This window comes from Scyliorhinus torazame, chromosome 8 (assembly GCF_047496885.1).
Source record: "Scyliorhinus torazame isolate Kashiwa2021f chromosome 8, sScyTor2.1, whole genome shotgun sequence".
Classification (NCBI taxonomy): Eukaryota; Metazoa; Chordata; class Chondrichthyes; order Carcharhiniformes; family Scyliorhinidae; genus Scyliorhinus; species Scyliorhinus torazame.
Genome location: NC_092714.1, coordinates 152,402,141 through 153,414,865, shown reverse-complemented (window position 1 = coordinate 153,414,865; position 1,012,725 = coordinate 152,402,141). Strand labels below are relative to the sequence as shown.

General features: G+C 47.8%; 2 protein-coding genes, 2 long non-coding RNA genes and 1 pseudogene across 7 annotated transcripts in view; 4 read left to right on the top strand and 1 right to left on the bottom strand.

Moving 5' to 3' along the window:
• Positions 1-38,892: 38,892 nt before the first annotated feature.
• Positions 38,893-664,820, bottom strand: vwa8 (von Willebrand factor A domain containing 8). Its single transcript, XM_072514383.1, has 45 exons — positions 664,445-664,820; positions 659,448-659,525; positions 633,827-633,957; positions 577,817-577,927; positions 541,009-541,176; positions 540,171-540,335; positions 539,126-539,175; positions 517,117-517,225; positions 516,932-517,036; positions 490,015-490,143; positions 483,431-483,565; positions 483,250-483,327; positions 446,348-446,508; positions 416,928-417,041; positions 390,152-390,320; positions 385,760-385,837; positions 376,845-376,960; positions 374,951-375,057; positions 374,752-374,858; positions 357,806-357,877; positions 342,518-342,594; positions 313,662-313,737; positions 308,895-309,030; positions 288,289-288,408; positions 282,550-282,755; positions 269,253-269,404; positions 262,922-263,024; positions 253,940-254,078; positions 241,202-241,401; positions 218,590-218,703; positions 214,936-215,000; positions 212,582-212,707; positions 206,078-206,187; positions 203,147-203,301; positions 186,476-186,677; positions 171,469-171,550; positions 170,305-170,509; positions 122,107-122,215; positions 112,938-113,094; positions 94,622-94,730; positions 87,596-87,721; positions 61,751-61,909; positions 45,833-45,931; positions 43,457-43,695; positions 38,893-40,303 (listed from the first exon to the last, which is right to left on the bottom strand). The coding sequence occupies exons 1-45, from the start codon at positions 664,584-664,586 to the stop codon at positions 40,195-40,197; spliced, it is 5,700 nt and encodes a 1,899-aa protein (XP_072370484.1). The 5' UTR covers positions 664,587-664,820; the 3' UTR covers positions 38,893-40,194.
• Positions 153,222-153,449, top strand: LOC140428918 (U2 spliceosomal RNA; annotated as a pseudogene).
• On the top strand, positions 418,281-543,039 carry LOC140428199 (uncharacterized). The gene is made up of 3 exons (XR_011948731.1): positions 418,281-418,355; positions 490,551-490,750; positions 542,621-543,039. It is a non-coding gene; the product is annotated as an uncharacterized lncRNA (long non-coding RNA).
• Positions 664,821-780,747: 115,927 nt separating the features above from the next.
• Positions 780,748-1,012,725, top strand: part of dgkh (diacylglycerol kinase, eta) — an 857,220-nt gene continuing 625,242 nt past the window's right edge. For 2 of the 4 annotated variants that reach the window (XM_072514379.1, XM_072514376.1), the window contains exon 1: positions 838,011-838,699. In XM_072514379.1, the coding sequence (XP_072370480.1) occupies positions 838,448-838,699 (252 nt within the window). In that variant the 5' untranslated portion in view covers positions 838,011-838,447. Of the gene's footprint in view, positions 780,916-781,525; positions 781,695-838,010; positions 838,700-1,012,725 lie in introns of those variants that run through there. The other 2 variants (XM_072514377.1, XM_072514378.1) reach the window with 2 other exon arrangements.
• Positions 838,706-888,605, top strand: LOC140428197 (uncharacterized). Its single transcript, XR_011948730.1, has 3 exons — positions 838,706-838,999; positions 885,254-885,398; positions 886,693-888,605. It is a non-coding gene; the product is annotated as an uncharacterized lncRNA (long non-coding RNA).

The following is a 1,012,725-nucleotide window of genomic DNA, read 5'->3' as shown; positions in this document are numbered from 1 at the left end:
TGGGGTAAGTTCCTATTGAATTCATTACTGGATTTCCTGGTGTCTCTTTTATATCGATGACCCCCACCTCCACACAAGTGAAATAACCCCTATGGGCATCAACTCTTTTATCAGGTCAACTCTCAGTTTCTCTTTTCTTTCATTGATTTCTGATTCAGTAAGAAGATCAGGCAGTTGAATTTAGCTGCTGGCTGTTTTGCTGAGTTTCACTATGGGGTGGACCATTTAGGACTGAGGTGAGGGAGAATTTCTTCCCTCAGAAGGTGGTGAACCTGTGGAATGCTCTAGCACAGAAAGCTGTGGAGGCCAAATCAGTGAATGCATTCAAGAAAGAAATAGATAGTTTTGTGGATTTTAATGGCATCAAGGGGAATATGGCATTGAGACAGAGGATCGGCCATGGTCATAATGAATGGCAGTGCAAGCTCGAAGGGCTGAAAGGCCTCCTCCTGCTCCTAGTTTCTATGTTTTCCTGAAGGGTGTCTATATGTCACATGCAAAAAAACGTTTTAAAGTTTTCATTTTATTAACTTTAAACTCTAACAGGTAAGCATCATCTTTTAAGAGATGCAAAGTTCTAGGTTAATGTTTCTGCCTTAAACTGATGGAGTCCTTAGGGTGGCACAGTGGTTAGCACTACTATCTCACAGCACCAGGGACTTGGGTTCATAGAACATAGAACATACAGTGCAGAAGGAGGCCATTCGGCCCATCGAGTCTGCACCAACCCACTTAAGCCCTCACTTCCACCCTATCCCCGTAACCCAATAATCCCTCCTCCCCTTTTTGGTCATTACGGGCAATTTATCATGGCCAATCCACCTAACCTGCACGTCTTTGGACTGTGGGAGGAAACCGGAGCACCCGGAGGAAACCCATGCAGACACGGGGAGAACGTGCAGACTCCGCACAGACAGTGACCCAGCGGGGAATCGAACCTTGGACCCTGGCGCTGTGAAGCCACAGTGCTATCCACTTGTGCTACCGTGCTGCCCAATTCCAGTCTGTGGAGTTTACATTTTCTCCCCGTGTCTGCGTGGGTTCCCCCCCCACCCCCCCACCCCCCCACAGTCACAGATGTGTGGGTTAGGTGGGGATAGGTTGGGGGTAGGGTGCTTTTTCAGAGGGTCGGTGTAGATTTAATGGGCTGAATGGCTTCCTTCTGCACTGTGGGAATTCTATGGAACATGTCCCCGAGAATCCTCAATGGGCCAATACAGTCTTGGACAATTCTGTAATCCAAAAAACTTTTCCATTCACTACTGCAATAGTTTACAATTCTCTTTCCCATGATCCTTTAATTGATCTAATAGTTCTCTTAACTTTCTTTAGCTGTTCCCAGTAATTAATTCTGTTTAGTTGACATTGAGACGCCTTTTGGTTTGTATCTCACCTGCCATTGTACATGATCATTTAGTTAATGAGGCTGTACGTAACCGCACTCTCATCCTTCTGAGCAAATCCATTTTTTAAAAGTTGCTCTTGGGAACTATTGATTTAATACTGTGCTCTAAAATTCTGAAGGGGGTGGCACAGTGGTTAGCACAGCTGCCAACAGCACTGAGGACCCTGGTTCGGTGTGTGTGGAGTTTGCACATTCTCGCCATGTCTGTGTGGGTTTTACCCTCACAACCCAAAGATGTGCAGTTTAGGTGAATTGGCCACACTAAATTGCCCATTAATTGGAAAAAAATAATTGGGTACACTGAATTTATTTTAAAAACAAATAAATAAATAAAATTCTGTAGGGAGAGGGAGAAAATACAAGATGAGTCACCCTTGTATTTCCAGCGCGCAGACAGTCATATCGGTTACACAGCAGAGGAGTCTCTGCATCATGAGCCTTGGTTTTACTGCAATGAGAACAAGTATGAGGTATTGAATACCAGGCTTATTTAAAAACTCTCTGGCACCCCTTTTCTGTGTGGTGTAACAGATGACCTAATGGATCATTTTTGGCCCAGTCCGATCATGTGCTAGTGAGGTAATGGTGACTGTATCGATTGTGGGGAACTTTAAAAGCAGCTCGATAGACCTGTGTCCAGGAATATATTGTCCGTAGCCACTTGTTTGGCAATGATGCTCTTCCCCTGTAAATGAAATCCTGAGGCAAGGGCCTGTGCCATGCTATGGTTACCTTGTGGCTATGGTACCAAGCCAGAAACTGAAGAGGCTGAGTTTGAATCCCATTCAGAGCAAATTGTGAAACTCATTCCGGCAAATTTGTTTACTTTTAGGCAGGCACCAGAAAATTACCATTGAATCTGCCAGGGTGTTTACAAAGACCAACTGGTTCACCAATTCCCATCAGAGGAGGGGAACTGTCACCCTTACCTGGTCTGGTCGACACATGCTTCCACTCTAATGCCAGTTGATTGATGTTTGATGACCTCAATACCAAACAACTTTGAAACGTAATTCAAATAGGAGGGAAAAAACCTTCAAAACAAAAGAAATACTGGTGACACTGACATTATTCGACCTGTGTCATTGGGTACCAGCCCCGGCTCAGTGGTAGCACTCTCACTTCAGAATCAGGAGATTGTGGGTTCAAGCCTTATTCTGGAGCCTCAAGCTCAAACTCTAGGCCTAGTCTCCAGTGCAGCACTGAGGGAGTGCTGCATTGTCGATGGTTCTGTCTCAGGTGGATGTAAACAATCCCATGACACTATTTGAAGAAAAGCAGGAAGTTCTCCCTGGTATTCTGTCTAATATTTATTTCTTAACCAATCTGATCATTATTACATTGCTGCGTGCAAGTATTTTGCCACATTTTTTGTCTGGGGCACAGTTGTTTCAAGAAGAGTGAAGGTCTTCTGGGTTCTTGGCCAAGCCTCATTATGTATTCTTGGCTGAGAGTCCAGACATGAATATTGCACCCTTTAAAGGCATTCCTGAAAATCAGACAGCCTGGCAATGGGGCCAATCCCAGAATTGGGACCAGCATGCCATTTTAAAGGGCTACTGAGTTATCCCGATTCAATAAAAATCCTGCCTTTCAAGTATGAATTACAGTTCCCGATCCATCATTTATACAATTTTACAGCACAGGAGACCATTCTCCTTGTGCTCATTGGTAGAGCTATCTAACTCCCTGCAAATCTTTCCTTTTCAAATTTTTATCCAATTTCCTTTTGAAATCACCACTGAATTTGCTTCCTTTTCAGGCTGTGCATTCTAGAACATAACAACTCGCTGCCTAAAGAAACCTCTCCTCAGCTGCAACGTGGCCATTCTATTGTTAGTGCAAAGAAGGAATGAGCTGCTCATAAAAATGTGATATTCCATCTATTTATGCTCAGGACGAAGTATGGTGTATCATTCTCTGGGTTCAACCAAACATATCCTAACTCACTGAAAACAAACCAACAGTCAGTGTCTGTGGAACTGAAACACATTCCACATGGACTGAGTCAAGAATAAAGCTATCCTATTTGGAGATACAACAAAACCCTGCAGGCATGAACATATTGACCGCATCCAAAAAATAGAATCATGAAATCACACAGCACAGGAGACGGCCATTTGGCCCATTGAGCCTGACGGTTGACTCTCTGATAAAGCTGTCCAGTTAATTCCACTGCTCTGCTCTTCGATGTCACCCTGCAGATCTCTCCTTGTCAGCATTTTTCAAATTTTCTTTTGAAAGTTACTATTGAATCTGCTTCCATCATCCTTCAACACGTCATTGATGACGATGAACATCTTGCCAAGGTCATCCCCACACCCCCACTACTTGCCTTCAAACAACCGCGCAACCTCAAACGAACCATTGTTTGCAGCAAACTACCCAGTCTTCAGAACAGTGACCACAACACCACACAACCCTGCCATGGCAATCTCTGCAAGACGTGCCAGATCATTGACATGGATACCACTATTACACGCGAGAACACCACCCACCAGGTACGTGGTACGTACTTGTGCGACTCGGCCAACGTTGTCTACCTCATACGCTGCAGGAAAGGATGTCCCGAAGCGTGGTACATTGGCGAGACCATGCAGACGCTGCGACAACGAATGAATGGACATCGCGCGACAATCACCAGGCAGGAATGTTCCCTTCCAGTCGGCGAACACTTCAGCAGTCAAGGGCATTCAGCCTCTGATCTCCGGGTAAGCGTTCTCCAAGGCGGCCTTCAGGACCCGCAACAACGCAGAATCGCCGAGCAGAAACTTATAGCCAAGTTCCGCACACATGAGTGCGGCCTCAACCGGGACCTGGGATTCATGTCACATTACATTCATCCCCCACCATCTGGCCTGCGAAATCCTACCAACTGTCCTGGCTTGATGCAATTCACACCTCTTTAACCTGGGGTTACCCCATCTCTGGATCTGTAAAGATTTAATCACCTGCTAATGGTCGCATTCCAAGCATTGTTTGGCATCTTTGAATTTGTCTATATATGTGTTTCTGGAACATACCTCTTCATTCACCTGAGGAAGGAGCAACGCTCCGAAAGCTAGTGACATCGAAACAAACCTGTTGGACTTTAACCTGGTGTTGTAAGACTTCGTACTGTGATCATCCTTTAAGGCAGCACTCTCCTGGTCCTAACAACTCACTCCCATCAATCATTTTAAATTATGTCTCTCTCTAGTTACTGACCCTCCTTCCATTCAAAATAGTTTCTGAAATGAAATGAAAATCGCTTATTGTCACTGATCTATCGGATACTGATCTATCCGATAGATGAGAATATTTATAGTATTAATTGATGGCAGTACTGTTGTATAACCAGGTTGTACGCCTGGTTTATTTGCTCCTGTTTGAAGTCCTTGTGTCTTTGTTGTGAATTTCCCTGAGCAACAAGTACACAATACTCAAGCCAAACTGGCTGAACTGTCATCTGTAACAGCTCCGAGGGAAGGAATGCAACTGACTGTAACTCTTCAACTGCAGCCTGGGACCAGAACTAAATTCTTCCACCCTGGATCTCTTCATTCTGACGCCTCCATACCCTTGAGCGCATCCAAAACTGTTGCTTGTATCCTTTTTAAAAAAAAATAATTTTTATTGAAGTTTTCACAAAATATCAACAACAAAATGAAAAAGGAACCCAATAGAATTAAATACAAAACAAAATAAAACCCCCATGCCCCCCTCCCCCTATACATAAATAATAAATTAACACCCCGAATTAACACGTAGCAAACATAGCAAATATATACACCCCCTCCGATTCGCCAGTGTAGACAAACAAAAATAAAATAGAACCCCCCCCCCCCACACCGCTGCTGCTGCTGACCATTGTCTACCGTTCTGCCAGGAAGTCCAAGAACGGTTGCCACCGCCTGAAAAACCCTTGCACCGATCCCCTTAAGGCAAATTTCACCCTCTCCAATTTAATAAACCCCACCATATCGTTGATCCAGGATTCCACGCTTGGGGGCCTCGCATCCTTCCACTGAAGGAGAATCCTTCGCCGGGCTACCAGGGACGCAAAGGCCAGAATATTGGCCTCTTTCGCCTCCTGCACTCCCGGCTCCTCTGCCACCCCAAATATTGTGAGCCCCCGGCCCGGTTTGACCCTGGATCCTACCACCCTCGACACCATCTTTGCTATGCCCTTCCAAAATTCCTCCAGCGCTGGGCATGCCCAGAACATATGGGTGTGGTTTGCCGGGCTCCCTGAGCACCGAACACACCTGTCCTCACCCCCAAATAACCGGCTCATCCTTGTCCCGGTCATGTGTGCCCTGTGCAGCACCTTAAACTGTATGAGGCTGAGCCTCGCACACGAGGAGGAAGAGTTCACCCTCCCAAGGGCATCTGCCCACGTCCCCGCCTCGATCTCTTCCCCCAACCCCTCCTCCCACTTACCTTTCAACTCCACCACCGAGGCCTCCTCCTCCTCCTGCATCACCTGGTAAGTTGCCGAGATCTTCCCCTCTTCAGCCCACCCCCCCCGAGAGCACCCTGTCCTGTACCGTGTGTGGCAGCAGCAGCGGGAATTCCTCGGGGGGAGCCCATACTTCTTGTCCAGCTCACCCAGGCTCGCGAACTTCCATCCACAAACAGGTGCCCCAACTTTCTTATCCCTGCCCTGTGCCACCCCAAAAACCCTCCATCTATTCTCCCTGGGACAAACCTGTGGTTCCCCCGTATTGGGGTCCACACCGAGGCCCCCACCTCCCCCCTGTGCCGAGTCCACTGCCCCCAGATTTTGAGGGTAGCCGCCACCACCGGGCTCGTGGTATACTTCATTGGAGGGAGCGGCAGCGCCTCCAGACTCGTACCCTCACAAGACGCCGTCTCCAGCCTCTTCCATGCAGCCCCCTCCCCTTCCATCACCCACTTGCGCACAATCGCCACATTGGCGGCCCAGTAATACCCACAGAGGTTGGGCAGTGCCAGCCCCCCATCCCTACTCTGCTCCAGTAACACCCTTCTCACCCTCGGAGTCCCTCGCGCCCACGCATACCCCGTTATGCTCCTGCTGACCCGCCTAAAGAAGGCCTTCAGGATAAGAATGGGGAGGCACTGGAACAGCAACAAAAACCTTGGGAGCACCGTCATCTTAACTGACTGCACTCTACCCGCCAGGGACAGCGGCAACGCGTCCCACCTCTTAAACTCCTCCTCCATTTGCTCCACTAGCCTCGTGAAATTAAGTCGATGCAGGGCCCCCCAACTCCTGGCCACCTGGACCACCAAATACCGTGAAGCTCCCCTCCGCCCTTTTTAGTGGGAGCTCGCCAATCCCCCTCTCCTGGTCCCCTGGATGAACCACGAGCAACTCGCTCTTCCCCATGTTGAGCTTGTACCCTGAGGAATCCCCAAACTCCCTGAAGATCCTCATTACCTCCGGCATTCCCCCCACCGGATCCGCCACATATAGCAGCAAGTCGTCCGCATAGAGTGACACCCTGTGCTCCTCCTCACCCCGCACCAACCCCATCCAGTTCCTCAACTCCCTCAGTGCCATAGCCAGGGGTTGATGCACGATCAATTGCACAAAGACTAAAGTTGGGTACAACTGTGGCTTTATCACAGTCAGATGCGTGCCCTCCTGTTGCAGCTGGCGAAATGGCAGGGCACTGGAGGTCATGCATATTTATACAGTTCTCCGTGGGCTGAGCCAGCCGGTAGGAGCTACCGGCGAACCTGTAGTGCAGGTCCTACCTTACATCTCCTATTACAGTGGTTCACCACGTTCACCCCCTGTTAAAAATGAGTCCGGCGGGGGTGACGTGAAACTATATACAATTAGTGCAATTATGTACAGTGGTAGGGAAAGGAAAGTCCATGTTGACGGTCCGGAGTCCGTCAAAGGTTCAGCCGGTCCGGTGCTTTGGTGCTTCGTTGGGAACGGCGTAATGGTGGCGGCGAAGTCGGTGGTGGAGGTGGCACCGATGGCGGTGGTGGCGGTTCTGGCCAGTCATCGGGGAACTCCGGGAGTTTGCAGAAGTCCTCTTCGTCCTCTTGTGCGGAAAATGGGAGGGGTGGGGGGGTTGGTCTGGTGAGGTCAATATTGGCGGCGTGGTGGGAGGTGGGGGGGGGGCGCATTGGTGGGGTGGGGGTGTTGGGGTGGAACCTGACAGTGCCAGGTCCCTGAGTGAGACAGTATCTTGGCGGCCGTCGGGGAACTCAACTTAGGCATATTGAGGGTTGGCGTGGAGCAGGTGAACCCTGTCCACCAAGGGGTCCGCCTTGTGGAGTCGGACGTGCCTACGGAGAAGGACAGGTCCTGGAGCAGCGAGCCAAGTCGGGAGCGACACCCCGGATGTGGACTTCCTGGGGAAGGTGAAAACACGTTCATGAGGTGTATTATTAATGGCGGTGCACAATAGTGACCGGATGGAGTGTAGAGCATCAGGGAGGACCTCCTGCCAGCGAGAGGCTGGGAGGTTCCTGAACCGTAGGGCCAGCTGGACGGCGCTCCAAACCGTCCCATTCTCCTTCTACTTGCCCGTTTCCCCGGGGGTTGTAGCTGGTCCTCCTGCTGGAGGCTATACCCATGCTGAGCAGGAACTGACGTATCTCATCGCTCATGAATGAGGATCCTCTGTCACTGTGGATGTAGGCGGGGAAACCGAACAGGGCGAAGATGGTGCTGAGGGCCTTGATGACGGTGGCAGACGTCATATCGGGGCATGGGATGGCGAAGGGGAATCTGGAATACTCATCGACCACACTGAGAATGTACGTGTTATGGTCGGTGGAGGGGAGGGGCCCTTTAAAATCCATGCTGAGGCGTTCAAAGGGGTGGGAAGCCTTCACCAGGCGTGCACGGTCCGGCTGGTAGAAGTGCGCCTTGCACTCCGCACAGACCTGGCAGTCTCTGGTAACTGTCCTTACTTCCTCGACCTGGTAGGGCAGATTGCGAGCTTTGACCAGATGGTACAATCGAGTGACCCCTGGGTGACAAAGGCTGTCGTGTAGGGCCCGGAGTTGGTCCACTTGTGTGCTGGCACACGTACCTCGGGAGAGGGCATCTGGGGGCTCGTTGAGTTTACCGGGCGATACAAAATCTCGTAATTGTAGGTGGAGAGCTTGATTCTCCACCGCAAGATTTTATCATTTTTGATCTTGCCCCGCTGTGTGTTATTGAACATGAAGGCAACCGACCGTTGGTCCGTAAGGAGAGTGAATCTCTTACCGGCCAGGTAATGCCTCCAATGCCGCACAGCTTCAACGATAGCTTGGGCCTCCTTTTCAACGGATGAGTGTCGAATTTCAGAGGCATGAAGGGTGCGGGAAAAGAATGCCACGGGTCTGCCTGCCTGGTTTAGAATGGCGGCAAGGGCGACGTCTGAAGCCTCGCTTTCTACTTGGACGCTACTCGTCCATTGCGTGCATCCCGGCCTTGGCGATGTCTGCTCTGATGCGGGCGAAAGCGTGTTGTGCCTCGGCCGGGAGGGGGATTTGGGTGGACTGGATGAGTGGGCGGGCCTTGTCCGCGTAGTTTGGGACCCACTGAGCGTAGTAGGAAAAGAACCCCAGGCAGCGTTGGAGGGCCTTGGGGCAGTGGGGGAGGGGAGGTTCCGTGAGGGGGCGCATGCGGTTGGGGTCGGGCCCGAGAAGTCCGTTTTGGACTATATAGCCGAGAATGGCTAACCGTGTCGTGCTGAACACACACTTCTCTTTGTTGTAGGTCAGGTTGAGAAGAGTGGCAGTGCGGAGGAATTTATCGAAGTTGGCATCGTGGTCCTGCTGGTCATGGCCGCAGATGGTGACATTATCTAAGTACGGAAAGGTGGCCCGCAAACCGTACTGGTCGACCATTCGGTCCATCTCTCTTTGGAAGACCGAGATCCCATTTGTGACACCGAAAGGGACCCTAAGGAAGTGGTGGAGGCGACCGTCCGCCTCGAAGGCAGTGTATGGCCGGTCCAACTTCCGGATGGGGAGCTGGTGGTAGGCGGATTTCAGGTCAATTGTTGAGAAGACCCGGTACTGCACAATCTGATTGACCATATCAGATATGCATGGGAGGGGGTACGCGTCGAGCTGCGTGTACCGATTGATGGTCTGGCTGCAGTCCACGACCATCCTGAGTTTCTCCCCAGTTTTAACCACTACTACTTTGGCTCTCCAGGGGCTGTTGCTGGCCTCGATAATACCCTCCTTAAGCAGCCGCTGGACTTCGGACCTGATGAAGGTCTTGTCCTGGGTGCTGTACCGTCTGCTCCTAGTGGCAACGGGCTTGCAATCCGCAGTTAGATTGGCAAAAAGGGAGGGGGGATCGACCTTGAGGGTCGTGAGGCCGCAAACGGTAAGGGGGGGTAAGGGCCCGCCGAATTTGAGGGTGAGGCTCTGGCGGTTGCACTGGAAATCCAGGCCCAACAGGAGTGCAGCGCAGAGATTAGGAAGGACATAGAGGCGTAAGCTACTAAATTCTACGCCCTGGACCATGAGGGTGACTGTACAAAAGCCTCGGATCGGGACGGAGTGGGATTCGGAGGCTAGGGAGATCCTTTGATTGGCAGGGTGGACCGCGAGGGAGCAGCGCCTTACCGTATCTGGGTGAACAAAGCTTTCGGTGCTCCCGGAGTCCAGCAGGCACGAGGTCAAATGGCAGTTGATTTTAACTGTCGTCGATGCGGTGGCCAAGTTGTGCGGGCAAGATTGGTCCAGCGTCATCGAAGCGAGCTGCGGGTAGCCATCGGATGCTTCGGGTCGTGTGCGTGTGCGGTTCCGATGTCGGGATGTCCGGGGAACCTGTGGGGAACAAGATGGCGGCGCCCATAGTGCGCACATTGCGGGGTCGGGACAAGATGGCGGCGCCCATGGTGCGCACATTGCGGGGTCGGGACAAGATGGCGGCGCCCATGGGGCACAAGTGGCCGAAGGGGGACAAGATGGCGGCGCCCATGGTCGCACATGGACCCGGGAGGAGAAGATGGCGGCTCCCATTGTGCGTCTGGCGTGGGGGAGGGGGCGATAGCGGGCGCGATTGCAGCAACTACGCAGGCCTGGCACACAGCCGCGAAGTGGCCCCTTTTACTGCAGGCTTTACAAACTGCAGTGCGGGCCGGGCAGTTTTGGCGGGATGCTTCTGCTGACCGCAGAAGTAGCAGCGAGGACCCCCGGGGTGCGCGGATCGGCGTGCAGCGCAGGCATATTGGGAAGGCAGGGCCCCGGCTGAGGAGGTCGTCGGCGGGGTCCAGGAGCGGTCGGAAGAGGTAGAAGGGTGGGCAGCGCGGCGGGAGAGGTAAGATTGTGCGTTACGGGATGTGACCGTCATGGAGAGCGCCAAGGTTTTCGTCTCCAGCAGTTCGAACGTGGCCCCTTCCAGTAATCGTTCTCGGGTGCGGTCCGACGCAATCCCCGTCATGAAGGCATCGCGCATGAGGAGATTCGCGTGTTCGGCGGCTGTGACGGCCTGACAGTCACAGTACCGGACGAGTGGAATTAGGGCCCGCCAGAAGTCTTCAATGGACTCACCAGGTAGTTGCGAGTGGGTGGCAGGTACATGCCTGGCGAAGAGCATGTTCGCCTTCTGCGCGTAGTGTTCTTTGAGGAGTTCCATCGCTTTTGTGTAAGTCGTGGCGTCTTGGATCAACGGGAACAGGCTGGAGCTAAGTCTGGAGTACAGGACGTTGATCTTCTGAGCCTCCGTTGGCGCGGGGACCGCCGCGTTGATATAAGCCTCGAAACATGCTAGCCAGTGAGTAAAGTCTTTCCTGGTGTCGGGCGAGTGAGGATCCAGCTGCAGGCGATCGGGCTTAATTCGGATATCCACTCTGTGGAAAATCTGATTGTAATAAATTGATGCACGATTAATTGCACAAAGACTAAAGTTGGGTACAACTGTGGCTTTATTACAGTCAGATGCGTGGCTTCCTGCTGCAGCTGGCGAAATGGCAGGGCACTGGAGGTCATGCATATTTATACAGTTCTCCTTGGGCGGAGCCAGCCGGCAGGAGCTACCGGCGAACCTGTAGTGCAGGTCCTACCTTACATCTCCTATCACAGTGGATCACCACATAGCAGCAAGTCGTCCGCATGGAGCGACACCCTATGCTCCTCTCCACCCCCCACCAACCCCTCCAGTTCCTCGACTCCCTCAGTGCTATAGCCAGGGGTTCAATCGCCAGTACGAAGAGCAGGGGGGACAGGGGATACCCCTGCCTCGTCCCTCGATGCAACCGAAAGTACTCAGACCTCCTCTTGTTCGTGGCCACACTCGCCATCGGGACCACGTACAACAGCCTAACCCACCTGACGAACTCCTCCCCAAACCCAAACATCTTCAGCACCTCCCACAAGTACCCCCACTCTCCCCTATCGAAGGCCTTCTCAGCGTCCATCGCCACCACTATCTCCGCCTCCCCCTCCCTCGCCAGCATCATGATAACGTTCAGGAGCCTCCGCACATTCGCGTCAACTGCCTCCCCTTCACGAACCCCGTCTGGTCTTCGTGGATCACCTGCGGCACCCAGTCCTCAATTCTCATGGCTAAGACCTTCACCAGCACCTTGGCATCTACGTTTAACAACAAAATCGGCCTGTAAGACCCACACTGCAGGGGATCCTTATCCCGCTTCAGGATCTGGGAGGCAAAGCCCCCCCCTCCCTTGCCTCAGTGAAGGTCCTAACCAGCAACGGGCCCAACAGGTCCACATATTTTTTGTAGAATTCGACCGGGAAATCATCCGGCCCCGGTGCCTTCCCCGCCTGCATGCTCCCTATCCCTTTGGCCAGCTCCTCCAGCCCAATTGGGGCCCCTATTCCCGCCACCAGTCCCTCCTCCACCTTCGGGAACCTCAATTCGTCCAGAAAGCGGCCCATCCCTCCCTTCTCCAGTGGGGGCTTGGCCCAATACAGTTCCTCATAAAAGTCCCTGAAGGCCCTATTGATGCCAACCCCACTCCGCACCACACACCGTCCCCTATCCTTAACTCCCCCGATCTCCCGAGCTGCGACCCGCTTCCGAAGCTGATGCGCCAGCATCCGACTTGCTTTTTCCCCATATTCCTAAATCGCCCCCTGGGCCTTCCCCACTGCGCCTCCGCCTTCCTGGTGGTCAACAGGTCGAATTCGGCCCCCGGCCTTGCAAATCTCCAAGGGTCCACCCCTCCCATCTGGGCCATAAACCCCCTCAGCACTCTAGCAGCCGCCGGCTTCCTACCCGTCCTAGACCTGGAGCGGTCCAGTGCCGGATCCAACACCGTGTTCAAGTTCCCCCCCCAATTATCAGGCCCCCCACTTCCAAGTCCGGGATCCGACCCAACATGCGCCGCATAAAACCCGCATCGTCCCAGTTCGGGGCGTACACGTTGACCAGCACCACCCTTTCCCCTTGCAGCTTACCACTTACCATTACGTACCTGCCGCCATTGTCTGTCACAATGCTCGACGCCTCGAACGACACCCTCTTTCCCACCAAGATCGCCACTCCCAGATTTTTGGCATCCAGCCCAGAATGAAACACCTGACCTACCCAGCCCTTCCTCAATCTTACCTGGTCTGCCACCTTCAGGTGTGTCTCCTGGAGCATGACCACATCCGCCTTCAGGTGCGCGAACACCTGGGCCCGCTTGACCGGCCCGTTCAGTCCCCTTACATTCCAGGTTATCAGCCAGATGAGGGGGCTACACGCCCCCCTCCCCCGCCGACTAGCCATAATCCCTCCTCCGCCAGCCACGCGCCCGCACCCCACGCCCGGCCCGTTCCCCACGGCGGCAGATCCCCATCCCAACCCCCTCTACCCGCTCCAGCTCCCCCTTGACCATGCCAACAGCAACCCGGTTCCACCTCCCCCCCCGCCCCGACCCCCCCCACCCCCACCCCCAGCTGGGACCCCTCCTAGCTGCATTGCTGCCCCCATTGCGCTCCCGCAAGTCAGCAGGCTCTCCGCCTCCCCCTTCCATCCCAAGCACGGGAAACAACCCTCGCTTCCCCGCCCCGGCCCCACCCCCTCCAGCCTTCAGCGCGGGAAAAAGCCCACGCTGTCCACTTGCCCGGCCCCGCCACCTCTGACACAGCTCCTTTCACTGCCCCAGTCCCCTCACCCCCGACTCGGGCCTCCCCCTCCCCCGCGGGGCCCAATCCCCTCTATCGGCCATCCACCCCTACTCCTTTTACTTTCCCCCCTCCAAGAGCCCACCCGACAGACCCAACCAAAACAGTGTCCAACCCACCCTAACCACCCACACCGAATCAAAAAGAAACAAGAGCAAAGAACACCCCTCAAAATGTAACACACCAACAGCAATCCCCGACCACCCATCCCGACCCTCAGTTTGTGTCCAGCTTCCCAGCCTGAACAAAGGCCCACGCCTCCTCCGGGGACTCAAAATAATGGTGCCGGTCCTTGTAGGTGACCCACTGTCGCGCTGGCTGCAACATGCCAAACCTCACCCCTTTCCTGTGCAGCACCGCCTTCGCCCGGTTGTACCTGGCCCTCTTCTTCGCCACCTCCGTGCTCCAGTCCTGATATATTCGAACCTCCGCGTTCTCCCACCTGCTGCTCCTCTCTTTCTTGGCCCATCTGAGCACACGCTCCCGATCGGCGAACCGATGAAACCGCACCAGCGCCGCCCGCGGTGGCTCGTGAGCCTTGGGCCTCCTCGCCAGCACTCTATGGGCCCCTTCCAGCTCCAGGGGCCCCTGGAAGGACCCCGCTCCCATCAGCGAGTTTAACATGGTGACGACATAGGCCCCCACGTCCGACCCCTCCAGCCCCTCCGGGAGGCCCAGGATCAGCAGATTCTTCCGCCTCGACCGATTCTCCATCTCCTCGAACCGTTCCTGCCATTTCTTGTGGAGCGCCTCGTGCGCCTCCACCTTTATCGCTAGACCCAAGATCTTGTCCTCGGTATCGGAGATCTTCTGTCGGACCTTGCGGATCGCCACCCCCTGGGCCGTCAGGGTCTCCAGCAGCTTATCGATAGAAGCCTTCATCGGCTCCAGCAGGTCCGCTTTGAGCTCGCTGAAGCAGCGTTGGATAACCTCCTGCTGCTCCTGCGCCCACTGCATCCACGCTGCCTGGTCCCCGCCCGCTGCCATCTTGCTCTTCTTCCCTCGCACTTTCTTTCGGTTCACCACCACTTTTTTAGTCGCCCCGCTCCTGGTCCAAGCCATACACTGTCGGGGGAATGTTGCAGTCTTCTTCCCACACCGGGAAATGTCACAAAAATGCCGTTGGGGGCCCTGAAAAGAGCCCAAAAGTCCGTTCCAAGCGGGAGCTGCCGAACGTGCGACTTAGCTCTGCATAGCCGCAACCGGACGTCTGTTGCTTGTATCCTAACTCACACCAAGTCCCCATTCACCCATCACCATCACTGTCATGATCGACAAGGCTCCTTGATTTTAAAATTCCAATCTTTCCCTCCAAAGCCTCACCCCTACTCATTCAGCCTTCGCCAGTACTACAATTCTCCGCGATCTCTGGGTCAATCTCATTTTGGTCTCTTGCCCAACCCTGGTTTCCAATGCCCACCATTGGCGGCCATGCCTTCAGCTACCTGGGCCTCAAACTCTGGAATTCCCTCCTTAATATTCTCTCATGTCTTCCATAAAATCTATCTCTTTAAGCAAGATTTTAGTCCTAATATTTCCTCAGTGTCAAATGTTGCACAATAGTGTTCCTTTGAAGGGTTTTAGGGTGATTCTCAAAGGTGCTGAATAAATTCTGTTTTGTGATTGTACTGGTTACCCATCAGGACATTGTGGTTTTTTGGGGGGGGGGGGGGGGGGGGGGGGGGGCATTGCCCATGTCAGCCTGGACGGTGACCATCACCATGGTGATTGGAAGTTCCGACACCTGCTCGGCAACTTTCCGGAAAATAATTAACATCAACAATCAGAAAGAAATGCTGAGTGGCTTACTTTCTTGAAAAATATCTCACTTCTGAAGAGTTGCCAGAGTTAGCGTTGGGGTCAGATTTAGAACATGACAGATGTGCGTTTTCTGTCACTACTCAACCAGCCCATGTTATCCCAGACGGGAACTTGTCAATTGGTTATTTTTAATTTGGGAGTGATGTCACACAATGTTTCACCTTCCAGCCCTATTTATAACTCCAATTCCCAACACTTCATACTGACAGTGACAATTGTCCTTGACAATCTTTGGGAGTAGTGCGGAAAGTAGACAACAACAGCTTGCATTTACATAACCTTTAAGGTACTGAGACCTCTCAACTTGATTCACAGGAGGATTATCAGACAGGATTTCACACTGAGCTACACTAGGCATATTAGGACGAGATAACCTAAAGCTTAAACCTTATATCTTAAAGAGGTTGGTTTTAACCTTAAAGGAAGAAACAGATGTTTAGGGAACAATTTCCAGAGGTTAGGGCCCAGCCTACTGACGGCATAATCTCCAATGGAGGAACAATGAAAATCAGCTAAGATTGGAAAAGTGCAGAGAACTTGCAGGGTTGGAGAAGGTGACTGAGATAGAGGGGGGAGGGGTCTGTGTGACTTTGCGGTGCACAAATTGGCTGTTGTGTTTTCCACATTACAACAGGGACTACAGAAGTACATTACGTAGTTTAAGGGTCTGGAATGTATAGCGTTAATATGGTACTGTGTACAGTACTGCCCATTCAGTAATGTAAGAGGCACATGACCTGCACCTAGGGTCCAGTCGCGTGTACAGACCGAGCCGTGTGTACCAGCAAACATGGAGACAGCTCCTGGCTTCTCCTACTTACTGTGTATTTGTAAATACTTTTAAAAGTCAATAGAGCCTTATAGTTAATCGACATATGACGACAATGACTTCTTCAGGTTGACCGAACTGGAACCAACATCCTACAACTCTTTATTGGCTGTAAAGCACTTTGGGAAGGCCTGAGGTTAGCACAGTTGCTATGTAAACACAAGTTTTTCTTTCTTTGTATCTCTCTGAACTGTTTGCACATCTCTCATTCATTATCGTTTAATTGCCAGGAATGCCCATTGTGAATGTTTCTTTCTTTTTTAATGGGACGTGGTCATCACTGGCTAGGCCAGCATTATGAATTAAACCATTTCTGTTCCTATTGCTTACCTCTATCCATGGTGGATTTAGTCTTTGGGCATCTTTATCTTCTCGGATAGCTCATGCCAAGTTGGACAAGAGGCTGTTTGACAAAAAAACAATATAACACTATGTAATGCAGAACGTTTGACCAGTGGTCTACCCTTTAAGGCCAGACAGCCTAATCGATAAGGAGATGGCTGTGTGGTCATTCAGAGTTTAATTGCTTTTTGGCCAGGAAATGTGGTGATTGGTTTTAGTTTCCAGTTGAGAATAACACGAAGATAAATTTATATTTGAAATGAAGTATGCTACCTGAGTGTTCAGAACAAATATTTATAGCGGTTCTCTCGCGAACTCAACTTGGCAAGACCAAAGTATGTTGTGTCCTAGTCTGTGAGTTGCTGTTGGCTGATGACCCTGTGCTGCTATCCCATGCTGAAACTGACTAGCAACACCTTATAGACCAGTTCTCTTGGGCCTGTGAGGAATTTGGACTGACAATCCACATCAGAAAGGCCAAAGTTATGGGCCAGGACAGAGAGACAGTCCACTATCAACATTAGTAACCTCACTCTGGAGGTTGTCAACAGCTTCACATCTCTTGGATCAACAATTACCAACAACTTGTCCTTTAGAACATAGAACATAGAACGATACAGCGGAGTACAGGCCCTTCGGCCCACAATGTTGCACCAAAACAAAAGCCATCTAACCTACACTATGCCATTATCATCCATATGTTTATCCAATAAACTCCTAAATGCCCACAATGTTGGCGAGTTCACTACTGTTGCAGGTAGGGCATTCCACGGCCTCACTACTCTTTGCGTAAAGAACCTACCTCTGACCTCTGTCCTATATCTATTACCCCTCAGTTTAAAGCTATATCCCCTCGTGCCAGCCATTTCCATCCACGGGAGAAGGCTCTCATTGTCCACCCTATCTAATCCCCTGATCATTTTGTATGCCTCTATTAAGTCTCCTCTTAACCTTCTTCTCTCCAATGAAAACAACCTCAAGTCCATCAGCCTTTCCTCATAAGATTTTCCCTCCATACCAGGCAACATCCTGGTAAATCTCCTCTGCACCCGCTCCAAAGCCTCCACGTCCTTCCTATAATGCAGTGACCAGAACTGTACGCAATACTCCAAATGCGGCCGTACCAGAGTTTTGTACAGCTGCAACATGACCTCCTGACTCCGGAACTCAATCCCTCTACCAATAAAGGCCAACACTCCATAGGCCTTCTTCACAACCCTATCAACCTGGGTGGCAACTTTCAGGGATCTATGTACATGGACACCTAGATCCCTCTGCTCATCCACACTTCCAAGAACTTTACCATTAGCCAAATATTCCGCATTCCTGTTATTCCTTCCAAAGTGAATCACCTCACACTTCTCTACATTAAACTCCATTTGCCACCTCTCAGCCCAGCTCTGCAGCTTATCTATATCCCTCTGTAACCTGCTACATCCTTCCACACTGTCGACAACACCACCGACTTTAGTGTCGTCTGCAAATTTACTCACCCACCCTTCTGCGCCTTCCTCTAGGTCATTTATAAAAATGACAAACAGCAACGGCCCCAGAACAGATCCTTGTGGTACGCCACTTGTAACTGAACTCCATTCTGAACATTCCCCATCAACCACCACCCTCTGTCTTCTTTCAGCTAGCCAATTTCTGATCCACATCTCTAAATCACCCTCAATCCCCAGCCTCCGTATTTTCTGCAATAGCCTACCGTGGGGAACCTTATCAAACGCTTTGCTGAAATCCATATACACCACATCAACTGCTCTACCCTCGTCTACCTGTTCAGTCACCTTCTCAAAGAACTCGATAAGGTTTATGAGGCATGACCTACCCTTCACAAAGCCATGCTGACTATCCCTGATCATATTATTCCTATCTAGATGATTATAAATCTTGTCTCTTATAATCCCCTCCAAGACTTTACCCACAACAGACGTGAGGCTCACCGGTCTATAGTTGCCGGGGTTGTCTCTGCTCCCCTTTTTGAACAAAGGGACCACATTTGCTATCCTCCAGTCCTCTGGCACTATTCCTGTAGCCAATGATGACATAAAAATCAAAGCCAAAGGTCCAGCAATCTCTTCCCTGGCCTCCCAGAGAATCCTAGGATAAATCCCATCAGGCCCCGGGGACTTATCTATTTTCAGCCTGTCCAGAATTGCCAACACCTCTTCCCTACGTACCTCAATGCCATCTATTCTAATAGCCTGGGTCTCAGCATTCTCCTCCACAACATTATCTTTTTCCTGAGTGAATACTGATGAAAAATATTCATTTAGTATCTCGCTACCTCTTCAGACTCCACACCAACTTCCCATCCCTGTCCTTGACTGGTCCTACTCTTTCCCTAGTCATTCGCTTATTCCTGACATACCTATAGAAAGCTTTTGGGTTTTCCTTGATCCTACCTGCCAAATACTTCTCATGTCCCCTCCTTGCTCGTCTTAGCTCTCTCTTTAGATCCTTCCTCGCCCCAACTGAAACTTCACACCTCATCAAAAATCAGCACCAGAATTGTCAAGGTTGCCGTGTCAGGTCAAAGTTGAGAAGTCGACTGTGGGCCAACAGCAAACTGACCGAAAATGCAAAGCTCCATGTACACCAGGTCTGTATTCACAGTATCCTCCTTTACGGTAGCGAAGCATTGACAACTTATGCAGGCTAAGAAAAGCGACTGAACAGCTTTCAACTCGACTGCCTGAAATGAACGTTGGGTACCTCGCAAAAAAGATGAATTGCTGAAAATGAACAGGAACCCTTACTATTTTTGCCCGCTCAAGTCAGTGGCAACTCTTCTATCTGGATCATGTGAGTCGAATGGATGACTGCCGAATCACCAAAAACATGCTCAATGGTGAGCTTGCCATCAGCATGAAGCCAACAAGCCTTTCATGTCTACAATACTGGCATATACCCGGCAATGTGACAAATTGCGCAGGTGTGTCCTGTACACAGGAAGCAGGTCAAATCCAACCCGGCCAATTACCGCCCCATCAGACTACTCTCGATGATCAGTAAAGTGATGGAAGGGGTTATCAGCAGTGCTATCAGGCGACACTTTCTCAGCAATAATCTGCTTCACGGGTGCTCTGTTTGGGTTCCGCCAGAATCACTCAGCTCGTGGGCAGCTCGGTGGTGCAGTGGTAGCACTGCAGTCTCACGGCGCTGAGGTCCCAGGTTCGATCCCGGCTCTGGGTCACTGTCCGTGTGGAGTTTGCACATTCTCCCGGCGTTTGCGTGGGTTTCGCCCCCACAACCCAAAGATGTAGGTGGATTGAATATGCTAAATTGCCCCTTAATTGGAAAAATTTAATCGGGTACTGTAAATTTATATAATAAAAAAAGAATCACTCAGCTCCTGACATCATTACAGACTTAATTCAAACATGGACAGAAGAGCTGAATGCCAGAGGTGAGATGCGAGTGACTGCCCTTGACATCAAGGCAGCATTTGAACAAGTATGGTATCAAGGAGCCCAAACTAAACTGGAGTCAATGGAAATCGCGTGAAAACTCTCCGTTAGTTGGAGTTATACCTGGCACAGATGAAGATAGTGGTGGTGGTTGGAGGTCAATCATCTCAGCTCCAGGATATTGCTGCAGAAATTCCTCAGGATAGTGACCCAGACTCAACCATCTTCAGCTGCTTCATCAATGATCTTCCTTCCAATGTAAGGTCAGAAAGGGGATGTTCGCAGATGAATGCACAATGTAGTTCATGTCAAAATGCAGCATGACCTGGACAATATCATGGGCAGACAGCTGGCAAGTAACATTTGCCCCACACACGTGTCAGGAAATAACCATCCCCAACAATAGAGGATCTAACCATCGTCCCTTGACATTCAATAGCATTACCATCACTGAATGCCTCACTACTAACGTCCTGGGGGGTTACTATTGATCAGAAACTGAACTGTCCTAGCCATATAAATACTGTGGCTACCAGAGCAGGTCAAAGGCTAGGCATCCTGCGGTGAGTAAGGCGAGGAATCCTGTGGTAACTCACTTCCTGACTCCCCAAAGTCTGACCACAATCTAGAAGGCACAAGTCAGGAGTGTGATGGAATACTCTCCACTTGCTTAGATGAGCGCAGCTCCAACAGCAACAAGAAAGTGGACATCATCCAGGCAGAGGCAGATTTAGAGTTCATGAGGTAGCGGCGGCACGGAAGCACAGTGGTTAGCACAGTTGCCTCACAGCTCCAGGGTCACAGGTTCGATTCCCGGTTTGGCTCACTGTCTGTGCGGAGTCAGCACATTCTCCCCGTGCCAACATGGGTCTCCTCCGGTTTCCTCCCACAGTCCAAAGATGTGCAGGTTAGGTGGATTGACCATGCTAAATGGCCTTGGTGTCCAAAAAAGATTACTTTTAATGTGGTTAGGTGGAGTTTTAAATATCTAAAACTCAGTTATGGGATAGGGTGGAGGTGTGGGCTTAGGTAGGGTGCCCTTTCCAAGGTCCGGTGCAGGATCGATGGGCTGAATGGCCTCCTTCTGCACTGTAGATTTTATGATTCATTTCTTGGAGTCCCCCAGCCTCAGGCCCCTCCACCCCACTCACCCTGGCCCCACAGAGTGCTGAGGCGCACGTCACAAAAATACAGAAATTGATCACGGCATTAACTTCTTTTTAACATATAGAAACAAGCCTGCATGAATGACGGTAAACAGTCAAAATTGCGATGTGAGTGTCTTCAGGCGAACCAAGACGAGGATGCATTTATCCTTTTCAAGGCTTTTTCCCACAGTTCAGTTTCCAGCTCCCCCTCCTAGCTCCTCTTCCCACTTCCTTTTCACCTCGCTGATAGGGGCCCCTTCCCACTCTAAAAATTCCCTGTATATCTCCAAAACCCTCCCTCCCCCAACCTCTGTTTTTGACAGCACTTTATCCTGTAGTCCCTCAGCTTGGAACCTGCCTCCCAACGAAGTCGCCCACTTGAAGGTACCGAAACCCATTCCCACCCACCAAATCAAGCTCTTCCTCTCCTGCCCCATGGTCGGAAAGCCCTCCTGGATGAATAGATCCCCAAATCTCTCAATTCCTACACGCTGCCATATCTTAAAGCCCCCATCCATCCCCCCGGGGCAAACCGGTGATTGCCAGATTGGTGACCACACTGACACCCCCTCCAGTCTCATGTGCTGCTTCCATTGCCCCCACACCCTTAGGGCTGCCACCACAGGGCTTGTAGAGTACCGAGCCAGCAAAACGGCAGGTGTGCCATCAGTAAAGCCTCCAAACTCGTACCTTTGCAGGATGCCTGCCTCCATTCGCTCCCAGACCGACCCCTCCCCCACTACCCACTTCCTGACCCATCGATATGTTGGCCACCCAGTAATAACTTAATAAAGCTCAGAGGGCCAAACCCCCTCTCCGCGGATCCGTTCCAGAAGTGCCCTCTCGAGGTTTTACCTGGTCATACAAATCTCGATATTGCCGCGTTCATACTTCTGAAAAAAGCCTTTGGGCCAAAAATTGGAGAGATTGAAAAAAGAAAAGCACTCTCGGAAGGACCGTCATCTTCACCGTCTGAATCCTCCCCACCAGCGTCAGTGGGAGCATGTCCCATCTGCGGAAATCCTTTCTCATTTGATCCATTGCTTTGCCCAAATTTAGCTTGTGAAGCTGCCCCCAATCCTTAGCCACTTGAATCCCCAGATATCTAAAACTCCACCCAACCACATTAAAAGGTAACTCCTTCAGTCTCCTTTCCAGCCCCCCATGCCTGGATCATGAACATCTCTCTCTCTTCCATATTTAGCTTATAATCTGAAAATCGCCCAATTTCTCCTAATACCTCCATGATTTCGGTCATACCCCCCCCCCCCACCGGGTCTGTGACATAAAGCAGCAAATCGTCCGCATAGAGAGAGACCCTGTGTTCCACCCCCCCACTATACCCCACCAGGCATTCGCTGCTCTCAGGGCCATTACTAAGGGCTCTCTGGCCAGGGCAAACAGTAATGTGGAGAGCGGGCATCCCTGCCTTGTCCCCCGACATAGACTAAAATATTCTGACCGACCTCTTACATTTGCCACCGGAGCCTGTACAACAGCCGAACCCATTTCACAAATCCCTGCCCAAACCCAAACCTGCCAAAAAATATCCCATTGGTACTTCCACTCCACCCGGTCGAAAGCTTTTCCGCGTCCATGGCAACTACCACCTCAACCTCTCGCGCCCCTCCGCTGGCATCATTATATCATTGAGAAGCCGTCTAATGTTGGATGTCAGGTGCCTGCCCTTTACAAATCCCGTCTAATCCTCCCCAATTACCTCCGGGACACAATCCTCTATTCGAGTGGCCAGGATCTTTGCGAATAACTTAGCATCAACATTCAAAAGGGAAATTGGCTTGTACGATCCACAGCTTTCCGGATCCTTGACCCGCTTCAGGATGAGAGAAATTGATGCCTGTGATAACGTTGGGGGGAATACTCCCCAGCTCCTTGGACTCGTTAAAAGCCTTAACCATAAGTGGCCCCCAGTAACCCAGAGAACTACTTATAGAATTCCACTGGGAATCCATCAGGTCCCGGAGCTTTACCCGATTACATCGCCCTCAATCCGTCTATCACCTCCCCAAACCCAATCGAGCCCCCAAGGACTTCCACCAGCTCCTCATCCTATTGTTGTGGGAAAAGTCAACCACTTCAAGAGTCAGACTTTCTGTGTTCAAATAAGTGCAATTTTATTGTTACACGAAGCTTCGGGAGAAAGCGTACGTACCCCACGGTACAGTAGCCAGCCTTTCTCCCGGTTTGAAATGGCAGTCTTTCATTTTATACTTTGGGTTCACAATGAGCCCAGATACAAAACAATTATCACCTTGTTATCTTTAAACATTTTATAGATTGTACATCGCTATTTGTAAGCGTTTTGCCATTTACGCATGGCCACAGTCAAAGAGGTTTTACAGGTTACAGGCAGCAGCAGGAAAGTAGTATTGATTGTCCCTTTGTTTTAGGAAATGGCCCAAGACATTCGTATTAGCATATCATTGTGTACACCTTGGCTGAAGTCAGCTTTATTCAAGTGGTGTCCCGCATTTATGCATTTCTTAATCTTCCTGTCTGACTCCCTTTGTCCTGGATCTGTTCCTATCTGTCCTACTGGTACCCCGCTGGACTCCAGGCATCAGTTATGTCTGCTTTATTCTCTGTGTTTCCATCTTGTGTGTCAGTGTCCTTCTGAACCATTTCCCCCTTCATCTATCTTTGGAAACTCTAGCCTCCCCAGGAATTGATTCATGCCCTCCTCCCCAACGGGGAGTTCCGACTCATAAAGCTGGTTCTAAAATTTACGGAACACATCATTCACCACCCCCAGGTCCATCACTATCTTCCCCCTCATGTCCATTATTTTCCCTATTTCTCTCACCGTCTCCTGTTTCCTCAGCCGATGTGCCAGCATCCTGCTAGCTTTCTCCCCATGTTCATATATTGCCCCTTTTACCCTCCTCAGCTGACCCTTTGCCTTACCTGTGGAAAGGAGCCCAAACTCCATTTGAAGTCTCTGATGCTTCTTCAGGAGCTCCTCATTTGGAGACTCTGAATATCTCCTGTCCACCTGTAAGATTTTTCCTACCAACCTGTCCAGCCCCGACCACTCAGTTTTATCCCTGTGGGCTCGAATCGAAATACATTCCCCTCTAATAACCACTTTCAATGCCTCCCAGACCACCCTAGCTGCAGTTTCTCCCCTGTTGTTGAGCTTTATGTACCCCCGAATGGCCTCTCTCACTCGCTCACAGATCTCCTCATCCGCTAACAGCCCTGTGTCTCGTCTCCACTGTGGGCGCTGGGACATTCCCGTGTCTGCCCGTAGGTCTATCCAGTGTGGTGCATGATCTGAGACCACAATTGCTGAGTACTCCGTGTCCTCACCCCTGCTAACAGTGTTTTATCCAGTACAAAGAAATCGATCCTGGAGTATACCTTATGTATATGGGAGTAGAATGAATATTCCCTACTCCTTGGCCTCACAAATCTCCATGGATCCACCCCTCCCATGCGCTCCATGAACCCCCGCAGTTCCTTCGCCATTGCTGATAGTTTCCCCAACCTAGAACTCGACCGGTCCAATCTCGGATCCAGGACCGTATTAAAGTCACCCCCATAACCAGCCGGTGCGAGTCAAGGTCTGGGATCTTTCTCAGCACCTTCCTGACAAACGCTACATCATCCCAGTTTGGGGCGTGTATATTCACCAGCACCACTGCCATTCCCTCCAGCTTCCCGCTAACCATAATGAATCTACCTCCCGAGTCTGCCTCTATCCTCCCCACCTCGAATGTCACCCTTTTGTCAATCAGGATAGCCACCTCCATTGTTTTAAAGTCCAGTCCCGAATGAAACACTTGCCTGACCCATCCCTTCTTAAATCTAATTTGGTCTCCCAGCTTCAATTGTGTCTCCTGTAACATAGCCACATCCGCTTTTAACTGTCTCAGGTGTGTGAACACACATGCTCTCTTGACTGGCCTGTTCAGTCCACGAACATTCCATGTAACCAGTCTGGTCAGGGGGCTTTTTCCTCCCCCCCCCCCCCCCAACCCCCACCACGTCGATCAGCCATGACCTTTTCTCTGCCAGCTCTTAGCCCATGTTCCCACCCCTTGGCAGCGATTGCATCTGATCTTCATCTCCAGTCTCCTAGCTGTCTTACCCATCAGCAGTCCGCCCCCCCCCCCCACTTTGTCTCTCCTCAGCTCTCCCCCACTTTGGTCCCGTGAACCAGCTATCCAGCTAGCCGAGCAGCTCTCACCCCCCGGCGCCAAGAAACCTGCCATCTGCCAGATCCTACCTCCCCTAAACTTAACACAAGTACTCAACACAGTAACAATCCCAAAAAGCAAACAAACCGTCCCCCAAAGCGCAGGCCAAACTGCCAACCCCTCCCCCTTTAACTGAATCTTATCAGTCCCATCACCTTCAAACAGAATCAAACACAATAGAAGAAGCCTCAAGCAGCTTAAGCAAAATTATGCATGTAAGAACTCAACCATCTTTTTTTAAACCCCCCCACCCACCCCCCCCCCCCCCCCCCCCCGGTCGCAACATAAACGTTTTTTCTCTGTGACCCAGCACATACAGCAATAAATCGAAATCAAATCACACAAGAAAAATCCTTTTCTTCCCGAACATCGCAACTTAGCTCACAGAATTGAAAGACTGAAATTTTAAACAAACAAAATACAGAACTACATTTCTCTCACCCTGCTTTTTCCCTTCCCCCAAACTCAGTCCACCACAGTTTGGATTTTGAAGTCATTCAGCCAGGTTATTGCCTTTCATGAAAGCCGCCACATCTTCCAGTGAGCTAAAGTGCAGCTCCCGGTTCTCGTAGGTCACCCAGAGACAGGCCGGATATAGCAATCCAAATTTTATGTCTTTCGCAGAGACGCCTTAACTTTATTGAAACTTGCCCTCCTCTTTTCGAGTTCTGCTCCCCAGTCTTGGTACACCCGGATCTCGGATTCTTCCCAAATGCATTGTTTCGTCTGCCTGGCCCACTTCATAATGCGCTCCTTGTCGCGGAATCGATGTAGCCTCACCACCATCACCCTCGGGGCCTCACAACCCTGGGTTTTACGCATGAGCACCCTGTGTGCCCGGTCCACCTCCAGCAGCTTGTCAAACACATCGGCCCGATCATCTTCTCTATCATCTTCCCCGCGTACGTACCGGCATCTGATCCCTCTTTTCCTTCTGGCAGACTGACGATTCGGATATTTTGCCTGCGAGATCGGTTCTTCACCTTCTCCAGCAGCTGTGTCTGGCTGTCCTGTAGAATGCTCATTTCCAAAGCCATCGCAGTGGACTCCACCTCTCGTTCAGTCGGCAGCTCCTGCAGCCTTTGGGTCTCCTGTCCCTAGGTCGTCATTTTCTCCACCCAGTCGACCACCTCCTTAATCGAGGCTACTGCCTGGGTCATGTCTTCTGCACACTCCTTACGATGCCGGGCGAACTTCTCATCCAGGTACTCAACCCTTTGCTCCATCGTCCATTGAGCTGGCGTGGGCGTGCTTTGGCTTGTTGCCATTGCACTCAATAACCTCTGAACCTTGCTTTCACTCATCTTTCGGTTTCTTCTTTTTCGACACTTTTTTGAACACGATTCCATCAATTGGGGGTCACCTCCTTTTCCTCTCACTTCTATCAACTTATGTTGAGAAATTTCCAGAAAAATCCAGCTTAAAAGCGGTTAAAAGACTACTAAGGGCGAGAGCTGCTAAATGTGTGACCGTTCACTCCATGGCCACCACCGGAAGTCTAAAGACGTACTTTCAATTGTCAATACTTCTGAACTTGTCAAATGGTCCTGACTCATCATACTTTGCAAATAATTTTCACTCTTTTCAATACAGGAAAAAAACGTTCCCCGGAAACATTGTGAGAACAGGTTTTTTGGGTCGGTCTTCACAGTGGAAGACACAAATAACATGCCAGTGACTGATGGAAATGAGGCTATGACAGGTGAGGACCTTGAGAGGATTGATATCACCAAGGAGGTAGTGATGGGCAAGCTAATGGGGCTAAAGGTAGACAAGTCTCCTGGCCCTGATGGAATGCATCCCAGAGTGCTAAAAGAGATGGCTAGGGAAATTGCAAATGCACTAGTGATAATTTACCAAAATTCACTAGACTCTGGGGTGGTCCCGGTGGATTGGAAATTAGCAAACGTGACACCACTGTTTAAAAAAGGAGGTAGGCAGAAAGTGGGTAATTATAGGCCAGTGAGCTTAACTTCGGTAGTAGGGAAGATGCTGGAATCTATCATCAAGGAAGAAATAGCGAGGCATCTGGATGGAAATTGTCCCATTGGACAGACGCAGCATGGGTTCATAAAGGGCAGGTCGTGCCTAACTAATTTAGTGGAATTTTTTGAGGACATTAACAGTGCGGTAGATAACGGGGAGCCAATGGATGTGGTATATCTGGATTTCCAGAAAGCCTTTGACAAGGTGCCACACAAAAGGTTGTTGCATAAGATAAAGATGCATGGCATTAAGGGGAAAGTAGGAGCATGGATAGAGGATTGGTTAATTAATAGAAAGCAAAGAGTGGGGATTAATGGGTGTTTCTCTGGTTAGCAATCAGTAGCTAGTGGTGTTCCTCAGGGATCAGTGTTGGGCCCACAACTGTTCACAATTTACATAGATGATTTGGAGTTGGGGACCAAGGGCAATGTGTCCAAGTTTGCAGACGACACTAAGATAAGTGGTAAAGCAAAAAGTGCAGAGGATACTGGAAGTCTGCAGAGGGATTTGGACAGGCTAAGTGAATGGGCTAGGGTCTGGCAGATGGAATACAATGTTGACAAATGTGAGGTTATCCATTTTGGTAAGAATAACGGCAAAAGGGATTATTATTTAAATGATAAAAAATTAAAACATGCTGCTGTGCAGAGAGATCTGGGTGTGCTAGTGCATGAGTCGCAGAAAGTGGGTTTTCAGGTGCAACAGGTGATTAAGAAGGCAAATGGAATTTTGTCCTTCATTGCTAGAGGGATGGAGTTTAAGACTAGGAAGGTTATGCTGCAATTGTATAAGGTGTTAGTGAGGCCACACCTGGAGTACTGTGTTCAGTTTTGGTCTCCTTACTTGAGAAAGGACGTACTGGCACTGGAGGGTGTGCAGAGGAGATTCACTAGGTTAATCCCAGAGCTGAAGGGGTTGGATTACGAGGAGAGGTTGAGTAGACTGGGACTGTACTCGTTGGAATTTAGAAGGATGAGGGGGGATCTTATAGAAACATATAAGATTATGAAGGGAATAGATAGGATAGATGCGGGCAGGTTGTTTCCACTGGCGGGTGAAAGCAGAACTAGGGGGCATAGCCTCAAAATAAGGGGAAGTAGATTTAGGACTGAGTTTAGGAGGAACTTCTTCACCCAAAGGGTTGTGAATCTATGGAATTCCTTGCCCAGTGAAGCAGTAGAGGCTCCTTCATTAAATGTTTTAAAGATAAAGATAGATAGTTTTTTGAAGAATAAAGAGATTAAGGGTTATGGTGTTCGGGCCGGAAAGTGGAGCTGAGTCCACAAAAGATCAGCCATGATCTCATTGAATGGCGGAGCAGGCTCGAGGGGCCAGATGGCCTACTCCTGCTCCTAGTTCTTATGTTCTTATGAGACAGGTATTGTTAAAAATATTTTCAGAACAGGGCAGCACGGTGGTGCAGTGGTTGGCACTGCTGCCTCACGGCACGAGGTCCCAGGTTTGATCCCGGCTCGGGGTCACTGTCCGTGTGGAGTTTGCACATTCTCCCCGTGTTTGCTTGGGTTTCGCCCCCACAACCCAAAGATGTGCAGGATTGGTGGATTCGCCACGCTAAAATTGCCCCATAATTGGAAAAAATGAATTGGGTACTCTAAATTTATAAAAAAATATATTTTCAGAATAGTTTCCACATTTGGAAAAGTTGCCTGAAAACCATCAGGTACAGGTCTGTACAAATCAACTGGTGATCGCGAAGCACAGAGATCATCATGTCAATGAAATGAATGAATTGTTGCACTCATCTACAAAAAGATTGGTGTCTATGTCCTCCTGGTAGAATTCACTTAATTTCTTATTGCAGTGGCTTTCAGCATTTTCATCCAAAAGTCTCAAAAAGCATGCATAATAAATCAACAGTTTTATTCAAAGGTTCACTTCTACACTGCAATTGCACCATTATTGTGTCACAAATAATATTGGCAGTCTCAACAATGGTCTTCTGTTCTCCCTTTAAAGTGCTTTCAGTGTCTTTGGTTTAATAGAAAAATAATTTTCTGAGTCCTGTATCCTTCTCATCATCAGAGGAACCTGTATTTTTTGTTAATATTAGTGCCTCTGCTTCCACGAGGTATAGCCATTTCGAACTTCCATGACAAAACTGAGGCTAACAATTGTGCAGCATTCAATTCGGTTGTATCAACGTTTGTCAGTGATTTTCTGATGGCATTAATTCTTTGAAGTAAATGGTACCACAAAAGAGTAAAAACAGCAATATCATGCTTTTTGTGGCATTGACGAGAGAGTTGAGGGGGTTCATGGAGCGCATGGTGTGGGGGGGGGGGGGGGGGGGGGGGTGGCGGCACCGACCATAGAGCTTTGCGATATGCGGTTGACTTGTTATATATCTCGGACCCGGTGGGCAGCGTTGGAGGGATCTGGGGGGGGGGGGGAATTTGGCTCTGGGAATGAGCAAGGTGTTCCCGATCAATGCTAAAGGGTAGGAGAGGAGGTTGGAGGAGTTGCCGTTTTAGGTGAATCCAGGTAGCACGGAGCAGGGCCCAGTTACACAAACTGAACTTGGCACAATTAGTAGAGGGAATGAAAGTGATTTCAAGAGGTGGGACATGTTGCCACTATCACTGGCTGAACACATGCAGATAATGATAATCTTTGTCACAACTAGGCTTACATTAACACTGCAATGAAGTTACTATGAAAGGCCCCTAATCGCCACATTCCGGCGCCTGTTTGGGTTCATTGAGGGAGAATTCAGAATGTCCAAATTACCTAACAGCAGAGATGGTGAAAATGACGGTGCTGCCCAGGTTCTTGTTCCAGAACCTCCCTATCTTTGTTCCCAAGGCTTTTTCAGGAAGTTAATGGCATAATTTTGTGGTTTGTGTGGGGAGGGGGTGGGAGAAGACTGCGCGGGTGAGACGGGTGTTCCTGGAGAGGGGAGGAGGGGGGCTGGCGCTGCCGAATCTGATAAATTACTATTGGGCGGAAAATATTGCAATGGTGAGGAAATGGGCTGTGGAGGAGAGATCGGTTTGGGGGTGGATGGCGGCGGAATCGTGTAGGAGAATGAGTTTGAGGACTCTGTTATTGTCACCTCTTCTGTTCTCAACACTCAGGTACTCCATGAGTCCAGTGGTAGTTTTGGCACTGCTGGGGCGGGTGCAGTGCAGGCAACATTTTGGGCTGGAGGGTATGTCGTTGTGGGCACCGATATGCGACAATCATAGGTTTGTGCCGGCAGGGCTGGATGCGAGGTTCCGGGGTTGGCGACAGGTGGGGATAGAGTATTTTAGGGACTTGTTTATAGAGGGTAAATTCACGGGCCTGGAGTTGAGGAATTGTATCAGTTGGCCAAAGGGAGCGGCTTTAGCTATCTGCAGCTGAGGACTTTTGTGAGGAAAGATGCTATCCTTCCTGGAGCTGCCGCCTCCGATGTTGCAGGACAAGTTGTTGTCGGAGGGTGAAATAGAGGAGGGTAAGGGTGTCGGATATTTGCAAGGAATTAATGGAGAGGGAGGGCGCTCCGGTGGAGGAGATTTGGGGGAGGAGTAAGGGGGTAAAAATTGGGTAGGCCAGGATGTGGTGGGGTGTTGGTAATGGGGAGGTTGGGGATTTGTAGTTGTTTGTTCAGGTTGATGTTTTGGTCTTCTGATATTTTGCATAAAAACCTTGAATAAAAATATTTTTAAAAAAGTTCATTTTCAAACCAAAACACCATCTGCACGAGCGGACCTCCTGGTGTCACAAATTCCTCTGACTGTCAAATGTTTTCCATTTGCCTGCTCCAAGTGTGGGTGCAACATATTCCACTGATGCGAAGAAACCGAAAAAAAGGCATAGATGTTTTAAACAAAGTGAAAAAAATGTATGGCTGCCTCATATGATTCAGCTACAGCATTGTTGACTAAATTACAGGATTCACTGGGACACGGGATAATAATACACAGGGGCTTGCCTGTTCATTGTTACATTGTTCAGTCTTGCTTCGAGTCCTGAATATTTTCCTGCCATGTTGGCGACATTATCGAAGCTCTGCCCACAATTTTTGATGTCCAAACTTAAATTTGCAGTGATTTCCAAAACTCTTGTTTCCAGAGTCTCAGAAGTGTGGAATTGTAGCTGGACAACACAAACATTTCTCCACAAATTCACGTTCACTGGTCACGGGGTAACACGGTAGCACAGTGGTTAGCACTGTTGCTTCACAGCTCCAGCGCCCCAGGTTCGATTCCCGGCTTGCGTCACTGTCTGTGTGGAGTCTGCACGTTCTCCCCGTGTCTGCGTGGGTTTCCTCTGGGTGCTCCGGTTTCCTCCCACAGTCTAAAGATGTGCAGGTTAGGTGGATTGGCCATGCTAAATTGCCCTTAGCGTCCAAAAAGGTTAGGTAGGGTTAATGGGTTACAGGGATAGGCTCTTTCCAAGGGCCGGTGATGGGCCGAATGGCCTCCTTCTGCACTGTAGATTCTATGGTACCTTAAAATTAATGTTAACTGGTCCAAATGTCTCACTTTTCGTGTTGAATCTCCTATTCTGGAATAGTATTTGGCATCTTTTACTCTTTTCGTGAATTGATTTCTGAATCGCTCTGCCATTGTAGTGATGGAGTCATCGCAGATTCTGAGCATGTTATTATTAAAAAGTTGGTCCTCCCTGAGCCACAATACTGATAACTCAAATGATCGAAAAGCTCATCAAATTCACGGAGATATTCAAGGCAGGCTAAAAAATTACCTCTTCCAGGTGACACTGATGACTCATCATGTCATCTTCGAGGAAGTCCCAAGAAGACAGCAGTTTGACCTTGGCTGCAACACATCTCAACATTTTCCTCCAATAAGAACACTTCCTTTCAAACTGAGCCGATAACACAGAATCAATTGTTCCAGATAATTTACATCTTTGAACGAACACACACAAAGCTTTAATAAGAGCTTTGGAAGTTTCATGATAAGCAGCATCTCTTCCAACATTTCTCCAGTTAGAGTACCTGTCGACAAATGATTATTTCCCCTTACTAGGGTCAGGGAATAATCTGCAAACACTACAGTAAACTGCCTTAGTGGTTTCCCCAAAAAATCAACCAATTTATAATGTCTGTCATCCCATTTCTCTTCACCCTCAGTAAATGGGAGTTGTGAAGACGTCTAACCTGATTTCGGCCCTCAGCTTTTATCTTTTCAAATTTTCCATATTACCCAAGCTTTCTGCGTTATTTAGTACAAAATATTCTATCATACCCAGTGGAACAGATTTTGGCCATAGGGCAATGTCTTCAGGGTAGGTTTCTTCCCTCACTTCAACAATAGAATCAGCAATATCTTGTAGTTCTTTTGCATTTTAGAGTCCATTTCTTGTTCAGGCAATTTGGTATTTCTGGAAATCGTCAGGTTTAAGTCATCAGATAATTCACCCATACTTTCGGATGAGGACGAATGTGCAGTTTGTGCACTGTTCAATGCTTTGAATTTTTACAAGTTGAATGACAAACTGTATTTTTGCTTTGCTTCGTCCTCTTGCCTCATCTTTGATTGTCTGCGTTTTTGATAGCCAGATTGATCGCGTTGCTTCTTATTGCCAAATAAACTAGATCTTGATTTTAATGACGTGTCTGAAAAAGCAGACGCTTGCACAGTCAATACCACATTTTCAGCAAGTTCAATTCAGGCTCTGCAAAAATTGGGAGTCATCTTTTAACTATGAAGCTGTGATTCTGGAACTCAAACAATGCTCACTCTATTCTTCAACTACCCATTCCGCCCTCACAAACTCTCCCTCCCCGTGAGCCACCAACCACATTACAAATGCTCTCTCCCTCCAAAATGCAACCTGGTCCTCACACACTTCCCCTCGCTGCAAGTCTGCAACTCTGGCTAACACCCTCATACACTCTGCTCCCCTACACCCTCACACTCCTCCCCTCAATCCCCTATCCCCTCACAGTGTCCCCCCATTCCTCACACTCTCCCAATCCCATTGCCCTCCCTCGCCTGGGGTCTTCAAGGCAACCTCCTGCCTCATTTGGTGTCTCGTGGTAGAGGCTTGATCTGGGGCATTGCACCTCACTGTTGGCCTGCTGTGGGTCAAGTCGGAAATCTGCTTGCCTTTCACAAAAATGGTAAAACCTCAGCAGCCTCTACCTCTCCCTCCTCGCCGAGTCACTTCTCCTCGTTCGCGCCTCAAGTTAACCGTTCGTACGGTTTGGTTTTCCTGCTCTTTCAGACTCACCAATCAGAGTCTGATTTCACTCTACATTGCCTGCTGACTCAAAATACAAATGAGACATTCAGCAAATGCAGAGCAATCGGGCTTTGGTTGGATGCCCAGTGCACTGGCTGGCGAGCTCCCCACCCGCATTGGTCAGGGCCCTTTATCAAGGCACAGTGTTTTTCATTGTAAATTCACTTCTACATCCAGGACAAAGCAGCCCGTTTGATTGCTACCCTTTCCACAAAGATTCACTCCCTCCACCACCGAGGCACTGTAGCAGCCATGTGTACCATCTTCAAGATGCACTGCAAAGACTCACCAAGGCTCCTTGGGCAGCACCTTCCAAACCCACAACCTCTACCATCTAGAAGGACAAGGGCAGCAAATATATGGGAGCACAACTACCTAGAGATTCTCCTCGTGATTTGGAAATATATCACCATTCCTTCCTGGAATTCCCTCCCTGACAGCACAGTGGGTGTACCTTCACCACATGGACTACAGCAGTTCAAGAAGGCAGCTCACCACCACCTTCTGCAGGGTAGCTTGGGATGATCAACAAATGCTGCCTTTGCCCGCTACACCCACATTCCGTAAATGAATTCTTAAAAAATCCAAGGAAGCCTGCAAGCAAGACCCCAAGTTAAACAGCACTGGAGTTAATACATGGAAAGTCCTCGCAGCAGATTGGAGTGCCACAAGACAAACAATCAGGAAGGACATGGAAGCAGGGGACAACAGAAATGACCAAGGTGGGAAGAGAGATCCAACCGGGAGGGACTACCACTCACAAATCAGTAAGAAGTCTTACAACACCAGGTTAAAGTACCACAGGTTTGTTTCAAATCACTAGCTTTCGGAGCACTGCTCCTCCCTCAGGTGAATGAAGAGGTGGGTTCCAGAGACATGTATATAGACACAGTCAAATCTGCAAGACGATACTTTGAATGCGAGTCTTTGCAGATAATTAAGTCCACAGGTCCAGACGGAGCAACTGGAGAGAGGGATAATCACAGGTTATCCCGCTCTCCAGTTGCTCCATTTGGACCTTAGACTTAATTACCTGCAAAGACTTGCATTCAAGTTATCCTCTTGCATCTTTGACTTTGTCTGTATACATGTCTCTGGAACCCACCTCTTCATTCACCTGAGGAAGGAGCAGTGCTACGAAAGCTAGTGATTTGAAACAAACCTGTGGTACTTTAACCTGGTGTTGTAAGACTTCTTACGGTCCAACGTAAGTCCAGTCCAACGCCGGCATCTTTACATCGTGACTCACAAATCAGCCACTGCAGTCACAACAATGTTCAATCCACAAGTGACAAACACCCGAGGCTCAGTCCATCATCTCCTATGATAGATGGATGCCGCACCAGTCATGTTCTGTAGACTGGCCAAAGTGAATGAACTACAGAACATCTAGTTTAAATAGTTTTTTATGAAACTTCTGCTGATAAAGATAACTAGGGTAAATAAAATAATAAACTCCTAACACTAATTAACTATTGTAGAGCTACAACAAAACACGTCTATCCTCCAACACGACCTACTCCCAACTCCTCAGCCACAGGTTCACGTGGTGGGTTCACACTATGGCAAATGCCGTTTGCCACATCGCAGACATAAGATGGAGGATCGGGTCAGCCTCTCAAAATGGCCGCCCTCACTGGGAGCAGTTTTTTTATACAGCTGCATCACCACACTAATGGCGTCTGCCGCCTCTTCTGCCACAATGCCGTGGATTTAGTGTGCTGATCTGCTTTGCTGCAAGCCCACTAGCGTGATATATTTGCAACGCACTTTCGAGTTGCAGGTCTGTTTCCTGCAAAAGCCGCTCGCACACTTTATCATTGGAGATCCCGAAAACTATTTGATCGCGTATCACTGACGACTAAAGTGGTGCTGAAGTTGCACGACCGCGGCTTCAATCGAAAGTCAGTGAGTAAGCCATCGAATGCCCCATTCCGTGTTCTGAGTGCGCTTCCGGCAAATATAACGTTTGAATGTTTCATTTTTTGGGCTTTCGAAATCCTACCAACTGTTCTGGCTTGTGAAAATTCACACCTCATTAACTTGTGATTATCCCTCTCTCCAGTCGCACCGTCTGACTTGTAAAGACTTAATTTCTTTCAAAGGCTCGCATTCAAAATATCATCTTGCATCATTGAATTTGTCTATATATGGGTTTGTGGAACCTACCTCTTCACTTACCTGATGAAGGAGCTGTGTTCCAAAAGCTAGTGACTCCAAACAAACTTGTTGGGACTTTAACCTGGTGTTGTAAGACTTCTTATTCTGCCCACCCCAGTCCAACGGCGGCATCTCCACACTTTTTTTTAAGGAGAGCAATGCCGGTCGAATTGTTTGAGAACTTCGTCGAAGCTTTTGCTGTTGGCCTCGTTTTCAAAAACAAAACTGTTGAAAATTTCAATTGCTTGGGGAACTGCTGCAGTGATATGCCTCTCGTCAGTCTTTGCCTGCAGACCAAGAGCTGAAACAGAGTTAAACTGTTGCTTAAACACCCTCCAATTCTCGTCTATGTTACTGGTAATCCGAAGCTATTTAGGTGCCATGATGCCTTCCATCCCTGGCTTTGAAGTTCTACCACGTGTTGAGCATCAGATGCCGGCCTCCTTCTGCACTGTAAATTCTATGATTCTATGAGTAGGTTGCAAGGTTAGGAGCAAAAAACACATTTTCTTTCTTTTCCTTCAAAGTTATCTTTAGTGGCTCGGAGTTTGTCTAGCAGGATCTTCGAGATCTTCATAAATCAACCATCCTGGTACCATGTCATGTTATGTAGACTGGCCAAAGTGAATGATGAATTACAGAACATCTAGTTTAAATAAATTATTATGAAACAACTGTGTGATAAAGGTAACTAGGGTAAATAAAATAATAAACTGCAAACACTAATTAACTGTTGTAGAGCCAAGGGGCGTAACAGTGATTATTACTGCTGCCTCACAGCTCCAGGGTTCAATTCCAGCCTCGGGTGGAGTTTGCACTTTCTCCGTGTCTGCGTGGGTTTCCTCCGGGTGCTCCGGTTTCCTCTCAGTCCAAAGATGTGCAGGTTAGATGGATTGACCATGTTGAATTGCCCCTTAAGAGTCCAAAAGATTAGATGGGGTTACTGGGATTTGGTGCAAGTATGGCCTTAAGTAGGGTGCTCTTTCTGAGGGCCGGTGCAGACTCGATGGGCCGAATGGCCTCCTTCTGCACTGTAAATTCTGTGATACTACAAAACATGTGTATCCTCCAACCCGACCTACTCCCAACTCCCCAGCCGCAGGGTCACATAGTGGGTTTACATTGCCATCTCGTGGTCGGAGGTCTTGTATAACATTATGTACATAATTGCTTTATACACATCATCACAACACCCACCTCTCCCCAGCCCCCCAGGATTTAGCATTTGAGACAGCCAAAGGTAACCAATACCGCACCTAGTGAATGTTTATAAGTGTTCCAACTTTCTAATTCCCTTGCCCATGGCATAAGAATTACTCAACATTTGATAATATTACGACAGTGGGACCTCCCAACGGACTAAGATGATTTTGAGTGGCCGAACTAAAGTCCTTAATTCTTCCGGAAAGAGGAATATTTATTGGCCAAACTAAGTTCTCCATAACTTCATAAATCTAAAACAGTAAGATTAATAATGACATCCAAAGGCAGTGAGATTGGGAATGGAGGTAAAACTTTTGTTATCTCTAGACTAGATAGGGGCCTGATGGCTGGCACAGACACGATGGGCCAAAGGGCCTATTTCTGTACTGTGAAACTCTGTGGCTGTATAACCCCTGACTGGTTCTCCCTTAATCTGTTCTCTGTGAACTTGACGCCATCAGAAAATCTGCTGTCATGTCTGAACTCACACCAAGTGCTGTTCGTCTATCATCCCTGTGCTCACTGACCTATGCTCCAAGTCAAACAGACCCATCTCAGACCCAATTTCTCACTGTATCTGAAATCTCCTTCAGCCCGAAAACCCTCCAGGTTATCTGTGCTCATCTGTGGTTATCTGTGCTCATTCCAGCCTCTTCAGCATCCCCGATTCTTATCACTCCATCATTGGTCACTGTGCTTTCAGCTGTTCTAGTCACAAGGCTCTAGTGTCTCCTCCTTAATCTCTCAGCCTCAATTTCTTCCTTTTAAAAAAAATAAATTTAAAGTACTCAATTCTTTTTTTTTCCAATTAGGGGCAATTTACTGTCGCCAATTCACCTATCCTGCACATCTTTAGGTTGTGGGGGTGGAATCCTTGCAGACACGGGGAGAATGTGCAAACTCCACACAGACAGTGACCCGCGGCCGTGATTGAACCTGGGTCCTCGGCGACGTGAGGTAGTACTACCCACTGTGTCATCGTGCTGCCCATCAATTTCCTCCTTTAAGATGTTCTTTAAAACCTACTTCTCTAACCAAGATTTTTTAGTCATTTGCCGTAATATCTTCCTATTGAGCTCGGTGTCAAACGTGAATCACCCCTGTGAAGCACGTTGGGGCATTTTACTACATGAAGGCTGGGATTCACCATCTGATCACGCTGGCAGGATTCTCCGGTCCCGCTATCATGAATGGACTTTTGGCTGAGCGCCAAATTCGCCTTTCTCACTGGCAGCTCAAACTCAGAAAGGAGAATTCCAACCTAAAGTAGCTACATAAATACAGGTGTTGTTGTTGGACTTATAGGAGGGTAAACACTCCCTATATTGGTTGGTAATAGGGAGCCATTGATTCCAGAAATAAAGAGTTGCACTTTTGATGAGCTCAGGATGATTGAGGGCCCTCTTGCAGCCAGTGAGATACTTCATGGATCGTAGTCGCTGTTGTAATGTGGGAAAGGCGAGGATCGATTTCTACACTGCAAGACTATACAAGCAGGAATGAGATAAGAGCAGGGTTTTTGTGATGTTGTTGGAAGATTAAACATTGGTCCGGACACTGTGGGTAAGTTTCCTTCTCTTTAACGTCCCATCTACCTTTGAGCATCCAGCACCTCACTGAGAAACGGCTGCGCTGCCTCAGGATGCACTGGAGCAGGGGCCTAAGCCTCAGATATCTGGACTGAGCCACGGCCTGAAACTGGAAAGATTTTTAATTTCATACCCATGTGATAGAATGGCAGAAACTACAGTCCTTAAAATGGAACTGTAGAACTGTTTGAAGGAAAAGGAGAAAAAAGATGTGAAATGGGTAGGGAAATGAGATTACACGAGGTGGTAGTGGAATGAATGCCCTTCTTCTGAGTCATAAATGACTATATGAACAGGCACAAGTATATCTGACTAACTGACTTTCAACGTACTATGAATTCCACAAATCTACAAACACCTAAATGTGGTAACTCTTCCTTGAGCTTTGAGGAGTGATACCCAATCAAGCCTAGTCGCAAGCATTGGTGTTTACATGGCACATGAAATGATGATAATCCTTAGGGAATAATAATTAATTGTGATAATATATCTGAGATGATAAACATATTGAACTTTATTCTGTATGTATATACATATATATTACAATTGAAATCATCTTTTGACCAATATATCACTTATATTCACCTTCCTAATATTCCAAGCAATCTTGTGCAGAAATTACATCCTAATTTTTTTTTACAAATTAATTCCGGAGTCTATCTTCATGCATTGGATTTAGTAGAGATCTAACTCACTGCAGATCATTGATAATCAGTGGCTATGCTTGGAAAGAGTCTCGTCAGCATCGACTCTCTCGAATATTCAGCCAGAGCTTCTCAGGAGCTACTCTGCACATGCACATATTCTGAGAATAACATTTGAAAGAGGAGAGGCAGAAAGGGACGTGTGGAGAGCTGATCTATCAGTAGACAGCTACCCTGGCAGTGGATAGTCACCGAGTCATCCAGCACAGCTAGTATAGGAAGAGCCATGCAGAATAAGAGTGTCTAGATGAACCTCAGCCAGTTCTTTTCATATTAATTTTACTTTGACACCATTCCTATTTTAGAGTTACTTGTGTAGTTCTCAACTTCTGCCCCTATCAGCGACACCAACCCTTGCTGCCAGTGTGCTTGACAATATCATATCTCTTTCACTTAGCTTTATGTACGTTTTCACCAGGTTTCACTTTGAGCGGAGGAAATTCTCCCTGTCCTTCAGTGGCTTGGAAATGGGGTGGCTTTTGGTAAAAGGTCAAATCCACCAAATGTGGGTGCAGACTCGATGGGCCGAATGGCCTCCTTCTGTACTGTAGGGATTCTGGGGTTAAATGCCCTGAAAGTCTTTCCAAATCAGCTTCTGGCTGCAGAGACGCATCTCATTCTGAAATCAGAGTACTTCAAATTGTTTTTCAATTCATCAAAATCAAAATAAGGGTTTAATACTCTTTCTCCAGGAGATTGGAGAAATCTACTAAAAGGAGTTTGAAGTGAGATTATATTTTTGCAGTGATTACCAGCGGTGTTTACGTGTATCTATTTTCTGCTGGTGCTCTTTAAAACAATCTGTTTGGAAGGTTATAGAGATCATACGCAGAAAAATAAAAATCACCCCTCCATATTTAGCTGAGAGCCCTCAAGTCCTCACTTCTGTGTAAAGCATGTTTCGTCACAGAGAATCTTCCTATCATTGTCCCAAATCCCTCGGGGATGTCCACCAACTAAACGTGATGGAGGGGTCATTGCACTCATTGTATAGATGTCCAGCCGCTGCCTGCAAACACAGATAAATCAATTCTCGGTGTATTTTTTCCACCATCTCCTGGTGCACATCACTACCACTGGGATAAATCCTTAGGCCGTTGACAGCATTGTGGATGTGAAGATCTGTTGCAGAATCTGCGGGATTTGCTTCGTGTCCATGGCGACAAAGGACCTCCCAGCTGGCAGAGTCTGCTGCAGCCTAAGATTCAGGACAAATTAACATTGCAAATTACACAGGAAAGTGAAAGAGCTTTGAAAGGGTTTTTTGGGGGAAAAGGAAGTTTTTTGGGCTATTGTATAACTTACAATACATGCCATTATATCACATGTTATTCTGGCAGTGATGAGCATCAGTGAGGGGAAGCACTCAGAGCACTGAATGGCAAATTCCTTTCAAACAACTCTGCCTCTACAGAAATCACTCAACATGGTTCAATTCACAAAGGGCCAGTGGCAGCCTTTGACAAGAGAAGCTTAAGTACTGTTCAACTACGATTGAAGATAGGAATCCTGTATTGGTTACATCGAATCATTGTATATTATAAAACCCAATGTTTTTAACCAGATCTATGAACCGAAACAAAACTACCTCGAATATCAAAAGAATGTTGATCGTTCCTTAACCAACAATTGACACAGTTTCCTCAGTTAGGGCTCTGATCACCTTAGTCATTAAGGTGCAACACTGGATACAAATGAAAATTGAACCATTAAGCAAAAAACCCACAAAGGCTTACACAGCAAGGAGCCTTTTTGACCAACAATTACACCGAGTTGCGATTTGCACCCAGTTTTTTATCTGAGCCCCTCAGAATGTAAAACCAGAGTTCACAGGAACGGGTGAAGCCTGTTTCTGCACTTGGTAAGTTAGGAGCATACGAACAGGTGAAGGCCATTCAGCCCCTCAAGCCTGTCCCACCATTCAATGAGGTCATGGCTGATCCGTACATTAACTCTATCTACTTGCTTGATTCTCTAACTGCCTGTGACATCAAGGCAGCATTTCACCGAGTGTGGCATCAAGGAGCATTAGCAAAACTGGAGTCAATGGGAATCACTCTCCATTGGTTGGAGTAATACCTGGCACAAAGGAAGATGGTTGTGGTTGTAGGAGGTCAATCATCTCAGTCCTAGGATATTGTCACAGGGTTCCTCAGGGTAGTGACCTCGGCCCAACCATCTTTAGTTGCTTTATTAATGAGCTTCCCTCGATCATAAGGTCAGAAGTTAAGATAACAAAGGGTTGTGAATCTATGGAATTCCTTGCCCAGTGAAGCAGTTGAGGCTACTTCATTAAATGTTTTTAAGATAAAGATAGATAGTTTTTTGAAGAATAAAGGGATTAAGGGTTATGGTGTTCGGGCCGGAAAGTGGAGCTGAGTCCACAAAAGATCAGCCATGATCTAATTGAATGGCGGAGCAGACTCGAGGGGCTAGATGGCCTACTCCTGCTCCTAGTTCTTATGTTCTTATAACAACACGTTCAGTACTATGCACGGCTCTTCAGATACTGAAGTAGTCTGTTTCCATGTGCAGCAAGATTTGGATAATATCCAGGCATGGACTGATTAGTAGCAAGTAACATTCATGCTACACAAGTGCCTGGTAATGATCATCTTCAACAAGAGAGAATCTAACCATGATCCCTTGCCATTCAATGGCATTGCCATTGCTGAATCCCCCACTATCAACATCCTGGGGTTACCACTGACCGGAAACTGAACTGGACTAGCCATATAAATACAGTAGCTGCAAGAGCAGGTCAGAGGCTGGCTCCAAAGCTCGTCCACCATCTACAAGTCATAAGCCAGAGTGTGATGGAATACCCTCCACTTGCCTGAATGAGCGCAACTCCAACACTCAAGAAGCTCTACACCATCCAGGACAAAGTAGCTTCTTGATTAATAGTCCAACGTTTTATGGAGTCAGGAGGTGAACTATGTGTTGTAGAATTTTCATGTGGCTGGTCCATTTAAGTTTTTGTTAAGTTTTTGGTCAATGGATGTTGGTGAGAGTTTCAGCGCTGGTAATGCCACTGACTGGTCAGGGGAGATGTTAGATTCACTCTTGTTTGAGATGGTCATTTCCTGGTACTTTTGTTGCATGAATTTTACTTGTCACTTATCAGCTTAAGCCTGAATGTTGTCCAGATCTTTCTGCATATGGACAGAGATTAATTCAATGTCTGAGGAGTCATGAATGGTACTCCGCAACAGCGGAGATGATTGGCCTCCAACAACCACAAACATCTATCTGTGTTCGGTATAACTCCAACCAGTGGAGGATTTTCCTCCTACGAATCTCATTGACTTCAATGTTGCCAGGCCTCACCACACTTGGTTAATAACTAGACTCACTTTTTATTTTATATGTATCAATTAAATTTAAACTCCCGCCTCAGCCATGGTGGGATTTGAACTTATTTCTCGGAGCATTAGTCTGGGCCTCTTGATAACTAGTCTAGTAACATTACCGCAATGCTACCACCCCGCAGAGTGCTGACTCAACACTCTGGGCTGAAGATGGTTGCAAATGTATCAGCCTGGTCTTTGCACTGATGTACTGGGCTCTGCCATCATTGAGGATGGGGAAATTCAGGTTAGTTGCTTAACCGTCCACCACTTTTAAGACAGTATATAGTCAGGCTGGAAAGTTTTGACCCGATCGATTAGTTGTGGGATTCTTAGCTCTGTCTGTTGCATGCAGCTTCTGTTGTTTAGCCTACTCTATGCCAAGTTTAGCCTGATTCTATGATACTTAAACTCCTGAGTTGCAGATTACCAGGTAAAGCCCACATTTTTAGGGGGCCTGGTGTTGCTTGAGACAACTCCAACACTTCAGCTCCAACACTTTTCACTGAACCAGGATTGATCTCCTAGCTTGAAGGTCATGGTAGAGTGGGGGATACGCTGGGCCATAAGGTTACAGATTGTGGTTGTGTACAATCTGCTGCTGCTGGTGGCCCACAGCGCCCTTGGGTGCCCAGTCTTGAGTTGCTGCTTTGCCTCTATCCACTTTAGAAATGTGATGCTTCCACACAATACAATGGAGGGTTCCCTAGTGTGAAGAAAGGACTTTGTCTCCACAAGAGTTGTGCGGTTGGTCACTCAGACCAATGCTGTCACAGATAACTGCATCTGCGACTGGTAGATTAGTGAGGATGAGGTCAGGTCGGTTTTCCTTCTCACCACCTGCCATAGGTGCAGTTTGGAAGATGTGTTCTTCACCACTTGGCCAGAAGTGGTGTTACTGAGTCACTGTTGGTGATGGACATTGGTGATCACCATATTTTGCGTATATGTGAAATATGCTGAATAACAACATTTCAAGTTCATAATGTTTGTGCACATACCTTTCTGCTTGGTCGCCCAGGGATCCAATGAAAATGGCGAAAGCATTAACCTGAGGGTTGCAAGTCAAGGCTCGGGCAAATCTTTCAGGGTTTATGCCGTACCGCTCCAGGTTAGCGTCACTCAGAACAATAACAAAACGTTCATCTGCCTCTTCCCTGGCAATCTCCTGGACTGCATGTGCTGTTCCTTCAAGGGTATGGTCGCCACTCATACAAAACTGGGCATGGGCATGCATCGTCTAAAGAAGGAAAACGTTACATTTATCAATGTCAGACCACATGCACAATCTCAACAAAAACAGTAAGCAGGCCTGGACCATGTTCTCAAAAATCCTGGTTTTGCAAATATAGTTTAACCATCATATTCCACCATATGTTGCAACCACAGAAAAAAGTATTCTTGGGAGGTGGCTAACTTCCAACAATATTTACACGCTATCTGCTAATCTTAATGAACTGCGACTGAATAAATGCTATCAGTCTCTTGCAGCAAATCCTGACTGTCAATGAGCATTGATCAGGAATCACAGAGTGTAACTGGCAGATAGTTGATTGGGAAACACAGAAAGATTTGTGAAGATTAGTGATTGGGAATCAGAGTGAAATCGATGGAGATTAGTGATTTGGAATCAGAGTGAAATCAATGGAGATTATTGATTGGAATTCAGAGTGAAATTGATGGAGATTATTGATTGGAATTCAGAGTGAAATTGATGGAGATTATTGATTGGAAATCAGTGTGAAATTACGAGTGATTATTGATTGGGATTTAAAGTGAAATAGATGGAGATTAACCATTGGGATTCAGAATGAAATTGCTGAACATTATTGATTCCACAAAAGTCTGACTGTTTCTTTCTTAAATGTCTAAATTTCTGTAAGTCTACGACAGTAACTGATAGGCATTGAGAACAGTCATTTTTCACTGTATCATTGTCACCCAAAACATTTTGCAACATAATAGTCCAACTTTCATTTGGCCATTGCAGTTTACAGCAATTTTCTCAAAGGACAAAAAGTACATTTCAACCCGTTCCTCAACAATAATAATCGTTATTATTGTCACAAGTAGGTTACACTGCAATGAAGTTACTGTGAAAATCTCCTAGTTGCCACACTCTGGCACCTGTTCGGGTACACTGAGGGAGAATTCAGAATGTCCAATTCACCTAACAGCATGTCTTTCGGGACTTGTGGGAGGAAACCGGAGCACCCGGAGTAAACCCACGCAGACGCAAGGAGAACGTGCAGACTCCACACAGACAGTGGCCCAAGCCCAAATTGAGGCACTAAGTGAATATTCCTTGCCAAATCAAAACCAGGATTTAAATCAGAGTCATCCTCAAGTTATACTGTCAACCTGTTGGTGTAATCTGAGCCTTTCTCTATCGAGTTCAAATTTCCTCGCTCCTCTCTCATTTTGAAATACAAGGGGCTGAATTCTCCACCGTCGGGATGCTCTGTTTTGCCGGCAGCCCGGGGGTTTCCCGACGGCGGGGGGCTGTCCCACAATTGGAAACCCCATTGACCAGCTGGTGAAATGGAGAATCTCAACTGCACGCTGAACCAAAATTCTGGCATGGCGGGACGGAGACCCGGCCAAGGTTTTTTCTTTTTCTCTCTGAAATTCAAGTTAAGATTTAAAATTCTTTCTTTCTCAAATTCAAGTTTCTTCATTCCTGATTCCAACTTAAATTGCTTCATTTGTAATTGAATTCTAGCTACCTTAACCTGAGTGCCATTAGGATCAACCTTCCCCTTTCTCAAGGTTCAAGCGCTCTTCAACAATCTCTGCCGCTTTAGACGTTACGTTTAAGTCAACTTCTAATTTCTTTGTCACAGCATTCAAATTAACCTTTGCTATCTGTTGCAAGGCACCAACAGCCAGGTTGTCTCTCTCCAGAAATGGTCTCATCATTCCCCCTATCCAGGACAATCTATTTCACCTTAAATGAAAGGAAACATTTTAAAACATGACTGTCTTATAAAGTCTCACTTTGTGACAGCAAATATCAAAAAAGCTCCAGGGCCTCAATGGCCAACACCTATTTCTATGTCACATAAGCTCTACCTTCCCTCTTTGCTGGGTGTAGTACGTTGGTACACAGAGGAACAGGATGAGGCCATTCTGCCCCTTGAATCATGCAATTCTACCATTCAATAAGATCGTGGCCTATCTGTATCTTAACTCCATTCACCTGCCATTGATCCATAGCCTTTTATGCCCATGTCGAACCAAAATATCCATTGATCTCAGATTGTAAATGATTCATTGAGCCAGCTCCTGGTGCTTTTTGTCATGTTGGTCCAGTGACCAATGAAGTGACTCTTCGTAAAAGAAACCCACTTCACTGATTATCAAATAACAAAAATTACCTTCATAATTTGCAGTCTCTCCTTGTTGTTTTTTGGAATTTTTTCACTTCTGACCAACTCGATGTTGAATCCATCTCCCGAGTGACCAACGATGTCATACTGAAAAGATGAAACAGACCATCAAATCAGATTGAATAAATTTGAATAAGCCACCAGGGTAATGGTACTATTGAGCGAACTTCAGCAATACTATCATTTAGTATAAACCCCTGGCATAAAGGTTGTGTTGCCAATGAACTGTTCTGATTTTAACTCCCAGTAACTGTCTCTGTTAAAATTGAGTAAACAAAATGCTGGCGTAGTCATATTGCCACTGGCCCAAAGAGACCCAGGGAAATGCTCTAGAGTCCCAGATTCGAATCCCACCAGGATTGCGCTCCCCTGCTCACATCACTTGACCCCCATTATAGTGCCTTTTAGTAAAATCACAACTTCACAGGAATGATATCAGACATACTTTGACAGAAAGACTCAAAAAGAGACATTAGGATATTCCGGTTGCTGGACCTAGTTTATAGCTGTAATGAAGAGTAACTCTGCAGTTTGGTGCTGCTCGGCCCTCCAATCACTCATTGTTTCATTCCCTATTTCCTGATGAGCTGGGATCTGATGTGCAGTGTCGGAGTTTGACCAACATGTTCCTCCTCTTCAGGATTCAAGTTTTTCTGCTTATATTTCAAGCAACATTTTTTTAAAGAGAGTAAAAATAGAACTACAAGTTTCAAAAAAAGGAGGCAACAAATGGGAACAAATGTCAGAATCAGTGTTAACACTCTCGACTCTGAACGCTATGGGTTTAAATTCCACTCCAGGTCCTTGAACACATAATCGTTCAGTGCTGAGGGAATGCTGCCCTTCTGAGGTGCCTAATTTTCAATGAGATGTCAATCTGAGGCCCTCTCTGCTCATCCAGCTGGACATAAAAGATCCCATGGTGTTGTTTTGAAGAAGAACGGTGATTTCTTACTGGTATCTTGGTCAAAATTAATTCTGTAACCAACATCATCAGATCGCTGTTTGAGGGAATTTGCTGCGTGCAAATTGCCTACATTACAACAGTGATTACACTTTTCCATTTTAATAATCTTTATTGTCACAAGTAGGCTTACATTAACACTGCAATGAAGTTACTGTGAAAAGACCCGAGTCGTCACATTCCGGCGCCTGTTCGGGTACACAGAGGGAGAATTCAGAATGTCCAAATTACCTAAAAGCACATCTTTCGGGACTAGTGGGAGGAAACCGGAGCACCCGGAGGAAACTCACGCAGACACGGGTATAACATGCAGACTCCCCACAGAGAGTGACCCAGCCAGGATTTGAACTTGGGACCCTGGCGCTGTGAAGCAACAGTGCTAACCACTGTACTGCCCATTCATAAAGTATCAAATGTTTCAGGATGTCCCAAGGCCTGAGAGGTACTATATAAATGTAAATTGTTCATCCTTTCCATCGGTAAAAAAACAGAAAATCAAAGGTGAAGGTAATGAGGTGATTTAGAGTCAAATTAAAACTAAAGTGAGGTGCAGAAAAATTAGATTGAGAGAGAAAAAGAGACAATGGAAAAGTAAGTTTTTAAAATTAAGATTTAAATGCCTCTATATGCCACCAACAGAGTTGAGATTCCCCAGTTTTAATTGTCCCCTTTGTGGGTCAGAGAGGTTGAATGCATAATAGAAACATAAGTTCAAATATTAAAAAGGTCCTTATGTTCTTGAATACTAGCCCTAACTTTCTGTTGAGTGTTTAATTGCCAATTAACATTCAAATTGAGAAACTTCATGACTTACTGTTTTATGTGAGGTTAAAGGTGGAACAGCTCAAATCATTTAACACCTTGGGGCAATTCACAAATCATGAAGCATTTCTTCCTCGCCACAAATTGCCAGGCTACTTAAGACACTAATAATGGTACAGTAAGAAGTTTTACAACACCAGGTTAAAGTCCAACAGGTTTATTTGGAATCACTAGCTTTCAGAGCACAGCTCCGTCATCAGGTGAAGTTTGCATTAATAATGATAACCGTCAAACTACTGGATTGTTGTAAAAACCCATCTGGTTCACTAATGTCCTTAAGGAAAGGAAATCTGCTCTTCTTACCTGGTCTGGCCTACATGTGTCTCCAGACTCACAGCAATGTGGTTGATAACTGCCCGTTGAAATGGCCTTGCTAGCATTCAGTGTTATTTAGGAAGGTGGGTCACCGCCATCTTCTCAATGGCAAAGAAGGATGGTCAATAAATACTGGCCTCTCCAGCAAGTTCCACATTCTGAGAAAGAATTTTTAAAAACTCTCTACCCCCTACAATAGCCTCCAGCTACACAGTAATTACAGGTGGAGGAAACTTCAGTATAAACAGTAAACTATTATCACACAGCTTTCCTTCAGGCATCTCACAGGATAAATCATTTATTGTCTGCACACGTGCTGAGCTAAACACCAACATGTGCCAATAAATTGTGCAGCTGAGCCTGGGTGGGGTCATTGGGCACACACTTCACAGTGTAGTCTGTATACAATAGACCTGATTAATTTAAATATCGGCCTTGTTAGGATTCATCCATCCTGGGTGTTCTGGCTGCATCAGTAACATATGACTATCCATTCAAACAACTTCTTTAGAATTGCAGAGTGTTCCAGCTCAGAAACAGGCTATTTATCCCATGCAATTATGTGCTGGATTGTGTCGACACAAACAACCCAGTTAGATCCTTCTGTCTTTAAACCAGTGTTGGTGGGAATGTGTGTGCAGATGGGGATTGGGGTGTGTGTGTGGGGGCTGGAGTGTATATGCGGCATGTATGTTGGAGTATGCGTGTGTGTGGGTTGGAGTGGAGTGCGTGTGTGTGGATTGGTGTGCGTGTATAGGTCAGAGTTCATGTGTGTGGATTGGCATGCATGCGTCTAGTTTGGAGTGCGTGTGTGTATCGATTGGAGTGCGTGCGTGTGTGTGGACTGGAGTGCGTGTGTGTGGGTGGGTGTAGATTGAGGTGTGAATGTGGGTGGGTGAGGGAGTTGGTGTGTATTGTCGTGTTGGGTATTCCGCTATACAAACGAACCAACACGGTTGTAGATGGTACAACTCTGTTTTATCATTCTTGATAACAACAACTGTTAACTTCTGGCTGTGGTTCGTACTTTACTCGTTAACCTGTGGACCCAGCCCTAACACTATCTTAGTGAGGCACTCAGCACATGGTGTATGTCTGAGTGGCACGCTGTGAGCTCTGTGCTCTGAGCTATCTCCTGCTGGAATGAGCGGGAACTGTGGTGTTCCCTGTTTTATAGTTCGTGTGCTCTCACTGGTGATTGGCTGTGATGTTGCGTGTGTGTTGATTGGTCCGTTGATATGTCCATCAGTGTGTGTGTGTGATTGCACCATGATATGTTTATATGAATATCATGACATCCCCCCTTTTTACAAGAATATGTGCCTATATGGTAATAAATATTGGTGTGTACTGAGTGCAGCTGAATATGTGTGTGCAATATCTACAACATGTACATGAGGCTAAACTATATACATAGGAAGGTGTCAGGTGCAACATAGCAATGAGGTTGTACCATAAACAAAACAAGTGCAATCATCAAACATCGAAAGCGAACTCCTGTAACGACAAAAAGAGAAACACATTAACATTGTTGCACAACAATCCAATGTGCAAACAGGCTCATAAGTCCAGCCTAGTAGGTGGGCGACGAATTCGGGGTGACCGCCTTAAGGGTGGGTCAGGATCCACCGGCTGAGGTAGAGGATCCACTGGCGGTAGAGGAATAGGCAGAGTGGCAGGAAGCTCCACAAAGTCGACATCAGGGACAACAGGAGGGCGTGGCACTGGTGCATGATCTCGTAGCGAGCGCAGAAGCAGCCGAAGGGCCCGCCGATTATGCCGGTGAATGGAGCCATCAGGCAAGCGAACCAGGAACGAGCGGGGAGCCACGCGGCGGAGAACTTCGGCAGTTGCCGACCAGCCACCCTCTGGTAGGTGTATGCGGATGTTGTCTCCAGGTGCCAGGGCAGGAAGATCAGTTGCCAGAGTGTCATGTGCCACCTTCTGCTGAGCACGCTATCCTTTGCAGTACTGGAGCATGGTCGGATTTAGGAACATGAATGGACGGTACAGTGGTCCTGAGGGCGCGACCCATCAACAGCTGGGCTGGTGAGAGGTCTGTGGACAGTGGGGCCGAGCGCTAGGCCAGCAGGGCTAAACAGAAGTCAGATCCGGCATCAGCAGCCTTGCAGAGGAGCCGCTTCATGATATGGACACCCTTTTCCGCCTTGCCATTTGACTGGGGATGCAGAGGGCTGGACGTCACGTGTGTGAAGCCATACGAAACGGCAAAAGAAGACCATTCTTGGCTCGCAAAACAGGGCCCATTGTCCGACATGACGGTAAGCGGAATGCCATGGCGAGCGAAGGTTTCCTTACATGCTCTGATTACAGCTGATGATGTCACGTCGTGCAGGCGTATGACCTCCGGATAATTTGAAAAATAATCAATTATGCCGAGTGCATGAAAGAGATCCAAACCCACCTTTGCCCAGGGGGACGTTACCAATTCATGGGGCTGAAGCGTCTCAGGGGGTTGCGCCGGCTGAAACCATTGGCAGGTGGGGCAGTTAAGCACCATGTTGGCGATGTCGTCGCTGATGCCCGGCCAGTACACAGCTTCTCGGGCCCTCCTCCTGCACTTTTCAACCCTGAGATGGCCTTCGTGTAATTGTTCGAGGACCAGCCTGTGCATGCTGTGTGGGATCACAATCCGGTCCAACTTTAGAAGGACACCGTCAATGACGTCCAAGTCATCCCGGACATTGTAGAATTGTGGGCACTGTCCTTTGAGCCACCCTTCCGTCACGTGGCGCATCACACGTTGTAGAAGGGGGTCAGCCGCAGTCTCACGGCGAATACGGGCCAGACTGGCATCATTAGCTGGCAGATTGGCTGATGTGAAGGCCACATGCGCTTCGACCTGAAAGACGAACCCCCCCGATTCGGGCGGTGTGCTCACTGCTCTGGAAAGGGCATCCACGATGATGAGGTCCTTTCCCAGGGTGTAGACCAGTTGGAAGTCGTACCTCCGGAGCTTGAGCAGAATGCGCTGGAGGCGAGGTGTCATCTCATTAAGGTCCTTTTGTATGATGCCGACCAGAGGGCGTTGGTCGGTTTCCACGGTGAACTGAGGGAGACCATACACATAGTCGTGGAATTTATCTATGCCGGTTAACAAACCCAGGCACTCCTTCTCAATCTGCGCACAGCGCTGTTCTGTGGGGGTCATGGCCCGCGAGGCATAGGCGACCGGGGCCCATGATGCAGTGTCGTCCCGTTGCAGGAGTACCGCCCTAATGCCGGACTGGCTGGCATCAGTCGAGATCTTTGTATCTCGAGCAGTGTCAAAGAACGCCAATACCGGGGCTGTGGTGAGCTTGATCTTGAGCTCCTCCCATTCCTTCTGGTGTGCGGGCAGCCACTGGAACTCCGTAGTCTTCTTCGCTAGGTGGCGAAGAGCCGTTGTGTGGGTGGCTAGGTTGGGAATAAACTTCCCCAGGAAGTTGACCATCCCGAGAAAGCGTAGCACTGCCTTCTTGTCTGCCGGCTGCGGCATGGCTGTAATAGCTGTCACTTTGTCTGCACCCGGACGCACCCCTGACCGGGATATGTGGTCCCCCAGAAACTTTAGCTCAGTTTGACCAAAAGAACACTTGGCTCGGTTGAGGCGCAGGCCGTGATTTCGTATCCGAGCAAAGACGCGCTGGAGACGACTGATGTGCTCCTATGGTGTGGTGGACCAGATGATGACGTCGTTAACATAGACGTGCACCCCTTCGATGCCCTCCATCATCTGTTCCATGATTCTATGAAACACCTCGGATGCCGAGATGATGCCAAACGGCATCCTATTGTAGCAATACCTGCCAAAGGGAGTGCTGAAGGTGCACAGCTTCCTGCTGGACTGATCCAGTTGAATCTGCCCCAAACCCTTTGAGGCATCAAGCTTTGTAAAAATTTTATCCCAGGTCTTTTCGCTCGTGATCTCTTCCCGTTTGGGTATGGGGTAGTGTTCCCTCATGATGTTATTGTTCAGGTCTTTCGGGTCGATGCAGATCCGGAGTTCGCCAGAGGGCATGGAGCTGACCCATGGCTTGGGCTCCGTGACCCGGCAAAGCACTCCTTGGTCCTGGAGATCCTGCAGCTGCTGCTTGAGGCGGTCCTTGAGTGGTGCTGGGACTCTACGAGGTGCGTGAATGACCGGGGTGGCGTCCGGTTTGAGACGTATTCTGTAAGTGTAGGGCAGTGTGCCCATGCCCTCGAAAGCCTCTTGGTTGTGGGCGAGAAGCGAGTGGAGCTGTGCCCTAAAGTCTGCATCTGGGAAATCGGACGCGCCTTCTGGAGACAGAGTGTGTACCCGCTGAACGAGGTGGAGAACCTTGCACGCCTGTGCGCCTAACAGAGAGTCCTTCGATGATCCAACTATCTCAAAGGACAGTGTGGCTGTGTATGCATTGTGTGTAACCTCGAGCTGGCAGGATCCCATGGCCAGGATAACATTACCGTTGTAATCGACCAACTGACAGCGGAATGGCCAAATCGGTGGTTTGACCTTCAAGGCGTAGAAGGCAGACCATGCAATGAGATTGGCGGAGGCACCAGTGTCTAAACGGAATGTGATTGGTGATCGGTTGACCGTTAGGGTGGCACACCATTCATCACCCGGATTAATGCTGTGCACTGGCATCGGCTGGTGGGTCCTACTTGGGGACATCCGATTTCTGTCAATTACCGCAACGCGGAAGGGTTCCCGGTCGTCGGTATCACCGGTCTGCACGTCGTCCGGGTATGACTCGGTGTATGGAGGCTGAATGGCCCGCACGTCCCTGCGAGGCTGGTGGAATTGGGGAGCGTTGGCAGGTTGAGCTGCTCGACAGCAGGCAGCGTAGTGGCCCATCTTGCCACAGCGGAGGCATTGTCGATTTTTTGCTGGACATTGGCGCTTTAAATGTGCGGATCCACAGTTGCCGCACGTCGTGACGTCATGGCGTCCGTTGGCCACCGCGCAGGCGCAGTTCGGTCCTGCATCGAGCGCGCCACGTCCCTCTGCGTCGACGTCTCTTTTGGCGCGTACAAGCGCGGGAGGCCGCAGAAAGCGCGCGAAATGGCCGCCCTCGTCCGGGCCGCGAGGAACTCGATCGACTGGACCCGCTCGGCCTCGTAGGACGCCTGCCGTGCCGATTCGGCCGCCTGGAATTGGGAGTACCGGCTGGTCGCGTTTTCGTGGAGGACGCAGGTTTCGATGGCGGTGGCTAGGGTGAGGCTCTTAATTTTGAGGAGCTGCTGGCGTAGGGTGCCCGTGGTGACCCCAAAAACTATCTGGTCCCGAATCATGGAATCGGAGGTGGCCTCATAGCCGCAGGACTACGCGAGGATACGGAGGTGTGTCAGGAAAGATTGAAAAGGCTCATCCTTACCCTGCAGGCGCTGTTGGAAGAGGTACCTGTCGAAGCTCTCATTCACCTTGACGCTGAAGTGTTGCTCAAGGTTTGGAAGGACCGTCTTGTACTTCGTCTTGTCCTCGTCTTCCGCGAATGCCAGGGAGTTGTAGGTGTGGATGGCGGGTTGCCCTGCCGTGGAGAGGAGGAGGGCGATCTTCCTGGTATCCGATGCCTTCTCCCTTTCTGTGGCTTCTAGGAAGAGCTGGAAGCACTGTTTAAACAGCTTCCAGTTGACGCCGAGGTTTCCAACGATTAGGAGCGGCTGCGGCGGGCTGATGGTGTCCATGGCCCAGGATGGCGGATCTCTGAAGATGTGCAGGTGGATCTCACAGTTGCTGGGTTCCATCCTGATACTATGTCGTGTTGGGTGTTCCGCTATACAAACGAACCAACACGGTTGTAGATGGTACAACTCTGTTTTATTATTCTTGATAACAACAACTGTTAACTTCTGGCTGTGGTTCGTACTTTACCCGTTAACCTGTGGACCCAACCCTAACACTATCTTAGTGAGGCACTCAGCACATGGTGTATGTCTGAGTGGCACGCTGTGAGCTCTGTGCTCTGAGCTATCTCCTGCGGGAATGAGCGGGAACTGTGGTGTTCCCTGTTTTATACTGCGTGTGCTCTCACTGGTGATTGGCTGTGATGTTGCGTGTGACTTGATTGGTCCGTTGATCTGTCCATCAGTGTGTGTGTGCTTGCACCATGATATGTTTATATGAATATCATGACATGTATGTGTGTAGATTGGAGTGTGTGTGGGTTGGAGTGTATGTTTGTGTTGAAGTGTATGTGTGTGTGGTGGTATGTATTAGGGGTAATGTGGTACCTGTGAAGCCGAGAGGCTATTGGCTGACAGGTCTCGGGTCCTGGTTGGATCTGCCGACTTCTGGCTCCGCCCTGAAGGCGGAGTAGAAGAGCTCGAGCTTTTCCCCGCAGCCTCATTCTGTTGCTGAGCAAACTAAACTACCACTATTACTAAGGCCTATACTTAGCTTCGGGCGCCCACTCAGTCAGGGGAACAATGGCCATTGCTCGGTTCTGAGGCTGCTGGGTTGAGCAGTTTACAGGGTAGCAAATAGGAGCGTCTATCTCGTAGCGTGCGTTGACTTGGAACTTACTTGGTCTGCTGCAGCTGCTAGGCAGGTCTCTCTCTTCGGTGAGAGCCAAAGCCAAAGGAGAAAGATTCTCCCTTGGGGAATATCTTTTATACAAAAAAGGGCTTCGCGTTCCTTTGGGCAGGCCTTGAACTTGGCCACAACTAACAGGGTCTTTCCCAATCATCGGTATCGATTTTCCTCCAATAGAGGGGTGGTTCCCCGATCGCTGGGCGTGACCTGGTGACGTCAGTCTGCTTTGTCTTAGCATCTTCTGGCGCCGGGGAGTCTGTCCTAACATTGTGTATCTAAATGTTTCCCTTTTGTCCCTGGAGATGGCTCATTAGTATGTAAATCGTTTGGTAGTTTCTGTCCTGTCTGAGCGTTTAAGGTAGAGCTTGCACCTGCTTGTTTCTTAGCAATGTCCAATTTTCCCTGCAGTCTTTTCAAGTGTCCATTTTGTAATCGGGACGTGGCCATCCCAGATGGCTACAGTGTGTGTGTGGGGGTTGGAGTGTGTGTGTGGGGGCTGGAGTGTGTGTGTGTGGGTTGGAGTGTATGTGTGGGGGTTGGAGTGTGTGGGTGTGTGGGTTGGAGTGTGTGTGTGTGGGTGGGTTGGAGTGTGTGTGTGGGGGTTGGTGTGTGTGTGGGGGTTGGAGTGTGTGTGGGGGTTGGAGTGTATGTGTGTGGGTTGGAGAGTGTGTGTGTGTGGGTTGGAGTGTATGTGTGGGGGTTGGAGTGTGTGTGGGGGTTGGAGTGTATGTGGGGGTTGGAGTGTATGTGTGTGGGTTGGAGTGTGTGTGTGGGGGTTGGAGTGTGTGTGTGGGGGTTGGAGTGTGTGTGTGGGGGTTGGAGTGTGTGTGTGAGGGTTGGAGTGTGTGTGTGTGTGGGTTGGAGTGTGTGTGGGGGGGTTGGAGTGTGTGTGTGTGTGGGTTGGAGTGTGTGTGGGGGGGTTGGAGTGTGTGTGTGTGGGTTGGAGTGTGTGTGCGTGGGTTGGAGTGTGTGTGTGTGTGGGTTGGAGTGTGTGTGTGTGGGGGTTGGAGTGTGTGTGTGTGGGTTGGAGTGCGTGTGTGTGGGGGTTGGAGTGTGTGTGGGGGTTGGAGTGTGTGTGTGTGTGGGTTGGAGTGTGTGTGTGTGGGTTGGAGTGCGTGTGTGTGGGGGTTGGAGTGTGTGTGTGTGGGTTGGAGTGTGTGTGTGTGTGTGTGGGTTGGAGTGTGTGTGTGTGTGGGTTGGAGTGTGTGTGGGGGGGTTGGAGTGTGTGTGTGGGTTGGAGTGTGTGTGTGTGGGTTGGAGTGCGTGTATTGGTTGGAGTGTGTGTGTGTGGTGGTTGGAGTGTGTGTGTGTGTGGGTTGGAGTGTGTGTGTGTGTGTGGGTTGGAGTGTGTGTGTGTGGGTTGGAGTGTGTGTGTGTGTGGGTTGGAGTGTGTGTGGGGGGTTGGAGTGTGTGTGTGTGGGTTGGAGTGTGTGTGTGTGGGTTGGAGTGTGTGTGTGTGGGTTGGAGTGCGTGTATGGGTTCGAGTGTGTGTGTGTGTGGGGTGGTGCAAGTCTGAGTTTGAATGTGTGTAAGTATGGGTTAGAGTGTTTGTGAGTTGGAGAGTGCATGAGTGCTCAGTGGTGTACCTGTGTGTGTACATGCTGTGTGATGGTTGGATTGCAGGTTGGGATAAAATACAGACCAAGAAGGATTGGAGAATGAGAAGATTTAGCGAGATGAACTGAGTTAATAGCTTCCTTTCAAACTCTCTCTGGGTCTCAGCTTTTCTTTCAATCCAGTCCTAGCTTGCTGCCAGTTATTAAATGGAATCTCTTGGAGTGTATGCCTTACTGTGTGAAAGCTCTGACTGTCAATGCTGAAAGCTGCAAATAGTTCTGCTCAATTGCTATCCAGCACAAGATGTGCACAGCCCACTATTCATTTGCCACAGCACCCATCCGAGCAGAGTGCAAAAGGAGCCACTTCTCTCTTCCAAACGCTTTTGCAGATGAGAGAAAAAGGGGTTGATACTTCTGGGAAATTTCTGACCAGTGAAAACAGCCAACACATCCACGCAGATTGGAGTGAAGCAGACTAACGAGAATACAGCCCGGGCCAAAGAACTGGCAGCGATTTGCCACCTCTAGTTTTTATCCTGGTAGACTGCTTGAGTGAAACTAAAGGACTAATTCAATTGGCTGGCTGGCACTGTGATGCCTTTCAACAACTCCACTCAGTTGATCAACGGCTGTCAAGCGAGAAGGGAAAGATTATCCGATTTGAACGTTGGGATCTGTCATCTTACTGGTCTGTAACTTCATCAGAGTGGCAGTCTCCGGCGGATTGCCACTCTCGATGGACTTAACTACGTTGTAATTGTAAAGCTTCTCCGTCGGCCGACGGCAAAATTGGAAAATGCGTTTGGGCAGCGAATCGGTTCCTACTTCAAAATTGCGGCGGGGGCTGATTTCACGCCAAACTGCAATTCTCCGTCGCCTCGACAGTGTCATCAATGCATTCCAGAACGCATGTACAGTAAATGCCATGGGCATATTTTAGCGAGTCCGACATGGTATTCTCCGGGGCCTCCGTGATTCTCCGCCTCCAATGGGCTGAATTCCTGATGGCGAGGTTCACTTGTGCTGCTGAGGGAGAGAGTGGGAGCACGGAAAGTGTCCAACATTGCCATAGCTTGCTGATAGTTGTGCCGCTGGCCTGCGGGCCGTGGGTAGGGTGGCCAGGAGGTGGGTTGTGGGGTCGGGGTGGATGGGCAAGGAACACCATTGCCACAGCCTGCGAGGCAGCCATGCAGCTACGCACACCTCTGACTGTCCACTGTGAACTTCGGGCCGAGTCGTATGAGTCGTATGGGGAGGGGGGGATGGAGGGGAGAGGGGGGGAGGGGATGGAGGGGGGGAGGAGGGGGGGTTGGAGGGGAGGGGGGTGGGGAGGGGGAGGGAGGGGGAGGAGGAGGGGGGGAGGGAGGCGGGGGGACGACTGGGAGATGCTGAGGTGGGGTAATACTATAAGGGGGATTTTGGGACCGGGAAAGGGGTTGGGGGAATCAGACTTGGAAGAGGGTGTGGGACCGGGAGGTGCTGGGGTGGGGTTGTACTGGAGGGCGTAGTCAGACCGTGTCTCACCTGGAGGGGTGTGGAGGTGGGGAGGGCGTGTTATGTCGGGCAGGGGGAGGGGCTCAGACCGGATCAGGGGCGGGGTGGTTTGGTGGCTCCGGGGTGTCCTGTGCGAGGCTGGGTCAGGGGTTTATAAACAGTTATTCTGGAGTTAGAAGTGATTTTTTTTCCTTCCAACTCTTTCAGAGTAACAATCAGGTTAAAACTGGCAGAACCATCCGAAGGTTGCAATTTAAATTGCCTCTGTTGAATAGTTCCCAGCGCAATTGTCCAGAGGCAGTTATCGCTTCCGGACAAGTGCCAGGGAAACCCTCAGTGGGAATGTGACACTGGGGAACCAGGAAGTTATGGGGTTTGTCTCCATCTCACTGCTGCTGCACCTCCAGTCATTTTTAGGAACAAAATATTTCTGGCTGCTGCCTTTTTTGGCTGGGGTCCCGGGATTGAGTAGCAGAAAGTCTCCTGTGTCAGACATTAATTTTTCACCCAATAAGGTTGATGGAAATCAAAGCCTGCACCCAGTGCAATTTTCAAATCAGGATCTGCAAAGTGAGGGTGGAGCCAGTAATGGAAATCCTTGGGTGTGTTTAGCCGCATGTTTCCCAGGGCTTGCAGCGCTGAGAATCACAAGGTTATAAAACGCGACTTGCGTTTGAGAAGGGGCCTCAACGGGAACACGCAGCCAAGGCTGCACATAGTCTCATTTTGTACACTGAGGAGCTCCGCTCGCTGAACTCCTCAGTGTAACAAGAGATCGGGACGCCATTTAAAAATGCCGTCCTGATCTCCGAAGCCCCCAAAGCGATCCCAAACTACTCCCAAGCCCCAACACACTATGGGAGGGTCCTTGGCCCCCTCCTGCACCTCCCCCACCCAATACATGTGTAGGGTACCCCCAGCCTGATCACACCCACGCAAAAGATGTCAGTTTGGCCCCGCAACCTTACACCCTGACAGTGCCAACTGGGCACCTTGGCAGTGCCAGTCTGGCACCCAGGTGGCACTGCTAGGATGCCACCCTACCCAAAGGGCATGTCGCTCCATCTGTCTCTATTTGTGGAGACTTTGGGTAACTCACGAATCCACACAATAAAGTGAGACTAGCTGTCTCGCTTTTATATGCAGATTTGCTAAAAAGTGATCCCGTCCACAATGGGCGGGTTTTACATCGCAACGTCTCGCGAGATCACGCTAGATCTCGCGAGGCATTGCGAGCCGGTTAGATCCCAGGAGTAGGGTCACCTGACTATTATCGACCATCCTGCTCTGCGGCGAACTGCTTTTTGGGCGCAGTGTGACCATTGGATGACGCCCCTTGTGTTTGAATTTCAAAGTGCACACATGACTGAGATTGGCCTCTGCCACAGAATCTTACAAAGGACTGAGTATTTGGCCCAATAATAATAATCGCTTGTTGTCACAAGTAGGCTTCAATTAAGTTGCTGTGTAAAGCCCCTAGTCGCTACATTCCGGCACCTGTTCAGGGAGGCCGGTACGGGAATTGAACCCGCGCTGTTGGCATTGTTCTGCATTACAAGCCAGCTGTTTAGCCCACTGTGCTAATCCAGCCCCTGGTTTATGTGGCTCGATTGGCTTTGAAAGAGCTGTCTAAATCAGATTCCGATTTTCCCCCATGCCTCCACAGATTAGGTCTCTTCATGCAACCCTCTGTGTGAAAAAAATTCTCCTTAGTTTAAATCTATGACCTTCAGTTACCGACTCGCTCACCAGAGTAAATTGCTTCTCCCTGCTTACTTGAGCAAAACCTCCCATAATTTCTGACACCTCTCTGAGGTCTCTCCTTTAACCTTCTCTGCCCTAAGGAGAACTTCTCTCCACACGAACTGAAGTCCCTCATCACTGGTATCATTCTGGTAAATCTCCTCCATAGCCTCCCCTGACACCTTGGTGCCTAGATTAGTACACAATACACTAGCTGAGGCCCAACTGGTGATCTGTAAAGGTTTAACATCATTTCCTTGTTTTTGTACACATTACTCCTATTTACAAAGCCAAATATCTCACACATTTATTTACTGCCTTCTAAACCTGTCCTGATACCATCAAAGTTTTCTGAATATAGAAATGAATTTGATCCTCAAAAAGAAAAAATATCATTTGTAATTTATCCATGGGGGGGTTGTGAGATTAAAATCTTTAGAAATCCAATTGTTCATTATTTGGATCTGCACTCGGCAGACATCGCTGACACAGCTGCAGGAGACACCAAGTCCAATCAGATAATAGGGACTCCAATGAACTTGTGCATTAAGGACCCTGAGGGAACATCTGGCTGGCAGCATTTCATAATCTTTGAGACTGAGATTCCAAGATGCTTCACAGTGAGAACATCACTTTCGATGTGCATTCATTGCTATTTTGGGGGTAAACATGACACCCAATTTGTACAAAGTAAGCTCCCAAAAATAGCAATGAGGTGGAAAAGCAGTGAATTGGTTTTGGTGGTGTGGGTTGAGGAATATGGTTAACAAGGTCCCTGTTTTTCTTCAAATGGTACACACTAGAAAACAGGGGCATCATCTGCTTAACATCTGATCTGAAAGAGATAACTTCATCCCCATTATTGGAGAGAAGGAATGTGATGTATGATGAAGGCTGAGAACAGTCATTACCACCTCACCAACCATAGAATCATAGAATTTACAGTGCAGAAGGAGGCCATTCAGCCCATCGAGTCTGCACCGGCCCTTGGAAAGAGCACCCTAATTAAGCCCTCACCTCCACCCTATCCCTATTACCCAGTAACCCCACCTAGCCTTTTGGACACGAAGGGGCAATTTAGCATGGCTAATCCACCTAACCTGCACATCTATGACTGTGCGAGGAAACCGGAGCACCAGGAGAAAATCCACGCAGACATGGGGGGAAAGTGCAAACTCCACACTGACAGTCACCCGAGGCGGAATTGAACCCGAGTCCCTTGAGATGTGAGGCAGCAGTGCTAATCACTCGGTAGCAAAAAGGGTAGGGAGAATTTAGGGAGGAAATTCCAGTGCTCAGGGTCCAGGCAGCTCAAGGTACAGACACTAATGGAGGAGTGAAGCAAATTGAGATTGTACAAGATCCAGAATTGTAGGAGCACAGATATTTTGGGAGGGTTGTAGGGTTGTAGGAGAATACAGAGATAGGGCGAGGTGAGTCCACAGACGGATTTCAAAACAAAATTGAGAATTTTAAATCATGGAAGCTGCCAAACCGGGAACAAATGTAAGCCAGCGAGCCAAGAAGTAATGACTGAAGCGAGCTTGGTGAGAATTAGGATACTGACTGCACGTTTTTACATCAGCTTCAAGTTTACAGAGGGTGCAAGGGTAGGAGACACCAACCAGGAGAGCATTGGGACAGTGGAATCTGGAGGTATCAGAACGTTTTCTAAAACATCATGTCATTTGAACCGGTCACTTATTACAATTTAAGTTTTTCCCCCCCCCTAAATTGTAGTTTGGTAGTACCGAACTTAAGTTGCTGAAAAAAGAGACATGTCGAAGCTTTCCGTCTTGTACTCATCAGGACACTTCACGAGAATACCGATACAAGAGGAAAACAACAATTTACACGTTATGAGAAGAAAGTCCTATTGTAGAGGTGTTGCCATGCAGAATGCATCAGGTCACTGACAGTTAACTGCCAAGCATCTTTTGATATTCTAGCTCGGCAGTTTGACTGGTCAAGACATTGCCCCGAGGAATGAGCCAGTGTCAATCAGGTAAAGTTGGCAGCCAATTAGCCCGTTATTTTCGTACAGAACAAATTGTTGTTTTCCCCTGACTTTGGTGTTCTTGCGAAGTGTCCTGCTGAGTGCACGATGAAAAGCTTTGACATGTCTCTTTTTCCCCAAATTACTCATAGGAAGAAAAGGAGGTCATTCAGTCCTTCGAACCTGTTCTACCATTCAGTTAGATCCTGGCTCAAATGTATCTGAACTTCATTTTCTGCTTTGGTTCAATGAAGAGATGGTAGAAGCAGATTCATTAGTAGCATTCAAAAGGACAAACACTTGAAGGGAAGTATTTGCAGGGCTAGGGAAAAGAGCAGGGTGGTGGCACTAATCGGAAAGTTTTTTCAAAGAGTCGACACAGGCACAAAGAACTGAAAGTTTTCCTCCATCGCTGTTGGATTCAAAGCTTCTCCCTTGTTAGCCTCAATTTTCCAAAACATTACATCAGCTGGTTGTGTTTAAGGATGACCTTTACCTTAAATTTATGCTCATAATGTTCAAAGGCTTCCAGAACCATGCAGACAGCTTCCATGGAGCGTTCCAGTCTGCCATCGAGTCCGTTGAAGCGGTACATGCTGCCAGAGACATCCACTAGCAGCCGCAAACGCTTGGGTTTCTGCTGGGGGCTGCCAAGCTGAAGAGACAAGCGAAATGTGTTCAAATAGCGCAGAATCCAAATCAATTCACACAGCAAAGGGCATTTCCTTTAAAACAGACAAGCTGGAAGAGAGGAGAAATGTAGCAGACTCCCTCCTCCCTTGATTTGTTTACAGGTGGCCAAAAACACGAGGAACAAATTCTGTTTTTAGTTGACCAGTTTGGAATGGAGTCCCCAGTGGGGATTAGCATTTCCTCTTAAAGGGATAAAACCACTTAGATTACATACTCACCACCCAAACAATCTCTCCCTCAATGCCAGCAAAACTAAAGAGCTGGTCATTGACTTCTGGAAGCAAAGTACTGTACACACCCCTATCAGCATCAACGGGGCCGGGGTGGAGATGGTTAGCAGTTTCAAATTCCTAGGGGGGCACATCTCCAAAAATCTGTCCTGGTCCACCACGTCGACGCTACCACCAAGAAAGCACAACAGCGCCTATACTTCCTCAGGAAACTAAGGAAATTTGGCATGTCCGCATTAACCCTTACCAACTTTTACAGATGCACCATAGAAAGCATCCTATCGGGCTGCATCACAGCCTGGTCTGGCAACTGCTCGGCCCAAGGCCGCAAGAAACTTCAGAGAGTCGTGAACACCGCCCAGTCCATCACACGAACCTGCCTCCCATCCATTGACTCCATCTACACCTCCCGCTGCCTGGGGAAAGCGAGCAGCATAATCAAAGATCCCTCCCACCCGGCTTACTCACTCTTCCAACTTCTTCCATCGGGCAGGAGATACAGAAGTCTGAGAACACGCACGAACAGATTCAAAAACACCTTCTTCCCCGCTGTCACCAGACTCCTAAATGACCCTCTTATGGACTGACCTCATTAACACTACACCCTGTATGCTTCATCCGATGCCAGTGCTTATGTGGTTACATTGTATATGTTGTGTTGCCCTATTATGTATTTTCTTTTCTTCCCTTTTCTTCCCATGTACTTAATGATCTGTTGAGTTGCTCGCAGAAAAATACTTTTCACTGTACCTTGGTACACGTGACAATAAACAAATCCAATCCAATCCACTCATATTGCAACAAAAAAAAATCAAATTACAGCTATGAGGCCTGAGGCAATTAGAAAGTAACTTCACCTGGTGCCTCTGGGATTATGCTAGACATCCGAAAAACATCCAGAGATCACATGTTGTTCAGGTTCATCTCGGTGCAAGCTACCACTCTGAAATGGGCAATCACTCTGGCAAGGTTGGCGCAGTTATCTGACATGTCTGGATTTGTGAATGACGGAACTGTGAGGCCCAGTTTCAAAAGTGAATGAAACATAATGAAAGGGCTTTCCAATGAAAGACTTGGGAGACAATTATTGACCATTGGTTGGAAGTTTCCAATCGATTGGCACCTGCTGTTTAACAAACACTGGGGAGAGCAAAGCGATCACCATGAACATAGGAACAGGAGGAGGCCATTCAGCCGTCGAGCTTGCTCCGCTATTCAATAGAATCATTTAAAAAAAACAAATTCTCCTTTTTCACATTTTCATCCAAATTTAAACCCATCAATAAACAATCAACAATAACAAATACAATGTCAATCCCCTAGCCAACAATTCCCTCCTCCCACCAACCCCCAAACAATTTAAATACAACATCAAGGAAAAGGAATCAGGAATCGACCATCCACCCTCATACATAGTCATCAACAACAGACACAGTCCAAATACCTCCCCCGCAACCCCAAACACCCCTCATGATCGATGTCATCAAATTCTTGAAAGTGCATAATAAACAAAGCCCATGAATTGTGGAACCCTTCCATCCTTCTCAACTCAAACTTTACCTTCGCGAATGTTAAAAACTCACAATAGATCCCCTCGCTACACCAGGGTACAGGGTGGAGCGGCTGACCTCCACCCCAACAAGATCCGCCTTCGGGCGATCAGCGAGGCGAAGGCTAAAACATCTGCCTCCGCACCCGCTTCTAACCCCTGCTGATCCAATAGCCCGTATATGCCCCAACCACCCACTCAAAGAGCCGGCTCAAGCTCGCCTTTGTGAGGTCCGCCCTATACACCCTTCAGCTGTATCAGCTCCAACCTAGCACACAAAGTTGAGGCATTCACCCTCCGGAGCACCTCTCACCACAACCCTTACTCCATGCCCTCTCCCAGCTGCTCCTCCCACTTTGTCTTAATCCCCTCCAGCGGTGCCTTCTCTTCTCCCAGAATCGCCCAATAAATCACCGACACCACCCCCTTCTCCATTCCCCCTGTCGTCAGCACCTCCTCCCAACAGTGTGGAGGCCAGCGCCACCGGAAAGCTCTGTATCTCCTGAGCGAAATCCCACACCTGCATATACCTCCATATTTCCCCCTGCCCCAACCCATATTTCATCCCCAGCTCCTTCAGTCCCGCAAACCGGCCCCCCAGAAACAAATCCTTTAGTGCCCTAACTCCCTTTTCCTCCCATCTCCGAAAACCTTCATCCCACTTCCCTGGCTCAAATCTGTAATTTCCCCGAATCGGTATTTCCCTTGACCCTGCCCCCAGCCTAAAGTGCCGGCGCAACTACCTCCAGATTTTCAATGTCGCTACTACTCCGGACTCCCTGAGTATTTCCCCGAGGCCAACGGGAGCAGCGCTGTTGCTAACGCCCTCAGCCCTAACCCCCGCCACAGACTCTCCTCCATTCTAACCCACTGGGAGTCCCTCCCCTAACCCAGCTCCTCACCTTCTCAGCATTCGCCGCCCAGTAATAATATAGTAAAGTCGGAAGACCCAATCCCCCTGACTGCCGTCCTCTCTGCAACAACACCTTCCTAATCCTGACCACCTTCCCCCCCTCCTCCCCTATATAAACGAGGTAATCATCTTTTCAATCTCCTTAAAAAAAGCCTTTGGCAGGAAGATCGGCAGGCACTGAAAAATAAACAAGAATCGCGGCAACACGTTTATTTTAATTGCCTGTACCCAACCTGCCAGCGACAGAGCAAGACCATCCCACCTTGTCAGATCTGTTTTCACCCTCCCCACCAAACTAGTAATGTTATATCTACGGAGCCGCCCCCCCCATCCCGTGCCACCTGCACCCCCAGATAGCTAAAGTGAGTCCTCGCCCTGCGGAATGGTAGCCCCCCCCCCCACCCCTGGCCGAGACACCACATAATATTCACTTTTCTCTCAATTAAGTTTATATCCTGAAAAAGACCCAAATACCCGAAGCAATTCAAATATGCCTCCCATCGACGCACTCGGTTCCGCTACATACAACAGCAAGTCGTCCGCATACAAAGATACCCGATGCTCTATCCCCTCCCCCGCCCCAGCACTATCCCTTTCCACACCTCCAAACACCTCAACGCGATGGCCAACTGCTCAATCGCGAGTGCAAACAGCAGGAGGGCACACAGGACATCCCTGCCTGGACCATGGTGCAGAGCAAAATATCCCGAATTCATGTTATTTGTGCGGACACTCGCCCTTGGCTCCCTATACAGCAGCCTTACCCAATCTACAAATCGTGGCCCAATCCCAAACCGCTCCAGAACTGCCATCAAATACCCTCACTCTACTCGGTCAAACGCCTTCTCGGCGTCCAATGCCACAACCACCTCTGTCTCCCTCCCCTCCGCCGGTGCCATAACCACATTCAATACCCTCCTAATGTTCGAAAAGAGCTGCCTCCCCTTCACAAACCCCGCCTGATCTTCCCCTATCACCTTTGGGTGGCACTGCTCCAACCTACCCACCGATACCTTCCCCAACACCTTTGCGTCCACATTCAAAAGTGATATGGGTCTATACGACCCACATTCTGTCGGATCCTTACCTTCTTGAGCAACAGGGACATCGATGCCTGCCCCAAAGTCTGTGGCAACACCCCCTTTCCCTATCGCCTCCTCAAACACCCCACCATCAGTGGCGCCAATCTATCTTTCAATTTTTTGTAATACTCCACCGGAAACCCATCAGCCCTGCTACCTTCCCCGACTGCATCCTCCCAATCGCACCTTTTATCTCCTGCTCCGTTATCACCTCATCCAATATGGCCCTGTTCTCATCCCCCAACCTCGAGTATTCCAAACCATCCAGGAATTCCTGCATCTCCCGTTCCCAGACAGGGTGAAGTTGCTGAACACAGCGGGTCTGGTGGCCTGAAGTGCATATGTTTTAATGCAAGACGTATTACGGGTAAGGCAGATGAACTTAGAGCTTGGATTAGTACTTGGAACTATGATGTTGTTGCCATTACCGAGATCTGGCTGAGGGAAGGGCAGGATTGGCAGCTAAACGTTCCAGGATTTAGATGTTTCAGGCGGGATCGAGGGGGATGTAAAAGGGGTGGCGGAGTTTTGCTACTGGTTAGGGAGAATATCACAGCTGTACTACGGGAGGACACCTCAGAGGGCAGTGAGGCTATATGGGTAGAGATCAGGAATAAGAAGGGTGCAGTCACAATGTTGGGGGTTTACTACAGGCCTCCCAACAGCCAGCGGGAGATAGAGGAGCAGATAGGTAGACAGATTTTGGAAAAGAGTAAAAACAACAGGGTTGTTGTGATGGGAGACTTCAACTTCCCCAATATTGACTGGGACTCACTTAGTGCCAGGGGCTTAGACGAGGCGGAGTTTGTAAGGAGCATCCAGGAGGGCTTCTTAAATCAATATGTAGATAGTCCAACTAGGGAAGGGGCGGTACTGGACCTGGTATTGGGGAATGAGCCCGGCCAGGTGACAGAAGTTTCAGTAGGCGAGCATTTCGCGAACAGTGACCACAATTCAGTAAGTTTTAAAGTGCTGGTGGACAAGGATAAGAGTGGTCCTAGGGTGAATGTGCTAAATTGGGGGAAGGCTAATTATAACAATATTCGGCAGGAACTGCAGAACCTAGATTGGGGGCGGATGTTTGAGGGCAAATCAACATCTGACATGTGGGAGGCTTTCAAATAATAAAAGCTAATTACTGCGGATGCTGGAATCTGAAACGAAATAGAAATTGCTGGAAAATCTCAGCAAGTCTGGCAGCATCTGTAGGGAGAGAAAAGAGCTAACGTTTCGAGTTCGATGACTCTGTGTCAAAGCTTTGTCAAATTCCTTTCAAATGTCAGTTGAAAGGAATTCAGGACCGGCATGTTCCTGTGCGGAAGAAGGATAAATAAGGGCAAATTTCAGGAACCTTGGATAACGAGAGCTATTGTAGGCCTCGTCAAAAAGAAAAAGGAGACATTTGTCAGGGCTAGAAGGCTGGGAACAGATGAAGCCTGTGTGGAATATAAGGAAAGTAGGAAGGAACTTAAGCAAGGAGTCAGGAGGGCTAGAAGGGGTCACGAAAAGTCATTGGCAAATAGGGTGAAGGAAAATCCCAAGGCTATTTACATGTACATAAAAAGCAAGAGGGTAGCCAGGAAAAGGGTGGGCCCACTGAAGGACAGGCGAGGGAATCTATGTGTGGAGCCAGAGGAAATGGGCGAGATACTAAATGAATACTTTGCATCAGTATTCACCAAAGAGAAGGAATTGGTAGATGTTGAGTCTGGGGAAGGGTGTGTACATAGCCCTGGGTCACATGGAGATCCAAAAAGACGAGGTGTTGGGCGTCTTAAAAAATATTAAGGTAGATAAGTCCCCAGGGCCTGATGGGATCTACCCCAGAATACCGAAGGAGGCTAGAGAGGAAATTGCTGAGGCCTTGACAGAAATCTTTGGATCCTCACTGTCTTCAGGTGATGTCCCAGAGGACTGGAGAACAGCCAATGTTGTTCCTTTGTTTAAGAAGGGTAGCAAGGATAATCCAGGGAACTACAGGCCAGTGAGCCTTACGTCAGTGGTAGGGAAATTACTGGAGAGAATTCTTCGAGACAGGATCTACTCCCATTTGGAAGCAAATGGACGTATTAGCAAGAGGCAGTACGGTTTTGTAAAGGGGAGGTCGTGTCTCACTAACTTGATAGAGTTTTCGAGGAGGTCACAAAGATGACTGATGCAGGTAGGGCAGTGGATGTTGTCTATATGGACTTCAGTAAGGCCTTTTACAAGGTCTTGGTACAAAAGGTGAAGTCACACGGGATCAGGGGTGAGCTGGCAAGATGGATACAGAACTGGCTCGGTCATAGAAGGCAGAGAGTAGCAATGGAAGGGTGCTTTTCTGATTGGAGGGCTGCGACGAGTGGTGTTCCGCAGGGATCAGTGCTGGGACCGTTACTGTTCGTAGTATATATAAATGATTTGGAGGAAAATGTAACTGGTCTGATTAGTAAGTTTGCAGACGACACAAAGGTTGGTGGAATTGCAGATAGCGATGAGGACTGTCAGAGGATACAGCAGGATTTAGATCGTTTGGAGACTTGGGTGGAGAGATGGCAGATGGAGGTTAATCCGGACAAATGTGAGGTAATGCATTTAGGAAGGTCAAATGCAGGTAGGGAATATACAGTGAATGGTAGAACCCTCAAGAGTATTGACAGCGAGAGGGATCTAGGTGTACAGGTCCACAGGTCACTGAAAGGGGCAACACAGGTGGAGAAGGTAGTCAAGAAAGCATATGGCATGCTTGCCTTTATCGGCCGGGGCACTGACTATAAAAATTGGCAAGTCATGTTGCAGCTGTACAGAACCTTAGTTAGGCCACATTTGGAGTATGGTGTTCAATTCTGGTCGCCACACTACCAGAAGGATGTGGAGGCTTTAGAGAGGGTGCAGAAGAGATTTACCAGGATCTTGCCTGGTATGGAGGGCATTAGCTATGAGGAGCAGTTGAATAAACTCGGTTTGTTCTCATTGGAACGACGGAGGTTGAGGGCCGACCTGATAGAGGTCTACAAAATTATGAGGGGCATAGACAGAGTGGATAATCAGAGGCTTTTTCCCAGGGTAGAGGGGTCAATTACTAGGGGGCATAGGTTTAAGGTGCGAGGGGCAAGGTTTAGAGGAGATGTACGAGGCAAGTTTTTTACACAGAGGGTAGTGGGTGCCTGGAACTCGCTGCCGGAGGAGGTGGTGGAAGCAGGGACGATAGTGACGTTTAAGGGACATCTTGACAAATACATGAATAAGGTGGGAATAGAGGGATATGGACACCGGAAGTGCAGAAGATTTTAGTTTTGACGGGCAGCATGGTCGGCACAGGCTTGGAGGGCCGAAGGGCCTGTTCCTGTGCTGTACTTTTCTTTGTTCTTTGTTAGATGCGTCAGCACCCTTGATTTCTTGACTGGGGCGCCCATCCCCTCACGTTCCACGTGACTATTCTATCGTAACTATGTCTCTCACCCCCCTCCCTTCTTATCCACCATCATCGTAACACCGGGGCCTGCCCAATGAGCCTGACCCATCCCTATCCATTGTTTTTAAAAAAAATATTTCTTTTTTATTCTACATTTTCACATTTTCCTTCAAACATTTACACCACACCCACAAACAGTAAATGGTAACAAATACAAAATCAATCCCCTTAACAATACCAATGATCCCATCCTCCCACCACCCCAAACAACGGCCCACCTGTCAATATATGCACCCAATAAACCAAACCCTCCCACGGTGGAAACAGAAAACAAAGGAGAAAAAGAAAAAGGAGTCCGGGACCGCCCATGGTCACCATTGACCTATAGAGTCCACTCCCCCCTCCCCCCCCTACACTCAACGCCATCCAACCTCTGAAAGAGTACCGTACATGATACCCAAGAGTTGTACAACGCCCACCCCCCCCACCCCCCCAGTCTCCAGCTCCTCCTGTCCACTGCCTCTTGTAAAACTCCTCCTCCCAACCACGGTTCCTTCCCCCCAACTTTCCACCCCGGCTAGTCAACTCGGACCCTGTTCTGCCAGGCTCCGATGGCCACAGCCCCTCCCCCACCTCACTCCCGTTCACTGGCCAGCTCAAACCGGCCAGCGTGGAGGCCCCCGCCCGGGTCCTTTTCCCCCTTGCCCGGCCCTAGGAAAGCCCAGAGATCCCCTTTTAGCACACACACCCCGCATATCCACCTACACACCAAAGAGCCCTCATTTCGAGTGAAAGTCCCATCCCTTCCCTTGTCCAAATATATACAACATTGGCTCCTTTAGCCCCTACACCCGCACGCAGTAAAACAAAAAAAGAAGAAAATACAGTCATGAGGTTACATCGGCACATGGCCATTTCTCAATTTGTCCGTTCTGCCACAGTCCTTCTGCCTTCGCAAACTCCTCCGCTGCTTCCACCGTTCCAAAATAAAAGTCCCTGAGCTTATAAGTCACCCTCAGCTTCGCTGGATATACAATGCCGCACTGCACCTTGCTAATGTACAGTGCCCTCTTCGCCCGGTTGAAGGCAGCCCGTCTCCTCGCCTGCTCCACCGTAAAGTCCTGGTATACACGTATACCAGCTCCAGCCCACTGCACCACCCGCTTCTGCTTGGCCCAGCTCAGGACCTTCTCCTTCACACTGTACCTACGGAAGCACAGAGTCACTGCCCTTGGCGGCTCACTCGCCTTTGGTACAGGCCTCCACGACCGATGAGCCCGATCCAGTTCATATCGGGAGGGATTCTCCCCCTCCCCCAATAGTTTTGCCAGCATTGCGGCAAAATACTCAGTCGGCTTCGGTCCTTCAACTCCTTCAGGCAGCCCCACAATCCTCAATTTCTGTCGCCTGGATCTGTTTTCCAGGTCTTCCATTTTTCCTCGCAGATCCTTGTTCATGTCCATCATCTTCCGCATCTCCTTCCCCATCGTGGCAAGTTGATCACCGTGCTGCAATAACGTCTCCTCCACTTCCTTCAGCGCCTCCCCTTGCTCTCGCACCTCCGCCACTGCGCTCGCCACCGCAGTCATCACCGGGGAAATCGCCTCCTCCACCAGCGCACTCAAAACCTCCCTCATCTCCTTCCTCACCGTCTCCATGCATTTTGCAAACTGCCTTTCGAATTCCGCAGCCATCACCTTAGTTATTCCTTCAGCCGTAAGCACTGCAGCCTACCCCTATCCATTGTTAACATCAAACCCCCTCCCCCCTTGCATTTCCTCTCGAAAAACCCTCACCCAGTATCGATCTCTTTTCCCCTTCACACCTCATAGGCCAATCGAAATGTGCTCGCCAGGCTCCAATGTCCGCAGCCCCTCCCCCCACCTCACCCCCGTTCACTAGCCGACTTAAGTTAGCTAGCGCGGGACCCCCACTCAAGGCTGGCCCTCTCCTCCCCTCCCGCCCTGTCCCAGGAAACACCATACGCAAACATATCAATAAAATAACATAAAACCATCGCAACAAAAATGACAACCAAAAAACTTGAACTCTATAACAGCATGAACTAAATAAAGAATGATGTAGATCAAAAAAAAACCTTTAAAACATTTCTACACTCTCTCAACTCCCCATTCGCAGTCCACAACCCCTCTTCAGTTCCAGCCTTCTGCCTTCACGAATGCCTCCGCCGCCTCCATCGTCTCAAAGTAGAAATCTCTGGCGTTGTAGGCCACCCTCAGCTTCGCTGGATACACCACACCAAATCGCACCCCACTGTTGTATAATGCCGTCTTAACTCGGCCGAAAGCCACTCGCCTCTTTGCCAGCTCCATTGTCAAGTCCTGGTATATGTGAACTCTAGCCCACTGCACCTCCCGCTTCTGTTTCGCCCAATTCAACACCTTCTTCTTCATGTGGTACTTGTGAAAGCAGACGATCACTGCCCTTGGCGGCTCATTTAACTTTGGCTTTGGCCTCAGCGGCCGATGGGCTCAGTCCAGTTCATACTGGGTCCTTACCCTCCCCCATCAATTCCGCCGACAGCTTGGCGAAGTACTCCGTCAGCCTCGAGCCCGCTACCCCTTCAGGCAAGCCCACAATCCTCACATTTTGACACCTCGAGCAGTTCTCCAGGTCCTCCAGCTTTGCTCGAAGCCCCTTATTGGCCTCGACCACCCTCCGCAGCTCATTCCCCCATCGAGGTGAGCTGATTGCTGTGCTGCGACATGGCCTCCTCCACTCCATTCACCTTTTCGCTCTGCTTCCTCACCTCGGCCGATTCCTTCGCCACAGCTACTCTCACCGGGACAACTGCCTCTTCCACCAACATCTTCAAAGCCACTGCCATCTCCTTCCTCAATGCCACCATGTGCTTCGCAAACTGTTTCTCCAGCTCCAAAGACATCACCTCAGTCATCCTCTCTGCGTAAACAGTGCGGCCCCACCCGGCAGCCCTGCCTCTGCCATCTTGCTAGTTCCCTGGCTGGCCCTCTCACTCTACAGTGAACACTCACTCCCTCCCTTCTTCCCGGCTTTTTTTCTTAATCCTTTTGACATTCTTTACCTTCCTTGTATATTACTTCATTCATCGTTCACAAATTGCTCCCAGGGCCGGACATTAAAATTCCTAAAAACACGTCTCAAGCAGGATCCACCCAGCATGCGACTTCCCCACTACATACCGCCACCGGAACCATTCAATACAATCATGGCTGATTGGACACTTCAATGCCTTTACCCTTACTATCCCCAAAACCCATTACATTGGGCACAATTCACCCAAAAAAATGACCAAGTGTCAGTTTAAGTGGGTTTCGCAGGGTGACTCCAGCTGGCTTTTTGGGTGAGGTTGAGATCTGTATTCACCCACACTTCATCATTTTTTAGGGGCTGGGGGAGTTTCTCGCTGGTGAATCCCACATTTAGAATTTGTTTCTGCAGTGGGAACTAGCCAGACCAACTCGTCCGAGATTGAGGCGCCATTTTGAAAGTGTGCCCCCAATCTCAATGTGAGCTTAATGGTCCCCAACACTCACCACCCATGGGCAGTACCCCCAACCCTCGACCCCCGAGGGCAACCTCCCCTCACCATCAATAGAAGTTAGCGTGTGCCGGCCCCCTCCACCGCAACTCCCCCCCCCCAACCACCCAGACACGAGGGTGACACTGCCTCACACCCATCCGTCCTCGTGGGCATCGCCCTCTCCCCCACACAAGTGAGCAGACCTTCTATCGGGTCACTGAGGGCCCACCACCTTAGAGACTCCCAACAAAGCCCCAACTTTCATGGTGCCCCTTCATTTTAAAAAAAAATGTAAAGTACCAAATTATTTTTTTTTCTAATTTAGAGGCTATTTAATGTAATTATGATGCCCTCGGAGGGTCAGGAGGTAGAAGTGGAGTTGGCAATGGGCACGGAGAAGGCTTTTGACTAAGTGGAGTGGTCGGTTCGGGTTTGGACAGGGGTTTGTGAATTGGGTTTGGCTGCTGTATAGGGCGGCGGTGGTGAAAGTCCGGACGAACCCGATGAGTTTGGGGTACTTTGGGTTACATCATGGGACGAGACAGGGGTGTCCGCTCTCCCCGCTGCTTTTCGCCTTGGCGATAGAGCCGTTGCCAATGGCGCTAGTCGTCGAGAGATTGGAAAGGGATCGAGCGGGTTGGGGCTGAGTATAATGTTGCGCTATATGCGGATGATTTGTTATTGTATGTCTCAGACCCGGTGGGCAACACTGGAGGGATTATGGAGATTTTGGGGGAATTTCTCCGTTTATCGGGGTGCAAATTGAACATGGTAAAGAGCGAGGTGTTCCCGATGAATGCTAGAGGGCAAGAGAGGAGGTTAGGGGAGTTGTCGGAGGACAGAATAGGGGAGGGTGTCAGATATTTCCAAGGGATTGATGGAAAGGGAGGACATTCCGGTGGAGGAGATTAAGTGCAAGTGGGAGGAGGAGCTGGGAGGGGAGGTGCGGGCTAGGACGTGGGCGGAGGCCTTATGGAGGGTGAACGTGTCCTCCTGTGAGGTTAAGACTCATCCAGTTTAAAGTGGTGCATAGGGCCCATATGAGGGTGGAGCAGGTTCTTTGTGGGAATTGGGGGGGGGGGGGAAGACATGTGTGGGCAGTGTGTTGGTGGGGGGGGGGGGGCGCGAATTACGTCCACATGTTCTGGGCGTCTCCAAGACTGAGGGGGTTCTGGCAAGGATTCTCGGATGTCATGTCCGAGGTTTTGGGTGTGGGGGTGGCCACGAGTATAGAGGTGGCGATATTTGGTGTGTTGGAAGATCTTGGGGGGGCCGATGTATTGGCCTTTGCCACCCTGTTAGCACGGAGGCGGATTCTGTTGCGTTGGCCGGATTCGGAGCCGTCAAAGGCAGGGGTGTGTGTGAGTGACCTGGCAGAATTCCTGTGGTTGGCGAAGGCCAAGTTCACTTTGCGGGGGTCAGAGGAGGGGTTCACCCGGAGGTGGAAACTGTTCATTGATTTCGTGAAGGAGGATTGAGGGGTCAGCAGGCTCTTGCTCCCCGTGGGAATACCCTTGGCCTACCTTCTGGGCGACTTTGTAACGCTGGTTAAAGAATGCTAATTTTAGCTGACATGGCACTGGCAATATGATGAACTCCTTTAGAAACAGAACTTCAAAGATGAAATCTTGACAAAAGGAGTGAGGCTGTTCTGTCAACTCAGTGTGTCACTGGGGGTCAGCTTCAATGAGAATAAGCAGTTAGGACTCTTCTGATGGGTCTCACACTGGAGTGAGCAGAGCACTGTGTCAAACAAACTAAAGACAGACAATAAATAGACATCAGAGGAAAAGAAAAACCTTTAGACACTAATCCATAGCCAAGGAATGCAACTAGAAACATTAAATCATACAATTTACAATTTTAAGATGCCTACAAAAGGGTAGTACATTTTCCAGCTATTGGTTGGTAACTTAATAGGAGGCACTCTATTAAATGGGCCAATTATTAAAACATTTCACTAACTCTTGAGCCTCTTTAACCTGAAGCAAATACCAAGGAATTAAATAGCCTTATTTGAATTACTTGAGAAACGCCTCGACTAGAAATTCCAGCTTTCAGGAGAGTTTGATATTAAAGCCCTTCCAGATGTTCTGTTCACATTCGAAATGGTGAATATTGCTCAGTAGGAATTGATAGTTCTGCTGGTTAATTTTAAGGCCGACGTTTGTAGTGAACAGTTTCTTAGAGAAACAATGGAATGCTGGAATGAGGCAACTCATGGGATGGCACTCTTCAATTCGAAATCTTTTCCCCTTTTGGTTAAGGAGGAAACGGGGGAATGACAGAGAAGGAGATCAGGTGAATTAGAGTCGAACCAAGTATATGAAGTGAAATGGAGAGAAAGAAAGATGGATTGAGAGAGGCAGACAAGAAAAAGAGAGAGGAAAGTAAGAAACAAAATCACAGAATTGTTAAGAGTGCAGAAGGAGACCATTTGGCCCATAATGTCTGTGCCAGCTCTCCAATCAGCAATACCTAGTGCCACTTCCCTGCCTTCTCGCCGTAACCCTTAAAGATACTAAAGTTAGTGTGTGCCGGCCCCCTCCACCGCAACTCCCCCCCCAACTACCCAGACACGAGGGTGACACTGCCTCGTTAGGTTCCAACACTTACAATGGCGAGTTTATTGAACAATTAATGTACAAATCCAACAAGCTCTTAAAAATAGTAAGGATGTTCAGAGTGAGATGCTATTTGCATGGAGTGGAGTAAATCAAGCAGCAGGTTCTTTCTTTGAACAGACTTGTCGATTTACACATGAATAATTTCAAACATCATTAACACACTTAAGTTTCCAACAAGATTTGGTCCTCTGATTTAAAGACTGATTACCAAATTGACAAAATATTTAAAAAGGTCCTAGTATATTCTACAGAATAATAATTATCAGGAGCAAAGGGTGAGGGGTCAAGGGACAAATAGTGGGGGGGCAGTTGGTGGGGGGCAGTCAGTAGGGGGACAGTATATCGGAGGGTCAGGTGTTGAAAACAAAGTGATCGAGGAACAATTGGTGGGGAGACAAACCCCCACAAACCCCCGTCCCCCCATCTCCCCACCAACCCCCGGCCCCCACAAACCCCCGCCCCCCACCAACCACTGTACCCCCCACATCCCAATCCTACTTCCCCACCCCATCATAACTTAGAACATAGAACATTACAGCGCAGTACAGGCCCTTCGGCCCGCGATGTTGCACCGACCTGTGAAACCACTCTAAAGCCCGTCTACACTATTCCCTTATCATCCATATGTCTATCCAATGACCATTTGAATACCCTTAGTGTTGGCGAGTCCACTACTGTTGCAGGCAGGGCATTCCACACCCTTACTACTCTGAGTAAAGAACCTACCTCTGACATCTGGCTTATATCTATCTCCCCTCAATTTAAAGTTATGTCCCCTCATGCTAGACATCACCATCCGAGGAAAAAGGCTCTCACTGTCCACCCTATCCGATCCTCTGATCATCTTGTATGCCTCAATTAAGTCACCTCTTAACCTTCTTCTCTCTAATCAAAACAGCCTCAAGTCCCTCAGCCTTTCTTCATAAGATCTTCCCTCCATACCAGGCAACATTCTGGTAAATCTCCCCTGCACCCTTTCCAATGCTTCCACATCCTTCCTATAATGCGGCGACCAGTATTGCGTGCATGCATTATAGGAAGGATGTGGATTGCACTGGAGCGAGTGCAGAGGCGATTCACCAGGATGTTGCCTGGGATAGAACATTTAAGTATGAAGAGAGGTGGGAGAGGTTTTGGTTGTTTTCTCTGGAGCAGAGAAACTTTAAAAAAAAAAATTTTTTTTTAAAAATTCTCCTCTTTCACATTTTCTCCCACATTTACACCCATCAACAATAAACATTAATTAGCAAGATATGTCAATCCCCATATTAACAACGATCACATCCGCCCACCAACCCCCAAACCTCAGCCCACATGTTTACATAAACAAATGACAAAAAGGAATCAGGGATTACCCATAGTCATCCTTTATATACACAGCCCCCCTCCCCCCCAACCCCCCCAACTAATGTTCGATGTTATCCAGTTCTTGAAAGTGCATAATAAATAGTGCCCATGACTTGTAGAACCCCTCCGAGCTTCCCCTCAGTTCGAACTTAACCTTCTCAAGGGTCAAGTATTCCAACAGGTCCCCCCGCCACGCCAGGGCACTGGGTGGAGAGGCTGCTCTCCATCCCAGCAGGATCCGCCTTCGGGCGATCAATGAGGCGAAGGCTATGATATCTGCCTCCGCTCCCGTTTCCAACCCTGGCTGGTCTGACACCCCGAATATGGCCTCCTGGGGACCCGGGTCCAGTTTCACACGCACCACCTTGGAAATTACCCTAAACACCTCCTTCCAGTACTCCCCTAGCTTTGGCCAGGACCAAAACATATGAACGTGATTCGCGGCCCCCCCCCCCGCAACGCTCGCACACATCCTCTACTCCTTCAAAAACCGGCTCATCCTCGCCCTCGTGAGGTGCGCTCTATATACCACCTTCAGCTGTATCAGCCCCAACCTCGCACATGAGGTGGAGGCATTCACTCTCCGGAGCACCTCACACCAGACCCCCTCCTCTATAACCTCTCCCAGCTCTTCCTCCCACTTTGCTTTGATCCCTTCCAGTGGTGCCTTATCCTCTTCCAGAATAGCTCCATACACCGCTGACACTGCCCCCTTCTCCAGTCCCCTTGTCGTCAACACCTCCTCCAGCAATGTGGAGGCCGGTTCCTCTGGGAAGCTCTGTATCTCCTTCCTGGCAAAATCCCGAACCTGCATGTACCTAAACACTTCTCCCTGCTCTAGCCCATACTTCGCTTCCAGCTCCCTCAATCCTGCAAACCGACCCCGAAGAAACAAATCTTTTAGCGTCTTAATCCCCTTCTCTTCCCATTTCCGAAAACTTCCATCCCACCTCCCTGGCTCAAATCTGTGGTTCCCCCAAATCGGCATTTCCCTTGACCCTAAACCCAACCCGAAGTGTTGGCGAAACTGCCTCCAGATTTTCAATGAAGCTATTATTACCGGACTCCTTGAATATTTCCCCGGAGTTATCGGGAGCGGCACTGTTGCTAGTGCCTTCAGCCCCGACCCCCTGCACAAACTCTCCTCCATTCTGACCCACTGAGAATCCACCCCTCTGACCCAGCTCCGCACTTTCTCCACATTCGCCGGAGCAGAGAAACTTGAGGGGCAACTTGATGAAGATGTACGAGATTATGAGGGGCATGGAAAGAGTGGACATGGGACAGTTGGTGGAGGGACAGTCTATCGGGGGGAGGGGGTCAGGTGGTGGAAGTAATGTGGCAGAGGAAAAGGTGGTGCGTGGACAGATAGTGGTGGGGACAGGTGTTGATGGGGGGGGGGCAGGTGCTGATGGGGGGGACAGGTGCTGATGGGGGGGACAGGTACTGATGGAGGGGCAGGTGCTGATGGGGGGGAGGTGCTGATGGGGGGGCAGGTGCTGATGGGGGGGCAGGTGCTGATGGGGGGGCAGGTGCTGATGGGGGGGCAGGTACTGATGGGGGACAGATAGTGGTGGGGGACAGATAGTGGTGGGGACAGATAGTGGTGGGGACAGGTGCTGATGGGGGACAGGTGCTGATGGGGGGGACAAGTACTGATGGGGGACAGGTGCTGATGGGGGACAGGTGCTGATGGGGGACAGGTGCTGATGGGGGACAGGTGCTGATGGGGCACAGGTGCTGATGGAGTGGGGGCAGGTGCTGATGGGGAGACAGTTGCTGATTGGGGGGGCCAGGTGCTGATGGGGGGGGGGGCAGGTGCTGATGGCGGGGCAGGGGCTGATGGGGGGGGACAGGTGCTGATGGGGGGGGACAGGTGCTGATGGGGGGGGGGACAGGTGCTGATGGGGGGGGGGGAGGACAGGTGCTGATGGGGGGGGGAAGGTGCTGATGGGGGGGGGGGGGGAGGACAGGTGCTGATGGGGGGGGAACAGGTGCTGATGGGGGGGACAGGTGCTGATGGGGGGGACAGGTGCTGATGGGGGGGACAGGTGCTGATGGGGGGGCAGGTGCTGACGGGGGGGGCAGGTGCTGATGGGGGGCGGGGCAGGTGCTGATGGGGGAGCCAGGTGCTGATGGGGGGGGCAGGTGCTCATGGGGGGGACAGGTGCTGATGGGGGGGGCAGGTGCTGATGGGGGGGCAGGTGCTCATGGGGGGGGCAGGTGCTGATGGGGGGCAGGTGCTGATGGGGGGACACGTGCTGATGGGGGGACAGGTGTTGATTGGGGGGGACAGGTGCTGATGGGGGGCAGGTGCTGATGGGGGGCAGGTGCTGATGGGAGGGAGAGGTGCTGATGGAGGGGACAGGTGCTGATGAGGGGGACAGAAGCTGATGGGGGGGACAGATGCTGATGGGGGGGACAGGTGCTGATTGGGGGACAGGTGCTGATGGGGGGGACAGGTGCTGATGGGGGGGCAGATGCTGATGGGGGGGGGGGGGACAGGTGCTGATGGGGGTACAGGTGCTGGTAGGGGGACAGGTGCTGATGGGGGTGACAGGTGCTGATTGGGGGAAAGGTGCTGATTGGGGGAAAGGTGCTGATGGGGGACAGGTGCTGATGGGGGGGACAGGTGTTGATGGGGGGGGACAGGTGATGATGGGGGGGTGACAGGTGCTGATGGGGGTGACAGGTGCTGATGGGGGTGACAGGTGCTGATGGGGGTGACAGGTGCTGATGGGGGTGACAGGTGCTGATGGGGGTGACCGGTGCTGATGGGGGTAGACAGGTGCTGATGGGGGTAGACAGGTACTGATGGGGGGGACAGGTGCTGATGGGGGGGACAGGTGCTGATGGGGGGGGACAGGTGCTGATGGGGGGGGGACAGGTGCTGATGGGGGGGCAGGTGCTGATAGGGGGGTCAGGTGCTGATGGGGGCGACAGGTGCTGATGGGGGCGACAGGTGCTGATGGGGGTAGACAGGTGCTGATGGGGGGGACAGGTGCTGATGGGGGGGGACAGGTGCTGATTGGGGGACAGGTGCTGATGGGGGCATGTGCTGATGGGGGGGCAGGTGCTGATGGGGGTGCAGGTGCTGATGGGGGGCAGGTGCTGATGGGGGGGACAGGTGCTGATGGGGGGGATAGGTGCTGATGGGGGGGGACAGGTGCTGGTTGGGGGGCAGGTGCTGATGGGGGGACAGGTGCTGGTTGGGGGGCAGGTGCTGATTGGGGGGCAGGTGCTGATGGGGGGGACAGGTGCTGGTGGGGGGGACAGGTGCTGATGAGGTGCTGATTGGGGGAGAGGTGCTGATGGGGGGGACAGGTGCTGATTGGGGGGGCAGGTGCTGATGGGGGGGACAGGTGCTGATGGGGGGGACAGGTGCTGATGGGGGGGGACAGGTGCTGATGGGGGGGGACAGGTGCTGATGGGGGGGGACAGGTGCTGAAGGGGGGGGCAGCTGCTGATGGGGGGGGCAGGTGCTGATGGGGGGGACAGGTGCTGATGGGGGCGACAGGTGCTGATGGGGGGGACAGGTGCTGATGGGGGGGACAGGTGCTGATGGGGGCGACAGGTGCTGATGGGGGGGACAGGTGCTGATGGGGGGGCAGGTGCTGATGGGGGTGGGCAGGTGCTGATGGGGGGGCAGGTGCTGATGGGGGGACAGGGGCTGATGGGGGGACAGGTGCTGATGGGGGGGGGCAGGTGCTGACGGGGGGCGGACAGGTGCTGATGGGGGCGGACAGGTGCTGATGGGGGCGGACAGGTGCTGATTGGGGGGACAGGGGCTTATGGGGACAGGGGCTTATGGGGGACAGGGGCTTATGGGGGACAGGGGCTTATGGGGGACAGGTGCTGATGGGGTCAGGTGCTGAAGGGGGGGACAGGTGCTGATGGGGGGGGCAGGTGCTGATGGGGGGGGCAGGTGCTGATGGGGGGACAGGTGCTGATGGGGGGGACAGGTGCTGATGGGGGGACAGGTGCTGATGGGGGGACAGGTGCTGATCGGGCAGGCAGGTGCTGATGGGGGGACAGGTGCTGATGGGGGGGCAGGTGCTGATGGGGGGGGACAGGTGCTGATGGGGGGACAGGTGCTGATGGGGGGTCAGTTGCTGATGGGGGGACAGGTGCTGATGGGGGGGGCAGGTGCTGATGGGGGGGCAGGTGCTGATGGGGGGACAGGTGCTGATGGGGGGGGCAGCTGCTGATGGGGGGGGCAGGTGCTGATTGGGGGACAGGTGCTGATGGGGGGACAGATGCTGATTGGGGGGGCAGGTGCTCATGGGGGGGCAGATGCTGATTTAGGGGTACAGGTGCTGATGGGGGACAGGTGCTGGTGGGGGGGACAGGTGCTGATGGGGGGACAGATGCTGATTGGGGGGGCAGGTGCTGATGGGGGGGGGGGCAGGTGCTGGTGGGGGGGACAGGTGCAGGTGGGGGCAGACAGGTGCTGATGGGGGTAGACAGGTGCTGATGGGGGGGGGCAGGTGCTGATGGGGGGGGACAGGTGCTGATTGGGGGACAGGTGCTGATGGGGGCATGTGCTGATGGGGGGGGCAGGTGCTGATGGGGGTGCAGGTGCTGATGGGGGGCAGGTGCTGATGGGGGGGCAGGTGCTGATGGGGGGGACAGGTGCTGATGGGGGGGATAGGTGCTGATGGGGGGGGACAGGTGCTGGTTGGGGGGCAGGTGCTGATGGGGGGGACAGGTGCTGGTTGGGGGGCAGGTGCTGATTGGGGGGCAGGTGCTGATGGGGGGGACAGGTGCTGGTGGGGGGGACAGGTGCTGATGAGGTGCTGATTGGGGGAGAGGTGCTGATGGGGGGACAGGTGCTGATTGGGGGGGGCAGATGCTGATGGGGGGGACAGGTGCTGATGGGGGGGACAGGTGCTGATGGGGGGGGACAGGTGCTGAAGGGGGGGGCAGCTGCTGATGGGGGGGCAGGTGCTGATGGGGGGGACAGGTGCTGATGGGGGCGACAGGTGCTGATGGGGGGGACAGGTGCTGATGGGGGCGACAGGTGCTGATGGGGGGGGACAGGTGCTGATGGGGGGGCAGGTGCTGATGGGGGTGGGCAGGTGCTGATGGGGGTGGGCAGGTGCTGATGGGGGGGCAGGTGCTGATGGGGGGACAGGTGCTGATGGGGGGGGGCAGGTGCTGATTGCGGGGCAGGTGCTGACGGGGGGGGGGGGGGGGCAGGTGCTGATGGGGGGCGGACAGGTGCTGATGGGGGCGGACAGGTGCTGATGGGGGCGGACAGGTGCTGATTGGGGGACAGGGGCTTATGGGGGACAGGGGCTTATGGGGGACAGGGGCTTATGGGGGACAGGTGCTGATGGGGGTCAGGTGCTGAAGGGGGGGACAGGTGCTGATGGGGGGGGCAGGTGCTGATGGGGGGGGCAGGTGCTGATGGGGGGACAGGTGCTGATGGGGGGGACAGGTGCTGATGGGGGGGACAGGTGCTGATGGGGGGACAGGTGCTGATCGGGCAGGCAGGTGCTGATGGGGGGACAGGTGCTGATGGGGGGGCAGGTGCTGATGGGGGGGGACAGGTGCTGATGGGGGGACAGGTGCTGATGGGGGGTCAGTTGCTGATGGGGGGACAGGTGCTGATGGGGGGGGGCAGGTGCTGATGGGGGGGCAGGTGCTGATGGGGGGACAGGTGCTGATGGGGGGGCAGCTGCTGATGGGGGGGGCAGGTGGTGATTGGGGGACAGGTGCTGATGGGGGGACAGATGCTGATTGGGGGGGGCAGGTGCTGATGGGGGGGCAGGTGCTGATTGGGGGGTACAGGTGCTGATGGGGGACAGGTGCTGGTGGGGGGGACAGGTGCTGATGGGGGGACAGGTGCTGATAGGGGGACAGGTGCTGATGGGGGGGGCAGGTGCTGATGGGGGGGCAGGTGCTCATGGGGGGGGCAGGTGCTGATGGGGGGCAGGTGCTGATGGGGGGACACGTGCTGATGGGGGGACAGGTGTTGATTGGGGGGGACAGGTGCTGATGGGGGGCAGGTGCTGATGGGGGGCAGGTGCTGATGGGAGGGAGAGGTGCTGATGGAGGGGACAGGTGCTGATGAGGGGGACAGAAGCTGATGGGGGGGGACAGATGTTGATGGGGGGGACAGGTGCTGATTGGGGGACAGGTGCTGATGGGGGGGACAGGTGCTGATGGGGGGGCAGATGCTGATGGGGGGGGGGACAGGTGCTGATGGGGGTACAGGTGCTGGTAGGGGGACAGGTGCTGATGGGGGTGACAGGTGCTGATTGGGGGAAAGGTGCTGATTGGGGGAAAGGTGCTGATGGGGGGACAGGTGCTGATGGGGGGACAGGTGTTGATGGGGGGGGACAGGTGATGATGGGGGGGTGACAGGTGCTGATGGGGGTGACAGGTGCTGATGGGGGTGACAGGTGCTGATGGGGGTGACAGGTGCTGATGGGGGTGACAGGTGCTGATGGGGGTGACCGGTGCTGATGGGGGTAGACAGGTGCTGATGGGGGTAGACAGGTACTGATGGGGGGGACAGGTGCTGATGGGGGGGACAGGTGCTGATGGGGGGGACAGGTGCTGATGGGGGGGGACAGGTGCTGATGGGGGGGCAGGTGCTGATAGGGGGTCAGGTGCTGATGGGGGCGACAGGTGCTGATGGAGGTAGACAGGTGCTGATGGGGGTAGACAGGTGCTGATGGGGGGGACAGGTGCTGATGGGGGGGGGACAGGTGCTGATTGGGGGACAGGTGCTGATGGGGGCATGTGCTGATGGGGGGGCAGGTGCTGATGGGGGTGCAGGTGCTGATGGGGGGCAGGTGCTGATGGGGGGGACAGGTGCTGATGGGGGGGATAGGTGCTGATGGGGGGGGACAGGTGCTGGTTGGGGGGCAGGTGCTGATGGGGGGGACAGGTGCTGGTTGGGGGGCAGGTGCTTATTGGGGGGCAGGTGCTGATGGGGGGGACAGGTGCTGGTGGGGGGGACAGGTGCTGATGAGGTGCTGATTGGGGGAGATGTGCTGATGGGGGGACAGGTGCTGATTGGGGGGGGCAGGTGCTGATGGGGGGGACAGGTGCTGATGGGGGGGACAGGTGCTGATGGGGGGGGACAGGTGCTGATGGGGGGGGACAGGTGCTGAAGGGGGGGGCAGCTGCTGATGGGGGGGGCAGGTGCTGATGGGGGGGACAGGTGCTGATGGGGGCGACAGGTGCTGATGGGGGGGACAGGTGCTGATGGGGGCGACAGGTGCTGATGGGGGGGACAGGTGCTGATGGGGGGGCAGGTGCTGATGGGGGTGGGCAGGTGCTGATGGGGGGGCAGGTGCTGATGGGGGGACAGGGGCTGATGGGGGGACAGGTGCTGATGGGGGGGGGCAGGTGCTGATTGCGGGGCAGGTGCTGACGGGGGGGGGCAGGTGCTGATGGGGGGCGGACAGGTGCTGATGGGGGCGGACAGGTGCTGATGGGGGCGGACAGGTGCTGATTGGGGGACAGGGGCTTATGGGGGACAGGGGCTTATGGGGGACAGGGGCTTATGGGGGACAGGGGCTTATGGGGGACAGGTGCTGATGGGGGTCAGGTGCTGAAGGGGGGGACAGGTGCTGATGGGGGGGGCAGGTGCTGATGGGGGGGGCAGGTGCTGATGGGGGGACAGGTGCTGATGGGGGGGACAGGTGCTGATGGGGGGACAGGTGCTGATGGGGGGACAGGTGCTGATCGGGCAGGCAGGTGCTGATGGGGGGACAGGTGCTGATGGGGGGGCAGGTGCTGATGGGGGGGACAGGTGCTGATGGGGGGACAGGTGCTGATGGGGGGTCAGTTGCTGATGGGGGGACAGGTGCTGATGGGGGGGGCAGGTGCTGATGGGGGGGCAGGTGCTGATGGGGGGACAGGTGCTGATGGGGGGGCAGCTGCTGATGGGGGGGCAGCTGCTGATGGGGGGGGCAGGTGCTGTTTGGTGGACAGGTGCCGATGGGGGGACAGATGCTGATTGGGGGGGCAGGTGCTCATGGGGGGGCAGATGCTGATTGGGGGGTACAGGTGCTGATGGGGGACAGGTGCTGGTGGGGGGGACAGGTGCTGATGGGGGGACAGATGCTGATTGGGGGGGCAGGTGCTGATGGGGGGGGGGGGGCAGGTGCTGGTGGGGGGACAGGTGCAGGTGGGGGCAGACAGGTGCTGATGGGGGTAGACAGGTGCTGATGGGGGGGACAGGTGCTGATGGGGGGGGACAGGTGCTGATTGGGGGACAGGTGCTGATGGGGGCATGTGCTGATGGGGGGGCAGGTGCTGATGGGGGTGCAGGTGCTGATGGGGGGCAGGTGCTGATGGGGGGGCAGGTGCTGATGGGGGGCAGGTGCTGATGGGGGGGCAGGTGCTGATGGGGGGGACAGGTGCTGATGGGGGGGATAGGTGCTGATGGGGGGGGACAGGTGCTGGTTGGGGGGCAGGTGCTGATGGGGGGGACAGGTGCTGGTTGGGGGGCAGGTGCTGATTGGGGGGCAGGTGCTGATGGGGGGGCAGGTGCTGATGGGGGGGACAGGTGCTGGTGGGGGGGACAGGTGCTGATGAGGTGCTGATTGGGGGAGAGGTGCTGATGGGGGGACAGGTGCTGATTGGGGTGGGCAGATGCTGATGGGGGGGACAGGTGCTGATGGGGGGGACAGGTGCTGATGGGGGGGGACAGGTGCTGAAGGGGGGGGCAGCTGCTGATGGGGGGGCAGGTGCTGATGGGGGGGACAGGTGCTGATGGGGGCGACAGGTGCTGATGGGGGGGACAGGTGCTGATGGGGGCGACAGGTGCTGATGGGGGGGACAGGTGCTGATGGGGGGGCAGGTGCTGATGGGGGTGGGCAGGTGCTGATGGGGGTGGGCAGGTGCTGATGGGGGGGCAGGTGCTGATGGGGGGACAGGTGCTGATGGGGGGGGGCAGGTGCTGATTGCGGGGCAGGTGCTGACGGGGGGGGGGCAGGTGCTGATGGGGGGCGGACAGGTGCTGATGGGGGCGGACAGGTGCTGATGGGGGCGGACAGGTGCTGATTGGGGGACAGGGGCTTATGGGGGACAGGGGCTTATGGGGGACAGGGGCTTATGGGGGACAGGTGCTGATGGGGGTCAGGTGCTGAAGTGGGGGACAGGTGCTGATGGGGGGGGGCAGGTGCTGATGGGGGGGGCAGGTGCTGATGGGGGGACAGGTGCTGATGGGGGGGACAGGTGCTGATGGGGGGGACAGGTGCTGATGGGGGGACAGGTGCTGATCGGGCAGGCAGGTGCTGATGGGGGGACAGGTGCTGATGGGGGGGCAGGTGCTGATGGGGGGGACAGGTGCTGATGGGGGGACAGGTGCTGATGGGGGGTCAGTTGCTGATGGGGGGACAGGTGCTGATGGGGGGGGGCAGGTGCTGATGGGGGGGCAGGTGCTGATGGGGGGACAGGTGCTGATGGGGGGGCAGCTGCTGATGGGGGGGGCAGGTGGTGATTGGGGGACAGGTGCTGATGGGGGGACAGATGCTGATTGGGGGGGGCAGGTGCTGATGGGGGGGCAGATGCTGATTGGGGGGTACAGGTGCTGATGGGGGACAGGTGCTGGTGGGGGGGACAGGTGCTGATGGGGGGACAGATGCTGATTGGGGGGGGCAGGTGCTGATGGGGGGGGGGGCAGGTGCTGGTGGGGGGACAGGTGCAGGTGGGGGGACAGGTGCTGATAGGGGGACAGGTGCTGATGGGGGGTCAGGTGCTGATGGGGGGACAGGTGCTGATGGGGGACAGGTGCTGATGGGGGGACAGGTGCAGGTGGGGGGACAGGTGCTGATAGGGGGACAGGTGCTGATGGGGGGACAGGTGCTGATAGGGGTGCCAGGTGCTGATTGGGGGACAGGTGCTGATGGGGGGACAGATGCTGATTGGGGGGGCAGGTGCTGATTGGGGGGTACAGGTGCTGATCGGGGACAGGTGCTGGTGGGGGGGAGAGGGGCTGATGGGGGGACAGATGCTGATTGGGGGGGGGGGTAGGTGCTGATGGGGGGGGGGGCAGGTGCTGGTGGGGGGACAGGTGCAGGTGGGGGGACAGGTGCTGATAGGGGGACAGGTGCTGATGGGGGGACAGGTGCTGATAGGGGTGCCAGGTGCTGATGGGGGTGACAGGTGCTGATGGGGGGACAGGTGCTGATGGGGGACAGGTGCTGATGGGGGACAGGTGCTGATGGGGGACAGGTGCTGATGGGGGGGGGGACAGGTGCTGATGGGGGGGGGGGGACAGGTGCTGATGGGGGGGCACAGGTGCTGATGGGGTGGGACAGGGGCTTATGGGGGACAGGGGCTTATGGGGGACTGGGGCTTATGGGGGACAGGTGCTGATGGGGGACAGGTGCTGAAGGGGGGACAGGTGCTGAAGGGGGGGACAGGTGCTGATGGGGGGTCAGGTGCTGATGGGCGGACAGGTGCTGATGGGGGACAGGTGCTGATCGGGGAGGCAGGTGGTGATGGGGGGCATGTGTTTATAAGGGGGGCAGGTGCTGATAGGGGGGACAGATGGAGGCATGTGCTGATGGGGGTGCAGGTGGTGGGTGGGGGAACAGGTGCTGATGGGGGGGGCAGATGCTGATGGGGGGGCAGTTGGTGGTGGGGGGACAGGTGCTGATGGGGGGCAGGCTCTGGGTGATGCTGACAGGTGCTGATGGGGGGGCAGGTGGTGGGCGTGGAGGAGCTGGGTGATGCTGACAGGTGGTATGGGGGGACAGGTGCTCCTGAGAAAATTACAGCCTATTCCTAACCAGGGCGTGGAATGCCCTGCCCGCAACAGTAGCGGACTCACCAACACTAAGGGTATTCAAATGGTCATTGGATAGACATATGGATGATAAGGGAATAGTGTGGATGGGCTTTAGAGTGGTTTCACAGGTCGGCGCAACATCGAGGGCCGAAGGGCCTGTACTGCGCTGTAATGTTCTATGTTCTATGTTCACCAATCAAAACTGGTTTCTTTCCCCTCAGACTCACTTCAGGCTCCACTTCTCCTCGACGCTTATAAATTGCCTTCTCTCCTGTCAGGCCATCGATTATTTTGGTGTCATCGAGTTCTCCAATAGACTGGTGTCGTAGCCATTGTCTCTCTTTGCCTTTAGCCTGTTAAAAACGTGAAGAAAATGAAATCCATTTGGTGAAGATTTTATTCAGCTACACATCCACATCCCTTATTTCAATTAGGAATATCTTATAAAAAGTTTTGGTTCTTATTTATAATTAAAACCGAATTCACCTATGGGATTGTTTAAAGTTACTCTAGGCATCCCGAATACATTTTTATGTGTTGTGATGTTTGCAATGTCCACATAAGCACTGATTACATAGAACGTGTAGTATTCAAATGAGCAACTCGGTCCATCAGATCTATGTTGCTGCAATCGAGCTTCCTCCAATCTTACTTTATCCCACTATCGCCATATCTTTCTAGTCTTTTCTTCCTAACGTACTTGTCTAGCTTCACCTTACTCTACATTGTCACCATTTCTTTCTCGTCTTTTCTTCCTAATGTACTCGTCGAGCTTCACTTTACTCTACATTGTCACCATATCTTTCTCGTCTTTTCTTCCTAATGTACTCGTCTAGCTTCACCTTACTCTACATTGTCAGCCTCCATTACGCTCTGAAGTAGCGAATTCCATGTCCTCATCATTCCCTGCATAAAGAGGTTTCTACTCAATTCCCTATTGAATTTATTGGAGTCTCTCTGTTACTTTGGTCCCTAGCTTTGGATTCCCAAACAACCGTTAACAAATTAGTTGATTAGATGTTGGTAACATTTAACATCTAATGCATGAATGTCTACAAGTGAAGTTCACAAGGAGCTGCCTATTTCCACTGAGCAAATCAAAACTGAACAAAGGCAGGTCATGGAGATGTTCTTGGTAATACTGGAAAGCAGCAAGCAAGGCAGCGGTCATTCCGGCTGAATTGTAGGATGGGGTAAATTCAGCACTCTCAGATCACAGCAGGAAGCAGTGCACAGCTCATAGTCAGGATTTCAGAGCTGTAGCCTTACCTGCGATGGATGCTCACTCAGAGGTTTGCTGTCCATTGGGAGGGCTGAAGTTGGCAAATTGGACTGTTGTAGCCCCCTGTAAAAGGGGAATGTACTGTCTGAAAAGATGGTAGGAGCAGCTTCAACAATACCCTTCAAGAGGATATCGGAGAAACACCCTATGGGGATTGGCATGATTGGAGAGATCTTTCAAAGGGTCTGCACAGGTAAGATGGGTAGAATGGCCTTCTTCTATGCTACAGCATTCTATTTCTAAAGGAAGTTTCCCTGGGATGGAGGAGTGGGAAACAAAGAACTAATTAACACAAGACAAAAAAATGCTGTTGCAACTATAATTATTTTGCATTGAGTTTGGTCACGATTGAAAGAAATGTTTAAAACATTTAATTCCCATTATATAGAGCAGGTGGGTCTGACTGCAGTCTCCCAGCTTTGGGAGGGTGAAAGCACAGGGAGGGAATATATTAACTGATGTGTGTATTTAGGCAGCCTCCTTCCTGTTTCGGGTGGTTCTGCTGCTTAACAATTCACAGCTCATCCTCTGATCAATCGCACCTAGGGCGCCATAAAGGAGTTCCCATGACTTGCTATTGCCTGATTTTTAACTGATTGTTATTTGGCAGTTGAACCCCCCTCCCCCACCCCATATTCAGAAATAATACACATTAATTTGCAGAGAGCCTCATTCTCCCTGGTGCCCACTGATCGACGCTGGGACTGCCTTGATTTTAATATTCTCATCCTTGCTTTCAAATCTCTCCGTGGCCTTGCCCCTCCCCATCTCTCCAATGGCCATTAACCCCACAACCCCCTGAGATCTCTGCTCTTACAAATCTGGTTTTAATCGCTCCACTGTTGGCAGCTGAGCCTTCACCAGTCTGGGAGCTTCCTAAAACCCTCCACTCCTCATTTAAGACATTGCCTAAAACCTATTTCATTGATCAAGTTTTTGGAAATCTGCCCTAACATATCCTAATGTGAGTCAATGTGAAATTTCATGTTAGAATTAATGACTTAGGATGTTTTACATTGTTAAAGGCACCATATAAATGCAAGTTGTGGTTTCTACACTTTTATATTAATTAGACGATTGAATACAACCATGCAGGTAGTATTAGCTGAGCTGAGAACAGCCCAAGACCGAGTTAGTAATGGTTGTTTTCCGAGCACCTTCCTTTGGGAGAGTTGGCATTAATCTGTGTATGAGAAGGCTACCAGTCTTCAATGGAATAAAATTAACTTTAACCCTAATTAAATAAAAAGAATGCATCTCCTTGGGCAGTGCTCATCGTCATGTGGAGCCTGCATTAAGGCCATGTGTCAGTGTGGCTCAGTGGGGAGCGCACTCACCTTCAAGTCAGCAAAGTGTGGGTTCAAATTCCACACCAGAAACCTGAGCATACAATCTACACCTACACTTGTAGTGCAGTCCTGAAGCAGTGCTGCACTGTTGGAGGTGCAGTCTTTCAGATGAGACTTGAACCAGAGGTGGATATAAAGAAACTGATTATCTGGTCATTATCATATAGCTGTTTGTGGGAGCTTGCAGTGTACACATTGGTTACTGCATTTCCTACCTCACAACGACTACATTTCGAAAGTACTGAACTGTCTGCAAAGTGAGACACTAAGGCTGTGAAATGGGGTTATATAAATGCAGGTCTATCTTTCTTTCCTGACAATGACTAGGCATGGGCTTTAAGCTGATGGTGCCAGATGTCGATGGCAGCTACCCTTCTTCTGACCGTAGTCATTTAATATTTATTTGTAGTATGCTGCATAGCTGGGTAGAGGCTCCTTGAGAAGATACAATCGAAGTTCACCAGCAGTGCCACCCACAAGCAAAATGGGAACCAGGGACCTTTGGTGAATTGGATAAATATTTGAAAAGTAAGAATATAAAAGGACATGAAGAAAGGGTGGGAAATGGGACTGGATTACATAGCATAGCTCCAGTTAATAAGCTACTACTGGTACAGGTTCGATGCAGAGTGACCTCTTCCTTTGCTGCAGGTTCTACGGCGGAACAAAGATAGACCATTCAGAAGTTGATGCTCGAGGTTCATCATTCTAAGGTCAGATATGAAGGCTTAGAAGGGACTGTGAGCTATCATGTTTCAGCTTATCTGGATTGGCTGTATGGGCTGGGGTATAACCTGCCTGATGACACTCGATATAAAATGGAATTGTCCACTCTTGTTTTACTCATCTTGCTTGGAATAAAAATAACATTGTAATTTATTGTCAGTCATTATCATTGTTCAAGTGATCAGCAATGCAATGGAAACAACTGAAACATAAATATATCAGCTGTCGGATTGTGTGTTCTCTGCTCCTTAATGGAAATTGGTTGCAGCTGACTGTACTCAGGATTACATCAAGGGGAGGAGGAGGTGCAATGGAAAGAATTGAGAAACTCAGACTTCAGGGAAGTCGCACTCTCACAAACTTCAACAATCCGAGTCACTCACTGCTTCAAAATAAATTCATGATAGGTGAGCTTGCTTCTTATGTTAGAAGTTACTGAGTGCTGTAATATGGTGAGGCAGGTAGGGTGTTATGGCAAGAATTTCAAGAGATGACAGATTCACTGTTAACTGGAGTTGAGTAGGTGATTATTTCTCAGCTGCACACTGCTCCCAGAACTGAGCCGGTGGTCGCTCCAGCCTGAAGGCACTTTCTATTCAAGAATTACTTTTCATCACCTAGGTGTATGAACATTACATTCTGTCCTACCATTTACCTCCTTAGCTTCAAAACACTCATTCTTTAGTGCTGACTTCAGTACAATTACCCAGTCTATATATTTATCTGTGTGCTAATGATATGTAGACATCCAGCTACCAAAAGACATCCAGTTGGCTGTCTTGATCTGACAACACCTGCACTTTTATGCAATGATGAGAACACTTTGAAAATGTGCTGTGCATTTTCTTAAATAAGGCACATCACAGCTTGAACCCTTTAGTTCCTCACTCTGTCAAGGGACTGAAAAACAACTGCTGAAACAAGAAGTGAATTGGAATATGAGCCTACAGATTCCGCAAGCATGAAGCATGCAAACAATGGAAGGAAAAGCATGTGTTCACGAATCTGCTGCCTCTCCATATGCTCTGGGCTTTGAATTTACCTTTTCTTTCCTAATGACCATTGAACTCTCCCACATAAGACTGTGGTTGTGAGGGCTGCCCTCTCCAGCAATGTGCAGCTGCACACTGGGCAGATCAATGACCCATTCCCAAGCAGGAGTGCAGATGTTTTCACTTGAAGACTGTGGACCAAACACCAAATTTATCGAAAGTGAAGTTGGAATGGAGGGAAGGCTCTTTGGGGACAAACACTGTCCCTTTTCAATTGTTTTTGTGTACTGGGCAGAGGCAGAGCCGGACACAAGGTGGCAAAGACCATTATAGAACAAACTGTTGGCATCCTCAAATGGTGCTTTGAATGCTGTGCTATGACAGGTTAGTGGTGTCGTACAGTACAAGATCTCAAACATTTGTACCATTACTTGCACAATGATGTTTCTAGAACACAATCAGGAATTACTTCTCCATACCAACATATTCTAAACCCTTGTGTGGAAAAAAGATTTTAATCTCTTTATGCTTCGAGCACAAAATTGATGGGCCTTTGTTATTGTTTCATTGACCAGCAATTTTTTGTCATAAATTACCCTTTCATAAATATCTCACTCATTATCCGCATACTTTAATATCCCAAAGAGTTTAAACTTAATCCACCTGCACTCCCTGCACCCTTTAATATCACACCCAGTCTAATCCCACCCCTCATTCACCACACTCTTTATTATCTCAACAACTCTAATCCCCATCTATCCTTCACTCCCCACAAGCGTAAAATACCACCCAATCTAATCGTATTCTCCTCAATCTCTGTACCCTTTAATATCCCACCCAGTTTAATCCCTTCTCCATTCACTCCCGATGCTCTTTAATATCCCATCCAGACTAATCTCACTCTCCTCCTCATTCCCCACACCATTTAATATACCATCCAGTCTAAACCCACTCCCCCCTCACTCCCCAGACCCTTTACTATCCCATCTAGTTTAATCCCAATCGCTCGGTCACTCCCGCATCTCTAATATTCCACCAGTCTAAACCCTTCTCTCTTCACTCAGGATATGCTTTCATAGACCACCCAGTCTAATCCCTCCCTACACCCTTTAATAATCCCTCTCTCCTCCTCACTCAGCACACCCTCGCATCTCTCACCCAGCCTAACCCTACTCTCCCCCCACCCATTAAAATAATAATAATAATATTTTTTTATTGTCACAAGTAGGCTTACATTAACACTGCAATGAAGTTACTGTGAAAAGCCCTAGTCGCCACATTCCGGCACCTTTTTGGGGACACAGAGGGAGAATTCAGAATGTCCAATTCACCTAACAGCACGTTTTTTGGGATTGTGGGTGGAAATTGGAGCACCCGGAGAAAACCCACGCAGACACAGGGAGAACGTGCAGACTCCGCACAGTTATCCAAGTGGGAATCGAACCTGGGACCCTGGCGCTGTGAAGCAACAGTGCTGACCACTGTGCTACCGTGCCGCCCTAATATCTCAACATCTTAATGTCTCATCCAGTCTAATCCATCTCTCCCCTCACTTATCATACCCTCTAATATCTCACCCAGTTTAATCCCATCCTCCCCACACACTTTAACATCTCATCCAGTCTAATTCCACTCTCCTCCTGAACTTCCCACACCCTTCAATATCCCACCCAGTCGAATCCCATTCTCTCCCGCATTCCGAGCAGGTTTTAATATCCCACTCAGTTTAATCCCACTCACTGCCACACCCTTCAATATCCCACCCAGTCTAATCACCCTCTCCACACCCGATAATCTCCCACCTATTCTAATCACCCATTCCCCTCAACCTTTCATATCCCATCTAATCTAATTACTCTTTCCCCCTCTCATCAGATCTTCTAATATCCCTTCCAGTCTAATCCCACTCTATCCCTCACTGCCCACACTCTTTAATGTCACATTCTGTCTAATCCCAATCTCCCCACACCCTTTAATATCCCACCCTATTTAATCCTACTCCCCATCACACCCCACATCCTTTAATATCCCACCCAGTCTAATCCTACTCTCCCCATCACACCCCACATCCTTTAATATCCTACCCAGTCTAATCCCACTCGCCCCCTCACTCCCAGTCCCCTTTAATATCCCACCCAGTCTAATCACCCTCTGCCCTCTTCTCCAGACCATTTTATATTCCATCCAGTCTAATCCTACTCTCCCCCTCACTCCCCGCATCCTTTAATATCCCACCCAGTCTAGTCCCACTCTCCCATTCACTCCCTACACTCCCCGCAGTTCCCACACTCTTTAATATCTCAATCAGTCTAATCCCACTGTCCTCACTCTCTACGCTCTTTAATATTCCACCCAGTCAAATCCAATTTTCTCCCTCACTCCGAGCACCTTTTAATATCCAAACAGCCCAATCCCACTCTGCCCCTCACACCCCGCGCCCTCAAATATCCCACTCAGTGCCATCCTCTCGCTCCCACTCTCTCCCCACACCCTTATATGTTTCACCGTGTCTAATCCTATTCTCCCCCTCACACCACGCACTCTTTAATATTGCATCCTGTCTAACCCCATTGTCCCCTCACTCCCTAAACATTTAGATATTTCACCCAGTTTAATCCCACCCTTCCCCTCGCTCCCCACACCCTTTAATATCCCATCCTGTTGAATTCCACTCTCCCCCTCACTTCTTGCTCCTTTTAATGTCCCACCCAGTCTAATCCCACTGTCTCCCTCACTTTCCACACCCTTTAATATCCCACCCAGTTTAATCTCACTTTCCCCTCATTACCTACACCCTTTAACATCCCGCTCAATCTAATCCCACTCTCCTCCTCACTTCCCATACCCTTTGATATCCCGCCCAGTGTAAGCCCTTCTTTGTAAAATGTTGAACTTGGCAGATACCTGCAGGCTGTCGAGAATGACTCGTATTGATTGGACCTGTCTCCGTATGGCTCCTGAAAACCTCTCGTATGTTGCAGCATCATATTCACTCATGTGAATTTCCTTTAACCTGCAGACAAAACAAGGGAGTATATTGGCTGAGTGCTTCTCCGGTCATATTTGTCTAAAATACTAAAGGAACAGAAAAGAAATGTAAAGGTTGGTTTAAAATGGTGCTGACCTGACCCGTTTTAATTAATTACTGCATTAAAACTCTGATTCAGGTAATGTACTTGACAGGGATTTGGCCCTTACTAAATAATGATGAGAGTTAAATCACCATCAAATCATGGAGCCAGAAGCACAATTCTGAGCTGGCTCCGGTACAATTCTGTTTTTCTGAGTTGTTGACCAATATTTGTAACAAGCAGTACTTGAACTTTGAAACAAGGGTAGGCCATTCAGCCCTTTGAACCTGTTGTGTGAGCCATGTAGTTGACAGATCAGGGCACCTCAATTCCATTTACCCAGATTTGCTCCATATCTGTCAATATTCTTGCCGAATGAAAATCTATCAATCTCAACGAAGTTGGAATTTGAAGTTAGAAAAGTAGTGTTGCTGGGAGCTGTGAAGGATTGAATGACTCAGGAATGTCTGATTCAGCTGGCTTGCACCTCTGCCTCTGAGACATAGGCTCCGGGTTCAATTCCCACTCCATGTTGTGTTGGTCATGGAATGAGTATTTGTAACACCGGTTCAACAAGTTGACGGTGAGCCTGCTTATCCAACACGTTCAACACTATTCCCCAAAGGGGGAAAAATGTGCGTGAAGGTGCAAGACAAAAAAATAATTCAAATCTTAAAGGGGTTAATTACAAGTAAAATACACCATCCCCCTTTAATACTCAAACACACTGTACCCATTAAACGTGTGTAGTGTGTTTGAATATTAAATGGGCATGATGTTGGAGTACTAAAGGCATATAGTGTGTTTCAGTGTTTAAGGGGTGTTGTGTGTTTGAGTATTAAAGGGGTGTGGTGTGTTTCAGTATTAAAGGGATGTAGTGTGTTTTAAGTATTAAAAGAACATAGTGTGTTTTGAGTTCTATAAGGATGTGCTGTGCTTGAGTATCAAATGGATATTGAATGTTTGAGTATTAAAGAGGTATAGTGTGTTTCAGTATTAAAGAGGTGTAGTGCACTTGAGTATTAAAGGGGTGTAGTGTGTTTGAGTATTAAAAGGGTGCTGTGTGATTAAGTATTAAAGGGACATAGTGTGTTTTGAGTACTAAAGTGGTGTAGTGTGTTTGAGTATTAAAGGTTTTTAAAAAATTTTTTTTTTATTGAGGCATTTATATATTAACACAACAAACATAATCACTAATCAAGCCAACAGGGCTGCAAATAGCCAACTCAACAAAATACCCTACCAACCTGCTCCCCCCCCCCCCCCCATTTCCCAACTCCCCTGCCCCCCCCATTTTAACCCCCCCGTCCCCACCCTGAGTCCCTTAATTCCAACAATATCCGTCTCTATATTTGCTACCAGGGAGGCAAAGGTCAAGACATCGGCCTCTCTTGCCCCCTGAACTCCTGGATCTTCTGACACTCCAAAGATCGCCACCTTTGGACTCAGGACCATCTTCACCTTCAGGAACTCCGACATAACGTCAGCAAACCCCTGCCAGAATCCCCCAAGCTTCGGACATGCCCAAAACATGTGGACATGATTCACGGGCCCACCCACACACATCTACCCTCCACCCCTTCAAAAAACTTGCTCATCCGGGCCACAGCCATATGTGCCCTGTGGACCACCTTGAACTGAATAAGGCTAAACTCAGCGCACAACGACAATGCATTCACTCTCCTCAGGGCCTCCTCCCACAATCCAGCCTCCAACTCCCTACCCAACTCTTTCTCCCACTTGCGTTTCACTGCCCCTATTGGGGCTCCCTCCCGGTCAATCAGTTCCTTGTATATATCCAACACCTTTCCCTCCCCTACCCCTGTTCTTGACACCATCTTGACCTGTAGCCCCTGGGGCGGCAGGTGAGGAAAGAATGGTTTGTGCCTTCGAACAAAGTCCCTCAGTATTAAACGGGTATTGAATGAGTATTGAAGGGATATAGTGAGCTGGATTCTCCATTTCAGAGACCAAGTGCTGACTCCAGGACTGAATCGGTGGTGCTCTGTGACCACAAAAGTGGCGCCGGTCCCGGAGCAATTCAGAATCCGTTAATGGCCGTGCACCGGCATCACGTGGAACTAGAGCAATTCCAATAAAAAATAGTGTCTGATTCGCCAGGATCGGGATTGGCACTCGAGAGGCTGACAAGCTGCAGCTGCATATCAGCACTCCACACCCATTCATTCCAGCCAGCACAATAGAAGCTCGAAGAGCGGCAGCGCACTTCGCAGATGCGGAGCTTGAGACCCTGTTGGACACCGTGGAGAAGTGGCGGGGCACTCTGTTCCCTGGGGTGTGAAGGAAGCTGCCACCTGCCGCTGTACACCCCGCCTGGGGGCAGATAGCAGGGGCTGTGAGCCCAATGCCAGGACCGGCCAGCAGTGTCGCAAGATGCTGCACGACCTCCTCAGGGCGGCCAGGGTGAGAAGCCAGCACCGTGTCCCTGGCACCAACAGTCGTCCCACACATCCGTAATCACCACACCCCCAAACCGGAGGGTGACCGAACTCCACCTGCCAGCAGTCTGCTTGCACCCCACCCTGTGCCACATGCCAGCACCTATTCTGCCCACCATGGCCGGGTGCCCTGTTCACAAAGGCCACCAGCTGCCCACCTCTGTACTGGCCGTGTCCGACTGCCTAACACTGTGCATTTTCTGTGCCCCCCCACCCCACCCCATCCCCAGAAGGCGGCGCATAACAGCAGGGAGAGGGAGAAGACTGGAGGGGGCTCGCATGACCTGCTGCCCCTCACTATCACAGGAGCAGCAGGCACTGGATCTAGTTGGTGGGCCTGGGGAGTGGGCAATCGCTGAGGCGAAGGTCAGCATCAGGGTACCAAGTCAGCCCCCATTGAGTTGTGGTGTCCCTATGGCATGTGTGGCAGACTACACCCCTTTGATACTCAAACACACTACACCCCTTTAATACTCAGACACAATAGATCTCTTCAATACTCAAACATGATACACCCCTCTAAATATATGAGGCAGGATTCTCCGTTGGCCACGTCGGAATCAGGAACACGATTGGGTGGAGAATTCAGCGGTAGCTGAAAATGGAGGTTGGCATTGGCGCCCTACGGAATGCCATGCTCCAGTGCCTCGACAGCGGTGTGAATGCACTCTACACTGCGCGTACAGTAAAAGCCATTGAAATATTATTAACGGGCCGGTCCCACTTTTCTCCAGGACTCCTGTGCGTCAGGAGGAATTACCGACAATGAGGTTCACTTGTGGTTTTACAAGACTCATTTTTAGATCTTCATCCTTATTATTTTCCCCCTCTGTGTTTGTCTGTCTTGTGTGTGTGGGTAGAGGGTGGGACAGTTAAAGGGGGTAGTAGGTATTAGCTTGTTATCCAGTTGTATTTACTGCATATTTCATGATAGTTCTTGGTATAAATAAGCAGTAATTGTCTTTCAACGTACAAACCTGGTGACTGTGGTTATTGGGCAGCCAAGGGTCAAAACACTTCTGGAATTTTTATATGAATTATTGGTTAATTCATATGTGTTGTGACTCTAGGGCACTTGCCCAGGGTGGCATAACAATAGTGTGTTTGATTATTGAAGGGGTATAGTGTGTTTGAGTATTAAAGGGGTGTAGTGTGTTTGAGTATTAAAGGGGTGTAGTGTGTTTGAGTGTTGAAGGGCTGTTGTGTGATTGAGCATAGAAGGAGTACAGTGTGTTTGAGCATTAAAGGGGTGCAGTGTATTTAGAGTATTAAAGCCATGATGTGGAGATGCCGGCGTTGGACTGGGGTGGGCACGGTATGAAGTCTTACAACACCAGGTTAAAGTCCAACTGGTTTGTTTCGAATCACTAGCTTTTGGAGCATTGCTCCTTCATCAGATGAGAATAATGGATCACCTGATGAAGGAGCTACACTCTGAAAGCTAGTGATTCAAAACAAACCTGTTGGACTTTAACCTGGTGTTGTAAGACTTCTTACTTGAGTATTAAAGGGGTGCAGCGTATTTAAGTATTAAAAGGGCATAGTGTGTTTAAGTAATAAAGAGGTGCAGTGTGTTTCGTGTTGCTGAATTGGGCAATAATGTGCAAGGTCACAGCAAATCAAGATGACCAATAGTCCATCATTCTCAGTTTACTGCACTACAAAGATTGGACAGTTGTGAAGAGTTTCTATGATAAAATGCGAATTGCCCTGCAGCTGTCAGCATTCGCTGACATGAATTACTTGCAGTTCGGGAAAACGAAATAGAAGCTGCTTTGATTTCAACACAATGAACAAACTCTGAATGGTCTTTACAAAACTCACACTCAGAATAGACTCTGCTTGCATTTTCTAGACTTTGCAAGGCTCATTTCTTTTGTCTTACAGCTTGTCAGATGTTTCAATAGTAATCAATACTTTTTGATTGATCTTAAATGGAGGCTTTCCTCGTTCATGATTCAGCTGAGATTTAGTAAATGGCCCCCTTCATGCAGTCAAACAATTAACAGAAAATCCCAAAAGAAGTGATGTGTTGACGTTGACAAGAAATTGGATGAATTTTGTGCAATGACAAAGAAGGGTTTGTTCATGCTTTTGAAATTGGCCATTTCCACCGAGAACTATTTGTGGAGAAATGCTTTTGGAAATCCTGTACTCACAAGAGTTGTTTACACCAGAAAGGAGCTTACTTGTCTCTTCATTTTGCTTAGTGATTTTCCAACACTCTGGCCACTTCTGGTGGAAGTTCATTGACCTGATATGTTAACTCGCTCCACAGGGGCTGCCTGACCTGCTGAGTATTTCCAGCATTTTCTGGTTTTATTTCAGGTTTACAGTGTCTGCAGAAATTTACTTTCGCATTGGGATAGATTTAAATCCTACAGTGCAGAAGGAGGCCAGTCGGCCCAACGGGTCTGCAACTCCAAAGGAGCACCCCACCTTGGCCCAGTCCCCCGCCCTATCCCTACAAGACCATAAGAATTAGGAGCAGAATTAGGCCACTCGACCCATTGAGTCTGCTCTGCCATTCAATCATGGCTGATATTTTTCTCATCGCCATTCTCTTGCCTTCTCCCCAAAATCCCTGATCCCCTTATTGATCAAAAACCTATCTATCTCGGTCTTAAAGACACTCAGTGATTTGGCCTCCACAGCCTTCTGTGGCAAAGAGTTCCACAGATTCACCACCCTCTGGCTGAAGAAATTCCTCCTCATCTCTGTTTTAAAGGATCGTCCCTTTAGTCTGAGACGGTGTCCTCTGCTTCTACTTTTTCCTACAAGTGGAAACATTCTCTCCAAGTCCACTCTATCCAGGCCTCGCAGTATTCAAGTAGAACCTCCTTCATCCTTCTAAACTCAGAGTACAGGCCCAGGGTCCTCAGCCGTTCCTCATACGACAAGCTCTTCATTCCAGGGATCATTCTTGTGAACCTCCTCTGGACCTTTCCAAGGCCAGCACATCCTTCCTTAGATACGGGGCCAAAAACTGCTCAGAATACTCCAAATGGGGTCTGACCAGAGCCTTATATATCGTCAGATGTACATCCCTGGTCTTGTATTCTAGCCCTCTCGACATGAATGCTAACATTGCATTTGCCTTCCTGAACTTGCACGTTTTAAAAAATATAGATATTTTTTATTCTCCTCCTTTTTCACATTTTCTCCCAAATTTACACCCACCAACAATTTAAACAATAATCAGTAATAAATATGTCAATCCCCATATCAATATCAACGATCCCATCCTCCCACAAAACCACAAACATTAGCCCGCATGTTCAGATAAATAAATGACAAAAAGGAATCACCCATAGTCACCATTAACACACACCGCCCCCCTTCCCCCAACCCTTCCACCCACCCGCCCAACTAATGTTCGATGTTATCCAGTTCTTGAAAGTGCATAATGAATAATGTTCATGAATTGTAGAACCCCTCCATCCTTCCCCTCAGTTCAAACTTAACCTTCTCAAGAGTCAAGAATTCCAACAGGTTCCCCCGCCACGCCAGGGCACAGGTTGGAGAGATTGCTTTCCAACCCATCAGGATTCACCTTCGGGCGATCAACAAGACGAAGGCTACAACATCTGCCTCCCCATCCGTTTCCAACCCTGGCTAGTCCGACATCCCAAATAGGGCCTCCCGGGGACCCGGGTCCAGTTTCACGTGCACCACTTTACAAATTACCCTAAAAACCTCCTTCCAGTAATCCTCTAGCTTTGGACAGGACCAAAATATATGAATGTGATTAGCGTCCCCCCCCCGCCCCCCCCCCCCCCCCGGCAACATTCACACACATCTCCTTTAAAGAATCGGCTCATCCTCGCCCTCGTGAGGTGTGCTCTGTATACTACCTTCAGCTGTATCAGCCCCAACCGCGCGCACGAGGTGGAGGCATTCACTCTCCGGAGCACCTAACACCAGAACCCCTCCTCCATATCCTCTCCCAACTCTTCTTCACACTTTGCTTTGATCCCTTCCAGTGGTGCCTTCTCCTCTTCCAAAATAGCCCGTAAACCGCTGACACTATCCCCTTCTCCAGTCCCCCTGTCGTCAGCACCTCCTCCAGCAATGTGGAGGCCGGCCCCACGGGAAGCCCTGTATTTCCTTTCTGGCAAACTCTCGAACCTGCATGTATCTAAACATTTCCCCCTGCTCCAGCCCATACTTCGCTTCCAGCTCCTTCAGTCCTGCAAACCCAACCCCGAAGAAATAAATCTTTTAGTGTCTCAATCCCCTTCTCCTCCCATTTCAGAAAATTTCCATCCCACCTCCCTGTCTCAAATCTGTGGTTCCTTCGAATCGGCATTTCCCTTGACCCTCCCCCCAACCCGAAGTGTTGGCGAAACTGCCTCCAAATTCTCAATGAAGCTATTATCACCGGACTCCCTGAGGACTTCCCCGGGGCTATCGGGAGCGGCGCTGTTGCTCGTGCTTTCAATCCCGACCCCCTGCACAAACTCTCCTCCTTTCTGACCCACTGGGAATCAACCCCTCTGACCCAGCTACGCATCTTCTCCACATTCGCCGCCCAGTAGTAATACATCAGGTTCGGGAAACCCCCTGCCTGCCTTCCCCTCTGTAGCAGCACCTTTCTAACTCTGGCCACCTTCCCTCCCCATATGAACGACGTAATCCATCCCTCAATCTCTCTGAAAAAGGCCTTTGGCAGGAAAATCGGCAGGCATTGAAAAATAAACAAAAATCGTAGCAACACGTTCATTTTAATCGACTGTACCCAACCCGCCAGTGACAGAGGGAGACCATCCCACCTTGCCAGATCAGCTTTCACTCTCCTCACCAAACTAGAAATGTTGTACCTGCGGAGCACCGCCCCCCCCCCCCCCCCCCCCCCCCCACTCCCGGGCAACCTGCACCCCCAGGTACCTAAAGTGAGTCCCTACCCGACGGAATAGCAGCCCCCCCCCCCAGCCCTGCCCCACCCCCGGCCGAGAGACTACAAAATACTCACTCTTGTCCTGATTTAGTTTGTACCGAGAAAGACCCAAACACTCGAAGCAGCTTCAATATTCCCCCTATCGACACACTCAGTTCCGACACGTATAACAGCAAGTCATCAGCATATAAGGACATCCTATGCTCTATCCCCCCTCGCACTATTCCTTTCCATACCCCCGAACTTCTTAATTGGATGGTCAATGGCTCAATCGCGAGTGCAAACAGCAGGGGCGGACATAGGACATCCCTGCCTAGTCCCATGGTGGAGATAAAAGTATCTCAAGCTGATGTTGTTTGTGCAGACACTCGCCCTCGGCTCCTTATATAGTAGCTTTACCAGTGCACAAATCTTGGTCCAATCCCAAACCGCTCCAGAACTGCCATCAAGTACCCCCCATTCTACCCGGTCAAACGCCTTCTCAGTGTCCAATGCCACAACCACCTCTGTTTCCTTCCCCTCTGCCGGTGCCATAACGACGTTCAATACCCTTCTAACGTTTGGAAAGAATCTCACGAATCCCGTCTGATCTTCACATATCACCTTCGGGAGGCACTCCTCCAGCCTACCCGCCAGTACCTTTGCCAATACTTTTGCGTCCACATTCAGAAGTGATATGGGCCTATACGACCCACACTCCGTCGGATCCTTATCTTTTTTTAGTAACAGGGAAATCGATGCCTGCCCCAAAGTTTGTGGCAATACCCACTTCCCTATCGCCTCTTCAAACATCCCCACCATCAGGGGTGCCAGCTTATCCTTGATTTTTTTATAATATTCCACCGGAAACCCATCCGGCCCTGCCACCTTCCCCGACTGAATCCTCCCAATCGCATCCTTTATCTCCTGCTCCACTATCACTCCTTCTAATGTAGCCCTGTCCCCCTCCCCTAACCTTGGGTACTCCAACCCATCTAGAAATTCCTGCATCTCACGGTCTCCCCCAGGTGGCTCTGACCTGTACAACCTCTCATAAAATTCCTCAAAAACCTTGTTAATCAGATCCGGAGCCACCACTAATTCCCTGCCCTATCCCTCACCTGCACAATTTCCCTTGCCTCTGCAACCCTCCGGAGCTGACCTGGTATCATATCTCCATGTTCGTAAACTGCACCCCTTGCTCGTCTCAGTTGGCGCACCGCCTTCTTGGTAGATAGTCGGTCAAAGCTCGCCTGTAGTTCCTTCTTCTTTTCCAGCTTCGCTGGGTCCCCATCTTCTGCATAACTCCTATCTACCTCCAACATCTCATCTATTACCCTCTGCCGCTCCAACCTCTCCTCTTTGTCCACCCTGGCCTTAAATGAAATCACCTCCCCCCTCACCATTGCCTTTAGAGCCTCCCAGACAACTGCCTTCAACACCTCACCCATACAGTTGAAACCTACATATTCCTTAATTACCTTTTCAATTTTGTCACAGGCTTGGTCCCCCAAACGTCCCACATCTAATTTCCACCCCAGCCTCTGCGCTACCCCCTTCTCCAGCACTATATCCACCCAATGCGGAGCATGACCTGACACTGCAATTGCCCAGTATTCCGACCCCTTAATCCCAGCCAACAAAGCCTTCCCCACCACGAAAAAGTCGATCCGCGAGTAGACCATTTGTGCTGCTGAGAAAAATGAGTACTCCCGCTCCCTCGGGTGCAGAAACCTCCAAGGGTCCACCCCTCCCATTAGCCCAACCAACGCTTCCCCCCTCCCCCCCCCCCCTGAAGGGACCAGCGAGCGCGGCCGTGAATAGTCCAACCATGGCTCCTGCACCAAGTTCCAGTTCCCCCCCACTGTCAGTTCGTGTGTGTCCAAGTCGGGGATGGCCCCTAACGCCTTCTTTGTGAATCCCACATCGTCCCAATTGGGGCCGTATACACTTAATAACGCCACTAACCTTCCCCTGATCTGCCACTAGCTTCTCCATCTGGAAGAGTACTCTTTTGCTGACCATTACCACTACCCCTAGAGCCCTTCCGTCAAATCCAGAGTGAAACACCTGACTAACCCAACCCTTTTCAAGTCTCATCTGGTCCTTCACCCTCAAGTGAGTCTCCTGCAGCATTGCTACTGGGCTTTCAAACTTTTAAGATGCGCAAACACCCTTGACCTCTTAACCGGACCTCCTAACCCCCTCACGTTCCACGTGACTATCCTAACTGGGGGTTTCTCACCACCCCCCCCCCCCCCCCCCACCCTTCTTATCCACCATCATCATACCACTGGGCCCTGCCCCATGAGCCTGACCCACCCCTATCCATTATTAACATCGAACCCCTTCCCCCCCTCCCAAAAACTCCTACATTTCCTCTCGAAAAAACATCTCCCAGCATCAATCCCTTCCCCCCCACCCGCTCGCTCACCTCGTAGGCCCATCAAAACCTGCTAACCAGGCTCCAATGTCAGCAGCCCTCCTCTCACCTCACCTCCGTTCACTAGCCGATTTTAGTTAGCTAGTGCGGGTGGCTCGCCCCGCCAAGATATACCATCCCTTCCCACCCAGTGAACCTGCACGTTAACCTCAAGAGAATCGTGAACAAGGACTCCCAAGTGCCTTTGTGCTTCTGATTTCCTAAGCATCTTCCCATTCAGAAAATAGTCTATGCCTCCATTTCTCCTTCCAAAGTGCATAACCTCACACTTTTCCACATTGTATTCCATCTGCCACTTCTTTGCCCACTCTCCTAGCCTGTCCAAGTCCTTCTGCAGCCTGCCTGCTTCCTCAATACTACCTGCCCCTCTGCAGATCTTTGTATCATTTGCAAACTTAAATGAGTATGCCACCACCATCACAGACTTCACCAGCAAATGTGTGGACAACTGCGTGCCAAAGAAAGCAGCGCGTACGTTCCCCAACCAGAAAACATGGCTCAATCGCGAGATTGACTCCCTACTGAAAGACAGGTCTGAGGCATTCAAGTCAGGCGACCCTGACCTATACAAGAAATCCATGTACGACGACCTCCGCAAAGCCATCCAAGATGCCAAGAGAGAATATCAGACCAAGCTCTAGTCACAGACTAATTTAACAGACACTCGGCGGTTGTGGCAAGGCCTAAACAACATAACGGGCTACAAATTGAAGCCGAGCAGTGCCTCCCTGATGAACTCTATGCTCGGTTCGAGCAGGAAACCAACGATCTGCTGTCGAGTGCCCCAGCAGCCCATAACTCACCCATACCCACCATCACAGCTTCCGAAGTCAGATCGGCTTTCCTGAAAGTGAACCCTCAGAAGGCGACAGGTCCGGACGGGATCCTTGGTCATGCATTCAGAGTCTGTGTGGAACAGCTGGCAGATGTGTTTGCAGACATCGTTAACCTGTCCCTACTCCGCTCCGAGGTCCCCACCTGCTTCAAGAATACCACCATCATACCGCTGCCAAAGAAGAACCAGGCAACGAGCCTCAATGACTACCGTCCGGTGACCCTGACTTCAGTCGTGATGAAGTGCTTCGAGAGGTTGGTCATGAAGCACATCACCTCCATCCGGTCCACAGCAGACGCCATCTCCCTAGCCCTACACTCATCCCTAGAGCATCTCGACAACAAGGACTCCGAGATCAGACTCCTATTTATGGACTACAGCTCCGCCTTCAACACCATAATCCCAGCCAAGCCCATATCAAAGCTCCAAAACCTAGGACTTGGCTCCTCACTCTGCAACTGGGTCCTCAACTTTCTAACCCACAGACCACAATCAGTAAGAATAAGCAACAACAGCTCCACCACAATAGTCCTCAATACCGGGCCCCCGCAAGGCTGCGCACTTAGCCCCCTACTATACTCCCTGTACACACACGACTGCGTGGCAAAATTTGATTTCAACTCCATCGACAAGTTTTCTGGCGTTACGACCATAGTGGGCCGGATCTTGAGTAACGACGAGTCAAAATACAGGAGGGAGATTGAGAACCTAGTGGAGTGGTGCAACGACAACAATCTCTCCCTCAATGCCAGCAAAACTAAATATCTGGTCATTGACTTCAGAAAGCAAAGTACTGTACACACCCCTGTCAGCATCAATGGGGCCGAGGTGGAGATGGTTAGCAGTTTCAAATTCATAAGGGTACACATCTCCAAAAATCTGTCCTGGCCCACCCACGTTGATGCTACCACCAAGAAAGCACAACAATGCCTATAATTCCTCAGGAAACTAAGGAAATTTGGCATGTCCACATTAACCCTTGCCAATTTTTACAGATGCACCATAAAAAGCATCCTATCTGGCTGCATCACAGCCTGGTATGCTCGGCCCAAGACCGCAAGAAACTTCAGAGAGACGTGAACACAGCCCAGTCCCATCCATTGACTCCATCTACACCTTTCGCTGCCTGGGGAAAGCGGGCAGCATAATCAAAGACCCCTCCCACCTGGCTTATTCACTCTTCCAACTTCTTCCATCGGGCAGGCGATACAAAAGTCTGAGAACACGCACGAATAGACTCAAAAACAGCTTCTTCCACGCTGTTACCAGACTCCTAAACGACCCTCTTATGGACTGACCTCATTAACACTACACCCCTGTATGCTTCACCCGGTGCCGGTGTTATGTAGTTACATTGTGTACCTTGTGTAGCCCTATTATGTCTTTTCTTTTATTTCCTTTTCATGAACTTAATGATCTGTTGAGCTGCTCGCAGAAAAATACTTTTCTTTGTACCTTGGTACACATGACAATAAACAAAATCCAAATTCAAACTTAGCAACAATGCCTTCTTCCAGATCATTAATGTATATTGTGAAAAGTTGTGGTCCCAGCACAGGCCCCTGAGGTACACCACTCGTCACCGGCTGCCATCCTGAAAAAGACCCCTTTATCCCCACTCTCTGCCTTCTGCCAGTCAGCCAATCCTCTACCCATGCCAGGATCTTACCCTAAACACCATGGGTTCTTAACTTATTTAACAGTCTACTATATGGCACCTTGTCAAAGACCTTCTGGAACTCTAAATAAATCACGCCCACTGGTTCTCCTTTGTCTAACTTCCTTGTTACTTCCTCAAAGAAATCTAACAGATTTGTCAGACATGACCTCCCCTTGACGAAGCCATGCTGACTCAGTCCTATTTTGCCATGCACTTCCAAGTACTCCGCGATCTCATCTTTAATAATGGACTCTAAAATCTTACCAATGACCGAAGTCAGGCTAACCGGCCTATAACCCCACCTAACCTCCACATCTTGGAACACCAAGGTCCAATTTTAGCAATGGTTAATCCATTTTGTGGTGTCAGCCACATAGAACCATAAAATATAATCCCTACAGTGCAGAAGGAGACCATTCAGCCCATCAAGTCTGCACCGTATCTGAAAGACCACCCTACTTAGGACCACTCCCTGCCCTACCCTGGAACCCCACCTAACCTGCACATCCCTGGACTCTAAGGGCAATTTATCATGGCCAATCCACCTAACCTGCACATCTTTGGACTGTGGGAGGAAACTGGAGCACCCGGAGGAAACACACACAGAAGTGGGGAGAAAGTGCAAACGCCACACAGACAGTCAACTGCCGCCAGAATTGATCCCGGATCTCTGGCACTGCGAGGCAGTAGTGATAACCATTGTGCCGCAATCTTATCTCAGTCAGAGGTTGCGGGGTCAAGTTCAATTCCAGAAACCCGAGTAAAAATCCAGGCTGACACTCCAGTGCAGTAGTGAGGGTCTGACATGCGCTCTTTCAGAAGGAGACATAAAAATGAGGCCCCCTCTACCTTCTCAGGTGGACAGTAAAGGTCCCACCATACTAGTCCCGAAGGGTGAGTGAATTGTCCTCATCTGTGTACAGGTCCATGTCCATCGCTCAACTGACATCGCTAAAAAAAAGAAGCCTGTCCATTATCACATTGCGCTTTGCGGGATCATGCTGTGTATCAATGACAATGTTTCCTCCATTACTATAAAAAGTGGAGGGGGTTGCTTAACTCAGTTGACGAGATGGCTAGTGTGTGATGCAAAATAACACCAATCCCCATACCAGCTGTGGTAGTTCATGGAGATCTGCCTCCTCACCTCGCCCCACCCTTGTAGACTGTTCGTTCCTCAAGTTGTGTACAAACAATTCTGTCTCTATCCCTAATGGAGAGAGATTACTTTTGTCTGTAAAAGTACACCATTGGCTGTATAGCACTGTGGGACGTCCTGTGGTTGTGAGAGGTGCTATATATATGCACATTTGATCTTACCTCATGTAGAATTAGATTTTTATTTTATTCGTTCATGGGATGAGAGAGTCGCCAGCTGGGCCAGCATCTATTGCCCATTCCTGAGGGAATTTAAGAGTCAACTACATTGCTGTGGATCTGGAGTCACATGGTGACCAGACCAGGTAAGAACGACAAAATTCCTTCCTGAAAGGATATTAGTGCCATCACCCTCTGCTTCCTGCCACTCCGCCAATTTTGGATCCAATTTGCCAAATTTCCTTGAATTCCATGGGCTCTTGCCTTCGCTATCAGTCTCCCATGTGAGACCTCAGCAAAAGCCTTGCTGAAGACCACAAGACTACATCAGATGCATTTCCCTCATCTAAACACCTGGTCACCTCTTCGGAAAATTCAATCAAGTTGGTGAAACATGACCACGCCATAACAAATAAATGCTGACTGTTCTTGATTAACCCCTGCCTCTGTAAATGCAAATCAATTCTGTCTCTCAGAATTGCTTTCAACAGTTTCCCCACCACTGAGGTTAGACCGACTGAACTGTAGTTTCCTGGTTTTGATCCCTTCCTCCCTTCTTGAATAATAATAACCTTTATTAGTGTCACAAGAAGGCGTACATTAACAGTGCAATGAAGTTACTGTGAAAATACCCTCGTCTCCTAACTACGCGCCTGTTCGGGTATACTGAGGGCGAATTTAGAATGTCCAATTAGCCAAACAAGCACATCTTTCGGGACTTGTAGGAGGAAACCGGAGCACCCGGAGACACAGAGAAAACGTGCAGACTCCACACAGACAGTGACCCAAGCTGGGAATCGAACCCGGGTCCTTGAAGCTGTGAAAGCAATGGTGCTAACCACTGCACTACCGTGCCGCCCACACTGTCCTCCAGTCTTTCAGCACCTCTCCTGTGGCCAGAGAGCAATTGCAAATTATTACCAGCGCCTCTGCTATTTCCTCCCTTGCCTCACTCAGCGGCCTGGGATATATTTCACCTGGCCCTGGAAGTTTGTCTATCTTTAAGCCTGCCAGACCACTCAGAACCTCCTCTCCGGGGTTGGCACGGTGGCGCAGTGGATATCACTGCTGCCTCATGGCGCCGAGGTCCCAGGTTCGATCGCGGCTCTGGGTCACTGTCCGTGTAGAGTTTGTACATTCTCCCAGTGTTTGCGTGGGTTTCGCCCCCACAACCCAAAGATGTGCAGGGTAGGTGGATTGGCCACACTAAATTGCCCCTTAATTGGAAAAGATGAATTGGGTACTCTAAATTTATCGAGAGAAAAAAGAACCTCCTCTCTGTCTATGTTAATCTCTTTGAATTTATTCCAGTCCTTCTCCCTGATTTCTATACCCATGTTGTCCCTCGAATGAACACTGACACAAAGTATTCATACAGAACCCTACCTACATCCTCCGGCTCCACACATAAATTAATACTGTGGTCCTTAATTGGCCCTACTCTTTTGCTAGTTATCCTTTTACCCTTAATGTACTTGTAACACAATTTAGAATTTTCCCTTATTTTACCTGCCAGTCTCCTTTCATGTCCCTTTTTTGTTTTCCTAATTTCCTTTTTAAGTTCCCTCTTGCACATTCTATGCGCCTCGAGGGCTTCTGCTGTTTGAGCCCTCACTAACTGCCATAAGCCTCCGTTTTTCTTTTTATCCAATGCTGTACATCTCTTGATATCCAGGGTTCACTGGAATTGTTGGTCTCACCCTTTTTCTTGATTGGCCCTGTACTCTCCCTATTTCCTTCTTGAATGCGTCCCACTGTTCTGTCACAGATTTACCTAAAAGTGTCTCCTCCCAGTCCACTCTGGCCAAATCATATCTGATATCATTAAAATCAGCCTTGCTCCAGTTTAGAATTTGATCTCAGGCCCATAGTTGCCCTTTTCCATAACAGGAAATTAAGTCTACAAGTCCAAGCCTTACCTGCAAAGGTCTTGCCTGCGAAGACTTGCATTCAAAGTATCGTTTTGCATCTTTGACTTTGTCTATATATGTGTTTCTTGAACCTACCTCTTCATTCACCTGAGGAAGGAGCAGTGCTCCAAACGCTAGTGTTTGAAACAAACCTGTTGGACTTTAACCTGGTGTTGTAAGACTTCTTACTGTGCCCACCCCAGTCCAACGGCGGCATCGCCACATCATAGCTGTAATATGTTCTCTAACCAGTATTGCAACGACCCCACTTCTTTTACCTTTTCCTCTGTCTTGCCTAAAACACCTATGTCACGGAATATTTAACTGCCAGTCCTGTCCCTTTTTTAACCAAGTCTCCGTTACCGCAACCACATCCAAATTTTGCGCATGAATCAGGGCTCTAAATTCATCTGTCTCACCTGTTATACTCCGTGCATTGAAGCAGATGCCCTCCAGACCTCCTATTTCTCTCCTCACTGGCACGTGGCCCAGACGTAATCCAGAGATTACTATCTTCTGGGTCCTGTTTTTAAACTACTTTCCCAGATCCCTAAATTCTGCTTTCAGAGGTTCCCATAGTTTATCCAATTCTTAGCCTAAAGAGTTATGCAAGATTGTGGAGAAATTAAAAGGTATTTGAAGTAAAAGGGTGTTTGTGAAAATAGAGAGTTATTACTGCATATTCTATCAACTTTCTAATACAGAAACAGGCCAATTAGCTCAACAGTCCATGTGTGTGGGTGGTTATGGTCCACATGAACCTCTTCCCACCTGACTGCAGCCATGTGTTTATCCAGCTTCACCTTAAAGACTAATCAATTCAATGACTCCCTCTAGTCGCAAGTTCCACATTCGCACCACTCTCTGGGTAAAGAGCTTTTCTCCTGGATTTCCTGCTTGGTTTATTAGTGACTATATTATATTTATAACTCTCGTTTTTTATGTTTGCCCACACACAGAAACAGTTTCTCTACATTTTATTAAGAAGCGTGAAAAACTTGGGCCAAAGAACTCACCTTTACCTCAGAAAATTCCTCCTTTTTCCTCCCCCTCTGTCTCCTTTTTCCTTCCACCCCACCATATGTTCACCGCCTTCTTTTACCCCTCATTTGTGCTAATATCTTTCCTCAATATTGTATCAATAGCTTCTTTATTCAACAATGCAACTCCACCACCTTTTCCTTTCTGCCTGTCCTTCCTAAAAACTGAATAGCCCTCAATGTATAGTTCCCATCCTTGGTCACCTTGGAACTATGGCTCTGTAATCTCAACCATATCATATCACTTTATATCTATCTGTGCAACTAATTCATCCATTTTATTTTGAATGCTCCGCGTGTTCAGGTAGAAAACTTGAAGGCCACTACTTTTAAAAAAATAAATTTAGAGTACCCAATTAATTTTTTCCGATTAAGGGGCAATTTAGCGTGGCCAATCCACCTACCCTGCACATCTTTGGGTTGTGGGGACGAAACCCATGCAAACACGGGGAGAATGTGGAATCTCCACACCGACAGTGACCCAGAGCCGGGATCGAACCTGGGACCTCGGCGCCATGAGGCTGCAGGGCTAACCCACTGTGCCACCGTGCTGCCCTAAGGCCACTCCTTTTAACGTACCTTGTCCTGTCCCTACTATTTTTTAAAGTGTTATTATCTGATACAGGCCCTTAGTTTCTCTGACTATCACTTTTCTTATTCTCCTTTTTGTCTTTTTATCTTGTTCTTGATTCCCCTGCTCTGAATCCTTACAAAGGTTCCCATCCCTCCGCCATATTAGTTTAAAGCCTCCCCAACCGCTCTAAGATGAGAACTTGTGTGAAGATGCAGAGGATTTGGGAAGTTTTAAACAACTTTTTTGTCTCCCTATTCACAAAGGAAAGAATTGATGCGAATATAGTAATCCAAGAGGAGCAGTGTGAAATATTGGATAAAATAAATAGAACGAAAGAGGAAGTGTTAGAGGTGTTGAAAGTGGATCAGTTGTCAGTGGCTGATGGATTGTTTCCCAGGATATTGAAGGAGGTCAGAGAGGAGATAGCAGATGCAGGGAGGATTATTTTCCAAATGTGGTTCCATTGTTTAAAAAGGATATGAAGGAAATGCCAAAAAATTATAGGCCGGTTAGGGGTGGCACGGTGACACAGTGGTTAGCACTGCTGCCTCACAGCTCCAGGGTCCTGGGTTCAATTCCGGCCTCGGGTGACTGTCCGTATGGAGTTTGCATTTTCTCCCCGCGTCTGCGTGGGTTTCCTCCCACAGTCCAAAGATGGGCAGGTTAGGTGGATTGGCCATGCTAAATTGCCCCTTAGTGTCCAAAAGGTTAGGTGGGGTTACTGGGTTACGGGAATAGGGTGGTGGCGTGGGCTTAAGTAGAGTGTTCTTTCCAAGGGCCGATGCAGATTTGATGGGCCGAATGGCCTCCTTCTGTAGTGTAAATTCTATGAAATCGCTCTGAAAGGCAAGTGGAACCAGCTGTGTGCTGTGGCCTTACACTTGACTCTCCATACAACAGGACATCATTCCTTAAAATTGCAGCTGTTGTTGGGCCGCAGACCTGCATTTGATGCTTTAATCAACTTCATGTTTAGTGGATGAAAGACTAAACATGCACAGTGCAGTTACAACAGTAAGTTCAGCTCACACACACCTTTCCTTGAATGCTTTCTCAGCCATCTCTCTTGCTGCTCTTCTTACTTCTTCAGGCACTGCATCCTTTTCAGCCTGAGACACCTGGTACACCTTGTGCCCTGCATCCAAACGATAGGGACCACCTTTCCCACCGAGTCCGGCAGTATCTCTTCCACCTGGGATAAATAAACAGGTATTGATTATAAAAGCAAAAGTGTGGACTCTTCATCCAACTCCTGCTTCAGGCTGCCTTTGTAGGTGAGAGGAGATACCATTATTACAAAATAAAATTTAGCGGGGCAGCATGGTGGTGCAGTGGTTAGCACTGCTGCCTCACGGCACCAAAGTCCCAGGTTCGATCCCAGCCCTGGGTCTCTGTCCATGTGGAGTTTGCATATTCGCCCCGTGTTTGCGTGGGTTTATTCCCCACAACCCAAAGATGTGCAGGGTAGGTGGATTGGCCACGCTAAATTGCCCCTTAATTGGAAAAATGAATTGGGTACCCGAAATTTCTGAAAAAATACAAAATAAAAATTTTCAAGGCTTCTGCTCCTATCTAGGGAGCCGTGCTTGGGTGATGAATGGATTGGATTTGGCTTTGGCGCTTTCTCAAATCAAATTGCTTGAGGAACAGGCTCAAAGGGCTGAATGTTTCTGCTATTCATATGACACACTCTGCCCATGGGAGGCTTTAGACAAAATGGGCTGAAGGATGGATATAAAACTCTTGAATTACCCATCCGGACTGTGGAAAGGCTGTTTCATTTTAAAGATGTGTCAGGGGACTAAGACCTCTTTACTTTTATAAAATATATATAGATAACCTCATTACTAACTCCTAAAATATTAAAAACAAACAAAGATCTTTTTGAACAACTGAAGTTACGTCTGCATGCAACCTTGTTGTATTGAGCGTGTGCGAATAAATTAACCCTCTGAGTTTATTCCATCGCGGATCAATGTAAGAAAGTATTCATGCAAGCCAAGGAGGCATTGCTCCAGTCAGAAGTCCTGATACATTTTGATCTGAACACACAGCTGCAGTTGGCGAGACGCATCACCTCATTGTGTAGATTCCCACATCACGTTTACAGGTGAAGAGAAGCTGATAGCTTTTGCATCCTGAACATTGCATAAAGCCGAAAGCAATTATGCACAGATAGAGAAATAAGCTGTTGGAATCATCTTTGATATAAAATGGTTTTATCAATTCCTGTATGGGAGGAAATTCACATAATTGATGGGCCATTGTCATGAATGACAGTTTTTGGACAGCATACTGAGATTCCAACACTGGCAGTGAGCAGAATGCAGATATGGGCATTGCTGTTGTCAGCACACATGTATACTATCAAGTATCATCAGTCAAACCTTCATTGTAATGCAGATGAACCTTCCTAACTACCCTTAGCAGAAAGTTTGTCCGGCATTGCTCATGGTTAAATGTCAACTTACTAAATCCACCAAAGACAAAAGACATTGTACGAAAAAAGCAACAGGATCAAGTCATAAAGTAGGAAAACAAAGCGTAAAGTGGTGTTTTTCGTGAGGGACAAGTTCTGGCAAGAAACTATACCGTAGGTGAATAATAGATTCCTGCCACCATTAAAGCACAGACTATGATGGTCTCCTACACCGTCCAAACCCAAGGTGTAATCTGAAAGAGGCACACGGATCAACTTTTGGTGACAAGAACCAATCCACCAGAGGCAGAAATGACAAGAGTCCAAATCCAGATGTGCCGAGAGATGACCTGGACCGTCTTGAAAACCTGACACGAACAGAACCAATCGGGGAAAGCAGCACTGCAATTGCCAATCAAACATCGTGTCAACCTCAGATCATAATGTCGACTCCGGTTAAAACAACTGCAGATGACGTTCACACCAGGCTAAAGACACCAGAGGTTGCAGCAAATACTAAGAAGCAGATGCCTGAGGTTCGTCGCTAACCATTCAGAGAACGACGACCTCCAAAACGCCTGACTTTTTGACTGTTGTTGTCAATTGATGCTTCATGTTTTACTGTTGAATACGTTGGGGAAGTTTGATTTAAAGGGGGAGGAAATGTTGTATATCTATAGCATTTTCAGTGATTCCTTACCAGCAGCCTTGCAGCTAAACAGGGGCACTTTACAAGAATGCTTATATGAGGCCATTGGAGATGACACCATTGGCCGTTTGCGCAGGAGCAGTGTAGCATCGCAGCCATGATGTTACCATCTTCAAAATAAAGCTCTTAGTTTTGTTGAACCTCTACAGCCTCCCAAAGCCAATCTTGCAAACACCGCAAGTTATTTATTGGGAAATGGCACAACAGCCCAGTAAACCCAGATTTTCACAAGTTGCTGTCTTGAGTTGCTCCACTCCGTGATTTGTTTAATCAAAATGGCATTGCACCCTTAGCCTCTCCGTTCTGCTTTATGAATCTTGCTAAATTTACCCATGAAATACACCCATGATTGCCAATCAACCTCTCTGGCACTTAAAATGTACTGCTGTAAGTGTCAAGTATCATCTTCAGGTTTTGAATCATTGAAAATGTCAAAATGTTATTTATTCGCTTCTTTCTGTCTCCTTTTTCTTAATCTAATCTTTTCCTCTCTAATTCTCTTTCTGATTTGATACCAAATTCACCCACACTCCAATTTACATTTCCTTCTCAGTCCTTTCCTGTTCATTTCACATTTCATCAATCTGATTGGTTAGGGAGATACCCTGTTGCTCGTCCTGTTTCCACACTGCGATGTTAGCAGCTCCACGTTTCCAACAGCTTTATGGGCAGAAATGTTTGGGCTGAAGGCTGCAGAATCAGATGGCATTAGCTGCAGTGCTACCAAGAAACTTGGCCCAGTCACAACTTTCCTATAAAAATGCCTTCCACATTCACTAGCGGTATGGAGCTGGTTCAGGGTGATTTCTACGGTGTAAACTATGAAATGAAAAGGATTGCACCTCCTTCACAATAACTAACAACACATGTGTCCAGGAGCAATGAAGATCAGATTTCTTGTAATGAATAAAAGATGCTGGAATCTGAAACAAAAGCAGAAAATGCTGGAAAGCCTCGGCAGGTCTAACAACATCTATGGAGAGAGAACCGAGCTGGACGTTTTGAGTCTGGATGACTCTTTGTCCGAGCTTCGTCGGTGTTTGTATTGCTTGCAATCAAGGCACTTTTTGAGTGGCCTAACTCGAAATATTATGTTACCCTCTTTCAGACTGACAGATTTAGTATGAGCTCCTCCTGCAACACAGACAAGTATCTGGTCGCAAGGAATGGTATTTATTTTTATGAAAGATTAGCGAGATCAACAACACCCCACAGAGTAGGAACACTTTGTCAGCTGCTCTGTAAATGTAGCTGAGGCTGGGGTAAAGAATATGGAGAAGGAGTTGCTGCAAAAACACACTTCACATTAATGTTTGTCTTCTCGCCTTTGTTAGACATTACTGCAGATTACTACAGTGGGAGCCTAGATCCAAGAGGAGAGGGAGAATTCTATTTATATCTCTTTGGCTTTTGATGAGTCTCGTTCCAAACAAGGTTTCAATCACATGGAATCCATCATTTGTTTTCACACATGCCCTGGGTCTATTGATTCAGCTTTCTTTCTTTGGCACATGGCTGCTCTCTTTTTCCTCCTCTTCAGACACAGTCAAAAACAAAAAGCATTGTATTTGTATGATTCACCTTTATTTTTGAATGGTTTACAATTTGTTTGCCTTTCAAAATGATCTTTCCACTGCTAGCAATTATGACCACAGGATGAAAATTGACAGGACCTGGCGTGACGCTTGGAGACAAACCGTGTTGGGACAGGGGGAAGAGAACATTTTCTACAAAAATAGAACAAAGCTTTTCACAGCGAACAACTAATGAATAGGTTACTTCTATTCTTGAACTTTGTTTCTCTGCATAACTGTTTCTGTTATGTGAAAACCCGCAGTGTAAAATGCAAGAAGATAATGGGGCGTGCGAGCCAGTTCCCATAATCATAAGATGCTCAGACTGCTGAAGGCAGTGATGTCACCACTGAATCTGAGAAGGGGTCTACAGCAGACCCAAATCTGTTATACTTCAAAATGCCTTCTCTGCTTCAACAGAAATAGTTCCAATATCTCAAACACCTCCTCATAACCAGTTTCTCATTCTTCAGAACATCCTGGACAATCAATGTATGGCCATGACCATGTGCAAATTGATACTTCTTCACTCTTTGACTCTATAGACCTATGTAAGGGTAAGGTTAAGACCCATTTAAGGGTACTTTAGCTGACTGAGGTGTAAATCTTTCATCCATCAGTCTTAGAATGACATGAGACTAGTTCCCAAATGTAACTACGTAACTGACAGCAGTCCTAATCCCCATAATGACTATTTTTGGTTGTTTTCTTATTTCCTTGGAAATTAATGACATGACCAAAAAGAATTTCAGGCAACACAGATGGTGCTTCACACTCAGTGTCGCAGAAGGGTTTCCAAGAGAAATATAATAACTATTTCCACTGGAAGGAGGGTCAGTAACTAGAAGCTGAAAGCTTAAAACAATTGGCAAAGTAGTCAATGGGTTGGGGAAAGGGGTAGAAGAACTCTTTTTACTCCATGAGTTATCATGATCCGAAGTCAATGTGTGAAGGGGTGGTGAAAGCACATTCAATATTTCAAAAAATAGATTTGGAATACTTGGAAAAGAAAGAAAATTGCTAAGCGATTGGGTAAAGGTTGGGATTGGGATTAATAGGATAGCTCTTTCAATGAACTAGCACACGAAGAATGGACTGAATGGTCTCCTTCAGCACTGCATGAATCGTTACGGAGCAGAAGGAGGCCATTCGGCCCATTGTGCACTGGCTTTCCATATGAGTATTATGCCTCAGTGCAATTTTCCTGCCTGTTCCCCATACCCTTGCACATTGTTTGAATAGAAGTAATCATTTAATGCCCTCTTGAATATCTCGATAAGTGTATAATGCAGGATTGTTTGCCTGACTCTGAGTTCAGGAATGGGGTTTTGAGCCAGCTGAAACATGGCAGAGGTGGAAGATTAGAAAACAGAATGTCTTGGATGAATGTGGAAACAGTCCAACTCTTACCAAGACTGAGTAAGGGACATCTTCTGTGAGAAGCAGCTTGGCTGGTATTAGTGTGACCACTTTACTTCTTTGTTAAGCAGATGAAGGAGGCCCTTCAATAATCAATTTAGAGGGATGTGAGAGGATAATGAAGCCATAAACCCATGGAATGTGTCCAGAGGTCAGATGAAAATTCCTGAGAAGCAGTTAGCTTCTCTTTTAACCGTTTACTGATGTGGTTTTAATCAAAAACCGCACAGCACTGAGACTCATCATATTCATGTGTCAGTTATGGTCTGTCTGGGAAGCACAGCAGATGGGTAACATCACCATACGAAACATAACACCACATCCTTATTACTGCTTCTGTCAAGTTACTAGACACATCTACTGCCATTTCAATTCACTTCAGCATTTTACTGTGCTGGAGCACCATTCATATTAACCCTAAGGTCTTGTTAAAAATATACAAATAAATCCAAAACACTTGGTCATCTTTTGGTTTCAAGCACCTCATCAGTCACTATTGGGAGGATGTGGTGTGCTGGGCAGGAGCAGGTTGATAAATTACTCGGATAATGTGTAGCTTAATGTCTACCTTGCAGAAACTGTTACTGGTTTAAGAAGCAGTATCACAGAATTGTTACAGACCAGAAGCAGGTCATTCGGTCCATTGTGTCTGCAATGGCTCTCCAAATGAGCATTATGACTTGGTGCAATTTTTCTGCCGTTTCCCCATACCACTGCACATTGTTTCTATTTAAATAATCATCTAATGCCCTCTTAAATACCTCGAGTGAACTTGCCTCCTCCACATTTCCAGGCAGTGCATTCCAGACCCAAACCACTTGTGTGTGAAAAAGTTTTTTCTCACATCACATTTGCTTATTTTTAAAATCCCTTTAAATCTGTGCCCTCTCGTTTTTGATTCTTTCACGAGCGGGAACAGTTTCTCCCTATCTACTCTGTCCAGCCCCCTCATAATTTTGAACACCTCCATCAAATCTCCACTTAGCCGGGCAGCACGGCGGCACAGTGAATTGGGTACTCTAAATTTTTTTCAAAAAATCTCCTGTTAGCCTTCTCTCCAAAAAGAACAGTCCCAACCTTTCCAATCTATCCTCATCCCTGAAACCATTCTTGCAAACGTCTTCTGCACTCTCTCCAATGCGTTCACATCCTTCCTATAGTGTGGCGCCTAGACTGTATACAATATTCCAGCTGAGATCTAACTAGCGTCTTGTGTAAGTTCAGCATAACCTCCTTGCTCTTGTACTCTGCCCCTATTAATAAAGCCCAGAATACTATATGGTTTATTAACTCTCTCCACCTGTCCCCTACCTGCAAAGATCTATGCACGTATTACACCCAGGTCCCTCTGCTCCTGTACCTCCTTAAGAATTGTACCCTTTACTTTATATTGTCTGTCCTTGGGGTGGCACAGCGGTTAGCACTGCTGCCTCACAGCGCCAGAGACCCGGGTTCGATTCCCAACTTGGGTCACTGTCTGTACAGAGTCTGCACGTTCTCCCCATGTCTGCATGGGTTTCCTCCGGGAGCTCCGGTTTCCTCCCACAAGCCCCGAAAGACATGCTTGTTAGGTAAATTGGACATTCTGAATTCTCCCTCAGTGTACCCAAACAGGCGCCAGAGTGTGGCCACATTGCAGAGTTAATGTAAGCCTACTTGTGACACTAATAAAGATTATTATTCCGACCAAAATGTAGCATTTCTCCGCATAGAATTTCATCTGCCACCTATCTGTCCACACCACCAACTTTATTATGTCCTTTTGAAGTTCTACACTGTCCTCCTCACAATTTACAATACTTCAAAGTTTTGTGTCATTTACAAGCTTTCAAATCGTCCCCTGCACACCAAGATCTAGATCATTAATACATATCAGGAATTGCAAGGGTCCCAATACCAATCCTTGGGGAACTCCACTACAAACTTTCCTCCAGTCTGAAAAATATCCATTGACCATTACTTTTTTTCCTATTATTCAGTCAATTTTGTATCCATGTTGCTACTGTCTCTTTTATTCCATGAGCTATAGTTTTTCATGCAAGTCTGTTGTGTGGCATTGTACCAAATGTCTTCTGAAAGTCCACATACATCACATCAACAGCATTACCCTCATTGACCCTTTCTGTTGCCTCTTCAAAAACCTCCAGCAAGTCAGTTAAACATAATTTCCCCTTTAGAAATCCATGCTGGCTCTTCCTAAACAACCCAAATTTCCCCCTGTGACTATGAATTCTAGCCCGCATAATTGTTTCTAAAAGCTTTCCCATCACTGAAGTTAAACTGACTGGTCTGTAATTGATGGGCGTATCCTTACAATCCTTTTTGAACAATTCTCCAATCCTCTGCCACTTCCCCTGAGTCTAGGGTAGACTGAAAACCTATGGCCAGCACACCTGCAATTTACATTCTCACTTACTTCAATATCCTTGGATGCATCTCATCCACTGTCACCAACTTTCAATACCAACACTCTACTCAATTCTTCTTAGTCGTTATCTCCACCATTCACATTCCCTTTGTCTTTCTGTGCATGAGGTCTTTTGTCAATTTCCACCTATCACTGATCCTCTATCCAGCCCCACTGCTCTACGCCAACAACAGTATTAATCTGACCCTATTTCTAGTTCTCTCCAGCTTTGACAAAGAGTCATCCAGACTCGAAACATTAGCCCTCTTCTCTCTCCACAGAGATGTTGTCAGGCCTGCTGAGATTTTCCAGTACTTTCTGTTTTTGTTAATCCAACACTTCCTGCTTACCCATTTTGAACCCCTTTTAGTGACAGTGATTCCTCTTCTGCTACCCTGGCCTGGAAAACATTCCTTTGTATTCAGCACGCCAGGATGTATGAAAATAATTGCCAACCAGTGTCAGAATGAGACTTTTATAGGATTATCTCCGATGTTATGTCTTAAGAGTAATAATTCTAATCATATCAAAGTTCAATCTTTGACATATTGGCAATTCTGGATCCGCTCACACCCGGTGTGTGAAGCTCAAAGTTAATTGTGAGACACATACATGGGAGAGACAGGCTCGTGAGTCACATGGAGGTGAAAATTCTGTGATGAGGGGAGGCGAGGATAATAATAATAATCACTTATTGTCACAAGTAGGCTTCAATGAAGTTACTGTGAAAAGCCCCTGGTTGCCACATTCCGGCGCCTGTTCGGGGAGGCCAGTACGGGAATTGAACCCGCGCTGGTGTGGCCTTGGCCTGTTAGGTTCAACCCAGGCAAAATACACCAAGCATGGACACTAACACAATATAAATGTTGTGTCTTCAAAGGTGATGTGTTGGGTGTTCTTGATCACATACAGGTCACCAACACTTGAAATAGTGCAACACTATTTTATTGAATCATTAACTGTTTAAACATACTCAGACTGTGGGTTAATACGATACCAGCTTTAACTAAAGACCTTTGCCTTGTCCTAATCAGTCGATGCACTCAGCACATGGTGAATGTCTGTGTTGCAGGCTGTGAGCTCTGTCCTCCTAGCTAGCTGCTATTCGAATGAGCGGGAACTCTGATGCTCCCTGTCTTTATAGTGCGTGTGCTCTCACTGGTGACTGGCTGCGATGGTGTGCGTGTTGATTGGTCCCACTGTGTGTCCATCAGTGTGTGTCTGCACCATGATATACTGGTGTATATTATGACAAAAGGAAATGAAATCTGTTGTTATCTTTATTGTTTTGTTTAGAAACCAACTTCTTCACCTGGCAGCACGGCAGCATAGTGGTTAGCACAGTTGCTTCACAGCTCCAGGGCCCCAGGTTCAATTCCTGGCTTGGCGCACTGTCTGTGCGGAGTTTGCACGTTCTCCCCGTGTCTGCGTGGGTTTCCTCCGGAGACTCCGGTTTCCTTCCACACTCCAAAGATGTGCAGGTTAGGTGGATTGGCCATGCAAATTTTCCCTTAGTGTTCAAAAAGGTTGGGCGGGGTTACGGGGAGGATGGGGGTGTGGGCTTGGGTAGGGTGCGCTTTCCAAGGGCCGGTGCAGACTTGATGGGCTGAATGGCCTCCTTCTGCACTGTAAATTCTATGAATTCTATGATAATTCTCTGAAATCGGGCAACTCACCAGTTCCTCCTGCCCACGTGCTGCCCCCAATATGAGGGTTGTTGAACATATCAAATCTTCCATGTTTTGGGGCGGTCACGTCCAATTCACTGTCCTTCTCAACTGTAATCTGAATGGTGAAAAGACAAAATATTCCAATTATTTATCTGCCCGAGGCTATGGTCACTCCTTGAAGGATAAGAGCAGAAGCAGTTTTCAGAACAGCTTATTGGTTTGAACAAATTTACTCCTTTGGAGGGGATCAGTTTTACTGTGTGGAATTGCCGTTTTTGTATCCCCCATTGCATAGCAGACTCCCCTGAGAATCAAAGGTTTGTGGGTTCATGGGAACCCTCCAGAAACCAGGCTGACACTCCAGTGCAGTGAGCAAAGTAAAGTCATGGTCTCAGCTGACCATAGGCTGCTTTCCCCTTTTGAGGGGGAGAGCTGACTGGTGGTGATTTAACCTGAGGATCACCACACCTCAGGCGATTGGCAAGGTTGAGAAGGTGGGAATTGAACCCACACTGTTGGCCTTGCTCTACATCACGAACCAGCTGTCTAGCCAACTGAGCTAAACCAGTTTCCCTGAGGGAGCACTGCAATGTTGGAGGCACAGTCTTTCGAACAAGGTATTAAACTGGAGTAGTGTCTACCCTCACAGAGACTGTAAATGACCCTATCACATTATTTTGAAGATGAGCAGGGGAGTTAACTCTAGTTCCCTGGCCAACTTTCATCCCTCAATCAACATCACCAAAAACAGATTGGTTGGTTATTGCCATATTGCTGTGTGCAACTTGGCTCGTGTGTTTCCCACTTTACAATGGTGACGACACAACAAAAGTGCTGATTGGCTGTAAAGTGCTTTGGGATGTCCTGAGGTCATGAAATACGCTATATAAATGTAAGTTTTTCTTTCTTCATCTTGAATTGTGATCAGACAAGAGGTTGGGAATTTTCAAAGGGAAGAGATGGAGAAACATGCAAGGGAAATGTGGTTTCCTCCATCACTACCCGTGGGTGGTCTACTGAGGAAGTGGTTCAACATACTACTGTTTCTGCACATATAATATGAGGTAGTACCAGCAGCATTGTCCAATACTGAGGGGCAACAAGGCTGTAAAATAAAACCAAGCAGCGCAGGACACCATTCCATTTATTGTGTAGACACTGGCTCTTCGAAAATTAATCCAATTAGTCCTACTCCCCTGACAATGGAAAGGGACTTTTTTTTTGGCTTTCTCACAAAGGAATTTGTATAAAACAAACACTCAAAAATTAACTTTTGCATAAACAATAATGTTGATAATTGTACATGTTCAATCTACTTACTGTCTTTGTTAACAAAGCCAAAGATCTGGGCAAAATGTCCAGTTCGAACAATGGCGGCTCAAATGGGTTGTATTTTGTCATGTTTGGATTGGCTGTTATAAATTTTAATTCTTGAGGAAAAACTGGCATTTGGAGGCGTTTTTACTGGAATTAAAAAGCCTAATGATGATCAGAGTCAATTGTTGTGAAAACATCTGGTTCACTCATGTCCTTTAGGGAAGAAAATCTGCCGTCCTTACCTGGTCTGGATTACATGTGACTCCAGATCTACAGCAATGTGGTTGCCTCTCATATGCCCTCTGAAATAGAGGGTAGTTAGCGATGGCAATAAGTGCTGGCGCAGCCAGCGATGTCCACATCCCGAAAATTAATTTTAAAAGGTTAATTCTCTTGAATAATCATTCAGGGTTAGGCTGTGTTCAGAGCAATTTCCTTTGGATTGGGGATTGGGGTCCGACATAAATAAATTTGTCCTGAGAATACATAGAATTTACAGCATGGAAAGAGGCCATTTCAGCACAACCGACCTAGGTCAGTGTTTATGCTCTGTGCAAGCCTCATCCCATCCTACTTCATCTCACCCTCTCAGCATATTTTCTATCTATTCCTTCCTCACATACTTGTCTAGCTTTCCCTGAAAGGAATCTATATTGTTCACCTATTTTCCATGGCGGTAACATTCTCAGTAGTCTCCGAGTAAAGATGCCACCTTTCCGGTTTTATTTTTGCAGCAGACAGAAATTCTATCATTTTTTTTTTAATAAACATTTTATTGAGGTATTTTTGGTATGGTAAGAACAACAAAATAAACAATATACATGAAACCATAAACGTAGTACAAGAGCCGTTTACCTTCTGCACAGGTCCCACCCTTATTACCCCCTACTCTAACCTAAACTACTCTTCCCCCCACCCCGTCTGCTGACAATTAATTTTCCGCATAGAAGTCGACGAACAGTTGCCACCTCCGGGTGAACCCTGACAGTGAACCTCTCAAGGCGAACTTAATTTTCTCCATACAGAGAAAGCTAGTCATGTCAGATAGCCAGGTCTCCGACTTCAGGGGCTTTGAGTCTCTCCATGCTAATAGTATCCGTCTCTGGGCTACCAGGGAAGCAAAGGCCAGAACGTCTGCCTCTCTTTCCTCTTGGATTCCCGGGTCTTCTGACACCCTGAAAATCGCCACCTCTGGACTCAGTGCCACCCTTGTTTTTAAAACCTTGGACATGACATCCACAAACCCTTGCCAAAATCCCATAAGTTTTGGACATGTCCAAAACATGTGGACATGATTCGCTGGTTCCCCCGGGCATTTTGTGTACCTGTCCTCCACCCCAAAGAATCTGCTCATCCGTGCCACTGTCATGTGAGCCCGATGCACAACCTTAAATTGTATCAGGCTGAGCCTGGCACATGTTGCAGATGCGTTGACTCTACTCAACGTGTCTGCCCATAGACCATCCTCTATCTCATCTCCCAGCAGCTCCTCCCACTTGCGCTTCAGCTCCTCGGTCTGCGTCTCCTCCGACCCCATAAGCTCCAGATAGTTGTCCGAGACGCTCCCCTCCCCTCCCCATCCTCTGGAAATCACCCTATCCTGAATCCCCCTCAGCGGTAGGAGCGGGAAGGTCGAGACCTGTTTACGAAGGAAGTCTCGCACCTGCAGATACCTGAATTTGTTTTCCCTCGCCAGCCCAAACTTTTCCTCCAATGCCCTCATACTCGGAAAGCTCCCCTCTATAAACATATCCCCCATCCTCTCAATTCCTGCTCTCCGCCATATCCGGAACCTCCCATCCATACTTCCCAGGGCAAACCGGTGATTATCACAAATTGAGGCCCAGACCGATGCTCCCACTGCTCCCACATGCCGCCTCCACTGGCCCCAAACTCTCAGGGCCGCTACCACCACGGGCTGGTGGAGTACTGCGCCGGCGGGAGCAACAGAGGCGCAGTTACCAACGCCCCCAAAATGGCGCCCTTACAAGAAGCTACCTCCATATGCACCCATGCCGACCCCTCCCCCACCACCCACTTCCTGATCATGGCGATATTAGTTGCCCAGTCATAGTTGCTAAAATTCGGCAGCGCCAGCCCGCCCTCTCCCCGACACCGCTCAAGCATTACCTTCCTTACCCGCGCCCACCCAGGCGAAGCCCGTGATCACTCTGTTGACCCGCTTAAAAAAGGACCGCGGACTAAAGATGGGGAGACATTGAAATACAAACAGGAATCTCGGGAGGACCGCCATTTTCACCGTTTGCACCCTTCCGGCCAGAGACAACGGAAGCGCGTCCCATCTCCGAAAATAGTCCTTCATTTGGTCCACTAGCCGGGCCAGATTCAATTTATGCAGCTGGTCCCATTCCAACGGCAGCTCTCCAAGTCGCCCCTCCTGGCCCCTCGCCTGAACCACAAACATCTCACTTTTCTCCATATTTAGCTTATACCCCGAAAACTGGCCGAATTCCTCTAAAATTTTCATGATTTCTTCCATCTCCTCGACTGGGTCCGAAACGTACAGAAGCAGATCATCCACATATAGCAAAACCCTGTGCTCCACCCCCTCCCAGACCAGTCCTCCAGCCCCTTGGAGCTCTCAGAGCAATTGCCAACGGTTCTGTAGCCAGTGCAAACAACAACGGGGAGAGGGGGCATCCCTGTCTCGTCCCCTGGTGCAGTCCAAAGTTCATCCGTACACAAGTTGGACTCTAATTGAGGGTTTGTAAGGGTGGGGGGTGTTTGAGGGTTGAAGTATGATGGTTGTTGTATATAGGGGGTCAACCACGCGCAGGGAATGTGATATGGGCGAGGGGAGAGAGACAAGGCCGCGACAGGAGCTGCGCCAGAGGGGGCAGGGTAGGCTTTGGAAAGCGCGGGGTTCTTTTCCCGTGCGCGGGAAGGGGAATGAAGGAACGTATATTGATGGGGAGACTCCCACACGGGGGGGGGTCAAAGGGATGGCGGGGGAAGCCGGGGTCAGCAGGTGTCAGCTGACTTGCGGGAGTGATATGGGGGGAGCAAAAAAGCTAGACAGGGATCTAGCGGGGGGTGGGGGGTGTGTGGAAAGGGTTGCTGCTGCACTGGTCGAAAGGGAATGGGACACAGAAGAGATGGTCGGGACGGAGGTCCCCCAGCTGGGGGGTTGGAGGGTGAGGGAGACGCGGACACGGGATTGGCCCAATGGGCCGGTGAAGAGGGCTCGAGTGTTCGCGCACTTGAAGGGACTTAAGGCAGACGTGGCTATGCTCCAAGAGACACATCTGAAGGTGGCGGACCAGGTTAGGTTAAGAAGGGGATGGGTAGGACAGGTATTTCACTCGGGACTGGACGCAAAAAATAGAGGGGTGGCAATTCTGGTGGGAAAGCATGTGTCATTTGAGGCCAAGACTATCGTAGTGGATAACGGAGGGAGATATGTGGTGGTGAGTGGTAGGTTGCAAGGGACGTGGGTGGTGTTGGTAAACGTATACGCCCCGAACTGGGATGATGCTGGATTTATGAAGCGCATGTTGGGGTGCATTCCGGACCTGGAGGTAGGAGGAATGATAATGGGAGGGGACTTCAATACAGTGCTGGATCCAGCACTGGCCGCTCCAGATCAAGGACGGGTAAGAGGCCGGCGACGGGCAAGGTGCTCAGGGGGTTTATGGATCAGACGGGGGGGGGGGGAGTGGACCCATGGAGGTTTGCAAGACCGCAGGCCAGGGAATTTTATTTCTTTTCCCACGTGCACAAGGCCTACTCCCGGATAGATTTCTTTGTTCTGGGCAGGGCGCTCATCCCAAGGGTGGAGGGGACGGAGTATTCGGCCATAGCCGTTTCGGACCATGCCCCGCACTGGGTGGAAATGGGGCTGGAAGAGGAGAGGGACCAACGCCCGCTGTGGCGGCTGGACGTGGGACTGCTGGCAGATGAGGTGGTATGTGGGAAGGTGAGGGGGTGTATCGAAAGGTACTTGGAGGCCAACGACAACGGGGAGGTGCGAGTGGGGGTGGTATGGGAGGCGTTGAAGGCGGTGGTCAGGGGAGAGCTAATCTCCATCAGGGCTCACAGGGAGAAGACAGAGGGCATGGAAAGGGAGAGGTTAGTGGGGGAGATTTTGCGAGTGGACAGGAGATATGCAGAGGCCCCGGAGGAAAGATTACTTGGGGAAAGGCGACGGCTCCAGGCGGAGTTTGACCTGTTGACCACGGGGAAGGCGGAGGCACAGTGGAGGAAGGCGCAGGGGGCGACCGACAAGTACGGGGAAAAGGCCAGTCGGATGCTGGCACACCAGCTCCGTAAGAGGACAGCAGTGAGGGAAATAGGGGGAATCAAAGATGGAGGGGGAGCCACGGTTCAGAGTGCAATGAAAATAAACAAGGTATTCAAGGCCTTCGATGAAGAGCTGTACAGATCCCAGCCCCCAGGGGGGGAAGAGACGATTCCTAGATCAACTGCGGTTCCCGAGGGTGGAGGAGCAAGAGCGGCTGGTTTGGGGGCACCAATTGGGTTGGAGGAGCTGAGTAAGGGTTTGGGGAGTATGCAGGCGGGGAAGGCCCCGGGGCCGGATGGGTTCCCGGTGGAGTTCTATAGAAAGTATGTGGACCTGTTGGCCCCGCTACTAGTGAGGACCTTTAACGAGGCAAGAGAGGAGGGGACCCTGCCCCCGACAATGTCGGAGGCGACAATTTCCTTGATTCTGAAGCGGGACAAGGACCCACTGCAATGTGGATCGTACAGGCCGATTTTGCTCCTCAATGTGGACGCTAAGTTACTGTCAAAAGTGCTGGCCACGAGGATTGAGGACTGTGTCCCGGGGGTGATTCATGAGGACCAGACGGGATTCGTAAAGGGCAGGCAATTAAACACTAACGTGCGGCGGCTCTTAAACGTGATAATGGTGACATCGGAGGAGGGAGAGGCGGAGATAGTGGCAGCTATGGACGCGGAAAAGGCCTTTGACCGAGTAGAGCGGGAGTACCTCTGGGAGGTGTTGCGTAGGTTTGGGTTCGGGGGAGGGTTTATTAGCTGGGTTAAGCTCCTTTACAGCGCCCCGGTGGCGAGTGTGGTGACGAACCGGCGGAGGCCGGAGTACTTTCGGCTGTACCGAGGAACGAGGCAGGGGTGCCCCCTGTCCCCCCTGTTGTTTGCATTGGCAATCGAACCCTTGGCCATATCACTGAGGGAGTCTAATAAATGGAGGGGGGTGGTCCGCGGGGGAGAAGAGCATTGGGTGTCGCTATACGCGGATGACCTGCTGCTGTACGTGGCGGACCCAATGGAGGGGATGGTGGAGGTCATGCAGACTCTGAGGGAGTTTGGGGAGTTCTCGGGCTATAAGCTCAATGTAGGGAAGAGTGAGCTTTTTGTATTACAGGCAGGGGACCAAGAAAGAGGGATAGGGGACCTACCGCTGAGGAGGGCGGAGGGGAGCTTTCGGTATCTGGGGATCCAGATAGCCAGGAGTTGGGTGGTCCTACACAAATTGAATCTGACGAGGTTTGTGGACCAAATGGAGGTGGACTTCAAAAGATGGGACATGTTGCCGCTCTCGTTGGTCAAAATGGTGGTCCTTCCGAGGTTTTTGTTTGTGTTTCAGTGCCTTCCCATCGTGATCACCAAGGGCTTTTTCAAGAGAGTAGGTAGGAGTATTATGGGGTTTGTGTGGGCTAATAAGACCCCGAGGGTAAGGAGAGGGTTCCTGGAACGCAGTAGGGACCGAGGAGAGCTGGCACTGCCAAACCTAGGGAGCTACTACTGGGCAGCAAATGTGGCGATGATCCGCAAGTGGGTTATGGAGGGAGAGGGGGCGGCATGTAAGAGGATGGAGATGGTGTCCTGTAAAGGAACGAGCTTGGGGGCGTTGGTGACGGCACCGCTGCCGTTCTCGCCATCAAAGTATACCACGAGCCCGGTGGTGGCGGCAACGTTAAGGATCTGGGGCCAGTGGAGACGGCACAGGGGTACAGTGGGAGCCTCGGTGTGGTCCCCGATCAGGGGTAACCACCGGTTTGTCCCGGGGAATATGGACGGGGGGGGGTTCCAGGGCTGGCATCGGGCGGGGATTAGAAGAATGGGGGACCTGTTCATTGACAGGACATTTGCGAGCCTAGGTGCACTGGAGGAGAAGTTTGAGCTATCCCCGGAAAATGCATTTAGATATATGCAGGTGAGGGCTTTTGTGAGGCGACAGGTGAGGGAATTCCCGCTGCTCCCGGCACAAGAAATTCAAGACAGGGTGATCTCGGGTGTGGGGTCGGGGAGGGCAAGGTTTTGGCAATACACCAAGAGATGAAAGAGGGGGAAGCCCTAGCAGAAGAGTTGAAGGGTAAATGGGAGGAGGAGCTGGGGGAGGAGATTGAGGAAGGTTTGTGGGCTGAGGCCCTGGGTAGGGTTAATTCCTCCTCCTCATGTGCCAGGCTCAGCCTGATACAATTTAAGGTGGTTCACAGAGCGCACTTGACGGGGGCGAGGTTGAGTACGTTCTTTGGGGTAGAGGACAGATGTGGAAGGTGTTCAGGGAGTCCGGCGAACCATGTTCACATGTTTTGGTCATGTCCGGCATTGGAGAGGTTCTGGAGAGTGGTGGCGGGAGCAATATCTCAGGTGGTGAAAGTCCGGGTCAAGCCAAGCTGGGGGCTAGCAATATTCGGAGTAGTGGATGAGCCGCGAGTGCAGGAGGTGAAAGAGGCAGGAATTCTGGCCTTTGCGTCCCTAGTAGCCCGGCGAAGGATCTTGCTATTGTGGAAGGAGGCGAAGCCCCCTCGCCTGGAGGCCTGGATAAACGACATGGCTGGGTTCATAAAGCTGGAGAGGATTAAGTTTGCCTTGAGAGGGTCTGCGCAGGGGTTCTACAGGCGGTGGCAACCGTTTCTAGACTACCTCGCGGAGCGTTAGAGGAAGGTCGGTCAGCAGCAGCAGCAGCAGCAACCCTGGGGGGGGGGTGGGGGGAAGAGGAAGGGGGGCAGCGAGAGATTGTTTGAGGGGATGGAGACAACATGGAGGGTGGGGGAAACTGGCACGTGCGGGCGAGAGCCAGTGTATAAAGCTATGTAAATATACCATTTTGTCATGTATATATCTTGCTCAGTGCGATTTTGTGTTCTTTTGTTACCGGGGGGGGGGTATTATTTGTAAATGAAAAAAATTGTGTTGTTAAAAAACTTTAATCAATATATATATATTTTTTTTAAAGTTCATCCGTACACTTGTCACAGGAGCCTGATACAGTAACCTGACCCAGTCAATAAAGCCCCGCCCGAATCCGAACCGTCCCAGTACCTCCCACTGATAATCCCATTCTACCCGATCAAAAGCCTTTTCTGCATCCATTGCGATCACTACCTCAACCTCCCTACCTTCCGGGGGCATCATGATCACATTTAACAGCCTTCTTACATTGGCCACCAACTGCCTACCCTTAACAAACCCCGTCTGGTCCTCCCCAATAACGTCCGGTCCTCCGCAATAACGTCCGGAACACAATCCTCAATCCTGGAGGACAAAGATTTTGGCCAGCAACTTGGCATCCACATTCAGCAGGGAGATCGGCCTGGAGGATCCACACAGCTCCGGGTTCTTGTCGAGTTTAAGAATCAGCGAAATCATTGCCTGTGACATCGTCGGGGACAGCAACCCTCTCTCCCTTGCCTCATTGAACATCCTCAACAACACTGGCCCCAGTATCCCCGAGAACTTTTTATAAAACTCCATTGGGTACCGGTCCGGACCCGGGGCCTTACCCGCCTGCATGGCCTTCAGACCCTCCACTATCTCTTCCAGCCCAATTGGGGCCCCCAGCCCTTATACCCGCTCCCTGTCCACCATTGGGAAATTCAGCCCCTCCAAGAAGCGCCTCATCCCCTCCAGCCCCCTAGGGGGTTCCGACCTATACAGCCTGCTGTAGAAATCCCTAAATGCCTTATTCACCCCTATACGAATCACCAACCAGGTTCCTCTCACCGTCCTTTACTTTCCCAATCTCCCTAGCTGCCTCTCTCTTCCTAAGCTGCTTTGAAAGCATTCTGCTGGCCTTCTGTCCATGTTCATAAATCGCCCCCCTCGCCTTTCTCAGCTGCATCATCACCCTCCCTGTGGTCAGCAAGCTAAAATCCGCCTGCAACCTCTGCCGTTCCCTCAGGAGCCCTGTCTCCGGGGTCTCTGGATACCTCCTATCGATTTGTAATATCTCCTTTACCAATCGGTCCGTCTCTGCCCTGTCAACCTTCTCCCTATGAGCCCGGGCCGAGATCAGCTTCCCCCTTACCACCGCCTTCAGTGCTTCCCTAACCACCATTGCCGAAATTTCCCCCGTGTCATTGACCTGCAGGTAGTTCTGAATGCATTTCCTCAGCCGCTCGCACACCCCGTCATCCGCCATGAGTCCCACATCCAACCTCCAGTGCGGGCGCTGGTTAACGTCTTTGCTAACCTGCAGGTCAACCCAGTGCGGTGCATGGTCTGAGATTGTAATTGCCGATTGCCCTGTGTCCACTACCTCAGCCAGAAAGGCCCTGCTCAAAATAAAGAAATCAATCTGGGAATACACTTTATGCACGTGTGAGTAGGAGAACTCCTTCACGCTCAGCTGTCCAAACCTCCATGGATCCACCCCATCAGCTTCATGAACCCTCTTAGTTCCATTGCCATTGCTGGCATCCTGCCCGTTTTCGAGCTTGACTGGTCATAGCCAGGGTCCATAACTGTATTGAAGTCCCCTTCCATGACCAACCTGTGCGAGTCCAGGTCCGGTATCTTTCCCAGCATCCTCTTTATAAACTCCACATCATCCCAATTTGGCGCATACACATTTACTAATACCACCTGCACCCTCTCCAGGTTCCCACTGACCATAATGTACCGACCTCCCACGTCTGAGATTATTCTACCCGCCTCAAACACCACCCGCTTATTGTTCAGGATCGCGATCCCTCTAGTCTTTAAATCTAGTCCCGAGTGAAACACCTGGCTGACCCAGCCTTTCCTCAGTCTAACCTGGTCTGTTACCTTAAGGTGCGTCTCCTGCAACATTACCACGTCCGCCTTCAATCCCCTAAGATGCACGAACACACGTGCCCTTTTGACCGGCCCATTTAACCCTCGAACATTCCAGGTCATCAGCCTAGTTGGGGGGCTCATTGCCCCCCCCCGCCGATCAGTCATCCCCTTTTTTAGACCCGCCCCCAGTCCGTGATCCGCACCGCCACCGGTCCATCCCCAGGCAGTCCCCGCCAGAAATTCTATCATGATATCTTCGCTCATTCCCAAGATTGCCAATTATTCCTTTCTCATTACACAGTACCCAGTCTAGGATGACCTGTACTCTAGTTGGTTCCTCAACGTATTGGTCCAGAAAATCATCCCATCACGACTCCAGGAATTCCTCCTCTACGGTATTTTTACTAATTTGGTTTGCACAATCCATATGCAGATTAAATCACCCATATTTATATGATTCTCTAGTTTCATGTTTAATGCCATTCCCAACATTAGCACCACTGTTTGGGGGTCTATTTGTGACTCCCAAACGTTTTTGCCTCTTGGTGTTTCTCAGATCGACCGAAACAGATTCCACATTGTTGGAGCTAATATTCTTCCTCACTATTGTGTTAATTTCCTCTTTAACAACAATACCATTTTGGAGTCTTGTTTGTGGCCACAGAAATGCCCGCCTATTCTCCTTGCAATGAATTCCCTCTAACTATTGCAATCCCACACTTTTTACTCCTCCTCGGTGCAGCAGAGCCAACCGTGGTGCAACCGTGGGTTTGGCTGTTGCTGCTTTCCCCTAAGAGGTCATTCCCCCAGTATCCAAAGCGGTACATCGGTTTTTCAGGAGAATGGCCACAGGAGATTCCTGAACTACCTGCCTCGCCCTCTTGCTCTGCGTGGTGGTCACGCATTCCCTTCCTGCCTGTGGAGTCTTAGCCTGTGGTACAACCACCTCTCTATATGTGCTATCCACAACACTGTCCACCCCAAGGGTGCTCCACAGTGTCCCCAGCCGCCACTCCAGCTCCTATTCACTGAAATGGGACCGGAGAATCCCACTGCCTTAAATGAATGGAGAATCCAGCCTTCTTTCTCTATTTACACTGTCCCATTAATTCATACTTTTAAACTTCTCTGTCCAATCACCTGCAATCTCATTGGTTCTAACAGCAACAGCCTAATTTTTCAAGTCTTTGCACTTCATCGATCAATAATGTTTAGAAAATCCTGTTCCCAGAAAAACAAATTAAATTACTTTCATTTAAATGAATCCAACTACAACCCAAAAGGTGGGAGAGTGAAAGGCTGTGCAGAATTAACAGGAATGTACATTTTACAGTGTAACTGAATGAGCTTGGTCATCAATCTTCTCACACAGTGGTCTTTCTGATATAGAAAAAAGATTGATAAGTATTTTTCACAATTTCAAATAGCATATAGTCTGTTAAGAAAAACAATAATTATATTTTTATCACACTGCGAATTGAATGAGGCAAGCTGTCCTTACATTCCCCGTAGCACTCAAAGGAGTGAAATGGGCGACATGAAAAGGAAATGGTTTTCCTAACCACTATTTTTCCCTCAGATTAAAGGTCGTACTCTACCTTGAACTCAGCTGAGACACGAGCCCTTTGATCCTGAGTTTACAGGCTGTGTACACAGTTTCCCAACATGTGTGAACAGCAGGTGTAATTGGAAAATGTGCCGTCAAATGTTCAAATAGATTGAAACCTACTTCCGAGATGAGAAAAAAAGACACTGCCTTTGAAATAACACTGAAATGAATGGTTTCAGGTACCTATATGATGAGAACCTTTCATTAGTTATTGGCTTCGTTTTGTATCCATCTTTCTCCATCTTTTAGAAACAGAGCCACTTCTTTGGAATACAAATAAACACCTGCACAAATGTAAAATCTGCCAACGAACTGCATCAAGCTCGTCCAGTCTGTAAACAGAACTATGCCCCAAAATACGCATACAACTTGCATTTATATAGCACCTACATCCCGAGATGCTTCACAAAATCGGAGCGCAAGCCACAAAAGAGGATATTAGGGCAGGTGACTGAAAGCTTGGTCAAAGATTTTAATGGTTTTAATGGGTGACAGAAAGGAGTAGAGATTACGGAGGTCTGAAATTCAGGGAGATTTGGGTGTCTATGGTGCATGAATCACAAGAGCATCACAGGTACAGCAAGTAATGAGGAAAGCAATAGAATATTACTGTTTATTGTGGGGAGGAATTGATTGCAAAAATAGGGAGGATAACTTTTGATGCACGATCAATGACCCCTAAAGCGAGGTTGTAGTCCAACTGAAGGCTTTAATAAGCTAGATGTTTACCCCAGCAGCTCAGGTACAGAATGAGGACTGCTGGGGCGGCACGGGTTCTTATACACCGCCTATCAGGGCGGAGCTATTATACACTCTAGCCAATAGCAAGCATACAGGTTCTACCGATGGTGCTTTAACCTCTCAGGTACCGTAATACCTATAATACCACATTCACCCCCTGTTTAAAAAGAGTCCGGCGGGGGTGGTGGCCAAAAACTACAAAACATAACACCATGGTATAATTAGTTATGGAGGTACCGTAATACCTCCGTACCGTGTTTAGTAACTATTTACAAGTCTGGTAGCTATGTACATTTGGTGGTTTATATTTACAGATTACAGTTAAAATGAAGCAATCAATCGATTGGGGCCCCTGGTCGTCCTCTGTGATCGTCGGAGCCTTGGTGGTGACTCCGGTGGAGGCTCGGGCATCTGTGACTCCGGGAGCGTGGCTTCGATCTCTATGGCAGCTTTGTCACCCCTAGATGGCGATGGTGGGAAAAACGGCTGACCTGGGAAGGGAGCACCTGCGGGGGGCGTCGGTGGGTGGGGGGGCCTAGGCGGGGGCGGCGGAAGGACCGAATCTCCTGTAAGGTGCTGCGGTGGAGGGTGGAGTGGAACTGGTGGCTGGAATGTGCATGGAGTTCCGGCGGACGCCAGATCCGGGAGGACTTCTTGCCAGCGGGAGACTAGGAGATTCCTGAACCGTAGGGCCAGTAGGACAGTCTTCCAGACCGTTCCGTTCTCCCTCTCTACCTGTCCGTTACCCTGTGGGTTGTAACTGGTCGTCCTGCTCGAGGCGATGCCGTTGCTGAGCAGGAATTGACGCAGTTCGTCGCTCATAAAGGAGGACCCCCTATCACTGTGTATGTAAGCGAGAAAACCGAACAGTGCAAAGATGCTATGGAGGGCCTTGATGACGGTGGTGGCGGTCATGTCGGGGCAGGGGATGGCGAATGGGAACCGGGAGTACTCGTCAATCACGTTCAGGAAGTACGCGTTGCGGTCGGTGGAGGGGAGGGGGCCGTTGAAGTCTATGCTGAGGCATTCAAAGGGACGGGAAGCCTTTATCAGGTGCGCTCTCACTGGCTGGTAGAAGTGCGGTTTGCAATCCACGCAGATTTGGCAGTCCCCGGTGGCAGTCCTGACCTCCTCGATGGATTAGGGCAGGTTGCGGGTCTTGATGAAATGGAAAAAGCGAGTGACTCCCGAGTGGCAGAGGTCCTCGTGGAGGGCTCGGAGGCGGTCCACTTGTGCGGTGGCACATGTGCCACGGGACAGGGCGTCAGGAGGCTCGTTTAGCTTCTCAGGACGATACAAGATCTCGTAGTTGTAGGTGGAGAGTTCGATCCTCCACCGCAAGATCTTGTCGTTTTTTATCTTGCCCCGCTGTGCATTATCGAACATGAAAGCAACCGACTGTTGGTCAGTGAGAAGAGTGAATCTCCTGCCGGCCAGGTAATGCCTCCAATGTCGCACAGCTTCTACTATGGCCTGGGCCTTTTTTCGATTGAGGAGCGGCGGATTTCGGAAGCATGGAGGATACGGGAGAAGAAGGCCACGGGTCTGCCCGCTTGGTTGAGGGTGGCCGCCAGAGCCACGTCGGACGCATCGCTCTCGACCTGGAAGGGGAGGGACTCGTCGATGGCGTGCATCGTGGCCTTTGCAATGTCTGCTTTGATGCGGCTGAAGGCCTGGCGGGCCTCTTTCGACAGGGGAAAAGCTGTGGACTGGATCAGGGGACAGGCCTTGTCCGCATAGTTGGGGACCCAACTGGGCGTAGTGGCTAAAAAACCCTAGGCAGCGTTTCAGGGCCTTTGAGCAGTGAGGGAGGCGGAACTCCATAAGGGGGCGCATGCGCTCAGGGTCGGGGCCTAGAACTCCATTTCGGACTACGAGGCTGAGGATGGGTAGACGGCCGGTGCTAAACACGCATTTATCCTTATTGTATGTTAGGTTAAGGATTTTAGCGGTCTGGAGAAATTTTCGGAGGTTGGTGTCGTGGTCCTACTGGTCGTGGCCGCAGATGGTGACATTATCGAGATACGGGAATGTTGCCCGTAAACCGTACCGATCAACCATTCGGTCCATCTCGCGCTGGAAGACTGAGACCCCGTTAGTGACACCAAAGGGAACCCTTAAGAAGTAATAGAGCCGCCCGTCTGCCTCGAAGGCAGTGTATTTACGGTCACTAGTGCGGATGGGGAGCTGGTGGTAGGCGAACTTGAGATCCACCGTGGAGAAGACCTTATAATGCGCGATCCTGTTTACCAGGTCGGATATGCGGGGGAGAGGGTATGCGTCCAGCTGTGTAAACCTGTTGATGGTCTGACTGTAGTCGATGACCATCCTCTGCTTCTCCCTGGTCTTTACCACCGCTACTTGAGCTCTCCAGGGGATGTTACTGGCTTCAATGACCCCTTCCCTCAGTAGCCTTTGGACCTCTGACCTAATAAAGATCCGGTTCTGGGCACTGTAGCGTCTGCTCCTGGTGGCGACGGGTTTGCAATCCGGGGTGAGGTTCGCAAACAGGGAAGGTGGGTCGACCTTAAGGGTCGCGAGGCCGCAGACAGTAAGGGGGGGTTATAGGGCCGCCGAATTGGAAGGTCAGACTTTGAAGGTTACACTGGAAGTCTAAACCCAGGAGTGTAGCCGCGCAGAGGTGGGGAAGGTCATAGAGATGGAAATTTTGAACTCTCTTCCCTGGACTGTGAGATTTTCTACACAAAACCCCTTTATCTCCACTGAGTGGGAACCGGAGGCCAGTTAGATTTTTTGATTAGCAGGGTGGATGAGGAAGGAACAGCGCCGTACCGTGTCGGGGTGTATGAAGCTCTCCGTGCTCCCAGAGTCAATTAGGCAGGACGTCTTGTGCCCGTTGATGAAAACGGTCGTCGTAGCGGTTGAGAGTGTTCGATGTCGAGACTGATCCAGGGTCACCGAGGCCAATCGCAGTAGCTGGGAATTCTGTTCAGGCTGGGGTCCTGGGGGTTCTTCCAAGATGGTGCCTCCCATTGGTCGCACATGGCCGGGGGTGTACAAAATGACGCCGCCCATCCCTCAAGCGCGGAACAAGATGGCGGCGCCTGGGGTCCGCACGTGGCCCTGGGATATGGGGGTGGCGGCGACCGCTGGCCGCAGGGGGCCCGTGGAGAAGTTTGAGGTGGCGGTCCGCATTCGCCGCTGGAGACCACGGCCATCGCTCGGGCCTGACATACCCCCACGAAATGGCCCTTTTTGCCGCATCCCTTGCAGGTGGATGCGCTGGCCGGGCAGCGCTGGCGGGGGTGCTTGTGCTCCCTGCAAAAGTGGCAGCCGGGCCCCTCGGGGTTGCCAGGCCGCCTTGCAGCGCAGGCCTGAGGGGGAATGGGGGAAGTCTCGGGGTCGGCCGCTGCGGGGTTCCACGCTGCCCAGGGGGCTGCCGCGCGGTCGGGAACATAGGCGCGGGCGTTCCTGGAGGCCACGTCCAGGGAGCCTGCAAGGGCCCGTGCCTCCGAGACCCAGGGTGTCCTTCTCTAACAGGCGCTGGCGGATTTGTGACGAAAGCATACCTGCCACGAAAGCGTCCGGGACAAAGAGTTCCGTGTGTTCGCTCGCCGAAACTTGCGGGCACCCGCAGCTTCTTCCCAGCACCAGGAATGCGCAGTAGAATTCCTCCAGCGATTCCCCAGGGGTTTGTCGCCTTGTTGCAAGCAGGTGCCGGGCGTAGACCTGGTTTACCGGGCGAATATAGTGTCTTTTCAGCAGCTCAATTGCTGCATCGAAGTCTTCCACTTCCTCGATGAGGGTGTAAATCTCCGGGCTCACCCTCGAGTGCAGGACGTGCAGTTTCTGCTCTCCCGTGGGTGCATTTTCGGCCGGCTCGACATACCCTTTTAAAGCACGCCAGCCAGTGCTTAAAGATTGCCGCTGAGTTCGCCGCGCAGACACTAAGTTGCAGACACTCCGGCTTGATTCGGAGCTCCATCCTTTCTTCTTAAAAAATTTAGCTGATTAAATTGATGCACGATCAATGACCACTAAAGCGAGGTTGTAGTCCAACTGAAAGCTTTAATAAGCTAGATGTTTCCCCCAGCAGCTCAGGTACAGAATGAAGGCTGCTGGCGCGGCACGGGTTCTTATACCCCACCTATCAGGGCGGAGCTATTATACACTCTAGTCAATAGCAAGCATACAGGTTCTACCAATGGTGCTTTAGCCTCTCAGGTACCGTAATACCTATAATACCACAAGTTTCAGTCGTACAGAGTATTGGTGAGGTCACATGTGGAGTATAGTGTACAGTATTGGTCCCCTTATTTAAGGAAAGATGCAAATACATCAAAAGCAGTTCAGAGGTTTATTAGCCAAGAATGGCTGGGCAGGTTAGACATGCATCCACTGGAGTTTAGAAGAATAAGAGGTGACTTGATCCAAACCTTTAGAGATCCTGGGGAGTATTGACAGGGTGGATGTGAAGATGGTGTTTCCTCTTCTGAGAGAATCTAGAGCTAGGGTCACTATTTAAAAATAAGGGGTTGCCCATTTAAGACATAGACGATGATAATTTTTTTCTCTGAGGGTTGAGAGTCTTTGGAACTCTCTTACTCAAAAGAAGCAGAGTCTTTGAATATCTTTAAGGCAGAGCTCAATAGATTTGCGATTAGCAAGGGGGTGAAAGGTTATCGGGGGTTAGGCAGGGATGTGGGGCTGAGGTTAAATTAGATCAGCCATGATCTTATTGTCTGTTGGAGCAGGCTTGAGGGGCCTAATAGCCTTCTCCTGCTCCTAATTCGTGTGTTTATATGCTCGTACAAGCAGAGAGATTTCGGAAAGGAATGTCTGGTTAAAGCTCCAAGGAACTGAAGGCAAAGTTGCCAATAATGGAACAGTGAAAACTGCTCGAGGACAATGAATCTACAGCAGCTTCTTTTTGTAAAGCATGTTGAGTCGACCCGGTATTATTGATCGTGAACAAAATTATCCACTTTTACCAACTCAAAGTACTCTCCAGAACTGGTACAATGTGGCCAGTTATGTGCGACTCACTTTTAGAACTGTAAAGTTCAAGAACATGGGCGGGATTCTCCACTCCCACGCCGAAGTGGCCGCGCCGTCGTCAACGCCGTCGAGGCTCACAACGGCGCAGAACGGCCCCGGTCCCGACCGATTCAGGCCCTGACAATGGGCCAGGATCAGGGCCGCGTCATCTACACGCGCCGGGCCTTGTCGCCCGCGTAAAAGCAGCACCGCATAGATGACGCGGCCAGCGCCGTATAACGGGCGTCATCCGCGCATGCGTGGTTGTCGTCCTCTCTAAATCCGCCCCGCAAGAAGATGGGGGACGGATCTTGCGGGGCCGCGGAAGGAAGGAGGTCCTCCTTCAGAGAGGACGGCTCGACGATCAGTGGGCACCGATCGCGGGCCACCCCACATTCCAGGTGAAGCCTGGTGCAGGATCCCCCCTCGCCCCCCCACAGGCCGCCCCCCCAGCGTTCACGCATCGCCCACGACTGCAGCGACCAGGTGTGGACGGCGCCGGGGGGAACCCGCCGTTTTGGCCTGGCCGCTCGGCCCATCCGGGCCTCAGAATAGCGGGGGTGCCGGAGAATCGCCATTTTCGGTGTCTCCGGCCCGCGAAACTCGACCGGGCCGTTCCCGCCGCTTGGGAGAATCGCGGGAGGGCGTCGGACCGGCATCCCCGGACATTTTGGCGGCCCAGGCGATTCTCCCAACCTCCGTGGGAGTGGAGAATCGCGCCCATTATATTTAAATTAAATTAGCATACACTGTTATATATTTCAGAACTGCACAGAAAACAATAACAGTGATGAAAGCTTCAGGTAGGAGATTTAAAGGCAAATGCAAAGACTATGGGTGGGGTTTATTTTAGCTAAGGATGAAAAGAGGGGCTGAATAGGTGCTGTGCAAATAAGATGTGCGGTTGCGGTTTTGTAATGTGCAATTTTGGTCCTTTCTCAGTGTTACAAAGCTAATGTGCAGATTGGACAGGGCAAGCCCTTAATCCGTCTCCTTACTTGCTCCAAAAAACAATTCAAATTGAACCCAATTCATGATGCCCACAGGAGAGACATACTAGATCCAAGTGCCAAGAGCAGGCATTACACTTGGGGCGGGAGTCTCCGGCCTCCCAGCTACATGTTTCTTGCCGTTCACTCGCAGAGGGATTCTCTATTGTCGCTGCTGTCAATTGGAATTCCCATTGAAATCCGTGAGCGAGGATGAGCTGCCGGCAGGACCAGAGAATCCCGCCGCCAGCGAAAAGCCAGAGAATTCCTGCATAGATCTCAAGGTTGATCGTTGACTAACTGATTGAATTTTCCTGGAGGTGTGAAATCAAATATTTGCAGGTTTAGCAATCAAGCGCTGATTAGATAAACCTTCCATCGAGCAGTATATGTGGGATCCTTGCACCCGCTGCCACTGGAGATGTGCTCTGGTTGATTGACACTTGCAGTAGCATGTTGCAGGATGATTTGGGAGTAGAGGGATTGGATGGGGGGGGGGGGTCTCAGATGTGGAACCAGAGGTCCTGGTGAAAGAGGTCCTGAGAATGAGGGAGATTTTGCACCAACGTGGGACCAGGCTCCACCTTATCTATCTCATTCTCTTGCCTTCCTATCCTGCAGCAGTTTATGTTGCTCTCTGTGGTTTTATATCCTCCTCCAGATCCAGGGGGACCCTCAGCAAGATGCCCAATGACTAAACACTTTCTTTCTTCTGGTGACTTTTTTCTGGTTTCCAGTACAGTGGAATAGTACACTGGACTTTTCAAGAGAATTTCCTGAGTAGATGTTGCTCCAATGTTGATGAAGTCCTGACAAAGTGCTGCAGAAAGTCCCCCCATGTGCTTTAGCAACTGCAGCAGCAATGATCCTCAAATGACGAGATTCCGTTTCAGTAGCACTTGAAATCAACATCAAAGCTGTACTTTCTCCCAATCAGCTGTTTGCTGTTTGGAGGGGATGTTGAAGTGCTGGATGGCAAAATGCTCTGCCTTCTCATTAATAAGTGCTGCTACATATTTTTAAGTGACAATAATTTGGACACCTGTTCCTAGCACAACTCCTTAACCAAAGTGGTATCATGCACTAAACCTTGAACCATTATTGCAGCTTTATACCCTTCCTCGCCACCTCAGGGGCTGTGGGGGACATAAGAACATGAAATTGCCTCCCAAATTTCTATAGAACAACAACTTGCAGTTATATAGCACCATGAGAAGTTCATAGAATCCCTACAGTGCAGAAGGAGGCCATTCAGCCCATTGAGTCTGCACCAACCCTTCAAATGAGCACTCTACCCATGTCCATCCCGCCCTATCCCCATAACCTGTAACCTCACCTGCTCATCCCTGGACACGTGAGGGGCAATTTAGCATGGCCAATCCACCTAACCTACACATCTTTGGACTGTGGGATGAAACCGGAGCACCTGGAGGAAATCCATGCAGACACAGGGAGAAGGTACAAACGCCACACAGACAGTGACCTAAGGCAATAATTAAACCCGGGTCCCTGGCGCCTTGAGGCAGCAGTGATAAGCACTGTGCCATTCCAAGAGGCTTCCCAGTTTGATTAGACAGACAAGAAAATTGACACTGAACTGAAGATGGGGATATAAAGGGAACTAAAAGACTCCTTCCTCAAAGGGATAGGTTTTAAGTGCTATCTTAAAAGTGGAAAAAAAGTGGTGAGGCCAAGGGGATTACAGAATTTAGGTCCTAGATGGCTCAAGGCATGAGTGTCAATGGATATGGAGAGTGGCTGGAAAATGGAGTTGAAACCCCGGATCAGCCCTGATCGTATTGAATGGAGGGGCAGCCAACAACGTCTCTACTTCCTACGGAAGCTAAAGAAATTTGGCATGTCTGCATCGACTCTCACAAGTGTCTACAGATGTGCCATAGAGAGCATCCTATCCGGCTGCATCACAGCTTGGTATGGCAACTGCTCAGCCCAAGATCGCAAGGAACTGCAGAGTGTAGTGAACTCAGCCCAACACATCACCCAAGCTTCCCATCCTTCCATTGATTCTGTATGACACCTCCCGCTGCCTCAGGAAGGCAGACAACAATGTCAGAGACCCCTCACTCCCTGGCTTTGCCCTCTTCCATCAGGCAGAAGATACAGAAGTCTGAAGACCCGTACATCCAGACACAGGAACAGCTTCTTCCCCACAGCTACTAGACTCCTCAACGACTCTCCCTTGGACTGATCTGTTCCCTGTAAGAACACTATTCACGGTGCCCTAAGTTGCTCTTGCTCATGTATTTGCTTTGTTTGGCCCTTGTTCTGCACTGCAACCAATCACAATTTGTTGATGTACCATTTGTCAATGTACTCTGTTGATTGTCTACTATGTACGTACTGTGTACGTTCCCTTGGCCGCAGAAAAATACTTTTCACTGTACTTTGGTACATGTGACAATAAATAACAATCAATCAATGTGCTCCCAATTTTTGTGTTCTTGTGGTTTTAATGAGAGTTTTAATGAGAGGGATAATTCTGGCAGATTCGAAATTCAAAAAGGTAATACCTGATGCTAGGCTGGATTTACGCCCCCACCCTCCTCGGCACGTTTTCAGCAAGTGAGGGCAGTAGCCTTTAAAAATGAGAGGTGGGTAGCTCGATGCCTTATTGCCCACCTCTGACGGTCCTCATAATACAAGGGATGGGTAAGGTATCCATTAGCCCATCTGCCCTTAGGGAACTCAATCCTCCTCCAATGCCATAACATTCTGGGGGGGACGGGGACGGGGGGGGACACTGATGGGGGGGTGGCCAGGGGGTGTGCTGTGGGGTCACGGATGGTGGGTTGGGACCGCGCACGGCCGGCGCCATGTTGTATGGCGCGACCGCTGCAGGTCGTCAGCCGTGCGCATGCACGGTCAGGGACCCGGCCATTTCCGGTGCGGGAGCCGGGAGTTTCACCCAGCGCCGGTGCTAGCCCCTTACCGCTCCCGGAATCGGTGAGGGTTTCAAGCAGAAATTTGGGTCGTAAAAGAGCACACATGCTCCGTTGGCATCAACACTTAGTCGCTGAAACGGAGAATCCAGCCCGATTTCTCTTTCACCAAACAATATTACCTGCGTCTGATTACCTTGAACATATCCTAATGCTCTGCTAAAACCACTTTAATATCAGCTTCGAACATTTTATCTGTGACAGATGTTAGGCTAACAGGCCTGTGGTTTCCCACTTTCTGTCATCCTCCCTTTTTGAATAATGGAGTTACATTTGCCATGTTCCAATCAAATGGAACCTTTCCCGAATCTAGGGAGTTTTGGAAAATTGAAACCAATGCATCATCTATCTCACTAGTCATTTCTTTTAAGACCTGAGGGTGAAGTGCATCAGGATCCGGGCAATTGCCAGCCCGCAACACCAACAATTTACTCAATACCACCTCTCTGGTGAGTGTAATTTTCCTGAGTTCCTCCCTCCAATCCATTTCCTGATCTATAGCTACTTCAGGGATGTTACCAGTATCCTCTATAGCAGGGCTTCCTAAACTGGGTTCTGTTGGATATATCCAGGCGTTTTGCAGTAGGTCTGGCAGATGTATAAAATTTGAAAAATGCTATGAAACTGCTGGTCTAATCAGAGACTGGTTTCTCCCTGAATTGGCTGCTGATAGGCTTGCTAGTGAGCCAATGAGCACTCAGTGACAAGCCAGTCTCTGATTGGGCAAATTGGAAACAGCGGGAAAGTAAGTCTTCAAAGGTCCAGACCAGGGGGCGAGATTCTCCGACCCCCCGCCGGGTCGCAGAATCGCCGGGGGCTGGCATGAATCCCGCCCCCGCCGGTTGCCGAATTCTCCGGCACCGGATATTCGGCGGGGGCGTGAATCGCGCCACGCCAGTTGGTGCCCCCCCCACCCCCCGCGCGATTCTCCGTCCTGGATGGGCCGAAGTCCCGCCACTAAAATGCCTGTCCCGCCGGCGTAGATTAAACCACCTACCTTACCGGCGGGACAAGGCGGCGCGGGGCGATCTGGCCCCGGGGGGGGGGGGGGGGTGCCCCCACGGTGGCCTGGCCCGCGATCGGGGCCCACCGATCGGCGGGCGGGCCTGTGCCGTGGGGGCACTCTCCCCTTCCGCCTTCGCCACGGTCTCCACCTGGCGGAGGCGGAAGAGACTCCCTCCACTGCGCATGTGCGGGAATGCCGTCAGCGGCCGCTAATGCTCCTGCGCATGCGCCGCCCGGAGATGTCATTTCCGCGCCAGCTGGTGGGGCATCAAAGGCCTTTTCCGCCAGCTGGCGGGGCGGAAATTCGTCCGGCGCGGGCCTAGCCCCTTAAGGTTGGGGCTCGGCCCCCAAAGATGCGGAGCATTCCGCACCTTTGGGGCGGCGCGATGCCCGACTGATTTGCTCCGTTTTGGGCGCCAGTCGGCGGACATCGCGCCGATACCGGAGAATTTCGCCCAGGGTGAGAGGGAGGGACTGAGCAGACAGCGGAGCGAGGGAGGCAACGTACTTGAGGCGGGAGAGGAAGTGGCCATGGAGCGAGGGAGAGAGAGATGAGAGTGTGTGTGTGAATGTGTGTGTGAGTGAGAGGGAAGTGAATGTGAATGTGAGCAGGGTGTGCATGTGCCAGAGAGAGAGAGACTGATATGAGGATCCAGCTCTCCAGCAGCACTCATAATAGTAAACAACTTTGTGAACAAAAGCAGCATCATTCCTTCCATTAAAAATTACAGAGGTAAGACTTAAGTACTTCCTTGAATGAGGGATGTTTTTAATTATAATAAATGTATACACAAGAAATCAAAAATTTCTGTATGTATTTGCCTATTGCACAAAAACAATCAATTTATTGCAGTTTAACTCTTCAACATAATGAAAGTGTTTCTCAGGGGCTCTTGGGAGGTCAAAAGACAGGTCTTCCACCTGTCTTTGCACAATGATATGCTTTCTCTTTAAGTTTGGTAATATCCACAGATGGTGGGTCCTCAGCTTGGGACGTCAATTCGGGATGTAATGCTGGCTTGGCCAGCAATGCCTGTATCCCGTAAATGAATTTTAAAAATACATTTTTGTTAAGGACACAAGTTGTTTGAAGTGCTACAGTGAACCGATGAGGCATCCTGGCTTTCATTCTTTATATGATAAATATTTTAATCTCGTGAAACCGGTGTGTTTTCTTTCACTTCTAATAATTTACTTCCTAATAATTCCTTTTTAAAAAAATATGTCTTTATTCAGAATTTTTTCAACAATATTTTCCACCTTACAAACAACCCCCCCCCCCCCCCCCCCCCCACTCAACCGTAACAAAGAAAAGAAAGAGAACTCACGTGGCAAGACATGAACATGGCAAGTCAATACGATATAGAAATTTGTACATTGGATTCTTCCCGTACATGTCAGTTTCCGGATCATTCATGTGTTTTCTTGCTCAAATGCCCCCCAGAGAAACCCCCCTACCCCCTCCCTCCCATCCCTCCCTCCCCTCCTTCGCCGGGCTACTAGGGACGCAAAGGCCAGAATGCCGGGCTCTTTCGCCTCCTGCACTCCCGACTCGTCCACTACTCCAAATAGTGCTAGCCCCCAGCTTGGCTTGACCCGGACTTTAACCACCTTAGATATTGTTCCCGCCACTCCCCTCCAGAACCCCTCCAGTGCCGGGCATGACCAACATATGGGCATGGTTCGCCGGACTTCCTGAGCACCTCCCACATCTGTCCTCCACCCCAAAGAACCTACTCAGCTTCGCCCCCGTCATATGTGCTCTATGAACCATCTTAAATTGTATCAGGCTAAACCTGGCACACGAGGAAGAGGAATTAACCCTACTTAGGGCATCAGCCCATAGCCCCTCCTCAATCTCCTCCCCCAACTCCACCTCCCATTTACCCTTCAGCTCCTCTACCAAAGCCTCCCCCTCTTCTTTCATCTCCTGGTATATCGCCGACACCTTGCCCTCTCCGACCCATACGCCTGAAATCACCCCATCTTGACTCCCCTGTGCCGGCAGTAGCGGAAATTCCCTCACCTGCCGCCTCACAAACGCCCTCACTTGCATGTACCTGAAAGCGTTTCCCGGGGGTAGCCCAAACTTCTCCTCCAGCGCCCCTCAGCTCGCAAACGTCCCATCAATGAACAGGTCCCCCATTCTTCTAATCCCTGCCCGATGCCAGCTCTGAAACCCCCCGTCCATCCCTCCTGGGACAAACCGATGGTTGTCTCTGATTGGGGACCACACCGAGGCTCCCGTCGCACCCCTGTGCCGTCTCCACTGCCCCCAGATCTTTAGCGTTGCCGCCACCACCGGGCTCGTGGTGTACCTTGTCACGAGAGCAGCAGCGGTGCCGTCACCAGCGCCCCCAGGCTCGTTCCCTTGCAGGACGCCATCTCCAACCTCTTCCACGCCACCCCGTCTCCCTCCATCACCCACTTACGGATCATTGCCACATTGGCTGCCCAATAGTAACCAGCCAAATTCGGCAACGCCAACCCTCCTCTATCTCTGCTACGCTCCAGGAACCCCCTCCTTACCCGCGGGGTCTTGCTCGCCCACACAAATCCCATAATGCTCCTGCTTACCCTCTTAAAAAAGGCCTTAGTAATCACAATTGGGAGGCATTGGAATACAAAAAGAAATCTTGGGAGGACCATCATTTTAACCGACTGTACCCTACCCGCCAACGAGAGTGGCAACATCTCCCAATTTTAAAATCCTCCTCCATCTGTTCCACCAACCGCGTCAAATTAAGTTTGTGCAGTGCCCCCCAGCTCCTAGCTACCTGAATCCCCAAGTATCGAAAGCTCCTTTCCGCCCTCCTCAACGGTAGGTCGTCTATCCCTCTTCCCTGGTCCCCCGGATGAATCACAAAGAGGTCACTCTTTCCCACATTGAGCTTATAGCCCGAAAAATCTCCAAACTCCCGTAGGATCTGCATTACCTCCACCATCCCCTCCACTGGGTCCGTCACATACAGCAACAGGTCGTCTGCGTACAGCGACACTCGATGTTCCTCTCCCCCTCGAACCACCCCCTTCCATTTCCCCGACTCCCTTAACGCCATGGCCAAAGGTTCAATTGCTAATGCAAACAGCAGAGGGGACAGGGGGCACCCCTGCCTCGTCCCTCGAAACAGCCAAAAATACCCCGACCTCCGCCGGTTCGTGACCACACTCGCCACCGGGGCTTTATACAGGAGCTTAACCCAACTAATAAACCCTCCCCCGAACCCAAACCTCCTCAACACTTCCCAGAGATACTCCCACTCTACCCGATCAAAGGCCTTCTCCGCGCCCATGGCTGTCACTATCTCCGCTTCTCCCTCCACCGATGGCATCATTATCACATTTAGGAGCCTTCGCACATTAGTATTTAACTGCCTACCCTTTACGAATCCCGTCTGGTCCTCGTGAATCACCCCCGGGACACAGTCCTCAATATTCGTGGCCAACATTTTTGCCAGCAACTTGGCATCTACATTAAGGAGCGAGATCGGTCTATATGACCCACATTGCATTGAGTCCTTCTCCCGCTTCAAGATCAAAGAGATCGTCGCCTCCGACATTGCTTCATTGAAGGTCCTTACCAGCAACGGGGCTAACAGGTCTACATACTTCCTATAAAACTCCACCGGGAACCCATCCGGCCCCGTGGCCTTCCCTACCTGCATGCTCCCCAGTCCTTTAACCAGCTCCTCCACCCCAATTGGTGCCCCCAAACCAGCCACCTCCTGCTCCTCCACCCTTGGGAACCTCAATTGGTCCAAGAATCGCCGCATCCCCTCTTTTCCCCCTGGGGGCTGGGACCTATACAGTTCCTCGTAAAAGGCCTTAAAAACCTCATTCACTTTCCCCGCACCGTAGTTCCCCTGCCATCGTTGACTCCGCCTATTTCCCTCGCTGCCATCCTCTTACGGAGCTGATGTGCCAGCATCCGGCTCGCCTTCGCCCCATATTCATATATCGCCCCCTGTGCCTTCTGCCACTGTGCCTCTGCCTTCCCTGTGGTCAACAGGTCGAACTCCGTCTGGAGGCTTCGTCTCTCCCTGAGTAGTCCCTCATCAGGAGCCTCTGCATAGCTCCTGTCCACCCTTAAAATCTCCCCCACTAACCTCTCCCTTTCCCTGCCCTCTCTCTTCACCCTATGAGCCCTGATGGAGATTAACTCTCCCCTGACCACCGCCTTCAGCGCCTCCCATACTACTCCCACCGGCACCTCCCCATTGTCGTTGGCCTCCAGATACCTTTCAATACACCCCCGCACCCTCCCACACACTTCCTCGTCTGCCAGCAGTCCCACATCCAACCTCCACAGCGGGCGTTGGTCCCTCTCCTCCCCCAGCTCTAACTCCACCCAATGTGGCATGGTCTGAAATGGCTATGGCCAAATACTCCGTTCCCTCTACCTTCGGGATCAATGCCCTGCCCAGAACAAAAAAATCTATTCGGGAGAAGGCCTTATGTACGTGGGAGAAAAAAGAAAATTCTCTGGCCAAAGGCCTGGCAAATCTCCATGGATCTACTCCCCCCATCTGGTCCATAAACCCCCTAAGCACCTTGGCCGCAGCCGGCCTCTTCCCCGTCCTGGATCTGGAGCGATCTAATGCTGGGTCCAGCACTGTGTTAAAATCCCCACCCATTATCAAGCTCCCTACCTCCAGGTCTGGAATACGCCCCAACATCCGTTTCATGAATCCAGCATCGTCCCAGTTCGGGGCATATACATTCACCAGTACCACCTCCGTCCCCTGCAACCTACCACTCACCATCACGTATCGGCCTCCCTTATCCGCTACTATGTTCTTGGCCTCAAACGACACCCGCTTTCCCACCAGTATTGCCACCCCTCTATTCTTCGCATCCAGCCCCGAATGGAACACCTGTCCCACCCATCCCTTCCTTAACCTGACCTGGTCTGCCACCTTCAGATGTGTCTCCTGAAGCATGGCCACGTTTGCCTTCAGTCCCTTTAGGTGCGCGAACACTCGGGCCCTCTTAACCGGCCAATTTAGGCCTCTCACATTCCACGTGATCAGCCGGATTGGGGGGTTACCCCCGCCCCCCCCGGCCATCTCCTATCTTAGGCCAGTCCCGTGCTCGCGCCTCCCACACCCTCCAGTCCCCCAGGCGGGGAACCCCCGCCCCGACCACCTCTTCCATTTTCAGTTCCCCTTCGGACAGTGCAGCAGCAACCCTACAATCCCCCCCCCCCCCCCCCCCACCCCGCTAGATCCACATCTAGCTCTTTTGCTCCCCCCATATTACTTCTGAGAGTCAGCTGACTTCTGCTGACCCCGGCTTCCCCCGCCTTCCCGTTGATCTCCCCCGTGTGGGAGTCTCTCCTCCTCCTTGCCTTCCTCCACCCCCCCCCCTTTTGGCGCGGGAAAAAGCCCGTGCTTTCCTGAACCAGCCCCGCCCCCTGTCGCGCAGCTCCTGTTGCAGCCATTATCCCAGCTCCCTCATCCCGAGTCTCACCTCCCTCCAGCACCGACGCCCACATTCCCCATCATCATCATCTCGTCTATAGAAAAGAAAAAAAGGGAAATTTTAGGGATTTGAACCAGAACTCTACCCACATCCCCATCCATCATCCCACCCATGAATTATTCTTTACCCATATTTACACCCCCATATACAACCAACATCTCCCCCCACAACCACATCCCCTCAGTTCGAGTCCAGTTTTTCCTTCTGAATAAAGGTCCAAGCCTCTTCTGGCGTTTCAAAATAATGGTGTCGGTCCTGATAAGTGACCCACAGTCGCACAGGCTGCAGCATGCCGAACCTGACTCTTTTTTTATGCAGCACCGCCTTGACCCGATTGAAGCCAGCTCTCCTCCTTGCCACCTCCGCGCTCCAATCCTGGTAAACTCGGATCACCGCGTTCTCCCATCTACTGCTCTGCACCTTCTTGGCCCATCTCAGCACACTTTCTTTGTCCGCGAAGTGATGGAACCTTGCCACTATCGCCCTTGGCGGCTCATCAGCCTTGGGTCTCCTCGCCAGGACCCGGTGAGCCCCTTCCAGCTCCAGGGGGGTCGGAGAGGCCTCCGCTCCCATCAGCGCCTGGAGCATCGTACTCACATACGCCCCGGCAACAGCTCCCTCCACTCCTTCGGGAAGACCCAGAATCCGGAGGTTCTTCCTCCTCGACCTGTTCTCCAGGACCTCAATTCTCTCAGCCCACCTCCTGTGCACCGCCTCGTGCGCCTCCATTTTTACCGCCAGGCCCAGGATCTCGTCCTCATTGTCATTCATTTTATCTTTTACCTCACGAAGCTCCACCGCCTGGGTCTTCTTCAGCCCCTCGATCGGCAACAGCATTGGCGCCAGCACCTCCTTTTTCAGCTCCTCCACACAGCACTTAAGGAACTCCTGCTGGTCCGGCCCCCATGCTGCTCGCTCTCCGCCATCTTGCTTTTTCCCCCTCGATTTTGCCGCTGCTCCAGAGCCTCTTTTTTCGCCGCTGATCTCGGCCGTATATCGGAAGGGGGGACCTTACTGCACCTTCCCACACGGGATCAATTCAAAAAAGTTTCGTTGGGGCTCCTCTGGAGAGCCCGAAAGTCCGTTGTCGCGGGAGCTGCCGAAACGTGCGGCTTAGCTCCGCATCACCGCAACGGGAAGTCCTTCCTAATAATTCCTGACTTATTGTCTGAGGTACATTGTCTGTCAGAGGGCTATTTGTTTCTCAGCTCAAAATGTAAGGAGTTTACAATGGCAATCTTATGAGTAAACTAAAAAGGGCCTGCATTTAACTAGCGCCCAAGTGCCTTGCAATCAATGAATGACTTTTTAAATATAATCCGTGTAAAATATGTGGCAGTCTATTTGTGCACAGCAAGGCTCTAAAAGCAGAAATGTGACAATGACTTTAGAAGCTGTTTTAGTGATGGTGGAGGAGGAATAAAAGAGAGCAATGGTAAAAGTGATGCAGAAAAATTCCAAGGTGCTTCACTTCATGAGCTATGTTGGAACTGCTGTGTCAATGTTGAAAGGCAATCGATCTGAAACTTTGAATCAGAGGATGCTTTAGTTCCATATTCTCTTAAAATAACTTTAACTGATTGCTGTGGCCTGGACACCTTGTAGTGATCCCGTATTTCCACAAAGAAAGGGTGGTAGACCACGCCAGATTCTGTTCGTTAAACAATCTTAATGGGAGTTTATTATGCTCGGAATAAATCAGGAAGTGAGGGCACCACCATTCCCTTAGCCGCTAATTTGGGTCCAACGGGTGATATTCCAAAGGACACACCCTTGGCTGTGTATTTCTGAGGATGTGGCCTTGATGTGTGGCCTGAATCCTGGCCAGAAAAGGAGCTCCTGGGACCATTGTATGCTTGCAAGATTATTTTGTGCAGCTGCTCTGGTAGACCAGAGAACAGCTACGGGCAGCAACCGCTCAGGACAGGGGAAAGACAAGTACTGCAGCTGGATGCAGAACGTTCTGGAAAAATAAGAACTGTCTACAATCTGACCCATGGTAAAGCCCCTTTTCAAATACTTGTCTTATAGAAGATCACTATGGAGAATGCCTGTGACTATCTGTCTCTTTGCATGACCAGACGCTTTTTCTGTCCCAGCATCAGGAAGGAAAATGGTGGTTTATGGGTTGGGGAAGGTGGTATGGACAGGTACACACCAACACCAATTTTCCCCTCACTATCTGTCCATCTTATTCCCCCCCCCCCCCCCCCCCCCACAGTACTGTTACCACCTTTCTGTTGTGCTATTAAATGAAGCCCAGACTGCCTGTTCTGGAGGATGTGAAAATCCAATGGCAGGCACCCAAATAACAGTGGAGAATTTTCACAATTCCCTGGGTAAGATTTGTATGACCAAAAAAGATTAGATGCTCACTGATCTTACTTGCTCTTGATGGGATCTTGCTGCGTATAATTTAACTCATGCGTTTACCAACAAAATAACAGTGACCCTTTAAGATTTCCTTTTGTCATCATGTGTTTGGGACTGTGGTGAGATGCCAGATAAATGTGAGCTTGGAGCCCAAAAGCTCAGCAAGCTTGATGTTTGGTAACGTGGAGCGAGTACAGAAATGGCTTTACTTCCCACTATTTTGTTTTGCCTACAGGATGAGCCTGAGGGTAAAATAAAACCACAAATATGTTGGAAGATGGCTGGACATGGGTTTGTGTAACTCTGCCCTAGAGACTGCCAAAAGCTCTGCAAACTTGTCAGAAGTTAATTTCATTAGCTTCAAATACTCCATTAAATCACAACTAATGAATAAGAGTCACCAATTTTTATTTATTATAGAGTTATTTTCTCTTAGTGCTTCACTGCATAACAAACAAGGATCATTCTGAAGTGAATTCACTAGCTCACAATCCAATTGCACATCACACGCAATCAGTGACATCCTGGTTTGCTGAAAGTATAGATTGAATGACTGGGGGAACAGAATTTCTTTCTGATGGTGCAAATCAAAGAATGGGCAACCATGATAGTGGAGTGGACGATCATGATAGTGGGTCATGCTGATAGCATTACGCTATGATAGTAGCTTCTCGGCCTTTTGGCTAAGATCAAGCTGAGGATTAGGCATGAGATCAGGTGTAATGCCTGTTCTTGACAGCTTGGATAGAGTGTGTCTCTTTCGTGGGGACCATGAATTGAATAAAAAATTGAATTTGAATTGTTTTTTGGAGCAAGCAAGGAAATGGATTAAGGGCTTGCCCTGCCCATTCTGCACATTGGCTTATTACCTCTGAGACAGGAATAACTTTTTTAAAAATCAGTTTGATAATGTAGAGGGCAAGGCTAATCACGTCAAGGGCAAGATTGATAGTACAGAGGGTCATGTTAATAGTGTAGAGGATCATATTAATAGTGTGGGATTTCATATTGATAGTTAAAGGCTCATGTTAATATTGTAGAGTTAAGTATTTACATTGTGAGGAATTAGTTTTTTTAAATATACTTCGATATGCTCATTGCTATTTCAAAAATTTTAAAACTGAACAAAGACCTTTAAAATAACTGAAACCATCTACCTGTGACCCCTGGTCAAAAGATGTTATTTGGCAGTTTTAGAAAAACTCATACCTCGTTATCTCTGAGGAGCCACTGATGACCCCCTGTGAACTGCACATCACAACTTCAAAGAGAACTATAAAAAGGCCATCTGCATTTACCAACCTGGCTAGCGAGTAGGAGATGGATCGTCTGCTAAGGCAAGGCCCGCAACCTTCCTTCCAATTCATAATGACTGAGACATTTAAGTTGTTGGAATCCAGACAATAAATACACATCCTTTGTCAAAGATGGTGCAGAAGTGAGAGTCATTTAACATGGGCCTCGGGCTTGTGGAACAAGTAATGTTGCCTTGCTGAACTGAAAGTCTCAGTGTGGTATTTACCATCTAACTTGCAATCTCAGTCAAGGAGCATGTGGGAGGGCTTTTTCAGTCTGCATGAAGTGACCTGTAAGCAAGACCTGTTTTACGAGAGCTCCTGTTTCCATATTTATTAAATTTCATTATTTATTTCTATAAAGAAGTTCCTTAATTTAAACAGCGCATTCAACTACCTGGTTTGTGTTCTTAAGTTACACATATTTTGGTGACAAGGAGAAAACGGCAAGAAAATTAAACAAAGTTTTTTGATGTTCAGCCTGGCAATGTGAGATTGCATTCAGTGAGTAGCTAGTTTTTATTGTGCGTGCTGTAGCCACCTAAAATGGCTGATTCCCGATTAATTTGGCCAAAACCCGATGTAAAATGGCTAACCGAAAAGGCTGATGGGAAAAGCAGATAACAGGGCACAAACGGACAGCTGCAGACAGAATAGCGTATTCGGGTCTGGGGAAGTCGGCCCAGATCGAAACCTGCAACCATTAGCAGCACATCAACACAGACATCTGCAGTTTAATCGGCTATCCCCAGGAACAATTGCAACATATTAGCAATTGAATGCCGATCCGACTTCTCGGCGCCAGCAGTGGCCAAGACAAAGAAAGGTGAACGACCACCCCCCGATCAAGGAATCGCCCCATTATTGGAGCATATCGAACCCAGTGATTGGGAACAAGTCCAATCACTTGAGAGCAGGGTCAAGGTCCGCCCCGAGAGGCGGGAAGCCCCTGGGACCTATAAAGATAGGGGCTAAGTTCAGATCGACCCTTCTCTCCCTTCTTCTCCTGCTCGCAGCCTTCGTAAGAACCATCGACCAGCAACCGTAAGTTTGACTCCAGCGATCGCTACTCGATAGAGACTCCTAGCCATCGACCTGTATCAGCCTTTTGAATCCCGCAGGCCAGACCCAATTCGATAAGCCATTTGTTTCCCTGACCTGGTGGACCATTCCCAAAAGTTAAGTATTGGCCAGTAGTGGTAGGTAGTAGTCTAGAAAGTAGGATTATTGTGTAAGTATTTATTGCTGTACATAATAAATGACCGTTGATTTTAATCTTACTAAGCGGTGTGCTGTCTTATTAATCATAACTAGAGCTTGAACCACATGGCGGTATCCGAAAGATACCTGGCGACTCGTGAGCAAAGGTGACATAATTAGAGCTAATAATGCATTCAAACGAATTCCAAGTGAGCAGCACCACGGTTATGATGGGGGCGGCCAGTGAGTTTGGTGAGAAGCGAGGAGTGGGCCGAATACTGCATTTCTTTTTAGTAAATGAGGCAAACAGCACTCCTCGATTCTCCTGAGCATGTGTGGGATGAAGACTTAAAAGTTGATGAGGAATCTGCTAACGCCATGGACCTCAGGGGAGATTTCATTTGCAGTTTTTGTTGCTCTGGTCCAGAATCACCATAACCCGAAGCCCTCAGTGATTGTTCAAAGATTCAAAATCATAGCCATTTTCAAAAAACAGGTCAATTGGTAGCCAATTGGTAACTAATTGGGCCAGCTTTTAGAACACTCGGATTTTGAGCAGTTGCTTGGAAATAGGCTGGTCTGCAGCATTAACAAGGACTGCATTCAGCATCGATTGTTGGGTGAATTCACACTGACTTGAAGAAGGCTCTGGAAATTTCTCAGAGCATGGAAATCGCTGCCAGCAATGCGAGACAGATTCAGCAGGGTAATAGTGGTTCCCAGGGTACACCAAGTACAGAAAGAGGCTGCAAGCCGAAAGTGAAAGCAGTGGAGTGTTTTAGTGTGGAGGGCCACATTATGTTAATCAGTGCAAATTTCTGGACATTGTTTGTCACCGATGCAACAAGAAGGAGCATTTAGCAAATAAATGCAGGGGTGTGAAGGGTAAGGCGAAGGTTGATCAAAAATGTTTAAATTCGAGGAAGCCTCAAGCAGCTTGCACCATGTGGACAGCTTAGAGCAGGCAGAGGAGGACACTTGCAACATTTGCAATGTGAATGAGGCAGAACCTATTTTTACTACAGTGGTGGTTGATGGTAAGAAGGTCAATATGGAGGTGGACACACGGGCCTCCACATCTGTAATTTCGGAAGAGACCTACAAGTCGACGTGGGACTCTCACCGAGTGCCAGCCCATACACTGGCAGAGGTTAATCTTCAGGTGTACATCGGAGAGTCCATTCCTTTGCTCGGTGTGTTGGAAGTCCAAGGGTACGCATTCCTGTGGTCAAAGGGGCCAAGTTTGCTCGGGGGGGGACTGGTTCAGCAAAATTCTATTGAAGTGGGGCGAGATCAAGCAGACGAGGGTGACCAACGATGTTGTCAAGAAGTATCCGGGTGTGTTCAAGGAGGAACTGGTACTACTGTGAAGGCTACTCCTCACTTTTTCAAGCCTAGGACAGTGCCCTCTGCCATGAGAAGGAAAGTGGAGGAAGAGTTGGAATGCCTGCAAAGGCGATGAATCATTGAGCCTATTCAGTTTTCTCGTTGGGCAGTTCCAATCATTCCTGTCCTTGAAAATGATGGAACAAAATCTCTGGATTTGCTTCATCCAGATCTCAGAGCAAAAGTGAGCAGGAGATGAGAGGAGCAAAAAAAGGGACATGACTACCAAGCCAAAGAAAGTCAGTTCAAACCGGATGATCAAGTTGACATTTGGAACTTTTGTAGTAACCAATGGTGGTTACGAGGGATAATTTTAAACCAAAGTGGTCCAGTATCTTGGGTCGTGACATTGCAACAAGAAAGAGTTGTTGACAGACACCAAGACCATATTCATTTACGTCATGATTCAGAGTCAGGAAAAGTTTCAGAGTTGGCAGCCATTACAGGTAATATGGCAGAAGGTAATACTGCTGTGGGCATTCACCAGGAAGTAATTCCAGGTTTGCCAGTTGACTCTGTTGTGGCAGGGGAAGAGGAACGTTCATGTTTAGAGTCTCAAACTACCTCTTCATCTATGATTCCACATCAACTGTTACAAGATTCACCAGTGGTATTGCATTGGTCACAATGCAACCGCAAAGCTCTTGACAGACTTTCATGCAGTTAAGACACTTGTTGTATTTCTGCCCTGATAGGGGATTGACATTTAAGGTACTTGACTGCCTGATCGCCTCCTTTATGAAAGTCTGACAGACTACAGCAGATTGCAAAGATGTTTCAATGACTGCATCCTCAGAATCGGCATGGTAGCACAGTGATTAGCACTGTTACTTCACAGCACTAGGAACCCGGGTTTAACTCCCAGCTTGTGTCACTGCTTGTGCGGAGTCTGCACATTCTCCCCCTGTATGCATGGGTTTCCTCCGGTTTCCTCCCACAAGTTCCGAAAGATGTGTGTGTTAGGTCGAATTGGACATTCTGAATTCTCCCTCAGTGTAACCGAACAGGCGCCGGAATGTGGCAACTAGGGGATTTTCACAGTAACTTCATTGCAGTGTTAATGTAAACATACTTGTGACACTAATAAAGATAATTATTATCAATACCTCTTCAATGATTGGGTCTATTCAATAGCAACGTTTCACAGCAATCCTCAGTAGCCTTGGTGAGGCTGTTTTGTCAGACATTCCTGATTTGTCGCTTACATTAGAAGCACTGCTTCGAGGTGTTGGTTATTTTCTGACCCTGATATCTATGTTCAATTTCCTCTCAGTGCTCGACAAATGTCACAGGGGAGGCTGATAGAGGAGAGCCTTCAAATATGAGCTGTCTCTGTTAGAAGCTACCTTTAAATAAATGAAGCCTAGCACGGGTAACTATCCTCGAATGAAAATGACTGCTGCCCAGGAGTGCTCACGACCTGACAGAGTGTGGGGGGCTCAGTTATGTGTGTAATCAGTTCCATACTAATCATATCTGTATTAATATGGAATCTAGTCCAGGAGGAGGCCCTCCCCATCACTGACCCTGTTCTTCCATTCAATTATATCATGGCTGATCCTAATTCCATTTGCTTGATCTTGCTTCCTATTCCTTGAAATCCTTGACTCTTACCCAACATAAATCTACCATTCCCAATCTTGACAATTTTAATTAAGCCAATATCCAAGCTTTCCAAATTTCTACTACTCTTTGTATGGAAAATTGCTTCCGGGTGTCATTCCCAAATTTTAAAATAACCTAATTTTAAGATTATGCCTCCTTATTCTAGATTACCTCCACTAGAGGGAATAGTTCTAACCTTTTGAATACCATATTAATCCCCTTGATTAGATCTCCCTTCAACTTTCGAAACACTTTGGAATAAATGCAATCCAAACTAAAATTAATCCTTCGGCCTGCTATTATTCGGGTGAATCTGCACTCTACCTCTTCCAGAGCCAATACATTCTTCCTGAGGTCCAGTGTCCAAAGCTGATGCAGTATTCCAAGTGGGACATGATCAAAGCTGTGTTCTCCTTTATATTCTAATCTCTTTGAAATAAAGACCAACATTCCATTGGGCTTTTAATTTCAATTTGTACCTGTCCACTTAACTTTTTGAGATTGGTGTAGAAGGCATTACCAAATCACTTGGCTTCTCTGCGGCTCCCGGTCTTTCACCATTCAGAAAATATTCCAATTTTTCTTACTCAGACCCAAAGTGGATGACCTCACACTGCCCTACATTGAACTCCATATGCCATAATTTTCCCCATAATAAAACTCTGACCATGTTCTTTTGTACCTTTTAGTTCCCATCTTTAGGACTTACTGTGCCGACCAACGCACTGTCAACAGCAAATTTGGATGTACATCTCACTGTTCCTTCACCCAAGTAATTGTTAAATATGAAGAAAAGCTGAGGTGCCAGTACGAACCCCTGCAGAACACTCTGAAAGGCATGTGATAACTACAGGCAACTTGTGCAGCTGGTCAATTCCGACCAGTTTAAGAACGGATTGGAGAGTGGCAAATGTGACACCCTTATTCAAAAACCCCTGGAAGGACAGCCGGAATATCAACAGGCTGGTCAAGCTCGAGTTAATTAAGGAGAGCAAACATGGATTTGTAAAAGTCAGGTTGTGCTTGACTGACTGTTAAGGGCACTCCCGGCTGATGGTAAATGCTGAGCTGTTCAAATCCCAGGAGGGAATCTTGAAACAACTACCCTCAGTTTGTGTTCGCAATTTGTATAGGATGAGGAGAGGTTTTGAAATCCAGAAATTATGTCCCCAACTACTTGTAATGATTTTATGGTAAAGTAAATGTTCTTAAGAAATGGGAAAACACAATAAAATAGAATGATACTGAAGTAAGGTCATGGCTTCACACACTATCAAAACTTGGAAATAGTTCCAAACAATCTTTATTTAACTACCTTCAGAGCTAACCTCTCCATGTGCTCAGAAGCACCTTATAGATTTTAAGATCTAAAAAAGTCCAGTAACTTTCACCACGCAGTGCCTTTAATTCTCTCTGAGGATGCCCTCTGAGGTTACCAGCAATTGGCTTTTCAGATTTGGCTTCGTTCACACTTCTTGCTGAGAGTTAACCAGCAATTCCTGCTTTCTGCTGAGATCTAAAAGCAGCTCCCCTCATAGGTTTCACTATCTCCTTAAATATGTTCTTTCCCTTTGATCTCTCCATTGTCTCACCCAGTGTCTTTAGAACTGTTCTCTCCCAGAACTGATTAAGTTAATCGCTTTACTTTAGCTTTTAGAATTTAAAAGAAAAGTAAACTCACTCTATCAATACTTTACCTAAGGCACCTTTCTTTCACCCCTTGCATGTCTTCTTCTATGAATCACAACAACCCATTGAAATCTATGCCTGTTCTGTGACTATCCTTACGTTATGTAAACATCCATTTGAAGTATTACTCTGCTCATTATCACGTCAAACCCATCGTTTAGATTCACACAGCCACTCTGTTCCTTGCTTTTACCACTCACAAACCCCAACAGCTTAAAAATATAACACGAATATAACCAATAGAAAAATATTACAATTTCTTGGGTTTTCCCAACAGGTTTTCTTGACACTCAGCGAACTGAATGTTTTGCTTAAGTAACAGAGAATTTGATGAAGGGGAACGCAGTGGATGTTGCTTTATGGGTTTTAAGAAAGCATTTGACAAAGCAACATATGAAAAAGCTGGTTAATAACATGGGGGTTTGTATAATAAAAGTTATTCCCTTATAAACTATGGAATCTTTTGGCTTCATTATTTTGGAAAATAAGTGAGATTTCAAACTTGGTCCACTTTTAATAAAAATGTCACTGTCTCAACCGTGATCGTAATACAAGGGAATTGCTTTAGTCCATTATAAACAACTGAATAATTTGCTCTGTTCCATTCTATAAAACTCACTTAATATTGAATTATATTGATGTAATTATAATACACATTGCATCTGTAATTACAGACTGCAGCCATCAAGGTGTGCTGTAACTCCACTGTATTCTGTACCATAATATCAGCTGATAGACGATGAGCGGCACCATGGGAGATCTACCAACTTTTATTAATTCTTACTTCTCTCTGCTTGCACAACTTTGTAACCGGATCCTGTAAAAGGGAGGTCATTTTCACAAGTTTTACAAATAAACACAGAAGGATCGGAAGCCTCATTCAGGCAGCCTCGAGTGGGCTGGGACCCACGTCCCATGGAAAAGAAATGATCACAAATTAGGTTGCGCGTTACGTGAACTTCGGGTGTCCCAAAGCTCTTGGCAGCTACTGAAGTATTTAAGTGTGGTAATCCGAAAACGTGGAAGCTAATTGCGCATAGCAGGTATCAAAAATAGTAATGTATTACTGACCAGACTGCCTGTTATTGTGGTGCGGGTTGAAGAATAAATATTGGTTGTTGGTCGGTTAGCCAAATTGGCGAGATGGCTAGAATGTACGGGGTACAGAATAGTGCTGGTTCAATCCCCATACTGGTTGTGGTAGGGCTTCCTCCCCCACCTACCTTTCCCCATGTTTGATCTGGAGTGGTGTTCCTCACGTTATTTAACCACTTCTCTCTCTCGCTAACAAGATAGAACATAGAACATAACAGCGCAGTACAGGTCCTTCGGCCCTCGATGTTGCGCCGACCTGTGAAACCACTCTAAAGCCCATCTACACTATTCCCTTATCGTCCATATGTCTATCCAATGACCATTTGAATGCCCTTAGTGTTGGCGAGTCCACTACTGTTGCAGGCAGGGCATTCCACGCCCTTACTATTCTCTGAGTAAAGAACCTACCTCTGACATCTGTCTTATATCTATCTTCCCTCAATTTAAAGCTATGCCCCCTTGTGCTAGAAATCACCATCCGAGGAAAAAGGCTCTCACTGTCCACCCTATCCAATCCTCTGGTCATCTTGTATGCCTCAATTAAGTCACCTCTTAACCTTCTTCTCTCTAACGAAAACAGCCTCAAGTTCCTCAGCCTTTCCTCATAAGATCTTCGCTCCATACCAGGCAACATTCTGGTAAATCTCCTCTGCACCGTTTCCAATGCTTCCACATCCTTCCTATAATGCGGCGACCAGAATTGCACGCAATACTCCAAATGCAGCCGCACCAGAGTTTTGTACAGCTGCAACATGACCTCATGGCTCCAAAACTCAATCCCTCTACCAATAAAAGCTAACACACCGTACGCCTTCTTAACAACCCTCTCAACCTGGGTGGCAACTTTCAGGGATCTATGTACATGGACACCGAGATCTCTCTGCTCATCCACACTGCCAAGAATCTTACCATTAGCCCAGGAGTCTGTCTTTTTGTTATTCCTTCCAAAATGAATCACCTCACACTTTTCTGCATTAAACTCCATTTGCCACTCTCAGCCCAGCGCTGCAGCTTATCTATGTCCCTCTGTAACTTGTAACATCCTTCCGCACTGTCCACAACTCCACCGACTTTAGTGTCATCTGCAAATTTACTCACCCATCCTTCTACACCCTCCTCCAGGTCATTTATAAAAATGACAAACAGCAGTGGCCCCATAACAGATCCACTAGTAGCTGGACTCCAGTCTGAACATTTCCCATCAACCAGCTAGCCAATTTCTGATCCAAACTGCTAAATCACCCTGAATCCCATGCCTCCGTATTTTCTGCAGTAGCCTACCATGGGGAACCTTATCAAACGCTTTACTGAAATCCATATACACCACATCAACTGCTTTACCCTCATCCACCTGTTTGGTCACCTTCTCAAAGAACTCAAGACAGTAAGGTTTGTGAGGTGAGATGCTTACAGTTCCTCGAGGACTGTGGCTAATTAATTAAATATTGACCAGGACATGAGGGAGAGCTCTCTTGCTCTTCTGCAAAATAGTGTCTTTTACCTTCAGCTACAAGAAGTGATGGGCCCTCAGTTAAAGAACTTCAAAAGATGGCACCCAGTAAACTGCTGCTTCTTATTTCACAATTAATATGGGCCAGGGTTTAGAGAACCCCAAAGTGTAGCATGGAGTTCACCTGACCCACAACTTTTAATAGATTGTGGTATGGGGAGCACACGACCCACTCTACAGGTGTGGTACAGCAGAAATGGAAAAGTAATCTTTAAAGCAAAACAATGTTTATTCTATGAACTCAAGTTAACCTTTTTAAAAAACATACAGTGAACATCTTAGCAACCATCAATTCAAATACAACCCCCAAAGAATACAACACTAAGTAATGCTTAATAACTTCCCAAACAACATCCATAAGACAAAAGAAACACCTTTTAACGGAAGCACATTAGGTTTACATTCACTACTGAGAACATTTATAATTCTGAATTCACCAAATGATCAAGAGAGAACAGCAGTACAGCTGCTTGGTCTGGCTTCAGCTCCAACACTGAAAACTAAACTAAAACACACCCTGCAGCAAACAGCCTAAAACGAAAGTAAAATGCTGACAGACAGCCCAGCTCCACCCACACTCTGATAAACACCCATTTCTTAATGGTACATTTCTTAAACACCCATTTCTTAAAGGTACTCTCACATGACACAATCAATCACATTTCACTGGAAATGCTGACCACTAGCACAGAGAGTAAGTGAACATTTCCATGTGGATACCGGATCCCTCCCTGACTTGCAATTCTATATTTCTAAATGAACTCCCTCTAATTGGACATGTCACTGTTATTGTTCCAAGTTTCTGAAGATAACTGCAATTCAACTTGAGTCATTTGTAACTAAGTTAGCAGTTTACTGAATTCCAACCCAAACAGAAGCAAAGCCAGGTCGCTGCACAGGGGGAATGACAATGAGCTTCAATTCCAATGGAAAATTAGTAATTCTGTACTTTAGCAGATAGTGGAGTCTTCCGCCATCTGCTGGTGACTTTCAGCTTCCACATTACAAAAACAAGCGGTTATTTTGAGTTTTTTCCTGCCTATTACCTTATACAAAAAGACTTGTATTTATATGACAACTTTCATGACTTTAGGTTATCCCAAAACATATGCCGGTGAAGCATTTCTGAAGTGTAGTCACTGTTGTAATGTAGTGAAACCAGCAGCCAATTTGGGCATAGCAAGATCCCATAAACAACGTGTCAATGACCAGACAATCTACTTCAGCAATATTTGGTAAGGGATAACAGGCGGAACACCCCTGCACTGATCTAAAATTGTGCCATGGGATCTTTCATGCCCACCTGAGAAGGCAGACAAGGCCTCGGTTTAACCTCTTATCCGGGTAGCACAGTGGTTAGCACAGTTGCTTCACAGCGCCAGGGTCCCAGGTTCGATTCCCGGCTTGGGTCACTGTCTGCAGAGTCTGCACGTTCTCCCTGTGTCTGCGTGGGTTTTATCCGGGTGCTTCGGTTTCCTCCCACAAGTTCCGAAAGACGTGCTGTTACGGAATTTAGATATTCTGAATTCTCCCTCCGTGTACCCAACAGGCGCTGGGATGTGGCGACTAGGGGCTTTTCACAGTAACTTCATTCCCCTGGCAATGCATCATCTCAGGTGGGCTTACGATTAAACAACACAGCGATGCAGTGTGGGGCCCCGTCCAATGGGGGCCCCTCGCTGAGAGGTGGTTGTGGTGTGGGAGCACCATTCAGAGCCTGGTAGCTGTGAATCTGTCGATAGGTTCATTCATGAGCCCATCAGTAGCCAATACCAAGCAACATCAAGCTCAGATTGGTGTACCGTAGTGCGGGAAAAATTTTCGCCAGACGTTAAGAGGTGGTGGCGGCATAGAACACTTCAGACGGATTTCCTGATTGTTGGGTGTGAAGCTTCTGAACTTTCATTGAGTGAAGCAGCTGAAAGATTTCTGACATTCGGCTCGACAACCTGAGGCAAAAGTGAGGGAGCCGACCTTACATTGGGGTGCATGCCTTGGGAGACTTTAGCGAGACGAGGCGGCGGGCGGATTGGCCAACGGCCGCCAAGGGGAGTAGGCTCCAGGTCAACCTCCAACCTCCAGGCCAGGACTGAGGAGAACAGGCAGGCAAACAACCAAAGAAAGAACAGAGACCGGGAAAGCCAGGTAAAGCCAGTACCCAGCTGAAGCCGGGTAGCCAGCCAGGAGGACACCTGCGGTCGTCAGGCTTGAGGCCCAGCAACCTGAGCGAGAGTTGGGCAGTCAGCAGGTGCGAATGTCAGTCAAGTATCAGCACCGTGATTTCGGGAGCAGTGGCCAGCGGGCAACCTAACCAGAGCCAGGGGCCTGTGTCTTAAAGTGAGAGGGCTGGACAGTAACTGGGCCTGTGAGGGTGAGAGTAGAGACCAGGCCAGAAGCAGCAGCAGCCAGTGAGACACCAGTAGCACACCTGCGAGCTTAGGTCATTGAGGTTAACAGCCGCAAGGGAGACTTAATCCCCAGGCCAGGACTGAGGGTGAAGAGAAATGGGATGACAGAAAAGAGAAATTGATTGATTACTTCGTAAATCTCTAAGGCAGTTTACTGTCGTGTTTGCAAATTAATCCCGGACTCTCGTAAAGGGTAACAATCATTTGTCGACAGGTACTCTAATTGGATAAATGTTGGAAGAGATATCGTTGATCTGAAACTTCCAAAGCTCATATTAAAGTTATACATGTGTTCATTCAAAGATGTAAATTATCTGGAAGAATTGATTGTATTATTGGCTCAGTTTGAAAAGGAGTGTTCTTATTGGAGGAAAATGCTGAGATGTGTTGTAGCCACAGTCAAACTGCTGAACCGTGGCATTTGGAACCCTCCCTGGCACACTGCCCCTCTGAGAGCAGAGGCCTCACCAGTGATACCCTCCCCTCAGGATCACGAGCTGTCTCCTCCTGGTGTGGTTGTCAGCAGTGACTGCCTCTGTCACCTCCTCCCAGGTGCTGTTCAGGAGGACTGGCTTGAATTGTGGGAAGAAGGTGACCCTCCTCATCTCATTGGTATCGAGCAGTGGGTACATTCAGACTCCCAAAATTGAGGGGGCTGGTCTTCTCGGAGTCATCTTCACAGCTGGAATGAATGTGCGGTGAGTGGAGCGCTTAGAAGCAGCTCTAGCTTGTCAGGCTCTTTCGCCCAATTTCTGGCCCCAGCGGTTACGTAGCCAGCAGGGATCGGAATTTCTTCCAATTCACAACGGCAAGGTGCTGGCATATTTGCATGTCCTGGATCTCAGAACAAACAGCACCCCCAATGGGAATGCGAATCGCACGCTATTCAGTTCCGACGACAAGACCTCGGGCTGGATTTGCTGGTCCACAACGCCAAAATCGTGTTCAGTGATCGGCTGGATCAGAGGCGGTGCCACTTTCACGATGCTCCGCCCCCTCTAAAGCGGCATTCTTGGGAGAGTACGTCACGCCATATCGATGGCCTCAAGACATTGCCTGAGGCCCACCCCCCAATGATCTGTCACTGACTAGTTCAGTCGCGTATGGTCTCATCTGTTGGGAACTCGGTGTGGCGGCTGTGGACGTAGTCCAGTGCTGTTACAGTCAGGGAAGCTTCAATTTGCGGGCAGGGGGACTTTGCCAGGGGGGCACTGTTTCGCAGGCCTGGTCCATGAGTGGCTGGCGCCATATTGCACGGCGCGGCAGCCACAGGCTGCTGTGCGCATGTGCGGTCATGGACCCGGCAATTCTCCGGGACGTATCGTCAGCTAGAGCCGGGTGCTCTACGCTGCCGTGATGCTAGCCTCCAGCCAAACGGAGGATCTGTGGCCATTTTACACCATTTGTTCTGTCGTAAAATGCCACTTTTCCCACGCCGGCATCTCGTCTCCCAAACCGAGAATTCAATCCAAGATATCACAGCTCCCACAAATGCTCAGTGAATTTAACACTAATGACTAGCCCAAGCAAACAGACTAGGAACAGGTATCCAGCGTGTGATAGGTTTCCAGATTTTACTCGGGCACGGATAGTTAGTCGAAGCAGTATTGAACCAGAGAGTGGAAAATCACCAAGGTTCCCAATCCTGATTAATATCCAGCTAGATCAGCACATTTGGACGTCATGATCTGATTTGATGCCTACTGTAGCCAAAGAGCCAACACATTCAGTTGTACCTATAATGGCCAACTTACTGATGAAATCATACTTAATCAAAGTATTGGCACAATTTTGGATAGGGACAAGCAAAACTAGCAGACAAAACTGCTGAGAAGCAGCTACATTCACAGGGCTGCTTTTACAATTCCAGTGCTGAGTATGACTGGCCAGTCATTGAATAGAATATTCCTCAACAGAAATTCGGAATGGAATTGGGGTCTACAAGTGGCTGAGGGACCAGGGAGGTGAGCGGGTGGTGAAGATCAAGGAGAAATGGGAAGCAGAGTTGGGAGGGGATATCAATTGGTGAGTGTAATGTGAGGCACTATGTAGGGTAAACGGGACCTCCTCTTGTGCAAGGATGAGCCTGATAGTTTAAGATGGTGTACAGAGTGCATATGCCTCGGGCAAGAATGAGTGGGTTCTTTCAGGGGGTAGCAGATTAGTGTGTGAGGTGAGGGCGGGGGCCAGCAAATCACGTGCACATGTTTTGGGGTTGCGAAAAATTGGGAAGATTCTGGGTGGGAGTGTTCGCGGTCTTAGCCAGGATAGTGGAGGAGGAGGCGGACCCGGATCCTTTGGAGGCGATATTTGGGGTTTCAGAGAAGCCGGAGCTCATGGAGAGGTGGAAGGCCGATGTCTTGGCATTCGCCTCTCTGATTGCATGGCGGCAAATTTTGCTGGAATGGTAGTCGGCATCACCACCGGGGGTAGCGGCTTGGTTGGGTTCTCTGTATGACTTCCTGCGATTAGAGAAGATAAAGTATGAGTTAAGGGGCTCTTCAGGGGGGTTTGAGGAAAGGCGGGGATGTTTGTGACCACATTTGAGGGGCTGTTCGTTGCAGGGGTGGGGGGTGAAAAAGGGGAAAAAGCTGTGCAGACTGTATAGTTGATTATTGGGAAGTATGTTTCCCGGGTGTTTATTCGCTGTAACCTGTTTTGATACATGTTTGTAATAAAATAAATCTAGAAAAAAGAAATTCGGAATGGAAAGCACCCCACTTTGTCGAATTTCCCAGCTTCCCTCCCTTATTCTGTGCAATGTATCAGGGTACAGTAAAAAGTCTTACAACACGGGCAGCACGGTAGCAAAGTGGTTAGCAACTGTTTTACAGCTTCAGGGTCCCAGGTTCGATTCCGGCTTGGGTCACTTGTCTGTGTGGAGTCTGCACGTCCTCCCCGTGTCTGCGTGGGTTTCCTCTGGGTGCTCCGGTTTCCCCCCACAGTTCAAAGGTGTGCAGGTTAGGTGGATTGGCCATGCTAAATTGCCCTTAGTGTCAAAAAAGGTTTGGTGGGGTTACTGGGATAGGGTGAAGGTGTGGGCTTAAGTGGGGTGCTCTTTCCAAGGGTCGGTGGAGACTCGATGTGCCGAATGGCCTCCTTCTGCACTGTAAATTCTATGATTTTATATTAAAAAAAAAAAAACAGGTTAAAGTCCAACAGGTTTGTTTGGAATCACTAGGTTTCATAGACAAAGGAAACATGGATACTTGCAAAGACTCAAGGGAAATATGGCCAATACAAGATTCAGGCAGGCTCAGAGCCTAAATGTATATTTGTAAGCAGAGAACCAGACAGTATCGAAACCCCCAGCCGATTTGCATTCTAATGTCCCATTTTCCCAGGACAAAGGACAGGTACTCAGGTATCAGATACAATTCCAGACACATTGGCGGCACTCCCTTCACCCAGGAAGTCCAAACAGCCAAGGTCAATGACCGCTCAGGACACACCCAGCCGTCAAGGCACCCGCCCTTTTATTGGCTCAAATCGAAGGCAGTAATTGAAGCCTGCCGAATTATTGGGTCCAAAGCTAAGGACCGCCCAAAAGAGTGCGAAACACCAAAGGATAAAGAGAGACATTGCCACGTGTTCGATCTCTTTTGGCCCTGGCACACCGGCACTCTTTGGCCCGGCCTATACCTGAAGCCAACTGCAGCACCACGACCAGAAGCAAGTTCAAGATCAACGATCGCTACCAGACGGATGAGCCCAGCAGAACCGAAGTTACTTCTCCAGACCCAGCCACTCCAGATCCGAACAAAGGCCTTGTTCCTCTGCCAAAGCCGGGTGCCTGAAGTGAAGTACTGGTTGTTGTAATGTTAGGTGTAATTTAGCTTGTAGTGTTTTTATGTTGCATGTGTGAGTTAATCTTGTGTATAAATAAACCATTATTGAACTTGAATTAACTGACTGGTTGTCAGTCTTTGTTCAATATCCGGTTGAACCTTGTGGTGGTATCATCTGATACCTGGCGACTCTGAAAAGCAATACTACTCAATATTAAGAAGGGCAACATTATTGGCGTCTCCGGTGCAGAATTGACAACAGTTATTAGTGACGCTGATGGGATAGTATTCCGGTCATCAAAATCGGCAACAAGATACACTTTCTACACATGTGGCCACCCAGACACATGAATGATCCCGAAGGTTTTTATGGCTCCCTACCTTGCACATCTTTGGTTTGTGGGAGTGAGACCCATGCAGACATGGGGAGAATGTGCAAACTCCACAGAAACTGTGTGGCTCAGGAATTACAGGCAACAGGTCACAGATGCTCATCTACGACACTTAAAAAAATCTCTATTCCCTCTTTAACAATCTAGCTAGTGCCCTATTTGGAACTATTAATTTCAATTAATACCTCTAGACCTGCTCTGAGCTTTTAGCCCTATGAACTCACTTACGACTGCAGTAACCCGATTTAGAATCTTAATTTCCCAGCTTCCAATTTGAAATGAATACTTGAGTTTCTATTAAAAAAAGAGAAATATGCTCACTGACCAATCACTCCCCGATTTCCTGTGAATTAGGCAGGCACATGACAAATGGAAGTCGGTGTGGAAAAGTGTCAAGTGATGGACTATGACAGGATTAATATGGAAAGACAGTATATTATAAATGGCAAGATTCTGAGAAGTTTAGATGAGCAGGGAGACCTTGCACCATATGCACAAATTCGAAAAGGTGGCACAGCAATTTGATAAGCTGGTTGGAGTCATTGGTTATTCGGTTTATAAAGAGAGATGACACTGGAGCTTCAGAAATCACTGGTTAGGCCCAAGTATCGTGGACATTTCCCGGAACCACAATTCACAAAAGATGTAGTCGGTGGAAAGTGTACAGAGGAGATTTACCAGGCTGTTACCCAGGATGAGGAATTTACCCAGGATGAGGAGCTACTGGAAAAGTTTGGAATCCTCACCTTGGGAGATTACGAGATGACCTAATAGAGATTTTCAAGATGATGAGAGATTTTGGTACAGTGGAGAGAAAATACTATTCACTTTGGTGAGCTGGTCAGGGATTTAAAATTCAGATTTTGATTTAAAATCATTGGCCAAAAATCGTGAGGGAAATTAGGAGAATTGTTTTCAAAAACTTGTTCAGTTGACACGATCGGGAACGCTGGCTCTAGACAGGTGATGGAAGTTGGTTTCATCAGAAATGTTAAAAGGCAGTTGGATAGATACTCGGTGATGAGGTACTTACAGGGTTAAAAACAAAAAGCGGGAATGTGGGATGAAGAACGACTGCCCTTTCAAGGAGCTAGCACAGGTACGATAGTGAGAACAGTCTCCTTGTATGCTGTAAGTTTCTATCGTTTAGAAAGTGAGCGAGTCACTATTGCATTGCTGTTTGTTGGATCTTGCTGTGCCTAACTGATTGCCGCATTTTGTATACACCATCAGTGTCTACACTGTAAAAGTATAGAATTGCTGCATAGCGTTGTAAAACCTCCTGAGGTCATAGCTTTATAAATAAGTGTTCTTTCTTTCAACAACAAGTTTATTTCCAAATTGTCATCCTTAAAGTTTATTGTAAATGGTTCCCAACCTGCAGGGGTCGTCCATCCTCTTGTCCAATCATGTTTCTCCATTCCAGCAGGGAACGCTGTAAATTATCAAATCCAGTTTCCCAAACCCGCACAAGCCCTCCCATATCCACCGTCACCACTCCTCCAGCTCCCATGGGTGCTATCACAACATCTGTGTCTGAGATTTTAGACATCCACTGAGTGTACGGTGAGATGGACGAAACACTGCAAGAAAGAAAAACAGAACAATATCAGCATCACCAGGCCAATGTGGAACTCCTGGAGTTCAATTGGCCAGTTCTGAGCCAAAGGGTCAGTGATTCTGTGGAATTCTTTACTGCAAAGGGCTGCAGACACTGGGATGTTAAGTATGTTCAAGGCTGAGATAGACAGATTTTTATCAGTAAGGGAATCAATTTATGGGGTTAAAGCGGGAAAGTGGAATTGAGGATTATAATATCAGATCAGTCATGATCTAATTGAATGGCAGAGCAGACTCAGTGGGCCTAATGGTCTACTTCTGCTCTTATGTCTTATGAGAGTTCAAACACTATTCTTAAAACAAGCTAACATCGGAGGGGCACATTTTCAAATGGTTGGTCCAGGCACAGAGTTTCCTCTGCCAGCATTGTAGATTAGGAAAAGTTATTTTCCAAATGAGTCTCTTTCCAGCCCTCTTTATCTAACCCTATTTGAAAAAACGATTCTTTTCTCCCACCTGTACTTATCTAGTTTCCTCTTAAAGGCCCCTATTATGTTCATTTCAATCACTCCATGTGAGAGCGAGTTCCACATTCTCCACACTCTCTGGCTGAAAACAGATTCCATCCTGGATTCCCAACTGGGTTCACTGATGACTGTTTCATACTACTACTACCCTGCCCCCCCGTACCTGAAATAAATACAAGTTAAATCCCTTGAAGTTCGGGACAAGCTATTTAGGAATTAAGCTAGGAAACACACCTTCATATAAGAGTGAAAATCCGGAACTTTCTTCTGCAGAAAGCTGCTTTGGCGGAGGGTGAAATACCAAAATCACGATCGATTGATTTGTTAGGCCAGTGTAGGTAAATGGAACTACGATACAGACCAGGCATGATTTACCGGGGATCTGCCGTGAGAGGTTGAATGTTCTCCTCCTGTTCCTGGGTTTGAGGAACTATTCCATTCAGTACTTTGCTCACCTGGGAATGGGGATATATTTAATCCTTTTAGTGTTCAGATCTGTGACTTCCAAGAATCCTGCAGTGTTTGGAGGCTTTACATCTACAGGAAAAGGAAACAATAACACTGGTGATCAGAGCTGGGTAATAGCTTTGCTTCTTATTGAAAGAGGATGAGCATCAATCCTACAATAACACTTATTGCTGCATTATAAATATTCTACTCGCTACTGCATTATTCGGCTGCTGAAGTCATTTAGTGAGTGTTCACCTAGAAGGTTGTCAGATGCCAATGCTGTGCTTTTCTTGGTCACATAGAGGCCAGGAGGGCGGCACAGCGGCACAGTGGTTAGCACTGCTGCCTCATGGCGCGGAGGACCTGGGTTCAATCCTGGCCCCAGGTCACTGTCAGTGTGGAGTTTGCACGTTCTCCTCATGTCTGCATGGGTCTCACCCCTGTCGTGTTAGGTACACTGGTCTAACACTGGCGGCAACTGGATGCAGCTTAGATCAGAAAGATACTCCAGACCTTGAAGTTAGTTCAATCAGGTTTATTGAGTTAGCACAGTTCTCTGTGAGTTCGACTCTCTGCTAACCTAAGTGTGGTTACTCTGTCTGATTGAACTAGACCAGCTCTTAGCCACGTGGTGGAGGTCTGAGATTGTAACAACACCCTTGACTGACTCTCTAGATGTTCATCAGTGGAAAGAGGCAGAGTGTGAGTGCCTGGTGTCTTTTCTCGTCAGATCCCACCCCCGAGTGTCCTGCCTGCTTATTGGTCATGTCCTGTTCTCTGTGTCCATTAGCTGCTTGTCTGTATATCATTATGTGTGTGTCTGCATATCATGACATCTCCCCTTTTTTTTTATGTTTGGATGACATATGTGAACGTATTTACAAGAATAGGCCAATATTAACATATATACATGCAGTGGATGTGAACATATGTACATGTGAAAACAGCTGTCTAATGCGAGAACACAGAACATAGCAAACAGAACAAATGTTCATAAGTCCAGTCTCTGTGGCTTGTGTCTGATCCTGGTTGACCCCCGGGGAGGTGGTGGTGGGGACGACAATGCCCTGATGGGCGGGATTGAAGCCTGACTGGTGGCCTCGTGAGTCGAAGTATCAGGAGGTGGCAAAACAACAGAAGAAAACGGAGAAGAATGTGGTTGCGGGCAGGCAACTTTGCGCAGTGCCCATCTGTTTTGTCGCACAACAGAACCATCAGCCAGACGCAGAACATACGAGCGGGGGGGGGCAGCCTGTCGAACAACGACAACTGGAGCAGACCAGCCTCCATCAGGGATCTTGACCCCCCGAACAGTGTCTGACGGGGATAACACGGCAAATCGGAGGCATGAGCATCATAGCCCTGTTTTTGCCGGTCTCGGAGTTGCTGCACCTTCTGCAGCACGGGAGGTGATCCAGGTTGGGCACGTATATGGCTGGAAGTGTCGTTCGCAGGTCCCTGTTCATCTGGAGTTGAGCCGGCGACATGCCAGTGGACAGTGGGGTCGCCCTGTACGCAAGCAGCGCAAGGTGAATGTCAGATGCAGAATCCGCTGCCTTGCAGATGAGCTGCTTCACTATGAGCACCCCTTTCTCAACTTTTCCGTTTGACTGTGGATAGTGTGGGCTGGAAGGGATGTGTTTGAACTGATACGACTGGGCAATCAGAGACCATTCATGGCTGCTGAAGCACGGGCCATTGTCACTCATGACAGTGAATGTGATACCATGCCTGGAGAATGTCTCCTTACAGGCCTTGATGACGGTCCGAGATGTGAGGTCTGAGAGCTTCACGATTTCAGGGTAATTGGAAAAGTAATCAATGATTAACACGTAATCACAACCATTTGCATGAAAGAAGTCGATGCCAACTTTGGACCATGGAGAGGTTTCGATTTCATGCTGCTGAAGTGTCTCCTTACTCTGCGCTGGCTGGAAGCGTTGACAGATCGCACAGTTAAGGACCATGTTCGCAATGTCCTGGCTGATCCCGGGCCAGTAGACAGCCTGCCTGGCTCTGCGTCTGCACTTTTCCACACCCAGGTGGCCCTCATGGATTTGACGGAGCACCAAGCTCTGGAGACTGTGTGGAATTACAATCCGGTCCAGTGTGGGGAGGATACCATCAACTACCGTCAGGTCGTCCTTTAGATTGGAAAATTGAGGGCACTGCTCTTTTTGCCAGCCATTGGCTAGGTGTTGCATAACACGCTGCAAGAGGGGGTCTTTGGCTGTCCCCTCACGGATACAAATCACCTTCTCATCAGATGCCGGGAGGGTGCTAGCACACAGCTGCACCTGTGACTCAATTTGCCGGATGACGTTCAGTGGTTCACTGGGCACGGTGATGGAGTGGGACAGTGTATCGGCAATGATGAGCTCCTTGCCAGGCATGTAGACCAGGTCAAAGTCGTACCTTCTGAGTTTGAGGAGGATGCGCTGCAACCAAGGCGTCATGTGTCTGTGTGGGTAGAGTTGAGGAACCACAAAGGCAAAAAAAACATAATGGGAGTTATGTACAGGCCTCCTAACAGTGGTCAGGACCAGGGGCACAAAATGCACCACAAAATAGAAAGGGCATGTCAGAAAGGCAAGGTCACAGTGATCATGGGGGACTTCAGTGATCATGGGGGACTTCAATATGCAGGTGGACTGGGTAAATAATGCTGCCAGTGAACCCAAGGAAAGGGAATTCATTGAATGTTTACAGGAGGGCTTTTTGGAACAGCTTGTGATGGAGCCCACGAGGGAACAGGCCATTCTGGACTTAGTGTTATGTAATGAGCCAGACTTGATAAAAGACCTTAAAGTAAGAGAACATTTAGGAGGCAGTGATCATAATATGGTAGAATTCAGTCTGCAATTTGAAAGAAAAAAGGTAGAATCAGATATAAAGGTGTTACAGTTAAATAGAGGTAACTACAGGGGCATGTGGGAGGAACTGACGAAAATCGACTGGGAGCAGAGCCTAGTGGGAAAGACAGTAGACCAGCAATGGCAGGAGTTTCTGGGAGTAATTGAGGACACAGTAGAGGTTCATCCCAAAGAAAAGAAAGGTTATCAGAGGGGGGATTAGGCAGCCATGGCTGACAAAGGAAGTCAGGGAATGCATCAAAGCAAAAGAGAAAGCCTATAATGTTGCAAAGAGTAGTGGGAAGTCAGAAGATTGGGAAGGCTACAAAAACAAACAGAGGATAACAAAGAGAGAAATAAGGAAGGAGAGGATCAAATATGAAGGTAGGCTAGCCAGTAACATTAGGAATGATAGTAAAAGTTTCTTTAAATACATTAAAAACAAACGGGAGGCAAAAGTAGACATTGGGCCGCTCCAAAATGACGCTGGTAATTTTGTGATGGGAGACAAGGAAATAGCTGAGGAACTAAATAAGTACTTTGCGTCAGTCTTCACAGTAGAAGACATGAGTAATATCCCAACAATTCAGGAGAGTCAGGGGGCAGAGTTGAATATGGTAGCCATCACAAAGGAGAAAGTGCTAGAGAAACTAAGAGGTCTAAAAATTGATAATTCTCCGGGCCCAGACGGACTACATCCTAGAGTTCTAAAGGAGATAGCTGAAGAAATAGTGGAGGCGTTAGTTATGATCTTTCAAAAGTCACTGGAGTCAGGGAAAGTCCCAGAGGATTGGAAAATTGCTGTTGTAACCCCCCTGTTCAATAAGGGAATAAGAAAAAAGATGGAAAATTATAGGCCAATTATCCTAACCTCGGTTGTTGGCAAGATTCTATAATCCATCGTTAAGGATGAGATTTCTAAATTCTTGGAAGTGCAGGGTCGGATTAGGACAAGTCAGCATGGATTTAGTAAGGGGAGGTTGTGCCTGACAAACCTGGAATTAGAGTTCTTTGAAGAGATAACAAATAGGTTAGACCAAGGAGAGCCAATGGATGTTATCTATCTTGACTTCCAAAAGGCCTTTGATAAGGTGCCTCACGGGAGACTGCGGAGTAAAATAAGGGCCCATGGTATTCGAGGCAAGGTACTAACATGGATTGACGATTGGCTGTCAGGCAGAAGGCAGAGAGTTGGGATAAAAGGTTCTTTTTCGGAATGGCAACCGGTGACGAGTGGTGTCCCGCAGGGTTCAGTGATGGGGCCACAGCTGTTCTCTTTAGATATTAACGATCTAGATGACGGGACTGGGGGCATTCTGGCTAAGTTTGCCGATGATACAAAGATAGGTGGAGGGGCAGGTAGTATGGAGGAGGTGGGGAGGCTGCAGAAAGATTTAGACAGTTTAGGAGAGTGGTCCAAGCTTCCGGGTTGCGGCGATGCGGAGCTAAGCCGCGCGATTCGGCAGCTCCTGCGAAAATGGACTTTCGGGCCCGCTAACGGAGCCCCAACGGCATTTTTTTGAAAACCAACCCGTGGGGAAGGAAGGAGAAAGGTCCTCAACCAACCTGTATGGATCGGACCCGCAGCGAAATGGCAAAAAAAGCGGCCCTGGAGCAGCGAGAAGAAGGGGGAAAAAACAAAATGGCGGCGCCAACAGACAAAGAAGAGATGCAGGAGTTCCTCAAGTGCTGCTCTGAGGAGATGCGCAAGGAGATGGTGGCGCCTCTGCTGGCGATAATTGAAGGACTCAGAGCAACCCACCCAGAAAGCACCAGAAGTGAAGATCCAGGAGATCCAGGAAAAAGTGAACGTGAACGACGATGAGCTCGTGGGCCTGGCGGTGAGAGTGGAGCGGCACGAGGCGCTGCACAAGACGTGGGCGGGAAGACTCGAAGACCTGGAGAATAGGTCGAGGAGAAACAACTTGAGGATCCTGGGACTCCCAGAAGGAGTGGAGGGGGCCGATGCCGCGGCGTATGCGGGCACAATGATCGGGACGCTGATGGGTGTGGAGGCCCCCGCGGGATTGCTGGAGCTGGATGGGGCGCACCGAGTGCTTGCGAGGAAGCCCAAGGCAAATGAGCCGCCAAGGGCGATGGTGGTGAGATTTCACCGGTTTACGGACAGAGAGAGGGTCCTGAAATGGGCCAAGAGGGAACGGAGCAGCAAGTGGGACAATGCGGATATCAGAATATACCCGGATTGGAGCGCGGAGGTCGCTAAGCGGAGAGCGGGTTTCAACCGGGCCAAAGCGGTGCTGCATCGGAAAGGAGTGAAATTTGGAATGTTGCAGCCAGCGCGACTGTGGGTTACACATAATGGCCAACACCACTACTTCGAAACGCCCGAAGAGGCGTGGACCTTTATACTAGCTGAAAAATTGGACTCTAATTGAGGGTTTGTGTGGGAGGGGGGTGTTTGAGGGTTGAAGTATGACGGTTGTTGTACATAGGGGGTCAATCACGCACAGGAAATGTTATATGGGCTGGGGGAGAGAGACAAGGTCACGGCAGGAGGCGCCATGGGGGGCGGGGCAGGCTTTGGAAAGCGCGGGGTTTTCTTTCCCGCGCGCGGCAAGAAAGGCGGGAAGGGGAACAAAGGAATGTATATTGATTGGGAGATTCCCACACGGGGGGTCAAAGGGATGGCGGGGGAAGCCGTGGTCAGCAGGTGTCAGCTGACTTACGGCAGGGATATGGGGGGAGCAAAAAAGCTAGACGGGGATCTAACGAGGGGGAGGGGAGGGAGGGAAGAGGAGGGAAGGGGGGAGGGGGGGAAAAGGGTTGCTGCTGCACTGGCCGAAAGAGAACGGGACACAGAAGAGGTGGCTGGGACGGGGGTCCCCCGGCTGGGGGACTGGAGGGAGACGCGGACAAGGAACTGGCCCAGAAAATGAGATGGCTAGTCGGCCGGGGGTTGGGGGGGGGGGGAAGAGTCCCTCCAATCCGGCTGATAACATGGAACGTGAGGGGCCTGAACGGGCCGGTGAAGAGGGCTCGAGTGGGGCGCATTCCGGACCTGGAGGTAGGAGGACTGTTAATGGGAGGGGACTTTAATACAGTGCTGGACCCAGCACTGGACGGCTCCAGATCAAGGACGGGAAGGAGGCCGGCGGCGGCCAAGGTGCTCAGGGGTTTTATGGATCAGATGGGGGGAGTAGACCCATGGAGGTTTGCAAGACCGCAGGCCAGGGAATTTTCTTTTTGCTCCCACGTACATAAGGTTTACTCCCGGATAGATTTCTTTGTTCTGGGTAGGGCGCTTATTCCGAGAGTGGAGGGGACGGAGTATTCGGCCATAGCCGTGTCGGATCATGCCCCGCACTGAGTGGAAATGGGGCTGGGAGAGGAGAGGGACCAATGCCCGCTGTGGCGGTTGGACGTGGGACTGCTGGCTGATGAGGTGGTGTGTGGGAAGGTGGGGGGGTGCATTGAAAGGTACTTGGAGGCCAACGACAACGGGGAGGTGTGAGTGGGGGTAGTATGGGAGGCGTTGAAGGCGGTGGTCAGGGGAGAGCTGATCTCCATTAGGGCTCATAGGGAGAAGACAGAGGGCATGGAAAGGGAGAGGTTAGTGGGGGAGATCTTGCAAGTGGACAGGAGATACGCAGAGGCCCCGGAGGAAAGAGTACTCAGGGAACGGCGACGGCTCCAGACGGAGTTTGACCTACTGACACGGGCAAGGCGGAGGCACAATGGAGGAAGGCGCAGGGGGCGACCTATGAGTACGGGGAAAAGGCTAGTCGGATGCTGGCGCACCAGCTCCGTAAGAGGGCGGCAGCGAGGGAAATAGGGGGAATCAAAGATGGAAGGGGAGCCTAGGTTCGAAGTGCCATGAAAATAAATAAGGTATTCAAGGCCTTCTATGAAGAGCTGTACAGGTCCCAGCCCCAAGGGGGGGAAGGGGGGATGAGGCGATTTCTGGACCAGCTGGGGTTCCCGACGGTGGAGGAGCAGGAGGCGGTTGGTTTGGGAGCACCAATTGGGTTGGAGGAGCTGAGTAAGGGTTTGGGGAGCATGCAGGCGGGGAAGTCCCCGGGACCGGACGGATTCCCGGTGGAGTTCTATAGAAAATATGTGGACCTGTTGGCCCCGCTGCTAGTGAGGACCTTTAACGAGGCAAGAGAGGAGGGAACCCTGCCCCAGACAATGTCGGAGGCGACAATCTCCTTGATTCTTAAGCGAGACAAGGATCCACTGCAATGTGGATCGTACAGGCCGATATCGCTCCTCAATGTGGACGCTAAGTTATTGGCAAAAGTGCTGGCCACGAGGATTGAGGACTGTGTCCCGGGGGTGATTCATGAGGACCAGACGGGATTTGTAAAGGGCAGGCAGTTAAATACCAATGTGCGGCGGCTCTTAAACGTGATAATGATGACATCGGAGGAGGGAGAGGCGGAGATAGTGGCAGCTATGGCTGCGGAAAAAGCCTTTGACCGAGTAGAGTGGGAGTACCTCTTGGAGGTATTGCGCAGGTTTGGGTTCGGGGGAGGGTTTATTAGATGGGTTAAGCTCCTTTATAGCGCCCCGGTGGCGAGTGTAGTGACGAACCGGCGGAGGTCGGAGTACTTTCGGCTGTACCGAGGGACGAGGCAGGGGTGCCCCCTGTCCCCCTTGTTGTTTGCACTGGCAATCGAACCCTTGGCCATATCACTTAGGGAGTCCAAGAAATGGAGGGGAATAGTCCGCGGGGGAGAGGAGCTTCGGGTATCGCTATACGCGGATGACCTGCTGCAATATGTGGCGGACCCAATAGAGGGGATGGTGGAGGTCATGCAGACTCTGAAGGAGTTTGGGGAGTTCTTGGGCTACAAGCTTAATGTAGGGAAGAGTGAGCTTTTTGTATTACAGGTGGGGGACCAAGAAAGAGGGATAGGGGACCTACCGCTGAGGAGGCCGGAGAGGAGTTTTCAGTATCTGGGGATACAGGTGGCCAGAAGCTGGGGGGCCCTACATAACCTGAATTTGACGAGGTTGGTGGAGCAAATGGAGGAGGATTTTAAAAGATGGGACATGCTCCCGCTCTCGCTGGCGGGTAGGGTGCAGTCGGTCAAAATGGTGGTCCTTCCGAGGTTTTTGTTCGTGTTTCAGTGCCTCCCCATCGTGATCACCAAGGGCTTTTTCAAGAAAGTAGGTAGGAGTATTATGGGGTATGTGTGGGCAAATAAGACCCTGAGGGTTAGAAGAGGGTTCTTGGAACGCAACAGGGACCGAGGAGGGTTGGCTTTGCCAAACCTAGAGAGTTACTACTGGGCAGCAAACGTGGCGATGATCCGCAGGTGGGTCATGGAGGGAGAGGGGGCGGCATGGAAGAGGATGGAGATGGCGTCCTGTAAAGGAACGAGCCTGGGGGCATTGGTAACGGCACCGCTGCCGCTCTCGCCGACAAAACACACCACAAGCCCGGTAGTGGCGGCAATGCTAAGGATCTGGGGCCAGTGGAGAAGGCACAGGGGTGCAACGGGAGCATCGGTGTGGTCCCCGATCAGGGGTAACCACCGGTTTGTCCCGGGGAAGATGGACAGGGGGGTTCCAAGGCTGGCATCAGGCGGGGATTAGAAGAATGGGGGACCTGTTCATTGACGGGACATTTGCGAGCCAAGGGGCACTGGAGGAGAAATTTGAGTTACCCTCGGGAAACGCATTTAGATATCTGCAGGTGAGGGCTTTTGTGAGGCAACAGGTGAGGGAATTTCTGTTGCTCCCGGCACAAGAAGTTCAAGATAGGGTGATCTCGGGGGTATGGGTCGGGGAGGGCAAGGTGTCGGAAATATACCAAGAGATGAAAGAAGAGGGGGAAGCGCTAGTAGAAGAATTGAAAGGTAAATGGGAGGAGGAGCTGGGGGAGGAGATTGAGGAAGGGCTATGGGCTGATGCCCTGGGCAGGGTTAATACCGCCTCCTCGTGTGCCAGGCTCAGTCTGATACAATTTAAGGTAGTTCACAGAGCGCATTTGACGAGGGCGAGGCTGAGTAGGCTCTTTGGAGTAGAGGATAGATGTGAAAGATGTTCAGGGAGCCCGGCGAACCATGTCCATATGTTTTGGTCATGCCCGGCATTGGAGGGGTTCTGGAGAGGAGTGGCGGGAGTAATATCTCAGGTGGTGAAAGTCCGGGTCAAGCCAAGCTGGGGGCTAGCAATATTTGGAGTAGTGGATGAGCCGGGAGTACAGGAGGCGAAAGAGGCCGGAATTCTGGCCTTTGCATCCCTAGTAGCCCGACGAAGGGTCTTGCTATTGTGGAAGGAGGCGAAGCCCCCTAGCCTGGAGGCCTGGATAAACAACATAGCGGGGTTCAAAAAATTGGAGAGAATTAAGTTCGCTTTGAGAGGGTCTGCACAAGGGTTCTGCAGGCGGTGGCAACCGTTCCTAGAATACCTCGCGGAAGCTTGGAATATAAAAGCAGGGATGTACTTCTGAAGCTTTATAAAGCACTAGTTAGGCCCCATTTAGAATACTGAGAGCAATTTTGGGCCCCACACCTCAGGAAGGACATACTGGCACTGGAGCGGGTCCAGCGGAGATTCACATGGATGATCCCAGGAATGGTAGGCCTAACATACGTTGAACGTCTGAGGATCCTGGGATTATATTCATTGGAGTTTAGGAAGTTGAGGGGAGATCTAATAGAAACTTACAAGATAATGAATGGCTTAGATAGGGTGGACGTAGGGAAGTTGTTCCCCCGTGGAAGCTGCTAATGAGCAGGGGAGACTAGGACCCGGGGGCACAGGCTTAGAATAAATGGGAGTCACTTTAGAACGGAGATGAGGAGAAATTTCTTCAGCCAGAGAGTGGTGGGTCTGTGGAATTCATTGCCACAGAGGGCGGTGGAGGCCGGGACGTTGAGTGTCTTTAAGACAGAAGTTGATAAGTTCTTGATTTCTCAAGGAATTAAGGGCTATGGAGAGAGAGCGGGTAAATGGAGTTGAAATCAGCCATGATTGAATGGTGGAGTGGACTCGATGGGCCGAATGGCCTTACTTCCGCTCCTATGTCTTATGGTTTTATGGTCTTATGGTCATTAAGGTCCTTGTGGATAATATGGACCAGGGGCCTGTGATCCGTCTCAACTGTGAATGTCGGCAGGCCGTAAACATGGTCGTGAAACTTGAGAATGCCAGTGAAAAGGCCCAGGCATTCCTTCTCGATTTGTGCATACCTTTGTTCGGTGGGCGTCATGGCCCTTGATGCGTAGGCAACCGGTGCCCAGGATGAAGTGGCATCGCGTTGCAGTCGGACCGCACCAATGCCACCCTGGCTTGCATCTGTCGAGATTTTCGTTTCCCTGTCTGGGTCGGAAAATGCCAATTCGGGTGCAGTGGTGAGCTTGGCTATCAGCTCCAACCACTCTGCCTGATGGGCCGCCTTCCACTTGAAGGCAGTGGACTTCTTCACTAGGTTTAGTAGGGCCGTGGTGTGTGGGGCCATGTTTGGGATGAACTTGCTTAGAAAATTGACCATGCCCAGGAAGCACAATACCACCTTCTTGTCTTCCGGGACCTTCAGGGCTGCGATGGCCTTGACCTTGTCTGTGTCAGGGCACACGCCCTGCTGAGAGATCTGGTCTCCTAGGAACTTGAGTGTCGACATGCCAAAGCAACATTTGGCCCTGTTCAGCTTCAGGCCATTGGCGTGGACACGGCGGAATATCTGCTGGAGACGGGAAACATGCTCCTCAGGGGTCGTGGACCATATGATGACGTCGTCCACGTACACACGAACCCCTTCGATGCCCTCCATCATCTGCTCCATGATGCGATGAAATATCTCAGATGCCGAGACGATGCCGAACGGCATACGGTTAAAGCAGTACCTGCCAAACGGTGTGTTTAAAGTGCAGAGCTGGACTCATCCAGCTGGATTTGCCAGAATCCATGGGATGCATCTAACTTCATGAAAAACCGTGCATGTGCCATCTCACTGGTGAGTTCCTCCCACTTCGGGATGGGTAGTGTTCACGCATTATATTCTGGTTGAGATCCTTGGGATCAATGCAGATGCGCAGGTCTCCAGAGGGTTTTTTAACCACCACCATCGAGCTGACCCAGTCAGTCGGCTCGGTTACCCTGGAAATGATCTGCTGTTGCTGCAGCTCCTTGAGCTGTTCCTTCAGCGGAGCTGGGACCTGGCGTGGTGCATGGACCACTGGCTTGGTATCAGGTCGCAGTAGGATCTTGTACCGATATGGCAAAGTGCCCATCCCGTCAAACACATCTGGATACTGAGCGAGGATGTCGTCAATGCCAGCTTGAAGATCCACGCTGGAGGATGTTGTTGAATAAACCCGCTGCACCAGGTTTAGCTTTTTGCAGGCATGCGCGCCCAGTAGGGATGCCCTGTCCGGCTTGACAATTTCAAACCTTAGCTGTGCATGGGTACCCCGGTTGGAGAAGAGTAGATGGCAGGACCCCAGTGCCGTGATGGCATTACCGGTATAGTCCAGGAACTGCCAAGCTGCTGGAAGGACCTTGGGTGGCTTTTTGAAGCATTTGAAGTCTGCCTGTGAGAGGAGGTTGGCAGAAGCACCTGTGTCCAGCTTGAACTGGGTGGAGCAGCGGTTGACCTGCATCACGGCACGCCATTCGTCCTCCGAATGCACAGCGAGGATGGACTGAATGCGAGATGAGTTAGGTGTGGCATGTTCACGTGTGGTAATGATGCCCACTCGGTAGGCGGGCTCCAGGCACTCGTCCTCTGGATCCGTTGTACTGCCAGGGTCAGAATCCTGTAATCGTCGTTGCACATGCTGAACGCGCCGTCGTCGGAATTGGGAGCGCTGGCCTCTGACTGGTGGTGCAGACCTGTACAAGGCTGCATAGTGTCCAGGCTTCCCGCAGTTTGAACATCGCCTGACTCTTGCAGGACAGTGTCCCTTTAAGTGGGCGTTGCCACAGTTCGGGCAGGTCATGACGTTGGTGTTGTGACGCAGTGTACGTCGTCGCACATGCGGAGTGCGGTCGGCAGACGTCTGCACCATCGCAGTGTGGGTGTCGGCCGCTTTGTTGTCCCGTTCGCATCGCGCATGCGTGGGGCTCTGGGAAAAGCGCGCGAGATGGCCGCTGTCTTCAATGCTGAGGCGCTGCATCCGGGAGATGGCCTGCACACTCACTGCCTCGTGGGAGGCAAGATTCTCATTTTCAGCTGATTTGTATTGGGAATACCGATTTCTTGCGTGCTCATGTACTGTACATGTTTCAATCGCGACTGGCAGGGTCATATGCTTGATTTTTAAGAGCTGTTCTCTCAGAGGATCAGAGTGAACTCCAACACGATTTGGTCTCTGATCATGGAGTCAGCAATATCACCAAAGTTGCAGGACAGCGCTAGCAGGAGGAGACTAGTTAAGAAGGCATTGAAAGATTCATCTCTACCTTGAAGACGTTGTTTGAATATGTAGCGCTCAAAGTTTTCATTGGTGTCCACTTCACAGTGACTATCGAACTTGTCCAGGATGGTCTGAAACTTTGTCTTGTCCTGGCCTTCGGTGAAGTTAAACGAGTTGAAGAGTTCAATGGCTTGATCACCCGCTGTCGAGCGGAGAAGCGCGATCTTTCTTGCATCAGACGCACCCTCGAGGTCTGAGGCTTCGATGTACAGCAGAAACATTTGCTTGAATATCCGCCAGTTGGCACTGAGATTTCTGGAGGTCCTGAGCTGGTGAGGAGCCTGAATCTTCACCATGGTGCCAGGATACATTTGCTGGTCGTCACCGAACGCACTGAGGTAAGCCACCTTAAACTAGTAGTCTCCTGGTATCATGTTGTGTTAGGTACACTGGTCTAACACTGGCTGCAACTGGATGCAGCTTAGATCAGAAAGATACTCCAGACCTTGAAGTTAGTTCAATCAGGTTTATTGAACTAATAGCACCGTTCGCACAGTTCTCTGAGAGTTTGACTCTCTGCTAACTTAAGTGTAGTTACTCTGTCTGACTGAACCAGACTAGCTCTTAGCCATGTGGTGGAGGTGTGAGATTGTAACAATACCCTTGACTGAGTCTCCTGATGTTTTTTATAGTCAGATCCCATACCTGAGTGTCCTGCCTGCTTATTGGTCATGTCCTGTTCTCTGTGTCCATTAGCTGCTTGTCTGTATATCATTATGTGTGTGTCTGCATATCATGACAACACCCACAACCCAACAAGATCTACAGGGTAGGTGGATTGGCCACGCTAAATTGCCCCCTAATTGGAAAAATAATTGGGTACTCCAAATAAAAAATAAAAAATAGAGGCCAGAAGTCGTTGGGCAGATCTCCAGGTCAAGTAGACTGATGTTTTATCCATTTTTTAAGGACATGTTGCTGACTGAAGTGTATCTGCAATCTTGCAAAACATCTCTATTTCTCAAGCGTCAGTGTCTTCTCTGAGTGAGAAACTCAAATTCATATTTCAGAACAGAGAGAGAGAATCTAGGCTGACTTTCACAGGGTAGTACAGAGGGACCGCTGTATTGTCCAAGCTGACATGGTTCAGAATGCGAGAGATCTCATGGAACTCTTAGAAAAAGAGCAAGCAGCTCTCCCTGGTTAATATCCAATGACACCTGGTGGCACAGTGGTTAACACTGATACCTCACAGCACGAGGGACCTGGGTTCAATACCAATCTAGTTGACTGTTTATGTGGAGCTTGCACATTCTTCCCTTGTCTGGGTGGGTTTCCTCCAGGTGATCCGGTTTCCTCCCACAGTCCAAAGATGTGCAAGTTAGGTGGGGTTTCAGAGTTACGGGGATAGGGCGGGGGAGTGGGCCTAGGTAAGGTACTCTTTTGGAGGCTCGGTGCAGAGCCGATGGGCAAAATGGCCTCCTTCTGCACGATAGGGATTCTACGACAACTTTCATTTATTTATACCTCTCTTAACCAAAGTCACTGAACCAGATAATTTGGTCATTATCTCATTGCTGTTTCTGGGCATGTCCTGTTTTCTTAGAATAGTGACTATACTTCAAAATAATTTCAGTGACTGATAAGAACCGCAGGATGTCATAACCATGTAAAGGTGCTCTCTTAATGAAATGTCTGTTGTTCATGTTCAGCAGCAGGATTAATTTCGACAGCTACCATTTAATTTTTAAAAATTAATTGGTTCTGGAGGAAACTGAACAGCTGCTGTCATTCAAAAGAGTCCACAGTTAAACACAATGGGATCACACGACAGTAGGTGTGTGAAAGTTGGAGCACGGGCCAAAGACATTGGGCTGGATTCTCCGCAGCCCGACGCCGAAATTGGGGCCGGCGCAGGGGCATGGAAACGGGGCCGGAGCCGGTGCCCCACTGCCGAGCACCTACCTGGGGCCATTGATGTTACTGGAGGCCTGCTCTGCCATTCTCTGTCCCAGACCGGCCGAAGTCTCGACGATGTGGATCTAATGTGGTCCAGCCGGTAGGGAAACTAACGTGGCGGCTGCCCTGGTCGGGGTCGGGCCGATCGGAGGGCAGAGGGGCCTTGTACGCGGCCAGGAAATGTTTGTGCGGGCGGTCAGGGTCGGGCGTGCTGCCGATCATGGGGTTTATTTTGAGGGTCCAGCTCTGTGGTCCGAGTGAGCATGCACGGCCTCCGATCCGGAAGTGCGGGGGCCCATATCTGCCGCAAAAGCTGCTAGATTTACGGTGGGTCCCTGCTAGCCTCCTGCAGGGCGAGGAATATGTGGCCCTTTCACGTCAGTTTTTCTGGCGAGAAAGTCCACAGTTCTGACGCTGGCCTGGGGACATAGTCCCAATAACGGAGAATCCAGCCCATTGGCTTTCGTCTTGTCAAATCTTCAGCTGGAAGATAATGCAGCCCATTCAAAATGTAGTACTGAAGCTAGTGGAGATGTAATGAAAGGTGGGAGGAAGCATAGAAAGGAGTCATCAGCATCCATTTAGGACCTCACCCCACGTAGGTGGATGATGTTACTAATGGACATCGTGCACTTGAGGAACATGATGGAGCCATGGGGAGCTCCCAAGGCACCAGTGTGGGGAGCTGAATAAAAAGCTATTGCTGGAGATACAATGCTCTACAACTGGAAGGGGAGGCATTGGAGGAAAATGGTGTGATCACCTGTGTTCAAATCTTTATCCTTTCATGAGATGTGGGCAGCATTTGTTGCCCGAGATGATAATGCCTCTCTTTAAAGGGACTGTATGAAGAACCTCAGCACCACACTAACCTTTTGGGTAGATTTCGCTGATGGGCACTTGTCCAGTAGCAACAGCACGAATCACTTGGTTTGCTCCTGTCAGAGTTATGCAGTTGGTTTGTTTCACATTTCTAGACTGATAGCTCCCACTGAAGAACTTATCCCTTGTGGAGCCAGCACCAGTACTGTCCACTGGAGTCCTTCGTTTCCACAGATACACCTCATTGGTAGACTGCAGGGGCACATTTCAGTGTTAGGTAACCCAACATTTAAATCAACAAAAAGATAATTACTAAAAAGCAAACCAAAAATGTTGGGCAAGAGATTTATTCTGTGTGTGCACTTGTCAAAACAGGTATTTGCTGCAATTTCTTTCAACTGATAAATAACGAACACAAGGAGGAAAAGCAAATGGATGGATTTGCAGAGAGGAGGAAAAAGGCCAGGATAACAGCATGACTACAAATCATGGAAACATCAGCTCTCCAACTCGTTTCTCATTGAGCTGCCTTCCAAACTGTACTGTTTGAAGTTTGTATGCATGTGAACAGCACTACCAGGTTAAATAAATTCCTATTCAAGGACTGAGCATCAGTAAAAGTGGGTTGGGATGAATGGGCTTTATGGTCAGTAGTATTGGGCAGGATGAGTGGTGCGATTGGGTGTGTTGGATGGGTTGAATGGTGGGGTCGGAAGGTTGGATGGGCTGAGTGGTAGAGTAGGACAGGTTGAATGGGCTGACTGGTGGGATTGGATAGGCTGGTGGAATGAGTGGTGAAGTAGGTTGGGTTGGATGGGGTAGGATGGGCTGAGTGGTGGGGTAGGATGGGCTGAGTGGTGGGGTAGGATGGGCTGAGTGGTGGGGTAGGATGGGCTGAGTGGTGGGGTAGGATGGGCTAAATGGTAGGGTAGGATGGGCTGAGTGGTGGTGTAGGATGGGCTGAGTGGTGGGGTAGGATGGGCTGAGTGGTGGGGTAGGATGGGCTGAGTGGTGGGGTAGGATGGGCTGAGTGGTGGGGTAGGATGGGCTGAGTGGTGGGGTAGGATGAGCTGAATGGTGTAGGATGGGCTGAGTGGTGGGGTAGGATGGGCTGAATGGTGGGGTAGGATGGGCTGAGTGTTGGGGTAGCATGGGCTGAGTGGTGGGGTAGGATGGGCTGAGTGGTGGGGTAGGATGGGCTGAGTGGTGGGGTAGGATGGGCCGAGTGGTGGGGTAGGATGGGCTGAATGGTGGGGTAGGATGGGCTGAGTGGTGCGGTAGGATGGGCTGAATGGTGTAGGATGGGCTGAGTGGTGCGGTAGGATGGGCTGAATGGTGTAGGATGGGCTGAGTGGTGGGGTAGGATGGGCTGAGTGGTGGGGTAGGATGGGCTGCGTGGTGGGGTAGGATGGGCTGAGTGGTGGGGTAGGATGGGCTGAGTGGTGGGGTAGGATGGGCTGAGTGGTGGGGTAGGATGGGCTGAGTGGTGGGGTAGGATGGGCTGAGTGGTGGGGTAGGATGGGCCGAGTGGTGGGGTAGGATGGGCCGAGTGGTGGGGTAGGATGGGCTGAATGGTGGGGTAGGATGGGCTGAGTGGTGCGGTAGGATGGGCTGAATGGTGTAGGATGGGCTGAGTGGTGCGGTAGGATGGGCTGAATGGTGTAGGATGGGCTGAGTGGTGGGGTAGGATGGGCTGAGTGGTGGGGTAGGATGGGCTGCGTGGTGGGGTAGGATGGGCTGAGTGGTGGGGTAGGATGGGCTGAGTGGTGGGGTAGGATGGGCTGAGTGGTGGGGTAGGATGGGCTGAGTGGTGGGGTAGGATGGGCTGAGTGGTGGGGTAGGATGGGCTGAGTGGTGGGGTAGGATGGGCTGAGTGGTGGGGTAGGATGGGCTGAGTGGTGGGGTAGGATGGGCTGAGTGGTGGGGTAGGATGGGCTGAGTGGTGGGGTAGGATGGGCTGAGTGGTGGGGTAGGATGGGCTGAGTGGTGGGGTAGGATGGGCTGAGTGGTGGGGTAGGATGGGCTGAGTGGTGGGGTACGATGGGCTGAGTGGTGGGGTAGGATGGGCTGAGTGGTGGGGTAGGATGGGCTGAGTGGTGGGGTAGGATGGGCTGAGTGGTGGGGTAGGATGGGCTGAGTGGTGGGGTAGGATGGGCTGAGTGGTGGGGTAGGATGGGCTGAGTGGTGGGGTAGGATGGGCTGAGTGGTGGGGTAGGATGGGCTGAGTGGTGGGGTAGGATGGGCTGAGTAGTGGGGTAGGATGGGCTGAGTGGTGGGGTAGGATGGGCTGAGTGGTGGGGTAGGATGGGCTGAGTGGTGGGGTAGGATGGGCTAAGTGGTGGGGTAGGATGGACTGAGTGGAGGCAGGTTGGGCTTGAATATTGGGTAAGATTGGAAGACAGGTTTGGGGTTGGGGTGAATGACCTTCTCATTTCTATATTTTTACATTTTCTGTTACATCTCTAATTTGGTAAGAGTCTGCCGAATTCCACATCACAAACCTGAGTCAGACAATAAACCTGCCAGCTCAGTGCAACACATTGTATTAAAATCCAACTAATTTCTTTAAAAAATATATATTTTTATTCAAGGCATTTTCATACATACAAACAGAATCAGAACAACCAAACGTCTCAATAAACAACCAACACCAACTGCCCTCTCCTGCTCCCGATGCCATCACCATCCCACACCCCACCTTCCCAATTTTAATCCCCTTACCCCATCAACCTTCCCCGCTGACCTCTCAAAACTCCTTAAAGAAATCAATAAATGGCTTCCACCTCCGGGTGATCCCATCGACTGACCCCCTGAAGGCAAACTTTGCCTTCTCCAACCTCTGGAATTCCACTAGGTCGCTCACCCACACCCCCGCTTTTGGCGGCTCCGAGTCCTGCCGCCTGAGCACGAACTGTCTCGGGCTATCAGGGAGGCAAAGACCAAAACATTAGCCTCTCTCACCCCCTGGACACACGGGTCTCTCGCCAACCCAAATATCGCCACATCTGGACTCGGGACCACCTCCATCCCTGAACCCCTGCCAGATCTCCCTCAATCTTGGTCATGCCCAGAACATGTGGATGCGATTTGCCCCCCACCCCCACATGCGAACCACCCACACCTATCCTTCACCCCCTCAAAGCACCTACTCATCCTCGCCACCATCATATGAGCCCTGTGCACCACTTTCAACAGGATGAGCCCTAGCCTCGCACATGGCGAGGATGCGTTCACCCTCAGCAAGGCCTCTGCCCATGCCTCGGCCCCCATCTCCCCTCCCTGCACCTCCTCCCACTTGCGCTTAAAGTCCCCCACCAGAGCTCCCTCCCACTCCACCACGCCTTATAGACATCCGACCCCTTCCCCTCCCCTATTTTGTTCCTCGACAACACTTTGTCCTGCAACCCCAGGGGCGGCAGCAGCCCAGGAAAGAACGGCATCTCTTTCCCTACAAAGCCCTGAACCTGCAGATACCTAAAACCATTCCCCTGGGCAACTTGGATCCTTCCTCCAGGTCCTCCAACTTCGCAAATTTGCCACCATAAACAGATCGCCAAGGTGCTCAATCCCTGCCTGCCACCACCCCCGAAACCTCACATCCAGCCCTGCCAGTGCAAACCTATGGTTATCACAGATCGATGCCCATGCCGAGGCACCCTCCAGCCCCAGATACTGCCGCCACTGCTCCAGACCCTTAGGGCCGACACCACCATTGGGCTCACGGAGTAACTGACAGTAGAGGCACCAACACAAAGCCCTTAAACATGTACCCCTACACGATGCCGCCTCCATCCGTTCCCACACCGACCCCTCCCCCGTGGCCCACTTCCTAACCATAGCGATATTCGCCACCTAGTAGTAATTCATCATATTTGGTAGTGCCAGCTCCGCCCCCTCACCCGTACTCCAAGAAAGCCCGCCCTCACAAATCCAGAGATCAGCGCACTGACCTTCTTAAAAAAACGACTCAGGGACAAAGATTGGGAAGTTCTGAAACACAAACAGAAACCTTGGCAGCAGCATCATTTTTACTGTCTGCATCTGCCCTGCCAGCGACAGCACATCCCACTTCTTAAAGTCCGCCCTCATAAAACACGTCCCCACCACCCTAAACGGCAACTCCCCTAGAGTCCTTTCCTGCCCTCTAGTGTCAATCAGGAACACCTTGCTTTTCCCCATATTCAACTTGTATCCCGAGAGTCAGCCAAACTCCCCCAAGATCCCCATGATGTGTATGATACTACCCTCTGGCCCACCGGGTCCGAAATATACAGCAGCAGGTCATCTGCATACAATGAGACCCTGTGCTTGATGTCCTCCCCGCCCGCTCAATCCCCCTCTAGTCCTTCGACGCCCTTAGCACAATTGCCAGCGGCTCTATTGCCAAGGCAAAGAGCAACGGGGAGAGCCGGCTCCCCTGCCTTGTCTCACGATGCAGCCTGAAGTACATCAAACTCACTTGGTTCGTCCACACGCTCGCAAACAGCCGGACCCAGTCCACAAACCTCTGACCGAACCCAAACCGCCCCAGCACCTCCAGCAAATACGCCCACTCCACCTGATCAAACGCCTTCTCCTCTTCCATCGCCACCACTACCTTCACCCCTTCCCCTCCAAAGGCATCACGATTACATTGGGTAGTGTCCTCTCGTTCGCCGACAATTGCCTCCCCTTCACAAAACCCATTTGATCTTCACCTATCACCCCGGGACACAGTCCTCGATTTGTGAAGCCTACATCTTCACCAACAACCTGGCGTCCTCGATTTGTGAAGCCTACATCTTCACCAACAACCTGGCGTCCACATTCAATAATGATATCGCACGGTACAACCCACACTGCTTCGGATCCTTATCTTTCTTTAAAATCAAGGAAATGGAAGCCTGCGACAATGAAGAGGGGAGTTTCCCCCTCTCCCTTGCTTCACTATAAGCCCCCACAAGAGTGCCCCAAACTTTTTATGGAACTCTACCAGGTGCCCATCCGGCCCTGGGGTCTTCCCTGCCTGCATTGCCCCCATACTCTCCATCACAGTGAAAACAGCGAGAGGAGAGTGAGCCGGGACAGTGAAAACAGCGCGAGAGGAGAGAAAGCCGGGACAGTGAAAACAGCGCGAGTGGAGAGAGAGCGGGAGATTGAAAACAGCACGAGAGGAGAGAAAGCCGGGACAGTGAAAACAGCGCAAGAGGAGAGTGAGCCGGGACAGTGAAAACAGCGCGAGAGGAGAGAAAGCCGGGACAGTGAAAACAGCGCGAGAGGAAAGCCGGGACAGTGAAAACAGCGCGAGAGGAGAGTGAGCTGGGACAGTGAAAACAGCGCAAGAGGAGAGAAAGCCGAGACAGTGAAAACAGCGCGAGAGGAGAGAAAGCCGGGACTTTGAAAACAGCGCAAGAGGAGAGAAAGCCGGGACATTGAAAACAGCGCGAGAGGAGAGAAAGACGGAGATTGAAAACAGTGCGAGAGGAGAGAAAGCCGGGACATTGAAAACAGCGCGAGAGGAGAGAAAGCCGGGAGATTGAAAACAGTGCGAGAGGAGAGAAAGCCGGGACATTGAAAACAGTGCGAGAGGAGAGAAAGCCGGGAGATTTAAAAAGCGCGGGAGATTTAAAAAGCGCGGGAGGAAAGAGAGCCGGGACATTGAAAACAGCGCGAGAGGAGAGAGAGCCAGGAGATTTAAAAAGCGCGGGAGATTTAAAAAGCGCGGGAGCTGCGAGTCAGAGCGGAGATTTTAAAAGATCGCGGCCTAGTTTCGGGAGCCGTTCGGAGGAGGAGGAGCAGTCTCTGTCAGGGAGAGAACCTGAGAACATCTAAGACACTCAGAAGGTAAGAAGGTAAGTAAGTGATTTTTATTCATTTTTACTTTTATACCTTTTTCAAATTGTGTCGGGGGGAAACAGAAAAGCTGTGACCTGAGTGGCTGGTTGGGAATCTACACGAAATTAAAAAAATTAAGCATTGGTAACTAATTAAACATAATTACTTAATTATAATTTAGAGGGGTATCTAAGCCAGAGATCGGAGAGTACTATATTTAGCTTCCGCATTTATATTAGAAATCTAGTGCTAGGAAACAGATAGTTAACAGTAACTTAAAAAAAATATATATATAAATTTTTTTTAAAAACTTTTAATTTTAATTAATTGACGCAATGTCAGTTAGAGGGGTACAGTGCTCTGACTGTGAGATGTGGCAGGTCCGGGAGGCTTCCAGCGTCCCGGATGGCTTCATCTGCAGAAAGTGCACCCAACTGGAGCTCCTCACAGACCGCATGGTTTGGTTGGAGCAGCAATTGGATGCACTTAGGAGCATGCAGGTGGCTGAAAGCGTCATAGATCGCAGTTATATAAATGTGGTCACACCCAAGGTGCAGGCAGAGAAATGGGTGACCACCAGAAAGGGCAGGCAGTCAGTGCAGGAATCCCCTGTGGTTGTCGCCCTCTCGAACAGGTATACCCCTTTGGATACTGTCGGGGGGGATAGCCTATCAGGTGAAAACAGCAGCAGCCAGAGCAGTGGCACCACGGCTGGCTCTGATGTTCAGAAGGGAGGGTCAAAGCGCAGAAGAGCAATAGTAATAGGGGACTCTATAGTCAGGGGCACAGATAGGCACTTCTATGGATGTGAAAGAGACTCCAGGATGGTATGTTGCCTCCCTGGTGCCAGGGTCCAGGATGTCTTCGAACGGGTAGAGGGCATCCTGAAGGGGGAGGGCAAACAGGCAGAGGTCGTTGTAAATATTGGTACTAACGACATAGGAAGGAAGGGGCATGAGGTCCTGCAGCAGCAGTTCAGAGAGCTAGGCAGAAAGTTAAAAGACAGGACCTCGAGGGTTGTAATCTCGGGATTACTCCCTGTGCCACGTGCCAGTGAGGCTAGAAATAGGAAGATAGAGCAGCTAAACACATGGCTAAACAGCTGGTGTAGGAGGGAGGGTTTCCGTTATCTGGACCACTGGGAGCTCTTCCTGGGCAGGTATGACCTATATAAGGACGGGTTGCATCTAAACTGGAGAGGCATAAACATCCTGGCCGTGAGGTTTGCTAGTGTCACACGGGAGGGTTTAAACTAGTATGGCAGGGGGGTGGGCACGGGAGCCATAGGTCAGAAGGTGAGAGCATTGAGGGAGAACTAGGGAATAGGGACAGTGGGGCTCTGAGGCAGAGCAGACAGGGAGAGGTTGCTGAACACAGCGGGTCTGGTGGCCTGAAGTGCATATGTTATAATGCAAGAAGTATTACGGGTAAGGCAGATGAACTTAGAGCTTGGATTAGTACTTGGAATTATGATGTTGGTGCCATTACAGAGACGTGGTTGAGGGAAGGGCAGGATTGGCAGCAAAACGTTCCAGGGTTTAGATGTTTCAGGCAGGATAGAGGGGGCTGTAAAAGGGGTGGCGCTACTGGTTAGGGAGAATATCACAGCTGTACTGCGGGAGGACACCTCAGAGGGCAGTGAGGCTATATGGGTAGAGATCAGGAATAAGAAGGGTGCAGTCACAATGTTGGGGGTTTACTACAGGCCTCCCAACAGCCAGCAGGAGATAGAGGAGCAGATAGGTAGACAGATTTTGGAAAAGAGTAAAAACAACAGGGTTGTGGTGATGGGAGACTTCAACTTCCCCAATATTGACTGGGACTCACTTAGTGCCAGGGGCTTAGACGGGGCGGAGTTTGTAAGGAGCATCCAGAAGGGCTTCTTAAAACAATATGTGGACAGTCCAACTAGGGAAGGGGCGGTACTGGACCTGGTATTGGGGAATGAGCCCGGCCAGGTGGTAGATGTTTCAGTAGGGGAGCATTTCAGGAACAGTGACCACAATTCAGTAAGTTTTAAAGTGCCGGTGAACAAGGATAAGAGTGGTCCTAGGATGAATGTGCTAAATTGGGGGAAGGCTAATTATAACAATATTAGGCGGGAACTGAAGAACATAGATTGGGGGCGGATGTTTGGGGGCAAATCAACATCTGACATGTGGGAGGCTTTCAAGTGTCAGTTTAAAGGAATTCAGGACCGGCATGTTCCTGTCAGGAAGAAGGATAAATACGGCAATTTTCGGGAACCTTGGATAACGAGAGATATTGTAGGCCTCGTCAAAAAGAAAAAGGAGGCATTTGTCAGGGCTAAAAGGCTGGGAACAGACGAAGCCTGTGTGGAATACAAGGAAAGTCGGAAGGAACTTAAGCAAGGAGTCAGGAGGGCTAGAAGGGGGTCACGAAAAGTCATTGGCAAATAGGGTTAAAGAAAATCCCAAGGCTTTTTATACGTACATAAAAAGCAAGAGGGTAGCCAGGGAAAGGGTTGGCCCACTGAAGGATAGGCAAGGGAATCTATGTGTGGAGCCGGAGGAAATGGGCGAGGTACTAAATGAATACTTTGCATCCGTATTCACCAAAGAGAAGAAATTGGTAGATGTTGAGTTTGGAGAAGGGTGTGTAGATAGCCTGGGTCACATTGAGATCCAAAAAGACGAGGTGTTGGGTGTCTTAAAAAATATTAAGGTAGATAAGTTCCCAGGGCCTGATGGGATCTACCCCAGAATACTGAAGGGGGCTGGAGAGGAAATTGCTGAGGCCTTGACAGAAATCTTTGGATCCTCACTGTCTTCAGGTGATGTCCCGGAGGACTGGAGAATAGCCAATGTTGTTCCTCTGTTTAAGAAGGGTAGCAAGGATAATCCAGCGAACTACAGGCCGGTGAGCCTTACTTCAGTGGTAGGGAAATTACTGGAGAGAATTCTCGGGACAGGATCTACTCCCATTTGGAAGCAAATGGACGCATTAGTGAGAGGCAGCATGGTTTTGTGAAGGGGAGGTCATGTCTCACTAACTTGATAGAGTTTTTCGAGGAGGTCACGAAGATGATTGATGCAGGTAGGGCAGTGGATGTTGTCTATATGGACTTCAGTAAGGCCTTTGACAAGGTCCCTCATGGGAGACTAGTACAAAAGGTGAAGTCACACGGGATCAGGGGTGAGCTGGCAAGGTGGATACAGAACTGGCTAGGTCATAGAAGGCAGAGAGTAGCAATGGAAGGATGCTTTTCTAATTGGAGGGCTGTGACCAGTGGTGTTCCACAGGGATCAGTGCTGGGACCGTTGCTGTTTGCAGTATATATAAATGATTTGGAGGAAAATGTAACTGGTCTGATTCGTAAGTTTGCATACGACACAAAGGTTGGTGGAATTGCGGATAACGATGAGGACTGTCAGAGGATACAGCAGGATTTAGATTGTTTGGAGACTTGGGCGGAGAGATGGCAGATGGAGTTTAATCCAGACAAATGTGAGGTAAGCATTTTGGAAGGTCTAATGCAGGTAGGGAATATACAGTGAATGGTAGAACCCGCAAGAGTATTGAAAGTCAAAGAGATCCATGAGTACAGGTCCACAGGTCACTGAAAGGGGCAACACAGGTGGAGAAGGTAGTCAAGAAGGCATACGGCATGCTTGCCTTCATTGGCCGGGGCATTGAGTATAAGAATTGGCAAGTCATGTTGCAGCTGTATAGAACCTTAGTTAGGCCACACTTGGAGTATAGTGTTCAATTCTGGTCGCCACACTACCAGAAGGATGTGGAGGCTTTAGAGAGGGTGCAGAAGAGATTTACCAGAATGTTGCCTGGTATGGAGGGCATTAGCTATGAGGAGCGGTTGAATAAACTCGGTTTGTTCTCACTGGAACGAAGGAGGTTGAGGGGCGACCTGATAGAGATCTACAAAATTATGAGGGGCATAGACAGAGTGGATAGTCAGAGGCTTTTCCCCGGTGTAGAGGGGTCAATTACTAGGGGGCATAGGTTTAAGGTGAGAGGGGCAAGGTTTAGAGTAGATATACGAGGCAAGTTTTTTTACGCAGTGGGTAGTGGGTGCCTGGAACAAATACATGAATAGGATGGGAATAGAGGGATACGGACCCAGGAAGTGTAGAAGATTGTAGTTTAGTCGGGCAGCATGGTCGACACGGGCCTGGAGGGCCTGTTCCTGTACTGTACATTTCTTTGTTCTTTGTTTGTTTGATACTCTCCCTCACCTCCTTAGATATCCACGGTCAATTTTTCCCCTTTCTACCGTCTTTCTTTTTTGTCGGTATGAAGCTTTCCTGAACACTGTGAAAGATCGCTCGGAAGGTTCTCCACTGTTCCTCAACTGCTTCATCGTGAAGTCTTTGCTCCCAGTCTACCTTAGCTAGTTCTTCTCTCATCCCATTGTAATCGCCTTTGTTTAAGCACAAAACACTAGTGTTTGATTTTACCTTCTCACCCTCCATCTGTATTTTAAATTCCACCATATAGTGGTCGCTCCTTCCAAGAGGATCCCAAACTATGAGATCATTAATCAATCCTGCCTCATTACACAGGACCAGATCTAAGACCGCTTGTTCCCTTGTAGGTTCCATTACATACTGTTCCAGGAAATTATCCCAGACACATTCTATAAACTCCTCCTCAAGGCTGCCTTTACCAACCTGGTTAAACCAATCGACATGCAGATTAAAATCTCCCATGATAACCGCTGTACCATTTCTACATGCATCCGTTATTTCTTTGCTTATTGCCTGCCCTACCATCCTGTTACTATTTGGTGGCCTATAGACTACTCCTATCAGTGACCTTTTCACGTTACTATTCCTGATTTCCACCCAAATTGATTCAACCTTGTCCTCCATAGCACCAATATCATCCCTTACTATTGCCCGGATGCCATCCTTAAACAACAAAGCTACACCACCGCCCTTACCATCCATTCTATCCTTTCGTATAGTCTGACACCCTTGGATATTTAACTCCCAGTCGTGACCATCTTTTAACCATGTTTCAGTAATGGCCACTAAATCATAGTCATTCACGATGATTTGCGCCATCAACGCATTCACCTTATTCTGTGTATTACGAGCATTCAGGTAAAGTACCTTATGCTGTTTTTTATGTCTTTGTTATGAATCCTAACACCTTGATCAGTAACTTTTCGCAAATTATTTTTCCTCTTACCCTTTCTCCTAATTTTCCTTGTCTTTGAACCCATATCTCTATATAATAACCTGTCACGTAACCTGCTGCCTTGCTCTCCATTAACCATTATACTGTCCATACCTTTACCCTTCCCTTCCCCCCAACTTGTGACCAACCTATTTATCCTATTTGCTAGAACACTGGTCCCAGAATGGTTCAGGTGAAGACCGTCCCAACGGTACAGGTCCCTCCTGCCCCAGTACTGATGCCAATGTCCCATGAAATGGAATCCCTCTTTTCCGCACCACTCCTTTAGTCACGTGTTAACTTGCCTAATTTTCTCAACCCTATGCCAATTGGCACGTGCCTCGGGTAGTAATCCAAAGATTGTAACCCTGGAGGACCTGTTCTTTAATTTAGTCCCTAGTGTTTGATAATCCCCAAACAGGTCCTCTTTCCTAGTCTTACCTATGTTGTTAGTCCCAACGTGGACCACAACAACTGGATCCTCCCCCTCCCTCTCCAAAATCCTTTCAAGCCGATCAGAGATGTCCCTCACCCTGGCACTGGGCAGGCAACATACCATGCGGGACTCACGATCTGGCTTACAAAGGATGCCATCAATCCCCCTAATTATAGAATCCCCTACAACTACCACTTGTCTTTTTGTTCCCCCCTCTTGAATGGCTTCCTGTACCACGGTGCAGTGGTCAGTCAACGCATCCTCCCTACAGCCCTCTTCCTCATCCACACAGGGAGCAAGTACCTCATACCTGTTGGACAAGGTCAAGGGCTGAGGCTCCTCAACTCAGGATCCCCCTATCTGCCTCCCTTGCAGTCACACCACTCTGTCCCTGACCACTGACCGAATTAACAGTACTTATTCTACCGGGTGTGACTGCCTCCTGAAACAAAGCGTCCAGGTAATTTTCCCCCTCCCTGATGTGCCGCAGTGTGTGCAGCTCGGTCTCCAGCTCATCAATTCTGAGCCGAAGTTCCTTGAGCAGCCAACATTTGCTGCAGATGTGGTCACTGACGGTCTTAATGGGATCCACCAGTTCCATCATCATACAGCAGCACATCACCTGTCCAGCCATATTCAACTAGTTAATTAATTTAAATAATTTAAAAAAAACTTTTTTTAATAGAACCTCAAGGATAAACCCGAACACCACAAAAACACAGCCCTCTCTCGCCACTCACCCAAACTCAGTCACTCACCTAAACTCAGATGCACTCTGTTCCAATCAGCACTCGGTCACTCACCTAAACTCAGATGCACTCTGTTCCAATCAGCACTCGGTCACTCACCTAAACTCAGATGCACTCTGTTCCAATCAGCACTCCGTGTCTAAAGGCACTCCTGCCACACCTTTTGTACCCTGCCTGATTTCCAATGAGCCAATAGGCCTGCTCCAGGAAGTGAAGTCTCTTTTAAATATGCGGTCACTTCTCCCAGCAGCCCTGCAGCCTGTGGCCTGCTCCAGGAACTGAAGTCTCTTTTAAATATGCACTCACCTCTCCCAGCAACCCTGCAGCCTGTGGCCTGCTCCAGGAACTGAAGTCTCTTTTAAATATGCACTCACCTCTCCCAGCAACCCTGCAGCCTGTGCTGTAATTAATGGGAGGAGCCAGGTGCAGACCGTTCACAGTCGGATTTCTTAGACAGAAGGATTTGCAGGCTGTTTCTGAAGGGGTCGCTCTCTCTCCAAGCAGTCTTTCCAAGAAATCACGAAATAAGAGTACAGAAGTAATCTGTATTGTCAACTTTATTTATATGTGGCCTTTGATCTGTAATGGGATTTGCTTAATTGGAAATGGAGAAGGTATAAGTTGGTGGTTAAAGTGTTGCCCTGTTTTCTTTACAATTGTTTAACTGTTGATTGTAGATCTATTTCCTGTGATGTTAATTGGTTAATACGGTGTTAATAATAAAGTTTGTTTTAACATAAAAATCCTTATTTGTCAGTGGAATCACTTCAGGAGCGATGTATCCTTTCCTCACAGTTTTACAAATTGAAAAATTGTTGAGGTCTCATCTGGTTTTCCAACATAAATTGGGATCTGGTCCGGTACAACAACAATCTCTCCCTCAACGTCAGGAAACTAAGGAAATTCAGCATGTCCACATCGACTCTTATCAATGTTTACAGATTCACCATAGAAAACATCCTGTCTGGCTGCATCACAGCCTGGTATAGCAACTGCTCGACTGTAAGAAACTACGGCGAGTCGTGAACACAGCCTAGTCCATCACACAAACCAGCTGCCCATCCATTGACTCTACACCTCCCGCTGCCTTGGGAAAGGGGGGAGCATAATCAAAGACCCCTCTCACCCGGGTTATTCTCTCTTCCAACTTCTTCCATCGGGCAGGAGAATCAAAACACTGAGAACACGCACTAACAGGTTCAAAAACAGCTTCTTCTCCGCTGTTGCCAGACTTCTGAATGACCCTCTTATGGACTGAACTGATCTCTTCACACATCATCTCTACCGAGTAGTACTACATGCCATATGCTCACCTGAGCATAAGACGTTTACCAAAGAAGTGGAATCTCTTATTAAAAGGAAGAAGGAGGCCTATGTGAAGATGAGGTGTGACGTTTCAGTTGGGGCGATGGATAGTTACAAGGTAGCGAGGAAGGATCTAAAGAGAGAGCTAAGACGAGCAAGGAGGGGACATGAGAAGTATTTGGCAGGTAGGATCAAGGAAAACCCAAAAGCTTTCTATAGGTATGTCAGGAATAAAAGAATGACTAGGGTAAGAGTAGGACCAGTCAAGGACAGGGGTGGGAAGTTGTGTGTGGAGTCTGAAGAGATAGGCGAGATACTAAATGAATATTTTTCGTCAGTATTCACTCAGGAAAAAGATAATGTTGTGGAGGAGAATGCGGAGACCCAGGCTATTAGAATAGATGGCATTGACGTACGTAGGGAAGAGGTGTTGGCAATTCTGGACAGGCTGAAAATAGATAAGTCCCCGGGGCCTGATAGGATTTATCCTAGGATTCTCTGGGAGGCCAGGGAAGAGATTGCTGGACCTTTGGCTTTGATTTTTATGTCATCATTGGCTACAGGAATAGTGCCAGAGGACTGGAGGATAGCAAATGTGGTCCCTTTGTTCAAAAAGGGGAGCAGAGACAACCCCGGCAACTATAGACCGGTGAGCCTCACGTCTGTAGTGGGTAAAGTCTTGGAGGGGATTATAAGAGACAAGATTTATAATCATCTAGATAGGAATAATATGATCAGGGATAGTCAGCATGGCTTTGTAAAGGGTAGGTCATGCCTCACAAACCTTATCGAGTTCTTTGAGAAGGTGACTGAACAGGTAGACGAGGGTAGAGCAGTTGATGTGGTGTATATGGAATTCAGTAAAGCGTTTGATAAGGTTCCCCACGGTAGGCTATTGCAGAAAATACAGAGGCTGGGGATTGAGGGTGATTTAGAGATGTGGATCAGAAATTGGCTAGCTGAAAGAAGACAGGGTGGTGGTTGATGGGAAATGTTCAGAATGGAGTTCAGTTACAAGTGGCGTACCACAAGGATCTGTTCTGGGGCCGTTGCTGTTTGTCATTTTTATCAATGACCTAGAGGAAGGCGCAGAAGGGTGGGTGAGTAAATTTGCAGACGACACTAAAGTCGGTGGTGTTGTCGACAGTGTGGAAGGATGTAGCAGGTTACAGAGGGACATAGATAAGCTGCAGAGCTGGGCTGAGAGGTGGCAAATGGAGTTTAATGTAGAGAAGTGTGAGGTGATTCACTTTGGAAGGAATAACAGGAATGCGGAATATTTGGCTAATGGTAAAGTTCTTGGAAGTGTGGATGAGCAGAGGGATCTAGGTGTCCATGTACATAGATCCCTGAAAGTTGCCACCAAGGTTGATAGGGTTGTGAAAAAGGCCTATGGAGTGTTGGCCTTTATTGGTAGAGGGATTGAGTTCCGGAGTCAGGAGGTCATGTTGCAGCTGTACAAAACTCTGGTACGGCCGCATTTGGAGTATTGCGTCCAGTTCTGGTCACTGCATTATAGGAAGGACGTGGAGGCTTTGGGGCGGGTGCAGAGGAGATTTACCAGGATGTTGCCTGGTATGGAGGGAAAATCTTATGAGGAAAGGCTGATGGACTTGAGGTTGTTTTCGTTGGAGAGAAGAAGGTTAAGAGGAGACTTAATAGAGGCATACAAAATGATCAGGGGGTTAGATAGGGTGGACAGTGAGAGCCTTCTCCTGCGGATGGAAATGGCTGGCACGAGGGGACATGGTTTTAAATTGAGGGGTAATAGATATAGGACAGAGGTCAGAGGTAGGTTCTTTACACAAAGAGTGGTGAGGCCGTGGAATGCCCTACCTGCAACAGTAGTGAACTCGCCAACATTGAGGGCATTTAAAAGTTTATTGGATAAGCATATGGATGATAATGGCATAGTGTAGGTTAGACGGCTTCTGTTTCGGTGCAACATCGTGGGCCGAAGGGCCTGTACTGCGCTGTATCGTTCTATGTTCTATGATGCCTGTGTCTATGTATTTACATTGTGCATTTTTGCATGTTCTACGGTTTTTCATGTTTGGACTACACAGAACAATACTTTTCACTGTACCTCGGTACATGTGACAATAAATCAAATTCAATTCAATACTGTAATGCTATGCTGTTGATTCCTCCCAGCCTTAAGTTTCAGCTCTAATCCGTCCAGTCCCCCATCTCCTGTCCCGGGACTTCACTAACCCAGTGCTCATAAATTCCCCACTTGGTATTTCTAATCCCAATCTATTCTTTTGCCCATTCACCCTCACTGGTTCCACATCCCAACTCCCCTAAGCACATACGCCAAGTCCCCCTATTATCATCTTCGTTGCACATAAGCTTAGACCCCCATCCGAGTCGTCCATAATTGCAGTCTTCTCCATAACAGCCAATGGCCTCAATGCCTGTTGCTCAACAGCAAAGGCAAATGTACAAGATATACCGGAGACATTTGGAGACATCAGAGAGAGGAAAGACCATCAAATAAGAGGCATAAGCATGAGCAAAAGAGTTGAGAGCGAAGTATATATCATGTGAAAAGAGTGCGATAGCCAGAGAGAAAGAGAGCATTATAGGGAGAGACGGGGAGGTGAGAAAGCAGCAACAGGTACAAGGATGGAGGGTGTTAATCTGTTCTCATGCACGTATTCTGTCCTTTTATTTCCTTTTTCTTTTCTCCTTGGAATTCTCTACATTCAACTTGGCTCTCAAATGCATAATGAGCTTGATATTTACCATAAGCCTTATTTTCTTGTTTTGTTTCAATTTTACTTCTTTAGTCAGCTGGGGCCTCAAGTTTTGGATGACTCTCCTTCCCCCTTGGATAGAATGAGTAAACAGTGTGCTGCACTCGTGAACTAAACATCAGTGTTCAAACTGTGGAGGGGATTTCGCTGGTGGTGAGTGGGAGATTGCGCATTAACACTGGCGTCCTGAACCTGCAAATAATGGTGAACTGTTCTGTGATAGTATAGCCTCACCTTTCACCCATTTTATGTGCATTTATGTGAAAGATGGTGATCACTAGTTGCCTGTATCATCTCTGCACGACGATGCTCTCAATTTCTGTTTACATGTGGCACAGTTTCTCACATTACTGGACCAAGAGGAGCTTCTGTATAAAATGAAGACTCCAGGATCGTTTTGAAGCGATGCTGTATGTTGTAAAACACTTAGAGGTATTCACTTATTTCGGCAACTGAAAACGTCAACGTCTCTTATTGAACTGAAATCTGTTCACTTACCATTAGATCTGGAAACCCGACAACAATTGTTGCGTAGCTGTTTTCATCAGACATAATCCGATTTGGAGACACAATCTTCTGGCCGAGGGCTACACTCAGATTTTCTGAGGATAATTCTTCTTTTGACACTGTACAAGGGCTTGAGAGCTCCAGGGCTAAAATATAATACAATAATCTTTATTGTCACAAGTAAGCTTACATTAACACTGCAATGAAGTTACTGTGAAAAGCCTCTTGTCGCCACATTCCGGCACCTGTTCGGGTGCACAGAGGGAGAATTCAGAATGTCCAATTCACCTAACAGCACGTCTTTCGGACTTGTGTGAGCACCCGGAGGAGACCCACGCAGACAGAAGGAGAACGTGCAGACTCTTCACAGACAATGACCCAAGCCAGGAATCGAGCGTGGACGGAAAAGCTATTAGTCACGACTGGGTTTGGAATCAATAAATAGAACAATGTCATTTTCACTATGTCAGGAACAGTCTCACACCTTTTGATTCAGGGTGTGGGTTGAAATTCTACATCAGGCATAGGATCAAACTTGGGTTCAATCATGAGGCAGTGTTCCATCATTAAAGGTGACCCTTTGGGTGAGAAATTATGTCATGGTATCTTTTGCCTGAGGGTAACTCTTCCCTTGACACCATAAAGTGGCTTAAGAGCTCCAGAGCTCCCTCTAAAGGACAACTGGAGAACAGTTGGGTACTCTGTCCTGTCCATCATTTTACCTTTAACCAACACCATCCACGCAGAATATTCTTTTTGCTTCTGGTGAGATCTGGCTGCTACAGTTGCAGTTGCAAAATATTTCCAACATTTCCTGTTTTTAGTCCTTATCAGGATTGCTGGGCTAAATGGCCTCTTTCTGTGCATATCTTTTCTATGGTTCGATGGATCAAAATCCTGCAACTCTCTCCTTAACAGCACTATGGGAGGAGTTCAAGTAAACGGCTCACCACCACCTAATCAAGGGAAATCAGGGATGGGCAATAAATGCCCTCATATTCCATGAAATAATCTAAAAACAGTTGGGCAATGCAGCCGGAATGTCCTGCTGGATTTACATTTTACCTCAGCTCATCCTCAGCTGTGGAGATGCCGGCGTTGGACTGGGGTGAGCACAGTACGAAGTCTTACAACACCAGGTTAAAGTCCAACAGGTTTGTTTCGATGTCACTAGCTTTCGGAGCGCTGCTCCTTCCTCACCTGAGGAAGGAGCAGCGCTCCGAAAGCTAGTGACATGAAACAAACCTGTTGGACTTTAACCTGGTGTTGTAAGACTTCGTACCATCCTCAGCTGTTACAGGACATTTTAACTTTGTCTTGGTTGAGAGAGACTGTAACTAATTTATTTCTCACCTTTTGTACAGATCAATATTTTGGCTGACTTACTGTACCGGTGAAAAACATTGACTCACATTCCAAAAGAACTTACAGCTCTACAGAGCTGAATAACAGAGGCCATTTCTCTGAAGACTGTGAGATAAGAAAGAGCTGTGACAAATAACACATGAATATCATCATTGCACACTTCACCTTGTCATTGTGAATTATGAATGCCTGGCTTAGGAACACAGGAACTGGAGGAGGCCATTCAGCCCTCGAACCTATTCTGCCATTCAACCTCATTGTGGCTGATCTTGAGCTCAACTCCAACTACTCGCCTTAACTCCATATCCCTTTTTTAAGTATCAGTGACAGGCGAATTAGCGGACACCTCAAAAAAATTCATCATCCCTGGGTACAGCCCAGCTAACACTGCATAACATTTCTTCAAACTGTTGCTGAAATAGTCTGCAAGAGGCGAGAAAGTCCGCTCTGTACCCCAAAGTTCACTGGGTCCAATATGCAGTCTATGGTTCTCAACTATGGCTCAATCGATTCCTGGAGGATTATCACATGACCTCCCTGCACCTCTCTTGCCGCACCCCCCCCCCCCCCCCCCCCACCCCCCGCCTCATCTGACTTCCACCCTCCCAACCAAATTATTATCTGACTGAATCGGATTTTACTACCATCTTATTCCCATCTCCAACACTTTTATAACAAATTAACGAAAAAAGGTATTGATAGAATTCTTTATATTGCTGCCATGAATTTTTGCCTGGGTTTCCATTTAGCCCTGCCCTGGCGATTTAATCTGCAATTCATAGAGATTCACAGGCATAGGATCCCATAGAATCCCTACAGTGCAGAAGGAGTCTGCACCCACCCTCCAAAAGAGCTCCCTAACTGGGCTCACACCGTGTCCTCTCCCTGTAGACCCCTGCATTGATCATGGCCAATCCACCCAACCTGCACATCACCTTTGGGCTGTGGGAGGAAACCAGAGCACCCATGGGGAATCCCACGCAGACACGGGGAGAACATGAAAACGCCACACAGTCACTCAAGGCCGGAATCAACCTCGGGTTCCTGGCGCTGTAAGATAGCAGTGCTAACCACTGTCCCACGGTGTAGCCTATATTGTCGGGTTGGCACAGCTAATGTAGTGAATCTGAGAAGAAAAGGCTGGCTGATTCAAAATGCAATATGGGTATTGTGGTTATCAGAGGGAGCTGTGATGTGCATGATCTTCCCCTCTTGCTATTCTGTAACAAGTGAATGAGAGTTCCTTAATGACTGATCTTGTTGAATATGGACAGCACTAAGGTACCTGAAATAAGTTTTGAGGTGCGACTTATCCTTTGCAATTCTCCTTCTTCCACTGTTCCTTGGGTTTGGTTGGCATCAAGTCCTGTGCCCTCTCTCACCCATTTCCTCACGCCCTCTCAAAAACTTAATGCAGGGGGTACTCAGAAAAGCAAAGACTTCATCTTTAACACACCTTTTGTATTTTGCACACAGATGATCTAAAGCAGCTTATAGCTGCTTGAGACGACAACAGAAATTAAGGTATCTGTTTTCATTCCTGAACAAAGCACATACCCGTTGTGTTCCCGAAGCCCGTGCTGACTGAATCCTCATCAATCAAGTGCAGCTGGCAAACTCCAGACAAGTCAGATTCAACGTGCATTGGCTTCGTCAGGAGGAACTTCCTGAAAGATAAATAAACAGCTCATTTTTTTATTAATGTACTGGAAATCTCAGAGATTAGATTAGATTTGATCGTAGAATTGGACATGGACCCAGTGACCCTCATGAACTCCTAGTTTATTAATGATAAAAATGACCTTTACAGTGGAGCTTTCTTAAAATTTGGAAAGCATTTGGAACCGCAGATATATTGTTCGGGTTCGAAATTTTAGCCTAAATATATATATATATCTTTATTGTCACAAGTAGGCTTATATTAACACTGCAATGAAGTTACTGTGAAAATCCCCTAGTCGCAACATTCCGGTGCCTGTTTGGGTACACTGAGGGAGAATTCAGAATGTCCAATTCACCTAACAGCATGTCTTTCGGGACTTGTGGGAGGAAACCAGAGCACCCGGAGGAAATCCACGCAGACACAGGGGGAACGTGCAGACTCCGCACAGACAGTGACCCAAGCCAGGAATCGAACCTGTGACCGTGGCGCTGTGAAGCAACAGTGCTAACCACTGTGCTACCGTTCCGCCAATTTTGAGTCGACAAAAAATACCCATTTAGTTTCTTCCAGAGTTGAGCAGGGGTGTGCGGGGCAAGGGGAGGAGGTGGGGGTTGGGATGGGGGAGGTGGAGGCGGGGTTGGAAGTGGTGGGGTGGCCAATCAGAAAAAGACCCATTTATGCACATTCTCGGTTTTCTGCCAGCCAGCCAATCTGATATCCATGCTAAAACATTACCCCTTACACCATGAGCTTTCATTTTCCACAATAAGCTTATCAAATGTCTTCCAGAAATCCAAGTACAGTACATCCACAAATTCCCCTTGATGGGTTAAACATGATTTCCCTTTTACAAAACCATGCTGATTCTTTCCAATTACCTTGAGTTTCTCGAAGTGCTCAGCTATAACCTCCTTAAGGAATTGCATTGCTGATTAGGGACTAGCTCACAGCTGTGTTGAGGGAGGACCCATTGAAGGGATCTTGTAGTGAGGCATTATGGGTGGAGCTCAGGAATAAGAATGGTGAAATCACAATGTTGGGAATGTACGATAGACCTCCCAACAGCCCGCAGGGCACAGAGGAGCAGTTGTGTGGTCAGATACTGAAAAGGTGTGAAAAAAGCAAGTAGTTGTGATGATGACTTTAACTTCCCCATATTGACTGGGAATCCCTTACAGCCAGGGGCTCAGATGGAGAGCAATTTGTTAGATGTGTCCAGGAGGGCTTTTTGATACAGTATGTTGACAATCCAACTGGGGAGGGGCCCATACTAGACTTGGTATTAGGGAATGAGCCAGGCCAGATGATTGATGTTTCAGTGGGGGAGCATTTTGGGCTTAGCAACCTCAATTCCATAAGGTTTCGGATCGTAATGGATAAGGACAAGAGTGGCCAGCGGGTGAGGGTGCATAATTGGGCGAGGTCCAATTACATCCAAATTAGACAGGAACTGGGGAATGTGGATTGGGAGCGGCTATTTGAGAGGAAATAAGGCCAGTTGATTGAAGTGCAGGACAGGCATGTCCCTGCAAAAATGAAGGACAGAAATGGCAGGATTCAGGAACCATGGATGGCAAGGGAAATTGTAAGCTTAGTCAAAAGGAAAAAGGAAGCATATGATAGGTCTAGGCATCTAAAAACTGACAACGCCCCTGAGAAGTACAGTGAAAGTAGGAAGGAACTTAAACATGGAATTAAGAGGGCAAAAAGAATCCATGAAATGTCTTTAGCAAACATGGTCAAGGAGAATCCCAAGGCTTTTTATGCATATATTAGGAGCAAGAGGGTAGGCAAGAGAAAGAGTAGGCCCACTCAAGGACAATGGAGGGAAGTTATGTATGGAACCACAAGAAGTGGGTGAAATCCTTAATGATTACTTTGTATCAGTGTTCACCATGGAGAAGGACATGACTTCCATGTTGCGGTCAGGGAGAGGTGTGTGAATGCTCTTGAGAACGTCAATATATCAAAGGAGTGTTAAGTATCCTAAATTGCATTAAGGTAGACAAGTCCTGGGGCTGGATGGGATCTATCCCACATTACTGCAGGGGGCAAGGGAAGAAATAGCTGGGGCCTTGACAGATATCTTCACATCCTCTTTGACCACAGGTTCCAGAGGACTAGAGAATAGCCAATGTTGTTCCCTTGTTTAAGAAAGGAAACAGGGATAATCCTGCAAATTCTAGGCCTGTGAGCCTGATTTCAGTGGTGGGGAAGCTTTTAGAAAGGATACCAGGATATAGGCACATTTGGAGGAAAATGGACTAGTTAGTGACAGGCAACATGGTTTTGTATGGGGATACACATGTCTTACCAACTTGATTGAGTTTTTGAAGAGGTGACAAAGAAAATTGATGCGGGGACGGCTGTGGATGTAGTTTATACGGACTTTGGTAAGGTGTTTGACAAGGTCCCAGATGGCAGGCTGGTACAAAAACTAAAATTACTTGGGATTTGCGGTGGGCTGGCTAGATGGATACAGAACTGGCTTGGTTATAGAAGGCAGAGGGTAGCGGTGGAAGGGTGTTTCTCAGAATGGAGTTCTGTAGCTCGTGGTGTTCCACAGGGATCAGTGCTTGGACCTTTGTTGTTTGTGGTATATATAAATGATCTGGAGGAAAATGTGGGTGGTCTGATTAGTAAGTTTGTGGATGAGAAAAAGATTGGCAGAGTTGCTGATAGTGCCAAGGATTGTCAGAGGATACAACAGGATATAGATAGATTGGAGACTTGGGCACAGAAATGGCAGATGGAGTAAAATCCGGACAAATACAAGGTGATGCATTTTGGAGGATCAAACTAGGTATGAATTATACTCTAATTGGCAGCATCCTTAGGAACATTAACATACAGAGAGATCTGGGCGGCAGGTCCACAGTTTCCTAAAAGTGGCAGCACAGACTTCTGGTGGCAGCCATGGAGTGAGTGGTGGCTCCCACTCAAGGTGGTATTTTTCAGTCCTTTCCCCGTCTGATGGGTGAAGTTTTTGGATAGAAAGAGGTGCAGGAGTACCTAGAGAAGGTGTAACTCCTTTGGTGTGGCTAGTGGATGGATCCATGAACTAGGAGTGGGCAAGAAGAAAAGAGAGGCTGGAACAAGAGAATCTTCGTGGTGCGGCAGAGATTAAGATGGCAGAGGGCTAAGGGGCTGTTCTGCCCACCCAGTGGTTAACGGAGCAGTTAGTGGAGTTTCTGAATGTTAAGTTCAGTCAGCAGAGGAAGGAGGCCCAGGAAGACCTGACCTAAGTGATGGAACCAATTAAAGCAGTGATCGAGGGAGTGGAGCAGAGGCTGGAGTCCCAGGGACGGGCGATCCAGATAGTGGAGGAGGAGTTGGGGGAGCACGGGGAGCAGCTGGCCTCTTTGGTGGCTGAGGTGCAGGTAATGCGGGAGACCCAGAAAGGCTGAAGGAAAAGGTGGAGGATCTGTAAACCACTCTAGAAGGCAAAAATTTGAAGATTGTGGGGATGCCCGAAGGCATCGAAGGTGCGGAGGCTGCCACGTATGTGGCCAAAATGTTGGAGCAGTTGATGGGGGATAGGGGCCTTTGACCGTCCCCTGGAGGTTAACCGGGCACACTGGGTGCTAATGAGGAGGCCACAAGCAGGCGAGCCACCAAGGGCGATGGTGGTGCAGTTGTACCGCTTTCTGGATAAAGAGAAGCTTCTTCGGTGCGCGAGGCAGACAAGGAAGCGCACCTGGGAAAGAAACGAGCTGCGTGTGTACCAGACCTGGGTGCAGACTGGCGACGAAGGCCGGGTTTAATCGGGTCAAGGCTGCCCTCTTCAAGAAGGGGGCGAGGGTTGGGATGCTGTAGCCGGCCTGCCTCTGGGTGACTTTCCAGAAGCGTGAATATTATTTTGGCACGCCAGAGGAGGTGATGGAGATTATGAAAGAAAATAGACTGGCAGGAGAAGGAGGACATTGAACTTTGGAGGAGTTTGTGAGGATGTTTCTTTGTTCTCGGGGGGGTGAAGGGGAGTTGGGAGGGTAGGGGGCTTGGAGGCATTGGGCAGGGGCCATCATGCTAGCTGGGCAGGCGAGTTAATGGGAGTGCAGTGCGGGGATGTCAGGAGATAGGAGCATTGATGGGGGGTGAGGTAGTTGTTTTGTTTAGGAAAGTGGGGGGGAGGGTTGCTGACAAGGGAGTGGTTGGCGTGATGCAGCTGGAAAGGGAGTGATGCGGTGGATATTTGAAGGTGGGTCGGGTGTCGCGGGCCGGGGGTTGGTCCAATAAAGGGTATGGTTGATCAGCAGGGGAGGGGTGCGGGGAATGGCTTGCGTTGCCGAATATAATGAACTACTACTGGGAGGTGAACATTGCCATGGTTAGGAAATGGGCAGTGCGGTAGGGATCGGAATGGTGACGGATGGAGGCGGCTTCTTGTAGGGGAACGAGCTTAAGCGCGTTGTTAACAGTGCCTCTGCCCTTCTTGCCGGCCAGGCATTCCGTGAGCCCAGTGGCGGTGTCGGCCTTGAGGGTGTGGGGGCAGGAGAGGCAGCATTTGGGACTGGAGGGTGCCTCGGTGTGGGCACCAATCTGTGACAATAATAGGTATGCACTGGGAGAGGTTGGATGCAAGGTTTTAGGGGTGGCGGCAGGTAGGGATTGAGCGATTCGGCGACCTGTTTGTAGGGGACAGTTTTGCAAAATTGGAGGACCTGGGGGAAAAGTATCAGCTGCCCAGGGGGAATGGTTTCAGGAACCTTGAGGTTCGGGATTTTGTGAAAAGAGAGAGGTGCCATCTTTTCCAGGGTTACCGCCCATAGGGTTGCAAGAGAAGGTGCTGTCGAAGGGGGAGATAGGGGAGGGGAAGGTGTCCAAGATCTACAAGGAGCTGATGGATTGGGAGTGGGCCCCAGTGAGGATATAAAACATAAGTGGGAGGAGGAGTTGGGAGGGGATGTGGAGGCCGGGATGAGGCCCTGCGGAGGATGAATGAGTCCTCGTCGTGTGCGAGGCTAAGCCTCATTCAGTTTAAAATAATTCACAGGGCACAATTGATGGTAGCACAGATGAGTAGTCTTTTTTGGGGGGTAGATGATAGGTGTGGGTGGTGCGCAGGGAGGCCCATGAATCACGTCCACATGTTCTGGGCATGTCCAAACCTAAAGGGGTTCTAGCAGGGGTTTGCAGACTTAATGTCCGAGGTGTTGGGGGTAAAGGTGTCCCAGAGTCCAGAGGTATCGATATTTGGGATGTCGGAAGACCCGGACGTCTAGGGGGCGAGAGAGGCCGATATCTTGGCCTTTGCCTCCCTGATAACATGGAGACGGTCTTACTTGGATGGAGGGGCTCAGAGCTGCCGTAAGCGGGGGTGTGGGTGAGTGACCTGGCAGAATTCCTAAGGCTGGAGAGGGTCAAGTTCATCCTGAGGGGGAAGGTTGATTGGTTCGCTCGGAGGTGGAAGCCGTTCATTGACTTCTTTAAGGAGGATTCAGGAGTCATCAAAGGAGGGGGGGGGTGAGGAAGGTGGGGGGGATTAAAATAGGGAAGGCAGGATGGGAGAAAGGGGCAAGAGTGGGTGCTGGGAGAGTGGGTGTTGGTTATTAATAATGTTGTAGAATTTTGCTTCTGCTTTGGTTTGTTTTTATGAAAATGCCTGAATAAATTTTTTTTTAAAAAAAGTGGCAACACAGGTGGCCAAGGTGATTAAGAAGGCATATGACATGCTTGTCTTCATCAGCTGGGGCATTGAGTACAGGAGTTGAGAAATCATGTTGCAGCTGTATAAAACTTTGGTTAGGCCGCATTTGGAATATAGTGTGCAGTTCTGGTCGCCACATTTGCAGGACGTGGAAGCTTTGGAGAGAGTGCAAGGAAGGTTCACCAGGATGTTGCCTGGTCTCGAGGGTATTGGCTATGAGGAGAGGTTGAATAAACTAAGATTGTTTTTACTGGAAAGATGGAGGCTGCTGGGAGACCTGATAGAGGTCGACAAAATTATGAGGCATAGACAGGGTAGATGGAGACTTTTTCCAAGGGTGGTAGTGTCAATTACAAGGGAGCACAGGTTCCAGGTGAGAGGGGGAAAGTTTAAGGGAGATGTGCGGGATATGTTTTTCATGCAGAGAGTGGTGGGTGCCTGGAACGTGCTGCCAGAGGATGTGATGGAAGCAGGCACATTAGCAACATTTAAGAGGCACCTGGATGGGTACATGAATAGGCAGGAAATAGAGGAAATGGACTGAGTAAGGGCAGAAAGTTTATTTTTGTTCGGGCATCATGGTCGGCACAGGCTTGGAGGGCCGAAGGGCATGTTCCTATGCTGTACTTTTTCTTGTTCTTTGTTCTCAATGATTGTTTCTGACACATTCCCCACGATAGGCATCAACAAATTGTTGTATCTGATTTACAAGTTACAGGGGTATAGAGAAGAGGTGGTGTGCTGTACTCACTTATTAGTTTTACTCTCCACCAGCAGCCATTTGTCTTCAGCCACCAAGTGAACAGATTTCACTTTGATTGGCAGGGATATGGTATGGGCACGGCCCTCGAGAACATCCAACACATCCAAGAAATTCCTGCAAAATACAAGAATCTGTCACAAAGCATCCTGCTCAAACAGGCTTTTATCAACCACAAACAGATTGTCTTCTCCAAATCGCAGTTTCAAACCAACTGTGAAAATGCAGTGTAGATTTTGAAACTGCGGGTTCTGTGCTTTCATCAGTCTACTGCAATGTCACATGAGGAGAATCAAGAGGAAGTGTATATTTGGTCAGGCAGGGTTAAAAACTGGCATCAATGAAAGTGGGCATACTGTCCTTATTTTGTTTACACTGTCATTTACAATGGAAATGTTTTTAAATTGCCATGCTGAAATTAAAACCTGCTGCCATTAGAAGGCACTGTGCAATTGCACTTTTAACCATGGCCACAGGAATTGATACTGGAGAAGGTTGCTAAAACTTGTGTGCGGTAACTCTTCAATAACTCCAGGATCCTGATCCGCAACCATGCCAAAAACCAATCTGTTTTTCCTTGGGTCATACACCATCTGTGAACCACGCTTTGTTGAAAACTGTCCATTCATTTTTGAGAAATATTGCTAATACAGACAAAATGGAGGCAATAAGTTGTTCTCTTATTTTGTTTACCTGCCTTATGGCTATTTGACTGCAGGGGGTATCCGAAACATTGGTGATTTCCCCATCCCCGCACCCACATGGATAACCAAGTCCCAGTGTAGCCATCTAGCGGAGGTTAATTTCTTGGTAACTGTGCAGCGAATGAACCTGGAGCTATCCAAGTCTATCCAGTTCAAAGTTATACAAGGCCAAGTGTGACACATCAAGGAGCCCAAGGAAAATAGGAGTCAATGCAAGCCGAGGCAAAACTCTCCGCTGGTCGGAGTCTTACCTAGCACAAAGAAAGATGATTGTGGTTATTGGAAGTCAGTATTCTCAACTGCAGGACATCAGTGCAGGAGTTCCTTAGGTAGTGTCCTAGGGCCAACCATCTTCAGCTGCTTCCTTCCATCATAAGATCAGAAGTGGGGCTGTTCACTGATGATGACACAATGTTTTTGCCATTTGTGGCTCCTCAGATACTGAAGCAGTCGATGTCCACCTTGGCAGTGCCAGGCTGGCACCCAGGTGGCACTGCCAACATGCCAGGCTGGCACTGCCTGGGTACCAAGCTGGCATCAGCAGTGCCAGGGCACCTACCTGCTCAAAGGGCATGAAGCTGAGGGCCTCCGATCCCCTGGGAGACCCCCACAAGTGCCATTCCGTCTGGTCCCTGTTTGTTGGGACCACTGCTGAACGGCACTTGCCTGAGGTCTCTGAGGCAAAGGGGATAAATCCCAAAGCCTCAGGTATCTTGGGAATCTGCACATCAGTGTGAGGCAAACTGCCTCACTCTAATATGCAGATTTGCCAAATAGTGATACCGTCCATTGTGAGCGGGATGTACGTCGCAATGTCTCGCGAGATTGTGTTGGATCTCGGGAGGCTTTGCTAGCCGGGTAGATCACGGGAGAGGAGTCTCCGGCTTTCATTTGCCATGCTGCGCCACAGTGAGCTGCTTTTCTGGCACTGTGGGGCCGTTGAATCATGCCCTAGGATGCTTGTGACGAATAACTCACCTTCTGACGTCCCAAAGCCTGTCCACAACCTATAAAGCACAAGTCTGGTGTGTGCTGGAATACTTTCCATTTGCCTGGATGAGTGCAGCTCCAACAACACTCAAGAAGCTCAACACCATCCAGGACAAAGCAACCCACTTGATTGGCACCCCATCCACAAACGTTCACTCCCTTCACCACCGACGCTCAGAGGCAGCAGTCTGTACCAACTACAAGATACACTGCAAGAACTCATCAAAGTTCCTTAGGCAGCACCTTCCAAACCCAAGACCACTACCATCTAGAAGGACAAGGGCAGCACAGACATGGGAACACCACCACCTACAAGTTCCTCTCCAATTCACTCACCATCCTGAATTGGAAATATAGCGCTGTTCCTTCACTGTCGCAGGATCAAAATCCTGGAACTCCCTCCTTAACACCACAGTCGGTGTACGTTCACCACATGCACTGCAACGGTTCAGGAAGGCAACTCACTACCGCCTTTTCAAGGAAAATTAGGGATGCGCAATAAATGCTGGGCTAGCCAGCGATGCCCACATCCTTTGAATGAATAAAAAGTCAGTGTAATTACATAGCAAGCCTAATTTCCATGGGATCTATGGGGAGTGGAGCAGCACACAGTCTAAGTATTAACCTTATTGAAGAAAAAAAAATTCTTACCCTTGTTTCTTGTAGAACACAAGCCAGTTTTTGTGTGAAAATTCCTTGCACATTTTGTAAACATCCTATAAATTAAAATCAACAAGTCATGTTAATATCTTGCTTGAAAATATCACTTGTAAGTAAAGTACTATTTATGAGCAAAACCTTAATCTTCCAGACTTTACAGCTGTCTGACCCTGAAAAGTTTTGAGCTAAAATTGGGAAAAACTATTTCTGGTCAACGAGTTAGTAATTAGCGATAATTTAAATTCAACGTCAAAAGAACAATGTTTGGAAAACTAGTTTGACCCAGAGGTTGTTAAGACATGGAATGCCCAACCAGTAACATAAATTCTTTTAAAATGGAGGTGGACTCATTTTTGAGACAGGGAACCTTTCAATGTCTGGAGATCGGGTGGTGGACTGAGAGTCAACAGGTAGTTCTTTAAAAGATAATAGAAATAACATTTTTGCATTTGTTTACATAACAAGGTCTTTGAGCTTTGATCAACCCATAACCTGCCCAACCTCTGCCTCATTGGTATTCTCTGTATCCCCAATTTCCTTCCCCACCCCACCCCCTGTAACCGCTTCCCCTCCCCCATTCTGCAATTACCAGCAGTGCCTTCAGCTACCTCGGCCCTAAGCTCTGGTCTGGAATTCCCTCCCTAAACCGCTCTACCACACTCTCCTCCTTAGAACCTACCACTTTGACCACGTTTTCGGACATATGTCTGAATATCTCCTGATGTGATTCAATAGAAATGCAAGCTGGCACTGTGATTTGTATCCACACTGCTCAGACATTCCACCTCTTCAACCATTACTCTTTACATAGTAAATACTGTGATGCTGTACTCCCAGCTCAGAGTCTTGGCTGCAGATAGGTAACTTAACGTCATTGCACAATTTTGCTAGTCATATTCAACAACAACAATTTGTACTTACGTAATGCCTATAACGTAGCAAAATGTCACGAGGAGCTTTGCAGGAGTGCTTTTGAGCAAAACTTCACACCAATTCACAAAAGGGGAGAGTCAGACTGGCACCAAAAGGGGAAGGCCATAGACGGATTTGAAAACAAGGATGAGAATTTTAAAATCAAGATGTTGCTTAACCTGGAGTCAATGTGGGCCAGCGGGCACAGGGGTGATAGGGGAATGGGATATGATGTGAGTTGGGACAAAGGCGAACAAGTTTACAGAAGGTAAAAATGTGAGAGTAATTTGAAATAGCCAAGCCTAGAGGTAACATAAGTATTTATTGAGGGCTTCAGGAGTAGATGAATTAAGAGTCAGGTGATGTTATAATGTTGGAAATAGGTGGCTTTCGTGATAGTACAGATTTGTGGATGGAAGTTTATCTTGCAATCAAATATGTAAATCTTTCAGACGATTTCTATATCAATAAAATACTGGCAATAGATACTGAGAAACTGTTATTAATCCACATTGCATCTTTAAACAGTGTCCTGATCAGAGCAGAAGTGTAACCCTTCCGCCAATTCTGCCACCATGGGGGCATTGGGGCAATCCCCCCCCACGACGGATAATCATTGGGAGTTCTCCCCCACCCCCACCACGGACAATCCTTGGGAGCTCCCGCGCACCCCCCACCACTGCGGAAGTATTGCCGGCGTACCCCCACTCAGTGCCCGTTCCCACTCCCCCTCCCCCCAAGAGTCTGCCCCAGCATAGAACTACATAGAATTTACAGAGCAGAAGGAGGCCATCCAGCCCATCGGGTCTGCAACGGCCCTTGGAAAAAGCACCCCCCTGAAGCCCACACCTCTATCCCATTCCTGTAACCCAGCAACACCAGCTAACCTTTGGACACTATGGGGCAACTTAGCATACCCAATCTACCTAACCTGCACATCTTTAGACTGCTCCCGGGAACAGGTGTGCATTGCGGTTGACCTGGCAGTGTGAAGCTGTGCCAGCGGTTAGTGCCCTGCCCTCTATCTCCAGAGACTATACTTTGCTTTTTGCCACTGGAGGGATCCCCTTGACTGAATCCCGCTTTTAAAAAGCTGTGGTAAATCTTGCCGGTGACGTGAATATTTAGGGGAGGATGGGTGGGAGATCATGTGGCGGGGAGGCCCTTATTAATATTAAAATTTAATATAATCCATTTAAATGAGGTTCCCCCCCTTTGTAGGCGTGAACCTCGTAACGTCGTCTGCGATTTGCGGGGAAAATTGGGAAATGCAATTCTATCCAGATTTTCTGCCCATGTTGCCGTTCTTTCTGATGGCGATTGCGGGCTGAAAATCTGCTCCTCCCCTAATAAGAAGACAGGGAAGGAAAGCTGGTCAGCATTTTTGTGGAAATAAGGCCAAGGGAGCAGGAGGTGAGTCTCATGATGAGTTCAAAGAGGACAGGAAGGAAGATAGGAGAGAAAATAGAGAAAGACGTAAATTCGGAGTTGGGGCAAGTAGTGAGCATGAGAAGCAGTTTGGGGAGAGGGGGGGGAATCTGCAGAGCAGGCGGATCAGATGGTCTCAAGGTTAGTGACAAAGAAGGCCATGGGCTCTTTATGCTTGTTGTTGAGAGGTGAGGATGGTGGAGGTGGAGGAAATGGGTTTAAGAAAACTTTCTGCAGTAGGAAAACAAAATTGGGAGTTAACTTTGCATTCCAGGATGATCCTGGAAGACTGAGCAGTTTCGGTCGATGAGAGCAGTTCTTTGGGTGATCCAGCCAGATCTTGTGGCGAATTGCTAAAGCAGGCTTGTTTGGTGCACAGTAACATGGTGGTATGTTATTGGACGAGTAGCACAAAGGCCTAATGATCTAGAGGCACAAATTAAAATCCCACTACAGCAACTGGGAAATTAAAACTTTGTTAATTAATTAAATACATTTGAAATAACAAAGCTAGTTTCAGTGATGTTCACCATGAAATTACCGAATTGCTGTAAAAATCCATCTGGTTCCTTTAGGGAAGGAAATCTGCTGTTCTTTCAGTTTGGCTCGATACATAACTAAAGATCCAGAGCAATGTGGTTGACTCTAACCATTCCTCCTAAGTGACCCAGCAAGCCACTCACTAGTATCAATCTATGGTTTTCACCCCACAGACTGCAGTGGTTCATGAAGGTGGCTCACCACCACTCTCTCAAGGACAATTCGAGAAGGGTATATATTTCCACCCTCATCGGCTATGCCCACATCCCATAAATGAATAAAAAGAAAACAGCTTTTCAAGTCTACATCCCTCGGAGTTAAAGGAGTAGCGATGAGGTTGCATCAGGGGAGGGGTGATGGTGAGACTAGGGTATTGAAGATGGAGGTTAGGATATGGATGAGTGGACCAGCAGCTGCACAACTGTCGGCACTGAACTGAACCTGTGGCTGGAAAGTTGAGATTTTGAAAATGCATCTTAAGCAAATTGCGGAATAGTTTTTTCCAGGGGCAGATACAGAAACTAGTGTTGAGAGGGGAACATAGGCAGTGAATGATACAAGGAAATGATCAGAGAAAGTTCTGTCCGTGATTGTCAAGAGTTGGGGGTGGTATTGCTGCATTTTCTCACAGTAACATATCCTGGGTAAAGCGAATTTATTACACAAGAAAGCTTGAAAATCAGATTTCCTCAATCCATAGATCAAACAATTTAAAAAACCACAGAAAGGTGAAAAATCATGTGGTACGCCAGCTGAAGTCCTGACCTGCTCTTCTCTACTCGCCCACCAGTGTGATTTCTTGGGAGATTGCTGATCTTTTCCGGTGATGATACGACTGACTGTGCAATTGGTCAGGTTCAATAGGAAGATCGCGTTATTCTGCGAAAGAGAAACAAAATCATGAATTACATTGAATCTACAGCCCAGGATCAGACTATTCAGTCCACGCATTCATGGTGGTGTTTATGCTCCTTCATCATAGCAATATGTCCTATTCTTTTCTTTGGGGTTATGGGTTGTGGGGATGGGGCAGGGGAGTGCCCCTGGGTAGGGTGCTCTTTCAGAGGGTCAATGCAGGCTCGATGGGCCAAATGGCCTCCTCCTGCATTGTAGGAATTCTACGATTTTATGAAATAGAAAGGGATGGTTAAGAGGAATTGTTCCATGGACAGGTGCAAAGAAGGTAAATCTATTTCAGCAATTTCCCAGGCATCAGCAATGCAGCCATGAACTGGTCAACCTTCGTGCTCTGTACACTATCTGTAAGGTCAGGGAACAAATCCATATGATTGTCGACCTGGAGAAAGCTACCAAAGTCCCTGTGACATAGCAGTACACATCAGGTTGAACATGCCGAACTGTTCTATTTGCCAATCTGCTACACCTTTCCTGCTGTGCTGTTCGAAGCCCGAGGCCTCTCACATGCTACCCTGTGGTCAGCATGTGAAGCCACTACAGGTCCCCTCATTAGGTGGAGGTGGGCACTCAATGCACTTTGCCTGGCTCACTGGAAGTGCAGAAGCTGGGCAGGGGAATCCTTGGAGAAAAGTTGATGCAGATTCAGCAGCCTGCAGCCATACCTCTCATGGGGCAGGAATAGGTTGGGTTTGGATGGCGGTTTATGAAGCACAAAATTGGAGCAAGTTGGCAAATCCCTTTCGGGAGAGGGGAGCACTGAAGGAGTTCAGACAAGGAAATGAGGAGCTACCTCCTCAGAAATTTAGGAGGAACTTCTTCACCCAAAGGGTTGTGAATCTATGGAATTCCTTGCCCAGTGAAGCAGTAGAGGCTCCTTCATTAAATGTTTTTAAGATAAAGATGGATAGTTTTTTGAAGAATAAAGGGATTAAGGGTTATGGTGTTCGGGCCGGAAAGTGGAGTTGAGTCCACAAAAGATCAGCCATGATCTCATTGAATGGCGGAGCAGGCTCGAGGGGCCATATAGCCTACTCCTGCTCCTAGTTTTTATGTAAATAACGGCTGTGCGGGAAGGAGTGGCAGAGCAGGCAACTGCGGTCTCGGAGGTTCAACAGGTATGTCCCAAATGAGGAAGCCCAGTTTGAATAGTGATCTCCGTGTGGAATGGTTTGCAATGCCATGTCTAAACCACACAGCACGCTTACTTCCATCTTCACTAGCTGCAGATTAATGTGCAACGATTTCTCATCTTTACACACCCCTTGAATGTTTAATTTCTTACAGTCAGTTGGTGAAGGTGAGGGCAGTTCTTTACTTAGTTTTAGATTTTTCACGAAGTAAAACATTACAAATGTATAGTTCTTATCCCTAAACCCACTACCAGCATCAATAAGCATCTCCTAATACCCTTTGAGTATATCAATTAAACAAAATTGACAACCCTTTAAAGCAGCACTGTAACAAAAATCAAAGATGTTAACAGAAACTTATCAAATTAAATTAAAATAACATTTTGAGTGCCCTTTTATATTCATTTGAGTACAACAAATACCTAATTAAATAAATTAACTAATTAACAAGCCCTCAAAGGGTCTGTAACAAAAAAAACTTTGAAGGAAACAATCCAAGGTAAACTAAAATAATAATCCTGGGGCTGATTATGTGCTCCAGCCCCTGCAGTGCTCACCAGTTGCAGAAAGACTCGAGCTTTGTACTGGTGGGCACCGTGCACCTCTCTCTGATGATGCCAGGTGCAGAAATAACCACTAAAGAGAGGCAGGCAGTCAGACCAAATGACCCTCCTCAACTGCCCATTGCCTGGACCTGTTAGTGGCCACATTGGCCAGGTCCAGGAGCAGGTTTACAAGGAAGTTCTCCGTACCACCTGCCATCATCCGCATCTTCGCCGCACCGGGTGGCCAAATATTTGACCACAGATAAATCAGAAGATGTCTCAAATGACTACCACTGAATGGGACAGAGGAATAGGCCAGACCTGGGACAAATATAACAGCACTCACAGCACCCCGGTTGGTCACCCTGCTCCATCATCATTTGTCCTACTGAAAGTCTATATCAGAAGTGGGGTTCGAGCCCACATCTCCAGTTGGAGACCAAAATCCCCACCCCACAATGGGAGAGGACTAAGTCTTTGAGTCTTGACTTTAGACCACTTGGCCATCCTGACAAATTAGTGTCTCTTTAGATGCTCTTTTGAAAGAATATTGTAAGAGCCTTACTGTTGAGTCCCTTATTTCCTATTTATTTTACTTTGTGGTTATCATTTTGATCCATGGATGTTTAATGGACATTTACTTTTAAGTTGAGCAAGGAAATGAAGAACTCCAAAGTTGCAAAATGGTGCACCGTGTTTTGAACTGCAGAACTCAGATCTTTTTGCACCCGAGAGATCGGAGGACTTCAGTTCGATTGGCTGGTTAGTGGCCAATAAATTGACCAAAGCCTGTATTTTGCCTGGCGACAGACGGTGATTATGTCGCACCCGAGTGGGATGGTTTTCAGAGGACACAAGAAGTGACAGTCGGATCATGGATGTTGAGAGGAGCAATTGTGAGTGTCTGTCTGACTCTCTCTCCAGAAATACTATCTGCTGTTTTTCTTAACCTGCAGGGAGGTTATTTGAGACCTGGATGAATCAAAGACCCCTCCCACCTGGCTTACTCACTCTTCCAACTTCTTCCATCAGGCAGGAGATACAAAAGTCTGAGAACACGCACAAACAGATTCAAAAACAACTTCTTCCCCACTGTTAGCAGAGCCCTAAATGACCCGCTTATGGACTATAAAATAATGTGGAGCATCGATAAAGTAGATAGTCGACATCTTTTCCCAAAGGTGGAGGAGTCTAGAACCAGAGGGCATAGGTTTACGGTGAGAGGAGAGAGATACAAGAGAGACCAGAGGGGAGAGTTTTTCACACAGAAGGTGGTGAGCATCTGGAACAGGCTGCCAGAGGCAGTGGTAGAGGCGGGTACAATTTTATCCTGGGCAGGGTCGGTATCGAGGGATATGGGCCAAATGCAGGCAAGTGGGACCAGCTTAGTGACAGAAACTGGGCGGCATGGACCAGCTGGGCCGAAGGGCCTGTTTCCATGCGGTAAACATCTATGGCTCTATGACTTGATTAATACTACACTCCTGTACGCTTCACCCGATGCCGGTGTCTATGTATTTACATTGTGTACCTGGTGTTGCCCTATTATGTATTTTCTTTTTCTTTTCATGTACTAAATGATCTGTTTGAGCTGCTTGCAGAAAAGGTTTCACTGTACCTCGATACACGTGACAATAAACAAATCCAAACATTGTGAAAACCATTACAGACTGAGAACAAAAACCTCAAACTGAAAGACCTAGAATGAAAAAAGGTGCACTGGAAGATGTCCATCTGAAACAAGGACACTTATCCTTTTACTTTCATCATTATTTCACACCTTCTTTCCCTTCTGTGTTTGTGTGTGTGTAGAGGGTGGGGCGAGTTAAAATATTATAATTAAATAATAGTTAACCAGTTGTATTTGCTGCATAGTTAATTATAGTTATTGTTATTAATAAAATTAATCGCGTTTAAATTTAGAAACCTGGTGACTGACTTCCGGGTGCGGCAATGCAGAGCTAGGTCGCATATTCGGCAGCTCCCGCTTGGAACGGACTTTTGGGCTCTTTTACAGGGCCCCCACGGCATTTGTTTGACATTTCCCAGTGTGGGAAGAAGACTGCAGCATTCCCCTGACAGTGTCCCCCAGGAATGTTATGTCTTTTGACTACCAGACCCGGCAGAAACAGTAAAAGATTTGGCTTGAGCTGCAGCAATAGACAACGGCCTCTTCCAGCATGCAGGCGGGGGAAGGGCAAGCTTAAAGCTGCAATCTGACTTGACTCTATCAAAGGTGAATTCTAGCAGCAGAGGGAACAACTGTGAAAAGATCTACCAAGGCCATTGAAGAAGCAGGGACGAGGCTTCTGGTGGCGGCCATGGAGGAATAGGTCACGCATTTGGCAGCTCCCGTCTGGAACCGACTCTCAGACCTTTTTCAGGAGTTTCCATAGACTTTTTGGGGCAGACTGGTGAAGCAAACACTGCCAACTTCTATGAAAAGGACCAGAAGTGTGACGGCCAAAGGAGCGGCACTGGAGCAACGGGAGAAGCGAGGGAAAGAAAACAAAATGGCGGCAGCCAGGGACAAAGGGGAGCTGCAGGAGTTCACCAAGCACTGCTTCGAGGAGCAGCGCGAGGAGATGCGCAAAGAGATGTTGGCGCCTATGCATTCGGCAATTGAAGGACTCGGGATCACGCAGAAGGCCCACGAAGCTAAGATCCAGGAGGTACAGAAAAGAGTCAGTCAGAACGAGGACGAGCTCGTGGGCCTGGCGGTGAGAGAGGAGCAGAACGAGGCGCTACACAAGAGGTGGACGGGAAGACTCGAGGACCTGGAGAACAGGTCGAGGAGAAAGAATCTGCGAATCCTGGGTCTCCCTGAGGGAGTGGAGGGGGCTGATGCCGGGGCATACGCGAGCACGATGCTCGAGGCGATGATGGGCACGAAGGCCCCTTCGAGGCCGCTGGAGTTGAACGGGGCACATCGGGTGCTGGCGAAGAAGCCGCAGGCAAATGAGCCGCCAAGGGCGATGGTGGTGAGGTTCCACCGGTTCACAGACAGAGAGTGGGCCCTGAGATGGGCCAAGAAGGAGCGGAGCAGTAAGTGAGAGCCCCTTCAATCCGGCTGATAACGTGGAATGTGAGGGGCCTGAATCGGCCGTGAAGAGGGCTCGAGTGTTCGCGCACTTAAAGGGACTGAAGGCGGACGTGGCCATGCTCCAAGAGACACATCTGAAGGCAGCGGACCAGGTCAGGCTAAGAAAGGGATGGGTAGGACAGGTATTCCACTCGGGACTGGACGCGAAGAATAGAGGGGTGGCAATATTGGTGGGAAAGCGGGTGTCATTTGAGGCCAAGACTCTTGTAGCGGACAATATGTAATGGTGAGCGGTAGGCTGCAAGGGACGTGGATGGTGTTGGTCAACGTATACGCCCCGAACTGGGATGATGCGGAATTCATGAAGTGCATGTTGGGGCGCATTCCGGAACTGGAGATAGGAGGACTAATAATGGGAGGGGACTTCAATAGTGTTGGATCCAGCACTGGACCGCTCCAAATCAAGGACTGGAAAGAGGACGGCGGCGGCCAAGGTACTTAGGGGGTTTATGGATCAGATGGGGAGAGTGGACCCATGGCAGTTTGCAAGGCCGCAGGTCAGGGAATGTTCTTTCTTCTCCCATGTACACAAAGCCCACTCCCGGATAGATTTCTTTGTTCTGGGTACACCCTCACAGTAGAAATTGAAGAACAATCATGAAATATAATGAGAAAACAAAGAGGCTTGTACTTGTGTGAAGTGGAAATGGGAACTCTGAACATTTACTGTAGCTGAAAGTGCAACATATTTGATCATGTCCTTTTTAAAGTGAGGTGAGGTGTAGCTGAAGTGGTCTTGTCATAAGAAATTACTTTCCAGTAAAATTGCAATGTATTTAAAAGAAGTGATCTTAAAATAGCTTTTAACAGCAGCGAGAGCAGAGAATCTCGCCATCCTCGGGCGCTCATCCCGAGGGTGGAGGGGACGGAGTATTTGGCGATAGCCGTTTCGGACCATGCCCCGCACTGGGTGGAACTGGAGCTGGGAGAGGAGAGGGACCAACGCCCATTGTGGCGGCTGGATGTGGGACTGCTGGCGGATGAGGTGGTGTGTGGGAAGGTGAGGGGGTGTATCGAAAGGTACTTGGAGGCCAACGACAACGGGGAGGTGAGGGTGGGGGTGGTATGGGAGGCGTTGAAGGCGGTGATCAGGGGAGAGCTAATTTCCATTAGGGCTCATAGGGAGAAGACAGAGGGTATGGAAATGGAGAGGTTAGTGGGGGAGATTTTGAGAGTGGTCAGGAGATACGCAGAGGCCCCGGAGGAAAGATTACTTGGGGAAAGACGACGGCTCCAGACGGATTTTGACCTGTTGACCACAGGGAAGGCGGAGGCACAGTGGAGGAAAGCGCAGGGGGCGACCTACGAGTATGGGGAAAAGGCTAGTCGGATGCTGGCACACCAGCTCCGTAAGAGGATGGCAGCGAGGGAAATAGGGGGAGTCAAAGATGGAAGGGGAGCCACGGTTCGGAGTGCGACAAAAATAAACGAGGTATTCAAGGCCTTTTATGAAGAGCTGTACAGGTCCCATCCCCCAGTGGGGGAAGAGGGGATGAGACGATTCCTAGATCAGCTGAGATTCCCGAGGGTGGAGGAGCAAGAGGTGGCTGGTTTGGGGGCACCAATTGGGTTGGAGGAGCTGAGCAAAGGTTTGGGGAGCATGCCGGCGGGGAAGGCCCCGGGACCGGACGGGTTCCCGGTGGACCTCTACAGGAAGTACGCAGACCTGTTGGCCCCGCTACTGGTGAGGACCTTTAATGAGGCAAGAGAGGAGGGGACCCTGCCCCCGACAATGTCGGAAGTGACAATTTCTTTGATCCTAAAGCGGGACAAGGACCCACTGCAATGTGGATCGTACAGGCCGATCTCGCTCCTCAATGTGGATGCAAAGTTGCTGGCAAAAGTGCTGGCCACGAGGATCGAGGATTGTGTCCCGGGGGTAATCCACGAGGACCAGACGGGATTTGTAAAGGGCAGGCAACTAAACATCAATGTGTGGTGGCTCTTAAACGTGATAATGATGCCATCGGAGGAGGGAGAGGCGGAGATAGTGGCAGCTATGGACGAGGAGAAGGCCTTTGACCGAGTAGAGTGGGAGTACCTCTGGGAGGTGCTGTGTAGGTTTGGGTTCGGGGTAGGGTTTATCAATTGGGTTAAGCTCCTTTACAGAGCCCCGAAGGCGAGTGTAGTGACGAACCGGCGGAGGTCGGAGTACTTTCGACTGTACCGAGGGACGAGGCAGGGGTGCCCCCTGTCCCCCCTGTTGTTCGCATTGGCGATCGAACCATTGGCCATGTCATTGAGGGAGTCTAATAAATGGAGGGGGGTGGTCCGAGGGGGAGAAGAGCATCGGATGTCGCTATATGCGGATGACCTGTTGCTGTACGTGGCGGATCCAATGGAGGGGATGGTGGAGGTCATGCAGACTCTAAGGGAGTTTGGGGAGTTTTCGGGCTATAAGCTCAATGTAGGGAAGAGTGAGCTCTTTGTATTACAGGCGGGGGACCAAGAAAGAGGGATAGGGGACCTACCGCTGAGGACGGCCGAGGGGAGCTTTCGGTATCTGGGGATCCAGGTAGCCAGGAGTTGGGGGACCCTACATAAACTGAATCTGACGAGGTTGGTGGAGCAAATGGAGGAGGATTTCAAAAGATGGGACATGTTACCGCTCTCGCTGGCGGGTAGAGTGCAGTCGGTCAAAATGGTGGTCCTTCCGAGGTTTCTGTTTGTGTTTCAGTGCCTTCCCATCGTGATCACTAAGGCCTTTTTTAAGAGAGTAGGCAGGAGTATTATGGGGTTTGTGTGGGCGAATAAGACCCCGAGAGTAAGGAGAGGGTTCCTGGAACGCAGTAGGGACTGAGGAGGGTTGGCGCTGCCAAACCTGGGGAGCTACTACTGGGCAGCAAATGTGGCGATGATCCGCAAGTGGGTTATGGAGGGAGAGGGGGCGGCATGGAAGAGGATGGAGATGGCGTCCTGTAAAGGAACGAGCCTGGGGGCGTTGGTGACGGCACCGCTGCCGCTCTCGCTGACAAAGTATACCACGAGCCCGGTGGTGGCGGCAACGCTAAAGATCTGGGGCCAGTGGAGACGGCACCAGGGTGCAATGGGAGCATCGGTGTGGTCCCCGATCAGGGGTAACCACCGGTTTGTCCCGGGGAAGATGGACGGGGGGTTCCAGAGCTGGCATCGGGCGGGGATTGGAAGAATGGGGGACCTGTTCATCGACGGGACGTTTGCGAGCCTAGGGGCACTGGAGGAGAAGTTCAAGTTATCCCCAGGAAATGCCTTTAGATATATGCAGGTGAGGGCTTTTGTGAGGCGACAGGTGAGGGAATTCCCGTTGCTCCCGGCACAAGAAGTTCAAGATAGGGTGATCTCGGGTGTATTGGTCGGGGAGGGCAAGGTGTCGGAAATACACCAGGAGTTGAAAGAAGAGGTGGAAGCGCTGGTAGAAGAGTTGAAGGGTAAATGGGAGGAGGAGCTGGGGGAGGAGATCGAGGAAGGTCTGTGGGCTGATGCCCTAGGTAGGGTTAATTCCTCCTCCTCGTGTGCCAGGCTCAGCCTGATACAATTTAAGGTGGTCCACAGAGCACACTTGACGGGGGCGAGGTTGAGTAGGTTCTTTGGGGTAGAGGACAGATGTGGAAGTTGCTCAGGGACCCCGGCGAACCATGTCCATATGTTTTGCTCATGCCCGGCACTGGAGGGGTTCTGGAGAGGAGTGGCGGGAGCAATATCTCAGGTGGTGAAAGTCCGGGTCAAGCCAAGCTGGGGGCTAGCAATATTTGGAGTAGTGGACGAACCGGGAGTGCAGGAGGCGAAAGAGGCCGGCATTCTGGCCTTTGCGTCCCTAGTAGCCCGGCGAAGGATCTTGCTAATGTGGAAGGAGGCGAAGCCCCCCAGTCTGGAGGCCTGGATAAATGATATGGCTGGGTTCATAAAACTGGAGAGGATTAAGTTCGCCTTGAGAGGGTCTGCGCAGGGGTTTTACAGGCGGTGGCAACCGTTCCTAGAATACCTCGTGGAGCGTTAGAGGAAGGTCGGTCAGCAGCAGCAGCAACCTTGGGGTGGGGGACACGTCCTGGGGGGGGGGAAGGGGGGACTGCCTGGGAGGGTGGATGAGCAAGAGATAACATGAAGGGTTGGCGAAACTGGCACGGACGGGTGAGGGCCAGTGTCCAAAGCTGTGTAAATATATCATTTCATTTTGCCATGGATATATCTTGCTCTGCGCGATTTCTCTTTTTTTTTGTTACGGGGGCGGGGGGGGGGGGGGGGGGGGGGGGGTTATTGTTTGTAAGGGAGAAAAATTGTGTTTAAAAACTTTAATAAATATATATTTTTTTAAAAGAAACCTGGTGACTAGTTATTGGGTAGCCAAAGACCAGAGACTTTGGGTGTTTTCTAAGAATTATTTGTTAATTTCAATTGTTGTTGTGACTCCGGGTCAAGTGGGGCTGGAATTGACCGTGTACTAGCCCAGGATGTCATAAAAATGTAAATCAATAAAATAAAATACTGAAAGGAATGACAGCCCCTGATGGGGCTCTGCAACAAAAAGAAAATTTCAAACAGAAACTGAGCTAACTAAATTAAAACAGTGTTCCCAGGACTGATGAAGCACTCCAGCTCCCATGGTGCCCACTGGTCACGGAAGGCCTCAAACCTACCAGTGGATACTTCATGCTCCCTCTCCAGGGACATCCAGCCTTGAATGTAAGTGACTCTATATCTGTACAGGTAGTTATTCAATGAGTGGATTGGATTGGATTGGATTGGATTGGATTTGTTTATTGTCACGTGTACCGAGGTACAGTGAAAAGTATTTTTCTGCGAGCAGCTCAACAGATCATTAAGTACATGGGAAAAAAAGGGAATAAAAGAAAATACATAATAGGGCAACACAACATATACAATGTAACTACATAAGCACTGGCATCGGATGAAGCATACAGGGTGTAGTGTTAATGAGGTCAGTCCATAAGAGGGTCATTTAGGAGTCTGGTGACAGCGGGGAAGAAGGTGTTTTTGAATCTGTTCGTGCGTGTTCTCAGACTTCTGTATCTCCTGCCCGATGGAAGAAGTTGGAAGAGTGAGTAAGCCGGGTGGGAGGGATCTTTGATTATACTGCCCGCTTTCCCCAAGCAGCGGGAGGTGTAGATGGAGGTGTAGATGGAGTAGATGGGAGGCAGGTTTGTGTGATGGACTGGGCGGTGTTCACGACTCTCTGAAGTTTCTTGCAGTCCTGGGCCGAGCAGTTACCATACCAGGCTGTGATGCAGCCCGATAGGATGCTTTCTATGGTGCATCTGTAAAAGTTCGTAAGGGTTAATGTGGACATGCCGAATTTCCTTAGTTTCCTGAGGAAGTATAGGCGCTGTTGTGCTTTCTTGGTGGCAGCGTCGACGTGGGTGGACCAGGACAGATTTTTGGAGATGTGCACCCCTAGGAATTTGAAACTGCTAACCATCTCCACCTCGGCCCCGTTGATGCAGACAGGGGTGTGTACAGTACTTTGCTTCCTGAAGTCAATTACCAGCTCTTTAGTTTTGCTGGCATTGAGGGAGAGATTGTTGTCGCTACACCACTCCACTAGATTCTCTATCTCCCTCCTGTATTCGGACTCATCGTTATCAAGATCCGACCCACTATGGTTGTATCGTCAGCAAACCTGTAGATGGAGTTGGAACCAAGTTTTGCCAAGCAGTCGTGTGTGTACAGGGAGTAGAGTAGGGGGCTAAGTACGCAGCCTTGCGGGACGCCGGTGTTGAGGACTATTGTGGAGGAGGTGTTGTTGTTCATTCTTACTGATTGTGGTCTGTTGGTCAGAAAATCGAGGATCCAGTTGCAGAGTGGGGAGCCAAGTCCTAGGTTTTGGAGCTTTGATATGAGCTTGGCTGGGATTATGGTGTTGAAGGCGGAGCTGTAGTCAATAAATAGGAGTCCTTGTTTTCGAGATGCTCTCGGGATGAGTGTAGGGCCAGGGAAATGGTGTCTGATGTGGACCGGTTGCAGCGGTATGTGAATTGCAGTGGATCAAGGCGTTCTGGGAGTATGGAGGTGATGCGCTTCATGATCAACCTCTCGAAGCACTTCATTACGACTGAAGTCAGGGCCACTCTCCCTGTTCCCACTCGTAGAAGGATCAAGAATGAGAGGGCAGAGAGTTAAAAGTGATTTGCAAAGTAGGCAAATGTGATGTGGGGAAAAAACTTTTTCATAAACGTCCCCCATATATATACACTTAATCTTAATTTCTACAATGAACATTGGTGATTATGTCAGAGCATAGGAATGTAGGGGCAGGAGCGGGCTATCCCATATCCCACCCTTTCAACCTGCCTTTGTACACGGTTTGTTCTTTCAGCATATCTGGCATATATCAAAAGTGGGATTCGAGCCCACTCCTCTGGTTGGAGATAAAAACCCCAACCCAACAATGGGAGAGGACTTAGACCTTGAGACTGGCACCTTAGACCACGGCCATCCTGAGCCCTACTTTCCCAGCTCGAAAAGACCTTGGGTCTCTCATCCCTGTCTCCTCATTGGAGGGTGAAGTATTCAGTGACAAGGGAGTGAAGATGAAGGGACCCCTTTACCCCCCCCCTCTCACAAGTGTCCAGGGAGTGATATGCATTCAGGGGCTTGCTGCTGACTGCCAAAAGAGAAGTCCTCAGGCATATCCAACTGCCAGCCGCTTCTCTAACTGGGGTTACATTCTGAGGATGTGTCACATTAGGTATCAGGAAATTCTCACTGTATGACAACAGAGACTACACTTCAAATGAGCCAACTTCATTAGTTGTATCGAAGGTTGGGACATCCTGCGGTCAAGAATCAATGCAACTCCTTTTCTTTATTTCATGTCACGAAAAGGATGCATCAGGGAAATTAAAGAAAGGCATCAGCAGCACGAGAAGAAGGATAAGAGGAGATTTGATAAAGGTGTTCAAAATCATGAGGGAGCTGGACAGAGTAGATAAGGAGAAACTGTTCCCACTCGTAAAAGGATCAAGAATGAGAGGGCAGAGAGTTTAAAGTGATTTGCAAAGTAGCCAAATGTGATGTGGGGAAAAAAACTTTTTCATAACGAATGGTTTGGGTTTGGAATGCACGGCCTGGAAGTGTGGCATTAGATGATTATTTGAATAAAAATGTGCAGGAAAAGGGGGAAAAGGCAAGGAAATGATACAAAGTTATGACGCTCATTTGGAGAGCCAATGCTGACACGATGGGCCAAATTGCCTCCTTCTGCACTGTAACAATGTTGTGATTCAAAAATGTGGGCTTGGCTGAAAACGCAATGGTTGGAGGAACACTGGTCTTGATGGTCAAGTAAATGCCGGTGTTGTATCTTTAGACTAACAGCACAAAAGACATAGATTGCTAATGCACATGGGTTCAGTGCAACATAGAGGTTTGTTAAATAGGTCTTCACTGTACAAAGGCTGGTACTAGACTAAGGGCTAAAGCCAGCGAAGTAACAAATGCTGTCACATACGTCACATGACTCGGTTCTGAAAGAGACATTGCACACAATGACAATAACCCATTCATATAACTGTCTGGTTGTCCAGCGACGGTGGCCGCGGGTTAGATTGCGTTGGTCCACCAGTCCAGGATTGATTTTGCAGCAAATGGATTTCATAAATCTTTCAGTTCAGAAAGAAGCCATTCGGCCCATCGAATCTGCACCGGTCCTTGGAAAGAGCACCCTACTTAAGCTCACATCTCCACCCTATCCCCATAACCCAGTGGCCCCACCTAACTTTTTTCTTGGACACTAAGGGCAATTTAGCATGGCCAATTCACCTAACCTGCACATATTTGGACAGTGGGAGGAAACTGAAGCGCCCGTAGGAAACCCACGCAGACACGGGGAGAACGTGCAGACTCCGCACAGACAGTGACCCAAGCCGGGAATGGAACCTGGGACCCTGGCGTTGTGAAGCAACAGTTAGTGGCTGAATCATATATTTTTAAAGTTTTGAATCACCTGGACTTGCCTCAGTCACATGACCAACCCGCTTCCAAGAACAGCCCAAATCAGTTACATAATAACCTGTCTCATCTCCAATCACTGTAACAGGCGGTAAAGGTTACAAAATGGCCTTTCAAGCCAGTGCCATCAAATAAACTCCATTGTCGGCTTTGCTTTTTTATGGCCTTATTGATCTACCTCTAGACATTTATATTATTTTGCTCCCAGAACCCTTTGTTCATTAGCCCCATAACTTTGGTATTTCTCTTACCAAAGGGTGGCACGGTGACACAGTGGTTAGCACTGCTGCCTCACAGCACCAGGGACGAGGATTCAATTCCAGCCTTGTTCTCCCAGTGTCAGCGTGGGTTTCCTCTAGGTGCTCCGGTTTCCGCCCACAGTGCAATGATGTGCCGGTTAGGTGAATTGGCCTTGCTAAATTTCCCCTTAATGTCCAAAGATGTGTACGTTAGGTGGAGTTACGGGGATAGGGCGGGGGAGTGGGCCTAGATAGGGTCCGCTTTCAGAGGGTCGGTGCAGACTTGATGGGCCGACTGACCTCCCTCTGCACTATCGGGATTCTATGGTCAAAATGTAATATTTCATACTAACATGCAACTCACCTTCTATACCCTATCAAACACTGACCAGGTGTAACAGTGTGACGGTATGCATGATAAAATCATGGGTTCATTTCCAAAGTACACTCACTGGTCCCAGTCTGGAATACTGGGTGAGTAGCCTAGCAACTCCGACATTGAGTTCAGACCCACCAGCAGGAGTTGAAATCAAACTCATTACAAAGCCTGTCATTTATGGTTCAAGACCAGAACATGCCTATGAAAGGTTGTAATTTGTTATTAAAACCTAACCTCAATGAGCCCCCAGGGGATGAGGCGGATATGAGGGATTTGTTTGGGGGGGGGGGGGGGGGGGGCGGGTGTTGGAGTGTCCTAGAGTAGGTGAGGAGGAGAGGGCAGGACTGGAGGAGCCAATGGGGATTGAGGAGGTTCAGACGGCAATAGGGAAGATGCAAACGGGCAAGCTCCGGGGTCGGGTGGGTTCCCAGAGGAGTTTTATAAAAGGTTTTCAGATATGTTGGCGCCTCTGTTGGTAGAGATGTTTGAGGATCCTGTGCTAAGGGGGCGCTCCCAATGGAACACGATGGAACAGGCATCCATTTTGCTGTTGCTAAAAAAGGATAAGGACCTGGGAGAGTGTGAGGTCATACAGGCCAATATCCCTGCTGAATGTATGCCAAGGTTCTTGCCAAGGTGTTGCTGCTTAGGTTGGAGGAGTGCCTTCCGCAGGTGATTGGGTAAGATCAGACGGGTATCATAAAGGGGAGGCAGTTGTCTTAGAATGGGGGCTTTTGTTCAACATGGTGCTCTCCCCTTCAGAAAGGAGGGATCTGGAGGTGTGGTGGCACTGGAAAAGGAATTTGACCTTGTGATACTTGTTTGCGATGTTGGAAAGGTTTGGGATTGGGCGGAAGTTTGTGCCGTGGATTAAACTGTTAGAAAGGGAACTGAATTTGAGTGTACGCACGAATGAGGTGAATTTGGGGTATTTTCAGTTACATAGGGGAACGATGCAAGGGTGCCCCATTTCCCCCTCCTGTGTGCGCTGGCGATAAGAGCCCTTGGCCATTGCACTGAGGTGCTTGGTTAAGTGGAAGGGGACAGCAAGGCGGGGGGGCGGGGAGCATAGGGTGTATTTGTATGCCGATGATTTTTTGTTGTACATCTCCAACCCGGGTCCAATGTTGTGGGATATAATGAGGCAGCTCAGGAGATTCGGGGCTTTTTCAGGTTATAAGCTGAATCTGGAAAAGAGTGAGTGCTTTTTGAAATCTACTCTGGGGGCGGGAGCTGGCTTGGGGAAGGTTGCCGTTTCGGGTGGTGACTACCCACTTTAGGTATTTGGGGGTGCAGGTGGCTTGATTCTGGACCCGGCTTCGTAAATTGAATTTCACGAGCCTGGTGTGTAGGGTCATGGCGGATTTGTTGAGATGGGACAGCCTCCCCCTGTCATTGGCAGGCCGGGTGTAGGCGGTAAAGATGAATATCTTGCCACAGTTTTTATTTTTATTTCAGTGCCTACCAGAATGCATTTTTCACCTTTTGCCGAAAGCATTTTTTATGGGGGTGAAACAGTTTATTTTGTCATTTGTCTGGGCAGGTAAATTAGCAATGATTCGGAAGACGGTGCTTCAGCGAGGGTGGCGGACAGGGGGTCTGGCCCTTCCAAACCTGTTGTATTATTATTGGGCGGTGAACACGGAGAAGGTGAGGGGTTGGAGTAGGGAGCCGGAGGCGATGTGGGTGAGGATGGAGCAAGACTCTTGTAGGGGGGGTCAGGGTTACGGGCGGTCTATGGAAGATTTTGGAGGAGGACAGGGCATTGTTGGAGGGGGTTAAGGCAAAATGGGAGGAGGAGCTGGAGATGACACTGGAGGAGGGGTTGTGGTGCGAGGTGTTGCAGAGGATGAATGTCTCAACCTCGTGTGTGAGACTGGGGTTGATACAGCTGAAAGTGGTGCACAGAGCGCACCTGACAAATTTGAGTATGAGCTGGTTGTTTGAGGGAGACATTTGTGAGCAGTGTGGGGGGGACCTGGTCACCCATGTACACATGTTCTGGTCCTGCCCGAAGTAGAGAAACTTTGGAGATTGTTTTTCAGCACCATGTCGGCGGTCCTGCACGTAGACTTGGAGCCCAATCCCCTGGGGCCGTATTTAGGGTTTTGGACTTGCTGGAGCTGCAGACGAGAGCGGCGGCAGATGTTCTAGCCTTCGCCTCACTGATTGCTCGCAGGCGGGTCCTGTTGGGGTGAAGGTCAGCTGATCCGCCCTGTGCCTCGGTATGGCTGGCAGACTTGATGGACTTCCTGTATTTGGAGAAGGTTAAGTTCTGTTTGAGCGGGCGAGTGAGAGGTTCCACAAGAGATGGGGTTTATTTATATTACACTTTAAAGAGTTGGTTACCGCCAGCTGCTGAGTGGGGGGGATGGGGGCTTGGTTTGGGTTACTGCAATGAAGAAGGATGGGGGGGGGATTTGTTTTTTTTGTTGTTGTTCTATTTTGTGTTATATATTTAAAATATTAAAATGTTGAAAATTGAATTTAAAAAACTAACTTCAGTCGCATTCTACAGTGAAGGGAAGCTGCCACTCCCCATCTGCCTGCAGGTGACTCCAGTCCCATCCTTACTGTTATAGTAGGAGCAGTAATACTGCCTTGACGCTGTTGCCCATGCCACGAAGAACAAATTGAAATAAAATGTAATGCTCTGGTCCTGGCTTTAATATATCCTGTTAGTTTGCTTGATAGGGGCTTCACATTCCCTGCGGAATTGGACATCAAATGACTCTGAAAGAGCATGCTTTAACTTCGGTCTCAGTTTGTAAGCTTTCATGTACATTTAGACAAGGACACAATGCAAAAGCTTGATTTGTGAATGTACTTGACTTGGAGAGAAATAGTTCGGCCTTAAATGCCTTTGAATCCTGCACTTGTATTTACATTCTCCCCTTTGTTGCAAACAGTCAAATTTCCAGCTCTTGGTTGAAAATGCTGCAGCCGGTTTTCGATTCAGTAGGTGTGGCCAGTATATGGACTGGGGAAAGGGATGCAGAGTAATTCACACCTAGCTGAGTGAGAGAGTGTTGCACATGTTACTGAGTTACATTGAGGATCCCTCCAGCCTTGCAGAGGGCGTAGTGACAGGCAGTGAGGGGGCTGAGATTTCACTCCAGTCACGAGAATGTGCCTAATCCCTAGCAGTCAGGGGGAAACATCCCCTGGTTTCATGCAGTGCCCTCATTTAAATGTGACACCATTTCTGGGAAAATTGGGATTGGGATTACCTGACGTAGTCGCTCAGAATCATACAGTACAGAAGAGGTCCTTCAGCCCATCAAGCGTGCTCCAAAAAAAACCTACTCTGATCTATACGAATCCCACTTCCCAGCACTTGGCCCATAGCCTTGATGCTTTTTAAAAGACAAAATAGTACCCTGCTCTACTACTCTTTAACAGTCTCCCATGTGGGATCTTGTCAAATGCTTTGCTGAAATCAATACAAACGACATCAATTGCCAGACCCTCATTTACACACCTGGTCACATTCTCAAAAAATTCAATCCAATTTCTTAGCCACGACCTCCCTCTGACAAAGGCATGCTGACTGTCCTCATCAAACCTTGCCTCTCCAAGTGGAGATTGATTCTGTCCTTCAGACTTTTATCTAATAGTTTCCCTACCACCAATGTGAGACTCATGGGTCTGTAATTCCCTGCTTTGCTGCCCTTCTTGAAAAGTAGAGCCACATTAGCCATCCTTCAGTCTTCTGGTACCTCCCCTGTGGCCATAGACGAATTAAACATTTGAGTCAGAACCCCTGTGATTTCCTCCCTTGCCTCCCACAACAGCCTGGGATACAACTCATCTGGACCTGGGGGTTTGTCCACTTTTTAGCCCGCCAAAACCTCCAGTACCTCCTCACTCCCTATGTCAAACTTCTCAAGAACCTCACAGTCTCTCTGTCTGAACTTTGCACACACATCCTCCTTCTCCAAAGTGAAGACAGATGTGAAATACTCGTTTAACACCCTACCAATGTCATCTAGCCCAACGCACAGTTTACGTCATTGGTCCCAAATGAGTCCTATTCTTTACCTGGTTATTCTTTTTATACACTTAATGAATATTTTGGGATTCCACTGCCCCCCCAGCTCATAATTCTGCTATAGATTTACCCAGCAGTACCTGGTCCCAGTCTGCTTTAGCTCATCCTGCCTTATTTTAATAAAATCAGCCTTGTCCCAATCTAAAACCCATTTTGTAGACCATCTTTTTCCTTTTCCATGATAAATTTAAAATGTACATTTTGCAGTCATTATCAGGAAAACGTTTCTTCGAACACCTGTCCGGCTTCGTTCCCCAGAACGAGGTCCAGCACTGCATCATCCCTTGTTGGACCTTTGACATGTTGATATAAAAATGTTCTTGAATACATTTCAAGAAATCTTCTCCCTCGAAACCCTTTACAATATGACTAACCCAATTAATGTTGCAAAGTTGAAATCCCAGAATACATACAGGGATCCGTGCTCGGACCACTGTTGTTTGTGATATACATAAATGATCTGGACAAAGGTATAGGTGGTCTGATTAGCAAGTTTGCAGATGATACTAAGATTGGTGGAGTTGCACATAGCGAGGAGGACAGTCAGAGAATACAGCAAAATATAGATAGATTGGAGAGTTGGGCAGAGAAATGGCAGATGGAGTTCAATCCAGGCAAATGCGAGGTGATGCACTTTGGAAGATCTAATTCAAGAGCGGACTGTACGGTCAATGGAAAAGTCCTGGGGAAAATTGATGTACAGAGAGATCTGGGAGTCCAGGTCCATTGTACCCTGAAGGTGACAACGCAGGTCGATAGAGTGGTCAAGAAGGCATACAGCATGCTTGCCTTCATCGGACGGGGTTTTGAGTACAAGAGTCGGCAGGTCATGTTACATTTGTATAGGACTTTGGTTAGGCCACATTTGGAATACTTTGTGCAGTTCTGGTCGCCACATTACCAGAAGGATGTGGATACTTTAGAGAGAGTGCACAGGAGGTTCACCAGGATGTTGCCTGGTATGGAGGGTGCTAGCTATGAAGAAAGGTTCAGTAGATTAGGATTGTTTTCATTGGAAAGACGGAGGTTGAGTGGGGACCTGATTGAGGTCTACAAAATTATGAGAGGTATGGACAGGGTGGATAGCAACAAGCTTTTTCCAAGAGTGGGGGTGTCAATTACAAGGGGTCACGATTTCAAGGTGAGAGGGGGAAAGTTTAAGGGAGATGTGCGTGGAAAGTTTTTTACGCAGAGGGTGGTGGGTGCCTGGAACGCTTTGCCAGCGGAGGTGGTAGAGGCGGGCACGATAGCATCATTTAAGATGCATCTAGACAGATATATGAACGGGTGGGGAACAGAGGTAAGGAGATCCTTGGAAAATATAAGACAGGTTTAGTTAAAGGATCTGGATCGGCGCAGGCTGGGAGGGCCCAAGGGCCTGTTCCTGTGCTGTAATTTTCTTTGTTCTTTGTTCTATTCTTATTTCTACACAACTCTGGGAATTGTCTACATATCTGCTCCTCTATTGTTCTTGATATACTGCAAAGAAAATAATATTTTTTCCCACCCAGGACTAAAATATTACTAGGATACCATGGAGCAGGCTTATGGCAGAGATGTGCTTGACTAAATTAATTAAACTGAATGTAGTCAAACTTCAAGGTTTAATACCTAAAAGGGTTAGGTGTAAATGCAGGCATTTTGAAGTGGAGATGAGCAAAGCAAAGATGGGGTAAGAAATTAACATGGATGAAAACTTGCATGAGGTGATAAGGAAGATTTGTTTATGTTTACTTGATGAATTTCAAAGAGGAATAAAAGGAAGGTTTTAAACTGGCAAAGATCAAAATGAATAAAGCAAAGCTGTTCAGTTTATTTTACCCAAAAGTAATGGCCATAAAGACGATGTAGAAGATATTTTTATATTCTTGGAAAGTAACTTCCAAAGAAAGTTAAGAACAATGGGTTTAAAGATGAAAGAGAAAAAAAACATATTTAAGGAAAGATTGAAAGCTGTATGAGAGGAGAGGCCATGTAATACCCTGGAGAGTGTGCTGTGCTGGAACATACCTGCGAAGTAAGCTAGCCCCAGAGGAGTGTTTGTTCAGTTCCAGAAAGAAAAGTTTTGGTACAAGCCTTGGATCTCCATTTTTTGTTAGAGGGAGAGAAAAGCCCTGTGAAATAACTCCCCAAGAGCAACAGTGGGAGCTTCGCAGTAATATTACTGGCTTTCTAAAATAGATTACAAATCTATAGGGACTTTTGCCCGGAAAAAGGTATTTATTTGTGAGTCTAAGTAAAAATCTTTTGGGAAATATTTGTAAGACTAATTTTTACTGTGTAAATGTCATTGTGTATGGTTAGGTTTTCTTTTATTTTGTTAATATATGTTTTAATTTAATATTTAAAATCTCTAAAAGTGAGATTGGAATCTTCTGAATTCAGTACACCTACCATCTTGTAATAAAATATAAATTGTAAATGGCTATGATAGCTTGACCAAGTTTCCCTTTGGAATTTTGTCAGATCAGCAATTATCACCTGCCTTAGCAGTGACCCCTGCCCTTCATATTGCTGGCAAGGTTTGCCACTGGTGTATTTCTGCTGTGTCTCTGTGCTGAGATAGGGTCGCAAGAGGTTCGGAAGAACGGTGAAGATCAGGCTGAAGTGTTTTGAATTGTTTGGTTCCAACATTAAAGCTGAAACTAGGCAAGAGAGAGAAAACTAGGGGGGGGAGGAGAGGGGGGGGGGGAGGAGGAACCAGAAGGACTCTCAGGGTTGTTAATATATACTGTATAGTATGTATAGGTCGTTGCTACAGATAATTATATATTGGACTGTTAAATTATATTTTTGGAGAGTGTTACTTGTGACAAGGCAGTTGCCAATTAGGGCTAGTTTTCATTTTTGTTATTTATTATTTATTCATTTTTTGTTTATAAAATAGGTCATTGTTATTTGTGTTGTTATAATATTGTGTAAAGGATGCACAATGTACTGTGTTGGTTGACCAAAAATTTTCAATAAAATATTTAACAAAAAAAAAAGAGAGAGAAAACAAATAAACATCCCACCCCAAGAATAAAGCCAATGTTGCAATCCCGGTAAACTAAAAATAGAAACAGAATAAACCAGGACAAGCCCTCATCAGAAACTCAGACAGGACACTTTCAAAGCTGTGAGCCTGCAGAAGCTTTTTTACTCCTACTTTTAAAAACACAGAACCCAAATGGCACAGTGCCACAACTCATTGAAATTTTGGGAACCACAAGGAGCTAGACCTCACCATCTGCCAAATAAATTGCTGAAACAAAACTTGTGCCATGGAGCCGACACAAGCCTCCTTCACAAAATCAAGGTTCAAGCACATCAGACTGGCTTTCCACTCACTGTGTCAGCAGGCATAATTTCATGCCTTAATTCCAGTACCTGATCCCAGCTGTCAATTTATGAGGATCTGTGGGAGCTGGGAATGTTTACACTGGAGCAGAACACTCAATGGTGACCTTAGAGAGGGTATGAACAAGATAGACAGCAAAATCTTGAACATTTAATCAGAAAATTACTCAGCAGGTCAGGCAACATCTGTAGAGAGAAGCAGAGTTAATGTTTCAGGTCAAATACTTTTCATCAGAACTTAGCTAATCAATCCCACAACCAATCAATAAATCAGATCAAAACTCCACAATCTTGTTACATCCAGCCCTGAACGGCAGTGGGCAATCAAGCAACTGATGGCAGGGGGAGGCTCGAAGAATATCCCCATCCTCAATGGTGGTGAAGCCCTCCAGGCAGAGCAAAAAAAAAACCTGAAGCATTTGCAACTATCTTGAGCCAGATGTGTCGAATGGATGATCCATGTCGGCCCTCTCCTAAGATCCCCAGACCTCAGGCAGCTTGATCAACAGCCCCATCTTAAACATTCGGTCCCTTCACCACTGATGTACAGTGACAGTAAATGGATTAAACATTGGTTGGAGGAGAAAGCAAAGTGCAAGCTAAGAGCGTTTTTACAGAATGGTTGGAAATAAGAGTCCCACAGGGTTCGGTTCTGAGGCCAGTTATATTGGCTCTGTATCTGAATGATTTGGATATAAGCTTCAAGCAATTGATATCCAAATTTACAGATGATACCAAATAAGCAGCTAATTCTTCAAAAGACTAAAAGAATGTGCAAAATGATATTAACCGGATAGTGGAATGGGCTAGAATGTGCCTGGTAATGAATTCAGTGCAAGTGGGAGGTGATTGAGTTTTCTAAGTAAATGATACTGTGAATCGGAGCAGAGTCAAATCTGTGGAAAAACAGAAGGATTTGAGGTCCCCAAGTCAGAAATCGCAGCTGTTTAGGTTAATTAAGCTGTTTAGAAAAAAAGCTAACACAAATCTAAGTTTTATTTTAAGAGGTGTAGAACACAAAAACTAAGAGACAATGATAAGCATATATAAAACTTTAAAAGACTTCAGTTTGAATGCTACAGGCTTCACACTAAATGGAGGATATTGCGGTTTTAGAGGGAGTACAACAGATTATTTGGGTGCCGTTTAGCATAAGCAAATACAACGACAAAGAAACACTTATAAAGCCAGGACTGTTTTCTTGGGAACAATGCAGACCACAAAGCTATATAAAAGATGATTTTATAACTATGAAAGGATGGGGCAGTGTAAAAGAAGTTGACTGTGTTTAATAGTTGATGGATCAAGAACAAGGGGCCATAGTTATGGAGAGCAGGAGAAACATCTTCACACTGAATTGTGAGGCTGTGAAGATCACTTTGAGGGTTTGTGACTGAAACAAAAATGATGCCACCATCCAAGATGAAATTGGAGAGGTGAATGGAAGAAAAGAGGGTATATGTGATTTGGGATATTTAGTTCGATCGAAGGAGGGCAAACACTGTGAAGGACTGGCTGGGCCTTTTCTCTTTATGTATTTCTAAATTAATTCAAAGAGGATTTACTGAGGATGCTAGCGACGTCTGTAGGTTACCTCAGGAAAAAGATTTCCTCACTTGTTTAGATGGTGAACTTTTAAAATTCTGTTTTACGCCGCTGAAATACCAAAGACTATGATCGCCGCATCACAGAAATGGGCTGTTAAACGTTGCCCAAGAGTTTCAAATACCTGCTCTTCGTGAAGCACGACTTGGTCATTTAGCGGTCCACTCAGCGGAGCCACTGTCACAAACGGTTGCCAGACCCCACCAGCAAACTTGGGGAAGATGTCATACAAATCCACATGATGTATAGTATTCCCAGGCATGCTCATCGAGTAGAGAGAGACCGGATTGCACGTTGCGACATAAATGGAGTCTTTGGCTTCACCTGCATGAGATCAATGGTTGTGTGAATCAATAGATGAAATCTGCAGAGTTACTAGACTAATACCAGGAACGGGCGGGTTACCATTTGAGTAAAGGTTGGACAGGTTAGATTTGTACCCACTAACATTTAAAAGAGTAAGAGGCGACTTAATCAAAACCTTTAAGATCCTGAGGGGTGTTGGAAGGGTAGGTGTGGAGAGGATGTTTCCATTTGGAGAATCCAGAACGAGGGGGTCACTGTTTAAAAATAAGGGGTCGTCTATTTAAGACAGAGATGAGGAGAATATTTTTCTCTCAGAGGATCGTGAGTCTCGGGAACTCTCTGCAAAAGGCAGTGGAAGCAGAGTCTTTGAATATTTTTAAGGCAGGGAGAGATAGATTCTTGATTGACAAGGGGGCGAAAGGTTATTGTGGATAAGCAGGAATGTGGGATTGAAGTTTCAATCAGGTTAGCCGTGATCTTACTGAACTGGGGAGCAGGCTCGAGGGGCCGAGTGGCTGACTCCAGCTCCCAATTCATATATTCTTAAAGACACAGATAGGTTCATCAAACTGAGTGGCTGCAAGCTTTATTTCTCATTGCTCGTATCACGTATCCTGACTCTTTTCTTCCTACTGCTTGAAATAAAGGAACAGATTTCTCACTCCGACTTGCTCTGCCTCCTTCCCCCATGTCCCATCTCCAAGTCACAAATGGCTTTGTGAGCTGGTCTCGACTCTGGACTACATGCTGTAGAGATGGTTGGAGGCCCTTCCCCAATCCAACTACATGTATGAAACAGCCAGGCTGGTGGAGTAACTGTACTCTTCCACATGAAACACATTTATTCAACTAGTTATTTCACACTGAAATAGCTGGTGACAGAATATCAGTACTGGTGAATTGAGAGTGCCCAGATGAAAGCAGAACGATTATTGACCATATGAAATATGAACTTTATGTCAGCTGTGGTTCAGGTGGGAACACTCTAGTCTCGGAATAAAAAAAACTGTGAGTTCAAGTCCTACCCACGGAGACGGCACTGTCAGACCATAGTGATAGAATCACCTCCGTGGAGTCCAAACTTGCTTCCATGGTCAAAGTTAACAGAACATTAACAGCTGAACTGAACGACCTGGAGAACAGATTTGTAAGACTGAATCTTAACATTGTGGGATTACCGGAGGGGATCAAGGGCTGTATCCCTACTCAGCATTTCTCAGACCTGTTCCACAAGATGGTGGGTGAGGATATACTTCCATCCCCTCCCAGAATTAGACTGGGCCCATGTAGAAGCCAAGTATTTCAAATACAACTAGTATAGGTAAAAGATAGCTGTTTAAGCATAAATGTTGAGCCCCAGTTTTTAATACCCATTTATACAGCATAATTCACTTTTACTGAAGTCCGTTGTTCTGGCAAATGCATATTTTCAAAGACAGTGTGACATTAAAACAGCAAGATAATTTGACACTGCGTGTGCTAATTGTCAAGGACAGGGACTGAATACACAGCGACATTGTTCACAATGCAGATAACAGCTGGGTCAGAAAAGCTGATGTTGCACATTGAAGATGGACGGCTTGCCATCAAATCAAATGTGTTTGAGTCTAACCCAAACCAATTAGGATTATATTGGGGTGTAGTTAGATGACTTAAGACAGATATGAAAGTGTATAACTAAAAAGTTTCTCCCCGCCATTTTAGGTTTTATTGTCTTTGAAGGTGTGTTGTGCTGTGTTGTCTTTTTGTTAGTTTAGTGTTTTTTGCCTTTGATTCTAGTCTCCATTTTAGTTGATGTGTTTTGGCGGTTCTGTCAGTCTAACAATCTGTGTCAGTGATGTTAGTCCACTTTTGACTCTGAGTTTGAGTTTAGATGAAGATTAGCTCTCTCTCTCTCTCTCTTCATGTTTCATTGCCAGACTTTGACCTTTTAAAAGTTACTTTCGAGCTGTCTGCCTAAGCAAAGAAAGATAATGTCTGTAATTCTCTGAAAGCTTCGAATTGTCTACGAATTGCCTTTTAAATGACTTTCAAATTGTAATCAAGCGACTACAAATAAAAAAATTATTTTTGGCACCTGAGGAGTTTATACTTCAAATTTCTGCTGAGTTCCAGTATTCGCAAAGTGCTACTGATAACCGAATAGCAGAGATGATATAAATTCCTTCAACTTTACACAGTCGAATAATACAAGGAATCAAACAACTTAACACAGTCTACAAATATTACAAATCTTACAACTTGTCGTATTGCGCCAGGACTTGATTCATCAACTAAGCTTCCCCCAAACCTGGCGTAGTTCGACAGGTTAAGATCCCATAAATTAAAGATTCCTTTAATTGGCGTAGTCAGGCAGATGGGGGGAGTACTGAACGACCTTCGGAGGCCCAGTTGACGACGGAAAGCTTCGAAGATAATCGGAGGAGGTCGGGAACCTTCGGGAAGCTTCGGAGATAATCGGAGGAGGCCCAGAAGACAGCCGGAACCCACGGCTAGACTGGGGTAAGAAATATCTTTTTCACCCATTAAAAGTCTTAAAGCCGCATCAATCAGTACTTCGACCCTTGAAAAGAACATTTTTTATAGACTGTGTTAAATAAATCAAGTGCCAGTCGTTCAGACTATCAGACGTGACTGGAAGATTAGTCACTGCAGTAACTAAAATAAAACGGCAGTCAGCGATCAAGAAAAGTTATGGCTGATCCAAATCAAAGTGTAGATTCAGAGCCTTTAGCAGACAGAAAATTACTCCCCACTACATCCAAGGGGGGTGCTGGAATACCAGATGTTTCTGTTGAAGATATGTTGGGGGATTTTAGATCTTTCATTCGTAGACAATTTGGACTGTCTGAAGTTGCTACAAAAATTGAATCAAAATATGATATCCCCAAAGGACAGTGGTCCCTTGATAATATCAAGAAGGCATGGGGTAAGACTACACGGTTAAACGGTGGAAGACGTATGAAATGGTCTTTTGCAGTAATGGCACAGCTCCAAAAACATCAAGAGACAATTGCTAAAATTAAATTTGATCATGAGTATAGGTCCACTAAAGACCAACTAATTGCAGTTGTTGAAGAATTGCAAGATGCAAAATCCAAACTTGAGCATTATGATGAAATTAGAACAGATTTGCAAAATAAAACCTCTGAACTCCAGCAGTTATCTGTTCAAATCGGAGAATTTCAAAATCAAGTTTTTAAAGTGGAGTCAAAATACCAACAGTTGCAATTAAATACTGAACGAAGTGATGATGAGTATAGGTCTACTAAAAAACAACTAATTGCAGTTGTTGAAGAATTGCAAGATGCAAAATCCAAACTTGAATATTATGATGAAATTAAAACAGATTTGCAAGTTGCAAAATCCAAACTTGAGCATTATGATGAAATTAAAACAAAATTGCGAGATGCAAAATCCAAACTTGAGACAGATTTGCAAAACAAAACCTCTGAACTTCAGCAGTTATCTTTTCAAATAACAGAATTCCAAAATCAAGTTGTTAAAGTGGAGACAAAATACCGACAATTGCAATTAAAAACTGAGCAAATTGAACTTGAAAATTGCAAGTTAATCGAAGAAAGATGTGTTTTAGCTGAACACTGCAAAATTTCTGTGCAGAAATTTGAACAAACAGCACAAACTCAGAAAGCAGCCCAAGCGCCCCACCTAGTGGCACAATCGGCAATTGCACAGCCAAGAACAAATGTCACGAATAAATCAGTTCCTTTGTCAGATGAATCAGACGAAGATAGTGTACAAATCCAGCCCATGTTACCTGCTGCTCCAGCGGCGGCTGTTGCAGCACCTGCAGGAATATCAGCAGTAACTACAATTTCACCACCAGCGCTAGAGCAAACATGTACCCTTGCTTCATTAAAATCACGTAAGGAAATACCACAATGTCTTTTCTGTGGTAGAGTAGGACACTGGATGGCAAAATGCTATCAAAAACAACGGATGGATTCGAGAGATGATAATGAAGTAGACAATGTTCACTACAATACATTTCCACCTCATGGTCAACCATGTAACACGTACCAACAAGACACACCCAGTTTGGCTTCTGGTCAGCAACACTGGCTAAGCAACTACAACCATGGTTTGCTTTTACAGTTAATCAACAACAGTATCATAATATCCCAACTGTTTGCCACATGGCTTTACAGAATCATCTCAGGCAACTGCCTGTTCGGCCTTCCACCATTATCCAATATGAAGATGATGTTCTGATAACCTCTATCAATAAAGATGATCATGACAAAGATTTACGGATGGTCTTGAACCACCTCAGTACTAACAGTCACAAAGCTAGCTTTCACAAAGCACAAATTGCCCAGAAAGATGTTTACTTGGGACAGAAAATTTCCAAACGAAAAAGGGAACTTACTCAGAAGAGAACGGCTGCCATCAAAGCAGCTAAAGAACCCTCAATGTATCGCTAAAAAGTTGCCAAGAACTGTCAACTTAAGAAAACTGTCATTCTGAACGTTGCTTTATTAATTTAAAGAAATTAACATATCTTGTTAGCTGTGTTTCCTTTAACAGAATCGACAAATTCATCTACAGAAAATCAAGATACAGCACAAGATTGGTTCAGTTATATATTTAATAAGTTATTGTATTTGATATTTTAAAATAAATGTTTAAAATTAGCCTGGAAATTAAAACTTCAAACAATGTGGAAGCTGGTTTTTTAAAAAGAAAACCAACAATCTTTGATTAAAAGCCAAAAGAACATATCGTTCAAAGAAATTTGATAACGGGAATTTGTCAGCAATCCAACTTTTACTCCCAGTCCATTTGAGTGACAAAAAAAAAAGTTTAAAGATGCGAATGGCATCATTCCAAGCTATACGCCTCTTTTTGTCTCTGCAAGAAAATTAACCCTTTCAACAAGCTTTTGTGTATTATCCAGAAGATGTCAAAGACTTGACATCAATTTTGATAATGATTTTACCGTTTATTACTAGATCATATGTTCAACTTTTATTGTATAATCATTTTACAAGAAGTTATTATTAATTACCAATGTGATCAAATTTGATTAATTTATTAATTATAATAATTATTTTGAAATGCCTGTTGCAATGTTAATTCCATTTTATTGTTTAAAACTGCAATGATTCTTTGCGCTTTTACCTATCCTATCGCATTAATGATGTATTTTAATCTTTTCTGATATATCTCAATTTTCCGATTTATCAAAGGGCCGACTGTAGAAGCCAAGTATTTCAAATACAACTAGTATAGGTAAAAGATAGCTGTTTAAGCATAAATGTTGAGCCCCAGTTTTTAATACCCATTTATACAGCATAATTCACTTTTACTGAAGTCCGTTGTTCTGGCAAATGCATATTTTCAAAGACAGTGTGACATTAAAACAGCAAGATAATTTGACACTGCTTGTGCTAATTGTCAAGGACAGGGACTGAATACACAGCAACATTGTTCACAATGCAGATAACAGCTGGGTCAGAAAAGCTGATGTTGCACATTGAAGATGGACGGCTTGCCATCAAATCAAATGTGTTTGAGTCTAACCCAAACCAATTAGGATTATATTGGGGTGTAATTAGATGACTTAAGACAGATATGAAAGTGTATAACTAAAAAGTTTCTCCCCGCCATTTTAGGTTTTATTGTCTTTGAAGGTGTGTTGTGCTGTGTTGTCTTTCTGTTAGTTTAGTGTTTTTTGCCTTTGATTCTAGTCTCCATTTTAGTTGATGTCTTTTAGCGGTTCTGTCAGTCTAACAGTCTGTGTCAGTGATGTTAGTCCACTTTTGACTTTGAGTTTGAGTTTAGATGAAGATTAGCTCTCTCTCTCTCTTCATGTTTCATTGCCAGACTTTGACCTTTTAAAAGTTACTTTCGAGCTGTCTGCCTAAGCAAAGAAAGATAATGTCTGTAATTCTCTGAAAGCTTCGAATTGTCTACGAATTGCCTTTTAAATGACTTTCAAATTGTAATCAAGCGACTACAAATAAAAAAATTATTTTTGGCACCTGAGGAGTTTATACTTCAAATTTCTGCTGAGTTCCAGTATTCGCAAAGTGCTACTGATAACCGAATAGCAGAGATTATATAAATTCCTTCAACTTTACACAGTCGAATAATACAAGGAATCGAACTACTTAACACAGTCTATAAATAGTACAAATCATACAACTTGTCGTATTGCGCCAGGACTTGATTCATCAACTAAGCTTCCCCCAAACTTGGCGTAGTTCGACAGGTTAAGATCCCATAAATTATAGATTCCTTCAGCCCATCGCTCGCTTTACTCTGGAGATTCTCTTTGTGCGGTTATAATTTCAGTTTCAAAGAGAAGGAGTTGGTTCCTCGAAGTGGGAGGGCCACTCTAGTTGGCGACACTGGGACATCAATGTTGACCCAGCTAAGAAAAGAGTCGCTTTTAAAAGAGTGATGTCTAACCTGCCCAAGAGTGGTGTCAAGTTCGGGATGGTCTATCTGGCTTGCCTTAGAATAGCGTTCCGAGAAAAAAGACCACTTTTGTGACTCACCAGATGCTGACTCCTTTGTCTAAACACATTTTATTTTAGGGGGCGATCTGAATTGTATTTAGGATCCTAAATTGGATCATTCTAAAGTCAAATCTTTGGTACCCCCATCGGCAATTGCCAAGGCTTTGTCTTCTTTTATGGCTCAGATAGCCGGGGTAGATCCCGGACGTTTTTTTACTCCTGAATGACAGGGGTTTCTCCTTTTTTCTCATGTCCACTATGCGCATTCCCGCATTGATTTTTTTCATTTTAGAAAGGGCTCTCTTCCCTTTAGTAGTGGCGGCTGAGTACTCAGCAATTCAATTTCTGGCCACGCCCCATACTTTGTTTATCTGTTGCTGGAGTCCAGCCCCATTAACGCCCACCCTGGAGATTGGAGACTACATTGCTAGCCGATAAAAAATGTTGTGAGTGCCTATCCACCTCTATTGACGACTACATCAAATTAAATAGGTCCACCTCAATCTCTCCTTCCACATTGCACAAAGCTTTTAAGGTTGTTTCTAGGGGGGGATATTATTTCTTATAGTGCACATGTGCCAAAGGTGAAGTTGGATCAGCAGAGGCCGGTGGATTCCATTTTCGAGGTAGATCTCGAGTACCCACTCGATCCTATTCCAGACCTATACGCAAGCAGACAAAAGTTGCAAATCCAGTTTGAGATACTGACCACCAACAAGGTTGTCCGTCAGATACAGCACTCCAGGGGTACTTCTTATGAATATGGGGAGAAGGCCAGTCATCTTCTGACTCACCAACTTAAATGCCAAGCGGCCTCCCGTGAGATCCCCAGATACCTAACAGATGGCAACCAGGTCAATGCGGCTTTTAAATCATTTTAAATTTAAAACATTTTAAATTACTGTGACCCCTATAAACCTGAGCCTCCCGTGGACATGTAGAGCATGTCTGATTTTCTAGACAGCATACCCATCCCAACTGTCAAAGCAGACAAGAACTGTGAGTTGGACCCCTCATTACACCTCAACGAGATTTTAAAATGCATTGGGCTGATGCAGGCTGGTAAGGCCTGTGACCCTGATTGCTTTCCAATTAAATTTTATAAGAAGTTCTCAGAACAGCTTGCACCCTTGCTATTAGATATGTTCAATGACTCCCTATCATTGCCTCCGCCCCTTACTCAAGCCTCCATTTCCTTGCTCCTTAAGAGGGACAAGGACCCAATCGAATATGGTTCATAACGACCTATCTCATTTTTAAACGCGGATGTTAAGCTGCTCGCAAAGGTTCTGGCGTTCCAGTTTGAGCCATGCCATCCCAGTAAAATTGCGGATGATCAAACAGGTTTTGCAGATTGCCGTCAATTATCAGCCAATATACGTTGCCTTTTAAATGTTATTCTTTCCCTCTCCCCTGCACCCGAGCCAGAGGTGATAGTATGTCTCGGCACTGAGAAAGCATTTGACAGGGTGGAATGGGAATATTTATTTGAGATTCCCAGGAGATTTGGATTCGGCCATAAATTTGCCTCTTGGATCCGCTTGTTATAGAAGAGTAAGGTAGACTATGAAAGTAAACTGGCTCAGAACATAAAATCAGATAGTAAAAGCTTCTACAAATATATAAGACAAAAAAAGAGTGGCTAAGGTAAATATTGGCCCTTTGGAAGATGAGAAGGGAGATTTAATAATAGGAGACGGGGCAATGGCGGAGTAGCTGAACAGGTTTTTTGGGTCAGTCTTCACAGTGGAGGACACAAATAACATGCCAGTGACTGATGGAAATAAAGATATGATAGGTGAGGACCTTGAGATGATTGTAATCACTAAGGAGGCAGTATTGGGCAAGCTAATGGGGCTAAAGGTAGACAAGTCTCCTGGCCCTGATGGGATGCATCCCAGAGTGTTAAAAGAGATGGCTAGGGAAATTGTAAACGCACTAGTGATCATTTATCAACATTCACTGGACTCTGGGGTGGTCCCAGAGGATTGGAAAGTAGCAAACGTGACACCACTGTTTAAAAAAGGAGGTCGACAGAAAGCGGGTAACTATAGGCCGGTAAGCTTAACTTCGGTTGTAGGGAAAATGCTGGAATCTATCATTAAGGAGGAAATAGCGGGGCACCTGGAAGGAAATTGTCCCATTGGGCAGACGCAGCATGGGTTCACAAAGGGTAGGTCGTGTCTGACTAATTTGGTAGAATTTTTTGAGGACGTTACCAGTGCAGTAGGTAACGGGGAGCCAATGGATGTGGTATATCTGGGTTTCCAGAAAGCTTTTGACAAGGTGCCACACAAAAGGTTGCTGCATAAACTAAAGATGCATGGCATTGAGGGTAAAGTGGTAGCATGGGTAGAGGATTGGTTAACTAACAGAAAGCAGAGAGTGGGGATAAATGGGTGTTTCTCTGGTTGGCAACCTGTAACTAGTGGGGTCCCTCAAGAATCAGTGTTGGGCCCGCAGTTGTTCACAATTTACATAGACGATTTGGAGTTGGGGACCAAGTGCAATGTGGCAAAGTTTGCAGACGACACTAAGATGAGTGGTAAAGCAAAAAGTGCAGAGGATACCGGAAGTCTGCAGAAGGATTTGGATAGGTTGTGTGAATGGGCTAGGGTCTGGCAGATGGAATTCAATGTTGCCAAGTGTGAGACTATCCATTTTGGGAGGAATAACAGCAGAATGGATTATTTAAACGTTAAGATGTTAAAACATGCTGCTGTGCAGAGGGACCTGGGTGTGCTGGTGCACGAGTTGCAAAAGGTTGGTGTGCAGGTGCAACAGGTGATTAAGAAGGCTAATCGAGTTTTGTCTTTCGTTGCTAGTGGGATGGAGTTCAAGACTAGGGAGGTTATGCTGCAATTGTATGGGGTGTTGGTGAGGCCGCATCTGGAGTATTGTGTTCAGTTTTGGTCTCCTTACCTGAGAAAGGACATATTGGCACTGGAGGGAGTGCAGAGGAGATTCACTAGGTTGATCCCAGATCTGAGGGGATTAGATTATGACGAGAGGTTGAGTAGACTGGGACTGTACTCATTGGAGTTTAGAAGGATGCGGGGGGATCTTATTGAAACATATAAAATTATGAAGGGAATAGAAAGGATAGATGCGGGCAGGTTGTTTCCACTGGTCGGGGAAAGCAGAACTAGGGGGCATAGCCTCAAAATAAGGGGAAGTAGGTTTAGGACGGAGTGTAGGAGGAACTTCTTCACCCAAAGGGTTGTGAATCTCTGGAATTCCTTGCCCAGTGAAGCAGTTGAGGCTCCTTCTTTAAACGTCTTTAAGAAAAAGATAGATACCTTTCTAAAGAATAAAGTGATTCGGGGATATGGTGTACGGGCCGGAGAGTGGAGCTGAGTCCACAAAGATCAGCCATGATCTCATTGAATGGCGGAGCAGGCTCGAGGGGCCAGATGGCCTACTCCTGTTCCTAGTTCTTATGTTCTTATTCAATGCCTCTACAGCCAGCGTTCATATGAACACTTTATATTCAGAAGGCTTTCCCTTGAAAAGGGGTACTAGGCAGGGCTGCCCACTTTCTCCACTTTGATTTGCCCTGGCAATTAAACTGCTCTCTATAGCCTTGAGAACTGCTAATCAACGGAGGGGTATTAATCGAGATGGAGCGGAACATCGGGTATCTCTTTATGCAGATGACCTACTTTTATATATTACCGACCCATTTCTCTCTATCGATGGCACAATGTTGACACTAAATACCATTAGCTCCTTCTCTGGCTATAAATTAAATCTAGGCAAGAGTGAATGTTTCTGATCACTTCGCCTGGAAGGTAAACCCAGTTAGGCATGTTACCCTTCCCCCTCTCGAGCATGAGTTTTAGTTATTTGTGGGTCAGGGTGGTCCACAATTAGGGCTCATTTACAGATTTACAGATCAAGCATGATCAATCATGTCAGAACAAACCGAGAGGGGTAGAACTACCTTCCTCTATCTTTGGCTGGCAGGATTCAAACAATAAAAATGAACACACTCCCTCGGATTTTATTTCTCTATCAACATTTCCCATTTTCCTCCCCAAATCCTTTTTCATGAACATTAATAAATTGATATCAGCTTTTATTTGGGCAGATCAGAATCCCAGAATCCGCAGCGTTCTACTCCAGAGAGATAGACGGACAGGGAGCTTGTCTCTCCCAAGCATATTGTTTTATTACTGGGCCATAAAATGTTTTAATTGTGGATCAGCGATCCCGATTCATTCTGGGACTTAATGGAGGCTCGCTCTTGCACAACATCCGCTCTCCCAGCCATTGTTACTGCACCATTGGCCTTTTCTCTCGCTGGATTCTCCTCAAACCCAGTGGTGGTGTCCTCTCTTAGAATCTGGAAACAGGGGCAGCACGCGGCGCAGTGGTTAGCACTGCTGCCTCACAGCGCCGCGATCCCAGGTTCGATCCCAGCCCTGGGTCACTGTGTGGAGTTTGCATATTCTCCCCGTGTTTGCGTGGGTTTCACCTCCACAACCTAAAGATGTGCAAGGTAGGTGGATGGGCCACGCTAAATTGGAAAAATGAATTGGGTACTCATCACCTTTCCTTACCCTCTGGGCTGGACTCAACATTTAACTCATGGTGATCTGTTCCTGGAGGGGAAGTTTGACAGTTTTAGTGAGTTAGCGGACAAATTTCAGCTACCCAACTCGTCTTTCTTGTTATTTTCAATTTCACAATTTCTCTCGTACTGCTTTCCCTTCGTTTCCTCTGGCTCCACCTTCCTCCTTGCTGAAGAGGATTCTATTCATGGCTCAGCCTGGTAGGGGGTCTATCTCAACCTGTATGGCCACATTCTCTCTGACGATGGGCAAAATGGGAGAGTGAACTGTGCCCTAGACTCAGTAGTGAGGCTTGGAGAGAGGCTCCTTACAGGGTCAACACCACTTCCTTATGTCCTCGGCTGAGCCTAATTCAGTTCAAGGTGCCACAAGGACTCACCCGACCAGGATAACAGGAGTGGATTTTTTCCAAATGTTGAGAACAGATGTGATCGCTGTTCACTTGCCCCCACTGATCATACACATGTTTTGGTTTGCCCCGGACTTGCCAGCTTCTGGGCTTCCTTTTTTAGCACCATGTCAGAGATACTCCGCTTGCAATTACTCCCATGTCGGCTGGTTGCCATGTTTAGGGTTTCATCTTCTCCGGCTGTTCACTCTGGGGTAGAGCGGACATTATCGCCAACGCCTCACTGATAGCCTCCGTCGAGGCAGATACTGCTCAGTTAGAGGTCTCCCGTTCCACCCAGTCCCTCTGGCTGGTTCAATTACTTAATGTCCTTCTTGCACTTAGAGAAAATTAAATTCACCATCAGCGGTTCAATGGCGAGATTCTACCTGGGATGGCAACCGTTCATTTTCTTTTACAAAGATCTAGACACCATCAGCTGTTTGGGTTTTAGGCATAGTGTTTAAGTTAATTACTTTTTCTTTGTTTGTAATATTTGCATTCTTGTATTTTTGCTGATTGTTAATATGTAAAACTTGAATAAACATACCGTTAAAAAAAGCTTTGCTAAATACTCGCTATACCTGCATTCCAGCCTTTTGTAATTCACGCACTAGGACACCCAGATCCCTCTGCACCAGAGAGCTCTGCAATCTCTCACCATTTAGATACTCTGCTTCTTTTTGATTCTTCCTGCCAAATGGACACATGTTGGATTCACAGCATTCTAATTCTACTGCTCTTCATTTCTTATTCCAAACTTGTGAATTGTAATGTGTGCTTACTGGAGGACAACCTGCCTGCAAAACCTCACCGATTCCTTTGATCTTCCATTTTGATGCAAAGGAAAAGCACTTGCAGCTGCAAAAGTCACAAAGAGATCTGTAAATGAATGACAATCGGTGCTGGCTCAGAGAAGCTGATGTTCCCCCTGATGAGGAAAAGACTGTGGTTGAGAGGGCATTACAGTGCAATGTGGCTGACTCTCAACTGCCCCTCCGAAATGGCCTAACAAGTCATCCAGGTCAAGGGCAATTATGGATGGACAATAAGAAATGTTGGCCTTGTCAGTGACGCCCACATCCCATTAATGAATTTTAAAAAATTACCTGGGGCTGTGGCAACGTCACAAACAATATTAACTTCACTCAGCGGAATTCTCCAGTGGGCTTGTTGCTCTGTGAAACTGAGCCCCCTCGACTCATGCAGTTCTAGAGGATATTCCTGAAGCTTCAGGTAAACAGGGCCCTATTAACAGAAGAAAAATGGTTTAATCTCATTCATAGCTAAATATACTTATAATTTGATTTAGCAGCCATTAATAAAACATCAAATGGATGTCACTTGCCTTCATGAGTACATTGAAAATACCATCTGCATTTGGTCGACTGACACGTTATTTCTATATCTGACAGGTTCTAAAATGCAATTGGCTAAGAGACAGAAAACAGAGGGCTGGATTCTCCCACCCCGCCTGCTGCAAGAACGCCACGGGTGAGCCGTGTACAATGGAGAACTCCACTGACCTCGGGCGGGATTCTTCGGTTGTCAGGCGAACGCGGCCAGGGAATCTCGCCCATTGAGTAAAAATAAATAATTGTGCATTAATATGAATGAATGTATACAGTGGCGTTCTCCCCTCCCCCACCCATTGGATAGACTTGGATTGTTTTCCTTGGAGAGGAGACTGAAGGGGGACATGATTGAGATGTATAAAATTATGAGGGGTATAGATAGAGCAGACAGGAAGAAACCTTTCCCCTTGGTGGAGGGATCAATGACCAGGGGGGCATAGATTTAAGTTAAGGGAGAGGAGGTTTAGAGGGGCTGTAAGTTAAATTGTTTTCACCCAGAGGGTGGTGGGAATTTAGAACTCACTTCCTGAAAGGGTGGTGGAGGCAGAGACCCTCATAACATTAAGAAGTATTTAGATGTGCACTTGCAATCCCAGGGCATACAAGGCTATGGGGCAAGGGCAGCACGGTAGCCTTGTGGATAGCACAATTGCTTCACAGCTCCAGGGTCCCAGGTTCGATTCCGGCTTGGGTCACTGTCTGTGCGGAGTCTGCACATCCTCCCCGTGTGTGCGTGGGTTTCCTCCGGGTGCCCCGGTTTCCTCCCACAGTCCAAAGATGTGCATGTTAGGTGGATTGGCCATGATAAATTGCCCTTAGTGTCCAAAATTGCCCTTAGTGTTGGGTGGGGTTACTGGGATAGGGTGGACGTGTTAACCTTGGGTAGGGTGCTCTTTCCAAGAGCTGGTGCAGACTCGATGGGCCGAATGGCCTCCTTCTGCACTGTAAATTCTATGATAAGTGCTGGAAAAACGGATTAGGATGGTTAGGTGGCTGTGTTTGACCGTCACTGATGTGATGGGCCTTTTCTGTGTTGTTTGATTCTATGACTCTATGACTCTATACGCAGTTAAATTGCCAAACAAAACCACCCCCTTAAGATTATGTCGTTGCCAAAGTGACTCAGAATGAATTTCATGAACGCTTTGCATTGGATGCCGAAGACAATGGGCGCGATTCTCCCAAAATATTTCTAAGTTAATTTGTGGCAGTTCTTTCAGGGAGTTTCCTGCAGCGAGTTCCCCACCGCTATTCAATGACACTTAAGTCACGTTTTTGGGTCCTGGACAGTTTCTCACCGGTTTAGCCCACACTTGGAATTTTTTTTTGCACTAAGGAACTGAACTCAGAGATCGGGCCGCCATTTTGAAAGGGCTTGTGGGTCTCCTCCACCGCCATTTTGAAACGGTTTGTGGACCCCCCCCCAATGGCAATGTCACCCCCCACACACATGGACACTACCCCACACCCTCCAAGTGAGGACACTCCATTATGGGGTCCCTGGGGGTCCCCCGCTTCAGGCCCTGCCAAGCCCCCTTACAGCACCCCTCCCTTCTAGGGCCTCCACCCATCACCACCCCCCCCCCCCCCCAAACCTCCCGGCGACCCCAACTTACCTACCCTGCACTCCCCTACTCTTAAAAAAAAACACCCTTGTTTCATGGGTACAGCCGCCCTAGCCCCCTGACCCTTGGCAATGCCACCCTGGAACTCATGCAGTGCCAAGATGTCATCTGGCAGTGCCAAGGTGCCCACGTTCCAGGGGGAGGGCCGGGGAGACCCTGCACTTAGCCTGACCACCCAGGGGTCTCCGATGGCCTGGGAAACCTTTCCTGGCTGCCATTCCGCCTGGTCCACGTTTGTGTGGACCAGCACTGATCGGCGCCCGGCTGTAGCCTCCTTGGGGAGAATCGAGGGAGGCTGGTGAATCCCAGGCAGGTAGGCATAAGTATTTTTAAGACCTACTTCCGTGAGCGTCATTCAGTCCCGCCAATTTCGGGCGGAGTTCCGACTCCTACGTCTCGCGGGACTCCAGTGAATCTCGCAAGGTGCGGAGCCTGTTGGGAGGCTCGCTGCAGGCCTCTCCCGGGATTCTCCGGCCGCACTGTGGTCTCACTTGAGCCGGAGAATCGCGTCCAATAAATTTGACAGTTTCTAAAACAATTTGATTCTGTTTAATGGAATGGGTGAGTTGTCTTCTGAGGAAAGGTTGCACAGGCTAGGCTTGTATCCGCTGGAGTTAAGAAGAATTAGAGGCAACATGTTTGAAACATAGAAGCTCCTGACAGGTCTTGACAGGGTGGATGTCGAGAGGATGTTTCCTCTTGCGGGAGAGACGAGAATGAGGGGACAATGTATAAAAATAAAGTGTCGCCCATTTCCGACTGAGATGAAGAGAAATGATTTCTCTCAAGAGTCCTCTCAGGTCAGCATTGATTATTCCAGGTTTCTCCCTGATTGTTAGGTGCTAGACCCAGTTAAGGGACAGATCTGCACAGGGAGTCTGGCTAGGCTACATGCTTCCCCACAGGTCCAGTCCATATGTGGAAATCAATCCCAATGCCTCCAGACTAAGAACTAGTACAGAATCATACCCGCGAGTTTGAAAGGTTTCCTCCTGTGCTGTAACTTGTTTGATTATAATTGTAGAGAAACAAACGTCCCAGGAAAAAAAAAGAGTAATTCACTTAATTTTCAAATTGCTCTGATCCTTCAAAAAGTAATTTATTCAAATGTGGAACAAAAACATCAAGATTGAGAGTAGCAACGCAAGTTGATAAGGTTAAAAAAACTACATATTAAACACAGATTTAATTCTTGAGGACCAGAATTAAAGAGCAGAGAAGCTTTTGTAAACATATGAAGTACTTTAGATCACACTTCTGTCATGATATGCACTCATGCACATAATGATATACAGACAGGCAGTGACAGACACCCAGTACAGCCAATCAACACACAGGACAGAACACAACCAATCACAAGGCAGAACACTAGAAGGTGGTCTCCCACTAAAACACATGAGGCATCAACACTCTGCCTCTTTCCACTGGTGAGAACTGGAGTGACAGTCAGGGTGTATATATAAGTTAGCACCTTCTACACGTGGCTCAGAGTTGGTCTGGTCTAGTTAGTTATAGTAAGCACGCTTAATTAGTAGAGGGTCAAACCCACAGCGAACTGTGTGCACTGCTTAACAAGTTCAATAAAGCGTATTGAACCAACACCCAAGTTTGGAGTCTACTTTCAAGTGCAACTGCATCCAGTTGCAGTCCGTGTTACCCCTGGGTGATTAACACGACATGGTACCAGTAGTCTACTATCTCTAAGTGGTTTACCTTGAGTGATTCCGTGACGACCAGCAAGTGCCTTCCAGCGGCATGGAGAAGATCCAGGCCCCTCCACAGCTACGGATCTCCGGCAATCTCAGCGCCAACTGGCGGGTATTCAAGCAAAGGTTCCTTCTCTACATTGAGGCCTCTGACCTCGAGGATGCGTCCAATGCCAGAAAAATCACGCTGCTCCTATCAACTACGGGGGACCAAGCCATCCAGATTTTCAACGCGCTTAATATTACCGACGGCCAGGACAAGACCAAATTCAAGACCGTTTTGGAGAAGTTCGACAGTCACTGTGAAGTCAAAACAGACGAGAACTTGAGCGCTGTATCTTCCAGCAACGTCTTCAGGGTAAGGATGAACCGTTCCAATCCTTTCTAACTCATCTCCGTATATTAGCGCAGTCCTACAATTATGGTGCAACCGCTGATTCCATGATCAGGGATCAGATCGTGTTTGGGGTGCACTCCGATTCCTTGCGGGAGCAACTCTTCAAAATTAAGCACATGACCCTGCCAGTCGCAATCGAGACATGTACAGTGCATGAGCATGCGAGAAATCGGTACTCCCGTTTCAAATCGGCAGAATACGAAAAACTTGCCTCCCATGATGCAGAGAGTGTACAGGCCATCGCCCGGATGCTGCGCCTCAGTATCGATGAAAGCGGCCATTTCGCGCGCTTTTCCCGGGGCACCACACGAACGGGAGAACGAAGCGGCCGAAAACCAACCTGCGCAGGTGCGAACATCGGCTGACCGCACTGCGCATGTGCGACGATGCATGGAGCGTAACGACGTCAACGTCATGACGTGCCGGAACTGCGGCACCATCCACTTAAAGCGGCAATGCCCTGCAAAAGGCAGGCGATGTTTAAATTGCGGGAAGCCTGGGCATTATGCAGCCTTGTGCAGGTCTGCATCACCAGTCAAGGGCCAGCGATCCCAATTCCAACGCAAGCGCGTTCGATGTGTAGAGCAAGGTTTACTGGATTCTGATCCTGGTAGCACTACGGATTCAGAGGACGACTGCCTGGAGTCCCTCTATCGTGTGGGCATCATCACTACATGCGAGTATGCCTCTTAAAATTCAGCAAGACTCCTATCTATCCTCAATGTGGATTCCGCGGACGAATGGCGTGCTGTCATACAAGTTAATCAATGCAGCATCCAGTTCAAGCCGGACACTGGTGCTTCTGCCAATCTCGTCTCTCAAGCTGATTTTGACCCCATTAAAAAGCAACTCAAAATTCTTCCGCCAGCCTACCAGCTCCTCGATTATAATGGCAATGCCATAACTGCGCTAGGATCTTGTCATCTATTCGTCTCCACCAAGACCATCAATGTCACACTGCGATTTGAAATCGTCAAGCCTGATAGGCATCCCTGCTTAGTGCCCATGCATGCAAGCTACTCAACCTCGTACAGCGAGTCCATGCCATGTCTTCTTCCAATGTGGATCTTCAGGCTGACATTGATGACATCCTTGCTCAATATCCGGATGTATTTGATGGAATGGGCACTCTGCCATACTTCTACAAGATCCTACTCAGGCCTGATGCCACGCCTGTAATCCATGCACCATGCCGGGTGCCGGCTCCTCTGAAGGAACATTTAAAGGCACAGCTACAGGAGCTCCAAGACCAGGGCATCATCTCCAAAGTGACGGAACCGACTGACTGGGTCAGCTCGACGGTCTGTGTGAAGAAGCCGTCAGGAGAGTTGCAGATATGCATAGATCCCAAAGATCTTAACTAGAACATAATACGGGAACACTACCTGATCCTGAAGTGGGAGGAACTGACCAGTGAGATGGCACACGCCAAATTCTTCACAAAGCTAGATGCATCGCGTGGTTTCTGGCAGATACAACTGGACGAGTCCAGCAGGAAGCTCTGCACATTCAACACACCATTTGGCAGGTACTGTTATAACCGTATGCCGGCATTGTCTCAGCCTCTGAAATCTTCCACAGGATCATGGAGCAGATGATGGAGGGCATTGAGGGTGTGCGTGTCTACGTAGATGATGTAATCATATGGTCCACGACCCCCAAGGAACACATATCTCGTCTCAAACAAGTCTTTTGACGTGTCCATGCAAACGGCCTCAAGCTGAACAAGGCCAAGTGCTCCTTTGGCATGTCAACCATCAAGCTCTTGGGCGACCAGATATCCCAGAAGGGTTTGCAACCAGATTCAGACAAGGTCAAGGCCATTAACGCCATGAAGACCCCGGAAGATAAGAAGGCGGTACTACGCTTCCTCGGCATGGTGAACTTCTTGGGAAAATTCATTCCCAACTTGGCCTCACACACCACGGCTCTCAGGCATCTGGTGAAGAAGTCCACTGCATTCCAGTGGCTACCCACACATCAAGCAGAGTAGCTCGAGCTCAAAGCAAAGCTCACCACTGCTCCGGTACTCGCGTTTTTTGACCCGGACAGGAAAACAAAAGTCTCCACGGACGCAAGCCAGGACGGCATTGGTGCGGTGCTCCTCTAGAGGAATGCCTCCTCGTCCTGGGCTCCAGTTGCTTATGCGTCAAGGGCCATGGCTCCTACTGAACAGAGGTACGCCCAAATAGAAAAAGAATGCCTGGCCCTCCTAACCGGCATTGTAAAGTTCCATGACTACGTCTACGGTCTACCTACATTCACAGTGGAAACTGACCACAGACCCTTGGTCCATATCATTCATAAGGACTTGAATGACATGACGCTCAGGCTTCAGCGCATTCTGCTTCGACTCAGAAGGTACGATTTTGAGTTAGTATACACACCAGGCAAGGAGCTGATAATTGTGGATGCCCTGTCCCGCTCCATCACCTCGCCCTGTGAACAGGTTGACTTCATCCGCCAGATTGAGACACAGGTGCAGCGGTGTGCCAGCAACCTCCCGGCATCAGATGAAAGAGCATTCGTGAAGAGACTGCCAAAGACCCTCTTCTGCAGCATGTAATGCAGCACCTTGCAAATGGCTGGCAAAAAGGGCAATGCCCTCAGTTCTTTAATGTGAAGGACGACCTGACAGTCGTCGAGGGGATCCTCCTCAAGCTAGATCGTATCGTTATTCCTCACAGTCTGCAAAGCTTGGCGCTCAAACAAATCCACGAGGGACAACTCGGTGTCGAAAAGTGTAGGCACGGGGCCCGGCAGGATGTCTATTGGTCTGGAATCAGCCAGGCCATATCCAACATGGTCCTCAATTGTGCAACCTGCCAGCGTTTCCAGCCTGCTCAAACAAAAGAAACACTCCAGCAACACGAGATCGTGACCTCTCCGTGGTCCAAGGTGGGAATCGACCTTTTTCACGCCAATGGGTGTGACTATGTGCTCATCATAGATTACTTCCCAAATTACCTGGAAGTTGTGAAGCTGTCAGACCTCACATCAAGGACAGTCATCAAGGCCTGCAAGGAGACATTTGCCAGGCATGGTATTCCACTCACTGTCATGAGTGACAATGCTCCCTGCTTCCACAGCCAAGAGTGGTCCAATTTCGCCAAGTTGTACCAATTCAACCACATTACCTCAAGCCCACACTAACCGTAGTCCAACGGGAAGGTTGTGAAAGGGTTCCATATAGTGAAGCAACTGCTCTGCAAGGCTGCGGACTCTGCTTCTGACTTCAACCTTGCGCTGTTGGCGTACAGGGCAACCCCTCTGTCCACCGGTATGTCTCCGGCTCAATTCCTCATGAATAGTTCTAGCCATACACTTACCAGATCTGGATCACCTCCCAGTGCTGCAAAAGGTGCAGCAACTCAGGAACCGGCAAAAGCTGATGTACGATGCTCATGCTACTGATTTGCCTGTGCTATCTCCGGAAGATGCTGTTCGGATCAAGCTCCTGATGGAGGCAGGTCAGCTCCAGCTGTTGTTGTTCGACAGGCTGCCCCCAGATCGTTTGTAGTTCGTATGGCTGATGGCTCCATTGTCAGGCGCAACAGAAGGGCACTGCGCAAAGTTGCCTGCCCACCACCAGATCCTACATTTCCATATGTTGTTGTGCCTCCTCCGGACACCTCACACCACGAGGCCACCAATCTGTCAAGGTGCCGACGTCCCCACCTCCACCTCTCAGGCGGTCGACAAGGATCAGACGCAAGCCCCAAAGATTGGACTTATAGACATTTATCTTGTAAATTTTGTTCAGCATCTGCACGCTAGACACCTCTTATGTATACATTCATCCACTCCGCCATTTAATGTAAATAGTTTTTACATGTAAATACAGTCGCATATGCTCCAAGCAACCAACATTTTTTTTTAAAAAAGGGGAGATATCATGATATGCACTCATGCACATAATGATATACAGACAGGCAGTGACAGACACCCAGTACAGCCAATCAACACACAGGACCGAACACAACCAATCACAAGGCAGAACACTAGAAGGTGGTCTCCCACTATAAAACACACGAGGCATCAACACTCTGCCTCTTTCCACTGGTGACAACTGGAGTGACAGTCAGGGTGTATATATAAGTTAGCACCTTCTACATGTGGCTCAGAGCTAGTCTGGTCTAGTTAGTTATAGTAAACACGCTTCGATTAGTAGAGTGTCAAACCCACAGCGAACTGTGTGCACTGCTTAACAAGTTCAATAAAGCATATTGAACCAACACCCAAGTTTGGAGTCTACTTTCAAGTACAACTGCATCCAGTTGCAGTCCGTGTTACCCCAGGGTGATTAACACGACAACTTCTATGGAATTTGGCATGATAGGATTTCAGTTTCACAGAGATTACGGAATATTTATGACACTGGAGGAGGCTATTCGGCCTACTGCATGTGTGTTAGTCCAGAAGGAGTTACCCAGCCTAATCGGGGGCTGGTTTAGCTTACCTGGCTGGAACAACTTGTTTGTGAAGCAGAGTGAGGCCAACAGCGAGTGTTCAATCTCCCTGCTGGCTAAGGTTATTCATGAAGGCCTCGCCTTCTCAACTTTGCCCCTTGCCCGAGGTGTCATTATCCTCTGGTTAAAACACCACCAGTCAGCACTCTCCCTCAAAGGGGAAAGCAGCCTATGGTCTTCTGGGACTATGGCAGCTTTACTTACTTTACCCAGCCTAATCCCATCATCCTGCTCTCGGTCCATAATCCTGCAGGTCACGGGTCTTCAAGTAGACACCCAAGTACTTTTTAAATGTGATGAGAATTTCTGCCTTAACCATCCATTCAGACAGTGAAGTCTAGATCCCTACTACCCTTTGGGTAAAAACAATGTTTCCCTATCTCCCCTTTATTCTTTAAACCAATTACTTTAAATCTATGCCCCTTCCCCACCCGCATTTAACCACCCTGCTAGAATAAACAGTTTTGTACTGGGAATATAATCTTGCAAATAGATACCTAATTGTACACATTAGACAGGAGAAACAAAGGGGATCAAACCTTTATGTTTGTCTGCTGGGACTTTGTAGGGCAAAGAAGCTTCCGGCTTTCTGGTTGGTTGAAAGTCCAGTAGCTGGTTAATTTACATTCTGGCAAAGGTAACCTGTCAAATATTTACAAGTTAGAGCATTGTAACTTCACAACGTACAGATACATCCCTTCAGAGGTTCAACAAAGTGAAGTATTCACTGCTGAAAGCACAAACAGAGCTATTGTTGGATTGGCACCAGAAACAATAGAGACAATTATTACTGAGGTGGGGCGAGGATAGAAAGAATGGTGGCAGCAAGGGTAGGAGGAAGGATAGTAAGGAGAGGAGGAAGAAAGGGAGGAGATGAAGTATGGGGGAGGGTGTAAGGGAGGGAGGACCATAGGCTGCTTTCCCCTTTGAGGGGGAGAGCTGACTAGTACTGATTTAACCTCAGGATCGTCACACCTCAGGCGAGGGGCAAAGTTGAGAAGGTGGGCCTTCAAAAGCTGTAGGGTGGAAATGACTGCAGGCCACATGAACACACTCACAGAAAAATTAATCTCCCTGCTACTTAAACAGCCAGGTTGAAATCTCTATTGGAGGAGAGAGGAGCAGGTTAAGCATTTTTATCAGAAAATCAGACAGCAATTTCTAACCTTCTATATAATACAGAAAAAGAAAAATCTGCAATATTCTAGAGAATTCTAGGCATTTAATGCTTTGCTATCACGGACAGTCTCAGGCCGCCAGTGCTTCACATCACAGTGTGACAGGCTTTGGGGCTGCAGATGCAGATGTTTGACATACAGAACCAGAGAAACAACCTTTCCACTTTTCTATAAATGTATTTTTGGTACTTTTCCTTTCCATGATTCATTTTTGATACAATCTGATCTAGCTTTTAAAAGAAACATAAATAGGGAACGAGACAGGATATTGTTTTAGACACTTACATTTTCCCCCTGTAAAAAGGGTTCAAAATCAGACGAAGACTGATGGATGGATGGCTCCTACGGTGTTCATTAATTGACCATCAACTGATAATTTCATTGGACTAATTTCTTGACCAGGATTATCCAGCCCTGCCATGACGTGGTGTCCCGCCGGCAGATGCAGCAGGTCTTTTAATCCACCGTTTACTTTGACAGGACTGTAATATCCTGCCTCGCAGGAGGCCATGTTTTATTTCTCTTGCTTTTCTTAATAATGGAGTCAGCTTGGCAATTTTTCAATTTGAGGACAATTTCTGAATGATGAACATTTTGGAAGAACTTCACTCTTTTTGTGTCTGCAATTTTCTCACCTGCTTCTTTTAAAACTCTGGGCTGAAAATTGCAAGGATCTGTGCTTGTGCCACAGTTATATACAACCTATATTCTGGACTTAGCTGAGGGGGTGTGAATGTAATCTACCCAGGTTTGCGAATGGTACAGAGCTAAGTCGGCAAGCATGCTGTGAGGGTGCAAATAGACTGCAAAAGGATAGCGACAGGTTGGGTAAGTGGGTAGCGAGGAGACAGAAATGGAGTATCATGTGGCAAATGTCAAATCATTCTCTTTCAGGGGGAAAATAAAACCATAATTCTTTTTCAAAGGTGAGAGCTGAGTTAATGTTGGTTTTGGAGGGATTTGGTGTCCTTGTTCATGAATCACAGAAAGTTAACAGGCAAATACAGCAAGCGATTAGGAAGGAAAACGGTACGTTGGCATTTATTGCAATGGGGTTGAAGTATGAAAGTAAGGAAGACTTGCTGCAACTGTATTCTCGGAGTTCAGAAGAATGTGAGGCGATCTCATGGAAATGTATAAAATTCTGAGATGGGCTTGAAGGATAGATACTGAGAGGATGTTTCCCCTGACTAATGGTAGGAGGGTCACTATCTTAGAATATGCAGTTGGTCATTTTGGACACGGAGGAGGAGATATTTATTCCTCAGAGTTGTGAAATTTGTTAAACCAGAGAGCTGTGATGTTCAGTTGTTGAGTATATTCATGGCAGAGATCGATAGATATCCTGAGGTATATTGGGATAGTCAAAGGAGTGGAAATGAGGTAGAAAATCATTGATGATTTTATTGAATGGCAGAACAGGCTTGAGGACAGTGTATTGCCTACTGCTGCTCCCATCTGTGAGGATTTGTCAATCTTCACTCTCATTATTTCTTCTTTGCACTTCTCATTTTTAATTTTAAAATTTTTTTTTAGAATATCCAATTCATTTTTTCCAATTAAGGGGCAATTTAGCGTGGCCAATCTACCTATCCTGCACATCTTTTTGGGTTGTGGGGGCGAAACCCACGCAAACACGGGGAGAATGTGCAAACTCCACACGGACAGTGACCCAGAGCCGGGATCGAACCTGGGACCTCGGTGCCATGAGGCTGCAGTGCTAACCACTTGCGCCACTGTGCTGCCCTCTCATTGTTAATTTCATTTGTTATCTCTGGTTACTTATTTTCTTCCTCTGCTGTGAAGAATGATACCAAGTTTTAACAAGTCTGTCATTATATTATTTTCAATTATAGTATCACCCACGTCTGTCTTTATGGGAATCATTTTAATCTGAGCCACCACCTTTTTGCGATATGGCCTTAAAAGCTTTAAACATTATCCTTGATAACAAGTTTCTTTTCTTATTCCTCTTCTGAAGATGTTACTACTTTCTTTGTATATTTTTCTTCATATCACCCCCAGTCTGCAGGACCTCTACTGACTTTTACCTTATTGCTTTGTCTTAAATCGTAATTCTTCTGTTTGCCAAAGTTGTTTCATGTAATATTATGTCATTCTATCCAAAAATTCTTAGCCTCGAGAGTGTATACTTGGAGCCACATTTGGAGCACTGTGTACAGTTCTGGTCGCCTCATTTTAGGAATGATGTGGAACCTTTGGAAAAGGTGCGAAGGAGATTTACCAGGATGTTGCCTGGAATGGAGAGTAGGTCTTACGAGGAAAGGTTGAGGGAGCTCGGCCTTTCCACATTAGAACGGAGAAGGATGAGGGGCGACTTGTTCGAGGTTTATAAGATGATCAGGGGAATAGATAGAGTAGACAGTCGGAGACTTTTTCCCCGGGTAGAACAAACCATTAGAAGGGGACGTAAATTTAAGGTGAATGGTGGAAGATATAGGGGGATGTCAGAGGTAGGTTCTTTACCCAGAGAGTAGTGGGGGCATGGAATGCACTGCCGGTGGATGTAGCTGAGTCGGAAACATTCGGGACCTTCAAGCAGCTATTGGATAGGTACATGGATTACGGTAAAATGATATCGTGTAGGTTTATTTGTTCTTAAGAGCAGCACAGTAGCATTGTGGATAGCACAATTGCTTCACAGCTCCAGGGTCCCAGGTTCGATTCCGGCTCGGGTCACTGTCTGTGCCGAGTCTGCACATCCTCCCCGTGTCTGCGTGGGTTTCCTCCGGGTGCTCCGGTTTCCTCCCACAGTCCAAAGATGTGCAGGTTAGGTGGATTGGCCATGTTAAATTGCCCTTAGTGTCCAAAATTGCCCTTAGTGTTGGGTGGAGGTGTTGACTTTGGGTAGGGTGCTCTTTCCAAGAGCCGGTGCAGACTCAATGAGCTGAATGGCCTCCTTCTGCACTGTAAATTCAATGATAATCTATGATTAATCTAGGACAAAGGTTCGGCACAACATCGTGGGCCGAAGGGCCTGTTCTGTGCTGTATTTTTCTATGTTCTATGTTTGTAATAAAATACATTTTTTTAAAAAGAAGAAAACCATATACAACGGGCCTCAGGGAGTTATACAAGTAAACCTCATCTCAACATTGCCTCACAAGGGTATACTATTAAAGTTGATTTTACAATAACTTGCACCAAATGTTGGCTTGGCCAATGGGTAAAACTCCCAGGTCTGGACATTTTGGTTCAAGCTCCACTCCAGGATTTCAGACTTGAAAGGCAATACTGAGGGAATACAGCACTCTCACAGTTTGAATAATACACCAAACTCTAGTGGATGCAAAATACCTCAATGTGCTATTTAAAGGAAAATTCTCCTGGCATCTCACTTGAACTGAATGTAAAGCATTTGAAACATCGCAAGAAGTGGGAAGGTTCTTTATAAATGCAGGTTTCTTCTTCTTTCCAATGACACTTTGTTCAACCAGCACAGGGAGGTAAAAATGCTCAATGAAGCAAGAGTACTTCTGGAATCACTGAAGCCTTGGGTATCACAAGAGAACGGCCATAAGGCATGGAATTTACAGCTACATGGAGTGGCTGAGATGATTAGTATGGATGAATTCAGGGGGAGGGGAGGTAGTAACATGAGGGAGAAAAGAATTGAAGAATTTATAGTTACGGTAAGATGGGAGGAAGCTGGTGTGAACAAATGCCTAGAACGGGTTGAATGGCCTGTTTTGGTGTTGTAAATTTTATGTACATTAATGTTCAGTCTTATGATCTTAATACTGAAACTATACTGGGGCTAAGCTGGAATATATAAAAGTTAGTTCCCTTAAGCACATGTCTGGCGTTGTCGAGGTGCTTGAAGGAATCACATTCACTCCCTCCTTCGCCAGCACAGTGGCAGTAGTGTGCGCCAGATACAAGATACACTTCAACAACTCACCAAGGTTCGTTCGACACCACCTTCCAAACATGCAATATCTAGAGGGCAGCAGACACAGAAGAACACCACCAGCTACAAGTTCCCCTTCACGTCACACACCTTCCTGACTTCAAAATATATCGCCATTCCTTCACTGTTGCTGGGTCAAAATCCTGGAACTCACTCCCTCACAGCACTCTGGGTGTAACTATAGTGGTTCCAGAAAAGGGCTCATCACCACCTTCTCAAGGCTGATTCGGGACCAGTAACAAATGCTGGTCTTACCAGTTTGAATAATACACCAAACTCCCATGACAGAATTAAAGAATAAGCACCAAGGTGCCAGGTGTTCTTGCACCAGCAGCTGGCAACATTGCCTACCAGCAATTTATATTTTAAGGGGGCAGGGGAAATGGTGGATGGACTTGCAGTGCAAACTGGGTGATCCTCGAGAAAAAAGCTCTTTCCAGTAAAAACAAAACGGAGCCCCCTTAGCCCCCAAACCTCCCGCCTGGGATCTAAATCGCTTCATTTCCAGCTTTGCCCCCACCGCCCCTCACACACATCCCCTTCCTAGCTGTCATCCACCTGCCAGCCTAAAAATTGAGGCTGGGTGGGGAAATGACCATTCATTGGCCAAAAATGAGCCTTAATTGGGGCAAAGGTGGGCTTCCTGTCTGAGGTCTTGCCCACCCCAGCGTAAAACTGTTGTGCAGTTGAGGTGGGAGCCTGAAGGGAATCCCGTCTGTGCAATTTCACGTCCCCCCCTGCTTCAGAACCTGCTGGTTGAAGGAGGTAGTGTAAAATTCTGCCTCATCATTATTCAGCTTCCTTTTTAGCAAGTGTTGAAAAGGAGACACTTCTCAACTGCACCCATTGTGGCACCATGGCCACCCCACCGTCCCATTTATTTAATAGCGTGCATAGTTTGCACAAAAGCTTCAGCACCATCTGAGCTTGGTTGCAATGGGCTGCGTCAAGCTCACTGGTCGTATAATGGGCCTCAGGTTTCCAGTCAACAAGAGAATAATAACGTATTGAGACCCATCACATTGTCACCCTAGAGTTCATCAACACCCAATACAGCAGATACTAGGTTATCTGCCTCCACTAAATTCACATTCAACAGCGTCATGCGTCAGGACCCCAGATGTTCAATGGAAATGTTGGCAACAACAGGAAAATATCCTACATCAAAATTTACCAAAGGAAAATAAACACAATTCTCTGTCATCCATTTCAAGAAAAATACTTGTTTCTTCTCTTTATAATTGTAGCAGTAATAAAACTTGCGCATTCAAAAATATTTCAAGTAAAATTCTGGATCACGTCCGTAAGACATTTAGCAAGATGAATAAATTACACTACCACTAGTTGGACAGTAACCCCTTTGTGGATTGCAGAATTTCTACATGAGAATAGAAAATATGAATTACGTTTTTTAGGCTCCAGATAGTGCTATACATTAAACATGTCAGCATTTCTCCCATTGTTCTAGTTATAGCGATAATGGATAAAATGTCTGAAAATTGCAATGTGGAATGGTTTAAGAAATAGCTTCTGAAACAAGGACAGACACACAAACCCATTGAAGAAACAAATATTTCCCTTTATTGTAGATGGTTTTAAATATACTTCAGTTAAATTGGTTACTTAACACTTTGCTGCTTGAGCTAAGATTTGAAGCTCGCTCTTCAGTAACCTACAATTGATTAGCAGCGTACAGTAATATCAGTGAGTAATGCAATCTGGCAATTTCAGCTCATTTAGAAGTTAACATATTGTGCTTACTCCTTGGCCAACTGAATATTAGTAGATTTGGCTCCTATTGGTATCCCATGCTTGTGCAGAGTGTTAATCAGGACTTCACGCACTTCGCCATTGTAGGAATCAAAGTCAAACACGTTCCGAACCACATTTGCGAGTCCCTCAGTAGGGAATTTCTGTAGAGAGACAGCACAAAAATAGAGTCCTGTAAAATTCCAATTGACGCATTCATACATCACCCTGTGTGAGCTCTGAACTTTAATCCAGTTTATACAGCCATTTCAATTATTTCCCGAGACTCAGGCATATATTATTTCTGGAAACTCGACGCACATTTTAATTAACTGCTCATTGCTTTTGGGTGAAACAATCAGTGCTGTGCTTAAAATTAGAAGCATTTACTACTTTTTGTCTTCTTGAGTGTTACGTGTGTGGAAATAGTTCTAAGTACAAACTAGGTCAATAGTAGCTCTGCCTACAGGGAATCTGTTGAGATGTAGAGCACATGAATTATCTTTACACTATAATTCAGATCTGGTCCAATTAAATAATAGCCTTATAATTGCTATGAGAATGACAAATTAACAGCCTCCACAACACAGGAATGCTAGAAAGGCTCCTTTCAGAAAATAATTTTGGGGAAGAATATATGAGCAAGTATATTTGCACGTATCACACTCTTATCCTGACATTGACTCATTAACTTGTCAAGAAAAAATATAGCAATTTCCCAACACAACTGGGTCACTGGTTGTTTTTTTTCTTATCTTTCCTTTCAGTCTTTTTTTTCCTCGCTCTTTTTGTAACCCTCCTTTTACTTCATCTAGCCTGACTCTAATTCATCCTCTTTCCGTCTCTGTTATTTAGTCTGTTTCTTTCTCCATCTTTTCTTATCACTGGTTGAAGAAATAGATTATCAGGCACAGCATTCACTAGACATCATTATGTTGTGCCACTATTAATTGATATGTCCAGCAAACTGTGGGACATTTATTGTGTAATCTGAAGAGGGAGAGAAAGAGTTCAACTCATGTCGTTCATTATATGAATGGCAGCACTGTCGCTTCACGGCGCTAGGGAACCAGGTTCGATTCCCGGCTTGGGTCACTGTCTGTGCAGAGTTTGCACGGTCTCCTAGTGTCTGTGTGAGTTTCCTCTGGGTGCTCTGGTTTCCTCCCACAGATGCTGTTAGATAATTTGGACATTCTGAATTCTCCCTCAGTGTACCCAAACAGGCACCGTAGTGTGGCGACTAGGGGATTTTCACAGTAACTTCATTGCAGTGTTAATGTAAGCCTACTTGTGACAATAAAGATTATTTTTTTTAAAGTGCCACCACTGCAATTTCTGGTTTGATATATTGGACACAACATATGCCAACCAGATTGATTTTCAACGTGGTTCAGATATGCAATTGACTTTGGTAACAATTAGGCTGCTGAGTCTGAAGGTCATACGTCGACAAAATTGAATCCAGGATTTCAGCATATAATCTAGACTGCCACTAGAGTGCAGTGCTCAAGAAGCGCAGCATTGTCAGGAATGCTGTCCTTTGGATAAGACATCAGACCAGAACCTGTCTGCCCTCTCAGGGTATGCAAAAGTCTGCACTGATTCAAGCAAAGGTGCAGAAGGGAATCACTGGTATCCTGGTTAACATTCCACCCTCCAACAGCAACACCAACATTAATTTGCCATTCATCCATTCACTGTATGTGAAACTTTCTGCATGCTAACTCATCGCCTTGCCTGCCACACAACAAAAGTGGTGGTATTTCAACAAAGTTGTTCATTTCTAGGAAGTTCTGGGGATGCCCTGGAGTATATTGAGGCATTGTATAAATGCAAGTTCTTGCGTACTTTGTATTTTAACTAAGATTGCAGATGAAGGCATACAGGCATCATTTTGAACATTTTCTCTCAGAATAAAACATAACTTCTGTACTTGAAACATGGAAAATAGGTGCAGGAGTAGGCCATTCGGCCCTTCGAGCCTGCACCATCATTCAATATGATCATGGCTGATCATGCAAATTCAGTATCCCACTCCTGCTTTCTCTCCATACCCCTTGATTCCTTCAGCTGCGAGGGCCACGTCCAGCTCCCTCGAGTATATCCAACGAACTGGCCCCAACAGCTCTGTGATAGAGAATACTGTTGCCTTTTTTACCTGCTATAAATATGGCAATCAATAAGGTTGCCCTTCTTTCTTTAGATATCGATATTATATTGCTCAGAGTCGCCAGATATCAAATGATCCCACCACAAGGTTCAACCGGATATCGATCAAAGAGCCAAACACCAGTTTGTTAGTTCAAGATCAATGGTACTTTATTTACACACAAGATTAATCATGCAACATAAACACTACTAGTTAAATTATACACATCAACTATGACAACCTGTACTTAACTTCAGGCACCCAGATTAGGTCAGAGGAACAGTGGCCTTTGTTCGAATCTGGATCTACTGGGTCTGGAGAAGTAACTGCTGCTCAGCTGGACTCACCCGTCTGGTAGCGGGAGTTGAACGTGAACTTGCTTCTGGTGGTGCCGCACTTGGAGGTGGACGTTACCGGAGCTCCAGGTCCAAGAGAGATCGAACGTATGATGGTCTCTCTCTTTATCCTTGGGGAGCCTTGCGCTCTTTTGGGCGGTCCTTCGGTTTGGACCCCATTAATTGGGTAGTTCTTGATCAATGTATTTGATTTGAGCCAATAAAGGGGCAGGTGCCTTGATGGCTGGGCGTGTCCTAAGCGGTCATTGACCCTGTTGTTGATGCTTCCTGAGTACAGGGAGTGGCGCCGAAATGTCTGGGATTGTATCGGTTACTCAAGTATCAGTCTTTTGCCTTACGGATATGGGCCATCAAAATGCTAATCGGTTGGGGGTTTCGATGCTGTCTGGATTCTTCGCTCACAAATATACATTCAGGCTCTGAGCCTGCCTGAACCTTACATTGTCCACATTTCCCATTATGCTTTGCGACCATCCATGTTTCTTATTGTAAGTGGCCATCCCAGATGGCTACAATACCACAAGTCAACAACTCTCTGAGAGAAGTTGTTCTTCCTCATCTCAATCCCGAACGGTTTACCCCTTATTCTTAGGTTGTGACCCCTAGTTATAGACATCCACAATATTGGGAACATTCTTCCCGCATCTAGCTTGCCCGGTCACATCAGGAGTTTCTATGTGATCCCCTCTCATTATTCTAAACTTCACTGAGTACAAGCCCTGTCAATCCAGTCTTTCTTTATATGTCAGTCCTGCCATTGAAGTTACTAAGAAGCCTTACATGCTGAGCGCTTGTTTGAATCAGTTTTCAGCTGAAACCCACTGCTCAAAGCTGGGGTCATAGTTTCAGTTGGTAACAATAATAAGACAAGACTAACTTGTACTGATGTTGCACTATAATTGCACTACAAATTGTGGAAATGCGAATTACTAATTGCACAACAATATAGCTGTCTCATGAATGATGTGCCTGGTGATCTAAAACATCCCCAGATGTTTCAGAGAACAATTATAAAACAAAATATGATATTGTGACCAAAGCTTTGTTAAAGAGGTAGGTTTTAAGGCGTGTCTTAAAGGAGGTAAATGAGACAGAGACTTGGGGAGACAAATTGAAGGGTCTTGTTAAGTATAAAAAGGTGCATTAAAAACAAAAATCTGCAGTTTATTTAAATCTCAAAATCTGTAGAAACATTATAAATTACAGGCCTATTCCTAACAAAACAACATGAAAGGCGCCATTTAATGGAAACAATTCTCAGTGTCGTTTTGAGCACGTTTGGCTGGTTTTTTTCTCGACGGCCGCGCTGGCGAGATCGTGGCCCGTATTTCAGAAGTTCAAGATATAGGAGCAGAGTGGTGAGGATCAAGAGCAAATGGGGGAAGGACAAAATGGGCTGGGGTGTGTGGTGTGAGGCGATGCGTGGGGTGAATTTGACCTCCTCCTTTGCGAGTATGAGCTTGATTCAGTTCAAGGTGGTGCACAGGGTACATATGACCCAGGAGAGGATGAGTTGGTTCTTTCAAGGGGTGGCCAATGAGTGCGAGAAGTGTGGGCAAGGGCCGTCGAATCATGCGCACATGTTCTGGGGTTTCAAGAAGCTGGAGAGTTACTGGGAAGAGGTGTTTGTGACATTATCTAAAATTGTGGGGTGGAGGTCAGGATCATGGTGGCGACCTTTGGAGTACTGGAAATACTGGAGCTCGATGGAGAGGAAGGGGCCAATGTTGTGACCTTCGCCTCTCTAATCGCCCGGTGAAGGATCTTGCTGTATTGGAAATCGGACATGCCACGGGGACCTGTCTGACATTCTCCGGTTGGAAAAGATCAAATTTGAGTTGAGAGGGTCGGAAGGGCTTCGAGACATGGTGAGGGTTGTTCATGACAATGTTTGAGGAACTGTTTGTCGTGGAGGATTGGGGGGGGGGGGGGGGGGTACAAAGGGGTAAAATTGTACAAACTGTGGACTGTGGGGTTGTGGAGTGTGTTGATGTGTATGTTACTGTTTTTACACATTTTTGGAATAAAATACATGGAAAAAAAGTTATAGGAGCAGAATTAGGTCCTTTGGCCCACTGAATCTGCTCACCATTCGATCTTGGCTGATCTCATCCTGGCCTTAACTCCAGCGCCCTACCTGTTCTCCATACCCCGTCAACCTGTTACCAATTAAATATCTGTCTGACTCCTGCTTCAATTTACTCACTGTCCCAGCATCCACCGCACTCTGGAATAGAAAATTCCATAGATCATAGATTCACAACCCTTTGGGAGAAGTAGTTTTTGCTCATCTCCATTTTAAATTTGCAACCTCTTATCCGAAGACTATGACCTCTCGTTCCAGAATGCTCCACAAGAGGACGCATCATCAGCTCCATGTATACTTTATCATCTTGTATACCTCAATTTAATCTCCCCTCATTTTCTAAACTCGAAGCGAGTACAGACCTAAACTATTCAATATCTCTTCACAGGACAAACCTTTTTTCTCTGGAATCCACCAAGTGAACGTCCTCTGAACTGCCTCCAATGTCACTACTTCTTTCCTCAAATAAGGGGACCAAAACGGTGAACAATACTCCAGGTGTAGAACTGTACAGCACAGAACAGGCCCCTTCGGCCCTCGATCTTGTGCCGAGCTTTGTCCGAAACCAAGATCAAGCTATCCCATTTCCTGTCATTCTGGTGTGCTCCATGTGCCTATCCAATAACCGCTTGAAAGTTCCTAAAGTGTACGACTCCACGGTCACAGCAGGTAGTCCATTCCACACCCTAACCTCTCTCTGAGTAAAGAACCTACCTCAGTCATCCCTCCTATATCTCCCACCCCGAACCTTATAGTTACGCCCCTTTGTGACAGCTACATCCACCCGAGGAAATAGTCTCTGAACGTCCACTCTATCTATTCCCCTCATCATCTTATAAACCTCTATTAAGTTGCCTCTCATCCTCCTTCGCTCCAATGAGAATGGCCCTAGCTCCCTCAACGTTTTCTCATAAGACCTACCCTACAATCCAGGCAGCATCCTGGTAAATCTCCTTTGCACCCTTTCCAATGCTTCCACATCCTTCCTATAGTGAGGTGACCAGAACGGCACACAATACTCCAAATGTGGTCTCACCAGGGTCCTTTACAGTTGCAGCATGACCCCACGGTTCTTAAACTCAAGTCCCCCGTTAATAAACACGAACACACTATAGGCCTTCTTCATGGCTCTATCCACTTGAGTGGCAACCTTCAGAGATCTGTGGACATGAACCCCAAGATCTCTCTGTTCCTCCACATTCCTCAGAACCCTGCCGTTGACCCTGTAAACCGCATTCAAATTTGTCCTACCAAAATGAATCACCTCGCACTTATCAGGGTTAAACTCCATCTGCCATTTTTCGGTGCAGCTCTGCATCCTATCAATGTTTCTTTGCAGCCTACAACAGCCCTCCACCTCATCAACTACTCCAACAATCTTGATGTCATCAGGAAATTTACTGACCCACCCTTCAGCCCCCTCCTCCAAGTCATTTATAAAAATCACAAATAGCAGAGGACCCAGCACTGATCCCTGTGGTACACCGCTGGTAACTGGTCTCCAGTCTGAACATTTTCCATCCACCACCACCCTCTGTCTTCTATGTGATAGCCAGTTACTTATCCAATTGGCCAAATTTCCCTCTATCCCACACCTCCTTACTTTCTTCATGAGCCGGCCATGGGGAACCTTATCAAACGCCTTACTGAAATCCATGTATACAACATCAACTGCTCTACATCTACACACTGAGTGACCTCCTCAAAGTATGAAATCAAATTTGTGAGGCAAGACTTACCCTTCACGAATCCGTGTTGACTATCCCGGATTAAGCTCAATCTTTCCGAATGGTCATTAGTCCTATCCCTCAGGACCTTTTCCATTAACTTACCGACCACCGAAATAAGACTAACCGGCCTATAATTACCAGGGTCAGTCCTATTCCCTTTCTTGAACAGAGGAACAACATTTGCCACTCTCCAGTCCTCTGGCACTATCCCAGTGAGGACCCAATGATAAAAGCCAAAGGCTCTGCAATCTCATCCCTTGCCACCCAAAGAATCCTAGGATATATCCCATCTGGCCCAGGAGACTTGTCGACCCTCAGGTTTTTCAAAATTGCTAATACATCGTCCCTCAGAACATCTACCTCCTCTAGCCTACCCGCCAGTATCACACACTCATCCTCAAAAACATAGCCCCTCTCCTTGGTGAACACTGAAGAAAAGTATTCATTCAACGCCTCTCCTATCTCTTCTGACTCCATGCACAAGTTCCCACTACTGTCCTTGACCGGTCCTAACCTCACCCTGGTCATTCTTTTATTTCTCACATAAGATTAAAAAGTCTTGGGGTTTTCCTTGATCCGACCCGCCAAGGACTTCTCATGCCCCCTCCTAGCTCTCCTGAGCCCTTTTTGTTTTAGCTCATTCCTTGCTACCTTGTAACCCTCAAGCGACCCAACTGAACCTTGTTTCTCATCCTTACATACGCTTCCTTTTTCCTCTTGACAAGACATTCAACCTCTTTTGTGAACCATGGATCCCTCACACGGCCATTTCCTCCCTACCTGACAGGGGCATACCTATCAAGGACACGCAGTATTTGTTCCTTCAACAAGCTCCACTTTTCATTTGTGCCTTTCCCAGACAGTTTCTGTTCCCATCTTATGCTCCCTAATTCTTGCCTAATCGCATCATAATTATCCCTCCCTCAATTCTAAACCTTGCCCTGCCGTATGGCCCTATCCCTGCCATTGCAATAGTGAAAGACACCGAATTGTGGTCACTATCTCCAAAGTGCTCTCCCACAAACAAACCTAACACTTGGCCCGGTTCATTACCCAGTACCAAATCCAATGTGGCACCACCTCTTGTCGGCCTATCCACATATTGTGTCAGGAAACCCTCCTGCACACACTGTACATAAACTGCCCTATCCAAACTGTTCGACCTATAGAGGTTCCAATCAATATTTGGAAAGTTAAAGTCACCCATGACAACTACCCTGAGACCTCCACACCTATCCATAATCTGCTTTGCAATTTCTTCCTCCACATCTCTATTACTATTTGGGGGCCTATAGAAAACTCCTAACAACGTGACCCCTCCTTTCCCATTTCTAACTTCAGCCCATATTACCTCAGTAGGCAGATCCCCCTCGAACTGCCTTTCTGCAGCCGTTAAACTATCCTTGATTAACAATGCTACTCCTCCTTACCTTGTATCATTGCAACAACACTTCCTTACCTTTATACTTATTCCTTTAGCTATAAATGCCAACATTCCATTTGCTTTCTTTATTATCTGCTGTACCTGCATGCTCGTGTTCTGTCCTCATGAACGAGGACCCCCAGATCCCTCTGCAATGGAGCACCCTGAAATCTCTCCCCATTTAGATAATAAGTTGCCTTTCCATTTTTCCGGCCAAAATGCATGACCTCACACTTATCCATATTAAACTCCATCTGCCACATTTTGGCTCACTCTCCTAATCTATATCCATTTGTAAGGTTCTTATTTCCTCTTTGCAACTTACTGTCCCACCTATTTTGTCATCTACAAATTTGGTTATCCCTGTATCCAAGTTGCTTATATAGATTCCAAATAGCTGGGGCCCAAGGGCCGAACCCTGTGTCACCCAACGAATTGCATCCTGCCATCCAGAGTAAGACCCATTTATCCTGACTCTCTGTCTTTTGTCCATCAGGCAGTCTTCTATCGAAGCTAATAAATTACTCCTAATCCCATGCGATCTAACCTTGTGAATTATCCTTCTGCAAGGAACCTTATCAAACGCCTTCTGGAAGTCCAGATATACTACATCTATAGGTTCCCCATTATCCACTTTGCTCGTCATATCTTTGAAGTGCCGGAATGAGCCCCCAGGAGCTTCCCAGCATTACTGGCTGTCTCGCCGTCTGGTTCGTCAGACATGCGCCTCAGCAGCTCGCCGCTAACAAGGAGCTACTGTAAACACTCCCTCACCACTCACTCCCAGTCAACACACAAGCACTGCAATGTGCAGAACTGCTCCTTGCTTTGGCGACTTGGCCAGGCTTTGAATAGTGTGGAGGCGAGACAGCACATCCTGTTCCCCCATAGGGGGCAGAGGGCCAGCAGCAAGGCTACAGGGAAGCTGCCTGTCAGTGCGGGCAGCATGACCACAGTGGCAGCTGCCTGTCAGTGCGGTCAACATGACCAGGAGAACTGTTGGCCAATGTAGGAAGAAGACCAACGACCTCCTCCGAGCTGCAAAGGTAGGTTGCTACCTCTCTCCTGACATCAGTACCGCTTCCCACCCCTCAAATTCCTAACCCAACCCTACCAAATCAGTGGCTGACACCCCACACCCTCCCCACCTCCGACCTTCGTGCTTGTTCCTCAGCACCCCCACCAGCGCAACCCCTTCATTTCAAATTCCGGTGCCCACGCATGCCACCTGCCATAGGCCCCCGATCCATCAAGTAATCAGCTCATAATGCCCTCTCTTTGTCTCCACAGGAGAAGATAGCCCATAATAAGCGGGAAAGGGCCAAGACGGGAGACAGAGTACAAGATCTCCAATTCCTCACCCCCTACGAGGAACGGATCCCAGAGATCGTGGGATTGACCGTGGAGAGAGCAGTCACCAACAGCGAGGTTGGTCTGCACCGCAGAGGTGAGATTCAATTGCCCCTTCATCAATTTGGCCTGTCTCAAATTCATGCCAAACAAAATGATCCTTCCCTCTCACTGACCACATGTCCATTCTCTCTCAGGATCTCCATCTGATGGGGCCAGGCAACCTGGAGTCGTCCCCCAAGAAGCCACCTCGGGGGAGGCCACCATTGAGGCATCACAGCTATCACCCCCACCTTCCACCAACACAGAGACACACACCTCGGTGGGCGGCATTATTGGACAGACCTTTGGGGCACAATCTGATCAGCACCACACAGTTGCTGATGCATCTCAGGTGGAGGCAGGAACATCTAAGGAAGTCAGGAGTCGGAGGTCCACTGAATCCCAGAACTCAGCTGAGTCCCAGTCAGATCGGAGCCTCTAGACAAGGTTATCCTAGAGCTGATGCTGATGCTAGGACATGACCATGAGGTTCAGGAGGGGATGTCAACAACATTTCAATGAGTGCATTGCCAACTGGAGGAGTCCCAAAGGCTCCTTTGGGAGATGTGCAGGAGATGATGCCGACAATGCGTGGCACTGAGGTCAACACTGCTTGGATAGTGACCGCAGTGAAAAGCCTGCAGCATGCGGTCAGTGTCATTGGTGGTGTCCAAGGCATGGCTCAGTCCGTGACGACCATGGCTGAGGGCCTTGACGTCATGTCCCAGTCGATGAGGGACATGTCCCATATGCAGGTGTTAAAGTGGGAGTTTGGTGACTGAGGGAACGAGGTGAGGAGGGAGCGAGGTGCTCCTTTCATTTCCTACATCTCCTCGAAGAGCATGAGGGGAGCCGGGAGTTTACAAAGAGTGCAGCTGACTGGGAGCAGAGTTCTGGAGGGCGGAGTTCCAGCCGGAGAGTAAACAGAGTAACTGACAGTGCAGCTGACTGGGAGCAGAGTCGTGGAGGGCGGAGTTCCAGCCGGTGAGTAAACAGAGTAACTGACGACAGGGGGAAAAAACTGAAAAAGTGACACAACAGGAAAGCTGTGACCTGATTGGTTGGTAGGGAATCTGCACTCAATTTTAAAGTAAAACATTGTTAAACTAATTAAACCTAATTAATTAATTACTTCATCTTAAGTACAGAGTTATCTAAACTAGAGGCAGGAGATTACTGTATTTAGCATTTTACATTTAGAGTAGAAATCTAGTGCTCGGAAGCAAATAGTTAACTGTAACTTATTTCAATTTAATAAGTATTTATTTATAAATTAAGTTATTAATTCGTTCTAGAAATGGCAGTTAGAGGGGTAAAATGCTTCACTTGTGATACGTGGGATGTCCATGAAGTTTCCAGCAGTCGGGACAATTACATTTGCAGGAAGTGCATTCAATTGCAGCTCCTCACAGATCACATGGATTGGTTGGGTCAGCAGTTGGATTCACTTTGGAGCATGCATGTGGCAAAAAGGGTCATAGACAGCAGTTTTAGAGACGTGGTTACACCCAAGGTGCAGGCAGACAGATGGGTGACCGCTACAAGGTGCAGGTAGTCAGTACAGAAATCCATTGCAGCTGTCCCCCTCTCTAACAAGTATACCATTTTGGATGCTGTTTGGGGGGGGGGGGGGGGGGGGTGCTAACAGGGGAAAACAGCGACACCAGCCAAAGCAGTGGCACCATGGCTGACTCTGTTTTTAAGCAGGGAGGGACAAAGTGCCGGAGAGCAACACTTATAGAGGACTCTATAGTCAGGGACACAGATTGGCACTTCTGTGGATATGAAAGAGACTCCAGGACGGTATGTTGCCTCCCTGGTACAAGGGTCCAGGGTGTCTCTGAATGGGCAGGGGACATTCTGAAGGGGGAGGGTGAACAGCCAGAGTTTGTGATATATATTGGTACTAATGACATAGACAGGAAGAGTGATGATGTCCTGCAGAAGGAGGTTAGGGAGAAAGTTAAAAAACAGGACCTCGAGGATTGTAATCTCGGGATTACTCCCTGTGCCACGTGCCAGTGAGACTAAAAATAGGAAGAGAGTACAGCTAAACATGTGGCTAAACAGCTGGTGTAGGATGGAGGGTTTCAGATATCTGGACCAATAGGATCTCTTCCGGGGCAGATGGGACCCGTACAAGAAGGATGGGTTGCATGTAAACTGGAGGATGTTGTGCTTTCTTCTACTTGTCTTTTCTGTGGCTCTGTTTCAATTATGGCAATCAGTGAATTTGCCCTTCTTTCTGGGTTATCTATGTCCTAATGCTTAGAGTCGCCAGGTACCGAATGATACCACCACAAGTTTCAACCGGCTATCGATCAAAGAGCCAAACACCAGTTAGTTAGTTCAAGGTCAAGGGTACTTTATTTACACACAATTAGTCATGCAACATAAACACTACTAGTTAACTACACCTATCGACTAAGACAACCTGTACTTAACTTCGGGCACCCGGCTTAGGTCAGAAAACAGTGGCCGCTGTTCAATTCTCGATCTATCGGGTTCGAAGGAGTAACTGCTGCTCAGCTGGGCTCATCCGTCTGGTAGCGAGCATTGAACTTGGACTTGCTTCTGGTGTTGCTGCACTTGGCGATGGCCGTGACCGGGGTACCAGGACCAAGAGAGAGCGAACATATGGCGAACTCTTCTTCTTATACTCGGGGGGTTTTCGGGCACTTTTGGGTGGTCCTTCGATTTGGGCTTTACTAATTGGGTGATCCCTGATCACTCTGTTCGATTCCTTAGCCAATAAGTGGGCGTCTCCTAAGCGGTCACTGACCCCGTTGTTTGCGTTTCACTTGGACAGGGAGTGGCGCCGAAATGTCTGGGACTGTCCCGGTTGCTTGAGTACCTGTCCTTTGTTTTGATGAAGATGGGCAATCAAATGCTAATCGGCCCCATTAAAATGCTAATTGGACGGATTTTCGATACCGTCTGGGTTTCTTGCTGACAAATATGCATTTCAGGCTCTGAGCCTGCCTGAGTCTTGGCTTGTCCATTTTACCCGCCAGGCTTTGCGTGTTTCTCTGTACTTAGTTGGAAATGGCCATCCCAGTGGCTGCAAGGGGCATAAATATCCTGTCTGCGAGGTTTGCTGATGACACACAAGAGGGTTTAAACTAGTGTGGTGGGGTGTGGGAACCAGAGCAATAGGTCAGAAGGTGAAATAACTGAGGGAGAACTAGAGAATAGGGCCAGTAAGACTCGGAGGAAGAGTAGGACGGGAATTGAGAGGGGGGGTGTGAGCTGACTGACAAAGCTCGTCCTATGAGAAGCAGGGTGGATTAGAGTCTCCCTGGTCCTCCGGCGTACTCCAGATCCTTACCACCCACCTGTCCCCCACCCTCCTGCTCTGGTTTCCTCCCACAGTCCAAAAATGTTCAGGTTAGGTGAATCAGCCATGATCAATCCACGGGATTACAGTGATAGGGTGGGGGAATGGGCCTGGGAAAGTGCTTTTTCGGAGTCGGTCCAGACTCAATGGGCCAAATGGCCTCCTTCTGCATTGTAGGAATTCTATTCTATGGACCAGATTTTCTCAAGCTTAATTGAGGGATAAATATTGACCAGTACACGGGGGCTAACTCCCCTGCATTTTCTCGAAACAAAGTCATGGGGTCTGTTGTATCCAGTAGTTTAATGTTTCACCCAAAAAAACAGCACCTCCAGCTCTCTCGGTACTGTACTGGGGTGTCAGCCCAGGCCTTTTTCAATTAAGACTGTTAAGGTATTTGAAGGATGACGGTTCGTGGGCTGTTTTCGAGTCTGAGGAACAATGGGGTTATAAAACAACGGTCTCAGGGTTGGATAACTGTTTCCTTTTTTTATATTCGTTATGGGATGTGGGTGTCGCTGGCTGGCCAGCATTTATTACCCACTCCAGAGGGGGGTGGGCGTTAATCACATTGCTGTGGATCTGGAGTCCCATGTAGGCCCAGACCAGGTAAGCACTACAGATTTCCTTCCTTGGATAGGTTTTTACAACAATTCACAGTGATCATCATAAGGCTTTTGATTCCAGATTTTTATTGAATTTAAATTTCACCATCTGCCATGGTGGGATTCGAACCCAGGTCCCTCCAGAGTATTACTCTGGGTCTCTGGATTACTAGTTCAGTGACAATACCACTACGCCACTGCTTCCCTTAGTGAATACCTGAGCTCACATACCTGCAGATGTTTTACAATATTAACAACCTCCCTTGTTGAATAAGGGTAGGTTATGGTTCCTTGATCAGCCATATTTCTCAATTCGCCAAAGGCAGAGACAAGCTTTTGTAGAACTTGCTCTGGGACATCAGGACCATACTGTCGAAGCATGGCCAGTTCAGAGTGGGGTTTGGGATTGTCAACTGCATTGCAGCTAAAAATATCACCTGTTGAAAAAGGAAGAAAAGAAGGTAATACATCACATGTTTGAAAGGTAACAACTGCCAGTACAAACCTCATTTCTGAGCGATCATTTTACAGGGTACTACTCCCACTGTGAAGTCTCGCTCCTTGGGGCTCTGGCCCACTGAACTGCTCCAATATTTCACCAATATTTCACCGTGCTCCCCACCGGGGTAACGACCTCCAAAACTGACCCTTATTATTGTAGAACTTGCTCTGGGACATCAGGACCATACTGTCGAAGCAGTATCGAAATATATCGAAACTGATATATTATTTCATATCATTAATTTTATACCGTGGCTATTCTGTAAACGTTTTCTTGCAACAAGTGTTTGGGGTCTGGAATGCACTGCTTGGAAGTGTGTTGGAAGCAGGTTCATTCAAGGCATTCAAGAAGGCATGAGATGATTACTTGAATAGAAATTCACAAGGAGCTACAGGCAATTCTACTGTATCCATTGTAGCAATAGATACCATTTTATAACCTCAAATCCCTACAATGCTAATATCAAGTGGCCCTCTTTACAAATTAACAAAAGATCTTTGAAACACTGCAATGCAAATATTGGCTGATCTGATGTGGTAGACAGTACAGAAGTGTATCACCATCATCTGCTCGTGTAAAGATGCACTTTCACAGATTTCATTAACGAACACGAAAGGAATTTATTTTTAAAAATTGTACAGCCAAATTTAAACTAGTGTGGTGGGGTGTGGGAACCAGAGCAATAGGTCAGAAGGTGAAATAACTGAGGGAGAACTAGAGAAAAAAAAATTTGGGAGCCAAAGCTAGCTGGAAGCATTGGAAAGGGTGCAGAGGAGATTTACCAGAATGTTGCCTGGTATGGAGGGAAGATCGTATGAGGAAAGGCTGAGGGACTTGAGGCTGGTTTCGTTAGAGGGAAGAAGGTTAAGAGGTGACTTAATTGAGGCATACAAGATGATCAGAGGATTGGATAGGGTGGACAGTGAGAGCCTTTTCCCTCGGATGGTGATGTCTAGCACGAGGGGACGTAGCTTTAAATTGAGGGGAGATAGATATAGGACAGATGTCAGAGGTAGGTTCTTTACTCAGAGAGTAGTAAGGGCGTGGAATGCCCTGCCTGCAACAGTAGTGGACTCGCCAACCTTAAGGGCATTTAAATGGTCATTGGATAAACATATGGATGATAAGGGAATAGTGTAGATGGGCTTTAGAGTGGTTTCCCAGGTCGGCGCAACATCGAGGGCCGAAGGGCCTGTACTGCGCTGTAATGTTCTATATTCTATGTAAGGACTTCATGGTTCTAAGAGGTCTGTTAGTCAATATGTAGTTTTTACCACCCATATTGATATTTTTTGTTTTGACAGTGGTGAATGGGACTTATTTAGGGTAGGTAGTTAAGACAATGTTACTGAGGTTGTCCATATTAGGCATATATAAAAATAATTACTGAGGCATCCTGAGTTTACAACTGGGCCCTGCCGTTATTAAATCAGTTCCTTTGCACAGACACCTACTAACTGCCATCAAATACTTTCTCAATGTCAACTGCACTCAATACTTAAAACTATTGAATTCACCACGTTGGCGGAAATGGAAAGGAAAAAAAATGGTATTTTGTTACAACTACCTAACTTTAAATACTGCTGGTTGAAAGCAGGTCTCAGGCAGCCAGTTATGTCACTTTATGGGCAGCAAGGTAGCGCTGCTGCCTCATGGCAACGAGGTCCCAGGTTCGATCTCGGCCCTGGAGTTTGTACATTCTCCCCGTGTCTGCATGGGTCTCACCCTCACAAGCCAAAAGATGGGCAGGGTAGGTGGAGTGGCCACACTAAAATTACCCCTTAATTGGGAAAAAAATATAATTGGATACTCAAGTTTATTTTTAAAAAGTCAGCTTATGGAGCAGTGTATAAGAGGCAGGCAGAACTAAAATCCTCTGGGAGTGTGGCGCTCAAAATCTGGTTTTCAATGCTGAACACTTGTGAGGGTGATAGAATCTGAGTAAAGTCTCAAGTGCTCATTTTGTTTTTCTAGTCTTCCCACCAAAGTTTTCTCATTTCTCAAAATTAAACTCATTCTGCTATGTGCTTGCCTAATCAACCTATCAACATCTCTTTTTAAAAAAAAAAATTTTTTTTATTCTCCTTTTTCACATTTTCTCCCAAATTTACACCCAACAATAAACAATAATCAGTAACAAATATGTCAATCCCCATATCAATAACAATCCCATCCTCCCACCAAACCCCAAACATTAGCCAGCATGTTCACATAAACAAATGACAAAAAGGAATCAGGAATCACCCATAGTCACCATTAACACACACCGCCCCCCTCCCCCCAACCCTCCCACCCATCCCCCCCCTCCCCCAACTAATGTTCGATGTTATCCAGTTCTTGAAAGTGCATAATGAATAATGTCCATGAATTGTAGAACCCCTCCATCCTTCCCCTCAGTTCAAACTTAACCTTCTCAAGAGTCAAGAATTCCAACAGGTTCCCCCGCCACGCCAGGGCACAGGTTGGAGAGATTGCTTTCCAACCCATCAGGATTCACCTTCGGGCGATCAACGAGACGAAGGCTACAACATCTGCCTCCCCACCCGTTTCCAACCCTGGCTAGTCCGACATCCCAAATAGGGCCTTCCCCTCAGTTCAAACTTAACTTTCTCGCGAGTCAAGAATTCCAACAGGTTCCCTCACCACGCCAGGGCACAGGGTGGAGAGGTTGCTCATCAACCTATCAGGATCCGCCTTCGGGCGATCAACGAGGCGAAGGCTACAACATCTGCCTCCGCACCCGTTTCCAACCCTGGCTGGTCCGACACCCCGAATATGGCCTCCCCGGGTCCAGTTTCACGTGCACCACTTTAGAAATTACCCTAAAAACCTCCTTCCAGTAATCCTCTAGCTTTGGACAGGACCAAAACATATAAATGTGATGAGTGGGGCCCCACCCGCAACGTTCACACACATCTTCTACTCCCTCAAAGAATCGGCTCATCCTCGCCCTCGTGAGATGTGCTCTGTATACAACCTTCAGCTGTATCAGCCCCAACCTCGCGCAGGAGGTGGAGGCATTCACTCTCCAGAGCACCTCACACTAGAACCCCTTCTCCATATCCTCTCCCAACTCTTCCTCCCACTTTCCTTTGATCCCTTCCAGTAGTGTCTTCTCCTCTTCCAAAATAGTCCCATAAACCGCTGACCCTACCCCCTTCTCCAGTCCCCCTGTCGTCAGCACCTCCTCCAGCAATGTGAAGGCCGGCTCCCCCAGGAAGCTCTGTATCTCCTTTCTGGCAAAATCTTCAACCTGCATGTATCTAAACATTTTCCCCTGCTCCAACCCATACTTCGCTTCCAACTACTTCAGTCCTGCAAATCGACCCCTAAGAAACAAATCTTTTAGTGTCTTAATCCCCTTCTATCAACGTCTCTTTAAAGCATCTTTGTGTCCTCCCACTACACTTGAGTAAACTTGGATTATATTATACTATCCCCCTTTACTAAGTCATTGATCTTGATTGAGGAAGGACATTCTTGCTACTGAGGGTTTCCAGCAAAGGTTCACCGGAATAATTTCCAGAATGGCAGGACTAAGATATGAAGAAAGACTGGATTGAGTGGGCTTGCACTCACTGGAAATTAGAAGAATGAGAGGTGATTGCTCAGAAACATATAAAATCCTGATGGGACTGGACAGGTGAAATGCAGGAAGAATGTTCCCAATGTTGCGGCGTCCAGAACTAGGGGTCACAGCCTAAGAATAAGGGGTAAGTCAATGTTTTGAGTCCATACGACCCTTCTACAGAACTGAAAAAGGATAGAAATGTGATGGAGAAGGGGGTGGGGAAGAATGGAAAGTCAACGATTGGTCAGAGCTGAGGAGAGATTGACAAAGATGCCATGGACATGACACAAAGGGGCTGTACATGGTGCCACCAGGGACTGAACAGTGTTAATTGTGATAAAGGTGGGATAGCAGAATGTGTTGACAGAAGAGCAAAGGTCAGTTGCTCAGTGGGAGCAAAACTGAACTGAACAACAACCCGTTTGTCTAATGTCCATAACCTCTCTGTCAATCTCTCCACCACAGCAACCGCCCCCCCCCCCCCCCCCCCCCCCCCCCCCCCACAACCACCACCACCCACCCCAGTATATAATCCACCACATTTCCATCCCTCTTCAGCTCTTCAGAAGGGTCATACAGACTTGAAATAAATATTAACTCTCTCCACAGATGCTACCAGACCTGCTGAGTTTATTCAGCATTTTCTGTTTTTATTCCTCAATCTCTCCTCCTCAGACAACTGTGCCACCCCAGGGGTGAATCTCTGTTGTACTCACTCTGTGGAAAGTGTATCCTTTTCTTAGATAAGGAGATCAAAACGGTACACAATACTCCATGTGCAGTCTCATCAAGGCTTTATACACTTGCACTAAGATATCTTTACTTCTGTAATCAAATTCCCTCGTGATAAAGGCCTACATACCATTTGCCTTCCTAATTGTTGCAGCTGGATGCTGGTTTTTAGTGAGTCAAGAACCAAGACACCCAGGTCCCTGTAGCCACCAACACTTGTCAAACTCTTACCATGTGTAAAATATTCTGTCTTCTGCTTTTGCTGCCAAAGTGGTTAACTTCACTCTTACATTCCATCTGCTATATTCTTTCCCTCTCACTGGCCCTGCTCAAGTCCACCTGAAGCCTCCTTGAATCTTCCTCACAACTTTTATTCTCACCTAATTTTGTGTCTTCAGCAAATTTTTGAATATTCCATTTGTTCTCTACGCAGACATGGGGAGAACGCACAAACACCGCATAGTCAACCAAGGTCAGAATTGAAGCCGGTTCCCTGGCGTTGTGAGGCAGCAGTGCTAACCACTGTGCCACCGTGCCGCATGTTGGAAAGTGTGTCAACTCCTCAAGAGGGCACAGAGGAGATTTAGCAGAGTGATACCAAGGATGTGGGAAATCATTAATGTGGAGAGTCTGGAGAAGCTGAGATTGACCTATTTATAACAAAAAGTTTAAAGAGGGAATTTAATTGAAGAGTTGAACATCATAAAGGGCTCTGATGGAGCAGAACGAGAGAAACAGTTTATATTGGTGGGAGAATCAGTAACGACAGGAAACAGGTCTAAGAGAATTTGCAATAGAACCAACAGGGTAATGAGGAGAAATAATTTTGCACAGCAAGTTATCCAGATCTGGAATGCACTGCCTGAAAAGATGGAGGAAGCATATTTCTTGAAAAAGTTACCTTCTAAAACAATTCCACATTTTGCACTTTGATGGTATTTGTAAAAGGTGCCTCCTTTAACGTTTCATGAGATCAGACTAAAAACCAAATAAAAAGCACAGAAATTGCTTACAAGTGAATGGAAACAAAATAAATAACTCCTGCTTCCAGAACTGATACTACCATCTGAATGACTACATACATTGAGAAAACAAAGTGTGGCTGTTCCTTTAAATCACACATACTAAAGAAATTTTAAACGAACGGATGAGTCACATAACTTACCCAAAGCACCAAAGAAATCGTTACCCAAAAAGGGAAATCCTGGCCTGTTAGCCAGGACAATCATTCGGAAATCTGGATGAACGCCAATCACATTAGGTCTTTCTTCTGCACTGGCGGGATCTGAAATATCAGCATGTAATCTGTCACATTACTCAGCACAGGATTGCATAATTGAGTAGAATTTCTGTCTTTCACACAACATCCATTCTACTTTTTTTTTTTAAACACAAACTTTATTAGATGAAACTGAAAAGCCATAAAGGTCTAGACTTTCTGCTGGAGTTATGCCCAGTGTAACTCAAGGAAGGAAACAGAACAAGAGCCAAGTGTCCCTGCTGATTTCATCTGTGGGAAGTGCACCCATCTCCAGCTCCTCAGAAACCGCATTAGGGAACTGGAGCTGGATGAACTTCGGATCATTCGGGAGGCAGAGGTGGTCATAGATAGAAGCTTCAGGGATGTAGTTACTCCGAAGAATAAAGATAGATGGGTGACGGTGAGAGGGGCTGGGAGGAAGCAGTCAGTACAGGGATCCCCTGTGGTCATTCCCCTTAGTAACACGTATACTGCTTTGGATACTGTTGGGGGGAGGGGGGGGGGGGCGGACTTACCAGGGGTAAGCCATGGGGTACAGGTCTCTGGCACAGAGTCTGTCCCTGTTGCTCAGAAGGGCAGGGGGGAGAGGAGCAGAGCATTAGTCATTGGAGACTCCATAGTTAGGGGAATAAATAGGAGATTCTGTGGGAACGAGAGAGACTCGTGCGGTTGGTGTGTTGCCTCCCAGGTGCCAGGGTCCGTGATGTCTCGGATCGTGTTTTCGGGATCCTTAAGGGGGAGGGGGAGCAGCCCCAAGTCGTGGTCCACATAGGTATCAACGACATAGGTATGAAAAGGGATAGGGATATAAGGCAGGAATTCAGGGAGCTAGGGTGCAAACTTAGATCTAGGTAAACAGAGTTATTATCTCTGGGTTGTTACCCGTGCCACGTGCTAGCGAGACGAGGAATAGGGAGAAAGAGGAGTTGAACACGTGGCTACAGGGATGGTGCAGGAGGGAGGGTTTCAGATTTCTGGATAATTGGGGCTCATTCTGGGGTCGGTGAGACCTCTACAAACGGATGGTCTACACCTGGACCAGAGGGGTACCAATATCCTGGGGGGGAAATTTGCTACTGCACTTCGGGAGGGTTTAAACTAGTTCAGCAGGGGCTTGGGAACCTGAATTGTAGCTCCAGTATACAGGAGGTTGAGAGTAGTGAGGTCATCGGTAAGGTTTCAAAGTTGCAGGAGTGTACCGGCAGGCAGGCAGGGTGATTTAAAGTGTGTCTTCTTCAATGCCAGGAGCATCCGGAATAAGGTGGGTGAACTTGCGGCATGGGTTGGTACCTGGGACTTCGATGTTGTGGCCATTTCGGAGACATGGATAGAGCAGGGACAGGAATGGTTGTTGCAGGTGCTGGGGTTTAGATATTTCAGTAAGCTCAGGGAAGGTGGTAAAAGAGGGGGAGGGGTGGCATTGTTAGTCAAGGACAGTATTACGGTGGCAGAAAGGACGTTTGATGAGGACTCGTCTACTGAGGTAGTATGGGCTGAGGTTAGAAACAGGAAAAGAGAGGTCACCCTGTTAGGGGTTTTCTATAGGCCTCCGAAAAGTTCCAGAGATGTAAAGGAAAGGATTGCAAGGATGCTTCTGGATAAGAGTGAAAGCAACAGGGTAGTTGTGATGGGGGACTTTAACTTTCCAAATATTGACTGGAAACGCTATAGTTCGAGTACTTTAGATGGGTCCGTTTTTGTCCAATGTGTGCAGGAGGGTTTCCTGACACAGTATGTAGATAGGCCAACGAGAGGCGAGGCCATTTTGGATTTGGTATTGGGTAATGAACCAGGACAGGTGTTAGATTTGGAGATAGGTGAGCACTTTGGTGATAGTGACCACAATTCGATTACGTTTACTTTAGTGATGGAAAGGGATAGGTATATATCGCAGGGCAAGAGTTATATCTGGGCGAAAGGCAATTATGATGCGATGAGGCAAGACTTGCCTCATCGATGATGCATCGGATGGAGAGGAAAACTGCAGGGGATGGGCACAATGGAAATGTGGAGCTTGTTCAAGGAACAGCTACTGCCTGTCCTTGATAAGTATGTACCTGTCAGGAAGGGAGGAAGTGGTCGAGCAAGGGAACCGTGGTTTACTAAAGCAGTCGAAACACTTGTCAAGAGGAAGAAGGAAGCTTATGTAAAGATGAGACATCATTACACAAAGGTTCAGTTAGGGCGCTCGAGAGCTACAAGTTAGCTAGGAAGGACCTAAAGAGAGAGCTAAGAAGAGCCAGGAGGGGACATGAGAAGTCTTTGGCAAGTAGGATCAAGGATAACCCGAAAGCTTTCCATAGATATATCAGGATAAATGAATGACTAGGGTAAGAGTAGGGCCAGTCAAGGACAGTAGCGGGAAGTTGTGCGTGGAGTCCGAGGAGATAGGAGAGGTGCTAAATTAATATTTTTCGTCAGTATTCACATAGGAAAAAAATAGTATTGTCGAGGAGAATACTGAGATTCAGGCTACTAGACTAGAAGGGCTTGAAGTTCATAAGGAGGAGGTGTTAGCAATTCTGGAAAGTGTTAAAATAGATAAGTCCCATGGGCCGGATGGGGTTTATCCTAGGATTCTCTGGGAAGCTATGGAGGAGATTGCTGAGCCTTTGGCTTCGATCTTTAAGTCATCTTTGTCTACAGGAATACTGCCAGAAGACTGGAGGATAGCAAATGTTGTCCCCTTGTTCAAGAAGGGAAGTAGAGACAACCCCAGTAACTATAGACCAGTGAGCCTTACTTCTGTTGTGGGCAAAATCTTGGAACGGTTTATAAGAGATAGGATGTATAATCATCTGGAAAGGAATAATTTGATTAGAGATAGTCAACACGGTTTTGTGAAGGGTAGGTCGTGCCTCACAAACCTTATTGAGTTCTTTGAGAAGGTGACCAAACAGGTGGATGAGGGTAAAGTAGTTGATGTGGTGTATCTGGATTTCAGTAAAGGGTTTTATAAGGTTCCCCACGGTAGGCTACTGCAGAATATACGGAGGCATGGGATTCAGGGTGATTTAGCAGTTGGATCAGAAATTGGCTAGCTGGAAGAAGACAAAGGGTGGTGGTTGATGGGGAATGTTCAGACTGGAGTCCAGTTACTAGTGGTGTACCACAAGGATCTGTTTTGGGGCCACTGCTGTTTGTCATTTTTATAAATGACCTGGAGGAGGGCGTAGAAGGATGGGTGAGTAAATTTGCGGATGACACTAAAGTCGGTGGAGTTGTGGACAGTGCGGAAGGATGTTACAAGTTACAGAGGGACATAGATAAGCTTCAGGGTGGGGCTGAGAGGTGGCAAATGGAGTTTAATGCAGAAAGGTGTGAGGTGATTCATTTTGGAAGGAATAACAGGAAGACAGAGTACTGGGCTAATGTTAAGATTCTTGGCAGTGTGGATGAGCAGAGAGATCTCGGTGTCCATGTACATGGATCCCTGAAAGTTGCCACCCAGGGTGAGAGGATTGTTAAGAAGGCGTACGGTGTGTTAGCTTTTAATGGTATAGGGATTGAGTTTCGGAGCCATGAGGTCATGTTGCAGTTGTACAAAACTCTGGTGCGGCCGCATTTGGAGTATTGCGTGCAATTCTGGTTGCTGCATTATAGGAAGGATGTGGCAACATTGGAAAGGGTGCAGAGGAGATTTACCAGGATGTTGCCTGGTATGGAGGGAAGATCTTATGAGAGAAGGCTGAGGGACTTGAGGCTGTTTTTGTTAGAGAGAAGAAGGTTAAGAGGTGACTTAATTGAGGCATACAAAATGATCAGAGGATTGGATAGGGTGGACAGTGAGAGCCTTTTCCCTCGGATGGTGATGTCTAGCACGAGGGGACGTAGCTTTAAATTGAGGGGAGATAGATATAGGACAGATGTCAGAGGTAGGTTCTTTACTCAGAGAGTAGTAAGGGCGTGGAATGCCCTGCCTGCAACAGTAGTGGACTCGCCAACACTAAGAGCATTCAAATGGTCATTGGATAGACATATGGATGATAAGGGAATAGTGTACATGGGCTTTAGAGTGGTTTCACAGGTCGGCACAATATCGAGGGCCGAAGAGCCTGTACTGCGCTGTAATGTTCTATGTTCTATGTTCCCACTCATCCCTAAACTGTGGGCATTTTCTGGGCCAAGTACGACGGGGGAGGGTTAAGTGCGACAGGGTGGAGGAGTAGGTGCGACAGGGTGGAGGGGCAAGTGCGACAGGGTGGAGGGGTAAGTGCGACAGGATGGAGGGGTATGTGCGGCAGGATGGAGGGGTATGTGCGGCAGGGTGGAGGGGTGTGTGAGGCAGGGTGGAGGGGTGTGTGCGGCAGGGTGGAGGGGTGTGTGCGGCAGGGTGGAGGGGTGTGTGCGGCAGGGTGGAGGGGTGTGTGCGGCAGGGTGGAGGGTATGTGCGGCAGGGTGGAGGGGTGTGTGCGACAGGGTGGAGGGTATGTGCGGCAGGGTGGAGGGTATGTGCGGCAGGGTGGAGGGTATGTGCGGCAGGGTGGAGGGTATGTGCGGCAGGGTGGAGGGTACTTGAGACAGCGTGGAGGGGTAAGTGAGACAGGGTGGAGGGTACTTGAGACAGCGTGGAGGGGTAAGTGAGACAGGGTGGAGGGGTAAGTGAGACAGGGTGGAGGGGTAAGTGAGACAGGGTGGAGGGGTAAGTGCGACAGGGTGGAGGGGTAAGTGCGACAGGGTGGAGGGGTAAGTGCGACAGGGTGGAGGGGTAAGTGCGACAGGGTGGAGGGGTAAGTGCGACAGGATGGAGGGGTATGTGCGGCAGGGTGGAGGGGTGTGTGCGGCAGGGTGGAGGATTTGTGCGGCAGGGTGGAGGGGTAAGTGCGGCAGGGTGGAGGGTACTTGAGACAGCGTGGAGGGGTAAGTGAGACAGGGTGGAGGGTACTTGAGACAGCGTGGAGGGGTAAGTGAGACAGGGTGGAGGGGTAAGTGAGACAGGGTGGAGGGGTAAGTGAGACAGGGTGGAGGGGTAAGTGAGACAGGGTGGAGGGGTAAGTGAGACAGGGTGGAGGGGTAAGTGAGACAGGGTGGAGGGGTAAGTGCGACAGGGTGGAGGGGTAAGTGAGACAGGGTGGAAGAGTAAGTGAGGCAGGGTGGAGGGGTAAGTGAGGCAGGGTGGAGGGGTAAGTGAGACCGGGTGGAGGGTATGAGCGGCAGGGTGGAGGGGTAAGTGAGGCAGGGTGGAGGGGTAAGTGAGACAGGGTGGAGGGGTAAGTGAGACCGGGTGGAGGGTATGCGCGGCAGGGTGGAGGGGTAAGTGAGGCAGGGTGGAGGGGTAAGTGAGACAGGGTGGAGGGGTAAGTGAGACAGGGTGGAGGGGTAAGTGAGACAGGGTGGAGGGGTACGTGAGACCGGGTAGAGGGTATGTGCGGCAGGGTGGAGGGGTAAGTGAGACAGGGTGGAGGGGTAAGTGAGACAGGGTGAAGGGGTAAGTGAGACAGGGTGGAGGGGTAAGTGAGACAGGGTGGAGGGTATGTGCGGCAGGGTGGAGGGGTAAGTGAGACAGGGTGGAGGGGTAAGTGAGACAGGGTGAAGGGGTAAGTGAGACAGGGTGGAGGGGTAAGTGAGACAGGGTGGAGGGTATGTGCGGCAGGGTGGAGGGGTAAGTGAGACAGGGCGGAGGGGTAAGTGTGACAGTGTGGAGGGGTAAGTGAGACAGGGTGGAGGGGTAAGTGAGACAGGGTGGAGGGTAAGTGAGACAGGGTGGAGGGGTAAGTGAGACAGGGTGGAGGGGTAAGTGAGACAGGGTGGAGGGGTAAGTGAGACAGGGTGGAGGGGTAAGTGAGACAGGGTGGAGGGGTAAGTGAGACAGGGTGGAGGGTAAGTGTGACAGTGTGGAGGGGTAAGTGAGACAGGGTGGAGGGTAAGTGTGACAGGGTGGAGGGCTGTTGAGGTCTTTAATAAACTGGTATTTTCTGCATAGTACAGAATTTTTGATGAGATTAGTTAAACCACATTGATTTCCTCTCAGGAAAGGCAATTTCTGATCATTCCCCAATCCAATGCCTTCGAAATATCAGGTTCAGGCTGCCATGTTGATATTCCTAAATTGGTAGAATGACATTTTGTCTACTCCCTTTGTCAACGCAAATGTTTAGAAAGGGCCAGGAACTGACCAGTACAGGTTTGGTGGGCCGCAGGGCCTGGTCCTGTGCTGTAATGTTCTTTGTTCTTTGAAATAACCCTCAGCATGATGTAAACGAAACAGCCAACCTCAAGCAGGGTGATGAACATGGGAGTAGGTAACCACCCTGACATTTTGGGTACCTGTTCTGTATCCATTGATCAGAAGGGATTGAATAGATTGACAGTTGGTAAGCTACCAGCCCCCAGAAAAAGGGAATTTTAACAAGTGCTCAGGATCAGGGGGTAGGGGCCGGGAGGGGGCACGGGCTGGGAGGGGGCAGGGGCTGGGAGGGGGCAGGGGCTGGGAGGGGGCAGGGAGAGGCAGGGGCTGGGGGGGGGGGCAGGGGCTGGGAGGGGGCAGGATATGGGAGGGGGCAGGATATGGGAGGGGGCAGGGGCTGGGAGGGGGCAGGGGCTGGGAGGGAGCAGAGGAAGGAGGAGGAGGAGGAAGTTGGAAGGTAGGGTTCTCTGACACATTGACTAGAGAGAGCAGAATGCTGCCATCACAAGATGCTGAGATCAACACAATAATTACCCACTGTCCATACACCCTGTAGATTCGGCAAACCGCTCTCAACTGTCATGGGTCATATAACCTTTCCATCTATTTAATTAATTAGATTAACTGTCAGGTCAAGACAGTTGCTTCTTAATAAATGGTCCAAAAATTACTCACAAATACTCAACTGCATATCTTAAGTATCTGTGGTCCCACATCCGAAAGGCTTACAGGTAAAAGTGCAGCAGGATAGAGGGGAAAGAGTGACATAACTGGGCATAGTTTCCAGATGAGGTCTAACTCGTGTCTCATACAAATTCAATATTACCTCCTTATTCTCGTACTCAATACCCCTATTCATGAAACCTAAGATACCATCTGCTTTATTTACTGCACTCTCAACCTGTTCTGCCACCTTCAATGATTTATGTAGATAGACAGAGAGGTCCCTCTGCTCCTGCACCTCCTTTAGAATTTCTCCTTTTATTTTGTACAATCTCTCCACATGCTTCCTGCCAAAATGAATCACCTCACACGTCTCTGCACTGAACTTCATCTGGCCCATCTGCCCAATCCACCAATATGTCTATGTCTTTCTGAAGTTCAAGACTATCCTCATCACAGTTGACAATACTTCCAATCTTTGTATCAACCTCAAATTTTGAAATAATGCCCTGCAGACCAGTCTAGATCATTAATATAAATCAGGAAGAGCAAACGTCCCAACGCTGACTCTTGGGGGAACTCCACCACAAACCTTCCTCCGATTTCAAACAACTATTTATCACTACTCTGTTTCCTGTCATTCAGCCAATTTCTTATCCAAGTGCCTACTTACCTTTTATTCCGTGAGCTACAACTTTGTTCACAAGTCTGTTGTGCGGCATTGTGAAATGCCTTTTGAAAATCCATATACACATTAACAGCATTGCCATCATCAACCTTCTCCATCACTACCTCAAAAATCCCCAGCAAGTTAGTTAACCATGATTTTCCCTCAATGAATCCATGCTAACCTTCCTGAATTATCCTGCACCTGTTTAGGTAACTATTGATGTTTTCCTGTACGATAGTTTCCAGAAATTTCCCTACCACTGAAGTAAATCTTGCTGGTCTGTAATTGCAGGCTGTATCTTGGTACCCCTTTTTGAACAAGAGTGTAACATTCACAATTCTCCAATCGTCCGGTACCACCGGAAGACTGGAAGATTCTCACCAGTGGCTCTGAAATTACCACTCTCACCTCCTTCAGTATCCTTGGATGCATCTCATCCGGTCCTGGTACCGTATCAATTTTAGGTGCAGATAGCCCAACACCTCCTCTTTCTCAATTGTAAATTCTTCGAGTGGACTAGTTATCTCTTCTCTCACCTCAGCCTGGGTAGCATCTTCTTTCTTTGCAGAGACAGATGTAAACTATTTGTTTAATGCCTCTGCTACTTCTCTTGCCTCCACATGCAAGTCTCCTTTTTAATTCCTAATCAGTCCACTCTCTTTTACCACCCTTTTATTATTTTTATGCTGATGGAAGACCTTGGGATTTCCTTTAATGTTGGCTGCTAGTCTCTTTCCGTGCACCCACCTTGCTTTGCTGATTATTTTTTTCATTTCTTCCCAGTCCTTCAATATTCAGACCGATTTTCCGTTGTATTTTCTACCTGACGTCTTTCATGCGGGTACTTCTTCCTTTTCATCTTCACCTCCATCTCTCCCTTCATCCAGGGTGTCTAGCTAAGGAACGCACCTTTACAGTGCTGAAATATTACCTCTCTGAAGGTAGACCATGGCTCAGCCACCATCTTTTCCGTCAACATTTGATTTAAACTCAGTTGGCATGGATAAGACCTTTTAAAGTTACCTTTTCAAGGGTTCCAAAATCCAGACAATGATTCATGTTATAATGCCCACGATCGTCAATTGGTCTCCTCATGGGGTTCATGGAGTACGAATTCCCATGGCTCGCTAAACAGGGATTCATAGGTGGGACCTTAAATACTGTAACCCAGAACCAGACCGGTGTTCCCGATCACTCTGGACTGGGATGCTCGTGTTGTACAATTAAATAAGTAAAGTCACCATAGTCCCAGATGACCATAGGCTGCTTTCCTCTTTGAGGGGGAGAATTGACTGGTGGTAATTTAACTTGAGAATCACTATACCTCAGGTAAGGGACAAGGTTGAGATGGCAGGGCCTTCACGAATAACCTCAGCCGGTACAGAAATTGAACCCGTGCTGTTGGCTGCTGTTGTACAGTGCAGCTGCCGCTCCATTTTTGCTGTAGAACAGTACTTTTCAAACTCTTTTTGCCCGGGACCCATTTTTACCAACCGACCATTCTTCAGGACCCACACCGGCCGGTCTTCATGACCCATGCCAGCCGGCCTTTGCGACCCACGTCGTCTCGACCTTCGCGGCTCACCATTTTCTCTTCCCTTTAATGCCTTCTTGGTCCTCATGATCTCACTTCCATCAGGTTCACAGGAGGAGAGGGTTATGCGCAAATCGGGTGAAGGATTCAGGCAGTTCCTTTGTGCTGTCTTCATCTTTGTGAGGATGGAAAATCCAACCTCGCACATGTAGGTCGTTGTGAAGGGCAAAGGCAACAAAACGCTTCTTTTACTCAGCTATGGATACTCCTCGGAGACCTACTCCAGAATGCTGACAGCCTCATTGACTTGAGCCGTGTTTTTAATGTGCTGTCACAGCTCAGGCGCAGAAGTTCAGTTTCTTCATTTGTCGTCAGCTGCAAGTTAAGAACTGATTCTGGGGTCTCAAACTCAAAAGGGATTTTTCACCCACCTCTTCGCTCTCAAAATCTTAAACTCTGGGAAGTAAGAACAAAAATTGTTGATCAGCGCAGTCAGATGCGACTGAATAAGGCTGGACAGTCCATTGGCAGTTTCCTTACTAACACTGTTTTCTTCGATGTGTTATGGCATTGTGGAGAACATGTAGTAATTTTGGCTTTGCACTCGCAATTGCCAAACTTTCAAAGACTTTTGGAAAGCTTCGATTTCTTCAGTGCCAAAAACAAATCTTCATCCTTTCCCTGTAATTTGAAGTTCAGTTCATTTAAAATTGAAAAGATGTCTGGAAGGTAAGACATAGCTAGCATCCAAGTTTCAGCAGCAAATAAATCAGCCAGAGGGGACGATTTCTTGAGGACTAAAGCGTGGATTTGATATCTCAGTTCATAAACTCTGACTAGCACCCGATCCCTTGACAGCCAACGTACTTGTGTGTGGAATAATAATTGTTTGGAACACAAAGTCTCAAAAGGTCTGGTATTGAGTGCATTGCGTTTAATGAAATTCACGACTTTCACAATTCCTTTCAACACCACTTCAAGATCGGATGGAATTCCTTTCGATGCCGATGCCTTGTGGTGAATAAAAAAATGATTCCAAACAATGTCCTGACCAGCTGCCTCCTTAATCCTTATTATAACTCTGCTGTTTTTCCCAGTCATGTTGGCTGCTCCATCGGTTGTGTAATGAACCCAGTCAAGCCTGCACTTTCCAACCACATAACTATTCTACGCTTCAAAATTCTCTGCGCCAGTCGTGTGGGTTGGTAATATCAGGTAGCACAGCAAATCTTCAACAAATTCATTGTGCCAAACATGCCTAACTAAAACTAGCAAGGATGCACAATCTGAAATGTCTGTACTTTCATCCAGTTGTATTGAGAAATCCTGCGCTAATTTCAAACGAGAAATAAGCTGGGCTTCTAAATTCTCAGCAAGTCACAAATTCAGCGAGCCACTGTGTTATCGCTAACTGGGATGCATTTCACTTTTTCAGCTAACCTTTCATCTCACACCATATGTCTATTGCTGCAGGAAGAATTAATCTCTCTGCTACAGTGTGGGGCATTTTCTCTTCAGCTGCACGGTAAGCTACCACATTAGGGGCTAATTGTACTTTGTCATTCAATGCAACATTTCTGCTGAGGACGTCAGCTGACAAATTAAGTTCTCGCTGCATCTTTTGAAAAAAATCAAGAGATTTGTCTTCAAACTGGCCATTCTTAGTCTTCAAATGCCTTTGAAGTTTTCAGGGTTTTAAAGTTTCATTTGCCAGTACTTCCCTGCATATAACACACATGGACTTTGCATCCTGATTTGCATTGGCACAATTAACGAAGCCATATCTTAAAAAATCATCCTTATACTGCTTTGTGCCTGATTTCAACTTCTTCTGAATGGGCTGTTCACAGGAGGCCCTGGAGCTCACACCAGCACTTCTTTGTTCTGCTGTGGACTCTTCTGAACAGTTCACACCACCACTGCTTTGTCCTGCTGTGGATTCTCCTGAGCCACTTTCTCCAGCAGGTTTAGTTGTGAGATCCTGGCATGTTTGTGCCTCTGGCCCTCTCTTCCTTATTACGAAACAATCCATTTTAAATTCTCAGTCCTATTGCTTGTTTCCTGCTAACAAAATGGAGAAATAGCAAATGCGCCCAGAGCACGTGACGTCAGTGTTCGGAGCGCATGACCTGCTCTCTGCGGTCGCTTCAGGCAGGAAGACTGCATTGAATTAAAAGAAAAATCTTCTCCTGGGCCAGCGCGCTGACGTCACGAGGAGGAGGTCTTTCTCGCTGGGCTCTGGGTCTGTGCACTGGAGAGCGAGCACGCATGCACAACTTGGCCGGCATTCTGAAAGCAGTTGGCGGGCGTCATTTTTAAACTCCAGTTGCAGCCGGCATTTTAAAAAGCCAACTGCTGCGCATTAATTCCCACGATTGGGAACACTGCGATGCATGGCTCCGCGACCCTCCCGATACCCGTCCGCAACCCCAACATTGAACATGACTGGTCTAAAATATACTCTTGGTTTGCTTAGCCTGGCCTAGCTGGAGTTCTCACATTGGTGACGAGAAGCACGAATAAGCTTCCCAGCAGCCTTTAAAGAAACCAGCTCCCCAATAAAAAAAGGCCTATACCCCGTGGAAGACAAGGTCAAGGCCATTAAGGAACCACCTGTCCCATGAAATACACAGAACTGAAATCCTTCCTGGTACCGATGAATTATGGGAAATTCATCCCAAACGTGGCCTCCCTGCTGTCACCCCTACACTTGCTGCTAAAAAAACATCAGAAGGGTGTTATATTACCCTTGGTGGTAATATGTAGTTGTTCTTTGTCTTTTGATCCAGAACGGTCTGTTGAGTTGATGACAAAGAATCCACAGCTTTGAGAAGTCAAGCCTATTGAGCAAATTGACCGAAGCACCAGTATCAAGCTTAAAATTGATTGGAGAATTATTAACTTGCTGTGTTCCATTCCGTATCAGTGTTGATGGAGTGAACCATCTTTAGAGGTGATGCGACTTCTGTGGTTCTATCATACTTCTCAATGATGCCAACAAAGAACGAGTCTTCCAAAGAATAAGCATCTAAACCATTGGAAACATTTTCTTGAAAACCTTCTTCCTTTGTATCCACACTTCTAACTTTCATCTGTTTTGAATTTAAATTCGAAGATTTAAATTTGAGAGTGGATCTGCACTGAGCAGCTAAGTGGCTGTGCTTGCCACATTGTGAGCAAATCGTTCCTCGAGGAGGACGTTTTTGTTTGAGGGTGGGCGGTTCCACACCTACCACACGTCATTACGTATACGTCATCATGCACCAAACCTCTTCGCGCAGATCGGTCTTTATCCGCCTCGCATCTTTTAGCAAAGTGCCCATGTGTAGGTTTAGAATGCGCATGCACAAGATGGCTGCCGTCCGAACGGGCATTTTCTTCATCTGTGACACTGTCTTAACACATTCTACCTCGAGGTTCATTTTTGCACCCTTTTCTCGGAGAAAAAATTCATTGTACTGACTTTTGGATAATTGATGTAAATGGCACATTTCAATCGCGTTTTTAAGCGTGAGATCTTTCTGTCTCAGCGTTCCCTGAGCTTTTCATCGATTATACCGAAGACAATTTGATCCCTGATTATTGAAGCATTTAACACAGAGAAGTTACAAGTCTGAGATCAGTTACAAAGCAATCAACTGATTCACCTTTGTTTTGCATTCTTCTTTTGAAACTAAAACGTTCAAAAGTTTCATTTGTCTGAATTTTGTAATGAAGATCAAACTTTTCATTGGTTACTTCAAATTTGGTTTTATCTTGAACCGCCGCAAATTGAAAAGAGGTATATATTTTGATGGCTTGTGGGCCAGCCATTGTTAGAAGCAGAGCTATTTTACATGTATTACTCGCTTTATTTAAATCTGAAACATCCAAAAACCATTGAAACTGCTGCTTGAACACTCTCCAGTTAACAAGTTTACCGGTGATCCGGACTTGTCATGGAGCTTGAGCTTTGTCCATCAGTCCTGGATTCTTCAATGAACAGGTTGGGACTTCAAAATCCGAATTGGGTTGCAATCAAGGTTGCAGATTGTTGTTCAATACAATTCTGTTGCTGCTGATGGCCCACAGCGCCTCATGGATGCCCAGTCTTGAGTTGATAGATCTGTTCGAAGTCTATCCCATTTAGCAAGGCGGTAGTGCCACATAGCAAGATGGAGGGTATCCTCAGTGTGAAGACGGGACTTTGTCTCCACAAGGACTGTGCGGTGGTCGCTTCTACCGATACGGTCATGGACAGATGCATCTGCAGCAGGCAGATTGGTGAGGATGTGGTCAAGTATGTTTTTCCTTCTTGTTGGTTCCCTCGCCACCATGCTGCAGTCCCAGTCTAACAGCTATGTACTTTAGGGCCCGGCCAGCTAGGTCTGTGGTGGTACTACCGAGCCACTCTTGGTGATGGATATTGAAGTCCCCCACCCAGAGCATATTTTGCACCCTTGCCACCCTCAGTGGTGGTCAACATGGAGGATTACTGATTCACCAGCTGAGGATGGATGGTACGTGATAATCAACAGGTTTCCTTGCCCATGTTTCACCTGAATCCATGAGACTTCATGGGGTCCAGAATCAATGTTGAGGTCTCCCAAAGCAAATCCCTGTATACCACTGTGCCGCCCCTCTGCCAGATCTGTCCTGCCAATGAGACAAGGCATACCCAGGAATGGTGATAGTGGTGCCTGGGACATAACAATCTTTATTAGTGTCACAAGTAGGCTGCAATGAAGTTACTGTGAAAATCCCTTAGTCGCCACACTCTGGTGCCTGTTCGGGTACACAGAGGGAGAATTCAGAATGATGATAGTGGTGTCTGGGACATTGTTTGTAAGTTATGATTCTGTGAGTATGACTGTGTCAGGCTGTTGCTTAACTAGTGAGACAGCTCTCCAACATTGGTACAAGCCCCGGGAGCAAACCCATGCAGACACGGTAAAATGTGCAAACTCCACACAGAGTTATGCAAGGCTGGAATCGAACCATGGTCCCTGATGCTGGTGGACTGGTGATGGACCAGTAGCCCATAGTCAGATTTTTTAGTCTGTACATAATTGAAATTGTTTTGCTTCCTTATTTAGCCAAGTGTCTTCCATCTCTCTCAGCTTGCCCTGGGCAGTCCTGTGGATGTTTTGGTCGGCATCATGCTTGAATAGTGATGGCTTCTTGTCGAGGTAAACCCTCTATCCAGCAGTTTCTGAATTACCTCATTATTTTTCAGCGGACACATCTTGATACATATGAGGCCAAGGGCCTCTAGACAGTGGAGAACACTATATTCTCCATGAGGCGAGTGTCCATTTTCACTGCACACAGGCGATTTTTGAGTTTCTCTGAGAGAGATTCCTTCATGATCTGTTTAAGATTTGAGACACTTCTAGAATATCATGCCCTGGAGGCCTCAACCAGAATGGATCTTGACATTTAACTTTGAAATGATAAGATGGTGGTCAGCCCAGCAGTCAATGTCTCACATGGCTTTTGTTACATGCAAACCCTACTTGTCCATAGTTGATTAGATGCTAATGCATGGAACAGGGGTGCACCATGGCGTCTTGTTGCGATTAGGACGGTGGAAACAATGTTGCTGATTAAGGGCTCAGGCTCATCACATATCATCAACAGGAAGAGATCACTTCTGTTACAACTGTCAGCCCTGTTTTTTCTGATGATATCTTCCCACGCCTGCACCAATTCTTGCGATGAAGTCACCCAGAATGAATAGCTTGTCTGATTTTGGCACAGTAGCAATCAAAGAGTGGGGGTCATCATAGGATTTATCTTTGATCAGGATTGGTCATGGTAAGGGTGTACACACTGGTGAGAGTGGCTTGCCTACTGCTGTGCAGGGAGAGCTCTTCTCTCAGGCCTGTCAGTTGTGGTGCTGACCACGAAAGGAAGCTTACAGGGAACATAAAGACTGACACTAAGAGTTTCTACAGATACTTGGAAAGAGATTGGTAAAGAGAAATGTAGGCCCCCTACAGACAGAAACAGGGGAATGCATAATAAATGACAAAGAAATGGCTGAACAACGGAATACATACTTTGGTTCTGCCTTCACAAATGAGGACACAAATCAGATCCCAGAAATGTTGGAGAATAAAAGGTTTAGTGAGAGGGAAGAACTGAGGGAGATCAACATTAGTAGAGATGGGATTGAAGGCGGATAAATCTCCAGGGCCTGAGAATCTGCATCCCTGAGTGCTTAAGGAGGTGGCTCTGGAAATAGTGGATGCATTGGTGGTCATTTTCCAGGATTCTATAGACTCTGGAACTGTCCCTGCAGGGTTGGAGGGTAGCTCACGTCACTCCGATATTAAAAAAAGGTAGGTAGTGAGAAAGCAGGGAATTATAGACCAGTAAGCCTAACATCGGTAGTGGGAAAAATGCTTGAATCCATTATCAAGGACTTTATGGTGGAACATTTAGAAAGCAGTGGCAGGATCAGTCAGAGTCAGCATGGATTTATGAAGGGAAAATCATGCTTGACAAATCTGTTGGAATTCTTTGAAGAGGTAACCAGTACAGTCGACAAGGGGGAGCCAGTCGATGTGGTATATTTGGACTTTCAGAAGGCGTTTGACAAAGTCCCACATAAGAGATTATTGTGCAAAATTAAAGCACATGGGGTTGGAGGAAATGTACTGAGGTGGATAGAAAACTGGTTGGCAGAGAGGAAACAAAGCGTAGGGATTAATGGGTCCTTTTCAAATTGGCAGGCAGTAACTAGTGGGTACCACAGGGATCGGTGCTGCGACCCCAGCTATTCACAATATATATTAATGATTTGGATGTGGGAACAAAATGTAACATCTCAAAGTTTGCAGATGATAAGTGGGAGGGTGAACTGTGACGAGGGTGCAGGGATCCGTCAGCAAGATCTGGACAGGTTGGGAGAGTGGGCAAATCAATGGCAGATGCAGTATAATTTGGATAAGTGTGAGGTTATTCATTTTGGAAGCAAAAACAGGAAGGCAGATTACTACCTGAATGGTTGTAAATTGGGAGAGAGGAGGTGTGCAGCGGGACCTGGGTGTCCTTGTTCGCCAGTTGATGAAGGTAGGCATGCAGGTGCGGCAGGCGGTAAAGAAGGCTAATGGTATGTTTGCCTTCATTGCGAGAGGTTTCGAGGAGAGGTTGATGCAATTGTACAGGGCCTTGGTGAGGCCACACTTGGAGTATTATGTGCAGTTTTGGTCTGCCCTGAGGAAGGATGTTCTTGCTCTCGAGGGAGTGCAGCGAAGGTTTACCAGACTGATTCCAGGGATGGCGGGACTGTTATAGGAGGAGAGATTGACTAGGTTGGGATTGTTCTTGCTGGAGTTCAGAAGAATGAGGGGGGATCTCGTAGAGACTTACGAAATTCTAACAGGACTAGACAGGGTAGATGAAGGGAAGATGTTATCAATGAACCAGGGATCACAGTCTGAGGATTCAGGGTAAACCATTTCAGACAGAGATAAGGAGACATTTCTTCACACAAAGAGTGGTGGGCCTCTGGAATTCATTACCACAGGAAGTAGTTGATGCTAAAACTTTGAATATATTCAAGAGGTGGCTGGATATAGCACTTGGGGAGAATGGGATCAAAGGCTATGTGGAGAAAACAGGATTAGGCTATTGAGTTGGATGATCAGCCATGATCATGACGAATGGCAGAGCATGCTCGAAGGACCAAAAGGCCTCCTCCTGCTCCTATCTTCTATGTATCTATATGTATTTATCTATGAGGGTGTGCATGTTCCATACACTAGTGGTGACTGGTGTCAGCTTCACTTTCTTTTATTGATTTTATTTTGTAATTGGGCCAAGCCAAAATGGATTGGAAAAATCTATTTCTGCAACAGAGAGGTCCATAAGGGCAGAAGTCAGCCACTCGGCCCATTGAGTCTGCTCCTCCATTCAATGAGCTTGTGACTGATCTGATGTGATAATCCTCAACTCCACTTTCCTGCCTTATCCCCATAACCCTTAATTCCCTGACTGATTAAAAATCTGTCTGTCTCAACCTTGAGCATTCTTAATGGCCCAGACTGTACAGCCTGTAAAGAATTCCACAGATTCACTACCCTCTGAGAGAAGAAATTCCTCCTCATCCCTGTCTTAACTGGACGACCCCTTATCTGGAGATTTTGTCATCTGGTCCTAGACTTGCCCGCAAGAGGATAACAACCTCTCAGCATCTATCCTGTGAAGCCCTCTGAGATTCCAATACGTCTCAATAAGATCACCTCTCATTCCTCTAAGCTCCAATGAGTACAAGCCCAACCTACTCAAACTCTCCTCATAAGAACATCCCTCCATATCTGGGATCATCCTCTTGAACCTTCTCTGGACTGCTTCCAATTGCAGTATTTCTTTCCTTAGATAAGGAGACCTGTTCACAGTACTCCAGGTATGGTCTTACTCGTGTTTTATATAGTTTTAGCAAGACTTAACTATTGTTACATTCCATTCCCTTTGAAATAAAGGCCAACATTCCATTTGCCTTCCCAATTATCTGAACTTGCATCCCAATTTTTTGTGATTTATGCAAGATGACCCCTAAATCCCTCTGTGCTGCAGCTTTCTGCAGTGTTTCCTAATTTAAATCAAATTCAGCTGCTTTATTCTTCCTACCAAAGTGCATTACTTCATATTTTTCTACATTATATTCCATCTGCCAAGTTTTTACCCATTCACCTAAAATGTGCTAAAGAACCAGGCAACGTGCCTCAACGACTACCGTCCAGTGGCCTTGACATCAATCATTATGAAGTGCTTCGAGAGGTTGGTCATGCAACACATCAACTCCATGCTCCCAGAATGTCTTGATCCACTGCAATTTGCATACCGCCACAACCAGTCCACAGCAGTCCCCACCTCCCTGGCTCCACACTCATCCCTGCAGCATCTCGACAACAAGGACTCCTATGTCAGACTCCTATTTGTTAACTACAGCTCCGCCTTAAACACCATAATCCCAGCCAAGCTCATACCAAAATTCCAACCTAGGACTTGGCTCCTCCCTCTGCAACTGGATCCTCGACTTCCTGACTCATAGACCACAATCAATAAGGATAAACAACAACACCTTCTCCACGATAGTCCTCAATACCGGGGCTCGGCAAGGCTGCGTACTTCGCCCCCTATTATACTCCCTATACACACAACTGTGTGGCAATATTTGGCTCCAAATCCATCTACAAGTTTGCTGATGACACAATCGTAGTGGGTCGGATCTCGAACAACGATAAGTCAGAGTACAGGAGAGAGATAGATAACCGAGTAGCATGGTGTAATGACAACAATCTCTCCCTCAATGTCAGAAAAACTAAGGAGCTGGTCATTGATTTCAGGAAGCGGAATATCGTACACACCCCTGGCTGCATCAATGGTACCGAGGTGGAGATGGTTGACAGCTTCAAATTCCTAGGTGTGCACATCACCAACAATCTGTCCTGGTCCACCCACGTTCAATGCTATGACCAATAGCACCTATACTTCCTCAGGAAACTAAGGAAATTTGGCGTGTCCATATTGACTCTTACCAATTTTTACAGATGCACCATAGAAAGCATCCTATCTGGCTGCATCACAGCCTGGTATGGCAACTGCTCAGCCCAAGACCGTGAGAAACTATAGAGGGTCGTGAACACAGCCCAGCCCAACACGCAAAACCGCTTCCCATCCATTGACTTTGTCAACACCTTCTGCTGCCTTGGGAAACTGGGCAGCATGCTCAAAGACCACTCCCACCCGGGTTATTCGTTCTTCCAACCTCTTCCATTGGGCAGGAAATACAAAAGTCTGAGAACACGCACTACAGGTTCAAAAACAGCTTCTTCACTGCTGTTACGAGACTCCTGAATGACCCTCTTATGGACAGAACTGTTCTCTCCACACTAATAGTACTCGTGTGAGTACTACTACACTCCGCATGCTTTACCTGGTTCTGTGTCAATGTATTTACATTGTGTGTTTATCGTATGTCTTATGTTTGTTCATGTATAGAACGATCTGTCTGGACTGTAAGCAGAACCTGACTTTGGCCTTGACCTATCTTATCTGCAGCTGAAATCCTCATTCATTCCTGTTATCTTTATCCCAATTCACTCCAGTTATGTCTCCCACATTATACCCTCCACAAACTTAGAAACATAGAAATGTGGAAAGAACAATACTTTTCACTGTAACTCGGTACACGTGACAATAAATCAAATTCAAACTGTCTATAACCCTCTGTAGACTCTTTGTGTCATCCCTATTTCTGTGTCAATAATGGGAGCATAGATTTAAAGTAATTGATAATTAGAGAGGACTTGTGGAGTGATTTATTTCACCCAAAGGTTGATGGAGATCTGGAACTCACTGCCTGAAAGGGGGACAAAGGCTCAAACCAGGACAGTTGGTAGGATTTTGCAAGCCCAGGCCAGATGGTGGGGGGTGAATGTAATGTGACATGAATCCAAGGTTCTGGTTGAGGCCGTACGCATGTGTGTGGAACTTGGCTATAAGTTTCTGCTCTGCGATCCTGCGTTGTCGCGCGGTCTGAAGGGCGCCTTGGAGAAAGCTTCCCCAAAGATCTGTGGTACATTGGCGAGACCATGCAGACGCTGCAACAATGGATTAACGGACATCGCGTGACAATCGCCAGGCAGGAATGTTCCCTTCCAGTCGGGGAACACTTCAGCAGTCAAGGGCATTCAGCCTCTGATCCTCGCGTAAGCATTCGCCAAGACGGCCTTCAGGACGCGCGACAATGCAGAAAAATGGAGCGGGCAGCAGTTTAGTGGAAATAAGGTTCAGAGTGTAAGGGGGATTGCATTAACAAGGTGAACTTGGAAAGGCGATGAGATCGGAGAGAAACTACAGAAAGATGCAAATTCAGGGTTTGGGAAAGTAGGAATTTTAATGAGAGTTAAGCCTGTTGGGCAATAGAGAAGCAACAGAAGCTGGTAATCGAATAATCTCCCTCTTTAAGAACATAAGAACTAGGAGCAGGAGGAGGCCATCTGGCCCCTCGAGCCTGCTCTGCCATTCGATAAGATCACAGCTGATCTTTTTGTGGACTCAGTTCCACTTACCTGCCAGCTCACCGTAACCTTTTATTCCTTTACTGTTCAAAATTCCATCTACCTTTGCCTTAAAAACATTTACCATTTAAATAACAATCCATTTTGCTGTTATTTCTACCAAAAAGTATGACCTCACATTTACCAACATTGTAATCCATGTGCCAGACCCTTGCCCACTCACTTAAACGATCTATATCGCTCTGCAGACTTTCAGTGTCCTCTGCACATTTTGCTCTACCACTCATCTTAGTGTCATCTGCGAACTTTGACACAAATAAAGAGAAGTTGCCAGTGGATCAGAGGGACACAGATCAAGGTCTGATTTAGAAATAAGCGTTACACTGAAGAAACTAATTTTAGTTCACAGTGAATTAATAAAATATATACACTTGATGGTTTTAAATTATTTAAGATTTGTTATTTTTGGGTCGCATGCATGTTCAATGAAGTTCTGATGCTTACCAACAACAATGCGTCTTCCGTCAGATAAAATCATCTCACCACTTTCCACTAATGTTTTTAGGATGCAGGTGACATTGGTTGGTGCCTTGTCGGCTTCATCAATGACCAGAATGTGCCCCGATTTAACAGCTCTCACCTGGGAATGCAGGAAACTAACATGATGTATTTCTTTCAGCAAAAAAGCACTGCAAGCAGAGAATTTCACAGGCAGTAATAATATTCTGGTGTGTCAATTGAGAGGCCTTGAGCAAACATCATGGGATGGTATCAGAACTGAGAGACTGTAATGATCAGAAAAGAGGATGCCGGCTGAAGCTCTTTTCTCTAGAAAAAAGACTGATGGTGGCCTGATAAATGTGTTTTTTAAATTTTATGGTAGATGGAGAGTAGGTGTTTCCACTTATTGGGGGATCAATACTTGCAGATGTAGATGTGTGTGGTGCTTGCTCTCCCCTGTGACCATATGGAAAGACAAGGCAACTTACGACTGGGAGGGGAAGGGAGGGAGGTATTCCCTATAAAGGGTTGGCAAATATTAGATGTGAAGCCATGCCCTCCATTGTGCTGTAGCTCAACTTGGAGGCTGATAATGGAGTAGATAATTTACTGGGCTGGAAGTTGCTGTGGAGGTATGTGGGGGGGGGGGGGGGGGTAGTTACAGAAAGCAGGGCATCAGTAAACAATCATGCAGCACAGAAGTAGGCCATTCAGCCCATTGCTTCAGTGATGGCTCTTTGAAAAAATACAGGGAATTATTCCAACCCCCCTGCTCATTTTCCATAACCCCGGAATTTTAGAGAGAGTACCTCACACTGCCCTCAGCTAACTTCATTCCTTGGGCACAGGGGTGCATTCTCATGGCTGATAAAGGAAAATAGCAACTCCTGCTTAGTTCCTTGTTAAGGAGTCGACTGGGGCTTTCCAGAATTGCATAGCTTCTCTTTACGTATTTTATGCACTAAGGAGTAGCAGTAGTTCGGATGTGGGGCAGAAAATAAATCAGGAGATAGAGAAAGCATGTAAAAAAGGCAATATCACAATAATCATGGGGGACTTCAATATGCCGGTGGACTGGGAAAATCAGGTTGGTAGTGGACCCCAAGAAAAGGAATTTGTGGAATGTCTAAGAGATGGTTTTTTGGAGCAGCTAGTGACAGAACCCACTAGGGAATAGGCAATTCTGGATTTGGTGATGTGTCATGAGGCAGACTTGATTCGGGTGAAGGAACCCAAAGGGAGCAGTGCCCACAATATGATAGAATTTACCCTGCAGTTTTAATTTACCCTGCAGTTTGAGAGGGAGAAGCTGCAATCAGATGTAACAGTATTACAATTAAATAAGGGCAACTACAAAGACATGAGGGAGGAGCTGGCCAGAGTTGATTGGAAAAGGAGCCTAGCAGGGGAGACAGTGGAACAGCAATGGCAGGAGTTTTTGGAGATTATTCGGGAAATTCATCCCAAGGAGGAGGAAACATGCTAAGGGGAGGACAAGGCATCCATGGTTGACGAGGGAAGTCAAGGACAGCATAAAAGCATACAAAGTGGCAAGGATTAGTGGTAAGCCAGAGGATTGGGAATCATTCAAACGCGAGCAGAGGACAACTAAAAAAGCAATAAAGGGAAAGAAAATTAAATATGAGTGCAAGCTAGTTAGTAATCTAAAAGAAAATGGGAAGAGTTTTTTTCAATATATAAAAGGTAAGAGAGAGGCAAAAATAGACATTGGACCACTGGAAAACGTGGCTGGAGTAGTAATAATAGGAAACAAAGAAACGGCAGAGGAACTGAATAGTTACTTTGCATTAGTCTTCATGGTGGAAGACACCAGTGAGATGCCACAGCTCCAGGGGAATCAAGGGGCACAGGTGAGTGTAGTGGTCATCACTAAGGAGAAGGTTCTGGGGAAACTGAAACGTCTGAAGGTGGTTAACTCACCTGGACCAGATGGACTACACCCCAGGGTTCCAAAAGAGATAGCTGAGGAGATTGAGGGCATTGGTGGTGATCTTTCAAGAATTACTGACGGCAGGAAAGGTCCCAGAGGACTGGAAAGTGGCTAATGTAACACCGCTGTTTAAGAAGGGAGGGGCGGCATGTGGCGCAGTGGTTAGCACTGGGACTACGGCGCTGAGGACCTGGGTTCGAATCCCGGCCCTGGGTCACTGTCCATGTGGAGTTTGCACATTCTCCTCATGTCTGCGTGTGTTTCACCCCCACAACCCAAAAGATGTACAGGTTAGGTGGATTGGCCATGCTAAATTGCCCCTTAATTGGAAAAACAAAAGAAGAGAGGAAGGCAGAAAACGGGAAATTATAGGCCAGTTAGCCTGACTCTGGTCATTGGTAAGATTTTCGAGTCTATTACTAAAGATGAGATCGCGGAGTACTTGGAAGTGCATGGTAAAATAGGACTGAGTCAGCACGGATTCGTCAAGGGGAGATCATGTCTGACAAATCTGTTTGAGTTCTTTGAGGAGGTAACAAGGAAGTTAGACAAAGGAGAACCAGTGGACATGATTTATTTAGATTTCCAGAAGGCCTTTGACAAGGTGCCGCACAGGAGATTGTTAAATAAGTTAAGAGCCCATGGTGTTCAGGGTAAGATCCTGGCATGGATAGAGGATTGGCTGACTGGCAGAAGGCAGAGGGTGGGGCTAAAGGGGTCTTTTTCAGGATGGCAGCCGGTGACTAGTGGTGTGCCTCAGGGGTCGGTGCTGGGACCACAACTTTTCACAACATTCATTAATGATCTGCTAGAAGGAACTGAAGGCACTGTTGCTAAGTTTGCAGATGATATAAAGATCTGTAGAGGGACAGGTAGTATTGAGGAAGCAGGGGGGCTGCAGAAGAATTTGGGCAGGCTATGAAAGTGGGCAATAAAGTGGCAGATGAAATACAATGTGGAAAAATGTGAGGTTATGCACTTTGGAAGGAGGAATGGAGGCATAGACTATTTTCTAAATGGGGAAAAGCTTCGGAAATCAGAGCACAAAGGGACTTGGGAGTCCGTGTTCACGATTCTCTTAAGGCTAACGGGCAGGTTCAATCAGCAGTTAGGAAGGCAAATGCAATGTTGGCATTCATGTTGAGAGGACTAGAATACAAGACCAGGGATTTATTTCTGAGGCTGTATAAGGCTCTGTTCAGACCCCATTTGGAGTATTGTGAGCAGTTTTGGGCCCCGTATCTAAGGAAGGATGTGCTGGCCTTGGAAAGGGTCCAGAAGAGGTTCACAAGAATGATCCCTGGAATGAAGAGCTTGTCGTATGAGGAACGGTTGAGGACCCTGCGTCTGTACTCGTTGGAGTTTAGAAGGATGAGGGGGGTCTTATTGAAACTTAGAGGATACTGCAAGGCCTGGATACAGTGGATATGGAGAGGATGTTTCCACTTGTAGGAAAAACTAGAACCAGAGGACACAATCTCAGCCTAAAGGAATGATCCTTTAAAACAGAGATGAGGAGGAATTGTTTCAGCCAGAGGGTGCTGAATCTGTGGAAACCTTTGCCGCAAAAGTCTGTGGAAGCCAAATCACTGAGTGTTTTCAAGACCGCGACAGATAGGTTTTTGATTAATAAGGGGATCAGGAGTTATGGGGAGAAGGCAGGAGAATGGGGAAGAGAAAAAAAGCAAGTTCCCAGAAACAGCAAGGTAAAGATCTGATTTTGTGATGTTGATTGAGGGTCAGGACACTGCACATAACTCCCCTTCCACTTCTTCAAAACAGTGACATGGGATCTTTTACATTCATCCGATAAGGTACTCGAGATAGATGGAGCGTCAGAAAAACTACACTGCAGCACTCCCTCGTGACTGCACCACCCCCTCACCTCTGCACCACCCCCTCACCTCTGCACCACTCACTCACCTCTGCACCACCCCCTCACCTCTGCACCACCCCCTCACCTCTGCACCACCCCCCTCACCTCTGCACCACCCCCCTCACCTCTGCACCACCCCCCTCACCTCTGCACCACCCCCCTCACCTCTGCACCACCCCCCTCACCTCTGCACCACCCCCCTCACCTCTGCACCACCCCCTCACCTCTGCACCACCCCCTCACCTCTGCATCACCCCCTCACCTCTGCACCACCCCCTCACCTCTGCACCACTCCCTCACCTCTGCACCACTCCTTCATCATTGAATCACTCCCTCACGATTGCGCAACTCCCTCATGACTACGCAGGAGCGTCAGCTTTAGTCCTGGAGTGAAACGTGAACCCTGAACCTTGTGACTCAGAGAGCTACCAACTGAACCACGGTTGACATTTGAGTCAAATAGAATTGACAGTCTTCCATAAACAACATCACTGAGGCACGGGTGAGTGCGAGACATCATATAGAAGCCTCCATGGTCTTCCTATCGCTATAGCTTCCCCCAGCCCCACAATCCTGCAAGATATCTGTATTCCTTCTGACCTCCTGGTGCATTCCAGATTTTGATCACTCCTCCAATGACAGGCAGCCCTGCAGATGCCCAAGCTTCAAGTTCTATTGGTTCCTATTCAAAGATCTCCAGCTCTCGTCATTGCTTAAAACCCTGTCCCTTTGACCAAATGTTTAGTTCCCTGTCCTGATATCTCTTTCTGAACCATGGTGTCAAACTCTGTCTGACTGCACTCCGAGAAAATACTTTGGGGCACTCTGCTATGTTCAGAGCATTATAAACACAAATGCTCATTGTTACTTTACCCCATTGTATCTGAAGTCAGAAAGGTTATGAGAGGTTTAATTAGTTTGAAATATGAATACTAAAACAGACCAGAGGAGAATCTTCATACGTGATAACTCCCTGTTGAACTGATGGCTGTAGAGTGAGACTCTGCACGGTGGTGTCTCTGAAATAAAGTAAAATAACATATTTCACAAATCAACTGACAACATCGTAAAAATCTGATTTACAGGCAACAGTTTTGTCATAAATCAACCAAAAATAATGTAGAAATACGAGTGAACACATTGAAAGAGATGCAAGGAGAAACAGTGAGTCTTTATTTGTTATACAACAGTAATTTTCATCAGGGCTATGGGGAAAAGGGCATTGGAATTGACAGGAGCCACCACAGGCACGATGGGCTGAATGGTCTTCTGTGCTGTTTCATTCTAAGCTTCTATTGATGACTTATAGAGAAAAAAGCTTGCATTGATCGCACCTTATATCCTCAGGTGGCACCTATGAAGTGCAGCAGTCAACTGGAGTGCAGCAAAATCTCACAAACAATATTTTAATTATTTAATCTGTTTGTAATAATTTTGGTTGAGGGGATAGTGGGTGAATTCCCTGTAAGCAAATGACTTGATGGGTGGGGTGATGCTGGCATCATGAGCAACGTAAAGCGTACTGCTAGCAGACTGTGCTGTTTCTCCGGTTAAGTTCTGGCAGTATCCTAGTGCACACTTGGGGATCCTCTAGCCTTGATACTTCAACCTCTGGACTTAGATAATTGGATTGTGATCCTATTGGGAAAAAGCATCCACTTCACGTCAGGCAAAAAGAGCTCCCCTGGAATAGATTTCTCAACAGCTTGGAAGACACTCTTCAGCTTGGCAAATGGATTTTGCCAGACACACCATAGTCCAGGGCGGCACGGTAGCACAGTGGTTAGCACTGTTGCTTCTCAGCTCCAATGTCCCAGGTTCGATTCCCGGCTTGGGTCATTGTCTGTGCGCAGTTTGCACATTCTCCCCGTGTCTGCATGGGTTTCCTCCGGGTGCTCCGGTTTCCTCCCACAAGTCCCGAAAGACATGCTGTTAGGTAATTTAGACATTCTGAATTGTCCCTCTGTGTACCCGAACAGGCCACGGAATGTGGCGACTAGGTCCTTTTCACTGTAACTTCATTGCAGTGTTAATGTAAGCCTATTTGTGACACTAATAAAGATTTTCAAAATTATTCATGACAGACATGGAGGAGATGAGATGAGTAGCTATTCTCAACATTGTACATATTTGAGCAGCATCACACCGATTTGCTGCAACATAAACTAGACAATCATCCCACTGGTATTTCGACAATAGTCTCTATCAAACCAAAATATCTGATCAGGAAGTCACTGGAGAGTTTCAAACACGGCTTCCTCAGTCTCTTTTAGGCAGGTTGGAAAAAAACTAACCATCAGTCAACAAGCTATTCAGCTGTGGGAAATCAAATACCACATTACTGCATCTTCTCCAAATGTTTCAATACTTCCAGCATCCATGAAGATCAGCAGTCAATTGGTTATGCTACAGTTGTCTCTTGGCTATATTGTTCACCATGACTACATTGGTATACAAGATGAAGCTCTCAAACATGCCACTCTAACTACAAAATAAATTTCAATTGTTGGCATTGTCTGCAAGAGGAAAGAAACATGATACAGGAAATTTAAAACAGAAATAACGTAACCAAAATACAGATTGAGGCTCAGAGCCTAGACAGCCAATCCTTCAAGTGTTTGAGATATTAGTTGGGAAAAGCGAGTGCTACCCTGATTCTCACCTTTGATATCTGACTTCACAGAGTTTAATTGCACAACAATTAATTCCTTCCCCTTGTATGCAAAAGCCTCACTTTTTAAAAACTGGTCTACACAACCTTTTTTTTATACCTGGCAAAAAAGGACGTACTGGCGCTGGAGGGTGTGCAGAGGAGATTCATTAGGTTAATCCCAGATCTGAGGGGGTTGGATTACGAGGAGAGGTTGAGTAGACTGGGACTGCACTCGTTGGAATTTAGAAGGATGCGGGGGGATCTTATAGAAACGTATAAAATTATGAAGTGAATAGATCGGATAGATGCGGGCAGGTTGTTTGCACTGGCGGGTGAAAGCAGAACTAGGGGGCATAGCCTCAAAATAAGGGGAAGTAGATTTAGGACTGAGTTTAGGAGGAACTTCTTCACCCAAAGGGTTGTGAATCTATGGAATTCCTTGCCCAGTGAAGCAGTTGAGGCTCCTTCATTAAATGTTTTCAAGGTAAAGATAGATAGTTTTTTGAAGGATAAAGGGTTGTGGTGTTCAGGCGGGAAAGTGAAGCTGACTCCACAAAAGATCAGCCATGATCTCATTGAATGGCGGAGCAGACTCGAAGGGCCAGATTGTCTACTCCTGCTCCTAGTTCTTATGATTTTATGTTGTGTTCTTTGGCTGCACAAGTTGTGGTTATCAAAACAGGTTTAAAATCAAGCAGAAGACTGTTAGGAAGCACAGTCAAGTGAGATTTTAAATTTAATAAAAAGATAAAACAAAGTGAAATTTAAACTTTAAACTGGAACATAAATTCCACAAAAGTCACTCTCCACAACCAGCATGTGCCAGTTCATTGGGAAACCACAAACAATGTTGCACCCTTTCAGAGATGCTTTTTCCTATATATTCAGCCCACTGCATCCTCACACTTCATACAATCCCTACAGTGCAGAAGGAGGCCAATTAGGCCATTAAGTCTGCACCAACCCTCTGAAAGAACACACTCTACCTTGGCCCACATCCCCGCCCTATCCTCGTAACCCCACCTAACCGATGGACACTAACGGGCAATTTAGCATGGCCAATCCACCTAAACTGCACATCTTTGGACTGTGGGAGGAAACCCATACAGACATGGGGAGAACATCACCTGAGGCCGGAATTGAACCCGGGGCCCTGGCGCTTTGAGGCAGCCGTGCTACTAACCATTGTGCCACTCTTCCCCTCTTGCTCCCCCTCTAAAAAATCCAGTACAGTATTAGAACATTACAGCGCAGTACAGGCCCTTCGGCCCTCGATGTTGCGCCGACCTGTGAAACCAATCTAAAGCCCATCTACACTATTCCATTAATATCCATATGTCTATCTTCTCTATTCCAACCCATTTCAATCTGGTACTCCTCCATTACCCTCCATCCATGTCAGTTGGTTTTCTCTCTCTCCACTGCTTCCTCTCCCCACACCGTGCCACTATTTCAAGTTAGCATTTCTTTCTATCCATCCCTATTTTCCCTTCCATTTCCCCAACATCAGTAACCATTTAATTCCTTCCTTATCCTCCTTGCTGAATCTTCTGAATTTCATTGACGAATTTACTTCATTTCCGCATTCTTTCCTTTGAATCCATCCCTTTCCCCTTCATTACATTCCAATTTACTCCTTTCTTCTCCCCTTCACTATCATAGACTTTATCCGTTCCCAGGCATCCATTGCTTCTTTCCTTTTCCTCCCCTTTCACTCTCCTTCTCGCTCACTCTCTGGTCAAGGTGGGTTCACTGCTGCTGAGGACAGGAGCTGATCTGGTTGGACTCAACACAGGTCCTCCATGTTGCCACTAGCTTACAGGAGCTGTAAGTCCTGTTTCTGCAGCTGTTCCTGCAAATGCACGGTTGCTTTTCATCAGGCACAGCACTGAAGCCAGAGCTTGTTCCTATCCCTTGTCAGCTGCAATGCACAGGGCACATTTAAGAGTGCCACTTCCAGACATGCCTCAGTTGGTAGCATGCTTACCTCTCAGCCAGAAGGTGTTAACATTCGAATCAAGAGATTTTAAATGGACTTGGGGGGTATATGTACATAGATTCTTAAAATTTAATGAACAGGTGTAGAAAATCATCAAAACACTCATGGAATGCTGGCCTCTGATCTGGAGGACTAGAATACAACAGGGTAATGCTTCAGTAATATAAAGCCCTCGTTAAACGTTACCTGGAGTACCACTGGGCATCACACCTTAGGAAGGATATACTAGCCTCGGAGGGACTGTAGCAAAGATTTATCAGAATGATACCTGAACTCCAAAGGTTAAATTATAAGAAGAAATTATACAAACATTTTGTAAGCCACACTGTCCATGAAACAGGAACTTTCGTCACATGATATTATCCAGGACTGAAGATTTTGGTTGGCTGCAGAAAGCAGAGAGTATGCATAAATGGGTCATTGATCATATGGGGCAGGAAGGTGGCCAGGGTTAGAAGGGTGCTGCTACAGAGGGGAAGGCAGGCAGGGGGTTTGGGTCTTCCGAACCTGATGTATTATTACTGGGCGGCGAACGTGGAGAAGGTGCGGAGCTGGGTCAGAGGGGTTGACTCCCAGTGGGTCAGAATGGAGGAGAGTTTGTGTAGGGGGTCAGGATAGAAAGCGCTAGCAACAGTGCCGCTCCCGATGGTCCCAGGGAAATACTCAGGAAGTCCGGTAATAATAGCTTCATTGAGAATTTGGAGGCAGTTTCACCAACACTTTGGGTTGGGGGCAGGGTCAATGGAAATGCAGATTTGGGGGAACCACAGATTTGAGCCAGGGAAGTGGGATGGAAATTTTCGGAAATGGGAGGAGAAGGGGATTAAGACACTAAAAGATTTTTTTCTTGGGGGTCAGTTTGCAGGATTGAAGGAGCTGGGAGCGAAGTATGGGCTGGAGCAGGGGGAAATGTTTAGATACATGCAGGTTCGAGATTTTGCCAGGAAGGAGATACAGAGCTTCCCGGTGGAGTCGGCCTCCACATTGCTGAAGGAAATGCTGACGACAGGGGGACTGGAGAAGGGGGTAGTGTCGGCAGTTTACGGAGCTATTTTGAAAGAGGACAAGGCACCACTGGAAGGGATCAAAGCAAAGTGGGAGGAAAAGTTGGGAGAGGGTAAGGAGGAGAGATTCTGGTGTGAGGTGCTCCGGAGAGTGAACGCCTCCACCTCATGCGCGAAGCTGGGGCTCTTACAGCTGAAAGTGGTATATAGAGCACCCCACAAGGGCGAGGATGAGCCAGCTCTTTGAGGGGGTAGAAGATGTGTGTAAACGTGAAGGGGGGGCGGGGCGCAAATTATACTCGTATGTTTTGGCCCTGGAAGGAGATTTTTAGGGTAATGTTTTGGGTGACTGGAAGGAAATTTTTAGGATAATTTCTAAAGAGGTGTACGTGAAACTGCACCCGGACCCTCGGGAGGCCATATTCAGGGTGTCGGACCAGCCAGGGTTGGAAACGGGTGCAGAGGCAGATGTTGTAGCCTTCGCCTCGTTGATCGCCCGAAGGCGGATCCTGTTGGGATGGAGAGCAACCTCTCCACCCTGCGCCTTGGCGTGGCAGGGGAACCTGTTGGAATTCTTGACTCATGAGAAGGTTAAGTTTGAATTGAGGGGAAGGATGGAGGGGTTCTACATTTCATGGGCATTATTCATTATGCACTTTCAAGAATTGGATAATATCAAACATTAGTTGGGGGGGCAGGTTGGGAGCGTTGGGGGGAGGGGAACTATATGTGTTAATAGTGACTATGGGTGTTTCCTGATGCCTTTTTGTTATTTATTATGTTTACACACGGGCAGTTGTTTGGGGGTTGGTGGGAGGATGGGATTGTTCTTGATATGGGGATTGACATCATATTCGTTCCTGCTTATTGTTTATTGTTGGTGGGTGCAAATTTGGGGGGAAATGTGAAAAAGGAGAATAAAAATATTTTTAAAAAAAATAAATGGGTCTTTGATTGGCAGGATGTGATGAGTGGAGTCCATAGGAGTCTGCGCTTGGTCCTCAACTTTTTACAATTCACATCTATCACTTAGATGAGGGGAGCAAAGACATAGTAGGTACATATAATATAATAGTCTTTATTGTCATAAGTAGGCTTACATTAACACTGCAATGAAAATACTGTGAAAAGCCCCTATTTGCCACATTCCGGTGCCTGTTTGGGTGCACAGACGGAGAATTCAGAATATCCAATTCACCTAACAGCGCGTCTTTCGGGATTTGTGGGAGGAAACCCACGCAGACAAAGGGAGAACGTGCAGATTCCACACAGACAGTGACCCAAGCCGGGAATCGAACCAGGGGCCATGGAGCTGTGAGGCAACAGTGCTACCCACTGTGCTACCATGATGCCACATTAGCAGACAATACAAGGATAGGTAGGGAAGTATGCTGTTCAGACGACATAGAGTTTTCAAATGGTTATAGATGAGTGGGCAAAAATCTGGCAAATGGGAGTAAAATGTGGAAAGTAATTTACTTTGGCAGAAAGAAAAAAAAGAATATTAAATGGAGACCGACTGCAGAATGCTAAAGTGCCGAGAGATCTAGGTGTTCTTGTGCACAAAATTGGCCTTAGGGTTGGTTGAATGGGGTTACTGGGTTATGGGGATTGGGTGGTGTGGGCCTCAGTAGGGTGCTCTTTCCAAGAGCTGGTGCAGACTCGATGGGCCGAATGGCCTCCTTCTGCACTGTAAATTCTATCGGTAGCACGGTAGCATTGTGGATAGCACAATTGCTTCACAGCTCCAGGGTCCCAGGTTCAATTCCAGCTTGGGTCACTGTCTGTGCGGAGTCTGCACATCCTCCCCGTGTGTGAGTGGGTTTCCTCCGGGTGCTCCGGTTTCCTCCCACAGTCCAAAGATGTGCAGGTTAGGTGGATTGGCCATGATAAATTGCCCTTAGTGTCCAAAATTTCCCTTAGTGTTGGGTGGGATTTATGGGTTATGGGGATAGGGTGGAGGTGTTGACCTTGGGTAGGGTGCTCTTTCCAAGAGCCGGTGCAGACTCGATGGGCCGAATGGCCTCCTTCTGCACTGTAAAAAAAAAAAAATTCTATGAGTCAAAAAATGTGAGTCTGGAGGTGCAGCATGTAATCAAGAAGGCTAATGGCATGCTCTCCTTTATTACAAGAGGAAGCAAACATAAAAATAAGTATGTTATGCTTCAATTATCATCGACATGGATACCACGATTACACGTGAGAACACCACCCACCAGGTACGCGGTACATACTCGTGCGACTCGGCCAAAGTTGTCTAACTCATACGCTGCAGGAAAGGATGTCCCGAAGCGTGGTACATTGGCGAGACCATGCAGACGCTGCGACAACGAATGAACGGACATCGCGCGACAATCAGCAGGCAGGAATGTTTCCTTCCAGTCGAGGAACACTTCAGCAGTCAAGGGCATTCAGCCTCTGATCTCCAGGTAAGCGTTCTCCAAGGCGGCCTTCAGGACGCGCGACAATGCAGAATCGCCGAGCAGAAACTTATAGCCAAGTTCCGCACACATGAATGCGGCCTCAACTGGGACCTGGGATTCATGTGGCATTACATTCATCCCCCACCATCTGGCCTGTGAAATCTTACCAACTGTCCTGGCTTGACACAATTCACACCTCTTTAACCTGGGGTTACCCCATCTCTGGATCTGTAAAGATTTAATCACCTGCTAATGCTCGTATTCCAAGTATTGTCTGGCATCTTTAAATCTGTCTAAGTATATGTTCCTGGAACATACCTCTTCATTCACCTGAGGAAGGAGCAGCGCTCCGAAAGCTAGTGATATCGAAACAAACCTGTTGGACTTTAACCTGTTGTAAGACTTCTTACTGTGCTCAATTATACAGAGCATTGGTGAGACCACATCGCAAAGAGTGTGTGGTTTTGGTCTCCTTATTTAGGGAATGTAAATGCATCGAAGACGGTTCACAGGAGATTTACTAGATTGATGACTGGAGTGAACGTGTTGTCTTATGAGGAAAGATTGGACAGACTGGGCTTGTTTCCATTAAAATTTAGAAGAATGAGGAGTGACTTGATTGAAGTATTTAAGACCCTCAATGTTATTGACAAGGTGGATGTTAAGAGAATGTTTCCTTTTGTGCTAAGTCCAGAACTAGGGGACACTGTTTTAAAATTAGGGGTCATCAGTCATCCTTTTAGGACAGAGATGAGGAGAACTGATTCTCTCCGAGGATTGTGAGACTTTGGAACACTCGCCTCAAAAGATGGTGGAAACAGGATCACTGAATTTTAAAAAAAATAATATTTTATTAAGGTATTTGAAAGATTTTATAATAAGAATAACAATGACATAAACATGCTATGATAACCATTTCCAGTCCCATCCCAATCTTCACACACCCCAACCATAAAACAACAATCCGGCCCTCCCCCCCGCCCCCCCCGGCCCCCGCCCCTTGGAATACTGCATCAGCTGACATTTTAATTTTCCCCGAGAAAGTTCACGAACGGCTGCCACCTCCAGGTGAACCCGACCATTGACCCTTTATCTTCTCGGGAATGAGAAACCCAGCCATGTCACTAAGCCAGGTCTCTACACTCGGGGGCTTCGAGTCCCTCCACATGAACAAGATCATCTCCGGGCTACCAGGGGGGCAAAGGCCAAGACGTCGGCCTCTTTCGCCCTCTGAACTTCCGGCTCTTCCGATACTCCAAAGATCGCTACCTCCGGACTCGGCACCACCCATGTTTTTAGTACCGTGGACATTGCCTTAACAAAATCCTGCCAAAACCCTGTAAGCTTCGGGCATGCCCAAAACATGTGGACATGATTTGCTGGGCTTCCCGCGCACACCTGTCCTCTACCCCGGAAAGCTTGCTCGTCCTAGCCACTGTCATGTGCACCCGGTGGACTACCTTAAATTGAATCAGGCTAAGCCTGGCACATGATGAGGATGTATTAACCCTGCTTAGGACATCCGCCCACAGACTCGCCTCTATCTCTCCTCCTAGCTCGTCCTCCCACTTGCCCTTAAGCTCCTCTACCAGCGTTTCCTCCACCTCGGAAAGCTCCTGGTAAATATCCGATACCTTCCCCTCTCCCACCCAGATACTGGAGACTACTCTACCCTGTATGCCCCGTGGCGGCAGCAGCGGAAAGGCCGGAACCTGCTTTCTCAGGAAGTCTCACACCTGCAAATACCTAAACCATTCCCTGCTGGCAATTCAAATTTATCCTCCAAAGCTTTCAAGCTGCGGAAGTTCCCGTCTACAAATAGATCACCCATCCTTCTAATTCCTGCCCTTTGCCATCTCCTGAACCCACCATCCAGCCTACCCGGTACAAACCGATGATTATTATAAATTGGAGTCCAAACCGATGCTCCCTCCACTCTCTTATATCTCCTCCACTGCCCCAAGATTCTCAGAGCCGCCACCACCACCGGACTTGTGGAGTATCGGGCCGGCGAGAACGGAAGAGGTGCTGTTATCAGTGCTCCCAAACTTGTGAATTTACATGACGCCGCCTCCATCCGCTCCCACACCGACCCCCACCCCCACTACCCACTTCCTAATCATGGCTATATTAGCCGCCCAGCACTAATTGCAGAAGTTCGGCAGCGCCAACCCACACTCCCCCCGACTGCGCTCCAGCAACACTTTCTTCACTCCCGGGGTTTTACTCGCCCACACAAAACCCGAAATAACCTTATTCACCCGCTTGAAAAAGGCCTTTGGGATGAAGATGGGGAGGCACTGAAAGACAAACAGAAATCTGGGGAGGACCATCATTTTCACAGTCTGTAAGCTCCCCGCCAAGATAGCGGGAGCATGTCCCATTTCTTAAAGTCCCCTTTCATTTGTTCTACCAGCCGGGATAGGTTTAACTTGTGCAGTGCCTCCCATTCCCGGGCCACCTGGATTTCCAGATACCGAAAGCTCTTCCCTACCATTCTAAGTGGCAGCTCTCTCAGTCTCTTCTCCTGTCGTCTTGCCTGGATTGCGAACATCTCACTTTTCCCCATGTTCAATTTATACCCTGAAAAATTGCCAAATTCCCCCAGGATTCGCATTACTTGCCCAATCCTCTCCAACGGGTCTGAAATATACAAGAGCAGGTCATCTGCGTAAAGCGAGACCCGGTGCTCCAGCCCCCCCCCCCCGCCGATCTAGCCCTTTCCAGTTCCTTGAGGCTCTTAACACCATGGCCAATGGCTCTATGGCCAGAGCAAACAGTAACGGGGAGAGGGGGTACCCTTGCCTCGTCCCTCGATGTAGTTCAAAATACCCCAACCTCAGCCGGTTCGTACGCCCACTCGCTACGGGTGCCTCATAGAGCAACCTCACCCAGTCCACAAAGCCCTCACCAAACCCAAACCTTCCCAGCGTCTCCCACCCGATTCCACTCCACCCGATCAAAAGCTTTCTCCGCATCCATCGCTACCTGTTCTATGTTCTATGTACCACCACCTCCACCCCTTCTGAGGGCATCATATTAACGTTTAAAAGCCTTCAAACATTGACCTGGAGTTGCCTGCCCTTTAGAAATCCCGTCTGGTCTTCCCCTATCACCCCCGGGACACAGTCCTCTATCCTCGAGGCCAGTATCTTCGCCTGCAGTTTGGCATCCATATTCAGTAGAGAAATTGGCCTGTATGACCCGCATTGCTCCGGATCCTTCTCCCGTTTCAGGATCAACAAAATCGAGGCCTGCGACATTGTTGGGGGGGAGGATTCCCTTCTCTCTTGCTTCATTAAATGTCCTCAGCAGCAGGGCTCAATATCTCTGAAAACTTCTTATAGAATTCCACCGGATAGCCGTCAGGCCCTGGGGCCTTGCCCGACCGCATGCCCTCCAGCCCCTCGATTATTTCCTCAATCTCAATTGGGGCTCCCAGCCCTGCCACCAGATCTCACCTACCCTCGGAAACCTCAACTGATCCAAAAACTGCCTCATCCCCTCCACCCCAGCTGGAGGTTCCGACTCATATAATTTACTATAAAAGTCCTTAAACACCTCATTCACCCCCACTGGGTCCAGGACAGTATTCCCACCTCTACTCTTTACTTTCCCTATCTCCCTGGCCACCTCCCTTTTCCTGAGCTGGTGCGCTAACATTCTGCTTGCCTTTTCCCCGTACTCATAAATCGCCCCACTTGCCTTCCTCAGCTGTTTCACCGCTTTCAATGTAGTCAACAGCCCAAACTCCGTCTGTAGCCTCCGCCGCTCCCTCAGTAGCCCCGCGTTCGGGGCCTACGACTATCTCCTGTCCACCTGGAGTATCTCCTCCACTAACCTATCCCTCTCAGCCCGTTCCGCCTTTCTCTGTGGGCCCATATCAAGATTAATTCCCCTCTGACCACTGCCTTCAAAGCTTCCCAAACCGTCACTGCGGAGACCTCCCCCGTATCATTTGTTTCCAGGTAGTTCTGGATGGACTTGTTAACTCACCCATAGATCGCTTCGTCCGCTAGCAACCCCACATCCAGTCTCCACTGTGGGTGTTGCCCTCTCTCCACACTAATCCATAGATCCACCCAATGTGGGGCATGATCCGACACTGCAATTGCCGAGTACTCAGTATCCACCACCCCCGGTATTAGCGCCCTGCTCCGAACAAAAAAGTCGATGCCTTGTGGACATGTGGGAAAAAAGAAAACGCCTTCGCCCTTGGCCATGCAAACCTCCATGGGTCTACTCCACCCCCATCTGTTCCAGAAACCCCTTCAATTCCTTTGCCGCGGCCGGCCTCCTTCCTGTCCTGGATTTTGACCGGTCCAATTCTGGATCAATGACTGTGATAAAATCTCCTCCCATAATCAGGTTACGTGACTCAAAGTCTGGGATCTTACCTAACACCCGCCTCATAAATTCCACATCGTCCCAATTCGGAGCATATATGTTCACGAGTACCAGCTGCACCCCCCCCGCCAGCTTCCCACTCACCATTATGTACCTACCCCCCTTGTCTGACACGATTCTCCCTGCCTCGAATGCCACTTGTTTATTGATCAAGATCGCTACCCCCCTGGTCTTTGAGGCCAGCCCTGAGTGAAATATTGGGCCAACCCACCCCTTTCTCAATTTTGTCTGGTCTACAACCTTTAGGTGTGTCTCTTGTAGCATTGCCATGTCCGCCTTCAGCCCCCTAAAATGCGCAAACACACGAGCCCTCTTGACCGGCCCATTCAACCCTCTGACGTTCCATGTAGTCAGCCTGGTGGGGGGGGCTTCTCTTCTCCCCCCCCCACCCCCACCCCCCTCCACCCCCGCCCCGCACGCCCCCCCCCCCCCCCTCCACCTGCCACCAGCCATCACCCTTTTTAGACCAGTCTTTAGCTTGCGCCCTCCGCCTCCTCGAGCCCCTCTCGGGCATTCGCCATTCCCGGCCTCCCATTTGTCCCCTAGTAACAGTTCCTCCCATGTCGGGAAAGCAGCTCCCCCCCACCTCTCCCTCCCCTCACCCTAGCAACAGCACTAGAAACCCAATCCCCCAAGTCAAGCTCCAGCTTAACACCTGCTTGCCCCCCACTGAGCTTCCGTGAGTCAGCAAACCCATGCTGACCTGATAGCGCCCGCCCATGGCACCAAGCAGTCTGTCTCCCTGTTGTTCTCTCCCCTCCCCCCCACTTGGACAAACATATTTAAAGCATCACATTCTCCAGAAAACAAACATCAGAAAAAACAGTGAAGAAACAGCCACTTTAGAAGAAAAAAACACCCAAAAACAGAATCAGCCCCAAAGACCCCCCACCCCCTAACCAGCTCCCTGCAAGACAAAGTTAACTTTAGCCATCAAAACAGCCCCTTATTACACATAACACTACTTATACAGCCCAGCACAACAAATCAATGAGTACCACAGTTCTCTCCAAGGCTTCAGTGTCTTTTAGTTCACCTCCAGTCTTTTTTTTAAATAAAAGTCCATGCTTCGTCTGCTGGTTCGAAGTAGAAGTCTCGTTCCTCATGTGTGACCTACAGACGGGCTGGGTACAGCATCCCGAACTTCACCCCCTTCTTAAAGAGGGCCGTTTTTGCCCGATTAAACCCAAATCTGCGCCCAGGTCCTCATCAATGCGCAGCTCACAATTCTCCCACTTGCTCCTCCATTCCTTCTTGGCCCACCGCAGAACGTGTTCCTTGTCCAGGAATTGGTGAAAGCGTACCACCATCGCCCTCGGCGGCTCGTTCGCTCGGGGCTTCTTCGCGAGGGCTGTGCGCTCTATCCACTTCCAGGGGCCAAGGGAACTCCTCAGCCCCCAGCAACTTCTCCAACTTGTCCGTCACATAAGCCCTCACATCCAATCCCACACTGCTTTCAGGGAGGCCGACAATTCTAAGATTCTGCCTCCTGGATCTGTTGTCGATGTCCTCCAGCTTCTCCTGCATTCTTTTCTGGCGGTCGTTCATCATCTCCACCTTGGTCTCCATCACGATTATGTATTCCTCATGCTCGGACACCTTTTTCTCCACCTCCTGGATTGCTCCTCCGTGGGTCTCTTGATTCTGCATAACGTGATCAATCAAATCAACCGTAATCGGGTCCAGCGTGTCCTTCTTCAGCTTGGCGAAGCAACCTTCGAAAAACTTCACCAGCTGCTCAGTCGACCATTGTGCCGTCTCCCCGCAGCCCTTGCTCTCCGCCATGCTTTCCCACGTTACCAGGTCTGCTCGTGTCTTCCTTACAGGACTTTGTCTTCTCATCACGGCCGCTTCTGGTCCAATTCTCCATACACTGGAGGGGGATTTCTCCTCACTGTCTCACTCTTCACAGATTTATCGCATAAAATCCGGAAAAAACTCAGGGGAAAGAGGTCCAAAAGTCCGTCACAGGCGGGAGCTATCAAATGTGTGACCTACTCCTCCATGGCCTCCACAGGAAGTGTCCACTGAATATTTTTAAGACAGTGGTAGATATTCTTTTGAGGTAAGGAATCAAAGGTTATCTTTGGTTGATGGGGAATGTGGAACTCAACACAAACAGATCAGACATGAGATTATTAAATGGTGGAGCAGGCTCGAGTGGCCGAATGGTCTACTTCTGCTCCTATTTTGTATCTTTACATGATGAAAGGGCCCAAACTTGAAACGTCAACTCCTTTAACTCTTCACAGATGCTGTCTGACCTGCTGAGTATTTCCTGCATTTTCTGTTTTCATTGCACAAAATAGGGTTGGATTAACTAGAATTTAGATGTTCTAAATTTGATAAAAGTGTGATTGTTACAAGTGATAGAGTGGACGTCCGGTTGCGGCTATGCGGAGCTAAGTCGCACATTCGGCGGCTCCCGCAAAAACGGACTTTTGGGCTCTTTTCAGGGCCCCCAACGGCACTTTTTCAACGTTTCCCGGTTGGGAAGGAGTCTATAACAGCACCCGTCAGTATATGGCTTCAACTAGGAGCGGGGCGACAAAAAAGGTGGTGGTGGACCCGAAGAAGGTGCGAGGGAAGAAGGACAAAATGGCGGAGGGCGGAGACCCGGCAGCATGGATGCAGTGAGCGGAAGAGCAGCAGGAGGGTATCCAGCGCTGCTTCAGAGAGATTAAAACGGACCTGCTAGAGCCGATGAAGGCTTCTATTGATAAGCTGCTGGAGACACATATGGCCCAGGGGGTGGCGATCCGCGAGGCTCGACAAAAGATCTCTGACAATGAGGACGAGATCTTAGGCCTGGCGGTAAAGGTGGAGGCGCACGAGGCGCTCCTCAAGAAATGGCAGGAGCGGTTCGAGAAGATGGCGAATCGGTCGAGGCGGAAGAGTCTGCGGATTCTGGGTCTCCCGGAGGGGCTGGATGTGGGGGCCTATGTGGTCACCATGTTGAACTCGCTGGCGGGAGCGCGGTCCTTCCAGGGGCCCCTGGAGCTGGAAGGGGCCCATAGAGTGCTGGCGAGGAGGCCCAAGGCTAACGAGCCTCCGCATGCGGTGCTGGTGAGGTTCCATCGGTTCGTCGATCGGGAGTGTGTGCTCAGGTGGGCCAAGAAGGAGAGCAGCAGGTGGGAGAACACGGAGGTTCGGATATACCAGGACTGGAGTGCGGAGGTGGCGAAGAGGAGGGCCGGGTAAAATCGAGCGAAGGCCGTGCTGCACAGGAAGGGGGTGAAGTTTGGCATGTTGCAGCCGGCGCGACTGTGGGTTACCTACAAGGACCGGCACCATTACTTTGAGTCTCCGGAGGAGGCGTGGGCCTTTGTTCAGGCCGAGAAGTTGGACACAGATTGAGGGTCGGGATGGGCGATTGGGGACTGCGGTTGATATGTTATGTTTATTTTTGTTTCAAGGGGGGGGCCTTTGTATTGCTCCGGGTTTCTTTTTCTCTGTGTTTTTCTCTTTTGGGTCGGTGAGGGTGGCTGGGGCGGGTTAGGCACTGTTTTGGTTGGGTTGGTTGGGGGGGCTATTGGAGGGAGGTAGGTAAACGGAACAGGGGGGATGGCCGGCGGTGAGATGGGGCCCCGCGGGGGAGGGGGAGGCCCGAGTCAGGGGTGAGGGGGCTGGCCTGTAAAAGGAGCTGCGTCAGAGGTGGGGGGCCGGGTAGGTGGAACGCGCGGGCTTTTTCCCGCACTGAAGACTGGAGGGGGCGGGTCCGGGGCGGGGAAGCGAGGGTTGTTTCCCGCGCTTAGAACGGAAGGGGGAGGGGGAGAGCCTATGGATGGGGACGGGAGAGGAGGGTGTGCCACACAATGGGAGGAGTCGAAGGAGAGGCGGGAGTGGCCGGGGTCAGCTGACCTGCGGACGTGCGATGGGGGAGTAAATCAGCTAGGATGGGTCCTAGCCCGGGGGGGGGATCATCGAGTTGCTGCTGCTATGGTCAAGGAGGAGCTGGAGCGAGTGGGGGGGGGTTCGAGACGGGGGTATGCCGCTGTGAGGAACAGGCCGGGTGTGGGGTGCGGTGCGTGGCTGGCCGAGGAGGGGCTATGGCTAGTTGGCGGGTGAGGGGGGCGGGCAACCCCCTGATCCGGCTGATAACCTGGAATGTAAGGGGACTGAATGGTCCGGTTAAGCGGACCCGCGTGTTCTCGCACCTGAAGGGGCTCAAGGCGGATGTGGTTATGCTTCAGGAGACACACCTGAAGGTGGCAGACCAGGTAAGATTGAGGAAAGGGTGGGTAGGTCAGGTGTTTCACTTGGGGCTGGATGCCAAAAATCGAGGGGTGACGATCTTGGTGGGAGAGAAGGTGTCATTCGCGGCATCGAGCATTGTGGCAGATAATGGCGGTAGGTACGTAATGGTAAGTGATAAGTTGCAGGGAGAGAGGGTGTTACTGGTCAACGTGTATGCCCCGAATTGGGACGATGCGGGTTTTATGCGGCATATGTTGGGTCGGATCCCAGACTTGGAAGTGGGGGGCCTGATAATGGGGGGAGACTTTAACACGGTGCTGGATCCGGCACTGGATCGCTCCAGGTCTAGGACGGGTAGGAAGCCGGCGGCTAGAGTGTTGAGGGGATTTATGGACCAAATGGGAGGAGTGGGCCCTTGGAGATTTGCAAGGCCGGGGGCTAGGGAATTTTCATTCTTTTCACATGTCCATGAGGCTTATTCTCGAATCGACTTTTTCATTTTGAGTAGGGCGCTGATAGCGAGAGTAGAGGATACGGAGTATTCGGCAATAGCCATTTCGGACCACGCCCCGCATTGGGTGGACTTGGAGATGGGGGAGGAGAGGGACCACTGCCCGTTATGGCGCTTGGAGGTGGGGCTGTTGGCAGACAAGGTGAGCGAGCGGGTCCGAGCAAGTATAGAGAGGTACTTGGAGACCAACGACAACGGGGAGGTCTGAGTGGGGATGGTATGGGAGGCACTGAAGGCGGTGGTGAGGGGAGAGTTGATCTCCATTAAGGCCCACAAGGAGCGGAGGGAGCGGGGGGGGTGGAGAGGGAGAGGCTGGTGGGGGAGATGGTATGCGGAGGAGCCCGAGGAAGGATTGTTGAGGAAGAGGCGTAGCCTTCAGGCCGAATTCGACCTGGTGACCACCAGGAAGGCGAAGGTGCAGTGGAGGAAGGCCCGGGGGCGATTTACGAGTATGGGTAAAAGGCAAGTCAGATGCTGGCGCATCAGCTTCGGAAGCGGGACGCAGCTCGGGAGATCGGGGGAGTTAAGGACAGGGGAGGGAGTGTGGTGCGGAGTGGGGTTGGCATCAATGGGGTCTTCAGGGACTTTTACGAGGAATTGTACCGATCCAAGCCCCCACGGGAGGAGGGAGGGATGGGCCGCTTCCTGGACCAATTGAGGTTTCCAAAGGTGGAAGAGGGACTGGTGGCGGGATTGGGGGCCCCGATTGGGCTGGAGGAGCTGATCAAAGGGATAGGAAGCATGCAGGCGGGGAAGGCACTGGGGCCGGACGGTTTCCCGGTCGAATTCTATAAAAAGTATATGGACCTGTTGGGCCCGCTGTTAGTCAGGACCTTTAATGAGGCAAGGGAGGGGTGGGCTTTGCCCCCGACGATGTCCCGGGCACTGATCTCCTTGATCCTGAAGCGGGACAAGGATCCCCTGCAATGTGGGTCTGACAGACCGATTTCCTTGCTAAATATAGATGCCAAGGTGCTGGCGAAGGTCTTAGCCACGAGGATTGAGGACTGTGTGCCGCAGATCAACCATGAAGACCAGACAGGGTTTGTGAAGGGGAGACAGTTGAACGCGAATGTGCAGAGGTTTTTGAACGTTATCATGATGCCGGCAAGGGAGGGGGAGGCGGAGATAGTGGTGGCGATGGACGCTGAGAAAGCCTTCGATAGGGTAGAGTGGGGGTACCTGTGGGAGGTGCTGAAGAGGTTCGGGTTTGGGGAGGGGTTTGTCAGGTGGGTTTGGCTGTTGTATAAGGTCCCGATGGCGAGTGTGGCCACAAACAGGAGGAGGTCCGAGTACTTTTGGTTGCATCGAGGGACGAGACAGGGGTGTCCCTTGTCCCCCCTGCTCCTCACACTGGCGATTGAACCCCTGGCTATGGCACTGAGGGAGTCAAGGAACTGGAGGGGATTGGTGCGGGGTGGGGAGGAGCATAGGGTGTCACTTTATGCGGACGACCTGCTGCTGTATGTGGCGGACCCGGTGGGAGAAATGCTGGAGGTAATGAGGATTCTTAGGGAATTCAAGGACTTTTCGGGGTACAAGCTCAACATGAGGAAGCGCGAGCTGTTCGTAGTTCATCCAGGGGACCAGGAGAGGGGGATTGGCGAGCTCCCACTAAAAAAGGCGGAGAGGAGCTTCAGGTATTTGGGAGACCAGGTGGCCAGGAGCTGGGGGGCCCTGCATAGGCTTAATTTTACAAGGCTGGTGGAGCAAATGGAGGAGGAGTTCAAGAGGTGGGACGCGTTGCCGCTGTCCTTGGCGGGTAGGGTGCAGTCAATCACAATGACGGTGCTCCCAAGGTTTTTTGTTCCTGTTCCAGTGCCTCCCCGTGTTTATCCCGAAGGCTTTTTTCAGGCGGGTTAACAGGAGTATAATGGGGTTTGTGTGGGCGCGAGGGACTCCGCGGGTGAGAAGGGTGTTCCTGGAGCGGAGTGGAGATAGGGGGGGACTGGTGCTGCCCAACCTCAGTGGGTACTACTGGGCCGCCAATGCGATGATGGTGCGCAAGTGGGTGATGGAGGGGGAGGGGGCTGCATGGAGTCTTGTGTGGGTACGAGTCTGGGGGCGCTGGCAATGTGGTATACTGGAGGTATACCACGAGCCCGGCGGTGGTGGCTGCCTTCAAAATTTGGGGGCAGTGGAGGCGGCACAGGGGGGAATTTGGGGCCTCGGCGTGGATTCCATTACGGTGGAACCACCGGTTCGCCCCAGGAAGAACAGGTGGAGGGTTTGCGGGGTGGCACAGGGCAGGGATACGAAAGTTGGGTGATCTGTTTGTGGACGGGAAGTTCGCGAGCCTGGGTGAGCTGGAGGAGAAGTACGGGCTCCCCCCGGGGAACACCTTCAGGTACTTACAGGTAAAGGCGTTTGCCAGATGGCAGGTGGTGGAATTCCCGCGGCTACTGCCACACACAGTACAGGACAGGGTGCTCTCGGGGGGGTGGGTGGGAGTGGGGAAGATCTCGGAAACTTACCAGGTGATACAGGAGGAGGAGGAGGCCTCGGTGGTGGAGGTAAAAGGTAAGTGGGAGGAGGAGTTGGGAGCGGAAATTGTGGAAGGGACGTGGGCAGATGCCCTGGGGAGGGTGAACTCTTCCTCATCGTGCGCGAGGCTCAGTCTCATACAGTTTAAGGTACTGCACAGGGCACACATGACCGGGACAAGGATGAGCCGGTTTTTTGGGGGTGAGGAAAGGTGTGTCAGGTGCTCAGGGAGCCCAGCAAATCACACCCATATGTTCTGGGCATGCCCAGCACTGGAGGAATTTTGGAAGGGTGTAGCGAGGACGGTGTCGAGGGTGGTAGGATCCAGGGTCAAACCGGGCTGGGGGCTCGCAATATTTGGGGTGGCAGAGGAGCCGGGAGTGCAGGAGGTGAAAGAGGCCGGAATTCTGGCCTTTGCGTCCCTGGTAGCCCAGCGAAGGATTCTTCTTCAGTCGAAGGATGCGAGGCCCCCAAGCGTGGAATCCTGGATCAACGATATGGCGGGGTTTATTAAGTTGGAGAGGGTGAAATTCGCCTTGAGGGGGTCGGTACAAGGGTTCTTTAGGCGGTGGCAACCGTTCTTAGGCTTCCTGGCAGAACGGTAGACATTGGTCAATGGCAGCAGCAGTTCGCGGGGGGGGGTTACTTTATTTTTTGTTTTTGTTATTTACACTGGAGGGTCTGAGGGGGTGTATACACCTGTTGTGTTAAGTCGGGGTGTTAATGTTAATTTATTATTTATGTACAGGGGGAGGGGGGTATGGACTGTTGCTTTTCTGGACTGTGTTTTGTACTTAACCCTGTTGGGTTCCTTTTTCATTTTTTTATTGATATTTTATGAAAACCTTTAATAAAAATTAGATTTTTTAAAAACAAGTGGTAGAGTGGACAGTGAGAAACGACGGGTGTGATTCTCCGGCCCTTCGCACCAGCAGGATCTTCCGGTCCCGCTGAATTCACCCTCCACCCCGGGTTCCCCAGTTGTGGGATGGGCAAGCCAGGACTTTGCCAGGACCAGCTGCTCCGGCCGGCAGCCAATGGAGAGCCCCCTCCACCACAGCAAAACCCGCTGCAAGGAGGGGTCTGGAAAATTCCAGCCTATTTCTGCTTCTTGAGAAACGGCAACACGGTGGCATAGTGGTTAGCACTGTTTCCTCACAGCGCCAGGGACCCAGGGTCAATTCCAGCCTTGGGTGGCTGACTGTGCGGAGTTTGCACTTTCTCCTCGTGTCTGCATGGATTTTTTTCCGGGTGCTCCGGTTTCCTCCCAGTCCAAAAGGTGTGCAGATTAGCTGGATTTCCCATGATAAAATTGCCCCGTCGTGTCCGTGGATACGGAGGTTAGGTGGGGTTATGGAGTTAAGGAATAGGGAGTGGGGTAGGGTGCTCTTTCAGAGTGTCGGTGCAGACCTGATGGCCCAAATGGCCTCCTTCAGCACTGTAGAGTTTCTGTGCTCTAAAGGGACAGAGCCTATAAATTAGATCTAGATCTTTACGAACTGACATTAGGAACACTATCTTTCTCATGTAGATAGTAATTGATGTTAGATCAATTGCGAAATTTTAATTTAAGCTCCATAGATTTTTTTGTTAACCAAGGATATCAACGGACACGGGACCACTGAAGAAACAATTCAAGGGATAAATGGCCCACGGCTGATTTTATGATCAAACTTGGTAGGAAAGGTTTTGTGACAAACTGAGGTTGTGAAAGGTGCTTTTTAAATACACTTTTTCTGACGTCACCGGGCTGGTTTAGCACACTGGGCTAAATAGCTGGCTTTTAAAGCAGACCAAGGCAGGTCAGCAGCACGGTTTAATTCCCGTGCCAATCTCCCGAACACGCGCCGGAATGTGGCGATTAGGGGCTGTCATAATATACATCAGTACATTATGGTGCAATCACACACACACACTGATGGACATGCAGTAGGACCAACCAGCATACATAACACCACAGCCAATCACCAGTGAGAGCACAAGCACTGTAAAGACAGGGGACAGGAGAGTTCCCGCTCATTCTAGCAGCAGCCAGCTCAGAGCACAGAGCTCACAGCCTGCATCACAGACATTCACCATGTGCTGAGTGCCTCACCATAGCTAGTGATAGGAAAGGGTCCACAGTTAAGCTGGTATTGCTTATACCCATTTTTACAGTATGTTAGCATAGTTGAACAGTTAATAAAATAGGGTTACACCACTTCCAGCATTGTTGGCTTGTTTGTGAACCAGAACACCCAACACGACAGGGGCTTTTCACAGTAACGTCATTTGAAGCCTACTTGTGACAATAAGCAATTTTCATTTCATTTCATTTAATTCAAAAGTAGGACCACACTTTTATCAATTTAGAACATCTAAATTCTAGTTAATGACTGAACAAGGAGAAAACAGTCTTGTGATTCTTCAGTCACTGGGAGGTAGACAAGCCAGACAGAAATCAGCAAGAATTTCACAACTAGCTTCACTTGGAATGCAGATAATGGCCTGGAATATTTTTAGAAGCACAGCTGCACTGCAGGTGTCCCAGTTTCATTTGTTACTCAAATGTTCCGTTCAACCTTGAATTTGCCAGAAGTTGTATTTCGTGCACAGCCTGGCTTAAAAATAACTGCTAATCTAAGGACATACACTTTGCGGCCTTCCTGACCATTATCTTAATTCAAAATGTGCAGCATAACCTACATTGAGCACAGAATGTCAGAAGTAAACTTTACACTTGATATGTTATATTCTTACACATCAAGAAAATACTTTGAGATAAAATATTTTGTAACATTACTAATTATTCAGATTACTGAATTTTGAAGCAGTGCCAGGGATTTGCATAGAATTTTCTTTTGACCTACTTAAAGGTAAAATTGGAATAAAAAATAGCATCTCCAAATTTGGCTAGAGGCAGTATGAAATGATGTTCTGAGCATGTAACGTGTGATCTAGTGACGTCCGCAAATGTGACAGTAATTATCTTGTATAGGTTGGATCTCTAGTAGTTGAGTAATTTTGCTTTTGGCATGTCACCAGCAGCTGTTGTTGTATCACAAGGTGTTTGACAAAGTACCACATATTAGCAAAAACTGAAGCCCATGGGATAAAGGGGCAGTGGCAGCATGGAATAAATGTTGGCTAAGTAAGCACTCACCGTCCAGGATTCCATTTGCTTTATTAACCTGCCCTGTCACCTTCGGAGGTTTGTGCACAATGTCTTTTTCGTCTTGCCTCCCTCTTCAAATTATACCATTTTGTTTATTCGATTAGAAATGCTGGGCTTGTTTCCACTAGGCAGGACGGTGGCAGAGTGGTTAGCACTGTTGCCTCACAATGTCAGGGATCTGGGTTCAATTCCAACATTGGATGACTGTGGAGTTTGTACTTTCTCCCCATGTCTCCATGGGTTTCTTCCCACAGTACAAAAATGTGTAGGTTAGGTGGATTGGCCATGATAAATTGCCAATTAAGTGTCCAAGGATGTGCAGGTTAGGTGGGGTTATAGGTTTGGGCGGGGGCGTGGGTCTAGGCAGGGTGCTCTTTCAGAGGGTCGGTGCAGATCTGATGGGCTGAATGGCCTCCTTCTGCCCTGTAGGGATTCAATGGATCCTATGGACAGAGTTTAGAAGAGAGACAGGTGGACTTCCGGGTGCGGCGATGACCAGCTAAGTCGCACGTTTCGGCACCTCCCGTTTTAACGGACTTTTGGGCTCTTATCGGGAGCCCCAACGGCAATTTTCGAAGGCTAAACCCACTGTGAGGCGACATAGAAGGGAGTCCCCCCGGATGTGAATGGACAGAAGAGATAATAGTGGCCAGATTACGGAGGATCCTCTGGAGCAGCGGCAAAGAAGGGAAGTGAGAAGCAAGATGGCGGCGGAGGGAGGCCAGTTGGTATGGGGCCTGGAACAGCAGGAGTTCCTCTGACGATGTGTGGAGGAGCTCAAGAAGGAGGTGCTGGCGCCGATGCTGCAGGCGATTGAGGGGTTAAAGGAGGCGCAGAAGACCCAAGAGATGGAGCTCCGTGGAGTGAAGGCAAAAGCTGCCGAAAATGAGGACGAGATACAGGGCTTGGTGGTGAAGACGGAGACGCACGAGGCACTGCATAAGAGGTGTATGGAGAGACTGGAAGCCCTGGAAAATAGCTTGAGGAGGAAGAACTTAAGAATCTTGGGTCTTCCCGAAGGGGCAGAGGGAGCGGACGTTGGGGCGTATGTGAGCACAATGCTCCATACCTTAATGGGAGCTGAGGCCCCGACGGGCCCCCTGGAAGTGGAGGGAGCGTATCGAGTCCTCGTGAGAAGACCAAAGGCAGGAGCAATACCTCGAGCAATAGTGGTGAGGTTCCACCGCTACAAGGACAGGGAGATGGTCCTGAGATGGGTGAAATAGACACGGAGCAGCAGGTGGGAGAATGCGGTGATCCGCGTGCATCAGGATTGGAGTGCGGAGGTGGCGAGAAGGAGGGCGAGTTTCAATCGGGCCAAGGCGGTGCTCCACAAGAGGAAAGTGAAGTTCGGAATGTTGCAGCCGGCAAGACTGTGGGCTACACACCAGGGGAAACACCACTACTTCGAGATAGCAGAAGAGGCGTGGACATTTATCGAAGAGGAGAAGTTGGACTAGATTGGAGAAAGAGTGTTTGAAATGAAGTAGTGAGGTGGTGGCAAGGGACTGTGAATCAGATGGGGGGGGGGGGAAATTTCTTTCCCCTCGAAGGGGGGGGGGGACACAAAGAAATATGGGCGCAGGTGGGGAAGGGGAGGGGGAAGGAGAGAAGGAGCTGCGCCATCAGGGGCGGGGCCGAGAGGGAAGCGCGGGTTTTGTCCCCGCGCTATGGAAATTGTGGCGGGAAAAGGGGGCGCAGGAAGGAGGGGGCCTCACATGATGGGAGGCTAAGGATAAACGGGGGAAGCCGAGGTCAGCCAGAGTTTGCTGACTTCCAGAAGTAATATGGGGGGAGCAACTAAGCTCGAGAGGGATCTGGCAGGGGGGAGGGGGTTAACTGGGTTGCTGCTGCTAAGGGGAAGGGGGAGCTGTTACGGGATGGGATGGTCGGGACGGGAGGGCGCCGTCGGGGGGAAAAGTGGGTGCGTGGGAACCGGGTGAGGAGTTGGTCTAAAAAAGGGGATGGCTAGTCGACGAGGGGGGGGGGGTAAAGAGCCCCCCAACCCGGTTGATCACGTGGAACGTGAGAGGGTTGAACGGGCCGATTAAGAGGGCAAGGGCACTTGCGCACCTAAAGAAGCTCAAGGCAGACGTGGTCATGCTTCAGGAGACGCACCTGAAACTGGCGGATCAGGTCAGATTAAGGAAAGGATGGGTGGGACAGGTATTCCACTCGGGCTTGGATGCGAAAAATAGAGGGGTGGCAATACTGGTGGGGAAACGGGTATTGTTTGAGGCGAAGAACATAGTGGCGGACAGTGGGGGTCGCTACGTGATGGTGAGTGGCAGATTGCAAGGTGAGGCGGTGGTGCTGATGAATGTATATGCCCCGAACTGGGATGACGCGGGTTTTATGAAGCGTATGTTGGGGCGCATCCCGGACCTGGAGACGGGAAAGTTGGTAATGGGGGGGGACTTCAACACGGTGCTGGACCCAGGGCTGGACCGGTCCAGATCTAGGTCCGGGAGGAGGCCGGCAGCGGCCAAGGTGCTTAAGGGCTTTATGGAGCAGATGGGAGGAGTGGATCCCTGGAGATTTACTAGGCCAAGGAGTAAAGAGTTTTCCTTCTTCTCCCATGTCCACAAAGTGTACTCCCGGATAGACTTTTTTGTCCTGGGAAGGGCGCTGATCCCGAAGGTGGCAGGAACGGAGTATTCGGCTATAGCCATTTCAGATCATGCCCCCATATTGGGTAGATCTGGAAGTAGGAGAGGGAAAGGAACAGCGCCCACTCTGGAGATTAGATATGGGACTGTTGGCGGACGAGGGGGTATGTGTACGGGTGAGGGGATGTATTGAAAGGTACCTAGAGATTAATGATGACAGAGAGGTCCAGGTGGGAGTGGTCTGGGAGGCGCTGAAGGCGGTGGTTAGAGGGGAGCTGATCTCCATAAGGGCCCATAAGGGGAAACAAGAGGGTAAAGAAAGGGAGAGATTGTTGAGGGAGATTTTGAGGGTGGATAGGCAATATGCGGAGGCTTTAGATGAAGGGCTATACAGGGAAAGACGGAGATTGCACATGGACTTTGACTTGTTGACCACGGGTAAGGCGGAGGCACAATGGAGGAAGGCACAGGGAGTGCAGTATGAATATGGAGAGAAGGCGAGCCGGCTGCTGGCCCAACAACTTAGGAAGAGGGGGGCGGCGACAGAGATCGGAGGGGTTAGAGACGAGGAGGGAAAGATGGAAAGGGGAGTGGAGAGGGTGAACGGGGTGTTTAAGGTATTTTACGAGAGGCTATATAAGGCTCAACCCCCGGAAGGGAAAGAGGGAATGATGCGTTTCCTAGACCAGCTGGATTTCCCGAAGGTTGAGGAACAGGAGATGACAGGGCTGGGAGCGCAGATTGAGGTGGAGGAGGTGGTAAAAGGAATTGGGAACATGCAGGCAGGGAAGGCCCCGGGACCGGATGGGTTCCCGGTGGAGTTCTATAGGAAATACGTGGACCTGCTGGCCCCACTTCTGACGAGAACCTTTAATGAGGCTAGGGAAAGGGGGACACTACCCCCGACAATGTCGGAGGTGACGATATCGCTGATCCTGAAAAGAGACAACGACCCACTGCAGTGCGGGTCATACAGGTCTACTTCCCTCTTGAACGTAGATGCCAAGCTTTTGGCCAAGGTGATGGCGTCGAGGATAGAGGACTGTGGCCCTGGGGTGGTGCATGATGATCAAACGGGGTTTGTTAAAGGGAGGCAATTGAATGCTAATATACGGAGGCTGCTGGGGGTGATGATGATGCCCCCACTGGAGGGGGAGGCGGAGATAGCGGTGGCGATGGATGCAGAGAAAGCATTTGATAGAGTGGAGTGGGACTACCTGTGGGAAGTACTGAGGCGATTTGGATTTGGAGAGGGGTTCATTAGATGGGTTCAGCTCCTGTACAGGGCCCCGGTGGCAAGTGTGATTACAAATAGGCAATGATCTGACCACTTCCGACTCTATAGGGGTACAAGACAGGGATGTCCCCTGTCCCCGTTCCTGTTTGCGTTGGCAGTTGAGCCACTGGCCATAGCGCTGAGGGGCTCCAGGAAGTGGAGGGGGGTACTTAGAGGAGGAGAAGAGCATCGGGTGTCATTATACGCGGATGATTTGTTGTTGTATGTCGCGGACCCAGTGGAGGGGATGCCTGAGATAATGCAGACACTCAGGGAGTTTGGAGAATTTTCAGGATATAAATTGAATATGGGGAAGAGTGAACTGTTTGTGATGCACCCCGGGGAACAGGACAGGGGAATAGACGATTTACCGTTGAGGAGGGTAACAAGGGATTTCCGGTATTTGGGGATCCAGGTGGCCAGGAACTGGGGAACCTTGCATAAGCTTAACTTGGCACGACTGGTAGAGCAGATGGAAGAGGACTTTAGGAGGTGGGACATGGTGCCCCTGTCATTGGCGGGCAGGGTGCAGGTGGTTAAAATGGTGGTTCTTCCAAGGTTTCTTTGTGTGTTCCAGTGCCTCCCTGTACTGATTACAAAGGCCTTTTTTAAAAAGGTGGACAAGAGTATTATGAGCTTTGTGTGGGCTGGAAAGACCCCAAGAGTAAAAGGGGGTTCCTGCAGCGCAGGAGGGACAGAGGGGAACTGGCACTGCCGAGTCTAAGTGATTATTATTGGGCCGCCAACGTGTCAATGATATGTAAGTGGATGAGGGAAGGGGAAAGAGCGGCGTGGAAAAGACTGGAGATGGCGTCATGTAGGGGAACTAGCCTAAAAGCACTGGCGATGGCGCCGTTGCCGTTCTCCCAGAAAAAATACACCACAAACCCAGTGGTGGTGGCAACTCTGAAAATTTGGGGGCAGTGGAGACGACATAAGGGAGTGACGGGTGCCTCAGTGTGGTCCCCAATAAGGAACAATCATAGGTTCGTCCCGGGAAGGATAGATGGGGGATTTAAATCTTGGCAGCGAGCAGGAATTGCGAAATTAAAGGACTTGGTCTTAGACGGGGCGTTCGCGAGTCTGGGAGCACTGACAGAAAAATATGGGCTGCCACCTGGGAATGCAGTTCGCTATATGCAAGTGAGGGCATTTGTGAGGCAACAGGTGAGGGAATTTCCGCAGCTCCCGTCGCAAGAGATCCAGGACAGAGTGATTTCGGGGGCATGGGTGGGTGATGGCAGGGTGTCAGATATATATAGGGAAATGAGAGACGAGGGGGAGACAACGGTGGAGGAGCTGAAGGGAAAATGGGAGGAGGAGCTGGGGGAAGAGATAGAGGAGGGGCTGTGGGCAGATGCCCTAAGTAGGGTAAACTCTTCGTCCTCGTGTGCCAGGCTCAGCCTGATACAATTCAAGGTTCTACACAGGGCGCATATGACTGGAGCAAGGCTGAGTAGATGTTTTGGAGTGGAGGATAGGTGCGGGAGATGCGCGGGAAGCCCGGCGAGCCACACCCACATGTTTTGGTCATGTCCGGTATTGCATGGGTTCTGGGTGGGTGTGGCAAAAGTAATTTCAAAGGTGGTGGGGGTCCGGGTCGAACCAGACTGGGGGTTGGCTATATTTGGGGTTGCAGATGAGCCGGGAGTGCAGGAGGCGAGAGAGGCCGATGTTTTGGCCTTTGCGTCCTTAGTAGCCCAGCGAAGGATTCTACTTATGTGGAAAGAAGCTAAACCCCCGGGCGTGGAGGCCTGGATAAACGACATGGCAGGGTTCATAAAATTGCAGCGGATAAAGTACGCACTAAGAGGTTCGGCTCAAGGGTTCACCAGGCGGTGGCAATCGTTCCTCGACTATCTCGCAGAGCGATAAGGGAAAATAGGAAAGGTAGCAGCAGCAACCCGGGGTGGGGGGGGGGGGGGGAACTCATTTGGGTCCTCAGGGGTTTTATGTGTGTGTTTATATATTAGTTATTTATATTAGATCTTACGAAGTTACTATTTTAGTTACTATTTCTGTTGTTTCTTATTTTGTTGTTGGCGGTTGCCGTTAGTTAGCATATTATTTATTTAAAAAACGATCAATGTATATATTATTACAAAGTTGTAAAATGGGAAATTTTTGTTTTTGTTTGATCGAAAAACTTTAATAAAATATATATATTTTTTAAAAAGAAGAGAGACAGGTGACTTGATTGAATTATCCTAGATCCTGAATGTCTTTGGACGTTGAAAGCATGTTCCTTCTTGTGGGTGAGTCCAGAACTAGGGAGCACTGTTTTAGTATTAGGAGACGTCCTTGTAGAACAGAGATGAGGAAATGTTTTTTCTCAAAGAGGGTTGTGTGTCTTTCGAACTCTCTGCATCAGAAAGCGGTGGTGGCTGAGTCACTGAATACTTTTAAGGCGGAGGCTGGCAAAGAGTCTGTGGACTTGAAACATGAATTCTGTTTCTTTCCTGAGAGGTGCTGGCAGACTTGCTGAGTTTTTCCAGTGCCCTCTGTTCTTGTTTCAGATTCCAGCATCGGCAGAATTTTGCTTATTATTATATATAGATTCTCATTGGGCAAGGGAATCAAAAGCTATCAGGAGTAGAGGGGGAATGTGGAACTCAACACAAACAGATCAGCCATGATCTTATTGAGTGGTGCAGCAGGAACCAAATGGCCTACTCCTCCTTCTAATTCTTCTGTCTCACCACCAAGGAGACAAGATGGCAGATGAAGTTCAATGCAGGAACCTGTGAGCTATTGATAGGAAGAATGAGGAGTGGCAATGCATACTCAATAAGGGTGCAGGAAGGGAGGGTCCTATGGATCCTTGATTACAAATTTTAGAGGGGAAACCAAAATGTGGGAGGGAAGAGGTGAGACTGTGCTGGGGGAAGGGGGTGGGCTAAGACGATGAAGCCAAAGTTGGAGTCTTTCTTCTCATAAATTGTTACTGATGGTAATGCCCAGCTCTAGGGAAAGCATTACTGTGCTCGGGCAGTGGCTAACAAAATATTGGGCCTGAAGCAATTTAAGTTAATCAAGAATAATGCATACTACTTATAATTTGAACAGTTCAGTCAATAATTACCTGTGAAGCTGTAAATATTCCCTGGGTCTGTTCAATAAATGCAGGAAATGGTCAACAATCTTGTTTTTGCCCACACCCTACATAAATGGTAAAAAATGACCATTAACAAATGATAATTCAGAGAACCACAGTCAATGCCTGACTTGTTACTTGGTATAAAGTTGAAGTAAGATTCATCTTGAACAGACAGTGGAGGTACAGTAGGGGAAGCAGCAACATACAATTAGAAAATATAAACATTTGGGTGGTGCAGCTCGGTTTTGAGGTCCCCCTTTGGTCACATAGGTTTGTAAATCAAAAACATCATGGGCATCTATTGAAGGCACGTGCAGAGCAGAAACAAGGAGCTTCACCAGACAGCAGGGACCGGCAGAGAGGTGAAATCATGTTCATAGAAACATGGAAAATGGGAGCAAGAGGAGGCCATTCGGCCCTTCGAGTCTGTTCCACCATTCATTAAGATCATGGTTGATCATCCAACTCAATAGCGTGAACTTGCGTTACAAGAATTAGTCTTGTAAACCTTTGCTGCGCTCCCTCTATAGCAAGACCATCCTTCCTCAGATAAGGAGACCAAAACTGCACATGATATTACAAGTGTGGCCTCATCAAGCCCCTGTATAATTACAGCAAGATATCACTGCTCCTGTACTCCAATCCTCCTGCAACAAAGGCCAGCATACCATATGTCTTCTTTACTGCCTGCTGTACCTGCATGCTTACCTTCAGTGACTGGTGTACGAGGACACCCAGGTCTCATTGCACATTCCCTTCTCCTAATTTATTTTAAAAAATATTTTTATTCAAAGCATTTTCAAATTATTTACAAAACAGAAGTTCTGAGTAACACAAGTTTTAGTGAGGAGCTGAAGGCAATTACTATTGGTAAAGAAATAGTTTTAGGTAAATTAATGGGATTGAAGGTGTATGAACCTCTAGGGCCTGATAATCTTCATCCCAGAGTACTTAAGGAAGTGGCCCTAGAATAGTAGATCCATCGATGGTCAATTTCCAAACCTCTTTGGACTCTGGAATGGTTCCTACAGATTGGAAGGTAGCTAATATAACCCCGTTATTCAAAAAGAGAGGCAGAGATATAACAGGAAACTATAGACCAGTGAGCCAAACTGCATTAGTGGGGAAGTTGCTGGAGTCCATTATCAAGGATTTCATAGCACAGCATTTGGAAAGCACTGGTATAATTAGACAAAGTCAGCATGGATTTACAAAAGGAAATTGTGCTTAACAAATCTATTAGAATTCTTTGAAGATGTAACTAGTAGAGTTGACCAGGGAGAGCCGGTGGATGTGGTTTATTTAGACTTTCAGAAGGCCTCCGACAAGGTCTCACATAGCAGATTACTATGCATGGGTTTGTGGGTAGTGTCTTGAGATGGATAGAAAGCTGGTTAGCAGACAGGAAGCAAAAAGTTGGAATAAATGGGTCTTTTTCCGATGGGCAGGCAATGAGTCGTGGGGTACCGCAGGGGTCTGTGCTAGGACCACAACTGTTCATGTATATATATTAATGATTTGGATGAGGGAACTAAATGTATTATCTCCAAATCTGCAGATGATACAAAATTGGGTGGGAGGGCGAGCTGTGAGGAGGATGCAGAGACGCTTCAGCGGGATTTGGGCAGACCGAATGAGTGGGCATATGCATGGCAGATGCAGTATAATGTGGATAAATATGAGGTTTTCCACTTTAGTAGGAAAATAGGAAGGCAGATTATTATCTGAATGGGTGTAAATTGAGAGAGGTGGATACTCAGTCAGGCCTTGGTGTCCTTCTGCATCAGTTGCTGAAAGTAAGTGCGCAGGTACAGCAGGCAGTAAAGAAGGCAAATGGTATGTCGCCCTTCATAGCGAGAGGATTTAGTGCAATTGTATAGGGAATTGGTGAGGTCACACCTGGAGTATTGTGTGCAGTTTGATGTTCTTGTTATAGAGGAAGTGCAGCAAAGGTTTATCAGGCTGATTCCTGGGCTGGAGGCACTGTCATATGAGGGGAGATCAAGTCGGTTACGATTATATTAATTGGAGTTTAGAGGGGTGAGTGGGAATCTCATAGAAACTTATAAAATTCTAACAGGATTAGACAGCGTTGATTCAGAAAGAATGTTCCCGATGATGGGGGAGTCCAGAACTAGGGGTTCATAATTTGAGGATATAGGGTAAATCTTTTAGGACTGAGGTGAAGAGAAATTTGTGGTGAGTATGCGGAATTCACTACCACAAAAAGTAGTTGAGGCCAAAATGTTGTGCAATTTCAGGAAGGAGTTAGATATAGCTCGAGGAGCTTAAAGGAATCAAGAGATATGTAGAGGAAGGTGGGATCAGGTATAGAACTTGATGATCTGCCATGATCATAATGAATAGCGGAGCAGGCTCGAAAGGCCTCCTCCTGCTTCTATTTTCTATATATGTTTCTGTGCATGTTGTCTGTTCCAATTTATTTTTTTAAGCAAGGCTGAAGACTTAGTTTCAAACATTTAACAACAAGAAGCTTAATGCGATGAGCAAAGAACCTTTCGATGGGAAAATCAAACTAAACCAATGGCAATGGTCTTCAGGTCGGCAAGTAGGAAACCACTTCCAACACTGCCCCTAATATGTTCTTTACGAGGATTCAACTACTTCCAATCAGAGAGTACAAATACGCTTATATAATGTATTGATTTGTGTAGTATTTTTGAATAGGTGTTAACCTGCTGCTTCTAAGGGCTGAGTCCTGTGTAAAAATAGATATATAGCACAAATACATTAATTGCATGTGCGTTTGATCGATTGGAACTTGTATCCTATATTTTTGGAGGATGCAGAATTAGGAATGTTTTGCAATATTTAAAGTACATGAACTTTAGAATAATCAATGTGAGAAGAGCTTCCATATATACTCAGATGCAAAGTCACAGATGCTCCAGAAGAGTGGAAATACCAGTATGTGCATCAGCTGCACACACTGTCACAAAGTCCCACAGCTACTTCAATTCACTGTGTGGTCACCATGTATTAAAATAACAGCATTATTCAGAGATCACTGGGGGTGTAGATTCAGCAGAAAAGGGTGTCCTCTAGGACTTCAAGCACTGAAGATGCAGCAGGCTGCCTTTTCAGGAAGATGAGAGGGTTCCTCGGGATGGAGGCCTTCTCTCCCACTTTTTAAACGTTAAAAAAGGCCCTCAGCAGCCAGGCCATCATTTGGAGGGAAGTCACTACACCATGTAGCCTATGGCTGAATGGAGGTTGGGTGAACCTCTAAGGCACCTGGAGTGCTGGCCATCTGGTCTGCCACCTGGAAGTGGCCTCCAGGCAGCTGGATTAGTCCCTGGGAGGGCCAGGACAACGGGCCTTAATAAGGATTCTGCACTGCACGCCCAGCCCTTGTGAATGGTAGCCCTGGTGCACACACCCTCCTCCAGAAAAACTGCTCAGGGGCAGGATAGAGCAGGCAAATTAACATGCCAGCCAGTGGTGTGAATTTGAAAAATGAAATGAAAATGAAAATTGCTTATTGTCACAAGTAGGCTTCAAATGAAGTTACCGTGAAAAGCCCCTAGTCGCCACATTCCACCGCCAATTCGGGGAGGCTGGTACAGGAATTGAACTGTGCTGCTGGCCTGCCTTGGTCTGCTTTAAAAGCCAGCTCTTTAGCCCTAAACCAGCCACAGGAATTTCCAGGCCTACTCACCTCTGCTCACCCATTAAAGCCTCAAGATTAATTCTTAGCTCTTTTAATCATCTTAATCTCAATTAGATCACTCCATATTCTGCTACACTGGAGCAATACAAGCCTAGTCTATTCAACTCATTCTCATAATTTTACCCCTGTAGTCTCCAATATTATTCAAATAAATTTGCCATGCACTCCCTCCTAAAAGCCAATATATCCTTGTTAATGTGTGTTCTTCATAGGCAGTTCCTCGGAGTTGAAGATTACTTGTTTCCACATTAAAAACAAGTTCTTAGATGACTGAGGAGTCCAATGCATGACCTCCAATTTCTGTCTCAGGTGGTTGTATCCCGGGTTGCCACGAGCTCCTTTTGCTGTCGATGTTTGGCCTTCAGGTTACTCTCAGGTGTTAAAATTCAAGGTGTTGGGCTCATTCCCGGATGCTTTTCCTCCACTTCGGATAGTCTTGGGCCAGGAATTCCCCAGGTTTTGTTGGGGATGGTGCATCTTTTCGAGAAGGTTTCGAGGGCATCCTTGAAGCATTTCCTCTACCCTCCTCGGGCTCGTTTGCCATGTTCAAGTTCTGAGTAGAGCGCTTGTTTGACGAGTTCGTGTCAGGCATGCGGACCATGTGGCCCGCCCACTAGAGCTGATCGAGTGTGGTCAATGCTTCAATGCTGTGCGATGTCGGTCTGAGCGAGAACACTGACATTGATGTGCCCATCCTAATGGCAGGATCTTGTGGAAGCAGCACTGGTGACACCAGAGGTTTTGAGGTGCCTGTTATACATAGTCCACATCGCTGAGCCATTTAGGAGGTCGAGTGTCACTGCTGCTCTGAAGGCCACGAGTTTGGCAGGTCTGAGGTCCTGGCCTTAAACACTCTTTTCCTCAGTCTGAAGGCTGTGTTGGTGCATTGAAAGTGGTGTTCAACTTCATTTCCAGTCTACCTTTGTTGACAGTAAGTGCCCAAGGTATGGAAAGTGGTCCATGTTGTCCAAGGCATCGTCGTGGATTTGATAACTAGGGGTCAGTGCTGTGTGGTTGGGGCAGGTTGGTAGAAGACTTTTGTCTTACAGATGTTTAGTGTAAGGTACATGCTCTCATATGGCTGGATGAAGGTGTTGACGATGGCTTGGAGCTCAGCCTCAGAGTGTGCGTAGATGTCAGCATTGTCTGCATACTGTAGTTCAATGACAGAGGATGGGACAACCTCGGATCTAGCCTGCAGGCGGTGGAGGTTGAACAGATTCCCATTTTTTTTGTCATTTGGCTCCACTCCAACAGGGACCTTACTGAAGGTGAGATGGAGCATTACAGCAAGGAAGATCACACTCGATCATTCGAGGTACATATCCATTTCTACTCTACCTGTCCTATTTCCTAATCAATGTTACCTAAGCTCCAACACATTTCCAGCGTGACCTATGCACCCCGTCCCTCCCCGCCTTGAAGAAAATTGGGGAAACTCGTCCAGCAGAAGAAAGGCTGCCTCAAGTCCCACCTCAGAGATTTACCAGCCAGAGGCCAGCCGTTCCCAGTACCAGTGTCATTAGGAGCAGTGGCCACTCCCGGTGCTGCACTTGAGGCTTTCAGTACTGGATTGGATTTTGGTAGATCTCACCAGTGTCCTACTGGCAGGCCTTAGTGTGTATCACCAAATTTTGATGGTGCGCCCTTAATTCCAAAATCCAGATAATTTCTGTCAAAAGCAAATCAAAGTGGTTCGAACACAAACCCTGTAGAATGTCACTTGGCACACCTTTTCCATAGAATCTCTACATTGCAGAAGGAGGGCATTTGGCCCATCGAGTCTATACTGGCCCTCTGAAAGAGCAGCCTACTTAGGCCTATTCCCCCGCCCTATCCTCATAACCCCACCTAACCTGTATATCTTTTGACACTAAGGCGTGGCTGTCTTTGGACTTTGGGTGGAAGCTGGAACACCCGGAGGAAACCCACGCAGACACTGGGAGAACTTGCAAATTCCACACAGACAGTCAGCCAAGACCAGAATCTAACACGGTCTCTGGCGCTGTGAGGCAGCAGCACTATGCCACTTTTCAACAAAATCAGGAAACAAAATCTCTTTTATCCCTAAACTTGGACTTCGGTCCTTCATTCAACTCTTTAAGAGAAACGAGGCCACAAAGATGGATGTATATTTTCTCTTAAAAGATGTAGTCACTCGCCTCTGCCACTCCTGGTAGCAAAGCATTCCATTCTTCTATGTAAAGAAAATTCTCCTAACTTTCTTGTTCAGGCTTTATACTGGGTGGTTCCTTACCACTAACCCTCGAACCAGGGAAAATTAACTTTCCCTATTCACTCCATCAAGGTTCTTCACTTTAAGACATACATTAAATCCTCTTGGCCTTCACTGTTCCAATGGAAACAGTCCCAGGTTTCATCTCATAAGTATAGTTTCCACCCCTGACATCATCCTAGAAAATCAATGTTGTAAGCTTTCTGTCACTTTAATCGCTTCTCTGTATTGAGGCTTCTAACCCTAACTGTAGCCTTAAATATTGATAACCTGATTAACATAAGTGTCCGAGACCCAATATCATGCACTTATGGGGCAGGCAAATAAACTTGGAAACTCCTGGCTAAATGTGCGCAAGCACCAATTAACTTCCCTCAACTAGTCTTTGGCCCTAATCCAAAGCCATTGATGACTGAAGAAAAACTGCTTTCTTTGTACATCCCGAATTCTGAAGTTCAAAATAAAACAAGATTGTCCCTGTCACTTTGAGCTGTAGAATAAAAAAAGCATTGAAGAGGCTGTGTTACAATCATGGTTTTAATTCACGTATACCGTCATAGCACTTTAAAAAACTATTATTTCACTGGAAAGCATTCGTTATGCTACTACTGACCTATTTGCAAATTTAACCACTAATCTCACAGGCACACATTTCATTATCAATATCAATTTGTGCTATTCTGATTTAAGTGAGTTGAACATGCAAATTAACCTTAATTGCTGATGCTGTTTCCAAGAAAATATTCTTTTGAATTAAACATTTACAATTGGAGAAATAGGTGTTTTCATTTGATTACTGCAGCTAACCTTCACGTCTTTTGTGCAATATCAGTTTAAATTAATTGCAAGCTACAAATAGCTTGCATTGAAACTCACTGCTGTGCAAATATATGCAACATTATAGAAAAATAGCTTGATAATTAAGTAGAAAATAGCTTTGGAGAAATTCTCCTGTAGCACGGCCAGATCTACAACTTATAATGATTTTTTAATCACCATTAAAAATGAATGGATGTTCTCAAGCACACAATGCTTTGATCTTTAATGCTTAGTGCAGCACTAATCAGGAAAGCCAGTGAACTTCTTTTAGCTAATGACACCAATGACCCAACCAAAGCGAAACAGCAAAGCTTTGGCATTTTGTAGCCATTTCCGAACAAGTTCATCTCTGGGTATCACTTTAGTGGAACGGAAGGGGCACTCATAGAGTAGCGGGAACTAATGTTAAGGGAAACTTGCATTCACTGAGCAGTTTTAAAAAAAAGACTTTATTAAGGCATGTGTGATTTTTTAACAACAATTTCAAATGCAAAAATAACACAGTAAATAACACCCACCGAGCACTTTTCACAGCCTCAGGAAGACAATGTTGCTTTACAGCCAAGTAGATACTTTTGACATGTAGCCACGTTAGTATGTCGGAAAGAAAGGCTTGAAAAGTCACAGCTTTTTGCATTCAATCAGAGAAGGTTAAGGGAGAATCAGAGTGAGGTTTTCAACACATTGTGAGTTTAAGAGTAAATAATGCTGGATTATGTCTACTGGTTGTTGAATCAGTAACAAGAAAGACTAATATAGACTAACGAGAAAGCATAGACTGAAAACATAGACTGAAAATTTTCATTTGAAGAATAAAGACAAAATTCGAAGGGTTTTGCTTGTAGAGGGTTATTGGAACGGAATGCTCTATCTCAAAGGGCTATGGAGGCAGAAACTGGAACCGAATTTATAAACATTAGTGTTATAAAGCATTATAGTAAGCATCTTCTTTAGCAATAAATATGAGTTTATGCGAGTGACATTATCAGTAGCATAGGCTTTTAGTATTGCCACAAGGTGCATGTATAGTTGTGTATAGCTGCTGCTAGTTTCTGAATCCATGCTGTACTGATATTTCAATGTTTTTATAAGTAAAGCAGATTGAACTTTCACAATGCGTTTGACTACCATTTTGTGGTCAAGTTACCACAGCTTTTTGGTGACGAAGGGTAAACAGGACAAGAAAAATTTGAAGTGCAGCATAACGACTCAGAGTTTTGTAGTGAGTAGCTAGTTTGCAACATGACTGGCTGCGGAGAGATCTAACCAGGGGGTCTTGAGTTTACCAACAAAAACCAAGTCAGAGGCATCATGGCTATGTTCGGTAGTATCATTAAGCTTGTGATGGGGTTCGAGGACTGACTGAACATGTGGAAAGGTTGGGAAACTTTTTATGTACAAATGGAATTACAGATGAGGCTGGACAGTGCTAAATTCCCGTGTACATGTGGAGCAAAGACTTACGAGCTAATGAGGAATTTAGCAACAGCATGGAAACCGTGGGGGGACACACACACACACATTTCAGTTGCGGATTTAGTTGAATCCTAAGCCCTCAGTGATTGTCCAGTTTTAAATTCCAGAGGCATTTTTGTAAGGCAGGATAGTTGGTAGCTAACTTTCTTGCTAAATTATGTCAACTCTCTGAGCATCGTGAATTTGGGACAGTGTTAGAGGACCTGCTCTGGGACAGATTGGTCTGTAACGTTAACGAGGACAGAATACAGCATCGTTTGTTGGGAGAAACCACACAGACTTGCAAGAAAGCTCCAAAGGTTTCTCAGGGAATGGAAATTGCTGCCAACAGTGCAAAAGATATTTAAAAGGCCAATTGTGAGGCACAGGCAGATGCACTGCATCAAGTAAGAAAATGGCAAAAGCAGCGGAATGTTTCAGGTGTGGACACACTTACCATGCAAATCTTTGCCAATTCATGGACGCTGTCAGTCACAATTGCAACAAAAAATACATTTGGCTAAAAGGTGTAGGGGTGCTAAAGGCTAAATGCTGGGAAGGGAAATTCAAATTCAAAGAATCCACAGTCAGCTACGCATCACCTGGAAAGCATAGGGCAGGAAGAGGAGCACTGCTACAATGTGAGTGAGGTGCCCGTGGAGCCTAACTTTGGTCCAGTGGAGGTCAATGGACAGAAAATTAAGATGGAAGTGGACAGGAGCTCTGTTCTGTTATCAGTGAGGAGACCTACAGGAAATTTGTGGCTCAAAGCTGGCACCAGCCCTTACTCGGCTAGTGCTAGTGGAGCGTGACTGGTGTAGGAAAATTCAGTTGAACTGGGTGTGATAAAGCACACAAAGTTGACAAACGATGTTATCCAGAAATATCCTGAGGTTTGCGGGGCACTACAGTTAAATTGTTTGTAGATCCTCATGCTACTCCTCGCTTTTTCAAATGAGGACAGTGTCCTACATAAAAGGCGAAGTGGAGGAGGAGGTGGAGTAGCTGCAAAGGCTAGGGATCATTGAGTTCATTCAGTTTTCACAAGCTCCAATTGTTGCTGTTCTTAAAAGTGATGGCACTGTGCGCATATGTGGGGATAACAAACTTGCCATTAATCAGGTTTCCAAGCTGGATGCTTACCCATTGCCAAGGTTAGAAGATCAGTTTACAACCCTTGCAGGAGGCAAGATGTTTTCAAAATTGGACATGAGCCAGGCCCATCAACAATACTTGCTAGAGGAAGACTTGAAGCAGTTCGTGACGATCAACATGCATAAAGGGTTGTTCAAGTATAATAGTTTGGTTTTTGGCGTATCCTCCAGTCTGGCGACCTTCCAAAGGATGATGGACAACCTGTTACAAGGCATTGTTCATGTTGCAGTCCACTCAGATGACATTTTAATTACGGGTAAGACTGAGGAGGAGCAGCTCAGCAACCTGGATCGTGTTTTTAAAAGGCTCTCAGAGGCAGGACTGCATCTGAATTAGAGAAAGTACATTTTTCAGGTACTGAGCGTGAGGTATCTAGGTCACAGAATCACTGTACAAGGCATATCCTCCTGTGGATGGGAAAGGTTGAGCAATTAAGGAAGCTCGGAGCCCAGGAATATGGGCGAGCTCAGGCCATTTGTAGGTTTATAAACTATTATGGAACGTTTTTGCCAGCCCTGTCTAGTGTTGGCTCCACTGTACCTACTTCTGCACAAAGACACCAAATAGAAATGGGAGTCTGCACAGAAGGCGGCTTTCAAACATGTGAAACCGCTGCTCTAATTTTGATCCAGAAAGTGAACTTATCCTGTTGTGCAATGCCTCGCCCTATGGTGTGGGGGCAGTACGTCTTCATGTAATGGAGCACGGGTCCGAAAGACCAAAAGGTTTTGCATCCAGAAGGCTGACCAAGGTTGAAAAGGGTATTCACATTTAGGCAAAGGAGGTCTAGCTATTGTTTTGGTGATAAAAAGATTCCCTTAATATGTCTGTGGTCATTCGGTCACCATATGTACCGACCATAAGTCGTTGATGAACCTTTTCAGCGAGTCCAAATGTATCCCACCCATTGCCTCAGCAAGAATAAAGCGTTGGGTACTACATTATCAGCATATCAGGACAGCATTGTGTATGTCCATATTACTTGCCAGTTGTTCTGACTCTTTCCAGTTACTGTTATTTCAATGTTTAACTAGCTGCTCCCATTTTTGAGTCCATACAGTATTTTAAACTTTGCTATTTTTATGCATTAAAGATTAACTTTCAACACGTTTCGAATACTTTTTGCGGTCAAGTTACCACGAATATATATATATGTGTACATATATATATATATATGTATATATAAAGTGTTATGGTGTTCGGGCGGGAAGTGGAGCTGAGTCCACAAAAGATCAGCCATGATCTCATTGAATGGCGGAGCAGGCTTGAAGGGCCAGGTGGCTGACTCCTGCTCCTAGTTCTTATATACGGATGTCATTAGCAATTGTGAGTTTGCACGTGATATAATCGGTAGCATTTAGTATTGCTGCTGTACGCTGTACTGTCATTTCAATATTTTTGAAAGTAAAGAAGATTGAGCTTTCACAAAGCAATCGAGTACCTTTCTGTGGTCAAGTTATCACAATTAGTTAAGGATTTTTTAAAGGAAGAAAATGCAAGGATATGGAGAAAAGGGAGGTAAAAGGGGAAGAAAGGAAATGGGATTTGAGTACATAGTTCAAGTTGAAGATCCAGTATCAGCAGAAGTACATTCCAAGCGCGAAGTGCATTCCAATCACTCAAGTGTATGATTGCAATGTACTTACCTCTCTTTGATGTGGTCAATATTTGTAAACATTGGGGTTTCAACACTAAAGAGTCACTGATCCATGAAGGGAGATAGCTGATATGTGACCATAGAATTTATAGTGCAGAAGGAGGCCATTTGGCCCATTGAGTCTGCACCAGCCCTTGGAAAGAGCAACCTACTTAAGCCCACACCTCCATCCTATCCCGCGTAACCCAGTAACCCCATCCGCATAACCCAGTAACCCCACCTAACCTTTTTTGTTTTTGGACACTATGAGCAATTTAGCATGGCCAATCCACCTAACCTGCACGTCTTTGGACTATGGGAGGAAACCAGAGCACCCGGAGGAAACCCACGCAGACACGGGGAGAACGTGCAGACTCCGCACAGAGTGACCCAAGCCAGAAATCAAACCTGGGACCCTGGAACTGTGAAGCAACAGTGCTAACTACTATGCTACCGTGCTGCCCAGATGAATGGATCAAGGCTGCAGCTGTTTGTGGAAGCTGTCAATCATAGCCCACTGCTAGAGTTTTATGAATGACTTGCAGTTAATGGATCTGTGGGGTTGAAGCACAGGTCACAGCTGTTCTCCTTCAAGGAATGGACATATGGAGCTTCCAGTAAGTGTTACAGCTGTAATATATTCACTGCCCCAGGTCTGTACTGCTCTCTAGTTTCCAGACAGGGGTCTCTTTTCTTGGGATGGGGGAGCATGTCCCTTTAGTTAGGGGGTCTATGGGGGGGGGGGTGTCTTTTAGTCAGGAGATACCTGTGGGGCGACCCTTTAGTCAGGGAGTCCCTGTGGGGGTATCCTCTTGCAGGTGTCCCTTGAGGATCTCCCTATTACAGGGGTCCCTGGGGGGGCCTCCCTACTGCAGGAGCCCCTGAGGAGGTCTCCCTATCACAGTGGTCCCTGAAGGGGTCTCCCTATCACAGGGGTCCCTGAGGGGGTCTATCTATCACAGGGGTCCCTGAGGGGGGTCTATATATCACAGGGGTTCCTGAGGGGGGTCTCCCTATCACAGGGGTCCCTGAGGGGGTCTCCCTATCACAGTGGTCCCTGAAGAGGTCTCCCTATCAAAGGAGTCCCTGGGGAGGTCTTCCTATCACAAGAGTCTCTGAGGGGCCTCCCTATCACAGGGGTCACTGAGGAGGGTCTCCTCGTCACCAGGGTCCCTGAGGGGGTCTCCCCATCACAGGGGTCCCTGAGGGGGGTCTACCTATCACAGGGGTCCCTGAGGCGGTCTCCCTATCACAGGGGTCACTGAGGAGGGTCTCCTAGTCACCAGGGTCCCTGCAGGGGTCTCCCTATCATAGGGGTCCCTGAAGGGGTCTCCCTATCACAGGGGTCCCTGAGGGGGTCTCCCTATCACAGGGGTCCCTGAGGGGGTCTCCCTATCACAGGGGTCCCTGAGGGGGTCTCCCTATCACAGGGGTCCCTGAGGGGGTCTCCCTATCACAGGGGTCCTTGAGGGGGTCTCCCTATCACAGGGGTCCCTGAGGATGTCTCCCTATCACAGGGGTCCCTGAGGGGGTCTCCCTATCACAGAGGTCCCTGGGGGGGTCTCCCTATCACAGGGGTCCCTGAGTGGGTTTTCCTATCAAAGGGGTTCCTGTGGGGGTCTCCCTATCACAGGGATCTCTTTATCACAGGGGTCCCTGGGGGCTCTCCCTATCACGGGGGTCACCGTATCACATGGGTCCGGGGGGAGAGTGTGGCTTCCAGTGGAGGAGGAGCGGGCTGGTGGTGCATTGTGGGGGAGGGTAGACCTCGGGTGAACTCTGATGGCATCTCGCCTCAGGAGTTACCCCCTTGTTTACCGTGACGTCCATCATGCCGTGGCCATGCTGGTAGAGACGACAAGTGATCTGCACCCATTTGATTCTTGGCTCCGGGAATGGGGAATCACGGAGGGCCTAAGCATAGGGTGCCGGGTCTGCGAAATGGATGCAAATGGGTTAAGAGCCATTTGCATTCATTCACATCCTCCTGATGACGCGCGGTCGTGGTCCTCGATTCCAGTGGTCAGAGCATTGCATTCGGATCGGCGCCCATCCACTCCCGCTGCAAATCCCGATTTCCCACCGCAACGTGGACCCCGATAGAGAAACCAGCCCAAAATATTTAACCAAGAGAGATTGGGTGGGAAGTAAGGCAGAGAAAAAATTAAACCGACCTCTAACTGAGATCAGCGAGAGCAGGACAGCAATCCCATTTATTCCTGTTTTGGATGTGAATGACTCAGTGTGACCACAGAGAAAAGATGTTGTGCAAAATATGCTGACGGTATGAGAGCTTTTAGAACTGACAGAAAATACATCTAGTTAAATACAGATGGATTCTCAATGGGGAGGTCCTGTGGCACATTGATAGCATCCCTACCTCTGGACCAGAAGCTGCCAAAATCCAGTACCAATTCATAACGCAGTCAAACAGGTTAATTATCAGCTTGTAAATCCTTCCAATACGCCTTGGGCAGGCTAGAAGATTGGGAAAGTTTCCTGGTCTGCAGAAGGCAACAGCAAACCACGTTCCCATTGACTTTTACCAATTGTTACAGATGCACCATAGAAAGCATACTATCTCGCTGCATCACAGCTTGGAATGGAAACTGCTCGGCCCAAGACCGTAAGAAACTACAGAGTCGTGAACACAGCCCAGTCCATCAGGCGAACCCGCTTCCCATCCATTGACTCTATCTGCACCTCCTTGGGAAAGCCAGCAGCATAATCAAAGACCCCTCCCATCGGGGTTATTCTCTCTTCCATCGGGCAGAAGATACAAAGTCTGAGAACACGCACTAACAGATACAAAAATAGCCTCTTCCCCGCTCTTACCAGACTCCTGAATGACCCTCTTATAGACTGGCCTGATCTCTTCACATATCTTCTCCACTGGGTAGCACTACACTACATATGCTTCATCCGATGTCTGTGTCTATGTATTTACATGGTGTATTTATCGTATGTCCTATGTTTTTCATGTATGGAATGAACTGCCTGGACTGTACGCAGAACAATACTTTTCATTGTACCACATACACGTGACAATAAATCAAAATCTAAACCCACGCAGCACGTTGCCAAGAATCATCATGGACCAATCCAACAGAAGCCCATGGTCACCAAGCCCTCTTAGGGCATGGCACCTGAAGGAAGAGGAGAGATTTTATAACACAAAGCAAAGTTAAGAGAGCGGCACAGTGGTGCAGTGGTTAGCACTGCTGCCTCATGGCACCGAGGACCTGGGTTTGATCCCAGCCTGAGTCACTGTCCGTGTGGAGTTTGCACATTCTCCCCGTGTCATGGTGGGCCTCACCCCCACAACCAAAAGATGTGCAGAGTAGCTGGATTGGCTACGCTAAATTGCCCCTTAACAGAAAAAAAAAGGAATTGGGTACTCTAAATTTGAAAAAAAAAACAAAGCAATATCTTGAATTTCTATCAGCCATAACTTCCACCCAGCAGTGTAATTATAACAGTATAAAGCACTCTGATCAGCTCTGGAAAACTTTGTTCAAATCTTCCCTGGTTGAACTGCTTGGAGCCTGCAGTGAAAGAGACTCTGAGAGTCACAGCGCGATGCAATTCCAGCAAACTCAGGAAGGCCATGCCCTCTTTATAACTGCACTGGCAGCCAGAGAGCAGGTTCGTGTAAAGGACCCAGTGAACCTGACAGACCAAGGAGAAGGTAAATGTCCAGGTAAATGCATGGAGTGGGGTTTGGAGGGGAGCACTGATTGGAGTTGTGGGGGAAACTTCAGAGTTGGAGAAACAGGTTGAGCAGTCCCATGCGACCGGGGTGAAGCCCATTGTATGTGTGTGTTTGGTTTGGGGGGGGGGGGGTTCTTAAGAATGCCTTGGGGGGTTTATCAGCTGGAGGGTGGGAGGTCTGGAGTGTGGGGGATGTCTTGTGCAGGGCTATGTCTGGGCGTTTAAAATAGTTGCGCTGAAGAAACAAGTGGTTTTATTCCTTCTAACTCTATTCAGAGTAACTATTGATATAAAACTGGCAGAATCATCCAAAGTGAATGATTTAAATCGTTTTGTTGGATGGTTCCCAGCCCAGTTGTCCAGGGAGGTTAGCGCTTCTGGACAATTGTTGGGTGAACCCTGATGCAGGAAAGTCCTAGAGGCATTCCTAACGCATTTCTGGGGTTCCCCCTGTCTTCTGAGGTCACATTTTACATTTTTTGGTTGGGGGCTGGACAGGTAGTGGCTCAGTGGGGCTGGGGGGTGTTATGCAATTAATTACAAATTCACTCCTTCAATAATAAGGCTCACCTGATTTCCGACCAACAAAAGATGTTCTCCAAGCAGAAAATCCTTGAGCAAATCCTCCATCACTTCCATGTGCTAAAGAGAGACGAGACATCTTAAGTGAATATTTTTGTTTGAAACAAGAAAGATTACAACTAACAGAAGGAAAATCCCTTGTGGTTCTCCTGTCACATTAATCAAGGCAAGTTGGCAAATGTACTGTTAAGAGTATTAAGGGTTATGAATCTAAGACTAAGATATTGATCAGCTATGTTCTGATTAAGTGGAGGAACGAGCTTAAGAGGCTGAATGGTTTACCCTTGTTCCTGTGCTCAATGGAATGTTCTGACGCTCGATAGCAATTTTGTATATTCAGGGTCAGGCTTCGCAATTTAAGGTAACAAGGATGAATGATAAATAGACAACTTATTTGATCAATGATAGATTAACTGCTGTTGCTGAGGGGTGCTTGAAAATTGGCAGGTGTGTAAATGATAACAGTAAGTTTTTGAAGATGCCTTAGTTTATTAATGGAGATTTGATTTTTAAGCTGCTTTGCTTTTATCAGGCTTTTACTGCTGCAAAGGAAAAAGCCTGAGAAAGAACACGTTATGTTTCCAAACCAAAATTGGTCATAATCTCCCGAGCTGGATTATCTTGAGACAGAGCGATATGCAAAAAAGCACTGTTCACACCGTCAAATCAAATATGATTTTTCTTCCATACTTAAGGATGGTAGAAATGTAATGGCTTTTATGCTGTGAAAGTGGAGGAGGGGGAAGCAGAATAAAAGGGAAGGTCGGGGTTAGGTCAGAGGGCAGGAGAGATTAAATGACAAAGATGTCATGGTACAAAAAGTAAAGAGGGTGGTAATGGTTGTAGCAAAGAAACAAATAATTTGTCCAGAATTGTGAATGGCAGAACAATGAACAGTTCTGTCTGAAAGTAAAAGCATGAAGAACAAGATTCAGACCAGGAGCGTGGCACAAGAAAAATTAGAATCGATACAGACGACAGAGTTCATAATCTGAAATCGTTGAACTCAATGTTGAGTCCAGAAAGATGTATGGTGTCTCATTGAAAAATGAGGTGCAGTTCCTTGCGCTTGTGTTGAGCTTCACTAGAACAATGCAGGAGGCTGAGGACACAAATGTGAGTGTGAGAACAAGGTGGGGAATTAAAATGGTGAGCAACTGAAAGTTCGGGTCATGCTTACGTACTGAGTGGAGATATCCGGAAAGCACTCACCCTCTCGGTGTTTGCTCTCCCTAATGTAGAGGTGGCCATATTGTGAACAGCGAATACAGTATACTAAATTGAAAGAAGTACAAATAAATTGCTGTTTCACCTGGAAGCAGTGGTTAGGGCCTTGCACAATGAGGACAGAGGAGGTAAAGAGGCAAATGTTATACCTCCTGTGCTTGCATGGGAAGGGGACAAGTTGTTGGGGGTGATTGAGGAGTGGGCTAGGGTTCCATGGAGGGAACGGTCTCTTCGGAATACTGACAGCTGGAGCAGAGAGGAAGATGTGTTTTCTGCCCTTTTAAAATTAATCTTTAAAAATTAATTCATAGGATGTGGGTGTCGCTAACTGGAACAGCATTTATTGCCTGTCCCTAGTTGCCCTTGAGAAAGTGGTGGTGAGCCACCTTCTTGAACCACTGCAGTCCATGTGGTATAGTATACCCCAAGTACTGGGAAAACTACTGGCACTAAAGACTGACAGGTGCCCTGGACCGGACAGCCGGTATTCTTGGACCTTAAAGGATGTAGCAATAGTGGATGCTTTGTTTGTAGTCTTCCAAAATTCCCTGGATTCTGGAAGGGTCCCAGCAGATTAGGAAATAGCAAATGTAATATCTCTGTTCAATAAAGATGAGACACAGAAAGCAGGAAACTATCGGTCTGTTAGCCTAACATCTGTCAAAAGGAAAATGCTTGAATTCATTATTAAGGAGGTAACAGCAGCACCTTTAGAACATCACAATCGAATAATAAGAAAGTTTATTGTCACAAGTAGGCTTACATTAACATAATGTGGGAAAATGTGAGCTTGTCCACATTGGCAGGAAGAATAGAAAAACAGAATATCATTTAAATGGAGACAGATTGCAGAACTCTGAGGTACAGAGGTATATGTGAATCATCAAAAAAAAGGTTGAGCAGGTTCAGCCTGTAACCATTGGAGTTTAGAGACTGAGAGTTAATCTTATTAAAATACATGTGGTTAGTAGGGGCTTGACAGGGCGGAGGCTGGAGGATGTTTCCTCTTCTGGAGGAGTCTAGAACAAGGAGGTATGGCTTAAAAATAAGGCATCCCCTATTTAAAATAGAGATGAAGAGGATGTTTTCTTTCAGAGTCTTTGGAATACCCTTCCCCAACGAGCAGTGAAGGCTGGATCACTAAATATGTTCACGACTAAGTTAGGTAGATTATTGATTGATAAGGGAGCCAAGGAACTATGAAGGGTGGACAGGAAAGTGGAGTTAGGCCCACAATCAGATTAGTCTACAGAATGGTGGAGCAGATTTGAGGGACTCAACATCCTACTCCTATTTCTTGTAATCAAACATCTAATTTGATGTCTGCTAGGAGATGGAGAATAATAATAATGTTTATTAGTGTCATAAGTAGGCTTACATTAACACTGCAATGAACTTACTGTGAAAATCCCCTAGTCGCCACACTCTGGCGCCTGTTTGGGTGCACCCAGGGAGAATTCAGAATTGAATAGTCTGAGGGCCAATGTTATCTTCCTCTAAGAGGCACATCTGAGGGAGAGGGACCGACTGCGGGCAAGGAACAGCTGGGTGGGTCGGACGTACTAATCGTGTTATGGGACGAGTGCTGGGGGCAGGTGGCCATACTACTGAACACGAGGACAGTCTTCATAATGACAAACATGGTTACGAACCCAGGGAGACAGTATGTCATGGTTAGTGGTGCCCTGGAAGGGCACAGGTGGTCCTGGTAAACTTGTATGCTCCCAACTGGGGCAAGACGGATTTCATAAAGAAAACCATGGCAAAAAGCCCCCGAGATAGACACACATCGAAGGGGGGCGGGTGACTTTAACTGTGGACAGACAGATTGCTTATCTGTGGAGTCCGGCCTGGGCCCGTGTCCCAGCCCGCATGGATGTGGCCAGCTCCGACTCACTCCTCGTGTTGGCCATTGTCCAGTTCCTCCTCTTCAGGCTCTTGCTGGTCCTGCCATCCTCTGAAGTCATTGCCGGGCATTTCTCGGTAGCTGCGGCTGTCTTGCGAGAGGGTTTGGGGGGGGGGGGGGGGGGGGGTAGAGGGAGGGGTGTTATTCAACAGGTTTGGTGGGTTATTTTCAAGTAAAAAAAATGCCATTTTTCTGAGTTCCTAGAGGAGAGCCACCTTCCCTGCTCATCACATCCCCCTCACCAGAAGTCCTGAGCTGTTTTTTTTTTTGCCTTATATTCTTTATTTGTTGAGCAGGTTTTGCTAAGACAATTGATCAGACCCTGGCAAACAGTTAGAATGCTCTGGGTTATTTGACCTTATTAATACTAACCTAGATTCTCTGGCAGCCATTCCAGATGGCCTCTCTGGACACTGGCCAATCACATAAATTATGTGCTCTTCTGGCCTGGATTGCTCCTTAAATTATTAACAACTTCACATCTCTCTTGAGTCACATGCTTCCCAAACATTTCTCTGTTAGAAATCTAATTCTTCGGCATTTCACAAGGACACAGGTACTTAATGATGAGAAAGGTCATTTGGCCCAGCTTGATTCATCAAACCAGAACAACCCCACCCTTCTTTCAATGCAGCATCAAATTCCTTCTCTTCTATCCCAGAAATCCATTCACTCAAGTGAAGAAGAATGGAAAATAGTACGTCACTTGCCCATGCCATACTTGTAAATTGATCCGGGGACTCCACATGCAGATGCACAGTGCTGGTCTCCCCGTGTCTCTGAATCTTTTCACTGGGGCTTTAAGTCCCCTGATGTGCCAGGTAGCTTTCCTGATGAGTAGTTTCTGCCCCTCGCCCTCTCTCAGGTGGGATCAGTCATATTTACCTTGTGGATGCGCCGCTGAACTCTGGGGTTCCTTTTTGTTTGGGAGCCATCCAAGATGGCCACATTCACTGTACTATCCAGGTGGCAACGCCCCTGTGCTCTGTGGTTTCCCTTTGTCCAGGGGCTATCTAAGATGTCCGCTTTTGGTACCGCTGTTTTTGCTGCTACCATGGCCGACCCAGTCTGTCTTTCCCTCTTGTTCCACCCCTCCTCCCCAGGCCCCAGAGGACACTCCCTCCCACCCTCCTGTCTTTCCCCCTGGTAGACTTGGTTTGAATGGCCCTCCTTCTGCCAGGACCGAGTGTGCCTTGCCGAGTTCAGGAACTTCTCACAATCTAGGTATCAGTGCAGCTTCACTATTACAGCTCTTGGCTGCTCCCCCGCTTCAGTTTCGGCTGGAGTGACCTGTGGGCTCTGACCATCTCCAGGGGTTTGGGGAAGCTCTCCCTTCTGACCAGGTTACCCAGCATCTGGGCTACATATTCCATTGGGTTCCTGCCTTCGATGCTCTCCGGCAGGCCCACAATACAGAGGTTCTGGTGGGGCGACCGATTCTCCTGGTCCACAACCACCTTGCCCTTTAGTGCCCCTTGCATCGCCACCAACCTTGCTACCTCGGTTTCCAGGGAGGCGATTCGGTCACTTTGGTCAGTCGCCGCTTTCTCTAGGTCCCTGATTGTTGCCCCCAGTCGTCTCTCTGTCTTCTCCAATGCCACCTTGAAGGGGCCATTGTGTTCGTGACCTCTGCCCTCACTGTCGCCATAATTTCCAACTTGACGGCAGGCAGCCACGAGGGAAATCGCTCAGGTTAAAGACAGAAGCGGGAGGCTAGTCGCTGCGGCAGAAAAGATCAATGAAGCTTTTGCAAGCTTCTACCGAAGGCTGTACACCTCCATACCCTGGGAGGGGGACTCGAAGATGAGGCAGTTCTTCGATGGACTGGACATCCTGGTCATGGAGGAAGATACGAGATGGGGCCTGGAAGCACCACTAGAACTGGGGGAAGTCAAGGAGAGTATCAACTCCATGCAAGCGTGGAAGGAGCCGGAGCCAGATGGAATCCCAGCAGACGTCGACAAAGAATTTGCGCCAGCACTGGCTCTGCACTTGTGGGATCTGTTCACAGATTCATTAGTAAGGGGCACCCTGCCACAAACACTGGCACAAGTCTCATCATCGCTGACACCCAAAATGGACAAAGACCCAATGGAGTGCGGGTCCTACAGGCTCATCTTACTACTTAACATAGGCACAAAGAGCCTGGCAAAGGGACTGGCGAGGCGGCTGGAGAGTTGCATGCCAGATGCAATTGCGGAGGATCAAACGGGCTTTGTCAAGAGCAGGCAGGTAACATTGAACATCAGGCGCCTGCTGAACGTGATAATGACCCCATCCGGGGAGAGAACACCAGAAATGATCATCTCCCTGGATGAAGAAAAGGCCTTCAACAGAGTCGAATGGAAGTACTTCATCGAGGTACTGAAACGGTTTGGGTCAAGGTTCACTTGCTGGGTGAAAACTACTGTACAGCACTCCCACGGCGACTGTATGGACAAACACCACCAGTTAGGAATACTTCCCCCTGCACAGAGGCACGAAGCAGGGATATCTGCTGTCCCCGCTGCTCTTCGCTCTGGCAATTGAGCCACTGCTGATCGCTCAGAGCAACAAATGTGTGGAGAGGTGTGGAGGTATCCAAAGGGGGTACAGAGAACATACAGTCTCACTCTATGCAGATGGCCTGCTCCTCTACATGTTGAAGCCCCGGACCAGCATGAAATGGATAATGATATTCCTAAAGGAGTTAGAATCATAGAATCATAGAAGTTTACAGCATGGAAACAGGCCCTTCGGCCCAACCAGTCCATGCCGCCCAGTTTTTTACCATTAAGCTAGTCCCAGTTGCCCGCACTTGGCCCATAACCCTCTCTACCCATCTTACCCATGTAACCATCTAAATGCTTTTTGAAAGACACAATTGTACCCGCTTCTACTACTACCTCTGGCAGCCCATTCCAGACACTCACTACCCTCTGAGTGAAGAAATTGCCCCTCTGGGCCCTTCTGAATCTCTCCCCTCTCACAGAGCCTTCTCAGGTTACAAATTTAACCTGAGCATGAGCGAGAACCCATAGGGGGAAGGGACAGAACTGAGGGGACTGCCATTTAAGCAAGCCCAGACCATTTCCTCTACCTAGGGATTCAAATAGCCCATGACTAGACACGGATCCACAAATTGAATCTGACGAGTTGGTGGAGGAAGTCAAAAAGGACTTGCAGAGATGGGACCCACTACCTCTCTCCCTCGCAGGGAGAATACGGACGATCAAAATGAATGTGCTGCCCGGCAGCAGTGGCTAGCACTGCTGCCTCATGGTGCTGAGGATCCGGATTCGATCCCAGCCCCAGGTCACGGTGGAGTTTGCACATTCTCCCTGTATCTGCGTGGGTCTCACCCAGACAATCCAAAGATGTGCAGGATAGGTGGATTGGCCATGCTAAATTGCCCCTTAATTGGATTTTGTTTTAAATGAACGTGCTGCCCAAGTTAATGTGGGAGGCCTGCCCCTTCCGAACCGACAGTTCTACCAGTGGGCAGCCACCTTGAAGCAGTACGTGGAAAGGTTAAGGAACCGGGAGCAGAGTGGGTGAAGATGGAAGTGAGTTCCTGCACAGGGACATCCCTCCAAGCCCTAGCCATAACTGCTCTCCCATTCACCCTGGCCAAATACGCAAAGAGCCTAGGTGTAGTAGCCGCGGTCCGGATGTGCTATCAAATGAGGCAGCACCTCGGCTTAACCAAAATGTCCACCATGGCCTACATCTGCAACAATCATAGGTTCTCTCCTGCAATAATGGACCGTCAAAAGGTGGAGACAGGGTGAGGGGACACTGACAGTTAGGGACATGTGCAAGGATGATAGAGTAGAGACTCTGGGGGAACTCACGGAGAGGTTCCAGTTACCAAGAGGAAACGACCCGAGATACATTCAGGTCAAAAGCTTTCTCCGCAAAGAAACAATGACGTACCCCCAGATACCAGGACACTTGTTAGTGGAAGAACTGCTGGACGCGGATGACCTAGGGAAGGGAAACTGTGCGGACCTGTACGGGAGACAGGTGGAGGAGGAAAACAAAGAAAAAATGGGAGGAGGAATTAGGGATAGCAATAGGGTGAGGACTTTGGATTGAAGCACTGCATAGGGCAAACTTCACCTCCATGTGCACAGGACTGAGCCTAATGCAGCTAAATGCAGTGCACAGAGCACACCTGACCAGAACATGAATGAATAGGTTCTTCCCGGATGTGGAGGACAAATAAGAACGGTGTCAGGGAGGCTCAGCCAACCACACCCACATGTTCAAGGTGTGCCCCAGACTTGTCGGGCCCTGGGCGATGTTCTTTGAGGCCTTGTCTAGGGTTGTGGGAGTGAGGTGAAGCAATGCACAAATATTGCGCGTTCCTCGGGGTATCAGCTCAGCCAGAACTCTTCATGGGGAGAGGGGCCAATGCCCTAGCCTTTGCCTCCCTGATCAACCGCTGGAGAATGTGCTCGTTTGTCGATCAGCAGCACCACCCAACGCTGCAGACTGGCTGTCCGACTTGCAGAATTTCTCAGGTTGTAGAAAATAAAATCTACCACCCCTGAGTCGTAAGAAGGCTTCGACAGGACATGGAGGTTGTTCACAAACTTGTTTCAAGGCTTGCTCGTAACCAGCAACCATTGAAGGGTGGAGGGAAAGAGACGCAGTGAGCACAGGACAGAGGAAGGGGAAAGGAGGGGGTAAAGGGTGAAGACACGCAAAAAGAACACGAGGGGGAAGCAGGAGGGAGAAAGCTACAAGGGACCAGTCCGAGGGCAAGCTAAGTCCCAAAACAGACTATAAATAAACCCTTGTAAATATGTGTTTTGGCCATTTTGGGGGTCACGGCCACAGTTGTAGTGAAGATACTCACTTATGAATATATAAAAGTTGGTTTCTGGCATGATTCTGTAATTTAAAAATTGTTGGATATAAAGTATGAAAACTCAATAAAAACTCCACACAATTAAATGTGCACTAGCTATTAAGGATTCCGCCTGATGAGCACAATTTGCCGACGATAATTTGGTATTCTGGTCACTTGTCCAAAAGCACTGTAACTGCTAACCTCCAGGTTTCTCCCACCACTGGTGCGTCCCAACTGTGCTGCCAAAATATTATCTCCCTCCTTAGACATCCTGCTGCACCTGCAGTAACTATATATCTACTCCACCTGCTAAAGTCATATTGACTTGTAACAGCAGTGACTCTGTTAACATGAAGGGAGGGGGGAGTGACTGCCCTTGACATATCGACTGCATTTGGCCAAGTATAGCATCAAGAAGCCCCAGCAAAACTGAAGTCAATCGGAATTGAGGGGAAAACTCTACTGGTTGGAGTCAAATCTAGCACAAAGGATGATGGTTGTGGGAGTTGGAGGTCAATTATCTCAGTTCCAGGACATGACTGCAGGAGTTCCTCAGAGTAGTATCCTCGGTTTTCAGCTGCTTCATCGATAACCTGACTTCCATCTTAAGGTCAGAAGTGGGGATGATTCCACAATATTCAGTACCATTCGTCACTCCTCAGACACTGACGCAGTCCAAATGCAACAAGACTTGGACAATATCCATGCTTGGGCTGACAAGGGACAAGTAACATTTGCGCCACATAAGCACCAAGCACTGACCATCTCCAACAAGATAGAATCAAACCATCACTGTACAATATTCAATGAGATTACCATCACTGAAACCCCCACTATCAACATCCTGGGGGGGGGGCGGTTACCATTGTCCAGAAACTGAACTGGATTAGCCATGCAAATATTATGGCTACAAGAGCAGGTCAGAGGCCAGGAATCCTGAATAATTCACCACTTGAGTCCCCAAAGTTTGTCCACCCACAAGACACAAGTCAGGAGTGTGATGAAATACCCTCCACTTGTCTGGTTGAGTGTAGCTCCAACAACACTCAAGAAGCTCAATGCCATCCAAGACAAAGCAGCCCGTTTGATTAGCACCCTATCCACAAACATTCATTCCCTCCACCGTGATAGCCGTGTGTACCATCTACAAGATGCACTGCAGAAACTCACCAAGACTTCTGAGGCAGGACCTTCCAAATCCACAACGACACCCATCTCGAAGGACAAGAGCAGCAGACGCATGGGAACACCATCACCTGGAAGTTCCCCTCCAAGCTACTCACCATCCTGACTTGGAAATATACCACCGTTCCTTCACTGTCACAAGGTCTAAATCCTGGAACTCGCTCCCGAACAGCACTGTGGGTATACCTGCACCACATGGTCTGGAATGGTTCAAGAAGGCAGCTCATCACCCCTTCTCATGGGCAATTAGGGATGGGCAATGAATGCTGGTCTAGCCAGTGACACACATATCCCAAGAATTAATAATTGAAAAAATTGTCATGTGCAACATTGGGCCACATGACAATGGTCTTCCCTCAAACTATATAATTTTGTGGAATAAAAGAGGTGAAAATAGTGTGCTGTTTTCAGCAGGAAACATTCAGAGTTCATAATGTCGGAAATGAGTTTCCGAGCTAGTGTGGGTTGAAATTATATATACATTTGAACGCTGGATCAGCCTGAACTGCACTGGCAATTGAATGAGTTACACGGCATGGTGGGACAGTGATTAGCACTTCTGCCTCACAGCTCCAGGGACTCGGGTTCAATTCAGGCCTCGGGTGACTGTCTGTATGGAGTTCGCACTTTCTCCCCGTGTCTGCGTGGGTTTCCTCCGGGTGTTCCGGTTTCCTCCCATAGTCCAAAGACGTGCAGGTTAGGTGGATTGGTCATGCTAAATTGCCCTTAATGTCCAAAAGGTTAGGTCAGGTTACGGGGATAGGGTGGAGGCGTGGGCTTAAGTAGGGTGCTCTTTCCAAGGGCCGGTGCAGGCTCGGTGGACCGAATGGCCTCCTTCTGCATTGTAAATTCTATGATTCTTCAGAACTTTGAACAAATAGGAATTCTCATCCTATAAAGCAATGGGCAGTGTTAATTGTATTTGTTATGAGACTATCCACATAGAACAGGCTCCCTTTGATTGTGGAAAAATTCATTGATTCATTCTTATACAAAGTAGGTAGATTTCTTTCCAGAAATAACATTTTTGGATGCACTATATGAGTAACTGGAGACATGACGAGGAGGGGTAGGTAATTTTGCACCCATCAGTCCCAACTTTCTCCACCACTGGATTTTCCTCACCTCATATTTGTGTCTGTTGTAGACAGAATCACAGAAAAATACTGCACAGTAAGAGGCTATTTGACCCATTGCGTCTGTGCTAGCTCTCCAATGAAGTACTGCTCTGCTCTTTCCCCGTAACTCTACGCATTCTTCCTTTTTAGATCATAATCCAATTCCCTCTTGAATGTATCTTGAACCTGCATCTACACCAACCATGTACATCTACGCAACAACAACTTGCACTCATATAGCACCAAGAAGGTACATAGAACATAGAAAAATACAGCACAGAACAGGCCTTTCGGCCCACGATGTTGTGCCGAACTTTAGTCCTAGATTAAGAACAAATGAATCTACACCCCATCATTCTACCGTAATCCATGTGCCTATCCAATAGCCTCTTGAAGGTCCCGAAATTGAAGGTCTGACTCAACTACTTCCACAGGCAGTGCATTTCATGCTCCCACTACTCTCTGGGTAAACAACCTACATCCCCACTATATCTTCCACCATTCACCTTAAATTTACGTCCCCTTCTAATGGTTTGTTCCACCCGGGGAAAAAGTCTCCGACTGTCTACTCTATCTATTCCCCTGATCATCTTATAAACCTCGAACAAGTCGCCCCTCATCCTTCTCCGTTCTAATGTGGAAAGGCCGAGCACCCTCAACCTTTCCTCGTAAGACCTACTCTCCATTCCAGGCAACATCCTGGTAAATCTCCTTCGCACCTTTTCCAAAGCTTCCACATCATTCCTAAAATGAGGCGACCAGAACTGTACACAGTGCTCCAAATGTGGCCTTACCAAGGTTTTGGAAAGTTGCATCATCACCTCACGGCTCTTAAATTCAATCCCTCTGCTAATGAACGCTAGCACACCATAGGCCTTCTTCACAGTTCTATCCACTTGAGTGGCAACTTTCAAAGATCTATGAACATAGACCCCAAGATCTCTCTGCTCCTCCAGATTGCCAAGAACCCTACCGTTAACCCTGTATTCCGCATTCATATTTGTCCTTCCAAAATGGACAAACTCATACTTTTCAGGGTTAAACTCCACCTGCCACTTCTCAGCCCAGCTCTGCATCCTATCTATGTCTCTTTGCAGCCGACAACAGCCCTCCTCACTATCCACAACTCTACCAATCTTCGTATCGTCTGCAAATTTACTGACCCACCCTTCAACTCCCTCATCCAAGTTATTAATGAAAATCACAAACAGCAGAGGACACAGAAATGATACCTGCGTTACACCACTGGTAACTGGGCTCCAGGCTGAATATTTGCCATTCGCCACCACTCTCTGACTTCTATCGGTCAGCCAGTTCGTTATCCAACTGGCCAAATTTCCCACGATCCCATGCCTCCTTACTTCCTGCATAAGCCTACCATGGGGAACCTTATCAAATGCCTTACTAAAATCCATGTACACTACATCCACTGCTTGGTCACCTCCTCAAAGAATCCAATAAGAATGTGAGGCAAGACCTACACCTCACAAATCCGTGCTGACTATCCCTAATCAAGCAGTGTCTTTCCAGATGCTCAGAAATCCGATCCCTCAGTACCCTTTCCATTACTTTGCCTACCACCGAAATAAGACTAACTGGCCTGTAATTCCTAGGGTTATTCCTATTCCTTTTTTGAACAGGGGCACGACATTCGCTACTCTCCAATCCCCTGGTACCACCCCTGTTGACAGTGAGGACAAAAAGATCATTGCCAACGGCTCTACAATTTCATCTCTTGCTTCCCATAGAATCCTTGGATATATCTCGTCAGGCCCGGGGGACTTGTCTATCCTCAAATTTTTCAAAATGCCCAACACATCTTCCTCCCTAACAAGTATTTCCTCGAGCTTACCAGTCTGTTTCACACTGTCCTCTCCAGCAATATGGCCCCTCTCATTCGTAAATACTGAAGAAAAGTACCCGTTCAAGACCTGTCCTATCTCTTCAGACTCAATACACAATCTCCCGCTACTGTCTTTGATCGGACCTACGTTCACTCAAAGTCATTCTCATATTTCTCACATATGTGTAAAAGGCCTTGGGGTTTTCCTTGATCCTACCTGCCAAAGAATTTTCATGCCCTCTCTTAGCTCTCCTAATCCCTTTCTTCAGTTCCCTCCTGGCTATCTTGTATCCCTCCAATGCCCTGTCTGAACCTTGTTTCCTCAGCCTTACATAAGTCTCCCTCTTCCTCTTACCAAGACATTCAACCTCTCTTGTCAACCATGGTTCCCTCACTCGACCATTTCTTCCCTGCCTGACAGGGACATACATATCACGCAGTATCTGTTCCTTGAACAAGTTCCACATTTCAATTGTGTCCTTCCCTGACAGCCTATGTTCCCAACTTATGCACTTCAGTTCTTGTCTGACAGCAACGTTTACCCTTCCCCCAATTGTAAACCTTGCCCTTCTGCACAAATCTATGCCTCTCCATTGCTAAAGTGAAAGTCTCAGAATTGTGGTCACTGTCTCCAAAATGCTCCCCCACTAACAAATCTATCACTTTCCCTGGTTCATTACCAAGTACTAAATCCAATATTGCCCCTCCTCTGGTCGGACAATCTACATACTGCGTTAGAAAAGCTTCCTGGACACACTGCACAAACACCACCCCATCCAAACTATTTGATCTAAAGAGTTTCCACTCAATGTTTGGGAAGTTAAAGTCACCCATGACTACTACCCTGTGACTTCTGCACCTTTCCAAAATCTGTTTCCCAATCTCTTCCTCCACATTTCTGCTGCTATTGGGAGGCCTATAGAAAACTCCCAACAAGGTGACTGCTCCTTTCCTACTTCTGACTTCAACCCATACTACCTCAATAGGGTGATACTCCTCGAACTGCCTTTCTGCAGCTGTTATACTATCTCTAATTAATAATGCCACCCCCCACCTCTTTTACCACCCTCCCTAATCTTATTGAAACATCTATAACCAGGGACCTCCAACAACCATTTCTGCCCCTCTTCTATCCAGGTTTCCGTGAAGGCCACCACATCGTAGTCCCAAGTACTGATCCATGCCTTAAGTTCACCCACCTTATTCCTGGTGCTTCTTGCGTTGAAGTGTACATACTTCAACCCATCTCCGTGCCTGCAAGTACTCTCCTTTGTCAGTGTTACCTTCCCCACTGCCTCACTACACGCTTTGACGTCCTGAACATCGGCTACCTTAGTTGCTGGACTATAAATCCGGTTCCCATTCCCCTGCCAAATTAGTTTAAACCATCCCGAAGAGTACTAGAAAACCTCCCTCCCAGGATATTGGTGCCCCTCTGGTTCGGATGCAACCCATCCTGCTTGTACAGGTCCCACCTTCCCCAGAATGCGGTCCAATTATCCAAATACTTGAAGCCCTCCCTCCTACACCATTCCTGCAGCCACATGTTCAACTGCACTCTCTCCCTATTCCTAGCCTCGCTATCACGTGGCACCGGCAACAAACCAGAGATGACAACTCTGTCTGTCCTGGCTTTTAACTTCCAGCCTAACTCCCTAAACTCGTTTATTACATCCACACCCCTTTTCCTACCTACGTCGTTGGTACCAATGTGCACCACGACTTCTGGCTGCTCATCCTCCCCCTTAAGGATCCTGAAGACACGATCCGAGTCATCCCTGGTCCTGGCACCCGGGAGACAACATGCCTTTCGGGTGTCTCGCTCGCGACCACAGAATTTCCTATCTATTCCCCTAACCATTGAGTCTCCTATCACTATTACTTTTCTATTCTCCCCCCTTCCCTTCTGAGCCCCAGAGCCAGACTCAGTGCCAGAGACCTGGCCGCTAGGGCCTTCCCCCAGTAGGTCATCCCCCCCAACAGCATCCAAAACAGTATACTTGTTTTGAAGGGGAACGGCCATGAGGAATCCCTGCACTGTCTGCCCGTTCGTTTTCTTTCCCCTGACTGTAACCCAGCTACTCTTGTCCTGTACCTTGGGTGTGGTTACCTCCCTGTAACTCTTGTCTATTACCCCCTCTACCTTCCGGATGATCCGAAGTTCATTCAGCTCCAGCTTCAGTTCCTTAACACGGTCTCTGAGGAGCTGAAGTTGGGTGCACTTCCCGCAGGTATAGTCAGCGGGGACACCGGTGGTATCCCTCACCACCCACATCCTACAGGAGGAGCATGAAACTGCCCTAGCCTCCATCCCCTCTTACCTTACAGAATATAGCTGCCCTGTGGACCAACTGGAACTCCGCCCTCCAACTCTGCTCCCAGTCAGCTGCACTCTCTGTAAACCCCCGGCTCCCTTCACGCTGTTTGAGGAAATGTAGGAAATGAAATGAAAGGAGCACCTTACTCCCTCCTCACCTAACTCCCTCAGTCACCAAACTCTCACTATAGCACTCAAATGCACCTAAATTCAGCACTCCCTCAGTCACCAAACTCTCACTACAGCACTCAAATGCACCCAAATTCAGCACTCAGTGCAAACAAAGTCTGCACTGTCGCTGGCTCACATTATCCTGTGAATCTAGCCTCTGAAAACTGGCCTAATCCAATTAACTAATTAACAAGCTCCAGCTGAAAGTAGCTACAAGTAGAACCGTTGTTTAAAGCTGATTGAAAATTCACCTTCTTCTAAACCAAACAGCAACTTTTAAGTTAATTAACTAAATAAAAGAAAGACTAGACTTTAGATAAAAATGAACCCTTACTATCCCTCAGTCACCAAACTCTCACTATAGCACTCAAATGCACCCAAATTCAGCACTCAGTGCAAACAAAGTCTGCACTGTAGCTGGCTCACATTTATACTGTGAATCTAGCCTCTGAAGGTCGTAGAACATTCCTGGTGATATATACACCACGATAAAAAGAAAATCCAATGGGTGATAGAATTAGCTATACTTATATGTAGCTATTAAGAGTATAAAAGGAATGACAATCATAAATGCGCTGCACTTTTTAAAAAATAAAAACTGAATCAAGCCCTCAGCAGGTCATAAATTCATCTGTTCATAAGATTATAGGAGCAGAATTAGGCCATTTGGCCCATCGAGTCTGCTCCACCATTCAATCATGGCTGATCTCATCCTGGCCTTAACTCCACTGTTCTGCCCGTTCTCCATAAGCCTTCAACCCATTACCAATTAAAAATCTGTGAACTCCTTAAATTTACTCACTGTCCCAGCGTCCACCGCATTCTGGGGTAGTGAATTTCACAGATTTGCAACCCTTTCGAGAAAAAGTTTCTCCTCAACTCAGTCTTAAATTTGCTCCCTCTTATCCTAAGACTATGACATCTCATTCTAGAATACCCCACAAGAGGAAGCATCCGCTCCATGTCTTTTATCCTTTTTATCATCTCGTGTACCTGAATTTGATATCCTCTCATTCTTCTAAACACGAGAGTATAGGCTTACACTGTTCAATGGCTCTTCATACAAAAAGCCCTTCATCTCTGAAATCAACTTAGTGAACCTCCTCTAAACTGACTCCAATGCCACTACATCTTTCCTCCGAATAAGGGGACCCAAACTGTGCACAATACTACAGGTGTGGTCAAGTAGCATGGGTTCTGGCTATGACCTGAAATGGTTACCATACTTCTTCCCTCCACAAATGTAGCTGAGTAATTTCTGCATTTTCTACAGAGAGACTATTTCCATTGTTGCTTCTTTGGTTTTTGCAGGCTGCCAGGGAAAAGTCTTTCATTCAAAGGCACTCACTGAGAGCCAACCCCCTGGCCTTGCTGCTGACACCCCGCTTCCCACCCCTTGATCCACAGCCCATGACCACTCCCTCCTGCCACCACTCACCTCTGGCCTGGGATCTAGCGATGATCCCAGGCATCAGGTGGGTGTTGTACCCGTAGAAGGCACCACTTCCCCAGTGGAACTGCCATTCAATAGGTCTGATGGCCTCTGATTGGCCAGCAGCTCTTGGTCAGCGGAATATCTGCCCTTGGGGTCCTTGACCCCGGTGAAAGACTGCCGCTGGTCTGTCCGTGCCTGTATCATGCACCAAAATGAGGTGGGCCTTCCTGAAAAAGAGGTTCTTAACAGCTCACCAGCCAGCAGCCAAGACCACTGTCACTTCATCTCTTTATTCCCATCATTTACAAATTGTTAAATATTAACATGGTTTCTGCTTCAATTACTAATTCTGGTAATCATCAACCTTGCAAGTAAAATATCTTACCCCTGCTCTCTGGCTTAATCCTTAATTTTGCACTGGACCCATCAACCATCTAGAAAAGTCTCACTTACTGTGTTCCAGCATAGAGCGGCTGAGTGGCAGAATCCACGGCTCCAAAGAAAAGGTTCAAGTCCCAGTAGAGATTTGAGGACAAAATCTAGGCTGACACTCCAGCGCTTTATTGAGCACTTCTGGAGGTGGGATCTTCTGCATCAGCCATTAGCCTGAAGAACCATCTGCCCTCACAAGTGGATGTAAAAGATCCCATGATACTATTCAAAGCAGGGTACTTAGCCAATATTTATCCCTCAACCAACATCACTCCAAAGAGATACTGTGACTATTGCTGTTTGTCGGTATTTTCCTTGCTCAGTGTTGGCTGCCATGTTTCATACATTAGAACAGTGACTACTCCCCTTCAAAAAGTGCTTGCTTGCTGAAAAGCACTTTGGAAGCTGCAAGTCCTTCTATCCCATTCATAATGGCAGCTAGATATCTGAAAATCTAAATTACCTGGGTGTTTTCATAAAAGAGCACATCTGGTACTTTCATCTTTTCATCTGGATTGTACAATGGAACGGAAACCTTCCCAATTGTAAGAAGCCCAGACTTGATTTCACCTAGAATTGCAGATAGATCACAGATTTAATACTCGTGACAGATCGCAAGTCAACAAGATTACAAAAGGAGAACAGAGTGAATTTGAACTTGCATCTGATTTTCGCCTCTTCCTGCTGCTCCACATCATCAGATGCTGCCTCAATCCCCGAATCCTTCAGATTCTTCTGCAAAGCTGACTGAGCGAGTTTTGGCAAAAACCTGGAGAAACAAATGCATGTTTATATTTGTCTTACCTTGATACCTGCTGTGTGAGCCATACTGTACTGGTTATGAAATTATGTCACCTTTTTTTAAACTGTCTGGTGGGGGAACCTTATAAATTAGGAGTGCGATGGGCGAGTCGTCGTGCGGTTAGTACCTGGCATTAAAAATATGTTTGAATCACACGAGAGGTTTTACAATACTTTTATGAGGCTCAGTTTAAGAAATTGGGAAACGACATGAACCCCAGTCTGCAAACAACATGTATCCGGACATGACAGGCATGCTGCACACAGCTTCCTAACCAAATGGATAAGATGAATAAGATAAAAGAAATTACTGCAGGTGCTGGAAGTTGAAACAAAAACAGAAAAAGCTGGACAATCGCAGCAGGCTGACCGCATCTGTGGAGAGAGAATGGAGCTAGCGTTTTGAGTCTGGATGACTCTTTGTCAAAGCATGGTGCATGGCTGGCATGGCAGGGTAAAGCTTCTCCATGCTGCATGTATTTGTAAAATTGATCCAAATTTCTGCATGAGATTCCGAATATAAAATCACACAAAAGCTTTTCACAGAATCATACAGCACCAAAGGGAGGCATTCAACCCATTGTGTCAGTACTGGCCCTTTGGAAGAATTACCCAATTAGTTCCACTCGCTGCTCTTATCCCACCGCTCTGAAAGTTGCTTCTTATTAAGTTATTACTGATTCTGCTTCCACAACTCTTTCAGGTTGCACATAACAGATCACAACAATCCATTGCATAAAATATTAGGTCTCATTTTGTAGTCATAATGATGGTAAAAATCAGCATTCGCTGTCAGTAGGCACTGAAACGGACAGCATTCAGGAGTCTGCACATGTGCATAATAACATGGAAATCCAGAGTTGCTGACAGTGATTCTACACTCTTCAAGAAGGAGCACTCCAGACTGTAATCCCTAAACAAATCCTTGATTTGATGAAAACTTTCACTTTCGTGTTGTTAATCTCATTGGATGCTGTGCCATCCATACCCTAACTTACACAACACCCACTCACACCATCGACCCTGGGCACATAGATCCACACCAGCTCTCGGTCAAGCAAAGCCTCAAATTAAAAATTTGCATAATTTTTTTCAAATCCCTCCATGGCCTATCCCTGTACCTCCTCAAGCCCTAAAACCATCCGAGATATCTGAGTCTTCGTATTCTGGCTTATCATTCCCAATTCCCATCGTTGTGGCCATACCTTCAGTTGACGAGGCTTAAGGTCTGCAATTCCCTCCCAAACTTCTAAAACGTCATCTCTTCTCCTGGACACACCTTAAAACCCTTGGATGGATACCATCATGGGGATTTGTCACTCTTTAGTTCCAATAATTTCCAAGTTACTGATGCTGTTACTGTATTAAGTCCCTGTCCTCTAACGACTATTAATGTTTTTTCAGAACTTCCGGCAAGTTATCCTCTTTTTCAACTATATATACTGAGGCAAAGTAATTGTTCAACATGTCTGCCATTTCCCTATTATCACTGACAGTATCTCCATTTTCAGATTTTAGTGGGCCTACATTGTTCTTCACCACCCGTTTTCCCTGTATATAACTATAACATTTCTTTTTATTACTTTTGATGTCTCTTGCAAGTTTCCCTTCATAATCCCTGTTATTAGCTCTTATCAGCTGCTTTGCGACCCATTGCTGGTCTTTGTTCTGGACAACACTGAGAAGAGCTCGATAATGACCTCCAAAGTCGGTGAGCACTGATTAACAAAGGTCAAGAACAAAAGGTCAGGCTACCTGGAGAGACAGGCTTTATTTATAGCATGGTACAGACTTTCTTCTGGATAGCGAGAGAATCGGCTGCAGATTCGGAGTAACTGCCGTGTGGAAAGTGATGAAGCCAGAGACTGTGCCTGAAAGAACAAAGAAAATAAATGATCCAGTATTCACAGCCATTTATCTTCACAAAGCTTCCAAGATTACTTTACAATTGAGGAAAGCTGCAAAGAAAACATTTGAAGAGAAATTCTGATCTGAGATTATGCCACTGTGCTCGCCGGCACCCCTTAGTACAGGATGAGTGCGGGGCAGCCATTTAAAACATTTTCAAACGCCGTTGCGAACTCTCAACCCACTCCCCCCGATGCAAACCACCTCCAAGCCCCAACTCACCTAAAAGGGGTTCCCGGGCCCCCTGTAACTGCACAGGATAATCCTGGGCCGGATCCCCATTATGGGAAAATTGCCAGCCTGGCACCATGGCACTGCCAGCCTTGCAGTGCCCCTGCCAGCTGGCAGTGTCACAGTGACTGGGTGGTACCAGCAGAGCCACGGTGCCATCCTGACCAGAGGGCAAGCACCTGGGGACCTCTGATCCCCTGGAAGACCCCCATGAACACCATCCACCACGTCCCCGTTTGTGGAAACCAGCACTGAACAGCACTCGTCCAAGATCTCCAAGGCGAGGGGGTTAGATCCCATGCCTTGGTTAGATCGTGGGAGTGCATATTCAAATGAGACTAGCTGTCTCACTCTAATAAGCAGATTTGCTAAAAAGTGATCCCACCCACATTGTGATATCTTGCAAGATGGTATTAGATCTCATGAGGTTTGGCGAGCTGGGCAGTTCGGGTGCTGATAGATCTCGCCCAGTATCTTTCGGGGTCTCAAGACATCTGAAAGCTTTTTACAGCCATTGATGTACACCTTTTGATGTCTAGTCACTGTTACAATGATGGAATGGTATCAGCCAACTTGCGCACAGCATGTTCCCACGATCAATAATGTGATCCACTAATCAGTTTTTAGAGGTGTTGGTCAAGTGATATATACTGGTCACTAGGGAGAACGCTGCTGCTCTTTTTTGAAATAGTGCTATGAGTCTTTAAAGTTCACTTGAGACGGTTTACAGGGTCTCAGCTGGCATCTCATTTGAAAGATGGCACCACCGACAGTGCAGCACTCCCTCAGTACTGCACCAAAGTTTTAGCTTGAATTTTCTGTTCACATCTGGAGTGGAACTCAAACCCATCTCCGAAAAAGAGTGGCTGGCTGACTTGATAAACTGCGTTGCAAATACAAGATTTCTTTTATCCCTGCTCTGAAACACAATAGTTCCTCACTTTTCTGAGACTTCTTCACCTCCTGATCTTTTAATTTCTGCGATCAAATTCCTTTGGAAAGGAATCCATCTGAAAAACAACCAACTTGCACCTGTCAGACAAAGAAATCCTTCAGGCTTGGACTTTTAGGAAATGGGAACATTGGAGCAAGAGTAGGCCCTTCAGCTCATCGGGCCTGCTACACCACTTAACTAGATCATGGCTGATCTTCTACCTCAACGTCATCTTCCCGTAATAGCCCCGTATCCCTTGTCATGGGAGTGTCCCTTTAAGAAATGGTTTGTATTATCACATGGCTTCAGTGCTGTCATTGGAGCTGGGCTGTAGCTCTGGGTTTTACTTTAATTTTGAGCTGTGAGCTGGCTGTGGCTCAGTTTTACTTTCGTTTTACACAGTTGGAAGCTGGATTCAGACAAAGAAGGTTTCTCTTGTCTCTCTCTCTCTGCATGTTAAAAGGTGTCCAGATCACTTGATAAGTTAAAAGTGATAACTGTTTTCTGGAAAGAATTCAAACCTACTGTTTTGGCAAAAGGGGTTTTCTGGTTTATTGGATGTTTTTTTTTAAAAATATGTTTTATTGCAATTTTTTCGATCAAAATTTTTTCCCCTTACAGAACAAACATAACAGTAAAGAAAGTTTAACAATAAACAAATGGCTAATCAACATGGTAATCTAATCATTTAACATAAACTAAAACTTCCACCCCCCCCCCCCCCCTGGGTTGCTGCTGCTGGTCATCGGTCTTCCCTCTAACGTTCCTCTAGGTAGTCGAGGAATGGCTGCCACCGCCTGGTGAACCCTTGAGCCGATCCTCTCAGGGCAAACTTTATCTGCTCCAGTTTTATGAACCCCGCCATATCGTTTACCCAGGCCTCCAGTCCGGGGGGTTTCGCCTCCTTCCACAGGAGTAGAATCCTACGCCGAGCTACTAGGGACGCAAAGGCCACAACGTCGGCCTCTCTCGCCTCCTGCACTCCCGGCTCATCCGCAACTCCAAATAGAGCTAGCCCCCAGCCTGGTTTGATCCGGGCCTTCACCACCTTAGAAATCACTCCCGTCACTCCCTTCCAATACCCCTCCAGTGCCGGGCACGACCAAAGCATATGTGCGTGGTTTGCCGGGCTTCCGCCGCACCTCCCACACTTGTCCTCCACTCCAAAGAACCTGCTCAGTCTTGCTCCCGTTATGTGTGCTCTATGTAGCACCTTGAATTGAATCAGGCTAAGCCTGGCGCATGAGGAAGAGGAATTTACCCTGCTTAGGGCATCAGCCCACATACCCTCCTCTATCTCCTCCCCTAGCTCTTCTTCCCACTTTCCTTTTAGTTCACCCACCAACTCCTCCCCCTCTTCCCTCATCTCTCGGTATATCTCTTGACACCTTGCCCTCTCCGACCCACACCCCCGAAAGGACTCGGTCCTGAATCCCCTGTACCGGGAGCAGTGGAAATTCCCTCACCTGATGTCTAGTGAACGCCCTCACCTGCATATATCTAAGGAAGTTTCCCCGGGGCAACTTATACTTTTCCTCCAATGCTCCCAAGCTCGCAAACGTCCCATCTATAAATAAATCTCCCACCCTCCTAATTCCCAACTGGTGCCAGCTCTGAAATCCTCCATCCATTCTTCCTGGGGCAAACCTATGGTTGTTCCTGATTGGGGACCTCACCAGGGCTCCCCACACACCTCTCTGTCGCCTCCATTGTCCCCAGATATTCAATGTTGCCGCCACCACCGGGTTTGCGGTAAACTTTTTTGGTGAGAACGGTAGCGGCGCCGTCACCAGCGCCTCTAAGCTCGTCCCTTTACAGGACTTTCTCTCCAGTCTTTTCACGCCGCTCCCTCTCCCTCCATTATCCATTTACGAATCATCGCCACATTGGCGGCCCAATAGTAGTCGCCCAAATTCGGTAGCGCCAATCCTCCTCTGTCCCTGCTACGTTGTAGGAACCCCCTCCTTACCCTCGGGACTTTCCCTGCCCACACGAAGCTCGTGATGCTCCTTTCTATTTTTTTGAAAAAGGTCTTAGTGATTAGTATAGGAAGACATTGAAATACAAATAAGAACCTCGGGAGGACCATCATCTTACTTGCCTGCACTCTGCCCGCCAACGACAGAGGCTGCATGTCCCACCTCTTGAAGTCCTCCTCCATTTGTTCTACCAATCGTGTCAGATTAAGTCTGTGCAAGGTTCCCCAGCTCCTAGCGATCTGAATCCCCAGGTATCGGAAGTTTCTTTCCACTTTCCTTAGAGGCAGGCCTTCGATCTCTCTACTCTGGTCCCCTGGGTGTATCACAAATAGTTCACTCTTCCCCATGTTGAGCCTATATCCCGAGAAATCTCCGAACTCCCTCAACATCCGCATAACCTCTATCATCCCCCCCGCTGGGTCCGACACATACAACAGTAGGTCATCCGCGTATAGCGAGACTCGGTGTTCTTCTCCCCCTCTAATCACCCCTCTCCATTTCCTGGAGTCTCTCAACGCCATGGCCAGAGGTTCAATTGCCAACGCGAACAACAGTGGAGACAGCGGGCATCCCTGTCTTGTTCCCCTATATAATCGGAAATACTCCGATCTTTGCCGACCCGTGACTACACTTGCCGTTGGGGCCCCATAAAGAAGTTTGACCCAGCTAATAAACCCGTTCCCGAACCCAAACCTCCTTAACACCTCCCATAAATACTCCCACTCCACCCTATCAAATGCCTTCTCTGCATCCATTGCCGCCACTATCTCTGCCTCCCCCTCCACTGGGGGCATCATTATCACCCCTAATAGTCGTCGCACGTTAACATTCAGTTGTCTCCCTTTTACAAACCCTGTCTGGTCTTCGTGCACCACCCCCGGGACACAGTCCTCTATCCTCGATGCCAGTACCTTTGCCAGCAATTTGGCGTCCACATTCAATAATGAAATAGGTCTATAGGACCCGCACTGCAACGGATCTTTATCTCTCTTCAAAATTAGCGATATCGTCGCCTCCGACATTGTCGGGGGTAAAGTCCCTCCTTCCCTGGCCTCATTGAACGTCCTCACCAACAACGGGGCCAACAAGTCCACATATTTTCTATAAAATTCCACCGGGAACCCGTCTGGTCCCGGAGCCTTCCCTGCTTGCATGCTCCCCAGCCCCTTAATAACCTCGTCCACCCCAATCGGTGCCCCCAGGCCTTCCACCTCCTGCTCCTCCACCCTCGGGAACCTCAATTGATCCAGGAACTGCCGCATCCCCTCCTCTCCCTCTGGGGGTTGGGACCTATACAGTCCCTCATAAAAGGTCTTGAACACCTCATTTATCTTCCCTGCTCTTCGCACCGTGGCTCCCTTTTCGTCTCTAATTCCCCCTATCTCCCTCGCCGCTGTCCTCTTTCGCAACTGATGAGCCAGCAGGCGACTAGCCTTTTCCCCATATTCATACCTCCTCCCCTGTGCCTTCCTCCACAGCACCTCCGCCTTTCTGGTGGTCAGGAGGTCAAACTCCGTCTGGAGTCGTCTCCTCTCCCTGTACAGTCCCTCCTCCGGTGTCTCTGCAAATTCCCTATCCACCCTTAAAATCTCCCCCAGTAATCTTTCCCTTTCCTTGGCCTCTGTTTTCCCTTTGTGGGCCCCAATGGAGATCAGCTCTCCTCTGACCACCGCTTTTAGTGCTTCCCATACCACTCCCACACGGACCTCCCCATCGTCATTGACCTCCAGGTATCTCTCAATACACCCCCGCACTCTTCCACACACTCCCTCGTCCGCCATCAATCCCACATCTAATCGCCAGAGTGCTCTTTGCTCCCTTTCCTCTCCTAGTTCCAGGTCCACCCAGTGTGGGGCATGGTCCGAAACCGCTATGGCTGAATACTCAGCTTCTTCCACCCTTGAGATCAACGACCTTCCCAAAACAAAAAAATCTATCCGGGAGTACACTTTATGGACATGGGAGAAGGAGAACTCCCTGGCCCTCGGTCTAAGAAATCGCCATGGATCCACTCCCCCCATTTGGTCCATAAACCCCTTGAGCACCTTGGCCGCTGCCGGCCTTCTTCCGGTCTTTGAGCTGGATCTATCTAGCCCTGGGTCCAGCACGGTATTGAAGTCCCATCCCAATATCAAGTTTCCTACCTCCAGGTCCGGTATATGACTCAGCATCCGTCTCATAAATCCCGCATCGTCCCAATTCGGGGCATATACATTAACCGACACGACCTCCATTCCCTCCAGCCTGCCACTCACCATTACATATCTACCTCCGCTATCTGCTACGATGTTCTTTGCTTCAAATGCTACCCGTTTCCCCACCAATATGGCCACCCCTCTATTCTTTGCATCTAGTCCTGAGTGGAACACCTGTCCCACCCATCCTTTCCTTAACCTCACTTGGTCCGCCACCTTCAGGTGCGTCTCTTGGAGCATAGCCACGTCTGCCCTTAGTCCTTTCAAATGTGCGAGCACTCGGGCCCTTTTAATCGGTCCGTTCAGGCCTCTCACGTTCCACGTGATCAGCCTCACTAGGGGGCTACCTGCCCCCCTCCCGTGTCGACTAGCCATCACCTTCTCTAGGCCAGTCCCATATCCCGCCTCCGCGCTCCCACTCGCTCCCCAGGCGTCGCATTCCATCCCCGTCCACCCACTCTTTAGCCATTTCCTTTTTGATTTCCGCAGCAGCAACCCAGTTGTCTGTCCCCCCTCCCGGCTAGATCCCTTTCTAGCGTGATTGCTCCCCCCATATTACTTCCGCAAGTCAGCTGACTTCAACTGACCCCGGCTACTCCTGCTCACTCCTTGACCCCCCCCCCCCCGGGTGGGGAACTCTCATCCGCCTTGCGCCTGTCTTCCCGCCATAATCTTTCTGGCGCGGGAACATCCCTTTATCTGACCCGCCTCTTGTGGCGCAGCTCCCTTTCCTCTCCCCCTCCCATTCCTCATTCTCCACCTATGTCCCTTCTTTCCCCCCTCACCGGTGCCCACATTTCCTAGTGTCTCCCCCCATCCCAATTTACTTCTCTATTTACATCAACCATAACAATAACAATAACATTCCCTACAGTATCAGTCCCTCAGTTCCGATCCAATTTCTCCTCTTTAATAAAGGTCCATGCTTCTTCCGCCGTATCGACATAATGGTGTCTCTCCTGGTACGTGACCCATAGTCGTGCCGGCTGCAGCATCCCGAACTTCACCTTCTTTTTGTGTAACACCTCCTTGGCTCGGTTAAAACTCGCCCTCCTTCTCGCCACCTCCGCACTCCAATCCTGGTACACCCGTACCACTGCATTCTCCCATCTGCTACTCCGCACCTTTTTAGCCCATCTCAGGACCTCTTCTCTATCTTTAAGGCGGTGAAATCGCACGATTGTCGCCCTGGGTGGTTCTCCCGCTTTTGGTCTTCTCGCCGGGATCCGATGTGCCCACTCCACCTCCAAGGGGCCCGCAGGGGCCTCAGCACCCATCAATGAGCTTAGCATCGTACTTACATAAGCTCCACAGTCCGCTCCTTCCACTCCCTCAGGGAAACCCAGTATCCGAAGGTTCTTCCTTCGCGCTCTGTTTTCTAGGGCCTCGATCCTTTCAATACACTTTTTATGGAGTGCCTCGTGCGTCTGTGTTTTGACCGCCAGGCCCAGGATCTCGTCCTCATTATCCGTCACCTTCTGCTCCACCACGCGGAGCTCTGTCTCCTGGGTCCTTTGTGCCTCCTTGAGCCCCTCAATTGCCTGTAGCATCGGGGTCAGCAGCTCCCTCTTTAGTAGCTCCACACACCGTCTCAAAAATTCATCTTGCTCGGGCCCCCATGTCGCCTGGGCTTTCTCCGCCGCCATCTTGTGTCTTCTCCCTTTCGTCGACGATTCCTCGCGCTGCAGCCGCCGCCGCCGATATTTTCCTCCTTCGTTGGGGGGGGGGGGAGACTCCCTACTCACTCACCCCACACCAGGTTGCGTCGCCCAAAGGTCCGTCGGAGCTGGAGCCGCCGAAACGTGCGGCTAGCAAGGCATCGCCGCAACCGGAAGTCTTTATTGGATGTTGTTATCAAATTGGAACAGTTGAAACGGAAGTTATTAAGGGTTTTATATATATAACATATAATATATAGAGAGAGAGAGAGAGAGAGAGAGAACTATAGCTGTGTGGGGTATTTATGTTTGGAGTTGATAACAATGCTTACTATGTGTGTTTCAGAAACGTTAACTAAATTCGTAGAATAAACTATGTTTTTGATTAAAAGTGCTTAAGGCCTCTGTTAAATAACACCTGAAAGGTATGTTCCTCATAACCAAAATCTATAAACAGTTGTTGGTCAGGTGAACTCCATGATATACTTTGGAGTTTTCTAAACCCTGGCCACAACACCCTTAATGTCATTAGTATCCAGATATCTACCGACCTCTGTTTTGAACAGACTCGATGACTGGCCTTCTAGGTCAAGAATTTCAAAGATAAACCATCGTCTGATTGAAGAAATTACTCCTCATCTCAATCCTAAATGGGCTACGTCTTACTCTGAGACTGTGTCCCCCTGGCTCTGGACCTCCCAACTAGGGGAAACATCCTTTCTGAATCTATCGTCGAGCCTGTAAGAATTTTGCACGCTTCAATGCGAACACCTCGCATTCTTCCAAATTATAGAAAATAGAGGTCCAGCCTTCTCAATCTCTCGTCAGAGGACAATCCCACCATCCCAGGGGTTGGTCTGATGAACCTTTGTTGCATTCTCAATTTAGCCAGTATATACAAAATACAAACACTTTTTCAGATAAGGAAACCAAAATGGCACACGATAATCCAGATATGGTCTTACCAAGATTCTGCACAATTGCAGCAAGATCTCGTTACTCCTGTTCTCTTGCAAGAATGACAAACATACCATTTGCCTTCCTAATTGCACCTGCATATCAGCTTTCAGTGACTCATGAATAAGCATAAGGTATCTTTGGACATCAATCTACTTCACCTCTCCCCATTTAAGAAATACTCTGCCTTTCTGTTTTTCCTATCAAAGTGGATAACTTCACACTTTCCACATTATGTTCCATTTCCCATGTTCTTGCCCACTCTCTTAGCCTGTCTAAATCTCCATGAAGCTGCTTTGCATCTTCCTCACAACTCGAATCCCCACTAGGTTTTGCGCTATCAGCAAACATTGGAAAACTATGAAAGTGGATGACAGCACAAAACTCTCAAGCTTAAAACTGCTCCTGGAAGCTTAACAACGTACAAAAATAGGGCAAATATGGATCAGCAGACCCATCAAACCAACCAAACCACCTAACCATGGGAGGTGCAGAACAACAGTTGCTACTAGATCAAGTAGGACACTTGTAAAGGTTTCTCTGCCTTATGCAAACTTCAGGGATGACTCTACCCCTTCAGAATACATATCCATAGTATTCTGAATTAAAACAGACACCCTACACAGTGTATCATAACCAGCCCAATTCTGTTGAAAGCTCATGACCTGAAATGTTAACTCGGTTTCTTCCGCCACAGATGCTTCCAGGGTTGCTAAGTTTTTCCAACATTTTCTGCTTTTATATCCTGGTCAGGCATCTTCCCCTGGCTTGTTTTACTTGAATAGTTTTGCGGCTAAATTGAACTTACTGTAGGGTCGTTGGTCTGCCGAAGCTTCTGAGTAAAACGTAATAATTGTGCAACGGTCTCTTTCGGGACACCCGGAATCTACAGGGACAAGACAACATGTACCAATAATTTTCCAAGCAGGTAGAAAGAACTCGACTTTCAGTAGCTTTCACAACCTCAGGATGCCCCCAAACCACTTCACAGGCAATGGTGCACTTTTCAGAGGTAGTCACTGCTGCACTGCAGGAAGTGTGACAGTCAAAGTTGAGTGCAGCAAGAACACACAAACAGCAATGAGCTATGGTTCAGATAACCTGTTTTTAGGTCTCGTTTGTGGCATAAATATTGACCAGAACTCAGGGGAGATATCCCAGCTGTTCACAGAATTGTTAGGAAGGAGGCCATTTGGCCCATTTAGTTTGCACCTGCTCTCTGCATAATCAACTGACCTCCTACCACTTCCAATCATCTCCACGTAACCATACACATTCTTCGTTTTCAGATAACAGTCTAATTCTCTTTTGAATGCTTAAGTTGAACCTAGCTACCTCCACCACACTGTCAGGCAGTGCATTACAGATCCTAAACTTACTTTAAAATAAATTTAGAGTACCCAATTATTTTTTTCCCAATTAAGGGGCAATTTAGCGTGGCCAATCCACCTAACCTACACATGTTTGGGTTGTGGGGGTGAAATCCACGCAGACACGGGGAGAATGTGCAAACTCCACACGGACAGTGACCCAGGGCCGGGATTCAAATCTGGGTCCTCAGCGCGGTAGTCCCAGTGCTAACCACTGCGCCACGTGCCGCCCCTTCAGATCCTAACAACTTGGTGCATGAAATGTTGCCCTTCATATCACTTTTGCTTCTTTTACTAATTACTTTAATTGTGTGCCCCCTTGCTCTCGATCCTTTCATCTGGGACAAATTCTCTCTATCTACTTGATTCAGAGCCCTCATGATTTTGAATGCCTTCATCAAATCTCCTCTCAATCTTCTCTCCTCTGGGGAAAACTGTCCCAACTTCTCCAATCTATCTTCATAACTGAAGTGATACTTTTTTGAATATTTTATTCATTCTTCGTCACAGTGGCACAGTAATTGGCCCTGTTGCCTCACAGCGCCAGGGACCCGAGTTTGATTACAACCTTAGGTGACTGTGTGTAGTTTGCACATTCTCCCCGTGTCTGCGTGGATTTCCTCCGGGTGCTCAGTTTGCTCCTACAGTTCAAAGATGTACAGGTTAGATGGATTGGCCATGTTAAATTGTCCCTTACTTGTGGGGATAGGCGGGGTTGGGGTAATGGACTTAGGTAAGGTGTTCCTTTGGAGGGTTAGTGCAGACTCGATGGGTTAAATGGCATCCTTCAGCACTGCAGGGATTATATGGATTCTTCTTTAATTTTATAACTAATTACAACTGAAATCCGGCTCAAATCTTTGTCTTCCAGTTTGTAACTGGGAAGTTACTGTTGACCTAAATTTAAATATAGGGAGTTCTTAAAATCCTTGTGCAACTTTAGACTTAACTAAATTTGGATGTTCACATGATCAATGCAAGATGTAAATGGCCTGCGAAAGCATAAATGCTGGTAACTCTGTGTTAATAATGCTCAGAAACTGATTAAAAATAGTGCCAGTGGCTGATCAAGTGAACTACTGGTAAAACAGATTGATATATCACAAAAGATAGTGGCTATATTGAAATCTAGAAATTTGAAATTAATTTTGTCAATGTTTTGTGGGCGGCACGGTAGCACAGTGGTTAGCACTGTTGCTTCACAGCTCCAGGGTCCCAGGTTCGATTTCCAGCTTGGGTCACTGTCTATGCGGAGTATGCACACTCTCCCCGTGTCTGTGTGGGTTTCCTCCGGGTGCTTCGGTTTCCTCTCATAAGTCCCGAAAGACGTGATGCAAGATAAATTGGACATTCTGAATTCTCCCTCAGTGTGCCCGTATAGGCACTGGAGTGTGGCGTCTCGGGGACCTTCACAGTAACTGCAGTGATAATGTAAGCCTACTTGAGACAATAATAAAGATTATTATTATGAATTATGCTTTTATATCCCATTTATATTTTGTTTCTATTACTTACGTCACATTCAGAATTGTGAAAGTTTCCTTTATACAGACTAAAGGAAAAGGTATGTATGACTTGAAAACAGGGACCAAAGATCATGAGAATTCATTGGCCCAACTATTCCCTGCCTTCCATCCCGTTGGACCTAAAAATTGCATGTGAGCCAGAAATACAGCCCAGTTGGAAGGCCACTCTCTTCCTGCGGGGATCACCCCTCCGCACCACCCCATGCCTGCTTAGCCCGAGGAAGCCCCGACGCCATCTACTTTGGCTCCATGGGCTGCTGCAGTACCAACAGCAGTCAATGTTCATGGTGCTGCTGCTAGTACCTGCCAAACCTTAGATTAGGCTCTTAGAAGCGGGATATCCTGCCATGAGTTCAGCCAACTACTCCTCTGAACTACGTTAAGATGCAGTTGTGGCTTCCAGAGTTGGTACAGGCAACCTCGCTGGTGACTTTCCAGGCAGCAGGGAGGGCCGACATCTCCACATGGTCTTCATCCAGAGTAATGGCAGACGAGATCAACTAGTATGTGTTAGCAAATCTCCTGTGGTGTTGCTCACGTTGAATTGGAGAATATGCTGTTTAATAAGGGTGGCATTTGCTATGTATTCTTGTTGTCTTTTGGTTCCCAGATGTTGTTATTAATCACACTTCAAATTTCGAAAGATCAGAAGCATTTTCGGTTTAATTTTGCCATGCTGGGCAGCATGGTGGCGCAGTGGTTAGCATGGCTGCCTACGGCGCTGGGGACCCGGATTCGATCCTGGCCCCAGGTCACTGTCTGTGTGGAGTTTGCACATTCTCCCAGTGTCTGCGTGGGTCTCATCCCCACAACCCAAAGATGTGCAGGTTAGGTGGATTGGCCTCGCTAAATTGCCCCTTAATTGGGAAAAAAATAATTGGGTCCTCTAAAAATTTATAAATAAAAAAAAATGTTGCCATGCCGTCTACTTGAAAACAAAATTTATCCGATTGACTCCTTTAATCTTTGGGTCAGAAATTATAACAGTTGAGAAGTGGGCAGCACAGTAGCTCAAGTGGATAGCACTGTGGCTTCACAGCGCCAGGGTCCCAGGTTCGATTACCTGCTGGGTCACTGTCTGTGCGGAGTCTGCACGTTCTCCCCGTGTCTGCATGGGTTTCCTCCGGGTGCTCCGGTTTCCTCCCACAGTCCAAAGACGTGCAGGTTAGGTGGATTGGCTAAGATAAATTGTCCTTAGTGACCAAAAAGGTTAGGAGGGGTTATTGGGTTACAGGGATAGGGCGGAAGTGAGGGCTTAAGTGGGTCAGGGCAGATTCGATGGGCCGAATGGCCTCCTTCTGCACTGTATGTTCTATATAAATAGATCCCCGCAAATAAGTTGCTGCAGAGATGATGGATGAATTTGTTATCTCCCAAAATTTCCTTGTGCCTTGGATGTGGTGGACAGGCTTTGGGGAGTCAGGAGGTGAATTACTTGCTGCAGGATTCCCAGCGTCTAACCTGGTCTTATAGCCACAGTATTTATACAGCTAGTCCAGTTCAGTTCCTGGTCAATGGTAACCCCCAGGATGTTGATAATGGAGGATTTAGTCATGGTAATACCAATGAATATCATGGGGCAATAGTTAGATTTTCTCTTGTTGGAGATGGTCATTGCCTGGCACTTGTGTGGCATGAATGTTACTTGCCACTTTTCACATCAAACCTGGATAGTGTCCAGGTCTTACTGTAAGTGGACACGGACCGCTTCAGTATCTCTGGAATCTTAAATGGTAATGAACTCTGTGTAATCATCAGTGAGCAAACTCACTTTGACAAGGTTTAAATGTCAATGTTTAAAGCAAAGTATAATGCAAAGTATAAGGGTTTAGGAATTTGGACGTCAAGTGACCTAGGGTTTGGAAATATTGAGGAAGCAGATTCGAATTGATATTTTAATAATAACCTTTATTATTGTCACAAGTAGGCTTACATTAACATTGCAGTGATGTTACTGTGAAAAGCTTCTCGTCGCCACATTCCGGCGCCTGTTCGGGTACACAGAAGGAGAATTCAGAATGTCCAAATTACCTACCAGCACGTGTTTTGGGACTTGTGGGAGGAAACCGGAGCACCTGTGGAAACCCACGCAGACACGTGGAGAACGTGCAGACTCAGCACAGACAGTGAACCAAGTCCGGATTTGAACCTGGGACCCTGGCTACCTACACATATTTGGGCAATTCAGCAAGACGTATTTAATATAGTGTGGCTATTTCAACCCAAAAACACAAAGAAAATTTCAAGTCGCAAACATCCTGAACTGATAGAAACAGCAAGGGTCTAAACCCAAGCAATTCTTACCATTTTTGTCAGAATATCAGCTTCTTCTTCCACGGCAAGCGGTTTAACACTGTGATACAGGAACATGGTCAGTAGCTCCGAGCCCAACCATTGCTGAATGCTACTGCCCACCACAGGAGGCTCGGCTAAGGCTAGAATCCTGAAGGATGGATGGATGGGGTAAATCAATCTGTAAGAACAAATATGACAATCAGCAATGTAATATCAGATTCAGCCTGGCGGAAAAAATGTGGTTTAAACTTTGCTCATATCAGTTGCACATGTAATCCCAAAACATTATAGTGAAACAATCAAAAATAAAAGTCAAATTCTGCAGTTGCTGGAAATCTGAAATAAAAACACAAAATGCTGGAAAAAAACTCACCAGGCCTGGCGGCATCAGTGGAGAAAGAAATAGAGTTAATGTTTCGAATCTGTATCACTTCTTCAGAACTCTGGAGTCATATAATCTCAAAGCGTTAATTCTGTTCCTCTCTCCACAGATGCTCCAGACTGGTCAAGCTTTTTCCAGCATTTTCTGTTCTTACTATAGTGAAATAATCTGCTGTGACTTATATTTCAGACCTTCCCAGTATTAATTTGCGCAATCAAGTACAGCTCAGTTTTATCGTCCTAAGTATCTAAGCTCAATATGAAGCTTCACTCAAGACCTGCCATATCCACCCTTACCCATTACACATAAATGAGATTTGAACAGTCTGGATAAATTTTAAAGCAAATGTCAAAGCCAAACGTGTATTCAAACACGAGTCTTCATATTTCACATAGAAACTAAGAGCCCACAATTCAAATTGGAGAAATGAAGTAACACTACCCCATTTAGATGACAGTCTTGGCTCAGTTCGTCGTCTTCTCTTCTTTTGGTCAAAAGATTGAGTGTTAAAGGCCACTCCAGCAACTTGGGGACACAATCTAGGCTGACACATAAGTTCAGAACTCAGGGACTAATGCATGGTTGAAAGTGCTTTTCAACATGTTAAGCAGAAGAATGACCCCTTGGCACTCTTCAAAGAAGGATTGTGCAGTTCCAATGATATCCTGGTCAATATATACCATTCAACCAGCATCACAAAGTCAGTGGTATGCAGTTGGGTGGCAGTGCTCCTGGGTGTCTTCAGTATTGACTTCAGACCATATGAAGTCTCACGGCATCAGGTCAAACAAGGGCACTGCCTTCTCTCAGCTGACTAATCAGTATTCCTCCAGGTTGAACACCTCAAGAGGGTGACAAAATGTACTCAAAGTGGGTGACTTCAACAAAGCTCCAAGAATGGCTTGATAATACCTACTACTGATCGATCTGACTGAGTTCTGAAGGACATCTCTGTCAGGTGGGTCTGTGGTACGTTTTGGGAGAAGCAATTACACTGAAAACCAAATTCATCTCACCATCACCAACATACCTGTCAAAGGTGCATTTGTTCATGATACTAATGGTAGAAGTGATGACTGAACAGTATTTGTGGAGACAAAGTCTCTTTTTAACACTAAGGATAACCTGCACTGTGTTGTGTGTCATATCAATATGTTAAATGGGGTAGATTTCAAACAGTTCAAAACTGGGCAACCATGACAACACAGTCGGTGGCACGGTGGCGAGCATTACTGCCTCACAGTGACAGAGACACGGGTTAAATTCCAACCTCGGGTGACTGTCCATGTGGAGCTTGCACGTTCTCCCTGTGTCTGCGTGTGTTTCCTCCGGGTGCGCCGGTTTGCTCCCGCAGGTGGATTGGCCATGCTAAATTGTCTCTTACTTACAGGGTGGGGGAATGGGTGTAGGTAGGATGTTTCTTCGGAGGATCAGTGCAGATTTAATGGGCTGAATGGCCAACTTCTGCACTGCAGGGATTCTATGGATTCTTCTTTGTTATTTCTATTATTATCTTTGAATACTGTAACTAACTACAGCTTTGAGTGTGAGAAACAACTGCATTTAACTTCAATAAAGGAAAATACAATGAAATGAGGATAGAGTTAGTTAAAGTAGACTGGGCGGTTAGATTAGCAGGAAAGACAATAAACAAGCAGTGGCAGACATTTAAGGAGGTAATTAAGTTGAAAGAAAACTCATAAGGAGGCAAAAGTCAGTGATAGCCCCGAAGACTGGGAAATCCAGCAAAATGGACTAAAAAGATAATAAAGAGGGAGAAAATAAACAATGATGGCAAACTAGTGAGGAACATCTGGCAATAAGAGCTTCTTCAAATATAAAAAAAGGAAGAAAGAGGTCAAAGTAAACATAGGTCCCTTAGAAGATCAATCTAGGGAGATAGTTATGGGGAAGAAGGAAATGGCAGAGGAGTTAAACAGATATATGCATCAGTCTTTATGGTGGAAGATATTTCAAACATCCCATTAATACTGAAGAATATGGGAGAGCAATAAAATACCATCACCATCACGAGAGAAGTAGTATTAGACAAACTAATGGGGCAAAGACAGATAAGTCCACTGGTCCTGATGGCTTTCATCCTAGGATCCTAAAGGAAGTAGTTGCAGAGATGGTGGATGCATTGGTTGTAATGTTCCAAAAGTCCTTGGAATCTGGAAAGGTGCTGGAGTATTGGAAAACTGCTAATGTGAGACAGAAAGTGGGTAACTATCGGCCGAAAAATGTGGAAATTAATTATTAAGGAAGTAATAGCAGCACATTTGGAAAATCATAATCAAATCAAGCAGAGTCTGCATGGCTTCATGGAAGGGAAATTGTGTCTGACTAATTTATTAGAATTTTTCAAGGAAGTCTCAATCAGAATGGATAAAGGGGAACCAGTAGATATGCTGTATTTGGACTTCAAGAAGGTGTTCACCAAGGAACTTCACAAACCTCACAAGAGTCCATGGTGTTGGAGGAAGCATATTAGCATGGACAGAGAATTGGCTAATGGGCAGGAAACATCGAGTGGGGATAAGGGATTCTTTTTCGATTGGCAACCTGTAACCAGTAGGGCTCCACAGGGATCAGTACTGGGACTACTACTGTTTACAATATATATTAATGACTTGGAGGAAGGAAGCAAATGTACTGTAGCCAACTTTGCAGACAACAGAAACATAGGTGGAAAGGCAAGTTGTGAGACGGATACAAACAAAGAGATATTGATAGGTTAAGTAAGTGGGAAAATTGAAGTACAATGTGTGAATATGTGAAGTTGTGTATTTTGGAAGGGAGATCAAAAGAACAGAGTATTATTCAAATTGAGAAAAACTGCAAAAAGCTTCAACACAGAGGGACTTGGGTGCACTTGCACACTAAACACAAAGCTAGCACACAGGTTCAGCAGGTAATCGGGAAGGCTAATGCAACGTTGGCCCATATTTCAAAGGGTTTTGGAGTATAAGAGTAAGGAAGTCTTGCTGCAACTGTGGAAGGTACTGGTGAGACCACATCTAGAGTAATGTGCGCAGTTTCAATCCCTTTATTTAAGGAAAGATTATTTTATTGGAGATGGCTCAGAGAAGATACCCTAGTATGATCCCCAGTATGGAGGGACTGTCTTATGAGCGAAGGTTAAACAGGTTGGGGCTCTACTCATTGGAATTTAGAAGAATGAGAGGTGATTTCATTGAAATATAGCTCAACGGGGTAAATGCTGAGAGGATGTTCCCCTCATGAGAGAGTCTAGGATCAGAGGGCATAGGCTCAAGATAAAGGGGTGCCCATTTGAGACTGAGATGAGGAGGAATTTCTTGTTATTGTTAGAGTTCAAGTTTAAATATTTTCTTTTCTTTTAATAAACTTTATCCATAAAATAACCAAGCCATATTACTTAGATTATCACTCCTGGAATAATTTGATCTTTCCCCACTGTCTTAAAACTCAAAAACGTTATGGCTCTGGTTCAGCCTTTTAGCTACTGCTGAGAACTGACCAGGCGTCCAGAACAACCTTTCCAAACTCATCCTTTGATCTGAAAAGTATATGGATACTTTAAGACCATTTCTTGTTTGCCAGTTGTTTTCTCAACCTTTCTTTGATCTGAGAAATTATATGAATAATTTCTCTCTCTAATACGGTCATCTTACCAGAATCATTGGCTCCAGTTCTAAACTGAGAACCACTTGTTGTTTATTGTTTTAACACTTCTAATTCCTTGAAATAAGCAGGGACCATTCTTCGAATGGTAATTCTTTTAGGGGTGTTTAGCAGTTTCTTAAACGAGGTTTTTTTTCCACCTATTCATCTTGAATTTAAAAATTCAATCCCCCAAAACATGGGGGGCGATTCTCCAATATGGAGCCCAAGTGTTCACACCGTCGTGAACGCCGTCGCGTTTCACGACGGTGCGAACCGGGCCCGGGTACGACCAATTCTGGCCCCCACAGGGGGCCAGCACGGCGCTGGAGCGGTTCATGCCGCTCCAGCCTCCTTTCGCGGCGCCAAATGGGCACCGCGCCAACTCACACATGCACAGTTGGGCCGCGCCAACCTTTGCATGCGCGGGGGACTTCTTTAACGCGATGGCCCCGACTCAACATGGCATCGACTCAACATGGCATCGGTGTTCAGGGGCCGGCCGTGCCAGAAAGTAGTCCCGGGGGGGGGGGGGCGATCAGTGGGCCCCGATCGCGGTCCGACCCCAGCGAAGGGTGCCCCCCCGGTGAAGGAGCCCCCCCCCTCCACCACAGGCCCTCCCCGACCGTTCACGCAGAGTCTGCCCCGCCGATTCCTGCTGCCCACGGCGCGCCAAACGCGCCAACGCCGATTCTCCGCTCCTTGGAGAATCGCACGCCGGCGTCGTGGCGTCATAGCGCGGTTGCGGCGATTCTCCGGCACGGCGCGGGGCTCGGAGAATCGCCCCCACGAAATCAAACATTTTCACAACATATATTGTGAATATATATTGTGAACACTTCTGGGATACATTTTATGTACAGGGTTACAGAGATCATTGCATGATCGAAAGATCCTGAAAGACCCACTAGCTATCAGATAGTGCCTCAGTTTCCTCTTTATGTGACAGGCCTGACCTGTATGTAAAGCACTGCAAGAGTACTAATTAATAAAATAAGTCAACCTGATATTTTAAACAGCTAAAAACAATATTCAAGTGATGGAATAAAAGCAAACATTTGGATCATCGTAAATAGATGGAAGAAATCCAGCTATTCATTTGTGTTAACATTACTTCAGAACAACCAATAAAGTTGGAAAACAGGAAAAGAAATTTAAAAAACAGGACGCACATGGAGCAGGGAGTTGGCTATTAAAACAGTGGCTATGAGGAGATGGAGGAGCAGGTCAGACATTGAAAATACACCTTGTTAGTACAAGCACAATGAAACAAGCTCACAAAGGAGGTGGCTGATGGGTAGAAAATAGCAGGTACTTGTTTAAGGAGTTACGTCAGGGTGAAGTGGACCGCTCCAGGAATTAGTGTTAGAACACCATCATTTTACACAAATTAATTGGGATTCAGAAAGCCCATGCAAAATGCTCACATTTACAGAGCATACAATCTTTAGAGCGGAAGAAAGCAGCTCAGAAATCCCAGAAAGTGGGCAGAACAATAGCAGGTTAACTTTAATGCAGACTATAGGGAAGTACAGCACACAGGAGGGGGAATGGCCAACCCACATATTGCATGAATGCTGTTGAAATAGCAAAGGACGATGTTGAAAAAGAAGCCCGAACAGAATTGCTACTCAATATGTCCAACAACTGAAGTGTGACAATCAACGAAGCCAACAGAATGCGGAGTTACATCATGAAGAGAGTACAATAGAACCAATGTTGGACCAAGCCTCTGGTAGTTTATCCAGCTCAGGTTACCAACACTCAAGCACTGTTCAGCAGTGGGGTGCAAACTATATCACCAGAGGACTGAGAGATTTGGAAAGGTTGCACACATTGGGATATTTAGACTTGAAACGAGGCATCTAAAGTAATCTTAGAGGTGTACAAGACAGAAATAGTATGGAAATGGTAAATCCTGAGAATTATCTCAAGCTAAATCAAGAGAATAGGAAAAAGAGGTGCAGTTTCAATTTTGTAAAGGGCTAATTTAAGGCTCGTGTCACAAAGTTCTCCTTCATTATTAGAATGGGCTCCAAGATACAGTAATGAATGAAATGAAATGAAAGTCCAAGAATTACTTAAGATACAGTTGGCTAGCACAGAGAAGATGAAAGTCAGGTCCTCCTGAGGGAAAAAAACGAAAAGCAAGCTTCCTTTTTGACATTTGATTATTGTTGAAAAAATACATGTTGTCGACGCTTATAATAATAATCTTTATTAGTGTCACATGTAGACTTACATTAACGCTGCAATGAAGTTACTGTTAAAATCCTCTAGTCGCCACGCTCTGACGCCTGTTCTGGTAACCAAGAGAGAATTCAGAATGTCCAATTCACCGAACATGCAGGTCTTTCGGGACTTGTGGAATGAAACCAGAGCACCCGGAGGAACTCAGACACGGGGAGAATGTGCAGGCTCTGCACAGGCAGTGACCCAAGCCGGGAATCGAACCCGCGTCCCTGGCGCTGTGAAGCAACAATGCTAACCACTGTGCCACCGTGCCGCCCTTATCGTACCGTGCCTTTCATCCTGCACTCAAAGTCTTAAACATTTGAGCAATAAGTATAGCTAGCCGTTTCACACTGCTAGTATACAGTAGTAACATAAGTGGTGTTTGTCACTAATAGGGTGCTGCCTTCAAGCCAACACGACATTCTGCCTAACAAAATGTGAAATATGGTACATGAATTTGAATTACAGTGCTGGTGTGATGCCAGGTATGTAAGCGCATATTCCAAGTACTGACAGATCGTATCAAACAACATGTCTCTTCGATGGTTCACAACAGGCAAGGTACCGGCCATGCCCAACCAGACAATGCTTGCAAAACTTAGAAACAGTTTGTCCAACACTAGAAGTGATTCTGTGATTGTACAACATTTGCTAAACAATCTTGAGTGTGTCAAGAATTTTGCTGACAACCAATTTAAGATCATCAGTCTGGCTTGCAATGTGGTCAACTTGTGTTCTGGAAGCTACAGACATTAATTCACAGAGCTCTGTTCTTTGCAGACAGAAAGAATGGATGGAATTTTACTACAATTTGGCAGAGTGTCAGGCTTTGACTGAAAACCGGCATGTACCTCTCCAGATGCACAGCCGAGTTTTCAGAACAGATTTTCTGCCACTTAGTGCAAAGAAAAACTGGGGGCGTGGATTACGCAGTCACTCTGGCGGGCCTGATACACCGGCAAAGCCAGCCGCAAAGAGATTGTGGTGCCACCTTTAAAAGGTACCCCAATCAGCACTGGAATTGAATTTCCCCAACTTCTCCCTTGGATGAGGAGGCACCCCTGCGCCCCCCCCCCCATCGCATTCAGATATTAGGCGCTCTCTTTCCACCCCCCCCCCCACAACCACACAAGTATCAAAGGCTCCTTTTCCATACCCCCTTGCACAACCACACAGGTATTGGGTACTCTCCTACCCCGCCTCCCCTAAAACCACACAAGTGTCGGGGATTCTCTTCCCCGCCCGCTCCGTCACCACAGCAGTATCATGGGTACTCTCTCCTGCTCACTGCCATCAAACCCCCCATCCTAAGCAAGGTCCCTTCCCTCATTCACAGGCATCTATCCCCCCTTCAAAGGCATCACATCCCCCCTTAACAGGCATTAGTCCTCTTTCCCCCCCCCGTAAGACATATAAGGTGACCACCTACCGCCCCCCCCCCCACTCCCTCCCCCTGCAAATGAGGCATCCCAGAAGGCCTGCCCCTGCCCCCTGGCACAGGCTGACAGTGCTAAAGGGCAGTACCAACCTGTGCCAGGCCAGTGCCAGACGGATATCTCTCTCTCCCCCCAGGGTCTATACTTAACTTGGCGACCCCAGCGGGCTCCACCCGTCTGAATCCCGTTCTTATAAAGCCATTATAAAACTTTGGCAACGTGATGTCACATTGGCGAGGTGTGAATATTCAGTGTGTGTGTGTGTGGGGAGGGGGGTGGAATCACGTGGCAGGGAGGCCTGTTAACAATATTTAAATATATTCAAATGTGATTTCTGACCTTTGTGGACCTTGTTACCTCACCGGCAAGGGGTGGGGAAAATCAACAAACGAGATCTCACTGGTGAGAATTTCGTTTCTCAACTCTTGCCAGATTTTACCCGCATCACGATTTATGCTTGTAGTGGACACAGGATCACAATTCTGCCCATGCGCACGCACTTTCCACCTGTTTCAACTAATCAAATTAGTCAACAGCCGTTCTCTGGTTCATTCCCCAGAGCAATACCTTGAGCAATCAGAGTCAACCTGTCTGCTGTGAATTTAAACAAAGCTGAGCAGTTAACTGTCAGCCAGCAGTTAACTAGTGAATCATCCGTGGCAGTGCCTCTAACAATCAGAGTCCACTTGCCAGCTAATCAGCACTGTCCTCTCATGAAGTATGAATTGTTATCTTTATATTTTGTATTCTTAGAAATTGTCCGAATGAGTACAAGACGACAAGCTTCAATAACGTCTTTTTCAGCAATGCTCAAGTTCTGCAAATCAAACAATTTTCAAAATATTTACATTGTAATTTGGTGAAAGCATATTAATCACCTAAAACATCAGAAAGACAAAGCACAACGAGGCAGGTTTGCAGGGAAGTAATATAAAGCATTATTTTTTTTTCAAACATTACCTGCATCAGTACCTGTACCAGCAGCCAGGGATCATGTGTGAAGATCGGATGCACATGATTCCTGGTTCATTAATATTCAAACGCTGCCAAAAGTTACAATAGTTTTTCTTATAATATCTATGCACACCAGATGTCCCGTGAAGGTGATCATAACACACTGAAGATTACAATGTTTTGTAACAACAGGAGTGCTAGGCCACATAGTATTAACTAGAGCCACTGATTTACAGAGACTGATTTATAAAATTGCACAATAAATGAAAGGCCTTGATCATTATTCACTATTTCTTGATCTTTACATTTATGTTTTTGTTCAGTAACTTTCTTAAAGTACAAATAAAAGCAATGCATTCCGCTGCAACTATGTTGGGGCATTTGGCACCATGTGCAGGTTGGGGGCATCAGAAACATCAATTCTTGAGTTTCTGCACAATTTGACCAGGTGTGAAGTGCCATGCAGCAAAAGGTGAGGGTGGGATCTGGGGTGGCAGAAAAGGAGTGGAGACTTGTGGAAGGGGTAATCATGGCATTTGGCAGGACCTGCAGGAAATCTGACGATTGAAAGTTCCTTGGTGATTTGATGAAAGTACAACTATCGCACAAGACTTGTCAAGCAGCAGCCTGACATCGTCATGTGCACTGAAACAGACTTTATAGACAATAACCCAGATACCACCAGAACAAAGCAGCCCCACTTGACTGGCACTCTATCCACCATTTTCAACATTCACTCCCTCTCCCACCGATGCACAGTAGCAGTCATCCACAAGATGCACTGCAGCAACACACCAAGGCTCCTTCAATAGCACCTTACAAGCCCGTGGCCTCTACCAGGCAGAAGTGAAGAGCAGCAGACATCTGGGAACACCATCACCTGCAAGTTCCCCTCCAAGCCACACACCATCCTAACTTGGAAATATATTATCCTTCCTTCACGGTCATTGGATTAAAATCATGGAACTCCCTCTCTAGCAAACACCACATGGATTGCAATGGATTAACGAAGGCAGCTCACTATGACCTTCTCAAGGGCAATTAGGGATGGGGAACAAATGCTGGCCACATCTTGTGGAAGAATAAAGAAAACAAAAAACAGGAGTCCTGAAACTTGGGGAGTGGATAGCTGCGAGGGGGAAATTGGGAGATGGCAGAATTGGGAAGGATGGAATAAGGAGTATTCACTCACTGGGGATTCCTAGGATATGCCAGCCCTGAGGAGCAGGATCTTGGGCTGAGATAGCCTTGGGAAGCAGGATCTCAGGATACATCAGCCCTAGGGAGCAAGATCATGGGGTCCGACAGCTCTAAAATGGGGCCTCTGAAGCTTTTCGAAGTTCTTGTTGTTCCTTATGTTATTTAGAAACTCAAAGTAACTAAGAAGTCATGTTATGTCACGATGAAAAGTGTGTGTGTGGATACACCAAATATCTAAGATAGTGCAATGAGAAAGGGTTAATTATTAGCCTTGTAGCAAAGCAGCCTCGAAGGAAGAATAATCATAACATGACAGAATTTTGTCTCAAGTTTGAATTTGAGTTGACAGTGGTTTAGTTAAGTTTAAAACTCAGGTCTTAAGTCTGAGTAAAACAAACTAGTATGATAAGCGAGTTTGCCAAGGTAGATTGGGATAGTAGATTAAACGTAAAAAAATATAATAGAAACTTACAAGATAATGAATGGCTTAGATAGGGTGGACGTAGGGAAGTTGTTTCCATTAGCAGGGGAGACTAGGACCCGGGGGCACAGCCTTAGAAAAGGGAGTCACTTTAGAACAGAGATGAGGAGAAATTTCTTCAGCCAGAGTGGTGGGTCTGTGGAATTCATTGCCACAGAGGGCGGTGGAGGCCAGGATGTTGAGTGTCTTTAAGACAGAAGTTGATAAATTCTTGATTTCTCGAGGAATTAAGGGCTATGGAGAGAGAGCGGGTAAATGGAGTTGAAATCAGCCATGATTGAATGGTGGAGTGGACTCGATGGGCCGAATGGCCTTACTTCCGCTCCAATGTCTTATGGTAATGGTGGATAAGCAAGGGAAACCATTTAAAGAACGTATTCATAATTTTGCAACAAATATACATCCCCTTAAAAAAAGAAAAAGGGGCTGTAGTCCCACTGTGGCTAACAAGAGAAGGAGCTTTGGTTCCTCATAATGCAGGCCAGTGCATTGATTTTAAGAAAAGAAAAAGGGGCAGCACGGTAGCATTGTGGATAGCACAATTGCTTCACAGCTCCAGGGTCCCAGGTTCGATTCCCGGCTTGGTTCACTGTCTGTGCGGAGTCTGCACATCCTCCCCGTGTGTGCGTGGGTTTCCTCCGGGTGCTCCGGTTTCCTCCCACAGTCCAAAGATGTGCAGGTTAGGTGGATTGGCCATGCTAAATTACCCTTCGTGTCCAAAATTGCCCTTAGTGTTGGGTGGGGTTACTGGGTTATGGGGATGGGGTGGAGATGTTGACCTTGGGTAAGGTGCTCTTTCCAAGAGCCGGTGCAGACTCGATGGGCCGAATGGCCTCCTTCTGCACTGTAAAATCTATGATAATCTATGGTAAGGAAGAGGCGTTTTTTTGCCAAAAAGAATATCAGGCCTGAGGATTGAAGAATTTCAGAATTTGGCAAAGGAGGAACAAATAATCGATAAGGAAAAAGAGAATAAAATGGCATGAAACAAACAAGAGTCAAAAAACAGTTTGAATACTGTAGGTATGTAAAAAGGAAGAAATTAGTAAAAAGATTCCTTGGAGCATAGGCAGGAGGAGTAACAATGGGACATAACAAATGTCTGGTATCTGTCTTCAAGGAGAGAAAAATCAATCCAGAAATAGTGCGGAACCAAAGGTCTTGTAAAAATTAGGAATTTTGGCTGACCATTATTTGTAAAGAAATAGTACCTGAGAAATTAATGGGACTTCGAAGAGTCAGCAAATTTAGGGTTTTAAAAGAGGTAACGACAGAGCGAGTGGATGCATTGATATTAATCTTGCAGATTGGAAGGCAACAGATGCTTATTCCTGTCTGGCACAAAATTAAAATGGGAAAGGGGGCCAATCGATGGCTTACATGAGAAATTAGAGATAGTATTCGATCCAAGGAAGAAGCATACAAATTAGCCAAGAAAATCACCAGGATTGGAGCAGTTTAGAATTCAGCAAAGAAGGACCAAGGGATTGATTAAGAAGCAGAAAATAGAGTACGAGGGTAAGCTTGTATGGAACATAAAAATTGACTGTGAATTACAGGCATTTGAATCTATAGGCATTTGAAGAGAAAAAGATTGGTGAAGACAAATGTAGGTCTCTTACGGTCAGAAACAGGGGAATGTATATTAGGGGATAAAGACATGGCTCAGTAACTAAACACATACTTTGGTTCTGTCTTTACAAATTAGGACACAAATCAGATAGCAGAAATGTTGGGGAACGCACTGTTTAGTGAGAGGGAGGAATTGAAGGAAACCAATATTAGTAGATAACTAATGGGACTGAAGGCTGATAAATCCCCAGGGCCTGATAATCTACATCCCAGAGTGTTAAAGGAAGTGGCTCGAGAAATAGTGAGAGCATTGGTGGTCATCTTCCAAGATTCTATAGACTGGAACAGTTCCTGCAAATTGGAAGGTAGCTCATGTAATTCCAGTATTTAAAAAGGGAGGTAAAGAGAAACAAGGAATTATAGACCAGTAAGCCGGACATCACTCGTGGGGAAAATTCTAGAATCCATTATCAATTCTATAGCAGAGCACTTCGAAAACAGTGGCAGGATCGGACAGAGTCAGCATGGATTTATGAAGGGGAAATCATGCTTGATGAATGTACTGGAATTCTTCGAGGATGTAACTAGCAGAGTTGACGAGGGGGAGCCAATAGATGTTATACATTTGGACTTTCAGAAGGCTTTTGACAAAGTCCGGCATAAGAGTACAATGAGGCAATCTGGGTAGAGCTCAGGAACAGGAAGGGGGCAATCACAATGTTGCCGTTTATTACAGGTTCTCCAACTGCCAACGAGAGATAGAGGAGTAGATAGGTGGAGAGATTTGGGATAGGTGCAAACGTAACAGGGTTATGGTGGTAGGGGATTTTAATTTCCCCTATATTGACTGGGACTCAATTAGTGCTAGGGGCTTGGATGGGGCAGAGTTTGTAAGGTGTATCCAGGAAGGCTTCTTGATGTGTAAAATTAAAGCGCATGGGATTAGGGGTAGTGTATTGAGATGGATAGAAAACTGGTTGGCAGACAGGAAACAAAGAGTAGGAATTAACGGGTCTTTTTCAAATCAGCAGGCAGTGACTAGTGGGGTACAGCAGGGATCGGTGCTAGGGCCCCAACTGTTCACAATATGTATTAATGATGCAGATGAGGGAACAAAACGTATTATCTCCAAATTTGCATATGACACCAAATTGTGTGGTGGGTGGTGAGCTGTGAAGAGGATGTGAGATCCTTCAGTGATTTGGACAAGTTGAGTCAGTGGGCAAATGAACGGCAGATGCAGTAGAATTTGGAGAAATTAAGACTATCCACTTTGGTAGCAAAAACTAGCAGACCATAAATTAGGAGAGGGGAATGTGCAACGCGACCTGGGTGTCCTCGTACAACAGCCACTGAAGGCGAGCATGCAGGTACAGCAGGTGGTAAAGAAAGCAAATGGTATGTTGGCCTTCATAGCAAGAGAATTTGAGTATAGGAACAGGGATGTCTTGCTGTAATTATACAGGGCCTTGGGTGAGGCCACACCTGGAATATTGCGTGCAGTTTTGATCTCCTGATCTGAGGAAGGATGTTCTTGCTCACACTTGTCAAGAGGAAGAAGGAGGCTTATGTAAAGATGAGACATGAAGGTTGAGTTAGGGCGCTCGAGAGTTACAAGTTAGCTGGGAAAGACCTAAAGAGAGAGCTAAGAAGAACCAGGAGAGGACATGGGAAGTCTTTGGCAGGTAGGATCAAGGATAACCCTAAAGCTTTCTATAGATATGTTAGGAATAAAAGAATGACGAGGGTAAGAGTAGGGCCAGTCAAGGACTGTAGTGGGAAGTTGTGCGTGGAGTCCGAGGAGATAGGAGAGGTGCTAAATGAATATTTTTCGTCAGTATTCACACAGGAAAAAGACAATGTTGTCGAGGAGAATACTGAGATTCAGGCTACTAGACTGGAAGAGCTTGAGGTTCATAAAGAAGAGGTGTAGGCAATTCTGAAAAGTGTGAAAATAGATAAGTCCCCTGGGCCGGATGGGATTTATCCTAGGATTCTCTGGGAAGCTAGGGAGGAGATTGCTGAGCATTTGGCTTTGATCTTTCAGTCATCTACAGAAATATTGCCAGAAGACTGGAGGATAGCAAATGTCCCCTTGTTCAAGAAGGGGAGTAGAGACAACCCAGGTAACTATAGACCAGTGAGCCTTACTTCGGTTGTGGGCAAAATCTTGGAAAGGTTTATAAGAGATAGGATGTATAATCATCTGGAAAGGAATAATTTGATTAGAGATAGTCAACACGGTTTTGTGAAGGGTAGGTCATGCCTCACAAACCTTATTGAGTTCTTTGAGAAGGTGACCAAACAGGTGGATGAGGGTAAAGCAGTTGATGTGGTGTATATGGATTTCAGCAAAGCGTTTGATAAGGTTCCCCACGGTAGGCTACTACAGAAAATACGGAGGCATGGGATTCAAGGTGATTTAGCAGTTTGGATCAGAAATTGGCTAGCTGGAAGAAGACAAAGGGTGGTGGTTGATGGGAAATGTTCAGACTGGAGTCCAGTTACTAGTGGTGTACCACAAGGATCTGTTTTGGGGCCACTGCTGTTTGTCATTTTTATAGATGATCTGGAGGAGGGCGTAGAAGGATGGGTGAGTAAATTTGCAGATGACACTAAAGTCAGTGGAGTTGTGGACAGTGCGGAAGGATGCTACAAGTTACAGAGGGACATAGATAAGCTGCAGCTCTGGGCTGAGAAGTGACAAATGGAGTTTAATGCAGAAAAGTGTGAGGTGATTCATTTTGGAAGGAATAACAGGAAGACAGAGTACTGGGCTAAAGGTAAGATTCTTGGCAGTGTGGATGAGCAGAGAGATCTCGGTGTCCATGTACATAGATCCCTGAAAGTTGCCACCCAGGTTGAGAGGGTTGTTAAGAAGGCGTACGGTGTGTTAGCTTTTATTGGTAGAGGGATTGAGTTTCAGAGCCATGAGGCCATGTTGCAGCTGTACAAAACTCTGCTGCGGCCGCATTTGGAGTATTGCGTGCAATTCTGGTCGCCGCATTATAGGAAGGATGTGGAAGCATTGGAAAGGGTGCAGAGGAGATTTACCAGAATGTTGCCTGGTATGGAGGGAAGATCTTATGAGGAAAGGCTGAGGGACTTGAGGCTGTTTTCGTTAGAGATAAGAAGGTTAAGAGGTGACTTAATTGAGGCATACAAGATGATCAGAGGATTGGATAGGGTGGACAGTGAGAGCCTTTTTCCTCGGATGGTGATGTCTAGCACGAGGGGATATAGCTTTAAATTGAGGGGAGATAGATATAGGACAGATGTCAGAGGTAGGTTCTTTACTCAGAGAGTAGTAAGCCCTGCCTGCAACAGTAGTGGACTCGTCAACACTAAGGGCATTCAAATGGTCATTGGATAGGCATATGGATGATAAGGGAATAGTGTAGATGGGCTTTAGAGTGGTTTCACAGGTCGGCGCAACATTGCGGGCCGAAAGGCCTGTACTGCGCTGTAATGTTCTATGTTCTATGCTCTAAAGAGAGTGCAGCGAAGATTTACCAGACTGATTCCTGGGATGGTGGGACTGACGTATGAGGAGATTGAATAGGTTTGGATTGTATTCGCTGGGGTTCAGAAGAATGAGGGGGGATCTCACAGAAACCTATAAAATCTAACAGGACTAGACAGGGTAGATGCAGGAAGGATGTTCCCAATGGTGTCCAGAACCAGCGGTCACAGTCTGAGGATATGGGGTAGACCATTTAGGAAAGATGAGGAGTGATTTCTTCACCAAGAAAGTGGTCGGCCTGTGGATTCGTTACAACAGAAGTAGGTGAGGCCAAAACATAGCATGTTTAGAGGGGGATGTAAAAGGGGTGGGGGAATAGCATTACTGGTTAAGGAGAATATTATAGCCGTACTGCGGGAGGATACCTCGGAGGGCACATACAATGAGGCAATCTGGATAGAGCTCAGGAACAGGAAGGGGGCAATCACAATGTTGGCCGTTTATTACAGGCCCTCCAACTGCCAACGAGAGATAGAGGAGTAGATAGGTGGAGAGATTTGGGATAGATGCAAACGTAACAAGGTTATTGTGATCGGGGATTTTCATTTCCCCTATATTGACTGGGACTCAATTAGTGCTAGGGGCTTGGATGGGGCAGAGTTTGTAAGGTGTATCCAGAAAGGCTTCTTGATGCAATCTGTAGACAATCCAACGAGGGAAGGGGCAGTACTGGAACTGGTATTGGGGAATGAGCCTGGACAGGTGGTTGAGGTTTCAATCGGGGAACATATTGGGATTAGTGACCACAATTCCGTAAGTTTTAGAGTACATTTGGATAGGGATGAGGGTAACCCTCGTGTTAAGGCGCTAAACTGGGAAAGGCAAATTACGATAACATTAGACAGGATTTGAAGAATTTGGATTGCGTGCGGCTGTTGGATAGGAAATCATCATCGGACATGTGGGAGTCTTTCAAGCCACAGTTCATTAGGATTCAGGAAAGTCACGTTCCTGAGAGAACGAAGGAATAGTATGGGGAGTTTAGGGAGGCTTGGATAACGAGGGATATTGTGAACCTCGTCAAAAAGAAAAAGGAGGCTTTTGCAAGGTCTAGAAGGGTGGGGATAGTCAAAACCCTTGAGGAGTATTAAGAAAGCGGGAAATTAGGAAGGCTGGGGGGGGGGGGGTCATGAAAAGTCCTTGGCAATTAGGATTAAGGTGAATCCCAAAGCTTTTTATTCATATGTGAAAAACAAGAAGGTGGCCAGGAAAAGGATTGGACAACTTTAGGTCAGTTGGCGGAATCTATGTGTTGAGCCATAGGGAATGGGCGAGGTACTAAATTTGCATCAGTGTTCACCAAAGAAAAGGACTTTGTGGAAGATGATTCTTGGGTCGGGTGTGTGGACAGTCTGGGTCATGGTGATATCGAAAAGGAGGAGGTATTGGATCTTTTAAAATCAGTAAGGTAGATCAGTCTCCTGGGCCGGATAGGATTTATCCCTGAATACTGAGGGACGCAAGGGAGGAAATTGCTGGGGCCTTGACTGACATCTTTGTATCTTTATTGGCTACACGCAAGATCCCAGAGGACTGGAGAATAGCTAATGTGGGGCCGCTGTTTAAGAAAGATAGAAGGGATAATCTTGGAAACTATCCTCGCGTCGGTAGTAGGTAAATTATTGGAGAGAATTTCCATCCATTTGGAAACAAACAGATTCATTAGCGATGGACAGCATGGTTTTGTGAAGCGGAGGTCATGCCTCAATAACATTTAAAAAAATAAATTTAGAGTACCCAATTCAATTTTTCCAATTAAGGGACAATTTAGCATGACCAAACCACCTACCCTGAATACCTTTCGGGTTGTGGGGCGAGACCCTCGCAGACAAGGGGAGAATGTGCAAACTCCACACGGACAGTGACCCACAGCTGGGATCAAACCTGGGACCTCGGCGCCGTGAGGTAGCTGTGCTAACCATTGCGCCACCATGCGCCCTGTGCCTCACTAACTTGATCGAGTTTTTTTGAGGTAACAAAGATGATTGAGATGGAGAGGACGGTGGAAGTTCTTTACATGGACAACCTGGATATGGATGAGGCCTTTGACAAGGTGCCTCATGGCAGACTGAAACAAAAGGTGTAAGTCACACGGGATCAGAGGTGAGGTGGTAGGATGGATACAGAACTGGCTTGGTCACAGAAGGCAAAGGGTAGCAGAAGAAGGGTGTTTTTCTTGATGGTAGGTTGTGACTAATGGTGTCCCACAGGGATCTGTGCTGGGGCCTCTGTTGTTTATAGTATACATAAACGATTTGGAGGAAAATGTAGCTGGTCTGATTAATAAGTTCACGGATGACACCAAGGTTGGTGCAGTGGCAGATAGTGTTGAGGATTGTCAGAGGATACAGCAGGACATAGATAGGTTGGACACTTGGGCAGAGAAATGGCAAATGTAGTTTAATTCAGCTAAATGTGAGGTAATGCATTTTGGTAGGTCTAGCAAAGAGGGGAAATATGCAGTAATGGCAAAACTCTTAGGAATATAGAAAGTCAGAGAGATCTGGGCGTGCAAGTCCACAGGTCTTTGAAAGTGGCAACACAAGTGGAAAAGGTAGTCAAGAAAGCATGTGGAATGCTTGCCTTCATTGGACGGGGCATTGAGTATAAAAACTGGCAAGTCATGCTACAGTTGTATAGAACCTTGGTACAGCCGCACTTGGAATATTGCGCGCAATTCTGGTTGCCACACTACCAGAAAGATGTAGAGGCTTTGGAGAGGGTGCAGAGGAGGTTCACCAGGATGATGCCTGGTCTGGAGGGTGTTAGCTATGTGAAGGGGTTGAATAGACTCGGACTGTTTTCATTAGAAAGACGGAGATTGAGGGGTGACTTGATAGAGGTCTACAAGGTTATGAGGGGCATGGATAGAGTGGATGGGCAGGAACTCTTACCCAGGGTGGAGGGGTCAGTCACCAGGGGACATAGGTTTAAGGTTCATGGGGCAAAGTGTCGAGGAGATGTGCGAGGCAGGTTTTTTTTACACAGAGGGTGGTGAGTGCCTGGAACGCGTTGTCAGAGTAGGTTGTGGAAGTAGATACATTAAAGCCGTTCAAAAGGCATCTTGACAAATACATGGATAGGATGGGTATGGAGGGATACGGCACAAGGAAGTGCTGAGGGTTTTGGCCAAGGTTGGTATCATGAGCGGTACAGGCTTGGCGTGGAGGGCCGAAGGGCCTGTTCCTATGCTGTATTGTTCAAGAAGCAGTTATATATAACACTTGGAGTGAAGGAGATCAAAGGATTTGGGGGAAAGGGGGTTTATGGATGGTCAGCTATGATCATAATGAACATAGAACATAGAACAATACAGCGCAGTACAGGCCCTTCGGCCCACGATGTTGCACCGAAACAAAAGCCATCCAACCTACACTATGCCATTATCATCCATATGTTTATCCAATAAACTTTTAAATGCCCTCAATGTTGGCGAGTTCACCACTGTAGCAGGTAGGGCATTCCACGGCCTCACTACTCTTTGCGTAAAGAACCTACCTCTGACCTCTGTCCTATATCTATTACCCCTCAGTTTAAAGTTATGTCCCCTCGTGCCAGCCATATCCATCCGCGGGAGAAGGCTCTCACTGTCCACCCTATCCAACCCCCTGATCATTTTGTATGCTTCTATTAAGTCTCCTCTTAACCTTCTTCTCTCCAACGAAAACAACCTCAAGTCCATCAGCCTTTCCTCATAAGATTTGGTGATTCCTAGAATAAGATTCCTCATAAGATCCTCATGAATGGTGAAACAGGCTCTTAGTCACAAATGGTCTTCTCCTTCTATTTTCTATTTCTATGTAAGACCCACTTTTCATGAAAGGAGAGAGAAATAGGAATTTATAGTGAAAACGTTGACTTCATTTACATTCAGTGTTCATTTGTACTAATGCGATATCAATTATGCTCAGAAGCAATCATTTAGCGTTCATTTGACATTTATTGTGCTCAAAAGCAATAATTTGGCCATCATTTAACATTGCAAGTAGCATTAATGACATAGTTGATATCAATTGCCCCGACACCACAAAACTCAAATATTTGCAAATAGCAGCATGGCACTCGGACACTACAAACAATCACTGAGTATATTTTCCATATTTCTCAATTTAAATGGCTTCAAGCATACTAAAACTGGGCCTGCTTCAGGAAAAACAGACTGTTTAACATATATTTTGATGGGCTAGTTTTATGTTTTTCATCATAAGCTATAATAAAGTTCAGCACAACCCTGCCTACTCCGACCACCACCCCTGCACCAATTGCAGCAGTCATAGTGTTGTGTGTGTGCCCCCCCCCCCCCCCACCACCAATCCTTGCAGGTTTACACCCCCAGCAAGCCACTGGGGAAATTGACTTTCACCCCACCCAGCCCGAAACCTGCATTCCATCGAGATTGCAGTAATTTTCTTCACCTCTCTCGCCTATTCTCTCCCTCTCTCTCCCTCCCACTGCCTCGGCCCCTCTCTCTCCCTCCCACTGCCTCGGCCCCTCTCTCTCCCTCCCACTGCCTCGGCCCCTCTCACTCCCTCCCACTGCCTCGGCTCCTCTCTCGCTCCCTCCCACTGCCTCGGCCACACTCTCTCTCCCTCCCACTGCCTCGGCCCCTCTCGCCCTCCCTCCCACTCTCTCGGCCCATCTCTCTCCCTCCCACTGCCTGGGCCCCTCTCTCTCCCTCCCACTGCCTCGGCCCCTCTCGCCCTCCCTCCCACTGCCTCGGCCCCTCTCGCCCTCCCTTCCACTGCCTCGGCCCCTCTCCCTCCCTCTGCCTTGGCCCCTCTCGCACTCGGCCCCTCTCCCTCCCTCCCACTGTTTCGACCCCCCTCTCTCTCTTCCTCCCACTGTTTCATCCCTTCTCTCTCTCCCTCCCACTGTTTCATCCCCTCTCTCTCTCCCTCCCACTCTCTCGGCCACTCTTGCTCCCTCCCACTGTCTGGTCCCCTCTCTCTCCCTCCCACAGTCTCTCCCCCTCCCAGTGTCTCTCCCCCTTTCTCTCCCTCCCACTGTCTCGGCCTCTCTCTCTCTCTCCCTCCCACTGCCCTGGCCCCTTTCTCTCTCTCCCTCCCACTGCCGTAGCCTCTCTCTCCCTCCCACTGCCCTGGCCCCTCTCTCTCTCTCTCTTCCGCTGCCCCGGCCCCTCTCTCTCCCTCGCACTGTCTCGTCCCCTCTCTCTCTCCCTCCCACTGCCCTGACCCCTCTCTCTCTCCCTCCCACTGCCCTGGCCCTCTCTCTCTCTCCCTCGCACTGTCTCGTCCCCTCTCTCTCTCTCCCTCCCACTGTTTCATCCCCTCTCTCTCTCCCTCCCACTCTCTCGGCCACTCTTGCTCCCTCCCACTGTCTCGTCCCCTCTCTCTCCCTCGGCCCCTCTCTCTCCCTCCCACAGTCTCTCCCCCTCTCTCTCCCTCCCACAGTCTCTCCCCCTCCCAGTGTCTCTCCCCCTTTCTCTCCCTCCCACTGTCTCGGCCTCTCTCTCTCTCTCTCTCTCCCTCCCACTGCCCTGGCCCCTTTCTCTCTCTCCCTCCCACTGCCGTGGCCCCTCTCTCCCTCCCACTGCCCTGGCCCCTCTCTCTCTCTCTCTTCCGCTGCCCCGGCCCCTCTCTCTCCCTCGCACTGTCTCGTCCCCTCTCTCTCTCCCTCCCACTGCCCTGGCCCCTCTCCCTCTCTCTCCCTCCCGCTGCCCCAGCCCCTCTCTCTCTCCCTCCCACTGTCTCGTCCCCTCTCTCTCTCCCTTCCACTCTCTCGGTCCCTTTCTCTCGCTCCCACAGTCTCGGCTCCTCTCTCTCCCACCTACTGTCTTGGCAACTTTCATGCTGCAGCCTTCCGGTCTCGATATCGAATTCAACAACTTCAGACGATTAGCTCTACCCCACGTTGACTCTTTTGTTTTCATTCCATATAATTTTAACTGTCTTTCATCTTTTCTTTCTTTCTTATATATTCCCCCCCATCTTATCCCCCCCTTACCTTTTCTCCCATTGCTTCCCCCTTCCCACTCTTTTTCTAATTTTTCTTTCCTCCCACCCATGTCCCCCCTCCCTCCACATCTACATCTGTCACAGCTTACCCTCTGATTTTAGTTGCTCTGCCGTTTGGCCTTTCACACCTGCTATTCTTCTGGTCACTGCCATTAGCACTCTCTTCCCTTGCTTTCTGCGGTTATGACTCACCTTTCATTCCCTCACCCTACAGTATAAATATCTCCCACTTTCTATGCCTTTTAGCTTTGACAAAGGGTCATTTGGACCCGAAACGTGAGCTCATTTCTCTCCTTACAGATGCTGCCAGACCTGCTGAGATTTTCCAGCATTTTCTCTTTTGGTTTCAGATTCCAGCATCTGCAGTAATTTGCTTTTATACTAAGTGCAGTTGCTGCCTTCAAGCACATTTGTTATCAAAGATGGCAAAATGTTGCTGACTACATGCAAAACCTATTCTAAATTAGAATATTTGATATCAAGTGATCACTGACCATTTCTGAGAGTATTTGAATACAAACTTGGTGTCGAAGTTTTCAGGTAAGGTAGGCCAGTTAATCTGACATAAGTAGCTTACAATTGCAATAATCTATTATTAGGGACAAAGTAACTGAGCACTTAAAAGACCCATGATATGACTAAGAAGAGTGAATATTGATTCATGAAAGGAAAGTAGCATTTGAAAAATCTGCTAGTTTTTTTTTTGAGGTTGGGGAACTAGCGGATGTGGCACATTCTGAAAGCATTCACTAAGGGTGTGATGTACACAGTCCAGATTCATGGAATTAGGGTAATTGATTAATATGGAATGAGAATTGGTTTAAGTAAAGGAAAGAGAGCGAAAATGGATCATTTTGAGCTGGCTGTCTCTAACTGGTGGGATATCAGTGCTCGGGTTTCAGCTTTTTACAATCTAATATATTAATGACTTATTATAGAATCATAGAATTTACAGTGCAGAAGGAGGCTATTCGGCCCATTGTGTCTGCACCGGCCCTTGGAAACAGCATCCATTCTTCCACCCTATCCCCGTTACCCAACCTAACCTTTTGGACGCTGAGGGGCAATTTAGCATGGCCAATCCACCTAACCTGCACATCTTTGGACTGTGGGGGGAAACCGGAGCACCCGGAGGAAACCCACGGAGACACAGGAAGAAATGCAAACTCCACACAGACTGTCACCCGAGGCCGGAATTGTACCTGGGACCCTGGAACTGTGAAGCAGCAGTGCTAACCAGCCACCATGCCGCCCGACTTAGATAAGGGGACCAGAGTGCAATGTATGAGTTTGTTGACAATAGGGTTAGGTGAGAAAGAAAGCAGTGAGGATGCATAAAGGCTGCAATGGCATACAGACAGTTTAAGTGAGCAGGCAAGATCATGCTGGATGAAATACAATGAGAGAGAGTGAAGTAATCCACGGTGATAGCAAAGCAGAATATTTTGTAAAAAGTGAGAGACTGAGAAATGGATGTCAGAGGATATCACTTTACACAAAAATAGTAAGTTAACATGCAAAGGACAGCAAATAGTTTGGAACATGAATACCATTTTAGTGCTTAGTACAAAGAGATTGGAGTGTAAGAGTGAACAAATCTTACTGCGATTGTACAGGGCCTTGCTGAGACCACACCCAGAGTACTGAGGAAGAAAATATATCCTGTACTTGCATCAGAGGGAGCACAACAAAGCTTCACTGGACTAATTCCTGGGATGAGGGTTGTCTAATGTGGACATATTTACTAGACTAGGCTGATGAAGCCAAGAGTTTAAAAGAATGAGAGGTGATCTGATTGAGACATGAAACGTTTTTAAGGGACCATGTACAATTCCTCTGGTAATATCAGACATAGGTATCAATTATAACTCATACCAGAGCTCCATTCATTTTTATTTAAAATTTAGAGTACCCAATTATGTTTTTCCAATTAAGGGGCAATTTAGCATGGCCAATCCACCTACCCTGCATATCTTTGGGTTATGGGGGTGAAACCCACGCAGACCCGGGAGAATATGCAAACTCCACACGGACAGTGACCTGGGGCCGGGATCGAACAAGGGTCCTCAGTGCCATAGGCAGCAGTGCCAACCACTGCGCCACCGTGCCGCCCACCAAAGCTCTAGTCATAAAGTCATAATCATGTCATTAAACTGCTTTGGATGGCCTCAGTATGACTAAAAGAGTCCCTTCAGCAGCCCCTGTGTCTGTGCCTTTTATATGTGTGATCATGTCCTGAAGTAATACCATTACATCAACGCATGGGACTTGAGCAAGTTTGTGCAATGTGATCTTATTGTTCATCAATGAGCAACAATGATTTTCAATTATGGCCCTGGACCTCATCTCCTTCCAGTACGCGAATAGCACAAGCCTATTCATTCCGCATCGTCTCCCTATACTTGACGGATATTTTCTCATGGATGGTTAATGAAGTAATGTCATCACTCATTCAAACCCTGGCCTTGCACAGCCAATGAAGGACGATATCTAATCAGTGATTATATATTTTATATTAAGAAAATACATGGTTCTTCAACATGGTATACCTACTCTGAAACCATTGAATTCACTGTTTTTCTGGCATTTAATAAGGACCTTTGTCCTCGGGGAACATCTGCCTCTAATTCCAGACCAATTTGTAAGGCAAAACATATCTTTAAACCACTGATTCTAAATTGCTATGCCTCAGTGCTCCTGAATGATGACTAAGGAAAAGAGGAGGATTACACCAAGAGATTAATTTTCTGCTGCACTAACTTTATTTAAATTGGCCGATGCTATTTCCTTGGTTGATTTTATGATATTTAACGGATTATTAGACAAAGAACCAGACCAGGATGTTTTGTGGGATGATAGAAATATTTATATCTGATGAGAGGATGATGGTTCACTAAAATAGAGCCTTACATCTCTAAAAATATACATGTTCCAATCTGACATGTTCTCCCTTGCACAGAATATGTGATTTAACATTGAACTGATAAGTAACCCAATTACTATGTTTAACACAAAAATAGCTTAATTTGTCATGCTCAATATAGCGATCCCTTGCTATTTTTAGGCAATGTAGCAGGATTTTTTCGATCAACATGTGGTGGAAATAAAAATGGAACTCATTAGCTGTTGCAAAAATCGGAAGCCAAATGCATTATGTTGTAATCGGAAGGGAATTGAACACGGGGTTTTCGTAATGTGTTTGAAAATAAATTAACAGCATCATTTGATCCTTCCCATAATTGTCACAACTCTCCTGAAAGCATTCACCTGTTCCTTATCATCGAATCCCCACAGATCAGAAGGAGGCCATTCAGCCCATTGAGACTGCTCGGACCCTCTGAAAGAGCACGATTCCCAGGCCCAATCCCCACCCTATCCCTGTAACCCCACCTAACCTTTGAACACGAAGGGAAAATTTAGCATTTGACTGGCACATCTTTGGTCTGTGGTAGGCACCGAAGAAAACCCACGTAAGACACGGGAAGAATGTGCAAACTCCACAGTCACCCAAGGCCAGAATTGAACCTGGGTCTCTGGCGGTGTGATGCAGCAGTGCTAACCACTGTGCCATCATGCCGCCCATGTATAGTTTTCATGGGTATATTTTGCATGCTTCCCGTGAACTGGTACTTGGTGTATGGCTCCTTGGGTATTGATCTCACTCTAGTGCATAAGCTACATAAAGATTGGGTCATTTTGCCATTTGAATATCATGACTGATCTTCCATCCCAATTTCAATTTCTTGCACTATCCTTGTACTTTGAGCCCATAAGTATCAAAATATTTATGGACCTGTTGCTGGAATAATGAACCAAATCTTTCTATTTTAAATCCTTGTGTGGTTATTTAAAATCTGAGTGTTGAATGTATTCTGTTCGATTCACTGATGCAAAATAGCTAATCCAACTACAGAACTCTGATTCCTGCTACCAAATGAGCAGTACTACATATTTAAAAGTTGCAGTAGGAAACATGCCATTTGGCTCAACTTGGCAGTGTTTACTCTCCATGCAAGCAAATCGTTCCAACAGTTACCACATTGTTTATATCAGCCATGTTACAGTGAAGTGACACAATCACCTCAAAGTCTGCAATAAGGAGTTCAAGTTCCTTCCAGAGTCTTTAGCATATAATCCAGGTTTACACTCCAGGGTTGCCTCATATCTTTTAAAAGGTACCTGGATGAGCACTTGTCATGTCATAACATTCAAAGTTATAGGCCAAGTGCTAGCAAATGTGATTAGGCAGGTACCTCGATGAGCACTTGGTATTTTATAACATTCAAAGCTGTGGGCCAAGTGCTGGTAAGTGGGATTAGGTAAATAGGTCAAGTGTTTTTCACGTGTTGGTGCAGATTCAATGGGACTAAGGGCTTTGTCTGCACTGTGAGATTCTGTGATTCTGTAGAACTGAATGAGTCAGAAGTGCTGCCTCTCAAATACATGAATCATCTACCCTCTCAGATAGACATGGCACTATTCTGATGACCAGTCCTGGAAGTTTACGTCAGATAATAATCAATATTTATTCCTCTACCAACATAACTAAACTAGATTCTCTGGTTATCATCACAATGCTTTTATGGGAGCTTGCTGAGCACAAATTGGCTGCTGTGTTTTCTACATTATAGCAGTGACTACATTTCAGAAGTGCTTCACTGGCTGCAAAGCACGTTGGGAAATCATGAGATATGCTATGCAAATTGCAAGTCTCTTTTTATTTCTGCCCCGTATCTTCTTATCCCCCTTTGCTTCACCCACCCATCCAATCAGACTTTCAATGCTAGCATACGTCCAGCTTCAGCCACTAACCCTAGAAATTAATTTCACAACCTGACTCATTCACTGTCTTATGCCTAGTTTTAAAACTGAACTTTAAAAGAATGGATTAATCCATCTCATAGTTTCCAAAGGAATAAGGGCAGTACCATTTTGTGGGCTGATAATTGGGGACCATCAGAGTTCTACTATCAAAATACCATCTATTTTGGTGAACTGATTCACTAAGGAAAACATCTGTATGCAAGATGTATTGAGGGATGTACTTCATTCCACAGAGTACATGTACGACAGGTGATATCACAAGGAAATGGTTCAATTTCCTGATTTGCAAGACCTGACCCCTCCATTCTAACCATTTGTATTTCAAACACCAGAAGTCTAATATTACACAACACAGGCCTATTATCACAGGCACAAGATGGTGAGTTCCTACTCAAAATAGCTTTGATTACAATGATCGTAAAACAAACTTTTAAAAATGTTTTAAATCTTAGGCCAAATCTTGCTGAACAAAATGTAATTTATGGCATGCTTAAGTGAACAGGGAGTGAAAAGTGTTTAAACTCATGTTCAATCTTGCGTTATAATCTGTGCCAATACCTCTGTTGAAGATCTTCATCAGAAAGAGAAAGCACCTTTTTCAGTTCTCGATATCGATCTGCCCTGAGTAAGCGGGAGCCATCATATAGTGTCAACTCTCTGTCATGAATAAGCCTATTAAAGAAAATCAAGTCAATAAATCCATTTGCAGCACCTGCAAAAGACAATGATAAACAAAAACATCCGCTTTACATTGTTATCTGTAGCAGTCATGCAGGAGAATTGGTTTCCCATGGCAGGAGGGTTAGCAATTATATTTAATGTAATTGGCAAAACAAACAGAATGAAGGGCAAGGCCATAAGACATAGGAGAAGAAATAGGCTATTTGGCCTGTCCAAACTGCTCTGCCATTCAATGAGATCATGACAGATCTGATGTGATAATTCTCATCTCCACTTTCCCGCCTTATTGCCACAACCCTGGATTCCCTAGCTGATTAAAAATCTGTCTATCTCAGCCTTCAACATCCCCAACATCCCAGCCTCTACAGCTCTCAGGGGTAAAGAATTCCACAGATTCACTACTCTCAGAGAAGAAATTTATTTATTTTGTTGTGGCTGTTCCATAAAGAGCCATAGCATATAGCAGTTTAAATTAGAGTACGTTCCTCACATTATTTTCTAATTTCCTGTTTTGGTTTACTTTTTAAATGTAAAACCAATCAATACTTATATAAAAATATATCAGTGTAATCTGCATATACTCATATTACGTAGTTTTACATGTTATATTAGAGTATGTACAGAACATAAACAGGACTATGCCAGTATTTATAGCCAACACAAGCCTCCTCTCCCTCTACTTCATGTTATCCCATCAATGTATCATGTTATTCCAAGCACCTTCATGTACATTTCTAGCTTTCCTTAAATTGGTCTAACCATTCAATGTCATAACAAGTTCCACATCCTCTCTTGAAGCTATTATTGGATTTTTTAAAGCAGATATATAAGTATTGATTGCCCCAAATTTTGAACTCTCTGCCAAGTGAAAACATCTTTTCTACATCTAACCTGTCAAAACTCTCATTTTAAAGAGCCCAATCAGGTTATCACTCACCATTCACTCCAGAAGAAAAAGAAAACCCAGATAGTTGTCACATTCATAAATAGAGATTCATGTGTTTATGGAGGATACATCTGAAAGTGCAGTGTAGGTTAACAAGGGCTGTCCCACCCACTCACATAACTGGTTGGCAGTTAAGTGTCAGTCACTTTAATCTACTTTGATCTAAAAGCAGGTGGGGGAGGGGAGTCAATTCAGGACAGTTTAAAAAGAGCCACTTGTAAACTCCCTCCCAGTGAGTTCTCCCAGTGAGCCAGAGAGAAGACAGAGCCAGGAGTGAGACACAGCGAAGAGTGAGTTTGGGAATTTGAATCGAGGTGGAAATTCAAAGCTGGGTGGGGAGGAAGTGCTTGTTGTGACTGGTAAGTAGTGTTTCTGTTTTTCTGTTTCTTTTCATTGGTATATTTATTTATTTTTTTCTTCATTGTTTATTTATTTATTTAAAAATTTTTTGGGGGGAAATTGAAATTATTGAAGTTAACCGAAGGTTTAAGACATGGCAGGAGATCTCAGACCCGTGTCGTGCTCCTCGTGTGCGATGTGGGAGCTCAGGGACACGTCCACTGTCCCTGGCTCCTTCACGTGCAAGAGGTGTGTCCAGTTGCAGCTCCTGTTAGACCGCCTGACGGCTCTGGAGCTGCGGATGGACTCACTTTGGAGCATCCGCGATGCTGAGGACATCGTGGATAGCACGTTTAGCGAGTTGGTCACACCGCAGGTGAAAGGTACTGAGGGAGATAGTAAATGGGTGACCAAAAGACAGAGCAAGAGTAGGAAGGCAGTGCAGGTGTCCTCTGCGGTCATCTCCCTGCAAAAGAGATAGACCGCTTTGGATACTGTTGAGGGAGATGGCTCACCAGGGGAAGGCAGCAGCAGCCAGGTTCATGGCACCGTGGCTGGCTCTGCTGCGCAGCTGGGCAGGAAGAAGAATGGCAGGGCTATAGTGATAGGGGACTCAATTGTAAGGGGAATAGACAGGCGGTTCTGCGGACGCAATCGAGACTCCAGGATGGTATGTTGCCTCCCTGGTGCAAGGGTCAAGGATGCCTCGGAGCGGCTGCAGAACATTCTGGGGGGGGGGGGGGACAGCCAGCTGTCGTGGTGCACATAGGCACCAACGATATAGGTAAAAAACGGGACGAGGTCCTACAAGCTGAATTTAGGGAGCTAGGAGTTAAACTAAAAAGTAGGACCTCAAAGGTAGTAATCTCAGGATTGCTACCAGTGCCACGAGCTAGTCAGAGTAGGAATGTCAGGATATAGAGGATGAATACGTGGCTCGAGAGATGGTGCAAGAGGGAGGGATTCAAATTCCTGGGACATTGGAACCGGTTCTGGGGGAGGTGGGACCAGTACAAACCGGACGGTCTGCACCTGGGCAGGACTGGAACCGATGTCCTGGGGGGGGTGTTTGCTAGAGCTGTTGCGGAGAGTTTAAACTAATGTGGCAGGGGGATGGGAACCGATGCAGGAAGTTGGGAGGTAGTAAAACAGGGACAGAAATAAAAGGCAGTAAGGGGGAAAGTGTAAAACAGAGAAGCCATAGTCAAAAATCAAAAAGGGCGACAGTACAAGGTACAGTGACTGAGGGGAGCTCAGTGAATAGGACCAGGAATACTAAAAGAAATAAAACGGGAAGTGAAAACATTAATGGTAAGCGATGCGGCAGGTTGTTACAGGAAGATATGGGTTCGACGACAAGAAAAATTAGGAGAAAGGTTAAGAGGAAAAATAACTAAGGAGAGGTTACTGATCGAGGTGTTAAGATTAAGAACAGAGGTAAAAAAGCCAACATAAGTGTACTTTACCTGAATGCTCGTAGTATTTGGAATAAGGTAAATGAGTTGATGGCGCAAATCATCGTGAATGACTATGATTTAGTGGCCATTACTGAAACATGATTAAAGGATGGTCACGACTGGGAGTTAAATATCCAAGGGTATCAAACTATACGGAAGGACAGAGTGGATGGTAAGGGAGGTGGTGTAGCTCTGTTATTTAAGGATGACATCCGGGCAACAGTAAGGGATGACATCGGTGCTATGGAGGATAAGGGCGAATCCATTTGGGTGGAAATCAGGAATAGTAAGGCGAAAAAGTCACTGATAGGAGTAATCTATAGGCCACCAAATAGTAACATTATGGTGGGGCAGGCAATAAACAAAGAAATAACAGATGCATGTAGAAATGGTACAGCAGTTATCATGGGGGGTTTTAATCTACATGTTGATTGGTTTAACCAGGTCGGTCAAGTCAGCCTTGAGGAGGAGTTTATAGAATGTATCCGCGATAGTTTCCTCGAACAGTATGTAATGGAACCTACGAGGGAACACGCGGTCCTAGATCTGGTCCTGTGTAATGAGACAGGATTGATTCAGGATCTCATAGTTAGGGATCCTCTCGGAAGGAGCGATCACAATATGGTGGAATTTAAAATACAGATGGAGGGTGAGAAGGTAAAATCAAGCACTAGTGTTTTGTGCTTAAACAAAGGAGATTACAATGGGATGAGAGAAGAACTAGCTAAGGCAGACTGGGAGCAAAGACTTTATGGTGAAACAGTTGAGGAACAGTGGAGAGCCTTCCAAGTGATTTTTCACAGTGCCCAGCAAAGGTTTATACCAACAAAAAGGACGGTAAAATGAGGGAAAATCGACCGTGGATATCTAAGGAAATAAGGGAGAGTATCAAATTGAAGGAAAAAACATACAAAGTAGCAAAGATCAGTGGGAGACTAGAGGACTGGGAAATCTTTAGGGGGCAACAGAAAGCTACAAAAAAGCTATAAAGAAGAGTAAGATAGATTATGAGAGTAAACTTGCTCAGAATATAAAAACAGATAGTAAAAGTTTCTACAAATACATAAAACAAAAAAGAGTGGCTAAGGTAAATATTGGTCCTTTAGAGGATGAGAAGGAAGATTTAATAATGGGAGATGAGGAAATGGCTGAGGAACTGAACAGGTTTTTTGGGTCGGTCTTCACAGTGGAAGACACAAATAACATGCCAGTGACTGATGAAAATGAGGCTATGACAGGTGAGGACCTTGAGAGGATTGATAAGACCTAAGTGCATGCTACCTTTTGTAGTTATTATCCTTTCTTGAGAGAGAGACAGAGAGTGTATGTGAGAGAGCGCGAATGAGTATCATCTTTCTTTCAGAAACGTCTCATTTGTCTGTTGACAGTTCGCAAAATGCCTTGGATCAGTTGAGTGGTGGGAAAAGAGGGAATCATCCCTATTATCTCTCCCCAGCTGAAACACTGTTTAAAGTTTCCTGATAATTATATTCTCTCAGTTCTTTCATTATGCTGCTGCAAAAATCATTTCTATGGTGAACAGCAATTCAGAACGATCAAAATCACCTCAAATAATACATTAATCTCATTCCTTCTTCAAATCCCTCTGTTCGCCTTGTATCCACCACATATCCTCTGGCTTGATGTGGTGTATATGGATTTCAGTAAAGCATTTGATAAGGTTCCCCACGGTAGGCTACTGCAGAAAATACGGAGGCATGGGATTCAGGGAGATTTAGCAGTTTGGGTCAGAAATTGGCTAGCTGGAAGAAGACAAAGGGTGGTGGTTGATGGGAAATGTTCAGATTGGAGTCCAGTTACTAGTGGTGTACCACAAGGATCTGTTTTGGGGCCACTGCTGTTTGTCATTTTTATAAATGACCTGGAGGAGGGCGTAGAAGGATGGGTGAGTAAATTTGCAGATGACACTAAAGTCGGTGGAGTTGTGGACAATGCGGAAGGATGCTACAAGTTACAGAGGGACATAGATAAGCTGCAGCTCTGGGCTGAGAAGTGACAAATGGAGTTTAATGCAGAAAAGTGTGAGGTGATTCATTTTGGAAGGAATAACAGGAAGACAGAGTACTGGGCTAAGGTAAGATTCTTGGCAGTGTGGATGAGCAGAGAGATCTCGGTGTCCATGTACATAGATCCCTGAAAGTTGCCACCCAGGTTGAGACGGTTGTCAAGAAGGCGTACGGTGTGTTAGCTTTTATTGGTAGAGGGATTGAGTTTTGGAGCCATGAGGTATTGTTGCAGCTGTACAAAACTCTGGTGCGGCCGCATTTGGAGTATTGTAATTCTGGTCGCCGCATTATAGGAAGGATGTGGAAGCATTGGAAAGGGTGCAGAGGAGATTTACCAGAATGTTGCCTGGTATGGAGGGAAGATCGTATGAGGAAAGGCTGAGGGACTTGAGGCTGGTTTCGTTAGAGGGAAGAAGGTTAAGAGGTGACTTAATTGAGGCATACAAGATGATCAGAGGATTGGATAGTGTGGACAGTGAGAGCCATTTTCCTCGGATGGTGATGTCTAGCACGAGGGGACATAGCTTTAAATTGAGGGGAGATAGAGATAGGACAGTTGTCAGAGGTAGGTTCTTTACTCAGAGTAGTAAGGGTGTGGAATGCCCTGCCTGCAACAGTAGTGGACTCGCCAACACTAAGGGCATTCAAATGGTCATTGGATAGACATATGGACGATAAGGGAATAGTTTAGATGGGCTTTAGAGTGGTTTTACAGTCCGGCGCAACATCGAGGGCCGAAGGGCCTGTACTGTGCTGTAATGTTCTATGTTCTCTGACGGTGAATGATTTGTGCTCCCCTTACTCCCTCACCTCATTGAATGCAAAGCTCAGCAAAACATTGAACTATTCTTCGGTCGCTCACTTCCATGGGCAATCATCTCCCCCTGCTCAACAGACCCTTTCACCTGTCTGGAATACTCTCGCTCCACCTGAACCTCTCCCTCTGGCCTCCTATTCGCTCTTGATCTTTTCAGTTAGAATAGTCAGTGTGATGTCATCCATCTTAGTTTCTCTGCTCCATTCACCCACGCTAATCTGTCTCCCTCTGAACCTGCTGCACTCCATTCACTGAGCTCCACCCCTGTCATTCATATCAAACTATCAAACCTGCTGACAAGGGTGGTGCTGTTGCTTTCTGGCACACCACCGTGCAGAGGCAGAACGTTAACTCAAACACTTCTTCCAACCTCTCTCTGATGACCCCGCGACTGAACATCATGCTGTTATTTCCAGGACTGTCACTGACCTCATCTCCACTGGGGACCTTCTCTCCGCAGATTCCCACCTCCTAGTACTAGAACCCTGCACAGTCCACTTCTACCTCCTCCTCAGAAATGTAGTAATTTTCTTGCTCTTAATGCACTGGGGTAACATCTTCAGATTGTCTTTGATTTTACCTGCCGATATTTTCTCGTATGTTAGAACCCCAACCCCAAGGCAGCACGGTAGCATTGTGGATAGCACAATTGCCTCACAGCTCCAGGGTCCCAGGTTCGATTCCCGGCTTGGGGCGCTGTCTGTGCGGAGTCAGCACATTCTCCCCATGTGTGCGTGGGTTTCCTCCAGGTGCTCCGGTTTCCTCCCACAGTCCAAAGATGTGCAGGTTAGGTGGATTGGCCATGCTAAATTGCCCTTAGTGTCCAAAATTGTCCTTAGTGTTAGGTGGGGTTACTGGGTTATGGGGATAGGGTGGAGGTGTGGACATTGGGTAGGGTGCTCTTTCCAAGAGCCGGTGCAGACTCGATGGGCCGAATGGCCTCCTTCTGCACTGTAAATTCTATGAAAAAAAATTCTATGATAATTCAATGGAGGTCCCGGGATCAGAACCATACGGTTTCCCAAGACCTCCCCAGAATATAAACTTCCCCTTTAAGAGGCGGGGCTTCCCTCGGGGCACGGAGGAGTTTTTCATTTGTTTTGTGATAAACCTTGCTCTTTAATTTCAACTTATCGTCTTTGCGTTCTGCTTACTGCTGATTCAACATTATCCTATCCTTGTATCCTAATTTCCATTTTTACTTCACCCCCGTACTTTCTTTACGCCGCAAAACTTGTTACAGTAAAAAGGTTATTGTGACGGTCGTAAGCTTTCTTTTTCGGTTTTATCTTGGCCTGCATATTTTCAGATAACTCCAGGGCTGTAGATTTGACAGTATCACTCCTTTTTCCTTTTGGCGGCATGTCTACACTATGAGAACAAGAATTGTTGCAACTTTGTCTTCACATCAAAAACTGGAAAATATCTTTCAATTTTCACCCTTGTCTCACCTTCACAAGGTCTATCTCTAACACATCAATTCCATTCCTTGACTTCCATGCCTCCAGTTATGAGTTTAGGCTGCCTTACTAATATTCATTTTAAGCATGTTGCCACCCACAACTAACTCAACTGCACTTCCACATACTCTGTCAGGATTCTGTTCCATTCTCACTATTTCTTCGGTCGTCTCCCATCTGTTCTGATCATGCTAGCTGACACTCCTTTAAATCTCATTACCTGTCACCCTTCCCAGATTCTCACAACCTGACACAGTACCCAGAATCTCACTCCCCGACACACCACTCAGAACCTCACTCCCAGACACACCGCTCAGAACCTGACTCCCAGACACATCGCTCAGAACCTCACTCCCCGACACACCGCCCACAACCTCACTCCCAGACACACCACTCAGAATCTCACTCCCCGACACACCGCCCAGAACCTCACTCCCCGACACACCGCTCAGAACCTCACTCCCCGACACACAGCCCAGAACCTCACTCCCAGACACACCACTCAGAATCTCACTCCCCGACACACCGCCCAAAACCTCACTCCCCGACACACCGCTCAGAACCTCACTCCCCAACACACCGCCCAGAACCTCACTCCCCGACACACAGCCCACAACCTCACTCCCAGACACACTGCCCACAACCTCACTTCCCGACACACTGCCCAGAACCTCACTCCCAGACACACCGCCCAGAACCTCACTCCCCGACACACTGCCCAGAACCTCACTCCCCGACACACCGCCCAGAACCTCACTCCCAGACACACCGCCCAGAACCTCACTCCCAGACACACCGCCCAGAACCTCACTCCCAGACACACTGCCCAGAACCTCACTCCCAGACACACCGCCCAGAACCTCACTCCCCGACACACCGCCCAGAACCTCACTCCCCGATACACCGCCCAGAACCTCACTCCCAGACACACCGCCCAGAACCTCACTCCCAGACACACCGCCCAGAACCTCATTCCCAGACACACCGCTCAGAACCTCACTCCCCGACACACCGTCCAGAACCTCACTCCCAGACACACCGCTCAGAACCTCACTCCCCGACACACCGCCCAGAACCTCACTCCCAGACACACCGCTCAGAACCTCACTCCCCGACACACAGCCCAGAACCTCACTCCCAGACACACCACTCAGAATCTCACTCCCCGACACACCGCCCAAAACCTCACTCCCCGACACACCGCTCAGAACCTCACTCCCCAACACACCGCCCAGAACCTCACTCCCCGACACACAGCCCACAACCTCACTCCCAGACACACTGCCCACAACCTCACTTCCCGACACACTGCCCAGAACCTCACTCCCAGACACACCGCCCAGAACCTCACTCCCCGACACACTGCCCAGAACCTCACTCCCCGACACACCGCCCAGAACCTCACTCCCAGACACACCGCCCAGAACCTCACTCCCAGACACACCGCCCAGAACCTCACTCCCAGACACACTGCCCAGAACCTCACTCCCAGACACACCGCCCAGAACCTCACTCCCCGACACACCGCCCAGAACCTCACTCCCCGATACACCGCCCAGAACCTCACTCCCAGACACACCGCCCAGAACCTCACTCCCAGACACACCGCCCAGAACCTCATTCCCAGACACACCGCTCAGAACCTCACTCCCCGACACACCGTCCAGAACCTCACTCCCAGACACACCGCTCAGAACCTCACTCCCCGACACACCGCCCAGAACCTCACTCCCAGACACACCGCTCAGAACCTCACTCCCCGACACACCGCCCAGAACCTCACTCCCCGACACACCGCCCAGAACCTCACACCCAGACACACCGCCCAGGACCTCACTCCCAGACACACCGCTCAGAACCTCACTCCCCGACACACCGCCCAGAACCTCACACCCAGACACACCGCCCAGAACCTCACTCCCCGACACACCGCCCAGAACCTCACTCCCAGACACACCGCCCAGGACCTCGCTCCCAGACACACCGCCCAGAACCTCACTCCCAGACACACCGCCCAGAACCTCACACCCAGGCACACCGCCCACAACCTCACTCCCCGACACACCGCTTAGAACCTCACTCCCCGACACACCGCCCAGAACCTCACTCCCCGACACACCGCCCAGAACCTCACTCCCAGGCACACCGCCCACAACCTCACTCCCAGACACACTGCTCAGAACCTCACTCCCCGACACACCGCCCACAACCTCACTCCCAGACACGCCGCCCACAACCTCACTCCCCGACACACCGCCCACAACCTCACTCCCAGACACACCGCTCAGAACCTCACTCCCTGACACACTGCCCAGAACCTCACTCTCCGACACACAGCCCACAACCTCACTCCCCGACACACTGCCCAGAACCTCACTCCCCGACACACTGCCCAGAACCTCACTCCCAGACACACCGCTCAGAACCTCAATCCCCGACACACTGCCCAGAACCTCACTCCCAGACACACCGCTCAGAACCTCACTCCCAGACACACTGCCCACAACCTCACTTCCCGACACACTGCCCAGAACCTCACTCCCAGACACACCGCCCAGAACCTCACTCCCCGACACACTGCCCAGAACCTCACTCCCCGACACACTGCCCAGAACCTCACTCCCCGACACACCGCCCAGTACCTCACTCCCAGACACACCGCCCAGAACCTCACTCCCAGACACACTGCCCAGAACCTCACTCCCAGACACACCGCCCAGAACCTCACTCCCCGACACACCGCCCAGAACCTCACTCCCCGATACACCGCCCAGAACCTCACTCCCAGACACACCGCCCAGAACCTCACTCCCAGACACACCGCCCAGAACCTCATTCCCAGACACACCGCTCAGAACCTCACTCCCCGACACACCGTCCAGAACCTCACTCCCAGACACACCGCTCAGAACCTCACTCCCCGACACACCGCCCAGAACCTCACTCCCAGACACACCGCTCAGAACCTCACTCCCCGACACACCGCCCAGAACCTCACTCCCCGACACACCGCCCAGAACCTCACACCCAGACACACCGCCCAGGACCTCACTCCCAGACACACCGCTCAGAACCTCACTCCCCGACACACCGCCCAGAACCTCACTCCCCGACACACCGCCCAGAACCTCACTCCCCGACACACCGCCCAGAACCTCACTCCCAGACACACCGCCCAGAACCTCACACCCAGACTCACCGCCCAGAACCTCACTCCCCGACACACTGCTCAGAACCTCACTCCCCGACACACCGCCCAGGACCTCGCTCCCAGACACGCCGCCCACAACCTCACTCCCCGACACACCGCCCACAACCTCACTCCCAGACACACCGCTCAGAACCTCACTCCCCGACACACTGCCCAGAACCTCACTCCCCGACACACAGCCCACAACCTCACTCCCCGACACACTGCCCAGAACCTCACTCCCCGACACACTGCCCAGAACCTCACTCCCCGACACACTGCCCAGAACCTCACTCCCAGACACACCGCTCAGAACCTCACTCCCCGACACACTGCCCACAACCTCACTCCCCGACACACCGCCCAAAACCTCACACCCAGACACACCGCCCAGAACCTCACTCCCAGACACACCGCCTAGAACCTCACTCCCCGACACAGCCCAGAACCTCACTCCCAGACACACCGGCCAAAACCTCACTCCCAGACACACCGCCCAGAACCTCACTCCCAGACACACCGCCCAGGACCTCACACCCAGACACACCGCCCAGAACCTCACTCCCAGACACACTGCCCAGAACCTCACTCCCAGACACACTGCCCAGAACCTCACTCCCCGACACAGCCCAGAACCTCACTCCCAGACACACCGCCCACAACCTCACACCCAGGCACACCGCCCACAACCTCACTCCCCGACACACCGCTTAGAACCTCACTCTCCGACACACCTCCCAGAACCTCACTCCCCGACACACCGCCCACAACCTCACTCCCAGGCACACCGCCCAGAACCTCACTCCCAGGCACACCGCCCACAACCTCACTCCCAGACACACCGCTCAGAACCTCACTCCCCGACACACAGCCCACAACCTCACTCCCAGGCACACCGCCCAGAACCTCACTCCCAGACACACCGCCCAGAACCTCATTCCCAGACACACCGCTCAGAACCTCACTCCCCGACACACCGTCCAGAACCTCACTCCCAGACACACCGCTCAGAACCTCACTCCCCGACACACCGCCCAGAACCTCACTCCCAGACACACCGCTCAGAACCTCACTCCCCGACACACCGCCCAGAACCTCACTCCCCGACACACCGCCCAGAACCTCACTCCCCGACACACCGCCCAGAACCTCACACTCAGACACACCGCCCAGGACCTCACTCCCAGACACACCGCTCAGAACCTCACTCCCCGACACACCGCCAGAACCTCACTCCCCGACACACCGCCCAGAACCTCACTCCCCGACACACCGCCCAGAACCTCACTCCCCGACACACAGCTCAGAACCTCACTCCCAGACACACCGCCCAGAACCTCACTCCCAGACACACCACCCAGAACCTCACACCCAGACACACCGCCCAGAACCTCACTCCCCGACACACCGCCCAGAACCTCACTCCCAGACACACCGCCCAGGACCTCACACCCAGACACACCGCCCACAACCTCACTCCCCGACACAGCCCAGAACCTCACTCCCAGACACACCGCCCAGAACCTCGCTCCCAGACACACCGCCCAGAACCTCACTCCCAGACACACCGCCCAGAACCTCACACCCAGGCACACCGCCCACAACCTCACTCCCCGACACACCGCTTAGAACCTCACTCCCCGACACACCGCCCAGAACCTCACTCCCCGACACACCGCCCAGAACCTCACTCCCAGGCACACCGCCCACAACCTCACTCCCAGACACACCGCTCAGAACCTCACTCCCCGACACACCGCCCACAACCTCACTCCCAGACACGCCGCCCACAACCTCACTCCCCGACACACCGCCCACAACCTCACTCCCAGACACACCGCTCAGAACCTCACTCCCCGACACACTGCCCAGAACCTCACTCCCCGACACAGCCCACAAACTCACTCCCCGACACACTGCCCAGAACCTCACTCCCCGACACACTGCCCAGAACCTCACTCCCAGACACACCGCTCAGAACCTCAATCCCCGACACACTGCCCAGAACCTCACTCCCAGACACACCGCTCAGAACCTCACTCCCCGACACACTGCCCACAACCTCACTCCCCGACACACCGCCCAGAACCTCACTCCCCGACACACTGCCCAGAACCTCACTCCCAGACACACCGCCCAAAACCTCACACCCAGACACACCGCCCAGAACCTCACTCCCAGACACACCGCCTAGAACCTCACTCCCCGACACAGCCCAGAACCTCACTCCCAGACACACCGCCCAAAACCTCACTCCCAGACACACCGCCCAAAACCTCACTCCCAGACACACCGCCCAGAACCTCACTCCCAGACACACCGCCCAGGACCTCACTCCCAGACACACTGCCCAGAACCTCACTCCCAGACACACTGCCCAGAACCTCACTCCCAGACAAACTGCCCAGAACCTCACTCCCCGACACAGCCCAGAACCTCACTCCCAGACACACCGCCCAGAACCTCACACCCAGGCACACCGCCCACAACCTCACTCCCCGACACACCGCTTAGAACCTCACTCTCCGACACACCGCCCAGAACCTCACTCCCCGACACACCGCCCACAACCTCACTCCCAGGCACACCGCCCAGAACCTCACTCCCAGGCACACCGCCCACAACCTCACTCCCAGACACACCGCTCAGAACCTCACTCCCCGACACACGGCCCACAACCTCACTCCCCGACACACCGCCCAGAACCTCACTCCCCGACACACTGCCCAGAACCTCACTCCCAGACACACCGCCCAAAACCTCACACCCAGACACACCGCCCAGAACCTCACTCCCAGACACACCGCCTAGAACCTCACTCCCCGACACAGCCCAGAACCTCACTCCCAGACACACCGCCCAAAACCTCACTCCCAGACACACCGCCCAGAACCTCACTCCCAGACACACCGCCCAGGACCTCACACCCAGACACACCGCCCAGAACCTCACTCCCAGACACACTGCCCAGAACCTCACTCCCAGACACACTGCCCAGAACCTCACTCCCCGACACAGCCCAGAACCTCACTCCCAGACACACCGCCCAGAACCTCACACCCAGGCACACCGCCCACAACCTCACTCCCCGACACACCGCTTAGAACCTCACTCTCCGACACACCTCCCAGAACCTCACTCCCCGACACACCGCCCACAACCTCACTCCCAGGCACACCGCCCAGAACCTCACTCCCAGGCACACCGCCCACAACCTCACTCCCAGACACACCGCTCAGAACCTCACTCCCCGACACACAGCCCACAACCTCACTCCCAGGCACACCGCCCAGAACCTCACTCCCAGACACACCGCCCAGAACCTCATTCCCAGACACACCGCTCAGAACCTCACTCCCCGACACACCGTCCAGAACCTCACTCCCAGACACACCGTTCAGAACCTCACTCCCCGACACACCGCCCAGAACCTCACTCCCCGACACACCGCCCAGAACCTCACTCCCAGACACACCGCTCAGAACCTCACTCCCCGACACACCGCCCAGAACCTCACTCCCCGACACACCGCCCAGAACCTCACACCCAGACACACCGCCCAGGACCTCACTCCCAGACACACCGCTCAGAACCTCACTCCCCGACACACCGCCCAGAACCTCACTCCCCGACACACCGCCCAGAACCTCACTCCCCGACACACCGCCCAGAACCTCACTCCCCGACACACAGCTCAGAACCTCACTCCCAGACACACCGCCCAGAACCTCACTCCCAGACACACCGCCCAGAACCTCACACCCAGACACACCGCCCAGAACCTCACTCCCCGACACACCGCCCAGAACCTCACTCCCAGACACACCGCCCAGGACCTCACACCCAGACACACCGCCCAGAACCTCACTCCCCGACACAGCCCAGAACCTCACTCCCAGACACACCGCCCAGAACCTCGCTCCCAGACACACCGCCCAGAACCTCACTCCCAGACACACCGCCCAGAACCTCACACCCAGGCACACCGCCCACAACCTCACTCCCCGACACACCGCTTAGAACCTCACTCCCCGACACACCGCCCAGAACCTCACTCCCCGACACACCGCCCAGAACCTCACTCCCAGGCACACCGCCCACAACCTCACTCCCAGACACACCGCTCAGGACCTCACTCCCCGACACACCGCCCACAACCTCACTCCTAGACACGCCGCCCACAACCTCACTCCCCGACACACCGCCCACAACCTCACTCCCAGACACACCGCCCAGAACCTCACTCCCAGGCACACCGCCCACAACCTCACTCCCAGACACACCGCTCAGAATCTCACTCCCAGACACACCGCCCAGAACCTCACTCCCAGACACACCGCCCACAACCTCACTCCCCGACACACCGCCCAGAACCTCACTCCCCGACACACCGCCCAGAACCTCACTCCCAGACACACCGCTCAGAATCTCACTCCCCGACACACCGCCCACAACCTCACTCCCCGACACACCGCCCACAACCTCACTCCCAGACACACCGCCCACAACCTCACTCCCAGACACACCGCTCAGAACCTCACTCCCCGACACACCGCCCAGAACCTCACTCCCAGACACACCGCTCAGAACCTCACTCCCCGACACACTGCCCAGAACCTCAATCCCCGGCACACCGCTCAGAAACTCACTCCCAGGCACACCGCCCACAACCTCACTCCCCGACACACCGCCCACAACCTCACTCCCCGACACACCGCCCACAACCTCACTCCCAGACACACCGCTCAGAACCTCACTCCCCGACACACTGCCCAGAACCTCACTCCCCGACACACAGCCCACAACCTCACTCCCCGACACACTGCCCAGAACCTCACTCCCCGACACACTGCCCAGAACCTCACTCCCAGACACACCGCTCAGAACCTCAATCCCCGACACACTGCCCAGAACCTCACTCCCAGACACACCGCTCAGAACCTCACTCCCCGACACACTGCCCACAACCTCACTCCCCGACACACCGCCCAGAACCTCACTCCCCGACACACTGCCCAGAACCTCACTCCCAGACACACCGCCCAAAACCTCACACCCAGACACACCGCCCAGAACCTCACTCCCAGACACACCGCCTAGAACCTCACTCCCCGACACAGCCCAGAACCTCACTCCCAGACACACCGCCCAAAACCTCACTCCCAGACACACCGCCCAGAACCTCACTCCCAGACACACCGCCCAGAACCTCACTCCCAGACACACCGCCCAGGACCTCACACCCAGACACACCGCCCAGAACCTCACTCCCAGACACACTGCCCAGAACCTCACTCCCAGACACACTGCCCAGAACCTCACTCCCCGACACAGCCCAGAACCTCACTCCCAGACACACCGCCCAGAACCTCACACCCAGGCACACCGCCCACAACCTCACTCCCCGACACACCGCTTAGAACCTCACTCTCCGACACACCTCCCAGAACCTCACTCCCCGACACACCGCCCACAACCTCACTCCCAGGCACACCGCCCAGAACCTCACTCCCAGGCACACCGCCCACAACCTCACTCCCAGACACACTGCTCAGAACCTCACTCCCTGACACACCGCCCAGAACCTCACTCCCAGACACACCGCCCAGAACCTCATTCCCAGACACACCGCTCAGAACCTCACTCCCCGACACACCGTCCAGAACCTCACTCCCAGACACACCGCTCAGAACCTCACTCCCCGACACACCGCCCAAAACCTCACTCCCCGACACACCGCCCAGAACCTCACTCCCAGACACACCGCTCAGAACCTCACTCCCCGACACACCGCCCAGAACCTCACTCCCCGACACACCGCCCAGAACCTCACACCCAGACACACCGCCCAGGACCTCACTCCCAGACACACCGCTCAGAACCTCACTCCCCGACACACCGCCCAGAACCTCACTCCCCGACACACCGCCCAGAACCTCACTCCCCGACACACCGCCCAGAACCTCACTCCCCGACACACAGCTCAGAACCTCACTCCCAGACACACCGCCCAGAACCTCACTCCCAGACACACCGCCCAGGACCTCACACCCAGACACACCGCCCAGAACCTCACTCCCCGACACAGCCCAGAACCTCACTCCCAGACACACCGCCCAGAACCTCGCTCCCAGACACACCGCCCAGAACCTCACTCCCAGACACACCGCCCAGAACCTCACACCCAGGCACACCGCCCACAACCTCACTCCCCGACACACCGCTTAGAACCTCACTCCCCGACACACCGCCCAGAACCTCACTCCCCGACACACCGCCCAGAACCTCACTCCCAGGCACACCGCCCACAACCTCACTCCCAGACACACCGCTCAGGACCTCACTCCCCGACACACCGCCCACAACCTCACTCCTAGACACGCCGCCCACAACCTCACTCCCCGACACACCGCCCACAACCTCACTCCCAGACACACCGCCCAGAACCTCACTCCCAGGCACACCGCCCACAACCTCACTCCCAGACACACCGCTCAGAATCTCACTCCCAGACACACCGCCCAGAACCTCACTCCCAGACACACCGCCCACAACCTCACTCCCCGACACACCGCCCAGAACCTCACTCCCCGACACACCGCCCAGAACCTCACTCCCAGACACACCGCTCAGAATCTCACTCCCCGACACACCGCCCACAACCTCACTCCCCGACACACCGCCCACAACCTCACTCCCAGACACACCGCCCACAACCTCACTCCCAGACACACCGCTCAGAACCTCACTCCCCGACACACCGCCCAGAACCTCACTCCCAGACACACCGCTCAGAACCTCACTCCCCGACACACTGCCCAGAACCTCAATCCCCGGCACACCGCTCAGAAACTCACTCCCAGGCACACCGCCCACAACCTCACTCCCCGACACACCGCCCACAACCTCACTCCCCGACACACCGCCCACAACCTCACTCCCAGACACACCGCTCAGAACCTCACTCCCCGACACACTGCCCAGAACCTCACTCCCCGACACACAGCCCACAACCTCACTCCCCGACACACTGCCCAGAACCTCACTCCCCGACACACTGCCCAGAACCTCACTCCCAGACACACCGCTCAGAACCTCAATCCCCGACACACTGCCCAGAACCTCACTCCCAGACACACCGCTCAGAACCTCACTCCCCGACACACTGCCCACAACCTCACTCCCCGACACACCGCCCAGAACCTCACTCCCCGACACACTGCCCAGAACCTCACTCCCAGACACACCGCCCAAAACCTCACACCCAGACACACCGCCCAGAACCTCACTCCCAGACACACCGCCTAGAACCTCACTCCCCGACACAGCCCAGAACCTCACTCCCAGACACACCGCCCAAAACCTCACTCCCAGACACACCGCCCAGAACCTCACTCCCAGACACACCGCCCAGAACCTCACTCCCAGACACACCGCCCAGGACCTCACACCCAGACACACCGCCCAGAACCTCACTCCCAGACACACTGCCCAGAACCTCACTCCCAGACACACTGCCCAGAACCTCACTCCCCGACACAGCCCAGAACCTCACTCCCAGACACACCGCCCAGAACCTCACACCCAGGCACACCGCCCACAACCTCACTCCCCGACACACCGCTTAGAACCTCACTCTCCGACACACCTCCCAGAACCTCACTCCCCGACACACCGCCCACAACCTCACTCCCAGGCACACCGCCCAGAACCTCACTCCCAGGCACACCGCCCACAACCTCACTCCCAGACACACTGCTCAGAACCTCACTCCCTGACACACCGCCCAGAACCTCACTCCCAGACACACCGCCCAGAACCTCATTCCCAGACACACCGCTCAGAACCTCACTCCCCGACACACCGTCCAGAACCTCACTCCCAGACACACCGCTCAGAACCTCACTCCCCGACACACCGCCCAAAACCTCACTCCCCGACACACCGCCCAGAACCTCACTCCCAGACACACCGCTCAGAACCTCACTCCCCGACACACCGCCCAGAACCTCACTCCCCGACACACCGCCCAGAACCTCACACCCAGACACACCGCCCAGGACCTCACTCCCAGACACACCGCTCAGAACCTCACTCCCCGACACACCGCCCAGAACCTCACTCCCCGACACACCGCCCAGAACCTCACTCCCCGACACACCGCCCAGAACCTCACTCCCCGACACACAGCTCAGAACCTCACTCCCAGACACACCGCCCAGAACCTCACTCCCAGACACACCGCCCAGAACCTCACACCCCGACACACCGCTTAGAACCTCACTCCCCGACACACCGCCCAGAACCTCACTCCCAGGCACACCGCCCACAACCTCACTCCCAGACACACCGCTCAGTACCTCACTCCCCGACACACAGCCCACAACCTCACTCCCAGACACACCGCTCAGAACCTCACTCCCAGACACACCGCTCAGAACCTCACTCCCCGACACACTGCCCAGAACCTCACTCCCAGACACACCGCTCAGAAACTCACTCCCGACACACCGCCCAGAACCTCACTCCCGACACACCGTCCAGAACCTCACTCCCCGACACACCGCCCACAACCTCACTCCAAGACACACCGCCCAGAACCTCACTCCCCGACACACCGCCCAGAACCTCACTCCCAGACACACCGCCCAGAACCTCACTCCCAGACACACCGCCCAGAACCTCATTCCCAGACACACCGCTCAGGACCTCACTCCCCGACACACCGCCCAGAACCTCACTCCCCGACACACCGCCCAGAACCTCACTCCCCGACACACTGCTCAGAACCTCACTCCCAGACACACCGCCCAGAACCTCATTCCCAGACACACCGCTCAGGACCTCACTCCCCGACACACCGCCCAGAACCTCACTCCCAGACACACCGCCCAGAACCTCATTCCCAGACACACCGCTCAGGACCTCACTCCCCGACACACCGCCCAGAACCTCACTCCCCGACACACCGCCCACAACCTCACTCCCAGACACACCGCCCACAACCTCACTCCCAGACACACCGCTCAGAACCTCACTCCCAGACACACTGCCCAGAACCTCACTCCCAGACACACTGCCCAGAACCTCACTCCCCGACACAGCCCAGAACCTCACACCCAGGCACACCGCCCAGTACCTCACACCCAGGCACACCGCCCAGTACCTCACTCCCCGACACACCGCCCAGAACCTCACACCCAGGCACACCGCCCACAACCTCACTCCCCGACACACCGCCCAGAACCTCACACCCAGGCACACCGCCCAGAACCTCACTCCCCGACACACAGCCCGGAACCTCACTCCCAGACACACCGCCCAGAACCTCACACCCAGGCACACCGCCCACAACCTCACTCCCCGACACACCGCTTAGAACCTCACTCCCCGACACACCGCCCAGAACCTCACTCCCCGACACACCGCCCAGAACCTCACTCCCCGACACACCGCTTAGAACCTCACTCCCCGACACACCGCCCAGAACCTCACTCCCAGGCACACCGCCCACAACCTCACTCCCAGACACACCGCTCAGTACCTCACTCCCCGACACACAGCCCACAACCTCACTCCCAGACACACCGCTCAGAACCTCACTCCCAGACACACCGCTCAGAACCTCACTCCCCGACACACTGCCCACAACCTCACTCCCCGACACACCGCTTAGAACCTCACTCCCCGACACACCGCCCAGAACCTCACTCCCCGACACACCGCCCACAACCTCACTCCCAGACACACCGCTCAGAATCTCACTCCCAGACACACCGCCCAGAACCTCACTCCCAGACACACCGCCCACAACCTCACTCCCCGACACACCGCCCAGAACCTCACACCCAGGCACACCGCCCAGAACCTCACTCCCCGACACACAGCCCGGAACCTCACTCCCAGACACACCGCCCAGAACCTCACTCCCCGACACACCGCCCACAACCTCACTCCCAGGCACACCGCCCAGAACCTCACTCCCAGGCACACCGCCCACAACCTCACTCCCAGACACACCGCTCAGAACCTCACTCCCTGACACACCGCCCAGAACCTCACTCCCAGACACACCGCCCAGAACCTCATTCCCAGACACACCGCTCAGAACCTCACTCCCCGACACACCGTCCAGAACCTCACTCCCAGACACACCGCTCAGAACCTCACTCCCCGACACACCGCCCAAAACCTCACTCCCCGACACACCGCCCAGAACCTCACTCCCAGACACACCGCTCAGAACCTCACTCCCCGACACACCGCCCAGAACCTCACTCCCCGACACACCGCCCAGAACCTCACACCCAGACACACCGCCCAGGACCTCACTCCCAGACACACCGCTCAGAACCTCACTCCCCGACACACCGCCCAGAACCTCACTCCCCGACACACCGCCCAGAACCTCACTCCCCAACACACCGCCCAGAACCTCACTCCCCGACACACAGCTCAGAACCTCACTCCCAGACACACCGCCCAGAACCTCACTCCCAGACACACCGCCCAGAACCTCACACCCCGACACACCGCTTAGAACCTCACTCCCCGACACACCGCCCAGAACCTCACTCCCAGGCACACCGCCCACAACCTCACTCCCAGACACACCGCTCAGTACCTCACTCCCCGACACACAGCCCACAACCTCACTCCCAGACACACCGCTCAGAACCTCACTCCCAGACACACCGCTCAGAACCTCACTCCCCGACACACTGCCCAGAACCTCACTCCCAGACACACCGCTCAGAAACTCACTCCCGACACACCGCCCAGAACCTCACTCCCGACACACCGTCCAGAACCTCACTCCCCGACACACCGCCCACAACCTCACTCCAAGACACACCGCCCAGAACCTCACTCCCCGACACACCGCCCAGAACCTCACTCCCAGACACACCGCCCAGAACCTCACTCCCAGACACACCGCCCAGAACCTCATTCCCAGACACACCGCTCAGGACCTCACTCCCCGACACACCGCCCAGAACCTCACTCCCCGACACACCGCCCAGAACCTCACTCCCCGACACACTGCTCAGAACCTCACTCCCAGACACACCGCCCAGAACCTCATTCCCAGACACACCGCTCAGGACCTCACTCCCCGACACACCGCCCAGAACCTCACTCCCAGACACACCGCCCAGAACCTCATTCCCAGACACACCGCTCAGGACCTCACTCCCCGACACACCGCCCAGAACCTCACTCCCCGACACACCGCCCACAACCTCACTCCCAGACACACCGCCCACAACCTCACTCCCAGACACACCGCTCAGAACCTCACTCCCAGACACACTGCCCAGAACCTCACTCCCAGACACACTGCCCAGAACCTCACTCCCCGACACAGCCCAGAACCTCACACCCAGGCACACCGCCCAGTACCTCACACCCAGGCACACCGCCCAGTACCTCACTCCCCGACACACCGCCCAGAACCTCACACCCAGGCACACCGCCCACAACCTCACTCCCCGACACACCGCCCAGAACCTCACACCCAGGCACACCGCCCAGAACCTCACTCCCCGACACACAGCCCGGAACCTCACTCCCAGACACACCGCCCAGAACCTCACACCCAGGCACACCGCCCACAACCTCACTCCCCGACACACCGCTTAGAACCTCACTCCCCGACACACCGCCCAGAACCTCACTCCCCGACACACCGCCCAGAACCTCACTCCCCGACACACCGCTTAGAACCTCACTCCCCGACACACCGCCCAGAACCTCACTCCCAGGCACACCGCCCACAACCTCACTCCCAGACACACCGCTCAGTACCTCACTCCCCGACACACAGCCCACAACCTCACTCCCAGACACACCGCTCAGAACCTCACTCCCAGACACACCGCTCAGAACCTCACTCCCCGACACACTGCCCACAACCTCACTCCCCGACACACCGCTTAGAACCTCACTCCCCGACACACCGCCCAGAACCTCACTCCCCGACACACCGCCCACAACCTCACTCCCAGACACACCGCTCAGAATCTCACTCCCAGACACACCGCCCAGAACCTCACTCCCAGACACACCGCCCACAACCTCACTCCCCGACACACCGCCCAGAACCTCACACCCAGGCACACCGCCCAGAACCTCACTCCCCGACACACAGCCCGGAACCTCACTCCCAGACACACCGCCCAGAACCTCACACCCAGGCACACCGCCCACAACCTCACTCCCCGACACACCGCTTAGAACCTCACTCCCCGACACACCGCCCAGAACCTCACTCCCCGACACACCGCCCAGAACCTCACTCCCCGACACACCGCCCAGAACCTCACTCCCAGGCACACCGCCCACAACCTCACTCCCAGACACACCGCTCAGTACCTCACTCCCCGACACACAGCCCACAACCTCACTCCCAGGCACACCGCCCAGAACCTCACTCCCAGACACACCGCTCAGAACCTCACTCCCCGACACACTGCCCACAACCTCACTCCCCGACTCACCGCTTAGAACCTCACTCCCCGACACACCGCCCAGAACCTCACTCCCCGACACACCGCCCAGAACCTCACTCCCAGGCACACCGCCCACAACCTCACTCCCAGACACACCGCTCAGAATCTCACTCCCAGACACACCGCCCAGAACCTCACTCCCAGACACACCGCCCACAACCTCACTCCCCGACACACCGCCCAGAACCTCACTCCCCGACACACCGCCCAGAACCTCACTCCCAGACACACCGCTCAGAATCTCACTCCCCGACACACCGCCCACAACCTCACTCCCCGACACACCGCCCACAACCTCACTCCCAGACACACCGCCCACAACCTCACTCCCAGACACACCGCTCAGAACCTCACTCCCCGACACACCGCCCAGAACCTCACTCCCAGACACACCGCTCAGAACCTCACTCCCCGACACACTGCCCAGAACCTCAATCCCCGGCACACCGCTCAGAAACTCACTCCCAGGCACACCGCCCACAACCTCACTCCCCGACACACCGCCCACAACCTCACTCCCAGACACACCGCTCAGAACCTCACTCCCCGACACACTGCCCAGAACCTCACTCCCAGACACACCGCCCAGAACCTCATTCCCAGACACACCGCTCAGAACCTCACTCCCAGACACACTGCCCAGAACCTCACTCCCCGACACACTGCCCAGAACCTCACTCCCAGACACACCGCTCAGAACCTCAATCCCCGACAAACTGCCCAGAACCTCACTCCCACACACACCGCCCTTAACCTCACTCCCAGACACACCACCAGAACCTCACTCCCAGACACACTGTCCAGAACCTCACTCCCAGACACACCGCCCAGAACCTCACTCCCAGACACACCGCCCAGAACCTCACTCCCCGACACACCGCTCAGAACCTCACTCCCCGACACACCGCTCAGAACCTCACTCCCCGACACACAGCCCAGAACCTCACTCCCCGACACACCGCCCAGAACCTCACTCCCAGACATACCGCCCACAACCTCACTCCCAGACACACCACTCAGAACCTCACTCCCAGACACAGCGCTCAGAACCTCACTCCCCGGCACACCGCCCAGAACCTCACTCCCCAACACACAGCCCAGAACCTCACTCCCCGACACACCACTCAGAACCTCACTCCCAGACACACCGCTCAGAACCTCACTCCCCGGCACACCGCCCAGAACCTCACTCCCCGACACACCGCCCAGAACCTCACTCCCCGACACACCGCCCAGAACCTCACTCCCAGACACACCGCCCAGAACCTCACTCCCAGACACGCCGCCCAGAACCTCACTCCCAGACACGCCGCCCAGAACCTCACTCCCAGACACACCGCCCAGAACCTCATTCCCAGACACACCGCTCAGGACCTCACTCCCCGACACACCGCCCAGAACCTCACTCCCCGACACACTGCCCAGAACCTCACTCCCAGACACACCGCTCAGAACCTCACTCCCAGACACACCGCTCAGAACCTCACTCCCCGACACACCGCCCACAACCTCACTCCCAGACACACTGCCCACAACCTCACTCCCAGACACACCGCTCAGAACCTCACTCCCCGACACACCGCCCAGAACCTCACTCCCCGACACACCGCTCAGAACCTCACTCCCAGACACACAGCCCACAACCTCACTCCCAGACACACCGCTCAGAACCTCACTCCCCGACACACAGCCCACAACCTCACTCCCAGACACACCGCTCAGAACCTCACTCCCCGACACACTGCCCACAACCTCACTCCCCAACACACCGCTCAGAACCTCACTCCCCGACGCACTGCCCACAACCTCACTCCCAGGCACACCGCCCAGAACCTCACTCCCAGATACACCGCCGAGAACCTCACTCCCCGACATATTGCCCAGGATATCAGTCACTGATACACCGCCCCGTTTCTCAGCCACCCCCCAGTCCCCAACACACTGCCCAGAACCTCACCTCCCGACACCTTGCTCAGCATTATCGCACTACATTTAAATCCTCACATTCCCTTTTGCTGAACACTGTCACGCTCTGCTTTCTGCTGTTTTGCATTCACAGGGAATGAGTTTATCAGTGATTTGAACTGATAACATGACTGTGAGGAACTCTATTAAACTGAAAATAAGCTGGAAAATATTAAGTGAAAATCATTTAAAGCCTCAACATGCACAGCTAGAGTTAGCTGCTTAATTAGTTGGTTCAGGTGATAATTTGCGCTACCAGGTAATTTGGTCGTCATGACCTAGGATACACTGTATCTCTTCCCCATGGAACAATATCATTCACCTGCTAAGATTCCAGCAGGAAATTCTTCTGAACTGCTTAATATCACAGCTTCATTTCTTAACAAAGATAATAAATGGCACAATGCACAAGTTGACAACCTATTCTATTCAATCGAACAATGCCACCTGGATACCAGCCATTTTGAGGTCTACAAGAGCCACAGAAGCATTATTCCAATTTTCCACCCCTCAATCAGTCAAAGAACAAAGAACAAAGAAAAGTACAGCACAGAAACAGGCCCTTCGGCTCTCCAAGCCTGTGCCGACTGTGCTGCCCGTCTAAACTAAAATCTTCTACACTTCCTGGGTCCGTACCCCTCTATTCCCATCCTATTCATGCATTTGTCAAGATGCCCCTTAAATGTCACTATCGTCCCTGCTTCCACCCCCTCCTCCGGCAGCGAGTTCCAAGAACCCACTACCCTCTGTGTAAAAAAACTTGCCTCGTACATCTCCTCTAAACCTTGCCCCTCGCACCTTAAACCTATGCCCCCTAGTAATTGACCCCTCTACCCTGGAAAAAAGTCTCTGAATATGCACTCTGTCTATGCCCCTCATAATTTTGTAGACCTCTATCAGATCGCCCCTCAACCTCCGTCGTTCCTGTGAGAACAAAGCAAGTTTATTCAACCTCTCCTCATAGCTAATGCCCTCCATACCAGGCAACATCCTGGTAAATCTCTTCTGCACCCTCTCTATAGCCTCCACATCCTTCTGGGAGTGTGGCAACCAGAATTGAACACTATACTCCAAGTGTGGCCTAACTAAGGTTCTATACAGCTGCAACATGACTTGCCAATTCTTATACTCAATGCCCCGGCCAATGAAGGCAAGCATGCCGTATGCCTTCTTGACTACCTTCTCCACCTGTTACCCCTTTCAGTGACCTGTGGACCTGTACACCTAGATCTCTCTGACTGTCAATACTCTTGAGGGTTCTACCATTTGCTGTATATTCCCTACCTGCATTAGACCTTCCAAAATGCATTACCTCACATTTGTCCGGATTAAACTCCATCTGCCATTTCTCCGCCCAAGTCTCCAAACGATCTAAATCCTGCTGTATCCTCTGACAGTCCTCATCGCTATCTGCAATTCCACCAACCTTTGTGTCGTCCGCAAAGTTACTCGTCAGACCAGTTACATTTTCCTCCAAATCATTGATATATACTACGAACAGCAAAGGTCCCAGCACTGATCCCTGCGGAACACCACTAGTCACAGCCCTCCAATCAGAAAAGCAACCTTCCATTGCTACTCTCTGCCTTCTATGACCTAGCCAGTTCTGTATCCATCTTGCCAGCTCACCCCTGATCCCGTGTGACTTCACCTTTTGAAACAGTCTGCCATGAGGAACCTTGTCAAAGGCCTTACTGAAGTCCATACAGACAACAGCCACTGCTCTACCTGAATCAATCATCTTTGTGACCTCCTCGAAAAACCCTATCAAGTTAGTGAGACACGACCTCCCCTTCACAAAACCGTGCTGCCTCTCGCTAATATGTCCATTTGCTTCCAAATGGGAGTAGACCCTGTCTCGAAGAATTCTCTCCAGTAATTTCCCTACCACTGACGTAAGGCTCACCGGCCTGTAGTTCCCTGGATTATCCTTGCTACCCTTCTTAAACAGAGGAACAACATTGGCTATTCTCCAGTCCTTCAGGACATCACCTGAAGACAGTGAGGATACAAAGATTTCTGTCAAGGCCTCAGCAATTTCCTCTCTCGCTTCCTTCAGTATTCTGGGGTAGATTCCATCAGGCCCTGGGGACTTATCTACCTTAATATTTTTCAAGACGCCCAACATCTTGTCTTTTTGGATCTCAATGTGACCCAGGCTATCTACACACCTTTCTCCAGACTCAACATCCCCTTCTCTTTGGTGAATACTGATGCAAAGTATTCATTTAGTACCTCGCCCATTTCCTTTGGCTCCACACATAGATTCCCTTGCCTATCCTTCAGTGGGCCAACCCTTTCCCTAGCTACCCTCTTGCTATTTATGTACATGTAAAAAGCCTTGGGATTTTCCTTAACCCTATTTGCCAATTACTTTTTGTGACCCCCTATTAGCCCTCCTGACTCCTTGCTTAAGTTCCTTCCCACTTTCCTTATATTCCACACAGGTTCGTCTGTTCCCAGCCTTCTAGCCCTGACAAATGCCTCCTTTATCTTTTTGACGAGGCCTACAATATCTCTTGTTATCCTAGGTTCCCGAAATTTGACCTATTTATCCTTCTTCCGCACAGGAACATGCCGGTCCTGAATTCCTTTCAACTGACATTTGAAAGCCTCCCACATGTCAGATGTTGATTTACCCTCAAAGATCCGCCCCCAATCTAGGTTCTTCAGTTTCCGTCTAATATTGTTATAATTAGCCTTCCCCCAACTCATCCTAGGACCACTCTTATCCTTGTCCACCAGCACTTTAAAACTTACTGAATTGTGGTCACTGTTCCCGAAATGCACCCCTACTGAAACTTCTACCACCTGGCCGGGCTCATTCCCCAACACCAGGTCCAGTACAGCCCCTTCCCTAGTTGGACTATCTACATATTGTTTTAAGAAGCCCTCCTGGAAGCTCCTTACCAAGTCTGCCCCGTCCAAGCCCCAGCACTAAGTGAGTCTCAGTCAATATTGGGGAAGTTGAAGTCTCCCATCACAGCAACCCTGTTGCTTTTACTCCTTTCCAAAATCTGTCTACCTATATGCTCCTCTATCTCCCGCTGGCTGTTGGGAGGCCTGTAGTAAACCCCCAACATTGTGACTGTACCCTTCTTATTCCTGATCTCTACCCATATAGCCTCGCTGCCCTCTGAGGTGTCCTCCCGTAGTACAGCTGTGATATTCTCCCTAACCAGTAGCGCAACTCCGCCACCCCTTTTACATCCCCCTCTATCCCGCCTGAAACATCTAAATCCTGGAACGTTTAGCTGCCAATCCTGTCCTGCCCTCAACCAGGTCTCTGTAATGGCAACTACATCATAGTTCCAAGTACTAATCCAAGCTCTAAGTTCATCTGCCTTACCCGTAATACTTCTTTCATTAAAACATATGCACTTCAGGCCACCAGACACGCTGTTTTCAGCAATATCTCCCCGTCTACTCTTCCTCAGAGCCATACTATTCCCTAGTTCTCCCTCAATGTTATCACCTTCTGACCTATTGCTCCGGTACCCACCCCCTGTCATACTAGTTTAAACCCTCTAAGTTAATCTGCAGTGGATCTGGCCCTAACATCATGTGGATAAATCCAGCCACGGTTTTACTCCTCCCTATCTCTGTAACCTCTTCCAGGTGTACAACCTTCTGAGAGCTCTGTGCTCTTCATGTGTGCCCCATCCTCCCATGGCTCCACCATTGACACCAAGCCATCAGTCATGTAGCCCTTATGTGCTGAATTCCCCAACTAAATCTCTCCACTTCAGTGTCCTCCTTTAAGACCTTCTTAAAACCTGCTGTTCTGAATGTGATTTAAGTTACTCCCTCCTACCATATCCTCCTTTGACACAGTGTCCATTTCTATCTGATTAAAGCATGCTATTCCTGAGTTACATGTACTGTATCAATCCAAGCTGCTGCAAGAGGTGAACAGAAAACTGACCGATGTAAGTAAGACAAAAATTGTAGACCCGATTTTGGATCTACCCTGAAACATTATCCGTATGCTATAATGTTGGGCCATGAGTTATTTTAAAAAAATCTCTATTAATGTCCACACTGACTTTGGGGATGTGGATGCACTTTATGCTGATCAGATACCCGTGATATGTTGGCCGGATAAAATGAAGTAGGGAGGAGGTTCAGGTGGAGCATAAATCTCAGCACAAATCTTTTTGGCTGAAAGTTTCTCTGCTGTCAAGCTCAATGTAATTCCATGTAAAATATTGAAGAAAAATCTGTTCTTAATTTCTACAAAGATTCAAAACACACGACTTGTGAATAACACTAATAGAAAGTACTTAATAAATGTTCAATTACTATTTTGCCTCAGGGATTAGATTGGCTAGATCCACTGGAAGGGGCAGAGGCACAATCGACTAACTGTACCACCTTCAATACCTTAAATTATGATTGAATAGCAAAACATTAAAATCAAATATCATAAAATGTGCAGTCCAGAGTAGGAACATGGTTTACTTTCTTGAATGAGCCTGGGATTTCACAACTTCAAGAAGGGCTCTTGTCCCCAGTGAGTGGAAATAATTACTCAATTGCAAATGACATTTAAGGAGAAAAACAAACACTCGTAAATTACTTTACCTCTGAAGAATTGCCAGTGTTCCAAGGTTGACACGATGAATGCCATCCAAGACAACGAGCTTTCCTTCTAAGGCAGCAGTAACCAACGGTGCTGGTCGCCAAGCTGTGTCACCATTAGGAAGAGTGTATCTCTGCTGAACTAAATCCCTGGCAGTCATGTCCTATCATAGTGGGAAGAATCAGTGTCACAACATGTTGGTCAGTTTGAGTTTGGTAGATGGATCAGCATGGTCCACACTGGGCCAAGGGACTGCTCAAGAAGAAGAGGACACACCAGGATCTAATAATATTAGTAAACTGCACTGTAAATTCTATGATCTATGAATGGATTAAGCTTCTAACTGGTCCCAAGGCACCATGGAACACATCATTATGAATCATGAGGGCAAAGTCTTGGACATTTTTCAGATGGATTAATTAACCACCACTTCTCTGAATAATACGCATCTATCACCAGAAGACATAGGAGCAGAATTAGCCCACTCGGCCCATCGGCTCCACCATCCAATCATGGCTGATAGTTTTCTCACACATGAGAGGAACTTGGTCAAGTTTGACGAAGCAACACAAATGCAAAATTTCCCCTTAAGAGTGTACAATGTGACACATATTGACCTTGGCTCCCCCTTGTAGATGCTTATTTAATTTTTAACAAAATAATTAAAGGTGACAGGGTTGAGCGAATGGTTCGGGGACATTGTAGTCAGGGAAGCTTGTTTGCTATTGAAAGGTTGTCTGTGCATTAAAGGATGAGATCATCCCCAGGGTAGTTAATCCATCTAGTTCATTAACTCAATTTTCATACACTTTATAAACAATGCTAATTAATACTAATTTAGATGAGAACAAAGCCTTAATTGAGGAACTTCCACAAACAGAATGTCAAAAAATGCTTATTGGCAGGAGTGAAATATAAACAACAATAACATTTACTTTACCAGACACTGTAATGGAAACCAAGGGATTCCTATCTTCCAGATGGTAGCAGTGAGGAATACAATTGGCTGGCTATTGCTACCTGCTGCTGAGCCACCAAGCTGTCCCCGATTTTCTTGCCACACAACACAAATAACCACCTTGATGTCCTGAACTCTCTTCACTGAGCATAACATTAAAAGCAATGCTAAAGCCATCCTTTCTGGGCAACTCATGTTCCTTGCAGCTGTGTGGCCCTGAGATGAACTCAATTGCCCAATGTACTGAATGATGAGGCATAGAGCTTGAAGGTCCCTTTATGCAATCATGTGGAACTTGTGGACAGCCCAGGATCAAGTACTGAGTATTGAGCAACAACATGGATAATTGCAGAATCTACTGCTGGGGATCAGCAATGGAATTGGAGTGCATTTTATATATTCATTCAAACCCAACAAGGCAACTTGCATCAGATTGTGGAGATTCATCTTTGCTGAGAACAATGCCTTTGCTACATAAGCTAGTGGAAACATAAAGTAAAAAGGAATATTCATTTATATTATGTTTCCCTCTCTGAGAATGTCCCAAAGTGCTTTACAGTCAATTAAATACTTCTTTGAAGTGTACTCGCTGTTGTAATGTAAAAATTGTAACAACCAATATGCACCCAGCAAAATCCCATGATCATAAATATGATAACAACTGGAAAATCTGTTTTTATGTTGGTTGAGAAGTAAATATTGATAAGTACGCTGATCAGGAAAAATAGGGGTGACCTGAAAATATCAAGGAAATCGATTAAATTGAAAGGTTTTCTGCTGGTTATAACTTTTCCACAACTATTGGAATATATAATCTGCTTAATGCAGGGGCAGTTTGGCTCTGCTAATAGAACTAGTGCTTTTTATATGTTGATGAGCTTAGCAACACTGCAAACAGATGTTTACCTAAGGCAAGAGGTTGGTTCAGTTAAGGGAAGATCAAAAGGGAAAAACTGTACATCAGGAAATGATTAAACCTGTGCAAAAGTAGTTGCTTTAGCCCTCAGCCATAGTAGGAATAGACAATTGATTTCCAGCAAGCCATTGTCTTGCGAACAATGCCACTTGTTTGTTGTACCTCAGAAGCAAACAGCAAGGAGTTAATACTGCCTGGTGTGGTAAATGTGACTGGATTTTTCTGTAGTTTTAAAAGATCAATAAGATGTTGGGGAATGCTCGGGGAGCATTCACTCTGAAGGTGGTAAAATAAAGGTGTTTGGAACTGGGTAAAGTTTGAGGTAGTGTGGGTAGCCATCACCTTAGTCAAGAGTACTTCTAGTTTATTTTATTGCCCAATAAAAAAATATTTTATTGAAAATCATCACAAAACATCTGGGATGCTCTTCTCTCGATTTCAAACCTCTCCTCACATTATATCAAATTGTAAAACACAGTTGAAGACCATTGTGTATTCAGTTTAACAATTGATCTGATACACAGTACTTTTCACAATGCAGGATTCCCTCAATTATATGAATCTGAAAGCGGAGTAACTTTAACCAAAGAGCAGAAAGCCTGTGTCCTCAATCTCCCAAACACGTACGGAATTACCATCGCCCTAAAAAGTCAACTTCCTTAACATCCAATCTTTGCTACTTGATAATCACCCGTACATTGATAATTAATCAATGTGATCCATCTGAATTTGACCCAGTAAGTGAAACTCCAGATAATAAAATTAATAATAATCTTTATTATCACAAGTAGGCTTATATGAACATTGCAATGAAGTTACTGTGAAAATCCCTTTGTCGCAACACTCCGGCGGCGCCAACTCCACTTGGGAGCACAGATGCTTCTGGTATATTCTCACCTGCTCTTACACTCTGCTGTTCAGATTCAGAATACTGCATTCACATTACAAAATGGATCCAAAACAGGAGGCCATTGTTTCTTGCAGCAAGACGATATCTCTTAGTTCGACAATTGTTTTCTCTTCAGCTACTGATCCAATTCCCTTATGAAAGCCACAACTGCATCTGTCTCCACCACAGTCTCAGGTAGTGCATCCGAGATCCCATCGATTTTCTTCGTAAAGTTGTTTTTCCGCATGTTCTTCTTCTGCTACTGACTATAAATTGCTATCCTCCGCTTCGTGTCTCTTCCACCATGGAAAATTTTGAAAACCATTGTCAAATCCCCTCTCAAACTACTCAGCTCTGAAGGGAACAGACCCAGCTTCTCCAACCTATCCACATTATTGAAGTTCCTCATCTCTGGTTCCAATTTTGTAAATCTTTTCTGCACCCTTTGCCTTCGCATACTTCCTAAAGTGCGGAGCCCAGAACTGAACTTGTTGCTACAGTTGAGGCTGAACCAGTTCATCACAAATTTCTTGCTTTTGTGTACTGTATGCACCGAATCATAAAGCCCAGGATTCTGTATTTTCTATTCACCACTTTCTCAACCGGTCTGTCACCTTCAACGACTTTTGCACATTTACCACTCAGTCTCACTGCTTGTGTATCCCACTTTAGAAACAATCCTTTTTTAATATATCTTCTTCCCGTTCTTCATACCAAAATTATTCACATACTTCATCTCCACATGTCCGCCCATTCCATCAGTCTGTCTATGTCTACTGCTTGCTCACTGCACAATAACAAGTCTTACAACACCAGGTTAAAGTCCAACAGGTTTGTTTCGAATCACTAGCTTTCAGAGCGTAGCTCCTTCCTCAGGTGAATGAAGAGGTGGGTTCCAGAAACACATGTATAGACATAGTCAATGATGCAAGACAATACTTGGAATGCGAGTCTTTGCAGGTAATCGAGTCTTTGCAGGTAATTAAGTCTTTACAGGTCCAGACAGAGCCATGGAGAGAAGGATAATCATAGATTAAGGAGGTGTGGATTGTCTCAAGCCAGGACAGTTGGCAGGATTTTGCAAGCCCAGGCCAGATGGTGGTGAGGGTGAATGTAATGCCACATGAATCCAAGGTCCCGGTTGAGGCCGTACTCATGAGTGTGGAACTTGGCTATCAGTTTCTGCTCGGCGATCCTGCGTTGTCGTGAATCCTGAAGGCCACCTTGGAGAACGCTTACCCGAAGATCAGAGGCTGAATGTCGTTGACTGCTTAAGTGTCCCCCGACTGGTAGGAAACATCCCTTCCTGGCGATTGTCGCGCGATGTCCATTGTTGCAGCGTCTGCATGGTCTCGTCAATGTACCACGCTTCGGGACATCTTTTCCTGCAGCGTATGAGGTGGACAACGTTGGCAGAGTCTGTGCCCACCCCAGGCCAACATCGGCATCTCCACATCATTGCACAATAAGGTGGTGGATACTCAATATCATACTATTAGACACCGTCAGACAGGCAAATTGCAGCATATTCCCCTCCCATTCTACTGTCACCTAGATACTCTTCTTCAGCCTTCAAATCCTGCTGTAAACTTAATGAACGGATTTTGACAAAAATCATGTTGTCATATATTTTGATTATAGCCTATCTACCAACTGCGCAGTTGTATTCAATCTACTTTAGCTTTCTCAATTCCTTTGATTTTTTTCCTTACTATCTTGTGGGCATCAAGGGCGGACATGTCAGGGATGTTAAATCACTATAACATCCCTGATCCTGTAAATCTCTGAGGTAACTTGACCACAAGAAGGTAGTTCAAACGCATTGAAAGTTAATCTTCCCCAATATATAAAAATAACAAAGTCAAAAAAGCAGTATGGATTCGAAAACAGGAGCACCTAGTTAAATATCGAAACAACAGTATCTGAAAAGAATCAGAGCGGCAGTTAAATATGAATATACATAGGTAACAACAACTAAAGACATCACAGCACTTACTGATGACATCAGCATTGGATTTAAATAAGAAGATGCATGATAATAACACTCTATAACACTTCTCCCACCTTAAAGTTTAATCCATCTTAAAGACAGACACACAATGTAACTACTGCCTTAATTGTGCGTTCGCCTTTCAGGAGCTTTGCAACTACACTCTGATCTGCGCAGTACCACTGGCAATTCAACTCTGGTGATGTTTTACTTAATTTAACTTAACTTGTTGCCGAAAGAGTAGGTTGAGTATCTGTGCACGAGTATCCCTCTCCTGCAGTAGAGTCCACTGGAAGTCCTGGTACACCAGGAACCACTTCTTGTTGAATTTCCACAGCAACATTTCTTTCTATTGTGTTATCTGGAACATTTGCTGTCTCCGAGTCATGGTGGAGTTGAATCTTGGTGCCTGAGAACAACTCTCCTATTGTTTAATTTCACCACCAAAGATACTGGATCACTTCGGTTAAGAATAACTCCAGGTGGCCAAAGCTGGTTACTGCCAAAATTTTTTTTTTTTTTAATCTTTTGTTTGGCTTTTTTTTATTGGCATTTTCAAAATTTATAAACCGTTATGAACATGTTGCCCAAGTTTATTCACTGTACAACACAGAAAGGTTTGTCTTTTCCTTCCCTTAATTTCCCCTATTTACATTCACTGACAAAATTTCTGATGTGGACACAATCATTCGAGTTAAAACGTCTCTCCTTAGCATAATTATGTCTCCTGCTTTTCTTGTCTCCTTCCCACTTTTGATTTGACATCTGGATATAGCAGATCCAGATGAGACTTCTGTCTTCTACTCATCAATAACTAATGGCAAGTTTGTAATCCCCATGTATGTGCACAGTACCAACTTTTAATAACAGGACTTAAAAATATATATAGTTTTATTAGATTTTTCAATTTGTTTACAAATAACACAACAAAGGAGCAATAAACAATGCAGAACAAGAATTATTGCATATATAGAAAAAAGTAAATAACTTAAATTATATGGTGTCCAGATCTTTGAAAAATGATTGCCATCTCAGGTAGAATCTTTCAACAGAACTCCTCCTGATGGTAAATTTAATTTTCTCCAAATGCAAAAAGGACATTAAATCCCCGAACCAGCCAGAGGCAATAGACAGAGCAGGAGCCTTCAACAAAGCAGTATCTGCCCTTGGACGATCAATGAAGCAAAGACAATAAAGTCCGCCTCCAACTCAAAATTAACTGCAGGAGAGTCCGAAACCCCAAATATGGACACCAGCAGGCATGGCTGTGATTCTAATCAGAGAATATTAGACAGAGTGTTAAAAAAGGAAGCCCAGAAGCTGGCGAGTCTGGGGCAGGACCAAAATATATGTAAGTGATCTGAGGCGGCAAGCAAACAACGGTCACATCCATTCTCAACATTCGGGTAAAGCCCACTTATCCTTGTCCGAGTCAAGTGTGTCCCATCCAGCACTTTGAAATGAATTAGGCTCAACCGGGCATTGTACGTGCCAATCTTGGGGAGAACACCTTCCACATCACTTTTCTGCCAGAACTACCTCGCAAACGAGTATAAAGTGTCCAAACCAATGCTTTTGAGCTGGAGCTGCCCTGTGTGTGACCACTCACTCCATGGCAGCCACTGGAAGTCCGCCCTACCAGAATTTCAAATGAGTACCTTCACTCTACCTGGTCAAAGGCCTTCTCCGCATCCATAGATATAATTACCTCCGGTACCCTCCGCCCAGTCGAGTCAAAACTACATTCAACAGCCACCTGATGTTGGAGATTACCTCTGGAGTAGAACGCTGTGGATTCGGAGATTCTTGCCTGCCTAGATAAAGCCAGATTTATTAACCTTGGTAAAAAACAGATTTGGGCAAGAAAATAGGGAGGCACTGAAAGAAAAATCTAGGGAATATTGTTTGAATCCTGCCAGCCAAAGATCGAGGAAGGTTGTTCCAACTTTGTAATTTTTAGGTCCAATGGGATGGAAGGCAGGGAATAGTTGGGCCAATGAGTTCTCATGTTCTTTGGTGCCTGTTTTCAAGTCAGACATACCTTTTCCTTAATTCTGTATAATACCTGACAAAACTTTAAAAATTTTGAATGAAACGCATGTAATAGAAACAAAATATAGAATCATAGAAGTTTACAGCATGGAAACAGGCCCTTCGGCCCAACCAGTCCATGCCGCCCAGTTTTTACCATTAAGCTAGTCCCAGTTGCCCGCACTTGGCCCATAACCCTCTATACCCATCTTACCCATGTAACTATCTAAATGCTTTTTAAAAGACACAATATAAATGGGATATAAAAGCATAATTCATATCAATAACCTTTATTAGTATCACAAGTAGGCTTACATTAACTGCAATGAAGTTACTGTGAAAATCCCTTAGTCGCCACCCTACGGCACCTGTTCGGGTACACAGAGGAAGAATTCAGAATGTCCAAATTATCTAACAGCACGTCTTTCGGGACTTGTGGGAGGAAACCAGAGCCCCCGGAGGAAGCCCACAGACACGGGGAGGACGTGCAGACTCCACACAGACAGTGGCCCAAACGGGAATCGAACCTGGGACCCTGTAAAAGTAGGTCATCGACATAAAGAGATGTTTACCTGTACTGATTTATATCTCTCCATTGATTGGAAGCTCTCAAAGATATAGAGTTGCTCTATTGCAGGGTGAATATGAGTGGAAGAGAGTGGGCAGTCGTGCCTAGTTCCCCTATCCAAGGGAAAGTAGTCAGAACATAAAGTATCGTGTGAACGCTGGCAGTAGGAGCATTATATAGCAAATGGATCCATGAGACAAATGTTTGGCCAAATCCAAATCTTCCAAGAATCTCAAATATATAGTCCCATTCAACCCTGTCAAATGCCTTCTCGACATTGAGAGACACTATTACCTCTGGCTCGGGTGCAGCAGAGGGAGAAAGTATAATGTTTAAAAGACGGTGTATATTAACAGATAACTGATCGCTCTTTATAAAGCCTGTTTGGTCCTCCAAAATTATGCTCGGAAGACAAGAATCCAACCAGAGCACCAAAGCCTCAGCGAGCAGCTTAACACCTGCGTTTAAGAGCGAGATGGGAAGTATGAACCTCACTCGGTTGGGTCCTTGAACTTCTTAAGGAGCAAAGAAATAGAGGCTTGAGTAAAGGTTGGAAGAAATGAACCAGGGGATAGGGAGTCATTGAACATATCTAACAGCAAACGTCCAAGTTGTTCCGAAAATTTCTTATATAATTCGTTTGGAATGCCATCCGGCCAGAGGCCTTACGAGCCTGCATAAGACCAATGCATTTCAAAATCTCGTCAGGGAGTCCACAACTCTTGATTGTTTCATTAATTGGATGGGCAGGCTGTCCAGAAAATCAGCCATGATTGACTTGTCTGCAGGTGGCTCAAATTAAAACAGGTCACATTGTGAGGATAAAAAAGCTGCATTGACCTGGAGGAGGGAAAACAAGATTATCATCCGGGGGCAGAATCTGGGGGAATCTCACAGGAGGCTGATAGACATTTAGGTTGGTGTGCTAAAAGATGACTGGCCTTCTCCCCATATTTGTAGAAAGTACCCCTGGAGCAGTGTAGCAGGTATACGGACTTATTGGTGGTCTCAAACTGGGTCTGCAACTTTTGTCTGCTTGCATATAATTCCAGTGTAGGATCGAGTGAGTACTGATAATCTACCTTTAAAATGGAGTCCACCTGCCTCCATTGTTCTAATGTCTTCATCTTTAGGTCAACCGTGTGCTCTATAAGAAATCATTCCCCCCCGGATCGAACAGCCTTAAGAGCCTTCCACAGTGTGGAAGGGGAGATGGAGTCGGGCCTATTTAATTTAATATGGTCGTCAATAGAGGTGGACAGCACTCGCAATTTTTTTATCTGCAAACAAATTAATATCCAACCTCCAGGGTGGATGTTGGGTGGGGCCGGACTCCAGCTACAAAGTGTGGGGAATTGCTAAGTACTCAGCCGTGACTACTGATAGGAGGAGAGCCCTATCCAGAATGAAAAAATTAATGAGAGTACAGATGGTGAACAAGAGAAAAAGGAGAAATCTCGGTCTTTCAGATGTAAAAGCCCTGGCCACCCCCGATGGGACAAAAGATTAGGGTTTTGAATGATCCAATTTTGAGTCCAGGACACAGTTCAGGTCGCCCCCTAAAATAGGAAGGTGTGTGTCGAAGTTGGGAAGGAAGATAACAAAGAGTTGATGAAATTCATATCATCCCAATTAGGGGCACCGACGTTGAACAGAATTATTGAGATGTTCAATAGGAAGCCGCAGACGATTATATATCAATCGTTTGGGTCAGCCACAATCTGGGATGAGGAGCATTGGACTCTTTTGTTGATGAAAATTGCTGTGCCCCTGGCCTTGTTATTAAAATTAGAATGAAAAACATGCCCAACCTATCTTTTGCGCAGCCTGGTCTGATCTTTAATGCGTAAATGGGTCTTGCAAAAAAAAAAAAAAAAGATCAAAGTTTAGGCTCTTAAGAGGCACAAATGCTCTCAATCGTCTTACAGGGCCATTCAAACCCCTCTAATGTTCCAATAATTAGTCGGTTTGGAGATCTTCCACCAACCCGCAAACCAGAGTCAGCCATTGCCAAGGGGCACTGAGAAGATAAATCAAGAAGACCAACCCAAAATGGTCAACAAGCTAAGTCAGGTAACTCGACAAAGAGAGACCAGGAGACACCATCAGCAAACTAAAATCCAGCCCAGGCAACCCCTACCCAGTTCAAATACGCCATCGCAGTAGAGCATAACCACACCCAAAAGCAAATGGAATGGTGGCAAACAATAACAACCAGATACCTATAGCTAACAGAACACGACTCAAAAGAAACTCTTAAGCTCATTAAAAAAATTATGAGCTGCAGAAGACCCTTGAATATCACTCCCATTAACTAACACACCTTGTGAGCAGCGAGTCTCCCAGCTGGCAAGTAAAAACGTATTAGTGCCACGAGGGCGATTAAAAGTCACACCCAATGGTAATAACGAAAATAAAGAAAATAGGTTATGGTAAGGAGCGAACAGTAGAAATCCCTCATATATAACTAAGGTCATCAAGACTACATCAATACAATAGATATGACAGGTGTCCACACAACGAGCCATGAATCAAATTACACGGAGCTCAAATTGTGCTTCTGGACAAAGGAGAATGCATCTCCCCGCAGGTCAAAAAAATAATCCTTTTCACAGAATGTCACATGAAGGCGGGCTGGATAAATCATCCCAAAGTTGACTCCCTCCTTATACAGGGAAAAATTCACTTTGTTAAAAGCGGCCCTTTTCTTGGCTTGGTCTGCGGTCATTTCCTGGTATAATCTGACAGAATGGGTTCCCACGTAAAATCTTGGTGCTCTTTTGCCTCTCGAAGTACCAATTCCTTCTCCTTAAAGCTTGAAACCTTGCAATTACTGATGAGGAGGATCTCCAGAGTGAGGCTTGGGTTGAAGTGAATTGCAGGCCCGGCCTAATTCGGGGGGTGGGAGAGAATGGAAGTATGTTCTCACCCTACCATTTCATGGAACAGATCTGAGAAATATCTTAGAGTAGGGCTGCGGCCTTCAAACCCCTGGTAACCCCACAACACAAAAATTTTGTCTTCTGGATCTGTTCTCCAGGTCGTTTAGCTTGGATGTTAATCCTTGTTATCCTTGATCACAGCGGTACGGTTAGTCTCCAAGGAGGTGATCCTATTGCTATCAGACAATGCAGTTTCCATGCCCTCGATTGTGGCTCTCTTGACCGTGCTTTTACGTTCTAGCTGGTGATCCTGAGAGCTGAATGAATGGCGGACAAGTCCTCCTTGATTGATCTTCTCAGATCCGAAGTCAAGCACTGTCAATATTTCTCGAGCTCAACCGGCAAGATTCTGCTGAGTGTTTCGATTCCCATGGGAGTCTGCCGTCAAAATTTGAGTTGATTCTTTTCTGGCTTTGCCTCCCTTGGGTGTCGCAGAGATGAGGGAACTGTACCTAGATAATTTACAGATTTTTTCCAGCAAGTTAAAGACCCGTGGTGCCGGAAAAAAGGGTTAAAAGATCAGGTTTCCAGTGGGAGCCACCTCGTGTGTGTCCTCCCCTCACATTGCACCACTGGAAGTCCTAAGAAGAGAAATAATTGGAGATGCCTAATGTAAAAACTAATGGGTTCAAAGATTCCTAGCCCTTGCAGGTACTCCCAACTCCTTCTCTATTTTGCCTTTCATGGTGTAGGACCCTGTGCTCAGTTTGAAAAAGCAAGGAATTGCCCGAGGACAATTTAACTGTAGTGCCCCGCCATGCACCCAGCTCGTCTTTGAAAACCTCAGGATATTTCCAAATTACATCCTCTTGTCACTTTTGTGTGCTTTGTCTCACCTCACTTGAACTGAATTTTCCTGAGCCAGTCACACCCTAGTAGACTAGGCCCATGTCCTTTTACTACCAGGAACTGTGTTCTTGCTTCTTGACTATTAGATGCAATGTCTACCTCTAACGCTCCAAGCAAAGGTATAGTTTCGTCAGTGTACGGCCAAAGGTTGATTCCTGCCCGAATAAAGGCTGGTGCCTGTTTAGAGCCCCAAATCGTCCTGAAGGTGTCCTCACTGATTGCTGATGCAGAGGCTCCTGTGTCAACCTCCAACTAGATTTTGTTGTCCATCGACCAACTCTTTGGTATAAATAAGCAGTGCATGCCCCTCACTCATATTAAACATATTGTGATCATGCTCCTCTGCTCTCTGCCTGGTCTGAGCTTTCCAAGCTATGTGCCGTTGACTGAGGCTTCATTGCATTTAAAGTTCCCTGCTCAGCCTTCGACATTCGCTCAGCAACACGACACTTCTTCGCTAAATGTCCCTTCTTGTTGCACTGCTGACAAACAGCGTCCATCAATTAATGATTCACATCATGGGACCCTCCACATCTGAAACACTCCACTGTCTTCACCTTTTTACTTTCAGCTTTGTTTTGTTGGATTTGTTTATTGTCACATGTACCAACGTACAGTGAAAAGTATTTTTCTGCGAGCAGCTCAAACAGATCATTTAGTACATGAAAATAAATTAAAAGAAAAAGAAAATACATAAAAGGGCAACATAAGATCCACAATGTAAATACATAGACACTGGCATCGTGTGAAGCATTCAGGAGTGTAGTATTAATCAGGTCAGTCCATAAGAGGTTCATTTAGGAGTGCACCTGCCTGCGTGTTGCCATTGGCCTTCTGAATATCTTCATTATTGGCAGCCATTTCCATGCGCTGAGAAATTGTTACAGCATTCTTAAAAGTAATTGTGATTTTTCACAGCAAGTACCGTTGAATGAAATCATTAATGCCACAAACTAGTCCATCCAGAAGCATGTCTTCCAAAACTCGCAATGTTCAGAAAGCAGGCTCAATTCAGCAAGGGGGGCACGGTAGCACAGTGTTGCTTCCACAGCGCCAGGGACCTGGGTTCAATTCCTGGCTTAGGTCACTGCCTGTGTGGCGTCTGCACGTTCTCCCTTTGTCTGCATGGGGTTCCTCCGGGTGCTTCGGTTTCCTCCCACAGTCCAAAGATGTGCAGGTTTGATGAATTGGCCATGCTAAATTGCCCTTAAGTTTCCCAACAAAAAAGGTCAGGTGGGGTTACTGGGATAGGGTGGAGCTGTGGGCTGAAGTAGCGTGCTGTTTCCAAGGGCTGGTGCAGACTCGACGGACCGAATAGCCTCCTACTGCACTGTAAACTCTATGATTCTATGATTCTGTCCCATTTGACGAAAATGAGTATGGAATTCGAAACATTGTACGATTACGTAGTGCTTAGGATTGTGGTGATTCTGAACGATTGTAACTAAATCTGCAAATAAAATGTCCCCCAGTTTCCACAGTGTAGCTAAATTTCTCACCAGTTTGCAAGTCTTCTCCGCACACACACTCAGGAGAATGAAGCACTTCCTGGCTTTGTCTGCAATTCTATTTACTAAGAAAAAGTGTTCTAACCATTCCACATATTCAGCCCAATTCTCATTCTCTTCTACAAACTCACTGATAGACCCAAACATAAGCCACGGTGCTGCTAAACTTACCATCAGTAAACTTTGCAAAACTTCATATTGAATGTGCTCAAACTTGAATTTTTTTATTCTTGTCGCCAAAAAGATGTGGCAAACTGACCACAAACGTAGCTCAAATGCGTTGAAAGTTAATGATAATAATAATAATCTTTATTAGTGTCACAAGTAGGTTTACATTAACACTGCAATGAAGTTATTATAGAAATCCCCTGGTTGCCGCAGTCCAATATCTGCTCGAGTACACTGAGGGAGAATTCATAATGTCCAATTCACCCAACAAGCACATCTTTCGGGACTTGAGAGAAGAAACCGGAGAACCCTGAGGAAACCCATGCAGACACGGGGAGAATGTGCAGACTCCGCACAGACAGTGGCCGGGAATCGAACCCAGGTCCCTGCCGCTGTGAAGCAACAGTACTAACCACTGTGCTGCCCTGTGCTACTGTTCCACCCAAAAGTTTCTTCAAAAATAACGAAGTTTAAAATGCCATATGGACTCAAAAACAGGAGCAGCAAGCTAAACATCGAAATAACAGTAACTGAAAAGATTCAGAACTAATGGTAGTTAAATACGAATATACAGTGTAAAGGACCCTCCTGTTCTGTCATTCCCTTATTTTCCCTTTATTTTGTTTTTGCTATTATCATTTTGGTCCGTGGATGGGTAATGGACCTGTGACTTTAATGCAACATGTATCTTTAGCTCAAGCAGAAGCAATGGTCTGTACCTTTAAATCAAGCAGGAAGAATCCGAATGGCATCAGTGATGACTTGCTTTCATTGACTTGGCTGGTGACCAATTAAATGTCCGTGACTTGCCTATTGGCCAGTGGTGATTGGTTCTGGTCCCACTGACATGTTTCTCAGTGTCACATGGCTGGAGTTAGTTTCACATTTGATTCTGAAGCCTGGATGGAGGAGTTCTAACTCTCTCTCTCAAAGATCTGAAGAATTCTCTCTTGAAGAGACTTCCTGTGGCGGCCATGGAGTGAGTAGTCGCACATTTGGTGGCTCCCGCTCGTGGTGGTTTTTAGGGCCTTTTCCCCGGTTAACAGGTGGAGGATGTGAGGTGGAAAAACGGTGCAGGAGAGTGAGTGGAAGAGATTGACCCTCTGGTGCACGAATCTAAGGGCCAGAAGCGGTCGAAAAAGAGGGAATCAGTTGGTTGGCACTGGTGCGGTGCCTGCGACGCCCGTGGAGATGGCGGAGGGGCAGGGAGCAGCCCTGCCGCCTGAGTGGTCGACAGACCAGCTGGTGAGCTTCTTAAATGAGAAGTTCACCCGGCAACGGAAGGAGAGTCTGGAGGACCAGGCCCGGGCGATGGATCAAGGCGGTGGTCAACCTCGTTGAAAAGAAGCTGATGGCCCAGCGTCAGGCAATCCAGACGCTGGACGAGATGGTGGGGGAACACAAGCAGCAGTTTGCCTCGATGGCAGCGGAGATGGAGCTGATGCGCGATTAGCAGAGGCGGCACCAGGAGAAGGTTGAAGACCTGGAGAACCAATCACGCAGGCAGATCATAAGGATCGTATGTCAGACGGAGGGGAGTGAAGGAACCGATGCTGGCGTGTATGTGGGGAGGATGCTGGAGAAGCTGCTTGGAGAGTGTGTATTTGCATGGCCTTTGGAGGTGGATCGAGCGCACAGGGCACTAATGAGGGAGCCCCAGGGGAATGAGCCACCAAAGGTAATGGTGGTGCGGTTGCACCAGTTCCTGGACAGGGAGCGAATTATGAGGTGGGCCAGATGAGGCACTGCAACTGGGAGGGCAGTGAAATCCGAGTGTACCAGGACCTGGGTACAGAGTTGACCAAGAGGAGAGCAAGCTTTAACAAGATTAAAGCAGCCCTCTACAAGAAGGGGGTGATGTTTGGACTACTGTACCCAGCATGTTTGTGGGTGACCTACGAAGACTGGGAATTGTATTTTGGCTCAGTGGAGGAAGCGGTAGATTTTGTTAAAGACAATGGACTGGCAGGAGAAGGTGATCTTTGATGGCGATGCTGTGACAGTGCTGCTGTTAACTTATGTTTGGGGCCATTTTTTTCTTTTTCAGCTTCAGGTGTGTATCTTTGTTCGGGGATGGGGGGCTTGGTCTCTTTGTTTGGGCTTAGGGAGGGGTTGTTTTTGCTTGTTTGCACTAATGTTCGAGCGGGGGGGGGGAAATCAGTGGGGGGTAGGATGCGAGGCACCATGGGCAGGGGCTGCCTTAGCTGGGCGGGCTAGTTCACGGAAGAGCAATGGGGGAGGTGAGTGGAAGGTCAGTGGGGGGATGGGGACAGGGGTTGTTGCTGGAGCATTTGGGGGTGGGGAGGAAAGTACTGCTGACAGGGGTAGGGTATTTAAAGTGTAAGGCGAGGAGGATCGATGACGGTGGGCGCCCAAGGGCGGGCCTGGGGAGGTGTGGGACACGGGCTGGAGGCTGGCCCAAGAGGGACTATGGTTGATTGGGGCGGGGTGCCCCCCGACCAGGCTGGCCATGTGGAACGTGCGAGGATTGAATGGGTCAGTCAAGAGGGCCTGTGGTTCGCACATTTAAACCGATTGAAGCTGGATGTGGCCAAGTTGCAAGAGACGCACCTGAAGATGGGGGGCCAGATTAGGCTGACGGAGGGATGGGTTGGGCAAGTATTTCAATCGGGATTGGACTTTAAAACAAAGGGGGTGGTGATTTTGGTGAATAAGCGGGTGGTGTTCGAGGTGGGAAATATAGTGGCGGACTCTGGGGGAAGGTATGTTATGCTAAGTGGGAAACTGGAGGGGATGCTGGTGGTGTTAGTAAACATCTTTGCCCCGAACTGGGACAATGTGGAATTTATGAGGTGGATGTTGGGGAAAACTGAAAGAATTTTCATTTTACTCCCATGTTCACAAGGTGTACTCACAAATAGATTTCTTCATATTGGATAAGTCGTTGTTGGCAGGGATGGTAGATGTCGAGTATTCGGCAATAGTGTTGTCGGACAATGCCCCGCATTGAGTGGATTTACGAGTGAGAAGGGGGGGGGGGGGCAGCGCCCGCAATGGATGATGGATGTGGGACTGTTAGCGGAGGAAGAAAGAGGTGTGTGAGTAGGCGGGGAAGGCCATCCAGGGGTATGTTGCGATTAACGACACGGGGGAGGTTTCGGCAGGTCTGGTATGGTAAGTGGGAAACTAGACGGGATGCCGGTGGTGTTAGTATACATCTATGCCCCGAACTTTGACGATGTGAAATTTATAAGGCAGATATTGGGGAAGATTCCAGACCTGGACTCTCATCGGCTGATTAGAGTGGAGACTTAGGGGGGACTTTAATACTGTCCTGGATCCTTGACTGGACCGGTCAAGCTCGAGGTCGGGAGGGTGTCGGCTACAGCTAAGGAGCTTGGGGGGGTTCGTGGAGCGCATGGGGAGGGGTGGATCCATGGAGATTTGGGAGGGTCAGGAAGTGGGTAGTGGGGGAGGTGTTAGTATGGGAGCGGGTGGAGGCGGCATCATGTAAGGACACAAGTCTGGGGGCATTGTTCACAGCACCTCTGCCGTTCTCGCTGGCTCGGTACTCCACAAGGCCGGTCATAGTGGCAGCTCTGAGGGTGTGGGGACAGTGGAGGCAGCACATGGGGTTAGAGGGGGCGTCGGTGTGGGCACCAATATGTGATAACAACCGGTTGGCTCCGAGGGGATGGGGGGGGGGGGGTTCTGAGGTGCCAGCGGGTTGGGATCGAGCGATTTGGGGATTTTTTTTTGATGTGGGCTTCCCGAACCTGGAAGAGCTGAGGAGGAGTTTGAGTTGCCAGGGGGGAATGGGTTCCCGGTATCTGCAGATGAGGGATTTTCTGCGGAGGCAGATTTTGACCTACCCGCACTTGCCGCCCCAGGGGCTACAGGATAAGGTGGTGTCGAGAACAGGAGTAGGAGAGGGGAAGGTCTCAGAGATTCCTTAGGAGCTGGTGGAGTGGGAGGGAGCCCCGATAGGGGAGGGGAAGAGAAAGTGGAAGAACAGCTGGGTGGGGAGTTGGAGACCAGGTTATGGCTCAGCCTGACCACAGGGCACACATTGCAGCACGGTAGCATTGTGGATAGCACAGTTGCTTCACAGCTCCAGGGTCCCTGGTTCGATTCCGGCTTGGGTCACTGTCTGTGCGGAGTCTGCACGTCCTCCCTGTGTGTGTGTGTGGATTTCCTCCGGGTGCTCCGGTTTCCTCGCACAGTCCAAAGATGTGCAGGTTAGGTGGATTGGCCGTGATAAATTTCCCTTAGTGTCCAAAATTGCCCTTAGTGTTGGGTGGGGTTACTGGGTTATGGGGATAGGGTGGGGGTGTTGACCTTGGGGAGGGTGCTCTTTCCAAGAGCTGGTGCAGACTCGATGGGCCAGGTGGCCTCCTTCTGCACTGTAAATTCTATGACATGATTGTGGCCCGGATGAGCAGGTTCTTTGAGGAGGTGGAGGATAGGTGCCGGCACTGTGTGGGAGGGGGGTGTCCTGTGAACCATATCCATATGTTTTGGGCGTGTCCGAGGCCAAGGGGTTTCTGGCAGAGGTTTGTCATATCAGAGGTCTTAAAAGTGAGGGTGGTTCCGAGTCCAGAGGTGGCAATCTATGGTGTGTCGGAAGACCTGGGAGCCCATAGGGTGAGAGAGGCCGACGCCCTGGCCTTTGACTCCCTGGTGGTCCGGAGACGGATCTTACTCGGATGGAGGGACTCGGAACACACAAAGTTGAGGGTGTGGGTTAACGATATGGCGGGGTATCTCAGACTCGAGAAAATTAAATTCGCCTTGAGGGGTTCGTTGCAGTGGTTTGCTTGGAGGTGGCAGCCGTTCATCGACTTCTTAGAGAAAAATTAAGCTGTCAGCAGGGGCGGGGGAAGGTGAGGCATGGGAGAGACGAGTAAGGATAGGAGAACCAACGGAGGGGATTGGGGAAGGTGGCATTGTTTGTGTAAGCCATGTTGGCTGGGGTTTGTTGGTTATTTTGTTGTGTTTTTGTTGAAATTTGATGTTTAAAATTGTTAAAATTATAAATGCCTCAATAAAATATTTTCTGAACAGAAAAAAAAAATTGTCTCTAGAAATCCTGTAGAAGAGCTCTTCTCTCTCTCTCCAGCATGTCTGTGCATGGTACTCTTAGGACTGCAGAGAAGTAAAGTCAGACCATGAGCTGAAAGCAGGTTTCGATACGAAACCAAGTGTCTCCATGGGAAGATTTAGGCCTGGATGCAAATCTGGAGCTGAAGGTCCAGATTGATGAAATCTCAGGGGTCTCCGGAAGGCTTGTTGCCTGTGAATAAGTTATTTCCTAAATTACCTAGATTCTGGATGACTCTGCACAAGAGACCATTACCAGCTGAAATCGAAGGATCTGATCTGCGCGTATGCTGTGAAGAAAAGGTTCGTCTGTCATGTGTGTGGGTAGAGATGGGACTGTTCAAAGAGGGGGCGGGGCATATATTCACTCAATATCCAGGTATTCCCAATATTCAACTGGGATTCAGCTGCCTATGCCATTCTCAGGCAATTCTCAATTGTTCAAATTGGGCAGGGAGTGTGTATCTCAAATGTACACCTGTCAGGCGTTTTTGATGACAACACATGTCCTGTTGATCAAATACAAACTGCGTCTGAGCTTAGTGATTTACTGCCACTAACTAAATGATCTGGTGGTGTTAGGAACTGCGGATGCTGAGGATGTCAATGGTCTAAAATGGCTGGAATCATAAACTGAGTCTCCATGTGCTAAGTAAATAACACAAACACAACACCGAAGTACAGGAACTAAAAAGAGGCGGCACAGTGGCTAGCACTGCTGCCTCACCGTGCCAGGGACCCGGTTTCAATCCTGCCTTGGGCGACTGTTTGTGTGGATTTTGCATGTTCCCCGTCTGTCTGCGTGGGTTTCCTTCCCACAGTACAAAGCTGTGCAGAAACGAAAGAGAAAAATGCTGGGAAATCTCAGCAGGTCTGGCAGCATCTGTCGGGAGAGAAAAGGGCTAACGTTTCGAGTCCGATGACTGTTTGTCAAAGCTAACAGACAGAGAAAGTGGGAAATATTTACACTTTGGAGTAAGAATGAAAGATGAGTCATAGCTACAGAAACCCAGGGAAACAGGGTGCTAATGGCCACAGAAACCACGGTGGAAAGAGTGCTAATGGCAGTCCCCAGAGCGTCTATCTCGTCGCATGCGTTGACTTGGAACTTACTTGGTCTGGTGCAGCTGCTAGGTTGGTCTCTCTCTTCGGTGAGAGCCGAAGCCAAAGGAGGAAGATTCTCCCTTAGGGAATATCTTTTATACTGAAAAGAGCTTTGCGCGCTTTTGGGCGGGCCTTGAACTTGGCCTCAACTAATTGGGTCTTTCCCAATCAGTCGTATCGATCTTCCTCCAATAGAGGGGTGGTTCCCTGATTGCTGGGCGTGTCCTGGTTACTGTTAGTCTGCTTTGTCTTAGCTTCTTCTGGCGCCGGGGAGTCTGCCTTAACATTGTGTATCTAAATGTTTCCTATTTGTCCCCGGAGATGGCTCATTAGTATGTAGATTGCTTGGTTGTTTCTGTCCTGTCTGAGAGTTTAAGGTTCTAATCAACAGACAGAGCTTGCACCTGCTTGTTTCCAATTTTCCCTGCATTCTTTGCGGGTGTCCATTTTGTAATCGGGACGTGGCCATCCCAGATGGCTACAGTACCATCTACAAATTGCACTGCAGGGATTCATTAAGGCTCCAATGACAGCACTTTCCAAACCAATGAAGGATACCATCTAGTAGAACAAGGGCAGATACATGAGAACACCACCATCTATCTGGAAGTTCCCTTCCAAGTTACTCATCATCCTGACTTGGAAATACATCAGCTGTTCCTTTACTGTCACTGGGTCAAAAGCCTGAAACTTCCTCACTATCAGCAATGTACTGTACTGTACTGTACTGTAGCCATCTAAAATGGCCACCTGCAAAGGACCATGGGAATTGTGATCAACTTGGGGCACAGACAAGTACACAGCCTCTGTGTATTGTACAAAGAAGCCAGACCTGACAGAAACCTGCACCTATTAAAGGTCAATCACCATTTCCCCAGGACAATAGAACTCAAATCAAGGAATGGCAACAGTAACAGACTAACCGGCGTCACTTTCCCTTATTTTGAAAGGCATACATGCCTGGGACAATGACAGCTAAGACCCACCCAGCCATCGAGGTATCCGCCCCCTAATTGGCCAGGATCAATGAGTGTGATCGAAACTCTATCGAGCCATTGGATCTGGAGTTAGGACCACCTCAAAGGGCGCAAAAGCCCAGGGGAATAAGAAGAACTGCAAACCGAGAGATCGGCCTCTTTTGGACCAGCCTCTGTGCGACCAACTGCAGCATATCGACCAGCCAAGTTCAAGGACCCGCGATCGCTACCTCAAGGACGAGCCCAGCCGAGACGAACCTGACGACTTCCAACCGACCCACATGGACACAGATAAAGGCCTTATCTCCCGCACAGAGCCCATCACCCCGAAGTTAAGTAAAGGTCATCTTAGTTATTAGGTATAGTTTAGTGCATAGCCGCATGTATCATTGCATATGGAGATAAGTCTTGTGTTTATTAATAAACTGTCTTTTGAACTAATATACTGGTTGTGTGGTCATTTGGGCAATATAAGAAACAGCTTGTGGTTCACAGAGAAATAAAGAAGTCAACAGTAACTACACCACATGGACTTCAGCAGTTCAAGGCAGCTCACCACCACCTTCTCCAGGCCAATTAGGGATGGGCAGTAAATGCTGGCCTAACCAGCGATGCCCACATCCCATAAATGAATGAACAAAAAGTAGACTGAATGTAGCGACTCGGGGCTTTTTACACTAACTTCAGACTTGTAACAATAAAAGGTTATTATTATTATTATCATTAAATAGGCAGTCTCTGAGTGATAGTGTGAACGTGTGGTCAGATGCTTATCTCAGGGCCAATTGTGGCACCAAGACTATTGGCATGGGGACAGATGGAACCGGTAGCTAGGGAACAGGATTTGGAGCAGGGACCGAAAACAATGGCTTCAGTCTTCCCAATATTTAATTGGATGAAATTTCTACTCATCTGTATAATTAATCTGAAAGTTTGGCAACGGTGTTGGGGTTGAGTGAAGTGGTGGTGAGTTAGAGATGGGTGGTATCAGTGCACACATGAATATTATCAGCATGTCTTCAGAATTTGGCATGAGGGGCAGCACATTGGTGAGAAATATGAAGGGGCCAAGAATAGATCGATGAAGGACTCCGGATGTGCAGCAGCAGGAAGTGATGCCATTGTGATTTACATTCTGGCCATGCTTATGTAGATAATACTGGAACCAGGTGAGAACAGTCCCGTCCAGCTGGACAACAGAGGAAAGATGTTGGAGGAGGATGATGTGGTCAATCATTTTAAAGGCTGCAGACAATAAGGACGATGAGCGAATATTTACCTTTGTCACAGTCACAAAGAATCTCCTTGTGACTCTGATGGGAGGCATTTTGATGTTCTGGCAGGGGCAGAAACCTGATAGGAGGGATTCAAATATGTTGTTTTGAAACAAATGTGGGAAGCCATAATACATTGAAGGACATTGGGGAGGAAAGGTAGGTTAGAGATACAACAGTCATTCATAAGTACTAGAGTTCAGGGTTTCCTTTTGAGCAGAGGTTGATGACAGCAGATTTATAGAGAAGACAACACCAGGAGAGATGACCATTAATATTATTAGCTAAAATGACATACAGAGGTGAAGTTGTGTAGTCCGCAGTTTAGTGGTAATAAGTAATAGAAAAGAAACAAATGATTTTTAGAGCTGGTAATATGCAATGAGATAAGTTTAATCAATGACTTCATGATAAAGGACCCTACAGGCAAGATTGATCACAACATATGTTGAAATTCCACGCTCAGTTTGAGGCAAGATATTTTGGTCTGAAATAAATGTCTTAAACTTCAACAAAGGCAATTACAAGGGTATGAATACAAGTTGGCTAAAGTGAACTGTGAACTGGAGAAGCAATGGCAGATACTTCTGATAGTTTGTAACTCTTAAAGATATAGTCAATTGAGAAAATAAGATTATTTGAAAACAATACATACACCACCTGTGGCTACCTAAGGAAGTTGAGAATGGTATCAAATTAAAGAAAGGATGTACAATGCTGCAAACGCGGAGTGGTAACGCAGAGGATTAGGAAAGTTTTAGAAACTAACAAAGGATGACCAAAAATAAAGGGAGAAATTAGGGTATGAGAGGAAACTGTCAAGAGGCATAAAGACAGACAGTAAAAGAGTATAATATGGAAAAAATTGACATTATTCGCTTTGGCAGGAAAAGCTGAAAAGCAGAGTAGTTAAATGGAGATGTTGAGATTGTCCATTTTGGCAGGAAAAATTGAAAAGCAGAGTAGTATTTAAATGGAGACAGACTGTGGAATACAGCAGTACAAAGGGATTTGGGTGACCCCGTACATGAATCACAAAACATTAGCACACAGACACAGGTAATTAGGAAGGCAAATGGATTGATGGCCTTTACTGTAAGGACAATGGAGTATAAAAGTCATGAAGTCTTGTTGCAACTGCTCAGGGCTTTGGTGAGGCTGCACATGGGGTATGGTTTACAGTTCTGGTCTTCTGACTTGGGAGACATACCTGCACTGGAAGCCATTCAGAGAAGATTCACTGGGATTCCTGGGATGAAGGAGATGCCTTCTGAGGTTGGACCTATACTCACTGGAGTTTAGAAGAATGAGAGGTGATACTATTGAAACACAAGATTCTCAGGTGCCTGACAGGGCGAATGCTGAGACGGTGTTTCCCTTCATGGGGGAAATCTAGAACTAAGAGGCACAGTCTAAAAAGACAGAGATGAGGAGGAATTTTGTCTTTCAGGGGGTCGTTATTTTTTGGAATTATCTTCCTCAGACAGAAGCGGATTTTGGATCATGTCTGAGTTGGACAGGTTTCTGATCAACAAGGGAGTTAAGGGATATGGGCTACGGCAGGAAAGTGGAGTTAAGGCCACAATCAAATCAGTCATTGTCTTACTGATTGACGGAGAAGCCTTGATGGGCCAAATGGCCGACTCCAACTTCTTATGATCTTATTTATTTATTGGGATTTGGGCAAAACTTACAAGGCACTATTTATTGTCTATACCTCAGGTTTTAAGAATCAATCAACGCTTTGGATGGATAAATCATCTGCAAATGAGGATGGCTGTTCAGCACTGAATAAAATTCATGGACCAGTAAGGATGTTAGTTTAGTGTGCTGCACAATTGCAGTGAATCACTGAATAAACATAAAAGTTGATCAATAATCAGCGAACAGTATTATCATTAAGTATTTTCTCCTTTTAAAGACTGCAATTGAAATGTGTATCTAACTTCTGTTGGACGTGAAAATTATCCTAAGAGTCTGATGTATTTGACATTCACTGATGCCGCTGAGAGGATGGTTCCTTCTTTTAATCTGAGTTTTGCTTGGAGTTTCTCTTTTTCATTAATACCATTTGGTAGTTCTGGGAGATCATTCCTATACTTGGCAATAAAAATAATGGAGGGTCTCTCAAGTACCTCAACAAAGGGGTACTTGTTCTACGATCCCAGTTGATGTTATAATTGGAAAGGAACATCGCCGAATGGAACCCTGGCTCAAGTGCCAGCAACTTTTATTTTTTATATAAAACATGGAGGAATAGAGACAGAACTGCTAATTAGTTTTAACAAGGAAAAAAACATGTATCAAACATGAAAAAAATGGACAATACAATGCCCCTTTACTTCCCCCTATCATAACATATACACACAGATTTAAAGGTTAACATGGATTACAAACCAAATCTTAAGCTACATTGGGCTCAATGATACAAAAAGTCCCTTTTAAGCACAAAGATGACTATGGTGAAATTCACACTCCGCTCTGAACCCAAGTTAGTGTCTATGCTTTTCTCCTCAGAATCCCCCGAGATGATTGTCACAAGAGAGTTTCCAAACTCCACTCCCAAAGACACTCTTTAAAATAATCATGCTTTCCCATGACGGTTTGCATTCCAACATTTAGTCCAGGTTTTACAAACGGCACATTCAAACAAAGCTTCCGCTCCACTTTTAACAGCGAATCCAGTCCAGGATTTCACTTCAACCATTAGGATTTATTTGTCTTGACTGCTCTGCAGACTGCTCACAATTGGCTTTAACTGTCAACTCCCAGATTGTATTAAAATGCATCAAACATTTCATCTGCCTCTGAAGTCTGCTGTCACACTTTAAATCTAGTTACTGTGATTGTCTCTTTAATGCAGAATTGTTAACTCTTCCTTGAATTCTTCTGAACAATATCTTGGTCTCTGTTCACTTAACTCCAGACGTCTTAGACACTATTTCTGTCCCAGTTCCCTGGTTATCTGGCCGGAAAATTGCAACTTGTACTTTAGGAATCCTCCCTCTTTGCAGCTCCCGTCTGTCCAGTCTTTCTTCCAGCATAGTTGAGAGATGTTCACTCCCCGAGTTCCTGCCTCCAACTGCTCTCAAATTACCCAATCTAAACCGTATAAGCTTTTTAACCTTACAAGGGCATCCAGTTGCTAAGCAACGGCCACATGCCTGTGCTCTCGAAGCACAACAGAAATCAATTGGAAATCAACCAAATCCCACACATGCAAACACCTTTGTCCAGTATACATCTAACTAAACGTTTTACCCTTCCAAGCACAGAAACACTGAATTAAACCAACTTAAAATTATACCTTACTTCTAATGTTTACCAATACAAATATAAATCCCTTAAGACTACCTTTGTTTTCCTCACACACTTACCAGCAGATTTGGAGTTGAAGTTAATGCAAATGGAAAATGATCGGTTTTAAATCTGAACTTTCAGTGTTGGAAACACTTAAGTCTCTTTTTCTCTGACCGTAAATCAGGAAGGGATCAATAATTGTTGGGTGGAATTGCAGTAAAAGGTTTTGAGAAATATTGGTTTGTTTGTGTTTATTGTCAAAGTTATTGTGTGAGCAAGCTATATGGAAACATAAAAAAACAAAACTTCCCTTGGCAGCTTGGATGCAACAAAATGATCAACCTGAATTGATATAATATGTGACTTCCCCATCATCAACAAATGCACATTTAAACTCATTTAACTCAAAATAAATATCAAGCTCATTATATCCTCGATGTTACTGTCCATGAGTGCATTATGCAGCATGTCCACGGCAAAATAACATTTGAGATTGTTGCCAAGGAAACAAACAACCTACATTGCGAATATAGAAACAATGATGGATTTTACATAATAGAAACTTCTGAATAAATTCAGCATCAATATCGCAGAGCAGAAATCAGACTATTGCCATCATATCTCATTGATTACCTTTTTTGGCAGGTCTAAAAGTGCTGAAATAGCATAACTGAAAATTCCACATTCATATTTTACCCGGATGTGGGAAAGATCTTCCATTAATTTCTGTTCTGTTCATTAATCTATTAACCCATTTATTTCTTCTTGAACTTCCCATTGAAACTTATCAATGCTCAATAGTTTCTCAAGTTACATATTTTGCAAACCACCCTTTTTGTTTAAATTGGCAGTTCTTATTCCAAGGAAAAAGTTATTTTCCAGAGGTTTCAAACATCGAAGTACAGACATTGCCCCTGATGGTGGAGTAAGCTTTAATATGCTGTGAAATAAACTGCTTGTGACTTTATGACAGGCATTAACCCAAAGTTAAATCGGGAGTATAACATTCTTCTGATGTTGAAAATGGGCAGCACAAGTGGCTAGCACTGTGGCTTCACAGCTCCAGGGTCCCAGGTTCGATTCCCCGCTGGGTCACTGTCTGTGCGGAGTCTGCACGTTCTCCCTGTGTCTGCATGGGTTTCCTCCGGGTGCTCCGGTTTCCTCCCACAGTCCAAAGAAGTGCAGGTTAGGTGGATTGGCCATGCTAAATCGCCCTTAAGTGTCCAAAAAGGTTAGGAGAGGTTGTAGGGTTACGGGGATAGGGTGGAAGTGAGGGCTTAAGTGGGTCGGTGCAGACTCGATGGACCGAATGGCCTCCTTCTGCACTGTATGTTCTATGTTCCATAAATGGTCATTTCTGACATTTTCACGATACTTTTTTTAAACTTAGAGGCCCGGATCTTGTGCTCTCAATAGCAGCAAATGCTGAGGACTTTGCTGCTCTAGGGGGACGCAACAGCACTGCATCTTCTGTTGAACTTACTTATGCTATTCTTTAATTAAATTCTTATTAAAGTAACAGGGACTATTAATTCACAAAGTTTTCCATGCAAATTATAAATGTGTTAAATTTCGATTTTTGGCAACAAAGCTTCATTACTGTCAGGAAAATCTGGACCACTTCTTCAGCTATTTGTACAAAGAATAAGCAATATCTGATATATCAATACTATGTGCCTGGTTAGCTTTAAATTGCTGTTGAATTATGGGCTGACTGAATGCTTTGCTGAAAGATTTAATTGCTCAAACAATAATTGATCTGCTCTCTGCAATTGCACCCTATTTCCTGTTCAGCGATACTTTGCTATCTCTCCAACTCCAGAGGGCATTGCGAGCTGTGGGAATACACTTCCACAGGGATCATATTTCACAGGTGTTACATTGGAGAAGCAAGAATCCAAAGCTGGTCTTCACTTGGAGTATGTTTATCCATAGAATGAAGCATTACAGTTATACATCTCCTGACTCCACTCGACTCATGTCAACAAGTGTCTCTTTACACTGTATGTACTCAAGTAACGATGCAATCAATACCCTCTATCTGCATGTACTTAAGTTTAAATGACAGAATTAATGAGATTGTGTCCATCAGTATCTCATTCAAATTGCCCTTCTTCATATCCAAGCCCAAATACTGAGTCGTTCAACTACAGATGGGATCAGACCAAAGTCAGAACTTGTCCTCCTCCAGTGTCCACATGTTTTGCACTGGGATAACTCAATGACAAACAGAAATGGGAATACTGCCTCACTTTTCCCTCTTTAGTTAACTCAGAATGGCTCAATGACCAAACTGGATATTTTCTAGTGTGGACAGCTTCCCATGATCCGATATTACTCTGCAAACAAATTAAAATTTTCTTTCATCATGTTTTTCTTTTCTCCGTTTTCAAGTGTATATCCAATTTTCCTCTTTTTAAAGTTACTACTGAATCAGTTTCCAGGACCTTTCACAGCTTTACAGCATGACGGCCGTTCTGAATATTAGTTTGCAGCACTCAGGTGATGCATAGCCAGAGATGTGCAGTTTAGGTGGGTTGGCTATGCTAAATTGCCACTTAGTGTTCAAAAGAGATGTGCAGGTTAGGTTAAGGGGGATAGGCGGAGGTAGGCTTGAAAGGAGTGCTCTTTCGGGCGGTTGGTGCAGACTCAATGGACCGAAAGGCCTCCTTCTGCACTGTGGGGATTCCCATGACAACCATTCCAGGATTGAATCCACTTGGGGAATCTGCCTGGATCCGATAGATGGGCAGTAGCGCAAGGCCAAAATAATCTATGGTTTAGCACACAGGTGAAAGCTCATGCTATGACTGGAAAGACCAAATGCATGGAGAGTTAAAACAAGGTTGGAAGAATCGGTAGCCTGGGCAAGAGGGAGGGCCTCCGGCAAAAGAAAACCGCACTGTGAGAGACAGTTCTAAGATACCAAGTCACCAATAAGTTCCGAAAAGAACAGAACTAAACTCTTGGTTTAAGAAACAATTTGGATTGATTCTCAGTTGGCCTAAAAATAAGGGAACATTCTTTTCTGTAGTTTAAAGTAGAAATGGCATACAAAAAATTAAATGAGATTTAGTTCATAGAGCTTTTTTTAGTAATTTGCTACAGTAAAATTTTAAAAACATGCCATGCCATTCTTTCAGGTATTGACTAGAAGTTAGAATTTTTTAATGCAAGTTATTAGTCTCTATAGAGACTCAATTGATTTCCTTATTATACCCCACACATGTCTGCTCTGTCACTTTTTCTGAATGTCAATGCTATGACAGCTCGTTTCCAATCTGGTGGGAGCCCTCTGGCTTACACTGACCATGTCATCAGCACCTCACAAATTCTTCTTCTTCTGCGATCATTCACCACGAGTATGATTGACCACCTAAGAAACTCCATGTTTCTGGTCGTCGGCTGTATGTGTCTTTGCGTAGCTGATGAGCCCGATTCTAGGGCCACATCTTCAACCACATACTTGGCAGGTGCTTGCAGGAGGTGGAATCGGTGCTTTCTCAGGCTTCTTTTCTGAGCCTCCTCTTGCCAGCAGGTATCCTCGAAGAATTGTGTCCCTTCAATCAGGAAGTTCCTCCAAGTAGATCTCTCTTGAGCAAGAGTCTCCCATGCGTTGACATCTATGTTGCATTTCTTGAGGTATGTCTTCAGGGTGCCTTTGAAGCACTTTCTTTGTCTGGTAGCCTTCCTGGAGCTGAGTGAAGATGATTTTCTTTGGCAGTCGGAACTCTGACATCCTACGCACAAGGCTGGCCCAGCGGGATTGGTTTTGGATGATGTTGGCTTCGATGCTGATGCTTGGGATTCCTTCCAGGACACATGTTAATATGCAAGTCCTCCTAGCTGGTGCAGAGAATCCGCCTCAGATATCATTCATGGTACCTTTCCAGGGCCTTGAACTGATGTTTGTATGTAGTCAAAGTTTCTGAGCCATATAGAAGAGTTGAGAGGATGAATAACTTGTCCACGAGGACCTTGGCGTCAGCACGAATTTTGCGGTCATCAAAGATTCTGGTCTTTATGCATCTGAGGAGGCGCTCACGGATTGGATATGATTGGATTTCTGGGTTGATGTCAGTTTTAGAGGAGAGGCGTCTCCCCAGGTATAGAACATAGAACGATACAGCGCAGTATAGGCCCTTCGGCCCACGATGTTGCACCGAAACAAAAGCCATCTAACCTACACTATGCCATTATCCAATAAACGTTTAAATGCCCTCAATGTTGGCGATTTCACTACTGTTGCAGGTAGGGCATTCCACGGCCTCACCACTCTTTGCGTAAAGAACCTACCTCTGACCTCTGTCCTATATCTATTACCCCTCAGTTTAAAGCTATGTCCCCTCGTGCCAGCCATTTCCATCCGCGGGAGAAGGCTCTCACTGTCCACCCTATCTAACCCCCTGATCATTTTGTATGCCTCTATTAAGTCTCCTCTTAACCTTCTTCTCTCCAACGAAAACAACCTCAAGTCCATCAGCCTTTCCTCATAAGATTTTCCCTCCATACCAGGCAACATCCTGGTAAATCCCCTCTGCACCCGCTCCAAAGCCTCCACATCCTTCCGATAATGCGGTGACCAGAACTGTACGCAATACTCCAAATGCGGCCGTACCAGAGTTTTGTACAGCTGCAACATGACCTCCTGACTCCGGAACTCAATCCCTCTACCAATAAAGGCCAACACTCCATAGGCCTTCTTCACAACCCTATCAACCTGGGTGGCAACTTTCAGGGATCTATGTACATGGACATCTAGATCCCTCTGCTCATCCGCACTTCCAAGAACTTTACCATTAGCCAAATATTCCGCATTCCTGTTATTCCTTCCAAAGTGAATCACCTCACACTTCTCTACATTAAACTCCATTTGCCACCTCTCAGCCCAGCTCTGCAGCTTATCTATGTCCCTCTGTAACCTGCTACATCCCTCCGCACTGTCGACAACACCACCGACTTTAGTGTCGTCTGCAAATTTACTCACCCACCATTCTGCGCCCTCCTCTAGGTCATTGATAAAAATGACAAACAACAACGGCCCCAGAACAGATCCTTGTGGTACGTCACTTGTAACTGAACTCCATTCTGAACATTTCCCATCAACCACCACCCTCTGTCTTCTTTCAGCTAGCCAATTTCTGATCCACATCTCTAAATCACCCTCAATCCCCAGCCTCCGTATTTTCTGCAATAGCCTACCGTGGGGAACCTTATCAAGCGCTTTACTGAAATCCATATACACCACATCAACTGCTCTACCCTCGTCTACCTGTTCAGTCACCTTCTCAAAGAACTCGATAAGGTTTGTGAGGCATGACCTACCCTTCACAAGGCCATGCTGACTATCCCTGATCATATTATTCCTATCTAGATGATTATAAATCTTATCTCTTATAATCCCCTCCAAGACTTTACCCACAACAGACGTGAGGCTCAACGGTCTATAGTTGCCGGGGTTGTCTCTACTCCCCTTTTTGAACAAAGGGACCACATTTGCTATCCTCCAGTCCTCTGGCACTATTCCTGTAGCCAATGATGACATACAAATCAAAGCCAAAGGTCCAGCAATCTCTTCCCTGGCTTCCCAGAGAATCCTAGGATAAATCCCATCAGGCCCCGGGGACTTATCTATTTTCAGCCTGTCCAGAATTGCCAACACCTCTTCCCTACGTACCTCAATGCCATCTATTCTAATAGCCTGGGTCTCAGCATTCTCCTCCACAACATTTCTTTTTCCTGAGTGAATACTGACGAAAAATATTCATTTAGTATCTCACCTATCTCTTCAGACTCCACACACAACTTCCCATCCCTGTCCTTGACTGGCCCTACTCTTACCCTAGTCATTCTTTTATTCCTGACATACCTATAGAAAGCTTTTGGGTTTTCCTTGATCCTACCTGCCAAATACTTCTCATGTCCCCTCCTTGCTCGTCTTAGCTCTCTCTTTAGATCCTTCCTCGCTACCTTGTAACTATCAATCGCCCCAACTGAAACTTCACACCTCATCTTCACATAGGCCTCCTTCTTCCTCTTAACAAGAGATTCCACTTCTTTGGTAAACCACGGTTCCCTTGCTCGACGCCTTCCTCCCTGCCTGACCGGTACGTACTTATCAAGAACACGCAGTAGCTGTTCCTTGAACAAGCTCCACTTATCCAGTGTGCCCAACACGTGCAGCCTACTTCTCCAACCTATCCTCCCCAAGTCATGTCTAATGGCATCATAATTGCCCTTCCCCCAGCTATAACTCTTGCCCTGCGGTGTATACTTATCCCTTTCCATCACTAACGTAAACGTCACCGAATTGTGGTCACTGTCCCCAAAGTGCTCTCCTACCTCCAAATCCAACACCTGGCCTGGTTCATTACCCAAAACCAAATCCAAAGTGGCCTCGCCTCTTGTTGGCCTGTCAACATATTGTGTCAGGAAACCCTCCTGCACACATTGTACAAAAAACGGCCCATCTAATGTACTCGAACTATATCTTTTCCAGTCAATATTTGGAAAGTTAAAGTCTCCCATAATAACTACCCTGTTACTTTCGCTCTTATCCAGAATCATCTTCGCCATCCTTTCCTCTACATCCCTAGAACTATTTGGAGGCCTATAGAAAACTCCCAACAGGGTGACTTCTCCTTTCCTGTTTCTAACCTCAGCCCATACTACCTCGGAAGAAGTGTCCCCATCTAGCATCCTCTCCGCCACCGTAATACTGCTCTTGACTAGCAGCGCCACACCTCCCCGTCTTTTGCCTCCTTCTCTGAGCTTACTAAAACACCTAAACCCCGGAACCTGCAACATCCATTCCTGTCCCTGCTCTATCCATGTCTCCGAAATGGCCACAACATCGAAGTCCCAGGTACCAACCCATGCTGCCAGTTCCCCTACCTTATTTCGTATACTCCTGGCATTGAAGTGCTTTTGCAACTATGCAAGGCATTGGCGAGACAGCACCTGGAGTATTGTGCAGAGTTTTGGTCCCCTTATTTGAGGAAAGATGTAGTGCCATTGACATGGGAAATGTTCCACATTTAGGAGGACGTCTCCGTTGATATTTTTAGAGGGAGAGACTGAATCTTGCCCTGGGGCGGGTTGGTAAAGGACTTGAGTCTTCCTGAGGATGAGTATGAGATTGATTCTTTGATATGCTTCCATGAAGGTGTTAAGCCTAGCTTGGAGCTTCTCTTCTGAGAGTGGAGATGGCAATGTCCCAAGAGTGGAGATGGTGATGAAGTCCGCATACTGAAATTCCATGGGCAATGTCAGTGATGTTTCGTTTTTGGATTTCAACCACTTGAGATTGAAATGTTTTTAATGTAGACAGTGTCCACTCCACTGGGAAGCTTGTTCTTGACAAGGTGAAGGATGGTGACTATTAAGATGAAGAAAAGAGTGAGAGCGATGACAATATCACTGCTTGACACCAGTCTTGACCTTGAAGGTTTCTGTCTTATTTCCGTTGGTGAGGACTGTTGCCGACATCTTGACATGGAGGAGTCGGAGGATATTGATGAATTTCTCTGGAACTAGTGGGGTGCCACAGGTTACGGCCCTTGGGCCCCAGTTATTTAAAATCTATATAAACAACTTGGATACAGGAAAGTGGGCCAGTTTATCGTGGATAAGTCTGAGGTCATGCATTTTGGTCGGAAAACGGAAAGACAACTTATTACCTAAATGGAGAGAGACTTTGGTGTGCTCCGATACAGAGGTCCTCATTTCTGAGTCACAGCAAACGAGCATGCAGGTACAGCAGATAAGGAAAGTGAATGGAATATTGGCATTTATAGCTAAAGGAATATAGTATAAAGGTATGGAAGTGCTTTTGCAACTATGCAAGGCATGGGCGAGACAGCGCCTGGCGTATTGTGCAGAGTTTTGGTCCCCTTATTTGAGGAAAGATGTAGTGCCATTGGAGGCAGGTCAGAGGAGGTTCACTATATTGATTCCTGAGATGTGGCGTTTGTCGTATGAGGAGAGATTGAGCAATTTAAGCTTATACTCTATAGAATTTAAAAGAATGAGGGGAGATCAAATTGAGGTACACAAGATGATTAAAGGTATGGATAAAAAAGACGTGGAGCTGATGCTTCCTCTTGTGGGGCATTCTAGAACGAGGGGTCATAGTCTTCGGATAAGAGGTAGCAAATTTAAGACTGAGTTGAGGAGAAACTACTTCTCCCAAAGGCTTGTGAATCTGTGGAATTTGTTACCCTGGAGTGGGGTGGATGCTGGGACAGTGAGTAAATTTAAGGAGTCAGACAAATTTTTAATTGGTAATGGGATGAAGGGTTATGGAGAATGGGCAGGATGGTGGAGTTAAGGCCAGAATGAGATCAACCATGATCGAATGGCGGAGCAGACTCAATGAACCAAATAGCCGAATTCTGATCCTATATCTTATGAACTTATGAATCCCAGAAGTTGGCAGGAATTTCTTCTCTGTCCCAGATTTTCAGGAACAGCTGATGGAGATGACGGCTGATTTCTTCTCCCTCAAGTTTGAAAATCTCTGCTGGAGTCCCGTCCACTCCTGCGGTTTGGTCCATTCTTCATGTGTTTAATGGCAGCTTTGACTTTATCCACGCTTGATCCAAAATCATTTATCATAGAATTTACAATGCAGGAGGCCATTCGGCCCATCGAGTCTGCACCGGCCCTTACAAAAAGCACCATACTCAAGCCACGACTCTACCCTAACCCCGTGATTCCCATTTAACCTTTTTGGATATTAAGGGCAATTTAACGCGGCCAATCCACCTAACCCGCACATCTTTGGACTGTGGGAGGAAACCGGAGCAGAAACGGGGAGAACGTGCAGACTCCGCACAGACAGTGACCCAAGCCAGGAATTGAACCTGGGACCCTGGAGCTGTAAAGCAACTGTGCTAACTAATAATCTTTGATGGGGAGTTGGGAGATTTCTTCAAACACGTCCTCAGCTATGACTGCATCACGGTTTAGTTCTTCGAAGGCTGATGTTTTCTCCGTCTCTCAAGAGCGTTCCTACCTTACTCCGCACCTGCTTGGGATCAGGGTGGTGGGTCCATATTTTGCCTTGGTAGTATTGAAGAAGCCCCAGGTGTCGTGCTCGTCAGTGAGGAGTTGCTGCTCTTTTGCTTTCTCAGTCACCATTGTTTCTTTATTTCCCTAGGTCTTCTTTGTACCTCTGCCTTGGCTGATTGATGAGCTCTCCTCTTTGCCTTGCTGGTTATGTCACTTTGACAGGCGTGGAAGAGCTTTCCTCTTCTTGTCAGTGAGGTGTGGTCATTATTGTCGAACCAGCCCTGGTCTTCTGGCTGATGATTTCTTCACAGCTTGAGATGATGGCTGTCTTCAGCTCTTTTCAGTTTTCCTCCACTCCATTAGAATGAACACTTTGGAGAAAACATGGTTGGAATTTCACTAGCATGCATAGCCAATCAAAGTTGATCATTTTTCTGAGCTGTTTCTTCATCTTTTACTGTTTCTGGTGGAGTTTGATGGACATAGAAGAGCAGAGAAGCAGGTGGTCTGACTAGCAGTCATCTGCACTGGTCATCGCTTCGATGATGAGGGCATCCTTTGGTCTCGGAATTAGACGATGATGAAGTTGATCATGTGCCTGTACTTTAATTATGGGTGTCTCCAGGAAGTGTTGAACGTGTTTTTTTTGACAGAACAGTATGTTAGTATTGATAAGCTGGTGTTCTGCGCATTTGGTAAGCAGGAGAACCCCTTTGGAGTTGCAATTCCCACCTTTCCAATGGTTCCTTTCCAGAGTTTGGAATCATTTCCAACCCTGGCGTTGAATAATCCAAGTAGCATGATTGGATCGGATTGGATTTGTTTTATTGTCACATGTTCCGAGGTACAGTGAAAAGTATTGTTCTGCGTACAGCCCAGACAGATCATTCCATACATGAAAAAAAACATAGCTCATACAAAAAGACAAAATGTAAATACATAGGCACAGGCAATGGGTGAGCAGATGGGAGTGCAGTATTACTCATGTAGCCACTTAAAATGGCCAACTCCCGATTCAAATGGCGAACGGCAAAGGCTGATGGGCAAGTCAGCCAACAGGACAAAAACGAGCAGCTGCAGGTTGACTGTGTATTTACCTCTGGAAAGGCCAGACAAGATTTTTACCAGCAACCATCAGCATAACAAAACACCAGCCATCTGCATACTAATGAGCAATCTCTGGGAACAATGAGCAACATTTAGACACAAAAAGCAAAACCAGACTCTTCGGTGCCAGCAGAAGCCTACACAAAAGGAGGTGAACGACCACCTCAAGACCGCCCATTGATCAGGGAACCGCTCCAGCATTGGAGAAAATCGAACCAAGTGATTGGGACAAAGTCCAATCACTTGGGACCAGGTACAGGGTCCGCCCCGAAAGGCGGGAAGCCCCTGGGGACTATAAGAATTGAACCCCAAGTTCAAGTCGCTCTCTTCCAGCTTTCTTCAACTGCTTCCAGCTCTCTTAACTCTTCAACAGGCGCTCAAAAATGTAAGTCTTACTTCAACGCTCGCTACGAGATAGGCGCTCCTAGCTACCAATCTGTACCGACTTCGAATCCCGCAGGCTCAGAACCCGAACGAAAGGCCATTGGTTTCCTTGACCTGGTGGGCCAGTTCCAAGTTAAGTATTGGCCTGTTAGCTGTAGAAGTAGCTTAGACGTAGAATTTGTACATGAGTAGTGATTACTGTGTATAATAAATGTGCTTTGATATAAATCTTACTAAGCGGTGTATTGGATTATTGATCATTACTCGGACTTGAACCACATGGCGGTATCATAAAGATACCTGGCGACTCAAGAGCAAAGGTGATAAAACAGAGCAATTAAACTAAGGCAAAAGTTAGCAACACGTAGTAGAGAAGGTGTGTGAAGAGATCAGATATTATCTTCCTTAGGAATATTGGAGAGTATGGTGGCCAAGATGGAGTAGAAACCTTCTTTGGACTCATCATTGTCATCAACGGTTGGGGCGCAGGCACTCATGGCCGTTTCCTACTGATTTTTGGCAAGTTGTAGATGGAGAGTCAGAAGACGCTCATTGATGCCGACAGCGAGTTCCAAGAGTCGGTTGACAAGTTTGTTCTTGATGGAGAATCCAATTGCATGCGACCTGGGTTGACCCTTGTTTTTTTCTCAACAGTAGAAGGGGTAACCACCACCATCTTCCCTCAGCTGCCTGTTCTTCACAAATATACTCCCCTCTGTCTCAGAACCGTAGGGTAAATACCAAATAAATTTGCTTTGAATAATTTTTGCCTCTCTATCCCCTCCCATATAAGTGGAATATTGAGTCTCCTACTCCTGGCTTCCCAAGTGAAAAGCTGGAATCATTGATGTGTTAACTATTTTATACTCACCCTCACCATCAGCCCCATTAGCATCCTCTTGGATGCTCACACCTTATGCATGTCTTCATAACACTGGAAGAGGCATTTTACTGCAATGACTCGTAATTATGAACCACCTTCCCATGCTTACCAGTCTTAGCTGCAGTACAACATTATTTACTTCAGTCACTTTCCCTTTTTTATTTTTGACTGTTAATCCTGTCTTTTATTGGCCGAGGTGTCAGCTGTGGCTCAGTGCTGCCATTCTCACCTGTGATTTTGAAAGTTATTGATTCTAGCCCCACTCTCACCTCCAGCCTGACACTCCCATGCAATACTGAGGGAGTGCTGCCATGCCAATGGTGCCATTTTTCAGGTGAGACATTAAACCAAGAACCATCTGCTCACCCGGGTGGATGTAAACAATCTCATTGCAATATTTCAAGGAAGATCACACATGTTTGCTTCAGTGTCCTGGCCAATATTTATCCCTCATTCAATATCACTAGGTGAATGCTTCGCTCATTTTCATTTTGCTGTATGTGGGACCTTGCGAGGTCAAATTGGTGCTTTAATGATACATTGGTACCTCACTGGTTGTAAAAGCAATTTGGGACGTCCTGCAGTCACAAAAGGCCTATATAAAAGAAAGTCTGTCTTTTTTTTCTGATCTTATCTCTTATAGTTTTCACCTCAGTTATTGCCATCTGAGGCCATCACAAGGTTCTCTTTACGAGAAGTGCAAGGTACTGTTATGGGGCTTTCCATCGTTATACTTCTGGTTTCAATACCGTGCAGCCAAAAACAGTGTCCCTCCCCACTTTCTCAAGTGCAATTCGGGATGGACAACAAATGCTTTGTCAACAACCCTAAATTTTAAGTGTTCTATGCTTCTCATATTTTAGCTAATGGCATTTCTCAAATGTTATGGTTTGTCAAGCATCATCTTTTACTCTTTCGTTTCTTGCTTTTGCTGCTAAATATTATCAAATCAAACATTTAGTTCAGTGAAGGTACAAGATTACCTGATATAGTGTGATGGGTTCAATTCTATAAGCCAGCAGGTCAGAGAATTCCTTCGCAATCACAGTTTTGCCACAACCCTACATGATAGGATTGATAGAATTTTTAAAGCAATCATATAAAAGTTAAAATGTATGCCATTAGCAGCTTTACAATGTATAGCTCAATCTGCTTTCATATTACCTTTCCACCAATTAGACATATGTCCTTTACCATGTGCGACTGTATCATCTCTGCCAGGAGCCTATCATGACTGAATGTCCTGATGAAATTCGGTGTCCTCATATGAAATTTTAAAGATCTTGTTCCAATGGGAATCTATAAAATTTATAGATTAAAAATAGATCAGCTTCACCTTCAACAATACTGAAAGACCTCCTTCAATTTTAAATCTTAAGACTTGAAAATTTGTAAGTCATTCCATAACCTTATAACATTGTTCATGCAGCTCTGTGGCCCATTCAGCTATAATTTTGTGTGCGCAAATGTGCGTGTTGGTGCTATTCAACCAGAAATGGGTAGGAGGCTTTATCTCAGCCCAAAGTGTTGGCAAGAGGGCTGTCTAAGCACGGTCACAACCTATAACCATTACCTGCATGGGATGTTGCTTGAAAATGGTACACCGACCTCAGCCATTTCAAAAACCTAACAATATAGTTATAAAGATTACACAGTACTATGTCAAATAAATGTCTTAGTCTCAAGATTACAACAGGGGATACTATCATGCAAATACTCTGCATGTTTAATTGAAACTCTTCTCACTGCTGTTTTTGTTGAGCTGTTACCCCATTGATACCACGGCTAAAAAGGTAGAGATTTTTTTTTCTGGAAACACAAAACATAAAAGTAAGCTAAATTGCAAAGCAGCATTTTCCAACAAAACTATCCCGAGCACTGATACTCAAAATTAATTGGCAGGGGTGACACAATTTCACAACATAAATTCTCAAAGGACAGATGTCAGGTTTTTACTCCTCTGCTCTGATGAAGCTATTGAAGTTGACAAAGCTCAATTCCAACAGCTCACAATTATGTAGACATTATTCAATCTTGTAGACTGCTCAAACCAGAGGCAAAAGTGGAGAAGAAAGCTTCCTGATCTCTCTTTCCTTCCTCTCACCCACAACTTTCTATCCGACAGCAGTTGCAAGGGAGTTACAGAGATCGTGAAGTGAGCTTTTCCTAGTCTGGAGATGTTCCTGAGCAATACATTTGGGATTAACTGGGTTCTCCCAATTGAAACTTTACGATACGTGAAACCTTCTATTTAATGCCATTTCATAATAATCTTTATTGTCACAAGTAGACTTACATTGCAATGAAGTTACTGTGAAAAGCCTCTAGTCACCACATTCCGGAGCCTGTTTGGGGACACAGAGGGAGAATTTAGAATGTCCAAATTACCTAACAGCACATCTTTCAGGATGTAAGCTTGGTTCCATGATATGCCACATTGAGACTGCGAATCTGTTGTGCCTAAATAAAGTGCTGTCACTTAATTCAATTATGTAAAACAGTCCATCCAAAACGAACTAAAAAACATTTATTTTCGAACAAATAATCCAATGAATAAACAAATACCACTTTCAATATGTATATCAGGTTGAATAATTAATCTCTGACGAGTTGATCTCTTGACGTTATACTTGCAGGAAGTCAAAACAATGTGGGGTTGGAGCGCAGGGGATAATTGGACCATACTTTCAGGCATTATGATATACCCCTTTCAAAGTCATAGATGCTTTGAATTTACATTAAGATCTCCCATGGCATTGCTCAACATGCATCACAAAACTTGTTGCTTCATAATAATAAGGCAAGGGCAGCACGGTTGCATAGTGGTTAGCACTGCTGCCTCACAGCGCTGAAGACCCAGGTTCGATCCCAGCCCTGGGTCACTGTCCGTGTGGGAGTTTGCACATTCTCCCCGTGTCTGTGTGAGTTTCACCCCCACAACCCAAAGATCTGCAGGGTAGGTGGATTGACTACGATAAATTGCCCCTTAATTGGAAAAAAAAGAATTGCATACTCTAAATTTAAAAAATCAACCTAACCTGGGTTAGCAGGATTGATTTTGGAAAAGAGAGTGGGTCAACTGGGCCTGTATTCACTGGAGTTTCGAAGAATGAGAGGGGATCTCATTGAAACATATAAAATCTTGACAGGTTGGACAGACTGAATGCAGGGATGGTATTTTCTGTGGCTGAGGGGAGTCTAAAACAAGGGGACACAGTCTCAGGATACGGGATAGGCCATTTAGGAATCAGACGAGAAGAAATTTCTCCACTAAGAGGGTGGTGAACCTGTGGAATTCTCTACCACAGAAGGTTGTAGGGGTCAAATCACGGAATCAATTTAAGAAGGAAAAAAATAGATTTCAAGTGTATAGGGTATGGGGAGAGCATGGTGGTATGGGGTTGAGACAGATATTCAACCATGTTTGGACCATACTTTCAGGCATTATGATATACCCCTTTTAAAGTCATAGATGCTTTGATTTTACATTAAGATCTCCCATGGCATTGCTCACCATGCATCACAAAACTTGCTGCTTCATAATAATAGGGCAAGGGCAGCACGGTGGCATAGTGGTTAGCATTGCCGCCTCACAGCGCTGAAGACCCGCGTTCGATCCAAGATGGAGCAGGCTTGAAAGGCCAAATGAGCTATCCTGCTCCTAGTTTCTAAGTTTCTACTGCACATATTTTTTTGATCTGAAAATCAAACTTAATGAAGTCCTGCAGTTCTTTCAGAATTTCTATTCATTAGAATATTTACAATTTTCGAAATATCAACACCAGGTGATAATTTGCGGCATTCTGCTTCAAGCCATTTTTTGAAAAGTGAATTAGATTACAATAAAGAAAGACACTCACTCTCTGAGCTTGCAAAGTTAATACAGCACAAAACAATATCCGCAATGCGGAATTGGTGGCTTGCACATAATCCATAAAATCATCAACATAAATTTGGAGAATTTGAAATGTATCCTCTATCTTTACTTCACATAAATTTTAAAGAAATTGTGCGGTATCTGTTAGAATATTCTTTAAGTAATAAAATATTGGCACAAGTGAAACAAAAACCTAACAGAAGATCAAGTTGTACAAAAAGGAATTTTTCAGAGGTAATATTTTTAATTCATCTTGTCAATATTTCCAAGAAACACAGCAGATAAACTGATCGCTTTTAATTTACAGCCAGTGCCTGCTCCATATCAGAGGGTTCTTCATTACAGTACATTAAAATGTAATCCAAACAGGAATGGAATATAAACATTAAACTGGAATATCATAGAATTTATAATGCAGCAGGAGGCCATTCGGCCCATCGAGTCTGCACCGGCCCTTACAACGAGCACCCTACTCAAACCCACCTATCTACCCTATCCCCGTAACCCCCACTTAATCTTTTTTTTTTAGACAGGCAATTTAGCATGGTCAATCCACCTAACCCGCACATCTTTGGACTGTGGGAGGAAACCGGAGCACCCGGAGGAAACCCACGCAGACACGGGGAGAACGTGCAGACTCCGCACAGATAGTGACCCAATCGGGAATCAAACCTGGGTCCCTGGAGCTGTGAAGCAATAGTGCGAAACATTATGCTACCGTGCTGCCCTATATATATTCCAGCTTCCATGACTGATGTATTCTAATTGGCTTCAGTAGCTAAAATAATTGCCAATGTTAGAAAAGTACGGAGCAAACTTGAATTTAAATTGCTGGTCACTGATGAGGCATTGTAAATCAAAGGTGCAGTTTGTACCACTGGACTGAAAAGAAAATTCAAATAATATAGTCCACCTTATTTATTCATATCAAAGCATATTTCCCTGAATCAAGATTACTTTATTGCTGCTCAACAAATTATGGCAAATTCCCTGCACTCACAGTAAGATTGCTCTGCTCAAAGGCAGCATGGGCCAGAATCAGTGTTGTAACATGATAGCCTGAAGTGTAAGTGCAACCTCCTACTGGGAGTGCACAATTACTGGATCAACACACACAGCCATCTAACCAAGGAGGATTTAAAGGTTGGCACATAACTGCCTTCGTGCCATCGATCTATTAACAGATCAATTTTACAGATCCACTGCATTCAAATCAGGCAGCAACCGCTGGGAGAGGGCAGCACGGTAGCACAGTGGTCAGCACAGTTGCTTCACAGCTCCAGGGTCCCAGGTTCTATTCCCGGCTTGGGTCACTGTCTGTGCGGAGTCTGCACGTTCTCCCGTGGGTACCTCTGTTTGGGTTTCCTCCGGTTGCTCCGGTTTCCTCCCACAGTGCAAAGATGTGCGGGTTAGGTGGATTGGCCATGCTAAATTGCCCTTAGTGTCCAAAAAGGTCAAGATGGGTTACTGGGTTACGGGGATAAGTTGGAGGTGTGGGCTTGGGTCAGGTGCTCTTTCCAAGGACCAGTGCCGACTCGATGGGCCGAATGGCCTCCTTCTGCACTGTAAATTCTATGATAACAGTTTTTATTAACAAAAAAGATTGTTCCCATACAATCGCTCCTCTGCCTGATTAGAAGCCTGACCTTTATATCAATACACAGACAATTCAAACAGAATACCTCGAGAAGAACTCAAACATATTAATTTGCTGAAGATAGATGTCCGGTTTGTCATTATGACATCTCTGAAGTGTATTCTCTGTTCTATGACCTATCTAGGTTGAAAAAGCAGGATTGTTCAGTCAAGCTAAAATACAATTGCGATGATCAATAATATCGGAACACAGAACAGAATCCAATGCAAAAAATCTCAAGTAATGAAGGTTAATTTGGCAGGCGGATGGGTTACAGTGTAGGTACAGTATGGGGTGATGCACAGCGAAACAGATGAAAAACCAAGTCAGTTTGGAAAGCAGAGCAAAAGGAACATCTTAAGGCACGCGGTAATATGGCAGGGCTGGATAGCATTTATTTTAATGCAAGGAGTCTTACTGGTAAGGCAGATGAATTGAGGGCGTTGATTGGAGTATGATATTATTGCTATCACAAAGAAGTGGTTGAGTGAGGTGCAGGATTGGCAGCTCAATATTCTGGGGTATAGAATCTTCAGGCGTGACTGGGAGGGGTGTGAAAGAGGAGGTGGTGTTGCATTATTGTTCAAGGAGTCAATTACTGCAGTGAGGAAGGATGATATATTAGCAAACTCCTTGAGGCCATTTGTGTGGAACCTAAAAACAAAAAGGGGGCAATCAATCACTTTGCTGGAAGTGTATCAAAGACCCCCAAACATTTGGAGAGAAAGAACAGCAGATACATAGGCAAATGTTAGAGCAGTGTAAAATTAGTAGGGTAATAATAGTAGGGAATTTCACCTTCCTGAATATTAATTTGGGTAAGCAAACTGTGAAAGGCTTATAGGGGCGGAATTCTTCAAATGCATCCAGGAAACCTTTCTGAGCCAGCATTTAGAAAGTCCTGCAGGAAAGGAGGCACTACTGGTCATAATTTCAGGAAATGAAGCCGGCCAGTGAACGGGAGTAAGGTGGGGGGAGGGGCTGCGGCCATCGGAGCCTGGTAGAACAGGTTTTGGTGAGTCTAGCCGGGGTGAAAAGTTGGGGGAAGGAACCGAGGTTGGGGGGAGGAGTTTACAAGAGGAAGTGGAGGGGAGGAGTCTGGGGTTGGGGGGGGGGTCTACAATTCATGGGTGTCATTCATGGTACTCTTTCGGGGATTGGATGGCATTGAATATTAGGGGGGTGGGTTGGAGGGTGGACTGCATATGTCAATGGTGATCATAGGCGATTCCTGATTCCTTTTTCCTTTCTTTTCCCACCTTGGGAGGGTTTGTTTTATTTGATGCTTATATTGTCAGGTGGGCTGTTGTTTGGGGTGGTGGGATAATGGGATTGTTGTTGTTGATAAGGGGATTGACATTGTATTCGTTACCGTTTACTGTTTGTTGGTGGGGTGTAAATTCTGAAGAAAATGTGAAAATGAAGAATAAAAATATTTTTAAAGAAAGGCATATGTGATACTTGCCTTTATTATCTGCAGCAGAGAATATAAGAACAAGGAGGTTACGATGGATCTACATAAAGCATTCGTTAGGCCACAGCTAGAGTACTGTATGCAGCTCTGCTTGTCACACAATAGGAAGGATGTCAGTGCACTAGAGAGAGTGTAGAGGACATTCGCCAGGATGTTGCCTGGGCTGGAGTGCTTCAGCTATGAAGAGAGACTCGTTAAACTGGGGTTGTTTTACTAAGAGAAGAGAAGGCTGAGAGGGGACCTAATTGAGGTGAATAAAATTATGAGCCGCATAGATAGGGTGGACAGGAAGGAACCTTTTCCCTTAGAGGGGTCAATGATCAGGAATCACGGATTTAAGGTAAGGGGCAGGAGATTTAGAAGGGATGCGAGGAAAAACCTTTTCACCCAGAGGGTGGTGGGAACCTGGAACTCTGCCTGAAAGGGTGGTAGAGATGGGAACCCTCAACATTTAAGCAGTATTTAGATGAGTACTTGAAATGCCATAGCATACAAGGCTATGGACCATGTGTTGGAAAATGTGATGAGAATAGATAGGTGCCTGATGGTTGGCACAGACACGATGGGCCAAAGGGCCTCTTTTTGTGCTGTAAATCTCTATGACTCTATGACTGCTGGCTGTAATAAAGTCTTTGACAAGGAACAGGAGCCAGTGAAAGGATGAAAAATTAGGTTTGAAGCTTCAATTATTTTTGAAATATCAATATTCAACACCATATGTATTCAGTTTGTTCTACCATCACTGAAAGAGAATTTATTACCTGAAACTCCATTTCTTTATCACCAATTTGAACAGTGGCTATGGCTTGTGAAGGCTGTCCATCGATTTCTTTTATACCGGTAATTGCCTTTGGGGTCGAGGAACTTGCAGATTCCAGCAACTCAAATGTCTAAAACAAGCAGATTTTCAACTTATTGATTCCAATGGAAATGGTGCATCACAATAGCTTCAACCAATTCACAATTTAAATGGCATTCAACTTTTCAGGGCATTTCTGGGGCTGGTTTAGCACAAGGCTAAATTGCTGGCTTTGAAAGCAGACCAAGGCAGGCCAGCAGCACGGTTCAATCCCCGTACCAGCCTCCCGGAACAGGTGCCGGAATGTGGCGATTAGGGGCTTTTCACAGTAACTTCATTTGAAGCCTACTTGTGACAATAAGCGATTTTCATTTCATTTTTTCATTTCATGTCCCAGGGCAGTAATTATGTTAGGTGCTCAAAATTTGCATCTTGGGGAGATCACACTGAATTTATGCAATATGTAACATAAGTTGTACTTTGCATCTGCTCCCATAGAGACAGTTTACGGATCACTCATTCGACATTCGGGGTTAGGCTGAGCATAGAGGCGCCAGATGAAATTGCAGGATCTTCACACAAGAGGTAAAAGAAAATCAAATCGGAGTTCCACTAGCCGAGTGGCACCACATCAACTAAACAAACCACTGGCAAAGGTTTGGGAGCAGACCACATCGCCAATTCATCATCCTGAAAATGTGAGAAGTGTTATATAAATGCAAGTCTTTCTTATTTCTTCTTCTGGAGTTACTTTCATTCAATGAATATTTGAGTAAGTTGATGAGTTGGCAGTTATTTAGGAATTACCACTGGCAGTTTCCAATATCCACACACAAACTAAGGTGATTCAGAAATCCCACATTCCTATGAAGGATCCACACCAGGAGGGAGCAGGGGATGGAGAATCACAATGTGTTGCAGCCCCATCTTTAATTCGTGTTTTGTTCAAGCACTGCTGTAAGCGTTGAATTTACTCTAACCTTACACTGATTGTGACCTTTTGCATATTCCCTATTTGAATCGCTTCACCATTGGTGGCCGTGCCTTTGGTTACCTAAGCCCCAGGTTCTGGCATTCCCTCACAAAACCTCTCTTTTTCTAAGTCACTCCTTCAAATCTACCTCTTCCACTGAGCTTTTGGTGGCCTGTCCTAATATCTCGATGAATGGTGCCAAATTGGGTTTGTTAATTGTCCTGTGAATTACTTGATGTTTTACTATGTTGAAGTCACAATATAAATGCAAATCATTGTTGCTGAATTAAAGGCATTAGCCTCTCATAATTTGCTTAGGTTACAGGAAGAGCATCCAACAATGCACAGAAGCTGCATTGGGTATCAGTCAGAAAATAAATCTGGTATAATGGTTTCCAACGTGTTTGATTTGGTGTTGTCGATAGCGCCTGCTATTCATGATCATCCTCTAACAAAGGACAACTGAAGCCAGTCAAACAGAAAATAACCGCTATTTCCTCAAACAACAGACCTCCACAGAGGAATGTGGTCCAATGCAACAGCTTATATCTACTTTTGAATCATGTGTCCTCTGGTTCTCAGACTCCCGCTAACAGGAACAATTTCTCTCTACCTAATCTGTCGTGATCTCTCAGGACTTTTAAAAATTCATTCTTGAGATATGGTCATTGCTGGACCGGCCTGTATTTAGTGTCCATCCCTAATTACCCTTGCTGAGTATCCATTTCAAAGGGCAGCGAATGGTCAACCACATGACTGTGGGTCTGGAGTCACACGCAGGCCAGACCAAGTCAGAACAGGTTTCCTGAAGGTCATTAGTGAAGTGAAGAAAAGGGTATTATTTTCTAACTTTCGGGGGTTATTGTGTTATTCTGTGAAGTAGGCTTGTGGCTGTGTGTGTGACTAATCTAATTAAACTGAAGACAGTTGGTCTACAAGGTTGAAAATATCAACTTCTAGGTGTGAAAGACAAGTACTTGTAGTAAATATGGCCATGTTGAAGTAAAAAAGATATGGATAAAAAACTGCATGCGGAGATAAAGAAGGTTTGTTGTGTTCAGTTGTTAAATTTCAAAGGGATGTTTACAACTTGGAAAAGGTCTTGAATAAATAAGGCCAGGTTATTACATTTTATTTGACCTGAAAGTGGCAGGAATAGGGAAAAAAATATTTAAAAATTATTCTGGGAAAGGTAAATTTCAAAGAAGCAGAAGGACAATGGAATCAAGGTGAAAAAGAGGGAACGGTACTTAAGGGCAGATGCTGAGAGCTAACAGGGAGTGGCCACGTAAGACCACTTGGAGTCTGCTCTGTACTGGGAAAGAACTGTAGAGAAAGAATTGTGGAGAAACAAAGTGAGACAGCTTTCCAGCCTACTCAGAAAAGTGTCCGTTTTCCAGAAAGCAGTTTTAAATCAACTACCCAATTAAGCCAGAAAGGTCTTGGGGCTGCAAACAGCAATCTGGTGCTTGAAGTTCGAATTTACACAGCAGAGTGGGAGTTAGAGTGAAGCCCTGTGACATACTTCTTATGCAGTAATAGTGGAGTTGCCTTGTGGTATTATTACTGGATTTTTATAGATTAACTATCCATAAGTGATTGTTGCCTAAAGGGGTGTTTATTTAGAGTCTAACCAAGCAGGACATCTTCTTGGGTTCTGTCAGACTAACTTTAACTGTGTAAATGTAATCTTGTATGTTTAAGTTTTCTTCTATTTTGTTAATCAATCTTTGATTTACTATTTCAAATCACCATAAGTATTCCTGGAGTTCATGACTTGACTTCAATACACATATTGGTTTGTGGCACAAATATAAAAAAAGGTTATGATAATAGTCAGAAAATTTACAGTGCAGACGGAGGCCATTCGGCCCATCGAGTCGACACCTACCCCTGAAAGAACACCCTACCTAAAGTCCACACATCCACCCTATCCCCACAACCCAGCATCCAACTAATTTTTGGACACTACAGGGCAATTAAGCCTGACCAATCCACCTAACCCGTACATCTTTGGACTGTGCGAGGAAACCGGAGCACCCGGAGGAAACCCAAGCAGACACAGGGAGAACGTGCAGACTCCGGCAGACAGTGACCCAAGCCGGGAATCGAACCTGGGTCCCTGGCGCTGTGAAACAACGCTGTGCTACTGTGCCGCCCCGAGAGTTTGCCAAATTCCCTTTTGGGATTTGGTTTGCGCAGCACTGAGCACCTGCCAGATCATTACAGTGAACCAGTTGGGTTTTTATGATAATTAGAAGGTTTCGTGATCATTATTACAGGGCACTTCTGGTGGTGGCCATGGAGCGAGCAGTCGCTCATTTGATAGCTCCCGTTCGAGATGGAATTTCCTGGTCCATTCCCACCCGATTTAGAGAGTGTTTGCTGGTGTGAAGTCATGAGCACTGAGGAATTGAAGTACTCCATCAGTGGGGCCAGTTTATGGCTTACCAGACGGGGAGTGTATCGTGTAAGGGACAGCAGCTTCAGAAAAAGTTTATTGGAGATGCGAAACCGGAAAAGATGGCGGAGGGTACTGGGGTGTTGTGGTGTACCGAAGCTTGTGGACTTTTTGAATGCGAAGTTCCAGCAGCAAAGGCAGGAGGGCTCAGAAGACCTGGCAACAGTGGTGGAGACACTTAGGGCAGCTATCAAGAGAGTGGAGAAAAGGCTGGAAGTGCAGAGTCTGGCTCTCCACAAGGTGGAGGAGCATGAGGACCAGCTGATCTCGCTGAAGTCGGAAATGGTGTGGACAGACACGAGGCTGACGAAGGAGGTGGAGGACCTCGAGAACCATTCCAGGAGTCAGAATCTCCAGATCGTGGGGCTGCCTGAGGGGATCGAAGGAATGCAGGCCACAAAGTATATGGCGAGTATGTTGGAGAAGTGGATGTGGGAGGGGGTCTTTGACCGTCCCCTCAAGGTGGATGGAGCGCACAGGGCGCTGAGGAGGAGACCGAAGGCGGGGGAGCTGCCGAGGGTAATGGTGACTGCATTGTTTTCTTGATAAAGACAAGATATTGAAATGGGCGAAGGAAACAAAAAAGTGCACCTGGCTAGGAACGTGCTTAGGATCTACCAGGACTTGGGTGCGGAGTTGGCCAAGTGGCGAGCCGGTTATAATCAGATCAAGGCTGCCCTCTACAAGAGGTGAAATTTGGCGTGTTGTATCCTGTTCGTCTATGGGTCACGCACCAGAATGAAGAGTTCTATTTTGACATGCCAGAGGAAGCAAGTGAATTTGTGAGAGACCATCGCCTGGGAGGTGTGTGAGGACACTGAACGTTTGAGATGCTAAAATGGGGAAAGTGGGTTTACACGATGGGCAGATTGTTGTATTTAACGAATATGGGTGCGGAGTGGGTGAGTGTGTTTTTTACTGGATTTGGGGAGTTGCAGGTGAAGGGCGGTTGGGAGGAAAAGTGGGTAGACGGAGGACTCAAATGGGGACCACCATGCTAGCTGGTTGGCTAGTTAATGGGAATGAAGTGGGGGTCAATCTATGGAGGGAGTGGGGGAGGGTGGCTGCATTTTCTCGGTATTTGTTTGAGAGGGGGGAGCGAGGGAGGAGGGTTGCTGACATGGATGGTGTGGAGGTGCGCAATTGGTTAAGGGCGGGGGGGGGGCAGTTGATTACATGTAACGTACAAGGTTTAAATGTCCACGTCGAAGGTCACACATTTAAGGAGCTGGAAAGCGGACGTTGTGTTTCTTTAGGAGACGCACCTGAAGCTGGGGGGCCAGACGAGGCTGAGGAAGGGCTGGGTGGGGCAGGTGTTCCACTCAGGATTGGATATGAAGACGAGTGGAGTGGCGATGTTGATTAATAAGAGGGGAACCTTTGAGGTCGGCAGTATTGTAACCGATCCGGAGGGTAGATTCATGATGGTTAGCAGGAAGCCAGAGGGGACCTCTGTGCTGCTCGTGAATGTATATGCCCCAAATTGGGATGATCTGTATTTTTTGAGGCAGGTTTGAGGGAAGATTCCAGACCTGACACGCACCAGCTGATTATACGGGAAGTTTTATTACGGTTCTGGATCCTAGGTTGGATCAATCGTGCCCTAGGTCCCTGAAGGTTTTGGCTATGGTGAAGGAGTTAGACCATAAGACATAGGAGTGGAAGTAAGGCCATTCGGCCCATCGAGTCCACTCCACCATTCAATCATGGCTGATTTCAACTCCATTTACCCGCTCTCTCTCCATAGCCCTTAATTCCTTGAGAAATCAAGAATTTATCAACTTCTGTCTTAAAGACACTCAACGTCCTGGCCTCCACCGCCCTCTGTGGCAATGAATTCCACAGACTCACTACTCTCTGGCTGAAGAAATTTCTCCTCATCTCTGTTCTAAAGAGACTCCCTTTTATTCTAAGGCTGTGCCCCCGGGTCCGAGTCTCCCCTGCTAATGGAAACAACTTCCCTACATCCACCCTATCTAAGCCATTCATTATCTTGTAACTTTCTATTAGATCTCCCCTCAACCTCCTAAACTCCAATGAATATAATCCCAGGATCCTCAGACGTTCATCGTATGTTAGGCCTACCATTCCTGGGATCATCCGTGTGAATCTCCGCTGGACCCGCTCCAGTGCCAGTATGTCCTTCCTGAGGTGTGGGGCCCAAAATTGCTCACAGTATTCTAAATGGGGCCTAACTAATGCTTTATAAAGCTTCAGAAGTACATCCCTGCTTTTATATTCCAAGCCTCTTGAGATGAATGACAACATTGCATTTGCTTTCTTAATTACGGACTCAACCTGCAAGTTTACCTTTAGAGAATCCTGGACTAGGACTCCCAAGTCCCTTCGCACTTCAGCATTATGAATTTTGTTGGGTTTATGGAGCGTTTTGAGAGGCCAAGGGCGAAGGAATTTTCGTACTTCTTGCACGTGCACTGGGTGTACTCCCAGATTGATCCCTTTGTTTCTGACAAGGTGTTGTTGGCGGGGGTGGTTGGATCGCAGGATTCAGCAATCGCCGTCTCTGACCACACGCCGCACTGGGTGGATTTGCAGGTGGTTCAGGGGGAGACTCAGCGGTCGCAGTGGTGGTTGGATGTGGGGTTACTGGCAGACAAGGGGGTCTGTGAGAGGGTGAGGGTGGCCATCAGAATTATGTGGAGCTGAATAATAGACGGGAAGTTTCTGCCTCCTCGCTGTGGGAGGCGCTGAAAGCGGTGGTATGGGGGGAATTTATATCAATTTTGGTACACATGGAGTGACCGGAATAGGCTGAGAAGCTGATGTTGGTGGAGGACATTCTGAGGGCGGAGGTGTTACAAAAGGAGGCAGAGGCTCCTGATGTGTTTGGGCTGGTTTCCATTGGCAAGGCGTTGGGATAATTGTGCATAGCAGAGGGGCGGTTTATGAGTATGGGGAGAAAGCAAGTAGGATGCTTTCACATTAATTGAGGAAGCAGGTGGCGGTGAGAGGATTGAAAAATAACCCTTATAATATTGATTACTTCTCCCTGGCGTCCTGAGCCACAATCCATCTGGCCCTGGTGATTTATCTGTCTTCAAGAATGCCAATCCCTCCAGTGTTTCTCCTCTCACTGCTTATAGTATCAAATATTTCCCACTCCTCGTTGACTAGAATATCTGCAACAACCCTCTCCTTAATGAAGACATGGCGACTTCCGGGTGCGGCGATGACCAGCTGAGTCGCACGTTTCGGCAGCTCCCGGTGAAACGGACTTTTGGGCTCTTGATAGGAGCCCCAACGGCAATTTTGACGGCTAAAAACACTGTGCGGTAAACCAGAAGGGAATCCCCCCTGGATACGGATGAAAAAAGGAGAAAGTGGCCGGATTGCAGTGGATCCTTTAGAACAGGAAGGCAAGCAAAAACCAAGATGGCGTCGGAAGGTGGCAGTTTAACATGGGGCCCTGAACAACAAGAGTTCTTGAAATGCTGTGTGGAAGAGCTCAAAAAGGAAATGAAGAAAGAGCTGTTGGCCCCGATACTACAGGCGATCGAAGGGCTAAAGGAGGAACAAAAGACCCAGGAGCGGGAGCTTCGGGTCGTGAAGGCAAAGGCAGCCGAGAATGAGGACGACATACAGGGCCTGGTGGTGAAGACGGAGACGCATGAGGCACATCAGAAAAGATGTGTGGAAAGGTTGGAGGCACTGGAGAACAACGCAAGGAGGAACAACCTGAGGATTCTTGGTCTTCCTGAAGGTGCGGAGGGAGCGGACGTCGGGGCATATGTGAGCACGATGCTGCACTCGTTAATGGGAGAGGAGGCCCCGGCGGGTCCATTGGAGGTGGAGGGAGCATACCGAGCGATGGCGCGAGGACCGAGAGCAGGAGAAATTCCCAGAGCCATAGTGGTGAGATTCCTCCGTTTTAAGGATAGAGAAATGTTCCTTAGATGGGCAAAGAAAACTCGGAGCAGTAAATGGGAGAACGCGGTGATCCGCGTTTATCAAGACTGGAATGCGGAGGTGGCAAGAAGGAGGGAGAGCTTTAATCGGGCCAAGGCGGTGCTTCATAAAAAGAAGGTAAAATTTGGAATGCTGCAACCGGCAAGACTGTGGGTCACATATCGAGGGAGGCACCACTACTTTGAGACGGCGGATGAAGCGTGGACTTTTATTGTGGAAGAAAAACTGGAATGAGCGGGTTATTAAAAAGAACGTTTGAACAAAGTGGTGGGGCGAATGTGGGGCGGTGAAGAGGGGGGTTAAAAAGGGGGGAAAGAGGAGTTTTATGTACTACTCCTGCGATGTGGTAACTTTTCTCTCTTCCACAGGTGGTGATGGGGGGAGGAGGGGAGGTGGAGGAGATGGGGCGTTGGCCATTGGGGGCGGGGCCAAGGGAGCAGCACGGGCTTGGTTCCCGCGCTATGATAATCATGGCGGGAATAGAGAAGCAGGAAGGAGGGGGCGTCGCACGGTGCGAGCCGAGGTCACGGGGGGAAGCCGAGGTCGGCCAGAGTTTGCTGACTTCTGGGAGCAACATGGGGGCAGTAATTACGCTAGCGGGGGATCTAGCGGGGGGGGGTGGGAGGGGGGAATTACTGGGTTGCTGCTGCTGGGGAGAGGGGGGAGCTGGTATGGGAGGGGATGGGCGGGGGGGCACCGCCTGGGGGAGATACAGCTGCGTGGGAACCGGGTGAGGAGCTGGAAAAAGGGGATGGCTAATCGACAAGGGGGGGGTAGGAAGCCCCCCAACCCGGCTGATCACGTGGAACGTGAGAGGGCTGAACGGGCCGATAAAGAGGGCACGGGTACTCGCACACCTTAAGAAACTTAAGGCAGATGTGGTTATGTTACAGGTAACGCACCTGAAACTGATAGACCAGGTTAGGCTACGCAAAGGATGGTTGGGGCAGGTGTTCCATTCGGGGCTAGATGCGAAAAACAGGGGGGTGGCTATATTAGTGGGGAAGCGGGTAATGTTCGAGGCAAAGACTATAGTGGCGGATAACGGGGGCAGATACGTGATGGTCAGTGGCAAACTACAGGGGGAGAAGGTGGTTTTGGTAAACGTATATGTCCCGAACTGGGATGATGCCAATTTTAGGACGCATTCCGGACCTAGAGATGGGAAAGCTGATAATGGGGGGAGATTTTAATACGGTGTTGGAACCAGGGCTGGATAGGTCGAAGTCCAGGACTGGAAGGAGGCCGGCAGCAGCCAAGGTACTTAAAGATTTTATGGAGCAGATGGGAGGTGTAGACCCGTGGAGATTTAGCAGACCTAGGAGTAAGGAGTTCTCGTTTTTCTCCTATGTCCATAAAGTCTACTCGCGAATAGACTTTTTTGTGCTGGGAAGGGCGTTGATCCCGAAGGTGAGGGGAACGGAGTATACGGCTATAGCCATTTCGGATCACGCTCCACACTGGGTAGACTTGGAGATAGGGGAGGAAACAGGAGGGCGCCCACCCTGGAGAATGGACATGGGACTAATGGCAGATGAGGGGGTGTGTCTAAGGGTGAGGGGGTGCATAGAAAAGTACTTGGAACTCAATGATAATGGGGAGGTCCAGGTGGGAGTGGTCTGGGAGGCGTTGAAGGCGGTGGTTAGAGGGGAGCTGATATCAATAAGGGCACATAAAGGGAAGCAGGAGAGTAAGGAACGGGAGCGGTTGCTGCAAGAACTTTTGAGGGTGGACAGACAATATGCGGAAGCACCGGAGGAGGGACTGTACAGGGAAAGGCAAAGGCTACATGTAGAATTTGACTTGCTGACTACGGGCACTGCAGAGGCACAATGGAGGAAGGCACAGGGTGTACAGTACGAATATGGGGAGAAGGCGAGCAGGTTGCTGGCACACCAATTGAGGAAAAGGGGAGCAGCGAAGGAAATAGGGGGAGTGAGGGATGAGGAAGGAGAGATGGAGCGGGGAGCGGAGAGAGTGAATGGAGTGTTCAAGACATTTTATAAAAAATTATATGAAGCTCAACCCCCGGATGGGAGGGAGAGAATGATGGGCTTCTTGGATCGGCTGGAATTTCCCAAGGTGGAAGAGCAGGAAAGGGTGGGACTGGGAGCACAGATCGAGGTAGAAGAAGTGGTGAAAGGAATTAGGAGCATGCAGGCGGGTAAGGCCCCGGGACCGGATGGATTCCCAGTCGAATTCTATAGAAAATATGTGGACTTGCTCGCCCCGGTATTGACGAGGACCTTTAATGAGGCAAAGGAAAGGGGACAACTGCCCCCGACTATGTCTGAAGCAATGATATCGCTTCTCTTAAAGAAGGAAAAGGACCCGCTACAATGCGGGTCCTATAGACCTATTTCCCTCCTAAATGTAGATGCCAAGATCCTGGCCAAGGTAATGGCAATGAGAATAGAGGAATGTGTCCCAGGGGTGGTCCACGGGGACCAAACTGGGTTTGTGAAGGGGAGACAGCTGAACACGAATATACGGAGGCTGTTAGGGGTAATGATGATGGCCCCACCAGAGGGGGAAAACGGAGATAGTAGTGGCGATGGATGCCGAGAAAGCATTTGATAGAGTGGAGTGGGATTATTTGTGGGAGGTGTTGAGGAGATTTGGTTTTGGAGAGGGGTATGTTAGATGGGTGCAGCTGTTGTATAGGGCCCCGATGGCGAGCGTGGTCACGAATGGACGGGGATCTGCATATTTTTGGCTCCATAGAGGGACAAGGCAGGGATGCCCTCTGTCCCCATTATTGTTTGCACTGGCGATTGAGCCCCTGGCGATAGCGTTGAGGGGTTCCAAGAAGTGGAGGGGAGTACTTAGAGGAGGAGAAGAACACCGGGTATCTTTGTATGCAGACGATTTGCTACTATACGTGGCAGACCCGGCGGAGGGGATGCCAGAAATAATGCGGTTACTTGGGGAGTTTGGGGATTTTTCAGGGTATAAATTGAACATGGAGAAAAGTGAGTTGTTTGTGGTGCATCCAGGGGAGCAGAGTAGAGAAATAGAGGACCTACCGTTGAGGAAGGTAACAAGGGACTTTCGTTACCTGGGGATCCAGATAGCCAAGAATTGGGGCACATTGCATAGGTTAAATTTAACGCGGTTGGTGGAACAAATGGAGGAGGATTTCAAGAGATGGGATATGGTATCCCTGTCACTGGCAGGGAGGGTGCAGGCGGTTAAGATGGTGGTCCTCCCGAGATTCCTCTTTGTGTTTCAGTGCCTCCCGGTGGTGATCACGAAGGCTTTTTTAAAAAGGATTGAAAAGAGCATCATGGGTTTTGTGTGGGCCGGGAAGACCCCGAGAGTGAGGAAGGGATTCTTACAGCGTAGCAGGGATAGGGGGGGCTGGCACTACCGAGCCTAAGTGAGTATTATTGGGCCGCTAATGTTTCAATGGTGAGTAAGTGGATGGGAGAGGAGGAGGGAGCGGCGTGGAAGAGATTAGAGAGGGCGTCCTGTAGGGGGACTAGCCTACAGGCTATGGTGACAGCCCCATTGCCGTTCTCACCGAGGAACTACACCATAAGCCCGGTGGTGGTGGCTACACTGAAGATTTGGGGACAGTGGAGACGGCATAGGGGAAAGACTGGAGCCTTGGGGGGGTCCCCGATAAGAAACAACCATAGGTTTGCCCCGGGGGGAATGGGTGGGGGATATGGAATGTGGCAAAGAGCAGGAATAACGCAACTGAAAGATCTGTTTGTGGATGGGAAGTTCGCGAGTCTGGGAGCGCTGACCGAGAAATATGGGTTGCCCCAAGGGAATGCATTCAGGTATATGCAACTGAGGGCTTTTGAGAGGCAACAGGTGAGGGAATTCACACAGCTCCCGACACAAGAGGTGCAGGACAGAGTGATCTCAAAGACATGGGTGGGGGATGGTAAGGTGTCAGATATATATAGGGAAATGAGGGACGAAGGGGAGACTATGGTAGATGAACTAAAAGGGAAATGGGAAGAAGAGCTGGGGGAGGAGATCGAGGAGGGGCTGTGGGCAGATGCCCTAAGCAGGGTAAACCCGTCATCCTCGTGTGCCAGGCTAAGCCTGATTCAGTTTAAGGTATTACACAGGGCGCATATGACTGGAGCACGGCTCAGTACATTTTTTGGGGTGGAGGATAGGTGTGCGAGGTGCTCGAGAAGCTCAGCGAATCATACCCATATGTTTTGGTCATGCCCGGCTACAGGGCACTACAGGGGTTTTGGATGGGGGTGACAAAGGTGCTTTCAAAAGTAGTGGGGGTCCGGGTCGAACCAAGCTGGGGGTTGGCTATATTTGGGGTTGCACAAGAGCCGGGAGTGCAGGAGGCGAGAGAGGCCGATGTTTTGGCCTTTGCGTCCCTAGTAGCCTGGCGCAGGATATTGTTAATGTGGAAAGAAGCCAAGCCCCCGGGGGTGGAGACCTGGATAAATGACATGGCAGGGTTTATAAAGCTAGAGCGGATTAAGTTCGTTCTAAGGGGGTCGGCTCAAGGGTTCACCAGGCGGTGGCAACCGTTCGTCGAATACCTCGCAGAAAGATAGATGGAATGGAAAAAAGAAGGCAGCAGCAGCAGCCCAGGATCGGGGGAGGGGGGGGGGGGGGAGGAGGAACCAGAAGGACTCTCAGGGTTGTTAATATATACTGTATAATATGTATAGGTCGTTGCGACAGATAATTATATATTGGACTGTTAAATTATATTTTTGGAGAGTGTTACTTGTGATAAGGCAGTTGCCAATTAGGGTTAGTTTTCATTTTTGTTATTTATTATTTATTCATTTTTTGTTTATAAAATAGGTCATTGGGTCATTGTTATTTGTGTTGTTATAATATTGTGTAAAGGATGCACAATGTACTGTGTTGGTTGACCAAAAATTTTCAATAAAATATTTATTTTTTTTAAAATGAAGACATGGCAAAGTACAGGCACGCTGGCATAGTGGTTAGCACTGCTGCCTCACAGCTCCACGCCCCAGGTTCAAGTCCGTCCTCGGATGACTGGCTGTGTTGAGTTTGCACTTTCTCCCCATGTTTGCAGGGGTTTCCTCCCACAGTCCAAATAATTGCAGGTTAGGTGGATTGGCCATGCTAAATTGCCCTTGGTGTCCAAAAAGTTAGGTGGGGTTCCTGGGTAGGGTGGAGGTGTGGGCTTAAGTAGGGTTCTCTTTCCGAGGGCTGGTGCAGACTTGATGGGCCGAATGGCCTCCTTCTGCACTGTAAATTCTATGAAAGTCCTCATTGAGAAAGGAAATACAGAAACAGCTCACTCTTATAGAGGACCGATCATCACGCCAGTGAAAGTTCTTCACAGTCAATTAAATACTTTGAACCATATTTTTGATTCTAATCTGGGGAGATTTAATTTACACACAGCAAGATCCCACTGACAATGCAATCATAATCAGGTGATCTGCTTGTATGATACTGGTTGACGGATAAATGTTGACAAGAAATCAGGGAGAATCTCTCTGCTCTTCAACTAAGTGTGTGCCATGAGATTTTTTTACGTCCACGCGAGAGGCTTTCTCATAGAATGTTTATGGCACAGAAAGAGATCACTTGGTCCATTGTTCGTGCGCCAGCCAAAAAACAAGCCATCCAGCCCAAACCCGCTTTTCAGCATTTGCTCCTGCTACTATACCCCAGGTGAATGCACGGTCGGTTCCAGGCCCACAGACTCCGGAGTCCCAACATAAGTGAATTAACCAATAATTTGTGCATTTTCCTCTGATCTTTAACCCTTGACTGCTCCAATCAGTTAGAGGCACAGATTTCTAAGTAAAACATTAACAAACTGTTTTTATAACAAGAGTAAAAGATGAACATGTAATGGAAATAAGGGAACAATGGTCTACCAGTCTTCCTATTCTCAAAACCCCGTCCCACCCTCCACCCAGTTACACACAAGACACACATACAGGAGGGGGTAGGGAAAGGTTTGAAAATAACAGGGTTTAAAAGGATATGAGAGATTTGAGGTACTTCGCTGCTGATGTTGAATTCCTTCTAGGTGGCAATCTCTTCAGCATGCGACGCGTTGCAAATCATTGGTGAGTTTGGATCTTTTAAGGATTACCTTCCATTAGAACTCCCAGACTGTCGGTCTTCCTCTGGGGAATCACCTCACACAGGAAATTCAGGTCTGTGCAATTATATCATACAACCACCCAATGGACTCTCAGGTTCCCTGAGATATTACTGGAGTTTTCTACGTGATACTTTACAGCTGATTTTACATTCACTCTGTCTTTCAATTGCTTGCCTGATCTCGGTGCAGAGATTCTGACCAAATCATGAAGAGAGTTCTGTAACTGGCCTTTTTATAGCCATTCAGACAGTGGATTTAACTGTTACAGACCTGGTGGGAGAACCAGCTCGCAGCCTTTCAAACCAGTTTTTCCCTTCATAGGTCTGGCTACTATCTGCAGTCTTTTAAATCGGAGTGACTGCTACAGTTCTGGCTGGTAATTTCTTCAATCGCCTGGCAGAGAGAGCTGAGAGAGAGTGCCTTAATGCTGTTTCAGGTTGGGATCTTTCACAGAACTGACAAAATGGGGCTTGCTTCTCCTGTTCCAGCAGTTTCTGAAAAGCTCCACCAATCACAAATGAGAATTTGTCCAAGGCCCGGATTTCAAGAGTTGATTGGCTGCTTGCCAAGTCCATTAACAGGGTATCACGGGCTATGCCACAGAACATACTGTGGCCACCTAAAATGGCATCCAGTAAGGGATGCTGGGAAAAGTGGTCAAGGGTATGGACAAGCAGGCTGCAGAGCAGATCAAACAAAGTTGCAGGAAAAGGCTTTGCAGACTTCAAACAATTTGTTGCAAATAACATAAGCAAAAGGCCATCTCCAGGCCACCGAATCAATAGAACTGTCCTGTTAATCACACTTGTTTACCAGACACAGCAACACCTAACGTTATTTGGAAGTCCGACATGCATTCAACACTTTCAAGCATGGCCACTGAGTGCCCACCCCAAAACTGATGTGGCAGCCCTGATTGGACTTGATCGATCAGGCTGATCGAGCTCTGATCAATTGATTGACAAATGACCCAGAGACCGCCACCAAAAGGATCACAAAATTTGAACAGCATAAAAGTTACTGCTCAGATTCATTCTTCTCTTGAGCAGCAGTAACTAACAACGATGACTTCCACCGGCCGACAGAGTATAACAGGTGAGACAGATGAACTTAGAGACTTGATTCATGCGCAAAATTTGGATGTGGTTGCAGGAACGGAGACTTGGTTAAAAAAAGGACAGGACTGGTTGATAAATATTCTGGGATATGGGTGTTTTAGGCGAGTCAGAGGGAAAGGTAAAAGAAGTGGGGGAGTTGCAATACTGGTTAGAGAACATATTACAGCTGTTCAGAGAGAAGACACCTTGGAAGAATCAAGTTTCGAGAAATTGTGAGTAGAACTCAGAAACAGGAACGGGGCAGTCACTGTGACAGGGTTGTACTCCAGGCCTCCTAACAGCCCACGGGAAGTTGAAGAACAGATATGTAAGCAGATTCTGGATAGGCGTAGAAATAATAGGGCTATTGTAGTGGGAGACTTTAATTTTCCTCAGTGTTAAGTGTGTCCAGGAAGGTCTTTTGGAACAGTATGTGGATAGTCCAACTAGAGAGGGGGCAATACCAGACCGAGTACTAGGGAATGACCCCTTCCAGGTCATCAAAGTAGAAGTGGGGGAACATGTGGCGAACAGTGACCACAACTCCGTAAGCTTTCGGATACTCATGGAAAAGGACGGGTGTTGGCCTTGGGTTAAGGTGTAAAATTGGGGGAGGCTAACTATAACCAAATTAGGCAGGATTTAGAGGCTGTTGTTTGTGAGAGGCTGCTTGAGGGTAAATCCACATTTGGCATGTGGGAGTCTTTCAAGGAGTAGTTGATGGGAGCAGTTGATGGGAATGCAAGACAGGCATGTGTCGATGAAAAGGAAAGACATGAAAGGCAGGATTCAAGAACTGTGGATGACCAGGGAAATTACCAGTCCAGTCAAAAAGACAAAGGATGCATTCACGAGGTCGAGGCAACTAAAACCGAAGCACTTGAAGAATAAAGGGAAAGTAGAAAAGAGCTCAAACAGGGAGCAGGCAGACAGGGGAGCGATGTTTTGGTAAGAGACCTGAATGTAAGCTGAATTTTTGTTTTTAACTTACTTTTTTCGGAATTGTTTTTCTTTCAGAGCAGCAGGAAACCAGGAGTCAGCGTGGGGAGTTCTGGGAAAGTGTGTAGTACCTGTATATAAGTTGGGTGATTCTTAAACCCGAGGGACTACACTTGTTGTGTCCCCCACCCTTCCACCTCCTCTAACCTAAGGGGTTGAGTGAATATCGAGTAAGCTCTTTCTTTCTTTTTCTTGTTTTATCTGCAAGTTATCTAGAGGGGATGGCAGGGAAGGCAGTGCAATGTTCCTCCTGCAGAATGTTTGAGGTGAGGGACACCATCAGTGTCCCTGCTGATTTCACCTGTGGGAAGTCCACCCATCTCCAGCTTCTCAAAAACCGCGTTAGGGAACTGGAGCTGGAGCAACTTCGTATCATTCGGGAGGCAGAGGTGGTCATAGATAGAAGCTTCAGAGATGTAGTCACTCCGAAGAATGAAGATAGATGGTAACGGTGAGAGGGGCTGGGAGGAAGCAGTCAGTACAGGGATCCCCTGTGATCGTTCCCCTTAGTAACAAGTATACCGCGTTGGAAACTGGTGGGGTGGCGACTTACCAGGGGTAAGCATGGGATACAGGTCTCTGGCACAGAGTCTGTCCCTGTTGCTCGGAAGGGAAGGGGGGACAGGAGTAGAGCATTAGTCATTGGGGACTCCATAGTTAGGGGGACAGATAGGAGATTCTGTGGGAACGAGAGAGACTCGCGGTTGGTGTGTTGCCTCCCAGGTGCCAGGGTCCGTGATGTCTCGGATCGTGTTTTCGGGATCCTTAAGGGGGAGGGGGAGCAGCCCCAAGTCGTGGTCCACATAGTCACCAACAACACAGGTAGGAAAAGGGATGGGGATGTAAGGCAGGTATTCAGGGAGCTAGGGTGGAATCTTAGAGCTAGAACAAACAGAGTTATTATCTCGGGGTTGTTACCCGTGCCACGTGTTAGCGAGACGAGGAATAGGGAGAGAGAACAGTTGAACACGTGGCTACAGGGATGGTGCAGGAGGGAGGGATTCAGATACCTGGATAATTGGGGCTCATTCTGGGGTAGCTGGGACCTCTACAAACGGGATGGTCTACACTTGAACCAGAGGGGTGCCAATATTCTGGGGGGGAAATTTGCTAATGCTCTTCGGGAGGGTTTAAACTAATTCAGCAGGGGGATGGGAACCTGAATTGTAGCTCCAGTATACAGGAGGTTGAGAGTAGTGAGGTCATGAGTAAGGTTTCAAGGTCACAGGAGTATACCAGCAGGCAGGAAGGTGGTTTGAAGTGTGTGTACTTCAACGCCAGGAGCATCCGGAATAAAGTGGGTGAACTTGCAGCATGGGTTGGTACCTGGGACTTCGATGTTGTGGCCATTTCGGAAACATGGATAGAGCAGGGACAGGAATGGTTGTTGCTGGTTCCGGGGTTTAGCTGTTTCAATAAGCTCAGGGAAGGTGGTAAAAGAGAGGGAGATGTGGCATTGTTAGTCAAGGACAGTATTACAGTGGCAGAAAGGACGTTTGATGAGGACTTGTTTACTGAGGTAGTATGGGCTGAGGTTAGAAACAGGAAAGGAGAGGACACCCTGTTGGGAGTTTTCTATAGGCCTCCGAAAAGTTCCAGAGATGTAGAGGAAAGGATTGCAAAGATGATTCTGGATAGGAGCGAAAGTAACAGGGTAGTTGTTATGGGGGACTTTTAACTTTCCAAATATTGACTGGAAACGCTATAGTTTGAGTACCTTAGATGGGTCAGTTTTTGTCCAATGTGTGCAGGAGGGTTTCCTGACACAGTATGTAGATAGGCCAACAGGAGGCGAGGCCACATTGAATTTGGTACTGGGTAATGAACCAGGCCAGTTGTTAGATTTGGAGGTAGGTGAGCACCTTGGTGATAGTGACCACAATTCAGTTACGTTTACTTTAGCGATGGAAAGGGATAGGTATGTACTTCAGGGCAAGAGTTATAGCTGGGGGAAAGGCAATTATGATGCGATTAGGCAAGACTTAGGATGCACCGGATGGAGAGGAAAACTGCAGGGGATGGGCACAATGGAAATGTGGAGCTTGTTCAAGGAACAGCTACTGCGTGTCCTTGATAAGTATGTACCTGCCAGGCAGGAAGGAAGTGGTCGAGCAAGGGAACCGTGGTTTACTAAAGTAGTTGAATCACTTGTCAAGAGGAAGGAGGCGGCTTATGTAAAGATGAGAAGTGAAGGTTCAGTTAGGGCGCTTGAGAGTTACAAGTTAGCTAGGAAGGACCTAAAGAGAGAGCTAAGAAGAGCCAGGAGGGGACATGAGAAGTCCTTGGCAGGTAGGAGCAAGGAAAACCCAAAAGCTTTTTATAGGTATGTCAGGAATAAAAGAATGACTAGGGTAAGAGTAGGGCCAGTCAAGGACAGTAGTGGGATGTTGTGCGTAGAGACCGAGGAGATAGGACAGGCGCTAAATGGACATTGAAAACAGCGCGGGAGGAGAGAGAGAGCCGGGACATTGAAAATAGCGCGCGAGGAGAGAGAGCCGGGACAGTGAAAAAAGCGCGGGAGGAGAGAGAACCGGGACATTGAAAACAGCGCGAGAGGAGAGAGAGCCGGGACATGGAAAACAATGCGAGAGGAGAGAGAGCCGGGACATTGAAAACAGCGCGGGAGGAGAGAGTGCCGGGACATTGAAAACAGCGCGAGAGGAGAGAGAGCCGGGACATTGAAAACACTGCGGGAGGAGAGAGCCGGGACATTGAAAACAGCGCGAGAGGAGAGAGAGCCGGGACATTGAAAACAGCGCGGGAGGAAAGAGCCGGGACATTGAAAACAGCGCGAGAGGAGAGAGAGCCGGGACATTGAAAACAGCGCGGGAGGAAAGAGAGAGCAGGAGATTTTAAAAGCGCGGGAGGAGAGAGAGCCGGGACAGTGAAAACAGCGCGAGGAGAGAGAGCCGGGACATTGAAAACAGCACGAGAGGAGAGAGAGCCGAGACATTGAAAACAGCGCGGGAGGAGAGAGCGAGCGGGAGATTTAAAAAGCGCGGGAGCTGCGAGTCGGAGCGGAGATTTAAAAAGATCGCGGCCTAGTTTCGGAAGCCGTTCGGGGGAGGAGGAGCAGTCTCTGTCAGGGAGAGAACCTGAGAACATCTAAGACCCTGAGAAGGTAAGAAGGTAAGTAAGTGATTTTTACTCATTTTTACTTTTATACCTTTTTCAAATTGTGTGTGTGGGGGGGGGGAAAACTGAAGTGACATCACAGAAAAGCTGTGACCTGAGTGGCTGGTTGGGAATCTACACGAAATTAAAAAAATTAAGCATTGCTAACTAATTAAACAGAATTACTTAATTATAATTTAGAGGGGTATCTAAGCCAGAGATCGGAGGGTATTATGTTTAGCTTTCAGATTTATATTAGAAATCTAGTGCAAGAAACAGATAGTTAACAGTAACTTTTTAACTTTTAATTTTAATTTACTAATTAATTGACGCAATGTCAGTTAGAGGGGTGCAGTGCCCTGACTGTGAGATGTGGCAGGTCCGGGAGGCTTCCAGCGTCCCGGATGGCTTCATCTGCAGTAAGTGCACTCAACTGGAGCTCCTCACAGACCGCATGGTTCGGTTGGAGCAGCAATTGGGTGCACTTAGGAACATAAAGGTGGCGGAAAGCGTCATAGATCGCAGTTATATAAGTGTGGTCACACCCAAGGTGCAGGCAGAGTAATGGGTGACCACCAGAAAGGGCAGGCAGGCAGTGCAGGAATCCCCTGTGGTTGTCCCCCTCTCGAACAGGTATACCCCTTTGGATACTGTCGGGAGGGATAGCCTATCAGGGGAAAACAGCAGCAGCCAGAGCAGTGGCACCACGGCTGGCTCTGATGTTCAGAAGGGAGGGTCAAAGCGCAGAAGAGCAATAGTAATAGGGGACTCTATAGTCAGGGGCACAGACAGGCGCTTCTGTGGACGTGAAAGAGACTCCAGGATGGTATGTTGCCTCCCTGGTGCCAGGGTCCAGGATGTCTCCGAACGGGTAGAGGGCATCCTGAAGAGGGAGGGCAAACAGGCAGAGGTCGTTGTACACATTGGTACTAACGACATAGGCAGGAAGGGGCATGAGGTCCTGCAGCAGGAGTTCAGGGAGCTAGGCAGAAAGTTAAAAGACAGGACCTCTAGGGTTGTAATCTCGGGATTACTCCCTGTGCCACGTGCCAGTGAGGCTAGAAATAGGAAGATAAAGCAGCTAAACACGTGGCTAAACAGCTGGTGTAGGAGGGAGGGTTTCCGTTATCTGGACCACTGGGAGCTCTTCCGGGGCAGGTGTGACCTATATAAGGACGGGTTGCATCTAAACTGGAGAGGCATAAATATCCTGGCTGCGAGGTTTGCTAGTGTCACACGGGAGGGTTTAAACTAGTATGGCAGGGGGGTGGGCATGGGAGCAAGAGGTCAGAAGGTGAGAGCATTGAGGGGGAACTAGGGAATAGGGACAGTGTGGCTCTGAGGCAGAGCAGACAGGGAGAAGTTGCTGAACACAGCGGGTCTGGTGGCCTGAAGTGCATATGTTTTAATGCAAGAAGTATTACGGGTAAGGCAGATGAACTTAGAGCTTGGATTAGTACTTGGAACTATGATGTTGTTGCCATTACAGAGACCTGGTTGAGGGAAGGGCAGGATTGGCAGCTAAACGTTCAAGGATTTAGATGTTTAAGGCGGGATAGAGGGGGATGTAAAAGGAGAGGCGGAGTTGCGCTACTGGTTCGGGAGAATATCACAGCTGTACTGCGGGAGGACACCTCAGAGGGCAGTGAGGCTATATGGGTAGAGATCAGGAATAAGAAGCGTGCAGTCACAATGTTGGGGGTTTACTACAGGCCTCCCAACAGCCAGCAGGAGATAGAGGAGCAGATAGGTAGACAGATTTTGGAAAAGAGTAAAAACAACAGGGTTGTGGTGATGGGAGACTTCAACTTCCCCAATATTGACTGGGACTCAGGGGCTTAGACGGGGCGGAGTTTGTAAGGAGCATTCAGGAGGGCTTCTTAAAACAATATGTAGACAGTCCAACTAGGGAAGGGGCGGTACTGGACCTGGTATTGGGAAATGAGCCCGGCCAGGTGGTAGATGTTTCAGTAGGGGAGCATTTCGGTAACAGTGACCACAATTCAGTAAGTTTTAAAGTACTGGTGGGGAAAGGATAAGTGTGGTCCTAGGATGAATGTGCTAAATTGGGAGAAGGCTAATTATAACAATATTAGGCAGGAACTGAAGAACATAGATTGGGGGCGGATGTTTGAGGGCAAATCAACATCTGACATGTGGGAGGCTTTCAAGTAGCAGTTGAAAGGAATTCAGGACCGGCACGTTCCTGTGAGGAAGAAGGATAAATACGGCAATTTTCGGGAACCTTGGATGACGAGAGATATTGTAGGCCTCGTCAAAAAGAAAAAGGAGGCATTTGTCAGGGCTAAAAGGCTGGGAACAGACGAAGCCTGCGTGGAATATAAGGAAAGTAGGAAGGAACTTAAGCAAGGAGTCAGGAGGGCTAGAAGGGATCACGAAAAGTCATTGGCAAATAGGGTTAAGGAAAATCCCAAGGCTTTTTACACGTACATAAAAAGCAAGAGGGTAGCCAGGGAAAGGGTTGGCCCACTGAAGGATCAACAAGGGAATCTATGTGTGGAGCCAGAGGAAATGGGCGAGGTACTAAATGAATACTTTGCATCAGTATTCACCAAAGAGAAGAAATTGGTAGATGTTGAGTCTGGAGAAGGGTGTGTAGATAGCCTGAGTCACATTGAGATCCAAAATGACGAGGTGTTGGGTGTCTTAAAAAATATTAAGGTAGATAAGTCCCCAGGGCCTGATGGGATCTACCCCAGAATAAAGAAGGAGGCTAGAGAGGAAATTGCTGAGGCCTTGACAGAAATCTTTGGATCCTCGCTGTCTTCAGGGGATGTCCCGGAGGACTGGAGAATAGCCAATGTTGTTCCTCTGTTTAAGAAGGGTAGCAAGGATAATCCCGGGAACTACAGGCCGGTGAGCCTTACTTCAGTGTAGGGAAATTACTGGAGAGAATTCTTCGAGACAGGATCTACTCCCATTTGGAAGCAAATGGACGTATTAGTGAGAGGCAGCACGGTTTTGTGAAGGGAAGGTCGTGTCTCACTAACTTGATAGAGTTTTTCGAGGAGGTCACTAAGATGATTGATGCAGGTAGGGCAGTGGATGTTGTCGATATGGACTTCAGTAAGGCCTTTGACAAGGTCCCTCATGGTAGACTAGTACAAAAGGTGAAGTCACACGGGATCAGGGGTGAGCTGGCAAGGTGGATACAGAACTGGCTAGGCCATAGAAGGCAGAGAGTAGCAATGGAACAATGCTTTTCTAATTGGAGGGCTGTGACCAGTGGTGTTCCACAGGGATCAGTGCTGGGACCTTTGCTCTTTGTAGTATATATAAATGATTTGGAGGAAAATGTAACTGGTCTGATTAGTAAGTTTGCAGACGACACAATGGTTGGTGGAATTGCGGATGGCGATGAGGACTGTCAGAGGATACAGCAGGATGTAGATTGTTTGGAGACTTGGGCGGAGAGATGGCAGATGGAGTTTAATCCGGACAAATGTGAGGTAATGCATTTTGGAAGGTCTAATGCAGGTAGGGAATATACAGTGAATGGTAGAACCCTCAAGAGTATTGAAAGTCAAAGAGATCTAGGAGTACAGGTCCACAGGTCATTGAAAGGGGCAACACAGGTGGGGAAGGTAGTCAAGAAGGCATACGGCATGCTTGCCTTCATTGGCCGGGGCATTGAGTATAAGAACTGGCAAGTCATGTTACAGCTGTATAGAAACTTAGTTAGTCTACACTTGGAGTATAGTGTTCAATTCTGGTCGCCACACTACCAGAAGGATGTGGAGGCTTTAGGGAGGGTGCAGAAGAGATTTACCAGAATGTTGCCTGGTATGGAGAGCATTAGCTATGAGGAGCGGTTGAATAAACTCGGTTTGTTCTCCCTGGAACGAAGGAGGTTGAGGGGCGACCTGATAGAGGTCTACAAAATTATGAGGGGCATAGACAGAGTGGATAGTCAGAGGCTTTTCCCTGGGGTAGAGGGGTCAATTACTAGGGGGCATAGGTTTAAGGTGAGAGGGGCAAGGTTTAGAGTAGATGTACGAGGCAAGTTTTTTTACACAGAGGGTAGTGGGTGCCTGGAACTCGCTACCGGAGGAGGTGGTGGAAGCAGGGACGATAGTGACATTTAAGGGGCATCTTTGAAAATACATGAATAGGATGGGAATAGAGGGATACGGACCCAGGAAGTGTCGAAGATTGTAGTTTAGTCGGGCAGCATGGTCGGCACGGGCGTGGAGGGCCGAAGGGCCTGTTCCTGTGCTGTACATTTCTTTGTTCTTTGATATTTTTCGTCAGTATTCACACAGGAAAAAGACAATGTTGAGGAGAATACTGAGATACAGGCTACTAGACTAGACGGGATTGAGTTCATAAGGAGGTGGTGTTAGCAATTCTGGAAAGTGTGAAAACGGATGAGTCCCCTGGGCCGGATGGGATTTATCCTAGGATTCTCTGGGAAGCGAGGGAGTAGATTGCAGAGCCTTCAGCTTTGATCTTTATATCGTCATTGTCTACAGAAATAGTGCCAGAAGACTGGAGGACAGCAAATGTTGTCCCCTTGTTCAAGATGGGGAGTAGAGACAACCCCAGTAACTATAGACCAGTGAGCCTTACTTCTGTTGTGGGCAATGTCTTGGAAAGGAGTATAAGAGATAGGATTCATAATCATCTGGAAAGGAATAATTTGATTAGGAATAGTCAACACGGTTTTGTGAAGGGTAGGTCGTGCCTCACAAACCTTATTGAATTCGAGAAGGTGACCAAACAGGTGGACTAAAGCAGTTGATGTGGTGTATATGGATTTCAGTAAAACGTTTGATAAGGTTCCCCATGGTTGGCTATTGCAGAGAATACGGAGGCATGGATTTGAGGGTGATTTAGCAGTTTGGATCAGAAATTGGTCAGAGGGTGGTGGTTGATGGGAAATGTTCAGCCTGGAGTTCAGTTACTAGTGGTGTACCACAAGGATCTGTTTTGGGTCCACTGCTGGTTGTCATTTTTATAAATGACCTGGAGGAGGGCGTAGAAGGATGGGTGAGTAAATTTGCGGATGGCACTAAAGTTGGTGGACTTGTGGACAGTGCGGAAGGATGTTGCAGGTTACAGAGGGGGATAGATAAGCTGCAGAGCTGGGCTGAGAAGTGGCAAATGAAGTTTAATGCAGAAAAGTGTGAGGGGATTCATTTTGGAAGGAGTAATAGGAATACAGAGAACTGAGCTAATGGTAAGATTCTTGGTAGTCTGGATGAGCAGAGAGATTTCAGTGTCCATGTACATAGATCCCTGAAAGTTGCCACCCAGGTTGATAGGGTTATTAAGAAGGCGTACGGTGTGTTAGCTATTATTGGTAGAGGGATTGAGTTTCGGAGCCATGAGGTCATGTTGCAGCTGTACAAAACTCTGGTGCGGCCGCATTTGGAGTATTGCGTGCAGTTCTGGTCGCCGCATTATAGGAAGGATGTGGAAGCATTGGAAAGGGTGCAGAGGAGATTTACCAGGATGTTGCCTGGTATGGAGGGAAGATCTTATGAGGAAAGGCTGAGGGACTTGAGGCTATTTTCGTTAGAGAGAAGAAGGTTAAGAGATGACTTAATAGAAGCATACAAGATGATCAGATGATTAGATAGGGTGGACAGCGAGAGCATTTTTCCTCAGATGGTGATGGCTAGCATGAGAGGACCTAGCTTTAAATTGAGGGGAGATAGATATAAGACAGATGTCAGAGGTAGGTTCTTAACTCAGAGAGTAGTACGGTCGTGGAATGCCCTGCCTGCAACAGTAGTGGACTCGCCAACATTAAGGGCATTTAAATGGTCATTGGATAAACATATGGATGATAATGGAATAGTGTAGATGGGCTTTAGATTGGTTTCACAGATCGGCGCAACATCGAGGGCCGAAGGGCCTGTACTGCACTGTAATTTCCTATGTTCTATGTTCTAAAAGGGGTCACAAAATCTCCTTGGATTAAGGAGAATCCCAAGGCATTTTATACGTATATTGGGAACAAGAGGGTAGCGAAAGAAAGAGTTAGTCCACTCAAGGACAAAGGAGGGAAATGATGCGTAGAACCAAAGGAAGTAGGTGAGATCCTTAATGAGTACTTTGCATCGGTATTCACAAAGGAGAGGGACACAGTGATTAATGGTGTCTCAAAGGGATATGTAAACACTTTAAAACAAGTCATAATTACGAGGGGGGGAAGTGTTAGGGGTTTTAAAAGGCATTAAGGTAGACAAATCCCCAGGGCCAGATGACATCTATCCCAGCTTACTAAGGAAGACAAGAGATGAAATCGCTGGGCCTCAAACAGAAATCTTTGTTTCCTCGTGGCCACAGGTGAGGTCCCAGAGGAGTGGAGGATAGCCGTTGTTTAAGAAGGGTAGCAAGGATTACCCGGGTAATTATAGGCCAGTGAGCTTGACGTCAGTGATATTGAAATTATTGATAAAGATTCTCAGACATAGGATCTATGCACATGTGGAAGTGAATGGTCTTATTAGCGACAGACAGCATGGTTTTGTCCGAAGGAGATCATGTCTCACCAATTTAATCGAGTTTTCGGAGATGACAAAAATGATTGATGAGGGAAGGGCTGTGGATGTTGTCTACATGGACTTTCGTAAAACATTTGACAAGGTTCGCTCATGGCAGGCTGGTGCAAAAGATTAATTCACACGGGGTCAGGGGTGAACTAGCTAGACGGATTGAGAGCTGGTTTGGCCATAGAAGTCAGAGGGTAGCAGTGGAAGGGTATTTTTCCAATGGAGGTCTGTAACTAGTGATGTTCCACAGGGATCAGTTCTGGGACCTTTGCTGTCTGTAATATAGATAAATGATTTGGAAGAAAACATAACTGGTTTGATTAGCAAGTTTGCGGATGATCCTAAGATTGCAGGAGTTGAGGATGGTGATGAAGATTGTCAGAGAATACAGCAGGATCTAGATAGGCTGCAAAATTGCGTGGAAAAATGGCAGATGGATTTTAACCCAGACAAATGCATTTTGGTAGATCCAATTCAGGTGGGAGCTATAAAATAAATGGTAGAACCGTCAGGAGCATAGACACCAGAGATCTGGGTGTGCAGGTCCACAGATCCTTAAAAGTGGCAGCACAGGTGGAAATGGGTATAAAGAAAGCATATGGCATGCTTGCCTTCATCGGATGAGGCATCGAGTATAAACATTTGCAAATTATGTTAGTTATATAGAACGTTGATTAGGTCACATCTGGAATACTGTGTCCAATTCTGGTCACCACACTACTAGAAGGATGTGGAGGCTTTGGCGAGAGTACAGAAAAGGTTTACCAGGATGTTGCCTGGTATGGAGGGTATTAGCTATGAGGAGAGATTGAATACACTGGGATTGTTCTCCCTAGAAAGACAGAGGCTGAGGGGCGACCTGATAGACAGGCTTGGAGTAAAGTAAATAGACCCTTCCCATCCACTCTATCGAGGACACTCAATGTTGTATATCTCAATGAAATCTCTCCTCTGTTCAAAGGAGAACAACCCCAGCCTATCCAATCTTTCTTCATAGCTGCAATTTTCCATTCCTGGAAACATCCTCGTAAATCTCCTCAGTACCTGAATGCAATTACTCCCCATGCGAAAGACAGTAAGCAATAAGTTGATTCCAATGGAACTCACTCTATAACTACCTACAGCTATCGAGACATTCTTAGGATTACTTTGGATATTTCTGTTTTCTTGAAACACTTTGCTCTGCTTTTTTCCCCTCCCCTGAAATTTGTCACTCCATATTTCTGGTTATGCCACTCTCAGGGGCATTTGCAAGGAGTAGGTTCACTTTTCCTTCAATTTTCACTCTTTTACAATGGGGAGTTATCTGACTGAGTTCCCTTCCCGGAAAATAAGAGATACAAGCTCATATTGTACTACAATGTGGCAGAGCACATTGGAGCATCAGTTCTTCATCTTACCACTGGAAACTTTTATTTTAATTTTAATAATTTCACTTGTATTATATGGTGGCCAGTTACATTTAGGTAGCAGTACAAAGTTGTTGTTTTTTTTTTTTTAAATCGGAGGTGATCCCCCCATGAAACCATCTGCAGTGTGGAACACAGCTACAATGTTCAGCTGATAACTTGGTCTGTCTCTTTAAGGGCACTGTTCAGCTATTCCCTGTGGAGAGTTGGTCTGAATGGGCAACCAGAGAGCAATTGTTCAGTCCACTGATCACAATAACAAAGGCTTAATTTTGACAATGGTTCCTACCTACCTTCATTATGTCTTCCACTCCAGTTCTACCTTCTTTCCCAAGCATTAGATCATATGGATAAAGTCTGTGGAGCAGTTGCTGGGCAGACAGCGTGGGAAACACATCCTGATCAGAGAGCAGCATGTTAATTAAACTGTTTGAAGAATGAAAACTCATTCTGATGCACTGTTTTCAGTTGTACATACCATGATTTTAATGACAGCTGCTAAGTTATCAACGGGGAACTCAGGCAGACCCAGGGTTGTGGACTCTTGAGAGCAGAGGGTCGTTGCAAAGGATAACATCTGAGATACTCTGGTAAAATAGAAAGAATACTTTAGTCATAAAGCTGCTCCCAATCAAATGTAGGCTTTCACTTTATTAGACAGCTGATGGTCCATTTTAGTTTTCAGTCAAGTTTTAGAAACTAAACTTCCACACTTCTGAAATAACACGTCACTGCAAGTTGTAAAATATTTCCTATTTGTCTTCTGAAGTGAGGTTAAATTTCAAACACTCTCGGCACCGAATATTAGGCAACGGGGACAGATATTGGGATTTCTAGTGTGGAAGTCAATGCATCCAGCATGACTTTCCAGACAGGTACATAACCCAGCATTGACCACAATGCCTGAACTGAACACAGATTCCCAAGTCACAATATTTCCTGTAAATGTCCTACAAGCTGTTAAGTAAATGGGTTCAGAAATTAAAAGAAACGCAGGGGTCAAATACATCCTGAAATGAAGTTCAGCTAAAGTTTTTCAAGCCTCTCAGTCTCTCTCTGCACCTTTCTGATGCTCCTTAAAGCAAATTTCTTGGATCAACTGGTCCCCTGTTCTATGTGTTTCTCTCTGTGGTTCAGCGTTGAATGTTGTTCAACATTCCTGTGAAGCTCCTTGGGACATTTTAACCATGCTAAATAAGCTCTAAATAAATGATGTTTAACTGTAGATTCTGTAATTGTCAAGTGCTGCCCGCTGATTCCGTGGTCAAGTGGCTGGGACAGACTGATCCTACCACATGCGATCCAGTCATACTGCTCGCTGCTCTGCAGCTCTTGTGTTATACTCATTCAATGTGCTGCCTGAACGTCACTCATTACCATTCTGCGCTGCCTTACCTTCTTCCTCTCCCCATCCCTATGGCCTCCCTATGTAGGGAGAAGGGAGGGGATGCTGAATCACATGGTCACACAACCAGAATATGTCCACTAGAGTTGACAACCCTATCAGCACAAAGATGGTTCAACTACATTTAGTTCAATACTGCTTCACATATAAAGTCCATCAGATGGACTCTCAGTCTTCCTGAGATATTACTGGAGTTTTCCACCTGAGAGTTAACCGCAGATTTTACACACCCTGTGTCTTTCAACTGCTTGTCTGGTCTCTGTGCAGAGATTCTGGCTGTATCGTGAAGAGAGTTCTCAGATTTGGCTTTTCCCGCCACTCAGACAGAGGATTGAACTGTTACAGACCTGGTGGGAGAACCTTCTCACTAATGGTTTGCAACACCTTGCATTCAGAAGAGATCACCGCCTACAAGGGCCTCAGCGAAGTTCCTCAAATCTATCATACCTTTTTAATCCCTTCCCTACCCCCTGCAGTATGTTTGTCTTGTATGTGTCTGGGTGGAGGGTGGGATGGGTTTGTGCATGTCTGGGTGGAGGGTGGGATAGGGCTTTGAGAATAGGTAGAAAAGTAGGCCATTGTTCCATCATTTCCATTGTATGTTCATCTTTTACTCTTGTTACAAATGAACAGTTTGTCATGCTTTACCTAGAAATATGGTGCCGGTAACTCATTGGAGCAGTCAGGGGTTAAAGATCTCAGGAAAATACACAAGACGTGCTGCTCTCGGATCAGGATGCGTTTCATAGAACATAGAACATTACAGCGTAGAACATAGAACATTACAGCGCAGTACAGGCCCTTCGGTCCTCGATGTTGCGCCGACCTGTGAAACCACTCTAAAGCCCATCTACACTATTCCCTTATCGTCCATAAGTCTTTTTTTTTTTATTCTCCTCCATTTTCACATTTTCTCCCACATTTACATCCATCAACGATAAACAATAATCAGCAAGATATGTCAGTCCCCATAATAACAACAACGATCCCATCTACCCACCAACCCCCAAACCTCAACCCGCATGTTTACATAAACAAATGACAAAAAGAAATCAGGGATTACCCGTAGTCACCCTTAATCTGACACAGCTCCCACCCCCCACCCCAGGTCTCCAGCTCCTCCCGTCCACTGCCTCTTGTAAAACTCCTCCCCCTACCCTCGGTTCCTTCCCCCCCAACTTTCCACCCCGGCTAGACCACTCGGACCCTGTTCTGCCAGGCTCCGATGGCCGCAGCCCCTCCTCCCACCTCACTCCCGTTCACTGGCCGGCACACACCGGCCAGCATGGAGGGCCCCGCCAGGGTCTCTTTCCCACTTGCCCGGCCCCAGGAAAGCCCAAAGATCCCCCTTTAGAACACAAACCCCACCTATCCACCTACACCCCAAAGAACTCTCATTTCGAGTGAAAGTCCCATCCCTTCCCTTGTCCAAATATATACCACCTTATAGAACATAGAACATAGAACATAGAACAATACAGCGCAGTACAGGCCCTTCGGCCCACGATGTTGCACCAAAACAAAAGCCATCTAACCTACACTATGCCATTATCATCCAAATGTTTATCCAATAAACTTTTAAATGCCCTCAATGTTGGCGAGTTCACTACTGTAGCAGGTAGGGCATTCCACGGCCTCACTACTCTTTGCGTAAAGAACCTACCTCTGACCTCTGTCCTATATCTATTACCCCTCAGTTTAAAGTTATGTCCCCTCGTGCCAGCCATTTCCATCCGCGGGAGAAGGCTCTCACTGTCCACCCTATCCAACTCCCTGATCATTTTGTATGCCTCTATTAAGTCTCCTTAGTAATTGAGGGTGATTTAGAGATGTGGATCAGAAATTGGCTAGCTGAAAGTCATCCTTCTTCTCTCCAACGAAAACAACCTCAAGTCCATCAGCCTTTCCTCATAAGATTTTCCCTCCATACCAGGCAACATCCTGGTAAATCTCCTCTGCACCCGCTCCAAAGCCTCCACGTCCTTCCTATAATGCGGTGACCAGAACTGTACGCAATACTCCAAATGCGGCCGTACCAGAGTTCTGTACAGCTGCAACATGACCTCCCAACTCCGGAACTCAATCCCTCTACCAATAAAGGCCAACACTCCATAGGCCTTCTTCACAACCCTATCAACCTGGGTGGCAACTTTCAGGGATCTATGTACATGGACACCTAGATCCCTCTGCTCATCCACACTACCAAAAATCTTACCATTACCCCAGTACTCTGTATTCCTGTTATTACTTCCAAAATGAATCACCTCACACTTTTCTGCATTAAACTCCATTTGCCATCTCTCAGCCCAGCGCTGCAGCTTATCTGTGTCCCTCTGTAACTTGTATAGAGTTCCGCACTGTCCACAACTCCACCGACTTGAGTGTCATCTGCAAATCTATTCACCCATCCTTCTACGCCCTCCTCCAGGTCATTTAATAAAATGACAAACAGCAGTGGCCCCAAAACAGATCCACTAGTAACTGGACTCCAGTCTGAACATTTCCCATCAACCACCACCCTTTGACTTTTTCCAGCTGGCCAATTTCTGATCCAAACTGCTAAATCTTCCTGAATCCCATGCCTCCGTATTTTCTGCAGTAGCCTACCGTGGGGAACATTATCAAACGCTTTACTGAAATCCATATACACCACATCAACTGCTTTACCCTCATCCACCTGTTTGGTCACCTTCTCAAAGAACTCAATAAGGTTTGTGAGGCACGACCTACCCTTCACAAAACCGTGTTGACTATCTCTAATCAAATTATTCCTTTCCAGATGATTATACATCCTATCTCTTGTAAACCTTTCCAATACTTTGCCCACAACAGAAGTAAGACTCACTGATCTATAGTTACCGGGGTTTTCTCTACTCCCCTTCTTGAACAAGGGGGACAACATTTGCTATCCTCCAGTCTTCTGGCACTATTCCTGTAGACAAAGATGACTTAAAGATCAAAGCCAAAGGCTCAGCAATCTCCTCCCTAACTTCCCAGAGAATCCTAGGATAAATGCCATCCGGCCCAGGGGACTTATCTATTTCCACACTTTCCAGAATTGCTAACACCTCCTCCTTATGAACCTCAACCCCTTCTAGTCTAGTAGCCTGAATCTCAGTATTCTCCTCGACAACATTGCCTTTTTCCTGTGTGAATACTGACAAAAAATATTCATTTAGCACCTCTCCTATCTACTCGGACTCCAAGCACAACTTCCCACTACAGTCCTTGACTGGCCCTACTCTTACCCTCGTCATTCTTTTATTCCTAACATATCTATAGAAAGCTTTAGGGTTATCCTTAATCCTACCTGCCAAAGACTTCTCATGTCCTCTCCTGGCTCTTCTTAGCTCTCTCTTTAGGTCTTTCCTAGCTAACTTGTAACTCTCGAGCGCCCTAACTCAACCTTCATGTCTCATCTTTACATCAGCCTCCTTCTTCCTCTTGACAAGTGTTTCGACTGCTTTAGTAAACCACGGTTCCTTCGCTCGACCACTTCCTCCCTGCCGCACAGGTACATACGTTTCCCACGCTGTCTGCCCAGCAACTGCTCCACAGACTTTATCCATATGTTCTAATGTTTGGAAAAGAAGGTGGAACTGGAGGATCTGAAGGAACACTTAAACTAATCAACCTGTAACACCAACTACCATATTCAGAGCCTGCATGAATAGACATGTGAGGATTGCAGTGTGCAAAGAGGATCCACATTATTTGAAGGATTATTAAGACTGTACCCAAGCAGGATCGTTGCCTCCCTCATAGCTGGACAAACTTCAAGCACAACAGGGGTATCAACGAGTGATCAAGGTGCATGGCATAGGAAATATATTTGAGGCTGAGACAGACTAATTTTAGGTCTCTCCAGGAATCAAGAGATATAGGTTGCAGGCTGGAAAGTGGAGTTGAACCCAAAGATCAACCATGATTGTACTCAAAATCGAACGCTTGGCAAGCCAAATGCTCCTGCTCCTATTTTTTATGTTGTTATGCGTGCTAGGTGCCACTTAAAAGGGTACTATGCCAGAGCTCATGACATTGAGGGTAATATATCAGCATAGAGGATTGGCTAACTCACAGGAAACAGAGTTGGGATAAATGGATCATTTTCAGGTTGGCAAAACGTAACTGGTGGACTCCTGCACTTCACTTTATTACATTTCACTTCTAAGACCTCAGCTATTTATGAGCTGCATTAATGACTTGGATGAAGGGTTAGAGTGTACTGAAGCCAAATAAAATAATGAGGTGATCTTATTCTAACCTATGCTTGACACGGTCGAAAGATGGTAGAGGTTGTTTCCCCTTGTGAGGGAATCTAGAAGTAAGGAATGTAGTTGCAGAATAAGACCAAGATGACGGGAAATTCTTCTCTCAGAAGGTCATTCGTCTTTTATATTTTCTACCCAGAGAGCAGTGAAGGCTGGGTCACTGAATATATTCATGGCTGCTAGACACATTTTTGAGCTATCTAAGGGGGTGAAAGTTTATTGGAGAGCAGGCAGGAAAATGGAATTAGACCAAGGTCAGATCAACCACGGTCTTATTAACCCGGAGCAGGCTTGATAGGCTGAGTGGCTTACTCCTCCTCCTATTTCTTATGCTCGTATAACAAAGCTCTATCTACTTCACTACTGAAAGCTCCAATTTCTCTCGCATCCAAAGGTTTCTGAGGGGAACATAGGAACAGGAATAGGCCATTCCGCCCCACAAGCCTGCTCTGCCATTCAGTGATATTGTGGCGGATCTGTGTCCCAACCCCATATCCCTGCCTTTGGCCCATATCCCTTAATACCTTCGATTAACGTAACATTTATCTTTCTCAGATTTAAAATTAACAATTGACCTAGCATCAATTGCCATTTGTGGAAGAGACTTCCAAACCTCTGTCACCCTTTATGTGTTGAAGTGCTTCTTAACATCTCTCCTGAATGGTCTGACCCTAATTTTTAGAATTTGCCCCTCGTTCTAGAATCTCCAACCAATGGAAACAGTTTATCGACCCTGTCTTTTCCTGTTAATGTCTTGAAGTATTCGATCAGATCACCACTTAACCTTCTAAATTCTAGAGAAAACAGGCCTAATTTGTATAATTTCTCCTCATAATCTAACCCCTGCAGTTCAGGTGTAATTCTTGCAAACATAAGGAAATGAACAGAAAGGCATGATGGGTAGTTAGGCCAAGTTAGGAGTAAAATCTTAATGTGCAGCCTGCAAGTGGGATTCAAGGCAGGAAGAGGGAGATCAGTAGCCATTAGGACCAGTTCTTTGTGCAAAGGCTGCTGCAAAGGGTGCTGGGTAAAAGGGGTCCCAGGGCTGAGGATTGTATAGTGGGCCTATCAGGATCAGTAATTGTGAAGATCAGGTTATATGGCCAAGTCAAGGAAGGTGTGAGAAAGACCCATGAGAATCTTGCATTTGTTACCATTACCTTATTTGGCCGTGGGTCTGTGAAACTTGAGGCTGAATCCATATGTATGAAACCAGATGCTGCGCTCCCTTTGTTCACTTGCTCTGGGGATCTCAGGAACAGTGTTGGTCTGCTGTTATCAGAGTGAGTCTAGCTTGCAAGCTATTTGAAATAAAATAAATCAATACCTACGATCCCAACTCAGCGTTTGACTGAGATCAGACTGAGGGCAGAAAGAACTCAATATCAACATTTGGTGTCGGAAGTGGGATTTCAACAGACGATCACCGGTCATCTGCGAAATCAGAATGATACTGATCTCGAATGGGGAGAGAGGAAATGGGCCCACGACGTGAGTAGCTGGAAAATGACCATGTTAGTTTTCCTCTGTCTCGCATTCTGATAAAAGATCACTCGCACATGGTCAGGTAAGATCATCTCGACGAAATCAAAGGACAGTCTGGCGGATTAGAAAAACTAATTTCAGTCGATGTAGGTACAGCTGAGGGTTAAACGAGAATTGAGTGAATATCAGGCGATAATTCAGTTAGAAACTAAGGGAATATTGCAGTGATACTTCAGTTCCGTGCATGTGGGTTGAAAATTAAAATTGGTTATATTAAATTACACTTTAATTCGTTAAGCTCTTTATCAGGTTGAGGGAATGTCACAGAGCCAATTCAGTTAAGACCGCTGATGAAATGTTCTGGAGACTATTCAATTCCATACAATTACAATTGGCTAAGTTAGATTTTGTTCTTGGGAGATATGTCTTATGAGTGAAAAAAAGGTGGGAGATGAATGGCCACTAGTGATGTGTTGGGTGTTCTGGATCACATACAGGTCACCAACACTTGAAGTAGTGCAACACTATTTTATTAAAAGGTTAACTATTTAAACATACTTGAATTGTGGGTAAATACGATACTAGCTTTAACTAAAGACCTTTGCCTTGTCCTAACCAGTTGATGCACTGAGCACATGGTGAATGTCTGTGTTGCAGGCTGTGAGCTCTGTGCTCTTAGCTAGCTGCTACTCGAATGAGCGGGAACTCTGATGCCTCCTGTCTTTATAGTGCGTGTGCTCTCATTGGGGATTGGCTGCGGTGTTGTGTATGTTGATTGGTCCCACTGTGTGTCCATCAGTGTGTGTCTGCACCATGATATACTGGTGTATATTATGACATCCACCCTTTTATATTAAAAAATGTGCATGCGTGACAATAAATTGGCTGTGGTGAATATTCCTGACTATGTGTGTGCAAACTATTTCCAGGACTATCTACATAAAACTAAGCTATTTACATGGGAAGGTGCCTGGTGCAGAAAAAAAGTGTGTCACACAAATAACGAGATGAACACTATATACAAGCCACTTGAACGATTAAACGGAAGAACAGAACAGAGAGTCCATTAGTGCACAAAGTTCACAATTAAGTCTCTGAGATGGGCGACGAATTCTGGTTGACCGCCTCAAGGGTGGGTCAGGAGCCACCGGCTGAGGAGCGGGCTGGACTACGTCAGAGTGAGGAGGATGCTGAGTAACCGGAATCTCCGCATAGTCCAGGTCAGGCACAACAGGGGGCCGTGGCACTGGCGGAGGATCACGTAGCGAGCGCGGAACGAGATGAAGGGCACGTCAATTACGGCGCAGAATGGAACCATCCGGTAAACGAACCAGGAACGAGCGGGGAACCACCTGCCGAAGAACCACAGCAGTTGCAGACCAGCCACCATCCGGAAGATGGATGCGGACGTTGTCATCTGGAGCCAGAGCAGGGAGATCAGCTGCACGGGCGTCATGAGCCGCCTTGTGCTGTGCTCGAGACAGTTGCATTCGTTGAAGGACCGGAACATGGTCGAGGTCTGGGACGTGAATGGACGGCACCGTCCTCCACAGGGTGCGACCCATGAGCAGCTGGGTTGGCGACAGGCCAGTGGACAGTGGGGCTGAGCGATAGGCCACCAGGGCACGGTAGAAGTCGGATCCCGCATCAGCAGCCTTGCAGAGGAGCCGTTTGACTATGTGGACGCCCTTCTCTGCTTTGCCGTTGGATTGGGGGTACAGGGGACTGGATGTCACATGCACAAAGTTGTACCTCCTGGCAAAGTTGGACCATTCCTGGCTTGCGAAGCAGGGGCCATTGTCCGACATCACAGTGAGTGGGATGCCGTGACGAGCAAAGGTGTCCTTACAGGCACGGATCACTGCAGCCGATGTGATGTTGTGCAAACGTACCAGCTCCAGGTAGTTTGAAAAATAGTCTACAATCAGAACGCAGTCCCTGCCCAGCGCGTGGAACAGGTCGATGCCGACCTTGGACCAAGGGGACGTGACTAACTCATGCGGCTGTAGGGTCTCATGTGGTTGGGCCGGCTGGAACCGCTGACAGGTGGGGCAGTTGAGCACTGTGTTGGCGATGTCGTCATTGATGCCGGGCCAGTACACTGCCTCTCGGGCCCGTCGGCGGCACTTCTCCACGCCAAGATGGCCCTCGTGTAGCTGTTCCAAGACAAGCTGGCGCATGCTGTGCGGGATAACAATGCGGTCCAGCTTCAGGAGGACACCATCGACTACCACCAGATCGTCTCTGATGTTGTAGAACTGCGGGCACTGGCCCTTGAGCCACACATCTGTTAGGTGGCACATGACATGCTGTAACAGGGGGTCAGCCGCAGTCCCGCGGCGAATATGGACGGGGCATTCATCCGTGGCCGGTAGATTGGAGGCCACGAAGGCCACATGGGCGTCAACCTGGCAGACGAATCCCGCTGGGTCACACGGGGTGTTGACGCATATGCAACGGGGGCCCATGATGAGGCTTCATCGCGTTGCAGGAGCACTGCCCCAATGCCAGATTGGCTGGCATCGGTCGAAATTTTTGTCTCTTTCGTTTGATCAAAAAAGGCCAATACCGGGGCCGTGGTAAGTTTGGTTTTAAGTTTTCTCCATTCGCGCTCGTGGGCAGGAAGCCATTGGAAGTCCGTCATCTTACTGACCAGGTTCCTGAGAGATGTGGTATGATAGGCGAGGTTAAGGATGAACTTCCTGAATTTGCCAGAATCCTTTCGAGGCGTCAAGTTTGGTGAAGAGCTTGGCCAGAGCCATCTTACATGTGCTCTCTTCACGCTTGGGGATTGGGCAATGCTCCCTCATTATGTTGCGATTCAGATCCTTTGGATCAATGCAGATTCTGAGCTCGCCGGAAGGCTATTTTACGCACACCATGGAACTGACCCAGTCGGTTGGTTCCGTAACTCTGGAGATCAGGAGACCTTGGTCTTGGAGGTCCTGCAGCTGCTGCTTGAGGCGGTCCTTGAGGGGTGCTGGGACTCTGCGAGGTGCATGCACACAGGTGTGGCGTTCTGTTTGAGTAGGATCTTGTATATGGGAGCGTGCCCATGCCTTCGAAGACGTCGCGGTGCTGGTCGATGATGGCGTTGAGTTGCACCCTGAAGTCAGCATCCTGGAAGGCAGACGTGTCATCAGGAGAGAGAGAGTGAACTCTTTGAACGAGGTTTAGCAGCTTGCACGCCTATGCGCCAAGCAGAGAGTCCTTCGAGGAGCCCACGATCTCGAAGGGGAGGATGGCTTTTCGTGACTTGTGCGTCACTTCGAGTTGGCATGAGCCGGTAGCAGGAATGATGTTGCCATTGTAGTCCAATAGCTGGCAGGCCGATGGAAGAATGGTTGGTTTGACACGAAGGCTTTCGAAAGCAGACCACACCATGAGATTGGCGGAGGCACCAGTGTCCAGGCGGAATCGTATTTGGGACCGGTTGACCGTCAGGGTGGCACACCACTCATCGTCTGGATCGATGCTGTATACCGACAGCGGCTGGTGTCTTTGCTTCGGGGACAGCCTGTTTTTCGTTATGACACCGACTCGGAAAGGTGCCTTCGGGTCCTCGGTGTCACTGCTGTGTGGGAGGTCGGAATCGGACTCGGTGACCGTGGGTTGAATTGCCCGAACATTCCTGCGAGGCTGGCTGTAGCGATATGAATTGGAAGGCTGAGGTGCTCGACAGCAGGCAGCATAGTGGCCAAGTCTTCCACATCGTAGGCATTGTCGAGATTTTGCGGGGCATTGCCGCTTTAAATGGGCAGAGCCACAGTTGTCAGCACTTTCGCTGCGCCACCGTGCATGCGCGGTGCGGTCATGCATGGTGCGCGCCTGCGCATTACGTTCCTCCACGTCGCCGTCCCCTCGTTTGCTGCGTACAAGTGCGGGAGTCCACGAAAAGCGCGCAAAATGGCCACCCTCATCCAGGCTGAGGCCCTGGAGGTGCTCAATCACTTGGACCCGTTCCGCCTCGTGGGGACCTTGCTGCTCCGTTTCAGCAGCTTGTATATGGGATACCGACTGGTGGCATTTTCATGTAGGACACAGGTCTCGATGGCGGTCGCTAGGGTGAGTTGCTTTACTTTGAGGAGCTGCTGATGTAGGGGGTCCGACTGAACACCGAAAACGATCCGGCCGCGTATCATGGAGTCGGAGGTGGGCCCGTAGCTGCAAGATTGCGCAAGGATGCGGAGGTGCGTTAGAAAGGATTGGAAAGGTTCGTCCTTACCCTGCAAACGCTGCTGGAACACGTAGCGTTCAAAACTCTCATTCACCTCTATGATGCAGTGAGTGTCAAATTTGAGGAGAACCGTCTGGAACTTCGTCTTGTCTTCGTCATCTACAAAGGTGAGAGAGTTGAAAAAGTGGATGGCATGGTCCCCGGCCGTGGAGAGGAGACAAGCAATCTTTTTGGTGTCCAAGGCACCCTCCCTGTCCGTGGCTTCGAGGAAGAGCTGGAAGCGCTTTTTGAAAATCTTCCAGTTGGCCCCGAGGTTGCCGGCGATGCGGAACGGCAGCGGCGGGCTGATGTTGTCCATGTTGCAGGATGACGGAATGCTGGCAGAAGGCAGATCACTGGCAGGTAGGTCTAAGGAGTGCTGGTATGCAACCACTCCTGGTATCATGATGTGTTGGGTGTTCTGGATCACATACAGGTCACCAACACTTGAAGTAATGCAACACTCTTTTATTAAAAGGTTAACTTTTTTAACATACATGAACTGTGCGTAAATACGATACTAGCTTTAACGAAAGACCTTTGCCTTGTCCTAACCAGTTGTTGCACTTAGCACATGGTGAACATCTGTGTTGCAGGCGGTGAGCTCTGTGCTCCTGCTACTCGAATGAGCGGGAACTCTGATGTCCCCTGTCTTTATAGTGCGTATGCTCTCACTGGGGATTGGCTGCGGTGTTGTGTATGTTGATTGGTCCCACTGTGTGTCCATCAGTGTGTGTCTGCGCCATGATATACTGGTGTATATTATGACAACTAGGGGGAACAGAGACTTGGAAAATTCAGAACCGTATCGGAAAAAAGAGGAGGCTTTAAATTTACTTTACAGTTTTGAAGAAGGGAAAAGGGAAAGCCCCGTCCTTTACATTGTGTTTCTGTGCAAATTCAAACTTTTATTGTCCAGTTGGTTGAGATGAATGAAAGAATAATGCTTTGAATTCCTGTCGTTTGAGTGGAGATCTCGGTGGATGAATGAGTGCGTGTGTTTAATAAGAATTTGTGAACTTCCTCTGGTATTCCTAGATTTTAAAATGTTGTGTTTTGCAAAACGAAGTTGCACATCAATTAGGAGGTATACACGGCAGTTAAAGTGAGATTTAAAACGGGGTATTTGAAAGTTTTTTAGAAAATCAGTAATAATGATTAACATTGTGGAAGTTATTTAGAACACAATTCTAAGGCAGTAAACAAAAAACAAAATCAAAATGTACAAATTGGGATTTGTAAATGATTAGTTGAACTCGGCATAGTCTTGGCTGCTTAAAAAAAAAGGGAGAACAAAGGAATCTAAAATTGAAATGCGAAGACTCGGCATTTGGTGTGGGCTGGGTCCTGGTGCTCCTTTGTTAGAGGCAGCCATGATGTACCTACATTTAAAAATGTTGTTCGGTGTGTTCCAAATTTGTAGAGATTTCAGTATTTTCTCTGTAAACTCACTACACATGAAATTTAAGATTCGGGGATTTTCATATGGCAAAGACTATGGATTTTTAAACTTTATTTTTAGATTACACAGGGGGAAAGGAAGATCCCAGTAGAAAGGAAGGAGGCCACTTTAGAGATGCCCAAACCCCAAACTGTAAGAGGAGTTAGGCAAGTACTGGGGACTATTTGACTACTGTAGGGCCTTGGTGCATAAGCACTCAGAACTTGAGGGGAAGCTGCAAGCACTGACCCCAGGAGGGTAGGCAGTCCGAAAGGTAGAATGGGGACTGTAGCAGGATACCGCTTTCAAGAAAAAATTTATTAAAACATGCCCTCGCGTTATATTGGGATAGTGGAGAGGGGCATTGCGGCAGTAAGGGGCTAGAAACACAAGGGAACAATGAGACCAGTATCAGGAGGTAGTCGGTGCAATTGATACGGCACAGCTCCACCGGGTCCTAGTGCCCGCTGACTTGCAAGAAAGTCACAAGCAGAAGAAAGTTTAGAATGTTAACTACATTGCAGACGGAGCTTTAGGGAATAAAGATATGGGACCGGAGCTTAGATTAGGAGTATTACTTGCAGTATCAGGAAATGAGAATCTGATGGCAGGGATAGATTAATAAAAATAGGTGCAGAAATAAAAAATTAAGATATTAAAACCAATTGATAACGTAGAGGAAATAAGGAAAGCAAACCTAGCAATAGAAAGAATGACACAGGGTTAGTCAGCACACAATCCAGGGAGGCCGACAGAGGCAGCAAAAGTAATATCCTTTGACCAGAGGTGCCAAATGAAAGCTGGAAATAATGATCAAAGAGTTAGGAAAGCAGGGAATCATTCAAGAAGTCACATATGCATCGACAAATAGCCCACTTCAGGCAGTTAGCAAGCCTGATGGTACATTTAGAATGGTAACGAATTACAAAGCATTAAACATGATTTTTTTAAAAAGGGACGGATAAACGGTATTTAATAAATCCGCAAACGACATTGGAGAAGGTGGCAGGCAAAACTTATTTAACTAGTATAGATTTAGCCAACGGATTCTGGAGTGTTCCGTTAGACCCAGACAGCAGGGAAAAGACAGCATTTACCTTTGGTACTAAACATTACGTATACTGTAAATTGCCACAAGGATATGTTAATTCCCCGAACCACTTCCAGGCAATAGTAAGGAAGCTGATTAAAGATGATTTGGCTTTAGTATATATTGATGATGTGTTAATTGGAGATGATAATCAGGGGGACACATGTTGAAAGAGTGACCAAAATTATTAAAACACTTAGTGAAGCAGGATTCAAGATAGGGTTAAAGAAATGCCAGATTGGCAGGTGCAAAGTCGACTATCTAGGGTATTCAGTGTCAAAGGCAGGTAGGGAAGCCAGTGTTGGGATGAGAGAGAAAGTTGCTAGAATCACAGCGTCCGTTTCACAAAACGGGGTTCAGCAAATCATGGGAATTTGGGGGTATTTGAGACCAGTAGTGGAAGACTTTAGTCTTTATGTTAGACCATTTATGAAACTTTGGAAGGCGGATTTTAGGTGGACCAGTGAAGCACAGAGGAGTTTGGACCAGTTAAAAACAGCTGTAGCAACATCCAGGCCATCAGAGGAGAGACATGAAGAGGACGATTTGAGCATTAAAAGGGATCTGTACGCAAATGGATATGGTATGGTACTCGCTAATCATAGTACTCAGACATCAATCAAACATTGACAGGAAATTGATCAAGGGCTGAGCAAAAGTTTTCAGACATCGCAAAATGTCTGGCAGCCATAACAAAAAGGATAGCAGAGATTGAAAATTTATCAGCCGGGAAGAAAATTTATGTCACAACTGAGTTTTTAGAATTGACAGAGTTGACCAAGAGACAGGGTTGCCAGCAAGGCACAAATACAGCTCGATGGGAAAGATGGGAAACCATTCTTTTAAACCCTGCCTTAATGTTTATTCATAACATTAAAAAGGGACAGAAACTTGATAAATCAGTTAGCAGAACAGAGTTGGTAAATGCTTGGGTGGTATGTACGGATGGTATAGAGCATTCAGGTGAGTTGATATTGCATTTAGAATGACAGAAATGGGGAAATGCTTCAGCTCCCAGGGAAATTTGGGGAATTCAGTTCGTCACGATTTTTTTGTGAAACATCAGGCAACACTGATGATTGAAGTTTGTGACCACATGATAGATTTTGACCATGGGATGGTGTGATAATGACAAATTGTAATTACTACAGAGAAAACCTAGCTGACGACGAAGTGATTGTGAAAGGATATGCAGGACAGTGGAGAAGTGACAAACTTGTGGTACCAATTAGTGAGGGAGTACGTAGTTTAAGAGATGTTGGGATGACCCGGGGACGTAAAATTAGCCTAACAGTGTTGAGAGACTGTATCACTGCAATGATGCTGTGCCACAGGATAGATCATATCCCCAAACCGCTCGGACAAGGGAAAAGGAATATTTGGTTGTGAGTGTCAGTGGATTACTGCACTTACTAGTATTACGTAATCAGTGGAGTGGGATGCCAGTGAATTGAAACCTGTCAGCATCATCGATAGGACAGATGATAAAGTGAAAATGTCATGTTCAGAACTTACCTTTCATAAAAATCCTGTCACAATCAGAATGAAAAACATTGAAGTAAAAGCAGTAGCAATACCCAAAATGTATCAGGGAAAGTTTCGACCTGATTGGACCCCTGAGAGAGCAAAGGAGGAGGAGTTTGAGATTCTTTGAGTCTCACTCAGGGGTGCAACGAGGAGGAGGCCTAACAGGCCTTAATCGTATGATGTACGTAAATGATCAGGAAAACAAATCAGTTAAAGAAAAAAAAAAGGGAATGGTGGCAATGGAAATCCAGAAGTCCTGGAGAGGGCACTTCTGGAACATCCAAACAAGAATAGAAAGATACAAATTAAGAAATCGGGCCCTCTCCGCCTTTGACCTGTTCATTTGGTTTTCAGATGAAGCAAAAATAATACAGACGAAGAACGAGAACTACACTCCAGAGAATGTTTTAGACAGTGTGGGAGGGGAAACTAATGATACAATTGGCTACATATTTGAGGGAATTAAATGAAAGAGCCCGGAAGAAAAACCTTACGGGTTAGAAACAAATCAAAATATCAAATTATTACTGAATAGTGAAACCTCCAGTCAGACAACTCTAACTGGACATTAGCTGATAGATGATCTGTGGTCTCCACGGGGTATGTACTACGCGGTGGAGTTATTAAGGGTCTCGGCAGACGGCAGCGACTGACGAGGAACCCCCACATTTAAATGACAATAGTTTAGGAATTTTGGCAGCTTGATGCCATGGCGGGAAATTTGTAACCAATACAGCAAACAATATTGCATTGGAGAGTGTATTAGTTATTGAGAATCTTGCATTCGTTACCATTACCTTATTTGGTCATGGGTATGTGAAACTTGAGGCTGAATCCATATGTATGAAACCACTTGCTCTGGGGATCTCAGGAACAGTGGTGGTCCTGCTGTTATCAGAGCGAGTCTAGCTTGCAAGCTATTTGAAATAAAATTAATCAATACCTACGATCCCGATTCAGCGTTTGACTGAGACCAGACTGAGGGCAGAAAGAACTCAATATCAACAAACGTACGTTATACTCCCTCCAAGGCTAAAATTTCCTTCCCGAGATTTGGTGCCCAGTACTGCTCACAGTACTCCAAGTGGGGTCGAACCAGGGTTTTGTATAGTTGCAGCCTAACGTCTGCGGCCTTATTCTCCAGTCCCCTAGATATAAAGGCCAGCATTCCTTTAGTCTTCTTGATTATGTTCTGCACTTGCTCGTGGCATATTAAATATCTATGCACCTGACCCCACAGATCTCTTTGGACATCCATTGAATTTAGCTGCAAATCATCTAGAAAGTACCCTGATCTATCCTTTTTTGGTCAAAATGGATTACCTCACAATTGCTTACATTGAAATCCATCTGCCACAGCTTTGCCCATTCACCTAGTCTATCAATATTCCTTTGTAATTTTATGCTGCCTACACTGTCTACAATGCCAGCAAATCTGTGCGTGTGACTTTCTTTGCCATTATCCAAGTCGTCAATGAATGTGAACAATTGAGGCCCGAACACAGATCCCTGTGGGACACCACTAGTCACTAAATGTTCTAAATTTCCATTAACCTGCGTGTGAAAAAGTGCTTTCTGATTTCACTTGTTCTAAATTTAAAGTTATGTCGCCTTGTTCTGGACTCTCTCACCAGAATAAATTGTTTCTCTGCATCGATTCCATTGAATCATCATTTAAACATTTTCATTAAGTCATCCCTCAACCTTCTAAACACAAGGGGCTATAGCCCAAGTGAAAACGATCTGTCCCCATAATTAAACCCCGATCTTTTAAAGTCAGCTCCATGGGCAGTGTGCATCTCGACTTGGGAAATGCCCCATTGGAAGTTCATCTATTCGGTAGAATAGATTGGAATATGTACGCAGTTAATGAAGGAGATTAACACTGGTTGTATGCAGATAAACCGGGTGGTTGTGCACGGAGCTCTGGCAGGAATCCATAGAATCCCTACAGTGCAGAAGGAGGCCATTCATACAACAGTACAGCACAGAACAGGCCCTTCGGCCCTCGATGTTGTGCCGAGCCTTGTCCGAAACCAAGATCAGGCTATCCCACTCCCTGTCGTTCTGGTGTGCTCCATGTGCCTATCCAATAACCGCTTGAAAGTTCCGAAAGTGTCCAACTCCACTATCACAGCAGGCAGTCCATTCCACACTCTAACCACTCTCTGAGTAAAGAACCTACCTCGGACATCCCTCCTATATCTCCCAGCCCGAACCTTATAGTTATGCCCCCTTGTAACAGCTACATCCACCTGAGGAAATAGTCTCTGAACGTCCACTCTATCTATTCCCCTCATCATCTTATAAACCTCTATTAAGTCACCTCTCATCCTCCTATGCTCCAAAGAGAAAAGCCCGAGCTCCCTCAACCTTTCCTCATAAGACCTACCCTGCAAACCAGGCAGCATCCTGGTAAATCTCCTTTGCACCCTTTCCAATGCTTCCACATCCCTCCTATAGTGAGGTGACCAGAACTGCACATAATACTCCAAATGTGGTCTCACTAGGGTCACGTACAGTTGCAGCATAACCCCACGGCTCTTAAAACTCAAGCCCCCTGTTAATAAATGCTAACACACTATTGGCCTTCTTCACGGCTCTATCCACTTGAGTGGCAACCTTCAGAGATCTGTGGACATGAACCTCAAGATCTCTCGGTTCCTCCACATTCCTCAGAACCCTGCCGTTGACCCTGTAATCCGCATTCAAATGTTTCCTACCTAAATGAATCACCTCGCACTTATCAGGGTTAAACTCCATCTGCCATTTTTCGGCCCAGCTCTGCATCCTATCAATGTCTCTTTGCAGCCTACAACAGCCCTCCACCTCATCCACAACTCCACCAATCTTGGTGTCATCAGCAAATTTACTGAACCACCCTTCAGCCCCCTCCTCGAAGGCATTGATAAAAATCACAAATAGCAGAGGACCCAGCACTGATCCCTGTGATACATTACTGGTAACTGGTCTCCAGTCTGAAATTTTTCCATCCACCACCACCCTCTGTCTTCTATGTGATAGCCAGTTACTTATCCAATTGTCCAAATTTCCCTCTATCCCACACCTCCTTACTTTCTTCATGAGCCGACGACTATGGGGAACCTTATCAAATGCCTTACTAAAATCCATCAACTGCTCTACCTTCCTCTACACACTTAGTTACCTCCTCAAAGAATTCAATCAAATTTGTACGGCAAGACTTACCCTTCACAAATCCGTGTTGACTTTCCCGGATTAAGCTGCAAGTTTCCAAATGGTCATAAATCCTATCCTTCAGGACCTTTTCCATTAACTTACCGACCACCGAAGTAAGACTAACCGGCCTATAATTACCAGGGTCATTCCTATTCCCTTTCTTGAACAGAGGAACAACATTTGCCACTCTCCAGTCCTCTGGCACTATCCCGTGGACAGTGAGGACCCAAAGATCAAAGCCAAAGGCTCTGCAATCTCATCCCTTGCCTCCCAAAGACTCCTAGGATATATCCCATCTGGCCCAGGGGATTTGTCGACCCTCAGGTTTTTCAAAATTGCTATACATCCTTCCTCAGAACATGTACCTCCTCCAGCCTACCCGCCTGTATCTCACTCTCATCCTCAAAAACATGGCCCCTCTCCTTGGTGAACACTGAAGAAAAGTATTCATTCAACGCCTCTCCTATCTCTTCTGACTCCATGCACAAGTTCCCACTACTGTCCTTGACCGGTCCTAACCTCACCCTGGTCATTCTTTTATTTCTCACAGAAGAGTAAAAAGCCTTGGAGTTTTCCTCGATCCGACCCACCAAGGACTGCTCATGCCCCCTCCTAGCTCTTGTAAGCCCTTTTTTCAGCTTATTCCTTGCTACCTTGTAACCCTCAAGCGACCCAACTGAACCTTGTTTTCTCATCCTTACATATGCTTCCTTTTTCCTCTTGACAAGACATTCAACCTCTTTTGTGAACCATGGTTCCCTCACACGGCCATTTCCTCCCTGCCTGACAGGGACATACCTATCAAGGACACGCAGTATTTGTTCCTTGAACAAGCTCCACTTTTCATTTGTGCCTTTCCCTGACAGTTTCTGTTCCCATCTTATGCTCCCTAATTCTTGCCTAATCGCATCATAATTACCCCTCCCCCAATTAAACCTTGCCCTGCCGTATGGCCCTATCCCTCTTCATTGCAATAGTGAAAGACACCGAATTGTGGTCACTATCTCCAAAGTGCTCTCCCACAAACAAATCTAACATTTGGCCCGGTTCATTACCCAGTACCAAATCAAATGTGGCCCCACCGCTTGTCGGCCTGTCCACATATTGTGTCAGGAAACCCTGTACAAAAACTGCCCAATCCGAACTGTTGAAAAATGAAATAAAAATGAAAATCGCTTATTGTCACAAGTAGGCTTCAATGAAGTTACTGTGAAAAGCCCCTAGTCGCCACATTCCGGGGCCTGTTCGGGGAGGCTGTTACGGGAATTGAATCGTGCTGCTGGCCTGCCTTGGTCTGCTTTCAAAGCCAGCGATTTAGCCCAGTGTGCTAAACAGCCCCTGTTCGACCTATAGAGGTTCCAATCAATATTTGGAAAGTTAAAGCCACCCATGACAACTACCCTGAGACCTCCACACTAATCCATAATCTGTTTTGCAATTTCTTCCTCCACATCTCTATTACTATTTGGGGGCCTATAGAAAATTCCTAACAATGTCACCGCTCCTTTCCTATTTCTAACTTCAGCCCATATTACCTCAGTAGGCAGATCCCCCTCGAACTGCCTTTCTGCAGCCGCTAAACTATCCTTGATTAAGAATGCTACTCCTCCACCTCTTTTACCACCTTCCCTACTCTTACTGAAACCCGGAACTTCCAATAACCATTCCTGTCTCTGTTCTAACCATGTCTCCGTAATGCCCACAACATCGTAGTCCCAGGTATCAATCCACGCTCCAAGTTCACCTACCTTATTCCAGATGCTCCTTGCATTGAAGTAGACACACTTCAACCCACCTTCCTGTCTGCCGGTAGACTCCTGCAACCTTGATACCCTCCTCAGTACCTCATTACTCTCAACACTTCTGGACTACAGCTTGTTTTCCCATCCCCCTGACAAATTAGTTTAAACCCCCCTGAAGAGCCGTAGCAAATTTCCCTCCCAGGATATTGATGCCCCTCTGGTTCAGGTGCAAACCGTCCTGTCTGTACAGGTCCCACCTTCCCCAGAATGTGCTCCAATTATCCACGTAACTGAAACCTTCCCTCCTATACCATCCCTGCAGCCACGTGTTTATTTGCACTCTCTCGCTGTTCCTCAACTCGCTAGCACGTGGCACTGGCAACAAACCAGAGATGACAACATGGTTTGTCCTCGCTCTCAGCTTCCACCCTAGCTCCCTAAATTCCTGTTTTAAATCCCCATCCCTTCTCTTACCTATGTCGTTGGTACCGATGTGTACCATGACTTGTGACTGTTCCCCCTCCCCTTTAAGGATTCTGAAAACACGGTCCGAGGCGTCACGGACCCTGGCACCCGGCAAGCAACATACCATCCGTGAGTCTCTTTCGTTGCCACAGAACCGTCTTTCTGTCCCTCTACCTATCAAGTCCTCAATAATTATTGCTCTCCTGCTCTCCCTCCTTCCCTTCTGAGTCACAGGGACGGACTCAATGCTGGAGATCCATTCACCGTGGCTTACCCCTGGTAGGTCGTCCCCCTCAACAGTATCCAAAACGGTGTACTTGTTACTGAGGGGAACGACCACAGAGGATCCCTGCACTGACTCCTTCCTCCCAGCCCCTCTCACCATCACCCATCTATCTTGATTCTTCGGAGTAACTACATCCCTGAAGCTACTATCTATGACCACCTCTGCCTCCCGAATGATCCGAAGTTCATCCAGCTCCAGCTCCCTAACGCGTTTCTGAGGAGCTGGAGATGGGTGCACTTCCCACAGGTAAAATCAGCAGGGACACTGATGGCATCCCTCACCTCATACATTCTGATGGAGAAACACTGCACTGCCTTCCCTGCCATCCCCTCTAGATAACTTGCGGATAAAACAAGAAAAAGAAAGAAAGAGCTTACCTGATATTCACTCAACCCCTTAGGTTAGAGGAGGTGGAAGGGTGGGGGACACTACAAGTGTAGTGTCTCGGGTTTAGGAACCACCCAACTTAAATACAGGTAAAAATAAAACACTTAACCAGCAACCACTGCGCCCCGCACTATAACAGCAATTTCAGACAATCAACTCTGCACCAACCCTCCAAAAGAACACCCTACCGAGGCCCACGCCCTCGCGCCCCATCTCCACAACCCCATCAAACCTGAACATCTTTGGACTGTGGGAGGAAACTGGGGCACCCAGAGGAAACCCATGTAGACAAGGGGAGAATCTGCAAACTCCACACTTGACAGTCATCCAAGAACAGAATCGATCCCAGGTCCCTGGCGCTGTGTGGCAGCAAAGATAACCACTTATGCCACATTGTCACCTTGATTATTTGAATACCGGGCAGAATCAATGCTGAGAGCTTTGCTACACACTTCTATATCAATTATTTGAATGTGGGGATGTATCTATTAAAATTCAAAGGAAGGTTAAAAAGCAAACAGACAAACAATGAAATACTTACGGAATGAAATTAGGGAGAAAGGAACAACAATAATAATCTTTATTATTGTCACAAGTAGGCTTACATTAACACTGCAATGAAGTTACTGTGAAAATCCCTTAGTTGCCACACTCCGCCGCCTGTTCGGGTACACAGAAGGAGAATTCAGAATGTCCAATTCACATAACAGCACGTCTTTTGGGACTTGTGGGAGGAAACTGGAGCATGCGGAGGAAACCCACGCAGGCACGGGGAGAACATGCAGACTGCGCAGATAAGTGACCCAAGGCGGGAATCGAACCCGGTATCCTGCGCTGTGAAGCAACAGTGGTAACCACTGTGCCGCCCCAATAACAGGCGTACAGGAGAAAAAGGATACACAATTAGCCTGCCTAACTGGCTTGCTGATTTACATCTCTGTGCCTGCTTTATAGATATCATTAAACAACCATACCTTTCAGAGGGTACATTAGGTCCAGTAGCATACAAGACTGCCAACTGATCCTGGCAAAGTAATCAAAATGAACATGGTCAATAATGTGAAAAAGAGTGAAGGACAGAAGCATATGTCGGCTGACTCGGAATTCCTTCGAACTCCAAATTCCAACCGTGTAATATTTTCTCCTTTGAAATCCACCTGCTCCTAAACTCAAACGGGGACATGGTCTACTGAAGGGTTGTCCAACATCTTGGAGTTGGGAGCTGCACATACATTTCAAAATGTGCAAGTTAATCTTAAAATGCTGTGCAGAAATGAGCCTATTACACTAGAAATTCAACCCCACTACATCCCCGAGACTGCCTCCTTCTGACAACCATCCCCACACCAGTATGCAAACGGCCAGAATCTAGACCTCATAAGTATACATCAAAAGAGGCCACGGATAGATAACAGCAGCAAAAAGCAAGACCCAAAACCCATCCCTCTTCTCATGTTCAAAACTGTGATGCTGCTCTCCATCTTCACTTACGTTTTTCTTTCCTCAACTCTCTGGATCTCATACTAGCTTCCATCTTTCTCACCCCATGCTCATTTCCTTCTCTCACCCTCTATCCTCACTTCTCTACTCCAAGCTCAGTCTCACCCTTCTTTCTCCCTCCCACGCTCACCATTCTCCTTGTCCAGTTCTGAAACAAACTGGTAAGAATGTAATCTCAGTCCTTTCCCAGGTTGAAGGACTAATAGTTACAATTAGGTTATTCCTGATCCGATCAAAGTCCATCCAGCCAGGAACTATGTTTTCCAGTTCCCAAAGCACAGGAAATATTGAAAGGCGCAAATTAATTATTTAAAGCTTCTTCTCAGACGAAAGCACAATCAGTTGTGAAGATTATGAAACACTCATTGCAATACAAGAATCCATTAACACCACTAAACAATTAAACTAATATCAAAATCACAGTGGCATCATTTTTAATTGTGCATAATATAGAAACCATAGTACATTTAGATTAAGCTATCCACCGATGCCACTATTGTATGGGAAGGCTAAGATTACCTTAAAAGGTAGACAATAAATGTCCCTGGCCTGAAATCTTGAACGAAGTGGAGGATCCAGAGGATTTCCAGGATACTTTGGGACTGGCAGACCTAGGGCTATAACCCTGAAGTTCTCACTCACTCGTGTTATTTTCCACGCATCCAGCTCCTCCCTCGTATGTTCCTATATGAAGGGCAACATGTTAACAACAGGCCAAAACAGCACTAAATTTGCTGGAGATTCAAAGCAAGTCGGTCAGCCACTTAAATAAAGGGTAAAAGCAAATTATTGTGGATGCTGGAATCTGAAACAAAAACAGAAAATGCTTGACAATTTCAGCAGGTCTGACAGCATCTGTGGAGAGAAAGGGGCACTAATGTTTCAAGTCAAAGCTTTGACAAAAGTCATCCAGACGTAAAACGTTAGCTCCCTTTTCTCTCCACAGATGCTGTCAGACCTGTCCTGTCAGATTGTCCAATATTTTCTGCTTTTGTGACTTAAATAAAGGGGGTGTTCCTGCAACCTAGCAGTAGAATGAGTCAGAAAGTTGTAGGATCCTTGCCCATTCTTGCACGGGAGCAGATAATATGCACCAGAGTTAACAGTGCAGTATTGAGAGAGTGCTGTATCATCAGAGGGGCCACACTTTGAATGATACATTAAAATGAGATCCCGTTTTCCCATTTCGAACCTCAGGTAGCACAAATGACACTTTGGCCCGATTGAAAACACAGGGAGATTCCCCAGTGCCCTCATCAAATTTCCCCGCTCAGCCAACACGAAAAACATATTGAGCTGGTTCTTCACCTCACCAATTGTGATACCCATAGAATGATGGAAAAGAAGTCCCCTTTACCTTCAACAGTTTGTCATAGCGATCTGCAGACATAAGGAAACGCCCATCTTCCAGCTGCATCTCCCGGTTTTCCAGCAGGTTGTTTAGAACGGGTAGCACATTGCGTTCAGCTTTTTCCAGTCCTTCCAGCACTAATATCCTGCCTTCAGTTGCAGCTCGAACAGCACACTTTTCAGGAGGAAAACAAATGAAGCTCTTTAACACAGGAACCATGTTGCAGAAAGTGCCCAACAATCTTAATGTCGCACAACCAGCCTGAGATAAGATGCAGACATTGGACCCAAAGCATGTGTCGATCACACAGAAGTACAATAGCATGCCAGGAAGTATATAGCTGTGCTTTCTGATGACCATGCCTATAGAAACGTTTGTAGCCTACAACTATCAGCTTTATTTGACAGATTATGAGCTAGGAAATTATCTTCTTAAAATGTACTAAATGTTTTAATGATGGGAATGTCCAACGCACTACCACATGGAGTATTTGGGGGAAATATTTAGATCAACTTTAGGTGAAACTAGATAGGTGCATGAGGGAAAAAGGAATACAAGGGTATCTTGCTTGGGTGATATGAGGTGGGATGGGGAGGATTCTCATGTGGAGCATAAACACCAGCAACAAGCTTTGGATCAGATGGCAGAGAAATCGAAAAATACTACTGTAAAACTCTTGGAAACTTCTGAATTTAATATTCAGCAGTCTAGTTTATTAAAAAAATACACTTGGACCCAGACCCCAATAGTAATGCTTATTTATGCAAGGATTAATGAAATGAAATTCAATAGGGCAATAGAGAAAAATATTGGGAGCAAGACAAACAATGTGAAAAAGACAAACTTAAAGTCTCTGTGCCTTAATGCACGGTGCATTTGCAATGAAGTGGATGAACTAATCGCACAGATAGATATAAATGGGTATGATATAATTTGGGTTACGGAGACATGGCTGCAGGGTGACCATGGATGTGTAGCCATGTAAAATGGCTGCGTCCCGATTAATTTGGCCAAAACCCGATTAAAATGGCTAACCAGAAAGGCTGCTGGGAAAAGCAGGTAACAAGACAGAAACGGACAGCTACAGACAGAATAGCATATTCGGCTCTGGGGAAGTTGGCCCAGACGACGGAAGAGTCAGAACAGCAACCCCACCATGATGACTACATTTTTGTCCGTTCTTGTCGGTTGCTCAGGCAGTGGAGAAACGGCGTGAGACCCGCCCTGCCTGGGGACCCCCCCCGTTGGTCAAAAACGCTCGGGTAGGGTACATATGGTATTGGTAGCCATCCTACCCGGGGGCTCCATCCAAATCTTACCCATCGCGGCCCATACGCACCTCATTCGACCTTTTCCTTTCAAAAACAGTTTTATTTATTTAGGCAACCTTTGGGTTGCTGTCAAATTTACATCCTGGAACATTTGGATGCTAAACCTAGCACTGGTCCACCATTGGGAAGTGTGCCGTGTCCTAACATTTGTTTTGGGAAAAAAAAATGGGGGAGCAGTCACATATTGTGACCAATTATAAGGGTTTAATTGGCCCCAAGAAGGACGGACACACTAACACACCGGATATTAAACCAAGGTAGTTACAGATACTATGCTTGTCTTACAGAACTCCAGAAGCTCCAAGACCGGAGAAAACCAGCGAACACAGAAAAATAAAAGAAAGAGGACAACCATGAGGACTTCGGTCATCGTGCTCAACATTTTTTTGGACTTTTGGTTGCGCGGGAACGCGGACCCCATTACTCCAAACCCCCCTGCCGTTAATGTTTCACTGCCCCGCAGTACCGAGGGCCCAGTCACCAGCCACGTTGCATTATCCTGGTGTGCCAAGTTCATAACTTGGTACTCCTTATCGTACGTCATTGAGGCACTGTTGGCATTGGCCATACTCTGCTGTGCAGTACAGACTATGCGCCTCCGCAAATGGAAAAGGAGAGCGTACCGCGCTCAAACCCCGGTATATCGGATCCGATCCCCGATATTCGGCTATGACCAGACCCCAGACCCCCGCGACCTATAAAGAATAAAGAGTATTCACTTGGGTTATTACTGTAAATGAAGAGATGTACAAACAGTTTTCATTTTTTTTCAAATGTATGATCCTGAGCTTGACTGCCAAGCCAGGAAAGAGTATATTAAAAGTTGTGATTGTTGTTGTATGTTTTAGGAAGATAGGATAATGCAATGTTTAGTGAGGATAGAGTATTGAGGTAAAATTAGAGGTTCCCAGTTTTATTTTTTTGATACATGCCCCTGCCTGACATAGCACCCTCAAGAATTGTTTAGGTAGATTTTTGTGCATAGCTAGGGTCAGAGTAGTGGCCATGTAGGAGGTGTCCCCCCCCAGGTCAGGGAACGAAGAGGACAAAATTTATGTGATCCTTCACGCTTCGCGTTAGGATCACAAGGCGGTAATGTAGCCACGTAAAATGGCTGCGTCCCAATTAATTTGGCCAAAACCAGACTTAAAATGGCTAACCGGAAAGGCTGCTGGGAAAAGCAGGTAACAAGACAGAAACGGACAGCTGCAGACAGAATAGCATATTCGGCTCTGGGGAAGTTGGCCCAGATCGATACTCAGGGCTATTAACAGCCCATCCACCCAGACATCTGCAGTGTAATCAGCTATCCCCGGGAACAATTGCAACATATTAGCAATTGAATACCGGGCCAGACTTGTCGGCGCCTGCAGTGGCCGAAACAAAGGCAGGTGAACGACCATCCCCCCGATTGCAATTGGACATATCGAACCCAGTGTTTGGGAACAAGTCCAATCACTTGGGACTCAGGGTCAAGGGTCGCCCCGAGAGGCGGGAAGCCCCTGGGCCCTATAAAGTGAGGGGCCAAGTTCAGATCTCTCTCTCTCTCTCTTCTTCGCCTGCTCGAGACCTCCGCAAGATCAGCAACCTGCAACCGTAAGTTTGAGTCCAGCGATCGCTATCCGATAAAGACTCCTAGCCATTGACCTGTATCAGCCTTTTGAATCCCGCGGGCCAGATCCGCTTGGATAAGCCATTCGTTTCCCTGACCTGGTGGGCTCTTCCTAAAGTTAAGTATTGGCCAGTAGTGATAGGTTTATGATGTAGATAGTAGGATTCTTGTGTAAACATTACTTGTATATAATAAATGACCGTTGATTTCAATCTTACTAAGCGGTGTGCTGACTCATTAATCATAACTTGAGCTTGAACCACGTGGCGGTATCAGAAAGATACCTGGCGACTCGTGAGCAAAGGTGACGTAATCAGAGCTAATAAACTAAGGCTAAAAAGAGCAACAGATGGGAACTGAATGTCCCAGGGTTTTAAGTATTTAGGAAGGACAGGCATAAAAGAAAAGGTGGTGGCGTGGCACTGCTGGTTAAAGAGGAAATTAACACAGTAGTGAGAAAGGATATTAGCTCTGACAATGTGGAATCTGTATGGGTAGAGTTGAGAAATACCAAGGGGCAAAAAAAACATTAGTGTGTGTCATATATAGACCCCTAAACTGCAGTGGTGAGGTTGGGAATGGCATTAAACACAAAATTAGAGATGCATGTAATAAGGGAATATCGGTGATCATGGGTGATTTTAATCTTCACATAATTGGGCAAATCAATTTAGCCACAATGGCGTAGAGGAGGAATTCCTGGAGTGTATACGGGATGGTTTTCTTGACCCAATATGTGGAGTAACCAACTAGAGCGCAGGCCATCTTAGACTTGGTATTGTGTAATGAGAAGGGAATCATTGCTAATCTGGTTGTACGAGACCCCTTGGGGATGAGCGGCCATAACATGATAGAATTTTTTATCAAGATGGAGAGTGAAGTAGTTGATTTGTAGATGAGAGTGCTGAATCTTAATAAAGGGAACTATGAGGATATGAGGCATGAGTTGGGCTTGGTAGATTGGGGAGAGTTACTTAAAGGGATGACAGTGGATAGACATTGACAAACATTCAAGGAACGCATGGGGGAACTACAGCAACTGTTCATTCCTGTCTGGCAGAAAAGCAAACAGGGTAAGAGGGCCAATCCATGACTTACAAAGGAAATTAGAAATAGTATCCGATCCAAGGAAGAAGCATACAAATTGGCCAAGAAAAATAATAGGTCTGAAGAATGGGACCAGTTTAGAATTCGAAGGACGAAGGGATTGATTAAGAAGGGGAAAGTACAGTACGAAAGGAAGCCTGCGGGGAACATAAGGTTAACACTAAGAGTTTCTATAGATATGTGAAGAGAAAGAGATTGGTAAAGAGAAATGTAGACAGAAACAGGGAAATGCATAATAAGGGACAAAGAAATGGCTGAGCAATTGAATACATACTTTGGTTCTGTCTTCACAAAAGAGACACAAATCAGATACCAGAACTGATGGAGTTTAGTGAGAGCGAAGAACTGAGAGAGATCAACATTAGTAGAGAAATGGTGCTGGGAAAATTGATGGGATTGAAGGCAGATAAATCCCCAGGGCCTGAGAATCTGCATCCCAGAGTGCTTAGGAGGCGGCTCTGGAAATAGTGGACGCATTGGTGGTCATCTTCTGGCATGCTATAAACTCTGGAACAGTCCCTGCAAATTGGAGGGTAGCTCGCGTCACTCCGATATTCAAAAAGGGAGGTAGAGAGAAAGCAGGGAATTATATACCAGTAAGCCTAATGTTGGTAGTGGGGGAAATGCTTGAATCCATTATCAAGGATTTTATAGCGGAACATTTAATAATAATAATACCCTTTATTTATTTAAAAAGCAGTGGCAGGATCAGTCAGTCAGCATGGATTTATGAAGGGAAAATCATAGAACATACATAGAACATAGTCATGCTTGACAAATCTGTTGGAATTCTTTGAAGAGATAACCAGTACAGTCGACAAGGGGGAGCCAGTCGATGTGGTATATTTGGACTTTCAGAAGGCGTTTGACAAAGTCCCACATAAGAGATTATTGTGCAAAATTAAAGCACATGGGATTGGAGGAAATGTACTGAGGTGGATAGAAAACTAGTTGGCAGAGAGGAAACAAAGAGTAGGGATTAATGGGTCCTTTTCAAATTGGCAGGCAGTAACGAGTGGGGTACCACAGGGATCGATGCTGGGACCCCAGCTATTCACAATATATATTAATGCTTTGGATGAGGGAACAAAATGTAACATCTCAAAGTTTGCAGATGATACTAAGTTAGGTGGGAGGGTGAATTGTGACGAGGATGCAGGGATCCTACAGCATGATCTGGACAGGTTGGGCGAGTGGGCAAATCAATGGCAGATGCAGTATAATTTGGATAAGTGTGAGGTTATTCGCTTTGGAAGCAAAAACAGGAAGGCAGATTCATACCTGAATGGTTGTAAATTGGGAGAGGGGCGTGTGCAGCGGGACCTGGGTGTCCTTGTGCACCAGTCGCTGAAGGTAAGTATGCAGGTGCAGCAGGCGGTAAAGAAGGCTAAAGGTATGTGGGCCTTCATTGTGAGAGGTTTCGAGTATAGAAGCAGGAATGTGTTGTTGCAATTATACCGGGCCTTGGTGAGACCACACCTGGATATTGTGTGCAGTTTTGGTCTCCTTCTCTGAGGAAGGATGTTCTTGCTCTCGAGGGAGTGCAGCGGAGGCTTACCAGACTGATTCCCGGGATGGCGGGACTGTCATATGAGGAGAGATTGACTAGGTTGGGATTGTTCTCGCTGGAGTTAAGAAGAATGAGGGGGGGCCCTTCTCACAGGACCAGACAGGGTAGATGCAGGGAAGTTGTTACCAATGATAGTGTGTCCAGAACCAGGGTCACAGTCTGAGGATTGAGGGTAAACCATTTCGGACAGATATAAGGAGACATTTCTTCACACAAAGAGTGGTGAGCCGGTGGAATTCATTACCACAGGAAGTAGTTGATGCTAAAACTTTTGTTATGGGCGAGGCGTTTTCAGAGCCCCAAAATGTATCATGGAGTTCAACCAATCTCACCCTTTAAAGTATTTGGTGCTTTTCCGAGCACGCGGCTTTTTCCCTAGGTGTGGGATTACAATTATGGACACGTGGGTTTTTAAACACAAAACACTGTTTATTCCATGAACTCAACTTAACATCTGAAATAAACATTGGATCTCTTAACACCTCTTACTTCAAAGATAACTCAGAAAATATTGCAACAGTAAATAACTCCTTAAAATGTTCCTTCAAAATTCCAAGAGACTTAACACCTTTAAACAGTATCATATCAGGTTGAAGGATATATATGTTTTCTGTAGAATGGCAGAGATATATTAGCTTGGGTGACTTCAGCTCCAGCACCTTGCTTTCTTCATGCAGCTCTCTGGAAACCCATAGACATACCCACGCTGCTTTCTCAAACCTGGCTTTCTCCCTTCAAGTACATCACAGCAAACCAGAACGTCTCAAGCTGCTGTCTCAAACTGGCTTTCTACTTTTAAACTGCTCTCAGCAAAATCAGCCAGGCACTTTTTAGCTGCTCTCAGACACTTTTCAAACTGCAAAACCACCCTGCAAAATGGCTGAACTGAGCTGAGATCCACCCACTCTATGACATCACTGTTTTCTTAAATGTACATTGCTTAAACATCCAGTTCTTAAAGGTACCCTCACATGACACTTTGAATATATTCAAGAGGGGGCTAGATATAGCACTTGGGGAGAATGGGATCAAAGGCTGTTGCTTACTTTTGGTTGGTTCAATTGGCTGTTTTATAACCGTTGCTCTCGAGTCACCAGGTATCTTTATGATACCGCCACGAGGTTCAAGTTCAAGTAATGATCAATAACTCAATACACCAATTAGTAAGATTCAAATCAAAGCACATTTATTTACACACAGTCAAATTTACTCATGCATAAACGCTACTTTCTAAGCTACTTCTACAACCAACAGGCCTATACTTAGCTTCGAACTGGCCCACCAGGTCAGGGGAACAAATGGCCTTTCGTTCGGGTTCTGAGTCTGCGGGATTCAAAAGCTGGTACGGACTGGTAGCTAGGAGCGCCTATCTCGTAGCGAGCATTGACTTGAGACTTAAGGTCTTTTGGCGGCAGCTGAACAGGTCACTGTCAAGGGTTGGTTCGCGTTGCTGAGTGATCCTGTCAAGAAGGACGATTTGAACTTGGGGGCCTTACTTTATAGTCCCCAGGGGCTTCCCGCCTTTCGGGGCGGACCCCGTACCTCGTTTCAAGTGATTGGACTTTGTTCCAATCGCTTGGTTCGATTTCTCCAATACTGGAGCAGTTCCCTGATCGATGGGTGGTCTTGAGGTGTCCGTTAACGTCTTTTGTGTTGGCTCCTGCTGGCGCCGAGGAGTCTGGCTTGGCCTTGTTTATCTCAAATGTTTCGATTGTTCCCGGGGATCGCTCATTAGTATGTAGATGGCTGCTACATTATTGTGCAGGTGGTTGCTGGTATTGATGCTGTCTGGGCTTTTGCAGAGTTTAATACACAGTAAACTTGCACCTGCTAGTTTCTGCCTGTGTTGGCTGAATTTCCCTTCAGCCTTTGCTGTTCTCCATTTGGCCAACCCAGGTGGCTACAAGGCTATGGGCAGAAAGCAGGATTAGGCTACTGAGCTGGATGATCAGTCATGATCGTGATGAATGGCGGAGCAGACTCGAAGGGCCAAAAGGCCTCCTCCTGCTCCTATCTTCTATGTATCTATGCATCTATGAACCATAGAAACCACTGCATGGTGCTCTTGCAGATCTGACCAAAACCTTTGATCTGGTTAATAGATATGCTCTGGTCTCCTATCCTCACCATAGCACCTCCTGATCATAAAATCCTTTCTGTGAAATGAACAGAAAGATCATCTACTATGGAATGACATCTGACAGTCCAAATACAGACACAGTCCCAATACGGAGTGGAATGAGCCAGGTTGCATTCTTGCACCAGTGCTGTTTGGCATCTTCTTATCCTGCCTCATCTTGTATCGCTCCAGGATAAAGATTTTGGAGAAGGAGCACGAGATAAGGTGGAAGATTGGTCAGCATGTCCAGATTGAGAACAAAGTTGAAAGTCAGACATGTTCCAGATATGTGAACCCATGTTTGCTGACAATGCAATTTGTGTTGCACATTCAGCTGAAGGCCCACAGTCAATTCTAAACACCTTTGCACCTATTGCAGAGAAACTTGAAACCATGGTCATTCAATAAAAGACAGTTGCAATCACTCAAGACAGTCAGCCCAAAGCAGCACCACAATACTGAATTGAAAACTGCAGACACATTCTGTCATAACATAAAAGAAAATGACTGCAGATGCTGGAATCTGAAACAAAAACAGATAATGCTGGAAAATCTCAGTGGGTCTAACGGCATCTGTGGAGAGAGAACAGAACTGCTGTTTGAAGTCTGAGAGTGTGGTGGAGGTAGGTTCAATCGAGGTTTTCAAGGAGGGTATTGGATTGTTATCTATAAAGGAAAATGTGCAGGGTTATCGGAAGAAAGTGGGAGAATGGCTCTCGGTGAATTGCTCCTTCAGAGAACCAGCAGTAACAGTATGCAGGCATTGTAGATTTTCAGTTGTGTGGCAATTTCATGAATTTGAGATTTTTTTCCAGGCTCTTTATTGAAGCTTTTCAAATGACGCAGCAGCAGTATCCATATGAGCTGTTATCTTTATTGCAACTCTATTTCACTTGAGACTGTTTTTTATTCATTCGAGGGATGTGTGTATCACTAGCTAGGCCAGCATTTATTGTCCATCCCTGGTTGCCCTTCAGAAGGTGAGCTTCCCTCTTGAGCCGCTGCAGTCCCTGAGGGAAGGTACACCACCTGTGCTGTTAGGGAGGGAGTTCCAGGATTTTGACCCAGCAACAGTGAAGGAACGGCAATATGTTTCCAAGTCGGGATGGTGAGTGACTTGGAGGGCAGCTTCCATGATGGTCCCATGTGGCTGCTGCTCTTGTCCTTCTAGATGATGGTGGTCGGAGTTTGGAAGGTGCTGCCGAAGGAGCCTTGCTGAGCTCCTGCAGTGCATCTTGTAGATGGTACACACTGCTGCCACTGTGTGTCGGTGTTGGAGCTGAATTTGTTTTGTTATGGGCCAGCGTTTAGAAAACACCAAAGTATATTATGAGTTCACCTGACCTACAACTGTTTATTGATTTTGGTTCCGATGAGCACAAGAGCCTGCCTTTCAGATGTTATTCAATAGAGTTCTTAGGTGCTTTTAATCAAAAAAACAAGCTTTATTCTCCGAATTTAGTTAACATCTGTACAAACAGTACAGTAAGAATTATCAAATACAAACATAAAATCCCCACATAGCTACAGTAGGAATTCTTCCTTTAACTGTTCCAATTCAATAATAAGATCCCATAAACCAAAAACCCTTTTTACCAACACAGCAGGTAAGTATAATCATTGGGTCTCTTCCTTGGAATAACTCTTTAAAATTGAAAATAGAGACACAGGCCAAAATACTTCTCTGTCTGAGTCTACAGCAGCCAAATGTGATACAGCAGCCAAATGTGAAAACTAAAGTAAAAACGCAGGACCACAAACCAGCTCCAAAACACACAGCGAAACTAAAAACTCTCAGAGACACAGCCCAGTTCCACCCACACAATGACTACACTGAAGCCATGTGATAAGGCAAAAACATTTCTACCATGACAGTCTAAGTCACCAGTTCACCTTCAGCTGGAGTACCAAGTCCAGTTCTGGGCACCGCACTTTCAGAAGAATGTGAAGGCATTGGAGAGTGTGCAGAAAGAATTCACGAGAATGGTTCCTCCAGTGGGAAACTTCAGTAATGAAGATAGATAGGAGAAATTAGGACTGTTTCCTCAGAGAAAAAAAAGCTTGATGGGAGATTTGATAAAAGTATTCAAAATCATCAGGGATCTGGACAGAGTAGCTAGGGAGAAACTGTTTCCACTCGCGAAAGGATCAATAATGAGTGGGCACAGATTTAAAGTAATTCGTAAAAAAAAAACAATAGTGATATGAGGAAAATCTATAGGACAGAGGTCAGAGGTAGGTTCTTTACGCAAAGAGTGGTGAGGCCGTGGAATGCCCTACCTGCAACTGTAGTGAACCCGCCAACATTGAGGGCATTTAAAAGTTTATTGGATAAGCATATGGATGATAATGGCATAGTGTAGGTTAGATGGTTTTTGTTTTTTGACTTCCCATGTCGGTGCAACATCGTGGGCCGAAGGGCCTGTACTGCACTGTATCATTCTATGTTCTATGTTCTATGTCTGGATTGCTCTACTTGAGAATGTGGTGGAGGCAGGTTAAATAGAAGCGTTAAAAAGGGAATTAAACTTATATGAAAAGGAGGAATGTGCAGGGCTAGCAGGAGAAGGCGAGAGAATGGTACGAGGCGAGTTGCTCATTCAGAGAGTTGGAGCAGACATCGATGGGCCAAATGGCCTCCTTCTGCACCAGAACAATTCTGTGATCTCTGACCCATTTGGTTTCTATTTTCTTTGCTAGTTTTTGTTTTACTCTTGGTTTTGTGATTTTTGCTTTCAGACAGCAGTTTATCACCATTCTGCCATTCACATCTTCTCTATACACAGGATCTTTTCTTGACTCTACACAGTCAACTCTTTTTCATGCAATCTCTCCTCTCTTACACCCTATCTCAGATTTTCCTTTTTGTTCTTTTACCAGCCTCTCTCCTTTCACTTGCTTAAAGCCTATTACATCTAGAATTTTTTCCAGTTCTAATGAAAGGTCATTGACCTGAAATGTTAACTCTGTTCCTCTTTCCACTGTTGCTACCCGACATGCTGAATATGTCCATCATTTTCAGTTTTTATTTCAGATTTCCAGCTTTCGGAGTATTTAGTTTTTGGGTCAGTAAGTTGCTCAGGTTTGCTTTGACACCTTATTTACTTACATTAGAGCACTTCAAAAACATTTATCATCACAAAAAGCACTTTGGGGTGTTCCACGATTGTTAACAGTACTATATAAATGCAAATTTGTCCTTTGTAAGAGTGCATACTGCATTAAATCTTGTACAATCCCCAAGTGGGCAGGTGCCTCACAGTGACACACTTTTGATCTGTTCTCTTTTTATTTATACATTTTAGCATCCTTTCCAGTTTGCCACCACAGTCCAGATCAGAGAAGTTAAACTAAAACTTACTTCAAAAATCTAGTAGATGCAGCAACATTTGGAAAAAGTACCTGACTAAGGGGGCTCCAACAAGATAAGATTGATCAACAGGAAGCAAGGATGTTGTCTGTTTGGATTTTATGCAAGTGTTTGACAAAATACCACATAAAAGACTTGGTAACAAAATTGGTTTAAGGACAGAAAAGTGAGTTGTGGTACATGGTTGTCTTTCAGATGGGAGGATGGTAGGCAGTGGTGCTCACCAAAGGTCAATGCCAGGACCACTGCTCTTTTTTACTATATGCATATATTATACATGAATGACTTACATATTGGAAGGCGTAGTCAAATTTCAAAATTTGCCATTGATACCAAAATTGGAGGTATAGCAAACAATGAGAATGATATCAATCGATTATAAGACCTAGGTAGGCTAGCAGAATGGACAGGCAAATGGTAAATTGAATTGGACAGAATTTGGAAAAAGAGATAGGATCAGGGAATATAGACTGACTAGCAAGTTCTAAAGGAAAGAGCGACCTGGGGTTCATGTGCACAGATCTTTGAAGGTGGCAGGACATATTGAGGGAATAGATGGCAAAGAATGTGGGTTCTGTGGTGATGCGCATCAATGCAAATGCATGTAGGCTAGCTGGACACTAGAGGGAGCACCAGAGACATCACACACACACACAACCAATAGATCTGTTAGATAGGACACGACCAATGGACATTCACGATACACACAAAGGTGACACGACCACAGGAGGGCATTACACCAACCCAAATATAAAGGACAACACACACATTATCTGCCTCTTTCCAGTGGAGACAGTCAGTGAGTACAGACACAGGGTTGATTCAATAATACACCCACCACGTGGATTGCAGCAACTGGTTATGTCAGTCTGGGTAGCTATAGTAGGATTAGCAGTAGTGTCGAACCCGAGTAATAGAAGTGTAAATAGTTTAATAAACATGTTGAAGTTATCTCCACGTCTGAACCTTCCTTTGTCAAGTGCACCACAAGGAAGCCGCTTATGTTACGCCTACAACATAACAAATCATGGTACCAGCAGTGAACTGTTTCAATCCACATAGCCATACCTCAGCATACAGTGACAACCAGCAACGATACCCAGGCAAGAAGTTCGAGATCCGGGATCCGCAGAAGCTCCAGTGCCACGGCGATCTCCGCGAAAACTGGCGGGTATTCCGGCAAATGTTTGAAATCTTCCTGGTAGCAGCCGACCTACAAGACGTGATGCTGAAAAGACAGAGCTTCTGCTCACCATCGCCGGTGCCAGAGCAGAAGAAATCTTTTAAAAATTCAAGTTCTCCAAAGGGCAAAACAGGAGCGACTTCCAGGCAGCCCTGGACAAATTCGGCAAATACTGTGAGGAAAACATACTCCAACCAGCAAGAAAAGGTAAGAGAAGCGCCAGTACTCACCACGAGGCCGAGATCCCGGAGCAGAGAACAATTTTGATCGGCGGCCATCTTTCTAAAGGGACTTCACTTGCACGAGAAGTGCATAGAACGGGAAGGTCCGTTTGCGCATGCGCGAGACACTGCGCATGCGCAATCACGAAAACGGCCCCCGGTACAGCAACAGCGATTTGCGCATGTGCAAACGCTTCCTACGTATGATGTCACATGCGTCATGGCATCAGAGGCCCCGAACCACGCCCATTTAAAGGGGAAACGTCACAAATCAAAGAAAAAATCTTTTAAAGCCGTAAAACCTTACTTCACCTGCAATAACAGCACAATGCCTCAAATTGAACCAGGAAATGAAATTAACCTCCGAAGAACCCTGCAACAAGCAGTTACCTATGCCCAAACCGATGATTCCGACCTTGAATACTTCGATACTGACCTTTACATTTTCTCTGGATCTCGCGAGCCCAATGCCAGCTCCGACGCAAACAGTGGTGATATGGTCCTAGAAGACAAGGACTCAGACGAACCTTTCACCTTGGGAGGCTACCCCAGTGTGGCGAATTTATAATTACTGATAATTTACCAGTGCACTGTGTTATGTTATTAACCCTGTGGGGTGGCTTCACCCACTGGGGCATGTACGGGCTCCGCCCATGGCTCCAACCCCTTTACAGGAAGTATAAGAGCTGCTGACCTGCTGGGCCGCCTTCAGTGTTGTACCGGTCACAGGCAGGCTCAGTTCTAAGCTGATTAAAACCACGGTTTACTTCTCCACGTGTCTTTGAGTGAATTGATGGTCGCATCAATTTAATCAGCTTAAAATACTATTATGGAATCAGCCCTCAAACCCGACAGACTGGAACTCGATCGACAGGCCGCGGAGGCGAAAGTAATTTTTTCACATTGGCTTCGATGCTTCAAGGCCTAACTCGCCGCGTCGTCTACGCCATCCGTCACTGACGAACAGAAGCTGAGCCTCCTCCACGCATGGGTGAGCCATCACATTTCTGTCCAGCTCGACGAAGCCGCTTCGCACTACTCGAACGCCTCTATGAGCGGCCTGTGAACGAGGTATACGCGCGACACGTCTTCACCACTCGCCGCCAGCGCCCCGGGGAGTCGCTAGATGATTACCTACGCGACCTCAAAGCCCTCATGCGCAATTGTAACTACCAGGCCATTACGGCCGCTCAGCACATGGAGCTCGCCGTCCGAGACGTTTACGTGGCAGGGGTCCGATCGAACTATGTGAGACAGCGCCTGCTCGAAAAAGGGGCCCAGGATCTGGATGACACAGTAAAACTGGCTACCTCTCTGGAGGCCGCTTTTCAGAGCCTTACTGCGTTCCCGGCCGATCACACGACCCCCTTGTGGGCCCCCGACCCCAGACTACCCCAGGTCTGTGCTGCGCGGCCACCCGCCCATCATGGGGGGCTACCCTGCTACTTTTGCGGCCAGTCCCAACACCCCCGACTGCACTGCCCGGCCCGCAACGCGAACTGCAGCAGGTGCGGGCGAAAAGGACATTTCGCCAAGGTCTGCCTTGCCAGGTCTAAGAACTCGAATTCACAGACCCGATCCACAGACTCTCAGGCCCGCAGACCCCGCAAGGTGTCAGCGTGTCTCCCGACTCCACCTCTGCATAACATGTGCGACTCATGGGGGCCGCCATCTTGGCCATCCTCCACCATGCGGCCGGCCACGCTCGACAAACGAGGGCCGCCATCTTGCCGCCATCTGCTACGCCGCTTGACGGGTACAACCTACATGGACAGCCCCAGCACCTCCAATCACGCCGTCGGCTACCCACACCTCAGCGCGGTCACCCTGGACCAGTCGCGACCCAAGCACCTCCGGATGGCCGTCCGGGTTAACGGGTACGAGATACCTTGCCTTTTCGACTCCGGGAGCACAGAGAGCTTCATTCACCCGGACATGGTAAGACGCTGCTCGCTCCCAATATTCCCGGCGCAACAAACCATATCCCTCGCCTCTGGGTCGCACTCGGTGCAAATCCAAGGGTGCACTACTGCAACCCTAGCTATACAAGGTTCTGAGTATGCTAATTTTCAACTATATGTGCTCCCAGACCTCTGCGTTCCTCTCCGTTTGGGGCTCGAGTTCCAGTGCAACTTCTGGAACCTAATTCTTAAGTTCGGGGGGGCCCCTGTCCCCGCTCACCATATGCAGCCTCATGACCCTAAAAATCAACCAACCCCCCCCCCCCCCCTCTTCGCAAACCTCACCGCCGATTGCAAGCCAGTAGCCACCAGAAGCAGGCGGTATAGCATGCAGGACAGGACGTTCATTAGGTCCGAGGTCCAGCGTCTCTTGCGGGAGAGGGTCATGGAGGCCAGTAATAGCCCCTGGAGAGCTCAGGTGGCGGTCGTCAAGACCGGGGAAAGGTTCCGGATGGTGGTTGATTACAGCCAGACCATTAACCGGTTTACCCACTTCCCCGGATTGCAGACATGGTAAATCAGATCGCGCACTACCGCGTGTTCTCCACGGTGGATCTGAAGTCTGCATTCCACCAGCTCTCAATCCGCCCGGAGGACCGCCACTGCACGACGTTTGAGGCAGACGGCCGCCTTTTCCATTTCCTCCGGGTCCCCTTTGGCGTCACGAACGGGGTTTCGGTGTTCCAACGAGCGATGGACCGAATGATGGACCAGTACGGGCTGCGGGCCACGTTTACGTACTTGGAAAATGTCACCATCTGCGGCCATGATCAGCAGGACCACGACGCCAACCTCCACCGATTTCTTCAAACCGCCCAAAATCTCAACCTCACCTACAACAAGGAGAAAAGCGGTTTCCGCACAACCGGCTAGCCATCCTCGGCTACGTCGTGGAAAACAGGGTCCTAGGGCCCGACCCTGACAGTATGCGCCCCCTCCTACAAGTCCCTCTCCCTCACTGTCCCAAGACACTGAAAAGGTGCCTTGGACTTTTCTCCTATTACGCCCAGTGGGTCCCCCAGTATGCGGACAAAGCCCGCCCACTATTTAAGGCCACCCTCTTTCCACTGGCAGCCGAGGCTCGCCAGGCCTTCAACTGCATCAAGGCGGACATCGCCAAAGTTGCGATGCGCGCGGTGGACGAGTCCGTCCCCTTCCAGGTGGAGAGCGAAGCCTCAGTGGTCGCTCTCGCCGCCACCCTCAACCAAGCAGGCAGACCGGGAGCATTTTTTTCACGCACCCTCACCACCTCCGGAATTCGACACTCCTTGGTCGAAAAATAAGCCCAAGCCATCGTGGAAGCCGTGCGGCACTGGAGGCACTATCTCGCTGGTAGGAGGTTTACCCTCGTCACCGACCAACGATCGGTTGCCTTCATGTTTGACAATACGCAGCGGGGCAAGATCAAGAATTACAAGATCTTGAGGTGGAGAATCGAACTCTCCACCCATAACTACGATATAGTACATCATCCTGGGAACCTCAACGAGCCCCCAGATGCCCTGTCCCACGGCACATGTGCCAGCACGCAAGATGACCGACTACAGGCTATCCACGATGACCTCTGCCACCCGGGGGTCACCCGGCTCGCCCATCACATCAAGTCCCGCAACCTGCCCTGCTCCACCGAGGAGGTCAGAGCTATAACTAGAGACTGCCAACTCTGTGCGGAGTGTAAACCGCACTTCTATCGACCGGATAAGGCCCATCTGGTAAAGGCATCCCGGCCCTTTGAACGCCTCAGTATCGATTTCAAAGGGCCCCTCCTCTCCAATAACCGCAACACGTACTTCCTTAACATCATAGATGAGTTCTCCCGCTTCCCATCACCTGCCCTGATATGACCACCCCCACTGTCATTAAAGCCCTGCATAGTGTCTTCACCCTGTTTGGTTTCCCCAGTTATGTCCACAGCGACAGGGGCTCGTCGTTCATGAGCGACGAACTGCGTCAGTACCTGCTCAGTAAGGGCATCGCCTCGAGCAGGACTACCAGTTATAACCCCAGGGAAACGGGCAGGTGGAGAGGGAGAACGCGATGGTCTGGAAGACCGTCCTACTGACCCTGCGGTCCAGGAATCAACCCAGTTTCTCACTGGCAGGAGGTCCTCCCCGATGCGCTCCACTCTATTAGGTCCCTCCTTTGCACGGCCACAAACCAGACTCCTCATGACCATTTGTTTGTTTTCCCTAGGGGAGCTACCTCAGGGGCCTCACTTCCGCCCTGGCTGATGACACCGGGTCCAGTCCTCCTCCGAAAACATGTTCGGAGCCATAAGACCGACCCCCTGGTAGAGAGGGTCCAGCACCTGCACTCCAACCCACACTATGCGCACGTCGAACACCCAGATGGCCAGCGACCTCCGCGACCTAGAGCCCGCAGGCTCCAACACCACTACTGCATCCCTCACACTATGCCCCGTCCAACCTGCCATGTTCAGCGACCCCACCCCTAAATGGTTCCCACGCTCCCTCCCACCCGCCGCACCGTTCCACAGGAATGAAGCTCCGGAAGAGCCGCTCCCGGAGTCCACGCCTGTGCCTGCTCCGGACCCACTTCCACAGCCACCCGAAGCGGCTGCAACACCAGTGCTTCGGCGGTCACAACGTACGATCCGGGCACCAGACCGACTGAATCTATGAGCCCTTCACCCCCACCGGACTTCATTTTTAAACAGGGGGTGAATGTGGTGAATGTACATTTACTGATAATTCACCAGTGCACTGTGTTATGTTATTAACCCTGTGGGCTCTACCTATGGGCCACTGTGTGGCTTCACCCACAGGGGATATGTTGGGGCATGTACGGGCTCCGCCCACGGCTCCAACCCCTTTACAGGAAGTATAAGAGCTGCTGACCTGCGGGGCCACCTTCAGTGTTGTACCGGTCACAGGCAGGCTCAGTACTAAGCTGATTAAAACCACAGGTTACTTCTCCACGTGTCTTTGAGTGAATTGATGGTCGCATCACCCAGTACCAAATCCGAACCGCAACTAGACGTGTTGCACATTGGCGACCCCCGTACTGAATCCGACGCAGACGCGGATTTGTTCTTCGGATTTGAGGATCTTCAGTCCAGCATATACGACATCCCGACTCGTGAGTGCAGGATTATGCTGCGGCCTGACACCAGGAGACAGAGAGCGGTACAAGCCCACAGGGAGCGGCCTGCTGCCACACAGAGTGGTCCACACACTGCTAAGGGTTCCCGACTCCACGATAGAAGACACGCAAGACTCCACACCACAGTCCTTGCACGAACAAGAAGTGACTCCAGTGTCACAAGCCTCCACAGCGAGCTCGTGGATAGACTCCACGATAGAAGAAACGCAAGACTCCAGAGCGCAGTCCTTGCACACACAAGACGTGACTCCAGTGTCACAAGCGTCCGCAGCGAGCTCGTGGACAACCTCCACGATAGAAGCAACGCAAGACTCCGACGCGCAGTCCTTGCAGGAACCTCCTCTGACCAACTAGCGGCAGACGATGCAAGTCTGCCATGCTCAAGTAAACAGCAAGAAAACTATGACAGTGTATCACACTCCAGTGCACAGCAGGACGACCATGACGGTCTATCATGCTGCAGTGAAGAACAAAGCGACGATGACAGTCCAAGCCCAAATGAAGGACAACAGCAAAACAATGACAGTCCACCCACATTGCTTGCGCCACCAGATGAAGACTCTGACAATTTACCCAACCCAAGTGAACAAGCTACTGAGGCTCTACCCACGGTAGGTGAGACGAGTGACGACAGCATCCCACTTCCCATGCAAGATGTGCAAAGTGACAGACCTCAGCTAGTGTGTACAGAGGCACTCGACGATCACTGTGAGGCCACTGGTGACTCCGGTGACACCACGATACTTCCACCTTCATTCGCGCGAACCTCTCCACAAGTCAATGCATTCCTGCATGTTCTGACTCCAGATGTGCAGCTTCAAGAAATCTCAGCTGACTCCAGTGAACCTGCTAAGACACCGGACGGGGAGCATCAACAAACCAACACTGACTCAGTTAAAACTCCAGATGGGGAGCAACCAAACGCCGTGTCTGATTCACGGAAGCCGGACTTTACTCCAGACAGGGAGACCCACAACCTCAGTGATGGCACGCTCAGGGTGACAGCAGATGCCACAACGACAGGAGATGGATCACTTAACAATTACACTGGGTCAGTAATAACAAGCAGCGGCTACAGACAAAGAGGAATACACCAATATTCACCACAGCTATATCCACACATTTTTTCCACACCAGCAGTGCAGCCAATGACAGCTCATGCCGGACAAACCCAGTATTCAGGCATGCAGCAGCAAGCAGTCTATGCAGCATATTCTCAAATAGGCCAGCACTACGGATTGCCCATAAAGGACTACCGCAAGCGCGATCTGCACTAGACTGGATGCCTTAGTTACAGCCCAGGATTTGCTGCACCCCAGCCTGGCCAGACGGCATATTCCTATCAGATGCAAGGTTCTAGTTTCACATCATCACCAGGTATTTATGTGAGCAGCAACTCTGTTTCCAATTCGACAAGCTTCAACGGTTCTCAGCAGGATCACCCTTCCAGCACAGCGTGTGGCCAGAACCAGTATGTACAGTCTTATCCAACTTCAACATATGGCACATCCATGACCTCGAATGATACTGTTGACGGTACCTCTTCAACGTCAACACCTTATCAGCTACAAAATGCCATCCGACAGCATCATCACAAACATCGAAAAAGGGACTCCAAATCAGACAGCGAAGTGATTTGACCACTTCTTGGTTCCTGTGGCACAGGGACGTTGATTGCATTCATAACCAAGAGAGACATTTGACCATGATGATTGATGGTTTTTGGACTCACACGAATGATTTGGACTTATTGTTTAATCATTGTTCCCATGACTTGTATATACCTTACCTTATCTACCTGTTCTTTGTTCAATTTTCTCAAAGTGTACAGAAAATATGTAACATATAAAAAAGGGGGGTGTGGTGATGCGCATCAATGTAAATGCATGTAGGCTAGCTAGACACTAGAGGGAGCACCAGAGACATCACACACACTCAACCAATACATCAGTTAGATAGGACACGACCATTGGACATTCACGATACACACACAGAGGTGACACGACCACAGGAGGGCATTACACCAACCCATATATAAAGGACACCACACACATGATCTGCCTCTTTCCAGTGGAGACAGTCAGTGAGTACAGACACAGGGTTGATTCAATAATACACCCACCACGTGGATTGCAGCAACTGGTTAGTCAGTCTGGGTAGCTATAGTAGGATTAGCAGTAGTGTCGAACCCGAGTAATAGAAGTGTAAATAGTTTAATAAACGTGTTGAAGTTATCTCCATGTCTGAACCTTCCTTTGTCAAGTGCACTACAAGGAAGCCGCTTAGGTTACACCTAGAACATAACAAATCAGGTTCTTGGACTTCATAAATAAACAAAAGCAGGGTAGGTTTGCTGAACCTTTATAAGGCTCTGATTAGGCCACACTGAGAGCCTCACATTAAGTTCTGAACACCGCACTTTCGGAAGGATGTAAGGGTCCTTAAGAGAGTGTGGAGGGGATTCAGCAGAATGATTCCAAGGATGCAGGATTTTAACTACAAGCTGGAGAAACTAAATTTGTTCACTTTAGAGCACAGGAGATGGAGGAGAAATCTGATAGATGTGCACAAAATGATGACACATTTAGATAAGAAAGACAAAGGCTGATAGTACAACTACTCGGAGACACAGATTTTAGGGCAAGATATATAGGGGGAATGGGAGGGAGAACATTTTAATGCAGCGAGTGGTAATGACCTGGAACTCGTTGTTCATGAAGGTGGTGGAATGGAGACGATGAAAGATTTCAAAGAGAAATTAGATGGACACATGAAGAGAATAAACTTGTAGGGCTTTGAGAGCAGAATGGGGGAATGGGATTGATTAGATCACACTATGGAGCCAGCATGGGCTTGCTGGGTTGAATGGCCTCCTTTTGTGCCTTAGTGACTCTTGACTATTTTTTCCAAAGAGCTTTTCTTGAACAGTCAAGAATGTGTCTGAAGATTGAAAGAATGAGGAATGATCTACTCCATTCTTAGTTTTTTTTTAAATGTATGAATAATTGATCATTTCTAATTTTTGAGGTCAAAACTTGTCAGCTATTCCAACATAAAAATGCAACTTTATCCATAAGATCGGGCTATTGTTTCAATGAGTATTAGCCTTTATTTAGGTTATCAGAAATAACAGATGGGATAACTGCAGGAGTTTGACATGAAAACATATCTTAAATAGATTCTTTTGAATGGATAATGTCAGTTCACTTCGACACATGTTCCCATGTGAAGATGATGTGTTTATTTTTCTCTCCATGCAGAACAAAAAGCTTCCAGTTTCAATCCGAGCTTGGGCTGAGTTTGCTGATCTCAGGCAGGTAAATGGCCTGGGGGATTACAGCTAGTCTCCGACAAGCCCAAGTAAGTTTTCATTCCGGAAGGCTATCCAGTGACTCAAGCAATGTGGACATCATTGCTGTGATGTCCTGTCCTCTGTAATCTCACCTCACACCTGAATAAAATGACCAGTTGAGAAAGATAGCCAAAGGCTGCTAGCACCCACGGAAACTGGATATGATCATGAATCAGTATTCTAACAGTTACTTGGTGGTGCTGACCTTGAATATCGCTGAGGGAAACATGTTACCGAAGCTTGTTGCCTTGCACTGATCAGGATATAAATATAAGAATGCTGAATTGCAAACGATCACAACAAGTTATACTGCAGGAGAAGGGTGCTGAGTGGATGGTAAGTTGACTCTGTTTGGCCGAGGTGTTGCCCTGGAGAAAACACCATGAAACTAGACTCCCAAGGATCCCTGGTATTCAAAAAAGGCACAAGGCTTGAGCATATTCCTTTTGTTTGTAGAGAACAGGTTCCTTTGTATAAATATATGTTGCTTCTAGCAAGCATAAGTGAGCCACATTATAGGCTCAACTGATGATCTTAAATTGATTGTTAGTGCAGCTATTAGCACACTCAGGTTTGTACAGCAAGTGCCCCCCCAATTGTGAATTTCATCTAACAGTGGATGTTTTGCTTTGCAAGGCTGGTTGAGTACACTCTGTACCTATTATGAACAACCAAAGTAACATGGGGCTCGTTTAGCACAGTGGGATAAACAGCTAGCCTGTAATGCCGAATAAAGCAGCAGCCGGGTTCAATTCTTGTACCGGCCTCCCCGAACAGGCACCGGAATGTGGCGATTAGGGGCTTTTCACAGTAACTTCATTGAAGCCCACTTGTGACAATAAGCGATTATTATTATTAACATTCTGTTTGATTCAATCAGCCAATTGCTGGGACGTACAATCTATGTACTTGGCATTCCATCAGCAATGAAATTCATACAACATTGCTCAATTGTATGGTAGGCAGAACTTCTTTTTTTGGACTGACTGTAGCATCCTATTGGTGGAAAATGCCACTTGCATTTTCAGTGTATCAACATGAAACAACTTGCTTAACCTGATCAAAGGTTTGAGATCATTTGCCTTTCCTGGGTAATTTGAGATAGACCGAGCACTTTCCAGGTCCACAAGTGGAGGCCGTCGGCCTATTTGCAAGTTTGCATGATATACAAAGAACAATCTGATCAGAATAGCTTTGATTTTCTTGACTTCTTACACCATGTGCGTTTTGGAATTACCTGGGAATTTGGTGAGCCTGCAGTTCTCCATTACCTTCTCCATGGCAATGCCTAGGCTAATCAGAGTTAACTTGCCAACCTATCAGCACCCTTTTCCCCTGCAGTATAAACTGCTGTAATTGTCTAAAATTTATCATTCTTGTATTTGCCCTGATGAGTGCAGGATGAAAAGCTTCAGCAACATATTTCTCTGTTCAGCAATATTCATTATTCTGCACATACTGGTAGGTGAATGCTCTGTGGTCCAAAGATAATAGCAACAGAATGCAGCTGAATCATCACTTGCACACAATCATTCTCACCTTCTTACATTTGAGCTAGTTGTATTTTTTAAATTCATTTTTCATTTACTTTCCTACATGAAAGGAGCGTGTGTAAACTATCTAAATACATGAACTAAATGTTGTACAATGTGCATAATTCTTGCCCACAAACCTTTTATATTGTCATTACGAATTATGGTCAGTCTCATTACAGAGACTTGAAAACATAATCTAGGTTGGTGTTTGATCAGTTGTACTTTTACCAAAATAGGCAAGTAAACTTATAACATGGAGCCTAAAAGGTATTTCAAATATTCATAGCTCATCATTCTGAACAATATGTTAAATATCTTCCATCTTACATAAAGTTCCTGTCTACAAATCTTATTTTGAGCCATACTTTTTAATATCACCAAAGTTCAAAACTTTGAGTAAGAAACATGGCAAATGGGAGCTGAAGAAAATTATGAGATAATGTGAAACAAGGTGCTCAGGAATGGGAAAATAAGCCATGATGGGATAGTAATTGGAGTTGAACACCAGTTTGATTTGTTTGAGAATATGGTAGAATATATAACAAGGGTAGAATGTCCTTGGTATATAGTGACTGTTGGTAAGATATCTTTTTAAATTATCCAGGATCAAGGTTGTGGATGGTGAGCATCTTGTTCACAGACGAGCGAACAGGTTGAAAGACAACAGAGATGGGCTTACAGTGAGAGTCTAAGCGATTAGAGGGAGGGAACAACATTAAATGGCCTGCGTGACCTAAGGGAACGTTGTTGCAGAGGATGACAGAGGAGGATGTGTGGGGAATGAATCACAGGGATCAAAACAGATTGGAAGCGAAGCAGGCTTGAGGAAAATCTCGGAAGAGGAGTCACCCGATAGTTGTTAACTCCTTACTGCAGGTTTTTTGGAGGAGTGATGTTTTGCTTGGCACGGTCAAAATCTGAAATTGTGTTTGGAAGGTGAATCTCGCGTGAATTCGGAGAGTGAGAGGAAAGGAATCTTGGAAGGGGAGGTTGAAATCTGGAGGTGGATCCTGGTTGAAGCCGCCTGAGTGGGAGCGACGTTTGATGTGAATTCCAAGGCAAGTTCTTCAAAGGTGGAGATTAGAGACCCTCGTGTGAAAGTTTCAGTGAGACTGGTTGGCTCACAATGTGACAAATATTGAGGTGGATTTTTGAGAAATCCATGGAGTTTCCTTTGATTGCATCTGACACTTGCTATCGAGTGTGGTGCGTCAGACCACAGTTCACCTGTTAATTCACATGTCTCATACATGCCCTAAATAATAAGAGTATAAGATTAATATTGTAAATTGCTTCATTTTTCTGAATTTTTATATATGTCCGTAAAGATATTGCTATGGTGAAGGAATAGTGAATCATCTTCTTGTATATGTATTGAGATCTTTCCAACTTCTTTGTCTGGCATAATATAGTTTATTTCTTCTTGTTTAATTAATTAATATTTTATTTTTTGTGTTAAATGTTCACCAACAAACTCCTGTGAACTTGTTCAGTAACTTTACTCCAAAGCCTCTAAAAAATGTGAAGATCTGTCAAGCCAAGTTTCACTCTTGGATCTGACTTGTCCAGTATTAACTTCAGCTGGGATCGTAATAATATACAATTAATGCTTGTTATTGCCAAAGATTTTCTCCTATTTTTCAAGGTGCTTCTTTAATAGTTTTTTGGGAGGAACTCAAATTATTGCCTTTTTTGAATACAGTCATTTAATTGACAAAATCTTGACTTATCGATTTCGGGTTGGTTTTGCTCAGTTGGTAGGACAGCTGGTTCATGATGCGGAGCAAGGCCAGCAGTGCGAGTTCACTCCCTTAACTAACTTGATTGAGTTTTCAAAGAAGTGACAAAGATGATTGATGAAGGTAGGGCAGTGGATGTTGTCTACATGGACTTCAGTAAGGCCTCCCATGGCAGACTGGTACAGAAGGTGAACTCACACGGGATCAGAGGTGAGCTGGCAAGATGGATACAGAACTGGCTCGGTCATAGAAGACAGCGGGTAGCAGTGGAAGGATGATTTTCTGAATGGAGGGCTGATTTGGCCTATTGTAAAATTAAGGATGCGGTGATCGTAATTTAAATCTGAAATGCGTAACCTGACTAAAAAACATAGCATCATTAAAATGGGAAATGTTTTATTTAGAGAAAACAAAATATTCAAAGTAACTACGCAAGCAATCTTATTTTTAGACATGGTTGCTGTTATGTATAATAGGATGCATCCAGAATAGTGCATCTAGAGGAAGAGAAAAGTTCACTTACAAAGTGGACATTTGGCTGTTTGCAGGCACAGTGCAAGAACAAATGACTCCAAGTGGTGAGGATGAAATTTACTAAAACCAGTTTGTTTCCGGGAAAACTAACCCCTCCACATTCTTGAACTTGGCTGTTTCCAAAAACGTTTCTGGGAAAATGCAAATGATCAAAACAGAATAGTGACTTAATTATGAATCGAAGATTTAGGAGAGATCTGTTCTGTCCCCAGGGAAATGCAAACAGCTGGGGATGGTAACCTTCCACAGTTTTTCCGCAGTATCTTTGCCACAGGTTTGTCCTGGACTTCTCAAGTGTTGGTGATTCAAGATCGAGTTGCAATCAATGTTCCCTTCATGACTGCACTGCTGCGCACAGCCAATGCAATACGTGGCCTCTTTAAATTTTTACCTCATGCACAGTACTTCAATGAATAATACACTCCAGGCTGTTGTGTAGCTGCACACAGCTCAGCGAAAACAAACCTCCAACAAAAGTAGCCAGCTGTGCTTTGTGGTCAAATGTGATCAGAGTTCTTTGAATTATCAGACAGGACTGTCAAGATTTTGTTACAATTCCTTCAACTTACTGTGCAAAAGTGAATTTTCATCACTCAATGGAATTAAATTAAAGTTTTGGTAACAACTCTGGGGAAATAGCTGACAACTCAAACTATCATCTATTTTTTTTTAAGTTTAGAGCACCCAATTCACTTTTTGACAATTAAGGGGCAATCCATCTAGCCTTCACATCTTTGGGGTGTTGATTGATTGATTTGATTTATTGTCACATGTACCGAAGTACAGTGAAAAGTATTTTTCTGTGGCCGAGGGAACGTACACAGTACGTACATAGGAGACAAAGAGAATAATCAACAGAGAACATTGACAAATGGCGAAACCCACGCAAACACGGAAACTATCATCTATGACTTAAACACCAAATGTATATGTTCAATCAAATAACCTCATTTATCACATTTTTATTCAGGCATTGTTTGAATTGTATTATAATTCATGTTAGGGCATTAAAGGTGTTAAAATATCAAACTATATGTTGGTAGGGGTATACAAACAGCTACTAACCCTGAAAATGGTATGCATCAACAGTGGTGATAGATGCAATTTATCTGGATTTTCAAAAGACCTTCGATAAGGCACCACCTAATACAGTAACGAATAAGGTGAAAGGATATGGAGTCAATGGGGAAAGTTGCAGATTGGATTGCTAAGTGAGGAAGAAGAGAGTGAGAGTAAAGGGTAGTTATTCAGCGTGGCAGAAGGTGGGATTAATTGTAGGAACACTAACGCTCACAATTTACATTATGATTTGGACTTTGAAATTAAAAACACAATGTGATCTTCCGAGTAGTGGAAATGATGGTCATGTTCCCACCGCACACATGAATTTGGGATCGCGATCAGAGAGGGGTAGAGGAAAGACAGAACATGCCACATTTCTATGGCACTAATTGGTGTATGGTAAGTCCAGATTTTGCATGGGGGCCCCCGTGAATGGGGGCCCGTGAATTTATAGAATCCCCACTGCAGGATGCGGCCAGTTGGCCCATCGAGACTGCACCAATCCACTAGACACTAAGGGCCAATCCACCTAACTGCACATCTTTGGACTGTGGGAGGAAACCAGAGCACCCGGAGGAAACCCACACAGACACGGGGAGAAAGTGCAAACTCCACACAGAATCGATCCTGGGTGCCTGGCGCTGTGAGGCAGCAGTGCTGACCACTGTCCCGCCACAAGGTTGGTGAGTCAGGTGGGTGGGTGGCTAGTGGGTGTAAGTAAGTGGGTGGGTTCGTGGGAAATGTTGGTTTGTTTGTGAATAGGTGGATAGCTGAATAAGGTGGGATAGGTGGGTGAGGTGGACAGGTGGTAGATAGGTGGTTGAGGAGGCGCATAAGACAAGTAAGTGGGTGGATTACTTGGGTTGGTGGGCAGATAGATGCTTGAGGTGGGCGAGTGGGTCATCAAGTCAGGGGGTAGTTGAATTGGGAGGGACAGTCAGATCTGGTTTGGAGGTAGTCACGGCACGTTGATCAGGTCTAGTCGGGGGGAATCAGATGGTTGGGGTGGTAGGCCGATGGCCAGCAAGTTGGTGGGAGGGAGTAATTGGACAGTTACAAGAGTCGTGATGTCGGGCTACAATCAAGTTTAGTCACAGTTAGTCAGATAGGGAGGGTAGTCGGGTGGTTGGAGTAGGATTGTTTGTCAGGGTTGGTGGGGTGGGGGGGGTGGAGATTTGTCAGGTCAGGGTGTGGTAGTAAGATCATGGGAGGAGAGGGTCGCCAGTCAATGGGCTGAGAGGATGACGTAACCAAGTCTAGTCATGCGGATATTTGGGGCACTGGGATAGTACGGTCTGGTCGGGAAGGGTAATCATATTGGGTCAGGCTGGCGGGCGGCCGAGCGGGGAGATGGACGCCCGAGGGGGGAGACGGACGGCCGAGGGGGGAGACGGGCGGTCGAGGGGGGAGACGGGCGGTCGAGGGGGGAGACGGGCGGTCGAGGGGGGAGACGGGCGGTCGAGGGGGAGACGGGCGGTCGAGGGGGGAGACGGGCGGTCGAGGGGGGAGACGGGCGGTCGAGGGGGGAGACGGGCGGTCGAGGGGGGAGACGGGCGGTCGAGGGGGGAGACGGGCGGTCGAGGGGGGAGACGGGCGGTCGAGGGGGGAGACGGGCGGTCGAGGGGGAGACGGGCGGTCGAGGGGGGAGACGGGCGGTCGAGGGGGGAGACGGGCGGTCGAGGGGGGAGTCGGGCGGTCGTTGGGGTAGTCGGGCAGTCGAGGGAGTATGGGGCTAATTTTAATTTAACATTTCCAGGTGACATACTATGGAACGATCCAAAGTCTCTGACTCTTACCTCAAGAGTCAGAGATATTTGTGTAGGGTCTCAGGGAGCAGGGGAATTACCCTAAGAAGTTTCAACATAGGTTCACAGGTTCCGATGCCGAACTTCTGTCATACATACAAACTCTGGGCGTTTGACAAGTTGGCACATAAAAGACTGATCCAGAAGGTGAGATCGCTGGGGATATGGTACTAGATTGGATTGAGGATTTGCTTACTGACAAAAAGCAGAACTGATAAACCGTAACTAGCGGGGTGCTGCAGGGGTCAGCCCTCGGACCTCAACTGTTTACAATCTATATAAATGATCTGCAACAAATCTACAGATTGATATAGATAGGCTAGGAGATTGGGCCAAAATTTGGCAGAGGAGTTTAATGTGCATAAGTGTGAGGTTATCCATTTTGGCCAAAAAAATAGAAAGGCAAGTTATCTAAATGAAAAGCAGATTCAAAATGTATCTGGGCAGAGGGTTCTGGGTGTATTTGTTCATAAATCACAGAAAGTCGGTATGCAGGTACAATATGTAATAAAAAGGCAAATGGAATGTTAATGTTTATTGCAAAAGGACTGGAGTTTAACAGTAGGGAAGTGTTGTTGCAATTGTATAGGGTGTTGGTGAGACAGACCACATCTGGAGTACTATGTCCAGTTTCGGTCTCCTTATTTGAGGAAGGATGTGGTGGCATTGGAGATGGTTCAGAGCAAGTTCACTAGATTGATTCAGGGGATGAAAGGTTTGACGTACGAGGAGAGGTTGAACAGTTTGGGCTTATACTCGCTGGAGTTTAGAAGGATGAGAGGGGATCTGATCGAGGTACATAAAATACTAAAAGGGATTGATAAAGTAAACGTAGACCAAATGTTCCCCCTTGTGGGACAATCTAGAATGAGAGGTCACAAATATAGGTTCAGGGGTGGTAGATTTAGAACTGAGATGAGGAAGAACTACTTCTCGCAGTGGGTGGTGAATTTGTGGAACTCGCTGCCCCATAATGCGGTGGAATCCGAGTCATTCAATGGTTTCAAGGAAATAGATATATTTGCAATTTTTAAAAATGGGTTAAAGGAATATGGGGAACAGATGGGGAGGTGGATTTGAGATCAGGGAGAGATCAGCCATGATCTAATTGAATGGCGGAGCAGGCTCAAAGAGCTGAATTGCCTACTTCTGCTCCAAATTCCTATGGTCCGATGATCTGATGAATCTAAGACTGGAAGATTAGGCCCAATTGTTTGACACCTAATTGGGGGGGGGGGGGGGGGGGGGGGGGGGGGGAGTCAATATTGAGGAGAACTACAACAAATTACAGGAGTACATGAATAAACATGCAGAATGGGTAAATAATTGGCAAATCAACGATCTAGATAAATGCGAGGTAGTACATTTGCTGTTTCTTGAAAGGTGCAAGTCCAGGTGGGATGGAGGGACAAAAACATCTTGAAGTACAAATAAAGCAATCACTAGAAGTTGTGCCACAAGTTAGCAAGGCCAGTAAAAAAAAAACCTGAACTCCAGACTTTATTTCTAGAGGGATTGAACTGAAAAGCAAAGATGTTATGCTCAACCTGTTTGAAACTTAGTTAGCCCATACTTATAGAGTGCTGTGTGGAGATCGGTCGCCATATCGTATAAAGGACATGGAGGCACTGGAGAGGGTGCAGAGAAGATTTATGTGGAAATTGCTAGAAATGGATTTACAGATCATATTTTCTCATGGAGGGATCTTTTAGATTATGAAAGATTCTGACAGAGTGGACAGAGAGAGAATGCTTCCTTTGCAGGTGAGAATGTATATTTCAAAAGGAAGCTAAACAAGCACAATAAGGGTGAAGGGAACAGAGGGTCACGATGATAGATTTAGATGAGGGAAGATGGGAGTGCATGGGAGTGGATGGGCCAAGTGGCCTGTTTCTGAGCCGTATAACTTTTGCAACCCCAGATAACATATTTGAGAAATTCTGGGGGTACACATCTCGAGGCAGCGTATTTGAAATGCCACATCACTGGCAACACACAGTGTGTGTGTGTGTGTGTGTGTTTGGGGGAGTTGCGGGGGGGAAAGGGGTGTCAGTTGTAGGGAAGGTGAGTTTGGTCATGGACGGGGCGGGGAGCCATCTTGGGTGGGCCTGATTATGGGGAGGCAGAGCCCAAGGGTGATGGTGGCGGTCTCCAAGTGGGGGGGCCAGAAGCCTCCAGTGAGATTCGTGACATGGAATGTTTGCGGGTTAAATGGGCCGGTTAAGCGGTCCTGGGGTGTTTGCGCATTTGAAAAACTTTGAGCGCACAGGCGTTCATCCAAGGTGCCATGGGTGAAGAGGACTCTGTTGGAAAGGCAGATGCGGGAAAGGGGGCTGGGGGTTCCAGATTTGTTGCATTATTATTGGGCAGCGAATTTGGAAGTGAGATGCTGGGTTAAAGGAGGGGTCTTGCAAAGGGGCGAGCCTGAGTGCCCTGGGTATGGCCCCGCTGCTGTTTGCCCCGAGGAAGTATACGAGCCGTCCAGTGGTGGAGTCGTCGAGAAAAAATTGGAACTAGCTGAGGAGGCACTTTAAACTTAAACTGGGTTACATGTTGGTGTTGACTCTGCTGTGTGGGAATCGTTGGGGTGGGGGGGGGGGGGGGGGGGGAAGAGACAACACACTACAATGATGGATTGGGGATACATCGGCGGCACAGTAGCACAGTGGATAGCACAGTTGCTTCACAACACCAGGGTCCCAGGTTCGATTCCCGGCTTGGATCACTGTCTGTGGGGAGTCTGCACGTTCTCCCCGTGTCTACGTGGGTGTCCGGGTGCTCCGGTTTCCTCCCACACTCCAAAGATGCACAGGTTAGGTGGATTGGCCATGCTAAATTGCCCTTAGTGTCCCAAAAGGTTAGGTGGGGTTATTGGGTTATGGGGATAAGGTGCAGGCATGGGCTTAGGTAGGGCGCCCTTTCCAAGGGCCGGTGCAGACTCGATGGGCCCAATGGCCTCCTTCTGCACTGTCAATTCTATGATTCTATATGGGTGGTTGGGAGAGCAGGGCACAGCCTTAATGAAAAGGGTTAAGCAAAAATGGGAAGAGTAGTTGTGGAGGGAGATAGGATGGGGACTTTGGTACTAAGTAATTCTCCGCGTGAACTCAACCTCTTCCTGCAATTTAAGATGGTGCACAGGGTTCACATGACTCGGGCACGGATGATTGTTTATTTCCGGAGGTAGTGGAAGGGTGCCAGCGAACCATGCCCACATGTTCTGGGTGTGTGAGGAATTGGAAATTTTTTGGGAGGCGGTGTTCAGGACCCTCCCGAGGTTACAGGGGTTGAGATGAAGCCAGACCCTATGGTGGCGATCTTTGGGGTGTCGGAGGTGCCGGAGCTGCTGGAGGGCAAAGGGGCTGATGTTGTGGCCTTCGCCTCTCTGATTGCCTGGTGACATATACTTCTGAATTGGAGATCGGCCACGACTCTGGGGGTTGGGAGACTTGTACGAGTTTCTCAGTTTGGAGAAGATCAAATTTCCCTTAAGGGGGTAGGAGGAAGGCTTTGAGGTACGGTGGAGGTTGTTCATGGCTATATTTGTGGAGTTGTTTGTCACGGGGGAGGTGAGGAGTAATTGTGGAAAAGATGTATAAATTGTACACTCTGTTGGATGTTGAGGCTGTGTTACTATGTTGAATATGTTTGGAATAAAATATCCATAAAAGAGAGTATAGATGCATAATCAGGATTTTCTATTGCAGAATATAACACAAAAACACTACCTTCAAAGGCTGAAGATGACAGTGTGTTAACTAGCATTACTTAGAAAAATACAAAAAAAATCTACCAATTATTTCCACACAAATTATCTCATATTTATATGGAGGCTGCAACTGCTGGTCCACCTGAAGGTAGAAATATAATTGCAGCATTTTTACAGAAAAGGTTGCCCTTTATATCAGGAACGATAGTAATAATTATCTCTGAGTCATACTGAGGATCAGGCAAACACTTTCATCTGACAGCTTGAGGAAGCTGAGCAATTTGCAACTTACCTAATGACACAATCACATTCTGTTCTGCTGGTTTCAGTATCCTCAATTTATAACAAGCTCACGTGGTCATTAAAAAGCATTTACAAAAATATGAATTTGTGCCATGTTATTCAAATTAAAATCGATTGCAGTAGTTTTATATAAATCTGAGTATCTGTGTAAGGTGAGAGTATCTACATTTACTTATTCATTTCCATCTTCTGCAATCCTCCCTTGTGTAATGAATGCATCCAGCATTCCACAAACAGATTGGATTTGTATGCATTTCAAAGAAATGATGTTGTTGTTGAAGGCAAGAAATTCAGCTGACAGGGTATAATGGATTTCACCATGGTGTCAAAAGCTTGTCGGTGAGCTGGAGAACCAGGTTCCCATCTCACTGTCTTTCATGAAAGGATTCACTCGTGGGGAGGTTTGTTACTCAGAAGCCTGGGCCAAATGACTACTTTTCACATGTAAGCATTGATCTCGAGTGTCAGGGGCTCAATGACTGCAGACATTCATCACAGGTGAACCCAAACTCAATTGATAGTCACACGCTCCTATTTACAGCAATAATCAGGAGAGAGAATTCTGCTGCATTTTCCTCTTTTGCTGCAGCCTACTGTCGCGCCTTCAAGTCAAAACCAGCATAAATCTGAGGCTTTCCTGTTCTGCTCCATCTCTGTAACATTGCCCATCTCCACCCTTCCATCACAGAAACCACCTCCAGTCATGGTAAAAACATAGGTTTCAAAGAAGGCATTCGATAACAGGCCACACAAGATAAGAACTTATGCTGTTGGGGGTAACATAATTCAACTTGATTGAAATATAGAAGACCCTGGGGGTCTTGACGGGATTGATGTGGAGAGGATGTTTCCTCTTGTTGGAGAATCTAGAACTGCTTAAAAATAAGCGGTCACTCGTTTAGGACAGAGATGAGGGTTATTTTTTCTTTCAGGGCTTTGAGTCTTTAGAACTCTTCTTCATGAGGCATTGGAAGCAGAATCTTTGAATATTTTAAAGGCAGAACGAGATAAATTCTTGATAAGCAAGAGGTTGAAAGGTTATCGGGGGTAGATGGGAATGTGATGTTGAGGTTACAATCAGATCAGCTATATTATGGAATGACAGGGTAGGCTCAAGGGGCCGAGTGGCCTACTCATGCTCCTAATTCGTATTTTCATATATATGTTTGTATTAGCACGGATGGAGGTTTGGTTAGTTAACAGGAAGTAGACGGCCATGATAAATGGGTCGTTTTTCAATTTGGCAAACTATAACTATGCAACAGGGAACAGCTTCAACTATTTACAATCTACATCAATGACTTGGATGAATGGACTAAGCGTATGGTAACTAAATTTCCTGATGAAACAAAGCTAGTTGTGAAGACACAAAAAGCCTACAAAATGACATGGATAGATCCAGTGAGTGGGCAGAAATTTGGTAGATGGAGTTTAATGTGGGAAAATGTGAGCTTGCGAACTTTGGCAGTAAGAATAGAAAAGCAGCATATTATCTAAATGGAGGGGGATTGCAGAACTCTGTGGTACAGAGGGATCTGAGTGTCCTGGCACATGAATCACAATACAGGTACAGTAAGTGTTAAAAGCAAATGGGATGCTGGCCTTCATTGCAAGAGGTATGTTTCAAGTGAAGAGAGGAGTACGACAAGACTGTGCAGTGTTGCCAAAACTATTCAATCCATGTAAGAACAAATAGTCAGAGAATTAGATGTATGTCCAGGGCTATAAATTGGAGGCAAGAACATAACAAACACGCTGCTACTTGCAGAATTAAAAGAGACCCTGCAAAATATCGTAGCTTAAGTAAATCTAGAAGTTTAGAATATGGATGGAATATAAACACCAAAAAGACAAAACCAATAGTAGTTAGAATGAATATGTGAGAAGAAACAAGAGCAAAGATTGAAGTAGATGGTGTCACACTGGAACAAGTGGATAAGTTTATCTATTCAGTATAGCAGAAGATCGCAGATGTGCTGCCAAAGTTAAGAGGATAGAAATAGCCAGAAATATATTTTTTAAGATAATGGATGTATTAACAAGAAAACTTGAGCTTGTAACAAGGAAAAACGCATAAGATGCTACATTCTATCCAGCTTCTTGTATGTCTCAGAAACCTGGACAATAAATAAATGTGTGGGGAAGAAAACAGAGGTCTTGGAAGTGTGGAGGACGGCGAGCTACAGTGAATGGGTGAGAATGGTGCAAGATAGACCAGCATGACACCATGACCACAGATTCCCTGGTAGGAGTAGCTACAAGCAGCAGCAGCAGCACTGCAAGGGGACTGGAGTATAAAAGTAAGGAAGTCTTACTACAGCTACAGGGCCTGAGTGAGACTACATCTGGAGTACAGTGTGCAGTTTTAAGGAGGGATATACTTGCATTGGAAGCAGTTCAGTAAAGGTGCACTCATCTGATTGCAGGGAGCCAACGGTTGGGTGGATTGACCATGCTAAATTGCCCCTTAGTGTCCAAAGATGTGTAGGTTAGGTGCTTTGGCCATGATCAATGCACAAGGCTACAGGGATAGGGTGGGGGAGTGGACCTAGATAATGTGCTCTTTCGGAAGGTCGGTGCAAACCTGATGAGTGACTGGCCTCCTTCTGCACTAGGGAATCTATGGATGAAGGGGTTATCATATAAGGAAAAGTTGAGGCTGGGCCCAAACTCAATGGAGTTTAGAAAAATGTGAGGTGATCTTATTGAAACATATAAGATTCTGAAGGGGCTTGACAGGATTGATGCTAAGAGGGTGTTTCCCCTTGTGAGGAAATCTAGAAGTCAGGAGCACAGTTTTAAATTAAAGTGTGTCCCATTTAAGACAGTGAAGAGAAGGAATTTTCTCTATCAGAGGGTCATGAGATTTTGGAATTCTCTTTCCAAGAAAACAGTGGAGACTGGATCATTGAAAATATTCAAGACCGAGTTAGATAGATTTTTGTAGTGGGTTATTAGAGAGCAGAGAAAAGGCAGTGGGAGCGTGGAACTCGCTGGGTTGCTCATTCAGAGAGACAGCACCAACACAACAGGTCAAACAGCCTCCTTCTCCACTGATACGATAAAGTACAGGTAATGAGGAGGTACTTAAAAGGTTAACAGCCCTCAAAGTAGAAGGCACTTGATGATTACCTGATAATTGAGGGAAGGATGAAAATTGTGGAGGCTCTGCCTGCAATTTTCCAATCCTCCTTCTATATGGGGGTACATCCAGAGGATCGGAGGACAGCAAATGTTACAGCCATATTTCAAATGGGGGGAGGGGTAAATCTGGCAGCTGCAGGACAGCCAGCCTAACATTGGTGGTGAGGAAACTTTCAGAACAAAATTTAATTTGTATTGGGAAAAGTACAGGTGAATAAATGAAAATCAGCATGGATTTGTTCCAGACAAATTGCATTTGACAACTTGATCAACAGAATGCACGGATAATTTGTTAGAGTTGATAATCGTGTATTTTAATAATTCATTCAAGGGATGTAGGCTTCACTGGCTTGGCCAGCATTTAGTGCCCACCCCTAATTGCCCTTCAGAAGGTGGTGATGAGCTGCCTTCTTGAACTGCTGCAGTCCCCAAGGTGTAGGTACACCTACACTGCCGGGAGTTCCAGGATTTTTATCCAGCGACAATGATGGAACAGCAATATATTCCCAAGTCAGGGTGCTGAGTGGCTTGGAGGGAATTTCCAGGTGGCCGCGTTGCCATGGAACTGCCGCCTTTGTCCTTCATGATTGTAGTGGTCATGGGTTTGGAAGGTGCTATCAAAGGAGCCTTGGTGAGTTCCCATAGTGCATATGGATGACACAAACTGCTGCTGCTCAGCGACGGAGGAATGAATGTCTGCGATTGGGGTGCCGATAAAGCTTTTACTGAAACAAACTATAATCTCTATGACTAAACATTACTTAGAAGGCACCTGATATACAAAACTATATAAAAGTATCTCCAGCCACTCACAGCCAACGCTGAAGGGGCAGGGTATTATGAAGCAGTAAAGAAAAAGCTGATTCGCATCTAATCTTTTATTTAATTGCTGCTGAAGTGGAGGTAGGGCTGCACAAAGTCACCAGAAGGGTGAACCTCTGTACCAGTACCATTCCACACAACTGAGATCTAATAGGCTTGTATTGCAGAATGCCTGCAAGGAGATGGAGCCAAAGCATCTGGGACAGAGATTGTGATGATCTTGCACTTTATCAGTAGGTACCATTGCCATGAAAATCACAAGCATTGCATTTGCCTCTCAGCTGACCAGTTCCAACAAGAATTAAAGATATGTTTGCAAGTTCAGTCAAATTGGTTCCGTTGGCCATTGCCACTCTGGCGTGCCTCATTAAACATGATGGCGATGAATTTGTGAGATGCTGTGACTAAGGGGCTTTAGAAGAAACTTGAACTCTTACAGTCAAGTATTCACATCATGTAACAGTATCGCTAAGTTTGCCAACCCAGCTGTTTCTGGATCAGGAGTCTTAACTTGCACTGATTGTTCATCAAAGCAAGATCTTTACAACTCTGCCTGCAGATGTAGAAACTAGAGTGTATTGTGTATCCCTAATCTGCCTGACATCTCTCTACAGATTCTCCTCCTCTTTCTAGAATGCCAAACCGTGATTTCCATAAAGAAATCTGTCGTCAGAGGCATAACATGAGTTGCAACGAATGACACAAAGACTCGTGAGAATCCAAATATTAACAGGAAAAGAAACAAAAAAAAGAGAAAACAGTTCAGAGGTTGCTTTTGTCTGTTACTATACCCGTTCCAATTCCTCCAGTACACTACTGCCACATTACAACACAAGACCAATTGCTGTACTTAGATCAAAATGACATTTGGTTTTCCAAATGCCCGAATAAAGTGATCATAATCCCAAAACAAATACTGAAATGAGTTGCCAATGCTGGAGCTGGGCACTTCCTTGTAACTGGTTTTATCCACTCATAAGTGTGTCAAGGCACAAAATAGGCAAAGTTCCACCGTATTAGCGCTTCTGCAGATTGTTCACTTGTTCACTATATGATATACCAATCTGTTACGACATTTTCTAGTTCAGAAATGCTGTTGATCTGCTGTGCCTTCATCCCAAAAGCATTTTGTTTCATTTACATACAGATGTAGTGAAAACTTGTTGTGTTAATGAAAAAGGAGATTAATCTGCCAGGTGCAACATAACTTACCTGATCAATGTAAAAGGCTGTCCCTTCTCGGATCTCTCTGCGCTGTTTAAGGTCTGTCTCAGTGGTATCCCTCGACAGTGCCATGTACTCCACCTCTCGTTTGGTCAGTTCCTGTGGGAGATACAATTAGTCACTATGTGTTTAATAACATACCAGACCCACAATTACATAGAAGTACAGTAAAAAAAAAAGGCTATTTGGCCCAACCATTCCATAGTGTTGGGTGCTCCAGTGCTCCCAAGCTCGCAAAAGTCCCATCTATGAATAAATCTCCCACCTCCCTAATTCCCAACTGGTACCAGCTCTGAAATCCTCCATCCATTCTTCCTGGGGCGAACCTATGGTTGTTCCTGATAGGGGACCCCACCAGGGCTCCCCGCACCCCTCTCTGTCGCCTCCACTGTCCCCATATGTTCAGTGTTGCCGCCACCACCGGGTTTGTGGTGTACTTTTTCGGTGAGAACGGTAGCGGCGCCGTCACCAGCGCCTCTAGACTCGTCCCTCTATACTCCACTCAAATTTCCTCCCATCCTTTCTCATCCAACTCTTTTTTTTAATAAAATATATTTTATTGAAATTTTTTTTTCCCTGAGCGACATTATTCCCGCTGACAAAACAAGCAAAACGATAGCAATAACAAAACAGAACTTTTTAACAATAATAATAATAATATACAAGTAACAAAACCTCGTACTCTATTGACCTATACTCAACTAAGCCTCCTTCCCCCCCCTCCCCCCCCTCGGTTGCTGCTGCTGGTCATCTGTCTTCCCTCTAACCTTCCCCTAGGTAGTCGAGAAATGGCTGCCACCGCCTGGTGAACCCTTGAGCCGATCCTCTCAGGGCAAACTTTATCTGCTCCAGTTTAATAAACCCCGCCATATCGTTTACCCAGGCCTCCAGTCCGGGGGGTTTCGCCTCCTTCCACATGAGTAGGATCCTGCGCCAGGCTACGAGGGACGCAAAGGCCACGACATCGGCCTCTTTCGCCTCCTGCACTCCCGGCTCTTCCGCAACTCCAAATAGAGCTAACCCCCAGCCTGGTTTGACCCGGGCCTTCACCACCTGCGAAATCACTCCAGTCACTCCCTTCCAATACCCTTCCAGTGCCGGGCACGCCCAAAACATGTGTGCGTGGTTTGCCGGGCTCCTGCCACACCTGTCCTCCACTCCAAAGAACCTGCTCAATCTTGCCCCCGTTATGTGTGCTCTATGTAGCACCTTAAATTGAATCAGGCTAAGCCTGGCGCATGAGGAAGAGGAATTTACCCTGCTTAGGGCATCAGCCCATATACCCTCCTCTATCTGCTCCCCTAATTCTTCTTCCCACTTTCTTTTTAGTTCGCCCACCGACTCCTCCCCCTCTTCCCTCATCTCTCTATAAATCTCTGACACCTTGCCCTCTCCGACCCACACCCCTGAAAGCACCCTGTCCTGTATCCCGTGTCGGGAGCCGCGTAAATTCCCTCACCTGTTGTCTAGTAAACGCCCTCACCTGCATATATCTCAAGAAATTCCCCCGGGGTAACTTATACTTTTCCTCCAGTGCTCCCAAGCTCGCAAAAGTCCCATCTATGAATAAATCTCCCACCTCCCTAATTCCCAACTGGTACCAGCTCTGAAATCCTCCATCCATTCTTCCTGGGGCGAACCTATGGTTGTTCCTGATAGGGGACCCCACCAGGGCTCCCCGCACCCCTCTCTGTCGCCTCCACTGTCCCCATATGTTCAGTGTTGCCGCCACCACCGGGTTCGTGGTGTACTTTTTCGGTGAGAACGGTAGCGGCGCCGTCACCAGCGCCTCTAGACTCGTCCCTTTACAGGACCTTCTCTCCAGCCTTTTCCACGCCGCTCCCTCACCCTCCATCATCCATCTATGTATCATTGCCACATTGGCGGCCCAATAATAATCTCCCAAGTTCGGTAGTGCCAGTCCTCCTCTGTCCCTACTGCGCTGAAGGAACCCCCTCCTTACTCTCGGAACTTTCCCTGCCCACACAAAGCTCGTAATGCTCCTATCTATTTTATTAAAAAAGGTCCTGGTGATTAAAATAGGGAGACATTGAAATACAAATAAGAACCTCGGGAAGACCATCATCTTAATTGCTTGCACCCTGCCCGCCAGCGATAAAGGCTGCATGTCCCACCTCTTAAAGTCCTCCTCCATTTGTTCTACCAGCCGTGTCAGATTAAGTCTGTGCAAGGTTCCCCAGCTCCTAGCGATCTGAATCCCCAAGTATCGGAAGTTTCTTTCCACTTTCCTTAGCGGTAAGCCTTCTATCTCTCTACTCTGGTCCCCTGGATGTATCACATATAATTCACTCTTCTCCATGTTTAACCTATACCCCGAAAATTCCCCAAACTTCCTCAAGATTCGCATAACCTCTATCATCCCCCCCGCTGGGTCCGACACGTATAGCAATAGGTCATCCGCGTATAACGAGACTCGGTGTTCTTCTCCCCCTCTAGTCACCCCTCTCGATTTCCTGGAGTCTCTCAGCGCCATGGCCAGAGGTTCAATTGCCAGCGCAAACAACAATGGAGACAGCGGGCATCCCTGTCTTGTTCCCCTATATAATCGGAAATACTCCGATCTATGTCGACCTGTAACTACGCTTGCCGTTGGTGCCCCATAAAGTAGTCTAACCCAGCGAATAAATCCGTTCCCAAACCCAAACCTCCTTAACACTTCCCATAAATACTCCCACTCCACCCTATCAAATGCCTTCTCTGCGTCCATTGCCGCCACTATCTCTGCCTCCCCCTCCACTGAGGGCATCATTATCACCCCTAATAGCCATCGCACGTTAACATTCAATTGTCTCCCTTTTACGAACCCTGTCTGGTCTTCGTGCACCACCCCTGGGACACAGTCCTCTATCCTCGATGCCAGCACCTTTGCTAGCAGTTTGGCGTCCACGTTCAATAATGAAATAGGTCTATAGGACCCACACTGCATCGGATCTTTGTCCCTCTTCAAAATTAGCGATATCGTCGCCTCCGACATTGTCGGGGGTAGTGTCCCCCCTTCCCTGGCCTCATTGAACGTCCTCGCCAACAACGGGGCCAACAAGTCCACATATTTTCTGTAGAATTCCACCGGGAACCCGTCCGGCCCCGGGGCCTTCCCTGCTTGCATGCTTCCCAGTCCCTTAATAACCTCGTCCACCTCAATCGGCGCCCCCAGGCCTGCCACCGCCTGCTCCTCCACTTTCGGGAACCTCAACCGGTCCAGGAACTGCCGCATCCACTCCTCTCCCTCTGGGGGCTGAGACCTATACAGTTCTTCATAAAAGGTCTTAAACACCTCATTTATCTTTCCTGCCCTTCGCACAGTGTCTCCCCTTTCATCCCTAATTCCTCCTATCTCCCTCGCTGCTGCCCTCTTTCGCAGTTGGTGCGCCAACAGGCGACTAGCCTTTTCCCCATATTCATACCTCCTCCCCTGTGCCTTCCTCCACAGTACCTCCGCCTTTCTGGTGGTCAGAAGGTCAAACTCGGTCTGGAGTCGTCTCCTCTCCCTGTACAGCTCCTCCTCCGGGGTCTCTGCAAATTCCCTGTCCACCCTTAAAATCTCCCCCAGTAATCTATCCCTTTCCTTGGCCTCTGTTTTCCTTTTGTGGGCCCCAATAGAAATCAGCTCTCCTCTGACCACCGCTTTTAGTGCTTCCCAGACCACTCCCACAGGGACCTCGCCGTCGTCATTGACCTCCAGGTATCTCTCGATACACCCCCTCACTCTTGCACACACTCCCTCATCCGCCATCAGTCCCACATCTAATCGCCAGAGTGTTCTCTGCTCCCTGTACTCTCCTACTTCCAGGTCCACCCAATGTGGGGCATGATCCGAAACCGCTATGGCTGAGTATTCAGCTTCTTCCACCCTAGAGATCAACGACCTTCCTAAAACAAAAAAATCTATCCGGGAGTACACTTTATGGACGTGGGCGAAGGAGGAATACTCCCTAGCCCTGGGTCTAAGAAATCGCCATGGATCCACTCCCCCCATTTGGTCCATAAACCCCTTAAGTACCTTGGCCGCTGCCGGCCTTCTTCCAGTCCTTGAGCTGGATCTATCTAGCCCCAGGTCCAGCACCGTATTGAAGTCCCCTCCTAAAATCAAATTTCCTGCCTCCAGGTCCGGAATACGCCCCAGCATCCGTCTCATGAACCCCGCATCGTCCCAATTTGGGGCATACACATTAGCCAACACGACCTCCATTCCCTCCAGCCTACCACTCACCATTACATATCTACCTCCACTATCTGCTACGATGGTCTTTGCTTCAAATGCTACCTGTTTCCCCACCAAAATGGCCACCCCTCTGTTCTTTGCGTCCAGTCCTGAGTGGAACACCTGTCCCACCCATCCTTTCCTTAACCTAACTTGGTCCGCCACCTTTAGGTGCGTCTCTTGGAGCATAACCACGTCTGCCCTTAGTCCTTTCAAATGCTCGAGTGCTCGGGCCCTTTTTATCGGTCCATTCAGGCCTCTCAAACTCCACGTGATCAACCTCACTGGGGGGCTACCTGCCCCCCTCCCGTGTCGACTAGCCATTACCTTCTCTAGGCCAGTCCCATAACCCGCCTCCGCGCTCCCGCTCGCTCCCCCAGCGTCACATTCCGCCCCCGACCACCCTCTCTTTAGCCATTTCCTTTTGGATTTCCGCAGCAGCAACCCAGTTGTCCCCTTCCCCCCTCTCCTCCCCCCCCCCCCCCCCGCTAGATCCCTATCTAGCTTGATTGCTCCCCCCATATCACTTCCGTAAGTCAGCTGACTTCAACTGACCCCGGCTATTCCTGCTCGCTCCTCGACCCCCCCGGTGTGAGGTAACTCCCATCCGCCTTGCGCCTGTTTTCCCGCCTTATTCTTTCTGGCGCGGGAACATCCCTTTACCTGACCCGCCTCTTATGGCGCAGCTCCCTTTCCCCTCCCCCTCTCCTTCCCCATTCTCCGACTATGTCCTGCCTCTCCCCCCTCACCGGCGCCCACATTTCCCCAGTGTCCCCCCCTTCCCTGTTTACTTCTCGATTAACTTTCACCATCCCATTAACAAAAACAATAATAACAACAATAACAGTTCCCTGCAGCATCAGTCCCTCAGTTCCTGTCCAGTTTCTCTTCATTGATGAAGGACCATGCTTCCTCCGCCGTCTCGAAATAATAGTGTCTCTCCTGATGCGTGACCCATAGTCTTGCCGGCTGCAGCATCCCAAACTTCACCTTCCTTTTGTGCAAAACCTCTTTGGCTCGGTTGAAGCTCGCCCTCCTTCTCGCCACCTCCGCACTCCAATCCTGGTAGATCCTTACCACCGCATTCTCCCATCTGCTACTCCACACCTTTTTAGCCCATCTCAGGTCCTCTTCTCTGTCCTTAAGGCGGTAGAATCGCACGATTATCGCCCTCGGTGGTTCTCCCGCTTTTGGTCTTCTCGCCGGGATCCGATTTGCCCACTCCACCTCCATGGGGCCCGCAGGGGCCTCAGCACCCATCAGTGAGCTCAGCATCTTACTTGCGTACGCTCCACAGTCCACTCCTTCCACACCCTCCGAGAGACCTAGTATCCTAAGGTTCTTTCTTCGCGCTCCATTTTCAAGGGCCTCAATCCGGTCAGCACACTTTTTATGAAGTGCCTCGTGCGTCTGAGTCTTGACCGCCAGGCCCAGGACCTCGTCCTCAATACCTGACACCTTCTGCTCCACCACGCAAAGTTCAGTCTCCTGGGTCTTTAAAGTCTCCTTAAGCCCCTCAATTGCCTGTAACAACGGCGTCATTACCTCCTTCTTCAGCAGGTCCACGCACCGTCTCACCACCTCGTCCTGCTCAGCCCCCCCATGTCACCTGTGGTTTCTCCGCCGCCATTTTGTTCCATTCCCTCTGACCTTCTGGTTGCAGATTCTTCGGGCTGCAGCCGCCGCCGCCGGTTTTTCCCTCCGTCGTTCGGGGGGGGGACTCCCTTCCCTCGCGCCTCGCACTGGGTTTTTCGGCCGTCAAAGTCCCCGTTGGGGCTCTTAAAAGAGCCCGAAGTTCCGTCGGAGCTGGAGCCGCCGAAACGTGCGGCTAGCTCATCCCTGCCGCAACAGGAAGTCCTCATCCAACTCTTATCAGTATAGGGGAGAGGACTAAAATTTGGAATTCAGCCCTTATTCTGTACCCGAGCTGCTGGGGAACAGTTCTAGTCTATTAAAGCCTTCAGTTATGCTTTAACCTCGTCTTTGCAGTAATTGATCGTGCATCAGAGGGTAAAGGAGCACGAGAAAGAGCGAGACAGAGAGCAGAGCCGTGAGGGTAAAGGACATGACAGAAGAGCGAGACAGAGCAGAGTCGGGAGGGTAAAGGAGCATGAGAAAGAGCGAGACAGAGAGCAGGGCGTGAGGGTAAAGAAGCACGAGAAAGAGCGAGACTGAGAGCAGAGCCGGGAGGATAAAGGACACGAGAGAAGAGCGAGACTGAGAGCAGAGCCGGGAGGATAAAGGACGCGAGAGAAGAAAGAGACTGAGAGCAGAGCCGGGAGGATAAAGGACACGAGAGGAGAGCGAGGCTGAGAGCAGAGCCGGGAGGATAAAGGACACGAGAGAAAAGCGAGACTGATGCTAACTTGGGAGTTTGAATCCCCTGACATGATGTCAGGTTTCAAAAGTGACACGGGGCAAATGGAATCAGCTGATTGGCTAAGTACAGTCGGGTAAGCATTTACTATTTTATCGCTTATAGTTTGTACCGCCGATATTTTGTGGTCCATAGTTTGTAAGGGTTAAATTCTGGAGTAAGGAGGACCAGGGAAGATAGGCCCGAGAGCAACTGATATGATTTGATTATCTACCAAAAAGTTTAATTTAAAGTACAGCATGGCAAGAGAGCTCAAAGCTCCTCCTGAAGCCGGGAACATTTCCAGTGCCCAGGGCCAGTCTGTGTGCAGGAAGTATCTCCAGCTGCAGCTCCTGAAGCCCGGGTTTCAGACTTGGAGCACTGGTTAGGGACACTGTGGAGCATCCACAATGCAGAGAGTATCCTGGAGAAACCTGGTCACATTACAGGCTCCACAGGAGGGAATGGGTGATCACCAAGCAGACCAAGAGGACTAGTAGGCAGTGCAAGAATCTCTGTGATGATTCACTGGCAAAACAGACATAATAATAATAATCGTTATTAGTGTCACAAGCAGGCTTACATTAACACTGCAATGAAGTTACTGTGAAAAGCCCCTAGTTGTCACATTCCGGCACATACCTGGGTACACTGAGGGAGAATTCAGAATGTCCAATTCACTTAACAAGCATGTCTTTCGGGACTTGTGGGAGGAAACCGGAGCGCCTGGAGGAAACCCACACAGGCATGGGGAGAACATGCAGACTCCGCACAGACAGCAACCCAAGTCGGGAATTGAACCCGGGTCCCTGGAGCTGTGAAGCAGACATACCGCTTTGGATACTGTTGAGGGAGAATGGTCCCTCAGGTGAAACAGCAACATGACAGTTGGCTCTGCTGCACAAGGGAGGAGTAAAAAGTGTGGGATTGGGTTTCAACTGTAAGGGAATAGATAGGTGTTTCTGTGGCCGTAAACCAGAATCCAGGATGGTATGTTGCCTCCCTGGTGTTAGGGTCAAACATGTTTCAGAACAGCTACAGGACATTCTGGAGGGGGAGGGTGATCAGCCCATGGCTGTGGTACAGATTGGTAGCAATTACGTAGCACGGTGAAAATGATCTAACGATTACTACCAGTGCCACGTGCTGGTCAGAGCAGACATAGCAGGACAGATCAGAATACATGGCTGAAGAGATGGTGTGATTGAGAGGGCTTGAGATTCCTGGGACATTGGAACCGGTTTCGAGGGAGGTGGGGACAGAGCAAGCTGGACGAGTTATCCCTGGATAGGACCCAGAACTGATCATAGAATTTACAGTGCAGAAGGAGGCCACTCAGCCCATTGAGTCTGCATCAACTCTTGAAAAGAGCACCCCACTTAAGGCCACACCTCCACCTTATCCTCAGAACCCAGTAACCCCACCTAACTTAAGGGCAATTTTAGCATGGCCAATCTACCTAACCTGCACATCTTTGGACCACAATCATTGAATCATAGAATTTACAGTGCAGAAGGAAGCCATTTGGCCCATCACACTTAAACACGCCCTCTGAAAGAGCACCCTACTTAAGCCCACGCCTTCACTCCATCCCCATAACACAGTAACTCCACCTAACCACTTAAGAGGCAATTTATCATGGTCAATCCACCTAACCTGCACCTCTTTGGACTGTGGGAGCACCGGAGCACCCAGAAAACCCATGCAGACACGGGGAGAACGTGCAAACTCCACACAAACATCCGTGGCCGGAACTGAATCCAGGACTCTGGAGCTGTGAGGCAGCACTGTTACGACACCCTGGGTTCGTGTGAGGTCGATTCTATCCACACATACCCCGGGATCCCAACACAAGTGACTTAACCAATAATTTGTCTAAAATTAGCAGAAACCTTGGCCCTTTGACTGCTCAATAAGTTACAGCCACCAGGTTTTATGTTGAACACAATAACTGTTTATTTATAACAGAAATAAAGTTGAAATATGCAGCAATTATAACAGAATAACAGCCAGCTGATCTACTACTCTCCACTATTACCATCCCTCCTACCCTCTACCCAGTCAGAGACAAACACACCACACACAAAGGGGGGGGGGGAGGGAGAAAGAGGGTGAAAATAATAATGGATTAGGGTGAAACTAAAGATGAGTGTCCTTGCTTCTGATGTTGGCGTCGTTGCAGCTGGCTGTCCTCCCACAGTGCTTAGGGATCGCGGCCACCAGTGCTATGGTACAGATAATCTTCTGGCAGCTTCATTCAGACAGTACTCCCAGGCAATAAGACTTCCTCTGGAGAGTATGAACCTGGGTCTTCATTCAGAGAACAATGACAGTCCTGTTTAATTCTTACTTGGTTCCCAGCTTCATCAGATTGACCTCCAGCCTTACTGAGGTAAGAACAGAGTTCCCCACACCAAATTTTTAGAGGGTTTAAAACATCTAAACCCTGCCTGCAGCTGGTGGCTTGACCCGCTTTCCTTGCAGTTCAGTCTCCCTGTGCAGAGAGAGATTTTTAGCTTGGAATTTTGGAAAAAATCCATTAGATGAGGTAGAAAGGTTCAGACTGCCTCCTTCTAGGCTTCAAAACCAAAACAAAGGTAAAACCAAACCAGGTCTCACTAAGGAACATTCCAGAACCAGCATAGCCAATCACTGCCTGTCCCCGAAAAGAACCCAGCTGTTGGGTTCAGCTCATGTGCCACCAGCCAAGCCAGTCAGTCGGGGGTCATCACTGATGCCAGACCAAAACAGCACATCCTGTTGAAGCTTTCAGTTTAAAATTAAAGGTAATATAATTAAGGCTTGTCCTTAAAGTCATTAATTATCCATGGACCATAATTGTAATCGTGAAAAATAACAAATGAAAAGGGAACAAACAAGGGTTGAATAAGGAGGACCGTTACAGAACGGGGCAACCAACGTTAAAAAGACAAGCCTTATGGCTATGTGCCTTAATGCATGGAGCATTCGCAATAAAGTGAATGAATTAATCTCACAAATACATATGAATGGGTATGATGTAGTCGGGATTACAGAAACTGCAGAGTTTCTAGGGATGGAACTGAACATCCAGGAGCATTCAGTATTTAGGAAGGACAGGCAAAGGAGAAAAGGCAGTGGAGTTCCATTGCTGGCTAAAGAGGAAATTCACACAATAGTCTGGAAGGTTATTAGCTCCGATGTGGAGTCTGTCGATCTGAGAAACACCAAGGGGCAAAAAACGTTCATGGGCGTTGTATGTAGACCCCCTAACTGTGCTGGTAATCTTGCAATGGCATTAAACAGGAAACTAGAGAGCATGCGACAAAGGGACATCTGTAAATATGGGTGATCTTAATCTGCACATAGATTGGGGAAATCAAATTAGTAATAATACCGTAGAGGAAGAATTCCTGGAGTGTATACGGGATGGTTTTCTGGACCAATATGTTGAGGTACCAATGAGAGAATAGGCCATCCAAGACTGGGTATTGTGTAATGAAAAATTAATAATTGGCAATTTAGTTGTGCAAGGCCCCTTGGGGATGAGCGACCATAGCATGATAGATGGAGAGTGACGTAGTCGATTCTGAGAGAGGATCCTGAATCTAAATAAAGGAAACTACGATGGTATGAGGCGTGAGTTGGCTATGATTGGAGAATGTTACGTAAAAGATGATGGTGAATCAGCAATGGAAAACATTCAAAGAATGCATGGGTGAACTGCAATAATTGTTCATTCTTGTCTGGCGCGAAACTAAAATGGAAAAGGTGGCCAAACCATGGCTTACAAGGGAAATTAGAGATAATATTAGATCCACAGAAGAGACATATAAATTGGCCATACAAAACAGCAGCCCTAAAGATTGGGAGCCATTTAGTATTCAGCAAAGGAAGACCAAGGTATTGATTAAGATAGGGAAAATAAGAGTACGAGAGTAAACTTGCAGGGAACTTCAAAAAACTGACTGTCGAAGCTTCTATAGGTAGGTGAAGAGAAAAAAAATTAGTGAAGAGAAATGGAGGTCCCTTACAGTCAGAAACAGGTGTTACAATCCCAGACCAGACCTCAACAGTTGCTGGGATACCCAACAGGAACCTCAATATATTATTTTATTTGTAATACTGTGAGGAAAGGATACTTTGCTCCAGGAGTGATTTCACAAACAAATAGGGATATGGAATATTAAAACAAACTTTATTCTTAACACAGTATCACTAAATTTTGCATGACAAAGAAAATAGTTTACAATTACCAGTTAAATAATGTTTAACAAAAACATGAAACACCAAGTCCAAATTGCTATCTTGAATCTCCACTTAAACCCACCTCAAGTCAAACCCACTTTGAAATACAGTCAGCCAACCCAGAAATAATTACTATATAGAGATGTCTTGGATAAACCATGTTGAGAGAGAGAGATCCTTTGAGACTGTTTGAAGAGAGAGACCTGAACATAGTGTGTCTACTTCAACGCCAAGTGTGTCTACTTCAACGCCAGGTGCATCCGGAATAAGGTGGGTGAACTTGCAGCATGGGTTGGTACCTGGGACTTCGATGTTGTGATCATTTCGGAGACATGGATAGAGCAGGGACAGGAATGGTTGTTGCAGGTTCCGGGGTTTAGATGTTTCAGTAAGCTCAGGGAAGGTGGTAAAAGAGGGGGAGGTGTGGCATTGTTAGTCAAGGACAGTATTACGGTGGCTGAAAGGACGTCTGATGAGGACTCGTCAACTGAGGTTGTACGGGATGAGGTTAGAAACAGGAAAGGAGAGGTCACCATTTGGGAGTTTTCTATAGGCCTCCGAAAAGTTTCAGAGACATAGAGGAAAGGATTGCAAAGATGATTCTTGAGAGGAACGAAAGTAACAGGGTAGTTGTTATGGGGGATTTTAACTTTCCAAATATTGACTGGAAACGCTATAGTTCGAGTACTTTGGATGGGTCAGTTTTTTGTCCAAAGTGTGCAGGAGGGTTTCCTGACACAGTATGTAGATACGCCAACAAGAGGCGAGGCCACATTGAATTTGGTACTTGGTAATGAACCAGGCCGGGTGTTAGATTTGGAGGTAGTGACCACAATTCAGTTACGTTTACTTTAGCAATGGAAAGGGATAGGTATATACCGCAGGGCAAGAGTTATAGCTGGGGAAAGGCAATTATGATGCGATTAGGCAAGACTTAGGATGCATAGGATGGGGAAGGAAACTGCAGGGGATGGGCACAATTGAAATGTGGAGCTTGTTTAAGGAACAGCTACTGCGTGTCCTTGATAAGTATGTACCTGTCAGGCAGGGAGGAAATGGTCGAGCGAGGGAACCGTGGTTTACTAAAGTAGTTGAATCACTTGCCAAGAGTAAGAAGGAGGCTTATGTCAAGATGAGACGTGAATGTTCCGTTAGGGCGCTTGAGAGTTACAAGTTAGCCGGGAAGGACCTAAAGAGAGAGCTAAGAAGAACCATGAGGGGATATGAGAAGTCCTTGGCAGGTAGGATCAAGGAAAACCCTATAGCTTTCGATAAGTATGTCAGGAATAAAAGAATGACTAGGATAAGAGTAGGGCCAGTCAAGGACAGTAGTGGGAAGTTGTGCATGGAGTCCGAGGAGATAGGAGTGGAGCTAAATGAATATTTTTCATCAGTATTCACACAGGAAAAAGACAATGTTGTCGAGGAGAATACTGAGATACAGGCTACTCGACTAGACGTGTTTGAGGGTCATAAGGAGGAGGTGTCAGCAATTCTGGAAAGTGTGAAAATAGATAAGTCCCCTGGGCCGGATGGGATTTATCCTAGGATTCGCTGGGAAGCTAGGGAGGAGATTGCAGAGCCTTTGGCTTTCATCTTTATATGGACATTGTCTACAGGAATAGTGTCAGAAGACTGGAGGACAGCAAATGTTATCCTCTTGTTCAAGAAGGGGAGTAGAGACAACCCCGGTAACTATAGACCAGTGAGTCTTACTTCTGTTGTGGGCAAAGTCTTGGAAAGGATTATAAGAGATAGGATTTATAATCATCTGGAAAGGAATAATTTGATTAGGAATATTCAACACGGTTTTGTGAAGGGTAGGTCGTGCCTCACAAACCTTATTGAGTTCTTTGAGAAGGTGACCAAATAGGTGGACGAAAGCAGTTGATGTGGTGTATATGGATTTCAGCAAAGCGTTTGATAAGGTTCCCCACGGTAGGCTATTGCAGAAAATAAGGAGGCATGGGATTCAGGGTGATTTAGCAGTTTGGATCAGAAATTGGCTAGCTGTAAGAAGACAGAGGGTGGTGGTTGATGGAAAATGTTCAGCCTGGAGTTCAGTTACTAGTGGTGCACCACAAGGATCTGTTTTGGGGCCACTGCTGTTTGTTATTTTTATAAATGACCTGGAGGAGGGCGTAGAAGGATGGGTGAATAAATTTGCGGATGACACTAAAGTCGGTGGAGTTGTGGACAGTGCGGAAGGATGTTGCAGGTTACAGAGGGACATAGGTAAGCTGCAGAGCTGGGCTGAGAAGTGGCAAATGGAGTTTAATGCAGAAAAGTGTGAGGTGATTAATTTTGGAAGGAGTAACAGGAATACAGAGAACTGGGCTAATGGTAAGATTCTTGGTAGTGTGGATGAGCAGAGAGATCTCAGTGTCCATGTACATAGATCCCTGAAAGTTGACACCCAGGTTGATAGAGTTAAGAAGGCGTACGGTGACTTCCGGTTGCGGCTAAGCGGAGCTAAGCCGCACGATTCGGCAGCTCCCGCGAACACGGACTTTCGGGCTCGATAGAAGAGTCCCAATGGAACTTTTTTAACAGCCAACCCGTGGAGAAGAGAGGAGAGAGGTCCCCTACTAACGTGTATGGACCGGACCCGCAGCGAAACGGCCAAAAAAGTGGCACTGGAGCAGCGGGAGAAGAGAGGGAAAACAAGCAAAATGGCGGCGGCCGGGGACAAAGAGGAGATGCAGGAATTCATCAAGCGCTGCTTCGAGGAGCTGCGTAAGGAGATGGTGGCGCCTATGTTGGCAATAATTGAAGGACTTGGGGCAACCCAGAAAGTCCACGAGGTGAAGATCCAGGAGATCCAGGAAAAAGTGAGTGAGAATGAGGACGAGCTCTTGGGCCTGGCGGTGAAAGTGGAGCGGCACGAGGCGCTACACAAGATGTGGGCGGGAAGACGCGAAGACCTGGAGAAAAGGTCGAGGAAAAATAATCTGAGGATCCTGGGTCTCCCAGAAGGAGTGGAGGGGGCCGACACCGCGACATATGCGGGCACAATGATCGGGTTTCCTCCGGGTGCTCCGGTTTCCTCCCACAGTCCAAAGATGTGCAGGTTAGGTGGATTGGCCATGATAAATTGCCCTTAGTGTCCAAAATTGCCCTTAGTGTTGGGTGGGGTTACTGGGTCATGGGGATAGGGTGGAGGTGTTGACCTTTGGTGAAAGTGCTCTTTCCAAGAGCCGGTGCAGACTCGATGGGCCGAATGGCCTCCTTCTGCACTGTAAATTCTATTCTAAAATGGTGGTCCTTCCGAGGTTTCTTTTTGTGTTTCAGTGCCTTCCCATCGTGATCACCAAGGGCTTTTTCAAGAGAGTAGGTAGGAGTATTGTGGGGTTTGTGTGGGCGAATAAGACCCCGAGGGTAAAGAGAGGGTTTCTGGAAAGCAGTAGGGACCGAGGAGAGCTGGCGCTGCCAAACCTAGGGAGCTACTACTGGGCAGCAAATGTGGCGATGATCCGCAAGTGGGTTATGGAGGGAGAGGGGGTGGCATGGAAGAGGATGGAGATGGCGTCCTGTAAAGGAACGAGCTTGGGGGCGTTGGTGACGGCACTGCTGCCGCTGTCGCCATCAAAGTATACCACGAGCCCTGTGGTGGCGGCAACGTTAAGGATCTGGGGCCAGTGGAGACGGCACAGGGGTGCAGTGGGAGCCTCGGTGTGGTCCCCGATCAGGGGTAACCACCGGTTTGTCCCGGGGAAGATGGGCTGGCTGGCATCGGGCGGGATTAGAAGTATGGGGGACCTGTTCATTGATGGGACATTTGCGAGCCTAGGGGCACTGGAGGAGAAGTTTGAGTTACCCCCGGGAAATGCATTTAGATATATGCAGGTGAGGGCTTTTGTGAGGCGACAGGTCAGGGAATTCCCGTTGCTCCCAGCACAAGAAATTCAAGACAGGGTGATCTCGGGTGTATGGGTCGGGGAGGGCAAGGTTTCGGCAATACACCAAGAGATGAAAGAAGAGGGGGAAGCCCTAGCAGAAAAGTTGAAGGGTAAATGGGAGGAGGAGCTGGGGGAGGAGATCGCGGAAGGTTTGAGGGCTGATGCCCTGGGTAGGGTTAATTCCTCCTCCTCATGTGCCAGGCTCAGCCTGATACAATTTAAGGTGGTTCACAGAGCGCACTTGGCGGGAGCGAGGTTGAGTAGGTTCTTTGGGGTAGAGGACAGATGTGGAAGGTGTTCAGGGAGTCCGGCGAACCATGTCCACATGTTTTGGTCATGCCCGGCACTGGAGGGGTTCTGGAGAGGAGTGGCGGGAGCAATATCTCAGGTAGTGAAAGTCCGGGTCAAGCCAAGCTGGGGGCTAGCAATATTCGGAGTAGTGGATGAGCCGGGAGTGCAGGAGGCGAAAGAGGCCGGAATTCTGGCCTTTGCGTCCCTAGTAGCCCGGCGAAGGATCTTGCTATTGTGGAAGGAGGCGAAGCCCCCCAGCCTGGAGGCCTCGATAAACGACATGGCTGGGTTCATAAAGCTGGAGAGGATTAAGTTTGCCTTGAGACGGTCTGCGCAGGGGTTCTACATGCGGTGCCAACCGTTCCTAGGCTACCTCGCGGAGCGTTAGAGGAAGGTCGGTCAGCAGCAGCAGCAACCTCGGGGGGGGGGGGGGGGGGGGGGGTGAGACGAGAGATTGTTTGAGGGGATGGATGAGCAGGAGATAACATGGAGGGTGGGGGAAACTGGCACGTGCGGGCGAGAGCCAGTGTATAAAGCTATGTAAATATACCATTTTGCCATGTATATATCTTGCTCAGTGCGATTTTGTGTTAATTTGTTACCGGGGGGGGGGGGGGCGGGGGGAGCTATTGTTTGTAAGGGGAAAAAATTGTGTTGTTAAAAAACTTTAATAAGTATATATATATATTTTTTAAATAAGGCGTACGGTGTGTTAGCTTTTATTGGTAGAGGGATTGAGTTTCGGAGCCATGAGGTCATGTTGCAGCTGTACAAAACTCTGGTGCGGCCGCATTTGGAGTATTGCGTGCAGTTCTCGTCGCCGCATTATAGGAAGGATGTGGAAGCATTGGAAAGGGTGCAGAGGAGATTTACCAGGATGTTGCCTGGTATGGAGGGAAGATCTTATGAAGAAAGGCTGAGGGCTTTGAGGCTGTTTTCGTTAGAGAGAAGAAGGTTAAGAGGTGACTTAATAGAGGCACACAAGATGATCAGAGGATTGGATAGGGTGGACAGTGAGAGCTTTTTTCCTCGGATGGTGATGTCCAGCACGAGGGGGCATAGCTTTAAATTGAGGGGAGATAGATATAAGACAGATGTCAGAGGTAGGTTCTTTACTCAGAGAGTAGTAAGGGTGTGGAATGCCCTGCCTGCAACAGTAGTGGACTCGCCAACACTAAGGGCATTCAAATGGTCATTGGATAGACATATGGATGATAATGGAATAGTGTAGTTGGGCTTTAGATTGGTTTCACAGGTCGGTGCAACTTCGAGGGCTGAAGGGCCTGTACTGCACTGTAATGTTCTATTATCTATTCTATTATCCGCACAGACAGTGACCCAGCGGGGAATCGAACCTGGGACTGTGGCGCTGTGAAGCCACAGTGCTATCCACTTGTGCTACCGTGCTGCCCTATTCTTCACAAAGTGCTTCTCAGCTCGCCTTCAAGCCAAAACTAAACTCTGCCTGCCGGAGACTGGTCCAGCCCTAGCTTCTCCTATTAGTTACATAATCTTACGAAGGTCAAGCACAATGTCTTTAATTATCTATTACCCAAACAACCTTCTTCATATTTACAAAATTCCACAAGCCCAACTTCAACAAAACAATATTCATGGTTGGAATGAATGATTTTATTTTTACGATGCTTTAATTGCACCCGTCTCCAAAAAGTCTGCTGCTTTTCAACCCAGGATTTTTAAAAACATGTGTGCAGCAGTCACACACTAACCCAGGCTTTTAACCCTTCCTGCACAAACTACATATAATACAATATATCTGAAATTCCTACACTCATCATAGAGGAAAATGGGGAACAAAGAAATGGCTGACCAGCTAATTATACACTTTGGTTCTGTCTTCTCAAAGGAGGACACAAATAACGTACCAGAAATGTTGGGGAACACAGGGTTGAGTGAGGAGGAAGAACTGAAGGAAATGGGGTCAGGAAAATTGATGGGATTGAAGGCCAATAAATCACCAGGGCCTGATAATCTGCATTTCAGAGTACTTAAGTGACCCGAGAAATAGTGAATCCATTGGTGAACATCTCCCAAGACTCTATAGATTCTGGAACAGTTCCTACACATTGGAGAGTAGCTAATGTAGTAACCTCACTATTTAAAAAGGGAGGTAGAGAGAAAACAGGGAATTATCGGCCAGTCAGCCTGACCCCAGTAGTGGGGAAAATGCATTATAAAAGAATTAACAGCAAAGCACTTGCAAAACAATGGCAGGATCAGAGAGAGTCAACATGAATATACAAAAGTGAAAACATGCTTGACAAATCCACTGGAATTCTTTGAAGATGTAGCTAGTAGAGTTGATAAGGGGGAACCAGTCAATTTGGTTTATTTGGGCTTTCAGGAGGCTTTCGACAAAGCCCCACATAAGAGATTAAATAGCGTACAAAATTAAAGTGCATGCGATTGGGGGTAGTGCATTGAGATGGATAGAAAACTGGTTGGCAGACAGGAAACAAAGAGTAGGAATAAACGGGTCTTTTTCCAAATGGCAGGCAGTGATTTGTGGGGTACCGCAGGGAACAGAAATCTTACGGGTGGCACGTTAGTAGTTAGCACTGTTGCTTCACAGCTCCAGGGTCCCAGGTTCGATTCCCAGCTTGGGTCACTATCTGTGCGGAGTCTTTGCGAGTTCTCCCTGTGTCTGCGTGGGTTTCCTCCGGGTGCTCCGGTTTCCTCCCACAGTCCAAAGATGTGCAGGTTAGGTGGAGTGGCCATGCTAAATTGCCCTTCGTGTCCAAAAAGGTTAGGTGGGGTTACTGGGTTAAGGGGATAGGGTGGAGGTGTGGGCTTAAGTAGGGTGCTCTTGCCAAGGGCCGGTGCAGACTCAATGGGCCGAATGGCCTCCTTCTGCACTGTAATTCTATGATACCCAAGCTATTCACAATATGTATTAATGATTTACATGAGGGAGCAAAGTGTAATATAGCCACATGTGTAGATAACACAAAGCTGGGTGGGAGGGTGGGCTGCGAGGAGGATGAGGGATGCTTCAGCGTGACTTGGACAAGTTGAATGAGTGGGCAAATGGAAAGCAGCTGCAATGTAATGTGGAGAAATGTGAAGTTAGAGCAGATGCAGTATAATGTGGATAAGTGTGAAGTTAACCACTTTGGTAGCAAAAACGGGAAGGCAAATTATCTGATTGGCCATAGAATGCGAGAGGGGAATGTGCAACGAGACCTGGCTGTCATTGTAAGCCAGTTGCGAAAGTAAGCATGCAGGTGCAGCAGGAGATAAAGAAGGCAAATGGTATGCAGGCCTTCCTAACAAAAGGATTTGAGTACAGGATTGGGATGTCATGCTGCAATTATACTGGGCCTCAGTGAGACCACACCTGGAATATAATCTGCAGTTTTGGTCTCCATTTGTTTTTGCTATGGACGGACTGCAGTGAAGGGTTACCAGGCTGATTCTTGCGGTGGCGCGACTGACAGATGAGGAGAGATGGAGTTCATTAGGATTATTTTCACTAGAGTTCGGAAGAATATGGGAGAATCTTATAGAAATCTATCAAATTCTAACCGAAATGGAGAGGGTAGATGCAGGGAGGATGTTTTCATTGGTGAGGAGTACAGAATCAGAGGTCACAGTTTAAGGATATAGGGTAGACCATTTGGGACAGAGATGAGGAGCAATTTCTTCATCTGGAGAGTGGTGAGCCTGTGAAATTTGTTACCACAGAAAGCAGCTGAAGCCAAAACACTATGGGCTGGACTCTCCGTGCCTTCGTCTAAGTGCTGACGCCAATGGAGGATCCGTGGTGTTTCACAGGAAAATGATTGCCATACCCACACCAATTCCGCTAAATGAGGGGCTAGCACAGGCACCGCGTGAAACACCCGTGCAATTTGTGAAAACGTTGGGAGAATCGCCCGGTCCGTGCTGGACATGCGCAGGGCTGACAGCTACAGCCACGCGAATGCCTACACCACCCCACCTGCCCCCCCCCCCCCCCCCCCCCCACCCCCACACACACACACACACACACACACACACACACGCACCAATCGCACTGGAGAGGATGGCGCCGGTTGCGCTGGAACGCGTACCTGTTCACCCCTACCCCACAGCCCACCTCATGTCCTCATGTTCACCCCCCCCCCCCCCCCCCCCCCCCCAACAAAGCCCTGGCAGAAGCTGTCTGACCAGCGGGAACGGTTCTCGGCGGAGTATGGTAGTGCTGGACACCTGGACACTGTCCACGTGCCGTCTCTTTCTCTCTCCGCAGCCGCCACGCCAGGCTCACGACCGCTAAGACCACACGTTGCCCGCGCCGTCGGGAACTCGGCCCATTGGAGGTGGAGCATCTCGGGTGGGCCCGACAATGATATTCAAACGGGGTTGCGCGTGCACGAATCGCGATGATGCTGATTTGGAGGGGCGGAGCATCGTAATCCAGTGTCAAACCGCAGACTGCTGCGATTTTGCTGTCTGAGCCATTCTCCGCAAGATTGCCATCCCCGATTTCAGCTTTGGGAAAAGGAGAATCCTGCCCCATGTTTTCAAGAAGGAGATAGATATAGCACTTGGGACTAACGGGACCAAAGGATATAGGGGAAAAGCGGGAACAGGTTACTAACTTGGATGATCAGCAATGATCATAATGAATGGTGGGAAATGAACAAGGGTGCAAGGAATGAACAGTACTTAGTACATGGGAGGCACACTTTATTCGGCTCGAAAAGCGGACTGTCCTCCGTCTGCTCCTATTTTCTATGTTTCTAATTTAGGATCAAGGCCAGTATACAGTAATTTTCAGGCAGAATAATAAAATGCAGGATATGTAGATTGGCTCACAAGGTGAAAGACACAGGGAGATAAAACAGCGGAAGCTAATTAACTCATCTTTATTCAGTGATCATCTGCACTATATCCTGAAAAACATTTTATAACAGGTTTCCTAGTTCCATTTCTACAAATCATTTGCCTTAATTATTAAAATTATATCGAGATTTACAATTTTTTAAATAATCAGCATCATTGAAGAACAGTTCAATGTTACAAAGTACACTGAAACCTGCAGCTCATGCGCTTTCAAGTTTACAGATTACACAAATCCTTTTTTTTTTTTTAAATGGAGCAATTCTACTGATTGACCCACCTTGGTTCCAGCTGGAAAAATATTGTGCAACGATACTGTCGTGTTGGGTGTTCTGATGCACAAATGATCCAACACGGCTGTAGATGGTACAACTCTGTTTTATTGTCTAACCAACGGTAACAACTAACTACTGGCTTGGGTACGTGCTTCACCAGCTAACCTGTGGACCCAGCCCTATCACTATCTTAGTGAGGCACTCAGCACATGGTCTATGTCTGAGTGGCTGAGTGGCGCACTGTGAACTCTGTGCTCTGAGCTATCTCCTGGTAGAATGAGCGGGAACTGTGGTGTTCCTTGTTTTATAGTGCGTGTGCTCTCACTGATGATTGGCTGCGATGTTACGTATGTACTGGTTGGTCCAACTGCCTGTCCATCAGTGTGTGTGTGATTGCACCATGATATGCTGATGTGGATAACATGACATCCCCCCCTTTCACAAAGAATATGTGCCTACATGATAATAAATAGAAATATGTACTGAGTGCATCTGAGTATGTGTGTGCAATATTTACAACATATCCCAGAGAAAGGTGTCAGGTGCAACAGAACAACGACGTTGTACCAATAACAGAACAAATGCAATCAGCAAACGATGAGAGAAAACTTCTGGAACAATGAACGACAAGAAAGAAACACGTTAACAGTACTGTAAAACAATTCAGTGAGTACAATGTGCTAACAGGCTCAGAAGTCAAGTCTCTCAGGTGGGCGACGAATTCGGATTGACCGCCTCAAGGGTGGGTCAGGATCCACCGGCTGAGGAATGGGCCTGGCCACGGGCGAGAGAGGAAGAGGCAGAGTGGCAGGAAGCTCAACAAAGTCGACATCAGGGACAACAGGAGGGCGTGGCACCGGTGCATGATCTCGTAGCGAGCGCAGAACCAGACGAAGGGCCCCCCGATTACGGCGGCAAATGGAGCCATCAGGCATACGAACCAGGAATGAGCGGGGAGCTACGTGGCGGAGAACCTCGGCGGTTGCCGACCAGCCACCCTCCGGTAGGTGTATGCGGACGTTGTCTCCAGGCGCCAGGGCAGGAAGATCAGTCGCCCGAGCGTCATATGCCACCTTCTGCTGAGCACGCTGTTATGGCATCCTTCGCAATACTGGAGCATGGTCGAGGTCAAGAACATGAATGGACGGCACAGTGGTCCTGAGGTGCGACCCATCAACAGCTGGGCTGGCGAGAGGCCCGTGGACAGTGCGACCGAGCGATAGGCCGGCAGGGCTAAACAGAAGTCAGATCCGGCATCAGCAGCCTTGCAGAGGAGCCGCTTCACAATGGGGACGCCCTTTTCCACCTTGTCATTCGACTGAGGATGCAAGGGACTGGACGTCACGTGTGTGAAGTTGTATGAAGTGGCAAAGGAAGACCATTCTTGACTCGCAAAGCAAGGCCCGTTGTCAGACATGATGGTGAGCGGATTTCCTGGCGAGCAAAGGTTTCTTTGCATGCCCGGATGAAAGCTGATGACGTTGTGTCGTGCAGGCGTATGACCTCCGGATAACTTGAGAAGTAGTCAATAAGAATAATGTAGTCCCTGCCGAGCACATGAAAGAGGTCCACGCCCACCTTCGACCAGGGGGACGAGACCAACTCATGGGGCTGAAGTGTCTCAGGGGGTTGCGCCGGCTGACACCTCTGGCAGGTGGGGGCAGTTGAGCACCACGTTGGCGATGTCGTTGCTAATGCCCGGCCAGTACACAGCCTCTCGGGCCCTCCGCCTGCACTTTTCAACTCCGAGATGGCCTTCGTGCAGTTGTTGGAGGACAGGCCAGTGCATGCTGTGTGGGATCACGATCCGGTCCAACTTCAAGAGGACACCATCAATGACGGCCAAGTCGTCCCGGCCGTTGTAAAATTGTGGGCATTGCCCCTTGAGCCACCCTTCCGTCATGTGGCGCATCACACGTTGTCAGCCGCAGTCCCACGGCGAATGTGGGACAGACGTGCATCAGTGGCCGGCAGATTGGCCGATGTGAAGGCTACGTGTGCGTCGACCTGACAAACGAACCCCTCCAAATCGGGCGGTTTGTTGACCGCCCTGGGCAGAGCATCTGCGATAATGAGATCATTCCCGGGGTGTAGACAAGTTGGAAGTCATACCTCCGGAGCTGGAGCAGAATGCGCTGGAGGCGAGGGGTCATGTCGTTGAGGTCCTTCTGAATGATGCCGACCAGGGGGCGATGGTTGGTCTCCACAGTGAACTGCGGAAGACCATACACATAATCGTAGAATTTGTCGATGCCAGTCAACAGGCCTAGGCACTCCTTCTCAATCTGCACATAGCGCTGTTCTGTGGGGGTCATGGCCTGCGCCTCATAGGCGACCGGAGCCCATGATGCTCCCGTTGCAGGAGTTCCGCCCCAATGCCAGACTGGCTGGCGTCAGTTGAGATCTTTGTTTCCCGTGTGGTATCGAAAAACGCCAGTCCCGGGGCGGTGGTGAGCTTGACCTTGAGCTCCTCCCATTCACTCTGGTGTGCGGGCAGCCATTGGCATTCCATTGTCTTTTTGACCAGGTGGCAAAGAGCAGTCGTGTGCAAAGCAAGGTTAGGAATGAACTTCCCCAGGAAGTGGACCATCCCGAGAAAGCGCAGCACTGCTTCTTGTCTGACGGCTGCTGCATGGCTGCGATGGCTGCCACTTTGTCGGCATCCGGCCGTACACCCGACCGGGAGATGTGGTCCCCCAAAACTTTAGCTCAGTCTGGCCAAAAGAGCATTTGGCTCGGTTAAGGCGCAGGCCCTGATCCCGTATCCGTGCAAAGGCACGCTAGAGACGACTGATGTGCTCCTGTGGTGTGGTGGACCAGATGATAACGTCGTCTACGTAGACGCGTACCCCTTCGATGCCCTCCATCATCTGTTCCATGATGCGATGGAACACTTCGGAGGCCGAAATGATGCCGAATGGCATCCTATTGTAGCAGTATCTGCCAAATGGAGTGTTGAAAGTGCACAGCTTCCTGCTGGACTGATCCAATTGAATCTGCCACAAGCCCTTTGAGGCATCAAGCTTGGTGAATATTTTTGCCCGAGCCATCTCGCTTGTGATTTCTTCTCGTTTGGGTATGGGGTAGTGTTCCCTCATAATGTTGTGATTTAAATCTTTTGGGTTGATACAGATCCGGAGTTCGCCGGAGGGCTTCTTGACGCACACCATGGAGCTGACCCATGGCGTTGGCTCCGTGACCCGGGAAAGCACTCCTTGGTCCTGCAGCTGCTGCTTGAGGCGGTCCTTCAGTGGTGCTGGGACCCTACGAGGTGCGTGAATGACCGGGTTGGCGTCCGGTTTGAGCCGTATTTTGCACGTGTCGGGCAGTGTGCCCGTGCCCTCGAAAACCTCCTGGTTGTGGGTGAGGAGTGATTGGAGCTGCGCCCTAAAGTCTGCATCCGGGAAATCGGACGTGCCTTCTGGAGACAGAGTGTGTACCCGCTGAACGAGGTGGAGGATCTTGTGCGCCTAACAGAGAGTCCTTCGAGGATCCTACGATTTCAAATGATAATGTGTCTTTGTGTGAGTTGTGTGTAACATCGAGCTGGCAGGACCCCGTGGCCGGGATGACGTTTCCATTGTAGTCAACCAGCTGACAGTGGGATGGCAGAATCGGTGGTTTAACCTTCAAGGTCTGGAAGGCTGACCATGCGAGGAGATTGGCGGAGGTACCAGTGTCCAGGCGAAATGTGATCTGGGATCGGTTGACCGTTAGGGTGGCACACCACTCATCGCCCGGATCAATGCTGTGCACTGGCAGTGGCTGGTGGTTCCGACTTGGGGACATCTGGTTCTTGTGGATTACCGCAACGCGGAAGGGCTCCCTGTCTTCGGTATCGCTGGTCTGCATACTATCTGGATATGACTCAGTGTAGGGGGGCTGAATCTCCCGCACATCCCTGCGAGGCTGGCGGAATTGTTAGGAGTTGGCAGGTTGAGCTGCTCGACAGCAGGCAGCATAGTGGCCCATCCTGCCACAGCGGAGGCATTGTCGTGCTTTGGCCGGACATTGCCGCTTTAAGTGGGCGGAGCCACAGTTGCCGCACGTCTTGACGCCATGGCGTTCGTTGCGCCACCGCGCATGCGCGGTGCGGTCCTGCGTCGAGCGCGCCTGCACATCACTTTCCTCTGCGTCAACGTCCCCTCTTTTGGCGCGTACAAGCGGGGGAGACCTTGGAAAGCGCGCGAAATGGCCACCCTCGTCCGGGCCGCGGGCCGGGAGGAACTCGATCGACTGGACCCCCTCCGCCTCGTGGGACCCGTGCCGTGCCGTTTCGGCCACCTGGATTTGGGAGTACCGGCTGGTCGCGTTCTCATGGAGGACGCAGGTCTCGATGGCAGTCACTAGGGTGAGGCGCTTTATTTTAAGGAGCTGCTGGCGTAGGGTGTCCGCGATGACCCCAAAAACTATCTGATCCCGTATCACGGAGTCGGAGGTGGCCCCATAGCCGCAGGACTGCGCGAGGATATGGAGGTGTGTTAGGTAAGATTGGAAAGGCTCATCCTTACCCTGCAGGCGCTGCTGGAATAGGTACCTCTCGAAGCTCTCATTGACGTCCACGCTGAAGTGTTCATTGAACTTCAGAAGCAGCGTCTTATATTTTGTTTTGTCCTCGCCCTCCACGAATGCCAGGGAGTTATAGATGTGGATGGCGTGTTGCCCCACCGTGGAGAGGAGGGCGGCGATCTTTCTGGTGTCCGATGCATTCTCCCGGTCTGTGGCTTCGAGGAATAGCTGGAAGCGCTGTTTAAACATCTTCCAGTTCACGCCGAGATTCCCAGCGATTCGGAGCGGCTGCGGCGGGCTGATGTTTTCCATGGAGCAGGATGGCGGATTTCTGAAAGGGTGCAGGTAGGTCTCACAGTCGCTGGTTTGCGTCCACTACTGGTATCATGTCGTGTTGGGTGTTCTGATGCACAAATGATCCAACACGGCTGTAGATGGTACAACTCTGTTTTATTGTCTAACCAACGGTAACAACTAACTACTGGCTTGGGTACGTGCTTCACCAGCTAACCTGTGGACCCAGCCCTATCACTATCTTAGTGAGGCACTCAGCACATGGTCTACGTCTGAGTGGCGGCTGTGAGCTCTGTGCTCTGAGCTGTCTCCTGGTAGAATGAGCGGGAACTGTGGTGTTTCTTGTTTTATAGTGCGTGTGCTCTCACTGGTGATTGGCTGCGATGTTATGTATGTGCTGGTTGGTCCAACTGCCTGTCCATCAGTGTGTGTGTGATTGCACCATGATATGCTGATGTGGATATCATGACAGATATTTTAAAGATTGATCTGTTGATCAAAACCACCATTTTCATGGCAGTCTTGAAGTTCGAGTCTGGGACAAAATATCTCGACAATCTCAGCAAACAGGAAATGGAACTGCGAGAATGGATTTGGACAGAGTACATTCAGAGGAGCAGGTTGAATGAACCAAGTAGTTTTGTCTGCCCATGTAGTGTTAGAACTGTTCCCGTTGTTTGATGGGCACGCTGTCTTTCTGGCCCATCAATTTCAGATGTTTGGAAAATCATCTTGAGTTATCATTTGACAGTGTGTACAAGAGAGGCCACATTGTTGCTTAAATTGAAGCCCGGCTTCCACAATAACAGGGAAAGGAAAAACATAGAAAATGAAGCCAAGAATAAGATGATTAAAGAGGTCAGAAGACACCCGAGGCAAACCCTACGTGAGGACTCTGAGCACATCAACAGGCAGATGTTAACACTTGAATTCTTTCCAAGACATTGGCTGCAGGACATGGCTTGACGCATTGAAAGAAACCAAAGCCTGCTTCCTCATTTGGAGCAAACTATTATGTTTCATCTGCAGTGATAATTATGGCGTTTAAGGCAAAAGGAGCCGTTTGAAATTCACATGTTCCAGGAATGAGAAACTTCAGTTATGAGGATAGATTGGAGGGGTTGGGACTGTTCTTCTTAGAGAATTTGATAGAGGTGTTCAAAATCATGAGGAGATGGACAGAATAAAGAGGGAGATACTGTTCCCGCTTGTAAAAGGATCAAGAACAAGAGGGCACAGATTTAAAGTCATTTGCAAAAGAAGCAAATGTGATGTGAGAAAAAACTTTTTCGCACAGCGAGTGGCTCAGGTCTAGAGTGCACTCCTGGAAGTGTAGTGGAGGCAGGTTCAATCGAAGCATTCAAATGACGATTAGATTATGACTTGAAAAGAATCAATGCGTAGATTTACAGGGAAACGGCAGGGGAATTTGAAGACATGAGGATTTAAAAAGAGTGCTGGCGGAGAGTCAGGCGGAGATTTAAAAAGAGCGGAAGCTGAGAGTCAGAGCGGAGATTTAAAACGAGCAGGAGCTGAGAGTCAGAGCGGAGATTTAAAAAGAGTGGGAGCGGTAAGTCAGAGCAAAGATTTAAAAAGAGCGGGAGCTGAGGGTCAAAAAGAGCAGGAGCTGAGAGTCAGAGCGGAGATTTAAAACGCGCAGGAGCTGAGAGTCAGAACGGAGATTTAAAAAGAGCGGGATCTGAGGGTCCAAAATAGCGGGAGCTGAGAGTCAAAGCGGAGATTTAAAAAGAGCAGGAATTGAGAGTCAGAGCGGAGATTTAAAAAGAGCGGGAGCTAAGAATCAGAGCGGATATTTAAAAAGAGCAGGAGTTGAGAGTCAGAGCGGAGATTTAAAAAGAGCGGGAGCTGAGAGTCAGAGCGGAGATTTAAAAAGAGCAGGAGTTGAGAGTCAGAGCAGAGATTTAAAACGAGCAGGAGCTGAGAGTCAGAGCGGAGATTTAAAAAGAGCGGGAGCCGAGAGTAGCCCTCTGATCGCCGAGCTGAGCTTGAAAAAAAAATCCAGGAGTGACGTCATAGGAAAACGGTAAATTAATTGGCTGCCAAGGAATTGCTAATTTGTATGACCTATTCTAGATTGCTTTCAGATTAAAGGTAAAAAGAGAAATATTTTACAGATTAGGAAGACTAAAACTAGCTCAAATTTAAAAAAACATAAACTAAATTCAATTAAACAAAATAAAATAAAATAAGAATGTCGGGTGAGGTGATGTGTTGCACCTGCGTGATGTGGGAGCTGCTGGAACTCATTGTAGTTCCCACTGACCACATCTGAATTAAGTGTTGGTTGCTTGAGGAACTCCAGCTCAGAGTTAATGAGCTGGATTCTGAGCTTTGGACACTGCAACGCATCGGGGGGGGGGGGGGGGGGGGGGTACCAGGAAACGGTGATTCGGGAGGCTAACTAAATTGAATTCAGCCAGTGGTCAGGGACAGGAGGGTGTAGCTGCAGGTGAGGCAGGTAGAGGTCTCTAGGTAAATAAAGAAAAACAGAAAATACTGGACAATCTCAGTAGGTCTGACAGCATCTGCGGAGAGAGGGGGAAGCTAACATTTTGAGTCTGGATGACTCTTTGTCAAGGCTAGAAAGAACTGGAAGCGGGGTCAGGTATATACTGTAGTGGGGGGGGGGGGGGGGGCGGGGAGACATGGGTGGTGGGGCTGGATAGGGGGCCAGCAACAGGTGGAGATTGACAAAGATGTCAAGGACAGCACGGTAGCATTGTGGTTACCACAATTGCTTCACAGCTCCAGGGTCCCAGGTTCGATTCCCAGCTTGCGTCACTGTCTGTGCGGAGTCTGCACATTCTCCTCGTGTGTGCGTGGGTTTCCTCCGGCTGCTCCGGTTTCCTCCCACAGTCCAAAGATGTGCAGGTTGGATGGATTGGCCATGCTAAATTGCCTTTAGTGTCCAAAATTGCCCTTAGTGTTGGGTGGGGTTACGGGCTTGGGTAGGGTGCTCTTTCTAAGAGCCGGTGCAGACTCGATGGGCCGAATGGCCTCCTTCTGCACTGTAAATTCTATGAAAAGGAATGTCAATGGGGGTGATTAATGCTAGGAAGGGTGCTGCTAGTGGCACATAAAGAGATTAGAATGTGTGAATAGCATAACAAATATGAGCAGTGTTTCAAAAGGCATCCAGGAACATAAGGCGTTGCATACTCCATGCAGACACACAAGTCAGACACACAGTAAGGGGAGGTGAAGAATTAAAACAACAGGAATTGAAGGAAACTGTTTTAGCTGAAACTTCGCTGCTGCGGTTGTGGTCTTCTCCGAATGCGACCCTCTGGGGAATGGATTTATACTAGAGGTTCAAGTCGGTGCAATTGTGACCTTCAAACACTTCATGGAGCTTTACACAAGAGATTCAGGTCAGTGCAATCTGACCTCCGACCACCAGATGGAGCCTATGTCTCCCGGAGATATTACTGGAGCTTTAAACCTGAGAATTTTACAGTTTTCCATTTGCCTGATCTCTGTGCAGAAACACTGGCCATATTATGAAGAGGGTTCTCAGTTTGGCTTCTTTCCAGCTATTCAGACAGAGGATTAAAGAATCACAGATCTGGTGAAAAACGTCTTGCCATCATTCACTCCAGAATATACCTTCACAGTTCTAACTGTTGTCCGTCTTTTAAATAGGAGTGCCTTTAAATGTTTGATGAGGAGGTTTTAATTGCCTGGCACTAAGAGAGGGTCTTCCAGTTATTTCCTGGCCTGTGTCTTCTCACATAACTCAGGACAAAAATGGAGCTCTACACATGATCTGCGTTTCTTCCAGAAGATTCTGAATGGCTCCACCAATCGTAAACAAACACAGGAGATGGTTTAGAATTCCAGCCTCATCGATTGGCTGCTTCCTAACTCTATCTAACTGACACACAAAAGTCTCAGTGTGGTAGCAGCCATCAGGATCTGTAGATTAAAAGCAGTCTACAGGACATGGATTAAACAGGTACCATAGAACAGACAAAGGGTTTACAACAGTATCCTAACACACAAAAATTGGTGGTGGGTTAAATAGTGAGGAGCAAGGTTTTAGATTACCGGACGATATAGATGGGTTAGTTAGATGGGCAGAAGAGTGGCAAATGGAATTTAACCATGAAAAGTGTGAGGTAATGCATTTTGGGAGGATTAATAAGGCAAGGGAATATACAATGAATGGCCGGACCCGAGGAAACAAAGAGGAACAAGGGGACCTTGGTGTGCATGTTCACAGATCTCTGAAGACAGCAGGGCAGGTTGATACGGTGGTTAAGAACATAAGAACATAAGAACTAGGAGCAGGAGTAGGCCATATGGCCCCTCGAGCCTGCTCCGCCATTCAATGAGATCGTGGCTGATCTTTTGTGGACTCAGCTCCACTTTCCGGCCCGAACACCATAACCCTTAATCCTTTTATTCTTCAAAAAACTATCTATCTTTATCTTAAAAACATTTAATGAAGGAGCCTCGACTGCTTCACTGGGCAAGGAATTCCATAGATTCACAACCCTTTGGATGAAGAAGTTCCTCTTAAACTCAGTCCTAAATCTACTTCCCCGTATTTTGAGGCTATGCCCCCTAGTTCTGCTTTCACCCGCCAGTGGAAACAACCTGCCCGCATCTATCCTATCTATTCCCTTCATAATTTTATATGTTTCTATAAGATCCCCCCTTCTAAATTCCAACGCGTACAGTCCCAGTCTACTCAACCTCTCCTCGTAATCCAACCCCTTCAGCTCTGGGATTAACCTAGTGAATCTCCTCTGCACACCCTCCAGCGCCAGTACGTCCTTTCTCACTTAAGGAGACCACAAATTACAGCGCAGTACAGGCCCTTCAGCCCTCGATGTTGCGCCGATCTGTGAAACCAATCTAAACTATTCCATTATCATCCATATGTTTATCCAATGACCATTTAAATGCCCTTAGTGTTGGCGAGTCCACTACTGTTGCAGGCAGGGCATTCCACGCCCTTACTACTCTCTGAGTAAAGAACCTACCTCTGATATCTGTCTTATATCTATCTCCCCTCAATTTAAAGCTATGCCCCCTCGTGCTAGACATCACCATCCAAGGAAGCAGGCTCTCACTGTCCACTCTATCCAATCCTCTGATTATCTTGTATGCCTCAATTAAGTCACCTCTTAACCTTCTTCTCTCTAACGAAAACAGCTTCAAGTCCCTCAGCCTTCCCTCCATACCAGGCAACATCCTGGTAAATCTCCTCTGAACCCTTTCCAATGCTTCCACATCCTTCCTATAATGCGGCGACCAGAACTGCATGCAATACTCCACATGCAGCCGCACCAGAGTTTTGTGCAGCCGCAACATGACCTCATGGCTCTGAAACTCAATCCCTCTACCAATAAAAGCTAACACACCGTACGCCTTCTTAACAGCCCTCTCAACCTGGATGGCAAGTTTCAGGGATCTATGTACATGGACACCGAGATCTCTCTGCTCATCCACACTGCCAAGAATCTTACCATTAGCCCAGTACTCTGTCTTTCTGTTATTCCTTCCAAAATGAATCACCTCACACTTTTCTGCATTAAACTCCATTTGCCATTTCTCAGCCCAGCTCTGCAGCTTACCTATGTCCCTCTGTAACCTGCAACATCCTTTCGCACTGTCCACAACTCCACCGACTTTAGTGTCATCTGCAAATTTACTCACCCATCCTACTACGCCCTCGTCCAGGTCATTTATAAAAATGACAAACAGCAGTGGCCCCAAAACAGATCCTTGTGGTGCACCACTAGTAACTGAACTCCAGGCTGAACATTTTCCATCAACCACCACCCTCTGTCTTCTTCCAGCTAGCCAATTTCTGATCCAAATTGCTAAATCACCCTGAATCCCATGCCGCCGTATTTTCTGCAGTCGCCTACCGTGGGGAACCTTATCAAACGCTTTACTGAAATCCATATACACCACATCAACTGCTTTACCCTCATCCACCTGTGTGGTCACCTTCTCAAAGAACTCAATAAGGTTTGTGAGGCACGACCTACCTTTCACAAAACCGTGTTGACTATCTCTAATCAAATTATTCCTTTCCAGATGATTATACATCCTATCTCTTATAAACCTTTCCAAAGTTTTTGCCCACAACAGAAGTAAGGCTCACTTTTCTATAGTTACCGGGGTTGTCTCTACTCCCCTTCTTGAACAAGGGGATAACATTTGCTATCCTCCAGTCTTCTGGCACTATTCCTGTAGACAAAGATGATTTAAAGATCAAAGCCAAAGGGCTCAGCAATCTCCTCCCTAGCTTCCCAGAGAATCCTAGGATAAATCCCATTCGACCCAGGGGACTTATCTATTTTCACACTTTCCAGAATTGCACCTCCTCCTCCTTGTGAACCTCAAGCCCTTCTAGTCTAGTAGCCTGAATCTCAGTATTCTCCTCGACAACATTGTCTTTTTCCTGTGTGAATACTGACAAAAAATAATCATTTAGCACCTCTCCTATCTCCTCGGACTCCAAGCACAACTTCCCACTACTGTCCTTGACTGGCCCTACTCTTACCCGAGTTCTTAATCACCTGTTGCACCTGTAAACCAACTTTTTGCGACTCATGCACGAGCACACCCAGGTCTCTCTACACAGCAGCATGTTTTGATATTTTATCATTTAAATGATAATCCCTTTTGCTGTTATTCTGACCAAAATGGATAACCTCACATTTGTCAACATTGTATTCCATCTGCCAGACCCTAGCCCATTCACTTAATCGATCCAAATCCCTCTGCAGACTTCCAGTATCCTCTGCACTTTTTTGCTTTACCACTCATCTTAGTGTCATCTGCAAACTTGGACACATTGCCCTTGGTCCCCAACTCCAAATCATCTATATAAATTGAGAACAATTGTGGGCCCAACACTGATCCTTGAGGGACACCACTAGTTACTGATTGCCAACCAGAGAAACACCCATTAATCCTCACTCTTTGCTTTCTATTAATTAACCAATCCTCTATCCATGCTACTACTTTCCCCTTAATGCCATGCATCTTTATCTTATGCAGCAACCTTTTGATGGGCACCTTGTCAAAGGCTTTCTGGAAATCCAGATATACCATATCCATTGGCTCCCCGTTATCTACCGCACTGGTAATGTCCTCAAAAAATTCCACTAAATTAGTTAGGCACGACCTGCCCTTTATGAACCCATGCTGCGTCCGCACAATGGGACAATTTCCATCCAGATGCCTCACTATTTCTACCTTGATGACAGATTCCAGCATCATCCCTGCTACCGAAGTTAAGCTCACTGGCCTATAATTACCCACTTTCTGCCTACCTCCTTTTTTAAACAGTGGTGTCACGTTTGCTAATTTTCAATCCGCCGGGACCACCCCAGAGTCTAGTGAATTTTGGTAAATTATCACTAGTGCATTTGCAATTTCCCTAGCCATCTCTTTTAGCACTCTGGGATGCATTCCATCAGGGCCAGGAGACTTGTCTACCTTTAGCCCCATTAGCTTGCCCATCACTACTTCCTTAGTGATAACAAGCACCTCAAGGTCCTCAGCTGTCATAGCCTCATTTCCATCAGTCACTGGCATGTTATTTGTGTCTTCCACTGTGAAGACCGACTCAAAAAACCTGTTCAGTTCCTCAGCCATTTCCCTCATCTCCCATTATTAAATCTCCCTTCTCATCCTCTAAAGGACCAATATTTACATTAGCCACTCTTTTCTGTTTTATATAAGGCCTATGGGATTTTTGCCTTTATTAACCAAGACATTGAATATAAGAGTAGGGAGGTAATGTTGGAGCAGTGTAAAATGCTGGTTAGGCCCCAGCTGGAGTACTCTATGTAATTCTGGTTACCACAGTACAGAAAGGAAGTGGAGAGGGTGCAGAGGAGATTCACCAGGATGTTGCCTGGTCTGGATATTTCAGCTGTCAAGAGAGACTGGATAGAATAGAAGATAGGCTAGGGTTGTTTTCCCTGGAACAGAGAAGACTGAGGGGGAACCTGACTGAGGTGTATAAAATTATGAGGGACATACATAGGGTTGACAAGAAGGTACTTTTCCCCTTATCGGAGGGGTCAATAATGAAGGGGCATATGTTTAAGGTAATGGGCAGGACGTTTAGAGGAAATGTGAGGAAAACCTTTTCACCCAGAGTGGTTGGAATCTGGAACTCACTGCCTGAAAGGTTGATAGAGGCAGGAACACTCACAACATGAAGTTTTTAGATCAGTACTTGAAATGCCATTGCATACAAGGTTACAGACCAAGTGCTGGAAAATGGGATCAGAATAAGGGGCTTGACGGTCTGCGCGGAGGCGATGGGCTGAAGGACCTCTTTCCGTGTTGTAAAACTCTACGCACACATAATAGAGGAGTATAGAAAGCGGCAGGAATCCAACTTCAGCCATAGTTTTTAAAAAAGGGCAACTATGAGAAGGGGGACGGTCAATGCAGGACTGGGAGTGTTGTACCTAAATGCGTGCCGTGTACAAAATAAGGTAAATGAACTTCTTGTGTACGTTGAAATTTGTGGATACAATGTTGTGGGCATCACAAATGTGACCGCAAGCGGATCAGGGCTCGGATCTAAATATCTTTCACAATATACATTAATGATCTGGAGAAAGGAACTGAAGGCACTGTTTGCAGATGATAAAATGATCTGTAGAGGGGCAGGTTGTATTGAGGAAGCAGGAGGACTTCAGAAGGACTTGGACAGACTAGGAGAGTGGGCAAAGAAGTGGCAGATGGAATACAATGTGGAAAAGTGTGAGGTTATGCACTTTGGAAGGAGGAATTGAGGCATAGACTATTTTCTAAATGGGGAAATGCTTAGGAAATCAGAAGCAAAAAGGGACTATCCTTTAAAACAGAGATGAGGAGGAATTTCTTCAGCCAGAGGGTAGTGAATCTGTGGAACTCTTTTTTAAATAAATTTAGAATACCCAATTCATTTTTTCCAATTAAGGGGCAATTTAATATGGCCAATCCACCTACCTTGCACATCTTTGGGCTGTGGGGGCGAAACCCACGCAAACACTAGGAGAATGTGCAGAATGTGCAAACTCCACACGGACAGTGACCCAGAGCCGGGATCAAACCTGGGACCTCACGCCATGAAGCAGCAGTGGTAACCACTGCGCCACCCTGCTGCCCCGAATCTGTGGAACTCTTTGCCGTAGAATGCTGTGGAGGCCAAATCACTGAGCGTCTTTAAAACAGAGATAGATAGGTTCTTGATTAATATGGGGATATGGGGTTATGGGGAGAAGACAGGAGAATGCAGGTGAGAAAATTATCAGCCACACTCCGACGCCTGTTTGGTACATGGAGGGAGAATTTAGAATGTCCAAATCATCTAACGGCACATCTTTCGGGGCTTGTGGGAGGAAACCACGCAGATGGGGGAGAACATGCAGACCCCGCACAGACCGTGACCCAAGCTGGGAATCGAACCCAGGTGCCTGGTGCTGTGATGCAACAGTGCTAACCACTGTGCTAATGGTATGTTGGCCTTCATTGCAAGAGTGTTCATGTACAGGAGACGAGATCTGTTGTTACAATTATACGGGGCCTTGGTGAGGCCACACCTAGAATAGTGTGTGCAGTTTTGGTCTCCTTTTCTGAGGAAGGATGTTCTTGCTCTCAAGGGAGTGCAGCGAAGGTTTACCTGACTGATTGCAGGGATGGCGGAACTGTCATACGAGGAGAGATTGACTAGGTTACGATTGTTCTCGCTGGAGTTCAGAAGAATTGTTTGGGGGCGGGGGGGGGGGGGGGGGTGGATCTCATAGAGACTTATAAAATTCGAACAGGACTCGACAGGGTAGATGCAGGGAAGATGTTGCCGATGGTAGGTGTGTCCAGAACCAGGGGTCACAGTCTGAGGGTTCAGAGTAAACCATTTCGGACAGAGATGAGACATTTCTTCACCGAAAGAGTGGTGAGCCTGTGGAATTCATTAGCACAGGAAGTAGTTGATGCTAAAATATTTGAATATATTCAAGAGGCAGCTACATATAGCACTTGGGATGAATGGGATCAAAGGTTATCGGGAGAAAGCAGGATTAGGCTATTGAGTTGGATGATCGGCCATGATCGTGATAAATGGCTGAGCAGGCTCGAAGGGCCAAAAGGCCTCCTCCTGCTCCTATCTTCTATGTATGTATGTATCTATGCTACCATGCCACCTGCTTTGGTCAGACCCCATTTGGAATATTGTGAGAGTTTTGAGCCCGTATCTAAAGAACGATGTGCTGGCCTTGGAGTCGGTCCAGAGGAGGTTCACAAGAATGATCCTCGGAATGAACCGGTTCTCGAATGAGAATTTTGGGTCTGTACTCTATGGAATTTAGAAGAATGAGGGGGGGAATCTCATTGAAACTTACAGAATATGGAGAGGCCTAGATAGAGTGGATGTGGAGAGAATGGTTCCATCTGTAGGAGAAACTAGAACCCGAGGGAACAGCCTCAGACTGAAGGGACGATCCTTTAAAACAGAGGTGAGGAGAAATTTCTTCAGCAGAGGGTGGTGAATCTGTGGAACTCATTGCCGTAGAAGGATGTGGAGGCCAAATCACTGTGTGTCTTTAAGACAGAGATAGATAGATTCTTGACTCATAATGGGATCAGGGGTTATGGGGAGAAGGCTGGAGAATGGGGATGAGAAACATATCAGCAATGATTGAATGGCAAAGTAGACTCCATGGGCCGAGTGGCCTAATACTGCTCCTATGTCTTATGGTCTTATTAACCAAAGTAACCAATTACTTTATGTTTTTTCGAATTTCAAAGTCGTGATAAAGCATCTGCAATCATGTTTTCTCTTCTTGCTATATGTATCATTTTCAAGTTAAATGATTGTAGCAATGAAGACAATCTAAATGGTCTTGCATTTCTATCTTAAAACTTCGCCAGAAACTTCAATGAATTATGGTCTGCATATACAATTGTCACTGATGAATTGTTGTCAAAATGCCAATATGAAATGAAACGAAATGAAATGAAATGAAAATCGCTTGTCACAAGTAGGCTTCAAATGAAGTTGCTGTGAAAAGCCCCTAGTCGCCATAGTCCAACCCAACGTCTCCTTCTCCATAATTGAATATTCTTTTGCTGAATAACCAACATGTCTTTCTATCCTGTTGTTGTTTTTTGCAAGAGTACAGCACCGATGTCCAAACCACTTGCATCAACTGCCACCTTAAATTGCTTGGCATAATCCAGGGTGCGGTGATTAACACAAGTTTTCAGATTGTCGAACGCCTCCTGACACTCTGACATCCAATGAAATTTCCTTTGTTTTTTCAGAAGGTTAGGAGCAACCACACTGCTAAAATCTGGCATGAATTTGGCACAAAATCACTTATGCTCAGAAATCTCAGAACCGTGTGGACTTTCTTTGCCTTGACCACCTGTGAATTTCTCATTTCCCCAGTTTCTATCCTTCACAAACTGAAATGGATGTCGAAAACCAAACCTTGATTTATGAACTAATTCAAAATCATCTGCCATTTCTGCTGCCAGTCCAGCAATTTTAACCCTTTGCTTTTCACATGAGTTCTCAATACCGTGCAAAGCAAATGTTTAAATTCCTCCAAAATAACTATTTCCCAAAGGGCTTTATAGGTTTGGTCTATTTTTAATGCTCTTATCCACCTATCAAAAATATTTTGTTTGATCGTTCAAATTCTATAAACGTCAGACCTGGTTCTTTCCTTAGATTTCTAAACTTCTGTCTTTATCAGCAAGGAGCCTACAAGAGAAATCAAACCTCAAAATAATGGCCTGGATTTTGCAATTGGCAAAGGAGCAAGGGAACTAATTGCTGACCTTGAAAGAAACCCTCACTGAGAAATCCAGTGACCTCTCTGGCAAGACCTTTACCTCTCTCACCATGTAATCGATTATAGCAGTGTAAGGAGGATTATCCCCCTACATCAAACTGATATCATCGAACTGTTCAAGCAAGGAACCACACTGAAGAATTCTCACAGGCGGCCATCCAGGAATTGAAAAGCATCCATAAGATTGCATTAAAAACGCCACAGAGAGTGGAATAAAGATCAAGGCATACACATGGTAAAAGCTGAAACATCATGAAAACTCTTTAATTAAAATTTTTATTGAAGTTTGAAGGACAAGGATATGTGCATCGGGTACAAGATACATGACATTTCCCTTGGCATCGACCCACCGTCTTCCCAGCCTCCCCCTCTGCTCTCTCTGGCCTATCACCCGCCCCTCCCCAGGCCCTTTCCTGTCTGTTCTCTGCAGTCTCGTTGGCTGCTGTTGGCCTCGAACAGATCCTGGAACAAGTTGGTAAATGACCTCCATGCTTTGTGGAAGCCATCTTCCGACATTCAGATAGCAAATTTGATTTTCTCGAGGTGGAGAAATTCCGCCAGGTCTGCCAGCCAGTCTGTAGCTGTGGGTGGTGCTGCTGATCACCAGCCGAGCAGAATTATCCAGTGGGCAATTAGGGAAGCAAAGGAAAAGGCGTCGGCCCTATTCCCCATGAAGTTCTGACTGGTCGCTACCCCAAAGACGTCTACTCTTGGGCCAGGCTGCACCCTCACCCCACGAGCTTGGACATTGCCTCCAAAAATGATGTCCAAAACCCAACAAGCCTGGGCAAGCCCAGAACATGTGGTTGGCCGGGTTTCCCTGGCACGTTCACATTTATCCTCATCTCCGGGAAGAGCCTGCTCATTCAGGTTCTTCTCAGGTGTGCTTTGTGCACCATTTTCAGCTGCATGAGGCTTAGCCTTGCGCATGAGGAGGTGGAGTTGGCTCTGCTCAGTGCTTCGCTCCAGAGACCCGACCCCATTTCCTCCCATTTTTCCCATGTTTCGTCCAGGGGGGAGTGTGTCCTTTCGCATACACGTCTGCACAGGTCCCTGCAATTTCCCCCCCTCACCAGATTACCCGCGTCCAGTAGCTCCGCCAGCATTCTGCATCTCAGGGTCTGTGGGTATATTGTCGTCTCCTGGTAGAGAAAGTTCTTAAACTGTACGTGTCGGAGTTAGTCTCCATTAGGTAGCTATAGCTACTTCATCCAAGGTTGCTAGCTTGTCTTCTATGTAAAGGTTCCTAACAGCCATTGCCAGGAAGAGCGGAAGTAGGTCTTTTTACTTCCTCCGCCAGACTGGTCAGGCTCCACTTGTGGATTCTCCAGTCATGGGCAATCTGGATCCCCTGGTAGCGAAATTTGCTTTGGGCTATTTTAAATGGTAGACCCTCCAGCTCTGCCCCTCCCTCTCTCGGGTTCACTAGGAATACTTCACTCTTGCTCAGGTGGGGTTTGTAGCCCGAGAAGGCTCCAAACTCTCTCAGGAGCTTCATGATCCCTTCCATGCCGCTTTGCAGGCTCGAGATTTGGAGGAGCAGGTCAACCGAATAGAGCGCGATTCTCTGCTGTCTGTCTCCTCTTCAGATTCCCTTCCAGCTTCTTGCCGTTCTGAGGCCAATCACTAGCTGTTCGTTTGCCAGGGCAAATAATTGCCAGCTGACCACGTGGGAGAAGTTGCCGGAGCTGCAGTCCCAGGCCTGGGATTCCCCTACAGTGGCTGCCAGAGACCAGGAAAACGCCCTAGAAGCCAGGACCTTCACCCTGCTGCTCTCCAACGACCAGACCAGCATCCCAGGGGCTGGAGCCCTCTTTCCCCCCCCCCTCCCCCCAGCTTCCAACCCCTCTTGACCTGGAGAGCTGCGACCTCCTGCAGGACCCAAGAACTCACTCCACTGCCCCCTTCTACAGTCGCCCCACACTCCTAAAAATCAACTTCCACAGCCTAACAATCACTAAACTGCTCTTGTAAATTTAATTGCAAGTCTAGAGATCCTCCAACCTCTAAAGGAAGACCTCGATCTGGAAAGGACCTTGCGCACCCCAACACACGGACCCGGCCATCGCCTCATCCGCAAACGCGACCCCAGAGACGTCATCCACTTACCGGCCTTCGGCCCATCCACGCCGGAGCGTGGGCTGGACATCCACCGCCCTTGTGAAGACAAACCGCAGCCCGATAGCGACCCGGAACACTCGACCGCGCAGACCGATCTACTGACACAGGATCTGCAAGCAAGGCAACAAATCCTCCATCCATACAACGACCAGAGTGAAGAACCTCATTGGACACAACTATTCCCTTAACACCGCATACTCACACCGTCTCACAGGCTCAAAAAGAAGCAGTCACTCCAGGAAGTGTGGAAAACGTGCAGGCCTGCAGGTGAGAGTGAAACAACGCGGCCCCAAGGCCCCTCTGCCCAGCTTACTCCGAGCTAATGTCCAATCTCTGGAAAACAAGCTAGACAAACTTAAAGCCAGACTGACTTTTCAAAGAGAACTAAGGGACTGCTGTGTGCTCTGTTTCACAGAGACATGGCTCACTCCTGCTTCACCGGACTGTGCCCTACAACCACAGGACTTCTCAATCCACCGAATGGACCGTACGGTGGCCTCAGGTAAGGCTAGGAGAGGTGGGGTCTGCCTCCTAATCAAAACCTCTTGGTGCCTTGAGGTCGCAACACTGGCGAGTTTCTGCTCCCAGACCTAGAATACCTGACGCTAAAATGCTGCCCCTACTACCTTCCGCAGGAGTTCAGCTCCATTATCCTGACGGCAGTTTACATCCCACCCCATGCAGATGTGAAAATCGCGCTGGACAAAATATACACCACCACAAATAGTCTTGAAACGAAACAGCCCGAGGCCTTGTTCGTCGTGGCCGGGGACTTCAATCAGGCCAAGCTCAAGAGTGTACTACCAAGTTACCACCAACACGTCACCTGTTGTACTAGAGGCCCAAACATCCTGGACTACTGCTACACAAATATCAAACATGCGTACCACTCTATCGCCCGCCCACTTTGGCAAATCTGACCACAAGGCTGTGCTCCTGCTACCGGCTTGTAAACAAAAACTGAAGCAGGAGAATCCGTCAAAGAAAGTTGTGCAATGTTGGTCTGAGGAATTAGATGATCTCCGACGGGATTGCTTAGAGTCAGTGGACTGGTCAGAATTTAAAAACTCTGCGACCAGCCTGAACGGGTACGCCACTACAGTAACTGACTTCATTAGTAAGTGTGTAGAAGACAGTGTGCCATAGAAGCAAATCCACGTGTTTCCCAAACTGAAACCCTGGATGAACAGGGATATCCACTGCTTGCTGAAGTCTAGGTCCGAAGCGTTTATGTCAGGCGACCCTGACCTATACAAGAAAGCCAGATATGATCTAAGGAAATCCATTAAAGATGCCAAAAGACAGTACCGGACCAAGCTCGAGTCCCAGGCTAGCTACACAGACCCCCGCCGACTATGGCAAGGTCTGCAAGACATAACGGGCTACAAGATGAAGGAATGTAAAATCGCCGGCTCCAACACACCCCTCCCTGATGAGCTCAACGCATTCTATGCCCGGTTTGAGCAAGAGGTCAGGAGAACGCGCCCTCCACCCTTGAAGCTTCGGATGAACTTGTATCCGAGGTCAACATTGCAGATGTCAGAGCAGCCTTCTCGAAGGTCAACCCACGGAAAGCCACTGGCCCGGATGAAGTACCCGGACGAGCACTCAGGTCTTGCGGAGATCGGCAAGCGGGGGTATTCGCAGGCATCTTCAACCTCTCTTTACAACAATCTGAGGTCCCTATCTGCTTCAAGAAGACGCCCATCATCCCCGTACCAAAGATAAGCGAGGCAGCATGCCTTAATGATCATCGTCCAGTGGCTCTGACATCCATCATTATGAAGTACTCCAAAAGGTTAGTCATGGCATGAATCAACTCCAGCCTCCCGGATTGCCTTGATCCACTACAGTTCACCTACCGCTGCACCAGGTCCATAGCAGATGCCATCCCCCTGGCCCTGCACTCAACACTGGAACACCTAGATAACAAAGACGCCCATGTCAGACTCCTATTTATCGACTACAGCTCAGCCTTCAACACTATTATTCGACGAAACTCATCTCCAAACTCCGTGGCCTGGGCCTCGGCTCCTCTCTCTGTGGCTGGATCCTGAACTTCCTAACCCACAGACCACAATCAGTAAGGATAGGCAACAGCACCTCCTCCACGATCATCCTCAACACCACAAGGCTGTGTCTTCAGCCCCCTACTATACTCCTTATATACCTATGACTGTGTGGCTAAATTCCCCTCCAACTTGATTCTCAAATTTGCTGATGACACCACCGTATTGGATCGGATTTCAAACAATGACGAGACAGAGTACAGGAATGAGGTAGAGAATCTGATGAACAGGTGCGCCGACAATAATCTCTCCCTCAATGTCAACAAAACTAAGGAGATTGTCATCGACTTCAGAAAGCGTAAAGGAGAACATGCCCCTGTCTACATCAATGGGAACTAAGTGGAAAGGGACGAGAGCTTCAAGTTTTTAGGTGTCCAGATTACCAACAACCTGTCTTGGTCTCCCCATGCCGACAATGTACTTAAGAAAGCCCACCAACGACTCTACTTTCTCAGAAGACTAAGGAAATTTGGCATGTCAGCTACGACTCTATCCAACTTTTACAGATGCACCATTGAAAGCATTCTTTCTGGTTGTATCACAGCTTTGTATGGTCCCTGCTCTGCTCAAGACCGCAGGAAACTACAAAAGGTTGTGAATGTAGTCCAGTCCATCACGCAAACCAGCCTCCCATCCATTGACTCTGTCTACAATTCCCGCTGCCTCGGAAAGGCAACCAGCATAATTAAGGACCCCACGCACCCCGGACATACTCTCTTCCACCTTCTTCCGTCAGGTAAAGATACAAAAGTTTGTATCCCGCTTAGCCGGGATTTTTGCTTGTTTCTCCGCGTCCACATTGAGCAGCGAAATGGGTCTGTATGATCCTCCTTCCTTTTGGTCTTTGTCCTTTTTGGATATCAGCTAAATGGTGGCTTGTGTTAGCGTTGAAGGCAGGATGCCCCTCACTATTAAGGCTGCGAACATCTCACGCAAGTGCAGGACCAGTGCCGTCTCAAATTTTTGCAGACATCCGCAAGGAGCCCGTTGGGTCCCGGCGCTTTCCCCACCTTCAGGAGTTGATGTTCTGCAATGACCTCTCCCAGTCCTAGTGATGCATTTTGCCCCCTCTGTTTATTGTCCCCACTGACTGACACATCTCCCCCATCGGGGGTGCTCGGAGGTGTACAGCCCCGGTAGAAGGCCTCAAACACTTTGTTGACTTTTTTTGGTTTGGCTACCAGTCTGCCTCTGCTATCCTTCACCTTTGCTATTTCCCTCGTGGCTGCCTGCTTTCTCAGTTGGTGAGCCAGCAGGTGGCTGGCCTTCTCTCCATGCTCGTAAAAGTCTGCCCGGGTCTGGTAGAGTTGGTGCACTGCCTTCCTGGTAGATAGCAGGTGAAAATCCATTTGTAGCTTTTTCCTCTCCGCGAGAAGCTCTGCAGTCGAGGCCTCAAGAGTATCTTCTGTCAGCCTACAGAATGGAGTTAAGACCATCAGACCATAAGCCATAGGAGTGGAAGTAAGGCCATTCGGCCCATCGAGTCCACTCCACCATTCAATCATGGCTGATTTCAACTCCATTTACCCGCTCTCTCTCCATAGCCCTTAATTCCTCGAGAAAGCAAGAATTTATCAACTTCTGTCTTAAAGACACTCAACGTCCCGGCCTCCACCGCCCTCTGTGGCAATGAATTCCACAGACCCACCACTCTCTGGCTGAAGAAATTTCTCCACATCTCTGTCCTAAAGTGACTCCCTTTTATTCTAAGGCTGTGCCCCCGGGTCATAGTCTCCCCTGCTAATGGAGACAACTTCCCTACGTCCACCCTATCTAAGCCATTCATTATCTTGTAAGTTTCTATTAGATCTCCCCTCAACCTCCTAAACGCCAATGAATATAATCCCAGGATCCTCAGACGTTCATCGTATGTTAGGCCTACCATTCCTGGGATCATCCGTGTGAATCTCCGCTGGACCCGCTCCAGTGCCAGTATGTCCTTCCTGAGCTGTGGGGCCCAAAATTGCTCTCAGTATTCTAAATGGGGCCTAACTAATGCTTTATAAAGCTTCAGAAGTACATCTCTGCTTTTATATTCCAAGCCTCTTAAGATAAATGACAACATTGCATTTGCTTTCTTAATTACAAGTTTACCTTTAGAGAATCCTGGACTAGAACTCCCAAGTCCCTTTGCACTTCAGCATTATGAATTTTGTCACCGTTTAGAAAATAGTCCATGCCTCTATTCTTTTTTCCAAAGTGCAAGACCTCGCACTTGCCCATGTTGAATTTCATCAGCCATTTCTTGGACCACTCTCCTAAACTGTCTAAATCTTCCTGCAGCCTCCCCACCTCCTTCATACTACCTGCCCCTCCACCTATCTTTGTATCATCGGCAAACTTAGCCAGAATGCCCCCAGTCCCGTCATCTAGATCGATAATATATAAAGAGAACAGCTGTGGCCCCAACACTGAACCCTGCGGGACACCACTCGTCACGGGTTGCTATTTCGAAAAAGAACCTTTTATCCCAACTCTCTGCCTTCTGCCTGACAGCCAATCGTCAATCCATGTTAGTACCTTGCCTCGAATACCATTATTTTACTCAGCAGTCTCCCGTGAGGCACCTTATCAAAGGCCTTTTGGAAGTCAAGATAGATAACATCCATTGGCTCTCCTTGGTCTAACCTATTTGTTATCTCTTCAAAGAACTCTTGACAGGTTTGTCAGGCACGACCTCCCCTTAATAAATCCATGCTGACTTGTCCTAATCCCACCCTGCACTTCCAAGAATTTAGAAATCTCATCCTTAACAATGGATTCTAGAATCTTGCCAACAACCTTTTCCTTGTTCCCTTCTTGAACAGGGGGGTTACAACAGCGATTTTCCAATCCTCTGGGACTTTCCCTGACTCCAGTGACTTTTGAAAGATCATAACTAACACCTCCACTATTTCTTCAGCTATCTCCTTTAGAACTCTAGGATGTAGCCCATCTGGGCCCGGATTTATCCATTTTTAGACCTCTTAGTTTCTCTAGCACTTTCTCCTTTGTGATGGCTACCATATTCAACTCTGCCCCCCGACTCTCCTGAATTGTTGGGATATTACTCATGTCTTCTACTGTGAAGACTGACGCAAAGTACTTATTTAGTTCCCCAGCTATTTCCTTGTCTCCCATCACTAGATTGATCAGTTGTTGCCTGGCCTCCCTCTCTTCCCTGTCTCTGCATACCTTATAGGCAATAATTTCTCCTCTCACAGCCTTCGGCACCTCCCAGAAAGTAGGTGAGACTTCCCCGTTCCATTTGTTAATAATGTGTTTATTACGAATAGTGATGTTTTCTGGCAGAAGACCTTGTCGACTAAGTGGGTCGTGCCCAACCTCCATGTGGGGCGTTGGGCATGGCACCTCTCCAACCTCACATCCATGTAATGGATTGTAAAGATTACAATCCTGCAGTATTCCGCCCTTATTGTCTCTGGAAGCACTGATTTCCCCACTACAAAGAAGTCAATGCGGGTATAGACCTTGTGTACTTGCGAGAAAAAGGAAAACTTTTCACCTGGGTGCATGTACTGCCATGGGTCCACTGCCACCTTCTAGATATTCCCAGTTCTCTCGCCATGCCTGCATTTTCCCTCTTCTGAGGTTTGACCTGTCCGTCAATGGGTCCCGTACAAAGTTAAAGTCCCCTCCCCTCCATGAGGGCATCACAGTAGCACAGTGGTTAGCACTGTTGCTTCACAGCTCCAGGGTCCCAGGTTCGATTCCCGGCTTGGTTCACTGTCTGTGTGGGGTCTGCACGTTCTCCCTGTGTCTGCGTGGGCTTCCTCCGGGTGCTCCGGTTTCCTCCCACTTGTCCCGAAAGACGTGCTGTTAGGTGAATTGGATATTCTGAATTCTCCCTCTGTGAATCCGAACAGGCGCCGGAATGTGGTGACTAGCGGCTTTTCACAGTAACTTCATTGCAGTGTTAATGTAAGCCTACTCTTGACAATAAAGATTATTACTGTGATCAGCCGGTGTGTATCTATGTCGGGGATTCCATCATGGTCTTCTTTACAAACTCCGTGTTGTCCTAGTTGGGAGCATACACATGACAAGGACGACCGGTGCCCCATTTAGGACACCACTGACCATGATGTACTGTCCCCCTTGGTCCGTAACTATCTTCGGCGCTGTCAACATCATCCATTTACTTATCAGTATGGCTACCCCTCTGGCTCTCGTCCCGTAACAGGAATGGTACGTCTGTCCCACTCATACCTTCCTTACCCGCAGTCAGTCCTTCCACCTCAGTTGCGTCTCTTGGAGGAAAACTATGTCGGCTTTCGTACTTTTCAGATGGGTGAACACTGTGGATCTTTTCACTGGGCAGTTAAGTCCCCTGACCCTGACGTTCCAGGTGACTGTTCTGATGGGGTGTTTTTGTTCCCCCCCTCAACCATACTTAAGCTTGTGGATGTGTCCCTGCACTCCGGGGTTTCCCTTTGTCCAGGGATCACCAAACATGGCCACCAACTGTGTGAACGCCATGTGGATGGGCCGCTGCACTCCGGGGTTTTCCTTTGTCCAGAGATCCTCCAAAGTGGTTACTTGTGGGTCCATCATGTTTCCAAGAGTGACCTGCTGAAGCCTGTCGACAACGCTCCCCCCACCCCCTTCGCTTTCTTCCCCCTGCAATTTGTTCCACCCGCAATTTGTTCCCCCCCCCCTTGCTGCCTCCCACATACCCCTGAACCCCCTTTTATTTATCCCCCTGCGTCTTGTGCCTCCATCCCCACTCGCTCCCCCCCCGGTGGGAGATGAGTCACGCAACCCCCCCTCCCCCATACCTCCTGGCGCTAGCTTTTCCGCTGGTGTGGTGGCCCCCCTCCTGGGGTCGGTTTGATCCCCTCCTATGCCCACTCTGCTGGTGTTCCCTGAATCTCCTCCTCACCCTCTCCTGCGAGAGAGAGAGAGAGAGAAAGAGAGAGAGAGAGAAAGCGAGAGAGAGAGAAATGCGAGGGGAAAGTTTATTTTTAGGAGTGATCAGGGCCCGACCAGCTCTATCAAGCTCGGCCCTGCCAGTGAGATGGCACAAACCATGCCCCAAATTTTCTGTGCACTAAATGCCAGAAAATCTGGTCTGCATACTTGGCTGTGCATTTGGAGCGGTACACACCGGAGGATTAAGGTCAAAACCTGACACTGACAAATTTTGCTAAGGTTCTGTCCTATATTTCCAAAGAAAGATACTGAGAGGTTGTCAGATTGGAGAAACAGGAGTGTGAATGGAGCTGGGGCCACTAGTGGGTGACTGAAGGGGTCTAGGGGTGAAGGGACGACAGTCAGAGAACAGATGAAAACAAGAGCACAAGATCTTGACAACGCTATATGTGGAGCTGGGAAAAGAGACATAGAAACAGATATGGTAAAAGAGAAAGGCAGGATGAATTGAGTCGTGAATGAATGAAATGATCCAGCTGTTCTTGTACTTTTTTATTTACTTAAGTCTCAAAGTTACAGAAAGGTCGAATCAACTTCCTTCTCTACACATCGACTGGTGTTTTGGTCCCACTACTGCAACCATCTTTCATCGGGATCAGAATCAGTTCAGGCTGTTTTGATGGGAAACTTTATATTTTCAAATAAGGCATTAGGATAGGGGGGAAAAAAATACAACTCCAAAAATGGGAGAGGCTCACAGATGGGAAAGTATTTCACATTCCAGTGTTAAGCAACACACAATTTGTTTCTGCAATACTGTTGAAAGCTGCAGTATAACAGATTAAAAGTGGAGATTCATTTCAACTGCCTGCTTCTAAATTTAAACTGCTACCACCATAAGTTTCTTAAATATTGTGGAAAAGAAAAGCCAATATGGGCTTTCTTGCGTAATGTTAAATGTGAATAATTTGGGATGTCCATTTAATAGTGCTACGGGTCTGGACCAGAACCCCAATTTTAGTTAAGATCCTGGATTAGAACTGAATTTGATAAAACTGTGAGCAAATGTTACTGCCCTACAGGAGTAGGGCCTTAAAGAAGAACATAGGGATGAAGATGGGAAGGCACTGGAAGACGAACAGGAATCTGGGGAGAACCGTCATTTTAACGGTCTGCACCCTCCCCGTTAAAGATAGCGGGAGCATGTCCCACCTTTTGAAGTCCCCCTCCATCTGCTCTACCAGCCGAGATAGATTAAGCTTGTGGAGGGCATCCCACTTTCGAGCCACCTGTATCCCAAGGTACCAGAAGCTCTTCTCGACCATCTTCAGCAGAAGCTCTCAGAGTCCCTTTTCCTGTCCCTGAGCTTGGATCACAAACATCTCGCTTTTCTCTCAACGATGTAGTTGACTTTTAACTGCCCCTCCTCTAAAATGGCCTAGCAAACCATTCAATTCAAGGGCAATTAGGGATGGGCAACAAATGCTGACCCAGCCAGCGACGCCCATAGCCAAAGGATGATTTTTTTAAAAAACATCTTCATTTGCTCCCTGAAACCTGCCTCTACATTTCAATTAAGCAAATCCATATTTCAAATACCACTTATGTATGCAGTTGACAACCAGGTTTTACTTGCTTATCTTGGGGAGATAAACTTGTTTTGAGGACCAAGCTGAAAACCTTCTGCTCTGCCTGGAGCCCAAAAAGCAATTCCTTGTCCAGATAGACCTGGTCCCTCCCATTAGCTACACCAGCTGCACTCATAGCACACAGCATTCTTTTGTCTCTTGCTACAAGATGTGGCTTGGTTTATTTAGCCTGGCTCAAACTGTCATAACATTGCACTAGCTCTCTATCTGCAAACAAGTAAAATGGATTTTACTATTAGCAAAACACGTCCCCTGCAAAAATCATTGGTTACCTCACTGTTAATCACAGCACTAGCAGCCATACTGTAAGCATTTTAAACTAGGCTTTAATAATATTACTGCAAAAGTACAAACCATAAAGTATGACAATATCTTATATTCATCACTACAGAAGCTATAAACATTATGAATATTTGTGGGTTTTTTAAATTTAATTTTCTTAATGCTTTCTGGATTGAAAACGGCAAGAGTAGAAGCAAACATGAACTGTTATGGCCAGCAGAACTGAAGTCCACAACAGCCACGAGGAAAATCATTGCTCATTATAGGAAAAATACAATACATAGAAACTCAATTAACAATTGGATGAAAAAGGTTTTATTATAGATGAATCCTAAGTTATAAAAGTCTTGATAAAATTCATGTACTATAAAATATACATTTCTTCCAGTTAATCGCCACAAAGTTGTCACGACTATTAAGTTGCTTTATAACCTTCTGGCTATCTGTTTTGCTTTGCCTTTCACACCATCTGTTCACTTTTCATTCCATATGTCTCATCCATTTTCACTTAAACTTATTCTGTATGTCTCTTGTCTCATTGTATTTCGCACAAGCTCTCTGCCTCCTTCTGCCTGACTGGTTAACTGCTGTTCTTATGTTCCTTCTATCAGCCTGTACTTCCCCGAATCCTGTGTCTCTTGTACATGTTCCGTTAGCGAAGTACTGAATTTTCATGCCTTACCTTTGGTACAGTCCATGCATGAAGCAAAATGAGAAGCAACAACTGGTCGCTTAAGTTGGTGCTGGTGTTTTAGAGACCCTGGGACAGAGGTTTGAGAGCAGATGTCTGAGGTATGTTTCGTGTGAGGGTACCTTTAAGAAATGGATGTTTAAGCAATGTACCTTTAAGAAATGCAGTGATGTCAGAGTGTGGGTGGAGCTTGGTTTTAGTTCAGCCATTTTGCAGTTTAGTTTCAGTTTGAAAAGAGCTTGGGAGTGTCTGCGTTTGCAGTGAGCTGGATCTTCTGTGATCTCTGCCATGAAAGATTATCTCTGAATCATTTGGGTGATTTAAACTCATAATAGTACTGCCTTTAACCTGATGTGTTTCTGTTTAAAGGTGTTAAGTCTCATGGATGTTGAAAGGAGTAACTGAAGGATTATTTAGTGTTGTAATATTTTCGGGTTATCTTTGAAGGGGGGTCAATGAAAATCGCTTATTGTCACAAGTAGGCTTCAAATGAAGTTACTGTGAAAAGCCCCTAGTCGCCACATTCCGTCGCCTGTTCAGGGAGGCTGGTACGGGAATTGAACCGTGCTGCTGGCCTGCCTTGGTCTGCTTTCAAAGCCAGCGATTTAGCCCTGTGCTAAACAGCCCAGCCCTGTGCTAAACAGCAATAAACAGCATTAAGAGATCCAATGTTTATTTAAGAGGCTAAGTTAAGTTCATGGAATAAACATTGTTTTGTGTTTAAAAACCCACGTGTCCATAATTGTAATCCCACACCTGCAGAACAAGTCGTGTGCTCGGAAAAGCAACAATAGCATTAAAGGGGAGGTTGGTTGCACTCCAAGATACATTTTGGGGTTCTGAAAGCACATCTCCCATAACATATGTCAATAGTCAAGGAGGGATTGGGACCCAGGCAGCACACAGAGTGGGACAGGCAGTTGTCTGGAAGTAAAACTCAAAAGGGGGGTGCCTGGGTCCTGTCTGCAGTAAGAAAACTAGGAGTGACCCAAATACAATTTAGTCTGGAATCTTGGGGCTGATTATTTAAGGCATGTGGTCTGCTACTCTATGTGGCCGTGAGGGAAAGCAAAGCAGAGGCAGTCTCAGTCATGCATATAAAAAGATATCAGGTACATGCCCAGGACTATACAGCAATGCCTGGAACAAACCACGAAGAGTGTCAACAGGATGGGCACCAAAAATGTACAACCTCAGTCATCCATCCACAGATATCCTATGGGAGCCTACTGAATGGATTCCCAAGCTAAAATAGTCAACTTCATGTTCAATTCAAAAGCATCTTTGTGAATTGGTATTTCAGTATTAAAAGTACTTGACATGTTGCTAATTTTATTCTTTTTGGACTTCCGGGTGCGGCGATGACCAGCTGAGTCGCACGTTTCGGCAGCTCCCGGTGGAACGGACTTTTGGGCTCTTAATAAGAGCCCCAACGGCAATTTTAACGGCTAAAAGTACTGTGCGGTGAACCAGAAGGGAATCCCCCCTGGATACGGATGAAAAAAGGAGAGGAAGGTGGCCGGATTGCGGTGGATCCTTTAGAGCAGCGGCAAGGAAGGCAAGCAAAAACCAAGATGGCGTCGGAAGGTGGCAGTTTAATATGGGGCCCTGAACAACACGAGTTTCTGAAACGCTGCGTGGAAGAACTCAAAAAGGAAATGAAGAAGGAGCTGTTGGCCCCGATATGAAGGGCTAAAGGAGGAGCAAAAGACCCAGGAGCGGGAGCTTCGGGTCGTGAAGGCAAAGGCTGCCGAGAATGAGGACGACATACAGGGCCTGGTGGTGAAGACGGAGATGCACGAGGCACACCATAAACGATGTGTGGAAAGGCTGGAGGCGCTGGAGAACAACGCGAGGAGGAACAACCTAAGGATTCTCATTGTCTGTCTCCTGAAGGTGCGGAGGGAGCGGACGTCGTGGCATATGTGAGCACGATGCTGCACTCGTTAATGGGAGCGGAGGCCCCGGCGGGTCCGCTGGAGGTGGATGGAGCATACCGAGTGATGGCGCGAGGACCGAGAGCAGGAGAAATTCCTAGAGCCATAGTGGTGAGATTCCTCCGTTTTAAGGATAGAGAGATGGTCCTTAGATGGGCAAAGAAAACTCGGAGCAGTAAGTGGGAGAACGCGGTGATCCGCGTATACCAAGACTGGAGTGCGGAGGTGGCGAGAAGGAGGGCGAGCTTTAATCGGGCCAAGGCGGTGCTTCACAAAAAGAAGATAAAATTCGGAATGCTGCAACCGGCAAGACTGTGGGTCACATATCAAGGGAGGCACCGCTACTTTGAGACGGCAGATGAGGCGTGGACTTTTATCGTGGAAGAAAAATTGGAATGAGCGGGTTATTAAAAAAAAGACCGTTTGAAACAAAGTGGTGGGGCGAGTATGGGGGGCGAAGAGGGGGGTAAAAAGGGGGGAAAGATGTTATTAATCCTGCGATGTGGTAACTTTTCCTTCTTCCACAGGAGGTGGTGGGGGGAGGAAAGGAGGTGGAGATGGGGCGTTGGCCATTGGGGGCGGGGACAAGGGGGAAGCGCGGGCTTGGTTCCCGCGCTATGATAATCATGGCGGGAATAGGGAAGCAGGAAGGAGGGGGTGTCGCACGGTGCGAGCCGAGGTCACGGGGGGAAGCCGAGGTCGGCCAGAGTTTGCTGACTTCTGGGAGCAACATGGGGGGTGTAACTACGCTAGGGGGGGATCTAGCTGGGGGGGGGGGGGGTGGGAGGGGGGAATTATTGGGCTGCTGCAGCTGGGGAGAGGGGGAAGCTGGCATGGGGTGGGATGGGCGGGGGGGCACCGCCTGGGGGGGACACAGCTGCGTGGGAACCGGGTGAGGAGCTGGAAAAAGGGGATGGCTAATCGACAAGGGGGGGGTAAAAAGCTCCCCAACCCGGCTGATCACGTGGAACGTGAGAGGGCTGAACGGGCCGATAAAGAGGGCATGGGTACTCGCACACCTTAAGAAACTTAAGGCAGACGTGGTTATGTTACAGGAAACGCACTTGAAACTGATAGACCAGGTGAGACTACGCAAAGGTTGGGTGGGGCAGGTGTTCCATTCGGGGCTAGATGTGAAAAACAGGGGGGTGGCTATATTAGTGGGGAAGCGGGTAATGTTTGAGGCAAAGGCTATAGTGGCGGATAGCGGGGGCAGATACGTGATGGTGAGTGGCAAACTACAGGGGGAGACGGTGGTTTTGGTAAACGTATATGCCCCGAACTGGGATGATGCCAATTTTATGAGACGTATGCTAGGACGTATCCCGGACCTAGAGGTGGGAAAGTTGGTAATGGGGGGAGATTTCAATACGGTGTTGGAACCAGGGCTGGACAGGTCGAGGTCCAGGACTGGAAGGAGGCCGGCAGCAGCCAAGGTGCTTAAAGATTTTATGGAGCAGATGGGAGGAGTAGACCCATGGAGATTTAGCAGAGCTAGGAGTAAGGAGTTTTCGTTTTTCTCCTATGTCCACAAAGTCTATTCGCGAATAGACTTTTCTGTTTTGGGAAGGGCGTTGATCCCGAAGGTGAGGGGAACGGAGTATACGGCTATAGCCATTTCGGATCACGCTCCACATTGGGTGGACTTGGAGATAGGGGAGGAAACAGAAGGGCGCCCACCCTGGAGAATGGACATGGGACTAATGGCAGATGAGGGGGTGTGTCTAAGGGTGAGGGGGTGCATTGAAAAGTACTTGGAACTCAATGATACTGGGGAGGTCCAGGTGGGAGTGGTCTGGGAGGCGCTGAAGGCAGTGGTTAGAGGGGAGCTGATATCAATAAGGGCACATAAAGGAAAGCAGGAGAGTAGGGAACGGGAGCGGTTGCTGCAAGAACTTCTGAGGGTGGACAGACAATATGCGGAGGCACCGGAGGAGGGACTGTACAGGGAAAGGCAAAGGCTACACGTAGAATTTGACTTGCTGACAACGGGTACTGCAGAGGCACAGTGGAGGAAGGCACAGGGTGTACAGTACGAATATGGGGAGAAGGCGAGCAGGTTGCTGGCCCACCAATTGAGGAAAAGGGGAGCAGCGAGGGAAATAGGGGGAGTGAGGGATGAGGAAGGAGAGATGGAGCGGGGAGCGGAGAGAGTGAATGGAGTGCTCAAGGCATTTTATAAAAATTATACGAAGCTCAACCCCCGGATGGGAGGGAGAGAATGATGGGCTTTCTGGACCGGCTGGAATTTCCCAAGGTGGAGGAGCAGGAAAGGGTGGGACTGGGAGCACAGATTGAAATAGAGGAAGTAGTGAAAGGAATTAGGAGTATGCAGGCGGGGAAGGCTCCGGGACCGGATGGATTCCCAGTTGAATTTTACAGGAAATATGTGGACTTGCTCGCCCCGCTACTGATGAGGACCTTTAATGAGGCAAAGGAAAGGGGACAGCTGCCCCCGACTATGTCAGAGGCAACGATATCGCTTCTCCTAAAGAAGGAAAAGGACCCGCTGCAATGCGGGTCCTATAGACCTAGTTCCCTCCTAAATGTAGACGCTAAGATTCTGGCCAAGGTAATGGCAATGAGGATAAAGGATTGTGTCCCGAGGGTGGTCCATGAGGACCAAACTGGGTTTGTGAAGGGGAGACAGCTGAATACGAATATACGGAGGCTGCTAGGGGTAATGATGATGCCCCCACCAGAGGGGGAAGCGGAGATAGTGGTGGCGATGGATGCCGAGAAAGCATTTGATAGAGTGGAGTGGGATTATCTGTGGGAGGTGCTGAGGAGATTTGGTTTTGGAGATGAGTATGTTGGATGGGTGCAGCTGTTGTATAGGGCCCCAGTGGCGAGTGTGGTCACGAATGGACGGGGATCTGCATACTCTCGGCTCCATAGAGGGACAAGGCAGGGATGCCCTCTGTCCCCATTATTGTTTGCACTGGCGATTGAGCCCCTGGCAATAGCATTGAGGGGTTCCAAGAAGTGGAGGGGAGTACTTAGAGGAGGAGAAGAACACCGGGTATCTCTATATGCGGATGATTTGTTGTTATATGTAGCGGACCCGGCGGAGGGGATGCCAGAGATAATGCGGACACTTCGGGAGTTTGGAGAATTCTCAGGATATAAACTGAACATGGGGAAAAGTGAGTTGTTTGTGGTGCATCCAGGGGAGCAGAGCAGAGAAATAGAGGACTTTCCGCTGAGGAAGGTAACAAGGGACTTTCGTTACTTGGGGATCCAGATAGCCAAGAATTGGGGTACATTGCATAGGTTAAATTTAACGCGATTGGTGGAACAAATGGAGGAGGACTTCAAGAGATGGGACATGGTATCCCTGTCACTGGCAGGGAGGGTGCAGGCGGTTAAAATGGTAGTCCTCCCGAGATTCCTCTTTGTGTTTCAGTGCCTCCCGGTGGTGATCACGAAGGCTTTTTTCAAAAGGATCGAAAAGAGTATCATGAGTTTTGTGTGGGCCGGGAAGACCCCGAGAGTGAGGAAGGGATTCTTACAGCGTAGTAGGGATAGGGGGGGGCTGGCATTACCGAGCCTAAGTGAGTACTACTGGGCCGCCAATATCTCAATGGTGAGTAAGTGGATGGGAGAAGAGGAGGGAGTGGCGTGGAAGAGATTGGAGAGGGCATCCTGTAGGGGGACGAGCCTACAAGCTATGGTGACGGCCCCATTGCCGTTCTCACCGAAGAAATACACCACAAGCCCGGTGGTGGTGGCGACTTTGAAAATTTGGGGACAGTGGAGACGGCATAGGGGAAAGACGGGAGCCTTGGTGGGGTCCCTGATAAGAAATAACCATAGGTTTGCCCCGGGGAGAATGGATGGGGGATTTGGAATATGGCAAAGAGCAGGAGTAACGCAACTGAAAGATCTGTTTGTGGATGGGAAGTTCACAAGTCTGGGAGCGCTGACCGAGAAATATGGGTTGCCCCAAAGGAATGCATTCCGGTATATGCAACTGAGGGCTTTTGCGAGGCAACAGGTGAGGGAATTCCCGCAGCTCCCGACGCATGAGGTGCAGGACAGAGTGATCTCAAAGACATGGGTGGGGGACGGTAATGTGTCAGATATATATAGGGAAATGAGGGACGAGGGGGAGATTATGGTAGATGAGCTGAAAGGGAAATGGGAAGAAGAGCTGGGGGAGGAGATTGAGGAGGGGCTGTGGGCGGATGCCCTAAATAGGGTAAACTCATCGTCCTCGTGTGCCAGGTTAAGCCTGATTCAATTTAAGGTGTTACACAGGGCGCGTATGACTGGAGCACGGCTCAGTAAATTTTTTGGGGTAGAGGATAGGTGTGCGAGATGCTCGAGAAGCCCAGCGAATCACACCCACATGTTCTGGTCATGTCCGGCACTACAGGGGTTCTGGATGGGGGTGACAAAGGTGCTTTCGAAAGTAGTGGGGGTCCAGGTCGAACCAAGCTGGGGGTTGGCTATATTTGGGGTTGCACAAGAGCCGGGAGTGCAGGAGGCGAGAGAGGCCGATGTTTTGGCCTTTGCGTCCCTAGTAGCCCGGCGCAGGATACTGTTGATGTGGAAGGAAGCCAAGCCCCCGGGGGTGGAGACCTGGATAAATGACATGGCAGGGTTTATAAAGCTGGAACGGATTAAGTTCGTCCTAAGGGGATCGGCTCAAGGGTTCACCAGGCGGTGGCAACCGTTCGTCGAATACCTCACAGAAAGATAGAGGGAATGGAAAAGAAGAAGGTAGCAGCAGCAGCCCGGGGGGGGGGGGACCAGAAGGACTCTCAGGGTTGTTAATATATATGTATAATATGTATAGATCGTTGCTATAAATAATTGTATATTGGACTGTTAAATCATATTTTTGGAGAGTGTTTATCTGAGACAAGGCAGTTGCCATTTAGTTTTAGTTTTCGTTTTTGTTATATATTATTTATTCTTTGTTTATAAAACAGGTCATTGTTATTTATACTGTTATATTATTGTGTAAAGGATACACAATGTACTGTGATGGTTGACCAAAAATTTTCAATAAAATATTTTTTTTTTTTTTTTTTTATTCTTTTTGGACCAAAGGAGGACCAGGTAAGGACCAAAGAACAAATTGCAGATTTGCTTTTCCTACTTGTCCAAGGCAATGATTCATTCACATTGAGTCAGATATTTGGGCTAATTCACATAATTAACCCTTACGCATTTGGATTGACAGTGGTCTCACGTCCCTATAGACACGTTGAGTTTTTGAGCCGTGATGGATTTCGGAACATAACACACCGGGACCACTGTCAACAGAGAACTTTTAAATATGCATAGATACACTGAAAAAACAACAAAACACTAAAAACCTACCATGAAATCTCATATGACCCAAAGATCAGTTCAACAACTTAATCTGCAAAATGCAGGTACAAAACTAACATGTTACTGGTCCTCTACACTTTATTTTCTCAGAAGGTGCACCCCATTGATTTAATTTCCAGTATTTGTCATTTTTACTCATGCCCACATATCTGTAAACTGTAAACTGGTTTCTTTTTCACCACCAAATTATTCTTCATGTACACAGTTAACAAATAGGAATGATGTATTACAACACAGCCAGAGCACTTGCATACAATCTAGAAAATGACTTACCAAATACTGCATAGCAACGGAACGGCGTAAAGGACCAGGTGGTCCGATAAGGAAAACATCTTGCCCCAGCAGATCTTTCTGCATGATCCATCGAAGGTGCTGGGCGAGTGCCTGAGGTATGGGTTCCAACACTTGAGGAGAATAAAAACTGATTTAATTACTGTCCTCATCTTCACAACACATCAGAGCAAAAAAGCAACAGAATTTCAGAACTTGTAAGGCTTATAGTGAAAATTGCAACAAAAATAACACAACCTTCCAGAAAAACTGAATACAAATTTACTGGATTGTACATTTTTATAATGTTACTGTGTTTCAGTTAGAGGGTAGGTGATTTGATGGGGTAGCAAGAGATGTTCCAGAGCTGACCTGATTGTCAAGATGGGATCAGAGAGAAATTTCAGAAATTCGATTTTTCACCTCAACTGACAGAATCTACTCATAAGCAGGGTAGGTCTTTTGAGCCTGCTCCAATACAATTGTGGCTTCAACTCCACTTTCACGCCCATTCCCCTTGTCACTTGATTCCTTGAGACACTAAACATGTCTTTCCCAGTCTCAAGTATATTCAACGAGGAGGCTGGAGGGCAGAGAATTCAGGAGATACAAAACCCTTTGAGTGAACACATTTTTCCTCATCTCAATCGTAAGTCATCATCCACTCACCCTGAGATTGTGGCCTAGAGTTTTAGATTACCCAGCCAGGAGAGAAGAACCTCTCAATCTCCGGAGACTGCGAGTTCTTGCAGGAGGGAGCTATAACAGTAAAAGCAAGCTCAATGGACAAAATAGATTTGGCCTTAATAGAGAATCTAAAACTAGGGGCCATAACTATCAGGTAATACAAATTTAATAAGGAATTCAGGAAAAGTTTCTTTACTCAGAATAACATGAATACCACATGGAATATAGCAAATAGTGTAGATGCATCGAAGGAGCAACTAAACCAGTACAAGGTTGAAAGGAATGGAACGATATGTTGATATGATAAAATTAGTAAGATGTGTGGTATAAACACCAGCACAGACCAGTTGGGCTTAATGGTCTGTTTCTATGCTTAAAGTACTATGAAATTCTATATCTTGTCCAGTTTCACAGCAGGCAGGACTGGCTGACCATGTAACACACCTATCTTACTTTTGTTCTCAAGTATTTAATGGCACCTTTTTAAAATCAAAAATAATTCTCACCACCTTAGTTTGAATCTTCATTTGGCCGAAACTTCCAAGGAGTGCCAATCACTATTGGATTGCCACTTCCGTCACGTCTCCTATTTACTTGTCCTGTACGAGAGATCCACATTTCCTACCTCGACTTCTGAAGCGGAAAATGTGCAGCATATCTGCCTTGCTCGTAGTGTAGGAGGAAGCCAAGCCACACTCCTTTTTTTATAGCATTCTGGTAAATTTAAATGTCCCAAAACGACTTTTACTAGCTCGAGAGAGAAGGGAAATGCGTAAGGGAAGTGAGTGAGGGGCTAGGCTGGCAGGTAAATGGGTGAGAGGTAGAGTGGAATGGGGGAGGTCAGGGGGTGTAATATGGTCAGGGCGAGTCATCAAAAGGGTCAGGGCTGAGGAGTAATGGAGGGGTCAGGGAGTCAGTAGTATAGTTACCCCGGTGTTAGAACTGGGTCTAATCCCTCTAACTTTTCCTGTGTACATATTCTGGCAAGTTCCCGCTCCAGTGCAAATAGCCAAAAAGTATTTCAAATCTCTACTTATAATCCATTTCAAGTCCCTGGATTCATATATCATCTGGGACATTCATATACCATATTTTGAGAGAAAAGAGTACAAGATTGGGCAATTCTGTCTTCACCCAAATTTAGAGTACCCAGTTATTTTTTTCCAATTAAGGGACAATTTAGTGTGGCCAATTCACCTACCCTGCACCTGCTTTTGGGATGTGGAAGCGAGACCCACGCAGACACAGGGGAAATGTGCAAACTCCACACGGATAGTGACCCAGGATTGAACCAGTTTCCCGACGCCGTGAGGCAGCAGTGCTAACCAATGCGCCGTGCTGCCCCTGTTGTGCAGTTTTGTTGTTTTAAGTTGTGTGCAATATGAACAGCATGCCACAAACATTAATAATTGTTAGAAAAGAGTTAGAAAAGGGCAGCACGGTAGCACAATGGTTAGCACTGTTGCTTCACAGCGCCAGGGTCTCGGGTTCAATTCTCGCTTGGGTCACTGTCTATGCGGAGTCTGCACGTTCTCCCCGTGTCTGTGTGGGTTTCCTCCGGGTGCCGCGCTGTTAGGTGAATTGGATAATCTGAATTCTCCCTCTGTGTACCCGAACAGGTGCCGCAGTGTGGCGACTAGGGGATTTTCACAGTGACTTCATTGTTAATGTAAGCCTGCTTGTGACAGTAATAAAGATTAGAAAAAAAGAATTGCACAAATGAACGGGAGGCACTGGAACTACACAGGAGTGACCCCTTTGCAAAGTAGTAGGAGGAAGACTGAAATTAGTTGAGTGTGGTGTGCATGTGGAGGTTGTGATTATCTCCAACAAGATAGTGTCAGCAGACAATGAGTCGGAGGCAGTCAGTCTTGCAGCAGGAGCAGTCCATTTACTCAGCAAACAGATTCTATAATAAAGTAGGATTGAAATCTGTCTATGCCAGCAATGATAAACAGGCTCATAGCAAATCAGCAGCCAACTTTTCACAATGCCAATTTTCAAATTCTATTGTTGGGGATAAAGCAGGGGAATGGGGCACAGTAGAATCCCTACAGTGCAGGAGGCCATTCAACCCATCGAGTGTGCACCGACTCTTCATAAGAGCACTCTACCCATGTCCACTCTTCCGCCCACCCCGCCCTACCCCGTAACTGAACCTGCACATCCCTGTACATGATGGGCAAATTTTTACCATCGCCAATCCACCCAACCCGCACACCTTTGGACCGTGGGAGGAAACCAAAGCAACAGTCCCTGGTCTGTGAGGCTGTTAACCACTGTGCCACCCTAGAATGCTCCTTCGGAGAGCCAGTGAACACTCAATGGGCAAATGGCCTCCTTCTGTACTTTGGCTTGGAAAATGTTGTCAAGACTTTTATCATCAAAGGATGCAGTGAGATTAGGAATCAACTCTCCAAAAATAATTTAAACTATAATTTTGTGAACTAAAGTGGAAAGAAGATCAGGTGAGGTAGATACATAGATACATACAGTGCAGAAGGAGGCCATTCCGCCCACCGAGTCTGCACCGACCCACTTAAGCCCTCGCTTCCACCCTATCCCCATAACCCAATAGCCCCTCCTAACCTTTTTGGACACAAAGGGCAATTTTGCATGGGCAAGCCACCTAACCTGCACGCCTTTGGACTGTGGGAGGAAACCAGAGCACCCGGAGGAAACCCACGGAGACACGGGGAGAACGGCAGTTTCCGCACAGACTGTGACCCAGCGGGGAATCGAACCTGGGACCCTGGCGCTGTGAAGCCACAGTGCTAGCCATGTGTGCTACAGTGCTGCCCAGACTGCCTGCCAATTTGCTACGAGCCAATTTTACACCGTTGACATTGATCATCAAACAGAACTTATGATCAATATTACAGCCATATTTCCCCCAAAGGATTAGGTGCTCCTCCAGCAAAATAGTTGTATCATACAAATACTGTGTGTAAAATGAATGCCAGTGCGGTTTCCAAGTGTGGCCGACAGAGAAATTACCCATTCATCTCCGTTCTGGATGGGACTTGTGCTGTCACTACATGCAGTCATGTCTCTTTAGTGTTGAAAGCGAGGTATTGGTTGGATAATGTTCTCAACGAAAGGTGCATTTGTCTTATATCGAGTTACAAGGAAAAGATTCTAGAACAGGTTTTCTGGCTGATAGTAAGGGTTTGCCTTTTGATGGGTAAGCTGTCAATCTGGCAGGCAGTGGTGAGGAACGATCAGGTAATGAGCATAACATCACAATTAGTGCTAGGGGCTTGGATGGGGCAGTGTTTGTCAGGAGAATCCAGGAGGGCTTCTTGAAACAATATGTAGAAATTCCAACTGGGGAAGGGGCCATACTGAATCTGGTATTGTGGAATGAGCCCGACCAGGTGGTCGTAGTTTCAGTAGGGGAGCACTTCAGGGACAGTGACCATAATTCAGTCAGTTTTATGGTATTGTTGGATATAAATAACAGTAGTCCTCGGTTGAAGTTGCTAAATTGAGAATATTCTGTCGGAACTGAAGACTCTAGATTGGGGGTGGATGTCTGAGGGTACATCAACATCTGCCCTGTGGGAGGCTTTCAAATGTCAGTTGATAGGAATTAAGCACTGGCATGTTCCTGTGAGGAAGAAGGATAAATATGGCAAGTTTGGGAACCTTGTATAACAAGGGATATTGAGAGACTAGTCCAAAAGATAACGGAAGCATTTGTAAGGGCTAGAAGGCTGGGAACAGACAAAGCCTGTGAGGAACATAAGGAAAGTAGAAAGGAACTTAAGAAAGGAGTCAGGAGGGCTAAAATGGGTCACGAAAAATCATTGGCAAACAGGATTAAGGAAAATCCCAAGGCCTTTTACACATATAGGGGAGGACAAAGGGTTTAATTCGTAAGAGGAAAATAGAATACGAGAGCAAGCTTGCAGGAAACAAAAAACCTGACTGCAAAAGCTCGTATAGATATGTGAAGACAAAAAGACTGGTGAAGATAAATGTACAGTTAGAATCAGGTGAGTTCATAAATGGGCAACAAGAGATAGCAGACCAGTTGAACAAATAATTTAGATCTGTCTTCACTAAGGAGGGCACAAATCACCTTCTGGAAATACGAGGGGACAGAAGGTCTAGCAATGAAGGAGGAACTGAAGGAAATCCTTATTCGTCAGGAAAAGGGTATTGGGGAAATTAATGGGATTAAAACCCGCCAAGTTCCCAGGGCATCCCAGAGTACTTAAGGAAGTGGTCCTCTGAAATAATGATCATTTTCTAGCATTCTATAGACTCTGGAAGTGTTCTAATGGATTGGAGGGTAGCTAATGTAACCCCACTTTTTAAAAAGAGGAGAGAAAACGGGGAATTATAGATGGGTTAGCCTGAAATCAATGGTGGTGGGGAAAATGCTGGAGTCAGTTATTAAGGATGAAATAACTGAGCATTTGGAAAGCAGGGACAGGATCGGTCCAAGTCAATATGGATTCATTAAAGGGAAATCATGTTGAACAAATCTTCTGGAACCTTTTGAGGATGTGACTAGTAGAGTGGACAAGGGTGAACCAGTGGATGTTGTGTATCTGGACTTTCAAAAAGCTTTTGACAAGGTTCCACACAAGAGATTAGTGAGCACAATTAAAGCTCATGGTATTGGGGTTAATGTATTGACTTAGATAGAGAACTGGTTGGCAGACAGGAAGCAGAGAGTGGGAATGAACGGGTCCTTTTCAGAGTGGCAGGCAGTGACTAGTGGGGTACAGCAGGGTTCAGTGCTGGGACCCCACAATACATATTAATGATTTGGACAAAGGAATTGCATGCAATATCTCCAAATAAGCTGGTGGCAGTGTTGTGAGGAGGATGCAAAGTGGCTGCTGGGTGACTTAGACAGGCTGGCTGAGTGGACAAATACTTAGCAAATCCAATATAATGTGGGTAAATGTGAGATTATCCACTTTGGTGGCAAAAACAGCATGACAGATTATCTGAATGGTAGCAGTTTAGGAAAAGGGGAAGTGCAACAAGACCTAGGTGACAGAAGACCATAACACCATAAAGACAGAGGAGCAGAATTAGGTCACTCGGCCGATTGAGTCTGCTCCGCCATTCAATCATGGTTGATATTTTTCTCATCCCCATTCTCCTGCCTTCTCTCCATAATCTATGATCCCTTTATTGATCAAAAACCTCTCTATCTCTGTTTTAAAGACACTCAGTAATTTGGCCCCCACAGCCTTCTGCGGCAAAGAGTTCCACAAATTCACCACCCTCTGGCTGAAAGAATTCCTCCTCATCTCTGTTTTAAAGGATTGTCCCGAGCAACTTCCGGTTGCGGCTATGCGGAGCTAAGCCGCACGATTCGGCAGCTCCCGCTATCACGGACATTCGGGCTCTTTAGAGGAGCCCCAACGGAATTTGTTTTGAAGACAACCCATGGGGAAGGGAAGAGAGAGGTCCCCCTTCAACCTTTATGGACCGGACCAGAAGTGAAACGGCCAAAAAAGCGGCATTGGAGCAGCGGGAGAAGCGAGGGAAGAAATGCAAAATGGCGGCTGCCGGGGACAAAGCGGAGTGTGGGCCGGAGCTGCAGGAGTTCATCAAACGCTGCTTCGAGGAGCTGCGGAAGGAGATGCTGGCGCCTATGTTGTCGGCAATTGAAGGACTAGGGATGACCCAGAAGGCCCATGAGGTAAAGATCCAGGAGGTGCAGAAAAGAGTCAGTGAGAATGAGGACGAGATCTTGGGCCTGGCGGTGAGAGTGGAGGAGCTGCACAAGAGGTGGGCGGGAAGACTCGAAGACCTGGAGAACAGGTCGAGGAGAAAGAACCTGCGGATACTGGGTCTCCCTGAAGGAGTGGAGGGGGCCGATGCCGGGGCATACGCGAGCACGATGCTCGAGGCGATGATGGGCGCGGAGGCCCCTTCGAGGCCGCTGGAGCTGGATGGGGCACACCGGGTGCTGGCGAGGAGGCCCAAGGCAAACGAGCCGCCAAGGGCGGTGGTGGTGAGATTTCACCGTTTCACGGATAGAGAGAGGGTCCTGAAATGGGCCAAGAAGGAGCGGAGCAGCAAGTGGGACAATGCAGAGATCCGAATATACCCGGACTGGAGCACGGAGGTGGCAAAGAGGAGAGCGGGTTTCAACCGGGCCAAGGCGTATAGCAGCGGAAAGGAGTGAGATTTGGAATGCTGCAGCCAGCGCGACTGTGGGTCACACACAAGGATCAACACCATTATTTTGAAACGCCTGAAGAGGCGTGGACCTTCATTCAAACCGAAAAGTTGGACTCAAACTGAGGGTTTGTGAGTGTGGGGGGGGATGTTTGATGTTTGATGGTTGTTATATATAGGGGGTCAATCACGTGCAGGAAATGTTCCACAGGCTGGGGGAGAGAGACAGGAGCTGCGCCAGAGGGGGCGGGGTAGGCTTAGGAAAGCGCGGGGTTTTTCCCGCGCTCGGGAAGAAAGGCAAGAAGGGGAGGGGAGGTCAATGGGACGGCAGGGGAAGCTGGTGTCAGCTGACCTACGGGAGTGATATGGGGGGAGCAAAAAAGCTAGACACGGGTCTAGCGGGGGGGAGGGGAAGGGGGGAAAGGGGGGGGGGGAGAAGGGTTGCTGCTGCACTGGCCGAAAGGGAATGGGGCACAGAAGAGGTGGTCGGGGCGGGGGTCTCCTGGCTGAGGGACTGGAGGGTGAGGGCGGTACGGACACGGGACTGGCCTAGAAAAGGAGATGGCTAGTCGGGGGGGGGGGCCTCCAATCCGGCTGATAACGTTGAACGTGAGGGGCCTGAACGGGCCGGTGAAGAGGGCCCGAGTGTTCGCGCATTTAAAGGGACTGAAGGCAGACGTGGTCACGCTCCAAGAGACACATCTGAAGGTGGCGGACCAGGTCAGGTTAAGAAAGGGATGGGTAGGACAGGTATTCCATTCGGGGCTGGACGCGAAGAATAGAGGGGTGGCAATATTGGTGGGGAAGCGGGTGTCATTTGAGGCCAAGAATATCGCAGTGGATAACGGAGGGCGATATGTGATGGTGAGCGGTAAGTTGCAGGGGACGTGGGTGGTGTTGGTAAATATATACGCCCCGAACTTGGATGATGCTGGATTCATGAAGCGCATGTTGGGGCGCATTCCGGACCTGGAGATAGGAGGCCTCATAATGGGTGGGGACTTCAATACGGTGTTGGACCCAGCACTGGACCGTTCCAGATCGAGGACTGGAAAGAGGCCGGCGGCGGCCAGGGTGCTTAGGGGGTTTATGGATCAGATGGGGGGAGTGGACCCATGGAGGATTGCTAGGCCGCAGGCCAGGGAATTCTCTTTTTTCTCCCACGTGCACAAAGCCTACTCCCGGATAGATTTTTTTGTCCTGGGCAGGGCGCTCATCCCGAAAGTGGAGGGAACGGAGTATTCAGCCATAGCCGTTTCGGATGATGCCCCACACTGGGTGGAACTGGAGCTGGGAGAGGAGAGGGACCACCGCCCGCTGTGGCGGCTGGATGTGGGACTGCTGGTAGATGAGGTGGTGTGTGGGAAGGTGAGGGGGTGCATCGAAAGGTACTTGGAGGCCAACGACAACGGGGAGGTGGCGGTGGGGGTGGTATGGGAGGCGTTGAAGGCGGTGATCAGGGGAGAGCTAATCTCCATCAGGGCTCATAGGGAGAAGACAGAGTGCATGGAAAGGGAGAGGTTAGTGGGAGAGATTTTAAGAGTGGACAGGAGATACGCAGAGGACCCGGAGGAGGGATCACTTGGGGGAAAGACGACGTCTCCAGACGGAGTTTGATCTGTTGACCACAGGGAAGGCAGAGGCATAGTGGAGGAAGGCGCAGGGTGCAACCTACGAGTATGGGGAAAAGGCGAGTCGGATGCTGGCACACCAGCTCCGTAAGAGGATGGCAGCGCGAGAAATAGGGGGAGTCAAGGATGGAAGGGGAGCCACGGTGCGGAGTGCAACGAAAATAAACAAGATAATCAAGGCCTTCTATGAGGAGCTGTACAGATCCCAGCCCCCAGCGGGGGAAGAGGGGATGAGACGATTCCTAGACCAACTGAGATTCCAGAGGGTGGAGGAGCAAGAGGTGGCTGGTTTGGGGGCACCAATTGGGTTGGAGGAGCTGAGCAAGGGTTTGGGGAGCATGCAGGCGGGGAAGGCCCCGGGACCGGACGGGTTCCCGGTGGAGCTCTACAGGAAGTACGTAGACCTGTTGGCCCCGCTACTAGTGAGGACCTTTAATGAGGCAAGAGAGGAAGGGACCCTGCCCCCGACAATGTCGGAGGCGACGATTTCTTTGATCCTAAAGCGGGACAAGGACCCACTGCAATGTGGATCGTACAGGCCGATCTCGCTCCTCAACGTGGATGCTAAGTTGCTGGCAAAAGTGCTGGCTACGAGGGTCGAGGACTGTGTCCCGGGGGTGATCCACGAGGACCAGACGGGATTTGTAAAGGGCAGGCAACTAAACACCAATGTGCGGCGGCTCTTAAACATGATAATGATGCCATCGGAGGAGGGAGAGGCGGAGCTAGTGGCAGCTATGGACGCGGAGAAGGCCTTTGACCGAGTAGAGTGAGAGTACCTCTGGGAAGTGCTACGTAGGTTTGGGTTCGGGGGAGGGTTTATCAGTTGGGTTAAGCTCCTTTACAGAGCCCCGGTGGCAAGTGTAGTGACGAACCGGCGGAGGTCGGAGTACTTTCGGCTGTACCGAGGGACGAGGCAGGGGTGCCCCCTGTCCCCCCTGTCCCCCCTGTTGTTTGCATTGGCGATCGAACCCTTGGCCATGTCATTGAGGGAGTCTAGGAAATGGAGTGGGGTGGTCTGAGGGGGAGAAGAGCATCGGGTGTCGCTTTATGCGGATGACCTGTTGCTGTATGTGGCGGATCCAGTGGAGGGGATGGTGGAGGTCATGCAGACTCTAAGGGAGTTTGGGGATTTTTCGGGCTATAAGCTCAATGTAGGGAAGAGTGAGCTTTTTGTACTACAGGCAGGGGACCAAGAAAGGGGGATGGGGGATCTACCGCTGAGGAGGGCGGAGGGGAGCTTTCGGTACCTGGGGATCCAGATAGCCAGTAGTTGGGGGGCCCTACATAAACTGAATCTGACGAGGTTGGTGGAGCAGATGGAGGAGGACTTCAAAAGATGGGACATGTTGCCGCTCTCGTTAGCGGGTAGAGTGCAGTCGGTCAAAATGGTGGTCCTTCCGAGGTTTTTGTTTGTGTTTCAGTGCCTTCCCATCGTGATCACCAAGGCCTTTTTTAAGAGAGTAGGTAGGAGTATTATGGGGTTTGTGTGGCGAATAGGACCCTGAGGATAAGGAGGGGGTTTCTGGAACGCAGTAGGGAACGAGGAGGGTTGGCGCTGCCAAACCTAGGGAGCTACTACTGGGCAGCAAATGTGGCTATGATCTGCAAGTGGGTGATGGAGGGAGAGGGGGCGGCATGGAAGAGGGTGGAGATGGCGTCCAGTAAAGGAACGAGCCTGGGGGCGTTGGTGACGGCACCGCTGCCGCTCTTGCCGTCAAAGTATACCACGAGCCCGGTGGTGGCGGCAACGCTAAGGATCCGGGACCAGTGGAGGCGGCACCGGGGTGCAATGGGAGCATCGGTGTGGTCCCCGATCAGGGGTAACCACCGGTTTGTCCTGGGGAAGATGGACGGGGGGTTTCAGAGCTGGCATCGGGCGGGGATTAGAAGAATGGGGGACCTGTTCATTGATGGGACGTTTGCGAGCCTAGGGGCACTGGAGGAGAAGATTGAGATACCCCCAGGAAATGCTTTTAGAAACATGCAGGTGAGGGCGTTTGTGAGGCGACAGGTGAGGGAATTTCCGTTGCTCCCAGCACAAGAAATTCAAGACAGGGTGATCTCGGGTGTGTGGGTCGGGGAGGGCAAGGTGTCGGCAATATACCAGGAGATGAAAGAAGAGGGGGAAGCGCTGGTAGAGGAGCTGAAGGGTAAATGGGAGGAGGAGCTGGGGGAGGAGATTGAGGAGGTGTTATGGGCTGATGCCCTAGGTAGGGTTAATTCCTCCTCCTCCTCGTGTGCCAGGCTCAGCCTGATACAATTTAAGGTGGTTCACAGAGCGCACTTGACGGGGGCGAGGTTGAGTAGGTTCTTTGGATTAGAGGACAGATGTGGAAGGTGCTCAGGGAGTCCGGCGAACCATGTCCATATGTTTTGGTCATGTCCGACTGGAGGGGTTCTGGAGAGGAGCGGCGGGAGCAATATCTCAGGTGGTGAAAGTCCGGGTCAAGCCAAGCTGGGGGCTAGCAATATTTGGAGTAGTGGCGAGCCGGGAGTGCAGGAGGCGAAAGAGGCCAGCATTCTGGCCTTTACGTCCCTAGTAGCCCAGCGAAGGATCTTGCTAATGTGGAAGGAGGCGATGCCCCCCAGCATGGAGGCCTGGATCAATGACATGGCTGGGTTCATTAAGCTGGAGAGGATAAAGTTTGCCTTGAGAGGGACTGCGCAGGGGTTCTACAGGCGGTGGCAACCGTTCCTAGACTATCTCGCGGAGCGTTAGAGGAAGGTCGGTCAGCAGCAACCCGGGGGGGGGGGGGGGGGGGCTTGCCTGGGGGCTGGATGAGCAGGAGAAAACATGAAGGATTTGGGAAAGTGGCACATGCGGCAGAGAGCCAGTGTACAAAGCTATGTAACATATCGTTTTACCATGTATAAATCTTGCTATGTGCAATTTCTTGCTATTTTGTTACGAGGGGGGGGTTATTGTTTGTAAGGGTGAAAAACTGTGTTAAAAAACTTTAATAAATATATTTTTAAAAAAAGGATTGTCCCTTTAATCTGAGATTGTGTCCTCTGGTTCTAGTTTTTCCTACAAGTGGAAACATCCTCTCCATGTCCACTCTATCCAGGCCTTGCAGTATCCTCTAAGTTTCAATAAGACCCCCCCTCATCCTTCTAAACTCCAATGAGTACAGACCCAGGGTCCTCAACCGTTCCTGATACGACAAGCTCTTCCTTCCAGGGATCATTCCTGTGAACCTCCTCTGGACCCTTTCCAAGGCCAGCACATCCTTCCTTAGATACGGGGCCCAAAACTGCTCACAATACTCCAAATGGGGTCTGACCAGAGCCTTATATAGCCTCAGAAGTGCATACCTGATCTTGTATTCTAGCCCTCTCGACATGAATACTAATATTGCATTTGCCTTCCGAACTGCCGACTGAACCTGCACGTTAACCTTAAGAGACTTGTGAACAAGGACTCCAAAGTCCCTTTGAGCTTCTGATTTCCGAAGCATCTTCCTATTTAGAAAATAGTCTGTGCCTCCATTTTTCCTTCCAAAGTGCATACCCTCACACTTTTCCACATTGCCTTCCATCTGCCACTTCATTGCCCACTCTCCAAGCCTGTCCAAATCCTTCTGCAGCCCCCTTGCTTCCTCAATACTACCTGTCCCTCTACAGATCTTTGCATCATCTGCAAACTTAGCAACAGTGCCTTCAGTTCCTTCCTCCAGATCATTAATGTATATTGTGAAAAGTTGTGGTCCCAGCACCGACCCGAAGTACACCACTAGTCACCGGCTGCCAACCTGGAAAAGACCCCTTTTATCCTCACTCTCTGCCTTCTGCCAGTCAGCCAATCCTCTATCCATGTCAGGATCTTACCCTGAACACCATGGGCTTTTGACTTATTTAAGTCTCCTGTGCAGCATCTTGTCAAAGGCCTTCTGGAAATCTAAATAAATCACGTCCACTGGTTCTCCTTTGTCTAACTTCCTTGTTATTTCCTCAAAGTACTCTAACAGATGTCAGATATTGCCTCCCCTTGACGAAGTCGTGCTGACTCAGTCCTATTTTATCATGCACTTCCAAGTACTCCGTGATCTCATCTTTAATAATGGACTCTAAAATCTTACCAATTACCGAAATCAGGTTAACCGGCCTATAATTTCCCATCTTCTGCCTCCCTCCCTTCTTAACAGTGGTGTTACATCAGCCTCTTTCCAGTCCTCTGGGACCCTTCCTGCCTCCAGTGATTCCTGAAAGATCAACACCAATGCCTCCACAATCTCCTCAGCTATCTCTATTGGAACCCTACTCCAAATGGGGTCTAATATTGCATTTGCCTTCCTAACTGCCGAAGTCCATCTGGTCCAGGTGACTTATCCACCCTCAGACCTTTCGGTTTCCCCAGAACCTTCTCCTTAGTAACGGTCACTGCACTCATCTCTGCCCCCCTGGTTCTCCAGGAGCTCGGGCATCACACCAGTATCTTCCACCATGAAGACTGATGGAAAGTAACTATTCAGTTTGTCTGCCATTTCTTTGTTTCCTATTACCTTCTCCAGCCACCTTTTCCAGTGGTCCAATGTCTATTTTTGCCTCTCTCTTACCTTTTATATATTGGAAAAACTTTTCCCATCTTCCTTTATATTACTAGCTAGCTTGCACTCATACTTCATCTGCACCCCCTTATTGCTTTTTTAGTTGTCCTCTGCTCACTTTTAAAGGCTTCCCAATCATCTCGCTTCCCACTAATCCTCACCACTTTGTTTGCTTTTTCTTTAGCTTTTATGCTGTCCTTGACTTCTCTCGTCAGCCATGAATGCCTTGTCCTCCCCTTAGCATGTTTCTTCCTCCTTGGGATGAATTTCTGTTGTGCCTCCCGAATAACCCCCCAAAACTCCTGCCATTGCTGTTCCACTGTCTTCCCTGCTAGGCTCCTCATGGTGCAACTGTCGCTGAAGATGAAAGCTAATGGCATGCTGGCATTCATAGCGAGAGGATTTTAGTATAGGAGGAGGGATGTCTTGCTGCAGTTATGCAGGGCCTTGGCGAGGCCACTCCTTGAGTACTGTGTGCAGTTTTGGTCTCCCAGTTTGAGGAAGGACATTCTTGCTATTGAGAGTGTCCAGCGAAGGTTGACCAGAGTATTTCCCAGGATGGCAGGACTGACATATGAAGAAAAACTGGATCGACTGAGCTTGTAATCACTGGAGTTGAGAAGCATGAGAGGGGATCTCAATGAAACATGTAAAATCCTGATGGGACTGGACAGGCTAGAAGAATGTTCCCGATGTTGGGACGTCCAGAACTAGGGCTCACGTAAGCCATTCGGGACTGAGATGTAGAAGAACTTCTTCCCTCAGATAGTTGTGAACTTGTGGAATTCTCTACCACAGTAAGTTGTTGGGGCCAGTTTTTGGATATATTCAAGATGATGCTGGACATGGCCTTTGCAGCTAAGGAATCAAGGAGAGAAAGCGGGAGTTGGATACTGAATTTGCATGATGAGCCATGATCATACTGAATAGTAATGCAGGCTCGAAGGGCTATATGGCCTACTCCTGCACCTATTTTCTGTGTTTCTATGTATAGCCAAGGAGAGTATTAGCCCACTGAAGGACAGGGAAGGGAATCTATCCATGGAACCACAGGAAATGTGCGAGGTACTGAATGAGTACTTTGCATCAGTGTTCACCAAAGAGAAGCACTTGGTGGATGATGAGTCTGGGGAAGGGTGTGTAGATAGTCTGGGTCACATTGAGATCAAAAAGGCGGTTGTGTCGGGCGTCTTGAAAGACATCAAAGTAGATAAGTCCCAGGGCCTGATGGGATCTACCCCAGTAAACTGAGGGAGGCAAGGGAGGAAATTGCTGGGGCCTTGACAGAAATCTTTGTATCCTCACTGGCTGTAGGTAAGGTCGCAGAGGCCTGGAGAATAGCTAATGTTATTCCTTTGTTTAAGAAGAGTAGCAAAGATAATCCAGGAAATTACAGGCCAGGGAGCCTTACGTCAGCGGTACGGAAATTTTTGGAGAAGATTCTTCGAGACAGGATCTACTCCCATTTGGAAGCAAATGGGCATATCAGCGAGAGGCAGCATGGTTTTCTAAAGGGAAGGTCGTGTTTCACTAACAATCGAGTTTTTTAAGGAAGTGATGAAGATGATTGATGGCAGTAGGGCAGGGGATGTTGTCTCCATGGACTTCAGTAAGGCCTTTGACAAGGTCATTTATGTCAGTCTGGTACAGAAGGTAAAGTCACATGGGATCAGAGGTGAGCTAGTAAGATGGATACAAAACTGGCTCGGTCATAGAAGACAAGAGGGTAGCAGTGGAAGGGAGCTCTGCTGAATGGAGGGCTGTGACTTGTGGTGTTCCTCAGGGATCAGTGCTGGGACCTTTGCTGTTTGTAGTATATATAAATGATTTGAAGGAAAATGTAACTAGTCTGATTTGTAAGTTTGACACAAAGGTTGCTGGAATTGCAGCTGGTGATAAGGACAGTCAGAGGATACAGCAGGATATAGATCGGTTGGAGGCTTGGCGGAGAGATGGCAGATGGAGATTAATCCAGATAGATGTGAGGTAATGCATTTTGGAAGGTCTAATTACAGGTGGGAAATATACAGTAAATGGCAGAACCCTTAAAAATATTGACGGGGATCTGGGTGTACAGGTCCACAGATCACGGAAAGTGGCAATGCAGGTGGAGAAGGTTGCCAAGGAGGCATACGGCATGCTTGCCTTCATCAGCCAGGGTACGGAGTACAAAAATTGGCAAGCTGTATGGAACCTTAGTTAGGGCACACTTGGAATATAGTGTTCAATTCTGGATGCCACACTACCAGAAGGATGTGGAGGATTTGGAGAGGTACAGAAGAGATTTACAAGGATGTTGCCTGGTATGGGGGGGCATTAGTTTGAGGAGAGGTTGGATAAACTCAGTTTTTCTCACTGGAAAGACGGAGGTTGAGGGGCCACCTGATACAAGTCTATAAAAGTATGTGGAGCATGGACAGAGTGGATAGTCAGAGGCTTTTCCCAAGGGTGGAAGAGTCAATTACAAGAGGATATAGGTTTACGGTGCGAGGGGCAAAGTTTAGAGGAGATGTGCGAGGGAAGTTTTCTGGGGGGGGGGGGTTTACACAGAGGCTAGTGGGTCCCTGGAACTCACTGCCAAAGGAGATGGTGGAAGCAGGTAAGTTAGTGATGTTTAAGGGAAGTCTGAACAAATACATGAATAGATTAAGAATAGAGGGTTACGTACCCTGGAAGTGTAGAAGGGTTTAGGTTAGACGGGCAGCATGGTCGGCGCAGGCTTGGAGGGCCGAAAGTGTCTGTTCCTGTGCTGTACTTTTCTTTGTAATTTTGTTCTACTTGAGGATACCACTGAATCCACAATATTCAATAACTGCTCTTTATTCAAATTGGTGCAGCTTCCAATCAGACTGCTTATTCCTGATAAATGATTCAACATGCTCAGTGCAGATGGCGTACATACAATTTCAAGTTGAAGAAAATGCACAAGTGTGATAAAGAACTTCCAAGGGTGAGAGGCAGATATTTTGAAAAAGCGTAATCTTGAGCATGTACGAGTCTATATCCATTTGCAATTTTAAAGGGAAGCTGTTCTTGTGAATGTTAAACAAGAACTGAAAGTCAACTGCAGCATGCTGGCACAGGGGTTAGCACTGCTACCTCACAGCTTCAGGGATCCAGGTACGATTCCGGCCTTGGGTGACTGCCTGTGTGGAGTTTGAACATTCTCCCCATGTCTGCGTGTGTTTCCTCTATGTGCACTGGTTTTCTTCCATGCACGAGATGCGCAGGTTAGGTGGATTGGCCATGCTAAATTGCCCCTCAGTGTCCAAAGATGTGCAGGTTAGGTGGGGTTATGGGGATAGGGCTCACTTTTGTAGGGTCGTTGCAGACTCGACGGGCCGAAAGACCTCCTCCTGCACCGCAGGGATTCTATGGAGAACATTCTGCACAAAATATGCTGTACACTCAACAATGAAATTAGTGGTTCTACAAATAACGAGGGGAATGTCTCTCAAGGGAATACATCCATAAGAAAACTATTACACAGTGCAATTGTAACGTAGTCTGCTCCCAACCCCAAACTAACCTGCTTCCATTCTGACCAAAGTCTTTAACTTTCCCATTTCTCACTCTTAACTACTGGTCGACTGACATTGGTTAAATTCGATAGCTCAATGCTGTTTCTACTGATTTTTAATTTTGGTTGGCTTTGAATTGCAGAGTCAATTAACTTTGTTTAAGCAATATAGAATCATAGAATTTACAGTGCAGAAGGAAGCCATTTGGCTCATTGAGTCTGCACCAACCCTTGGAAAGAGCATGCTACTTAAGCCCACGCCTCCACCTTATCCGTGTAACCCAGTAACCAGACCTTTTGGACACTGAGGGGCAATTTAGCTTGGTCAACTCGCCTAACCTGCACATCTTTAGACTGTGGGAGGAAACCGGAGCACCCGGAGGAAACCCATGCAGACATGAGGAGAAAGTGCAAACTGCACAGTCACCCGAGGCCGGAATTGAACCTGGTTCCTGGAGTGGTGAGGCAGCAGTGCTAACCACTGTGCCACCCCAAATATAGAAGGCGGTTCGGTGGTCGAGGGGTATGATTCTTGTTTAGGAATAGCACGTTAGCACAGTGGCTAGCACTGTGGCTTCAAGTGCCAGGGTCCCAGGTTCGATTTCCCGCTGGGTCTCTGGCTGTGCGGAGTCTGCACGTTCTTCCCGTGACTGCGTGGGTTTCCTCTGGGTGCTCCGGTTTCCTCCCATAGTCCAAAGATGTGCAGGTTAGGTGGACTGGCTATGATAAATTGCCCTTCGTATCCAAAAACGTTAGGAGGGGTTATTGGATTACGGGGCTAGGGTGGAAGGGAGGGCTTAAGTATTTTGGTGCAGGCTCGATTTACCGAATGGCCTCCTTCTGCACTGTATGTTCTATAGAATAGAGTGGTAGCAAAATCTACTATTCTGCAATTCAAATTCAATGACTCAAAGACAAGCAGGTTAGATCAGATTAGAACCTGTGTGTTCGTAGACCCCGCTTCCATGTTAGAAAGTTCCATAGGCCTCCTCACACTAAACATTCCATTTCTCTGTATAAAAACTAATTACACAATTAAACTTTTTTAAAATTGTGTCGTGTGATGAGGAAATCAATTATAAGTTGATAGAAATTGACTTTTCTAATCAGCTATAACCATGTGAGTACGGGAAGATGATAGAGGTTTAATTGAGAACTCATTAAGAATAATTAACTAGAATCATATTAAGCATTCCTTCAGTGCAATAAATAGCTGGGAAACCACTAAAGGTTAATCCAGTTAACACACTCTAATTTCTTTCCTAAGTTTCACTTTTTGCAAGTGCAAGGTCAATGACGTCAACTAGCTAAAAGGCCCCCATTGTATGGTTAAAAACTAGGCGGCTGTCCAGTATGAGTAGCCCATTTCTATAGTAACAGCCAGTCTAGGGCTGATAATGTCTTCACGAAAACTGTCTTTTTCTAATTAAATTGGCAAGCGATAGAATGGAAAATTGGCACTAATATATTGAAATACATATATCTTTTAAATTGATGGACAGACAGTTTGGCCGAATTGAGTGAATTATAAATTAGTTAAAGCCAATCAGAAGTAAAAAGACGGCCAGACCTTAAGATAATAATCTCCTTAAGAATCACTTACCGGGTTGGAAAAACTCAATCCGGAATCACCCTATCTACATTTCTGAAACCTATTTCTTTGCTGCTTGCTTGTGCTAATCGCCATCTTTCTTTTGTTTAAATCACTCAGTTATGTTTTCCTGTGTATTATGATTTGAAGAATTACCACGATCTGTAATTGAATGAAAACTCAACTACTGTATTCGCTAAAGACAATCAATCTGACAAGCTTGCTGCAGGGCTAGTCGGAACTTCCTAAATGTTGTATTAAAATAAAGTTACCAGTGGCACAGCTGAAAAATAAAGTCCAAGTGGACTTTGCCAAAAAGCACAGACTTGACCTCTGTTATTTGGGAACGGAGAAGGGATAACGGATATCCAGGGTTCCGAATAGACACCGAGATCCATCATAAGTCTCCAGTGCAGTACTGAGGGAGTGCTGCATTGAGAGAAGTTGCAAAGTAGAGGGAAAGAGTAAATGACAAGTTTTTGTATCCAGCCAAATGAGTGGAGGATATTACGATCCCAGTTCAAACCCTAACAGCAGCTAGAATACTGGACTGAAGCCCCAACATTTTATTTTAATTTTCTAAGACTGTGAGGATACCTCGCTCCAAGAGTGATTCACGCAAAATAGGAATATGGTATATTAAAACAAACTTTATTACTTACACAGTATTAAAATACCTTGAACATCACACAAGAAAAATAGCTTACAATTATTCCTTAAACAATGCTAATCAATAGTGACACAATAACTCTTAGCTACTATCTTTACCTCTACTCAACAACAGAACCATCTCAGATTTCAATCCACTTTTAAATAGTTAGCCGTCCCAGGCATTCTTGCTTAAGAGACGTTCTATGAGACTGTTCTGACATAAACTTGAATCATGTTAGAACAATGCAGGATCTCTAGCTAAAGTCATCAGAAATTGTCTTCATAGTTTGACTTCCATCTCCCAACTGAACAATCCCTGTTTCTCTCTGCTGAAATGCCTGGTCCTCTGGATCCTCCCATTAGTTACACCATCTTACTAACTGAACGCAAAGGTCTCGAATTAAATACTCCACAGGGAAGCCTCTTAATCCAATCCATTAGCTCACGCCTTCACAATGCTTCAATTGCACCTCTGGTTCCCAAAAAGCCTAGCTGTCTTGCAAACCCAGATTTTTTAAAATACTACTGCAGCATGGGTACGGAGGGTACTGCTCACAAGGAGACGCTGAAAAGTTTTCCTTAATATGCACTGTTGGAGGCAGGTGTTCCAGAATTAAAGGATGGTTCTCTTTTTATACTCATTTAGTGCATATCAATACATAACTGCTTGGGGCTAGAATAATCCGAGGTAGCAGGCGACTGGGAAACTATCTGGAGATATCTGAACAGTGTGAGGCATTCGGTAAGTTCTGTCATAAGTATGGAAGAATCCATGTGTTTGTGGTATTTACAGTTGTGTTTTTGTATGAGCAAAACAACATGTCACTTGCTTCCCTATTTGCTTGCTGTACCTGCATACTAACTGTTTATGTTCCTTGTTCAAATAAACCTAAGTCTCTCTGAACAGTAACATTTGCAAGTTTCAAGATATGTTTTTTTTTAAATTCTGCTTTTCTATTTTTCTTCCTCTTAGCTAGGCCCACGGGACAACGGGTGACTTTCTTCCACTCTAGGGTTGGGGTTCCTGAGGTGATTGAAAAGTCTACTGCTGGATCCGGACACTCTACTACAGATGTTTGACGAGGCAGGTGGATGGGAAGCTCGGATTTTGGTATGCTGCTTCCGGTGTTTACGCTTGACCTCCATCTGGGCCTGTCGGAAACACTTAAAATAGTTGCCACCTTTGCAGATGCTTCTTCTCTAGTTTAGGCAAAAATCAGTAGCAATGTTGCATTTTTTCAGGGAGGCTTTGCAGACGTGCCTGAAAGACTTCCTCTGCCCACTTGGTAATCGCTTTTCGTGATGAGTAAAGAGCTTGTTTTGGGAGTCTTGTGTCAGGCATGCAGACAACGTGGCCCACCCAATGCAGCTGATTAACCAAAACCAGTGCCTTGATATTAGAGATGTTGGCTTGAGCAAGGGCCCTGATTTTGAAGCACCTATCCTGCATTTGAATTTGCAGGAATCGCTGGTGATATTTCTCAAAGATTCAAGGTGTCTGCTGTATGCTGTTCATGTCATCCTTATCATCAAAGTGAATAACTTCACAATTGCTCACAACACACTCCACCTGCTGTTGAACACTCACTTAACTGGCTTATATTTCTTTGCAGCTAATGGCAAAAAGAACAAAAAAAGAAATAACACATTTCCCAACGTCAAGGCTGATTGAATCAGGGTTTACACAACAATGTTATTTGGAAGTTCAACAAATCACTTTGCACTTTCAATAAACTTTGGACTTCTAACTGAAGAGACAAGCAGCATTTGTTTTCTAAACATAACTCGGCTTCTGAAGTGGGATTTGTTTATGAGGTTAGACCACTTGTCATTGAATTGACAGTATTATGACATAAATCCTGTCCCCCAAATCGAGAACTGCATTTGGGAGAATACAGCAAAGATTAGAAGACTGCTTTCCTGGGAGCTTGGGGAGTGCAATGGCAAAAAGGCACATGTAGAGGGAAAGTCCGAGTTCCAGTTGCTATTCACTGCTTACTGAGCAGCACGTGCACCCCAATTGCTCTCTCTTCCTGTTCACAATCACTACCCCCAGCCCATGTTCCCCTCACAATCAAAATGAAATTAAAGACTATTGTTCTGTATGCAGGAACCATACAGAGCAGCACGGTGGCACAGTGGTTCGCACAGCTGTCTCACAACGTCAAGGATCCGGGTTCAATTCCGGCCTTGGGTGGCAGTCTGTGTGGAGTTTGTGCATTCTCCCCGTGTTTAGAACATAGAACATACAGTGCAGAGTGGGTTTGTGTGGGTTTCCACCGGGTGCTCCGGTTTCCTACCACACTCCAAAGATGTGTAGGTTAGGTAGATTGGCTATGCTAATTTGCCACTTAATGTACAAAGATGTGGTTTGGTGGGATTACAGGGATAGAGGTGAAGAGTGGGCTTGGGTAGGGTGCTCTTTTGGATGGTCCTCATAATTTTAAACAGTTATGAGATCAGCTAAAGCTGATGCTACTCCTATCCTACTGTACATTCTCCATGGCTTTAACATCCTTCCTTTGGCAAACCATCCAAACCTGGACACAATAATTTAACTAATATCATAAATTAGAAGTTAAATCGCAGATACAACCTCTCAAATTTGTTGGGCATCCCACTCAACATATACCGCATCAATTGCAGACAAAAAGTCCTTCAGTTGTCCTTAGGTAGAATTACAGCTCCTTTTCTTCAAGGATTTAGCGACCGATTCTCAACTGGCGGCAGCTCCCATTCAATCCAGGTTCCATGGGTCCAATCTTTACCAAAATGGTGCAATTATCCAGAAACCTCTCAACCTCTATGGTTTTGGATGCAGGGATCCATCAGAATAACCTTTATCTGAACTGTCAGCAATGACCTTCTGCACTCTATGGCCAATTCTGATTATTCAATTGCTCCAAAATAACAGAAACATAGAACATAGAATTTACAGTACAGAGGAGGCCATTTGGCCCATCGGGTCTGCACCGACCCTTGGAAAGACCAAATGTGAATGAATAGGGGACAGTGTATTCCAGGATAAACACAGATTTGCCTTTTACTCTCTCAAATTGGTACATATTTTGTAGTCCAGATTCGAGGCAGGCTCACAAAACCATTTGTGACTTGGAGATGGGACATGCGGAAAGGAGGCAAAACAAGTCGGAGTGAGAAAACTGTTACTTTATTTCGAGCAGTAGGAAGAAAGGAGTCAGGAGGCATGATACGAGCAGCGATAAATAAAACTTGCAGCCACTCAGTTTGGCACGGTGGCTCAGTGATTAGCACTGCTTCCTCACAACTCCAAGGTCCTGGGTTCAATTCCGGCATCGGGTGACTGTCTGTATGGAGTTTACACTTTCTCCCCGTGTCTGTGTGGGTTTCCTCCGCCTGGGTGCTCCGGTTTTCTCCCACAATCCAAAGATGTGCAGGTTAGGTAGCTATGCTAAACTGCCCCTTAGTGAACAAAAGATTAGGTGGAGTTACTGGGTTACAGGGATAAGGTGGTGGCGTGGGATTAGGTAGGGTGCTCCTTCCAAGGGCCGGTGCAGACTCGATGGGCCGAATGGCGTCCTTCTGCACTGTAATTTCTATGATTCTATTTCACATGGACAGCTGCAGGTACGCCAGTCTAATGGTTAATAAACTTGTAATTTATAGACCCAGAAACAAATCCAGAGGATGCGAGCCGGGGTAGTTTGGGAATTTAAACTGAGCTTTTTTAAAAATTTGCAAAATCAGTAAAAGTGCCCGTGAAGCAGCCAGATTGCTTTAAACTCTCAACTGGTTCACTAAAGGTCCTCGCGGAGACTGCCATTCTTACTCTGTCTGGCCTATATGTGACCCCTTGTCAATATGGTTGACTTGACTGACCTCGGAGGTGACCCAGAAAGCCATTCAGTTGCACCAAACCACGAGGAAGAAAAGAAAGAATCAGACTGGATCGACAACTTGCATGCGACCAAACATAGAACATACAGTGCAGAAGGAGACCATTCGGCCCACCGAGTCTGCACCAACCCACTTCATCCAATTAGAACATAGCAAAAAAGGGCGGCATGTGACGCAGTGGATAGCACTGGGACTGCGGCACTGAGGACCCGGGTCGAATCCCGGCCCTGGGTCACTGTCCATTTGGTGTTTGCACATTCTCCCCATGTCTGCATAGGTTTCACCCCCACAATCCAAAGATATGCAGATTCGGTAGATTGGCCATGCTAAATTGCCCCTTAATTGGAAAAAAAATAATTGGGTACTCTAAATTTATACAAAAAAGGAAAATAGCAAAGGCACATCTCTTATTTATTTCACTAATGAGGAAGCATTTTAATATTTTCAGTAGTATAGAGATTAAATCAGTGGAATATTATCTTCAATTGAGGCTTGTGGTCAAAGGCCGCATTACAGACTGGGCTGAAAGCTGCATGTACACTGTGTACTTGTTATCAGAGTGAGGGACCATCCAGACAGAGACAAGGGTAACATGGGTGAACTAAAGAGCTCTGAGAACCTATTTGCTAAATGTAGCTTTTAAGCTCCAAAGAAACATCAGGGAGTGGAGTTAGTTTAAAGTAGAGAAAATACCTTGCTGTCCTCGAGCAACAGGATAAAAAGGTCCCTTGCCAGGGTTGTGAAGCAAAATGTCTTCCATGAATTCCAGTTAAGAGAGCAGCACCACAGCCTAATCAAGCAGTAGCCTGACAAAAGTCATGGTCTCAGATTCCCATCTCTGCAAAGGATGCTGGCTGCAGATCTATGGAAACATTTCCACCTCCACGTTGCCCTCCAAGTCACACACCATCCTAACTTAGACATATCACCATTCCTTAATCACTGGGTCAAGCTCATGGAACGTTTTGCTCAGCAACATTGCGAGATCCATCGTACCAAATGGACTGTATGGTTCAAGGCAGCAGCTCAAGGCATTAGGAAGGTTTGTATTGTTAGGAAATAGAGATGGTTTACGTAATCTACATTTGTATTGTGTTAGAAATAAGGTGCAGATTAAAGTTTCAGCTTAATTTATGTTTCTGTATTTGTGTGCTGAGAAAGAGTTAAAACTTCAGTTTAACTTCATGTTAAACCAAAGTGCTGACAAGTCTGTGGGTTTACCTACATTGTAATGAAAGTTTTATGACATAAAGGCAATTATAGGGTTTAAAAAACGATGTTGTTGCTTAGCAACCAAAGGCTCGCACTGAAAAGCAGAAGCACTTGAGTTTCAGGCTAAAACCAGTAAATCAGAGGCAAGGAGCATTCCATAGACTGTCAGTACAGATAGGACAATACAAAGGGACAAAAAATAAGTCCCAGAAACCAGGAAATTAAAAGGATTAAAGTTCCAGGAAGGCTGAAGTCAAAGTGACAAAGAGCTGGGAGCTGAATAAGGTGCTTTTCACCGAAGGTAAACAAAGGGGCCGGAGAGCTTTCCAGTTAAAGATAAAACTGCAAAATGTAGACTTAATAATTTTTATTGTCACAAGTAGGCTTACATTAACACTGCAATGACGTTACTGAGAAAAGCCCCACATTCCGGCACCTGTTCGTGTACACAGAGGGAGAATTCAGAATGTCCAATTCACCAAACAAGCACGTCTTTCAGGACTTGTGGGAGGAAACCGAAGCACCCGGAGGAAACCCACACAGACACAGGGAGAACATGCAAACTCCACACAGACAGTGACGCAAGCCGGGTATCGAACCTGGGACCCTGCCGCTGTGAAACAACAGTGCTTACCACTGTGCTACCGTGCAGCCGATTGGAGACATTGGCTAGCAAGAATAGAGAGGTGAAAAGGTTGGTGATGCCTTAATACAGCCTGTGAAGCAGTGGTGTCCCGTTGGTGTGGTTTGGTACCCGAGAGATTGCATGGAAGCTTGAAAGGAAGTTGAAACCTTTGACGTGGATCCTTGGTGAAGGCGTCTGAGGGAAAGTCTTGGGTGAGAGGAGATTCTGAAGTGTCTTCTTCGAGAGTGGAGTTTCGAAACCCACATGTGAAAGCCAGCGTTCCAGTCAGACCAGTTAGCTCAGTGTGACAAGCATCCGGGGGGGAGAAGATTTGATGAGAAAGGCGCAGGAGTTGTTTTGGGTGGTGGAATGTGATGTGTCTTTTTTTTATAAATTTAGAGTACCCAATTCTTTTTCTTATCCAATTAAGGAGCAATTTAGTGTGGCCAATTCACTTCGCCTGCACATCTTTTTGGCTTGTGGGGGTGAGATCCACAAAGACACAGGGAGAATGTGCAAACTTCACGGACAATGACCCGGGGTCGGGATCGAACCCGGGTCCTTGGTGCCGTGAGGCAGCAGTGCTAACCACCGCGCCACCATGCCACCCCCGAATGTGATGTGTCTGACCACATTTTGCCTATTGGTTTACATGGACTGTGTACTTACTGAGAACATTAGAGCATAAAATAAATTGTGCAACTTGTGTCATCCTTACAAATCTGTATATCTGTAAAGGTTTGGCATGGGTGAAGGAGCAGTGTATTATAGATAATATTTTCTTGTTTAATAAATATTTGTTCTTTTGTTAAAAGTTCATCAGCAGTCCTGTGACTGTTCATCAAAAAAAAAAGTTAAGATCGAGCAAGCCGATTCTCCTGGGATCAGACTTGTCCAGTAATACCATCAGCTGGGATTGTAACACTATTGAGTGCTCATTCAAAGTGTATTGAGAAACATTTTAACAAAAAGGTCATTATTCACAGTTCCTTCATTATTAATATCATTTATAATTGAAACCAGTTTTCCGAAAAGCCTTTCCTACTTTCACAGTCCCAACCATACGTCACTAGCATACAAAGCAGAAAAATATTTAAGAATAATTGAAAGGAAAGTAACAATTTTACTTACTGTGTTTGAAGGGGACCAGTTCAGGGTTTTTAGGGTGTTTCAGCTTATATTGAACATCACCAATGCTAATGATGTCACCTACAAAGTTAAGAATAGACAGGGTAAGTCTTCACATTTTGAAAAGATTTGTCACTTCAGTTAACTGCATTATAAATTGAAAAACATCCCCTGCTAGTTATGGTAATATAAATGCAGCATCAAATGGGTCACAACCACTTTCAATTATCCACAGGTCATCAGTACCAGAATCCAAAATAGCAGCACAACATTTGACAATATTCTCAGCAACCGTACATTGGTGAGAACACAAATTTTAATTTTATACATTTATTCCCAAGGGAGTTAAAGGTTTGGTACGCTCTTCCACAAGCAGCAATTGATGACAGATCAGACAATTTCATTGAATGGCAGAACAGGCTTGAGGGTTGAATGGCCCACTCCTCTTCCTATCACATATTGAGTTCATCCTTCCTAACAACCATGTGCCAACTCATCACCCGACAGATAAAGAAGTGTTTCATCAAAGGAAGAAATGGAGGACAAAATGAGATAGACACAAAGAAAAGGCATAGAGACATCAGGGGGAAAAATAGCCACAGAAAGGAACTTATACTTATAGTCATCTACAACATCCTTAGGATATCTCAAAGTGTTGTATGGGCCTTCTTAGCCTGCTGCCCTCACACACCAAAGCATTTCCGAATGTTTTCTGTGCTCCATTATATATCTCATAATTGTTGAAAGGATCTGTTGAGTCTGGGGAAGGGAGCGTCACAGGGGACAGTATTGGGGAGGTGTTGAGGGCGGAAGGGTGTTTGTGTAGGCAGAGTGCCTGAGGGGAAAAGTGTTTCAGGTAAGAGGTCGCTGAGGAAAGAGGATTCTTGGGGAGCGAAGGAGCTTTGTGGCTTCTCTGGAGGTTATCAAACACAGTTTGAGGAGTCTTCAAAGGAGTGGTCAGAAGGATTTCTCGGAGATGGAGATTCTCTGGGGAGATCTGAGAGGTTTCTAAGCTTGGGGGGGTGGCAAGGTCTCTGAGAGGGGGGTAAGGTCTCTAAGAGGGGGGTGGTGTCTGAGAGGAGAAGTCTCACATTGAGTCAGGTGTGAGTGGCTGTCTCAGAGGGTGCGGGTGTCTCTGTCAGGTGGTCCCCGAGGAATGGGCAGCACGGTAGCTGTAGGCAGCAAAGTAACACAGTGGGTAGCACTGCTGCTTCACAGCGCCAGGGTCCCACGTTTGTTTCCCGGCTTGGGTCACTGTCTGTGCCGAGTCTGCACGGGTTTCCTTCAGGTGCACTGGTTTCTTCCCACAAGTCCGATAAGACGTAGCTGTTAGGTGAATTGGACATTCTGAATTCTCCCTCTGTGTACCCAAACAGGCGCCGGTGTGTGGCGGCTAGGGGTTTTCATGGTAACTTCATTGCAGTGTTAATGTAAGCCAACTTGTGACAATAAAGACTATTATTATTATGACTGGGGGGGGATCTCTGAGGGGATGTGTCTCTGAGAGGGGGTGGGGTGTCTCTGAATGAGGGTGGGATTTCTCTGAGAAGGGGTGTCTCTCATTGGGAGAGTGGGGTTGTCTCGAGTGGCAAAACGGGGTGCCCCGAGGGGGGGAATGGGGGTGTCCCCGACTGGGGGAACGCGGGTGTCCCCGACTGGGGGAACGGGGGTGTCCCCGACTGGGGGAACGGGGGTGTCCCCGACTGGGGGAACTGGGGTGTCCCCGACTGGGGGAACGGGGTGTCCCCGACTGGGGGAACGGGGGTGTCCCCGACTGGGGGAATGGGGTGTCCCCAAGTGGGGGAACGGGGCTGTCCCCGAGTGGGGGAACGGGGGTGTCCCCCAGTGGGAGACGGCAGTGTCCCCCAATGGGAGAACGGGGGTGTCTCTCGATGGGGGGGGGGGGGGGGGTTGTCTCTCAGTGGGGGAAGAGTCTCTCAGTGGGGGGGGTGTCTCTCAGTGGGGGGGGTCTCTCGGTGGGGGGTGCGGTCTCTCGGTGGGGGGGGGTGTCTCTCGGTGGGGGGGTGTCTCTCAGTGGGGTGGGGGGGTGTCTCTCAGTGGGGGGGGGTGTCTCTCAGTGGGGGGGGTGTCTCTCAGTGGGGGGGGGTGTCTCTCAGTGGGGGGGGGGGTGTCTCTCAATGGGGGGGCTGTCTCTCAGTGGGGGGGTGGTCTCTCAGTGGGGGGGTGGTCTCTCAGTGGGGGGGCGGTGTCTCAGTGGGGGGGGGGGTCTCAGTGGGGGGGGTCTCAGTGGGGGGGGTCTCAGTGGGGGGGTCTCAGTGGGGGGGTCTCAGTGGGGGGGTCTCAGTGGGGGGGTCTCAGTGGGGGGGGGTCTCAGTGGGGGGGGGTCTCAGTGGGGGGGGGTCTCAGTGGGGGGGGTCTCAGTGGGGGGGGTCTCAGTGGGGGGGGGTCTCAGTGGGGGGGGGTCTCAGTGGGGGGGGTCTCAGTGGGGGGGGGTCTCAGTGGGGGGGGGTCTCAGTGGGGGGGGGTCTCAGTGGGGGGGGGTCTCAGTGGGGGGGGTCTCAGTGGGGGGGGTCTCAGTGGGGGGGGGTCTCAGTGGGGGGGGTCTCAGTGGGGGGGGTCTCAGTGGGGGGGGTCTCAGTGGGGGGGGTCTCAGTGGGGGGGTCTCAGTGGGGGGGGGTCTCAGTGGGGGGGGTCTCAGTGGGGGGGTCTCAGTGGGGGGGTCTCAGTGGGGGGGGTCTCAGTGGGGGGGGTCTCAGTGGGGGGGGTCTCAGTGGGGGGGGTCTCAGTGGGGGGGGTCTCAGTGGGGGGGGTCTCAGAGGGGGGGTCTCAGAGGGGGGGGTCTCAGTGGGGGGGGTCTCAGTGGGGGGGTCTCAGTGGGGGGGTCTCAGTGGGGGGGGTCTCAGTGGGGGGGTCTCAGTGGGGGGGTCTCAGTGGGGGGGTCTCAGTGGGGGGGTCTCAGTGGGGGGGTCTCAGTGGGGGGGTCTCAGTGGGGGGGTCTCAGTGGGGGGGGGTCTCAGTGGGGGGGTCTCAGTGGGGGGGTGTCTCTCAGAGGGGGTCTCTCGGGGGGTCTCTCGGGGGGGTCTCAGTGGGGGGGGTCTCAGTGGGGTGGGGGTCTCAGTGGGGGGGGTGTCTCTCAGAGGGGGTCTCTCGGGGGGGGTCTCTCGGGGGGGTCTCAGTGGGGGGGGTCTCAGTGGGGGGGTCTCAGTGGGGGGGGTCTCAGTGGGGGGGGTCTCTCAGAGGGGGTCTCTCGGGGGGGTCTCTCAGTCGGGGGGTCTCTCAGTGGGGGGGTCTCTCAGTGGGGGGGGGTCTCAGTGGGGGGGTCTCAGTGGGGGGTCTCAGTGGGGGGGGTCTCAGTGGGGGGGGTCTCAGTGGGGGGGTCTCAGTGGGGGGGTCTCAGTGGGGGGGGTCTCAGTGGGGGGGTCTCAGTGGGGGGGGTCTCAGTGGGGGGGGTCTCAGTGGGGGGGGTCTCAGTTGGGGGGGTCTCAGTGGGGGGGGTCTCAGTGGGGGGGGTCTCAGTGGGGGGGTCTCAGTGGGGGGGTCTCAGTGGGGGGGGTGTCTCTCGGCGGGGGGCTCTCGGCGGGGGGCTCTCGGCGGGGGGCTCTCGGCGGGGGGCTCTCGGCGGGGGGCTCTCGGCGGGGGGCTCTCGGCGGGGGGCTCTCGGCGGGGGGCTCTCGGCGGGGGGCTCTCGGCGGGGGGCTCTCGGCGGGGGGCTCTCGGCGGGGGGCTCTCGGCGGGGGGCTCTCGGCGGGGGCTCTCTCTCAGTGGTGGGGTTTCTCAGTGGGGGGGGTCTCTCAGTTGGGGGGGTCTCTCTCAGTTGGGGGGGTCTCTCTCAGTTGGGGGGTCTGTCAGTCGGGGGGGTGTCAGTAGGGGGTCTGTCAGTAGGGGGGATCTATCAGTAGGGGGGGTCTGTCAGTAGGGGGGGTCTGTCAGTAGGGGAGGTCTGTCAGTACGGGGGGTCTGTCAGTAGGGGGATCTGTCAGTAGGGGGATCTGTCAGTAGGTGGGGGTCTGTCAGTAGGGGGGGTGGGTCTGTCAGTAGGGGGTGGGTCTGTCAGTAGGGGGGGTCTGTCAGTAAGGGGGGGGTCTGTCAGTAAGGGGGGGGGGTCTGTCAGTAGGGGGGTCTGTCAGTAGGGGGGTCTGTCAGTAGGGGGGTCTGTCAGTAGGGGGGTCTGTCAGTAGGGGGGTCTGTCAGTAGGGGGGTCTGTCAGTAGGGGGGTCTGTCAGTAGGGGGGGGTCTGTCAGTAGGGGGGGTCTGTCAGTAGGGGGGGGTCTGTCAGGAGGGGGGGGGTCTGTCAGTAGGGGGGGGGTCTGTCAGTAGGGGGGGGGTCTGTCAGTAGGGGGTGGGGTATGTCAGTAGGGGGTGGGGTATGTCAGTAGGGGGGGGGTCTGTCAGTAGGGGGGGGGTCTGTCAGTAGGGGGGGGTCTGTCAGTAGGGGGGGGTCTGTCAGTAGGGGGGGGGTCTGTCAGTAGGGGGGGGTCTGTCAGTAGGGGGGGTCTGTCAGTAGGGGGGTCTGTCAGTAGGGGGGGGTCTGTCAGTAGGGGGGGGTCTGTCAGTAGGGGGGGGTCTGTCAGTAGGGGGGGGTCTGTCAGTAGGGGGGGGGTCTGTCAGTAGGGGGGGGTCTGTCAGTAGGGGGGGTCTGTCAGTAGGGGGGGGGTCTGTCAGTAGGGGGGGGGGTCTGTCAGTAGGGGGTGGGGTCTGTCAGTAGGGGGGGGGTCTGTCAGAGGGGGGGGTCTGTCAGGGGGGGGGGTCTGTCAGTAGGGGGGCTGTCAGTAGGGGGGGGGTCTGTCAGTAGGGGGGGGGTCTGTCAGTAGGGGGGGGGGGTCTGTCAGTAGGGGGGGGTCTGTCAGTAGGGGTCTGACAGTAGAGGGGGGTCTGACAGTAGAGGGGGGTCTGACAGTAGGGGGGGGGTCTGACAGTAGAGGGGGGTCTGTCAGTAGGGGGGGTCTCTCATTGGGGGCTGTCTTGGGGGGGGGGGGGGGGGGAGGAGGAGGGGACGCGACTTTGGCTCTAAGACACCGACGGGAATGAAGCCGTCGCACCTGCCGCCGTCTCCAGGCGCCTGATCCGGGGGGAGGCCGCGGGCCAGGCTCCGCTCAGCGGCTTCAGCACAATGTGAGTGAGTCTCCGCAGGGCCGCAGCTCCGTCACCGCCTCTCGGCAAAAGGAGCAGCCGGGACTGCATCCCGGGTGGGGGAGCGAGGGCACGTGCTGGCGGCCGCTCCGCTGCCTTCCACTAGCGGGGGAAGATCCGGCCGGCGGACCCGGGAAGCCGGTTCGTCTCTCAATCGGTTCCGGTGGAGGCAGAGCTGCGGCTCCGCCCCCAGGAGGCAACAACCGCCGAACACTGGAGCGCCGGCTGTGGCCAGGCCTCAGGTCGGGCAGTGTGTGGATGAGGAAAGGTGGGAGAAGTTTAGAGAGACAGGTGAGGAGGAGGAAATTTAAAAAAGGGAAGATATTTGACAGAGTGAGTAAATGACAACATGGTGCAGTATCAAAGGGAGTGGACAGGTAACAAAAGAGAATCAGCAAATGCAATAATTATCATCACCTGATGGTTAAGATGCAAACTTGTTCTCCTCAGGAGAAAATTGTTAATGGGATTCATAACATAAACGTTGTTTTTTGTTTAAAAATACATTCAGCTCTCTGTTGCATCACGCCTGTAAACAGGAGGCTGTTTGATGCCTTATGCGAGATAAGTTGCTGCCCTGCACCTTGAGGTTGTGCTCAGCTTCATTGGAAAACTGCAGCAGGCCGAGGTCAGCAACTTGGGAGAATTAAAAAGGGCCTCTTCTGTACTCTATAATTCTATGTCTGGCAGGCCACCCTGCCTCACCCCTGCGGACTCAACAGTGGTTTTCCGCTAAGCGGTCACCCAATCTTTTATTTAGTCTCCCTGGCGGCGGACACTGCATCGTGCTCAATAATTGCATCATACAAAGTTGCAAGAAGTACCAGATAAATTGCTGTTTCAAGGAATGTTTGTAGTACTCAGAAAGTGAAAGAGAGGAGGTAAAAAGGTGTTTCTTGCATCTCCTGCGCTTGGTGGGAAAGGTGCCATAGGAGAGGAGCGGGGTGTCGGGGGTGTCAGAGGAGTGGACCTGGGTATCACGTAGGGAACAGTTCTTTCTGGAATGTTGAAAGCAGGAGAGGAACTTATTTGGTGGTGGCATTGTACTGGAGATGTGGAAGTAGCAGATAATGATTTGTTGAGTGTGCTGGATGGAAGGAGAGGACAAAGGTGGTTCCAGAAGAGAGGGTGGGATACGAAACCAGGATAGGAACTAGGTGGCTGTCAAGTCACAATGTGTGGGGGGGGGGGGGGGGGGGGGGGGGGATCAAATATATCAGAAGTACCAGTATGAAAGATTGTATCAACAGAACAAAGAAGTAGGAGAAACTGGGAGAATGGAATTGGATCCTTACAGGAAGCTGAATGTAGTCAGCTAATTGTGGGAGTCAGTGGGCTTGTAGTGAAAATTGTTCAATAGGCTGTCCCCAAAAATGGAGAACATTCTGAAGGTGCTTTGAGGTCAAGTTGAGGTCACTGAGGAGATAGTGAGGTCAAGACAGGAGTTACTAGTGTCGCTGAGGGGAGAGTGGGGTCGGGGCTGTGGTCACTGAGGGTGCAGCAGGGTCAGGGTTGGGGTCACTATGTAGTAGAAATGGGCTGGAGGCGGGTGAGGGGACAGTGAGGTCAAGGCTGGGGTCACTAGGGTCAAAGTGGTATTAGGAGTGGGGTCGCTGAAGGAGCAGTGTGTCAGGGTGGGGGTCACTGAGGGTGCAGTAGGGTCTAGGCGGGGGTCACTAAGGGTGCATTGGGATCAGGGTGAGGGGCTAGCGTTGGTATAGTGCGGTGGAGGTAGCGTCATTCAGTGTACTGTAGGTTGAGGCTGGGGTCACTGGGGGTGGAGTGGGGTCAGCCTGGGTCCACTAGGCGAGAATTTGGTCGGGTCTGGGGTCACTGAGGGACAGTAGGATTGGGGCTGGAGTCATTGGGGGGCCACTAGGATCAGGGTGGGTGAGGATCACACTCAGCCTTCCTGTTGTTAAATTTGGGGTCACAGTTCCAGGGAACATTGCTAATTTTTTTGTGGAAACATTGCAGCCATGGTTCAGTTCTCTGAATTTCAATTGTTTGTTCATTCGAATCAAAATCTCATATTGATGATGAGTTGCTTAATTTGGATTATTCATTTGAATTCCTGTCACGAATGGGTCTTGATCAATGATATATGTACTGCTTAATTCAAATGGCTTCCCGATCAACATCAAGTCCTTGCAGAAGTACCGTTGCCCCCACACCCAATCGAGTGGAGACTGAGTAGCTTTGCAAGCATGACTGGCCAGAAGTACAAGACCCTTACCATCGAGGAAGAATACAAGATTATCAAATAGGCGGAGGAGCACCCTGAAAAGATGAAGAAAGCGGTGGCGCAAATATTTAACATCCCTCCCGCCACCCTCTCAACCTACTTGAAGAACAAGGAGAGAATTGCTGCTGACCACTAGCAGAATTTTTCGAGCCGGCGAAAATGTGTACGGACTTCAGCCTGTCCCAATGTTGAATCGGCTTTGCTGGACTGGTTCAAGCAGGTCAGAGCATCTCATCTTCCTGCTCCCTCTGACCTCATCCTACTGGAGAAGGCAAAAAAGTTGGCGGAGTGATCCAGTTTCCGCCTCGTGGATCAGCCGGTTCAAAAACCAGCATGCGATTACGTCCAGGTCTGGACATGGTGGGGTGAGCTGGTGGTAAGGACGTCAGCGGGATTGATTTTTCAGGAGATACTAAAATTACTGCTGCTGCATCGCATGCTGATGTTATTGGGTCTAAGGATGAGAAAGACTAAAACCAGTGGATCCAATGAGCAGGCACTGGTAGACACACCACCTTGGCCACGTATCCTGGTCTGTACAATTGCTGAGGAAGTGGCTGGCAATGAAGCCAGTTGTCCCAATGCAACTTTTCTCTGCACTGAATCAAATTGAGAGACTTGTGGAGGAATGCGCATGGGAGGAGAAGCAACAATCAAGCCCAGAGAAGTTCACAAAATGACTCAGCTTTGCATCGTATCGTTTGTGCAGTTATTCAAGTAGATTTACCATACCACTTCAGTTATGGCTTTGATGTTTTCACAGAATTGTTACAGAAGAGGCCATTCAACCTGTCATGTCTGCACCAGCCAGCAGTGAGGGAAAAGTGCTGGAGCGGCGGACGGGCAGGCAGGCGGCCCCACAAAACGAGACGGAGGTTCGGGCGAGCCTGAAAGGGAAAAGGATGGTGGACCAAACAGCGGAGTGGGAGCAGGTCGCAGCGACCAGCATAAAGGAGGCGCTCTGGTCGGAGCTCCACGCAATGGTGAAGGAGGCGCTGGCAGAGACGACGCACAAAATGCAGCAGCCCATCGAAGGTCTGGAAAGAAAAATGGAGGTACAGGAAAAAACAATTCTGGAGTTGAAGAGGGTCGCCTCGGACCAGAGCGACAGGGTGATAGCCCTAGAAGCCGAGGTGAAAAGGTTAGTAACGGCCCAGGGGAGCCTAAGAGGGAAAGTGGAGGACCAGGAAAATAGGTCCAGACGGCGGAACATTAGAATAGTGGGTCTGCCAGAGGGGATAGAGGGCAGAGACCCAACAGGCCACATCACCCAAATGATGGGCAAGCTAGTGGGAAAGGAGGTAGTCCCAAACCCACCAGAAATAGCACAGGTCGCTCCGACCCAAGCCCAAAGCCGGGGAGCAGCCCAGAGCGATTATCGCAAGGCTGCACCGGTTCCAAGACCGGGAGACAATCCTAAAGTGGGCCTGGCAAATGAGAGAGAGCTCGTGGGAAGGGAAGAACATAAGGGTGTATCAGGACATTGGGGTGGACCTGGACAAAAGAAGGGCTGTAGTCAACAAGGCAAAATAAGCACAACACAAAAACAAGGTGAATTTTGGGATGTTATTCCCAGAGGTGGTCGCAGAGGACCAAATGGGCTTTGTCAAGGGTAGGCAGCTCACAGCGAACATCAGGCGGCTGCTGAATGTGAAAATGAACCCCCCCCCCCCCCCCCCGAGAGAGAACACCAGAAGTGATCGTCTCCCTGGACGCAGAAAAGGCCTTCAACAGAGTCAAATGGAACTACCTCCTCGAGGTACTGGAATGGTCTGGGCTAGGAGCGGGATTCACCGCCTGGGTGAGACTCCTGTATAACGCTCCCAAAGCAAGTGTCCAAACTAACCACCAGCTCTGAATACTTCCAGCTACAGAGAGGAACAAGACAGGGCTGCCCCTTGTCCCCACTCTTGTTCGCGCTAGCGATCGAACCCCTGGCGATAGCCCTGCGGGATGCGAAAAGCTGGAAGGGAATCCGGAGAGGAGACAGAGAGCACAGAGTTTCACTCTATGCAGTTGACCTGCTCCTGGACGAACTGATGAGGAAGTGAAAACTAGCAAAAGGACAGGAATTGAGACATCTCCAAATGAAACACTTCCTCCGCAAAGAGACAATAGGTACCCCAGAGCCCCAGAAAACACACTACTAGAGGACCTGATAGGCACAAGCAACGAGAAGGGGGAGCTATGTGGGAAAATATACGGACAGCTCTGGACAGAGCTCAAACACCACTGTTTGAGATCAGACAAAAATGTGAGGATGAACTGGGGACAGAGGTAGGATGGGGACTCTGGAGCGAAGCACTGAGCAAGGCGAACTCCACCTCCTCCTGCACAAGGCTAAATCTAATGCAGTTCAAAGTGGTGCACAGAGCGCACCTGACCAGAACCCGAATGAGCAGGTTCTTCCCGGAGGGGGAGGACAAATGTGAGCGGTGCCAGAGGGGCCCGGCCAACCACACCACATGTTTTGGGCTTGCCCCAAGCTTGCTGGGTTCTGGACAGCCTTCTCCGAGGCAATGTCCAAGGTTGTGGGGGTGAGGGTGAAGCCATGCCCAATAGTGGGAATCTTCGGGGTATCAGAGTTCACATGGGAAAGGGGGCCAACCCCTGTGCTTTAGCTTCCCGAATCGCACACCGGAGAATCCTGCTCGCGTGGGATCGGCAGCACCACTCAAAGCTGCAGACTGGCTCACCGACCTCTCGGAATTTCTCCGCCTGGAGAAGATTAAGTACGCCACCCGAGGGTCAGAGGAAGGCTTCCTGGATACTTGGGGGCAATTCGTTGGCATGTTCCAAAACCTGTTCGAGGCCAGCAACGCGGAGTAAGCTAAGAAAAAAAAAAGATGAGAAACCAAAGGACTGCGCAGTGGGGGGGGGGGGGGGGGGGCGGAAGGAATGTAAGGAAGAAAGATGGGGAAACCACAAGAGAAGATGATGGGTGCCGAAGCCAATGGCCGGGGGGGGGGGGGAGGGGGGTGAATCATAGACCGATCCAGAGGGCAAATGTAGATAGAGTTAGTCAAATTAAGGACAAAACAAACCTCTCTGTAAAATAAAGTAAATTAGCACAGACAAGAAAAATGTAATGTATATACACAAACTGTTCAAAAAAAATGTCTGCACCGGCTCTCTGAGCAATGTCAATCCCCTGCCTTCTCCCCATAACCCTGCATTTCTCCCTTTTCAGATAATAATCCAATTCCCTCTTGATTGCTTCGATTGAATCTGCGCACTGGGGAAGAAGCAAAAACCAAGCACACAGAAGTTCACAAAATGAATCGACTTTGCAATTTGTACAGTTTTCAATTTTTATTCAAGTGAATTTCAGTCATGATTTCACATTATCAGTTTTGTGCAGTTTTTTTTAAATGGTTTGCTGTATTGTGCCATTAAAATTCTTTAATTCACACCAATGGATAAATCAACCTCTTCAAGAACAAAAATGACTGAATTAAGATGAATATTCTATTGATGTGAATTTCTGAACCTGAAATGGATGTATTCCTTGTTTTAAAATGGTTTGTATTGTTTCTGTTTCCTTCTTAAATACATTCAGATTCTAAAAGAGTTGTAGATTCATTCCAAATAAAGGAGCACATGGAATTCAAGGAAACTTGTCGAGATAGATCCAAAACTGACTTAGTAATAGGACACAAAAGATGGTGGTAGAAGGTTGTTTGAGTAACTGGAGGCTGGTGTCCAGCAGCATACCACAGGGATCACTGCTGGGTCCCTTATTGTTTGTTTTATATATAAATGATATAGATGAGAACACCGGGGGGAATGATAAGTAAGTTTGCAGACAACACCAAGATTGGTAGGGTGATTAACAGTAAAGAAGAGGGTCGTAGGTTATCGGAAGATATAGATGAGTTGATCAGCTGGGCAGAGCAGTGGCAGATGGTATTCAACCCTGATCAATGCGAGGTGATGCACTTTGGAGGAACAAAGAACAAAGAAATGTACAGCACAGGAACAGGCCCTTCGGCCCTCCAAGCCCGTGCCGACCATACTGCCCGACTAAACTACAATCTTCTACACTTCCTGGGTCCGTATCCTTCTATTCCCATCCTATTCATATATTTGTCAAGATGCCCCTTAAATGTCCCTATCGTCCCTGCTTCCACTACCTCCTCCGGTAGTGAGTTCCAGGCACCCACTACCCTCTGCGTAAAAAACTTGCCTCGTACATCTACTCTAAACTTTGCCCCTCTCACCTTAAACCTATGCCCCCTAGTAATTGACCCCTCTACCCTGGGGAAAAGCCTCTGACTATCCACTCTGTCTATGCCCCTCATAATTTTGTATACCTCTATCAGGTCGCCCCTCAACCTCCTTCGTTACAGTGAGAACAAACCGAGTTTATTCAATCGCTCCTCATAGCTTATGCCCTCCATACCAGGCAACATTCTGGTAAATCTCTTCTGCACCCTCTCTAAAGCCTCCACATCCTTCTGGTAGTGTGGCGACCAGAATTGAACACTATACTCCAAGTGTGGCCTAACTAAGGTTCTATACAGGTGCAACATGACTTGCCAATTCTTATACTCAATGCCCCGGCCAATGAAGGCAAGCATGCCGTATGCCTTCTTGACTACCTTCTCCACCTGTGTTGCCCCTTTCAATGACCTGTGGACCTGTACTCCTAGATCTCGTTGACTTTCAATACTCTTGAGGGTTCTACCATTCACTGGAAATTCCCTACCTGCATTAGCCCTTCCAAAATGCATTACCTCACATTTGTCCGGATTAAACTCCATCTGCCATCTCTCCGCCCAAGTCTCCAGACAATCTAAATCCTGCTGTATCCTCAGACAGTCCTCGTCGCTATCCGCAATTCCACCAACCTTTGTGTCGTCTGCAAACTTACTAATCAGACCAGTTACATTTTCCTCCAAATCATTTATATATACTACAAAGAGCAAAGGTCCCAGCACTGATCCCTGTGGAACACCACTGGTCACAGCCCTCCAATTAGAAAAGCATCCCTCCATTGCTACCCTCTGCCTTCTATCGAGAAGAAACAGGACAAGGGGGGGATGTAATGAATGGCAGGACACTGGGTAGCTCAGAGGAACAGATGGAGCTTGGGATATTTCACAGATCTCTGAAGGTGGCAGAGCAGGCGAATAGGGTAGTTAGAAGGCACATGGGACACTTGCCTTTATCAGTCATGGCACAGAATATAAGAGCAAGGAGGTTATGTTGGAGCTGTACAGAATGTTGGTTAGGCCACAGCTGGAGTACTGTGTGCAGTTCGGTCACCTCACTATGGAAGGAGGTGCTCATTGGAGGGGGTGCAGAGGAGATTCACCAGGATGTTGCCTGGGAGGAGCATCCGACCTTTCAAGAGAGTCTGAATAGGCTTGGATTGTTTTCTTTAGAGCAGAGAAGGCTGAGTGGGGATGTGATTGAGGTAGAAATCATCCAATCTACAGTGCAGAAGGAGACCATTCGGCCTATCGAGACTGCACCGGCCCTTGGAAAGAGCACCCTACTTAAGCCCACACCTCCACACTATCCCCATAACCCAGTAACCTCACGTAACCTTTTTGAACACTAAGAGCAATTTAGCATAGCCAATCCACCTAACCTCCACATCTTTGGACTGTGGAAGGAAACCGGAGCACCCGGAGGAAACCCACACAGACACGGGGAGAACGTGCAGAATCCACACAGACAGTGACCCAAGCCGGGAATCGAACCTGGGACCCTGGAGCTGTGAAGCAACTGTGTTAGCCAGTATTAGATATGGAGGGGTTTGGACAGGGTAAATAGGAAGCAGCTGTTCCCTTTGGTTGAGGAGTCAATCTCAAAGGGGCATAGTTTTAGGGTGAAGGGCAGGAGATTCTAAGGGGGTTTGAAAAACAAAATTCACTCAGAGAGTGGTGAGGATCTGGAGTGCACTGTCTGGGAAGGTAGTGGAGGCTGGAAACCTCACAACCTTTAATGAGCACTTGGAAAAACGTCGCATTCAAGGATATGGGGCAAATGCTGGTAAATGGGATGAGCGCAAGATATGGGGTAGTTATTGTCGGTGCAGACTCGATGGGCCGCAGGGCCTTTTCTGCGCTGTACAACTCTATGACCGACTCTAAGGGCAGCACGGTAACACAAGTGATGAGCACTGTGGCTTCACAGCGCCAGGGTCCCGGGTTCAATTCCATGCTGGGTCACTGTCTGTGGAGTCTGCACGTTCTCCCCGTGTCTGTGGGTTTCCTCCAGGTGCTCTGGTTTCTTCCCACAGTCCAAAGACGTGCAGGTAGGTGGATTGGCCATAATAAATTGCCCTTAGTGGCCAAAAAATAGGTTTGATGGGGTTATTGGGTTACGGGGATAGAGTGGAAGTGAGGGCTTAAGTGGGTCGGTGTAGACTCGATGGGCCGAATGGCCTCCTTTTGCACTGTATGTTCTATGACTATTATTCAAAAGGGAAATGACCAAGTTCGCACAAGTGGAAAGAAAGAAACACTGACATTTCGAGAGCACCTTTGGCAGCTAGTGAAGCACTTTTTTGTTGTAATGGAGGTAACACAGTAGTCAGTTTGCAGACAGTAAGCTCCACTAATGGCAATAAGGTAATGATCAGATTATCTGTATTTAGTTGCGGTTTGAGTGATAAATATTGACATGGGTAGCTCGACTGGTGTTCTGCACAATAGTGCCAGGGGGCCTTTCGCATCCGTCTCAGAGGCAGAAGAAAACACGGCCTTCTAGTAAGTATTTGGATCACCAGGAATCTGCCTGATCATCAGTGGGAATGATGTGGAGATGCCGGCGCTGGACTGGGGGTGAGCACAGTAAGAAGTCTTACAACATCAGGTTAAAGTCCAACAGGTTTGTTTCAAACACTAGCTTTCGGAGCACTGCTCCTTCCTCAGGTGAATGAAGAGGTATGTTCCAGAAACATATATATAGACGAATTCAAAGATGCAAGACTGCTTGGAATGCGAACATTTGCAGGTAATTAAGTCTTTACAGATCCAGAGATAGGGGTAACCCCAGGTTAAAGAGGTGTGAATTGTGTCAAGCCAGGACAGTTGGTAGGATTTCGCAGGCCAGATGGTGGGGGATGAATGTAATGCGACATGAATCCCAGGTCCCGGTTGAGGCCGCACTCGTGTGCGGAACTTGGCTATCTGTTTCTGCTCGGCGATTCTGCATTGTCGCGCATCCTGAAGGTCGCCTTCGAGAACGCTTACCCGGAGATCAGAGGCTGAATGCTCTTGACTGCTGAAGTGTTCCCTGACTGGAAGGGAACATTCCTGCCTGGTGATAGTCACGCGATGTCCGTTCATTTGTTGTCGCAGCGTCTGCATGGTCTCGCCAATGTACCACGCTTCGGGACATCCTTTCCTGCAGCGTATGAGGTAGACAACGTTGGCCGAGTCGCACGAGTATGTACCGCGTACCTGGTGGGTGGTGTTCTCACGTGTAATGGTGGTATCCATGTCGATGATCTGACACGTCTTGCAGAGATTGCCATGGCAGGGTTGTGTGGTGTGGTCGCTGTTCTGAAGGCTGGGTAGTTTGCTGCAAACAATAGTTTGAGGTTGCGCGGTGTTTGAAGGCAAGTAGCACGGAACACAACCGACAGAGTACCCTTCGTCGTCCAGTACTTTCCTGGAGCGGAGAAACTACAACATCTTCTTCGCAGCCTTCAACACGTCATGGATGAAGATGAACATTTTGCCAATGTCATCCCCACACCCCCACTACTTAATAAGAACTAGGAGCAGGAGTAGGCCATCTGGCCCTTCGAGCCTGCTCCGCCATTCAATGAGATCATGGCTGATCTTTTGTGGACTCAGCTCCACTTTCCGGCCCGAACACCATAACCCTTAATCCCTTTATTCTTCAAAAAACTATCTATCTTTATCTTAAAAACATTTAATGAAGGAGCCTCTACTGCTTCACTGGGCAAGGAATTCCATAGATTCACAACCCTTTGGGTGAAGAAGTTCCTCCTAAACTCAGTCCTAAATCTACTTCCCCTTATTTTGAGGCTATGACCCCAAGTTCTGCTTTCACCTGCCAGTGGAAACAACCTGCCCGCATCTATCCTATCTATTCCCTTCATAATCTTATATGTTTCTATAAGATCCCCCCTCATCCTTCTAAATTCCAACGAGTACAGTCCCAGTCTACTCAACCTCTCCTCGTAATCCAACCCCTTCAGCTCTGGGATTAACCTAGTGAATCTCCTCTGCACACCCTCCAGTGCCAGTACGTCCTTTCTCAAGTAAGGAGACCAAAACTGAACACAATACTCCAGGTGTGGCCTCACTAACACCTTATACAATTGCAGCATAACCTCCCTAGTCTTAAACTCCATCCCTCTAGCAATGAAGGACAAAATTCCATTTGCCTTCTTAATCACCTGTTGCACCTGAAAACCAACTTTCTGCGACTCATGCACTAGCACACCCAGATCTCTCTGCACAGCAGCATGTTTTAATTTTTTATCATTTAAATAATAATCCCTTTTGCCGTTATTCTTACCAAAATGGATAACCTCACATTTGTCAACATTGTATTCCATCTGCCAGACCCTAGCCTATTCACTTAGCCTGTCCAAATCCCTCTGCAGACTTCCAGTATCCTCTGCACTTTTTGCTTTACCACTTATCTTAGTGTCGTCTGCAAACTTGGACACGTTGCCCTTGGTCCCCAACTCCAAATCATCTATGTAAATTGTGAACAGTTATGGGCCCAACACTGATCCCTGAGGGACACCACTAGCTACTGATTGCCAACCAGAGAAACACCCATTAATCCCCACTCTTTGCTTTCTATTAATTAACCAATCCTCTATCCATGCTCCTACTTTCCCCTTAATGCCATGCATCTTTATCTTATGCAACAACCTTTTGTGTGGCACCTTGTCAAAGGCTTTCTGGAAATCCAGATATACCACATCCATTGGCTCCCCGTTATCTACCGCACTGTTAATGTCCTCAAAAAATTCCACTAAATTAGTTAGGCACGACCTCCCTTTATGAACCCATGCTGCGTCTGTCCAATGGGACAATTTCCATCCAGATGCCTCGCTATTTCTTCCTTGATGATAGATTCCAGCATCTTCCCTACTACCGAAGTTAAGCTCACTGGCCTATAATTACCCACTTTCTGCCTACCTCCTTTTTTAAACAGTGGTGTCACGTTTGCTAATTTCCAATCTGCCGGGACCACCCCAGAGTCTAGTGAATTTTGGTAAATTATCACTAGTGCATTTGCAATTTCCCTAGCCATCTCTTTTAGCACTCTGGGATGCATTCCATCAGGGCCAGGAGACTTGTCTACCTTTAGCCCCATTAGCTTGCCCATCACTATCTCCTTGGTGATATCAATCCTCTCAAGGTCCTCACCTGTCATAGCCTCATTTCCATCAGTCACTAGCATGTTATTTGTGTCTTCCACTGTGAAGACCGACCCAAAAAACCTGTTCAGTTCCTCAGCCATTTCCTCATCTCCCATTATTAAATCTCCCTTCTCATCCTCTAAAGGATCAATATTTACCTTAGCCACTCTTTTTTGTTTTATGTATTTGTAGAAACTTTTACTATCTGTTTTTATATTCTGAGCAAGTTTACTCTCATAATCTATCTTACTTGCCTTCAAACAACCGCGCAACCTCAAACAAACCATTGTTTGCAGCAAACTACCAAGGTTTGCCGAAGGGCCTGTTCCTGTGCTGTACATTTCTTTGTTCTTTGTTTGTTCTTTGTACTCAGCCTGGACTTCCAGTGCAACCTCCAAAGCCTAACTCTGAAATTCGGCGGGCCCCTACCACCACTGACTGTATGCGGCCTCACGACCCTTAAGGTCGACCCACCTTCCCTGTTTGCAAACCTCACCCCAGATTGCAAACCTGTTGCCACCAGGAGCAGACGGTACAGTGCCCAGGACAGGACCTTCATCTGGTCAGGGTTCCAGCGGCTACTGCGGAAAGGCACCATTGAGGCGAGAAACAGCCCCTGGGGAGCCCAAGTGGTAGTTGTAAAGACGGGGGAGAAATACAGGATGGTCATTGACTACAGTCAGACCATCAATCGGTACACGCAGTTTGACGTGTACCCCCTCCCACGCATATCTGATATGGTCAATCAGATTGCACAGTACCGGGTCTTCTCCACAGTGGACCTGAAATCTGCCTTCCACCAGCTCCCCATCCGCAAGGCGGACCGCCAATACACTGTGGGTTCCCTTCGGCGTCACTAATGGGGTTTCAGTCTTCCAACGGGAGATGGACCGAATGGTTTACCGGTACGGACTGCGGGCCACCTTCCCGTACCTCGATAACGTCACCATCTGCGGCCACGACCAGCAGGACCACGACGCTAACCGTTTCAAATTTCTCCACACTCCCAAACTCCTGAACCTAACGTATAACAAGGAGTAGTGCGTGTTCAGCATCAACCGCTTAGACATCCTTGGCTGTGTGGTGCAAAATGGAGTTCTGGACACCGACCGCATGCGCCCCCTCATGGAACTCCCCCTCCCCCACTGCCCCAAGGCCCTCAAACGATGCCTGGGATTCTTCTCATACTATGCCCAGTGGGTCCCTAACTATGCGGACAAGGCCCGCCCACTCATTCACTCCACAGTTTTCCCCCTGACGGCCGAGGCTCACCAGGTCTTCAACCGTATCAAGGCCGACATCGCCAAGGCCGCGATGCATGCGGTCGACGAGACCCACCCCTTTCAAGTCGAAAGCGATGCATCAGACGTCGCTCTGGCCGCAACCTTAAACCAGGCAGGCAGACCCGTGTCATTCTTTTCCCGCACCTTCCGTGCCTCCGAAATTCGGCACTCCTTCGTCGAAAAGGAGGCCCAAGCCATCGTTGAAGCTGAAGCGGCATTGGAGGCATTACCTGGCCGGCAGGAGATTCACTGTCCTCACTCACCAACGGTCGGTTGCCTTCATGTTCAATAACACACAGCGGGGCAAGATCAAAAATGATAAAATCTTGAGGTGGAGGATCGAGCTCTCCACCTACAATTACGAGATTTTGTATGGCCCCAGTAAGCTCAACGAGCCCCCCGATGCCCTATCCCGAGGTACATGTGCCAGCGCACAAGTGGACCGACTCCGGGCCCTACACGACGGTCTCTGTCACCCAGGGGTCACCCGGTTCTTTCACTTCATAAAGGCCCACAGCCTACCCTACTCCATTACGGAAGTCAGGGCGGTCACCAAAGACTGCCAGGTCTGCGTGGAGTGCAAACCGCACTTCCACTAGCCAGACCGAGCGCACCTGGTGAAGGCCTCCCGTCCCTTTGAACGCCTCAGCATGGATTTCAAAGGGCCCCTCCCCGCCTCCGACCGAAACACGTACTTCCTTAACGTGGTCGACGAATACTCCAGATTCCCCTTCGCCATTCCATGCCCCGATATGACGTCTGCCACAGTCATCAAAGCCCTCAATAGCATCTTCACTCTGTTCGGTTTCCCCGCTTACGTCCACAGCGACCGGGGAGCCTCCTTTATGAGTGATGAGCTGCGTCAATTCTTGCTCAGCAAGGGCATTGCCTCGAGCAGGACGATCAGCTACAACCCCCGGGACACGGCCAGGTGGAGAGGGAGAACAGGACGGTCCGGAAGGCCGTCCTGCTGGCCCTACGGTCTAAAAATCTCCCGGTCTCCCGCTGGCAGGAGGTCCTCCCTGACGCCCTCCACTCCATCCGATCACTACTTTGCACTGCGACTAATGCAACTCCCCATGAACGCCTCCTTGCCTTCCCTAGGAAGTCCACCTCCGGGGATTCACTCCCAATGTGGCTGGCAGCTCCAGGACCCGTTCTCCTCCGCAAGCACGTGCGGCTCCACAAGGCGGACTTGTTGGTCAAGAGGGTACAGCTGCTACATGCGAACCCACAGTACGCCTACGTTGCGTACCCCGACGGTTTCCAAGACACAATCTCCCTCAGGGACCTGGCACCAGCAGGGTACCCCCCCCCCCAACTGCCTTGGCGCCACCCATCCTCCCCCCAGCGCACCTCACCACAGTCACCGCTCCAGGACGATCCGTCCTCCCATTGGTTCCACCCGGGAATGAAGATGAGGACTACACGCTCCCGGACTCACCGGCAACCACGCCGACGCCTGCATCGCCACCGGGACTGCGGCGCTCACAACGGAGGATCAAGGCACCCGACCAGCTAAATTTGTAAACTTTTCCCCAAACTGTACACTTTAAAAATGCTCACATACATGTAAACAGTTTTTCCACCACCCCCGCTGGACTCCTTTTTAACAGGGGGTGAATGTGGTAGTCACCACTGTTTGTGTATATGACGTATATGAGAAGTAATACGGTAAGACTCCTGTACTACAGGTACGGGGGTAGATCCCTGCCTGCTGGCTCCGCCCAATAGGCGGAGTATAAATGTGTGTGCTCACCGAGCTGCAGCCATTTCGGCAGCAGCTGTAGGAGGTAACACATCTCTGCTTAATAAAGCCTCGATTACTCTCTACTCTCGTCTCGTCGTAATTGACAGTGCAACACCTATCATCATTTTCAGCACAGTTTAAAGTAATTAGAGGGGTTGACGTGGTTGGTAGATAGGGAGAAATTATTTCATCTGATAGAAGGAGCCAGAGCAGGGGTGCTTGGCCAGTAAATTGAAGCTTGGCCATTTAGGGAGCGAGGCCAAGAAGCACTTCTTCACAGAGATGGTAGTGGAGATCTGAAATACTGTCCCCAAAAAGCTGTGATTAATGTCAAAAATAGTTCTAATCAAAGCTGGATAAAAATAAATTACAAAAACACATGGTAAAATTGAGCCACTGAATTGTGTTTCCTTAAACTTCCTAATTCAGAGCCTCAGCCTGCCTCAGTCGATTGAGTTCAGCTGGAGATTTGTACCTCAGAACAGCTCCAAGAGTTTTCAATCGCATCTGTGCATTCTGGACATGTGTATTTTGTAGAATATCCCAGTAAGTAACCTCTGCATTAATAGAATTTGAAGGTTGGTGTAAGGTTTTCGGGCAATTCGGCCCTTTTGGAGAAACTCAGAGACTGTAAACTGACTTTCCAGCCAAGGGAACAGAACCAGTTTTCCCAGCAGGCTTGGCCCGCTGAGCTGAGTGGGGACATAAGCACATAAATATTTACAAACACCCCCCTAGGAGCTACAAGGAAGAAGGAGCCAGACAACAAGATAACATCAAGACACAGACAAAGGGGCACGGGAATACACAGGAGGCTTGCATGCAAGCAGGACAATGGGATGGTCATAGCCCCATGCAAATGTAAATGACCTGGCCTCCACCAGAGCAGAATCCAATCAACACCCCATCAACATAGCAGCATCTCCGGAGCAGATGGAAGTCTTTGAAAATCTTCAAGGGAGCTCAACCTCGTTATCTCAAAAAACAGACTGGAGGCGGACCTAGGGGAGGTACTCCCATCTCGACAGGTCTGACCGGCTCAAAGGGGGCGGGACCAGCGGGAACTTTAAATCTTACCTTTTTCAATGCAAAAGGGGCTGGCCGATCACAGGACAAAGCCAGGTAAGACAATATAAAAGGGGCTGTGTTTTCAATTGGGGGTCTCTTCGTTCCTGGCTCGACCTCTGCACCCCTGACTTGACCTCTGCAGCCTGTGACCGTAAGTAACCCGCAGCAGCTTGCGAAACTCCCTTGATTTTAATAGTGGTTGAGGCTTTGGGGAAGGGAACTTGTTTTTGTGCCTTGTGATATTGCTAAAACCTGTGTAAGCATAAGAATTTTCGTTGTGTCCGCTATATTACTTTTGAATAGACATAGTGTATATTAGAGCATAAGATTGTATTGTGTTTCTTCTGTTGATGATTTTGACCTGGGTTTTACAATAAACCTTGATTTGATGACAATTGGAGTCGTTTAAATTCTTCAATCCTTCACCAGCGATCTCTGACCAAGTCATTGTTAAAAATACTCCTCACCTTAATTCCGGGTTCAGGAATCGAGGGTCATCTTGAGCGATTCACTCAGGACAGACTGCTGGTTAGGGAATAAACAGCAGTGTCCTATTCTCTCTCTTGGGAAAGCTACTCTAGTGGAGTAGGAACCGGGTGGCTGTTGCACCACCGGCAAGAGAGAGAATCACCTGGGTATTGGTAGGGGTCTGGAGATCTGTGTGATATAAGTCTCAGGCTGTCGGTTAGGAATAAACGGCAGGCTTGAATCAGTGCTCTCTTCAGTGGAAGTGTCCCAGTGCGACATCCCCTGGCCTCTGAAGTTTCAGTGCCAGCTGGAGAGAGACACACACAGATATTCGAACCCCAGATATCGGCCCAGTAGTGGAGTAGCGGAGATGGCACCCTCTACAATGGCGACCGCGGCAGGACCCCGGTGGTTTGGAGTATGTGACTTGGCAGAGGGGGTGAGGGAACGAAGCAAAATGGAGGAGAGAATATCCTCATATTTGTGGCAAAAGGTCAACCTCACCAAACCTTGGGTCTCAGAATTGATCAATGCGGAGCAACCGGTAATGGCAGCGGCTGCATGGACAGAAAGCAAGGCGCACAAAAGGCACTTGGAGAAGGCAGTTTGGCTGGTTTGCCTGTCCGAGCAGGTAGTCAAGACAGAGGATAGGGTCGAAGAGTTAGAGCAGGAGTTGAGAGAAGTGAGGGCCAGCGCAGGGGACAGCGCTAGCGCAGCGGAACGACTGCGGGAAGAAATGACAGAAATGAAACAGGAAAGCGAGTCTAACCGGTGTGAGAAGGACTATCTCCACTGCCAGATAGTGGAGGGTAAAGAAAAGGAACGGAGGCTCCAGGAACTCTATGCTCGGAGTACAGAGCAGTGTAGGAAGCTGGAGGGGAAGTTCCGGGACATCCAGGCAGCGTACCGGGTGGCTCGCGAGGAAGTAGGGGACTGTGCCCATGGGCCGTGCCAGGCACGAATAACGGAGTTGGAGGAGACCTTGTCCAAGTTCAGGGGACAGATACACCTGGTAGGTCCAGGGGGGGTCCCAAGGGGCAAGGTGCTCCTCGCAGCGGATGATTCCCCAAAGGCCAAGGGGAATAGACCGCCTCCTGAGGCACCGGGATCGTGTCCGGGTCGGCAGGGGGGGATCGGGCTGCACGTTCAGGGGCAAGTCCAAGGGGGGTCGGCAGTGTATCCCCAGATAACGGCGTCTCCTATATGGGTAGCTAGCCCGGGGACAGGGGGGCTACCCAACGAGGCAGGAGAGCTGGACAGTGGGGAGGAGGAGCAGGAACCCCAGGTAGGGCAGATGTGCCCTGTCAGGCAAAGAAGGTATGGTCCCCCGGCGGGGATGGCAAACAGGGGACCGGTTGAGGGCGACATTATCGTTCCTCATGGGGCATCCGCGCTCAGGGGGATGGTGGCCCACGTTCCCAGACTAACTCCAAAGGGGGATCCGTCGCTGCATTTTATGGAGGTGGAACAGGCTGCCAACATCAATGACTGCGACGAAGGGGAGCAAATAAAGATGCTCCTGATGACCCTAGATGCACAGCTATGCAGGACAGTGACCTCTGGGAATGGGGGAAGACCTGACACATGGGCGGCCGCACAGACTGCTGTTCTGGAGGCGATGGGCTTGAATCTGGGGAGCCCTTTCATGAGAGTGGGGGAAACCAAGCAGCAACCAGGGGAATCTCCCACCATGTTCGCAGACAGGCTGTGGATTGTCTATATGGAGGCATGCGGGGTTCAAGCGGATAGACGGAATTTAGGGGAAAGAACCGCCCACTGGCTGAAGACCCTAGTTGCCAACTGTCTCCCTAACGTTAGGGCAAAAGCCGAACACTGGTTCGACCCGCAGAGTCCGGACCTTAATGAGGAAAAGGTCCTTAGGAAACTTACCCTCGCATATCGTAATGGGGAGAGGGGTGAGGACAAGCCCCTTAAGGGTAGGGTGCATGAAATCGCGCCAGCAGCCCCTAAGAGAGAGTGGAAGCATGACTGCACCCGGACCTCCGACGAGAAACCGGTATGCTACGGGTGTGGGAAGGCCGGGCATTTCAAGAGGGAATGTAAAAACCCTAGCAAGCAGGAGAGGGCTCCCGCAGTAGAGAGTCAGACCCCGGCGGCAGGAGCAGCTGCCCCGGAAACCTTCGAGGTAAAGAAACTTTTAGCCTTTTTGCAGAGCCTAACAGCTGGGTCGGGACAGGTGGCAATGGCAACGGGCCAGGGCCTGCCCGCACCCACACCACAAGAACCCGTATGACTACCCAGGGAGCAGCCTCAGGAAAAAGGGAGCGCAGGGGTAGTTCTAGCCCCAGACCCTGGTCCGGTCCAGGTGCAGGGTCCCATTCTGGAGGCTGCCTCAGCGGCTATTTGCAGTTTAAATCCCTTAAGGTGGGACCCATGCGAACGCCACATCAGTCAATTTAAATTGTTCCACCCCATAAGGACAAGAAAGAGCAAGGTGGGGGGAAGACGGGGGGTGGTAGTGGAGAAACCCCCCGTAGAATTAACGACGGTGGGGGAGGTCCCTGACTCCACGGTCACACAACCGGTGACAAGGTGCTGTCCCGAAGGGGCAGTCCCAAAGAAACCAACCGTGCTGCAAGCACCCAGCCCAGGGACAGTAACGATTCCCAAGCCCTTACCTGTGGGTCAGGTAGCCTGCCTTAGTATAGAGGCTAAGGAGGCGGAGGAAGTGGAGGTATCACCTTGGGCTTGGGAACCAGTCGGGGGACGAGGGAGCAATCGGGTCTCCAAGCCCCCGGTAAGATGGTCCCCATCACACCTCCCTCTCACCCGGTCCCGCAGTAAGGGGGCCCGAGTGGAAGGGAGCGATGAGGGATCACCGAACCCTGTTGGGAAAGGAGAGGCAAGGGGCAGCCCGAACCCCCGGGAGGGGACGGTCTGGCCCGAGCCATTGGACCAAACAGGTGAACTGCCCCAGTTTAGCGGGGCACAGTTTTAATTTGGCCACCCGGAGACGGGTGGCATTGTATATAGCATTCCCCCCCCTGTTAGTTCTAATTAGTGTGTAGTTGTGTGTGAAGTATTTAGGATCGTGGGAACACAGAAGCGCCTGGTGCAAGGGTAAAATGATGAAGCACCAGGCACTAGGACCCTGGTGCAGCCGGGCTGTAAAACACAGAACCCCAGACAGGCTGCGGCAACTTCAAAGCGGGAGCTGCTGCTGCCACCGGATAGCGGCAGGCACTAGGACCCTGGGGAGCCGGGCTGTAAACACAGAACCCCAGACAGGCTGCGGCAACTTCAAAGCAGGAGCTGCTGCCGCCACCGGATAGCACCCATGCACTTCAAGGTAGGTAGGGCTGTAGAGGCAAGAATGTGTTTTGTTTTTACAGATGGGGCACCCGACGATGTGGAGTTTGCTGATCTTGGCGATGGTGGGACCGGGAGAACTCCGCAGAGGCGAGACAGAAGAGTCCTTCGACTGACCGGGTTAGGGTGACTGAGGGCAGGCGGGTGTGTTCAACCTGTGAGGGGGACGTTCCTTTGGGGAGACGGTGGTGGCCCAGGAAGCTGAGGCTGGACATGAGGGATCGGTCCTCGGACTGGGAACGGACTGGACAACACCTAACGGACCATCATGGGGTCACCGGGTAGGATCACCGTTTGCGGGGATAAGGGGTGGGCTTCTGACCAGGGCATTTATTTGTGTTCATGGGGATCTACCAAGGCATGTCCACAAGGGGCATTAATCACTTTTGTAAGGTGGTGGCAGAACCCAGGGAACGGGATAAATTGACCGCAGTGGGGAGGGATGTGTAACGCCCAGGGAAGGGATGACTGTAGAAGCTACCGAACTGCTGGTTCAGGTAAAGCGACCCCTGCCCACAGCCCAACCGATCGACCCTCACAACTGTCCGATCACCACCAGGGGGGAGCCTGAGAATGGTTTAGTGTTTGCCCCCACAAAGGAAATGTTGTACAGGGGGTACATTATGCTGCCGCCTCAGTTGGACTAAACCTTTCAGCTGCAGGTATCGACGATGGAGGATAAATGAAGAGCCCTCAACGGGAAGAAGCGAAGTGCAGCCAAGAAAGGAGGATCCTTGATGAAATAAACAGATGCAATTGTAAATAGTTGTATGGATTCGCGGGTCCCAGTTACTTGACTGGGATATATGTACAGGGACCCTTACGTTTGGGGTTCCGGTGAAATGTGTACTTGAGTGGGATATATGTACAGGGACCCTTACGTTTGGGGTTCCGGTGAAATGTGTATATGTTACTGTCTGCTTGAATTAAGTATGGTCTTGTCTTTCCCTTTCATTGAAATCAGGGGTAGCCTAGATTAAGGGAACTGTCTTGGGACTTGTAGTTTCGCATGTTGTTGGGGGGGGACCTACGGTCCACACAAAAGGAAATAATTGCCCTTCACCTGTGTCGATACGGTCCAAGCAGGTAGGGACGTATCGAAGGGGCATCTGTAAGGTTTTCGGGCAATTCGGCCCTTTTGGAGAAACTCAGAGACTGTAAACTGACTTTCCAGCCAAGGGAACAGAACCAGTTTTCCCAGCAGGCTTGGCCCGCTGAGCTGAGTGGGGACATAAGCACATAAATATTTACAAACACCCCCCTAGGAGCTACAAGGAAGAAGGAGCCAGACAACAAGATAACATCAAGACACAGACAAAGGGGCACGGGAATACACAGGAGGCTTGCATGCAAGCAGGACAATGGGATGGTCATAGCCCCATGCAAATGTAAATGACCTGGCCTCCACCAGAGCAGAATCCAATCAACACCCCATCAACATAGCAGCATCTCCGGAGCAGATGGAAGTCTTTGAAAATCTTCAAGGGAGCTCAACCTCGTTATCTCAAAAAACAGACTGGAGGCGGACCTAGGGGAGGTACTCCCATCTCGACAGGTCTGACCGGCTCAAAGGGGGCGGGACCAGCGGGAACTTTAAATCTTACCTTTTTCAATGCAAAAGGGGCTGGCCGATCACAGGACAAAGCCAGGTAAGACAATATAAAAGGGGCTGTGTTTTCAATTGGGGGTCTCTTCGTTCCTGGCTCGACCTCTGCACCCCTGACTTGACCTCTGCAGCCTGTGACCGTAAGTAACCCGCAGCAGCTTGCGAAACTCCCTTGATTTTAATAGTGGTTGAGGCTTTGGGGAAGGGAACTTGTTTTTGTGCCTTGTGATATTGCTAAAACCTGTGTAAGCATAAGAATTTTCGTTGTGTCCGCTATATTACTTTTGAATAGACATAGTGTATATTAGAGCATAAGATTGTATTGTGTTTCTTCTGTTGATGATTTTGACCTGGGTTTTACAATAAACCTTGATTTGATGACAATTGGAGTCGTTTAAATTCTTCAATCCTTCACCAGCGATCTCTGACCAAGTCATTGTTAAAAATACTCCTCACCTTAATTCCGGGTTCAGGAATCGAGGGTCATCTTGAGCGATTCACTCAGGACAGACTGCTGGTTAGGGAATAAACAGCAGTGTCCTATTCTCTCTCTTGGGAAAGCTACTCTAGTGGAGTAGGAACCGGGTGGCTGTTGCACCACCGGCAAGAGAGAGAATCACCTGGGTATTGGTAGGGGTCTGGAGATCTGTGTGATATAAGTCTCAGGCTGTCGGTTAGGAATAAACGGCAGGCTTGAATCAGTGCTCTCTTCAGTGGAAGTGTCCCAGTGCGACATCCCCTGGCCTCTGAAGTTTCAGTGCCAGCTGGAGAGAGACACACACAGATATTCGAACCCCAGATATCGGCCCAGTAGTGGAGTAGCGGAGATGGCACCCTCTACATTGGAAAGTTGCACTCCTCCATCTCTCCAGCCTGTGTGGGTTAAAACCTTGCTGAATCTAAAATACTGGATTAAACTTGTTGGTGACTTGCAAAACATTATTTTAGACAAGGCTGACATTTATTTCAATGTTTTACACCCCCATAGTGACCGTAGTGATCATGGTGTTTCTATCGGCACAACAGAAAACCAGAGAAATTCTTTCTTATGAATGGATTGACTCTCTTTTGAAACATTTTTGAAACTCAAGGAATTGTGTTATATCTAAAAGCTTTGAAAATGCAAAAATAAGGGATTTTGAGCAATTTTAGGCATTATTTGTTGCTAAAGGTGCATGCTTATTGAATACTTTCAAGACAGTAAATATATTAATGCCTAGGTTTCTACTTCAGCATGGTCCAACAGGGAAAACTCTTGATTTTCCACCTGAAGGGGATAGTTCATGTTGAAATGTAAGAACAAGATTGTTTGACAATAGGAAAAAACAATGTGGAGCATTTAGGTTAGGTGCAGGTTAGGTGGATTGGCCATTCTAAATTGCCTCTTAGTGTCCAAAAAGGTTAGGTGGGGTTACGGGATAGTGAGCCTGGCTGGGGTGCTCCTTTAGAGCGTCGGTGCTGACTAGATGGGCCGAATGGCCTCCTGCACTGTAGGGATTCCATGATTTGGAAAGTACAAGAGGGGCCACACACGTGTTGCAGAACAGGCCACCATACAGGGAGTTGAAAATTCCCGGTGTAAAAAAGGCTTGTGGTATTTTTGTGTCTTGATCTCCTTGAACCCTTGCCCCATAAGAATTTACATCTCCTCCTCAATACTGCCTGATCCCAGTAATCTGCACATCTGCTACAGGCATCAACCACTCACCCCTCACCCTCTTCACCAAATGCTCCAGAAATGCTAGACCCTTCCGATCCTCTGAGAATCCCTCTGCCTAATCTGCTCACCCACACCCTGATCTCAGGATCCTTCTCAATGCTCACAAACCCCAGTTCTTCCTGATCCCAGAACCAGTCCATGTTTCAGATCATGTGACCTTGCTCCCCAGTTCCCCTAAATCCCAAGATTCCTTTCTCCCTGATCTGGCTGCCATTTCCTGAAATAGTTCTCGCTTGTGTTTCTGGGATGTTTTCAATCATCTCTCAGTTCTTTCATACCATGGAAATCCACTTCAAAATATTGATTTCATTGTTTCTGATTCCCGTGGCAACCGTCAATGTTGTTATTATCTCCATAGAGACCAATAACTTATAGAAAAAAAAACTTCCAATTAATGTATGCAAGAATGACATGTCAAGATTTCACATTTTAAGACTTTTACTGTAACAAATTGCTATAAAAAAGACATAGGACCATAGGAATTCGGAGCAGAAGTAGGCAATTCAGCCCTTTGATCCTGCTCCGCTATTCAATCAGAGCATGGCTGATCCCTTCCTGGTCTCAAAGCCACCTCCCTACCTGTTCCCCATGTCGCTTTAACCGTTTTTAAAATCAGAAACATATCTATCTCCCCCTTGAAATTATTTAATGTTTCGGATTCCACCGCACTATGGGGCAACGAGTTCCACAAATTCACCACCCTCTGCGAGAAGTAGTGCCTCCTCATCTCAGTTTTAAATCTACCACCTCTTAACCTATATCTGTGACCTCTCATTGCCCCACAAAGGGGAACATTTGGTCGACATTTACTTTATCAATCCCTTTTAGCATTTTATATAACTCGATCAGATCCCCTCTCATCCTTCCTAACTCCAGCGAGTATAAGCCCAAACTGTTTAATCTCTCCTAGGCCAGCAGCACGGTTCAATTCCCGTACCAGCCTCCCCGAACAGGCACCGGAATGTGGCAACTGGGATCTTTTCACAGTAACTTCATTTGAAGCCTACTTGTGACAATAAGCGATTTTCATTTCATTTAATTTCATACGTCAACCCTTTCATCCCCGGAATCAATCTGGTGAACCTTCTCTGAACTGCCTCAATGCCATCACATCCTTCCTCAAATAAGGAGACCAAAACTGGACACAGTACTCCAGGCGTGGGATTCTCTTAGCCTGCGCCAGGTCGGAGAATCTCCGGCGTGCCGCGTGAATCCCGCCACGCCACGCCACTCCGACGGCGGAACGCGATTCTCCGAAGCGGAAAAAAAACGCGCATGGCACCCTGCCGCACGGAGAATCGCTGCAAGCGGTCATAGCGGCAATTCTCCGGTGGGCCAGTGATCCTCCGGGCCGGATGGGCCGAAGTCCTGCCGGCCATGACCGGATGTCACGCCGGTGCCATTCTAACATGTTCCAAAAAAGCGTCAAACAGTCGTGCTGGCTGACGCTGCGGGAGGAGGTGGTTGACGGCGTTGGGGGTGGGGACCACCTGGAGGGGAAGCGGCACGGCTGTGGTTGCGGGCGGTGTGGGGGAGGCCCCCCAGGGAGCTGGGTCTGGTTGACGGCGTTGGGGGTGCGGACCCCGGGAGGGGAAGTGGCACGGCTGTGGTTGCAGGCGGGGTGGGGGAGGCCCACGGGGGTTGGGGGGGGTCTTTCCACATATACGCTACCGGGGGGGTGGTTGGCGAAGGAGCGGTGGGGGAGACAAAGGCTGCGGGTGGCCACAGCCCGCCATGGCAGTGTGGAGCCAACGGCCCAGACACCATGACGGCGGACACGCGGATGCCCACTCAACCCGTTCGCTGTCGCGGCTCAGGCGTCCCAGCCGTCCTAACGTGCCAGAACCCCCATGCCCCCCCAGCTGGCAGCACCCACCAGCGGGTAGGTCCAGGGCGGCACACATGGCAGCCCCCAGTGAGGGCAGTGCCACCAGATGGTGGTCCTGACAGGGGGGACAGCCGGCAGGTCTCAGGACACCGGTAGGGCGCATGCTGGCAACCGGGTTCGGCTATGTAGCCCATGGCACCTGGTTGTGGGGAGGGGGGTATACCAATGATGAAACTTTGTCTACACCTACCCCCTGCAGATCGTATAATGTTTAGCCATCTTCCAGCGTTGTTGGCCGCTGTGGCGGGGGCCGCTGCCCTGCATGAGACGCAGTGGGAACCGGAGGAGGGGCGTGATAGGGAGGTGGCGGAGTCTGCTGTAGAGGAGCGGGCCGAAGTCGGGCATGTGCAAGCTGCACAGGCCGCATGGCTACACACCCGAGAGGCACAAGAGGAGCACCACGATGTGGGGGGGGCACAGCACGAGGATACCGAGGAGGAGGAGGAGGGTGTTCCACGGCCATGGAGGCGTGCAATCAGGCCTCGTGTTTACCGGCCCCGCATGTCCTTCGAGGACCTCCCGGACAGGGCGTGCAGGAGGAGACTCCGGATGAGCCGGGAGACTGTCGCCCACATGGCATACCTTATGGCATACCTGGCACCACGTGGGACTGAGGGTGGACATGCCCTCCCGGTGGCCATCAAGATGACGGTCACCCTCAACTTCTTCACGACAGGGTCGTTCCAGTCGCCAAGTGGGGACATGTCTGGCATCTCGCAGCCATCGGTGCACAGGTACATCCGGGCCGTCACTGACGCCCTGTACGACATCGCGGACTGATACATACAGTTCCCTGTGGACTGCGCCCACCAGGATGCCCGCGCAGCGGGGTTTGGCGCTGTTGCTCGGATACCCATGGTCCAGGGGGCGATCGATGGAGTGGACATCGCCATGCGGCCCACATCGGATGAAAGGGCCATGTGCATGAACAGGGAGGGTACGTACTCCATGAACGTGCAAGGTGGTGTGTGACCACAGGATGACGATCATGCACGTCTGCGCCAGGTACCCTGGCAGTGCGCATGACTCTTTTATATTGGCCCAATCGTTCATCCCTGGAATGTTCGAGCCCCCCCCCCCCCCCCCCCCCGCCTGCGGGGCTGGTTGCTGGGCAACGGGTTATCCGTTGCGGCCGTGGCTGATGACGCCTATATGCAGGCACCGCTATAATGCTCATAGTGCGACCAGGGGTGTGGTCGAGAGGTGTTTTGGGCTGCTCAAGATGCGCTCCAGGTGCCTGGACTGCTCTGGAGGGGCCTCCGGTACCCATCGGTGAGGGTCAGCCGCATCGATGTGGTCTGCTGCGTCCTGCACAACATAGCCCAGCAGAGGGGCCATGTGCTGGAGGAGGAGGAGGGAGAGGATCAGGACGAAGGGCACTCCTCTCCAGATGAGTGGGGGGGGGGGGATGCACGGGACATGGGGGATGGACGGCAACGGAATGCTGTCCAATGCCGCCGGCTGGGCCATCAGGCACGGGCGCGCTGATAGCCGCACGTTTCAGTGACCACGGTGGGTGACAGGTTTGCTGGGCATGGGCACAGACAGCAAAGTTCTGCACCTCCCCCACCACCACATCACCCGCATGCATACCAGCCCTCCATGACACATTCACCTGCGGCACAACGGGATAGGGTCACACGGTTAACGGTGTAAGCGGGTCTGGTACAAGGCATGGAGGATGATGACAGCCCGCTCTGCGATGGGCTCCAAGCTGCACATCATTCTACAGTGTCTGACTCATGGCCACATCAAGACCCTCCACCTGGGCGGACCCTGCATGCGGCCTAGACACTGCATCTCATGACCCTGTCGTATGGTTGGGGGGCGGGTTGGCGTGGGAGAACAGTGGGGGGGGTGGGGAAGGGGGGGCGGGGCCGCACATCACATTCACCGGAGCTCAACATTCCATTGCAGCACCCCACACCCACACTGGCACCCAGCCCCCGCCCCACACACGCACGCATCGGACAGAGCACAGAGGCAGCGTACGTAGGTGTGATAGGTGTTTAATAACGGATGTCCTCTACATGTGCCCTAGCCGAGTTAACTATTCTGTGCCCTCCACTCGTGACAACTTAATCAGTGTCTACCTTTCTGGCCTTACTACGTCTAGGTGTTCCCCAGCCGGTATAGCAGAACTGGAGGCGGACTCCTGTGGCCCCTGCCCTGTGACTAGGGTCTCCTTTGGCGGCCGTTTTCTGGGGCGGCCCAGCCTGGATGGGCCCGGCTGCACCTCGGGCGATTGGGTTGGCATGGTGCCACCTTGTTCTGCCCTCTGCCCACCAGATGCATCAGGGACGGTAGGGGGGAGTCCGAAGTGGCACGGAGTTCGGGAACCTCCCCTGCAGGGGGACCTGGAACGTGCCGCCTCACCTCTTCCTCCCTCGGGGTGCCCGGTGGCCCACGGGGCTCTCCATGGGACGGGGGTGCGAGCGGATCCAGTAGCTGGGGCACCCCCATCACCTGGCGCTGCCAGTCCTGGAGGCCCGTGCTGGTATCGACCAGGGTCTGAAAGTTTGCAGCCCTGAGCTCAGGGAGTTGGCCATCCCTGTCTGGCTCTGTACAATGCCGGCCAGCACCAGGGCAATGGTGTTGATGCTCGCAGCGTTGGCCTGCTGAGACCGGGCCAGGTTGTTGAGCGCCGCTGCGATGTTCAGCTGGCTCTGGCTCATGGCTGCCTGTGAGAGGGCAGCCCTGTCCTGGGTCACGGAGGACGCGTGCACAGATAGCCCCATGCCCGACACCTTCGCCACTATTGACACCACCCGTGCGGTGTTGGCCTGAATGGCACTCATGACCGGTACCATTAACTGCTCCTGGACACGGATGCACTCCTCCACCTGTGTCTGCAGGTGCTGGAAACCGGCCATCACCCACTTCGATCGTCCCTGGATCCCTGACTGTATCGGGTCTCCGGGTGGATGAGGGAATTTCAGGAACTCGGGATCCGTCTGTGTGGCAGGTTTTGCCGGGGCTGGGCTGCCCTCCGACCGTCCGACCCCTCGGCTGCTCCTACCTCCGCCTGCTGTACCGGAGCGGCTGTGTGGTGTGCAACAGTTAGTGTCCCAGAAGCCTCATCACTAAAATGACCAACCAAGGTGAGAGTCTCTGCTGTTGTTGAAAACTCACCACTATTCTGAGAAGTCGCCCTATACCAAAAAAGGCCGACATTCTAAATGGTGAACAGGGATTCTCACTCCCTGACTCCAATGCAGGCTTCAGTTGGTGCTATTCAGGTCAAACTATGTTTTCAAGTTATCCCCCGGTATAACCCATACCTTCACCGAAGGTTTCATATACTTACCACTTAGTAGCATCGATCCTGGGTACCGCATTGCTAAGTAAGTAAAGTAGACTTTGGAATAACCACTATTTCAGGTTAAATTAAGTTATTTTATTATTATATTTTTTCTTTTAAAAGCTGCAATTACTTTCTTTACAGAAAATAAAAAGATCTTGCTTCTGGATCCTTCTGGTTGGTTGAAGGGACCTTCAGGCCCAACTTGACAATCAATCTTCTTTTTAAAATCTGGTCTTCTTTAGGTGTATTCGCTGATGAGCTTGGTTGCTGTGTCTTATCTTTCCCATGTACCGAGCTGTGAGAGCTGGCTCTGCTGGCTGTCTCTGAGCTGACTATGAGCTAACTCTGCCTACTCTTTAAATTCTAGTCTTCCTTAGATGTATTAGCTGTTTTAGCTCAGCTGCTCTGTCTTATCTTTCCCATGACCGAGCTGACTGTAATCTGACTCTGAGCTGCTTGTTCCTTCTCTGCGTCTCTCCTCTCTCTCTCTCTCTCTCTGAGTTCTGGTTCTGGTTCAGCCTGCTATCCCCTTTCTTCGGGTTTATATATTTTTCTAACAGTTATCTAGTTTTTATGACTTTATTGTAAAGTAATTCTTATTTAACTTTGATTGTAAAAAGTATCTTTGATCTAAACTTTCTAATCCAACTAAGTATTCATTTTAACATGACTTCATCTCATAGATCTGATTACATTGTTTCCTTTGTGATGTTCAAAATACTTTGACTTCAAGAGGTGTTACTTTTAATTCCTATCATTTCTATAGTTTTATTTTCCAATTGTGTCCTCAGCTCATAATTTTGACTTTGATTTTGGCTTTGAATTATGTTTCTCGTAGACTGATAGTCTCCAGTTTTCTTTAATTTACCTGGTATTAGCAACATTTCACACTTAGAATTGTAACCAAATTCAACTGAACCTCATCCATGCTTTTCCAGATGCTTAGTAAGATAGTTACTTTCAAAGAAGGTGTGAGCCATTGTTTTTGGCTTCATTCAAAATCTTGTGTGTTTTGTTTGCTGAGCCTGCTTGACCAAGGATATCTGCATTTTACAATCCTGCTCTTTGCAGCTGCTGTTAACCCTTTGTGGGATCTTGCCCTGTATTCCCTCATGTTTCTCTCAGACCAGATATTGCCAGATTTCCATGTTTCAAATGACACATCTTTCCATATTTTCAATAACACTGCGGCGGCGGGGGGGGTTGTAGGAGACAGTTGCGACGCAACCTCGGTGTCTTCATCGGACTTGTGGTCGGGGGTCCCCTGGGGTGCGGTGTCCTGTCTGTCCATCCCATCCGTGTTGTTGTCATGTTGTGTTCTTTCATGTCTGTCTGTCCCCTGTGTGCTTGTGTCGTTGTGTCGTGTCTGCCTGTCCCCTGTGTGCTTGTGTCATGTGTCGTTGTGTCGTGTCTGTCAGTCCCCTGTGTGCTAGTGTCCTGTGTCGTCGCTGAACTGGGCCGGTGGGCTGTTGTCGGAGCTGCCCTCCCCATCACTGCTACAGTCCCTGTGGGCAGCCCGCCCAGGCGCTGGATGGGGGCGGTGTAAGCCTGATGGGCCTGGTTGACCTGCGTCGGCTGGCCGGCCAGGACCCATTTAACCCGACCCTCTGCTTTCTTTCAGTCAGCCAATCCTCAATCCAATCTGGTATTCGACCCCCAACCCCCTGCAATCTCACATTCTGGATCAATCTTTTATGCGGCACATTGTCAAACGCCTTCAGGAAGTCTCATTATACCACATCTACAGGTTCCCCATTATCCACCTTGCTGGTCAGGTCCTCAAAGAACTCGAGCAAGTTTGTCAAGCAAGGGTAATTTTGACTTACCCTTCATAAAACCATGCTGACTTTGGCCACACACCAGTTGATCATGGGAGGAGATTTTAACTTTGTCTTAGAGCTGAGGGTGGATAGGACAAGCCCCAGGTCGATGGGTAGGGTACAAATGGCGAGGGAGCTGGGGGGGTTTATGGAGAGTTTGGGTAAGGTGGATCCATGGCGCTTTCAGAACCCAGGGGGAAGGGAGTATTCCTTCTTTTCACACGTCCATAAGGTGTATTCGAAGATTGATTACTTTGTCGTGAGTCGGGAGATTTTGGTTGGGGTGGAGGGGGCAGAGTATGCGGGGATAGTTATCTCGGACCATGCACCCACTGGCTGCATATTCGGTTCAGTACGGGATGAGAGCAGAGGCCGGGGTGGAGGTTTGACTCGGGGTTGTTGGCTGATGGAGGTTTCTGTGATGAGGTGCGGATGGCAATTAAGGAGGTTTTGGTGGCCATTGTTTGGGAAGCACTGAAGGCAGTGGTCCAGGGGGGAATTATTTTCTTTAAGGCCCGTGCGGATAGGGAAAGGTGGGAGGAACATGACCGTCACGTGAGCAAGATAGTGGAGGTGGACAGGGAAGATTCGAGGGTGCCCACCCTCGAGGAGGAAAAGGTTGCAGGGGCAGTTTGACAGGCTGACAAGAGGGAGGGCAGTAGGGCAACTGCGTGGAGGAAGCAAAGAGGCAGGCGTTGAAGGAGCACCTGGGGCTGAGGGAGGTGCTGGATAGTATCAGGGGTATGAAGTCGGGGAAGGCTCCTGGGCCGGATGGGTACCCGGCGGAATTCTATAAGGAATTTGCGACGGACCTGGCACCACATCTGTTGGGGGCGTTTAATGAAGCACTGGAGAAAGCAGGCAGCAATCACACTAATTCCGAAAAAGGGGAAAGACCCGGTGGAATGTAGATCGTATAGGCCCATGTCACGATTGAACATGGATGTGAAAGTATTGGCTAAGTCATTGGCAGGGAGGATGGAGGAGTGTCTCCCCGGGGTGGTGGCAGAAGGTCAAACAGGCTTTGTGAAGGGCAGGCAGCTTGCGAGTAATATATGACGGCTGTTGAATGTGGTGATTAATCCGTCGGGGGCTCTGCTCCCGGAGGTGGTGGTGTCCATGGACGCGGAAGAAGGCATTTGATCGGGTGGAGTGGCGGTACTTGATCGAGGTTTTGGGAAAGTTTGGGTTTGGGCCGAGATTTGTGGCATGGGCACGGTTGCTGTATGTGGCACCAAGGGCGAGGGTGGGGACGAATGATATGAGCTCACAAAGCTTTGACTTACACGGGGGTACGAGGCAGGAGTGCTTGCTGTTGCCGCTGCTGTTTGCACTGGCCATAGAGCCATTGGCGATGTCTCTCAGGGGGTCGGCAGAGTGACGGGGGCTTATGAGGGGACAGAGGGAGCATCGGGTGTCGCTCCATGCCGATGACCTCTTGCTGTATGTTTCGGATCCGTTGGCGAGTATGGGAAGGATTATGGGCCTGCTGCGGAGGTTTGGAGGGTTCTCAGGGTATAAGTTGATTGTAGGGAAAAGCGATGTTTTCCCGGTGAATGAGCTGGCACAGCGGGTTAATTTAGGGGGGATGCATTTATGGTAGCAAGGGATCGGTTTAGGTATTTGGGGATGCAGGTAGCGAGGGAATGGACGGGGCTCCACAAGTGGAACTTAACGAAGCTGTGGAGGAGGCTAGGGAGGATCTTAAGAGGTGGGGTACACTGCTGGCAGGGAGGATCCATGTGGTGAAAATGAATATTCTGCCGAGGTTCTTGTTTATCTTTCAGGCTCTCCCGATCTTTATACCAAAGGCCTTTTTTCTGACTTTGTATGGGCGGGGAAGGTGCCGAGGGTGGGGAGGACCCTACTACAGAGGCAGCAGGCGGGGTTGGCGTTGCTGAACTTGCTTCATTATTATTGGGCGGCGAATGTGGACAAGGTGCGGCGGTGGTGTGAAGGAGAAGGGGTAGAGTGTGTTAGGATGGAGGAGGAATCTTGTAAGGGGTCTAGTTTGAGGGCTATGGTGATGGCAGCATTGCCAATGGCTCCGAGTAGGTATTCAGGGAGCCCAGTGGTGCAGTCCACGGTGAAGATATGGAATCAGTTGAGGAGGCATTTTAGGGTGGAAGGGATGTCGGTGCTAATGCCGCTGTGTGAGAATCATGGGTTTGAGAGGGGGGGGTTGAATAGTGTCTTCAGGAGGTGGAGGGAAGTGGGGCTGGTCAAGGTGATGGATTTGTATTTGGAGGAAGGGTTCGCCAGACTGGAGGAGCTAAGGGAGAGGGTAGAGCTGCCGAGGGGTAGTGAGTTCAGGAATCTACAGGTTAGGGACTTTGCGTGAAAGGTCTGGAGGGGGTTCCCTAGGTTGCCGGGATACACCCTGCTGGAGCGACGACTGCTCCCGGATGTGGAAGGGGAGGGAAGAATTGGGATATATACAAGTGGCTGGGGGAGCAGGGAGGCGAGCGGGTGGTGAAGGTCAAAGAGAAATGGGAAACGGAGTTGGGAGGGGAGATCAATTGGGGAGCATGGAGTGAGGCACTGCGTAGGGTAAACGGGACCGCCTCATGTGCCTGATACAATTTAAGCTGGTGCACAGGGTGCATATGACACGGGCGAGAATGAGTGGGTTCTTTCAGGGGGTAGCAGATGAGTGTAAGACGTGTGGGCGATGGCCAGGGAATCACGCGCATGTGTTTTAGGGTTGCAAAAAATTGGAAAGATTCTGGGCAGGTGTGTTCACAGTCTTAGCCAGGATAGTGGAGGAGGGAGTGGACCCGGACCCTTTGGTGGCGATATTTGGGGTCTCAGAGGAGCCGGAACTCATGGAGAGGAGGAAGGCCGATGTCTTGGCCTTCGCCTCTCTGATTGCACGGCGGCATATTTTGCTGGAGTGGCGGTCGGCATTGCCACTGGGGGTAGCGGCTTGGTTGGGTGACCTGTCCAACTTCCTGCGATTAGAGAAGATAAAGTATGAGTTAAGGGGCTCTTCAGGGGGGTTTGAGGAAAGGTGGGGGATGTTTGTGACCGTGTTTGAGGGGCTGTGCGTTGTGGGGGAGGGGGGGGTGAAAAAGATGAAAAATCTGTACAGACTGTATAGTTGATTGTAGGGAAGCATGTTTCCCGGGGTGTTTGTTCGCTGTAACTTGTTTTGATACATGTTTGCCTTTGCAAAAATAAAATACATTAAAAAAAAAACCATGCTGACAACTGTGATTGAGCTTTGTCTTTCCAAATGTTCAGTCATCTCCTCCTTAATAATTAATTCCGGCAACTTCCCCACCACAGATGTCAATAGTTTCTTACTTTTTGCCTCTCTCCCTTTTTGAATAGGGGAATTACATCAGCGTGTTTCCAATCCACTAGGACCATTCCAGAACCTAGGGAATTTTGAAATATCATAACCAATGCATGTGCTATCTCTGCTGCCACCTCCTTTAATACCCGAGGGTGCAGGCCATCAGATCCCAGAGACTTATCTGCCTTTAGTTTATTTAATGCCATCTTCCTAGTGATGGTTATTGCACCAAGTTCGCCTGCATTAACTACAGTTCTTGGAAAATTTTTATTATCTTCTACCGTGAAGACAAAGGCAAATATTGGTTCAGTGCCTCCACCATCTCTGTGTTCCCCATTATTACTTCACCAGTACCGTGGTCTAAAGGGCCAACATCGACTTTAGCTATTCTCTTCTTTTTATACTTATAGCTCTTGGTATCAGTGTTTATGTATCTGCGAGTTTCCTTTAGGAGTTCATCTTAGTTTTTTTGATTCTATTTCAGTGGCTTTTTGCTGACACTTACATTTCTCCCAATCCTCCAGCTTGCCAGTAGCTTTATCAGTATGGCATGCCCTAGTTGTTCCCTTTATGTCCTTCTTGACTTCCTCGTTTAGCCATGGAACGTTTTTCTCCCTTTTACAATTCCTCTTCCTCGCAGGAATATACATTAATCGAGAGGTGTTTACTATCTCCCTGAACATCCGCCTTTGTTCCTCCACTGTCCTGCCCTCAATTATTGGTGCCCAGTCTAGTAGGCCAACTCTTTCCTCGGGCCTGTATAATTACCTTGATTCATCATCTTGCTGCTGTTGCTCTCTCTCTTTCTCTGTCTATTGCTGCTGCTCATCAGTTTGCTGCCTGTTCCCAGTGCTGTTTGATGCTGAGCTGACTGGAGAAAGAAGGGAGGAGGGAGGGAAGGAAGGAGAGAGAATGGAAGGACAAGAAGGCGACTTCAAGACCAGGTGAGAGTGGAGCCCTAGGGACTGCTTGTTTGCTGGGCCCCTCCTGGGCTGAGGGCCTGCCCGGCTCAATCCTCCCACCCATCAACAAATCCCTTCAGCAAGGACAAAGTCTTTTTCTTCTTCTATGAGGTGCACTTGTTCCAGAGTGAGGGGATCTAGTACCCGGTGGGTATGCTGAGCCCCTCGCGGGCTGAAGACCTTGCACACCAGCGGGTTCCATCTCAGGGAGGACGTCCTCCTCGAGCAGTCGCCATCTGGGACCGAGTCCCCTGCCACCTTAAAAACTTGCGACCGATCTCCCTCCTCAGCACGGACTACAAGATCTTTGCTAAGGCGATGTGTTTGCACCTTGGCACCGTGTTGGATGACAAGATCCACCCTGAACAGGCCTACACTGCCCTGGGCCGCATAACCCACGACAACATCCATCATTCCTAGAGGGCTGGTCTATCGAGCACCTTTCTATCCCTTGTTCAGGACAAGGCGTACAATAGGGTGAATCTGCAAGCATTCGGGTTCAGGCCGCATTTCATCGCCTGGATCCGACTTCTGAACACTGCCGCAGTGTTTCGTTAAGGTTAACAGGTCCCTCACGACACCTCTTTGCTGTGGGAGCTGCCCTTGTCTGGTGTTATGGGCCAGGGTTTCGAGAACCCCAAAGTGTATCATGGAGTTCACCTGACCCATAACTTTTAATAGATTGTGGTATGGGGAGCACACTGCCCATTCTACAGGTGTGGTACAGCAGAAATGGAAAAGTATTTTTTAAAAGCAAAACAATGTTTATTCTATGAACTCAAGTTAACCTTTTTAAAACATACAGTGAACATCTTAGCAACCATCAATTCACATACAAACCCCAAAGAATCCAACACTAAATAATGCTGAAGCTGTCCTTTTAACATCCATAGGGCAGCACGGTAGCATTGTGGATAGCACAATTGCTTCACAGCGCCAGGGTCCCAGGTTCGATTCCGGCTTGGGTCACTGTCTGTGCGGAGTCTGCACATCCTCCCCGTGTGTGCGTGGGTTTCCTCCGGGTGCTCCGGTTTCCTCCCACAGTCCAAAGATGTGCAGGTTAGGTGGATTGGCCATGAAAAATTGCCCTTAAGTGTCCAAAATTGCCCTTAGTGTTGGGTGGGGTTACTGGGTTATGGGGATAGGGTGGAGGTGTTGAATTGGGTAGGGTGCTCTTTCCAAGAGCCGGTGCAGACTCGATGGGCCGAATGGCCTCCTTCTGCACTGTAAATTCTATGGATAAAAATTCTATGGAAGACTTTAAAAAACGTTTAAAACAGAAAGACATCAGGCTTAACTTCACTACTGAGAACAGTTACCACCTTGAAATCAGCAAATGGACATTCATAAGCTTGCAGAGATTCACACACATCCTGCTGTGATTGCAGCTTCTCCAAAACTAAAATGAAACCAAACCCATCCTGCAGCAAAAGCCTAAAGCGAAAGTAAAAAGCTGACAGACAGTCCAGCTCCACCCACTCTCTGACATCACTGCAGTAATAAACACCCATTTCTTAAAGGTACTCTCACTACAGATATTTATACACACACCCATTTATAAACACCCATTTCTTAAAGGTACTCTCACATGACACCTCCCCCCAGAAAAAGAAAATAAATCAGCAACTTCAAGATGGTTTCATTTTTCACCGTTTCACGATCCTTTAAGAAATAGACACAGTAAATATACTTTTTCGTTTAAAAAAAAACAACACACGCAAACAGATATAATAATATAGTCCATTTTTGTTCTTCTTCCTCCAACTGAAATCCTTCTCGATTGACAGTCTCTTTGAACAAGAAGGTCCTTGCACGATCTGTCCATTTCTCTACACCTCGGCATTTCTCTTTAAAGTCAGATACTTTAGTTCAATCTGATCACAGAGTCCCTTGTACTTCTCCAACACATAAGCATTGGTTATCACAGCTTTCAGGACGTCAAATGCCTCTTGAAAGTCCGCTGTCCACTGAAATTTTTGATGTTTCTTCAGCAAGTCTAATCAGTGGAGCAACCACGCTCCAAAAATTTTTCACAAATGTTCGATCAAATCCACTCATGCCAAGAAATCGCATTATTTCCCTTCATCTTGAGGGTATCGGAAAGTCCTCAATAACTGTTGGTTTCACATCCCGTCTGACCATTCGACCCTGTCCGATTGTATGGCCAAGGAAAGTGACTTGGGCTTTTCCAAATTCACTTTTGTCTAGGTTTATCACCAAACCCTCCTCCTGAAGTCGATCGAATAACTCCATCAGATGTTTTACATGTTCTTTCCACGTCTGGCTGAAAATTACCAGATCGTCGATGTACACCACACAATTGGGTAATCCTGAAACTACTTTGTTAGTTAACTGGTGAAATGTGGCTGGTGCGTTTTTCATGCCAAATGGCATAACTTTGAATTGGTATATACCATCTGGAGTCACAAAGCTGAAATCTCCTTCGCCCTTTCGGATAAAGGTACCTGCCAGTAACCTTTAAGTAAATCCAATTTGGAAATAAAAGCTGATTGTCCCACTTTCTCAATGCAATCCTCCAAACATGGGATAGGATAAGAGTCCATTCTTGTAACTGCATTAACCTTTGTATAATCTACACACAACTGTTGAGTACCGTCTGGTTTTGGTACCATCACTATGGGTGAGCTCCATTGACTGCAACCCACTTCAATTATGTCATTTTTAAGCATACTCTCAATCTCTTTGTTAACCTGTGCCAATTTGAAAGGGTTAAGTCGATATGGATGTTGTTTGATTGGAACAGCATTTCCCACGTCTACATCATGTATAGCCATTGTAGTACTTCCCGATTTATCTCCACAAACTTGCCCATGTGACATCAATAACTCTTTCAGGTCAGTTTGTTTTTCCTCTGGAAGGTAACTCAACAATTTATCCCAATTTTTATGAACATTCTCGTTTTCCAACTTAATTTGAGGTATGTCAAATTCACAGTCATCTGGATTTGGTTCGTCACTTTGAGTTAGAATTATTAAAACCTCCTCCTTTTTCTCTCCTTCCCCTTTCAAAGTACCTTTTAAGCATATTCACATGACACACTCGGTGAGTCTTCCTTTTATCTGGTGTTTTTACCACATAATTCACCTCACTTAATTTCCTTTCAATCTGATACGGTCCACAAAACCTTGCTTTTAAAGGTTCACCTACAACTGGTAACAATACTAAAACTTTATCTCCACTGGCAAAACTACAAACTTTATATTTCTTGGCCACTACCCATTTCGTCACATTTTGTGCAACTTTTAAATGTTGTCTAGCCAATTCACCTGCTCTATTTAATCGTTCCCTAAAATTTGACATGTAATCCAATAATGTAATTTCCGATTTCTCACTCACCAATTTTTCCTTAATCAATTTAATTGGTCCTCTTAACTCATGACCAAAAATTAGTTCAAAAGGACTGCATTTGATTGACTCATTAGGTGCATCCCTAATTGCAAACAGTATGAATGGAATTCCTTTATCCCAATCCTCTGGATAATCTTGACAATAAGCCCTCAACATTGTCTTTAATGTCTGATGCCACCTTTCTAACGCTCCCTGCGATTCTGGATGGTACGCAGTTGATGTAAATTGTTTTATTCCTCAGCTATCCATAACTTCTTTGAATAACCTTGAGGTAAAATTTGATCCTTGATTCGATTGTATTTCTGTGGGTAGTCCATATCTAGTAAAAAATTTAAGTAACTCCTCCACAATCTTTTTAGCTGTAATAATACGTACTGGAATGGCCTCTGGAAACCTAGTAGACACAAGATATTGATTCCTATTTTTCGTTTTAGGAAGCAGTCCTATGCAATCAATTAGGACCCTTGGAAAAGGTACCTCAAATGCGGGAATGGGTATTAAGGGCGCTGGATTTATCACTGCTTTGGGTTTCCCTATCACTTGACATGTGTGACATAATTGATAAAATTTAACTACATCTTTATGTAGTCCCGGCCAATAAAAATGATTCTGGATTTTAGTTTGAATTTTCCTTATTCCCAAATGACCTCCCACTGGTACCTCATGTGCAACTCGCAAAACCTCCTTTCTATACCATACCCGCAGTACTACTTGATGAACTTCTGCCCACTTTTCATCCGCTTGCACATGTAAAGGTCTCCATTTTCTCATCAAGACATTACTTTTACGGTAATAACACTCTGGTATGCACTCAGACTCCTCTTCCGTGTATGCTTTCTGATACATCCGTTTTATTTCTACATCTTTCTGTTGTAACTCGTTCAATTTTCCTGAACTAAAAATATCCGTCTCATCCTCCACCTGTTCTTGTTCTTTTTCAACCATCTGATCAAAAATCGTTTCTGATAATTGCACTTCAACTTCATCTTCACTCTTTGATTTATCCTCTTGTCTTAACCTGTGACTTTGCGACCTTGTTACTACACAATCCGGAAAAATCCCAGGATATTCATCCTTCAACATTTCAGTTGTCTGATTTTCCACTGGCTTATCAACCACAGTAGGCATCACTCCCACCTGCGATCCAGCTATATCATTACCCAAGATAAACTGTATTCCTGGACAAGATACTTTCTCTATTACTTCTACTACCACTTCATCACTCTTCACTGGACTTTCCAACCTTACCTTATATAATTGAACACTACTTCTCTCACCCTGAATTCCACATATTACCACCTTTTCTGGCAACATTCTTCCCAAACTACATAACTCCTCATCTCTTACCATTAAAGATTGACTAGCTCCCGTATCTCTTTAAAATTGTGACTTCTTTACCTGCTCCTCCTGATACACATGAGTAAACTTTACCCACACAAGTAAATTCTTTAAAGAGATCTGTCACCTTCTTATCACTCACCTCTTGATCAGGCTGTACAGTCTTTTGTACCTCCTTCGCTTCACTTGGGCTTTCCTTTACCACTTTAACAAACCCCACTGTCTTGTCCTGTTTTTAAAAAATATATATATTTATTAAAGTTTTTTAACACAATTTTTCACCCTTACAAACAATAACCCCCCCACCCTCGTAACAAAATAACAAGAAATCGCACAGAGCAAGATATATACATGGTAAAATGATATGTTACATAGCTTTGTACACTGGCTCTCTCCCGCACGTGCCAGTTTCCCCAATCCTTCATGTTATCTTTTGCTCATCCACCCTCCCAGGCAAGCCCCCATTCCCCCCCCCCTCCCAGGACGTGCCCCCCCCCCCCCAGGTTGCTGCTGCTGCTGACCAACCTTCCTCTAACGCTCCGCAAGATAGTTTAGGAACGGTTGCCAACGCCTGTAGAACCCCTGCGCAGACCCTCTCAAGGCAAACTTAATCCTCTCCAGCTTTATGAACCCAGCCATGTCGTTTATCCAGGCCTCCACGCTGGGGGGCTTCGCCTCCTTCCACATTAGCAAGATCCTTCGCCGGGCTACTAGGGACACAAAGGCCAGAATGCCGGCCTCTTTCGCCTCCTGCACTCCCGGCTCGTCCATTACTCCAAATACTGCTAGCCCCCAGCTTGGCTTGACCCGAACTTTCACCACCTGAGATATTACTCCCGCCACTCCTCTCCAGAACCCCTCCAGTGCCAGGCATGACCAAAACATATGGACATGGTTCGCCAGGCTCCCTGTGCACCTTCCACATCTGTCCTCTACCCCAAAGAACCTACTCAACCTCGCCCCCGTCAAGTGCGCTCTGTGAACCACCTTAAATTGTATCAGGCTGAGCCTAGCACACGAGGAGGAGGAATTAACCCTACCTAGGGCATCAGCCCACAGACCTTCCTCAATCTCCTCCCCCAGCTCCTCCTCCCATTTACCCTTCAGCTCCTCTACGAGCGCTTCCCCCTCTTTCGTCTCCTGGTATATTGTCGACACCTTGCCCTCCCCGACCCATACACCCGAGATCAACCTGTCTTGAAGTTCTTGTGCCGGGAGCAACGGGAATTCCCTCACCTGTCACCTCGCAAACACCCTCACCTGCATATATCTAAAAGCATTTCCGGGGTATCTCAAACTTCTCCTCCAGTGCCCCTAGGCTCGCAAACGTCCCGTCAATGAACAGGTCCCCCATTCTTCTCATCCCCGCCCAATGCCAGCTCTGAAACCCCCCCGTCCATCCTCCCCGGGATTTATGAACTAATTCATAATCATCTGCCATTTCTGCTGCTAACCTCACAGTTTTAACCCTCTGTTCTTCCACATGAGTTCTCACTACATCAGGAATTGAATTTTTAAACTCCTCCAAAATTATAATTTCTCTGAGAGCGTCATAGATTTGGTCTATTTTCAAAGCCCTTATCCACCTATCAAAATTACTCTGTTTGAGCCTTTCAAACTCCATGTATGTTTGACCAAATTCTTTCCTTAAATCTCTAAACCTTTGTCTGTAGGCTTCAGGCACCAGTTCATATGCATCTAAGATGGATTTTTTCACCTCCTCATACGTCCCAGATACCTCCTCCAGTAGTGATGCAAACACTTTACTAGCCTTACCTACCAGCTTTGTTTGAATCAGTAATACCCACATGTCCTGTGGCCATTTCATTTGTTTAGCTACCTTCTCAAATGAAATGAAAAAGACTTCTACTTCCTTCTCGTCAAACCTTGGCAATGCTTGGACATATTTAAATAGATTCCCACCAAGCCTTCGACTTTGACGCTCTTTCGCACTATCCTCATCACTATCATCCAACTGTACTTTTCCCTTTACGTCTGCCAATTTTATTTGACTGTCATGTTTCATGGCCATTTCCTGAAGTCCAAACTCTCTCTCTTTATCTTTTTCCTTGATCTGTATCTCCCTTTCTCTTTCTTGTTGTTCTGCTAGGGCTTTGCTTTCTTTTCTCCTTTCTTCTCTCTCCTTTTCTTTTTCCTCTCTCTCTTTTTCCTCTCTCTCTCTTTCTTTTTTCTCTCTCTCTCTTTCGTATTCAAGCTGCTTTAATTCTTTCTCATGTTCCATTTGTTTAATTTGCAACTGAATTTTTGCCATTTCCAATGAGTCAACTGTATCTCAGGCAACGTTAAATGCTTAGCCACCGCCATAATTACCTCATCTTTTCGCATTTTGTCAGGTAATGTTAACTCCACTGTTTTTGCCAAATCTAACAATCTGCTTTTAGTCTCTGTCCGCAAGGTACTGCGTGTGACCGTCTCCACCCCCAAAAACCTCTGAGCCTCTGAAAGAGCCATTGTTCACAACACAAGTGGACCCTACTTAAACTAGAATACCATACCTGAAAAGCAATATGCTCACCCCTCACTGTCTTTAAGTTCACTAAGCCAATCCAATAGATAGACTTTTATCCCGGACGAGCCCCCAATTTATTATGGGGCAGGGTTGAGAGAACCCCTAAGTGTATCGTGGAGTTCACCTGACCCACAACTTTTAATAGATTGTGGTATGGGGAGCACACGGCCCACTCTACAGGTGTGGTACAGCAGAAATTGAAAAGTATTTTTTATAACAAAACAATGTTTATTCGATGAACTCAAGTTAACCTTTTTAAAATATATAGTGAACATCTCAGCAACCATCAATTCAAATACACCCCCAAAGAATACAACACTAAGTAATCCTTAATAACTTCCCAAACAACATCCAGAAGTCAGAAGAAACACCTTTCAATAAAAGCACATTATGTTTACATTCACTACTGAGAACATTTATGATTCTGAATTCACCAAATGATCAGGAGATAGTCTTTTGATGGCAGTGAGTACAGCAGTACACCTGCTTGGTCTGGCTTCAGCTCCAGCACTGAAAACGAAACTAAAACACACCCTGCAGCCTGCTCAAAAACGAAAGTTTAAGCAGACAGACAGCCCAGCTCCACCCACACTCTTACATCACTGATAATACCCATTTCTTAAAGGTACATTTCTTAAACACCCATTTCCTAAAGGTACTCTCACATGACACTGGGAATTACCCCGCCCCCCCCCCCCCCCACCCCCAAGTGAGGACACCCCGTTATGGGGTCACTTAGGCCACATCCATCTTCAGGCCGCCCCGACCCCCCTTTCGCGCCCCCCTCCTTTCAGGACCCCCACCCTACACTCCCCTAACCTTTATAAGGCCCTTCCATATCTGCCCACCTCTCATCCCCCTTTCATGGGCCTGGCCCACTCAGGCCCTGATGCTTGGCAGTGCCACCCTGGCACTACCACCCAGGCACTCTGGCAGTGCCCCTTCCAGCCTGGCAGTACCACATGGGCACCTTTCAGTGGCAGGGTGACAATGCCAAGGTACCAGCCTGTGGTGCCAACGTGCCCAGGTGTCAGAGGGAGAGACAGGGGGCTGACCTGCCCTGCCCCTGACCACGCAGGGGTCTCCAATGGCCCGGGAAACCCTCCAGGTATCATTATTCCTGGTCCACGTTTGTGTGGACCAGTACTAAACGGCACACTGGCAAGGTCACGCTGGGGAGGCTGTTCGGTCCCAGAGCTCAAAGAATCTGGCGCATATGTATTTAAATGAGCTCAGTGCGGAGAAGATCCAGATCCCAATGTCTTGCAAGGTTCGATTGAGTCCCACGAGACGTCTCAAGTGTCACAAATCCTATGAGAGGCTTCTTGCAAGATTGAACAACCTCGTCATGCCACCAAGTTGGGCGTGACGAGGCCGGTAAATCGCACCCGACATCTTCGATGAGGTGCCACAAATGTGATAGAACCACACTGGAGTTCAGCTTCTTTTCTACACATACTTAAATTAATTAAACTACTCTATTTCATAACACAGACCTACTCCAATATGGAGAAGCAAAATACTTTAAAAAAGAGTAATTATTAAAAATGAGATCTACTTATTTCAGAGTTTATGAGCTGGATTCTCCATTTCTGAGACTAAGGGCTGGATTCTCCGATTGCCGATGCCAAAATTGCATTCGGCGATTGGCCGGAGAATCCGTTTTTATGCCGAATTTGGGGACAGTGCCATTTTTCAGATGCTTCTCCCCCTCAAAAATGGCATAACCACTGAGTACCCCGCACGCTATTGGGACGGCCTCATGACATCGCCTGAGGTCCTCCTCAATGCTCCGAACCGATGGGCGACTTCCCGATGACGGCGGTCGCGTGTCCTTGTGTGGCGGCTGTGGACTGTGTCCAGCGCCGCCACAGTTGGGGGGGGAGCCGTTCTGCTGGCAGGGAGGTCTTCGGCGGGGACTGGGAGAACTGGTGGGGGTTGGTCCGTGGGTGGAGAGCGGGGTTACAGGGGGGCACAATCTGGCAGACCAGGTCCGAGCACGGCCGGCGCCATGTTGTACGGCACGGCCGCCACAGGTCGCCGCCGTGCGCATGTGCGGCCACAGACCCGGCCATTACACTGGGGGCTTTACGTGGTGCCCCTGCTAGCCCCCCACCAGGCAGAGCATCGCTGTGGGGCGGCACCGACCTTTTGGTCGTAAGACAAGACGCTTACTCCGAACATAGCTGCAAAATCGGAGAATCCAGCCCTACGTGTTCATGCCAACGGAGAATCCGTGGACTTTTATGACAGAAAAATAGGCGCCACTCCTGGACCGATTCCGCTACTGTTGAGGGGCTAGCACCAGTGCTGCATGGAACACAATCGATTCCAGTGAAAAATGGTGCAGGATATGCCGGGTCTGTGATTGACACTCGGGAGGCTGACAAGCTACAGCCGCACATACACATTACACTCCCTACACACACTTATCCCAGCCAGAAAAATGGCACTGGTTGTGCTGGAGTGCGCCCATACAACTGGTGGGTCGGTTGGGGCCAGAGGGCACCCAGGGGATGCCCCGGGGGGGATCCGTGGCGCTAGGTTCAAAGCGGGCTGTGAGTGACGTGCACAGCTACATGGCAGCCTTGCCAGCTGCGGCAATGGTGCTCCATGTCCGACCAACCTGACCTCAGAGCCCACCTCCTGGATACCCGCCACTTCTCCCCCCGGCCCTGGCAGAAGTCCATCGGCCAGCAGCACAACTGTCAGCACACCGTGGCCATGTTGGACACTTTCCGTACCCCAACTCTCTCCCTCAGCAGCCGCCAGGCCGACAATTTTTTTTTTTTTTATTATTGAAAATTTTTGGTCAACCATCACAGTACATTGTGTATCTTTTACACAATAATATAACAGTATAAATAACAATGACGTGTTTTATAAACAAAGAATAAACAATATATAACAAAAACGAAAACTAAAACTAAATGGCAACTGCCTTGTCTCAGATAAACACTCTCCAAAAATATGATTTAGCAGTCCAATATACAATTATTTATGGCAACGACCTATACATATTATACATATATATTAACAACCCTGAGAGTCCTTCTGGTTCCTCTCCCCCCCCCCCCCCCACCCCGGGCTGCTGCTGCTGCCTTCTTCTTTTCCATTCCCTCTATCTTTCTGTGAGGTATTCGACGAACGGTTGCCACCGCCTGGTGAACCCTTGAGCCGATCCCCTTAGGACGAACTTAATCCGTTCCAGCTTTATAAACCCTGCCATGTCATTTATCCAGGTCTCCACCCCCGGGGGCTTGGCTTCCTTCCACATCAACAGTATCCTGCGCCGGGCTACTAGGGACGCAAAGGCCAAAACATCGGCCTCTCTCGCCTCCTGCACTCCCGGCTCTTGTGCAACCCCAAATATAGCCAACCCACAGCTTGGTTCGACCTGGACCCCCACTACTTTCGAAAGCACCTTTGTCACCCCCACCCAGAACCCCTGTAGTGCCGGACATGACCAGAACATGTGGGTGTGATTCGCTGGGCTTCTCGAGCATCTCGCACACCTATCCTCTACCCCAAAAAATTTACTGAGCCGTGCTCCAGTCATATGCGCCCTGTGTAACACCTTAAATTGAATCAGGCTTAGCCTGGCACACGAGGACGATGAGTTTACCCTACTTAGGGCATCCGCCCACAGCCCCTCCTCAATCTCCTCCCCCAGCTCTTCTTCCCATTTCCCTTTCAGCTCATCTACCATAATCTCCCCCTCGTCCCTCATTTCCCTATATATATCTGACACCTTACCGTCTCCCACCCATGTCTTTGAGATCACTCTGTCCTGCACCTCATGCGTCGGGAGCTGCGGGAATTCCCTCACCTGTTGCCTCGCAAAAGCCCTCAGTTGCATATACCGGAATGCATTCCCTTGGGGCAAACCATATTTCTCGGTCAGCGCTCCCAGACTTGCGAACTTCCCATCCACAAACAGATCTTTCAGTTGCGTTACTCCTGCTCTTTGCCATATTCCAAATCCCCCATCCATTCTCCCCGAGGCAAACCTATGGTTATTTCTTATCGGGGACCCCACCAAGGCTCCCGTCTTTCCCCTGTGCCGTCTCCACTGTCCCCAAATTTTCAAAGTCACCACCACCACCGGGCTTGTGGTGTATTTCTTCGGTGAGAACGGCAATGGGGCCGTCACCATAGCTTGTAGGCTAGCCCCCTACAGGACGCCCTCTCCAATCTCTTCCACGCCGCTCCCTCCTCTTCTCCCATCCACTTACTCACCATTGAGATATTGGCGGCCCAGTAGTACTCACTTAGGCTCGGTAATGCCAGCCCCCCCCTATCCCTACTACGCTGTAAGAATCCCTTCCTCACTCTCGGGGTCATCCCGGCCCACACAAAGCTCATGATACTCTTTTCGATCCTTTTGAAAAAAGCTTTTGTGATCACCACCGGGAGCACTGAAACACAAAGAGGAATCTCGGGAGGACTCCCATTTTAACCGTCTGCACCCTCCCTGCCAGTGACAGGGATACCATGTCCCATCTCTTGAAGTCCTCCTCCATTTGTTCCACCAATCCCGTTAAATTTAACCTATGCAATGTACCCCAATTCTTGGGTATCTGGATCCCCAAGTAACGAAAGTCCCTTGTTACCTTCCTCAGCGGAAAGTCCTCTATTTCTCTGCTCTGCTCCCCTGGATGCACCACAAACAACTCACTTTTCCCCATGTTCAGTTTATATCCTGAGAATTCTCCAAACTCCCGAAGTGTCCGCATTATCTCTGGCATCCCCTCCGCCGGGTCCGCTACATATAACAACAAATCATCCGCATACAGAGATACCCGGTGTTCTTCTCCTCCTCTAAGTACTCCCCTCCACTTCTTGGAACCCCTCAATGCTATTGCCAGGGGCTCAATCGCCAGTGCAAACAATAATGGGGACAGAGGGCATCCCTGCCTTGTCCCTCTATGGAGCCGAAAGTATGCAGATCCCCGTCCATTCGTGACCACACTCGCCACTGGGGCCCTATACAACAGCTGCACCCATCCAACATACTCATCTCCAAAACCAAATCTCCTCAGCACCTCCCACGGATAATCCCACTCCACTCTATCAAATGCTTTCTCGGCATCCATCGCCACCACTATCTCCGCTTCCCCCTCTGGTGGGGGCATCATCATTACCCCTAGCAGCCTCCGTATATTCGTATTCAGCTGTCTCCCCTTCACAAACCCAGTTTGGTCCTCATGGACCACCCTCGGGACACAATCCTCTATCCTCATTGCCATTACCTTGGCCAGAATCTTAGCGTCTACATTTAGGAGGGAAATAGGTCTATAGGACCCGCATTGCAGCGGGTCCTTTTCCTTCTTTAGGAGAAGCGATATCGTTGCCTCAGACATAGTCGGGGGCAGCTGTCCCCTTTCCTTTGCCTCATTAAAGGTCCTCATCAGTAGCGGGGCGAGCAAGTCCACATATTTCCTGTAAAATTCAACTGGGAATCCATCCGGTCCCGGAGCCTTCCCCGCCTGCATGCTCCTAATTCCTTTCACTACTTCCTCTATTTCAATCTGTGCTCCCAGTCCCACCATTTCCTGCTCCTCCACCTTGGGAAATTCCAGCCGGTCCAGAAAGCCCATCATTCTCTCCCTTCCATCCGGGGGTTGAGCTTCGTGTAATTTTTTATAAAATGCCTTGAACACTCCATTCACTCTCTCCGCTCCCCGCTCCATCTCTCCTTCCTCCTTCCTCACTCCCCCTATTTCCCTCGCTGCTCCCCTTTTCCTCAATTGGTGGGCCAGCAACCTGCTCGCCTTCTCCCCATATTCGTACTGTACACCCTGTGCCTTTCTCCACTGTGCCTCTGCAGTACCCGTTGTCAGCAAGTCAAATTCTACGTGTAGCCTTTGCCTTTCCCTGTACAGTCCCTCCTCCGGTGCCTCCGCATATTGCCTGTCCACCCTCAGAAGTTCTTGCAGCAACCGCTCCCATTCCCTACTCTCCTGCTTTCCTTTATGTGCCCTTACTGATATCAGCTCCCCTCTAACCACTGCCTTCAGCGCCTCCCAGACCACTCCCACCTGGACCTCCCCATTATCATTGAGTTCCAAGTACTTTTCAATGCACCCCCTCACCCTTAGACACACCCCCTCATCTGCCATTAGTCCCATGTCCATTCTCCAGGGTGGGCGCCCTTCTGTTTCCTCCCCTATCTCCAAGTCCACCCAATGTGGAGCGTGATCCGAAATGGCTATAGCCGTATACTCCGTTCCCCTCACCTTTGGGATCAACGCCCTTCCCAAAACGAAAAAGTCTATTCGCGAATAGACTTTGTGGACATAGGAGAAAAATGAAAACTCCTTACTCCTAGGTCTGCTAAATCTCCACGGGTCTACTCCTCCCATCTGCTCCATAAAATCTTTAAGCACCTTGGCTGCTGCCGGCCTCCTTCCAGTACTGGACCTCGACCTGTCCAGCCCTGGTTCCAACACCGTATTGAAATCTCCCCCCAGTACCAACTTTCCCACCTCTCGGTCCGGGATGCGTCCTAGCATACGCCTCATAAAATTGGCATCATCCCAGTTCGGGGCATATACGTTTACCAAAACCACCGTCTCCCCCTGTAGTTTGCCACTCACCATCACGTATCTGCCCCCGCTATCCGCCACTATAGTCTTTGCCTCAAACATTACCCGCTTCCCCACTAATATAGCCACCCCCCTGTTTTTCGCATCTAGCCCCGAATGGAACACCTGCCTCACCCAACCTTTGTGTAGTCTCACCTGGTCTATCAGTTTCAAGTGCGTTTCCTGTAACATAACCACGTCTGCCTTAAGTTTCTTAAGGTGTGCGAGTACCCGTGCCCTCTTTATCGGCCCGTTCAGCCCTCTCACGTTCCACGTGATCAGCCGGGTTGGGGGGCTTTTTACCCCCCCCTTGTCGATTAGTCATCCCCTTTTTCCAGCTCCTCACCCGGTTCCCACGCAGCTGTCCCCCCCCCCAGGCGGTGCCCCCCCCGCCCATCCCACCCCATGCCAGCACCCCCCTCTCCCCAGCAGCAGCAGCCCAATAATTCCCCCCTCCCACCCCCCCCCCCCGCTAGATCCCCACTAGCGTAGTTACACCCCCCATGTTGCTCCCAGAAGTCAGCAAACTCTGGCCGACCTCGGCTTCCCCCCGTGACCTCAGCTCGCACCGTGCGACGCCCCCTCCTTCCTGCTTCCCTATTCCCGCCATGATTATCATAGCGCGGGAACCGAGCCCGCGCTTCCCCCTTGGCCCCGCCCCCAATGGCCAACGCCCCATCTCCTCCACCTCCTTTCCTCCCCCCACCACCTCCTGTGGAAGAGACAAAAGTTACCACATCGCAGGATTAATAACATAAAACTCCTCTTTCCCCCCTTTTTACCCCCCTCTTCGCCCCCCATACTCGCCCCACCACTTTGTTTCAAACGTTCTTTTTTTTTTAATAACCCGCTCATTCCAATTTTTCTTCCACGATAAAAGTCCACGCCTCATCCGCCGTCTCAAAGTAGTGGTGCCTCCCTTGATATGTGACCCACAGTCTTGCCGGTTGCAGCATTCCGAATTTTATCTTCTTTTTGTGAAGCACCACCTTGGCCCGATTAAAGCTCGCCCTCCTTCTCGCCACCTCCGCACTCCAGTCTTGGTATACGCGGATCACCGCGTTCTCCCACTTACTGCTCCGAGTTTTCTTTGCCCATCTAAGGACCATCTCTCTATCCTTAAAACGGAGGAATCTCACCACTATGGCTCTAGGAATTTCTCCTGCTCTCGGTCCTCGCACCATCACTCGGTATGCTCCCTCCACCTCCAGCGGACCCGCCGGGGCCTCCGCTCCCATTAACGAGTGCAGCATCGTGCTCACATATGCCCCGACATCCGCTCCCTCCGCACCTTCAGGAAGACCAAGAATCCTTAGGTTGTTCCTTCTCGCGTTGTTCTCCAGCGCCTCCAGCCTTTCCACACATCGTTTATGGTGTGCCTCGTGCATCTCCGTCTAGGCCGACGAATTTTAAAAGCAGAAGTGAACCATGCTGTCGGGAACTCGGCCCATCGGAAGCGGAGAATGGCGGATGCTCTGGGGATTACCGGATTGGGCCCGCTAATGATGTGCAAACAGTGCCTACAATACGTGCAGAATGAAATGCATTGATGCCATTTTTGAGGTAATGGAGAATCAGGATTTGCGTCAAATCGGCACCTGCCGCAATTTTGGCATCGGAAGCCATTCTCAGCCAAATCGCAGTTCCCGATTTCGGCATTGGCTGACAGGGAATCTTTGCCCATCAGAGCTAAGAGGTCAATTGGACAATACCACATTGGTCCAAGTGTCTTTTATACTTCTTTAATCATCTCTTTTGGAACCCTTGGATGCTGTAAGGGTATAGATGTCTCCTACAGTCTTGATTCATTGGCTCACTCAGGTCGTTATTTATTATTTTGCACCGGCCTGATGCCAACCATTTTTTGTATTTCATCAAAATTGATCTGTCAATTTGGGTTGGTGAACCAGGTTGGAAGGACAATGACAACTGTCAACGATAATCTCTTTCAGATATATCACTTTGCTCATGTACCAGGTGGAAACCTTGACTAGTACAAATATCAATGCTGACTTCTGTGATATTCTGTGTATTAACACTGCTTTCCTTTCCTTTCAATCCAAAGATGTGCAGGCAAGGTGGATTGGCCACGTTAAATTACCATTAGGTTCGGTGGGGTTACTGAGTTACGGGAACAGGGTGGAGGTGTGGGTTTAAGTAGGGTGCTCTTTCCAAGAGCCGGTGCAGACTCTATGGGCCGAATGGCCTCCTTTTTCACTGTAAATTCTATGATACTAGCTGATGTCCTGTAATATTGCTCGTGGTGAGATTTAGGCTTTTTTAAAAAAATAATAATAAAGGCTTTCGACTAAACAAGCCACACTGAATTGTCTGGGCCATCAAATGACAGTTCCAGAATAAGTAAAACTCTCTTCATACAGCATGGTATTGTGTGTTTTTATTTGAGTTTTGGGATGAATTCTGCAAATGTTCATTTTTTGATGCAACTACAAAACTGTGTCCTTGCGATTTTGTATTTTCCTAATGATTTGTCAAATTTTCTATGCATTCATCTATGGATTTTATTTTCACCCCTTTGAAGCCTAAAATACTTAACTAGCCAGTGATAGGTTGCAAGATGCACCATGATAAAAGTGGGTACCTGCTGTTTCACAGGTCTGGGAATGAACTAGACTTTGGTAACACTGGAGTTGGTGATGGGATTTGGGTTCACTAAGGTGGGCCCGCCAAAGTTTGGATGTCTGGGGGAGGGCCCTGAGGTTATGCAGCATTGCAGTGGGGATGCTGAGATTTAGTTCAAGGTGCATGTGGTGATGGTGTTCCTGCAGTGGTGTTGGGGAACTCCCGTATATTGACCCACTGTTAATGAAGGAATGGAGATGCATCCCAAGGCAGGATGGTTTGTGATTTGGACTTGGTGGTGATGACATTCCCGCCAGTTTGCTGCTTTTCTTCTCAGGCTGTGGGGGTGGCAATGTGCTGTCCAAGTGTCCTTGCTGCAGTGAACTCAATAGGGGAACAATTAGAATTGGAGATCTACAAAAGGCCGGAAGAGAAGGGGTTTCGATATTTCCAAGAACTGTGGGGCCGGAGGAGATTGCAGAGATATGGAGAGGCATAACCATGGTAAGATTTGAAAAAAAGGGTGGGAATTTTCAAATCAAGACATTGCTTCACTGGGAACCCATTTAGGTCAGCAAAAACAGGGATGATAGGGGGTCAGAACCTGTAGCGATTTAACCTTGCAAAGTCTTCAGTGACAAGTTCCACACAGAATTTCTGAGACCAGCCTGCTGTGTGTTGGAATCCCCAAATCTAAAGAAACAAAGGCTTGAATTAGTGTTTCAGCAGGAGATGAGCTGAGACGAATGAAGCCGGGTAATGTTACAGATGGAAGTAGGTAGTCTTAGTGATGGCACAAAGGTGAGGTTGGAACACAGAATCAAATGTGACACCAAGGTTATGAACAAACTGGCTTTTTAAAAAATTCATGGGTGCTTCGCTGGTTAGGCCATCATTTGTTGCATATCCCTAATAGCCCTTTGAGAAGGTGGTGGTTAGCTGCCTTCTTGAACCGCTGCATTCCATGTGGTGTAAGTACACCCACTGTGCTGTTATGGAGGCAGTTCCAGGATTTTGTACAAGCAAAAGTGAAGGAACAGTGATATATTTCCAAGTCAGGATGGTAAGTGACTTCGAGGAGAATTTCCAAGTGGTTCCTATATATCTGCTGCTCTTGTCCCTCTAGATGGTAGTGGTTGTGGATTAAGTGCTGCCTTAGGAGCCTTGGTGAGTTCCTTCAGTGCATCTTGTAGATGGCACACATTACTTCTACTGTGCATCGTTGGTGGAGGGAGTGAATGTTTGTGGAAGGGATGCCAATCAAGTGGGTTGCTTTGTCCTGGGTGGTGTTGGGCTTCTTGTTGTTGGAGCTGCACTCATCCAGGCAAGTGGAGAGTATTGCACCACACTCCTGACTTGTGCCTTGTAGGGGTGGACAGCCCTGTAGAGTAGTTTAATATAAAAGCTCTCTGCTGAGATTGCTTGCTGAGAATTGACCTTCTGGCATATTAAGGATTAACAACAGTGGTGCTGTGTGGAAGATTTACTCCCAACATTTCTGATCAAGTTGCTGCCAAGTATTCCTGGCGAATTTGACACAGGACCTGCAATAACCACATTATATAATGTATGTGAAATACGCTGAAGCATTTCTTCTCAATAAATTAAAAACAAAAATTGGAGGATAGTCCAAGGAAATTAATGGGAAGTGAAATCCACAAGAATACATTTCAGAAACTGGAGTATGGTTAAACAGTTTTCCGATACCTATACTAGCTCTGGTGTAGAGAGGAGGGAGCAAGGATGTAGGAGGAGAAGGTGAGATGGTTTGTGTAAATTGAGAGCTCAAGGTGTTCGATGTGACATAATAACATGGAGCATTGGCTAACTAACAGAGTCGGGATAAATGGGTCATTTTCAGTTTGGCAAGCAGTAACTAGTGGAGTACCACAGGGATCTGCTCAGACCTCAACTATTTACGATCTATATTAATGGCTTAGTTGAAGAGGCTGACTGCATTGTAGTCAAATTTGCTGGCAGTACAAAGATAGGTAGGGAAACAAGTTATGAAGGGGTTACAAAGAGTCTGCAATGGGATGAAGATAGATAATGGAGTGGGAAAAGATTTGGCAGATGAAGTACAATGTGGGAAAATGTGAGGTTGTCCACTTTTGTACAAATAATAATAATCTTTCTTAGTGTCACAAGTAGGCTTACATTAACACTGCAAGGAAGTTACCGTGAAAATCCCACAACCACCACACTTGTTTGCTGAGGGAGAGTTCAAAATGTCCTGAAGCACGTCTGAATAGAAAAGCAGAATCTTATTTAAATGGAGAGAGACTGTGGAATGCTGCAGTGCAGGAGGAGTTGGGTGTCCTTGTACACAAATCACAAAAGGTTAACATCAAAAAATAAGCAAGTAATTAGGAAGACAAATAATGCCGGCCTTTACTCCAAGGGTGACACAGTATCACAGTGGGGAACTCATGCTATAACACTATAGGGCATTGTTGAGGTTGCACATGGAGTGTAGTGTACAGTTTTAGTCTCCAGTTTCAAGGAACAACATACTTGCATTGGAAGCAGGCCAGAAAAGATTCCCAAGGTTGATTCCTGGGATGAAGGAGATGAGGAAAGTTTGGGCAAATTATGCCTATTCTCATTCAAGTTTAGACAAATGAGAGGTGATCTTGTTGAAACATATACAATTGTGAGAGGGCTTGGCAGGGTAGATGCTGAGATGTTTTTCCCCATGGTGGAATCTAGATAAAAGGAGCACAGTTTCAATATAAATGTTTATGACAGAGGTGAGAATGAGTTTAATCTCTCAGAAGGTCATTACTCTTTGGATTTCTCTTCCACAGAGAGCAGTGGAAGTGAATATATTCAAGGCTGAGTTAGACAGAGTTTTGACGAACAAGGGGGTAAAGAGTTATGGAGGGTAGGGAGGAAAGTGAAGTTGAGGCAAGAAAGTGGAGTTAAGACCACAATGAGATCAATCATGATCTTATTGAATGGTGGCACAGGCTTGATGGGCCAACTGGCCTACACCTGCTCCTATTCCTTATCATCTTCTGATCTTAAGGAATCAACATAACAACACATAGGGTGCAATCCATTGGCCGCTTTGTGCTCTCACGGTCCAGGGAGGGCCCTTTTGCGTGTTTTCCCGAATTCTTCACTTCTCAGGGGATTCACCCAAGTCCTGCGAGGCGTCGGAGTCAGGATCACGGCCACAAGGGGCAGGACCAAACATGGCGCGCTGAAGCTGCTTTTAAGCCAACTATGGCGAATTTACCTGTGATCCACCAGTCTTCCTAGCGAGGCAGCAGTTGGCCTCTGTTCAGCACTGGTCCACACAAATGTCCACGAGGCAGAACGGCACCCAGTTTACTCCGGGCTACCGGGGACCCCTGGGTGGTCAGAGTCAGTGCAGGGTGGCTCCCTAGCCCTTCCACTGGACAGCGGGCACATTGACACTGCCAGGCTGGCACCTTGGCACTGCCACTCTGGCACAGCCAAGGTGCCGGGTGGCACTGCCAAGTCAACAGGAGCACTGCCCAGGTGCCAGGGTGGCAAAGCCAATGTGCTGGGTAGCACTGCCAAGTCAACAGGAGCACTGCCCGATGCCAGGGTGGCAAAGCAAGGGTGCCCAGGTGCCAGGGTGGTACTGCCAAGGATCCAGGCTCGAAGGGGGCCATGCTTATGAAGGGATGGTGGAGGGGGGGGTTTGAAGAGGAAGAACACCACCGAGCTGGACCATAGATGACACAAGCTCACGCTATCATTCTAGCTCCTGCATATTTCTGTGCATTTTCTCATATGTTTGCTGCCTTCCTTTACACCGTTGCAGCATCTCAGTTGGGGCCCATTCCTTCACTTTCCAATAGTTGCCGTCCACAGCCATGCAGAATGCTTCCTATTCCCAACATAATTGACAGGGTCGTTGAGAGCTGAAAAATTGAAAGTGGAGGATGACACATGAGGATAAACTATGTGGCACAACAGCTTGAAAGAAAGAAATTAACTTTTTCATTCAAACAGCATCACAGCCACCGGATGTTTCAAATGTTTTACAGTCAATTAAATAAGTTTGAGGTGTAGTCCCTGTTGCAATGTTGGAAGTCTATGAGAGTATGTGTCTGGCTGGCAGCATGTCAGAACCTATGAGAAAAGGCATCATCACAATCATCTTAGGGCAGCACGGTAGCATTGTGGATAGCACAATTGCTTCACAGCTCCAGGGTCTCAGGTTCGATTCCCGGCTTGGGTCACTGTCTGTGCGGAGTCTGCACATCCTCCCCGTGTGTGCGTGAATTTCACCCGGGTGCTCCGGTTTCCTCCCACAGTCCAAAGATGTGCGGGTTAGGTGGATTGGCCATGATAAATTTCCCTTAGTGTCCAAAATTGCCCTTAGTGGGGTTACTGGGTTATGGGGATAGGGTGGAGGTGTTGACCTTGGGTAGGGTGCTCTTTCCAAGAGCCGGTGCAGACTCGATGGGCCGAATGGCCTCCTTCTGCACTGTAAATTCTATGATCTATGATCTGTAAGAGAGAGAGGAAGTCAGAAATTGCTTGCCAATATTATTGCTTCACCATATCATTTTATCCAAGGTCACCTGCTGTTAGGTTAAGTCTCCTCGAGAGTAGGTGATCCACCCTGACCAGACCTGTGCTGTACCATGTGGGAAGATCTCTGATAGCTACTCAGGGACACGATTGCCTATGTGCAGGACAGTGTGGGTGGACACATGCCTCATCAGCTTGGAGCAGAATAAGGCCTTTGACAGAATATTGAACATTTAAATGATGGCTATGCTCTCTAAAATAGGGTTTGAGGAGGGAATCCACAAATGAACCTAGCTCCTCTACACAAACATCTGTAGCACGGTTTCAATCAATGGGTGTGAATCAGAAAGTATTCTGATCAATTGTGGAGTCAGACAGGACTGTCCTCTCTCCCATGTCCTGTTTATGTGCTGTATTGAACCTTTTTCTGAGCCCATCAGGAAGGATGAGGGTATAAGAGGGTTGACAATCCCAGGCAGCAATCCCATGGGCAGGTCAAAGAACACCGGTACGTGGATGAAGTCACTGTCTTCTGCTTGGATCTGCTGTCAGTGTGTGGGCTATGTCCGCCTGCGACCAGTTCAAACTGGCCTCAGGAGCCAGGAAATTACAGCAAGAGTGAGGCCATGAACTGTGGAAACCAGGTCCACTGATTCTTTGCCTCTTTCACCGTCAGGTCAGACTGCTGAGGGTGCTGTGGATATAGTTTGGAGGTGCTACGGTGTAGTGAAATAGAAGCTGGGCATGTGGGCGCGACTTATCCTCTCCATTTTGGGTGATAACCTGGTTATTAAGTACAAGGTGCTCTCGGTGCTGCTCTACATGGCGCAAGTTTCATCCAACCCCCTCCTGCACCATAGTGGTTACCCAAGCCACCTTCCGCTTTATCTAGAGATCAGGAACACAATGTACAAACATCTGGATAAAGGAGGAAAAACATACTCAACATTGCCCTCATCCTGATGGCCATCTTTGTGTGCAGCTGCATCAAGCGGTGTGTAGACCCTCAGAACACACACACTAAATGTCACCAGATGCTGAAGTTCTACTTGCCCCTGGTGTGGCATAGAGTGAGTCTGGCCATATTAGCACGGAATGCTAATGGACCATGTCTCGGTAGCACAGTGATTAGCACTGTTGCTTCACAGCTCCAGGGTCCCAGGTTCGATTCCCGGCTTGGATCACTGTCTGTGCGGAGTCTGCACGTTCTCCTTGTGTCTGCGTGGGTTTCCTCCGGGTGCTCCAGTTTCCTCCCACAAATCTTTAAGACATGCTGTTAGATCATTTGGACATTCTGAACTCTCCCCCTGTGTACCCGAACAGATGCCGGAATGTGGCGACTAGGGGCTTTTCACAGTAACTTCATTGCAGTGTTAATGTAAGCCTACTTGTGACAATAATAAAGATTATTATTATTACCATCTGTCCTTCCTGGAAAAGCTTATGCAGAAAAGCACCTTTGACCACAACTCCATCAGGCAGTGGTCTGCACGTAACGCCCGAGAGGTCCTGCAGGTAAAGCAGATGATAGATCCTCTCAGATTCTTCCCTGAGCAGACTGTTGAAATCTTTTGGCAGAACATTTCATCTTCAGAACTTTCAAACAAGCACCAATACATAGCTGGTGGTGAGAAATACCCTCTCTGTCACATCCTTCCTACACACCTGGAGCCTTGAAGTGTGTGTGGAGGGCGAAAAGCCGTCACCAACCTCCTTCCAGAATATGCCTTTGCAAATAAAATACATTGGGTTTTGTCCAAGTTCATTCTGAGCAGCTCAGTGTGTTCTCTGAGTTGTTCACAGGGGTGCACATCGAGACAAATATCAACTGCTTCTGGAAGACCATCAACTTGGTGAAATACCCTCTTTGCTCAACCCAACATTTGCTAATCTTCCCATGCAGAGTTACCCACGACCAAATATTACAGACTGGCACATTCTGAGGTCCCAGACTACATGCTCAGAGAAGTATTATGAAATGAAAATCGCTTATTGTCACAAGTAGGCTTCAAATGAAGTTAATGTGAAAAGCCCCTAGTCGCCACATTCTGGCACCTGTTCGGGGAGGCTGTTACGGGAATCGAACTGTGCTGCTGGCCTGCCTTGGTCTGCCTTCAAAGCCAGCAATTTAGCCCTTATGCTTGGGACATGCTCACATTTTGCGTTCCTTGTACGAGTACATCCAGGTCTCTCTAAGCAACAACATTTACAAGTTTCACACCTTTTAAAAAACATTCTGCTTTTCTTTTCTGTTATTGTAATGCTTCCCATTCACCAGTTAGGTAAATAACAACTGCAATGTTTAGTTACATGTAGCTACAATGCAGAGGCTTGCACTTGTCCCCAGTCTGAAGGTCTCCAAAGCATTGGACTGTGCATGTGCAGCCTGCTCCCAATCCACATATGTTCAAAAATGCCTGGAGCATATATCAGGATTTGTAGTTCCTGTTGTGTCGTGTTTGTGTTCCGATGCACAAATGATCCAACATGGTTATAGATGGTACGACTCTGTTTTATTGTCTTAAACAATGACAACAACTAACTGCTGGCTTAGGTTTGTGCTTCACCAGCTAGCCTGTGGACCCAGCCCTATCACTATCTTGGTGAGGCACTCAGCACATGGTCTATGTCTGAGTGGCACGCTGTGAGCTCTGTGCTCTGAGCTATCTCCTGGTAGAATGAGCGGGAACTGTGGTGTTCCTTGTTTTATAGTGCGTGTGCTCTCACTGGTGATTGGCTGCAATGTTGTGTGTGTGTTGGTTGGTCCAACTACCTGTCCATCAGTGTGTGTGTGATTGCTCCATGATATGCTGATGTGGATATCATGACAGTTCCCAGCCTCTGCCCAATGACAAGATACGTTTGGATCCCTTAACAATACTTACGACCTTACACTTCCTCATATTATACTCCACCTGCCACCTTTTTTTGCAGCCACTTAACCTGTCTGTATCTTTTTGCAGCATGTTTGTGTCTTTCTCACAGCCTTCATTCTCACCTAACCTTTATCATCAGCCAATTTAAATATGTTACTTTCTGCCTCTTTGTATAATTCATGAATATAGATTATAAATAGCTGAGGCTCCAGCACTTATCTTGCAACAATCCACTAGCACAGCCTGACAACTTGAAAATGTCCCAGTTATCCATACTCTCCTTTTTGTCCACTAATCAATCCTCTATGCATCCTAATCTATCACCCCCTTACCCCTCAAATTCCTTGACCCCTTACCTTGCTAATTACTCTTTTGTGTAGCACTTCATCAAATGCACCAATCATTAGTCTAATTAATTTGTCAAACACAATTTCCCTTTCGTAAAACCATGTTAACCTGTCCTTATGATACTATGCTTTTCTTAGTGCATTGTGAAGACTGCAAGAGGAGGCCATTCAGCCCTTCAAGACTGCTCCACCATTCATTATGATCATGGCTGATCATCAAGTTCAAAACCCTGATCCCACCTTCCCCCCATATCCCTTGATTCCTTTAGCCCCAAGAGTTAAAGTACACAATGTTTTTGCCTCAGCTACTTTTTGTGGTGTGATTTCCACAGATTCACCACTCTCTAGGTGAAGAAATTTCTCCTCATTTCAGTCCTAAAAGGTTTACCCCTTATCATCAAACAATGACCCCTAGTTCTAGACTCCCTCACCATCGGGAACATTCTTTCTGAGTCTGCCCTGTCTAATCCTGTTCGAATTTTCCAAGTTTCTATGAGATTCCCCTCCCACCCTTTTAAACTCCAATGAATATAATTCTAACCACCTTCGTCTCTCCTCATATGACAGTCCCGCCATCCCAGGAATCAGCCTTGTAAACCTTTGCTGCACTGCCTCCATAGCAAGAACATTCTTCTTCAGATAAGGACACCAAAACTGCACACAATAGTCCAGGTGCGGCCACACCAAGGCCCTAGACAATTGCAGTAAAACATATCTATTGCTCTCCTCAAATCCTCTCGCTATGAAGGCCAACATTCTATTTGCCTTCTTTGCTGCCTGCAGTACCTGCGCACTTACTTTCAGCGACTGATGCCCGAGGACACCAAGATCTCACTGAATATCCACCTCTCTCAATTTACACCCATTCAGATAATAATCTGCCTTCCTATTTTTGCTACCAAAGTGGAAAACCTCACATTCAACCACGTTATACTGCATCTGCCATGCATATGCCCACTCACTCAATCTGTCCAAACCCCGCTGAAGCATCTCTGCAGACTCCTCACAGTTCACCCATCCACCTTTATATCATCTGAATGTCAACAGTTGCAATGCTAGCACAGATCCCTGTGGTCCCCCACTAGTTACTGCCTTCCAATCGGAAAAAGACCCGTTTATTCCAAATGTCCTGCTACTACCTCCTTCATAATGGATTTTAGTGTTTTCCAAATGACAGGTGTTAGGTTAACTGGCCGATTATTCCCTGCTTTCTGTCTCCCTCCTTTCCTTTTTTTTAAATAAACAATTTTAATGACATTGTAAACAGTAGAATTACAGAAAGAGAAAACAAAAGGACTGCACAGTAAACAAAGTACATAGTGCAATTGCCGTAGCCCGCCCCACCCAGATCTGCCTAATTGATCCCCTATGCTACATTCCCCTAACCCTCCCTTCCCCCCAAACCCCCACCCCCTGCTGACGGTTAATTCTCCGCAAAGAAGTCAATGAATGGTTGCCACCTCCGAGCGAACCCTAACAATGACCCTCTCAAGGCGAACTTGATTTTTTTCTAAGCCCAGGAAACTCGCCATGTCTGACAGCCAGGCTTCCGACTTCGGGGGCTTTGAGTCCCTCCAAGCTAGGAGTATCCGTCTCCGGGCTACCAGGGAAGCAAAGGCCAAGAGTCGGCCTCTTTCTCCCCCTGGACTTCTGGGGCCTCTGAAACCCCAAACATCGCCACCTCTGGACTCATTGCCACCCTCGTGTTCAATACTCTAGACATGGCACCCTCGAACACCTGCCAGTATCTCCTAAGTTTTGGACAAGCCCAAAACATGTGGACATGGTCTGCCGGTCCTCTCAGACACTTTACACACCTGTCCTCTACGCCGAAGAATCTGCTCATCCGGGACACTGCCATGTTGGCCCGGTGGATGACCATAAATTGAATCAGGCCAAGCCTGGCACATGTTGCAGTCCCATTCACCTGCTCAGCGCGTCCGCCCACAGGCTCCTGCTCCCATTTATGCCTCAGCTCCTCGATCTGTGTCTCCTCCGCCCCCATGAGCTCCTTGTAAATATCCGAGACACTTCCCAACCCCACCCATCCTCTAGACACTACCCTATCTTGGATCGCCCTTAGTTGCAAGAGTGGAAAAGATGGCACCTGCCTACGCAAAAAATCCCACACATGAATATACCGGAATTCATTCCTCCTCAAGCTAGGGAAGCTCCCTTCCAAATACAAAGCTCCCATCCGCTCAATCTCCGCCCTCCACCATACCCGAAACCCCCCGTCCAACCTCCCCGGAGCAAATCGATGGTTGTCACACATCGGGGACCAGACCGATGCTCCCGTTGCTCCCATGTGCCTCCTCCACTGTCCCCAAATCCGAAGGGCCGCCACCACTGCAGGACTGGTGGAGAAGCGCGCCGGCAGGAATGGCAGCGGCGCCGTCACCAACGCCCCCAGACTGGTACCCCTACGTGAGGTTGCCTCAACCCGCTCCCAAGCCGACCCTCCCCCCACAACCCACTTCCTTATCGTGGCTATGTTGGTCGCCAAATAATAGTTGCTGAAATTCAGCAGTGCAAGGTTCCCCCCCGGTTCCGCTCGAGCATTATCCTCTTCACTCGCGGGGACCTGCCCGCCCATACAAAGCCCAAAATGATCTTGCTTACCCTCTTAAAAAAGGAACGTGGAATGAAAATGGGGAGACACTGGAACATGAATAAGAATCTCGGGAGGACCGTCATTTTAACTGTCTGTACTCCCCCAGTTAACGACAGCGGGAGCGCATCCCACCTCCGGAACTCCCCTCACATTTGATCTACCAGCCGGGACAGGTTCAGCTTGTGTAGTCGACCCCAATCCCACGCCACTTGTATTCCCAGGTACCTGAAACTATCCCCAACTAGCCGGAACGGCAGCTCCCTCAGCCGGTCCCCTTGGCCCCTCTCCTGAACTACAAACATTTCACTTTGTGTCATTTTCAATTTGTACCCCGAAAACCGGCCGAATTCCCCCAGGGTCGCCATGATTCCGTCCATCCCCACCATCGGGTCTGAAACGTACAAGAGCAGGTCATCTGGGTACAATGAAACTCTATGCTCCACACCCACCCACCCCCCTCCGAACCAGCCCCTTCCAACCCTCTGAAGCCCTCAGAGCAATTGCCAGTGGCTCTATCGCTAGCGCAAACAGCAGTGGGGAGAGGGGGCACCCCTGTCTCGACCCGCGGTGCAGTCTAAAATAGTCGGAAGCCGTCCTGTTTGTCCTCACACTCACCTCCGGGGCCTGATATCACAGCCTGACCCAGTCGATGAAACCCACCTCAAATCCAAACCGTCCCAGCACCTCCCATAGGTAGTCCCACTCTACCCGGTCAAACGCCTTCTCCGCGTCCATTACCACCACTACCTCCATCTCCTTTCCCTCTGGGGGCATCATGATCACACTGAGCAATCTTCCTATATTCGCCACCAGTTGCCTACCTTTAATCCTCCCGAATAACACTCGGCACGCAATCCTCAATCCTAGTGGCCAGCACTTTGCCAGCATTTAGAATCCATGTTAAGAAGGGAGATCGGAGCACAGAGTCTCACTCTATGCAGATGACCTGCTCCTCTACATTTCGGACCCACAAAGCAGCATGGACAGAATCATCGCGCTCCTGAAAGTGTTTGGCACCTTCTCGGGCTGCAAACTCAACATGAGCAAAAGCGAGATCTTCCCGGTACACCCACAAGTAGGTGGGGCAGCACTAACGGGACTGTCGCTTAAACAAGCCCGACTCAAATTCCGCTACCTGGGGATCCAAATAGCCCAGGAAAGGGATCCACAAATGAAACCTCATCAGTCTGACGGAGGAAGTGAAAAAGGACCTGCAAAGATGGAACACACTCCCACTCTCCCTCGCGGGGAGAGTCCAGATGATCAAAATGAACGTGCTGCCCAGGTACCTCTTTCTATTCAGATCCATCCCGATCTACATCCCCAAAGCCTTTTTCAAAGCACTAGACAAACTAATCATGGCGTTCATATGTGGGGGCGGGGGGGATGCTGGGATCCCAAAGAAGGTCTTACAAAAAACAAAATCCAGTGGGGGGCTTGCCCTCCCAAACCTACAACTTTACCACTGGGCGGCGATGGCCGAGTGAATAAGGGGATGGATCAAGGAGCCAGAAGCCGAGTGGGTGCGAGCGGAAGAGGCCTCCTGTAAGGGGACCTCCCTCCGGGCCCTCGCCACGATGGTGCTCCCATCCCCATCCCCACCCAAAATAACACTCCAGCAGCCCGGTGGTGATAGCCACCCTCCAGTCCTGGAACTAGCTACGGCAGCAATTTGGCCTGACCAAAATGTCGGACAAAGCTCCCATCTGCAACAACCATCTGCACACCAGCACTGACTAACGCCACCTTCAAAAGGTGGAGACAGGATGAGGGACACTGACAGTCAGGGACCTATACAACGGCGGCAGGGTCGCGACACTGGACGAACTGACGGAGAAATTCCAGCTGGTCAGGGGGAACGAGCTAAGGTACCTGCAGCTCAGAAACTTACGACGAAAGGAGACAAGGACTTACCCACAACCGCCATGACAGACATTACTGGAAGAGTTACTGGACGCAAGCATATTAGAGAGAGGAAACTGTAGCGACATGTATGACCGACTGGTAGAAGGGGCCGACACCATACTGGACGCAACAAGAATGAAGTGGGAGGAGGACCTGGGGATCGAAATAGGGTGGGGACTCTGGAGCGAAGCACTGCATAGGGTCAACTCCACTTCCACCTGCGCAAGGCTCAGCCTGACACAACTAAAAGTGGTACATAGAGCCCACTTAACAAGAACCCGTATGAGTAGGTTCTTCGCAGAGGTGGAGGACAGATGTGAACGGTGCCAAGGAGGCCCGGCCAACCACGCCCACGTGTTCTGGTCTTGCCCCAAACTTGTGGAGTACTGGACTGCCTTCTTCGAGGCAATGTCCAAAGTGGTCGAGGTGAGGGTGGAGCCATGCCCGAAAGTGGCGGTCTTCGGGGTTTCAGACCAGCCAGATCTATTCCTGGGGAGGAGGGCGGACGCCCTTGCCTTTGCCTCCCTGATCGCCCGCCATAGAATCCTGTTTGGCTGGCGGTCAGCAGTACCACCTAAAGCTGCAGACTGGCTGTCCGACCTCTCGGAATCTCTCCAAATGGAGGAAATTAAATTCGCCATCCGAGGGTCAGACGACGGCTTCCACAGAACGTGGGAGCCATTCACCCGATTGTTCTGGGACCTGTTTGTGGCCAACAAACAAGCAGAAGAATAGCCAGGTGGCCAGGAACCAGGGGAAAGCAGCCAAAGCATGAGAGGGGGAGATAGACCGGCACATTCATAAAAAAAAAGAAGGGAGATCGGCCTATAAGACCCACACACACGACTCCGGGTTCTTGTCCCATTTTAAAATCAAGGACATGGTAGCCTGCGACATCGTCTGGGGCAGCACCCCTCTATCCCTTGTCTCATTAAAACCTTGAGGACTTCCGGTGGCGGTGATGAGTGAGTGAGCCGCACATTCAGTGGCTCTCACTCCGGCGGGATTTGAGGACCTGGTTCCCCGGTTTTGCGGGCCTGCAGAGCGCTGGAAAGACAGCCACGGAGGTGCTGAGGAACGGGCAGAGCTGCATGGAACCGCAGGAGACCAGAAAGCAGCGAAAACGGGAGAGGAAGGGACAAAGGCAAGATGCAGGGGAAGCTGACCCGGGAGTAAAGATGGCGGACCTACGGATCTCGGACCCGGCGATCCAGCAAGCGCTGGAAAACATGCTGCAGGTGATAAAAAGCAGTTTTGAATCATTGAAGCGGGATAACTTGGACCCACTTCAGAAGGCAGTGGATCAATTGAACTAGAGATTGGATGCCCAGGACGAAAAAGTTAAGGAGCTGGAGCAGGCGGACACGTAGACGATGGCTGCGCTAGATGTCGATGGGTTGAAGGAGAGACAGAGAAGACTGCTGGACAGAGTAGAGGAGCTGGAAAATAGAGCCCGCAGACAAAATCTGTGGATCATCGGCCTCCCGGAGGGGTCTGAGGGAGCAGATGCCACAGTGTTTGTGGCTGACCTGTTGATGCAGCTGATGGGGGCTGACGCCTTTCCGCAACCGCCGGAGCTGGAGGGGGCACACAGAGTACAGGCGAGGCAGATGCGTCCGGGGGGGTCCCCCCCGTCCGATGGTGATCAGGTTCCACAGGTTTGTGGAGAAGGAGCGGGTGTTGCAGTGGGCAAAGAGCGCTAAGAGCTGCACGTGGAATAACAGTGTTCTTCGTATTTACCAGGACCTAAGCCAGGAGGTGGCCAGGCGTCGAGCAGCCTTTAAACAAGTTAAGGAGGTGTTGTTCAAAAAGCACGTGGAGTTTGGTCTGCTCTTCCCGGCTCGTCTTTGGGTCACGCATCAGGGCGAACACCACTACTTCTCCGAGCCCGAAGAAGCGATGGACTTCGAGAGGGATCAGGGGCTGGTCCCGAAAAAAGGACACACGGACGCAAGCTAGGGTCCGAGAGTTATCGTTTGGGGGGATGCCTACTGTGCCTGGACTGACGGCCGTCTGTTTACTGCTTTAAAGATGCCATGTGTTGTATTTTTGGGCAGCTTTTGCCTATGGGGGGTGGGGGGTCCCCCTCTCGTCTGCTCTTTTTTTTTTTCTTTTCTCTTTTTTCTGCTGTTGTTGGTACCTTTCGTCGTGTTCTCTGGGTGTGCTGGAGCCTTCATTGTAACATAAAGATGGCCGGAAAGCAATGGGGATTAAAGATGTTGGGTGGGGCTTTTTTTATGTCTTTGGTTTTTATGTTTGTTTCGGGTGGGTGATATGCGGGTACTGTGTTACTGTGTTGCTATTTTATTAATGCTCAGAAAGGGACGTGGGTTAACACTTTTCTGTGTACACAGCTGGAACTGTGTTGTACCTGGAGCAGCTTCGCGCTGCTGTTTGATGTTTCCATCTTGTTTGATCTTTCCCATTTTAGTGAGACTGCACCAATGGGTCGGAGGGGGGGATGGTGTGTTGGGGAGTGGGGAGATGAGGTCGGGGAAACAATGGGAGTGAGACAAGTGGGCGCCGGAGGGATGAGCCACCGGGCCAGCAGATTGGCTAGTCAAAGGAGTCAGGTGGGAGGTGTGAATACAGCCAGTAGATGGCAGGGGTGGGGCTATCGGGAGATGTTGCTAGGGGGGGAGGGGGGGAAGTTATTCTGCTGATGTGGGAGGGGTCTGAAGTAGGTAATGGAGAGGAGGTAGTGGGTGGAGGCGACCAAGAGGCGAGCCAAGAGCGGCGCGGCGCATGGGCCGGGGGCGTGCCCAAGAAAAGTTATGGCTAACCAGCGTGGGGGGTGGGGTGCCCCCCAACCAGGCTGATCACCTGGAATGTCAGAGGACTAAATGGGCCAGTCAAAAGGGCACGTGTGTTTGCGCACTTGCGGGTTCTGAAGGCGGACGTAATTATGTTGCAGGAGACACATTTGAAAGTGTCTGACCAGACTAGGCTAAGGAAGGGCTGGATCAGCGAGGTCTTCCACTCGGACTTGGATTCTAAGTCCAGGGGGTTAGCAATTACGATCAATAAGCGGGTTCAATTTGAGGCGGAGGGCATAATCGCAGACGGCGGGGGCAGATTCCTTATGGTAAGGGGCAAGCTAGAGGGGAGGAGAGTGGTGCTGGTGAACATATATGCTCTGAACTGGGACAACGCTGACTTTATTAAAAAGTGCTGGGGAAGATCCCAGACCTAGACTCACGCAAGTTGATGATGGGGGGGGGACTTTAATACGGTCCTTGACCCGGGGCTAGACCGGTCATGTCCCAGAACGGGTAGGCTCCCAGCAATGGCAAGGGAGCTGAAAGGGTTCATGGAGCAAATGGGGGCAGTGGACCCATGGTGAGCTAGACAGCTGACGGGACGGGGCTATTCGTTCTACTCGCATGTTCATAAAGTATATTCTAGGATTGATTTCTTTATCTTGAGCAGGGACTGTGTAGGGGAGGTAAAGAATACGGAATACTTGGCAATCACTATTTCGGACCATGCCCCACAATGGGTAGACCTGCAGGTCGGTAGGGCGAATTACCAGCGCCCGCAATGGAGGTTAGACGTAGGATTGTTGTCGGAGGAGGGGATATGTGAGAGACTGCGGAAGTGTATGCAAAATTACTTGCAGGTGAACGATACAGGGGAGGTTTCAGCAGCGACCCTATGGGAGGCGCTGAAGGCAGTAGTGAGGGGGAAGTTGATCTCAATTCGGGCTCACAGGGACAGAGCAGAAGTGGATAGATTGGTTAAGGAGATTCACCGGATAGACGAGGAGCATGCGGGGTCCCCGGGGGAGGACCTACTGAGGGAGAGACGGCGACTGTAGGCGGAACTGGGGGTGCTATCCACGAGTAGGACCGTGGAACAACTTAGGAAGGCGAGGGGAGTGGTGTATGAGCATGGGGAGAAGGCCACCAGATTGCTAGCGCAGCAACTCAGGAAGAGGGAGGCGGCCAGGGAAATAAGTAGAGTGGTGGACGGGAAGGGGAGCAGAGTGGCAGACCCGTCAGGACAGAATAAGGTATTTCGGGACTTTTATAGTAAGCTTTACACTTCAGAACCCCCGGAAGAGCCGGAGGAGATGAAATGGTTCCTGTACGGACTAACCTTCCCAAAAGTAGGCGGGGGACGAGTGGACGGACTGGGGGCCCCCGATTAGAGCAGAGGAGGTACTGGGGGGCCTAAAGGCCATGCAGTCGGGGAAAGCCCTGGGGCCGGATGGATACCCAGTAGAGTTTTACAAAAAGTTCTCGGAGATAGTGGGACCGGTCCTGACTAGGGTTTTTAATGAGGCGAGGGACGGAGGGACCCTGCCTCTGACGATGTCGCAAGCCACCATCTCGCTGATATTAAAGCGGGACAAGGACCCGGAATCGTGCAGGTCATGCAGGCCAATCTCCCTGATCAATGTGGACGCCAAGCTCCTGGCCAAGGTCCTGGCGATTAGAATTAAGGACAGCGTACCGGAGGTGATTGGGGACGACCAAACATGGTTTGTGAAAGGAAAGCAGCCGACAGCCAACTTGAGAAGATTGCTTAATATGATTATGATGCGCCCGATGGGCAAGGAGGTGGAGGTAGTGGTGGCAATTTACGCTGAGAAGGCCTTCGACCGAGTGGAGTGGGACTGTTTGTGGGAGGTACTCGGGCAGTTTGGGTTCGGGGAGGTTAATTGGGGTAGACTATTGTACCAGGCCCTAAAAGCTAGCGTAAGGAAGAACAGGATAATGTCAGTTTACTTCAGACTACATCGTGGGACCAGACAGGGATGCCCACTCTCCCCGTTGCTGTTCGCGCTGGCCATAGACCCGTTGGCGATTGTGCTGAGAGCTGCAAAGGGGTGGAAGGGAATGATTGGGGGGGGAGGTGGAGCACAGGTTCTCTCTCTATGCGGGTGACCTGCTCCCGTATGTGTTGGACCCACTGGCCGGGATGGAAAATATACTGGAAACATTGAGGAAGTTTGGCCGGGTCTCAGGGTACAAATTAAATATGGCCAAGAGTGAGATGTTTGTAGTGCAGGCAAGGGGCCAGGAGAATAGACTGAAGGAGCTGCCATTTAGGATGGTTGGGGAAAGCTTCCGGTACTTGGGGATACAGGTGGCACGAGACTGGGGCAGGTTACATAAGCTAAATTTGACTAGAGTGGTGGAACAAATGAAGAGGGAGTAGAGTAGGAGGGATAAATAGGCGGATAGTGTCTATGGGAGAGGAGCGGGTGTGTGCATTATGGTTTGGTTGAAGTGTTGGTTTTCCGTTAATGTTTGCATATTTCTGTATTTTGTAACAGTTTACATTGCAAAAAAATACCTCAATAAAATTGTTTGTTTAAAAAAAAAATTTAAAACCTTGACCAGCAGCGGCCCCAATATCCCGGAGAACTTTTTATAAAATTCTACCGGGTACCCATCTGGCCCCGGGGCTTTACCTGATTGCATGGCCTTTAAGCCCTCAAATATTTCCTCAGCACTGATCGGGGCGCCCAGCCCTTCTACTAGCTCCCTACCCACTTTTGAGAATGTCAGGCTGTCTAAGAAGCGTCTCATCCCCTCCGGCTACGCGGGGGGCTCCGAGCTATAGAGTCTGCTATAAAAGTCCTTGAAAGCCCTGTTCACACCCGCCACATCCCCTACCAAGGTACCGCCTCCATCCACCACTTTACCTACTGCCCTAGCCGCCTCCCTCTTTCTGAGCTGCTGAGCCAGCATCCTGCTGGCTTTCTCTCCATGTTCATATACCGCACCCCTCGCCTTTCTGAGCTGCTCCACTGTCTTACCCGTGGACACCACCCCAAACTCCGCCTGCAGCTTCCTCCGTTCCCACAAGAGCTCCGCACTCGGGGTCCCCGCATACCTCCTGTCAATCTGCAGGATCTCCGTTAACAGTCAGTCCCTTTCTGCCCTGTCCGTCTTGTCCCTGTGAACCCAGATTGAAATCAGCTCCCCTCTCACCACTGCCTTGAGCACCTCCCACACCACCGCTGCTGAGACTTCCCCCGTATCGTTGACCTGCAGGTAGTTTTGTGTACACTTCCTCACCCTCTCGCACACCCCTTCGTCCGCCAGCAGTCCCACATCCAGCCTCCTCTGCGGGCGCTGGAAGCTCTCTTCACTCACCTGTAGCTCGACCCAATGCGGGGCATGGTCGGAAACGGTGATTGCCAAATACTGCGCATCCACCAACCCTGTCAGTAGATCCCTACTCAGTATTAAAAAATTGATCCAGGAGTAGACCCTATGGACGTGCAAGAAAAAGGCGAACTCCTTCCCTGTCGGCCTTCTAAACCTCCACGGGACAACCCCCCCCAATCTGCTCCGTGAACTCCCTCATATCTGTATTGAAGTCCCCTCCCATAACCAGCTTGTGAGAATCCAGGGCGGGTATCTTCCCCAGCACCCTCTTTATGAAATCCGCATCATCCCAATTTGGTGCATATATGTTGACCCGGACCAACTTCCTCCCTTCCAGCTTACCGCTAACCATAACGCAGCGACCTCCCCCATCCGAAACATTACTCCCCACCTCAAACTGCACCCGCTTGTTCACCAGAATTGCAACCCCCCTGGTCTTAGTATCTAGCCCTGAGTGAAATACCTGATTAACCCAGCTCTTCCTCAACCTAATCTGATCCGCTACCTTCAGGTGCGTCTCCTGAAACATTATCACATCCGCCTTTAGAGCCCTAAGATGCGCAAAGACCTTTGCCCTCTTCACCGGCCCATTTAGCCCTCTAACGTTCTACGTGACCAGCCTAGTTGGGGGGCACCGCACCCCTCCCCTTGCCAGTCAGCCATCCCCTTTCTGGGCCTGCCCCCGGACCCTGCCCTGCGCCTCTGTGGCCCCGCCTCCTGGCAGTACCCATCCCCGACCTCTTCTCCGCTTCTAAAATCAAATCCCTCCCTCGTCAGCCGAACAACCCCTCTCCCCCCCCCCAGCAACAACACTCTGTAACCTAACCCCATCCCTAATCTGATTGTATACACACCCCCCACTGTGCTTCCACAGTCTAGCTCACCCAGCTAGCCTGGTGGCCCATGGCTCCGGCGCCAGCATGTCTCCCAACTATTGTTGCCTAGCTACCCTCCCCCCGCCCATCGAAACCTTCACCTCATCAACCCAGCCCCGACAACTGCCCACTTTAAGAAACAGACGCCAACCAAAGTCAGTGTAAAGAAAAACAAAGCCAAACTCAGATCAAAGTAATGCTACTCAAAATAATACAAAGTCAAAAATCCCCACCACCATCCCCCTCACAACACAGAAAACCCACCAAAATCGAATAATTTAAAAAAACTACTTTCCCCTTCTTTTTTTTTTGAAATATGTTTTATTGAAGTTTTTCAAACAAAGATTTTCCATTTTTACAACTTAATAAAGGAATCTACATTAAACGTTATTTGAATAATATATTAAACTAACAACAGATGGAAGAAGAAATAAACAAAAAGCAAATATCAACAACTAACTAAGAAAAAACAAGAACACGGAATAATCCTCCCTCTCCCCCCCCCCCGCCACACACCCCCTCCCCCCTGGGTTGCTGCTGCTGTCTTTTCTGTTTTTCCATTATCGTTCCGCGAGATAGTCAAGGAACGGTTGCCACCGCCTGGTGAACCCCTGAGCCAATCCTCTTAACGCATATTTTATTCGTTCCAGTCTTATGAACCCTGCCATGTCGTTTATCCAGGCCTCCACGCCCGGGGGCTTCGCTTCTTTCCACATAAGTAGAATCCTTCGCCGGGCTACTAGGGACGCAAAGGCCAAGACTTCGGCCTCTTTCGCCTCCTGCACTCCCGGCTCTTCTGCAACCCCAAATATAGCCAACCCCCAGCTTGGTTTGACCCGGACCCCCACCACCTTTGAGATCACTCTTGCCACACCCTCCCAGAACTCATGCAGTGCCGGACACGACCAGAACATGTGAGTGTGGTTCGCCGAGCTTCCCGAGCACCTCCCACACCTGTCCTCCCCCCCAAAAAAAACCTGCTCAGTCTTGCTCCCGTCATATGCGCTCTGTGTAGAACCTTAAATTGAATCAGGCTAAGCCTGGCACACGAGGACGAGGAATTTACCCTACTTAGGGCATCTGCCCACAGCCCCTCCTCAATCTCTTCCCCCAGCTCCTATTCCCATTTTCCCTTCAGCTCCTCTACCATCGCCTCCCCCTCGTCTCTCATCTCCCTGTATATTTCGGACACTTTACCTTCTCCAACCCATGCCCTCGAAATCACTCTATCCTGGACCCCTTGCGTCGGGAGCCGCGGAAATTCCCTCACCTGTTGCCTTGTAAATGCCCTCACTTGCATGTATCGGAAAGCATTCCCTGGTGGCAACTTATATTTTTCTTCCAATGCTCCCAAAGTCGCAAACGTCCCATCCACAAACAGGTCCTTCAGCTTCCTAATTCCTGCTCGCTACCAACATTGAAATCCCCCATCTATCCTCCCCGGGACGAACCTGCGGTTATTCCTTATCGGGGACCACACCGAGGCATTCGTCACTCCCCTATGTCGTCTCCACTGCCCCCAGATCTTCAAGGTCACCACCACCACTGGGTTTGTGGTGTACCTTTTCGGGGAGAACGGTAGTGGCGCCGTCGCCAGCTCTTTTAGGCTCGTTCCCTTACAGGACGCCGTCTCCAACCTTTTCCACGCCGCACCTTCTTCTTCCCTCATCCACTTACATATCATCGACACATTGGCGGCCCAATAGTAGTCACTCAGACTCGGCAGTGCCAATTCCCCTCTGTCCCTACTGCGCTGCAGGAACCCCCTCTTTACCCTCGGGGTCTTTCTCGCCCACACAAAGCTCATAATGCACCTGTCTATTTTTTTAAAGAAGCCCTTTGTAATCAGAATGGGGAGGCACTGAAACACGAAAAGAAACCTCGGGGGGACCACCATTTTAACCGCCTGTATTCTGCCTGCCAATGACAGGGGCACCATATCCCACCTCTTGAAGCCCTCCACCGTCTGCTCTACCAATCGTGTCAGGTTAAGTTTATGTAGGGTTCCCCAGTTCCTGGCCACCTGAATCCCCAGGTATCGAAAATTCCTTGCTACTCTCCTCAGCGGCAGAGCATCTATCCCCTGCCCTGTTCCCCGGGGTGCATCACAAAAAGTTCGCTCTTTCCCATGTTTAATTTGTATCCCGAGAACTCTCCAAACTCCCTGAGTGTCTGCATTACCTCTGGCATCCCCTCTACCGGGTCCGCCACATATAGCAGCAAATCGTCTGCATATAGTGACACTCGATGTTCCTCTCCCCCTCTAAGCACCCCCCTCCACTTTTTAGAGTCCCTCAGCGCTATGGCCAATTGCCAACGCGAACAGTAACGGGGACAGGGGTCACCCTTGTCTTGTACCCCTATGTAATCGAAAGTATCCCGATCTTTGCCTGTTTGTAACGACGCTTGCCACCGGGGCCGCGTACAAGAGTCTAACCCATCTGATGAACCCCTCCCTGAACCCAAATCTCTTCAGCACCTCCCACAAATAGTCCCACTCCACCCTATCGAATGCCTTCTCTGCATCCATCGCCACCACTATCTCTGCCTCCCCCTCCGGTGGGGGCATCATCATCACCCCCAGCAACCTTCGTACATTGGCATTCAATTGTCTCCCCTTAACAAACCCTGTCTGGTCGTCATGTACCACCCCTGGGACACAATCCTCTATCCTTGTCGCCATCACTTTGGCCAGCAGTTTGGCATCTACGTTTAGGAGGGAGATGGGCCTGTATGACCCACACTGCAGCAGGTCTTTGTCTCGTTTCAGGATCAGCGATATCGTCACCTCCGACATTGTCGGGGGTAATGTCCCCCTTTCCTTAGCCTCATTAAAGGTTCTCGCCAACAGGTCCATATATTTCCTATAAAATTCCACCGGGAACCCATCTGGTCCCGGGGCCTTCCCTGCTTGCATGCTCCCAATTCCTTTGATCACCTCATCCACCTCAATCTGCGCCCCCAGACCTGCCACCTCTTGCCCCTCCACCCCCGGGAACTCTAGCTGATCCAAAAAGTGTCTCATTCCCTCTTTCCCCTCCGGGGGTTGGGACTTGTACAGCCTCTCATAGAATGTCTTGAACACCTCGTTCACTTTCCCTGCTCTCTGCTCCATCTTTCCCGTTTCGTCCCTAACTCCACCAATCTCTCTCGCCGCCCCCCTCTTCCGAAGTTGTTGGGCCAGCAGCCGGCTCGCCTTTTCCCCATATTCATATTGTATCCCCTGTGCCTTCCTCCACTGTGTCTCTGCCTTTCCCGTGGTCAGCAGGTCAAACTCCGTCTGTAATCTTCGTCTTTCCCTGTATAGCCCTTCGTCTGGGGCCTTCGCATACTTCCTATCCACCCTCAAAATTTCCCCTACTAATCTCTCTCTTTCTTTACCCTCTTGTTTCCCCTTGTGGGCTCTGATGGAAATCAGCTCTCCTCTAACCACCGCCTTCAACGCTTCCCATACTACTCCCACCTGGACCTCCCATCGTCATTGACCTCCAGGTATCTTTCGATACATCCCCTCACCCTTCCGCATAATCCCTCGTCCGCCAGTAGTCCCATGTCTAATCGCCAGAGTGGGCGCTGGTCCCTTTCCTCTCCTAGTTCCAGCTCCATCCAATGCGGGGCGTGATCTGAAACGGCTATGGCCGAGTACTCCGTTCCTGCCACTTTCGGGATCAGTGCCCTTCCCAAAACAAAAAAGTCTATCCGGGAATATACCTTGTGGACGTGGGAGAAAAAGGAAAACTCTTTGCCCATCGGTCTGGCGAATCTCCACGGATCTACTCCCCCCATTTGCTCCATGAACCCCTTAAGCACCTTGACCGCTGCCGGCCTTCTCCCGGTCCTGGATCTGGACCGGTCCAGCCCTGGGTCAAGCACTGTGTTAAAGTCCCCCTCCCATTAACAAGTTTCCCACCTCCAGGTCCGGGATACGTCCCAGCATTCGCTTCATGAATCCCGCGTCATCCCAGTTCGGGGCATATACGTTCACCAGCACAACCGCCTCATCCTGCAATCTACCACTCACCATCACATACCTGCCCCCACTATCCACCACTATGGTCTTAGCCTCGAACGATACACGTTTCCCCACCAGTATTGCCACCCCTCTGTTTTTCGCGTCCAACCCTGAGTGGAATACCTGTGCCACCCATCCTTTCCTTAGTCTAACCTGATCCGCCAACTTCAGGTGCGTCTCCTGGAGCATAACTACGTCCGCCTTCAGTCTCTTTAAGTGCGCAAACACCCTTGCCCTCTTAATCGGCCCATTTAAACCTCTCACATTCCACGTGATCAGCCGGGTTGGGGGGCCATTTACCACCCCCCCCTCGTCGACTAGCCATCCCCTTTTTTAAACCATCCCCTCACCCAGGTCTCACGCACCCGTCTGTCCCCCAGACGGCGCCCTCCCGACCCGACCACCTCGTCTCATATCAGCTCCCCCTTACTCTCAGTAGCAGCAACCCAGTTAATCCCCCCCCTCACTCCCCCCCCTTAGATCCCCCTCTAGCTTGATTACTCCCCCCATATTGCTTCCGGTAGTCAGCTAACTCTGGCTGACCTCGGCTTCCCCCATTCATCCTTTGACCTCCCTGCGTGCGAGGCTCCCTTCCTTCCTGCGCCCTTTTTCCCGCCATAGTTTCCATAGGGCGGGAAAATACCCGCACCTTCCTCTCGGCCCCGCCCCTAATGGCGCAGTTCCCTCATTCCCCTTCCCTGTCCCCTTTTCCACCGGCGCCCACATTTCTTCATGTCCCCCACATCGGGGGGGGAAAAATTCCCCATCCAACATTATTATACGTTAGCCCTCCCTCTCCCCACTTTACTGTGCCACCACCTCGCTACCCCTCTCCGGGCAATTTCTCAAGTCTAGTCCAATTTCTCTTCCTGAATAAATGTCCATGCCTCCTCTGCCGTCTCGAAGTAGTGGTGTTTGCCCTGATGTGTGACCCACAATCTCGCCGGCTGCAGCATCCCAAATTTGACTTTCTTCCTATGGAGCACCGCCTTGGCCCGGTTGAAACTCACCCTCCTTCTCGCCACCTCCGCACTCCAGTTTTGATACACGCGTATCACCGCGTTCTCCCACTTGCTACTCCGTGTCTTCTTAGCCCAGCTCAGGACCATCTCCCTGTCCCTGTAGCGATGGAACTTCACCACTATTGCTCTTGGTGTTTCCCCTGCCTTTGGTCTTCTCACAAGGACCCGGTACGCTCCCTCCACTTCCAGGGTGCCCGTTGGGGCCTCAGCTCCCATTAGAGTATGGAGCATCGTACTCACATACGCCCCAGCATCAGCTCCCTCTGTTCCTTCGGGGAGACCTAAAATCCGTAGGTTCTTCCTCCTCGAGCTGTTCTCCAGGGCTTCCAGCCTTTCTATGCACCTCTTGTGTAGTGCCTCGTGCGTCTCCGTTTTTACCACCAGGCCCTGTATCTCGTCTTCGTTCTCGGCTGCCTTTGCCTTCACTCCACAGAGCTCCATCGCCTGGACCTTCTGTGTTTCCTTTAGTCCCTCGATTGCCAGTAACATCGGCGCCAGCACCTCTTTCTTGAGCTCCTCCACACATCATCGGAGGAACTCCTGCTGTTCCGGGCCCCATACCATCTGGGCTCCCTCGGCCGCCATCTTGCTTCTCCCTTCTCTTCTCTGCCGCTGCTCCAAAGGATCCTCCGCAATCTGGCCACTACTGTCGCTCCTTTCCATCCACACCCGGGGGGACTCCTTCCTTTGTCACCTCACACTTGATTAAAGCCTGCCCTCCTCTTGGCCACCTCCACGCTTAAATCTTGGTTCACCCGCAAAATGCTGTTGTCCCACTTACAGCTCTGCTTGCGCTTGGCCCACTGGAGAACGCACTCCTTATCCAGGTACCTGTGGAACCTGACCACCATTGCCCGAGGGGGGTCTCCCTGCCGCGGCTTCCTCGCCAGCGCTCTGTATGCCCGATCCGCCTCCAACGGTCGAGATAAAGCCCCATCTCCCAGCAGCTTCTGGAACATGTTCGCCACAAACTCCCCGGCATCAGCCCCCTCCGCCCCCTCCGGGAGGCCAACAATCCTTGGGTTCTGCTTACGGGACCTGTTCTCCAAATCCTCTACCTGTTCCAGCAGCCTTTTTTGCCGGTCCCTCAGCATCCCCACCTCCATCTCCACCACCATCTGGTGTTCCTCCTGTTCAGCTAGCACCTTCTCCAGTTTCTGGATCGTCCGTTCCTGGGCATCTAGCCTCCGCTCTATCCTCTCCACCGTTTCCTTAATCGGGTCCAGACATTCCCGTTTCTGTCTGGCGAAGCCTTCCCGGATGACCTGCATCAACTCCTCCGATGATGGTTGAGCCGAAGCCCCAGGGGTCTGGACATCGGCCATCTTGTCCGCTGCTGCAGCCAACACCCAGCTCGAGCCTGTCTTTTTGTTTCTTCCCTTTCGATCCCTTTGGGCTCTCTGTTCCATAAACCAATGTACAACAGACACTTGCTCACTGTTTCTTCAAGTCCAGCGCTTAAAAATGCAAAAAAAGTCGGGGGGAAAGGTCCGAATGTCTAGCCAGAGCGGGAGCCACCAAATGTGCGACCTACTCCCTCATAGTCGCCACCGGAAGTCGTCTCCCTCCTTTCTTGAACCACTATGTCTCCTGCCAAGTATGTACAGGAAGCCAATGACATCTTTGGCAGGAGATACAGTGCCAGCAAAAACACATCAGAGAGTGGCTGCCATGCAACCCTATCTGATATCACAGAGGGGATGGGTATCTGGATATGACTGATATCCATATTGACCAATGGTAAGGTCTTATGTCAGTTTGAGGGGTGGTGTGATGTTGTAAGTCAATCATAACTGCAGGCAAAGGATTAAATGAATCGGGTGTGGTTGTAGCATTTTGGCACCTGCTGAATGAGGTCAACTTTATTACCAACTGAGACCCAAAGTGAGGTCATGAGCGAGTTAAACCACCGAATCAGGGCCCGGGACAACTGCGCTCTTCAGCAAGCTCCACCAGTTTGGAGCGAACCTTGTTGGGAGCAATGTGAATTTTTATTTTACTAGTTTGGAGACGGGCCCCTGCCTGGTGTGTTTTTTTAATAGCATCTGTATTTGCTGAAAGTATCTTTCAAAATTCATGCAAAAACATCTTTAAGTGTCTAATACACATCTCTGCTCCTGGCCACTGCTGCCTTCGTCACTCACAATGGTGTATTGCACTAAAACATGAAAACCGTGCACACACGGCATTGGCAACTTTCTTTAATTGTTATCTAATGTATTTTTCTAGATTTTATCGATTAAAGCAGGGTTTTCCAAACTATTCTGGCCATGTGGAGCCTTTGAGTAACAGCTTGTTGAAGAGTTTGTTTTTGTGCAACAGGTAAAATGTACAAACAAAATTTATAGAAGTCTTTTCTATTTCTTATATGTATACTTTTCAATTAAAATGTTCTCTGATTCAACAAAGTTTTTAATGAGACACGTGAAGCTGCTTCTTTTACTCACAAATTCATTTCATATCAGTGTCATAACCCCCACGAGGCCCACTTGGGAGGTGATCTGGCCATTCTGCCACTGCCCTATGATGTTGCGGGTCTCCGATATGGAGGGCAGGTTTTGTGAGGGCCACGAAGAGTTAGTCCCCAGCCAATGGTAAACAGGCAGGTTATAACAGCAGGTCAAGCTATTTCTGATTTCCTTGTGGGGCTCGTGGTGTACGAGCTTTCCAGGTAGGGGGCAGAGGCCCACCCAGCTGGGACTTGTTAGAGCCGAGCATTAAGCTAGCCCGAGCAGAGACCGCCATGTTGGTTGTCCCACCCAGGACTGTGATTGTAGGTCGTTATTGCCGTGGACAGATTATTGTTAAAAGTAAAACAAATCCTTTCCTTCTTTCTGCTGGCTTCTTTGGTCATTAAACTGATGACAAGGAAACAGGAGACTCACTCTTCAAAACGCCCAGCCACCCCGGATGAATACTGTGCAGAAACGTGAAGATATCAGATTTGAAAATGTCACTGTTTGGTAAACTAGAGGCCTTCCACACGGGCCTGAAAGATTGGGGCCAATGCGCAGAACATATGAGGTTGGAGGAAGACCGTCAGAAAGTGATTCTCCTGACAGCCTCCGGGGCCCTGACTTTTGGAATAATAAAGAGTCTTACATACCCAGCTGCACCGGATTCCAAATTGTTCAATGAGTTGGTTGCACTAGTCACTGAGCATTATGATCACAAACCTTCCGTTATAGGTTCAAGTGGCTGTGCGATCTCCGGGAGAGTTGTGAACTGATTTTTTGACCCGCCCTAGGCAGTTGGCGGAGCACTGTGAGTTTGTGCCCCTCTCTCTGAAATGTTGAGGGATAGGCTTGTTTGTGGGATAAATAACATGGCTACACAAATGAAGCTGTTGGCGGAGCCCACGTTAGACTTGAAACGGGCCATTGAGTTGTCACAATCCCATGAAAATTCTAAGGTTGGGTACAGGAGATTCAGGGACCCATGGACAATGGAGTCCATAGCTTAACCCGCCTTCCGTATCGGACACTACCAAGAGGCAACCCAAGGCACAATTCCGCAGTCGGGTCCAGTACTCAGGAGCCACCGCAGACCTGCAGGACACTTACCTCAAGACAAAGGGAGGGCCAGCCATAATCCCAGATGTGTGGACAGAGAACACGTGGTGGTCAGGCCCGCAAGAACTGGCGAAAAGACCGGTGCCCAGGACAGCTGATGAGGGCACCACGAGCCAGGGCCATGCACACGGCCCCACCAGAAGAAGACTGGTGGATTGCATCATGGCTCCAAAGGTGACGCCGATCCGGGTCAGATTGCAAATGAACGGGCATCCTCTGGTGATGGATGCAAAAGCTGCTGCCTCCATTGTAGACCAATAGACCTTTCGCTGGCTTCATACAGGGATCTTACCACTAACACTGCGAGACACCAAGGCTATGTTTGCAACTTTTACAGGCGAACCGCTGAGCATCGTGGGGACCACCGTGACCCCGGCGACACACGAACAGCAATCGGTCAGACTACTCTTAGCCATGGTACAGGGACCCAGTTTGCTGGGACGTGACAGATTCTGAGTCCTCTCACCCTAACCCTTACCCTAATCCTCTGTTTTGGTTGGCAACAAATTTCCAGATGGCCACTGGAAACTTGTATGAAGTCCTGGCCAAGTACCCTGAAGTATTTCAGGAGGGTCTGGGCAGAATGAAGGGGCCAAGGCTCAACCCAGATATTTTAGGGCAAAGCCTGTTTCCTGTGCCTTACTTGCCAAAGTTGATACAGAGCTCCAGTACCGGATCTGGGAATCATATGCCCAGTACAGTTTGCGGAGTGGGCCTCACCCATAGTACTGGTTATGAAACTGGACAAGTCAGTCCAACTACAGAGATTATAAACCCTCAGTGAACAGGGCTTCGCATCTAGATCATTACTCAGTACCCAGGGTGGAAAATGTCCATGCAAAACTGGCTGGAGGGTGTTCCTTTCCAAAGCTCGATGAGCCATGCCTATTTGCAAGTGGAACTAGACTCCACATCCAGGAAATACTCAACTATAAACACCCATAGAGTGTTATTTGAGTACACCCACCTCCTGTTCAGGGTTTTGTCAGCTCTGGCAATCTTTCAAAGAGTAATGGGAGTGATGCGACCATCAATTCACTCGAAGACACGTGGAGAAGTAAACCGTGGTTTTAATCAGCTTAGAACTGAGCCTGCCTGTGACCGGTACAACACTGAAGGCAGCCCCGCAGGTCAGCAGCTCTTATACTTCCTGTAAAGGGGGTGGAGCCATGGACGGAGCCCGTACATGCTCCAACATATCCCCTGTGGGTGAAGCCACACAATGGCCCAGAGGTAGAGCCCACAGGGTTAATAACATAACACAGTGCACTGGTGAATTATCAGTAATTATACATTCACCACAGGGAGGTATTCTTCAAGGACTGCCAAAGGTAGCCATATATTTAAATTATGTGCTCTTCACAGCTGCCATCGACAAGGAGCAGGCAAACCTGGAGGAAGTTCTCAAACGGTTCTTGCAAATTGGCACCTGGCTGAAGAAGAGCAAATGTGTGTTCAGAGCAAAGACAGTAACACACTGGGGTATGGCTTACACCCTGTGGAACAGAAAGTTCAGGCCTTAAAAGGGGCCCCAGTTCCAAGGAACGCCACCGAACTCCAGTCATTCCTGGGTCTGGTGAATTATTATGGGATCCGATCAGTCATGATCATAATGAATGGTGGAGCAGGCTAGAAGGGCCGAATGGCCTCCTGATTCTATTTTCTATTTATGTTCCCATACATACTGTTAAATGGTGGATTACCGGGCACTAACCATCTCCCAGCAGCCCTGTATCCCCATGCCCAGAAACTCCAAGAGCTCAGTGTGGAGGATGGTATCATGCTGTGGGGATTTTGTGCGTTCATCCTCCCTCTTGAAGGATCTGCATAGTGGTCACCTGGGAGCCTAAAAAGTGAAGATACTAGCTCAAAGCTATGTCTGGTAGCCTTGCATCAATGGGGACAGAGGGTGAGATGGACACAGTTGCCTGGCATGTCAGGAGCACTAAAAGCTCCCACCGGTGGCCTCCCTCCATTCCTTGGAATGGCCAGGGCACCCGAGGTGAGACTGCATGCCGATTTTGCCGGGCCGTTCATGATATCCATGCTTTGCATTATCGTGGCGGCCCACCTGAAATCGAGACGTTGAGGTGCTTGTTCAGCACCCACGACACCCTGAAGTCCCAGTGATAGACAACAGAATGCCGTTCGTGAGCAAAGAGTTTGCCACATTTGCTAAGCTTAACGGAATCCAACACATCAGAACCGTGCTGTACCATTACTCATCTAACAGCCCAGCTGAAAGGGCGGTGAACATTTGTAAGAGGTATAAAAAAGCAGACCACGGGCTCCATCGACACGTGACTGGCATGGTTCCCTTTGAATTGCAGGATGATGCCGCACATGATGACAGGTGTAGCACCAGCAGAATTACTGATGGGCCGCAGGCTCAGGCTTCAGTTCAGTATGACTTTCCCATACGTGGGTGAGAAAGTGGAAGTGCAGCAAGAAGCACAGAAAAGGCACCACGACCGTCAGACTCCAGGGCGGAAGTTCCAATCGGCACACAGTCTATGTTTGCAAATTTGGTGACGGCACTCTGGCTCCCTGGCATCATGACCGGGGGAACAGGGCCAGTCTCCTATAAAGTCAAGGTCCAAGGAAAAATCCAACGAAAACATGTGGGCCACCTTATGAAGCGGGAGCCGGCGATCAGAGATATCAATGCCTCTACCGTGCTAGGAAACACTCCTCAGCCAGGGAACCCATCCAGCCATGGCCCATCAACTGGACCAACAGGAGGAAGATGACTCCAACTCAGATATGGACACAAGAGGCATTTGCAGAGTCAGTCGATGTCGTGTCCGGGTCCGCGAATCCGACAATAGCCCTCCGGAGGTTGGCCAGAAAAAATCGGTCGCCCGACTGGTACACGCCACCTGACCCAGACCCGCCGCGGGCAAAAGCTCAGCCTTGTGCAAAGAGGTGCAGGAGGCCCCTGCAAGTAGCGGGGCAGAGGGAACTGTTGGACTTGGGCGGCGGTTGTCATAACCTCCACAAGTCTATGGGGCCCACAGGGAAGCCATTATTCAATCTCCCATGGGCCTTGTGGGATATAAGCCTCCCAGGTAGCGGGTGGATGCTCCATACAACTGGGGATTGTTAAACTGAGCATCAACGTCAGCCTGAACAGCCGGTAAGTTGCTTCTCCCAACGGGGACTGTGATTGTAGACAGGTACTGCTGTGGGCAGATTATTGTTCAAACTAAAATAAATCTTTTCCTTCCTACCGCTGGCTTCCTTGGTCATTAAAATTAGTAGGGTGCTGGACACACAGGAGTTTCCGGCCCTACCCATTGGTGGGATCTTCAGGTCCTGCCGAAGTTGACCCACCCATTGCGGATTTCTCGACAGTGGGGCGGACGAACCATGCAAAAGCGCAAAGTCTGGTGGGGTTGCATCTGCTGTGTGAAAATCCACCCTGGGAGGGGGGGGGGGGGTGCGTTGCGTGTGGATGCACAGGTTAAACCCGGCCACACACTCAAATTCTCTCACATGCACACATACATATAGACACTCACTCTTGCCTCTCATACACAGACTCATCTCTTTCTCTTTCTCTCCAGCACACACCTCACACACGTGCAGGCACATTCGTTCCCACCTGTCTTTCATAGACATGCATACTATTACGATCACAGACCAGACCCTAGCAGTAGATAGGATACTGGACAGAAACCCCGATATTTTATTTTAATTTTGTAAGACTGGATAAGGTATATTAAAACAAACTTTATTGCTAACACAGTATTAAAATATCTTCAACATCACACCAGAAAATAGCTTACAATTAAACAATGCAATCCAATATAGTTGTGGCCTCTAAAATGGCCACCCGCAAAGGTCGATGGGAATTGTGGTCAGGTTGGGACACAGACAAGTCACAACTTGTGTATATTGCAAACAACAACTCAGACTTAGGCAGAAACTCACACCTGCTAGAGGCCACTCACAGGTCTTCCCGGGACAATGGGCTCCAGATTGAAACTTGCCATAAGTGGCAGACTCGGGGGCACCTGTTTGCCTTATTTGAGAATGCCTATGTGCCCTGGACACTAACGGCCATGACCGACTAGGACCTGCCCAGCCATCAAGGTACCCACCTCTAATTGGCCAGGATCGATTAGTGTGATCAAAATCCTATCGATCCATTGGATCCCTACCTGGGGCTGCCCAAGAGAGCTCGAAATATCGGAGGATAAGAAGAACTGCACAACCAACATTATTCTGGCTCTTTTGGACTGGCTCTGTCCACCAACTGCAGCACACCGACCAGCCGAGTTCAAGGACCCGCGACCTCCATCTGAAGACGACACTCAGCCTAGACGAACCAGCCAACCTCCAGACGCCACACGTGAGGAACCAGATAAAGGCCTTATCTAACCTGCATGGAGCCAGTCACTTACAAGTTAAGTAAAGGTTGTTTGAACTGATCGCTATAGTCTAATATGTAGTAGTGTGTGGTTTATTAAGTATAGAACTAATACTATGTGCAATGATAAACTGTAATCATACTAAATACTTGTGTGATTATTTGTCCAATACACGGAGCACACTCGCATACTGTGGTTGTTAAGAGGTAGAAGTGAATACAATACCCTTAACTGCTATCTTTATTCAAACTCAAACAACAAGAAAAACGATAGCAGCTCTTAATCCATTTAAATACCATTAGCACATCGGAATACCTGCTGTCCAGAGTGTCATAATATACACCAGTATATCATGGTGCAGATACACACACACTGATGGACACACAGCGGGACCAATCAACACACACAACACCGCAGTCAATCACCAGTTAGAGCACATGCACTATAAAGACAGGGGGCATCAGAGTTCACGCTCATTCAAGCTGCAGCCTCCTAGTACAACAGAGCTCACAGCCTGCAGCACAGATCTTCACCATGTGCTGAGTGTATAGACTGGTTAGGACAAGGCATAGGTCTTTAGTTCAATCTAATGTCGTGTGAACCCACAGTGAAAGTATGTTCAACAGTTTCTGACTTAATAAAATAATGTTGCACTATTTTAAGTGTTGATGGCCTATATGTGTTCCATGGATCCAGAGCACCCAACACATCACAGAGATGCTACTTGAGTGAGAGAGATCTTGTGCGGCTGCTTTCAAGAAAAATTCTGAATCCTGGCTGAACCATGCAGAAACTCTGGCTGTCTGAGATCAGAAGTTTGCGCAGCACCGTGGCACAGTGGTTAGCATGCTGCCTCACAACACCAGGGATCCGAGTTCCATTCTGGCTTGGGTGACTGTGTGGAGTTTCCACTTTCTCCCCGTGTCTGCATGGGTTTCCTCCCACAGTCGGGTGCTCATGTTTCCTCCCACAGTCCAAAGATGAGCAGGTTAGGTGGATTGGCCATGCTGAATTGACCCCGAGTGTCCAAAGGTTAGGTGGCATTATCGGATAGGGCAGGAGGTGGGAGGGGCCTAGGTCGGACGATTTTTCGGAGGGTCGGTGCAGACCCGATGGGCCAAATGGTCTCCTTATGCACTGACGGGATTCTATGATTATATGAGAAGTAGCTTCTCAACTTGTTTCATCTCCCCTTCTTCTCAGACAGGTCTGCACTGCTTGGAAAAACTGTTCATCTCTTTTAACTGAACTGCAATGAGTGTAAAACTGCTTGACCTCGGTTGACAGCTTCATCTCGAACTACATTGACCTGCTTATGCTAAATCCCTTACCTCCACCCAGTAACTAATTAACTCCTCAAGGAATCCCCTTAATGCAAACAAAACTGCATTTGCGCAAGCTTTTTATGATGGGTTAATTGCACCCTTGGCTCCCGAAACCTTTTGTTGTCTTTCAAACTAGGATTTCTTTTAAAACATGACAGCAGCAGTCACAAACATACCAACCCAGAATCTTACTCTTACTGCGCCAAATACCTACAATACAATAGATCTGAAATTCCTACATTCATTACAATGCTCACACATTCACCGTTCTCTCTCTCACACACATCTCTCTCATACACATATTAACATTCACACACACACCTCCCTTTCTTACACACACACTCATCTCTCTCACACACTCAGCTCTCTCTCACGCATACACAACTCCCTATTTTACACATACACATACCTCATCTCTTTCTCTCACATGCATCTCTCTCACACACAGACCTCTCCCTTTAATGCACGCACATACACACACTCAACTCCCTCACATACACAATCCCATTCTCTCTCATGCACACACAATCACCTCTCTATATGACACTCACACACTCAACAATTTCTCACACATGCACCCACGCTTGCCTCACTCTCACGCCCACACTCACCTTCACGTTTTCTCTCTCTCACACCCATACTCACCTTTCTCTCTCACACACACACCCACACTCACCTCTTCCTCTCTCTCACACCCACACTCATCTTCTCGCTTTCTCTCTCTCACACAAATTCACCTATCTCTCTCACACACACACACTCAACACGCCCTCTCGCACACACACTCACTCCCCCTCTCTCTCACACACACACTTACCTCCCTCACACTCTCTCACCCACGCACTGCCCCCTCTCCCCACACACACAACGCTCTCCCGCCCCACGTCATGCTGTCGCCCCTCGTGCACAAAGCCTTTGGCCCTCCTGCACCATGCCCGTCTCCCCTCCTGCACAATGGCCTTCTTCCCTCCTGCACAAACGCCTTTACCCCCCCACCTGCAGAATGGATGTTGCCTCTCCTGCACAATGGCTGACACCCTCCTGCACAATTGCCATCGCCCCTTCTACACAATGGCTGTCACCCCTTCTGCACAAAGGACGTGCCCCTCTTGCACAATGGACATCACCCCTCCTGCACAATGGCTGTCACTCCTTGTGCACAAAGGCCATCACCCTCCACTTCACAATGGCCATCACCCCTCCTGCACAATGGCCTTCATTCCTGTTGCCCAATGGCCTTTGCAATTCCTGCACAATGCTGTCGCTACTCCTGTATAAAAGCCTTCACCGCTTCCACACACTGGCTGTCACCCCTCCTGCACAATTGTCATCACCCCTTCCCACAATAGCTGTGGCCCTCCTGCACAATGGACATCGCCCCTCCTGCACAACGGCCGTATCGCCTCCTGCACAATGGTCTTTGCCCCTCCCGCGGAATGGCATTCCCCCCCCCCCCTCACTGCATAATGGCATTTGACCCTCCTGTACAATGGCTGTCACTCCTCCTGTGCAACTATTGAGGGATTGTGAGCCGGAAAGGCCTTCGCTCCTCCTGCACAATAGGCGTCGCCGCTTCTGCATAATGGCCTTCGTCCCTACTGCACAATGGCCTTCACCCCTCCTGCACAATGACCTTGACCCCTCCTGCACAATGACCTTCACCCCTCCTGCACAATGACCTTCACCCCTCCTGCACAATGACCTTCACCCCTCCTGCACAATGACCTTCACCCCTCCTGCACAATGACCTTCACCCTTCCTGCACAAGGGCTGTCTCCCCTCCTGCCTCGTGGCATCCTCTCCTCTCCTGGCCTTACAATCCCCTCCTTAACCATGACCTCCGCTTCTCCCTTCCTGGCCAGTGACTACCTTTGCTCCTGGCCCCAAACCACCTCCCTTCCGCTACCGTCCCGTGGCCCCCTACACTCCATTCCTCTCATGTCCATAGAATCCATAGAATCCCTACAGTGCAGCGGGGGGGGGGGGGGGTGTTTTGGCCCATCAAGTATGCACCAACCCTGTAAAAGAGCACACTATCTAGGTCCACTCCTCTGCCCGATCCTTGTAACCCAAACTAACCTGCATATCTCTGGACAATAAGATGCAATTTAGCATGGCCCATCCACCTGACCTGCAAATCTGTAGACTGTTGGAGGAAACAGGAGCACCCGGAGGAAACCCATGTAAACACAGGAAGAATGTGCAAACTCTGCAGTCACCGAAGGCTGGAATTGGACCCAGGTCCCTGGCACGGTGAGGCAGCAGTGCTAACCGCTGTACCACCATGCTGTCCCCTAGCCACCCCCCCCTCCTGTCTTGTGGCCACTGCCTACTGTAGCCATCTAAGATGGCCACCTGCAAAGGACCATGGGAATTATGGCCAACCCAGGACTCAGACAGATACACAGCCTATGTGTATCTAAAACACAGGTAACCAGACCTGATCAAAGCCCCGCCCATTTGCATTTTAATGGCCCATTTTCCCACGACAATAGAATTCCAATCAAGCAACCGGCAGAGCCACAGACTGATCGGCGCCACTCCCCTTCCTCAGAAAGAACAACTGCCAAGGTCAATGACCACTAAGGATCCGCCCAGCTACCAAGGCACCTTATTGGCCGAAATCGAAGAGAGTGATCAGAGCCCTGTCGAACTATTGGGTCCAAGGTTAAGGACCGCCCCAAAGAACGCGAAATCCCAGAGGGATAAAAGAGGATACAGCCATGTGTTCTGTCTCTTTTGGATCCGGCCTGTGCCAACCCAATTGCAGCAGGAACAGCCAGCCAAGTTCAAGAACGCTACTTGACGGATGAGCTCAGCAGAGACAGAGCCACTTTCTTCGAACCAGCCAAGTGAAATCCAGATAAAGGCCTTATCCATTTGCACAGTGCTGGTCGCCCTTAAGTTAAGTCTTGGTTATTGTAGCTGATAGGTGTAGTTTAACTCGTAGTAGATATTGTGTTTGCATGTTGAGATAACTCTTGTGTATGTAAATAAACCATCTTTTGAACTAACTAACTGGTTGTGTGGTCATTTGATCGATATAAGGGAAGGCTTGTGGTTCACTAAGATAAATAAAAACCCAACATTATTGGCAACATTATTGGCGACCCAGATGGGACTCGATTAGAAGTGACTTTGTCACTCCAAGAGAACGCACAAACTTTGAATCCAATTGCGAGAAAGAGAAAGAACCACAAGTGCAAGTCCCATATCGACCAAATAACCAAATTTCGGAAGTGCGTACTAACCCGCATGCGTACCTAACAGGAAGAGTAAGGTAAACTCGTTCGAATTGTGTACAACTATTGAGGGATTGTGAGCCGGAAAATAGCTTAAGCCATACCCGCTGTTGAAATCGCCACCTTATTCTCCTGTTCCCAAATTAAAAGTAGAGAAAGAGATAAGAGAAGTAATGGCCACTAAAGCAATGGAAAGATTGATGAATACACATGAACCCGAGATCGCAGCGACCAGCAGAGCAGAGCAATACCCCATATGGGAGGAAGAGTTAAGGAAATACTTAAAAGGGGAAAGGATTGCCCCTTTGGTCGAATATTTGAGTTAATGATGAGTCACGTCCAGGAAAGATAGGACAGATTTGGTGGGAGAACCTAAGCGAGATCAACAAGAAAAACGTAGGGAAAGTCAGAAAGCCGATGGAAATATTGTCCTGTTTGGCACAGTTGCAAGGCACAGGGGAGGTCGTGAAGACGCTCCGTAGACAGTTAATTGAGAAGGAAGAAAAGAACAAGGGAAACAGTAACGAAAGCGAGAAAATAATTGAGCAACTCCGGGAACAGTTAGCAGCTAAGGATAAGGAAATGGCCGATGTAAAACGCGCACATCAATCTTGTCTAGTTCACCTTAGTAGCTTCCAGACCCTGTACGCTAAAGCCTACCAAGATACACAGTGCACAGTCCTGGTAAGAGAAGAAACAGAACAACAGGTCGCCCAGCTAACGAGAAAATTAGCAGATTTATAAGCAGCTTTGAGAGCGCTCCACAACTGAAAGCCTATGAAAGGAATAGAGGCAGAGTACCATCGACCATGCTAAATGCCGACAAAAGATTGAAAAGTTACAGTCGCTACTCTCAGTACAGAATGGCTTCAGATGCCATCGGGTATAACAAAGGAGATCCAGTCGAGGGTTTAAATCACTGCAGGCAAAAGAAGGGAGAACATCCGACCGCATTTGCTGGTCGTCTATGGATTCATTTCATGGCAGTATACAGACAATTGTGCCGCGCATACCTAAATGAGGAGGACACCAGTAAATGGTCCCGCACCTTGGTCTCGCATGCCACAGACGCAGGTCAAAAGGCTTGTGAAAACTCCGACTCCGCAGACCACACATACAATGACGTTTGGGTATTGAAACAACTTTCTAGAGCATGGGAACAAACCCTACACCGACAGACAGATCAGGATGATATAGAAGCAAACATCTCCTTTGTTATACCCGATGTCATCTAATATGGCTGTTTTCATTTCCTGTAGGGTTACTCCTGCTACATTTTGGGGTTCTGGCAAAGCTGATCTCACGGACTGGCTAAGGCTCATAACTATTAGCTTTACTTCCTCCCTCTCATCGAGGCCGTACATAACATTTTGTTGTCGCACCTCCTCAAAGAAGCTGTGAGGATCTGCAGTGGGCTGGAAGGGACTAATTTTCGTGCAAGCTTCTCTTGATTGGGTTATGGATAATGGGGTGGTGTAAATGATATCAGGCTCCTCCTGATCCGATGACCTGCGTTCCCTGGTAACCGGATTCATGGGGGTCGAATTGTGAGTGGGAGTGTGTGCTGCCTGTGCAGTCGGTGCTGCGGGTGCTTTTCTTTTTGGGGCATGGGGGGCTCGATTTTGATTTCCCGTGTACTCTACGTATCTTTGGGTGCTTTTGTTTAACTCTTGCCAATCGGGAGCATCTTCCTCATCTAAATCCTGCCCGAAAGTGTACCTGAAGCCATTCTGTACTGAGAGTAGCGACTAACTTTTCTATCTTTTGTCGGCATTTAGCATGGTCAATGGTACTCTGCCTCTATTCCTTAGTGGAGTTGTGGAGCGCTCTCAAAGCTGCTTATAAATCTGCTAATTTTCTCGTTAGCTGGGCGACCTGTTGTTCTGTTTCTTCTCTTACCAGGACTGTGCACTGTGTATCTTGGTAGGCTTTAGCGTACTGGGTAGGACTAGCCAAGACCCAGCGTGGATAAACAAGGGTAGACACGAGGGACAGCATCCCAGAGCACAGGCACCACGAGGTTGTTACAATTGTGGCCACGTAGGACATTACGTCTGCGACTGCCGACAAAACCCCCCGAACCAGCAGCGATACCAACAACCAAACTCCCCACCTAGGAACAATGTTAGCCCCATGCATAATGTTAGCGCCCGTTCAGATGACTTAGCGTTAATAACTCCACAGATTGACGGTGTTCGGACTCCTCAACTTGGGTCTGTGACTCACGCTGGGACAAATCAGGCCGACCAGCAGTTACAGGCACAGTCCAGGGACATACAGTCGATTTTCTCTGGGACACAGGAGGATCCCGCACCACTTTAAACTCCTCCACCATGTTTCAACAGGACAAATGGCCCACCGCAGACACCATCACCCTGAGTGGATTAACTGGCCACATGCAACAAAGATATATCACAGCTCTCGTACCCATCCAGATAGGGAACATTAGCACCAAACACCCTGTCGTTTTAGTTGACTTATCCCAAACCGCAGAGCACATTTTAGGCATTGACTTCATGAGCTCCCATAACCTTTCGTTTGACCCAGTAAACAAATGTGTCTGCCAAATGGCTAAAACAGCTAGGGCTCCCGCTATGCTCACAGTGGGGGATTATGAAAACAGGATTTGCTCAGTAGGGGTATATTGGTTTAATCCGCAAACAATTAGTGCAGACCAGATGATTAGAGAGGTCCTCATGAAACACAAAGCTTCGTTTGCACAACACAAACACGACTGTGGGAAGATCCCAGGTACAGTGAAGATTTCAGGTCCCGATCCAAAGCCGCAAAAGCAATACGGTTTCCCACAGCAAGCCGAGGGTGAGATTTCGAAGGTTGTTAACAGTTTGTTAGACCAAGGAGCTATTCCAATTTGGCCTGTAAAAAAGCCTGATGGTTCATGGCGACTAACGATCGACTACCGAGAACTTAATAAGGTAACCCCTTTAGCAGCCCCCACTGTTGTCACGAGTCCTGCGACCATGCTCAAACAGGGCGTACAGGCATAGTACTTCACAGTGCTGGACATCAGCAATGGTTTTTGGCCCATCCCGTTAGACATGGCCTGCCAGTATAAATTTGCATATACATTTCAAGGGCAGCAGTACATGTGGACATGCCTCCCACAAGGATTCCATAACTCCCCCTCCATTTTCCACCAACAATTGGCCAACGGACTTTCTACATTTTCCCGACCCGAATGCCTAATACAATATGTAGATGATCTGCTCTTGCAAACGGACACAAAAGAGGAACACGTAGAGCTCTTATCTAAATTACTAGGCCTACTGCAATCAATCGGATGTAAGGTCAACCCCAAGAAGGCCCAGATTTTAAAGGAAAAAGTTCTTCATTTAGGCATAATCACCCACAGGAAAACGGATCAAATCCCATCGTTAAATTGCCCCTGCCGCAAAATGTCACTGCATTCCAGTCATTCCTAGGTTTGGTAGGATATTGCAGAAATAATATAGATAGTTTTGCCACCAAAGCAGCCCCACTGTCAGAGTTCCTTAAAAAGAACGCCCCATGGGAATGGCTTCCGCAGCACACAGACGCCATTGATGATTTAAAACGTGCCTAGGCACAGCCCCGGCTTTACAAGTTGCAAACCCAGACTTGCCCTATGCCATTGAAGTAGCAACCACCGACCGAACCCTATCAGCAGTACTCCTGCAAGAACGACACGATCACTTAGGACCCGTAGCCTATGCCTCAAGAGTATTAGACTCCGTCAAACAAGGATTCTCAGCCTGCGAACGGCACTTGCTGGCAGTCTTTTGGGCAGTACAGTACTTTGCGGACATCACAGGCCTCAACCCAGTCACGATCTTGACCGAGCACACCCCCACGCAACTATTACTAGACGATAGATTAAAGGACGGTTCAGTCAGCAAAATCAGAGCAGCTCGCTGGACACTACTATTACAAGGCAGAGACATTACGGTAAAAACGCACCAAAACCCATACATTTCTGGCCAATAATCTACAATTTGCAGGGACCCCACATGAGTGCCAGATCATAGCAGCCCAACACCACACAGGACCCTTTATCCCAAAGTCACGACACTCACGAGCAGGCAGTTGTTGCTCTCTTTATTTGGTTCTAAATATGGCAGTCAATATGGTCGCCTTCCTTAATTCTAATTACATTTGCTTTAGAGTCGCCAGGTATCTTTTGATACCGCCACAAGGTTCAAACCCGAATACTGATCAAAGAGCCGGTACACCAGTTAGTTAGTTCAAAGTCAATACTATTTATTTACACACAGAGCAATATCTACTCAGGCACAAAATACTACAGACTAAACTACCACTACTGCTAAAGCCTATACTTAGCTTTGGGCGCCCACTCAGTCAGAGGAACAATGGCCATTGTTCGAGTCTGAGGCTGCTGGGTTACAGGAGAACAGCTAAGGTCGTCTGTCTGGTAGCGAGCGTTGACCTTGGACTCACTTGCTTCTGGTGCAGCTGGTGGATGGGTCTCTCCGCTTTGAGAGTCGAGTCCAAGAGAGCAATTCTCTCCTGGGGCCTTCTTCTTATACCCAAAGGGGCTTCGCGCGCTTTTGGGCGGGCCTTGAACTTGGCCCCAATCAATTGGGCCGTATCTTGATCACTTGTATTGACCTTGACCAATAAAGAGGTGGGTGCCCTGGTGGCTGGGTGTGTCCTAGGTGGCTTTGTTTGTGCTTTCGGTTTGGGGAATTGGCACCGTGAGATCTGGAGCCAGATCGGTTACTTGAGTATCTCCCTTTGTTCCCGGAGATGGGCCATCAATATGCAAATGGTCCTACAGTTTCAGTCTCGTCTGGGAGCTGCGGTTGCAATACACGTACAGGCTCTGTGCCTGCCTGCTTTCTTAGCATTGTCCATAGTTCCCTGCAATCTTTGCAAACATCCATTTTGTATTCTGGAAGTGGGCATCCAAGATGGCTACACTCCCTCCTTGTGATCCTCAACGCAAAGCGTGAATGATCACATTACCGCGTCATCTTCGTTTTCCTCCCAAGTAGGGCACCCATAAGCACTGACAGGCTCTACACTGCTCTGTCCTATGAATTGCAACTTTTGCCTAAATTATTTTATGTACATACATCATTATAAAATTCTACGGGGCGCTACGGCATTCAGGCATGCATTACAAAATAAAAAACTGGAACATCTAACTGTCCTTAACTAAACTATCTCAATCAATCAAAATCATTTACAACATTTTAAACTGTACAGTAGCAGCAACACAGGTCTCTCTGGCTTGACAGTCAAGCACAGAGTTTTACATGTCTTTATTAGAATGAAACGAACACACAAAAAAAACGGATGTACTTTAATTCACTTAAAGGGGTTGGGGGTCTGTTGAAGTCCGAAAATAGGGATCTAAAGGTGTATACCGGGGTGCCATTCCTTCGCCATTTCCTGAGTCAAAGGGTCAGAACGACACTGCAGAGTATCGCCAGTACTAACAGTGCTTCCACAACGTAGGACAGGGAATACCAGGTGATGAACTTGTCACACCAGGTTGGTGTATCGGTGACTATCTCGGGGTACAGTGTATGGCAGGGGTGGGAAACATTCACGGCCTGTGTGGTAGGGGTCAGGGGGGTAGCGTCCGCGCGCAACTGGAGGGATCCCGCTAAGATCCAACTGTAGACCATGATGGTTGTCTTCATCTTTCCTTCTTTCTTTCTTCTTGTTTTCTTTGTCTTGAGGCTTCTGTGGTTCCGGAGTTCTATGGCCACAAGCATAATTTCTATTATTATCTTGTTTAAGATCTCGTGTGCCTGTCTGTCTGTCTTTTATTGCCAATCACCCATTATAATTGGTCACCATCTGTGACTCCATCATTTTTTTTTTTGTAAAACCAAATATTTGGGACAAGACATCCGAGAAAAATACTGACACAGTGCGAGCCGGCTCGCAGCCTGTGTAATCTACCATCCCAGTGTTTGAGGATGTAAATAGCATCTGGAAGCAACCTAAGGGTCGCCATAAACAAACAGAAGAGTTTTGAACTAAAAGTGACAAATGGGGTGCATATGGGCCGCGGCGGGTAAGAAATGGGTGGAATCCCCGGGTAGGACGGTGACCAGTGCTGTATGTGCTCTACCCGAGCGTAGCCGACCAGAGGGGGGTCCTCAGGCAGGGCGGGAATTAGTGCCGTTTCTCCACTGCCTGAGCGACTGGCAAGAACGGTAAGAATTTGCGGTCGTTGTGGGGGTTGAATTTGTTGCTAACTTCTACCTTCAAAGCAGGAGAGCAGTTATGATTGGTTGTCTGCTGACAAACTTGTTCCATTAACTGCCAGTGGGCGTTAAAAGAGTGGTGGCGTGGGGCCATGAAAACTTGAAATTGGCAAACAACATTTAACCTTCACAGTAACAAACAAACATACATTACAAACATGGTGCAGGTTCCATCAGAAAGGACACCGTAAATCTCCATCGGTTCCTTTTTACCATCATCTGGACACCTCATTGCTCTAAAGCGAACAGAGTCGCAAACAAATTTGTTTGGTGGGAGTCAGACTCTATGTCATCATCTTCTCCCGGCTGCCATACTCTTGACTGGAGTAGGTACGCTAAAGCTGCTTGGGGCGAATTGGGGTCCATCTCATCATTCCGGATGAGCCTGAACAAATTGTCTCGGTGCCAGAATTTTGTATCGAGGTTGGAGCTGGTAGGATTTAATACATAATCGTCGGGCGGTGGGTCTGGATCAGAGGCTTTAATGTACGTTATCTCGAAGGGTTCGCTGGAATCATGTTCAGAATCGCTGGGAGTGGGGCCTGGTGCTGGGGTGTAAACGTAGCGTGGTGTGCTGGGGCTGTCGCTATCGCTATTGCTGTCGCTGTCGGTTGAAGGAAGGGAGAGGCGGAGTAGTGCTTCTGGGGGTGAAGTCGTAGTCGTGTCTGAAGATGGGCTGGACTGGTTGGGGGAGGGTAGGAATATGTCGTTCGTGGGCGGGGCATGCTCACCTGCTGCTGCAAGCGAGATGTGGTGTGAATGGTTGTTCTGCGAGCCATAAGCCTTAAACTGGTTTATGCGGAACCACGCAGACTTGCCATTCGGATAGGTGATCTTATACACAGATGGAGTAGGGTCCGGAAAATTTGGGGGAAAGGAATGAACTGGGGTTGTATAGGGAAAGCATCGCTTACTGCCCGACTGCAAACTCGGTGGCATATACCGTTTTATCAAAGCAAGCTTTGCTTTGTTTTTTCCGTGTGCCAAGCCTGACGGCTGCTGCAAGCTGGGCAGCCTTCACATTTTCAATAACCTGTTGTACTGCTTTCTCATGCGTGAGGGCGGTGACTGTGGGGCTGGCCAAATCCAGTCCTTTTTTAAAAAAATAATTTTTATTAAAGGTTTTCATAAAATATCAATAACAAAATGAAAAAGGAACCCAACAGGGTTAAGTACAAAACACAATCCAGAAAAGCAACCCTCCATACCCCCCTTCCCCCGTACATAAATAATAAATTAACATTAACACCCCGACTTAATACAACAAGTATATTCACCCCCTCAGACCCTGCAGTGTAAATAACAAAAACAAAAAATAAAGTAGGCCCCCCCCCCCCCCCCGCCCCGACTTGCTGCTGCCATTGACCAATGTCTATCGTTCTGCCAGAAAGTCTAAGAACGGTTGCCACCGCCTAAAGAACCCTTGTACCGACCCTCTCAAGGTGAATTTCACCCTCTCCAATTTAATAAACCCTGCCATATCATTGATCCAGGATTCCACACTTGGGGGCCTCGCATCCTTCCACTGAAGAAGAATCCTTCGCCGGGCTACCAGGGACGCAAAGGCCAGAATTCCGGCCCCTTTCGCCTCCTGCACCCCCGGCTCCTCTGCCACCCCAAATATTGTGAGCCCACAGCCCGGTTTGACCCTGGATCCTACCACCCTCGACACCGTCCTCGCTACGCCCTTCCAAAATTCCTCCAGCGCTGGGCATGCCCAGAATATATGGGTGTGATTTGCTGGGCTCCCTGAGCACCTAGCACACCTGTCCTCACCCCCAAAAAACCGGCTCATCCTTGTCCCGGTCATGTGTGCCCTGTGCAGCACCTTAAACTGTATGAGGCTGAGCCTCGCGCACGATGAGGAAGAGTTCACCCTCCCCAGGGCATCTGCCCATGTCCCTTCCTCAATTTCCTCTCCCAACTCCTCCTCCCACTTACCTTTAACCTCCACCACCGAGGCCTCCTCCTCCTTCCGCATCACCTGGTAAGTTTCCGAGATCTTCCCCACTCCCACCCACCCTCCCGAGAGCACCCTGTCCTGTAATGTGTGTGGCCGTAGCCGTGGGAATTCCACCAACTGCCGTCTGGCAAACGCCCTTACCTGTAAGTACCTGAAGGTGTTCCCGGGGGGGGGGGAGCCCGTACTTCTCCTCCAGCTCGCTCAGGCTCACGAACTTCCCGTCCACAAACAGGTCCCCCAACTTTTGTATCCCTGCCCTTTGCCACCCCGCAAACCCTCCCCCTGGGGGCGAACAGGTGGTTCCCCCATAATGAGGTCCCCGCCAAGGCCCCAACTTCCCCCCTGTGCCACCTCCACTGCCCCCAAATTTTGAGGGCAGCCACCACCACCGGGCTCGTGGTATACCTCCTTGGAGGGAGCGGCAGCGGAGCCGTTGCCAGCGCCCCCAGACTCGTACCCACACAAGACGCCGTCTCCAGCCTTTTCCATGCAGCCCCCGCCCCCTCCATCACCCACTTGCGCACCATCGTCGCATTGGCGGCCCAGTAGTACCCACAGATGTTGGGCAGCGCCAGCCCCCCCCCTATCTCTACTCCGCTCCAGGAACACCCTTTTCACCCTCGGAGTCCCTCGCGCCCACACAAACCCCATTATACTCCTGTTAACCCGCCTGAAAAAAGCCTTCTGGATAAACACGGGGAGGCACTGGAACAGGAACAAAAACCTTGGGAGCACCGTCATTTTGATTGACTGCACCCTACCCGCCAAGGACAGCGGCAACACGTCCCACCTCTTGAACTCCTCCTCCATTTGCTCCACCAGCCTTGTAAAATTAAGCCTATGCAGGGCCCCCCAGCTCCTGGCCACCTGGACTCCCAAATACCTGAAGCTCCTCTCCGTCTTTTTTAGTGGGAGCTCGCCAATCCCCCTCTCCTGGTCCCGTGGATGAACTACAAACAGCTCGCTCTTCCCCATGTTGAGCATGTACCCCGAAAAGTCCCCGAATTCCCTACGAATCCTCATTACCTTCGGCATTCCTCCCACCGGATCCGCCACATACAGCAGCAGGTCGTCCGCATAAAGTGACACCCTATGCTCCTCCCCACCCCGCACCAATCCCCTCCAGTTCCTTGACTCCCTCAATGCCATAGACAGGGGTTCAATTGCCAGTGCGAAGAGCAGGGGGGACAAGGGACACCCCTGTCTCGTCCCTCGGTGCAACCGAAAGTACTCGGACCTCATTCTGTTTGTGGCCACACTCGCCATCGGGACCTCATACAATAGCCTAACCCACCTGACAAACCCCACCCCAAACCCGAACCTCTTCAGCACCTCCCACAGGTATCCCCACTCTACCCTATCGAAGGCTTTCTTAGCGTCCATCGCCACCACTATCTCCGTCTCCCCCTCCCTCGCCGGCATCATGATAACGTTCAAAAGCCTCTGCACATTCGCGTTCAACTGCCTCCCCTTCACAAACCCCGTCTGGTCTTCATGGATAATCTGCGGCACACAATCCTCAATCCTCGTGGCTAAGACCTTCACCAGCACCTTGGCATCTACATTTAGCAAGGAAATCGGTCTGTGAGACCCACACTGCAGGGGATCCTTGTCCCGCTTCAGGATCAAGGTGATCAGTGCCCGGGACATCGTCGGGGCAAAGCCTCCCCTCCCTTGCCTCATTGAAGGGCCTAATTAACAGCGGGCCCAACAGGTCCATATATTTTTTATAGAATTCCACCAGGAAACCGTCTGGCCCTGGTGCCTTCCCCGCCTGCATGCTTCCTATCCCTTTGATCAGCTCCTCCAGCCCAATCAGGGCCGCCAATCCTGCCACCAGTCCCTCTTCCACCTTTGGAAACCTCAATTGGTCCAGGAAGCGGCCCATCCCTCCCTCTTCCCGTGGGGGCTCGGATCGGTACAATTCCTCGTAAAAGTCCCTGAAGACCCCATTGATGCCAACTCCACTCCGCACCACACTCCCTCCCCTGTCTTTAACTCCCCTGATCGCCCTAGCTGCGTCCCGCATCCGAAGCTGATGCGCCAGCAGCCGGCTTGCCTTTTCCCCATACTCGTAAATCGCCCCCTGGGCCTTCCTCCACTGCACCTCCACCTTCCTGGTGGTCACCAGGTCGAATTTGGCCTGGAGGCTACGACTCTTCCTCAACAATCCTTCTTCGGGCTCCTCCGCATACCTCCTGTCTACCCTCACCATCTCCCCCACCAGCCTCTCCCTCTCCCCCCCGCTCCCTCCGCTCCGTGTGGGCCCTAATGGAGATCAGCTCTCCCCTCACCACCGCCTTCAGTGCCTCCCATACCATCCCCACTCGGACCTCCCCGTTGTCGTTGGTCTCCAAGTACCTCTCTATACTTCCTCGGACCCGCTCGCTCACCTCCTCGTCCGCCAACAGCCCCACCTCCAAGCACCACAGCGGGCGCTGGGTCCCTCTCCTCCTCCATCTCCAAGTCCACCCAATGCGGGGCGTGGTCCGAAATGGCTATTGCCGAATACTCAGTATCCTCTACTCTCGCTATCAGCGCCCTACTCAAGATGAAAAAGTCGATTCGGGAATAAGCCTTAGGGACATGTGAGAAGAATGAAAATTCCCTAGCCCCCGGCCTTGGAAATCTCCAAGAGTCCACCCCTCCCATCTGGTCCATAAACCCCTCAGCACTCTAGCTGCCGCCGGCTTCCTACCTGTCCTAGACCTGGAGCGATCCAGTGCCGGATCCAACACCGTGCTAAAGTCTCCCCCCATTATCAGGCCCCCCACTTCCAAGTCTGGGATCCGACCCAACATACGCCGCATAAAACCCGCATCGTCCCAGTTCGGGGCATACACATTGACCAGTACCACCCTCTCTCCCTGCAACTTACCACTTACCATTATGTACCTACCGCCATTATCTGCCACAATGCTCGACGCCTCAAACGACACCTTCTTTCCCACCAAGATCGCCACCCCTCGATTTTTGGCATCCGGCCCCGAGTGAAACACCTGACCTACCCATCCTTTCCTCAATCTTACCTGGTCTGCCACCTTCAGGTGTGTCTCCTGAAGCATAACCACATCCGCCTTGAGCCCCTTCAGGTGCGCGAACACGCGGGCCCACTTAACCGGCTCATTCAGTCCCCTTACGTTCCAGGTTATCTGCCGGATCAGGGGGCTACCCGCCCCCCTCCCCCGCCGACTAGCCATGAACCCTCCTCGGCCAGCCACGCGCCCGCACCCCACACCCGGCCCGTTCACACAGCGGCATACCCCCGTCTCAACCGCCCCCCCCCCCCCCCCCACTCGCCCCAGCTCCTCCTTGGCCATAGCAGCAGCAACTCGATCCCCCCCCCCCCCCACCCCCACCCCCGGGCTACGACCCATCCTAGCTGATTTACTCCCCCCATTGCACTTCCACAAGTCAGCTGACTCCTCCTGACCCCGGCCACTCCCGCCTCTCCTTCGACTCCTCCCATTGTGTGGCACACCCTCCTCTCCCGTCCCCATCCGTAGGCTCTCCCCCTCCCCCTTCCGTACCAAGCGCGGGAAACAACCCTCGCTTCCCCGCCCCGGACCCGCCCCCTCCAGTCTTCAGCGCGGGAAAAAGCCCGCGCTTTCCACCTACCAGGCCCCGCCACCTCTGGCGCATCTCCTTTTACAGGCCCGGTCCCCTCACCCCTGACTCGGGCCTCCCCCTCCCCCGTGGGGCCCCATCTCACCGCCATCCATCCCCCCTGTTCCGTTTACTTATCCTCCTCCAAGAGCCCCACCCGACCAACCCAACCAAAACAGTGCCCAACCCGCCCCAGCCACTCTCATCGACCCAAAAGAGAAAACACAGAGAAAAAGAAACCCGGAGCAAGACAAAGGTCCCCCCCTCGAAACAAAAATAAACATAGCATTTCAACCGCAGTCCCCAATCGCCCATCCCGACCCTCAATCTGTGTCCAACATCTCGGCCTGAACAAAGGCCCACGCCTCCTCCGGAGACTCAAAATAATGGTGCCGGTCCTTGTAGGTAACCCACAGTCGCGCCGGCTGCAACATGCCAAACTTCACCCCCTTCCTGTGCAGCACCGCCTTCGCTCGATTGTACCCGGCACTCCTCTTCGCCACCTCCGCACTCCAGTCCTGGTATATCCGAACCTCCGCGTTCTCCCACCTGCTGCTCCTCTCCTTCTTGGCCCACCTGAGCACACACTCCTGATCGACGAACTGATGGAACCTCACTAGCACCGCCCGCGGAGGCTCGTTAGCCTTGGGCCTCCTCGCCAGCACTCTATGGGCCCCTTCCAGCTCCAGGGGCCCCTGGAAGGACCCCACTCCCATCAGCGAGTTCAACATGGTGACCACATAGGCCCCCACATCCGGCCCTCCAGCCCCTCCGGGAGGCCCAGGATCCGCAGATTCTTCTGCCTCGATCGATTCTCCATCTCCTCGAACCGCTCCTGCCATTTCTTGTGGATCGCCTCGTGCGCCTCCACCTTTACCGCCGGGCCTAAGATCTCGTCCTCATTGTCAGAGATCTTTTGTCGAGCCTCGCGGATCGCCACCCCCTGGGCCGTCTGTGTCTCCAGCAGCTTATCAATAGAAGCCTTCCTCGGCTCTAGCAGGTCCGTTTTAATCTCTCTGAAGCAGCGCTGGATACCCTCCTGCTGCTCTTCCTTTTAGATTAAAAAAAAATCTTTTTATTCCTGCTGCTCTTCCGCCCACTGCATCCACACTGCCTGGTCTCCGCCATTTTGTCCTTCTTCCCTCGCACCTTCTTCGGTTCGGGTCCAGCACCACCTTGTTTGATGCCCCGCTCCTAGTTGAAGCTATATACTGACGGGGAGCTGTTATAGACTCCTTCCCACACCGGGAAAAGTCGAAAAAGTGCCGTTGGGGGCCCTGAAAGGAGCCCAAAAGTCCGTTTTTGCGGGAGCAGCCGAATATGCGACTTAGCTCCGCATAGCCGCAACCGGAAGTCGCCACATCCAGTCCTAATAAACATTCTGTCCCTTTCATAGGGCGTCCGGTCATGAGGGTGTGGGGGGTGTATCCTGTGGACGTGGATACCATGTTCCTTAGAAACATTAAAGCAAATGGGAGAACTGAATCCCAGGTGTTGTTGTGTTGTTGCATCATTTTTCTGAGGGTCGCTTTTAAAGTTCTGTTCATCCTTTCTACTATGCCGCTCGATTGGGGGTGGTATGCAATATGGAATTTTTGCTTTATGCCGAAAATTGTGAGGACGTTTTTCATCACTCGTCCTGTAAATTGGGAGCCTTGATCAGACACTATACTGCGTGGAAGTCCCCATCTTGTAAAGATGTGCTGAGTGAGGATTTTAGCTATCGTTTTGGCTGTGTTTTTTCTGGATGGAAAAGTTTCCACCCATTTTGTGAAGGTGTCGATGACCACCAACACATACTTAAACCATTCCTGCAGGGGGTGTAGGGGTCCTCTATAGTCGATTTGCAAATTCGTCCAGGGGCCATTAACGGAGCGGGTGTGACTTAACTGAGCTTTTCTTGCATATCTGTCCGGGTTGTTCTGGGCACAGATTAAGCAATTCTCAATGTAATGTGTAACACTGGCTTTTAAATCAGGCCACCAGCAGAGAGGTCTGAGGTGGGTTAGCCTGGGTTCAATGCCCTGGAGTCCATGATTGTCATGGAACTGACAAATAATTTGAGTCCTGTCCTGGCTGGGGACTACATAAATGCCGTCTTTTAAAATCACACCGTCATGTGTGGTTATCGCGTTTTTAAACTTATCATAAAGGGCTGGGAAGTTGCCTTTTAAAACTTCCCTGAGCTTCTCATCTTCCTTTTGAGCTTTTGCCGAATCTTGGATGTTAGTCTGCGAGACCTGAACCGCGTGTACTGGGGCGCTTTCGGGGGGGTGGGGGGGGGCGGGGTTCCAAAAGTGACCATGTCTGGGATCTGCTTTCACTAGGGCGTCTGCTAATGTTACACAGCGAAAACAGCGCCGGAGGAGAGATCCGGGAGATTTAAAAAGCGCGGGAGGAGAGAGCCAGGACTGTGCTGGGAGAGGTGAGTGCACAAAAGGTGTGGCAGGAGTGCCTTTAGTCACGGAGTGCTGATTGGAACAGAGTGCATCTGAGTTTAGGTGAGTGACTGAGTGCTGATTGGAACAGAGTGCATCTGAGTTTAGGTGAGTGACTGAGTTCGGGTGAGCGGCTGTGTTTTTGTTGGTGTTTGGGTTTATCCTTGAGGTTCTATAAAGAAAATTAAAAATATATATATATTTAAATTAATTAACTAGTTGAATATGGCTGGACAGGTGATGTGCTGTTGCTGTATGATGATGGAACTGGTGGATCCCATTGAGACCATCAGTGACCACATCTGCAGCAACTGTTGGCTGCTCGAGGAATTTCGGCTCAGAATTGATGAGCTGGAGACCGAGCTGCACACACTGCGGCACATCGGGGAGGGGGAACATTACCTGGATGCTTTGTTTCAGGAGGCAGTCACACCCGGTAGAATAGGTTCTGTTAATTCGGACAGTGGTCAGGGACAGAGTGGTGTGACTGCAAGGGAGGCAGGTAGGGGGATCCTGAGTTTAGGAGTTGAGGAGCCTCAGCCCTTGACCTTGTCCAACAGGTATGAGGTACTTGCTCCCTGTGTGGATGAGGAAGAGGGCTGTAGGGAGGATGCGTTGACTGACCACTGCACCGTGGTACAGGAAGCCATTCAAGAGGGGGGAGCAAAAAGACAAGTGGTAGTTGTAGGGGATTCTATAATTAGGGGGATTGATGGCATCCTTTGTAAGCCAGATCGAGAGTCCCGCATGGTATGTTGCCTGCCCGGTGCCAGGGTGAGGGACATCTCTGATTGGCTTGAAAGGATTTTGCAGAGGGAGGGGGAGGATCCAGTTGTTGTGGTCCACGTTGGGACTAACAACATAGGTAAGACTAAGAAAGAGGACCTGTTTGGGGATTATCAAACACTAGAGACTAAATTAAAGAGCAGGTCCTCCAGGGTTAAAATCTCTGGATTACTACCCGAGCCACGTGCCAATTGGCATAGGGTTGAGAAAATTAGAGAAGTTAACACGTGGCTAAAGGAGTGGTGCGGGAAAGAGGGATTCCATTTCATGGGGCATTGGCATCAGTACTGGGGCAGGAGGGACCTGTACCGTTGGGACGGTCTTCAACTGAACCATTCTGCAACCAGTGTTCTAGCGAATAGGATAAATAGGTTGGTCACAAGGACTTTAAACTAGCAAGTTGGGGGGAAGGGAAGTGTAAAGCTATGGACAGTATAATGGTTAATGGAGATCAAGGCAGCAGGTTACGTGACAGGTTATTATGTAGAGATATGGGTTCAAAGACAAGGAAAATTAGGAGAAAGGGTAAGAGGAAAAATAAATTGCTAAAAGTTACTGATCAAGGTGTTAGGATTCATAACAAAGACATAAAAAACAGCAGAAGTGTACTTTACCTGAATGCTCGTAGTATACGAAATAAGGTAAATGAGTTGATGGCGCAAATCATCGTGAATGACTATGATTTAGTGGCCATTACTGAAACATGGTTAAAAGATGGTCACGACTGGGAGTTAAATATCCAAGGGTATCAGACTATACGAAAGGATAGAATGGACGGTAAGGGCGGTGGTGTAGCTTTGTTGTTTAAGGATGGCATCCGGGCAATAGTAAGGGATGATATTGGTGCTATGGAGGACAAGGTTGAATCAATTTGGGTGGAAATCAGGAATTGTAAGGCGAAAAGGACACTGATAGGAGTAGTCTATAGGCCACCAAATAGTAACAGGATGGTAGGGCAGGCAATATGCAAAGAAATAACGGATGCATGTAGAAATGGTACAGCGGTTATCATGGGAGATTTTAATCTGCATATCGATTGGTTTAACCAGGTTGGTAAAGCCAGCCTTGAGGAGGAGTTTATAGAATGTGCCCGGGATAATTTCAAAGAACAAACAAAGAACAAAGAAATGTACAGCACAGGAACAGGCCCTTCGGCCCTCCAAGCCCGTGCCGACCATACTGCCCGACTAAACTACAATCTTCTACACTTCCTGGGTCCGTATCCTTCTATTCCCATCCTATTCATATATTTGTCAAGATGCCCCTTAAATGTCCCTATCGTCCCTGCCTCCACTACCTCCTCCGGTAGTGAGTTCCAGGCACCCACTACCCTCTGCGTAAAAAACTTGCCTCGTACATCTACTCTAAACTTTGCCCCTCTCACCTTAAACCTATGCCCCCTAGTAATTGACCCCTCTACCCTGGGGAAAAGCCTCTGACTATCCACTCTGTCTATGCCCCTCATAATTTTGTATACCTCTATCAGGTCGCCCCTCAACCTCCTTCGTTCCAGTGAGAACAAACCAAGTTTATTCAATCGCTCCTCATAGCTTATGCCCTCCATACCAGGCAACATTCTGGTAAATCTCTTCTGCACCCTCTCTAAAGCCTCCACATCCTTCTGGTAGTGTGGCGACCAGAATTGAACACTATACTCCAAGTGTGGCCTAACTAAGGTTCTATACAGCTGCAACATGACTTGCCAATTCTTATACTCAATGCCCCGGCCAATGAAGGCAAGCATGCCGTATGCCTTCTTGACTACCTTCTCCACCTGTGTAGCCCCTTTCAGTGATCTGTGGACCTGTACTCCTAGATCTCTTTGACTTTCAATACTCTTGAGGGTTCTACCATTCACTGTATATTCCCTACCTGCATTAGCCCTTCCAAAATGCATTACCTCACATTTGTCCAGGTTAAACTCCATCTGCCATCTCTCCGCCCAAGTCTCCAGACAATCTAAATCCTGCTGTATCCTCAGACAGTCCTCATCGCTATTTCTGGCCATACTGGCCATTTCCTGGAACAGTATGTAATGGAACCTACAAGGGAACAAGCGGTCCTAGATCTGGTCCTGTGTAATGAGGCAGGATTGATTAATGATCTCATAGTTCGGGATCCTCTTGGAAGGAGCGACCACAATATGGTGGAATTTAAAATACAGTTGGAGGATGACAAGGTAAAATCAAACACTAGTGTTTTGTGCTTAAACAAAGGCGAATACAATGGTATGAGAGAAGAACTAGCTAAGGTAGACTGGGAGCAAAGACTTCATGGTGAAGCAGTTGAGGAACAGTGGAGAACCATCCGAGCGATCTTTGACAGTGTTCAGAAAAGGTTCATACCGACAAAAAAGAAATACGGTAGAAAGGGGAAAAATCGACCGTGGATATTTAAGGAGGTGAGTGAGAGTATCAAATTGAAGGAAAAAACATACAAAGTGGCAAATATTAATGGGAGACTAGAGGACTGGGAAGTCTTTAGGGGACAACAGAAAGCTACTAAAAAAGCCATAAAGAAGAGTAAGGTAGACTATGAAAGTAAACTGTCTCAGAACATAAAAGCAGATAGTAAAAGCTTCTACAAATATACAAGACAAAAAAAGAGTGGCTGAGGTAAATATTGGTCCTTTGGAAGATGAGAAGGGAGATTTAATAATAGGAGACGGGGAAATGGCTGAGGATCTGAACAGGTTTTTTGGGTCAGTCTTCACAGTGGAGGACACAAATAACATGCCGGTGACTGATGGAAATAAGGACATGATAGGTGAGGACCTTGAGATGATTGTAATCACTAAGGAGGCAGTATTGGGCAAGCTAATGGGGCTAAAGGTAGACAAGTCTCCTGGCCCTGATGGGATGCATCCCAGAGTGTTAAAAGAGATGGCTAGGGAAATTGTAAACGCACTAGTGATAATTTATCAAAATTCACTAGACTCTGGGGTGGTCCCAGAGGATTGGAAAGTAGCAAACGTGACACCACTGTTTAAAAAAGGAGGTCGGCAGAAAGCGGGTAATTATAGGCCGGTAAGCTTAACTTCGGTTGTAGGGAAGATGCTGGAATCTATCATTAAGGAGGAAATAGCGGGGCACCTGGAGGGAAATTGTCCCATTGGGCAGACACAGCATGGGTTCACAAAGGGTAGGTCTGTCTGACTAATTTGGTAGAATTTTTTGAGGACGTTACCAGTGCAGTAGATAACGGGGAGCCAATGGATGTGGTATATCTGGATTTCCAGAAAGCTTTTGACAAGGTGCCACACAAAAGGTTGCTGCATAAACTAAAGATGCATGGCATTGAGGGTAAAGTGGTAGCATGGGTAGAGGATTGGTTAACTAACAGAAAGCAGAGAGTGGGGATAAATAGGTGTTTCTCTGGTTGGCAACCTGTAACTAGTGGGGTCTCTCAAGGATCAGTGTTGGGCCCGCAGTTGTTCACAATTTACATAGATGATTTGGAGTTGGGGACCAAGTGCAATGTGTCAAAGTTTGCAGACGACACTAAGATGAGTGGTAAAGCAAAAAGTGCAGAGGATACCGGAAGTCTGCAGAAGGATTTGGATAGGTTAGGTGAATGGGCTAGGGTCTGGCAGATGGAATTCAATGTTGCCAAGTGTGAGGCTATCCATTTTGGGAGGAATAACAGCAGAATGGATTATTATTTAAATGGTAAGATGTTAAAACATGCTGCTGTGCAGAGGGACCTGGGTGTGCTGGTGCACGAGTCGCAAAACGTTGGTGTGCAGGTGCAACAGGTGATTAAGAAGGCTAATCGAGTTTTGTCTTTCATTGGTAGAGGGATGGAGTTCAAGACTAGTGAGGTTATGCTGCAATTGTATAGGGTGTTGGTGAGGCCGCATCTGGAGTATTGTGTTCAGTTTTGGTCTCCTTTCCTGAGAAAGGACATATTGGCACTGGAGGGAGTGCAGAGGAGATTCACTAGGTTGATTCCAGAGTTGAGGGGATTAGATTATGATGAGATGTTGAGTAGACTGGGACTGTACTCATTGGAGTTTAGAAGGATGCGGGGGGGATCTTATTGAGACATATAAAATTATGAAGGGAATAGATAGGATCGATGTGGGCAGGTTGTTTCCACTGGTCGGGGAAAGCAGAACTAGGGGGCATAGCCTCAAAATAAGGGGAGGTAGATTTAGGATGGAGTGTAGGAGGAACTTCTTCACCCAAAGGGTTGTGAATCTCTGGAATTCCTTGCCCAGTGAAGCAGTTGAGGCTCCTTCTTTAAACGTTTTTAAGAAAAAGATAGATGCCTTTCTAAAGAATAAAGGGATTCGGGGATATGGTATACGGGCCGGAGAGTGGAGCTGAGTCCACAAAGATCAGCCATGTTCTCATTGAATGGCGGAGCAGGCTCGAGGGGCCAGATGGCCTACTCCTGGTCCTAGTTCTTATGTTCTTACGTTACCAGGGGGGGAAGAACGATGATGACTTTGAACTTTATTGATGCCATATTTACGGTCTTTGGTCGTTCTCAGAATATGCTGGAGTAATGGAGCTGAGGGTAGGGGCTTTCCGTCTGCGGAAACGAATCCTTTAGTTTCCCACAGGGGTAGGAATTCGGTTAAACTGTTGCAGACATATAAACTGTCCGAATATATGTCGGCTGGGGGCGGAAACGAGTTGGGGTGATCTACAATATACACTATGGCTGCCAGTTCTGCTGCCCGCGAGCCTAAATGTCCTGGCAATTTTAACGAAATCTCTTCTAGGGCGCGTCCCTGTGCGTCCTCTACATAAATACCGCAACCGGTAATTCTTTTCCTGTTTAGAACTGTGGATGAACCGTCCACATAGATTCTCAGGGGTGCGCATGTGTCTGTGGGCTGGGGTCTCTGGGCGTAGTACCTGCTTTCTGGGGAGCTGACTTTGGTATAAAGGGACCTGTATTATGTTTAGTGGAGATGATCTCACACTCATGTGGGGTACCTGCATATTGTAAATTGTCGGCTATGAAAGTGTGGGTCTTGGTTCTCTTAACGGTTATGTCCCGTTCCTGTAAGAAGAGTCCAACGGGCTGCGTGGATTTGGCTGACTGTGCCATCCTTAAGTCGACCATCTAGTAGTAGCTGTGTTGGGGTGTGTTCAGTGAGAATGTTGATGGGGTTGAGCCCTGTAATGTAGGCAAAGTATTGTACTGCCCAAAAGACTGTGAGCAGGTGCCTTTCGCAGGCAGAAAATCCTTGCTCGACTGGATTTAATACGCGTGAGACGTATGCCACGGGGCCTAATCGATCATGTCGTTCTTGGAGGAGCACGGCTGAAAGGGTTTGGTCGGTAGTTGCAACCTCAGTTGTGTACGGGGAAAGTGGATCTGGGACCTGTAATGCGGGGGCTGTGCTGAGGGCTCTTTTTAATACATCCACAGCATCCGTGTGCTGTGGAAGCCATTCCCAAGGTGCCTGTTTCTTGAGAAGTTTGGATAGGGACGCTGCTTTTGTGGCGAAACCGTCGATATGGTTTCGGCAGTAGCCAACCAGTCCTAGAAATGACCCGAGGGCTGAGACATTATGGGGCAGGGGTAATTTGACGATCGAGTCGATTCTTTTCTGCTCGATCTTGCGTTTGCCATATGTGATTACTGTACCCAAGTAAATCACTTTTTCCTGTAAAATCTGGGCCTTCTTGGGGTTCACTTTACAACCAATTTGTTGGAGGAGTCCTAAAAGTTCGGCGAGAAGCAAAATGTGCTCTCCCTTTGTGTCTGTCTGTAGTAGCAGATCATCTACATATTGGACCAGACAATCGGGTCGGGAAAATTTTGCTAATCCATTTGCCAGCTGTCGGTGGAAAATGGAGGGGGAGTTGTGGAAGCCTTGTGGAAGGCACGTCCACGTATATTGCTGAATGTGAATGCAAATTTGTATTGGCACGCTTTATCCAATGGAATGGACCAAAAGCCGTTGCTGATGTCCAAAACTGAAATTTGTTTTGACTGTAGTCTCTGTTTGAGCATGGTCTTGAGACTCGTGGCTACGGTGGGGGCTGCTACTGGGGTTACTTTGTTCAGTTCCTGGTAATCAATGGTCAGTCGCCATGATCCATCGGGGTTCCTGACGAGTCAAATTGGTGCATTATTCGTGGAGGCTACTGATCGAAGTACGCCTTGGTCAAGCAAACTCTGAATAACTTTTGAGATTTCTCCCTCTGCTTTTTGGGGAAAACCGTGCTGCTTTTGGGGTTTGGAGTCGGGACCTGTAATATTTACCAAGCCAGCGATCTTGCCACAGTCATGTTTGTGCTGTGCAAATACTGCTTTGTGTCGCTGCAGGACTTCCCTAACTTCTTTGTTCTGACTAATGGCTCAAGGGTCGAACCAGAAGTCTCCTACTGCGCTAATCCTATTTTCACAGTCTCCAACTGTGAGCGTGGCGGGGGCTTGTGCTGCCTTTACCATTCTCCACACACATTTATTTACCGGGTCAAATGAGAAGTTGTGGGAGCTCATGAAGTCAATTCCTAAGATGTGTTCGGCTGTCTGAGGTAGATCGACCAGAACTACGGGGTGTTTAGTTTTAATGTTCCCTATCTGAATCGCTACAGGGGCTGTGATGTGTCCCTGCTGTAAAACCGCTGAGTGTAATGGTGTCTGTCGTGGGCCACGTGTCGCGCTGAAACATCATGGAGGAATTGAGTGTGGTGCAGGACCCTCCTGTGTCCCAAAGGAATTCTATGGGGTGTCCCCAGACTGTGTCTGCCACTACCGGTCTACCGGACGTGTCCCAAAGAGTGTCGCAGAGCCCGAACACCGTCAGTCGGTGCCGTTCATATCTGCGTTCTCAGAACGGGTGCTAACACTGTGAATTGGCTTTGCCCTATTCTTATTTATGGTGCCTGTCTGTTGGTTTCTCTGCTGCTTCTGGGGCGCATTGCACTCTCGTGCATAGTGTCCTAATTAGCCGCAATTATAACACTCCTGGGATTTGGTTTTCTGTGGGCTGTTCCTGCCCTCATTTACCCATGCGGGGTTCTGGTGCGTCCTAACTGGGTGCATATCTGCCTGTTCTTCCTCTGTTTTAACAAATGCAGTTTTGCCTTGGATGGACTGTTCCCAAGTGCGGGACAATCTTTTCAAAACCCATCTCTCGTTGTGGGCCTCGTCTGAGAGGTCGTAATTTGCGCAAGCTCTCTGTCCTGCCTCTGTCTCATGAGAGACTAGGATGTGAGTCCATTTGGCCATATTATCTGGGGACAAATGGGCACGGGCTAATTCTCCGAATACTGCCGTGAAGTGTATCCACAAGCGTCCAGCAAACGCTGTGGGGTGCTCTGTCTTCTTTTGCCTACACTTGTTTAGGCCTTCTACAGGGTCTCCTTTGCCATAGCTAGGATCGCTGTGTGCATTTCTTGTAGGGTGCCTCCTCCTACATTGTGTGGGTTGGGAAGGGCTGCCACGACTGAAGGGTCAAGGCTTAAAATTGTGAGCTTCACTTGCTCCTTTTCATCCAGGCCGTACATGGTTGCCTGCTGTTTTACTCTAGCTAAGAACTGGTGGGGGTCCGATGTGGGTAGGAACGGTGTTATTTTATCACACGCGTCCCGTAATTGAGTGACGGTTAACGGGGTAGTGTATAGGAAATCTGAGTTTCCTTCTGCTGCTGCCCTGCGATGTGTGGTTACAGGGTTTATAGGGGTGTGTTCTGCTTGTGCAGTTGGGGATTGGGGTGCTTTTCGTTTCTGGGGTTCTTCCTGTGTACATGTTCCATGTACATATCTATGGGCAGTCTCATTTAACTCCTGCCAATCGGGGCCATTTTCCTGGTCTAACTGGGGTCCAAACGTGCTCTGAAACCTATTCTGAACAGAAAGCAGAGATTGCAATTCTGCAATTTGCTTCCGGCACTTTGCGTGATCTACCGAGCTCTGCCTTTGTTTCGTCGTGGAAGTGTGGAGTGATCGTAAGGCTGTTTTTAAATCGCTGCACTGTTTCTGTAACTGCTCAACTTTTTGTTTGGTTTCCTGTCTTACCAACACCATGCGTTGCGTGTCCTGGTAGGCTTTGTCATTTGGGACTGAAAGCTGCTCAAATGGGCGAGACAAGACTGGTGTGCCTGCTTGGCAATAGCCACCTCCTTGTCCCTCGCCGCTAACTGCTCTCTCAGTTCCTTGTTCTCTCTCTCATATCCACTCACATCTCCTTCACTACTCTTGTCTCTCTCCTCAGTCTCTCTATGGAGCGTCCTCACGACCTCCTCTGTGCCTCGCAATTGTGCCAAGCAGGACCCGATTGCCATCGGTTTGCGAGCTTTCCCTAAGCTCTTCTTATGGATCTCTGTCAGGTTCTCCCACCAAGTATGCCCTATACTTCCGGGATCTGTTTCATCATTGGCGCAGAATTCACTCCAAAGGGGCCATCCTTTCCCTTTGAGATATTTTCTGATCTATTCTTCCCATACGGGACACTGTCCTACTCTACTGGTCGCTGCGAACTTGAATTCTTGGGGGTTCATAAGGCGTTCCATTGCCTTCATTGCCATTTTTCTCTATCTCTGTGGTCTCTACCGAATTTGGAACACACGCATCTCATGTTCCCGTCACTCCATACTCTCTGGAATGGTTCTCTACACTCTGCATTGCCTTTGGCAGGCCTTAGTTTCACCTTCTCTACTCTCCCTTTGGTTGTGGTATAAATAATGCATTTTGCCAGGTTTTGTATGCTCACCCCTTCTTTCCTTTACCTTCCATGGCCCCCTGGTCACTCCCCACCTGCTATTTACACATATGACACAATTGATTGCTATAAACGCTGCTACACGCAAACTAGCATTGAACCCTCAGACGAAACTCTATAAAACTGGCCACCCTGAAATTCGGTTGGTTAAGATAAGCCTCAACCGCCACTGGTTGCAAGTAAAGAAAAGACTGGTCGAAGAAATTGTCCGCCCACTCCTCCGAGCTGCGAGAGTCTCTGTACTTTAAAAATTTGCATTTCTTTTCTCTCCAAAATGATATTTCAAAAAGAAAATTGAAGGAATCACACATGGTGACAATCATATCGGGTAATTGGAGTAAGGAGAGAAACACTAATAAAACGAGATATTAACCAAAGATAATAACAGATAGTATGCTTGCACCCCCAGGATTACCCGGAAAACAGAAAACACAGGATGAAGCAAGGGCTGCTGACAAGCGTGTGGATCATCGCTGGACTTCTGCAACTGCGCGTGCAACGGACTGTTTTAACAAACACTAGACCAGCCCCGAACACTACCACACAACAGGCCACCACCAGCCCAGACCCTACACCACACATAAAGACAGGCATCGAAACCCCCACCTGGTGCGAAAACATTTCCAAATGGAACACCCTTTCATACATAGTAGAGGCCCTCCTAGTAATTGCAATAATCTACAGTGTCATTCAGACACTCTGACTCCGTAAATGGTGAGCAAAAGCCTCCTGCACCCCGATATATACAGTCCGAGCCCCCTTCTTTGGAATTCAACAAAATTGAACTCATGTAACAATCGCTGCTAAAAATAAACCATGTACCTCTTTAACTTTATTAGGATTAAGTAGAAATGTGATACTGCTGTTTCAAATTTTGTACTGTGTATAAGTTCTTTGATGTTCACCAGTAGCATGAGAGTAGCTTAGATAGTGTTAGCTAGAGATCAACTGTGTGGATAAATTAAATGTTATAGTGACATAAATTATAGTAACCGTTAGAGATGAATTAATTTATGAATGTATTAATGGAATATTAGGTAAATGTCCCAAACCATAAGATAGAGTAGAGTAGAACCTTGCCTTGACCAAGGGTGACCGGTCCACCAAGGATGAACAGGGATCAATAGTGTGATCCACCACGCTTCGCATTCAGGATCAAAAGGAAGGAATGTAGCCATCTAAGATGGTCACCTGCAAAGGACCATGGGAATCATGGCCAACCCAGGACTCAGACAGATTCACAGCCTATGTGTATCTAAAACACAGGTAACCAGTCCTGATCGAAACCCCCGCTCGTTTGCATTTTAATGGTCCATTTTCCCAGGACAATAGAATTCCAATTAAGCAACCGGTACAGCCACAGACTGATCGGCGCCACTCCCCTTACTCAGAAAGCACAACTGCCAAGGTCAATGATCGCTAAGGACTCGCCCAGCTACCAAAGCACCCTTTATTGGCCGAAATCGAAGAGAGTAATCAGAGCCCTGTCGAACTATTGGGTCCAAGGTTAAGGACCACCCCAAAGAGTGCGAAATCCCAGAGGGATAAAAGAGGACACAGCCATGTGTTCTGTCTCTTTTGGATCCGGCCTGTGCCAACCCAATTGCAGCAGAAACAGCCAGCTAAATTCAAGACCAACGATCGCTACCTGACGGATGAGCCCGCAGAGACAGAGCCACTTTCTTTGAACCAGCCAAGTGAAATCCAGATAAAGGCCTTATCCATTTGCACAGTGCCGGTCGCCCTGAAGTTAAGTCTTGGTTATTGTAGCTGATAGGTGTAGTTTAACTCGTAGTAGATATTGTGTTTGCATGTTGAGATAACTCTTGTGTATGTAAATAAACCATTTTTCGAACTAACTAACTAACTGGTTGTGTGGTCATTTGATCGATATAAGGGAAGGCTTGTGGTTCACTAAGATTAATAGAAATACCCACAGTATTGGCGACGCTGTTGGGCCCGAAACAGTCAACACTACTTTCCTCCATCATCCGTTCCCTCTTCCTCACCCCAGCCTGGAACTTTGAAGACTTACTTTACCATTGTTTTCAGCTGGTGCAACCAGAGGCTGGCTTCTCACTGCATTGACTGCCAATCGTCTCACAGGGGGCATCCAGCCTCTGACTGTACAAGCAGCTTTATATTTATAAAATATATATTTTATTACCAACATGTATCAAAACAGGTTTCGACACATAAACACCCCAGGAAACATATTTCCCAGCAAATAAAGTCAGTCCAAATTCCCCCCCCCCCCATTTTCACCCTCCCCACCAACCCCCCTGCAATGAATAGCTCCTCAAACAAGTTCACAAACATCCCCCTTTGCAGAGCCCCTTAATGCATATTTTATCTTCTCCAACCAGAGGAAGTCATACAGGTCACCCAACCAAGCCGCTACCCCCGGTGGCGATGCCGACCGCCACTCCAGTAGAATTTGCCTCCGTGCAATCAGAGAGGCGAATGCCACGACATCAGCCTTCCTCCTCTCCATGAGCTCCTCTGAAACCCCAAATAATGCCAGCAAAAGGTCCGGGTCCACCTCCTCCTCCACTATCCTGTCTAAGACCGTTAACACTCCCGCCCAGAATCTTCCCAATTTTTTGCAACCTCAAAACATGTGCGTGTGATTTGTTGGCCCCCACCCACACCTCTCACACCCATCTGCTACCCCCTGAAAGAATCCACTCATTCGCTCCCGAGTCATATTCATCCTGTGCATCACCTTAAACTGTATCAGGCTCATTCTTGCACAAGAGGAGGTCCCGTTTACCCTACACAGTGCCTCACACCATACTCTCCAATTGATCTCCCCTCCCAACTCCTCTTCCCATTTCTCCTTGATCTTCACCACCCGCTTGCCTCCCTGGCCCCCCAGCCACTTGTATATATTCCCAATTCTTCCCTCCCCTTCCACATCCGGAAGCAGCAGTCGCTCCAGCAGGGTGTATCCCGGCAACCTTGGGAACCGCCTCCAAACCTTTCGTGCAAAGTCCCTGATACCTGAACCCACTTCCCCTTGGCAGCTTTACCCTCTCCCTTAGCTCCTCCAGACTGGCGCACCCTTCACCTACATACAGATCGCTCAGCGTGACTAGTCCTACTTCTCTCCACCTCCTGTATACACTATCCATCCCCTCGGCTCAAACCCAAGATTCTCGCACAGCGGCGTTAGCACCAACATCCCTTCCACTCTAAAATGCCTCCTCAACTGATTCCATATATTCACCATGGACTGCACCACCAGGCTCCCTGAATAGCTACTCGGAGCCATTGGCAACGTTGCCATCACCATAGCCCTCAAACTAGACTCTTTTCAAAATTCCTCCTCCATCCTAACCCACTCTACCCCTTCCCACCACCACCGCACCTTGTCCACATTCGCTGCCCAATAATAATGAAGCAGGTTCGATAACGCCAGCCTCCCCTGCTGCATCTGTAGCAGGGTCCTCCCCACTCTTGGCACCTTCCCCGCCCTTACAAAGTCCCAAATGATCGTGTCCAATTTCCAAAAAAAGACCTTTGGTATAAATATCGGGAGAGCCTGAAAAATAAACAAGAATCTCGGCAGAATATTCATTTTCACCACTTGGACCCTCCCCGCCAACGTCAACTGCAGTGTATCCCACCTCTTAAGATCCTCCCTGGCTTCCTCCACCAGCTTTGTTAAATTCCACTTTAAATTACTGGATCTCAGTCTGTATGACTGAAAGCTGGAGACTGGCGAATAGCCCAACCAAGCGAAGTGTAAAGAGCCATGACTTTCAGAATAAATTTTGGAACATGAATTATATCAAGAAGACATATTAAAACCAAGGGCAAAATTTGACTTGCAGAAGCCCTGATCAACAATTCCGTGTTGGGAACATCTTTATCACAATGCCTGATTGGACAATGGTTCAGAGGCATTAAACAGTGAATACTAAATCAAGGAAACTGGAGCTGGTCCCAGAGGATGCAATGGAGAAAATGGGAAATAGTTTGAAAAGCAAGTTAATTTGAGTTGGTTAAATTGTGTGAAGGACGTAGAGTTGACAACCCTGGAGAAAAATCATAGGAACATTAAAATAACTATTTAAAAATGCTTTGTACATTTCTATTTGCTAGTTCTAAATTTGCTGGAGACAGAGAAAGTGAAGGAAATACCCCAGCCCTGAATCATATCCAATTATAATAATGATTGTATTTGTTTCCCTCCTGGTGCGTGAGGGTGGGGTATCACAAGTGTAGGCATGTTGAATTAAGTGTTTGGAAGCAGGAGGTCACATGATGACACACCCAGGAGGAGTATGCCCAAGCCAAAAGGGAAAACTTGTGAAGTTGGAAATCTGGTTCAGTGGTTATGCAGAAACCAAGGTCATATGCAGAATCTGAACTATAAACAGAAAATGCTGGAAAAACTCAACAGGTCTGGCAGCATCTGCAGGGAGAGAACCAGAGTTAATGTTTCGAGTCTGTATGATGGGTGGCACAGTGGTCTGCACTGCTGCCTCACAGCATCAGGGACCTGGATTGAATTCTGGCCTTGGGTGACTGTGGAGTTTGTACGTTCTCCCAGTGTCTGCGTGGGTTTCTTCCAGGTGTTACGATTTCCTCCCACAGTCCAAAGATGTGAAGGTTAGGTGGATTGGCCATGCTAAATTGTCCCGTAGTGCCCAAAGATGGGCAGGTCAGGTTATGGGGTTTGGGGGATGGGGATCGCGGGGCGGGACACGGGGGTGGGTGGGAGCCTAGGTAGGGTGCTCTTTCAGATGGTCGGTGCAGACTCAATGGGCCGAATGGCCTCCTTCTGTGCTGCAGGGAAACTCTGGAGCCACACTCCTCTCGAATTGTCTCTGCATCTATCCAGCTCACTTTCCCCTTTTCAAAAAATCTAAATCTTTAAACAAAGCTCTGGGTCACCTTTCCTCATCGTATTTTCTTCCTCTTCCATTTTGCTAAGATTCCTGTGATGGGTTTTGAAAAGATTTTTTTTGGGTTGCGAGGGAAGGAGGATGGGGTGGTTTAAAGGCGGTTATGCAGCAGCTCTGAGAAAGCCTGGCTCCAAGACTCGGCTGCCTCAGTCACAGTGCTGAAAAAGTCCAGCTCCTTATTAGGATTGACAGTGAATCACGTGGAGGCGACACAGGCAATTCACCCCCCCCCCCCCCCCACCTCTTTTCTTCCCTTCCCTCCTCTTCACACAGCAGATAAGGCGTGGGGGGAGGAGATAAGACAAAGTGAGTGATTTGAAGGTGGGGGGGTTGTTTGTGGAGATCGGATCGCTGCTGCCAAACAAACTGTAAGCGCCGCCACGATGGAGGAATTGTATCATTCTTACTGCAGCCGGAGTCCTGTCTGGGAAGAGATGGTGGGTACTTGTGTTGATTTGCAGTGCAAACTCCCCCCCCCCCCCCCGGTCTCCTCTCCTGCCCAACCCCCCAACACTTTGTCTGTCCTGTCCTGGGCTTTTCCACGGGCCAACATAGCAATTTCCTTTCTCGCCGTTGCAGTTTTAGCATCACTGCAAATCTCTTATCCAGCAAGTGGTCAGTGGAAGGCGGAGGAAGTGCTCCAGCAGTTTTGCTCCTTCATCTGTGGTTACTGAAGCGTGTCAGTCCCGAGATGTAAATGCCCCCCCCCCCCCCCCCCCAATGATTGGGAAGTTGGGTCTGACTCGTGACAGTGGAAATAACATCACTTAGCAAAAGATGCAAGATTTTAGGGGCTGGGGTGCGGGGGCTGGAAGTTAAACCCAGGCTGCACCCGGATTGATTGCATTGAAATTGGGGCCTGACTGATGACATTCTGGCTGATCAAACGGAATGGGAACAATACGGGAGCCTCAGACAGAGGAACGAAATTATTTCGAAATTGCTTTATTCGATGATTCCCTTAGCCGACCTCAATGTGAGAACAGAGAAGACGGCTCCCTCCAGCCCCTCCCCGTTCAGGCTGCGAGCTCGCAGTGGCTGGCCGCCCTTCCAATAAGTTGACATCTGTTAAAAATCTGCATGGATTCGAGAGGAAGGAAATATTCTGGCTGTGTTTTTTTGTTGTTGTTGCCCTAAATTAAAGTTCGTTTTTAAAGATATCGAACTGCAAAGCCCCAAAATGCAGGGGCGTTAGAAGCTGCCAATTCCATCCCGGGTTAGTGTGGAGACGAGAATGAGTGGGAGGGAGTATGTGCGTGTGTGAGAGAGACAGAACGCGTGTTTCTGAGACTGTGTGTGAGATTGCGTGTTTGTGACAGTGTGTGTGTATTTATGTGTGTGAAAGATTGAGAGTGTGTTTGAGAGTGAGACTGTGTGTGTGTGTGTTTTTGTGAGAAACAATGTGTGTTTTTGTGTGTGTTTGTGCCTGATCAACATTGTAATCTGGATTCCAGTTTAATTTGGGAATCAGAGCGGGCTGTACAATTGGCTGACCCAAATGTAATCCTATTCTCATTTCGCTCAATCTGTTCTTCATAGAGATGAAACTTTTCAACCGGTTTTAGATTGATATCATATTTTCCAAACCAGCAATTGAAACAACTCAAGTATTCACAGGCAAAAACGGTTTGAATGGCCAGCCTGGTCCGGGAATCCAATCTCGGAAAGAGCTCTGGCTCTGGTTATGTGGGCAGAACGACGTAATTAATTAGGTTCCTGTTTCAAATCTTCAAATTGTGCAGAAATGCTCCATTGAGAAGCGAATTCCACACCTGGGTTACTGTCCCTGTTATCCGCACAAGTGAACGACTCCAGAGAGCAGTCTTGTGAACATTGTTGATTTTTCAATATTTGATTATTCAGCTCGGTATCACACACACAAAACCAGGTGGGACCCAGGAGAGTCTGTAAACTCTCGCCCCCTTTAAAGGTTCATTTATCTGAAGCGTGTGCCTAAAAATCACTGAGGGACTCGGTGGATGAGGGACTCGGTGGATGACAGGAGTATGCACCTTCCTCCCTGCATGTGAACAGCAATATTACTTTCCCTTCATGTCTGCACGGCAGATATTCTGAACGTAAGATTCACGACAGCAAAACTTGTGTATTCAAATCAAAAAATGCAAATTCTAGATATAGCTGGGGAAATTAATTCGTGTGGAGATATTAACAGGTAAAGATATTCTTTTTTTAAAAAACACGTGAAAGTTCATTATTAATAGTTTCCCTTTCATTCGGGGTCAGTTCAGTTCATCTCAGGCTGAATGTGCGACAGATCCGCTAACTACCAACTGGAGTCAGACAGATAATCACAATTTACTGCTCGCTCTCTGAATTGTGACGGTGAGAGATTTCCCTCTGATAATCGGTGTCCTCTTTCAGTAATTTCTCCCTGGATGCGGTTTGAGCAACCCTCCTCTCTGTAAACTCTGGCACATCTCACAGATCACATACTGAGAGCAGACGAGCAGCATTTTAGTGATTTCTGGGTTTTTGCCAGAGTTCTTCTGTGGCGGAGCGCTGCCGAGTTGCTTTATTACTATCTGTAAGAAAGACCAACGATTATTCTGAGACAGTCAGTGTGTGTTTGTGATGGTTTCACATCGAGACAGTCAGTGTGTGTCTGTGATGATTTCACATCAGTCAGTGTGTGTGATGATTTTACACTGAAACAGTCAGCGTGTGTTTGTGATGATTTCACACTGAGACGGTCAGTGTGTGTAATGATTTCTCACTGCGACTGTCAGTGTGTGTTTGTGATGATTTTGCATTGACACAGTCAGTGTGTTTGTGATGATTTCACATTGATTGGATTGGATTTGTTTATTGTCACGTGTACTGAGGTACAGTGAAAAGTATTTTTCTGGGAGCAGCTCAAACATCATTAAGTACATGAAAATAAACTAAAAAGAAAATACATAATAAGGCAACACAATGTAAATACCAGATTTGGGTGAAGCATACAGGGGTGTAGTGTTAATCAGGTCATCCCATAAGAGGGTCGTTTAGGTGTCTGGTAACTGCGGGGAAGAAGCTGTTTTTGAATCAGTTCATGCGTGTTCTCAGCCTTTTGTATCTCCTGCCAGATGGAAGAGGTTGGAAGAGTGAGTAAGCCGGGTGGGAGGGGTTTTTGTTTATGCTGCCCGCTTTCACCAGGCAGCGGGAGGTGGAGATGGAGTCAATGGATGGGAGGCAGGTTCGTGTGTGTTTGTGATGATTTCACATTGAGACAGTAAGTGGGCGTTTGTGATGATTTTACACTGAGACAGTCAATATGTGTTTGTGATGATGTTGCACTCGGGCACAGACGGTGCATTTGTGATGACTTTACACTGAAACAGTCAGTGTTTGTTTGTGATGTTTTCACATTGAGGCAGTCAGTGTGTGTTTGTGGTGATTTCACATTGAGACAGTGTGTTTGTGATGATTTTACACCAAGACAGTCACTATGCATTTGTGACGATTTTGCACTGAGACAGTCAGTGTGTGTTTGTGATGATTTATTTATATTTTAAATTCATTTTAAGGGCTGTTTGCGTCACTGGTTAGGCCAGCATTTATTGCCCATCCCTAGTTGCCCTTCAGAAGGTGATGGTGATTTTCTTTCTTGAACTGCGACAGCCCCAGAGATGTAGATACGCCCACAGTGCTGTTCGGGAGGGAGTTCCAGGAGTTCGACTCAGCGATAGTGAAGGAACGGCCGACATATTTTCAAGTCGGGTTGGTGGGGAACCTCGAGGTTGTGGGGTCTCAGTTATTTGCTGTTCTTGTACTTCTAGATGGTAGTGGTCATGGATTTGGAAGGTGCTGCCTCAGGAACCTTGGTGAGTTCCTGCAGTACATCTTGTAGATGGTACACACGGCTGCCACTGTTCGTCGGTGGAGGAAGGATTTAATGTTTGTGGAAGGAGTAGCAATCAGGCAGTTTGCTTTATCCTGGATGGTGTCAAGATTCTTGAGTGTTGCTGGAGCTGCACTAATACAGGCAAGTGGAGAGTATTCCATTACATTCCTGACTTTTGCCTTAGTTACTTGCCATAGGATTCCTCGCCTTTGACCATCTCTTGTAGCCAAAGGATGAATGTGGCAAGTCTAGTTCATTTTGTGATTAATGGTAACCCCCCAGGATGTTGATTGTGGGGATACAGCGATGGTAATGCCACTGAATGTCAAGGAGCGATGGTTAGATCCTCTCTTGTAGGACATGATCATTGCTTGGCACTTCTGTGGCACGAATACAACTTATAAATTTTTTTTTTTTTCGATTACCCAATTCATTTTTTCCAATTTAGGGGCAATTTAACATGGCCAATCCACCTACTCTGCACATCTTTGGCTGGTGGGGGCGAAACCCACGCAAACACGGGGAGAATGTGCAAACTCCACACATGGCACCAATATAATTTGCCACCTGTCAGCTGAAGCCTGGATATTGTCCCGATCTTTCTGCATTTCGACATGGGCTGCTGAAGTTCACATTGAGACAGTCAGTGTGCATTTGTGATGTTTTCGCACTCAGGCAGTCAGTGTGTGTTTGTGATGATTTCACACTGTCAGTGTGTGTTTGTGACGATTTCACTGTCAATATGTGTTTGTGATGATTTCACACAGTCAGTGTGTGTTTGTGATGATTTCACAATCAGTGTGTGTTTGTGATGATTTCACGGTCCGTGTGTGTTTGTGACGATTTCTCACTGAGATAGCCAGTGCGTGTATGTTGATTTCACATTGAGACAGTCAGTGTGTGTGTGTGATGATTTCATACTGAGGCTGTCAGTGTGTGTTTATGATGATTTCATGTTGAGACAGTAAGTGTGTGTTTTTGATGATCTCATATTGAGACAGTCAGTGTGTGTTTGTGATGATTTCAGATTGAGACAGTAAGTGTGTTTTTGATGATTTCACACTGCGACAGTCAGTGTGTGTTTGTGATGATTTCACACTGAGACAGTCTGTGTGTTTGTGATGATTTCACACTGAGACAGTCAGTTTGTGTTTTTGATGATTTCACATTGAGACAGTCAGTATGTGTGTTATGATTTCACACTGAGACAGTCAGTTTGTGTTTTTGATGATTTCACACTGAGACAGTCAGTTTGTGTTTTTGATGATTTCACATTGAGACAGTCAGAGTGTGATGATGTAACGGAGACAGTCAGTGTGTGTTTTTGATGATTTCGCATTGGGAGAGTCAGTTTGTGAGTTATGATTTCGCATTGAGACAGTCAGTGTGTGCTTGTGATGATTTCAGATTCAGATGGTCAGTGTGTGTTTTTGATGATTTCACACTGAGGCAGTCAGTGTGTGTTTGTGATGACTTCACATTGAGACGGTCAGTGTGTATGTGATGATTTCACACTGAGACAGACAGTGTGTTGTTGATTTCACACTGAGACAGGCAGTGTGTGACGATTTCACATTGAGACGGTCAATGTTGTTGATGATTTCACACTGACAGTCAGTGTGTGTGATGATTTCACATTGAGACAGTAAATGTGTGTGATTTCACATTGCGACGGTCAGTGTGTGTGTGATGATTTCACACTGAGACAGTCAGTTTGTGTTTTTGATGATTTCACATTGAGACAGTCAGTATGTGTGTTATGATTTCACACTGAGACAGTCAGTTTGTGTTTTTGATGATTTCACACTGAGACAGTCAGTTTGTGTTTTTGATGATTTCACATTGAGACAGTCAGAGTGTGATGATGAAACGGAGACAGTCAGCGCGTGTTTTTGATGATTTCACATTGAGAGAGTCAGTTTGTGAGATGATTTCACACTGAGACCGTGAGTGCGTGTTTTTGATAATTTGACATTGAGACGGTCAGTGTGTGTGATGATTTCACACTGATACTGTCATTGTGTGATTTTGCTGGTTTCACATTGAGACGGTCAGTGTGTGAGTTATGATTTCGCATTGAGACAGTCAGTGTGTGCTTGTGATGATTTCAGATTCAGTTGGTCAATGTGTGTTTTTGATGATTTCACACTGAGGCAGTCAGTGTGTGTTTGTGATGACTTCACATTGAGACGGTCAGTGTGTATGTGATGATTTCACACTGAGACAGACAGTGTGTTGTTGATTTCACACTAAGACGGTCAGTGTGTGTGTGATGATTTCACATTGAGACAGTCAGTGTGTGATGATTTCACATTCAGATGGTCAGTGTGTGTGATGATTTCACATTCAGACAGTCATTGTGTGTTTGGGATGATTTCACATTGAGACAGTCTGTGTGTTTGTGATGATTTAACAATGAGACAGTCAGTATTTATTTGATGATTTCACACTGAGACAGTCAGTGGTTTTTTTTGAATTTTTGACATTGAGACAGTCAGTGTGTATCTGTGATGATTTCACACTGTCAGTGTGTGTTTATGATAATTTCGCTGTCAGTGCGTGTTTGTGATGCTTTCACTGTCATTGTGTGTTTGTCATGATATCACACTCCGTGTGTGATTGTGATGATTTCACAATCAGTGGGTGTTTGTGATGATTTCACACAGACAGGCAGTGTGTGTTTTTGATGATTTCTCACTGAGACAGTTATCGTGTGTGATAATTTTACATTGGGACGGTCAGTGTGTGCTTGTGATGATTTCACATTCAGACGGTCAGTGTGTGTTTTGATGATTTAATACTGAGGTAGTCAGTGTGTGTGATGATTTCACATTGAGATGGTCAGTATGTATGTGATGATTTCACATTGAGACAGTCAGTGTGTGTTTATAAAGATTTCACACTGAGACAGTCAGTTTATGTGATGATTTCACACTGAGACGTGTCAGTGTGTGTTTGTGATGATTTCACATTGAGAAAGTCAGTGTGTGCTTTGATGATTTCATACTGAGGCAGTCAGTGTGTGTGATTTCACATTGAAACGGTCAGTGTGTGTGTGTGATGATCCCACATTGAGACAGGCAGTGTGTGTTTATGATGATTTCACATTGAGGCAGTCAGTCTGTGTTATGATTTCACATTCAGATGGTCAGTGTTGGTGTGATGATTTCACATTGAGTCAGTAAGTGTGTTTTTGTGATAATTTCACATTGAGACAGTCAGTGTGTGTTTGTGATGATTTCAGATTGCGTCTGTCAGTGTGTGTTTGTGATCATTTCACACTGTGACAGTCAATGTGTGTATGTGATGATTTCACACTGAGGCAGTCAGTGTGTGTTTGTGATGATTTAACATTGAGACAGTCAGTGTGTGATTTTAATGATTTCACATTGAGACAGTCAGTGTGTGCTTGTGATGATTTCACCTTCAGATGGTCAGTGTGGGTGTGATGATTTCACATTGAGTCAGTAAGTTTTTGTTTGTGATAATTTCACATTGAGACAGTCAGTGTGTTTGTGATGATTTCAGATAGAGACAGTCAGTGTGTGTTTTTGATGATTTCACATTGAGACAGTTAATGTGTGTTTTTCATGATCTCACATTGAGACAGTCTGTGTTTTTGATAATTTCACATTGAAACAGTATGGGGATTTGATGATTTTACATTGAGACAGTCAGTGTGTGATGATTTAACAGGCAGTCAGTGTGTGTTTTTGACGGTTTCATATTGAGACAGTCAGTGTGTGTGATGATTTCGCACTGAGGCAGTCAGTTTATGTTTTTGGTGATTTCGCACTGAGACAGTCAGTGTGTGTTTGTGATGATTTCACATTGAGAAAGTCAGTGTGTGCTTTGATGATTTCATACTGAGGCAGCCAGTGTGTGTGATTTCACAGTCAGTGTGTGTGATGATTTCTCACTGTGATTGCCAGTGTGTGCTTGTGATCATTTCACTGTCATTGTTTGTGGGGCTGGTTTAGCACAGGGCTAAAGAGCTGGCTTTTAAAGCAGACCGAGTCAGGCCAGCAGCACAGTTCAATTCCTGTACCAGCCTCCCCGAACAGGCACCGGAATGTGGCGCACAGGGGCTTTTCACAGTAACTACATAATTTTTATTTCATTTCATTTCATTTGTGATGATTTAACTGTCAGTGTGTGTTTGTGATGATTTCACACTGTCAGTGTGGGTTTGTGATGATTTCATACTGTCAGTGTGTGTTGTGATAATTTCACAATCAGTGTGTGCGTGATGATTTTGCATTGAGACAGTCAGTGTTTGTTTATGATGATTTCACGTTGAGACAGTCAGTCTGTGCGATGATTTCACATTCAGATGGTCAGTGTGTGTGTGATGATTTCATATTGCGACAGGAACTGTGTGTTTGTGATAATTTCACATTGAGACAGTCAGTGTGTGTGTAATGATTTCACGCTGAGACAGTCAGTTTGTGTTTTTTGATGATTTCACACTGAGACAGTCAGTTTGTGTTTTTGATGATTTCACATTGAGACAGTCAGTGTGTGTGTCATGATTTTGCATTGAGACAGTCAGTGTGTGTTTTTTGATGATTTCACATTGAGACAGTCAGAGTGTGATGATTTAACGGAGACAGTCAGTGTGTTTTTGATAATTTGACATTGAGACGGTCAGTGTGTGTGATGATTTCACACTGATACTGTCATTGTGTTATTTTGATGATTTCACATTAGACGGTCAGTGTGTGAGTGATGATTTCACATTGAGACAGTGTGTGCTTGTGATGATTGCACATTCGGACGGTCAGTGTGTGTTTTTGATGATTTCACACTGAGGCAGTCAGTGTGTGTTTGTTATGATTCCACACAATCTGTGTGTTTGTGATGATTTCACACAATCAGTGTGTGTTTGTGATGATTTCACACTGAGACAGACTGTGTTGATGATTTCACACTGAGACAGTCAGTGTGTGTGACAATTTCACATTGAGACGGTCAGTGTTTGTTGTTGATGATTTCACACTGACAGTGTGTGTGATGATTTCACATTGAGACGGTAAGTGTGTGTGATGACTTCACATTGAGACGGCCAGTGTGTGTGATGATTTCACATTGAGACAGTCAGTGTGTGTTTATGATGATTTCACATTGAGACAGTCTGTGTGTGATGATTTCACATTGAAACAGCCTGTGTGTTTTTGACGATTTCACACTGAGACAGTGTGTTTTAGATGATTTCACACTCCGACAGTAGAACATAGACATAGAACAATACAGCGCAGTACAGGCCCTTCGGCCCACGATGTTGCACCGAAACAAAAGCCATCTAACCTACACTATACCATTATCATCCATATGTTTATCCAATAAACTTTTAAATGCCCTCAATGTTGGCGAGTTCACTACTGTAGCAGGAAGGGCATTCCACGGCCTCACTACTCTATGCGTAAAGAACCTACCTCTGACCTCTGTCCTATATCTATTACCCCTCAGTTTAAAGCTATGTCCCCTCGTGCCAGCCATTTCCATCCGCGGGAGAAGGCTCTCACTGTCCACCCTATCCAACCCCCTGATCATTTTGTATGCCTCTATTAAGTCTCCTCTTAACCTTCTTCTCTCCAACGAAAACAACCTCAAGTCCATCAGCCTTTCCTCATAAGATTTTCCCTCCATACCAGGCAACATCCTGGTAAATCTCCTCTGCACCCGCTCCAAAGCCTCCACGTCCTTCCTATAATGCGGTGACCAGAACTGTACGCAATACTCCAAATGCGGCCGTACCAGAGTTCTGTACAGCTGCAACATGACCTCCTGACTCCGGAACTCAATCCCTCTACCAATAAAGGCCAACACTCCATAGGCCTTCTTCACAACCCTATCAACCTGGGTGGCAACTTTCAGGGATCTATGTACATGGACACCTAGATCCCTCTGCTCATCCACACTTCCAAGAACTTTACCATTAGCCAAATATTCCGCATTCCTGTTATTCCTTCCAAAGTGAATCACCTCACACTTCTCTACATTAAACTCCATTTGCCACCTCTCAGCCCAGCTCTGCAGTTTATCTATATCCCTCTGTAACCTGCTACATCCTTCCACACTATCGACAACACCACCGACTTTAGTATCGTCTGCAAATTTACTCATCCACCCTTCTGCGCCTTCCTCTAGGTCATTGATAAAAATGACAAACAGCAACGGCCCCAGAACAGATCCTTGTGGTACTCCACTTGTGACTGTACTCCATTCTGAACATTTCCCATCAACCACCACCCTCTGTCTTCTTTCAGCTAGCCAATTTCTGATCCACATCTCTAAATCACCCTCAATCCCCAGCCTCCGTATTTTCTGCAATAGCCTACCGTGGGGAACCTTATCAAACGCTTTGCTGAAATCCATATACTCCACATCAACTGCTCTACCCTCGTCTACCTGTTCAGTCACCTTCTCAAAGAACTCGGTAAGGTTTGTGAGGCATGACCTACCCTTCACAAAGCCATGCTGACTATCCCTGATCATATTATTCCTATCTAGATGATTATAAATCTTGTCTCTTATAATCCCCTCCAAGACTTTACCCACTACAGACGTGAGGCTCACCGGTCTATAGTTGCCGGGGTTGTCTCTGCTCCCCTTTTTGAACAAAGGGACCACATTTGCTATTCTCCAGTCCTCTGGCACTATTCCTGTAGCCAATGATGACATAAAAATCAAAGCCAATGGTCCAGCAATCTCTTCCCTGGCCTCCCAGAGAATCCTAGGATAAATCCCATCAGGTCCCGGGGACTTATCTATTTTCAGCCTGTCCAGAATTGCCAACACCTCTTCCCTACGTACCTCAATGCCATCTAATCTATTTACCTGGAGCTCAGCATTCTCCTCCACAACATTATCTTTTTCCTGAGTGAATACTGACGAAAAATATTCATTTAGTATCTCGCCTATCTCTTCAGACTCTACACACAACTTCCCATCCCTGTCCTTGACTGGTCCTACTCTTTCCCTAGTCATTCGCTTATTCCTGACATACCTATAGAAAGCTTTTGGGTTTTCCTTGATCCTTCCTGCCAAATACTTCTCATGTCCCCTCCTTGCTCGTCTTAGCTCTCTCTTTAGATCCTTCCTCGCTACCTTGTAACTATCCATCGCCCCAACTGAAACTTCACACCTCATCTTCACATAGGCCTCCTTCATCCTCTTAACAAGAGATTCCACTTCTTTGGTAAACCACGGTTCCCTCGCTCGACACCTTCCTCCCTGCCTGACCGGTACATACTTATCAAGAACACGCAGTAGCTGATCCTTGAACAAGCTCCACTTATCCAGTGTGTCCAACACTTGCAGCCTACTTCTCCACCTTATCCCCCCCAAGTCACGTCTAATGACATCATAATTTCCCTTCCCCCAGCTATAACTCTTGCCCTGCGGTGTATACTTATCCCTTTCCATCCTTAACGTAAACATCACCGAATTGTGGTCACTGTCCCCAAAGTGCTCACCTACCTCCAAATCCAACACCTGGCCTGGTTCATTACCCAAAACCAAATCCAATGTGGCCTCGCCTCTTGTTGGCCTGTCAACAAACTGTGTCAGGAAACCCTCCTGCACACACTGTACAAAAAACGACCCATCTAATGTACTCGAACTATATCTTTTCCAGTCAATATTTGGAAAGTTAAAGTCTCCCATAATAACTACCCTGTTACTTTCGCTCTTATCCAGGATCATCCTCGCCATCCTTTCCTCTACATCCCTAGAACTATCTGGAGGCCTATAGAAGACTCCCAACAGTGTGACCTCTCCTTTCATGTTTCTAACCTCAGCCCATACTACCTCGGAAGATGAGTCCCCATCTAGCATCCTCTCCGCCACCGTAATACTGCTCTTGACTAGCAGCGCCACACCTCCCCCTCTTTTGCCTCCTTCTCTGAGCTTACTAAAACACCTAAACCCCGGAACCTGCAACATCCATTCCTGTCCCTGCTCTATCCATGTCTCCGAAATGGCCACAACATCGAAGTCCCAGGTACCAACCCATGCTGCCAGCTCCCCTACCTTATTTTGTATACTCCTGGCATTGAAGTAGACACACTTCAAACCACCTACCTGAACACTGGCCCCCTCCTGCGACGTCAAATCTGAGCTCCTGACCTCTATACTCTCATTCTTCCTTACCCTAAAACTACAATCCAGGTTCCCATGCCCCTGCTGCATTAGTTTAAACCCCCCCAAAGAGCACTAACAAATCTCCCCCCCAGGATATTTGTGCCCCTCGGGTTCAGATGTAGACCATCCTGTCTGTAGAGGTCCCACCTTCCCCAGAAAGAGCCCCAGTTATCCAGAAATCTGAATCCCTCCCGCCTGCACCATCCCTGTAGCCACGTGTTTAATTGCTCTCTCTCCCTATTCCTCATCTCACTATCACGTGGCACGGGCAACAACCCAGAGATAACAACTCTGTTTGTTCTAGTTCTGAGCTTCCATCCTAGCTCCCTGAAAGCCTGCCTGACATCCTTATCCCCTTTCCTACCTATGTCGTTAGTGCCAATGTGGACCACGACTTGGGGCTGCTCCCCCTCCCCCTTAAGGACCCGGAAAACACGATCCGAGTTTATGTCTGTGTGTGTTTGTGATGATTTAACATTGAGACAGTCAGTGTTTGTTTTTGGTGATTTCACATTGAGACAGTCAGTTTGTGTGATGATTTCACACTGAGACTGTGAGTGTGTGTTTTTGATAATTTGATATTAAGACAAAGTGTGTGATGATTTCACACTGATACTGTCATTGTGTGTTTATGATGATTTCACATTGAGACGGTCAGTGTGTTTGATGATTTTGCATTGAGACAGTCAGCGTGTGCTTGTGATGATTTCACATTCAGACGGTCAGTGTGTGTTTGTGATGATTTCACATTGAGACGGTCAGTGTGTTGATGATGTAACACTGAGACAGTCAGTGTGTGATGATTTCACAATGAGATGGTCAGTGTGTGTGTGATGACTTTGCATTGAGACAGTCAGTGTGTGCCTGTGATAATTTCACATTCAGACGGTCAGTATGTGTTGTAGATGATTTCATACTGAGGCTATCAGTGTGTGTGATGATTTCACATTGAGACCGTCAGTGTGTGTATGATGATTTCACATTGAGACAGCCAGTGTGTGTTTGTGATGATTTCACATTGAGAAAGTCAGTGTGTGTTTTGATGATTTCATACTGAGGCAGTCAGTGTGTGTGATTTCACATTGAAACGGTCAGTGTGTGTGTGTGTGATGATCCCACATTGAGACAGTCAGTGTGTGTTTATGATGATTTCACATTGAGGCAGTCAGTCTGTGTGATGATTTCACATTCAGATGGTCATTGTTGGTGTGATGATTTCACATTGAGTCAGTAAGTGTGTTTTTGTGATAATTTCACATTGAGACAGTCAGTGTGTGTTTTTGATTTCACACTGAGACAGTCAGTGTGTGCTTTTGTTGATTTCACGTTGAGACAGTCAGTGTGTGTTTGTGATGATTTCAGATTGCGTCTGTCAGTGTGTGTTTGTGATCATTTCACACTGTGACAGTCAATGTGTGTTTGTGATGATTTCACACTGAGGCAGTCAGTGTGTGTTTGTGATGATTTAACATTGAGACACTCAGTGTGTGTTTTTGATGATTTCACATTGAGACAGTCAGTGTGTAATTTTAATGATTTCACATTGAGACAGTCAGTGTGTGCTTGTGATGATTTCACATTGAGTCAGTAAGTTTTTGTTTGTGATAATTTCACATTGAGACAGTCAGTGTGTGTTTGTGATGATTTCAGATAGACAGTCAGTGTGTGTTTTTGACGATTTCACATTGAGACAGTTAATGTGTGTTTTTCATGATCTCACATTGAGACAGTCTGTGTGTTTTTGATAATTTCACATTGAAACAGTATGTGGATTTGATTTTACATTGAGACAGTCAGTGTGTGATGATTTAACAGGCAGTCAGTGTGTGTTTTTGACGGTTTCATATTGAGACAGTCAGTGTGTGTGATGATTTCTCACTGTGATTGCCAGTGTGTGCTTGTGATCATTTCACTGTCATTGTTTGTGGGGCTGGTTTAGCACAGGGCTAAAGAGCTGGCTTTTAAAGCAGACCGAGTCAGGCCAGCAGCACAGTTCAATTCCTGTACCAGCCTCCCCAAACAGGCACCGGAATGTGGCGCACAGGGGCTTTTCACAGTAACTACATAATTTTTATTTCACTTCATTTCATTTGTGATTTCACTGTCAGTGTGTGTTTGTGATGATTTCACACTGTCAGTGTGGGTTTGTGATGATTTCATACTGTCAGTGTGTGTTTGTGATAATTTCACAATCAGTGTGTGCGTGATGATTTTGCATTGAGACAGTCAGTGTTTGTTTATGATGATTTCACATTGAGACAGTCAGTCTGTGCGATGATTTCACATTCAGATGGTCAGTGTGTGTGTGATGATTTCACATTGCGACAGGAACCGTGTGTTTGTGATAATTTCACATTGAGACAGTCAGTGTGTGTGTAATGATTTCATGCTGAGACTGTCAGTTTGTGTTTTTTGATGATTTCACACTGAGACAGTCAGTTTGTGTTTTTGATGATTTCACATTGAGACAGTCAGTGTGTGTGTGATGATTTCGCATTGAGACAGTCATTGAGTGTTTTTGATGATTTCACATTGAGACAGTCAGAGTGTGATGATTTAACGGAGACAGTCAGTGTGTTTTTGATAATTTGACATTGAGACGGTCAGTGTGTGTGATGATTTCACACTGATACTGTCATTGTGTTACTTTGATGATTTCACATTAGACGGTCAGTGTGTGAGTGATGATTTCACATTGAGACAGTGTGTGCTTGTGATGATTGCACATTCAGACGGTCAGTGTGTGTTTTTGATGATTTCACACTGAGGCAGTCAGTGTGTGTTGTTATGAATCCACACAATCTGTGTGTTTGTGATGATTTCACACAATCAGTGTGTGTTTGTGATGATTTCACACTGAGACAGACTGTGTTGATGATTTCACACTGAGACAGTCAGTGTGTGTGACAATTTCACATTGAGACGGTCAGTGTTTGTTGTTGATGATTTCACACTGACAGTCAGTGTGTGTGATGATTTCACATTGAGACGGTAAGTGTGTGTGATGACTTCACATTGAGACGGCCAGTGTGTGTGATGATTTCACATTGAGACAGTCAGTGTGTGTTTATGATGATTTCACATTGAGACAGTCTGTGTGTGATTTCACATTGAAACAGCCTGTGTGTTTTTGACGATTTCACACTGAGACAGTGTGTTTTTGATGATTTCACACTCCGACAGTCTGTGTGTGTTTGTGATGATTTAACATTGAGACAGTCAGTGTGTGTTTTTGGTGATTTCACATTGAGACAGTCAGTTTGTGTGATGATTTCACACTGAGACTGTAAGTGTGTGTTTTTGATAATTTGATATTGAGACAGTCAAAGTGTGTGATGATTTCACACTGATACTGTCATTGTGTGTTTATGATGATTTCACATTGAGACGGTCAGTGTGTTTGATGATTTTGCATTGAGTCAGTGTGTGCTTGTGATGATTTCACATTCAGACGGTCAGTGTGTGTTTGTGATGATATCACATTGAGACGGTCAGTGTGTTGTTGATGATGTAACACTGAGACAGTCAGTGTGTGATGATTTCACAATGAGATGGTCAGTGTGTGATGATTTTGCATTGAGACAGTCAGTGTGTGCCTGTGATAATTTCACATTCAGACGGTCAGTATGTGTTGTAGATGATTTCATACTGAGGCTGTCAGTGTGTGTGATGATTTCACATTGAGAGAGTCAGTGTGTTTGTGATGATATCACACTGTCAGTGTGTGTTTGTGATGATTTCACACTGTCAGTTGGCATTTGTGATAATTTAACAACCAGTGTGTGTTTGTGATGATTTCATAATCACTGTATATTTGTGATGATTTCACACTGAGACAGTCAGTGTGTGTTTTTGATGATGTCTCACTGAGACAGTCAGTGTGTGTGATGATTTCACATTAAGACGGTCAGTGTGTGATTGTGATGATTTCACATTCAGACAGCCAGTGTGTATTTTGATGATTTCATACTGAGGCTGTCAGTGTGTGTGTTGATTTCACATTGAGATGGTCTGTATGTGATGATTTCACATTGAGGCAATCAGTGTGTGTTTATGATGATTTCACATTGAGACAGTCTGTTTGTGATGATTTCACATTGTGACAGTAAGTGTGTGTTTTTGATTTCATACTGAGACAGTCAGTGTGTGTTTTTGATGATATCGCATTGAGACAGTCAGTGTGTGATGATTTCACATTGAGACTGTGAGTGTGTGTTTTTGATGATTTCACATTGAGACAGTCAGTGTGTGTTTTTGATGATTTCACATTGAGACACTGTTTTTTGGATGATATCACATTGAGTCAGTCTTGTCTGATTTTGATGATTTCGCATTGAGGCAGTCAGTGTGTGTTTTTGATTTCATACTGAGACAGTCAGTGTGTGTTTTTGATGATATCGCATTGAGACAGTCAGTGTGTGATGATTTCACATTGAGACTGTGAGTGTGTGTTTTTGATGATTTCACATTGAGACAGTCAGTGTGTGATGATTTCACATTGAGACTGTCAATGTGTGTTTTTGATGATTTCACACTGAGACAGTCATTGTGTGTTTTTGATGATTTCACATTGAGACAGTGTGTTTTTTGGATGATATCACATTGAGTCAGTCTTGTCTGATTTTGATGATTTCGCATTGAGGCAGTCAGTGTGTGTTTTTGATGATTTCACATTGAGACAGTCAGCGTATGTCTTTGGTGATTTCACATTGTGAGAGTCAGTGTGTGTTTGTGATGATTTCACACTATCTGTGGGTATTTGTAATAATTTAACAACCAGCGTGTGTTTGTGATGATTTCATAATCAAAGTCTGTTTTTGATGATTTCACATTGAGACTGTCAGTGTGTGATGAATTCACACGGAGACTGTCAGTGTGTGTTTTGATGATTTCACATTGTGAGAGTCAGTGTGTGTTTGTGATGATTTCACACTATCTGTGGGTATTTGTGATAATTTAACAACCAGCGTGTTTGTGATGATTTCATAATCAAAGTCTGTTTTTGATGATTTCACATTGAGACAGTGTGTTTTTGATGATTTCACATTGAGTCAGTCTTGTCTGATTTTGATGATTTCACATTGAGGCAGTAAGTGTGTGATGACTTGCAGGCAGTCAGTGTGTGTTTTGGTGATTTGTCATTGAGACAGTCAGTTTGTGTGATGAATTCACACTGAGACAGTCAATGTGTGTTTTTGATGATTTCACATTGGGACAGTGTGTTTTTGATGATTTCACATTGAGTCAGTCTTGTCTGATTTTGATGATTTCACATTGAGGCAGTAAGTGTGTGATGACTTAACAGGCAGTCAGTGTGTGTTTTGGTGATTTGTCATTGAGACAGTCAGTTTGTGTGATGATTTCACACTGAGACCGTGAGTGTGTGGTTTTGATTATTTGACATTGAGACAGTCAGTGTGTGTGATGATTTCACACTGATTCTGTAATTGTGTGTTTGTGGTGATTTCACATTGAGATGGTCAGTTGTATGTGATGATTTCACATTGAGACAGTCAGTGTCTGTTTATGATGATTTCACATTGACTGTGTGTGATGATTTCACATTCAGATGGTCAGTGTGTGTTTGATGATTTCACATTGAGACAGGAACTGTGTGTTTTTGATGATTTCACACTGTGACAGTCAGCGTGTGTTTGTGATGATTTCACATTGAGCCAGTCAGTGTGTTTTTGATGATTTCACACTGAGACAGCCAGTGTGTGTTTTTGATTATTTCACATTGAGACAGTGTGTGTTTGTGATGATTTCAGATTGAGACAGTCAGTGTGTGTTTTTGGTGATTTCACACTGTGACAGTCAGCGTGTGTTTATGATGATTTCACATTGAGCCAATCAGTGTGTTTTTGATGATTTCACACTGAGACAGTCGGTGTGTGTTTGTGATGATTTAACATCGAGACAGCCAGTGTTTTTTTGATGATTTCACACTGAGACAGTCAGTGTTTTTTTTTGATGATTTCACATTAAGACAGTCCGTACATGGTTTTGATGATTTTACATTGAGGCTGCCTTTTTGTGTGTCTTTTTGATGATTGCACATTGAGACAGTCAGTATGTGTGATGATTTCACACTGATACTGTAATTGTGTGTTTTTGATGATTTCACATTGAGACGGTCAGTGTGTGTGATGATTTTGCATTGAGACAATCAGTGTGTGCTTGTGATGATTTCACATTCAGATGGTCAGTGTGTGTTTGTGATAATTTCACATTGAGATGGTCAGTGTGTGTTTGTGATGATTTCACATTGGGGCAAATAGTGAGTATTGTTGATGATTTCACATTGGGACAAACAGTGAGTATTGTTGATGATTTCACATTGAGATGGTCAGTGTGTGTGATGATTTAACATTGAGACAGTCAATTTGTGCCTGTGATAATTTCACATTCAGACGGTCAGCGTGCGATGTAGATGATTTCAATTTGAGGCTGTCAGTATGTGTGATAATTTCACAGTGAGACGGTCAGTGCCTGTGTGATGATTTCACATTGCACAGTCAGTGTGTGTTTATGATGATTTCACATTGAGACAGTGTGTGTGATGATTTCACATCGAGACAGTCAGTGTTTGTGATGATTTCACATTGAGTCAGTGTGTGTCATGGTTTAGCAGACAGTCAGTGTGTGTGTGATGATTTAATGGAGACAGTCAGTGTGTGTTTTTGATGATTTCAAATTGAGAGTCAGTTTGTGTGATGATTTCACACTGAGACTGTGTGTTTTTGATAATTTGACATTGAGACAGTCAGTGTGTGTGATGCTTTCACACTAATACTGTCATTGTGTGTTTTGATGATTTCACATTGAGACGGTCAGTGTGTGAGTGATGATTTCGCATTGAGAGTCAGTGTGTGTGATGATTTCACATTCAGACGGTCAGTGTGTGTGTGATGATTTCGCATTGAGACAGTCAGTGTGTGCCTGTGATAATTTCACATTCAGACGGTCAGTGTGTGATGTAGATCATTTCAATCTGAGGCTGTCAGTGTGTGATGATTTCACATTGAGACAGTCAGTGTGTGTGTGCTGATTTCGCATTGAGACAGTCAGTGTGTGCCTGTGATAATTTCACATTCAGACGGTCAGTGTGTGTTGTAGATGATTTCATACTGAGGCTGCCAGTATGTGTGATGATTTCACATTGAGACGGTCAGTGTGTGTGTGATGATTTCACATTGAGACAGTCAGTGTGTGCCTGTGATAATTTCACATTCAGACGGTCAGTGTGTGATGTAGATCATTTCAATCTGAGGCTGTCAGTGTGTGTGATGATTTCACATTGAGACGGTCAGTGTGTGTGTGCTGATTTCGCATTGAGACAGTCAGTGTGTGCCTGTTATAATTTCACATTCAGACGGTCAGTGTGTGTTGTAGATGATTTCAATCTGAGGCTATCAGTGTGTGTGATGATTTCACATTGAGACGGTCAGTGTGTGTGTCATGATTTCACATTGCACAATCAGTGTGTGTTTATGATGATTTCACATTGAGAGTGGGTGTGATGATTTAACATTCAGATGGTCAGTGTGTGTGTGATGATTTCACATTCAGATGGTCAGTGTGTATGTGATTTCCCATTCAGACAGTCATTTTGTGTTTGCGATGATTTCACACTGAGACAGTCAGTGTGTGATGATTTCACATTGAGACAGTCAGTGTGTGTGATGATTTCACATTGAGACAGTCAGCGTGTGCCTGTGATAATTTCACATTCAGACGGTCAGTATGTGTTGTCGATGATTTCATACTGAGACAGCCAGTGTGTGTTTGTGATGATTTCACACTGAAACAGTCAGTTTGTTTTATTGGTGATTTCACACTGAGACAGCCAGTGTGTGTTTGTGATGATTTCACACTGAGACAATCAGTTGGGTTTTTGATGATTTGATGTTTTCACACGGAGGCAGTCACTGTGTTTTTGATGATTTCACACTGAGACAGACAGTGTGTTTTTGATGATTTCACACTCCGACAGTCTGTGTGCGTGTTTGGGATGATTTAACATTGAGATAGTCAGTGTGTGTTCTTGGTGATTTCACATTGAGAGTCAGTGTGTGTTTGTGATGATTTCACACTGTCAGCGTGTGTTTGTGATAATTTCACTGTCAGTGCGTGTTTGTGGTGCTTTTACATTGTGTGTGTTTGTGATGATTTCACACTGTCAGTGAGTATGTGTGATAATTTAACAACCAGTGTGTTTGTGATGATTTCACAATCAGTGTGTGTTTGTGATGATTTCACAATCAGTGTATGTTTGTGATGATTTCTCAGTGAGTCAGTGTGTGTGATGATTTTACATTGAGACGGTCAGTGTGTATGTGATGATTTCACATTGAGACAGTCAGTGTGTGTTTTGATGATTTCATATTGAGACAGTCTGTGTGTGATGATTTCACATTCAATTGGTCAGTGTGTGTGTGATGATTTCACATTGAGACAGTAAGTGTGTTTGTGATAATTTCACATTGAGACAGTCAGTGTGTGTGTGATAATTTCACATTGCACAGTCAGTGTGTGTTTATGATGATTTCACATTGAGTCAGTGTGTGTCATGGTTTAGCAGAGACAGTCAGCGTGTGTGTGATGATTTCACACTGAGACTGTGTGTTTTTGATAATTTGACATTGAGACAGTCAGTGTGTGTGATGCTTTCACACTAATACTGTCATTGTGTGTTTTTGATGATTTCACATTGAGACGGTCAGTGTGTGTGATGATTTCGCATTGAGACAGTCAGTGTGTGTGATGATTTCACATTCAGACGGTCAGTGTGTGTGTGATGATTTCGCATTGAGACAGTCAGTGTGTGCCTGTGATAATTTCACTTTCAGACGGTCAGTGTGTGATGCAGATCATTTCAATCTGAGGCTGTCAGTATGTGTGATGATTTCACATTGAGACGGTCAGTGTGTGTGTGCTGATTTCGCATTGAGACAGTCAGTGTGTGCCTGTGATAATTTCACATTCAGGCGGTCAGTGTGTGTTGTAGATGATTTCATACTGAGGCTGCCAGTATGTGTGATGATTTCACATTGAGACGGTCAGTGTGCGTGTGATGATTTCACATTGAGACAGTCAGTGTGTGCCTGTGATAATTTCACATTCAGACGGTCAGTGTGTGATGTAGATCATTTCAATCTGAGGCTGTCAGTGTGTGTGATGATTTCACATTGAGACGGTCAGTGTGTGTGTGATGATTTCACATTGAGACAGTCAGTGTGTGCCTGTTATAATTTCACATTCAGACGGTCAGTGTGTGTTGTAGATGATTTCAATCTGAGGCTATCAGTGTGTGTGATGATTTCACATTGAGACGGTCAGTGTGTGTGTCATGATTTCACATTGCACAATCAGTGTGTGTTTATGATGATTTCACATTGAGAGTGTGTGTGATGATTTAACATTCAGATGGTCAGTGTGTGTGTGATGATTTCACATTCAGATGGTCAGTGTGTATGTGATTTCCCATTCAGACAGTCATTTTGTGTTTGCGATGATTTCACACTGAGACAGTCAGTGTGTGATGATTTCACATTGAGACAGTCAGTGTGTGTGATGATTTCACATTGAGACAGTCAGCGTGTGCCTGTGATAATTTCACATTCAGACGGTCAGTATGTGTTGTCGATGATTTCATACTGAGACAGCCAGTGTGTGTTTGTGATGATTTCACACTGAAACAGTCAGATTGTTTTATTGGTGATTTCACACTGAGACAGCCAGTGTGTGTTTGTGATGATTTCACACTGAGATAATCAGTTGGGTTTTTGATGATTTGATATTTTCACACAGAGGCAGTCACTGTGTTTTTGATGATTTCCCACTGAGACAGACAGTGTGTTTTTGATGATTTCACACTCCGATAGTCTGTGTGTGTGTTTGAGATGATTTAACATTGAGACAGTCAGTGTGCGTTCTTGGTGATTTCACATTGAGTCAGCGTGTTTGTGATGATTTCACACTGTCAGTGTGTGTTTGTGATAATTTCACTGTCAGTGCGTGTTTTTGATGCTTTTGCATTGTGTGTGTTTGTGATGATTTCACACTGTCAGTGGGTATTTGTGATAATTTAACAATCAGTGTGTTTGTGATGATTTCACAATTAGTGTGTGTTTGTGATGATTTCATAATCAGTGTATGTTTGTGATAATTTCTCAGTGAGTCGGTGTGTGTGATGATTTTACATTGAGACGGTCAGTGTGTATGTGATGATTTCACATTGAGACAGTCAGTGTGTGTTTTGTTGATTTCATATTGAGACAGTGTGTGTGTTATGATTTCACATTCAATTGGTCAGTGTGTGTGTGATGATTTCACATTGAGACAGTAAGTGTGTTTGTGATAATTTCACATTGAGACAGTCAGTGTGTGTTTTTGTAGATTGCACATTGAGACAGTCAGTGTGTGTATTTGATGATTTCACACTGCGACAGTCAGTGTGTGTTTTTGATGATTTCACATTGAGCCAGTCAGAGTATGTTTGTGATGATTTCACACTGAGACAGTCTGTGTTTTTGATAATTTCACACTGAGACAGTCAGTGTGTGTTTGTGATGATTTAACATTGAGACAGTCAGTGTTTTTTTTGATGATTTCACACTGAGAGTCAGTGTGTGTTTTTGGTGATTTCACACTGAGACAGTCAGTGTGTGTTTGTGATGATTTAACATTGAGACAGTCTTGTGTGTTTTTGATGATTTCACATTGAGCCAGTCTTGTGTGATTTTGATGATTTCACATTGAGACAGTCAGCGTGTGATTATTTAACAGGCAGTCAGTGCGTGTTTTTGATGATTTGACATTGAGACAGTCAGTGTGTGTTTTTGATGAGTTCACATTGAGACCGTTAGCGTGTGTTTTTGATGATTTCACACTGAGACAGTCAGTGTGTGTGATAATTTCAGATTGAGACAGTCAGTGTGTGTTTTTGATGATTTCACACAGACTGTGTATGATGATTTCACATTGAGTCAGCGTGTGTGATGATTTCACATTGAGACAGTCAGTGTTTGTGATGATTTCACATTGAGAGTCAGTGTGTGTCATGATTTAGCAGTCTGTGGGTGATGATTTCGCATTGAGAATGTCAGTGTGTGTGTTGCCTCTCTCTGTGGTGATATTTTTCCCTCGCTGTCAATGCGCCTAACTCAATTTACTTTGCAAGCTGGCACTCAGTTTGCTGGACATTTGCTGTGATTTTGCGCTTTCGTTCACCACGAGCGCAATGACGTGAGTTCAATAAACCCGTGATTTGGGAAAGGAGAATCTCGCCAGCATAATCTCGTTTTCCGATTCTTCCCGCCCCTCACGGGTGTTTCTCCACCGGATGGCGGGGAACCTAATTTCAATTAATCTTCATATAATTAGCCGTTGTAATTCCCGGCGAGGTTCACAGCTGCTTTTCAAACCAGGCGAAAGAAACCCTCAGGGGGCGCACAAAGCTCCCGCTGGAAGATGCTCGTGCCCAGCTCTGCACTGGCAATGCCCCAGTCTGCTCTGTGTGTGTGAGCCATACCGGGCGGTGGTGGTGGCAGGAGCTCCTTTGGGGGGTCCCGTCTGCGTGTTTGGTGGGGGAGTCCCCACGTGCGTGTGGTGGGTTTCCCTGGATCTCCGGTGCGTGTGGTCTGGTGGTCCTGTGTTTTATATCCGAGATTGGGCTGCCGTTTGAAGACTGGGCCCCGATCTCGGGACTCGGAGCTGTTTGCAGTACCGCCCTGCTACTGTGACAGCGTGGGCCGCGGCTCCAGGTTTCTTCTGCACAGTATGCTGGATTTCATGGAGAGAAAACCCAGCTGCACAACCTGCCAGCTGCACCCCTTTTCTCTCGCCTTAGCCAGCACTCTGTAGAGAATGAAAATCGTGTTAATGCCTGGGGCAAATCATGAACATTTTCTGTAAGGTGTGTCCTGCCTCATGCGAAGTCAGAACTATTTTGTGTGTAACTCTTTCGTGCATATTCAATTTCTCATTCTTATCCTTGTCACTCACTAAAATCTTTGCCTTACTGCTTCACACTTGTTGCAGCACCCTGTATGGGCCATAATGGCCGGGTTTCCCAGCGTCAGATTTAGGGGGTACTCCAATGAATCTCTCTCGGAACTGCCCGCGTTAGAGTTTGCAATTGTCCAGAAATTAAACCCCACGCTGGGAACCATCCAAAAATGCGAATTAAATCGCAAACTTCGGATGGTTCTGACTGTGTTACACAAATAATTACCCAGAAAAAGTTATATGAATTAAAACGTCTTCTAAGCTCTTTGTAACTATTGTGAAAACCCAGACTGACCCCTCCAAGGGACCCCCGCCATTAACTCCCCATTCCCCACACCCATCTGGCTTCCCATGGGATTCCTCCCGATCCGGACACCTCCCCCACCCCCCACTCCTCCTGCAGGCCTGACCTCCAATACCCGTCCCCCCGTCCCTCCCCAACCCCAGATATATGACCCATCCCCTCAGAAATCCGAACTAGGAACATAGAAGGCGACTCGGTGCTTTTCACAGTAACTTGATTGCAGTATTAATATAAGCCTACTTGTGACAATAAGGATTATTATTATTAACAGGAGTGTATGCCATTCAGCTCTTTGAGCCTGCTCCAGAATTCAATAATATCATGGCTGATCTGTGGCCTATCTCCATATATGTGCTGTTGGCCTTTATCCCTTAATATCTTTGCTTAATAAAAAAATATCTATCTCAGATTTAAAATTAACAACTGATCTAGCATCAATTGTAGTTTGTGGAGGAGAATTCCAAATCTCTACCATCCTTCGTGTGTAGAAGTGCTTCCTCACATCTCTCCCGAATGGTCTATGCCCCTTAGTTCTAATATTTCCAACTAGTGGAAACAGTTTATCTTTATCTACCCTGTCTTTTCCTGTTCATATCTTGAAGACTTTGATCAGATCACTCTTTAACCTTCTAAATCCTAGAGAAAACCCGCCTAATCTGTATAACCTCTCCTTATAACTTAATCCCTGTAGTCCTGGTATTATTCTTGTAAACCTATATTGCACTCCCACCAAGGCCAAAACATTCTTCCTGAGGAAATCCTTTTCAAAAGCCCCTCCTATTTCTCAAAGTTCCTCCCCCACCTCCCAAAAGGTTCTCATCTAGCCTGATTCAAAACGTCAGGCGAGACAAGCACAGGAGAAAAGTCCACATAGCCAAGTGGGCAGGGATGGCAATTCCACACTGATTGCCACTCCAAGGAAGTTACGGCCATATACGTATCTCAGTTAATATCTCATACTACCCTGTCTCTAACATTCTGAGTACATTTCACTTTGTGTTTGTATTTCAGTCTATGTAAGTCACTTTATCAAAAAATTGGTAATACTTGCCCAGCCCACCATCCCTCTGAGGAGAATAAAATGGGTTCTGCTTGGAAAGTTGGGTCCAGGGTGATGGGCCTTGAGTTAAGATTTCAGCTGATACATTGAGTTATGTCGTGTGCTCGTGCTCCAGGAATTGTTCAAAACTTTCCAAAATGTTCTTTTTTCTCCGCCCAAAATGTACTTCATTCATAAATGGTAAAATTACATCCCAGAACAGTTCAAATCAGACATTACTTAAAGTGCAATCCAGTTCAAGTTTTTGCCTGATGCGTCAATTTTTATCCTGTTCCATGCTTTGTCCATTTTTCCAGAAGAGCAGTACGGTAGCACAAGTGGCTAGCACTGTGGCTTCACAGTGCCAGGGTCCCAGGTGTGATTCCCCACTGGGACACTGTCTGTGGAGTCTGCACGGGTTTCCTCCGGGTGCTCCGGTTTCCTCCCACAGTCCAAACACGTGCAGGTTAGGTGGATTGGCCATGCTAAATTTCCCTTAGTGTCCAAAAAGGTTAGGAGGGGTTATTGTGTTACCGGGATAGGGAGGAAGCGAGGGCTTAAGTGGGTCGGTGCAGACTTGATGGGCTGAATGGCCTCCTTCTGCACTGAATGTTCTATGCTCTATACAATTGCAATATACATGATGGCCAAAATTTGCTAGTTGTTGGGATTCTCTCTGCCTGTTGGCAGCACATATCCGCCCAGGGATTTTCCAGCGGCATAAGGTGGCTCCAGTGGGAAATCCCATTGACAAGCGGCAAAAGTAGAGAATGCCGCCGCCAGAGAATGGTGCCGTGCTGAGAAACACACGGCTGGCAGACAGGAGAATCTAGCACAGTATTTCCAATAATATAATAATCTTTATTGTCCCAAGTAGGCTTACATTAACACTGCAGTGAAGTGACTGTGCCCTCAGTTGCCACATTCAGGCGCCTGTTCGGGCACACGGAGGGAGAATTCAGAATGTCCAATTTACCTAACAGCATGTCGTTTGGGACTTGTGGGAGGAAACCGGAGCATCCGGAGGAACCCCACACAGACATGGGAAGAATGTGCAGACTCCGCACAGACAGTGACCCAAGCTGGGAATCGAACCTGGGACCCTGGCGCTGTGAAGCAACTGTGCTAACCACTGTGCTACCATGCACCATTGAGTCTTTGAAGCAGCTGCTCCAAGCTTTTGCGTGTCTCTCAGCACATAGTCCTGGACCTTGGAATGTTCCAGTCTGCAACATTCAGTCGTGGACAAGTGTACAGTGGAAGACCCACAAGTTTTGGGAACCAGTTCCACTCATTAATCAGATTTCAAGCAATAGGCTTCCCACTACAGCCTGAAACTCTATCTGCTTAACTCCAGGTAACGTTGCCAGCCATTGCTTGACAGTTGGGTTTGCCTTGATGGGGAAAGCAGGAGGTGGCTCATCAGTTATCTGTGCTGGTAGATTTTGTGGGTTTCACTGAGTTGTGGCCAAACTGTCCCCAAGATCTGTGGATGTGGGAAAGTGGGATGTGCTGCTCGGGGACCAGTATGCATTGTATGTTAGGCAAACAGCAGATTACTCAGCAGCAGGTTTTGAAACTGTTCAATATGCAGATGGGTTTCAGTATCCATCAGCTGTGCAAATAAATCAAAACAAAATAACCATGTCGGTGTTTCAGTTGTATTAGTGACTGTGCACGCCTTGCACTTGTCTCTCGATATTGTGCCTCACACTCTTTTGGTACATCTTTCAATTACACTTTCAGTCTCCTTTGATCTGTCCCTCTTTTTCCATGGCAAACGTGTATTTCTCCATGTCTGTTTTTGTTCTTTGATGTTGCTGGCTCGGCCAGAATTTGTTGCCCATCCCTAACCGCACTTGAGAATGTGGTGATGAGTCATCTTCTTGAACTGTTGCAGTCCATTGGTGTTATTTGGTAGGGACTTCCAGGATTTTGACCCAGCGACAATAATATATTTTCAAGTCAAGGTGCTGTGTGACTTGCAGGTTTTGGTGTTCCCAAGCATCTATTTCCCTTGTCTTGCTAGGGAGGTAACCATTTCAAAGCTCTTTTGGCCAGCTCTTCATCTGTCCACCCTAAACTTCAACTCATCCAAAGTTCTCTTACTCAGGTTCTTCCTTGCCCGCTCAACATTCCGCCCTTTCTGATCGACACTGACCCCCAGTCTCCTGACACTTCAAAGTTAAAATTCTCAACCCCTTGTCACATGTCTTTCATTCTTTCAGTGCCCCTGTACCACGGTCTTTCTTCAGGATCCTTTCATTCTCAATGGGTCTGCAAGTTGCACAATGGTTAGCAATGTTGCTTCACAGCTCCAGGGTCCCAGGTTCGATTCCCAGCCTTGGTCACTGTGCGGAGTCTGCACGTTCTCCCTCTGTCTGCGTAGGTTTCCTCCTAAAGGCGCGAAAGACATATTGTTAGGCGAATTGGACATTCTGAATTCTTCCTGTGTACCCGAACAGCCGGAGTGTGGCGACTATGGGATTTTCACAGTAACTTCATTGCAGTGTTACTGTAAGCCTACTTGTGACAATAAATATTATAAAACATAGCTCTCCACCGATGTCCAACTCTGTGAATCTCCTATTGCTTAGTTCCACACAACCATCAGATTATAATAATAATATTCTTTATTAATGTAACAACTAGGCTGGCATTAACACGGCAATGAAGTTACTGTGAAATAACAGTGCTAACCACTGTGCGACCGTGCCTCCTTATAACTAAATGATCTGCATCAATTTGTTTTCCATCCGCACTGACTAAGGATACATTCTTGGGCACCTCATCCTCAATCACATGGTGCTCCTTAGGTAGACCTGCAGGTTCCACATGTGCACTGACAACACCAACCTCTCCAGAATCAGAAAATGCTGGAAATACTCAGCACGTCAGGAAGCATCTGTGGAGAGAGAAACGAGTTAACATTTCAAGCTACTAACTTTCCATCAGAACTCCCTTTCTATCTCCTCGCTATTTCATCTCAGTTGTCAGGAATGAGCTGCAATTTCCTCCAATAGCTCATTGGTAAACTGAAGCTGATTGCTTTAGCCCCAATCACAAACCCAGACAGTTGCCATAAGCACTTCTCTCCCCACTCACATTTCAGGCTCCATTAGATTGTCTGCTCAATTGGATTACCTGTAACTTCAGCATCCTATTCGACCCTGGACTGAAACTCCAACTCCATAATCTCACTTTGGAAAAAGATGACATCGCCTTGCTCCACTCCTGCCTGAGTCCGTCTGATGCATCCATGACTTTGTCACTTAGAGTTGTAACCATTTCAAATCTCTTGGCCAGCTCTTCGTCTGTCAACTCTAAACTTCAACTCATCCAAAGTTCTCTTACTCAGGTTCTTCCTTGCCCACTCAACATTCCGCCCTTTCTGATCAACACGGACTCCCAGTCTCCCGACATTTCAAAGTTAAAATTCTCAACCTCATGTTTAAATTACCCCAGGTAATTACTCCTACTGATCTTTACAACTAGCTATATTCCCATATCTCCCCAGCACTGCCCCCACTCACAAATTCTCTATACCTCTGACTCCAGTCTCTTATGATCCACTCCCACCACCATTAGTGATCACAATTTACATTACCAGTCTTCCATGTACTTTATCAATCTTTAAATTTTTTTCATTTAAGAAGCTCTTTCGAAAAATGAATTTAGCATACCCAATTAGGTTTTTTTACAATTAAGGGGCAATTTTAGCATGGCCAATCCATCGAGACAGCACGTCTTTGAGTTGTGGGGGTGACATCCACGCAGACACGGGGAGAATGTGCAAACTCCACACGGACAGTGACCCGGGGCCGGGATCGAACCTGGGTCCTCAGAGTCGTGAGGCAGCACTGCTAACCACTGCACCGCCGTGTCGCCCTAAGAAGCTCTTTATAACACACTTCTGAGATTTTTTTTTCACACCTCCTAATATCTTCTTCGGTTTAGTTTGGGATATTTTCTTGGTCACTGAAATAACTAGATAAAAGCAAATGCTTGTGTGTATGTCTCTCTCTCTCTCTCTCTGTCTGTCTGTGTGTGTATTTCTCATTCTGTAAATACTTCTTGTTAAAAGTGTACGTTTGTTTTGTGAGGGCCACGAAGAATCCAGCACGAGTTTTAAGGATACAAAGAAATAACATTTATTTACAATAACATATATATACAACAGCAGCAGCAACTTCGCTTGCTGCTCACTCCTTCCTGGCTGGTTCCAAACTGGCCAGCTTTATTTATACAGGGAGTCTGCAAATGATTTCTCCGCCCCCCTCATTGGGGAAGCTCATACTCCCACAGGATTGTGGGATTGTCATTAGTCCCCAGCCAATGGTAAGCAGGCAGGTTATAACATCCTCCCCCCCCCCCCCCCCCCCCAAAGGTCCAAGGAATCCACCGAAGACCCTGACGAAGGAGGGCGTCGGACTCGTTTTGCCGCAGGCTGGACACCATTTGCACGAGGCGCTGAATCGGGCGGCGTGTAACGAGGCGCTGGATCGGGCGGCGTGTAACGAGACTGAGACCGGGGCATCCGTGGTGAACGGCGTAATGGTTGTACATCCACAGCCCGTGGGCCCGAGGATTCCCCCTCTGGTGCGTCCTGTGTCTCCATCTCGGAGTCAGAGTCTGCTGCCTCCGTCATCTCTATCTCCACGTGGTTCTGTAACGACCTGCGCAGGCTTTTAGTGAGGCACCAGAGGAAGATTGTAAGGACTACTGTGGCTGTAGAAATGAGCTCCGGGGGCGGGGAATCTTTGGAAGGGATAGTCTTCTGGACCGAACATGGTCTACATGTTTGCACTGGAGACGACCCTGGGCTTGCACCTGGTAAGATATAGGGCCCGTTTGGCGAAAGATTACGCCAGGGACCCACTGGGCACCACCAGCAAAATTACGAACGAACACTGGGTCACCGGGCGCAAACTGCCGAATCGGCCGATGCCGAGAAAATCCATGTCCCTACCGTTCCTGTGTGCGGCGTACTTTTGCGCCAATGTCCGGAAAAACCATGCTAAGGCGGGTGCGAAGTCTCCGAGTTCTGCGGGAGCTACCCCAGTCACCGCATGGGGGGTGGTCCTATACGAAAACATAAAGCGAGCCAGTCTCGTGTCCATTGACCCGGAAGACTGCTTCTTTCGGCCTCGTTTGAATGTCTGCACTGCGCGCTCCGCCAACCCATTTGAAGGGGCAGTGCGGATATGGCGTATGCCGTTCATCTTCATGAACCTCGCAAACTCCTCACTGGTGAATGGAGTGCTGTTATCCGTGACCAGCACCTCGGGGAGGCCATGCGTTCTAAAAGACAAACGCATCTTCTCAATTGTTGCGCAGGACGTTGTCCCCTGCATCTTATGCACCTCTAGCCATTTAGACTGGGCGTCGATTAATAGAAGGAACATGGATCCTTGAAAAGGGCCGGTGAAATCTGCATGCAAGTGTGCCCAAGGCCGCCCTGGCCATTCCCAGTGATGTAGGCGCGCGGCCGGCGGAAGCTTCTGATGCTCCTGGCAAATGGAGCAGTTTTGGGTCACCTTCTCAATGTCAGTGTCGAGGCCTGGCCACCAGACATAACTCCGGGCCAACATTTTCATTTTGGTCACACCTGGATGCCCATTGTGCAAGTCTATTAGTATCAGCTCCTGTCCTTTTTCCGGGACAATCACACGCGTCCCCCACAAGAGGATGCCGTCTTCCACGCTGAATTCTGACAGTTTGGAAAAAAATGCCCACAACTCGCCTGGGAGCTGTCTATGCTGCCCACCATACAGGACTATGTGCCGAACCTTTGACAGGACTGCCTCCGTCTGGGTCCACACACGGATCTGTGATGCCGTGACAGGCAAAGTGTCCATAAAATTTAGGGTTGCAACCACCTCATCGGTCGTAGGGGTCGACATGGGGCCGGTCGATAAAGGCAATCGGCTCAGTGCGTCGGCATTCGCTATCTGCGTTCCTGGTTTGTGCTCCAGAGAATACTTGTAGGCGGCGAGCACCAAAGCCCAGCACTGGATCCATGCGGAAGCAATGGGCGGTATTGGCTTACCTCTCTGAAAAGTCCCAGCAGAGGCTTGTGATCAGTCACGATAGTGAAGTGGCGACCATACACGTACTGGTGGAAACGTTTCACCGTAAAGACCACTGCCAGGCCCTCCTTCTCGATCTGCGCGTACTTTTTTTCCGCTGCAGTCAATGTGCGGGAGGTGAAAGCTAATCGGCCGCTCAGCCCCATTCTCCATCTTGTGGGACAGGACGGCCCCAATACCATACGGGGATGCATCACATGTGACTAGCAAAGGCTTTCCAGGATCACAGTGGGTTAGTAACCCAGGCGACGACAATTGTTGTTTTACGCGCCGGAAAGCGGTTTCTTGCGGCTGACCCCAAACCCAGGTGTGATTTTCCTTTCGCAGAAGGTGCAACGGGGCCAGCGTAGTTGCCAGATTGGGGATGAACTTCCCGTAATAATTTACGAGGCCGAGAAAAGAACGAAGATGCAAAGTGTCAGTCGGGGCGGGGGGCCAGTTGAATCGCGCGCACCTTCTCTGCGACGGGGTGCAAACCTTCGCGGTCCACCCGATAACCCAGGTAGACTACTTCCTTCGCCTGAAAGACCCACTTTGTGCGACGTAAACAGACTCCAGCCTCCGAAAAGCATCCAAGGACAGCCTTCAGATTTTTCAAATGTTCCTGCTCCGACGTCCCTGTGATCAAAACGTCATCTAAGTAGACAGCGACACGCGGTAAACCTCTCAAAATGCCCTCCATAACGCGTTGAAAATTAGCGCAGGCAGAGGATACTCCAAAGGGCAAACGTGTATATTCACACAGGCCCCGGTGTGTATTAATCGTTACATATGGTCGGGAGGCAGGGTCCAACTGCAGCTGTAGGTAGGCGTGACTCATATCTAATTTTGTGAACGAGAGTCTGCCTGCAAGCTTCACGAAGAGATCCTCTATGCGAGGCATTGGATATCGGTCGAGTCGGGAAGCCGTATTCACTGTGCGTTTATAGTCGCCGCACAAGCGAGCTGTGGCATCTGGCTTCATTCCAGGTACAATTGGTGCCGCCCAGTCAGCAAAACGGACGGGCCTGATAATACCAAAAGTCTCCAAACGAGTGAGCTCCCCTTCTACCTTCTCGAGCAAGGCGTAAGGCACCGGGCGCGCCGGGAAATAGCACGGCGTGGCTCCTGGTTCGACTGGGATTTGGGCTACGGCCCCTTTTATTTTCCCCAAACCGGGATGGAATGCATCTGGGTATCGTCCTAGCACCTCAGTCAACCCTCCGGAAACTGTTTGGAGGATATGCTGCCACTGCAACCGCAAATGGCACAACCAGTCCTGACCCAACAGGCTGGGCCCATGGCCGTGCACCACGATAAGTGGGAAACGCCCCTCCTGGCGCCCATAAACAACAGGGGTCATCGTAGTTCCTGCAATGTCCAATGGTTCCCCAGTGTAGGTGGCCAACCTGGCCTGTGTGTCGGTTAATGCAAGGGTCTGAATACCCTGCTTGATGCGGTCCAATGTCCTCTGGGCAATCACGGAGACCACTGCACCAGTGTCCAACTCCATCTCAAGCGGCTGACCATTGACCCGTACTGTCACCTTAATGGGGGCCACACGGGGAGCTGCCACACAATGCAGCTGCAGGCAGTCGTCTTCCGTCTCCATGTCCTCCGGAGTAGTCGCTGCAGGTTCATCCACATGGAAGGTACGGCCCCTGGGCTGGTCCCAGTTTCGGTCGGAACGACGGCACCTCTGGCGCCCCCAGGACCGGCGTCCGCGATGGGGTCGGCGTCTACAAGTCTGACACGGACATGGCTCCATTGGTTCTGGAGAAGACTCCCTTCGGAGAGGAATGTCCGACGGCCACTGGCGTCGATCTGGACGTTGCCTCGCCCAAGGTACCGCAAGGGTGCGGGGGAACGTTTTTGGATGGAAGGAGTTGCGCCCCAAGGCATGCACCTCCATTCCCTGCAGCTCCTGCACTCCTCATTCTGCGCTCTCTCGCGACAATACTATTTGAATGGCCTGTTGAAAAGTCAATGTTGGCTCAGCTAACAACTTTCTCTGGGTGGCCGCATTGTTAATACCGCAAACCAAACGGTTGCGTAACATTTCTGACAAGGTCTCACCATAGTCACAGTATTCCGCAGTCCTGTGTAGCCTGGATAGAAAGTCGACAAGGGATTCTCCTGGGGTCCTCTCAGTGGTATTAAACCGGTATCGTTGGACTATCGTGGACGGGGTTGGGTTAAAATGTTGCCCCACTAAATTCACAAGTTCATCAAACGTTTTGGTGTCCGGCGCAGCTGGGTACGTAAGGCTCCTAATCACCCCAAACGTATGCGGGCCGCAGGCGGTGAGCAATATGACCACCTGGCGCTCGTTTTCGGTGATATTGTTTGCCCGGAAATAGTAAAGCATCCGTTGTGCGTACTGGTTCCAGCGTTCCAGCACAGCATCAAAAACATCCAAACGTCCGTACAGAGGCATGGTGTAATAGAAAATAACGTCCAACCTGTATCCAACAAAAATCCAGGGAGGTGGCTTCAGCAGTGTAGACAGCTATTCACTTTAACCCTCGTCGCCAGTTTTGTGAGGGCGACGAAGAACCCAACACGAGTTTAAGGATACAAAGAAATAACATTTATTTACAATAACATATATATATATATATATATATATACACAATAACTTTGCTTGCTGCTCACTCCTTCCTGCGGGTTCCAAACTGGCCAGCTTTATTTATACAGTGAGTCTGCTAATGATTTCTCCGCCCCACTCATTGGGGAAGCTCATACTCCCACAGGATTGTGGGATTGTCATTAGTCCCCAGCCAATGGTAAGCAGGCAGGCTATAACAGTTTGTGTGTGTTTTTCTGTCTTTGGGAGCCCTTCTGTGTGCAACTTGTACCTCTTATCACTTTCTCCCAGCCTGTATTTTTATTTCAGCACATCCCATTTTGTGTGTACAAGTGTAACTCACTTCATATGTGCTTCAGTCTCTATTACACAGTCTGTGCCTCATTCAGTCAGTCTCTCCAATTTTTTCTGGATCTCTTTTTTAAAATCTCTGCATATGCCCGTGTTTTTGTGTTAGTGATTATTATTACGGGATTTTATTACAATCCCGGTCCAGATGACAACATGCGAGTGATTGAGCGCACGAGTGATGTGCGTCTGTGCGTGCGAATGTGCACCAGTGTGTGTGTGTGTGTATGAGTGAATGTTTGTGTGAAAGAGCGTGCGTGACTGTCACTTTATATTTTTTGTGCTTTTTCTGTGTATATATCTGTTTTTTGTACTTCGCCCTCTGTCTCAGATTCTTTCCTTCCCAATATTTGTCTCTTTTATTCAGTCTCTGAATGTCTTTCTGCCTCTGCCTTCCACACTTGGTCTCTCTTTACACCAGCCCCGAGCTCTCTCTCTCTATACCATTGTCTATTTCTATCTCTGCCATGTCTATCTCTTCCTGGATAGGCCTCTGTGTGTCTCTTTCAAAAGAAAACTCTCTTTTAGTCTTCTTTCAGCCTGTCTCTCTGTGTCTCAGCTTTTTTTCCTCCAAGTCTGCATGTTTCTATCTTCTTGACTCGTTCACTCTGTGAGTTTGTCTACATGGGTTAATCTGTGTTGTTTGTTGGTCTATCTTGTGTGACAGTCTTTTTCATTTTTTTTGTCGGTCTTTTTGCCTTTCACTCTCTGCAGCAGTGTGTGCCTGATGCTCACAGTGCCTTTCTCTCCAAGACTGAGCATCAGTCCTGCTCTCACTCTGCATACCTGTACCTCCTATTTTTATCATCTATTTTGCCCTTGGTGTCTATTGTCCGTCTGTCTCTCTTTACCCTGTTCAAGCTCTGTCTCTGTTCATCGCTTTGCCTGTCACTTTCTGTGTGCCACTTATGCTCGCTCTTTCTCTCAGTAGTGTGTCAAATTTCCTCTGCACGTAGATGTGTTTGAGTCTGACATACATTGCCGGGTTCAATCTTTGTATCTCGGTCTTTGTGTTTTTCTCCTTTTCCTCTGTTGTGTTTCTGTGATTGTTTCTCTGTCTTTATCTCTCATTCTATTACTCTCACTCTCAGTTTGTCTTTCTGCTTATCTTCTCTCTCCATTTTATTACAATCCCGGTCCAGATGACAACATTTGCTGGGACTTAAACCGCAATCATTTATTCAATTTGTAAGACTGTGAGGAAAGGATACTTAGCTGCGGGAGTGATCCCATGCACAAATAGGGATATGGGGTGGGGTTTAATGGCCTCAACGGGCCCAACTTGGTGATGCAACAAGGCTGTTGAATCTCGTGAGAGGCCTCTCGCAAGATTTGTGATGCTTGAGACCACTTGTCAGATTCAACCGAACCTCAGGAGACATTGCGATCTGGATCTTGCCCTCACTGAAATCTAGATCAACACATTAAGTGAGCCTTACATCTTATTTAAATTTATCTGGGCCGGTGAGGCCTCTACTAGGTGCCATTTAATACTGGTCCACACAAATATGGACCAGGCATAACGGCCCCTGGGTGGTGGTTTCCCAGGCCAATGGAGATCCCTGGGTGGTCAGGGACAGGGCAGGGTGGCCCCCTGGTACCCAAGCACCTTGGCACTGCCAGGGTCCCTGGGTGGCACTGCCAGGATGCTGGGGTGACAGTGCCAGGGTGGCACTACAAGGGTTGGGGCCTGAGGGGGGCCATGCTCATGAAAGGGGATCGGGGGGGGGGGTTGAAACGTGTGGGGGGGTACAGGTTGGGTATGAGGGAGTGGAATTCAGCCAAAACATTTATGTGTGGTTGAATAGCGGTATATTATCCAGAATCTGGTGAGAAACACCCCGCCAAACTCACCCAAAATGAAACTTGGACATTTCTTGGTTGAATTCTGCCCATGGTATATTAAAATAAATTTTATTACAAATACAGTATTACTAACTTTAATATTAGAGAGAAAAATAGCTTACAATTACCAGTTAAACAATGCTTAACAATAAAATTAAACCCTCCCAATGTTATAAGTTTTCTCCGTGTGTCTGCGTGGGTTTCACCCCCACAACCCAAAGATGTGCTCGTTCGGTGGATTTGCCATGCTAAATTGCTCCTTAATTGGAAAAAAAATAATTGGATACTCCAATGTTATCATTTATCTCCACTCAAGCAAAACCCATCTCGGGTCAAAATCCACTTTACATACAGTTAGTAAACACAGATTGACTTGCCAAAGATTGGATAGAGATTGTTTGAAGAGAGAGATCTGAACCCTGTCAGAATAATGCAGAATCTCTTACTGTATTCATCAGAAACTGCTTCTGAGATTGCTGTCCAGCCAAAAATTAAACTCTGCCTACCTTTTGGAGACCTGATACAATCCTAGCACCTCCCATTAGTTACCTCATCCCATTCAATTTCCATGAACTGATTAAGTTTAAACAGAATGTCTCAAATAATCTATTCCCCAAGGAACTTCTTTACATAGGCAAAATTCCATTAGCCCAAACTTTAACAATGCTTTCATTCTCCCATGTAGTCAAAGTCTTTGTCTTTTTGTCTTTGCATACAAAGTGGCAAAGATCAGTGGGAGACTAGAGGACTGGGAAATCTTTAGGGGGCAACAGAAAGCTACTAAAAAAGCTATAAAGAGTAAGGTAGATTATGAGAGTAAACTTGCTCAGAATATAAAAACAGACAGTAAAAGTTTCTACAAATATATAAAACAAAAAAGAGTGGCTAAGGTAAATATTGGTCCTTTAGTGGATGAGAAGGGAGATTTAATAACGGGAGATGAGGAAATGGCTGAGGAACTGAACAGGTTTTTTGGGTCGGTCTTCACAGTGGAAGACACAAATAACATGCCAGTGACTGATGGAAATGAGGCTATGACAGCTGAGGACCTTGAGATGCTTGTTATCACTAAGGAAGTAGTGATGGGCAAGCTAATGGGGCTAAAGGTAGACAAGTCTCCTGGCCCTGATGGAATGCATCCCAGAGTGCTGAAAGAGATGGCTAGGGAAATTGCAAATGCACGAGTGATAATTTACCAAAATTCACTAGACTCTGGGGTGGTCCCGGCAGATTGGAAATTAGCAAATGTGACACCACTGTTTAAAAAAGGAGGTAGGCAGAAAGTGGGTAATTATAGGCCAGTTAGCTTGACTTCGGTAGTAGGGAAGATGCTGGAATCTATCATCAAGGAAGAAATAGCGAGGCATCTGGATGGGAATTGTCCCATTGGGCTGACGCAGCATGGGTTCATAAAGGGCAGGTCGTGCCTAACTAATTTAGTGGTATTTTTTGAGGGCATTACCAGTGCGGTAGATAACGGGGAGCCAATGGATGTGGTATATCTGGATTTCGAGAAAGCTTTTGACAAGGTGCCACACAAAAGATTGCTGCATAAAATAAAGATGCATGGCATTAAGGGTAAAGTAGTAGCGTGGATAGAGGATTGGTTAATTAATAGAAAGCAAAGTGTGGGGATTAATGGGTGTTTCTCTGGTTGACAAACAGTGGTGTCCCTCAGGGTTCAGTGTTGGGCCCACATTTGTTCACAATTTACATAGATGATTTGGAGTTGGGAACCAAGTGCAATGTGTCCAAGTTTGCCTTCATTGCTAGAGAGATGGAGTTTAAGACTAGGGAGGTTATGCTGCAATTGTATAAGGTGTTAGTGAGGCCACACCTGGAGTATTGTGTTCAGTTTTGGTCTCCTTACTTGAGAAAGGACGTACTGGCACTGGAGGGTGTGCAGAGGAGATTCACGAGGTTAATCCCAGATCTGAAGGGGTTGGATTACGAGGAGAGGTTGAGTAGACTGGGACTGTACTCGTTGGAATTTAGAAGGATGAGGGGGGATCTTATAGAAACATATAAAATTATGAAGGGAATAGATAGCATTGATGCGGGCAGGCTGTTTCCACTGGTGTGTGAAAGCAGAACTAGGGGCATAGCCTCAAAATAAGGGGAAGTAGATTTAGGACCGAGTTTAGGAGGAACTTCTTCACCCAAAGGGTTGTGAATCTATGGAATTCCTTGCCCAGTGAAGCAGTAGAGGCTCCTTCATTAAATATTTTTAAGATAAAGATAGATAGTTTTTTGAAGAATAAAGGGATTAAGGGTTATGGTGTTCGGGCTGGAAAGTGGAGCTGAGTCCACAAAAGATCAGCCATGATCGCATTGAATGGTGGAGCAGGCTCGAGGGGCCAGATGGCCTACTCCTGCTTCTAGTTCTTATGTTCGCAGACAACACTAAGATGAGTGGTAAAGCAAAAAGTACAGAGGATACCGGAAGTCTGCAGAGGGATTTGGATAGGTTAAGTGAATGAGCTGGGGTCTGGCAGATGGAATACATAATGTTGACAAATGTGAGGTTATCCATTTTGGTAGGAATAACAGCAAAAGGGATTATTATTTAAATGATAAAATATTAAAACATGCCGCTGTGCAGAGACGTGGGTGTGCTAGTGCATGAGTCGCAAAAAGTTGGTTTACAGGTGCAACAGGTGATTAAGAAGGCAAATGGAATTTTGTCCTTCATTGCTAGAAGGATGGAGTTTAAGACTAGGGAGGTTATGCTGCAATTATATAAGGTGTTAGTGAGGCCACACCTGGAGTATTGTGTTCAGTTTTGGTCTCCGTACCTGAGAAAGGATGTACTGGCTCTGGAGGGTGTGCAGAGGAGATTCACGAGGTTAATCCCAGAGCTGAATGGGTTGGATTACGAGGAGAGGTTGAGTAGACTGGGACTGTACTCGTTGGAATTTAGAAGGATGCGGGGGGGATCTTATAGAAACGTATAAAATTATGAAGGGAATAGATAGGATAGATGCGGGCAGGTTGTTTCCACTGTCGGGTGAAAGCAGAACTAGGGGGCATAGCATCAAAATAAGGGGAAGTAGATTTAGGACTGAGTTTAGGAGGAACTTCTTCACCCAAAGGGTTGTGAATCTATGGAATTCCTTGCCCAGTGAAGCAGTTGAGGCTCCTTCATTAAATATTTTTAAGATAATTATTTTTGAAGAATAAAGGGATTAAGGGTTATGTGTTCGGGCCGGAAAGTGGAGCTGAGTCCAAAAAAGATTAGCCATGATCTCAGGGCAGTTTCACTCACCGTTTCTCTGTGTTTATCTTTCTCTCCATTTCTGTGTTGATCTCTATCTGTTTCTGTGTTTATCGCTCTCTCTGTTTCTGTGTTTACATCTCCCTCTATTGATATCTCTTTTTTCATCCTCTCCCTGTGTCCCTCTCTTAGGGCAACACGGTAGCATTGTGGATAGCACAATTGCTTCACAGCTCCAGGGTCCCAGGTTCGATTCCGGCTTGGGTCACTGTCTGTGCGGAGTCTGCACATCCTCCCCGTGTGTGCGTGGGTTTTCTCCGGGTGCTCCGGTTTCCTCCCACAGTCCAAAGATGTGTGGGTTAGGTTGATTGGCCATGCTAAATTGCCCTTAGTGAACAAAATTGCCCTTAGTGTTGGGTGGGGTTATTGGGTTATGGGGATAGGGAGGAGGTGTTGACCTTGGGTAGAGTGCTCTTTCCAAGAGCCAGTGCAGACTCGATGGGCCGAATGGCCTCCTTCTGCACTGTAAATTCTATGAAAATCTCATTGAATGGCGGAGCAGGCTCGAGGGGCTTGATAGCTTACTCCTGCTCCTAATTCTTATGTTTTTTTTAAATTTTAGAGTACCCAATTCATTTTTTTCCAATTAAGGGACAATTTAGCTTGGCCAATCCACCTACCCTGCACATCTTTGGGGTTGTGGGGCGAAACCCACACAAACACGGGGAGAATGTGCAAACTCCACACGGACAGTGACCCAGAACCGGGATCGAACCTGGGACCTCAGCGCCGTGAGGTAGCAGGGCTAACCGACTGCGCCACCATGCTGCCCTGTGCTTGTCTTTTCAACCAGGCCTTTAAAAAAAAATATTACTGCAGCTGTCATACTCACACGAACCCAGACATTTAACCCTTACTGCGCCAATTCCCTATAATACTTCTGAAATTCCTACATTCATCACAATTTCTCTCAATTACTTTGTGCTTATATCTCTCTGTTTCTCGGTGTTCTCTCTCCCTTTGTTCCTGTTTTTCACTCACCGTTTCTCTGTGTTTATCTTTCTCTCCATTTCTGTGTCGATCTCTATCTGTTTCTGTGTTTATCGCTCTCTCTGTTTCTGTGTTTATATCTCCCTCTATTGATATCTCTTGTTTCATCCTCTCCCTGTGTTCCTCACTCCCTCTCCCTGTGTTTCCCTCCCCGAGTTTCTCTCACTCCCTCCCCGTGTTTCTCCCATAGAATCATAGAAATCCAACAGTGTAGAAGGTGGCCCATCGGGTCTGCATTGGCAATGGGGAGAGCACCTTACTTAAGCCTACACCTCCACCCTATCGCCGTAATGCAGTAACCCCACCAAGCATTTTTGGGGCACTAACTGGCAATTTAACACGGCCAATCCTTGTAACCTGCACATCTTTGGACCGTGAGAGCAAACCCACGCAGACATGGGGAGAAAGTGCAAACTCCACACAGTCACCCGATGCCGGTATTGAACCCAGGTCATTGGAGCTGTGAGGCATAAGTGCCAACCACTGTGCCAGCGTGCTGCCCATCTCTCCCCGCGTTTCCCTTTCTCCGTGTGCTCATCTCCCTCTCTCCCCATGTTCCACTCCCTCTCTCTTTGTGTTCCTCTCCCTCTCTCCGTGTTCCTCTCCCTTTCTCCCCATGTTCCTCTCCCTCTCTCCCTGTGTTCCTCTCCCTCTTTCCGTGTTCCTCTCCCTCTCTCCCTGTGTTCCTCTCCCTCTCTCCCCGTGTTCCTCTCCCTCTCTCCCTATGTTCCTCTCCCTTTCTCCCCGTGTTCCTCTCCCTCCCTGTGTTCCTCTCCCTCTCCCTCTCTCCCGGTGTTCCTCTCCGCCTCTCCTTGTGTTTTCCTCTCTTGCTTCGTGTTTCTCTCCCCGTGATTCTCTCCCTCGCTCCCCGTGATTCTCTCCCTCGCTCCCCGTGATTCTCTCCCTCGCTCTCCGTGATTCTCTCCCTCGCTCCCCGTGATTCTCTCCCTCGCTCCCCGTGATTCTCTCCCTCGCTCCCATGATTCTCTCCCTCGCTCCCCGTGCTTCTTTCCCTCGCTCCCCGTGATTCTCTCCCTCGCTCCCCGTGATTCTCTCTCTCGCTCCCCGTGGTTCTCTCCCTCGCTCCCCGTGTTTCTCTCCCTCGCTCCCCGTGTTTCTCTCCCTCGCTCCCCGTGTTTCTCTCCCTCGCTCCCCGTGTTTCTCTCCCTCGCTCCCCGTGTTTCTCTCCCTCGCTCCCCGTGTTTTTATCCCTCGCTCCCCGTAATTCGCTCCCCGTGATTCTCTCCCTCGCTCCCCGTGATTCTCTCCCTTGCACCCCGTGATTCTCTCCCTCGCACCCCGTGATTCTCTCCCTCGCTCCTCGTGATTCTCTCCCTCGCACCCCGTGGTTCTCTCCCTTGCTCCGCGTGGTTCTCTCCCTCGCTCCCCGTGATTCTCTCCCTCGCTCCCCGTGATTCTCTCCCTCGCTCCCCGTGATTCTCTCCCTCTCTCCCCGTGTTTCTCTCCCTCTCTCCCCGTGTTTCTCTACCTCACTCCCCGTGATTCTCTCCCTCTCTCCCCGTGATTCTCTCCCTCAGTCCCCGTGATTCTCTCCCTCAGTCCCCGTGATTCTCTCCCTCAGTCCCCGTGATTCTCTCCCTCACTCCCCGCGATTCTCTCCCTCACTCCCCGCGATTCTCTCCCTCACTCCCCGCGATTCTCTCCCACACTCCCCGCGATTCTCTCCCTCACTCCCTGCGATTCTCTCCCTTGCACCCCGTGATTCTCTCCCTCGCACCCCGTGATTCTCTCCCTCGCTCCTCGTGATTCTCTCCCTCGCACCCCGTGGTTCTCTCCCTTGCTCCGCGTGGTTCTCTCCCTCGCTCCCCGTGATTCTCTCCCTCGCTCCCCGTGATTCTCTCCCTCGCTCCCCGTGATTCTCTCCCTCTCTCCCCGTGTTTCTCTCCCTCTCTCCCCGTGTTTCTCTACCTCACTCCCCGTGATTCTCTCCCTCTCTCCCCGTGATTCTCTCCCTCAGTCCCCGTGATTCTCTCCCTCAGTCCCCGTGATTCTCTCCCTCAGTCCCCGTGATTCTCTCCCTCACTCCCCGCGATTCTCTCCCTCACTCCCCGCGATGCTCTCCCTCACTCCCCGCGATGCTCTCCCTCACTCCCCGCGATGCTCTCCCTCACTCCCCGCGATTCCCTCCCTCCCTCACCGTGTTTTTCTCCCTCACTCACCGCGATTCTCTCCCACGCTCCCCGTGATTCTCTCCCACGCTCCCCGTGATTTTCTCCCTCGCTCCCCGTAATTCTCTCCCTCGCTCCCCGTGATTCTCTCCCTCGCTCCCCGTGTTTCTCTCACTCTCTCCCCGTGTTTCTCTCACTCTCTCCCCGTGATTCTCTCCCTCACTCCCCGTGATTCTCTCCCTCACTCCCCGTGATTCTCTCCCTCACTCCCCGTGATTCTCTCCCTCACTCCCCGTGATTCTCTCCCTCACTCCCCGTGTTTTTCTCCCTCACTCCCAGTGATTCTCTCCCTCATTCCCCGTGATTCTCTCCCTCACTTCCGTGATTCTCTCCCTCTCCGTGATTCTCTCCCTCACTCCCCCTGATTCTCTCCCTCACTCCCTGTGATTCTCCCCTTCATTCCCCGCATTTCTTGTCAAAAACAATTTAGACTACACAATTTATTTTTCCGATTAAGGGGCAATTTAGCATGGCCAATCCTCCTAACCTGCACATCTTTGGGTTGTGGGGGCGAAACCCAGCAAACATGGAGATAATGAACAAACTCCATACAGACAGTGACCCAGGGCCAGGATCGAACCTGGAACCTCAGTCCTGTGAAGCCGCAGTGCTAACCATTGCACCACCGTGCTGCCCTCACTCCCCGTGTTTCTTTCCCTCACTCCCTGTGTTACTCTCCTCTCTCGTCTCTCCACCTCCTCTCTCATTTTCTCTATCCCCGTGTTACGCTCTTGCTCTCCGTGTTTCCTTCTCTCTCCCTCTGTTTCCCTCTCACTAGCTCTCTCCGTGTGTCTCACTTCCTCTCTCCCTGTGTTTCTCACTCGCTCTCTCCGTGTTTCTCACTCGCTCTCTCCCTGTGTTTCTCACTCGCTTTCTCTGTGTTTCTTACTCGCTCTCTCCGTGTTTCTCACTCACTCTCACCCTGTTTCTCACTCGCACTCTCCATGTTTCTCACTCGTTCTCTCCCTCGCTCCGCGTGATTCCTTCACTCGCTCCGCGTGATTCTCTCCCTCGCTCCCCGTGTTTCTCTCCCTCGCTCCCCGTGTTTCTCTCCCTCGCACCCCGTGATTCTCTCCCTCGCTCCCCGTGATTCTCTCCCTCGCTCCCCATGATTCTCTCCCTCGCTCCCCATGATTCTCTCCCTCGCTCCCCGTGATTCTCTCCCTCACTCCCCGCGATTCTCTCCCTCGCTCCCCGCGATTCTCGCCCTCGCTCCCCGTGATTCTCTCCCTCACTCACCGTGTTTTTCTCCCTCACTCACCATGTTTATCTCCCTCCCCGTGTTTCTCTCCCTCGCTCCTCGTGATTCTCTCCCACGCTCCCCGTGATTCTCCCCCTCGCTCCCTGTGATTCTCTCCCTCGCTCCCCGTGATTCTCTCCCTCGCTCCCCGTGTTTCTCTCCCTCTCTCCTGTTTCTCTCCCTCGCTCCCCGTGTTTCTCTCCCTCTCTCCTCGTGTTTCTCTCCCTCGCTCCCCGTGATTCTCTCCCTCGCTCCCCGTGATTCTCTCCCTCGCTCCCCGTGATTCTCTCAATCACTCCCCGCGATTCTCTCCCTCACTCCCCGCGATTCTCTCCCTCACTCCCCGCGATTCTCTCCCTCACTCCCCACGATTCTCTCCCTCACTCCCCACGATTCTCTCCCTCACTCCCCGCGATTCTCTCCCTCACTCCCCGCGATTCTCTCCCTCACTCCCCGCGATTCTCTCCCTCACTCCCCGCGATTCTCTCCCTCACTCCCCGCGATTCTCTCCCTCACTCCCCGCGATTCTCTCCCTCACTCCCCGCGATTCTCTCCCTCACTCCCCGCGATTCTCTCCCTCACTCCCCGCGATTCTCTCCCTCACTCCCCGCGATTCTCTCCCTCACTCCCCGCGATTCTCTCCCTCACTTCCCGCGATTCTCTCCCTCACTCCCCGCGATTCTCTCCCTCACTCACCGTGTTTTTCTCCCTCACTCACCGTGTTTATCTCCCTCCCCGTGTTTCTCTCCCACGCTCCCCGTGATTCTCTCCCACGCTCCCCGTGATTCTCTCCCTCGCTCCCTGTGATTCTCTCCCTCGCTCCCCGTGATTCTCTCCCTCGCTCCCCGTGATTCTCTCCCTCGCTCCCTGTGATTCTCTCCGTCGCTCCCCGCGTTTCTCTCCCTCACTCCCCGCGTTTCTCTCCCTCACTCCCCGCGTTTCTCTCCCTCACTCCCCGCGTTTCTTTCCCTCACTCCCCGCGTTTCTCTCCCTCACTCCCCTCGTTTCTCTCCCTCACTCCCCGCGTTTCTCTCCCTCACTCCCCGCGATTCTCTCCCTCACTCCCCGCGATTCGCTCCCACACTCCACGCGATTCTCTCCCTCACTCCCCGCGATTCTCTCCCTCACTCCCCGCGATTCTCTCCCTCACTTCCCGTGATTCTCTCCCTCACTCCCCGCGATTCTCTCCCTCACTCACCGTGTTTTTCTCCCTCACTCACCGTGTTTATCTCCCTCCCCGTGTATCTCTCCCACGCTCCCCGTGATTCTCTCCCACGCTCCCCGTGATTCTCTCCCTCGCTCCCTGTGATTCTCTCCCTCGCTCCCCGTGATTCTCTCCCTCGCTCCCCGTGATTCTCTCCCTCGCTCCCTGTGATTCTCTCCGTCGCTCCCCGCGTTTCTCTCCCTCACTCCCCGCGTTTCTCTCCCTCACTCCCCGCGTTTCTCTCCCTCACTCCCCGCGTTTCTTTCCCTCACTCCCCGCGTTTCTCTCCCTCACTCCCCTCGTTTCTCTCCCTCACTCCCCGCGTTTCTCTCCCTCACTCCCCGCGATTCTCTCCCTCACTCCCCGCGATACGCTCCCACACTCCCCGCGATACGCTCCCACACTCCACGCGATTCTCTCCCTCTCTCACCGTGTTTTTCTCCCTCACTCACCGTGTTTATCTCCCTCCCCGTGTTTCTCTCCCTCGCTCCCCGTGATTCTCTCCCACGCTCCCCGTGATTCTCTCCCTCGCTCCCTGTGATTCTCTCCCTCGCTCCCCGTGATTCTCTCCCTCGCTCCCCGTGTTTCTCTCCCTCTCTCCTCTGTTTCTCTCCCTCGCTCCCCGTGTTTCTCTCCCTCTCTCCTCGTGTTTCTCTCCCTCGCTCCCCGTGATTCTCTCCCTCGCTCCCCGTGATTCTTTCCCTCACTCCCCGTGATTCTCTCCCTCACTCCCCGCGATTCTCTCCCTCACTCCCTGCGATTCTCTCCCACACTCTCCGTGATTCTCTCCCTCATTCCCCGCGATTCTCTCCCTCGCTCTTCGTGATTCTCTCCCTCGCTCCCTGTGATTCTCTCCCTCGCTCCCCGTGATTCTCTCCCTCGCTCCCTGTGATTCTCTCCGTCGCTCCCCGTGTTTCTCTCCCTCACTCCAAGTGTTTCTCTCCCTTACTCCCTGCGATTCTCTCCCTCACTCCCCGTGATTCTCTCCCTCACTCTCCGTGATTCTCTCCTTCATTCCCCGCGTTTCTTCTTTTGAAAAAAAATTTAGACTACACAATTTATTTTTCCAATTAAGGGGCAATTTAGCGTGGCCAATCCTCCTAACCTGCACATCTTTGGGTTGTGGGGGCGAAACCAAGCAAATATGGGGAAAATGAACAAACTCCATACAGACAGTGACCCAGGGCCAGGATCGAACCTGGAACCTAGGCGCTGTGAAGCCGCAGTGCTAACCACTGCACCACCGTGCTGCCCTCACTCCCCGTGTTTCTCTCCCTCACTCCCTGTGTTTCTCTCCTCTCTCTCTCTTCTCTACACCTCTCTCTCTCATTTTCTTTATCCCCGTGTTACGCTCTTGCTCTACGTGTTTTCTTCTCTCTCCCTCTGTTTCCCTCTCACTAGCTCTCTCCCTGTGTTTCTCACTCGCTCACTCCCTGTGTTTCTCACTAGCTCTCTCCCTGTGTTTCTCACTCGCTCTCTCCCTGTGTTTCTCACTCGCTCTCTCCCTGTGTTTTTCACTCGCTCTCTCCGTGTTTCTCACTCGCTCTCTCCCTGTGATTCTCACTCGCTCTCTCCCTGTGTTTCTCACTCGCTCTCTCCCTGTGTGTCTCACTCGCTCTCTCCCTGTGTTTCTCACTCGCTCCCTCCCTGTGTTTCTCACTCGCTCTCTCCGTGTTTCTCACTCGCTCTCTCCGTGTTTCTCACTCGCTCTCTCCGTGTTTCTCACTCGCTCTCTCCCTGTGTTTCTCACTCGCTCTCTCCGTGTCTCTCACTCGCTTCCTCCCTGTGTTTCTCACTCGCTCTCTCCCTGTGTCTCTCACTCGCTCCCTCCCTGTGTTTCTCACTCGCTCCCTCCCTGTGTTTCTCACTCGCTCTCTCCGTGTCTCTCACTCGCTCTCCGTGTCTCTCACTCGCTCCCTCCCTGTGTTTCTCACTCGCTCTCTCCCTGTGTCTCTCACTCGCTCCCTCCCTGTGTTTCTCACTCGCTCCCTCCCTGTGTTTCTCACTCGCTCTCTCCCTGTGTTTCTCACTCGCTCTCTCCGTGTTTCTCACTCGCTCTCTCCCTGTGTTTCTCACTCGCTCTCTCCCTTTGTCTCTCACTCGCTCCCTCCCTGTGTTTCTCACTTGCTCCCTCCCTGTGTCTCTCACTCGCTCCCTCCCTGTGTTTCTCACTTGCTCCCTCCCTGTGTTTCTCACTCGCTCCCTCCCTGTGTTTCTCACTTGCTCCCTCCCTGTGTTTCTCACTTGCTCCCTCCCTGTGTTTCTCACTCGCTCTCTCCCTGTGTCTCTCACTCGCTCCCTCCCTGTGTTTCTCACTCGCTCTCTCCCTGTGTCTCTCACTCGCTCTCTCCCTGTGTTTCTCACTCACTTCCTCCCTGTGTTTCTCACTTGCTCCCTCCCTGTGTTTCTCACTCGCTCCCTCCCTGTGTTTCTCACTTGCTCCCTCCCTGTGTTTCTCACTCGCTCTCTCCCTGCGTCTCTCACTCGCTCCCTCCCTGTGTTTCTCACTCGCTCTCTCCCTGTGTCTCTCACTCGCTCTCTCCCTGTGTTTTTCACTCGCTCCCTCCCTGTGTTTCTCACTCGCTCCCTCCTTGTTTCCCACTTGCTCTCTCCCTGTGTCTCTCACTCGCTCCCTCCCTGTGTTTCTCACTCGCTCTCTCCGTGTTTCTCACTCGCTCTCTCCCTGTGATTCTCACTCGCTCTCTCCCTGTGTTTCTCACTCGCTCTCTCCCTGTGTTTCTCACTCGCTCTCTCCCTGTGTGTCTCACTCGCTCTCTCCCTGTGTTTCTCACTCGCTCCCTCCCTGTGTTTCTCACTCGCTCTCTCCGTGTTTCTCACTCGCTCTCTCCGTGTTTCTCACTCGCTCTCTCCGTGTTTCTCACTCGCTCTCTCCGTGTTTCTCACTCGCTCTCTCCCTGTGTTTCTCACTCGCTCTCTCCCTGTGTTTCTCACTCGCTCTCTCCGTGTCTCTCACTCGCTTCCTCCCTGTGTTTCTCACTCGCTCTCTCCCTGTGTCTCTCACTCGCTCCCTCCCTGTGTTTCTCACTCGCTCCCTCCCTGTGTTTCTCACTCGCTCTCTCCGTGTCTCTCACTCGCTCTCCCTGTGTCTCTCACTCGCTCCCTCCCTGTGTTTCTCACTCGCTCTCTCCCTGTGTCTCTCACTCGCTCCCTCCCTGTGTTTCTCACTCGCTCTCTCCCTGTGTTTCTCACTCGCTCTCTCCGTGTTTCTCACTCGCTCTCTCCCTGTGTTTCTCACTCGCTCTCTCCCTGTGTCTCTCACTCGCTCCCTCCCTGTGTTTCTCACTTGCTCCCTCCCTGTGTCTCTCACTCGTTCCCTCCCTGTGTTTCTCACTCGCTCCCTCCCTGTGTTTCTCACTCGCTCCCTCCCTGTGTTTCTCACTCGCTCCCTCCCTGTGTTTCTCACTCGCTCCCTCCCTGTGTTTCTCACTCGCTCTCTCACTGTGTTTCTCACTTGCTCTCTCCGTGTTTCTCACTCGCTCTCTCCATGTGTTTCTCACTCGCTCCCTCCCTGTGTATCTCACTCGCTCTCTCCCTGTGTTTCTCACTCGCTTCCTCCCTGTGTTTCTCACTTGCTCCCTCCCTGTGTTTCTCACTCGCTCCCTCCCTGTGTTTCTCACTTGCTCTCTCCGTGTTTCTCACTCGCTCTCTCCCTGTGTTTCTCACTCGCTCTCTCCCTGTGTCTCTCACTCGCTCCCTCCCTGTGTTTCTCACTCGCTCTCTCCGTGTTTCTCACTCGCTCTCTCCATGTGTTTCTCACTCGCTCCCTCCCTGTGTTTCTCACTCGCTCTCTCCCTGTGTTTCTCACTCGCTCTCTCCGTGTTTCTCACTCGCTCTCTCCCTGTGTTTCTCACTCGCTCTCTCCCTGTGTTTCTCACTCGCTCTCTCCCTGTGTTTCTCACTCGCTCTCTCCCTGTGTTTCTCACTCGCTCTCTCCCTGTGTATCTCACTCGCTCTCTCCATGTCTCTCACTCGCTCTCTCCATGTCTCTCACTCGCTCTCTCCGTGTTTCTCACTCGCTCTCTCCATGTGTTTCTCACTCGCTCCCTCCCTGTGTTTCTCACTCGCTCTCTCCCTGTGTTTCTCACTCGCTCTCTCCCTGTGTTTCTCACTCGCTCCCTCCCAGTGTTTCTCACTCGCTCTCTCCGTGTTTCTCACTCGCTCCCTCCCTGTGTTTCTCACTCGCTCCCTCCCTGTGTATCTCACTCGCTCCCTCCTTGTTTCCCACTTGCTCCCTCCCTGTGTTTCTCACTCGCTCTCTCCCTGTGTTTCTCACTCGCTCTCTCACTGTGTTTCTCACTTGCTCTCTCCGTGTTTCTCACTCGCTCTCTCCCTGTGTCTCTCACTCTTTCCCTCCCTGTGTCTCTCACTCGCTCTCCCCGTGTTTCTCACTCGCTCTCTCCATGTGTTTCTCACTCGCTCCCTCCCTGTGTTTCTCACTCGCTCTCTCCGTGTTTCTCACTCGCTCTCTCCCTGTGTTTCTCACTCGCTCTCTCCCTGTGTTACTCACTCGCTCTCTCCCTGTGTCTCTCACTCTTTCCCTCCCTGTGTCTCTCACTCGCTCTCTCCGTGTTTCTCACTCGCTCTCTCCATGTGTTTCTCACTCGCTCCCTCCCTGTGTTTCTCACTCGCTCTCTCCCTGTGTTTCTCACTCGCTCTCTCCCTGTGTTTCTCACTCGCTCTCTCCCTGTGTTTCTCACTCGCTCTCTCCCTGTGTTTCTCACTCGCTCTCTCCCTGTGTATCTCACTCGCTCTCTCCATGTCTCTCACTCGCTCTCTCCATGTCTCTCACTCGCTCTCTCCGTGTTTCTCACTCGCTCTCTCCATGTGTTTCTCACTCGCTCCCTCCCTGTGTTTCTCACTCGCTCTCTCCCTGTGTTTCTCACTCGCTCTCTCCCTGTGTTTCTCACTCGCTCCCTCCCAGTGTTTCTCACTCGCTCTCTCCGTGTTTCTCACTCGCTCCCTCCCTGTGCTTCTCACTCGCTCCCTCCCTGTGTTTCTCACTCGCTCTCTCACTGTGTTTCTCACTTGCTCTCTCCCTGTGTCTCTCACTCGCTCCCTCCCTGTGTTTCACACTCGCTCCCTCCCTGTGTTTCTCACTCGCTCCCTCCCTGTGTTTCTCACTCGCTCCCTCCCTGTGTTTCTCACTCGCTCTCTCACTGTGTTTCTCACTTGCTCTCTCCGTGTTTCTCACTCGCTCCCTCCCTGTGTTTCTCACTCGCTCTCTCCCTGTGTTTCTCACTCGCTCCCTCCCTGTGTTTCTCACTCGCTCTCTCCCTGTGTTTCTCACTCGCTCCCTCCCTGTGTTTCTCACTCGCTCTCTCACTGTGTTTCTCACTTGCTCTCTCCGTGTTTCTCACTCGCTCCCTCCCTGTGTTTCTCACTCGCTCTCTCCCTGTGTCTCTCACTCGCTCCCTCCCTGTGTTTCTCACTCGCTCTCTCCCTGTGTCTCTCACTCACTCCCTCCCTGTGTTTCTCACTCGCTCTCCCCATGTTTCTCTTTCTCTCTCCCTGTGTTTCTCTCACTCTCTCCCCGTGTCTCTCACTCGCTTCCTCCCTGTGTTTCTCACTCGCTCCCTCCCTGTGTTTCTCACTCGCTCCCTCCCTGTGTTTCTCACTCGCTCTCTCCCTGTGTTTCACACTTGCTCTCTCCCTGTGTTTCTCACTTGCTCTCTCCGTGTTTCTCACTCGCTCCCTCCCTGTGTTTCTCACTCGCTCTCTCCATGTCTCTCACTCACTCCCTCCCTGTGTTTCTCACTCGCTCTCTCCCTGTGTTTCTCACTCGCTCTCTCCGTGTCTCTCACTCGCTCCCTCCGTGTTTCTCACTCGCTCTCTCCGTGTCTCTCACTCACTCCCTCCCTGTGTTTCTCACTCACTCTCTCCGTGTTTCTCACTCGCTCTCCCCATGTTTCTCTTTCTCTCTCCCTGTGTTTCTCACTCGCTTCCTCCCTGTGTTTCTCACTCGCTCCCTCCCTGTGTTTCTCACTCGCTCACTCCCTGTGTCTCTCACTCGCTCCCTCCCTGTGTTTCTCACTCGCTCTCTCCCTGTGTCTCTCACTCGCTCCCTCCCTGTGTTTCTCACTCGCTCTCTCCCTGTGTCTCTCACTCGCTCCCTCCCTGTGTTTCTCACTCGCTCTCTCCGTGTTTCTCACTCGCTCTCTCCCTGTGTTTCTCACTCGCTCCCTCCCAGTGTATCTTGCTCCCTCCCTCCATGTCTCTCACTCGCTCCCTCCCTGTGTTTCTCACTCGCTCTCTCCGTGTTTCTCAGTCGCTCTCTCCCTGTGTTTCTCACTCGCTCTCTCCCTGTGTTTCTCACTCGCTCTCCCCATGTTTCTCTTTCTCTCTCCCTCTCTCCCAATGTTTCTCTCTCTCTATCTTTTTGTTTCTCTCTCTTAGTTTTTCTTTGTGCTTCTCTCACTGTGTTTCTTTCTCTCTCCATCTCCCTGTGTTATTCTCTTGCTCTTCATGTGTTTCCTTCTCTCTACCTGTGTTTCTCTCCCTGTTTCTCTCCCTCCCTGTTGCACTCTCACCCTCCCTTTTTTCGGTAATGTTTTTATTATAATTTTAAACAATTTCTATACAAAGCATACAATAACACAGAATAACAATCAAACAATAAGAACCCCCCACTTCCTCTTACAACACTATAACCTCACCACTAAATTCTTCCCTCACCCGCCAACAGCTAACATTGACCAACTCTTTAAAGTTCATTCATTATAAACGGCCGCCCGCTATGGTAAAACCATTCCATCGACCCTCTCATGGTAATCTTCACCTTCTCGAGGTGTAAAAACCCCATCATGTCACCCATCCATGCCAAGCACTTGGTGGTGAAGTCAATGTCCAGCCCAAGAGGATCTGCCTCATGAACACAAGTGAGGCAAAGGCCAGGACGTCTGCCCTTGCCCCTGACCGGAGCTTCGGCATATCCAAAACCCCAAAAATCGCCACCATTGGGCACGGCTCCAGCCCTATGTTCAGGATTGCTGACATGGTACCAAAAAAGGACCTCCAGAAGTCCACCAGCTTTGTGCATGACCAGAAATAAGCGCATGGTTCACCGGTCCCCTCAAACACTGATCACATTTATCCTCCACCCCATCGAAAAACCAACTCATTCTAATCTTTGTGAGGTGTGCTTGAAACACTATCTTTAGCTGGATGAGACTCAGCCTCGCACAGGACAAGGTCGCGCTCACCCTCCTCATGCCTCACTCCAAACCTCCTCCTCCAAGATCAGCCCCAGCTCCTCTGTCCACTTTGCCTTCACATCCTCAACCGAGCATATCTCCTCCCCCACTATCTGCTGGTAAATGCCTGACATACTGGCCACCTCCGACCCCGAGCAGGATAAAATCCGCTTGAGCAAGGTAGAAAGAACGCTGCTTCACTGGGAAGGCTGGAAAATACCTTTTGACCCAGCTACGCATCTGGAAATACCTGAAACCATCAGCGCCTGTAAGCCCATGTTTCTCATTCAGTTTCCCCAGTCTAGTGAACTGACCCTCGAAAAACAAATTTCCCCCATTTTCCTTCCACTCCCTAAACTTCACATTCGACCTGGCAGGCTCGAATAACTGGTTTGTACAAATGGAAGATAGCCTCGAGGCAAACTTTAAATTGAGATGTTGACGGAATTGCCTCCAAATTTCTAACATGACTACTGCCACCAGGTTAGTTGAATAGTTCTTCGGTGCCACCAGGAGCGGAACCATTACCAATGCCCTTAGGCTTGCCCCCCTCACAGACACCGCTTCTACCCAGATCCACTGCTCCTCTGAATCCCCTCAACACTCTAGCACTTTTTCAGCATTGACAGCCTAGTAGTAATATTGAAAGTTTGGCAAGGCCAAGACCACAGCCTGTTTCTCCCTTTGGAGCACCGTCCTCCTGATCCTCGGGCCATTACAACAGCCCATGCTATGAAGCCCAGTCCAAACCCAAATTTCTCTCGTATCACGAACAGATGGTCCCACTGTACCTGGTCGAATGCTTTCTCCGTATCAAGCAAAATTATCATCTCCGGAACCCAACCCTCCCCCGGATTAAGTACCATGTTCAACAGCCGCCTCACGCTTACCGTTAACCTCAGCCCCTCCACAAACCCCGTTTGGCCTTTCCCCACCACCTTTGGCCATTAAGGCTCCAGTATTACCGCAACACCTTAGCTCGAAGCTTCGCATGCACATTTAACAGGGAGATCGGATACTGTGTCTTGCAGTCTGCGGGGTCTTTGTCCTCCTTCAGGAGCAGGGAAATCGACGCCTGTCCCAGCATCTGTGCAGAGCACCTCTCTCCAAGGAGTCATAGAATTTACAGTGCAGAAGGAGGCCATTCAGCCCATCGAGTCTGCGCCGCCTCTTTGAAAGAGCACCCTACCCAAGCCCAATCCTCCACCCTATCCCCATAACCCAGTAACCCCACCCAAAACTAAGGGCAATTTTGGACACTAAGGGCAATATAGCATGGCCAATCCACCTAACCTGCACATCTTTGGACTGTGGGAGGAAACCGGAGCACCCGGAGGAAACCCACGCACACACGGGGAGAATGTGCAGACTCCGCACAGAGAGTGACCCAAGCCGGGAATCGAACCTGGGACCCTGGAGCTGTGAAGCAATTGTGCTAACCACCATGCTACCGTGCTGCCTTGAACATCCCCAACAATAAAGGGGCCAGCTGGTCTACAATAGTTTTTATAGAGTTCGACTGGGAACCCATCGGGCCCGGTGTCTTCCCCGACTGCATCAATTTCAGTGCCTCCTTGATCTCTTCCAACTTCAACAGAGCTGATAGTTCTTCCCATAACTCCTCCTCCACCTTGGCAAAGTCCAACTCCCCCAGGAACTCCACCATATCCCTCCCATCCCAAGGCTGTTCGGACCTGTATAACTTTTCGTTAAAGACCCTAAATATCTCACTCACCTTCTCCTGAGCCGAGACCAGCCCCCCCCCCCCCCCCCCCCCGCGCCATCCCGCACCCTAGTATGGACAATCTGCCTCTCTGCCTCCCGTTTCCTCAGTTTATATACCAGGAGCCGACTTCCTTCTCACCATACTCGTAGATTGCCCCTTTAGCTCACCTCAACTGTCGCAGTGCCCCACCCTGGAGAACAAATCAAACTGCGTTTGTAGTTTTTTTCACTCCACAAATAGTTCTGGGGATGGATTGTTCGCATACCTGCGATCAACCTCTATAGTGTTGTCTACCAGTGTTTCCCGTTCCATCCATGCCTCTGCATCTACATGTGCCTTGAAAGATATAATTTCTCCCCTAACTTTCACCGTCAGCACCTTCCATAATATTGAGGGTGAGACATTCCCATTGTCATTGTTCGAAATGTAATCTTGGATACTCCTGAGATCCTTGCACAGAACCCCAGGTCCGCCAACAGACCTACATCTAACCGCCACCCCGGCCTTCCTCCAACTTCAAGTGCACCCAACGTGGGGCCTGGTCAGAAATGACCACCTGTCAGTACTCAGACTTTTTCACCCCTGCTAACAGCACCCGGCTCATGACAAATTAATCAATCCTGGAAAACACATGATGTACTGAGGAACAGAACAAAAATTCTCTCCCCCGGATGTCTGAACTGGCAAGGGTCTGCACCCCCCCTTCTATTTCCTCCATAAATGCAATTAATGCCTTTGCCATCCCCCCTGGGACCAGTGACCTTGGCCTCGAGCAATCCACCCTTGGGTCTAGCACACAGTTCACGTCTCCACCCATAATGAGTTGATGGGTATTTTGATCTGGCATCGCTGCTAGCAATTGTTTCATGAACATTGTATCATCCCAATTCGGGGTGCACACATTCACCAACACCACCTGTTTCCCTTCTAATACCCCTGTGACTTTTACATACTGCCCGCCTGCATTCACTATTATCTTCTCTGAACAAATCCGGCCCCTTTTATTAACAAGAATTGTCACCCCTTGGGCCCTACTGTCGAATCCTGAGTGGAAAACTTGGCTCACCCTAGCCTTTTGTAGCCGCGCTTGATCAGGCTGGCGCATATGGGTCTCCTAGAGAAACATTGCGTTGGCCCCCAGACTCTTTAAAGCAGCAGAAAACCCATGCTCTTTTTATTGGCCCCCCAGACCCCGCAAATTCTAGGTGAGCACCCTTGATGGGGGTCTCTCACCACTGCACTCCCCAACGCTCAACCTCGAGTTAACCTTTACCACCATGATAGGCCAGAGCTTCACCGATGATTCCCAGCCACAGGCTCAATTAGGATGGCGGTCCATCCCACCCCTGTGGTGGAACAAAGAAAAATTCCTGGTCACTGTCAGTTCTCCCCCGTCTCCCCCCCCAAACACACACACACAACACCCAGGTCAGCAGAACAGCCTGTTGTCTCCTCTACCCGCCCGCCCCACCTTCTAGACCCATCAAACCTAACCTAACTGGCCCAACAAGTCGCAGTCCCAACCCCCACTTCACTGTGTTAACTAGCCTACTTCCTAGCAGCGCCAGCAAACTGACCACCATCGCCCCTGCTCTGACAGGCTCCACCTACTCCCTAACCACCGCCTTCGCTCCTGCTCTAGCTCGTCCCTCCACTGGTCCTCATCCCACCAATATTCAACAAAACCCGAAACTCAGGAAACACCCCAGTCCCAACGTCCCAACAACTACTATACCCGTACAGAAGAGTAAACATGAAAACAGAGCAGAGGAAATGTCCCCTATGTAACCACCTCAATCATAACCCCAACATAACTTGTATCACTGTGAACCTGAACGGTAAAACCCCAACCACCCATCAGCCAACCCACATACCTCAAACCGTATGGCTCCACCACAGATGGTGGCTCATTCGGTTGCAGCTTCTGCCTCAGCGCCCTGTCCAGTTCTGGCGCAGCAAACACCTCCTCGTTGTTTATCAGCTGAGAGAACTTTGCAGAAAGGTACCCGGCCAGCCTCAAGCCTTCGACTCCCTCTGGCAGACCCACCAGCCTCAGGTTCATGCGCCTGGACCTGTCCTTCGTATCATCCATGTTTCACCTTGAGGCCGTCATTTTTGTCGTCAACAATTGCCGTTTTGGCTTCCAACGACGTGCGTCGTTCCACGTGCTGAGACAAGGCCTCCTCCGTGCCTTTCAACTTCTTTGCCTACTGCCTTAGCCGTCTTGCCCAGCTGCTCTTTGACCGGGCCCAGAGCCTCCTCCACTGCAACTTTAAATGATGCCCTCATCTCCTGGTCATGCCTCAGGAATCGCTTGTTCATCTCCCCACTGAACTTCTCCAGCTCCTTTGCCGCAACCCCCGCCATCATATTGAGGGTGATGGGCGCAGCCGCTTCACCCGCCATCTTTGTTGAATCCTTGTATGGGCTCAGCACCTGTAATTTCTCCCCACTGCCTCTCTTCGATGTCGACCTCAACATCACCCGGTTCACCTTTGTTTGCTCCACCAGGCCGTCGGGTTAAATCCTGAAAATTCCTCGCAAAAGTGCAGAAAAGCCCAAAGTACCAGGAACTGTGTGGGAGCCACCTAAAGTGCATCCGGTAGTTACATGAAGGTGCACTGGAAGTCTCTATCTCCCTGTTGCTCTCTCTCTTTCTCTCCGTGTTTCTCTCTCTCTGTTTCTCTCCTTCCCTCCATGTTTCTCTCTCTCCCTCCGTGTTTTACTCTGTCTCCCCGTGTTTCACTCTGTCTCCCCGTGTTTCTCTCTCTCTCTCCCTCCGTGTTTCCCTCTCTCTCCGTCCGTCTTTCTCTCTTTCTCCACCCGTCTTTCCTCTCTCTCCGTCCTTCTTTCCTTCTCTCTTCTCCATCTTTCCTTCTCTCCCATGATCTTTTCCCCGTGCTCCTCTCCATTTCGGTGTTTCTCACTCTCTCTCTCTCTCCATGTCCGTGTTTCCCCCCTCTCTGTCCGTGTTCCTCTCGCTCTGTCCATGTTCTCTCTCTCTGTCCTTGTTCCCCCTCTCTATCCATGTTCCCCTCTCTCTCTCTATCCGTGTTCCCCTCTCTCTCTCTCTGTCCCCCATATTCCCCCCCTCTCTCTCTGTACCCAGTGTTCTTCTCTCCCTCTCTCTCCCCTGTATTCCTCTCTCCCAGTGTTTCTGTCGCCCTCTCTGTCCCACCCTGTGTTCCTCTCGCCCTCGCTCCCCACCCCCCCCTGTGTTTAGAACATAAGAACTAGGAGTAGGCAATTCAGCCCCACGAACCTGCTCTGCTATTTAATAGGATCATTGCTGATCTCATCTTGGCCTCAACTCAACTTTCCTGCCCGTTCTCCATGACCCTTTAACACATTATTTATTAAAGGTCTGTCTACCTACTCCTTAAATTTACTCAATGTCCCGGAATCCACCACACTCTAGGATAATGAATTCCACAGATTCACGACCCTTTGAGAGAAGTAATTTCTCCTCTGTTTTAAATCTGCTATCCCCCACAAGAGGGGTTAGATTGCCCCACAAGAGGAAACATCCGCTCTACATCTACTTTGCCGATCCCTTTTAGTATCTTGTATATCTCAAACCGATCTTCCCTCATTCTTCTGATCTCGAGAGTATTGGCCTACACTGCTCAATCTCTCTTCATCTCTGGAATCTGTCTAGTTTTTTTCTCTTGGTATTTATTTCTGTTTTTCTCTCTATCTCTCTCTCTCAGTATTTTTCTCCCTCTCTTTATCTCTGTATTTGTCTGTTTAAATCCCTGCATTTATCTTTCTTTCTCAGTTTATTTACGTTTCTTTCTCTGTACACTTTTTCTGTCTATCTCTCTCTGTTTCTCTCTCTTTTCCATCGCTCCGTATTACCTCTCTCTTGATCTCCGTCTCTTTCTCTGTTTATCTGTTTCTCTGAACTTTCTCCCTCGCCCCCTGAATAGAGTCCGGCAGGAACATGGCGGCGAAGCCCGGAGCTGGAGCTGACAGGAAAGCGGCTCAATCTCACGCCAAGTCTTTCCTCTGCTTGCAGGAATCGGAGAAGGCGGCGGCGGAGGCCGGGGCGATGGCGGGGTTGGGGCCCGGAGCTCCACAGCAGCAGGCGGTCGGTGCCGCCGCCGGGGACGAGTCCTCAGACAGCGATGGGGAGCACGAAGGGCCGCAGAAACTCATCAGGAAAGTGTCCACCTCCGGGCAGATCAGGAGCAAGGTAAGGTTCAGGCTGTTGGAGGTGGCAGTGAGGGGCCAGGCCGCAGCTCGGCTGCCCGTTGCTATGCTCGGTTGCTAGGGAGCGGCACCGATGGAAGCCGGCCGTCCCCATGGCAGCGGGAGTCAGGCCAGTGGCAAGGTCCAGCTGTTGGGGCACTGGCAGCCAGCCAGCCAGGTAACTTCAAGGGAATTGCACCACACCTTGACCATCCCATCAAATAAAGGGGAAGGTTCTTACCTGGCACACAAATCATTTTCAAGAAAGTTGGCCAGCTGAAGATGTTCCAAGCACACACTCCAGGTCAGTCAGCAGTTCCTGGCTGGTTGGGCAAAGGTGTGGGCATCCCTTCTCCTTTTGTTTTGTATGGACTGCCACTTGGGAAAAGTTGGGTGCCACCAAAGAAAAGTCCAAGCTGTAAGTTCAGTGCCATTGAAAATTAAAAAAAATAAGTTCTGGAACTGGGGGAACTGCTTTCTGGGTGTTGCCTATACTACCGGTTTGGGTGTTTGCTGTATGAAATATATCGGTTGCATTTTAACTGTAAATGCCACATATGTCAGAAGCTTTGTGCTGTGCAAGTTGATGCATATTTTAGTCAATCTCTCGTTTTTATCAATTTGCTCGGTGAAAAGTAGTCTGCGTGTGCAGTGGGGTTCGATGCTGAGAATTAGTTTGACCAAAGTACACATATAATTCAGTCCCTGTGTTCAAGTAATTCCAAACCTTTTTTATTTCCATTACTGATTCCTCTGTCAACATTGATAATGGAACTGACTATGTAAACTTGTCACAACGTAATTAAACCCTCCCAATAATGTGGTACTGCAATGCTCTCACTGGGAGGAGTGGGGTGGGAGTGTGGGTTGAAATAAGCATGAGAAGGTAATGCAAAGTTTCCTTTATAAATATGGTCAGAGGAATGTATAATGAAATGGTTTACAAGCAGTGTGCACAGACAAATCATATATCTATATTAACCCTTATGATTTTGTATGTGACATTTACTTAAATTATATTTTTAGGGATAATATTTTGGCAAAGCTTTTTCATTTGTTTATAAACATAAAAATGTAAATAGCTTCACAATACATTATTGCATTACTTGCACATGACATTCTTGTGAAGAAAATGCAAAATAACTCTTCCTTTCCAAATAAAAACAGCTGTGCCATTTTCTTTGAGTAAGACAGTATACGTTTTAACATAATTCAAACCACAGTGACTGCAGTGTGGCATGTATTAATATAAACTATTGAGCTTGTTTTAACCAGTGAAATTTCACAAGGCTTCTTTCATTTGATTGGCTCAAAACTACAATTTGTCTAGGATTTTGCTTTCTTTTGAATTGCTTTGAAAAAGGACAGAATATTAGCTCTGTAATCAACAGTATTTTGTTTTTATTAATAGAAATCCTCTGGTGTTGCCCGCAGGAAGTCCTGGTATGTTCTGAGATAGGAAATTTGGGAATGCAGAAAGGAGAGATAAGTGGAGTAGTTGTTTACAACGTGGGGCGAGAGCACAAATTAAAGTAGGGATGCAGTTGGGTTAATTTCTTGCTTTTTGAGTGTAGAATTGCCTGGGACCAAAGGCAGATGCGAATTTTCCTGCAGCAGAGAGTTTTGGGACTGAGGCTGTTTGCTGTCAAGAACAACTTGCAATTATGTAGTGCCTTTGATATGGACAAATTTCCACAGTAATTTGGGGGCATAATCAGACCCAAATAGAACCAAAAACGGCATCCCTCCAATTAGGAGGGATGACCAAACACACTTGGTTAAAAAGGCGGGCTTTAAGGTCACAAACGATACCGTTCAGAAAAAAATTCATAGTTGAATTGTGTGTTTGTCCATTGTCATAATTCACCTTTCTTTGGGTTTAAGTGTTATCAGAACGTTATCATTGCCAGTCACAGTGTTTAACCTGAAGGTTCTAGGTTCAGGCCCCCCTGGAATTTGAGTACAGAATCTGAGTTGACACTTCAGTGGGGCATTGTAAAAGAGCTGTATTGCTGAAGGGGTTGCGTTTCAAATATGTTTTAAATCAAGACTCTGTCTGTGTGTTCCGATGGTGTATTTGAAAGAGTAGGTACTTCCTCCTTCAATAAATATCACCATTTGTGGGATCTTGCTTTGTATGATTAGTTGCTGCATTGACTGCACTTGAAAAATAATGATCCACCTGTGAAGTAAAATGCCAGTTTGTTCTAAGAAACAGCAAGTCCTGGCATGTTATCTGAATTGCCTGCTTTGGATGTGAATCAAAAACAGAGGATTGAATATTGTACATCATGACCCAATGTGATATTTTGATTAGATTCAGAGGTGGGGGCAGATTTAAGTGACATTCTGAACATTAGAATCTATAGTTCTGCACAGTGACAGAAAAGTTCTTGCAGTTGTAGTTACCAGCCTGGTAAGGCCATTCATCAAAGCTGATATCTGAATGAAAGCTGAGAGTCAGGTTTTGAGATGAAAACCTGATTGGAGATACTTTACATACAAAACAGGAAAACTATTTTTGATTTTCTTGTAAATTCTGTTTTTTCTTAACAACCTTAATTTTGGTTTACTTGTATCTTTCTCTAGTCTCTTGCCTATTTCCTCTCATGTCCTCTTCCAGATTTTCTTATCCCTAGATCCACTTCTTTCTCTCTCAACCCTATTACCACTAAACTGCTGATCACCCAATTTTCCTCTTCCATGTGAGCCAGTGTTGTTAATGGTTCTTTCTCTTCAGCTACTGCCTACCTTCCCTTTAAATTTGCTGTCATCACCTCCTCCTCAAAAAACCCTCAGCAATTCCTCCAACTACTACTTCAACTCCAATCTTCCTTTCCTAATTTCTTGAAGTCTTACAACACCAGGTTAAAGTCCAACAGGTTTATTTGGAATCACTAGCTTTTGAAGCGTAGCTCCTTCATCAGGTGAGTGGACTTACAACCTGGTGTTAGAAGACTTCTGACTGTGCCCACCCCAATCCAACGCTGGCATCTCCACATCATAATTTCTTGAACATATCGTCACCTCCCAAATCCTTTCCCATCTTTCCCAGAACTCCATGTTTGAATCCTCCCATCAGATTTCCACCCCTGCCACAGTACCAAAACAGCTCTTATCAAAAGTACCCAAATGACATCCTAAGTGACTGTGACAGAGGTGAATTTTTCCTCCTTGTCACTCTTGATTTGTCTGCAGCCTTTGACACGGTACCACACCATCTTCCTCCCAACATTTCCCCACTCTTATACAGCTTGCAATGTTGTCTCTTGTTGCTGTAGCATTATGGTCTCTGATCTCTCCCAAGGGCCTATCGCTGGTCCCCTTCTAATTCTCATCTACATGTTGCCCCTTGGCGATATCGTTTTCACACAGCATTAATTTTCGTATGTACACTGACACCCAGTTCTTCCTCACCACTACCTCTCTCTACTCCTCAACTATTGTTAAATTACCAGACCGCATATCTGACATCCAGTACTGGATGAGCAAAGCTTTCCTTCAATTAAATACTGGGAAGATTGAAGCCATTGTTCTCGATTACTGCTCGATTCTCTACTGATTCCATCCCTCTCTCAGGTAATCATCTGAGACAGTTAGTCTGAGACAGTTGTTCACAGTCTGTTTGCAGCATTGGTGTCATATTTAACCCGGGAAGAGCTTCTGATCGTACATGCGAGCCTGTACTAAAACTGCCTTTTTTCACCTCTGTAACAATGCCTGGCTTTAGCCCTGTCTCAGCTTCTCTGCTCCTGAAACACTCATTCGTGCCTTTATTACCCTGAGACTTGATTCTTCCAATGTCCTGTGGCTGGTCTTGTACATTTTATCCTCTGTAAATTTGAGATCATCCAAAACTCTGCTTTCTGCATCTTAACTCGTACCAAGTCCTATCACCAACTCCTCATGTGCTTACTGACCTACATTGACTTCCGATCAAGCAAAGTCTTGATTTAAAAATTTCATCTTTCTTTAAAAATCTCTCCATGGCTTCGCTCCTCTCCATTTCTGTAACCTCTGCCAACCCCAAAGCTCTGAGGTATCTGCTAATTCTGGTCTCTTATGCATCCCTAGTTTTAATTGCTCCACTGTGGATAGCTGTGCCTTCAGCTGCCTAAGCCCAAAGCTGTGGAATTTCCATTCCCTCTCCCTCTCCCTCTGTGCCTTGCTTTCCTTTAAGAGACTCCCTGAAACAAACCATTCAACCAAGCTTTTGATCATGTGACCTGGTATCTCCCTATGTGGCTTGGTGTCATATTTTGTTTTAAAATGGTCGTGCAAAGCACCTTGGAACAAAGAACAAAGAACAAAGAAAAGTACAGCACAGGAACAGGCCCTTCGGCCCTCCAAGCCCGTGCCGACCATGCTGCCCGACTAAACTACAATCTTCTACACTTCCTGGGTCCGTATCCCTCTATTCCCATCCTATTCATGTATTTGTCAAGATGCCCCTTAAATGTCACTATCGTCCCTGCTTCCACCACCTCCTCCGGTAGCGAGTTCCAGGCACCCACTACCCTCTGCGTAAAAAACTTGCCTCGTACATCTACTCTAAACCTTGCTCCTCTCACCTTAAACCTATGCCCCCTAGTAATTGACCCCTCTACCCTGGGGAAAAGCCTCTGACTATCCACTCTGTCTATGCCCCTCATAATTTTGTATACCTCTATCAGGTCTCCCCTCAACCTCCTTCGTTCCAGTGAGAACAAACCGAGTTTATTCAACCGCTCCTCATAGCTAATGCCCTCCATACCAGGCAACATTCTGGTAAATCTCTTCTGCACCTCTCTAAAGCCTCCACATCCTTCTCGTACTGTGGCGACCAGAATTGAACACTATACTCCAAGTGTGGCCTAACTAAGGTTCTATACAGCTGCAACATGACTTGCCAATTCTTATACTCAATGCCCCGGCCAATGAAGGCAAGCATGCCGTATGCCTTCTTGACTACCTTCTTCACCTGTGTTGCCCCTTTCAATGACCTGTGGACCTGTACTCCTAGATCTCTTTGACTTTCAATACTCTTGAGGGTTCTACCATTCACTGTATATTCCCTACCTGCATTAGACCTTCCAAAATGCATTACCTCACATTTGTCCGGATTAAACTCCATCTGCCATCTCTCCGTCCAAGTCACCAAACAATCTAAATCCTGCTGTATCCTCCGACAGTCCTCATCGCTATCCGCAATTCCACCAACCTTTGTGTCGTCTGCAAACTTACTAATCAGACCAGTTACATTTTCCTCCAAATCATTTATATATACTACAAAGAGCAAAGGCCCCAGCACTGATCCCTGTGGAACACCACTGGTCACAGCCCTCCAATGAGAAAAGCATCCTTCCATTGCTACTCTCTGCCTTCTATGGCCTAGCCAGTTCTGTATCCACCTTGCCAGCTCACCCCTGATCCCGTGTGACTTCACCTTTTGTACTAGTCTACCATGAGGGACCTTGTCAAAGGCCTTACTGAAGTCCATATAGACAACATCCACTGCCCTACCTGCATCAATCATTTTAGTGACCTCCTCGAAAAACTCTATCAAGTTAGTGAGACACGACCTCCCCTTCACAAAACCGTGCTGCCTCTCACTAATACGTCCATTTGCTTCCAAATGGGAGTAGATCCTGTCTCGAAGAATTCTCTCCAGTAATTTCCCTACCACTGAAATAAGGCTCACCAGCCTGTAGTTCCCGGGATTACCCTTGCTACCCTTCTTAAACAGAGGAACAACATTGGCTATTCTCCAGTCCTCCGGGACATCCCCTGAAAACAGCGAGGATCCAAAGATTTCTGTCAAGGCCTCAGCAATTTCCTCTCCAGCCTCCTTCAGTATTCTGGGGTAGATCCCATCAGGCCCTGGGGACTTATCTACCTTAATATTTTTTAAGACACCCAACACCTCGTCTTTTTGGATCTCAATGTGACCCAGGCTATCTACACACCCTTCTCCAGACTCAACATCTACCAATTTCTTCTCTTTGGTGAATACTGATGCAAAGTATTCATTTAGCACCTCGCCCATTTCCTCTGGCTCCACACATAGATTCCCTTGTCTATCCTTCAGTGGGCCAACCCTTTCCCTGGCTACCCATTTTATTACATTAAAGATGCTGTGAAAATATAAGTTGTTGTATTATGCCCTCAAGTTACTGAATGAACAAGATGATCATGAGATTTTGAAAAACATTTTGAGATTTCAGTGGCTTCTAGTGTTGCTAAATTTCACAAATTTATTGTGAAAGACATGATATGAAAAGAAAATTTTAGCCTGAAAGAACAAAGAACAATTCCGCACGGGAACAGGCTCTTCAGCCCTCCAAGCCTGTACCAGTCACGATATCACCATTGGCCAAAACCCTCAGCACTTCCTAGTGCCGTATCCATCTATACCCATCCTATCCATGTATTTGTCAAGATGCCTTTGAATGCCGTTAATGGATCTGCTTCCACAACCTCCCCAGGCAATGCGTTCCAGGCACTCACCACCCTCTGCGTAAAAAACCTGCCTCACACATCTCTAAACTAAAGCCCCATGGACCTTAAACCTATGTCCCCTGTTGACTGACTCCTCCACCCTGGGAAAGAGTGCCTGCCCATTCACTCTATCCGTGCCCCTCAAAATCTTGTAGACCGCTACCGGCCCTCAACCTCTGTCGTTCTAATGAAAACATTCCGAGTCTATTCAGCCTCTCAGCATAGCTAACACCCTGCAGACCAGGCAACATCCTGGTAAACCTCCTCTGCACAATCTCCAAAGCCTCCACATCCTCTGGTAGTGTGATGACCAGAATTGTGTGCAATATTCCAAGTGCGACTGTACCAAGGTTCTATACAACTGTAGCATGACTTGCCAGTTTATATACTCGATGCCCCTTGCATCCCCTTGTTCTTCCTGCGTGCTGTATTCCAGGTTCCCTGACATTTTTTTATTTGTTCACGGATGTGGGCATTGCTTTCAAGGTCAGCATTTGTTGCCCATCCCTAATTTTCCTTGGGAAGATGATGGTGAGCCACCTTTGAACTGTTGAAGTCCATGTGGTGTAGGTACACCCTCAGTGCTATTAGGAAGCGAGTTCCAGGATTTTGACTCTGTGACAGTGAATGAACATAGAATAGAACATCAAATTCCTACAGTGCAGAAGTAGGCCCTTTGGCCAATCAAGTCTTCACCAACCCTCTGAAAGAGTACCCAACCTGGGCCCACTCCCCCACCCTTTCCCGTAACCCCACGTGATCTGTACATCTTTGAACACTGAGGGATAATTTAGCATGGCCAATCTACCTAACCTACACATCTTTGGACTGTGGGAGGAAACCGGAGCACCCGGAGGAAAGCCACGCAGATGCTTTCTTGGGAGAACTTGCAAACTGCAAACAGACAGTCACCCAAGGGTGGAATTGAACCCAGGTCCCTGGTGCTGTGAGGCAGCAGTGCTAACCAATGCCACTGTGCCTTGTCTGGAAACACAGGGAGGGATTCCATTGTCACTTAGAGAAACATCCTGCAGCCAAACCTGTCAGTGGCTAACTGCACATTCTTGACCATCTGGCACGGCTGGGCGGCACAATTGCACAGTGTTTAGCACTGTTCCCACTCAGTGCCAGGGACCAGGGTTCAATTTCAGCCTTGGGTGACTGTTTGGAGTTTGTAAGTTCTCCCTGTATCTGCATGGGAGGAAGCCCACGTAGACATGGGGAGAAAGTGCAAACTCCACACAGGCAGTCACACGAGTCCGGAAGTGAACCCGGGTCCCTGGCATTGTGAGGCAGCAGTGCTAACCACTGTGCCGCACTGAAATGTAATTTAATTTGAAAAGCAAGTCATTTTGAAGTCAGGATGGTATGTGACGTGAAGGGGAATTGCATCTGGTAGTGTTCCCTTGAGCATGCTATCCATGTTTCTTTGAGAAGGTGACTGAACAGGTGGATGAGGGTAGAGCAGTTGATGTGGTGTATATGGATTTCAGCAAAGCGTTTGATAAGGTTCCCCACGGTAGGCTATTGCAGAAAATACGGAGGCTGGGGATTGAGGGTGATTTAGAGATGTGGATCAGAAATTGGCTAGCTGAAAGAAGACAGAGGGTGGTGGTTGATGGGAAATGTTCAGAATGGAGTTCAGTCACAAGTGGAGTACCACAAGGATCTGTTCTGGGGCCGTTGCTGTTTGTCATTTTTGTCAATGACCTAGAGGAAGGTGCAGAAGGGTGGGTGAGTAAATTTGCAGACGATACTAAAGTCGGTGGTGTTGTCGATAGTGTGGAAAGAAGTAGCAGGTTACAGAGGGATATAGATAAGCTGCAGAGCTGGGCTGAGAGGTGGCAAATGGAGTTTAATGTAGCGAAGTATGAGGTGATTCACTTTGGAAGGAATAACAGGAATGCGGAATATTTGGCTAATGGTAAAGTTCTTGGAAGTGTGGATGAGCAGAGGGATCTAGGTGTCCATGTACATAGATCCCTGAAAGTTGCCACCCAGGTTCATAGGGTGGTGAAGAAGGCCTATGGAGTGTTGGCCTTTATTGGTAGAGGGATTGAGTTCCGGAGTCAGGAGGTCATGTTGCAGCTGTACAGAACTCTGGTACGGCCGCATTTGGAGTATTGCGTACAGTTCTGGTCACCGCATTATAGGAAGGACGTGGAGGCTTTGGAGCGGGTGCAGAGGAGATTTACCAGGATGTTGCCTGGTATGGAGGGAAAATCTTATGAGGAAAGGCTGATGGACTTGAGGTTGTTTTCGTTGGAGAGAAGAAGGTTAAGAGGAGACTTAATAGAGGCATACAAAATGATCAGGGGGTTGGATAGGGTGGACAGTGAGAGCCTTCTCCCGCGGATGGAAATGGCTGGCACGAGGGGACATAACTTTAAACTGAGGGGTAATAGATATAGGACAGAGGTCAGAGAGGTAGGTTCTTTACGCAAAGAGTAGTGAGGCCGTGGAATGCCCTACCTGCTACAGTAGTGAACTCGCCAACATTGAGGGCATTTAAAAGTTTATTGGATAAACATATGGATGATAATGGTATAGTGTAGGTTAGATGGCTTTTGTTTCGGTGCAACATCGTGGGCCGAAGGGCCTGTACTGCGCTGTATTGTTCTATGTTCTATGTTCTTCCAGGCGGTAGAGGCTATGGGTTTGGAAGATGCTGTTGAAGGGACCTAGGCGATTTGCTGCAGTGCATCCTACAGATGGCACACATTGTAGCCTGGTGGTGGAAGAATTGCACTCTGCCCCGGACCCCCGACTGCTCTCGGCCCAAAGGTGCCTCAGCCCCCTCCCCACTCCTGCCATCTCTGTGCTCTTAGTAAGGATAGACAAATGCTGCAATGAGAAACAGGCATGTTGATTCACTGCTATCTGTACATATATATCCATGTGCATCAAAAATTATTTAAACATTCTTTTCCTGCAGAATTTCATATTATAAGTATTTTATAGTAATATAATTTAGATGGGGGCGGGGTTCATGATTACTAATCAAAAAGAGGGATCTTTCAGCCAAAAACATTTGAGAACCACTCGACCAGTGCTGGATGTTCTCCGACTAATCCGTTCCTTTACCCTGGTCTCCTCCTCCTCGTTGTCTATCAACAAAATGCTGCTGGCAGTTTTGAGTAGCCTCTTTTTTCCTCCGAGGTGTCTTCATTTGCCTCCTGCTCACATTTTCTGATCTTGGGCCAGGTTGCATGAGTACTTGGCCAATGGGTGCTTGAGCTTGTTGGAGTGGCTTTACTTTGCTGCTCTGGAGTGGACAGCGCAGCTTCACCTGTGCCGGGTGATGGATGCAGGTCTCAGGCTTGGCCCCGGCTGTGCCATCCTGGCCAGTGTCAACGGCTTGGCCAGGCTGTAGGAAGCTCTGATTGTCCTTTCTGAAGATCACAGCCGCTCAAGCAGCTCATCTTGCAGAACAGTACGAAGTCTTACAACACCAGGTTAAAGTCCAACAGGTTTGTTTCGATGTCACTAGCTTTCGGAGCGCTGCTCCTTCCTCAGGTGAATGAAGAGGTCTGTTCCAGAAACACATATATAGACAAATTCAAAGATGCCATGGAACAGACCTCTTCATTCACCTGAGGAAGGAGCAGCGCTCCGAAAGCTAGTGACATCGAAACAAACCTGTTGGACTTTAACCTGGTGTTGTAAGACTTCGTACTGTGCTCACCCCAGTCCAACGCCGGCATATCCACATCATCTTGCAGAAAGCACACTGCTGAAGGCCTCAGTGCGTTCCTAGCAACTGTTCCAGTGTGCATGTTGCACTCAAACTGCCTCTGAGCCAACTATAAATCAATCTATGTTGGTTAATGTTTATGTTTTTAAAAACTTGATTTTTAAACCAAGTTTCCTGATTTTCAAGACTGTATCTCCTGATTTATGGGACGTGGGGGTGTTTGGCATGACTTAGTTCCTGTTCTTGTCAATTGGTTTACTGGTAGCTGTAAGTTCATTGTTGATTTCTAAGTTTTTGTATCCCCATTGGTGGATTAGTACATTACCTCTCGACCTGTTTGCTTGTGATTAGTTGCTGTTTACTGCATATTATATTTGAGGGTATGATGCCAACTTTGGCAAAATGAGATGTTTTAAAGCATGAGGGATGTGGGTTAACAGCAAAAAATCGACATAATCTTTATGATTGTCACAAGCGGCACGGTAGCACAGTGGTTAGCACTGTTGCTTCACAGCGCAAGGGTCACAGGTTCAATTCCCGACAAGGGTCACTGTCAATGTGGTGTCTGCCCGTTCTCTCCCTGTCTGTGTGGGTTCTTCCATGCTCCGGTTTCCTCTCACAAGTCCCGAAAAATGTGCTTGTTAGATGAATTCGATGTTCTGAACTCTCCCTCTCTGTACACGAAAAGACGCCGAAATATGGCAACTAGAGATTTTCACAGTAACTTTATTACAGTGTTAATGTAAGCCTACTTGTGACAGTTATAAAGAGAACATGCAGATTCCGCACAAACAGTGACCCAAGCGGGAATTGAACCCGGGACCCCGGCGCTGTAAAGCAACAGTGCTAACCACTGTGCTACTGTGGATAATTTCTTCCTTAGATTGAATGGAGTATTTGAAGTGCTTGGTTGTGAAGATGTTAAATGATTAGTGAGAAATTTCAGATCGTTTTGATTTTGTGATTTCTGATCTTTACAATGTTGGTTGCGTAACAACTGATTTAGATTAGGTGGTTGAATCAAATTGGAGTAAAGTCTCTATTGTACTTTAAACATGTTTGTGGTGCAGAAAGATTTTATACTGGGAGAATGTTTCCTTTTGTGGGGGAGACTAGAACTAGGAGACACAGTTTAAGTATAAGAGTTTTTACTATTAGGATGGCGATGATTTTAATAAGAACAGGGGAAGTCCACATCGAGTAAAATAAGAAGCATAGTTTTATTTACACAAATGACATGTACACTACCTGGTAGATCCTTACCGGGTTCCTTCTGAGCTTGGTACCTTACTGGCTGACGTTATGTACGTGGGTTAATTGAGATACCCCATCCTCAGCAGGGGAGCTTGTACTCTGCAGGGGCATGGACAAAACAACCAATCCCACTCCATAGATCAGGTGTGGGATATTACATTGCTCCGCCCCAAAAGTCCGAAGACCCCCTCAACGAGTGATGAGGTGGAGAAGGAGGAGCAGGCAGAGGACATTGGTGTCTCTTCGGCTCCGGCGAGCCTTCATGGAGTTGGTGTGCCGGATCAGTTGGTATTTACCTCGTAGGCAACATTGCCTGTGGCAGGAACGTTGTGGCAGACGATCATCAGGAGGCAGCTGTACTACAGAGTCAGTGCCCCAGACCTCCGAGGTTCACGTCTCCAATTCAGAGTCGGAAGACACGCCGTTTGGCATGTCGGGTCGAGAGAGACTAAGCGTGCTTCCGGTTGCGGCTATGCGGAGCTAAGCCGCACGATTCGGCAGCTCCCGCTATCACGGACATTCGGGCTCTTTAGAGGAGCCCCAACGGAAATTTGTTTGAAGACAACCCGTGGGGAAGGGAAGAGAGAGGTCCCCCTTCAACTTTTATGGACCGGACCAGAAGTGAAACGGCCAAAAAAGCGGCATTGGAGCAGCGGGAGAAGCGAGGGAAGAAAAGCAAAATGGTGGCGGCCGGTGACAAAGCGGAGTACGGGCCGGAGCTGCAGGAGTTCATCAAGCGCTGCTTCGAGGAGCTGCGGAAGGAGATGCTGGCGCCTATGTTGTCGGCAATTGAAGGACTAGGGATGACCCAGAAGGCCCACGAGGTAAAGATCCAGGAGGTACAGAAAAGAGTCAGTGAGAATGAGGACAAGATCTTGGGCCTGGCGGTGAGAGTGGAGCAGCACAAAGCGTTGCACAAGTGGTGGGCGGGAAGACTTGAAGACCTGGAGAACAGGTCGAGGAGAAAGAACATGCGGCTCCTGGGTCTCCCAGAAGGAGTGGAGGGGGCCGATGCCGGGGCATACGCGAGCACGATGCTCGGGACGATGATGGGCGCGGAGGCCCCTTCGAGGCCGCTGGAGCTGGATGGGGCACACCGGGTGCTGACGAGGAGGCCCAAGGCAAACGAGCCGCCAAGGGCGATGGTGGTGAGATTCCACTGGTTTACGGACAGAGAGAGGGTCCTGAAATGGGCCAAGAAGGAGTGGAGCAGCAAGTGGGACAATGCAGAGATCTGAATATACCCGGACTGGAGCACGGAGGTTGCAAAGCGGAGAGCGGGTTTCAACCGGGCCAAGGCGGTGTTGCACCGGAAAGGAGTGAGATTCGGAATGCTGCAGCCAGCGTGACTGTGGGTCACACACAAGGATCAACACTATTATTTCGAAACGCCTGAAGAGGCGTGGACCTTTGTACAAACCGAAAAGTTGGACTCAAACTGAGAGTTTGTGAGGGTGGGGGGGGATGTTCGATGTGTGATGGTTGTTGTATATAGGGGGTCAATCACGCGCAGGAAATGTTACATGGGCTGGGGGAGAGAGACAAGGCCGCGACAGGAGCTGCGCCAGAGGGGGCGGGGTAAACTTTGGAAAGCGCGGGGTTTTTCCCGCGCTAGGGAAGAAAGGCGGGAAGGGGAATGGAGGAACGCATACTGATTGGGACACTCCCACACGGGGAGGTCAATCAGACGGCGGGGGAAGCCGGGGTCAGCAGGTGTCAGCTGACTTACGGGAGTGATATGGGGGGAGCAAAAAAGCTAGACAGGGGACAGGGGTCTAGCGGGGGGAGGGGAAGGGGGGGGAAAAGGGTTGCTGCTGCGCTGGCCGAAAGGGAATGGGACACAGAAGAGGTGGTCGGGGCGGGGGTCTCCCGGCTGGGGGACTGGAGGGTGAGGGTGGCGCGGACACGGGACTGGCCTAGAAAAGGAGATGGCTATTCGGCGGTGGTGTGTGTGTGCGTGTGTGTATGGGGGGGGGGGGTTTGAGAGCCCCTCCAATCCGGCTGATAACGTGGAACTTGAGGGGCCTGAACGGGCCGGTGAAGAGGGCCCGAGTGTTCACGCACTTAAAGGGACTGAAGGCAGACGTGGTCATGCTCCAAGAGACACATCTGAAGGTGGCGGACCAGGTCAGGTTAAGAAAGGGATGGGTAGGACAGGTATTCCATTCGGGGCTGGACACGAAGAACAGAGGGGTGGCAATATTGGTGGGGAAGCGGGTGTCATTTGAGGCCAAGACTATCGTAGTGGATAACGGAGGGCGATATGTGATGGTGAGCGGTAGGTTGCAGGGGACGTGGGTGTTGTTGGTAAATGTATACGCCCCGAACTGGGATGATGCTGGATTCATGAAGCGCATGTTGGGGCGCATTCTGGACCTGGAGGTAGGAGGCCTGATCATGGGTGGGGACTTCAATACAGTGTTGGACCCAGCACTGGACCGCTCCAGATCAAGGACTGGAAAGAGGCCGGCGGCGGCCAGGGTGCTTGGGGGGTTTATGGATCAGATGGGGGGAGTGGACCCATGGAGGATTGCTAGGCCGCAGGCCAGGGAAGTTTCTTTTTTCTCCCACGTGCACAAAGCCTACTCCCGGATAGATTTCTTTGTTCTGGGCAGGGCGCTCATCCCGAGGGTGGAGGGAACGGAGTATTCGACCACAGCCGTTTCGGATCACGCCCTGCACTGGGTGGAACTGGAGCTGGGAGAGGAGAGGGACCAACGCCCGCTGTGGCGGCTGTATGTGGGACTGCTGGCAGATGAGGTGGTGTGTGGGAAGGTGAGGGGGTGCATCGAAAGGTATTTGGAGGCCAACGACAACGGGGAGGTGCGGGTGGGGGTGGTATGGGAGGCGTTGAAGGCGGTGATCAGGGGAGAGCTAATCTCCATCAGGGTTCATAGGGAGAAGACAGAGGGAGAGGCTAGTGGGGGAGTTTTTAAGAGTGGACAGGAGATGCGCAGAGGCCCCTGAGGAGAGATTACTTGGGGAAAGACGACGTCTCCAGACGAAGTTTGATCTGTTGACCACAGGGAAGGCAGAGGCACAGTGGAGGAAGGCGCAGGGGGCGACCTACGAGTATGGGGAAAAGGCTAGTCGGATGCTGGCACACCAGCTCTGTGAGAGGATGGCAGCGAGGGAAATGGGGGGAGTCAAGGATGGAGGGGGAGCCACGGTGCGGAGTGCGACGAAACTAAACAAAGTATTCAAGGCCTTCTATGAGGAGCTGTTCAGATCCCAGCCCCCAGCGGGGGAAGAGGGGATGAGACGATTCCTAGACCAACTGAGATTCCAGAGGGTGGAGGAGCAAGAGGTGGCTGGTTTGGGGGCACCAATTGGGTTGGAGGAGCTGAGCAAGGGTTTGGGGAGCATGCAGGCGGGGAAGGCCCCGGGACCGGACGGGTTCCCGGTGGAGTTCTACAGGAAGTACGTAGACCTGTTGGCCCCGCTACTAGTGAGGACCTTTAATGAGGCAAGAGAGGAGGGGACCCTGCCACCGACAATGTCGGAGGCGACGATTTCTTTGATCCTAAAGCGGGACAAAAGTTGCTGGCAAAAGTGCTGGCCTCGAGGATCGAGGACTGTGTCCCGGGGGTGATCCACGAGGACCAGACGGGATTTGTAAAGGGCAGGCAACTACCTCTGGGAGGTGCTGTGTAGGTTTGGGTTAGGGGGAGGGTTTATCAGTTGAGTTAAGCTCCTCTAGAGAGCCCCGGTGGCGAGTGTAGTGACGAACCGGCGGAGGTCGGAGTACTTTCGGCTGTACTGAGGGACGAGGCATGGGTGCCCCCTGTCCCCCCTGTTTGCATTGGCGATCGAACCCTTGGCCATGTCATTGAGGGAGTCTAGGAAATGGAGGGGGGTGGTCCGAGGGGGAGAAGAGCATCGGATGTCGCTTTATGCGGATGACCTGTTCCTGTATGTGGTGGATCCAACGGAGGGGATGGTGGAGGTCATGCAGACTCTAAGGGAGTTTGGGGAGTTTTCGGGCTATGAGCTCAATGTAGGGAAGAGTGAGCTTTTTGTAGTACAGGCAGGGGACCAAGAAAGGAGGATAGGGAATCTACCCCTGAGGAGGATGGAGGGGAGCTTTCGGTACCTGGGGATCCAGATAGCCAGGAGTTGGGGGGTCCTACATAAACTGAATCTGACGAGGTTGGTGGAGCAAATGGAGGAGGACTTCAAAAGATGGGACATGTTACCGCTCTCGCTAGCGGGTAGAGTGCAGTCGGTCAAAATGGTGATCCTTCCGAGGTTTCTTTTTGTGTTTCAGTGCCTTCCCATCGTGATACACCAAGGCCTTTTTTAAGAGAGTAAGTAGGAGTATTATGGGGTTTGTGTGGGCGAATAGGACCCCGAGGGTAAGGAGAGGGTTTCTGGAATGCAGTAGGGACCGAGGAGGGTTGGCGCTGCCAAACCTAGGGAGCTACTACTGGGCAGCAAATGTGGCGATGATCCGCAAGTGGGTGATGGAGGGAGAGGGGGCGGCATGGAAGAGGGTGGAGATGGCGTCCTGTAAAGGAACGAGCCTGGGGGTGTTGGTGACGGCACCGCTGCCGCTCTCGCCGTCAAAGTATACCACAAGCCCGGTGGTGGCGGCAACGCTAAGGATCTGGGGCCAGTGGAGACGGCACCGGGGTGCAATGGGAGCATCGGTGTGGTCCCCGATCAGGGGTAACCACCGGTTTGTCCCGGGGAGGATGGTCGGGGGGTTTCAGAGCTGGCATCGGGCGGGGATTAGAAGAATGGGGGACCTGTTCATTGACGGGGCGTTTGCGAGCCTAGGGACACTGGAGGAGAGGTTTGAGATACCCCCAGGAAATGCTTTTAGAAACATGCAGGTGAGGGCGTTTGTGAGGCGACAGGTGAGGGAATTCCTGTTGCTCCCGGCACAAGAAATTCAAGACAGGGTGATCTCGGGTGTGTGGGTCGGGGAGGGCAAGGTGTCGGCAATATACCAGGAGATGAAAGAAGAGGGGGAAGCGCTGGTAGAGGAGCTGAAGGGTAAATGGGAGGAGGAGCTGGGGGAGGTGATCGAGGAAGGTTTGTGGGCTGATGCCCTGGGTAGGGTTAATTCCTCCTCCTCATGTGCCAGGCTCAGCCTGATACAATTTAAGGTGGTTCACAGAGTGCACTAGACGGGGGCGAGGTTGAGTAGATTCTTTGGGGTAGAGGACAGATGCGGAAGATGTTCAGGGAGTCCGGCGAACCATGTCCATATGTTTTGGTCATGCCCGGCACTGGAGGGGTTCTGGAGAGGAGTGGCGGGAGCAATATCTCAGGTGGTGAAAGTCCGGGTCAAGCCAAGCTGGGGGCTAGCAATATTTGGAGTAGTGGACGAGCCGGGAGTGCAGGAGGCGGAAGAGGCCGACATTCTGGCCTTTGCGTCCCTAGTAGCCCGGCGAGGGATCTTGCTAATGTGGAAGGAGGCGAAGCCCCCCAGCGTGGAGGCCTGGATAAATAACATGGCTGGGTTCATAAAGCTGGAGAGGATTAAGTTTGCCTTGAGAGGGTCTGCGCAGGGGTTCTGCAGGCGGTGGCAACCGTTCCTAGACTATCTCACAGAGCGTTAGAGGAAGGTCGGTCAGCAGCAGCAGCAGCAACCTTGGGTGGGGGGGGGGGGGGGGGGGGCTGGGGAATGGGGGCTTGCCTGGGAGGGTGGATGAGCAAGAGATAACATGAAGGATTGGGGAAACTGGCACGTGCGGGAGAGAGCCAGTGTACAAAGCTATTTAACATATCGTTTTACCATGTATATATCTTGCTTTGTGCGATTTCTTGTTATTTTGTTACCGGGGGGGGGGTTATTGTTTGTAAGGGTGAAAAATTGTGTTAAAAAACTTTAATAAATATATATTTTTTTAAAAAGAGAGAGACTAGGCGTCGCAGCTGGTCGGTTCGGCAATGGAGCCGGAGGATCCAGAACAGGTATATTCCGAATGAGCAACCTCCGTAAGCGAATGTGATCCAGGTGCCGTTTCGTTAGTTGCCCCCAGACCCAAACTTGGTAAGAGACTGGTTCCGTTTGACAGAACAAAGTCCCAGAGAGCCAGCGAGCACTGTCGTTGAAGGTACGAATGAACACCGCGTCGTCAAGTGCGAAATATCGAAGAGGTCCACGACGAACTGGGCAACGCCCTTGCAAATCTTGATTACGGTGCAACGTTGCGCCAATGTCCGGGAGAATCAAACTAAGTCGTGTACGAAGCCTACGAACATTAACATCTCAGCAGTAGTTACCCCAGTTACTGCATGTGGCGTGGTCCTGTACAAGAATAAAAATCTTACTGACCTTGTGTCCATCGAGTCAGACGTCTATTTCTTGAGCCCCCGTTTAACAGTCTGCATGGGCCCTCTGCCAACCCGCTCAATGCCAGATGGTATGGGGGGGTGCGGCATGGCGAACCCTGTTGTTGTTCGCTTGTAAAAGAGGCCCCATTAGCAGCCACGAGTACTTCCGGAATTCTGTGAATGGAAAAAGAAATGCACAATTGCTCATTTGCTGCCCAGGAAGTGATCAATGTAATTTTGTGGACCTCCAGCCATTTTGAGTAGGTGTCCATCAGCATGAGAAACATCAAATCCAAGTAGGGACTGGCAAAATCGGCATGTATGTGACCCAAGGGACCTCAAGCCACTCTCAAGGGTGCAGGGTGCCGCCACAGAATGTTCTCGTGCTCTTGGCAGATGGGGCACCCTGGACCAACATCTTGATATCTCTGTCCAAACCCGACCACTAAATGTAGCCTCTCGCCAGCATCTTCATTTTGACACGCCGGGATGTCCACTTTGAAGGTCCTTCAACACGATTTCCTGTCTCTGCTGGGACAACAACCCTTGTGCCCCACAGGAGGATACTGCCTTCCATGGTCAACTCCAACAATTTGGAGAAGAAAGCCCTGGTAGCTGCTGCCCAATGTTTAGCACCAGATGCTGCACCTTAGCGCTGCACCTTGGCAAGTACAGGGTGGATTTACGTCCAGTCACGAACACACGAGGCAGTGATGAGCAAGGAGTCCATGAAATTCAGGAAGGCAATTATTTTGTCTGCCCAAGGGGGTTCGCGGAGTCGATCTGTTGGGGAAGAATGCTCAACACATCTGCATGCACAATCTGGGCGGTGCTTGAAAGAGTATTCGCAAATAAAGCCCATCTCTGGAGCCTCGCAGATGCTATTGGCGGGATCGCCTTGTCTTCATGGAAGAGGCCTAGCAATGGCTTGTGATCGGTGACGATAAAAACACTTTACATCGAACATGAATGCCGGACCCTCTCTTTTGATCTTTGCCACATTGATCGCCCGGAGGGGAATTTTATTAGAATGGAAGTCAGAAAATCCGTCAAAAATATAACATGGTTGGGGGATCTTGCAGAATTCCTTAACCTTGAGAAAAGTAAATTTGTCCTTTTTGGCTCAGATGGGGAATTGTGGACGAGATGAAAGCTGTTCTTGTCTCTATTTACAGTCTGTTGCCAGTGGATAAGGGGAGAAGGGTTGGGGAGATGGGATAAGGAGGGAGGGTGAAAGGATAAGGCTTAATGGAAATTAGAGAAAAAAACTCAAAATTAGGAGGATTGTATTTTGTTAATTTTGTTACTGATTGTATGTTATTATGTATATCCTTATTTGAATACAAATATTCAATATTCCGACAAGAGAGATCCTGGACTTAATTTTAGATAACAAAGGCGGACAAGTGATAGAAGTATCAGTGGGGGAGCATTTTGCAGACAGTGATCATAATTGTTAGATTCAAGATCGTTATGGAAAAGGACAAGATTGGGCCTGAAATCAAACTTCTAAACTGGGGGAAGGCCGAATTTATGAAGATCAGATATGATTTGGCCAGAATAGACTGGGGGCAGACACGTTTAGGTAAATCCGTGACTGAATAGTGGGATGCATTCAAGAAGGCAATAGGGAGAGTTACAGGGCGAACATGTTGCAATCAAGAAAAAGGATGAGACCAACTATTTCAGTGAACCCTGGATACCAAGGGATATACAGCATTGGATAAGGAGAAAAATGGAGGCTTATGGGAGATATTGAGGGCTTAAAACAGCAGAAGTCCTAGATGAGTATAGAATGTGCAAGAGGGGACTTAAAAAGGAAATTAGGATAACCAAAAGGGGACATGAAAGAATACTGGCAGGTAAAATAGAGGAAAATCCAAAGTTGTTTAACAAGTACATCAAGGGTAAAAGGATAACTAGGAAAGAGCAGGGCTCATTAAGAACCACAGTGGTAATTTATGTTTGGAGCTGGAGGATGTACATAGGGTTCTAAATGAATACTTTTTGTTGGTGTTCACTAGTGAGAGGAACGGTGTAGGGGTAGAAATCAGGGAGAAGAACTGTGATGAAATTAAAGAAATTAACATAGACAGAAGGTTCTGAGTGGTCTGGCAGGCTTAAAAGTAGACAAATCTCCAGGGCCAGATGCAATGTATCCCAGGCTGTTGAGTGAGGCAAGGGAGGAAATTGAAGGGGCGCTGGCAATAATGTTAAATTTCTCTGGCCGCAGGAGAGGTGCCAGAGGACTGGAGGATAACCAATGTGGTAATATTATTCAAAAAGGGAGGAAAGGATGAACCAGAGAACTACAGGCCCGTCAGTGGTGGGAAAACGATTGGAAGAATTCTGAGAGACCAAATTCACCTTCATTTGGAGAGTCAGCAATTAATCAAATGCCGTCAGCATGGTTTTGTTAAGGGGAGGTCATGTCTGACCAACTTGATTGAAGTTTGCGAAGAGATGAACAGGTGTGTAGGTGAGGGCAATGTATTTGACGTAGTCTACTTGGACTTCAGCAAGGCTTTTGATAAGGTCCCTCATGGGAGACTGAGAGCGAAGGTAAGAGCCCATGGGATCCAAGGAAATTTGGTAAATTGGATCCAGAATTGTTTGAGTGGCAGAAAGCAGAGGGTGATGTTTGAGTGTGTTTTTCTGACTGAAGCCTGTGTTCAGTGCGGTCCCACAGGGATCAGTGTTGGGCTCTTGATGTGAATGATTTCTACATGAATGTAGGAAGTTTGATCAGTAAGTTTGCGGAGGATTCAAAAATTGGTAGGGTGTTAAATAGTGAGAAGGATAGCCTTAGATTACAAGAGGATGGATATAGACCAGCTGGTCAGATGTGCTAATCAGTGGCAAATTGAATTCAATCTGGATAAATGTGAGGTGATGCACTTGGGCAGGACAGACAAGGCAAGGGAATACATGATAAATGCCGGACCCTGGGAAGCACCAAGGATTAGAGGGACCTTGGTGTGCATGTTCACTGGTCCTTTAAGGTAGCAGGACAGGTAGATACAGAGGTTAAGAAGGCATGTGGTATTCTTGCCTTTATTAGCCTAGGCGTAGAATTTAAAAGCAGGGAGGTTATGCTGGATCTATATGAAATGTTGATTAGGCCACAACGAGACTATTGTGTGCAGTTCCAGAATCCACATTATAGGAGGGATGGATTGCACTGGAAAGCGTGCAAAGGGAGATTTACCAGAATGTTGCCTGGACGTGAGAGTTTTCGCTATGAAGAGAGGTTGGATAGACATGGATTGTTTTTCTAGGAGCAGAGGACACTGAGGGGGGAAATGATTGAGATGTATAAAATAAAAGGGCATAGATAGAGTAGACAGGAAGAAGCTTTTCCCCTTGGTGGAGTGATCAATGACCAGGGGGCATAGATTTAAGGTAAGGGGCAGGAGGTTTAGAGGGGATGTGAGGAAAACTCTTTTCACCCAGAAGGTGGTGGGAGTCTATAACTCGCTGCCTGAAAGGGTGATGAAGGCAGTGATCATCACAATATTTAAGAAGTATTTAGATGTGCACTTGCGGTGCCAAGGCAGACAAGGCTATTGCCCAAGTGCTGGAAAGTGGAATTGGAATACTTTGGTGATTGTTTTTAACTGGCGCAGATGTGGTGGGACGAAGGATCTTTTCTGTGCTGTAGACCTCTATAACTCGAATAAAACAACAGCACTAATAACAGTCCTTTTCAATCTTCCATGCCTACAGTACACTGAGAGATTTGGAAAGATTTTTTAAAAAATGTATTTTATTACAACCATGTATCAAAACACATTACAGCAAATAAACACAACGGGAAACATACTTCCCAGCAAAGAAGATTTGGAAAGATACTCACAATTTGGCCTGACTTTGAGGAGGAGGTAGTGGAAGCAGATATGATAGTGACATTTAATGGGTGTCTTGCCAAATACATGAATAGAATGGTAATAGAGGGATATAGTCCTTGGAAGGGTAGGGGATTTTAGTTGAGATGGGCAGCATGGTCAGTGCCGACTTGGAGGGCCGAAGGGCCTGTTCCTGAGCTGTAATTTTCTTTGTTCTTTTACTGCATTTCTGAGAGCTCAGGGTCACAGGATGAATCAGGTCTCGCTGCTTACTGGATTTAAATACAGCTAAAATACAGTACATACTGTTGAATTATTTAATCTGACCTAGTGCTAAATTAATTGATTAATTTCAAGCTCTTGACAATGTTCATGGAATGCTGTGGTAACCTGTAGTTTTGGTTTCTAAATAGAAGCGGTGGTTGAAGGAAAAAGAATTTGGAAAGGGTGGCTAAATATCATTGCAATTATTTGCTTGTGTGGATAGTAAATGCCAACTTGGACAGTTTAGGTGAAATCCTCTTGCACCTTGTAAATTTTACGTATTTCTATTTCTGTAAGTTTTTGGATTTCAATTGCAGTTACATGTTTCATTATTTAAAATCTGAAGTGTAAAGTAATCTTATTTCTTGAAACCCGTTACGATAATGAACACTTATTTGAAATGTCGGCACAATTATGGTGTTTTTTTTGCAGTTTTAAAGTATGCAACTGTTGGACAGGGAGCACCAAAGGGTAATCATTGCTATGGAAACTAAAACCTGTTAGAAAAGTAAAACATTTCAGTTCTATAACGCACATTTAGAAACCTGCCGAGAAAACAGGGAAATGAATCCATTGAAAAACATTGTATTATGAGGGGAGGTAATATAAGGCTAATTGATACTGTATTAAATGGGATGCAGGAATTTGGAGGCTGGGGGCATACTTTGCCAAATATTTGAAGGTGATAGGACGGGGTTGATTAGGCTGCTTTGAAAATAACAAATGGGGATCCTGGACTTAAGTAGTGACATAGAGGAATAAATTGTCCGAAACCTTTATGAGACACTGGTTGTGCCTTGGCTGGAGTATTGTGTTCAGTTCTGTGCACCACACTTTAGGATGGATGTCAGTGCCTTGCTGATGAGATTTACAAGAATGTTATCAGGCATAAGGGCTTCAGTTGTGTGAAGAAACGGAAAAAAAGGCTTTCCTTCGACCAAAGAAGATTAAGTGTAGATTCAATAGAGTTGTTAAAACAATGACGGGTCTCCTAGATATGTAGGAAGAAACTGTTTCCACTGGTAGGAGGGCTATAATCAAATGTGTAGATTTAAGCTAAGTGAGAATAGAACCAGAGGAGAAATTTTGAAAATGCGGTGAGTTGTTGTGAACAGGATTGCATTGCTTGAATGGACATTAAAACAGATTCAAGAATCATTTTCAAATGGGAATTGGATAAATATTTGATGGCGGTATAGGGGTTAGCACTGCTGCCTCACAGCGTCAGAGACCCGGGTTCAACTCCGGCCTTGGGTGACTGTGTGGAGCTTGCACGTTCTCCCCGTATCTGCGTGGGTTTCCTCTGGGCGCTCCGGTTTCCTCCCACAGAGTAAAGATGCACAGGTTAGGTGCATTTGCCATGATAAATTTCCCCTTAGTGTCATTAACAATGCACGGGGTTACAGGGATAGGGCACAGAGTGGACCTAGGTAGTCCGCTCTTTTGGAGGATTGGTGCAGACCCAATGGGCTGAATGCCCTCCTTCTGCATGAGGGATTTTATGAGAAAAATTGTAAGGCCATGGGCAAGAGCAGGTAAAGCACAGGCCCAATGGGCTGAATGACTTCTTTCTCTGATGTATGAAACTGTGACCTTTAAAGATGGTTCAAAAATAAATCCATGCACAAGTCAAATCCTTTGGGACCTTGGACATTTGGTTGCATGGAATGATATTTATTCACTACCCTGTGTTGTGTTATGTAATTTGGAATAACACAAGCTGCCACTTGATGCAGTTTTGAGTAAAAGATGCTCCAGACTTTGAAGTGAGTTAAATGAACTAGTTATTGAACTATTAGCACAGTTCTCAATGAGTTCGACTCTCTGGTAATCTAAATGTAGTAACTCAGTCTAACTGAACCAGCCTTGCTCTAAGCCACGTGCTGGGGTGTGATGCTGAGGATACACCCTGTCTCACTCTGTAGATGTTGGTCTGTGGAAAGAGGCGGGGTGTGTGTGCTTAATCCCTTTTATAGTGAGATACCACCCCTGAGTGTCCTGACTGCTCATTGGTCGTGTCCTATTCTATGTGTTCATTAGCTGCATGTTTGCATATCGTGACATCTTTTTTATGTTTTGTTGGCGTATGTGAATGTATTTACATGTGAATGAGTCTATCTAACATGGCTGACGGAGGACAACAGAACAGAGCAAACAAAACAAATGTGCACAAGTCCAGTCTCTGAGGCTTGCGTCTGATCCTGGTCGACCGCCGGAGAGGTGGCAGAGGGGACGACAGCGCCTTGACAGGCCTGACTGGTGGCCTCGTGGTGCGAGGTATCAGGAGGTGGCAATTCAACATATGGAAATGGAGGAGAAAGTGGTTGCGGGCAGGCAACATTGCGCAGTGCCCGTCGATTCCTTCGCACGATGGAGCTATTAGCCATACGTACAACATAAGAGCGGGGCGCAGCCTGTCGAACAACGACAGCCGGGGCAGACCACCCACCATACGGTATCTGGATCCTGACAGTGTCTGCCGGGGATAGCACGATGGCATGGGCATCATAGCCCTGCTTTTGACGGTCTCTGAGCTGCTGCATCTTCTGCAGCACCAGGAGGTGATGCAGGTTGGGCAGGTGTATGGCTGGAAGCGTCGTCCACAGGTCCCTGTTCATTAGGAGTTGAGCCTGCGACATGCCAGTGGACAATGGAGTTGCCCTGTACGCAAGCAGTGCAAGGTGTATGTCGGAAGCAGAGTCCGCGGCCTTGCAGATGAGCGGTTTCACAATGTGCACCCTTTCTCGACTTTTCCATTGGACTGCGGATAGTGCGAAATGGAGGTGACATGCTGGAAATTGTATGACCTGGCAAACGTGGACCATTCTCGACTGTTAAAGCATGGGCCATTGTCGCTCATGACGGTGATTAGGATGCCATGCCTTGAGAATATCTCCTTACAGGCTTTCATGACAGTCCGAGAGGTGAGGTCCGGAAGCTTCAGCACCTCAGGGTAATTCGAGAAATAGTCGATGATCAATACGGAGTCACGACCATTCGCATGAAAGAGGTCGATGCCAACCTTGGACCATGGAGAAGTCACTATGTCATGCTGTTGGAGCATCTCCTTGCTCTGCGCTGGCTGGAACCGCTGACAGGTAGCACAGTTCAGGACCATGTTCGTGATGTCCTGGCTGATGCCGGGCCAGTAGACAGCTTGCCGGGCTCTGCGTCTGCACTTCTCGATGCCCAGGTGTCCCTCATGAATCTGGCGCAGCACCAAGCTCTGGAGACTGAGCCGAATGACAATCCTGTCCAGCTTGAGGAGGATACCATCAATCACCGTCAGGTCGTCCTTCACATTGTAAAATTGTGGGCACTGTCCTTTCTGCCAGCCATTGGTGAGGTTGTGGATGACGCGCTGCAAGAGGGGGTCTTTGACTGTCTCATCACCTTCTCACTTGTCGCCGGGAGAGTGCTAGCACACAGCTGCACCTGCAATTCGATATGCTGGATGATATCCAGCGGCTCACTGGGCGAGGTGACGGAGCGGGACAATGTATCAGTGATGATGAGCTCCTTGACAGGTGTGTACACCAAGTTGAAGTCATACCTCCTAAGTTTAAGTAGGATTCTCTGCAACCGAGGCGTCATGTCGTTCAGGTCCTTGTGGATGATGTGGACCAGAGGCCTATGATCCGACTCGACAGTGAATGTCGGCAGGCCGTAGACATAATCATGAAGTTTGAGGATGCCGGTGAGAAGACCCAAGCACTCCTTCTTAATTTGAGTATATCTGGTTTCAGTGGGCGTCATCGCCCTTGATGCGTAGGCTACTGGTGCCCAGGATGATGTGTCATCTCGTTGAAGCAACACCGCACCGATGCCATCCTGACTCGCATCTGTGGATATCTTTGTCTCCTGGTCTTGGTTGAAGAATGCCAGGACTGGTGCAGTGGTGAGCTTGGCTTTCAGCTCCAGCCACTCTGCCTGGTTTGCCGCCTTCCACTCAAAGGCAGTTGACTTTTTCACCAGGTTGCGTAGGGCCGTGGTGTGTGTGGCCATGTTTGGAATGAACTTGCCCAGAAAATTGACCATACCCAAGAAGCGCAGCACCGCCTTTTTGTCCTCCGGGACCTTCATCGCCCTCGATGACTTTGATTTTGTCTGTGTCCGGGCGCACTTCATGCTCTGAGATCTGGTTGCCTAGGAACTTGAGCGTCGATGCGCCAAAACAACGTTTGGACCTGTTTAACTTTAGGCCGTTGGCATGAACACGGTGGAATACCTTCTGGAGACGGGACACATGTTCTTCAGGGGTCGTGGACTATATGATGATTTTGTCCACGTACACACGAACCCCTTCAATGCCTTCCATCATCTGCTCCATACTGTGATGGAATATCTCCGATGCCGAAATGATGCAAATGGCATGCGATTGTAGCAGTAACTGCCAAAAGGCGTGTTGAAGATGCAGAGCCTTCTGCTGGACTCTTCCAACTGGATTTGCCAAAATCCCTGTGATGCATCCAATTTGGTGAAGAAGCGCGCATGTACCATCTCTCTCGTGAGTTCCTCCTGCTTCGGGATGGTATAGTGTTCCCGCATGATATTCATATTGAGATCTTTGGGATCAATGCAGATGTGCAGGTCCCCCGAAGGCTTCTTTACGCACACCATCGAGCTGACCCAGTCTGTCGGTTCGGTGACCTTGGATCTGATGCCTTTTTGCTGAAGATCCTTGAGCTGTGCCTTCAGGCGCTCTCTCAGTGGAGCAGGGACTCGTTGTGAAGCGTGGACCACTGGCTTGACATCAGGCAATAGCAGAATCTTGTATCGATGCGGCAGCATGCCCATCCCGTCGAACACATCTGGATACTGGACGAGGATGTCGTCGATGCCGGCCTGAAGATCCACATGGGAGGATGTCGTGGTGTAAACACTTTGAATGAGGTTCAGCTGCTTGCAGGCGTGCGCACCTAGTAGGGATGCCCTGTCCGGCGTGACAATTTCAAAGCGTAACCACGCTTGTGTGTGTCGGTTGGATACATGTAGCTGGCAGGATCCCAGTGCCGTGATGACATTCCCTTTGTAATCCAGGAGCTTTCAGGCAGCTGGAAGGACCGTGGGAGGCTTCTTAATGCGTCTGAAGTCTGCCTGTAAAAGGAGGTTGTCAGAGGCATCTGTGTCCAGCTTGACCTTCATCACTGCTCGCCATTCGTCCTCGGAATCCACAGCTTGGATCGATTGGACTTGCGACATGTCTGATGTGGCATATTCACACTTTGTAATAATGCCCACACGGTCGATGTTGTCCAGGCATTCAGCATCTGGAACCGTTGCACTGCCGGGATCAGAATCCTGTAGGCGTTGGTGCACACTCCGGATGCGCCGTCGTCGGAATTGGGAGTGCTGGCTCCTGACTGGTGGTGCAGATCTGCACATGGCTGCATAGTGGTCTGGCTTCCCGCAGTTTAAGCAGCGTCTGCCTCTTGCAGGGCAGTGTTTCTTTAAATGGGCGGTGCCACAGTTCGAACACGTCATGACGTCAGCGTCCTGATGCTCCGTGCGTCGTTGCACATGCGCAGTGCAGTTCTCAGATGTCTGCACCTGCGCAGTGCGGGTTTCGGCTGCTTAATTATCCCCTTCGCATTGCGCATGCGTCGGGCCCCAGGAAGAGCGCGCAATATGGCCGCTTTCGTCAATGTTGAGGTGATGAAAAGAGCTATCTTCCGTGCATCAGACGCACCATTGAGGTCTGATGCTTCGACGTAAAACTGAAATTTGTGCTTGAATGTCCGCCAGTTGGCACTGAGATTGCCAGAGGTCCTGAGCTGGTGAGGAGCCTGTATCTTTTCCACTGTGCCGGTATACATTCGCTGGTCGTCACGGATCTTGCTGCGTTGAACTAACTAGATTGAACAGACTCCTGGTATCATGTTGTGTTATGTAATTTGGAACAACACAAGCTGCCACTTGATGCAGTTTTGAGTAAAAGATGCTCCAGACTTTGAAGTGAGTTCAATGTGTTTTATTGAACTATTAGCACAGTTCTCAATGAGTTCGACTCTCTGCTAATCTAAATGTAATAACTCCGTCTAACTGAACCAGCCTCGCTCAAAGCCACGTGCTGGGGTGTGATGCTGAGGATACACACTGTCTCACTCTGAAGATGTTGGTCTGTGGAAAGAGGCGGGGTGTGAGTGCCTCATCCCTTTTATAGTGAGATACCACCCGAGTGTCCTGACTGCTCATTGGTCGTATCCTATTCTATATGTTCATTAGCTGCATGTTTGCATACCATGACACCCTGTACATTTTTGTTGTTCAATTATAGTGGACCATTCCAGTAATTTTTGCACAACTAACAATCTCCTGTAGTATTGCGCACATTGAGACTGAGGCTACTTTGTATCATAATGGTAGGAGTACTTAATTACCTGTAAAACACTTTGCGATGTCCACTGGTCATGAAAGGCATTGATTGGATAACCATTTTATGTGTTTCAGCGTCAAATTTTAATGCATCTTTGGCACATTTTGCTATGTTAAATATGCTATCTAAATATAAGCTCTTACTATTAACCATATATAGGGAGAGTGTTACATGAAATGAGTTTGACACATGCAGCAGATGTGAGTTATATGCAGCTGCAACATTGCTAATGGTGGCCCAGCCTGTGGCAAAGTTTGCACTATCTCTTGTCACTACTGAGCAGGAAAAATAAAATGGGAAATTAAACCCACTGCCCACTTCCATCACCACTCCTTCCTGCTTCCCACCGTCCAGTCCACTGGAGCGAAGAAGGGAATGGGTGTGCAGTGGCGAAGAGAGCCAGAGATGCAGCGATAAGAGTGGGGATAAGTGGTGAAGAGAGGCAAATGGAGCTATAAGTGTGAGAGAGCAGGATTCTGTGTTTAAATAGTACTTTTTTAGTACAAAACTGAGTATTGTTGAAAAAAGCGACATTCTGTTTAAGCTTTTCATCTTGCACTTATAGAATCTCTGCAGTGCAGTAGGAGGTCATTCGGCCCATCGAGTCTGCATTGGCCCTTGGAAAGAGCAGCCTACTTAAGCCCACGCCTCTACGCTATCCCAGTAACCCTACACCAAGGGGCAATTTAGCATGGCCAATCCACCTAACCTGCATATTTTTGGACTGTGGAAGGAAACCGGAGCACCCGGACAGACATGGGGAGAATGTACAAACTCCACACAGACAGTCACCCAAGCCCGAATTGAACCCAGGCCCCTGGAGCTGTAAGGCAGCAGTGCTAACCACTGCCACCGTGCTACACTCATCAGGACAGATCACAAGATTACCAACTGTAAAGGGACCAGCAATTCATACTGCATGAGAAGAGAGCGCTAATTAGTTGACACGTGGACTCTGACCGAGGTGTTGCCATGATGCATGCAACAGGGAACAGTTAACTGCCAAGCTATTGATCAAATTAAAACCAGGCAAGTTCACTCTGGTCAGGGTATTGCCATGTGGAATGAACCAGGGAATGACTGTCTCCCAAGCTTTCATTTAGTTGAAAAAGGTGCAACAATGCATGCAATATACTGCATTTGTAGACCATACAGGAAAGAGAGAGTGCGCACTGGGTAAGTTCTGATCCAAACTGAAATACCATGGAAGAATTGAATAGAACGGGTAAACAAGTGAATGTATTTGTAATTAATGAAAACAATCAATTGTATTTCAAGAACAGGCACTTACCCTCATATTTCTGGCAGCATAATCCAATATATTTTCTTCAGATTCAATGCGAAATTGAAATTGAATGATTGGCTCAAAAACAGATCATGATGAATTAAATTGAATGTATTCCCTCCTGAGTATTGTGGTTTACTTAATTAACACAGGTAGTAGAATGGATCAAAGTTGAAGTTCATCGGCAACTGCTAACATGTATTTATGGAAAGGTTTAGATCAAATTGTTGTTAGCTAAGGTCTTTATCATTTTTTAACCTGCAATCCTATTGGTGTAATAAGGGCCATTCATATCAATCACATACCTCAACAACTTTGTCTATTTCCTCTTCCCCATTCCCTATCCTCACTGTAACTACATCCTAATCACTGGGGACTGAAATCACACTGGTCACCTCATTATAGGAAGGATGTGGATGCTTTGGAGAGGTACAGAGGAGATTTACCAGGATGCTGCCTGGACTGGAGGGCATGTCTTATGAAGAAAGGTTGAGGGAGCTAGGGCTTTTCTCACTGGAGCGAAGAAGGCAGAGAGGCGACTTGATAGAGGTGTACAAGGTGATGAGAGGCATGGATAGAGTGGTTAGCCAGAGACTTTTCCCCAGTGTGGAAATGGCTGTCATGAGGGGACATAATTTTAAGGTGATTGGAGGGAGGTATTTGGGAGATGTTAGAAGTAGGGGGCAGATTCTCCGAAATGGAGGCAGAGTGTCCACGCTGTCGCAAACAGGCCGCTCCCACGTCGAATTCTGGCCCCTACGCGCGGCCGCTCGGCCCATCCGGGCTGGAGAATCAGCAGCCCGGCTGCGGATAGTGGGCAGCGACTGGCGCCGCGCCAAACGTGGCGGTGCGAACGGCGCCGATTCTCCATATCTCGGAGAATCGCGCGACACCGTCGGACCGGCATCGGGCGAAACAATGGTGCGAACGCCGATTCTCCCAGCCGCCGTGGCTTTGGAGAATCTCGCCCAGGTTCTTTACACCGAGTGGTGGGTTTGTGGAATGCACTGCCAGAGGAGGTGGTGGAGTCAGAGTCATTAGGGACATTTAAGCGACTCTTAGACAGGCACATGGACAGCAGTAAATTGAAGGGGTGTAGGTTAGGTTGCTCTTAGGTTAGGATAAATGGTCGGCACAACATCGTGGGCTGAAGGGTCTGTACTGTGCTGTACTGTTCTATGTTCTATGTTCTAATTTGCAGCACAAAAACAGACTGTCTCGCCAAACAGATCAGTGCCTGTGTCTATACTCCACACAAACTACTTCCCAACCTTACTTCATCTCACTCTATCATGAGATCCTTCTATTTCATTCTTGCTCATGTATTCATCAAGCTTCCCTTTCAGTGTATCTGTGCTAATCATGTCAACCACTCCAACTGGTATTGGCTTTCACATTCCTACCCCTCCCTAGGTAAGGAAGTTCCTCCTGAATTCCTTCTTGGATTTGTGAATTACCATCTTATATTTATGACTGTAGTTTGGATTCCCCAGAAATGAAAACATTTCATCTGCATCGACCCTATTGGGTGAAATCCTTATTCACACTATATTAAGCAATCTTTAGCAACATTCTCTTCAGGCTCATATTCTGCATTTTTTACTGATTCTATTATCCTATTTCTCTAATGATTCTCCTACATGGCTTGCTATGCATTTTTCACTTTGAAAACAGCCTTGGATGTTCGCTCCATTTAAAAATGTTATCCAAGTTCAAGTTTGCTGTTATTCATTAGCATCTAACAGTTTATAAACTTGAAAATAAGCCATCTTGAAATACAACAAACAGTATTACTGACCATCAGATTGTACAATTATTCACAGTTCCCTGGAGTGGGCCTGAAGATTGTGCATCGGTTACTATCTGTTGCTCCTTGTTATCATGCTAAGTATTGATGCATTTAAGGCAGTTTGGGCATCAGCAAGCCAAGTCAAAGTGTGCGATATCAACTGCTAATTCAAAGCTAGCTACCAACATCACAGAGCAAACCGAGACAATGGAAGGGACAGTGCCAGGGCTGGGATTAGCTCAGCCTGTTCCAATATTACTGCTCCTAATAATTAATTACCTTGCAACAGCACCCAACATTGGGAAAACAAATCCATTCTGTTTATTAACAGATTGTAGAAGAGTGAGAGATGGGCAGACTCAGTCTGATTAATATACGGAAGTGTATTGCCATTCTTCTACACTTTTACAATACGTGAACAAGAATTCTTCAAACAGTTTCTAATTAACATGTTGAGTTTATGGAATTAATAAACTAAATATTGGAATAATCTGTAATACATTTAAAGTCTTATACACAATTTTTTGAAACAGCACATCTATTTTCGTATGTTTCAATGTCACACTCCAGATGTTAAAATGTAGTCATTATACATCTTCCCGTATTATAACAGTGACTACACTTCAAAAGTACTTTATTAGCTGTGAAGTGCTTTGGGTCATGAGGGGGCAAGTTCTTTATTTTATAAAAAGAAAGTTTCTTTGCTCCACATGTACATCTGTGCAGTGTTCCAGTTCATTGAATGATCTAATCACTTACCAGTGAATTGCCGCATAAAACGCTCCATCAGCTCCCCACACTCCCACAACGTCCTGTTCATTCCTCAACAGCTACGCAGGTCTGCTAAAACTGAAGTTTTATATTGGAGTTTGGGAAGAGGATTCGTAAACAAGGCTGTGTTTTTTCCCCAGAAACTGATGTCTTAATGGCAATGTTCTAACCATTCTTCTTGGCCCAGTGCCTTTTTAAGATATCAGATAATTTGCAGCAAGTTTGTATCCCGCTGATTCTTCATGTCACAGCAAGTTCAGGTGCCCATCATCTCTTATGAATGTTTTTATTTATTGATATTTAGCTGTTCTCTCAATGCAACCCTCTATGTTAATTTCACACTCCACAATAGCTGAAAAATATATGGCTGGCAGTGTGAAATGGTAAGTGAACAGAAAAATATTTAGCAGGTAAATGAATTACGTGGGAAAGCATTTACAAAGCTGCCATTTCAAAAATGTCTTAGAAATACCCCACATTCAAGCATGATTAATAAATAAAATAATGACTAAAACTTTTCGCTACGTTTTTCACACTTTAAATAAATATGTAAACTCCATGCTAAGGAGTGCATATCAAGGGAGAATACCAATACATTAGGATAGAAGTCAAAAGAATAATTAGGAAAGTAAAGCAGAACTATAAAATGAATTACCAAGGAATATAAAACAAAATTGTAAAATATTTTCCATCAATAAAAAAAATTGAAGGTGCGAGATAGACAATCAACACTGAGGAGGAAAATAATAAACTTGCAGAAGGGGTAAATAATTGGCAAATAAAGTTCTACATATAAATAAATGTGAGGTACTATATTTTTAGGAAGAGTACGGAGGTTATTTCATTACTGGGAAGATGCATATCTAGTGGTCTAAAGAAACAAAGAGATCTTGGAGTACAAGTACATCAATAACTAAAAGTTGCACCTCGGTGTAGCAAGGCTTTAAAAAAAGCAAACCAAACTTTATTTCGCAAGCAATAGAATTCAAATAGTGACTTAACTCCATCATCATTGATGCTAGCTCTTCATTCTTATTATCAAGCCATGATTTATATTGAAAATTACTTTATTTATTTATTGGGCTGAAACCAGCAGTTGAGCTTTAAAAGGCTGAACAACAGCATTTCAGTGACTCAAAACAATAGCTTCTAAGATGGCTGAACATTTGCTTTATTCTACTTCACACAGTTCTGAGCCATTAAAATAGAGTCAGGTTGTCTGGAAGGACCCATCAAAGACGGTCAGCCCAGAGGAATGTGAATGAGTATATCTCCTGATCCATTTGCAAAATATCCAGTCAACCTGTATATTCAGCTCGATGTAAACAAAGCCATTAGATGCAATCACTTTGGACAATGGACTCTGGCTGAGAAGAGAGCTCTTCTTGACGTAATCTAATCATGTTTAAACCATGGACCTCGAATCAACTTGCTACGACCATGTTTGGGTAACTGGTAGGTTGGTGAACAGGGATCATGTTTATGAGCCAACTAACCCTCTTTTTGTTTAAAGAACTGTTTTTCTTCAGGCCAGAGTACAGAATAGAAGAGACCGAAGCAGGAGCTCCCCGAGTGGAACTCTCTATCATACAAACCTGAGCCCTGCATGTTGTTTGAACAGCCTCACAGTGCAGACAGCGATTTAACCCAGCAGCTGCTGTCTCCAGAAGATAAAAGTATAAATATTCGATCAACATCTTTAAATGTTCTCGATGCAGAATCCAGAAATATCGTCAAACTCAATCTGAAACCATCAAATTCATCAATCTTCAAGATGTATATATCACTGACTTGATTGGACTTCAAAAAACTACTTAAAATATCCTCCCCTTTGTAACTTACTTGTGTGTTTGCTTGAATGCAGTGTGTGTTTAAGAGTCAGAGTGTTTTTATTTCGATCGGGTGTTCAGTTCAATAAATACTATTCTATTTTCTTTTTAAAAACGTACAAGGAAACCTGTTTCTTTTACAGCCACAACAATTAAACAGTTATATGCTCACTGAAATAGCAAGTATGTATAGGATATGATCTTCCCATCGCTTTGATCTGGCGCCAGTCCTGTTATGTTGGGTGCATAGTGGAAGAGGCAAAAAATGCCCTTGCTGGGCGTGATCCAGATCAACCTATTTGAACGAGTCACTGTGCAGCCCCTTCGAGAATGCAGTTTCCCAGCTGCACCTGCCCCACCAGCGTGAGGCTTCACGCCAGTGGAAATTATTGGTGGTCTCCAGAAACCGAAACCAGAAATGGTGGCCACGACGGGGTGCTCTGAGGCCATTAGAACTCCTGGGTAGTCAGGGGTAAGGTAGTGAAGTTGGCACCTGGGCAGTGCCAACCTGACACTGCAGGGGTGCCAGGTAGGCACAGCCAAGGATGGGGCTGTTGCGGGCCATGCCGAAGAACGGGGAAGTAAAGTGGGGGTATGAAGGTTGGGGGAGGGTGGTTATGAAGGATGGAATGGAGGAATAAGATGGGGGGGGGGGGGGGTCATTAAAGGAAACCGTGCACTGTCATTGGGACTGGACTATCCTGCAGGCGTGAAGAGCCAGTAAATTCCGCCTTAAGTGTATGGTGGCAATCATCCCGCAAAACCTACCCCAAATGACACTTAGCTATTTTTTGGGAGAATCGGGCCATAGAGTCCAGTTTTAACTCGTGTTAGTGAATGAGTTAAAGTCTCAGCCATTGTCTTTGCAATAACAACCGCTAATTTAAAACATTCACATCATCTATTTGGACAGAAATTCTTCTTCAACTGCCGTGAACTTTAATTACTCTTCAATTTAAAACCAAAACATTAAAGTAGAATTTTATTCTTTTTTTGGACATTTTTTGTGAAACAGTTGTAAAATTTGGTAATGCAGGTGTGGAAGAAAGCTGTTTAACCATACAGAACAGTTAGTGGTGGGGAGTTTACTGATTTAAAATACCCAACCATGGTTAGTAATCCCATTGGGAGTTGGGACAGCTGTTTTACTTGGGATGTGGAAGTGAGCTGTTGATCAATGCAAGAAAGCATGCATCAGATAAGGCACAGTCCAAAGATGTGCAGGTTAGGTGGATTGACCATGTTAATTTGCCCTTTGGCAGCCAAAAGGTTAGGTGGGGTTCCTGGCTTAGGTTAGAGGTGTGGGCTTCAGTAGGGTGCTCTTTCCAAGGGCCGGTGCAGACTCGATGGGCTGAATGGCCTCTTTCTGCACTGTAGATTCTATGAAGGGCTGCTAAGGCAGTTGAAGATTATTAGCACCTTTGGGCAGGATCAACTGCATTAGGTGCTGCGGTACAGTTATAGGATAGTTAGTGTATTGGGGTCTGTATAGTTATTGCTTCTCTGTGGCTCAGATAGTTGTTATTCCATGGGTATTCCTCAGCTATCTAACATCCTGTGTACTCTACTCATATTTTTATTAGTGTCCCTATATTGTCCCTTACTATTCATACTTAATTTTTCATTTCCCAATTTATTTTACTATCCCAGTCATTTTCTTCCTCATGTTTAACTTTCCATTGAGCCTTTTAGTTTCCTTCCATCCTTCCTTTTCTGTCCAAGCCCCAGTTATTCTCATGAGTTCCTCTGATGCTCATAATATTAAACTCTGATAATTTGTCTCTCCTGAGAAAATCCTCCTGTTATTGCTGCCATTGAGTGGCAAGTTTCAGCTGTCCATGGATTGGCTTGGATTGGATTGGATTTGTTTATTGTCACGTGTACTGAGGTACAGTGAAAAGTATTTTTCTGCGAGCAGCTCAACAGATCATTAAGTACATGAAAAGAAAAGGGAATAAAAGAAAATACATAATAGGGCAACACAACATATACAATGTAACTACATAAGCACTGGCATCGGATGAAGCATACAGGGTGTAGTGTTAATGAAATCAGTCCATAAGAGGGTCATTTAGGAGTCTGGTGACAGTGGGGAAGAAGCTGTTTTTGAGTCTGTTCGTGCGTGTTCTCAGACTTCTGTATCTCCTGCCCGATGGAAGAAGTTGGAAGAGTGAGTAAGCCGGGTGGGAGGGATCTTTGATTATACTGCCCGCTTTCCCCAGGCAGCGGGAGGTGTAGATGGAGTCAATGGATGGGAGGCAGGTTTGTGTGATGGACTGGGCGGTGTTCACGACTCTCTGAAGTTTCTTGCTGTCCTGGGCCGAGCAGTTGCCATACCAGGCTGTGATGCAGCCTGGTAGGATACTTTCTATGGTGCATCTGTAAAAGTTGGTAAGAGTCAATGTGGACATGCCAAATTTCCTTAGTTTCCTGAGGAAGTATAGGCGCTGTTGTGCTTTCTTGGTGGTAGCGTCGACGTGGGTGGACCAGGACAGATTTTTGGAGATGTGCACCCCTAGGACTTTGAAACTGCTAACCATCTCCACCTCGGCCCCGTTGATGCTGACAGGGGTGTGTACAGTACTTTGCTTCCTGAAGTCAATTACCAGCTCTTTAGTTTTTCTGGCATTGAGGGAGAGATTGTTGTTGCTGCACCACTCCACTAGGTTCTCTATCTCCCTCCTGTATTCGGACTCATCGTTATTCCAGATCCGGCCCACTATGGTCGTATCGTCAGCAAACTTCACACTGAAAAAAGCTAGGTTTTCCCCTAGAGGTTGCACTGTTGGGATTAATTAATTTGCGAATTGTCATTAACAGTGCAAAATGTGACAGAACTAAGGAATCTATCTTGTTCAGGCAGCACATAACAAGACTCCCAGTTCCTCTGGTTCTTTTGGAAGCTTCACAGGTTGGGAGAGAGTCATCATTATGGAGATGGAGGGAGAGAGTTATCATTATGGAGATGCAGGGAGAGAGTCATCATTTATGGAGATGGAGGGAGAGAGTTATCAGTATGGAGATGCAGGGAGAGAGTTATCTTTATGGAGATACAGAGAGAGAGTTATCATTATGGAGATGCAGAGAGAGAGTTATCATTATGGAGATGCAGGGACAGAGTCATCATTATGGAGATGCAGAGAGAGAGTTATCATATGGAGATGCAGGGAGAAAGTTATCATTATGGAGATGGGGAGAGAGTAATTGTTATGGAGATACATAGGTACATAGAAGATAGGAGCAGGAAGAGGCCTTTTGGCCCTTCAAGCCTGCTCCGCCATGCATCATGATCATGGCTGATCATCCAACTCAATAGCCTAATCCTGCTTTCTCCCCATTGCCTTTGATTCCATTCTCCTCAAGTGCTATATCCAGCCGCCTCTTGAATATATTCAGAGTTTTAGCATCAACTACTTCCTGAGGTAATGAATTCCACAGGCTCACCCCTTTTTGTGTGAAGAAATGTCTTCTTATCTCTGTCCGAAATGGTTTACTCTGAACCCTCAGACTGTGACACCTGGTTCTGGACACACCGATCATTGGCATCATCTTCCCTGCATCTACCCTGTCTAGTCCTGTTAGAATTTTATAAGTCTCTATGAGATACCCCCCTCATTCTTCTGAACTCCAACGAGAACAATCCCAACCTAGTCAATCTCTCCTCATATGACAGTCCTGCCATCCCTGCAATCAGTCTGGTAAACCTTCGTTGCACTCCCTCGAGAGCAAGAACATCCTTCCTCAGAGGAGACCAAAACTGCACACAGTCCTCCAAGTATGGCCTCACCAAGGCCCTGTTGAATTCTAGCAACACATCCCTGCTTCTATACTCAACCTCTCGCAATGAAGGCCCACATACATTTAGCCTTCTTTACCGCCTGCTGCACCTACATGCTTGCCTTCAGCGAATGGTGCACAAGGACACCCAGGTCCCGTTGCACACTCCCCTCTCCCAATTTACAACCATTTGCAGGGAGAGAGTCATCATTATGGAGATGCAGGGACAGAGTCATCATTATGGAGATATAGGGAGAGAGTTATCATTATTGAGATGCAGGGAGAGAGTCCTCATTATGTAGATGGAAGGAGAGAGTTATCATTCTGGAGATGGAGGGAGAGAGTCCTCATTATGGTGATACGGGGAGTGGGTTAATATGGAGATACTGGGCAGGAGTGTGTTATCAATATGCATATGCTGGTAGAGTGTGATCTTTATGAATTGCAGGGAGAGAGTTAGCTTTATGAAGATGCAATGCGGGGGAGTTACCATTATTGAGATATAGGGAGAGAGTTATCATTATGGAGATCTAAGACAGGAGAGGGTATTCATTATGGAGATATCCTCTATCAATCTCTACCGCTTCGCCACCCCTACCCCCCCCCACCACCACCACCAAATGGGAATTTCTAGCATTTTACGTATTTGTTTCAGATTCCAGCATCATCAGTCATTTTTCTTTCATCTCTGTGACTTTTGTGTGTTTGATGAATGGGGTTAATTTTGAGAGTGAGAAATGAAGCTGCTCTGATGGATATTTTGAGAGACCCAAAAGACTTCGCAGATTATGCTGACGTTGGAGGTATGGAGGACTCCAGACTCCCATTTAAGACATTGATGAAGAGAATTTCTTTGCTCTGAGGGTCGTGAATCTTTGGAACTCTCTTCCCTGGAGAACAGTGGCAGCAGAGTCAATGAATATTAAGGCATAGTTAGATAGATTCTTGACCAACAAATGTTATCTGGGATTAGCATAATGTGGTGTTGAGTCCATAATCTTATTGAACGATGAAGCCGGCTCGATGGACAGAATGGCCTACTCCTGCTCCTAATTCATAGATTCAAATAAACCTTTCCTGGAAAGGTGAGAGCTACAAGTAACAGGAGGATGGGAGTTCAGTGGGAGAACAATTACCTGTGTCTTGATTTGCGGAAAGCCCTGTTCCCTGGTCACCCCTGTGCTTGTGGCCTACATTGGCTCCCGGTCAAACAAGACCTTGATCTAAAAATTCTCATCCTGGTTTTCAAATCCCTGGGCCCAAGCAATGGCATTCCTTCCAACATTCCTCTGCCTCTTGGCTTTGCTTTCCTCCTGTAATGCATTTGACAAGGTGCGGCATAGGAGACTGTTAAATAAGTTAGGAGCCCGTGGTGTTAAGGGTAAGATCCTGGCATGGATAAAGGATTGGCTGACTGGCAGAAGGCAGAGAGTAGGGATAAAGGTGTCTTTTTCAGGATGGCAGCCGGTGACTAGTGGTGTGCCTCGGGGGTCGGTGCTGGGACCACAACTTTTCACAATATAAATGATCTGGAAGAAGGAACTGAAGGCATTTTTGCTAAGTTTGCAGATGATACAAAGATCAGTAGAGGGGCAGGAAGTATTGAGGAGGCAGACGGGCTGCAGAGGGACTTGGACAGGCTAGGAAAGCCTGGGGGCAGCACGGTAGCATTGTGGATAGCACAATTACTTCACAGCTCCAGGGTCCCAGGTTCGATTCCGGCTTGGGTCACTGTCTGTGCGGAGTCTGCACATCCTCCCCGTGTGTGCGTGGGTTTCCTCCGGGTGCTCCGGTTTCCTCCCACAGTCCAAAGATGTGCAGGTTAGGTGGATTGCCCATGATAAATTGCCCTTAGTGTCCAAAATTACCCTTAGTGTTGGGTGGGGTTACTGGGTTATGGGGATGGGGTGGAGGTGGTGACCTTGGGGAGGGTACTCTTTCCAAGAGCCGGTACAGACTCGATGGGCTGAATGGCCTCCTTCTGCACTGTAAATTCGGTGATAATCTATGATTAATCTAGGACAAAGGTTCGGCACAACATCGTGGGCCAAAGGGCCTGTTCTGTGCTGTATTTTTCTATGTTCTATGAAAGTGAGCAAAGAAGTGGCAGATGGAATACAATGTGGAAAAGTGTGAGGTTATGCACTTTGGAAGGAAAAATGGAGGCATAGACTATTTTCTGAATGGGGAAGTGCTTAGGAAATCAGAAGCACTAAGGGACTTGGGAGTCCTTGTTCACGATTCTCTGAAGGTTAACGTGCAGGTTCAGTCGGCAGTTAGGAAGGCAAATGCAATGTTAGCATTCATGTCAAGAGGGCTAGAATACAAGACCAGGAATGTACTTCTGAGGCTAAATAAGGCTCTGGTCAGACCCCATTTGGAGTATTCTGAGCAGTTTTGGGCCCCATATCTAAGGAAGGATATGCTGGCCTTGGAAAGGGTCCAGAGGAGGTTCACAAGAATGATCCCTGGAATGAAGAGCTTGTAGTATGAGGAACGGTTGGGGACTCTGGTTCTGTACTCGTTTGGAGTTTAGAAGGATGAGGTGGGATCTTATTGAAACTTACAGGATACTGCAAGGCCGGGATAGAGTGATCGTGGAGAGGATGTTTCCACTTGTAGGAAAAACTAGAAGCAGAGGACATCATCTCAGATAAAGGGTCCTTTAAAACAGAAATGAGGAGGAATTTCTTCAGCCAGAATCACTGAATGTCTTTAAGACAGAGATAGATAGGTTTTTGAACAATAAGGGGATCAGGGGTTATAGAACATAGAACATACAGGTCAGAAGGAGGCCATTCGGCCCATCGAGTCTGCACTGACCCACTTAAGCCCTCACTTTCACCCTGTCCCCGTAACCCAATAATCCTTCCTAACCTTTTTGAACACGAAGGGCAATTTAGCATGGCTAATCCACCTAACCTGCACGTCTTTGGACTGTTGAAGGAAACCAGAGCACCCGGAGGAAATTCGCGCAGACGTGGGGAAAACGTGCAGACTCCGCACAGACAGTGACCCAGCAGGGAATTAAACCTGGGACTCTGGTACTGTGAAGCCACAGTGCTAGCCACTTGTGCTGCCTGGGGCGAAGGCAGGAGAATAGGGATGAGAAAAATATCAGCCATGATTGAATGGCGGAGTAGACTCGATGGGCCGAGTGTCCTTATTCTGATCCTATGTCTAATGGTCTTATGGTCTAAATCTAGCTCTTCGACTAAGCTTTGGTCATCTGACTTATTATCTCCTTATGTGGTTTGGTGTCAGTCTATGTTTTATCATGCTCCTTGAAGCGCCATGGAACGTTAAAGGTGCTTTATGAATATAAGTTGTTGTATGCACATTGCTGTGATAAAACTTCTTTGCTTTCTTATTTTTGAGTGATGAAGGCAAATACACATGCAGCCTTTTTGCACACGTGCGTTCATTTTTAATGATATGGATCTTGTGAACCTTATTCCTTCTCTTAGTTGCACCTTGCATGCTTTCCCTTTTTGATGATATACTTATCTGCTGTTTTGTGTTCAAATGCACTAAATCGCTTTTTATATTGTGTTGCATCTGCCATTGTTTTCCCGTTTGTTAAATCTGTAATTATTGCAATCACAACAATTCACTATACCTCAAGGAAATGTGGATATGTCATCCCTTCCCCATCCACCAATGCATCTGTGAATCTTTAAATCCAGATGAGACTCTGAACGGAATTCTCCAGCCTTTCCCATCAATTGGATCTTCTGGTCCTGTCGAAGTCAATCCCTACTGCGGGTTCGCCGACGACGGCATAAGGAAGGAATGTAAATCACCATCAACTTCACCAGAACCAGAAGATTCCTCCGGTGTAGACTCGATGGGCCGAATGGCCTCCTTCTGCACTGTAGTGATTCAAGATTCTACTTCCTGGGTAGTTATTTCAGTGTCTGTTATAATGGGTGCAGTTCTCAGAAACAGATTCTGAAGTAACCACTGTCTCTGGTCTCTGTTCCAAAGTATTGCTCTCTAGATTTTCCAAGGGAAGAACCCCTTGAGAAATTTCTGCAAACTCACTATGAAGTAACTGATAAGCGCGACGTCGCCAAACTCTCTCACCATCCGTCTGTACGATGTATGATATTGGACCTGTCTTTGCTAGGAGCGTAGCAGGTACCCATTTCTCGGCCATCATGTCTGTGTGGGCTATCACAGTAACTTCATTGTAGTATTAATGTAAGCCTACTTGTGCCAATAATAAAAATTATTTATTTATTTATAAAACACCCACCTCTTCTAATCCCATTTTTTAGCACGTGGTCTGTAACCTTGTACGCTCAGTTTTTCAAGTGCTCAACTAAATACTTCGAACCGTCTCCGCTGCGAGAAAATCCACTGTGGGTGGGGAGGCTGTAGAATTCTGCCCTGTATTTCATTGAAAGCATACTATGCAACTCGTACTGCTTGGATGAGAGTCACTTTGGTTTGTTTGCTGTAATTGTGAGATCTGACAACTAAAAAGCTAGTATTCAACCAGGGAGAGAGAGAGTGATGTGAATGTAAGACATAGACTTAGAATTTACAGTGCAGAAGGAGGCCATTTGGCCCATCGAGTCTGCGCCGACCCTTGGAAAGAGCACCCCACACCTATCCCTGTCACCCAGTAACCCCACCTAACCTTTTTGGACACTAAGAGCAATTTATCATGGACAATCCACCTAACCTGTACATCTTTGGATTGTGGGAGGAAACCGGTGCACCCGGAGGAAACCCACGCACACACGGGGAGAATGTGCAGACTCCGCACAGACAGTGACCCTAGCCGGGAATCAAACCTGAGACCCTGGAGCTGTGAAGCAACTGTGCAAACCACTGTGCTATCATGCTGCCCTATTCGTTAGGAGCTACACCACCAACAAGAAATGGGTACGTGCTACGATCCTGGCAAAGACAGGTCCAATATCATACATCGTACAGACAGATGGTGAGACAGTTTGGCGACGTCACGCATCAGTTACTTCACTAAGTGAGTTTGCAGAAATTTCTCAAGAGATTCTTCCCTTGGAAAATCTAGAGAGCAATACTTTGGAACAGAGACCAGAGACAGTGGTCAATTCAGATTCTGATTCTGTGGATTATACCTATCGTAATAGACACTGAAATAACTACCTAAGAAGTAGAATCATAGAATCACTACAGTGCAGAAGGAGGCCATTCAGCCCATCGAGTCTGCAGTGGCCCTCCAAAAGAGCACTCCACCCAGATCCACTCCCCCATTCACCCCATCCCCATAACCTAACCTGCACTAAGGGACAATTTAGTATGGCCAATCGGATATCTTTGGACTGTGGGAAGAAACCGGAGCATCCAGGGAAACCCACGCAGAAGGGGGAGAATATGCAAACTCCACAGAGACACTCAAGACTGGAATTGAACCCGCTCCTTGTCACTGCGAGGCAGCAGTGCTAAGCAGTACTAAGTACCATCTCAGAAAGGAATGAGGACACTTCCAAAGTCTCAAGTAACCAAGTTCAAGAATGCTGAATTCTACCAAAAAGGAATAGTCGTCCACCACAGAGACTATCAGATATCAAGAAATTATACATAGTGGATCTGTTGTATAAATGTTAGTTGTTGTTGTCACACGCATGAAGTAAAGGGGGAGGGGTGTTATGTATCAGAGAATACATTTCTGCTCATTATATGTAAAGTGATGTGTAGTGGCATCAGCAGAGTGTTTGTGTGGACTTTGAGCTGATCACCATCTTCGATTGTATGAGCAACACTTCTGAATGAACCCCTCATCATATTTTACAGGAATTCAGAGTGTGGGCACCTCCTTACCTTTTTTGCGGCAACAAAGAAATATAACAGCTGTGTAGGCAAATCTGGTTGGCCCTTTGCACACCGGTCATAGAGTTTTACAGCACAGAAAGAGGCTTTTCGGCCCATCATGTCAGTGTGAGCCATCAAACACCCACCTATTCTAATCCCACTTTCTAGCACGTGGTCCGTAGCCTTGTATGCTATGGTGTTTCAGGTACTCACCTAAATACTTCTTAAATGTGAGAGTTCCCACCTCTACCACCTTTTCAGGCAGCAAGTTCTAGATTCCCACCACCCTCTGGGTGAAAAGATTTTTCCTCAAATCCTCTCTAAGTCACCTGCTCCTTGTCTTAAATCTATGCCCCATGGTTATTGATCCCTCTACTAAAGTGAAAAGGTTCTTCCGATCTATTTCCCTCACCATTTTGTACACCTCAATGATCCCACAAACAACAAATAAGATGTATCACCATTTAAACAGTTTGTGGTGATGTTGCAGTTGATGGAGGAATGTTAACTAGGACCTTGTGATGCGCCTCTGCTGTTAATTTGTGGGGGATCTTTTAGGTCCACTTAAACATGTAGACGGGCCCTGGTTTTGTGTCTTATCCAAGAAACAGGTTCAGAGGGAGCTTTGGATAAAAGTAAAATACTGCGGATGCTGGAATCTGAAACGAAAGAGAAAATGCTGGAAAATCTCAGCAGGTCTGGCAGCATCTGTAGGGAGAGAAAAGAGCTAATGTTTCAAGTCCGATGACTCTTTGTCAGAGGGAGCTTTATTCTGCATCTAACAGTTTGATCCGATCTGCAGATGACCATATGTCCACATGAATTAGAATTTGGTCCCTCGAGCCTGCTCCAACATTCAGTAAGATCGTGGTGGATCTGATTGTGGCCGTAACTCCACATTCTGCCTACCCCCAGATAACCTTGTTAGTCAAGAGTCTAAATTCTTGATGCTTCGCTATGTCTGGAAAAATGACTGGTAATGTTTTGATCTGAGCTGAATTAGGTAATCTCAGGCAGTCTGACATCAGCCGCTGGGGCGGTACGGTGACATGGGTTAGCACTGCTGTCTCACAGAGCCAGGGACCAGATTCAATTCCAGCATTGGATGACTGTGTGTAGTTTGCAAGTTCTCCCCGTGTCTGTATGGGTATTACTCTGGGCGCTCCAGTATCCTGCCACAGTCCAAAGATTTATAGGTTCGGTGGATTGTCCTTGCTAAATTGCCTTTTAGTGTCCAGTGATGTGCAGTTTAAGTGGGGTTATGGTGATAGGGCGGGGTGTGGACATGTAGGGTGCTCTCTCAGAGGGTCGGTGCAGGTCCGATGGGTCGAATGGCCTCCTTCTGCACTGTCGGGATTCTAAGATTCATGGGCCTCTGCTTCCTTGGTGAAAGAGGGTAACAATGAGCCTAGGTTTTCATCTGAATGTGCTTGTAGTACTGTTGGATGGGGACAGGATTAAGCCTGACAGTGATTCTCACCATTGTTAAATGCCAAAATCTTTCAGCTCAGCGCACAAATTTAATTAAAAATCATGGGGCCTTGCCAGTTAGCAGTTGTGAGCTGATCCTTGTTTCAGGAGAATCTGCTGACCTATGCTTAATATAGAGGTTTGTCAAATGTTATCCCTTCATTTTTATCTTCATCTATTTGCAGATGATACTAAGATTGGTGGAGTTGCAGATAGCGAGGAGGACTGTCAAGAGAATACAGCAAAATATAGATAGATTGGAGAGTTGGGCAGAGAAATGGCAGATGGAGTTCAATCCAGGCAAATGCGAGGTGATGCATTTTGGAAGATCTAATTCAAGAGCGGACTATACGGTCAGTGGAAGAGTCCTGGGGAAAATTGATGTACAGAGAGATCTGGGAGTTCAGGTCCATTGTACCCTGAAGGTGGCAACGCAGGTCGATAGAGTGGTCAAGAAGGCATACAGCATGCTTGCCTTCATCGGACGGGATATTGAGTACAAGAGTCGGTCGGTCATGTTACAGTTGTATAGGACTTTGGTTAGGCCACAATTGGAATACTGCGTGCAGTTCTGGTCGCCACGTTATCAGAAGGATGTGGATGCTTTAGAGAGGGTGCAGAGGAGGTTCACCAGGATGTTGCCTTGTATGGAGGGTGCTAGCTATGAAGAAAGGTTGAGTAGATTAGGATTGTTTTCTTTGGAAAGACGGAGGTTGAGGGAGGACTTGATTGAGGTCTACAAAATTATGAGAGGTATAGACAGGGTGGATAGCAACAAGCTTTTTCCAAGAGTGGGGGTGTCAATTACAAGGGGTCACGATTTCAAGGTGGAGGGGGAAAGTTTAAGGGAGATGTGCGGAAAGTTTTTTACGCAGAGGGTGGTGGGTGCCTAGAACGCCTTGCCAGCGGAGGTGGTAGAGGCAGGCACGATAGCATCATTTAAGATGCATCTAGACAGATATATGAACGGGCGGGGAACAGGGGGAAGTAGATTCTTGGAAAATAGAAGACCGGTTTAGATAAAGGATCTGGATCAGTGCAGGCTGGGAGGGCCAAAGGGCCTGTTCCTGTGCTGTAATTTTCTTTGTTCTGTTCTAAAATGTCACAATGAGGTTGTATAATGAGTGTTTATGCACATGAATTTTGCGTTTCCCATCATATGCTTACTAGTGGTTGTGTGCTTATTCATATGATACTAGTCTTCTATTTATGGCCCTTTATTTACTAATCTCCAGCATTTCTGTACATACTCCAGTTAATCAGCCTCAACTAAAGCGGTTCCCTCTAAGTCCTCGAAGACACCCACATCCTTCGGCAAAACACTGTAAGAACCAAAATAGTAAATTAAGCATAGATCTTCATCATAAAATGTCTTATAACTGTTATGTGTGGGCAGATCTTCCTTTTGTGAAGTCTGTTTTACTCCCCCTTTCTATTTGGTTACAGTGGTCATTTTGTATTTTTGTTATAACTCTTCCTATCTAGATAGAAATGAATTACGAAAAATACAGCTGCCTTGGCAGTTGTTCACAAACTCCTCCAAATGTTACTTAAAGTAAAACTCAATGTGAAAAGAGGCACCAGATATCACAATCATGTAAGAAAGGTTCTCTAACAGCATTTTCCATTTATTTTACAAGCATCAGAACATCTTCTGCTGAGGTTATGAACATCTTGAACTCTATCCCCACCTTCCCAGCCAAATCCTTCATAAACTCTTCATGGCCCACGTCTGTAGCCTCTTGCTTATCGGTGGCTGCTTGCTGGGGAGGAGAAAGGAAAATGGTAAGAATTAAGAGGGAAGAGTAAGAATTGAGGAGGTGCAAAGGGGAAATAGGCTCTACAGCAGAAAGCGAACCAGTAGCAAAGAGATGAGTAAGAGAGAAAAGCAAAGGAAACAGGAGAGAAACAGAGGAGCAGAAGAGAGAGAAACAATTAAGAATAGTGAGGGAAAAACTGATGCCACGAGGAATGAGACAGAGAAAGCAACAAAAATGAAGAGGAGAGGACAGGAGATATTGTTTACAGGTGAACCAGTGTCATTGTTTATGGTGAACAACAACCTCTTTCCAATTCCCTAACCCCATCAACACATCCTAATGTTCCCTTTTCCTTCTTATCCAGCTTTCCTTAAACGTATGTGTACCGGGCGACATGGTGGCACAGTGCTGCCTTACAGCGCCAGGGACCAATGTTCACTTCCGGCCTTGGATGATTGTTTGGAGTTTGCACATTTTCTCAGTGCCTGCATAGGTTTCCTCTGGGTGCTCCGGTTTCCTCCCGCAGTTCAAAGATGTGCAGGTTAGGTGGATTGGCCATGCTAAATTGCCCCTTAGTGTCCAACAATGTGCTGTGGATCGGCTGTGATCAATGTGCGGGGTTAGGGGGATAAGGCGGATGAGTGGCCTAGATAGAGTGCGATTTTGGAGGGTTGGTGCAGAATCGATGGGCCAAATGACCTTTTCTGCACTGTATGGATCCTATGGACATTTGTCTCAAGTATTCCATGATGCAACAAATTCATCATTGTAAGCACTCACTGAGTAGAGACATTTTCCTGAACTTGCGAGAAGAAAGGAAGTGAGAAAATAGCATAAAATCTGTAACTGCACATCTAGAGAAAGAGGGGAAATGTTATGGAGGCTGCGAAAGTGAGAGAAGGGAGAAAATAAAATAGAAATCGCAGAGAAACAATAAAAGCAATGAACACTCGGAAGAAAACAAATCTATTAGAATATTGCAGTCAAACAGAACCAGGAGAGAAATATTGGAGGTTGTGGCAAAAGGGATACAGAGAGACAGAGGGAGAATCTAGATAGACTGCAGAGAGATGCAAGCACAGATGACAGGCTGAGAAATGAGACTAAAACAGTACAAAGAAAGGATGAAAGAAGAAGTCACAGCAAGAGTACAGAAATGAGAGAAAATATTGCAAAACTGGAGACATCACAGTAATGAGATAGAAAATGTTGAAATTATCTGCTGCAATTTGGCTGGAACAGTATTAGCTGATGCAGTACAAAATAGCAAGGTTTTGTTCTTTCTACCATATTGATTGTTAATCTTTTGTCTACTTCAGGTAATTTCGATAACCTTTGAGCTCTAAACAGTCCGGGAACCTGACTACCAATTTGATCAACATTCTTCCCTGATAACTCGGAAATAAAAAGAGTACAAGGCATTAGTTGGGGAAGATGGAAGAGGAGAGAGACCGTAGAGTGGGACTATCTATGAGTGGAGCGGGATGGTTGTGTTAGCAGTTTGATCTTTCAATAAATGTTTTGTCTGATACACAGGCCAAGATAGACCAGCAAACATTAATAAAAAGCTTGCACACAACAAAATGACTCATGTTAGCAGACCCTTTAATATAATGGTGACAATATAACCATTAACAGCAATCTCATATATATGTATTCGTTTCTAGGGAGCAATGTTATTTTGGCCCTGGTTATTGTCGGAATCAATGGAGAGATAATCCTTTTAGCTTTTGTGAGGTACTTGAAAGATTGCTACTGGCAAAATATCAAACATGGGGTTCATCTTGCAAGCTGTAATTTAAAAGTGATACAGATGTTAGTGCATGTTGTGAGTCATGCTGGACTGGAATCTATATTGGTGCTGTATTTTTTCTGTGTTTTATAACATCTCAGCAAATTTTATTTCCTTTAGTCGTATATTAGAATGGTATAAATGCCGAAGCACTTTCATGGCTCCAGTACCTGCACAAAATGTCTTTCTCCTCTCTCCAGAAGATTGTGTCTATTTTAGAAGTTATGGTCGGGTACAACCCAAACAATCATGTGTTGTAATAATTTACAGTGCAGCCAATTTAAATTTCTAACTCCCTGACATTTAACACGATAAAAATATTTAGAATATAAATACCATGTTATAGTTTTAACATTTACTGTCTGGTTTAGCTGCAAATCATGTGAACTCCTTCCTTGCTTCAGTTAATCCCTAAGATGCCAGCTTTAATGTGTTTACAGCTTTAATGTGTCAGAGGTAGATATTTGGACGAGCATGGAAAAATGTTATTAAAAAGATCCTATTTTGGATCACCAGCGGACTTTGGGGAGTTTGAACGCACAGGAATTACGTCTTTGTCCTCACATGTACAAATTCTCTGAATGAGATTTGTTGATGAACCCATTTATTCAACTGTGGTGTACCTTGTCACATAGTTTTGACTAAAGTCCAAGGAACGTGTCTGAATTTAATTTTTGGGAAGGTGTCTTCTTAGGGCTTTAAAAGTATGATTTTGTTACGGTTGTGTTGAAAGGCATGATTTTCTTTCATTATTTATTTGTTAAAAGGTTCTGTTGAGATAATTGCTTGCAGCTTGTTAAACCCCTGACAAGAATCTAATTACTTTCTCTCAGCCATCTGTCCTGGTGTGGCTTAATTCTGAAAGCTGTGTATCTGTGGGCCCTGGTCACTGCTGGCAGCAAATGAATTAAAAAGACCCCCACTTCAAATGGATTGACATTACTGTGCACATCTACAATATGACACAGCACTCATATTCTAGTAAAGCATCTATTTGTTTCACAGAGAGAAAACTTAATTGTATCTGATTGTTGCTAATTCCATATGGAAAGCATATTCTTATCACAGAGTTAAGGGATATCACTCATAACATGGCATCTGAGGTCAAACAGAAGCACCAAAGTTTGTTTGACAAGAATGACCAAGATGTTGGACATGAACATAGGAATTAGGAGCAGTAGACCGGTCAGCCCCTCAAGCCTGCTCTGCCATTTCATAGAATCATTGAATTTACAGTGTAAAATGAGGCCATTCAGCCCATCGAGTCTGCACTGACCCTCGGAAAGAGCACCCAACCCAAGCCGACACCACCACCCTTATTCCCATAACCCAGTAACCCCACCTAACCTTTTTTATTTTGGATACAATTTAGCATGGCCAATGCACCTAACCTGCACGTCTTTGGACTGCGGTAGGAGACCGGAGCACCCGGACAAAACCCACGCAGAGACGGGGAAAACATGCATACTCCTCCGCACAGACCATGATCCAAGCCCAAATCAAACCTGGGACCCTGGAGCTGTGAAGCGACAGTGCTAACCACTGTGCTACCATGCCGCACATTTGATAAGATCATAGCTGGTCTTAGTATGACCTCTGATTTCCTGTCTACTCCGAAGATACCCTTTGACTCCCTTATCAGTCAAGAGCATATGTAACTCAGCCTTAACAATATTCCATGAGCTTGTCTCCACTGCTCTCTGGAGAATGAAATTGCACAGACCAACGACACCTTGAGAGAAAAAACCTTCTCCTCATCTCCGTCTTAAATGAGACACCCCTTATTTTTAAACTGTGCTCCTGAGTTCTAGCCTCAATTCTTACAGATATTCACAATTCTCACAGATCCCACAAACCTTGACAAAAGATTATTCGAAAGAAAAACCCAAGCAAAATATGTGCTGCAGGCCAAACTAAGATGAAGAAGTGATGGTGGATAACAAGGCTGCACAGTTGCACAGTTTCAAGAAGCTGCCAATAAGCATGACCTGAAAGCTTTTTACAAATCTCTTCTATCTTTTTCTTGCCCCAAAACCAATGTTATAATCAAACTGTTCTCTCAGCAAACGGCAATCAGCTCCTAAAGAACAGGGATGAGACTCTCGCGTATTGGGCAGAGCACCTTAATAACCTCTTGAACGGGGCAGCACGGTGGCGCAGTGGTTAGCATTGCTGCCTCATGGTGCCGAGGTCCCAGGTTCGATCCCGGCTCTGTCCGTGTGGAGTTTGCACATTCTCCCCGTGGTTGCGTGGGTTTCCCCCCACAACCCAAAGATGTGCAGGGTAGGTGGATTGGCCAAGCTAAATAGCCCCTCAATTGGAAAAAAAATTAATTGAGTACTCTAAATTTAAAAAACAAAAAAATCAAATAACCCCTTGAACCAAGAATACACTATGCAACAATGCCATTGAATGTCTTCTAAAGCACGGCTTCTGGAAGAGATTACCATAACTCTACATCAAATCGGAGTTACCAACTATTTATGGGTAAGTCTCCAGGAGGCAATGACATTCCACCTGAAATATTCAAATACAGAGGAGATCATATAGTTAGGAAACTCAGTAGCCTCTTTCTACTTAATCTAGAACCAGGGGCATTTTGCTCCTGGATTACAAGGATGCTTCCGTAATTCACCCGTACAAATGGAAGAGAAATCCACCTGTGACAATCATGGTGAAATTTCACTCATCTCCACAACAGGAAAAATTATTGCAAGAGTTATTATTAACAAGATTTTCACATATCTTACAGACTCGGTGTACCTAGAATCAGTGTGGCTTTCATGCGAGACAAGGAATGGTTGATTTGATCTCTATGGCGCAACAAATATAAGAAAAGTCCCATTGACTTCAGTGTGATGTTCATTGACCTGACCAAGCCTTCGACACAGTAAACTGTGAAGGTTTGTGGAAGTTGTGTACAAATATGGCTGCCCTGAAAAGGTGATCAGTGTCATCTGCTCACTTTATGATAGCATGATGGCCAGTGTGATGCAGAATGGTGCATTATCAATGCCTTTCCTGGCACCAAGCAAGCCTGGACAATGGCTCCAGTTCTTTTTGCCATCTACCTTTTGGCCATATTTTTGTATTGTTATGATCCTTGACCAAACTTCCAGGTTTTTGGTTAATTTAATTAGGGACCAATAATGTTTGTTTGAAGTAGACAAAGTTTGAGATTAAAGACACTTCGTAAGACAATAAAGCCACAAGATTCCACAGCTTTTGAACAAATAAATGTTACTATACCAAGTCAGAAAGATAAACCAATTTACAATATCTGTCTCAGACTCTTAACATTCAGGGTTAATCTGGCAGTGCCAGGCTGGCACCCAGGTGGCACTGCCAGGGTGCCAGGTTGGAATTGCCTGGGTGGCACCAGCAGTGCCAGGGTACTACCCTGCACAAAGGGCATATATCTGGGGGCCTCCGATTCCCTGGAAGACCCCATGAATGCCGTTCCGTCTGGTCCCTGTTTATGAAGACCAGCACTGAACGGTGCTCGCTCGAGGTCTCCAAGGTAAAGGAGTTAGATCCCATGCCTCGGATACCTCAGGATGAGTGCAGCTTCAGAAATATTCAAGAAACTCAACACCATCCAGGACAAAACAACCTGCTTGACCGGCACCTCATCCACCACCTCAAACATTCACTTCCTCCACCACTGACACAGTGACAGCATGTGTACCATCTATAATTCATCAAGGCTCCAGTATCAGCATCTTCGTAACCACAATTTTTTCCACCCAGAAGGAAAGACAAGGTCAGAAAATGCATGGGAACACCACCTCTGGCAAGTTCCCCTGAAAGCCACACACACTGTCCTGACTTGGAACTATATCACAGTTCCTCAACTGTCGCTGGGTCAAAATCCTGGAACTCCCTTCTTCACAGCACATTGGGTGTAACTACACCACAGGGACTGCAGCAGTTTAGGAAGATGGTTCACCACCACCAGCCTGAGTGCATTTAGACAGGTGCAACTAACTTTGCCAACTTATCCTTGGCAGCGATGCTCATATCCCAGGACTGAACAGAAAACCCTCCAGCTGCAGTGTTGGTGAAAAGTGGTTCAGTCCCTTCACACTACATTTTTTAACAATTCAAGTAAGTGGGAGTCCCTGAAGGAAGACGTCTACTTCATCTGGTAGTCAGTAAGGGCCTTTGAAACCAATTTATATTTCAAACTTAGTGTCAGTCCAGAGTAGTTTTGGTTTGTGGAGTGTGAAAGGATTCCAGGTTGCACAGCATGGACCATGTATAATCAGGTTCAGCACGCACCACTGAATCCCAGGAATATATTCTTTTAACCAGTGAGCATTGCTTTTTGTTGGCCCTATTAAAATTAAACTACTGTACTAGAGTTAGCTCAGCTGGTAACGCTCTTGTTTCTGAGTAATAAAGTCATGGGTTCATTTACCACTCCAGAGACAATATTTATGTTTCCCCACCTTGCTCCTGTGGCTCCCACAGCGCTTGTGTCAGATGTTAGATTCATTTACTCATGTAGTGCACAGGTTCTTCCAAGAATCAGCAACACCAACAGGGCTTGAAGCATGATGAGAGAAAGAGTGGGACTTTTTTCCCCTTCTGAGAATTGGTGACACCAGTGGTGAGAGAAGGAGCTGGACATCTCTCACCCTCCCAGAATCATCGAGACCAAGGGTCCTTGAAGAACAGTGATAGAGCAAGTGACTTCCCTTTTGGGAATCATGAGACAAGCGTGGCTTAAAGTGCAGCGAGACAGAGTGGGATTTCCTTCCCTTCCACTAATCAGCGTGACCAGTGGGTTAGCTTCTGCCGCTCCTATAACCAAGTCAGAACCCGCATTCAGTAAGGTGTGACATCATGGGGAAGCAAGAAGGTGATTGACTGATGAGTATTTCCTAAGTATCTGAACTAGGGAATTTTAGTCGGGGTAAGTAGAATATATATTGGACTTCCGGTGGCGACATGTAGGAGGAGGTCGCACGTCGGGTTGTTCCTGCCAGAGCCCATGGTTTTTGGCCTTTATCACTCGTTTTTTGGGAAAAATTTCCATGAAAACCTGTCCCAATTGAAAGGATGTCTAAGAACCAAAGAAGGAATTTTTTGAAGAAAGGTACGTCGCTAGTCCACCGGGAGGGTCGTGTTCAGTCAGGAGTATTGAAGGAGGAAAGATGGCAGAAGTGGGCTCTTTGGGTGGGCTGCTTCAGTAACGATGGATATGCTGGCAAAGGTGGCGGCGGCTGAGTTTGAGAAGCAATTTAGTAAACATTTCGAGTGGCTTGGGAGGGAATTGCTGAAGAATTTGAAGAAGTCGGCAGGGGACCTCCCCCCCCCCCCCCCCCCCCCCCCCCCCCCCCCACCCAACCACACACACACAATTCATTTGGTGATGCGGAATGTGTGGTGGCTGGGGGCCCGGTAAAATGCACAGGAGTTAATGCTCATTTGAAGAGCTTGAGGTTTGTTGTGGTGCTGCTGCAGAAGTGCAGAAGACACACTTGTGGGTGAAGGACCAAGTAAGGTTCCGTAAGGGTTGGGATAAGCCAGGTCTTTCACTTGGGCTTTGAGTGTAGTGCCCAGGGAGTGGCAATCCTGATCAATAAAAGAGTCCGATTTCAGATGCAGAAGGTGGTGGCGGATCAAGAGGGCAGATATGTGACGGTCTCGGGGGTGCTGGAGAGAAGATCGGTAGTTTTGGTTCATGTATATGCTCCCAAGTTAGGATGATGTAGAATTTAGGAAGAGGGTAATGGCAACTATCCTGGAGATAGATACGCATCAGTTGATCCTGGCAGGTGATTGTAATATGGTTTTGGATCAGAAGCTGGAGTGCTCCAAGCCAAATTCTTTGTCTCCTTCGAGGGGGGTGGCAAAGGTGTTGGCGGCGTTAATGGGAGAGATGGGCAGGGAACAGCTCCATGGTTGTTTCTGCACCCGGGAGGCAAAAAGTTCTCCTTTTTCTCACTGGTACATAAGGTTTATTCGTCTATTGATTTCTTTATTATGGGGAGGTCTCTGTTACTGGGGGTTTGGCAAGTGGAATATTCTGTTATTGTTTTTTCAGATCATGCCCCGCATCTGGTAGATTTATTGAGTTAACAGAGATGAAGGGTATGATTTGGTGGCAATTACTGAGAAATGGCTTCCATCAGGCAGAAGGTAGAGAAGTCTAAAGACCCGCACATCCAGACATAGGAACAGCTTCTTCCCAACAGCTACAAGACTCCTTAATGACTCCCTCTCGGACTGATCTGTTCCCTGTAAGAACACCATTCACGGTGCCCTATGCTGCTCTTGCTCATGTATTTGCTTTGTTTGGCCCCTTGTTCCTCACTGTAACCAATCACTGTTTGTCGATGTACCATTTATCAGTGTTCTCTGTTGATTATTCTTTTGTCTACTTTGTACGTACTGTGTACTTTCCCTCGGCCGCAGAAAAATACTTTTCGCTGTACTTTGGTACATGTGACAATAAATCAAATCAAATCAAATCAAAACATGGTGTTATGTGAAGGAGATACCAGGAACTTTGGTCCAGAAATGAGATCCAAGAAGTAGCAAGCAATTTAGGGGTTAAACAGTCTGAGTAGAAAATACCTGCTAGGACAGAGCCAGAGGGATATACCGAGTTTCACTGTCCCAGTCAGAATTAAACTCTTTAGTGGGATTACACAGGATGCCCCAGATCTATTGTCCTTCAAGATACTACTGTCTGTCCAGCCATTAGCCCATTACAGAGTCTGATGGCCTCTTTGTCCGTCAATGGGAGGTTGGTTGCATATCAATAGCATGGCTCTGTTTTTTCTATATAAATGAGAGTGGGCCATCAAACAGCCAAGATAATGATAATAGGATCAAGTCTGGAAACCCCAGAGAACCTTTATACGAGGGTCTGGGCTTCGAGAGAGAGAGAAAAAAAGAATCCTGTTTTGAACAGATAGAAGATAAAGCTTTGGAAATTGACCGAGGTCATGAAAGGTGCCACCGAGGCAGGCTTTGGAAAAGGGTTCTGAACAAATGCCCTAACAAGAAAAATTATTTGTAAATGCAAGTCACCTTTGCCTGTCCGTGTAAGTGGAACGAGAGCTGCATGTTTATTTAAAGTACTGTTTAATGGCAACTAGTGTGTTAAGGTTAGGAAACTACATGTAATCTGTTCTGGTTAGAGTTGAAGTTTAAATATTGTATTATTTTCTTTTGTTTTAATAAAGTTTGTTAATAAACTAGCCAAACCCTATTTTTTAGATGATCACTTCTGGAATGAATCGATTTTTCCACACCGTCTTAAAACTTTAAAAAGTTATGCTTTGGCCCAGTCTCTTAGCCACTGTTGAGAGATGACCAGGCGTCCGTAACAGTGGTTACAAGGGGACCAAGTCTGGGAGTTTAATATCTAAGGGTACTCAGTATTTTAGAAGGATAGACAGAAAGGAAAATGAGGTGGTGTAGGTTTGTTCGTAAAGGGAGGGATCAGTGTTGTTGTGAGAAATTATACAGACACTGGGGATCAAGACGTAGGATCAGTCTGGGTAGAAATAGGAAATAACAAAGGAAAGAAGTCCCTGATGGGAGTAATCTATAGGTCCCCAAACAATAGTTCCACAGTGGGGCACAGTATAAACCAGGAAATTCTGGAGGCTTCTACAAAAGTTACAGTAATAATCATGGGCGATTTCAATATGCATATAGACTGGCAAGGGTAGCTTCAAGTGGCACTTCATTGTATGTATTAGAGGTTGTTTCTTGGAGCAATATGTTGTGGAAGCAACCAGGGAGCAGGCTATTCTGGATTTGATATTGTGTAATGAGGAGGGATTAATTAATGATCTCAAACTTAAGGATGCTCAAGGGAAAAGTGATCACGGCATGCTAGAATTTCAAATTCAGTTTGAGGGTGAACTGGAATCCCACACTTGTGTTCTGGAGTTAAACAAAGGTAATTACATAGGCATGAGGACAGATTGGGCCCTAATGGACTGGGCAGGAAGACTAAAAGGTAGGACTGTTGATAAGCAGTGGCAGGTGTTTAAGGAGTTATTGAATTCCTCCCAAGTAAAATATATTCCAGAGAGAGAGAAAAATTGTAAGGGGAAAAAACATTCATGGTTAAGCAAAGAAGTTAAAGATAACACAAAGACAAAAACTAACGCATACCGTATTGCAAAAGTCAGTGGTATGCTGGAAGATTGGGCAACTTTTAAATATCGACAAAGGATTACTTAAAAAGTAATAAAAAGAGGAAAGGTAAATTATGAAGGAAAACTAGCACAAAATGTAAAAATAGAATCGCAAAACCTTCTATAAGTATCTAAAAAGGAAGAGAGTAATGAAAGTGAATTTTGCTCCCTTGGAGGATGAGACAGGGGAGTTAATAGTGGGGAACACAAATGGTGGAGACATCAAATCAGTATTTTGCCTCAGCATTCACAGTGGAGGACACTAGTACCATCCCAATAGTAACAGGTAATGCAGAGGTAATAGAAAGGGAGGAACTAAGAACAATCAACTTCAACAGGGAAAAAGTACTGAACAAACTATTGGGATTGAAGGCAGACCAATCCCCAGGGCCTGATGGCCTACACCCTAGGGTCTTAAAGGAAGTGGCAGCAGAGTTAGTGGATCCATTGGATATAATATTCCAAAATTTCCTGGATGCTGGAAAGGATCCAGTGGATTGTAAAAATGCTAATATCCAAAAAAGGAGGGGGGCAGCAAGTAAGAAACTATAGACCAGTTAGTTTAACATCTGTTGTTGGGTAATAGTTAGAATCCATTAGGAATGAAGTAATAGCAAGACATTTGGAAAGTCAAAACACATCAGAGTCCGTATGGTTTTATGAAGGGTAAATTGTGTGTGACTAATTTGTTAGAGTTCTTCAAAGATGTAACAAGGATAATGGAGATCCTGTAGATGAAGTATATCCAGAAGACATTTGATACGGTGCTGCACAAAAGGTTGACACAAAAGGTAAGACCACATGGGGTTTGGAGTAATTTATTAGCTCGAGTAGAGGACTGGGTTAACCAACAGAAGGCAGAGAGTCAGGATAAATGGGTCTTTTTCTGTTTGGGAAGATATAACTAGTGGGGTGCCACAGGGTTCGGTCCTCTGGCCTCAACTATTTACAATCTATATTAAGAACTTGAATTCAGGGAGAGGGTACTACAGCAAAATTTGCAGAAGACACAAAAATATGTGGGAAAGTTGCAATTGTCATGTGAGAGTACCTTTTATAAATGGGTGTGTATATAAATATCTGTAGTGAGAGTACCTTTAAGGAAAGAATTTGGTCAAACATACATGGAGCTTGAACGGCTCAAACAGAGTAATTTTGATAGGTGGATAAGGGCTTTGAAAATAGACCAAACATATGAAGCTCTCAGAGAAATTATACTTTTGGAGGAGTTTAAAAATTCAATTTCTGATGTAGTGAGAACTCATGTGGAAGAGCAGAGGGTTAAAACTGCGAGATTAGCAGCAGAAATGGCAGATGATTATGAATTAGTTCATAAATCAAAGCTTGGTTTCTGACATCAGTTTCAGCCTGTGAGGGATAGAAACTGGGGACATGAGAAATACTCAAGTGGTAAAGGTAAAGGTGATCTGATGGGAGATAATAAGGAGAGTGTGCCTCAGACTAAAAAAGAAATTCAGGACGGTGGAAAAGCAATTAAAAATTTCAAATGTTTTCACTGAAATGAACTGGGCCATGTAAAGTCACAGTGTTGGTGGTTGAAGAAAAGCACTAGGAAGTCTGATGTGGTAAAACAGGATAAGGCAGTGGAGTTTGTGTAAGTGGTAAAGGAAAGCCCAAGTGAAGCGAAGGAGGTGCAAAAGATTGTACAGCCTGATCAAGAGGTGATTGAGAAGAAGGTGCCAGACCTCTTTAACAAATTTACTTGTGTGGGTAAAGTTTACTCATGTGTATCAGGAGGAGCAGGTAAAGAAGTCACAATTTTAAGAGATACTGGAGCTTTAATGGTAAGAGATGAGGAGTTATGTCGTTTGGAAAGAATATTGCCTGAAAAGATGGTAATATGTGGAATTCAGAGTGAGCGGAGTAGTGTTCCATTACATAAGGTAAGGTTGGAAAGTCCAGTGAAGAGTGGTGAAGTGGTAGTAGGAGTAATAGAGAAACTATCTTGTCCAGGAATACAGTTTACCTTGGGCAATGATATAGCTGGATCGCAGGTGTGAGTGATGCCTTCTGTGGTTGATAAGCCAGTGGAAAATCAGACAACTGAAGTGTTAAAGGACGAATATCCTGGGATTTTTCCGGATTGTGTAGTAACCAGGTCGCAAAGTCACAGGTTAAGATAAGAGGAGAAATCAAAGAGTGAAGATGAAGTGGAAGTTCAATTATCAGAAACGGTTTTTGATCGGATGGTTGAAAAAGAACAAGAACAGGTGGAGGATGAGGCGGATATTTTTAGTTCAGGAAAATTGGCGGAGTTACAACAGAAAGATATAGAAATAAAACGGATGTATCAGAAAGCATAAACGGAAGAGGAATCTGAGTGTATACCAGAGTGTTATTACCGTAAAAGTGAGGTCTTCATGAGAAAATGGAGACCTTTACATATGCAATAGGATGAAAAGTGGGCAGAGGTTCATCAAGTAGTATTGCCGGTAGGGTATAGAAAGGAGGTGTTGGGAGTTGCACATTAGGTACCAGTGGGAGGTCATTTGGGAATAAGGAAAACTCGAGCTAAAATCCCAAAACATTTTTATTGGCCTGGATTACATAAAGGTGTAGTTAAATTTTGTCAATCATGTCACACATGTCAAGTGGTAGGGAAAGCTCAAGCAATGATAAAACCAGCGCCCTTAATAACCATTCCAGCATTTGAGGAACCTTTTACAAGCGTTCTAATTGATTGTGTAGGACCGCTTCCTAAAACGAAAAGTGGGAACATATATCTTTTGACTATAATGGATGTGTCTACTAGGTTTCCAGAGGCCATTCCAGTACGTAATATTACAGCTAAAAAGATTGTGGAGGAGTTACTTAAATTCTTTACTAGATATGGACTACCTACAGAAATACAATCAGATGAAGGATCAAATTTTACCTCAAGGTTATTCAAAGAAGTAATGGATATCTTAGGAATAAAACAATTTAAATCAACTGCATACCATCCAGAATCACAGGGAGCGTTAGAAAGGTGGCATCAGATATTAAAGACAATGTTGAGGGCTTATTGTCATGATTATCCAGAGGATTGGGATAAAGGAATTCCATTCGTATTGTTTGCAGTTAGGGATGCACCTAATGAGTCAACCAAATTCAGTCCTTTTGAAATAATTTTTGGTCATGAGGTAAGAGGACCACTTAAATTGATTAAGAAAAAATTGGTGAGTGAGAAATTGGAAATTACATTATTGAATTACATGTCAAATTTTAGGGAACAATTAAATAGAGCAGGTGAATTGGCTAGACAACATTTAAAAGTGGCACAAAATGTGATGAAACGGGTAGCGGATAAGAAATGCAAAGTTCGTAGTTTTTGCCAGTGGAGATAACGTTTTAGTATTGTTACCAGTGTTAGGTGAATCTTTAAAAGCGAGGTTTTATGGACCTTATCAGATTGAAACAAAATTAAGTGAGGTGAATTATGTGGTAAAAACACGAGATAGAAGGAAGACTCACCTAGTGTGTCATGTGAATATGCTTAAAAGGTACTTTGAAAGGGAAGGAGAGAAAAAGGAGATTTTAATGATTCAAACTCAAAGTGACGAACCAAATCCAGATGACAGTGAATTTGACATACCTCAAACTAAATTGGAAAACGAGGATGTTCTTAAAAATTGGGATACATTGTTGAGTTCCCTTCCAAAGGAAAAACAAACTGGCCTGAAAGAGTTATTGATGTCACATGGGCAAGTTTGTGGAGATAAATTGGGAAGTACTAAAATGGCTATATATGATGTAGATGTTGGAAATGCTGTTCCAAGCAAACAACATCCATATAGACTTAACCCGTTAAAATTGGCACAGGTTAACAAAAAGATTGAGAGTATGCTTAAAAATGGCATAATTGAAGTGGCGTGCAGTCAATGGAGCTCACCCATAGTGATGGTACCTAAACCCAACGGTTGTGTGTGGACTATAGAAAGGTTAATGCAGTTACAAGAACGGACTCTTATCCTATCCCATATTTGGAGGATTGCATTGAGAAATTGGGATACTCAGCTTTTATTTCCAAATTGGATTTACTTACAGGTTACTGGCAGGTACCTTTATCCGAAAGGGCGAAGGAGATTTCAGCTTTTGTGACTCCAGATGGTATATACCAATTCAAAGTTATGCCATTTGGCATGCAAAACACCCCAGCCACATTTCAACGGTTAACTAACAAAGTCATTTCAGGATTACCCAATTGTGCGGTATACATCGACGATCTGGTAATTTTCAGCCAGATATGGACAGAACATTTAAAACATCTGATAGAGTTATTTGATCGACTTCAGGAGGCGGGTTTGGTGATCAACCTAGCCAAAAGTGAATTTGGAAAAGCCCAAGTCACTTTCCTTGGCCATCCAATCGGACAGCGTCGAATGGTTACACGGGATGTGAAACCAACAATTATTGAGGAGTTTCCGATACCCTCAAGACGAAGTGAAATAATGCGATTTCTTGGCATGAGTGGATTTGATCGAACATTTGTGAAAAATGTTTGTAGTGTGGTTGCTCCACTGATAGACTTGCTGAAGAAACGTCAAAAAGTTCAGTGGTCTTTCAACAGGCATTTGACTGCCTGAAAGCTGTTATAACCAATGCTCCTGTGTTGGAGAATTACAAGGGACTCTGTGATCAGATTGAACTAAAGTACTTGACTTTAAAGAGAAATGCCGAGGCGTAGAGAAATGGATGGATCGTGCAGAGACCTTCTTGTTCAAAAAGACTGTCAGTTGGAGGAAGAAGAAGAAAAAAATGGACTATATTATTATACCTGTTTGCGTGATTTGTTTTTTTAAAACGAAAAAATATATTTACTGTGTGCATTTCTGAAAGGATAGTGAAAAGGTGAAAAATGAAACCATCTTGAAGTTGATGGGGGTTTTTTTTCTTGGGGGGAGGTGTCATGGTAGAACCCTCAAGAGTATTGAAAGTCAGAAAGATCTTGGTGTACAGGTCCACAGGTCACTGAAAGGGGCAACACAGGTGGAGAAGGTAGTGAAGAAGACATACGGCATGCTTGCCTTCATTGGCCGGGGCATTGAATATAAGAATTGGCAAGTCATGTTGCAGCTGTATAGAACCTTAGTTAGGCCACACTTGGATACAGTGTTCAATTCTGATCGCCACACTACCAGAAGGATGTGGAGGCTTTAGAGAGGGTGCAAAATACATGAATGGGATACGGACCCAGGAAGTGTAAAAGATTGTAGTTTAGTCGGGCAGCATAGTCGGCATGGGCTTGGAGGGCCGAAGGGCCCGTTCCTGTGCTGTACTTTTCTTTGTTCTTTGTAGTACCTTTAAGAAATGGGTGTTTATAAATGGGTGTGTATATAAATATCTGTAGTGAGAGTACCTTTAAGAAATGGGTGTTTATTGTTGCAGTGATGTCAGCGAGTGGGTGGAGCTAGGCTGTCTGTCAGCTTTTTACTTTCGCTTTAGGCTTTTGCTGCAGGGTGGATTTGGTTTAATTTTTAAATTTGGAGAAGCTGCAATCACAGCAGGATGTGTGTGAATCTCTGCAAGCTTATGAATGTCCATTTGCTGATTTCAATGTGGTAACTTCTCAGTAGTGAAGTTAAGCCTGATGTCTTTCTGTAAAACGGTGTTTTTAAGTATTATGGATGTTAAAAGGAAAGCTTAAAGGATTACTTAGTGTTGTAGTCTTTGGGGGCTGTATTTGAATTAATGGTTGCTAAGATGTTCACTGTATGTTTTAAAAAGGTTAACTTGAGTTCATAGAATAAACATTGTTTTGCTTTAAAAAATACTTTTCCATTTCTGCTGTACCACACCTGCAGAGTGGGCAGTGTGCTCCCCATACCACAATCTATTAAAAGTTGTGGGTCAGGTGAACGCCATGATACACTTTGGGGTTCTCTAAACCCTGGCCCATAACACAATAAAGAAATCAGACTTCACAAATGGACATGGATAGTGAGTGGACCAAAGTTTGACGGATGGAGTTTAACATAGATAGATGTGAGATTATCCATTTTCGTATTTTTTTATCTGAATGAAAAGAAACTTTAGAGCGCTTCGGTGCAGAGGGATCTGGGTGTCCATGTGCATGAATCGCAGAAAACTGGTATGCAGGTACAGTAGGTGATAAGGAAGACAAATGGATTTTTGGCCTTTTTTCCTATAGGAATAGAGTATAAAAGTAGGCAACTGTACAAGGCATAAATGAGATTACACCTGGCGCATTGTGTACAGTTTTGGCCTTCTAAAGGAGGAATGTAATTACATTCGAGGCAGTTCAGGGGAGAGGTTCACGAGATTGATTCCAGAGATGAGGGGGTTGTCTTCTAACGCGAGATTGAGCAGTTTAGGCCGATACGCTCTCGAATTCAGAAGAATGAGAGGAGGTTTGAGATTTATAAGATGATAAAGGAGATCGACAAAATAGACGTAGAGTATATGTTTCCTCTTGCGGGATAATCTAGAACAAGAGGTCATAGTTTTCGGATAAGGGGTAGCAGATTTAAAACCGAGATGAGGAGAAATTACTTCTCTGAAAGGGTCGTGAAGCTGTGGAATTCACTACCCCAGAGTGCGGTGGATGCTGGGGCATTGAATAACTTTAAAGAGGCGATAGACAGATTTTTAATTAGTAATGGGTTGAAGGGTTCTAGAGAACAGGCAGGAAGGTGGAGTTGAGTCTGACATGAGATCAGCCATGATTGTATTGAATGGTAGAACAAGCTTGAGGTGCTGAATTGCCTACTCCTGTTCCCAGTTGTTATATTCTCATGTTCTTTTGTTTAAAAATTAATTTATTGGATGTGTGCTTCACCGGCTAGGCCAGCATTTATTGCCCATCACTAGTTGCCGTTGAGAAGGTGGTGCTGAGCTGCCTTGTTTAACCACTGTAGTTTTTGTGTAGGTACATCCACAGTGCTGTTATCGAGGCAGTTGGGTACTTTGTCCTGATATGCTTTTACTTGAGCTTGGTGCACAACATTGATACATAGCAATTCAATCACTCTCACTTACACAGTGCAATTATACTGCCCAGGAAGGATTATTCCACACCATCAGTGAGGGGGTAGGCCTCTAGTAGAAGTGATAGACTATAACAGGTGCTTGATCCTAGGCACCTACTGCTTGAATCCACTGTCCACATAGGGAGAACCCAGAAAGAGCTTTGCCATTGAAAATTCCTTGGCGTAAAATATCATGGTGGAAAGCTACGAAGCAACAAAATGGTAGGAAATGCTGATAACCTCAGAAAACTTGATTCCTTCAGAATAACTCCCTCCAAGTCCTGTTCTCAAAAAAGAACACTCGTGTATCCTCAATCGAGTGAAATTTGGGGTGGCAAAAATTACTGACACCATGACCTAGTGGACGTTGAAATACAACTGTAGATGTGAATGCGAAGAACTGAAGCAAATAGTTGAACATTGCTGAATGTTATGATCCTGGTCAACATCTTATACTGCTGGGGGACTATTTGATATAAGTGACAACACCAAATCCCGATTGCAGTTTTGGAGCGACCAATTATAAATGAAATAATATGAAATATGACGCACAGTCAACTAACTTGTCTGGTTCGAGCCAAGTTGGAAAGGAAACTCGGAAAGAAGCAGAGCTCTGCATCCATCAATTGTGCTCTTATTTGGGCACTGAAGACAAGAAATAGGAGCAGGAGTAGATCATCTAGCTCTTTGAGCCTCCCCCACCATTCAGTATGATCCTTGCTGACTGCCTGTCCAAATATACATAAATCTCAAATATTGAGTGTGAGATTTAAGGCTACTGAGCTACCTGCACATGGCATTTTACACAAATTCAGCAAGGTGTATTGCTGCACTGAACTCTTAACAATCAAGCTTTAAACTTACCACATTTTAAAATTCAATCAGTTCTTTTTTTTAAATTTAGACTACCCAATTCTTAATTTCCCAATTAGGGGGCAAATTTAGAGTGGCCAATCCACCTCCCCTGCGCATCTTCTGGGTTATGGGAGTGAGACCCACGCAGACACTGGGAGAATGTGCAAACACCACACGGAAAGTGACCCGGGGCCAGGATCGACCCGGGGTCGTCGGCGCTTTGAGGCAACAGTGCTAACAAAATTCAGTCGTTCTAATGATAACAATGCATTAATGCTGACAGCATTTCTGTCACATTGTTGAAACAATTAATGAGGGTAACTGTTCCCTTAAGTTAGCAAACCTTTTGTGAAACTTGTCAGTTACTGACTCTTTTGTACATATCGCTTGCACGTTTTATATTTGACAGCTTTCATGATCTCTTTGAAATTGTGAAAACACAACTTTTATTTTCAACTTGTTTATTTCTCAATGTCAACCTAGCTTCAAAAACAGTCAAACAGGTGACTTGCAATCTTCTCTTTCCTGCTTTTGATGCTTTTGTCTCCAGCAAAATCTTTTTCTCTTTTCCATCTTTGCTCCTTAAAGTCCAGTGTGTTCTAGAATTGGTTGAGCCTCAGTTGCATTCAACTAGCAGAACCACCTACTGTGGATCTTGCTGTGCCAAAATAGTCCATCATTCCAAATCATTCTGGAGACAACTTCTGGTTTCTTCTCTCCACAATCATGCCTCCCTGAACCCCTCATGTCTGACTTCTCCACTCTCACCTCCAATGACAAATACAAGGAGCTCATGGACTCCTTTTGGCCCTCAGGTTATCATAGATCATAGAATTTACAGTGCAGAAGGAGGCCATTCGGCCCATCGAGTCTGCACCGGCTCTTGGAAGGAGCACTCTACCCAAGGTCAACACCTCCAGCCTATCCCCATAACCCAGTAACCCCACCCAACACTAAGGGCAATTTTGTACACTAAGGGCAATTTATCATGGCCAATCCACCTAACCTGCACATATTTGGACTGTGGGAGGAAACCCGGAGCACCCGGAGGAAACCCACGCACACACGGGGAGGATGTGCAGACTCCGCACAGACAGTGACCCAAGCCGGAATCGAACCTGGGACCCTGGAGCTGTGAAGCAATTGTGCTACCCACAATGCTACCGTGCTGCCCCTTAGGTTGAGGCTATCCTTCTGCCAGTAGCCTCTGTGATGGAAATTTTCATAGGTCCCTTCACATCCAAGAACTCCACTTTGGAAATTGACATTCTTAATTTTGGCTGAGGCCTGTTATTAGCTGATAGTTGGAATTTCTGAACAGGTTAACTATTTTATCTCAAACTGTTTGAATACTTCATTCGACTAACTTGATTGGTCAGGAAAATGTTTATCTGCAATCCGCTGCCATACCTAGAACTCTCCCTGATAGAATTGTGAATAACGCCTCCACCTGGTGCAGTATAAGACACACAGATCAGAAGGGTGGGGATTTGATCCCTGGATTCTGGTGTGTTCTGTTCACTTGTTTAGATTTAGGGTACTGCTTTGTCCGATAGGCTCAGGAGGGGAAAGAAATCAGATACATTTTTGAACCTTGGTTGATCAAGATGTAGTGGATGTTCACGTGTGGCTATCAGATTATGATAGATTGTGCTTAGCGAGACCGCATTCCACAATTGAATGATTTGACATTTATTGCCTTGGCCACTTGAGCAAGAAGCCTGGAGGGTTGCCAATGTCCATAGAACCACCCCAGGCCAGCAGATCTAAGAACAAAAGAAGCAGGAGTAGACCGTACGGCCCCTCAAGTCTGCTCTGTCATTTAATATCATCATGGCTGATCTACCCTTGGCCGTAAACATACTTAATGATGGAACATCCAAAGCCCTCTGGAGTATACAATTTTAAAATACTCAATACTTTGGACAAAGACATTTCTCATAATCTCAGTTTAAAATGAGTGAGCCCTTATCCTGAGATTGTGCTCCCATGTTCTAGATCCGTGCTCTTCAAACGTTTTTTCCGGGGACCCATTTTTACCAACTGGCCAATCTTCGGGACCCAACCTGGCCGACCTTCGCGACCCACGCCGGCCGAGCTTCGCGACCCACGCCGGCCGACCTGCACGACCCACCATTTTCTCTTACCTTGTTTGCTGCTGACAAAAATGGAGGAAATAGTTTTGGGTCCCTTTGGCCCTCGTATACGCTCCTCCAATGGAACCTGTTGGATGAAGGTGAAGCCTTCCGGTGTCGGAAAGTATGGAGTCTCCATCTGGCCAAAGTTCTGCATTTTTTTCCTGTAAAATTTTATCAAATAAAACCCCCCCGAACTTGTAAAAAAAAAGAATAAAATAAATGAAAAAATAAAAATTAAATGAATAAAATAAATGAATAAAATCCCCCCGAACTTGTAAAACAAAAGGCTGCGACCGTTTAAAAAAAAAGCGGGTGCACTGCGCATGCGTGCCGATCATCGGCGCACATGCGCATAGTTTTACGCATGCGCACCGATGATTGGGCACGCATACGCAATGCGCCCGCTTTTTTTTTTTAACATGTTCGCGGCCATTTTGAAGGCCGCTTGCAGCCGGCGTTATTAACAGCAGGCTGCTGCGGCTGTTGCGCGCAGATTTGCGCGATCAGGAGCGCCACGACAGATGGCTCCGCGACCCTCTTGACACCCGCCCGCGACCCATCCGCGGGTCGCGCCCGTCAAGTTTGACAATGCCTGTTCTAGATCCTTCCAGATGAGAGGGTAGAATTGGTGTTGGGGACATTGGAGGCAAGGAGTTTTTCTGGATTAAACAATCGGAACCTGTGTGAAGGAAAGAAGCTCATAAGTGTGGAAAACCAAGATCAGTGAACTTCCTCCTTGCATCTATGATGCAAGTGATTTAAAAACATGAATAAGAGCAGAGACAAAGGGGAAATGCTAGTTCTTGTTCATAATACAATGGAGCAAAGCCACAGCACTGTGGTGTTTCAACCACAGATTTACCTCTAATTTCTCAGCATTGTTATTTGAATTTAATAAGTACCCACGCATCTTATTGACTGTTGAGTGAAATTCAAATTAGTCCAGGATGACACATTCAGATTAAAGGTAAACCACAGTATGATTCTTATTAAGATTTTACCTTTGCTTATCAGTGGGCTATATGACAACATGGGCACACAATTAATATATTCAGCAAGTCATTGAAGATTCTGTGCTATTTTCAGTTCTCGCAGCGCAATCCAGTAACTACTAGCAAGCTGTTTGATGCAAATGCACTGAAACACAAATGTAATAGCTATGACTATCTAATCCAGCAGAAAATGAATATCGCCCGGCTGCGGGGTTAGGTATTAACCTGAGATGCGCAAACCTTGATCAATGTTTGATCCTTCACCCAATAACCCTGCACACAGTTGTATGCTCTCACTCAAACACTAGTGTGGGCAGCTGTTTGACTCTTCTGGTATATACCTACCTGCTTTGTGGAAAATGAAGTCTAGAAGAGGTTCTTCGTAGATTTTAATCCATAGGTTTACCATTTGTAGATTTCATGGGTGAAAATCACTTCAGTAATTCCGTTAATGAGGAAAACTACGTCAATGAATCGAGGAACACGAGTCAAAAATTAGTTAACATAGAACATAAAACATGCAGTGCAGAAGGAGGCCATTCGGCCCATCGAGTGTGCACCGACTCACTTCCACCCAATCCCCGTAACCCAATAACGCCTCCTAACCTTTTTTGGTCACTAAGGGTAATTTATCATGGCCAATCCACCTAACCTGCACGCCTTTGGACTGTTGGAGGAAACCGGAGCACCCAGAGGAAACCCACGCAGACACGTGCAGACTCCGCACAGACAGTGACCCAGCAGGGAATCGAACCTGGGACCCTGGCGCTGTGAAGCCACAGTGCTATCCAATTGTGCTACCGTGCTGCCCAGTTGTTAAGATAATGGTGTATTTAATGGATCTCACCTTTATTGATGTGTAAATTATCCAATGATTTGAGGCAAGGAAAAGATGCATTATGAATCAGTGCAAATTGCTGAATAACTTGCACTGTTCCATTGTTAGCCTTGCAGAAATGGCAAGTTTCCATTGTTGTATTTCCACATTAATCTTGAATTAAATTTGTCATCGAAAGTTGGGACTGGTCATTAACAGCATAGGTGTTTTTTTCAATTAGAATTATCCGTTTATAATGCCTATCAACATCTTTAGTCTGGAAAGAGAATTATTTAAATGGAGACAAGGATGCCTGCAGTAAATTGTTGATAAGAGATTTGCAGAATTAAAACTTTTAATAATTCTGACTTTTCACTGTCACATTTTTCTTTCTCTTTTAATCCCAGCTTTCTATCCCTCTATTTATTTCCCTTTGTGTACCTAACCTGACTCAGATTCACACTATTTAGTTCTCTGATGTTCACAGATGTTCCTCGGTTTCTTTTTCAACCCTAAATCTATCTCTGGTTAAGGAGATAGACTGTGGGCCCCGTCGTTCACAAGGTCCCAGATGCCCCGTTTCCTTGTTGCGCTGTTGTCAGTTTGCACTTCCAGCCACAGTGTGTGAGGGAATCAATAGTTTGGGATTTTTGTCTGTGTTTTTGTAAATTAACACCTGGGGAGAGGAGGAGTGGTGGGGGAAGTGAGAGGTAGTGACCATTTATTGACTAGAGATTATAACATTTGAGGTACAAAATGGCTATATAAGATCTTACCTCATCGTAGGAGCAGAACCCTGCTGGTAGATAATAACAGGGGCTCGATTCAGCTAAATGGGAATCAAGCCCCATAGCGAGCGTGTTTAGCTCCGTGTTTCCTGGTGCTTGCAGCGCCGAGAAACACATGGCTTACATCCCGACTTGCGACTCGTGTTGTACAAGGGGCCCCAATGGGGAACGCGCAGCCGAGGTGGCACAAAGCACTGTGCGAGCGGAACTCCCCAGTGTAATGAAAGATCGGGTGTCCTGTTCTCTGAAGCCCCCGGTGATCCCCGAGCGCCCCGGCCTGAATATACTATGGGAGGGTCCCAGCCCCCAGCCCACGCGCCCCCTCATTATCCACGCAGGGCACCCCGGCGAACCTGATACCCTGGCAGTGCCCATGCCAGCTGGCAATGCCATCTGGGCATCTTGGCAGCATCAGGCTGGCACCCAGGTGGTCCTGCCAAAGTGCCAGGGCACCAACCTGCCATGCAGTACATCCAGCTGGAGGCCTTCAATCCCCTGAGAGACACCCACGCTTTGTGGGCGGCGCAGTAGCACAGTGGTTATCACTATTGCTTCACAGCTCCAGGGCCTCAAGTTCGATTCCCGGCTTGGTCACTGTCTGTGGAGTCTCCCCGTGTCTGTGTGGGTTTCCTCCGGGTGTTCCGATTTCCTCCCACAGTCCAAAGATGTGCAGGTTAGGTAGATTGGCCATGCTAAATTGCCCTTGGTGTCCAAAAAGGTTGGATGGGGTTACTGGGATACGGGGATAGAACATAGAACAGTAGAGCACAGTACAGGCCCTTCGGCCTATGATGTTGTGCCGACCATTTATCCTAATCTAAGATCAACCTAACCTCCACCCCTTCAATTTACTGCTGTCCACGTGCCTGTCCAAGAGTCGCTTAAATGTCCCCTTCAGTCACTCAGTGAAGGTCCTGTGCGGTGACAAGTTTGAACAAGACCTCCTCACCGCACAGGACCTTCAACCGACGTTATACACCAGATACATCGATGACATTTGTTTCCTTTGGACCCAAGGCGAAGAATCACTGAAACAACTGCACGATGACACCAATAAATTCCATCCCACTATCAGACTCACCATGGACTACTCTCCAGAATCGGTTGCATTCTTTGACACACTCATCTCCATCAAGGACGGTCACCTCAGCACTTCGCTTTACTGCAAGCCCACGGATAACCTCACGATGCTCCACTTCTCCAGCTTCCACCCTAAACACATTAAAGAGGCCATCCCCTATGGACAAGCCCTCCGTATACACAGGATCTGCTCAGACAAGGAGAAGCGTAACAGACATCTACAGACGCTGAAAGATGCCCTCATATGAACGGTATATGGCGCTCGACTCATCGATTGACAGTTCCAGCGCACCACAGCAAAAAACCGCACCGACCTCCTCAGAAGACAAACATGGGACACAACCGACAGAGTACCCTTCGTCATCCAGTACTTCCCCGGAGCGGAGAAACTACGAAGTCTTCTTTGCAACCTTCAACACGTCATCGATGAAGCTGAACATCTTGCCACGGTCATCCCCACACCACCACCGTGGGCTTGTCTTCAAACAACCGCGCAACCTCAAACAAACCATTGTTTGCAGCAAACTACCCAGCCTTCAGGACAGCGACCACGACACCACACAACCCTGCCATGAAAATCTCTGCAAGATATGCCAGACCATCGACATGGGTACCACCATTACATGCTAGAACACCACCCACCAGGTACGTGGTATATACTCGTGCAACTTGGCCAACGTTGTCCACTTCATATGCTGCAGGAAAGGATGTCCCGAAGCGTGGTACATTGGCCAGACCACGCAGATGCTGCGACAACGGATGAACGGACATCGCGCGACAGTCGCCAGGCACGAATGTTCCCTTCCAGTCGGGGAACACTTCAGCAGTCAAGGGCATTCAGCCTCTGATCTTCGGGTAAGCATTCTCCAAGGCAGCCTTCAGGACGCGCGTCAACGCAGAATCGCTGAGCAGAAACTTATAGCCAAGTTCCGCACACATGAGTACGGCCTCAACCGGGACCTTGGATTCATGTTGCATTACATTCACTCCCACCATCTGGCCTGGGCTTGTGAAATCCTACCAACTCTCCTGGCTTGAGATAATTCACACCTCTTTAACCTGTGATTATCCCTCTCTCCAGTTGCTCCTGTTTGGACCTGTAAAGACTTAATTACCTGCGAAGACTTGCATTCAAAGTATCGTCTTGCATCTTTGACTTTGTCTATATATAGGTTTCTGGAACCTATCTCTTCATTCACCTGAGGAAGGAGCAGTGCTCCGAAAGCTAGTGATTCGAAACAAACCTGTTGGACTTTAACCTGTTAATGAAAGCCAACACACCATACGCCTTCTTAACAACCCTATCAACCTGGGTGGCAACTTTTATTTAAAATTTAGAGTACCCAATTCATTTTTTCCAATTAAGGGGCAATTTAGCGTGACCAATCCACCTACCCAGCACATCTTTGGGTGTGGGTGTGACACGGGGAGAATGTGCAAACACCACACAGACAATGACCCAGAGCCGGGATCGAACCTGGGACCTCGGCGCTGTGAGGCAGCAATGCTAAGCACTGCACCACCGTGCTGCCCTCTGGGTGGCAACTTTGAGGGATCTATGTACGTGGACCCCAAGATCCCTCTGTTCCTCCACACTTCCAAGATTCCTGTTTTTAACCCTGTATTCAGCATTCAAATTCGACCTTCCAAAATGAATCACTTCACATTTATCTAGGTTGAACTCCATCTGCCTCTTCTTCGCCCAGCTCTGCATCCTGTCAGTGTCCTGTTGTAATCTGCAATAGCCCTCGACACTATCTACAACTCCACCAACCTTCGTTTCATCGGCAAACTTGCTAACCCACCCTTCCACTTCCTCATCCAAGTCATTTATATATAGGGTGGAGGTGTGGGCTTAAGTCGGGTCCTCTTTCCAAGGGCCGGTGCAGACTTGATGGGGCGGATGGCCTCCTTCCGCACTGTAAATTCGATGATTCTATGAGTACCGTTTCATCGGGTACTAATGCTGAACGGCGCTCACCGTTCTCACGCGATCTGACGAGGCGTTGTGAGCCGGTAGATCCCAGGAACAGGGTCTCCCAGCTTTTATTGGCCACGCTGCACCGCAGCAAGCTGCTTTTCGGGTGCAGCGTAGCATATGGATCATGCCGCAGGTCACACAGATCAATTCAAGGGGCAGAGAGAACAGCAGCCGTGGTGAGCAGGGGTTACTCGGATTAATCTGGAGCTGGCGTAGGCAGCCATTTTGCTTGGCTACTTCAGAGGGCATTTTAAGAGTCAACCACATTGCTTTAGATCTGGAGTCAAATGTAGGCCAGGCTAGGTAAGGACGGCAGATTTCCTTCCCGAAAGGATATTAGTTAACCAGATGGGTTTTTACAACAATCGACAATGGTATGGAAGGTATTCTGAGAGACAGGATCTACAGGCATTTAGAGAGGCAAGGACTGATTAGGGACAGTCAGCATGGCTTTGTGAGTGGAAAATAATGTTTCACCAATTTGATTGAGTTTTTTGAAGGGGTAACCAAGAAGGTAGATTAGGGCAGTGCAGGCAATGTTGTCTACATGGACTTTCGCAAAGCCTTTGACAAGGTTCCGCATGGTAGGTGGTTGCATAAGGTTAAATCTCACGGAATCCAGGGTGAGGTAGCCAATTGGATTAAAAATTGGCTTGGTGACAGAATACAAACGGTTGTTTTTCAAATTGGCAGCGTGTGACCAGCGGTGTGTCTCAGGGATCCGTGCTGGGTCCACTGTTATTTGTTATTTATATTAATGATTTGGATGAGAATTTAGGAGGCCTGGTTAGTAAGTTTGCCGATGACACCAAAATTGGTGGCATAGTGGACAGTGAAGAATAACAATAATAATCTTTATTGTCACAAGTAGGCTTACATTAACACTGCAATGAAGTTACTGTGAAAAACCCCTAGTCGCCACATTCCCGGTGCCTGTTCGGGTACACAGAGGGAGAATTCAGAATGTCTAAATTACCTAACAGCACGTCTTCCGGGACTCGTGGAAGGAAACCGGAGCACGCGGAGGAAACGAGGAGGAAAGGTTATCTAGGATTGCAACGGGATCTTGATCAATTGGGCCGAAGAATGGCAGGTGGAGTTTAATTTAGATAAATGTGAGGTGATGTACTTTGGTTAATCGAATCGGGGCAGGACCTACTCAGTTAATGGTATGGAGTTGGGGAGAGTTACAGAACAAAGAGATCTAGGAGTACAGGTTCATAGCTCCTTGAAGGTGGAGTCGCAGGTGGACAGGGTGGTGAAGAAGGCATTCGGCATGCTAGGTTTCATTGGTCAGAACATTGAATACAGGAGATGGGACGTCTTGCTGAAGTTGTACAAGACATTAGTGCGCCCACACTTGGAATACTGTGTACAGTTCTGGTCACCCTTTGTAGAAAGGATATTATTAAACTAGAAAGAGTGCAGAAAAGATTTACGAGGATGCTACCAGGACTTGATGGTTTGAGTTATAAGGAGAGGCTGGATAGACTGGGACTTTTGTCCCTGGAGCGTAGGAGGCTTAGGGGTGATCTTATAGATGTCTATAAAATAATGAGGGGCATAGATAAGGTAGATAGTCAACATCTTTTCCCAAAGGTTGGGGTGTCTAATACTAGAGGGCATAGGGTTAAGGTAAGAGGGGAAATCCCCCCAGATGCCATTCCGCCAGGTCCATGTTCGTGTGGACCAGTGTGAACGGCGCCCGACTTTGCCTCACTGGGGAGGCTGGTGGATCCTGCATTGCCAGTGGACACTGGGTAAGTTTGTCGAAGCTGGTTTAAAACCGGCTTCGTTGCACGCCATTTGGCCCCGCCCCTTGTGGGCGGGATTCCGACACCGATGCCTCGACTTGGGTGAATCCCATGAGGCGTGAAAACATCCTGGAAGAATGCAAGAGGGCTCTCCCAGCATTCACTGGCTGCACCACCCTCATTTTTATGAATCTCTGACATCTGGGTGCAATGCTGAGAAAATTTGGGGCCTTTTTTGTGACTGCCATTTAATATGCAGTTTGTAATGTGTACAAACATAGTTTGCCTCTTCATTCGAGTTTACCTCAGATTAATTATGGATGTTAGAACATGAGGTCGATAATGTTGTCTCTGCTTTGTTAACTTTGTATGGTAAAAATTCTCATGTTTGTTTAAAACCATGGAGATTTGTGACTTAATTCTCTCAGTAAATAACAGCGATTTTAAATTTTATCCATTAAAAAAAAAAAGTTCTTGGCCCCTAACTGGATTGTAACAAATTTGAGGGTCGTGTCCAGGACAGTAACAGAATTTGGGGTTCTGGTCTGGAATCATGACAAGTCCACGATTTCTTAAGATGAAGAATCAGCGAAGTGGTGTAACTAATGGCACATCATGAAATGCCCTGCTCTGGATAAATCTGCGAAAATGCTATTCTAAGTAAGATAATATTTGGGTTGGGAAGTTACAGCACTAACATAGTGTTTTTATTTGGTGAAGAAGCTGAGGGAGAATCAATCAACACCTACAGTGTAGAAGGAGGCCATTTGTCTCATCGAGTCTGCACCGACCCTCCCAAAGGTCCTACCAAGGTCCACTCCCTGGCCCTATCCCTGCAGCAACACCTAACCGAAAGGTATTTGATAAGGTGCCTAAAGAGGCTTGTATGAGGACATGTATCATTTGGAAAGAGAGTTGGTTCAATGATAAGGAACAAAGAATTGGGCCACTGTTGCTTGAACTGGCAAAAGGTTTGAAGTATTGTACTAAGGAGTCCACTCACTCAGTCACTTCTTTTATTGATATATTTTTACATGGTGGATTTGGACTTGGCTGTGGGGAATACAATGTTGATATTTGCCGATGCATAAATGGGTGATTACTCTGGCAGAATGAAGGGCTGTAAAGATTTCGGGAAGATGTAGATAGAAATCTTTGAAGGTGGCAGGACAAGTTGGTAAGACGGTTTAAAAATAACATTGGCTGTATAAATAGAGGCCTAGAGTAAAAAACAAGAAAGTTATGGTAAATCATTTATAAATCAAGGGTTAGGCCCCAGCTGGAGTATTGTGTCCAATTCTGGGAACTATAACTTTAGGAATGATGTCATAGCCTCATAGAGGATGAAGAGGAAATGAGCTAGAACAGTACCAGGGATAATTCACCTTGGTTATGTGGACATACTAGAAAAGTTACAGATCTCTTTGGAGCAGCGAAGGTTAAAAGGGGAATTTAATATAGGTGTTCAAAATGATGAGGGATTTTGATAAGAGCAGACAGAATCAATAGAGAAACCAGTTCCAGCGACAGGAACGTCAGTAATTGGAGAACACAGATTTAAGTTAATTGCCAAAAAATGGCATAGGGGAGATGAGGAGAAATTCCTTTACACATTGAGTTGTTATGATCTGTAATGCACTGCATGGAAATACATGTCAATATGCTTTATTTCACTGATAATATTACACAGCCCACTCTCTTTAACACAAGGATGATAGGCTGCTAATTAGTAGGTTTCTTGCAATGTTTTCATTGTCATGGAAACAGAAAACTGATAACACCAGTGACGGGTGCAAAACTCACACCTGATGGTTGGTAATACGATGCATTGGTCTCTTTCAAAGAGCTGGTATGATGGGCTGAATGACCTGCTTCTGAACTTTTTGTTCTGTCATCTTGGAGGCTTGTAGGTCTGTAGCGAGGCAATGAAGGTATGAAAACAAGGTGAGATTGTGAAATTGAGGCATTGCTGGACTGGGAGCAAGTGAAAGTCATTGAGCACAGAGGTTATGGGTGAATGAGTTTTGGAGTGAGTCAAGGCATGAGAAGCTATCAAGGAGAGCATTAGAGTGGTGACAAAGGTGAGGAAGAGGGTTTCAACAACTGAGGAAGGTTTGGAATCAGACGATGTTATGGAGGTGGAAGCCTTGATAATGGTGCGATAAATATCCAGGAGATCATTAGTTGAATTATTATAATATATGTAGTTTTGAGCACTCAATGTATGAGTAATGCAAGTATGGGAAACCAAAGTTATGAGGAGAGACAAGAAATACTATTTCCCCTGCAACAGAGAAGGCAGAGATGAAAGTTAGTAAGAGGATTTTGTGATTGTGAATAGTTTTGATAGAACGCTACAGAATGCCGATAACACCCAGGAGAGAGATTAGGAGACACTTCTCTAAACATATGGTTGTGGGAGCATTGAATACTTTGACACAGGAAGTGACTGAACTAGAGGTCAGAGACTATTGCTTCAAAGCTTTATCCAATCGTCCCTGAAAAGAAGCATAAAAAAATATCAGGCAATGGGGGAATAGAGGGGCAGCAGTGTTGGATCACACTCGTAAAGAGTTGAGACAGAGACACTTTGATGCTGTAAACTTCTTTGGTAATCTTAACATGAAGACAGAGAAGGGGAAATAGCCAATGATCGAATTCAAATATACAAGTTTCTGAAGGGAATCATCCCTACCTCTCTTCACTTCTGAAGAAGAGTCTCATCGACATAAAACATTGCTCTTTTTTCTATCTCTGGGGCTGCTGCCAGACCTGCGGAGTTTTTCCAGCATTTTCTGTTTTTATTAAGGATTCTGAAGGTTTTGACATAGTCAGCACAGAGGTTGTTTCTGCTGTTTGGGTAATGTCGAACACGGGCACAATCATTTAGACCTGAGATGAGAAGAAATTTCTTCATTCAATAGATTGCGAATCTTTAGAATTCGTTAATCTAGTGGATTGTAGATGGTGCATCATTGAAAACTAAGTTGGCTAATTTTTGATATTTGAGGGAATCAAGAGATATGGAAAGCAGACCAGAGAATGGAATTAAGGCAGAAGATGAGCCATGAGTTGTATTAAACAGTGAACAGGCTCAAAGGGCTGCATTGTCTCCTGCTGCTCTTATTTCTTACGTCCTTCAAGACCAATTTCTTTTACCAGTCTCTTGATCACCTGTCCTAATATCTCCTTATGTGGCTCAGTGCCACATTTTGTTTGATAATGCTCCCATGAAGAATTTTGGGATGTTTTATTATTTTAATGGGATGTATCAATGTGAGTTGTTGTTGTCAACACATGGACCTTTTTTCATTTTTGAGTTCCCATTCTCTTTTATGTTTTTTTTCTCTTGTTATAATGTTTACAGCTTTACACTCCGCACTTTGTAACTGGTTACTCTCATACATGGGCCTTGTGTCCTCGATGATTCGGATACACCTTTACTGTCTGTAATAGAGTTAAATGACAACATGACCTAGTGTTCATAACATTGAATGCCTGTTGATCTTTGAAGTGTCACCATATTGCTGAGGTGAAATTTCGTCCACATGAGAGGACAGATTGCATCTCCCACTGGGCAGCACTCTGAGGAGTTCACCTAGAATATGGGCACAAGTTACTGAAGTGAGGATTGTATACATAACATTATATGTTATGTAATGGAGAGCCAGTGCGCGCTCCACCTTCCCTCTTTTCAGGAGGTCCCGTCACAATGAGTGCCATTCAGGGAAGAGGATAGCGGACGTCCCACCTGACAGGAACCGTCAGCCGGTCAGCAGCTCTTCATTGCTCAGCAGCATCACCAGGGAAGCAGTGGCTGCTACTGGTACTGCATCCGCCCAAGGCTTATGACCATCAAAGGACCCAGCCTGCAGCTGAGTGATGAAAGTCGGGGATTGTGGGGGTGGGGGGTTGCGGTTTGGCAGCAAGGGCAGGGGGTGGTTCTCACTGGGCTCCCCTCCCAATGTCAGATCCCTGATCAGACATTGAGTGGCTGGCAACACAGGTTCCCACCCATGTCCCACATGCAGGTGTTTGCTTTTTCGGCTTCCCACATGGTGAGTCTTCTGCCTGCTGATGGGTGAATACCTTTATGGTTCTTTTGTGAGGGCCACGAAGAATCCAGCACGAGTTGAAGGACAGAAAGAAATAACATTTATTTACAATAACACATATATACACACACAGCAGCAGCAGCAACTCCCTAGCTGCTCACTCCTCTCTAGCTGGTTCTAAACTGGCCAGCTTTAATTATGCAGGAAATCTGCTAATGATTTCTCCGCCCCCTCATTGGGGTAGCACATACTCCCAAAGGATTGTGGGATTGTCATTAGTCCCCAGCCAGTGGTAAGCAGGCAGGTTATAACATCCCTCCCCCCCACCAAAGTCCAAGGAATCCACCGATCACCCTGGCGAAGGAGGGCGTTGGACTCGTTTTGCCGCATCCCGGACACTATTTGCATGAGGCGCTGGATCGGGTGGTGTGTAACGAGACGGAGAACGGGGCTTCCGTGATGAATGACATAACGGTAGTACATCCACTGCCCGTGGGCCTGAGGACTCCCTCTCTGAGGCGTCCTGTGTCTCCATCTCAGAGTCGGAGTCCGCTGTCTCTATCTCCACGGGGTTCTGCAAGACCTGCGCAGGCTTTGAGTGCGGCACCAGAGGAAGATTGCGAGGAATACTCTCCACTGTGTCTGGTCTTTGCGGCTGCAGAAATTAGCTCCGGGGGCGGAGAATTGTTGGAAGAGGTGGTCTTCTAGACCGAACGTGGTCTACATGGTTGCGCTGGAGACAACCTTGGGCTTGCATCCGGTAAGAGATAGGGCCCGTTCGGCAAAAGATAACAGTAGGGACCCACTGGGCACCACCAGCAAAATTTCAAACGAACACTGGGTCACCGGGCGCAAACTGCTGAATCGGCCGATGCCGAGAAAAAACATGTCCCTGTCGTTCTTGAGTGCAGCGTACTTTTGCGCCAATGTCCGGGAAAACCATGCTAAGGCGGGTGCAAAGTCTCCGTCCCATTAGCAGTTCCGCGGGAGCTACCCCAGTCACCGCATGTGGAGTGGTCCTATATGAAAACAAAAAACGAGCCAGTCTCGTGTCCGTAGATCTGGAAGACTGTTTCTTTAGGCCTTGTTTGAATGTCTGCACTGCGCGCTCTGCCAACCCATTGGGAAGCCGGGTGGTATGGAACTGTGCGGATATGGCGTATGCCGTTCATCTTCATGAACCTCGCAAACTCCTCACTTGTGAATGGAGTGCCGTTGTCCGTGACCAGTACCTCTGGAAGGCCATGCGTACTTAAAGACAATCGTATCTTCTCGATTGTTGCGCAGGATGTTGTGCTCACCATCTTATGCACCTCTAACCATTTAGACTGGATATTGATTAATAGAAGGAACATGGATCCTTGAAAAGAGCCAGCAAAATCCACATGCAAGCGCGCCCAAGACCACCCTGGCCATTCCCAGTGATGTAGGGGCGCGGCCGGCGGAAGCTTCTGATGCTCCTGGCAAATGGAGCAGTTTTGGGCCACCTTCTCAATGTCGGTGTCGAGGCCTGGCCACCAGACATAACTCCGGGCCAACATTTTCATTTTGGTCACACCCGGATGCCCATTGTGCAAGTCCCTTAGTATCAGCTCCTGTCCTTTTTCCGGGACAATCACACGCGTCCCCCACAAGAGGATAACGTCTTCCATGCTAAATTCTGACAGCTTGGAAAAAAATGCCCACAACTCGCCTGGGAGCTGTCTATGCTGCCCACCGTACAGGAATATGTGCCGAATCTTTGACAGGACTGGCTCATCTGGGCCCACTCACGGATCTGTGATGCCGTGACAGGCAAGGAATCCATAAAATTTAGGGTTGCAACCACCTCACCGGTCGGGGGGGTCGACATGGGGCCGGTCGATAAAGGCAATCGGCTCAGTGCGTTGGCATTCGCTATCTGGGTTCCTGGTTTGTGCTCCAGAGAATACTCGTAGGCAGCGAGCAACAAAGCCCAGCGCTGGATCCGTGCGGAAGCAATGGCCGGTATTGGCTTATCCTCTCGGAAAAGTCCCAGCAGAGGCTTATGATCAGTCACGATAGTGAAGTGGCAGCCATACACGTACTGGTGGAAGTGTTTTACCGCAAAGACCACTGCCAGGCCCTCCTTCTCGATCTGTGCGTACTTGTTTTCCGCTGCAGTCAATGTGCGGGAGGCGAAAGCAGTCGGCCGCTCGACCCCGTTCTGCATCTTGTGGGACAGGACGGCCCCAATACCATACGGGGATGCATCACGTGTGATGAGCAAAGGCTTTCCAGGTTCATGGTGGGTAAGTAACCCAGACGACGACAATTGTTGTTTTACCCGCCGGAAAGCGGTTTCTTGCGGCTGACCCCAAACCCAGGTGTGATTCTTCTTTAGCAGAAGGTTCAACGGGACCAGCGTAGTTGCCAGATTGGGGAGGAACTTCCCGTAATAGTTTACGAGGCCGAGAAAAGAACGAAGATGCGAAGTGTCAGTCGGGGCATGGGCCTGTTGAATTGCGCGCACCTTCTCTGCGACGTGGTGCAAACCTTCACGGTCCACCCTAACCCAGGTAGACTACTTACTTCGCCTGAAAGACGCACTTTGTGCAACATAAACAGACTCCAGTCTCTGAAAAGCGTCTAAGGACAGCCTCCAAATTTTCCAAATGTTCCTGCTCCGACATCCCTGTAATCAAACTGTTGTCTAAGTAGACAGTGATGCCCTCCATGACGCATTGAAAAATAGCGCAGGCAGAGGATATCCCAAAGGGTAACCGTGTATATTCATCCAGGCCCCGGTGTGTATTAATAGTTACATGTGGCCGGGGGGCAGGTTCCAGCTCCTATCTAATTTTGTGAACGAGAGTCCGCCTGCAAGCTTTGCGTAGAGATCATCTATGCGAGGCATTGGATCGGTCGAGCCTGGGAGCTGTATTCACTGTGGGATTGTGGGATTGCCATTAGTCCCCAGCCATTGGTAGGCAGGCAGGTTATAACTGGTTCATAATTCAGAATGTCAGTGTCTTCTAATTGACGTTGATCATCTCAGTGTGAGCCTTTTGTGAGAAAGAGGTGTATGCTGCAACAGCCTAATTCCTGATGAATATGTTGAAATGAAACTCTTCCAATATTAGCAATAGTATTTATTTTAGTGATGCTGAATGTGCTTGGTCTGAAATATGAAACATTTAAAATCTGTAAAGCTTACTGGCCAAGCAATAATTTTAAACTCTGATTGGACCGAGGCTGCTTTTACCATATGTACCTTGTTGCATAAATGGGAATAGTCCTGTACCATAGCAGCATTTTAGTACATTGTGTAGTGACTGATACAGCATTTCTTATAAAGCAATGTTTGACCCTAATAAACAAGCACAGACCATAGGTGGTTCACTATTTTTATGTATATACATATGTTAAACAGAGATCGACTACACTGGAAAAATCCATGTATTTGCCCCTAAGCAAGTTAAAAGGCAAAATTATAAATTAGGGATGCAGGTGGCATCCTAAATTTGGATAATGAACTTCATAATTCATCACATTTATTTTAAAAGGAATAGCGTGACATTTTATCGTTCCTTTCATGACCTCGAGATATTCTAAAGAGCTCATACAACCGATGAAATATTTTTGAAGTGTAGCCACTGTTGTAATGTGAGAGCTGCAGGGTTGATTTGTGCACCATTGTGGACTGACACTCTTTGGTGTATTCTTCACTGTGATGAATGATATCTGTATACACATGTACCTTTAATGCGTAGGCCCCTTTAAGACCGGGTTTGGAACCCTGGGGGACTCTGGCTCCGCCCCCAGGTTACATTCAGTAGGCACTTCTCGGCAGCTGTCTGGTTCTCTGGTAATTAAAGCCTTTAAATTATCAATCTTCTCTCCTGAGTCGTAATTGAGGGTATCTCAATTTAATTACCAGACTACATCAAGATGGACAGCGGTCGAAAGCCGGAGAAGCTCAATTTGGACGCTCGGTCGCTGGAGGCCACTGAAATTTTTAAATACTGGCTCCGGTGCTTTGAGGCCTATCTGAATTCCTCAGAGACTGAAGTTGACGGACCTCGCAAACTGAGCTTACTACATGCCCGGGTGGATCACTGACTATCCTCCGTGATCGAGAAAGCTATGACGTCCGAAACGGCGGTTAAAATCCTACAGAAGCGCTTCATAAAGCCGATAAACGAGGTACACGCCAGACATTTGCTCTCGACCTGCCACCACGCTCCGGGGAAAAGCTAGATAAATACTTGGCGAGACTCACGCGCTTGCCAGGAACTGCGACCATAAAGAGGTGACGGCAGAAGTCCACATGAACTTACATATTTGTGATGCTTTTGTGTCCGATATCCGAACCAGGTACATCCGGCAGCAGCTCATAGAAGACGGAGCGAAGGACCTCCAAGGCACGGTAACGCCTCTTCCCTGGAAGCGGCCCACCATAATCTCCGCACGTACTCCGCGGACCTTGCGAACCCCTCTCGATCCCCTCCAGACTCGGCCACGCTACAGGCCTGCGCCGCGCGGCGACCCTCTCACACCGGGGGCCCCCATGCTATTTCTGTGGGCAAGGCCAGCACTCATGCCAGCGTTGCCCGGCCCACTCCGCTATCTGCAACGAATGCGGAAAGAAGGGGCACTTCGCGAAGGTCTACCTGGCTGGGCCCAAAGGCCAGAAACAAAAGTCTCATCGGGCCAGAAATCGAACTCCCAGGACCACAGGCCCCACAACGCGGCCGCGCAGCAGCCGGACACACCTACTTCCGACACGTCATCGGCCTCCTGCGAGTCATGGGCCAGCCATCTTGGCAGCGGCCATCTTCAAAACCCAAAACGTGCGACCAACGGCGGCGGACATTTTGCGAGTCCGATTCAACCGAGGACTCTGACTGCCCGCAACTAGGAGCGATCACGCTCGATCAATCTCTGCCGAAGCACCTGCGAAACTCAATGATGCAGGTTCAAATCAATGGCCGTGACACCCCCTGCCTTTTTGACTCCGGGAGCACGGAGAGTTTTATCCATCCAGACATGGTAAGACGCTGCTCCCTGCGCACCTATCCCGCTTCCCAAACTATTGCCCTCGCAACTGGGTCTCATTCGGTCCAAATCACGGGGTATTGTGTCGCGAACATCGCTATTCAAAGCGCCCAATACGCCCGTTTTAATCTTTATGTCCTCCCTCACCTATGCGCCCCCCTGCTGCTCGGTCTGGACTTTCAGTGCAGCCGCCGAAGCCTGACACTGAAGTTCGGTGGACCCCTGCCCCCGCTCTCGGTATGTAGCCTGGCGACACTCAAAGTTGCATCACCCCCCCTCTTCGCGAACCTCACTCCCGACTGTAAGCCTGTCGCCACCAGGAGTCGGCGGTACAGTGCCCAAGACATGACTTTCATCAAGTCAGAGGTTCAGCGGCTATTAAAAGAAGGTGTCATAGAGGTTAGCAACAGCCCTTGGAGGGCACAAGTACTGGTAGTCCGCTCCGGAGAAAAACAACGTATGGTGGTGGACTATAGTCAGACCATAAACCGCTTTACGCAACTCGATACATACCCACTTCCCCGCATTGCAGAAATGATGAACCAAATCGCCCAGTATCGAGTATTCTCCACGGTCGACCTAAAATCTGCCTTTCATCGACTCCCCATCCGTCCAGAGGACCACCCCTATACGGCCTTCGAAGCAGCCGGTCGGCTCTTCCACTTCCTCAGGGTCCCTTTCGGAGTCACAAACGGAGTCTCCATTTTCCAAAGGGCGATGGATCAAATGATGGGCCAGTACGGCTTACGGGCTACATACCTGTACTTGGACAACGTCACCATCTGCGGCCATGACCAGCAGGACCATGACGAAAACCTGAGGAAGTTCCTCCAGACCACCCGGGCCCTCAATCTGACATACAACAAAGAGAAATGCGTGTTCCACACAACCCGGCTAGCCATCCTCGGCTACGTCGTTGAAAACGGGGTCCGAGGCCCAGACCCCGACCGCATGCGCCCCCTTAAGGAACTTCCCCTCCCCCGTAGCCTCAAGGCACTCAAACGGTGCCTGGAGCTCTTTTCCTGCTATGCCCAGTGGGTCCCCAGATATGCGGACAAAGCCCGTCCACTCATTAAGACCACGGTTTTTCCCCTGACGGCTGAGGCTCAGCCGGCCTTCAGTCGTATCAAGGCCAATATCATCAAGGTCGCCATGCACGCGGTGGACGAAACCATTCCCTTCCAGGTAGAAAGCGACGCATCAGATGTCACCCTGACTGCTACCCTCAACCAGGCGGGCAGACCAGTAGCGTTTTTCTCCCGAACCCTCACCGCCTCGGAAATTCGACACTCTGCAGTCGAGAAGGAGGCACAAGCCAGAGTGGAGGCCGTGTGGAACTGGAGGCACTACCTAGCTGGTAGGAGGTTCGCCCTCGTCACCGACCAACGGTCGGTCGCCTTTATGTTCGATAACGCACAATGGGGCAAAATAAAGAATGATAAAATTCTGAGGTGGAGGATCGAACTCTCCATCTACATGTATGATATTGCATATCGTCCGGGGAAGCTCAACGAGTCCCCAGATGCCCTGACCCGCGGCACGTGCGCCAACGCGCAAAAAGACTGTCTGAGGGCCATCCACGATGACCTCTGCCACCCGGGGGTCACCCGGCTTGCCCATTTCATCAAGTCCTGCAACCTACCTTACTCCACCGAGGAGGTCAAGGCCATGACCAAGGCTTGCCAGATCTGTGCGGAGTGCAAACCGCACTTCTATCGACCAGACAACGCTCGCCTGTAAAGGCCTCTGGGCCCTTTGAGCGACTAAGCGTGGACTTCAAAGGGCCCCTCCCTCCACCAACTGCATCAGTTATTTCCTCACTGTCATCGATGAATTCTCCTGCTTCCCCTTCGCTGTCCCCTGCCCCGATATGACCTCGGCCTCTGTAATCAAGGCACTGCACAGCATCTTCACGCTGTTTGGTTTCCCCGCTTATATCCACAGCGACCGGGGTACATCGTTCATGAGCGATGAGCTGCGTCGATATCTGCTCAACAAGGGTATCGCCTCGAACAGAACGATCAGCTATAACCCGCTGGGAAACAGACAGATGGAGAGGGAGAGCGCGACAGTTTGGAAGGCTGTCCTACTAGCCCTACGGTCAAGAAGTCTCCCAATCGCCCGCTAGCAGGTGGTCCTACCCGATGCCCTACACTCCATTAGGTCGCTCCTCTGTACGGCCACGAACGAGACCACTCACAACCGTTTGTTTGTCTTCCCCAGGAAGTCCACCTCTGGGGTCTCGCTTCCACGTTGGCTGACGACTCCGGGACCAGTTCTACTCCGGAGGCACGTGAGGAGCCATAAGACAGATCCACTGGTCGAGAGGGTCCATCTACTACACGCAAACCCTCAGTACGCCTACGTCGAGCACCCAGACGGTAGGCAGGACACCGTTTCCCTGCGAGACCTGGCAACCGCTGGCTCGCCCACCGACGCCCCCCCCTTCTACCGACGCTCCCCTCCCAGCACCGGCTGTTGACTCCGACGGCGCCCCCCCCATAGCGCCCCCCTCCCCCTAGCCGGCGTCGGCACCAATCACCCTAGTCACCCCGGATACCCACCCTGTTCCAACGCGGGCAAAGGCACAGACAACTGTGCTCCCGGATATACCACCACCGAGGACGACCATATCCACCGCACCACCACCAGAGCTGAGAAGGTCGACACGGACAATCAGACCACCCAAAAGACTGAACATGTAATGCCACTTCACCCCCGACGGGCTATGCTTTTTTTTTTTAAACAGGGGATGTGATGAATGATATCTGTATACACATGTACCTTTAATGCATAGGCCCCTTTAAGACTGGGTTTGGAACCCTGGGGGACTCCGCCTCTTGCTCCGTCCCCAGGGAACTGTATATAAGGTTACGTTCAGTAGGCAGCGTGCAGTGAGCACACTTCTCGGCAGCTGTCTGGTTCTCTGGTAATTAAAGCCTTTGAATTATCAATCTTCTCTCCTGAGTCGTAATTGAGGGTATCTCATTCACTTTGCTGCTGTCTTTGCCATGGCCCTAAAAAGTTATGTTTTCATGATGTTTGTGTATGAATACCCAGAGAGTAGTGGGGGCATGGAATGCACTGCCTGTGGAAGTAGTTGAGTCGGAAACATTAGTGACCTTCAAGCAGCTGTTGGATAGGTACATGGATTACGGCAAAATTATATAGTGTAGATTTATTTGTTCTTAAGGGCAGCACGGTAGCATTGTGGATAGCACAATTGCTTCACAGATCCATGGTCCCAGGTTCGATTTCGGCTTGGGTCATTGTCTGTGCGGAGTCTGCACGTCCTCCCCGTGTCTGCGTGGGTTTCCTCCGGGTGCTCCGGTTTCCTCCCACAGTCCAAAGATGTGCAGGTTAGGTGAATTGGCCAATGATAAATTGCCCTTAATGTCCAAATTGCCCTTGGTGTTGGGTGGAGGTGTTGAATTTGGGTAGGGTGCTCTTTCCAAGAGCTGGTGCAGACTCAGGGGGCCGAATGGCCTCCTTCTGCACTGTAGATTCAATGATAATCTATGATTAATCTAGGACAAAGGTTCGGCACAACATCGTGGGCCGAAGGGCCTGTTCTGTGCTGTATTTTCTATGTTCTATTTTAATACAAAATGTATATCATCATTATTCTTCCTCTGAATTTTCTCACTTAATAATAATATTCCTGTGTTATTTTAAGAAGGGCCGATGAATAAAATACTGGTTTGACTCAGTGACTCTCGTCAACTAAGCCCCATTTCTCAATACAGGTTTCTCCAGATGACAATTGATAAATCAGCATCTAGGTAGACTGAACACTCCCTTACTTAAAATATATTTGATTCATGGTGAACAACACTAGGGATATCAACCTGTATGTAAATGTATCTACATTTGTGTAATACGTATGTTAGCATTCCATGCCAACTCCCCCGACTGCTAAAGCTGCTCAATGTGATCTTCTCTTTCCATGACAACATGATGCGTAAGGTTAGTTGGGACCAGGCAGCATTGGAACCCTTTGAGATCCATGGTACGATCAAACAGGGTTTTATTATGGCACTGACACTCTTTGGGGTGTCTCGTTGTCGGGCGCTCGGTGCCTGATTGAGGGATCCGGTGTCAGGAGGGAGGGGGCCTGTTGTGGACTGAACACTTTGGTGTATTCTTCACTTTGCTGCTGTCTTTGCCTTCAGGTCATCCATAGAGGCGATTTACTAACTTACCAGAACTGATGGAAAGCTGTGCAATCTTTCCTGCCGGAGGTTCAAGGCAAAAGTGTGGCAAGTCTTCATCAGAGATTTGCTCTGCACTGTTGATGCTGCACTAACATTCCATGCTAAGGAACACCTCAGCAACAAATGGGCAGACGCTCTCACATCTGTGAAGGATTTGGTTTGACCCCCAACAACGGGAAGGCAAATGTCATGGTCCAGGATGTTGACAATGTGACACTGGAGGTTGTTGATATCTTCATATATCTAAGCTCCACAATCACCAGCAGTCTGTCTCTTGATGCTGAAATCAACACCCATATCACAAAAGCAGCAGCTGTTAAGTCCAAGTTGAGGAAGAGAGCAGCAGCAACCCAACTGAGAACACAAATGTGCTGCAAAGAGAACAGAAAAGACTGCAACCACAGCGGTGAGACCTGGACAACCTATGTTAGACAATAAAAAGCCGAATAGTTTCTATTTTCACTGTCTCAATGTATCCATGGTATCTTCAGCAGGATAAGGTCATCAACTCAGAGATCCTGAGCATGCTAATTCCATCACCATGTACTCATGGCTGAGCCAGTGAGCTGACCTGGCCATGTTCATTGGGTGGAAGATGTCCCCATACCCAAAGACCTTCAGTGCGGTGAGCTGGTCATTGGGTCATGAACTGCTGGATGTACAAATACCTGCTACGATGATCCTTGGAAATGAGAGATGAAGATGGTGAACACAAACAACAAGGAAAGAGTCGGTGACAGCCATGAGACTGACTGGGGGAGAGGGAAAACAGAAAGCTCAGCAGGCCAAGAAGAGGACTCGGAGAAAGGAGATGCCAGTGAATTCCGTACCTTCTCAGATCACTGTCTTTTTTTGCAGCAGAGATGCATGGGAACACCACCACCTGCAAATTTCCCATCCAAGTCACACACCATCCTTCTTCCCTGCTGTTACCGGACTCCTAAACCACCCTCTTATGGACTGATCTGATCTCTTCACACATCTTTTCTACTGAGTAGTACTACACTCCTGTATGTTTCACCCGATGTCTGTGACTATATATTTACATTGTATGTTTTATGTTTGCCCTATGCTTTTTCTTTTCATGTATGGAATGATCTGTCTGAACTGTACATAGAACAATACTTTTCATTGTACCTTGGTACACGTGACAGTAAACAAATCCAATCCAATCCTGACTTGGAAATATACCGCTGTACCTTCACTGTTGCTGGGTCAAAAGTCTGGAACTCCCTCCCCAACAGCACTGTGGGTATAACTACACCTCAGGGACTGCTGAAGTTCAATAAGGCAGCTCGCCACCACCTTCTCAAGGGCAATTAAGCCTAGCCAGCGATGCCCACACCATACGAATGAACAATAATTTAGAAAATTGAAAGCCATTAAGGAGACATTACTGCAAGATGAAAATCGCTAGGACCTGACTTCAGTGAATCTCATGGCAGTGGTAGGGAAACTATTGGAGAAAATTTTGAAGGAGAGAATCTATCTCCACTTGGAGAGGCAAGGTTTGATCAGGGATAGTCAGCATGGCTTTGTCAAAGGGAGGGCATGCCTAACAAATTTGATTTAATTTTTTGAAGTAACAAGGCGTATAGATGAGGGTAGTGCAGTTGATATTGTTTATATGGATTCAGCAAAGCCTTTGACAAGTTACCACATGGGAGACTTATAAAGAAGGCAAATGCACATGGGATACAGGGTAATTTGATAAGGTGGATTCAAAATTAGCATAGTTGCAGGAGGCAGAGGGTGATGACAGAATTCTGCTTTAGTGACTGGAAACCAGTGTCCTGTGGTGTACCACAGAGATCTGTGCTGGGTCCCCTATTCTTCATAATTTATGTAAACAACATAGATGACTATATGGGGGGTAGGATCAGTAAGTTTGCAGATGTCATAAAGATTGGCCAGGTGGTTAACAGTGAGATTCAGTATCTTGAGTTACAGGAAGAAACAGACGGGATGGTCAAATGGGCAGAAAAGTGGCAAATGGAATTTGTTCAATGAATGGCCTGACACTGACTGGGAAGTTCTGAGGAACAAAGGGTCTCTGAAGGCGGAAGGGCAGATTAATAGGGTGGTGAAAAAGGCACATGGGACACTTGTCTTTATCAATCGAGGCATAGATTACAAAAGCAGGGAGGCCATGTTGGAGTTGTATAGAGCTTTAGTGAGGCCACAGCTGGAGCACAGTGTAATTTTGGTCGCCATATTATAGGAAGGATGTGATTGCACTGGAGGGGGTGCAGAGAAGATTCACCAGGATATTGTCTGGATGGAACATTTACGTTTTGAAGAGAGGTTGGGTACGCTTGGGCTGTTTTAATTCGAGCAGAGTAGACTGAGGGGCGACCTGATCAAGGTGTAGAAGATTATGAGGGGCATGGATAGGGAACAACTGTTCCTCTTAGTTGAAGGGTGAGTCACAACGGGACACAAATTCAAGGTGAGGGGTCGGAAGTTTAGGGGGGAAATGAGGAAAACTCTTTTTACCCAAAGGGTGGTGATGGTCTGGAACGCACTGCCTGGGAGGGTGGTAGATGCCGATTGCCTCGCATCCTTTAAAAAGTACCTGGATGAGCACTTGGCCCGTGGGGCAGCACGGTAGCATTGTGGATAGCACAAATGCTTCACAGCTCCAGGGTCCCAGGTTCGATTCCGGCTTGGGTCACTGTCTGTGCGGAGTCTGCACATCCTCCCCGTGTGTGCGTGGGTTTCCTCCGGGTGCTCCGGTTTCCTCCCACAGTCCAAAGATGTGCGGGTTAGGTGGATTGGCTATGCTAAATTGCCCATAGTGGCCAAAATTGCCCTTAGTGTTGGGTGGGGTTACTGGGTTGTGGGGATAGGGTGGAGGTGTGGACCTTGGGTGGGGTGCTCTTTCCAAGAGCCGGTGCAGACTCGATGGGCCCAATGGCCTCCTTCTGCACTGTAAATTCTATGATTCTATGATAACATTCAAGGCTATGGCCAAGTGCTGGTAAATGCAATTAGGTAGGATGGTCAGGTGTCTTTCATGTGTTGGTGCAGACCCTATGGGCCAAAGGCCTCTTTTGCTTTGTATTTTTTGTGATTCTGGGATTCAGTTTGGGTAGAGATGCAAAATAGTAAAGTTAAGAAGTCATTTTAGGAGCGGTTTATAAGCCCCCTAATAGTAGGATAAGGTATACAGGAGGAAATAATGGGGCTTGTGAAAAAGATACGGCAGTAATCATGAGTAATTGTAATCGACATATAGATCGGAACAAATCAGATTGGTAAAGGTAGCCTGAAAGATGTGTTCAAAGAGTATTGTCAGGACAGTTTCTTAGAGAAGCATGTTCCGGCTCCAACCAGAAATGAGGCTACATTAGATTTGGTAATGTGCAGCAAGAAAGATTAATTAATTATCTCATAGTAAAGGTGCCTGCCGCTAGGTAGTAGTGATTGAATTTTGCATTCAGTTTGAGGGAAAGAGTAGATCTAACACTAATGTTTTAAACTTTAAGGGCAATTATGAGAGTCTGAGGCAGCAGTGCTAGCTACTGCACCACCGTGCTGCCACCCACCCGGTCACAGATATTTAAAGATATATTTCATAATAGTCAACAAAGATGCACTCCAGTGAGAAAGAAGGACTGTTGGGGAAGGATATACCATCCATGGCTGGTTAAAGATAGTATCAAATTGGAAGAGAAAACGTACAATTTTGCAACTATTAATACATGTTGAAAATCCCTTATCCAAAATGCTTGGGGCAGAGTGTGTATCAGATTTTCGAACTGTTTGGATTTCGGACTATACTGTGTAAGTGCAGTGCGCGATGGGAACTGTGCATATGTGGTATATGTTGGGAACTGCGCAAGTATGGATCATTGGGTACTGTGATGTGCGGTGTGCATAGGGAACTGCGCGTATATGGAACATTGGGAACTGTGCGTATGCAGCGCACATTGGGAACTGCGCATGTGCGGAACATTGAGAATGCGCATGTGTGCCGCGGGTTAGGAACAGTGCATGTGTCTATGTGGCATGCATTGGGAACTGCGCATGTATGGAATGTTGGGAACTGAACTGCACTTGTGCGGCATGCGTTGAGAACTGCGCATAACCCGGGAGCCTTGTGGGAGTTTCCACTCGGGACGTCACATCGCCGCTCAAAGAAATGTGCAGATTTTGGAATTTTTCTGTTTTCGGAATTTCAGATAATGGAGGCTCAACCTGTAGTGAGTCAAACGATTAGACAGAAAAAAAGTAAGGAATGACTAAAAGAATAATAAGGAGGGAGAAATTAGATTATAAGAGAAAGCCAGCTAGAAATATAAAAACATATACGAGTTTCTACAGTGTTATCAGAGGGAGTTATTAGAAAATTTGATCCAGAAATGGGATCCAAGATGTAGCAGTCAATTTGGGGGTTTAACAGACCGAGGGAAAAAACTGGTAGCACAGAGTCAGAGGGATATGCCTATACCTGGCCTCAGTTACATTGTCCCAGTCTGACTTAAACTTGTTTATGGTGTTGCTCTTTTTAACCTTAGTCTATTTGCTCTGTTTACGTCACCTTTGCTCATGAGTCGCCAGGTATCTTTATGATACCGCCACGTGGTTCAAGTTCAGGTTATGATTAATAACACAGCACACCGCTTAGTAAGGATTAAAACAACGGTCATTTATTATATACAACAAGCAATACTAATACCCTAATACTACTTTCTATATAATAAACCTATCACTACTGGCCAATACTTAACTTAGGAAGAGCCCACCAGGTCAGGGAAACGAATGGCTTGTCCAATCAGATCTGGCCCGCGGGATTCAAAAGACTGCTACAGGTCGGTGGCTAGGTGTCTCTGCCGGATAGCGATCGCTGAATTCAAACTTACTGTTGCCTGTTGCTGTTCTTGCAAAGGTCTCGAGCAGGCGAAGAGGAGAGAGAGAGATCTGAACTTGGACCTTCACTTTTATAGGGCCCAGGGGCTTCCCGCCTCCCGGGGCGGCCCTTGACCCTGAGTCCCAAGTGATTGGATTCTGTCCCCAATCTCTGGGGTCGATGTGTCCAATGGTGAGGCGATTCCTCGATCGGGGGGTGGTCGCTCACCTGTCTTTGTTTCGGCCACTGCAGGCGCCGACAGGTCTGGCCCGGTATTCAATTGCTAATATGTTGCAATTGTTCCCGGGGATAGCCGATTTAACTGTGGATGTCTGAATAGATGGGCTGCAAACAGTCCTGAATGCAACTGCGAATACCTGGGTTGATGGGCTGTTGATAGCCCTGAGTATCGATCTGGGCTACCTTCCCAGAGCCGAATATGCAAAACTGTCTCAGCTGCCTGCTTGTGTCTTCTTGGCTGCTTTTCCCAGCAGTCTTTCGGGTTAGCCGTTTTAAACTGGGTTTTGGCCAGATTAATCGGAACGCAGCCATTTTACATGGCTACAATGGGAATACACAGAATGCCCCAGATCCATTGTCCTTCAGGAATCTTCTGTCTGACCAGCCATGAATCCATTGTAGAGTCTGATGGCCTCTTTGTCCGTCAATGGGAGGTTAGTTATATATCCATAGAATGGCTCTGTTTTGTTGTATGAACGTGAGTGGGCAATTGAACAGCCAAGGTAATGATGATGGGTTCAAGTCTGGGAACACCAGGAGAAAACCTTTGTTTGAGGACTGCAGAGGTTAGAGAGAGAGAGAAAGAATCCTGTTTTGAACAGCTACAGGGAGCAGGCTTTGCAAAGCGACCGAGAAAGTTCATGAAGTGTGCCACTAAGACGAGCTTTGGAAAAGGGCTCTGAAAGAACTTCCCTAACAGAAGAAAAATTGCTTTGTAAATGCAACTATTGCCTTTGCCTACCTGTGTCAGTGGAATGAGAGCTGTTTGTTCATTTAAAGTGCTGTTTAATGGGAGCTTGTATGTTAAAGTTAATAACCTCCATGTAATCTGTTATTGTTTGGGTTGAAGTTTAAATTCACTCTATGCCTATGTATTTACCTTGTGTATTAATTGTATGGCCTATGTTTTCCATGTATGGAACGATCTGCCTAGACGGTAGTCAGAGCAATTCTTTTCATTGTGCCCCGGTACACGTGACAATAAATCTCAATCTAAAAATCTAAAAGTTTAAATCTTGTTTTTTTTTGTTTTAATAAAGTTTGTTTATAAAATAACCAAGCCCTATTTCATATGTTATCACTCCTGGAACAAATCAATCTTTCCGCACTGCTGTAAAACTTTGAAAGGCTGCAGCTGTGGTCCAGTATCTTAGCCACTGCTGAGAGTTAAGCAGGCATCCGTAACAAATTGGGGGCTCAAAAGGGGAGGCATGGAAGGGACGGATAAGGGCAGGGAATCTAATGTATGGGTAGTTAAGGTTTAGGGATGGGGGGAGTGGGATGTGTTATTGTTGTTAAGGAATGGGCTAAGAATCATTCTAGTTAAATGTCTCATTGATGTTAAGTATCCAATAATTGACACAGATATGTAAAGAGGCTGCAGGTGGTATTTGGTAGCATGTGATGTGGTGATAGAGTTTTGTACAGTGTGTGTTAAAGGAAAATAAAGGTGTTTGTGAAAAGGAGCAGAACTCTTGAATCTTTACTCAACAACAGCCAGAAGCAAACAATTGTGGCATTCTTGTGTGTGTTGGATATCTCTATTTAAAATGTTAAAATTATAAATGCCTCAATAAAATATTTTCAAAAAAACAAACAAATTGGGGGCTCGTGGCTGGGATATTCTAACGTATAATTCCTTGTTTGGCTTGGGGTTATCGAACTTAGAGACAGTGAGTGTCTATGAATCGATTGCATTATTTCTGGATTTGAAGTATTGAATAGGGAGCAACTGGAGATGGCCCTTGCAGTTGCAAAAGTTGTCCTGGGGTGGAAATTACTCAGAAGGAGTTACAAGGAGTTACAAAAGCAAAGCTTTTGAATTTGACAAAGAAACTTCAGTTAGTCCAGCCAGAAGAGACAGAGAAGGCAGAGATAATACAAGCCATAGTTCAATATTTTACCTTACCAGTAACACAGTCTAACCCATTAGAATTAGCTCTAATCCAATTAAAATTGAAAGAATTGGAAATTCAGCAAGAACTGAGAGCAAATGATGCCAAAATAAACAGAGGGATTTTCAAAGGGAAATGGAAAAGAATAAGATTGAAATTGGAAAGGGAAAGATTAGCAAAGGAAGGGAGAGAAATTGGCACCGCAAGGAGAGCAACAATGTAAGGTGTTGGAGGCAAAAACAAGAGCTGAGGAAGTTTTTGGGGAATAAGAAATACCCCCTAGTCAAAGGTTTAGTAGGGATCTGTTTAAATATATGAAAACCCTGTCAAAATTCAATGAGAATGATGTTGAAGTATATTTTAAATCCTTTGAGAAAATAGCTAAACAATTGAATTGGCCAAGGACCATGCAGGTGGTGTTGATTCAAACAAAGTTGGTAGCTAGTGGTGTGTTTGCCTCACCATCAGAGGAAGTATCTGGGGATTGTGATGTGGCGAAGTGCCTACGAATTAGTGCCAGAAGCCTGCAGACAGTAGTTTAGAAATCTAAGAAAAGAATCAGGTCAGATCTATATAGAATTCGAAATAAGCTAATTTTGATAGGTGAACAAGAGCACTAAAAATAAACCAACGTGTGAGGCACTTTGAGAGATAATTATTTTGGAGGAATTTAAAGATTCACTTCCCGCAATAGGGAGAACTCATGTGGAAGAACAGAGAGTTAAAACGGCTAGACAGGCTGCAGGAATGGCTAGCTATTTTAAATTGGTTCATAAAACAAGCTTTGGTGTCCAACATCAATTTCAATATGCGAAGGATAGAAACTGGGGACATGAAAAGTTCATAGGGGGTCCATGCAGCGGTGTAGTTGGTGATGTTAAGGAGAGTATGCCTCAGTGTAAAAAGGAAACCAATGCTAGTGTAGAGGGACAAGAAGACTCAAGTGTTTTCATTGGAATAAAACTGAACATGTGAAGTTGCAGTGTTGGTGGCTTAAGGAATGTGCTGGGAAGACAGATTTGGTAAAACAAGATAAGCCAGTCGGGATTATTAAAGTGGCAGGAAAAAACATTGTCCCAGTGGAAAGAGGTGCCACAGAATGTACAAACTATTCAGAGGCTGGTGAATAAGCAGACCTCAGAAATTTTTCAGGATTTTATTTGTGAGGGTAGTTTACTCATGTGTACAAGGTAGAGTAAGTAAGGAAATTAAGATCTTATGAGATACAAGAGCAAGTCAATCTTTAGTAATGAAAGATAAGGAGATATGTGGTTTGGAAGGCACATTGTCGAAAAATGTGATAATATGTGGGATTGGTGGCGAGAGTAGTAATGTGTCACTATGCAAGGTAAGGTTAGAGAGTCGGCTGAAAAGTGGTGGTAGGAATCATAGAAGAAATACCATTGCCAGGGGTACAATGTATCCTAGGTAATGATATAGCTGGAACACAGGTGGTAGTTCAGCCTACTGTGGGTGAAAGGCCAGTGGAAAGTCAAACAACTGAGATGTTGCAAGAAGTATATCTGGGAGTGTTTCCTGATTGTGTGGTAATCCGATCTCACAGCCACAGAGGTGTGCCGACGGGGAAGCTGAAGTTCAGTTATCAGAAACAAGCATAGTAAGAGTTTCTACAGGTATTTAAAAAAGATATCCTCTGATCATCTTGTATGCCTCAATTAAGTCACCTCTTAACCTTCTTCTCTCTAACGAAAACAGCCTCAAGTCCTTCAGCCTTTCCTCATAAGATCTTCCCTCCATACCAGGCAACATTCTGGTAAATCTCCTCTGCACCCTTTCCAATGCTTCCACATCCTTCCTATAATGCGGCGACCAGAATTGCACGCAATACTCCAAATGCGGCCACACCAGAGTTTTGTACAGCTGCAACATGACCTCATGGCTCCGAAACTCAGTCCCTCAACCAATAAAAGCTAACACACCGTACGCCTTCTTTACAACCCTCTCAACCTGAGTGGAAACTTTCAGGGATCTATCTACATGGACACCGAGATCTCTCTGCTCATCCGCACTGCCAAGAATCTTACTATTATCCCAGTACTCTGTCTTCCTTTTATTCTTTCCAAAATGAATCACCTCACACTTTTCTGCATTAAACTCCATTTGCCACCTCAGCCCAGCACTGCAGCTTATCTATGTCCCTCTGTAACTTGTAACATCCTTCCGCACTGTCCACAACTCCACCGACTTTAGTGTCATCTGCAAATTTACTCACCCATCCTTCTACGCCCTCCTCCAGGTCATTTATAAAAATGACAAACAGCAGTGGCCCCAAAACAGATCCTTGTGGTACACCAGTAGTAACTGGACTCCAGTCTGAATACTTCCCATCAACCACCACCCTTTGTCTTCTTCCAGCTAGCCAATTTCTGGTCCAAACTGCTAAATCTCCCTGAATCCCATGCTTCCGTATTTTCTGCAGTAGCCTACCGTGGGGAACCTTATCAAACGCTTTACTGAAATCCATATACACCACATCAATTGCTTTACCCTCATCCACCTGTTTGGTCACCTTCTCAAAGAACTCAATAAGGTTTGTGAGGCATGACCTACCCTTCACAAAACCGTGTTGACTATGTCTAATCAAATTATTTCTTTCCAGGTGATTATACACCCTATCTCTTATAAACCTTTCCAAGATTTTGCCCACAACAGAAGTAAGGCTCACTGGTCTATAGTTACCGGGGTTGTCTCTACTCCTCTTCTTGAACAAGGGGACAACATTTGCTATCCTCCAGTCTTCTGGCACTATTCTTGTAGACAAAGATGACTTAAAGATCAAAGCCAAAGGCTCAGCAATCTCCTCCCTAGCTTCCCAGAGAATCCTAGGATAAATCTCATCCGGCCCAGGGGACTTCTCTATTTTCACCCTTTCCAGAATTGTTAACACCTCCTCCTTATGAACCTCAAGCCCTTCTAGTCTAGTAGCCTGTATCTCAGTATTCTCCTCGACAACATTGTCTTTTTCCTGTGTGAATACTGACGAAAAATATTCATTTAGCACCTCTCCTATCTCCTCGGACTCCAAGCACAACTTCCCACTACTGTCTTTGACTGGCCCTACTCTTACCCTCATCATTCTTTTATTCCTGACATATCTACAGAAAGCTTTAGGGTTATCCTTGATCCTACCTGCCAAATGGTGTATAATGTGGGAAAATGTAAACTTGCCCACTTCGGCAGGAAGAATAGAAGGACAGAATATTATCTAAATGGAGAGTGATTGCAGAAATCTGAGACACAGAGGAATCTGGGTCTCCTGGCATTTGAATCATCAAAAGTTAGTATATAGGTACAGGAGCTTATTAGGAAGTGAATGTCCTTTAATGCATGGAGAATGGAATATAAAAGTTAGGGAAGCTTTGCTACAGTTGTACATAGGTGAGACTACATTGAGAGTACTGTGTTCAGTTTTGGTCTCCTTAGTTTAGAAAGGAAATCGCTGGCTTTGAAAGCAGACCAAGGCAGGCCAGCAGCACGGTTCAATTCTCGTACCAGCCTCCCCGAACAGGCGCCGGAATGTGGCGACTAGGGGCGTTTCACAGTAACTTCATTTGAAGCCTACTCGTGACAATAAGCGATTTTCATTTCATTTTGTTCATTTTTCATTTGAAGCCGTTCAGAGAAGATTCACGTGATTGATTTCTGGGATGGGAGGCTTATCTTATGATGACAGATTGGATACGTTGAGCCAGTATCCATTGGAGTTTAGAAGAATGGGAGGTGATCTTATTGAAACATTTAAAATCCTGAGTGGACTTTAGAGGATGTATGTTGAGAAAATGTTTCCCCATGTGAGAGAGACTAGAACTGGGGGACACGGTATGAGACATTTATTTTCTCTGAGGATCATGAATCTGTTGAACACTTCCGCAGGGAGCAGCAGAAACACGGTCAATAAATATTCTAAAAACAGAGGTAAATATATTCTTGACTACCAAGGGAGTCAAAGGATGTCGGGGGTAGGCAGGAACGTCTTATTGAGACCACAATCAAATCAGCCATGATCTTATGGGCAGCACGGTAGCATTGTGGATAGCACAATTGCTTCACAGCTCCAGGGTCCCAGGTTCGATTCCGGCTTGGGTCACTGTCTGTGCGGAGTCTGCATATCCTCCCCATGTGTGCGTGGGTTTCCTCCGGGTGCTCCGGTTTCCTCCCACAGTCCAAAGATGTGCAGGTTAGGTGGATTGGCCATGATAAATTGCCCTTAGTGTCCAAAATTGCCCTTCGTGTTGGGTGGGGTTGCTGGGTTGTGGGGATAGGGTAGGGTGCTCTTTCCAAGAGCCGGTGCAGACTCGATGGGCCGAATGACCTCCTTCTGCACTGTAAATTCTATGATCTATTGGGTGACGCAGCAGGCTTGAGGGGCCTAATGGCCACTGCTGCTCCTAATACATATGTTCCTGTGTCTGTAGTTGAATAATTTAAACATATATCAGCTAAAGATAGAATGCTGTTTGCCAGATGATGTATCAGGTTTTTTGTGTCAGTAGTACAGGCTCAGTTACACCTACTGTAATCAAAGTGCTATTTAGTGCTTTGTTAGGGAATACTGCCAATATCCTGTATTTGGCCTGTGCGGAGGATCAGATCAGCACCGCTGACCTATTGCTGGGAAGGAATTTCAAACTAAATGCTGGGCACAGTTCATGTGTGGGCGACTAATCCTTTATTATTTTCTCCAGGTATGACCAAATCATCAGGCTGTGTGTTGATCTGCAATGACATTTCTCAGATCAGCTGTTCCCATAGTAACTCCCGGAATATCTAGCCATATTTCTCCCCAGAAGAGATTGCATATTTACCATTCCAATTGAATTTGCTCTTCTGAAAATTATCCTTTCTTAAAGAACAGACCTTGGGTTCAACTATTATTTTTAACAATATCACAAGATACAATTAAGAAGGCCATTTGGAGGTTCAACCACAAATACATTCCTACAGCTCCCCCCTGCAATGCAACACTTGATTATTTCTTGATTTATTTGTATACATTATTTGTATAAAGATCATGTACTGACATCAACCCTAAATGTACCTTTTATCCTTTTATTTTCTTCATTTCTTTCCCGTTTGCATCTATATACTGTACTGTGATGGGCCAAAGCATTTCATGGACCATGAATTAGTTTGAAACTACAGTCATGGTTGTTTTTTAGCTGAGCACAGAAACTCCTTAATTTAACTGCTGAACGGACTTCCGGTGACGGCGGGTGGGAGGCAGCCACGCGTTGGAGGGCTCCCGTTCGGGAACGGCATTGTCGGGGGTTAACGCCCGGTCCTAGGGCCAGCGAAGGCAGTAAAATTCTGGAGACAGCACAGAGATGGGGAATGTCGAAGACCAGCAAAAAAACGGCCGTGAAAAAAGCAGCTGAAAGTCCGTCGGGGAGTGGAAAGGTCACCGCGGGGTAAGTAAAGAAAATGGAGGCTGGAGCACCAGGGAAGGCCGCATTGCTTACGGCTGAAAAAATAACTAAGGTGATGGCTGCGGAATTTGAAAGGCAGTTTTCAAAATGCATGGAGACGGTGAGGAAGGAGATGAGGGAGGTTTTGAGTGCGCTGGTGGAGGAGGCGATTTCCCCGGTGATGACGGCGGTGGCGAGCGCAGTGGCGGAGGTGCGAGAGCAAGGGGAGGCGCTGAAGGAAGTGGAGGAGACGTTATTGCAGCACGGTGATCAACTTGCCTCGATGGGGAAGGAGATGCGGAAGGCGATGGACATTAACAAGGATCTGCGAGGAAAAATGGAAGACCTGGAAAACAGATCCAGGCGACAGAATTTGAGGATTGTGGGGCTGCCCGAAGGAGTTGAAGGACCGAAGCTGACTGAGTATTTTGCCGCGATGCTGGCAAAACTATTGGGGGAGGGGGAGGATCCCTCCCGATATGAACTGGATCGGGCTCATCGGCCATGGAGGCCTGTACCAAAGGCGAGTGAGCCGCCAAGGGTAGTGACTCTGTGCTTCCGAAGGTACAGTGTGAAGGAGAAGGTCCTGAGCTGGGCCAATCAGAAGCGGGTGGTGCAGTGGGCTGGAGCTGGTATACGTGTATACCAGGACTTTACGGTGGAGCTGGCGAGGAGGCGGGCTGCCTTCAACCGGGTGAAGAGGGCACTGTACATTAGCAAGGTGCAGTGCGGCATTGTATATCCAGCGAAGCTGAGGGTGACTTATAAGCTCAGGGACTTTTATTTTGGAACGGCGGAAGCAGCGGAGGAATTTGCGAAGGCAGAAAGACTGTGGCAGGACTGACAAATTGAGAAACGGCCATGTGCCGATGTAACCTCATGACTGTATTTTCTTCTTTTTTTGTTTTACTGCGTGCGGGTGTAGGGGCTAAAGGAGCCAATGTTGTATATATTTGGACAAAGGAAGGGATGGAAGTTTCACTCGAAATGAGGGCTCTTTGGGGTGTAGGTGGATATGCGGGGTGTGTGTGCTAAAAGGGGATCTCTGGGCTTTCCTAGGGCCGGGCAAGGGGGAAAGGGACCCGGGCGGGGGCCTCCACGCTGGCCGGTTTAAGCCGGCCTGTGTACGGGAGTGAGGTGGGGGGAGGGGCTGCGGCAATCGGAGCCTGGCAGAACAGGGTCCATGTGGTCTAGCCGGGGTGGAAAGTTGGGGGGAAGGAACCGTGGTTGGGAGGAGGAGTTTTACAAGAGGCAGTGGACAGGAGGAGCTGGTGACTTGGGGGGCGGGGTGGGTGTACAGCTCTTGGGTATCATGTACGGTACTCTTTCAGAGGCTGGATGGCGTTGAGTGTCGGGGGGGAGGGGGAGTGGACTCTATAGGTCAATGGTGACCATGGGCGGTCCCGGACTCCTTTTTCTTTTTCTCCTTTGTTTTTTGTTTCCAACGTGGGAGGGTTTGGTTTATTGGGTGCATATATTGACAGGTGGGCCGTTGTTTGGGGTGGTGGGAGGATGGGATCATTGGTATTGTTAAGGGGATTGATTTTGTATTTGTTACCATTTACTGTTTGTGGGTGGGGTGTAAATGTTTGAATGAAAATGTAGAAAAACAAATATTAAAAATTTTTTTTCCTGCTGAACTGCACAACAGGAGCTTTTGTCTTTTTGGGGTAATATACTGGTTTTCAATGCTGCAAAGCTTTGAATACTTTCCATAGCTGGTTTGGATGTTTACCTATCAGCAGCTCGGCCCAGTTTGCTGTGGTCAGTTTATTTCTCATGCCGTTGAAATTTGCTGTATTCAAATTGAAAATGTTGATTCAAAAGTCCTACTTCTTCTTCTCAAGCCTAATATCAAATTCAATCTTCTAAAAATTATTTTATGGGTTGTTGGCATCGCTGGCAAAGCCAGGATTTATTGCCCATTCCTAATTGCCCTTGAGGAGATGATGGTGAGCTGCTTTCTTGAACAGCTGCAGTCCATGTGATGTTGGTACACCCACAATGCTGGGAGGAAGGCAGCTCCAGGGTTTTGATCCAGCAACAGTGAAGGAACAGTGATATATCTCCATGCAGGATGATGTATGACTTGGAGGGGAACTTGCAGGTGGTGGTTTTCCCATGCATCTGTTGCCCTTAACCTTCTCAGAGACTCCGTGTTTAAAAGGTGCGGTCATAGGCCACTCATTATTGGTTTAATGAATGTTCTACAGTCCTAGTTATCTTTTCTGCTCGGATTCTAGGACTATTCATGTAGCACCTGTGTTGCCCACATTTTCTTCCTCTGTGCAGTACTTTTCACTTGTCTTTATTGAATTTAAGATGAAATATTTGCTTTTGTGATTTATCACGTGGAAAGCAACCTCACTACCTGTTTGTTGCCAAATGTGAACATCATCAATTTATCGTGAGCTTGTGGTTTGATGTTGTTTAGAAACAGTAGACATTCCCAGGAGCACACCATTCAGCAGTTACTCATTTGCACATAGCTCCCATAGAGCAGGCTGTATTCTCGGGTGGCATGTGTTGAGTACTATGAAACATGGTTGTATATGTGCAGGATTTGTAACAAGTCTCAAGCCCCACTAAATGTTTACCTTTGTTTACACCAAGAAAAGAACCAAGATTACACATCATAATCTAATGTGGATTCTTGTGACACAGCTCCATAAAATGTGGAACTTCTTCTGAATCCCATTTTAAAATTGCATCCCCAATTCCTTGTCTCTTTTTTCAGGAATTAACCATTCTAAAGCATGTATCATTTTTAATTTTACATCCTAGATAACATTTCCATCTGATCAGTACACTTTATGCAAATTTACACATGAATGTGATGAATGTAGGATTTTTTAAAATATAGGTTGTATTATATTTATCTGTTACAGTAATATTTTTAAAGGTCTGGGTTACTGGATATGTATCTGTTGCAATAATATATTTTTTTAAATCCTGTGTCTGCAAAAGGCACAATTAAGATGTTGTAAAAGTGAGATCATCATTCATTCCAACCATGTATGTGTTTACCTATATACGGCCTAATGGCTTTTTTGTTCTGATCGCTGGCTATTCCCTGGAAGGTAAATAATTTGAGACATTGTGTTTCGACTTAGGTAAACAGGTCAGGGAATCTGATGGAAGATGATGTAATTAATGTGAGGAGCCAGGTCTGTAGCGAGGTTTTGGTTTTAGTCTCCCAAATACAGCAAGACTTACAGCTGGTGTCTGAAAGGGTTTCTCTCTCTCCAAACAATTTTTCCAAGTGATTTCTATCCAGAAGACAGCAATTATCTTTGTGTTTGCTAACTTCATTTATCAGTGACTTTTGACCTGTGATGGGCTTTGCTTGATTGGAGATAGGGAAGGTATCAGTTTGAAGTTAAAGTTTTCTTTTTATTGTCAAGAACTGTTTAACTGTTGATTGTAAGATATCTTCTGTGATAATATAGTTTAATACTGTGTTAATCATAAAGTTTGTTTTAATATAGAAAATACCCATTGTTCAGTGGAATCACTCCCGGAATGATGTCTCCTTTCCTCACAGTTTTACAAATTTTAAAAAGGTGTTTGGGGTTTTTGTCCAGTATCCGAACAAATGTTGGGTCCGTTCCGTGATTTTAACATGGATATTTTAGCTGTTACCTTCTTGTGTTCTTCAAACTCAATTTCAAACTGATTTTCCTCTTCAAGATGACTATTTATAGTTGTGTTTTTAAAACTTCGGAAGTAAATTCTCTTATTTGGTTTGATGAATTGTGTAGCTTAATGAACAAGTAACATCAGAATTTCCAAACAATGACTTGATCAGATTAGACAGCAGAAAAATAATTGTTCAAAGCATGTTTTGCCTTGTTTCTGCTGGGCATTTAGTGAACAAATAGCAACCTATCATGCTTATGATGAAGGTTTGATGCACCAAAGATAATGCTGAAAGCAAATGTTTCTGAAGATATTGAATTTCCAAATTCCTTGTGAGGAAGTTCTGGTAAAGCTTGAGACGTCAGTTATGGACCAAGGATAAAGGGTCCCATGTTTTATCTTCATTCGTCTGCTGCCCATATCATAACTTGCAGCAAACCCCATTCACCCATTATTCTTGTGTTCGCTGACGTACATCGGTTCCTGGTCTAGCAGAAGTCAATTTTAAAATTTGTTTGAACCAAAAAACTGCAAATGCTGGAAATAGGGAGTAAAAACAAAGTGCTGGAAAATTTCAACAGGTCATCTACCATCTGTGGAAATAGAAACAGAGTTAATATTTCAAGTCCATTACTGTCTGAAAAAGAGTCATATTGGACTTGACCTGTGTCATTGGCATCTCCATGGACCATGATTGATGGATCTTCCCCTTCCCGCCGCAAATTCCTCTCCAGCCAAAGCAGATTCCCTGAACTCTGGCACCGGGCAGGCAACACAGCTGCCTGGACACCCACTCTCGGCTTCCTGGAACTGTGTCTATCCCCCTGACTATACTGTCCCCCAACAACCACCACATTCCTATTCACGTCACCTGCTTGAATGATGCCGTGGTCAGTTTGCTCATCCACCCTGCAGCCTTCACTTTCATCCATGCAGGCTGCAAGAACATCAGCCCTGTTGTACAATTGCAAAGGCTGTCTCTCCTCCACTTATTCCTTACATATCCCCATACCTGCCTCCCTTGCACTCGCACCCCCCTGTCCCTATATTGTACAACATAGATATACTGTGCAGGGCAGACTATTAACCATGTTCAACCAAGTTAAATAGTTACGAGTCATCTTAAATTTTATAAGTTGTGTCAAGGTTTATTGTCAAAATATTTAGATTTTTCTGCTTTTGAGTTCCTTATTTGATTGGATTCATTAAACTTGGTACATGTTTCCTGCACTTATGATTCAGAAACTGCACTTTTTGTGTATTCTGATTTCATCTTAGTATATGAAATCCTTGAGATCTTTCAGAGCGCTTCACAATCAATGAATCACTTTTGTATTGCAATAATTTATTACGTAGACAAATGTGGCAGCTAGTTTGTGCAGAGCAAGATCCCACAGACTTGAGATGAATAACTGGTTAACCAGTAATAAAGGGCAGCACGGTAGCACAGTGGATAGCACTGTGGCTTCACAGCGCCAGGGTCCCAGGTTCGATTCCCTGCTGGGTCACTGTCTGTGTGGAGTCTGCACATTCTCCCCGTGTCTGCGTGGGTTTGCTCCGGGTGCACCAGTTTCCTCCCACATCCAAAGACGTGCTGGTTAGGTGGATTGGCCATGCTAAATTGCCCTTAGTGACCAAAAAGGTTAGGAGGGGTTAATGGGTTACGGGGATAGGGTGGAAGTGAGGGCTTAAGTGGGTTGATGCAGACTCGATGGGCTGAATGGCCTCCTTCTGCACTGTATGTTCTATGTCTATGTTTCCTAACCCTTTTGTGGTGTTGATGGAGGAATTCATGTTGGCTAAGACCCTGGGAGAACTTCCTGCTCCTTTTTCAACTGCCATGGGATCTTTTATGTCCACCTGATCAGATAGCTCAGATCCCAGATTAACATCTCAGCTGGAAGTCAGCATCCTCATTTATATAGCACTTGCAGCATCCTCTGAGTATTGGAGAGAGTGTCAGCAAAAATTATGTGCCCGAATCCTGGAGGCAAGCTTGAACCCACAATGCACAAAGCTCTGAATCAGATGAGAGTAGTTACCAACTGAACCAAACAGGCCCTTGGGAAATTTAAGTCAGTGGATAACATAAGACACAAACTCGGAGCAGGAGGAGACAGTTGAACCCCTCGGGCCTGCTCGGCCGTTCAATACGATCATGGCCGATCTCTTGGCCTCAACTTTCCTGCCCTTTCTCCATAGCCCTTCAACCAGTTACTAATTAAAGTCTGTTTACCTGCTCTTAAATTTACTCAGTGTCCCTGCATCCACAGCACTCTGGGGTAGTGAATTCCACAGATTCACGACATTTTTAGAGAAGTAAGTGGGTGGCCTTATACTCTTGAATTCCCACTTTAAACCTTTCCATCTTTCTACCTCACCCTTTTTTTCAAATGCTTCTGAAAAGCTATCTGTCCTAATATCTATTTCTGTGGCTGAGTGTCATGTTTTCTTTGGGCGGAGTCCTGGGATATTTTACTCTGCTATCAGTGCTGTATAAACACAAGTTGCTGCTGTTTACTTATGTTGCTTTGCATTTATTGATCAATAAGAAAATAGTGCCAAAAACAGCCCTTTCTAAATCTTCAAAGTCCATGAAGTAGCAAAGAAGAAATGCAAACACAAATGGTATTCAGCTACCAGAGTTTGCAGACTGTTTGATCAGTGGCCTCCGGTTGAACGCCTCTGTCCTAAGAAATGATTTTAATTACATACGTCAGATTCTTTCCTGTGTAGTTTGAAGTTGACCTGAAATGACAAAGGACCACAGGAGGCTGGGTTTTCTTTCCATTGCTGATTCACATTGAGGCACAATTCCATCTCCTCTGCTACCCTACCATCTTTCATGCATGGGATTCGTAATTGTCAGCAGGATATTCTGCTAATTGAGATTCAAAATAAGACAGCCTTGATCAAAGCCTTCTTAATCAACATCATTGACCAAAAGCGAGATCAAGGCTAGATTTTAAATTAAGGATTGTGAAGAAACAACACAAGGTATAACGATACCATGTCATTCAATTGTTATTCAGAATCGATTGTCACAGAGACTGAACTTTTAAAAATAAGTCTGAACTTCTGCTTATAGCTGAATGGATGACACAAAAGATTGTTTTAAGACTTTTGCTGCAACAAAAGACCAATGCTCTATTGACTCCACACTATCTTTGTCAGCACCCTATTCTTTAAACCACCAAACAGAATGTTTCCTTTTTTCTTTTATTACAACCAAAAACACACTTCTCTGATTTATACTTCACAGTGTTCTTCAAGGAGACATTCCATTCTCCCAAAACCAACCCAAGCTGAATCTTAGATCCAAATTGTTTGTTTCTGTTGTATTCCTTTCTCAGCCTGGGAACGTTTAATCTCAGAACTGTCTTTTGTCATAATATACATCTATGTATACAATGGAGTGCAGACAGGCAGTGATTGGACACACAAGATGACCAGTAAGCACACAGAACAGAGCACTCACCAGACAGGACACGATCACTATAAAGCCAGAGGGCACCAGTTTTCCCGCTCTCTCTCGGGACCCAGCTACTGAGACAGTCCGAGTTAGTGAGCTGGCCAGTGCAAACACCATGTGGTATCTAGGTTAGTCTGGTCAGGTTAGTGTTGGGTCTCCAGTCAAGTCAGCATAGTGTCAACCCACAGTTGAACATGTATAATAGTTTGGATGCTGAATAAAATCGTGTTGCATTTTATCAAGTGTTGGAGGCCTGTCTCTCGCTACACTGCATCAAGTGCAGTTCACCTCGACCCAGCCGACCCAACACACCATGGTACCAGCTGAGTGATGCTGAAAATTTGACGGACCTACCTTGAGTGAATCAGCGCTGACCAGCAAACAGCCATCCGGTGACATGGAAAACGTCCACCCTCCTCCGCAGCTCCGGCAACCTCGGTGCAAATTGGAGGATCTTCAAACAAAAGTTCCAACTCTATCTCGAAGCCACCGATCTTGAGGCCGCATCGGACTCCAGGAAAATCACACTATTCCTCTCCACAGCCGGGGACCATGCCATCCACATCTACGATTCCCTGACATTCGCTGAAGGCGAAGACAAGACGAAATTTAAAACAGTCCTACTGAAGTTTGACAGCCACTGAGACATTGAGGTGAATGAGAGCTTTGATCATAGAATTTACAGTGCAGAAGGAGGCCATTCGGCCCATCGAGTCTGCACCGGCTCTTGGAAAGAGCATCCTACCCAAGGTCCACATCTCCACACTATCCCCATAACCCAATAACCCCAACCAACACTAAGGGCAATTTTGGACACTAAGGGCAATTTAGCATGGCCAATCCACCTAACCTGCACATCTTTGGACTGTGGGAGGAAACCGGAGCACCCAGAGGAAACCCACGCACACACGGGGAGAATGTGCAGACTCCGCACAGACAGTGACCCAAGCCGGGAATCGAACCTGGGACGCTGGAGCCCTGGAAACGGTACGTTTTCCAGCAGAGGCTTCAGGGTAAGGATGAACCTTTTCAATCCTATCTGACCCAACTCCGCATCCTCGCGCAGTCATGTAACTATGACCACTGATTCCATGATCCGGGATCAGATCGTTTTCGGGGTCCACTCTGATTCCCTTTGCCAGCAGCTCCTGAAAGTCAAGCAGCTCACCCTCACCATCGCCATCGAAACATGCGTTCTCTACGAACATGCTAACATTCGGTACTCCCACATCAGGGCGGCAGAAACGGCAAAGCTAACCTTCCACGAGGCAGAACGGGTGCAAGCCATCGCACAAATGCAGGGCCTAAGTATCGGCGAGAGTGGCCATTCCGCACGCTTTTCCCGGGCCCCTACGCATGCGCACCATGACAGATGGGAAGGAGAGACCGACGACCAGACTGCGCAGGTGCGTACGTCGCTCGACCGCACTGCGCATGCGCGATGGCGCACGGAACGCGCTGACGTTGGCATCATGACGTGTCCGAATTGTGGCTCCGCCCATTTAAAGCGGCAATGTCCGGCAAAATCACGACGGTATCTACAGTGTGGCAAGCTTGGCCACTACGCAGCCCTTTGCAGATCTGCTCCACTATCCAGCATCCAGCGATCTCCGCAGCGGCGCAGAAGCGTCCGTTCAATACAGCAGGCCATGCCAGACTCCGACCCCGACAGCCCAACAGATCCTGATGCTGCGTGCCTCAAATCTCCAAACCGGGTGGGCATCATTACGAAGCATGCGCTGCCTTTCTCCAAGTCAGCGACCCACCTCCTGATCCTCAGTGTAGATCCCGATGACGAGTGCTGTGCTGTCCTCACAGTGAACAAGGCCCGCATCCGGTTCAAACTGGACACCGGCGCATCGGCGAACCTCATCTCCAAATCCGATCTCGACACCATCTGCGCCAGACCAAGCATTCTTCCACCGGCCTGCCAGCTCCTTGACTACAATGGCAATGCCATAGCTGCCGGTGGCTCATGCCAACTCGGAGTTTCCAATAAATCATTCAAAGCGACACTGCGATTTGAGATTGTGGGACCTGACAGAGCATCCCTGCTCGGTGCTCGGGCCTGCAAACTCCTGAACTTGGTTCAGCAAGTCCACACCATGTCATCCGCACAGGCGACGGCCTCACCTGATGAGAACTTCCAGGCTGAAATTGATGACAACATCACGCAGTACCACAGCGTGTTCGACGGAATGGGCACACTCCCATACTGATACAAAATCCTGCTCAAACCGAATGCCACCCCTGTGATCCACGCACCACGTCGGGTGCCGGCACCCCTCAAGGACCGCCTCAAGCAGCAGTTACAGGACCGCCAGGACCAGGGCATCATATCAAAGGTCACAGAACCCACGGACTGGGTCAGCTCCATCGACCCCAAGGATTTAAACCGCGACATCATGATGGAACATTACCCGATACCAAAATGAGAGGAGTTGACCAGCGAGATGGGTCATGCCAAACTCTTTACGAAGCTGGACGCCTCCAAGGGGTTCTGGCAAATACAGCTGGATGCATCCAGTCGCAAGCTGTGTACATTCAATACCCCGTTCGGTCGCTACTGCTCCAACCGGATGCCTTTTGGCATCATCTCTGCCTCAGAGGTATTTCACCGCATCATGGAACAGATGATGGAGGGTATCGAGGGGGTGCGCGTGTATGTTGACAATGTCATAATCTGGTCCACAACTCCTCAAGGACACATCGATCGCCTCAAGCAGGTATTCCACAGAATCCATGAGCATGGCCTCCGACTCAACAGAGCAAAGTGCTCGTTCGGTCAATCAGAAATCAAATTCCTTGGTGACCACATCTCGCAGCAAGGCGTGCGGCCAGATGCTGACAAGGCCTCGGCGATCAACGCCATGAAGACCCCAGAGGACAAGAAGGCGGTCCTCCGCTTTCTAGGGATGGTCAACTTCCTCGGGAAGTTCATTCCCAACAGGGCGGCACACACCACAGCCCTCCGCCACCTTGTCAAAAAGTCGACGGAATTCCAGGCGCCCACTGAGCAACGGTACGCTCAGATTGCGAAGGAATGCCTGGGCCTCCTAACGGGAATCGACAAATTTCACGACTATGTGTATGGCCTCCCAAAATTCATGGTTGAGATGGACCACAGGCCACTAGTCCACATAATCCAGAAGGATTTGAATGACATGACACCTTGGTTACAATGAATCCTTCTCAAGCTATTTCGCTATTACTTTGAACCTGTCTACAGGCCAGGCAAAGAACTCATTGTTGCAGATGCCCTTTCCAGGTCTATCACCACACCATGTGAACAAACTGACTTTGTCTGCCAAATCGATGCGCAGGTACAATTGTGTGCCTCCAACCTTCCGGCCACTGATGAGAGGGTCATCAAAATTCGTGAGGAAATGGCCAAGGATCCTCTGCTATAGCGTGTGATGCAGCACCTCACGAATGGCTGGCAGAAGGGACAGTGTCCCCAGTTTTACAATGTCAAGAACGACCTGACGGTGGTGGACGGCATCCTCATGAAGCTCGATAGGATTGTGATTCCGCAGAGTATGCGAGCTATGCTGCTCGGCCAACTCCATGAGGGTCACCTGGGGGTCGAGAAATGTCGACGCAGAGCTCGAGAGGCAGTCTATTGGCCGGGCATCAGCCAGGACGTTGCCAACACGGTCCTCAACTGCCCCACATGTCAGAGAGTTCAGCCAGCTCAACCCAAAGAAACTCTGCAGCAACATGAGATAGTGACCTCCTCATGGCCTAAAGTCGGTGTCGACCTTTTCCGTGCCTCGGGAATGCCGAAAAAAGGGTCCATATTGTCAAGAGATTACTGTGCAAGGCTGCAGACTCAGGCTCCAATTTCAAACTGGTGCTGCTGGCATACAGAGCATCCCCGCTGTCCACTGGGTTGTCTCCCGCGCAGATGCTCATGAATCGCACTCTACGAACCACGGTTCCAGCCATCCATGTTCCAGACCTTGACCACCTCACGGTCATACAAAAGATGCAGCAGTCTCGGGCCCAACAGAAATCAGCATATGACGTTCATGCCACAGATCTCCCTGAGCTAGTCCCAACTGATCGTGTTCGTGAGCAGTTGCCTGACGGCGGCTGGTCCACCACAGCTGTGGTGGTCAAGCAAGTGGCCCCGAGATCGTTCCTCGTCTGCATGGCTGATGGCTCCTTCCTACGACGCAACAGACGGGCGCTGCGCAGAGTTCCACGCCCGCCACCTAACCATGATGTCCCGCCTCACACAATGCTTCCTCCGGACGTGCCCAACCACAAGGCCACCGATCTACCAGCAATCCTGCCGACCTCTGCGACCACCGCATTGGCGGCGGTCCCGCCTATCCAAGTGCAGGCGGCCCCTGATCCACCCTTGAGGCGGTCAACCAGAATTTGTTGCCCGCTGCAGAGACTAAACGTATAGACTGAACTTTTGCACAACTGTGTTACCTTATCGTTTTGACCTCTGTAAATATCGTTGTTAACGTTTCATCTGCCCTATATCTGCACTAACGACACCTTCCTGTGTACATAAGGTCATTATAGCACATTCTGTATTTAGTCACGCACATATACACATCCACACGCACATGTACCTTAATATTTATTACCTCAACACACACAATATAGAGAAAAAAAAGGGGGGGAGATGTCATAATATACATCTATGTATACAATGGAGTGCAGACAGGCAGTGATTGACACACAGGATGACCAGTAAGCACACTGAACAGAGTAGCCATTCACCAGACAGGACACAACCACTATGAAGCCAGAGGGCATCAGTTTTCCCACTCTCTCTCGGGACCCAGCCTCTGAGACAGACAGAGCTCGTGAGCTAGCCAGTGCCTACACCATGGTTAGTCTGGTCAGGTCTCCAGTCAAGTCAGCATAGTGTCAACCCACAGTTGAACATGTATAATAGTTTGGATGTTGAATAAAATCGTGTTGCATTTTATCAAGTGTTGTAGGTCAGTCTCTCGCAACACTGCATCAAGTGCAGTTCACCTCGACCCAGCCTACCCAACACATCATCTTTCACAGTGAGTTTTTTTTTGCCCTGAGGATTCTATTTCTGTTGCAATCCAGGCAAATCTTCCAGCCGCCTTTTAGATCTGCATAAATTCAGTCTTTCCCATCCAAAGTGAGCCCCCATCTGCATTCCTGATTGGTGATCCATTAAAAATTTCAACCTCTAGCTGCTCCGTCTTTCTCTCACCTAAACCTTGACAGACTAACCTTATCTCTGAGCTTTCCTCGATATCTTGGATCCTTTCCCTCTCAAAGTCTACCTCAATGACAATGTGAATCACGTTGTGATAATGGAGAAATGGCAGCCATGTTGAACAATTACTTTGCCTCAGTATTTCCATGTGAAAAGGAGGATAACTTGCCAAAAGTCCCCCAAAAATTAATAGTCAATAGAAGACAGGGACTTAATACACTTAACGCAAGTGCAGCATCACTAACTAGGCAATTAATAGAACTAAAGAGTGACAAATCCCCAGAACCTGACGGTTTCCATCCGAGGATGTTAAAGTAGGGGAGCACATTGTAGATGCCATAACTATAATCTTCCAGAGTTCCCTAAATTCAGGAGTAGTCCCTCTGGATTGGAAAATTGCACAGGTCACTGCACTTTTTAAGACCGGCGACAGGGGGAATCCAGGGAATTACAGACAGGTTAGCCTACCGTCCATGGTGGGGAAACTGCTGGAGTCTATGATCGGGGATAGGGTAACTGAACATCTTGAAAGATTTTTGTTGATCAGGGAGAGTCAACATGGGTTTGTGAAAGGAAGGTCATGCCTGACTAATCTTATTGATCTTAATTTTTTGAAGAGGTGAATAAGGTAGTGGACAGGGGAATGCCTGTGGATGCCATTTATATGGACTTCCAGAAGGCATTTGATAAAGTCCCACACAAAAGACTGTTAACTAAGGTGGCAGCCCACGGAGTTGAGGGCAAATTATTGACATGGTTAGAAAATTGGTTGAGTGGCAGGTGACAGAGAGTTCGGATAATGGGTAATTACAATGATTTGCAGGTGACTAGTGGTGTACCTTAGGGATCTGTGTTGGGGCCTCAATAGTTCACATTATTCATTAGTGACTTGGATGATGACATAGAAAGTCGTATCCAAATTTGCAGATGATACAACGTTAATTGGCATTGTAGACAGCCTAGATGATAGCATAAAATTGCAAGGAGATATTGATAGACAAGTTGAATGGGCAAAATTGTGGCAGGTGGAATGTAATGTCAGCAAGTGTGAGGCTCACCATATTGGACCAGCAAAGGATAGAGCAGAGTACTTTCTAAATGGAAAGAGGTTAGGTACAGTGGATGTCCAAAGAGACTTGGGGGCTCAGGTACATAGACCCTTAAAACGGCAGGAACAAGTGCAGAAAATAATCAAAAAGGCGAATGAAATGCGAGCCTTTGTATCGAGAGGATTGGAGTATAAAGTCACAGAGGTTATGCTGCAGCTGTGCAAAACCCTGGTTTGACCTCACTTGGAGTACTGTGAGGATATTTTGATCTTGGAGGGAGCGCAATGTAGGTTTACAAAAATAATACCTGGACTTCAGGGGTTGAATTACGAGGAAAAATGACTCAAATTAGACATGTTCTCGCTCAAATTTAGACAGCTAAAGGGTGATCTGATCAAAGTATTCAAGATATTGACAGGGAAAGACAGGGTAGATAAAGATAAACTATTTCCACTGGTTGGAGATTCTAAAACTCGGGGGTATAGTCTAAAGGAGAGATGTTAGGAAGAACTAAGGGTGGCAGAGGTTTGGAACTCTCTCCCACAAACAGCAGTTGAAGCTAGATAAGTTGTTCATTTTAAATCTGAGATATAGATTTTTGTTCAGCAAAAATATATATATTTTTCAAATTTAGAGTACCCAATTTTTTTTTTCTTCCCAATTAAGGGGCAATTTAGCGTGACCAATCCCCCTAGCCTGCACATCTTTGGGTTGTGGGGGTGAAACCCACGCAGACATGTGGAGAATGTGCAAACTCCACACAGACAGTGACCCAGGGCCGGGATTCGAACCCGAGTCCTCAGCGCCGCAGTCCCAGTGCTAACCACTGCGCCATGAGCTGCCCACATTCAGCAAAAATATTAAGGGATATGGGCCAAAGTCAGGCATACAAAGAACAACAAAGAAAAAAGAAAAGTACAGCACAGGAACAGGCCCTTCAGCCCTCCGAGCCCGTGCCGACCATGCTGCCCGACTAAACTACAATCTTCTACCCTTCCTGGGTCCGTATCCCTCTATTCCCATCCTATTCATGTATTTGTCAAGATGCCCCTTAAATGTCACTATCGTCCCTGCTTCCACCACCTCCTCCAGTAGCGAGTTCCAGGCACCCACTACCTTCTGTGTTAAAAACTTGCCTCGTACATCTACTCTAAACCTTGCCCCTCGCACCTTAAACCTATGCCCCCTTGAAATTGACTGCTCTACCCTGGGGAAAAGCCTCTAACTATCCACTCTGTCTATGCCCCTCATAATTTTGTAGACCTCTATCAGGTCGCCCCTCAACCTCCTTCGTTCCAGTGAGAACAAACCGAGTTTATTCAACCGCTCCTCATAGCTAATGCCCTCCATACCAGGCAACATTCTGGTAAATGTCTTCTGCACCCTCTCTAAAGCCTCCACATCCTTCTGGTAGTGTGACTACCAGAATTGAACACTATACTCCAAGTGTGGCCTAACTAAGGTTCTATACAGCTGCAACATGACTTGCCAATTCTTATATTCAATGCCCCGGCCAATGAAGGCAAGCATGCCGTATGCCTTCTTGACTACCTTCTCCACCTGTGTTGCCCCTTTCAGTGACCTGTGGACCTGTACACCTCGATCTCTCTGACTTTCAATACTCTTGAGGGTTCTACCATTCACTGTATATTCCCTACCTGCATTAGACCTTCCAAAATGCATTACCTCACATTTGTCCGGATTAAACTCCATCTGCCATCTCTCCGCCCAAGTCTCCAAACAATCTAAATCCTGCTGTATCCTCTGACAGTTGTAGCCATGTAAAATGGCTGCGTTCCGATTAATCTGGCCAAAACCCAGTTTGAAATGGCTAACCCGAAAGACTGCTGGGAAAAGCAGCTAACAAGACACAAGCAGGCAGCTGCAGACAGTTGCATATTCGGCTCTGGGGAAGTTAGCTCAGATCGATTCTCAGGGCTATCAACAGCCCATCAACCCAGGTATTTGCAGTTACATTCAGGACTGTTTGCAGCCCATCTATCCAGACACCTGCAGTTAAATCGGCTATCCCCGGGAACAATTGCAACATATTAGCAATTGAATACCGGGCCAGACCTGTCGGCGCCTGCAGTGGCCGAAACAAAGACAGGTGAACGACCACCCCCGATCGAGGAATCGCCTCACCATTGGACACATCGACCCCAGGGGTTGGGAACAAATCCAATCACTTGGGACTCAGGGTCAAGGGCCGCCCCGGGAGGCGGGAAGCCCCTGGGCCCTATAAAAGTGAGGGGCCAAGTTCAGATCTCTCTCTCTCTCCTCTTCGCCTGCTCGAGACCTTCGCAAGAACAGCAACAGGCAACAGTAAGTTTGAATCCAGCGATCGCCATCCGGTAGAGACACCTAGCCACCGACCTGTAGCAGCCTTTTGAATTCCGCGGGCCAGATCTGATTGGACAAGCCATTCGTTTCCCTGACCTGGTGGGCTCTTCCTAAAGTTAAGTATTGGCCAGTAGTGATAGGTTTATTATATAGAAAGTAGTATTAGGGTATTAGTATTGCTTGTTGTATATAATAAATGACCGTTGTTTTAATCCTTACTAAGCGGTGTGCTGTATTATTAATCATAACCTGAACTTGAACCACGTGGCGGTATCGTAAAGATACCTGGCGACTCGTGAGCAAAGGTGATGTAATCAGAGCCAATAGACTAAGGCTAAAAAGAGCAACACAGTCCTCATCGCTATCCGCATTTCCACCAACCTTTGTGTCATCTGCAAACTTACTAATCAGACCAGTTACTCCAAGCTACTATATACTACAAACAGCAAAAGTCCCAGCACTGATCCTAGCGGAACACCACTAATCACAGCCCTCCAATTAGAAAAGCATCCTTCCACTGCTACTCTCTGCCATCTATGACCTAGCAGTTCTGTATCCACCTTGCCAGCTCACCCCTGATCCCGTGTGACATCACCTTTTGTACTAGTCTACCATGAGGGACCTTGTCCAAGGCCTTACTGAAGTCCATATAGACAACATCCACTGCCCTACCTGCATCAATCATCTTTGTGACCTCCTCGAAAAACTCTTATCAAGTTAGTGAGACACGACCTCTCCTTCACAACACAAAATCATGCTGCCTCTCACTAATACGTCCATTTGCATGTGGAGTTAGGTCACAGATCAGCCATGTTCTAATTGAATGGCGGGCCAGGCTCGAGGAACTGAATGGCTTATAAGGCTTATTCCTGTTCCTATGACCTTCGATCCAGGCAGAAATGCTGATTATGCATCTTTGAGACTACTCTCTGTTATCTTGGAAGTAAATGGACAGTATAAAGTACACCTCTTTACAATCCTACATTCTCAACACTTTTCTGGATGTTGGAGATCCACCGCCACTGGGTGTTGCCATTGTCGTCAAGTGTCAGTACCTAATAATAATAATCTTTATTGTCCCAAGTAGGCTTACATTAATACTGCAATGAAGTTACTGTGAAAAGCCCCTAGTCACCTAGGCGCCTGTTTGGGTACACAGAGGGAGAATTCAGAAAGGTCCAATTCACTTAACAACTGTCTTTCGGGACTTGTGGGAGGAAACCGGAGCAGGGGGGTGGGGGGGGGGGGGGGGGGGGCGGAGGGGCAAATGGCCTCCGCCTGCTCCTATTTTCTGTGTTTGTATCTCCAAAACTCGCTGCTTGACAAAGGCTAACATAAGCTGAAATGTGATTGTGGAGAATCTGAGGTCTTAAATTACTTCAATGCCTTGCTTCCAAGTCCTTGATTTCAAGTGGTCCAATGTGCTACTTTTGATGGGGATTAATTTTTAGCCATTTTTTTTTCAACTTTTTCTTTTTTCTTTTTCAGTGTGAATGTAAGAGCAGCATTCATTTTCAATAAAGGGGGGACAGGTTGTGAGAAATAACCATGCACTGCTGGAAAATCTTACATGATGCCAATAGACAAAATTGATGAGCACGTCATGCCCAAATGGTCTTTCAATGCAAATTTGTAAAGCAGTTAAAGCATTATGAGATGGCTTTTGTTTGAAACTTTCTGTGGTATATTTGGGCCTGGGCCTTTTCTTTCCATGTTTTTCTTAATACCATGTTCAGGCTTCCTACGCCAATTTTTATATTTAAAATATTTTACAAAATCTCAACAAAGTTCATGTCAGGTCATGATTTTCGATGACCATTTTATTATTGATTTTTCTAATTAATTTCTGGAGCTCTCGTGGCACATTAGGTAACGCTCCTAACTCTGGACCAGAAGCTCAGGGTTCAGGTCCAACAGCAGGGATTGGTGGCCTCGGAAGGAACGTTCATAATGAGATTCAACAGGCTGATAATCAGCTCGGGAATCCTTCCCCTCCTTCTCCCACTATTCCCCAAAGGGAAAAGCAGAGTGTGTGTAAAAAGACGCTAGAAAAATGAATTTCATAGGAACCTTCCAACATTTGGAATTGAAAACAATGTACACGAGGTCTAACATTTGTCACACGAGTTATACAACTCCGGGTTGCTAGATGGTGATGGGACATGAGATTATAGCTGCTGGCTTTCTTTACTGCGATGTAGCCCAGCTCCACGTGCAAATCCCTCCCCATTTTTTGAGTGTTTAAAACATGCTTTCTTTCTCACATAAACCATAGCACCTGGTAGCTTCCTGTCCGCACCCAGTACAGTCTGTTTGCTCCTGTTATGATCAGGTGAAGAGAAACAGAATGACTCCACTCTTTTCCCATTCCTCATTTGACCGTCACCAATTTATTTTCAAAACGGGTATGCTTGCCACTTCAGTGATTGTTTAACTGTTTAAGCGCTGTGACTGTAAAGGACGCACACAGACAGAGTTCCTTGAGTTTAAGAAGAGAAGAGGGAAGTATTTCTTTGTTTACTTGACCCAGCCTAAATAAAAATAACAAAGATGCTCCAACTTTCTCACGCACACACACACAGATACATTCAGTAGTCTTGTAGATTGATGACTGGAATGGTTTGATTCTGGGCTGGCAATAGATCTGACATCAAGATGCTTAATCGTTTATCTTTCCTTCAGGAAACAGCAACTGCTGGGTTGATTTTTTTTTAAGTTGCTGCCTATGGTGTATGGCTCGTCAAACAGCAGACGGAGTTCAAGCTTGAAAAATAGGCAGAGAGAGAGTGTCATTTGGAGAACTTCAGTTCTGTTCATTTCCAAACTGTCTTGTTTCTCCCTGGTTCTTGGAGTGATCAGATTTGTTATCTTAAGTCAGTTTTTATCAGGTGATTCCATGATTAATACCTCCATTGTCCACACAAATCATTTGAAGTTAGAAGCCATTGCTACACAAAGGTGAATACATGATGATTGTTCACCTGCTTATGCTAAACTGGTTTCTCTGCAGCTCTGTTAATTAAAGAGCTCAGACTCAACGAGTCTATGGATTTTAAATTGTGGTAAGTACACATAGAATAGGAGGTGTAAATTCCCAAAGAAGGTTTGGCTCCAGTGTGTACATTCAAGGGAGGACCATGGTCATTTAAATAAGAACTTTCCAAAGATTTGAAGTAATTTGAATCTGTTTCAAAATTACAAAAATCACTTGACTCTTGCTATTTTAGTCTATTAGAACTCCATCAATGGTTTTCATCCAGTGCATACATGAAGTCATTTTGGAGATGAAGCATGGATTTACAATTGTGACTGTTTGTCTTCCCCAGTGGTTTTATGGCTAAGCACCCAAATTTCAGATTCAAATCCTGTTTGTTTTCTCTGATGATCAGTAATTGCCTTTGTGGCGGATTCACATCTCCCTTTATTTTCCCTGAACCCACAAGCCTCTGTTGCCTTCTTAGCTTCCCCAATGCTGTACATATATCTATTTTATTTCAATGTCTTAGCACACTTTGCGAAGCATTGAAGGCTTTTAGTTCCTCTGATGTATCCTTGTAGTCGACAAATTAGAAGTGTTCACTGTTTTTGAAGCATCAGAGAAGGTATACAAATTTACTGCCTCCTGCTGTTACATTGAACTGTTGATCTAGCCCTTATTAATTTGTGTCCACTGCTCCACTAATTATTGACTTACTGGAGTGCCCAATACTTAATGAATTTATTAAATTATTGATGCTTGTTATTCATTTGCTGTTACCTGCTGCTCCATCCAATTTATTGACTTATTAGTGTACCCGCTGGTCTATCACTTTATTAATTTGAGATCCTTTCAGTTTTGCTAGTGCTGACTACTGCATTAATATGTTTATTTGCTGGTGCCTGCTGCTGTCTGAATTTATTGGCTCAGTGGTGTCTGGTGCTCCAATTTATTAATTTGCTGTTTCCTGTTTAGTTCTGCTATAATCTTCATCAATAACGCTTGATTATGATTCTATTTAGCTTAGATAGGCTTTCTGGTTGGCATGGACCAATTTGGACCGAAGGGTCTGTGTCCGGGCCATAGATTCTTTTGGACCGAAGGCCCTGACTCTGTGCCGTAGATTCTCTGATTCTACGAATATTGGTGAGTGGTTATGCATGTAGGTTTGTTTTCTTTTCTGTGGGATATGTTTTCCTGATGTTAAAAGAAGCGTATTTTATTTGTTTTATTCACTTATTCTGCAAGTGTGGTCTTACCTTTCATAGAACATAGAATTTGCAGTGCAGCAGGAGGCCATCTGGCCCATCGAGTCTGGAAAGAGCAATTTACCGAAGCCCACACCTTCACCTTAACCCCGCAACCCAGTAACCCCACCTAACATTTTTGGCCAATTAGGGCAATTTAGCATGGCCAATACACCTAACCTGCACATCTTTGGACTGTGGGTGGAAACTGGACACGGGAAGAACGTGCAGACTCTGCACAGACAGTGACCCAAGCCGGGAATAGAACCTTGGATTCTGGAGCCGTGAAGCAACTGTGCTACCGTGCCGCCCTTTGTTTTATTTATCTCTACCCAAACTGATTTAAGAAGTATTTAGATGTGAACTTGCGATCCCAAGGCATACACGGCAGTGGGCCAGGGATTAGAATAATTAGGTGGTTGTTTTTGACCGGTGCAAACTCGATTGGATGAAGGGGCTTTTCTGTGCTGTATGACTCTATGATTCCAGTTGACCTTTAGATCTAAAGTCACCTCTCACTATTGTATTAATCTCATCCTTAATTAATGGAGCTACCGCACCAGCTTCTTGTCGTTCTGAAAAATGAAGAATTCTTGAATATTCAGGTCCAGCCATAGTCATCTTGCATCAATATCTCTGGAATGGCTATCAGGTCATACATATTTATTTCTATTTGGACTGCCAATTCATCTGTTTTGTCACAAATGCTACATGCATTCAAATACAGAATTTTTATTTCTACTTTTTTGTTATTATTACCAACTCCAGCCTTATCTGCTGGTGCATTCTTAAGTTTGTTTGGTGCCCTTCCTGCCACACTCTGATTAGTGTTACCCTTATTGCTACCTTGCTCTATTGCCTTGGCCTTTCTCTTTAATCTACCACAGCTTCCTTTATATGATTCTTGCCCCCCCCCTGTCTATTTAGTTTAAAGCCCACCAACATCCATAGTCATGGAAGATCATCTAGTTCCTTAAAATGTTTCATATGTCCATAGGGAAACGAGTATTCTCTTCATGGAATCACAGGAATTTACGGCACAGAATGAGTCCATTGTGTCGGTGCAGGCCGAAAAAGGACCATCCCGCCTAATCTCACTTTCCAGTTCATGGTCAGTACACCTGAAGGTTACAACACTTGAAGTGCATATCCAAGTGCTTTTTAAATGCAGTCACCTTTGAGGTGAAGAGCTTTCGCCTCACCTGTCTTCTACTGCTTCTGTCAATTAGTTTAAATCTATGCCCCCTGGTTATTGATCTCTATGTTGAGGGAAATAGGTCCTTACCATCCACTCTAGCTATAATGTTGTACACTTCAGTTAAATCTTTGCCAGTTCTGCTTTGTTGAAAACAACCTTAACTGATCCAATCTTTGGGCACATCAAAGGTTTTCCAGTCCAGTTCTGCAAGACATTTGTTTGACAATGTTTTGTGACTTGCAAGTGGAGGATTTGTCAATTAAATTTTGGACAGCTTTGGGTGGCACCCACGATTATCTTTGCAGAAATTGCAGTGTAATCACTGTTAAGAAATGCTACTTTTTAGTTACTACTGGCCTATAAATAGCTTATTCAATAAAAAAATGAGATGATCGAAATGATCTAATATCCGTTACGCACATGACATTTTGTAGCCGAGGGGTTAATATTGTTTTCTTAAACAGGTGATCATGGTTTGAATTACCACTGCTCTCTTGAATTAGTTTCGTCTTGCTAAAGCTGATCATAAAGACAAGATCTTGGAAACAAATGATTTAAGTTATTATCTTTTGAAAAGTTTTGGAGTTGATATGCACACAGCCTTAATTTTATAGCCCATGTCTCCAAAAGTTGCTGCTGTGGAACAAAATAGGAAGGATGCTACCAGTTTGTAGCAAAACTTGTAAATAATTTTCTTATACATTTGTTTGTGATGTTGCTAACAATAATAAGCAGTTCAGATCCCCTCCATAATTTTATACATTGAAAACAAAAACATAAATAAATGTACTGTGCAAATATAACAGAATAATTAAAGAAAGGAAACAAATGACCAAAATTACAATTTGGATTTGGAAAAGCATGTTAGATTATGCAAAATTGGACACAGGTAAGTTTAAGGTGGAAGATCAAAGGGAGCATATAGAACATAGAAAATAGATTACTTACAGTGCAGAAGGAGGCGTTTCGACCCATCGAGCCTACACCAACCCTCTGAAAGAGCACCGCTCCTAATTCTAATTGGTTATGAAATGCAAAGTTCTGATGTGATGTGGATGGTATAGACAGATTTTTTTGTCCGACTTTCTCTGGGGTCATTGAATTTTGCTCATCTAAATCAGGGCCCTTCTATCTTTTAGCTCTTGAGGACCCAAACGAGCTGCAAGGTTTTCCCGCGCCCGCAGAACGCAAGCTGGATGAACTCAACGCTAGACTTACCTCTCAGAGGGAAGTAAGAGACTGCTGTGTGCTCTGTTTCACAGAGACATGGCTCACCCCCGCCTCACCGGACTGTGCCATACAACCTGAAGGCTTCTCAATTCACGGGCGGACCGCACGGCATCATCAGGCAAAGCGAAGGGTGGAGAGGTGTGGCGACCCTGGCGACCTACTGCTCCCAGACCTGGAATACCTGACCGTGAAGTGCCGCCCAGACTACCTTCCACTTGAGTTCACTTCAGCCATTATCACAGCGGTCTACATCCCACCCCAGGCAGAAGGGAGGAAGGCGCTGGACGAACTATACACAGTTATAAACAACTACGAAACAGGACACCCAGAGGCCTTGTTCATCGTGGCCGGAGACTTCAACAAGGCCAACCTCAAGAGTGTACTGCCAAACTTCCACCAGCACATGTCGCCCCTGGTGGGACAGGATATCACTCTTGACCACTGCTACTCAAAAATCAAGGGCGCCTACCGTTCCATCCCCCGACGGCACTTTGGGAAATCAGACCATAAGATGGTGCTCCTTCTCCCGGCATACAAGCAGAAACTCAAGCGGGAGAATCCAGCTCAGAAGGTTGTGCAGTGCCGGTCTGAGGAAACAGAAGAGCTCTTATGTGACTGCTTAGAGACAGTGAACTGGTCCATATTTAAGAACTCAGCGACCAACTTAAATGAGTATGCCACCACCTTCACAGACTTCATCAGCAGATGTGTGGATGACTGCGTGCCAAAGAAAGCTGTACGTACGTTCCCCAACCGGAAACCATGGCTCAATCGTGAGATTGACTCCCTACTGAAGGACAGATCTGAGGCGTTCAAGACAGACGATCCTGGCCTATACAAGAAATCCAGGTGCAACCTCCGCAAAGCCACCCGAGATGCCAAGAGAGAAACTGAAACCAAGCTAGAGTCACAGACAGACTCTCGGCGGTTGTGGCAAGGACTAAACAACATAACGGGCTACAAAGCGAAGTCGAACAGTATCTCTGGCAGCAGCGCACCCCTCCCCGATTAACTCAATGCATTCTATGCTCGGTTCGAGCAGGTAACCAACAATCCGCTGTTGAGTGCCCCAGTAGCCCATAATTCACCCATACCCACCATCACAACTTCCGAAGTAAGATCGGCCTTCCTGAAAGTGAACCCTCGGAAAGCGACGGGCCCGGACGGGATCCCTGGATGTGCACTCAGAGCCTGCGCGGACCAGTTGGCAGAGGTATTCGCGGACATCTTTAACCTGTCCCTACTCCACTCCGAGGTCCCCACCTGCTTCAAGAAGACCACCATCATACCGGTACCAAAGACGAACCAGGCAACGTGCCTCAATGACTACCGTCCAGTGGCCCTAACTTCAGTCGTAATGAAGTGCTTCGAGAGGTTGATCATGAAGCGCATCACCTCCATACTCCCAGAACGCCTTGATCCACTGCAATTCGCATACCGCTGCAACCGGTCCACATCAGACGCCAATTCCCAGGCCCTACACTCATCCCTAGAGCATCTCGAAAACAAGGACTCCTACATCAGGCTCCTATTTATTGACTACAGCTCCGTCTTCAACACCATAATCCCTGCCAAGCTCATATCAAAGCTCCAAAACCTAGGACTTGGCTCCCCACTCTGCAACTGGATCCTCGGTTTTCTGACCAACAGACCACAATCAGTAAGAATGAACCACAACACCTCCTCCACAATAGTCCTCAACACCGGGGCCCTGCAAGGCTGCGTACTTAGCCCCCTACTCTACTCCCTGTACACACACGACTGCGTGGCAAAATTTGGTTCCAACTCCATCTACAAGTTTGCTGACGATACGACCATAGTGGGCCAGATCTCGAATAACGACGAGTCAGAATACAGGCGGGAGATAGAGAATCTCATGGAGTGGTGTCGCGACAACAATCTCGCCCTCAATGCCAGCAAAACTAAAGAGCTGGTCATTAACTTCAGGAAGCAAAGTACTGTACACACCCCTGTCTGCATCAACGGGGCCGAGGTGGAGATGGTTAGCAGTTTCAAATTCCTAGGGGTGCACGTCTCCAAAAATCTGTCCTGGTCCACCCACGTCGACGCTACCACCAAGAAAGCACAACAGCGCCTATACTTCCTCAGGAAACTAAGGAAATTCAGCATGTCTACATTAACCCTTACCAACTTTTACAGATGCACCATAGAAAGCATCCTATCAGGCTGCATCACAGCCTGGTATGGCAACTGCTCGGCCTAGGACCGCAAGAAACTTCAGAGAGTCGTGAACACCGCCCAGTCCATCACACGACCCTCCCTCCCATCCATTGACTCCATCTACACCTCCCGCTGCCTGGGGAAAGCGGGCAGTATAATCAAAGATCCCTCCCACCCGGCTTACTCACTCTTCCAACTTTTTCCATCGGGTAGGAGATACAGAAGTCTGAGAACACGCACGAACAGACTCAAAAACAGCTTCTTCCCCACTGTCACCAGACTCCTTAATGACCCTCTTATGGACTGACCTCATTAGCACTACACCCTAAATGCTTCATTCGATGCCAGTGCTTATGTAGTTACATCGTCTATGTTGTGTTGCCCTATTATGTATTTTCTTTTATTTCCTTGTCATGTATTTAATGATCTGTTGAGCTGCTCACAGAAAAATATTTTTCACTGTATTTTGGTACACGTGACAATAAACAAATCCAATCCACTCCAATGTTATAAGAAATCTATGGAGCCCCTGTGATACAATAATTAAACAGATTTATTCTTGTTTTATTAGTTTTACTGCATGCGGAACTTGCTGCTGGTGCAGAGCAACAATTCTGTCAAGCTGCGGATCTATCTTTGACAAGCACATGAGCAGAGAACCACCAAGCACATCCTACTCATCAAATTGAACCTTTTGGTGGAGAGTGACTTCACCCCTGAACATAATATTACTTCAGCCACCAGAGTAGATGCTGGAAAGAACCCTTCAAAGGAGTCTTGGGATGTTTGATCAGGATCTTAAAATTCTCATATCTTTTTGGCAAACAAATATGTTTGAGTTTCCATAATATTTATGTGGAGGGAAGGAAGGTGGGGAAGGGCAGGGCACTGTTGAGGTTTAACCAAGGACTACTTTTCAATATGTCTAAAGATGTGCAGGTTAGATGGATTGCCCATGCTAAATTTCCCCTTAGGAGCCAAAAGTTAGGTGGGGTTGCAGGGATAGGGTGGGGTTGTGAGCCTAGGTAGTGGGCTCTTTCGAAGGGTCGGTGCAGACTCGATGGCCAAATGGCCACCTTCTGCACTGTCGGGATTCTGTGATCCTATGAAAACACTACAATGTACTCCTGGCAATGAAGGTAATAGAAGTTGAACCATGCTTATGAATCACGTCAACAGCGCTGCAAGTTGTCCCTTCAAAAACAAACATTTATTAAAAAATGGGCAGAACTCTGGACCTTTTTAGTTTTCAATTTAATATTTGCCCTTTTATTCTGATTTACCGTAACATTTTATTAAATTCAAGCACCCCATGTCCCATGCAGATTGGCAAAACAAATCAATGCACGCACTCACCTGCATCAGTGCCTTTAAGAAGTAAAAAAACAAGTCTGGTTAATAATATTGTGCAATTGTAAATTTGTGACTCCTTTAATGGTGTTTTTCTCATCAAGTGTTCTTTATAATGTGATTTTAATGAACCAGACTTCAGTGCATGGATCAGAGACAGGAGTCAATGTCTTTTCTCATTTGCAAATGTGACAGGAATGGCAAGCAACACAAAGGGAATCATCTGCCAAAGCTTTTATCGACAACTTGTTTCTATTCTTGGGAGTATCTGTTGGTAAAATACAGTCTCATAGCGCATGTTTTCCAATAATTACTGCACTCTGTTTAGTTACTGAAATGTAATTACAGTCCTTTCAAAATGATTACCGCAGATGAAAAGTAAGCAATTAAATAAATTCATAATCTGACTCATTAGTTTGTAATATGTTTCACTGTTTTGTAGATAACTAGAAGTCTTGGTTGGAAATGTAGGTGTAACTGCATTAGGAGCAGAGATAAAATGGGTAAATGGTTTTTGAAAGGATAAACGACGTATCTCATAGTTCCTCGCCCACACAAGCCTCTGGGCACTATATCTGTGATAAACCAAATGAGTGGAATTTCACCCACACTACTTTGACTCTTAAAGATATACTATAGGCTTGTTTTATTACCAACTAATGAACTGATTGTTAGTTACCAGATCAATGCCTGCATTGGTGGCACAGTGATCAGCACTGCTGCCTCACAGCGCCAGGGATCCATGTTTGATTCTGACCTTGGGCTGTTGGTGTGTAGTTTGCACTTTCTCCGGTGTCTGCGTGGGTTTCCTCTGGGTGCTCCGGTTTCCTCCCACAGTCCAAAGATGTGCAGGTTAGGTGGATTGGCCATGCTAAATTGCCCTTAAGTTCGATGGGATTGCTGGATTACAGGGATAGGGTGGAGGTGGGGGCTTGGGTAGGGTGCTCTTTCTAAGAGCTGTTGCAGACTCGATGTGCCGAATGGCCTCCTTCTGCACTGTAAATTCTATGGTATGTATTCTATAACATGGAGGAGCCCTGGGAATTAATCTCTTTCATACCCCTCCCTCATCTTCCCCTCAACCCTTCACTCATGTGGAAGCTCTCCAGCCATCAGAGTACAGTGTGTCACACTCCAGGCTGTATTTGACAGAATTACATAGAATTTATAGCACAGAAGCAGACCATTCAGCCCAAATGGTCTATACTGGTGCTTATGCTCCACGTGGACCCTCACTCCTATTTCATTTCATGCTATTATCAAGTCCCTCAATTCCTTTCATGTAATTTTTTTTTCCTATTCAACTTTCTATTTCCTACACATTACTAGGTACTCCCTCCCTTCCTTGGACATGCGCGCATAATCTTCGCTCACATTTTGGGGGTGCATTGCATTGTTGGAGGTGCTGTCTTTCAGATGAGATGTCAAACCAAAACCCTATGTGCTGCTTCAGTGAATCCGTGAAGGCCAATGCAGAAGGACGCCACGTGGTCTTTTGGGTCTGCACCCACCCTCTGAAAGAGCACCCCACCCAGGCCACTCCCCAGCCCTATCCCATATCCTACCCTGTACATCCCTGGACACTAAGGGGCAATTTAGCGTGGCCAATCCACCTAACCCACACATCTTTGGACTGTGGGAAGCAACCGGAGCACCCAGAGGAAACCCACGCAGACTCGGGGAGGAATTGCAAACTCCACACAGACAGTCACCCAAGGCGGAATTGAACCCTGGTGCTGTGAGGCAGCAGTGCTAACCACTGTGCCGTTCCGTGACAGTATTCATACAGGGGGCTCTTTTGACCAATGGTTTATTGCCATCCTCACTGTATTCATGTACGTTGTAATGGCAACCAAATTAGGAACATAGGAATTACTAGACGAGAAAATGACAAGGTCCACCCAATGTTCTGCCATCCTGTTGGTTGCATGATCCAACAAAAATGGAGTAATTGACGAATCATATAGTAATTAATTTCTATCAGTTAAACCACAGCAGACCCAAAATTATGTGACAGAAATACTAGTCCTGGAGAGTTGTGGGAACCATAGATGTAAAGTTATCTATTCCTACTAAACATACAACACTTATCATATGTCATATTACAAATGACTCGTATACTGAAAATATTATTTTTGAAAATAAATCTATCTAATTTACATTTGATTGAATAAGTACAAATTGCTTCCGCCGCCTCCTTATGGAGTCTTTTCCATAGATTGACTTCTCAAAATATTGATTTTGCAGGTCAATTTATCCCCTTCAACTGTGCGCTATGTCCTATTTATAGAATCCCTGCAGAAGGAGGCCATTTGGCCCAGCAAGTCTGCACCGACCCTGCGAAAGAGCACTAGGCCCACTCTCCCGCACTATCCCCGTGCAGTTGAGTATGGCCAATCCACCTAACCTGCATATCTTTGGATTGTGGGAGTAAACTGGAGCACCCAAAGGCAACCCACGCTAACACGAGGAGAACGTGCAAACCACACAGACCGTCACCCAAAGTCTGAATTGAACCCTGGTCCCTGGCGCTGTGAGACAGTAGTGCTAAGCATTGTGCCATCAGGCTACCCTCAGGTTCTTCTGTTTTGGGCAAGGTGGAATAACTTCCCATGGTTGACATTGTCTAATTCTTTTAAAATCCTAAAAAAAAATCAACTGTTCAACTTTCTCTTATGCAATGAAAACATGCTCAATTTGCATAATCTAGTTCCTTCACCCCTCAGAATTCCAGTTTGCATTAATCATTTTGGTTTACTTTCTTCTGTAACCTTTTAATAACTGCCTCAACTCCACATTCCCACCTATCCTGATAACCCTTTCACCCTTTGCTTATCAAGAATCGATGTTGCTCTGCCTTAAATATATTCAAAGACTCTGCTTCCACTGCCTTTTGAGGAAGAGAGTTCCAGGCACCCTCGACCCTCTGAATGTTTGAAACCTTTTCTTTGCATGGGAAGTGTTGTAAACACCCATGAGACCCACATGGACGACCCGACCGATCTCTCTGTGAGGCTCGTGGAAGACAAGCTCCCCCGCTGAGTGGTGGAGGCCCAACATCAGTCTTGTTAATTCTCCGAGATATAAGCCGGCCCAAGAGGGTATGATATCTCAGGATGGTCCAGACTGGGACTTGGAGTGATGCTTAGTTTCTGTATTTCCTAACTGTGAGGAGGAAATACACTACTTTTGACCTACCTTTTTGGGACTCCTCATTGACTACAACAGGTACACATGATGTGAAAATCGCCACCTTGAAAGAGCTCCACAGTTCCTCCACACCCCTAGTGTCACAACCCCCATGGAGGCCACGGGGTGTGGACCTTCCTGTTCCCCGTGACGTCTACCACATACAAACTTCCCTGGTAATGGGGCGGCGCTTCACCTTTAATGAGAGGAATCCATAGAGTATAAAAACCCCGATCTGAGTGTAGGTCGGGACAGGAGACCATTCAGGGAGTGGAATAGTTAAATGTACATATTAATAAACTGTTATGTTTGCATCCGACTGTTTGTTTCTTGTGATCACTCTGTGCATATTCTACACCTACTCATATGCAAACCTTCTCGACCAATTCCGATCAGGTTTATCAAATTCTTAAAGTTATTCCATAAATGCCATCACTATGAGAGCAGGCAGCTGAATATTCTGAGGTGAGTGGTTCAGGTTCTGATTTTCGAAACTACTCTCCACTACCAATAGGGCACAAGTGAGGAATGTAATAGAATACTGTCCGCTTGCAGCTGCAGCCAACAAGAAACTCAACATCATCCAGAATACAACAGTCCGCTTGATTGGCACCCAAGCAACGAGATTGAACATTCACTCTCTGTTCACAGCACTGTGATAGCAGACCAATAATGTGCAGCAAGTCACCAAAGCTTCTTTGGTGGCCATTCCCAAACCCATACCCATCACCTGAAAGGATAAACCCAGCAGGTGCTTAGAATCCAGGGTCCAGGTTCCCTGCCCAGTTGCACACCATCTCAGTCTGGAAATAGAGCACTGTTCCTTCATTGAGCTGAGTCAAAATCCTGGAACTTCCTGCCCAATAGCATTGTGGGAGGACCCTCACCATATGGATTGCTGAGGTTCAAGAAGAAGGACCACCATCTTTTTCCCATGCACCGTTAGGGAAAGGCAATCTCATCCATTTCTACTAACTTCCTCAGCTGTATGACCACACCTGTGTCAGATAGTTCCCAGACTGCTGTGTATCCCCTCCTCCCAGCATGCGTAACTTAGTGGCAGAACCTTGAGCTGTTTTACTGCATTCTTGGACACTCCTTCCCTATCTTGCTATCTCTTTCACTACCTTCAAAAACCTACTCTAAACCTACAATTGCAAAAGTGCCTTCGAATAGAATCTACAGTGCAGAAGGAGGCCGTTTGGCCCATCAAGTCTGCACCGTCCCTTGGAAAGAGCAGCCTATCTAAGCCTACACCTCCACCCGATCCCCGTAACCCGGTAACCCCACTTAACCTTTTTGGACACTAAGGGCAATTTAACATGGCCAATCCACCTAACCTGCACATCTTTGGACTGTGGGAGGAATCCGGAGCACCCGTAGGAAATCCACACAGACACAGGGAGAACATGCAGACTCTGCACAGACAGTGACCCGAGCCGGGAATTGAACCTGGGATCCTTGGAGCTGTGAAGCAACTGTGCTAACCACTGTGCTGCCGTGCCACCTTAAGCCAAATATCTTAATCCGGTTAGGCAAGTGTCGCTTGTAAATCATTTTTGGTTGTTTGAAGCAGAGACACTTGAAGCTAAGACATAGATGTATCTTGTTCACAAAATCTTTGTGCCTACTCTAAGGTATATGTAATTTTGAATACCATGCAATTTATCAGTTGTAATCTGTGAGCCACTGAATATGGATTTCTTTAAAAGGTGTATGTTACTGAATGCGTGGTTGTTTTCCCTTCAGAATAACCTTCCTGAGAAACCAGGCAAGAGCCTCTGTGTAGTGTATACCATGCTGGAAGTAAACCTCCCATCAGCATCTTAAATAGGGAACTTGATCGATGTGATCTTATACTTAATACACTAAAGACTCGATTGTGGTGCAAAAAGATTTTGCACTGGAAGGATGTTTTCTCTTGTGGGGGAAACTAGAACTAGGAAACACAGTTTAAGAATAAGAGGACTCATTTTAAGGATGGCGATGAAGAAAAACATTTTCTATCAGGAGGCCATCTCTGGAATTCTTTCCCCCAGCAAGCACTGGAGGCTGGGTCATCAAATTTATTCAAGACCGAGGTAGATTTTTGATAGACAAGGAAGTCAAATGCTATGGGGGACAGAGGGGAAAGTGGAGTTCAGACTAGATTAGCCATGATCTTAAGGAATGATGGAGCAGGTTCGAAAGGCTGAATGGCCTACTCCTGCTCTTAAGTCCTATTTCTTCTATATCCTTTACTATTTGGTCTGTCTCATTCTTATATAGAATACCTTGGGATATTTAGTTGCATTGAAGGACCACACAAATACTGTTGTTACATACAAGTCATGAGCTGAATACATGCAGGTCTAGATTGCCTTTGGAGATAGTCATTTTTCTTTTCCTGATGGCAGGTCAGAGGCTAACTCTCTGAACTTTATCAGACACCAGGAATAAAAACTGTAGGTGTTCACCCATCTGTTGCTGCCCGTAGGCCATTCCTGACCTTATTGTGCTTGACTGCATTGGCATCATACTTTGATTAAACCTTGGTTGACTGGTTTGTGGCAATTATCCATAATTAAAGTTTCTCCCCGGCTATACTTTCCTCCATCTGTCCTCCCCAAACTTCCATGTTTGCATGATGCCTTTATCACCAAATTGCATCTTGCTGCCTTCCCCAACTCATCTGACATTTTATCCTCTTGTTTTGAAGTTTGACTTCTTACATCACTGTTGCCGCTCCTTTAAAATTTGTGGTATCTGTACTTCTCCAACCTAATTTTTAACTAATCTTTATTGCCACAAGTAGGCTTACATTAACACTGCAGCAAAGTCATTGTGAAAAGCCCCACTCCAGCGCCTGTTCGGGTACACGGAGGGAGAATTTAAAATGTCAAATTCACCTAACAGCACGTCTTTCGGGACTTGTGGGAGGAAACCGGAGCACCCGGAGGAAACTCACGGAGACACAGAAAGAACGTGCAGACTCTGCACAGACAGTGACCCAAGCCGGGAATCGAACCTGTAACCGTGGAGCTGTGAAGCAACAGTGCTAACCACTGTGCTATTGTGCTGCCCTACTGTGCTACCGTGCTGCCCTATCCTGTCCTGTGTCTCTCCACAGGACAGCGATCCTTCAGCTGTCATGCTGAACGGCCTTGGCGATGTCAGCTTCGATCTCACCCCACCTGGACCCACCATCCAGCCTAGATCCCACAATTCATGAACGTTATGCTCCATCTCCCTTTCCTCTCCAAATGTTTTGAACATGATGTTGCATGAAAATCGTTGCCTACCTTTCTTAGAATTTAATGCTTCACTCCACTCCTGTTCGCCTTTGTTTTAACCTTGCTACCTATATTCTTAGCCACCCCTCGGTACTGCCACCCCATTGTCTTCTCGACTCTAATGAAGTAACTGGCTACTTAAATTCCTCTCTCGCTCTTGCCCTCCTGCACCCTCATCACCAACAATAAGTGCAAGGAGCTCATAGACTTCTTTGTGACTAAGATTGAGATCATCTGCTTAGCTGCCTCTGCCCCCCCCCCGCCTTTCCTTTACCCACCATAGCCAATGGAAGTGAATGCCTTGCTTCAGGCATTCTTCCCTTCCTCAGCATAACCACCCAGCCGAGATCCATCATCCAGCTTAGACCCCACAATTCATGAACGTTATGCTCCATCTCCCTTTCCGCTCCAAAGTTTTGAACATGATGTTGCATGAAAATAGGTGCCTACCTTTCATAGAATTTAATGCTTCCCTATCTCCATGATGTCGGCAGCACGGTAGCACAAGTGGATAGCACTGTGGCTTCACAGCGGCAGGGTCCCAGGTTCGATACCCCGCTGGGTCACTGTCTGTGTGGAGTCTGCACGTTCTCCCCCTGTGTGCGTGGGTTTCCTCCTGGTGCTCTGGTTTTCTCCCACAGTCCAAAGACGTGCAGGTTAGATGGATTGGCCATGATAAATTGCCCTTAGTGACCAAAAAGGTTCGGAGGGATTATTGGGATACGGGGATAGGGTGGAAGTGAGGGCTTAAGTGGGTTGGTGCAGACTCAATGGGCCAAATGGCCTCCTTCTGCACTGTATGTTCTGTTTCGCACAGGGCTAAATCATTGGCTTTGAAAGCAGACCAAGGCAGGCCAGCAGCACGGTTCAATTCCCGTAACAGCCTTCCCAACAGGCGCCGGAATGTGGCGACTAGGGGCTTTTCACAGTAACTTCATTTGAAGCCTACTTGTGATAATAAGCGATTTTTATTTATTTATTTCATTTATTTAAATCTACACCCTTCCACAGCATCTTCGACAATGGTTCCTCTTCCTAAGCTCAGAGAGAGAGGCAGGTTGTATGAATACAGTATCAGCTGACTTATGGAAGAAAAGGTGGTGACGGTTCACCTACAGGGATGTAACTTGTCTTTCAGATTGAGCTTTGTAGCAGTGTGTAGAACAGGTTGCAGTTCCATGATCTAGTCCCTAGTGTCAAAGGGTCTTCTCAGGGTGGCACTTGCTAAAAGGTAATGAAACTTCAGACCCACTTGAGTAAATAATCTTTCTGGTCACCTTTCTCAATAGGTTAAAGTGCTCACTGTGAATTTGGGGTTTTCCTGGATGCATGAAGGAGTTAACTGGAAATTAAAATAGAATGGATTTTGAAGTACAGCATGGCACACGGTAGTTAATGCTGTACAATATGATTCCTTGCCACTTTATTGTTTTGCAAGCACAGTTTTTAAAAGTTAGTTGGTAATATGTAACCATATTAGTGCAAAAGATTAATAATATCTTGCTGAACACAATTCTCACTGGTGCTGAAACGGGATGCAAGCGGAAAGTATGAGAGACTAAATGCAAGGCTCTTGTCTAACCTCATTAAACATACATGCCCCAGAAATGCAGAGCAGGTGTTTCCAAACCAGCCATTTCCAAATGAAGTTAGAGCGATAACATCATTGCAGGGAGATAAAAGCAGGAGCATGATTGGATTAACTTTAAAATACCCAAAACAGATTACATTCTGCAGAAAAACATGAACATTCACTGTTGTGCAGGTTCAGAGTTTGTCACTTTCCTGGCCCTCTCTCAGACTAGAGATGTTTTAAAAGTTTCAGATGCACACTGTATAATCCTCTTCTGATTGACTCCTTGCTCTCCATGCCGGGATAATCTTCAAAATATCCAGATATAGAACGGTGCTGAAAGTTTTTTAAACGGCATATGCCATCATAACTAATCCTGACTGTTGCACAAGGTTGAAAGGAGCAGCCAGTGGTGTCAATTGGGAGCTTTAATGAAATAGAGAAAACATGGAGAAGACTTTGAATGTGTTTTGGACCGGAGGGTTCAGTTATGGAGTGCTCATCTGAGGAATCAAGTCTCGAAGAGAACGTGCCAGAAAAAGAAAGGGGCAAGAGTAAGCAAGCTGAAGGTGTTCTATTGGTACGTGTTTGTTTGTATGTATTATATTATTATGTGCATATGCATGTATCTGTGATGTGTATGTGTACGGAACATAACGTTTTACTGTTTCCTCTGACAACATCATGAAAATCACTGAAAAATTAACTTTGAAATCAGAAATCCAACCTACAACCCTAGGGCGGCATGATAGCACAGTGGCTAGCACTGTTGCTTCACAGTGTCAGGGTCCCAGGATTCCCACTTGGGTCTTGGAGTCTGCATGTTCTCCCCGTGTCTCAGTGTCTGCATGGTTTCCTCCGGGTGCTTCGGTTTTGTCCCACAAGTCCCGAACCAACTTGTGAATTAGACATTCTGAATTCTCCCTCTGTGTTCCCGAACAGGCGCCGGAGTGTGGCGACTAGGGAATTTTCACAGTAACTTCATTGTAGTGTTAATGTAAGCCTGCTTGTGACAATAAAGATTCTTAAAAATTAAGAAGTAACACGGAACGTTCTGGCAATATGTCTTCCGAAGCACCGACTACTCTGCTGCTGCCCATATTTCCTATTTGCTGTCGTGACCTGAAAGAATGTTGTGGTCTGAAAGTATGGAAAGGGCTGTTTTTATTGCTGTTAGCTTGTTTGCGAATAGGTGCAAAATGATATCACCCAGTTCTGTTGGTACCAACAACTTCCGCTGGATGTAATGTTTTTTGACATGGAATTAATTTGGTTTGGTGAGTGCCCTGCAGTTGGTTTTGGAATAATCAGCAAAATATCACAATGTCCAAAATGACAGGAACGATAATTTTGTATAATTTTAGCACCACAGTTAAAGTATTGTCCTGTAAATAGTGTTACAGACCAGCCCCAGATGAGGTTCCTCAAAAGCTGTTGATCCGGGCGAGATCACTCGGTTTGTCACCATCCAGCTGGGATACCCCCAAAATTGTCATAAACCCGGGTGAGGAAGGATGACTGGCTCTGTGTCTTTATTCAACCCACCCTCTGCTGGTAGCAACAAAGGTTTAACCGAATGAGGTTCCCTTTCCCTTGGATACCTTTTCCAAACCCAATAGTTATGTTTAAGAAGGAACTAATTTAACCAGGCTTTCTTGAGTTAAGACAGAGTAAGTTTATTAACTACTAAAAAGATCAGGAGAACTGTTAAGACACATGCACCTACATTCATACGGATTAGAAGTAAGAATTGAGTCAAGTAAGAAGCAAATATAAGTAAAACGTTACATGGAACAGTCCTTGAGGTGCGAGGAGTAAATGATGAGTGTTACAGATTGATTCCAGTATAGTTGACTTCTGCAGGTTAATAGCTGATTCTTTGATCCAGGAGCTCTGTAGTCACTCTAACCTTAATGTAACAAACCCTGAAGTTGCGGTTTAATTCACAGCTCTGTCTCAGACCATCTTCCTCAGACCCTCTCCTTCAGAAGTTAGTTGACATGGTTCGAAATTCCCCTTTTCTACACTCCTCTTTTCACAGTTAGAAATCCCATAATATGATGCACCTTGTTCATTCAGGTGTAACCAGATCTCTAAGGGCAATCTGAGTGACCGCTTTTCTGAATAATAGATTTCGCTTTATCCCTGTGGAGTTTTAAGCTTTTTAAAATTTTTTTTTCAAATAATTTCTTTAATAAGATAATTTTTCAACTTTTAGCTTCACCCCGTACGTGTGTGCCAATCTTTATTATGCATTACATAACATTTTTGAAATGTGATTTAATGTCAGGGCATTCTATTTCCTTGTTGACTGTCTGTGAAAATTCTTTAATATGATTAGCTGCTAGGACATTTTGACGATGGCATTGCATCTCCATGTTGAGGCTCCCTCTGGAGATTGCTAGCAAGAATTTCTTCGAGGTCAGCGATGAGTGCCCATGCTTCAATGTTGACTGCAAAATACAGGCCAATATGTCAAGCAGAATAGTGAACATTGGTTGGTTTATGTACTACTGTTGGCCTGACAATCAGGCCAGATCTCACTTTCACCTAACATTCACCACTGAACTGCACTTGGAATCAGAAGTCCAAGCAGATTGTCTTTTTCCCCACTTGCCCTCGTTAGCCAAGGGCACTGAGGTAAATTGTACTGCAGCGATCAAAATGCTGGCTAAGATTTGCCTAATCCAGTACAGTGCAGAATTCAAAGCTGAGACATTTGAAACACAATCTAATGGAAAGGTTTCTCAGTGTCATTTGTGGCAGGTTTTGCTCGGTGTTTCATGCCGGTTCTGCCAACGAGTTCCCCACCGCTATCTCACGACACGTAGTCACTTTTTGGGGCCCTGGGGAGTTTGTCACCGGTTTAGCCCACACTTAGGATTTTTTTCATCACCGGGAGCTGAACTCGGAGCTGGGCCGCCATTTTGAAAGGGTGCCCCGATCTCTAAGTGAGCTTGTGGGTCCCCCACACACCAGACCCATGGGCAAAACCCACAACCCCCCCCCCCCAAGTGAGGGCATCCCGCTTTGCGGTCCCTGGGGGAACCCTTCAGTTCCCCACTATTCCAGGACCCCCATCTGTCAACCCCCCCCAACCTCCCAAAGGCCCCTTGTTACCTGCCCTGCACCCACCTCACCCTCCATAACCCCCCCCACTCCACCCTCCTTTCATCATTCTGAATTCTCCCTCTGTGTACACAAACAGGCGCCTGAGTGTGGCGACCAGGGAATTTTCACAGTAACTTCATTGCAGTGTTAATGTAAGCCTACTTGTGGCAATAATAAAGATTATTATTGTTATTATAATGGGCATGGTCCCCCTCGGGTTCTGACCTTTGGCAGTGCCAGACTGGCACCTGGGCACCTTTCACTGGCACCCTAGCAGTGCTCCTGCCAGCTTGGCAGTGCCAATGTGCCGGTTGGGCAGTGCCAACATGCCCACCTTCCAGGGCAGAGGGCCAGATGCCACCCTGCTCTACCCCTGACCACCAGGGGCCTCCGATGGCCTGGAAGACGTATGTGTGGACCAATACTAAAAGGCGCCCAGCCTTTGGGGAGGCTGTTAGATGCAAGGCAGCCGGTAGATCCCAGGTGAGTAGGCCCTGGTAGTTTGAAGGCCTGCTTACGCAAGTGTGGCTTGGTCACACCTATTGTGGACGGGTTCCTGTTCTCGACGTCTCACGTGACTTGGGTAGATCCCGCAAGGTGTATTGGCTGCCAGGAAGCCCGTGGGAGGCTTCACCCAGCATCTACCAGCTGCGTTGTGCTCTCATTTGAGCCTGATGTGGCAGGTAGAGATCACCCTTGGTCTTTATTGCTTGCTGCTACACTCTACACTTTTACCTGTTGACCACTAAGGAGGCTTCAAACTGGGGAATTGGTAGCAATGTGGCGTTGGTGGGGTGTATGAATTGCCTTGTGAAGTGAAACTGAACATTCACAGTTTCTCTTATATTGACAATTTGAATAGATACGACCAGTGGCCCTAAGTTCAATTGTATGCATCATACAATTGAAGAAACCTTAAAAACAAATGAGGTGTTCTTGCTTGTTGTGGTATGGAGTAGTTTGCCTTGAGTGTCATGAGCACTGATGACATTGTTTCGGTAAAAAATAGTCCACTGAAGCTCATCGCTCTCAAATTGCATTGATTTAAAAAAAAAGATCTTTGCAAAAAGGCATATAGGCAGTTGCACATCCTTGAATTTCATTGCTCCACCTTTGGCAGCTTTGACTCGGCCCAAAGATCTTGGGCGGGATTCTCCGTTGGTTGAAACCAAAATTGTGAAATGCGATTGGACGGAAAATAGGTTCCAATGCTATTTGATGCCAAATCGCAATTCTCCGTTACCTCAACAGCAGCGTCAATGTGTTACGAAATGCACGCACAGTAAACAGCGTTTGCATATCATTAGCGAACCCCAGGGCCTTGGTGACGGCGAGGTTCACTTGTGCTTTTAAAAATCGTGAAACCATTAGGGGGTTAATTAATGGTGGGACCTGTTGGGGAGGGAGGTGGTATTTACACTGTTTATATTTACATGTACATTGTTTATTTTGCTGCTGTTACAATGCCAAAAATACCTCAATAAAATGTTTATTTAAAAATAAATTGTGAAACCAGCGTCGTGGCTGCTGAGGGAGAGCGAGGGGGTACGGATAGTGCCCAAGGTCGCCATTGTTTGTTGACAGTTGTGCCGCTGCCGGGGGGCTTCTGCCACGGCCGGGGGGAGTAGCGAGGGTGGGCTGTGGGGTCGGGGTGAACGGGCACGGAACACCATTGCCGCAGCCGGCAAGACAGCCATGCAGCTCCACACGCTGCTGACAGCCGACTGTGAACTTAGGGCCACGGGTCGTATAGGTATTCCACCAGGCCACCCCCCTAGGGCCCTCTGGCCCCAGCCGACCCATCAGTGGGATGGGCGCGCTCCAGCACAACCAGTGTCATCTAGTTGGCTGGGATGGGTATGTGTGGAGATTGTAATGTGTATATGCGACTGCAGCTTGTCAGCCTCCCGAGTGTCCGTCACGGACCCGGCGAATCCCACACTGGTTTTCATTGGAATTCGATCAGTACTAGCCCCTCCACAGTTGCTGAATCAATCCAGGTTCGGCACCAGTTTTGCTGTCGTGAAAGTCCAGGAATCCTGCGTCGGCGTCAACACTGAGTGTCAGAAAGGAGAATCCGCCCATGGAATTTCCTCATTGAACCTCCTCTTTTGAGATGCTACTTAAAACCCACTTCTTTGACTCAGCTTTTGTCTCTTGTCCTAATATCTCTTTATGTGTGTGGGCAGTGTAAAGCTTTATTTGATAGTGCTATTGTGAAGCCTCTTCGGATACTTCACGGCATTAAAGGTTCTATAATACTCATCATCACATCCTGCTGCACTCTGGGGGGGAAAAGATGCCTGTCTCCCAAAATGGTGCCAACATTAGACATCATCGGCACGGTAGCACAGTGATTAGCAGTGTTGCTTCACAGTGCCAGGGACCCGAGTTTGATTCCCGGCTTGGGTCACTGTCTGTGCGGAGTCTGCACGTTCTCCCCGTGACTGCGTGGGTTTCCCACGGGTGCTCCGGTTTCCTCCCACAAGTCCCGAAAGACGTGTTTGTTAGATGAATTGGACATTTGAATTCTCCCTCAGTGTACCCGAACAGGCGACTAGGGGCTTTTCACAGTAACTTCACTGCAGTGTTAATGTGAGCCTACTTTTGACACAAATAAAGATTATTATTACTATGAGCAGCCCATTCATTTCATGCCAGCTTAATCCTCTATTAAGTGGGTTTTAATCAAAACACCAATAGTTAAGTCCGCAGATTTCTGAGTGCATAGCAAAATTCCCAGAGGAAACAGAGACTGGGAACAATGCTGCTAGTTATGATGTAGTGTGGGTGGGATCGAGGAATACACACTTGGTTCAGATTTTATTTTATTATCTGTAACTAATGCTGTCAGTTTATGAAATGATTGCTAGAAGTTTTACAAGCTTTACTGATCACTAAGTGTTTGGTGACATGCATTTCCTGCAAACCTTCTGCAAAGTGGTAGCAAAGGCAAATCTATTCACTGTGCAGCCAGAGGACAGGAAATCTGGGATCAGAGAGAAAGGTTTAAATATAGATTCATCCTGAAGGGAGGCAGCTGCTGGAATGGAAGGGGGTGGTGGTGCGGTTGGGAAGAGGGGAGGAAGGGAATTTTGTTTTTCCCAGTGTGTGAAGTTGTACTGCTGAAGGTGATTTCTGACTGTTGGGCATTGGGGTATTTGCTGTCTGCACACAAGTGAAATATTCCCAGAATTGGCTTGTAGAGTTGTGCACAGCTCCGCAAATATTACAAAAAAGGAATTCTCAGGACATGGACATTGCTGGCATTTACTGCCCTTCCTTCATTGCCCTTGGAGACCTGGTGCTGAGCTACCGTCTTGAACTGCTGCAGTTGATGCGGTGATGGGACTGCCCCAATGCTGTTTGGGACTATTTCAACCTTGTGATGGTGAAGAGTCACAGACACATTAAAAGGTATTTCCCCGAAGTCGCCTGTGAACAATGTATGTATGTAAGTTTGTGTGTGTGTGCATATATTTTACCCTTGGAGTGAATAATTCAATAAAAAATAACTCATCAGTGAAGCCTTTTTACCTAAAAGGAAGAAAGGGTAGTTTATTTCACACTATTACTCTGGACGTTACTTAAGTCGAGATTAAGTTACTGACAAAGGATAAGTTACAGCTGAAAATAAAAAGGGTCTGGATCCTCCGTTTCTGAGACTAAGTGTTGATGCCAGCACAGAATTCGTGGAGTTCCACGACAGCAAATCTTGCACAGCACCTGGACCGATTCTGCTACTGCTGAGGGGCTAGCACCGGCGCCATGTGGAACACAATCGATTCCAATGAGAAACGATACAGAATTTGCCAGTTCGCGATTGACACTGAGGAGGTTGACAGGCTGCAGCCACATAGTCAAACTTCACTTCCCACACACGCCACCCCAGCCAACAAGATAGCAACAAGGAGAGCATTCCGCGGTTCATCAACGCCGAGTTGGATGCGGTGGAGGAGAGGCGAATGATCCTGTACCCCGGCCCGGGAAGGAGGCTGCCAGCTACCACTGTTCACCGAGCCTGGGCGCATGTGGCAGAGGCTGTCAGCATCGTGGGTACCACCGTCCAGACCGGCCAGCAATGCCAGAAAAAACTGCACAACCTCCTCAGGGTGAGTAGGCAACACTGTGCCCCTGGCACCAACCCCTGTCCCACATACTCGTAACCCTATCCCCCCCCAACCTGGAGGGCAGCCAAACCCCCACCTTGTACCACATGCCAGTGCCCATACCGGCTGATGTGGCCGGGTGCCCTGGCCACTGAGGCCACCAGCTACCCACCCTCTGGGTTCTATGTGTCGGACGGTGTAACATTGTCGCTTTCTGTTTGCGCCCCAGGGATTCGATTCGACGGTGTGATGAAATGGCCAGCTCACATGCTCACATCTAGGTGGACGGTGGAAAGTGCTTCCGTGGGCAGGAGTCAGATGTTGTCAAATGATGTGGAGCACCAGAGCTCATCACAGAGTGAGTTGTCATCATCCTCCATCCCATGGACCAGACTCGGTGTTACTGCCAACCCAGGGCCCGCACCCAGTAGTGCGGCAGGTATGTATCACGGAGGGGGTTGCAGGGGAAGTGGGTGGGGGTGGGATGCGGTGTCCCCGCCCACCCTCCCCCAGTTGGTAAACCAGGAGGTAATCAGTGCGCGTTGGCCATGGCGCACACGTCATGCAGCCTCCCATGCCTGCCTGGGCTTCATGTCCTGACCTTCCTCCCCCTCCCAGTATCCTCCTCGTCGGACGAGGTTTGGCATTCTTCCTCCTCCTCCAGCACATCGCACCTCTGCTGCGCAATGTTGTGGAGGATGCAGCAGGTTGCCACGATGCGGGCGACCTTCTCAGCATCATACTGGAGGGTCCCTCCAGAGTGGTCCAGGCACCTGAACCGCATCTTCAGGAGGCCGAAGCACCACTCGATCACACCTCTGGTTGCTCTATGGGTGTCGTTGTAGCGGGTCTCCACGTCTGTCTGTGGCCTCTGGATAGGCATCATCAGCCACCAACGCAGTGGATAACCCCGGTCGCCCAGGAGCCCACCACCCAGCCGGGGGAGGGTGTCTCGAACATGTCAAGAATCGTCGAATGTGCCAGGATGAAGATGTCATGCACGTCTGCGCCCAATACCCGGGCAATGTGCGTGATGCGCAGCTGATGGTCACATATCTGCTGCACGTTCATCGAGTGGAACCCCCTTCAGTTGGTGTAAAACAGCCTGTCACCTGCAGGAGCTGGTAGGGGGACATGTATCCCGGAACCCCTTGGACCCAGGGTATTCCGTCGTTGGCGGCGAACCCCACTACCTGGGCAACCTAGTGGGCGTGGTCCACATTGAAGTGGATCTATTTAGCCGCCTGGGCATATCGGGCGTCCGTGATGACACGGATGCACCTGTGCACCGAGGGCTGTGAGGTCCCGGACAGGTCCCCACTCGGTACCTGGAAGGACCCCATCGCATAAATGTTCAGGCCGATCATCACCTTGACGGCCATCAGGAGCGAGTGTCCTCCCCCAAAATTTACGCGATGTTAGGTGTGCCATGATCTGGCAGATATGCCTTACTGTCTCCCTACTCAGCCGGAGTCTTCAACGGCATGCCTGGTCCGCAGGTCTTCGAATGACAGACGCTGCCGATACACACGAGACCTCATGCTGTGCCTCCTTGGCACCTCCTCCTCCTCGGCCTGTTGGACAATCGTCTCTCTATCCTAGGCGGTTGCCTCCTGTCCCTCTGTGGCATGCTCTGCTGCTGCCCACTCCGCTGCTGCCCGCTCGGCTGCTGCCCGCTCCGCTGCTGCAGCTTCCTCCTCCTTGAGCAGCGCCAGCTCGTACAGCCGCAGTGCATCCCCCTGGGCTCCGGTGACTAGCAGGAAGGCCACCATTGCTAATTGAATTCCAATATCCGTTGTCTGCAGGGGATGAAGGGCCAACATGGTAGCATGGTGCGTGTCCCCAGGTCCATTGGACTACATGGTGGCTCCGCTTGGCACTACGAGTTCTGCCCCACATGTCCCCATCCCCGCATCCCTGGCCCACCAGTGGCTGGCACCGTGGGGGCCTCTGGCTCTAGCGCCTGTCCCTGATGCCAGGGGTACCGTCGGCTGGCACTGCCCTTGCCAGCAGTACGCTCTGCGGCCCCCACCCGGTGCCCTGATAGTGGCTATAGTGGACCACCTGATGCCCCGCCGGTGGGTAGCGCCCGTTTGGGTGGTGGAGGGTATGGCGGAGGGTGGTGTGAGTGGTGGTGTGGGGGAGGGGGGGAGGGGGAGCATAGGACCAGTGTCACTCTGCAGAACCAGTTCAAAGGTGGGTGGCCAGTGGGTTGCGCAGCAAGACGGCTGCCTTGCAGGCCGCGGCAATGGCGTCCGTGCCTGGACACGGCCCCAGCCCCCTGGGGTGTCGAACTGGCACTACAGTCTGTGCCCTGGTCACCCTCCTCCACCCACAGCCTTGGCAGGACCCCTCTCACTCCAGCCAGCCTGGCCAGTGTCCGGCCCGGCAGCCCACGGTCGCGCCTCTCTGTGACCTACCTCTTCTCTCTCCCTCATCATCCACGACGCTGGTTTCATAAAAGCACAAGTGAACCGCGCCGTTGGGAACTCGGCCCATTGGAGGCAGAGAATTGCGGAGGCTCTGGAGAATACCAGATCCTCCCCACTAATGACATGCAAACGGTGTTTATTGTACATGCGTTCCGGACTGTATTGACGCCGCTGTCGAGGTGACGGAAAATTGTGATTTGGCATCATATCGGCACCTGCCGCAATTTTGGCGTCGGAACCTATTCACCACCCAATCCCAGTGTCAACCAACAGGTAAGATTACTTCTAAACTTGAATCAAGTTCAGTGTGTATTGTACTAAGCCTGGAAGATTTTGAAGTCCAAATGTTGTGTTGTCTGAAGTGAAGATTTTGAGCTTATTGGATTGTCTCTGCAACTGTGACGGTCTCCGCTGTTGAATTAGAGGTTGCTCGAACAGGTAAATGTGGTAGTTGTAATCGGTTTTACAGGGAGGTGCAAAGGTTCCTTTCTTCCCTGGTTCTGCTGGCGCGACACTTCCAAAGCTGCCCAGTTACCTACAGCAGACCATGAGCTGTTTCTGGATGTCTCTCCCTGGACTAAAGCTCTTGTCTGCTATCATGTAACCTGTAAAATTTTGCCGAGCCATTTTGCATACAAGGAAAGTAGTAATTTCATTGAAATTATCCAAAGTCTTTGTGCCCCCAGAGTGATCAAGAGGTTCAAGGTTGTTCGCATCTTACAGTGGCTTATCAGATGCGCGTCGAATAAAAACTATCAAGTCAGTGAGTTTCTGTGTACACTTTTTGAATACTCATCGCATTTTAAATGTATATGCCTGAGGAATGCATTCTTGTTTCCTCGGGAGGGAAGAGAAAGATGGTTGAAATTTACAATTCCCTCTGTAACCTGGAGCTGTTTTGAGAACAGTCTTCAAATGTGACCTTCGGATCAGCTTTTCTAAAAAAAATAAAAAAATTTTGATATCATAACTCAGCAAATAGAAGGAATGATAATTTAAGTCCAAGTTGAGGTATGACTTGGAGTTGGGTTTCTAGGTAGTAGATACCACAAGACAATTACTGTGTCAAACTGCATTGGACTCTGAAGCACAGACCAGTTCAGTTGTACTTGTTTAGTGAGACTGTACTGTTAGTAATGATCTACAGTCAGATTAGCTCTGTCAGTTGATTGGCTGCAGGGCTGAAATACCCACAACAGTTTGTACCAAGAACCCTGAAGACACTGCATGAGTAGAATCTGTTAGGTTTTGGGTTTCTTTTTAACAAATATAAAACTCCCTGTTTTATGCAAATAGTTTTGTATTGTTTAATAAGGTTTCAGCCATCAGCAGTCTTTCCTCTGAGTCAAAAGTTTGTGGATTCAAGTCCCAACCCAAATTAAAACCGCAAAATCTTTTAGTTACAGCAACCTTTAGTGCAAAAAAAATAAAGACGGGATTAAACTTGGTATGTGACCCTATGAACTTATGAACTTCATGAAGATAAAAAAAAAGCATAGGTACCTTCTGTAGTAGGACAGAGAGTGAAATGTACAACTGAATAAACTGTTCTGGGGCTAGAAAACGTTTTAGTAGTATTGTTTAGCATGTTTTAAAATATATATTTCTAGTTTTAATTCCTTTAATTCAGCATGTTTCAGCTCGGAGAGAACTCAATCTGGTTGGCAGAAAGAAGGAATAAATGGTCTTTTTCAAATGGCAGGCAGCAAGTAACTAGTGTGGTATCTCAGGGATCAGTGCTAGGACCCGAGATATTCACAATATATATATTAATGATTTAGATGAGGGAACAAAATGTAATATCTCCAAATTTGCAAAAGCTGGGTGCGAGGGTGAGATGTGAGGAGGATGGAGAAATGCTTCAGTGGTGGTGGGGGGGTGGTCTGGAGTGACACCTATACGACCCGTGGCCCTAAGTTTACAGTGGGCTGTCAGCGGCGTGCGCAGCGGCATGGCGGCCTTGCCACCTACGACAATGGTATTCCGTGCCCATCCACCCCAGCCCTGGCAGAAGCCTCCCAGCCAGAGGCACAACTGTCAGAAAACTGTGGTGATGCTGCCAACTTTCCGTGCCCCCCCCTCTCTCCCCCTCAGCAGCATAGGTGCCGGTTTCACGATTTTTAAAAGCACAAGTGAACTCGGGAACCCGGCCCATCAGAGGCGGAGAATCGTGGAGGCCCTGGAGAATACCGGGTCAGGTCCACTAATGATTTTCAAATGGTGTTTACTGTACGTGCGTTCTGGATCGTATTGATGTAGCAGTCGGGTGTCGGAGAATTGTGATTTGGTGTCAAATAGCCCTTCATGCACTATATATCAGCCTGACATAAATTTGTGTTGTCATTGCAATCCAGAGGCCCAGGATAATGCTCTCGGGGCAGGGGTTCAAATGACACCACGGCAGCTGGTGGAATTTAAATTCAATTAATAAATCTGGATTATAAAGTTATCCTCAACAATGGTGTCATGGGAGCGGCCCTTTAAGGAATGTTTTTGTCTTATCACGTGGCTTCAATGATGTCACTGTGTGGGTGGAACTGGGCTGTGGCTCTGGGTTTTTACTTTCGCTTTCGAGTTTTACCAGGTTTTGTTCTGCACAGGTTGAAAGAAGGTTTTTTTTCTCCATCTGCCTTTTAAAAGCTGTTTCCAGACCGCTTGATAACTTGAAAAGAAATAATTGTTTTCCGGAAGAAATTCAAACCTGCTGTTTTGGAAAGGACACAAGAGCATCCAAACAAGGTCATGAGTCGCGGCGGGTCCTTGAACTTGGCTGGTTGATATGCTGCAATTGGTCTCACACAGGCTGGTCCAAAAGAGGCCGATCCCTAGTGCGCAGGACTTCTTATCCTTCTCTTTCGCGCCATAACTCCAGCTCCAATGGATCGATAGGGTTTTGATCGCTCTCATTGATCCTGGCCAATTAAGGGGCGGATACCTCGGTGGCTGGGTGGGTCCCAGCTGTCATTGTTCCAGGCACGTAGGCCTTTCCAAATAAGGGGAAGTGGCGCCGGTTAATCTGCTACTGCTGTAGTTCCTTGATTCAAACTCTATTGTCCTGGGGGAAATGGTGATTGACGTTTAATGGATGCAAGTTTCGGTCAGGTCTGGCTTCCTTGCACAATACACAGAGGCTGTGCACTTGTCTGTGTCCAAGTTGACCACAATTCCCATGGTCCTTTGCAGGTGGCCATTTTAGATGGCTACATTCCGTCCTCTTGATCCTGAACGTGAAGCGTGGTGGATCACAGTATTGATCCCATATCTGTCTTTTTGGTTTGGTCACCCTTTAGGTCAGTAAAGGTCCTACTCTGCTCTGTTCTAAAGTTATTGCACAATCTTACCTAATTCATTATTACATACATTAATTAAATCAATTCACTACTAATAGCTATTTCATTCCTAAAATTGGATTCATATAAAATATTTTAAATTAAATTCATATAAAACAATTGGTTTCTAACTAAACTTTCTAAACTATACTCATGCTGCTGCTTCTACATAAAGAACTTAGTTACAACATAAACATTTTAAAACAGCAGCACCACATTCCTTCTTATCCTATTTCATCAGTACAGAGGCACAAATGGCATATTTTAGCAGCAGTTGTTACAGTTGATTGTAAGTAATACATTCTTATGACAGCTTTATTGAATTCCAAAGAAGGGGGCTTGAACTGTGTATATAGGAGGCGGGAGGCTTATAGGGGGGCGGGAGGCTTTTGCCTTCCATTTACGGAGTCGGAGTGTGAGGGCGACTATGTGTATTATTGCAATCAGGAGGAGGGACTCTACTATGTATGAGAGTGGGTTCCATATTGTAATGTGTTCCCACCAAGTGGGGGTTTTGGTCTCGATCTCTAACAGTTGCTGGGTGGTATCCTGACTGGAGGTGGTCTGTTGTGTGGTGGCATTTGGGACTGGCTTATGTCCTACTTTAATTATGTGTATTACCAAGTTACCTTTAGCGGGTGTCCCGGGGCAACTTTATCCGATTTCTAATGTACCTGTACTTGTCTTTAAACATCCAATTTCGGGGCACCCTTCATTAGTAAGTTCCCACGAATCTCCTTTCCCGGTTGTGCTGATGTAACATTCTGATGCGGTCCCGTTGGGCTCTCGATACATGGTTCTTTGGTTAATACACCCAAGTAGGATGCTTCTGTTGGGCTTGATCCAAAATGTCCCGTCCTCGTATTCCCCTGCAGCTGAGGGTTTATACCACAAGCCGCCGGGCTGTGGAGAGTCTTTGGTGTTTTGCGCTCGGGAATCCGGTAAGTCCAGCACTTATCCATGTGAGGAATATGCATCCTGGATTCATCCTGCGGTGTATCTGTTCTCCATGTAATCCTAGGGAATCAAGCATAGTACCATGTCATTATCGTTGGTTAATATTTGTGTGTATTAGTCTTTCTCTCTTAGTTCCAATTGCCCTTTAGGATTGTCACCATGTGTGACTCCCCCATTTTGTTTTGAAAAAAAAAAATTTTTTTTGAGAGGTACTAATTCAAGTGCTGCAATGCAATCGTTCAAGTGTCTCACAGCTTGTGTGGTCGATGCTAGGAGTGGGCGGATGCTTTCTTCGACCAGTCTCCATCTTTACTAACAACCAGCTTCCCCGAACAGGCGCCGGAATGTGGCGACTCGGGGCTTTTCGCAGTTACATCATTGGAGCCTACTTGTGACAATAAGCGATTTTCATTTCATTTCATTTCACCAATGAGGTTGAGGCTTTGCTTAACCAGCCAAATTTTATAGCGTCCAGTTTCATTCTTCGTCCCAGGGGCTAGAGGTAGCAGAAGTGATCACAACCATTGTGTTTTTAAGTGTAAATAGCATGTGGAAGCAACCCGAAGGGGTCTAAAGAAAGGTGAAAGAAGTAAGGGTTTAGAGTATGGAGCAAAAGGAAGATTCAAGACCTGCCCAGGTCATTGTAGCGTGTAGTAAACCATTCCAGGGAGCATGAAGGGAACATGAGGTGCGTGTGGGCCGCTGAGGGACAAGAATGGGTGGGATCCCCGTGTAGGGTGGGGGTTAGTGCCGTTACTCCCTACCTGGGTGACCAAAATGAGCGGAAAGAATTTATAGTCATGTGAGATCCAACATGTGTGCAGTTAACGGCCATTGGTCAGTAGACCGCGTCTGTGATTCTGTGAGAAGAGTAACTATGACTGTATAAAGAAATCGGATGTCAGGCCAACATCAATTAAAACTATGTATTGAAAAGGAAGATAAGGTAGAAAAGAAGAAGACGGGCAGGCTCCATCAGAAATTTGGACACCTTAATTCTTAGCCGGTGTCCGTTCTCATCACCTGGACAACTCAGATATTTGCGTGCAGCAGTTGCGTTAAATCATTGCCCAAGAGGGACTCAGTGCTTTCTTCTCCTGGTTGCCAGACTCGTGTCTGCAAATTTTGGGCGTTAGTCGCGTAGGCATGCGGATGGTCTGATTCGTTATGTCTTACCAACCTGCAGGAATTGTCATGGTGCCAAAAAGGAGTTGCGGGATAGTGGCGTGATGGGGGGTGGTCGGGAACTGGTGAACTGGAATTGGAGGCAGTGTTGCTGGGGGTGAGCAGAGGATTAGTCGGTGTGTGGGGACGGTCGTGGAAGGGGTCGAAGAGATTCATAACGTTGTTCCGGGGGCTAGGGTGGCAGATGGTGGAGAGATCACGCCAGTTGTCAGGGATGTCAGTCAATTCCGGGAGGCTCTCATCAGACTTACGTGCGAGGTTGAAACAGGTGACTATGGGCGGAGTAGAGGGATAGATGTCGTCATGAGGGGGGCAGGATTGGGGTGTCGTCGGGCTGAATCGTCAATGGGCAGAGCGTGATCCTCTCCCATTGCCAAGGTTAAGTGGTGGGCGTGGGGATTTAAGTGGGGATTCTCCACTGCACCGGCAGTGCACCCATGCCCAGGAATTTCCCGAAGGCGTGGGGCTGCTCACAATGGGGAAACCCCATTGGCTGGTTAGAACATAGAACATAGAACATGACAGCGCAGTACAGGCCCTTCGGCCCTCAATGTTGCGCCGACCTGTGAAACCACTCTAAAGCCCATTTACACTATTCCCTTATCGTCCATATGTCTATCCAATGACCATTTGAATACCCTTAGTGTTGGCGAGTCCACTACTGTTGCAGGCAGGGCATTCCACACCCTTACTACTCTCTGAGTAAAGAACCTACCTCTGACGTCTGTCTTATATCTATCTCTCCTCAATTTAAAGCTATGTCCCCTCGTACTAGACATCACCATCCGAGGAAAAAGGCTCTCACTGTCCACCCTATCCAATCCTCTGATCGTCTTGTATGCCTCAATTAAGTCACCTCTTAACCTTCTTCTCTCTTAACGAAAACAGCCTCAAGTCCCTCAGCCTTTCCTCATAAGATCTTCCCTCCATACCAGGCAACATTCTGGTAAATCTCCTCTGCACCCTTTCCAATGCTTCCACATCCTTCCTATAATGCGGCGACCAGAATTGCACGCAATACTCCAAATGCGGCCGCACCAGAGTTTTGTACAGCTGCAACATGACCTCATGGCTCCGAAACTCAATCCCTCTACCAATAAAAGCTAACACATCGTATGCCTTCTTAACAACACTCTCAACCTGGGTGGCAACTTTCAGGGATCTATGTACATGGGCACCGAGATCTCTCTGCTCAGGTGCAGGTGAGGCAGCCACGACCGGGGGATCCCTCCCGATCAGTGGTGGTCAGGTTCCACAGGTTCATGGATAAGGAGTGTGTCCTTCAGTGGACAAAGAGCACAAAGAGCTGTACATGGAACAACAATGTCCTGCGCATCTACCAGGACCCGAGTCAGGAGGTAGCCAGGCGACGAGCAGCCTTTAAACGAATTAAAGAGATTTTGTTCAAAAAGCATGTGAAGTTCGGTCTGCTCTTCCCGGCGCGTCTTTGGGTCACGCATCAGAGCCAGCATTACTACTTTGTGGACCCCGATGAGGCGATGGAGTTCGCAAAGGATCAGGGACTGGTGCCGAACTGAGAACCCACAGACTCAAGCCAGAGTCTGAGTATTATTATTTACGTGACTTCTATTTTTCTTGGACTGACTTCCTACTTTTTGCTGCTTCACAGGTACTTGGGGCGAGCCCAAGAAGGGTTGTGGTTGACTGGCGGGGGGGGGGGGGGGGGCAGGGCAGGGCAGGGCAGGTGCCCTCCAACCAGGCTGATCACCTGGAATGTCAGAGGACTAAACGGGCCGGTCAAGAGGGCGTGTGTGTTCGCGCATCTGCGGCCTCTTAAGGCAGACGTAATCATGCTGCAGGAGACACATCTGAAAGTGACTGACCAGTCCAGTCCAGACCAGACTAAGGAAGGGCTGGATTAGCCAGGTCTTCCATTCGGGCTTAGACTCCAAGTCCAGGGGGGTGGCAATCATGATCAATAAATGGGTTCAATTTGAGGCGAAGGGCACAATTGCAGACGGAGGTGGTAGATTTCTTATGGTCCGTGGTATGCTTGAGGGGGTGAGGGTATATGCTCCAAATTGGGACGATGCTGACTTCATTAAAAGGTTGCTGGGGAAAATCCCAGACTTAGACTCACGCAAGCTGATCATGGGTGGGGACTTCAACACGGTCCTCGACCCCGGACTAGACCGGTCATGCTCCAGAACGGGTAGGCTCCCAGCGATGGCGAGGGAACTGAGGGGGTTCATGGAGCAGATGGAGAGGGTAGACCCATGGAGAGCCAGACGGCCAACGGGAAGGGAATATTCGTTCTACTCGCATGTTCACAAAGTATATTCTAGAATCGATTTCTTCATCATGAGCAGGGACTGTGTAGGCGGGGTAACAAATACGGAGTACTCGGCGATCACCATCTCGGATCATGCCCCACACTGGGTTGGCCTGCAGGTCTGCAAAGTGAGTTACCAACGCCCGCAATGGAGGTTAGACGTAGGATTGCTAGCAGATGAGGGGGTGTGCGAGAGATTGCAGAAGTGCATGCAGAACTACCTGCAGGTTAATGACACAGAGGAAGTTTCAGCAGCCATCCTGTGGGAGGCGCTGAAGGCGGTGGTAAGGGGGGCGTTGATTTCAATCCGGGCCCACAGAGATAGAACGGACAGAGCGGAAATGGACAGACTGGTCAAGGAGATTCACCGGACAGACAGGGAATACGCAGAAGCCCCGAGGGAGGACCTACTTAGAGATAGACGGAGACTGCAGGCCGAGTTGGGAGTGTTGTCCACGAGCAAAGCAGTGGAACAACTCAGGAAGGCAAAGGGTGTGGTCTATGAGCATGGTGAGGAAGCTAGTAGAATGCTTGCGCAGCAACTCAGGAGGAAGTAGGCGGCCAGAGAAATAGGCAGGGTAGTGGACGGTCTGGGGAATAGAGTGGATGACCCGCCAGGACTGAACAGGGTGTTTTGGGAGTTTTACAGCAAGCTCTACACCTCGGAACCCCCTGGGGAGCCGGAGGAGATGAAGTTTCTTAGACGGACTGACCTTCCCAAAAATGGGTAGGGGGTTGGTAGACGGACTGGGGGCCCGATCAGAGCTGAGTAAATACTGGGGGGCTTGAAGGCCATGCAGTCAGGTAAATCCCCGGGGCCGGATGGATACCCAGTGGAGTTCTACAAAAGGTTCTCGGAGATAGTGGGGCCAGTGCTGACTAGGGTATTTAACGAGGCGAGGGACAGAGGGATTCTACCCCCAACGATGTCACAGGCTACCATCTCGCTGATATTAAAACAGGATAAAGACCCGGAAGCGTGTGGGTCATACAGACCGATCTCCCTGATCAACGTCGATGCCAAGCTCCTGGCTAAGTCTTGACGCTTAGAATTGAGGACTGTGTCCCGGACCGGGTGATCGGGGAAGACCAAACAGGGTTTATTAAAGGCAGACAGCTGGTAGCCAACTTAAGAAGACTACTCAACGTGATCATGATGCCCCCGGAGGGCAGAGAGGTAGAGGCAGTGGTGGCAATGGATGCCGAGAAGGCCTTTGACCGGATGGAGTGGGACTATTTGTAGGAGGTACTCGGACGGTTCGGGTTCGGAGAGGGCTTTGTCGACTGGGTCAGACTATTGTACCAGGCCCCAAAAGCTAGCGTAAGGACGAATAGGACAACATCGGACTATTTTAGACTACACCTTGGGACGAGACAGGGATGTCCACTCTCCCCTTTGCTGTTCGCACTGGCCATACAACCTCTGGCAATTGCCCTGAGAGCTGCGAGGGGGTGGAAGGGAATGATTAGGGGAGGGGTGGAACACAGGGTCTCGCTTTAAGCGGACGACCTGCTCCTGTACCTATCAGACCCACTGGCCGGGATGGACAGTATACTGGGAATATTGAGAGAATTTGGGCGGTTTTCATGGTACAAACGGAAAATGACTAAGAGTGCGATGTTTGTAGTGCAGGAGAAGGGCCAGGAGACCAGGTTGAAGGGGCTGCCATTTAGGATGGTCGGAGAAAGTTTCCGATACTTGGGGATACAGGTGGCACGAGACTGGGACAGGCTGTACAAGTTAAATTTGACTAGAGTGGTGGAACAAATGAAGAGCGAGTTTCGGAGATGGGATGCACTCCCGCCATCACTTGCGGGGAGAGTGCAGACGATAAAGATGACAATCCTCCCAAGATTCCTGTTTATTTTTCAATGCCTCCCGATTTTCATCCCGCGGTCCTCCTTCAACAGGGTCAAGAAGATTATTATGGGCTTTGTCTGGGCGGGGAAGTCCCCGTGGGTGAAGAAAGCGATGCTTGAGAGGAATCGTAGCGAGGGGGGGGCTGGCGCTGCCGAACCTCAGCAACTACTACTGGGTGGCCAACATAGCCATGGTAAGGAGTTGGATGGTGGGTACGGGGTCTATTTGGGGGCGAATGGAGGCAGCTTCATGCAGGGGCATCAGTTTGGCAGCCCTGGTCACGGCTCCCCTACCGTTCCCGCCGGCCAGGTACTCCACCAGCCCGGTAGTGGTGGCAGCCCTGCGGATCTGGGGCCAGTGGAGGAGGCATGTAGGGGAGGTGGGAGCATCGGTCTGGTCTCCATTATGCGAAAACCACCGATTCGACCATGGACGGTGGATTTCGAGCATGGCGGCGGGCAGGGTTGAGGAGGATGGGCGATATGTTCTTGGGGGGGAGCTTCACGAGCATGAGGGCCTTGGAGGAGAAATTCGGATGAGTAAGTGGGAATGACTTTAGGTACTTCTAATGTGTGACTTCATACGCAGACAGGTCCCATCCTTCCCACACCTCCCACCAAATGGGATCCAGGATAGAGTAGTCTCTAGGGGAGAGGCAGGAGAGGGGAAAGTCTCAGATATTTACCAAGAACTCATGAAAGGGGAGGAGTCCCAGACAGAGGAACTGAAGCTCAAATGGGAGGAGGAACTCGACGAGGAGATGGAGGATGGGGTATGGGCGGAAGCCCTGAGGAGGGTAAATTCAACTGCAACATGTGCTAGGCTCAGCCTGATTCAGTTTAAGGTCATTCACCGGGCCCACATGAAGGTGGCCCGGATGAGCAAATTTTTTTGGGTGGAACACAAGTGTGCTAGATGCGCGGGAGGACCAGTGAATCACGTCCACAAGTTTTTGGCATGTCCAAAACTTAGGAGATACTGGGAGGGATTTGCGGATGTCATGTCGCAGGTACTGAAAACTAGGGTGGTGATGAGTCCAGAGGTGGCAATTTTTGGGGTCTCGGAAGACCCGGGGGTCCAGGAGGAGAATGAGGCCGACGTCTTGGCCTTTGCTTCCCTGGTAGCCCGGCAACGCATACTGCTGGCATGGAGGGGCTCAAAGCCCCCGAAGACCAAAGTATGGCTCTCGGACATGTCGAGCTTTCTTGGTCTGGAAAAAATTAACTTCGCCTTGAGAGGATCTTTATTGGGGTTCGCCCGAAGGTGGCAACCATTCATCGACTTCTTCGCGGGGAATTAAACATCAGCAGTGGGGGTGGGGGTAGATTAGAGTAGAATAGGGGGGGATAAATAGGCAGGTACTGTTTATGAGAGGGGATTGGTCATTTGCACTATGTTTTGGTTGATATTTGCACATTATTGTACACTGTAACTGTTTACAATGCCAAAAATACCTCAATAAAATTGTTTATTAAAAAAAAACTATTCCGTCCTATATTGTGAGTGTGCCCTTCCATTTATCATGGGGCTAGGCAGGTGGCGGTCAGTACCTGTTTGAGGGAGTGGTCTGCTTTCTGGGCTTGGGATAAATCTTCAATATTGGTTGGGGAAACCTGGATTGAATGCATGTGTTCGCCTTCAGGTGGTTGCCAGAAGTGACGATTGCGTGATCCTGCTTTAGCTTAGGGGTCGACCTTGCGATTACCGGGTGGAGAGGTGCAGTGATGGCTCTTTACTTTAATGATGCCATATGTGCAGCTGGTGGCTTCTTTAAGAATGTGTTTCAGTAAAGGGGCAAAGGGTAGGGGTCTTCTGTTGGCTGATACAAACCTTGAGATTCCCATAGGAGGAGGAATTCTGTTAAACAGTTGCAGACATACAAGCTGTCTGAGTGTATGTCCGCAGGCATTGGAAAGGTGTCCGGTTGATTAATTACATAAGCTATGGTTGCGAGTTCTGCTGCTTGCGAACCTAAATGGCCGGGCAATTTTAAAGAGACCTCTTTGAGGCACGATCAATTTGGCTGGAGACGAAGGTGAATCCAAACTGAGGCTTTTATAGTATCAGATGTGTGGCCTTCCACAGCAGCTGAAGAAATGGCTGCGAGATGGAGGCCTCGCATATTTATAACCCGGCTCCTGGGCGGAGCTAGCATGCAGGGGCCCAGGTGAACCTGTAGTGCAGGTTCTACCGTACAACCCCTAATATCAGAACACAGTGGTTTACCACATTCACCCCCTGTTAAAATTGAGTCCGGTGGGGGTGGTGGATAACTATATACAATTAGCAATCTTTAATATTTACAGAGCAGTAAGAAAAATGCCTCTGGTCATCCGGCGGGCCGGTCAGAGGTTCAGCGCCTTGATGGTCCTTTGAGATCGATGAAGTGGAGCCAGCGATGTTGGTGCTGTCGTGGTCTAAGTTGACTCCGGGAGTGTGCCGAAATCCTCTTCATCAACGGGGGTGGGCAGGGGGAGGATGGACGGTCCAAGGGGGGGTGATGGGGGCGGCGTGGGAGGGCACGGGGACGACGGGGGTGGTGTGAGGGTGGAACCTGCTGGTGCCAGGTCCCTGAGGGAGACGGTATCCTGGCGGCTGTCGGGGAATGCCACGTAGGCGTACTGTGGGTTTGCGTGGAGCAGGTGCACCCTTTCCACCAACGGATCCGCCTTGTGGAGCCGCACATGTTTACGGAGATGCACGGCTCCCGGAGCTGTGTGCCAAGTTGGGAGTGATACCCCGGATGTGGGCTTCCTGGGGAAGGCAAAAAGACGTTCATGCGGTGTACTGTTAGTAGCAGCGCGGAGTAATGAGCGAATGGAATGTAGTGCATCAGGGAGGACCTCTTGCTAGCGGGAGGCCGGGAGATTTCTGGACCGTAGGGCCAGCTGGACGGCCCTCCATACCGTCCCATTCTCCCTTTCTACCTGTCCGTTTCACCAGGGGTAGTAGCTCGTCGTTCTGCTGGAGGCTATACCCCTGTTGAGCAGGAACTGACGTAGCCCATCACTCATAAATGAGGATCCCCTGTCACTGTGGATGTAGGCGGGGAAGCCGAACAGAGTGAAGATAGAATTAAGAGCTTTAATGACGGTGGCAGACGTCATGTCGGGGCATGGGAAGGCAAAGGGAAACCGGGAGTATTCATCGATCACACTGAGGAAATATGTGTGTCGATCGGAGGAGGGGAAGGGGCCTTTGAAATCCACGCTAAGGCGTTCAAAGGGGCAGGAGGCCTTCACCAGGTGCGCGCGGGCCGGCTGGTAGAAGTGCGGCTTGCACTCCGCACAGACCTGGCAGTCCTTGGTGATCGTCCTTACTTCCTCGACGGAGTAGGGCAAATTTTGTGCCTCAATGAAGTGGTACAACCGAGTGACCCCTGGGTGACAAAGGCTGTCGTGCAGGTTCTGGAGTCGGTCTACCTGTGCGCTGGCATATGTACCTCGGGATAGGGCGTCTGGGGGCTCGTTGAGTTTGCCAGGGCGATACTTAATCTCGTAGTTATAGGTGGAGAGCCCGATTCTCCCCCGCAAGATTTTGTCATTTTTGATCTTGCCCCGCTGTGTGTTGTTGAACATGAAGGCTACCGACCGTTGGTCAGTGAGGAGAGTGAATCTCCTGCCGGCCAGGTAATGCCTCCAATGTCGCACAGCCTCAACGATAGCCTGGGCCTCCTTTTCGACGGATGAGTGCCGAATTTCGGAGGCATGGCGGGTGCGGGAAAAGAATGCCACGGGCCTGCCTGCCTGGTTGAGGGTGGCGGCAAGGGCGACGTCCGATGTGTCGTTTTCTACTTGGAAAGGAAGTGTTTTGTCTACAGAGTGCATTCCAGCTTTGGCAATATCAGCTCTGATCCGGGCGAAAGCCTGTTGGGCCTCGGCCATCAGGGGGAAATAAGTGGACTGTATGAGTGGGCGGGCCTTGTCCACATAGTTTGAGACCCACTGTGCGTAATACGAGAAGAACCCCAGGCAGCGTTTGAGGGCTTTGGGGCAGTGGGGGAGGGGGAGCTCCATGAGGGGACGCATGCGGTCGGGATCGGGCCCCAGAACTCCGTTCTGGACTACGTAGCCGAGGATGGCTAAGCGGTTTGTACGGAACACACACTTCTCCTTGTTATACGTGAGGTTGAGGAGCGTGGTGGTGCGGAGAAATTTAGCGAGGTTGGCGTCATGGTCCTGATGATCATGGCCGCAGATGGTCACATTGTCTATATACGGAAACGTGGCCCGCAAGCCGTACAGGTTGACCATTCGGTCCATCTCCTTTTGGAAGACCGAAACCCCATTGGTGACGCCGAAGGGGACCTAAGGAAGTGATATAGCCGGCCGTCTGCTTCGAAGGCGGTGTATGGCCGGTCCGATTTACAGATGGGGAGCTGGTGGTAAGCGGATTTCAGGTCCACCGTTGAGAAGATCCGGTACTGTGCAATCTGGTTAACCATGTCAGATATGCGTGGGAGGGGGTATGCGTCGAGCTGCGTCTACCTGTTGATGGTCTGGCTGTAGTCCACGACCATTCGTTTTTTCTTCCCAGACGTAACCACTACCACTTGAGCTCTCCAGGGGCTTTTGCTGGCCTCGATGACTCCCTCCCGAAGCAACCGCTGGACCTCGGACCTGATGAAGGCCTTATCCTGGGTGCTGTACCATCTGCTCCTGGTGGCGATGGGTTTGCAATCTGGAGTTAGATTGGCAAAGAGGGAAGGAGGATCGACCTTTAGGGTCGCGAGGCCGCACACAGTGAGGGGTTGTAAGGGTCCGCCGAATTTAAGGGTCAGGCTCTGGAGGTTGCACTGAAAGTCCAGGCCGAGGATCAGTGCAGCGCAGAGGTTAGGGAGGACGTAGAGGCGAAAACCGTGGAACTCTACGCCTTGGACTGTGAGCGTGACTGTGCAGTACCCCCGGATCGCTACACGATGGGATCCAGAGGCCAGGGAGATACTTTGATTGGTAGGGTGTACCTTAAGGGAGCAGCGCCTTACCGTATTCGGGTGTACAAAGCTCTCGGTGCTCCCGGAGTCCAGTAGGCAGGAGGTCACATGGCCGTTGACTTTCACGCTGGTGGATGCGTTGGTCAGCGTATGTGGTTGGGACTGGTCATTGCCATGGATGCGAGCCGTGGTTAATCGTCGGGTAGTGAGGCGGCCGTTGAGTTGGGGTCCTGAAACGCCGTAGGTATGTGCTGCGGGGTGGACAAGATGGCGGCGCCTGGAGGTCCTGGGGATTATAAAATGGCAGCGCCCATGGAACGCACGTTTCGGGGGTGGAGCAAGATGGCAGCACCTATGAAACGCACGTGTTGTGCGGGGGAGAAGATGGCGACGCCCATTGCTCACACATAGCCTGGGGAGGAGAGGAGGATAGCGGCGCCCATTGTCCGTGACCGGGGGAGGTGGGGGCAACCGCGGCCGCTGAGCGGACCTGGCACACCGCTGTGTAGTGGCCCTTCTTCCCACAGGCCTTACAAAGGGCAGCGCGGGCCGGGCAGCGTTGGCGGGGGTGTCTTTGCTGGCCGCAAAAATAGCATCGGGGCCCCCCGGAAATCACTGGCTGGCGCGTAGATCAGGCGTATTGGGTGGGTAGCACCCCCACTGGGGCGGCTGCCTGTGGGACCCATGAGGCGCAGGAGGAGTGGGCCTCCTGGTTGGGGGCGGAGGAGTTTACATTGCGCAGGGCGACCGTCATGGAAAGCGCTCGTGTTTTAGTCTCTGCGAGGTCGCACATGGGCCCTTCTAGGAGCCGCTGCCTGAAAACATCAGACCCAATCCCAGTTACAAAAGCGTCCCGCATAAGGAGATCTGAGTGCTCCTTAGCTGTAACGTCCTGGCAGTCACAGTCCCGAATTAGTGGGATCAGGGCCCTCCAGAAGTCCTCGATTGACTCACCAGGTAGTTGAGTACGCATTGCGAGCACGTGTCTGGCGAAGAGCGTGTTCGTCTTCTGCTCATAATTTTCTTTGAGTTGATGGCATCAGCGTAATTGGGTGCACCCTGGATCAGCGGGAAGACTTTGGAGCTGAGTCTGGAGTACAATATTTGAATCGTCTGAGCCTCTGGAACAGGGGTCGGCGCCGCGTTGATGTACGCTTCAAAACAAGCTGGCCAGTGCTGAAAGTCCTTTCTGGCATCGCGTGTGTGTGGATCCAGCTGCAGGCGATCTGGTTTAATCCAGAGATGCATCTTCTGAATCTGATACTAACAAATTGCGGCATGATCAATTTGACTGGAGACGAAGTTGAATCCAAACTGAGGCTTTATTAGTATCAGATGTGTGGCCTAATATCAGAACACAGTGGTTTACCACACATACACACTTGTTTACGGGGTCAAAGGAGAGGTTCTGAGAGTTCATGAAATCTATACCTAGGATGTGTTCTGCGGTGGGGTGTAGGTCGACTAAAACTACAGGGTGTTTAGTGGTTGCATTTCCTATCTGGACGGGTATAGGGGCTGTGATGTATCCCTGTTGCAAGTGGCCTGTGAATCCACTGAGAGTAATGGTATTTGTGTTTGGCCAGGGTGTCTTTTGGAACAGGTTTGAGGAGTTTAGCGTGGTTCGGGACCCTCCTGTGTCCCAGGGAAAATCAATTGCATGTACCCGGACTGTGCCTGTGACTACCGGTCGTCCGACATTATCCCAGCGCGTGTCACAGACCCATTTTGAAGACTCCGGACACCGTCAATCTAAGGAGTTATAAGCGAGGTTACCTGAGCAGGCATTTATCATAGAATTTTCATAGAATTTACAGTGCAGAAGGAGCCCATTCGGCCCGTCGAGTCTGCACCGGCTCTAGGAAAGAGCACCCTACCCAAGGTCAACACCTCCACCCTATCCCCATAACCCAGCAACCCCACCCAACACTAAGGGCAATTTTGGACACTAAGGGCAATTTATCATGGCCAATCCACCTAACCTGCACATCTTTGGACTGTGGGAGGAAACCGGAGCACCCGGAGGAAACACACGCACACACGGGGAGGATGTGCAGACTCCGCACAGACAGTGACCCAAGCTGGAATCGAACCTGGGACCCTGGAGCTGTGAAGCAGTTGTGCTATCCACAATGCTACCGTGCTGCCCAATTTATGGTATGCATGGGGCAAACGTTGCCTTCTAGCTGTCGTGGCTGGCGATCGTGGTCTGGTCTATTGTTTCTAGGTGGGGGGTTGGGCTGTTGGGGTCATAGATTGTGTGTGGGGTTGTGTCTGCAATCGCGGGGGAAATGTCCTACTTGTCCACAAGTGTAACATGAACCTCGTGGTACGTGAATTGGGCTTTGTACTCTGGGGAGCTGTTCCCGGGGATAATATTCCTCTCTTCTACCCTCATTTGTCCATGCAGGTTCCTGGCTAGTTCGAACTGGGTACATTGTGTTTCTACTCCGTCCTGATCCATCTGATCCTGAAGGGACTGTTCCCATGTCCTAGATAGGCGTCTGAGTATCCAAATCTCATTGTGTGGGGTGTCTGCCGGGTCATAATTTGCGCAAGCCCTTTTACCTGCTTCAGTGGCATGTGAAACTAAAGTACGGGACCATTTAGTTGTTTCTTCCTCATCTAAGTGAGCACAGTTTAAATTTCTATATACTGCCTTAAAATGTATCCGAGGCGACCGGCAAAGGCGATTGGATGTTCCCCTTTCTTTAGTCTGCATTTGTTTAACCCCTCTACCGGATCCCCTTTGTTGTATCCGATAGCGTCTAATATTACGGTCTTCATTTCTAGGGTTCCTCCTCCTACGTTTTGGGGATCTGGCAAAGCTGACCGTACCAACTGGCTGAGACTCATTACGACCAATTTTATCTCCTCCCTCTCATCTAATCCGTACATAATCTCCTCCTCAAAGAAGCTATGCGGGTCTGTGGTGGGCTGAAATGGAGTGATTTTAGTGCAAGCGTCCCTTAACTGGGTTACCGAAAGTGGGGTGATACAAAGAACAAAGAACAAAGAAATGTACAGCACAGGAACAGGCCCTTCGGCCCTCCAAGCCCGTGCCGACCATGCTGCCCGACTAAACTACAATCTTCTACACTTCCTGGGTCCGTATCCCTCTATTCCCATCCTATTCATGTATTTGTCAAGATGCCCCTTAAATGTCACTATCGTCCCTGCTTCCACCACCTCCTCCGGTAGCGAGTTCCAGGCACCCACTACCCTCTGCGTAAAAAACTTGCCTCGTACATCTACTCTAAACCTTGCCCCTCTCACCTTAAACCTATGCCCCCTAGTAATTGACCCCTCTACCCTGGGGAAAAGCCTCTGACTATCCACTCTGTCTATGCCCCTCATAATTTTGTAGACCTCTATCAGGTCGTCCCTCAACCTCCCTCGTTCCAGTGAGAACAAACCGAGTTTATTCAACCGCTCCTCATAGCTAATGCCCTCCATACCAGGCAACATTCTGGTAAATCTCTTCCAGAATGTCCAGTGATGTCGGTGATATCTGGCCCTGCCTGATCCCTTATCCTTCTTTCTGTGGTGACCTGATTCATGGGTGTCGGGGCAGTTGTGGGGGTTGGTGCGACCTGTGCAGCCGGAGCTGCTGGTGCCTTTTTTGGGATGCGTGCCGGTTGTTGTTGACTCTCCTTTCTCTTTACATACATGTGCACGCTTTCATTTAACTCTTCCCAACCTGCCATCTCTTCCTCTGTCTCGTCTGTCCCGAAGGTAAACATAAAACCATTCTGAACGGAAAGTAATGACTTGCGCTTATCTATCTGTCGCTGGCATTTAGCGTGGTCAACGGTGCTCTGCCTTTGTTCTTTAGTGGACTGGTGGAGCGCTCTTAAAGCTGCCTGTATATCGGCGCATTTTTTTGTTAACTGAGTGACCTGGTGTTCAGTCTCCTCTCTTATCAAGACTGCGTGCTGTGTGTCTTGATAGGCCTTGTCGTACTGGGTTTGGAAGCTGCTAAGGTGTACTATGCAAGACTGGTGGGCGCGCTTAACCTCGGCGATTTCCCTGTCTATAGAGGCTAACCTCGCCCAGAGTTCCTCAATAATTTTCTAGCTTTCTTTACTGTTTCCCTCATTCTCCTCCTCCTTCTCTACTAACTGACTGCGGGGTGTCTCGACGACTTCCTCGGTGCCTCGCAACTGTGCCAAGCAGCACACTATTACCATTGGCTTTCTGAACTTTACTGCGTTTTTCTTATAGACTTCACATAAATTCTCCCACCAAGTTTGTCCTATCTTTCCTGGACCTGACTCAGTATTTGCACAAAAATTCGACCAAAGGGGCCATCCTTTCCCCTTTTAAATACTTTCTCAATACATCCTCCCATATGGGGCACTGCTCTGATTTGTCGACTTCTGCGACCTCGGGTAGCTGTTGTGGATTCATCATTTTCTCTAACATTTGTGCTTCCATCTCTTCTCTACTTATAATTTGGAACAGGGGTAATAAGGAGTTGATCGAACAACGGGTATGGCTTACGGCTATAATCCGGTTCACAATCCCTCTAGATTTGCATGCAAGTCTGACAAGTTTACCTTACCCTTCCCTGTTAGTTACGCATGCGGTTAGTGCACACTTCTGAAATTCGGTTATTTGGTTGATTTGAAACTTACTCTTGTGGTTCGTTTTTCTTTCCCCAATTCAATTCAAAGCTGTGGGCTCTCTCTCGGAGTAACAAAATCACTTCTAATTGGGATCCCGTCAGAGTCGCCAATAAATGTTGACTTCTTTATTTCTATGTGAACCACAAGCTGTTTCTTATATTGACCGAATGACCACACAACCAGTATATTAGTCCAAAAGACAGTTTATTAAGAAACACACTTGTTTTATGTGCAATGATTCACACGGCTACGCAGTAAACTAAACCTAAGAACTAAGATTACCTTTCCTTAACTCCGGGGTGACCGGCTCTGTGCGGCGGAAGATAAGGCCTTTATCTGTGTCCACGGGGGTCGGTTGGATGTCTTCAGGTTCGTCTCGGCTGGGCTCGTCCTTCAGGTAACGATCGCGGGTCCTTGAACTTGGCTGGTTGATATGCTGCAATTGGTCGCGCACAGGCTGGTCCAAAAGAGGCCAATCCCTAGTGCGCAGGGATTCTTATCCTTCTTCTCTTTTGCACCCTTTTGGGAGGTCCTAACTCCAGTTCCAATGGATTGATAGGGTTTTGATCACCCTCATTGATCCTGGACAATTAAGTGCGGATACCTCGGTGGCTGGGCGGGTCCTAGCTATCATTGTTCCAGGCACGTAGGCCTTTCCAAATAAGGGGAAGTGGCGCCGGTTAGTCTGCTACTGCTGTAGTTCCTTGATGCAAACTCTATTGTCCTGGGGGAAATGGTGATTGACTTTTAATGGGTGCAAGTTTCGGTCAGGTCTGGCTTTCTTGCGCAATACACAGAGGCTGTGTACTTGTCTGTGTCCAAGTTAACCACAATTCCCATGGCCCTTTGCAGGTAGCCATTTTAGATGGCTACACCACCATCCGCTACACATGTGCCTGTGATCATGGCTACCCATGCAGAGATGCTAAGGCCGCAATGGGTGCCTGCATGATGAGGCAGACCACAATGCTCTATATTGCTGTTTTTGGCAGAGATGTTAGCAGCCTTTCTCCACCTCCTCTGAGGGAACACGGGGCAGGAGCGCACTCCGTAGAAGTGTGCAAGGGCATAGGGTGCCTTTTTGCCTCGAGCATTACTGAGTTCACTATGGTTACACTTTTCACATTGTATATAGCACATATGAGCACGTCTTGGATATATTTACTTACGTTGGACATGACTCGGTATGGATTTGTACACCAGAGAGCTCAAAATGAATAATAAAATTAGGAAGATGGTCTTAACTACCGGTACTAATGAAGGCAACATGTTGTGATCCATCTCGACATGCTGTCAACTGGATCAAGGTTATTGGCTGACTTGTGATACTTTGAGGGCTCATTCCTTCTCTGCTGTATTAATAAGATTCCAGCATTCAAAGGCTAAAGTTCCAAGTTGCTCCTTTCATCTTTCATGCCCATCCAGGCTTGACTTTAAGGGAGCCTCAATAACCATATGCTGGGCAGCCAGTGTATGTCAAGCATGAGTGCTGAATACAAAGCATTCATCTGCACTGCAGTGTAATACAACTTGAGAGGCCATGTATCATGCAGGTAATATTGGTCATCTGCTGTGGCCACTACTTTGGCTGCATTTGCATTCCAGATGCCGCAGGATGCGCTTTATGCGATAAGCAGAGCTCTATTGAAGCTAGGAATGGTTTAGTTGACACTCAGCACAGAAAATGTTATTATGGACAATTTGGTGACTTGGGTTCCTCATTTCCAGTTATTGGCATTCATGTAAGGAGGGGCCTGGTTGTGAATGACTTGTTACTATGTGTGTTTGCATCATGATGAGGCCCATGCTTTTGCTGGGGAAGGTTTCAGGCATATGAATGTGACTGAGTCCAACTCATTGATGTTACTTGTCTCCCTTGTAAGGAATGGGCCGTCCCTTAAATTATTGTGAAGTTAATGTACAAAGTTCTTCCGGTGGAAGTATGCGAACTGGGACTAGCTGCTGCCGATTGTGATATCAGAGGACCTTATGATCAAAATCCAAAGATTTTGACAATATTTTTCAGTTCAATACACTCAAACAATCGGCAATCATCCTACATGAAATGTTCTAATTTGGGATGTGTTTTATCGCCGGTCAGCAGCATTTTACCATCTTTAACATCAAATGGAAAAACCCACTTGAAGGCTCAATGCTATCCAAAGGACTCTGCAAACTGCATTGAAAACTACAAGGAAATTAATCATTTAAATAATCTCAGAAAAAAATCAGCTTTTTCATTTACACCAAAACATCTTTCCAGTATACACTACATGCTTGAGAACATCCAACAGATCTGCATCAGTTCTTAATTAATTCTCCCATCTATCCAGTCTCCACACTCTCTGCCTCCTCTCTCCCTCTAGTCTCCAAACTTTCTCCTCCTTCCCTCCAGTCTCCAAATTCCCTCACCTCTCTCTCCCTCCAGTTTCCAAACTCTCCTCCCTCCAGTTTCATTCTCAGAGATGTATGGCATTGAAGTTAGAGCAAATGTTATTGAACCTGTGCTGTGCTGGTAGAGGCTGTATTTAAATCATATCGGAAATTCCATTGTATATGACCAGGCTCTTTATCCTTTAACGCTTGCAAGAGAAAGAAGTGTATTGTTCCTTTACTTCAAAGGGATAACATTCTGGCATTTGTTTCCATTAAAAAGTGGAGTTGATATTGAAGGAGAAATTGAGATTTTGCAGGGCTGTAGGGAAACAGCAGGGAAATGGGCCTAATTGGATAGCTGTTTCAAAGATCTGGCCCAGGAATGATGGGCTGAATGGCCTCCAGTGCTGTATGATCCTGGGAGCAGGGAGTAGGTGTGAAAAATTAAATTCTGGATTATAAATATTGAAATGAAATGGTAACTGCCTTCTGTATAACCTATAAGAATTCTCTACCACAGAGAGCATTATAGCCTGGGTCATTGAATATACTGAAGGCTGAGTTAGACCGATTTTTGATCAGCAAGGGAGGTCAAGGGTTATGGCGGGCAGCCAGAAAAGTGGAGTTAAGGCCACAATTAGATAAGCCTTCTCGAGGGCAATTAGGATGGGCAGACTCCCACACCTCGTGAATGAATTAAAAAAAAAAACGTGATCTTATTGAATGGTGGAGCAGGCTCGAGGGGTTGAATGGCTTACTCCTGCTGCTGTTTCTTATGATCATACAACATTGGGCAGAGAAGTATCATCCTCCCCGTGTGTGCGTGGGTTTCCTCCGGGTGCTCCGGTTTCCTCCCACAGTCCAAAGATGTGCAGGTTAGGTGGATTGGCCATGATAAATTGCCCTTAGTGTCCAAAATTGCCCTTAGTGTTTGTTGGGTGGGGTTACTGGGTTATGGGGATAGGGTGGAGGTGTTGACCTTGGGTGGGGTGCTCTTTCCAGGAGCCGGTGCAGACTCATGGGCCGAATGGCCTCCTTCTGCACTGTAAATTCTATGATAATATAGAGTGTTCATTTGTCACTACTGCCCAGGAGCGCCTCTTGGGGTGTCAGCGGGGAGTGATAAGTGTTTACACACCTTTGAATAGCTGTACGCTGTTTGGAGGTGAACCTTGAATGTGTTTTTTAAAAAAGAAATTTTGAGTACCCAATTATTTTTACCAATTAAGGGGCAATTTAGCGAGGCCAATCCACCTACCCTGCACATCTTTGGGTTGTGGGCTGTGAAACCCACGCAGTCACGGGGAGAATGTGCAAACTCCAGACAGACAGTGATTCGAACCCGGGTCCTCAGTGCCGTAGGCAGCAATGCTAACCACTGTGCCACCGTGCTGCCCCTTGAATGTGTTTAAATGCCGACCTAACTTTGAAAGTGGTTGCCTGTCAGACACTGATTATATTTGAAGGTAAGATGACTCAGCAATGTGCACACCTACAGAATTTATGACTTTCCATGGAAGGGCGAGCTAGAGGGGCCAATTCACCTCCCTCCAGTGTCTTCATGTGACAAACCTGACCTATGGCCTCTGCAGTTTACAGTCCTTTGTTGAACTTCCTTTCCTTCATTTAAGCAGTGGGCCCCTTTTCCTCTTGTTTTTTTAAATTTAAATTTTGCAATCTCTGCCAAAGGAGTGAATAAAACCCCCTGGTGATATGGAGGAAGGTGAGTGAAGTACGAATGAATGGGTGAACCACACCTTCCTTTGGAAGTTCACAAGGGCATGTAATGACATACAATCACTCCGAGCCACTCAGACTTGTAGTTACACAGCCAGCCAAAATCTGTAAGGGATATTTTTTCTAGTTCCTGATAGGAGAACTCATATTCTGACTGTGTATATCTGGGAATTGCAATGATACTGTCCACGGCTTTCTATTCCTTCATAATAAAGATACTTTTGGTTAGGGGTGAGGTAATAGCAATGGGGGTGGATGGAAATGGTAGATATTCAGTATTTATAGCAATCTGCTCCTCCTCACATTTAAGTTGTTCATGTTGGAATATTTGGGTCTTTTGATACCTGCTGAGCTGTTTTATATATTGCTTAATTTGAACCAATGGATGACTTCAATTCTTTTCAAATATATAATGGCTTTGAATTAAAAGAAACCTTTACGTGTGTGGCTCATCCTTTCCTGACCTGCAGCCTGATTGAAGCTCTGGATTTCAAATTGCAAGTGCCCTCATTGCATCCTGCTTTTGTTCTGATTGGCACACCGACAGGATCACTTCGAAAAGAGTGTGTCGCTGCCCTGGGTTGTAGGTTAGCATCAGAGGTGATTGCAATATTCATTTGCACAGTACACACTGAGGATACTCACAAAGGTGGTAGCTTTTGGATATGGTTGTCACATTGCTGTGCGAAGGTTGTAATGACAAAAGGACACAAGCTATTAAATGGGTATTTCAAATGCCAATTTGCAGCCTGCTTTGATTCAGCAAAATGAACGGTGACTCATTTATACACACAGATCATAGAATTATACACCTCTGTATTTTTTCCCCTTTTCAAGTCTTTATTCAGTTTTTTAAAGTTATTTTAATTCATCTGCTCCCACCCCTTGAGACAGTGCATTCTAAATCTTAACAACTTGCTGCATGAAAGGATTTCTCCTCATTTTCCCTTTTGTTTCTTTTGCCAGTTATTTGCATCTGTGTCTTTGGGTTAATACTCCTTCTTCCTCTGGGAACCATTTCTGTTTATTTATTGTGTAAATCCTCTCAATATTTTGAACACCTCTGTCAAATCTCTCTTGAACCTTCCCTGCCCTAAAGGAGATCAAACCCCACTCCTCCAGTTTATCCACAAGTTGAACTCCTTCATCTCTGGGGCATTCGGGTAAATCTCCTTTGCAAGCTCTCTGAGGCTCCACATCCTGATAAATACCAAATCATAGAATCAGGCAACTTAACAGGAGGCCATTCGGCTCATCATTCTGTGTCAGCTCTTTGAAAGAGACCTGTACATTTTATTAGTAACATCTGAACCATCTGGTGGAACCATCAGTTTCTTGTCCCGATGTTACTGACAGAAACCTATTAATTAACACCCTTATGTTACAGAGAGAAGGGCTGGGCAAACCTGCCTGGTTATTTGACTTGGAGACTTTTGGCACTGGGAATTTCTTACTGGGACCTGTGGGAGATTTGACCTTTAATCTTGAGGCATATTGGTGTTGAAAATTTCATAGTGGGACCTTCTGAGAATATGACTTTGAGACATGTTGTGGAAATTTAACTTTAGGATCTGTTGTTATTTGAAGTTAAATCTTGTGATACCCGGAACTTGCTGTGAGTTTGAAAGTGTAATTTTGGGGGCTATTGGGTGCTGGCAGTATGACAGTGAGAACAGTGTGACTGGCTGGAACTCTGAAAAGAAAGATTTACATTTATGCAGCTCTTTTCATGACTCCTGGGAAACTCAAAGCACTTTACAGCCATGAAGTACTTGTTGAAGTGTATTCACTATTATTATGTAGGAAACACAACAGCTAATTTGTCACTTGCTGTAAAATCCCATCTCATTCACTAATGACCTTTAGGGAAGGAAATATGCCATCCTTACCTGATCTGGACTAAATGCAACTCCAGATCCATAGCAATGTGGTTGACTCTTAAATACCCTCTGCAATGGCTGAGCAAGCCACTCAGTTCAAGAGCAATTAGGGATGGGCAGTGATGGCCCAGCCTGCAACGCCCACATCCCATGAATTAGTAAAAAGAAACTCCCTCAGTATTATACTGGAGAATTAGCCTTGATATTTGTACTCATGCCCTGGATTGGGACTTGATTCCAGAATTTTGTAATACAGAGGTGAGAATTCTACCAACTGATTGAGTTGAAGGGCGGCATGTGGCGCAGTGGTTAGCACTGGGAGTGCGGCTGAGGACCCGGGTTCGAATCCCAGCCCTGGGTCACTGTCCGTGTGGAGTTTGCACATTCTCCCCACAGCCCAAAGATGTGCAGGTTAGGCGGATTGGCCACGTTAAACTGCCCCTTAATTGGGATAAAAAAAAATTGGGTACTCTAAATTTATTTAAAAGAAAGAAAAAAATTGATTGAGTTGAATATATACTAAGGAGAACTTTACCGAGAATGGGGAAAGTACAGGGGAGTGGGCCTAATTGGGTAGCTCTTTCAAAGAGCCAGCACAAGTGTGAAGGGCCGAATAGTTTCCCTGTGTACTGCATGATTCTGAGAGTGTTGGAGCTGCTGCATGGTTGATACCGTCAGAAGCTGTACTTAGCTGCAGCAGGAAGGATACCCTTCAGACAGTCCCCCTGCGGAAGAACATTTTGACAGCAGTCAGCTTCCCTTCAAAAGGGCATACTGAGTTCAATGGCCCAACTGAGACTTCTGAGCTCATTTTAGTAGTATTTGGGCTGGTTCATTAATTTTATTGGATTGGCCAAAAGAAATCCGCAATAGAGGAGAGTTTGGTTGCCTATAGCCTTTTTGAGGTGGCCAATGAGAAGGGGCCTTTACCTTAATGGCTAGGATAAAACTGCCTTCAGTTAGTTTGATTATGTATTCAGTTGTATTTACCCAACCACATTGGCTAATTACCAGCCAGGCGTCCAGGTTTTCACTGATGGATCAAGAACAGTCACAGCTGCTCAAAGGCAGTGCTGTTATACAGCAGCAGTCAGGCAGGATGTGTTCTGAGGCGACAGCCCATCAAAAGACTGGATTGTGCTGAGTGACTGAAAGCTTCCTGATTTTTAAAGATGAACTAATAAGGTCTAAGAGAGCTGATCTGTGGGATACTGTAAGAAAAAAACACGTTTATGTCATCTTAAAACACAAAATAACATCTTACAGTGTGTTTGTTGCCCGATGTGTGGGCAGGAGCACAATATCTGGTTACTCATTGATTTTTAATAAATAGTGGTCCTGAAGTCCAATTTAAGACTTGAGTCAGCAACTTAGTTTCTTATGAGTAGGAGGTTGGATGAAAACATGGGTGCAATATAACGGAAAAGTTTCCAAGGACCTGATTCTCCGGAAATATTTCGAAGTGTGGTAGCAAGCGGGAACTGCCGTGAGCTTCCCAGCGCTCGGCCCAGCAAGGCCGGCAACGCTGTCCAACCCTTCCTTTGAACTCCTCCCACCTCTGTGAACCAAGCGTGTGGCTAGCAACGCGCTCTCTGTGTCTCCTCAGGAAAAGCTCTGCCACAATTGCCGGGAGAGAGCCCAGATTGGCGGTGGTGTGCCAGACTTAAGAATCTTCACCACCTTCGAGGAGCATGCCCTGGAGGTGGCTGCGGTGGCCGAGGACAGTGCGGTCATCAATGCGAAGGCTGGCGGATGCTGCAGAGGTGAGGAACCACTGGATTCCACCCGGAGGACCTGTTCAACGGAGTTGTTATTGCCTTACTGACTGACCCATCCCTTCAACTGACCACATGTCCATTCTCCTGCAGGTCCTCCAGCCGATGGTGCCAACCCATCCCAGGCGATACCCTCTCCAGTCTCCCAGCAGAACACCTCGGAAAAGAACTGAGAGGAAGACACAATCAATGTGTCACAGCTGTCATCCCCACCCTCCACCAGCACGGATACCACGAACCTCGGTGGGAAACTAGTGGTCAGGCTTCTGGGGCACAATCTGGTGAGCACCACACAGCTGCTGATGCACATCAGGTGGAGGTAGGAACCCCCAGGCGAGACAGCAGTCGGAGGTCTGCTGGATCCCAGGACCCAGCTGGGTCCCAGCATGATGCTGAGCCTGTGGAAGAGGTTTTCCTGGAGCTGATGGTGACATTAGGATGCAATCATGACATTCAGAGGGAGATCTCAGCGACACTCCAGCAGGTCCATTGCCGATTGGAGGAGTCCCAGAGGCTACGGGCACAGGAGATATCGCCGGCAATACGTGGCACGGAGACCAACACTGTTCAGGTGGCAACTGCAGTGGAGACCCTGGTGCACGACGTTGGCACCATTAGTGGAGATATCCAAGGCGTCGCACAGTGGGTGATGGCCATGGTTGAGAGTCTAGACAGAATGTCCATTCGCTGGGGGATGTCACCCAGTACCAGGCTGACTTTGATGAGGTTCTGTGGATATGCCCCGCTCTCAGATGGGAATGGCTGTGGTGCTACAGAGCTTGTCCCAATCATGGAGGAGCATCGGCAAGGGCGCCGACACGATGGTGCAGGGCTGGCAGAGCCAGATGATGCAGGGGCATCCGGGGTCGAACCAGCTGCTCCTCAGTCCCAAGGTGAACTCCAGGGCCCTGTGGGCACTAACCGGGAGGAGGGGGCATGGGGTGTCAACCCAGACTCATCCCACGAGTGGCGATGGTGGCCACCGGCTCCCCCGCGTTCCACCCCTCTGATGAGGCTGTGTCTCGAAGTCAGCACACAGGACAGTGCGGCACGGCTGTGCTTGTGCTGCCGACAAGTGTGCCGGGGCCCTCGAGCCCCAGAGGATGCCCGCCAGGAGCATCGAAGGCTACAGGACGTGGTGAGCAACTGGCTGCCTCCACCTCTGATGTGCATCCTGGGGATACACCAAGAAGTAGCGGTAGAGCTAGGAAGGCGAAGCACATCGAGGATCACTGAGGGCGATGGGGGGGAGGTGGCGGCACCATCGGGAGAGTGTGGGGAATTATTACACACAATAAACACCCTTGTGCACAACCAGTATAATGCCTCTTCTCGCTTTCTTCCGGCGGCCTGACCTCCGAACCCTTGGCCCATCTCTCCAAGCATCCCCCCCTCCCCGTGACACCCAGTCTCCGGCCATGGACATGTCCCCGGAGCTGTGTCCCATCCCCTGGGTGTTCGGATGTTACTGTTGCGTGAGCCTCCCGCAGTGTTCAGGCCACAGTGTCTATGCATCAAGGTGTGATTGGGTTGCAATGTCTCCCACATGCTACATGGCAAGCCCACTTTCCCCACGGGAATCTACTTGGGTTGCGTGAAGTGCTCATTTAACCACAATTGCCATTCCCTATTAGCAATAACCTTCAACTGCACGGCCGTGGGGTTATGGGTGATCAGTGGGTCAGACCGGCAGGGACACGGGTACACACGATCTAGGGGTTGGCATGGTGGTGCCGTATGCGGCTGCACCCTGGTTGCCCCCCAGCACCTCCCTCCCCACCCATAGCAGTCCACCCTGCGGAGAGTCCTCCACCCCCAGACGAGGGTCCTCTCACTCCCCGCCGAGTATTGGGGTGCAATCCCAGCGCCCCCGGGCTCTGCCAGTGAGCAAAGATGCCTACTCACATCTTGAGTAGGCATCTCGGCTCTCCACAGAAGCTCTTCTGCCAGGTTCACACTCATAAAAATGAGTACTAATCGGTGGCAGCGTGAGCACTTGCTGGGGAGGCTGTTGGATATGGGGTGGCTCCCGGAAATTGTATGGAAATAGGGCTGAAGTGGTGATAGTTGTTTTCTCGCCACGCTATGGCGAGATCCCGATTTAGCCTATGGGAGCTGGCCGGTTGCATTGCAAACTGTTTGCCGCCTGCCGCAGCTCTTGATTGCAGCCTCTCCTTCTATTCACCGGTCTCGTTTCGCTCAAGCCAGAGCGAAGAATCATGCTCTAAATGTCATTTCAGGCGGGTTTGGCTGGGAGCTCCTCCCTGGCTCTGTCGGCAGGTTCTCCACCGCTATCTAACCACACGTAGTCACTTTTTTGGGCCCTGGGGAGTTTTCCTCTGGGCAAGCCCACACTTACGCCGCGATTTAATGGGACATGTTCCCCAGTGATTGGCACATGCTATCGAGGCACCGTACAGCAACCTCTACGCCGGTGACCGATTTGTCTTCGGCCACCCCGACGACCTCCAAGGCCCGTCCCTCGTAGGGGGTGAGGACTCTAATGTCCGGCACCCTGCCGCCAGTCTGGGCCCTCTCCCGTCTGTTGTGGGCCAACCTCTCCTGCGGGGACAGAGGGAGAGCATTGTGAACCGCACACTTTATTCATCGTCGGGGGCTGGCCAGGCGGGAAGAGATGTGAGGGAGAGGGGGGATGCAGAGTATGGGGGGATGGGGAGTAGGAGTATTGGGGGTGGCGGCATGGACGGCACTGCTGGACAAGGGGAGGCCATGGCATGGTACGCTGCTGGGCGGGTTAGTACCAGAGAGCTGGTGCCAACCTATCTGTGAGGCCTTTTGGAGGCCGTTGAGGTGCCGCCGGTCCTCCTGGAGTCACTCCCCGAGCTGATGGTCATTGCCACTTCCTCCCAGGCGATACTGGCTGCCCTGTGCCTGACCCTCCAAACCCCTCGGGAACAGGGTATCCCATCTGGTCTCACCGGATCCAACAATCTGGCTAGATCGGCATCCCTGAATTGTGGGACTGGTCTCCTCGGTGGCCTGGCTTCAAGCTGTGTGCGGTTTGCTGTGCAGGAGTGGTTTAAGTGCTGCACCCCTTGTGGCGGAGAGCTGGCAGGCGTGGTCCCAGCGAATTAGCCAGCGAGACCATCATTTGCGGCATGAGGCCATTGGGGCCTTGTTAAGTGGACCAATTAACATTTGGTACCAGTGAAGGCCTTGCTGGGTTGAACGCCAGGAAGCTTGTGAAAGTTCCTGTTCGCTGCCACACTTGGAAACCTTTCCATTTAGTCGCACCCTTAGAATTTTTTTCATTACTGGGTAGCTGAACTCCTTGGCCAGACCGGCTTCTCAGAGATGGGGCCATCATTTTGAAAGGCTACTCGAATCTCTAAGTGAGCTTTGAGGGTCCCTCACCCCCCACCCCCCCCCACCTACCTGCGGGTACTGTCACCCTCCTCACACGTGGGCATTACCCTACAACCCCCCAAGTGAGAATACCCTGCTATGGGTTGCTGAGGGGCCAACCTTCCTGAAGCCCCTTCATACCCACCCTTCACTCCCCCCACCCTTCATTCCCCCCCCCCTCCTTTCATGCACATGGACCCTCTTAGGCCCTGACCCTTGACAGTGCCACCTGGGCATCGTGGCACCCTGGCATTCCTCTGGCCAGCCTGGCAGTGCCAGTGTGGCACTTCTAAGATGTCTATCTGACAGTGCCAAGGTGCCAGGGAGAAGAGGGATGGGGTGCCAATCTGCCCTGTCCCTGACCACCCTGGGGCCTCCAATGGCCTGGGAGAC

Bases quoted from the DNA above. Each gene is read 5' to 3' on its own strand.
- vwa8 (XM_072514383.1), bottom strand. From the start codon at position 664,586: ATGCAGTCCCGGCTGCTCCTTTTGCCGAGAGGCGGTGACGGAGCTGCG. The intron at 385,838-390,151 runs GTAAGAATTGCT...TTGTCCCTGTAG, and splicing joins CTGATATTCTGACAAAAATG to ATTCCGGGTGTCCCGAAAGA. The intron at 218,704-241,201 runs GTATTTGAAACT...TCTCTTTCGCAG, and splicing joins TCGTGCTTCACGAAGAGCAG to AATAACGCGATCTTCCTATT.